This window comes from Cydia fagiglandana, chromosome 6 (assembly GCF_963556715.1).
Source record: "Cydia fagiglandana chromosome 6, ilCydFagi1.1, whole genome shotgun sequence".
NCBI classification, from domain to species: Eukaryota; Metazoa; Arthropoda; class Insecta; order Lepidoptera; family Tortricidae; genus Cydia; species Cydia fagiglandana.
In genome coordinates this window covers 1,102,329-2,255,761 of record NC_085937.1, presented here as the reverse complement: position 1 = coordinate 2,255,761, position 1,153,433 = coordinate 1,102,329, and the positions used below count along the sequence as shown (strand labels likewise).

Sequence of the window (1,153,433 nt, the reverse complement as noted above, 5' to 3'; positions counted from 1 at the left end):
GTACCAGATTACAACTTGATTGGTCCAGTAGTTCCGGAGAAAATCGGCTGTGACAGACGGACAGACAGACAGACGCACGAGTGATCCTATAAGGGTTCCGTTTTTTCCTTTTGAAGTACGGAACCCTAAAAACAATAAAAAAAATTGTTTTCGGCGAAATTGACCTAAACTCATACAAACATTTTTTCCTTCTTTTAATTTGACCTCAGAAATAAAATCTTTCGCATTTCTTGAGGACACCTTGTATAATAAGTGTTATAAAATGAATATATAACCTTTTTTACTAAGAATTTAATAAGGAACTATTTCTTTCATTGACACTTTTATCCTAAAATGTATACATGAGGTCAAAAAAAGGAAAAGATGTAATATGTGTTTAGGTCAATTTCGCCAAAAAAAAAATTTTTTTGGTTTTTTTTTTAATTTTATGAATGAATTTGTATATAAAAATTGTCACTTAAAATGGTTTTTTTTTTTCGTAAAACTTAGTTTTTGTAAAGTGTTACTTGTCACTTTTTGACATATCAATAAGGATATTTAGACTAAATCCCATAGTAGCAACATCGCCATCAAAAAGGCGTTTTGAACTATGTAACAATAGAAACTTGTTTTTTTTTTATTGGTATTAACTCTGAAACTAGGCGAATTTCAAAAAAGTTTATAGGACATTTTTGTCTCTAAATGTGATCAGGAATACGCTGCTAAAATTATTCAGTTTCCTCATGTTACACCGTGTATAATAAATGAGTTTCGAACCCTAAGTAAAAACTATGTTATTTCGAATTTTGACAAGCTAATACATGAATTAGGTGCATGATATAAAAAAAATGAATATGACCTTTTTTATTAAGAATTTATTAAGGATTATTTCTTTCATTGACACTTTTTTTCCTAAAATGTATACTTTCCTCAAAAAATGTAAAAAACTGTGAACCGGGACATATTTCATGCAAAAAGGGTGGGTTGCGTCAGGGGGAGGGGAAGGGACGCTAGTGTGCGTAAAGCACCATACCCTAAGGTATCATACTACATTCATAAAAGGCTGGCTATAATTAGTTTTTCAAAAAGCACAATTTGACCGAATATATGAAAGAGGGTCATTGTTGTTGTAAAAGGTGTGCAGGAAATGATACGTTTCTGCACTAGAGCAGTTTAGGTTCCAATTACAAGTACGATTTTATTATTCTTTTTACAATAAGCAATTGAAATTTGGGTATAAATGGATTTGTTATACAATTTCCATTCTGATATTTGACTCCCCATTCCATAAATTACTTTTGGCCAAATTGTTAATTGAAAATACCTACTCTCAAAAATACCTACTCTCAAAAATACCTACTATAAAAATGTATTTAAAAAAACACATGCATTTTACTTTCCTCGTATGCGAAATGAAAAGTAGAGTGTTTTAACTCGGGTGAAAGGCAGCATTTTTGAAAAAAAACCAGGCAAGTGCGAGTCGGACTCGCGCACGAAGGGTTCCGTACTATAATGCAAAAAAAAACAAAAAAAAAAGCAAAAAAAAAAACGGTCACCCATCCAAGTACTGACCACTCCCGACGTTGCTTAACTTTGGTCAAAAATCACGTTTGTTGTATGGGAGCCCCATTTAAATCTTTATTTTATTCTGTTTTTAGTATTTGTTGTTATAGCGGCAACAGAAATACATCATCTGTGAAAATTTCAACTGTCTAGCTATCACGGTTCGTGAGATACAGCCTGGTGACAGACAGACGGACGGACAGCGAAGTCTTAGTAATAGGGTCCCGTTTTACCCTTTGGGTACGGAACCCTAAAAGTATCATCTACTAATGTTATTGTTATGCACAAGCAGAAGATATTATAGAATCTTGTTTATTTACAAGAAGATGACATTTTTCTCCACATACCTATAGTAACAGCACCAGTCATGGGACATTTAAGAAGAAATTTGGAGTATTTATGATATTTCCCTTATACATGTAACTGGTCTACCGCTTAGCGTGTTAAAAGATGAAAGTCCTATCCGTCTTTCATGTTTTAGGCGTGTTGTATCAAAGATATTGCAATGAGTTTCCACATACTTAACAAATTAAAACTATGTTTTTTTCTTCTCCAGTCATGGACACCAAAGCTCCAGTAATGGGCCCCCAGTAATGGACGTGGATCCAGTAATGGGCCCCCTATAATGGACATTGCTCTATCAGTATAAAATATTGAAATGGGGTATAAGTTATGGCAAAAAAATCAATTTTTGGTATAAGCTTTTATCGATGAATGTATTTTTCTTTCCACAGCCAATTATTATTGTATTAGATCCATCGAGACAATTCTAATATACCTAACACAATTAGTTAGGGTTTATTTCGATAAAATTCCCATGGCCACCTCCTGTCTCCATCATAAGATCAGGTCGATGTTATCATATATAATATTGCATTATCATCAGATTTGCATACTTAATTACGTACTTACAAAAAAATTCAATTGTATCGGAAATCGAAAAGTGGCTCAAATTCAGTTACCAAAATTTGACCCACACAAACTAACAGGGCAAGTTAAATAAAAGTTTGGAAAAACGATATTAATTTATGCGAAGTCCGAGAATACCTCCTGGTTGACGTATTTCGTAACTACATTTTACTTCTGTATTGTTTAAACATGAAATTATGCCATGGCAAGCATTATAATGTCAATTGTCCCATTATAGGAGGCATGCAGTTTTACAGCTCCTATAATGGGATTGGGCCAAATACCACTATTTTTTTTACATCTGTGGAGTCACAACATAGTGTGTTGTATACATTATCTCATGGTAAATGCAATTAACAAAACACATTCTAGTTTTCATCGAGTATTAATTAATTAAAATTTAATAAATTAACTCACCTCTCTTAGCGAAGTTGTTAAGAATTCGTAGTGGTATTTTTTTTCAGTGACACGACAACTTTTGGGTTGACGCCAATTTCTTAAAAAATAACCAAATTTAATGAAACTTTAAATTGAAACAGCTCTAAGACTCATATTTATGATAATATACAGACAGTGTTTATAAACTATTTTTAGATACTTATTTTAGAGGATTTGTGGTTTTTTGTCCCATAACTGGTTCCACGTCCATTATAGGGTCCACTACTATATATATTTTTGAGAAAAATATAGCTAGGTATTTTAGTTTAAAAATCATTGTTACAATAAATATAGGCTTTTCCAGAGAACATTTACCGAAACGAAAGCAGAATTCACAAGGGTTTTCGGTGGACGACCGTAACGCGAATGATTGTTTGGACTGACCTTTCTATAAATATATTAATGTATTTTATTGTGTAATAATCATAATAATTATTAAGTTATATTAAATCTGGGAATGAAATTATATCAGAAAGGAGATTCTTAAATGAGTAGGTATACTCGTAACATGCTTTGTGCATTAAATATACCTCCCTCTATTGAGTGAAAATAAAACAAAATACACAGGTAATCTGTGTTGCGGTTTTAAAGTGCCATCTGTTACACCTTTGACAAATTAAAAATGATTGCTTGTCAAATGAAGTCGCCATGTTAGAATTACACCGATACTATAAGCATCACTCACACAAACAAGCAATGAGGCAAAATTTTACCAATATTCAAAGGCTTTTTTCTTAATAATTTTAATCAAAATCTAGTATTTTTTTACGTTCTGCGAAGACAGAAATATATATACTACCCAAACATTACATATACAAGTGAAGAAACCCTATATAATAGGAGCTAGGGTGCCAAGAAAGTTGTATGAAAATCGAGCAAGGAGAACCACCTTAATGTAGTATTGAACCAAAATTATAATACTTATTTTACCAATGTTTTCGGGAATATAAAAGGCAAATTTGATACTAAATCTGTGAATATCCCGTTTTATTCAATCCGATTTTAAACAAATCGGAGACGAGCGGTAGCGGTTATGCCATTCATTTTAAAATTTGAAGTTAGTATTGATGTTAATCAAAACAGAATTTCAACAGGATTAGATCACATCCGTTAATCTACGTTCAATGATAAATCACGATTTGTTAGCGCAGAAATTTGGCGCAATGTATGTTGTATTCGATTGGCTTACGCTGGATTCAAACATTAAATGTTAGAACATTGTTGTAACATAGGCATTGTGAAGGAATTGTTTCGTATTTGGATCTGTTTAGCACTTCCACAGTTTTATGTAAAATCTTTCATATAAAATCTGTCTCACTTTAGACCCATATTTATTTATGAACTCCAGACTGCGAAAGTGTTAGAATTGTTATTTGTTGAACAGGGTTTTCGGTTTGGGCTGCGCTACTTACACACATACTTATAAAACACCCGTCATGAATAAGAAATTTAATATCGAAAATTTCAAAACTTGGGAAGATATCGCTAATGATATTATTAATCTAATCGATGCTCGAATTAATACCATTGCAAATAGTCTTGCCTTGTAAAAAACGATTTAGGGTGAATTTTTGAACTTTGAGCTGTCAAAAAGCTTAGAATACACCCTGTAGCAAAATTAAATTGGAAAATATATTGTAGTTAGAAAACTTGCACAATTATTTATTATGAAATGAATTTATCCATTTGTCTGGTGCAATATAGCGTAACTAAGAAGATTCTACCTTTAGAAAACTAGATGGTATGTATCTCTTTTTTCTTATGCGGTGACTATAGCACTTTTCAAAACCTGAGATGTTTCGACAATAGTTTGGATTTATGAAATATTCCACTAGTGAGAACAAATTTTACTAATAAGTTATAATATTGTTGTCGCAAACTTTATGTATCATTTCATTAAAATAATGTCGAGCCTCACCACTTACTATTGTGATACTGCTAACTGTCTGCATCAAATATGTTGATAAAACATCATACCTAAACATGTTGGGTGAAATATAATCAAGTCAAACTAACAGTTATAGGGTTTTTTGTAAATAGATATATTTGATGACGACACTAACATGTATATCCTAAGCATTTCTTATCTAATAGAAATAAAACTAGTTGATTACAGCTATTTTAATGATATTACTCAAACAGTATTACTTTAATACACTAGCAGAATATCACAAATTATCTGTTTACCACGATGCGAGGCTGCACATTCCGCATAAGACGTATTAAATCAGTTGATGTTATTTTACATTTGTATGTGATTGTACTCTTTTAATAAAGTGATATATTTTTATTGAACTTTTTTTTTCTCTTGTAACCCCATTTCCTTCTTGATAAGTTTTGAAATACATTTCGAGCCTGCATCATAATGCCAAGGGATCCTAAGCGGGTAGTAGGGGGTGCGAGAGGATTAGTGCGTCGTCGAAGCACCACAGTCGAGCGAAACAAGCACCATTGTTATCACAGTTAACTAATTAACTATTTTTAATCCTTATTCCAATGACACAAAGGTATAGTAATTATTAAAGGACAGTTAGGTTAGGCGGTACATTATATTAGTCTTCGTTCTTGGTGTACTGCTCCATATCCGGCGTGGGCTGGCACGGAAACCAGATCTGAGCCGTGAACAGCGGGTAGTAGGGGTGCGCGCGGACCTGGACGTTGTCGAAACGCCAGAAGCGGGGGCCGCGGAAGAAGTACGTATCTGTAACATAATATAAACCAACTATTGTACGTTCAAATGGTGGCGAGAGACCGACTCGACTACGTATCAACTATTTTCTACTCCAAGAAAATGTTTAGTAAATATAGAAGATAAAAAAATACGGTCGAACTGATAACCTCCTCCTTTACTATCCATAGTACTACTACGCTGCGTGTATCCTCACTGTTGTAGCTGCATGACGATATTTACATTTCAGTTTGAAAATAGGTGGAAAATAGTCATTGCAAGCTATTTTATTGGAGGGTAGATTTATAACTTTAATTGTAAAATAAAAATAAATGGGACTTGGAAAAAGTCTGCAGCGGAAGCGGATTTGATAGCCCACGCAGTGCAAGAGTCATTTATAAGTACGTCATAATTTCATAGAAGCATGACGTTTAAAATATCACTTTTACTGCGTGGGCTATCAAATCCGCTGCAGACTATTCTTGGTCTGACTCTATCTAGTGCAGTCTTGGCGCAAAAGTTCCCATTCTTATACAACAATTTCAATATTCTCGTAATGTCTGCAATTGTGGAGGACTACTTACCTCCCTTCCAAATAATAGCGGAATCCACAGGGTATGGGAGGTCTCTCCATGCTGACATGCTTTTAGGGTACCTGTTGAAATGACTAATATCAGCTAATATGTTACCTTACGGAGTTACGGCTAATAAAATAAATAAAAATCATTTATTTCAGAAAACAGGTTCCATAATATGGTTACTCGTAGTAACTCTTAACTTAACATATAAGTCTGGTTATACAGATTACTACATTAGGTATGTACTAGTAGAGACACATCAACTATTTAAGTTCTGTGGTCCCGCCACTGATAGATTTTTAATGGTGGTCTTAAGTGAAAGTAAGACCATATTACTCTGAGGAGTGGCCGCTGCTGGGGCAGAAAGCTCCAATTTCATATAATAGTATGAAAAATTAAACTTGCCTAGAACATTGAAGTTTGTGTCATTTCAAATTGCAGGGAGTGGAGAGGTAGCGAGTCATTTACCCTTTATCCATAGTCCAGGTGTCCTCATTGAACCGCCAGAAGCGCTCAGAGTCTACAAGGTACGTCTTATTGTTGTAGTTGGACAGGAAGACCGTAGTCAGCTCCCGCAGGCGTCCGGGCAGGCGGTAGTCTCGGAGCCGGCCGCGCTTGATCAGGCGGAAGTTTGGCCCGAACTCCCAGTACTGCTTGTCTGTAAGGTTTTTGTGATTGCACTCGGCGCTTATAGCTTAGTGTAGTTTGGCAAGCCATTTACGTCAATAGAAAAACGGCAAATTTATAAAATGTAGGCGTGTGTCCTCCATAGAAAATTTAAATTTTGTGCCTTTTTCTACTGACAAAGTGGGTGAAGTGAAAGTTTAAATCAGTGTTTGACAAAGTGGGGTTGCCAGAGTATACCTAAATTGTGCATGCTACTTGCAATAGCAGCCTAGGCCTTTACTTGCTCCGGTTACTTGTACAAGCACACTCAATTGGCTTGCGTGCAAGTAGCCTGCGTATTTACTTTGCTCCAGATATAAGCGCCACGTGCAAATAATATAACGTAAGTAAATTAAGGCACAGGCTGTCAAGTAGCCCGTGCCTTTATTATTGTAAATTGATATTCTATATGTATGTTATTTGCCGTAAGCACAAATGCAAACCATGAAGTAGTCATTAAACCAATATCAATAAATTCACAAGTGGCAACACGGCCGCTTTGGGGAATAATCTATACTTACCGAGTAATGTTGCCAGTTTATGTTAAAAAAGTGGTCTGAATATTTTTTGAAAATGCTTTTGAAAAAGTACGGACACAGATTGTTATTCTAAATTACCTTTGAATATGACGATGTTTCCATTCCGTTTCTCGTAAATGGTTCTAACTACGTCGACGTGTTCTGGAAGGCCAATGAATACATCGTGGAAGCGCTTCGGATACCCCGGATCAATTTCCTTACGCTCGCTGAGCACCCACATCCACTGTGAACAACGTTTTTTTAATCGTGGACGAAGTAATTACCATAATTTAAGACTTTTAGGTAGGTATTACATACTTAGAAAATCTGGACTTGGTCCTCTATTATTAACCATCATGATCGCTATAAGTTAAAATCAACGTTATTATTTAAGTACTTATATCGGTTTAAAATATGTCCACTCCTGAAAACATGACACAAAGAGAGGGCATGTACTGCTCACATCTATAATCCTCACGGTTCCCTACCTGTTTTGGAACCTTCAATGGTTGTGTCCTCTAGTTCGTATTCTGTATTCAACCTTTCTGCCCCAACGGTCAAAGGATATATGAGCGATAGGCTCCACCCCGCCCACATACGAAGACCGCCTCGCGTTAGATGCGGAAAACTGCACGCGGCTCCAGTGTGCAAGTGGGTCTTCGCTATAGATAGGTAGGTACGTGCGTAGCGCTGTCTCTCTCATATCACATCGTCATCCTTCTCCGTGTCCAGGCGAACTATGAGTCAGGTTGATCTTACCTCCTCTTCGAAAACATAGATCTTCCCCTGCAACACCTGAATAGTGTCGAAGTTGGTGTAGCACAGGTCGGGGACGTCCTCCTCATCAGTGACGCCAGGGTCCAGGGAGAACCGCGGCGCCATCGGGTCCTCTGTTTGTACTGTGAGAGCGGAAGTCGCGGCTTGCTGGTCTTTCACTGTAATAAGAGATATTGGATGCCACATATAATACGAATCGCAATTGCGCGTTGAGTAAAAATAAGTTGCAATGTACAAAGAGAGGTGACCACCCGCCTGCAAACAGATTTCTATGCAGCACCCCCCTCTCTCTGCAGCTGACCGTACTTAGATGTGATTCATGCGATCACAATACAATAACAAACTCAGGCGAGACAGATTTGGGAAGTATAATGAATATATTCACGACCAAGTCATACCCATACTTATTTTCCAAGCTACGTTGTTCAGATGATGTACGGGAATCTTCGGGTTCGGATTTAAGGGTTGTAAAACATTTGAAAACGTATGAAGTATACTAACTGTAAAGCGCCCGCATGCCCAGAATATCGTCCTCGTACAGGCTCTGCACCCGCGCCCGGTAGTACGGGTACATGACCGACGACCTCACGTCCGAGTGCGCCAGCCCGAGCGCGTGCCCGATCTCGTGGACGGCTGCGGCGAAGAAGTCCGTTGACTCCTCGTCTTCCTCGTCCTCGGCGGGGTACTCGCTCCAGATCTACGGAGATGGAAAATTTCGCATTATTGACTGCATTATTATCGGCCGTTGAGAGACATAGAAGTTTCAGCTCAGCTGGACGTGTAGGACACGTCTAGCGAAGTCAGAAATCCCTTATACCCTATTACACTCACCGGAGTTGAACATATTACGTTAGAAAAACAGAATTGAGTTACTTAAAAAGAAGTTAGTACCTCATCATCGTCAAAATGCAGATCACCGAGCGGAGGGCAGAAGGCGTGCGCCACCACCTGCCCTGGGCCGTCGAATGGAGACCTGTAACATTTGTATTTATCAAATGAAATGCGCGGAGTCTTAGCTATCAGCTGTTTTACAAGACACTGGACTTACCCGTCCCCGTGGTCCAAAGTGACGAAAGAGACCTCAATGTCGGCCTTCCCTGTGTCCAGGCGAGTGAAAGTGAGCCCGGCGTGCGGCGCCCACACCGCTAGCGCGGCTGCCATCTGCCGTTCCACTCGGTGCTTCTCTAACGTTCTAGAGCCGTTGAGCACCCTAAAAAACGTAAAGAAAGTCAAGTAATACACTGCCAATATTGGATCAAGCATTGACTTTGGTATTTGCATTGCCCTGGTGATAGATAGAACTTGTGTAGGTAAGCGTGTAAAATTCCGCCGTAATATGGCAAATTTATTAATTTGCTTACCTGTACGTAATTTGTTTCTTGGTCCATGCTTCTCGTGTGACGTATCGTCTTGATCTGGACGATGTGGTAATGATATCTTTGACGCCACACCTTTTTTTCTTGAACAACTAAAAATACAAAAGCTTGGTTAGCTTTTAGGTTAATTTGGTGGTTTAAGGCAAGACAAAACCAAAATTTCGTAGGTTCTAGTTGAAGCGCTTTGCTTCAGAAAGAAAACCTAAATAGGTAAATTGGAATAATCGTAAGATTTTAGCTGAGGTTAATGAGTGAAATGGTAATCGCGTTTGACTCGTAGGTTGAACGAATCCGAAAGAAAAAAAGATTAGTAAGAGCTCACTTGGATACGTGTGATGACTGATGACAGAGATGACACAGAGAGGTTACCCTTGTACAGCTTCTTATTGGCTTATCTTTAATTATTCAGTTTTAAGCCACACGACACACCTAACTATTTTCTACCTTCTCTGGCACTAACTTGTTTGGTGGCATTGTCGATGACTCCGCTCGGAGTGAGGCCAGCGAACGCCTGCATCCGCCGCACCGCCTCGGTGATGGAGAGCGGCGTGTAAGAGAAGTCCAGAGACGATGACCCTTCGGCTACTTCTGGCAGGTAACCGTATCGCTTCATGAATGACACCTGCAATTAACAATTTAAGTAAGTAGACTGGCTATAACTATTCACTTATTTACTTCCATTGGTTATTAAAATACTCTGCTGCTTTGTTACATTAAATGATAATGAAAAGCTAACTGGGCCTACTCCTAACTGCGAAAGGATATGACTCAAATAATACTTACTCATAATTCTCATAAATGTAATTGATAAAGTATCAATATTTACTATATTTACACACATTTTTTCTTCACGTATGTACGATATCCCTATTTATAATTGGCGCTGAAGTAAATACGGTTACCTACTGATAAAAGACACACTGACCTCTTCCTCCGTAGGCCTAGCATCCTCAACATAGATCGTCCGACACTTCACAGAAACAACCAGGAGCAGACATAACAGCAGACATCTGCCCATGGCGACGGGACACAAAGCACTGATACCACAAGTGATGCACTCCAGTGACCTTTGACTGCAGATAGTGGCTAGGAACCGATTTGGTTATTGCCCTTAAGTCCATGGCCGTATGCAGACGTTTTGTTTATTTTCTAAGCATCGTCGAAGGTCTTGTAGAGAAACCTTTAGTAACATATAAGTACTTATCTACCTAAGATCTACTTAGCAAATGAAACTCGATTCACAATCTGACGGGATCAGAAGTTCCGGTTCCCGTCTAATCGGTTTTATCGAAGCTCTGTTTGCCTAATCTATCTATTGCTCTCCAATTTAAAGATATCCGAGCCAGGATCTCTACCGGATTAACCGGATCTCTCGAAAACTTACATTGAGATTGTCTTAATTTTCCAACTGCAATAAGTTCATGAACAGTTTGTGAATTGCAGTTTAGCTCCAATTTTTTTTGAAGAAACCGTCCTGAAGACAGTCCTTATTTCACTCCCTAGCATTGAACCTCATTTCTAACCACCTTTCCATGACTTAGTGTACGTCTCTTTAGTGTCAAATATGGGTTGTCATTGGAAAACGACATTGATATTTCGCTAATTTCGTAAACAAAAAGCGCTTACGAAATAATTTAGATTTTTGGGTTAAAAAGTACTTTTAGAAACAATGAGCAAGGAAGAATCCAAGATCAAGGAAGACAGTAAGGAGAAGTTTCATTCGGTTCCGAACGTGCGTCCGGATGGCGGGAAGAATTCTGAAGATAGGAGATTGTACAGCTTGTCTCTCTCACAGATACGGAAACACTCATCACAATTTTCCGACTACCACCACAAGCCGTCGCCTTTTGTAAGATTTGCATCAGCACCAGCCATTGCCGTCTAATTGCTACGACCCACGACTCCATATATATGTATATACAGGGCGTCCCACGGCTATGCCACATGGAGGGAAAGTACCCTAAATATTGTAGATGGAACATTTTACTGAAAGAAGACATTATTTTAATTTAAAAAACAACTTAAACTGCATTCATAAATTTTTAAATAATTACATGGTTGAACCGGGAATCGAACCCGCCGCACGAGAAAAAAAATCACCCTGTAGCTTTATCATACCGATCGAAAGGCTTGATCATAAGGATTATTTTTTTCTAAATAACATAGTGTCGGAAATAAAAGGAAACCCATGAATTTTAACATTTTTAATTCAAAATTAATCAATTTAATTTATCAAATGCTCAAAATGTAGTCTCATTCTGTTGAATACAAAGCCGCACTCTTTTGATTATTTCGCTAAATTTCACATCAAATGTTAAAATTCATGGTCGTCATTCATTTCGCAATCGCTGATATATTTTCTGAGAATTCCTTTCTTGTGATATGAAGAAAAAATTTATTCCAGAGCCTCCGGTGGATAACGGGCTGGAATCCGAAAGCGGGCGTGATCAATCTTAACTCACGCGGCAGCACCACGGTGTTCTACGCGGCATGCAACTGCGGCATCCTATACAACTGGACCACCAATCAGATGAGGATCTTGCAGGGACACGTAATTAATGAGTCATTTAATTACTACCATTTGTGCATACGTTTACGGAAAGCCTCTTTTCTTTAAAATACGTTTTATATAATGTTAATACAGGACCCGGGTACCTATGTCCTTAAACTACGTCCAAGACCACCGGTGGACGGGCAGCAGCGTCCCTCAAATTCGGTGTACCTACTCGACTGCGATCGCCAACCCGCCTGCCAAGCGTGGCGATTATGGCATTCACCCCCCATAAAAGGGGGAGGCCTATGTTCAGCAGTGGACGTCTTATGGCTGAGATGAATGTTAATACGTTAACGATTGATTTTGGTGCGACATACTAGGTGTCGGTTGCACAAAACCGTCTGTGTCCGTTAAATCGCTCGCAAAATTTTATCGTCACCCCATACGTTTACGGAAAGCCTCTTTTCTTTAAAATACGTTTTATATAATGTTAATACAGGACCCGGGTACCTATGTCCTTAAACTACGTCCAAGACCACCGGTGGACGGGCAGAAGCGTCCCTCAAATTCGGTGTACCTACTCGACTGCGATCGCCAACCCGCCTGCCAAGCGTGGCGATTATGGCATTCACCCCCCATAAAAGGGGGAGGCCTATGTTCAGCAGTGGACGTCTTATGGCTGAGATGAATGTTAATACGTTAACGATTGATTTTGGTGCGACATACTAGGTGTCGGTTGCACAAAACCGTCTGTGTCCGTTAAATCGCTCGCAAAATTTTATCGTCACCCCCAGCGTTGATCAGTCTGGCAATCGTGGTTGGTACAACTGGCCCTTAGTCCAGCGTGCTATTCTGGTCTGGTGAAAATTTTAATATCTTGCTATTTATCTCCATTATTTACTTTGCCTTTAATGGCGCTGAACTCCAAAAGCCATATTTTAGTCTTATCAAAATGAAGGCAACCTAAAGTTACTTGTAGAGGCATATGGTGAACTGCATCGCAGCGGACGGCGACGGCAAGTGGCTGGTGACATCCGACTCCGGTCCTGAGAATCTCATCACCATCTGGGACAGCGACGACTACTTCCCGAACAAGACCTACTTCCTCCCACATGGCAACATGCGGGTATCAAAGGTGGCTTTGAGCCAGGACTCGAGGTTCATGCTGACGCTGGGATATCATGAGAAAACTGCGATTTTTTGGTGGATTTGGTCGTCTGGGCAAGATGAACCTCATGGTAAGATTGGTTTGATTTATTCGTATCTTGTTTCTGAGCCCAAAGTCAAACGAAATCAATGGAATAATTTAATACAGTAGAATTAATTTTACTGGTTTTAGCTGCCCTAGATGTCGACATACCTAAAGACAGTGTTTTGGCTATGGAATTTAATCCGGATAACACTTGGCAGTTTGTGCTTATGACAAAAACTGACATTTGGATCGGACTTTCTCAGGTAGGTACATTTCTTCAATATTTCAACGATTTTATTGTGCATTTTAGTAAATATTCATTCGATCGAATTGGCATCAATCACACCGCGGTTCCGACTCTATTAGGTATATGTTTTAGAAAATTTTCGTCATGGAGAGAGGTCTTCTCAAGGAAACAGATGATTACGAGTTAAAAATTCGAATGATAGAGAAAAAACCAGAAATAAATATGACATTTGGGAAGCTAACTTGCTTCACGTTCGTGAGCATCACCTCACAAATCCTGGTGGGCACTTCCAGGGGGGCTATACACGTGAACGGTTATACTATCGAGTACCAGGAGAACATCGGACCTAAGAGTTTCGAGCTTTTAAAGTTCGTGAAAGCGCTGAAGTTGGAGGATAGTAAGATAAATGTTATAAGGAGTATTGATGGGTAAGCGCTATTTTTATGTAATTGTTTTTCCCCTCTTGAAAGCCAATGATACTGTTAGAGCGAGCCATTGACATTTGTTTACAATGTTAAGTAACTTATTCGTGAACCTTACTGCAAAAACATAAGCTGCTAGATAGCGTCGCTGTTAGTAATTACCATTTTAAGTTTTAGTTTATAGGTATAATAAATAACTGAGATACTATCAGGTTACGAATTATTAAAAGACTTATAGGCTGTCCCCTTGTCCAATTTTACAATCTTTTCAATATATGGACTTCCAACGGATTTGTCATTCAAGATAAGATCCACCACCATCAAAACCAAAAAAGTCCAAGGTAATTCTACTGTCGAGATAAGCCGGCTACATACGTAACGATAAATCGTAGCGATTAAATTGTGCAGTCCGAACTGCGACAAATCGTTGTCGATTATCGTAACGATTTGTCATACACACGGTAGATAAAACTGCGCAGTTCGGACTGCACAGTTTAATCGCTACGATTTATAGTTACGTGTGTAGCCGGGGTTATTTTCCCAGGGTGATAGTGACGGGCAACAACGGTGGTCAGATCCGCTTCTACGACGAGCAGCTGAAGCTGCTGCACTGGCTGCAGGACCTGTCGGTGGACCGCGTGCGTTCCATCAGCTTCAACATCTCTCCACGGAGCTACAAAATCATTGATCTCAAATGTTAGTCTTGTGTTAAATTGGCTTAGACCAATCAGTAAATTAAATGAATGAATAAAGGTGAACCGTTAGAAGCAGGTAAGTAATACCTAATAGTCCTACCAACACTAACAGCCCCAACTTACGGTAAATTACAGTACAGTGCTTTAATACTGATAATGTTTAAACCCTTTTCCAGGCCGCACAAGGTTTTCCCAAAAAATTCAAATATAGACGGACCAAGAAAAATCTGCATTTGATAGCCCACGCAGTGCAAGTGTTATTTATACGTCCTAATTTCATAGAAGTTTGATGTTTAAAATAACACTTGCACTGCGTGGGCTATCAAATCCGCTGCAGACTTTTCTTGGTCTAACTCTATATTCCAATTAATCTGTTATCACATTTCTCAAAAGTTCATTTTAATTTGAACCTTAAATCGGAATGCTAAAGTTCAAATTCTACACGTGGTCGATAACTGGAAAAAGGTTAGGCAATGATCTTGTTTGTCAGGCGGAAAACCAAAGAAATGTCCTTGTTGGGAAAAAGTGGAGATAGAAAGGGACCCGGTGACGGGGATGATACGCCAGAAGCTGATCAAGAAGAACCTGCCCACCGACGCCACCACCAGCGGCAGGACCTTCTTGGTTCGGGACTTCATCGTCAGTAAGTTCTGTGCAGTAACCATCAAGAATTGAGTGGGGTTTTGAAAAAACCATCGACTTGCACCAGCAACTTAAGTTAATTGAGATCCGTAGGTAATCCCAAAGAAATGTTTCACAAATTCCAGCAATAACATAAAACAACTTTTTGGTACACTTTGGAACTTATTCCATGTTTTTAGGGTTCCAAAGGGTAAAACGGGAACCTATTACTAAGACTTCGCTGTCCGTCCGTCCGTCCGTCTGTCTGTCACCAGGCTGTATCTCACGAACCGTGATAGCTAGACAGTTGAAATGTTCACAGATGATGTATTTCTGTTGCCGCTAAGTATAACAACAAATACTAAAAACAGAATAAAATAAAGATTTAAATGGGGCTCCCATACAACAAACGTGATTTTTGACCAAAGTTAAGCAACGTCGGGAGTGGACAGTACTTGGATGGGTGACCGTTTTTTTTTGCTTTTTTTTGTTTTTTTTTTTGCATTATGGTACGGAACCCTTCGTGCGCGAGTCCGACTCGCACTTGCCTGGTTTTTATTGAAGCATTCTGGTTTGACATACAGATTAAATTTTCTTTTACAGCTACCGGCAATCAAGGAATTGGTTTCGTTGATTTTGTGACCGAGAAACTTGTCACGATATTGGATTACAGAGTCTCTCCGGCATTGTGTGTGACGGTGCACCCAGAAAAGTGAGTCTTTAATATAAAAATCCCATAACGTTGATGCCATGGAAGAACATGGATGACTTTGATCTTCAGTTCGCAGTGTTCTTTTTATAGGTATAACCGTCACTCTCAATTGATAGATCTAATTCTTCCGATTGTTGATTTTCATGATATGTTTTCGCAGACCATACGTGTGCCAAGGTTTCGCAGACGGCGTTCTCGACCTATTGAACTTCTCTCAACACAAATTGTTCGCAAGGATAGAGTTAAGAGAACATTACAAGGTCGTTGTGCCGCCCAATGACGACTCTATAAAGTGCGAGTATGGAGTACACAAGCCGGAGTTGTCGGTGACCTGTTTGAAGTATGCACCATCGGGTGAGGTTTTTGGTTGAGGTTCTTTTGGCGCTCTGAGGACGCAACGCAATAAATGTAGGTATCTCTTCCAATAGCAACTTTTTGGTAGATCCACTGGCGCTAATTCTAAGGGCTATTTGCACCATCCCACTAACCCGGTGTCAACCCGTTAACCCAGTGACAAATTGTACTGGTAACCATTGTAACTCCAGATTTAACCAGTTAACTCCAGGTTAGTGGGATATTGCCAGTGGCGCTAATAGGTAAGTAGTTGCGGATGCATCTAAAATTAGATGCATGTGAATTCGTTTCCTCGTCAGTCGCTCTTGGTGTACGCCTTCCATCTGCCCGAAATGATCGTATATTTGACCTCCTAGTTATGTTGCAGGCTTGCATTTAGCTTGTGGCTTGAACACCGGACAACTGTTGTTCCTCGACCCAGTCACCATAAAGATCCTGACACAACCGTTTCATGACACGCAGCATGCGATCGAGGACATCTGTTACTCCTGCGACTCTCTGACGCTTGCTTTCTCCGTGAGTTTTGCATGCTTGTATTTCGCGATCTTAACAGCACCAGCTAATATTTCCTCGACCGACTCAACTCGCAAGCATACGAATGGCTATTTAGTCTCTTCCGCGTTGGGAGTAATTAAAAAGGTAATTCAAATGCTCGACCATGATGTGTTAGGTTCGGTTGGGTGGATTGTGGATAGCTCTCATCATCGATAATAACATGTCTAACGACTTGGCGGCAGTTTGAGTAGCCAAAATTCGAAAATAGGCTCCTTGTTTTCAGTGTAGGCCTTTATTTTCGGGATTATTCCGGACTGCTAGATGTACGAGTATCTACGAATTCTGCCTCACAACCTAGTTTCTCAACCAAACTTCGCAACCGTTTTGTTTCATAAAACTGGCAATTCAAGAACCCGAATTGGATAGTTTAGTTAGACGCTGGATCACAATATCTATTTTATGTCTGTCTGTGTCGTAGGATGCCGGTCACACAGTATGCGTGTACAAGTACGACTGCAAGGTGTTAGTTTGGAGGTTCATCGCCAAACACCGCGCGCACTACAAGGACATCACTGCGGTATTCTTCACGCCCATGATGAATGATAATGGGGACTACAAGCTTTTCTCTCTGGGCGCGGACAGGATCATGGTCGAGTATGACATTGGTATGTATACATGTAATGGGGAGGGGGGAATCAACTTTTTTCTTGTCACTTGTTGCCATGGTTTATACGGTCTCTTGGGTCACTTTAAAATACTAGTTATATATTTCATATTTAAATATTTTAAATGAACAAAACTTGTTTTTTTGGTAGTTATCTACTTAGACGATATCTACTAAGCATGTTAGTACAGCAGATTCTAAGAAACTATGCTACTATATTGACTCCTGGCTGATGGGACAGAATAACAACAGCCCAACTACCCAACCGATTGACTAACCCAACTAAAAAAGAAACAACACGTTGACCCTAATCTCAATTTCCTGAATTAAAGACTAAATTGTCACTTACATACTAGGTATATATTTCTTTGAACTGGCGCAGTCGGTAGGACACAAACCTCCTAAGCCCCCATTCGCACGACAGCTTACTCCACGCGCGTTAAAAAGCGCTTGAATCTGTCCACACTCTAAATTCGACTTAACGACCAAGGCTTAAAGTCGAAAATCCAACAACGCTTGATAAAAAGCGCCACCGCTGTCGTGTGAATACATACATGGTTATCTATTTGTGTCATTCGAACGCTTTTTTAACGCGCGTTGAAAAAGCTCCCATGCGAATGGGGGCTAAAGAAATTTTTTTTTTCACCAGGGCATCACCATCAGCCATATTCTAATATTACCACACACTGCTAGGCAGGTTCTTCTACTGGACTATAGGTCGAGATCAACGTATAAACAGTTGACTAACCATTGGTCGACATATTTTTTTTGCAATAAATTATACGAAGTCAGTCAATAAATAATGTGGATGACGGTACACTTTTACATTTTTTCGTAGGAGCCAGTTCAGGAGAGCACCTGGAAGTACTTAGTCTGGATCGTATAGATCAGACGGCAGTTCCGCTCGCCGGATTTTATTGGCCCACACCCAAGGAGGTGGATGCTGAGACTCAGCGTGCAGACCTGCCTCTGATTCTTGTGGCCAATGACGAGGTACCTATTTATTGAACTGAATGATGTATATCTGCTGTCTTCCGATGATGTTGAGTTAGTGCACAAAGTCTTTTTCATGAATCCTTGTCTTAGTCTTAGGGCCAGTTGCACCAACCTCGTTTAACGGATTAATTAACGTCAATCAGCAGTGTAGTATGAAAGTTCCCATACAATAAAATTTAGCGAACGCTTTAACAGTGACAGACGGTTTGGTGCAACTGACCCTTACATCAGTAATCCTCTCCGCCCCACAAGGTGGGGCGCGACCCGAGACAGCCTCCGCAGCCGGAAGGCGGAAGAGGCCTCTCGCACCCCTTCAAAAGGGTGCCGAATGACTACACTACTAGTAATCCTACATATTCTATCTACCAATCCTCCGCTCTGTTAAATCACATTTCATGCCTTCATACATATAGGTAATGTAATGAGAAAGCGCTCTCTTCGGTACGCCGCGTTTGTTCTTTATTCCATGCTCTATTCTAATGTCAGGCATTCTACTTTTTCTGACTGTATCATAGTCTGATGCCTTTTTACCAGTATAAATACAAGATCATGAACTACGCGACGACAATGACCCTGGCCACGGTCCTCGGGCCGCGCTTCGAAAGCCCCGTCTCCAGAATGCAGCTGGTCTCTAGGAAAGAAGAGCAGAACGTGCTGGAGTACATCCTCTTTGCCACCAACAACGTTATCGGGCTGCAGAAATTACCGCTAGATGGGAATCCTTGGAAGCATGTTGGGATACTTGGACATCCCATACAGGTATGTTATAACGGTTCGATAATCAAACTAACTCACCAAGTGACCATTTAGCATTTGACTTGCGTTGCGTTGTTACTATGTCAAGCGCCACTTCAAGTATAGGTACTCGTAGAGTCGCACAACAAGGCAAATCATCCTAAGCGCTCTTATCGAGCAGACTATACTCATGCAAAATGTGTACGTTTATAATACGTAAATTTGCTATTGCCTCTGTATCACAAGGTTTTTTTTCCAGATTACTGACATGTGTTATCGCGAAGACCTAGGAACGCTTTTTACTCAAGGAGCCAGAGATATATGCATGTGCCAGTGGGCTGCCAACTACAGGTACACATTTCGTATAATAAACGTCGTACGTTAAAATATAACATGGCTAAGATGTACAATCTCTCACTTTGATTCCTTCCTATTCTTCAGGGCAGTGGACAGTACATGTCAGCAAGGTGGCGGAGATCTCGATCCATACTACTGCCTGATCGAGAACGGGCGCCCTGGCTGGCTGTTCCAGGAGATACGCGACTTGTTCTACTACATTCAGATACTGTGTCAGGGCACCTTCTCTCCCACAAAGCGGACGGTGAAGGATTACATACCGATCGATTCGTTGCCGGACCTTATGAGGGCTCTTGGATTCTTTCCTTCTGAATACGAGGTTGGGAACTATTTTCCAATACAAAAGAATAAGTAACTATAGACACGGATTTATTTCCCGCTATACTTTATGAGAGTTCTTGATGTTTTATCTTTGTCTTCCTTGCTGTCTCTTGAGAATAAGCTCAAATAAAGATCTGCCCTCTAGTGTATTCAAACTGAATTTCTAACTTCTTACCTATTCTAGGTAGAGAACCTCCTAATCGAAGCAAAGTTCAAAGTGTATCAGCCGGCGCCCTGCGCCGAGGTAGACTTCGAGGAGTTCGTAAAGCTGTATCTGAACCACCGTCCCGCGTTCGGAGAGGAGCTGGGGAGGGTCCGCAACGCGTTCAGGACCTTCGCGGCGCTTGACAAGGAGAATTATGTGATGAGCAGAGATGAGTTTGTGGACATGCTCGGGAGTTACGGTAAAATTATAGTATACCTACTTTAGTTGCTTCAAATGTTGCACACCGTAAAGATCCGTTCAGTTGTTTTTGAATTTATCGCGAACATATCTACACAGAAACAGACAGACGCGGCGGGGGACTTCGTCTTATAAGGTGTAGTGATGCATTAAGGATCGATGGTGAGACGTCTTCCTCAGACTTCCGCAGTTAAGGAACATTTAAGAAAATTACCAAACATGGTGCTTTCAGGAGAGTGCTTCTCTCGCGAGCTGAGCTGGTACCTGCTGTCCATCCTGTTGGGGCACAGCTTCGAGGACCGCGCCAGCATGCCTGAGGATGACTTTTCCTTCTTGCCCGAGGTACATTTACTTCAGCTGTCAATTATAAGGGTTCAAAATTAAAGGGTAAATTTTGTGTAACAGTAAACTGTACATTCCAAAGCACCATCTTTTATACCCGTTATGTTTAGCGTATTTTTTGTCGCCCACAATATATTTCCATTTCCACAGACTATATCACTTCGTGACCTCCTAATAAACATCATGGGCATACAGGAAGTGGAACTGTCAGGTGACCAGTTCTCGGCAAGAGAGTCTGTAGGATCGTCCTGGGGCTCATCGGTCACCGGCACCTCTGATGACAGGGAAAAAAACAACTAACTTATATTCCGTATTGTCTTATTACAAATAAAATCTCAATCTTTCACATTTGTTTTCTGTACATAGAAACGTGACTTCAGTTTAAAACTAAATACTTTGTCTTATGAATTATTTTGACAAAACAGAAAACCTTATTTGGGTCATAATTACACATGTTCGCGTCTTTCCTGTAGACATCGCAAAGTTTAGAGAATTAAATTTTGAACTGCATTCTACAAAGGATATAGTTTTCCTGGTCCTTAACTTGGTGTTTTGTCTACAGAATGATCTTTTTCTGAAATGTGTTAGACCCATTCTTTTGAATGGGCAGATAAAATACAGACCTTGATATTAATCTCCCAAGTTTGCTATGCATAATGTGTTTGTGTCTTTATGATACACTATAAGTTTTTACCTATTACACATATTTAATATTATGATTAGTCAATAGTGCCCTTCTAAATCCTGATTCATGAATCTGTATCCTCATTCTAAAAAGAAAATAATTTACCCGACGCATGTCTTACACTAACAAATAAGTTACAGATATTGCTATTTTGTACTTGTGCTTAAGAAAAGAAAATTTTATAAATTTTATTTTTAATACCTAAAATACAAGCCTAGCATTAAAATTTGTATGTATACACTTTTATATAGTTAATATTAAGTCACATTTTCGTTTATTCTATTAATAGTCATTAAATTTAGACCACATATTATCAATGTTAGATAACATGAAATTATAACATTGGTGACTTGTAATTCTTAAGAACAGCTTCATATTTAAACACATCAATGATTTACTCAATAATTTAAGTAGATATTTACAAATAATTCATACATATTTTAGTCACCATTTATAACTAACATAAAACATTTGTCTGTTTTCTAGCATGTGAGTGTGAAAGAGACAATTTTTTTATGCCTGGGATAAATGATGGACAGCTAATTATGGTATAAAATGCGGTTAAAATGCAAATAAAAATGTTAAGCTGTAAAATAGTGTTGGCCAAACCTATCAACAATAAAACAACTCTTAGCACTTAAAGTAAGCTGCCGAGTTGCCTGCAAGCTCACCTTGCTCACAAGTATCATGTATGGCAGCATTTATATAAATAGTATTCACAGCACAGACATTAAAACAATAGAAGTAAATGTTAATATCAAATAGCACTGCTTAGCCATCACTAGTATGACTAACAAAAGTTGAACCAAGCAAAATCAGTTTTATGGCAATTCAATTGGTAAGCATCCATTTTATGCCAGACTGAATTTGCTTGGTTCAACTTTGATTAGCCAGACTCCACCAGCCTGTTGCAATAGTCCTTGCCTCTGAGAGGCATTTATTTGTTGAGCTTGCCTCAATCAGTCTTTAACCGTTTCGCCGGTGTTGTGGTGCCACTGCTTTGCGAGTTTGAGTCCTCTGAGAAGTTCATGTGTGTTGAAGTGAACTCTGTAGGGCCCTGGGAGTCACTCACAGTTGAGAAACCTGGAAAAAAACATGTTTAGTGTGGCTATAAAATATCTACCAATTTTTATATGAAAAGACTTTCACACTAAAAGTTAAAATATAGATATCATGTAACACTAAAAAAGTGGAATTATAGAAGGCACAAACTTTATTTATGCCTCAAGTAGTTTAAAAAAAACTTACAAGTGTTAGAATCCTCGGCCATTCCGAAGTTGGAGTTGGATGAATCGTGCATCTTTTTGGGGGTCAACGTGTTTTCCTTATTATCTCGCTTGGCCGCGTGCTTCTTCTTCTGCTCGTTTGTTGATATTGGCACCCATTTATATATTTTCATGGTTGTTTCCCCTATCGTCACCCATTTCTTTTCCCTGTGGAATATTTATTTATGTTAGGATAATACATATATATCGTAAAAAAGGTTTAGAAAAAATTATGCCAAATGCGTACCAATGGCGAACTTTTTCAACAGCTTGCATGACTCTTTTGATGTCATCTTTAACACGGTTTCTAGTTTCGGCGCGTACGGAACGAGACATTGTACTAAGAGTTAGTAATAATATAAACTGTAATTATTAAGTTATAAGTTAAAATAAATTTAAGTAAGTTTCTTAATTCAATGTCGTTTAAAATCATCCGCACAAGGCTTCACTTCACGAATTTCGCCATCCATTATGGTTTACGGAGGGAGGGGGTGAAGGACGTCGCCGGGAGGATGAATAATGAAAGTATAGAATCTTCAGTCTTATCACATTTCAATAAGGTAGGTATTTCATTGCATAAACATGATAGTTAAGGTTGTCTATGGCTGCTCTATGTTAGTCTATGACGTTTTGCGTTTGGTTATACCACGGTGAAAACAAAATAGGTTACTGTTTTATCAGTTGGGTCAATTTTAGGAACACATGATACTTCTTAATTATTTTAGAATGTACATAAATTTATCAATGAAAACGATAGTAAATATTAATGAGATTTTTCGTTTATCTGAAAAGCATTAATTACTAAATAATAAAAATAATTGAAGCAAGAACTAAACAAATCGATCAAGTGTTTTGATTGGTAGTTACGACATTACCAATTTAGAACCAATCACGTTTGGCCCACATCGATATATGAAAACATACCAACATAATTATCTAGTAAAAAATTAAAAATAGGGAATAATCATACACATGAAAATTTTCTAGGTAATCCCTACCGAAAAATAATTTTAGTTTCCGACTAAATACATTTAAAATGTTGCTCTAACGTACAGGTAAGAGTATTCCAATTAGATTCAGTGAAATACTTCACAATTTTCAGTGCTACAGATGATAAGTTGATAAATTTTGTAGTCAATTTTGACTTATATTTAGCGGCTGTCAGTTGTTTTACGTCTTGTGTATTTTCTGAAATAAAATATATCCTGTCTATAAATATCATTGAATTTGTACACAATCATTCACGCCGTTTGGACTGCAGCGATGCGCATTGATTGCGATGATGCAACGAGATGATAAGGTGCAGTTTATTTCTAGTTACTAATGCTTCCGTACTACATAATTTGCGTTGTATACACTTTCTTCCAACCGTATCTCGATGTTGTGCCTGTGTTGTGTTGCCCCACCAAACAGACCTGAGACATAACCTCAAATAAGTGTTCCTGGTGTCAGTGCTACATCTGGCTGTAACCGCCCTCAGGGCGTGCACTCCCTGCACACAGCTACTTGTCCTCTCACTACTGTTTAAGCTTATTATAGAGCTACAATGCAGCACTGTTTACTTTAACGTTCCGTTGCACATTATTATGCTTGTTATTTTTTGTTGCAGTAACCTGCATGTTGTGTTCAAACTGTAGAGGTGATACAGTGACTATATTGTTGCGTTGTCCACCGTAAGGTACAGCTAACGAGAACCGTACATCTTCCCTTTCCGTATGGCTGCATATGTTAATCGAACCATATCCATGATGGCTGGTGACGGGCCGCACAATGTGGGGCTCAACAATGGCAATGTGCGCGTCAACATGTCAAATGTGGACTCCCCGCTGCAGATTTTTGTGAGAGCCAAGAAGAAGATCAATGATATATTTGTGGAAATTGATGACTATGTTAAAGATGCCGTCACATTTATGCATGGTAAGTTTTTTTTTATTTCAATATTATTTCCACTCAAAGTTAACCTTGTAACCTTGTTCTTATTCATAAAACTTAAATGCCTGTTTCTGACAAACTGAAATGTCAACTAGAATTAACTAGAAAACAACAAGATGAATGTGAAGGTCACAAAACATTAATATTTCCAAGTGCTTTTTAATGCTCTTAAATACAAATTAAGAGCATTAAAAGCACTGATATAATACATCAATACTGCATTGATCTGTTCAACATATTAATCTACTTGTTATCAGTGTTGACATGATAACTGTATAGTGACAGTAGATCACTATATTTTAGTTCTAGAGAGATGTCAACGGCCTAGATTATCATTACTCTCATATATGGGTGACCTTCGTGACAATTACGGTTTGAATGTGTGTCACTTTAATGGGCCGTTGTTCAATTGTTCCTCTCATGTAAACTTACTATGTTAGATGAATGAGTTTTACAATACTAGCATACTAAATGACAAGTTGTATTCAAAACTGGATTTAATGACGTGATAGTGAACAGACATTGGTATTATAAAAATACTTTCATGGTTCTACTTTTTATTACTGTCCATTCAAAAAATTTTTCTTTTTTAAAACTAGTCTAATCTGGTTACTACTTTTCTATGAATAGCCTTAAATTGTTTCTCTATAAATAAGGTAATGACTAGAAATGTTGTCCAAGTACATACTGAATAATCTGAATCATTTAAAAACTCAAGAGAACATAGTGATACATTATAAATTGGCAGGTGACATCCAAAACTCAGTAATTACTACCACAAATTCAGAGCCATAGTAAAACTTCACTAGTTTCATAACAAAGTAGATTTTAGTTAATTTTTTTTATGCAATCTGTGAGTTTTGGTTGTGTCCTGACGAAATTATAATCATTTTATTTGATTTCCCGCGAGAACTTCACATTAATATTAAGAAATTCTACAAAAATGTTATAATCTAATTTTGCATAACTAATATTTTCAGCCGTGTCAGGCGACAACAGTATCGCGACCCCACAGGACGTCACCAATGTGGAGGCCTATGTTAGCAAAGTGCAGGCTATTCGGGAAGTGCTCAAAAGGGATCACATGAAAGTCGCGTTTTTTGGCAGGTGAGTCCAAAGGAATGTTATGAGTCAGCAACACATATGTAACACCCTTGTGAGTTGCAGTGTATGGTAAAGGCTTGGTCAAACAGCCGGCGCGACGCAGTCTGTTTGACGTCGGTAACCTGTTAGCGGCGCTGCGTCGCGCCGGCTGTTTGGCCAGGCCTTAAAAGGGTGCCTGTGCAGTCGCCATCAGATATATGACAGTTAGCAAAATGCTCACAAATACCTAAACATGCCTCTATTGTATCCAGTGTTCATTTATTTTTTGCTCCCATAGTACATTTTTGGATAGTATTTACGTATTTCTGGACACTGATAGCACTAAGTAAGAAATACAAATGATGTAATTAATTTACAGTTACTTACTTAACATAATATACCTAGTATCTTTTACAAAATTACATACTAACATATATAACCATTGTATTATATAATACAAATTTATCACTAATAACAACAAAAAAAAAACATTTATACAAGTACATACATTTTAAACAAATTGATAATTTTACTTTAATTATTACAGGTCTATCTATATTAGATAGATTGATAATGTGATCAAAAGTAAGACTGGCCATGGCTATTAACCGTGAAGCGGAGCCGCTTTTTATGCTCTCTCTATACTTAGTAAAGGTTGATTTTATGAGTTATTAAAAAACCGTGAAATTTTATAGTTGCTGCAATTTTAATATTGTTATAACTTTTAACTTAACTCTAACATAAAACGATGAAGATATAAATAATGATTTCTTTAAACTTTTAACAAGCACAGTTATTGTTTTTGTTCTTGACGTAACCAGACCGTACTAATTCGCGGATAAGTTTTCGCGAAGCTTTTGCGTAAAAAACACGCAAAAATATATGAGATTTAAAGAATGCCGTACCTACATTTTGGTAGTTGGCCACCTAATAATATCGAGAGTAAAGCCGAGAATACGAAACTTGTTGAAAATCGGATTACGTTGGACTCTGCATTACATAACAGCCTAACAGTAACAGGCACGTTATACTATAGTCTGGCAAACCAATTTTGTCACTATATGTTATCAAGACACCCTCTATATAAAGATCACATAAGAAGACAATTAGAAGATAATTATCATGATTGTGGAGAGTTATGCGCTGAATACATTGTTCACGGTGCACACTGCTCACCGAGCCGTTAAATGGCCCCTTTTATACTCATACCGGCCAGTGGCCTCATTGGTTTATGATTTGTTTTGATTGCTCCACATGATTAAAAGTATTGATACTTTATGTGGGCATCAAACCTAAAGGTCACTTTTATGGGTGAGGGTGACGTACCTACATAGCAGCTACCATCACAAACTTCAATTTTTGATTTGTTTACTTCCTTTGAATACATTTTTAACATTTAATTGTTAAAATTGTATTCAAAGGAAGTAAACAAACTGCTAACATCGTAGAATATACCTTTGAACACTAAGCCAAGTTATCAAATACCTACTATATTAATTGAATTAAGTGTTTTTGCCACTTGACTAAGTAAAGGCTTCGTCACACAGGCGCGTTTTCCGGGCGAGGCGCGCCGCTTTTACATATGAAACGCTCACGTCCCGCCCGGTAAACGGTTTGCTCATTTCTCGGTTTTTAAGTATCTCGTTTACCAATCGAACGATTTAGATTCGACTCTCTCTAAATCTACTATTGTTCTTATATTTTATTTAACGAAAATCGACAAATATGGTGCGCACTGAAACATATAAGGACTGGCATTGGCAACTGTGCGTACTAGAGATGCACCGGATATCCGGTTACTATCCGGTATCCGGCCTATCCGGCCATTATTTTACTATCCGACCGGATACCGGATAGTGACCTACTATCCGGCCGGATACCGGATAGTAACATTGCTTGATTTCAGAGTAAATCAATTGGATTTAAGAAACAGACACGGTCATAATGGTACTTGTTTATTATTTTAAAATAATTTAATCATTCCACTGACTTGCACGCGCAGTCATTTCGTACCTAGAATATCCGGTATCCGGTATCCGGCCAAACAACTATCCGTTGCATCTCTAGTGCGTACCACTGGCACAAGTGGGGGTGGAGCGAGTCGGCGGCGTGCGAGTGCGGAGACCTAGAACAGACCATTGGTACATCATATGGTGTTTCAGTGCTCTGTTATCAAATATAATGGCCCAGTTGAGAATTTTAAAAACCTGACAATAAACGCGAGTTGTAGTAGTAATCACTTACTTAAACGCGAGTCTATATGTGCGGAATTGTAGATTTTGATGTTAAGTGTGTACCTATTGCCAGGCGATAAATACATAAATGTATCTGATTTATCTCTCTATCTACACCTACAGGACGAGCAACGGCAAGAGCACAGTGATAAACGCGATGCTGCACGACAAGATCCTGCCGAGCGGCATCGGGCACACCACCAACTGCTTCCTGCAAGTGGAAGGGTCTGACACCGACGAGGCCTTCCTGCGCACTGAGGGCTCTGATGAGAAGCAACCCGTACAGGTATTGAATGGGCTTCCGTGAATAAATGTAAGGTTTATAGGTGCCGGATCCGCAGCCAGTTATATTTTTGTTTAAGCTGATTTTTCTAAGAAATTTCCTATTGTAATTGTAAATCGAATAAACATGAATGTCATTTATATTTAATGACTTTCTTATGTCCTTTTCAGTAAGCCAGAAGATCTCAAAAATCTGTTAACTGGCAAGGCTCGGAACCGGTTAAAAATAGCGGTAAATACCGGTTTATTTCGATATTACTACGAACTTTCATAAGAACGCGAACTTTATTGTAACCTAAATAAACCGGTTTATTCGACGAGCAACGAGTCGGCTCAGCTAGCCGGCCCGGTGGTGTGCCGCGTAAACAAAAACACCGACATATGAAGAAACCGGTTTTTATTGTTCATAACCAACCGGTTCTTAAGTATAAACCGGTATAAAGTTTTTGTCAGATTAACCAATCCTAAAAAACGGTTTTACAAACACCTTGTTAGGTTTGCGCTAAGTACATGATAACGGTTTGGAAATTTAACCGGTTTCCGAGTTTTGCCAACTGGGTCATATTTTTAGATCCAATGCAACAAGTTTTTAGTTTTGTTTCATTTACAAACGACTAGAGAGTCTTTGGAAATGGAAAACAGAAAAAGATAACGATGTCTAGAAAGAGCCGATTGCGACATTTGCGACCCAACCGAAAATTAAATTACCTAACTCTTATTTCAGTCCGTGAGCCAACTAGGGCACGCCCTCTGCGCGTCGCGCCTCCAGGAGTGCTCGCTCGTGCACGTGTACTGGCCGCGCGAGCTCTGCGCGCTGCTCCGCGATGATGTAGTCCTAGTAGACAGCCCCGGGGTGGACGTGACGCCGAATCTAGACGAGTGGATCGACCAGTACTGCCTCGATGCTGACGTGTTCGTGCTCGTCGCTAATGCAGAGTCCACGCTCATGGTTACTGTGAGTACATGTCTTTAGTCGAGTGAGCTCCGCGACGACGTGGTGCTGGTGGACAGCCCCGGGGTGGACGTGACGCCTAACTTGGACGAGTGGATCGACCTGCCTCGATGCTGACGTGTTCGTGCTCGTCGCTAATGCAGAGTCCACGCTCATGGTTACTGTGAGTACATGTCTTTAGTCGAGTGAGCTCCGCGACGACGTGGTGCTGGTGGACAGCCCCGGGGTGGACGTGACGCCTAACTTGGACGAGTGGATCGACCTGCCTCGATGCTGAAGTGTTCGTGCTCGTCGCTAATGCAGAGTCCACGCTCATGGTTACTGTGAGTACATGTCTTTAGTCGAGTGAGCTCCGCGACGACGTGGTGCTGGTGGACAGCCCCGGGGTGGACGTGACGCCTAACTTGGACGAGTGGATCGACCAGTACTGCCTCGATGCTGACGTGTTCGTGCTCGTCGCTAATGCAGAGTCCACGCTCATGGTTACTGTGAGTACATGTCTTTAGTCGAGTGAGCTCCGCGACGACGTGGTGCTGGTGGACAGCCCCGGGGTGGACGTGACGCCTAACTTGGACGAGTGGATCGACCAGTACTGCCTCGATGCTGACGTGTTCGTGCTTGTCGCGAATGCAGAGTCCACGCTCATGGTTACTGTGAGTACATGTCTTTAGTCGAGTGAGATCTGCGCGCTGCTCCGCGACGACGTGGTGCTGGTCGACAGCCCCGGGGTGGACGTGACGCCTAACTTGGACGAGTGGATCGACCAGTACTGCCTCGATGCTGACGTGTTCGTACTTGTCGCAAATGCAGAGTCCACACTCATGGTTACTGTGAGTACATGTCTTTAGTCGAGTGAGATCTGCGCGCTGCTCCGCGACGACGTGGTGCTGGTGGACAGCCCCGGGGTGGACGTGACGCCTAACTTGGACGAGTGGATCGACCAGTACTGCCTCGATGCTGACGTGTTCGTGCTTGTCGCGAATGCAGAGTCCACGCTCATGGTTACTGTGAGTACATGTCTTTAGTCGAGTGAGCTCCGCGACGACGTGGTGCTGGTGGACAGCCCCGGGGTGGACGTGACGCCTAACTTGGACGAGTGGATCGACCAGTACTGCCTCGATGCTGACGTGTTCGTGCTCGTCGCTAATGCAGAGTCCACGCTTATGGTTACTGTGAGTACATGTCTTTAGTCGAGTGAGCTCCGCGACGACGTGGTGCTGGTGGACAGCCCCGGGGTGGACGTGACGCCTAACTTGGACGAGTGGATCGACCAGTACTGCCTCGATGCTGACGTGTTCTTGCTCGTCGCTAATGCAGAGTCCACGCTTATGGTTACTGTGAGTACATGTATTTAGTCGAGTGAGATCTGCGCTTTACTTCGCGATGATGTAGTCCTAGTAGACAGCCCTGGAGTCGACGTGACACCGAATCTAGACGAGTGGATCGACCAGTACTGCCTCGATGCTGACGTGTTCGTACTTGTCGCTAATGCAGAGTCCACGCTCATGGTTACTGTGAGTATGATGCTGTACATTATATAGTACGAGGGGGTCTTCATAGTAAGAGCTGCTAATCAGGCCAGCGAAATTCAAACGAAGTCCTGGCCTTATTTTGTAATACCAACCTTGCGAGTCTAAGGACCATTTGTACTAATCCATTAACTAAGGATTAACTGGTTCAACCTGGAGTTACCATGGTTACCAGTACAATTTGACACTGCGTTACCGGTTTAACCGGTTAACCACGGGTATCAACCCGTATCAGCAAGTGGCGCTAAATGCCATTTGTGATGCAATGGTCAATATTCATCTAACAAATTCATATCAAGTTTTGATTCTAGCTCCTATTTTGTTTCAGGAAAAAAACTTTTTCCACAAAGTATCGACAAAGATATCGCAACCGAACATTTTCATACTGAACAACCGGTGGGACGCCTCCGCTTCCGAACCTGAATATCTCGACCAGGTAATTCATCCTACTAACGTTATAAAAGTGAATGTTTGTAGCTTAGTCGGGATATATTAAAAAATCATTTATTTTTTCGTGATAAACTTAGTGTACATCTGCAATAATATTTTACACAACGAAGACCGCAAAAACATCTGACACGATCTTATTCATAAGCCATAAGAGTGTGCCACATATTTTTGCAGCCTTCGAAGAGTAACATACATACAAAAGTAACATTACAAGGTTTAAAACATACGTAATTACATTGTTTACCACGAAATTGGCTAATAGGTAATATTTTTAAAGTAAATTAACTTAAACATTAGTATAATTTTATTCGGTTTGGTGCAACCGACCTTAAGGCTTTGGCCTTAAAGGTTAAAACTAACACCAAACCACAGCTGAAATACTGTATCTCTAACATGGTATTTGTTAAAGGTCCGAACCCAGCACGCGAACCGCTGCGTGGACTTCCTCTCGCGCGAGCTGCGAGTCTGCTCGCCCAAGGAAGCAGAAGAACGCATCTTCTTCATCTCCGCTAAAGAAGCGTTGCTGACGCGCATGCGCGAGAGAGAGAAGCCCGTCACATGTGAGTGGGACAGACGTACTTATTATGATATTGTATTCCTTTCCTTGTCCTTTCCGAATGTAGACACTAAAGTGCTCGCAGTGAAAGATTATATACAGGGCGTCCCACGGCGATGCCACATGGAGGGAAAGTACCTTAAATATCATAGATAGCATATTTTGCTGAAAGAAGACTTCATTTTATTTTTAAAACTTAGTTAAGTTGCATTCATACTTTTTTAATTTTTTTTGAAAAAAAATGTATGGAAAAAAATTATCGCGTCATTGGAGGAAAAGTACCTTAATTATTGTAAATGAACATCTTACTGAAAGAAGACATTATTTCGATTTAAAAAAACAAGTTTAATTGCATTTTAAATAATTTCATGGTTAAACCGGGAATCGAACCCGCTACACGAGAAAAAAAAATACCTTGTAGCTTTGTCATACCGATCGAAAGGCTTCAATGTGAGAATAATTTTTTTGGTACAAGGTATTTTTTTTTCTCGTGTAGCGGGTTCGATTCCCGGTTTAACCATGAAATTATTTAAAATGCAATTCAACTTGTTTTTTTAAATCGAAATAATGTCTTCTTTCAGTAAGATGTTCATTTACAATAATTAAGGTACTTTTCCTCCAATGACGCGATAATTTTTTTCCATACATTTTTTTTTCAAAAAAAATTAAAAAAGTATGAATGCAACTTTACTAAGTTTTAAAAATAAAATGAAGTCTTCTTTCAGCAAAATATGCTATCTATGATATTTAAGGTACTTTCCCTCCATGTGGCATCGCCGTGGGACGCCCTGTATATTCTGTATTTTCAAAGAAGACTACGTAAAAAAATCGTTAAGGATCTTCTACAAAATGTAGTACGGCCATACTTTTTAATCCGTCTTTCAAGTTTAGCAAGACTCAGAAAGAGGATATATGTATATTCAATGTCGATTTTCCGTTTAGGTTTTTTCCGCCAATAGAATTTCCACTTAAGCATTCCGATTTAAGGAATTTCTATCTTTGAGGCGCGAAATCATGACTGAATGACGCCGCCTCAACGATGGTTTAACCGCAATGTTGCCCTCCTAAGCTAAAAGCGATATTTGCATTTAGTGTTCTTTGAAAATACGGCTTTTTAGGTTAGGAGAGCAGAATGTCCAGTAGGAATTCTTCCAGTGCCATCTCCTACCGGAGGTCGGCTATCATGAGGGCTATACGAACTTAAGACACAGCTGCGCGGTATAATGAACGTGTGCTCTGTTTGAACCATGTTCGGCGATTTTTGAGCCATGAGTTACGTCTTCTTCCGGATGATCCTTGGATTTTTCCTTGTATAATGAGTTGAAGGAGTTCATACTTCTCGTTTCGTATGATATGACCAAGGTACTGTAGCTTGCGTTTTTTGACGGTCTTTAAAAGCTCGACCTCTTTATTTACTAACTGCAGCACTCTTTCGTTAGTTATTCTATCCGTCCATGATATTTTCAGGATTCTTCTGTAAGGTACAGTAAGTTCCAATAATTTTCCAGCGCCCATGCTGGTGGAGGGCCACCAAGTGCGCTACTTCGAGTTCGTGGACTTCGAGCGCAAGTTCGAGGAGTGCATCAGCCAGTCCGCCGTGCGCACCAAGTTCGCGCAGCACTCGCGCCGGGGCAAGAACATCGCCTCTGACGTCATGGCCAAGCTCGACCAGGTCTGAAAAAATTGAAACCTACAACCCTGTAATATAGGGCCAGCGATTTGTATTAATACGGCTATGTTTTGTAACGACGATATTTTCTCAAGAATCGAATACTTATTGTATTTTTTTTCCAGGTGTACAACAGCGCGACAGAACAGAAGTCCGCCAAAGTGGAAAAGCAGCGGATTCTGCACGAACAGCTCAGTTCCATCGAGGAACAGCTGACTACTGTCACCCGACAGATGAAGGACAAGATCAACCGCATGGTCGAGAGTGTTGAACACAAGGTAGGATTGATAAACCTTGCAAGCTTTTTTAAGCTTACCGTGGGTTAAGTGGATTTGTGCAAGATTGTATTTAATTGATTTAAAATTTAGGTTCCACAACAAAATTCGTTGAAAAAACTATAATAGGTAACAAAACTGCATCTTAACTGCACGCCAACTACAAGCGTTTTAAAATCAGCTAAGAACATGTTTTGAAGGGTCGAATTTAGAAACTGTAATTATGTTGTTCATTTATTTATTTATTTATGTTAGGAGAACCAAATGCCTTAATATTCCTGCCTTATTATGACATGTCAATTTTTCCACCAGGTGTCACTGACCCTCAGTCAAGAAATCCGTCGGCTCTCAGCCCTAGTGGACGAATACGACACCCCGTTCCGCGCCGACCGCGCCGCGCTCGAGCAGTACAAGCGAGCGCTACACCGCCACGTCGAAGCTGGCCTAGGGTCCCGGCTCAAGAAGAGGCTCAGTCACGATATAGGACACGAGATGGACGAGGCGCAGAAGGAGATGGCCGGTGAGTGAGACACTAGACACAATATCTAGTAGGTTAGTGCGAGATAGTAGCTTAAGAAGAGAATTTGACACCTCGTTCCGCGCCGTTACAAGCTGAGGCCGGGCTCAGGTCGGCTTGGAAGCTCATGACACGGCTAGCCACTATATAGGACCCGAGATTGATGAGGCACAGAAGGAGATGGCCGGTGAGTGAGACAGTAGACAATATCTAGTAGGTTAGTGCGAGATAGTAGCTTAAGAAGAGAATTTGACATCCCGTTTCGCGCCGTTACAAGCCGAGGGCGGGCTCGGGTCCACGCTCATGACCATACATCGTTATCGCGGGAGCAAATATAAATTTATTAAAGAAGTGGTAAAACAGACTGCCCGTTTAGTAAAAACAGACCTTTCTGCCTACACATTATAAGCCTCCAAGAAGTTCATCATACATAGCACGAAGTTTTTGTTGCATAATGTTCATAAATCTTGCTTTACACTCTGTTAGTAAATAATGACCCGGAATCGACATATCAAATAAATATTCATGATTTATTTTGTACAACATTATTTAATTTTTGTTTATCTTAAGTGATTTTCGTAATATACGACATAAATTTTCTCTATGTTTTCTACTCTTAATCTGCGGCGTCGTGCAGTAAATATCCATTTTAATTGGCTAAATGATCTTTCGACTGCTACTGTTGTAATGGGTGCGTTTTTAAAACGACGGAAGTAATCAAATGTAGAACGATATATCGTTGAATCTAGTACTATCTCCTTCTCCGATATCAGTTCACACATTTTTTTCATAACTTCATATCCGGCATTTTTCTGCAAAACCACTTTGAACTTTTTTAAAATCTGTTTTCCATCTTTATTCAAAATTAATTTGGATATATGTTTGTATGTATTTTGTACTATGGTCAAACTTTCACTAAGAGATAGATTTTGGCACTGCAGTTTATTTATAGCATCTGGTATTACTTGCAGATACTTTGCTATGAAATTTACATCTTTTCGAACTTTTGCACTGAGTAAAGATTTTTTTGCTTTGACGATGCACTGTGCGTCTGAATTACGAAATGTGTCTATAACGCTTTTTATTTCATCAAAATACTTGTTGTAGTAAGTGGTAGCCTCGATCCATGTTCCCCAGCGAATAATTGTTGGGTTTGGAGGCAAAGGAATTCCATTAAACATTTCTCTTAATGCTTTTACTCTTTTCGGAGATTTGCGAAATACTTTCTTTACATTTGAAATTAATAGGTTAACTTCTGGAAAAAGAACACGAACTTGATCGGCAACTCTGTTAAGAGCATGGGCTAAACATGTAACATGGACAATGTTCGGAAAAAGTGTTTTCAAATTTCTGCCAGCTTTCAACATATACCCCACACCATCAGTCAATAACAACAACACCTTGTCATGCTTATTGTGACCAGGGCCCCACAAATCATCCAGGGCATTTTTTACAGTATTAGTTATACTGATATTGTTCGTTTCATTTAAACATTTGCTTGACAGCACGTGTGGAGTTCCAACATCATCTTCAAGCATAGCACCTACTATAACGTTAGCGATTTGACGACCTATAGCATCTGTGGTTTCATCAACACTTACATATATATACGCGTCTTTTAATTTGTCTCTAATTATATCCATCTCTTTGTCGTATAATTCATTCACGCAAGTCTGCCTCAGCAAACATTCTGAAGGGACCTGAACAGTTTTTTCAAATTTTCCAGATACACAATCTTCAATGAAATTTTTAAATACAGGGTTCTCTATTTGAGACCACGGTATGTTACAGCTTACTAGAAATTTTGTCAGTTCCAACCTAAAATCTTTTTTGAGAGAAGTGTGTCTTTTAGAGTTAAAATGACGGTTCACGGAAGATTTAGTTTTACAAAAACTAATATTGCACTTCGAGCAAAATAGATTTGTATCGCGAGCCTCTAGCTCAGGATAATCCTGTATAAACAACCCCACAAATTCATCACATGTTATTTTCCTTCGAGGCATTTTAAAGGCAACTTCTATTTGATTATGTTGTTACAAATAAAGATCAGTCAAGATTGACAAATGTCTAAATTGACTGATAAGGTTGCGTACCTAATAGGTAATCTTTTTAGAGTCTGTGCGGAAAGAGAAGAGTCGTGGCAGAAACGGGAACTAACATTTTAAATTTTATATGGCAATCAAACCTTTGACACCTGTCTTGTAAAAACTAAACAAACTTCTGTCAATGTATATTTTTATTAACAAAAACCGCAAGTTTTATGTATAAAATATTTTCAAAACACGATAAAACCGTACATAAAACCACAAGGAAAATTATATTTAATATTGGTCGGTTTTGTCAGCGGGAAGAAAACGGCTAAAAGCCGACTATCGACTTACAAAAAGTCGCGGAACGTGTTTCCGCTATTCGAGGGTATTGATGTTGTATTTAATATTAAATAATTACCTATTTAATAAGCCCCCTAAGTAACTGTCTCCGGTACATAATCGGTAAGTATATTCATTCAAAATATATTCATTTTCATAAATATGCAGGTCATTCATGATCTTTAAAATAACTGACAAATAGTCTTGATACTTGCCATTTTATGCATATTTATATGTAATTTCTTTTTCAGGATTGTGTAAAAGTACCTACGGTATCTCGAATAAAAGGCCGCTAAGTAGGTGATATGCAAGAATTCGTAATCTACGTGCCGGATTCAAGCACATCCAGTTCAGATGAAGATAGTTCTATGAGTGTCCCTGGTTGTTTTGAAGCTAGCTCAAACATAAGTGACGTTGAATATTTTAATTCAGACTTCGATTACAAAGAATCAAACTTTTTCTGATACTTTATTTGTAAGTTCGTTTACTAGGCTCTGAATAAAACTTTTTCAAATAAAATATTTCTTTATTTGTAGGTTCTGTTAGTTACGAAATTATATTTCATATTTAGCAGTGACTTTTCGGCGAAGTAAAATATCGTGAGATGAGAGAACCGGACATATCCCAATAAGGCCTACCTACTTATGCACTATTTTTATTCATATTCATATTTATTATTAATAATGTAGACATACATTACAAGTCAAGTTTACAATGGGTGAAATATATCCCAGATAAAATTACAGTTCTATTGCCCAATTTCTACCCGATCTACCCGGTTTTAATAACTGTTGGACTGCACAGATTAGGCAGTACATAAATGAGACTATCTTGTTTGGTACTAAAATTACAGTTGTATTGGGCAGATTCTTAACTAGTTTTAGCAGTTTTGTCAATCGCACTGTCTCATTTTTAAGTATCTGAGACATAAAAACAAGTGTGTTTTAAAATGAAAACTAGTGCCTGCGCTAAATCAGAGGATTGAGTTGACGAGCCGACACCACCACCAGGCTCCGTTTAGTAAGCCGTGGTAAAAAAAACCGGAACAAAAGGGATTCAAGTATCATGACCTTTAGTGTCGTACTATAATCACGTGACCAGTGTTGTCAGCATAGCAAAAACCATAAAATAGCACTGGCGCGCCCTCAAATCCCACGACTCTTCTCTTTCCGCACAGACTCTAAGTACCAATCAAGTCAAGTATGGAGGTAAGATAGCATTGATATTCAATAAAATAATTATACATTTTAAGGTCGTAGGTATAAACGTTTCTCTATACGAATGTCATTTCTGTTTTTGACTGTTTTTTATAATCTTTCAGTATTGTCAAATCGTATTTGCTCCCGCGATAACGATGTATGCTCATGACACGGCTAGCTACGATATAGGACCCGAGATTGATGAAACATAGAAGGAGATGGCCGATGAGTGAGACAGTAGATCTGTCATTCGGCAGTAAGTAGAGTATTCTAGTCACCATGCTGATTGTCAGTTAAAGTAGAACCATATTTCCTAGCAAAATAGGTTTTCATAGGAGATTAGAGAAAGCGGTCGAAAACGAGTATCAAAGCTAAGAGCTAAGTTTACACACTAATTTCTGCAGTTTGACTTCTCTTTCGATCACACTTTTTGGTCGTAGTTCATCCGTTTTAAGGATACGTTCATAAAGATGCTCTTGACATGTTTCGAAGCATTGATCTAACTATAAATCTGCATTCCAGAGCGCATGTACAACATCCTCCCCATGCACAAGCGGGCGGCGGCGGCCACCGTGATGCAGCCGCACCAGCAGCCCTTCGAAGTGCTGTACCGCCTCAACTGCGACAACCTCTGCGCCGACTTCACTGAGGACCTCAGTTTCCGCTTCTCCTACGGCCTCACCGCTATCATACAGCGCTTCCAGGGCAGGGGGCATACTAAAACAGCGCTCAAGAACGCCCCGCAATACACGCCGGTGAGTTACACTCGTCACTAGGTGTTGTACCACCTCAACTTAGGCGAACTTTACTGAGGACCTCAGCTTCCGCTTCTCCTACGGCCTCACCACTATCATACAGCGCTTCCAGGGCAGGGGGCATACTAAAACAGCGCTCAAGAACGCCCCGCAATACACGCCGGTGAGTTACACTCGTCACTAGGTGTTGTACCACCTCAACTTAGGCGAACTTTACTGAGGACCTCAGCTTCCGCTTCTCCTACGGCCTCACCGCTATCATACAGCGCTTCCAGGGCAGGGGGCATACTAAAACAGCGCTCAAGAACGCCCCGCAATACACGCCGGTGAGTTACACTCGTCACTAGGTGTTGTACCACCTCAACTTAGGCGAACTTTACTGAGGACCTCAGCTTCCGCTTCTCCTACGGCCTCACCACTATCATACAGCGCTTCCAGGGCAGGGGGCATACTAAAACAGCGCTCAAGAACGCCCCGCAATACACGCCGGTGAGTTACACTCGTCACTAGGTGTTGTACCACCTCAACTTAGGCGAACTTTACTGAGGACCTCAGCTTCCGCTTCTCCTACGGCCTCACCGCTATCATACAGCGCTTCCAGGGCAGGGGGCATACTAAAACAGCGCTCAAGAACGCCCCGCAATACACGCCGGTGAGTTACACTCGTCACTAGGTGTCGTACCACCTCAACTTAGGCGAACTTTACTGAGGACCTCAGCTTCCGCTTCTCCTACGGCCTCACCACTATCATACAGCGCTTCCAGGGCAGGGGGCATACTAAAACAGCGCTCAATAATGCCCCGCAATACACGCCGGTGAGTTACACTCGTCATGAAGTATTGTACCACCTCAACCTGTGAGGACTTTACTGAGGGCCTCAGTTTCGTCTCCTATGGTCTCACCGCCACTATACAACGCTTCTAGTGCAGTGGACATACTAATGTACGATTCCCACCGACTGGCTAGTGTCGGGCCGCGCCGGAGCGCATATTCAATGTGCCTGTACATTATGTATGGTTGAAGCGATGGAGTCCGATCCGATCCATCCGCATTCACGAGCAACCGACCGGCTTGCGGCCGTACAAATATGAGATGCGCGCCGACTCCCCCCGTTCGGTGGAAATCGTACAAAAGACAGCGCTCAAGAACGCCCTGCGTTTTGCCGGTGAGTTATACTTGTCACGAGGTGTTGCCATCTCAACCTGTGGGGACATTTCTAATAGCCATACCAATTTAATTACGTTGAGGTATTTTTATACAATCTATAAACTCGGGTACTTTTTTACGGAAGTGACTACCATCTAACCTTTCAACCCAAAGGGGAAACTAGGCACTATCAACATTATATGATCGCATTTTTGTCGCAGATTCTAGCGACGATCACACCGGCACCCAACTCCGTGGAGCTGGCGCGGCCGGGCGGCGTCATCGGGCCCTTCAGCGCCGAGGAGTGGAGCCTCGTGTCCAAGTTCGCTCTCGGCGCGCTCACCTCGCAGGGCACCATGGGCGGTCTGCTGCTCTCCGGCCTGGTAATATACCTACACACGCTACTAGACGGACCACATAAGGCAATTGAGGTCACCACACATAACTCAGTTCTGCTCGAATCGTATTATTTGACAATTATTATTGCCCCCATGCGTCCGCCTCGTTCTTTTTAAAAGTTTCATGAATCTATGATATCTCTTACGTCGACACTCGCACACGACTCCATCCATGTGATACGGCTGAGATTTCTTAACATGAACAAATAAGATTGATTTGTTCTTGCCTCCTCTCCTGTATGATTATAGGCTATAACATTATATCCCGCCCGAATAGCGGTGGACCGCTGAAACCAATGAAATAATCGTAATTTAATTTCTATGCTTTTTCAGCTGCTCAAGACAGTCGGCTGGCGCATAGTAGCCGTGACCGGGGCCGTATACGGCGCCCTCTATCTGTACGAGCGGCTCACGTGGACGGCCAAGGCGCAGGAGAGGCTGTTCAAGAAGCAGTACGTGACGCACGCCAGCAACAAGCTGCGGCTCATCGTCGACCTCACCTCCGCCAACTGCAGCCACCAAGTGCAGCAGTGAGTATACGACTAATCTGCAGTAATAACAGTTTCCCTGCCCTGCAGGCCAGGCCAAGATGACATTAAAATTTAGCCTTCATTTTTTTTAATTGGACTTTAATGCATTCAGATCTTACATAAGAGCGATACCAACAAAGGTAACTGAACAGCCCAAAAGTTTCATAATCTTATAAACACCTATAACAAAATTGTATTCGACAGACAAAATTATTGTCTAATAAATTCATTCGTTTATTTATATAACAATATTACATTAACCGTCAATAAAAAATAGACAAATACTTAAGTAATTATTCGTAATCTAATTCGATGAAACAAGCTCAGCAGCTAATTAAAAGCGTCCACGTAATTTTACATACTAGTCTGGGCTCTCAAAATGGGTTTACCTTTATTTTGCCGTCAATTTTTCTGCAGATTTTCGTTTCACAGAAAATTTTTCAAGTAATTTCAAATCGCAAAATAATCATTACATAGAATATTTACTTCAAATAATTTTAGTTCGGATTCGTTATGTTTCACCGAAAATTTAAAACATTAGTTTTGTTTCAAGAACAATTTGTTCAAGTAATTTCATTTCACAGAATCATCGATCTGTAGAAAAGTCACTTCTTATAAATACGGTTCACCAAAATTAAATATACAAAATAGTCATTTAGCCGAATTTTATTTATTTAGTCGTTAATTTAACGCAATCTGCTTCTCTGGAAGGAATTCGTTTTTAGGGGTTGTCGTTTTAACCTAACCCACTTTTCTGGCAACAGTTCGTTTTCTTGGGGGTCACAGTTCTAACCTAACCTAACCCACTTTTCTGGCAACAGTTCGTTTTCTTGGGGGTCACAGTTCTAACCTAACCTAACCCACCTGTATGGAAAAAGTTCGTTTTTTTGGGGGTCGCAGTTCTAACCTAACCTAACCCACTTTTCTGGCGACAGTTCGTTTTCTTGGGGGTCGCAGTACTAACCTAACCTAACCCACTTTTCTGGCAACAGTTCGTTTTCTTGGGGGTCGCAGTTCTAACCTAACCTAACCCACTTTTCTGGCAACAGTTCGTTTTCTTGGGGGTCGCAGTTCTAACCTAACCTAACCCACTTTTCTGGCAACAGTTCGTTTTCTTGGGGGTCGCAGTTCTAACTTAAACTAACCCACTTTTCCAGCAAGGGTTAGTTTTTTTAGAGGTTGCAGCTCTAAAGTAACCTAAACTCCTTTTTTAGCAATTTCAATGAATGCTACTAGTATGTGAAAGGTAATTTAGTATAATAATAATTGTTGAAATAAATATTCTGTGAACTGTATGTAGTTTCGCACAAATAATATTCAATGAATGATAATTCTACAGTCAGTCTTTTATTTTATTTAAAATTCTTTGAATAAATATTCTGAATTATAATCAAGTTACAAAATATGTTTCTTTGAAATAAATAATCGAAGAAATAGAATTAATTGTAACAAAAATATGTGATTCGATTATTCTATGAATAATTTTCTGTATAACAAAATTTTGCAAAACAATTTGGCGGTAAAATAAGGGTACACCCTCAAAATGGCTGCAGACTTATCTTGTTCTAACTCTATCAATGTTTCAGGGAGTTGTCGACAATGTTCGCCCGCCTCTGCCGGCTGATCGACGAGGCGACCACCGAGATGGACGAGGAGCTGTGCGAGGTCCGCGAGGCCATCAAGATGCTGGAGGACGCCTCCACCTCCGCTAAGAAACTACGCAACAAGGCCAACTATTTAGGCCACGAGTTGGAGTTGTTTGACGACGCGTTCCTTGCACACACTAACTGAGTGACACCGCTGTGGTGAGTCAAGTATTTTCTATACTGTACAGGCAGTGGGGCGACACAGAGCAGTTACCGCGAAAACCGAAATTCGCAAATTGCGGGGATCTTTCTCTTTTACTCCAATGAAGGCGTAATTAGAGTGACAGGAAAAATCCCCGCAATTTGCGAACTTCGTATCATTTCTGTACGGTAGTACTATTAAATAATCTGCACATATCAAATATTTTTAGTAACTCGTGCATTTTCTCGTGAACTGTTCAAGAAAGCCATAAATTTATGGCATGTTATGATGTTCTCAGAAGTGTTTTTTTTAGATGATAATGGATGAAAATTGTCATATTGACTGCGTTACTCGCCATACATTCCACAATGAATTAGTCCGAGAGTCCATAATATTGTTATTCTTTGAAATGTCTAACTGAGGAATATTCTCCCCACAGGTATGGAACGCGCTGCTCGCAGAGACCGCCGCCAAGCGGCGTCGCACCGAAGGTAAACGTACGTTATGTTCAGTGTATAGTATAGCGTATGTACCTCTATGTACATTACTACGACTTGTTGTTGTTTTCACACGTTATTTATTAACTTGTTTTATAGCGATCGAATTACGCGAAGGCTAACTTCTAAGAAACCGTTGAATGTTTGACATTTTACTCGCTTGAATGAATTTATGTTAGGTTTATTGTGGTTCCTTTGTGATTTTAGTTTATTGTTTGCCTCCGACACCGCGGTGCTATCTGTACATACGAATAGAGAAGCTCTCGAACATTTAGTTTCCCTAAAACAAATTGTTATTGTAATTTTAGGAAATTCTAACACAATCTTATGAAGTACATTTACGCTGCTCGTGTTATCTGTCTGTATGTTGCGTATTTATTAGTGTATAGTTATCGCTTTAACTCCTACGTTCTGTAAACGCACGTAATTCGTGCTAGAGATTATACGAATTAGTTACCTGAAGGAACCGTAGGACCGGTACTTTGGCAATGCGTTCGCCTGAAGTATTGATTACCTGTGATACAACTTTATATGGCTTTTTAGCGTTTTGCGTCCTCACTACACGATACACTGCAGTGTACAGTCGCCATCAGATATATCGGAGCGCCCGTGGTGCTCACAAATATCTGAACACGCCTCTATTATCAAGGCGTGAGAGTGCATGTTCAGATATTGTGAACACCTTGGCCGCTTCGATATATCTGATGGCGACTGTACGAGTTTTTGATAACTGGTACTGTACCATATCTGTTTTACTCATAATGAAATTGATAATCAAGTAATGTTATGGATGACTCACGCTACAGGGTCGAGTGACAGCGCTCAAAGCATTCATATACCGAAATATGGCGGACATACACCAAGGCAAATATTATTGAAGTGCCTATCCAGTTTAGCGTGAGTTATTCTTATTTATACACTGACTTTATTGTACTTTAAATAAATGCAATTATACCAACGATAAAGACCATGTCCATGTCACAATCGCATTCATTACTCACATATTTTTGCCACTGAAATTTGAACTTTATTTACGTGCACAAAAGTTATTTTTACAACACCTATTTTCGTGTAATTAATGGGATTGTTCTCTGGACTATAGATAAATGGCGTTATTCATAATTACAAGCCTGAATTAGCTATGTGATCGTTTGTCTTTATCTGTCGTTATGACTTGTGTATTTGTAAGAAAGGGATAAAACATAATTTAACTAATTCGGGCACGTAAAGTTTTATGAATGAGGGAGAAGGACGCTGGGTCCAAACAGATCAATGTCACAGCTAATTTTGAAGTAGGTTTGTAGTGTTAACCGACGCAACGCCGTTACCTTAGGAGGATGTTTAAAATTGGACATTTTCTTATATATAGAAAAATATTAGATGAATCCGGGCCTTAGATGGCTCGGAACCGGTTTTTTTTAAACCCTGAAATCCCAATATGAATTAATTTATGCTCTTTATGTAGAACTGAATCATGTATTTAAGTAACAGATTTGTATTATTAGATTGTCCCATTAAAACTTAAATAATAAACCAAAGAACGAAAAAGAACGTAATAATACCGGAGAAAAAACCGGTTCCGAGCGTTGGATGAAACAGATTGCTTTTTTATTGTTTGTTAAACAACAAAATAAAAACACACTTGCCTTATTCAACATGACATTTATAAAAGCGATATTTTTTTTTCTCTTTAGTGGGAGTGATTTGTTTGGACTTACTGTCTGTTATCTAAGGGCTCCCAGCGCTATACTTCCTAAGCACACAAATTCCAGCATTTAAATAACCGAACGCAAAGTCAACGTTGATTTGTTGAGCTGTTTTAGATTATTTATTCACCCATATCTCGGGGACATTCACTGGTATATCCCTTTGAAGGTATCATTACAAAGTGGCTAGTATATGGGCGGTTTAGAAATCCAGTATTCAGTAGCCTCGATAACGCCTAAAGGCAAACTGGCTGCCGGCTAGACCTTTGCAAGGAGCAAGTGCCGTTATGACATTTAAAGTAATCAATATGCATACAAAAAAATATCGCCTAGAGATCTCAATTAAGAGATTTTTTATGGCATGAAATACATATTTTTCGCCCACCTACTAGCCGTCACAACACATAAATACTATCACCAACACAATTACCGTTCGTGCAGTCGCCATCAGATATAGCAAAGCGGTCAAGGTGCTCACAAATATCTGAACACGCCTTTAGAGGCATTATTATTATTTATTATTTTTGACATTAGTGTCAAGATGCTAGTATGCGTGTTCAGGTATATTTGAGCAAATCGGCCGCTCCGATATATCTGATGGCGACAGTACACTTTGTTGCAACGACATAAGTACATAACGGTCTACTCATGGTTAGTTGTGTTGCTGCTAGTACCTCTCTTGGTTGGGACTCAATTCTCAGTACCATCAATCTAAAGTTTGCTTAGGTCAATTGTAAAAAAAGTATGTTTGTGACTAAGTTAAATTGGTCCAATTTGTCAAAACCTAGTAAGTTTGCTAACCGTTAACATGGCTTCATGTCGTTCAAAAACCGTATTATTTCGTTCATTAAAAACCGGTTAATCGATGGGACTCGAACTAAAAAGTAGTTTTCTCCCCTAACCGATAAAAAGAGGGAACGGAATTAACCGGTTATTCTCATGTCTCGGCGACTCGGTGAAAGAGGCAGCAATACTTACTCGTTCTACCATGCTTCGATATTTTCAATTTAACCGGATAGTTTCGTTCCTCTAGAACGAAATGAGAAATATTTGGCATAAACTGTTATCTCAAAATAACGGTTCTCAACCGGTACCCGCAAAAGGAAACGAAATCCTTTTCGTTACCGGGTAAATGAACGAAGTCGGTTTGAAAACGAAAAAAAGGTTTCCGAGCCCTGCCTGTATCAGTACCTAGATGGTAATCAGAAATAAAGAATGATATCGAGAATAGTCCCTTTGTCATTAGTTACGAGTGGGACGTGTCCCAAACATTTGCCACTATTTTTGGCTTGGTATCATGTATGAAACCTACGGTATAAACGAAAAATAACATGTAGTCAAATATAAAAATATAGTTAGCCCTCAATATCTTCTAAATATGCTTCGTTCTTATACCGCTGTAATAAGATCGCCGTTATTTACGAATGTTGATTATGTCCATATTTTTATACTAGGCTGTATAGTGCATCGCATATTGAAGCGGTCAATTTATTACTTTATCCTAAAATTAGACGAGTTTAAACCTATATTTTCTTAAGGCTCAGTTGCACCATTCCACTAACCTGGGGTTAACCGGTTAAATCTGGAGTTACCATGATTACCAGTACAATTTGACATTGGGTTAACGGTTTGACCGCTTAGCCCCGGGATATTGAGATGGTGCAAGTGGGCCTAAGTGTTGAAATTAATTTAGTCCTCAATGGATTATCTTCGAGCAACACCGCCGGGAAGGGAGTCGGCATTCGTACTATTTCCCCTCTGTCGAAGCACTGTCCAACTGGGCATGCATGTGTCGTGATTCGTCCGCACACCAAGAGATCGAGGTGTGCAAGATTTGTCTTTGACTTGTGTCATTTTCTACGTAATTGTGTCGTCATTACAAAATGGATTTTGTATGTAGTAAGTGAGTAGTGCGACTTTTCCTGCCTTTAAAAAAGGCAGAAAGATATCGCTTGTGCTTCTCCCTTCCGACGTGTCGGAAGCCGATGTTGCTCGAAGTAGATTACAAACATGAATGCACCATTTTAAGAGATGTACTTTATATTGTACATACAGCTATAGAAAGGTATTGTTTTATGCATGTACACTTGACCGCTTCGAACATCCGTTGCAGAATTGTAAAATAATGAATTTGACATGTTTATTTCGACAAATACATACATACATGGGAGCCATGCCATGTGACCGTTTGATATTTACATTTTGTTGTCCACTGTAATTAGTTGTCATAATTAGGTGAATTTTCTTATGTAAATAATAAAGGATTCCTTTATATAAAAATATTGTTTTATTTATATTTAAGTATAAAAATTAAGATACATTTCTTGAGATCTTGATTGATAAATTGAAAACGTAACAAATATAAACTAATTAAAAATACACAACATAATTACTCAGGTGCATATAGATCTGGCGAATATCCTTCTAATGATCTCTTTGTGAACATACGCGTTAGCCAGTTCTAGACATTATAGCTAGACTAATGATGCTCTTGAATACAGAAAATACTGTACTTTTTCTTCTAAAATTATTTTATATTGCGTTAACAGGTTTTAACAATTAATTATTGAATTTGACTCTTTACTTGACAAGCTAATTAAAACAGCCTCGCTTGCGTAAGAACAAAATCTGTACAAAAATAACAAAAAAATAAAAATAATATATCAAGATACATTGCCAAGAAAAGGGTTAAATAAAAGCTAAGCACCATTATCTGCAACCACAAACAGTTTGTGAGTCCCGGCTTCAAATGTAAATAGTTGGTCCATTAATCACCGTAAGCATAATCTTCAGAGTGATATGTGAACATATGCTTGTGCGAGAGATCTTTCTTCTGATCCACGAGCAGTAATCTTGTTGGTTGATGCTGAAAATTATAAAAAATAACGATTAATTAATCTGGACATTAGCCTCGTGCCCAATGTACAATAGGATGTACACTCAGTTTCGATGGAATGTCAACCTTAATTTAAAGCAAAGTAGGTAGCATTTCATTTAAAGCATTTCATTTGTCTCGTAAATTTTTCGAACAAATGAAATTCAACCTAATTGAAAATATAATAAGATTCTAACTTCCTTGGCTATAATTTTGTATGGTGGGCGGCACGAGGTTAGACATAGGGTTCCAAGTTCATAAACAAAATGCTTGTCAGGAGGATAAATATCTAATTCAACAACCACATAACGAAACAACGTAAAGAGTTGAAATACTCTCAAGAGAATCATATTACTTTGCGTAGTCCACCAATGTACGTACCGTAGCGACATCTGCCTTGAAGTTTCCTTTAGTAAACCGTACCGCCCCCTCACTGGCAACCAGTCCGTAATGCGCGCACACACTTGCCGCCGTCGCGTCGCTGTCGAAACGCAGCCAGGTACGTCAGGCACTTAGAGGTACTGACAGTTGTTTGCTGCTGTATGCAGTGCTTATTACTTGTAGGGCTTGTCTGGAAGTATAGAAGTTATATTAACTCACATTATAGACGGGTCTAACGCGAATTATATTCAATTACCTTGATCTACCGACGTTTCGACACAGGTTTCACTGGTCGTGGTCGCGGCTGACCGTCATCACCGAATCAAGGTAATTGAATATAATTCGCGTTAGACCCGTCTATAATGTGAGTTAATATGTATTCAAAACGCGAAAGTTTAAAATATTATATAGAAGTTATATGTCTCAGTACTGTTAGTATAGTGTAAAAGAGCTAAATACTACTAAAGTAACGAGCAGTCCTACGTGTTGGTGTTGCACATTGTTATCAAACAAATCGTAATTCTTATTGCAAAAACATAAAATTCCTCATACGGGCGAAGTAAGGCACAGCTGCTCAAAAATAGAGTTAGACCAAGATAAGTCTGCAACGATTTTGCAACGCAGTGCAAGTGTTATTTATACGTCATAATGTCATAGAAGTATGACGTTTAAAATAATACTTGCACTGCGTGTGCTATCAAAATCGTTGCAGACTTTTCTTGGTTCAACAAGTGCTAGTTTATAGGGTAAGCTAACCAAAACCAATGATTGGCATTGCGCACTCGAGCAGTGTTTGTAGAAAAGGCGATTTAAAATAAGGATGAGGGTGCCAACTACATTGATGGGACTTCAGCAATAATTTATTTACCTTTGCACAGTCGGCAGATGTACACACAAGGCGCAGTATGCCAGTGGGCACAGGTTATCCAGCTGCTTGCACACTTGAACGAAATTGCCTCTCCCATTCGCTGCTGCTATTTTGTAAGCTAACTTTATAGCTGTGTTACTGAAAAGCAAAGTAATAAAAGATGCTAGTATATTTCCAATAAATAAGGTGTAAATGAGACAGAGTGCGATGAGATGCGTGCGAGTGAGACGCCCCGTTTCGATCTCTCGCTCCTACTCATGGCGACTCGCAATGTCGTGGCTAAGCCATATAGTCGGACCACGCCACGTATGCATTTTTACTGCCATGTTTATGCAAAGTTAGCGTGGTCAAATTCTGTAAGTGTTTACCAGTGTCTAAATTTAAACCAGTTATACACACCTTTTTTATTTACGCATATTTGCAAAATGTAAAGCATGCCATAAGACAATGAAAAATAGAGTAAAATATCCTATATTCCTACTAATATGAGAGTTTCATTGATCTAATTTGTAATTTTAGTACAATATTGGCACTAAACCAAATAGATTCTGTTGTTAATTGGCCAATCAAACTGTAATTGTAGATTTTAGATATAAAAGAAAAAAAAAATATCTTGGATAAGTCCTCATTTATCAAATGTAAAAATTACATGGGTGTCAAAATAAATATAATACAATTATGATTACCTTTTCAAATTATTTGCTAAATTCAAGTATCTATACATGGGATGCACATCATCCAGATTGCACAGTATATACAAGCTTTCCACTAATTGATGGTCACACTTAAATAAATTTTCCATTTGACTCTTATTATTAGCTACATTAGAGTTTAATTTCAATTGCTCCATCTCAGTAGTCAGGTCTTTTGGTATTTGGTCCATGGAATCACTGCAGCTTAGGAACCACTTTAAACACTCTAGAAGTAGTTTTTTGTTTAACACTGGATCATATGCTGCTATTGGATATTCACAGAGTCTGAAAGAAGAACAATATATTTTGTAATTACACTTCCAATAAGATTAATATTTAAAGACTTGAAAAAATATCGAAGTAAAAAAAATGGTAAGTATTGCCAAGTATTGCCCGATAATTATTAATTCACAAGTACTTTTTTTGTAGAAAATGTAGTTGTTATGAGAAGAATTTTTTTTTTGTGAATAGCCCAAGGCACGTCTAAATTTCCTCGCGCGTATGCTCACTCTGTGTGGACCCAGCTAATAAGTAATAATCAATAAAATATTCAACACAACTTTTCAGCAAATCAAAGCTTATGTACCTACTTATGTTTGAGAATAGGTTTTTGTCAGTAATACTCACTTATAACCAAAATAAACATGGAAGCGTATCATGGGCTCCAACAAAGTCATGCACTCCTTAGCCGAGAGCCTCTGTACCGTCATGTCCTGCCGCACTGCTCGGAGACGGTCACTCACAAAGTCATATATCACCATTATACTTGTATCTTTTTTTTGTGCTATTCTGGAAGATATATTACAAGTGAAATAATTACATGAGATTCAATACACAAACAAGTGATTTCCATAATAATGTAAGCAAGTTTGTACCATCACCCACACTGTTAATTGTCCATTAGTAAACCTTATTACAAAAGGCATAAGGTCCACCAATGGACCAAGAGTGTTGCTGTTTGTACATCACTAGATCACTACTAATGTGCCGTTGAAAAGTTTCTACAATGAAGAGTTCCACTTGGAGAAATTTTGCAAACTTCTCATTAAGCCGTTGCATAAACATTTTTAGTGCTTATCTTAAAGGCCATATTTACAACCACTTAAACTACAAACTAACTTTATAATAACATAATGCATTATATTAATAAAATAATCTCGAATAAAAATTATTAATGTTTTTTCATACAACTTACTTTAGTAATAGATGTTGTATAGTATTTTGGAGGACCGTATAGGGCCGCAGCAGCCGCGGCACGGCGACCACTGAGTCAGCAGCAGAACGGCTGTAGCATTTCACCAAAACCTTCTTACCGTCTATAACCTCCAAAATATGTACCATTTTGGCTTTTTCTCGCCTGTAATAAGCGAGTCAAATATCATTTATAGATATATAAATTACACGTGAGTAAAAAAAAATATACTTACATGTTAACTTCATCTTCAGGGCACATTGATAGACAAGTGCCTTTTATAATTTCAGTATCTTTGGATGCTTCAGATTTAAATCCATTGCTTATTTTGCTTCTGGGTTTGTTTTTTGGCCTGCAAACAATACATCGAAATTAAGTAAGACTACATTCTGATGGTACAATACGAAAAAGTCAACTATGAAACTTACGGTGAATTAACATCTTTGGCAATCGCTGTGCTTTTTGCTTCGATAGGTTGGCTTATGTTCTTAGTATAGAATTCAAAGTACGACATAATGCACCCACTATGTCAGTTATTTATACAATATTAAACAGTAAGAGATTTATGGATTATAATTGAAATTTCAACCATAGTCAAGTTAAAATTCAAAACATGTCAATTGTAATTGTATGTCAATCTGATACTGAAATGTCAATGTCAAAATCAGGTGGCAGTATATTCAAGCTATAGTTTTAAACTCTTTTTAAAATCTAGTAGCATATCATGAACTAAAAGCCTCCTCCACACTCGTGCGCGAAGCAGCGAACGCGAGTGTGGCGTCGATTTTCGCAGACAGCGAAATCGACTCCACACTCGCGTTCGCGGCTTCGCCCGCGATTCACGCGCATAGTCTGGAGGGGGCTTTACACGAAACCAGCGCGAAATTTGATGGGGGCTAAGCCCTCCTTCGCACGAGCGCTTTTACAACGCGTGTTATAAAGCGTTTGAATTTGGTTTGAATGATACAAATGGATACATGTGTATTTATTCACACGACAGCGGTGGCGCTTTTTATCAAGTGTTGTTGTATTTTCGACTTTAAGCCTTGGTCATTAAATCAAATTTAGAGTGCGGACAGATTCAAGCGCTTTTTTAACGCGCGTTGAAAAAGCTCTCGTGGCAATGGGGGCTAAGGCCTCATTCCTACGGACGCTTTTACAAGGCGCGTTAAAAAAGCGTTTGAATGACACAAATGGATACATGCAGATACAGCTTGGCACTGCAACAACGAGTGCGGACAGATTCAAGCGCTTTTTTAACGCGCGTCAAAAAAGCTCCCATGCGATTGGGGCCTTATATAATTGTATATATATATAATATAATTGCTTGGAGCAATGTTGAGCTAAATGGAGCAGAGTTTGCCCGAAAGGAGGAGTGTCTCCCTACTGGTTGTAGGGCCGTTTTAGTTGTCGGGATATTTCTGTGATTGTTCTACTTAAAAGACGGCTGGAACTATTTAGGAGATGCTTTTATCAAATGGGACCAATTGGGAAGTTTACCCTCTTCCCAGTCGTTTCCATTATTGTCATGAATATCAGGATCTAATTATGGGACTCTTGAGAAATCGAATGAAAAAACTCTTTAGTGACATACTGAGCAACTTGAGCAAGCCAACTTCATCAGGAGAAAAAGGCGCGATATTCTATTTGTATGGGAGATCAATCCTTTGCACACTACTTACATCACTACTTTTCAACTTCTCTACTACAACTTTTCTACTTTTCAAATTTGCCGTCTTTTTAACCGATTTCCAAATCTCAAAGAAGGAGATTATCAATTCGGTTGTATGTTTTTTGTAAGAAAGCTGGCTTGCCAAAGTATCGAGAGTTGGTAGAGTATATCTTTTGTGGTATAGATTTAAGAGTAATAAATAAAAAATAAGAAATATGGACATAACACAGAATTAATTTATTAAACGAAACATATTTAAAAATTTCACTTTGCTTAAGCCTGAATAATTGTTGCTACCCAATAATTTTCTCTTTAAGTTCCTTTAGCTCCTTCGCATGTATCCACTTGATGCCCGTTGCTGACGCAGCGCTCGATGGCCGGGATATTATTCTGGAAATAGGATAGGCACGTCTACACAGTTGGCCATTCTAGGTATTTATTTTGGGATATTAATTGAGTTTGGATGGGGTTTGGGCTCATATTAAGATCACTGATTTTATATCAACCATCATCGAATAGATAGCCGGTAAGTATAGGTACCCACTCTGTTTATCATTTAGAGTAACTACAATGGGGCCTAGGTATCTAATTTTTAGATTTTCATGAAATTTGTGGATACTTACTCCACTTGCTTTCCTAGAAGATTCTCCAGCCGGGGCTTGATGAAAATCCATGGGCCTTGGTTCTTGTGCTCTTCTTGACAGAAACAGACGCGGGCCTTCTGGTAGCGGCAGTACTCCTGAAAAAATTATAGGTATTGTACCAAGCCGTGGCGAGTGCTAAGGTGCGTCCAGATCTATCAAGCACCGCATGATTGCTTAAGATAGCGCAACTCACGCAAGGCTCTCATAATGCGCGCAGCACACGTTACTATACAGCAAGTCTAAATGCGCATTCACATTTCATTCATAAAAGCTTCTTTAGAGGTAATTCTTAACTGAAGGAATGGCAGAGATGTGAAAAATACTTTATAAAAAGTATTTAAATACAAAATACAAATACTTCCTTGATAATACTATTTCAAATGCAAAATACAAAATAGTTTTAGAATTTGTATTTAAATACAAAATACGAAATAGGTATTTTCAAAATACTTTTTAAAAATACAAATACTTTGCGATAAAAGGTACTCTGAGCAGTGAATACCTAGTCTGAATTAAAAAGTATTATATACTCGGAATTTCCGAGTTGAAAAGACTGTTTATTCTTTGAAATCAATCCTCTATCTAAAGTGCAAATTTCTAGTTGTTTGCTCATATTACCCGGTAGGATGTAGGTATGGATGATGGTTTTTAACGGCCAAATTTTAAAGCATTAATTTGTAATGTTTTACAGCTAGTATAATGCCTCTCGTTAGTGTGATGAAAACGTCTCGTTTGTGTTTCACCAGGGCAGAAGTTTGTTCACCTCTCGTGCCTTGAAACCCTCGCAACACTCAAGATTCCACTTTTTTAACCACTCGCTACGCTTGTGGTCATGTGCGACGTTACTAAACAGATTCAACAGTTCCATGTTAAAAGAATGAGAGAGTTGCCAGGATTGTAACATCAGAAGAGATTGTAACTCCTACCTACATTACCTACCTACTATAAAGTATATTGTATTTTGAAAATAGAAAATAGGTCCCAAAAACTATTTCAAATAAAATACAAAATAGTTTTCTTCAAAAGGCATTTAAATACAAAATACAAAATAGGTATTTTGTATTTGCATTTTAAATACAAGTATTTCAAATGAGTCACATCTCTGAGGAATGGAACCTACAACTGGGAAAATCCCGCACCTATAGGTACCTACATTTATACGTGCAGTTTTGCAAGAGCAGGATTCAAGGTCTCATGTTTATTCAAACATTTAACTTAAACATTATTTTTAGAATTAAAAAATAAACTAATAGTAAATACTTAGATGACGAGGATATATCAACAATTTCTCTACCTTGAGCACAATATCGTAGGGGAACGGATAAATCTGCTCTATACGACACATGGCGATTTTGTCTTCCATCTTCTTCTCCTTGCGAAGCTCGTCGATGGTGATGGCAACCTTGCCCGAGCAGAAGATCAACTTCGTCACGCCTTCAGGCTTTTTGCTTGCCGGGCCACTTTCGATGATCGCCCTTAAAGATGTAAGGATAGAAATTTAGAGGTTTTATCACTAAACGAATGGTCTAGATGTAATTTTTCACATTTCCAATTCGAAAAAGGGCTTTTTCTTCCCTACTAGGAGGGATCAAAGTGGCACTTTTTTTCCCTGCTAGGAGGGATCAAAGTACACTTTTCTGTTCTAGCACACTATTTTTAAATTTTTTTCTTAATCTGTTTAAGCACCATAATATAATTCCCTCATAGGAGATGTGAAAAGCAGTATGTGTCACACGGTATCAAAATTATTTCGTCTTGGGCGTTAACAATTGAATCCCTCATTCCCTCAGGATTCTATTATAAAATATCCATCGCTTCATTCAGGATTCTATGTACGCCCTTGACGGAAATAAGGCATATTCGGGTAATTACGAATGTCGAAAACCGTTGGATAATTCCGAAAACGGACTCTTATTCTGATTTTGGGTCATTTTCATCTGATTTTCGGAATTATCAGACATACGAAATTACCCGAATACACGTATATCATTTTCATCCCTTGTAACACAATAGTAACGTTTCTGTTGCACAAAATACATTTTCTGATTAGGTGACGCTGATGTGAAACTACTATTGAATCTTGAGCGTGACATAAAGGGACTCTTCGTACGAATTGCAAAAAACGTTGGTCTCGTGTGGCACATACTAACAACTTATCACCTTAGCAGTGTGAACGTATAGGTAAGGGACACCATACACATACACCCGTTCACTCTTACCCATACACCCGCCATACACACACACGTACATCCATACTCCATATCCATGCACTCTTTCAAACACCAGCCATACACCCAAATACTCGTTTATCCATACACCCATTACATTTCCTATTTTTTATTCTGCATTTTAACCATTACCGAAATGAATACCAATTGGAATTGGCATACCCGTACATCTATACCAATTCCAATTGGTATTCATTTCGGTAATGGTTAAAATGCAGAATAAAAAATATGGAATGTTTAAATGTCTAACGACTTACAAAACCCTAACCTAACCTAAGACGCCGCTACTTTAACATGTAGGTAGGTACACTAGGTACCTACTTAATTAATAACACGCGTTGCTTGGGGACTCAAGTATTTACAAAACAACCGTGGCTATTAAGGCGTTGTCATGGATTTATTTACATGTTTAACTTCAATCAAGCCCCTTGACAATTTCACTCAAATCCCTTATTTTTGAAAAGGGACTCGTATTTTTTTAACTTATAACATTATGGATTGTTATAACTGTTTTATACAAAGTTTCCATTTAGTATAGACGTAGAGTCGAGGGCTTTTAGAAAAATGGAGGAGTATGAATTGAGAAAACTTTTACAGACGAAAAATGGTTGTAGAATACCGAAAATGTCGCCTATTCCAAATGTCCGAATCATGGAAAATTTGCCTTTTACGCCAACACCTCCTTACAAAAGGGCTAAGGTATGTATTAGTTACATATACGATGTACTTACCACGTACCTATATAATAAAGTACCTATATAAAAAAAAATTACAAGAAGCCGAATGTAAAAGTCTCTAAACTAAATGTATACTATGTGACATTCGCGTTACGGTTCATAATCGAACGACAGATTCTGTATTACTTATGTATATTATATTAGCCTAAGCATGTAACATTTAGAGCCGGATGGACCCTTTCGAAGTTTCGACGCACAGTACCAAATTCGCAAAGTGCCAACGCAACGGAAACGAATTAAGTACGAACCAAAGTTGAAGATAGTAAAAATATCCAGTCCCTGTCACGTATAAGAAAATGCATTGGCTCTATGTACACTTATTTACACGATTTTTTGTTTGTTACACAGTTTGTATATCGTCCGACTTAACACATCTCTTTACAGGAAAAAAGAGCTTATTTCCGTCAAGCTGTCGAGGAGAGCGCATCGAAGACTAAAATGAAGATCGCCCACCCACCGCCGCCGCTAGCACAGCTGCTGGATTACGACCAAGCAGAACAAGAGCAGCTCATTGACACACTGAAGAAGAGCGCCGAAAACGTCCAGCCGCCGCCCATGCTCAGAGCCTGGGAGAAAAAGATCACCGCCCTTGTTCCTTCCAAACTACGCAACGCCTTCCCCACCCTCACCGAGGAACTCCTCAACGAAAGCAAAGACGAGTGGAACAGCCATCTCCACGACTTAGCTGTCAAGACCATCATCAGAGATGTGCCTGGAGTCCCACGTAAGAGGTATGAAGAACCATTTTTCAAATTCAAGGGAATTACAGAAAACCATGCGAAAATGCTTAAGTTCCGTAAGAAACTAGAAGACGGTGCCTTAATCATGCATCCGTTTATAAGACTAGTTCTTGAATCGTCTGAAAAAACGTTTCCAACTGAGATTATCAATATGGCGAAATATCGAGCCAAAGGGCCAATAGATTTGGTTGTGTTTAGAACAAAGATTATGGACGAAATCAGGCGAGCAGACCATTTAGTATCCAGTACTTGGTATGCTATACTCGTTCAATGGCTAAAGAATCCGAGATGTTTAAAAGGCATGCACCCTAAAAGGATCCCACAGTTCGTTCGTTGTGCGACCAAAATGATATCTATGCAAATACAGGAACTGATGCGCAGATCTATTGAGGCAATCATTAATGCCGTGAAAAATAAAGATTCCATTCCAATAATAAACTTGATTTTAGATTTCAACGGTGAATTTGTTTATGAAGAATCTCTAGAAACAGTGTTTGAAACTTATCATGATATAGTTCATGCCATATCCTTAATAGCTCAAAGGTTGATGCCAATAGAACAGTATCTTAATTTACCTTATGACTTTGATGCTCTGCCGGTGCAATATAACGAGTGGTTAAATAAAGATGGACATATGAGGTTACAAAAACATTTAGATATCGTATTTGATCCACTCATTCGGTATTTAGATAAACTTCGTCTAGAATACAATATGCTATATGGACCAACCGCAAAATCAGAGCTTTTACAATTTATAGAAGACGCTGTAGAATTTGAAGAGTTTCGAGATAAGATACTGTACTTCCAAAGTGTAGATTCTGATATAACTGCAGTAGTAGAAAATGCGTATTTTAATTGCGCAGTTGTTAGTCAGCTAAAAATGATAAGTGGATTAAAAAATAAAGCTTTGGAATTTATTAACGACATTATAGCAGGAATAGTGAAAGCGCACAGTGACGAAAATCAAAATATTTGTAACGAATTCGAAATGATCCAAGATAAAGCAAGGAAACAACCAAAAAATGCAGCAGACTTAATTGAACAAGGAATTTACATTACTCATGCTAAAACAGTATTGATTGAAGCCCTGAAAGAAAGGATATCAAGACAAATAAGTATTGTTTCAAACCTGTTAGAAATGACATATCTTACCGCTGAACACGTGGAATCCAATACGCGATGTGTGAACTGGTTAAAAGACATCAAGCCAATATTCGAGAAAAACGCAGCGGACTTCGAAGCAACTAAAATGGAAATGGAAGATAATCTGATGAATAAAATAAATTACCTTAATGATGAAGTCCTGAAAATGATTCCTTATTTACAACTCCTTGACAACATGGACGATGTCAACAATACCTTAGAATATCTTGAATATTTGCGTAAGTTCGCTTACCGCTTGAGTGACTATGATAAAGTAGTGTCATGGATAAACAATGAAGAGAGAACGTTTAAATTCCCAATTACCACATTTGCAGATTTGGAGGAAGTGAAAGACTTTATATTACCATTCTATAATCTAGTTCATTTAGTTCATAGGTGGAAACGTAGCTACTATACTTGGATGGATGGTACATTCGAATATTTAGATCACCTAGCAATAGAACGAGACCACGACTCTTACTATAAAGAATTTTTAAAATTGTCAAAAGAGTACAAAAATAAAATCAAGCAGCAAATCAGCGAGGGAAATGAAAGACGGTTTCAGGGATTAGTCGATGATCCAGATGTGAATAATCTTCCGGCTCCTATGAAACTTTGTGCCCAGGCAATAACTGAGATTAAGGAATGGCGACCAAACGTACAAATGGCGCATATCATGTGCAATAAAGCTTTGATGCAAAGGCATTGGGATGAAATGTCTGCAATTGCTAAATTTGACTTGACTCCGAATGCTGGGACCACTTTACGGAAAATAATCAATTTAAATCTCTGGGACGACCTCGACCAATACGAAATTATAAGCATAGCTGCAACAAAAGAATTGGCCCTGGTAACTAATCTAAATAAGATGAAAGCTGAATGGGACGATATATGTTTCAAAACTAGTGAGTACAAAGATACTGGAATACATATATTATCTGGACTAGACGATATCCAATGTGTTTTAGATGAACATATTGTAAAAACAATAGCTATGCGGGGTTCCGCCTTTGTTAAACCATTTGAACCCCAGGTAAAAGAGTGGTACGAAAAAATAGTAAGAATAAACGCAACCATAGAAGAATGGGGAAAGGTTCAAAGTCAATGGTTATACTTGCTGCCAATTTTTTCCTCGAAGGATATTGTGGCACAAATGCCAGAAGAAGGAGTTATGTTCGGTGAAGTCAACACTATATATCGTCGATACATGGCGATGGTTGACACTGATTCTCATGTGACTGAAATCGCCGGAGTACTTGGAGTACTTGAAGCATTTAAAATTGCTTCTGGACTTTTAGAGAGAATCAATGATGGAGTCAATAACTACTTAGAAAAGAAGAGGCTTTACTTTCCAAGATTCTTCTTTTTGTCCAATGATGAAATGTTGGAAATATTATCAGAAACTAAAAATCCGCTCAAAGTGCAACCACATTTGAAAAAATGCTTTGAAGGAATAAACAGATTAGTATTCGACCCGGATTATAATATTTCAGCTATGGTATCAATGGAAGGAGAACAATTAGAGTTTCTCGAAAACATAAATGTACAAGCTACATGTGGATCTGTGGAAAAATGGCTTGTCCAGGTAGAAGAACAAATGGTTAAAGCTGTTAAAATGGAAACGGAATTATCTTATGATGAATATCCAAATGTAGGACGTACTGAATGGGTTTTATCATGGGAAGGAATGGTCGTATTATCTATATCACAAATTTACTGGGCTGTCGATGTTCACGAAGCGCTTGATACTCACAAACTAACTATGCTTGAAACGTTTCACGAACGATTGACCAATCAACTGAACGAAACCGTCGCTATAATACGTCGAAGTGATTTAACAAAGCTGAATAGTATTACTATAAAAGCCCTTATAGTTATAGATGTCCACGCGAAGGATGTTATAATTGAGTTGATTTCTAAAAACGTAACAGAGGTTACTGATTTCCAATGGTTGGCCCAGCTACGTTACTATTGGGAAGAAGAAAGGGTTTATGTAAGGATAATTAATGCAGTAGTTAACTATGCTTACGAATATTTGGGAAATTCTGACAGACTAGTAATAACTCCTCTGACTGATAGATGCTACCGTACCCTAATAGGAGCGTATTATCTACATTTAAATGGTGCTCCTGAAGGACCTGCGGGTACCGGCAAAACAGAAACGACTAAAGATTTGGCTAAAGCTTTAGCGGTTCAATGTGTCGTGTTCAATTGTTCTGATGGGTTAGATTACAAAGCTATGGGAAAATTCTTCAAAGGTCTCGCCTCGTGCGGCGCATGGGCGTGTTTTGATGAGTTCAACCGTATAGAAGTGGAAGTATTATCCGTAATAGCTCAACAAATATTATGTATTATCCAAGCCGTGAGAGCAAACTTAGAAACTTTCGTATTTGAAGGAACGCAATTGATTTTAAACCCCGCTTGTTATGTTTGTATTACTATGAATCCAGGATATGCTGGACGGTCCGAGTTGCCGGACAACCTAAAAGTTTTATTTAGAACTGTAGCCATGATGGTCCCAGATTATGCAATGATAGGGGAAATATCTCTTTACTCTTTTGGGTTTATAGACGCACGCAATTTGTCAGTGAAAATAGTTACAACGTACAAACTTTGTTCCGAACAACTATCTTCCCAAAATCATTATGATTATGGAATGAGAGCTGTGAAAACAGTTTTATCTGCTGCGGGAAAATTAAAGAGGAGCTTTCCTGACGAAAATGAAAGCATTTTACTGTTAAGGTCAATCACTGACGTAAATTTGCCGAAGTTCTTGTCGTTTGATGTTCCATTGTTCGAAGGTATAATATCAGATCTATTCCCTGACATAACTTTACCAAAACCAGATTATGATAATTTTTTGAAAGCTTGTAACGAGACTTGCGAATTAAATAATCTCCAACCAATGGATTGTTTTTTGATGAAAGTAATTCAAACGTATGAAATGATGATCGTTCGGCACGGGTTCATGTTGGTCGGAGATCCTTATTCAGGAAAGTCCATGACATTGAAAATTCTTTCGGAATCTCTTACGTTAATGCATGAAAAAAATCAACCGGGAGGTTGTGCATGTACCTATAAAGTAATAAATCCAAAGGCTGTAACAATGGGACAGCTTTATGGTGCATTTGATCCGATTTCGTATGAATGGACAGACGGTATTGTTGCCACGATGTTTAGAGATTTCGCTTCCGAAGACACTCCGACCAGGAAATGGATTGTTTTTGATGGCCCAGTGGATGCTGTTTGGATTGAGAATATGAATACTGTGCTAGACGATAATAAAAAACTATGCCTAACTTCCGGGGAAGTGATGGCCATGACAAATGTAATGTCAATGATATTTGAAGTGATGGATCTTGCTCAAGCCTCGCCAGCTACGGTATCAAGATGTGGCATGATTTACATGGAGTCGGTCACACTCGGTTTTCGTCCGTTTTATAAATCCTGGATAAAAACACTTAACTCTTACTGGCTTGAAGATAATGAACAATTTATTTACGATATGTGCGAATGGCTTTTTGAGCCCATGATATACTTTGTCCGAAAGAACTGTAGCCAGTTGGTTACAGCAGGGGAGGTCAATTTATTAATGAGTACACTTCGTCTCATTGAAATGCTGATGAACAATGCTATCGAAGGCGAAGAAGATACAAAACATACCAGATGTTGGCTTCAAGCGTCTTTCATCACTGCTTTGTTATGGGGTGTAGGCGGAATATTGAACAGTGATTCCCGTGGAAAGTTTGACGATCTTGTGAAGGAATATTTCAAAGGCGAAAAGGGAATGCCGTCCCATTTAGATCGATTTGAAGTATCTATTCCTCCCGAAGGCATGCTCATTGATCATTATTACGTTTATAAGGGTAAAGGCTGCTGGAAGACGTGGTTCGAAGCTGTTAAGGCTGCTCAGGTAAAAGAACAAATCAATCTTTTGCAGACTGTTATACCAACTCTTGAAACTGAAAAATATATGTTTTTACTAAACCTGCATACAAAATTTGCAAAACCGTTATTGTTAATTGGGCCAACGGGCACTGGGAAAAGCTTTTATGTCCAAAATTTTTTGATGAATAAACTTGACATGGAGAAGTACACCCCAGGTTTTATAACGTTCACTACAGCTACTTCGGCTAATCAAACGCAAGAGTTGGTTATATCTAAGTTAGTGAAAAGAAGAAATAATATTTATGGCCCTACAAAAGGCAAAAAAGCAATTATATTTATAGATGACATGAATATGCCGGCTAAAGAAGAGTACGGCGCACAAGCAGCTATAGAATTGCTTAGACTTTTCTTTGACCAGAAACATTGGTACAACTTAAAGACCACTAAAAAACTGTATCTGCTCGATACACTTTTTTATGGAGCTATCGGCCCAGTCGGAGGAAGCCGGCAATTGATATACCCAAGAATGCTACGTCATTTTAATATTTATTCAATAAACGAATTTTCTAAGGAAAGCATGTCCAAAATTTTCACTACTCTTCTTCAACTTGGCTGGAGAAAAAATGGTTTCGGTCAAGACACACAGCCTGTTATTGTAAATATAATAGCAGCTACAATGGATATTTACGATAAAGCTAGTGAGGGATTGCGACCTACTCCTGCCAAATCACATTACGTTTTCAATCTTAGAGACATCTCAAGAGTCATACAAGGTTGTACATTGTTAAGAAAGGAATCGGCTGAGAGCAAGAAGACATTTACGAGGCTTTGGGTGCATGAAATTATGCGTGTATTTTATGACAGACTCGTAGACGAAGCTGACCGTGCTTGGTTTTATGAAGTTCTGAAACAGTCTACTCGAGAATGCATAAAAGATGCATTTGAAACTGCACTGGATACATACGCGAATGAAGAAGGTCAAGTAACAGAAGAAAATATCAAAGCTATGATGTTTGGTTGCTATTTAGACACGGATAGTGTTGAAGGTGAAAGGCGTTACGATGAACTGCCTTCAAAAGAAGCTTTCCTGAATGTTGCAGATGCAATGTTATACGAGTACAATTCTATGCACAAAGCAAAAATGGATATAGTTTTATTCGATTATGCGTTAGAACATTTGTCAAGAATTTGTCGTCTCTTATCGATGCCTTCTGGAAACGCTTTATTAGTAGGGGTGGGTGGTTCGGGTCGCCAGTCATTAACACGGCTAGCTTGTACAATATTAGGTCAAAATGTTTACCAACCCGAGATAACTAAATCTTATAACGTTAAAGATTGGCATGGTGACATAAAGTTAATCCTTCGTGAATCAGGCGGTCTCAATAAAGAAACAACATTTTTGTTCACTGATAATCAAATAACTGAAGAAGTCTTCATTCAGAACTTAGACAGTCTGCTAAACTCTGGCGAAGTACCTAATATATATGGTCTAGATGAAAAACAAGAAATACTTGAGCTAGTGCGTCTAGCAGCTCAAGGAGGAAACCGCAACTTAGACATCAGCCCTTTGAAAATTATGGCTTTCTTTGTTGCAAGATGCAAAACTAAGCTACATTGTGTATTGTGCTTTAGTCCGATCGGAAATGCTTTTCGAACTCGATTACGACATTATCCATCACTCGTAAACTGTTGCACTATCGATTGGTACGATAGTTGGCCTGAAGACGCGTTGACTATGGTAGCTCATCATTATATGGGAAAAGTGAATGTGTCTGATCAAGCAAAATCTGCTGCTGTTATAGCTTGTAAGCAATTCCATGTTGATGCTCGACAAATATCGAAAGAATTTTATAGCCAGTATGGCAGAAAAACGTACATAACATCTGCTTCTTATTTAGATTTGATCAAGTCCTTCACGACGTTGACGAATAAAAAACAAAGAGAGCTGAAGGCAGCCAAGCTCAGATATATTAATGGTTTGGATAAACTCAGCCAAGCAGCTGATGCCGTAGAAATCATGCAGAGTGATTTGAATGAACTAAAACCTCGACTCATTATCATGGCCGAAAAGTCAGCCAAAATGATGGAAGAAATAGAAACGGAAACTCAGAGTGCTGACAAAGCTGCTGCACAAGTAAGAGCTGATCAAAAAGTTGCTAACGTACAAGCGGCAGCTGCGCAAGAATTAAAAAAAGATTGTGAGGCTGATTTAGCTCTTGCTCTACCGATATTAGAGGATGCTATTGCGGCATTAAATACCCTGAAACCTGCTGATATTACTATTGTTAAATCAATGAAGAACCCACCAGCCACTGTCAAGTTGGTCATGGCTGCAGTTTGTGTCATGAAAGGTATACCTCCCGATAAAATTCCAGATCCTGACAATCCAGGCAAAAAAATACTGGATTACTGGGGGCCGAGTAAGAGGATATTAGGCGATATGAGCTTTTTAGAGTCTCTGAAAAACTATGATAAGGATAATATACCCATTGAGACCATGAAAAAAATTAGAAAAGATTATCTTTCTAATAAAGATTTTAAGCCCCATATTATTGCTAAAGCTTCTACGGCCGCTGAAGGATTGTGCAAATGGATAATTGCTATGGATATGTATGATGCTGTTGCTAAAGTGGTAGCCCCAAAGAAAGCTAAATTAAATGCAGCTGAAAAAGAGTTTGCTGAAACTATGGCTGTATTAGAGGAGAAGAAGGCGACAGTTGCTCGTTTAGAAGCTAAACTAGCTGAATTACATGAATCGTTAACCGAAGCCAATATTCAAAAGAAAGTTCTGGAAGACGAAGTGCAGCTATGTATAGATAAACTATGTAGAGCTGAAAAATTGCTAGGTGGATTAGGAGGAGAAAAAGTGCGTTGGACGACAGCCGCAGAAAATTTACAATTATTGTTCGACAATTTAGCGGGAGACATATTGGTTTCCTGTGGAATAATTGCCTATTTAGCGCCTTATACCTTACCGGTGAGGACTGAAATGACTGAAAAATGGTTTCAACTAATAATCCAACTGGAAATGCCGCATTCGGATGTTTTTGTCCTGAAAAACGTTTTAGGTTCTAGTATCAAAATACAAAATTGGTGCATTGCAGGATTACCTAGAGATGCATTCTCCATTGACAATGGTATTATTTTAGATAATTCTCTACGATGGTCCTTACTAGTAGATCCTCAAGGGCAAGCGAATAAATGGATTAAAAATATGGAAAAATCGAATGATCTCCAAGTATTAAAATTCACTGATAATAATTACATGAAAGTTATAGAAACATCTTTAGAGTACGGCAAACCTGTTTTATTTGATTGCGTATTGGAAGACATAGAGGCACCTTTAGATCCGATATTATTGAAACAAACTTATAAACAAGGTGGCAAAGAGTTTATTTCATTAGGTGATAATGTCATAGAATATCATTCCAATTTCAGGTTATACATGACAACAAAGCTAAGGAACCCTCATTATTTGCCCGATGTTTTTAATAAAGTGACTTTAATTAATTTTGCTTTGACTAAAGAAGGTTTGGAGGATCAATTACTTGGAATAGTCGTAGCTAAAGAACGTCCTGATTTGCAAGATAAACGCGAAAAACTTATAGTTCAAGGCGCAGCTAATAAAAGTGCTTTGAAACAAGTGGAGGATGACATTTTACGCACTTTGCAGGAATCAAAAGGTGATATTTTAGAGGATGAAACTGCAATCGAAGTTTTGGATTCATCCAAATTATTGGCAATCGATATTATGAAAAAACAAGAAGCAAGTGTTGAAACTGAACGTGCGATTGAAAAGTTTCGGCTTGGTTATAAACCTATTGCTTCACATTCAGCTGTGTTGTATTATTGTGTCACAGAACTGCCGAACGTAGACCCCATGTATCAATATTCATTGACTTGGTATATTGGTCTTTACATTTCATCAATCGAGCGTGCTAATAAATCTAAAGTTTTAGAAAGGAGATTACATTTTCTAAAAGATACATTTACTTATAATTTGTACAAAAATGTTTGCCGGTCATTGTTCGATAAAGATAAACTCATGTTTTCATTTATAATGTGCTCTAAATTGATGTTGTCTAAAGGCGATATAGATCATGACGAATATATATTTTTAATAACTGGGGGTATTGCCGTTGAGAATCCTTTGAAGAAGCCTGCGGAATGGCTTACAGATAAAGCCTGGGACGAGATATGTCGAATTGATGACCTACCTTCCTACCGTGGAATTAGAGACGATTTAGTGAGCTCTATGGCTTCATGGAAAACAGTTTATGACGACATGCACCCACAGAATAAGCCTTTGCCAGGCAAATGGAATCAAGCATTAACCGACTTTCAAAAATTGTTAATAATCAGAGTTTTTCGACCTGATAAATTAACCATTGCCATTTCTAAATTTGTGGAGAAACAATTGGGGCCCAAGTATGTTACACCTCCTCCATTTGATATTGCAAAATCATACGGGGACTCCAACTTTTTTACTCCACTAATTTTCATTCTATCTCCTGGCTCGGATCCCATGGACGCTCTAATGAAATATTGTGAGAAGGCAGGATATACAAATCGGTTTAATTCGATATCATTGGGTCAAGGACAGGGACCAATCGCAACGGCAATAATAGAAAAGGCTCAATCGGAAGGTGGCTGGGTGTGCTTACAGAACTGTCACTTAGCTACATCCTGGCTTCCGGCTCTTGAAGACATAGTTGAAAGTTTTGACTTGACTAACACAGATTTAAGCTTTAGACTCTGGTTAACAAGTTACCCGTCTGACAAATTCCCTCAATCGATTCTACAAGTCGGTGTGAAAATGACTAACGAACCTCCAACTGGACTTCAACACAACCTGAATCGGTCTTATAATTCAGAACCATTAAAAGAACCTCAATTTTTTGAAGGCTGCCAAGGAAAAGATAGAACTTTCAGTAAACTTTTATACGGCATAAGTTTCTTCCATGCTGTAGTACAGGAGAGAAAAAAGTTCGGACCATTAGGATGGAATATTCAATATGGTTTCAATGATTCCGATTTCCAAATATCCGTTATGCAGTTACAGATGTTTTTGAATCAGTATGAAGAAATTCAGTACGTGGCAATAAAATACTTGACTGGAGAATGTAACTATGGAGGTCGCGTCACTGATGATTGGGATAGACGGCTAATAAATACACTTTTAGATGACTATGTAAATTCTGGGGTAGTAAGCGACCCGAACCATACTTTTTGTGATATTGGGCCCCAGTATGGTTTGCCCCGGAGATGTGAATATCAGGACTATTTGAAACACATAGAGACAGTTCCTGTGAATCCTCCGCCAGAAGTTTATGGGTTGAACATGAATGCAGGAATCACTCGAGACTATTCTATATCCATGGGACTGACAGAAGCGTTAGTGCTCGTTGAGGGCACAGGAACCGGTGGAGAAGGTGGAAATACAGAAGTAATATTAGTCCACATGTCTTCAGAAGTTTTGTCCAAGCTTCCCGAGATGTTCGATATAGAGATGGCACAGAAAAAATATCCAGTCGATTACAGTGAGTCTATGAACACTGTGCTGGTCCAGGAAATGCAAAGATTTAACAAACTGATAAACGAAATCAAAGTTTCTTTGCTGGATTTACAAAAAGCGCTAAAAGGCCTTATTGTAATGTCACCAGCACTAGAGCATCAAGCCACTGCGATGCTGCTCGGTAAAATACCAGAAAACTGGCGCAATGTCTCCTATCCTAGCTTAAAACCGCTACCTAGTTACGTTACGGATCTTACAGAGAGACTCAAGATGTTGAAAAACTGGTATGATAACGGTAAGCCTACGACGTTTTGGCTTTCTGGGTTCTTTTTTACTCAGGCTTTTCTTACGGGATCAATGCAAAACTATGCTAGAGCGAAGAAGATTCCGATAGACTTACTAGTATTCGATTTCGAAGTTCGTAATGTTGATTTTGAACAAGACTCTCCTAAAGTAGGAGTGTACGTTGCAGGGCTTTTTATGGATGGCGGTCGCTGGGACCGAGAAACTAACACCATTGCCGAGCAATTCCCTAAAATATTAAATGACAATTTGCCGGCGATTTGGCTGTACCCAAAATTAAAGTCAAAATTTGAGGAGGGATCACGGTATAAGTGCCCTCTTTATAAAACTTTGGAAAGGAAGGGGGTGTTAGCGACCACTGGGCATTCGTCTAATTTTGTGTTAGCGTTTTTCTTGCCATCTGATAAACCTTCTGCTCATTGGATCAAGAGAAGTGTTGCTCTGTTATTACAGTTGGATAATTAGAGATACTTTAATTTTATTTACTTCGTCATTCATCTCATCTTCATCGTCATACTACTTACCTTTAGCAGGCTCACTTCTGTCAAGTCCAGCTTCAATATCTGTTTTTAAGTCAACAAAGATTCTATGTATATTTGAAATATATATGTTCAGACTTCAAAAAAAAACCTTGTTGCTTTAGCATTTGTCATTCATCACTTCATCAGCATTTTACTTATTAAATCATGACAGATTGTTTGGTAAATACATTTTCTCAAACATGCAATGAAATATTGATGTTATGTTCCTTATAATAGGCTGCGAAGTATGACGTTTCAGGTGCGGCTAGGACAAAAGGTCGTTAATGGAATTTCATACACATCTTGCAGGCCTAGGCCGGCAAAGTCCTCTTTTTTAATTTTCATTTCACAGATATTTGTGACACAGCATCGTGGCATTCATCCATTAAAAAAAACTAGAGGCAGTATTTGCTTTATGGTTCGTAATGACACTCTGCCACTACGCCTATAAAAAAAAAACAAAAAACAATGTTTGCTATAATTTGCAGTTTTATTTGTATAAAATCAACATGAACTTAATAAATAATACATTCTATAATTTTATAATTTTAAATTATAAGTTTAACTACACAAATAAAAACATTTAAAATATTTCATCTAAACGTTAGCGGTAAAAAGGTCTACTCAAACACGCGTAGTTATATTTTTTAAATTGTTATGGAGGTAAAGTTGAAAAATATTCATTCTGTTTTATTGGATTTATGGTGCGTTGTTGATTTTTTGACTTTAATATGAGTTCCGACGAAATAATGAAATTAATATTAATTGTAATCGTAGGTGTTGGAATTGGCAGCGTAAGCAGAATTGATTTTAAATAACTTGCTGCCTCTGCCGCCAAGTCAAAGACGAAGTATGTATATGGTTGCTTATGGCAATTTTATTATTTGAGAAACTAAGAAAGTGGCTTACAGTTTATTAGAAACAGTTTTGTGGCATATTTTAAATGAATGTAGCTACAAATTCGTCAACACTGTGGAAATTATACTTATTTACTCCATGCATAAAGCAACGATGTATGTGAAACATGATATCAACATGAAAGACTATGTAAACTTATGTGACGAAAACGACAGTCAGACGGATACAAGGCGAAAAAATCAAAGATACATGAAAATATACGGGTAGTAAAAATACACGACTCGTGTAAAACATACGCATGATAATGATATAGGTACGTGTTGGTTATATTTTGGATGTAGTTTACTTTTAGTTTTTTCTATAAATAAAACTTGGGTTTCGTAGTTTTTTTATTTTATTTATTTCATTGCATGTTTGAGAAAAGCACTATACATACCTCGGCGGGAAATGGGGTTGCCCGCGCTCAGACCTATCCGGCCTCGCTTCGCTCGGCCGTCTATATGTCTTCGGCCGGCAACCCCTTTCGTCCCGGCCTCTGTAGTAATGTACTATTACATGGTCATCATGGCCGTTGTTGCCCATGATCATGATATTAATGTTAGTGCGCCTCTTTCATTCGCGTCCATTATACACCTGCTGATTTTTAGATGATATTTAGTAATAATCAGTAATCTAGTATTGTAATCTGTATTTATTTGTACTTATTTTTTAGTCCGGGAGCCGGCTGCATGAAACAAACCTCATCAAAAAATAGAATATACCTACCCTGTAGAGGTACCTGACATTTAGTAGATTCCAACGCACATGGTCGGCCTAGGCTTAACCTGGCAGATTTTGTACAAATGGCAAAAACGTTGGACAAAAATTCATCAAAAAAAACCTCATCGAAAAATAGAATGAAACTTGTATGGTAGGATACCTGACCTTGAGGACAGTAAAAAAAAAGTGGTCGGCCTCACCTTAGCCTGGCAGTTTTTGCAGTCCGACCAGATTTATTGGGTCACGTGAGAGCTACAATTTACCTCATCGAAAAATAGAATGAAACAAACGGATTATAATAGCTAAAATAAGCCTGTTGACGTATGTCTTGGTCGGCCTCACCTTAACCTGGCAGTTTTTGCAGTCCGACCAGATTTATAAAAAAATCATCAAAAAAATTTTATCGATAAATCGTATGAAACTTGTATGGTACGATAGCTGCCTTTGAGGACAGTAAAAAAAAAATGGTCCGCCAAATCCTGTGTTTGCAGGTTCCTGTGTCCGACCAATTTTGTGGTACCACGTGAGAGCTACAATTTACCTCATCGAAAAATAGAATGAAACAAACGGATTATAATAGCTAAAATAAGCCTGTTGACGTATGTCTTGGTCGGCCTCACCTTAACCTGGCAGTTTTTGCAGTCCGACCAAATTTATGAAAAAATCATCAAAATTTTTTTATCGAAATGTCGTATGAAACTTGTATGGTACGATAGCTGCCTTTGAGGACAGTAATAAAAAAATGGTCGGCCAAATCCTGTGTTTGCAGGTTCCTGTGTCCGACCAATTTTGTGGTACCACGTGAGAGCTACAATTTACCTCATCGAAAAATAGAATGAAACAAACGGATTATAATAGCTTAAATAAGCCTGTTGACGTATGTCTTGGTCGGCCTCACCTTAACCTGGCAGTTTTTGCAGTCCGACCAGATTTATAAAAAAATCATCAAAAATTTTTTATCGAAAAATCGTATGAAACTTGTATGGTACGATAGCTGCCTTTGAGGACAGTAAAAAAAAGTGGTCGGCCAAATCCTGTGTTGGCAGGTTCCTGTGTCCGACCAATTTTGTGGTACCACGTAAGAGCTACAATTTACCTCATCGAAAAATAGAATGAAACAAACGGATTATAATAGCTAAAATAAGCCTGTTGACGTATGTCTTGGTCGGCCTCACCTTAACCTGGCAGTTTTTGCGGTCCGACCAAATATATAAAAAAAATTCAAAATTTTTTTATCGAAAATTCGTATGAAACTTGTATGGTACGATAGCTGCCTTTGAGGACAGTAAAAAAAAAGTGGTCGGCCAAATCCTGTGTTTGCAGGTTCCTGTGTCCGACCAATTTTGTGGTACCACGTGAGAGCTACAATTTACCTCATCGAAAAATAGAATGAAACAAACGGATTATAATAGCTTAAATAAGCCTGTTGACGTATGTCTTGGTCGGCCTCACCTTAACCTGGCAGTTTTTGCAGTCCGACCAAATTTATGAAAAAATCATCAAAATTTTTTTATCGAAAAATCGTATGAAACTTGTATGGTACGATAGCTGCCTTTGAGGACAGTAAAAAAAAAGTGGTCGGCCAAATCCTGTGTTGGCAGGTTCCTGTGTCCGACCAATTTTGTGGTACCACGTAAGAGCTACAATTTACCTCATCGAAAAATAGAATGAAACAAACGGATTATAATAGCTAAAATAAGCCTGTTGACGTACGTCTTGGTCGGCCTCACCTTAACCTGGCAGTTTTTGCAGTCCGACCAAATTTATGAAAAAATCATCAAATTTTTTTTATCGAAAAATCGTATGAAACTTGTATGGTACGATAGCTGCCTTTGAGGACAGTAAAAAAAAGTGATCGGCCAAATCCTGTGTTGGCAGGTTCCTCTGTCCGACCAATTTTGTGGTACCACGTGAGAGCTACAATTTACCTCATCGAAAAATAGAATGAAACAAACGGATTATAATAGCTAAAATAAGCCTGTTGACGTATGTCTTGGTCGGCCTTACCTTAACCTGGCAGTTTTTGCAGTCCGACCAAATTTATGAAAAAATCATCAAAAAATTTATATCGAAAAATCGTATGAAACTTGTATGGTACGATAGCTGCCTTTGAGGACAGTAAAAAAAAAATGGTCGGCCAAATCCTGTGTTGGCAGGTTCCTGTCTCCGACCAATTTTGTGGTACCACGTGAGAGTTATAATTTACCACATCGAAAAATAGAATGAAACAAACGGATTATAATAGCTAAAATAACCCTGTTGACGTATGGCTTGTTACGGGCGGCTTTCATAAATTCAATGTGGCAGTGTGCGGCAGAATCCACTTGCATCAAATTTGATGCAACACATTGTGGCTGGACATTAAGAGATGAAATGTATAAGATCAAATGGTTTGAAGGACACATAACGCCTTTGCGAGTCGAAGAAATAACAATAAGATAATCACTTAATATATGTGAGGTTATCTTGTGTATTTTTATTTATTTATATTTATTGAGAAGTTCAACAGCGTTTACATTAAATAATATACAAAAAACATGAGAACTTATAGCATAGCCAATAACAGAACTTCCTGTAATTTATACATAATAAAAAATCATCTGTGGGTAGACTTGTAACTTGTGCTGTACAAGAATCGTAAATATAACTTAATTTGTAAGTCTTTAAGGTACAAGGAAAAAGAGAAAAAAATAATAATAACTGTAAACTGGAAAAAAAATCCTAAAATAGTAGGTATAGCTCTAATTTTGCGTAAACAATAAATAAAAAGTAGTAAAATAAAAATACATACAGTACCTACATAAACGAGCGAATCTATTAGTTTGTATGCATTTATTGGAATTTATGTGTTCGTGTGTGTGTGTGTGTGTGTGTGTGTGTGTGTGTGTGTGTGTGTGTGTGTGGGTGGGTGGGTGTATGTGTGTAAGTGGGTGTGATAGTGCGTGACTACCAGGAAAGTTGCTTTGCAATTTGTGATTTGAAAACACGTCTGGAGGAGAAGAAAGGGTCAATGTTTTGGAACGATTTATTATAGGTACGTGCGATTCTACTCAGAATTTAATAGAATAGAATTTTGGCCATAATTGGTACGATGACAGGGAATATGGAATAGTGTGGTGTGACGAGTTCGGCGCGTGGGAGCGCGGAGCCCTAACTGTGACAGCAATCCAACGCAGTCTAGATGCCCGTTGAGAACATCGTGGAGGAACATTTTACCATTTATTTAAATTTTGGAAGGGTCACGTGCAGTTTTTCCTCTTATATTACAAGTGTTCGATTGAAAACTAAGCTTTGGTGTATACCTGGATCACCTGCACGTACAAGAAGGCGTTTCATATACGCCCGCCCATCAGATAGGTACACAAAGTCATGATGCGTATGGAATACAGCATGTGTGGTCCTATTCTAGCTGTCACGTGGTATCACAAATTTGGTCGGACTGCAAAAACTGCCAGGCTACGGTGAGGCCGACCAAGCCATACGTCAACAGGTTTATTTTAGGTATTATAATCCGTTTGTTTCATTCTATTTTTCGATGAGGTAAATTGTAGCTCTCACGTGGTACCACAAAATTGGTCGGACACAGGAACCTGCCAACACAGGATTTGGCCAACCACTTTTTTATTACTGTCCTCAAAGGCAGCTATCGTACCATACAAGTTTCACACGATTTTTCGATAAAAATTTTTTGATGATTTTTTTATAAATTTGGCCGGACTGCAAAAACTGCCAGGTTAAGGTGAGGCCGACCAAGACATACGTCAACAGGCTTATTTAAGCTATTATAATCCGTTTGTTTCATTCTATTTTTCGATGAGGTAAATTGTAGCTCTCACGTGGTACCACAAAATTGGTCGGACACAGGAACCTGCAAACACAGGATTTGGCCGACCACTTTTTTTTTACTGTCCTCAAAGGCAGCTATCGTACCATACAAGTTTCATACGATTTTTCGATAAAAAAATTTTGATGATTTTTTCATAAATTTGGTCGGACTGCAAAAACTGCCAGGTTAAGGTGAGGCCGACCAAGACATACGTCAACAGGCTTATTTTAGCTATTATAATCCGTTTGTTTCATTCTATTTTTCGATGAGGTAAATTGTAGCTCTCACGTGGTACCACAAAATTGGTCGGACAGAGGAACCTGCCAACACAGGATTTGGCCGACCACTTTTTTTTTACTGTCCTCAAAGGCAGCTATCTTACCATACAAGTTTCATACGATTTTTCGATAAAAATTTTTTGATGTTTTTTTTATAAATTTGGTCGGACTGCAAAAACTGCCAGGTTAAGGTGAGGCCGACCAAGACATACGTCAACAGGCTTATTTTAGCTATTATAATCCGTTTGTTTCATTCTATTTTTCGATGAGGTAAATTGTAGCTCTTACGTGGTACCACAAAATTGGTCGGACACAGGAACCTGCCAACACAGGATTTGGCCGACCACTTTTTTTTTACTGTTCTCAAAGGCAGCTATCGTACCATACAAGTTTCATACGATTTTTCGATAAAAAAATTTTGATGATTTTTTTATAAATCTGGTCGGACTGCAAAAACTGCCAGGTTAAGGTGAGGCCGACCAAGACATACGTCGACAGGCTTATTTTAGCTATTATAATCCGTTTGTTTCATTCTATTTTTCGATGAGGTAAATTGTAGCTCTCACGTGACCCAATAAATCTGGTCGGACTGCAAAAACTGCCAGGCTAAGGTGAGGCCGACCAATTTTTTTACTCTCCTCAAGGTCAGGTATCCTACCATACAAGTTTCATTCTATTTTTCGATGAGGTTTTTTTTGATGAATTTTTGTCCAACGTTTTTGCCATTTGTACAAAATCTGCCAGGTTAAGCCTAGGCCGACCAAGTGCGTTGGAATCTACTAAATGTCAGGTACCTCTACAGGGTAGGTATATTCTATTTTTTGATGAGGTTTGTTTCATGCAGCCGGCTCCCGGACTATTTACTGATAATCAATAAATCGTAGAATAGTAATGTGTTTTCATTTGTTTATAGGTAATATATTTCATAAAGTGTTATTAATTATTTCGTTATATTATTGATAAATTTTTCCTCGGCCGAGTTGGGTGGACCAACAAGGTAACGTATCACCAGGTGATCAGGTGCGTTCAGGTAGATACCGGATTAGATAATCCAGTTAAAAATGTGTAGGCCCAGTCCTAGTTACATAGAGTTGGGCTATGTAATTCAGTGTACTTTAGTTATTTGTACAACAAGAGATCAAAGTTTCATATTTCTTCGAGTGCTTATTTTGAGTCCCGTTAAAGCGAAAGATTCTATAATAGATTCACGAGCGTAGCAAGTGAATCTAATTTAGAATCTTGAGCGTAGTAAGGGATTCAAAAGCGCACGAGATGTAAATAACTTTTTGATCTCGTGTAGTACACAAAATTTTTCACCCTTAGCAGTGAGAACATACCTAGAGGGACAGAGATAATAGAACCCAACTATATCGAACTTGTATTAACTAGACCCCGCATGTTGAAATGACATTTGACTATAAAGGTCACTTGAATGACATTTTGCCTCACTCAGTGAGCAAAATCGCATTTTGCTCACTGTTTTTAAGAAGCAAAGTACCCTTGTTCGAGCTGCTGAGGTGAAAAAAGATAAATATTATTATATGCACGCCCAGCACGCCATCAGTGAGGCAGGATTATTTAAACCGTGATTAAGACCCATCTTACCTCTGAAAACATGTGTCTGGTAGGAAGTCCTTAAACGGCGAGCGGTAGAACGGGTGCTTGAGGCCAATCTTCGGCGTGAAGAGGATGAGCGGCTTCCGGAACGGCATGGCGATCTGTCGCCGGATCATGTGGAAATAGTTGGCGGGCGTCGTGATGTTGCACACGATCCAGTTGCATGCGCGTAGTTGTTTCACTGCGACATTATCCATGATGTTAAACATACCTTATTAGGGCCAGTTGCACCAATCACAATTAACAGACTGATCAACGTCAAGCAGCAGATAACTATGAAACTTTCCATACATTAAAATTTAGCGAACGCTAAAACGGTGACAGACGGTTTGGCGCAACCGACCCTTAAAGGGGTCCACAAATTACCAGTTCGCTGGACGATATCAGCCTGTCAGTTGTTCGGAACTGTCACCTTTTGCGTTTAACTGACGAGCATATCATCCGGCGATGTTCCAAGCTCCCTTCAGATTTAGTTTGGGGTAGTAGTAAAATTACACAATATCCAATTTCACCAACGAATATTTTTAATGGCACGCGGTACGCAAGAGGGTGAACTCGTTTCGGCCCGCGTGAAACTACAGCGGACGATCCTGTTCTTCAATTGCATTACATGTTTTTAAGAAGAAATGGGATTTTGAAGGAAATGGTATTTTATTTATTCTTCTGTATCTCTCATGTACCTATGTTGGGTCGTTGGGGCCTCTTTCCTTTAAAAAAGACATGTTAAGTTGTCAACAAGCTACCGGCTCCCGTGCCCAAAATATGAAATATAATATGAAATAGAATATGTATAGAGTAACAAACATAAAATAAATAAATTAAAAAAAAAAACATACAACCGAATTGATAACCTCCTTCTTTGAGATTTGGAAGTCGGTTAAAAATATGAAATGGTCAAAGGTTGGTAAACAAGAGCAGTGTATTAAACTCACGGACTAGGTCTGGGTCGTCTAAATTGGGGATGTGGTCCATATCGTCATCCGCTTGCAGCAGGTACCGCTCCGGTCGGCCCGACGAGTGCTCAGGGCCCTAAATAACGTGCACAATTCAGTCAAGATTTATTTTATTTTTTCAGAGTTCTGATAAAAATCGTTAAAAAAATTTGCAATAACTTGTTTTTAGCGCTAAGATCCTTTACTCATTCTTTCCCGAGAAGGTAGGTAATGCGCTCTATGATGATACTCGTAGCCTTGAAAGAAACTAACAGCTCCATCAATCCCGTGAGGCAGTTGAACTACAAGCCCCGACTGGCAGATCCACTTGCTCTCCGCGTTGGCGATGAAAGTGTCGAAGACAGGCTGGGCGGTGTCAGCGAAGTCTCCGTACTGCGCCTCCCATATCGTTAGTAAGCGAGGGCTAGAGTATGAGTAGCCTGCCTCGAAACCCAAAATACCTGTTGAAAGAATTAAAAAATACAAGAACGCCGCACTATATAATTATAACATTCAATATAGCTAGGGTTCTAAGTGACAAAAAAAGGTCGAACCTTTTTTTTCTTGATTAAAGCATGAAACTTGGCACAGTTGTTCCTTATATCAAAACAAGCCGATTTCGATCGGTAGCCCGAAGGAGCCTCCCCTCTGGGGCCCGAGAGGGGGGGGTCAAAGTACCGCTCCGCCCGGCTTCATTCTTAAAATTCTAACAGGCCCCGTTTAGCTAATAGGTCATATTTGGTATCAATTTCGCATAAATCAATAACGTAGAATTCATTTCTGGTATAAAAATTTAGCAATTTGTAGAAAAAATTAAAAAAAAACTCATAGTATCTAATTTATCAAGTGTAATTTTTGTTTCATATTTATTGTCAAAATTAAACTGCCTGGTTTTTCTACATTAAAAAAATATGATGATAAAGCCTATTTAATGCAGATTTTAAAAACATAACTTTTACATACCTTTATTTAGAGGAAATCGCATAAAAAAAACTTTTATCGTCTCGCGCCGGTGAATATCTTTTTACTGACATCGGCATCGATATAGACAACATCCGAAGTACACACTCTGGAGACCGATTAAAAGTATTGTTTATTGTTGTAAATCCTATTATAAAGATAGAAAAGCGTACAAATATTTTTTTATGTGTCGTTCAGTGAAAAAAGGGACCTTGGAACAAATTATCACAGAGCCTCGCGTTTGTATAGAAGCATACTCGTATTTAGTTAGTGCCAACCACTCCATGGACTCCATGGTCGCTGTTCTCAATATGGGATATTACTGCAATGTTCTGCCGCCAGAGTGCAGCACTACCGACTCTAGTAAATTCATAGACTAACTTATACATGTAGATGTAGATGTAGTGTAGGGACGCCCGGTCAGAAGCAGGCGGGCTGTCGATCGCTTGTCGCGTTCATTCAGCCCAGTTCCCTGGAGTTGGAGCTTCAGGTTATTGTCCCGGCGGCATTCCCACACTATTCTCCTCAAATCTTCTTGTTTTCCTGCAGAATAAAAGGACATCTTTGAGTTCGACGTCCTTTAGTTCGTTTTCTTTTAGTGTGTCTCTACCGAATGTATTATATCGCGGTGCCGCGTACATAGTACATTCTGCTAGTAAGTGTAAGCTAGTCTCCTCCTTACCACAATGTGGATAGGAGGCATCTCTACTAATTTCCATTATCTTGAGGTGTCTGTTGAGAGTATTGTGACCTGTAATGATACCTGTCAATAGTCTCAGACTGCTCTTACCTAGTTTCAGAAGATACCTGGTTCTCCTGTGGTCTATACCTTTGATCATCATCTTCCACTGTCTGCATCCAGTCTCTTCTTCCCATTCTCTCTGTGCTTCCATCTCTTTTACCTTCTCTATGACTCCCTTCGTGACATCCGCTGACATAGGCAGAGCCGGTTCCGGTCCTATGTATTCCGTCTCCGCCCTTATCCTCGCCAGCTCGTCAGCTTTCTCGTTTCCCGTTACTCCCTGGTGTCCTGGAACCCATGCCACCGTGACACTTCTTTGCTTGCCTATCAAGTTGAGCTCCTCTCGACATTCTCTCACGAGAGAGGAGGTAACTGATATTTTCTTTAGTGCCTTTAGTGCTGCCTGGCTGTCTGTGTATATTACGACAGCGCCCTCTTGTTTTACGCTCTTCTTGATTATGCTTGCGCAGCGCGTTATAGCACATACCTCGGCTTGGAACACGTTAGCATATCTACCCAATGGTACTGATTCTCTCCCAGTTTGAGGATCACTATGCCCGCTCCTGCTAGTTTCATCGAGCTTCTTCTTGAGCCATCCGTGAAGCAGATGGTCGTCGGGTGTCCGACTTCCACCTTCCAGTTATCTCTGTCTCCTATGTGTATTCTATATTTCTTGTCAAATATCTCCTGCCTCTTTATAAGGTCATTATTGGCCATCAACATTTCAAGTTTTGATAGTGCCTCTCTTTGTATCAGCGCGTGTCTCTTGTCTACGCAGCTTCCTCTCCATTCGTTGCATGCTTTCATTCTGTACCACTGTTCGGTGGCTCTTTTCTCTACCTCAATCCAGAGTGGCTTCAAGCCTAGCATTACCTCCATTGCGTGTGTCGGGGTCATTCTCATAGCCCCCGTCATCATGAGGCACGCTAATCTCTGGACTTTGGTTAGGTGGTCTCTTTGGTTTACTTTAGGGTCAATTTCACCAAACGAGCATTTTTGTCTAATTTCCATGGAATTTTGAAATACCAACATTACACAAAAAAAAATATGCTGAGAATTTGATAAAAAATATAATACATATTAATTTTCTTATGGGATAAAAATATTCATAAAACAATAAAAGTTATTTAAATTTAAAATTTTGGTCAGGGCACGGGAATTAGTGTGTCCATGGAAATTAGATTTTACTAGGACGGAAATTAAAACACGGCACGGGAATTGTTTTCTTAACTTATTTTGGTACTTAAAACTATTATTTACGTATATTTTAATCTACAATAATATACTGCAACCATACTGAAGTGGCATCGGACATATTTACCTTCTTTAATTTTAGTTTCGAACGACAAATCTACGAAAGTATGTTACACTAAAAACTACGTATTTGACTAATCCTTTCCTTTATTTTAATGGCAACTAATCTCTCTTTCTTAGTAAAATGTACATTTTTCAAAACAATACTTTGAGTAGTTTCGTAAACTGGTCCGCCTTTACATACAAAACTATTCATTAAAAAGTGTCATTATGTATCTGCATGTAGATAGGTACAAGGTGTATGATCTGGTATATGGTCTTATAGGAAATGATACTAAGAAATAAATAGGGGCACAGTGAGAAGAAGTTATTGTGTAAGTTAATCTGAAGAAATCGAATATGCTGCCTTCATAAATTAATAACCCAAAAAACTGTTTGAACACATATGAGGTAAGGTGGGGTAAGACTATCACCGGGGTAAGACTATCACTTGTATGGAATCCTCATACTGTTAGTCTTGCCCCGATCAAAATAAACTCAGTGAGTCTTACCCCGCCTTACTTTACACATAGGTATACGGGGTGTCCCTGCCCTGCGGGAAAATCTTCAAAGTGTAGGTTGGTTAAGTAATTTCTCAAAAATATCATAATCTTCCTAAAAAAAACTTGCTTACAAAATACCCCCTGGCACTGACTAAAATAACCGACTTGGTTTCACATTACATCCCAAAACTTTTTTGTAGTAGAGTAGAAGAACTGCGTTGCGAGATTTGCATCTTTTTACATGAATTGAAATGATCCCATCTCTTTTTGTAGGCTGTCCTTCTTTTCGGGTAAACATACCCATACCATAGTGATACTATGTATATACATATCATAAAACATCTTTATTCATACTCACATCATCCATCGTAGTGTACCTTTACTTTCCCTAATAATTGTAAGAACTAAAAGGTAACGTTGTTATCGCATATATTTCTATAGGATTACAAACTTAATTATGTAGTTATCTTTAGAACGTGACTAATATTGCAGTATTATTAGATTTTATTGTCTTAAAAAGCTAAAACCTAATTACGTTTCAAATTTGGAACTTGTGGGTATGCTAGAAGTACCTTAAAATAATATTGATTGAGAGTGATTGTGCCAGTGACAAAACTAAGGGATTTTAAAGTGTATTAATTCTTAGACTACATGCTCAAATTAAATGTTATTTAGATAGAATGTTATTGAGATTTGATGGTACGGCCGTGCCACTTTGTTTTGCTTGACTTGGCGGCGGCACTGCCGTGCCCCCAGATCCTTTGTCCTTCTTCAGGCTTCAAACTATCTCCATGCCAAATATGTATTATAGAAATAGACATAGACATAGAACAATTTTATTCAACATCACATGAAATGACAGAGTTAACAAATAGTGTAACACATTTTACAGATAAATCTTAAATTTACGCTTAAAAACTAAGAAATTGAGTTGCACATCTAAGGGAGAAATATTCATGAGTGTTAAATAGGAGCTTGCCTCAGCATAATGTTGCAGTGTATTATATCATAATATAATATTTTAATATTATAATGTGATAAATGAATAATACAAATACAAATACAAATACAAATGCGTTTATTTCATTACTTTTTACATAAGTTCTTAGGTATAGTGTATAAGGGTTAGGTAGGTAATTAGGAATAAGGTAAGGTGGCGCAAGACTAACAGTACGAGGATTCCATACAAGTGATAATCTTACCCCAGTGTCGTCTTACCCCACCTTACCTTACGTATTAAAATTTCCCGGGTTATTCGGGTCCACCCTGTAAGTATGTACTATAGTACTTATACTAAAAAACCGTTCATAGATTTTTGTGCATTCTCTGAGATTTCCTTAAATGTAAAATAGAAAGATATACGTCATATTATTATTACATATAATATATATTCAATGCCAATATATATAGGTATGTAATAATAATATGACGTAAACATTGCCAATTAACTTACAGTGCCCCCAATTAAAAATTTGTTGACAATAAATGTAATACTTTCTAATTCCCGTGCCACTTAATCAGCTGTTTTAGGTAAATATTCCATGGGAATTAGGGCACGGAAATTAGAATTCGTAATAAAAATATTCGCCAAAAATTTAAATCGTGTTTAACCAAACTGTTATGTTATCGCTTACATAAAGATACATAAAGGGCTCCTAAATATGACAATTGTTTTTGAAAAGCTGTGGGAAATAAAATTTATAATGGGCATCGAAATTAGAAAAAAATTGTCGCCCACCCGGATTTCGAAATACTTATGCGATTTGCTCGAACACGCCGCGGCTTGACGTACATCCGCTTGCTTTGAGAATCAGCCGAATACTGCCAGTACAGTTGAGGCGGGACACGAGGCGGTTCAGATACAGACGTCGGCTGTGAGAGCCCTTTGAGTTTTGCCGACGAAATTTTACTCGCGCGCTCGGACAAAATTTAAACTTCGATCACGAGTTATTTACCACAATGAAGTTAATAGTGTATGTGCTCAGTGATAGTAAATATCATCTAGTTTAAGTATTTGACACTAAATTAGTGATACTAATGTAGAATTTTTCGTAGGATTTTTCATTATGCTCAAAAGTAGATTCCGGACAGGGCACGGGAGTAGTAATTTGAGCCTTTAGGTATTTTTAAGTGTACTCTAAAAACCAATTAATCAGTGAATTCATATGGAACCCGGTGTGAAAGTGTGGCTTCTTTATGTAAAAAAAAAATGGTAAGTATTATTTGATGCTAACCCGCGATTTTCATCACGGACAGAAACAAAATCGTGTTCAGAAATTGACCCTTTAATATGTGCTCTATACCACCATGTCACGGCTCCATATAGCACCCTGGGTAGTATTATCGCCTTGTAGATCCAGTGGATCATTCCTGGCTTCAGTCCCCAGTTCTTTCCTATTGCCCTTTTGCATTGGAACAGTGTTCTTATAGCTTTAGCCGCCTGCTCCTTGATGTAAGTTTTGTACCTGAGTTTACTGTCTAAAGTAACGCCCAGATATTTCAACTCCTCCACCATGTCTAGTTCTATACCTTGTATCTTTATGGGTTTCATCTCCTTTATTCTTCTATTAGTGAATAGCACCAGCTTTTTTTTCGATGGATTGAGATCCAACCCTCTCTCTCTACACCATCTCAGTACCTGTCTGAGACTTCTTATCATTATATCTCTTATCGCAGTGACAACCATTCCTCTCTCTAACAGCACTCCATCATCAGAGTAAGCCTGCATGTACATGCCTCCTCTGTTGAGCTCTTTTACCATTGAGTTTAGAAGTGGGCACCACATCAGGGGGGACAGGCATCCCCCTTGTGGGAACCCTCTTCTTGGACTAATCGTCTTTGTTACTCCTCCCAGCTCCGCCGTAATGGATCTACCTTTTAGCATTTTCCCTATCCATTGCGCTATTGCCGGTCAGATGCCCTCACTCTTCAGACTTTCCTCCACGGCCTCGAAGGTTGCTGTGTCAAAAGCCCCCTCAACGCTCAGTCTGTCTTCTTGGGAATGGAAGCAAAAAGCAAATGACTGTTTCCAAACTGTTCTGACAACCCTACTGTGGCCAGAATATGATTGATACTGACATATATACTTACAGTTTACTTCTTATTCATTGAGAACAGCGACCATGGAGTCCTTGGAGTGGTTGGCACTAATTAAATACGAATATGCTTCTGCCAACAAACCGCTATGTGGTTTGGCAGAAGAATGTATTGTATCTAAATGTAAGTAAGCTTGTGAATAAACGCTTTATTTATTAATTTTTTTATTTTATACAAACGCGAGGCTCTGTGATAATTTTTTCCTAGGTCCCTTTTTTCACTGAACGACACATAAATAATAATATATGTACGCTTTTCTATCTTTATAATAGGATCTACAACAATAAACAATACATTTAATCGGTCTCCAGAGTGTGTACTTCGGATGTTGTCTATAACGATGCCGATGTCGGTAAAAAGATATTCACCGGCGCGAGACGGTATAAGTTTTTTTATGCAATTTTCTTTTAAAAAAGGTAAATAAAAGTTATGTTTTTAAAATCTGCATTAAATAGGCTTTATTGTCATATTTTTTGTATGTAGAAAAACCAGGCAGTTTAATTTTGACACCAAATAAAACATAAAAATTACACTTGAAAAATTAGATTATGTTTAATTTTTTTAAATTTTGTTCGACAAATTGCAATTTTTTAATAACAGAAATGAGTTCTAAGTTATTTATTTATCCGAAATTGATACCAAATATGACCTATTAGCTAAACGGGGCCTGTTAGATTTTTTAGAATGAAGCCGGGCGGAGCGGTTCTTTGACCCCCCCTCCCTGGCCCCAGAGGGGGGGGTCCTTCGGGCTACCGATCTAAATCGGCTTATTTTGATATAAGGAACTGCTGTGCCAAGTTTCATGCTTTAATCAAACAAAAAAATGTTGTTGCACTTAACATCCTCACTAATATCAGACGGTCAAAAAAAATTGCGTTCTCGCACACGACTCCATGGTTGTGTATGGTGTATGGATTTGCTCGCGAGACCGCAACTTACGCTTGGCCGCCTGGAGTGATTAAATTGGACAAATATATTAAATATCGTAATGTAACTCACCAAACTCTGACAACGAGCTGTTGTGCAGATGATACGCCGCCTGGTCAGGGTATAGGAAGTCGAAAACGCGGTGAGTGGCGCCATCTACGCCTTGGTGGTGGAGCACGTGATGTCTGTAAGCAAAGGTAAAGGATGTATCTTTAGAAGCTTTCCTTGGCTCTACAGGGCGTCCCACGGCTATGCCACATGGAGGGAAAGTACCCTAAATATTGTAGATGGAACATTTTACTGAAAGAAGACATTATTTTAATTTAAAAAACAATTTAAACTGCATACACAGATTTTTAAATAATTACATGGTTGAACCGGGAATCGAACCCGCCACACGAGAAAAAAAATCATCTGTAGCTTTATCATACCGATCGAAAGGCTTGATCATAAGGATTATTTTTTGCTAAAGAACATAGTGTCAGAAACAAAAGGAAGACCATGAATTTTAACATTTGATGTGAAATTTAGCGAAATAATCAAAAGAGTGCGGCTTTGTATTCAACAGAATGAGACTACATTTTGAGCATTTGATAAATTAGATGTATGTTCTTCTATTTAAGATGATACATATATTGAATAACGTTAGTTTGAAATATTATGTATGTATGTATAAAACTTATAATTAGATTGATTAATTTTGAATTAAAAATGTTAAAATTCATGGGCTTCCTTTTATTTCCGACACTATGTTATTTAGCAAAAAATAATCCTTATGATCAAGCCTTTCGATCGGTATGATAAAGCTACAGGGTGATTTTTTTTCTCGTGCGGCGGGTTCGATTCCCGGTTCAACCATGTAATTATTTAAAAATCTATGAATGCAGTTTAAATTGTTTTTTAAATTAAAATAATGTCTTCTTTCAGTAAAATATTCCATCTACAATATTTAGGGTACTCTCCCTCCATGTGGCATAGCCGTGGGACGCCCTGTATACAAGTGTACGGGTGCGAGATTGATTATAAGAAATGACAAAAATAATTGACCAGTCCTTGTGACGTGCAACCATATCCGCATACGAAATTGTGACACGATGATTGATGTGAGCGCCCAGAATAAAGGAATAAAGGTACTTCTTTGAATGTGGGTATACCTGTGTGCCATAGTGCCTCTCTCCACGTCTTCGCCGGTAAGGCGGACGTGAATTTGGTCTCGCAGCAGAGAACCATAAGCGAGCGCTTCTCCCATTGCCCAATCCGCTATACCTTCTTTCACCTGTCACACGTCAAACAAAATATCGTTTATTATCGTCACCTCAAAATTTGAAGCGTAATCTTTGTATTTTGAAATTGGAAAAAAAAAACAATTGAACAGGAACGTCTAGCACATCCGATCAACGAGATCCAATCCCAAGTACATTTTTTTGGGATTGAATCTCTTGGGAAACTTAGGGAGAGCAAGGAAAAGAAAAAGAAAAAACACTTCTTGAAACTCATTAGGCTTATGGAGATAGAAGTTTCTTATACTTGGCGTTGTGGACTCTAGCAAGCATAGAATGTAATAAAATTACCGCCCTAATAGTTTCTCATTAGACTATACCTGTTTCTCCCTGTTCTGCAGGATCCTGGCGATACCCTTGTGGAGCTCGAAGGCCCAAGGCTCAGGCGCTTTGCAGAAGTGGTTGGCTATCGAGTTGATAGACGTTTGACTGATCCCGGTCGGTAGGATCTGAATAAACCGAATAATATTGCTAATTATTAACAACTAGGTTGGTATATACTTAAATAATTTAAGAACAATTATTGTTCTTAACGGACTTCCATATTCTAAGTGTTGGAGCTGAAATACGAATTTCATTGTACCATCGAGTTTCGTCAGAATCGTGGTAAAATCGAAATTAAGTATAATTTTGTACATATATGCGTAGTGGTATAGTTTCTTGAATAGATAGCTCGAACAGCTAGCCTCGTCCTAACATGTCCTACAGCGCCGGAACAAGAACGGCTGTATCCTTCACCCATTTTCATGATAGCTGAAGTTATCCTTCAGCCGGTCTTAGCCGAGAGTGCAGGATATAAACGCGCTGTTAAAACCTTTTTAGGATCCACGGATTCAAAGAATCCGGTCCACGGCGTGTCGATCCAGTCCATGATGCTGAGCTTGGTGACCTTCTTGGCGAGTTCGAAGTGCTTGTTCAGCGTGTCGGTGTACTCCTTCTCCCAGCCCTTGATGTCCGCGTCCGACACTGTCCCTTCAGCCTTCAGTTTGTCACGGTACATCTGGTCCACTAGATTACGAATAGAAATTGTTAGAATTGAACCTTCTTTATAGCTTGTCACAGTATTGTTCTTGTTCTTGTGTATTTTTGTTGTTGTTGTTCAGTATTGTTGTTGTTGTTTGTTGTTCTTTCTGCAGCTTTGTTACAAGAAATCTTGTCTTTGATATATACTACTAATTATTAAATTCGATATGATCCCACTTTAAGTTTTTTACGTCTGTCTGTGTAGGTAGGTACCTAATCAATTTTTTGAGATTACGACGTCTTAAACTTTAGCCAATGGCCGTATTTGATGGTGATGATAAAAAAATTCGTTAGGGTGTCCTATTTTCACAGTTTTATCCATCTTTTTCTTGGTGGTTGCGTATACCTAGTATACCTACCCTTTGCCCTCGTTTTACTATTAGTAATGAGAGACCTCTTCCCTAATATAGTAACCTCTATAGCTAGCTTAGTGATTAACTTACCTGTCTTCATAGTCTTAATCTTCTTATACATGAACGGCTGCGTGTACATAGGTTCGTCCTCCTCGCTGTGTCCAAAGCGGCGGTAGCAGACCAGGTCGAGCACTATGTCCTTCTTGAACTTGCAGCGGTACTCAATGGCGATTCGAGCAGCTTTCACGACCGCCTCCGGGTCATCTCCGTTGACGTGGATGCAAGGTGCGTCAACGCATTTGGCGAGGTCTGCAAGGATATCAAAATATTAATGATTCTGTATTAAATCAGTTCCTGAAAGTTCTACGTTGAGATTAGGCCAGATGGTTAGAGCAGCACCCATTATCAGCTCCTTTGACTTTACGAGTATCACATCACCGTGCACTCTAGGTATAGAGTTAGATCAAGAGAAGTCTGCAGTGATTTTGATAGCCCATGCAGTGCAAGTGTTATTCATACGTCATAATTTCATAGAGTCTGTGCGGAAAGAGAAGAGTAGTGAAATGTTTGAGCCCATTTCATTCTACGACTCTTCTCTTTCCGCACAGACTAGATGTTTGACGTTTAGAGACTTGCACTGCGTGCATCAGAATCGCTGCAGATTTTTCTTGGTCTAACTCAATCTTCTTTCTTCTTCCGGCTTTCTCAATGCTGATCCAATTTTTCTGTTTAGTAATATTTTGGATTTTATCATCCAGCTGTTGAACCTCAGTGGACCTTATAGGTACCTGAGCAGTAAGGCGAGCTCCTCGAGAATCGCGGCTCGGTGGTGTACCCGATCTGGTTGTTGCACACGATGTGTATGCAGCCGTAGGTAGTGAAGCCGGGCAGGTTGGTCTGATGCATCGTCTCGTACACCACGCCCTGGCCCGCAAAGGCTGCGTCACCATGCATTATGATCGCCATCGCCTGGTGGAGAGATTAAGACCAAGGTTAGGATGGGAACCAGTACTCCAGGACAGAAAGAAAACACTTGATGAAATCTTTAAAAGTTAAAATGTGCGCCATTCTAATATAGGTACCTAATCTTATATTCGTAGATGTAATGTAACAAACAACACGGAAAAAATGCTGATTTTTCATGTGGGCGTGCGTCTAGATAACTTTATTACTTCGTCTATTATTTTAGACCTAGCGAAGGTGCTTAGGTTTTGTAAGGACGTGTCTTAACACGTTGGCTGCTATTAGCATCACCGTACCGGTGGGATCACGTAATATTTTCTGTGTGGCCATGATCATCACCGGTGCATGGGATCAAAAGCTTATTTAAGTTTCTATTGGGCGTGAGAGCAATTGTAGGTGGCAGTCATCGTGTTAATTTTGACTCTTAGTTAACCAGACGAATTGTGTAAAAAACTATTTAGATATTTGCCGAAGTCCTAACCTTATCCCCATTAGAGTCTCCCTTCCAGAACTGCTCTGCCTTGGTCTTCCCGGCTACCACGGGCCCGACCACCTCCAAATGGGAGGGGTTAGCACTCATGGACACCTTGATGTACTTGTTTGTTCGCCGGATGAAGCGATGGATGTATGTGCCCAAGTGGTACTTGATGTCGCCGGATCCCTACAAGAAAGATTTTGCTTTCTTGTAAAACCGGAGACAAATATTTTAACGTTTTGTATCTTAAAGAAGAAGGCTTCAGAAAATCCGAATTAGAATTTTGTCCCTATGTTGACAATGCAGCTGATTTTATTATCACAATTACAACAATATGGCCGTGCCATGCTGTCCATTGGCACGCCGAGGAACATATGTAAGAAAATTTGGGCTTTTCTAACCGGTTCTTTTGGTTCCATGGGTTTGAACTGCGCAAAGATATCCGTCAACTGTTTTCGACAAACATTCACCAGCATGTTCAATCGTCCTGCAATCGGAGAAATAGGAAACGAAGGAATAAGTATTTAGGACATATTAATGTTTATCATTTGTCTTCGGAGGATTTTTGAGTTCTTCAGACTCATATCCCACAAATCCGACTAAAAAACTTATTGTCACCGAAAACTTTAAAGTCGACAAGAAAAGAACCCAATACGTTGGACTGGTCCGCACCACACTCAACTTTACAGCTGGCGAATTGGTTCATGCTGCCGAGAACCGATATAAATGGAGATACAATGTACAATTATACAGAACAGGAGATATCGATGCCCTGATGGGTCAGTATTGGAGTATCGACGCAAGCAAGAGGAGGAGAAGAAAGTATTTTTAATAGTTGGGAAGTGGGATGGTGAATAGCTCAGGGCATGCTCGTAGCCTCGTACCTCTGTGCTGCATCCCAATGATGATGGACTCCACGCCAAGCCTAGTGCTGGTGTCTACGATCTCTTCCAGCATCGCGATCATGCTTTCGCCTCCTTCTAAACCGAAACGTTTTTCAGCCGGCCATTTTGTTGCGAAGTATTTTTCTAAGCTGTAAAAACAATTGAAATTAAATTATGTTTCTTATGCGTATAATTTTTTCGTAAACAACCAAGCTTTACATCGTAAGGCATCGTAAACGATTACGTTAGTAGAACTAGAACTGGTATAAATGGATTCGTTATATACAATTTCCGGTCTCATATTTAATTCCCCATTCCATAAAAGACGATACTTTTGCCGAAATTGTTAGTTGAAAGTACCCTCAAAAATACTATAAAAATGTATACTTAGTCATGTTTAAAAAACACATGCATTTTACTTTCCTCGTAATTATTCGAAATGAAAAGTAGAGTGTTTAACTCCGGTGGAAGGCATCATTTCAGCCTCGGACTATTGGCCATCAAACTACCTCGGCAGAAATGAGTGCCTTTCATCCCTTGGTTAACAATCTATTACTACTGACGCCAACTACGTAGTTAGTTAGACCAGGATACCTACGTATACTTAGATATACTAGGTAGGCCAGGGAAGCGCGGCGCATGTCGTCCATTAGATATAGACGAAGGACCACCACAAGGGATCGGTTGCGTTGCGAGAGGTCTGCTCTTAGAGCTCATTTAGTTGGCGCGCAAATTCGCATGCAATTTTAGTTACATTGCGGACCATAAGGTTACAACAATTCAGCCAACCGATCAAATAACGCAATGTAATGAAACTCGCATGTGAGTTCTCGCACCGTCAAAAGGCTGATTTAGACGGCGCGCGAACTCGCATGCGATTATAGTTACATTGCGGACTGTTAGTTACGTCGTCCAATTCAACCGACCAATCAAAACCCGCAATGGTATAAAACTCGCATGCGAGTTCTCGCAGCGTCTAAATCAGCCCTAAATGAGCCCTTATGCCGGCTACACACGTTAACTATAAATCGTAGCGATTAAACTGTGCAGTCCGATTTGCGGAGTTTTATCTACCGTGTGTACCTATGACAAATCGTTGTCGATTATCGTAACGATTTGTCATACACACAGTAGATAAAACTGCGCAAATCGGACTGCACAGATTAATCGCTACGATTTATAGTTAACATGTGTAGCCGGGGTTAGTGGTAATCGATGGTTGAGGCTCGTTCAGTATTATACTTTCGTGGCTCATAAACATGTTTTCTTACAACACAGCCTTAGTAAGCCTCCTCATGATCAGTCGTTTCTCCTCGATCGTATGGTCGTAGGAGCCGGGCTTCTCTATCCTGTCGCGTATGAACTGCACCGCGTCCACGTCATACAGGTGCATGTACTCGATGCCCAGCGAGCCGCAATACACGTGTTCCAACCTGTTTATTATTTCTCTGAAACAACATTACCATCAATCATATTATCATTATTATACCACAGATCTGAAGTGACGTTTTTAATAATCGTATATATGATCGAGGCGAGAAACTCGCACCATCTAAATAGGCTTTAAATAATGCAAAAGAGAAGTCATCACGTAATAGGTATTTGAATATTTCATTGAGTGGGGGAAAAAGGTGTCCTACAAATGTGATGTGATTTACGCTTTAATATATCATGTCATACGCTAGTTCAGCAAGTTCATAGCAAAGGGGGCAAGGTACCCATCACTTACATTGAATTAGGAGAATTAATTAAAAAATACCCTAACACAATTAGGTTGCGTTGTTTCATCACAGAGTTCCTATGGCCACCTCCTGTCTCCATCATCAGATCACCTCGATGGTACCATAATATTGCATTGTCATCCGATTTATACATGCATGCAAAATTTCAGCTCAATCGGAAACCGGGAAGTGGATCAAATTTAACTTGCAAGATTTGATTACAGACAGACAGACAGACAACGGTCAGGTAAAACTAAATAAAAACTCGTAAAAAAAAATACCTCAACGTTAACGACTGCTCAGTTCCGCCGATGGAGGTTCTTTCTGGGAGCTCAAACTGCATGTCCATATGTTCATCTTCTGAAATAAAAAATAAGCAGGAGCGATCCCCACGGACGGTCCGCGTGACACTAAAACCAGCCCAAAACTCATTTGGGTCGCTGCTCCATAAATGTATATAAATAAGTAAAGCCACAGACTAAATAATAGTACTAGGTACAGAAGACTCACTCTCTAACGCTAGGTGGCGACATATGGCAAACCCCAAAATTGGGGTCGAATGGATGAACTTTTAGCTACGAAATCGCGGAGTGAGCCACGCCTGGTATAGCATAACAGAATAAACATTAAGTTTGTAATTTCGATTCTTACTTAGACTGGTACCCAGTTCGCGCGCCACGATAGGGCTATTCAAACCCGAGGTGTCCCTCCCAGCTGATCTAAACTTGTAAATCATTTGCGCAGGTATCATCAGGCTGAGAGGATCCACTTTCGCTAGGAGATGGCCGCGTGCCTGTTACAATAAATATGAATCAAAATATGTAACTCTAGAGGGCCTACCGCGAATCACTTTCAACATGTTGTCTCTCTGTCACACTTGTAAATTCGTACGTAAGTGTGACAGGGATTTTACATAGCGCTGACTCGACGCCGACGCTAAAAAGACGCTAGTGTGGGTTGGCCCGTAGGGCGTTGGGGAGACGCGAGAGTGGTTGAAAGAAGAAAGAACTATATTTTCGTAGGACACTTTCTGCGGACATGCTGCTGAGAGGGACATGGAAATAACATATGTAACCTCTGTCCCTCTCAGCAGAAAGTGTTGGGTGAAAAGTCGGATGTAATAACCCCTAAAATTTATCCTAAGTTTTCGTATATCTGTATCAATGTTAGGGCTTAGACTAAAGTTCTATTAACAGTCGAAACTTAATAGCAGCTTTTTGTCCGTTTCTTAAGCGATAAGTATAAGCCAAGCCGAGGGCATCCGGGAAAACGAAATTTCTTAATCTGTCTCTCTATCGCTCTTGTATGTTCGAGCGATAGAGAGGCAGATAAAGTGTCTGTCTGTGCGCGGTTGCTGACATTGACGCGCGCCTGTCTATTGGCGTTCTATATAATGGTGGATTTTATGCCTCACGCATCGCTCTATTTCCACACTCAGCTCTAGTGGAAACTTACCCTAAACCCTAAAACCGTGCATTTTTGTTTTCTCGTATCCTGATTTTCTATATTGAGAAATAAAAGTAAAGAGTTTCATAAAATTTGCATTAATTAGCACTTTGGAATATAATTGGTCCTTCGAACCGGATATACCTAGATCCCATATTTGTAAATTATACGAAATATGTCCGGTTTATGGCTTTGTATAATATTCGTAGGCATTTTTCTATCTTGTAAAAATCGGAATGCTTACCTGGTAGCTACGTATGAGTTGCTGAACCGCTAAATGCAACTTAATTTTCTTCTTCGTTTCTGCCTCGCTCTTCGCACTAGAAGAAGTATCATCTTTTCTCCCTGTTAGGTAAAGAATGGATATTCACAATCAAATTGGTGCCTTAAATAGTCATTAAATAATAAATACTTCGGGCTCGGACTGTTTAATAAAATATAGGAGTACAATAAGTATAATTTATACTTACCCAATACCGTCTATACCATAAGGGCACACGAGCCCGTGCCCAGGGCCCCAATCCTCAGGGCCCCGAAGAACAGATAGTAACAGTATATTTGATTACCCAGAATAATTCTAATTTATTTTCTTTACCAACTTTCCGAAAGGGCCCCAAATTCTTATGTACCCATGGGTAGTTTAAGACGGCTCTGTACTTACTGACAGTCGTTGGACTGAAGTCATTCTCGAACTCCTCTATCTTGAGCTGGGGTCCCGATACGCTGTCGTAAAAGTTGTCCCAGGACTGCGGATATTGTCAAAACTTGTATAAATGAGTGTGGTATCTATATCTAATCAGTGGCGGATTTGCAGTCTTTGGCCTTAGGGCAAATCCGCCACTGTATCTAATTATGAGGAAGAAAATTTTAATAAGGCTAAGTAGTAATAATTATTTAGCCTGTTAACTGTTAAGATTAAATGGATTTACAAAGGTATCGGCTTATTAACATAACTGAGAAAGACGCTAGCTACTATACTTTATTCCATCATAATCCATTGATATAAATCGCAAAAGCCATATTAGTACATAACATAAGCGAATACGTTAAAACTCAAACTTTGTCATGCTGTTTAAGATTGCAGAGCGTTCCAAAGACACAATCATGGTTTAACTTACAGAATCTATGCTTCCTTTAGTCTTCGCCCAATCCAAGTATTGGGCCTCCAAAAAATTGGCATTCGATCCACTAAGAAACGACTCCGCATTTTGGGAATACTTAGCAAATCTCGGTGGACTCCAATACTACAAACAATGAATAATTAAAGAACTAAATCACCACTGAAGTCATGCAGGCAGAGCTTGCTTAGATCGACTAAGCCGATTACTTATTTGGTTCTGTATACTAAGGTAGAAGTACTAGTGCTCGACGCTGCACGCTGGTTAAATATGAACGGGGAAGAGCGCAGATGTTTCTGTACCTATTTAAATTTAATCCTTGGCACTTTGACATAAAGTGCCCATGTCGAATACTAGTGCAGCGTCGAGCACTATAGTACTTCTACCTTACCTACACACTACGCTGACGGCAAAATGTAAAAGGGCTATTTTGAATAATAAGGGCTACTTTATTAAACGAAACGCGAATGCTTCTCGTCTGCAGTGGCAGATTTGCAGTCTTGGCCGCCCTAGGCCACAGGCCCTGTAGTAAGTAGACACTATTAGCCGCCCCTTTCTCAGCACCCATCATTAGAGCGTGCCGTCTCTAATATCTGACCGCCCTACGCCTTGGGCAAATCCGCCACTGCTCAAAGTCAGTGGACTTAAGCTCGGTTTTCCTAGGATAGTGGTGCCGTCATATAGCGGCCGTCTCCATCGTAGGAAACCAGAACCAGAGCATTAATGGCTTTCATTGCAGGGGGAAAGTTTCTAGTCTAGTAGCTAGTAGATGGCTATGACAAAATATATTTAATAAATAAGAATTGCCTTACCATAGGTTGATTGCGTTTAAAAGCTTTATGCGTAGCATACAGGGCAATCGAAGGACGAGATAAAACTACCAAAGACATCGTTAATTAAAATATTTAGAAAAGATAGGTCGTTTAATTGATATATTTTTGATTTTGATTGCGTTAAAATTGTAAATATAACTATTTTAAAATAAATAAATCTAAAATGTGGTTTTATGTTGTTGGTTCTGACATATTAATGACGTTGTAAAATATAGAGCAATAATTCTATCATTTATGTGGCCAGTGTTTTGAGTTATTAGTTTAGAATAAGTATAGAAGAAGTTTAGAGTTTAAGAAAAATAATTATATTATAGTATTTTGGTCAACTCATGAATTCATCGCTACACAGGATTTTAAAGAATCGCATCGTGTTAAAACTCTGAAGATCGTTTCATCGCGGCGCACGGATAATATAATTAATAGACACGTAGCGCACCGCAGAGTAACAATTAGATTATGCGTGCGCAGTGTGCGCCGCACACAGTGGCTTTTCTTTCCTTGGTTAGTTCAGCTAAAATTAAATGTAGGTATTTTCGTGCTTAACCCCTATCTTTTAAGAGGGGGCTTATGCTAAATTTGAAATATTTATGTTTAATTTTTTCACGTTCTAATCACGGGTAAATGCCCCTCCCACGCACGCCTAGCTCAAGCGTTCGTCCAGTTAGTTATGTAGAAATTGTTATCTGCCTCTCAATCGCTCTTGCATATTCGATCGAGCTATCCTCGTGCCGCCCAATGTACATTAGGAAGTACACTCGGTTTCAATGGAATGTCAACCTTAATTAAAAACAAAGTAAGTAGCATTTCATTTATCTCGTAAAAATTTCGAACAAATGAAATTCAACCCAATTGTAAATACAACAAGATTCTAACTTCCTTGGCAATAATTTTATATGGTGGGCGGCACGAGGCTATAGAAAGTTGAATAACGTCGAGATAGCCCTCAGGTGCCCTCAGGTCATACAGCGCGAAACGTCTGTTTAAAAGCACAAGTAAAGTGTTCAAGGACAAGTAATACTAATAAGACAAACATTTATATTAAAACTAATAGTTTATTGATTCAATCAACAAGTATAACACAAAAATTAATATAATTTCTCACAGCAATGTCTAGAGTCTGTGCGGCAAGAGAAGAGTAGTGGAAATAGTGGAATGTAAGGGAGCTCTTACATTTTACGACTTTTCTCTTTACGCACAGACACTATAGGTACGATATTAGGGAAACAAATCACAGATTACAAACGGGATTTAAAAGAGGTTTACAAAAATATACAGTGTAATAAATAATGTTATATTATTTGTAATTTGTAAAATACCTACATTGAATATAGGTACAATAATATTTTAATATGTCTCTAGGAAAATATGAAGAAAAATTCTAATTCAACGCTAAAATTAACAATGTAGTCAAATGCGCCTTAAATATTTAACAAATTGATTTGTTCTTACAAAATACATAACGGAATGTTCGCTTACAAGCTACTTACAAAATAGTAAAGTCAGCTTTAAACGTGGCCAAATTTAGCATGCTAAAATTAGATAGTCTTACCGTTTATAAATATGTCATGGCTTATGCCCATTTGCACCATCCCACTAACCCGGGGTTAAGCAGTTAAACTGTTAACCTAGTGTCAAATTGTAATGATAACCATGGTAACTCCTGTTTTAACCGGTTGACCCCGTATTGGCGAAATAGTGCAAGTGGGTGCATGCTAAATGCCTTTGTATCTTTCTCATTGATCAAGCTAAATTTAGCCACCTCAAATACGTCTCTTTATTATTAGGTATGTAAGGTGTATTCGGATAATACCGAATGTCGGATAATTCCGAAATTCAGATGAAAATCACCCTTAATTCCATCATAATAAAAGTCTCTTTTCGGAATTATCCGACAGTTTTCGACATTCGGAATTACCCGAGTAAACCTTATACATATATCAATTCTGTTAGATATCTCAATCACAACCATACCGCTAATGTTCTCTGAAAATATACTCTCACAGAGGAGTCTTTACCATAGGTACAGTCATCAGCAATAGTATCTTACACAACTAGGGCCGCAAAAATATATGACGCGCTCTTATTGCGCTCCAAATAAGAACCTGTCACATATTTTTGCGGCCCTATTTGTGTAAGATACTATTGCTGATGACTGTACAACAATACTTAATATATTATCAGTTGCGGGGCGTGTTCCAATCTAGCCGTGGGCGAATACCACATCTGCGAGACCCTTTTCAGTGTTTTCCCAATGGTTAAAAGGGTTGGCTTTGCAAGCCCCCCCTAAGTGCGAGGACGTGGGCGAAGGCCCCACTCGCCCACGCCTAGCTAAGCCACTGTGTATTAGGAAAGGAAGAACTCAAACAATGTTTCAACTATGAAATAATTTGTTCTGTACATCATCGAAACATTTTATTCAATCGTACACGTTATTGAAAGTTAACAAAGTCTACGAATGGATAAATGAGTTATTATTAATACAAAAAATAAAGCATCAGAATCTGTGGTTTGGTGCTTGTAGAAATAGCCCGCGAAATGGCGGTTAAAACGAAATTCTCAATGGGAGGGAAAAAATAGGAATCACTATTTAAATATTAGACTTCTTAGTAATGCCCAAGATATTTCGGGAAGGTTCCTAGGTCATCCTAAAGAACAATATATCAACTTTGTGCCAATAAACGAAACGAAATATGAACATAAACATGTTCAGATTGTACTAAACATTAATGCCCTTACAAATAAATGCATGATGGGGCTGCATACAAATAAAGTTGCCTAGATAATAAAAGTCAAGTTTATGAAATATTCTGCAATGCAGAAATGGAATAGAATCATTTTGAAGAAAGAAAATGAAAATTACGTACATTGAAATAAATTAAGATAAAACCCAACAGACAACATTACTAATAATGTTTATTACAAAAATAGATTGTTGTTGTATTTCGGAAAGATTGACCTTGATATTGCCATTATGTTGCGGTGCGTGGAAGAAGGAGAAAGGCCTTTGCCACAATATGCTAATAAATAAATGAAGACAGATGAAAAAGAAATTAAAATATATTGTAAAAACAATTATAAAAAAGAGATTTTTGGAAAATATCGTAAACGAAGTCTGGATATATTGTATACTTTTATACACTTTGATATCCAGACACTATTCCTATAACAAAGATAAAAATATTGATTATTGTATTAAATGTTTAAAAAAATAGATAAAAATTGTAATTTCACTTGATTTTATGTGCGTGAGCGTGATAGTCTTCATGTTGGGGGTACCGTCTACCGTGGAGTTGAGAAGTTTCGGTACCTGGGATGCACTGTTACCGACACAAACACCAGAGAGGAGGAGATCAACATACGCATCCAAAACGCCCTGCGGTGCAGTGCAGCCCTCCACAAAGTGTTGGTGTCCAGGCTTCTCAGCAAACATACAAAGTTACGGATATATAAAACCGTTATACGGCCTATCCTAATGTATGGCTGTGAGGCTTGGTCCCTAACACTAAAAGAAGAAAGTCAGCTCCTGGTAGCAGAGAGAAAAGTTTTTCGCAAGATCCTGGGACCTATTCAGAGAGATGACGGCACCTGGAGGATCCGGAAAAATGCCGAGATCGAGGAGTTGGTGGCCGAACCCAATATCATCGGCGAAACGAAAGCGCACAGACTTCGCTGGTTCGGTCACCTACTCAGAATGGGAGAGGATCGGGCTGTCAAGAAGGCGTTCTTGGGACGACCGACTGGTAGCCGTCCAGTGGGTCGGCCCAGGTATCGCTGGGAAGACAGTGTGGCGGCGGATCTGCTTCAGCTTCGCGTCAGTAACTGGCAGGAAGTTGCGCAGGATCGGAACAGGTGGCACGCTCTCGTTTCGGAGGCCAAGATTCTCTTTGGATCGCTGAACCAAAATAGTTAGTTAGTTAGTTACTTGATTTTATGTAAACAACACTACGCAAAAATACATATTTTCATCTGTAACATTCTTCCAAAATTATATAAAGTATGAACTCCCTAGATTTGTTAAAACCCATTTGTTTTACGTTAAAACTGAAATGCATTATTCATTAAAAACTATATCATTTTTTTAAATACATTTAAAAAATATGCTGCCTAGCACTCATACTTAAACTATTAAAAATCTACTTATAAGGCTTTCTTTAGAAAATAGACATGGCTAACATTAAATGTTAACATTAAATATGACGTTCCACGACCAATCGTACCTTATGGCGGCTGGCGCTCACGACGCATAGCGCCGCAATAATATTGGAGCGACGTTAATAATAGCGTAAGCGCCAACCGCCATAAGGAACCTTTACCCGTGGGACGTCACAAATGAGCTGTCTAATTACTATGACTTTACAATGCTAATTACATTTCCACATGTGTTTTGTATTCAGCTTGCTAAAATTAGCCACGCCATTTAGTTTCCTGAATAAACATGCATTTTTAACTAAGAAGCTATGGAAGTTAGGTGTATTTTTGCTTGACATGTTCAACATAATTTCCTTACTCCATTATCACATCGTTTTATTTTACACCGATTGTTGCACTTTCAACTTAGAAGCTATATAAGCAAGGTGTATTTCTGCTTGACATGATCTACATTAATTTCCTTAGTCCAATATCACACCGTTTATTTCATTTTCAACTAAGACGCTAACGTAGTAGGGTGTATTTTTGCTTGACATGTTCTATTTTAGTTTCTTAAGTCTTTCTATTTATGTTTCCTTTCTAAACTCACATCACAGCGTTGCACTTTCGACCAAGAAACTATAGAAATAAGGTGTATATTTGCTTAACATAATACAATTTACTAGTTTAGTCGGCTTTCTTCGCCTTGGCCTTGGCGGCCGCTTTGGGCTTCGTAGGGTAGATCACGAAGAGGGCCAGCTGTGCCGAGCTCAGCGCCAACGCTACTGAGTTTTGGAGCTGAAACAAACTCAAATTGTCAGAAGAAGCCGAACGCGAAAGATGTTCATAATTATCTAAACACGACACACAAAGACAACATTTTAACTAATTAATTTGCTGTTGACTGTATCTAAGACGAACCTCCTTATCCTTAACCTTGTAACCACCGTAGATTGATATACTATGTATAAAATATACAAAATCGGGCTCATTTCGCCGAAGTCTCATAAATAAGATATTTAAAACTTCGTGCCGACACGACACGACCACGGTCGATGAAAAATTACTCATATGGCGGTTAAAACGTTATGTAAGTTATGTTAAAGGTAAAATATTCCTGAACGCGCTACAAGCCTCTATTAAATATTTATCATTTGACTTAATCTGTCTGTAATAAAATATTACATAAATATAAAAACTAATTGAGATTGAATGAAATGTAGATCCCCTGTGCTCTTGGCAAGTTGGCATTGGATATTGAACCTTCTGATAAGAGACATAAAGTGTATAGTTGTATACTCACGACGAGGAAGTTGTTCTTGAGGATGATGCCGTACAGCAACCACATGAAGGTGACCACGGTACCAGAGAGGATCATAGGGAAAGGTAGACCCTCTGTGCTCTGGTTGGCGATGATTTGTTTCTGCAAAGGGTAAAATTGATTTGATTAAAGTTTAATTTTAGGTAAGATCAAGGTAGGTATTAATATAGATACGGACAGAGTACCAAAAATATGAATACAACACCTTAATATATGGGAGGGCAAAAGCGGGTTCAAGGGCCGTTCTCGACGACGCACTGTGCGCTGAAATTCGGCTCTCATTGACATAGAAACCAAAGTTATTATTTTTAATATTTTTTTTAATGAAATAGGTCTTGCACAGCATTAAATTCGAAACTTACCATAATAATGCTGGGCAAAACCTATTTCGATCAAAAAATAAAAAAAATATTAGAAACAACAACTTTTTTTTCTATGTCAATGATAGCAGCCCACAGTGCGACGACGGGATCTACTATTAATTGAGCGTAGCTCTATTCACTCCAGCCGTGAACGAGCCTCATAAACTTAGTTCCAACTGGAATATAACGGAAAACACACTTACCAGCCCGAAAAGCGGTGACGCGATCAGGTAGAACATGAAAGCAGTCAGGATTGTCCCGAGTCGGTTCTCAACGACGGCGGGATCAGCCATTTGTACGTAGCTGATTACTCCAGCGGTGAACGCGCCCCACAGACCGAGCTCGAACCACGCTTTAACCTACAACAAAAAACAAGATGAGAATAGGCCCACTGCTGGACAAAGAACAACCCCCTGTACAAGCTGGAATTCCGGCATGGCTTTTCTACTACCGACCACCTTCACACCTTCAATCAAATTATACAAAAGGCTATACGTATAATATCTAAGGAAGGGCCTTACGGGCTAAAAACGGTACTAGTTCAGCGGTGTTACTCATGAATTCCAGCCAATCGTGCAGTCTAATGCAACTAGTTGCGACCAATAGCGCGCGTAATGCAAACTCATCAACCAATCGCGCGCGTGATACGAACTCATCAACCAATTGCGTTGTAGCGGTGTCACACCGCTGTACCTACTGGCCCCTGTCATGCCTCATCATTATTGCCCTTAAAGCCAAGTCCCGAGATATCTATCTCAATGAGAAGAGGCCAACGAGTACAAAACACCAAGCTACCTAGCATTCGTGGATTACAGCAAAGCGTTTGACAGTGTCAAGCACTCTGCAGTAATTTCCGCAATGCGGAATAAAAATATTGATAGTGTTTACAATGTAATCGTTGGCACCATATCTCACTCCCTCATCTCTGGTCGACTAATTGAAGCGGGGAGTTTAATAGCTAAATAGTTTAGCGACAAGAAAGCATAATATTTAACGACAGTTTTTTCTATCTTAAAGTACATTATTAAATTAAGATGTTGTCTGTCTCAAATACCTTTTCTTTCGTGTAGCAGAAGTAGATAGACAAGTAGACGATGCTCAGCGCTATGCCGAAGAAGTTGACTCGGATCATCGTGTCGTCGCGCAGAATGAAGCCATACTGCAAGTTCAGTACTCCCCTGTTAAGGAAAATTCAACTATCATGATTAATTATAATAATAATGGAATACTGGATTTTATAATATGTTTATATATATTTTGTAAGTGTTTTTATATTGAACTTTTATACTCACATTGAAAAAACCGTAACCTAAGACCCAAGTTAAATAATGGAACACTGGCTTTATCCTTTTTGTTTTGCAATTGGGGCGGTTAAATACCAATGTTTGATCACGGCGAATATTAATATTGTATCTTTGTTGGGATCCTGTATTTTATTTGCAACATTGCGTTTGTTTGATTAAAAACTACGAAAGCTACCAAAAATTTTTTTATATTTTCTTTACGTTTTGTTATTAATATTTAAGGAATCTAGATAGAATATTATAAAAGAAGAGGAAATTTCCAAGTAGAAGTCGCGCTAGATGTATGGAGTCGCGCACTATATATGTGGAGTTGCGCGGTAGAGCGCAAGTCATGCTAAGCCGTAGGTACACCTAGCCTAGAGGACATAATTATATGAAAGCATTTTTGCCCAAGCTTAAAGGGAGCTCACTTCGCGCTCCCTCGATCAATTAATTAGTTATAACTTCCAGATATATATTTACGAGGTATTACGTACGTTATCTTATCAACATAAATTGGCAATCTATTCCTCAATATTGTAGAATATATAGATTAGTTATACGCTAATACGCCACGTGTATTCTCTCTATACGTTTCTTTAGCAAGTGGATTCATTATACATGTAGTAATATCATAAATAAGTTATTCTTAGCAATAATAAAAAAAAACGTACAGTTAATAGTACATATTTAAGAGCGCATACTAAATAAGAATGTGTAAGAGATGTTACGCGCATCGTTGCATTGTACTTCCAGCCGCAAAATTGCATGGCCACTTTAAGAATGAATTCATTTACAATGTGTCCATGCAATTTTGCAGCTCGCTTTACAAGATATTATTGGTTACTGTGCCCACATTTTGACGGCCAAGGTGTCCGTAGTATAACTGGATCTCTCTTCTATTTACAGAATTTTCCTCTTTTGCCATTGAAAATATATCCACACCTATTCTTTTTTCTAAATCAGTCCAGCGGTTTAAGCGTGAAGGGGTAACAAATAGACAGACAGTTACTTTCGCATTTATATTCTTTTTTAACGTCGATGTTGGCGATATCGCCCCAGCCCATACGGTACAAACTGGCTATAAATCATTTTGTATCGCCTGATTGGCTACGGCCTTGGCCGACAAATACATTTCTAGCCATTATTATGCACGACAAGGTCGGACTTCCGGTTATTGACACACCTTTCGACTAGATATGTAATATGCTGTAACACTAATATACCCTTGATTCCACTTACGGAGGGCTTACGCAAAGTTACAGTTTTTAGATTGAATTTTTAAACATATTAAACAAGGGCAATTGCCATGAAAATAATCACATGCAAACGTCGAAGATTGCAGCAAATCTCCTGAAGGTAAATAATTGCCGTAGCCCATGGACTCTCACAACACCAGAGGGGTTGTAAGTGCGTTTCCGGCCTTTATGGTGGAAGTACGCTCTTTTCCTTAAAGATTTGAAGGTCGTATCGGTTCGGAGATACCGCGGACGACAGTGATCTATCCTGATGTTCCACATCAGTTTAGCTGTGCGAGAAACTTTCTGTAGAAAAGCACAGTAGAGGAATGCCAACCATCTAAGTGTTGAAGATGGAAATGTTGTCGTGTCGAGTGAATGGCGGAAAGAAGCGGCAGAGATTCCGAACAATTCCTAGGAGCACTATTACTAGTACCGTCATACACACTGTTAACTGACAGTTCGTAAACCTTATTACAAAAGGAATAAGGTTCACCGATGGACATTTTAAGTGCTGTTTGTGCAAAAGTTACATGACTAGACCGCCTAAGAAAGTGGCACACCCTTAGTGTCCCGCTGCTTGTATAAGTCCCAGCACATGAATGAGCCAGAGATCATCTGCCCTAATGACCATACTATACATACCTACCTCACCGGGAAATAGGCGTGATTATATGTATGTACACCACGGATTGCCACTTGCTACGATCGTGATATTCCTGACATACCTCTTAAGCTTCCTTCACTTTCATAACATTCCTCAATTCCTCATACACGCTCGCCGGTTTAAGCACAGAACAATAGGGTGCTCTTGATTTCCCCGATCTGATCAGAGAATCCAACGAGGTCTGACCCTTTCAACTCCCACTTCTACTTCTCCCTTATACACCCTCTTAGTTAGCCTTCTTTCACTCATTAATTCTTTCCACTTGTTCAAACCATCTCAATCACATCGCAATACCTCCGTTTACTACGTCTCCAATAAGCTATTAATAGCCCAGTCGGTGCAACTTAGCCTAGAGTAGTTTGTGCTTTATAAAACTTACATGACTAGACCACCGGCGAAGCACAGAAGTGGCACGCCCTTAGTGTCCCGCTGCTTGTAGATGTCCCAGCACATGAAAGAGCCAGAGAACATCTGCCCCATGGTGACCACGGCCGCGATCGTGCCGACGATCTCCTTGTACGGCTGCAGGACGTTTGAGAGAGCCTCCATCTTGAATTCTGAAGAAGAAAATTAGTTTCTGTCATAAATGTTTTTTTTTTTAATACTTAGTGGCGTGATAACACAGAAGCCAGAAGATTCGAAAAGTTAAGAAGTATACTTCGAGGTACGCCAGGCAATTCAGGAGATAGGGCTGATTTAGATGGTGCGCGAACATGCATGCAGTTTTAGTTACATTGCGGACTCTTAGTTACGAATTCAACCGACCGATCAAAAACCGCAATGTAATAAAACTCGCATGCGAGTTTTCGCATCGTCTAAATGAGCCCTATACTCCCTGCCTGCTCATGTTCGGGAGAGAAGTAAGAGCAAGGCTGACGGCGAAGATCCGTGCGCCTCCCAGGTCTTCTCCCCGACCAGCTCCAACACAACAGGCGGCGGGTCTAGTTCCCTGAAGCCGGGTACTCACTAGCGAGCTGTAACCGAACATGTGTGATACAGTAACGAGGTTCTAGTGTGTACGCGTGTTACAGTTTCGGCTCGCGACGTCGCCGGAACGCTTTCACCGAGCGTACTCATTTTGCGAGCTGTAACTGTAACCGAACAGATACATTACGAGGTTCTAGTGTGTACGCATGTTACAGTTTCGGCTCGCGACGTCGCCGGAACGCTTTCACCGAGCGTACTGATTTTGCGAGCTGTAACTGTAACCGAATAGATACAGTACGAGGTTCTAGTGTGTACGCATGTTACAGTTTCGGCTCGCGACGTCGGCGGAACGCTTTCACCGAGCGTACTCATTTTGCGAGCTGTAACTGTAACCGAACAGATACAGTAACGAGGTTCTAGTGTGTACGAGAAGGCCAAGCCGCTGGAAGCCGGATCTATCCTGAGTTTTGGTTTGTAACTCCACGATGTCGGACGAGTATTTTGCGCATGTGCAGAATACATACTAGATGCCTACTCGATGATCATAAACGGCCACGAAGATGTGGGCACGAAGTAGTTCCATAGAATACACTACATAGTACACTATTTTCCCTGTAGGCGTCTATCAGCAATAGTAGTTTGTGTTACAAGGGATCAAAATGATATATTTCCGTCAAGGGCGCATATTGAATCCTGAATGAAGCGATGGATTCTAAAGTAGAATCCTGAGCGTAATGAGGGATTCAAGTGTTAACGCCCAAGACGAAATAATTTTGATACCGTGTGACACATACTGCTTTTCACATCAACTAAAGAAAAGGAGGAAAATAAAAAAATCTTAGTGTTGACACAATCTGATGCTTAAACAGATTATTTAAGCTAAAAAAATAATATGCAAAAAAAATTAAAAATAGTGTGCTTGAACAGAAAAGTGCCACTTTGATCCCTCCTATTTGCAGGGAAGTAAAAGCCTTTTTCCGAATATGTGATGTGAAAAATACATTTATCCTCTGACCATTCACTCATAACGAATAAATACTCGATATATAGCTGGTTCGCAGCGGCTAGCAACAACTAATCTTGACGTCCACGAGCGCAGTGCAAGCGTCCTTTGGTTCGCGACAAAAGCCGGGTACTCACTAGCGAGCTGTAACTGTAACCGTTGCATGTACTGTAACCAAAAAACATAGTGTGTACGTGGTTCGCAAACCTGCTGCGAGCGGTACGCGAGCGGCTCGCAGCGAGCCGACATCTACAACGTACTCACTTCTGAACCCGTAACGTTGCACGTAACTGTAACAGTTACTGTTGCCAAAAACATAGTGTGTACGTGGCTCGCGAGCCTGCAACGAACGCTACACGAGCGGCTTGCAGCGAACCGACGTTCACAACGTACTCATTTCTGAACCCGTAATGTTGCACGTAACTGTAACTGTTACTGTTGCCAAAAACATAGTGTGTACGTGGCTCGCGAGCCTGCAACGAACGCTACACGAGCGGCTCGCAGCGAACCGACGTTTACAACGTACTCATTTCTGAACCCGTAACGTTGCACGTAACTGTAACTGTTACTGTTGCCAAAAACATAGTGTGTACGTGCTCGCGAGCCTGCAACGAACGCTACACGAGCGGCTCGCAGCGATCCGACGGTTGTCGGTTTTTAGCCGCTCCATAATGTAAAAGTAACGAATTAAAAGATAGTGATCCTCTTCTTCTAAAAATATTTTCATAATTGATCGGTTTATCATATGTATATCACGTCTGCACCGTATGGAATAACAACTGCGACTGTCGCCGGAGTCGCGCCGCTCGGAAGCGAATCTGCGTCAGTTAACGCTGCGACACTGACGCAGCGGCTCTAACGCTGCGGCCGTTGCGTCAGAGCCGCTTTGCTCGGAAGTCCAGCTTAAGCCGCGCGTGGCGCTGTCGCCACCTATGGCCATATCTGCGCTGATCGTAACAGACGCGTTTTGTTAAAGAGTGAGTCTTCTGTACCTAGTACTATTATTTATTCTGTGGCCTGATGGAAGCGACGTGGCGAGTCAACGTTTATAGCGCAACTAACGTATTTTCGGTTCAATAATTGTCTATCGTAATTTCTTTATCTTATCTTATCATTTACTATTAATTGTAGAGTCACACAACATTGAAACGAATAGTCTGCCATAAACATTACAGGCCTAGATCATGAATCATGATGTGGTAAAGGTAACACCATGGCAACACAAATAATAGATGGATACTTATATGTAAGTTGCTTTTCATGAACATGAACAGCATTTAATATTTTTAATAGTAATATTTTAAATCAGATGGCATTTCATTGTATTTTGTGCCAGTATTCATGATAAGCAAATTAAAATTATATAGATACCTAGCTACTTAAATACATAGATGACTATGATTAACTGTGTACTGATAACGAAACAACGAAAACATAATCGTCACCGTTATCCGACTATTGGTGAAACATGCAAAGAGATAACGTCGATCAATGGCCAATTAAGGGTGACTTGTAATTCGAAAAGGGTTATTCTAGAGCTTATTTGCTCATTAATCCCAGGGTCAGGGTCTAAAATACAAGGGCCCCTCCCATTGAGGTCCACTTCAGCGGGAAGCACGCAACGAGGTTGCCTTTTAGCATCAAGTCCACCATTTTGTACATGTGTCTTGCGTTACTGGCCTGAATTAGCTATGGATCGTTAGTCTTAGGACATATCTATACTGGGTCAAGCAGATCTTGTCAGTAGAAAAAGGCGGCAAATTTGAAAAATGTAGGCGCGAAAGGATATCGTCCCATTGAAAATTTGAATTTCGGGCCTTTTTCTACTGACAAGATTTGCTTGACCATCTATAGGTGGTCGTTTCTCAAAAAGTTGGCACCGCCACCTGTAAATAGGTTTATGTTAGAACTTTTTTTTCGTTATGTACTATTTTTATATATAAAAAATTAATACATATTTAGAGAGACTTTTTACACAGAGGCCTAATACTTTGAAAAAAATTTAATAAATATTGATTACACAAAAAAATATTGTAACTACGTTTATCCGTTAACCTGCCGTGTCCCAACGCGAGGTACTGATGTTCCGAGCTATGAAAACCACACAAAATATTAACTTAATTTAACGGCATTACCGTATTTTATTAACATATATCCTTAAGTTTTAAAGTATTACTATCGCATAACAATATTATACTTATATTTTAAGTTATTCGGCTTCAAAGTTTGTCCAAGGCAATTCTTAACAGTCACCTGGCGCGTCACATTCACGACGATTGTATAACCCCCACCGCACCTTTCCCGTCTCACTCTGCACGAGCTGAAGCCGTCACTCATCAGCTATCACCTGGTAGGACGAAAACGTGGTTATTGTGCTTCGCAAATAAAACACAAACGACAAAGTATCGGAAATTGGAGTTTGTAATGGGTAAGTACTCTTTATCCTGGAGTCGATATCTTGCTAATTATGTAACCTATCGCATTACTATCAAGATATGTAACGTAAACAATAGTTTAGTTTTATATGCCTAAGTATGGAGTTCATCAAGCTAATACATTTTGTGTATTCGCGATATAACTGCCATTTTCCCCATCACCTGCATATCGTCCACCTGGCTAAAACTGCCAGGTGGATGAGATTTTGCGGCAGGTTAATGTCACTGATACCACAACTAATACTCGTAACTATATAATTATATAGCGGTTATATCGCTTTTGTGTGTTAATTTAGGAATAAAAACTATCCTGTCTGTTAAAGCTGCATATTATTGAAATTTTTGTACTTTTGTCTTAAGTCTCGTTAACCTGTCCAAAAAAGTCAGGTGAATGATGCAATGGCAGGTGAACGAAGCGTCCTTCACCTGCCATATGACAGGTGATCGATAATTATTTAAAATCCACGTTACATATACTCAAACTAGATTTGTGACGTCCTACGGGAAAAGGTACCTTATGAGGGTTTTTAGTTTTAGACATATATTAAAATGTTTTGTAAAAAGTATAAGTATATGCAGATTAGTCCCGTTCTTGTCAAAACCCAGTTCTGATGATGGGATCTATGAAGAATCGAGGGAACTCCTCAAATCTTAAAGGCATACATATAGTGATTTTTGTGTTTTTATTTACAAATCAAGCATATACATTCACAAAAGTGACATTGGATGAAGTGGAACTGCTGATGAAGATCAGAACGAAACTCTTCAACGACGCATAGTTCACGTTTGGCGATTTGTCCTCTTCGTTATGTTTGTTAAGCAAGATAAGTTTATAAGCTGCATTTTTGTCAATCTCGAGTTCTGATGATGGGATCCATGAGGAATCGAGGGAACTCCTCAAATCTTAAAGGCATACATATAGTGATTTTTGTGTTTTTATCTACAAATCAAGCATATACATTCACAAAAGTGACATTGGATGAAGTGGAACTGCTGATGAAGATCAGAACGGAACTCTTCAACGATGCATAGTTCACGTTTGGCGATTAGTCCTCTTCGTTATGTTTGTTAAGCAAGATAAGTTTATAAGCTGCATTTTTGTCAATCTCGAGTTCTGATGATGGGATCCATGAGGAATCGAGGGAACTCCTCAAACCTTAAAGGCATGCGTATAGTGACTTTTGGATTTACATCAGAAAATCAAGCATTTTCATTAAAAACTGTCGCATTTGATGAAGTGGAACTGCTGATGATGATTAGAACAGAACTCTTCAACGATGCATAGTACACGTTTGGCGATTTAGATTTTGACTTGGATTGGGACTGGGGCTGGGACCCGGACCCAGACTCGGGCCCGGACTCGGACCCGGACTGTGACTCAGACCCGGACCTAGACTCAAACCCGGAGTCGGACCTGGACCTGGATCCCGGCTCTTATCTGAACCTGAACCCGGACCTAACCTGACCTGACCTTGCACCAAACCTGAGTTCCACTAGGTACTGCGAGGGTTCAACATCAGCTCTATCTTGGGTACTGCGCTCCCAAGTGCTCATCAAGACGTGTCGAATGACTAAAACAGCATGTGTCTATGTTGCATCAAACCTGAGTTCCAGTAGGTACTGCGAGGGTTCAGCATCAGCTCTATCTTGGGTACTGCCCTCCCAAGTCCTCATCAAAACGTGTCGAATGACCAAAACAGCGTGTGTCTATGTTGCACCAAACCTGAGTTCCACTAGGTGCTGCGAGGGTTCAGCATCAGCTGTATCTTGGGTACTGCCCTCCCAAGTCCTCATCAAGACGTGTCGAATGACCAGAACAGCGTGTGTCTATGTTGCACCAAAACTGAGTTCCACTAGGTACTGCGAGGGTTCAGCATCAGCTCTATCTGGGGTACTGCTCTCTCAAGTGCTCATCAAGACGTGTTGGATGACCAAAACAGTGTGTGTCTATGTTGCACCAAACCTGAGTTCCACTAGGTGCTGCGAGGGTTCAGCATCAGCTCTATCTTGGGTACTGCTCTTCCAAGTGCTCATCAAGACGTGTTGGATGACCAAAACAGCATGTGTCTATATTGCACCAAACCTGAGTTCCACTAGGTACTGCGAGGGTTCAGCATCAGCTCTATCTTAGTAACCACTTTTCCAAGTGTTCATCAAGACGTGTTGGATGACCAAAACAGCGTGTGTCTATGTTGCACCAAACCTGAGTTCCACTAGGTACTGCGAGGGTTCAGCATCAGCTCTATCTTAGTAACCACTTTTCCAAGTGTTCATCAAGACGTGTTGGATGACCAAAACAGCGTGTGTCTATGTTCCACCAAACCTGAGTTCCACTAGGTACTGCGAGGGTTCATCATCAGCTCTATCTTGGGTACTGCTTTCCCAAGTGCTCATCAAGACGTGTCGAATGACCAAAACAGCGTGTGTCTATGTTGCATCAAACCTGAGTTCCACTAGGTACTGCGAGGGTTCAGCATCAGCTCTATCTTGGGTACTGCTCTTCCAAGTGCTCATCATGACGTGTTGGATGACCAAAACAGCGTGTGTCTATGTTGCACCAAACCCGAGTTCCACTACGTGCTGCGAGGGTTCAGCATCAGCTCTATCTTGGGTACTGCCCTCCCAAGTCCTCATCAAAACGTGTCGAATGACCAAAACAGCGTGTGTCTATGTTGCACCAAACCTGAGTTCCACTAGGTGCTGCGAGGGTTCAGCATCAGCTGTATCTTGGGTACTGCCCTCCCAAGTCCTCATCAAGACGTGTCGAATGACCAGAACAGCGTGTGTCTATGTTGCACTAAAACTGAGTTCCACTAGGTACTGCGAGGGTTCAGCATCAGCTCTATCTGGGGTACTGCTCTCTCAAGTGCTCATCAAGACGTGTTGGATGACCAAAACAGTGTGTGTCTATGTTGCACCAAACCTGAGTTCCACTAGGTGCTGCGAGGGTTCAGCATCAGCTCTATCTTGGGTACTGCTCTTCCAAGTGCTCATCAAGACGTGTTGGATGACCAAAACAGCATGTGTCTATGTTGCACCAAACCTGAGTTCCACTAGGTGCTGCGAGGGTTCAGCATCAGCTCTATCTTGGGTACTGCCCTCCCAAGTCCTCATCAAAACGTGTCGAATGACCAAAACAGCGTGTGTCTATGTTGCACCAAACCTGAGTTCCACTAGTTACTGCGAGGGTTCAGCATCAGCTCTATCTTGGATACTGCTCTTCCAAGTGCTCATCAAGACGTGTTGGATGACCAAAACAGCGTGTGTCTATGTTGCACCAAACCTGAGTTCCACTAGGTGCTGCGAGGGTTCAGCATCAGCTCGATCTTGGGTACTGCCCTCCCAAGTCCTCATCAAAACGTGTCGAATGACCAAAACAGCGTGTGTCTATGTTGCACCAAACCTGAGTTCCACTAGGTGCTGCGAGGGTTCAGCATCAGCTGTATCTTGGGTACTGCCCTCCCAAGTCCTCATCAAGACGTGTCGAATGACCAAAACAGCGTGTGTCTATGTTGCACCAAACCTGAGTTCCACTAGGTACTGCGAGGGTTCAGCATCAGCTCTATCTTGGGTACAGCCCTCCCAAGTCCTCATGAAGACGTGTCGAATGACCAAAACAGTGTGTGTCTATGTTGCATCAAACCTGAGTTCCACTAGGTACTGCGATGGTCCAGCATCAGCTCTATCTTGAGTTCTGCTCTCCCAAGTGCTCACCAAGACGAGTTGGATGACCAAAACTGCATGTGCCTATGTTGCACCAAACCTGAGTTCCACTAGGTACTGCCAAGGTGAATAGACAGTAAGATTGAATGTTTACTTATTTACAGAAACTTGTTGTTAAATTGGGAATCGAATCGAAGGTGAGGTGGGTCAGAATCCAAAATTTTAATCATCATGGTGGACAATAAGGTCCCTTTTTACAGAAGATGACACATTTTTCGATTATTTTTAGAAGGCATTGAAAATGATGTGGTGGACAGGTGGATGACACTCATTACAGGTGAACGATGACAAGAAACCAGGTTAACGGCAACGGACACAGGTTAATGACGCCTCTCGATAACCTGACAATATTTTCATTGGAATTTGTACTTATTTCTCGATAACCTGCTTCTACTATCGATAACCTGGAGACAAAATATCTTTCACCTGTCCTTGATATCATTAACCTGAATTTCAAACGCCTATATCTCCTAAACTAATTGAAGGAATTGCTTCCCTTCCACATTTTCTAATAGTTAAAGTTGCCTTTTAACGATCCCAATAAAAAAAAATGCGAAAATGCAAAATTTTTGAAAAACGTTAACGTTAACCTGGCGGTGCCAACTTTTTGAGAAACGACCAGGTAGGTTACTACCTACCATTAAACAACTCTACCTATATTCGAAACCTAAAGATATTTGTATATTTACATTTCTTTTAAATAAATATGTCAAAATTATAGATAAAGACAAACGACTCATAGCTAATTGCGTTTTATGAATAACGCCATTATTGTGCCTATAAAAAGTATCCATCTAATATCAGCAAACGAATCAGGATTTCCTCTTATTACGTATAAATAGATCACTTAACACTGACCCGAGAATAAATCGCCACAACCTCTATTACTTTTACTTAAGAATGTGTATTGCCATTGGTGCGCGAGCGCTGGCGAGTACCTATATTTAACTAGAAAAGAAAGAAAGAAAATACTTTTATTGATGTCAAACAAAACCAGTTAAATCAAAAACGATTGGAGTCACCTAAAAAAATCGCGTAGGTATATATTAGACTTACTGAACGCTATCAACTAAATAGGCTAAAATAAATGGCGCCATACTTTAATTTACTGGTTTGTAGACTTTGTAGTAGGTATAGGTAGTACTAGTAGTAAAAAGCTTTATTTATTGCACAAAACAAGTACGGTCATTCAAACTAATTTGGTTGTCAATTACGAGTATGTAAGCGATTGCAATGGCACCAAATGGCACTAAGCAGAAATATTACCTACTGCAATTGTCAAAAGGCTTATTTTAAGAGTGGAGTTATTGTTTCAAGATTGAAAACAATCACATCCTTGACTTGCCACAGTAAAAAGAGAGACGTCAAATACAATAAGTCGAGTAAGTAAATGGGTTTTTTAGGGTTCCGTAGCCATTTGGCAAAAAACGGAACCCTTATAGATTCGTCATGTCTGTCTGTCTGTCCGTCCGTATGTCACAGCCACTTTTTTCCGAAACTATAAGAACTATACTGTTGAAACTTGGTAAGTAGATGTATTCTGTGAACAGGGACTGAAAAGGTACCGTTAAAAACGGTTATGACCGGTCTTTTTAAAGGTACCCGACCGTTAAAAGTAGCATTTCGGTACCAATATCAATCGGTACCCGTATCCAAACAAGCTTCCGTTCAAACGGTACCGTTAAATAAAAGTACCTTTAGGTGTTTTTTTATAGGTACCCGACCGTTAAACTAGCATTCCATATTGATATCAATACTTTAGGTATCCAAATAAGCTTTAGCCCAAACGGTACCGTTAAATGTAGGCATCCGTCCAAACGGTACCCTTAAATAAAAAAACCTTATAGCGTTTGATCTGATACCTCAATTCAAAGCGGTCACTCGCGAGAGCGGGAGGTAACGCGTGTCTCCCTCTCACTTTTCACTAGGTACACGGATCCCAATGTGATTGTTTGTGAATTATATTGTCATCATCATCATCATCATCATCATTGACATAAAAGCCATCATGGGTGTCGTTTTATAGGTTTCAGGGAGTGCAGAATTCAAAAATGATGACAATTTTGGAATCCAAGATGTCTGACGTGCACTTTGACATAAAAGTCATCATGGGTGTCGTTTTATAGGTTTCAGGGAGTGTAGAATTCAAAAATGATGACAATTTTGGAATCCAAGATGTCTGACGTGCACTTTGACATAAAAGTCATCATGTGTGTCGTTTTATAGGTTTTAGGGCGTGCAGAATTCAAAAATGATGACTCGGCACTCCTATGTCGACTTTTATGTCAAAGTGCACGGCAGACATGTTGGATTCCAAAACAGTTATCATTTTCTAAATCCGCAGTCCTAAAAGCTATAAAACAACAAAGACCTTATTACAAAAGGCATAAGGTCCTTTACCTACTGAAGACCGTTAGCCTTAACGGTACCGTTTGAATTTTATTTATTCGGGTACCGTTACTATTTGATACCTTTTCAATTGATACCTTTATATTAGATACTGGTATTTTGCCGTTTTATTTGGGTACACTTACTGTTGGATACCTATTCTATTGATACCTTTTTTTTAGGTACTGCTATTTTGCCGTTTGATTTGGGTACCGTTTCTGTTGGATACCTATTCAATTGATACCTTTATTTTAGGTACTAGTATTTTGCCGTTTTATTCGGGTACCATTACTGGTGGATACCTACTCAATTGATACCTTTATTTTAGGTTACCGGTCTTTTGCGGTTTTTCAGTCCTTGTCTGTGAACCGCATTAAGATTTTCACACAAAAATAGAAAACAAACAATAAATTATGGGGGTTCCCCATACTTAGAACTGAAACTCAAATTTTTTTTTCATCAATCCCATACGGGGGGGGTGGGGTATCTATGGATAGGTCTTTAAAAACTGAATAGTTTGCGCGAGAGACACTTTCAAAGTTGTAAAATTTGTGTCCCGTCCCCCCCCTGTAACTTCTAACATAAGAGAATGATTAAACTAAAAAAAGATATGATGTACATTACCATGAAAACTTCCACCGAAAATTGGTTTGAACGAGATCTAGTAAGTAGTTTTTTTTAATACGTCATAAATCGTAAAACGCAATTTTATTACGTTAGGGGTCATTCATTAATTACATCACACGTTTAGGGGGAGGGAGGGGGTCAATAAAATGTGACATATTGTGACATGGGGGAGGGGGGAGACACAAACTTTGTGACGTCACTTTAACTTCATCAGTAGTTTTCTTTCCTAAGCAGTTTTGGGTTATAAAATTACTAATATTTATGTCGTCAAAAATATTTTGATAAAATATTAATAATACTTAGGTACTTACTTAATTCGATTTGGCGATTTCGTAGAAAAAATGTGACGTCACACTAGGGGGGAGGGGTCAAAAAACCTAGAAATTCGTGTGACGTAATTAATGGATGACCCCTTACTTGCTGGTACGGAACCCTTCATGGGCGAGTCCGACTCGCACCTGGCCGCTTTTTAAAATTAGAGCTTTTACGTAACGTAACATGCCAACCTACTGTTTGTAAATAGACATGATTTTATGTAACAAAAGAGAAAATTTGTATTATGCTATGAGTGCTAATTATGAATCGCCACCGCTCTAAAAGCGAAATTCTGGATCTGTGGCAAAAGCTCGAGTAGAATCATGAGCGTAATTTTTTTAACGTAGCGACTAAAAAGTAACTTTTTCTCACTATGGTGAGCAAAAATGCAATTTGATCACTGTTTTCCAGCTCAAATTGAACATAATTTCAAGGTGTGTAAACATCCTCGAATCTACGTCAGATACTGCTCTCATTCTGCGCTGTGCTTCCTACAAATGAGTATAAATGAGTAACAAATTGAAATTGACACTTGCGCGTCACTCACACACCCACGAGTGACGTCACAGTTCGGAAACGCGCGTGATTGAGAAGGTCGTTTAGAAGTCGTAAAGGGGGAGAGGAATTGCAGCAGCTCTTGATGTTGCACTGTGGTACCATTGTCGACACTGTTCATTGACAATTCGTAAATCTTATTACAAAGGAATAAGGTCCACATGTGATCATTTAAGATTGTTGCTGTAGCCTGTATACTTGAAAATAGAAGGTTCGGAACTATTTTGGTGTGAAACTATCGTTACTTCGGCAGCCTCTAAACAGGATTAACTATATAATATAGTTAATCCTGTGTTATGGATCCATCACAAAAAAGTTTAAGAACGACTGGACTTTAAATGATGATGAACTGCATGTCAAAGAGTGTTTTTATTAAGTATTTAAACTTGTAGGAGCGAGTATACATATATTAGAAAAACATGTGTTGGTTGTATATCTGGTTGTTTATCTAATGAGGCCATTGTTTCCTTTATTAATATTCTATTTATTCCATTTTAACATGAATTGTGAACACTGAACATATTTATTAAATATATTAAAACTAGCTGTGGCCCCCAACTTCGTTCGCGTGGATTTGTTTTCTACATGAGCATAGAACATTATGCAGAAAAATATCATAAGATTTATAATGCCCTTTTACCATCTCTATCCTAGTTTCAAGACTTTCAAGTTCCGAGCAAAAAATAAAATTGTAAACCCATACAACCTTTCATCCCCTTTTTAACCCCCTTAGGGGTTGAATTTCTCAAAATTTTTCACTCAAATTCTTGCAAAAAAAAAATTTGGCTGTTTCATACATTTTGGTTGGTCCATTTTCTATGGGAGGGTAACTTTTGTGCTTTTAAATTTGGAAATTATAATAAATATCATTTGAACTTGAGTATGCAGAGACTTACAAAGTTATGATGTAGGAAGCTCTGGTAATTATTACCTATTTATGAAGTAATCATGAGATAATTTCAAGGTCATCTTGATACTATTAAACTCATACAATAGGAAGATAATAGTATTAATGCTATGTGCTATACACAAGTCTGCCGGGCTAGCACATGATTGGGGCGACAGTATCTTGCCGCAAGATAGACTACCCATCCCTCTTTACATAATACAGTTAGAATAAGACGGGTAGTCTATCTCGCGGCGAGATACTGTCGCGCCAATCATGTGCTTGGCCTACAGGAAATGTAAATATTCTTATGTAAATTAAAAATTTTATATTGCACATATTTTATGTATGAAACCAAGCAACATAGCAAAGATAATAATTGTGTAATTATACCTACAAGATAATAAAACACAGAGTCATGACTAGCAATAGTGACATGGCAAAAAAAAACATTCATGGATTAGCAAAAAGCTTCCACAACTACTCTCTTACTTGAGTAATTTGACACTCGACAAGGTATGTTATAAGCGTGAGAGAGACTAAGCCATATAATTATAGTAGGATAAAGAACTATAAAGTTCTTTACCGTGTATTTTTTTTGTAGATATTTTATTACACCACATTTAATTCAGTTGCTAAGTTAAGATATCAAACTGCAAAATATACTTACGTTATAAAACTCCGGGTTAACAGCACAGATTCCACTAAAATGATTTTATATATACTGCGTTTAACTGTTAAAAACCAAGATTTAGCTAAGCACCGACTGCTTAAGCTATAACAATACAAATTAAAACAATACTACGAAAGGCTATACACTGACTGACCGACATGCAGTGTTGCCAGGGCTCTGGAGTCATAAGTTACGTTTCGTTTCCCTAAAAGTCACGTTTTTGCTGCTTAAGTCACATTTTTATATTATAATATGGGTAGGTTATTTTATAGGTTTTTGCCGCGCATTTTGATAAAATCCAACTTTCTTATCAGTTTTTTAACAATCAAGAGAGCCTTTACCAGCTGGTTTGGTGAAAATGAAATAGCCGACCACAGATTGTTGTTTTGCAGTATCAAAGAAAAATTGAATTGAACCCACAAGCTATTTTTTTTATTCTTTATAAGGCAACTTTTTTTCCTATCAAATAAGCTGTCATTTAATTTCATAGTAATTTTATTGCCAGGTGCGGTTTTTATTGAAATTCCCGCGATTTTTAGTGCCACGATTCGCTGGCCAGACTCTATTCCAAACATTTACATTGATACGAAATCTTAATAAAAAACAACTATTAATCAATGTTTACTAACCTATTGACTCGTAAACGAATTTGGGTTGGACTAAACTGACTAAATGGCATGCTGGGGGTGTAGCACTTCATCCGAGTGATGTTATTATGACACCTAGTTTTCATAATGTTATCGTAGAGAATACGCTACAATGAGCATCTTTTACTTGAACTTATGTTTAAAATTAAAAAAGACCGTTTAATTAACCCGGAAGTTGAGAAAAATCTAGGGCAGTAAAAATTACGTTGTATGTTGTGTCATTATAACACCTATTTTTTATTGTGTTATCCTAGAGAATACGCTAAAAACAGCATGTTTTGTAGGATTTTTTTTGTCTTAAATCAATACTTTATATTTTAATATTTGAAGCTTGCGGCAGCGAGCGAGCAAGACCTTCCTGGGCAGAGCCGATTTGGATATATGTAATTAGGTTAGCAGACTAAGGCGGGAGCTGCATTAGTTTCGATTTTTTTTTTCAATAACCCAAAAAACGCTTTCGGGTCAAATATCTCGGCCATTTTTGATTTTAGAGAAAAGTTTTTCCTACAAGACATGCTTATTTTAGCGTATTCTCTACGATTACACAATTAAAAATAGGTGTTATAAATGACACAATATCCATCTAAATTTTTAGTCCTAGATTTTTCCCAACTTTCGGTTCAAATATCTTGGCCATTTTTGCTTATATTAGCGTTCTGATTGAAATGTTTCTAAATCTTTTACGATTTTATTATGCACTTTGGCCAAAAAAAATCTAAGTCTATTTATTACACCCCCTTTGCCTTACCGGTTGGACCCGAATTCAGAAAAAACACTGTTATCTTCACAGGTTAATAAACACAAGCGCGAAGCTTGAAATCGCCGCGACGGTGAAGTACCATGAACTTCTAATATTTTTAGTAATACACATTTTCCGGACCCAGTCACATGAGTCACAGTCAGTCAGTGCGAACGAAAAGTTAACATTGTCCACCGCTCGCGCGACTGCAAGACCGTGCAAGCGAAAGCAACGGTTCATTTAATGACGTCTGTACGAGTACTTACTCAACTTGCGGCATTAATTATTCATTAAACTTAATCAAAAGAAAATAAAAAAGTATATGCGTAAATAATTTAGCACCGATAAAAATAACACAGTAATGGTTTCTGAGCGCTCAAAAATCTCAGAATAACTGATGCAGTGCAATAAGCAGTATAATTAGATACAGACTAAAAGAAATGAATCATCACACTAAAAAAAATACGAATTTTAAAACTAAACTTTTTCAAAATTCGACTAGCTTAAAAATTCACAAAAATTGCGTCAAGATCATAAGTCACGCACATGTCACACGAGAAGGCGAAAAGTCACGAAAAATGTGACTTTTGTGACCATCTGGCAACACTGTCGACATGACCACACGACAAAAGTGACGTAAAGAAAGTGACATACGTGACATAACATAATGACAGTAGTGACAGCCAGCTGGAAAACGTCAAAGACACGTGGCCGAACCATTCATTCCATTCCATTCCGCTGTTGTTTATGGACTTTGACTTTTATATTCGTTCATTCTTTGGTCGATCGTTCCAATCGCATTGCAGTCATTGCACTCTGCAGGAAATTTAAGAAACTAAGGATCTTGTCTATGGTCAACCCCGGTTGACATTTTATAATTTTCGCGAGATTTTTTCCAATTTTACAAATTTTCAGCCATCTGTGTTCTATTTTAAGACTAATGACTGATAAGAGTTTCATGAGTTCCTCTGTTATTTTCTGGTGTGTCATGTGTGTAGTCAGCGCGTGTAAAGCGTCGGCATGAGAGTTCTATGAATAGTGCGGAGGTAGCTTCGTGAGGGTTGTGGTCGGGACAGTTTGGTAATATGCAATGGATATACAAGGGCTGGAAGAGGCGATGGCTGTGGGTGCTGTTAGTGGCCGCGTTGTGCCCGCTGGTCTTGGTCCAGAAGATCGGTGACCCGTACGAGATCCTTGGGATCTCCCGCCGAGCGACGCTGGTGGAAATTCGCAAGGCTTACAGGCAAAAGGCTAAAGAATGGTGAGTTTACGTTGCTAGTATTATCATACAGCGTCTACCTTATTGTGAACGGGTCTGACCTGGTTTTGTTTTGTGATTGGATCAATAAGTTATGAATAAACAAATGGCGCGACGAATACCTAAATATTGGTACCTACTCAAATTGTTTGTATGATATCTTGTGTGGTATCAGTATGGTAACTACCATACTGTTTATAAGAAATTCAATATTTATCTGTGCTCTGTGAGTTAACATTAGATCCATCTGTTGTGGCATAAGCTTGACCCATATTTTGTTATGCTAGATACTGTTGTCAAGAAGTTAAATATAGGGGCAATAAATATGCACCAAATGCATTGACTACAAATGATGCATTTGATTGCCCTGCAAATATTAATTTTCTACCAATTTTTAAATACTCAGTACCTACTAAATAAAAAGTAAGGTAATTGATTTGAATTAAATCTTATCAACATTGTGTTAAAAAAGGCAAAGAATAATGATAACTACCATTCTTACATTTATGTGTTTGATGATTTATCCCCTGGATGTGATATTATGTTGGAAAGTTGTGTGTAAGACATGGGTCTTACACACATCTATAAGGATGTGATATCACACATAATTTCATACAAAATACTTACTAAATTGCTATTATGAGGAGAAGGAACTACATTGTTTAGTTTATATTAATGACGACCGGTGTGGCCTAGTGGGTAGTGATCCAGCCTATGAAGCTGATGGTCCTGGGTTTGAATCCCGATAAGGGCATTACAAGGGTGATACAATTTTAATTAAAACAATTTGAATTTTAATATATATACTTTCATTAATATCACCAGCTTGGGATCACTTAATTGAGCTTTAATTTAATGTAATTTAATTTAATGTAGTGTTAATTTTTAATTTTAAGCTTATGTTCAACACAATAATTTTATTGTTATGAATAAATAAAGAATTTGTTCCTGAGTCATGGATGTTTTCTATGTATTTATAATATTGTCTGAGTACCCACAACATAAGCTTTCTTGGGCTTACTGAGGGACTTAGTCAATTTGTGTAAGAATGTCCCTATAATATTTATTTATTTATTGTTATTTATTTATATTCATGTTTTTTCAGGCATCCTGACAAAAACCTTCACCCAAATGCGGAGTCTCGTTTTGTAGAAATCAAACAGGCATATGAGCTGCTCTCAGACACAGAGAGAAGGCAAGCTTATGACCAGTATGGAATCACAAATGAAGATGAACACCTCTACAAGCAGAGACATGATTACAGTACTTATGCTCGGTTCAGGTTAGTATTTGTAAACAATTTGGCTAGATATATGTATGACTAGTTCATCGCTGAAACTGAAAAGGGGAAATAGAGCATTTCACAAGAGTGTTGCTTTTTCAGAATGCTAGAAACCCAAGTTGTGGTTTAGTTTTAAAACCGAGACAAAGATTGGCTTCCTACCCATTAAAAAGTTGTATTTATCTAGAGTACCTTTTGTATTTCAAAGCTATTTCAATTTCAACCTTTTGTAAGGAAAACTTGCAAAATTCTCCATATTAAGTTCTTATTATAAAGAACCTATTGTTCAAAATTCTAGATCTATCTTTAATTCTCTATGTTAAACAGTGATACAATATGGCTTAAATACAACTGGTAACTAAAACCCTATTCTAGGACATTCAGTTATATTTCTTAATAGATTTCTCTTTTGTATAGTTTTCTCCAGTTCATTCAAACAAACATACCAACAAACAAGCAAGTCTCTTTATAAAGTAATATATTTTTACAGTGATTCAGGTTAATAGTCCATTAGAGTTTAAATTGACTCTCTTCCAAATATTTACTTCCTTCGCCACTTTGATTCACGGATATTAAATGCTTGGTAAACAAACATTACTCAGACTGGATCGCTTCTGAAACATTGAACTGATGAGTCATTCTAAAATCAATTTCAATATGATACAGACACTAAAGATGTACGTTGTCTTACAAATACTGAAATGCCTTAAGTCATTATCATTAAGTTCGGTTATTGTTAATATGTAATTAGTTCCACATAATTAACAAAAATTTGAAAACTAAAAATAATATCAAATTTCTATGAAATTATGACGTTTACCTGCACAGTCTGGGCTATCAAAGTTGCTGCCAACTTACCTTGGTCTGACTCTAGCAGGCTCTAGGTTAGGAAGCTACTTGAACCACGATTATGTTACAGGCCAGGTTAAATAAAAGTAAATATTTCATTGTTGCAGCACTGACCCATTTGAAGAGTTCTTTGGAAACCACTTCAGAACTCAAGACCAAGACATCACATTATTTCATAAGCTTTCAGTCACTGCTAAGTAAGTCTTTCATTTATTTCATAATTTAATTTGTTTTAGGTTGTGGCTGAATAAGAGGAGACACTTATTTAAATGTTTCAGCTTAAGCATTGAAATTGTATTCAATAAGATGAGTAGTAAATTTGCCAAGAAAGAAAATCAACCAATTTTACTATATGATTAGGCAAGAAATCAAATTATTTTATTAAATATGTTTGATTGTTGTTTTTAAGTAGTCACACTACTACAGTCATGTACTAAGGAAAAAGTGGCCAAGGCTAATGTCCTGACTACTAGACCTGGTCATGGCACCATTTAAGATAAGCTTTACGCCAGTTAAGAACCTTATAGTTAATATGAATGTCATCTGTTATTTGCAGGCATTTCGAAAACAACATAATGGAGAAATCAGTCCACACTCCAGCCCTAGTCCTCTTTTACACCGACTGGTGTTTCGACTGTGTACGAGCGGCGGCCTTCTGGAGGAGGCTAGTCGAAGCGTTACAACCGCTCGGTGTGACAGCGGCCACGGTGCACGCCGGGCATGAGGCGAGCTTGGTTAGGAGGATAGGCGTGCACGGGGTGCCGTGCCTTACGCTGGTTCTTCAACAACATGTTTACATTTATAAGGAGAGTCTCAGCTCTATGCCGAAGATATTAGGTAAGTGTTTTAAATAAACTCCACCAAATGATAAAGTCATTCTTTCAGTCGTAATCAATCATAATACTTCGTCGTAATAATCGTCATTAATTAATTCGTTTATTATCATGCATTCATTTGTTTTTAATCATTCATTCGCTCGTTATCTTTCAATCACTCATTAATCACCATTCACTGGTTCATCATCATCCGTTCATTCATTGATTATAATTCGCGAGCATGCGTGCGTACATTTGCGCGTGCGTGCGAGCGTGTGTTACGATATATTTGGCCACTTGGCCATCATTATCAATTTGATGCTAACTACGCGACAGAAAAAGATGAGCAGGAAGAAGTCTTATCTTCAAAATATAAATGATATTGTCTTTATTACAGAATGGATCCGCTGGAAGTTTCCCTACAAGCTCGTTCCCCGAGTGACTGACTCCTCTCTGACCAGCTGGCTTGGAGACTTCGAAGACAACAAGGTCAAAGCGCTCATCTTTGAGGAGCAACCTACCATGCGCCTACGATATCTGCTCACTGCGTTCCATTATAGAGACCGGGTTTCTTTTGGGTATGTACCATTGTCGACTCTTAACGGACAATTCGTAAACCTTATTGCAAAGATATTAAGATACAATGATCACTTACGAGTGTCGCTGTCTCCTCTAATCAGCTGGCTAGGCGACTTCAAGGATAACAAGGTCAAAGCACTCTTCTTTCAGGAGGAGTCCTATTTGCCGGTTTTTATTATTGACGGAAATGACAGACTAGTTTTTTTTGTTACGTTTTATGCAATAGTTTTTCTACAAGTATGAGCATCCATGCCCCACTTACATTAAAAAAAAACAAGCGCTGTAGTGATACCAAAGTAATCTTATTGTATTTTTTTCCAGTTTCGTCGCAATGACAGCGCGTGACTCTACCAACGTAACCGCCCGTTACAAAGTCCAGCGACACATCGACACCATGGTGCTTTTGAAAGAGGACAGTCCAGAACCGGCGGCTACAGTCAGCACGACAGAAATACCCACGAAGACGCTGCGAGAACTGATAGAAGCTAATCAGTTGCTGACGCTACCAAGACTATCGTCGCAGGTACCTAGTTTTTGAATAACAAAGTTGTGACGACGAGCGATACAAGATTGCAAATATATCTCGAAAAAATAAATGAACTACGATGGTAAATTATATCCTCGTTACGCCACCAAATTGTAACCGGCATAATATGTTTGCCTGGTAGGGGATGCTATAAAATACCTGTATATTTAGTAAAATTAATAGGTTATTTTTGTGAGCTAGTTTCATGGACACCGGTGCTAACAATTTGCCGTAGATATTTTTTATCCTTGATTAAATAGGCTCATATCTTGTTAGTTTAAGGAAGTGACAAATGACAATTTATCAAGTAATCAAATTAAAATATCCCTCTAACGCTTTTCTAATATATTTTTTTACCAGGCGGTCCTAGAGCATGTATGTCCCGTGGAATGGCGGCCCAACCGCCGCCGCCTGTGCTGCGTGCTGCTGTGCTCGGCCGGCGCGGCGGCCACGGCGGCGCGCTCGGAGCTTAGGCGGCTGGCGAGAACGGCGCCTGAGAGGCTACACTACGCATATGTCTATATGCACGCGCAGCCTAACTTCGTGCAGGCGCTGGCTAATGGTTCAGGTTAGGATTTAATACATTTTTAAAGCTAAATTAAAAAAAGGAATTAAATCGATGACAATCCTGGTCATTCCTGGTCATACGGACGCTAAGTTAAGATTACACAACGCTTAATATGTATAGTGTCAGACCAAGCTTACTCTGCACGGAAGTTTCAATGACAAAGTGAGTTTCTAAGATATTATGACGTTTATAATGACACTATTCTGAAACAAATTCTGTTCAAGTCGGTAAAAGTTAGACGGAATCTATACACGTCCAGCCTCAGGTAAGGATATAAGAATGGTCCAAATATATCAACGTAGAAATTATTTTTGAGATAATCCTGGTCACGGCACCAAGGTGTAACAACCCTACAAGAACATTGGTAATATGTTGCAGAAGAGTTTGCCGATTATATGAACGTAATTGAAGTTTGCTGTACCTAGAATTAAAACAAAAAATCTGGCATAAGTTCTTGTTATGTCCTTTATACATTATATAAATATGACGTAATAGATGGTTAGAAAAATATTGGAATATTAGGACGCTTTTTTGGACACTCCTGAAAAACTCGAAATAGCTGACGATTTCTACTAGAATTAATACAAATCTGGAAAAAATATGTATATTAAACAAATTTACTAATATGAATTCATATTTCAGGCAGCGACACATCCCAAATGGAGCACCGAGTAGTCATCCTATGGCGACGCGAAGCCACTCGCATACAATTCGAATGGCTCAACGAGACCTGGCCCGTGTGTTCCAACGGGCACTGTGACGATTTCAGTGAACCGACCAATGTGGTGTACCAGGCGAGGCTGAACGATACGAAACGAGCGTTGGAACAGTTGGTGAAGAGACTAATGAAGCCTACGGAGGTGATGGCTTATGAGGCGCATGTACAGGTTAGTATTATCGTTTTAAACTGAACCTTAGTGCAACGAGATAAGAGTAGTAATAATGTGGCGTATCAGGCGAGGCTGAACGATACGAAACGAGCGTTGGAACAGTTGGTCATGAGGCTTATGAGGCGCTTGTACAGTTTAGTATCATCGTTCGAAACTGAACCTTAGTGCAAAGAGATAAGAGTAGTAATAATGTCGTGTATCAGACGAGGCTGACCGATACAAAACGAGCGTTGCAACAGTCGATCATGAGGCTATTGAAGCCTACGGAGATGATGGATGATATTATCGTTCTAAACTGAACCTTAGTGCAACGAGATAAGAGTAGTAATAATGTGGCGTATCAGGCGAGACTGAACGATACGAAACGAGCGTTGGAACAGTTGGTCATGAGGCTTATGAGGCGCTTGTACAGTTTAGTATCATCGTTCGAAACTGAACCTTAGTGCAAAGAGATAAGAGTAGTAATAATGTCGTGTATCAGACGAGGCTGACCGATACAAAACGAGCGTTGCAACAGTCGATCATGAGGCTATTGAAGCCTACGGAGATGATGGATGATATTATCGTTCTAAACTGAACCTTAGTGCAACGAGATAAGAGTAGTAATAATGTGGCGTATCAGGCGAGACTGAACGATACGAAACGAGCGTTGGAACAGTTGGTCATGAGGCTTATGAGGCGCTTGTACAGTTTAGTATCATCGTTCGAAACTGAACCTTAGTGCAAAGAGATAAGAGTAGTAATAATGTCGTGTATCAGACGAGGCTGACCGATACAAAACGAGCGTTGCAACAGTCGATCATGAGGCTATTGAAGCCTACGGAGATGATGGATGATATTATCGTTCTAAACTGAACCTTAGTGCAACGAGATAAGAGTAGTAATAATAGTGAGGCTTAAAGATACGAAACAAGCGTTGGAACAGTTGGTCAAGACTGTTAAAGCCTACGGAAGTGATAGGCGTATGTACAGGTTAGTATCATCGTTGTAAACTGAACCTTAGTGTAACGAGATAAAGTAGATTCTGTCGGAAACTTTGTTAACGTATGTTATGTTACAGGAGTTACTGGACGAAGCGGCCCGCGGGCCGCTGTGGCGCGCCATGCTGCTGGTGTGCGAGTGGGCGGAGCGCGCGGCGCTGGCGCTGCGCACGCAGAAGGCCGTGTCGCTCGCCTCCGTGCTCGGCACCGTGGCCGTGGTGCTGGCGGCCGGGTACCTCATGGCGTACCTCATGTGAGTAGGATGTACAGCTCGTGTGCTGGTGTTAGAGGGAACACAGAAGGACTTGTCATTAGCGTCCGTGCTCGGCACCGTGGCCGTGGTACTAGTGGCCGGGTACCTCATGTGAGTATATGATCAAATAACTTAGGGTTCATCTGTCCAATTATGCCTGTGCGATATGCTCTGGTAGAAACTTTCTACCAAACTACTACTTTCTACTCTACTATCTTTTTTTCTACTTTGTCTTTCTTTTCTTTTCTGGTAGAAATCTCTAACGTGTTATAGGTACTTGTAGTTGTAGCTCTAACATACAGCTTGGCAAAAGAGAGTAGAAATCCCTTTCAAACTAACCAGGCCATAAAATAAAATAAAAAAACTTTATTTTTATTTTATGTGTCCAATAATTTCAATGGTGTTAGTTAGTGACTTTTGCTTGTCACCCGACGATATTATGTTTATAAATTATTCATTTAACTTCTTGTCTGTGTATGATAAGATTGATAAGGATCCTGATCGAATTTTTAGCTATGTTATTGCTTTTTTTCGAGAACAATTCTTCTGCTTCATCGTTCCCTATAATCGTGAGTTCCACCAAGGTTTGAACCCAAGATTTTTAAGATTTTGACTACCACACACACATATGAAAACTTAACAACAAACGTACTAATTGAGCTATGTATTACAGCCGCGTAGAAGAAGAGTCCGTGCAACAACAGCGAAGCGAGCGGCGCCGGCAGAACGGCAGCGCCAAGAAAAACAACAACGAACCGCAGTCGGAGCTGAGGCTGCACGAGCTTAGGGCGGAGAAATACAACGGACTCGTCCGGTGAGTGTTCAATATACAGGGTGGAAAGATGCAGTTTTGTTTCTTTTTAAAAATAAAGGAATGTCTCCTTTAAGTAAAATGAGCCAGCTTAAGGATTTAAGGTAGTTTCCCTCCAGGGCCCGACTTATCTTTTTCCACACTGTATTATTTATGTCACAAAGTGGTAAACTAGCGTACTGACGGCGCTTAAGAGGTGTCGGCAAAACGGCAGCGCCAAGCAACAACGAGCCGCAGTCAGAGCTGAGGCTGCACGAGCTTAGGGCGGAGAAATACAACGGACTCGTGCGTTGAGCGTTTAATATGTTATTTATGTCACAAAGTGGTAAACAAGCATACTGACGGTGATTTAGAGGTCTCGGTGAAACGGCAGCGCCAAGAAAAACAACAACGAGCCGCAGTCAGAGCTGAGGCTGCACGAGCTTAGGGCGGAGAAATACAACGGACTCGTCCGGTGAGTGTTTCATATATTATGTATGTCACAAAGTGGTAAACTAGCATACTGACGGTGATTTAGAGGGACACCTCTAAATCACCGTCAGTATGCTAGTCCGTAGCGGTATATATAGGACCCCAATATAGGACCCGCAAGAAACTCGGCGGGATACAACATGACAAAACAACACTTAAAAAATACAATTTACGTAATTAACCTGAACATAGTCTCCTGGACAATAGTTTCTGGTTTGGACCATGCTTGTTTGTCTGTCAGGTAATCCTATGTAATATAATAACACAAGTAAAGTATGCACTTCCTTAAATGATTTTTACGCCTAAGACCCTAAGCTTTTGTTGTTTCCGACTGGTAGTTGTACCGACAGGTGAAACGGCAGCGCCAAGAAAAACAACAACGAGCTCCAGTCAGAGCTGAGGCTGCACGAGCTTAGGGCGGAGAAATACAACGGACTCGTCCGGTGAGCGTTTCATATATTATGTATGTCACAAAGTGGTAAACTAGCATACTGACGGTGATTTAGAGGTGTCGGTGAAACGGCAGCGCCAAGAAAAACAACAACGAGCTCCAGTCAGAGCTGAGGCTGCACGAGCTTAGGGCGGAGAAATACAACGGACTCGTGCGGTGAGTGTTTAATATATTATTTATGTCACAAGGTGGGAAACTAGCATACTGACGGCGCTTAAGAGGTGTCGGTGAAACGGCAGCGCCAAGGAAAACAACAACGAACCGCAGTCAGAGTTGAGGCTGCAATAATGTAAAACATGGAAGATAATATATTTCGATTAGTTTAAATTATCCCGCAGTCTAAATTGCCCCCCTGCATCTTAACAATTATGTGAACTTTGGAAATCCTATACCCTTGCCAGCGGCCAGCCTTCTGGGCACCCTGCCCGTTGACGGCGATTTAGGCCAAATTGTTTACCAGTAGGTTAAGTATTTAGTATTAAGTTTTATTATGTTGGTTTTTGTTTATTTACTTTAGTTTTTAATAAATAAATCTCTATACCCTGGGATTTCCACTTCTCTAAAGGTCTGTATAAAAGTATTATTGTATAAAATGTTAAGATTTAAAGATTCAACCTTACTAGACACCCCACCTGTCCCACCATATTACTGTTTAATATAGACTTATGTCGACCGGTATCTGGAGCGTGAGGATTACCTTTTGTTTTCGAGCTCCCGATATTTCGATGCAGTTACAAGTTACATGCGTGCATCTTATTCACGGTTCACGATATAAGTCTAGTGAAATTAACCGTGAATCATTCTTAATGTATCAACCACATTAATTTTGCAATAAGATTTCAACTCAAAAAATTGACGCTTAAAGTTGACTTTTTATTGCAAAATGGATGTGGGTTGACTCAGTTTTGCTAAACACCATCCTTTACTGTTAGTGTTTGATATATTCTAAAACTCGTTATATTCTTTATTATTATTACTAAAAAAGTATATGTACTTTAAATTAAAGTAATAACCTTGTCTATCCATTATTTTCTTATCAATCTTATCATTATAATACGCATAAAAATCAAAACATACTTATATGATAAACGATTAGCGGTTTTTACTGATAACTGATTATTGGTTATGGTTGACTGGCAATCTCAATCAATAAACAAATTATATAAAACAGTTCCATTTATAAAAGGTCCTATATCGCCTATTTCCTTAAACAACTTCAAATTTTAAAATATTTAAACTGGGGAATAAATAGTTTAAAGTTTATATGACATTTTAATCTTTAAATATGCTCAGAAATATACTGTTAAAATCTGTAGGGTTCCTCAAGGGCACGATGTATACACCGTGTTTTTTAATTCCCGGTTATTTCATGGGTGCATTCCAGAGCTTAAAGTAAAGTAAAGTATTTATTAATTGTAAACTGTGTACATAAGATGTCATATACAGGAGATATCGAATCAACAGTTGCCCATTTCGAGCATACAATATGATCTTAAAACTACTAACTATACTAGCTTACTGACTAACTTATACTTAACAAACTGGTGATTCCAGAAAAAACTCATTTAGATTGTAAAATACATTTTCAATTAACCAGTTTTTTAATTTAAATTTAAAATGATTTCCCTCTAACATTTTTATTTCAACTGGCAGGGCGTTAAAAACTCGTATTGCAGTATTGAATGTACTTCTGTAAAACATTGAGTTGTTTGATTTTTGACATACAAGATTAAATCTGTACTGCTTTCTGAGATTATCTCTCTGCGAGGATTTTTTCCTAAAATAGGCTTCCTTAATTTTTTACAAAGAGGCAAAGTTCTAGAATGTATATTCCAGTAAGAGTATAAAACCGCTTTTCTCAAGTTAAATCAAGTCAAGTTAAACTTTCTCAAAGACACTGATATTCTAATTAACTCCATTTCGGAGATAATCAATAATTTATTTCTTCCTATAAGGCCTCTACAAGCGTGTACACTTGCCTTAGGGTCGGTTTACATATTGATTAGTGTTTAGAATGAGTTCATACATTTGCTACTAAACATAAGTACAATCTCGGTCGATCGATGTTCGAAATGACATTGATAAGTTACATATTTCAATTGTTTGGTTGAGTTAAATGTAATGCCCGTGTTACAACAACGCTATATACTACATTTCATTACTTTTTAACTTAAAATTAAAAAAAAAAAATTTTTTTGATAATGATTTATGCCATTTAGTTCCCTTAAACGTATTTAACCATACCCCGAAGTTTACGTAATTCAATAAAAACACGGTGTATAATAGTATAGTCAATTATATAAAATATATATAAGTATAAAACGTCAGATTGAAATAACTAAATACCACTAATTCCAATACTGTCAGCGTCTCAAGTGTTCGAGATAGATACGCCTTGGCCATTGAACTATTATTACTACCATTACTATGTATACCGGTAAAACCGGAAGAACCATTTTTCTGCGCCATGTCATGGCGACTTGTTGTTTTTTTAAGTACATTAACGAATTTAAATTGCTAACAATATTAATGGGGTCGTCCAAAACTCATGTGATCGTTTATTGGGGGTAAAAAATATCACGAATGATCACGATAGGTCAGAGAAGATATCACGTGTAACTTATTTTTTCAAAGCGGGAAACCCAAAAACTATAATATTACTTCAAAATTTAATCAGATCAAATAATCCGCTCTATTTTATATGCATATTTACCCAATAATCTTAATTATCACGTGATCTTGTGGCTGGGGTGTTGCGTTAAAATCACCAAATGTCACCCAGGGGGGGGGGGGGGGTCAAAAATAGGCCAAATATGATCACATGATTTTTGGACGACCCCAATAAAGCTCAGAATATAAATTATTAATGTCAGTCGCCGAGACTATTGAAGTTCACATAGAGTATGTACCAACAGCAACACTCCTAATCGTACATCGGTGGACCTTATTACTAAAGGCATAAGGTCCACCGATGTACAGTTTGGGCGGTGGTATGTCTAAAATAGCACAATTTAAAACAATCTACATCAAATGAGTTCCTATAATTGGCTTTCTGTATCCACTATAATTTCTATGGTATTGTCATCAATTACTCTCTTCCCATAGGCAACTAATGCTCATCGAGATAATTCTAAAAACCCCAAACACAATTAGGTTTCGTTGTTTTATCACGTACTTAGTTCCTATGGCCACCTCCTTCCTTCCTGATGGCAGTCTCATCATCAGATCAGCTCGATGACACCATAATATTGCATTGTCACCCGAGTTACGTATGTATGCAAAATTTCAGCTCAATCGGAAACCGGGAAGTGAATCAAATTTAACTTGCAAGATTTGATTACACACAGACAGACAACGGTCAGGTGAAACTGAATATGTAAAAGCTTGTAAAAATAGTACGGAACCCTTAGCAATTTTTTCAACTCATCCAACTAACTAACATCGCACTTGGCCTTTCTTTAATCCATAAACGAGCTTAGAACGCCTACAATATTTTAGGGTCAAGGGCTGATTAATATTAATTATTAATTAATTATTTATATCATGTCATGTCAACGCCAACGTCGCTAACCTACGTGTTCTCGGCCAATTGAAATTTATCTTTATTCTTTTGCAACATTGTACATATATGTACTCGTAACTTATTACGATACTACACCTTACTGTCGGATTTGAAGGAGCATCTCGCAAAAAATATTAAATTAATTAGTGATAAATTTTACTATGTACTATTGCGAAAAGGATTGTTAACCTTTCGCATGCCTTGTCCCATATCCGTCCCAGACAATTTGGATTGTAATTTATGATTTAAAAGTTATTAATTCAAAAGTGATATTTGACGGGCATATGTAGGGTTAAAAGACACGTATATCAACACGATCAAAACTTCACACGGTACTCAAATTTTCACTTTATTTTAACTAAATACACATATTACAGCAACACGTCCTTAAATCGTAACCATTAAATGTTTTCTCACAAGCACATTCACTTTGTCAACTCCTCCGGAACAGGAGTGTATTTCAACCCCGTGTCATTCAGCATGGTCACCACCCACGCATCCTTCGGCAATTTCCCCGAGTTGAGAAGCTTCACCGCGGCGGCCACGTTCGCCCCACTAGTGTAACCGACGTATAACCCTTCCTTCTCTCCAAGCAGCTTCTTATAATGCGTAGCCTCCTCATCAGACACACTCATAGTGCCATCCATGTACTCAAACTTGAATAACCCAGGAACAGCCCCATACCCTGATCCTTGTAACAGATGACACGGCTTCGTGATAGTCTTGCCGGCTATCGGCTCAGCACCTTCTGGCTCCACAACATAAGTCACTACTTCTGGATTCTTCTCCCTCAGAAACTTAGAAACACCCGTGAAAGTTCCGGCCGTTCCAACGGTGGCTACGAAAGCGTCTACATGCCCTCCAGTCTGCCTCCAAATCTCAGGGCCTGTTGAGTCGTAATGCGAACTAACATTGGCATCATTATGAAACTGATTAACGAGGAATGCTCCGGTTTCTTCAACTAACCTTAACCCTTCTTTCTCAGCCGCTTCCACATCGGCTAAAGTCACTTTTCCGTAACTACCTTCAACTTGAGGAACTCGAACGCATTTCGCACCAAGCGCCTCCATATGTATAGCTCTTTGCACGCTGTTCCCTTTAGACATAGTCAGAGTCAGAGGATGTCCAAGCACTGAACATACAACAGCTAGACCAGTTCCTTGATTCCCTGATGTCACTTCAACAACTGGGCTCCCAGGCTTCAAATCACCATTCTTCCTAGCATTCTGTATCATGTACAACGCGGATCGGCATTTGATAGAACCCCCAGGGTTCATAAATTCACATTTCGCTAAGATACGTCCAGGGCCGGGATGTAGACGATCCAATGCGACTATAGGTGTGTTCCCGATCAGTTCCAAAGCTGAAGATTTGATCTCGCTGTCTCTAGAAGGAGCCATTTTAAAAAACACAACACTTGTCAATGTTCATCAACGTACTGAGACCGCGTGTAGCGCGCGTAGCTTAAAAAGTCACTCGCGATGTATGCTGCCTTTATAATGTTATCTTGACTAATATATTGTCAAGGTTACTTAGTTACGCGTATTAGACCCATACATTACGGACCTTGAATTGAACTAGAGAATATAAAAAAGGGTATGTTTTAACGCTTTGAATAATCTAATGTGACTGACATGCGCCCAAGAAATTGGCAAGTGCGAAGATTCTACAATGATCGATTATTTATAGACAATCGACTTATCTTTAGGTGATTACTTTGATGTACTATTAACTACTGGTAACGATTGCGAGATCTTATCTAAATATAAACAGTTAAATAAACAATGCCATTCTCTTATCAAACTTACTTACAATGTTGTTAATAGTATTTTGTAAATCAGAAATATACGTATACATTATGTTTAAGTACTGGTACATTTTTGTTGGAATTATAGGAACTATCTTGAAGGGAAGGGGGTAAAAAAGCGGGCAAGTGCGAGTAGGATTCGCTTTCTAGGGTTCCGTACACAAGTCCGACTCACGCTTGACTGCACATTTCTAATAGGTTTTCCTGTCACCTATAGGTAAAGAACTATTTCGAGTATTTTTTCAAAATTTTAGACCCAGTAGTTTTGGAGATAAAGGGCCGGGAATGGTAATTTTTTGGCTTTTTTCTTAAATAACTTCGAACCTATGTATTTTAAAATTATAAAAAAAAATATGTCCATCTTTGGGTCACTAATTTACACATGTGTACCAAATTTCAACTTAATTGGTCCAGTAGTTTCCGAGAAAATAGGCTGTGACACACGGACAGACAGACAGACGCACGAGTGATCCTATAAGGGTTCCGATTTTTCCTCTTGAGGTACGGAACCCTAAAAAACGAAACTTCTCAATACATACATACGTGTGCATATGTGAAAGTGTTGGCTATCAGCCAGTGCATTGTGGGTGTGGTGTGTCGGATGCAAGGTTAGGGTTATCCAATTATTATAATCAAGAAAACAATTTAAACTAGCAGCGGCCCCCAGAAATTCGCAAGCGTAGAAGGTCTTATGTTAGGTTGGGTAGGCAAGCAAAAAACGACCCTGTGGTTTTGAATTTAAAATTGAATTTTGACTGTCATTCCAGACGCGTATCGCGTCCATCGTCTCAAAGAGTTGAACAAATGAAAAGCTTTTTACTCTATTCACTTTTTCTCTGTCACCTGCAATAATATGATTCACAAGGAAGGCCGCAAAAATATCTGACACGATCTTATGTGTAGTGCCAGAAGAGCGTGTCACATATTTTTGCGGCCTTCGAAGAGTAACATATTATTGCAGGTGACTGTACTATTACGGTCAAATCTATTCACTAGATCATTTTTTTTGTATTTTATGTCCTGGTTATGAGATTTTTATGTCAACTAGAATCTAACGTTGTAATGTTCCACAGATTGCTGAAACCTGGGTGCCGCACTATAGTGCTGCTCGTGGACATGCAGAGCCGAGTGCAGTTGTTGTCCAAGTTTCACAAGATCGTCTGGCCGTACCGCAAGTAAGTGCTCTGGATCTCAATCTACACTCCGTTTCAATAGAATATCGATCTAAAAACATAGAAATTACCATTTAATTTTGCAAAAAAAGGAGTTTCAATAGTTGGTACATAATATTTATAAGAAGGTCCGTCCTCTGAGCCGTCCATGCACAGCATGCAAATCTTACAAGCTAGCCTAAAATTTAGGTTTTATCTTCCTTTCACCGTCCGGTCCCGCTATTACATAAGAATTGTACTGGTAACATAAATTATCAATAATCAAATCAATGATCATAAACTAGCCGCAATTGCTTAAAACGTCACAATACCAATATATCTGCGTCCCGACTTATTGAAATGCCCTCTCATTGATAGATAGTTTGAGGTCTATATTGTATTTGCTTTACTAACACAAATAGTTTTTCTTAAAAAAACTGCTTAAGTAACATCACTTTCGAGGACATAGAGTGTTAACATCCCTTTAACATGAATTATCAATACAGTCACCACAAACTAGTCGCAATTGCTTAAAACGTCACAGTTGCGTCCGCTACCAGGGGTGCGAAACTCCTAACTTCGGCCAAACTCCGAGCTCCGAGCAATTATTAGGGTTGGCACCACTTGACTTCCTTTTGCGTGCACGACCACAGATAAGATAATCATTTGAATTTTGACAACCCTAAATAGCCGAAAGGGATAGTGCCATATATTAGAAAGGGATAGCATGATTCGACCCTGAACCGCTGTCAAACTTCGGTTTTGTAGGAAGTTTCCTTTCTGTACGGCAGTACTATTATTTATTCTGTGCCGCTACCCAATACCAATATATCTGCGCCCCGACATATAGAAATGTTAATAAGTCGTTAATAGATAGTTTGAGGTCAAGGAACAATTGTCCATTATTTGAGAAGTGATCACTGAACAATGGACAATAACCGGCAACAGAACAACGTTTATTGGAAAAACATTCCGCGTGCATGTCGTAACGTTTGTGAGATAATATATTCTTGTGAATGTGCTCTGACAAAACAAAATAGGTACAGTTACAATGAATTTGTAGATTTTATTACTAGTAGATAAGGCGTCCTATAAGGTCACCTAATTGTAACTTTCAATCATATCTGACAATGGGTTGGAAAGATTGCATTCTGTATGTGATTTGCGTTAATCATTAACGGGTTAAGATATTATTGCAGTGTTTTTCAAACTTTATCATGACGCGACCCCCTTAGTATGAACAAAATGTTTCGTTTATGTATTGTTTTAAGGCTGGCGGAGGCTTCGCGACCTCCCAGGGGGTCGCGACCCACAGTTCGAAAAACATTAAAGTTTAATCATTTGACATTCCTTTCTAGTCTTTCGATTTCGAACCGTAATTCACACACACACACACACACACACACTATATGCTATAGGTATTTGCGCTTCCTTACGCTAGCAAAAAAAAAGCAGATATCTAAAGTAATTTTGTTACCATAAAAGTCCAAACATCACGAAGAAACCGGACTGTTAAAGTATTCTGTACTTTGACATCTTTCTCTTTAATTTAATAAAGTTAAAATAGACCTACCAACATGAGAAAGAATTAAAGAAGCCCTATTTCAACGTATCTTTTCTAATTTACAGAAACAAAACCCTCCTCTTCGCGTATCTCCAAGTAGAAAGAAACATCGACTGGTTCCGTCGCGTATTACAACTATCCCTAGGAGGGCAAGAGTTGCGAGTCAACGCCAGGAACTGCGTGGGCACAGTGCTGGCGCTGAACCCGCACCGCAACTACTTCTGCATATACCACGCCAAGCATCCCGAGGGCGCCAAGCCGCACAAGGTAATCTACACTCTATTCCAACATGAATAAGGTTCAAACTCTTAATATCGCCGGGTTCCGTCGCTACAGCTGTCTCTATGAGGGAAGAGTTGCGAGTCAACGCCAGGAACTGCGTGGGCACAGTGCTGGCGCTGAACCCGCACCGCAACTACTTCTGCATATACCACGCCAAGCATCCCGAGGGCGCCAAGCCGCACAAGGTAATCTACACTCTATTCCAACATGAATAAGGTTCAAACTCTTAATATCGCCGGGTTCCGTCGCTACAGCTGTCTCTATGAGGGAAGAGTTGCGAGTCAACGCCAGGAACTGCGTGGGCACAGTGCTGGCGCTGAACCCCCGCACCGCAACTACTTCTGCATATACCACGCCAAGCATCCCGAGGGCGCCAAGCCGCACAAGGTAATCTACACTCTATTTCAACATGAATAAGGTTCAAACTCTTAATATCGCCGGGTTCCGTCGCTACAGCTGTCTCTATGAGGGAAGAGTTGCGAGTCAACGCCAGGAACTGCGTGGGCACAGTGCTGGCGCTGAACCCGCACCGCAACTACTTCTGCATATACCACGCCAAGCATCCCGAGGGCGCCAAGCCGCACAAGGTAATGTCGACTTTATTTTATAGTTGATAAGGTTAAAAATTATAGAAACCGTGGAGGTACGGTGTTTGACTTCTGCATCTACCTCCATAAGCTTCTTGAGGGACCAAGACACATAAGAAAATAGACATTATTACAACGATGTTAAGGGTGTTAAAAACCACGCCAAGGGTAAGTCACACACGATAAAATACTCTTTAATTCAATGCTAAATATTCTTGTAACTGCCCTTACCGGGTCAATTTAAAAATACGCTCTGTATAGGCATTCGATCTCTACAAAAACACAGAGATTTGATATGTGACTTAATCTAAAAATGATCTGACATCTTATTTCATTACATTTCAGAGGATGTCCCGAATGACGCGATCGCTGGGCGCGTCAGCAGACCCCGAGGCGGGCGCGTTCATCGGCTTCACTGAGCGCGACTCCAGCTCGGATGAGGCACCGCCGTCGCCGTTGCTGCAAGGTAGATATAGTGCCTCTGTGAACTGTAGTCTTGGCGAACTCCCATGGTTCCATGGTTTTTTATATGGCGAAATGTTAAATTGACAAAAAAGCCCATATAATTATTGACACGAGAATCGGTTGCGAAATACGACCAGTAGAGGAACACAGCCTTGACAGTTGACTATCGTCAACTACTTCCGATTTTTAACACTAGTTTTTACTAAAAAAATACAGTCAACTATCTTAGAATGGTATTCCACCTTCCCAATTTATTGGTCCAATGGTATTGCGTCTCACTCTCTCATCAAGTAAAATGTGAGACGCAAATAATGGTTTGTTTAAACTATGGTTATTATCAGCATAAAAGTAGCTAAATATACAATATTCTTACTTACATTATTTTACAGAGAACCTACTAGACGGCCTGGAGAACTGGCTGGACCGACTGTTCGAAGGCAGCACCCACCGCTATTACATCAACTACTGGCCCGACATGACCTCCAAGTGAAGTCCGACTGAACGTAGCTCCGCAAGTACACATACAAGGGAACAGATATGCTTGAACGCAGATCATCAAGTAAACTTTTTTTTAAATTGGGTGACCAGAACACATCTTTATGCCACTATAAAAAATGTACACACATATATAAGGTAAAAACCTTAAGTTAACGTCAAGTGTGGCCCCTGGAGACTAATTACTTTAAACAATTGTTTTTAGCCATGAACCAATTTAGCTATTTGAAAAATTAACCTAATACTGATTAATCCTTCAAAAATCGTAGCAAAGTTCATATAATTGGGTAATATTTCCTTTGTCTAATGTTATCCTTGCTATCTCCAGATATCCTACTCGACGGATGAACAATCAGAAAGAAAAATATAATATAGTTAATCATAATGTCACAAATAAAAAAATGTTGACCTATACTCAATACTTGAGAGTTACACGGTTATTAGTGTATTCATTCTAAATTTTTTAGCGGCAAAATTTATAATTTTAATTTATTGCTGCTATGGTATACCTATATACGAGTACATTAAAATACACGACTCTCCCGCCCCCCCCGCAATCCGTTTCACCCTTCCCCCCCTTGAAATGTGTCCCATTTTACAGATTTTCTCAATTTTCAGGAAAACTATACAAGCTAGGACAAAATGGTCAAAGACGGAATTATTTGTCACTAAATTACCTACAAATAAATACTGAATTCATTTCGATACCATTTATAGTTTCCAAGCTATGGTGCATCAAAGATTACTAAAAATGTGCGCTTAGCGGAAATAAAACATTTAATACGCAAGAAACAACAATATTTATTATTTTTTACAACACAAATCGGTCTTAGTCTATTATCTAACAAAAATCAGTATCGTCATCATTATCTTCTAAAGACTTGTTGAAGCAACTTAGGCCCTGGCAATCTTTGCACATGGTGGAACAACGCAATCCAGCTTTGACACATCCACATCTTTTTCGGCAGCCTTTTCTGCAGCTGCACGATACTATTTTGAGTATCGACTGTGGAGCTGGTGATTTTGTGGTAAATATAGGTGATAAACAGTTGTTATTATTTTTCCAGCCCCAATTTTCTGGGTTCAATGCGTTTCCTCGCCATAATTGTACTTGATGAAAAGTACGCATTGAATGCTGAAAAGCTGCTCCTGATGAAGGTGGTAACTTTGATAATATCACCGTATTGTTCGTCAGACCAACATATTTGTTGAAATGGACGTATCGTAACTCGTTTAAACTTTTCTCGGTTTGCTTAGCCCCATACAAGGCGAGAATATATCTTTCTCCCGCTTCTTTTACCTGCTCGTATGAGGCATCCGGGTTATTGAACACGTTTATCGTATCTTGCAAGTCGATCTTTCTAGCAAGCAGAATAGACTGAACTTTTCCTTTGCCGTAGAATGCTGAAGTAGTATCGCAACCACTTATGGCATGCAGAAAGAGGATCGATTCCCTGCAATTTTCGACCACATTTCCTTCTATTAAGCTTCGGGTGCTATACAGTCTCTTGTTTACACTCCCTTGGCCCTCTTTCAGCAAGAATATATTCTTTTGTAGTGGAGTAAGACCCAGTAAAAGAACCAACAGATCTATGTCTTGCCCAACCACTACAACATTCTCGTTTCTTTCGGCTTCTTCTATTGCCGTCTGAACAATGAGCATATCTGCGTCATCATCCGCTGTTAACGAGCTTATCCCCTCGTTGTTTAGTCGCTTGCTAAGCTGCAAAATAAATCTTTCCTTGTTCAAAAGATTGCTTAAGAAACTTGCTTTTGTTTCAGTTATACGACTCTGCTCATTAAACTCTATTTCTGGACACTTTCGGTTTAGCATTCGTCTCAACCTTTCAGAGCTTTTTGTGCTTTTACAGTTTTCGCCATAGCCGTCGAATACGACGACAACCTTCTCCCCGTAACATTTTTTAATGTACCTCACATAAGCGGTGTAAATATCAAAGTCAGCGAAATGATATACATGGAAGTATTCTGTCCGCTCAATTATGACCCAACGCAAACTACCCCGCGATAGGCGGTACTTACAAACTGCTCGATTGGCAATCTCAGTACGCAACCGAGATGACAGTCAGTGACAAATGGCTAAATTGATTTATAAAAACAACGTTTTTGTAATAAAAATATATTCATGTGTCGTGAAGTGGTGCAGAAGTTATTTAGGTTCATACCAAGGACAATGGAATCACTTTTCACTTGTAGTAAACAGATAGCTTCAGTAAAATTTGGAAAAATCATGACGATTTGTTTTCAATACTACCGTGCTAAGCTAAAACGTAACAACTGCATACGACTTTCATAACAACATACGACTTTTTAAATTGCGAGGATAATAGGGATGGTGTTATGCCAAATGAAGTAGACTATTTTATGAACTTGGTTTGGGTATTTTCTATATAATTATAAATAAATTCCTTCTTACAGATTTGTATTTTACTTTTTTATTTCATGAGATGGAGCTATAAAAAAACTACCTAGTTATTTCAAATTAATAATCAAATTTGGTATTGCCATTTTACATTACTTTCCATTCATCTGAATTTGGGAATCTTCCCACAAGATGCTATTCGCAGAGAACTATGGAAAAAAGCGTCCAATTAGAGAGACATGAAATTGAGTGGATGCCTGGCAAGATATCTAGAATGGTGTACTTTCGTTTGGGCCAAATACATTTCGCCAAATTTCACTTCCCAACAAACTTATCGCAATAGTCTCATTTCCCAAAGAAACCTTTAGCAAAGTTACACTTCGCATATAATTTATTTGGTAAAATTATCATTTGGCATGATTTTACTTTGTCAAATGTTATTAGGACAAAAACTTATTTAGCAAACGTTTTTTATTGTCTAATATTATATTCCAAAAAGACATGCTGCGCCGACCCCAAGTGAATGGAACAAGGGCAAGAGAATGATGATTATATTACAATGAAGTATTTGAACAAATTAAATTATAATTATAATTATTTATTATTTTTCAGTTGATGATTATATTCCAAAAAGATGTTTGGTCAAAATTGTCACTTCGCAAATTTGACAAATAAGCATATCTATTTAAAGTAATTTTTGTTATGTTAATATAGGTACGTTAAATTCTACGTAATTTGGGTGGGTTGGGTTAGGTTTGAACTGCGATCCTCACAAAACGGAACCACTATCAGAAAAGTGGGTTAGGTTAGTAGAACTGTGACCCTCACAAAATTGAAATGCTATTAGAAAAGTGGGTTAGGTTAGAACTGCCGTCCATACAGAAACGAAATACTGTGTACTAGAAAAAGGTCATCGAAGTGGATTAATTAATTTAATAGAATAACGAGATGTAAAAAAAATTACATGTCATTTTAGACTAAAATGTGGTTTAAAAATTGGTAGATATTTACAATTATTACTTTGGTGTTATTTGCTTTAATAAAATAGCAAGATGTAACAAATTTGGTTATCATTTTATATTAAAATGGAGTTTTAATTTTAGTGATAATTTACTACATATTTTTGAGGAATGTTTTTTTGACGTTACATTTTACTATGTACATATATGTAATGATCGGCTAAATACCAGACAAATAAATTCCGCAGCCTCCTCTCTATTGGTACCTATGTAAATTGTATGCCATGCAATATTTTGGGACATGTAAGTTATGCTTAATGATACATTTGACTAAATAATATTTGGTAAAATGAAACTTGTCCAAGTAATTATTTGCTAAACAATAACTTTCCAAAAAAGACTATTGCTAACTGAAAATATGCGATAAGTTGTTTTGCCGAACATTTTTTTGGGAAATGATAATTTGGGAAACATAGTTTGGGATGTGATACTTTGGGAAACGTTTTTGGGCCATTCGTTAGTAAACCATCTAGAATATGTTCTATTCATGAGATATAACCCGTGAGATAATCATACCCGGTCTCCTATATGTAGATACATTTTTCCTATCATGCTTTCACTGAATTAATTTAACAAATGCACACAGAAAAGAGCGGCAAATTTAGAAAAAGTAAGCGCGCGAACGGCTGTGGTCCCATACAAAATTTTCATTTTGCACCTTTTTCTACTGACAAACTTGCTTGACCGGCTATATACATATAAAATATTCTGAACTGAAAGTGGGGATTTATTGTGACTCCGCCTGTTCAAATATTTTTGACCCGATTCTTGTACCCATGTAAATTTTGCAGACTGTATAGCCAGTCCGATTTCTAAGATCAAGTTCGCCATACATTTACTGTGGCGTACTTGATCTTAGAAAAATGGACAGACTATACCTGAACGTGACTTCGCACTGCCATACAGATAGATAATAAAATATACAAAATACTTATTATAGCGGAATACATTTATACAACAATGATATATATTTACTTATGTTGAGTTAGTCTGTCATGTCATAACAACATTTTAACTAGTTATCTTTTAATCTGCATTAAATTATTATACGTGAATTATTTGACTGGTTCTTCACTGTATGGCATAAACCTATCCCTGTCCAAGTCATATTCTAATCAAATATGAACCGCGAACTCTAAGCGGCCAGTACGTACAGCAAGAAGGTTAATAGCGGATTAATGTCGCTGATTGGTAGTTATTGACATTATATGCATTTCATCTACACTTAGCTATGTACCATTAGAGTAATAAAGATGACTCTTATTTTGTTTACCAGCTTTGATTACAGGCTCTGTAAACGCGTCGTCCTATATGAATGTAGGCGTAATTGTGTGTGTGTGCTAATTTGGCCCGAAAATTTGAACGGTAATGTTCCTAAAGGCGGCTTCCATACTAAATATATGCGTTCACTGATCAAAGTACGTCCCTTCTTTTGGCCAAATCACTCTATGTATTAGAGAACCGCCGTCTAAAACGTTAAAACGATGGCTATCCAGTGTCGGTTCTGGGACTTTATTAAAGATGTCGTATAGGGCTGATTTTTTTGTTTTTCTCATCCCTCCGTTTTCTTCAAACAACGAAAGAGGTACTGTTGCCAATTCGTGACAAAAACAGTCGCGTAAATCTTTTGGGGAGTGGATGGTACAGACAATTCTTTGGAATAGTTGAGTTGTGTCAACTTTTGTAACATCTTCATTACCAGGTTTTACTGATTTGCTAGAATGTGACATCGTTTTGACGGTATGAATGCGTTTTAACTTGACGTCTCCGAATTTGGTTCCATCTTTCACAGTCTTTTTTAGGATTTCTTCTCCAATAGATTTTGCCTCAAAGCAGTTGACTTGCTCATCTGCGACTGTTCCACTCGATAGTGATAAAAGATTCTGGGTTTGTATGAATGGGGAGTGAACTCGAAGCCATTGAATAAACTTCTCATAATCGTGCTGATCTTGTTTAATCCTCGAGTCCCTAAGTTCTGCATGTTGACTGCTGCTGGCAGATCGAATCTCGCAATAATTTTCAACATTATCGCAAATGAAATGAGAAACTGGAAGCCCAATTATCCATTTATTCAGTACACTTTCTTGGAACCCTCGTCCATGGGTAACACCACCGACACTTTTCATGTTCCTCATAAGGGTTTGCTCTATTGTCATATCAGTCCACGTGCCACACCAGTGTTTCTCCGATCGCCGAATAGTAAATAAACCATCCTTTGTAAATTGCTCATATTCTTTTGGATTCATTATATCTTTCAAAGATTCCATATCCTGCAGATATAATTGGCAGGCTTTTGCATATGGGAAATGTCCGGTTGCATGGAAAATTGGGAGCATTGCCATAACACATTTTTTATGAAGATCCCAATTTGCTGTTCTTTCTGCTTGAATGAAATGCAAAATAATGATTACAAGTTCACAGTACTGCAACCATAGCTGTGAGGTTTTTCCGATATCTCGAAGCGAACAAATGTGGGCAATATATGCTGATTTGAGCTTTGTGACTATTACATCATCTTGTAGCAAATCATAATTGGGAGCATTCGAAAGAAGTTCTGTTATGTGATCTTTATCAGATTGTTCCATATACATTCGTTCAAGAATGAGATCCGAAAGAGCTCGTAATGTCGTACAATGAGCTCTAACAGCCCTAGCATAGGCATGACCTGACATTATATGTTTGACTGATGCAGGTGCGTACACTGTGGCCCATAATTCAGAGAGACCACTGCCTTCCATCAAAGTACCTACGGACCCTAAAAACGACATGAGCATGTGGAAACCTCCCAATCTGACTACTACATTTGAAAGTGTGCCACCTGACTCACCGCTATCAATGGCAACTATATCTTTGGCTTTCATGTATAAAGGATGATCAAACGTCACAAAACATGTTTGTTGATTGCTTTTTTTTGCTTCTTCTGCTGCATAAGTTAATACCGTAAGCACAGTGCTATAATCACTCGGCGGTTGATTGACAAATGGTAGTGGTAAAATTATGGATTTTATGTAAGGCATTTCGTTGGTCAATTTTTCCATAAATCCTTGCCATAAAGGCATTCCTGGTATTTCAAAAAAGTGTCCAAGCATCCATCCCATGTCTTGATTAGATGGTTGAGCCACTTCTTCAAACACACCCGCAGCATACACGTCATTTAAAGGAATTTCTTCGATTCCTTTTCTATTGTACCTTTGAAAAGTCAGTTGTAGTATTTTTCGCGCTTCAGAAATTTCATTAGCAGTTGGAATTTTACACAGTTTTTCTACTGTTTGTGGCTTTATTGCGCTACTAGGTGTAATCGTTCTGATTCCGCCCATAGCATGAAAGGTTCCTTTGCCAGTCAAAGTAGCGATATTAGAATCGGCATTATCGAAAACAAATTGTGAAAAAGATTCGTTTTGTATTAGTGGTTCCCAGGATTGAACGGCGGAAGACTCAAATAGTGTAACTTCTCTGTAACTGGAACAATACCCCAGACTTGAAACGATGTCTATTATATTTTTTGAGCCTGCTTTGCGAAACAAGTAAACGGCAAGACCAAGCTGTAACGGAGACGAAAAAGAACGAGGTCTTGTTGCAGTTATAATAGAGTGAGCGATTGATGTACAGGTTTTCGCAACTTTGTCTTGTTTCGTCTTTTTGCCTTCAGCGATAACGGCTTTCAAAAAAATATTCAAAGTTTCAGGGACCATACTCTTGACGTCTTGCATAAAATTGGTAATATCTGGATATACTGAATTATCATAAGGCATAGTTCTTATGTCTTCGCGTACTATTGCAGCAGCTGTTTCAACTATTCTTCGTCGTTCATCCTCTTCTGTGCTCGCTCGATTATCGTACCAATTAATTAGCTTTAAAGCAGATCCACGAAAACACGCTACTGTTTTCTTGTGCAGACTTGCAAAAACTACACCGTCGTCATACTTTTCAAACAGTTCTCTTTTTAATGTTCGCACACTAATGGAAGCTTCGGGAGGTAAATATTCGTCAAGTTTTTTCAAGAGCTCATCCAAACTAAATTGGCACTCGTCAGAGGAGTCGATAAAACTAAATAATTCTTGAAATGCGTGGACCAAACTTTCATTTTTAGGTCGCCCAGCACCTTTTCTCGTAGATACATTAGAAGAAAATCTTGCAAAGCAATCCTCGTGGTAACGTGCTTCTTCAGCTACTAAACAAATCACGCCTTGGATTCGCGTAATAACTTCAAGACCCCAAGAGTCATTCCTAGCTTCCGCCTTTTCCAATAAAGTAGTTTTCATCGCCATTGATTGAATTACATGAATTTTTCGTTTGTGCTCGACTCTTTTTCTTATTTCTGCCGTCAAGTCACATTTTAATGAGCACAAAAGACAATTTTTTTTTAAATCAAATTTATTGCTGGAGCGCAGTTTCACATCACTCGAGGTGCTCTGAGTTTCAGTACCATCGAGGTATTTCTGGATTTTGCGGTCTCGAGTATACTCCCTTCTGCAAATCGTGTGTACTTTAATCGTCTGAATATTTTCAAGGCCAGTGTGTTTTCCATCTTTTCTTTTTAGACTTGCATTTATGAGATTTGTTATTCCTTTTGACACATTCACTGTTTCTCCTTGGTTTAGAGAGAGTTCACATATAAAACAGTTTTCCATGATAAAACACGTAACGCATCGAAATTAAAGAAAATAGCATTTATAGTTCACGAAAGATCACGAGAAAACAAGCTTGCACTATAAAACACGTAATAATGGCAATAAATTTAAAGCTTGTAGTATTTTAAGTTCAAACAAATGCACTTTAACACTGTTCATCACTGTTGACAACGGAGAATGAAGTAAAACACTGTCCAAATGGCGGTTATTAAGCGCCACGCACGGGCGACGCTCTGCCAAGAACGGCAACGCCGCAAATTTCGAACAGAATTGGCGCGCGAGTATTTAAATTGTGATTATTTGCTGGTTATCAATTTTTAGTAATCTTTGATGCATCATAGCTTGGAAATTATAAATGGTATCGAAATGAATGCGGTACTTATTTGTAGGTAATTTAGTGATAAATAATTCCGTCCTTGAGCATTTTGTCCTAGCTTGTATAGTTATCCTGAAAATTGAGAAAATCTGTATAATGGGACACTTTTCAAGGGGGGGAGGGGTGAAACGGATTGCGGGGGGGGCGGGAGAGTCGTGTATTTTCATGTACTCGTATATAGGTATGCCATAGCAGCAATAAATTAAAATTATAAATTTTGCCGTTTTGCCCATACATTGAAATCTAGAATGAATATACTATATACGGAATAATAGGTTATGTTTTTGGGTATGTAGCACTTTTTACATGGAACTGTAGAATTCTTAGAAATATAATGTAAACATAAAATCAGCTTCATGAAACTAGGCGGTATCCATATTTATTTGTATTAGGTATGTGAACTGTACTGACTTTCGTATTTTAGCGAAGACTAAAGTTACACTGAGTACCCCCTTTTGCCTTCTGAATAGGCTTGTGGACAAATGTGTAAGTGTTACACGCTTGGGGGCGTCTGATAAACAAAGCGTTCTTACTCGTTTTTGATAATTTATGATTTAGATTTCACACATGAATGCTGGTAACATCGACATTTTACCATTTTTTTTAGAATACAAAGATATTTAAAAAGCTGTAAGCAACGTGACAGATTTTCGGTGTAACTTTTCCCTTTGCTATAAAAGGTTCGTTAAGACCCCTTCACACTATCCAACCGGAGTGCGAAGGCCATTAGGTTAGTTCCCTGATACAATCGGATCTGACTTTTGGGAGCAGTTTATGTATAGAGTGCATTATCGAAAATAATCTAGTATTATCGAGCCTTTTTTAGGCGAATTGTAGCGTGCTATATAGCACATTATTCACTAAGAAGACTAAAATCACTGGAAGTTAGGACGGCAAATGATAGTAATAAGTCAAGTAAGATGGCTGCCATTTACGCTAAGTATTCTCATTTAAATTTAATAATAAAACGGTCTTTAAGGAGCGTAATACTACAAGTCCAAACATAGGCACAATATCCGTAACAATTAACAAATAAATCATTACAGGCACGTGAACCTTCATCATCATCGTCATCATCATCATCTCAGCCATAAGACGTCCACTGCTGAACATAGGCCTCCCCCTTGGACCTCCATTCGTACCGGTTGGAAGCGATCCGCATCCAGCGTCTTCCGGCGGCCTTAACAAGGTCGTCCGTCCATCTTGTGGGTGGACGTCCTACGCTGCGCTTGCTAGTTCGTGGTCTCCACTCGAGCACTTTTCGACCCCATCGGCCATCTTCTCTGCGCGCAATGTGGCCTGCCCATTGCCATTTCAGCTTGCTAATCCTGTGAACCTTAGCCTTTCATAATTGGTCAATAATCGTGGGTTTAAACCATGGACACCATGGTTGTGCTGTATAGACTTTAACCGCCCGGAGACATAAAAACGCTCACTATTCCATATTTAATCTTTATTTTGACAAATCAAAATTCCATTTGTCTTGTCAAGTTTTGATTCGGGAGCGGCGAGGGGATAAAGCCGAAAAAAATCGTTCTAAATAAAATGCGAATCCATGGCTAAACCTAAATTGTTTTATCCCTTTCTTACAAATACATTAAGTCACAATGACTGATAAAGACAAACGATTCATAGCTAATTCAGGCTAGTAACGCGTTTATAAATGACGCCATTAATTGATAGGATGCTCGTTACAATTTGGTGCCGTGACCAGGATTATGATTATTTAGTGACCATTAATAGACCTTACTTCGTTGCAGTAAGGTTTACAATAAGTCAGCATGCTTGCATATTCCGGCGAACTAATATTAAACCGTTTTCATACATGCGTCGTGTACGTACTTTGCGTATATACGTGGTCTTGTAGTATCATGTACTTCAAGATATAACTACATTATGTACTGACCTGAAGTCTCTCTTCGCATCGATTCGCACTTTTATAAAATTAGCTGTATTTTAGCTATTTTGTCTCACAATAACTAGTGTATTAAGTACAATATAGTCGAAGTGTCATTATCATTAATTTCATATATCACACCATTTTCACCGCGAATAAATAAGAGTTGGCGGGCACCGGGCGTCAAAACTAAGTGCCATTATTTCATTTAATTATAATATAATATAAGTTCTATGTAATGGTTAAATTGTGAATAACTATTTTGTTCGACACTCTTACCCACCCGTAAAACGGAATTTAATACAAAGAAATAAAAATCAATGATGTCATAAGTAAAGGACAAAAATTCTAGTCATTTTTAAATAGGGAAGTATTTGCTGACATTGTAATGTGACGTACAAAATAAGATATTACAGATTTACAAGTTACATTATTCATTAGGTATTTATTAATTTTCAAAATATTGCGAGGTGTGTAGTATAAAATCGCGTCCCTTACTCGCGTTAAACACCGGTGATAAGTATTAGGTACTTTAGGTAGGGTAAATCTATCATTAATTATTGGCTCTCTCTCCATCTCCTAATATTGACATGAGTATTTGAAGATAATAGAAAACGTTGGCTAGCAAGTGGGATTTTGGAGCCAAAAACATATTTGTAGTGTCAGTAACTGGTTATTGGGTACTTTTTATGGTACGACTTTTTTACCGTGTTTTGTCTTATGCCTTAAAAACACGCTTGATTATCATACGGTCACAATCATACAAGTATATGCCATATTATAGTTGATATACACTGCACTTCGAGTTAAGTACCTACTGATTTTAAATAAATTTCCTGCGTAAGTAAATAGAAAAAAATTGTAGATTCGTAGATAAGTTAGATCAGGTTTGTAAGATTTTTTAAAAACGTAACATTATGGTTCAGTACAGTCGTCTTCAATAATATTTGTATTGTAAAGGTTCTTCAAAATACCTGAACACGAATTAAAACGCCTTGACAACCGTTTAGTGTTCAGATATTTATGACCTTATTCCCTCTGACACATCTGACTGTATGATTTGAGTGGACACTCAAGCGGGGCGTGCGGCGCTCATATATACATATGTAAACACATGGGAGCGGCCTGACTCGTTACATTTTGCCGCTCCGCTGCACGGTCGCTGCAGGCTACAATCTTGGCGACTGTGCGTTAGGTTCAAGTAAACCATATTTTAGAAATTCACGTTCCCAGTTTAAGATCGTATTTGGTGCTAGTCTTACATTTGGAAGGCACCGGTTTTGCAATTTTGAATAACTAGCTTAATAAATAGATTATGCGGTTAGTTTATATTGATTAAGGTTATTTAGAAACGGATATCAGATGTGTATACTTAGTCCTGTCAAAACGATATTATGGTGCCGCCATACCGTTTGCCTTGGTCGATAATGTGGTTGGCTACACTCCAATAATTAAAAAAAAAACCACTTATTTCCTTTATAAGCACATGTTTCATGTCATATATTTACGTTTTACCTTATCTACGTGAACCTTCTGAAAATAAGAAGTATTCCTAAATAAGATTTACCTGCCATCGCGGGGGGAAATAGACAAGCCATTTAATTAAATAAGTTACCGATAACAAGGTGTTTTACCCTACAATTGTTGTATCAACGCGTACAACGGACCATAATATCGAACGACCAAACACCCAATGATTATCAAGTTGAGATTAAAATAATATAAATTGATTAATTGTCACAGCCTTCCCTGTTTTCCTCTTTCAAGATTGGAACTTAGAGTTGATTATTGATTAAAATTAAATTTAAGTTGTTTTGATATAAATCGTAAACATCTTTAACTGAAATTATGCTTGGTATTTTAAACCTGGTTTTGTGTCTAATGTGTCTTATAAAAGTATAATCTGAGTATTCGCACGTCTAGTAAAATTTCAGTTAAGATACTTTTTCTCCCTAAAAATAATGTAAGTTTTTTTATCTCATAGCTATTGCTTAGAGAATATTTTCCTCGATTAGTATTCAAAAGTATTAAGCTGTCTTGCCTGTACCGGTATTTGTAATCACGGGTGTACCATGCCAGTCAAAAGTTTTATACCAAATATTATATTTATTAGCAGATAGTAAGTACTGAAATAGGTGTGAAGCTAGGCAGACTGAAAACTATTCGCACTGAAAGCTTGTGGGCTTAACTGTGCACATCCACTTTATAAATGGAATTCATTAATATAATACGACCACAAAGAAGTAAAAAATTAAAAAGCGCCTTTTAAAATGTAATTAATGATTGCTCAAAAGACATGGTATAATAATATACTCCGCCTGGTATTCTCTTCCCGTCTTTTCGTGGTCACGTGACTGACACAAGCCTACGTCATCATGCGACAGCGCTATGCTATAATATGCGATAGCGCTATATAAAGTGGCAATGTTATTGTGACGTAGGCTTGTGTCACTCTGGAAAGAGAATACCATGTTTTATTAAACTATGCCCAAAAGATTACCTTAGCCTTAGACCAAAAAAGTTGATGTCTCTAACCGATGCTTTTCTCCAAGGATCATCCGACATTCGATATCGGATCGGACAATGTGAAAACGCACTTCTGGGAAGTTCGGGCATGAGTTGAATTCTGCTTGCGTATTGCATGCTTCGAGAACACATACAAACAGAAAGACTTAACTGTCCATCGGTGGACCTTATGCCTTTTGCAATAAGGGCCACCGATCGACAGTTAACAGTGTGGGCGATGGTATACATACCTACATATTGGCTCGCATTTATGCGTTAGAGGGAGCAACTGATATTGCTATCTTATTCTACCGCATGGCTGCGTCCCTTGGAGTGGCCAGCGCTGGCCCATCGTGTAGAGGAGCCATAACATTGATGGGACTGGTTGTATTTCGAGTCTGCCTAGCTAATCTAGATCTATTTATTAGGCCCACGTCCAAATCGACCACAGGATACCAATATAGGATTATTTTAGTGTCGAACTCTTGTGTATCTAAGCTATTTATTTCTCTCTTCCTTTAATACATAGGTTTGAAATTATAGTTTATGTCAAAAGGGCTAGTATAACTGTCATGCCGGTTGTACACATCCGTCGAAAGCCTCTCGAAGAGAGTATATATCGGCATAAACCGACCGAATCGAAGAACGTCGAAACGTGACAAGAAGGGAGGAGTATGATGTACAAATGTATACAGTTCTCTGTCTCACTCGTCGAGTGTGTACAGCCGGCATGGAATAATTATATCACGCACCACCTGTTTATTTCGCACTCTAGGTAATTATAGATAGAGATGGATATATGTCGCGCGATAAACGCTGCCCTTTGTGCTAGCTAAATTGTTATTAGTATTAGCAAAATATTATTTCGAATATGTTATTGTGTATTTCTTATAGTTTTAACTTTCGATGTATTGTTAAGTATTTAATTATTAATTGTTGATAAATTATTTAAATGCCCTTTTATCTATTATAATTAACTACTGTTTATACCTACAGGGTGTTACTGACCATCGGGCTTTAAATCCAGGGCTCGATTCTACTCGCTAAACTGAGCTACTTTTATTATGGCACCAAACCCGAAATCCCGAAATTTTTTTTACGTTTTCATACATTTTGTCTGATCAGATGTCGACGTTTTCTATGGAAAAGCCAAAAATTTTTACCCGATTTTAGGGTTGGTCCCATAGTAAAAGTAGCTCAGTTTAGCGAGTAAAGTCAAGCCCTGGAAATAAAGCCCCATGGTCAGACACATACTGTATAATGCCCAAGAATGTGTAATTGTGTACCTTACCTACCGAAATGGTAACATGGCAATGTTTTTTATCGCATATGTGGTTTGCGATTATAGCTCTGGATAACATATTGAACCAGTAACCAGTGGCGTAGCTAGGCGTCGGCGAAGTGGGCCATCGCCCACGGCCTCGCAAGGGGGCCTCGCGGAAGCCAACCCATTTTATTATCTAGGTAATACATATTGAAAGAAAAGGGCCTCGCAGATGCGACATCGCACACGGCTAGATAAGTTCACGCTACGCCACTGTATTGAACCATCGATTTACAGTCAAAATTATGTCAAAATCACTAAGGATTGAATGCCAAAGGAGCTAAATGATATTAAACATTGCAAAGTCATGTTAGCATAGATAGACTGTCTATGTGTTGTGTTTTGTATTTGCCCGCGGCAGCTACCAGTAGGCATGTTAGTTAGTTGGCTACACTAGTTTATTTCCAAGCACTTGTGCAAAGCTATCGACAATGCATTTGGTGATCCTTGTTCGACAAAAAGACAAATGTTTATGTGGTGTTGTTATCGTTTTCACATTGCATTATTTGATACGCTCGCGCGAACGGATTGTACTTCGGTTTCGATACACTATCAAATATATCTAAGCGGACATGGCTCTCACAAATATCTGAACACTAAAGTAAGGACGCTAAGCACGAAGGATTTCGTACATTGACCCGCCGTTTCCTATGTCTATCGCACGTGCATATTACTCTTTGTTCCGCTCGCACAGTGGCATTGACCGCCGGCATCATGGGCGGGACAGCATTATAAGTAAGCGCGTGCGATAGAAATAGTAAATAGCCGGTCAATGTACGAACTTCGGGCTTGCTTTAGTTCATACATATAATGATGTCCTGGAGTGTTGTTTGACATAGTCAGTGGCGGATTTGCCCTAAGGCACAGTAGGCCCGGGCCTAGGGCGGCAAAATGTGACAAAAAATTCGCTGATGGTAACAAGAAATAACTCAAAATGTAGTCAATATTATGGGTGCTTTAACCTTTTGGCCGCCGGACCTAGTCCGCAAAGACGCTCACTCACACGCCAGAGTAAATTTTAAGTAAACAACTAATAAAAAGTTTAGGGATTTCAAATTGTGATATCGATATTTACAATTTATGGTAAAAATCTTCTCAATTTGGCTTTGTTCTTAACCAACTTTAATTTATTTCGAGAATGCCTAAAATTAACATATTTTTTACACACGACAATGTTAAAAATAAAGGTCTTTATCATTAAAAACAACCACTAAACAATATCGATTTATGACGTAATATCACCGCACTAGGCTCTACGAGAAGTCTTGTATACATGACAACGGCGCGCATGGACTGCCCGCAGTGCAGACCGACAAGGACCGTTTCCGCGCGGATTAAGTAATAATAGTCTCTAGGTCAACGGCGTAAGCGCTTGTCGGTACGTAAACTTTATAAGCGTTAGGTTAGAGCCGCGCATCGTGTGTCGATAATATAAATGTACCGGAACTGCATTGGGGAAAATGACACGTGGGTTGAATTGTCAATGAGTGAAGAACAATAATATTGGAAAAGGGTGGGGATCAGAAATGTTCGGGAATGCATGTTTCACATTCGACATGTTCCTTAGAAGAGCTTGTCAGTTCCCGTATTACACCCCTACCATAATAATTTTTCGTCAATTTCAAATACATAACATTCTCATAGTTAGGCAACACTGACTAGTCCGAGCGTCCGCCTGTAGGTACCATTCTTGTGCGAAGCGGTCACTGCAGGGTATCACTCCCCACTACACTATCATCTCAAAATGAATCATTTGTTCTGCAAATAGACCACAAGGACAGATTTACTTATCTGACTCTACTATGGACAGCTGAACAAGTTCCCTGAACTCCAGCTATAGTTATGCCTGTCTCTCTCTCGTTTAACGTATTCTAGTTACTAGTTATCACCAATTGGCATTTAACAGGTGTTCAAATGCTTAAATAAAACCAGATTGGCCACTTGATGTTTATTTTGAATATTCTCTAGAGATGCGCCGGATATTCGGTTACTATCCGGTATCCGGCCTATCAGGCCAGTATTTTAATATCCGGCCGGTTACCGGATAGTGCCCTATTATCCGGCCGGATACCGGACAGTACCATTGCTTGATTTCGGAGTAAAAAAATTGGATTTAAGAAACAGTCATGGTCATAATCGTACTTGTTTATTATTTTAAAACAATTTAGAGATTCCACTGACTTGCACGCGCACTCATTTCGAACCTAGAAATGTGTCCGCGCGAACGTTCACTTACAAACAGGTTAAAACTGCAGAATGCGCACCTGAAAAACCGAAATGTAGGTGCAGCTCCGCTGTCCTAATATTCGGCGACCGGATACCGGATATTCGGCCGATGGTCCGGTATCCGGCCAAACAACTATCCGTTGCATCTCTAATATTCTCATATCGAGTTAACATTCCCATCCCTAGCTGTCTTGTATACAAGACAACGGCGACGAGGAACATGAAAAACGTTGAAAACTGGAGCAATTTTTTTGATTGCCTTATTATAAAAGAATGGATTTATTTATCTGCTTTGAATGCAATTATTTTAAAAATCAAAGACCTAAAACATTAACACGAGTGTAAAAAATGCTACAATTGATGTTTTTTCACATTTACCGAGCGGTTGAATTTGTGTCTTGTATACAAGACAGCGGCGCCAGTGTATCGTTCTATCGTTGTCTTGTATACATGCCAACGGCGGTCAAAGGGTTAAGGGGCGGCTACAGGGCCTGGGGCCTAGGGCGGCAAAGACTGCAAATCCGCCACTGGACTTATTTTTAAACCATTGTAGGTGTGTCTCGATGTATTTCATAATAACAAAGGCAGATTATGCGGGAAGTGCATTGTGGAGGAACTAAAAGCGTTGACCACGCACGCCATGGCAAAAATGTAATCGACTGCTAACTGTTGATTACTTACGGAGTAGGTACAATTCGTTCGGCGCCTAAATTGGTATAAATGTAATATATGTTGTACTGTTTTGTAATTGTATTGTATTAAATTACCACCATGTTGGGTGTCTGTATATGGGTTGTTGGAAGCTTTCATGTATTCATACTAAATATAATTATCGTATTTAATTATTTTATTGTTAAGAGTCCGTATACGATTTGGAAATGTATCTACCAGCCCTGTTTTTTTATAACCAGTTTGATATTACAACATAGGTATATCTTAAATGAAATATGTACTATTAAAAAAAGTTTATTTTTAATTACTCCGTATGAAATTGAATCTTTATTGTCATATTGTGAGTTACAATGATTTTAAAATTATTAAGGTAGAATCATCACAATCACCCGCGATGCGGAGGACAATGTTGATACTAAAACTAATTTTACAGCTAAATACTTATATATGGGGATGATATTCGGATAAAAATATACATTCATTAATATTTAGTTGAGTGAAATTGACCGTGTCGTATACGGACTCTTAATTAACTAAATCTATCCTTTAATTAATTCCAGTATCGATTTGTACAATAAATATATTGTTCTTTAAACTTCTGTTTTATTTTCGCGTTGTATAGGGGTCACACCGCTGTACATACTGGCCCCTGTCATGCCTCAATATTATTGCCCGTAAAGCCAGTCCCTAGATATCTCAGTCAATGTCCTCAAGAATCACTCTATTGATAGGTGAAAACCGCATGTAAATCCGTTCAGTATTTTTTGGGTTTATCGCGAACAGACTAGACGCGGCGTGGGACTTTGTTTTATAAGTTTACATTGCACCTTCATCTACTACCTACTATGCAACTGTTTTATAAAAAACAAAAATTGTAGCATAAATTACTACTAAACATTTTTTTGCTATTTTTTTCAAAAGTCAAAATGTAATTTGAACCTTAACTTCGATTGCTAAGGTTGAAATTCTATTGGCGCGTATCTATAGTTGATTGTACTATGCCTGGAAAAGGGTTAACTGCAAGTAGAGTTGTACAGTCACATGATCTTAATTGCGTTACAAATAAAATCGTGTCAGATATTTTTGCGGCTTCGTTGTGTAACATATTATGCAGGACTGTACCATTTTCGAGAAAATTCTCTGTTTTCTATAAGAAATAATCTCGCGCGTTTCCTATACACAATGGAGAATGTTCTTGGAAATGGTACTACTCTTTAGCTGGATGTGAAGAAATATCCAAGTTAAGAAATTTAGTTTATATTGGTGATTGCTGATTGCACTATATTATTATTATTATTATTTGTATGTCTTTTCCATATCTCGGGACCATGGGGTCCCGGACCTTTGGGAGGCGTACGTGGGGCCGAAGCCAACAGCGCAGAGGCCCTTTAAGACACTTTAATCTAAAAGCAAGGGATACACGTGGCGGATACTATCCCCGAACGCACAATGTGATACATCAAGAGATGGTCCCCGCCAGGTGCAAAGACTATTGCAGTGCAGCACTTTTGTGCTGCGATGGGAACTAAGGTCATGGGCTATAGATTTGAAAGTTGGATGGACTGGATAATGGGCTATGGGAGAGACTAGCGGACACCTGCCGTGACAATCAGTCTCAAAATTGTATAAGACAGGTGGTGACTCGCCAACTCATTGAGTGGGCCCCGCAATGGCCGCACGCACAGTGCGACAACAGGGCAACACTTTGGAGCGGCTGTGAGGTTGTCGAGAGGTGAGTCTGCGGTAGCCAGATCCCGGTAATCCGTTCAAGGGCCGCCGGCGTTATGACATTTTACACTTCCAACCTGGAGCATAGGTCCCGCTCTTGCGACTACACTCTGGCCGGCCGGTGAAGGCAAGCACAGAGGCGAGGGCCAGATGACAGGGCCCTCTGGAATAGGGGTCCGCGGTGTCGCCACTCACCGTCAGCTCGCCACAAGCTGCCCCCGCGGGGTTATTATTATTATTATTGTGTAAGCAGGCAGGCAGTTGTGACAACTGATATTGCCTGTATCCAGTAATCATTAATAGTTATCGTTGACAAGTAGATGTATTGATGTGTCTGTCTAATTTATTTTTAAATTGGTTCACATTTTGTGCTGAAACCACATCTTCGGGGAGTTTGTTCCAAGCCCTCACTACTCGGTTGCTCAGAAAGTGTTTGTATGGGTTACTGTGGGACCTATGCCTTTCTAACTTTAAGTGATGACCTCTCAGACGGGTGTTGTTGTTGCGCTTGAACATCTCATGAAAATCCTTGAGGTCATAGTGCCCAGACAGTATTTTGTATGTTTCTATTAGGTCTCCACGTTCTCTGCGGTGCTTAAGAGTAGTGAGCTTCAGTTCCTTCAGTCTCTCCTCATACGGCTTGTTCTTAAGTTGCCTTGGTAGTTTTGTGAAACTCCGTTGAACCTTCTCCAGCATATCTATGTCCTTGGCAAAGTAAGGACTCCAGGCTTGAAAAGCATATTCCAGTATGGGTCTGACATAGGTTTTGTAAATTTTTAACATCATTTCTGGTGTCAAGGTTTTGAAAGCTTTTCTAATGAGGTAAATCAGGCTTCTGGCTTTCTTTACCATTGTAGAGATGTGCTCTTCCCACTTTAGATCCTCTGAGATCTTAACGCCTAGGTCAGTTTGTGTTTTTACAGCCGTTAGTGGAGTGCCATCCAAGTTGTAAGTTAGGCGGGGGTTCCGATTTCCTATGTGAAGTATAGTACATTTGGCAGAATTCAGATTGATTAGCCATTCTTTAGACCAGCTTGCTAATGCATTCAGATCATCTTGTAGATGGCTGTAATCTACGAGTGGGTTAGCAAATAACTTGGTGTCATCCGCAAAAGTACTAATACTGCATTTTAGGCGACGCGGCAGGTCAACTGTATATAGTATGTAAAGCACGGGGCCCAAAACTGAACCCTGTGGTACTCCACTGTGTATCTCTCGTTGCCGTGACTTGGTTTCACCAACTCTAACTTTAAAGGTTCTATACTGTAGGAAGGCCCTTATCCATAATAATAGTTTCCCACGGATTCCCAAATGTTCCAATTTGTGAAGTAGCCTCTCTGTGGGAACTTTGTCGAAGGCTTTTTCATAGTCAAGGTAAATGACATCAGTAGGGTCTCTCTTGTTAAAACTTTTACTCCAGGCAGAGAGGCAAGACAGCAAGTTAGAGACTGTGGAACGATGCGGGCAGAAACCATGCTGTTGGTCACCTATCACACAGTGCAGAGCAAGAAATTCTCTTATGTGTTTTACTAGAATTTTCTCCATAGCTTTGCATGCTACGCTAGTGAGGCTTATCGGCCTGTAGTTAGATGGTTCAAGCTTATCTCCTTTCTTGAATATTGGTGTCACGGTGGCTGTTTTCCATTGCTTAGGTAACGTGCCCGTATCATATGATGCCTGCATTATCTTGGCTAAAGGGCTGACCAAGGTATCGCACTTTTGCAGCAGTGTAACAGGAATATCATCCGGTCCTGGTGCAGAATCTGTTTTCATTTCTTTAATGACTTGTTTAACTTTATCTGTAGAGAAGGTAATGTCTGCAATACACTCCTCAACTCTGAGGGATAGGTCTAGATGTGGCAGTTGACCGTGAGGTTCCAACTGAAAGACATCCTCAAACTGGTCCGCAAAAGCTTCAGCGATATCAGGGGCACAGGTTACGGTAAGTCCTTGTTTGTTTCTTAAGACGTTGGGTGTGCTGACCTTCGATGATAATTGTTGACGAATATAGGAGTAGAACCGCTTTGGGCCAGTATTTAACAAGTCTGTTTCATATTTTATGCGGCATGTTCTAATACGGTTTGTTAGCTTGTTATTTAGCTTCCGGTAGTCTTTATAAAATTCATCCAAGCCAGTTAGCACATATTTGTCCCAAAGCCCTATTTTCTGCTTTATCATATCTCGAATCTCTTTATTGATCCACGGCTTATCAGAAGTGTCATCATTTGTTTTAATTTTAGCCTGTGGTACATATTGGGCAACAGCATCCATCACTACAGTAAGAAATACATTGTACTGTTCTATGACGTTATTCACTGATTCTATACTTTGTGTTAACTTGCGTGAAATTGTCTCATTTAATTTATCGTAGTCCGCTCGGTTGTAGTTATATCGCAGTTGGCTATTGGTGCGAGGTGTCTTCGATTGCAACTGTATGGTAGCTTGCATGCAAGTGTGATCACTTTTACCAATAGGAGCTTGGTGGTCAATATTTGCTATTAGTATGTCATCATATTAAAAAAAATTACTAGCAAATTTAAAATAAATGAAATGAACTAGCATCAACAAAATGCATTTATTCCATAATTAAATAATTACATATTAACATAACAACACAAAAGTAATTGTCTAAATAAGTGTCTACTGAACTGAAGGAGGCTGCCCGGCTCCATTTGTGTTTGTATATTAGTTTGAACTTAAATCCCTTATCTGAAACAAACAATTGATTCATTATAATTATATGGTTCCCCAAGAGGACGCTCCCCAATGCGTTGGGATCAAAGGAACCGTTACCAACACCCCACTTAACTCATGTGCCAGGGAAGCATCTGCCAGGGAGTACTGACTGCTCTGCCAAGAGTAATTCGACGGAGAAGAAGAATTATGTGGTTGCCCCGACACACTGCGAATTTACTTTTACAGCACCATCATTACAACTTAAACCATACGCATAAGCAAAATGGAAAATGGGAGTTGCTTTGGAATCCTTGTATCTAAAATATCCCTGAAGGTGTATATTTTGAATAAAGACAGTACATTCTGAATGCTTCCAGTCCACTTCAACATTTCTTAAGAATTATCAGTTCCAATTCAATCAGATTTCATAGAAAAGCAATGTGTTGTCACATTCAAATTTATGTAGGAACTAAAGCTGTGTTTATTAAACTGCTCAGCTTTTATAAGTTTCCAATGTTAGAGATAGGTATGTTTAATGCCATGCCATGGTGTATGTATGTAAATAAATATACTTAAATAAATTAGTCTTTCTCATGGATATCATTGGGTTTGTTTTATTATGCTCATATATTCATATCCATAAACAGCAAAAAAACATGTAAAATATAATTTTACCTGTTAATCATAGATTGATATTCTATGAAGAAGACTTCTTGGGATTTAATTGAAATTCACAGTTGGCATATGCAATACCTAAGCCCATGCCTATACCAGTGAGGATGGGCCATTTCCGCCTGCCCAGGAATAGCAGGGATACCAGGGAGCCTAATAGCAAGCCACCTCCTGAAATTCAGACAAGCAGAGATTTAGAAAATCTGTTTTTTTTTAACTTTAACTAATTAAGAACAGTAACAAATTACAAACTAAGGTAGTATGCTATATTTATCACACATTACATTGTCTACACTTGTAACTTGACAATTGCTGATCATCAAATGAGTGAATACCTGGTGTATGGCATATAAATCACATGCACTTAAAAATACGTTTAAAAAAGTATTGCACCCTGAATAAGTTTTGTATTAAGGAGCGCGTTTATTATGTAACAGACTACAAGATACAAGGATCAAAAGGTTTACCAAAAGCTCAGTTACTTACCGGTTTTAATAACTCCGTCCGTGAGACACATGTCCAACTTCGCTGAGAACTCGTCGACCGGTTCCTTGCCTTTAGCCATATTTACGGTTTTTCTTTATTACACAAAAGTGTAAAAGAGCTCGAAAATACACAATATTTGTCGCCTGTTAATAGCAAATTCAGATAAAAAGGGCTCTCATACACTTTTACATAATGCAAATCGGCAGTGAATAAAATTTGACATGACAGAATGTCACTAATTTGACACTTGATTTGACAGCCATAACATTTCAAGCAATGTTTATAAAGCTCAATAAAGCTACATTTTCGTAAATGTGGTCTTCTTTCTTGTCGTGTAAACCAATACCTTGAACAAATTAAAAACTATTCAGGCTAAAGCCTCCTCCACACTCGTGCGCGAATCGCGGCGCGAAGCCGCGAACGTGAGTGTGGCGTCGATTTTCGCAGACAGCGAAATCGACTCCACACTCGCGTTCGCGGCTTCGCCCGCGATTCACGCGCATAGTCTGGAGGGGGCTTAAGGCTAACCATTGTGCCGTTCCAATAACATTAAATACGTAGTGCATCACATATAAATCAAGTAATAACCATGAATTTTTGATTCAATTTGTTGTTTATAAAAATATAATCAATTGACTTAAATTTAATCAATTAATTACGTCCCAAAATAAAAAATCTTTGTTTCAACAAAGTCTGTAACATCAATCTGGAATGCTAATTTAATGTTTTATATTTACTTAATTATTTGTGAATTAAAATTCTCCATTTAAGCTCATCTGGTTTTTTTTGGCGGTAGAGTGTCGATAGCGGGCGGTCGTTTATAAAATTTATGACAGCGTTTTACACAAAAATAAAACGCTAATTAAATAACTTACCCTATTCGGAACCTAATAATAATATTGAGAATGGCAACCCTGTTGTCGGTCGTATTGTCCTTTTCTAGCATATACGTCCCTCTCTCTCCCACACTCCCACCACACAGCAGTTTGCTTTTTGGCGGTTGTCGCAAAAACAAATTTCCAACTCATTGTCTCAAAATTATACATATTTACACCAGGCAGGATTAAAACTTTAGGTTCCGAATAGGGTAAGTTATTTAATTAGCGTTTTATTTTTGTGTAAAACGCTGTCATTAAACAACTGTACCGCTATTCGGAACCTAATAATAATATTGAGACGTGTTTGTTATCGCCTGGTGGTGGGAAGACGCCAAGCCAATGTGATTATACATGTACTTATTATGTATATGTAATATTATTATATTATGAGTGTTTAATTAATTATGCAGTACACCCTTTATTTTAACACCTGTGAGGAGAGAGGTATTTAGTAAAGCATACAATTTGATATTCCATTATATTATGATACTAACTTATCATTTTATATACGTACTTAATGTACTTATAAATGTTCAAAAAGAATAAGTGAGTCACCACAAGGGTGCTATACATAATTACTTAAATGTAGGTATGTGAAAACTAGGTAAAAGAAGATGTGATAAGTCAGTCTACTCTTCAAAGAGCATACAACATCTGTTATAAGGAGTAATGTAATTCAAGTATGAAAAGATAAAAATAATAAAGTACTAGAGTAGTTTTTATTTATAAGTCACAATTATTATCAAATTTGATAATAATTATCTATAATAGTAAAGTAAGCAGTTGCAGGAATATAACAAGGACAGGACCTTTCTTATTTCCAGAATCCCTCGGGATTAGGTAGACGAATATTTTAATTATTAGTTATATCACTATCACCACAAACAGAGTTAATAAAATTAGGTACTTATTCAAATGTCATAGGGAATCACTAAATTTATTTAATGACTGTAAGCCATATACTTGGTTATAGGTTATAGTTATAGCTATAAAATGCATTTAACTCTTTTATATGCTTTACTAACGAGAACGCAAGTCACTGTACATACATAAATAAACCTTACTTAAAAGTGTGAAGGTTACTATGAGAGCTTAAGCCACAACACTCATTGTTCACTGCGCTGTGGCACTAGTTATGACGCTTTGTGGTGTTCTTGTGTAGAATTGCTACAGAACTTTATCAATAATATTTGCAGAGTCATAATATTCTAATTAAATTCATGTTTAGCTATCATAACCTTAATTTTACTCAATAATTTGTATATATGTAGTAAGAGTAGTTTCTCAGTGGTTTACTTTATCTGGTGCCTACTGGTAGACATAAGCCTTAAAACTTTATTGGTTCTGACCGCTAAAGTGGCTTAATTTCTGTAAACTATTCATAGACATTGCTTAATTCTGAATATTCAGTGTGTAAATTATAAGGAATCAGATACTTAATTCGAAACCCTAGCTCATCGCATAGGTGCTTTTAACCGAAATACAAATTTATGTGCTTATTTCGTGATTTTACATTATTTGCTGTGGGAAACCAGGGGGTTCCCGACCATTTGCCGGGCGCCTGTGGCCCCAAAGCCAACAGCGCAGAGGCCCTTTAAGAGGGACCTATTTTATCCAATGCTAGAATCAACGCTTTGTCGAATCTATTAGATATTTAGGTATACTTATCCTCCTTATGAACTAAGGATAATTGTTACTTGTTTATATTTCAATAATAGCAAGATTGTAAATTATTTTATATTCTGAAATATAATATTACTTAATTTGGGCCAGTGTACTTTTGTATACTATATCTCTGGCCTACTACCTACTATATAGGTTAGTCTAATAACATCCCGCCTACTGGGAGGCAATATACAGAGTTCATGGATATATATTCACGATATCGCTAAGTGTGTGGATCTAGTTTTCCGACACTTGACTGCATGAAATTATTGTGTACATTTTTTACAGGTCTCGAGCAAGAAGGGTACCTATAGATAGGTTGAGGTCCTTAACTTGTGGATTTGGTAATAGGAGCAAGACACAAACGGGGTGTAAATTAATTGATCCACCATGTTTCAAGAGATTCATGTGCATTGATGCCTTCAAGTTACACTGTACAGACAGACTATATAACTCTTTTGCAGAGTTTTGCCAACATATTATAATAAATGACTGCATTTGTTTGGGTGTACTTGTTCCACGACAAAAACATATTTATATATATTACAATGTATTTTTGAAAAATACTCGCCTTTCAAAATAGCTTCGCCTTTTCGCAAGGCTTGCTGCTGTTTCACATTGTGCAAAGCAAACAGTATCGCAATGCTATAATTTTGTATAAATTGAGAACTAGAGGGTCATGCCCTAGACGTGACCGCCCAGAAGTTATACTAGAATCGTTCGTGCAAACCATTAAGTCACTGTTTATTAAAAACCTTATGACCGGGTACCTTACATTCCACGGTGGGTACATTTGTTAAACGTATAGTATCAAACTATGACGAATAATGATAAGTGAATTAAGTGATAACAATATTTGGTCCGTGCATAGAAGCACGTGCCTTTGAGATTAGTGCATGGGTAGTTTAAAATAAACTTAATCTGTGCATAGGAGCACTTACGATCAAGGTGGTTCGAATCCTCAAGGTTCACAAGGCAGACATAAGGATGTAAAATAAATCATTCATAAACGCCCCGTTAGGTCAGTTTTGTATATTTTTATTTCCAACATGCTTGTGCAGCACATGACAATTTTCCTATATACCATGCCAGTCAGGGATATAATAATTAAATAGGTACCTAACCTTGGTTATGTCGTGTACCTACATAGGTAGGTACTCGTAAAAATGTTAACTGAAAGACTAGTGCTCTCGAGGCAAATATAATTTATATTAATTTCTAGTCTGTCATAGCAGGCATAGACTTCAAAGGTTTTTAGATATTCATAGGGCCGCTAAACGGAACCCTTTGTACACCTTGAGCAGGCTGTTTGTGCTCTTGTAATTTTATTTTCACACCATGAGTGATATTAAAATAGCTTATTTCAGAATTGAACCGTAAGCTATGTTGTGTCGTGAGCTTAAGTGAGCCTGATTTAATTAGAGTCCACAGATTATCTGGACCTTGGAGGATTGACCACACCTTATTCTAAATATCAATATTCTGTCTGGGCTTATGGTCGAATTTAGGTGACTAAATCTCTTAGTATTATCTATGCCACCAACGTTATGAGGCTTAGCGTCTCTAGACCACAATTTTATATTAGGGTGCAAAGATTTTTTCATCTTTAAAATAAAAATGAGTCGAGATAGGCCTGGAATCTTAGGTTATTTCATATCTATTATATTATAATTTTAGAAATGTTAATTATTCCAATTTTGAGTTTAGCCAATAGGGTGTCCGGGACCCTTAAAATAGATTGGTAAACAATAATTAAACCTCGAATAACGAAGCCTATTTCGACTGATTTTTACCCAGAACATTATTTTGTTAGAACCCTTTTCACTTGTCCTTTGTCCAAAAGGAGGTATTTACATATTCATCTTTGTTATATTTTTATGATTGTGGCCTACTCGCTCGCCTGTGTTATGACCATATCATTTAATTTCTGACATGCCTTGCGCAGGCTTATATAGGTTGTAATATCATCATCAGTAACTTGACATCAGTTTGTGAATGAATCAAAGATTCTTTGGCACACCTTACGCAGGTGGAAACATGGCAGCCTTGCGCAGGCTTAAATAGGTACACAACATATTGGTTTCATCACAAATAACTTGACGTTAGTTTGTGACTGAATAAAAGATTCTCTTAGGCACACCTTACGCAGGTGGAACCATAACAGACATAGCTTAAGAATATCATTCAAATGAAGTTTATGTTTATGGGTAATATTCCCCTAAGTAGTTGCGAGTTCTTCGCTCGACAAGGGGAAAGGATTTACTTTAATAGGCACTTTTAGAAAGTGTCATTCACGGTGACGAGATTTGCCATAACTAAACTTTAACTCTACAGTTAGCGAATATAATTTGAAATTATGAAGCAAACCATGCGTCTTCGTCAATGAGTCAATCTAAACATTCCCATATCGTTAATGCCCTTTCAAGTCACAGGCTTCCGATTTTACTTAAAACGTTTACAAGTGTAGGTACTATTTATGTAGGTAGGTAGGTAGGCTTAAAGAACCGTCTTGTATGTACCTATAGTTACATATAGAATGAATAATCAAGTTATTCAAATCCAAAATAATAAAAGCACATATAGCAACTACATGCAAGAGTTCTTTTAAGCTGTTAGTACCTGTTATTTATTTAAAGAGATACCTATCTACCTACATTTTAACCTTTTTTTTTTTTTTTCAATATCCTTAGATCTAGTTGGAGAGATATAAATTGATAGGGAGTGAAATACTTAAGGATTTCCATGTCATTCTTGCGCAGAGCCATGCTAATATCTCTCTTTATCTAGTCAGACTTAAGTTTACGTACTGCCAAAGTACTCACTTTCCACAAAAATAAATGCAATTCTTGCGATGTAGGTTTGTTCGTTACCTTGTGTCCCTCAGAGCGGAAATAGAAGCCCCGCGAAGCGGGGCTTCGTCGACTCCTAAGCGGGTACACATTATTTATCAGCAAGTTTATTACCAAAAAATTCATTTTGCAATATTATATTTATCCCGGAACGGGATAAACCGACAAGTTGCTGATAGATACTTGGACAGATAAACCCTACACGTCTATAAGCTTCTACCTTAATACGTAGGTTCTACGTAACACGTATTAACTATCCGATCCTTTCGTATTCGAAAACACAAATCACTTGAAAACTGAAGGGTATATGCCTCCACACATCACCATTTAAGTGTTATACCTAATTTCAACAGTTATTATAGACACACAAAGATTTAAAGTAATAAGTAATAAGACTCAGAAGAGACTTAATGTAGGTATAATATTAATTAAATTTTAATGGTGACAAGTGCACGCTTTACCATCTCGATGTGTTTTCTACCATTATGTGTTTTAGTATTTTCATTAGCATAGCCACGGTGCGCGCAGGCAGCCTTTGAAAACTTACACATTACTATTCCGGATCGTTTTTATTTGCTAGATAGTTTAACGGACACTAAATTTAAATATTTATTTCGAACGGCAAAAGCCGTTAGAAACTGTTTTTCAATATAGTCAGCTAAACTGGGGTACAATTCAAAAACTCACCAGCAGTTTAGCTTCACGACCTTCCAGATGGAAAAACAGCAAGCCAATGAGTTGGAAATTTGTTTTTGCGACAACCGCCAAAAAGCAAACTGCTGTGTGGTGGGAGTGTGGGAGAGAGAGGGACGTATATGCTAGAAAAGGACAATACGACCGACAACAGGGTTGCCATTCTCAATATTATTATTAGGTTCCGAATAGCGGTACAGTTGTTTAATTTTCGTTTTTGTGAGATTTTGTAAGAAATATAGGTTGAATCTTAGTAATTATAGTTGCTAATCCATTTTAAAGTGTGAGGCGTAGTGGTAAGTAGTTTTGTGGTTGTGAATAGAAGTAGTTTAGATATATTTGTGTAAGAGGGTAGTTTAAGGTTCCCAAATCAGCATCCTCATGAGTGAGGATGCTGGTTTGGATGATACCGGAGATGATAACTGCAGCTTTTTAAAGTTTAGTTTGGCTCAACACGAGGATTTTGAGAGATCGCAGTCACAAGCTGGAGTTTTCACCTCAGTCATGGGGCGGAAAAAGAAACGAGACTTAGAAAAACGTAAAGAACGGGAACGGGGGGTAAATCGTAATGAAAAGCAAGCATCTCGCTCACGGTCGATCAGTCCCTCTGGCAGTCGGTCAGATTTATCTAGCCGCCATGAGAATCCAGATACCCAGATCCCTCCAGGACAACAATCGCAGGCCCAGTTTTTGGCTGAGTCTCCGCCGGCACACCTCATAATTGGCTCGCAGGAAAATACGTCAGAGACACCGACTCAGACTCCTAGTACTCCATTTACGCAAATAGGGCGCGATAAATATACAAATAAGGATCAGGGTCCATTCGTAGTTCACGTTCAAAAAATAGAACAGGCCCCAGACTCGGGAATCACTTTACACCCTGTGGCTTTCGGACGTTTCGTGCAAGATAGGAAAAGAGAGTTCCCGAATATAGTAGAGGGTTCTATAAAGAAAATTGGTCGTAACAGGGCAGCTCTTAGTTTTCACTCGGCAGAAGATGCTAACCTTTTCTTAGAGTCTCCCACATTGACCCAAAACAAATACAAAGCGTTTGTACCAACCTTTAATGTAACGAGAATGGGGTTAGTACGGGGAGTCCCGGCCGACTGGACACCTGAAGAGGTTTTGGAGAACATTCAGGTTCCAGTCAATTCGGGGGGTGCTACCCCCATAAAAATTAGACGATTAAATTTCAAAACAACTAAGCCAGATGGCACATATATGTGGTTGCCGTCGGAAACAGTCATTATAACCTTCGATGGGCAAACTTTACCAAAAAGAGTCTACCTCTGTTTAAATTCCTTGGTGGTAGAGCAGTATTTGTATCCAACAATACAATGTTTCAGGTGCTGTCGCTTTGGACACACTAAAGAAAAATGTAGGTCTCTCCCCCGTTGTTTTCGTTGCGCAGGCGCCCATACGGGTGATACATGTAATGTTGATGAAGAATCTGGGGCTTTTTGCGTTAATTGTCCGCAGGGATTAGGAGCAGGACACAGGGCAAACAGCAAGTCGTGTCCCGAATACATCAGACAGCTAAACATAAAGAAGACTATGGCTGATGAAAATATTTCGTATAGTGAGGCATCCAATCATCATTCCAAAGTCAGCCATAAGTCTTACGCGAATATAACGGCTTCCTCCCCCCAAACTCACCAAACCCATTCGTATGTAAAAACTGTATTTCGGCAACCTCGCTCACCCCCCCAACTGGCTAAAGGTTACGACAGAAAGGCCCACGAGGCTTTAACAAGGGACCCAGTGATTGAGTCCAGGCCAGTTTATCCCGATCAACATCAATCCAATGAATATAATAAAATTTCAGAAATAATTAATTTGATCACTGCTTTTGTAAAAGTATTTTCCCCGGCCACCCCTTTAAGCCCATCTCTGATATCCCACGTTGCGCCATTTATTTCATCCTTGCTCACATCATATAATGGATCAAGTAGTTCTACAGTGGAATTGCCGCAGCATTTCCAATAAAAAACCTGAGTTACTCTTCCTGGTCAATAAATTCAATCCCGTGATTTTAGCCATATCGGAGATATGGTTAAAAGACAACACTAATTTTAAAATTCCAAGCTTCTGTTCTCTAATGGACTGCCGGGCAGATGGTCGAGCTGGATGTGCCCTGTTCATTAGAGACCACATCTCTTTCCAGCAAATACCTTTACCTAATAACAGTCCTAACTTCCATGCAACTTGTGCTCGCGTGGAAGGTATTACCTTTTTATCTCTCTATATTCCCGATCCTTCCTCTCATATTTTAAAGTTAATCAGGAAGCTAATAGAATCTCTTCCACAGCCTCTTATGGTTCTTGGGGATCTTAATATTCATCATACATTGTGGGGTTGTGATAAGAAAGATGACGGTCTAGGTGATCAATTTTTATGGGAAATCATGGACGAATGCAACCTATGTCTACTGAATACAGGAGCACCTACTCTGCGCTCTCTCCCTAACCAAGCAACTAGTGCCGTAGATTTATCTTTTTCATCTCCAATCCTCGCTACTCGAATAACCTGGTCAGTTTTAGATAGTACACATGGAAGCGATCATTTCCCAATTTTATTAAGTATCCCTCTCGCATCCGCAAAAAGACCGGCAGAAAATAGACCATTATTAAGGTACAATATTAACGGGGCAGATTGGGATACTTATAAAAACATTCTAGATTCTGAAACTAGTCTTTTACCTCCTATAACTCTAGATTCCATTGATATCTGTTCCGATGCTTTGGTTCAAGCTATAAAGGCATCCGCTGATAAAGTTTTCCCTCTAAAAAATACAGTCGTGGGTAAATTAGCTTCCCCTCCATGGTGGGACAAGGATTGTACTAGAGCCATTAAGAGTAGAAAGGAAGCAGAACGGTCATATGCTTTGAATATGTCGACCGAGAATTTTGAGGCTTTGACTAAGTCTATGGCAGATACGAGAAAATTACTTAATAATAAGAAGGCGGAAGGATGGAAATCATTTTGTTCGGCATTAAGCCCCTCTACTCCTGATAGAATAGTTTGGAACAACATTCGAAAATTTAGAAGGTCGTATAACCCTAATAACTGTCCTTTCCCTAATTCGTTACAATGGGCTGAATCTTTCATAGATAGAATTGCACCTCCTTATGTCCCAGGGGTCCTTGATTCTTCCATTGGACTGCTAAACAACCATTCTACTGACGCTCTGGATCAACTTTTTACCATGTTGGAGCTCAGAAATGTTCTCAAAGCGGTTAAAGACTCCGCCCCTGGACATGACGGAATCCCATATTCTTTTATAGTTAAAGCCGGGGATAAATTCCTTAAATATTTTCTAGACTTGATTAACTGCATCTTGCTTTCGGGCCATCCACCCTCATGCTGGAAATCGCAACTGATTATGCCTATACTAAAGCCAGGTAAGGACCCTAAGGACCCTCGATCGTACCGCCCCATTGCTTTATCCTCAGTCTTAACGAAGATTCTTGAACACTTGATAAAGAATAGACTAGAGTGGTATGTGGAAAGCCATAATTTGTTAGGAAGATCCCAATTTGGGTTCAGAAAGGGAAAAAGTACCATGGATAGTTTAGCCATTTTTACCTCTGATATCCGGCTTGCTTTCACTAAACGGGCTTCGGTGGTTGCCGTTTTCCTAGATGTCGAGGCTGCCTACGATAATGTCCAGCTCCCTATTCTCAGGGAAAAATTCCGCAAGCTGAGAATACCGGTGAGGCTGGCCTGCCTTGTGGGTAACCTCCTTTCTGAAAGGCAAATCTCTTTCCGGGGTAAAGATCCCCAAATTAGCCCTACAAGATTGATCTGGCGTGGACTACCCCAGGGCTCCGTGTTGAGCCCCCTGCTCTATAATATATACACGCATGATTTAGAAGAGTCTGTTTCTGATTGCCAGGTACTTCAATACGCTGATGACTTATTAGTTTACTCCTCAAATAAGGATATCATTTCGGCCTGTGCGTCTGTCAATAGCTCCCTTCAATCTTTAAATATTTGGCTTACTACTAATGGTTTGTCTCTTTCTCCATCGAAAAGCTGTGCCGTGATTTATAGTCGTAAATTAGTCTTGCCTAATATTAACATAGCAATCAAGGAAGCTAGAATTCCTGTCCGTCTCTCATTTAAATTTTTAGGGGTCATTCTTGATTCAAAATTAAATGGGTCTTTGCACTTTGAATACGTTATAAAAAAATGTGAACGTGGGCTCAATACTCTAAGGTGCCTTTCAGGAGTTTGGTGGGGTGCTCACCCTATTTCCCTGAGATTAGTTTACAACCCCACAGTTCGTAGTATTTTGGATTACGGTACTCACTTGTTGGTACCGGGCAACAAAGCCGGATTAACTCAGTTAGATCGAATACAATCTAGAGCTTTAAGAATTATCCTAGGCGCAATGAGAACTAGCCCTATAAAAGCCATGCAGGTTGAATGCGCCGAACCACCTCTTAATTTGCGCCGCCAATTTTTAGCCGACAGTTACCTTTTTAGATCCCTGCAATTTTCATATCATCCCATCATCCACCGTTTATATGACCTAAAATCAAATTCTGCCTTAAGCTATAATGAACAGCCATGTCTCGTGAACAGTCTAAGAAAATTCCAATCTTTAAAAGACCCAGTATTTCATTCCCCTCGGCTTCCCCTTTTTGAATTTGATTATGAGATTATCATACATCAACCTCGTGTTATCTTAAATTTCGATATAAGTCACAACGATCCGCATGCTAACGAATACATGCGTCAGATCCTTTCCCGTGAATGGCATGGTTGGAACACAATATATTGCGATGCGTCCAAATTGACCCCGTCAGGATGTGTGGGAGTAGGTATTTACCACTCTCAGTATGAGATTGTTCAAAAAGTTAAATGCCCTCCTGAATCATCAGTTTTCACTGGCGAATGTATTGGTGTATTGGAGAGCGTTAAATATATTTTAATCTTCAAGTTAAGAAAAAGTATTATTTTTTCGGATTCCCGTAGTTGCTTACAGGCGTTATTATCAAATCCATTCGCGGTTCGGTGCCATAACCCTATCGTGTACGAAATAAAGAAGAATCTTTTATGCTGCAGGGAAAGAGGACTTGAGGTTGTCTTGGCTTGGGTTCCTGGCCACTCGGGGGTCTCAGGAAATGAGCGGGCCGACCGAGTCGCCAAGGACGCCGTTGTATGTGGTGACAAGGTCCCGTTTAGAAACTACTGTCATGATTTAGTCCCTCTTGCGGCCAGGATGCTGACCCGGACTTGGGCTGCTGATTGGTCTACCTCCAACCGTGGCAAGTCTAAACCTTATTACCTTGTACAACCTTCTGTGTCGCGAAAACCATGGTTTTCAAAAATATTTATTGAAAAACAGTTTTGTTCTGTTATCATCAGAATGAGGTTGGGACACTGCAGTACCCCTGCCCACTTAAAGAAAATTCATATTCGGGACTCCTCTTTATGTGAGTGCGGACTGGACGAAGGAGACCTAAATCATATTTTCTTTGTGTGTCCGTTATATAATCACGATGGCCTATACGCAGATCTCGTAAGTCTTAAAGTCCCTTTCCCCACTCACATTTTAGAGTTGTTACAAGTTAAAGATAGGGACATCTTAGTGGCCCTGATCTCTTTTTGCAAGCTTAATAATTTAAAGTTTTAATGATTTGATTGTTTATCAATTTAATAATAATTTTGTCTCTCATTTTTCTTCATGTCTAATATTACTAACCTAGTAGTTGTGAATCGTTTTCTCTAACCCATACTAACCCTTTTGATTTTTTAGAAGTATTCATAATATGGATTAGCAACTGTGGCTTCGGTAAGATTTCGCGTTCTGAATTATTTGATTATTGTTAACACAAATCGACATGACACTGGCAAATTAATAGAAGGCCAAAAAAAAAAAAGGTTTTGACATGTCATGTTTGATTGTCTTTTGAATTCGATTTGGTGATTTGGTTGAAGATTCTAAGGATTTTACATAATAGAGCACACACTATGCTTTAAAATGTTGTCTAGTAGAGTATACCGGCATAAATCGTGCCTTTTGTTAATATCCAGGAACACGAGTACTACAAATGACGCAAAATCAATGCAAACACCGAATCCCACCAAAATCAACAGTGACATGGTTGGGCCCCCTGATCCTGTGTCGAATTTACGAAAGGTTATTTACAAACAGCCTGCGAAAGAGACGGATTTAGAAAAAAGGTACAGGGAGCTCCGGATGGAAATACAGAAATGGAACCACAACTTCTGGACACAACACAATTCAAGATTCTTTCAGGTATGTTCACGAAGGTTGATCCTGATCATTATAAGTTTTCAATTGCTGCCAGGGGTATTAAAAGACTATTGGCGACGAACCCACCGCCGCTTCAAACTAGCTCGCCGTAGGTTACGGTGACTGCTTACCATCAGGCGGGCCGTATGCTTGTTTGCCACCGATGTGGTATAGAAATAAAGAATCCAGAAGTGGCTCACGTAACTCACATGTCGCGTCGCGTCGAAATAAATTAAATTATCTTTGTAACTACCAGAATTTAAAATAGTCTTTACAGACTGCCAGTTTCTTTCAGCAGTCTCAATCTCCACAATTCAATAAATACTACACAAAAAAGGTACTAGACGCAACACTAACATTTTCTTATTCAAACATTTAACCGAACCATCTTCTTACTCTTATTGATCGCAACATTTGTGTTTTACTTATTAGCTGGGTGCACACAGAGCAAGGCAATTTCCTTGTGCGTATGCTCACTCTGTTTGCACCCGGCTTTTCAGCATAAAATATAATGTATTAGGTTTTGTTATAATTCTTTTTAATTTCAGGAAAGAGAAGATTACCTCAAAAAGAATCTACCTGAAGGAAAACAAAACTTGACAGCCGATGAGATGAGCGTCTTCTACAAAGCCTTCCTGGACAAGAACTGGAAAACGCACATAACTTATAACATAGAGTGGTATAAGAGAAATGTTACTTTGCTAGGTTTAGCCATACAAGTGAAACTTAGAAGATTATTTAGATTAAAAAGCAATAAGTAGTTACATGAATTTTATTTACTTTTAGAATTAAACTAATATGTAAGGTTTACTTAACAGAATCTGATATCGTAGGCCTTTGGGTTAAATAAACTCTTTAGTTGTCTATGGCACCATCCATGTAAAATAAAGGCATGTCAAGATAAATTCTAATGGCATTATACATAAAGTGCATTACTGGCCTGAATTAGCTATTAATGTTTGTTTTTATCTGTCATTTAGACTTTTGTATTTGTAAGAAAGGGATAAAACATAATTTAACACTTTCGCAGCCGGGCAAAAAACGGCGCACCACCCCAGAAACCGGTTGTCTTTATCTGCGTACAAAAGAACCCGCTGGGCGGGTTGTCCGGCATCTGAGCAAACGTTACGAGTGCCTACCGGGCGGGTTCTCGGTAGTCAAAGTGTTAACTAAATCAGGCCCAAAGAGTAGTATAATATATATCAGGCCCATAAAGTTTTATAAATAAGGGTGTAAATGGAGAGCTGTTTCTTATGTTTCTCATATCTATCATACTGTATGATTAAAATATTAAGATACTGGTTGACAATGACCATATAACAAGTGACATTGTCACAACCGACATACATTATGTCAGTTGTGACAAATATTTTGCTACCTATGCTACCTATTTGTAAAAATATTTGATTCATAATATTGAATAACAAAATTAAGTGCTTAAATTGATTCGAGTGTAGTGGTGGCAGCAAAGTGCTCATTATGTCAAAGTAGTCATAAAATATTTTGTTAGGAGAAACTTTTTTTACATAATGTATGTTGCAATCAGATGGCTATCAGCATTAAGCTTTGCCATGTGGCTGGGACTGTGCTGTCTTGATATGTACTTGGCCCACTATAAGACTAGCATTGATCTAAGTAAGTATTATAGCAAGAGTTAAGATTGCTTTGGGATTAGAAATTGCCTAAATGATTTTTTCTAAGAGTACCTACCGACATATTTGCTTCGACATTATTAAATCAATTAAAAAAATACATTATTATATATATATATCATACAATGTCACGCAGAAATACCAAGGTATTTATAGTTCGTTTTTTTAGCATTAGAAAGAACTTTCAAGAAGGTAAGCGATCTTGACATATCTTTTAATTGAAAAACGCTTTTTTAAAATCAAAAACTATTACTTATGAAAGCAGAAGAATATAAATGATCGTATTAGATTCATAATTGTTACATATTTGCTGTAACTTATATTTAAAATGTGTTTTTCAATTAAAAGACACATCAAGATTGTTTACCTTATGTATAATGCTAAAAAAACGAACTATAGGTAGGGACTAGTATCACAGTAATGCCAATAAGGCTTGTGTTATGGCACAGAATAAATAATAGTACTAGGTACAGAAGACTCACTCTCTAACAAAACGCGTCTGTCAGCACAGATATGGCACAGATAGGTGGCGACAGCGCCAATGGCAAACCCCAAAATTGGGGCCGAACGGATGTACTTTTAGCTACCTGTAGCAAAGCGACAAAATCGCGGAGTGAGCCACGCCTGGTTATGGGTACAAGACGACGGTAAGTATTATATAATACCTAGCGATAGAATACCTATCGATAGGTGAAACCCGGATGAAAATCCGCTCTAAATAGTTTGTGAGTTTATCGCGAACATACATCAGACAGACGCGGCGGGGGATTTAGTTTTATAAGGTGTAATGATGTATAGTCCCTCTGCTTCGTAGACAGGGTGATTGATTAGCCCCCATTCGGAGGGGAGCTTTTTCAAAGCGCGTTTATAAAGCGTTTGAATGACACAAAATGGATAACCATGTATGTATTCACACGACAGCGGTGGCGCTTTTTATCAAGCGTTGTTGCATTTTCGACTTTAAGCCTTGGTCGTTAAATCGATTTTAGTGTGCGGACAGATTCAAGCGCTTTTTTAACGCGCGTTGAAAAAGCTCCCGTGGGAATGGGGGCTTACTGAGGGCCTACCGCGAACCACGTTCGACGTGTTGTCTCCCTGTCACACTTACGTACGAATTTACAAGTGCGACAAATAGGCAACACGTCGAACGTGGTTTCGCGGTAGGTCCTCTGACTAGGCTAGGAGGTCGACGCTCATAGTACATATAATATGTATTGATATCGAATTCAACAGGTACTGCCGTCACATCATATAAGGTTTACAAATATAGCAATGAGACAATTTTGAAAAATGTAAAAAACGAAAATTTAACCCAAAAATGGCATCTAAGAAAAAAACATAAGCACCATCGAATAGCCTACCTGCATTATGTAACAATTTTGGCTGGCGCCGTTGCTGTATTTATGTACAATAAGAAAACCTTGTGGGTTACATACTGCAAAAGTAAGATTTTTATACCACTTAAATTGCTCGAGAATCAAATCAGTTTTAAAATAACCGCCGACGATGCAAGTGTTGCCATGCTCCAATGTTGGAGATTTTTAAAGGAAAAGCTGCAATACTATGCTTTCAACACGAAACAAGCTGAAAATGAAAACAACACTAATTTATCATTACTTAAAAGGTTGCAAGACCTAGTGCGTGATCGTAAAGCTCTAGGCCAGATTCTAATGGCAACCATTGAAGAGAACAATAATATCAAACGACAATGTCAGTTAGAGATCATCACCAAAAATCGGCTTTTACGTTACGTCCAAGATACACAAAAAATAATAAAAGAGAACAAATCACGCTACGTCGATTTCCAGCAACTTTACATGTCAATAGCAAAGGAAAACAGTTTCCTGAAATACACCATCAAGAAACTGCAGAATGAAAGAGCTGAAGCAGAGCAAAATCTGGTAGAGTTGATCAATGTCGTTTATAGGTCGAGAAATAACGATCTAAAGGCCTATTGCACCCGCTTCATTGTGCATCCGAAGAAAAACTTACTAAATTCGGACGTCGCCGCTGAAATAAACAAGTTTTTGCAAAAATCGGAACCTTTAAAAACACGCATTGACGAAAAACCGCTTTTTTCCAACAGTGATCTTGTAACCACGAGGGTAACTGGAATTTTGGAAGATGATCACAATTTCGCAAGCTTTGGTTCCAGTGGACCCAAACTACGTGGACTGCCAGGCGAATTGGTCTGGACTGCCAAAAATAAAGACGGCTTTATTGAGAAGCTATACGAATATGATAGTGGAACTCGTTCAGACGATGGTGACACCATACGAAGGATAAGGGAATATTCAGTATATCACGATAAAGATAGTATTTTGGATCAGACAAGGTAAGTTCAGTGCAACTGGCGAGGAATTTTAAACCTCCTTTTAGGAAAGGATGAATGAATCACCTTCTAACATAATATGTAGATGTTACCTTGATAGAGGTAGATATTAGCTAATAGCTAATCTAATTATTGGCCCTTAACGCATTGTAGGTAATCAGAGATATTTTTTATTTTAGAACATTACTATATACTTACCCGATATTTTTGTAAACTATAAGTTTCTTTTTTTTTAGTTTGGCCGCTAACATCCCAACTTTCCCAAGCTTAAGCGCGAGTGCTACAAGGTTAAGGCTCGATATTAAATCCTTCTCAAGCAAAGTGTTCCTGACAAATGTCCTGCTCAAAAATATCACTTTACAACTGCCGTCCTGCGCTGAAAGACCTCCGTTGGCCTATGCTTCGAGTACTTGTGATTTGTAGACAATTTATTGTTGTTACGATGTTCCGTTTGTTTACGAATAAATTGATTTGTATCGGGAAGACTGTCATAATCTTATTTTTAGAATATACATAGGTACTCATTTTGCGGGATTAGGCATCTTAAATGCAATAAGTCCGTGGGAGTAGACGAGATACCTATAGAAGTATTTAAGGCTATGGGTGAATACGGAGTTGACATCAAAGAATAACATGATTAACATGCTATATGCAATCTGCCGCAAAATATGGGAAACCGGAAGCTGGCCAGTAGAGTGGTCACATGCACTCCTTATTCATACCTTTGCACAAAAAGGGTTCCATAAAAAAGTGCAATAACTATATATAGCCCGGGAAGTAGTGTCATAAGGTGCAAATTTTGGTATCGGATGAATTCACTTAGCACAGATGTAATATACGTAAAGGTAAGCTAATTGAGCCCGGTAGACATCCGCCACCCCCTGGCAGGTAGGCAGGGAGGGCACTCAAAGTAATTTGTAATGGATTCAAGCTTTGAACTCCTTTTAACCCCCTTAGAGGATGAATTTTTAAAAACGCTGAAATTACTTTTCTTGTATTCTAATAATATGCGCATATAAAAAGCTTCAAGCCCCACACTCGAAAAAAATGTTGATCTCCATACAAATTTTCAACCCCTATTTCACCACCTTAGGGGATAAATTTTCAAAAACGCTGAAATTAGTTTTCTTGTATTTTAATAATATATCTTTTGACGAAGTTTGAAATTCCTAGCTTAAAATAAAACATGAACTCCATATAAACTTTCGTCCCCTTTTTAACCCCCTTAGGTGTTGAATTTTTCAAAATCGCTTCTTATCTCTTGTACACATTATAAATGAAACCAGGTGTGCAAATTTCAACTTTCTAGCAATTGTAGTTTCGGCTGATAATATTAATAATTGGATAAAAAATTGCAAACCGATTTTGATTTGTTCGTCAATATTTTTGTTTTTTTCTATTAAACTGTATATTAAATGTCTCAAAAATGAATTCCTTATGCCCGATTTATCTGGAAATGATACCAAACTCGAGGTGGTAGGTAAATTAGTGTAGTAAATAAAGGTAGTGGACCCGGCAGTAATTCCTCAGCCAGAAAAAACTTTACAGTATGATAAAGTATCAATAAATAAAAAGTATTGTATAAATTTCCAAAGAATAATAATAATAGGATTTAAGTAAATATTTAAAGTCTTAAATCGTTAATATCTTTTTACGGAAAAATGCTCCGTTTAAACTTTCTTCTCCGGATATATTCATGTAACGTATTGCAACAATATATGAAATATCAAAAAAAATATCCCCGCAGAAATACCAATATTACCAAAATATATTTTTTTGGCGAGGCTTGGACCGGGAAATTGCTCAGTCAAATTTTTTCACTGGAATGCCATTTTATTGCCGATTTATACCTACAAATCGAAAATCTAAAAAAGTTACCATGTAACTATACCTTTTTCAGAAATTGCCTTTTTACTCGCTGTGGAAAATTTCTCTATCCATTTTATTTATTGCATTAAGTTCACAGTTTTCTTTCCATTCAAATATAAAAACATCCAAAAAAATAACGAGCATATCGGGAGCAGTGTATACGGAGCGGGGTGTACAAGTACAAGGGATGATAGTTCTTTTGGATATTTTGGATTTAAGTATATACGTGACTACTTAGTATATATTTAAAAAAATAATCAGACTGAGAAATTTTCCACTCTCAGTTTTTAATAGTTCTAAAATACATAAACTTGGGTATGCATTTTTTTTTTGGATTTTCTTACCCACTACGCCAAATTACCTATATTCTAAGATCATATAAGAAGGAAAAAATGGCAGAGCAATTTTCCGATGAAAATGAGCGTCAAAAAAGGAATTATCATAAAATAGTTATTTGTACAACAAGAGATCAAAGTTTGATATTTCTTCGAGTGCTTACTTTGAGTCCCGTGCAAGCGAAAGATTCTATAATTTAGAATCTTGAGCGTAGTAAGGGATTCAAAAGCGCACGAGATGTAAATAACTTTGATCTCGTGTAGTACACAAAATTTTTCACCCTAAGCAGTGAGAACATACCTAGAGGGACAGAGATAATAGAACCCAAGTATATCGACCTTGTATTAGACCCCGCATGTTGAAATGACATTTGACTATAAAAGTCACTTAAATGACATTTTGTCTCATTCAGTGAGCAAAATGCGATTTTGCTCACTCATACTGTCTCAGTAAGTGAGCAAAATCGCATTTTGCTCACTGCGTGAGACAGAATGACTCAGTGAGCAAAATCGCATTTTGCTCACTGTTTTTAAAAAGCAAGGTACCCTTGTTCGAGCTGCTGAGGTGAAAAAAATATTCTCATGTTTGACAAAAGTTTTAGATTTTTTTCTAGTATCACATACTAATACAAATAACTTATTTGGTAAAATAATTTTGGACGGAGGAATTACTCGGTTCAATATATAAACAGATTTGTATTTTTACGTATAAATACCTAACTTAGGACTGTTTTTTTTTTGGATATTTATATGTTAGTTTCGGCTCATACTATACAATAACCTAGCAAAATTTCATCGACTGAGGAATTAATGCATTAATGTCTCCATACAACAACTTGCTTCATTTACTACACTAAATAGAAGCCGATATGCAGCGTATAACTTTGGATGCCCCCCTGCTTACCCACCAGGGGGTGGCGTTTGGCTACCGGGCTGGATTGGCTTAGCTTTACGTATACTACATCTGTGCCAAGTGAATTCATCCGATACCAAAATTTGCACGACCCATACATTGGGGTGACACTGCTTACCTCACTAATATAGACTCATCTCTCTCATATCTAATGCAAGTAAGATATTCAATTCAATTCAATATTTTTATTTCGAATAAAAAAACCATATTATTGTTAGTACAAGCAACACTTATAAATCTATTAGTAATAAAAAGAAACCATATGTTCATGTTGAAGAATCTATGTTAGTAAGAAGAAGAAAAGATGTCTGCTTTGTGGATTTCCGCAAGGCAGTAAATTGGAGGAAACTCTGGCAGGTACTATCAGAAATGGGAGTTCCTGAACACCTAATATATCTGGTACAAAGGCTATATGTCGACAGTACTGCAGCAGTTCGCGTGGACGGAGTTGACTCGGAGAGTTTTAAGACTGAAGCCGGTGTACGACAAGGATGCATTCTGTCACCACTCCTATTTAACATCTATACCGAATATATTATGCGAATCGTTCTCGAGGACTGGAATAAGGGTGTGTCCATAGGAGGCCGGAAAATTTGTAACTTCAGATACGCTGATGATACTACACTTCTAGCAAACACAAAACAAGATATGGAGGAACTCTTGACGCGCCTTGAAGAAACCAGTCTTAACTTTGGACTTGCCATAAATTGGGATAAAACCAAGATGATGATAGTGGACAGGGCCAAACAGAACAGTCAAATATTAATAAAATAGCGAACTGTGAAGTGGTACAGAACTACATATATCTTGGTTCCTCTATTTCCAATACTGGGGGATGTGATCAGGAAATAAGAAGACGTTGCGCCATCACTAGGTCTGCAGTGGAGAAGTTAGACAAGATTTGGAAATACAGGAGAATAACCAAAGCAACAAAGGTTCGATTGATGAAGTGCCTTGTATTTCCTATACTTCTTTACGGAGCTGAAACCTGGTCATTAAGGCTACAAGACCGCCGGAAAATTGATGCCCTTGAGATGTGGTGCTGGAGACGCATGTTACGAATCCCTTAATTGGACAGCTTTTCGAACCAATGGACCATAGTTATGCAGAAAACGACCAACTCAATTTTTTTATCAATGCATAAAGCGACCAAAGCCACTGAGTTAGGGTGTAAGTCACTTTGACAAAAATAAAAAGTTGGTTGCTTTCTACAGAACTACGGTCATTATGTATCCATTTAAAAAGGATTGACGATAAGAGAACGGCTTTCGTGGACTGTGCAATTACGAATTCTTAAGTTCTATTGGGAAGGCTGGTAGTACAGGGCCAGATCTAGAGGAAGATCTCCTACGCGATGGACCGACCTTTTAAAAATAATTACGAAGTCATCCGTAGTCAAGTGCGCTCGCAACGCCATCAACCGTCAGAAATGGAGAGACATCGCGAGAGAAAGTTTGAAGTCCACCAACATAACCGGGAATGAAGACCAGCCATGTGCGTCATCCAAACAGCCATGACCACTCTGACAAAAGTGCACGACTGAGAAGAAGAGGTACTTAAAATGTAATTAGGGATATTAAATCATTGGTCCTGGTAACATTTATCTGACGTAGGTGGAAGGCCGTTGACAGATTGGTTGACAGACGACAATAATAAATTGATTGAATCTAAGAAATATATGTAATGCCCTAATGCCTGAAAGTGAAATCAAATTTTGAAATTAAAATAAAATCAAGGTAAGCATCTGCATGTTTATTTATACAAGGATTTGCGTTTTTGTACAAAGCTTTTCTAAGTCGAAACTGTGATGCCGCTGTAGGTACACACTCGTCGAGAGACCGTGAAAGGCCGTGAACGAATGTGTACTTACTTACATATTGCTCCCTTCTCGTCTCTTCTTGCTTTTTTTCCCGATTGCGGTTGTTTTTTTGCAAACTTGCAAAGTCTCGACGAGTGTGTTGTAAGGGTTGCCAGATAGTCGGGATTTGGCGGGATTCTCCCGATTTATAGCATGTGTTCCCGATTCCCGACAAAGTGTATACTGTCCCGAAAAACGGCTTCACGTTATAATACAATAATTTCAAGTTCCGAACTATCGTCGAGCGAGCGAGCTGACGTAGTGCCAATAATGTAAAATATCGTTGTTTTTAATACAATTAGTACTTTAATTTGAATGCATTTTTTTTCCCGACTTAAGTCCCAAAATCCCGAAAAATTTATATTGTTTCCCGATAATAGCGCCTTCCGATCTGGCAACCCTTTGTATATGTTGTGACTTGTGACTGTTTGTGTCTGTACATCGACGTTTTGAGGTTTTGACAGTGTTGCCAACTCGGATCTTGAAAAAATGCTAGACTAATGTTTAGATTATGCCAAAATTATGACAAACTTTTTTGAAATATGCTAAAAAAAATGCTAAAATGTCACTTGAAATTAGACACTTAAAACACATACATTTTTCAAATTTACCGCCTTTTTCTACTGACAAGATCTGCTTGACCAACTTTATACAGTCCGTCGACGTCCATCCGTCCACAAAAGTCAAAATTCATACGAAAATATGAACCACATAAGGCAATGGAGCATATTGTTGCTGCCAAGTTGGTGCAAACTTGGCTTTGACTAAATTATGCTAAAAATATGCCAGATGCTAAATGGAAAATTTTGGTGCCAAAGCGAGTGAAAATATGCCAGATCTGGCATCATTTATGTCAAGTTGGCAACACTGGGTTTTGACGTTTGAAATGTTGCCATACCTTAATTGTAAAAACCCTATATTACTTACAGAGGAGGACAAATGAATTCGTTGCCCGTAATTGACACTACTTCGATTAAATGGAAAACAATACGCAAAGATGGGCTGGATTTAGATTACGCTGTAGCCATACCTAGAAGCATTGCTAACAATATATTAAAGGAACTGGAAAAAACATTAGAATATTTTAAGGGAGATCTAGCAAAAATAAAGTAATTATTTTCTTTATGAATAGAATAAGAAACCATTTACTGCAACACAAAAGCATATATACAGGTTACAAAATAATAAGGTTCACTCGGCTAATTCCGAAATTCGGGATCTCTATCCGGGATCTTTATCCACCGTTTTCGTCTAAGATGCGGGATATGGTCGACCTTCACCGATACGTCTGACAAACATATTTTTTTTGTTAGCCTGGTTAAGTGTCCCACTGCTGGGCAAAGGCCTCCCATAGCTTAATTCGCCTCGATAAAATTTATGAAATAAAATATGGTTGCTGAACATAAATAAATAGAGTTGCCTAAAGATTTTTTTTTTTCATATTTTTGGGACCGACGGTGGTTAAAATAAAAGTTTCATCCGTCAGACGTGTCGGTCCTCTATTTATCAAGCTTTTACATTAGGGCCTGAGCCGCAAAAAACATCTCATACAATTAATACTATATTTCTTCGTTCGCGAGATAGAGGACGATATCGCATCGGAAGCCGGTGTTGCTCGAAGTAGACGACAGTACAAAAATGACTCCGTACAATCTCATAAATTTTATTCCCCTGTAGTGTTGTGACGATAAATCGTGTCGTTACCGTGTACGATCACGATAAAGTGTAGTACTTAGTGCCCAATCACGAAGACGAAAAAGTCAACTAAAAATGTAGGATAAAATATTGATTTCGTGTTGTTAATCCAGGGTTTTTGGCAAAGAGTATCCTCTCCCACGCCAGCAAGTAGCATACGGTGATCCAGGAATAACTTACAAATATTCTGGAAAAACTATTCCAGCTTTGCCGTGGCCCGCACCCGTTTTAGCCTTGCGAAATTTCCTCGAAGGTATAAAAGGGATTAAATACGACTTCGTCCTAGTAAACAAGTAAGTATCAGAATCTAGGTAGTAGTCAAAACTTTTTATGGGGACTTGAAGGTAAAATAAATGTTTTAATAATTTCAGGTATAGGAATGGCAACGACCACATGGGCGAACACAGAGACAATGAACCCGAATTAGACCCCACGTACCCCATCGCTTCTATATCGTTCGGTCAAGAGCGACCTTTTGTTCTAAAACACAAAGATGCGAGAAAACCAGGCCCAGATAAAAAACAGATAGCTCCAGGTAAATACAATCTACTTTACTTTAAATCTTCATACTTATTAATAGTTACAGAGTCATCGATATTTCTTAACTTGTTGAACATGTATCGCAATAATCGGGCTTCGTAGGTCACCGTCTGTTTAGCTTTTGTATTAGCATCTTCTTCCTGAAAAGGATTCTCAATAACAGTACTGACTCGCCGACCGTAAGTCTCACAACCTTCAAGAAACTGCAGACAATCTTTGATGGTATTATCCTTAACCACAATTAAGTGCTTAGAAAGATTTTCTAGAAAAGACAAGAAGCAGCGCTTTGCATAGAACCAAGTATCCGTGCCGAGACGTTTGTTGAACGGCTCCAGCGATTTGATCACTCTGGAGATCCCAAATTCATAATTTCCTTTAGCGCAATATAACGTTCCGATGACTAAGTTAACGATGCATAAATGATAGAACTTCTTATGTGGATCTTCGAAAATTTGTTGCTCTTCCTCTTTTTCTATCTTTCGCATTATATCCTCAGCTTCCTCGTTCTGGGATGTCATGATATAAGAGACGCACAAATTTGCTAAAACCACTGCGCTTATATCCAGAATGTTGTCGTATTGTTTCTTGACGATAGGCTCGTAGAAGCTAGCGGCTTCTTTGTACTTGTTCTCCTGCATAAAGAGAACGTGGGCTACATTCAGGCGCCACACGTCTGACTCGTTGCAAAATTCAACAGATTTCCGGAAAATTTTCTCGACTTGCCCGTAGTTTTCCATGTCCCAGTAAATTTTTGCTTGAGCCATTACAACTGGTATGTATCTTTCCAAGGCTTCTTCATACTCCACAACAGCTTTCTTGACCTGATCATTGTCTCCTTGAGACCTGCTTTCTTGAACAACTTTAGTTAGCTTCCTCAGTTGTTCAGCGTGTTTGGATGCAATGTCTTCGTATTTCTGAAAAGCTTCCTCAGGTGATGTTTGGCTTGTTATGATTGCATCCAAAAAATCATATAAGTAAGGGGTTAAATATTTGTATGTAAACTGCGCGTTTTCAGCTAAGACGTCAGCAGCCAGATCATAATACTCAAACTTACAATAAAGGAGTAATAAATTTGCGAAAGTTTCTGGAGGGAACGGGTCTTGTTGCAAAAGAAAATGCAGTTTCTCGAAGCCATCAGTAGGTTTTATATCAATAGAAGTCAGAGCAACGTTGTGTAGAGTCACGGCGTCTAGTTCATGCTCTTGTCTGGGCGGCATATCGTTGAGAGCCTCTCTCGCGGCTTCAATATTTTTCAATTGGTACTCAATGGCCGCTTTAAGATTAAATACCTCAGTCAGTGCTGTCTCGTGAAGTGTTAGTGTGTTTCCTACTGACTTGACTTCGGAAGTCTCGGCTTGCATGCCGACGGCTAACTCAGGGTGATCACGAATACCTCTTTCAATAACTAGGGTGATATGTTTCAATGCTTGAGGATATTCTTTCAGTTTAAAGTAGCAAAGTGCTACATTGTAATGAAGATGTGCGTTAAAACCGAGTACACTTAGACTGCGTGAAAACTTTTGTAGTGCGTCTTCGTATTGACTATCTTTGTACAATAGGCATCCGAGATTAATGTCTTTATCCACATCATCTTGAATATAAGAGTCAACTAGACTTTTCGCAGCACTGGTATCTTCTTCTCCATATTTTATTGCTGATTGTAGTTTGATAACAGTTCGCTCTAACTCTGGAGCTGTAATTTGCACGCTGACTTTATAAGCTTCATCGAACATTGACGCCTCATACAATGCCTGTGCGAAGTATAGCTTGTACTCTGGCACGTCAGGATGCATGGCGGACAGTTGTTCGTAGCAGTTCGCTGCTTCGACGAAGGCCTGAGTCCTGTAGTAACAGTAACCGAGTAAGGACAGTCCAGCCCTGTTTGGGTTAAAATTGATAGCATCATTGAGTGCTTTTATGGCGTCCTCGTACCTTGCTTCCTTTATCTGTAACATCAAAGGCGTAATATCAAGATGCTATCTGTCTACTATGAAGTATCTTGCGCAATTATTGATTTACTTTAGTACTATTAAGTAAAGAAATGTCTGGCACATGTATTGAGTGAATGCACCCTCTGATAACTGCATGATACTCATAATTGCATTCAGATAAGTCTAACATGTGTATGTCCTTTACGCCAGAAATAGGTTGAGTGTTTGCCATCTTAGTTTGAAGAACGGACAGAATAATGTTCGAGAATTCGAGATAGTTAAGTTGCATTACCATTTAATAATGAATTTGGAATCAACTATTTCGAGTGTTTTATGACAGTATTTCTATATTATCTACATCCCTATGTCAAAACCTTCGAAGGAAGTACTAGTATATTATCTTGATTTGAATCAAGCTCAAGTACGATCCGGCTATTTACGTAGATAAAGATCTGTTGTGATTGTCTATTTTTTAATGATCAAAACAAGTCGATAACATAAGAACTTGTAATATTAACCTATACTATTGCTCATAACTGCGCATTAATTTCAAATTCAGTTCTAAACCTTTTGCACAACAATAAGAAACAAACAAATAAACTACTACTTAAGATGTACTTACTTATACTTATCTTAATAATAGATAAAACTTTCAGACTTAAGTATATTTGCTGGCATTAATTGCAAACACGTTATAGCGAAGCTGGTTGTTTAAACTTACAGATACCACAAGGCCGCCCTTTGAATATCAGACCTAGACCTTATGCCGAATGTAATAAGGTTTAGGTACTAACTAAGCTGTCAGTTAACAGTTAACAGTGTGGGCGATGGTACAACTACCCTAGCATACGGTTGAATTGTACCTTAACTTTATAATTGGTAAAATTGAATGATTTAGTAGTTGAGTGACAGAATAGGATAATTCTTTCTTATGCAATAGACGTAATCCCTAAAGCTGCTAGGTACAGTCGACGTCAAAGAGAAATTTACAGCCAAAGTAACAAAAAAATGTTTACACGACCTAAATGCTATGACAATAAAGTCGTGTAAATATTTTTTTGTAACGTTAGTCGTAAAGATCTCTTTGACGTCGACTGTACATACATACGTGTCGTTAATCTAATCTACGACATTAACGACACCTGCACGTATGGCAGAATGGCCTGATAGATCATTTTATCGTTATCGCAAATGTAACGAAGCTAGTACGGTACTATCGTTATTTCCGTGTGCTCATTTCAGTTTGATAAAATGCTGAATTTCATAAAAGAAGCGATAACGAGTGGCTTCTTAACAATGCCTGTCTGTTGAGAAGATAAGGTGCGCCGTTGAAAATGCATATAATATTTACATCAAGACAAATCAAATACAATACAATGTAAATGCGCTCGCTACAGTAGCGTTGAATGAAAGCGTAACGAAACTAAACCTTTATTAAATATGCATTTCTAGAATGAGATGAATTGTGTTTATTACTCGCATGTATGGTTGCAACCAAATACGGTCGAAAGTTTTAATTTATGACCCATTTTGTACTTTGTCACAGTGACGATAGTAAGCTAATTTCATATTGATTGTCACTGTGACAAGGTACTACGAGTAAATGGGTCATAAATTAATACTTTCGAGTTTCGAGCGTAAGTACATGGTCTTAGGTTCGATGTCACTACTCATAATTCATCATAATTGGCAAAATAGATACTCGTAATCTATAGAATAAAATAAGTTTTTGATAGACTTACCATGGTATATATTGTTTTAGTATACTGTCCATCTTTGATTTGCAAGTAATCCATATTTTTATAGAATATTTTGCCAAAATTACGCAGTGTGGGCTCAGAAGTTACGAAATCTAGTGTTTCAGTTGTGTTTACTACTGTGGTTACTATGGTAACATGTCCATGATTCAATTTATATGTCATAATCATACGTTTTATGTTACTCAAAGAGCATATAATCACTATGTTACTCAAAATAGTTGGTACTATTGATCTCCATTGATTCATTTAATAAAATTATCATTACATATAATAAGTATTATATTTTATCTAAAATAAATTTTCCTTTTTTGCAGTTAAAATTGACCTGGAACATGGGAGTGTATTATTCATGAATCCACCTACGAATGATATTTGGTACCATTCTTTACCAACAAGAAAAAAGTTGCTAGGTGTTAGAATTAACTTAACATTTCGCAAAATGCGAATGAAATAAAAAATCTTAAACTTATTTTGTATTTTTGTATCATTTATAGACCCTTTACTTAATTTTTTCACCAGGAAAATATTTTTCAGTACCTATTCACTTAAATTCTCTATTGTTAAATCAAATAATTTAAAGTTAGATCAAGAAAAATCTGCAACTGCAACGATTTAGATAGCATACGCACATATGCAGTGCAAGTTTTATTTGCACGTCAATGGCACGTCATATGGCCGGTCAATCAACTTTGTCATTAGAAAAACTCGCGAAATTATAATTTTATCTACGTGTATAAATTTTATTGCACTAAACATAAATATAATGTACAAATGGCGGACTTAATGCCTAATGGCATTCTCTACCAGTCAACCATCGGTCCAAACAGAGACAAAATTTTCTATGGAGAGATTACCCTTCGCGCCTACATTTTTTATATTTGCCGCTTTTTTCTACTGACGTAAATGGCTTGACAGACTATAATTTCATAGAAGTTTGATGTTTAAAATAACACTTGCACTGCGTGTGCTATCAACATCGTTGCAGATTTGTCGTGGTCTAACAATATGAACTAATTTAACTCCTTAAATGATTTTATTTACAATAGATAGAAAAAATACTTTATTAAAATCATTGGCTGAATGAGATAATTCCATAGGCCAAACGATATCAAACGTCAATAAAAAACCGGACTGTCATGTCAATATTGTCAATCTTTGTTTTGAGTCTCTTGAGTCACAGGCAGCGGGAGCACTACGATTCACTAATTTATCACAAATAAATAAAATTGTTATGTATGTAATTGTATAATACTCAAGAGTGACAAACATATTGCAAAGGTAAGTCCAGTGTTAGAACTATATGATCGTACGTTTCTTATATTGTGTTATAGCCGTTCATCTAGATCTTTTTTCGTTACAATAAATATGTTGATTCGTTTACCTACTTATCACAGATAGCCTCAAGTACAATTCTTGATAAGAGAAGCCTATATAACGGAGGTATCCGTTGAACGGCCACCGTTAACAACACATTGCGATGAATGCTTTCGTTCACAAAGAAAACTACAATCGCGAGTTTAATTTTTCGCTAAAATGGGCTGAAGTTCGTCGTAGTGCAAGTTTTGGGAGGGTTTATGAGAACAGAGCCTTGAAACTAGTTTGAAATTTTATAAAATTAGTTGGAAATTCTTTAGAATTAGTTTGGAATTCATTTGAAAGATGTGGTTTGCTCCTAATCTGCAGAGATCTTACAAGTACCTGACGCTGGCCAAGATGCCTTCGCTGCGCATCGACCAGAGCGAGCTGAAGTGTAAGAATGGGTGTGACTACTACGGGAACCCGCAGTGGCAGGGCTACTGCTCGGAGTGTCACCGGGAGCAGAAGGCTAAACACCGGAGAGCAGGTGAATGCTATGTGTTTAAGATTTTTGTAGTAAATATGGGAGTATAAGCTAAGACAATTTGGCTGCTCTTAATGAAACATCCTAACAATTTATTACTGTGAATGTTGTTTGAGAATGTGTTCTGTGATGTCACAAATTCACTCAACTGGCTTCAGGAGCCATTTGAGGGTAGATTTTGTTTACTTTTATTTAAATACCTAAAGATACACCGCATTATGGTACGGAACCCTTCGTGCGCGAGTCCGACTCGCACTTGCCCGGTTTTTTTATTTAGTTTACTGTGGTTGATGTCAGTTACAAGGAAAAGTACCAGCAATAAAAGTAAACAAACAGATAATTCTTCAAAACATATAACATTTTATTACATACATAATATGGACCCTGCAAGGGCACAGCAAACTTGTTATTGAATAACAAACTATTATAATACTTAATCTAATATAATATAGATCATAATATTTACAACATACATACATATAATCACGCCTATTTCCCGGAGGGGTAGGCAGAGACCACGGATTTGCACTTGCTACGATCCTGACATACCTCTTTCGCTTCCTTCACATTCATAACATTCCTCAATATTTACCAGGAAGTTATATATTAATCGGGAGCTAACTGTCACTTTTTTTGTCATACTAAATTGAACCTTATCACCAAGCCAGAAAGTTGTTCGTACCAGACTAGAGAAAACGGTCCACATGAGATAGAAAAACCAGAGCCCCGTGTCTCACTCGCACATGTTGCCAATGTAAAAAAGATACCATTGTGGCAGTATTTATATCAATATTCTACTAAAAGTAATTACCTTCTTATACTATTTTAGTGCTATATTCAATCAATCAATCAATAATTTATTTCGTCATCATAGGTGTAAATACATTAGTACAGGTGATAGGGTGTTTTTTCAATGCAGCAGCTATGATGTACCTTACGGCTTACGATATATATACCGATTACAGTTCTGATATCTTTTAAGTAATTTGTTAATTATTATGATGTCAATATTATTAACTGATTAAACCAAGCATGTGCACAACAAAAAAAACATTAAATTGAATATGGTATAAATTGTAGTAACTTTGAATATTAATTGGTATCCCCAACTTGATGACATATTTTTCGTGTACACACACACACACACACGTGTACAATACAAGAAAACATTGTCAAACTCATTAGGGTGACTATGATATCGGTACGATTAGGATCGGTCTTACAGAATTGTTATTTTATTACGTACTTAAAGTAAAAATAAGTTTACCTAAATAGTATACTAATAAATAAATAAAGATATACTTATTTCGGCATGTTTAATTATTCGATTCATGTAATGAGAGTCATATAATTGCCCAAAAATTAAGTTCAAAGTCCTTAGACATTACAGACTCATATTTATACTTACATGATATTTAATTACTGAAACGTTAATTCTAACTATTTATATATATGTAATCGATTCTATATAGGTTGGACACACATTTCCGTCAGTATACAAAGGCGGCAAATTTGAAAATTTTGTTGTAATCACAGAACTACGATGACGCTTACGCTTAAAGAATAGCTCAAGTATGCAAAAGGGAAGTCATCACGTATATGAACACACCATGAGTATGATATTGATAGGTATTTTGTTAAATTATGAGGAGCATAAATAGTGTAAGATGCCGGTTTACACAGTTAAATGTAAGTTTTTATTTCGTTGTGTGCTAATATTTTATTATTTTAGTCAATAATCAAGATAATTTCGTGTATAAACATAAATTGACGCTAGGGCTTGACAAAATGACTAGTATCGATAACGAGTCGGTATAGTATTAATATAAAGTTATTTGCGATACAATACGAGTGGTGATAAATTAAAACACGACCGAAGGCAGTGTTTTTAATCGACACGATTTGCGAATTACCTAGTTACCTAGTACAACGTTTTACCCCACCCTGGATATCTGTCTCGCTCTCTCTTGTAGCTGTTTTTGATCGACGTACGGCGGACGGCGGACCACCTTCCTCACAATCGACCATGATCGCATTGATCGCGATCCAATACGCTCATCCCATCTGCAACAGCTTTTATAACGACTAAAAGCTTTTATAACGACTAAATTAAGTAAGGTTATGTGAAGCGTTTTACAGAAGAGAAAATAACTATCCATCTCTTTTCCGGGGCAATTATACTAGCATAGGGAAAATACAGTATGATTCTTTCTGATTATGCGCGAATGAGAAAAGATCCTGGCCAAACTATATAATCCATCTTATACTAATATCCCACATTCATGTGACTTATGGTCACCCTAATTAGAAAGAGATGCAGGGCTCAGGTTTGACCTCTCAGGTGGACACACTTTTTGGCCAGTGTACACTATCCGGATTATTAATTCTAAATCCGTGATATTTACAACATAACTATAACTATGTTTATAGAATAACTAATATGTTTAAAGGTTGTTTATATAATGTTAAACATTTAAATGAATGCAAAGTAACTAATTAACTAATACATACAAGAAAGGGCTACTAAGGGCCCCCCCACATCTGGCGTCTTTCGAGCGTCGGCGTCTGTCGGCGTCGGTCCAGCGCTATGGAAAATGACGTCGCTGCGCAGTTGCGTCGACGCTGCGTCGACGTTGTGTCGACGTCGGCCATAGAATTGTAGACGCCGACGCTCGAAAGACGCCAGATGTGGGGGAGCCCTAATAGCCCGCGCTCAGGTGCCAAATAGAATAATTAAGACCCTTTTTTGTTGCAGATAAGTAGCACGTGCGGGTTTACTTAACAATAGACAATAGGATGAGCCGGCAGGCTCTATTGCAAAGCTACGAATTATACAAAAAATATTACCTCTAAAACTTTTTACAATTTATTGAAATCTTCCTTTATTTGAAGTTTTATAACTCTAATACCTTATTTATATGTATAGGTATATATTTCGGGGATCTCGGAAACGGCTCTAACGATTTAGATGAAATTTGCTATATGGGGGTTTTCGGGGGCGATAAATCGATCTAGCTAGGTCTTATCTCTGGGTCTGTGGCCATGAGTAAACCCATGCATAATAAAAAAAATAAAAATAAAAAATGCGCATTTTTGAGTCTTTATGTTTTCCGAGAAAAGCTCGGTCTCCCAGATGTTATAGGACTAGTGGGACACAGCACTAGGTACAGCAAATGTTGACCTAGTAATATACAGGGTGGAAAGATAAGTCGGGCCCTGATAAAAAAAGGAATGTCTCCTTTAAGTAAAATGAGCCAGCTTAAGGATTTAAGGTAGTTTCCCTCCAGGGCCCGACTTATCTTTCCACTGTGGTGTATTTGCATGTGTGCGTCCGCACGCACACAGGCGCGGCCCACCCTGTATACCTCCTTGTGTGGTTGGAGAATATTTCTCCGTCGCGATGATGATATATAGTCTAAATTCATGAATTTTCGAGTGAATGCCTGCAAAAAATAGCCGTAGGTATGATAGATTTTTTGCCACTACTGTACATCTTACATAAATAGCCTGCCTTAACCATCTTACATAGTATACCTACCCAGAGCGATCAGCTACAAAACAATATAAAGTAATCTGTTTTTCAGCCTTGGCTACCTTGCGTAATTGGTAATGATAAAGTTAACTGTTCCTGTTAGATTTGTATCAAGATTAGATGAACTTCACCTTACTCATATCTCCACAGTTAAGTATTACGCGATATTTTTGACATAATATGTGCGATAATATTGGATTATTGCGAAATCTTTTACCGATTACATTTTGCCAAGCCTATTGTTACTGTATCTGCCGGAAATTCCCTACTTTAGGTCTTTCTAATTTGTAATAATTTACTATTACACATATTAATCCGGTGATAATATAATCTCGCCCGCTACTCATTTAAATAAATTGATAAGAATTTTAAAAGCTTATGATACTCCAGTTAATGACGTCAATACGTAATTAGGACCACTTTTAATTAATAACTATTGGTACCTATAGTTAATGCTGATAACGGATGTAAAAGGGATTAATTAATTGGCCCTATTGACTATTAAATTTAGATAATACTGTGACGCTTTAGTTATGCAACGTTTAGTTTCAGTAGCTAGTTGTGATACTATTGAAACTGGCCGTTGTATTTTATACGCGGCGGGTATTGGTTGAATTTCTCGACTAAATTACACACGCTATAATTCCATAAGAACTTAGGCCCGTAATTTTGTAGAAATACCTAGTAACATACGGTATCTCGTAGTTAGGAGATAAAAGCTACTACAAAGAAGGTAAAAGGGGTTTGAAAATGTTTAACGAAATATAATACTGTTAAGTGTGGCTGTGGGAAAAGGGTGGCTGGCCATCACATTGGGGATGTTTACACATTGATTAGTGTTTAGTGTGACTTCATACATTTGCCACTAAACGCACGTAGCAAATGTATAAATTCGCAATTAACATAAATCAATGTGTAAACAGCTGCCAATGTGAGGGGGCCATCCACACTTAAACCGTAGCCACATTTACCCTTAGACCCACTTGCACCAGATTATTATTAGCGGGAGCTAACCCGGGGTTAACCGGTTAAACCGTTAACGCAGTATATTGTACCTACTGGTAGGCCATAGTAACTCGAGGTTTAACCGGTTAATCCCGAGTTGATAAATGGTGCAAGCCCTTATTGACCTTACGATCGGGAGCCTCCTATCAAAAAAAGCGAAGCATCCCCGATTCTAACGCCCCAATTTTTTCAGAGAAAGAAAAGGCGCAAGCGTCGACGCTGCCCCGCCCCGAGCACAGGACGCCCGAGCGGGAGCGGGGTCGCCTCGCCCCACATTCCTCCTTCTCCAAGTTCGAGGAGAAGCGGCTGCGGCAGAGCGAGACGCTCAAGAAGGCTAATCTGCTGAAGTTTAGCGTGTTCAAGAAGAGCAGCACAGGTTAGTTCGAGAAAGAAAAGGCGCAAGCGTCGACGCTGCCCCGCCCCGAGCACAGGACGCCCGAGCGGGAGCGGGGTCGCCTCGCCCCACATTCCTCCTTCTCCAAGTTCGAGGAGAAGCGGCTGCGGCAGAGCGAGACGCTCAAGAAGGCTAATCTGCTGAAGTTTAGCGTATTCAAGAAGAGCAGCACAGGTTAGGTTTTAGTCGTGCCATCGCCCACACTGTTAAATTCATTTTTTAGTATAAGGTGGCCAGTTCTTAAGGGGTGGCCACCTTATACCAAATATTACTTATAAAATGATCTTGACGAAGTCGTCAGGATTGCATGAGTTTGCCATCTTTTTTGAAGTCGATTAAGAAAAAATTGCCTTTTTTTTCAGACGACCACGACGCATCAGAGAAGCGTGTAGAGTTCAAAGTCCCAACCTCCGTCTTCGAAAACATGAAGCGAGATTTCCGCCAGCGATTCCCCGAGTTATACGCGCAGGCGCCGAACATAGAGCGCGACGCACGCGCAATGGTGGACAAGCTAGTGCATGACGTCATCAAGTGTTCCGGGATCCTGTCCGTTGATGAGCTGTCGGAGAAAGTGCAGCGACTTTACCAGGTTAGCTGTCCTTGTTTTAAATGTAGATAGCGACTGTAGGAATGACAAGCGGTAATGGTGGACTAGCTGGTGCATGACGTCATCAAGTGTTCCGGGTTCCTGTCCGTTGATGAGCTGTCGGAGAAAGTGCAGCGACTTTACAAGGTTAGCTGTCCTTGTCTTACATGTACATAGCGACTGTAGGAATGACAAGCGGTAATGCTGGACTAGCTGGTGCATGACGTCATCAAGTGTTCCGGGTTTCTGTCCGTTGATGAGCTGTCAGAGAGAGTGCAGCGACTTTACCAGGTTAGCTGTCCTTGTCTTACATGTACATAGCGACTGTAGGAATAACAAGCGGTAATGGTGGACTAGCTGGTGCATGACGTCATCAAGTGTTCCGGGTTCCTGTCCGTTGATGAGCTGTCAGAGAGAGTGCAGCGACTTTGCCAGGTTAGCCAGTTGCGCCCTAGGCCCCAGGCCCTGTAGTAAGTACTATATAGCCGCCCCTTTCTCAGCACCCCCCATGTAGAATAATATCTGGCCGCCCCTAATATCTGGCCGTCCAACGAAACCTAATTGTGTTTACGGTTTTTAGAATTATCTCGATGAATTGTGGAAAAAAGTACAGTCAGCCATAAAAGTTTGTACCAAAAATTAATTTTTTGCTAAAATCTTATTTGCCTCTTCATTTCCCGAAAGTAATTAGGTATGAAAAGCTTGTTTTGTCCGCAGCGCTACATGAAACACATGGAGACTCACTACACGAACGTGGATTCCGAGATGAAGGAGGTGCTCATGGACTTTGTAGAGAAGCATGCCATGACATACTTGCATGAGTGAGTATTAACACTTTAACTGTCCCTCGCCTTCACTACTCACATGGATCGATACGTCCGTGCATTACAGGTAATGCACAAATGTATAGAGCATTCCCATTTCTGACGACACTTGGACGTGACAGAGCTAGTTAGCATTAGTGCATGTCATATAATGCACGGACGGTAAACGTGTTAATATTCTTGATTTCAGCTCATCTTAGCATTTTCCCGGTTGCATCCTAAATAATCTTACTGATAAACCTTACCGTTAACCCGTACCGTACCGTTTCGACGCCGTGTCAAACACAAAAGCTATCACTCGGACGCCACGTCACCGAAGTGTCAAACCTGAAATTGAACATTATGCATATGCACGTAGGTCTATGTTGCTCTGTGGTCTGTGATCGATTAATCCGTCTTTGGCGTTGGACCTGTGTGGCGGATATATCGGTAATTGGCGTCCAAAAGGTTAACTGATGACACATGAAAACTCTATCAACTTGGTGGTATGGTAATATATATGAGAGTAAGTTTTCACATTTACACAAAACGTCTATCGCGCGCGGTGCGTCATCGTGAACCTTGTCGGAATGCACGAAGGTTGATATTGGGCTGTAGCTCCGCGCGTCAGTGTGTCTTATGAGTTCAAAGGGTTTAATTCTGGATACCATTATATTATTTCGTCATGTAGATGCTTTCTTTATGTTGCCGATTGCCGAGACATTCAGACATAATATCACGCCTAATTTTAACCAATGAATTACATAGCGCAGGGGTCGCCAAACTTTCGAGAAGAGTCAATCACAGTAAAAAACAATAATTTTATGAACCTCAAAGAGCCGCAAACGTTGTTTTCCTTGGTCTTGGTCCAAGGCCTCCAAGTGTTCATATTTTGAGTGTCTAAAGAGCCCGAATTGTACCTCCGAACAGCCGCATTTAAACACGATTTTTTTCTTACTTTTCTTTTACAATTACATAATATCATGATAAAGAATTATTATAGGTAATTATAATGTTTATTTTTCAGTCTACCATCGATAGTATTCTCACCCTACGGTACTGACGATGAGCGCCTAGACAGAGCACTGTCGGAGAGGATCCAACAATTAAGTTGGGTTGGAGAGAAACAACTAGAATGCCGCTTAGCGGAGCCCGCGAAATGCCGTCAACTACTCTATCGTGCTATAAATGGTTAGTATCTCTCTCTTCCTTGCAATTTTCCGTAAACATTTACCCACCCAGGAACAACTTTATCTCGTCACACGTTACCATGGTTACGTCTGCTGGCCCACTATTTGAAACTATGGTTTTAGTTCACCATTAAGCCCGTTGTATACAGGGTTACTTTTTTACCGGTACAATAAATTTTACCACATCATTGGTATCGATAATAGATCACATTGCACAAATAATTTTTTTATTTTTATTTCGCATCAATTAATTTATCCTTCACCAATTTAGTAACTTCTGGTTGCACTAATTACAAGGTGTCAACGGTATGAAATCGCGCGCGATGACGTAAACAAACAGTTGCCAGTTCATGCGTTTGCTAATTGATGCGTAAGGCATCCACATTTTCTAGTACTTTAGCGGATAAGTTCGGGCATTGGTATTTTTGTTTTTTTGTTCCCAAATAGTAGTAACAAAGAATGCTGGTATTTTTTATTTTTGGCAACAATTACGTATGTTGATTTATTGTACTGGTAAAAAAGTAACCCTGTATAGGTCATCTACTAGGAGTACTAGGTAAGCATTAGTAGAATAATTATGTTACAATTCTTGAATCGTTATCAATGAAAAGAGACGGTTGTCGATTGCGTCTTAACGAATTATTAATTGTCATAGCGTAAAGCGTCAATAATTTTTCTTTTTTTTAGAATTACTAGGCATGGATAGCGCACCATCTCCAGGTGGCAAACTAGCCCGAGTCCGTCGCTGCTGCCGCCATGTGCTGGCGCTGTGCGGAGCCCCGGCCTCCGCTGACGACCTGCTGCCTGCTCTCATATTTACTGTATGTAATAGTCTGAGAAAACCGGGACAACGCTAGGTCCATTAATCGCATGAGGTATTCTTGAGAATTTGAATGTATAGATGATTGTATCATGTTAAGCCGTTGAAGCTCAGTGGCGCCCTCAACTCAATAAATGTCTACTATTTTATACCATTATACTTTCGAGTATTTTGTTTGTGTGTAGGTTTTGAAGGCGAACCCACCCCGTCTCGTGAGCAACATCAACTTCGTGACCCGGTTCTGCAACGCGCAACGACTCATGACAGGCGAGGGGGGCTACTATTTCACCAATCTGGTAACTATTTACTACTTCTCTCCGTGACTCTGTCCGCATAAAAGTCGTTAATCTACGCCCCACTTCTTACCTCTTACACTGCCTATGTTTTTAGTGTTTATTCTAGAACAAGGGTCTCCAAATTTTTTTACCTGAGGGCCATATTGCGCCTCAGGAACTTTCGCGCGGGCCACCGTCGGATTTTGCGCCGGGAGAAGGTGTCTGGTTGCTGCTATTAGGAACAGTTCCACTCTCAATGAATGCTGAACCCCTGGGGCCTGGCTCCCGCGGGCCGGACAGTGGGCACTCGCTTTGGGTGTCGGCGGGCCGGACTGGAACGCGTCGCGGGCCTGATTTGTGCAGTAGGTTCAGCCAGCAGTTTTTAAAAAATGGTAGCGCATTTTTAGATTACAATACGGCTGCCAAAAACATTAGCAATCATGAGGCCTTTCTCTAGTTCAGTACTTCATCGATTCTAAATCTGATTTCTTGACTTTCGCTCGGTATAAAAAAATCACGAACTAAAAAATTTGTAACAATTTTATGCACGAAAGCTAAAAATATGAAATGCTTCTAAAAATGCGCAATTTAATTTTTCAACAAACTGAGAGAATTAAAATTTAAAAACATGATATCCGCGATCCCGGGCACGCACAGCTATCCCGCTCAAGCTCAGTGAGAGTGCGAGAAGCACCTAAACCTACGGGGTCTAAAATAATACTTTTCCCTCTAGTGCTGCGCGGTGTCGTTCATCGAGAACCTGACGGCGGAGTCTCTCAACATGGACAAGAAGGAGTTCGACGGCTACATGGCCATGCCGGCCTCCATCGGGGGCAGCTCCTGGGTACTTATACTTAGATAATCATAATTCATAACTTGTAGATTTGTAAAATGAGTCCCTGGGACTATTTCAGACGCAGAAGTCTTTTAAATGTCCATTTGTTGAAAGATACAGCAAGCTGTATAATTTAACTTGCGATCTTTGTATATGTATGCATGTTCGGATCAAGTTTTGCTCATTTTTAGCAAGCAGAAACGTCTGCGAACGATCTTCAATGCAAGCTAAATTACTACCTACTTCACATAGGGAACACGTCCCAACAACGTGGCCCATTTTTCGCACAATTTTTTACAGAAACTGTGATAAAACAACGCAATCTAATTGTGTTTGGTTGAATTATCTTCGTGAGTATTAGTTGCCTGTTGAAAGAAAAGTACAGTCAGCCATAAAAACTTTGTATCAAAAATTAACATGACAAAAAACTTATTCGTCGTCAGGCCGCGGCGCTCTCACTATCGGCTGAACTTCGCGAGGCCGAAGAGCACATGGCATTGGCGAAGAAATTACTCGCACAGGCGCAAGAGATCGAACGGGGCGCCGATGAACTTGCAGCCAACGCTGAAACCTTCGAGGTAAGGCCTAAAGTACTTTTTTAGTTATAGAACAAAGAACAATCTGACGCAAATCGACCTAGTCCACAATAGGCTCAACAAGGCGTACCTTGTGGAGCCTATTGTGGAGTAAGTCTATGTCTAGACGACGTTATATAAATATTTATCTACATACAAAACATCCATAAATCAAGAAAAAATATTTGCGATAAATACACAAGTAGCTACGTATACTATGGATTCGAATCCGGGACCTCCAGCTTCGTAGACAGGATCACTACGACTGAAGGCCTCGGCGTTCTTTCTTAGCGGAACTTAGCGAGGCCGAGCTTGAACCAACGCTGACATCGAGTTAACTAAAAAAAAAGAAAGCTGTAGGTAGACGCTCAACCTAACCCAACTATCTGCCAAACAACAACTAATTTGAGTGTGTTTTTTTTACAAGCTTTTATTTAGTTTCACCTGACCGTTGTCTGTCTGTCTGTCTGTCTGTAATCAAATCTTGCAAGTTAAATTTGATCCACTTCCCGGTTTCCGATTGAGCTGAAATTTTGCATACATATGTAAGTCGGGTGACAATGCAATATTATGGTGTCATCGAGCTGATCTGATGATGGAGACCGGAGGTGGCCATAGGAACTCTGTGATAAAACAACGAAACCTAATTGTGTTTGGGGTTCTTAGAATTGTCTCGATGAGTATTAGTTGCCTGTGGAAAAAAAAGTACTGTCGGCGATAAAAGCTTGTACCAAAAATGAAATTTTTGCCAAAAACTTATTACTAAATAACTATAGTTGTTTCCCAGTTTAGGCAGTGCCGGATTTACCACTAGGCTGAGTAGGCTGAAGCCTAGGGCGGCAGATTTTAGGGGGCGGCAAATTTGGGTCAAAAAAATATTTTATTTGCTGTTCAGATAGGGTTGACCAGAATTTTGCCGCTCCCTTATTTATTTGTAAAATTTAAATAACAGGCTTTAATTGTCGATTTTGCCGCCCTCTGTGATGTCAAGACCCTTTATATTGAGAGTATTGAGACAGATAAACGACCGGAAGGACAAAAAAGTGATCCTATATGGATTCCGTTTTGAAGCTTGGAACCCTAAAAATGTACCATATTCTATCAAATTGTGCTATTTCTACCGAAAAAATTTCGCGCTCGCTATGCTAGCGTTTTTATTTAGGAACATTATTATGGCGATTCTCAGAGATGACATTCGGTGCCTGACTTCGGTGCCAAAATTTTTTTTTAACTTATATAATATGCGAGTTTATTTCCTAAAATCTACCCTTAATATAAAAAATATTGGTAGTGGAGGCCTCCATTAGAACCTTATAGTTTTCAAAATATTTGAGATTTAAAAAACACCGAAATCATGTGCAGGCACTGAAATCAATTTGCGTCACCGAATTCAATAATGCTTACACCAAAATCACATTTAGGTTTTATATCTCAATTATATAATACTTTTAATCATATTTTTCAATCCTATTTGTTGATAAGCGATGTAACAAGGCTAATGATCTCGAAAGCTTACATAAATTTAATAGATATAGACTCAAGATTTTAAAATAACCAAATTATGGCTTGTAAATCAACATCTCTAGAAGATATCCCACACTATATGACTGGCCTCATATAATAGGGTGATGTGTGGCCCTAAAACGAGTTTCAGACATGTCGACATTGTCGACCACAAATTCGCACATTATAATCATTTATTCATTGCATTATTATATCCATGAAGGAGAAGATGTTTGTTTCACGCAATCCGACCGCACACGCATCTAAAAAAAACTTATGTTACCTGCACCCGATAAACAATACACTCTTGAGTGGTGTTCAATGCTCATTAAATATTTAATGTACTTATAAAGCAATGTGATGCAATACGGAAAACAAGTATTTTTTTAATAAAAGAGTTTAAAAGCGTGAATCCGACAATTTAAAACTATAATATTTGAAGTAGTCGAGTAATGCTTGAAGATCCAATTATGTACCAATTAATTATGATCTCCAGCACCCTCAAACACTTGAGCTAAATTGTAACAAAGTTGTTGACAAAGACATAAGACATTGAGGATTGTTAAAACATTTGCTGTGTTCAATTTGTGTTATGGCTATCCTTTAGAAATATCGATCAGTAGGTACGCTCAGTGCCTTTGAAGCGATCTCGACATTAGAATGCTATTTTATTTTTAATCCCTTGTTCTGTACATCCTGTCCCTTGGGTTCACCTTGCATAGTACTTACATACACATTTAACATGGCTGACATGTTTAAAGGTATCGAGGTGTAGGGCCTCCGGTGATACAGAGGACAACGAACATAATTTACTTAATTGGTTGGAAAAGAATATCAAGACAGAGAAAGAAACATTGGGTCTATACGTCTGGTTTAAAAAACTACTCATAATGAACTAGTGATTTTGTGTACCTACTATGACATAATTTTACGTTTGTACAACGTATCTTTCACTTTTTAGACATGATAAATTAGTACAACAAACTAGTTTACAAAGCAGGATTTGAATTCAGTGATCACTTTTTTGATATCGGTGGTCAAAAAATCCACCGAAACCAGGGAAATCAACACCAGCGATATCAAAATTAATCGCTTTTTAGCAATTACAGAAATAGCATGAACGATACAGAGGAGATGTAATAATGCTGGATTTACGTACTTTCGATGACTTCTTAATCACTTACATAACGATAATTGCACTAAAACTTTCGGAGTAAATTGCACCACCGATCTCAAAAAAACATAGGACCAAACCCAGCGAAGGACGGAGAAACGTTTAAAAAATCACTTTATTGTACTGTGACTGTACCTCTACTTTATTCAACGGTTAAGGCACAACTAAAGCATACTATGTTTGAGACACTGAGTTCCTGGTCTACAACTTTGAAGGAGTACTGACATGTTTTGCAAATTACACCGATATCAGTCACTAGCCCGGGACACATCGTAAATTTGGTTTTATTCAATGTGTTGAGCAAACACATTATTGTGATATAAAGATTATGATAAGCTAACTAATACCCTATGCGTGAATACCCATAATAACTCCGATCTAATGCCCCATCTTGAGTAATAATTTTTTGTTTCATAAAATCTGGGTGCGGGACACGCCCACCGAACATCATTTTTGGCATTTGAATTTCTTTTTCTTGTATTATATAAATAATAAATAAATAATTTGATAGTGTCCCAGACAGAATATAAGCTGAAGATCATGCCCAAATTAATTCAGATTTATTGAACAGTAAATTCAATCAATTAAAGCCTGACAACAGTTTATTTGACCCTCGCCATTTTGCGGATTTTCAATGGTACTAATTTCTTTTACTGGCAACAAGTACTCTTTGACAACGAACGTTGGATGTCATCGAGTGTCACCGATGTAAACAAATAGAAAATATCTACGAATACATTCAAATATAAACGGTTTTATTACAAAAACATGCCAAAAAAAATCCAAAGATGTGAAAAAAATTGTAGTGAATGCAATCAAATACTTACAGCTTAAAAAAGACGAAGGATTACATAGCATTCCAATAAACAATGTTTTAAAGTTGGTTGTTGACATGACCGGGATTGACATTTTATAGTGCGGTTGTATTGAACTGGTTAGTTGTTTGGTTTAATATTAAATATTTAGAATCAGATTTCGACGAATAGGTAAATAGGGAATATTAGGCAAAGCTCTGCTTAGGTGGCACCTTTGTGGCATATACAGTAAACAAATCACATTGACACATCACACGTCACGTCAATCATATGGCCTACCGCGAAACAAGAAAATCGAAATTTTGTTATCTAATCTCTCTATCAATCTTGCATATTCGAGCGATAGAGGCAGGTAACTAAATTTCGATTTTTGCGTTTACCGGTAGGCTCTTGTTAACAAACCGCCTTGATGCATCAATGTCATATTTTATTGTCTGTGAAAACTTGTCAATAAACAGTTAGTCTATGAATTTACTGAGTCGGTAGTGCTGCACTCTGGCGGCAGAACATTGCAGTAATATCCTCTATTGAAAGAACCGAATTCTCTGTAAGCATTGTTTTGACATTATACGAGTATCAACATGAAGCCAATGCCCACTACCCCGACTATACATGACGTACGCACATTATTGCCATACGTAAGCTGTTTGCAGCGACACTATCTCAGGGTTAAATAAACTGTTGTCAGGCTATACTGCCCCGGACACGTAAAAACGGCCCTCCTGAGAAATGCCCATTAATGGGCCACAAATAAAACTAGACCAAGACCTCCCCCCTCTTCTACCACTCGTCTCGGTTTTGAGCTACATCTGGGCCCAGTTTTATAAAATTACAAGTTACAGGTTACAAGAGTACAGGCTACAGGCACCTGTAATGCACTGTGAACGGCTACAGGTGTTTTATAAATACACATAAATTATTACAGTTGTAAAGAACCACGGTCAATCTCGATTACATGTGAAATCTACAGGTGTGAAGGACATCACTATTTTAAAAAAAACGTCTGTCATAGATACTCGGTGCTCTACTAAATGATGTGTTTTTGTTTGCTGTAAAATATTAATTACTGGAAAAATGGCCAGAAATGAAGGAAAAATCGAGTGGGAGAGCGGCGATCCATGCCAAGGATATACTTTTTGGGCCGTTTTCAGATTAAGTTAGATTTCATGAAATATTTACCTAATAAGTAAATAACATGTAAATAAGTACTCTTTCACATTTTCACATGTATCGTTTCGGTAGCGGCTCAAAGATAAATACGCTGTGTATCGAAAATTATGAATAGTACACTTTACCATAATGTGAATGCACTATAATACTTAAATAAGGAGACGAATGCTAATAAATCAACGACAAATATCGGGAATAATCCCTTTCCATTTCCAAGTAGATAAAATAAAACGAATCGTCAATAAAATCAGTATCAAACATATTGTCACTTTATTTCCTATTTACTATATATTACAGATACATTTACAAAAACTGATAAGGTGCATGGAAAAGTATGCATGCCCTGGCACAATCGTTGGCGTTGGTGCTTAACAATAAAGAGTAAAGTTTAAAATCTCTCAGAAAACGAGTCTACAAGTAACTGCTGTTGTGCTGTTACAGGACTCGAGACGTATGTAAGTTTTTGTTACAAGTGTACCAATCTACACTTGTAATTTACAATATTTTTATAAAACGCTTGTTCGATTATGAGTTTAAAACTATAAAACTCCCGTATTTTCGTCTATGGTTGAGCTACAGGCACTTGTACCTGTAACCTGTAAAATTGTAACACAGTACTTTTATAAAACGCAAATTGTAAAAAACGGAGCAAGTGTTGCCAGTAAACGCCTGTAAACTTGTAACTTGTAACTTTATAAAACTGGGCCCTGGCCAGTCGTTCAAAAAGGAGTCCAAGTTATCCCGCCATCGCCGACGAGGTCTACGTTCCCCGGTTTGACTCATGGGGCACCCACTTCACTGAGAGAAAAATCATTAGTAAACTAAACCAGTGGCCTATTTTATAAAGCTACAAATTACAATTTACAAGCGGAAGTCTCGTTCTAACACATAGGGTTAGAAAGAGACTTCCGCTTGTAAATTGTAATTTGTAGCTTTATAAAATAGGCCACAGGAATTAAAAATCAGTTCTGTACTGGGGGAAAAAATGAAGTTTAGTAATAAATTTATAGACGTTTCACTATTTCTGTAAAGTTTATTTATTTCTACAAACAGCTCAGTAATCCTTAATCTAATTTCATCGAACAGATAATAGAAATTGCAAGAACTAATAGAAATTGCAAAAGTCAATTTGTTCCTATTAGTTGACTCTCCTTGTCCCCGGATTAAGTTTATTTTTGTAATTCTAAGTGTGTTTTTGTTATCCTTTTCTCTCAGTGTTTATGGTTAACTTGGCCCTCAAGTTGTTCGGCATGCGGCAGACATAACCAGCCCGGGTGTCATTCTGAATCCCTAACAACGTTTGTCCTAAAGTCACTTGCTCTAACTGGTTTGTCCTAATGGGCACATGCCCTAACGATCAATTGTCATAACCATTATTTTCCATAATGTAATGGTTAGCCTAAGAATCATTTGACCTAAGCATTTATACCATAACTATCAAGATCCCTAAAGTATTTTACCATATTTTCGAAATCCCTAACAATGTTTGGCATAAAATAACATGCTCTAACTGTTTTGACCTAATGGCTATTGTCCTAATGATCTATTATCATAACAGTTACTTTTCCTATTGATCAATTATCATAACAATTACTTTCCATAATGAATGGTAACGAACTGTTGCCACAAAAGTGGGTTAGGTTAGGTTAGAACTGTGACCCTCGAAAAAACGAACTGCTGCCACAAAAGTGGGTTAGGTTAGGTTAGAACTGTGACCCTCAAAAAAACGAACTGCTGCCACAAAAGTAGGTTAGGTTAGGTTAGAACTGTGACCCTCGAAAAAACGAACTGCTGCCACAAAAGTGGGTTAGGTTAGGTTAGAACGACCCTCAAAAAAACGAACTGGTGCCACAAAAGTGAGTTAGGTTAGGTTAGAACTGTGACCCTCGAAAAAACGAACTGCTGCCACAAAAGTGGGTTAGGTTAGGTTAGAACTGTGACCCTCAAAAAAACGAACTGCTGCCACAAAAGTGGGTTAGGTTAGGTTAGAACTGTGACCCTCGAAAAAACGAACTGCTGTCACAAAAGTGGGTTAGGTTAGGTTAGAACTGCGATCCTCGCAAAAATGAAATGCTGCCATTGGTTAGGTTAGGAGGGAAATTTAAATTAGGACATACAAGTATTAGGTCAAGAAACGATAGGCTAAGTAAAATTAGGTAACATGATGGTTAGGATATATAATTTTTAGGCCTAACAATAATTAGGCAAAAAAAGAATTATGCTACATAACATTAGGATAAATACCCAATATGGAAAGTGCCATTAGGGAAAAACATATTAGGACAAAAAAAAATCGGCCAGTCGATAAAAGGGAAACCAAAATTAGGGTATACGAGTGTTAGGACAACTGATCATTATGACAAACAATACTTGCGAATATCAGGGCTGCCTATATCAGAAGAGAGACAGGTTAAAAATTTAGGCATCGTAATGGAGGAGTCGCTTCGATTTGAAGCCCATATAAACTCTTAAATACCAAAATGCTATGGTGCTCTAAAATCATTATATAAGCTTAGACCCTACCTAACACAAAATGTTCGCGAACGCTTGTCAGATGCGCTAGTTTTATCCCAACTGGATTATGGAGACGTTGTATATGGGCCTTGCATAAGAAAAAGAACAGAACGAGCGATTCAACGTGTACAAAATTCATGCATACGTTTCTGTCAAGATATCCCTCGCCGCTCACATATTAGCCCTTACCTTAATAAAGCGGGTAAACTGAATATGTCACACAGACGAATATTAAAGCTTGCGTCAATGGTATTTACGCTTAAACAATCTGGTATTCCACCCTATCTCGCGTGTAAACTTGAATGGAAGCCAAACCGAAAGTTGAAAGGTCTGCGTGAGCAACAAGAGCGTATCTCCCTTCCATTGCTCCGGCTTCAGTCATTTAGAGGCAGCTTTCGCTATGCTGCGTCTAAATGCTGGAACAATTTGCCGCCACCAGTAGTTAACAGTAAGTCCCTGGCGGTTTTCAAACTACGTTGCAAGGCTTATTTGCTGGACCTCCAAAAGAATGTAACATACACTTTTGGTTGAGTGACCTGCTCTATAGATATTTAATTTTAGTAAAGTTAGCACTTTTTTATCCACTGCACATTGTTCGGTTTTGCTATCTTGTCCTACATGTACCTAATAAATAGTGTAAATGTTTTTACTGTCCTTAGCTAGATACAAATACGGCGGTGGCAGAATAACAGCGTCCGTTGCTGCAAATCTTTAAGGCCGCTGTGCCCCGAAGCCTTCTGGCACAGACATAAGCTGAGCCACTTACCTTTTCAATTAGTTTGTAAGCATTATCGTGTACTTTTATTATGTACCTATGTTCAAACTTTTTGAATAAACGTCTTTTATTATTATTATTATTTGTTTGTCCTTTCCACATCTCGGGACCATGGGATCCCGGACTTTTGGGAGGCGTGCGTGGGGCCGAAGCCAACAGCGCAGAGGCCCTTTAAGACAATTTAATCTAAAGGCAAGGGATACACGTGGCGGATACTATCCCCGAACGCACAATGTGATACATCCGGAGATGGTCTCCGCCAGGTGCAAAGACTATTGGAGTGCAGCACTTTTGTGCTGCGATGGGAACTAAGGTCATGGGCTATAGATTTGAAAGTTGGATGGACTGGATAATGGGCTATGGGAGAGACTAGCGGACACCTGCCGTGACAATCAGTCTCAAAATTGTGTAAGACAGGTGGTGACTCGCCTACTCATTTAGTGGGCCCTACAACGGCCGCACGCACAGTGCGACAATAGGGCAACACTTCGGAGCGGCTGTAAGGTTGTCGAGAGGTGAGTCTGCGGTAGCCAGATCCCGGTGATCCGTTCAGCAGGCCGCCGGCGTTATGACATTTTACACTTCCAACCTGGAGCATCGGTCGCGCTCTTGCGACTCCACTCTGGCCGGCCAATCAAGGCAAGCACAGAGGCGAGGGCCAGATGACAGGGCCCTCTGGAATAGGGGTCCGCGGTGTCGCCACTCACCGTCAGCTCGCCACAAGCTGCCCCCGCGGGGTTATTATTATTATTATTAATATTAGGGAATGCAAAGATAGGAGAAAAAACTTTAGGGATTCAGATATAGATCCAACCAGCCCAGTCCCACTTTAGCTTGGCCGCTTTTCGAGCTACATCTATTATCTGAGTTTTAGAGCGCAGCGTGGTGTTCCGGATGCGATCCCTTAGTTTCACACCTAATATGCTGCGCTCCATAGCTCTCTGTCAAACCCCGAGTTTGGACTTCTGAGCTTCCGTCAAAGATCAAGTCTGAGCACCATAAGTGAGGACTGACAGTAACACTTAAATATGTACCATTTTCTATCAAATTGCGCTATTTCTACCGAAAAAATTTCGCGCTCGCTACGCTCGCGTTTATATTTATGAACATTATTTGTGGCCCATCAATATAAGCCATTTGTATAGCATAGTCCCTCCAGCACTCGATGCCAGACCCGACCAAACTCCGTAGCTATCCCACCGGTCGCCGATCAGATTAGGCAAATATAACGAGGTCGCATCGTCATTGGCTGACAAAAACGGCTCATATAAATCTGTATCTAGAATAGTGACATCTCCTTATATGCATTTTAATATGACTATGGTGCGCTGTACTATTAAATTAAACGCCTCCGATTCTAAAGTACTTTAAAACGCTATAAGCGAGGTGGATAGGGGCGGCAATATCGGCATAGCCTACGGGCGGCAAATGTCTAAATCCGGCCCTGAGTTTAGGTATTCATTTACGCAATATTTTTTCAAAGTGCTTCTTCGCATGACAAAATGTATGTGTGTTGAATACGATATGACTTTCGCGTTTCGTTTAATGGTTAGGTAATTTATATATATTGTTAATTTACAGAAGGAGATAGCGAAGAAAGTGCAAGATGTCCTCACGAAGACACCCCTCGAGATAAAACCACGTCGGACTCTCCCAAAATTCGGGAACTTTAAAACACTCAACTCTGAGCCACTTGTCGACTTGGAGATACCATCGCCACCACAAGATAATATAACTGAAGAAACAAAAACAGAAGCTGAAGATTTGAAACAGGATACTAAAGATGTCTTGGATGGAACATCAGAACAACCAAAACAGGAATTTGTTCAACCGTTTATACAGACAGAACAAGCATCTAACTCAGAAATTGAACCGAGAGAGAAACTTAACATATTAGGCTTTGAAGAGCTGAACTCTCCTCCTAAATCGCCGCATTTAGATCAGACCTGGGACTTAAAGCAGACAAGTTCTATGGAACTCCTCACTCCTTCACCATTGGGATTCACACCATTTGATTCAAGATCTATAGACGAGTTGATGACTCCAGATGAATTTGGTTCTGAACACTTAGCCCCTGGCTTGAGCAATATCAACTATGATATAGATTTATCAGACTTCAGCGGAGACAATAGTATAGCAGAAGATGCTCCTAAAGAGAAAGATCCTTTCAGCCCAGAGATGAAGAAAGACACATTTGACCCATTTGCAGCTAGAGATCCATTTAGCCCAGTGCAAGAAATGTTTGATCAGTTCACTCTTTTGGACTCGAAGAATAAACCGTCTGACCCATTTGAAATAATTCCTAAAAAGGATCCATTTGCCCCTGTTACTGCAAAAGATCCATTTAGTCCAGTGGTCAGTACGGTTACTAAGGATCCTTTCAGTGCAGGTAAGGATCCTTTCAGTCCTGTGGTCAGTACTTCTGTTAATAAGGATCCTTTTAACCCCTTAGTCAGTGCTACTAAAGATCCATTTAGCCCTAGTGTCAGTGCTGCTAAGGATCCATTTAGCCCTCCTGTCAGTTCTCAAACTAAGGATCCATTTAGCCCTGGTGTCAGTTCTCAAACTAAGGATCCATTTAGCCCTGGTGTCAGTTCTCAAACTAAGGATCCATTTAGGCCTGATCACAACGCTTCTATTTTAGATGACGGTGACTCTCCAACAGCAGCTTGTCTTTTACCATCGCCGTTGTTACCCCAAAGTAGTGGAAAGAAATAATAAACATAATTTAAGGTTATATCTGGAATCCTTTAAGCTAATATATAATTGATCGAAATGAGATACCACAAAGGCCAATTGGACACATGTTGTTGTAACAGTTCTTGGCTACTTGGCTACTTTATTACCTACTTAAGAAAAAAGGAAATTAGATAATTGGTGGATTTTATAAAATATTTTATTATTAGTACAAATTAATTTTTGGTGCTCCAACATAAGATTCCCTTATATACTTGGTCAAGCAGATCTTGTCAGTAGAAAAAGGCGGCAAATTTGAAAAATGTAGGCGCGAAGGGATAGCGTCTCATAGAAAATTTGAATTTCGCGCCTTTTTCTACTGACAAGATTTGCTTGACCATCTATAATTGTAAATTTTATTTTTGAATCTTGCACACTGTGATTGTTGTTTAAAATTATAAATCGTTATTTATTTTTAGTTTATATTATTGTTATAAAAAATCTAATATGAAATAGGTGATTTTATTGCACAATTGTATGCAATATCATCATATATTAGCTAATAAAATTACACTAAATTTATTTCCCTTGTATCAAAAAAATAGATAGTATAAGGATCGTCAAATGCCAAACAGTACCATTTTTACTATTTTGAATTGAGTTATAAAAACTGCTGTTCCAATAAGAACCATAGTAATTTATATTTAAAACGCATTCTGCATTAATATCTACAAAAATTGTTATGTAAAAAAGCAGTTATAGTAAACTATTCATAATAAAAGTGGTATAAGTACACTAACATGTAGTTTGATTTAAAGACTAAAACGAAAACCACAAATTATGTTACAAAATGTTTATTTAAACTAGAATCTTTCGTATTTTTTACCAGGTATACCCTAAGAGATAGAAGAAAGATTAAATAACATTAAAGTAGGTACGCTACCGTCATGGCGGCATACATTGGAAAAACTTATGGAAGGGTAATGAAGTACAGAAATAGGAGTGCATTTCGGATCGTCCGCTAGCTGGCGCGGAGGCACGCAACGTGGGTGCCATTGTAGGTAAAATCCGTCGCACGAGTCAAAGCCTGCGCAAACCGGCGGAGCGCAGCGCAGATCACTTTAAAATTATCAATGTATTTTCTTCCCGATTTCAATTACCTTCAGGTATAAATTTAAATGCTTTGAGGCTGACCTCGGAGCATCACGGAGGATTGTTACTCCGCGGCATCGAGTTGCACGCTAGAGGATACCGCGGCGGTAGGCGCCGGCATGCCGCGGCATCCCCCGGCATGCGCCGAGGCCTCCCGAGTGCGTCGGAGTAGCGCCGGGACTACGGGGAAGAACTCGTGTACACTAGTCACTAATCACTTGTGATAGGGTACACGCGGCGGCATGCCGCGGCATCCCCCGGCCTGCGCCGAAGTGCTCCCTGGTGCGCTGGCCGCCAGCGCTCGAGCTGGCGGGCGCTCGCGGTATCGCGGGGATTTTACCTCGCCGGTGTGCGCTGCGCGGCGTAAATCCTCCTCGGTGATCTGCGCTGCACTTCGCCGGTTTGCGCTGGCCTTAACATACCATTTTTCGTTAACCCGCTCGAGCAACTGCGCTAGCTAGCGGACGCGCTACAAGACAATAATTCCAAATGCACTCTTAGCAATTACACTATTATTAAGTAACATGGTCTTTGTATAAATAAAGGATAAATCTAAAACAATTGATCATAACCAACCAATGCCCAGAACTGGCTACATTCCGAGTTTCAAAGTGCCAGTATTCAAGACGAGATAACCAGGTTTATTTAATTAATTTACTTATTTTATGGTTTACTAATAAGATAGCGGGTTCGTTAGTCACTGAATTCACTGAGCTTTGTGACGTCAGGTCACGATAAGTATTCAACACAATAAGACTGTAAAGAATGTAAGACTTTAGCCTGTTATATATGTTTTCATTTCACCACACCAGCTCGGAAAGGCTTACTTTGCACTTCAAAAACTAATTGCTCAAAGTTGCATTTTATTCACATGTGAGGCAAAGTAATCAAATGCAAATTTTGAGTTGTTTTCTTATGTTTGCTGGTAGAATTTATTTTTAAATGATGATTTTGGATGATAAATATTTAATAACATTAGATAGATAGATATTGCGATATGCGTTTATTGGTAAAAAGTAATATTTTACATGTCAACAGTTAGTTCATCAGTATTTATTTACATAGTGCGGTAAATTTCATTTGGATTTGATTTGATTTTGTTTGATATTTTACATTTAATAATTGCTTCGGGCAGGCATGGCTCACTGCTCGCTTTGCTGCAGATAGCTAAAAGTACATCCGTTCCGTCCCAATTTGGGGGAAAGACATAAGCCACGCGTGGCGCTGTCGCCACCTAGCGGCCATATCTGTGCTGATCGTAACAGACGCGTTTTGTTAGAGAGTGAGTCTTCTGTACCTAGTACTATTATTTATTGTGCTTCGGGTAAATATATAGATGGTAAAGATGTACATTTTATTGTATAGATAGATTGATGGCCGAAAGAAGCAGCAAGGTTTGGGACTAAGGGCTTGAACCCAATGAGATGCTTGGTGGTGATGAGAGGTATCTTTCTCACTTTTCTGTGAGTACTAGATTATTCAATTAGAAATAGTTGATCAACCAAATAATTAACTGGGTTTGGTAATCAGTCCTTATGACCTGAGCTCAGTCAATACCAGCACTAAATTAAGGTACTAATAGACTTGAGCATTCACTCAAGCAGAACATTGAGCATTCAGTTTGTAAGCAGTTTCGGCAAATTAATCGACAAACGCTAGTACGGTTGGTGCACCAACTTAAGTACCCACGTCGCCATACTAATTGTATAGAAAAGTAGATACTTATGTTAGAGGACTGACTGTACTTACATTCTGTTGGTGAGAATGCTCCTTACAAGTGAATGCTCAAGTGTATCAGCACCTTTTGATTCAAAAGCAACCACACAGTTATAATTGCATAGAAATTGCTCAAACCTCTTAAAATTACACTATATACAAATGATTAAATGTTAACAACACAAATAATATTTGTTCATATTTTGGAATAAAGGAATCACTGTCCCTCACTGATGAGAGGTCATAATTTGTTATAATTTATAATCTATGTTTACAAGGCGTTTCGGAAGCGTTTTGCTCCGATTAAACTTTCCACTACTTAACACTAAAGTGAACACACATATACAAAATGATAATGAAATAAAAAAACATTTGGCTTATGATGTCCTATCAAATATAAACATGTCAAAGTCAGGAAACTGTAAACAATGCGAATCGTAACAAAGTATTAAATCCAGTTTGATAATTTCAAACACTGTCTATATATAATTCATAAGAGATCTTTTACACTTCTATTTCACTGACATTTTAAATATAATTAGATTATTCTTTACAGCCAATGAAATAAGTTTTTCTGGCAGCTTTCTACTTCTAATGTGGCAATATTAATTTTAGGCAATAGATATTGTGACATTTATGCCAAGGTTTCCATTGTCAGCAAAAAGCTGAGCCAGTGATGTGTCAAAGACGAGGCAGTCAGAGTTCATGATAGCGGAGGAGACACCTTCATGTATGGAGCGCGGCATCGCTTCCCAGGTCAGCCTACGACGGTGGCCATTCAGCTCTAACCTGTATGCAAAGTTCTCCGCCTCCTTCCTAGAACCTATAAGCTGCACTATAGCAAAGAATTGCTGATGCCCGTCAAACTTCTCCTGCTTTTCCAGAACTAGCATGAAGTGATGATTAAAGCAAGACTGCATCATCACCCAATCTACTGCTCCAGGTAGGTTTATGTCAGTAGCCAGAAAAACTATGTCTTCGCCTTGTAGGGTTGTGATGCTTTTGTGTGACATCATAAGGTGAGGCATCACTTGATCCAGGCCACCCTGCCATTTGCAGGAGGCCCCGGGACAGGGGCAGGAGTAGGGTCTGAACTCGCAGGCTTCCTCGTGCTCGGCCTTCTCGGTGTGCACCAGGGTCACAGTACAGCCGGTGTTGGAGTGTTTGCAGGGGAACATTACATTGCTAGCAACTTTCTCCATGGCGAGGTTGCGAATGTTGCCGAGGGGCCCGCGGCACGTCGGGCAGCACGACAGCTTGGGTCGGCAGCTCGAGCACACCAAGTGCCCGCTCTGGCACTGCAGGATGGGCGGGAGAACATAGTCGAAGCACACAGGGCATTCAAACAGCGAGGCGAGGTCGGCCGACATGGCGGTGGGCACGGTGGATACGGCCAGCGCGGGCACCCCGGGCACGGCACAACTGCTAGCTCCTCCGCGCCTCTTATTCGTGCTCATGTCACCGTTACGCGCATATAAAACGTCGACCAGCGTTCACCGATCAACCGACGTATTCACGAACTAGTTTAACAACAACATAACTCACTTGTAGCCCTCCAGAGCCGATTTCTTTCGTTTGGAAGTCGCTATGAAATAAGATTCCATTACAAGTTTGGAGGCCACTGCTATTATTTTTCTTGCTTGACAGTCAATGTTAACTATTTTCCATATCTTTCAAATCACTCACATACACATTACGAATAAAAACTACGTCTTCCACGAAGAATTTTATTGAGAAAACCGATTATTTAAGGATTACGATCGTTCTTTTATATCAATATCTTAAATGGTTGAAAAATTATAAATCGTCGCACGATTCAATGACGACCAATCGAATGCAGAATAAGTATTCTGTCAAATGACAGCAACCATGATGTCATAGATTATAGAAGTATAGAATAGAGCAACGTTGACCCATCGTTGACCAACCACGGACGTAGAGAGTAAACGGGATAGTGTACACTGGCCAAAAAGTGTGTCCACATGAGACCAGGAAGTTATATATTAATCGGGAGCGAACTGTCACTTTTTTTGTCATACTAAATTGAACCTTATCACCGAGCCAGAAAGTTGTTCGTACCAGAAGAGAAAACGGTCCACATGAGATAGAAAACCAGAGCCCCGTGTCTCACTCGCACATGTTGCCAATGTAAAAAAGATACCATTGTGGCAGTATTTATATTAATATACTACTGAAAGTAATTACCTTCATATACTATTTTAGTGCTATATTCCGATTACAGTTCCGATATCTTTTAAATAATTTGTTAATCATTATGATGTCAATATTATTAACTGATTAAACCAAGCATGTGCATAACAAAAAAAAACATTAAATTGAATATGGTAGAAATTGTAGTAACTTTGGATATTAATTGGTATCCCCAACTTGATGACATATTTTTCGTGTACACACACACACACACACACACACGTGTACAATCAAGAAAACACTGTCAAACTCATTAGGGTGACTATGATATCGGTGCGATTTGGATCGGTCTTACAGAATTGTTATTACGTACTTAATGTAAAAATAAGTTTACCTAAATAGTATACTAATAAATAAATAAAGATATACTTATTTCGGCATGTTTAATTATTCGATTCATGTAATGAGAGCTATATAATTGCCAAAAATTAAATCCAAAGTCCTTAGACATTACAGACTCATGTTTATACTTACTTATATAATATTTAATTACTGAAACGTTAATTCTAACTATTTATACAGGGTGATTCAGGAGACGTGAGCAGGACTAACACTGCGCATTTCGTAAATTTTAAGGAACTGTTTCGTATCAGTATTAGTGAGGTTAACGTTAATTTTCTAGTCGTGTTGAAAAAAAAAGTTATTAATTTATTTACGACATGCATGGTCACCCTACAATTAGAATACTAAACTACTGATATTCTGTGTCAAATTGAATGTCATCACGGTCTGGTTACTTTTGAAAAGTCGTATCTCACTCAAGTTTGACAGTTTATTTTCTTCGTAATCATAATGCTGTCATTACAGTTAAAGAGGTTTTATGTTTATTAATCAGGTCTTGTAGGGTGACCATGATTGTAGAGAATTAAATTTGCCCTCGCCAAAAAGTTAAAAAATAGGAAAAAGTGTGGTTGTTTCACCTAAATACGACGGTGATCGATCAATTATCAGTTACTGGGTGTGCAGGATTAGTCCTGCTCACGTCTCATGAATCACCCTGTATAGATGTAATCGATTCTATATAAGTTGGACACACATTTCCGTCAGTATACAAAGGCGGAAATTTGAAAATTTTGTTGCAGACCACAGATCTACGATGACGCTTACGCTTAAAGAATAGCTTAAGTATGCAAAAGGGAAGTCATCACGTATATGAACACACCATGAGTATGATATTGGTAGTGATAGGTATTTTGTTAAGTATAAATAGTGTAAGATGCCGGTTTACACAGTTAAATGTAAGTTTTTATTTCGTTGTGTGCTTATTATATTTTATTATTTTAGTCAATACTCAAGATAATTTCGTGTATAAACATAAATTGTTACGCCACGCTACGCTAGGGCTTGACAAAATGACTGGTATCGATAACTAGTCGGTATAGTATTAATATAAGGTAATTTGCGATACAAGTGTTGAAAGTAAGAATCAAATTCGTAACGAGTGGTGATAAATTAAAACACGACCGAAGGCAGTGTTTTTAATCGACACGATTTGCGAATTACCTAGTTACGTAGTACAACGTTTTACCCCATCCTGGATATCTGTCTCGCTCTCTCTTATAGCTGTGTTTTTGATGTAGGTACGGCGGACCACACCTTCCTCACAATCGACCATGATCGCGATTCAATACGCCCATCCCATCTGTAACAGCTTTTATAACGACTAAAAGCTGTTATAACGACTACGAGGGGCGGCTGAATAGTAATCTACCTAAGTATGAAATAAAAGACTGTAGTGTCCAGTTTTATTTTATTTTTCTATGTAGTCCCCTTCGAGGGAAATGCACTTATTACATTTGTCAAATAATGACATTAACCCATGAAAAAAAAAATCTTTTGGTTTGTCGTCAAAAAAGTCCGTTACAGCAGCCTTCATCTCATCATCAGTAGAAAATTTTCTGCCTCGGAGGTCTTTCTTCAGATTTCGGAAGAGAAAATAGTCGCAGGGGGCTAGGTCTGGACTATACGGTGGGTGGTCAATGGTACCGAAGCCTAATTCTTTCATAACCAGCTGCGTTGTGCGGGCAGTATGGACAGGTGCGTTATCGTGTAACATCAAAATTCCTTTGCTTAATTTGCCTCTCCTTTTTTCTTTTATTGCATCCCTTAACTGGCGTAGCAGGTTAGAATAATATTCGGCATTCATGGTAGTTCTTTTTGGTAAATAATCAATCATTAATATTTCTTCTATATCCCAGAACACCGTAGCCATAAGTTTGCCAGCTGACGGTCGAACTTTAAACTTCCTAGGAGGCTTCTCGTCTTTGAACTTCCATTGTAAAGACTCTTGCTTACTTTCTGGGTCCCACTGTCTGATCCAGGTCTCATCACACGTCACTACTTTTGACATAATTTCTTCTTCTTTCCCCCGACTCATGTTCAAAAAGTCCTTACAACATTTCACCCGTCTGTCCATGTCAAAAGGCGTTAACATTCTGGGGACCCAGCGCGCACTCACCTTAGACATGTTCAAATGTGTATGAATTATTTCATTAACTCTCTCTTTACTTATGCCCACATCTCGGGCTATCTCCCACTGCTTCACCCGTCGGTCTTCTAGAATTATTATTTTTACTTTGGCTACATTTTCCTCCGTAACCGCAAAAATCGGCCTTCCACTACGGGGGTCATCCTCCAAGCTTTCACGACCAATTTTAAATTGCTTGGACCAAAATTTTATAGTGAATTCTGAAGGGCACGAATCACCAAACACACGCAACATACGCTCTCGGATATGCGAGGGCGTATTTCCTTCTTTTGTTAAGAATTTGATCACTGCACGGTGCTCAATTTTAACTATTTTGATTTTTTCACCCGACATCTTGCATAAATTCGAAAATTGTACACAAATGGCATTTACGGAAATAAATGAATGTCACAAAATTTGAAAAAAGAATAAATAACGAATAAAATTGCATTGCAACCAGTAACATATTTTAATATTTTTTTGACCAAGGAGATTACTATTCAGCCGCCCCTCGTAAATTAAGTAAGGTTGTTGTGAAGCGTTTTACAGGAGAGAAAAGAACTATATCCATCTCTTTTCAGGGACAATTATACTAGCATAGGGAAAATACAGTATGATTCTCTCTGATTATGTACGAATGAGAAAAGATCCTGACCAAACTATACATTCAATCTTATGCTAATATCCCACATACATATGACTTATGGTCACCCTAATTAGAAAGAGATGGAGGGCTCAGGTTTGATGTCTCATGTGGACACACTTTTTGGCCAGTGTACACTATCCCGTTTACTCTCTACGTCCGTGGGTCATACATACCGGTCATATTCATTCATTCATTTCTGACACTTGCAAGATACTTGTCCATGAACTCGCTCACATTCATTCGTTTGTTGTTGTTATTGCGATTTGCATTGCACAACTTTTATACACTTTTTACAAATGCGTGTATTTACTTTTATATAAACATAGTGAATTAGGTTTTCTTATAGTTTCCTAGTAATATTTAAAGCAAATATGCAGGACGAGCACCGAGCTGCGATACAAAAATGTTTCACCTCCTTAGTGGAACAGACTGACTTGGAAACAATGGTGTCTGCCCTCTATGAAAAGGGAGTGTTTTCTGAAGCCATGATCGAGCCATATAAAGTGAGTGGGATTTTGTGATTTAAAGATATTCTTCATAGTTTTCTAAGTAGAATAAGTGAGGTTTAAAGCGTAGATGAGTCATTAAGTTGGTATGTGACACTGACATCATCATCAGACTGTATAAAGCACCTTGTGGGCATAACCGGCAGCACTTTAAGTAGGTGTGTAAAAATATGTGCCTCCTATATAACAAAAAAAAACAAAGACATACCAGTACCTACTCATTAGAAAACTGGATTGAACACTACTATTCTTTACTAGCTTCTGCCTGCAGCCAGGGGTGCGAAACTCCTGACTGTGGCCAAACTCGGCTCCGCTCGGCACAGCATTGCTCCGAGCAATTATTAGGGTTGGCACCACTTGACTTCCTTTTGCATGCATGACCACAGATAAGATAATCACATGAATTTTGACAAACCGAAATAGCCAAAAGGGATGGTGCCATATATTAGAAAGGGATAGTGTCATATATTAGAAAGGGATGGCATGATTCGACCCTTAACCGCTGGCAAACTTCGGTTTTGTAGGAAGTTTCCTTTCTGTACGGCAGTACTATTATTTATTCTGTGCCGCAGCTTCGTCTGCATAGGATGATAATGATGATGATAAAAAATATAAACTATCCTATTCTATGTCCTTATCTTGTTAGTTATTTTATTTAAAAATGTTGTCTGAATCTAAAACGAAAATTTATTTTAGGACATAAGCAGGGAGCCTAGACTGCGCAAACGCCAGCTTTACATGGATGTGATGCGCCGAGGACCTAATGCCTTCCGGCACCTGGTGGACGCACTGATGGAGACGGGGGCTTGGATAGTGGCTCGCGAACTGGATCCAGAGTCACTACCAATGCGCAGACCTGAGCGGCTGGCTCCTAACCCACGTTAGTGCAATTATTTTTTCTTCAAAAAGTGTAATTTTTTTCTTTAAAAAGTAAAATAAGGTAGGTTCTGTTTTAAAATAATAAATTTTCTGTTTTAGGCCCCAAATCAAATGACAGCGAGTATGTCAGTTTAAAAATAGCAAAAAAAATGGGATCAGGAGGAACTAACACAAATACTGAACCAAGTAAGTCACTGTGTTCAAAATTACTTTGACACACTCTTATTTTCTTAATAATACAGTTGCGTCTTGATCATTTTGAACACCTCGCCTGCTTAGCAACTTCCGCTGCTCACTGTACAGTACGATGGATGGATGGATGGAGATACGTGTCCTTGTAGACATTTTTTTCTAAAGCAACTTTTTATTTTTTATAGGTGAAGAGAATTCATTTTTAGTTTAGGGTGGCCAGTTTTTGGCCGGTGACCAGTTAGTGGCGAATTACCCTAATTATGCAATCTGCTCACCAAATTTCATGAGAATTTCACACGCTTGTGGTTGTTGATGCTTGTCAAGACTTGCCAAGCGTGTAAATGCAGCATTAATTAAAGATAATATTATATTATATTTTACTAGTGATGTACCGACTATTGATTTGGCCGACTAGCCGACTAGCCGACTAATCGGCGCTCGAATGGCCGATTAGTCGGCCGACTAGTCGGCTAGTCGGCCAGATCATTAGTTTCGTATAAGTTCAGGTGAAAAACAATAGTTTTGCTCTTTTGGTTGCGCTATTCATATATTTTTTATATTTATTATTAATTATATTAAAGCTTTATTTCTTCCATAGTTTTAACAGTTTTATAAATATATTATTTGACATGAATCTATTTTTTTTATATGGACCCCGTTTAGGTAAAAGCCTCCTCCAACCCATGCCATTTTTCAGGGTCTTTGGCTGACTCCATCCAGCTTGCACCTGCGACCTTATGAATATCTTCTGCCCAACGCCTTCGTGGCTTGCCTGGTTTCCTTTTTCCTTGTGCTATAGGCCCTGACCATGTTGTTGTTTTAAGTGTCCATCTTTTATCATTAAATCTAGCAATGTGGCCTGCCCATTTCCATTTGAGTCTCAATGCATTCATATATTAGCTTGGCTAAAAGGTGTTCTCTACAGGTTCAACGACCTATCACAAGAATCCTCGTTCAATTTCTGTCTTTTTTTCATTTTGCGATCCTGCAAGCCTATTATGGATCGCTTTATCCACGTGATAAAACAACTGTCACTTTTTAACTCTGCGGGATAGAAAGAGACGGACACCGTTTTATCACGCTGTCACGTAGACAAATACGACCATCATATCCGTACTGAGCAGACCGTCAGTAGGTACAACTTGTAGGAGGTATTTCCAAGGCTCTATTTCTCGTACGTAGTCGCCAGTTAAGAACCTATCCCCTGTGGTCAGCGTCTTTACGAGCAACGTGCCCTGTTTATAAGTCTCTAAATTTTGCAATAACATTAATAGTTCCCCATGGCTCCACCATTAAAAGAAAAACAAAAACTGAATTATAATAAAATCCTTTAAGTATAGAACTTGGCCATGAAATTACACGAGAATCAGTTGAGATCGACCTGAGAATTATATGAACAAATGTTTTCACACCCTGAATAGGTATTTTGGTAAAATAGACATAAAACATATGGTAAATATTGACTGTTGGTTTCTTTTTTTCTGTTTTTCTTTCACTAATAAAGTGCCGACTAATCGGGCATTTTTGCCGACTAGTCGCCGACTAATCGCCGACTACAAATGTGGCCGGATAGTCGGCTTTCCCGACTAGTCGGCGACTAGTCGGTACATCCCTATATTTTACATTTTGTATTCCTACAGAGCTTCCGATACAGCCCCCGCCGATAGAAGCCCCGCCAACGTTACCTACGCCGCCGTACGATACCCCAGTCATTCCCAAAATTAATGTTATAAAGAGCACTAAGTTTATGGAAGACAATGGAAAAGGTAAGTCTGGACCTGTCTGAACAAGTTTACGTCTATTTGCCTCTTTCACTCTTGCATATTTGAGTGATAGAGAGAGAGAAAATGATTGATAATTCAATGGGGTTCAACTGTCTAAGGTTTTAATAGATGGCGCCAGCATATATAGGTTTCTTTACATCACAGTTCGGCTGCAAACTTGGCGGCACGATTTTTTTCCTAAGCCGAATAAATCTGTTTTGGGCAATCCAGTTCTCGGCGGCCTTACTATTTACATCTTTTGTACAATCCATATCTCTTTGAAAAGGACCAACGATTATCAACTATATTTTACTTATAAACTGTTTTTTTTAGTCCACGTCGGTGGCAAACTAGCATACGGCCTGCCTGATGGTAAGCAGTCTAGCCTATGAATGTTGGCAACACCATAGATATCAGTACTACGCCTAATAAAACGAAGTCCCCCGCCGCGTCTGTCTGTGTGTATGTATGTTCGCGATAAACTCAAAAACTAAATAGATTGATTCTTGAGGTAGGTTTACTACTTTGTTGGCTCAGCGACCCAAAATGAGACTTGGCCTCTAACACAAGACAGCGCCAGTTTTCTTGATCCTGTGCGACCTATCGTACAAACAAAGGTTTAGGTTTCTGAGGAAGGTTTAGGTGTATGATTAATATGTTAAGGTTTAGTGTAAGGGCGCGTGTACACGGTGCCGTCTCCGCGCCGACACCGCACTGCCGCCGCACGGGCTCGTGTACACGGTACCGCCTCCGCGCCGACACCACACCGCCGCCACACCTCCGCGCTATGTACACGAGACGCGTAAAGCCCGCCGCCGCGCCGCCGCCGCGTTGCCGCATACATATCGCGAAGGTGCGGCGCGGCGGCGGTGCGGTGTCGGCGCGGAGGCAGGCTTTACGCGTCTCGTGTACATAGCGCGGAGGTGCGGTGTCGGCGCGGAGGCGGCACCGTGTACACGCGCCCTAACCCGTTGGAAGCCGGGGCTGGTCCCTAGTTATTATAAACTTTAAATTAAATGATTCATGCGTGTGTTCTCAGATATAAAGCTGTACCCAACCCGCGGCCGGCGGCGCGGCGTGCTAGTGGTATTCAGCTACATCGAGTTCCGTGCTCAACTGGAGACGTACCGGCGGGGAGTGGACGTGGACTGTCAGATGTTGAAGAACCTCTTCTCCGAGATCGGCTTCGAGGTTATCTCCTTCCAGAACCTTACCAGAGATGTGAGTTGCACTTGTTTATATACACATATACATACACATATACATGCATATACATATATCTCTGTATGTGTGTAATCGAGTTCCGTGCTTAACTGGAGACGTACCGGCGAGGAGTAGACGTGGACTGTCAGATGTTGAAGAACCTCTCTCTCTCCTCTCCGAGATCGGCTACGAGGTTATCTCCTTCCAGAACCTTACCAGAGATGTGAGTTGCACTTGTTTATATACACATACATGCATATACATATATCTCTGTATGTGTGTAATCGAGTTCCGTGCTTAACTGGAGACGTACATCTGGACTGTCAGATGTTGAAGAACCTCTCTCTCCTCTCCGAGATCGGCTACGAGGTTACCTATCTCCCTCTAGAATCTTACCAGAGATGTGAGTTACTACTGCCGGCATAAAAGTCACACGCCTTATCACTAGGCTACCCACCCATTTCATTTACTCACACAGACACACTATACTCTGTATCTTTAGTTAATTAAATAAAAGTAAACTATAACTATCTAGGGTAGATTGACTCCTTAAGCCAGTTGAGGGTAGATGAAAACAGTCATGATCAAATAAAGTAGGTTAAAGTCAGGTTGTTCAGTGACAGATCCATGCGGTTTTGTATTTGGTTGGTTAACCAATAAATATTATAACTCTATCCGAAAATGTACAAATTGTTTGTTTACTTTTATTTAAATATCTAAAAATAAAATAAATAACATAATAATATTTCTTTGTCGTTTAAACTAATTTATTGTATTTTGCAAAAATCCACTTAATTGACAAAAAAAGAACAATTTATTGACCCAAAAAAAAACATAACTAATTTATTTATTCCAGGAAACCCTCACCCACATGAAAAACCTCCCCCTAAAAGGGGCCGAATGCGTGTTCATAGTGATCTCGTCCCACGGATACGGACGTGACGGGTCCTGGGACACGGATATCCGGTGTTCGGACGGCGGGCTGATATCCGCGCACGCTGTCGTCGACCACTTCAATAACCAGAACTGTCCCGCGCTCATTGGGATACCGAAAGTGTTCATATTTCAAATGTGCCGGTAAGTATCCTGTAATATACAATGTCTGTAGTCGAGTTAAAAGCTCGCGAAGCAAGTAAAAAAGAGACAGGACGCCCGCGGCCGCAGGTAGGTGTGACTGAGAGCACCTATTCGCGTGAAGCGAGTGTTTGATTTAATTATAAAAGTTTTGATACCAACTTCAGAATTGATTGAATTTCTCGCTGAGCTCATTGACTTTACGGTCTACTAAGAAAACCAACCTATGCTACCTTACGCTAGCGCCATCTGTAAATTTTTTCGATCGTTCAACCCTCGTCATCTTCCTCGCGTTGTCCCGGCATTTTGCTACGGCTCATGGAAGCCTGAGGTCCGCTTGGCAACTAATACTAAGAATTGGCGTAGGCACTAGGTTTTACGAAAGCGACTGCCATCTGACCTTCCAACCCAGAGGGGAAACTGCCGAAACTGGGCCTTATTAGGATTAGTCCGGTTTCCTTACGATGTTTTCCTTCACCGAAAAGCGACTGGTAAATATCAAATGATATTTCGTACATAAGTTCCGAAAAACTCATCGGTACGAGCCGGGGTTTGAACCCGCGACCTCCAGATTGAAAGTCGCATGCTCTTACTTGGACCGAGCAACCCTACTAATGTTAATTTCAGGGGCGAGAACCGGTACTTGGAGCTGGCGCTGGCGGAGCAGGCCGCGGGGGTGGCAGGGACAGGAGCCGCCACGGACGGCGCGCCGTACGGCCCGGGAGGCGCGGCGCCGCGCGGCAGCCGCGCCGGCCGCCGCCGCGACCGCGTCTACTCCGACATCCTCATCGCGCACTCCACGCTGCCCGGCTTCGTGTCCCACCGCGACATGGACAAGGGCTCGTGGTTCATCCAGGCCCTGTGCGAGGTGTTCGCGGCGAACGCCCACCAGTGCCACGTGGTCACGCTGTTCACGCTCGTCGACAAGGCGTTGCAGGAGCGCTTCCGCGTTCAGACGTCGGTCGTCGAGAATTGGGGGTTCAACTGCAAGCTTTACTTGCATCCGGGACTTTTTGAGGACTAGTCGTTTGTGACGACGATTGTGTTCAAAGTCGTGAACGAGGTTTGTTCAAACCTCGAGAATTGGGGTTGAGCTGCAATTTTATACCTGCATCCGAGACTTTTAGAAGGGTTATTCTGACGTGTGACGATGTTCTGACGTGCGCTTTATGTTCAAACGTTGGTCGTCAAGAATCGAGGGTTCAACTGCAAGCTATACTTACACCCGGAAATTTATGAGGACTAATAGGTGATGGTGCTCAAAGTCAAGTGCTTCCATGTTCTAACTTGTTTTGTGGGTAACTAGGAATTCAGTTGCAAGTCGAAAATTGCCTGTAAGAATAGGACAATTTCGAGCTACGTCACGTTCTGAGGACGTTACTTTCGAAGTAGGATAATTTCTTAGAACGGAGTTTCTAAGGACGATTTATATTTTTTTCACTTGTTCTATACGTCTCTGAACACGATGTTAGTTAGTGAAATGAACTATTTAATCAAAATTTTAATCTATTTATAGACTTTATGCGTAAATGATTAGAACAAAATGAATTATATTAGGAAATGTTTCTTTATTCTTGCAAATTGTATAAATCTGTAATATTTTATTAAGTATAATGTAAAGAATGAAACATTGCCAACTGAGACAAAATAATTATTTGATCTCCTTGGCCATGTTTGGTAATATCTTTTACCTGTGATAGTAGTTAGTAATAGTCGGTATAAGTTTAGTTACCATCGACTGTTGCGTTCCATAGATATTATAGATTTTTTAATGTTGTAATACATTTTCTAACTCTGGAGAATCTCAACTAAAGAAAGGACGCTTAGCCTGAGGAATTTCGTACATTGACCCGCCTGTTTCTATCTCTATCGCTCACGCGTAATTATATTGCTGTCCCGCCTATGATGACGGCGGTTATTGACAGTGTACGATCGGGATAGCAATATAATTATACGCATGCAATAGAGATAGGAACAGGCGGGTCAATGTACGAAATTCCTCGTGCTAAGCGTCCTTTCTTTAGGTTTTAACACTGGCCAGCGTGTCGTGTAACAAAATGTGTTTATTGTTCAGTAAAAGCTTTACCTGGCAATAAAATGAAATGAAATGACAGCTTGAAACTGACAGATTATATGGTACGCAAAAAAGTTGCCATAAAAAATAGCTTGTGTCGCGACTCGCTGGTCATGCTTTGTTGGCACATTGGATATGTGCATAACTTTGACGCCCGATAGGCGGCTATTCGTATTTTATTTACAGTTTCGTGTGTCAAATGAAATTTTGACTCGGTGCGCTGTTATCGCTTCTTTAGTTCCCCCACCTCTAAGTGCACAGAATTTTACTTTTAAGCACATTGATTGTTTAAGGATAGGTAAAGTTTTGATCCTCATGTGAAGAAACCATGTTGTTTAGTCAATTGTATACCTATTAAGACAGGTAATTCGCCAGTAACTGGCCACTGTTAGTAATTGGCCAACTTAAACTAAAAATTAATTCACCTATAAACAGAATTCATATTAGTATAAGGCAGCTAGTTATTGATACCTGGCAAGTTATTGAAACCCTATACTAAAATGAATTATGTTTATAGGGAAATAGAATTCATTTTTAGTGTAAGGTGGCCAATTACTAACAGCGGCTAGTTACTGGCTAATTACCCTAACACTAATTTTTTTAATTTAAACTTAAAGACGGAATTTCTTGGCTACTCTACTTGCAAGTTTCAAAGCTTGTGTTTATTGCTATGTAATTTTATTTTCTCAAACATGCAATGAAATATTGATGTTATGTTCCTTATAATAGGCTGCGAAGTATGACGTTTCAGGTGCGGCTAGGACAAGAGGTCGTTAATGGAATTTCATACAAATCTTGCAGGCCTAGGCCGGCAAAGTCCTCTTTTTTAATTTTCATTTCACAGATATTTGTGACACAGCATCGTGGCATTCATCCATTAAAAAAAATAGAGGCTGTATTTGCTTTATGGTTCGTAATGACACTGCCACTACGCCTATAAAAAAAAAACAATGTTTGCTATAATTTGCAGTTTTATTTGTATAAAATCAACATGAACTTAATAAATAATACATTATTAATCAAATTCTATAATTTTAAATTATAAATTTAACTACACAAATAAAAACATTTAAAATATTTCATCTAAACGTTAGCGGTAAAAAGGTCTACTCAAACACGCGTAGTTATTTTTTTAAAATTGTTATGGAGGTAAAGTTGAAAAATTTTCATTCTGTTTTATTGGATTTATGGTGCGTTGTTGATTTTTTTACTTTAATATGAGTTCCGACGAAATAATGATATTAATATTAATTGTAATCGTAGGTGTTAGAATTGGCAGCGTAAGCAGAATTGATTTTAAATAACTTGCTGCCTCTGCCGCCAAGTCAAAGATGAAGTATGTATATGGTTGCTTATGGCAATTTTATTATTTGAGAAACTAAGAAAAATGGCTTACAGTTTATTAGAAACAGTATTGTGGCATATTTTAAATGAATGTAACTGCAAATTCGTCAACACTGGAAATTATACTTATTTACTCCATGCATAAAGCAACGATGTATGTGAAACATGATATCAACATGAAAGACTATGTAAACTTATGTGACGAAAACGACAGTCAGACGGATACAAGGCGAAAAAATCAAAGATACATGAAAATATACGGGTAGTAAAAATACACGACTCGTGTAAAACATACGCGTGATAATGATATAGGTACGTGTTGGTTATATTTTGGGTGTAGTTTACTTTTAGTTTTTTCTATAAAAAATAAAACTTGGGTTTCGTGGATTTTTTATTTTATTTATTTCATTGCATGTTTGAGAAAAGCACTATACATACCTCGGCGGGAAATGGGGTTGCCCGCGCTCAGACCTATCCGGCCTCGCTTCGCTCGGCCGTCTATATGTCTTCGGCCGGCAACTCCTTTCGTCCCGGCCTTTGTAGTAATGTACTATTAAGTTCTGTTTTTTTTTCGAATGTACGAAATTCTTATGACGTTTTAAAGTACTTTATTTCCTATCGCTCATGGTATCCTCAGTTGTTAGAAATATGCGAATACGAGTAAACCCCTATTAACGTGCTAAATAAGTATACTTTAAGACTTTAATAATCTTAAAATCAAAACTGTTTTGTATCTTATTGATCTGCAAATGCATTTACGCGAAATCAAGTTGTGTTACACCTACATATACATTTTCATAATGCTGCCGAAATAAATTGTTATTTTTAGAAATTGATTTTATTTTGTTATCTAATCTACCTACAACAAACGAATTTTGTAAAAAAACCGGCTAAGTGTGCTGCGGGCCCGCATAATCGAGAATTTCGTTATTCAGCTATTTTTTTCTTTTCAAAGATTTATCCGCCCTTTTCAAAAGTAGGGGGGAGGGGGCACATTTATCAGACTTTCAAAACAAGTATTTTTAAAAGTATTATTTAATTAATAAAAAAAAACGTTTTAGTAACATTGAAGTAAGTAGATAGGTATTCTTTATTGTGCACCACACATTTAAAAATACACAAAAAAATACAATTAAAAGTTGAAATTGGTTTTTGGACATGTTGATTTTTACTACTTATTTTTTTTATTGAGAATGGGTATATCAGTGTACCCACTTTCTCAGTAGAAAAATGGCGCACACGGAAGTTAACACATCGCACCTATTTTTTTTTAAATTAGTCGCCTTCTACTGACAAAGTGACTGTGCCAGAGTGTTTTTATATTACTGAAGTGTTTCCAGTTGATAAATAGTGTCAATTATATTATCCTGGCAACATTGGTCAGCAGCTGTCAATTCTCAGCTGAACCTGTCATTGTCAGTTGGTTGAGTGTCGAAGCGCGCGCTTACGCAGGCCGTAACACAATAGATTCGAAATATACTGAAACAGTGTACGTAAAATAAAAATCGGTGCAGAAGTGCCTTGGATACTGTTGTTTGCTTTTCTAGACTATTCCTCTTTGTTCAAAAGGGTGAACTGTCGAGCATATTACACGTAATATGGCTGAACCACTTAACCTAGGTACGTAATTTTATTTTCTTTATAAGTAAAGTTAGAATTTCTTTTTTACACAGAAGTTACTCAAATCTTTAAGCTCACTGCTTAGAAAACTTTTTAGCACTGAATCTTCCTATGAACCCGCATGTTATATATCTTAGAAATGAAATAGCATTCATGTTTCTCTTTGCGTCTTTGTCGAGTTTTGATGCCGATTACGAAAAACTTTTGATCCTTATAGGCATGAATTACTTTTCTTTAGTATGTATTATGAGAAACATGGGATATGGCAGGATGTAGATAGATACAAACTAATATTTTTACCAATGTAAATGACGTCACGAAACTTGTTTAGCGTCATGTGCGCCTGCGCAGGCGTATAAAATAAGAAAAAGTATAAAATAAGATTAAGGCACAATTTTGTTCTTGTTAAAAGTTTACATAGTTCTTCATATTAAAAAATATATTAGATCATTCAATGTTTCATATAGTGATGGTAGAAGTTCCATTGAGCAGAATCCATATACAGTTATGATCTATGTAATTGCAGTAATTAGGTCAACTTTCGAAAATTGCTATTGGTCAGGAACTACTCTTTGAAAAAAGAGTACTAAATGGATACTGAAATTGAAGCTTCGTTTTGTGTAGGTAACTGGGTAGGTATGCACAGGAGCAGCAATTAAATTCTTGCCTTTTATGTGGACATAAAATACACTACAAACACTCTTTATTGCACACCACAATTAATACAGAAAATAATATAGGGAATACAACAAAAAGAGGTTAACAACAGGTGGTCTTATTGCTAAAAAGCGACAATTCCAGAGACCTTTACAAACCATACCTAAAGTTAAGGGGTATCGAGCCCAATTTTCTGATCAACCCTTCATTATCTGCTTTTAAGGATACTTCTTTTCGATTAATCTGCAACATTTGTACTTAATTAAAATTACTTACCTCTCCACAGCTGTTAAGTATTGTCAAAAGCAGTGACAACTTTTGTTTTCTTCCTTAGGTTGGAATTCCACCTGTCAAGTTTCTTTTTCTTTGTCTAATGTGCATTGTGTTTCACTCTCAAATACACATTGGACAAAGACATTGGACAGGCGGAATACCACCCTTACCTATGCCTATATGAAAATTTAACTCAATTTCTAAGTCAAATTAGATTGCCTTTAGTAAAATTTAATTGCAGATATGGAGTGCGAGAATGAAGCATACAATGCAGTAGGAATACAAGAAGGTCTATATCCATTAGAAGAGCAAATGGACCAGAATAGTGGTCAGAAGGAAAATTGTGCAGTGGCACTGACTGAGCCTAATGAAGTGAGTGTTTTGTTATAACTTCACAGCTACAGTATATTGTTTTTTATCATTACATTTTTGTTTGAATAACATATGTTTTATTTTAAAAACCATGGTAATCAAGTATGGAACTGCCGCAAGCATCATGGGCGCCTTTGCATCAGGAATCGTTTGTGTGTATAAAATTTTAGTTTTAATTTTTATATTTTATTTTATGTTCAATAAACATATTTATGATTATAATATAGTAGTTTGATAGTAGGTAGTAGTAGTAACAGACGTAACAGTAGTATTAGTAGTAATGTTTATTTGCTATAAATGTAGTACAATTGTGAACTTACAATAGTTATGTGAGCATATAAGCATATTTAGACTTTAATAAGTCATGTGAATTATTTCTGATAATAACTAAAATATTTATTAACTGGTTAACTACTATTTCTGATAATAACTAAAATATTTATTAACTGGTTACTAACATGTTATGTAAATATGAAATACTTATTAGTCTTATTAGTTATTACATATAAATAATGTTTTTAGGATGGAAGTGCAGAACAAAGATTGGTGATGCAAAAGGGGATTGAGCCTGGAGAGTTGGAACCTGGGGAACTTTTCAGCACGCCAGTGACGCCAGAGATCATTGATGGCACCATTGGTCTATGTTAGTATGTTGTTTGTTTACTGGTTAAAACCAATATTGTATTAGGTTTAATATGGAACATGGAATGGTTTAAACCAATATTTTACTAGGTTTAATATGGTGTAATATCATAAATCATAATCATAAATCTTTATTTCCAAAAATACAAATTACAGAGTGTGGCAGGGGTCTCCGCACTAGGCTTCGCCTGTGTTGCGGGGTACCAGGAATACATTGAACAACAGAATATGGAACAATAAGTTTGCTGAAATTATTTTGGTATTATTTCTAGGTGTCAATGACTATGATGTCCTTGATAGAAGTGAAGAAATTACAAATAACCAGAATCAGGATATAGAAGAAGGTAAGTTATTGAAAATTGTCATCTGTGTTGCATTGTCTTATCATTATCAGACAGCTAAATGTAGATATCTAGGTATCTAGAAGTTCCAAAAACACCCTTCAGATTGAAAGTCACACGCTATTACTGCTAGGTTACCAGCACTATTGTATACTATAGTATTCCATGTTTTTTAGCCCAGTAAATCATTCTTATTGTATACCTTATATAACTATTTTTTTATTATTTCATCATATTTTTATTTTTCATAGAATTCGCACCATCATTGGAGCCAACACCACTGGCAACCCCTGGAAAGATAAATGTCATTAGAAGCACCAGGTTCATGGACGATTTAGGAAAAGGTAAGAAGGGTACTTAATTAATCAATTGATAAGAAAATATATTTAATTTAAATTCACAAATTATATTGTGGCTGTTGGTTGCCAGGTAAAGAATGTCTTTAACATTAAGTCCACCATTTGTACTTATTAGTAACATTACAATTAAATGTGTAATAAAGTATAAATAAATAAATAAATATAGTATAAAATTACTAGTGATAAAATTTATTTATGGTGAAACATTATTGATAAAAAAAAACTTTATTTCAATTGTTTTGTTATAGAAATAAAGCTGTACCGGACTCGCAGCCTGCAGAAGCGAGGGGCGTTAGTTTTGTTCAGCTACTCCGAGTTCACCACCGGGGAAAACTTCAGGGACATTGCTAGCGACAGCAAGATGTTGCTGGATCTGTTCAGGCAGATCGGCTTTAGGCTCAACCTGTCCTACGAGAACAAAACTAAACGGGTAAGGGGTCATCCATTAATTACGTCACACGAATTTCTAGGTTGGTTGACCCCTCCCCCCGCCTTATCACACTTGGTCACATTTGGCAAACCCCTCCCCCCTAGTGTAACGTCACATTTTTTCTACGAAATCGCCAAATCGAATTAAGTAAGAACCTAAGTATTATTTTTATTAATATTTTATCAAAATATTTTGAAGATATAAATATTAGTAATTTTATAACCCAAAACTGCTAAGGAAAGAAAATTAAACGAATAAAACTATTATCGTTTTAAAAACTTGTTATATAAATGTACAGCGAATAATAAATTAATTTAAATACATTTTCGGTTACTGATGAAGTTAAAGTGACGTCACGAAGTTTGTGTCTCCCCCCTCTCCCATGTCACAATATGTCACATTTTCTTGACCCCCTCCTTCCCCCTAAACGTGTGATGTAAATAATTGTTGACCCCTAAGGGCCCGTCCTTTAATAGCGTGAGGTGTTTTGAGGATTTTTGTTGTTGTGTTTTTTGCAGAAACACTCCGGGTGGAGAATAGATTCCCAATATTACCAAACTTAAAATGGTTTATGTTCACTGTAGAGTCATCGATAGTAATAGGTGTAAAGTCTAAAGAAATCGTTCCTCAGTATGGCAGCTGGAGTAGATGGCGTCGTACGCTGAAAACAGAATTACCGCATAATGTTCAGAGCCATACCTAAAGTGTAATTCTATAGCTTGCTAACTATGTAAACAAACCGCAATATTGAAACTGTCACTGAATGATGATTTAAGTATGGCGGTTTGTTTACATAGCAAGTTCCATGAATGACACTTTAGCGTCATCTGCATCAAGAAGTAAGTTAAGAAGTATTCAACAATCGGGCACTCTTTTGCAGGAAACATTGGACTTAATAAAGGGCCTCAAGCTGGCAGGATTCGAGTGTGTTTTCTGCGTGTTTTCGTCCCACGGGTACGGCCGGGACGGCATGTGGGACACCGAGATCCGCTGCACGGACGGCGGCCTGATCTCTTCCCATGAAATTGTAGACCTCTTCAACAGTGAAAACCACCCGACGCTGGACGGGGTACCTAAGGTGTTCATATTTCAGGCATGCCGGTGGGTGCAGTCTTTATTTATTATAGTTTTCTTACAAAACATACTGATAAGGTTTATTTCATTACCTACAATGAATCTGTTTTTGTTGATTAACTTTCGCATACCATTCATCTTTCTTAGACTCGGTTGTTGACCAAGCTTGTTTTTTTTTTCTCTTTCGGTGCGCAATTTCTCGCGTACAATTTGTACAATTTAAGCGCTATAATTTTGGAACGCCTATAACTTATATGAAGTTACGAGTGTAATATCACTGCTTGTAACGCAATAACAAACCACGAAATGATAGGCAGCAAACCTACACAGTTATCGAATTGATTTTCAATGTTGCCAGCGGTAAGAAATTGCCGCCGGAGCTGCAGGGAGTGATAACGGACGTCTCAAACTTTAACGATGCTACCGAGGCGCGTGACTCCCGCAGCCGCGGACGGAGCTACTCCGATATACTCATCGCACACTCCACGCTGCCAGGTATGAAAAGCTGCCTCATTGAACCCTTTAGGCTTCGTCCAAAAATTACATCACATAAAATTTCGATTTTAAGGACCCAATTGATATTGGACCATGATTTCCAATAACGATTCGCATGCATATGTACTCGTAACTCCATAATGGAATTAAAGGTTCGAAATTAAAACCCACAATTGCAAAATTTCAGGTTTCGTCTCACCCCGCAACGAGGGTGACAACAGTGGCTCCTGGTACAAGCAAGCGCTGTGCTCGGTATTCGCCGCGCACGCGCACGACCACCACGTGCTCGAGCTCTTCCAACTAGTCGACGAGGCGCTCAAGCGACGTTGCCACGCCGCTACCACCACTGTTGAGAGCTGGGGCTTCAACAAGCATCTCTACTTGCATCCTGGCTTGACTGAAGACGCCAATGGGAATCCTAAACCCATGTAAAGTTCAAAAGACCAGTTTGCTCAAGCGACGTTGCCACGCCGCTACCACCACTGTTGAGAGCTGGGGCTTCAACAAGCATCTCTACTTGCATCCTGGCTTGGCAGAAGACTCCAATGGGAATCCTAAACCCATGTAAAGTTCAAAAGACCAGTTTGCTTAAGCGACGTTGCCACGCCGCTACCACCACTGTTGAGAGCTGGGGCTTCAACAAGCATCTCTACTTGCATCCTGGCTTGGCAGAAGACGCCAATGGGAATCCTAAACCCATGTAAAGTTCAAAAGACCAGTTTGCTTAAGCGACGTTGCCACGCCGCTACCACCACTGTTGAGAGCTGGGGCTTCAACAAGCATCTCTACTTGCATCCTGGCTTGGCAGAAGACGCCAATGGGAATCCTAAACCCATGTAAAGTTCAAAAGACCAGTTTGCTTAAGCGACGTTGCCACGCCGCTACCACCACTGTTGAGAGCTGGGGCTTCAACAAGCATCTCTACTTGCATCCTGGCTTGGCAGAAGACGCCAATGGGAATCCTAAACCCATGTAAAGTTCAAAAGACCAGTTTGCTCAAGCGACGTTGCCACGCCGCTACCACCACTGTTGAGAGCTGGGGCTTCAACAAGCATCTCTACTTGCATCCTGGCTTGGCAGAAGACGCCAATGGGAATCCTAAACCCATGTAAAGTTCAAAAGACCAGTTTGCTCAAGCGACGTTGACACGCCGCCACCACCACTGTTGAGAGCTGGGGCTTCAACAAGCATCTTTGCTTGCATCCTGGCTTGGCAGAAGACGCCAATGGGAATCCTATAAACCCATGTAAAGTTCAAAAGACCAGTTTGCTCAAGCGACGTTGCCACGCTGCTACCACCACTGTTGAGAGCTGGGGTTTCAACAAGCATCTTTACCTGCATCCTGGCTTGCCTGAAGACGCCAAATAACTCTTTGGTGTGCACAAATACTTCATAATTTACAGTAGCGTGAAACAATGTACCATAAGTATCTGCCGCCTTTTCCGAATCTCTGCATATCTAGACAGTTCGCATTCTAAAGTATCTACAACAATTTTATTGTTCTATATATAGATATAACCACTTTTGTATGTATGTATGTATGTATAAACTCTTTATTGTACAAAACACAAAACACAAATTTATGGCACAGGACTTTTATTAGGCTGTCAAAGAAAAATATAAAAGAGACGCTTATTTATGCCGATTGACTGCTTGAATACAGACAGATTTGGAGAATCAAGCTCAATTTTAATAACTGGAATTAAAAAATGGTATTATTATAGTGAATTTAGAAAAATATACTAATTAAAATACCCGACTAATTAGCTTTAGCTAAAGTTACCACAATAACTCAAACACGTTAAAGTTAGTAAAACGATTTGGCTCTAGCTGAACCAAAGAAGTAATTAATCGCATAAGACGTAGGTACTCGTGTCCAAAAGCCTACCGTACTATGGCGGGGTCACTTGTTGAAAATATTCTAAACAATCCATTAAATATAACTTATATCAAAGGAGATCGATATAAGGATATAACACAAAACAACAATCGACACTACCTCAGTTACGCATTTAAAATAACGTTATATTCCCGAGGCTGTGTGTGTTGGTTCCTACGTTATTTAACCTCTAGCCGCCCAGACGTCAAACCTTGCCAAGCAAAATGAAATTGTATTTTGTCAGCACAAAGTTCAAATTAGAATGGAACAGGAGACCTTTTTATAGGTCTCTGGGCGGCTAGAGGTTAAGACACTAGTCCTGTGATACTAGTCGCTCTAAGTGTTAAAACCATTGTTGTGTTGTATTCCTAATATTATTATGAAGTAAATAGTTGCCTTGCTCACGTATTTTTGTACATAGATTATTTTAAATCATGACAATGAATTATAAAATGTGATACTAAATTTAAAAAAAATACAATAATTAATGAGAAAATGTAATTTTGGAGGTAATATCTTAATAATTTGTTGTATTGATCTAATTACATATGAGTATGACTAACTGTATTTTATAAAAGTCGATATGTATTCTAACTTAAATATAGTCAAGCATTGAGGCATTCCAAAACCGGTGCGCGGAGGTAATGATATTTACCAGTACCAGCAAAGGTACCGCTTTTCGGTGAAGGAAAACATCCTGAGGAAATCGGACTATTCCCAATAAGGCCTAGTGTGTCCTTTTATGCTGGAAGGTCTGACGGCAGTCACTTTCGTAAAAACTTAGTTCTAGCTGCAATTTTTGCGATTACCTTGTTTTATACAATGTAACCGGGAAAGTGCTAATATTGTAGCATATTTATGACTGTTGTAACTTATTATTAGATATTTATGAAAGTATTTTATATTTTTAAATTTTATAATAAACTATAAAATTAAAAAGTTGTTTTTATTTTCCTTGGTTAAAGAGGTGAGGCAGATGACGAAATTTCGTTTTTCACGTTGGGCTCTCGGCCTCTATCGCACTTCTTTAGTCGTGTGACAGTGAGGCAGATAATGAAATTTAATTTTTCGCCTTCGTAGGCCATTAGGCAGAGAATAAAATACCCGTTATCTTCAGGTCTTGTTCGGCTTTACACACGATGGGAGCACAGTTGTACTCACCACATGCTCACGACTAAATTTTAGTTAGAGTTTGTTCGGAAAGAGAAGAGTCGTGAAATGTATTGGGCCCCATACATTCCACGACTCTTCTCTTTTCGCACAGACTCTAACGGCATGACTATGGCTATGTTGTATTGTGTTAGGCCCCATTCGCACGAGAGCGTTTTTAACATGCGTTATAAAGCGTTTAAATTCCACCAACGCTTGATAAAAAGCGCCAACGCCATCGTGTGAATAAAAGCGCTCGTGAAAACTAAAACGTAAACGTTGGGGCACTTATTCATTAGAATAAGTGCCCCAACACACAAGCGGTTTTTCAAAAAAAAGCGGCGTTAAAAAAAAGCGCTTGAATCTGTCTGCACGCCAAATTCAATTTAATGACCAAGGCATAAAGTCGAAAATCCAACACCGTTTGGTAAAAAACGCCAACGCCGTCGTGTGAATAAATAAATAATAAATAAATATTATAGGACATTCTTACACAGATTGACTAAGTATACAGGTAATATTAAGGCTAAGCGCGCACCACGATTTTAAATTTTGCGACACGATTTTAGAATCGCGCTGTAATTTATCGCAGAAAATTCACTGCGCGCACTGCGATGAAAAGTCGACGATTTGTTCATTCTCGACATGGATTTCGTACCAGTCGCTTGTCGTGAAACAATATGCAAACGCTGTATGACTTTGAGTATTTATACCACAAAGGTAATCTCCTTCTATTTCTATAATTAAACGGTCAACATCTAGCGTCTCATCATGTGACTCCATTGGAGAAGCAGGTTCCGATATGTTGACGCTTGGAGAGCGAAATGCCGACTGAGGTCCGGGGTGCGATTTTATTATCGCAGTGCGCGCGGGGCCATAAGCCTCGTCCACACTCGTGCGCGAATCGCGGCGCGAAGCCGCGAACGTGAGTGTGGCGTCGATTTTCGCAGACAGCGAAATCGACTCCACACTCGCGTCTGGTCTGGCGCATAGTCTGGAGGGGGCTATACAACTCCGTATGCTGCAATTCACTTTGCGACAATCGCGTCGCGAGTAGTCGCGGAAAAATGTGACAAATCACAATTTTAAAATCGCTGCGATTTTTTTGTCGCATATGCGCGCACTGCCGTATAAACACATACGTTACATTTCTGCGACTAAATTATCGCGCGACATAAAGTCGTGGTGCGCGCTTGGCCTAATAATATTCAGTCCATACTCATGTATCTATTTGTGTCATTCAAACGCTTTTTTAACGCGCTTTGGAAAAGCGCTGGTGAGTATGAGGCCTAAAGGAAAGTTTGAAATGTTATTTTATTTTTCAGAGTGCTTCGCAATAAAGCACACTTTATGAACGTGACTTTGTATGGAATTCTTGTTATGGCGCGAAAAATTGACAACGTCAATTTCAGATTCAGTTAGCCTATCTATTGTAGTCGCTCATCCATCCGTGTCTGCTGTTATTTTATTTATTATTTATAATTTTTGTATTATTTGTGTTAAGTGAGCGTTATTTTAACTATATAATTAAATAATCAGAAAATATATCGCTATGCCGGACGTAATGATATGTGGTATCCCAGTGAGTTTCCCTTTTGAGCCTTACGATGTGCAAAAGGCCTACATGGAAAGAGTTATTGAAAGCTTGCAAAACAACACCAATGCACTCTTGGAGTCTCCAACAGGTACTGGTAAGACATTGAGCTTATTATGCTCGTCATTAGCTTGGTTGCTAGTGAAGAAAGCCCAATTACAAATGAATGCACAACTTGGGAACTTCTCTGAACATAACGAAGCATTACGAGATTCGCTGAAACAAGGAGCAGGAAAGAAAGATAATATGACTTGGGGTATGCCGAAAATTATATATTCATCACGCACACACTCACAATTAACGCAGGCAATGCAGGAATTAAAAAGATCAAGTTACAAACATGTTAAAGCAGCAGTCTTAGGGTCAAGAGATCAAATGTGTATCCACCCGGAAGTTTCTAAAGAAACAAATAACATGAACAAAGTACATATGTGTCAGTTGAGAGTCAAATCGCGGACTTGCCATTTCTACAACAATGTTGAGACAAAGAAAGAAGATAGAGCTGTGAAGGATGATATTTTGGATATTGAAGATTTGGTTACTGTGGGTAAGAAATTAAAAGCCTGCCCTTACTATTTAGCAAAAGAGTTAAAGCAAGATGCTGATATTATATTCATGCCATATAACTATTTGTTAGACCCAAAATCTAGGAAAGCAAATGGTGTTGAACTGACAAACAATATAATTATATTAGATGAAGCTCATAATGTAGAGAAAATGTGTGAAGAGTCTGCATCATTGCAGATTAGATCGACTGACATAGCCCTGTGTATTGAAGAGATTACTTATGTCATGAGGTCATTTGGTGAAACCAATGATGAACAACTAGATGCTACCATGGATAACAATCAACCTAAAGACTTTACTTGTGATGATCTTTGTGTTATGAAAGAAATGATGCTAGCTTTTGAAAAAGTGATGGATGAAATCACTGTAGGCAATGAGGGTTCCACTTATCCTGGTGGGTTTATATTTGAACTACTAGAAAAAGCGGAAATAAAAGACCACAATCAAATGGCAGTTATAACATTGCTTGAAAATCTAATACAGTACCTATCAACTGCGAGCGCATCACCGTTTCAACGGAAAGGTGTTGGGCTACAAAAGATAGCAGATCTTTTAAATGTTGTTTTCAGTGGCACAACTCACGCTCACAAAGAAAGGGTGAAGATGTGTTATAAGGTGCATGTTCAAGTTGAAGATAAGAAAAACAACAAAAAGACAGACAGCTGGGGAGCTTTGAAGACAGCTAAAGCTAAATCCTCAGAAAGAGTTCTAAGCTACTGGTGTTTCAGCCCAGGTTTTGGTATGAAGCAGTTACTTGAGCAGAATGTGAGGAGCATCATCCTAACTAGTGGCACCTTGGCCCCACTTAAACCTTTAATATCAGAGCTTGGGATTCCAATTGGAACACAATTAGAGAATCCCCATATAATCAAAGCAAATCAAATCTGTGTCAAGATTGTCCCACAAGGGCCTGACTCCACACAGCTAAACTCAAATTATCAAAACAGAGACAACCCAAAATATATTTCTTCCCTTGGACGGACGATTTTAAGTTTCACCAGAGTAGTGCCTGATGGTCTCTTGGTGTTCTTTCCTTCCTACCCCATCATGAACAAATGTCAAGAAATGTGGCAGTCAGAAGGCATATGGTCAAGTATAAATAACATAAAACCAATCTTTGTGGAGCCACAGAGGAAAGACACCTTTAACGCTATAATGAGTGATTTTTATAGCAAAATTAGTGATCCAAGCACTAGAGGGGCATGTTTCATGGCCGTTTGCCGAGGAAAGGTGTCTGAAGGCTTAGATTTTGCAGACATGAATGGTAGAGCTGTTATCATAACTGGTTTGCCTTTTCCTCCTCTAAAGGATCCAAGAATAGTCTTAAAGAAAAAGTATTTGGAAGAATTGAGGGCCACTGATAAAGACTTCTTGTCTGGAGATGAATGGTACTCTTTAGAGGCCACTAGAGCAGTCAATCAAGCTATTGGCAGAGTCATTCGGCACCAGAATGATTATGGTGCCATCTTACTTTGTGACAGCAGATTTAACAGTCCTAAGCTAAAGGGGCAGTTGTCAGCATGGCTTAGAAATCACATAACTGTATCCAATAAATTTGGAGAAACTGTAAGTGAAATCTGCAGATTTTTCAAAACTGCCGAGTCAGCTTTGCCCGCTCCTAAACTGAAACCTTTACTTCCTACTGAAGCTAATACTTTTAAAGCAAACCAAGGAAATGTTACTGGAATTTCTTTCCCGACTACTCAAACTAGAATAGTTAGTAAAGCTACTAAAAAGTCAGTCAGCCAGTACCCGAATTCAAATGAAGTGTATGCAGACTTTGCCATGGATTTTTACAAAAACGCTCAATCATCTGCTTATGTGAATGAGTTCAAACCTAAAGAGACCAAGGATCTTTTCAGTGCAATTGATAGTAGCAATCAGTCGTGCACTAAAGCAGAACCTTTAGTGACTATTCATAAAAGGAATGTTGAAAGTCAGGAGGCAACAATTTTACCGCCTAAGAAAAAGAAACTCAAAATTAAACCATTTGGTTTTGATGAGAACTTAATGGGTAGCAGTGGAGCAGCCCTTGTTGACAAAGAACCACCTACATCTCTTATTGACTTTGTAAAAGAAATTAAAACCCTTTTACAAGCTGACCAGTACAAGCAGTTTCAGACGTCAATATCAAACTACAAGAAAGAAGGGAATTATAGCAAGTTTTTAACAGTTTTAGCTAGTTTGTTAGAGAATAGGAAAATGTTTTATTTATTCAAAGGCATGAAGAGATTTTTAAAAGAGGAACATAAAGGTAGTTTCCAGGAATATTGTGATAATGTGAATTTAGAGAATTTATCAAATTGACTTTTAATTTAATAAAATTGTTTTTACTACCTTTGTCTACTTAATTTATCCTCGACAGGCCCAGATGGGAATACACCAGATTACATATTTACAGTCCCCAACAGGATGCTTAGAGAAAAAAAATACCTTTTCAGTTTACAATATTTCTATATTACATTAAACTAACAACTAAAATCTACCAACTTAAAAAACATTCTTCGGGGCCTCATTAATCTTATTAGCTATCTCAACAGAGTTAATCCTCAACATCGTCTGTTCAGCCCGCTGGAAGTTAATTCTCATATATTGCTTCCTCCTCTTCTTCTTGAAATGCACGCGAGTGTGCGACAGGCCTTTAGATATTACTGTAGCAGTGACATTGACCAAGCCGGGCTGTACCAGTGGTCTCCCTATTAGTGAGAAATCCTTAGTGGCTGCAAGTAACACTTTGTCTAGTTTTATCTTATCCCCGATATTCGGTGGCCAGTAACCCTCGACAACGAGCAAGTCCCCGTCTGTGACACGCCACTGTTTGCCCAGCAGATGCACAATAGCGAAGTTTCTAGAGGCTTTCTGCTCTATAAGTTTGTTACATGTTGCTATGACATCTTTCTGCGTGTCATCTGTGTTCTCTCGGGGTATTAAATTACTCACGAATCTTGATATAATGCCTCCTGAAAGGAAAAGTACTTATACATTTCGATACACAGCATAAGACGATATATTATCCTGGTGATAAAAAGGATACATTACCTTGGCTGCCAGTAAAAGCAGTTGCAAGTTTCTGCAAACCTGCCCTGATCATAGCCATATTTTTAAGAAAATCCTTGTGTATTTAGTCAATTTAATGTTTTAAAGAAGGAACATTTTCAACAAAACATAACCTATAAAATAGCGTTTGACACTTGACATTTTTAGCGCTGCGTTCCAGTGTTGCCAACTCGGATTTTGAAAAAATGCTAGACTAATGTCTAGATTATGCCAAAATTATGCCAAAGATTTTATAAATCACTTGAATTTAGACACTTAAAACACATACTTTTTTCAAATTTACCGACTTTTTCTACTGACAAGATCTGCTTGACCAACTTTATATAGTCCGTTGACGTCCATCCGTCCACAAAAGTCAAAATTCATATGAAAATATGAACCACATAAGCCGATGGCGCATATTGTTGCTGCCAAGTTGGTGCAAACTTGGCTTAGACTAAATTATGCTAAAAAATATGCCAGATGCTAAATGGAGAATTTTGGTGCCAAAGCGAGTGAAAATATGTCAGATCTGGCATCATTTATGCCAAGTTGGCAACACTGCTGCGTTCAGAAATATGAAATGTATATATATACTATATTCGGTTCGATTGGAACCAAAGAATATATAATACTCACTAGGAAATTGGAACATACAAAATACAGTGTGGAAAGATAAGTCGGGCCCTGGAGGGAAACTACCTTAAATCCTTAAGCTAGCTCATTTTACTTAAAGGAGACATTCCTTTATTTTTAAAAAGAAACAAAACTGCATTCAAAGATTTTCTAAAACTCGCTTGCCTCGCCCGGGACTCGAACCGACTAAAAATCCCAAAAGCTTTGTTTGTTTTTAAAAATAAAGGAATGTCTCCTTTAAGTAAAATGAGCCAGCTTAAGGATTTAAGGTAGTTTCCCTCCAGGGCCCGACTTATCTTTCCACCCTGTATTATAAGGCCAATCCAGACGGGATGATCAAACCGACTGATTTGATCAGAAAAGATGTTGGCGTCAATCTCCAATTTTAGATTTATGGCGATATTTGAGCGCTCTAAATAAAAAAATGCCCCCAATCGCGAATACTAGTGTCACAAATTGGTATTGTTGCGTACGCACTTCCTTTTTATCGGTAATATCGGCATAATCGGTGAGCCAAATTGGCGTTTGCGACCGCACGGCCTTATTTGATCAGACAATTTAATCAGATGGACAAAAAATTGTCCCGTCTGGATTGGGCTTAAGGCGCCGATTTCAACTGCCGATTATGACCGATATAAAACCGATATCGATTAAATGGAGGTGCGGACGCAAGAATAGCAATTTGTGACCATAGTATCTTCGTTTGGGGCATTGGGGAGATTTTTGTTAATTTAGAGGGAAATATTTTACCATAAATCTAAAATTGGTGATTATACTTGGTCAAGCAAATCTTGTCAGTAAAAAAAAGCGCGAAATTAAAATTTTCTATGGGACGATATCCCTTCGCGCCTACATTTTTCAATTTGGCGCCTTTTTCTACTGACAAGATCAGCTTGACCAACTATAGATGCTATGCTAACTCTTTTGAAGTAACGCAGCTACTGGCCGGTGACATAAAACGTCTACAAAAAATAATAACTGGCATCAGTTCAGTCACTGAACTTCATTGCCAACCGCAAAGAGCATATAATCACTACGTTTTAAGAGTCGGCACTCTCGAACAATCCTCGAACCGAATTATGAACGTACATATCCCAACACACCAAATACAGGCTTAAAGATCTCGCATCCAGGCCATAATTGTTAAAAAAAGAAAAATCACACAATACTACCAACACAAAAAAAACAACGCTAGGGCTCGACACTTCCAGTACCTACTGTTTATCGATATCGATAAATGTGCGATACGTGCTGCTGTATTTACCTACTGTACTACCTATTAATAAAATAAAAGAACATTATATATATATAAACAATTTTATTTTACATGATAAAAATAACATAGTTTATTATTCAAGTAGGCATATTACAATATGCTGAATTCGCGCGCATTCTTTTTTAATCTGGTCCCTTTTTATTGAAGGCACTGGATGGAGAATGATTTCCACAAATGAACTTGTTTCCATTCAGCTTTTGAATAGGTAAATAAATACGCCAAATCATCATTTCCTTTTCCTCAGCTTTGCCCATAATCGACATCTGAAATAAAGAGATTATCGATAAAATTGGTCGTACACTATTCATGTCATAGGTTACTTAGTTTTTTACTTAAAAATACTTTATTCACAAAATATTTTCGTTTTAATCATGGATTGTACACGACTAAAACTAATTAAATTAGTAACTGTTAACGACTCAAAGTAAAAAATGAAAATATTGCATACAAACATCAGTTTACCGACCTGTTCGGATCAAGTTGGAAATTTGGCCAAAAATGCGTCAGTAGTTAGTCTTCTTACACACCCACTACAAACTTCACATTTCCTTAAAGATTTGGCCCCCATTTAAATAACAGCTAAAGTTATTTTACCAATTACAATAAAAAATAACCACGTATTTTCACGTTCACGACAATTCAAATGACGTTTGACGTTTTACTACCAATCATACCAACCTAAAGAAAAGTAAGTATAATACGTCTATGTTAAAAGCAAGTATGGTATGTGCCACCAAAATGCAACAGCAGTCATTTTAATTCGATAAGATTATTTCTATGCCTCAATGTTGGTAACAAGGGCTTTCATAATTTATCAAAGTATGGGGTGTCGATGGGCTGGCCAACCGTAGAACGTAGTGATTATATGCTTTTTGTGCCAACCGAATCGCGAAAGAAATTATATATAAAATTATATCTTAATTTCTAATATATTCAGAAAAACCAAACTTATTAAGCGTTCCCTAGTTATTAATAAAGAAAACAAGGAAGGAGCCAGCACCAGCAGAGGCCTCCGCCAGTAGCAGACCGGAAACCACCGGTAAGCCAATTTAGTTTCTTTTGGGTTAGTAATGTTAGTATAGCCAGAGATATATATAACTCCGTATAAGATAAATAAAGTCTAACGGCGCGATCCGGGAAATGAATTAGAGATGGGCTAGACAAGATATAGTAAAAATATGTGACGTTCCACGGCGAAAGGTACCATTACCCCGACTGAATATTGGAGCGGCGTTAATAATAAGCGTAAGCGCCAGCTGCCATAAGGTACCTTTTGCCGTGGAACGTCACATATCATTACTATTTCATATCTAGTGAATGTCTAACGGCGCGATATCTTAAAGTTCGAATCGCGCCGTAAGAAAAAATCGACCCTCGGAAATCAAGAAAAAGTCATTCTCGAATAGATGGCGCACACGCCTTTGGCCTATTCTCCGCTAGATGGCGTTGACCGGTGTCCGTTTGATATTTAACAATTTTAACACATATCAGTGAAAGAACATGGGTCAGTATGGAACAATCAAAATTAAAAATCATTTATCCGTAAGTAAACATATTTTGATTAATTCATACATTTTCAATTTTATTTTAAGTTTTAATCGTGTGTCGATAGATGGCAGTAAAAGTACCGTGACTACAAAATTTACTTTGGCAATAGCCCTCTATACTATCTATTCTCTTTGGTATAGCACAACCACCAGGCACCAATCTACTGGCTTGATTAAATCGGTCGGTTTGATCATCCCGTCTGAATCCATTTATTTCTCACTAGAATAATAGAAAACGTTTATGTACTTATATCTGTATCTTAAGGTATTTAAATAAAAGTAAACAAACAATTTGTAAATTTTCGGGTAGTTATAACATTTATTGGTTAACCAACCAAATACAAAACCGCCTGGATAGTGACGGAACCTACGTATTTGATCGTATTTTACGATTTTTCGAAGTTGGCGGTAGGCTGTTCTTTGTTATGTCACATTTGTGCTTGCATGCGATGTATGTTAGATGCTCTCCACTCTCTGCAAGCCCCCATTTTCACGACAGCTTTTTCAACGCGCGTTAAAAAAGCGCTTGAATCTGTCCGCGCTCTAAATTCGATTTAAGGACCAAGGCTTAAAGTCGAAAATCCAACAACGCTTGATAAAAAGCGCCACCGCTGTCGTGTGAACACATACATGGCTATCCATTTGTGTCATTCAAACGCTTTTTTAACGCGCGACGAAAAAGCTGCCGTGCGAACGGGGCCTAACTCTCTTGTAGCTGTCACGTACGTGGTACCAACCAATCAATCAATAGAATTAAACGAGTTATCAATACCTACCACTAGATTCCCAATATCTATTGCCCTTATTTCAAAACGATCTCTCTCTCAAGTGACGAAATCGAGTGATCGAAATTAAAAAAATCGACCCCCAGTTGAAGCTACTAATAAAAACCGGGCAAGTGCGAGTCGGACTCGCGCACGAAGGGTTCCGTACCATAAAGCAAAAAAAAAACGGAAAAAATGCAAAAGAAAACGGTCACCCATCCAAGTACTGACCACGCCCGACGTTGCTTAACTTTGGTCAAAAATCACGTTTGCTGTATGGGAGCCCCACTTAAATCTTTATTTTATTCTGTTTTTAGTATTTGTTGTTATAGCGGCAACAGAAACACATCATCTGTGAAAATTTCAACTGTCTAGCTATCACGGTTCGTGAGATACAGCCTGGTGACAGACGGACGGACAGCGAAGTCTTAGTAATAGGGTCCCGTTTTACCCTCTGGGTACGGAACCCTAAAAAGTCAGCTACCCCTACAGAGTAAATATTTTCTAATTTTTTTTATAGGAAGAGTTTTATGTAGTAGGCCACCGGACTACTGGCTAAGTAGGAGCAACGGATTCAATCGATTGACCAAATGCCGCGATGTACTGCAAATCGCATGTGACGTTTGGAGAGGCCATTAGTAGATGAGGTATGAGGCCAATTCAAACTTACATTGTGACTTTAAAATGATATAAATGATGTCGGTCGCGCATACATTTCTCTCGTAGATACTTGTCCGTACATTTGTATTGGCGCGAGGGAGACGCACGGGCGACTGACATCATTTTGATGTCGCAGCCTCATACCTCATTCACCAATGGCACAGAATAAATAATAGTACTACCGTACAGAAAGGAAACTTCCTACAAAACCGAAGTTTGACAGCGGTTCAGGCTCATGCTATCCCTTTCTAATATATGACACTATCCCTTTCGGCTATTTAGGTTTGTCAAAATTCAAGTGATTATCTTATCTGTGGTCGTGCACGCAGAAGGAAGTCAAGTGGTGCCAACCCTAATAATTGCTCGGAGCAATGCTGAGCCGAGCGGAGCCGAGTTTGACCGATCTCAGGAGTTTCGCACCCCTGCCAATGGCCTCACCAAACGTCACATGCGATTTGCAATACATCGCGGATATTTGGTCAATCGATTGAGTTCCATTTCATAATATGTAAAAAAAGAAATCTGATACATCAACAGCGATTGTTTTTGTCCTCCATTTTGATCCCGTTTTGAGCGGTTAATTTGGCGGGAGTGCTTCACAGGCTTACAATGGCGCCTAGATTAAATTAATACAGCCGCCATTTCGCTAAGTGGCCCAGAAGCCTAGGTTTATGAACGCGTATCAATTGCTGCGGCGTTTATGGGCTGAGTGTATTGCGAGGAGTTTTATTTTTTTTAGTTGCTATCGGTATGTAGGATCAAAATTTGGTTTAAGCGTTTCATAGACTTACATAACTATACATTATATTTCAGTATTACTTGTTAATTGAAATGCTGTGGAAAGAAAAGTACAGTCAGCGATAGAAGCTTGTATAAAAAATGAACTTTTTGACAAAAAACTTATTTCGATTAAATATGCCCACTAGTACCTACGGATGTAGTGCATTATTATTTTCCATCTTTTTTTCTCGGTAACGTACGAACGTGCCTTGCTATTTCATTCAGTTTCGTTACAAAAAGCACAGAGGTTGACTGACGAAGCATGACAAATACTTACGAACGTTTCCGAGAAAATATGTGACGTCCCACGGGTAAAGGTACCTTATGGCGGTTGGCGCTTATGCTATTATTAACGTCGCTCCAACATTATTGCGGCGCTAGCGGCAGCCGCCATAAGGTACCTTTTGCCGTGAAACGCAACATATGATGGAAAACAATTATGCATTACATTTGTAATTATGAGTAAAAATATGGTATCGTATTTTTCAACGGACCATCCGCAGCCCCACAAGTTAGTAATTCGAGCCCACTTTTGGTCGCGAAGTGAGCGCTAACCTCGTTATCGGGGGCTAAGTGGTCCTCCCCTTAAATTACTGTTGCTATGCGAGCGCGGGTAACCAATTCTTAACCCATTCAGCGCTAATATCGACACGTTGTTGTTTTATCAAGTAATACGTATATATAACACAACACATGCATGACACATAAATATGTATGACAAGTAAGAGCGAATGATACCTAACAAATTAAATCATTTTGATAATAAGAATGAAAGTTGGCCCCCGTATTGCATAATAAAATACAAACTAAGGGCCCGATTCGGATTTTGAAATAGACATCTATTAGATATCTTTTAGACATCACCAAGATACGATAACGATATGTTTAAGATCTAACCTGTCAAATTTGACATTTGCGCGATTCTGGAGATATTCTTGAACGATTTCCACAGGATATGAATTATAGATCCAATTCACATCTAATAGATATCTTATTCTATCTAACGTAAAAGTGACATTGGTTGCCCGAATTGCACTATCTAAACTATAACGTATCTAGAATGGATCTAGTACGTGTCGTCTCTTGTGAATATCTTGAAGTTCGAATACGGCAGTAATACTGTTATTAGTGATTTTGTATGTTTTTACATACTCACTCACTAATAGTATTAGCTCGAATATTATTATGCAATCCGGCCCTGGATCGCTTGGCAAGCGGGTAGCGGAAGGTGCTTTACAGCCTGACTACGCGCGCTACGACGCGTAGACGTGCTACGGTTGCTACGGCGTAGACATTGATAGCGTTTTTAACTCATTCGGCTCGATTCGGGAAATGAATTAGAGATTCACTAGATATGAAATAGTACAGATATGTGACGTTCCACGGCAAAAGGTACCTTATGGCGGCTGGCGCTTACGTCGCATAGCGCCGCAATAATGGAGCGGCGTTAATAATAGCATTAAGCGACAACCGTCATAAAAGGTACCTTTACTCGTGGGACGTCACATATCTTTAATATATCGTATCTAGTTAATCTCTAACTGCCCTATTCGAACTTTAAGATGCGTCAATTAATTCGTCAATTAGCTGGCGTATCTTAAAGTCCCGAATCGCGCCGATTGCCAACGTGCAGCGCCTGCTACGCTCGTAGCCCGTAGCCAATAACGTGCGAAAACCCGTATGTAGCGAAAAGCGACTGCGAACAGAGAACCCGCTGGCAGTAAATGCGTTAAAATACTTAAGCCGATTCAGATTTAATGATTTTGTTTAGGTTTTGATTTAGTTATCAAATCAAATCCTGTACCTTCCATAGGTAACGACAGACCTTACATTCCTTACAACATACGGTAAATTTCAGGAAATTTGAGTTAAAAAAGGAAATGAAATAAAATATGACAAGTAGCCTATTATTACCTACTAGATTTAAGAAATAGAGACGCATTTGTATCAGCAATCAATTAAAATAGGCAGTTTTACGGTTACTTTAATAACATTATACTGAGTTTACTGACTAGAAACTATTTCTAAAATGTTTATTCCACTTTAAATTGATCCCATTTTATCGAAGTCAAAACTGCTTCACAAAAGTTGCTTAAAACCTGTTCAACTTAAGTTTCAACCAATCACAGCGCGCTCAACACCATTCCATCCAATCAGAGCGGCCAGTAAAACAAACGGGAAGCGTTATCCAGGTTCCATTTTCAAAATCCAGGTCTACGTCGGTCGCCGGCCGGCCGAGTGCGTTCGGGGGAGTTCGGAGATGTTCGGGCCAGTTCGGCGGCGTCTGGGGCGCGTTGTCATGGCGACGGGCGGGCACGCGGTGCCGAGAGCGCCGCGGCCGCGGCCGAAAACAAACACGGGAGCGGAGGCTCGCCGGCTGGTAGGGGAGCCTGCTTAAAAGGGCTATTTTTGTAAAGCATGCTCGATGAGCGTATGAAATGAAAAAGAGGTTCTATGTCGACTATGTCCTTAGATAGACTTTATTTACAACTGAGTAACAGTTTCTTAAACAATGATCCGGTTCAAAGGACCATAATATTTTTATGTTATATTTCTGTATTAAGCTACTAATAAAAGGAATGCTTATTTATCACATCATATACATCAAAATTTTCTAAAACATAGGATTTCTTACTTTTATTTAATTTTTATGTGGTTGCGATTTTTCCAATTAGTTACGTTCAGCCAAAAGAAAGTTTACCAACCCCCATACACGGTAATCGCTGAGGTGCAAACTTGGACAATTTTCAGCACCGTGCGGCGAGGCGGGCGTCCCCGGCGCAGGGCGGGAGAGGGGGGAGGGTGAGCGCGGCGGGGAGGGGCAGCGCCGGAGCCTGCGCGCGCACCGCTCTCGCGTCAGTCGCTGGGCGGCGGTAGCCGGCGCACGGTCGATATCGCCTGGCCATGCTGCCTGCACGCGCTTCCGCGCTGTGAAGAGACCAGAGGTCAGTGACATGTGTGTGTAACAGGGTCAACTCATCATGTGCCTTGGGGAACCTGTACCGGTTGTAATGCGAATGCTGCTTTCATAGGTACGTGGTAAGCATGGGTGTTATTGTCATGCGCTCGGCTGCTGACGAGATGTCAGCCTGAAAACGGCAGGTTAAGGAGATCGTATAACCTTTTTGACTGAAGAGTTTTCCTTAAGAGTGATAAAAAGATACATAACCTCTTTCGAATCAGGATTACTTTCATACACATCACGTTCCCATCAACGTAGTATTTCATATAGATGATCAATATAGCTTCAGTTATAGATTATATATACAGCACGGCTAATCAAGAATCCATTACACACAACCTAAATGAGAAATGACTATTTGATGAAACGGTTTCCCGGAGATACATAATAAATTCCGTTCGGAGAACCTTATTTGTTTAGACTAACCTCTGGTATGTTTCGTGGAAGTATATGGCATTATTTTGTGGGGTTTGAGTGTCAGCTGATTGGGATGTGTGACCAGTGTGACAGATTTGACAGTTGCCCAAGCGTGAAAGAGACGGTTTTAGCAGTCTTAAGAGGAAAGGGGATGCAGTTACGTGTTCTCCGCTCCATGCAAACGTAGTTTAAAAAAGTGTATGGAATTTGTTTTTTCCTCCTAACGTTATAATAAAATCATCGAAATGGTCAAACAAAGAGGCATAGCTATTAATTTATCATAATGTCAAGATCTACAGAGGAAAATATGTGAACAGAACATTATGCTACTGCGAAAACCCAGAATCATTGGACTTTCCTAACAGAAATTACGTTTTTAAGCTATCGTATTCGGGTCTACATTTCCAATCCTGACAAATGTACAATCGAAAATGGCCTTAATGACTTTAAGAAAAGGATGTTTCGGCTGTGCATTTGTCTTTGATTTGGCGTAGGCACTACTGTGTCCATAGACCATACCCTATAGACCATAGATTCCAATGCGTAATACCTACTAATTAAGTAATTATTTATATAATTAGTGCGGAAGTAACTCTGTCTGTCTGTTACCGCTTAAACAGCTGAACCGATTAAGATGAAATTTGGTATGGAGATAGTTTGAGGCCTCAGAAAAGGCATAGGATAGTTTTTATCAAACATCATCATCCCATATGACTAAAATATCGGTTTGATGTCAGGCGTATGTTCGAATCGGCCTGTGTGAAAGATACTTTAGAACGCGAACTGTGTTAAGGTTGACTGACGCTAGACCGGGCCGGGGCCGGGTCGGAGCTTCCGGAGCGTCGTTTTCTATGGAAAGCACCACGTGATCACCGATCATATATCCAGAGCCGATATTTATCTTCTTCTTCTTCAACCTAGCGTTTGCCCGGCCTAGCCACAGAATAAATAATAGTACTAGGTACAGAAGACTCACTCTCTAACAAAACGCGTCTGTTACGATCAGCACAGATATGTCCGCTAGATGGCGACAGCGCCACGCGCGGCTTATGGCAAACCCCAAAATTGGGGCCGAACGGATGCACTTTTAGCTACCTATAGCAAAGCGACGGAATCGCGGAGTGAGTCACGCCTGGCCTAGCGCCAGGGTCCACTTTCCTGCTTAATCTTCTCCACTTTGCCCGGTTTTCGGCATCCTCAGGGGTGAGATTGTTCTTTTCCATGTCCGCTGTCACGAAGTCCAGCCTGATAATATATAAAACAAAAACAAAGTTGACCCGGAATTCAAAGAACTTTATATAACTCCATTTCCTAAATTGGTCCATTCGAGAATCGAACTTGAAACAATCTATAAATTGCAGCCAACGAAAGTGCCTCGGTGATATCAAATTCACTATTCGTCTAAAATAGACAAGTGTTGACACGTGGATTTCGTTGGTACACTGCAAACTTACTGCAATGAGTTTAAGAGGAAAAGGGACGACCGTTTCATACAAACGTAGTCCCATTTTCCTCTCTGGATATTGATATTATGGAAAATGTGTTTACATAATTTGATGTATATATATTAACTATAGCTATGATTTTTTAGATATATTTTAATTTATTTATTTATTTGGGAAACATACAGCACATAATAATACAATTAGGTAAAATATATAGTTAGAATATAAGCCACTTATAGCTTATTATAGTAATAATAATGTAGGTTATTAAGTACAAATTTTTATACAAATTTTTAAAATATGTGTCTAAAATAGACAAGTGTTGAAACGTGGATTTCGTCGGTACAGTTCACAAACAAGTTTAAGCGGGCCTGGTGTCCAAAATGATCTGAACACGTTATTAAAAATAAGTTGACGGCCACGTGTAGCCTTTCGATACAAACGTAGTTCTCATTTTCCTCTCTGGATATCAATATTAGGTATTGAAAATATTTTGACACAATTTGATGTAAATACCAGTATATATTAAAGCTATGGCCCTTCGTTTGATATTATTCGAATTTTTAATTATTATAAGAGTTAGTTTAATAATTTGTATGAAAATTGATTTTCGTTTTTAATTCTTTTGTTGCCTATAGGGCTATAGATATATAACCAAATAAGTAATCGAAAAAAAACCAGCTATGGTTAATGTACATAAAATAATGTAAACATATTTTCCATAATGTCAATATCCAGAGAGGGAAATGGGACTACGTTTGTATTAAAAGGCGAATTCACGTGGTCGTCGGTCCTCCCTTTTCCTCTTTAACTCATTTTAACATCATTTGCATTGTATCTTTGCAGTAAAGAAGGATTTGACGTAAAAAAAGTTAAGAATCCTTGACTAATGAGTATGCCAAAAGAGACCATATGTCGTATTCGTTATGATTTGTTTACATTTTTAAAACTCAAACTAAGTTTCTAAGTTGGTATTCGGAAAGTTGAAATGTTCAGTCGGGTGCAGTGAAAAATTTGATAAAATAAAGCCTTTGAATATTGGAAAAACTTTTTTTCACTCCTATTGTGTTTAAGAAAAATCTAACAACGTGTTGCTGTTTTCTTTTTAAGCAAGCTTTTTGAAGCATATTTTTTCTTGCAAAATATGTAAATGCAATTTTTTTGTTTAGACTACATACATAATAGTTCTAAATTGTATATCATTTATATTAAGCCATTTTATAAGCACGAAAGCTTGAAAGTATAGTACCTAAAGTTGTAATACAATGCCCGCATTTAGCTTAAAATACTTCATAAATACAACTCAAACGGCCAATGACTTTACGTTAAAAAAATACGCATTATCGGAAACATCTTAAACACACGATTAATCGTCCTTTATTGATTCCTTTTCAAATGGCAGAGCGGCCGACTTTTATTAATGGCCTGTTTAGTTCCGCCGCCCCGCCATAGATGGCGCCACACGACGAGATAACACGAGTATCGCCAAGTGTCATAAAGTTTCCCTTTTCGCCGCGTGCAGTTTATTTTTTATCCCTTTAAAAAAAGTGTGGGACGTAAAATAAATCGGTCTTGTGGCGTTTTCGATAAAAATTGGGGTGCGATTTTCCAAAGTGGTTAGTTATGTCGAAGTCCGACGTGATTTTTTGTAAAAAAAATATTTATTTTAACTTATTGTTAGTTTGTGCGATCAATTCTGATAGAGGCTTTATATTACAACATGGTTCAATTATTATCCAAGTTTAGTGTGCCTTGTAATTATGCGACCAATTATATGCCTCGTATGTCCAATCTCGATATGTGTTTAATTAGCGCTAATTACATAAATTAGAATTCAGCCCTTAAGGTGAAATACAATAAGACATGGTCTGTTTACCTTATGTACTTAGATACTCTCATATACATACAATGCAGTGGCGTAACGTGAACTAATCTAGCCGTGGGAGAGCTCGCATCTGCGAGGCCCTTTTCTTTCACTGTGTCCGAAGGCCCCGCGCGTGGTCTCCCTTGGGCGCGAGGCCGACAGCCCACTTCGCCCAGGCCGCTGCCAGAATGTATCGAGGTCCGTTTGGGGCTTCCTCTGCCACGAGATACATCCTGTGGGATCCAGTCCGTGGTTACTTTGGCCCAGCGTTCTGGGTGCATTCGGCAGATGTGCCGTGCTCAGTCCCATTTTAGTTTTTTGTTTGAATTCGCATTATTTTAATATGGGATAGAATTAAATAGATTATAATGTAACTTCACACAGACACTTCTTTAAATTTCTTTGGGAGTATAATTCTAAAACTGGCCGGAGGAAACACCAAAGTCGTGGAAATCAAGGGGAGAGGCCTTTGCCCAGCAGTGGGACACTCAATTAGGTTAGGAAAAAAAACATTAAATTTAGGGATGTAACGCCCATATAACCATTCCAGTCGCAGAATCATCAAAGTGGTAACTAAATGTCAGATGTGTCGTAACAGAGTCCACACAATGTGTCTAGAATTGTTTCGAAACAAAGTGTCGTCGCCGTGTGTACACTTTTCCGTAACAAGGTGTCGACACATTTGTGTGCACTTTGCGTGCGGTTTGCGACTAAATCTGACAGCAAATTTGTGACAGCAAATGTCAATATAAAATACCTCTTGAAAACCAAGGTTTGTCAAACTACTATTAGTGTCTCGTGTGCTCGTAAGTAATTCTAGTAAGTCATCATGGGCGATGCAAATGATAATAATCGACCAAAACCATATTTATCAACACCCAACACCCGTCAACCTTTTACAGAAAAGTTTTTAAAGAAATGCAATAAGCTACTTAGGTCAGCCAACGAATGCTCCAAAAAGTGGTAGAGGGAAATGCTCGGAACACAATTTTTGACTCTGTAACTTGGTTTGGGCAAGTTAGGAGGTGAACATATCAAAAGTCCCCGGCCGTAGCCCTTGAGCGGGGGGAAGAGTGGGGGCTTTGTTTGAAGGTCCCATTTTCCGGTTTTTCGATTATATCTCGGAAACTATGCATCTTAGCGACATGGCCATTTATACAAAATGAAAGTTAATTTAATTTGTTACAAGTTTATTCGTAAATTTTTTCGATATGTTGAATAGTTTTTGAGATATCCGCTCTTGAAAGTTTATTTAGGGCTCTCAATTTTATCTTGATATATCTACATCAGTGAAGGTGCTAGGCCGTGTATGGTATCGTTTTCGTATAAATCTGGGTTGCTGAATCCATTTAAGGTATCACATTGACACCATTCCACAAAATTAAAAAAAATCTTTTTAGGGTTCCGTACCTCAAAAGAAAAAAACGGAATCCTTATAGGATCACTCGTGCGTCTGTATGTCTGTCCGTCTGAATACACAAAATAGTTCTTGACCTATAGATGACAGGAAAACCTATTAGAAATGTGCAGTCAAGCGCGAGTCGAACTTAATGTACGGAACCCTTAATACGCGGGTCCGACTCGCACTTGGCCGGGTTTTTTTAAACTCATCTTGACGCTTAACCGCTGAACCGATTTCGTTGAAATTTGGTATAGAAATAGTTTGCGTCCCGGAACAGGACATAGGATAGATCTTATAACCAAAATCATCTTTTGAAGGTGTGAAAAGTGGCGTGGAAATTAGTACGGGAAATCAATAACCGCTGAACCGATTTATATGAAATTTTAAAAATTTAAAAGTTAAAAATGATAAAAAAACATGACTTCAAACCTAAACTTAAACAGTATTAACTTCAAGAAGTCAATTCTGAATTCCCCCCTACACCTCATTTCACACCTTTAAAGGATGATTTTTGAGATAACTTATTATGTCCTGTCTCGGGAGTCAAAATATATGTGTACTAAATTTAAATTAAAACTGTTCAGCAGTTTAAGCGTGAAGAGGAGTTTAAAAGAAAGTATTTTAATAAGTTTATATGTTTTTACTTTGGAATGGTGTCAATGTGATACCGTAGCTAAATTTGGTACTGCGAATTTATACGAAAACGATACCAAACATGGCCTCGTAGCTTTACTGTTGTAGAAGTCAAAATAAAAGAGCCCTAAATTCTTATTACTTGGCCAAACTTGTGTAGAAGGAAAAGGAAAAATAAAAGTCTTCGGCAGGAATATAAGACACAAATATAATTTTTTTTTTGCGTTACTATTTCAATCATCATATATAAACATACCTTGATTATATTATTCTAGTGAGATTCTCATAGATAAACAAAAACATTTACTTAAAAAATTACAAGGTCGAAATGTCACGGAACTTGTGAGGGTAATATGTGAAAAATAAAAACTTTTATGACAAAAAAATCTGGACACAATTTAAGAAGCATCCAATTGCGTCGAGGAATCATCTGTATTTTTGCTTGTTTCATTACCTCCTCGCTTCTTTTTTTGTCCTTTGTATTCTGTAGCAATTTGTTAGATCTGAAAATAAAGATAACTTGCGTCGTCACGGATGTCGATTTATAGATCTGCGCCCCCTAAAACCTATAAAACGACACCCATGACGACTTTTATGACATAGTGCATGGCCACCATTTTGGAATCCAAAATGGTCATCATTTTCTAAATCTGCGCCCCCTAAAACCTATAAAACGACATCCATGACGACTCTTATGACATAGTGCATGGCCGCCATTTTGGAATCGAAAATGGTTATCATTTTCGAAATCTGCGCCCCCAAAAACCTATAAAACGACACTCATGACGACTTTTATGACATAGTGCATGGCCGCCATTCTGGATTACAAAATGGTCATCATTTTCGAAAGCGGGGCCCCCTAAAACCTATAAAACGACATCCATGACGACTTTTATGACATAGTGCATGGCCGCCGTCTTGGAATCCAAAATGGTCACCGTTTTCTAAATCGGGGCCCCCTAAAACCTATAAAACGACATCCATGACGACTTTTATGACATAGTGCATGGCCGCCATTTTGGAATCGAAAATGGTTATCATTTTGGAAATCTGCGCCCCCCAAAACCTATAAAACGACACCCATGACGACTTTTATGACATAGTGCATGGCCGCCATTCTGGATTCCAAAATGGTCATCATTTTCGAAAGTGGGGCCCCCTAAAACCTATAAAACGACATCCATGACGACTTTTATGACATAGTGCATGGCCGCCATCTTGGAATCCAAAATGGTCATCGTTTTCGAAATCTGCGCCCCCTAAAACCTATAAAACGACACCCATGACGACTTTTATGACATAGTGCATGGCCACCATTTTGGAATCCAAAATGGTCATGATTTTCTAAATCTGCGCCCCCCAAAACCTATAAAACGACACCCATGACGACTTTTATGACATAGTGCATGGCCGCCATTTTGGATTTAAAAATGGTCATCATTTTCTAAATCGGGGCCCCCTAAAACCTATAAAACGACATCCATGACGACTTTTATGACATAGTGCATGGCCGCCATCTTGGAATACAAAATGGTCATCATTTTTGAAATCTGCGCCTCCTAAAACCTATAAAACGACACCCATGACGACTTTTATGGCATAGTGCATGGCCGCCATTTTGGATTCCAAAATAGTCATCATTTTCAAAATTGGGGCCCCCTAAAACGTATAAAACGACATCCATGACGACTTTTATGACACAGTGCATGACCGCCATTTTGGATTCCAAAATGGTCATCATTTTCGAAATCGGCACTCCCTAAAACCTATAAATCGGCACCCATCTCGACTTTTATGACAAAGTGTTTGGCTACCATCTGCATTTCTATTATTTTTACGTACAAAAATGGCCCCCTGTCAACTTCCAACCGAGATTTAATCGATAATTTATTCCATTAATATTCAGATTAATTCAATTTCAACCTATGTTAGGTCGACTAAACTAATCGCGATTAAAATTTGAGGATTAACTTTTTTTATTCCATTAATTAGTCGAATAAACAGTTAATCTATTAAGTCCCATCTCTGACCACGGCATTTTTACACTTTGAGAATATCTGAAAACAACTGAATACAAGGAGCCATTTTGTAAATCCAGTAACTTTGTTATTACTTTTGACAGCCCGTGTCATGTGTCTACACAGAGTCGACACAAAGTCGAAACATTTGCGACTACTTTGTGACTGCAATATTTCTCAGCCTTAAACCATATTTATACATCATAATTAACAAGTTTCGTAGTATGTAAAGCGTTATTTCTGTTATTTAAGTATAGTATACGCATCGAAGTACTAAAAATGCATCAAATAATATAGTTATGAACACAGGCACTGAGAAGTAAACAATTTCATTTCCGGCTAAACTGAAACAATGTGGTGGCGCGTTGATTATATTACACTTAGTTTATCAAATCACTCGAGCAGTTTAATTCCCCATTATAATTTAAGTCCTATTGTAATATAAATGCAAACAATATATAATTACGTCTTGTAATCCGTTTTAGAGATGGCGTATTAATGTCACTTACTTTTATTTAACTATTTTTCCATCTGACAGTTTCCATTTGACAGGAACAAAATGAACGAATGAACGAATGATATTGGCATAAAGTAGTCGCAAACTCGAAACAATGTGTGCACACGGCGACCACACTTTATGTCACTTTGTGTCATGTGTCGACCCTTCCCCATTTCTGGTAACTGTGTCGACACGGCGACGACTCTGCGACTGGAATTGTGACCGAAACAGACGGTGTCGACACAAGATGTGTCTACACCGCGTCGTAACGGCGACTGGAAATGGTTGTATGGGCGATACACGATTTTGCCCATACGATACCGATACCGATTTTTGAAGTAAATAATCGGCGATACCGATACAGATAGCGATATCAATTGCATAGTCGTTTGTTAATAAATCAAATAAATAAGGAATTATATACTTAATATGTATAAAACATACTTATGTATAATAGACACTCGATTTTGTGAAGTGTGATAAACTGTAAAACAAATAAAGAAAAATGTAAAAAAAAGCATTTTTCACGCCACTGTTCGGAAATGTGGCAATAGATGGTCTAAAACCAAGCTGGAAAGTAGGCAATAGCTGTAGCACCTGAACCACCACTACTACAATGTTTCATTGTTATCATCATCTGTCATTGGTGACAGTTCGCTACAGCAATGAGTATCATTTAAAACATAAAAAACAATAAAAGGTCTTTTTTTGCGCAACTTTTTCCTTCAAAAATAAAATTAGGTTATTTATAGAAACCAATTTCTTGTTTAAAAAAAAAAGAAATGACAAAACCATTCACTTCATTTTTTTTAACAATTATCCATTCAGTTCACACTTAAGGCGTTTTTCACTTTTGTAGCTGTTTATGGTTTTTTTAGCAAAAGCGCTACTAATTTTAGAGTCGGTTTGAAGGCAATTAACGGAAAAACGCCTCTTAAAGTGGTAAAAAAAGTAAAAAAGGCGGGATCTGAAAATACTTACTGAATTGGATAGTGTAAATTGTGTTTGACTAAAAAATATAAGAAACGCGTATCTACGCTCGCTATAAAAATGAGTTCTTCTAGTGAAGAAAATGATATTCTTACGCTGACGCCTACCGAAATTCAAGAGACAGTACAGGCAGTGGCTAGTAACTTGCTACCAGAGAAATCGCGGGCTAGTACTTATAGTTATGCAAATGTTTTCTTATTTCCTCGCAGTAGTTAGTCGTGAAAAGCACTATGTAATGCCTCGGCCGGAAACGCTAAAGATGGACTCGTATTATTCGAGGGCCTCTACTAACGTGTCGGCCCTCGAACTCACTCGTCCATCTTTTAGCGGTTTTCCGTCCTCTCCTACAATGTACTATATTTAGGTTTAACTATCAAGCAATCAAAGCAAAGGTAAATTCAAATCAGTAATTATAGTTCACTTTAGGTAGATTTTTTTTTATGGGAACAAAGTTTACCTATACAAATTATTAGCAGCTTCGTTCGTTCCGCGCGCTCTACAAACTGTGATATCGGCTGAATTTAAATCTGCGATGCCGATTATATTGGCCGATGTATTGGTATCGGTATCGGTATCGTTACATCCCTAATTAAATTGGTCGGCTTTTGTCATAAAACTCAGAAAGTGCATAGTTGCTAGTTGTACTCTCAACTGTATAAAGCTCCGTTAAGTTGAAGCTCGTAAACCTGCCTGACTTTTATCGCATCACGATTTACGAGTGCAGTAACCGTTTCCATCACTAGAAAGACGAAAAACTCGCGGAAGCAATGGAAATTGGTTTGATTGGTTTGATTATCTTTGTGACAGCGTGATTAAAGGAACTTGTCGAAGTATTTTATAGATTTCCTGTCCTAATTAGGGTTGCCAACTTTTTTTGGTGGAATATAGTATTTTCCAGAATATGGCATCAAAAATATAGTATATTTCAAAAAAAATATAGTACTTTTAAATAAAATACTAAACATGAGTGTAATATACGTTTAATCGAAAATATAGTATTTTAGCGTGCTATATATTTTTCCAAATTAAGTATATAGTACAGAGAGCCAAAATATAGTACAATAGGGATGTTTCCTGTACTTAAAATAAATTATTTGAAACCGTGCACGAAATAAAGCACCAGATAATTATTAGTAAAATATAGATAGCAGCTATTTTTAAACACAATTTGTATTTAATAAATCAGATTGAAATATAAAAAGTAGGTGAGTTGCCCGTGACGTCACTACATTCGTTTTCATATAAATTCCATATTAGAAAATCGTTTTGTCAGTTCTAAAAAAGAAGCTGTTTTGACTAGTAGGAATGTAGCCTATACTATATAATAGAGTACGGTTGGCAACCCTAGTCCTAATAAAAGTGATACTTTCTTTTTTTTAATTTTATGGCCTAGATGCCTTAACTTTAAGTCAAATCTCTGAACCAAACTAGAGACAGGTAGGTAAAACATTATACTCATATATGATGGTGCCATCTATATGTGGCTACCACCAGTTTGGCACTGATATAAACGCTGTCGAGAACTTAAATTACTTTCTATGCATTTCACTCGTAATCGCAGATTAGTGCGATTGAGACGTAGTATAGAAAGTAAACTAGCGTAGACGTTAGCGTATATGTCACTTTTGACACTGTCCGTGACTCATAGTACGGGTAAAAACATAAATGTTACGATTGAGTAAAATGTCTACAAAATAAAGGATACATTAGAGAAACATTTCAGATAAACGGGCTATTTTCTCTTCAGTCTGATGAAGCATTAGACAACAGGTATAGTATAGGAGGGCCCTAAGAGCTTTGCGCAGTTAACCACGCCCCTGCAAATGTTAATGTAACTCTTTTGTGCGGGCATTTTACTAACAGCATGTAACTGACCTTTGGAATTTTTGCGCTAAAAATGGTACCTAAACGGTGGAAACTAGTTACATTTGGAGGCCAATTCAAAGTTACATTTTGATATCAAAATGATATCACTTTGTTATTTTGCGTGCATTGGAATGACGTCTAAAGTCTAAATTATGTCATTCAGTGAATGTTTTGTTACGTTTCGTGCACTTTTGATATTTCAACTTTCTGTCAAAAAGAAAAGTCATTAATTTGAATGAAACATTTTTGAAGATGGATCCTTTTCGCTAAATTTCGACTCGGAAATTGATGGAACCAGGCTGGAGCTTCCGGCGCTTCGTTTTCTATAGAAACGCCACGTGATCAACTGATCACCGATCAGACTTCATAGAAAGTGACATGTAGGGCCCGGCCCGGTCTAGCGTGAGTCATCCTTTACACGGAAGACACGTCTGACACAAACTGCCCCTAAATATACCATAACCTACACGTACCCGAGAAGCTAAGTTTAATAATAAAATAGCAACATTCACTAAAACGGGAGATAGCGGGTTATGTCCCTTCAGCACGCGGGAGTGCTTGCTGTAGACTAAGAGCCAGCACCGGGAAATGGTACACTTGTTTTTATTTATTTATTTTATTTTATTTATTTTATAATCAACTATTCAATACCACTTTACAGAGTAATCCAATGCGCGATATGTATTACATAAAGGAAGACAAAAATAAATAATTAACAGTTAACAACACACTTAAAAATATTATTATAGTAAATCAGACTATAACTAAATATTTGGCTGATAGCATAATTGCCGGCTTGTTATCTTTGTGAATTCACGCAGAGTGGAGTTAAATATATCTATTTTGGCGGAGACTTCGTTCAATATTACTATTGCCCTGACAATGGGCGCTTTGGCAAGTAAATTAGTGCGAAAACAACGAATTCCTTCTAGTCTATAAACTGACTAGCGACCTGCCCTAGCTTCGCACGGGTTACACAAAATCTGAAAACCACATGAAAATCCGATCAGTAGTTTTTGAGTTTATCGCGAACATGGCAGACAGACTCGGCGGGGGACTTTGTTTTTCAAGGTGTAGTGAAATAGATATTACTTACTCGTATATGCTAAAGAAAAAGTGAGGCCGGTATCGAACCGAGGTAGAAGTGGAAATAAGATAAAAACCCAAATTTGAAAAATAATAATAATTCAACTTTAAATTAAATAAATGTAGGTACGTTTTTCGGGGCTAACTCTTAGTTTACTTTTATTTTACGAGTTGGACGGTTCCGCTGCGGCCGTTTCGTCAATTTTAATCTTTCTTCGCCTTTACAGGTTATGAGGCTGTCAGGTGGCGTTATAGTGGAATAATATAGGTTTATGTAAAAATGTTTTAACTCCGGAGACCGGGACTCCATTCGACTTGGTTTGATAATTGCTCGAGACCCGACTACCATAATAATTACGTCCTTAGTTTGGTGAACACTGATGAATGATGATATTACAATCTGTTATTACAGTCAGTGTTCAATTTTAAATATCAATTTACCTTTAAAATTACATTAGGTTGCCTTATGATATGATATGATACCCTTCAAACTGCTAGATCAATTCTTATTAAACATAGCTAAGAACCACCGCAAGGAAACTCGCTTTCACGTTAAAACCGCATCGAAATTGGGCATCCGTTTGAGAGCTACAATGCCCTAGACAGACACATAAAAGAACATTGGCGTCAAAAATCACACCCCGCTTTTTCAGGGGTTAAAAAGTGTATGCGACCGTGATACTCTGATAAGTGAATATGAATGGTTGCTGTTGCAGTCCCAATATTGTGTATAATTTAGAAATCCAATATCCTTGTGCACTGGGTGCATTCATTTCAATGTTTTGTTCAAATAAAACCTTTTTGTATATCGCTGTTTGATTTAGTGCAGATATTTGTTTTTGCGTAGTTTACTATTGTGTGTAGGTGAGGCATAGAGAAATGAGTAAAAAATGGAAAAACTTTAACCCAAGTATGGATTTTTTCATAGTAACGACACGGCTCGGGGCGGATTCCATCGCTTCTGTCATACATAACGTATAGGCACATAGAAAATACGCTCCGACTCCAGCCGGTCTGTAGGAATCTTACATTAACCCCCTGGTTAATGGTAGCCATCTATGTGTGTCGATTCAGTCATCGTATAAGCTTCACAATGCAAATTCTAAGGAAGGAAACCTACCCCACGACGCCTACAAATCCCGCTAAAATAAGCTTCGCGATCTAAATCCGAGTGTCCGTAAGGCGGCCGTGACCGCGCTTAAACCCCACTCAAATCTGAGCCTTAAGGCTTCCCAAGAAAGTCCAATTATGATTGCCGGACTTTAAGGCCAAGTGTAAGCCACTATGGCCTACTATAAGCCAACGAACTGGGGACATTCGATGCAAATTTAGAGGGCGAATTTCACTGAGAGTGAATTTTAGCGAAATGAGAGTGGAGCAACGTTAAAAATAGGTTCTGGTATGGAAATTGGAAATTGATGTCGATCTGTGATACGTTGTAGATTAATTAGTATTTTTTTGATAAAGTTAATATTCTTGAACGTTAGGTGTTACAGCAGGGGTCCCCAACTTTTTTAACCGACTTCCAAATCTCAAAGAAGGAGGTTATCAATTCGGTTGTATGTTTTTTTGCGGCAAGTGTCAAATTGATATAAAATCTAAGGGTGTTCTTTATTAGTAAGAGATTTTACGCCGGCTTACCCTTTCACTTCGTTCCAATTTGGAAAGTACATTATAGGAATACCTCGCGGTATTCCAATATTCAAAGACATACTCAGACGTGTCAAATATGAGTCTAATTTGATTTCATATTCAAGGTGTCACGCTCACACTTACCTATACGTAGGTACTCGTATTAATAAGTACAAATCGTCGAAACTAATGACGAACTGGTGATAAAATATACGTCTGCCAAGAGTACTTAGGTAACTTGAATTACTAATCTGGATCCAATTTTTACAGTAACGCTTTTTTATATCATATTAAGTACCTAGCAAATAAGTGTACAGACGGCAGATGGTAAGCGGCTACCATAGCCGACGCCTGCAACTCCACAGGTGTCATATTTCCGTTGCCGAAATCTTAGAAACCGGCACTTATTTTTTTCGGCCTAAAATACAAGCCTTTGTCTAGCAGTGGGACACAGTGGGCTCTGAATAAATAAATAAATAATAAAATACAAGCGAATAATAGAACCATGTTTAAAAGTACCTAATGTTTTTACATCCACGATAAAAGACTGCAACAAAACTCAAATGGCAACATCGAGACGAGACGATTATACTCTACTACACAGTAAAATAAACATTTGTCTCCTATAAAATACCTAGATAAAGTGCCGACTCGGCAATTTGAATATAAAACCGAAATTATTCCGATGCTCGAATTAAACTGTTCAAAGTTTATATTCCTTAGAATTCTCTTAGTTTTTGTGAAACTAATAAGTGTTTTCTGGAAAAGTTTTTGCAAATTCAATCAACGTTTAGCACTTGAGATGATTATGTAAAACATACTTCGAAGTTTATTTAAGTGACGCCTAATTTAAGTGACGCCATATAAATTTTATTAAGAGAACAAATATTTTTATTAAAGCTTGTCTTTCTGTGTGCTTATGGTGGCCAATTCAAGCTTACAATGTAACAGTGGCGCGTGCATTTCGATAGTACTTGTCCTTACGCGAAGCTGTGGTGGCCGAGTGGTTCTGACGTCCGACTTTCAATCCGGAGGTCGTGGGTTCAAATTCAGGCTCGTACCAATGAGTTTATCGGAACTTATCTACGGAATATCATTTTCATATGTACCATTAGTTTTTCGGTGAAGAAAAACATCGTGATTCGCGAGGAAACCTGCATACATTCGCGAAGAAATTCAAAGGTGTATGTGAAGTCCCTAGCCCGCATTGGGCCAGCGTGGGGACTAACTATAGCCTAAATTTTCTCGTGCTTGAGAGGAGGCTTGTGCCCAGTAGTAGGACGTATATAGGCAAAATTATTATATTATTTATTATTTGTTCTTAAGTGTATTGGTGCGAGAGAGACGCATGGGCGACATCATTATTTAGCGACATTAACATTTTTATATTGTCACTGAATATATTTTCGATTTCGAATAGCAAAGCTTCTTATAAACCTCAGAATCCGATGCGGAAAATCATAGGCTTACTTAATAAAACAGTTTGCGGCAAAAATGTATTCAGAATTCGATATGTGCCCTGGGATTAGGGAGGTAAACTACTTACAATGATGAACTGTTGACATTCTGTGATGGAGTTTGTTAGAATTGTCTCGACGGGTATTAGATAGATATATATTATTCATTAGACATATTACAATGCGCTTATGAACGTCAAATAAAGCTACACTGGCTCTTCTAACCCTGCACCTGTCTGGAGAAGATTTAAATACCCCCTCAATTGGAGGAGGGTATTGTAACGTAGTACATTATCGCTCCTTGAGAAACATAGTGTCACTATGCAAAATTAAGAACCATTCGAATAGTAACGATGTTCCATTTTTGAAAAGTTGAATTTTCAGGTACAAATCATTTTGTATAGTGACACTATGTTTTTCAAGAAGCGTTATATTGAATTTTAAATAATTCTGGGATATTTCATATTTAAAAATAAAATACCTCTTCTCATTTCAATGCAGCGAACTGATATACATGGAAGTATTCTGTCCGCTCAGTTATGACCCAACGTAAACTATTCGATTGTAGGCGGTGCTTACAAACTATTCGATTCGCAACTTCAGTTCGTCCGAGATGACAGTCAGTGACGGATGGCTAAATTGATTTATAAAAACAACGTTTTTTTGTTATTAAAAATGTCTTCATGTGTCGTGAAGTGGTGCAGAAGTTATTTTAGTTCATACCAAGGATAGTGGAATCACTTTTCACTTATATTAAACAGATAACTTCAGTAAAATTTGGAATAAACATGACGATTTGTTTTCAATACTACCGTGCTAAGCTAAAACGTAATAACTGCATACGACTTTCATAACAACATACGACTTTTTAAATTGCGAGGATAATAGGGATGGTGTTATGCCAAATGAAGTAGACTATTTTATTAACCTGTGCTTAGTTTAGGTATTTTCTATATAATTATAAATGTAGTAATGAATTATTTCTTACAGATTTGTATTTTCCTTTTTTATTTCATGAAATGGAGCTGTAAAAAAACTACCTAATTATTTCAAATTAATAATCAAATTTGATATTATCATTTTACATTACTTTCCATTCAGATTCCCACAAGATGCTATTCGCAGAGAACTATGGAAAAAAGCTATCCAATTAGAGAGACATGACATTAAGTGGATGCCTGGAAAGATATCTAGAATATGTTCTATTCATGAGATATAACTTGTGAGATAATCATACCCGGTCTTCTATATGTAGATACACTTCCACTGAATTAATTTAACAAATACACACATTATCTGAAAATGTTGATCATTCGAATCCACCCTCTACCGTCACATATATGTAGGTTCTCTCTCAAGCCATTTCCGTCAGTAGAAAAGAGCGGCAAATTTAGAAAATGTAAGCGTGCGAATGGGTGTGGTCCCATACAAAATTTTAATTTTGCACCTTTTTCTACTGACAAACTTGCTTGACCGGCTATATACATATAAAATATTTCCATTGGAACTGAAAGTGGGGATTTATTGTGACTCCGCCTATTCAAATATTTTTGACCCGATTCGTGTACCCATGTAAATTTTGCAGGCTGTATAGCCAGTCAGAATTCTAAGATCAAGTTTACCATACATTTACAATGGCGTACTTGATCTTAGAAAAACGGACAGACTATACCTGAATGTGACTTCGCACTGCCATACAAATTGATAATAAAATATACAAAATACTTATTATAGCGGAATACATTTATACAACAATGATATATTTACTTATGTTGAGTTAGTCTGTCATTTCACAACAACATTTTAACTAGTTATCTTTTAATCTGCATTAAATTATTATACGTGTATTATTTGACTGGTTCTTCAATGTATGGCATAAACCTATCCCTGTCCAAGTCATATTCTAATCAAATATGAACCGCAAACTCTCAGCGGCCAGTACGTACAGCAAGAAGGTTATTAGCGGATTAATGTCGCTGATTGGTAGTTATTGACATTATATGCATTTCACCTACACTTAGCTATGTACCATTAGTGTAAAAAAGATGACTATTATTTTGTTTACCAGCTTTGATTACAGGCTCTGTAAACGCGTCATCTTATTTAAATGTAGGCGTAATTTTGTATGTGTGCTAATTTGGCCCGAGAATTTGAACGGTAATGTTCCTAAAGGCGGTTTCCATACTAAATATATGCGTTCACCGTTTCAATGATTTTAACGATGTCCCAAACAAGCTCTAGATGGTTGCATTTTTGTGCATAATGTGTTGCATTCCGATGCACTTTTGATGCTTATCTGTGTCGGGGGAAGTACCGGTACAGTCAACAACAGAGCTATGAATACAGGCAAAGTGTCAAAAATATGTATACAGTATTTACTTCATTGCCTGTACATTAAGGTCGTGTATACATATTTTTGGCACTTTGCCTGTATTCATAGCTCTGTTGTTGACTGTTCTAATATGGGACCGGCAAGAAACTAGGCGGGACAAATCTTTACAAAACATTACATCTATTAATTGACGTATCGTAAAGTTCGAATCGGTGTAGTACCTATTAGTTGACTGTCGAAAGAAAAGTACATTCAGCGACAAAATAAGCTTGTATAAAAATAGTCAAAAAACTTATCCAAAAGTACGTTATATAAATGACTGGAGTAACCATGACGATACTGAGGGCTTACCGCGAACCACGTTCGACGTGTTGTCTCTCTGTCGCACTTGTAAATTCGTACGTAAGTGTGACAGGGAGGCAACACGTCGAACGTGGTTCGCGGTGGGCTCTCAGGGCCGGCCCTCGCTGCACCTCTGACGTCACGCCGACGTCACGGCGGATCTGGGGCGCGGCGTGTGTGTGCGTGCCGTGACGTCATCGCCTGATTGAGCTGCAACGGTCACCTGCCGTTTGCATGGCCAAGTTTCATTGATTGTATTACATGTGTATAGTATCACCTTCTTATTCATGAGACTTAGAAAACCTAACTATAAAACTCCAGTGAAAGTCGTCGAAAATGTTAACATTATTTTAAACGGGTTACCTACTCACGTAATATTAAGTTGTATAAAAAAATCAAGAGAAGGAGCATAGCTATGGTTAATTTATTATCCAATTGATAAATACCTACTCAAATATAAAAAGGCGCTTTTTAAATATTTACTTCTTTGGGATCGTACCCGACATCCGATATCGGATGGGACATTGTGAAAACACTCTTAGAGAGTTTTCTCATTGTCCGATCGGATAGTCAGGGCGCAAGGGCGCGCCCACGCACACTACAATGAACATTATGCCTACATATACGCACACAAACAAATATTATCGGTCCGACAGCTGATGGGGCATTCCGACATAGCATAATTTATCGGGAGCGCCTTTCCGATATCGGATGTCGGAAGGCGCCTATGACATAAACAGCTGCAGGCAAGTGCCATTGACATTAAGTCCGCCTTTTTTGTGTTGTCTATCGTTTTTTAGTAATAATGATTTTTCAAATAAATACGGAGAAACACATGTTTCTTACAGTTTACTTCAAATCAAATCAAATCAAAGCATTTATTTTCAGGCTACTAAGGCCCATAGATACATAACTTACAAACTAATATACACCGTGTTTTTTTTGTTTTCCGTTAATTTCAAGGGTGTATTCCTGAGCTTAAATCCAGTAACTTTCTCAAAGACACCTATATTCTAATTAACTCCATTTCGGAGATAATCAATATTTTATTTTTTTCCTATAAGGCCTCTACAAGCGTGTACACTTGCCTTAGGGCCGGTTTACATATTGATTAGTGTTTAGAATGAGTTCATACATTTGCGAGTAAACTTAAGCACAATATCGGTCGATCGATGTTCGAAATGACATTGATATGTCACAGATTTCCATTGTTTGGTTGAGTTAAATGTAATGCCCGTTTTACAACAACGCTATATGCTACATTTAATTACTTATATTAATCTTAATTAAAAAAAAAAGCAAAAAATTTTGTTTTTTGAAAATTAACTATGCCATTTAGTTATCTTAAACGTACTTAACCATACCCCGAAGTTAACGGAATTCAATAAAAACACGGTGTATATATATATACAATAATAAAAATCTTAAATACTAAAAAATCATTTTCGTGACGCAGTTTTCTGTTGCTGCGTCACTTGCTCTGGTGTAGGATTCGGTAGATTCCCACGGAACCGTCGAAATATCACACCCTTCGGCCAGAAGTCCGTGCTCGCGATGGCTTCCAGCAGCGGCCGCGGCACGCGCACCACAAACAAGCTGAATGACGCGATCGCACACACTTCCTTTGTGCTTCCTTCCGACATCCGATATCGGACAATGTGAGAACACTCGTAGTCATACTCTACCGTCGTTTGTTTTACACACAGTTCGTCAGCATCGCGAGCAGCATTTAAAGCCGTTATACACAGCTGTTGTCGTCTAGACACAGTAATCAGACTTGCGTTTCATAAGCTGTCCGGGGAATATGATGCGACTTTGGTGCTTTATAGCTTTTTACTCGTAAATTGGATACGTTTGTGTAATAAGGCGTTTTTTGTGGTGAGTGAACTAGTTGTTTATACAATAATAGGTTCTGCCCGCGACTTTCGTTTGCGTGAATGATGATGATTATTGATAATAAAAACTACCCTATTTCCTTCCTCGGGCTTTTTTTAACTGTAACCACACCAAATTTCATCAAAATCGGTTCAGTAACTAGTGACTCTTACTATTGCAAGTAACGCATTTACATATTAGTAAGGATTCAAATATTGTAACACCCAATCATACGAACGGAACGTTAGCAAAGGTCTCCGTTTCAGCTTGGGCAAAAATGCTTTCGTATGTCTCCTCCACAGAGGCCCGTTTCTCAAAAGCTTGTAACTTGTAATATAAGCGGATGTCACTTTTTGACAGCTTTTGTTAGAAGCTAAAAGTTGAACTTTTCACAGATGATGTATTTCTGATGCCGCTATAACAACAAATATTAAAAACTACGGAACCCTCGGTGGGCGAGTCCGAGTCGCACTTTTCCGGTTTATTTTTTTTTATTGTGCTCGCCAGGTCTACAGCTCACAGAGCTATTAGTTTAAACAGTTGTTCCGATGATGTAATTAGCTAAATGACCCGTATGATGTATAGACGCTAATTTATTGGTAAATAAATTATGGCCGCTCAACCCGCCCCAAATTTAGGGGCTCATAAAACACGGTACCTTAGCAAATGTGTCTTCATTTGAGACTCGAGTCTGAGAGAGGTAATGACCGTTAGGTGGAGTTATTGATTGTGGAAGGAGAAATAAAAAACTTGGAGGCCAATTCGAACTTCAAGATATTCACAAGAGACGACACGTACTAGATACGTTATAGTTTAGATATCAACTAGTTCTCTTTTGCAGCGCAATTCGGGCAACCAATGTCACTTTTACGTTAGATAGAATAAGATATCTGTTAGATGTGAATTGGATCTCTAAGTCATATCCTGTGGAAATCGTTCAAGAGTATCTCCAGAATCGAGCAAATGTCAAATTTTACAGGTTAGATCTTAAACATATCGTTTTCGTATCTTGGTGATGTCTAAAAGATGTCTAATAGATGTCTAATTCAAAATCCGAATCGGGCCCCTACGTTTGACATCAATATGATATCTAAATTCTCGTTCGTCTTTGCGTCTCGCTCGCGCTAATACATGTACGGACAAGTGCGAGCGAATTGAACGCGCGAATATGGCCAGATTCGAACTTTAATACGTTAGAGCATTCCTGAGAAGTAACGCTACGTGGGATTTCAAGGTTTTTCCAATGGCTAAGGTCACTCTGTATACCTACGTCAAATAGTAGATGTAGATCGCATATGTTAGAGTCAAAAGTGGCGTTTCTTCAATCAATACGTCACTTTTGACTAGAGATGCAACGGATAGTTGTTTGGCCGGATACCGGATACCGGATATCCGGCCTGGACAATGGCCGAATATCCGGTATCCGGCCGCCGGATATTCGGCCGGCGGAACTATACCTACATTTCGGTTTTTCAGGTGCGTATTCTGCAGGTTTGACATGTTTCCTAGTAAACGTTCGCGCGGACTCATTTCTAGGTTCGAAATGAGTGCGCGTGTAAGACAGTGAAATGATTAAATTGTTTTAAAATAATAAACAAGTACGATTATGACCGTGTCTGTTTCTTAAATCCAATTTGTTTACTCCGAAATCAAGCAATGTTACTATCCGGTATCCGGCCGGATAGTGGGTCGCTATCCGGTATCCGGCCGGATAGTAAAATAATGGCCGGATAGGCCGGATACCGGATAGTAACCGGATATCCGGTGCATCTCTACTTTTGACACTGACATCCGACCCATATCGTATCTAGAGCAAATTTTTTACTTATATTAAAGTTCGAATCAGGCCGTAAATATCATGATTCTCCTAACATTTGGCTCCGTACCATCATTACAAATCTAAATGACATAGCGAGCGTAGCATTCGTAGCAGCATTCGCACGCCTCTCGTAGCGCGCTACGAATACCGTAGCCCGTAGCCGATTCACACACGCAAGGAATGTCGGGCGTTTCGCAGTTTTTTGTGCCGACGGCAGAATTGCCTGTTTTTTTTTAACTTTTTGGCGACTTTTGGCGTATTTTTGCCTTGTCTGATTGCTTGGTGTGAAGTTTTCAGTTTGGACAAGATTTAAAATTTTAAACCGACTATCAGGCCAATTCAAACGTACACTGACATCAGAATGACATAGTCTAACTGATGTTGAGTTATCGTGCATTTCGCTCGTTTTTGTCAAAACGTGTATAATGTACGATAATTGAATGACATCACATGGATTAGATGTGATTATCTTATCATTGTACGATCTAATTGGTCTGATAGCTTTGTTCAACTTCTCAGTAAAGCTTCATTTTTACATGGTGATTAAGTGAATTATATTGCCAATACATATCTAAGCATTCTCAGTAAAAAATTACTTACCATTTTTTTTTGGAAAGTCATCAACTTTTGAGCTGATAAGAATCACGAGGACTATCGCTTTAGAAATGAAAAAAAAATTGTTAATTTTGTGACGCATTTTCACATACATTTTGTATGAATCGTCACAAAACAAACCCCTAAAATGTGTATGAAAAACGAGAGACACAATTTTTTTTTGTTTTAATCTATAATCAATAGTGATTCTGAGTCAAAATAACCCAAGAGTTGTCAGTTTTTCGAAAAAAAAATATTTTTTTTTTCTTAAAACTCATCTACGCTCGCTTACACATCCTGAACACAATTTTAAACAAAAAAACCTCCTAAATCAATCAAAACACAAATCCAATTTTGCTCACATAATTTCCGAAACACATTTACAAAATACTCGGCCGTGAGGTACCAAGTATTTGATTGTAGCGGAGCAGACGGGCGGCGATAAATCTTAATATAAACAATATTAGCGGAACAGATGCCTGCTTGCTACCTGCCGGGTTAATTACCTGGTATGGAACAGGTATAAATACTAGATAGTATTAAGAGTATTGTAAATGTAGTAGGTAACTATTATGTGATATTAATATAGTATTGTAAATACATGAAGGTTTGTGATCTGCATGTAATCAATATTGACGTAGATGCCAACCTGCCGCTACCTACCGGAGTACGGAACAGGTATAAGTACTAGGCAAATCGGGTTCGAAGGACCATAACGGCCCGATTCGAACTTTAGGATACGTCAAATATTCCGGCTAGATACGATATGGATTCAAAAATGACGTTTTTGTTTAAAGAAACGTCACATTTGACACTGACATATCTAATCCATATCGTATCTAGCCGTAATATTTGACTTATTTTAAAGTTCGAATCGGGCAATGTTTGATGGTACTTATACAGTGAGTAAATCTAATACGGGCGATAAATTAAATCGGACATAGTATTCATTAGTGTAATCATGAAGTAAAAGGCTTTTTTGAGTTGCAGTTCATTACGACCCCATAATTAATTTTTTTTAAATTTCTCAGCAGCAATGTACTGTAAACATGATTGCGGTACCGAAACGTCAAATGTTCATTAGCAATACAACAATAGCATTTACAAACTTACCTATCTGGAGGAACATTCACAATACATGTTAGCATTACACTGCGTTTAATGTTTTGTAGTTATTTTGGTAGATAAAAGTACTACTATTAGGCGTGTTAAAAGATATTAAATCTTATTTATTTATTTATTATGTTTATCAACAAGAAACTGACTTCATTTTAATCAGTCACGATGACAGCACTTGACGTGATTATTTCTAATCTGAGCAATAGACAAGCACCTTTGATAGCACACCCTTTTTGAAAATTCATCTAATATCAGTATCTCATAAGTGATTATTGTGTATTCATTTCGTATTTAATTTGCCTGATTTTTTATACCAGGATGGCGGAAAATAAGCATACGGCCCGCCTAATAGTTGTACAGTTATTACCAAAATTATTTCGAGAATTAAGTAAACCGTCTAAACACCACAAAACTTGGTTGGTACATTGTGTGAAAACGTGGCAAACTCTTTGGTGGAATTGCAAGTTTCTTATTTTATTTCAACTCAGATTTGACAATGTCAGTCGTTCGATTCAAAAGTAATCGTATGTTATAAAAATGCCTCGTTTAAATAACAACTTTTGTGCACCTGAATTAATGGACATGATTTTAATTTACGGTGAAACACTACAAAATGGTCATCGAGCGCTAACTGAGTACAGAGAGCGATTCCCTCATCGGGTTGTACCAAGAAACGCTCGAGTAATTGTAAACGCGATACAGGATCAGGATCAGGACAGGATCGCGAAGGATTGCCCGTAACTGGAAGGGTGGAGGGGGCAAAACTAAACTCAGGTTTCTCAGAATTTGTATTGTTGTAAATTGTGTTTTTTAGTTTTCTTTTTTAGTTGGTGTTCTTTAGGTAAGTATTTCAGCAACTTCAGTACATTTCAGTTGTAATTTAAATGGGTCGTTATTACGCGTTACGGTCGTTATTAACATACGCAATAGGAGTTTTTGAAAGTAACTGTCAACGAGCGTTTAACGTGAGTGTGTTTGCATTACATTGCGGGCTGAATTATTTTGTATGGACAAAATTATTGTTGCAACTTTAAGTAAATGTTATCTAATTACCTTTACTTTGTCCTATACTAACCACCGTTAAGAGATTCGCCCGTATTAGATTTACTCACTGTATACTCTTAATGCAAATACTGAATTAGGTGTACCTACCTATTGATAACCAATTGAGTACTGCGTAGAAGTACGTATATACTCGTAACTAAGGCATATTTTAACACATTCATTGCCACTATGTGCTACGGGTTACGCTCTGAGCGCGTAGCCACTGTATCGCCGTATGGAGCGCGTAGTCGCTACGAACAGTGTACTCGACAGTCGGGTTTTTGGCCCTGAATGTGTTAATTGTCTTTACTATTAAATTCCAAATGGTTAATACTGAGCCGATAGTACGAAGCAATAACTAAAATCTATTACAACTCCACCAACATTTGATAACCTCAATGTTATCTACGCTCATTCAATCCAAAATGAACTCTATCTAAAAATATATAAAGTTGAAATTGCAACATAACGAAGATGCGACATAGCAAAAGTTATTAAACTCCTAATCGGTGGCGGGAAGTTCATCGAACTTTCAAATCGGACAAATGACGATGAATCGAATCGAATAAATTCCGGCGAATTAATTCGATCGGCTGATTTATATCGGAAAAGCAGTTGGGAAGTAGGCCGGTAATTGTTTATTAATTGTTTAGAGATAGCCGGTGGTATGGCGCGTGCTTTGAGAACTATTTGTTTGGGTTAAGAGTCGGACCTAGCTGAAATGACCATCCCCCACCTCTAAATTTACAGCTTGACAAAAGTAGAAATTAAAAAGTGGCAACACTGTAGTGTCGTCCCTATCAAATCAATATATATATGTCGGCGCCCGATCGTAAGCTCAGGCATACCGTGAAATTCCTAGGCATATCGTGAAACGTGGAAAATCTTTGACCCGTTCCCTGAGTTGACGGAGCTCTACGCGGGGCGCCTATTTCTGCACAGCTTGCCCTTCGGGCATCTGAAGCAACCTAACGAACCTATCCTACCTACTTATATATTGGATTAATGTTACTATCGTCAAAACATTACACAGGAACATTACGATCTGCCTGATCATACGATCGGCCGCCGACATATATAAAAGAACGGGACGACATTACAGTGTTTAATTTTTAATTTCTACTCTTTTTTGCCAGGCTGCACTTGCCTAAACTTTTGGAAAATAACGATCTAATGCGCCTTTTATGCTCTGTCTAGTGAGTGATCTGTGGGTTAAGGGTTATAACGTGAGATCAGAGAGTATTAACCTCGAGTTTGCGTCGGAATACAAAATGGACTTGTTTATATACAAGCAAAAATTATAAATGGCGCCTTTATATTTTATTATATTTCCGTTTTAAGCACGTTTCGCGGAAATCGAACATTTTACTTGAAATACGGTGTATTTACCATTTCGTGTTAAATTAAATAACGGTATTTTATTACTGTAGTCGTCAAATATGTACACGGGCTTATTAAATTTCAGGTAAACAGCACACTGGACTTGAACTAAAATTATTCTTGCGTTCTGTAATATGTTATTACATGTTAACTGTATTTTTAATCAGCTTTAAAAAAAGGACGAGGTTGTAATTCAATTTTTTTTTTCAATCACAAAACAAAATACAAATACAAATACTTTATTATGTCACATAGCGCCAGCTAGTGGTTTAGGTGGAACTTCGTTGGTTTTGTTATTTCTGTTAGTGTTAATTTCTTTTTAGAAATATTGAACAGGATTTAATTTAATTATATAGTTTAGGTACAAATATAAATATTTGTATTTCACCTTTTTTCTTGATATTGTGTCGTTAGTTAATTAAACCTACATGTTTTAAAGGGTAGCACAATATGACTGGCAACGTGCAGTTCGTGTTGTAAAGAGCATTAAATTTGAAATGGAAGGAAAATGGAATAAGAAGAAAAGACGGCATTGATTAGTGTCAGAACATAATATTGGTTGTTACAAAAATTTGAATATATTAATATAAAACTCAGCGTGGAAATCCATTGTCGCTGTATATAGTTCCGGAGATACATATTTTGGTTACTGGGTAAGTAATTCTCGCAATGTTGTGTTTTCACGGCAAACCGTCTAAATTCAAACTCAGTAAAGACTAAGTTATCTATTCTTTCCAGGGTTTAATAGATCGAGGCAAATGTTGCTTTCCTTTGCCATGTTGCTGAGGAGAGAGGTGTGTGCCCATGAGCGTGGCAAGCTGATGTAAGAGACGGGTCTTCTCAAGATCGGGACGCCTTTCATGGCCATTGTCACGAGTTCCGACCCAAATGCTATTCTTGACCGCTGCAGACTTTTCTGTAAGTGTTTCGATTCGGTTCAGTGTTTAGGTGTCTGTCAGCAGTTGTGCACAAAGCTAAATCTCATGATATTTGTTATATTTTAGATCGTCTGTCTCGTTCGTCTGGCGGAATGCAGAGGAGTTAACTTGGAGGAATTAACATCGGCTGTGGCCGCAGGTATGTGTTGGCCCTTAGGTAGCCCTTAGGTAGCCCTTAGTACGCTCATAGTTTACTTGAAGTCCAATTTTTATTATTGTCATAGATCGGTAACCTTTTGCTTTTGTCACATTTATAATGAATAACTTTAATATCATAACGTCGCAACAGGCGTGCCGGACGGGTGTGGCGGCGCGGGCGGCGCGGTGCCGGCGCGGCGGCGGCGGCGCCTGTTCGCGGGCCACGGCGCGCGCACGCAGCGCGGCGCCAACGCTCCCACCGCTCGGGCCCGAACTGCTCTTAATCGTATCATACTGGAGTCAGATGATGTAGATATATTTGCTGATAGTGCTGGTGTATTTTACAGGAATCTGATCAGGTGCATAGAAAATAATATAATGTAAAAATGCATCCCGGATCTCATTGTTATAAGTTTATTTGTTGTTGTATAAATTTTTTTAGAATTTTAATATTATAATGTAATATACCACATAAGTGCTTTGGTGTCATACTGTTAATTTATGTGTAAAGTTTAATAAATAAAATAAAATAAAATAACCAAGGTTTACTGTGATTTAATGGGCAGTGTTACTTGCCAAATTCAATGCTCAGGTGTAACTTTCGTATAATAACTATCTGAATAAAATTTTATTAAACAACTAGTTTGTTGGTGGTTTATCCTAAGTGTGAGAATACAGATATTAATGAACCAACCTTGCTTTACCTTTAGCAGTCTGAGCTAGAAGTTGAAATTTTAGGGTATGTAGGAGAAGAAATAAATCGGCTATCAAGTGGATTCAAGTGTTTTCTTTATTTTATACATCCCTAAGTATTATGTAACCAGCCGGGTACATTTTCGTAGGTTTACAGGTTACAATTAATAACGCCAAGTTACATGTTACAGGTTACAGGTACAGTCTATATCGAATTTAAAATTAACGAAATTAAATTAAATTGGAACACTATTTGAAACTCAGTCATAGATATGCATGCCATATAAAAATTAGGTTAAATTTACTGTAGTATTAAGTTTTAGTTAAGTACTTACATTGCTATGTACCCTAACAGGGTTCATGTGAACACTAGCTGTAAAATGCTCTTTGTAAGACCTTATGTAACACATGATTATAAATGCAATAAATGAATTATGAATTATGAGATACCGAACTAGATCTAAGTTCGTTTCATTTTTATCTAATCCTGTTCTGATGGTGGGGTTAGGGGTTTAAGCTCAAGAAATAACCTCAGATAATTCCAACTAGGATCTCCTATTATTGTTACTGTGACGAAATTGTACAATTCCCTGATCATAAGTGTGAAAGTTAGTAGGTATATAACCAAATATTATCTGTTTAAATATTATCTCCAAACCAAACCAAAATCTTTATTCCCAAGCTCATTGTGTATTCGCAAGTCAGATATCGGCAGATTCGCCTTTCTATTTTTCCCCTTATCAATCAATCCGCGAGTCAACTTGTCTGGCAGGAGCAAAAACCAGGCCCCCGGAGACCACATTACCGTGCGTTACTTTACACGTGCGGTGATAGTGTGGTTCCTCAATATTGTATAACTATATGTATATTTAGATTTATTTAGATTTAGTTATTTATAGATTTTTTTTGTGTGTTTTTTTATCTGTATTTTGTATGTAATTCGACATTAAGAGACCATATACATCTCTTAGTAATTGTAATACGTTAGATTGAATTGTTAGTTTTATTTTATAAAATTGTTGATGTTATTATTTTTGCTTTTGTGTAAATTCAATGTTGACGTGTAAAAGTGCCCTTGTGGCCTATTTGCTGAATAAATGTTGATGTTTGATGTTTGATGTTTGATGTAGATAACCATACTCATACATAAGGACCACTGAAAATACTTATATAGGTATCTATTTTATTATTTACGAAAAGAATCTGTTTTTGTTGAATTTTCGTAACATTTATCGTTGTTACACCTATTGTTGAACATAAAGGTGACAGTCCATTTCCAACGACAGCTGCACTACTGTTCATTTTACTATGGAAATTGATAATGACAGCGACGCATTTAGTGCAGCTGCGGTTAGAAATGGAATGTTACCATAAGTCTCTTTTTCTTTTGGTGTGCTGAAGCTCGTTAGTAGGTGCATTATCGTGTGACAGGGTCAAATATATCATGCTGTCCCTGTCAGATGATGTTATATAACATTTTATAACAGCCAAACTAAAGAGCTGAAAGCGACTAAAGAGCAACTGTACAATTTTCACAATTTAAGCGCTACAATTTTGGAACGTCTATAATGTCACTGGGGTTTCTGAAAAAAAAAGGGAGTTTAGATTGTGTTAACCCTTTATAGGGCACACTTAGGGCCACTTGCGCCATTCACTATCCCGGGGTTAACCGGTTAAACCTAAAGTTACCATGGTTACCAGTACAATTTGACACTTGGTTAACGGTTTAACCGCTTAACTAGTTAGTGGGATGGTGCAAGTGGCCCTTAGATAATTATTATACGGCAAAAATTAACACCTTATAACAGAATTTTTTTGTTGCTTTTTTTTCCTATAAATTTTAAGATTACGAGGCGATGAGGGTTGAACCGTGTATTTGTTTTATCCTGAATTGTGAAAGTGCTGTGTTGTGTTTGGCTTTTGACTTGTTAATTAATCAAGCCAGGGCTCGCTGGCACAGTGGCATTGACCGCCGGGATCATCGGAAACTTTGTATCATTTATTATTGGTGCTTATAGCTTTTTGAAAGCAAGTCAAAGACAAATCACAGAAACCAGCATTACAAAACAGGCATTATCCCACACGGAATTGGCAACTTTATTCGTCTACAAAACTTCTTATCGTCCCCGTAAATATTCGTGAAACCTATGAAGTAAAATATATCGACAATATCGGAGACCGGAGAAACTAAAATCGTTTTGCAGATACGCAAATTGAATCAATTTTTCGTACGAAATTGTATCCGCGGAGGCCCGGAACGTAAGCACTTTGGAAACGCAGGCGTGATGCTGATTCCAATTTAACCGTGCGATATGGTTTTGATCTTATTTTGATACGACCTGGAGTCATGTCATCAGGACAAGATTCAGTTTTTTTTTTCTGAAACAGTTATGTGTTTGAACTGATATGTCAAAAGTGACATTACTGGATCAGAAGCTTAGCCAAATGCCAACACCGATCGAAAATAAAAATGTAACGGGCTGTGGTAACAAAAGTACAGTCAGCGATAAAAGCTTGTACCAAAAATGATTTTTTTGCCAAAAACTTATTGACGTTAGTGGTCCACATGAACAGATAATCTGCATTGCCGCCTACTGCCAGGCTACCATCGCCGTTAAAACAGTATTCTTAGCCAACTCGGACTTAAATCCTATTACTTTACTGCTCCGAATACAAAATACGGGTAATTCTCTTTGCGTTTGCGCTACAGAGCTGATAATTGCAGCTAGTCCACTGTATTCAGACTTGGTAATGACGTTATAGCGTTGAGCCGGTCCGAAATAAGGTACGTTTAGTGTTGGTTAAGAATCGAGCCCTTTGAGTCTCTGCTTTAATCCTCGACATAGATTTTCAGACTTATAATTGAGTCGGAACTCGAGCTTTTCAACTTGTTAGAGACCAGTACCCCTATGGAAAATGGCGTCGCTGCGCAGTTGCCCCAACGTTGCGTCGAGCACCAGCCGTAGAATTGGTTAGACGCCATTGCTCGGGAGACGCTAGGGTGGCCCTTAAGTCCGTTTTAGACATGGCTAAATTTTACATTTAAGAGGAAAGGAGACGGCTGGATTTATGTCGCTATCCGACAACATTAGCTATAGTCGTACATTATAGCGCGGTAATGTACGGCAGTATATTGTTTTCAGCGCCGACTAGAGGCTGATTGATTGTTTCCGTGGCACGCGGCCAGGAGCCCGGTTTAATGGATGCGGCATCTAGGGGCGGTGTTCTCTGTTTATTTATTTTATTTATTTAAGGATCACCAACGGATAATACATCTACACAATTACATATGAACAAGGACATTTCTGTTCTGGTTTTCTAAACACATTCACTGCCAGTGACATCGCTAGGTTCTCTGTTCGTAGGCGCTTTTGCGTGGGCCTATGTCCTACAGTGGAAGTCCTCTGGCTGATATGATGAGGCGTTTTTCGTTGGTGTGTGTTGTTGGTCTGCTCGTAGCGCGTGGCTCGCGATGGCACTTTAAGTGTAAGGCGCCGTGGGTTCAGGGTCCTTCGCAGCTCGCTGAGCACTGAGCGGATGGGCGTACGTACCATTATTGTTATCGAATCTAAATGAAGTGGATTATGTATTATACATATTGAATTAAACACATATTTCGCACTGGTTTTTTATTTTTAGTTAGTTTTAACAAAAAATAAACAATGGTGCGTTTTGGATCTATGTTTGTGATTATTTTAGGGACCAAAAGCGTTTTCGAATCAATGGAGCTACTAGAGGCTAAGATTATTGCTATTCATATTTTTTGACAACCTATTATTTTCTAAAAAGCGCTACGATTTTACAAAAACTCTGCTGGCCGGATTCACTGCAGCGTAAATGCCATATCCATAGACGGATAGCTTCGGTGTGGCAACAGGCGCCGACAAGGCACAATCGCTGGGCCGATCGATTTGCGGGAACATATCTAATGTGAAGGCTCGCGGTCTTATCTCCTTAATGTACATACGTCATCATCAGGTTATTACACTAACGCCGTGCCTCAAAATAAATAATAGTACTAGGTATAAAAGGTTCACTCTGTAACAAAACGCATCTATTACGACAAATATGACCGCTAGGTGGCACAAGGCGTCCGTTCCGTAGCGGTGCGCCGCAACTACTATGGCTGGACACCAAAATTGGTGCGGGCCGCATGTACTTGTAGCGACGTGACAAAATCACGGAGTGAGCCACGCCTGGCCGTGCTGGGACTGGCTTCATCATAATCATCATCATGTTCCCGTCGCCCACTGCTGAGCACATGCCTCACTTCGTGTACGCCACTTATCCCGGTCCTGGGCTAGTCTGATCCAGAAGTGCCTGGCTGCTATAGCTATAGAAGTAAAGGGACGGATCCGAATTTCACCTTCCCATACAAATGGAGTTTTGTTCTCATTTTAAAACTACGTGTTGGATTGTAATGAAACTTGGCGCATACAGTGACATGAGGTATATCTATTCTAGTTCTGTAATTACTAATCAGTTTATATAGTTCCAGTTTATAAAACAAACAAGTTTTGTATGAATAACTTAAATTCACTATATTTTTTTAACTATGGCATCTGAAGTTACATAAACTAATTACAGATTATTGTATTACAGTTGTATTACAGACCTTACAGTTGTAAGTACAGAGCAATCTAGCAAGTCGTTTTAAAATGAGAGCTTAACTACGTTTGTACGGAGAACCGAGCTCGCTGCGGACTCTTAAGATCACTGTGTGGCATTTTAGATAATTAGTAGTAGTATTTATAGTATTACCCACTGTTGTAATATTCTAATTTTCAATTCGAATTAAACTTTTAAAGAATGTCATCAGTAGGGAAGAGCGGGGTTAAACGTGCCGGGGGTAAGTTGTTCCGATGGGAATAGGAACGCAAGTAAGCCATGGAGCGATTCGTATGATGTTTGTCGCGAAAAGTCAGACCACTATGCGATTGCAGGAGCCGTTTTCGTTCCTTCCATTACAGTAGAATAGTAGTGGAAAATAAATAAAAAACGAGGGCACAACTAACCCTACGGAAAATCCCATTTTTGCTTTGGATTTATTTACTAACTGTTGATAGTACCCAAAAAATAATCACATATTTCGACGAACTGCAAAGTACTATTTTAGCGTGTGTGAACCGAGATTAAAATATTTGACGAATAAGTTAGAATTTTAAGCAACGGATCAACCAGCCCCATAGCGGGGTTAGTTGTTCCGTTCCGACCTATCTCATGAAAAAAAATCTGGTAAAAAAACAGTTTAACGATGTACAAAACAATATCACTATTCAGAAACGCAAATAATCATTATTTAATATAGCGCAAGCAACATACCTTATTCATACTGTTTTCATACTTTAAATTTGTATTTTATGAAAATCGGCACGTTTAACCCCACTCTCCCCTAAGAAACACCACGGTACCTTGCCCTTGATACACTACTCGTATGCATTAGTATTCGGCACCGGCGCCGTCAGTTACCCGGTGTGTGGGTTCAATCTAGTTAATTAAAGCCAACTTGGCGTTCAACTACTTTATCTACTTCCTGTTTCTATCTGATACAGAGGAAGAAGAGGAAATACGTATTTTTTAATACTGCTCAGATATTTTTATGAGATAAGACTGATAAGCATACAATTCATACACAATATGTGGTATATGGTCAGTACTTAAAAAAAAATTAGAATGCGTTTTTTTTTCTTCAAATATTGTTTATATTAGCGTTGTTAACTATTGAAAACTATGACATATTATCATATCAACGCCGCCGCATTATTGCGTTGATCCGATTATGACGTTGCCGCCGCATTCTGTCACTTATTTTATCATGGAAATTGACACACACAGCATCGGTAACAACGCCCAAACAGTTCCTAATGTTTTTCCTAGTGCAGTTTACATTTGAACGTCTTTTTTCGCGCTTTTATCCAAATTAATTAAATGTCACGTCCACAACTGTACTGTGCAGTCACCTGCAATAATATGTTACACAACGTAAGCCGCAAAAATATCTAACAATTTGCAGAGCCATAAGAGTGTGTCACATATTTTTGCGGGCTTTGGAGAGTAACATATTATTGCAGGTGAGTGTACTTGACTACAAGTTGACGAGAACACGTCGCCATCAGCCTCAAGACATAAAACTAAAATTCAATATTCCACATGCACTTTACTTTTGACGACTTGGACACATTTAAAGCGCGGTTAAAACTATAACGCCGGACTGTACTGCAATAAAATTTATGACATTGCCGTTTTGTGAACGTAAAAATTCATTTTTACGGTGTGCTCTTTTGTATCTTTGGGGGAAAAAGTGGTGCTATTCGTGTGTTTTTCATATTTTGTGACATCTCTACTATCATTTGAAGTTTACGTAAACTTGTTTATTATTATCACAATGTTTTATTTCACTTGTATAAAGTTAAATTAGACCCATTTCCCATTTCGACTGAACTGAAACTTCACATACCTAAGTACATAATGTAAGGTTGAGTGACATGCAACATTATGGTATCATCGAGCTGATCTGATAATGAACCTTATTGTCTGCCGTATTCGAATTTCAAGATATTCACAAGAGACGACACGTACTAGATCCATTCTAGATGCGTTATAGTTTAGATATCAACTAGTTCTCTATTGCAGCTCAATCCGGGCAACCAATGTCACTTTTACGTTAGATAGAGTAAGATATCTATTAGATGTGAATTGGATGTCTAAGTTATATCCTGTGGAAATCGTTCAAGAGTATCTCCAGAATCGCGCAAATGTCAAATTTGACAGGTTAGATCCTAAACATATCGTTATCGTATCTTGGTGATGCCTAATAGATGTCTATTTCAAAATCCGAATCGGGCCCTGTGTTAGGGTTTGGTAGAATTGTCTCGCTCTCGAAAACTATTAGTTGCCAAGAAAAGTAGAGTCAGCGATAAAAGGTTGTATAGTAAATGAAAATTTTGACAACATACTTGTTATATCAAATACCATTCTGTGTCAATCAATTCATCAATAAACAACTGAAAGTATTATAAGTACTTATCTCTTAAATTGCTCATAGATTTTGTAAAGGCGCCTCTTCACGTTGGGCCAACGCCAACGCCAACGAGGGATGCATTTATGCGTTAGAGGGAGCAAGTGATATTGCTATCTCATTCTACCGCATGGCTGCGTCCCTCGTTGGCGTTGGCGTTGGCCCAACGTGAAGAGGAGCCTTAAGGTGAAAGGAACCTTAACGGATGACTCACAGCCGTATTCTAACAATGAGATACGTCAAATACTAGATAATGAAACGATATGGATTAGATATGTCAGTGTCAAACAAGTGTCAAAATTGACTTTTCTTCAAACAAAAACGTCACTTTTGACACTTGTTTGACACTGACATATCTAATCCATATCGTTTCATTATCTAGTATTTGACGTATCTCATTGCTAACAATGAGGTACGGTCTAGAGTGACAGCCGTATTCTAAAATACGGCTGTCACTCTAGACCGGGCCGGGGCCGGGCCGGAGCTTCCGGCGCTTCCTTTTCTATGAAAAGCACCGCGTGATCACCGATCAGCCGTCATAGACAAGGACATACCTATTGGACGCCTCGGCCCGAGCCCGGTCCGGTCTAGCATGAGTCATCCTTAATATGTACCTACATATCTCTTAAAATGACTAAAGATTCTTTAAGGTGAAAGAAACCTTAATTCCTAATTAAATCGTTGAAAACTTTACTAGCGTAGCAAACTACTTAAACTGACTCGGTTTTAAAGGTTCAAGAAAATTCTTTTGCTTAAACTCCAAACTTTTCTACTTACAATTTGAATGAGTAATACTATAAAAACGAAACGAGTATGTTCTGAGACTAAATGCCAAGATGATTTCTGAGCTAAAACATATACTCCAATGTTTTTTCTGTATCTTTTGTTTTGTAGTGTGCAATAAAGTATTTTATTATTATTATTATTTTGTGTCTCCTTTTGGATTTCACGGGCCTATAAATCCCGGTCTTTTGATAGGCTTGCGTGGGGATATAGATCCAACACGTAGAGGCCCCTTGGAGAGCTTTAATGTCATGTAGAACGCCTGCTGGAACCCGTTCACAGGCGCAACAATAAACACCCATGAACCGGTCGCAGCAGGCATTGGGACTATTGTAGAAAAAGTGAACAGTATTCCGGTCTATGGATTGATGTTTGGGTGGACAATGATGAGACTGGGCTATTGTAAAAGAGGTCCGGACACCTGCCATAACAATGTTAACACCGTCATCGAGGCAGGCGGTGACTCGCCGCTGACTAGATGGGCCCCTGAAACTGCCGTCGCGAAGACGACCAGGAGCAACATCGGTGTGAGCGGCTCAGGGGTGTCGAGAGGTGTGCGCCGCTTTCTACCCAGTGGCTGTTACCAGCCACTGTGCCAACTCGCGTCTTATGCATCTTTCACTTCCACCCCTGGAGCATATAGCTCTAGCGACTCCTCTCTGGACGGCCAATTAAGGCAAGCCAGAGCTGAGAGTCCTGCGGGTCCCCTTGGGGTCCACTCCGACCGACGAAGACACGCCGGAGACGGAGACCCTGACCGACTCTCGGGAGCACTCGGGTCCGTGGGGTCGTTACTCCCCAACAGCTCGCCACAAGCTGCCCTGCGGGCTTATTATTATTATTATTATAATTTCGATGTATAGACTTATATTATAACTGTACATTTTCACACATAAATTACGTGTATGTGAAAACGAGACGATGGTTCATTCACTTACTCATTAGAGTAAATTTTTATTCATTCAATCACTGTCATCACAGTCAATTTTTTACCTACCACTACATATACAAGGGTTTTTAGTCTTAACTAATCTATATATTTTGATATCGCGGTGTGTTCAACTTAAGTGTACAGTCGCCATCAGATATATCGGAGCGGCCAAGGTGTTCACAATATCTGAGCACGCGCTCTAACTCCCTGACTATAGAGGCGTGTTCAGATATTTGTGAGCGCCTTGGCCGCTCCGATATATCTGATGGCGACTGTACGTGCTATGGACCGTGCGCTTTGGAGGCTCTGCCGTCTTGTGACCTAAATCTGAAACATAATGGACACTTCACGCCAAAGGAGGTGCTGCCCCCTACAGTGCACGTACGCTCTCATGCGCGTTGTAGGTTCTGTCCTGTTTTGGTTGGAAACATAAACTTGACATTTACACTGCGCCTATAAACAAAGGACTCCTGTGCTGCCCTCTACAGTTCATGTCATAGACTAGGAATCCTCTAGACCGAGTGATGCCAAAAATGCGGGGGTGCGCGGGACGAGGTGAGCGAAGTCCCGTGCCGTGATTGGTCCGTTCAAAGACACGGACGTCACACAAAGACACTTTCGACTCGAACATGGAGTAAAATGACCGTATGCGTGGCAGAGTGGGTAGCGCGACTATGCTCAGTCTGGAGGATGTTTTGTCTGTGCATTTATACTGCGCCAATAAACAAGGGGCTCCTGTGCTGCCCCCTACAGTTCATGTCTGCTCCCTATACATCATCCCGCCCCCCAATCAGTCAAGAACTCGGAACAATAAAATCGGAAAGTTTTGTATCTTGCGCGTTAATTGATAAACTTTCGCCAGCTTTTTATGGAAGCGGCCCGTATTTATCTCGCCAACTTCTAAATAAGGTGCTCCGTTTTAGATTGAGTATTAAAATTAACAATGTTTCATGGTCACGGCTTGGTCAAACACAAAACTGTGTTCACTTCTTTCCTGTCGAGGAAACTTGTGTGTTAATCAAAACTGTACAGTTTTCTCTCCTGTGGACTATAGTTAACAGCTTGTGGGCATGTAGGTAATGATTTTGTCATACTTATCCAAATAAAAGGAGTACCTTTTCATGTGAATAAGGGTTAAATAAGAAAATTAACGTTTACAGTCCTTAACTTTTGGGTATGTCTACAGGAAAGACGTAGCCACAGTTTTGTGTTTGACCCGGCTTTACTGTGAACAGTGCAAAATTAATTTGCATTGATTGGCCGGATATGTAAGAACGAATTGTACTCGCGAATGATAACTAAATGATACCATTTAGATGTCATTTTCATGCCAAAGTGTACGTTCGAATGGGCCTCAAGGTCACTTCCTTATTTCTGTCCCTTGTGGAATGTCTTACCAAAGTCTAAAATTGTACTTATAATTTTATAAACCTCGCATTGACGACACACAATAAACATGCACTATTCTTGAAACCTAATACCAAAAGACATTACCGATTCTAAACACATGTCGGTTACTACATTTTGCTTATGAACTAGTGTTTTATGACGACGTAAATTTATGGGCATGTTCGCTTTTACAACGGGGTTGAAGTTGAAACGTTAACCGATGAGGGCGATGAGACTAAGTCGTAATGGCATTATTTTGAGTTAGCACGTTAAATGTACGGGTTTGTAATCTGATGTTCGCGTTATAAACCAAGAGGCCTATTCTGACTTACATTGTGCTAGCAAAATGATGTCTAAATGACGACCGGTCTGGCCTAGTGGGTAGTGTCCCTGCCTATGAAGCCGATGGTAAGGGCATTTATTTGTACCTATTATGATACAGATATTTGTTCCTGAGTCATGGTTGTTTTCTATGTATTTAAGTATTTTTATATTATATATATCGTTGTCTGAGTACCCACAATTTGCCTTCTTGAGCTTACCGTGGGGCTTAGTTAATTTGTGTAAAAATGTCCAATAATATTTAGTTTTATTTTTTATTTATTTATTTTTAAATGATGTGCGAATGACAGCTAAATGACATGATCGAAAGCTTATTTTTATTAATATTTTTAATTTAGGTACTAGAGCGATTTAGGGATCGCGTTCCCAGACTGTACAGTGTACATTGGCGTTCAAAGTTCAAAGTGCATGGACATGTTTCAACCGAATATTAAGGCATCACGGTCAGCATCTATCTATGCACTTTTGAACGCCACTGTACCTACAGGAGCGCTTAAAATGTGTGGTGATTTCGAACGTCTTATGTGCTTCGTCAAGTAGTTGAAGTAGTATGTGCAAATAAATAATGTGTTTTCTTTTGTTTCAGGATTTTTTTACAATAATGCGGCAATCCAATGGAGTCTAGCTTAGGCAAAACTAAAGCCGGTAAGTACCTACTATTTTCACTATTTCATTTTACTATCCCACAGATTCCACAGTGCAAACTAGCTGTCAGACACATTGCCGTTTCTTTTTTTAAGTAAAAAAAAGTAGTCTGAAAATTAACTGGTTTCTATTTTTATATAACTGCGCAAATGAATTGTAATTGTAATAAAATAAAAATATTTCTAACGTTTAGAAATAGTTTTATTTTATTTTATTTTTACGGATGAAACTATGAATTGTAAATGAAGTTTTTCGTGAACATATGTTAAGGTGGTTCGCCTAGGTTACTCAAAACTTAACTCTCGCTAGATGGCACCACTTTTGCAAAATTTCAGATTTAATTTTTTTGTGAAATGGTCTTGGTATTTGTATACTTAAAAGTATGTTTCGCGCACTCTTTAAGTAAATATTGAACTATTAAAATAAACATTGAATACTTCATTGTGCAAAAACCACCTTTTTAATTCGACGGAGTGTTGCTGTCACGCTTTTTCCTACTATTACTCACACATGCAAACAGTGTTTCCGTGATCCTTGTAGTAGACAATTTCACACAACGTAAGTAAGTTGCAATAGCGTAACGGTATGTTCGTGGAAATACGTGCAAGAGGATTGGGGTTCAAGACTGGTGCGAGTAGGTAATTTCTTTTTGTTTCTCCTTTGTGTTATCTTACCTTTAAACGAGCAATTATTAGATATATAATTATTTATTTATATATTTGGATGGTATCAGAAACGGCTCTAACGATTTCGATGAAATTTGCTATAAGGGGTTTGATCTCTTAGCTAGGTCTATGAGAAAACGCGCATTTTTGAGTTTTTATGATTTGTAAGCTTTGGTCGGTCTCCCAGATATTCAATCTCCGCTTGGCAACTAATCCCAGAATTGGCATGCGCACTAGTTTTTACGAAAGCGACTGGCCTGACCTTCCAACCCAGAGAGTAAACTTATTTGGATTAGTCCGGTTTCCTCACATTGTTTTCTTTCACCGAAAAATAGGTATCGGTGTATAAATAGGTAGGTATCAAATGCTATTTCGTACAAAAGTTCGAAAAATCATTGGTACGAGCCGGGGTTAGAAGAACCCGCGACCTCCGAATTGCTTTCCGCTAGGCCAGCAGCGCTTCCCCCACATACTCAGTGTTATCAGGTTTTTTAAAAATCAAAAACGATTAAGTACTTATGAAAGCAGAAGAATATAAATGATCGTATTAGATTTATAATTGTTACATATTTGCCGTAACTTATTTTTAAAATGTGTTTTTCAATTAAAAGACACGTCAAGATTGTTTAGGTACCTTATTTCTAATGCTAAAAAAAACAAACTATAGTAATAATTGTGTTTTTCATTCATAGACAAAATCCATTATTTTTAACCACAGGAAATTTTATACACTTCTTTTTAGGGTTCCGTACCCAAAGGGTAAAACGGGACCCTATTACTAAGACTTCGCTGTCCGTCCGTCCGTCCGTCCGTCCGTCCGTCTGTCACCAGGCTGTATCTCACGAACCGTAATAGCTAGACAGTTGAAATTTTCACAGATGATGTATTTCTATTGCCGCTATAACAACAAATACTAAAAACAGAATAAAATAAAGATTTGAATGGGGCTCCCATACACCAAACGTGATTTTTGACCAAAGTTAAGCAACGTCGGGAGTGGTCAGTACTTGGATGGGTGACCGTTTTTTTTTTTTGCTTTTTTTTTGTTTTTTTTTTTGCATTATGGCACGGAACCCTTCGTGCGCGAGTCCGACTCGCACTTGCCCGGTTTTTATTGCAGTGAGGATGTCCTGATTGTAAAAATCAGAGAGATTAGGAAGAGTATAATTTCTAATTACCTTTGTAAAAATAAAAGAATACGTGTAGCCCATACTTAATAATCGATTTATGATAATAAGAAAAATTAAATAAAAATAAAAAAACAATACGAAATTTAGGTGTAACAAAAATACAAAAAGTTATGTTCCAGCATACAATGACTGGGGATCGAACCGGGAATCATCCGTTTGCAAGCAAAAAAACGACTGTTTGCATAACACGCCATGATAGTTCTTAGCTAAGCTGACGAACTTCTCGGTTAGGTCAATTAACTACCTGTCAAATATCAGTGTCAACAAAATTGCACTAAACATGACGGCACTCCAAATTCGAGCCGTGGTCAGCCCGGCAACGTACAACGTACACGACATTTGTGACACACACATACGTAAAATTGATGAAAAGTTAACTATGATTTTTGCATGATTTCTGTATGAAACATTGTTTTCCTGTTAATTTCGCGCAAACGAATATTCGAAAGAAGATAAATGCGGAAATATTTGTGTACTAATAGTGTGTAGTTACTTAATGAGCTTTGATTGAATTTTGTATGAAAAGCGAACCACCTTAAATTCGAAAAGTTGCAAACTGCCAGTGACTGTTGTTTTGTTTTTGCATGTTGCTATTGACAGATAACTATTGTTATAGAATTTTATTAGTAAGTAATCTTTGCCCAGCACGTATGGAATTGTTATTATATTCTCACGGAGTAAGTTCTTAATTTGCGTCGGTTATGGCTGCTATGCGCGATCGGGCAGTAATATAATGAATGAACTGAAAGAAAATCTTTGAAACGAAATGAAAATTCGCGTTGTGTCAAGATTACAACTTCGCGACCTTGGACGAATCCGATCAGTGGCGGATATGCAGTCTTTGCCGCCCTAGGCCCCAGGTCCTGTAGCCGCCCCTTTCTCAGCACCCATCACATTGACGACATTTTGAGTTATTTCTTTTTATCATCAGCGAATTTTTTGTCACAATTTGCCGCCCCTAATATCTTGCCGCCCTAGGCCCGGGCCTACTTCGCCTTAGGGCAAATCCGCCACTGAATGAATGCACTACGTAACCCCTTCAACCCCTACGCAGTGTTAGGCTGTCAGGGCATGCCAGGGAGTCGGCCGCGGAACTGACGGAACTTTACACCCTTGAATTATACTGATCCGTTAGCAAACTTTTGTATTCAGACAAGTGTGATCACTAACTAGCGTTTTTTTCGCTCGCCTCCGTATTTCTGCAACATCGGCACTGATAGATGGATCCATCCTACATCAGAAAGTATTTTCCACTCGACTGTAAACTAGTATAGACCATAGATTGGACTGAAAGTGAGTGATGGTCGGTAAGCTTTGTGAAGAGCGGAGTTGACCACGACACTCACTTGTTTTATCGCGACTCAATTGTTTTTTGGTCACTAGTGTATATAATTTCGTAGTCTATACAATTCTCGGAAGCCTATTTTGACTAGCATGATAGCTATTTTTGTGACAGAAAACGAAAGGATACGGTTTCGTACCGAACGATAATTTACAAAGTTTCTATCTTCGTGAGTAGGTAATGGACATGTCACTTTATATTTCTAATGAATGATTTTGATGTTGATTATAGGTATTTTGTCAAAGCGCTCCTAAACCTTAACCTTTTGAACGCCACAGACGGCAATTGACGTGAACGCAAAATCGTGACATCGACGCCAAAGACGGCATTTGACGTCGATCGGTTTTTGAAGAAAATCTACTGAAAAGCACCCCACTTTTAGGTTGGCATTATTTATTCACAAAACTAAATTTTACCCCCGTGGCGTCAGTGGCACGGCAAATGGATGCGCCGTTTGGCGTTCAAAAGGTTAAAATAAATCTCATAACACCAATAATTCTTCAATATTGCGCTTTAAAATTATCCTTTTTTTCTACAAATGACTTGCTTTATTTACCTGCTTATTACAAAAATAATAATAAAAACATTTTGCAGCCATATCTATATAGCTTATGTATCCATATGTTTATCTAGAAGTCAGCATTGCACAAACACGTAGATCCTACCGTTTGGCAGCCCATACAATATTCCATAAAGCAACCCATGCAGTAATATGAATATGGTTCCAAAACATACCATATTAGTACGGAAACCTACATACATGTGACGTTTTGGTTTCGTACTGGCGAAGCCTGTATGGCCGCAAACGGCCACGTCTTGGTACTGATCATTGTTTATTTACAATTCGAATGTCGACCAGTTTTGTACACGTTCCATCCTCACTGTTAATCGAATGTCAACCTTATTATTGCTAAGAAATAAGGTCTACGGCTGGTCAGTGGTCACTCAGGAGATAAATGAGAATTGCTCTGAAAGTAGTGTGATGAATGAAAAATATGAGAGTATGTTGCCATAGTATGTAAGCTACATGCATAGATAAAAATACATTTAAAATTGTCAAACTTCAACTTTTGACAATCAGAGTAACCGCAAAATGTATCTTGAAGCTGTATAACAGCGCCATCTCGTTTATATGTCAAATTAGAAGCACGAAATTTTCTTAGATTTTACGCATCTTAATCAATGTATCTTTGCTTTCAATAATGATGTGACAGATTTAACAGTTCTTTCTTAACTCTAAGTGATTGTTTTTGTTTATTGCTCCATAGTCCAAGATATTTCTCTCTAAGCCTATAAACATTGAAAACGTAAGTAAAGCCCGACCACACCAACATTACAAGCCTGTCAAACGCAGCACTCAAAGTCTCTCGCGATCATAAAAGCTGAGGTGGAATTTGATTTTGCGAGACGCTTTAAAAGCTTGGATGATTGATTGTCCCTTGGGCTTTTAATTACCTGTGTAGGGTAACTTACCCCGGGTAAGGAGGGATAATATTTAATTTGCGAAGTCCTTGGATATATTTAGTAATAAAATGTGGAGAGCGGGGTTTGTCGGAACACTGACACCTTTTAAATTAAGCCTTTAAGAGCTTACTCTTCTGCCGATAACCTTGCACAATTGTGCATAATTATTTACTAATAGCTATGATTATTTTCGAATTTTGAATTATTATAGGATAGGATTATTAGTATACTAGTATTCGTTAGGATTATTAAAAAAATGCATTGTTTTTTATAATCAAAAAATCTAAAAAAATCTAACAAAGGGGCATTGGTTACTTTACATCAAATGTAAATTAGCCCATTAATTAATGTTAAAATGTTTGTATGGGGACTTGGTTGTCCCCTCTCCTCTTAAGTACCTATACATGGTTTCCTAAAGCTCTGCAAGTCTCAAGAATAACGCCCAGCAGACAAAGTGTCCACGTACTAATCCCCCCTCATAGCTATAATCCGGCCATTTGTATAGCAATAAACATGTAATACTGATTTGGCGCCACAATATCTCGGATTTCTGACGTTTTAAGGTACCGTTCATATCCAGACTACGCCAGCGTTACTGCAACAGTATTTGCAGCGCGACATTACTGCCAACTGCCGCAAATGTCAATATTCTGGGCAGCAACGTCGATTTTATTGCAAATGTAATGTCTCGATATAAATGACCTTTTTGACTTTTCTTGCAGCAATACAGTCTGCTGCATTACTGCAGCAGTATTGCGGCACGACATTACAATAGAAAACAAGTGTCGGACGCCCTGGCCCGGACCCTTTACGGATACTTTATTCTCTAGACAAATACAGTGCAGATATTTTTACTGTTTATCCGTAGTTGTACCATCGCCCACATTGTTAACTGTACATCGGTGGACCTTATGTCTTTTGTAATAAGGTCCACCTATGTACAGTTCGGAGTGTTGCTGTTTGAGTAGGCCAGGAGTTTGCTAGCAGTACCATAAACAAGGTTTACGTTCGCCTGCTCAAATAACAGTGGACCGAAACTCCAAAAGCGCTGTCAATTCTTTTCCCACATGCATTATCATGAGATTGATGGGCTGAGTAGCCCCCGCCTAATAGGTCTAAACTAAAATGATCAATGTGGGCAGAAAACTTGGAAAATCTCGTCTTGTTCACGACTTTCGCCGAGCAATCTACTAACAGACCACTATAAGAATGAGCTTTTAAAATCTTTGTAAGGACGAATTTCAACGGAAATTTTAAGAGTAGGTCCATTGGTACTCTTAAAAAGCTCATTCTTATACTGTTAACTGTACATTGGTGGACTTTATGCCTTTTGTAATAAGGTCCACCGATGTACAGTTAGGAGTGTTGCTTTTAATTTCTTAGTTGCATTTGTTATTTTACTATGACAACGTTGACAACTGGCTAGCTAATGTATGCTGTGTTGAAATCACTGTGATTACACTGATTACTTATTATTATCACAGTGATATAATTAATAAAAAAAGCATTTACAATGCGAATTAATTACAAGCTGGTGCTCTTGATAGTTTCCGCATAATGTTCGGGACCGTACGGCGCCATCTACTTTATCTGTCAATTTTGCGGCCATAATATAATTAGGTATGTATCTTTTACCTTTTAATATTTTATCTTATCTTACACTTCCTATCATTCATTGTATTTAGGCCAGCTTATAATAGGCACTACATCCTCACAACACAGAGTACGTTTGGAGAACGTCTCCGCCACGCTGTCAATAATTGATAATGGATGACGTCATTACTCGGTGATTGATGACGTCACGGTCTGTCTGCGGTGACGTTTTATTAGCACGCTGAATTTTTAATTTAGGGTCCGGTTTGTTGGGAAGATTTGTCTCAATTTTGATAAAACTTAGTTCTGCATTTGATATGGTTAACCATAACTTATTTATTGCTAGGAAAACTACGGCATCAGGCACGGGCTCATTTTCGTTTCTAGATATTTAATAAATAGAAAATAATTTATTCAGATATAATGGACGGAATAAAAACTCACAAATCTAGTACTTATGTCTAACATACTCGTACATAAGAAAGTCCCACAAGGTTCAATTTTGGGCGCAATATTTTTATTGCTACCCTGTTTTTTTTATTTGAGTCTCATATTGTCTGTAAAGGTGCAGCGTTAAAATTAACTCAGCTTTGCGATGCATACATGAAAGACGCGATAGTATGCCTACATATACTACAAAATGTATATGACTCAAAAATCGGTGACATGTTACAATTATTTTTTCACCACACCAGCTCGGAAAGGCTTACTTTGCACTTCAAAAACTGATGGCAAAGTTGCATTTTATTCGCATGTGAGGCAAAGTAATCAAATGCAAATTTTGAGTTGTTTTCTTATGTTTGCTGGTAGAATTGACTTTTAAATGATGATTTTGGATGATAAATATTTAATAACATTCATCTGGATTTCATTTGGTTTCATCTTGTTTGATATTTTACATTTAATATTTGCTTCGGGTTGGTGTGGTGAAAAATTTTGTGTTTCACTCAGGGGCAAATTTTGTTTAACCCTCGTGCTTTGAAACCCTCGCAACGCTCAAGATTCCATTATTCGAACCACTCGCTACGCTCGTGGTTCAATTTTGGAATCTTTCGCTTGCTCGGGTATCAATATTAGCACGAGCGTTTAAACAACAACTTTGCCCCCTTGTAAAACAAATAACTATTTCATCTCTCATGCTCTGAAAGAGGGTCATTGTTGTTTTATAAGGTGTGCAGAAAATGATACGTTTCTGTACTACAGCATTTTAGGTTCCAAGTACGATGTCATTAATTGAAATTTGGGTATAAATGGATTTGTTATACAATTTCCATTCTGATATTTGACTCCCCCATTCCATAAATAACGGTACTTTTGCCTAAGTTGTTAATTTAAAGATCAATTAGCAGTTATCATAAAAATAAAGTACTTACCCTCAAATATACTATAAAAATACATGTATACTTAGTCATGTTTAAAAAAATACATGCATTTTGCTTTCCTCGTATTGGAAATGAAAAGTAGAGTGTTTAACTCGGGTGAAAGGCATGATTTCAGCCTCGGACTATTGGCGCTCGAACGCTCGAACTACCTCGGCAGAAATGAGTGCCTTTCATCCTTTTGGTTCACAATCTACTGTATTTAACCATTCGCCAAACGTTGGCGTTCTTAAGAAACAAACTCGCGGCTCGATTATGAAAATGTATTAGATCTCTACTCGACCTCAACAAGTTACGATATGGATAATTTAAAGATATTTGTAAGATAGATATGTAAAATTTGACGTTTTCGCGATTCTGGAGGTCCTCTTGAACGATTTCGACAAGATAGATATGTCAAATTTGACGTTCCCGCGATTCTGGAGGTCCTCTTGAACGATTTCGATTCGATTCGATATCTTCTAATGTAAATCTAGTTGATCTCTATATCGTTTCTAGATCTTGTGATTATCTCGTTTCCCGAATACGCGTGTCGGATTAAACCAAAATTCCTCGATATTTACTTGCACATATTGTAAACGGTTTCGAGCGTTGGTTTGAAGAAAGTTACTGGACCAACCGACCCCACTTTTGCGAATTTAATTCAAACATTAGCGAACTTGGATAATTTTATGAATTTTGAACGTAACTTTTAGAACCTTGCGTACGGATTGAGTTCAAAAAGCAACTTTAATCTGTCGCTAATACGGCTCAAATTTCAGGGCAATTGGAACACCGGTCAGTTATACGGGCGGTGTCCAGCCAGCGTTTAGCACCTCGTTTGGGCGGCGAGCCCAACTTAGCGGCCCGCGTATCGTCAGTGACTTTCAAAAGCTAGTATCTAACTTTTTATATCAAAACAATTATCAGCCGTATTGCGGCCGATTAAGGTCCAAATTAAGAACGACCGAATGAGCGTTATAAGATGCTTTTGAAAGTTAATTTGTTTTTAAATTCGGAACAATTGCGCCGTGACCACGGGTTGGCGTGGCAATTACGAATTTCATTTGTTTTTAGAATTTGGGGGTATTGAATTAAAATGTTTAAATTACTATAAGGCTTTCGGTGAACAACTTGTCGGATTCTAAAGAAGAAAAAAACTGTTAGTTATTGTTCAATAGCGCAATACTTAGTGATCTATCGCACGCTTGTAATACTCGTAGGTACTAAGTTGAAATTTGCTCTCGCTCGGAGAAGTAATTATCGGAAGCCGAGCTAAACCGAGCTTCTCAAATCGTGCCTTAAAACCAGCTAAAAGTGTCCGTCATCTTTAAGACGTTTAAACGTGTGTCCCGAACGGAATGAAAGCTATCGCGCGGGAGCTTTTCAACAATATCGCCGCGGCTTTGTGCGGTGATTAATGTGCCACCGATCCGCGGCGACACTGCAACGGGCTCTTAGTATATATTCTATACTGTTACGATTGGTAAAAAGAACAAAGAATTTAAATTTTATACGTAAACTTGAAATTTTAAGTGTAAACACAGCCGTATTCGAACAATGAGATACGTCAAATACTAGATATTGAAACGATATGGATTAGATATGTCAGTGTCAAACAAGTGTCAAAATTGACATTTCTTCAAACAAAAACGTCACTTTTGACAGTTGTTTGACACTGACATATCCATTCCATATCTTTTCAATATCTAGTATTTGACGTATCTCATTGTTCGAATACGGCTGATAGTCGTACAAGAACTAGGCTTCATTATAAAAATATAACTGAAACTTATTGTAACTCTGTTGTTGTTTTTGTCGTGCTTCGAAGCGTTTTTCTGTCTAATTATTCAAAGCACTATACGTACTTACTGTTTTTTGTCTGGTTATAGTTTAAACTCACCTTCTCCTATGTGTCAGCTTAGTTTTTTTTAGGTTTTCTTTGTTTAATTTTATTGTGTTTTTCTCTCCGGTTGCTCAGAAAACCAGCGCCATGCATCCATTTTGGTGTTAGTATGTGTATTTTTAGGTTAAGTTTTATTGTGACACCAAATAAGCTTTTTCTATTCTATTTTTTGAGTTTTTTTTAGCGAGCCTTGCATGAGTTCTATAATAAAGACGTAATCAAACGAGAATTTGTCACAAACATCAACGCTAAATTGACTGAACGCTGTGCAAAACGTGAGGGGCGTTTTGCACAGCGTTCAGTCAATTAATTACACTCACATTGGCTCTTCGGCCATGGGAATTGAGTACTTATCGCTTGCAATCCTTTGTGCAGTGATGGATGTACTGTAGATCCGTCCGCCAACCGCAACGTTAAGTAAAAACCTAATTCCTATACTGGTTTGTTATGTATGTCTTTGCGTTGCACGTGGTCGGTATATGATTGGAATATAACCTTAAAACTCAAACCTACCCTTCCTTCAAACCTAACCTACAAAACTCAAAAGGACGAAACTTAACCTCTTGGGGTTCAATGTCCTAATACTAGTACAAATTACCTCCAATGAAATTTAAATCTTAATGAAATGGAATAGAGTTTCTTTTATTTCGTTTTGTTCGATTTTAAAACAAAACAAATTCAACTCTATTTTCTAATACCGTTGATTCAAATTCGATTGCCAATTTTCCTTGTATGGTGGGCCGCTAGAGGTTAATACCTAGTTAATTGCTAATATCTGTTATGATTGTTAGCAATTAAAGCCAAATAAAACATGAATAAAAAGGGTCTAAGCGCCGTAGGATAAGAACACTGTTAATGCGTTTTATAAATACTGTAGCAAAGAGTAAACATGTTTACCCATCAACTACGGATTGGTTGAAGGAAATATGAACTATTGAAGTTTTAACCGTTTCAAAAGTTACATCTAGATGATAAAGATGTTGGAAAGTTTTGGATGATAAATATCTGTGTGTCGCCTGTTCGGTTCAGGTTTATTTAACAAAAAATATAGTCTTACTTATAGTGAACTGTCTGTCTATCTCTTCTTCTCCCTTTTTTACATTTTAAGGTACTTATCCAAAACTTAAGTGTACTTTAGAGTTCTTGCTATGATTCGTACATTTTCCGTTCACTTAAATTAGGCTTCTAAGAGAGACAATGCCACAGAATAAGTAATAGTATTATCATACAGTACAGAACGGACACGCACCGCCCCGCCCCGACTCGGATTACCTCGCCCCGCGACTGAGTTCTGACGGACTCCTGACATACGCTCAGTTCGGCTAGCGACGCCGCGACGCGATGACGCAACGTTCAAAATGCCGGTGTATTGTGCGATGTACGGGCAACTACTTATTGTAGAAATGAATAATAATATAATTTTCCAAAGAGACGAAATATGTATCAGTAAATAAGGCTATACTTTTGCGTAAAAATAATAATATCATATGAATTAAAACCCGTTCGTTGAATTTGTGAATGTTAAGCCAACATTTAATATTTAAAGTAACTAAGGTAACTAGACCTTCTACACAGATATTCCTCGTAAATGTTTTATTTTTAGTTTAACACTCTTTTCACAAAAAAGAACTTGTGTTGGTCGCGGGACATTCGCGTTTGATTTTTAATTAAATTTTAAGAATTTAAGAATTAATTATGTATGTTATATAAAATAATCAATAGGCATCAACAATAAGGTACATTTAATAATGGCGTGTTGAAAGTCTAAGTACGTGCAGGACTATAAACTGACAAAGCCAATTCAACAATTGGAGCGAAATAAAACAAACCTTTATTTTGTTTTTTTACGTATTTCGGTCGAATTATGCAACGCAGCGGGCCGCTCGTCGTGTCCTTCGGCCGGCCTCGGCAAACCTCGGCTTCGCCTTCCCCGCGCGCCGCACGAGTCAGCCCTAAGCCACTTACTCACACAATGACGCTTGTACAGACGTGCCGTGCACACATATAAACGCAAATGATTTTAGATGTATGGCGTGTCCGCCCTGTGACAATGCATAGTTGCTTTGAGCACATTTTATACAGTTTTCGCCCCGTAATTATCTCATAGACAGTTATACTCGACTGGTCAAGTTTTAGGCACATAAATATAAATTAGATTTTTTGATTGGTGATATAATTTACTAACTAAAGTAGTAGGTACTTTTTAGGCTTCCGTACCCAAAGGGTAAAACGGGACCCTATTACTAAGACTTCGCTGTCCGTCCGTCCGTCCGTCCGTCCGTCCGTCCGTCCGTCTGTCCGTCTGTCTGTCACCAGGCTGTATCTCACGAACCGTGATAGCTAGACAGTTGAAATTTTCACAGATGATGTATTTCTGTTGCCGCTATAACAACAAATACTAAAAACAGAATAAAATAAAGATTTAAGTGGGGCTCCCATACAGCAAACGTGATTTTTGACCAAAGTTAAGCAACGTCGGGCGTGGTCAGTTCTTGGATGGGTGACCGTTTTCTTTTTGCATTTTTTTCCGGTTTTTTTTTGCTTTATGGTACGGAACCCTTCGTGTGCGAGTCCGACTCGCACTTGCCCGGTTTTTATTTTTTTACAATATTTGTTTCTTTTAAAGTTTAGGAAACAGAATATTTACAACACTTTTTTTATATAATGGGGACAAAAAATACCTACATCTTTTTCTAATGATAATCGAGGCAAAGATATAGTTGAGGCATAAAAAATACTGGTAATAGTTAGTAATCGTTTGACGTAGATATATATTTTAGATATGTATTTGATAAGATAGTAATCTTATTTATTCATTTGATTCTTATCATTGTTTGTGAATTACAGTAGCTCTTAAATACAATTTTAATATGAAAACTACTGATTACGATATTGAGTAAGTATTACCTTATTACCTACAACTAAAGTTGGCCGCAGACGCACGGAATTTTCCGTACGTAATGACATGTTCTGAACTGATGAAAACCGAATGGAAATTCCGTGCGTCTGCGGTTAGCCTAACCCAACATAACCTATTACCTAATATAGCTATTCTCTTTGCCTATCTATTTCCCCGCGCAACCTTTTAATTTTGTTGTGTTGTTTTTGACATTTAAAATTAATTTCAGAAACATTCTAGACTTATTTTTTATAAGTTTTATTTTATGTTTGACGATCTTATAGTGAAATTCTTATTATTCAATTTGACATTAGAAATTTCGAGGCTAAAACATTTCCATAGCAGATTCATCAAAGGATTACTCGAAAACAGCACGAAAAAACGAATAAATCATACCTAAAATAACGCAGAATATATTTACGAGCTATGTATAATTTCTGATTTAAAAGCTTTTTGTTGGAACAGAAATAATATTTTTTTTATTAAGTTTCGGTGACTTTTTTCAACACGGAATTTGTGCCACCGAATTATAAAAACCGAAGACCAGCTAATAGTCGTATTACCTGTCGTAAAATATTTGATACGACGATTAGATTGGGATTGCGCATGCGCACATATGTCATTTTTGAAAGAATGCATGAAATTATTATTGCCAACGGTATAATTTATCAGTAGTAAAATACAATAATACTTACAGCTTACATAGTTATATAAGCACGTCCCAATGCTAAAATGATTTACTCAGAATGGGCTGCTAAATAACATGATTAAATATTATTCTGATGTCATTGTACGTTCGTTGGCCTTTACATTGTGACATAAAAAGGATATCTAAATATCCTGTCTTGAGAATATTGAATAATAAATACAGATTTTGATGTCATCTGATGATGTCAGTCAAGCGTGCATATGTAGGTAAATGTATTGGCGCGAGTCATCAGATCATTTAGATATCATTTCGATGTCACAATGGAACTTTGAATTGGCGTCAGGTCATTTTTGTTAGGCGTTATTAGCAGCCGTATTCCAACAATGAGATACGTCAAATACTAGATATTGAAACGATATGGATTAGATATGTCAGTGTCAAATAAGTGTCAAAATTGACATTTCTTCAAACAAAAACGTCACTTTTGACACTTGTTTGACACTGACATAGCTATTCCATATCTTTTCAATATCTAGTATTTGACGTATCTCATTGTTCGAATACGGCTGTAGGTACTGCTCTTGACTTTCTGCTGTTGATGGTTTTGGCAGATCACCGACTGCCTACGCAAGACATTTGATGTAATAAAATAAACCCGCAACCTTGGTTGCTATTTGGCTTCGGGCGCGTGTATTACGAGTATAAACGAATAAATATATGACAGGCAATAATACAAATTGAAAGCTTCGTAGCCGCCTTAGTCTACAAATTGAAAGCCTTAGTAGTTATGAATACTGTACATTTTCAAGTAGCTGTCTTCTTATTTATTTGAGACAGACACAGACATAAAATAAATATAACTGGTATTTTCTTTTCATTATTACTACCATCTATTATTCAGTTTTGTGATGAAGATATTGAAGATACAGTGTTGATAAAAGTTCCGTATAAAATTATGTCCTTTTCTTCTTTTTCAGGTAAGAATTTAAGGCAGAAATTAAGTCTGGTTGGGTATGTACTTCTCTGCCTTGGATCACAATAATACGGTAATTGTGGACGTTACCTGCGACCGTATTTAAACCCAGCAAGTGGCTTTTGAGAAGGAACGCATGAAAACATGTAGGTGAAGAAGGTAAGGAAATTCTTCGCACAGAGCATTTTTCTTTAAGTGACCAACTACATATAAACATCAGAGACTTTGGATTCTGAATTTTTTTGTAGGTACCCTTCGTCTTAATAGCTCTAGTAAGATGAAATTAGGCCCTGTGCAAGACAAAAAAAAATGGGAATGCGCTCTCTACAAAATTCCGCAAGAATACAAACACGGCGTCCATCTCCTAAAACCACTTGCACGATATTAACACGTGTCGTGCACGTAAATGCAATGCATTCGTGCATTATTGAGCACACCTGGGCGCACTGCCGTAAACAACTTTTATTCCGAATGCACGTGTCTTGCAGGACCATGCGAAAGAGCTTAACCACCAATTGCATACCTAAGTAACCAGGAACGAGTCACATAGGTCGATACGACTTTCTGCTCTTGCGCAGGGTTTATGCAGCTGTGCATTTGGGCGCTACTGACACGGTAGCAGAGAGAGTAACACTTAAGTGCGAGGTATATTTGGGACACGTAGAAAATGTCCTATGTGCATAAGGAATTGATAATTTTTTATGCTGAATATTGCATGTCGTTTTGTGGGTATACGTGGCCGAAAAATGTAGTTTTCGGAGTCTGCGTTGGCCGGTCTGTTAATTGTATTGTATCTTGTATAATCAGTTGAAATGTTACGGTAGGTAATATTTTGCTAGTGATGGTTAATGACTGATATCCAAGCAAACAGATTTCCTAGCGCGGCAGGTGTTTCAAAATGAAGCTATCTTCTTGCTTCTTGTGGAGGGTTATTCGCGGATGGTCTAGAACTCTAGACCGAAAAATGACTAGTGTAATTTTGCCTATATCACTTTTAGTCTACATCGCGAACGGCCCAGAATGCAAAATGGCTACTCGTTTTATCTTTACGTTAGAGATGTTGACGGAGCCCCGCTGTCACGGCTCCTATTCTGTGCTGTTTGGCCTTCGGCCATTTGAAGATAACTAACGAACCTAACCTACCCTAGCGATATAAAAAAGTGGTCATTTTGCGTCTATACCGGTCGCGATGTAGACTAAAAGGGATATAGGCAAAATATTACACTAGTCATTTTGCGTTCTAGACCGTCCGCGACTATACCTTCTTGGACATTAAGAATAGGCACTAAATACTTAATAAGTTTTTGGATTACTTCCTTCTATGAGTTCCGACTTGTACAGTCAGCTCAACATCAATAAGTAGCGGATGAAACAACGTGCTAAAAGTATCTGCCACCCTCGAATACTTTTATAATTAAAAATAATCTATAGTTCGCGTTCAAAAGTAGCTAAGTAGCAATCGCAGTCTATATTTTGTACACATAGAGACCGTTATTTATTAAGAGAATGCTCATCCTCTACCCTCTCATTATACAAGAGGGTGTAGGATATTATTACCTCTAGCCTAGCCTTTGAATTAACAACTCTTATCTCACAAATCATAAATACTTTAAAATAGAACCTTCCCGGTAAATAAAAAGGAATCAATCTTCCCTCTAAAATGCACGTCCGGTGTGACAGGCGCCCTCTGGCGGCTGCCAGACGAATTATGCCAGTTACCAGCACACTTCTGACAGGCCGGCAATTTTGACAGGCCCGCCAGGCCAGAAAAGTTCAGATTTCCCGCTTGGAAATAAGAGCGCAAATTGCCATCCAGTTTGATTTCTCTTTGATGTTCACACGGAATTTTACCGATGGAAGGTGCGTTTGACGTGTTTTGATTTTGAGCGTTACTCTTGTGTTGCGATTTTAGGCGGGTATTTTGGGGGATATAAAGCTCTGTCCAATTTGTTACCTAGTATTCCTGGGTGCTGTCAGTTGAACTACGGATTTGTAGTTACTATTTTAACTGAAATTTAATTTTATTCATGTGATTTTTAAATTTCACCCTTATTTCGCTCTAGATGCCGTTTTCTCTTGTCACACGTCACTGGCGGATCACGTCTCATATACCTACAGTTTAAAAATGCATTGTATGTACTCCATAATAATAAAGTCCATTTTTGGAATAAAAAAATAAAAAGTGATTTATTGTCGCAACAAAACTTACAGCAACAAATCGAACAAAGAGAAAACAAAAAAAAAATGGTGAAAAATACCTGCCATATTCAACTTTTCGGAGTTATCCGAATATATGTTATTACAATTATAAGTATAGTCTTTTACGAAATGGTATTTTATAGTTGGAGTACCACGGAAGTTGTGACCTTTGTGTCAGTGAAGCTTCTTTAATCTTATTATGGTGGGAATAGATAGTATCCATGGCTATTCCCTTCCTTTAGCGAGCTCGAGCCAAAGGCGGTTTCAAATAATAATTATTTTTTGTTAATATATAAATATCTACTGTTGTCCTAGACCGAGCCCAAAAAGTATCTCTGATTTTTTATACATACTTATTAAGGTCTTGCTACACGCTGCGCCTAAGGGTGCGATTTCACTGGGTCGTTAACCTAAAGCAGGCGTTGAATCAAAGTACCTTTAAGGTAACCAGGCAATTGACGTTCTTTGATGCGGCAAACGATCCCGAATTGACGCAGTGTACCGTACTTTAGACGGTATTAAGTATAAAATATCTGGGAGACCAGAAAATATATAAAAACTCAAAAATGTAAATGTGCGTTTTCCCAGAGATAAGACCTAGCTAGACCGAGTTATCGCCCTCGAATTACATTGGAATTGTTATAGTCGTTTCCGAGATCCCCGAAATACCTATATATATTCCTATCCCCGAAATACCTATTGTGTAACTTAGATCTCATATTTCAATTGTAACTGGTTCCCCGCGACACAGGCGTAGCCTAGTGCGGAGACCCCTGACATATTCTGTTATGTGTTCTTTTGATAATAAACTTATTCTATTCTATATTCTATTCTATATTTATTTATTTAGATAACTATTTAATTCAGGCAACAAGGCCCATATTACAAATACCTTACAGACTAACATACATATGTATTTTATAAACTTAAAACTAAACACTATTTAGACGACAAAACGGCGTGGCTCCGTTGTGTCGGTTGCTCTTGTGTCGGATTCGGCATTTTGCCCCGGAACCTCCGAAACACGACACCTTTCGGCCAGAAGTCGGCGCACTCGATGGTCCCCTGCAGCGGTCGCATATATATTGAAGAATTGCTCGTTTAAAGGTATTAAATTAGATTAGATAGATAGATAATGCACCCTGTAATATGGCGTTATACCAAGCATGTGTCTATCGTATGTACCATGTTACGAGTATTTTTTTTATGTCGACTACGAAATAACGCGCGTTTTGGTAAAAAAACTGATGTACTGCGTTACCACTCTTTCTTCACTTATACAGGATGTTTGGTACATCGTTTGCCAAATTAAAACGGCAGATAGGTTGATTCATTTGCTATCTACTCATGCCTAGAAAAAAAAATTGGCCATGGTTTTTTTTACTACTGCGCAAGTAAAAATTTGAAATTTACGAAAAATTGCAATAGAGCTGAAAAAAAAATCGTGCGCAAAATTCAAAAATTTCTAGGCCTGGGAAGATAGCAAATGACTCAACCTATCTGCCGTTTTAATTTGGCAAACGATGTACCAAACACCCTGTGTTTCCTCTTTGCTTCTTGCCTCGTACAGCTAAACCATTGAATGAACTGTCGCCCGCGGTCGTCTAACACTCTCTTGTGCTCAGTAGCGAAGAGAATATAACCAGGATGCATTTTATGCTCCTCGCTTCCGAGTCACAGGCCGTTCTATTTATGGGGTCTTTAGCCCAGTCAAGCGGACATTTTGATACTAAAGCTCACGGGGTTCCCTTTCTATAAAATTATATTTACGTGGTTATAGTACTGGGCTGTAACCGCAAAAATCGAAGTTAGTAGGTGAATTTCGAGCTACTATCTCAGGGCTCCTCTACACGATGGGCCAGCGCCGGCCACTCCAAAGGACGCAGCCATGCGGTAGAATGAGATAGCAATATTAACTATTATTATTGAGATTGCAATATTAACTATTATTATTGAATTTTAACTATTATTATTATTTATTTTGTGTTTGTAATTCCAAAATGTACCTTTTATTTTTATTATTTTAATCATTTTTAAGTGTACCTATTTATTGTTTTATTATTGTGTACGTAATTTTAATTATTTTAATTTAATATGGATCATCTGTTATCTGCAATAAAGAATTGAATATGAATATGAATATCACTTGCTCCCTCTAACGCATAAATGCGTCCCTTGGAGTGGCCGGCGCTGGCCCATTGTGTAGAGGAGCCATCTAGTCTGTACTCTAATTACGCCTTTATTGGGGTGAAATTGAAAGATGCCCGAAATTTACGAACTTCGATGTCCGCGATAGGCCATCTGTTCCTTTTTTTATGATATAGGAGGCAAACGAGCAGACGGATCAACTGATGGTAAGCGATTACCGCCGCCCATGGACACCCTCAACACGAGAAAGGTTGCAAGCGCGTTGCCGGAATTTAAGATGGGAGTACGCTCTTTTCTTGAAGGTTTGAAGGTCGTATCGGTCCGGAAATACCGCGGGCGACAGTTTATTCCACAGTTTGCTTGTGCGAGGCAGGTAGTTTCAGGAAAATCGCACAGTTGAGGACTGCCAACCATCCAAGTGTATTCATGTTGTGTGGTCGTGTGTCATGTCACGGTGTACGTTCGAGTTGATCACCCTCGCGTTCGCCAGATCTGTAGCTCTACTATGAGTTCCGTGAATGACAGTCGATAGTGAGAAAGTTAAGGAAAATGTATGGAGTAATTGTACAGAGCCTCTACCGGTCACCTAAAGAACTAAAAATTTCAATTGGTACCATGAGTTATAGACGTTTTTACGCGAGTTTTCCATACTTGCCTAACTTCACACCTAAAACGCTCTCTTTCTAATTATATAATGAAAACTGAGCCAGAATTATTCTGCGTAAATACTTTACGCGAGTAAACGTGACAGATGTTATTGAAAAATACGTGCGTTTCCAACGTGACATTTCTGTCAACTTGTAAACACAACAAATACGCAGATTTTTCACGAGTATTAATGCAATTTTCAACGTAATAATATGTATAAATTTATAACAGTACGTAAACTTCAAGCAAAACTTTAAGGGGTAAATCAATTAATAGCTCGATAAAAGGCTGATTTAGTACAAAGGTAATGAGTTATACTTGATATCATATTTTCCTGTTTCTACTGCTACATTTGCGAAGATCACATTGCTTACGAGCAGTTTTTGGTTTTAGGCAAGAATCAACATTTCCATGAAAATCCGGATGGCATCATGTATGCATGCGTATGCATGAATGCAATAAGAATTAAGGCTCATTACAAGGAGCGGTAGGATATGCTGCTGCTTTTGTTGCTGGGTGCACACTGCACATAACACATATAAGAATACCGCAAGACCTATTATAATATGTACGCAAGAATTCCTACGTATTTTATTAAGTATTATCATCTTACATAAAATAAAACATACAAATGTTCTGCGAGTTTATTTATTTTTCTTTAATAAGTAAGTATAGTTTATTTTCCGATGTTCAAATTCTTGTGTTTGATACCTAGGTAATCGTTTTTCATGTCAATTTGGTAACAGGAAATATAAAACTTTCTTCAAAAACTTTTCGTGGTGGTTTAGAATCTGAAAATTTAAATAAGGTTTAAACACATTTATTGCCAAAAACCCACTGCGTGGGTTCATTTTGTATTGGAAATGGGGCGCTTGGCACTGAAATATACTCGAGATCATTTACTATAAAATTAAGATCGCTATTAAGGTCAGGGTCTGTGCGGAAAGAGAAGAGTCGTAGGTATAATGTATGGGCTCCCCTACATTTCACAACTCTTCTCTTTCCGCACACTCTATTTGATAATGGTACTTAGCAGTAGGAGACGGCCGTTGTTATGATGCGGACTGAAGCGGACCATAATATAATATATACCTATTTTAGTATTTTAAGATTTCTTCTCATGTGTGTACTATTTTCATCATAGAATTCATAGGTAATAAATATGTAGCCAAAAGTAGCCTGTATAATCGCGCCATATACTTTGCTTCCTATTTTTTAACACGCAAAGTTATAATTTTAACTCGTTAATTAATGATGTTTACGTAATTATCATATTTTGCAATTTTTTTCTTGAATACAATAGGTATATTTTATTTTATACATTGATTACTAATATTGATGTGTTTATTATTTTCGTAACTATGGCAACGTCAAATCTTAAAAAAATTTAGAATGAAGGTTGAGTCAGTAACAAAGTGACAAAATTGGTCTTAGAATTGGTCTTGGGAAATTGGTTTGGAGTGGTCATTGAGTGCTTACTGTTAGGATTAGGGTTCCAAGCAGGAAAAAAAAGCTTGTTTTAACACCAAATAATGTTTCTTAATCTCAAGCAAGACTACATAGTACTGGCGTCTCATACAAGAAGAAAGAACAACTACATTTGTTTTATATTGACAACCGAATAAATCAAATATCATAGGGCCCGATTCGGATTTTGAAATAGATATCTATTAGATATCTTTTAGACATCACCATCAAGATACTCGTAGGATAACGATATGTTTAAGATCTAACCTGTCAAATTTGACATTGGCGTGATTCTGGAGATACTCTTGAACGACTTCCTCGGGATTTGACTTAGAGATCCAATTCACATGTAATAGATATCTTACGCTATCTAACGTAAAAGTGACATTGGTTGCCCGAATTGCGCTGCAAAAGAGAACTAGTTGATATCTAAACTATAACGTATCTAGAATGGATCTACTACGTGTCGTCTCTTGTGAATATCTTGAAGTTCGAATACGGCAGATACCTAGTCTATATTCTTTATTTTTTTTGTCGACAATATTACTCACCCCTGTGCCGAAAAACTTGCACAATTGTGCAAACTTTTGTATGGACTGACATGGCTATTTGTACGTTACGTACAAATCATGTAGAAATAGCAATACATTTGACGTCCCCGCGTTTAGTAAAGAAAATGACAGCGATGACATCTCCTTTCTAAATGCTCTAAGTGGCGGGTAGAGGTAAAGGAATATAATCTCCATGTAATTAATTAATGAAAAAGTCTCCGTCAAAAACCTTAACCCTTTACCAGGCCCCGAAGAACCAGCGTGTCTTAATACGTACTTTATATGCTGTTGCAACCGTATTGAACGCCTTGTAAAAAATGTATTTATGAAAGTCGGAGATCTTCCTCTAAACCAGAAATAAAAATGTGGGTTACGGTTATCCCATCGCCTGTCTAAGTAATGAACTGTCATACTAGATTTTGTCTTATTATATTCTTGATCAGGCCAAGGGATATATTCCACCCACATCTTATATCGGTTATAATAGTCAAGGTTTAACTCCAAATCTCCTACGAACCATTATATCAATCACTGAAAACATTATTTTATGATCTTCATTCATGGCACGCTTCAAAATCCAATAATATATCTTTAGCAGCCATTTAAATCCACTTGACCAGTGATGTTAGTGGTTTGTTTACAAATTCGAACACTTTACTGAATTTAAGAAAAACACAAGCAGATATATAGAACCATTTTTTGTTATTTTCATGATTTTAATGATTGTAAGGTAATATAATCATATATTTTGCTAAATACTCCTGCGTCCTTGTGATATGACCAGAATTAGGATGTGGGATGACTCTATCCCATTGCCTGGCTAGAATTTGCCTGTGTGGGAACTATTCTTCCCATGACCCGATTAGATTTTGGGGCTCTTTGGTTTTTGTTATTTATTTTTAAGTATACAGGCTGTATCAAAAATACGAGTAGGTACCTAATTCGTTTAAGGGCATTCTCGGTACGTATTTATTTTTTGTAAGTATAATAAAATAACTACCGATAATATATCCTGAGGGACGGTACGGTCGACATTTGTCGGGTATGTCGCCGTCTTATATATTATTACTAGCGACCCGCCCCCGCTTCGCACGGGTGCAATGCTGATACTAAATACTTACCTCATTACTTTTTGGTTAAAAGCAACACAATTATTCAATTTTATGATACTATCTACAAGAAGAAATTCTTCAGGGAAAGCCTTTAAAAGGAGATTTTATAGCTAGGTACATGAATTCGCTCTAGGTTGAACACAAAAACTGTTTTATTACTTACGTGAGTTTTTATGACATGACAAGACAATTTACCGGGCCATGGGAAAAATAGCTCCCACACAGTTAAACTCTAATAAGGCCATGGGATAATGTCAACCCACATCCTAATTCTGGTCATACACAATAATGCATGAATATTTAGCAATGTTTACGATTACATTTGCTTTCAACACTCAAAATCTACAAAATATCAAAAAATTGTTCGATCTATGTACTTCTGTTTCATAGAAATTATGGAAAGTGTTCGAATTTCTCCGTAGTTTGCTGAAATTAGCGTTCAAGTGAATTGAAATGGTTGCCAAAGATATATTACGCAATTTAGAAGCGTGTTGTGAATGAAGATCATAAAATAATATTTTCAGGGATTGACAAAATATTTTGTAGGTGGTTTGGAGTTAAAACCTGACTACGGTAACCGATATAAGATGTGGGTGGAATATTTCCCTTGGCCTGGTAAAGGGTTAAGAGGGAAGTATACTATAGTAGTACCAATAAAAGTCTGCAGCGGAATTGATAGCCCACGCAGCTTAAGTGTTATTTATACGTCATAATTTTATAGAAGTTTGACGTTTAAAATAACACTTGCACTGCGTGGGCTATCAAAATCGCTGCAGACTTTTTACGGTCTGACTATACGTCGTAATCGTCTATACAAAAAGAGAAAACGTTTTTCCACTTCTAAATACGAGAAACTTCCATTCTCCATGATTTTTAGTATGGTATTGATACAATGAAAAACTAGGTTTATGGGTTTTCTTTTTTCGCTACTCTGGAGATATTTAGAAAAATTATAATAGCTGACATCGTGCCCAGTTTTTGCAAATATTCTCCCATAAAGGAGTTTTCTCATAAAGTCATAAAGGATTCTCCTTACCTCTACCCTCCATGTTCACGGCTACCATCAGTATATGTAACATTTCTTTCTGTGCATCTCACTTGCACTAATATGCGAGAGCGAGATGCATAGATAGTAAATTACGTAGACGTGAGAAAATGTGTCAATTTTCTTATTTAGTTCTATAAGTGAGTCCTAGAGGCGCTGTATAAAACTCCGATATAACTCTTGCTCTGTTTTTTAGTATACTTAGAAAGGGACAGCATCGTTTGGAGTGGAGTGAAGTCAGGTACATAAGACCGTAAAGAAACGTAAAACGTGACTCACGGCACGTTTATTCACCGAGTGTAAGTGAAAAATACTCTGCCAACTGATGGTAGAGCTACTGGACTCGTCGTAAAAAAAATAACGTAATTCTTGTATTTGTTGCATATCCAATTTGTACACCCGTATTATTATTCCGAAACAAGGTAACATGCACTTTTTCAAAGCCTAAAGGCGGGATTCCACTAGTGTGCGGCACTATACGGCACAAGCATTCGTACTGAATATGCTTGTGCCGAAAACACACAGAGTCACAGCGCCGTACACTGGTGAAATTCCGCTTTATTCGTTGCCGCAATATCCCAATTTATACTAGCAATGTTTTATCTTTTATCCCCGCAAGACATTAACCTTTTTTTCTCGAACGCCTTAAACTCCATAAAGTATGAACCTCGCCACTTAATGACACAAGTTTTTCTATTTAGAACTTAGGCATCGCCCTCTGTTAACTAATTCGCGAAACATTTTCATCGCCCATGTGACGCTAGTGTATCTTGAGCTCTAGCTCGGTAATAATTTCAAGTAATAACAGATTACTCGTAAATTGGTTTTCCTAACGGGACTTAGAGGAAATAGTGTTGGTAGATACCAGTCTTTCGGTTCCTCGATTTTAAATAAGACCTAAGTCAGTTTGTGGTTTTAACACAAAAAAGCTTTTTTTCTGTTAACTATAAAATACATAAAGTCGGTGCTCTACATTTTGTACTTAGATGTAAAGGTCATTCGAAGCTATACTAACTTTGATATTAATCGAATTTAAACTGTCATGAGACATAACATTATAATAATTCCGTTCATTCATTTTAATTATTGATGGGTAAATAATCTGTCGTGAGACATACTAACATTAAAATAATTCCGTTCATTCACTCATTCATTTTAATTATTGAAGGGTAAATAATCACAGTAGCACGGCCGTCGAGAACGCTGCTCGCACTGTTAAGGTAAGCGTCGGCAAGAGGCTGCCGCGACCCGGCAGCGGCTTCCCGGCAGTCGCCGCCCGGTCGCGCCTATCCGAATGCTACGGCCTGGCCACGACATTGGTCTAAGGCGATCGGCGGCGGCGACCGGCGGTAAGTCGCAAAAACAATAACCCGGCGACGCATAATGCATGCCACGAGCCTTGTCGCCGAGCGGCAACGCGCGCGGCGTGCACCGGGCGACCGGCGGCGGCGGCGAGCGGGGAGGGGCGCGACTCGAACATTTGTATCCGGCAGCGCGGGCGATGCCACGACTTTGGAGCGGCGCGACCGGCCTAGGCGGCGAGACGAACGAGCGGTGCGATACGGAACAAAACATTTTGTTTTTTTTTCGAGCGACACGGAGACGGAAGGGTTTATTATTGAAATTTTAAATGTACTTTCGCGTATTTAAGTATGTTGTGACGTCTCCACACTTATTTTTGTGTAAGCACTCGTTTTTTTGGGTGCTTTATATATACAATATATAAAATACTAAACTAGATGTAAATAAATTTGTCGTACTGTATTTAGCCCATGCACCCATTGACAAACAATGAAATATATTCTAGGCACTTTTGAATAAAAAACATGATTTTAAATACGACTTTGTCCCAGCCGCTCCTAGTCGCTGCCGCCGCTACTGAAAGTACGTGGCATGCCTGGCGGTCGCTCGCGTTTGCCGCACCGCCAGCCGCCCCGCCAGTCGCCTTAGACCAATGTCGTGGCCAGGCCGTTACGGCGGCGCCGCCCAGCTGTCACGTTCGGCGGCGGCGGTCGGTCGCGGCTGCCGGGCTGCGGCAGCGTCTTGCCGAATGCTATCTTTAGAGTTTGAGAAAGAACACCTAGGCTCTCCGAAACATGTCGCACGATTGACTAAAAATACGTGTCAAAACCGTAAAATTTTGTTATTAACCTTGATATTCGCGAAAAACCGATTTCTGTGCACTTTGATTTTAAATAACTCCCGGAGCACGCGTGTGAAATTAACGTAAATTAAATAGAGAAGACCCGTAATGATTCTCACATGATAGCTCCATCTTGTTTGTTTGCGCATAGAAATTGATTGAAAAATACGCTTCAGCACAAAATCGAAATAAGTAATAAATATTTATACGGAGTCCTTTGAGCGGCGTTCTAGTATTGCCACAGAAATAAATACATACAGTGTAGATATCTGACCTTAAAAATATGAATAGATGTGTATTTGTGCGGGGTTAAGCGCTGGTGGCCTAGCGGTAAGAGCGTGCGACTTTCAATCCGGAGGTCGCGGGTTCAAACCCCGGCTCGTACCAATGAGTTTTTCGGAACTTATGTACGAAATTTCATTTCATATTTGCCAGTCGCTTTTCGGTGAAGGAAAACATCGTGAGGAAACCGGACTAATCCCCCAATAAGGCCTAGTTTCCCCTCTGGGTTGGAAGGTCAGATGGCAGTCGCTTTCATAAAAACTAGTGCCTACGTCAAATCATGGGATTAGTTGTCAAGCGGACCCCAGGCTCCCATGAGCCGTGGCAAAATGCCGGGAAAACGCCAGGAAGAAGAGTGTATTTGTGCGGGGTACAAAAATGACTAATATGGCTAAATAGGCATATGCGAGTTTTAATTATAGGATATGAATTTTATCTGGTTAAGATATGGACCAGATCTGTCAGTGTCAATACTTATGTTTTTGCTTGAAGATGGGTCAATAATGTAATAAAATTGATTTAACGTACTTCTATTATTCGTATGTATAGAAAAAAATGATAATACAATAATTTGGTAGGTATAGAATCTGTGTGGAAACAGAAGAGTCGTAGAATGTAAGGGTTCCTTTTTATTCCACCACTCTTCTCTTTCCGCACAGACCACAAAAGAAATATATTAAGAATAGTTCTTTAACTAGGTTAAGTATTTATCAGACTGATATTTGATCGTCCCGTTATTTAAGTAATTAACACACTCGCAAACTTGATAATGACCTTTGACCGATATTACTAGCAAATATAATTAACTAATCTATTGCCATCCCAACCGATAAGAAACCATGCTTTAATTTTAAAAAGTCTCAACTCGAATAATCTGCATTCGAATTTCAACAGTACATTATAACTAATACGGCTCAAATTAAAAAATATACTAATTTTCAAATCAGTAATCGTATTACGTATGTAGTGATTTGAACACGCTCATTGACTCCGATAATGTATGAATTATATTTCAGTAGCTCGTATCTTGGTTCATGGTGTAATGTAAAAAGTGACCTTGTTTGGAAGACTATAGAGTTCACATTTAGATGCAATGGGGAAGGAGAGATTTGCAGTTTGGGAAGAATAAGTATTTTAATAGGTTAATCTCTAAAGAATGTGTTGATTAGCACCGATGTTATTATGTAAGATTTGTGATGTGTTTACCAAACCCCAAAATATATATTCGTAACAATATTAGAAACTATACAACAAAATAGGTACGTTAAATATTTTCAATCAAATTAATTAGCTTAAGTCCCATAAATGATTTGAATGAAAATATTAAAGCCCCTTGAATCTTAAAGGGCACAACAATTATAAGCCGTAACCGTACCTTTCTAACCATGTATAATATAATACCTATATAATTTATCATCAATATTTTACTCGCACTATTTTTCCCAGCATCACTTTCATGTTATCTCTTATCAGAGACTTAAAAAGTCTTATCGTGTTCGCACAATACGGCCATGTCAGTCGAGATAACGCATCGGCGCCGATAACTCGATAACAGTCAGTGTACTACCACTATGACCACCGTAGCTGTCGTGGTCGCCGCCGATAGCAACCTCGGTTACCAAGTCCTCAAAAAACTAACAAAAACATACAAAGGAAAAATATACTTCACTACAGAAGACGAATCCATCGGCTACAATATACTTCGCACCTTAGAGAAAAATGCGAAGAATCTACACTACTATCGTATGGACATAACGTATACGAAAAGTATTATCAACTTCAGACACTACATACAAGATCAAGACGAAAGGATAGATCTTCTGATCAACAACACGGATTATGTACAAACTGAGAAGAAGTTGTCCCATGCTGAGAAAGTGAGAAGAACGCTTAGTGTGAATTTTTATGGATACATCAATTTCGGGAAGCTCATATATCCTTTGTTAGTTGAAAATGCGAAAGTGGTAAATGTGTCGGGACCAGCTGGTCTGTTAGCGACGATCGAGAATGAAGCGATTAGAAAAAGGATTAGTGATACAAATCTGACGGAAGATGAGCTAGTAGCTATTATTCAAGATTATGAAGAGGCGTGTAGAAGAGGCATCGAGAAAACTGAAGGCTGGGGTTTAAGCGTGCAAGCTGTCAGTAAGGTAGCTCTAAATGCTGTCACTTTCTTGCAGCATAGAGAATGGAGTAGTAAAGGAATCGTGATCAACTGTGTCAATCCTGGCAGTCTCAAAAGTAAAGACGAACGAAAATCAAGCAAAGTTTTCCAAGACGGCGCCAAGGCAATTTTATATCTAGCTCTAGAAGCGCCTCTATCAATAAAGGGCAATTTTGTGTGGAGCAATTACTCAGTTATAGAGTGGAACTGCGACCCTTACGTTGAAGTGACAACAGTTTGAACAGAGAACGGTTAAACCAGTGTTATAACAATATTCCCAGTTATCGGATTTGGTCACAGAAATTTTGCAGTTTGCGGCGAAATAGCTTCGTGCGTGCTATTCCGAGATGATCCCAATTTATACATTTCAGTGTTGCAATGGTACTGAAGTATGCGAGCCACGTTTCCTCGTCTATGATAACATGTGAATAAACTAAAAACAATAAACCGAAGCCGGTGCCTCAATTTACCTTCATTAAATTTTAGAATACTTACACAGTGGGTGTACTAAATTGTGTTTTACCGCTGACCTTTTCTATGGCAAATATTAGTGGGCTCTCAAAATTTGCATTTATTCGTGCTTTTAGTAGGCCATTATTTACGTTTGCCGTGGAAAATGTACCGTTATGTTCGTTATGAATAATAATAAATATCACAGTTACCTGGCACGGGCACGTTCGTAGTTCGAACGTGCTTTAATTTGGAACTATCGCTATTATAAATGTTCAAGATTGTTTCGTTTGGGGTGCGACAAAACAAGATGACGTTAGTAAACAGTAGGTATTTGTATAGTCGTGTATTCAATTTTTGCTTTATAGGTAAACTATTGCTATTACTTAGAAATGCTCTAGACAATTTGCTTCATTAAGAACTAAAATAAGGCGGAGTTAGTTAATAAAATATTATACGTTAAGAGTTTTACTTTTTAGTTAATAGATGCGTACGTAGGTATGTGTTAGTCATTTGCTCCTAATTTAGATCTTGCACAGATAACGACGGGTTATTCGCGGATGGTCTAGAACGCAAAATGACTAGTGTAATATTTTGTCTATATCGCAATTAGTCTACATGGCAAACGGTCTAGAACGCAAAATGCCCACATTATTTTTTCCGTTTTATCTTAACTTTATAGCAATGTCGACGGAGCCCCGCCTTCGGCCATTTGAAGATACCTAACGAACCTAACCTACCTATGTAAAATGTGGTGATAAATATAAAAAGTGGGCATTTTGCGTTCTAGACCGTTTGTGATGTAGACTAATAGCGATATAGACAAAATATTACTGTAGTCATTTTGCGTTCTAGACCGTCCGCAATTGACCCATAACGACTGATGTCGTTGCTCATCTTATAGTTGTATAAATTTCATCACGGTGTGTGCAAAGACGTTGTTATTAATTTTTGATTTATTTAAAAAAATGCAAGAGTGTGCCCTTACTTTATCTTAGACAGGTCCTGAGACTACCAAAATAAATCAAAACCCATGATATTTTTTGTAATTACACTGATCCTAACGAAATAATTTTTTAGATAGGTACAGTAAGTAGAATTCTAGTGTTTGTCGTTATATTGTTTTTTTTTTGTACTTAACAAATTCATCTTTGTATCAATTTCACATGTATAGCGTCGGTATTTGCTTAGATTTCATATTACAATTTAGCCCTGATATCTAATAAAAATACAAAAATATAACATGACTTTGCAGCCAAATTACAAAGTTGGACAAACTATTTGAACCCAAAATAGTCAAAAATAAATGTTTGTTATGTTATTACTTATACAATCGTACATCTAACCGATATACTCTTTCGGCTAGTACCTCTAGTACTGCTACTCGTATTTGTCTGTTAAGTTTTTTGTTTTTATTTTTAACCAAGTCACCTAAGCTAGAAATAGGAGCAAGGTGCTGCCCAATCAGCTCTCGCCGGTGGAGCTCAAAGGGATTAATTGTTAGATTGCAATTTGAGGTGCCACCAGAGACGCAATCTGGGGAGATTTGCTGGCCAATTTATTTTTCCATTGTTTTTGAGGCTGTTTTGTGGTAACTGTTGAAATCTCGCTTCGATGTGCACCAGAGTCCATTTTTATGCCAAGAGTTGCTAAAAACAAGCCGCGTACTGTAATTTGCTTGTACTTAATGAATCTGGAGAGCCACTTTCATTAAAATTTATTAATTTAATACAATCAGCATAAACGGTTAAAAACAAAACCTGTTATATTTTATTAGAGAGAAAAAACCAATATTTTCAAAACAGTAGAATAGCCTTCTTTATGAGTAGGAGTTAGTTCATGTTTAATTCTGTTACTCTATGTACAGTCAGCGTCAACAAAAAGCCAGAAATGTGAAGTATCCAGAAGATTTGTAGTCGAGAAACTCAGCAAGGTATATATTAAAAAATTGCAAAAGGCCTTTGTATTAATGTATACGAATAGTTATTTTAAAATATGTCTCACGAAAGTTTAATACTAATAGTTAGTCATCTTAAATATCTGCATGATGTTACGTAGGTACACCTGGAAATTATTCAAAACATAATAAAAAAAAACTATAACAATATAAGATCAATGTAGAAAAGACGATGTATCAATAATATTATTTTCGAACAAAAGCCCATAATGTATAAGCCCACATACCTACTAATACTTAAATCTTAATTGACGTTTATGGCCCGTTAACATTTTTTTGTTATTAATTATAGCCCCTATTTAAGTAGAAGACAGCTACCAAGTTTCAGTTCATTACACAAACACGCCCAGTTTACCTGCCAACACACCGCGCGGTAAGTCAATATTCAGACTAATTGACTACACAGGTATGAGCTAGCATACATCTTAGGAAACAAGATATTGTTGCTTTAAGTACCAATTTAGATTCTCAACTGTAAGTGCGTGTTACAATTATAGGTATGTGCTGGTTACATTTCAAATGTATAAGATTCGCAAGTAGTAGCCAATTAAAGTGTTTGATAGGTCCGTTTTAAAACTAGATATGACCAAAATTATTAAAACTGTACTAGTTAACATTAAGACGGGCAATGATCATATCTATTTTTTTTTACATAAATAAAAACAATTTTAGGTAACATAAATGATCATTACAGTCAAATCATTTTGGCGTTTGTAGTCATTTTTAAATTGAATGCGAGGTATGAATACTAGAGACTGTAAAGACTCATTTTTAGGGTTCCGTACCCAAAGGGTAAAACGGGACCCTATGACTAAGACTTCGCTGTCCGTCCGTCCGTCCGTCCGTCCGTCTGTCCGTCTGTCACCAGGCTGTATCTCACGAACCGTGATAGCTAGACAGTTGAAATTTTAACAGGTGATGTATTTCTATTGCCACTATAACAACAAATACTAAAAACAGAATAAAATAAAGATTTAAGTGGGGCTCTCATACAGCAAACGTGATTTTTAACCAAAGTTAAGCAACGTCGGGCGTGGTCAGTACTTGGATGGGTGACCGTTTTCTTTTTGCATTTTTTTCCGTTTTTTTTTTGCTTTATGGTACGGAACCCTTCATGCGCGAGTCCGACTCGCACTTGCCCGGTTTTTCATATAGATAAGACTAAAACGTGTAGGTATCTACAATTCGCTGGCACAATATTACATGGTTCTATTTCCATGTTACATTTTCAAGATACCTAGTTGACATTCGACTGAATGTCAATATGACAATGTTTTAAATATCAGTTCGATAAACGTGAAAAATAGAACTCAGTAATATTGGGCCAGTGACTATTTAAATTAATAGTTGATATATATTAATTTTTGATTATTTCAATGTTGTGGCTTTCGTAATTGTCACTCACTTTTGGCCCCGATGGAAGATTCGCGTTAGCTCAGCCAAGCTAGCACCATGCGGAATCGGGACACCGTATAATGATCTAAAAACATACGTTTTTAGGGTTCTGTACCCAAAGGGTAAAACGGGACCCTATTACTAAGACTTCGCTGTCCGTCCGTCCGTCCGTCCGTCCGTCCGTCCGTCTGTCACCAGGCTGTATCTCACGAACCGTGATAGCTAGACAGTTGAAATTTTCACAGATGATGTATTTCTGTTGCCGCTATAACAACAAATACTAAAAACAGAATAAAATAAAGATTTAAATGGGGCTCCCATACAACAAACGTGATTTTTGACCAAAGTTAAGCAACGTCGGGAGGGGTCAGTACTTGGATGGGTGACCGTTTTTTTTTTGCTTTTTTTTGTTTTTTTTTTGCTTTATGGTACGGAACCCTTCGTGCGCGAGTCAGACTCGCACTTGCCCGGTTTTTTTTAAAACTATGCTGGACTTACTGTACCTTAAAGGGAGGCTTCGCGTTACAGGCGCGGATCCAGCCCTCAAAAAGGGTTGTGGTCACAGCCACTCCAAAAACAGCCAAGTGCGAGTCGAGGGTACCTGATGATCCCCGACCAATAAATTCGCAGAGGGATCGCAAGCGATTTATTTCAGTCTACTTATACACACTTAGATAGATTACTACGCTAAAAAGCTAAAAACTAAGCTAGAAATAATTGCCCCTGTAAGTAAATATATAATTCTTGCAAATAATTAGGGTTCTGTATTCAGCTGGGGTACCTAGCCTAATAATTCTCCGACCAATTTTTAGCAAATTGTCGATTCGCTTACAACGTTTCGCCGAAAATGGTTTCGCAGAGTCAATTATTCGTAGATGTAACTTTTGGTCGACTAACTTTTGGTCGACTCTTGATTCACATATCATTCAGATCGCTTCTGTGTACATAAATTAGCAGACCAATTTGGTAGAGTAATCTTTTCATCAAGCAACCTTCAGTCGAGTAACGTTATATAACTTTTTTTAAAGTTTTTGTCAAGTGGCACTCGATTACACTACATATAAGTATTGTGGACGGTTTTGCCTGTGGTCCCTGTGGACACTGCCGGTATTTAAAGAACTACTAACGATAGATAGACTACCATCGTGAACTTAAAAAATGCATTTGCTTATGGCTCCTCTACACGATGGGCCAACGCCGGCCACTACAAGAGACGCAGCCAGGGCCGGATTAAGCATGTGGCCTTAGGCAGTGCGAGGCACGGGGCCCCTTACAGTCAATTCTGCACACACAATACGTATATTCAGTACAGGGAAATAAGTCTGCGTTTTTAATTTATATACAATAACAATTTTGATAGCACTCGCAGAGCAAGTGTTATTTTAATCTTCAAAACGTCTATGAAATTATGACTTATAATTAGCACTTGCACTGCGTATGCCTATCAAAATCATTGCAGACTTTTCTTGGTCTTACTCTATTCATTTACTAGTCAAGCTAATATGTAGATACAGGGTCATCTAAAGAACGAAAAAAGAAACGCGAGCGCAGCGAGCGCGAAATTTTCTGTTAACAATATCGCAAATTGTGAAAATAGGCCTTTTTGCGATATTTTTAACAAAAAAATGTGAATTTTTTGTTAACAATATCGCAAAAAGGCCGGGTATCAATCTTCATCTGGACCTAAAACTCCGAAGTGAAGCGAAGTTAGGACACCCTGACTAACGAAAAATCAAGCTTTATTCGTCTAAAGCTTTGCATACTAAACGATGATTTCGAGGTCTTTGTAGACCCTCCTGGAGACAATATCAAGTCCATAATAATTGCTGAAAAGTTGTACCAAAAATATTCTCTATAGGTACAAACCCTGCCTATACAAACAGTAGTTGTACCTATGGACAAAAATATCAATTTTAACATTTATTTTATATCTATGGTTCCTATTTAGCTAACGTGGGAAAACTAGTCTGCAATTATAGACTATATAATAATTATTCAAAAGAAATAAATAAGTTTATGACATTGTCAATAGTTTATGATTTATGAACAAAATAAGGCCAAAATCTGGAAAATGTCTACATGTAGAGCACTTGCCCCTACACTTAAGTAGTCCGAATTTTACCAAAAATGGCATGCGATTTTTTGTAAGGTCTATGGAGCCCTTTCCATGTCCATATAGACCTGCGCTCTAAAACTCCTATGACAGTCAAAGTCAATTAAAAGCTGGCATGGCACGTTTAAAATTTAAATTTAAGACTCCATAAGTTAACAATTAAAAAAAAAATGCTGTTTATATTCTGTATCACTAATAATTTGAGTTGTCAGCTGATACTAAATACTTATGACAGGTAGTTATATTTAACTAAGTACCTTCATAGGTATATAGGTATCTACCGTGTTTCAGCCAATGGAATTTACTCGGGCAATTTTAACTTTTACCAAACTCAACGATCATTCTACGATAAGTAAATCTGCTTACCTATCGATCAACTGACTACCTACTCTGCGTATTTATATTTACCTAATGAAATTCTATCAAATGTTCCTCTGCCAAAGCGTCTGCGAAACAAAAATCGGCGTAATTCTACTCGGGGAAACAATCGGGCACCCTATTAGGGTTGTGGGCATGCCCACCGTGCCCACAACGGTGGATCCGCGCCTGGCCGCGTAGCCAAGATGCCAATCGCTTACGCTCCGTAGCGATCGAAACGCAACTGTCACTGTCACACTAATATGGAAGAGTGATAGAGAGACGTAATGCTTTTCGTTGTCGAAGCGATAGCGATTGTAACCTTGGCTAGGCCGGCTGTCGCGTTAGCTGTTTTGGTACGTTGCATACGAAGTTGTAATTTTGGATGTTCAGAGGAATTCATGATGTTCAGAATAGCTTTGTTTTGGGCTACAAGCGCTTTGAATACGTTTGGATGTAATATTGCTCGTATATTTCACTGTAGACGTGAATATAAGAGAAACTAGACGTGGGACAAGTACAGATGGAACACAACATCTCATTTTCTTCTTACTCTTACGTACCTGGGCGTTTTTAGAATTAGAGTCCGTCACGTAATGGAATTCCACACACCAAAAAAAAATTTGTTTTGACTAAAAATGGGTTGAATTAAATCTACTATTTATATATTTTATGAAAATGTTACTTTCTTTCTATATAAATTATTTATATTCCTAATAAATCACTTTAAACTGAATGACAGCGAATGTGACGATCCATTACGTTACAAGTTTTAGGCAGGTTTTAAGTGAAGATCGGAGTGTTTTAAGTGAACCAGTTTTTATTTATTGAAATACAAAACAATTGTAATTTTCTAAAAACGAATAACAACTGCAATACTAAGTATTACAATAAAGTTATTTAAAGAAGTCTTTCCAATACGTCACATTTTTCGTTTTAATTGTTGCTTTGCAATCATTTTGTTATAAAAAACGTAAGGTAAAGGTATTATAAAAAGTTGTTTTTAATAATTATCATATATTATTCTTGCAAATGAGATCGAAATCAGTATCAATTATCCTAAAAATTAATATAAATTCTAATAAAATCAATCACAGCCACAGTAGGACAAAGTGACGTTATGGACCATAATATCGCGTTTAGGAACTAGATGAAGGGTTTACATGTGCGGAAAATAGCTACTTAATTTAATACCTACTTAATGTTATACTAAATTAAATAATTTAGTAATTAATACCTATTATTATAGTTTAACTTAACAGATTTTGAAATTTCCTGCAGTAATTATGCTTTCGACTGCAGCAGTATTGCAGCACGATAATACTGCCGACTGTATTACTGCTACAAAATCAAAATAGATGTTGCTGCTCAGTTTTTTGATATTTGCAGTTAGCAGTATTGTCGTACTGCAATACTGCTGCAGTCGAAAGCATAACCTGCGCCTGCCAGCGTTTCTTAGGTCGAGCCGCCACTGGTGCTAAGTAATTACTAGTAGGTCGAGTAGTTAGAAGAATATAGCTAGAATAAAATTATTTGTGTGTTTTTAATATCACTCTACCTACTATATTTTGGCAACTTAAACTGACGGCATGTAAATCGTGCATTTTCATTCCATACGTCACGTTTTTTTGTTCCACTAATACATCACGTAACGTTTTGGATGTGACGTAGGCATGCCGGTTGGTTAATAAAGCGAAATAGCGGTCTGATCGTTTGAATTTTCTTAATTATAATTATTTGATATCATACAACACGTAATAATCTAACGTAATTCATAAATATTTAGTCAATAATTGACTCCTTATCTTCAGTTTAATTCAGTTCGTTGTGGAAAACAAATTTCTGCACATCGTGACGCACAACCTACACTAGCTTTTTTCGAGCCCAATTGCCTTGTAAAACCTAAACACCGGGTAAGTATAGGAACATAATGTTACGATCATGTAAAAATCCGTATGATATTAGTAGATTTTTGCTACTAAGTTGGTAAAAACTCCGTGACGTTGGTGGAAATTTCCACTACGTCGATATTGAAGGACAACAATAAATTAAACTTTAATGCATATTTTTACTTTAGGTGCTAAAAAATAAGGTTTTTAATAGATTTTGGCTGGTACGATCTTATCACACAACAACCAGGTTCGGGCCTAGAAGGAGGCAGATATATAATATTTGGATCCAAAGTATGCAAAGTGTGCATGGGACACTCAAAAATCATCTCCCTTTCTTCAGTTTTTGTACATTTTCTTTACCTTAAAGTACCATTTAATCAGTTTTTTTACCATAAATACTCAGATAATAAATCACTTTACAATTTTTGTATACATGTAGTACACTTTAAAACAGTATTTGACGGTAAAAAAGTATACCAAAGTCGTAGGACAGTAATATTTTACCCAAATATTTTTTTCCGAAAACGCCCACCTATCCTTCCTCTTACGTATATATTTTGACGTAAACAATTGGACATTGAGAAAGTATAAGTTATAAAAAGAAACTCTTACGTATACTCGTTACGTATCCTTATGATATAAATAGTTTGTTTGTTTAGGATTAGAAATTCTTAGAAGTAAGCTTTGTGGTTATTTAAATATGGTAGAATTCTGGGTAGAATAAACGTTAAGTACCTCAAAATTCTTAAATACCATGATTAATGATTATTCCTGAGTTTAATTCTCCAAAATTTTACCACGTAAAATGCCTGATCCAGAACCTCAGGCCTAGTTCAGCAGATTTCTATGAATTCAAAAGTTGATCGCTTTTTAACAAATTCAACGTCTAATCTTTATTAAACTAGGTTGACAATGAATGTTTGCAAAATTGTCAATGAATGCCAGTTACAGTCTTGTCAATTAGGATTAAGTATCAAGAGTTAAGGAACGCTTCCCACGCAGCCCCGACCTCCAGCAAGACACCGACGGCAAAACATTAAACATTATCTTCAGCGTCGATAGAAGGGTTGCAGACGCGCCTAACTAATGGGCACCTAACCGCATAAACAAACGCACCCTCTGATACAAGTGCAGGCGCATGTAAAGCATCACCTATTTTATGGCGTTTGTCAATTAGTGCCGCTCCCACGGGATCGACTCTTCATTATCTTAATGGCACCGCAGCGACAGCATAAACGCTCCAGAAACTTCTCGTGGCCTACGTGACTCCAGACGACGCATCCCCGTATCTTCCCACGGTTTCGGGATGAATATAAACAGCAACCCCGACCAGCGGCGGGCAGTTCTCATCCAGTTGGCATCGAGTCCTCATCTAGCGACCAGGCTACACGTGAGCTCCGAATCGCTCGGTGTACCGGTACACCCTCGCGCTTCTCAACTATATTTAATTAACCTCATAATTGTAAAACCCAATAAAGTAAATACCTCCTCATCGGTGTTTTATAAGAAGACCTCCGTTCTCTCAAGACACTTAACTGGTGACAGCGATGGGCGAGTCTCCCAGCAAGCAGCGGCTACACATCGTCGGCGCGAGCTGGAAGGTTTCAACCTGAAGAGATTCAACCACTGCCTTATGAAGACCACAGTATTCATCGCACTGGCGGCAACCCTGTGAGTTTTCCTACATTATCCTTTGAACTTCCTAATTACTTGTGTGCATTTCCACCAATTTTTTTTTCTTCTTTTATTCAAGAGCCAGTATCTAATTATACGATTTAATTAATTTAATAACGCTTTAATTAATTTAATTTGAATACGAATTAATTAATTAAAAATGGCATTAAACCATACTCCGATTGAGAAATATTTGCCGAAATATGAAGGCGATAGGCAAACTCTAGATTTCTTTTTAAATCAAGTAACAATGCTGGCTAGAGCAGCAGATGCTGAAGCAAGGGCCCTGTTTCCAATTATATTAAAAAGCAAATTACGCGGGGAAGCAATTAAAGCCATTGCTCACATGCCAAACAACACGGTTGAAGACATTGTAAATTCCTTAAGATCTAAATTTGGTGACACTAGAAGTATCGAACAAATACTTTCTGAAATCACTCGCATTAAACGGTTCCCTAACGAAACTGCACTCGGATTTGCTGATAAAATAAAAGAACTTTTGTACGCAGCTAAAAATAAAGCCGATTCTCCGCAAGCAACATCCATTTTAGAGAACGTTTGCATTGACCAATTATGTAAACACTTGGATATTGCGACCGATCGATTAATCCGTTCAGCACAACACACCACTTTTGATGAGGCTTACAATCAATTAAAACACGAATTGGAAGTACATCCGGAATACTTCCAAAGAAAACAAGAAAAATCATTTAAATATAATCCAAAATCCAACTACAATAATAAAACCTTTAATCAACATCCTACAATAAAACATAATTTTAATCAAAACCGTGTTACTCAATATCCACCTAACCAATTCGTTCAATTATCTTATCCTAATCAGCAAACAAATAATAATAACCAAATGCAATGGGCCAACCAACCGAGACCAACTCCAGAACAATGGCGGCAAATGTACCCGCCAAAGCCACAACCCCAAAGATCGAACGACCATTTAGATAGCGACATCTCTATGAGAACCGCAACTAGTAGACGACCTATAAATAGACCGCCAAGACAACGACCGGTAGAAGTTTTTAACACAGAGATAACCACTAATGAACACAACATAAATAATTACAGGAATAATTATGACTCAGATGATGGCGATAATTTTTTTCAACAAACAGATCCACAAAACGAATTGACGTAAAATTAAATTATTTGGATAAAGATCATCTCCCATACATTACTATAAACGAATGGGGAGGAAAAATCTTAATAGATTCTGGTAGTAATAGGTGCCTTATTGGATCATCTATACGTATTAAAATCTAATAAGAATTATAATGAAATTATCGATAAAGAGTTCACAATTACGACTGCTCATAGTAAAACAAAACATCGTGGGGCTATTAATTTAAAATTATACCCGTTAGGCGAAGACATAGAACATGAATTTTTGATCTATGACTTTGACCCTAAATATGCGGGAATGATAGGATGGGACCTGATTTTTAAGCTTAATGCTATAATTCACCCAAAGAAATGCGAACTTATCATGCCAAACAAAATAATTCCAATTAGTATAGACTATCCGGAGAAGATCTCAAAAATCGATCCACTCTCGGATAATCTAATTACGTGTGTATCTAACAAACCGGACGGCGAATACTTTATCCCTGAAATCGGGACAAACACCGTCCTCATTAATTGTGCATTAGTGTCAGTGATAGATGGCAAATATAGATTAGGTGTCACAAACCTAAGTCCTAGGCCACAAAAATTTAAAAATAATTTTGATAATTTCTTACAACCGATACCGAATGGATTAAAATCTGTGTCGGAAGTATTAGACAATGTTAAAATAAACAAAACGGAAGCTAGTAAATTAACGATTCGAACGGATCACATGAATATGGAAGAAAAAGCTAAAATTACCAAGTTAGTACACGAATTTAAAGATGTGTTTCATACGGGTCAAGAGCCACTTACCTTTACCCATACGGTTAAACATAAATTACGTTTGACAGATGATACGCCCATTTATGTGCGCAATTACAGGAAACCACCAAAACAACAAGAGGAAATAGACAAACAAGTTAACGAGTTACTTAAGAATGGCATTATTCGTGAGTCTAATTCTCCTTGGAGTTGTCCTGTTCACATTGTACCAAAAAAACCTGACGCATCAGGTAAGGTTAAATGGCGTATGGTTATAGACTATAGGCAATTAAACGCAAAGACAATCGAAGATAAGTATCCTTTGCCCAATATAGAGGAAATATTGGATAAATTAGGTAGAGCTCAGTACTTCACTACGCTAGACCTCGCGAGTGGGTACCACCAGATAGAAATGCACGAGGAAGATATCGAAAAAACTGCGTTTTCAACTAATCATGGACATTGGGAATTTTTACGTATGCCTTTCGGTTTAAAAAATGCTCCGGCTACATTCCAACGGTTAATGGATTTAATATTACGTGACCTCTTATATAATACATGCCTCGTATATCTAGACGATATAAGGAACGCTTCCCACGCAGCCCCGACCTCCAGCAAGACACCGACGGCAAAACATTAAACATTATCTTCAGCGTCGATAGAAGGGATGCAGACGCGCCTAACTAATGGGCACCTAACCGCATAAACAAACGCACCCTCTGATACAAGTGCAGGCGCATGTAAAGCATCACCTATTTTATGGCGTTTGTCAATTAGTGCCGCTCCCACGGGATCGACTCTTCATTATCTTAATGGCACCGCAGCGACAGCATAAACGCTCCAGAAACTTCTCGTGGCCTACGTGACTCCAGACGACGCATCCCCGTATCTTCCCACGGTTTCGGGATGAATATAAACATGAAACGAACCCCAGCCTGAACTCTACTTATCTAGACGATGACGGCCCAAAAATACCCCAACATTCACCTCTAAATTAAAACACTTGAAAGTTTCCCTAAATTGAATACTTACCACAATTGAAGATCCTAAATCTAACCTTATCAGGACCAGGCTCCATGCATGTGTGGCTTATCTTACAAACTAAATTGGCCAGGCTTGTGATCAAGTGGTAGGACTCTACACTGTGAAGAGTAGCAACTCAGGTTCTTTAGAGAGAGAGAGAGAGGTATATTACTAAAGCAAACAACAGAATAGATTTTAAGGCATTTATTAACTGAAAAATTGATTTTATATTATTTTGATTGAGAGGTTTTGTTTTAGTTTAAATGATTTAGTCCCTAAGAAGTTGCCTGCCTCGACTTACCCTACAGTCTCGACCAAGGATTCGTATCTTACTTAAGCTGGAAAAGAATCCATAAGAAAAAACCAGCGAGCCTATCAACGCGATTTGTTTTATGACGGAACGAAAATCTAACTCTCATACTAAAAGACTAAAATCTCTGATTAAATTCAAAGCTATTTGTACAAAAATTTGCAAAACTAGGTGTCCCTACTAAAAATGAATATAAACAGAATCAATTCATTTGAATTTCTTTGACGTGAAGGCTTGCAGAAGCGAAGGCTCCATGTCCGCATAGATCCTGTAAATTTCCTAAGCAGTAGTATTCTGACTGACAATGCCTAAGTTTAACATGCTTCCTATTACAAATTTTACCCGCAAACAAAACCAGATTAAAGCCCATATATAAATACATACAAATAAATTATAAACTGTTCAAGTTTCAATCAATATTTATAAATGGTATTGAACACAGAATGCAGGAGAGGTTCTCTTACCCCCACAGACTTACGGCTTCGCTTCAGCTTTCCGTTGTTCACCACATCATGAAATCTGAACAGGGTGTTTTGGCATACTTTTTTACACCAGGCCTTATTCTCTGGTTAAGGCTTCATTCCAATTTTATTCACATTTTATGAATCACTCAATTTTTCTTGAGCAAAAGCACATTATTTTTCATTAATTCAGTATCAAATCTCTTTAGAATTAAAATTTCCATGTTTAATATCAATAGCACATAATTTCATATTGCCATAGTTGAAGCTTTTTTATTTAATATCACTCTATTTTAATGAAGATCATAGAAAACAATTCATTTGCTCAAAAGTTATTTGGAAGAGATAAGTTCACCTTTATACAAATGATTAATGTTATTTTTCCTGTTTTGTTTTGATTTTTGTACAATAAAGTGTTTTTCTACTACTACTACAATAAAATTCGCATTGCCAAAATATTCTAAAGTAAAGACCAGTATTAAGTTTTTCAAGTTAAAAGAAAACACAACTTTATGAATTTATAAACACTCACCCGGAGAATTGAAGGCTTCTATGAAGTGGGTAGCTCAGGATTCCCTGGCCCCGCTCTGATGCTCGGCTACCTGGCCCTTGTAGCTCTGCAAGCAGCTCCCGTTGCCCGAAGTTGTTCGGAGAATGCCCGCTAGGGCTCAGCTGATGTCTCTAGGGCTCCTCTGGACTCTAGAGGCTCCGCCGTAGATCTTCGACGACTCCACTCCGCTGAAGGTCTTCTGTCTGCTGTGGCTGGCGTCCCGGGCTGCGCAGGCTCCGCTAGGGCTCCGCCTCGGTCCCTGGGGCTTCTCTGGATCTCTTCCTTCTTCTTGGTTCTTCTCCTGGAGCTCTTCTTGGTTTGGCTGCTGTAGACTGAATGAATCTCCTAGGCTTTTGGCCCGTCTATTTATACCCCTTAAATTATGGTATTATTTTGTTTTGTTCGTAACCATGGTTACAATCGTCGACTTCGTCACCATCGTCTCCATCGTCGCCTAAAATATCTTTGTACTCTTCTGACAACCACAACATGCATCTTTTTTAGCTAGGGAGTGCAAGCAAATTTGAACTTTATATATATGAAATTAAGGTCCATTTTTCAATGACCCCGTATACTGCAAATTTTCCTATGAGAATTGTTTTTCTTACTTTTTACAATAATTGCTAGTTTTCAAGTGATTTTTTAAGCTAAATTGGATGTATTTATTTTTTATCTACGATTTTCAATAAATTTCTTCCATCAAAACTCTATACTTTTGAAGTAATGGACAAAAACAATCTAACATTTTATTTGCATGTTTATGTGGAGTTTTTTAGTATTTCCACTCTTATTTATGGCTAAAACTAATTCTTAAGCTTATAATCTAATTTATTATGGCATTATTTAACAATACAATCACTATTTTCATGTTTTTTTTACAACTGAACTTTTCTTGCAAAATTCCATTAGTACTAGTAAAAATGTGATCTTTTATTATTTAAATGTCCCATTTTTACATACAATATGTTTTATAAATTGACTAGAATACACTACTCTCATACTTCCAAGTCCCCCTGATCTCACAATGGCATACAAAATTAGCTTTTCTTGGTCTATATCCATACATAAATACACTCAAGAATTATATGCAAATTTTAGCTTTTAAGACATTATAAAATTTCAATGCCTTACTTAATTACATTCTACATAAATGAATCATGATATGCTTCTATAGTTTTAACAATTATTAGCAAGAACTGGTTCTCATTTTTCAATTTATTTGCTTATTCCATATATGTATATTGATAATATTTATTTTGATGGATCGACTAATTATTAAATTCCTATGTACCATACACATATAATGACTCATTTTACAATGAAATTATGTATATCAGTTCTCTAGTTTTGTAGAAATTAACAAAATTAAGTTTTTTTTATATCAAGCGAACACTAATATTGTCATACTTAGCCATAAGTGATGTCTACAATGTCTTATGTAAACCATATATCTTTCTATCAATTTATTTATGTTTACAGTTTATATAAAACATCTCTACATATAATCAAACTTATAATTAATTAGTTTAATGATAACAGAGAACATTTTTATGAATAAATTTATTTTTCCCAATAATTCTTTTCTATGTAAAAACATCTTTATATGTAACTAAATGCCCATAACTTTGATGAACGAGCACAGAGGTCATCTGTCTCGTTTCAAACAGCAACCCCGACCAGCGGCGGGCAGTTCTCATCCAGTTGGCATCGAGTCCTCATCTAGCGACCAGGCTACACGTGAGCTCCGAATCGCTCGGTGTACCGGTACACCCTCGCGCTTCTCAACTATATTTAATTAACCTCATAATTGTAAAACCCAATAAAGTAAATACCTCCTCATCGGTGTTTTATAAGAAGACCTCCGTTCTCCCAAGACACTTAACTCAAGTTAAATAAATGTCCAAATTAGTTCAAACTCGAAATATTCCGCCATAATTCTTCCCCTCCGTCACATAAAAGAAGACAGAAAATTGTCGGTTTATGGCAGACTATACTAGATGATTTTAGGGTCGTGATCCTGAATGTCAAAAATATGTTGGTCAATCAACAATTTTCTCCATGGGACTAACCACATCTTGAAACACACGATACCTACTCTGCCGTATTCGAACTTCAAGATATTCACAAGAGATGACACGTACTAGATCCATTCTAGATGCGTTATAGTTTAGATATCAACTAGTTCTCTTTTGCAGCTCAATTCGGGCAACCAATGTCACTTTTACGTTAGATAGAGTAAGATGTCTATTAGATGTGAATTAGATCTCTAAGTCATATCCTGTGGAAATCGTTCAAGAATATCTTCAGAATCGCGCAAATGTCAAATTTGACAGGTTAGATCTTAAACATATCGTTATCGTATCTTGGTGACGTCTAAAAGATATCTAATAGATGTCTATTTCAAAATCCGAATCGGGCCCACTGACTTTTAATGCGTCGTGGCGGCGGCGTGGCAGTGAAAACGACTCCCTTTTTTCCATGGGTGAATTATAAACGAGTTAAAAATAACCGTAAGCTGGCGGGGGTGAAATATTGAAAAGATGAAAGAAGTAACGTGTCGTGTAAATGTACGAGTAAAAATTGATTTGGCTGCGTTAGTGCTCCCGAGCGGCGGGGCTACCATCGGTCTCTCTACAGAATGTTCAATCGAAATAATTATGGAAATCAGGGGGCCGTGTTTGGAATTCCGAACGCTCGATTTTGTGTATTCAGTTCAATTATTATATTAACTCCACTATTAGGCATTTAAATTCTACCAATAAAATTGAAAACGAGTGGTAAATACCATAAGATTTCAAATGTCTATCGCTCGTATTTCAAAAATTTGCATTACGCCGTTTTCCACCGATTGTCGAGTGACAAAATCGGGAGAATACAGTGTATTAGAGGAAAATACTAACAAATTGAAATATTATTAAATTGTACAACGGGACTTAATCGCGTATTTAAGTTTTAATATTTACCTCTGACATATCCTCCTCCTCCGACATATCCTCTTGAAATATTGTTGAATAATTTTAACATTTATATTTTACATACCTACACATTACTGAACATTGGTTAAAAAGTAATAAATTAATGTCTCAATTTAATAATCACCAGGTGGGGAGTTCGTTCACCAGACTTAAGTTTCATACATGGTGGGTCATTAATTATACTAAATAGCCAATTAAAATATATGGAACGTAAGGACTTTGCATCCTTGTCTGTTGAACAGACTATCGAACTAAGTGCAGTAGAATAATGGAGCAATTTATTGTTGTCTGTGTGTATAGGCCGCCATTCTCGGGGGAGCCTGCATCCCTAGAGAACGCGTCCCCAGGTGGCGGATAGGGGGGGCTCGCCGCTCGCTACCCTGTTAGTGAGCGGAGGGCTTGAGGGAAATAAAATACCTCTCGCGGACCACACAGGCCGGAGAAGGACACTCCGATATCAAACCCTCGTCTTCAGGCTTCTTCGACATATTCGGAGCAGAGGCTGCAGACGGGCTGGGCGCTTGGCTGGAGCGTACAGAAGGGATCGGCGGCGGAAGAATCTCTAGTAGATCAACGGCGGCGACCTTAACCTTTCAGAAAGGCTACAGTCTTGGCGTCAGGTGGCAACCGGCCGTAAAAAACAAAGCCAATCAAGAAATCTCCTAATACATTATGATAGTACACCATATTAGAGAAACGATAAATACTAGGGCGTCCCCCGGAAGCGACGGTCAGAGCTCCCGAATTCAGTATGCGAATAATACTAGGGCGTCCCCCCCAAGCGACGGTTTTAGACGCAACGCAACGTCCATGCGTATAGCTACGTGGAATATTGGCTCGCTGACCGGACGCAGTCAAGAACTTGCAGAGACTCTATACAGACGACACATAAATATATGCTGCATCCAGGAGTTAAAATGGAAGGGTTCCAAGTCCAGGGCCATCGGATACGATTACCAACTGCTATATAACGGCTCCTCAACGTCTAGAAATGGCGTAGGAATTATACTAGACAAAGATCTTAAACAACGTGTGATCAAAGTAGATAGGATAAATGACAGAATAATGTATCTTAAATTAGCACTGGACAATCAACCCCCCTTCAACATTATCTCAGTATACGCTCCTCAAACAGGCTGCAATAGGGATGAAAAAGAAGCTTTTTGGGAAGAATTGGAAGAAGTTCTTCTTAGCATACCCAACACGGAAAGGAAAATAATCGCCGGAGATTTAAATGGGCATGTCGGACAACTTTCCCCTAAGAACACACACGCACATGGAAACTTCGGTTTCGGGACCCTAAACGAACAGGGCAAGGATATCCTAGAATTAGCAACCAACCACGACATGTCCATAATCAACACCTTTTTCCAGAAGAAGAATGAACATCTAATCACCTACAAAAGCGGAAAATCCCAATCCCAGATAGACTACTTCTTGTGTGACTCACCGATGCGTATTATGTTTAAGGATTGCAAAGTCATCCCGGGAGAGCCCCTCACTACCCAACATAGACTCCTCGTAGCCTGCCTCCGAATTCCCATCTGGAATACTAAAAGCAAAATAAAACCTTGTCCTCGCACCAAATGGTATAATCTTAAGACATCAAAGGGCGATCAAGCCTTAAAAAGGATAGAACTGTGTCTTTCCGACTGTGTGATGTCACAGGATTCCAATACAACATGGAACAAGCTTCACACGCAAATAACATGCATTGCCAAAGAAGAACTTGGAACATCAAAAGGCAAACTAAACACAGGAAAAGACGCCAGTTGGTGGACCGAGGAAGTAAAAGAAAAGCTTAGTGAAAAGAAAACCGCTTTCAAACGCTGGCAAGATACTCAAACAGATATTGATAAAGACATATATAATATTGCAAAGAAAACTGCCAAGCAGGCTGTCGCAATCGCTAAGGAAAATGTAAACAGGACTTTTATCGCCCGATTGGAAAATTCGAAAACAGATAATGAAATATTCAAATTAGCCAAACAAAGAAATAAGCAAAGCCAAGATTTTAAGCGAACTAAATATATCAACGATGCCTCAGGACATCTGCTAACATCGGATGAAGATATCAACATAAGATGGCTAGAATATTTTACACACCTTCTTAATGAGGAGTTTCCACAAAAACCGCTCACACTACTCCCTGTCGTACATGGCCCCATAGAGGTGATACAACCTTCTGAAGTAAAATCAGCCATCTCCAACATGAAAAATGGCAAAGCGACTGGCCCTGATGAAATCCCGGCAAACCTATGGAAGAAAACTGGGGCACCTGGAATTGTGTGGCTGACGAATTTCTTCAACCTCATCCTTACATCCGGGAAGATGCCAGATATGTGGAGGCTCAGCAACATGATACCCTTCTACAAGAATAAAGGAAACATTGCAGACTGTGAGAACTATAGGGCTATCAAATTGACCTCCCACACCCTGAAAATATGGGAAAGAGTAATTATCACCAGGCTAAACAAACTTTCCTCCATAACAGAAAACCAGTGTGGCTTCACAGCGGGAGTAGGTACTACGGATGCTATACATTGTATAAGAATACTGATGGATAAATACAAGAACCTAAAGAAAGACCTACACCTGGTATTCATTGATTTAGAAAAGGCTTTTGACCGCATACCACGTAAGCTAATATGGCAAGCGTTAAGAGCACAAATGGTACCCGAGTATTACATTAGTATTATACAGGATATGTATAGCTGCGTGACAACAAGAGTAGTAACACCAGCGGGCACGAGTGAAAGCTTTGAGGTCAAGGTCAGGGTTCACCAAGGGTCAGCATTAAGTCCCCTGCTTTTTAATATTGTTATGGACTACATAACAAAGGATATCCAAAAGCCGGCCCCTTGGACGCTTCTGTATGCGGATGATGTTGTTTTAATTGAGGAATCTCTAACGGAGATCCAAAACAACCTGGATAGATGGTGCACGGCCTTGGAAGGTTGCGGGCTGCGAGTAAGCCGCCAGAAAACCGAATATATGCACTGCCGCTTTTCAGAAACCACCAACGTGCAAAACGTGGCGCCAACTATTGAAGGGATACCTCTGAAACGAGTAGAGGAATTTAAATACCTTGGATCCATAGTCAACACCGAAGCTAACGCCGTAAAAGACCTAGACAACGGGATCAAGACAGGCTGGCTCAAGTGGAGGTCACTCTCTGGGGTCCTGTGTGACCCAAAAATTCCTATTCGAACTAAAGGCGCCGTATATAAGCAAGCGGTTAGACCGGCCATGCTATATGGGTCCGAGTGCTGGGGAGTCAGGAAAAGTGAAAACCAGAAAATACATGTTGCCGAAATGAAAATGCTACGATGGGCAGGAGGAGTTACGAGGCTAGACAAAATTCGGAACTCATACATTCGAGGGACTTTTAAAGTAGCTGATATAACACAAAAAATGCAGGAATGCCGTCTACGCTGGTATGGCCACGTCATGCGCAGAGACCTGGATCATATGACCAGAAAGGTCCTGGCCATAGATGAAGTGAAGAGGGGAAGAGGCCGCCCACCGACAACCTGGACAAGGACTATTAACAATGATATGCTGACGATGGGCTTAACGCCAGAACTGACTCAGAATCGCCACGACTGGCGCAAATGTATTAGGAGGGCTGACCCCGAATAGGGAAACAGCCAGGGGATTGATGTGTATAGGCCGCCATTATGTAATTTTGAAATCATAATGGAAACTGTGCTAAAATATTGCCTTCTAGAAATTAATTACTATAAGTGTGTACATATTATATGCGGCGACTTCAACGTTAAATATTTTGGAAAGTTCAACAAAAAGTTGTTTCGTTTTTATGGAGCCAACTAGAGTGACTACTAAACACATAGTGCCACCTGTATAGATAATATTTTCACGGATATTGTTCCTATTACCAAAAGTGTAATCACTAATCAGCAATTTAAAATCAGCCAATTAATGGTATTTGAGACAATAAAAATGAATATCTTGAGAAAACAACTTGTGTACCATTTTTGCACCGCGTGGAACGAATGAAACAAAGTCTAGGTCGTAGTAATACGAGTAGGTAATAGTAAACTTGATAACATTCGGCTATAAGTGAGTTTACGTAGCTATAAGTGAGAGCGAAAAAGAGATATGCTCTCCGGACAAAGGTCGCGATACAGTACGCCCGTCTGTTACAGCTAAAAAAATGTACATTCGAGAACTTCAATCGAGAATCAGTAGTGGCGCCCAAGTAGATTGTTTCGCATTTTTGCGTAAACACGTCGCGCGGCATTACCTGCGCTGTATTTATTGATTTATGTAAATACGCTGTGTTTATCGCTCCTCAGTTATTAAAGGTTCGCGCCAGCTAGGCCAGGAGCCGGACGGGAGAAGTACATTTGGTTTTATAACGTGTCTTGGCCTACTCTGACTGTTTACATTTTGGAAACTGACTTGACGTGGTAATGTAGTTTGTAAAGAGATAGTGATATTTTAGTTTGTATGTTTTTTCAGCAAATGTATATGTCGGCGGCCGATCGTAAGATCAGACATATCGTGAAATTCCTAGGCATATCGTGAAACGTGAAAATCTTTGACTCGTTCCTTGAGTAGCGTAGCTGGGCTCCTATTTCTGGGCAGTTTGCCCTTCGGGCATCTGAAGCAACCTAACGAACCTATCTTACCTATATATTGGTTTAATGTGACTATCCTCAAAACAATACACAGGAACATTACGATCTGCCTGATCTTTCGATCGGCCGCCGACATATACACAAAAGTGACTAGATAAATTGAAATGAACAAAATTTCGGCTATAAGTTGTTTGTCAGTGGAGCAATGGCAGAGAAAATCAACCTGTTCTTTTACGCTAGTATTATAAACCAGAAAACAGGGATAAGTATTTTTTTTTTATTATATTGTTACTGACAACACTTGTTTGTTTATCAATATATATTAGTTACATTTATGGACACATTGATTATACCACAGATGTAGTGCATAATTATTTTCCATCGTATTTTCACGGAAACGTACGAAAGTGTCTTGCTATTTCAGTTAGCCTCGGTACAAAAAGTACTAAGATTGACTAACGTAGTATGTACAATCCGAACGTTTCCGAGAAAATAAGACGGAAAACAATTGCACTCTTCATCTGTACAATATATGTAATAAAGTTAAAAGTACCGCTAACCTTAATAAAACCAAAAAAACTTCAACATTGTTCTTCATTGACCTAATATCTAGACACGCGGCAGCGTGTCAAGCCAAGTTCAAGCAAAGGAACTGGCTAGCCAGCGCCAAGTGTAATATTACACGAACCACTTGGTGCCACTTTTGACCCTTCTATAACTCAAAACATCTTTAACGTAAACACATAAAACTACGTGTGTTTAATTATATCCATAAGGACATCTAGAAGCCCAAATTTCATGAAGCTAGCTCAAACGGTTATAAAGATATGAAGGTCAAAAAGTCGTAAATTTTAAGACTGACTGACATACCTATAGTACCTAAACCTAACCTACTTCCAGATGACCTAGAAGGATGAAATTTGGAATCCAGCTCAGTTATTGTGTGAAAGCGTAGGAAAAAATCTAAAAATTAAAAAAAGTTATAAAATAGGGGGGGTCCCCATACAAAAAAACCATTTTTTATTGTGACTGACATATAAGTACCTAAACCTAACCTACTTCCAGATGACCTAGAAGGATGAAATTTGGAATCCAGCTCAGTTATTGTGTGAAAGCGTAGGAAAAAATCTAAAAATTAAAAAAAGTTATAAAATAGGGGGGGTCCCCATACAAAAAAAACCATTTTTTATTGTGACTGACATATAAGTACCTAAACCTAACCTACTTCCAGATGACCTAGAAGGATGAAATTTGGAATCCAGCTCGGTTATTGTGTGTAAGCGTAGGAAAAAATCTAAAAACAAAAAAAAGTTAATAAATAGGGGGGGTTCCCATACAAATTTCTTTTTTATTGTGACTGACATATAGTACCTAAACCTAACCTACTTCCAGATGACCTAGAAGGATGAAATTTGGAATCCAGCTCGGTAATTGTGTGTAAGCGTAGGAAAAAATCTAAAAATAAAAAAAGTTAAAAAATAGGGGGGGGGCCCATACAAAAAACCTGTAATACGCGCTAAACAACCGGCCCACGGTGTGTCGTTGGCGGCGCGTGGCACCACATAATTAATACAAAGAACAGAAGTAAAAAACATGCAGCGGAAACACAAGAAAAAACATTAAATCTCAATACCTGCCTAGTTTTCTTTACAAAAAGTATTGATATCCCATCAAAAACATAAATGTAAAAAAGGAGAGCCAAGTTCAATACAAAAATTATGCTTGGCTGTGGGGTTCGCCGCAAAAAGAATGGAGATTTAAATGAGTGCCAAGTTCTATGCAAAATCCAAATATGTATTTATAGGAACAAAATAACATTATAAACAAGTATTAAACTCTATTTCTTTGCTTTATTGGATACCTATAACAATTGCTGTTATTTAAAAAAAATGTGAGATCTTAAAGTAGGTTAGATTTGGCTTGGCCAGTTTTTATCAGAATTACAAAATATATATGTTGAATAACTTTATAAAATGATTGATGTAATGAAAACTGGCCAAGTCAAATCTAACCTACTTTAAGATCTCACATTTTTTTTAAATAACAGCAATTGTTATAGGTATCCAATAAAGCAAAGAAATAGAGTTTAATACTTGTTTATAATGTTATTTTGTTCCTATAAATGCATATTTGGATTTTGCATAGAACTTGGCACTCATTTAAATCTCCATTCTTTTTGCGGCGAACCCCACAGCCAAGCATAATTTTTGTATTGAACTTGGCTCTCCTTTTTTACATTTATGTTTTTGATGGGATTTTATATTACAATGAAATCCACCAGAACAAAAACATTGTGTCGAAAACATAGCTGTAACTGGAAAGTATTATGAAACCGATAAAAATAACTGTAACATTCCAACGGACAACTTTAAAAACAATGATGCTTTATAGTGATGGACTAGTGTCACTACGCGCCACGTTTGATTGTGAGGACAGGCCGCGTAGCCAAGATGCCGATCGCTTACGCTTCGTAGCGATCGAAACGCAACTGTCACTGTCGCACTTATATGGAAGAGTGATAGAGAGACATAATGCTTTTCGTTGTCGAAGCGATAGCGATTGTAACCTTGGCTAGGCCGGCAGTTCTCTTTTTGACTCGTTAAATACAACTTAACTGTAAGATCCTATTATGTAATTTATGTTCATGACTATGCAACAAATGAAATATGAAATAATTAACCTTGTATCGGTGCATGGTATCGTTACCAAAAAAAATCTAAAATATTTGCGATTGTACTGCAGTTCCTATTGAATTTGAATTTCATGGTATTCAACGAAGCAGATCACTTTTATATCTTCTCGTACATAAAAATATTAAATGCTTTTACAGATTTCATAAGGGTCACGTTTTATATACTCTTTTTTCACAAATATACTTACCTGAGTTGTTATCTTGTGCAACACAAGTAGACAAAAGTGGGGGTAAAAGTGCTTCTTTTGAAAACATCATATGAAACAGGTGTGCATAAAAAATAATAACCGTGGTTGAAGTACTCTACAATTCACCCCTCAACAGTCTCAATACAGGTAACTGCAATATCCCATAGGCATAAAATCTCAGCTTGGAAAAAAGCATGGCCACCCTCAAAATGACCTTTATGAGCTCGTAAAATTAACGAGGGCATTCCGCAGAACCCATCGAGATGTTTACGGTGCTCCGTGAGCCTTGAGAAATCAATTTCAGGACTTATGGGGTATTGTTGTGAAAATGAAAAACCGGCCAAATGCGAGTTGGGCTCGCGCATGAAGGGTTCCGTACCATTACGCAAAAAATGAAAAAAAAAATCACGTTTGTTGTATGAGAGCCCCACTTAAATATTTACCTATTATATTCTGTATTTAGTATTTGTTGTTATAGCGGCAACAGAAATACATCATCTCATCATCTGTGAAAGTTTCATCTGCCTAGCAATCACGGTTCATGAGATGCAGCCTGGTGACAGACAGACAGACAGACAGACAGCGGAGTCTTAGTAATACGGTCCTGTTTTACCTTTTGAGTACGGAATCCTAAAAACCATGAAGTGGATGGGTATTATACACTTATACAGTATATATACACCGTGGCCTCGAGTAATTCGACAGATTTTGGAAGTCGTGGGCAGAAACTAGGTTTTAACTCCCGACGCGAAAAAGAGGGGTGTTATATGTTTGACAGCAATGTCCGTCTGTAGCATAACAGCTCTCTAACGGATGGACCGATCTGGATGCGGTATTTTTTACGTGAAAACAAGTTTTCTTGCAGTGTGGTTCTTAGCTATGCTGGATAGAAATCGACCCAGCAGTTTGAAGAGTATCAGTTGTTTTCCAAGATAACTTCGGTATTTTTGGTATAAAGTAGACGTAGAGGGTTTTTATTTTTATTATTTGATAGTTATTACTTATTACATAAATCCGCATGAAGTAAAACCTCCATAGTTTACCTTTTCTTCGTAATTCTGAACATCAGTGTAAGGGCTTCATTGTCGCTTCGCTTAAATCGATTGTATGTTAAATCAAGTACAGGTAGGTATGTGTAAATTAGCTCATAGTTCACAGATCACTTAACTATTAAATGGAGCATATAAGACAGCTCGAATGCTTAATTAGTATCGGTGTACATCTGAGTGGACGCTTGAGTGAGGCGTGCAGTGCCTGTGTGTAAGTACCTATGTAAGTAGCTAAGTACTCGTGTAATTTACAAATGTAACTAAACTTGAGTTTTAAAGGCGAACATCGCGCTTTATTTATTTGAACGTAAGAACCTAATCCTTATCCATATTTATATCAATTAAAGATTACGATGCATTTTAACAGACTTTAAAAAAGGTAGAAGTTCTTAATCTGTTTGAATCTTTTATTACACTTTATAAAAGATTTTTTTGTTTAATAGGGTATTTTTTTAGTTAGTCCCATTGTCATCAAGTCAGGGTCTGATGATGATATAAAAAAACGTTTCAACTTTCATCGCCTCCTTAAAGTCCTAAAAAATGTATACATATAAGAAAAGATGATGTCATAGGGTGGTTAATTTTGCCATATACCTAATATCTACTAAGTGTGCCCTATAAAGGGTAAAGGGCTCTTGTGATAGGTAAATGTCTCTAAAATGGCGAAGTAGCTATGCGATTGTATAGTATATATTTTTTAAATTCAATATGTGTATCCGCCTATGTGCGGTGTAAATTTTCAATTGTAAGTAATCTGTGACGGAGGTACACGAATCAGTACAAACAATAAAGTGGTACCCAGGAAGCGTACCTCGCTTCCGTTCTGCGTGGCTTTATTGGTTCCCATTGTATTTATGTATGTAGGTGTGTTCAATTGTTTTTCAGTGTTTGTGTTCGCCGGAATACGATGTATTCGGAAATGTTGTGTCTTTTGGTGTAGTTGGCATCAAAAATAACAGATCAGACTAAGTTATCATTATCAAACTGCTTATTAAACAAACATATATAGAGAGTTCTATGCAGAATAGTTACACTGGAACAAATACTTTTTACTTTGGCTAAAACGTGTACAAACAATACACAAACAAACAACAATTACTAACACAAATTGTTCAATATACAAACTAAATTTTTCGTTAGCTTCCTCTTTTAACTCTCTTACGGCTCGATTCGGGAAATGAATTAGTGACTCACTAGATATGAAATAGTAAAGATATGTGACGTTCCACTGCAAAAGGTACCTTATGGCGGCTGGTGCTTACGTCGCAAAGCGCCGCAATAATATTGGAGCGGCGTTAATAATAGCGTAAGCGCCAACCTCCATAAGGTACCTTTACCCGTGGGACGTCACATATCTTTACTATATCGTATCTAGTTAATCTCTAATTCACTTCCTGAATCGCGCCGTTAAACTAAAAATATCAGCTATTATAAATTATTTCCAATTCGCTATACTTCCAGTCCGTAAAATGACTGCAGTATAAGGTACTAGCGACCCGCCCCGACTGCGCACAGGTTATACAAAACAATAACAAATTATACATTTAAGCCTTTCTCAAGAATCACTCTACGGTGGAAACCGCATGAAAATCCGTTCAGTAGGTAAAATACATGTTGTACAAACAGCAACACGCTTATCTGTCTATCGGTGGACCTTATGCCTTTTGCAATAAGGTCCACCGATGGATAGTTAACAGTGTGGACTATGGTAACTATCCGATATGAAAAATTCCCGTACAGTCGCCATCAGATATATCGGAGCGGCCAAGGTGTTCACAATATCTGAACGCGCACTCTAACGCCTTGACAATAAAGGCGTGCTCAGATATTTGTGAGCACCTTGGCCGCTCCTATATATCTGATGGCGACTTACCACAAGGTGCACACTGCGGCACCTGGAGAATTCATTATTCATTACAACGTCCAATCCACTATCCGCTGGGACAGAACAGGACTACCGCATTTGGATTTTAAAGGAGAGAGCACACTTGAAACGAGATATTAATAATGTAGTTTATTCAATAACAAAACTTATACAAACTATTATTAAAATTAAGTATAAACTAAATAAATTAAAACTAAAACTAATAAAATAGATAAATAAAAATTACCCACCTACCTTAGGTCCCCCAGATCTGTCCCCTGCGGAAGGGTGCCCATAAGGCTGGCTACATTCCCACGCTGAATAGCTATGCCTATTCTTTGGCCTAGGAATGAGCCAGCCCTAGGGTCACCCGTGGTTTCCAATAGTCTTTTTTTTAGGCCCTAATATTAATATAATTTTATATGTAATAACTTTAAATGAGCACTTCTTGTTTATTTATTTATATATACATATTTCGGGGATATCGGGAAATGGCTCTAATGGTTTATGTAGATGAAATTTGGTATATATGGAGGTTTTCGGGGCGATAAATCGATCTAGCTAGGTCTTATCTCTGGGAAAACGCGCATTTTTGAGTTTTTAGATGTTTTCTGAGCAAAACTCGGTCTCCCAGATATTAACTTTTATATAGGACATTCTTTACACAAATTGACTAAACCTTACAGTAAAGTCAAGAAGGCTCCTGGGAGTAATTTTATAGGAAAACTACAATTCGGCATTAGCCCCCTTTTAACCCTTTAACCATTTGACATTCCTTTCTAGTCATTCGATTTCGAACCGTAATTCTTATAGTAGAGATGCGTTTTTGTTTTAAGTATGGTGGCAAGTATGTTGCCGCTACGGACTAAAGGGTTACAACATTTGACAAAGCCCACACCCTATGTAAAAAATCTACAATCAGACATTATAAGCCTGTGACTTTACAAAACCTACAGTGTGAAATCACATTAATATGCAGCTTTGGGACGCATTAAGCACTCGTCGCGGCCATTTTTAAAACCCCGCATTAACGTTCATTAGCCTCGGAGTTGGCAAGTCGGCTACATATCTACATCAAGTATTCATTTCTTGAAAGTCTATTGAGGGCAATTCAAACTTACATTGTGACATCAAAATGATATCTTAATATTTTGTTCGCATTCGCCCCAGCACCTAAGTAAGTAGATAATAGGTAAATGCGTAAGAGCAGCTACTTTAACAGTTATTCCGAACCTATTTTACCGCTAAACGAATATCTAATAAACTGTTCAGTAGGATCAAAACTATCTGCTCCTAATCATAAAAATACATTTCCAGCATCTCTGGATGATGCCTCGTAAAGAGGTAAAGTACCTGTCGAGTTTTGTACTTTTAGTGGAGGTTTGTTTTATTTATTTGCGTATTTATTTTTGCGGTGGGAGGATGGGAATATTAATTGTATGTAGAAAATGTTGAATTTAATAGTCTTGATATACCTAATTAACTTTTCATTACTTCTGCGTTCTTGGTACTGTGGGCACGAATCCTTGAAACGTCATTAGGCGTGTTTGGCGACTAAAAGGTTAAAACACGTTAACTGTACAACTACGCTAAAAGGCGCCGAAGTACACTTCATCTACTATTCATTACTTGCGGTACTGTAACTTTGATTTTAGTAACTCCGTCGACACAGACTGACCAAAATTAGAGCTTACTGCAACGGAATAAGGGCTATCGATGGTCAGAGATAAATCTCTTCTAGTGCTGTGTGCCACAAACCACGGGTCGTCTATAATTCATTCCTTGAGACTATGATTCTGCAATCAACGTGGACTTGTCGGGCAGGGAAGGTAAAACACAAAGGTAACGTTTATGTCTTAAGATAAACATAGGTACGTGTTTGAATTTTTTTGTGAATATAATTTAAATAGTAACATATAAAATACAATTAACTTTCGTTGTGTTGGTATTACAAAACTCGTTTAGTGATTGGTACCACTTTTTAATTTTCTCTTTTAATCCTGTTTTCTATTGTAGCTTTGACTTTAAAAATATTAATATATTTATTATAATTACTAATTGTAGCAATCAAAATATACAATAAAAACAGTTATGTAGAATTGACAGTATTTTAATTTAATGAAAACCGATATAAAAATTAAATTAAATAGCTTTTCTTTTCGTCCTTAAAGTACCTACTGGCGCACTCGGTAGGTTTTCAATTTCTTACAGTATAACTTACGACCAGAAGGGAGATAGAAGAACACAGATTTTAATTTTTCCCTCATTTTCTTTACATACTTCTTTCTTCTTTCCTTTACGTTCGATCTCATAATATTCCTGTTCATACCCAGATATATCAGCAGTATCAATTACTGCATCGGAAAGCACGCCCGTTTCATTACTCCCGCTAAAAACTTCCGGAAAGCCCGGCTACAAAACTTCCGTTGACAATATCTTTGAAAGCCTCCGCGATTGCAAAGTTTTCGGCTTTTTGGCTCTCTGTAGTTGTAATTAAGCTTCTAACAAGCCAAGGGCTGGATGTTTAAAGGGAGTTTCAATTCTACAACTAAGACGGCAGCTCGTTTGGAGTTCGTTTGCGATCGTCATACGGCTTTGTTAATAAGGATATATTCTCCGTTTTATGTAGTTTATGTAGTTGATGAAATAAACTTCTGAAACTTTAATCGAGAACTACTAAAACAGTAAATAATTAATATGAAACAAACAGTCTCACTAGCGTTATTGGGATAGGTGCCATGACCAGGTGGCCCAGAAGTTGTGGCGGTAGTCGCGAACGAAATACGCTGCTTCAATATGTGTCAGACACTGTAGAGTGTAGGGCTTGATAATTTTCTGTTTATTTTGACATATATTTTAGTTTATAATTGACATGTTGCAGTGACTACTTAAAACAATGTAGGTAAATCAAAGTATTTAGTAAAATAATAGGATTTGATTCCTAGTTTCTTATGATTAGAAACACCTTACACGTGAAAAGTTATAAAAACGATGATACCTTTAAACTTAGTAGACTTATAAAATACTTCTTACAAAATATTTAATAGAAAAGGGAGCAATCAACAGAATCTAACACGCAATTAAATAGCACTTCTTAGAAATCCACGGTATGCAAACAAAATCTGAGAAGGAAGAGTAGTCGAGTTGAGAGGCAAGTTGTCAAAGAAGCTTGTTAACAAGTTTTATATGGCGACGCTCGGCGGATGAAGTGCGCCCGGCGTAGATCATTGAAATATACGGATGAGATAAAATATAAAAGTTTATCGGGTCAGATCGATGCATAATAGATAAAGTCAGTGAACACCCTAAACGCATTTTATAAATTAATTCATTAATAACGATCTGCCCCGCCTTCACACAGGTTACACAAACTTTAACAAATTATACACTTAAACCTTCGACAAGAATCGCTCTATTGATAGGTGAAAACCGCATGAAAATGCGTTCAGTAGTTTTCTAGCCTATCGCGAACATACATACACACAGACAGACGCGGCGGGGGACTTTGTTTTATAAGGTGTAGTAATTGTGAAGTTTACTCGTCCGATGATATTTAAATATTTTTTTAGGCTAAATTAGATATGTTGTTGGCAGATCATAAATGATCATTTCATGTAACGCTATTTTATTTTAGAATTAATGATTTCATGAAATAATTGCCAAATCATCATGAAATGATCAGTTCTAACATCCGGCCACTGGATAGGGATCTGGTTCTAATCGTTTTATTTCATGAGTAACTATTGCGCAAACCAATGACAGTATTTTGTGAATTTTAAAGCGTAGGTATGCCAACAAATGGCATGACATTTAGATCATTTTAACCTAAAACCAGCAGGTTTTCTTAATTACAATACTTAACCTTTTTCTAATCAACATTCAGCCGCGACCGATTAGACAGTTTAATTTATCCCTTTGATTTATCTGTTTCGTTTTTAGTTAACTACAGTAATCAATCGTACAGAGACAGGCCAACTCGCGATTGTCTTGGCAACTTTTACAGCACTTTGTAGACTTCTAGACGGGAGGTAAGAGTGGTCGTTGTCGTTTGTTTTCAGCCACAGACAAGACATCCACCAGACTGAGCATAGTCGCGCTACCCCCTCTGCCACGTATACGATAATTTTACTCCTCGTTCGAGTCGAAAGTGTCTTTGAGTGACGTCCGTGTCTTTGAACGGACCAATCACGGCACGGAACTTTGCTCACCTAGTCCCGCGCACCCCCGCATTTTTGGCATCATCGGTTGCATGAAATAATTGGTCTAAACTCGGTCTAGAGGATTCCTAGTCTATGGTTTTCAGCTCTTGCTATTTATTCCGTAGAAGAATTGCACCAAAAATATTTTACATATTTTTAATAACTTAAATGTTCACAGAAAAAAAAATTAAACAAGTTATATGTACCTTGGACTAAGATAATGTCACTAACGGTTCGAGGATGTTAAATTCTCAAAATTCAAGATTGAAAGTTTTGTGACAAAAACGAGAATTTGAAATAGAGGAATATTGTGAAAGTAAATTATGTAGTAAGTACATTTACTGCCATCATTTGACACAACACAAATGATTAACACTTTTAGAACGCCATTTGACTTTGGTCCTATTTTTTCTACTGAATTGTGTTAAATTTGTTAAACGTCAAAAAGTATCTGCATCTACTCGAGAGTAGGCCAAAGGTAGCTGAGTAGGCAGATTCATTTTGGGTTGCCGTAAGAATCAAACAGGCGTTTTGTATAAAACGGAATGCCCGTTGCAAACTGTGCAAACGAAAATACGCGTCTCACAACTAAAAAAAATACGCCTCTGGCTTCACCATCATAGGCACCATCGCTCGATAAGATGGCACCATACCTTTGGCCAAGTAAATCTACTGACTACATACTTTACTTTGACAATATTCTTCTAGCCTATATTCGCTTTGATTGTATAAATGTATATCTAATCGTCATCTTCCTCATGTTATCCCGGCGGTTATAAAAGTATAATGTACATTTTATATTCGATTTTAAATTTTTTATTCAAAATACTATTTTCAACGCATAGCGTAACTAAAAACTTTTCACCTGAAATAGTTTTGACTTTGACGTTGGCCAATCCGATCCAGATATCAAATTTATAAAAAAATACCTCTTCAAATATTCAGCTATTTCCAATGTTAGTGAAAAATGTTGTGGCGCTGTAAACTATGAATAAAAAAAAGGTAAAATAGGATTCTAATTTTTTTTTTAAAGTTAGATGTTAAAAAAGAAGTTTACTATGTAGTTTTTAACGCATTCACCAACAGTAATATCTATAGCCGTACCAGAGGGCCTACAAAGCACGTTCGACATGTTGCCTCCCTTTCACACTTAAGTATTAATTTACAAGTGGAACAGAGAGGCAACACGTCGAATGTGATTCGCGGTAGGCTCTCAGCTACAGCGGTAGCTACCGTGAGTAGGCAGATTCATTTTGGGTTGCCGTAAGAATCAAACAGGCGTTTTGTATAAAACGGAATGCCTGTTGCAAACTGAGCAAACGAAAATACGCGTCTCACAACTAAAAAAAATACGCCTCTGGCTTCACTCTATACTTCGTTTTTTTTAGCATTAGAAATTAGGTAAACAATCTTGATGTGTCTTTTAATTGAAAAACACATTTTAAAAATAAGTTACGGCAAATATGTAACAATTATGAATCAAATACAATCATTTATATTCTTCTGCTTTCATAAGTAATAGTTTTATATTTTTATAAAGCGTTTTTCAATTAAAAAACATGTCAAGATCGCTTACCTTCTTGCAAGTTCTTTCTAATGCTAAAAAAAACGAACTATAATTATGTTATTAGCGTTTTCAAGGATCGATTGCTTTTACAAGTAATACTAAAAGCAATGTCACAGCACTCAGACTACACTTAGCCAAAATGCTCTTGTAGCGTAAACATGCTAGTATCATATTTACATATTAAAATATCAAAGAACACCCCGGTCCCAATTTATCGGTCGAATTGCCGCAGCTCTCTAAGGGCCTACTTATACTGTACTGAGCAAATAATTTGGTGGAAACATTTGGTATCGATGTAAACGTTTTAGATACTTCATATTCTCCACTCACATGATTGCTATTTTTCAGTGACCTCTATTATTTATTTATTTATTTATATGAGCCTAGAGTGTCCCACTGTTGGGCAAAGGCCTCCCTCCTCCCTTTCCACGCATCCCGGTTTTGACCCGTCTCCCACCAGTTCCTATCAAAGGCGTCAAGGTCATCTCGCCAACGCCGTCGAGGTTTGCCGCGACCCCGGGTTTGATGTGGGACCCAATTGGTTGCTGTTTTTGCCCACAAGTCATCCGGCATACGGCAAACGTGTCCCGCCCAGTCCCACTTCAGCTTGGCGGCTGTTTCAGCTACGTCGGCTATTTGAATTTTGGAGCGTAATACAGTATTTTTGATGCGATCGGTCAACTTCACGCCGAGAATACTACGCTCCATGGCGCGCTGACAAACCTTAAGGTTGGATTTCTGAGCTTTTGTCAAAGACCAAGTCTGAGCTCCGTAGGTCAGGATGGGAAGAATGCACATGTCCATGAGCCTTCGTTTTAAAGATATAGGGAAATCTCCCTTCATCTGCTCCTTCATGGACCAATAGCTCTTCCAGGCACTTCCGGTTCGTCTTGCGACCTCCTTGTCCTGTCGTGCCTGGAAAGAGACTATTTGGCCCAGGTAAATGTATTCTTGGACATATGACATTTCTTCTCCATCCACTACCACTGTTATTTTTCGGCTGTTAGTCATGAGCTTGGTCTTTGACATGTTCATCATTAATCCCACCTCAAGGCTTGCCCTACTTAAGTCTTGTAGCATGGCACCGAGCTCCGTAGCTGAAGAGGAAAACAAAACTATATCGTCAGCGAAACGGAGATTTGTTAATCGCCGTCCACCGACGTCAATACCTTTGTTCTCGCATGCAGCCGCCAGCTTCCTGAATATTTGCTCAAGGGTACTAGTGAACAGCTTCGGCGATAGCGGGTCACCTTGCTTGACGCCTTTCTTTATATCAAATGATGGTCCGGGAGACTGTAGTTTTATGCAGGCAGTACTTGAGGCATAGATATTGTGGATGAGCTGTATGTATGTAGATTCTATATCTTGTTCTTGCAGTGCGGTAAATATAGATGAATGACTTATGCTATCAAAAGCTTTGGAGAAATCTACAAAGGCTAAATAAAGGGGGATTTTGAATTCTATGTATTTTTCGATGATTTGGTTAATTGTTTGCAAGTGGTCCGTAGTAGAAAGACCAGGCCGAAACCCGGCCTGTTCGGGGGGTTGGTGACTGTCCAATTTTCCAGCAATGCGACGTTCTATTATTTTGATAAAGGTTTTATAAAGGTGTGAGATGAGGCTAATGGGTCTGTAGTTATTGATATCAGATTTATCACCTTTTTTGTGTAGTAGGATGATGTTGGAATGACAAAAAGTTTTTGGGGATTTACCGGATTTTAAAATAGAATTAAAGAAATTGGTGATATGAGGTAAAAGTGTTGGTTCCCCTATTTTAAGTGCTTCCGCCGAAATACCATCCTCGCCGGGGCTTTTACTGTACTTCATCTTCGCTAAAGCGAGATGAACTTCGTGCCCGGTAATGGGCGGGATAGATTCCGGACAGGAGTAGCTGGCTGCGGGTGGGCATGCAGGCACGGGGTTCAGGTCGGAGTACAACTGTCTGTAAAATTTTGTGCAAATATTTGTTATTTGATCCCGACTTCCTTGTTTTATCCCTCTATCGTCACGTAAACATGTTATCCAGGTTTTACCGTTTGATGTGCCTTGCTTGGCTATTCTAAGAGAGCGGTTCTTTTCTAAAGCTATTTGTATCAATCTATTGTTGTAATTTCTTATGTCTTTTCTAATACTCCGCTTTACTTGTCTATCTATTGCTCTATATTGTGCGCTGGTAATATTGGTTCTATGTGCTTCTCTTTCTTTTAACAGGTCTAAAGTATGGTTTGTTAGCTTCTTTTCTTTATGTCTCTGCTTTTGGATTTTTCTGCTTGCTGATGTAATACAGTTTTGTAGTTTCAAATATTCATATTCTACGTCGTTGCTTACAGTATCCAGTTCCAAAGCATTGAAAGCGTTATGTAATTCTAAATTAAACAGTTCTTTATTAACTAGCAGAGTAGTTTTATCTAGCCTTTTGATTTTACTTTTTATGTTTCTATGACGCTGGATTTTTAAATTTATTCTTACTTGAACTCGAACTGGTCTATGGTCTGAACTGTATTGTATTTTATTAATTACTGAAACATTATTAACAATTTGTTTACTCGAGGTAGAAGTTAAGACATAATCTATTTCATTCTTGGTTTCGCCATTAGGTGAAATCCAGGTCCACCTGCGGTGTGGTTTTTTGTAATAGAAAGAGTTACAGAGACTAAGGCTTTGACCAAAAGCAAATTGGATAAGCCTGGAACCACGTTCGTTTCGGCTTCCTAGCCCGTATGGCCCCATTACGTTGTCGTTATCCAATTCCTCTCTTATTCCGACTTTCGCGTTGAAGTCACCCAGCACTATATTCCAAGTACTGCGGTGTTCGTCACAGGCCCGGTTCAACAAATCGTAAAAACTCCTCTACTTCTTCGTCTGGGTGCGTGGATGTGGGGGCATATACTTGGATAATGGTGAGAGCTACCTTTTCAGTGATACGGAACTTAAGCACAGCAATCCGCTCGGAGTAGGCAATGAACTCTTGTATATTATCTTTCCAACGTTTAGCAACCATAAAGCCTACTCCGTGAAGACCGCCAGCTTCCCCGTAGTGGTAGAATATGTTATCCTCACGCTCGATTACATCTTCCCCTTCTCTCCTCACTTCAGCCAGACCGACGATGTCCCACGAGATGTTGCCCAGTGCGTGTTCTAACTCTATTAGTCTTTCTTCTGTTCTTAAAGTTCGTACATTATACGTGAGGATATTTAGTTTTTCATCAGTGTTCCTTTTAACGTTTGCCTTACTCGTATGACGGTTAAGAGAAATCGCCGCCTGGGGATTCTTAGCACCCCGATCTCCACTGTGATGCTGCCCACCGTCATCAACAGCACCGTCGCTGGAGCTGCCAGGCACTTGGGGCCGGTATTTGGGTTTTCGTTTCATGTTGGAGGGGTTTGGACGTTTAACTCACCACGCTCGTCCAGTGCGTGTTGGTGAGTAGACAGTAAGCCTGCTAACTCGGCTCGAGGGCGCCACCGTTGACATACTAGATGTTCATCCGCTGCCACCCTAAACTGATACCCTGTCTTAGCACCAGTAGACCAAACTAGGCCGCACATATGAAATGCGCCCTAATTTGGTAGAATACACTTAAAAGTGCACGACAGTTTAACGTCATATCGAGGACCTCTATTATTATGCGAAAATAAGGGTGACAGCTCGCAACTACAGTTGTATGAATCATGTGAGTGGATAATACTCTTTTAAGCCGACCACTGACTAACAGTCCGCCGGACGATATCGGCCGGTCAGTTGTTCGGAACTGTCAAATTTTTGTTCTAACTGACAGGCCGATATCGTCCGGCGGCCTGTTAGTCAGTGGTCGGCTTTAGGGTTCCGTGGTCAACTAGTTTTGCCATGTCCTTCTATCTGTCCGTCCGTGGTTTGGCTCCGTAATCGTTAGTGCTAGAAACATGCAATACCTCGCGGCCGATTTTTTTTATTACGCATACATCGAACTAATGTACTAGGCAACAATAATATATAGGCGGCATTAATAATAACGGTTGAAAAAACGCGCCAAAAGTATCTGCCACCCAGGACTACTTTTACAAATTTGAGATAATATCTAGGAGACCGAGCTTTGTTCGGAAAACTCAAAAGTTCCCAGAGATCTAGCTAGATTGATTTTTTGCCCCCAAAAACCCCCATACAGGGTGATTCAGGGGACGTGAGCAGGACCAACACTGCGCATTTCGTAAATTATAAGCAAGTGTTTCGTATCAGTATTAGTGAGGTTAACGTTAATTTTCAAGTCGTGTTGAAAAAAAAAAGTTATTAATTTATTTGCGACATGCGTGGTCACCCTACAATTAGAATACTAAACTACCGATATTCTGTGTCAAATTGAATGTCATCACGGTCTGGTTACTTTTGAAAACTCGTATCTCACTCAAGTTTGACAGTTTATTTTCTTCGTAATCATAATGCTGTCATTACGGTTAAAGAGGTTTTATGTTTATTAATTAGGTCTTGTAGGGTGACCATGATTGTAGAGAATTAAATTTGCCCTCGCCAAAAAGTTAAAAAATAGGAAAAAGTGTGGTTGTTTCACCTAAATATGACGGTGAATGATCAATTATCAGTTACCGAGTGTGCAGGATTAGGCCTGCTCACGTCTCGTGAATCACCCTGTATAGTAAATTTCATCGAATTTGACATCTATTAGACATATTTTAGACATCACCAAGATACGATAACGATATGTTTAAAATCTAACCTGTCAAATTTGACATTTGCGCGATTCTGGAGATATTCTTGAACGATTTCCACAGGATATGACTTAGAGATCTAATTCACATCTAATAGATATTGTACTCTATCTAACGTAAAAGTGACATTGGTTGCCAGAATTGCGCTACAAAAGAGAACTAGTTGATATCTAAACTATAACGTATCTAGAATGGATCTAGTACGTGTCGTCTCTTGTGAATATCTTGAAGTTCGAATACGGCAGTTTGTTAGAACCGTTTCCGAGAAGCCAGAAATGTACAGGGTGGTCCAAACTTCGAATTCCAAAATTTTTTTTAGATTCCTCACGTTGTGGGGAATAAACTCAGGATATATACCCCATGTATTGTTAGCCAATTCGAAGTTTTCGAGTTACGATTATTTAACTTTTGGAAATTCCGGGGTTCCCATACAGGGTGGCTAGAAATAACTGCATTCCCGTTGCCAGGGAGATTTTGGAAAATTATTCTGAGCAACTATTACTATGAGACCACCCACGAAATTTTATTGACATTTGGTTACAATACAGCTTCGTAGACAGCATGCCAATCGCTAACGCTCCGTAGCGCACGAACGCAACTGCCACTAACCCGGGGTCAACCGGTTAAACCTGGAGTTACCATGGTTACCAGTAAAATTTGACACTGGGTTAACGGTTTAACCGGTTAAGCCCGGGTTAGTGGGATGGTCCAAGTGGCGCTTATATGGAAGACTGATATAGAGACACAAAGCGATCGTCACCTTGGCTAGGCCGCCCGATCTCTGGTCCATGTCTAATAAAAATAGTTTGACTAGCCTATGTGTGATTATAGAATAGGTAAATGAGATTATCTAGGGACAACAAGAACCTACGTATAATCCTATGAACCTCTAATGATCATTAATGATCATCGAATTAATGATCCATTCCGATGTTTTGTAAACAATTCGGTATGCATCCTCATGGAGCCCGGCCAACGCATTATTATACAAATGTGATTCGCGGATACACATCTTAGATTGATGTACGACTTACACTCGAGGACAAAATAAAGTTAACTTCATAATATTATAAATTACTTTTTTACAAACGGAAATAGATTTGACATTCGACACCCGAGTCACGGCAGTATGGGTCGAATTTTCTCTAGTATATGAAATTTATTTTATTTATTTTATATGGATTCCGGCCGGGAAAGGCTTTTGGCGCCCTTTGGCCAATTCTAAGGTAGAACAATACGGTTCGTACCTCATGTCCCTGTAATTGTACGCACGCAGGACGCGCTGGTTCGATCTCCGCCCTGGGCACTGAAGGGTGGTCACTTTATTTTTCGTATATAAAATCTATTTCAAATTTATATTATAATATAGTAGTATTTTTACTTGAAATACCTATTAACCAAATGAAAATATTTCCATAAAAACATGATTTGATTTGTTTCCTAATAATACATATTTACGTCTCACGTGCAACATACATTCCACGGCTACGGAAGTAGATATGTGTTGATTTTAGTTTATCACACTTGCTCAAAACTTTGTCCAAGACCACAAGAGAGACAGGGCACACCAAAATGTCATCTTGCTGGAATTTCGTGGTGATGTGGATAAAACTATATGTATAGATTAAAACTGCAAGTTTAAAAAACAGTATCCATGTTTTGAATGTCAAAGCTTCGCATTTATTACTTATTCAAGATTGACCACTCCATCCTTTTATACAACATACGCTCCCATATTTTGCCATCGAGTGTATGTTCAAACATCCGCAATCCTCGTATAGGCTGACCCTTCTTAATATTTATTTTAGCCATAAAACACAATTTTTTTACGAGGACCCACTGTATTAGATACGAGTGATTTATATTTATTAAGCAAACAATGTACCTACCTATGGTTGTTTTATATCTTTCATATCTCTAATGTAAAGAAGCAGTGTTGGCCGAGTGGATATGACGTTTGACTTTCAATCCGGAGGTCGTGGGTTCAAATCCTGGCTCGTAACAATGAGTCTTTCGGAACTTATGTACGAAATATCATTTGATATTTACCACTAGCTTTTCGGTGAAGGAAAACATCGTGAGGAAACCTGCATACATCTGCGAAGAAATTCAAAGGTGTATGTGAAGTCCCCAATCCGCATTGGGCTAGCGTGGGGACTATAGCCCAAGCCCTCTCGCGCATGAGAGGAGGCCTGTGCTCAGCAGTGGGACGTATAGAGTCTGAAATGATATCTCTAATGTAACTTGTAAATTTATAGGTAGGTAGTGATACTATGTGACATGTGCAATAAAGAGTAGGTATTGTATTGTAGTGACAAACATCTTGTAATTAGAATGCAACTTCAGACATTATTGCGATTTCTGTCAATGCGCTATATGTAATGTGTTATTTCAGTATAAAAATGTATTTGATTTACAATATATCATTTGATATTTACCAGTCACTTTCGGTGAAGGAAAACATCGTGAGAAAACCGAATTAATCACAACAAGTGCTAGTTTCCCACCTGGGTTGGAATTTCAGATGGAAGTTGCCAATACGCCAATGCTTCGGAGTTGCCAAGCGGACCCCAGGCTCCCGTGAGCCGTGGCAACTCAAGGAAGATAATGATGAATGGCTTTTCTAAATAAATACGTAGTCACCTTAAATACGTTTCCAAAACACACGTCAAATATCCATTTGCCACAACAGCGTTTAAAGAACACTAAGCGCCGGCTTAGTCCATAACGTGTATACTTATAACGCGTTTGTCGGCAGTTGCGACAAACTGCGCGGACGTGGCGCGTGACTGAATCGAAAAAAATATCTCTGGCCACAGAGCAGTAGGGCTAAGATGGTCGCCTTTTTTTATCATCAGTCACCATGCATGTCACGTTCTAGCAAATATGAAAGTGCGAAAGTGACGCGTGACATGACAAGTGATAAAAATGCGACCATGATATCCGTGCTGGAAGATGGACAGAGGTTGCTTGGTAACATTTAAACCTTTCAACATACACTTATTTCGGGGTTTGAACATATTATGTGCAAACCCCGAAAGGTTTGAATGTTACCAAGCAAAACACCTTTGACACTGATAGATATAATATATCTTTGATTGAAGAAATGTCACTTTTAACACTGTATTGTACAATACAGTGTACCCCTGTGACTTCTTTTAAGCATTGTTCGAATCAAGTCGTATTAAATACGACATGATTATTACATAACAACAATATCATGAACATGTTTTAAAGTGGAGATTGCTTGAGTATGCTTATGCCGTTGGAATTACGAGTAAGGTTTGTAAAAAATGCGCGATTTCCACAAGCAATTCGGAAACTCTTTATAAAAATAAATAAAGAAATAGACTGTCAAAAGGAAGTAGAAAAAGCGGCAATTTAAAAAATGAAGGTGGGAGATGTTGTCGTCCCGTAGAAAAGTTGAATTTTGCGCCTTTTTCTACTGACAATATTGTTTGACCGGCTATAGGTACACTTAAAACAAACCTATGACTTAACAACAATTCGGTTCTCACACACAAGAAGTAAGTATCTACCTATTTTTTGTTTTTACATTTTTAACATCGTATCTTAACGCGAGGTCTACAGCTGACAGACGGCGCGATTCGAACTTTAAGATATCGCGCCGTTAAAAGGTACCTTATGGCAGCTGGCGCTTACGCTTATTATTAACGCCGCTCCAATATTCAGTCGGGGTAATGGTACCTTTCGTCGTGGAACGTCACATATCTTTACTATATCTTATCTAGTGCATCTCTAATTCATTTCCCGAATCGCGCCGAGAGCCACTAGTAAATTCTCTTCTCACTTATTTACCCAATGGGCCCAATTCAGATTTTGAAATAGACATCTCTTAGATATTTTGTAGACATCACCAAGATACGATAACGATATGTTTAAGATCTAATAACCTATCAAATTTGACATGTGCGCGATTCTGGAGATACTCTTGAACAATTTCCACAGGATATGACTTAGAGATCCAAATCACATCTAATAGATATCTTACTCTATCTAACGTAAAAGTGACATTGGTTGCCCGGATTGCGCTGCAAAAGAGAAATAGTTGATATCTAAACTATAACGTATCTAGAATGAATCTAGTACGTGTCGTCTCTTGTGAATATCTTGAAGTTCGAATACGGCAGATTGTCCCGCATACTAAATTATTTAGACTCTGCATCGACACCTGACTCCACTCCTGAAAATCTGGAACGACTGGACATATATTGTATCTGCGTTCGCCATCTTGGAATACACAATGAACAACTTGTGTGACATCGGTGGGGTAAAGGTGCCAGTAGTCAGACTTTTAACGACATTTTTAAGTTTAAATTTTCTAATTTGTCTACATATTGATCAATTGAAATGATTTATATTCAGGTATTTAAATTAGTTTTTTGGGATTTCTAGGGGAGGCCGACTAAAGGATATTGTAAAAAACTGGTCAAGTGGGAGTCGGACTCGCCTTCCAAGGGTTCCGCACATAAGTCCGACTCACGCTTGACTGCACCTTTCTAATAGGTTTTCCTGTCATCTATAGGTAAAGTACTATTTTATGTATTTGTTTCAAAATTTTAGGCTCAGTAGTTTCAGAGACAAAGGGGGGGAATGGTCGGACAGACAGACAGACGCATGAGTGATCCTATAACCGGTACCGTTTTTTCCTTTTGAGGTACGGAACCCCAAAAAGTAGTTCCCAATAGACATAACTTAAAAAATAACCAAGGAAATCTGACCACTGGCGCATAGCTGACCACTAGAGCCTTTACGTAGGGTAAAACCTCTAGAAACAGAACTAGCACTACAATTTTCATGAAAATACACATCCGCCATCTTGAAAATCTAAATGGCTACAATGACGACTTTTGCAAGCTGCACGGAGTAGTTACCGCCAATACTTGACCCTATTGACTTGCATGTACAATACCACGATGCTATTTAGACGGTGCACCGGCCACCTGGCCGCATGCATTTAAATCGCCTATTACCGGTATCCGGTTATAACCTCGTACCGGTTCTTGGACCGGTTACAGCTGATGTGGGGAACGGAAAAATGGAATTGGCGCTGAGTGCCGCGGGAATAATAAATGGCCGTGATTCTGCTGTTTTAATATACACTCAAGAGATAACGGAATAAAAGAAATGGAATTAATGATGTTTGGCGACACGGCAAAAGGATTGAGCGCACCAGAACTTAATGCTCATAACATCTAAGCGTCTGATGCGTTCCGTTGCGCCATATTTTTGGCAATGTGAACAGTGTGACACTTCACGCATTTATGACTGCGCTTTCACCATAAATATTCCAGGATGTGTAGCGAGGGAAGTGTTTGTTAAGAACCATTAGGATATTGCCCATTAGAGATGCGCTGAGCGAGGATAGGAAAATAAATAAATTAAATTAATACTATAGGTTCTTAAGAAACAGCCCGCGCTACGCATCCTCGCACGTCTCTGGTAGAAACGCTGCCTAATGCCGGCTACAGACGTAACTACACACGGTAGATAAAACTGCGCAAATCGGACTGCACAGATTTATCGCTACGATTTATAGTTTATGTGTGTAGCCGGGGTAAAACACTGATGCGGAATCCACTCGCCGTTCCAGTGTTTGAGCGAGACAGTACTTCGCAGGTTTACAGTGACGTCCCGCTTGCACACCAGACCCGCTTGCGAATCTGCATGCGATTTGAAGATCGCCTAAGAACTCGGAGTAATTAACATGGAGCCGCCATTAACAGGCGTTCCCCTCTGTCGAAAATAGGCGGCCAATGGTCAACCACATGTCAACCATATGTATGGACTGACGTTTATCTGACATGACGTACCTATACATTTGATATGCCCCTCCCCCGCAAAAAACGGCAGACTATTTTGTACCGAAAATTTTAGTCATGGCGTCTCCATTGGTTATATCCTCTAAGCCTAAGAAGCAAGCTGTTTGCCGTGTGTCTTTAATTTATTCCTGCTGATTTTTTTTGCAGTTTTTTTGTAGTGTAGGCAGAGGCACCCATTATTTTCTCTTTCTGACCTTCGCCTTGTTCTCCAGATTCAATAACAGAGCTTTCGATTATGTCCAACGACTGTTTCAACTTTTTGAAGGTCGTTTGCTTACCAAATTACTTCAAAATTGTTTAACTTATAACATTACAAATTCAGCGTTCACCGCTAAACCTCGATGAGTAGTCTCGAGAATTTAAAAACGCCCGAGGGACTAGTGTTGGCAAAAATTGAGTCTTACAAATGCTTGGCTCAGACTCGACTTAGTTTTTAAGCCCTTTATTCATAAAACTTTATAAGCTTCGATTAGTTAATTTATGTTTTATCCTTTTCGTATACACAAGTCAAAATGATAGACCAAGAAAAACGTTTATAAATCATTAGACTTTAGCCAGCATTTCAAAGTTTGAAATCCACTCATAGTTACTCATTTATTCATAAAGCCAATTTACATGCCAAATAAGATTATAATTATACAGTTAAAATTGAGATCGAAAATTAAAATTAAACTTAAAATTATATATACAATTGTAATCGAAAATTAAAGCAAAACTTATTCACATGTCGAATTAAAACTATTACATTACTTGTTAAAAAAAAATATGTCGAGTTTCGTGAACTTTCTAGAAAAGTTTATAAATTATCGCAATGATTTTTTTCCGAATACGCGATGTCTTAGTCTACGCGTTGTAAAACCATTAACAAGGTATTCAATAGTTGTGTGTTGTCCATCATTACGGGTAACTAGGATCGAAATATTATTGATATTTTTAAACGGATTTTGAATAAGCAAGTCCTTTAAAAGGTTCTTGTCCTTTGAAAGTGTTTTAATCGCTTAATATCGTCACACTGAACAGAATTATAGAATCGAATTTAAACTGTCGTGAGAAAATTAAGCTAATTTTACGGTTAAACTCACGTGTTTAAAATTAGACACTCGCGCGAAATGTCTCGCGCGCGGCTGAACATTCAACTCTACTCTACCCTTCGATGTATGTCACACGAGTGACTAAAAACACGTGAGTTAAACCATTAACCCTTTACCAGGCTAAAAGTGACATTCCATTTCCAACTGCAGCTGCAATACTGTTCATTTTCTATGGAAATTGACAATGACAGCGACGCGTTTCCATAGTAATATGAACAGTATTGCAGCTGCAGTTGGAAATGGAATGTCACTCTAAGGGATATATATTTCCCGCATACGGCAGTTCAAACATGTGCTCTATTTTCGATGAGAGACTGACATTCGATTGTCATTTTTTAACTGTAAGGCTGGTAAAGGGATAGTGTTAGAATTATAGAATATAGACTCGCAAGACTCGATTTCTCAGCACTACCCGAGACTATTTTGTGAAACAAAAACCGCGAGCGACTCGTAAAACGGAACTTTTAATCAGAAACGCATAAGACGCCCGTGGCCCACCTGAATTTTTATTAAACAGAAGGAAAGTTAGCGGAGTAATCCGGAATAACGTCGCCGGAATTGTGAATTTTATTCCAAATGGAAATTGATAAATTATGTGTGCCGCTTTGTGAGGGAATCTAGCACCAAATGTATACTTGAACGTCTTTAACTTTTTGTGGCAATATTTATGAACGTGTACGGAAATCTGATCTACATAAAGATAATGTCTGTGTGTATTGTACTATTTAATGGCATTTGAGGAATTATTGCATAATGTCTGTTTTCATCATCTTACAATGGATCAAGGGACACAGTGGATCCCGAGGTAACAATGCTGCGGACGAGCTCGCCCGACAAGGATCGGGTGCGGGGGCGATTGGCCCGGAACCGATTCTCCCGTTACCCTTTAGCAAGGTACGCTCAATGCTGCTTGCACGCACTGGGAAACTACACACAGAACACTGGCTAAACCAGACTGGATGCAGACAGGCCAAAGAAGCCATGCCTGGCATCAATGGTAAGCTCACAAGGACGCTCCTTCAACTAGGAAAGGTTCGACTGAAAATGGTAACCAGTGTCCCTTAGGTCATGGACTTTTTAACAAACATCTTTTTATAACAGGTGTCACAGACAGTCCCCTATGCCGTGGATGCATGGAGAAGGAAGAAACAGCCTCTCACGTGGTGTTGGAATGCAGCGGAGTGGCCCAATACAGGGCGGATCTCCGAGAGACCTCCCCGAGGTCCTACTCAACATCAAAGGTTTGGTGGGATTCCTCGAGGAGCTGGGCTGGCAGGACAAGCCCACCCCATATCACGCAAAATAGGCGCAAGACAACGAGTTGCGGAAAATCACCCGTACTACAATACAATACGTCCGTTTTCTTGCTACAAACTGCTACTCATACTTGTATCGAAAATAGAAAGAATGAATTAACAGGTTGCTTTTTTTTCATGGAGTTAATTTCGTGGCCCACTAGCTAATAAGTGGTTTCATATTTATTCAATCATGTTTTTACATAAAGCTAATAAGTGGCTTCATATTTACTCAATCATGTTTTTACATAAATACACCTGAATCAATAAACTTTTTAAACAAAATTTTACTCTTCCTGAAAGTGAATTCTACGTGAGTATAGTTAGAGTGAATTATGTTTTTTTATTATATATATGCTCTGTTTTCGAGATTTTGAGTAAAATCGAAATGAAATTAGTGGCATCCATTTGTGTATTGACGAACTCAGAAAGTGGCGTTCTCAAAAAGTGAGTAATATCAAAAGTGTCATTGCTCAAAAGTAACCTTATAAAAAAATGCTACTCCGCCTAAAAGAAAATTTAATTCTGTAATTCGAATGCCGCCTCTGTATAAATACTTACTTCATAAGCCATAGCTTAACGTATGTTCTTATACTTACAAGCAAGTCACAAGAGCAATTCTGCATTAAAACGCTCGTTTAAACCATGGGAAACTCCAAGAGTTTTCAGACTCGATTCAGAGTTTAGACCAGCAGGTAAATAAATCACTGGTAACGTACGTGCATTATGAAAGTGCGGGCAAGTTGGTCACATTCGATAATTTGCAAGTTTTTCCCGCGCGGGATGTGGGTCAAGTGAGAACTGAGGGAGCGCTGTAAAGGCTTGGCCACACACAGAGCGCGACGCAGCGCCGCGTCCGCGCCGCGTGATGCCTGGTCAAACAGGGCGCGCGCCGATCGCGCCGGCCTTACGCTCTCAACACGCCCTCAACGCGCGCGTGGACGCGGCGCGGCCGCGCGGGAACGCGGCGCACCGCTCGCTGCCTAACGTCCGATCCTACTGATGTGACCTTGCGCGACGCGGCGGGCCGCCGCGTTCGCTCGGCGCAGCGCTGCGCACGCGCCGCGCGGACGCAAGGGGCCGTGCGGCGCGGGGCGCGACAGAAGCGGGGCGTGATACCGGCGGGACGCAGTCTGTTTGACGTCGGTAACCTGTTAGCATGTGCGTGGACGCGGCGCGGACGCGGCGCTGCGTCGCGCTCTGTGTGTGGCCAAGCCTTTAGGCTGGCGGTGCACGGGCACATTCCATTTTTGATCTCTTTAAGAGGAAAGGGGTCTACCGCTTCTCCATATAAACGTAGTCTCCATTTTTCTGTCTCGATATTAATATTATCTGCTTTTTCTAAAGGTTGACTGGTAGAGAATGCTTTGAGCCATTAAGTTCGCTTTTTGTACAATGTGTTTTCATTTGAGCAATAAAGATTATCCCTCTTATTCATAAACGGTTACTAAAGTTGAATAGCCGATAATAATCGTTTGTCCCTTTCCATCATACTAATACGTCGGAAAGGGACAAACGATTGTTATCGGCTTGTCAACTTTAGTAAACGTTTATGAATAAGGGGGTTATAGATGGTCAAGCAAATCTTGTCAGTAGAAAAAGGCGCGAAATTCAAATTTTCTATGAGACGCTATCCCTTCGCGCCTACATTTTTCAAATTTGCCGCCTTTTTCTACTGACAAGATCTGCTTGACCAAGTATAGTAAATAAATTATAGGACGTATGTTTACACAATTTGCTGTATATTGACCATAGTAATGCCGCTTCGTTTGACTTTTTTTGATATTATGATTTAAAAACAAATTCCATTCAATTTTTTAAATGCTCTTAACTCTTTTAATTATTTACTTTCTTCGTGTACCCCCAGGCTTACAACACACATTCAAATGACTGCGTAGTGTACTTACCTTTGTGAATGTGTGCAGCGCAAACTCGTGTGCATTGTTTGTTGTTGTGTGTGTGATACACAACAATAAGCGGCACACTGATGTAAATCTGTGGTTATAGTACAGTCGGTGATGAGATCAGTACCATAACTTCATACATTTTTCAATTTAATTTATTTATTAGCATGTCTCTATCCTCTGTAAAAATTATTAAACGGTGTTTTAGGGTGTGTAATGTTTAGTATAATTATAAAAGAAATATACCTATATCATATAGTACGTATAATGTACCTCATTTTTATTGTACAATTGTTAGTAGTAGTAGTAATCACTTTATTGTACACAACACAGGTTTACATAATATTTACGGTTACGGTTGGTTGAAGGTTTTTAAATATTATTAAAAACATGTTGCATAATGCCGTTAGTTACGTTACATTTTATTTTATTTTAATAGTTTATACAATTTTCAATAAGTAAATACCTATTGTACAACAAAGTTAGTCATGTTGTTTGTAAAATAATGCTGAAAGTTGCCTACTAGATTATTATTATTTTTATATCAGTTGAGATTTTCCCCAACTTTACTGAATGTGCCTAAGAAAAACCTAGTACTTCTGGGGACACGAATAAAAAAAGTATAAATAAGCGATACTTAGTTATCACCGTTAGCCTCGAGGTATATGTAGGTAATGTAATTTATTTATTAAAAGACAATGGCCCATAATGGTTAGTAACAATTAATATTAAAAACTAAGTGTTAGTGGAACAAAATCATAAATCGACAAACACACACACACACAGAGAGAACAATAATAATCACCTAGTAGCGGTTAAAACACGCTCAAAGTATATGGAGTTATAATACTGTGTAAACTGTTTATTGTGTCATGGAACCGTTTGAGCCGAGGGGTGCACTGATGGATTGTTTTTCTCCTGTGTGCGGTAAAAAGTTGACTGTCATCGTTTATTCTATGCTTCTAAATTAAATCGGTCCTGCTAATCCTGCTATTAGCTGATCGGCACAGTTTTTTTAACTTACCTATTCGGAAAAGGGCATTTTCTTTCGTGCTAGGAGGGATCAAAGTGAAACTTAACAAAGAACAACGATTTTTTTTTGCTTAAGTAATGTATTAGAAAATATAATTACCTTATGGTGATGTGAAAAACACTACCTATGTGTCACATGGTAGCAAAATTATTTTCACCTTGGGCGTTAACACTTGAATCCCTCACTATGCTCAGGATTGTATTTTAGAATCCCTTGCTATGTTTGGGTTTCAATTATATAATCCTTCTCTTCGTCCAGGAAAATATACGCCCTCTCCGTAAATATGTAATTTTTCTCCCTTGTGACACTATCAGCTATTTTATTTAACTTAGGTACATAAATATTGACGTCAAAATGGTATCTAAATGATGTCGTCGGTTTATCATTGATGTAGGCATATGGTGCTTCTTATTTTCAGCTCTCTATAAAAAATGTGCTTCACAACACGTCGCCACTCTTCTCTGATAGCCGCCTTCCTCGTGCATTCATGTAGTGATGATGAGCCATTTACTGCCGCCTTTATCTGACGTGTTGTGAAGCTTGCCACCAACACCTGAAGTGATGACCACGACCACTCTGTCAAGAGTGATACCGACGAAGAAGATGAAGATAAAAAATGTGCACATAAAAATTACGTTAAATTTTAAAACCTTTTAAGTGTAATGTGAAATGTGACTATGACACTAACGATACCATTTTACTTGTTTCAGATTCATGTCATGCGCTGATTTCCAACGCTATGCTAACTTTACGTGAGTTATAAATTATAATATAGGTACTTATTAAGTTTTTTTTATTTATATGAAAATAACCAATATTTTAGATATCGATTCGACGACAAAAAAATACTAGGGTGCTAAAAATGGTAGCACCGCCAGTGCGAAAACTTTAACTTTTTTATATTATGTCAACTATCAAATTACGGGGTAACGGGGTGTTGGGAGTCTGACGCCATAGCTTTTATAAGGGAGGTGGGAGGTAGAATCAGGGAGAGGACCTCTGACGCTCACGCGGGTTCGTACCTGGTGCAAAGGCTGGCCATCGCTATCCAACGTGGTAACGCGGCAAGTATAATGGGCACCTTTGCACCCGGTACAGCCCGCGGAGGCCTTTTAGATTAAAATATTTTAATATTTAGATATATTTAAGTTACTTTTATATGATTATTTATGTACCATTAACCTTTTGTATAACAAATTATTTTAGATAATGTTTCTATGAAATATGAAAATAAATGCAATTGAAATGTATTGTAGCTTGTAGCCCATCTGTCGTCAGACGGGTGCCAAAATCGTGCTAATAGACAATATAGTACGAGATCACAAGAACTCATTCCTTGTAAGCACTTTGATAGCCACAAAAAATAAATAGGTGTATTTAAATCGAGTTTAACTTTTTTTTTAATCCAGCTGTAACGAAAACTTTAAAAACATATTCCAAGTTTTGAGTTAGAATGGCTTTGTGACGAAGTTGCGAGACGCGATAATTCGCTTCATTACAGTTCAGCAAGTCTATTAGCAGCTTTATTAATGCTAGTGACCTCAGCTCTAGTCTGCGCTGGGTTCACAATACACTTGGTAATAAATAATTATGGTCACTTTGTATTGGAGCTGATTACGGATTTTAATTTCGTGTTTAGAAATCAGAATCGGGCCCTATAATTTACTCGATGTACATTGTTTGCTTGTGCGTGCATAACCATCATAGGCATAATAGCACACATAAATATGTCAAGGAAATTCAAACTTTGAACTTTCATTTGAAAGTCGTTTGAACAATAAAGAGGAATTAAGGACCTTACCCGTTTTGAACTTTGAACAAAGAAACTTCCCTTTTCATCGCAACCCGCACCACTACAAGACACTAGTGACGTTCATAATTAACAAACGACAAATTCACTTCCGAAGTAGGTCAACTCACAATTTCTTTTGTAAGAAAGGTCGTAAGCGCCGTAGGTACTCATGTGGTCTTACGACGTTTTTGAGTTGAGAATTCTGTCTGCCTTGGGAGCTCATTAGGATGTCTTAACCGTTAGACGCTATCTCATGATCGTTAGCTTGATTAGAACGTGTAACGGATGAATGAAATGATAATTGTCACTGTGGTAGTGTTCGATAATATTCATAGAGGGCGTTGTAACTATCTTCACGATTTTCTGAAAAGCGCTATGAGAAATAAGTATGGTTTTCGTAAAATAATTTTCATTAAAAAACACTTTATTATGTCTTGTAGGTATCCATTTTTTATGTATATTATTTTTCTTTTTTTTCTATTTATTTTTAACTGTATGGTGCACAATAAAGAATATGTACTTACTAATTTATTGATGACAATTTGGGAATAAATTAGAATTCTTCCCGTTTCATTTTTAATTTCATAGCTAATATAGGTGTTAACTGAAATACATGTATGTCATGTATTGGCGAAGGCCAGTCAAGGCCGGATTCGAACGCCGTCTTTAGCTATTATTTATTTATTATAAGTACAAGAAGTTACAACTTTTTTGTTAAGGACAATGCTCCACAAAACTACATTTTGTTTGACTATGGAGTCAGATTATACTCTACCTACTTAATAGTTAATTTTAATATTATAATAGGTTTACATTAGGAGTTAAAATACTTAGGTAAGTATGTCCTGAATACTCTGTAGGGTAACACATCCTCTATAGAGTATTTAGGAGATACCTTTTTAGACTGTTTTAAAATTTCCCTTTTTTGGGCTCTTTGAGTATGTCCGTGGGCAAGGTATTCATTAAAAAGGGTAAACGTTTGTTAAGTGTTCTATCGCCGTAATAATTATACACCCTAGGTACTTCATATTTGCCATTAGCTAAATTATAAACACGTTCACGCAACCCGATAAAGTTCGCAATAACCTAAACTCCATCTCACGGCTCGATTCGGGAAATGAATTAGACACTCACTATAGATATGAAATAGTAAAGATATGTGTCATTCCACTGCATAAGGTACCTCATAGCGGCTGGCGCCGCGATTCGGGAAATGAATTAGACACTCACTATAGATATGAAATAGTAAAGATATGTGTCATTCCACTGCATAAGGTACCTCATAGCGGCTGGCGCCGCGATTCGGGAAATGAATTAGACACTCACTATAGATATGAAATAGTAAAGATATGTGTCATTCCACTGCATAAGGTACCTCATAGCGGCTGGCGCCGCGATTCGGGAAATGAATTAGAGAGTCACTAGATATGAAATAGTGAAGATATGTGACGTTCCACAGAAAAAGGTACCTTATGGTGGCCGGCGCTTACGTCGCATAGCGCCGCAATAATATTGGAGCGGCGTTAATAATAGCGTGAGCACTAACCGCCATAAGGTACCTTTACCCGTGGGACGACACATATCTTTACTATATCGTATCTAGTTAATCTCTAATTCATTTCCCGAATCGCACCGTTAGTCCAAAACTTACCTGTGTGCCAATCAAAGACGAAATTTGGAGCTCGAGGCGCGCGCGTCCACCCGTGAACGGGCAAATATTTTACTCCTCGTTACTTGTTTACTTGGCTTGGCCGGATTTTTTGAACGTTATTTTAAGCTGCATCATGATGTTTCAAGTAAACACTTCGGATCAGTGGTTTCTGATGTAATTAGCGTTTTTCCTGCAGATTTTGCTATTTTTCTATTGGAAAGAGAAATCTATTTAGGTACTTGAAATTGTTAATGTCGAAAGTGTAAATCAAGTATCTAAATATCTTATAATATATTGATTGAAGTTTATCGTGAGTCGTAACGAGCCAGACATCAGAAAAAAATCTCTTTTAAATATACGATAGGTTGCTTTAGTGAGCCGTGATTAAAAGTAAACCTAATGCTAGGAAGATCTTATTGATATATTAACATAAATTCATATCAAGTATCCTCTAGATTTCGCGGCTCGGTGGTTGAATTGGAAAACACAGCCCAAAATAATATTATTCAAATTAGTAATATGTATTATTAAGTACGGTCACCTGCATTCAGCATCCCAATGTCATTAAAATAATAATTACGGTCAAACTTTGTTATGTTAACCATCAAGGTATGACCAAAATAATCTTTAATGTGGCAGTTACACACACCTAATCAATATTTCAGCTAATTCCACTCAAATCGCTGTCGGCGATAAGTCCGCCCCGGGGGACAGATATCCTCGGATGATGGATGTCGATGAATATATTATGCGGCGGTTAATCGATTTTGGGAACTTCGGTAATTGTCTTAGGCGAGGATTTGTAAGTCGCATTGTGGATACAGTCGCCTTAGTGCTGAGATGAGACCAGACGCGGCATTCGGATTTTAGAAATTGATCTCAACTATTGAGATAAATATTTATAAAGTAGTGTAATTTTACATGTCACATAACATCTACATTTCACTACAATCAATATTCTAGAGTAGATTTGATATTTTATTTGCTACTCGATAGTGTGACTTGGCAAGTATTTACCCATTCATTTAAAGATTTGCCTACCTACGTGACGTGACGTTTCCGTGTAAATATGAAAGAACACAATTATGCACTAAATACATTTGTACGAGCGAGACTGTGTTTTAGGACAAAATGATATCAAATTAATATTTTGTGAAACTCAAATGCCGCTTTAGTTTCGTATTTTATGGTAGGCGGAATGTTAGTCACAGCTGTGCTAGCTTCTCTATTGCAGGTAAAGGTTCCCATTTGTCTCTGATAGTTAATGGCATACGAACATTTAATACCCGCAAGTTTTGCGCCGGCCTTATTGAAATTGGGAGGAACTTAATACTGTCAAGAGGTTGTACTTGAAACTTAAAGCATTAGGCAACGTATTAGGTACATTTTACCAATGCTTATATTGCTCGGTAAATTGTACCTAATCCGTTAAGTATCATTGTTCACAGGAAAAATGCTCATTTTTCGGAACGTATTTGACCGTGGACGATTCTGTTCTTAAAAAGTTAGAAAGACAAATTATGCTACCAATTTCAATCACGCCTTAAATAATACAGGTTTCAAGAAGAAGAAGGTTTGAACATGCATTGATGAATGATTGACTGATTCATTGAATCTTGTTTAAATTTTCGATTAAATTCTTCTAGATTGGACTCATATAAATTCGTTCCAAAAGTACAGTCGGCGATGAACGAGTGTAAAAATGACAATAGCTTTTGCAAAAACATACTAGGTACTAAAAGTACAGGATGTCCAGCGGCATGTTTCCGATTGCCGACTCAAATAATTTTCGAACGCGGAATGCGGGGAAGATGTGGGTCGGTGTTTTAGTTTCGTGAGTGTTGCGGGTTGATTAGTACCTAACAATAATGGCTCCTCTACACGATGGGCCAGCGCCGGCCACTCCAATGGCCGCATTTATTGGTGGCAGGACATATTGGTCGTAATTTATATAATAAATTACCCGAACATCTCAAAAAGGAATCAAGATTGACAGTGTTTCGTGCTCAAGTGAAAGACCTATTATTAAAAAATACTCTGTATAACTTAAATGAATTTAATGAAATGTGAATGTTACAAATTATGACATGCATGCATCTTAGTTTAATATTTCCTGACTAGTCGCACCTGTTAGTAGTATAGATATTGTGTACACGATGTATATCTTTAATGTACCTATTACCATGTGTGATGAATAAACTATTATCTATCTATCTATCTATCTATGTGTTAGAGGGAGCAAGTGATATTGCTATCTCATTCCATGGTTGCGTCCCTTGGAGTGGCCGGCGCTGGCCCATCGTGTAGCCATAACAATATTTCGCTGGCCAGCAGAGCCACGTGCATATTGAGGCGTATCTAAGGGATTTTCACAGAACGAGCAAGGCGTAAGTATTGCATTTATTTCCGAATACGTGGAAAAGTTTGGAGGAGTGTGTACATACAAATCCGCATAGTATTTTTTTAACAAATTTTGATAGCCAGAAACTACTGCTGGACATCCCCTATCATTTGCTTTATTCAAAATGCCATCCTTAACGAAATATGTCGAACACGCTATAGTTTTGAATGAAACATCTAAAACGCTTGCTCGAACACATTTGAGCAGACAGTAAACTACGCCCACAGATCGCTACTAACCGCTAGATGGAGCATTTAAAACGACTAAAGCGCATACGGAAATACAAGAAATACCTACAAGTATGCGTCCGTTCCGTTGAATATTTTATGCTACAGCATTAATAAAAATAAAAACAATATTTATTTGAAAAGAACCTTGTTAACAAATATCAATAGGCATCCTGTGGCCCCACACATTACGGTATTTGTTGACATAAAATATTTAAAAAAATTAATATCAGTGCATCGTGCTCGCATGATAATGTTTTAAGGTGTGTAACGCGTCTTCTGAACTAACATTTTTGTTCTATTTGTATGTGACTACTTTGGACTACAATGTGTGAGAAATATGAACTTAACTGTAAAGGAGAGCAGACGGCAGCCGCACATACGAAAGCATTTTTGCCCAAATTGAAACGGAAAAGTGCTTGCGCTTTGCTCTTGCTCGTTAGGGCTCATTTAGACGATGCGAGAATTCGCATGCAAGTTTCATTAGGTACGAGTACATTGCGTTATTTGATCGGTCCGCTGAGTTGATGTAACCTGAATGGTCCGCAATGTAACTAAAATCGCATGCGAGTTCGCGCGCCATCTAAATGAGATGACCATATTTCAAAATACTGAATGTGCCTTCCACTATATTCTAGTGTGAGGTAATCTACGAGCACGCCTCACACGCCCGAACGTCGCGTCGCGCCGGAAGCGTCGTCGGGCCCGGAAATCGAGTAGGTCACGGCAGCGCTGCTCGAAAATTTAACAATCCATCAGCTTCTTGGTAGGCTGAGATTTGATGGCACATTCGTACGTTACGAGATTTTGGCGCCATTGGACAGCTAATGGCGCTTGTGGCGTTTGGCGTCATTCGACTATGTTGTTCTTTATGATACACTGCCATTGATGTCTATAAGAAGGTTTAGGGGCTAATACATTGGTGACAATTTCCGGAGATTGGGTAGGTCACGGCAGCGCTGCTCGAAAATTTAACAGTTCTTGGTAAATAGGTTTCGATATGATGGCAAATTCGTATGTTGCGATATTCTGGGGCCGTAAATACATGTAATTTAAACGTCTATCTTTGGGACAAAAACGGCAATTGGCAATCGTTGAATTCAATGGAAAAGTATTTATTAATATTAATTAAATGGTAATTATTTATGCATGAAATGAACACATGAAAATTATATTATAAGTCACGTGGTCATTTTAAGTTTGTACCTATAGTTATTATTTATTAAATATATATGTTGTTGTTGGAGGAAGCTTTGTCCAGAAATGGACGTCTTTAAGCTGATATGATAATGAGGTTGAAAGTAAGTTTTTTATAGCGTGCCCATCTTGGACATCTAGTCCTCTATCGTCGCCCTTGGTCTGATTGTAGCCAGTTTATTTTATTCCTGAAAGAGCTGCGTAAAAAGAAAAGTAAAATAAAACTACTAACTTTGTTTATCAAATATTAAATTAGATAAGTTCTAAGTTCAAGTAAAAGATGCTCATTTCTGAACGTAGACGAGATCAATTATTCAAACAAAAGTCAGAAAATAAAAAACTGCTGCTGCTAGGTACTCTAAACATTTGTTATGGAATGAAGGCAACTTTAGATAAACTTCAAAGCTTGTTTCACACATAGTGCGAGAATCTAAAATTGCGTACTTAATAATTAATTTGTATTTTTTTTACATATTTGTCTCTTTGTTTTTGCGCTCTATTCCTAAATGTTGGTCAGTCAGGCCAATTTAAAAAAATATACGGACATCCGAATGATATCTGAATGATGTCGCTTAGCTATCGTGCGTCTCTGGCTCGCGCCAATACATGTACGGTCAAGTGCGATCGAAATGCACGATAGCGGAATATCATTTAGATGTGAGTCTGATATATCAGTGTACGTTCGAATTGGCCTTAGTTTATTGTTCGTCGAATTTCATTATTACTAATTGATTCATAATCAGGGATTACGGTTGTTTGTAGTTTTTGCGAAACATGGTGGTTGCAGCAAACCGTCTGCTACTGTAATATCATTTAAAACATTTATTAAATTTTGTTTGTATTAAAAGCTTTACAAATTGAACATTCATTAAAATTTGTTTGTATTAAAAGCTTTACAAATTTGTGTGACATATTAAAGGAGACTTTCGTGTGTTAATGCAGCTGCAATATGCAGCTGCAATACCTACTGTTGCGGTGTTGTTGTTGCCGCGGCTGTACCTATTTATTAATTTCCTTAGTAAAATGAGTGACTTAATGCATGTCACAATCGCGGCAGTAATGCGGCAGCGAACACCACTTTAATGGTAACATTCCATTTCTAACCGCAGCTGCACTACCTGTACTGAACGCGTTGCTGTCATTGTCAATTTCCATAGTAAAATTAACAGTATTGCAGCTGTCGTTGGAAATGGACTGTCACCTTAACGTTGGTCAGTTCGTCGATTGTGCGTAGTGCAATGGTTTAACATACCTTTAGTGTGTAGTGGCCATGATACTTGTACAACATAAATAATATCGTAACGAATTCTCTAGACATTGTTATCTACCCAGAGGTTCGTATATTATTTTTGTGTTTAGAGCTGATTATTTATTAAAACTGCTCATATACGAGAAAATGGCGGCATAAATACAACAATGTTCTATGGATCTTGATGGTGTATACGTTATGCGAGTAGACTGCTTACGACTACCATAAATAACTTTTTAATTCCCCAAAAAATAATATAAAATTTCCTTAATGTTGAAATAAAACAAAACAAACAGTTTAATCAGCTTAGCAAAAAATGGAAGATTTTATGGATTTATATTTTGTACTCAAGGTAAAATGCGTTAAACTAATCTTTTAAAAATAGCTTACAAGCTCAACAGTCACCTTCATTATATAAACTGACATCTTACAATTAGATGTACGTCTTCAGTTTACACGGCTAACGTCCTGACCACTAGACCACCCGGCCACGGCGGTACCTTTCCCAAATGCTCTGGTGTATCTTTGAAAGGCTAGACGCCTTTGACCAGCTGTAAAAGCTAGCAGTACGTGATTGTACCTCCTAACGAATCCTTTACTGGATTACGGTAGCCAGCTTCATGTTTTATTTCGTTGCTATACGTCTTCAACGCATGTCGAATAGCGACCACCTCAAAGGGCGCGGAAGCAACTCTTTCAGCCTCTCCACGGATGCGCGATCTAATAAAAGCGGCCATTGTCTAGCCTCTCGAACCGAGCACCTCGCCAGGATGTGAGTCGAGTGCTTTTTAAATACGTTACGCTATGATTTTGTGAGGGGTTTGTGAAAGGTGGTTAGGAATAAGGGCATCCGCTTGCGTGGGCGGGTGCACGGAGCGGGTTAACGAAAAATTCGGCGCGATTCGGGAAATCAATCAGAGAGTTACTAGATATGAAATAGTAAAGATATGTGACGTTCCACGGCAAAAGGTACCTTATGGCGGTTGGCGCTTACGCTATTATTAACGCCGCTCCAATATTATTGCGGCCGCCATAAGGTACCTTTTTCCGTGGAACGTCACATATCTTTACTATTTCATGTCTAGTGAACATGGCGCGGACGCGTGCGATGGATTTTACCTACAATGGCGCCCACGTGTACCCGCTCCGTGCACCCGCGCCAGCTCGCGGACGCCCTCAGGATTTATACGAAGGAATAATAGGTGTTTGTTGATATTGCCAATTTTGTGATATGGCGAAGATGAAGTTTGACAGAAGGGATTCAAGTCGTGAAATCATAAAGTAGTCAATTTCGCGAACGTGAGCGAGATGACAGAATAAATTACAGGCAAATCACTTTCAGCCAAAAATCAAGAGCAAATATTGAATTTACAAACAACAACACGTCGTTATTAGGAAGTTAAAAGGTTCGTATGTTAAGCTCAAGGCAGGCCAGGGAAAATTCACATACCTATAAATTTTTAAATAAATATGTGCCTTAATATTTCCATCGGCAACTCGCGTGCAAGTAGGTACCTGGAACGGCCTCCATACATTATGTTTCAAAGGAAGCCCACATCATACTACGAGTAAAGGCGAATTTAGGGTAGGGAATACAGGGTCGAATAAAATTATAGGTACACTGTCGTTCAAAAATGCATGGAGATGTTTCAATCGTGATATTAAGGCATTACGGTCGGCATCTATCCGGATGCACTTTTGAACGCCACTGTACTTGTAAGTATTTGTACTTTGTTTCAAATACTTTATTTTACAGCTAAAATTACTACAAGCGTGTGGTTCAATAGACTTAGGTATAAAGGTACTTAAAGCTTGTTTATAAAATAAAGTACCCAGCTATCGTAATCCGTCTTTACGATAAACCGTTTGTTATCATTCCCCCGTGCGGTCTAGCCGTGACATATATTATACGTCTCGTTATCACCAGGAGAGTTGAAGTCACGCACACTACAGTAAAATCATGTAGATACATATAATCATGTATGTATGTATGTGTAGAATCATGTAGGTTTTTGAATTATGACAGCGAGATTTAAATTTAAATTTCTGTTCTTTTTTCTACCCATAGTCAGTTGAACGACAACCTCAAAATTGACCAAAAACTTTCTTACCAAAGTTTTTTTAGCTAAATACCGTGCGTTTAAGTAACATTCACTCCTTCGTTCATTCAATACCTACTGTTTTGCGATTATAACCTACTCTGTGTAAGTTTGTGTTATCATTCACCTCATCTCTGCTGGCGATGCCTATAGATAAAAAGCCAAAAATGACTCAGCGTTAAATAAAAGTAAAAATACCTCTTGTTAATACGTTAAACTCCCGCCTGAATTATTTTAAATTTTCATCCCGTATCAAATTATATTATTAAATTAAGGACGCCGAGCCCGAAGCTGGCTCTAGGGACGGATTCACTATGTTACTAGTGTACCACGTAATGTAACTCAATTGGTTAGTAATGTTAACGTTCCTGCGTTAGTTTAACTCAAGCCACAAGTGGGTCGGTAGTGTAGGTAATAATAATTACGGAGGTAATTAATAATTATAGCTGAAAGGAAAATGCTATTAATATGGATATTGAGATAATTTAGGTTTTGAACCATTTTAGGAGTGTTTTGATGCGTGATAATATTGTTTGGTTTTAATAACCCCGTTAGAAATGCTTAGGGCGTCCGCTTAGCTGACCCGGTATTACGAAGCGGGTGCACGGGTTAACGAAAAATAGTATGTATTAGCAACGATAATCATGTTTTTACGAAACTCGCTTTCAACTCGTTTTATAAACCCACACTTGTATTTAATGCCTTTCATTATGTAGCAGTCACATAAACTAGTACAAGTACATGGGTCATATAAGTGTTATTAATATTTTTCAATTAATCCTCAAGTGTGGCGCTAGCCGGTCATTTTCCATTGAAAAGTTTAAATTAAATCCCGCGGCCGTAAAGCGCTTCATAAAGTTTATGTCACAGCAAAGCTTTTGTTGATAATATACTGTCGTGACTCGTGACATTAACCGTTTTATGAAATCATACAAACTATTAAAATTGTCTCATAATCTAAGACAAGGAAAATTAAAAAATCGTAAAAACACCCAACTAAGTATGTTTGTGGTCTAACTGCATACAAAATATTGATGTTTCTACAGTGTGAGTGTGTAAACAGGGAACGAGTTGATATTTTAAACATAACAGAACTACATAAACTATTCAGAAACACGATTTAAATATTGTTACGCAATCATGAAACTGTTTCTAAACATGCTAAAACAGAAGGACATCTGATAAACAAAACAACAGGGATGAGAACTAACTTTTATAGCACTGTAACTTTCACCATAATGCAAACCTTTGCAACAGAGGTGAGTTTGCTCTGGCCGGCGGATAGTGTATTTGAATATTGTTAATTTCTTTTTAATTACTTTGCAACTACGTGCACTAAGTTACGCTTTGGAAATGAGCTTTTACAGTGAACGTATTGTACAGTCAGCGTCAACAGTTGCGTTATTTAAGAGCTTTACAAAAAAAAATTAATAGAATCGTAATGTACTCGTATAAAAAAATACTACATTGTTTTTTTATGACTTAAGGTTCATTTAGACTGGTGCAAAGGCTTATGCTTATAAAGGAAGACGCTGGATGCGGGTCGCTTTCAACCGGCACGTATGTAAAGGTCCAAGGGGGAGGCCATGTTCAGCAGTGGACGTCTTATGGCTGAGATGATGACGATGATGATGAAAGGCTTATACTTGCTGACACCACAGGAGTTAGAAATTCAATTGATCGATCAAATACCGCAATGTAGCTTAATTCGCATGCGAATTCTTGAACCGTCTTTAAGATAAAAATAAGTAAAATAATAGGCTTGATAAAGGAGTATTAATAAACAGGCATTTTAAACAAATAACCGGAAAATATTACCCTCTTTCCGCACTATTTGGGTAAAATAGTAGATCGTGTCACAAAGGAGCAAAATGACATACATTACGGCTTGGGCATACATTCTAAAATAGAATCCCGAGCTCATGACGGATTAAAGGCCTGTGCACACCGGCTGCGTGTGCGTGACTTGCACGTGCGCGTGCGGCGTTTGTAGTATACAGATCCTTATGAGAGATGGCACACCGCTTGCGTGACGTGTGCGTGTGCGGCTCCAACATTTTAGCGCACGCACACGCGCACGTCACGGACACGCAAGCCGGTGTGGCTCGACCTTTAAGTGTTAACGCCTAAGGTGGGAATGATTTTCCTACCATAAATGACACTTCCTGATTTTCACATAACCTACTCGTAACTACGAGGAAAGTGTTATGTTAAAATGATTATTAAAGCAAAGAAAATAGTATGCAATTAAAACAAAAATAGTGTCCTAGAAAACCAGTGTCAGTGCCTCCTAGGGAAGAAAAAGCACTTTTCCGAATAGGTGATGTGAAAATAAACATAGTAGTGTAAATTGTGGATCCGATTGCGCTGTGTATGTTTAGTTCGGTAGGTATTAGTTTTGCAGTTCAATCCAGTCTCAGTGACAGGCTCACTGATCGGACAATAGTGCACGGAGCGTTCGATTGATTCGCGTACAGTGAGTCATAAAGTCCAGAGTGGTCGTCGATCTAAATTATTTATGGACGATATTATTTGCTTCTGTAAATAGTGCTTGAAAAAAAGCTGTAACAGACGTTATAACAAAACTCTTTTGCGAGGACAAAAGTGAATATTTTGTGATAATCAAGTTCGGGATTTTTCATTACTAGTTTTTACATTTAATTTAATTATCAGTTATAGTAAAAACATTATTGAATTTAAGTATATAATGATACTTCATGATAAAATCTTCCACATAATTAATTTATTAACAAAATAATCGTAAAAAGTGAAATAAACTTAAACGAGTAAGTAAAATAAAATCCTCGAAACTTGGAGATATCGTTTTTAATATTTACGAAGAAAGTCCCCTAATGCAAGGATTCGAGTCCCGCAGCCACGGAAAATCCCCAGCCTTCGGACGTTGACCGAGCTCACAGGACAATTCGAACTTACACTGACATCAGAATTATATTTGAATCATGTTATTTAGTTATTGTGCGTCTCGTCCGCGCCAATACATATAACGACAAGTACGAGCGAAATGCACGATAACTGAATGACATCAGTCAGACGTTATTCTGATATCATTGTATGTTCGAATTGGCCTATCAGGATAAAAAGCAAATTAGCGCAAACGAGGTATTGGCGTGACCCTGGCTATGCACAGATAGTGTTTTTGCAGTCTAGGTTTTGTTGCGCGTGAAAATTGCTATCGTTTGAGTTTTTGTAATTTCATTGCGATTTTGTTTGTGATGATGAATGCTTGTGCAATGCAGATAGTTTGGAAAATGTCTCTTAAGAATATAAATTAATACTGGTACAGTCGTCAGAGCAGATATCTAAATACGATCTATTATTAATGCGTTAGAGTACATGTTTAGTTATTTTTATTTTACCTGTATATGTAGTGTTTGTAACGGACAAATAAAAAAAAACTTTTACTTTTTACATATGCTGAATATTTATATGACCGTAGGAAACTCAAAATTCAAATCAAATGAAATGGTGGACAAAAGATGTCGATAAAGAACTTTGTTACTAAAATCTAGTTAAAAAAATAAACTACAATCATTTCACTAAAATAAAAACTTCAAAATATTCTCCTCCAGCTCTGATACACAAACGCAAACTTTTGTTAAAATAATCAACAATTTGCCACAGTAAAAAAATGTCAACTTATTTTTGTCTGTACTCAATTTAAGTCACGGATAAAAAAATTGTCATTAGGATCACATGATATTACATGATATTCGCGGCTTGGGCCCGGGTCACGTCACGGGCCCGGCCGGAAGCAATCGCGATGCGTCGTACGCAACTTCCGTTGCGAGAGTTGCTCGGTGCCCGGTTAAAAATGTATTTCGGGAAGTGGACACTAAAAAATACTTGATGAAATTTCCAGAAAAAAACAGGTATTCTATGCGTGCAGTTGAGTTAAGACTAAATTTCAAACCCCATTTGACTTCTTTAGGGGATGAATTCTTAGATAAAAGGAAACTTGTGTTCTATCCATATTTCAACTCATAAACTCTAACGATATCTATGAAAATAGGCCATGTTCTTAATGCTACGTCGCATTGTTCGGGTACTGCATTGCCGCAAATGTAAAAAATTCAGGCAGCAACTTCAATTTTGTAATTTGAGACAATTCTTTTTGTCATTTATTTATTTCTCCCGATATTTTGAGCGTGAGGGTACATTCTAAAATCAAATTTCGAACAACTTACTCGAACTTCAAGATATTCACAAGAGACGACACGTACCTACTAGATCCATTCTAGATAAGTTATAGTTTAGATATCAACTAGTTCTCATTTGCAAATTTGACAGGTTAGGCAGATCTTAAACATATCGTTATCGTATCTTGGTGATGTCTAATAGATATCTAATAGATGTCTATTTCAAAATCCGAATCGGGCCCCTATACTTTTTTACCGAAACTAGACATGTCATTAAATACAATTCTAGCTAATGACAGCTTTTGCTAGATATTGCTAAATGTGTACAATGCGGTGACACAACTGGGTCGAGTGGCGTCGGGTATTGCGGGCCACGTGTCGCGAAATATCACGACATGACATTCAACTAGCGTACCTACCGGGATATACTTGTAGGAGTTGTTATAGGTGATACGATAATTCTAGAATTCATTTGATATTAAACCTGTGTATTTATATTCTATTTACTATAACTACAGTTGCATTTGTCCTAGTGATTTTGAAATAGACATCTATTAGATATCTTTTAGACATCACCAAGATACGATAACGATATGTTTAAGATCTAACCTGTCAAATTTGACATTTGCGCGATTCTGGAGATACTCGGATCATGAATGATTTCCACAGGATATGACTTAGAGATCCAATTCACATATAATAGATATCTTACTCTATCTAACGTAAAAGTGACATTGGTTGCCCGATTTGCTCTGCAAAAGAGAACTAGTTGATATCTAAACTATAACGTATCTAGAATGGATCTAGTACGTGTCGTCTCTGGTGAATATCTTGAAGTTCGAATACGGCAGCGATTCTCGAACTCAATTTCGACCAAAGCGTCACTTAAACGCCATTTCACCGTCGAGTGATGGATTTGAATTCATAATTTTCCTCGGTAAAAAATTATGTTCTTTGCATCATTTTCTAGAACTTACATTTTCTTCTGAGGTTATATTAAGGCACAGAAAGCGTAATAAAAAAATAGTTTTTCATATAAATACGTTGCCGTTTTCGCTAGCTTATGGGGCAGATAATTTCACTGTATCTGCTCCCACTAAGCCTGTTTTTGTGTCTCTCTACTTATCATGTGTGTGTGTGTGTGTGTTATGCTGCCTTTAAATTTGGTCCAAAATATGAAGTAAATTTATTTATAAACAATCATAACGTCGGATGACAAGCAAAAGTCACTAAGTACAGTCAAAAACAGAGCTATTAATACAGGCAAAGTGTCGAAAATATGTATACAGTACTTTATTGCCTGTACATTAAGGTCGTGTATACATATTTTTGGCACTTTGCCTGAATTCATAGCTCTGTTGTTGACTGTACTATCAAAAAATTAAAGTAACAATGAACTTTATTACACTTGTAACACGGTTTATTGCTCAATAATTTCAATGGTGTCAGTTAGTGACTTTTGCTTGTCACCCGACGATAATTGAGTTATCATTTCGTCAATTTTCCCTAGCATTTGAAATGACCGCACTAGACCTGACCGTGGCACGTTTTCCAATCCCTCGGCTCGGGACGGGTGCTCGATTCGATTTCCGCTACCGTGCCCCCGACTCTATCGACTGTGCAGTAAGTAATTATGGAGCGGCTATTCATATACGGTACATTATGATTATGAGGTGGGTTGGCTGTTCAATGCTCTGCTGGCGTAGATGATAGTGACCATGTGGCTTTATTAAAATTTTTGACAACAAAAAGATGTCATTATAATAATATATAATAATAAATACCTGTTTTTTATGTCCTTTCCTCACTGTAAGTAACCCAATGCGTCTGTATGTATAGTTTTGCTGTCATATCCCTTCTTTATCGATGTCTGTTTGCGCGTGTTTTATCTGCCTTTTATGTAAGAGATATTTTCTTGATTTCTCCTTCACTTCTCACTTTGGTAAACAGAATAAACAGTGTGTTTGGTAACCTTTTTTAACGTTAATCACGTATGTAGTCTTATTTATTTATGTTGTTTGTTTGTATCCGAATATTTGTAATGTCTTCACAGTTATTCCATGTGTTTTATGTTTGAAATGTTCTAGTATTCTCAATTGTTATTTTTAGCACCCTGTCTGTGCGGCATTGCCTTTTAGGTTATCTGTCATTTGTCACACCCGTAGGCCAGATGGCGCTGGCAGCCGCCGCATGGTTGCGTTCAGTTCTACGAGGCCGTGCCGTACAGCTGCGATCGTGGCCCACCAAAATGGACTCGCCGGAAGACCAGCGCCGACTCTCGGGTCAGCATTATGCTGAGGCGAGCCCATTTCGTGGTAAACAATTTGTAATTATGTTTGTATTAAAAGCCTTGCATGTTACTTTTGTATGTACACTAAGTTTATCACGAAAAATAAATGATTTATTTATTTTATTATGATCTCATTCGCCCGTGCATCTCGTTCATACATGTGCGGACCAGTACGAGTGAATGATGACTATATGACATCATTTAGGTGTTAAAGTGTACATTGGCATATAAAGAAATTGATCCATCAGTGTGAAGAGTGCCTATATACCAGCTTTTTTCCAAAATGGTATAAGGCATTTTTGTCACAAAATGGTTTACAATAATGATTAGCCTATGGGATTTTTCAACATTTTTTATTTATGAATTATTATTTATGTCGTCCTGGTACGTATTAGAAATCCGGATAACCCAAAAGATAAATACACAAAAAAATAATTGAAGTCTTATTCTCGAAACTGCAATAAAATAGTCATTCGTAACTATGTTATATCTCTCAGTGTAGTATAAGATTAGTGTGTATTTGTGTAAGATATAACTAAGCCAATTATTTGTAGAACGTGTCGAGTTAATTGCGCTTAGGGCAGTGACTCGACGCAGTCACTGGACTCGACCGTTGACTTGCTCAATGCACTGGAAACGATGGATAATCTGCTTTTATAGGGGCGCTGCTGTTTAGAGGTTTTACATAGATATTTCTAGCATAACACGTAATTCGTGCAAGTATAATATTGACAAAGCTTAGCTCTCGCCGAAAGAACAGCGTTGACTTTCGGGTCAGCATTATGCTGAGGCGGGACCATTTCTTGGTTAACAATATATTTTATGTTACTCCTTGTCATTTTATACTTGGGTATGCAATAGTAGGTAAGTTTATCACGAAACCAATTTCTTCGAAGACCAATTTCTTTTCTGAAATAACATACAAGGCGCTTGATAATTCAATTTAAATTCCTATCAATATAAAATTGAGTAATGTAGTAAAAAACGGATCCGTTATTTATTTAAGCATTCTGCTATTAGAACGTGATTCTTAAACAATGTTTTATAACGGCATATTTTATTGACACAAGATAAAAAATGACACACTGCTGAATCCTTTTTCGATATCATTTCTCGTCACCACAATTTCATTGTTAAATTATAAACCACATTTTTCCTCGTATTGTAAACGAAAACTTAAAAGCGTAAACATCTCGAAGCACCTGCCTCCGTTTTATTTCCCCGAAAAACATTATTTCACCGAATCAATCGGGAAATTTGAAATTTAAATGAAAAATTACGAGCGCGAAAAATGATAACCGAAAACAAAGGGTCCGTTTGCAAACGACCCGGAGCGCCTGAATTTTAATATAGCTATCGATTTACTTATGAATAAGAGTTATTGGGAATTTTCAGAACGTTACGCGGGCCTGCATTCCGTAAACAAATTTGGCTTTTTTTTAGGGTAGGAGCAGAGGGTAAAAGGATAAAAATGAGACCTATTACTAAGACTCCGTTGTCCGTCCGTCCGTCCATCTGTCTGTCACCAGGATGTATCTCATGAACCGTGATAGCTAGGCAGTTGAAGTTGAAATGATGTATTTCTATTGCCGCTATAATAACAACAAATACTTAAAACAGAATAAAATAAATAATTATTTATAAGTGGGGCTCCCATACAACAAACGTGATTTTTTGCCGTTTTATGTGTAATGGTACAGAACCCTTCGTGCGCGAGTCCGACTCGCACTTGGCCAGTTTTGCCATGGCTTCTACCCGCATATTCCACGTATGGGGAATAAATATTCACGTTCATCACACAACAGTGTACATAATGATGATACAATATCATGTAGGTATGAACATGAAATGAAACTGTTTTATTCCAGAAAAAATATTCCATAGATACTAATGGAATATTTTTTCACAATTCAGAATAAAATTTAACTAGTTTAATAGTACATTACTACAGAGGCCGGGACAAAAGGGGTTGCCGGCCGAAGACATATAGACGGCCGAGCGAAGCGATAGGTCTGAGCGCGGGCAACCCTATTTCCCGCCGAGGTATGTATAGTGCTTTTCTCAAACATGCAATGAAATAAATAAAATAAAAAATCCACGAAACCCAAGTTTTATTTATAGAAAAAACTAAAAGTAAACTACACCCAAAATATAACCAACACGTACCTATATCATTATCACGCGTATGTTTTACACGAGTCGTGTATTTTTACTACCCGTATATTTTCATGTATCTTTGATTGTTTCGCCTTGTATCCGTCTGACTGTCGTTTTCGTCACATAAGTTTACATAGTCTTTCATATTGATATCATGTTTCACATACATCGTTGCTTTATGCATGGAGTAAATAAGTATAACTTCCACAGTGATGACGAATTTGTCTCTTCTTCGTCGTTATCCTCACAGCTGAGGGTCGTGACCACCATAAGTAGCTCTGTCTATAAGAAGCCTCCAGGCTGCTCTGTTCTGAGCCTGAAGAAGTGCGGACCTGACGAATTTGTACTTACATTCATTTAAAATATGCCACAAAACTGTATCTAATAAACTGTAAGCCATTTTTTTTAGTTTATCAAATAATAAAATTTACATAAGCAACCATACATATACTTTGTCTTTGACTTGGCGGCAGAGGCAGCAAGTTATTTAAAATCTTCTGTTTTCGCTGTTCTTCTGTTCTGTTTACGCTGCCAATTCCAACACCTACGATTACAATAAATTTCATTATTTCGTCGGAACTCATATTAAAGTAAAAAAATCAACAACGCACCATAAATCCAATAAAACAGAATGAAAAATTTTCAACTTTACCTCCATAACAATTAAAAAAAAATAACTACGCGTGTTTGAGTAGACCTTTTTACCGCTAACGTTTAGATGAAATATTTTAAATGTTTTTATTTGTGTAGTTAAATTTATAATTTAAAATTATAAAATTTGGTTAATAATGTATCATTAAGTTCATGTTGATTTTATACAAATAAAACTGCTAATTATAGCAAACATTGTATTTTGTTTTTTTTTTTATAGGGGTAGTGGCAGTGTCATTACGAACCATAAAGCCAATACTGCCTCTAGTTTTTTTTTATGGATGAATGCCACGATGCTGTGTCACAAATATCTGTGAAATGAAAATTAAAAAAGAGGACTTTGCCGGCCTAGGCCTGCAAGATTTGAATGAAATTCCATTAAATACCTTTTGTCCTAGCCGCACCTGAAACGTCATACTTCGCAGCCTATTATAAGGAACATAACATCAATATTTCATTGCATGTTTGAGAAAATTAAATTGTTAGTTTAAATTAAATTGGGACATACCCGGGTGTCCTTAAACTACGTCCAAAACCACCGGTGGACGGGCAGCAGCGTTCCTCAAATTCGGTGTACTCTACTGCGATCGCCAACCCGCCTGCCAAGCGTGGCGATTATGGCATTCACCCCCCATGCGGCACGTATGGAGGTCCAAGGGGGAGGCCTATGTTCAGCAGTGGACGTCTTATGGCTGAGATGATGATGATGATGAAATTAAATTGAGCTAAAATATGCGAGCTTTTTATTGTTAATTCCATGGATATCTATTGCTCGGTAAAATTATACTTGTAATGAATATTTTACTTACGAGCAAGCACACTAATCAATGAGTAAACAGCCACCCTGAAGGCCAGTCACACTTAGGTACCTCTATACAACACTTACCCATATTGACGTTAAGCAGGTAATGGTTATTTTTATTTCCGATCTAAAATATCGGAGCATCAATATTTCTGTAGTCACGTTCCTTTAACCATTTTTCCGCACTTGAAACTTGAAGTTAGAACTATAATAAAGTTTTCCGAGCGCTCTGCTCGGGCCAAACATCGTAAACCTTTTTATGATCACGTCAGGTAAACGAGAATTTAAAATTCTGCCACAAATCGCCGTATGACTGGTATTCAAATATACTAATATTGACCAGACCACGACTAAAATGAAGCCAAATTCTATTTCTTTTTGATATCTTAGGAACAAATTGTCTTAATGACATACCCTCTTGAGACCCAAAATCAGTTGCTCTGTTTTTGAATTTGGATTTCATTATATACCTATAATCAGAGATAATTTATAACTCCGTATAAGATAAATAAAGTCTAAGAAAAAAACGTGCCTCGGAAATCTAGAAAAAGTCATTCTCGAATAGATGGCGCACACATTTTGGCCTATTCTCGGCTAGATGGCGTTGACGACACCGTTTGATATTTAACAATTTTAACACATATCAGTGAAAGAACATGGGTCAGTATGGAACAATAAAAATAAAAAATCATTTATCCGTAAACATATTTTGATTAATTTATATATTTTAAGTTTTAATTGTGTGTCGATAGATGGTAGTAAATGCACCGTGACTACAAAATTTATTTTGGCAATAGCCCTCTATACTATCTATATATCTCTTTGCCTATAATACATACCGATTGTGGAATAGGTATGTACCAAAAATTGTACGCAGGTTTAAAAAAAATGGTATTTGTAGTTAGTCAATGCGTGTAACGTTACTTTTGCTATCTCCTAGTTTTCATAATAATAAAGTCATTTTAATAATAGTGACCCTGCCTATGAAGCAGGAGGTCTCAGGATCAAATCCTGATAAGGGCATTTATTTGCGTATTCATCACATGTTTTTTCCTGAGTTTAATCCATCACTCAGACATCCGTCACTACACCATATACACGGTGTAACATGAGTAAACCGAATAATTTTAACAGCGTATTCCTGATCATATTTAGACACAAAAATGTCCTATAAACTTTTTTGAAATTCGCCTAGTTTCAGAGATATTATTAATTAAAAATAAAACAAGTTTTTATTGTTACATAGTGTAAAAGGCCTTTTTGATGGTGATGTTGCTGCTATGGGACGTAGTCTAATTAATATCCTTATTGATAGATGCCAAAAAGTGACAAGTAACACTTTGCAAAAAGTAGGTTCTACGAAAAAAAAATGTAAAAATCAATTTTAAGTCACAAGTTTACCAATAAAATTAAAATTTTATGTACAAATACATTCAAAAAATTTAAAAAAGAAAACAAAAAAAAATTCTTTTTTGGCGAAATTGACCTAAACTCATATTACATTTTTACTTCTTTTGACCTCAGAAATTCGTGGTTAAAATTATTCGGTTTCCTCATGTTACACCGTTTATAAAACAAAGTCCCCCGCCGCTTGTGTGTTCACGATAAACCCATAAACTACTGAACGGATTTTCTTGCGGTTTTCGCCTATCAATAGAGTGATTCTTGAGGAAGGTTTTTACCTTTTTAGGTATATAATTTGTTAAAGTTTTGTAACCCATGCGAAGCCGGGGCGGGTTGCCATTTCTCTATACGTTTTAGTATTTATCTATGTATGTATATCTATCTATAATACATGTAATTATATATTGACCGACCGAGGTGAGTCGTGACAGAGGAGAGTTGTGACATTGTCGATTTTTTGGAATCTAATGACTGTTAGCGAGCTCGCAACAGTGTGCGTTTGTTAGCTCGTAACTTGAACTAACAAACGCGCTCTATTGCGACCTTGTTTTTAGTTATAGTAGAAGAGCCGGCCGCAAATTTTTTAACCGACTTGATACCACGATGAAATACACAATGGGAAACCATAAAAGTGATGCTAAGTCCGAATTCGATAGTCTGCCACGGCGGAACTTGCCGAAAGTACGAAAAAGAAGGCCACTTCCGGTGCGAAAAAAGGGGGCTGATTTAACCCATCTGATACCGAAATAATAATTATGGCAGCAGTTAGAAATTTACATGTAGACACATAAAAGCGAAGTCTGCCAGTATTTGTTTAGCCGGAAGTGCTTGGCAGACGCTCTCAAAGGTGGCCAACGGGACCCCTAATTTAACCCATTTGATACCACCATGAAACCAATTCCAGTCGGTAGGTATGAACCCTCATGTCAGGAATATATAAGTCTGCCAAGGCTATTCCTGCCGAAACACCTTGGCAGACGAGATTATGTAAGCAAGGTCGGCATCGGTTACCCTACACTAACCCATCTGATACCACCATGAAACCAATTCCAGTCAGTAGGTACGAACCCCCATTTTAGGAATATATAAGTCTGCCAAGGTTTTTCCTGCCGAAACACCTTGGCAGACGAGATTTTAAGCAAGATGACCATCGGTTACCGTACACTAACCCATCTGATACCGCCATGAAACCAATTCCAGTCGGTAGGTATGAACCCTCATTTCAGGAATATATAAGTCTGCCAAGGCTTTTCCTGCCGTAACACCGTGGCAGACGAGATTATGTAAGCAAGGTCGGCATCGGTTACCCTACACTAACCCATCTGATACCACCATGAAACCAATTCCAGTCGGTAGGTATGAACCCCCATTTTAGAAATATATAAGTCTGCCAAGGTTTTTCCTGCCGAAACACCTTGGCAGACGAGATTATAAGCAAGATGACCATCGGTTACCGTACACTAACCCATCTGATACCACCATGAAACCAATTCTAGTCGGTAGGTATGAACCCTCATTTCAGGAATTTATAAGTCTGCCAAGGCCTTTCCTGCCGAAACACCTTGACAGACGAGATTATGTAAGCAGCATCCGCATCCGAGCGATCCGTATTTTGGAATTATACAGATTACGGACATTATTAATAGCTGTAGCTGTAGGCTTATTTATTACTTTATGATTATACATATTTGTATATTATTATGTTATTAATAAAATATATTTATAATTTATTAAACCTAAACTTAATACATTGGGAATTCATTACCTGCTTACGGCAGTAGTAGGGATTAGTGGGTGAGTTCTGGCTCACTGAGCCAGGCCAACATTACAGTCCCTCCCCCTTTTTTCCCTTGTTGAGGCCCTGCAACCTTGCCTTGAACCCAAACTAATGTCATTGTAGCTCGAATCTAACCTAATCTATTTTTATTGCGTTTAAAATATTTCAATTATCTACTTTTGCAAAGTTAAATGTTGTAATCTCTATTTCGCAAAATGGAATTTTAATGTGACTTTAATGTATGTGCAGTCTACTTAGTAATTGGGTTTAAAGATATAAAAACACACATTTTATTTCCTATCCTAAGTATCCTATCCTAAGTTTATTCAAATAATATTCTGAACATATATAGTAACATCATTACTTATTCTGTGTACAGTGGAGAAAACGAATGAAATCATGCAATTTGATTTTGCTATTTTTAAATAAAGAGTAACCAAACAGTATTTTCCACAGTTGTTGGTAATGATACCATCTCTTACAATTTCTCTTCATGAACATTTTATGATACCTAACCTTCCAGTTTTCGCCCGAATTAATCAAAAAATTCACCAACACCATTTACACCAACCAAATAGAAAACGGGTCCGTGTCCGAATTCGCGATCTCGAGTCCGGGTCCGCGTCCGGGTCCAGGTTCAGGTAGAAGTCGAATTCAAAATCTTGCTTGTTTTGCCAGTGGGGTAACTTGCTTAACAATCAATTAGAAAAAGACAAGTCGTCGAGGAGTTCCGTTCTGATCACCATCAGCAATACCACTTCATCAAATGCCACTGTTCTTAATGTAAATCCTTGTTTGCCTGATGAAAATACAAAAGTCACTATACAATGCCATTCAGATTTGTAGAGTTCCCTCGATTCTTTATGTGTCCCATCATTAGAACTTGAGCTTGACGAAAATGTGACTTAAAAACCTAACGTGCTTAACAAACATAACGAAGAGGACAAATCCCCAAACATGAGCTATGCGTCGTTGAAGAGTTCCATTCTGATCATCATCAGCAGTTTCACTTCATCAAATGTCACAATTTTGAATGTAAATGCTTGGTTTGTTTATAAAAACACCAGTATCACTATATGTTAGGGTGGTTCAAAAAACATTTTTTTTCCTAAGGGGCACCCCCTTATTTAGTTACACTTATTATATTGATAAAATACACCAAGTTTCGTAATTTATCTCAACTACAAGGGGACGCCTCACCACGTTGAAATTTTGTAAGTTGTTTGAAACCCAAAAAAAAGAGTATTATTCAGAATTTTATTAACTTATTTTTTTTGGATTTCATACAGTTTGAAAAATTTCTAAGTGTTTGAGCACCCCCTTGTAGTTAAGATAAGATTACAAACTTGGTGTATTTTGTCAACATAATAAATGTAACAAAATAAGGGGGTGCCGCTTCTTCTAGCTAGAGTTTGAATTTTTCCCATACAAACGTAAACCACCCGCATCCAGCGTCTTCCGGCGGCCTTAACAAGGTCGTCCGTCCATCTTCTGGGTGGACGCCCTACGCTGCGCTTGCTAGTCCGTGGTCTCCACTCAAGCACTTTTCGACCCCATCGGCCATCTTCTCTGCGCGCAATGTGGCCTGCCCATTGCCACTTCAGCTTGCTAATCCGGTGGGCTATGTCGGTAACTTTAGTTCGTCTACGGATCTCCTCATTTCTGATTCGATCACGCAGAGAAACTCCGAGCATAGCCCTCTCCATAGCTCGTTGAGCGACTTTGAATTTTGAGATGAGGCCGATAGTGAAAAACTACGTTTCGGAGCCGTAAGGCATCACTGATAACACACATTGATTAAAGACTTTCGTCTTGAGGCACTGAGGTATGTCGGACAAAAAGACATTACGTAGTTTCCCGAACGCTGCCCAACCGAGTTGGATTCGGCGGTTAACCTCCTTCTCGAAGTTGGACCTACCTAATTGGACTACTTGTCCTAGGTAGATGTACGAGTCAACAACTTCGAGTACCGAGTTCCCAACAGAGACTGGGATGGGCACAACATTGGCATTTGACATAAGTTTCGTCTTGTCCATGTTCATTTTCAAGCCCACCCGTTGTGAAACTCGGTTGAGGTCATCGACCATCATGCTGAGTTCCTCCATCGACTTTGCCATGACTACGATATCGTCGGCAAACCAAAGGTGAGTGATGTATTCGCCGTTGATGTTGATGCCAAGTCCTTGCTTGGAGGCGTCTTCCATTACGGCAGTATACAGTTTCGGAGAGATAACGTCTCCCTGCCTTACACCTCTTTGCAATAGAATCACCTTCGCACTCTGCTCCTGACTCGGACCGACATGGTGGCGTAACTATACAAACACTTCAACACTTCGATGTACCGATAGTCAATATTGCATCGCTGAAGAGACTCAAGCAGTCTAGAGGCTAGTTTAGATCTCGTTCAAACCAATTTTCGGTGGAAGTTTGCATGATAATGTACATCATATATATTTTTTAGTTTTGTCATTCTCTTATTTTAGAAATTAAAGGGGGGGGGGGGGGTGCACGCAATTTACCACTTTGGAAGTGTCTCTCGCGCAAACTATTCAGTTTAGAAAACAATTATATTAGAAACCTCAATATCATTTTTGAAGACCTATCCATAGATACCCCACACGTATGGGTTTAATGAAAAAGAAATTTTAAGTTTCAGTTCTAAGTATGGGGGACCCCCAAAATTTATTGTATTTATTTTCTATTTTTGTGTTCAAATCTTAATGCGGTTCACAGAATACATCTACTTACCAAGTTTAAACAGTTCTTGTAGTTTCGGAAAAAAGTGGCTGTGACATACGGACGGACAGACACACAGACAGACAGACAGACATGACGAATCTATAAGAGTTCCGTTTTTTGCCATTTGACTACGAAACCCTATAAAGGAGGTATTAATTCGGTTTTTTTTAATGTTTGATATCTCCGTCATTTCGGGATCGAATTTGAAAATTCTTTTTTTAGTTGAGTTGTAACTTGTAAGTATATACATACAGATTGGTTCCGTCTTTGTCAAAACCCAGTTCTGAGGGTGAGATTAAGGAGGAATCGAGGGCACTCTTCAAATCTTGTAGGTATACATATGTAGGGTGGTTCACGTTTGTATGGGAAAAATTCAAACTCTAGCTAGAAGAAGCGGCACCCCCTTATTTTGTTACACTTATTATGTTGACAAAATACACCAAGTTTGTAATCTTATCTTAACTACAAGGGGGTGCTCTAACACTTAGAAATTTTCAAATTGTATGAAATCCAAAAAAATTAAGTTACTATTTTTTAGATCTTTATGTCTCTCTCTCTTCAATCGGTCCCTCATTGCTGAGGATCGTGACTCCGTTTGATTCCGTCAACTAGTTGTCTCCATCGGTCCCGTTCTGTAGCTTGGTGGAGTGCGTCGCTGACAGGTATTTTTAGTTCCTCCGCTATTTGGTCCGACCATCGTTTGGGACTTCTACCCCTAGGCCTTTTTCCCTCTATTTTACCGGTCACGATAAGGCGTTCCAAATTGCTGGTATCCCTGCGTGCGTAGATTTTTATGTAAGTAGTAGTTTTCACATTATTTGAAAGTGTGATTTAAAAGATATTATTTTGAAAGAAAATGTTTTTCTACTTCAAAACTTATACATCACATGTGCAAATAGTGTGAAACCAGATATTTAAATAAAATTCTGAATAATACTCTTTTTTTTGGGTTTCAAACAACTTACAAAATTTCAACGTGGTGAGGCGTCCCCTTGTAGTTGAGATAAATTACGAAACTTGGTGTATTTTATCAACATAATAAGTGTAACTAAATAAGGGGGTGCCCCTTAGGAAAAAAAAATGTATTTTGAACCACCCTAACATATAGTGATACTGGTGTTTTTATAAACAAACCAAGCATTTACATTCAAAATTGTGACATTTGATGAAGTGAAACTGCTGATGATGATCAGAATGGAACTCTTCAACGACGCATAGCTCATGTTTGGGGATTTGTCCTCTTCGTTATGTTTGTTAAGCACGTAAGGTTTTTAAGTCACATTTTCGTCAAGCTCAAGTTCTAATGATGGGACACATAAGGAATCGAGGGAACTCTACAAATCTGAATGGCATTGTATAGTGACTTTTGTATTTTCATCAGGCAAACAAGGATTTACATTAAGAACAGTGGCATTTGATGAAGTGGTATTGCTGATGGTGATCAGAACGGAACTCCTCGACGACTTGTCTTTTTCTAATTGATTGTTAAGAAAGTTACCCCACTGGCAAAACAAGCAAGATTTTGAATTCGACTTCTACCTGAACCTGGACCCGGACGCGGACCCGGACTCGAGATCGCGAATTCGGACACGGACCCGTTTTCTATTTGGTTGGTGTAAATGGTCTTCTTCTTCTTCTTCTTCTTCTTCTTCCTGGCCATTATTATTCCCATCTCTAGTTGGGGTCGGCCCTCCTTATACCATTCCGCCACTTTATGCGGTCTGCTGTCATACTTTTATCTATGCCTGCTGCCTCCATGTCTCTTTTAACGGTGCTGCTCCAAGTTATGAGGGGTCGTCCTCGGCCTCGGCTACCCTCCCTTATGTTTAGTACAGCTCTTGTCATGTGGCTTTCATCACGTCTCATGACGTGGCCATACCAGCGTAGGCGGCCTTCCGCCAATTTGTCGCTGACGTTAGCGACCTTAAATGTTCCTCTGATGTATGTGTTTCGTACTTTGTCAAGTCTGGTGACGCCGCCCGCCCAGCGCAGCATCTTCATCTCAGTAGTGTGAAGTTTTTGCTCGTCAGCTTTCCTTAAACCCCAGCATTCTGATCCATATAACAACGCTGGTCTTACGGCTTGTTTATAGATCTGACCTTTAGTTCTTATAGGTATTCGGGGATCACATAAGACACCAGAGAGTGATCTCCACTGAAGCCAGGCTGATGAGATTCGGTGCTCGATGTCCTTCTCTGCGGTAGTCTGCGGTGACACTATAGATCCCAGATATTTAAACGACTCCACCTGCTTGAGTGGGACTCCTTCGATACACGGCGGTGCAGTGGTACTTAGCCCTGTATTTGTTAAGTGGCAGAACATATATTCGGTTTTCTCCCGACTGATTCTAAGTCCCTGTGTTTCTAAGGCTGTTACCCACCCATTTAATTCAGCTTGTAGGTCCTGGAGGGACTCGGCAATCAAGACTATGTCATCCGCGTATAACAGTGTCCATGGTGCGGGTTTCTGTAAATCTCTAGTTAAATAGTCCATGACTATGTTGAAGAGTAGGGGGCTTAGTGCCGAGCCTTGGTGCACACCAACCTTAAGTTCGAAGTCACCCGTGACGCCTGCAGGGCTTACGACTCGGGTCGTCATGTCCCGGTACAAGTCCTGTATAGCCTCTATACAGGGTGTCCCAGAATTCGACGTCAAGCCGTAAACCGAAGATAGACCAAGTCATAACAGTTATCATAAAAATACAAAAAAAAAATCCAACTCATGTTTTTTAAAAATTATGGTCACTTTAAAAATTCACTAAAAAATCAACACCCTGTAATGGTTCTTTAACTCTTGTTACTACAAATTCCATAATTTATTCTAATTTTTTTATTATTGTGTAATCTTGAATAATTACAGGGTGTTGATTTTTTTGTGAATTTTTAAAGTGACCATAATTTTTAAAGAACATGAGTTGGTTTTTTTTTTTGTATTTTTATGATAACTGTTATGACTTGGTCTATCATCCGTTTACGGCTTGACGTCGAATTCTGGGACACCCTGTATAATGTTCTGGGATGTTTTGCGCTCTTAATGCCTGCCAAATGAGTTCTCGTGGTACACGGTCGAAGGCCTTCTCAAGATCAACAAATACCATGTGAAGGTCCTGTTTCTTGGATTTGTATTTCTGGATTAAGATCTTGACCGTATGGATTGCGTCTATTGTGCTCACTCCGCTACTGAATCCGCATTGGTTCGGTGTTATATTAATCAGTTTCTTAAGTCGGTCAACGAGTATACCTTCATACAGTTTCAAGGTATGCGAAGTGAGTTTAATGCCCCGATAATTACCACAGTTTGCCACATCTCCCTTATTCTTGTAGAATGGTATTAGATTGCTAGATCTCCACATGTCTGGTATGTGTTTGCTAAGAAATATTGTGTTAACTAGCTTCGTGAGCCACTGTACCCCTGGTAACCCAGTTTTTTTCCACACTTCGATTGGTATTTCGTCGGGTCCGGTAGCTTTCCTGTTCTTCATTTTGGACAAGGCGATCTTAGTTTCCGTCATTGATATATCTTGGACAGGTCCCAAGATGGGTAAAAGTGGTGTAAGCTTGTTATGTGGAAATTCTTCGTTAAGCAATTGGTGATAATACTCGAGCCATCTACCATTTATATCCCTGTCGGAGGTCAAGAGCCTTCCAGAGTTATCCTTGATATATTTGTTGTGTTTAATATCTTTAGTGGCATTGTTACGGCATTTAGCTAGCTTGAATATCTCGGTTCCGGTTGTAGCACCAACCACGCTACGCCACGCCACGTCCCTCGTAAGCTTGGCACGCGGAAAGGTGGCGGGGGAGTAGGTTTTTATATTAAGAATGGTTTAAATGTTCGAAATTGTGATCACCCTTCCCACCCGGACGTTGAACAGATGTGGTTAAAAATTACAATAAATTCAATTCGTTTTATTATTGGCACTGCCTACCGTCCACCATGGTTAAGTATAGATGTATTTCTGGACACCTTAAGCGAAACAATTGTGTCATTTTCCTCATACGACCGTATTATTTTGAGCGGTGACTTCAACATTAACATGTTAGATGTGAATGATAATAAAACTAAGCGGTTACAAGAATTTTTAGAGTGTAATAACTTAATAAATCATATAACAGAGCCAACTCATTTTACTGACCATAGTTCTACGCTTATCGATCTTATTTGCACTGATTCTACCATAATCAATGCTGAGGTGGACCATATTGAGCAATTGGGCGGTCATGCAATGGTTTTCATAAACTTAAACGTTAAAACATGCAAGGTACCCCCAACCGTTTATTACAGTCGGTCCTTAAATAAAATTGAGCAGTCCAACTTCAACACTTATCTAAAACAGTTGGATTGGAATCATATTTCTCTTCTAAAGAATATTGATGACAAATTGGCATTATTTAACGATTATATCTTGGAAATTTTTGACTTTTTAGCTCCAATTCAAAAGAAAGTAATAAAAGTGGCACCCAAACCCTGGCTCACTGAGAACATACGGTATATGATAAGTCTTCGTAACAAAGCGCAAAAGAAATTTAAACAGAGTAAGGACGAATCGGACAAACATAATTATAAGACATTGAAAAAATTGGTAAACACTAGTCTGTACTATGAACAAAAAGCTTATTTTGAGCAACATATTAATAATAATTTAAATAAACCTCAAACTCTGTGGAAAAATTTAAAGCATCATGTAATTCCAGATTTTAAGAACAACTTTGAATTGCCACAGGATCTCAATGATCCTTCAAATATAAATAAAAACTTTTTAAATGTTCCGGGTAATGTTTCTGTGGATGATGCCTCACTGGCATACTTTGATAACCACCGGCACAACTCCTCCACATTCAGTTTGAGTACCATCGACGAGACCATAGTGGCAAAACTATTACTTACAACTAAATCCAATGCTATGGGCCACGACGGAATAACATTTGACATGATTTTAATGACTCTTCCACAAACTTTGACTATTGTTACAGATTTGATAAATACTTCAATTTTAACGTCTGAAGTACCCTCAGTTTGGAAAACTGCTATTATACGGCCGATCCCAAAAATAAATGATCCAAAGGATCTGAAAGACCTGCGCCCAATCAGTATTTTGCCTTACTTATCTAAAATAATGGAAAAAGTAGTTTATGATCAGGTTTCAAAATATCTCGATTCTAATAACATACTACCCGAAAAGCAGTCAGGTTTTAGGAAAAAACGAGGCACTACTACAGCTCTTCTCGATGTTATAGATGAGATCCTGGCTGCACAGGACGTTGGGCAGGGTACAGTCTTGGTTTTGTTGGACTTCTCCAGGGCGTTCGACTCTATAAATGTTCCACTTTTGCTTTCAAAATTACGATACTATGGATTTGACGACAAAACCATACGGTGGTTCCATAGTTATTTTAATGGCCGAAAGCAAATAGTCAAATTGACAAAAAACGATGGTTCTTGCTTAGTGTCTGATCCCATTCTTGTGGAGAGAGGAGTGCCTCAAGGATCAATATTGGGGCCTCTTTTATTCATTTTGTACAGCAGCGATATTATCAACTGCATAAAATTCTGTAAATACCATCTTTACGCGGATGATCTGCAGGTTTTTCTATCGTTTCATCCTGGAGAGTTCGCTACCGCGGTTTTAAAGCTAAATGAGGATCTGAAACGACTCTCAGAATGGTCCTCTGCGAATTGCTTGGTCCTTAATCCTATGAAGTCTAAATATATGGTGCTTGGATCATTAAATCAAACTAATGCCATCATTGCAAAACAACCAAACATTAGGATTGATGACGTGAAAGTGGATCGTGTCGACGCAGCAAAAAATCTTGGACTCTTGCTGGATACAAATCTGCGTTTCGAAAAACATGTGGTGGACATTGTTCGAAATTGCTTTTATCGTTTAAAAGTCCTATATAATATTCAAAATTTTCTTACTATAGCCCTGCGAGTGAGACTATGTGAAGCTCTTGTTTTATCAAAACTTAATTATTGTCTTGCAGCTTACGGTTCTTGCCTTCACGCTCGGTCGTGGCGTCTTATTCAAAGGGTTCAGAATGCTTGTGCCAGATTTTGTTTTAAAATACCCCCTCGTACGCATGTCACACCTTTCTTGAACAATGCAGGTATGTTAAAAATGGCTGCTCGCCAAGAGCTTATGTTCGCTTGCCTGCTGTTCGACACAATTCAAACCAAGCAGCCGTCTTATCTCTATAAGAAACTCCTATGGTTTTCAAAAAGTAACATTCACCACCAAATGAGAGCGTCACGAGCGATAGTGTTACAGGTTCCTCAGCACCGGTCTGCCGCTTTTAAAGGGAGTTTTCGGTACCGCGCAACCAAATGTTGGAATAATATACCACCACCAATTCGTCAATTAAAGAGCAAAGCGACTTTCAAAATAAAACATCGACTTCAACTTCTTAACCAACAAAAGCAACAATTTTAAATAGCATATGCCTTAAGCTCACTCTTGCTCCCTTCTTTTTCTTTTTCTCCTTAAATTACTTTTTACTTAGCCAACCGCACTTTTTAATACTATAACGTTACCAAATGTCCAAAGATACACACACACACATACACTCACACAATAATGTACACATCACACACAAATTGCACAGTAGTTTTTTTTTTGTCTTATATTTCTCGTACCAATTAACTGTTTTTTAAATAAGCGTTGCATATTTGTATGTAAGGTACTGGCAGAATACCAGCGATGTGGCTTGCCGCATCACAATGCTGAGCCAGCTCCTTTTCTGTGCCACGACACATGGCTTCATAATTTTTTAGTGTAATAGTTAATAGTTTTTAGTAATTAAGTTGTTTTGCATGTTCTTGTCTTGTACTTTTTCAATGCCGTGTATGTTGTGGGTATGAATAAAGAAATTATCTATCTATCTATCTAGCATCTTCAAGTTTTTTGTAAAAGTTGTTTTGGGCACTGGCTCTTGTGGTAGCGACCATTTTCTTCGCCTTTTTCTTAAGGATGTTATATGTATCTCTGTCACAGTCCAACCCCGTGTTCTGCCAGACTTTAAATGCATGTTTTTTCTCTATAAGTGATTTCCTTACATTATCGTCCCACCATTTTGGGTCTTTATCTGTTTTTAGTAAGCCTTTCGATATTCCCAGATGGGTTTTAGCAGTAACGGTGCAGAAATTGTGAAAATTTTGCCAAATTGTGCTAGCGTTGTTAGGAGCCTCGCTTATATCGTTCTTTAGATATTCTATTATCTTACTGTTGACTATATCGCCTACGGGATTAGACAGTTCTTGCCATTTTATTCGTGGCTGGCTTTTTTGCACTTTTTGCTTAGCGAACCATTTCGGCAGAGTGAGGCAGGCTACCAAAATTCTGTGCTGCGTTGTAAGAGGTTCGCCAGGGATAACCTTACAGTCCTTTACGTATTTCAAAAAAGATCTATCGCAGAGGAAGTAGTCTATTTGGGAATGCTTTCCTCCACTCTTGTACGTGATCAAATGTTCTTCCCTTTTCTTGAAATACGTGTTTACTATGGGAAGATCGAACTGGGTCGCCAACTCCATTATGGTGGTGCCTTGGCTATTTACGGTCCCGTAGCCATAATTGCCGTGAATATTTGAATTTGGTGGTGCCTTATGGCCCACATGGCCATTTAGATCGCCAGCCACCAATCGTCCCTCCCCCTTGGGCAGAGATTGCAGGAGATCATCCAGGTCATCCCAAAACTCCTCCTTCTCGCTTGTATTACAGCCCATCTGTGGGGCATATACAGAAATGATGTTCCAAGCAGGGCCATTATCCAGGGCTAGTTTGATGCACATCAACCTGTCGCTGATTCTGTTTACGTTAATCAATCTCTGCTTAAGTGTACTGTCCAGGACAATGCCGATTCCGTTTCTCATGGTTGTCATTCCGTTGTATATAAGTTGGTAACCCCTACCAATGTCACGGGATTTACAGCCTTTCCACTTTAGTTCTTGGATGCAGCAAACATTGATATTTCTTCTTTGTAAGGTTTCCGCCAGTTCTTGGCTACGTCCGGTCAGGGAACCAATATTCCATGTAGCTATGCGCAGTTTATTTGCGCAGTGTCTGTCGTCGCTTACAGGGTACGCCTTAGCATTTCCATTCGCATTTGATAGCCTCTGACCGTCGCTTACGGGGGACGCCCTAACCTTTATAGCATTTAATTCTTGGTGTACTTTCATGGTATTTGGAGAGGTTTTTGTTTGGCTATGTGTTTTCCGGCCGGTTGCCACCTGACGCCTGGTTGGTGTAAATGGTGTTGGTGAATTTTTTGATTAATTCGGGCGAAAACTGGAAGGTTAAGTTAGGTATCATAAAATGTTCATGAAGAGAAATTGTAAGAGATGGTCATTACCAACAACTGTGGAAAATACTGTTTGGTTACTCTTTATTTAAAAATAGCAAAATCAAATTGCATGATTTCATTCGTTTTCTCCACTGTACACAGAATAAGTAATGATGTTACTATATATGTTCAGAATATTATTTGAATAAACTTAGGATAGGATACTTAGGATAGGAAATAAAATGTGTGTTTTTATATCTTTAAACCCAATTACTAAGTAGACTGCACATACATTAAAGTCACATTAAAATTCCATTTTGCGAAATAGAGATTACAACATTTAACTTTGCAAAAGTAGATAATTGAAATATTTTAAACGCAATAAAAATAGATTAGGTTAGATTCGAGCTACAATGACATTAGTTTGGGTTCAAGGCAAGGTTGCAGGGCCTCAACAAGGGAAAAAAGGGGGAGGGACTGTAATGTTGGCCTGGCTCAGTGAGCCAGAACTCACCCACTAATCCCTACTACTGCCGTAAGCAGGTAATGAATTCCCAATGTATTAAGTTTAGGTTTAATAAATTATAAATATATTTTATTAATAACATAATAATATACAAATATGTATAATCATAAAGTAATAAATAAGCCTACAGCTACAGCTATTAATAATGTCCGTAATCTGTATAATTCCAAAATACGGATCGCTCGGATGCGGATGCTGCTTACAAATCTCGTCTGTCAAGGTGTTTCGGCAGGAAAGGCCTTGGCAGACTTATAAATTCCTGAAATGAGGGTTCATACCTACCGACTAGAATTGGTTTCATGGTGGTATCAGATGGGTTAGTGTACGGTAACCGATGGTCATCTTGCTTATAATCTCGTCTGCCAAGGTGTTTCGGCAGGAAAAACCTTGGCAGACTTATATATTTCTAAAATGGGGGTTCATACCTACCGACTGGAATTGGTTTCATGGTGGTATCAGATGGGTTAGTGTAGGGTAACCGATGCCGACCTTGCTTACATAATCTCGTCTGCCACGGTGTTACGGCAGGAAAAGCCTTGGCAGACTTATATATTCCTGAAATGAGGGTTCATACCTACCGACTGGAATTGGTTTCATGGCGGTATCAGATGGGTTAGTGTACGGTAACCGATGGTCATCTTGCTTAAAATCTCGTCTGCCAAGGTGTTTCGGCAGGAAAAACCTTGGCAGACTTATATATTCCTAAAATGGGGGTTCGTACCTACTGACTGGAATTGGTTTCATGGTGGTATCAGATGGGTTAGTGTAGGGTAACCGATGCCGACCTTGCTTACATAATCTCGTCTGCCAAGGTGTTTCGGCAGGAATAGCCTTGGCAGACTTATATATTCCTGACATGAGGGTTCATACCTACCGACTGGAATTGGTTTCATGGTGGTATCAGATGGGTTAAATTAGGGGTCCCGTTGGCCACCTTTGAGAGCGTCTGCCAAGCACTTCCGGCTAAAAAAATACTGGCAGACTTCGCTTTTATGTGTCTACATGTAAATTTCTAACTGCTGCCATAATTATTATTTCGGTATCAGATGGGTTAAATCAGCCCCCTTTTTTCGCACCGGAAGTGGCCTTCTTTTTCGTACTTTCGGCAAGTTCCGCCGTGGCAGACTATCGAATTCGGACTTAGCATCACTTTTATGGTTTCCCATTGTGTATTTCATCGTGGTATCAAGTCGGTTAAAAAATTTGCGGCCGGCTCTTCTACTATTAATAGATTCCAAAAAATCAACGATGTCACAACTCTCCTCTGTCACAACTCACCTCGGTCTCCGCTACCCTCAACACAAGCCTCATAGAGCTTTGTGTGGGGGTAGGTCGATTTGTGTAAGATTGCCCCATATCATATCATATCAATAGTTGGCCCATTGACTTAGGTACGAGTAGTAGTCGAATTGTTTGACTGCGAAGCCAGAGTTCGTGGGTTTCATTGTTGCCAGAGGCACTATTATATCACTAATATTGACGTTTCTCTTAGGGTTCAGTCCGTTTATCTTTCATCGGACTTTAACCCTTGTTTTGAAAGCTAAAATTTACAGTATATATTGTATTATTTTGTAAATTTGTATAAATTTTGTATCAGGGCCGATTTTCATTTTGTTGTTGGTTTGAAAAACTTCTCATTTTGGTCAGAACAAAAAGTAAAAAAAAACCGGGCAAGTGCGAGTCGGACTCGCGCACGAAGGGTTCCGTACCATAATGCAAAAAAAAAACAAAAAAAAGCAAAAAGAAAACGGTCACCCATCCAAGTACTGACCCCTCCCGACGTTGCTTAACTTTGGTCAAAAATCACGTTTGTTGTATGGGAGCCCCATTTAAATCTTTATTTTATTCTGTTTTTAGTATTTGTTGTTATAGCGGCAACAGAAATACATCATCTGTGAAAATTTCAACTGTCTAGCTATCACGGTTCGTGAGATACAGCCTGGTGACAGACGGACGGACGGACGGACGGACAGCGAAGTCTTAGTAATAGGGTCCCGTTTTACCCTTTGGGTACGGAACCCTAAAAACGAAAATTGTCCCGAAAAAAATGTATATCATTTTCCGTTGAGTTACGAATATAGCATGTTTTCTTATATTGTACAGTATAGAGAACTAAATCTATCCACAACATATTTACGAAATCTACGAAAAAAAAATTGCCAAATAAAACCGGCTCATCAAATAAAATCGTAATTAGGCATACAAACAATAAAATTGTTTTCAACTGGTCGATACCAGGAGATCATAAAGCTATAACAATTAAAACAATTGGCATAACAGCTTCATGCATGAACGTGGGCGACTCCCACTGGCTCCCTCCTTCTTGATGCAGGGGTAGGGGGTAGAGGGAGACAACTCCGTGTTCCATGTTACACATCGTTTTACATCGCTGAATTGATTTAACGCGCACTTTTACGCCATTGTGGTGCTCTTTGAGCGTTTTTTGGATTTATTAACTCGATGTATGGAACGGCTCTTTTATGGGTATTGTTAATTTATTCGTTCGGTCGAGGATTATTGGCTTGTCAGCCCAATTCGAACTTTAAGACACGTCAGTTAATAGATCTAGAAGCGATATGGATTAGATATGTCAGTGTCAAATGTGACGTTTCGTCAAACAAATACGACACTGACATCTAATCCATATCGTTTCTAGATCTATTAATTGACGTATCTTAAAGTTCAAATCCGACAGTGTGTCTCTTTCATCATCATCATCATCATCATCATCATCATCATCATCATCAGTATTTAAGAGCCGGACCGGTGGAGTAATCGCCACTCTTCTTTTTGCTGGGCCAGCCTTTTAACTCCCTCGTACGACACGACAGAAACTTTTTCTTTTATTTGGCTGAGATATGTGAGCCTGGGCCTTCCTCTGCCTCTTTTCCCCTTAATCTTGCCCTCCAGGATCTCAGTCTCTTTCATCATGGAGCTGAAATTTTCGAAGGTTTAGTTTAAATTAGAGATGAATTATTGATATTTTTACAGCAGAAATGACATAAAATATACGATTTCTACAAGACTTTGCTCGCGAATCTAGGCTCTTAGCGTAAATGCATTAAATAAATAAATAAAAAGCCTTTATTAATTCTCTACATGTTACATAAAAAGTTTAAAAAATGTTTTAATAAGTTAAAATAATTATATATTATTATTTTGTAGAGACCCCTCCTCGGGTGAAGGCCTCCTCCAGATTCAGCCAGTTTTTCCTGTCCTTTGCTTTCTGTGACCAGTCTTGCCCGGCTGTAGCCACGATTTCGTCGAGCCATTTTTCTTTAGCCTTCCCTCTATTCCTTGTCCCCGACGGGCCCCGCCATAGGGTGGTTATTTTTGCCCATCTGTCTTTATGCATTCGTGCTGTGTGGCCACACCATTTCCACTTTAATTTTTGCGCAAATGATAATGAGAGATGAGCGTAAATGCATTACTTGTTTGATATTATTATCAATAGAATGTACGTTCAATTACCTTTACAATGATATATTTTTTTGTTTACATTAATATTATTTTTTCCAATTGTAAAGCAGAATATTTAAAGATTGTACACGATGAAACCCGGCCTTTATGAAAATTCCTAAGCCCTGCATTCGGAAACGATATGATTTTATTCAAATTTGATGTAATCAGTTCACTAAATTTTCATATAAGGCAATTTCAAAATAACGTATGTTTATTGCCAGTGTGAATCTAGCTTAATGTCCAATATACTCTCGTGTCTAATAACTTTGGTGCATTGATAATATTGAAACGTTGGTAATATATTTTGGACATTTACCTAACACTAGGAGTATAATGTTGCATATATTGCCACCAACCTAACACTAGGAGTAAATTGTTCCATATATTGCCACCAATACAGTATGTAATTACATGATGAACAGGTATTACGTAAAACAGGCACATAATTGCTACAACATACAGTTTGGAAACACGCTTTGAATAGCTAATTGAAATTTTATTGCACATAGCCGATTTAATGTTTGTGATGCAATATTGGAGTAATTTGGTTTGGAAGCGCGTAATTTGGTTGTTTTTAGGTTTTAAATAATGATCCACATTTTTTATTTGATACTGTCACAACAAGCAGCTGATTCGAACTTACTATTCCCCTTCATTTTATAATGTTAAAATATAAATTTTTTTTTATTTAATACCATGTCCGTGACAAACTAACATAGGCCCCGTCTGATGGCAGGGTCGGAGACGGTCGCAGCTAGGGACTGCGACTGAAAAAAGAGGGGACCCACAAAGGGGCATAGCGCTAGGACGGCACTGGAGGGTTCACTGGAGATCCCAGAGCCGGCGAAATGCGCCGAGGAGGACCACTGGGAGGTTTTTAGTCGGTGAAAACTACTCATGTATCATGGCTTCAGTTAAGTTTTATAACATGATAGTAGTAATGGTCTACTTTAAATTAACATACCAACCACAATATGATAATTTCAAAACTAAGTAAAATTAAAGTCCAAATTTTGGAGTAAAGGAGGCACTTTTTACGGTACCACTTCAACTTAGGGGTCATCCATTAATTACGTCACACCAATTTCTAGGTTTTTTGACCCCCCCCCCCCTTGTCACACTTGGTCACATTTGGCAAACCCCTCCACCCTAGTGTGACGTCACATTTTTTCTACGAAATCGCCAAATCGAATTAAGTAAGTACCTAAGTATTATTAATATTTTATCAAAATATTTTTGACGATATAAATATTAGTAATTTTATAACCCAAAACTGCTTAGGAAAGAAAATTAAACGATTAAAAACTATTTTCGTTTTAAAAACTTGTTATTTAAATGTACAGCGAACTAAATAATTTAAATAAATTTTCGGTTACTGATGAAGTTAAAGTGACGTCACAAAGTTTGTTGTTCCCCCCTCCCCCATGTTACAATATGTCACATTTTCTTGACCCCCTCCCTCCCCCTAAACGTGTGACGTAATTAATGGATGACCCCTTACCCAAGCTTACCTCTAGCGGCCCGATTCCAACTTTAAGACACGCCAATTAATAGATCTAGAAACGATATGGATTCGATATGTCAGTGTCAAATGTGACATTTCTTCAAACAAAAACGTCAGTTTTGACACTGACACATCTAATCCAAATCGTTTCTAGATAAATTGACGTATCTTAAAGTTGGGAATCGGGCAGTAGCTACATTCACAGTAGGTATTTACCTATATCAAAGCATAGCTGCTCGTAAGACCGCATACCTTTTTATACAGGTTTGATTTATCCAGCCTATACCGAAACGCAGGTAGCCGGTAAAAAGCATTATTTATGACGGTTCCACGTGCGACTGGGATAGGAATCTTTTTCCGCCTTTTTTATGTACAAATAGCAACACTCGTCCGTGGACCTTATTACAAAAGGCATAAGGTCCATCGATGTACAGTTAACGTTACGGGCGACGGTACCGCATTTTATTTCCTAAAAGGACATGATAATCATACACATTACTTATTTTGTCGTCGGTTGATGTGAATAATGTTTGTTTGAACTTACTTGTTTAGATGCTTTATTATTATTATTTATTTTTATTTATTTATTAACATAAAAGTATACAACTTATACAAATACAATGTCCCACAAAACAGTTTACACGGTTTGACTGTGGGATCGTTTGTTCGTTTGGTTTTGGGTTCGTTTATAGAAAATATTCGTCAGGTGAGAACCAAAACTCGCCAATTACCACTGTCACTAGTTCACCGGCATAGTGAACCGTACTAGTACACAAATAATTGTTGATTTTTAGGGTTCCGTACCCAAAGGGTGAAAACGGGGCCCTATTATTAAGACTCCACTGTCTGTATGTCTGTCAGGCTGTCACCAGGCTGTATCTCATGAACCGTGATAACTAGACAGTTGAAATTTTTGACATTGACATTATGTACATAGGACACAGATTACTACAATGTTTTTTAAACTTTAAACAATCGTGGTATAGGTATAATTATATTTAAAGCTGAATTTCCACAACTGAATAACGTTTTAATGTAATAAAACCTGATGTTAGTATGTTGAAATTTTCCACAAGTACGATTATTAATTAATATTCCCGGTACGATTTTGTGTTCGCCATATTACTTAAGCCGTCCACGTGACACACGTAACTACCGCTAACCGACAATAATTTTGGGGCCTGAAAGCTTAGAGCCTAAAATCAATTTTATATCCCTAAAATCTGCACCTTTATTTTTTTTAATAGTCTAGGATTAACACATTTTTTTTTGTATTTAATTAATAGGTTTTTTTAAAATATGAAAATAAATACCCTAAAACTAGTTCAAGCGATGTATGTAGTTTACCCAAAATTGTACATCATAGAGCATTCAACATACTTAACGCAATATGTATATAATAAATATATGTCATTCTGATATCAGTGTACGTTCGTATTGGCCGGAATGTTATGGAATGACAAACTGCTGATCAAGATAATTCGGATACGGAATACATAAAAACTTCAAAAAACAACCATTATTCTGTTTAAAAAAATATGAACACCATGTAAACAAACAACGAGAATATAGCTTGGAATTCCTAACTCCAACTTGCAGTATAAAGCGGGTCATGTTCACTGAATTTAAAATACAAAGTCGAATCTTAGCACCAGCGTGCACCGAGTGAAATTGAATCGCGCTCAACTTTTTTCACAAAATTCACTTATATCTTACTATATTGCGTCGCTTTGTGAAATCAACGTGTGTTGCGAATTTTATTTGTACTACACTTGTCCGTGAAAGTTTAAAAATATCAAATAGGTCTAGGCTCGCCCCGGGAAGGGTGGGGCCGCGCGCATGCGTACGACGCTTCCACTTGTGGGGGGGAAAAAATTCCCGGTATTTCTGTATTTTCATATGAAATCTATTACTAAATATTTTTTTTGAAGTCTTCAACTACAAATTTATAAAAGAAAACTTGTTAAATTAAATTAAGTATTTTGGGAGAATTTTTTTTACAAAAAAATCGACTATTGTTCGCTATAAAAATAAAAAAAATGTATTTTTAACATACTTGGGATCCCCACATAAAACTACTATGAACTACTATGGTTTTTGTATTTATTTTTTATAATAGTAGAAAATGGTAGAAATTTTCCCCGACTAGCAACACTCACCGCTCAAAGCAGTCGGCGGTTGGCCGCGGCGCGCGTGCCTGTGCGTCATGCCTCCCTTATGACGGACGAATCACTCGCGATGGATCGCTTCACAGTGAGTGCTTGAATCGGACATATAACTTTAGTGAGGATAATGATATATAATGTTCGATTTATGGTTTTATAGTGATCATCGGTGAGTAGTGAATTTTAATTTAGTTTTAGTTAAGTGCGCGGTAAGTACAATTAATATTTAACGAGAAAAAGTAATATTCTCTCCAGTGTGAAATAAAAACTTTCGTAATTTTACTTTTATAAAAAAATATAATTAAAAAAAATATTAAAAAACCAAAAAGGCAAGCGAGTTTCCGTCAAGCTAAGCTGAGAGTACTAGGACCGCAGAAAGCGTAGCAATTAACCTACGCTCTTTGCCGTAGCGGGTCTACGCGTTGCAATTAGTGCTACGCCAGCAGCAGGGTTACATAATTATGACCGTTTAGACGGCGCAAGAAAAATGGGACGCTGATTTAGGTGGGACTTAGTTTTAATTTTTAGTTTAGTTTTAATTACTTTTTAAGTTGGCAGTGATTAATGTTTTTTTACAGGTGTTTTAAATTTACGTTTTATGTAGGTTTCAGGATTATTCATTTTGAAAGTTGAATAAAATAGTAAATTTTATAAGTAGTTTGGTAAAAATAATATTATTGAAATAAAATAATGCTACATAAAAAAATAGTTTTTAAGGTATAAAGATTAATGTTTTTTTTACCTGTGTTCATAAATTTATGTGTCATGTTATTAATTTAGGAAATTGAATGAAATAGTTATATTGTGTATTAAGGTGAAAATTATTTTATTTAAATAAAATAATGCTACAAAAATAACATAATTATTTAAAAAGTACATTTTCGTGCGTGTTAAATATTTATAAACAGGTTAACATATAAAAAGGATAATATATTATCTTATTCGGAACCCTTAAATGAATTTAAAGAACACATGAGCTATTATATTCTCTCACATTTTATGTCAAATTATTATTATGCCTTTCCAAGTTTTAGTTTTAACAATCATTGAAAAAAGTCAAGCATAAATTATGTAATCGGACACATATTTTATTGAAAAAAAAACTAAATTGTTTGTTCCACGATATTCATCCTTAAATCAAAAACATGAAAAAAGAAACCTCAACAAAACCTCATTATTCAACAAAACAATCCCGGACTAATCTCCGTAGCGATTAGTGCTACGAGCGTAGCACCCTCTACGGCGTAGCACGGTAATCGCTACGAGCCTTAATTACATACGATTTTATAGCGCTTCTAAATGTCACTAACGATTACGTTAGCCGCTGTTAGTTTTAGTTGGATGACGTTACACTTGAGGACAAAGAAATCTATCTGTTAAAAAATTTAAATTACTTTAACTTTTGTTTTAGTTCCATATTTATTAAAAAGGGTATTTTAATTCTCATGAATAGAAATACCGTTCACGATATATTTAAAAGGATTACTTACTTTTACACATTAATTATTAACATGCCTTTAAATTATTATGCCTTTGATTCAGATTACATTAATTAGTTTAAAGCGGTTAAACTGTTAACCTAGTGTCAAATTGTATGGCTAACCATGGCAACTCCTGGTTTAACCGGTTAACCCCGGGTTAGTGGAATGGTGCAAGTGGACCTTAGAAATCTTAATAAATATTTTTTCTATAAAACTAACCTGCATCATAGATATAATAAAATGTAATAACAAATTATAAATCTTCGTCTTATCTATCCCTAGTTTCTTGACTGCTCTTTATCAGTAGAAAAAATCAAGCCGAAAAGCGGACCGTAATAAAAATCGGGATATTACTCACAAGAAATATTTATTATCCGTATACATAATTCCTAATCACAGCACGAACTTAATAATAAAGATAGAAAACTATAACAACAGGTAACTAGTTCATAGTCTTTGATTGAAACATGAAGTATAATAACTTAATAACTAACAATTACAAGTAATTGAAGTAAAATTACAAGTAAATTACGAACACGGTAATTTGTAGTGTAATAAAGTGAACAATAAGATAATGAATACTATTCTACATTCAGAACGAGAACGGTAACGCCTTGAACGCTTAACAATCTGCCGTATTCGAACTTCAAGATATTCACAAGAGACGACACGTACTAGATCCATTCTAGATACGTTATAATTTAGATATCAACTAGTTCTCTTTTGCAGCGCAATTCGGGCAACCAATGTCACTTTTACGTTAGATAGAGTAAGATATCTATTAGATGTGAATTGGATCTCTAAGTCATATCCTGTGGAAAACGTTCAAGAGTATCTCCAAAATCGCGCAAATGTCAAATTTGACAGGTTAGATCTTAAATATATCGATCGTATCTTGGTGATGTCTTAAAGATATCTAATAGATGTCTATTTCAAAATCCGAATCGGGCCCAATGCCGTTAGCATCAGCAGTTAAACGCTCACGAGCGCTAAATATCTCCCAGATTACCGTGTGTACTATAATATATGGCTCTTACAATGGGTATTGTTCAATTTATTGCACTACGAATTATCTGGTTCGTTAGTGCAATAAATTATTCTGTTGAGGTACAGTAAAAATGCTCTAAAACCACCCTAAAGGTTAGCCAACTAACTCTGAATTATCCGCTGCTACAGTACACTTTAACCCTGTATAAACGTTTAACTCTGAGTTAGTTGGCAAACCCTGGAACGTGCAAGTGGCCTTATGACTACTTACATTTCTGGCTTTAGTAACATAAATAAAAAAGGAAACTATTTTTTTTTCAATAAATAGAATAAATTAACAAACAACCAGCCAATATGGCTTACGCGTAGTTAGTTATGCCCGTAGGCGCCGTTAAAATTTTTGATTAAAATATAGCGAACAATACCTAAATTGTAGCAAATTCTATTGTATAGGTAGTTATTCCGTGAAAAAATAACACAGAGCATAATAATTTAAAAAATAAAATATTTTTGACAAATTAAAAATTGAATTCTTGTTAATCATTTACTTCTTTTTCACAAAAAGTGACACGCCCTTAAAAAGGTCACTCAAAAAATGTACGGTGCTACTTTTATTTTGTATTAGGCGTTACAATAAAATGGTTAGATTTCGATAGCCTAAATTCATAAAAGTTGTAGATGAATTATACAATTTGAGTAGGATTTATGTTATGTTTTTCCTATTTTTATTTTTCGGCCGTTTGATTACCTACTTGCTGAAATGCTCTCTCCTGACCGATTTCGGCTACAGCGACAGCGTGCTCTGGAGTAGGCAATTTTTAGGGTTCCGTACCCAAAGGGTAAAACGGGACCCTATTACTAAGACTTCGCTGTCCGTCCGTTTTTTTTTTGCTTTTTTTTGTTTTTTGTTTTTGTGCATTATGGTACGGAAACCATCGTGCGCGAGTCCGACTCGCACTTGCCCGGTTTTTAACTCGTGTTACTCGTAGAGTGTAGCTGATCCACTCTCTGGTGCGCCCTTAGGTGGCTCAAATATAATTATGCTTTGCCATAAAAACAACATGTATTATTAGGTCGGTACTCAGCATTAGTATATTAATACTGTTGAATACATTTCTCGTCTTTTAAACCTATTCTGCTTCGAACATTATCCTTTGAAAAGCTTAATTATTCTCCATATTATATTAAATTGATTATTTCATAATCAATTACGCGAGCGAGTAATCCAATAACCGATGTGACGCACTCGTCTCGTCTAAGTCACTGTGAGATGGAAACAGTGCGATGGTATCAAAAATATTATATGAGTAGTGTATTTATTTATTTATTTAATCTTTATTGCGCAAAAGAAAAATCTTATACCTAGTACAAAAGGCAAGTAAAAAAAAAAGGCAAAAGGGAAGTAGTGTACATCGTGAAATGTGCCTTCCTTTTTTCCAAAAATGCTTTTAAAATCAACACTTTTGTAAATTAAAAAAAATTATTAAAAAAGAGTTTGTTATTACGTATTTGAGATCATATTCTTTCCTCCTTTTACCCGCATATTTATGAAGCATTCCACGAAATTGTCTACCGTTGTCCCGTACAAACGCAAAGTTTCAGAAGATTTACAGATATGTGTTTTTTCCACCACGATGATTGTAAAAAGTGCTCAGTGAAATAACGATGATTATTTTGGTTCGTGAAATAAGGTTACTACAACCTACTTGTTATACGATGCAGTTTTGTTTCTTTTTAAAAATGAAGGAACGTCTCCTTTAAGTAAAATGAGGCAACTTAAGGATTTAAGGTAGTTTCTCTCCAGGGCCCGACTTATCTTTCTACACTGTATATGTACAGATAAAAAATATTCAATACATTGACAATGCACTTAATATACTGCCCAAGAAACAAACCTATAAAAAACATCAATAAAAAAGCAATCTGCAATTGCCAACAAATCTGTGCCCACACTAGATGCCCACAAAACCTAAGCCGTGCCAAATAAATCACATCCCATACTGTTCGTCGTTTTCATAACGATCTCGCGACGTAATAAAAGATGAAGGGCCGCTAATACGGCCGCTCGTAAATTGTCAACGTGGAGTGTACGGGTGTGGCTATACGGCCTGATTCGAGCTTTAAAATACATCATAAATTTGCTAAAGATACGACACGGATCGGACATGTCAGTGTCAAAACTGATGTTTCTTCAAACAAAAATGTAACTTTTGAAACTGACATATCCGATCCATATCGTATCTTTAATAGATTGTTGACATATCTTAAAGTTCGAATCAGGCGAATAGGCGGCTTATTACATTTGGACCGATTCTTATTTAGTTTTTTCGTCTTCATTCGATTTTTTTGGCCATATATATGTTGATTTCCGTATTCTGTACAATTTGAGCGTAATTTTACTGTATTATGTCTAACAAAAAAATCCTTTGTATTACAAAAGCGTAATTGTGGTATTTTCGAAACTCAAACGCAGTAACGAAGTGTTGAGATTTACCTTACTGAAAAGTTAACCATTTATGAAAATAATCATTAGTAACCAAATAAAACACCGGACTGAAAAATTTTTAAACAAAAAGTTTGAATTTGTGAGTAGGTTGCTCGTATGAATCGTAAATATAATTTAATAAAACCAAATATTATTTATACATTTGTACGTAAACGTACTCGTTGAATAAATAAACATAAAGGGTTTATAAATAATAATATTATCTCGAGTTGATAACTTATTCCATGAAAATAATTTTAAGCGCTATTATTCCGACTACGATTATATTTAATTAAAAGTACGTAATATATTCTAGATATTTATGTGATTTATTTTAATTCTATATGTAACGAACAATCAAAAGTGGTCTAAGAATTCAACCCCTTTTTATAGCATTGTAAGTACTTCGAAAATATCACAAATAATATTTTCAATTATGGGGTCGTATGTAGACTTGATCCAATATCTGCCCGATGGAGCCCTGAAGGTTTTACGACTCCTTTTATTGCGGTACCTTATGTTTTTATCTCTTATTGTTATTAAAAAGTTTGCGAGATCTAGTGGACTGAATCGTTTCGGTAGTCGCTTGCGTCGTATAAGATTTGACAAATTATTTACTGTTTTTTTTTTACATAATAATAAATTTAAGATTTAATGCTTACGGTGCAGTTTTATTTACCAATAACTTACCTACATATCGTTGATTGCGTTTATTACTCGACTCTAGGAAAAGTAAACATTTTTGCAGTCTATGTATGTTAGTATATTTGGGCATGCCATTTTCGTCAGTAGAAAAAGGCAATAATAAAAATATAAGCGCTAAGAATTTTCCTCTCATAGAAAATTTGAATTTCGTTGAAAAAGGTTTGCCAGTATCATCATCATCATCATCATTTCAGTCTATATACGTCCCACTGCTGAGCACAGGCCTCCTCTCATACGCGAGAGGGCTTGGGCTATAGGTCCCCACGCTAGCCCAATGCGGATTGGGGACTTCACATACACCTTTGAATTTCTTCGCAGATGTATGCAGGTTTCCTCACGATGTTTTCCTTCACCGAAAAGCTAGTGGTAAATATCAAATGATATTTCGTACATAAGTTCCGAAAAACTCATTGGTACGAGCCAGGATTTGAACCCGCGACCTCCGGATTGAAAGTCAGATGTCATATCCACTCGGCCACCACTGCTTATCTGTTTGCCAGTATACGTATAGTTATCTATAAATTTTCTGTATTGGTTTAAGTTTCTCAAACGTTTTTCTTGTAACCGTGTAAAATGTGAACTAGGTATTTAAATAGGTTCGATGATTTGACATTTTGATTATATTATATTCACAAGTAGATAACTTGCGGCGGCAATCAACGCTTAATAAACGTCATGACAATGTCACGTTTGACGTGCAACACGCTACACCCTTTATCGATCACAGTTTGGGGCTCACCGAGTGATAATCGTATAATAAATGCCGATCAAAACTTAAATATCTAATGAAATGATAACGTATATTTTGTTATATAGATTGAAACGGAGTGATTATTATTGGGGGGGGGGGGGGGGGGGATATTGCGATCGAAAATCGTGAAAGTTTAAATCAGTGTGAAACGGAGTGTACAGTCGACGTCAAAGATATGTTTACATTTATCGCCTTATTACAAAGGCATAAGGTGCAAACCTGTAAACATATCTTTGACGTCGACTGTACGTTGTAATGCACATAGGGCCTTACAAGATAGAGATACTAACAGCGACACTCAACATCTGTGTCTTATATTATGCAACAAAGTCTATAAATTATTAGTCCATAACGCGTATTCTGATTGTATTAACAGGTTATGAATTTGATCCGGATTTGTTATATATTAATATGACCAATCAGCGTCAAAAGCGATGTTTCTAGTTGAAGAAGTGTCCCCTTTGAGACTGACAGAACCTGTTCGACCTGGACCCTCAACAAATTCATAACCAGTTATGACAAACAGAATAGGCCTCCGTGTGGAAAACTATACTTCTGTATACGCATTAATGGGCCTACACTATCTAAATGATTTACTGCAAATGAGATCGAGTACCGTCATTAGATGCCTGAACCTGGTTATCGCGTGTACGCAATGTGTACGTATATCGTGGTACCGGTACCTTTGTAAGTGTAATGGCACATTTGTTTTGTCCTCAGTTTTTTATTAGGTGATTTCTTATAGTTTATAGGAAGGCGGTGATATTTTTATTAGCTTTCTTGTAATTTAGTTGAAGGTGATTTGGTTTATAGATTGTTTATATTATTCTTTTGAGCTTCTTATGTTTGTATTAATAGATACTACAATGTCTTTCAGTCACAGTAATATTCCCAATGTCCAAAAAATAAAACGAAGTAATCAGTTGTAAACAAAAAAATATATAATACGCATTTTATGAATGATTTTCAATCATAAAGTAGTATAAAGCATACTAAAATTGTACCTATATACAACATAAATTTTAATACACAGACACGGCTGGCTATCGATGATGGCTGGGTCGATGCTATAAAGCGACAGGAGAAACGTCACTAACATGTGTCATACACGCGACTCCCGCAAGGCATGCCGGTGCATTATATGCTCGAGGGTAGTGCTTTAAAACGCCGCCTGACGGCCTGGCTTGGGTTATCCGCAGATGGTCTAGAACGCAAAATGACTAGTATGTTGTTTTGCCTAAATCGAACGCAAAATGCCCGAATTATTTTTTCCGTTTTATCTTAACTTTATAGCGATGTCGACGGAGCTCCGCTTCCGCGGGGCTCCTATTCTTTGCTGGCCTTCGGCCATTTGAAGATACCTAACGAACCTAACGCGTTGCGTTAAAATTGCGTTATATTAAGTAACTACACACTATAACTACATAAATATGTGCGCATCTATTTACTTTCGAATGTTTATTTGCGCTAAATGTATAATAAATTGTTTTAAACAGAAATCACGCAAAAAACGTTACTTTGGTATTGCACTGATAACGTTTTTTTGGACAGCGAACCACTTTAAATTGGTATAGGTAGTAGGTATCTTGAGCTGTTCGTAATTGACATTTGATTAGTAATTTATATTGAGCTCCATTGTTATATTATTTGAATTTTGTTACTTATTATGATTAATATGATTTGCACGCTTGCCTGCTTGGCAAGATACACAGTACATTTATAAATAATATAAAGTAACATCCAATTACTGTATCTGAGTAAATAAATATTTCTGATTTCACTTCGTTCTGTATTAATGTAGATATTATTAAGAATGGCGGCTGACTTTCTACGGTTCCACCTTCAACCGAAGTAATTTATTTCGTTTAAGAAGCTGTGTATGATCGTGAAACCTTTCAATTGTAATAGAATATGACATATTATTACAACCAGATACTTTGCAACATACCTAGGGGGAATCCGGGAGACATGCCAAGGTGGGAGACTTGAACCATTATGTGAAGATAAGTGTCATAATCAAAATATTATTTTTTAGCATGCGTGTGTCATACAATAAATAATTTTTTGATTCTCTCACTGGGGCAAGTCTTCCGGATTTCCCCTACTTATTAAATATTATTGAAAAAGCCTGGAATATCATCAAACTGGAATCGTCTTCTTTTTTCAAAGCCGGTAAAAATATTTATTCAAATACCAACTTTAAACATTCTTCATAGAAGGGGTTTGTGAAAAACTCCCATCCCAATACTCACATAAGGTCAATTTGGCTAATTCCGTCATAGGGACTATTCCGTCTACGAGAGTACATTTTTTGGAGCATTCCACGGGTTCTCCCGTACAAACGCATTTTATATCCTGTGTTGCGACTTTTTTTCGGCATTTAAAACAGACGATTAATTTTCTGTCATATTTTTGACCATTTGTCATAGAAAAAGAAACTCTCATACCTGCAAATCTTCAGAAAATTCGCGTTTGTACGGGACAAACGGTAGACAATTTCATGGAATGCTCCTTTTTGATTTTTAATCGTAGGAAAAAACCATTTGCTTTTGATTGCTGAAACTAAAAGCAATCGCTTCTTTGTTGACGAAATTATCAATATTTTTTCGTTGTTCGAGAATAACGCTTTTGGACGGAATAGAATATGACGGAATGAATCACATTGACCTTACATCACACTAACCTTAGACCTTGTTTCACAAAGGGCATAGTATTCCAATCGTATTCTACGTGCTGGTGATTTTTATCAAAACAAATAGTTTAAGGCGTGGATAACCTAAGTGTAAATCCCTAAACCTATATGAACATACATTGAACTCGTCGCCCGCGCGCATATAAAAAAAAGTGTTTATAATTAAATACTTTGAGCAGATTTTACCAATATTTTATATAACACGCTGTGAAAATAACATTTCTACTTTAAAAAAAATCACAATGCTTGTTCGAACACTTTTCACATACCTACATGTAGTAATAACTGATAACGTATAAAAAAATTTGAAACCGATAAAAAAGTACAAGCATACATAAGTAAAAAAAAAAATAATAATACGTGTATCCCTTGCCTTTAGATTAAATTGTCTTAAAGGGCCTCGGCGCTGTTGGCTTCGGCCCCACGTACGCCTCCCAAAGATCCAGGACCCCATGGTCCCGAGATATGGAAAAGACATACAAATAATAATAGTTTTATAATTTTAGGTTAATTTTATTCTAAGTTTGTTTTTAATTATGTTTATGGTTTTATAAAGTAAAAAATACTTTTATCGCAATTATTGGTCAATTCCAAAATATATAATAAAATTGAAAAGTATGGAAATTGCTTGGATTATGATATTATATAGATTTCAGTGCTCTGAACAAAAATCTTTACGAGTGCTACCACTGTTTCCGAGTCGCTTTCGAAGTTTCAAAACAAAATCCCAGGACATTTAACTGAAACCACATTTTCCAGAGTTTGGGTCCGGGGTCCAGAAATCTCAAGGTCTCAGTTACATTGGTCCACATCGCCTTCGCTAGGTAAGCCGCAATCATGGCGGTCAACGAATCACCTGACACGCCCTTTGTTCCTAGGATCTCGGTTCTTAACGTGCGGTGATTGAGATTGTCATTGACATGACGTGTTCACATGTGAGGGCTGTGAGACAGGCGTGTTTGTAAGGGAAATTATGGGGTTTATTTTGGGTAGTTATGTGTACAGTCACCTGCAATAATATGTTACTCTTCGAAGGCCGCAAAAATATGTGACACGCTCTTACCGCTCTATAAATAAGATCGTGTCAGATATTTTTGCGGCCTTCGTTGTGTAACATATTATTGCAGGTGACTGTACATATTAGATATTAGTAAGTAGGTACTTTGGTAGATCATAATTTTGTACTTGTAACCGAATACTTTTGATATCCCTACTTCTTGCACTCTCACGCTATTGCATGAAATATGTTGCGTGTGTGACTTAAATATGTAATTTAAACCGTAAAACTAGTTTAACCCTTTACCAGGCGAAGGGATATATATTTCCCACATACGGCACTTCAAACATGTGTTCTATTTTTGATGAGTATCGGCGCGATTCGAACTTTAAGATATCGCGCCGTTAGACATTCACTAGATATGAAATAGTAAAGATATGTGACGTTCTACTGCAAAAGGTACCTTATGGCAGCTGGCGGTTACGCTTATTGTTAACGCCGCTCCAATATTCAGTCGGGGTAATGGTACCTTTCGCCGTGGAACGTCACATATCTTTACTATATCTTATCTAGTGCATCTCTAATTCATTTCCCGAATCGCGTCGTAGGTAAGTCTGACATTTGATTGTCAATTATGAAATGTCAGCCTGGATTAAAATTATTTCACTCTTTCCCGACACAGCATCAAAACAGCTCTTAAGAGTCTTACGAACCCGCCGCCAAAAAGCCGCTCTCTTTGGCATGAACATTTATATACCAATTTATAAATATCGGGTATTAGTTACTGTTATACTGTTGCAAAAAATTGAAACTAGAGCGACGTAAAGTTTGGTAAGGACTGTATCGTTTATTATAAATACAACTTTACTTAGCCGTTTTTTCTGGTATTATGTTTTTATTCAAAAATTACACATATAGTTTAATTAGTGCTTTAATAATAAGTAACATTTCGTCCTGGGAGATCACGTAAAGCATATGGTTTGGACAATATTTACCCAATCCTCCCGAGTAACTACAACGATTTCGGACAAATACTACAAGAAAATTTACGGTTTGCGAACAAGATAAGTATTACACAAAAAAAATCGTACTATGTAAACAGCAATTACATATGATTCGTAAAGCGAAACATCTGGGCATAGTCTAATCATTTCTTTTAGTTGGAAAAAAAGTTTTGGATCTGTGCTTGGTGGCCTTTTTGAAAATATGGCATGTTACTTACGACAACCCCGACTTTGGTATACAATATAACCATCATGGAGCGTTTCTATCGACCTGTTCTAGCCATGGTTCAACGCCATGAATGTCCGTTAGGCTTTGGATTTCGGTAGATTCTTTTAGCTGTTTCCGTCATTTCCCTGGCGTCAGAAATTGACGGGAATCCAAAATGTTGCATAAAAAGTCGTTTTCATGTAAAGATAAAATACACCACATTTATTCTGTGGATGTTCAATTGAGCAATCATGAAAAGGACACTTAGATGGCATATTTTGGCAGCATATTAACCTTTTGTTTCTTTAAATCGTACTAAGGAATCGGTGAAATAGTCTCAAATTAAGCTCGATAGGCTTGTCCGAATTACATTTCGGCCGCTGCTTAGACTTGGACAAAGCAGGCGGCTTAGCGGCAGTGGCAGCGTAGGAACGTTTTGGGGTCAACGTACTCTCGCGTGACGTGCGCGTCTCCGGTGACGTAGACGGGCGGGCGGCGGGGCGCGGGTCGGCGGTCGCCTGCTCAGCAATCGCCGACGCATCCAAATTCGCGGACTCAAAACCGCCGATGGACGCATTCCGCGCAACGTGACACACGGCTATGCTAGAGTTATCTGACCTACATTCTGAACTAGCACTACGTATTAACGCTAATTCAGAACGTAATTCACTGATGGTATTGTTCGATACCTCCAACTTATGTTATGACTTAGATATCCAAGTCACATCTAGTCGATATCCAATATAGATCTAGTTGATCTCTAAATCGTCTCTAGAACTTGTGATTATCTCGAAATCCGAATAGGCCTGTAAGTTGCGGCTGCGACCGACAGCGCGAGCTTTACGAGCAAAATAAAGCGACGAACAAGATGGCTCTTTGATCTCGTCAAAATTGCAGAGACTTTAGGATGAGGGCCAGGTACGGCAGGGCGATGTGGGGATCTTAGGTGTCAATCAGTAGATTTTTCGGCTTAAATAATGTTCAACTTTGGTAGAAAAGCTTCCCTAGAAAATAGCCAACCTTTAAAAATGTAACACGCGCTGTTTACAAGCCCCTATGAGGCATTTTTCGTGTCGCGCGTTACCGAAACTGTTATGTCACAGTAAGTAGCCCCGTTTCGGACACTTTGGATCCAGTCCAAGTGTCATTCCATCCAGCCAATTTGATTTGAACTCCCGCACCTTTTCCGCCACCTACGAAACCGAACGGTCTGATAAAGTCAAGTCGATGTGTGGGTCTAGTTATGGTGGTGGAGGGGGCACTTAAGACTAAGTGGGAGTGGGATGGCGTGACATATTGTATGTTTCCGTAATCGTAAATACAGTGCTAACTGTTGACATGCTGGGAATATGTTATTTGTCCTATATGCTGGGAGCTAGGACGGACGGATATCGACAAAGCGTTTGTTGTTATAAAAACAAAAAGGAATACCTACCTTTGGTATAATTTATTAGCAAAAACTGTGGGATTTAAATATTCATTTTAAAACAAGTTTTCGCCACGAATTCACATACCGTTTAATCACTTATCCACGCAACTATAGTTCTAAAGCTCCTATCTATGTTCCTAAATTAACTTGTACAGTCACCTGCAATAATATGTTACTCTTCGACGGCCGCAAAATTATGTGACACGCTCTTATGGCTCTACAAATAAGACGGTGACAGATATTTTTGCGGCCTATGTTGTGTAACATATTATTGCAGGTGACTGTACATCTTTATTTAGGTGGGACTATTTTTTCAATATAGTAGTTCTATGGCTAAATATTTTTACAAATGGAAATGTTACTTTAATATAAGTACGTCTTGAAGTTGTGGACCATACGGCTCGATTCGGGAAATGAATTAGAGACTCACTATGTGACGTTCCACTGTAAAAGGTACTTTATGGTGACTGGCTCCGCGATTCGGGAAATTAATTAGAGATTCACTAGATATGAAATAGTGAAGATATGTGACGTTTTTTTTTTTTTTTTTATTATGAATGGGCTTACTCATGGCCACAGACTAGCCGAGGCGTAGACGTGGCCTACGATGGAGCGAGCTCGCCCAGAAGGTGCCTGTTCACTCTTGATTTGAAGGTTGCCGGGTTATAAGAACACGGAAATATAGACGCCGGCAAGGAATTCCATTCCTTGGCAGTGCGCATAAGGAAAGTAGAAGCAAAGCGCTTCGTGCGAATTGGTGGAATATCTACCAAGTAAGGATGGAAACCGGCCGTGCGTCTAAAAGTCCGATGGTAGAATGGGGACGGTGGAATAAGCTCGTGTAGCTCTTGGGCACACTCCCCGAAGTGCAACCTGTAGAATACCGACAGGCTGGCGACTTTCCGCCGATGGGCCAAAGACTGAAGCTCAGCCGTTAGCTTCTTGTCGCCAATCATCCTCCTGGCTCTGCGCTCCACTGAGTCCAAAGCGGCGAGTTGGTATTTAGCTGAGCCATCCCACAGGTGGCTGCAATACTCCATACACGACCGGACTTGAGCTTTGTAAAGTGTTAGAAGCTGTCCAGGTGTGAAGTATCGCTTCACCTTATTTAGGACGCCCAGCTTTCTGGCCGCAGTTTGTGCTTTAGACTCAATGAAGCTGCCGAAGCTGAGGACTGAACTCAGCTCCATGCCGAGGAGTTCCAGGCTGTCGGCAATAGGTACAGATGCACCCCGGAAAGAAGGAGTCAGGTCGAATGGACTCCGTTTTGCGGAAAATAGACACGTCTGCGTTTTGGAGGCATTGAACGTGACCAGATTGTCATCACCCCACTGGGAAACGAGACTAAGGGTCAAGTTCATTCGCTCAACCATGGCCTCTCTCTGTGAACGTATATCCTCCCTGCTGTCCCCTGCACTAGCCAAATATCTCTCAACAACCGTACTGTCATCTGCATAACCTACAATGCTGGGTTGCAGCATGTCGTTAATGTGGAGCAGGAAAAGGGTTGCGGAGAGAACAGACCCCTGAGGAACACCGGCGTCAATGGCCATGAGGTCTGAAGAGCAGCCATCAATAACTACTCTGATCGACCGTTCACTCAAGAAATCAGATAGCCAGCTACAAAAGTCAGCAGGGATGCCGTATGCAGGAAGCTTGCTAAGGAGACTTGCGTGCCAAACCCTGTCAAAGGCCTTCGAGATGTCCAGTGAAACAGCAAGCGCTTCACCGTTCCTCTCGATGGCCTCGCCGCAGCAGTGCGTGACATACGCTAAAAGATCCCCAGTAGACCGACCTCGGCGAAAGCCATATTGACGGTCACTGAGCAGATCATTTGCTTCGAGGTATGCCAGCAGCTTGCCGTTAAGTACCCTTTCCATGACTTTACAGAGCATGGAGGTAATGGCGATTGGTCGGTAATTGCAGGGATCAGCACGACTACCCTTCTTAGGTACTGGCTGCACGTTTGCAAGCTTCCAGGATTTCGGCACCGTTCTTGTTTGGAGAGAGAGGCGGTACAGGCGTGTCAGTACAGAAGACAACTCAGGCGCACACTGCTTTAGTACACGTGCAGGTATACCGTCTGGTCCACTGGCCTTATTCACGTCAAGATTCTGCAGAGCTCGGCGGCGGAGCTCGACGTTCCACGGAAAAAGGTACGGAATAGCGGCTGGCGCTTACGTCGCATAGCGCCGCAATAATATTGGAGCGGCGTTAATAATAGCGTAAGCGCCAACTGCCATAAGGTACCTTTACCCGTGGAACGTCACATTATCTTTACTATATCGTATCTAGTTAATCTCTAATTCATTTCCCGAATCGCGCCGATAGTTGTAGTTTGTATTTAGTTAATATAGTATATAAGTAGTTTTAAGAATTGTATTGTAAGTTCGCAAAGGGCAGCTGTTGATACCATTTATTTGTAAAGATCATCTATAAGTTTACCTACACAGTGGACAATAAAAACTTTCTTATTCTTACTGGACTAACATGGCCTGATTCGAATTTTTAAGATACGTCAAAAATTTGCTAATGACACTGATTTATCCGATCTATGTCGTATCTTTAGCAAATGTTTGACGTCTCTTAAAGTTCGAATCAGGCCGATAGTTGGGTTGGTTGACGATATTTAATATCGAGCTGGCTTTAATATAAAGAGAGCATACCTATAGCCATAGGTAGTGGATTATACGAAATATATAATCGTAAAGGGCCCGGATATATTCGCTGGTGCCCTAACACTTTTTTTAGTAAGAAACGGCAATAAAAAGACAACATTTACATAACTTAAACTTTCTGTTATCTTCTTTCTTTATTCATACCCACATTTACCAAGATTCTCAACTATTCCTTATAAATGCATTTTTAGCAACAAAACTCACCACAATCCCGCAAAATTTAATCTAGACGACGCCAAACACCGTCTTACGTACAAAGGGAATATTTAAATTCAAATCCATTCCGCTTATAACCAGATCTTACCGGATGAATAGCAAACCGTATCTACATGGAAATACAAAGTCTATTATTTCTTACACAAAGGGCCGCTTTGATACAATAGAAAAAAACTTGTTTACGTTTAAGAGCGCATTGCGAATGATGGGAGGGAGCTGCAATCGTGGGATGAGGCTACAGCGGGTGTATTCAGTTTGTGCTTTGACAGCATTTCATAGATTGTACAGTCACCTGCAATAATATGTTACTCTTCGAAGGCAGCAAAAATATGTGACACGCTCTTTTGGCTCTACACATAAGACCGTGTCAGATATTTTTGCGGCCTTCGTTGTGTAACATATTATTGCAGGTGACTGTACAGTACGATGGGCTATGACTACGAGTAGGAATTTTGCTTTTTAAAGGGCCCACTGATTAACAGTCCAGTTTTTTTGTGCAATGAATCATCAAGTACTCTAACAAAGGCTGCGATGCGTCGCGGCTTGTTCGATGTGAACTTCATAGTCTGTGCGAAAAGAGAAGAGTCCTAGAATGTATGGGCTCTCTTACGTTCCACTCTTCTCTTTCCGCACAGATTCTAAAGGGGTCCACTGATCAACAGTCCGCCGGACGGTATCGGCCTGTCAGTTTGAACAAATATTTGACAGTTCCGAACAACTGACAGGCCGATACCGTCCGGCGGACATCGAACAAGCCGCGACGCATCGCAGCATTTGTTAGAGTACTTGATGATTCATTGCACAAAAAAATATATTAATATGATACATGCCTACATGAGAGTGGCTGAAAGGAGCTGGTGGCATTAGGAGCGAAGTTCTAGTCAGGATAAACTGAAAATCAAACTAAAGTGAAACCTCGATAACACGAATCTGACTGGAAACACTAAAAAATTCGTGTGAATGAGTTTTCGTGTTACAGAGGGTATGGACTTAGAGAGGATATGTATATAGGTTTTAAATGTTCCAATTTGTGCTTTAATTAGATCTTCAAATCGTATGTTTTTACTTTAAGGTGGTTCGCTTTTCATACAAAATTCAATCAAATCTCATTAAGTAACTACACAGTATTAGTACACAAATATTTCCGCATTTATCTTCTTTCGAATATTCGTTTGCGCGAAATTAACAGGAAAACAATGTTTCATACAGAAATCATGCAAAAATCATAGTTAACTTTTCATCAATTTTACGTATGTGTGTGTCACAAATGTCGTGTACAGATACATTTGCGACGTTGCCATACCATTTCCGACGTTGCCGGGCTGACCACGGCTCGAATTTGGAGTGCCGTCATGTTTAGTGCAATTTTGTTGACACTGATATTTGACAGGTAGTTAATTGACCTAAGCGAGAAGTTCGTCAGCTTAGCTAAGAACTATCATGGCGTGTTATGCAAACAGTCGCTTTTTTGCTTGCAAACGGAAGATTCCCGGTTCGATCCCCAGTCATTGTATGCTGGAACATAACTTTTTGTATTTTTGTTACACCTACATTTCGTATTGTTTTTTATTTTTATTTAATTTTTCTTATTATCATAAATCGATTATTAAGTATAGGCTACACGTATTCTTTAATTTTTACAAAGATAATTAGAAATTATACTCTTCCTAATCTCTCTGATTTTTACAATCAGGACATCCTCACTGCAATAAAAACCGGGCAAGTGCGAGTCGGACTCGCGCACGAAGGGTTCCGTGCCATAATGCAAAAAAAAAAACAAAAAAAGCAAAAAAAAAAACGGTCACCCATCCAAGTACTGACCACTCCCGACGTTGCTTAACTTTGGTCAAAAATCACGTTTGTTGTATCACGGGAGCCCCATTCAAATCTGTGTGATCCTCCACAGCCGGACCACCTCGTCCGATTGCGCTCAGTTTTTAATGGCGAAATGTACCTCTAATGTACTTCATGTACCTCGTCGGAAATTGAACGTACCTCTGTAGTTTGGCAGATATATGCGTTTAAAAGGGGTCCGGCTGGGGAGTAAAATCTGCAGCCGGACCACGCCTGGATCCGATCATATCTGTTATTTTGAGATATAATTTAAATATCAGATGAATGTACCTGTTACGTACCTCCGAAGAAATCGTTTTTTTATTTAAAAAATGGTCTCATAAATGAAAGTTCATACATTTCATTTTTTGAGTATACGCGTAAGCGCCTGTCAAAAAATAATAGCAACATAGTAGAAAACAAATGTTTTCAATTCGGGCAAGTCGTCTAACGCGTCAACTAGATACAAATGTGGGTGGTTATAGGGAGTGTTTTAAACCGACACGAGTTGCGAATTACCTTTTCGCACGTGTATTGTACAACGTTTTACAGTACACAGCAACAAATTCGCAGAGATGTTGCCGCTATACAACAAATACTAAAAAATAATAAAATAAATATTAACGTGGGGCTCCCATGCAACAAACGTGATTTACTTTGCCTCTTTGTGCGTAATTTATAAATAAATATTAAGTACGAGGGTTGCACTGAAAATGTCGGGAATAGAGAATACTGTCGCATCTAGACAGTCAATCTTTATTTTAATGCATACTTAATCTCAAACTGACCACGCATATAAATTTTCTTTTGAAAGTAATCATTCTGTAATGCACACGGCTCATAATCCCAAAGTCCTTTTTGTATGGCGATTTTGGAGCCTTAGTGGTTTTGTATGAAATTCGTGGAGTAGCCAACGGAATTGAAGTTTTTTTTACATATATATATATATATAATATTTTTTTACTGTTGTCATATGAATATTTAGGAATGTCGAAATCTGCCGATATGCAACTTTTTTGGCAGTCTTTTTAATTAACAGCACAAATGCGATTTTAATTTTTGACGTCGCTTTGGAATGACATGCTTCTTTAAGATCATCTATGGGATAAAATGAAAGTGACTTTCATATTTAATTTTAACCGCAAACGAGCGTACGATGAACTCTAGTTCATAAAAAAATAACAGAAGCCCATTGTAACTTTTATTTGTTCGCTGAGGGCATATTGAAAACCGTTTAAAAATTTGATCGGAAAAATCACTTTGCCAAAAATTCAAATAATGTTCGACATACAATTTTCAAATTGCCAGTAATATTAATACGGACATTCTTATAGTAGACCGGCCAGCGAAAGAAAAGTGTTCTAGAAATCGATTTCCGCTCATGTCGTCCGGGATATGGGTGAATATGGTATCAATGCATTCAGTGTAATGCCTTGAACCCAAATATATGAGATGACAAGCGCGAAAGTGGTGGGGATAATTGCTGTGACGTCATAAAGTCGGCAGTACAAATATATAACGTACTGTAACATTTTCAATACTTGGTCTAACAAATTATTAGAAAACGTTCAAAAATTTCACAAACCACAGTTGACTTCGAACTGCTATAAATTGAAAATGGCTGAATGGATTAGTCCAAAATACATACCAAATGACTGTGAATATCCTCTACATAATGTTAAAAAATTATTAACCAGATATATCAAAAAATAAGAAAAGTATATCAAGTTGGAAAAAAAGTGTAGGTATCACAGTGTTTTATAGAAGCCAAAAAAGTGACATCCTCATTTTATTGCAAATTACTGAAGTTTAGATCATTACAAATGCGAGACTAAAATTCCCGCGTGTCCAATTTGCGTAGTTTTTGTGTAATAATTTTTTGAAAATCGTGTTTTAGGCACCCGGATATAACGAAAAACTTAAAAATAATTGCAAATCGTTTTATGAACTTTCCGTTGTTTAGTATTATTGGATAAACCGTTTGAAGACGCAAATTTAGAGGCAATTGTGACATCTCTAGGTATATTGGTTACAAAGATATTAATGAATTTATTGTTTTTGGTTTTTATTTTTTTTCTTCCATGTTCCGCCGTAGTAGGAGCCCATATTTGTATGACAGCTTCATTTATACGTCTTCTATCTACACTATTTTTTACAAGACCTAATTCCATGGAAGATTGAATTTAAAGCCAATTAAAATTTTCGGTCAGGGTTGCCACTACCAATATCCGGGTTCAGCCGGATATAATATTAACGCTGTATACACAGTATAGCACTTTTATGGGTGGTAAAAACAAACTTTAATATGTTAATAAAAACCTACACATATGAAATAATAAGTTTTTTTAAGATTTAGTAATTTATTAGCTATAGATAACTTACAAATTCTTCCTCTTTATAATTAGGGTAGATAATATTTACATTTTGGTCGTTAGCTGTATGACAGTCAACTACAAAGAGACGTATACACTTTTGGACCTCATTACCATGCAGTAAGGTGAAACATTGCTGTATATATCTGTTTTTAGTCGGGTCATCATGTTCTACTTCGAGGCTCTCTGCCCCATCTTGCACCTCGTAATAACTGTCGTCTGGACAGAACTCGGATGTTGGTGTTGGGGTTTCCTCCTGAGATTCCTATGCCTGTGGTGATTGCGGTGCTTTCAATAAAGCTACTGCGGCAGATGGTAGGGGACGTTATTTAATATATTTTATTCTCTGTGACATCTGTTGTTCGGAAATTACTGGATCTGATGAGACTAGTGCTCTGTGAAACAAATCAGACATTGTTTTTATCCTATCCGATTTCCGAGTATGGTGTTCTCGATCGTGACGCCAATATTTGTTCCGTGACTCTGCTGCTTGCTCGGAAAGCATACCAACTGGAACAGACGAGTTTCGAATGATTGCAGCGCCATGGGCCAAAATTTTATGTATGGTGACTGTCATAGAACACCATTTGTAAGTATTGACATATTTTTGGACTAGTTCTTTACAAAAATTGCCAAACTTCTCTGCGTCTATTGGAAGACCACTCGACAATACAACTAGAACTGTCTGGGGATCGTCCAGAAGCCACTTCTCTAAGCCAAGGATGTTTGCAAATGCTTCACGATGTTTGTCAGACAAAACTGTTCTCGCGGTATTGCCGTCATTAGTAGTGCCACTATTGAAACGTACTGCCCTAAATTTAAATTCCAATTATTAAATGTTTAAAAATTAAATTAAATAAAGTTAGGGTCAAGTACGAGTTGGAGTTGCACATTGAGGACCCGTGTCATCGTACACTGTATGACATGGTAAAATTTTTTTAGACCCTTCGTGTGCGAACCCGACTCTCACTTGCCTGATAGGTACTTACTAAATCAGTTCTCGAAGCAGTGGGATCACATTTTCTTCCATATGAAGTCGAAACCAGATATCCCTAAGAAAATGGCGTATAAATAAAAATACCGAAGTGCCAACCCTAGCGGCCGGATAACCCGGATATAGTGTTTCGATGATTACTTGAATGTTTCACGGAATTAGGTCTTGTAAAAAATAGGATGGATAGAAGACATATAAATGAAGCTGTCATACAAATATGGGCTCCTACTACGGCGTAATATGGAAGAAAAAAAATTAAAACCAAAAACATTAAATTCATTAATATCTTTATAACCAATATACCTAGAGAAGTCACAATTGCCACTAAATTTGCGTCTTTGAATGGTTTAACCAATAGCACTAAACAACGGAAAGTTTACAAAATAATTTGCAAATTATTAACGTTTTTCGTAAAATCCGGGGACCTAAAACACGATCTTCAAAAATTTATTACACAAAAACTATGCAAATGACTAAAATGAAATGAAAAAGACTATGCTAATGAAAAAGACTACTAACTAAACTCGTGTCGGTTTAAAACACTCCCTATAACCACCCACATTTGTATCTAGTTGACACGTTAGACGACTTGCCCGAATTGAATACATTTGTTTTCTACTATGTTGCTATTATTTTTTGACAGGCGCTTACGCGTATACTCAAAAAATGAAATGTATGAAAATTCATTTATGAGACCATTTTTTAAATAAAAAAACGATTTCTTCGGAGGTACGTAACAGGTACATTCATCTGATATTTAAATTATATCTCAAAATAACAGATATGATCGGATCCAGGCGTGGTCCGGCTGCAGATTTTACTCCCCAGCCGGACCCCTTTTAAACGCATATATCTGCCAAACTACAGAGGTACGTTCAATTTCCGACGAGGTACATGAAGTACATTAGAGGTACATTTCGCCATTAAAAACTGAGCGCAATCGGACGAGGTGGTCCGGCTGTGGAGGATCACACTTCAAATCTTTATTTTATTCTGTTTTTAGTATTTGTTGTTATAGCGGCAACAGAAATACATCATCTGTGAAAATTTCAACTGTCTAGCTATTACGGTTCGTGAGATACAGCCTGGTGACAGACAGACGGACGGACGGACGGCCGGACAGCGAAGTCTTAGTAATAGGGTCCCGTTTTACCCTTTGGGTACGAAACCCTAAAAAGAAGTGTATAAAATTTCCTGTGGTTAAAAATAATGGATTTTGTCTATAAATGAAAAACACAATTATTACTATAGTTTGTTTTTTTTAGCATTAGAAATAAGGTAAACAATCTTGACGTGTCTTTTAATTGAAAAACACATTTTAAAAATAAGTTACGGCAAATATGTAACAATTATAAATCTAATACGATCATTTATATTCTTCTGCTTTCATAAGTAATCGGTTTTGATTTTGAAAAACCTGATAACACTGAGTATGTGGGGGAAGCGCTGCTGGCCTAGCGGAAAGCAATTCGGAGGTCGCGGGTTCTAACCCCGGCTCGTACCAATGATTTTTCGAACTTTTGTACGAAATAGCATTTGATACCTACCTATTTATACACCGATACCTATTTTTCGGTGAAAGAAAACAATGTGAGGAAACCGGACTAATCCAAATAAGTTTACTCTCTGGGTTGGAAGGTCAGGGCAGTCGCTTTCGTAAAAACTAGTGCGCATGCCAATTCTGGGATTAGTTGCCAAGCGGAGATTGAATATCTGGGAGACCGACCAAAGCTTACAAAACATAAAAACTCAAAAATGCGCGTTTTCTCATAGACCTAGCTAAGAGATCAAACCCCTTATAGCAAATTTCATCGAAATCGTTAGAGCCGTTTCTGATACCATCCAAATATATAAATAAATAATTATATATCTAATAATTGCTCGTTTAAAGGTAAGATAACACAAAGGAGAAACAAAAAGAAATTACCTACTCGCACCAGTCTTGAACCCCAATCCTCTTGCACGTATTTCCACGAACATACCGTTACGCTATTGCAACATACTTACGTTGTGTGAAATTGTCTACTACAAGGATCACGAAAACACTGTTTGCATGTGTGAGTAATAGTAGGAAAAAGCGTGACAGCAACACTCCGTCAAATTAAAAAGGTGGTTTTTGCACAATGAAGTATTCAATGTTTTATTTAATAGTTCAATATTTACTTAAAGAGTGCGCGAAACATACTTTTAAGTATACAAATACCAAGACCATTTCACAAAAAAATAAAATCTGAAATTTTGCAGAAGTGGTGCCATCTAGCGAGAGTTAAGTTTTGAGTAACCTAGGCGAACCACCTTAAGCTGCTCCATTAGTCGCCTGTCATTTACACTTTAACGCGATGTTTATTAAAAACGCCGTATCCTGATCTTTTACGCCATTTGTACGCTGTAACCGTCTGTTTGTATAAAAAGGCGTATCGTAGTAGGATTGTTTTGGGTTTCAAGTCTTTTTATGAATGTCTATTGAGGTCTGTTTATTACGCTCTTGTAACTTAGGGGCGTACATCTATTTAACTTCAACTTGAGGACTGAAGCTGCCATTCTACAAGAATGTTCTTTGTTAGAAAGTTGAATTTGGAGTATTTTATACATGGGAGTTTTTTGAAAAAAGTATGCCATTGTATTCGCATTAGGGAATGCAATCCCGCATGAGGAACTCAATCCCGGTATTCCGCGGGATTGCCATTTTAAGTCCCGCGGGATCCCGGTATTTGCGGGATCCCGCAAGTTAGTATACAATTTTACGAATTAGTACTAAATTTGAAGGTTGAAAACAAAAAATAAACTAAAATTAGAAATAGTACATTTTGTATTAAAAAATATGGTATAATGACAGTAATCAAGAATTTAAGAACGTGTGTAAAGGCTTAATTAACGCGATTTCGTAAGTCCTGTACCACTCGTGGCACACACAATGTTTTTCATCACACCTGTGAGGAAAAAAGAAGGAAAACAATAGAAAATCTGCCTAATTTCGGATGTACCTACATGTCCTACATAACAAAATTCCCTGGGTACAAATTTAAGATTTACGGACCGCGTCGCCTACGTAAAATAACACCTTTTACGAGCAAGTGTCATGAAATAAATAGACAAATTCGGGCAAAATGCTCTTCCGTGTCATTACCCCTTTCCTCCATAGATGCATTTAAGTTCCGTGAAGAATTTTCGCCAGTAGGCACGTGCCCGAGCCTGTGTTCCTTGTAGTAACACTTAAGAACCACGTCGCTCTTTGATCCCGCAAATCCCGCGGGATCCCGCTTAATTTACGAGCGGGATTAATCCCGCAAATTGCATGCGGGATCCCGGTATTTCGGGATCCTGGTATCCCGGTATTGCATTCCCTAATTTGCATATATTACGAAAAAAAGGCTAAGTCCCAAGAAAACGGCTGTCAATTTGCTATAATTCTCAAACGTAGCTTTAAACAATGAATTGTAAAATCACTTTTTAATTTTATACTCGCCGAAATACATAAATAAAAATGCGACGCTTTGACTTTAAAATCAATTTCGTATATAAATAATTCTAAATAAATCTCCAAGTTAAGTGCTCATAACACAAACGTGTATCCCTAGAGATATCAAGACATCACATATACATATAAAGGTACCTTTAGTGTGCTACAATAATCAAATGGCAAATCTAATTATCCTTTGAGGTATGGAAGTTGGCCTTTAATTAAGGCAATATGTCATTGACGATCACCCGAGTTGATCAGATGCTCATAACGCTCGAGTTGTGGCAATTAGGGAATGTCGCGAGGGATACATATTTACATCATGTGATAAATCAACGAGTTATAATTTTTTTATAATATTGAAGGCAAACGAGTGGGCGAATCCCCTTATAGTAAACAATTACCGTTGCCCAAAGACACCTACAACACCAAGGGAATTGAAAGAATGTCACTGTAAATTTTGTATTTACATACTTGTGAAAGACCCTCCTAGAGGCCTACTTACACATTTTTTTAAATAAATCCAGGATACTGTAACTTCTGTATAAAATAAATAAATAAAATAAAAAATAAAAAAGCCTTTAATTTCTCACACACACAAAAACACAAAAATAAATATTATAATTTACAAAATAAAAAGATTAAAAGAATGTATGAGAACCCCTTTTTTATAGGGTATAGGCCTCCTCCAAGGTTTTCCAGAGCTCTGTCTGAAGCTGTCGTTATCCAGTTTGGACCAGCGACCGCCGTGAGGTCGTCTGACCAGCGCGTGCGCGGCTTGCCTCTGCCGCGCTTTCCTGTGGGTCCGGGCCACACCGTAGCTGTATACCGGTTGGTAAATTATACACGTGTTTGTCACCGACATTTCCAATGCAATCGCTGACTTGAGGCGCTTTCATAGTGTACGTATTGCGCACTGCGTCGCGCTCACACTTGCTTATGTATATGTCGGCGGCAGATCGTAAAACCGGGCATATCGAGATATTCCTGGGCATAACATGAAACGCCGCCATTTCACGATCTGACTAAGATTTGCCCAGGCATATCACGATCTGCCTTATAAAAGAGGCGGCAGATCGATCAGAACAATGCATTCGTTGATATTCCTACCTAGCTCCATACCGGGAACATCGTAAAATAATTCCTTTATTCGCCACTGGTGGCGCTGCATTCTATCTGCCTAGGAATATCATCCCTTGAGGTTAGCACGATATGGCTGGTGTTCGCTAGGCAGATCATGAAATGCCGGCGTTTCATGATCTGCCTAGGAATATCATCCCTTGAGGTTTGCACGATATGGCTGGTGTTCGCTAGGCAGATCATGAAACGCCGGCATTTCAAGATCTACCTAGGAATATCAACCTGCGCGGTTTGCACGATATGGCTGGAGTTCGCTAGCCAGATCATGAAATGCCGGCGTTTTGTGATCTGCCTAGGAATATCATCCCTTGAGGTTTGCACGATATGGCTGGTGTTCTCTAGGCAGATCATGAAATGCCGGCGTTTCACGATCTGCCTAGGAATATCATCCCTTGAGGTTTGCACGATATGGCTGGTGTTCGCTAGGCAGATCATGAAATGCCGGCGTTTCATGACCTGCCTAGGAATATCACCCCTTGAGGTTTGCACGATATGGCTGGTGTTCGCTAGGCAGATCATGAAATGCCGGCGTTTCATGATCTGCTTAGGAATATAATCCCTTGAGTTTGCACGATATGGCTGGTATTTGTTAAGAAGATCATGAAATTCCGGCGTTTCGTGATATGCCTAGGAATATCACACCCTACTTATTTGATATGCCTAAACGTCACCAGGCAAACGTTGAGGTTTGAACGATATGGCTGGTAGTCGTTAGTCAGATCATGAAATGGCGGCGTTTCATGATATGCCTAGGAATATCTCGATATGCCCGATTTTACGATCTGCCGCCGACATATATAGACTACATTTAATCAATTGTACTTTTCTTTTGTATCTTTTTACTGAGGTGTGCCAATAAAGAGTATTCTATCTATCTATCTATATATCTGTATAAGTTCTTTTGAAGGCAAAACACAATTTGCGATAAAGAAGTATCCCGTGGGTTTAAAAAGTAATTTTGTAACCACACATTGTAATAGCTCACGTACTGCAAGTCATTTCAATAAAGCCATGTGCAAGCCATTCTAGAATCGTTGTAAGACAAAGATTGTGGTCTTGATGCATGCTGAGTTCGTTGGCTCCACAATCAGTTTCAACTGACGATGTCTTTGCGACGTGCAAACTGGTCTGCAATCGCCAACGCTTCGCCACGTTCGTCTAACCAACATAAATGTCATCTCTGACTGCAAGTTGTTGTAAAGAATTCCTGGTTCATGTTAGATTGGTTTTGTTGCGGATAGCTTGGGATTAGCAGCTGTTTCTCGCGATGTGCTGAATCGGGATCGTTTCGTATGCTCGTTTCTTATCTTATAGCTAAAATTGCTCTACTGAGGCTACCAGATAGGGATTACTGAGCGTTTGCCAGAGTAGATTGCGAGGTGATTTGGTTGAGTTAATTTGTTGTACATATAGATTTAAGTGCCGAGGATATTCAATTTTTATTTGGAGTTTTATAAATTTTTAATATTTACTTATTATATTTTGAATCGCATTATATTGTACTTACAGATACAGAGATATCATAAATCTAACTCCAGAGAATTAACCCACTTGATAGCTTCGTCGTTCAGTTTTATCAGGTCTTCCGGGGGGCTTCCAGTATGTCGAGTAGATGGGCACTCTTGGAAAATATGTAGGATACTCTGTTCCTCGGCACCACAGTGACAGGCAGGAGACTCCACTCAGCCGCAACGGTACCTATACAGGGCACAGCGACCATGTCCGCCGCGGCAGTTCCAAGTGTTCCAACCCATCTATTTTCTTACCCGGGATAATCCCCGATCCAAAGTTTCCATCCATTGTCGTAGTCCATAATTGCGTCCACTACCGGTTAGCGTTGTAGTCTCCTTGTGAACGAAATGACGCTATACTGTAGGGGGGGGGGGGGGAGGTGTGACTTCAGGCGACTATTTACGGGGTGCGTGAATTCGCTGTGTATCGGTAGGTTTGGATTTTCCCTAATTTTGCGAGACTCTTTCATAAGCGCATCCTTCCTTCGCAGATCAGGTGGCAGGAACCCACAAGGAACTGGTAGCCTACTTATTATACGAAACATATGTCGTTTCGTATCTTAAGTAAATATTTTGTCGTTTTTGTTCCGAAACAATATTATATCTATTTATTTTTAGAAATTGGTGCTGGCTCTAAATATGAATCAATAACTGTGGTTTCTTGGTAATAAATAGAAATAAAATGGAAAACTATTTACAACCCGATAGGTCCGAATAAACCATTTAAATAAACATTGATGTGTTTCATCGTAAGTTTATTTTAAGCATTAATGTAGAGATAGAGGTACATCGACATTAACATATTATAACGTTTAAATTCATTATTTCATATTAGGTTGTATTTAAAGGTGCTTCGTAATTCAAAAGCACATTACACTAAAATAGTTATTTGTTTTACAAGGGGGCAAAGTTGTTGTTTAACCGCTCGTGCTAATATTGATACCCGAGCAAGCGAAAGATTCTAAAATTGAACCACGAGCGTAGCGAGTGGTTCGAAAAATGGAATCTTGAGCGTTGCGAGGGTTTCAAAGCACGAGGGTTAAACAAAATTTGCCCCCGAGTGAAACACAAAATTTTTCACCACACCAAACCGAAGCAAATATTAAATGTAAAATATCAAACAAAATCAAAACCAAATTAAATCCAAATGAATGTTATTAAATATTTATCATCCAAAATCATCATTTAAAAGTCAATTCTACCAGCAAACATAAGAAAACAACTCAAAATTTGCATTTGATTACTTTGCCTCACATGTGGATAAAATGCAACTTTGCTGTTCGTTTTTGAAGTGCAAAGTAATTCTTTCTGAGCTGGTGTGGTGAAAATAAATAAAAAACCATCCCTTTTTGTTTCGATAAATATGGATTAGGGTAATTTCCATTGACAGCCTGACCTCATCCCACTATTTTGCTTCCGACCAACTGTCTATTCCCAAGGATCTTAGCGAAAGTAAAGTTAATTAAAACTTAATCTAACAGGCAAAGGTGAAACACATTCACCTCAGATAAAGGTTCTTAGAGGTTAAGTCTAACCATTCATCCAAGCAGAAATACAAACAAGCTTGATTACGATTTCGCCCCCAAGCAAAATCAGGACGTTTGTTAAGCTGTGCGCACAATCCAACGCTGCTCTAGTTCGCTGATCGAGTCCTTTGCTTAGCGGCAATGCATCGATGAATAACAAACACCAAGACGCGGCTGCAGGGATTGAGCCACGGGAATATTGCGTAGTAAGTAGGTACTTGGAGTATATCGTTCAAAGAACATGTTCTATTTATAGAAGGGGTATTGGTGTCCTCATATTGCGTGTTATTTGAGTTTTGCTGCCGTATATTTTAATCTGCACGGCGAGATCTGAGCATGTTCGCTTTATAAATATTTCAATTTTATGTCATATAAGCCGTGTACTCTGGTTTATTACACGAATTTACCTCGTATTTTTCATGATATTGTGTTCCGTTTAATTCTGTGCTTATGTTGTGGCAAGCACCATGTTCACGGTATAATTATGCATTACGAGTAGTTATATTTTTACTACATAATTATCATTTAATTTCAATATCTTTTCTCTTTCAATATTTTCAATATCTTTAAATATCATTAACTGTTTATTTTTCTTATCAGGTTTTCTCTTGCCTAAATGCTTCTATTACCCCACCTAATCTTATCACATTGCTTTTTAAAGTGACAGTTTGCATTAGGGTTTTGCAGTATCCTCCCTGTTATTAATTAGCACAGTTAAAACCCAATAACAAATAGACTTAACTCTTTTATATAGTAGTTAATACTATTGTAGATCGTTCAATAAACCGCCGAACAACCCCATTAACCGCACTTAACGCCGGGCATTCGTTACTCAACTCCAGCGGGTTTTGGAATTACAAGGTAATCTGTAATGCTTATTGTGAATGGGAGTTATAGCGGGGCAAATAGTACATTGATATCAGCCTTAAGAGGAAAAGATACGACCGCTTCTCCATACAGTTTGATTTTATTAGATTTTTAATTATTGTAAGAGCTAGGACCATTTTAATTTTTTTATGGAATTTGGTTGTTACGTATGCACTAATAAATCATTTGCTGTTTCAAAGATGACATTGATTATGATATTTATGATTAACCGAAATGGCTCCGCAGTAAAAGATGTTTGTTCAGTATGACCTACATAGTCCCCTCAGCTCAGAGTATGGTCAGACCTAACAAAAACACTGTATACCTAACACGACTATTTCTATCCTAAATAAGATTAATAACAAGTTCGGGCTAATTTGATCTCTATTTCAGTGCAAAGTGCTCGCACATATTTGGATTCCCTATTCTCAAGGCATAATTCTACTATTGTAGTGTTCTGGTAATACTCGTAATCTGTACACACGAAGTATTAAGACCGATTCCGAGGGCGGAGCTACGGAATTGAGATGGCGGCCTGAGGGCGTGTGCGGTGCGAGACATAAGCTGACAGTTTCTCAAGTCAAATTTAAGAACGTCATAATTGTCGTAGCGTTGCCCGGATTTTTTCCCAAAGATTGGCACAGACAATCTGTTTTTAAAGACCTTAATGCGAGGCTGCCAGGCCCCTCTGTAATTTTGACTAAGAGGACAGTTTCTGTACACCAGCAATTGACGCTATGCACCTTTGTTACTTTTCGACCCGACGATATACATGATACGTGCCACCTGTCCCGATCCTGAGCAACTTCCTGCCAGTTACGGACGGGAAGCTGAAGATCTGCGATACCTGGGCCTACCCACCGCACGGCCACCAGTCGGTTGTCGCAAGAAGGCCCTATTGACAGCCCGATCCTCTCCCATTATTATTTTAAATTGTATCCAAACTTAATAAATACCAATCTAAATGGCATTCCGCTCCGCTCGTCCCTCCGCTACCGTCGCCACTCGACCCGCTCTCGAGAGCCTCGTGATTATGGCGCGGCACGTGCTCTGCCCGGATTATTATGTACCGTGCCGAATTGCTTGAGGTCACTGTTTTTCACGAGAAATTGCGGTTCAAGGTGTGTATTCCTTTTGAAGTCTGATTCCTAGAAATGTGATTTTGCTTGTCACGTGATCTTAATGAATGTACTGGTTTATTTTCGCTATCATATTAGTTACCTACTCGTATCGGATACTGGGCGAAAGTTAACTTAATCTTCGCTCGCACTGATGACTATTTGAATAAAAGAATCGCTCTACAAGTTCTATCTTCACCACTAACTGTAGTTGGCAGTTTTCAACTGTGCGTTTCAAAGCTAAACTGCAGTTGGCAGTTTTCAACTGTGCGTTTCACCGCTAAACTGTGGAATGAACTCTTGCCTGCGATGTTATCAGACCGTTACGACCTTCAAACCTTTAAGAAAAGAACTTACCGCCATCTTAAAGGCGGCAACGTACTTACAACCCCACTGGTGTTGCGGGTGTCCATGACGAGTGACAGTAATTGCATACCATCAGGCCTGCTTTGCCTCCTATATCATAAAAAATATGTTGATGATGGAAAAATGGAATGATAATGATTCACTTGAGAAAAATGGTGAGCCACATCTATTAGAGAATAGAAGATACCTACTGGTCTGATCCATTACTTTTGACGCTGAATGTACCCCCGTGCTAATTATCATAAACTGTAAACACGACAATTTAATTTACCAACGTTCCCACCAGCACGAACACCAAACATTTGCCCGTGAACCGAACCCACAACCTGTGCGCTTGAATACGCAAGGCCGGGCTACCTAGAATATTTACCAAATATCGGGGCCTTTGTTAACGTCAAATAGTTGCGTCCATTAGGGCGGTTTAACCCGGTTGAAACTGGATGTGCTGTGATTGAATGGTGAGTCAAGGTTTGGGGCAAACCAGATTAACAAGATATATAAGCCGATTCTAACGGGCACCTGGGGCCTGATGACACTTGTATAGTCAGCAGCAGAAGTTGTTAAGAGCCAACAGGAGTGGTCATTTCTCCATAAAAACGTACTCGACTGTTTCCTTCGTGGGTTTTGATGCTAGAGCAATGATTTTTTCAACACAGATTAATATTGTCAATATCTGTGTCGGATAATTTTGCTTTTTTAGATATATTTATTTTTTAAGGCGTCAGAGCCCTTCGAAAATGGCCAAAATGGCCTCATTGACTATGCCGCAATGAGAGGCGTAGTATTCAAAACTGATATCAATTAGCCAAAAAAGCAAAACGGTCCGACACATATAATTTCATAATCATTTAGGTTTCCAAATTTGGTTACGATTGGTTAAGTTTTGGAGGAGGAAACAGTTGAGTACGAAACTTCCGTTAGCGAGAAGGGGTTTATTTCTAAAATATTTTAAACTCAGCTCCTGTTTCGTCTTAAGCGCGCGAGGTGTTCAAAATTTCCTTGATTCGCTCTTATTCTCTTAACAATAAAGTCGCGTCAAGATCATTTTGAACACCTCGCCCTCTTAGCAACTATTGCTGCTGACTGTACATCGACAAACGCCAAACGAACGGTAACAATGTATCGGTCTGACAAGTGACTCTTTCCATTAATTATTAAAATTTCAATCAAAATGATATCAGTTTGCGTGTTTATTTCGCTTGGACTTGTCTGTACATGAATCGCGCAAGTGAGACGCACGAACGTACGAGCGAAATGCTAGCATGAATGATAACAAAATGACATTTTTAATATCAAAAGTAAGTTAAGTTTAGTTTAAGTTCGATTTGGCCTCCTAATTGCTTGAAACTGTGATCGGTAAGCATTTAGAATGAAGCTGGTTCGGGCTCGAGGGAATGTGCCAATCAATGCGACGTTAGAACGTTTGGGGTCAAACAGCCAAAAATGGCTGCTTTTGCGGCTTTATTTGTTTGTACCTATTTGGCTACTTTTTGAAATGTGTTGCACAAGAGCTAGTAACTCTAACTTCGCTTGGCAACGAAGGCAGTGGGCGGACAATTAGATTTAGAATAGGTACAGCTACAGTCACTGATAGGATATAGCTAACAGTTCTTAAAGATAACTGAAGCGTGTAAAATTATAATATTTTAAGAGTGCAAAAGAGGCAGATTAAAAGTGGTAAAATGTGACCACTTTTGATTTTGGCGAACTGGAAAACACAAAATGCTGCATTTAGTTATATCTTAAAATATCCTGTTTACAAAAGCAAAGAAATTACGCATTTATGATAGATTATTTCTCAATTCAATACTTCCAATCGACATCATTCTGAATTAGTGACAGACAATCTTGAGTACATCTGTAAGACCTGTGAGCGGATATGCAGAGAACAGTAGCTACCGAAATCTGTGAAAATAGTTCTGGCGTAACCGTGGCAACGTGGTATAAGAAAAAAGCAGTTACTTATTGCAATTGATAAACGCACATAAATCTTGAATTAATAAATGCATTATCACAATAATATATAGGTAATACTAATGGCAATATTTTGAAATGCGGGATGCTTTTTTCTGCAATGTAATACTTAATTGTATCCCCTGGAAGCTTGATTAAAACTATCGTGATAGATATTGTAATTTATTATTTTCGTTATGATCACCACCTCTGGGCTCTATTTGAATCAGGCTAAAATGGCAAAATGTTCAACAATCAACTTTGGTCTTAAAAGTTTTCTACCCTTGGTAAAGTTATACCCACATACTTGTTGAAAGCGTGTATTGGTAGATAAAATCAACGCAGTCAAGAGGTTGTATGGAATAATTAATCTATGGGTACAATTAAACGTGTATATCGGATGCGGGCCGGCGTTTTTGTACCTGCCTTAACCCTTTACTGACGAGGGTTACACCAGTAGAGACAACTGCAGTAGGCAAAAGAGTTAACAACCAGTCATGTCAGTCACCAAAATATTATTGATAAATATTGTTGATGCTAGCCGCTAAGCGGTGAAGTGTGTGACTTTCAAACCGAAGATCGTTGGTTCGAAATCTGGGCTGTAGGTAGGTACTAATAAGTTTTTTTTAGATATGTGTGAAATATCATATGTTATTTACCTACCGGTTATTTTTACTGGTGTCCATAGGCGATAATTGCTTAGCATCAGGCTAACCTTCGCCACCTGGGGGAGCATACACCTGTCGCGTGTGTGGACGCGGGATCCTCCCTCGCATATTAATATACAACCACGAACACAGATGTCATCACGAGGATACTGCTTAAAATATCTGACACAGATGAAAAGGCCTATTATTATTTCATCCAAATCCGCTGTACGCAATACATACTGTGGCTAAGCCCTGGGCAGGTCGCGCGGGGCACGCGCCACGCAGATTATGTTGTCTGTCGCCGGTGCCCGGTATTCCGACAGGTATTTATTCGTTTGCCTACGTAAAAAGTTACATCGATCGTTTTTAATTTTGGAATTCTTGTGTGCACGCTATGTTTATCAGAGTGTATTGACTTGATATCACATTTTGTAACTCTACATTATGTCGTAGTCTGTGAAGTAATTTTCCATTCTTTGACCCTTCATTCCAAATTTAAATTTCCTAACCTTAAAAATTTAACTGCCACCTTTTTTGAATGCTTGCTGAATAAGCACTATGCTATGGTAATGCGTAATGCCACTCAGCCAATCGTGCATATGTCTGAAGTCGCGTTACTCGCATGAGATTAGTGGCTGGTAACACGAATGTTACCGTAAATTGCGTTATGTTTCCGTGACAGAACGCAACCACCGATCTGGAATAAGGCTGTGGCATATAATATAGTGGTACATGCATTTTGATTATCGCTGAAATGATGAGTTCTTAGAAAGGAGTTCTTAGAAATATACTTTGTTAACAATTTTGATACAAATACATCGCTGGATGATATAGAATTATGAGGAAATAATAGTACCTTAAGATAGAGAAGAGAATAAAAAGATAAATAAACGACATTATTAATAACAATTTTAATAGAATGATACGAATAGTTTACGTATATACATATGAGTGGAGTTCACATACTCTTTGGAAAGACAATTATTTGAAATATACCTACATAACAATGACTTAGTGTTTGAATATTATGAAATAATTGCATGTTGTGCGAAAAAGATTAACATCATAAAAATAATACCTATTTAAAAATATATTCGTGAATATGAACACTCTGACTTAACTTTCCCTCCATCATCAGGTATAAATGTAAAATAACAGAATCACATTTTTAAGAAAAACCTCAGTCTCGCTGTCACAAACACCACATCCCAAAGCATAACACCACGCGAAATCTCATATTCTCACCGCGGCTTGCTTTGATGTACTCTTAATGAAGACACCTCATGAGCTGAACGCGTTGGTTACGCGAAGAATCCAGTATCGGCTTTCAGAAACGGGAATTTTCGCGTGCTTTGAAAATTCCCTATTTAATTAGCGAAGCATTTTCTCTAGGTTTTCCCGAGACCTTAAAAATTAGAGAACATTTTGAAGATACTTTATTAGTAACCACAAGCTTTGCCATCAGATAACGAGTTTAATGGAATTAATACATTCCTTTCAGTATTTTTAAGATGTTTATCTTTACTTTCAAATTATATGCTAAATATACGAGTAAAACACTTCATGGCGTCTGATTGAGCTAAAATTTATTAAAGAATGCTATTACATCAAAGAGCTCATTAAAAAAGTTAAAAAGATTAATTAATTTATAGATGTAGAAAATACCTAGTTAATAGTCACATACGTGTACTGCAATACTTTGCTTCTGATTGCAATTTTTACTAAATTTAATGATTATGTTTTTTTCGTAAATAATAATAATTCGTATGTATTCGTACGGTTGCTGTGTTCTACATTAAATCTTTGTTCACGTATACATTTAGACGTCAACAGAGGAGTAGGTATTAGGAAAAATAGGCCGTAGAATTAAAAATAATAAAACCTGTCTTACCAGAGGTCGTAAACATGTCTGAAAAAGTAATGTACGTGTACTGAATAAACTGACGGATATTTAAAGGAAAACGAAGGAAAGTGAATATTAGATACCTGTATCTTTTCAGAATATTTCCTTCAAGTGCCTTATATTTATTTATTTATTTTAAACTTTATTGCACATACAAAAATTAGAACAGGCGGACTTCATGCCGCTATAGGCATTCTCTACCAGTCAACCATAGTTACTTAGTAACATATTACATACATACTACATACTTACATAGTTACTTATACTTAATTTTTGAATTTGAACTGTGTAAATGAAACATGGTAAGTTTTTTTTTGTCAAACTTTGATAGTCCTAGTCAAGGATCAATTTGAAACACCATGCAAGTAAACACTTGTTATAGTTAGAATTATACCTAGACAATTTTTAAGGTATGATGGTTTTTATAGTGTGATTTTTATGGAAACGTTACAAATTGGTGCCATGACCAGGATAAGCAACTGTTACACTTACTTTGAAATTTAAATCCTATGCTGCGGGGGTTATGGTAACGTTTTTTACTAATCAATGTATTCCAAGAATCAAGAACGGTTTGTTTTTTTATGGCAAACTACATTTCATACAAGCGTATTGTGTTACAAAAATATATTTAAACAAGGTATATCGTTTACCACAAAATGACCCTCAGCATAATGCACATTTAAATTCAGCGGTGATCTTTCGCCGAGACCATTTTGAAAATAAAAAGGTTAAATCCATGCGGTGTTTCAAATTGGTGCCTTGACCAGGATTATCAAATGTTATACATTAAAATTTAAACCCTATACTGCGGGTGTTATCCAATTCAACGGCTATCAGTTAACGTCCGTGTTAATTGCGCGCAGGTGGCGCCCGCGCGCCTCCGAACAAATACCTCTCTATCAATCTAGCTCCGTCGGAATTGTTTTTGCAGACAACTCGAGTGGTTTGTTTACACGGATAGCGTGCATTAGAGAATTGTTTAATTAAGCTGCTAATTAACGGGAAGTAATGGGGAGTAATGGGTTAAGGTCGTGATGTCGTGATAGGTTATTGTAAGATCTTTGACTTATATTTTGATTTTGTCAACAAAAAATACTAGAATAGAACATAGCCTAGCAGTGGTGTTATACAAGGTAGTAGATATTAACAAGATAGTAGACTTTGTCCTATAAATAGAATAAAACTCTGCGTACTCTTTCTTTGAGTATCTACCAACTTATATCCTTATGGACATTGCACACAATATACATACGAGTAAGTATATTTTTTACTGGATCGAAGATACAAATCCCGGTCCCTGAATAATTAAGGCATGTAGAATATGTTTAGCCGAAGCGTTCGCTAATATATTCATCCAGTAAGTCTATAATTTGATTAGCATATTTGAACCATATTTACAGTAATTAGAGTAAGACGCTTTCAAAAGTCACACACAAACCGCGACTAAGCAAATTATTCCTTATTGTTATGACCCAAGTTGCTCAACCAGCACACTTAAGATGTTGTCTTAATTACGCCCGTAATATCTGCTTGGTTTTTACTTTAAATTATTGTTAGTCTTATGTTCTTGTTTATCTAGCAACGGAGTGCTGTCGGTTTATTCGTATATTAATTATTAAAGTAAGTCTCGTTAGGGAATATACGCGCGTCTAGTTTAAGCCGAGCTGTGTTCTTGGCTTCTTGGTAAAACTTAACGGTTATTTATATGTATAAACGTCTGATGTTTATAGATTACAATGTTGTGATCTAAAGTGAAGACTTCAAAAAGGGCTGCTATTTTTTTATTACATATTTAAGGGACACAGGTGTGACTTAGGTTGAATATGATTACATATTTTTTTCATTTGACGGGCAACATTTGCACCTACAGTTTTCACAGTTCGTGTCGATTTAAAACACTCCTTTCGGTCGTGCTTTAAATCGACTCGAAATGTGAAAAATGTGAATCTCCTATCATTTGTACTTCCATCGTAATGTACCAGTAGTAATGTACCATTACAGGGGCACCTGATACTATATCCCATATTTTCCACATTATATAAAAGTAGGTAGGTACATATCAAATTTTAACAGAAAACAATCTTAAACAGAACCATTCCTTAATGCTTAAATAACAGCACATTCCTATTACATCAGCACAGTATATTCCTGGGAAATTCCACACCGTTCCCTTGCGTACAGCAAACATATTTCCACGCCAGTTATTCTTAACGAGAAAACTGCATTCTAATTAAGTAGGTAGCCGAATTCGCGTGGCTGCAGAATGCACGGGATTCATCACCGGTGTAAGGGTAAGGATATATTGCTAGAGTTAGACCAAGCTGAGAAGGCAGCGATTTTAATAGCCTAGACAGTTTCTTGTGTTATTTTAAACGTCAAACTTCTATGAGATTACGACGTTAAAATAACTTGGACGACGACGAACGACGTTAAAAATTGGACCCAATGCCGGCATATTCTTCATACAAATAAACCGGTATTCAATTTCGGTATCACGGTTGTTTACTCGTATGTGTATCTATTTAGGCACTCAAATACTAAAATATTGTGAAAGGTATGTGATATTAGATTTTTAGTTATACCGGTAACGGATCCCGCTTGCACCGTCTGGGTCTGACTCTAGAGTGCTACTAGCGTTTCTAAATAAGCGAAGTTAACCATTAATTCATCTAATTTGACCGAACTGTATTGACCGAAGTTGTTACGGATGCTCTTTGTTCACTTTGGACGAAATCCGAGTTGTGGATTCAGTTAATTAAAACTGAACTGTATAGGTTATACTATACCGTTGTGTTTCGAAATAATAGTGTACAATAACAATGTGGTCGCTGAACTTAATTACGGCTAACAACAAATAATTAGAGGCTTTTGTAGAAACTGTACTGGTTTTCTACAAATTAAATTGTAGTGCATCTATATATTCTTCAACGAGAGGTACCGCAAGTTTCCTTATTTAATTTCAAACGATTTATTTTTTTAAACGCACACTTCATGCGTAATGATACTAATAACTGTAATAAAATTATACCCTAACTTATCGCGTCTCTTAACATGATGTGACACCATAGCATTTAATATACCTATTTATATATATGACTATGTATTAGATACTTATAAATATAGAAAACCTCCAAAAAACACCAATCTGTACGTTACACGAACTGAAACATTCCTTTGAAATCATAACGACTGTAACTTCGTAAAAAGCATATCGTTTTTTGTTTCAATATCGCCACAGCACCACTAAGTGCGCTACCCCATTCATTTCTCTAAATACGCGCGAATTTCAGCGCATCGTACGTGACGCCATGATATATTAGTTTCATTGAGCGAGGAATTTTCTTAGCGTTGACGGAAATGCTTGCTCGTGCTTTTATGTAAATGGCTGTGCAAGAGTTTTGCTGTGTCTACAATTTTGAAATATATCTTAATTTGCGTGAAGAGTTTTTGTTTATGGCAGAAGGAATATACGACGACAGGTTGAAGATGATTCTGAGTGCGGTAGCTTGGTGTTACTGTTAGAGATGTTTAAAATATTATGTACTATAAATCGAAATATATTTTTCATTACATAGTGGTGTGATTATTTGAAAATTTTATTTGAAACGGTTCGCTAGGAATTGAAACAAAAATATACAAACAGCAATACTCTTAACTGTACATCGGTGGACCTTAAATATTACAAAAGGCATAAAGTCCACCGAATGTCCTACAGTTAACAGTGTGGGCGATGGTACATCTAAATTATTATTGAAACCAATCAATGTATTTAAGATTGTTGGAATGTAGAAAGTCAACTGTGCCATTTAATATGTTTCTAAGGTTCTAACTAGAGATGAAGAAATTCTACGTAAAACATAAACAACAATATTTAAGCAAAGTAGCTTGGAAGATAAGAGGCTTGAAAATAAATTCACCGCGAAACGTTTTCACAACCTCCTCAAGACTGTTACTACCTTACCTTTACCATTTAATTTAACCGTACAACATTATGAAAGGGGCAGAGCAGTTAAAAAACTTATTTATTAAGGCGGCGAGCATCGTTTGCGGAATTAAGGCGATCTTTGCTTGCGACATCTTTAATAAGCTTGCGGATTGTGGGGGCACTCAACGAGCGGTCTACGGGTGATTTATTTGTCTATATTTATAATTAATATAATTTTTACCACACCAGCTCGGAAAGGCTTATACTTCAAGAACTGATAGCAAAGTTGCATTTTATTCACATGTGAGGCAAAGTAATCAAATGCAAATTTTGAGTTGTTTTCTTATGTTGGCTGGTAGAATTGACTTTTAAATGATGATTATGGACGATAAATAATTAATAGGTAACATTCATTTGGATTTGATTTGGTTTGAGTTTGTTTGATATTTTACATTTAATATTTGCCTCGGGTTGGTTGGTGTTATGAAAAATTTTGTGTTTCACTTGTGAAACCCTTGCAACGCTCAAGATTCCATTTTTGAAACACTCGCTACGCTCGTGGTTCAATTTTGTAATCTTTCGCTTGCTCGGGTATCAATATTAGCACGAGCGGTTAAACAACAACTTTGCCCCCTTGTAAAACAATTAACTATTGTTAAATCTTAACAGTTGTCATGTTTTTATGGTTGCGTGTAAAATGTGTAATTGTTTCGGAGCGTCTGTGGAAAACCTTTTTTCATGTAGGATATGTTTTTATTTATGATTGTAACATATGATATACATTTAACAATATTTACAAAATGTATTTAACTTATAAAAGGTTTAAAGCATCTAATAGCCACATCCTTAGAAGTGTACAAGTGTACTTACCTAACATATTTGACTATATCATAAAGTCTAATCTATTGAGACGGTGGGACACACAAACATATAAGTACAAGCACATGCTAAAAGTTATAGCGCTTCCTTTGGCTTTGCTTGTCAATCAAGTAAGCGTTTACTTGAAGATACGGAAAATAAATATTCATATTAAAGCTTTAAAATACATTTTACCTGAAACTCAAGACCGCTATCGGTAAATTATAAAAACAAGCCTCTATTTCATAACAAAAGGTGCTTTAAACAAAAACAAATGAACATTTCGTGGCCGCGGCTCAATTCCGCAACGGAATGGAATATTTTAATCGGATTATTAAGATAAATAAGACGCAAGTGGATTGGAATTAAGCATTATTTCGTGCGTCACCGCCCTAATGCCGGACTAATTTTGTTTATTCACCAAAAGCCTCTTCGAGTTGCAGACTGAGGCCGGTTCTGTATTAATGATTTGTTATGGTATTAATTTTTTTGTTGATACTACCTTGATTGTGAGCACCAATCAGCGTTAGTAGCTCACTTTGATTGGTGCTCACGACATGCTATCAGGTGTCACCATTTAAGGTATTTCGCTTACACTAGCCAAATAACAGGTAAAAACTGTGAAAAATGATACTAATTTAACATTTCTAAGCACATTTGGACCTTACTACCTACGTTTAATTCATAGTTTGGTAATTATTTTACAATAAACAAAGTTATAAATACACGAAATCATTTCCGCACCGAAAACCCCGATGTACGTAGGTCACTCGATAAGTTTTCAGATGCTCGAAATTCGAAAAAGGAACGCACCTGAATTATATGTTTTTAAAAAGCAAATTTATTTAAAAATAGAACACAGGTTGCCGATTTGCTCCAATTTAAAAAATGAATATGTTACAGTCATTTTTCCAAAACGGTTCCCGCGTTTTTTCTTTGCAACGATGGAGCTTAACCGCGAACATTTGCGTGCTATGATATTTTATGATTTTAAATTTGGTTTATCTGAACAATTGTGTTTGCAACGATTGCAGTCAGCGTTAGGAGATTCTGCTCCTTCACGGGCAACAGTTTTTAGATGGTTCAACGAATTTAAAAGGGGTAAAACCAGCCTCGAAGATGACCACCGAAGTGGTCGCCCGCAAACAGCAGTAACTGCAGAAAACGCGTAGACTACTGAAATGTTGGTGCGAGAAGATCCAAGAATAACATACAAGGACATAGAGAAGATCCTAGCGGTCAATTCGGGGAGCATTAATATAATCCTACATCAATATCTTGGAGTGAGGAAGCTCTGTTGTCGTTAGATCCCGCGTTTGCTCTAACAAACTGATGAAATTGCGATTTCTACCCTATCGGATCAAGACTGGCAAAACTGTTTTCAAAGTTGGTTTAGATGAATGGAACTTTGAATATAGAATGATAGAGAGTATTTTGAAAAAATGTAATATAAATACTGCTAATATCTTGAATAGTTTTTCTGTATCTCAAAACTTATCGAGTGACCTACGTATGTTAATGTGTGAGTTATTTATTTCCACGAGTTCAGGTGGCATCGAAATAAGATGAAAATTAAATTGTGGCATTAGAATCGGCATTGCAAACTGTTACTGTTATGGCCGTTTATTCCGTTCTATTACCTGATTTTATCATGTTTTCCGTGTTGCATAATTAAGCAGTTCCTGCTTATCTGGGCGTAAGTGGGTACAGAAATCAAGTGAATGCAGTCTGTTCGGAAAGAGAAGAGTTGTATTCTACCGTGTCACGCCTAACTCCGTTAACTCGAGTTACATGAGTTACGGATAACCAGTCTAAATTGTCTTAAAAACCATTAAAGACATATCTTCTAAAAGAAAACTTTGAAAATCTTTATTATTTACTGGGAAAAGCATATGACTAATTCATGTAACTTCATTTTTTGTCGATGGAGTCAGGCACAACTCGGTTAACTTGAGTTGCATGACTGACACAACCAAAATATTACCATCGTTTCTTAAGTTGCCGGAGTTAGGCATGACTGGCCGAGCGCTTGGTTTATACGACAACAATTAAATATTGGTCAAGTAATGCGTGTCACGTTTGATCACGCGTATGTCACGTAACTTGACTTACATGACTTCGTGTGACCACTATAGTATGGAAGAGTTGATCATGCGGAACCATGTAATTCGAATAAAATGAAAACTATTAAGTTATGCGAAAAAAAATTAAAGAGTCTATTCTGTGACCATATTTCCTACATGTAGATTAGAAAAATAAAAAAATTACGATGAACCGTCATCGATAACAACATTTGAATCTTTAAAACTTTAATCGTAATTATCTCGAAACTCAACTTTTAAAGTTACATGAGATGCGCGTGACACGGCAGTATTGGGCTCCAAACATTCCACGACCACTCTTCTCTTTCCGCACAGACTCTAATATACATTCACTGGATATAAATATCTAACCGATTGAGCTGGAAAATTAATTCTTTGGCTTTCATGTTATTTTATTTTTCACAAGACTTGTTGCCAAATATTATGAATCTCTACCAAGAGCCTAGTTTATGAAAGGCATATTTTAATAAAAAATAATCAAAGAGTTCAAGATAGCTATACTTGTAAAACATGTAAAATAAGAACGAATTCAAACCTTTGAAATCTCTCTACAATCATCTTACATAAAAACGACTGAAATCACAAAAGGCTTTTAAAATGGTTATACTTTTTCGGAAGTAAACGTTGACCAGCCCTTGCGGAGCCTCCGACACCCCCAGATCCTTTTATTCAAATACCGAAATCTCTTCAGAGTCGTACAAAGCTGCGAAAGTCAGGGCTTTTGTACCGTGTAAATTATTATTGAGGCAAACCGGGGAACGATCGCTTCAGTGAGAGATATCCAGGGATATATCTCCGGCATTGAGCCGTGGAATAAATGACCATTGTTGAAGCGGTGACTGGGTTTTACCGACTGCGCCAATTGGGTGTATTTCAAATGACCTTTTAGTCAATGCGGCCAAATCCGTCTGCAGCCAATTCCGTAGGGTTTTTTTTCAAATAGTACACGATTGTTAACTTCATTGACAAAACAGCGATTGCTTTTAGTTCTAGCAGTCAAAAGCAGATCATAGGCACTCTAAACTGAAAAAGAATGTCCGAATTTAAACTGTTGTGAGACATAATACTAACATGGAATAATTTTACGGTTTAGGCGCGCCGTAGTACGCTATACACGGCCGTCGTGAACGCTGCTCGCAATTTTAGTGCTTGAGAAAGGAGACCTAGGCTCCGACACATGTCGTGCGAGTGACTTCTTAGTCACACAAGTGAGTCTAAATCGTAAAATTATTCACTAAGGAAGAATGCTCGAGATTAACTAAGGATGTGTGTCTGGACACAGATATTTATATACATATATTTTAATTTTTAAGAGTCTATACAGTGTCCTACTGCTGGAAGCCTCCCCGTTTAGGTTTTGGGCCATGGTATAATAATATACTCCGCCTGGTACTCTCTTCCCGTCTTTTCGTGGTTACGTGACTGACACAAGCCTACGTCATCATGCGACAGCGCTATATCATAATATGCGATAGCGCTATATATAGCGGCCATGTTACTGTGACGTAGGCTTGTGTTACTCTGGGAAGACCATGTTTTATTAGACTATGGTTTTGGGCAATCTTTGTACAGACAATAGTTATTTGTTTTACAAGGGGGCAAAGTTATTATTTAACCGCTCGTGCTAATATTGATACCCGAGCAAGCAAAAGATCCCAAAATTGAACCACGAGCCTAGCGAGTGATTCGAAAAATGGAATTTTGAGCGTTGCGAGAGTTTCAAAGCACGAGGGTTAAACAAAATTTGCCCCCGAGTGAGACACAAAAATTTTCACCACACCAACCCGAAGCAAATATTAAATGTAAAATATCAACCAAAATCATACCAAATCAAATCCAAATGAATGTTATTAAATATTTATCACTCAAAATCATAATTTAAAAGTCAATTCTACCAGCAAACATAAGAAAACAACTAAAAATTTTCAGTTGATTACTTTACCTCACATGTGAATAAAATGCAACTTTGCTTTAAGTTTCGGAAGTGCAAAGTAAGCCTTTCCGAGCTGGTGTGGAGAATAATATTTTACTGAGTTTTGTTAATCATCATTTTTCTGTTAACTAAGCATATGCACATAAATTTTGTGCAGATAAAATAAGATTTTGCGCGTTCTAAATCGGAAAACACCGACAACTGGAAAATTAAAGCTCCGTGAATATTTAAGCGTAAGCTCCAACATGAATTAAAACTCCCTCAGCCGTTAAACTAACTTCTACAAGTAGGTAGCTTACCAAACCGCGAAATTATAATGGTGTAGCTCAAAAACTAAGAAGTTTCGAAAGTTCACCATTCATAATTGAATTATGACATAAATTTTATTTCGATTCTATTGTACATAGGTAAATATAAAGATAACGAAATTACATATAACACAAATTTCAAGATACTTATTTTTTTCATAACGGTTCAGATAAATGACAAAATGCGAAACAAGGCGAGAACCAAAAGCACGACAAATATGCAAATCGTCTTCTTACTAAGTGGAGCAGATACCTACAGACATAAGATGTAGGTATACCTAATGTTAACTCTGAAATCATCCAGTATCATAGACTACTCTCAAAGCGGGCCAATCAGCATCCCGCGTCGAACAGTAACAGCCAATCAGGACTCACTTTAACTTGAACATCCAGAGACATCCTACCCTCATCGCTCATGGAATTTACGTAATTTAATAGAAAAGTTCCCGGGTTGACACCATGCAAACACCTTCTGGCTCAAATTGTAAACAAAATTACAAGTTTCGCATAACGACGCGTGTACAAACGAGACGAGACCCCGAAAAACTTGGCGACGTTGTAACAATGTTGTTAAATTATACTTTGTGGTGACACGAAGTATTTCGGTTAACAAACGTATTTGTTTTAATAAGATTTGAGACGCTGTATGAGATCGTTGTTTTATTTAACTACGTCTTTGTTTACTTCCATAATTACTTACCTAGAAGAAATATTTTGATGTTATTCTTGCTAGTAATCGTAAATAAATTACTCAGCATTACTAATATATAGGTACAATCTTTTGGGGTACTTACAGTACTGGTGTCGGAGGCCAAGACTTATTCTGGGTCGCTGAGCGATTAAGTACCTAAGTACGTATCTATTGGGGTAAAGGCGGACTAATAAGGAGATGATGGGATGACTTGGACGCATTCTATACGTACTTAATGGTAGCCAAAATTTCGTTAACCGCATTTTGTTGTTGGCATAAATCCGTCTGTTTCTGGGCCCACATAAATTTCGCTCGCCACAGTTTGGAAAATGCTACACTCGACACAAATATGGTACAAAATACGATTGGTTCAATAAAGTGATGAAATTCAAAAATAATAATTACGCCCACAAGTAGGCTTCACTCAATATTACTTATTTATAGAAAAGAAGACGGCTTCGTCAGAGGCGGAGAATGTCAGACGCTTGTAAGCGTATGCCCAAGAATGCGTGGTTTGACTTCACATCTCGTCTGTCTTGAATGGTAAATTTTATGTTAATAAAATATCTGTGTAGAAATACTTGGTTTATGTATTTTTTTTTGTTATTACTGTAACTGTCTCTTTGTTATCATTATGCTAGCCCAAAAATCTTTTATTACTGGAAATAGTAAGTCTCTCATCGTCGCAACGAAATAAGTCGCTACGATCAAGATAACGATCCGTTTGGTTTCAAGCTAACATTGTAGACAATCAATTTGCATAAATAATAAAACTAAAACCAAACTGCATTAATATTTAATGCAAACTGCACCTGTATCATAAGTACGTGAGAAGTTTTTAATAGCACGCAACTAGTAAGAAGGCAGTTTTGAATAAATTGTCGAGAACAAAGGAGGCGCATATTAAATTAATTAGTTAACTCGTTAACGAGAAAGTACAGTGAAACGCTTTGCAAGTTGGTTAGTGCTTGTGAGCATTTGATCTGTGATGACGTTGTTAAAACTGACCTACGTACCTAAGACTACAGCCTTAATAATAGAGGTACCTACTATTACTTACTGTCGTTTTTAAATAAAGTAAAATAAATCACCGCCCACCGAAATCTATCCTCCAATCTAGCACTACCATTTATTCACCATCGCGAATTAACCCATGGTTCAAATGTTAGAGGGGGAATATGTATATCCCCTTACATTTTTTTTTCGGAGTGATTACTTCCGAAAATATTCACTGTGCCAAAAAAATGTTGAAGACCCCTATTTGTTTTGAAAGACCTATCCACTGACACCCAATACTATAGGGCAGCGGTCGGCAACCTTTTAGCAGCCAAGGGCCACATGGTAGTTAACGAAGTTGACGCGGGCCGCACTTTGGTAATATTTATGATTTAGCAGACATTGTCGTTTGTCAATATTACATAGGTACAAAATAGCCAGGGAGGCTCGCAGGCCGCAAGCGAGGGGTTCGCGGGCCGCATGCGGCCCGCGGGCCGCTTGTTGCCGACCGCTGCTATAGGGTATAGTGAAAAAAATTGTCATCCACACTTTATGTGTAGGGAAGGGTCCCTAAAAATATTTTTTGTAGTTTTTATATTGATTTAACTATATATCCACGCCGAATTGCAGCTTTCTAGTACTAAATATCACGGAGCAAATCCGCGAACGGACATATGAACTAGGGGTTGGTTGACTACGGAACCCTAAAATTAATGATTTAAGGTAAGTACCCCTATTAACGAGGGGGTTAAGCAACTTTTACAAAGACAGCCAAAAATGAAACATAAGCTGGCTCTGTATGGACAATGACATATTTTTTTATGATAGTTTGCATATCGAAATATATATTTCATTCGTTTTTGGACTTGTTTTGGCCAGTTATATAGAAAAAAATGATTATTAAACCTAAAACGTCGAAATCGCCTATTACCGTGGTAATTGATCATTGCTACCCAAATACCGCGGATAAGGGTTCCTTTTTACGAGGGTAAATAAACCCATCGCATTTTTAGTTCCTATTTATATTTATTTGACAAAAGTAGTTAAATAAATAGTAGGTATTATATTTAATCAGATTTCCAATCATAAGATACAATTAATTTTTTTTTTTGGTTTTTCTATAAGGAAAAATAAGAGAATTTTTAGTAAAACATAATTATGCAAGTGATTTCCTTTGAGTCTACTTACACCTACTATCTACACTTAGATAATAATATATATGTGGTCGTAAGCGTATCAAAAATGCATGCTGTATATAAGTATTTACATAAATCAATATTAAATAAATAAATATAAGGGGACATTTTACACAGATCGACATAGCCCCAAACTATGCAAAGCTTCTACTATGGATACTAGGCGACGATATACATACTTATATATATAGATAAATATAAATTTATAAAATAAAAATAATAATTCAGCCTATATACGTCCCACTGCTGGGCATATTTATATACCTACATAGAAATCACCCAAGACTTAGGAACAAATATCTGCGTTCATCACACAAATAAATGCCCATCAACATCAAATTGATCCTATTGGATACAAGATATGTGAAATCAAATATTAAAATAAATTAATTTTGGATGTACTGCATCCATTATTAATAACACATAATCCAAACATAATTTTAAATTAATTAAAAACGAAACTTAAATATAAACTAAATATGTATAAAATAAAACAACCTACTGAAACCCGTCCCGGGCTACCCCCGACGCAAAGGTGCCCATCACGCTCGCTGCGTTACCGCGTTGGATTGCGATTGTATGTTGGTGTATTATATGTTCTAATTAAAATATTAGAATAGGTTTTATAATAATTATATTATGAACCTATTTATTTCCTACCAAAGTTGTAGGTGGGTCGGTATTGGGTTCCCATACATCTTATTACCGATTTATGTCTTTTGTAACCATCGCTAAATGGTTTAATTCACATTATTGTAAAACTCATTTACGAGTAATAAAAATAAATAAAGATCGCGTATATTTTGAACACAATCATAATGGAAGATACTGAATATTACGAAACATTATATAAAACAGACTTGACAGCCATGCTTTTGTTTTTATATCAATATTTAAACAAGATTCTCATATAATGATTTCTAAGGAAACCTTCAGTTAAGTGCTTAAAACTGTCGTCAAAATTAAGAGTTCTTGAATAGATTTCATACCACGTTAATAGCTCTTTAGCTTTATAGATGGTTAAATATTTCAATAAAATCAACAGTTAAGGAAATATGTATTTACATATGAATATATAACCCTTAGAAATTAAAATACCGTTTCCGCTATTACCGAGTTATACCTCGAAATTAGGAACCACACCAAAAAATGGAACTCAACACCGAGGTTTTTAATTTCCTGTTTTTTACTATTGGTAAGCAAATATTTACAAATTGAGGATTAGGGAACCATAAATATCATAATTAAGAATTGATATAAAGTCTTAATCTTTCTATAATATTCACCATTACTATGAAAATCACTGAATAAAATACGCGTTTGTTTACTTGAGGTGTTGCGCGTTAGTATGGGGCATTCAAATCCTGCGCCCCCGATGAGTTAGTTTACGGTTTTCGAATTGTTTACTTTGTGTTTCTTTACTAGTGCTATACTTATTCGACAGTCAATAGAGAAGACTTTATTTGTGTGTACTTCAATTTAAAAATAGTCAATAGGCTTTCTTATAAAACGCTTTTTTGTACATACCGCGGTAATCAGTGCCAATTTTAATGGGCTCGTTAATAGGGGTACTTACCTTAGTACCTATGCTTTCATACATATGTAGTGTTTCATATGCATTTAGCTTAGTGACCTATTACTAAATTAACAGTGTGTTGACGCAATACAATGACAGCATAGTGTGGCATAGTTAACAGCGGTTACAACTTAAATGAGGTGCCAAACGCGGCAATCCGCTAATGGTCGCAGAGCCATCTCTTGAATAATGTAAGGAACTAGCGCTTTGTGCAGCGCCCGCGTTTTACGTAAGCGTCTAATTTGTATAATAAGTACGGTGTAGGAAAAATGGCGGCGTTAACGGAACACTAAGTTTAAATGACAGGGCAGATGGAGATTGACATTATTAGACCGGTGCAAAAATTAATTCAGTATTTTAAACAGTCACAAGCAGTGTGTCCATTTCGTGGCACTTTCTCTTTTTTGTGTTTCTGGGTCAAACAGATCACTGTGTTACGTTCTTTCCTGTAGACATACACAAGAGTTAAGGGCTATAAAGATTAATTTTCTTATTTAACCCTTATCCACGTAAAAAGGTCCTCCTTTTATTTACAGAACTATGATAAAATCATTACTTACATGCCCACAAGCTGTTAACTATTGCCCACAGGAGAGAAAAATAGCGTGTTCGCGCGAACTGTAAATTTTTCTCTGTACACCAGTGGCGGCGCGTCCATAAAAGCCGATTCCCACCGGCTTGCCTGTTTTTGGACGTTTGAGCAGAGTTGTAAAGGAAATATGTAAGCCAAAGTATCCCCGGCTTGCCTATGGATGTGATTGACGCGCCGCCACTGCTGTACACAGCGCGAATTGTACACAGTGATCTGTTTGACCGTTCTCTGTTCAGTATAAGTTTTTATTTTTGTTTGTGCTCACGAATGAAATTATTTCTTTTCTATTCTATTCTATTCTATGAGCTAATTTCAAGCATAATAATAGAGTTAGACCAAAAATCTCTGAAACGATTTTGATATCATACGCCGTGCAAGTGTTATTTATACGTCATCATTTCATAGAAGTTTGACGTTTAAAATAACACTTGCAATGCGTGCACTATCAATATGGATGCAGACTTGTCTTGGTCTAATTCGAACCTATTAACGGTTGGGTATGAATAATGGAATTGTAAGTAATGCAATTAAAAAAATATATACACAGTCGATCGTATGGATTAGAGAACTTTTCTATGAACATATCACGTCATGGCAGAGTACAGAAGAGGGGACTTGGTAGGTACTTACTTTTATTATTTCTAAGTGTCTAAATGTGAAGCGCTATAAATATTATATATATATATATATATATTTCTATGATCATTTGAACGACATAAAACTAGATTTTATAAAGAACGCAGTTCCGAATTGTAATGTTTAATTTACGAGTAGTTTTTAGCTCATTTACTGTCTAGAATGAAAGTAGACTACAGTAATATTTTGCTAAACTATTTTTCGACACATTCCACTAAGATATTTTCTATTCACAATAAGCAAATCCTTTGGATCGTTCAGAAGATTGACATAGGTAATAAATTGAAATTGTGATGATATTAGAGCACTTTTTGTCATATTTAATTTTGTAGATCTCGAAAATACTTCACATAAAACCAATAAAGTTCTATTTGTTCAACTTGTAGTGCCTACAATTGTTGATATTATTATAATGTAATGAAAAAATAGCTTGAGGGCTACAAAATATCCGATATATTAATATTATATGTATGCCTACGTCTCGAAGACAAATATCCAATTTCTTGTGGTGTTTTTTTTCAAACATATTTATATTTTGCTTTGACTAGGACGTTATTATATGTAAGCTAAGAAATTACCCTTGTTCTATAATAGAAATAACGTAGTTTTTGAGCAAGATAAATAAAATTGCATGCAGTGCAAGTGTTAATTATACGTCATAATTTTTTCATAGAAGTTTGACGTTTAAATGCACTTGCACTGCGTGTGCCGGTACCGGTGTGACGGTATCTTGGTCTAAATCTATCTGAAAAATCAAATGAACATTCCACGTTTGAATACTCTGAATTTAAACTTACTTACTTACGCAACGATCCAAAATGAGTCTTGGCCTCCGACACGAGTACACGCCAGTTGTCTCGATCCTGCGCCATCTCCCATCTGAATCTGATCTGAATTTAAACGTATCTACTTAAATCAAAAAGTTATAATTTTGAAAAAATGGATTTATATGTAAGTTTTTTTATTCGTGTCTTACTTTAAGCACAGTGCACAAATACTTTATCTACTATTTGCAGGTATTCATTCAAATGTAACAATTACATTTTCATCTAATTAAGATAAGGAGAATGCTTACTGGATTAAATCACCCAAGGAGAAATTTTAGAAAAAGAAAATTCAATAATCTGTCCCACGCTATCACCAGATAGGAGCCCCCAACTTTCCTGAAGGCCCTAGTCGCTTATCTCGATGGTTTCAGGAACTTTCCCGATGGCCGAATTGTCTCTCACTTTTGTTTTTACCGGCACCGAAGGAAGTTTCACGTTAACTGAATATGAATTAGGAGAATCGGGTTTTTGGGTCGCGGATGTATCGATTCAGGGGACGGTATTGTTTTCGAGTCGGGATGTTATGGATGATGTCAGGTTAATCCATTTGGAGAATATAATGGCTTATAATAGTTAGTAAATATTGTCCGTGTCAGGTATAAAAACAAACTCTTAGACTTATAATCATACCTATGCTAACTCGACTAATTGACGTTTATAATTAAAATTTTATTGACGTATTCATTTGCTTATTGGAAATCCTGTATTACTGTAAACAGGTTCAACATCACATCTAATATCGAGCGTCTCAAGGTAAAAAACTTTAATACTTACCATCATTTTAGTGTTCGTGCCCCTAGTTCGCAAAGGTATGCTTATAATTTATGAAAGAAAATAATGATAAAATATTAATTGTATCAGGAACTTAAAAGTTTATAAATTACCACCACAATTACCCATTGAATCTAAACTTTTAAGTAAGATAATGAACTCTTAGAAGAATACAGTACCACCCTATAGACAATTTTGTATCTTATCCGAATCATAAGTACGTAAGTTATACCATGTTATACTCATTAATTATTAGAACGCAATTTGATAAGTTAGCTCATAAAATCTAAACAAAAGACGAGATAAATTCACAATCAGTAAATCTTCACGTAGAATGCGTTAATTACGATATTTTACCGGGAGTAATTTTAGGTAAACCATAATTAATGCATCGAAAGTAAAATAGAACAATATCAAATAATATTTGCTTAGTTATCTTGATAAAAATGGACATTAACGAGTCACGACAAAATGACGTTTATTTGGATTTGGCAGCTCCAGGCTAAGGCTGACGTGAAATTGGATTGGATGGAATAAATAAGTGGATCTGACATGTCCTTTTAAAACAACGCCAACACAATTATATTCATTGAAAATAATGATAAGAAAATAATCTAGCTGCGATCCGCTCCCGCCAATAAGCTTTCTTTGAAAAATAGTATTAGTAGTATTATCAAACTGCACAACGGGACTTAATCGCGTATTTAAGTTTTAAGATTTACCTCCGACGTTTCGAGGACGGCGTTGTCCCCGTGGTCTCGGAGAAGACTGGCTCAAGTTGACATCAACATCTTCTAGCCGCGCGAGTTTTTCGAACTACCCGCACTTGGTCTTGTTTATCAGTTTGAACGTTTTGCGCACTAGGGATGTCACTCTGTCGACACACAACACTAACGATATTCGATTTATCGACTGTCGATATTCGTTTCCGCTTACATTTACTAATGACTGGATTCCATGTGGATGAGATCTTAAAACCCTCGTCCCGATTAAAATTGTAATGTTTTTTGATTTCAATGGCTTCCCGCACTTTTCTACTGTAGAAATGGCGATCCGTGGAGAGGATTTTAGGGTTATGGGTGTCTTCTCCGAGACCACGGGGACAACGCCGTCCTCGAAACGTCGGAGGTAAATCTTAAAACTTAAATACGCGATTAAGTCCCGTTGTGCAGTTTGATAATGTTTAATAATCGTGAAAGTTTAAATCAGAGTATTAGTAGTACTTATTAAGTTTCTTAATAATTAAAATGTCTAATTAAAGGACTTTCGTCAGTTAAATCAGTCAAAACAATAAGTCAGGAGACGAACTGTATTGATACCACGAAACATTGTATTCGTACACCCAGATTTAAACACATAGGTACTTAAATACTGTGTTAAACTTTAGTGTCCTTTTTTAAACATTAAGTAACTTGTTGCCCATAGCGACTAATAATCCAAGTGAGTGAGCATTGTGATCTAAATATTTTAAAATATGTCTCAGGAAAGTTTAATTTCGATTAAATAAAGTCAGGAATATCACCAAAAATGCCTCCTTCGTTCAACAATTCATAGGCAAAGACACCGCAATAACCACGGCTTTATCCGCGAGGGACAGGTGCAGGCTCCTTTTGTCACCTAATGAATGGCAGCGCTCGCAATCACGGTAAAACGCAGTAGAGTAACGTTCTTGATGGCGTCGGTAGGAATGCAAAAAGGTTTTTAATGGTATGGGAAAACCGGTTATTTACCGAAATTTTATACAAATAGAAACGGTTTGCATTATCGGTCGGGGCAAAGCCGCCTGGCTTTATCATAATTTTTTTGGCTAGCGATATCATATTAATTTAATATGATAGGTATCGCCAAATTACGTGATATTGTGAAGCGTGTTAAATTTTTGTGTGTTGTTGTTGTTGTCCTATGGTACCCCAGAGGTGCAAAGGGCCTTCAAGAGCTTGCTTCACGCCCTTCTGTAAATTAATGTATGATTAAATTAAAAGTTTAAAATGGGATGAAAATAAAACTATTATTTTCCGATTAATTTATGACTAGCTGTTTCCTGCGATTTCATTGCAGTTCTTTCTTTCGTTGCAGTTTCTTGGCGTGTCTCTCTACGAATTACGTCCCCCATATAAAAAAACGTACCCGATACAAACTTTCCACCCCTATTTAACCTCATTAACTTTCAAAAACGCTGAAATTACGTTTCATAACTTGTACAATGTACAAACTTTATTCTTAGTAAGAAAGAGTTCAGTTAACTCTAGGTACAGTCGTCATCAGATATATCGGAACGGCCAACAAGGTGCTCAAAAATTACTAAACGTGCACTTTAACGTCTTGATAACAGAGATTTTGTTCAGATATTTGTGAGCACCTTGGCCGCGTCGAAATATCTGATGGTGACTGTACATATTTGTGAATGTACCTATGTACGTTGGTCTAATTATTTCTTCGACACTTGTAGCCTAAAAAGCTTGAGGCTTGAGTAATTTTAATATCTATGGTAACGTAAGGTAAAAGTGACAGAGTTCTGTCACTTAACAATACACAATTAAAACAACATTGTTAATTGTAAATTATGTATGAAATTAGAAGAATTGTTAATTAAGACTCGCGATCATGTCGACATGTCGGTTCCTTATTATACTGTCATCCAGTGTCCTGTGGCTAGTCTCCGCGGGTCTCTTTGCAAAGACAGTTTATTTTGATAAAACGAACCTGCGATATTGAGACGGGGGGCATAATTGATGGTTCGAGCCGCAATTGTGCTTTGTATGGAAATGGGGACGATATTTAAATGGCTGCCGAATTGTGCTCGAATATTGTTAGTGATAATGCTTATAGTAGCAAGTTAGGAAGGGTTGGCTTACAATTGGGGCCAATGGTGACATCGGGTGACAATGGTGTAGCGGTTTATGATGTATTGTCGATAAACTGTATCTTAATATGACTGATGACTAAGATGACTTAAATCAGTTTAACAATGGTGTCTGGAAACACAATTTTCAGTTGTCATTTTACTTAACACGTTCACTGCGTTACGGGGGCTTTTAAGCCCCGTACGATGTCATCATTCAGTGCGGAGACTAAAAAATCGTGTTTACTCGCTGGTGCGGAAGCTGTATCTTCGATATTTTTATGACTATGATAAAGACAAATATACATTTGAGTTTCTTGTCAAAAGAATAACCAAGTGGTATATTCAAAATATACGAGGTCTCAGGAACCCCGTACCGACCAGGGAACAAATTTCGCCTTCTAGTGCGATACGGGTTCCAGTGAACCCCGTATAGATTTCAGCTGGCCCGTACGGGGTTATGACCACAAAGTCACTAGTGCAGTCAGCATTGCAAGACTTCTTATCGATAAATTAAAAATAATGCGTTTGGGACGCATGCTAGAATAGTGGTATAGCAAAAACAATGTAGTTAACAATTGGTATAATTTAGATTTTAGAACAAGTAATATACTTCACGAGATATAATATCATTGATTGTTACGTATTGTTGACGGCTGCTCAGTATTCTCAGTAATCAATTTTTACACCAATCAGTTCCAGATATGTTGTGTCCGAAAGTGACGTTTTTAATATTAAAACTAGGTTTCTACCTGAAAAACGATGTCTAATTATTACTATAGTAAGCGCTCAAATATCGTTTGTTTTATTTCCCACCACTATTAATTTATCGACATAAATAAGGTATGTGCGTTACGGGGTTTGCTAAGCCCCGTAGTTTTTCAATTTTAGTGCGATACGGGGAGTAAATAACCCCGTCCTTTCATTTCTCTATAATTTCATATGTTTTTATCGTATCTACGTGCGAAGGGAACATGACGTAGGTAATTTCATACTCTTTAAGTTTGGCAGAAAAAAAAAATTACATTAAAATATTTCAGGACTTTATAGCAGTTTTAACAGACTTGGGTGCACGGGGCACTTTTATACCCGTAACGCACCAAGGTGTAAACCACTACGGGGCGGATTAGGCCTCGTAACGCACTACATTTTAGGTAAAGGTTTTGGCTTGCCGCAGTGAACGTGTTAAATTGTGAATTAATAATGCCGTAGGTAGGTACTATGAGGGTACGGCACGTGGCATACCTATTAATTCACAATTCAAAATGTCCATTGTTAAATTGATTTAAGCTTAAACCAATGAGAAGGTTGCGTGTAAAGGTGCGGATAGATTAGAACATTCAGCGTTTTTAAGCAGATTCGGCGAATTGTTCGACGAACGCTAGTAAATTCTTTTGTTCGCAAAAATGCTCATTACTAGTGAATGCTCAAGTATATCAGTATCTTAAACTTAGTGGCTTAACCTCGAATGATGTCACGCTAATGCTGTGATGATGCTAATACCTACCGTTTATTTCTTGAGTCTCTTGGAAGTAACTTAGGTAATAGATACTTTCAAGACAATATACATTAATGCATAATTTTAAGAGAATCACTGCAGGAAGATATACGGCGCGATCCGGGAAATGAATTAGACATTCACTAGATACGTAATAGTTAAGATATGTGACGTTCCATGGCAAAAGGTACTTTATGGCGGTTGGCGCTTACGCTATTATTAACACCGCCCCAATATTCAGCCGTGGCAATGGTACCTTTTGTCTTGGAGCGTCACATATCTTTACTATTTCATATCTAGTGCCTCTCTAACTCATTTCCCGAATCGCGCCGATAGTAACAAGCATAGTTTCCCCTTATTTTTCTTTTATGCAGTTTTCAATGTCTCTAAGCTTCTGGATCTAATTGATAACACCACTACTCATACGCATACGCTTCGTTAGTTTCCTATTTATCTTTAAAATTAATTATCCCAAAACGGTCAAAAACAAATACATCTTTCAAAGTTCACTATCAACTCCAAGTTATCAAACGCTCGGAACCGATTCAGTAACTTGTCCCCAAGCAAACAGCCGCCCCGTTAGTCTTGCTCGCTAATGTAATTGCAACTGAACACTTCAATCAAACTTATGCGGAGTAAACCGTGATTTAAGGTCGTCGAGATATACTTACTGTACTTCGAATTGGAGCTTGAAGAGGAACGTACTAAACTGAAGTTAAGAGAAGCTTACAAGTAGTTTACAGTAAATGTATAAGCACAAACTTCTGCTATTTATATTGTATATTTTTTTATTAAATATACAGGATAATTTTTGGACTGTTAGCCATATTGTGCGAGGTGATTAGATAGGCCATACTGAACAACTTTTTCTATGGGATCAACTCCGAAATCACAATATTTTTTTGGCCGTTTCATACGTTTTGGTCGAGTGGATGTCAATGTTTTCTATGGGAAGGCCAATTTTTTTTGGGATTTCGGGGTTCGTCCCATAAAAGTTGTTCAGTATGACCTACCTAATCACTTCGCACAATATGGCTAACGGTCCAAAAATGACCCTGCATAATTATACACACTTGTGCTCTAAGCCCATTTCAACCCATGTTCTTCTCACGGTTATTCATTGAAGGAAGATAAGACCTCGGCCAGGATCGCCATGTGATTGTTGGAAATCGGTTGAAACAGCACTTAACATTATGTAATTTATAACATCGAATAGGTATTATATACAATCTCAGCAAGACAAAAAATCTTACCGATCCCACTTATTTCTAAATACAATAAACTTTAGGTTTATTGTGTGCTGAAACAGTCCTGTTAAAACACCTTCAAAACGTTTCGAAGTACATTCGTATAAAACGTCGGCTTAATCTGAGTACATTTTGGGGTACACTCAGACGCAGATAAGGGTGGAACTTTTTCTATAAAATATCTCGGGCAAATCTTACGGAATTAAGTCGGGGCAGTTTGAGAATCTTTTCTTTTTTACGTGGAGCTGATCTTCGTTGGGGCTATTGTCGATTGTGGTACAAGTCATAAAAGGTTTCAGAGATTTGCTTATTTACTAAATCAAAGAAAATTTTAAAGATACATATTTCTCATCTATTTCGCATTATATCTGATACTGAAATGTCATCGTCAAAAGTGACATTTCTTCAACCAAAAACAGTTTTGACACTGACAGATCTTTTGACAGTGACATTTCTTCAACCAAAAACACTTTTGACACTGACACATCAGTATTATATCGGAAATAGATCGAATAGCTGAAACTGGAATTGGCCTGTATGTCATTTCGTACTCATGTCATGTTGTCAGACTGTACCACATTTGAAATGTACCACATTTTCTGATATTGATTCTATCTTTGTATCAGAAACTTGTTATTGACATATTAGTACTTTTTACTTGAAAAATTTCACGTATATTGTATATTGTGTATTTGGTTGGCAAACGTAAAATGCTCTTTTTTCCTATTATCACTGTGGCGCGTCTGGTTGTGAAAACCCGCTTCAATCTGTTCTTTAAGCCACCGCCAGGGACCGGGTACTGTCCACGCGGGTCCTATAAACTGACAATTCAATTACAAATAACGTAAGGTACGGGACGTGGAGGGACCCACCCCAAGTTCCGACATTACAATTGATTTACTGCTGCTATTCTTATACTGTGGTATTTTCGGATTTTCCCTTTAATAACATGTTTAGAAAAAAATCCGTTGAGAGTATTATGATTGAAAGTAATAGAGGAAGTTTGTGGATTACAATAATATGAGGTTCTGAAAATATATCCCTCGTCGTAGTAGGAATGGCGTTGTATGATTACAAAAGTGTAGTTGATTGGTTTGGTAACTATATTGAAAATGTGATGATAACTCAGGCTATTTGTTGCCGTAGTCAGGCGTGGCTCACTCCGCGATTTCGTCGCTTTACTACAGGTAGCTAAGAGTACATCCGTTCGGCCCCAATTTTGGGGTTTGCCATAAGCCGCGCGTGGCGCTGTCGCCACCTAGCGGCCATATCTGTGCTGATCGTGACAGACGCGTTTTGTTAGAGAGTGAGTCTTCTGTACCTAGTACTATTATTTATTCTGTGGTCGTAGTTTATAATTGAGTTTCCACCTTTACCACTTTTAAAAGTTTAGTCTTCACAAAGCCAATATCAGACATACGGCCCGATTCGGGAAATTAATTAGAGATGCCCTAGATATGAAATAGTAAAGATATGTGACGCTCTACATGAAAAGGTACCTTATGGCGACCCCAATAATATTGGAGCGGCGTTAATAATAGCGTAAGCGCCAACCGCCATAAGGTACCTTTTGCCGTGGAACGTCACATATCTTTACTATTTCATATCTAGTGCATCTCTAATTCATTTCCCGAATCGCGCCGACAGAAGTGGAATAAAAGTACCAAAAAAATTCATAATCGTCAAAAACATTGCTCATCCGTCGTAATAAATCGAGGTACGATATTAAAATTCAAAATGAAATGTCTCCAACGAATTAGATTTTATTAAATAGGAGTTTTTTGCGGAAAAAAGACAAATAGTCGTATCCTTTTTGGAATATTGTGCGCTGTTCTTGTCAGCTTTTATGTTTTGAAAAGTAAACACAGTTCGAAAGTTTAATCTGCAAATGGTCGCATAACGTTCTCGGTGTGTATTTGTATACGTATATAAAATAGGACAGGAATATGATTCCGTGATGACGTCGCCTTCCACATATTCTCGTAGTGAGCAAATGCATTTTACGTACCTACCTATGAGTCATATTTGAAGTGTCATCTCGGCTTCTCCAGGAACCCATTATCAGGCGATGATAATGAGTCCAACTTGGGGCCGGTTCGAATTTTGAAATAGACATCTATTAGATATCTTTTAGACATCACCAAGATACGATAACGATATGTTCAAGATCTAACCTGTCATATTTGATATTTGCGCGATTCTGGAGATACTCTTGAACGATTTCCACAGGATATGACTTAGAGATCCAATTCACATCTAATAGATATCTTACTCTATCTAACGTAAAAGTGACATTAGTTGCCCGAATTGCGCTGCAAAAGAGAAGTAGTTCATATCCAAACTATAACGTATCTAGAATGGATCTAGGACGTGTCGTCTCTTGTGAATGTCTTGAGGTTCGAATACGGCAGTTTGCCCTGTCAGTAAATATCAGGTAACAAACATAAAAACTAAGATTCCTACGAATTGGGAACTTTTTAGTTTGACAATTTTAAAATCGTAATAAATAACACCCTCCGAGTTGTAGCACAATGCTGAGCTTGGGACTTTTTGCACAGTTACATAGTTAATTATTTGTTTGTACTTACCTACTTAATTTTTTAGTGAACATTTTGCAAACATAAAATAAAACACTTGTCATTCATTATTTCTCTAAATAAAAGAGATACCTAATTACAATTCTTAAAATTCTTAGTATTGGCTATGTGCGAAGCACATGGTGGGGGAAAGGTAAAGGTTAACATTTCATACAAGTTATATGGCTGGAAATGGAACTTTTAATTTACGATTAGGTACTCCTGAGATATTCATTTAAATTGTATGGTGTAAGGGACCATTGTAATCTGTATGAAATGCTTAATATAATTAGCGTATTTAATTTGTTAATTATTAATTCTAATCCGTGTAAATAGCTTTGCAAAAACAAAACAACATACTATGAAATCTTATTGTAGAAGATAAGAATGGGTATAGTAAGTTATCCTTAAAAGATAGATATACACCGTCGCGGACTTTTTTGTAGACCGATAAAAGAGAGACAATCCTTACATTGTGTTGTTATACCTCCAACGGATTAAGCAGCGTTTTTGAATAAAGCTCCTTGACAGCGTGATTTTTTCCGACAACATCGTTATATTTCAACCAATTTATACAAAACCTTAACAAGTTATATACGTAAACCTTCCTCACGAATTCCTCTATTGACAGATGAAAATCGTGTGAAAATCCGTTCAGTAGTTTTGGAGTTTGGAGTAGTTTTCTAAGATGTAGTGAATTGACGTTTTCCGCTAGATTTGCAGACGCTATCGCTAGGTTGCGTGACAGTCGTGCACGTAGCGAATAATAAAATACTTACAATTAGGGGGTAACATTCCATTTCCAACGACAGCTGCACTACTGTAAATTTTACTATGGAAATTGAGAATGACAGCAACGCGTTCAGTACCGGTAGTGCAGGCCCCAATTTCACATCGGTGACAGGTGCGACGAATTGTAAAATCACTGTTGCTGACGTTACAGGCATCCATGGGCTGCGATTACCACTTACCATCGGGCGGGCCGTATTCCTGTTTGCCACCATCAGTGTATTATAAAAAAAAACTTTATTATATCGGAATAAAACAGATATTTCTCCTGCGAAGTTTCTGACAATTGTCAAAGATTTAGAAGAATTGTAGGTAATTCTTGACAGGTAATGAGTTATATGTCGGAATTTCGTGACAATTGTAGTGTTTCTTGTGACAATTGTCATAAACTTAGCAAGAGAAATATCTGTTTTTTTCCGATATCATAAAGTTTTTTTAAATAATACAATGATGGTGGCAAACAGGAATGCGGCCCGCCCGATGGTAAGCGGTAACCGTAGCCCATGGATGCCTGTGACGTCAGCAACAGTGATTTTACAATTCGTCGCACCTGTCACGTTGGTGAAACATGGGCCAGCTGTCGTTGGAAATGGAATGTTACCATAATTCTACTTTAGTGTGACGTGCAAAAACAACAAGCTCCTAGCTTTCGTAAATTGAATCGTATTATTTACCAAAACTTTCATTATCAGTTTTTTCTTATTTTGTAAAGAATACGGCGTAGATTTATCTCGAAAAATACTCAGTCGTACAATAATGGCGCCTGCCGCTTCAATGATACCGAACAATCGCAACCGCTGATTGGGATCTTCTAAATGATTCTTAATATTTCGCGATTCTATCATTTTTTCCCTTGAAAATTTTTGTGTTAATATCTTGTATTACAAAAGGCATTAGGAGCGAGCGATTTTACAATTAAATATGTTTTAAGAATGTTTTTTTACTTAATAGATAATATTAATTAAGCATCTTATGCGGGTAATTACGAGTATGTATATGTGAGTATATGACGACCGGTCTGGCCTAGTGGGTAGTGACCCTGCCTATGAAGCCGATGGTCCCGGGTTCGAATCCTGGTAAGGGCATTTATTAGTATGATGATACAGATATTTGTTCCTGAGTCATGGTTGTTTTCTATATATTTTAGTCGGTTCGAGTCCCGGGCGAGGCAAACGAGTTTTAGAAAAACTTTGAATGCAGTTTTGCTTCTTTTTAAAAATAAAGGAATGTCTCCTTTAAGTAAAATGAGTCAGCTTAAGGATTTAAGGTAGTTTCCCTCCAGGGCCCGACTTATCTTTCCACCCTGTATATATCGTTGTCTGAGTACCCACAACACAAGCTTTCTTGAGCTTACCGTGGGGCTCAGTCAATTTGTCTAAAAATGTCCTGTAATATTTATTTATTTATTTATGTATCAATTCCAACTACGTTCAGCTACCGCATACGGTGAGTCTACCGCGCGAGAGCTGTTGAGAGCTGTTGAACCAAGGGATGAAATGGTGTCATTCACCCGAATTAAACACTCTTTTAATTTCGAATACGAGGAAAGTAAAATACATGTGTACCTATATAAAAAAACATGACCAAGTAGGTAATAAATACCCTTTTAAAGTATTTGTTGAGGGTACTTTCAATTAACGATTTAGGGAAAAGTATCGTTATTTATAGAATGGAGAGTTGAATACCAGAATGGAAATTATGCTACAAATCCATTTAAACCAAATTTAAATTGCTAAGAATAAGCAAAAAAAGTACCTTTAAAACAGAGACTTATCACTTTCTGCACACTTCATAGAACAACAGTGACCCACTTTTAGAGCATGAGAAATGAAAAAGTGATAAGAAATGTTTGTCCACCAGGTGAGGGGTACGGCGGGTGTGGGCGGCGGCGCGGCGCGGGCGGGGCGGGGTCGCGCGGCATGCGGCGGCGCCCGCTGCTGCCGCTGCTGCTGCTGGCGCTGCTGCGCGCGCACGGCCTGCTCGCCGCCTCCGGAGGTAAGTCGATTTTAACTGCAACTATTTACACAGACTAGATAATGTATTTAAGTACACCTAAACCGTCACGTCGGGGTCACCACTTAAGAGGGTCTGAGTAGGGTGAGTACAAGACTGGTTTATTCAATCATACCTAGGCGTTTTATACATCCTGTTATCTTTACATCACAAGTCTAATCGGCGGCGACACATACAATATCTCAACTGAATCAGCGCGTGCTCCAACCTATACTAAGTTATCGACACGCGCTGATTATATTTTGCTGACCGCCATAGTGTTTAATGGTCGATTGCATCTGACTCAGTCCATACTGCAATAATCGCTTTTAAACTCGACGTCTTTGTGTTTCAACTAGGACTAGGTTTACTTGCATGCACTGAAACTCGAGTGTCGTTCAATATTAAATTTTTCTGTTACTATTCCTTACTCTTCAAACAGAAAAAGTAAGGGCAAATCGCCTAGCGTGGTACGGGCATGTGATGCGGAGGGATGAAAGTCATGTGACGAGAATGGTATTACAAATTAATGTGGAGGGAGGTACGAGGAAAGGGACAACCGAGAAAAGGGTAAATGAACTTTGTGAGAGATGATATGAAACGTACGCGAGAGAATGACAAGATGACTGGCGACAGAGAGGTATGGAAGAGAAAGACCCCACGTGCAAGAAAATGATGACTCCTAAAACCTGAAGCACTAAAAATTTTAAGACGATAAATAGTTAGATCTAAATTAATGCTATTTAAAACATGCTGTGTGCATGTTGGGTATTCTTTACGTTGTTGAATATAAGTACCTAGTACTCGATTATTATTGCCCTATGATACGAGAGGTGAGTGTATTTTGATGAAGTATTATTTATAACTATAGCGGCTCGATTCGGGAAAAGAATTAGACACTCACTAGATATGAAATAGTGAAGATATGTGACGTTCCATGTAAAAAGGTACCTTATGGTGGCCGGCGCATACGTCGCATAGCGCCGCAATAATATTGGAGCGTTAATAATAGCGTAAGTGCCAACCGCCATAAGGCACCTTTACCCGTGGGACGACGCATATCTTTACTATATCGTATCTAGTTAATCTCAAATTCATTTCCAGAATCGCGCCGTAGGTCAAAGCGACGTGTCTGCGCTCTACATCGGTAACTCCAACACCACTATTTCCACTCGCAAATCTCTGCGGATCTCATTCTAACTGCATGGATGTCTAAGAGGCTGTCCCATAGTGCATTCAACGTGTTAACTAGCCCTTTAACTAGCCTTCGAACGTCTCAGAGCCTCAGTGATGTATGCCGCAACGTAATCCGGGCAAGTCGCTTTCAATTAATATAATGCCTTGTGAACTGATAGGGATTATCTCCGTCAGGCCTTCGGAGGTTTCGTAGGTTGCATTTCATCTTCGATTATATACTAGTTACCGTATAAGTATAAAACTTTGTCCTTAAACATAACTTTGCCCGTCGCGTCACCGTTCAGTAAAAGCGAAATAACTTAAAAGTACTTTTAAGATATTATTTATAGTTAGTTATTAAAAATAGTTTCAGATACACTTTCTGAAGAAAGTGAAGGAAGTGTACCTGTAACTACCTTTATGTTATTTAGTTTATACTGTACGGTGACGCGGTGGGCAAAATTATGTTAGAGGGCAAAGTTTTATACTTTTACGGTACTCGTACAATCGTTGGCACGGAAGATTTATAATAGGTAAGCCTATTTATTAAATTTTAATAATCACTATGTGAACATAGCTGCGATTTATTTGAATTGCATAATGGAGCATGAAATTCTCTACCGTTGTCCCGTACAAACGCGAAGTTTCTGAAGATTTAAAGGTATAAGAGATTCCTTTTCTATGACAAATGGTCAAAAATATGCACAAAAAAATAATCACCTGCTTTAAATGCCGAGAAAAAAGTCGCAACACAGGAAATAAAATGCGTTTGTACGGGACAGCCCGTGGAATGCTCCTAATCACTAAGTTTTACAAGCGTAGCTGCCATTTTGTTAATATTTCACGTGGCTTGGGCATCAACGGTGAGGGTTCCCTAGTTTCGAATGGATTGTAACATTGACAACAAGGTTTGGTTGAGATACATCACTCGGGCGACTGACGTGTCGCAAACGGTTCAACGGTCGCCTGACAGGGCACAATAGGCGACTAGATCGATGCGACATTTCCTGTACTATACAGTTACCTGCAATAATATACATATGTTACACACATATCTGACACGATCTTATTTGTAGAGCCATAAGAGCGCGTCACATATTTATGTGACCTTCGAAGAGTAACATTATCAGTGCGATAAATAAATAAATATTATTGGACAATTTTACACAGATCGACTTAGTCCAACGGTAGGCTCAATAAGGCTTGTGTCGATACTAGACGACGATAATAATATAAATACTTCTGTATATAGAAAAAATCCATACAAATATTTGTTACAACCACACAGATAAATGCCCTTACCAGGATTCGAACCCGGAAAAATAATTAAAAACATTTAATGATTTTACCTATTCAAAATTTACTTCGAAATAATGTGCTGTGTCTATGTATAAGCTATTAGTATAAGGTATAGGTACTTAGAGACTGTGCGGAAAGAGAAGAGTCGTGAAATGTATAGGATCCAATAAATTCTACTCGTACGATTCTTCTCTTTCCGCACAGACCACATGCTTTTAACAACATTCCACTTCCATTCACCATGACATATAAGTAAAAAGAACCTTTGAATAACTTGAACTGCTATCGAAGAGAATCGATGATTCCTAAGAAACCGAATGTGATAAATGCTTCTCTGGGTAGCTAATGATGGCTCCACTCTCAGTTTTCTTAAACCAGAAGGGAGTAAATACAATTTATTCTCAAATGCACATAAAACATTCTGATAGAATGTACGAAGGGACATAATTTTATTTACTTGATTCAGGAGCGAAAATGCGACTCGTTGATTTTGAAAGAAACTAAAGGTACTTAGTATGCGAGATCGATACTAGAGTGTAGATAAGGATTAAGAAAGTGACGTTTTTGTTTGAAGAAACGTCACATTTGACACTGACATATATAATCCATATCGTTACTAGATCTATTAACTGACGTATCTTATATTTCGAATCGGGCCGAGTGACTGTGTAATGTGTATTGCTATTAGTTACGCCGGTTCAGCGATCCAGTTGTTGGGCGAGCCAGCTTAATAATGATCCTTACTTGAATATGCCTCCTATGCATTACCTGACCTAGTGGGTAGTGACCCTGTCTATGAAGCTGGTGGTCTTGGGTTCCATCGTGGGAAAGATATTGTGTGATGAGCATGTATATTTTAGTTCCTGAGCCAGTTTCATTGATGTGTTATCAATGAAACTGGCTCAGGAACTAAAATATACATGCCACCGGTTTGATAAATCGGGTGACATACTGCCGTATTCGAACTTCAAGATATTCACAAGCGGCGACACGTACTAGATCCATTCTAGATACGTTACAGTTTAGATATCAACTAGTTCTCTTTTGCAGCGCAATTCGGGCAACCAATGTCACTTTTACGTTAGATAGAGTAAGATATCTATTAGACGTGAATTGGATCTCTAAGTCATATCCTGTGGAAATCGTTCAAGAGTATCTCCAGAATCGCGCAAATGTCAAATTTGACAGGTTAGATCTTAAACATATCGTTAACGTATCTTGGTGATGTCTAAGAGATGTCTTATAGATGTCTATTTCAAAATCCGAATCGGGCCCATAGACATATTTATATTACATATCGTTGTCTAAGTACCCACAACATAAGCCTTATTGAGCTTAATGTGCGACTTAGTCAATTTGTTTAAAAATGTCCTAAAATATTTAATGATTATACCATACATAGTCAAATAAAACTCTTACTGATCCCTACTGACTATTAACAGACAACTGACTGAGGGCCTACTGCGAACCACGTTCGACGTGCTACCTCCCTGTCACACTAGCGTACGAATCTACAAGTGCAACAGAGAGGCAACACGTCGAACGTGGTTCGCGGTAGGCCCTCTGATTCATCAGCCGGTGTTATCGCGGTATAAATGCGTTGCGGACGGCAACAAATGGGGCCGACGTCCGCGCCGTAGCATGTCAGCGGTTTGGGCTTAGGTGAGCTGACGGATTTGGATGACGTCAGCGCGTTCAGTTTGTACTGGAGCCTAGATTATAAAACACAAGTGATGGAGTATAGAACAGAGTTAGCCCGTGAAATACCCAACACGACTTAGTTCACGACGATTCTAACTAAAAAAATAATGTCTAAATTTGAAAGACCAAGGCCTCCAGTGCCCAAGACTGGAATGAATTGAGCGTACTCTGCTATCGTGGCAGGTGCCTGAGTCATTCAGCCACCTGGGTCACGTCGGATTTTTTTTTATGACATTAATTATAATAATAAAGATAGCAGTGTTTCTACTTGAAATAAAAATAAATTAAAACATTTCCCGAAAATAATTTATTTTGTTCTAATACTTCTAATGGAATTAATGCCTTGTTCCTATCTGTTGAACAATGATAAAACCAATAGCTACTTATCAATTTCCTGTCATGTACAGTCTTACGATACATTCTTACACTTACCTGAATCTACCTTATCGTGAAGCAATTCTTGGTCTTACTTAAAATGTAGGTATTCGACAATTTCCAATAAATATTTTCCACTCAGCTTTGTTCAAACTTCTGAAACCAGCAGGCAGTTTTATTATAATCCCCAATTTCATAACGTAAATAACGAATCACTGGACACCCTTTCGTAAAAATTGTTTGGTAAAATAAAGAAAGAAAAGTTGAAAGAGATACATCTTTTGTTTCCCAAAGCGTGTGACATAATTTAATACCATTGTAGCAAACAAATAACACCAATTTTACTCTCCTAACGAACTTTTGTATTCAAACCGATCGTCCAGGCACCTTCTAAATTCAAGTCAGTTAATTAAAAGAAAATGAAAAAATTATGAGGAAAAGTATGCAAATTAGCTCAGGAAATTATACCCTCGGATTTATTTTAGAAAAGCCCAAATAACGCTTTTTACGCGGGAGCCGTCTGAAAGAAAATATTGGCCAGTAAAAGTAATTTATATACGAAAATTTAAGAATTATGTGGACAGAAAGTTTTGAAAAGTTTGGCTTTATTTTATAAACTTATAGATTTATGTCACACAAAATGATGATGATGATGAATGATGATGATGATGATGAATGATGTGATGAATGATGATGATGATGATATGAAGGAGGTTGATCCCAATACGTTTTATAAACGAAATATTGTACTGTATCCCTAATTGAATTGTATAGTTTAAGCCAGCCAACACTATTATAGTCGGTTTTTTAAGTGAAATTATGTGAATAAAATCCGTTGTGTATCTATCTAACACAGTAGCCATTCTTTTTCCCAAAATTTCAATCCAAGACGTGTTTGGACGTCCGCCAGGCGAGAGTGGGGGCGTGCCAAAATGGAACACAACGAAATTTGCAATGTAAGTGAAAACGTTAAAATGTTTTAATAACTTTAGCGACGACTTTACGACCTATTTGTTGGAAGGCACTTAATATAAACAAGTTGCCTTAATGCCTTGAGCGAGTTCGTTTCTGAGAACATGCTCTCGAGTCTGTTTCTGAGCTTTTGTAATGAATTATTGGTTTACTGTTTGGAGAACCTGTTGACTTATGAAGTATGTTTAGTAGGTATTGAAATAATTAAAATAAGTCTCTAATTTTAAATCGTGTGTATTACTTTTTTTTCGACTGTACATTATATTGTAAATCTAATATTTGAATTTATTGTATTAGGTATACTATGAGTGAACTGATTTCGTACATTAATTATTACATAAATCTAGCTTAATAACCAAAAAGCCACATAATTCACTTTAATACGGAGCCTAGATCCTAAACCTAATTAAAATAATGAGCTCCAGCCCTCGCTTAATCGAGTAAAACTAGATGCAGGATTTATTCAGGGTTTTCGGGGCATATAAATTAATTGTGTATATTTTTAGTGGCCCGATATGCAGATGGGAGGGATACGGCTTCGATACGTTGGGCTAATGGGCAATTCATAGTCCCTGGGAGCGACGGTACACGTCGGTGTAAATAAATTGCCTTGTGCTTTTAAGGATGTATGAATATCTATTGGAATATAAAGTTCGTAGGTACTTTCAATTGTATATTTATTTATTTAATTAAACTTTATTGCACAAAATTCATCTGTTGTAACCAATTTTGTTGTTATAATAATGTGTTTATTACTTACTTTGAAAACAATAACTATTTAATATGAATAACGTTCATTACAAATTGTTACAAATAAGCAGGTATATGGTATTTTACATAAGGTTCCATTACCTATGTTACTAATCAAGGCTCACCTTTTAGGTTTCCGTGGTCAAATGGAAGTAACTTGCCTCAAAGATGACCTTTATTACCGGAAAGCTGTTATTTGCTATCATTTAAAATCTCGTAAGCTAAGGGTGATATATTTGCTTAATTTTCGTGATGGTATTTTATATGAAACAGTCTTATAAGAAAATGTTATGTTCTCGACCCCTGCATTCTAACTCTTAGGGTCGGTTGCACCAAACCCTTCGTATCGTTAAAGAGTTCGCTAAATTTTTATGTATGGAAAGTTTCATAGTAAAGCTCCGGGGCGCGCCGGCTAACGTTGATCAGTTTGTCAAATGTGGTTGGTGCAACTGGCCCTTAGTCTCTAAGTAAAGTTACGACTCACAGCAATTTCACATTGTTTGTATGGCTTACCTGCACATTGATTATGGCCCTACAATAGCCAGGGATCGTAAACATAAACGTACCATACGAGTAGCTGTCGCATCCATCTTCATGAAAGCCAAGTAACATCATCGGCTTGGGCTATCCCTCGTTAGTTATTTACATCGGCTATTCGGCACGCATAATGCGGCTTCATCAGAATGGTAATAGCCCGAGGGTGTGCATAATTATTGAGTCCATTATTTGGCAACGGTGTTGAGAAAGTGCTGTCAACATCTATTGACCTATTCTTAGTCACGAGTACCTAAAGGTACCTAGGTATATACATAGGTAAAATAGTTCAGGTCGGTACGCTCATATACAACGCGCAAGCAGTGTGACGTCCTTATGAAAATGTAGAGTCAGCTGCAGAGATAAATAACTTCTCCTGCATAGAAACTTGTTTACAGGGGTCATCTATCTCTATATAGTATCGACTTTTGATGACATTTAGTTTTAAGAATTTAGGTAAATCAAATCAGGATGTAGAATATCAGGAATAGGACATACTTCGCGTTATATGTTGCAAAAATGCATACTATTTATAATTAGTATAATTACCCACTACATGAATAGAGTTTATTCATAAAGTGGGTATGCACTTTTGAACCTCTCAGTACAATGTTTTCCGTGAACCATTAAATACCGGAAAAATAATTATACCCATAAACCAAAACCACGGTCATATAATGTAAAACAAAATATCACACAATTCTACAATTTTAAGACGTGCGCATTACTTTGAACATCATCCACATGTAACACTATCTGAAAAGCTTTTTATTCCATCCCGCTTTTTCGAGCCGATCGCCAATTACGCTATCGATCGCTTGTTCTCTCCGGATCCATTAATCAAGCGAGTCGATGTAGGCCGCAATGGAGTGCGTCCATTACTTTATTGCATCGCAGGTGCGCGCTCGGGAGGATTCCGTGGTGCCGCGGAACATTTATCAATTTCTATCTTTGGGTGTCTGAAGCATTGCTGGCCTGATGATTTATGTGGATTATGGTGGTGATAGGGGTGTAATAAAATAGGGTGACTTTGCTGGAGGGGTTTATAGATAATCCGAAATTAATCTATCGCTAACTATGTACTTTAACCCTTTAGGCCCACTTGCACCATTCCGCTAACCCGGATTTAACCGGTTAAACCTAAACCATAGTTACCAGTACAATTTGACACTGGTTTTACGGTTTAACCAGTTAACCCCGGGTTAGGGGGATGGTGCAAGTGGGCCTTAATGGACCAGATTAAAAAGAAATGTGACTCAAGCCTCATTACCCTCTTTAAAGTCTTAAAAATTCAACATAAGAAATAATATGCAAAAAGATTCAATGATTAGGTACGAGTTTTAGTCCCGACAAAGGATAGTTTTTTTCAATCACGGAATTCATTTTTCTACGCAGGTCCTGGTTAATAGTTAGTGCCTAATTATATATTTATAATTTGCGTCTGTATTTGCGAGGATCTCTAAAATATGTATTATCCTTATAGTTTTCTTTATTTCCTCAAATTGAAATAACTCAAAGCATTTCCATTACCAGTATAACAAGTCACAGATGGGTGCCAAACATTTCAATGCACGCACAGATCTGATGTTGTGCCAATACATTTGATTTGTATTACCTCAAGCTGCGGGTATAAGATGGTAGCACTTTTATTGTTTCGTGGCCTATACTTTTCAACAAGTGTAATAAGAGTGACGAAGAAAAAAAAGTGATATATAACACGATAGACGAACTTAACCATCATATTCGTACTGGAGGCGCATTTAACATTTGAAAAAATATGCCTTTTTTGTTGGGATAGTATCAATTCATTGTTCGCATTAAAAAAGAAAATAATTCGTTGAAATTGTACAAAATGATACTGTTCTCAATATTGGGCAATATTCTCAATATCAATATTAACAATTGACTACCCAATTTTTGTACTCGCTGTTTAAAATTTCGTACAAGCAAAATTTACCTCCTTCCCAAACTCAACGCTTGCTTAATTATCGAGCACAGTTGGAAAATTTCCATCCTAGCATTTTGTACGTCTATTTCAGTCATTGACTACGTCCCACAGACAGCGTAATACGCAAAATTTACGAAAAATACTCTTATTTATATTGAGCTTATCCTTATACCTACTATTATCTAAATTACTGTGCACAAAGCCAATGAAAATGTGTTCTGTGCTACAAGCTATCCATCAAGTTGATTCTTGTAATTTATGTGCAACTAGTGCAAAGTCATGATGCAATTTCAATCTAAAAGGACATGTCTTATTTACTAGCGATGAAATACATAGTATATAACGATACAAGTGCAAAAAGTAGAAAATTCGCAACGAGTGGCGATAAATTAAAACATGACCGAATGGAGTTGCATTACATAATTATGCAGTTTTTACATCAGTTTTTATATTATGGCCCTTTAAATTTTTGACATACGCACATATAGTGCTAGTTACCTTACTAGGGCTCTAAAGTAGCACCATAATGTACCTGCTGTAAAAGCGATTATTTAGAAGAGTTTTCTCGCGAAAAAACTATGTTTATGTAAAGGTCTCGTATAAATTAACATAACATGGAATAAATAAGTTTACGGTCAATCGCTCGCTAGCTACCGGTACGAACTTGGTAAGACAAAGGGCCCCCCCCACATCTAGCGTCTTTCGAACGTCGGCGTCGGTCGGCGTCTGGTCAGCGCTATGGAAAATGACGTCACTGCGCAGTTGCGTCGACGCTGCGTCGACGTTGCGTCGAGCAGCGGCCATAGAATTATAGACGCAACGCTCGAAAGACGCCAGATGTGGGGGGGCCCAAAACCCGCAAAAAATCACTCGCATTGCTACTCGCCTTTCCACCACTCGAAGCGCGAATAAGAAAGATGTTATGTTCGTACAACGGATACGGGTACATATGATCTATGATTTCGGTCTTCGGGTAATATTTTGCTCTTGGGCCCAAAGTGGCCGGAGGCATAGCCGGGCGGCGATAACGCGGCAGCCGATCGTTGGTTATGCGATTAGGGGTTGCGTTTCGCCAAAATTTAGAGCGTTATTCGTATTTATGTTTGGGTTTTGAAACACATAAAGGACTTGGTTATTTATGTGTGCCATGTTTGGACCGTCAGGATGAACATAATTTTGAATAAGGATGAATATAATTGCACATGACAAGGCACGTTAAAAAAGTTAGTTTATTAAACTATTAAATCTGTTTTGACATTTCGTAATTATTGGTTTTATTTAATATTTTTTAAAAGTCGAGGTATTTATTAACGTACAATTAATTACACATCCCCGCCGTTATGTGCCGTTCAGCAACATATTATCAGCATGTGACGGTAACGAGACAGGAGTTAGTGCGCTGATTCAGTTAAAATAAATATCGTATCGCTGTAGATTGAGAATGTAGTAAGTATTACTTTACTCGTTAATACGGAATAAATTAGTTTAAGTTTACCCGCCAACCGGTACCTTTTACTCATCCTGTCGTGGCCTCTAAGTGCGCTAATAATATTTTACTGACCGACACATACAAAATCATCGAGAGAGTCTCCCTAAAATACCTCTTTGCACTAATCCTCGATTGACTCCTAAAATTCCTCCAACTCTACTTTACCAAACTCCCATTGTACGCCACTTCCCTTTTAATTTCAATTTGCAGTCAATAGTCTATTACGGCAACACCTTTACTACTTCAAAATGGCTGCCTATCCGCTGCCGTTATCCCATTTGCATAATTTTTCACTTGAAATTTCAATTATTTCATAATTAACACGTTGGCAGCGCGTCCGTGTCTGCGTTAATGTGATGGCGTTGGTTACTTGAGGTTGGAAGTATCGAGCGAGTTACACGTGTTGAACAATGTACATTGTTTGGTATAGTTCAAGTATAATTAGTTACGTAGACTACGTAACTACGTAATTATACGTAGACTAAGTAACTACGTAATTATAAGTTAGTATTATTATAAGTTGGATACTGAAAACTGTTTAAAAAATGAAGTACATACGAGATAAAATATGGCAAATATAGCAAACGTAATATAATTTATGTGGGAAAATAATTTAATGGATAATAAGTCATATTTCACTATATGAACACCTTAACGTGAGTTCAGGTCCGTCCCCAAAAGTTTGCTGAACTATTGTTCGTGATTTTTATCTTTCGAGCGAAATATGTTTCTTAGTCGAGCTTAGAATTGATTAAGTTACTAAAGAAATGCCTCAAGATTGCTATTAATGTTTTTTGGCAACAGTATTAAGCGCATTATTCTAAAAAGCACTACGATTTTTCAGAATCTCTGCTGGCTGAACCCACTGTACCTTGAAGTCGATCGCTCGCACTCAGATTGTTCAAATTGAAAAGTTTGCACAAACTCCGGGATGTTATTAAAACTTGCCCCGTTGCACAATGCCGTCCACTGATAACTATTCCAGGGGAATCATAAAATTATCCACGGAACTTTATGGAGTTGATGAGGGTCTTATAAAGAATGAGGGGAAATATTTATTTGCAATTTAAACTGATAAATTTCCGTAAAATGGTAATGGTTTTACAACTACTCTACTTTTCTTATTTTAAACACTGCACGCTGTACCCATGTCGGTGATATTATTATTCCAAAGTGAACCGTTTTCTAAGATCCCATTCAATTATAGTTTTAAGACGAAATACCTATTTTATATACCTATATTTTTTATACTTCTGCAATTTTATTTCTGTTGTTCTTATTCCACAAAAATTGAGACCTAAATTTTTAGAAATAAATCGCGCGAGTGTTTGTGATAAAGTGAGAAATACTCTGCCAAATTAACTTAATATTAAGTAGTATGTTAGTTTAAATTTGAACATTTTATTAAAGATCAAAATTTGCTTGAAAATAACAAACTGAATTGTTCGCTCAATTAAGCGTTATTGCGAGTCATAATCATAATCAAATTAAGTATGAAGCAATAACCGCTTATTAATTGTCAACTTAATTAAGCACCTACCTTAATATACTTCATTAAATAAAGTCGTTCTTGGTGATTCTGTTTAAAAATCTCATATGTTTTTAGTAGCTGCTCTTATTTTGAATGCAATACGCATAAAATGGCCAGACAGTGAACAGAGGTACAATTACTGTGGAGTTGCTCAAATGCTTAAACATACCTACTAACTACAATCTTTCCAACATTGCCACGATATCAACCAAACAATAGTCTAGTTTAAACCATAATTAATTTATAATTACGAGTATAAAACAGTGGCGTTGTATACTTACTGACAGACAACACACAGTCTAAAATTCTAAACCATAGTAGGAACTTGAAAGAAACATAATACCTAGTTATTTACAGTACATATCGTGCTACTTTACCGCACTAGTGTGATAATAAGCATATTAAGCAACTCGAAAATTTAAATAAAGGGCCATATGTACTGTAAAACGTTGTACTATACATGTGCAAATAGCTAATTTGCAACTTGTGTCGATTTAAAACACTCCCTTCAGTCGTGTTCTAACCTATACTCGTTCCGGATTTCCTATTTTTGGCACTTGTATCGTACTGTCCTATTGAACTATACTTACTTAATTGTTATGATTAGGTATGATGAAGGAAATACAACATTACTCACAAACAAGGGTTGTAAAGTTAAGTCATAATTTATTAGTAGAAAATGGAAGTGCTTTCGTATAATAATAATATTATATAGCTGCTTACTTAAGATGCGTTCTCTTGGGAGTATACTGATTTCAAATTTACTTTAGTCGAGTTCTTTCATTTTCCTTGGTATTTTTTTAATATTTTTTTTGTGAACAGGTTCGATTATTATGTAGATTTTTATTATTGAGTCGGGTTTTGGAAGTGTTTCAAAATGTAGAACACCTTATGACAAGTCTATAGGTCACAGAGCCACTAGTCTATTGACTGAATATAATATGTTACATTGTGTTTTTTGTGCAGAAATAAAGAATTTGAATTTCAAATACCACACTGCCCGATTCGAACTTTAAGATACGTCTAGATACGATATGGATTAGATATGTCCGTGTCAAAAGTGACCCATCTTAAAATAAAAACGTCACTTTTGACACTGACATATATAATCCATATCGTATTTAGACGTAATATTTGACGCGTCTTTAAGACACTTGAATTTTTTTTGAATCGGGCCGTCAGTTTTATGTTTTTTCAATGATATGTGCTTTCATATACGTAAGGTATTCAGAGGTTGATATCCCTGTTCTATTATAAATTCGTTTCGATTTATCCAGAAGAAACCTGTTCGTATCGTGTTTTCCATATTTATTGGTTCTTTGATGTTAAAGCTATGTATTGATGGAATATTCCAGTTATCTAGATTGTTTTTATAAATTTTATAAAAACAATCTAGATAAATCCATCAATACATAGCTTTAACATACTAAAAAGGCATCAATGATTTATAATATAAATCATTGATGCCTTTTCAGCTATTTTTCACTAAAACGGATTGGGACTCGTGTTTTATACCAAGCGGAGTTTAATAAATGCATTTTTTTATAATCCAAAAGCTAGTGCGTTTGGTAATTATAATTTGAAATATTGCAAACATATATTTTCGAGCGAAGTCGTATTAGAAAATGACATGTCAGATGCCTCGGCCCGGGCCCGGCCCGGCCTAGCGTGAGTCATCGTTTAGGCGGTGTTCGTTACATCATTTCCCTAGCGTTAAAAAAGGGGGTTCCAACGTTATCCGCTTTCGAACGCTACCCACACATCGATTCAAACTATAAAAGCAGCTATACATTTAACATACGGGCTATCTTGTCTAGAATTTAACCCAGCAAGAGTAATCCTTTACGTGAAATGTTATGCTCCCTTTATAAAAACAAAGTGGTCCTTAAGCTTACAATTTGAACTATGAATATATATATTCTGCTCTATACACTGTAGAATACGGTTCATTTTTGAATGAAGTGGTAAGAGAAGAAAACTTTAGTGTATCATAAATGCGAGTGGCCGAAAAATGGACGAATAATCGACGTGAGATCGACTATGGTAACCACAGCTTTGCTTCTTTTCTGAGAGTGTCCATAATAGGTGTTTTCTTAGAGTCAGTTTCTAGTAAGTACCTACTAGCTGAATCGTATTTTTACCTCGAATATGAATGATCAAGTATGTAAGTTAACTAGCAGCGACATAAGTATCCTTAAAAATTCGTCTATATTTGCGAAACAAGTACTTTTTTTAATAAAATTATATGTGATGGAATGTCGCTCTTACCCGGGAAGCAAGAAAACATGGGTGGTGTTTTTATGAATAAATGATCGTGTTTAATTTTCCTTTGAATTCCCTACGGGACCTACAGAGTAAGAATTTTAATGTGTAATTATGTAACCAGTCGGGTTTTTAATTTTACCTACCTATTTAAAAGCAGTACCTAAAAAAGTAAGGTGCTGTAGGGTGTAGGTAGTAACCACTCTTGATGTAAGCATGTATTTATAGGTACCTATCTATATGTTTTGTAAAATGGTATCTTTTTCGTGTTCGCCGTAAGATACTTATAAAGAAACATTTATTTTTTAAATATATGTATAGCCAAAATTTTACTGTATACGTTTTATGTATGTTCTGTTCTGTACCGTTTTGTTTTTGATAAACAAATCAAATACTTAACAGGAACACATTAGTTACTTTGATTTGTGACGTACCACGGGTAAAGGTACCTTATGGCGGTTGGCGCTTACGCTATTATTAACGCCACTCCAATATTATTGGGGCGCTGTGCGACGTAAGCGCCAGCCGCCATAAGTTACCTTTTCCGTGGAACGTCACGTTTTAAGGCAACCGAGAAAGATATTTCTAGCCCCGCAAACTGTTGGTTTTGGTCACCTTTCTTTTGTATATTCGTATACAATTTATAGTAGTCGAATCTAGGTAGGTCTAGGCAGGTAGGTGGAGACTGTCTCCACTCTTTAGAAACGCAAGGCGTCCGACACATGAAATGACACCGTTTACGCTCGCTCGTTACGAACCGAGTATTATCCTTTATGGGCTCAGCAATGCGGAGTAAAAACTGCTGGCAACTAGTGTTTTACTGGAGGTCTGCGTTGCCAAAATAATGTTCTCTTTAGAGCAGTCATAAAGCATCTTGCAAGGAAGTATCATGCTTCTTATCAGTAACTAATCCGTTAGTTATTAGAACCTTCTCAATTACAATTAAGCACAAAATTATACATGGAAGGAACATAGGAGCAGTGAAATTTGTGTCGAAACGTCGGTAATAAACGTAACAAAATAAATTTCGCGAATTTAGGCCGGGTTCAAATATGTTGTAATATGTGTTCAAATCGCGAAAGTTTTAAATGTTAAATTAAAAACTTGTATCCAGTACAATTGGTAGGGTTGTAATTATTTTCTCCTTTGCTCTAGGCCTGGATTAAAAAGTTAATTCAGAACGCAATCGCTCGGCTAATGACAATTTCAACTCAGAATTTTCTAGATCTTGCCTCTGAGCAATTTAATATTTCATAAGTTGTTTTACTAAGTTCAGCAGTAATTAAAAAGATGAGATACTGAATTTAATTTATAATTTCAATTAGCAAGTGGGCGGAGAAATTTATTTTGTCTAATATTAAACGCACATGTTACAATGAACGCTAGGGAATACTATAGATAGGTTTGTGTAGAGAATGCCATTTGGCATTAAGTTCGCCATTTGGGCATTATTGTATTATTATGTGCAATAAAGTTTAAATAATAATATAACAGTGACTTAGGGATGAAAGTATGCGGGTGTTTTGCAATAAGTTTACTCCGCGGGGTTTCTGCCAACAAACGGTCCTGCAGTTTGGCAGAAGAAAAAACTGTACTAATAGGGTTTATTTCGCCTGAATAAATGATTTATTATTTTTTTATTTTATTAATACTTAACATACCATATTTAAAGGTATACCTACTATTTAGACCATCCACGTAATAATGAGAAATAACTAGCTTTTCTATAGAAAGTTTCGAGATCTAATCAGCCATAAATGTTGTTATATATGACAGGTAGAAATTGTTATGTTTGCCTACATATAAATTATTCGTATTCAATTCATCTCACGGAGAATGGTTACACTTCACAAGACATAGTTACAATGGTAACAGGTGCAGATGCTAAAATAAATAAATTAACATTTTATCTCCAATATTTTGTACGTTTTCAATTTTCTGTGAAAAGATTTCAATCAGATCCATAAAAAATAATCGAGTTACAACAACAAACAACATTTTGTAACCTGATGCATAAACAAAATTCGTTTTCGCTTAGAAAAAGGAATTCTCCTCGTAACACAAAAGTCATTAATGTCTTCATTACAGTGGGATTCTCATTGTGAGCATTACATTGCTCGCTCCTTGAGTGGTCTGCCGTCAGTTTCGTGTTCTGACGAGGCAGTTTACAGCGAATGATGGATGCTCCCGTTTCTTTGAAGGATGCTTTGTAATGTTGGGGTGCGGGTTGTTTGTTGACTTTGCGTGCGTACTAGTTATACTTATGTTGTGGGTAGACAAAGTCGGTTTAGACCAAGTTTTGGCAAGTTTTTGAAAGGCAGTCAGGTCGTCCTGTCGTTCTGTCGTCTTTTAATTTGAATATTTTTTCACAAATGTATTAGTTTGTGTTTTTGGTCACAGCTTATTAACCTTGTGTTTAGATCTACTAGAACCTTTTGAATACAAGACATTTAAGAGAAAATGGGACGATTTATGACTACCAGTCGTATTCGAACAATGAGATACGTCAAATACCAGACATTGAAACGATATAGATTGGATATGTCAGTGTCAAACAAGTGTCAAAAGTGACGTTTTTGTTTGAAGAAATTGTTTGAATACGGCTGTACGACTATCATCTTATTGAACTTTGCTAATGATTTCTAAGTAACGACAGTGTTACCACTAACTACAATACACTTGTACTTAAGTACCTATGTTATTCAAAAACATATCATGAGCACATTTTTAAAGTGCAAAATTTACAACTGTAAACCAGTTCCGCTTCAAAAGCCACGTATTCCTTTAATTTAGTTTGCCTACATTCACCAGCTAAAAATAACCCTCCCTAGTAAAAGACACATCTAAGCAACATCACTCTCTTTTAACTCGGTGTCCCACTCAAGGAAACCAGACGGAGCAAAGTGAATAGTGTCATAACACCCATTAAACAAGGTTTATGTTGGCTTACGCACATCTCTGGACATTATGTCCTATATGGGTGTACTCGTAATGAAAGAAGCTCTCTGGCTAGTTAGGGTTGTGTATTGTTATAGTGGGACATGATATATACTGATATTCTAGGGTTGTTGGTGATTTACGCTAATATGGTTTTGTATTCTGTTGTCGTCGCTTGGGTAGTGGTATACGTAGTACGGTCATGACTGTTATACCAAATGCGACACTAACTTTAACGAGAATTATTAAGATAAATGTAATATGTTATGTGCACATTAATTACCTATGCTAGTTCGGAGGTGGTGGTGGAGTTGTTAGTAGTAGTAGAGGAGTAAGTACTCATACTGATGGCACAGACACACAATTTCAATATGGGACAAAGAATATTAACAAATTAGAGGCCTATGTTTAGCAGCTTCGGCCGATATGCCGATTTTTAATTAATTTACAAACACCTCATTCATTAAATTTATAAATAAACTATCAAAACTTTAACTTTTCCCACATGACCTTACTATAATTAAACTATAATGTTTGCCTTTTTTTACCGAAACATCATAAAAGCAGTGTTAAGTAAGTAGGTACCACAAATTAAATAGGTTTTTACCTTCTTGAAAAGGCGTAACGATATAAATTATCCAAATAACCAGATTCACATAACCAAATCTAACTTTATAAGTACTCCAGGCTACCTTTCATAACTCAAAAAGTTTTAATCGCAGAATCCTGAAGTAATTTCCATTGAAGGCTTACTCAGGCTCACAAACAAGTGGATTTCGAGTTTCTAGGTCAAGTGCTTAGATTAGAAATTATAAAGGGAGTAATATCAGGCTTCGTTTGCGTGGCTGTATCAAATTTTAATTATATCAGTTAGGGAATATCCTTGTTTTATTTATATAATTCCAGTAACGTGATATTGCTAATAACTGTTTTACGAAGAATGAGGCAGGGATAGATAGGTATTTATTCAATCACATCGAACATAATGGTTTAATGTGAAGTTTTAAGAATATGGCGAATAACTTTTATGTTAAGGATTTATTTGCTTTATAAGCACCTTCAAGAAAAGAACGTATTTACTCCCATCTTAAAGGCGGGAAATCCCCGTCTGGTGTTGGGGGTGTCCATGTGCGACGGTAATTGCTTACCATCAGGCGATTCATGTGCCCTTTTGCCTGCTAACTTAAAAAAAAAACAGAAATCCTTTAATAGTTTTCAATGTAAAAGTAGGTGAACGTCATTAGTTACAACTGTCTCCGACCTAAACAATCATTCAAAAAGATAATAAACAAAAACTAAAAGAATATCCTTCCAAGGCACAATGAAGCTGTTATAATTTTAACAGACAAGAAGGACCAATGAACTTGACCCCCACGTATATGAGGGTTCTATTTGTGGGCCTAGAACACCGGGGGGTCAAGGTAGACTGGTGTTTCTCAGGCACAAGACAATGGGCGCAAACATTAATAACTTTCTTTGTTCCTACTTTACGTTTTGGAGCAAGTCACTAGAGTTTTTCGGGTTATTAAATAACGGCCATGATGGTTCTTTAGAAAGAATGCAGGGTTAAGGGATGCAGTTTATGTTGTCAGGTCTGTTTTGTAGTCTGTATTTATGTTAGTTATTTACGCGAGAGTTGAATAAAAGAAGTGAAATAATAGAATATATAGACGTAGGTATAGGTGTGTTGTAGCGGGCGGTAAACAAGAATTTACGAACTCGTGTTAACTAAGCCTTTGGTATTGGGCTTCAATTCACACTCGTTCGTAATTCCGGTACCACCCGTGACCCATGCAATGTTTTTTATCACACGTGTGAGAAAAAAAGGAAATAAATAAAACTGTCTAATTTTGCAAATCACTGATTTAAGCTTTCACGATTATTTAACATTATGAAACAACAACAACAACAACAACAACAACGCCGTCCTCGAAACGTCGGAGGTAAATTTTAAATCTTAAATACGCGATTAAGTCCCGTTGTGTAGTTTCATAATGTCTAATTTTGGATTTACGAACCGCATCACCTAGTGTGATAATGTTGTACAGTACCTACATATTAGACTGGTCATATTTTTCATAAAAACGATTTCGACTGGCAAAGCATATTACTTTTTGGCAACCGGGTTTTTTAACCTAATTAGACCCCGCTGAATCCGAATTTGCCGGTTGCTTGATCGCATTCTTGACCGGAAGTGAGATATTTGACATTAAAGGTCCCTTTTTTTCGTTTTTCGTAAATAACTCTTAAACGGTGGCGCATAGCAAATAATGTTTTATTACATAAGTAATCTGCATAAAATTGCCTACAAGAAACATTCAGTACAATTTTTCGCTAGGATCAATATTCAAAGAGATTTCAACGCGGGAAATTTAATTATAATCACTTCTAAGGTCCCGTTTTTTAGGTTTTCGTAAATAACTCATAAACGGTGGCCAATATCAAAAAATGTTGTTCGACTTTAATAATCTACACAAAATTTTGAATAAAAAAGATTCAGTACACTTTTCGCAGGGATCAATATTTAAAAACATAATAAAGAGGGAAAGTTAATTATAATAAATTCTAAGGTTCCTTGTTTTTATTTTTTCGTTAATAATTTGAAAAGTATGACTCATAGCCCAAAAATCTTATGCATAAATAATAAACGTAAAATTTCCTACAAGAAACATCTAGAACACTTTTCGCTAGGATCAATATTTAAAAAGACAAAGCAGCGGGTAAGTTAATTATAATCAATTTTAAAGTCCCTTTTTAGTTTTTTGTAAATAAGTCGTAAACGGTGTCCCATAGTAAAATAGGTTTTTAAGAACAAATTATCTACATAAAATTTCCTCCAAAAAACATCTAGAACACTTTTCTCTAGGATCAATATTTCAAGCAATATTAAAGGAAGAAAGTTAATTACAATCAGTTCACAGGTCGCTTTTTTTTAGAGTTTCGTAAATAACTTGTAAACGGTGGCTCGTTGCAAAACAATATTCTACATAAATACTAAACATAAAATTGTCCACAAAAAAGGTTCTGTACACTTTTTCGCTACGATCAATATTTAAAGAGGTATTAAAGGGGGTAAGTTAATTATAATCAATTTTCAGGTCCCTATTTTTAGGTTTTCGTAAATGACTCGTAAAATAAGGCTCATAGCAAAATAAGTTCTTAATGTTCTTGTAAATAAATAATCGATATAAAATTTTCTACGAAAAACATATGGAACACTTTTCTCTTTTTAGGGTTCCGTACCTCAAAATGAAAATAAACCGGCCAAGCGCGAGTCGGACTCGCGTTGCAAGGGTTCCGTACATTACCCAATTTTTAACAATGTATTTTGTATATGTGAAACGCGAGTGATTGCCTTTAAAAAACCTGTCGGGATCGGTTCAAAAACTAAGTAATGCCCGACTCGCGCTTGACTGCATAATTCTAATAGGTTTTCCTGTCATCTATAGAGCTTCTATTCTGTATATTTTTTCAAAATTTTAGACCCAATAGTTTCGGAGATAAAGCCCCTCCCCCCACAATAAAACATTAAAATACAAAAAATGACCCCCCCCTTTATCTCTGAAACTACTGGGTCTACATTTTTAAAATAAAATAAAATAAAATAGTTCTTTACCTATATAGACGAAAACCTAAAAATAGGGACCTGGAAATAGAATATAATTAACTTACCCCCTTTAATACCTCTTTAAATATTGATCGTAGCGAAAAAGTGTACAAAACCTTTTTTGTGGACAATTTTATGTTTAGTATTTATGTAGAATATTGTTTTGCAACGGGCCACCGTTTACGAGTTATTTACGAAACTCTAAAAAAAAGTGACCTGTGAACTGATTGTAATTAACTTTCTTCCTTTAATATTGCTTGAAATATTGATCCTAGAGAAAAGTGTTCTAGATGTTTTTTGGAGGAAATTTTATGTAGATAATTTGTTCTTAAAAACCTATTTTACTATGGGACACCGTTTACGAGTTATTTACAAAAAACTAAAAAGGGACTTTAAAATTGATTATAATTAACTTACCCGCTGCTTTGTCTTTTTAAATATTGATCCTAGCGAAAAGTGTTCTAGATGTTTCTTGTAGGAAATTTTACGTTTATTATTTATGTATAAGATTTTTTTTTGCTATGAGTCATACTTTTCAAATTATTAACGAAAAAATAAAAACAAGGAACCTTAGAATTTATTATAATTAACTTTCCCTCTTTATTATCTTTTTAAATATTGATCCCTGCGAAAAGTGTACTGATTCTTTTTCATTCAAAATTTTGTGTAGATTATTAACGTCTAACAACATTTTTTGATATTGGCCACCGTTTATGAGTTATTTACGAAAACCTAAAAAACGGGACCTTAGAAGTGATTATAATTAAATTTCCCGCGTTGAAATCTCTTTGAATATTGATCCTAGCGAAAAATTGTACTAAATCTTTCTTGTAGGCAATTTTATGTAGATTACTTATGTAATATCACATTTTTTGCTATGCGCCACCGTTTAAGAGTTATTTACGAAAAACGAAAAAAAGGGACCTTTAATGTCAAATATCTCACTTCCGGTCAAGATTTCGATCGAGCAACCGGCAAATTCGGATTCAGCGGGGTCTAATTAGGTTAAAAAACCCGGTTGCCAAAAAGTAATATGATTTGCCAGTCGCATCAAGAAGGAGAGCGATTTTGAATTTTTTTGTCTAGTCTATATGGATCTTTAAATGTTTAACACAGGCATGTATTATGCCGGCCGCCCTAGGGCGGTAGAGTAGCATCATATTTATTGTAACACGAGGGGGGTAAGTGAAATATTGGGAAAGAGGTCTTTATATACGGTGACATTTCAAACATTCGTCCGCTATATTGTTTTTTTTTTGTCACGTTAGGTATGAAGGCACGTACCTATCCGGCATTCAGCCACGATTAAAAATCTGAATCATTTCTTAAACTTTGCTCGCGTTCGCTCTGCCAATGGGAACCCACCGTCTCTGAAAGGGACAGACGTGTTTCTACGCTGCTCTTGCATCTGAATTTCAAATGCGTCAATACATCTCGGTTCGCACTTTGTTCCAGCAGTGAATAATTTCCAATAACAAGTTGTTGTTCACGGTTATTATTCTTTAATGGCTAGTCTGTGGAACAAGAGGCGAGATTTTATTTTGTTACGGCTTTTGTTCTACAGATATGAACCAATATAAAGGAAAAATGTAAACAAATAAGTGTTTTGTTTTGGAGCAAAATGTTATAAATAAATGTGATTATTAATTTTAAATGGCATTTAATAAAATTGATATAGTACCTTTGTAAATATTGTAAATATATAAATAAAAAGGTATTACCTATAAAAAATATCCACAAATGGATATTTGCTCTAACGATTTACTTACGACTCTGTATCGTTGGCCCATTCAATTCCATTTGTGCCATAAAACTCTTTGGATTCATATAAATCCATAAAATTTACTAATTTCGACCCTATTCCCTTATAATTAAGCTATAAATTGTTTACACGACTTTAGTGCCAACTGTACGAAGAATTGCACGCCTGTATAGCGTGAAGCGGTAACATACGGCTTGAAAATCCGGCTTATTACGGAGCCCTAATAAGCTATGCCTCGCAGAGTCAATATGGTGCCTACAAGGCTCCTTAATAACCCGACCAATGAGGTTGGTGGTTTTTACTTTCCTGCCTATTTAAAACTTGAAGAAACAAATATGATATATCAAGGAAATACGTCAAGCCAAAATAAAAATATTTAATAAAAATAATTTGACGTATTCCTAAAGTTGTGTAGCTAATAAGCAGACATTAATGGTATAAATAAAAAATATAATTGAAATTTAAAATCTTGTAAAAAATATTTAAACATGTATTTGAAGGTAAGACAAATCTTATACGTAAGGTAGCAAAAGGTACTTATTGACAAATCGTCTGTCTTCGGAATCATAAGATTTTTTACGAAGACAGAAAGGAAGTCTTTGTCAAATATCTGCCGGATCAAATCTGATTACCCGTCAAGCTATCGATAATCGAACCTATATTATGTTCAAGGCATTTGGCGCTTGCTCTTGTGACTCACCTGTAGATACAAATGTATTATTATATATATTAAAATGAATTCCTCTCGGTTTTTATGTAAAAAAATGGTCGACATGTCTCGCTTTGAAAAGAGAAGTTCCGTTTGCGTTGGCTAACTACAAACACTCGCAAATATAAAAGAAGTGAATTTTAATACGTGCTTTACATATTTTTGTGTCTCGCTGTATTTAAAAAGGTAATTAGTGTAAGTATAATTATATCCTAAAACATACTTAATTCGTCTGAGTCAAAGTGAATACCTAGTAAAGATTTTTAAATTTGTAATTCATATTAATCTGCTCACGCTGCACTTTACCGATACGGTAAAATTTCCCGCAAAGGATTATACATAGCCGGGTCACCGCCCTAATTGACTGGACTACAATTACCCCTAAGTCCATCTGCCGTAACCACTGGACATTGTGCAGCCGGCGATATGGAGATTCATTTCGACGTAAGCTCTGCATTATTGCGGTTTTGCTGCAGCTTTTTTGCAGCGTCTGCGTCAATGTTGACTTTTTTTGCACCAAAAAAAGGAAAATCCGTTTCGGAGCTTTAAGTAAAAATAATATGAATGGAGAATTTTTGAAGCGTAGTTTTTCAGATGTTTTATTTTGCAACATGCTCTTTATGTATTTAGGAACAGTTTCATTGCTACTTGCTAGTATTTACTTAGTTTTGACAATATGAAAAAATGTACTGGAAAGTGAAGGCAAAATAAGATCAAATTAGCCTCAGCATTTATATGTATGATATTGTTCCCCCATCACCCTATTTCAATTGAATACCTATCCTTTTTACATAAAGAAAAGTCTCAGGGACTCGGACATATTACAAGGTCAATCCTTTATTCAACGATTCGGCAGACAAAATCCAAGCAAATTCCGTTCCAAATCGCAAACTCAATAAATATACCGATAAGGTAGAATGGTGAAGGTATCTGGTCCGTTGATTACGGCCGATTCTCGAACTGCTCGGATAGTTGAAGTACGTGCTCGTAAGTTTGAGTAGGTATCTTGGCCCGGCGAGCGTACCTGCTAGTTTTGACTTTGAGGAACGCTGGCTACCGGAGGGTAACGTAAAGTTTTGATGACAGTTGGTCTGGTTCTAATCATTTCATCAAAAGTATAAATTCACTGATGGATATGTGTTGTTTTCATTAGCTGAATATAGATGAATCTATGTCTAGTTATTGTTGTTAACACGATTGCTGCAAGCGGTCATCATAACACTTTGTTAGTTAGGGCATTGATTGTTGGTAGGAAACAGTTTATGACCAAATTGTTAGACAGATGTTTCCATGGATACTTAGTGGTGGATCACCAAACCTGGAGCTAAATTTTATTGGCTTTCTCTTTATTCGAGAACTATAAAATGTATTTCTCCACGCTTTTAAAATAAGTCGTTGGAAATCGAGTTCTACGAGTACCTATGTACATTCCCTGGTACGGACTAAAATAACCGACTTGGTTTAACACTGCATCTCAAAACCTTTCTGATGCTCTCACTTTAAATATTCAGATACCCGGAATATCATTAAATTTAATTTCAATGCTTATTTAATTTAGATACCGACAATAAGACCTTGCCCACTTGCCCCGGTGCAAGGCAAGCCTTTATTAGATCTCACATCTCCAGTTCCATTTCCCTCCCTCATCTCCTATTCTCAAAAGTGCCGACTCGCTGTCTGCGTCTAGGATTTACCCTAAGACCTGGTTTTCTTTTAAATTTATATTCAGTACACGCCACTTGTGGGATTCAGTGCTTTTAATGTTGAATGCGAGGTTCGCGTGTTGAAGTTGTGGTATTTTATTTTAAATGATAACGTCTCGGGATAGTACCGTGATTTGGGGTATCTGGGTAACATTAGCTAGTTACTAATTTAGCTAGTTGAAAAACTGATCCTGAGGCCGGTAAATCCTGAATCAAAGCTTGATAAATTTTCCCTTAACGAATGTTTGTCTGAAGATGCGTTAATAATTCATAATAATTTAGTTTATTAAAACCAAACGACCGACAAAGCTTTAAAAAGACATGCAGTTGAACTAGTCGTACGTATTCGAGTAAACAACTTCAAATTAACCTGGCCAAATTCTCAAATCATCTAATTTTATAACCCCAGTTTATTTTAAACTCATAATTCGCCATCGAACTAGATTTTACAAAATGGCGCCCTGTTACTCTGGCATCGAGAACACTCCAGATCTCGTAAGATAACCCTTTGCTGGAGTACCCTTCGGACTCCCGAGGCCCCTTTAAACATGCTTTTTTTCCTTTAGGTTGGCTATATGTTTTACGGGCGTTAAATTGCTACATTGATGAGGTGAGTGCCAATTACAGATTGCCCGTGCAGAAGGCTGAACAATTTTTCAGTGAAATGTTTTATTTTTAACTAATCAACCTGCCCTGGCTTTGCACGGGTTAACAAATTATACATTTAAACCTTAACGCTATTCGCAAACATAATAACACACATATAGCTACGTGGTGGGAGACTTTATTTTATAAGGTGTAGTGATGGGTTACAGAACTGTATTTTTGGCGCCCAACGTGGGGCTAAGTTTTCTTACGAGCTTTTTACTTCTTCAGGTTCAAGCGATGATTTTTAAAATGCAACGCCGCTTGTACCGACGGTCTGACCTAGTTTCATTTTAAATATTTATTATATCTGTAAAGTTTTTCATAAGCCCTTCGTAAGTACGGTCAAGGAATTTATCTTCAGTAGGTAGAGTTAGACCAAGAAAAGTCTGCATCCATTTTGATAACCCACGCGGTGCAAGTTTTATTTATACGTCATAATTTCATAGAAGTTTGACGTTTAAAATAACTGCGTGGGATATCAAAATCGCTGCAGACTTTTCTGGTCTAATTCTACTAGTTACGTGACAGTGACAATAGGTAATGAGGTTACTAGCGACTTTCATATTGATTGTCACTGTGACAAGGTACGAAATGATACTGTAATTATAAACTGAAATAATACTACAACTAACTGTAATTACATTCTTTGGCTGTACTAGTACTAATACTGTACTAGTACTGTAGTAATATAAGTATAAGTATCATGGTAAGCGCTCACCGTTGTCTATAGATGCCTCTAATTATGCATCTCAAGTCAAATTTGAACGGACTGAAAATAATTCTATGATAGTTCTACAAAAAAGATTTAAGTATGCTATGGACTATGAATTATGTTATGAAACAAGCCCGTCAACTGTCACGCCGCCGCTTTACATTATTCATTAGCGAAGCTAAAGTAACTTAGTTCGAGCGTGAAAATTAATTTATAAATTTTTCGTTAGCAGATTTTTGCTTAAGTACCGTGCATAATGTTAACTGACAATTTAAAAATCTTATTGTAAATGCAAAAGGTCCACCGATGGCAACTTCAAAGTGTTGCTGTTAAGAAAGATGCTAAAGGCGAGCAGAGTAATAAACATTTATTAATTTTGTATTAATATAATGTTCATATTAGCATACTTGCTTTTATCACATACTTTAGATGGTCGGCAGTCCTCAACTATATATGCGTTTCTCCAGAAACTTCCTGCCTCGCACAGCTAAACTGTGGAAAGAAATGTCACCTGCGGTATTTCCGGATAGCTACGACCTTCAAACCTTCAAGAAAAGAGCGTACTCCTATCTTAAAGGCCGGCAACGCAATTAGAGTCCCTCTGGAGTTGTCCATGGGTGACTGCAATCGCTTACGATCAGGCGATTCATCTACTCGTTTGGCTCTTATGATAAAAAAAAAAAATGCCCTATTTTTTCTTTTATACGAGTATCATTATTCAGCCCCGGGCGTGTAGCCAACGTGCCAATCGTTAACGCTCTGAAGTGTATAGTAGTCATCTCATTCTTCCACACTAGTGTAACAGTGACAGTTGCGTTTCGTTCGCTACGGAGCGTTAACGATTGCACGTTGGCTACGTACCCCGTGACTCCGATATCCATCTCCAGTTCACAATTACTCCCACCGCCGCAGGGCCGACCTCGGCTTGAGACTCAAATGGACGAAAATAAGTAAACAAACGCAAGGACGTAAACAACCCTCAGACGGAACATGTATCGCGTACTTGAACCTTGATATTTGTCGGAAATATTTTGATGAGATTCTAAAAATACATAAAAAATTCTCAATAAGCGAAAAGGATAATGTATTTTTTGTTTTTCGAGAATATTAAATAAAGTGAGTATTTATGTAACGTCAAAGTGTGTTTATTAGAACGACTCCACTTCAAATCTTAGTATGAATAGCTTCGACAGTTATTTTTGGTGTTTATAATAGTAAACACGTGATTGACATCACTGTCATAACTGAACACATTTGTTAAATCTATGCATCGTAGTTAAATTTTCAAGAGCGTACTGACCGTATCTTGCGTCACAAAATTGCAGCGCACCAAAGCAATTAAACAATTAAGCATATAATTTTTCACTCAACACAAAACGGGCTTAAAACCGCCTTCAATTTCCACTGGCGGCCATTGAAATTGGTGCACCAAATAATTACGTTGCTACAATTATTATTACACACCGTACCGTATTGGTAATATTGCCGGGTAATATTGCTCGGTAATATTCGGTAATGCGGTGCGATTAGTGGAATCGACGATAATTACCGACAGGTTTCAATAATGGCTCCCCATTTTGCTGTGCGCCGTGAATTTGGGTGGACCGTGTAACTTTCACCGAGGAATTTTGTTTAGCTCGTTAGGTTTTAGCTAATATGTGACATTATATGTATAAATTACATAAACTTATAAAAAACGATAACAGTTTTGAATGATTAACAAGAACACAACAACAACAACACAACAAAATGGAAGATGCATGTAATTGCGTCGAAATATCGGGAGCTCGAAAACAATACAAAAAGTAAACATGGTTCATATCCCGGTCGATATGTCATATAAAAATGTAATTCAGAAGTACACTTCGGCAAAAAAAACTGAGTTAAGATATAACAGTTGTACTTTTTATCAAAATTTTCGTACAGATAGTACCCAATTGATAGCCTTCATTAAGTTTTTGTGATTCAATAAATAAATGACATCAAATAAGCAAGAGATCAAGATAAGTTGTTACAAGTACGAGTATATAGCAAGTAAATATAGAAATTCATCTATTTAAAGCTAATCGACAGCAACTCGACGCCGTTTGTTTTAAGCACGTATCGACAGAAATGCCATTAAATAGATTTCCGTCCTCAAAATGACGTTGAGCTTTCACTGAGTTTCTATAAAATCCCCAATCACTTACCCCGAAATCCACCTATTTGAGGCGGTACAGCTAAATTATAGATAGCACCGAAATGAGAGGAACGGGACTGAAATGAGCAAACTCATGACTGGCGTCCAGAGATTGAATTACAGTAGCTTACAGACCTACCACACATAGCACAACTCACGCATGCTCTCCGGGGGTCGTTTTATCAAAGTCTTTAAATTGTAAAACTTTCTAGGTAACAGCTATACAGTGTGTCTTCTGTAACAGGAGCAATAAATTAAACTGTAAGCTGTACTCCTCAAACTGACCAATATTTGTTCAGCAACTTTTGAAAATAACTCGTGTTTTGATTTTTATTACACTTTAATGTTTATTCTAAGACGCAGTGTATTGCAAATTTTGTTATGTTAAAAGCGTGACAAGTAACGTCAAACACACTGATGTCAGCGTACATTGAAGGCAATATTTATTTTGTATGAAAAAGAGGAAGTCCAAAGGATTCATAATTTTTAAAAGTTGCTGAACAAATATTGGTCAGTTTGAGGAGTAGAGCCTTTAGTTTAATTTATTGCCCCTGTTACAGGAAGCACCCTGTATGACTATTTGTTGGAAAGAGGATTTTACTTGCGTTACTGATTATGGGGTTTATTATTATTGAGTAGGTACTCTGCAATATAAACTGATGCCAACATGATTAGTGACTGAGAGTTATATCGCCACAAATGGTAGTACTAATCAAAGAATCTGAAAGCCGGAGCAGATTCGAGTTGATTAAGGATTTCTGTAAACGTTACATTGATGCGTTGCCTCGCTGCGTTACTTTATTTTGATATTTTGGTGAAAGAAATGTAATAACCATGTAACACAGCACGAAAATAATGTAAGAACTTGGCTTACCGACGCTCGCGCAACAATTGGAATACGCCCGGAAAATTGGCCGTCCGTTGCGGCGTCTGTTTCTGACGTTGTGCGGAAAATGAATATTGCTGCACGTTTAACTTGGACATTTTTGTAATTAAATGGTAGTGGATTTAGAATGAGAGTTAGGTTAGTAATAAATACAATCCAGGGCAGAGAGGAAGCTGGCGACTCAAGCTATCGCGCCACTCTGTCACGGCGTCCGTCGTAGTAATTTCTCAATGCAATTCAATCTTGAGAGGCAAGGCGACTTTGACCAGTAGGTACTCTAAGTGAGTTTGCGTGCATTGCGTGCGTGCTTGCTTGAATTAATTAATTAATTAATAACGAAACAAATAATGTTATGTTAATAATGGCTCCTGCAAGCGCAATTTTATGATTTAAATGAATTAGTAAATAATAAATAAATATATAGAATATATGTACAATTTGTAATACGAGTATCTACATTAATGCTGATGTTATTTATACACTAATACTTATAATGATATATTAGTTATAACTATAATGCTTTAAATGCAAATTTACAAACCGACTTGTAACAATGTTACTAATAAATATTTTCTTTTCTTTTCTTGTTACCTAATTAATAAATAGTGTAACAAGTACTCGGCCACTGATTTTTAATCATTGTATTCATGTATGGCTCCTTAGTCCTTAATAAATTCTCGTTCGTTTACTGGTCACTTCTGAATAAGATTAGCTCAGGACCAGGACAAGCGGCGTACTTCAGAGATGCCTATGCTAGCAGTGAGCGATAAAGGGCTGATAAGATGACCATGATGATGAACACAGGTTTTGTTACAAAAATAAACTTCAAAAGAATCCATACAGGTTTGGCTATAAAATTGAATTCGGAAGCTAAAATATTCCAAACTATATTCGTTCACCAAAAGCACGGAAGTAAAAATGCGTAGTTCCCCACAGCTTTGTTGGATTTCATTGTTAGACTTCGAAAATGGAAAGCTGTGCGGTATGTGAAATAGATATGTTAGTGCAGTTATCTATACTAGTGCAAGCGGTACGCGTAAAAACGCTGCAAATTATGGGCTTTATCATATTGAAAAAAAGAATAGATATGGGTATATTGCGTATAATTTGAGATATATTTTACAAAAAAACGTTGAACGTTATTTGGAGAAATCTAAATTTGGTATGTTTTAAAAATTATTTTTATTCTAATTTAAAAAAAGCTATTGAAATGTAATATATTTTTAGAATCAGCTTTTAAACGCCTTTCATTTACTATCACACACGATAAGTTTCTGACCAATTATTATTTCATACAAAAATGTTGACGCGCCTTTTTTTTGGTGCTGGTCAAATTGATTCAAATGATCAAACGTACCGATTTTCATACTTTTAATACCATATGCAGCATTTTACTGAATTACGGTGTACCGCTAGGACTATAATAAAAGTATGCCAACCAAATCAAAAATACTTCACACACATATCAGCTTTTAAAAGATGATTATTGTATATTAAAAAAAATGTTTTTATTAATTACTTATTACTCTTATTATTAGTCCGTGATTTTGTTATTTGAAGATGTTTCTTTCAAAGTCTTATCCTTAATTGTTTAGGTTAGGTATTTACCTATGCATAGTCAGCCAGGAAGAGAAGGTACCATAACCATCCACTTGATTTTATAACTTTTACTTGTATCCGGAGGAGCATCTTCTTTTTCATTATTATATCTCTCTTTTGCATCGACATTATAGGTTTCATACATAGAAACAGAAATCCAAAATATCCAGGCAGATTTCCACAACCGCTCAAAGCGATACGCGAAATTACTCTCTGAATTATTAAGGGCATATTTGAACTTGACGCATCAACTTGTCACTCAGGGCGCGGTAATCTTTTACACCCCATTCATATTTTCAACTGGCGTCTTTTAGGTATTCCGTTTGACAGCCTGCGAATATTCATGACCTTTATATTTGATTCCTAAGAAGTGAGGAAGCAAATACGAGTATGTTCTATAATAATTCGATGAATGTCTTGGTTGCTTTGTTAAACGTTAGGTGCAGAGTTCTGATATTTAATTCAATCGTGTCGTCTGAATCTTGTTTGATATCTGCAGGCGTAAAATGGATGCTTTATCCACGTGATAAAATAACTGACACTTTTTAACAACCCGGGATAGAAAGTGATGGATACCGTTTTATCACGCTCACGTAGACAAGGACGACCATCGTGTCGTGTCCGTGCTGATTAGGCAAAAAGAAAGCAAAAAAATACAAGACGACGCAAAATATCAAAACGCCTTACAACATTTAAAATTAAATTTGAATTAAGCAGAAACGGAAACGATACCACAAAGCTTAGATAGAAACAAATGAAAAACTAAAACATTTTTTTGGTCGGTTAAATAGTTTAGCGATAGCTAAAAATATATTGAAGCTAAGCCACCGCCGGAGTTTCCCCCTTATTTCTCACCCACTAGCCCAGTTTTTAGCAAATACCCACAATAATATTGGCAAACGCCTTTCAGTCCGTCTATTGAACGAGCGCCATTGGCGGCAGCTTAGCGCGCACCAAATGTACACACACCTTCCGTTTTGTGTGTTTACGTTGTGATAGATGCCGGCGTATATCGGTTATAAAAAAAACATGTTGACTTGCACGCCTATGTGCAGGTTTATTTTGTTAGGTACGAGTAAGTCTGAGAGGTGAATATTTTAATTGAGAAAAATCAATTGTTTTTTTACATTTGGTCGAGCCATATGTCGATGTTTTCTATGGAACATGGATTTTGATTTTGTTTCACGACTTCGACCAGAAATGTCACTGCTGACAACTGGCAGATCATATCCATAATCATTTCATAATACGATTGTATTTATAATATAGTCCTATAGGTTTTTGGCAATTTTTTCTTTAAGTATGACATAATACTGCAATGTAGAAGTTTACGAGTACCTAGCTTTATTTAATCCATTTTATAAACAAAATGTGCGTTCAAGTTTCTCGCGTGCGTTTTTACTATAAACTTTTTTTATACACAAATAATTATAATCAATATAATCCTGGGCATTGTTTACTATCAGATTAGATACTTTTAATGTAAGTAGAAAGAACAACATAAAGTGATTCTAACTTCGCTTTTGTTTTGTGTAACTTGCACGTTTTATTTAATTTTTCAAAACCTTTCGACGGCCGGCCTGCCTGTGCCGTGCCGTATCGAGCACAGCCTCAAATATTTTATGTCGGTATCAAATTTCCACCTCTTAGCTTGCAACAGCATACCTCCGTTACAGAATATCTTTAGATTCCACAATGCGAGCAGAGAGAAACCATTGATGCAGAAAATCACATTTTCGATACGTTTTATTGCAAAGAATATTTTTGTTCACATAATAATATTTTGCGTTGGAGATTTTAAATATTATTATGTCTTACAATACGAAGTTCGATTTTAGAAATGTATTGTTTTAAAATAAGAAAAATGTAAAAATATGAAAAAGAAATAATAAAAAGAGATATTCATGTTTTTGAAATGTACATGTAAGTATGTGTACAGGTTTTTGTTAAAATTAGATCAATAAAATAAGGGAGACCTAATTGTACATTGTTTACACGACTAAAGAAGCACTTAAAATACCTACTTTAAGAGATAATTTGACCTTAATCGAAAAGAAGAATTGAATAAAGATGACATCTCTGAACATAATAATTTACAAAAATTTTGGTTTAACAATAAGACCCATCTAACGGCATGGAAAAACTTTCTGATGAAAAATATAATTTACACAAAACAATTCACAGAAAAGAAGTTCAAGTGGGTACTCTGAAAATTTATGTCTGATACGGCGCAATGAATTAGACTAATCAAAATGGCGGCCCAATTTTGTAATAATGATGCCCAGACGTAAAAGGAAGGCTTGCCGACTACGCAGGAAAGGCATACATACAACTTTCCATCTCAGGGCGATCTACAGGCAGCCCAAGAACAAAGTGGAGAGATGTAGTGGCTACTGTCTTTTAGCCACCACATCCTGATTGATTACGAAGTTAGCTGAGAACGATATCCTGGACAGGGTGAAATGGAAGACCAAGGCCACAATGTGAGATTCCTACAGCTAGGAAGAGAGCGAGGCCCAGATCCAGATGTACATAGAGTGCTAAGTAAGTGTCTAAGTAGATTTCAAGTTCACACACCAAAATTCTTGTAGATTATTGTTATGAATTATTGTTACAAACAACCCAATATGGAACGAGAAATAGGGGCAAATATGAAACTCACTGGTGATCTTGGAAGATAGGTGTCAGTTTATTAATTACATATTTTTGGTTTGATAAAAACAGACCATTATGTACGTCGACACGTTTTCTTTAGCAACTTTTTAAATTAAATTTGATAAAAATATCAAAGTAAGCAATTTTCTGTAGTAAGTCGCAGTATTTAATATAAAATAATAATAAAGACTTCGTTGATTGGCCCATATTGCCAGTTGTTGTAATCCAAGAGGAATTTTGAAAAGTATTCTGCCAATAATCCTCGAGAATTTCCACGAAGCAGTCTTTATAAGTTGGTAAGGAACAGATGTTTGACAAATTAATACCCAGCCGATACCGGGGCAGTTTGACGAAGGTCCCGGAATAACGTATAAGTCGTTTTAGGTTCATAGGAAAGTCCATAGAAAACTGAATTTTCGGTACAAATATTATTTTTCACTTATTTCAGGACAACATGACGGATTAATAATACTTGGATGCCTAGCCGAGGTGATAATCGTTTGTGCTACGATAACAAAGCAATTTGTGTGTATATATATCACTCTTTCATATTAGTGCGACAGTGACAGTTGCGCTTTTTTCACTACGGAGCATAAACGATTGCCACGTTGGGTACGCACTCTGTTCATTCGTCATACAACGAAATCTCACTATCACTAGTTAGAACAAATTCTCACCAAGGCACTTTGCAAAAACTAGTTTCGATGGATAGCGTGTTTTCATTACGGCGATATGGAAAACTATGTTATAACTAAAAGACGCGTTTTTATTTAAAACGGGTTTTTACGGTAACATAATGTTCATGAAACCTAATACAAAACTCCCTAACTACAAGAACATGCCGATACTTTTCGAGTTTTCACTTAAAACGATTTTTTTAAGGTAGCATAATATAAATCGTTATAAGGGATCTCTTTTGGCTTATCTTGAAACAACTGAGAGGTACTGAAATATAGGTAACTTATATATTATATAGCACATAATTATACTTGTTATCAATACTCGTTGTTGGTTATTTGCGGAGCAGGGTTTATTTGAAATCCAAACTCAAAATAAACCAAAATACAAACTGAACTCGAAGCTACCGAAGTAGTATCAAGTAAAATCGGATTATTCCCAATAACTTTAATGGAAGTGATGCAAAAACGGCAGCCCGACGAAATCCGAACCAAATTACATTTAGGTACTTGAATTTAAGCTTAAGGCGGATTGGATGCGTGATTATTTGCTTTTGTGATGAGTTATTACTTGTTTTTTTACCTATAAATGTATACTTCACTTAAACAACATTATCAGAAATATTAGGTTCTGTATTCTAAAAAGTGAATGAAACGAGGGAAGTTAAATGAGTATGAACAAAATAAATTAAAATCCCTCTTCGTCTAGTTCCGAGATATTTCATTAGGATATTTTAATATAATCTATATGTACTCACGTACGCCTGAGCACCTCATAGGCCTAGTAAAAAGCCTCTATGTCAATAATCGCTCTTTCGTCAAAATAGACACCAACTGTTCTGATGTGTTCCAAACGCAACGCGGTGTGAGGCAAGGCTGCATATTATCCCCTCTACTCTTCAATGTATATGGAGAATACATAATGCGAAAAACCCTTGAAGACTGGCAGAAAGGGTTTATGGTCGGCGGTAAATGTATCTCCAACTTGCGCTATGCTGACGATACAGTCTTACTCACCACAACCATCGAGGACATGAGGATGATACTAGATAGACTAGAGGTAGAAAGCGGCAGACTGGGGCTGGCAGTGAACAGGCAGAAGACAAAAGTCATGGTGGTAGATCGGGCTGGCAAGCTGACAGGTTCCCATGAAATCCAGGGTATTGATAGGGTAAATTTACTTATCTGGGATCTCAGATAAACAATGATGGAAGCTGCGTTCCCGAGATCAAGCGCCGAATCGCAATGGCTAAAGACGCCATGACGCGCCTTCAGGTTATCTGGAAAAACCGTAGTATAAGCTTTCATACGAAAACCCGCCTGGTCAGAGCCTTGGTCTTTCCCATCTTCATGTACGGAGTAGAGACATGGACAATACTGGCAAGAGAGAGACAAAGAATCGACGCATTCGAAATGTGGTGCTGGAGGCGAATGCTTAGGATACCGTGGACGGCCAAGCGCACAAATGCGTCTATTCTTTCCCAACTGGGCATCAAAACACGTTTGTCCACCATCTGCCGACATCGGTTGCTGGCATACTTTGGCCATGTAATGCGAAGAGGTGCTGAGAGTCTCGAGAAACTGGTCGTGATTGGTGGAGTGGAAGGCAAGAGAGGTCGCGGTCGCTCGCCAACCAGGTGGACAGACCAAGTTAGAGAAGCCACTTCCTCGAGCAAGTTCCATCAAGCACTGAGGGCAACAATGGATCGAGACCGATGGAGACAGCTGATCAAGGATGTGAAACCTAGTGATCACGATCCTCAGGAATGAGGGAACGACTGAAGAGAGAGATATGTACTCAATATATGTATCTATTACAACGCAAATATGGATATGTTATGTAGATATTTTTTGTATTAATTCTGTATAAATTACCAGCGGCAGTAGTATGGTTGGGTTTTTATCGTCTGTCAGCATGCCTGTCACGTTCTAACAAGTATGTAAGTGCGAAAGTGACGCATGACCCGACTGGTGATAAAAACGTGACCATGATAACGCCGCTGATTATACTCATCGTGTAAGAATACTTGATTCTAATATTGCCTTTTTTGTTACAGGTATGTTCTATTTAATTCAAACTCTTTGAAAAGGGTAAGTTTTTTAGCAAGCTATTGACTCTTCTTGCAAGTAACTACAACAATTGATCAACATGTAAATAGGTACTCATTTCTGACATAAATAAACGTTAAAATTATTGAAATGGAAGCTGATATTTTAACAGACGTTCCCTTGATGTAATGCATAATAAATTTATAAGTAGGTAAACATTACAAGTAATAAAAGTAGATATGTAAAAAGAGACGTAGGATTTCAATGTATTCACAAATCGAAGTAAAATTCCCATTCGCAAGATCACGAGATAAATCGTCCGTCTTCGATGAAAGCCGCTAAATCTTCCACTGGCAGCCTGCTTCCCAATAAATTCAAAATCAATCTAAACTGTGTGCCAACCCTGGCTGTGTAACCATCGCTTAGTGTAAGCACGAGAGTAGAATGTCATCTAAACCATTATAACTGAGACCCATAGTTCTATATCAACTATACGTGATCGAAGAGCGTTCTTATACTGGTTACTCTCAGCTTTCGACGAGCCAGCGCTCTGCAGGCGATCGGAACACGTTATTGCGATTTAGACTCTTTCGACGACAATCCCGTCTTTACGTCTACATATATCTCGTTCTAAATAGTGAAGTCTGTAAGGGATACAGCGATCGGTGACAGTCGAGTGGTGAGTATTAGGAGTGGTGCAGGGCACTAAATCACAAAATGTAGATTTTGTTCGTTCTTTTAGTTTAGAATTTGGATTTTATTGCAGAATGTTTAGCTCAAAGATGTCTTATAATAACTGCGGCAACCAAAGTAGGGGGAAACGTTTAGAATTTTCTGTGCACGACTTTTTAGGTAAAGAAAGCAAAGTGTCTAAACTTAGCTTTAGAATGTAGGCCATTTACCTACATATTAAATTCGGGATTCAAATATGTATAATCTATTTTCAAGTGTAAGTTAGTCATGCTCTATCTAAGCAAACTTAAACCATCTTTATTTAAGCTGAATTCTGTTCGCTGTCATATATGTGTTAAAGAAAAATTGAGCAAACCCTCCAGTGATCGAGGCTGGACTTAAGGATGACTCACGTTAGACCGGGCCGGATCCGGGCCGGAGCTTACTATTCTATGACAGATGACCGGTAATAACGTGACGCTTTTCATAGAAAACGAAGCGCCGGAAGCTCTAACGTGAGTCATCCTTTATATTTTATAATATAATGACTAACGGCCCGATGCGAACTTTAAGATATGTCAGTTAATAGATCTAGAAAAGATATGGATTAGATATGTCAGTGTCACATGTGTCGTTTCTTCAAACAAAAACGTCACTTTTGACACTGACGCATCTAATCCATATCGTTTCTAGATCTATTAACTGACGTATATTAAAGTTCGAATCGGGCAGTAACAAACTAAAACATACATTTGATTTGCCCCTAGTTATTACGCCATCTTGGTTCATAATTCCAAAGTAATCCAGATTTTAACACACTATAAAATAAACTCACTTCAAACTCTTAATATACTTAGTAATTAATTAATTTCTCGTTTAAACTGAACCTCGGATTTAAAATTAAGAGGCTGTAAACTGAAATTTTCATAGCTCTTATTTACGAGGTTAACCGGCGGTTAAAGTCGTTCGTAGCATTAAAGTGACATAACTGTTTAAATATTAAAACTGCGCGTTATGGGATCAAATATTATGACAAAGTTTGCGAAGGGTTGTTGTACAGTCAGGTTCGCAAATATCTATATAATCTTAAGTTCCAAAAATATATTTACACGCCTCTACAACACTGATAATAAGGTCGTGGATATATTTTTAGAGCTTTGGCTTGTAAAGATATTAATGAACTCGATCGTACACAAATACCGTTACAACGAATTGAATAAATCATATTTAACTTTTGATCAATAACATAATATTTTTATCTATAAATAAAACAGACAGTAACTTTAAATTTATTCCGCAATTCATTCTTCGATACAAGATGGCTGCGCACCCACCTTAAGTAAATATGGGCCTGATTCGGATTTTGAAATAGACATCTATTAGATATCTTTTAGATATCACCAAGATACGATAACGATATCTTTAAGATCTAACCTGTAAAATTTGACATTTGCGCGATTCTGGAGATACTCTTGAACAATTTCCACAAGATATGACTTAGAGATCCAATTCACATATAATAGATATCTTACTCTATCTAACGTAAAAGTGACATTGGTTGCCCGAATTGCGCTGCAAAAGAGAACTAGTTGATATCTAAACTATAACGTATCTAGAATGGATCCAATGCGTGTCGTCTCTTGTGAATATCTTGAAGTTCGAATACAGCAGTATGTCTATTGCTCTTGTACAATTAACTTATAAATCGAATGACGGCGCGATTCGGGAAATGAATTAGAGATCCATACTACTAGATATTAAATAGTAAATATATGTGACGTTCCACGGCATAAGGTAGCTTATGGCGGCTGGCGCTTACCCTGTTATTAACGCCGCTCCAATATTCAGCCGAGTCAATGGTACCTTTTTGTAACGTCACATATCTTTACTATTTCATATCTAATTCATTTACCGAATCGCGCCGTGATTCTGTAACTGACAAGCTAGGTATACATATGTATACATACATAGGTATTTAAGAACCCTAAATATTGGGATTGCCGATGATATTGTCGAGTGGAGAAGACGAAGGGAGGCCTTTGCCCGGCAGTGGGACACTAAAATAGGCTAATAAAAAAACTGGGCAAGTGCGAGTCGGACTCGCGTACGAAGGGTTCCGTACCATAATGCAAAAAAAGGCAAATAAAAGCGGTCACCCATCCAAGTACTGACCCCGCCCAACGTTGCTTAACTTCGGTCAAAAATCACGTTTGTTGTATGGGAGCCCCACTTAAATCTTTATTTTATTCTGTTTTTAGTATTTGTTGTTATAGCGGCAACAGAAATACATCATCTGTGAAAATTTCAACTGTCTAGATATCACGGTTCGTGAGATACAGCCTGGTGACAGACGGACGGACGGACGGACAGTCGGACAGCAGTCTTAGTAATAGGGTCCCGTTTTACCCTTTGGGTACGGAACCCTAAAAAGTATTAACTTACCTACCTTAACTAATTACGGAGGAAATTCTCAACATAGCCACGTCTCACGAATAAATATTATTATGAGCAGTTAATAAAGGCCGTTCAGACGACGTCGTTAGGGCTTCATTGCTACGTCGTTACAGCGGTCCACACAAGTTTGGACCTTGGGGAACCAGGTTTGATATGATAAAAAGGTATTATGGGTAATAACGGCTCGTTAACGGCGTTTTTTCAGTCTTGTGTATAAAAAGTATGTTGGATCTCTCGATACTAGGTATATCGAGATCGCGTTTTTTCAGTCTTGTGTATAAAAAGTATGTTGGATCTCTCGATATATCGAGATCGACGTTTTTTCAGCCTTGTTTATAAAAAGTATTTTAAATGTTTTGAAAACTTCTTTTCTTTAAGCTGGTAAGTAATCATGCTTAATTTTACACGTAATATTAAATAGTCGTTTTTATTCTTCTACAGTATAAACGATGTTACACTCGCATTCAAAATACCTGTTTTATATAAATTAATACCATTGAGAATACATAGGTAAAGTAACAAAGAATTCTGGACGAATTTGGTACGACTTACTCAGAACTTGGAATTGAAATTGAAAGATTATTAAAAACTGGTACCTTCTGAAAAATTCCAATTATATTACTCAAAATATACGTTACCAAATTCAAGGCACGCTCTGAATAGATTCGGGAAATATTATTCGCACAATAATAGTATTATTTTAGACTGAGCTTTGTTAAAGTTCATGGTATGAAAAATGACTTAAGTTCGCGTTATTTCAATGTCGCTTAGGTCCTTTTGTGTTCGTGAAGCTGGATTGTCCACGGTAGATTATTCTCAACACACCTGTGAGTTGTAGGCGAGTATTCGCCTCAGCTGACTAGTATCTTGAAATGTTTGATCACGCTAGTTGCTTTTGGTATCTTTGGTCATTGTTGAGCTGTGTTTTTTTTCGTTAGTTTAGGATACAATTTGGCTGGGTGAGTACAAATTCACAACATGTCTCGTAAAAAATATGTAATAGCTCGTTGAGTTACGAGAATACCCTACTTGTTCGAAATCGGTGGAAGATTTATCAGGCCATAAACATTTTCATTTTATCAATATTTATTAACAAAACCAAAAACAGAATAAAAATTGCCCTCTATACTAATTTGCTTGATAATGTAAATATAAATAAATAATAGTAAATAAATAAATAAAAATCAGTGGGTATTGAAAAAATATTATCAATACTACGATGAAACGAACGTTTTAACTTTCCTTAAGTATTTTGTAACTAATTTGTAGTTTTACTCGCTATGGAAAATTGCTACGTCAATTTTGGTTCTCGATATCACCCCCTTCATTGTAATTTCATCATAAAAATGTTCAAAAAATATCCTTTAACCCTATAAGAGAAAATTATTATGATTGGATCGCTCGTTTACGCGCTTTGAACAGCAAGAATGACAGGCCTGGACATTTTCCTTCCTATCGTATTTAACGAATACGAATAAAAAATGTGTATATTTAAATTCATTAGGAGTCCGGTCACGTTTTCGTCACAGCCGCCATTTTGCTTTGTTAACGCTATTTTTTACGTAAAAATAAAAGCAGTATGCTTACCTCTGATTAAATGGAAATCTATTTAGAATATTACAAAACGGCTTAAAATTGAATTTAAAGCTCCAGAAAGCTTTTATTTCTGTACTCCGATGGTGGCAAATAAGCATAGGATCCATGGAGGCGTAGGTATTGTAATAACTGGTTGTATATTTGATCTGAATTTGTTATAGATATATTCTACCAGTGTCAAAAGTGACATTTCTTGCAACAGATCATATATTGGCGATAACGAATTCAGATTATGTTCATAACCTATTGACACAATAATAATGTGGCTCCATTTAAGAGAATACAATTGCTTTTGTGCGGTTGAAAATGCAGATTATTTTAGATGAACATTGTTGAGTATTTTTAAGTATGATGTACAGATTACGTCCCCGTAATCTGTACAACTGTAACCTGTCACAGTCAATTTCCTTAATGAATTTGGTGTCGCGATTACATCGATTGGAATGTTCAATTCGTCACTTAATTTAGTCAAAGGAATCGACAGTGACATAGCCTGCGTTAACTCTGCACCAGTAACGCCTCAACTGTAATGCTGTTGTTGTTGTAAATTCCGAACATCTGCTTTTAGGTTAACTGGAAGAGATTTATTAGGGATAAGTTCGCCCTTGTACTACATATTTATGTTTTATCTCATGTACCATTTTTCCTTTCTTTTCGTACAATAAAGTGTTTACTTACTTAGTTTATATGGGTAATGATTAAGTGTGACAACAGCTTACCTAAATGTTTTTTAATACCAATCCGTTACGTCAATATATAAATTATTCATGAGTAAAATGATTAAGTATGTATGTAATTTAGGATAGGTAAACAATAATAATCATAAAGCAGTTTCAACCACTTAAAATGTAGGCCAAATTCACTACGGGCTCTAATCAATTTGCACAAAGTGTCAGTCCGTGTAACTCGGTTACCCTTCTGGCGAGACCGCTAATGCGCCATCCAGACCGTTTAGCGAGTCTCATTCTGTCAGTTTGAGGACACCGTTACTGGGTCGAGTTGGTTGTGCTCGTGCATACTCGGAAGTGCGATTTTTAATCGCAAATTGAGTTTTTAAATTGTAATTCTGATTTTTAAATTCACCAAACTGTATGTTTGATGTTCACACGATGTTATTTATTGTTATGTTTCGTGTACAATTATGCGAATCATTTGTTATGATGTAATTGTGTAATATGAATATTCCTTTTACTGTTATCTATACTAATTATGATATATGTTATACTGGCAACATACCTAACCGGACCCTAAGAACTTTCACACCCGGTACATCTTTAGGATATGTGTTATTGTATACATTAGCGATATAGACATACAAACATAATTATGAACACATGGGTAAGTATATTTTTGTATAAGTAGGTATATATTTGGAGCAAACACAACATGTCTAACTCCATACGATACAATTTTAAAGTTAATCATAGATATGGCGTTACGAGTAAATACATTAACAAACAACACCGTAAACTCATTTAACCAGACTTCCCGAGGAATGAGGTAGCGAAATTACTTCACAAAATTAATATTAAGCGGGGTGCTTGACTTAATTTACTGATAAATGATGTTAAAAAATCCGATAACTCAACGATATTGCTAGCACAAAGTGGCAGTCAACCCTTCGCAGGCGGAAACTCAAACGTTTACTTCCCGCCATTTGGCCTTGGGAAAAAACAAAATTGGATTATAAAAGGCTCGGATAGAAAGAACAATCCCCCTTTTTGGGGGGGGTATTATTTTTAAAGTAACAAATTGAGCTGAAAGAGTTGGCGGGTCGGATGGCAAAGGCACAAATTACGTTTTGATTGGTTACAGTCTGTGCTTTACTGGGATTACGGGGGGTATTTCGATTCTTAATTAATTCAATTCGGCACGAACATTTTTAAAGGAGCTAATTAAAGGCGAATGTTTTTGCATTGATTTGAATACGATTATAAAATTATAATTATTTATTCAAAGACCTCTGGTGGACGGATTTTAGGTTAATTTTTTTTTTTTTTTTTGTTAGCCTGATTAAGTGTCCCACTGCTGGGCAAAGGCCTCCCCTCGCTTCCTCCACTCAACCCTGTCTTTTGTAGTCTCCCGCCAATCCGGAGAAAATACGTAAATATTATGAAATTAAGGTATTAGGTTAATTATGAAAGTTAATCCATCCTACAATCAACATACTTACATCGAGTTATAAGTTGGATGGCACACACAACATACACAGACGTCCGTCAGATTTAGAAAATGTATACTAATAATTGGCAGATTAAGTATTAGTAGAATTATTGGTATCGTCTTTGGTCGTCCCATTCGTTTTTCGTCAAGTTCTTAAATTAGTCCTATTCTGCTTTCGTCACTCATTCTACATTCGTCACAATCGTCGAAGCCTTTCAATGTAGAATGATTGACGAAAGCAGAATAGGACTAATTTAAGAACTTGACGAAAAACGAATTGTACGACCCAAGATGATAACGAATTATTAGCATCAACGTGAACCAAACTAACCAAATCCACAATCTGGTTAACAATTTTTGGGATTCCGTAGCCAAATGGTAAAAAAGGGAACCCTTATGGATTCGTCATGTCTGTCTGGCTGTCCGTCCGTATGTCACAGCCACTTTTTTCCGAAACTTTAAGAATTAAACTGTTGAAACTTGGTAAGTAGATGTATTCTGTGAACCACATTAAGATTTTCACACAAAAATAGAAAAAAAAACAATTAATTTAGGGGGTTCCCCATACTTAGAACTGAAACTCAAAATTTTTTTTCATCAAACCCATACGTGTGGGGTATCTATGTATAGGTCTTCAAAAATGATATTGAGGTTTCTGATATCATGTTTTTCTAAACTGAATAGTATGCGCAAGAAAATAAGAGAATGATAAAACTTAAAAAAATATATGATGTACATTACCATGCAAACTTCCACCGAAAATTGGTTTGAACGAGATCTAGTAAGTAGTTTTTTTTAATACGAGTACGTCATAAATCGTAAACTGCAATTTTATTATGTTACTTGCTGCTACGGAACCCTTCATGAGCGCTTGGCCGCTTTTTTTTATAACTGCCCACCAAGCAGTGGGACAACATAGACGGCTAAAAGTGGTTAAATGAGACTTCACTGGTAGCAACATATTGAGTTATATTTGAATCTGACACGCTCGAGTAACTACAAAAATTCGCTCTTTGGCTTCCACTACCATAGGTTACTTAAAAAAATATGCTGATAAACATACGTCGGACTCCAGCGGGCATTTTCGTGGCATGTCATAATGATAGGTAAGGTTCCCAAATCAATCAATTCACTTTCGAGTATTTGTACTTAGTATTTGGTACCTAGTATTTATAATGTGAAATTCCAAATATCATAGCAACTAACTGCGTTATTTATAAACGTACTTGGACTACACATAAGTCAAAATAGCGAAAAAGTTCGTTTGGCTTTATCCGTCACTCAGACAATTGCAGCTGTGAGAAAGGAACAAAACAAATGAGTTAACTGGGCATGTCAAGTTCTATGAACACGGCTCTAAGGCTGTACGTTAGTTAGGTGTTTATTTTTTTATATCCTTTAAATAAAAATAAGATTGAATAGTCTGATAATGATAACGGGTAACTAATTTAATTAACTATGTTACAAATACTAGGTACATTATAATAAGTTAAGATTTTTTTGTAAACCTTACCTTGCCCTCAAACTGCCCCCTATAGTCCGACGTTTGCTGATAAAGAAGTTCATTTCAAAGCAATTTGTATTTAAAGAAAAAATATTAAACGTCAGTTGAAATTTCCACTTGTATCGTTCATAAAGCTACAGAAAACCGCCACGGGCTTGAAGTTTAATAAATCTGAATATTATGCCTGCATAATTTACTGCTGCCAGAACTTTGCCTGCCACATGTGCCTCTAATTTAGATGAGAAAATTCAGTTCCCGCCAAAAATAACAGGCCAACTAGCGGTCGAACGGAGAACTGGGTTGGTATTAAAATCACTTAAGGTGCAGTAGGTTCAGTCTGCTGAATTTTTGTAAAATCTTAGCGCTATTTCAGATCATAATACTTACTTACTTACTCCTCTGGCGCAGCGACCCAAAGTGTGTCTTGGCCTCCAACACGACTGCTCGCCACTGATCCCGGTCCTGTGCCGTGTCTCTCCAGTTCTCAACCCAGATCATAATACGCTTCACTACGCTGAGATCATAATACGGTTACCAAAAATATGAACTTCATTGATACGAAACCTAATCTCTTGACTTTTGCTCGATAGAAAAAAAAAACACGAGATGGGTTTAAAAACGCACCTTAAATTTTTTTTCACAAAAGATAAAAATATTGAAATTAATTAAGGTTAAGCACATTTTAGATGTCTTTTTTCAGTATTTCCTACTCCAAAATCGTTAACTCTACTGATATTAGCGCCCGCATGAAATAATTGCGCGGGCGCAGAAACAAAAGGTATCTTTTTTATTTTCATACTATTCCACCATAATAAGTTAAAAGCGATAAAAAACCACAGCGTGGCTATAAAATATAAAATTTCGTGGGTCCATACTTTAATACAACTTATAGCCGCCAGCGGGCGTCACAGTATCCTGAGCATATTGTAACGGTTCTTGTAACGGAAGAGCAAATTTAGTTTCACTTAGGGCCAGTTGCACCAACCACATTTGACAGACTGATCAACGAAAGCCGGCGCGCCCCCGCGCCTTACTATGAAACTTTCCATACATAAAAATTTAGCGAACTCTTTAACGATACGAACAGTTTGGTGCAACCGACCCTTAGTAGTAAAGACAAAGCTTAAATCCTGCCTAATCGTTGTTTGAAACTTGAAAAGTCGGCGAGTTACTTCATTAAGAATTTCGTACTTTGCGCTTTAACTACTAGCCTGTGCAGGTTTAAAAGTCCGGAAAGTGTTAAAACTAATAACTTTACGAAGTCTAGAGTAACAGAACGCGATACGTTTTAAAGAAGTAGTAACAAAGTTTATTTCTCGATTATTATTCTGACAAAAATTACGGACACTAATATCGATAATTGTTTTTTTTTTTTTATAGATAAGTACTACTATAAGTAGAAAATTTTAATAAGTAAATATAAAACATTAAATTAGCTTACAAATAATAATACAAACTATCTTTCAACTAAATAAACTTAAAATAAAAAGCCTATAAATAAAAAACGTCCCCCAAGTCACTGCCGATGGGCAGTGTGCCCAGAAGGCCGGCCGCATTGCCACGTTGTTGTTTTATTTTGCGATAAATGTTTAATTTCATATGCGGTCGGCAATTTTTTTTATTTTCTTCTGAGACCTAGAAGAACAAAAGTAGGTATTGTTTATGAGTTTGAAACATTGCATTATTGAATAAAAATCTAAGATATATTTATAAGTACAAAATTTTAAACACGGAGCAAGTTAAGTTTTACCTATAATGGCTTTAAAATGTCTGACGACTTAGAAGAATTAGATTAGTCTACTGGGATACTGGTAAAAGGAAAACGTAATATAAAACTTTCTAGAATATTTGCACTGCGCATTTTTACACACCGCAAAAACACTGGACACATTAATTAAAAACAAAAACTCCTCGACATTTAAACAAGAAGCATAGTGTTTAACGGGAAAAAATTGTAAACCCGAGAGAGTAAATTAACTCTACTAAAGAGTAAAATGCGCTGCCACACTTATTAATAAAATTATCTAGTTTAATTTTTGTTTGTTCATACTATTTTTCGTTAACCCGCTCACCCGCTCCGTGCAAACACACATAATAATATAAGATTTATTAACGATCATAATGTAAAATCATATAGATTTAACGTAGAATTGGACATTTCTTCAACTAGAAATGTCATTTTGACACTGACTGATCGGTATCGTGGCACATGACTTCAATTGTTCTGGACTTCAATTGTTTTAACAGCGCAATCTATGACGTCTCGGCAGAACTGCGTCGAACGCCACTCAGCCGGCCTAGCCGAGGTTACAATCGCTATCGCTTCGACAACGAAAAGCATTATGTCTCTCTATCACTCTTCCATATTAGTGCGACAGTGACAGTTGCGTTTCGATCGCTACGGAGCGCAAGCGATCGGCATCTTGGCTACGCGGCCAGGTGTACGTAACACCCTAGTTTGCTCTATCTGTCAAGGTTTGCATGATAGATGGTACAAATCAGCCATTCTCCGACATATAAGTTTACAAGTGCGACAGAGAGGCAACACGTCGAACGTGGTTTGCGGTAGACCCCCATAACAATCGCTGATCAGCTTGTAAAAGTTAATAAAAAGATCACGTAAGCTTTTTACTTCTAAAGTGAATTAGTGCACAGAATTCCATTCCTGTCTTTACAAAGTTTATATATAATTGGGCAACAAACTTGCCGAGCCTGAACAGGAAGGGGCTTTCGATAAAAGTCGCCGGATATCCGCTGTCGGACTCCGAATAACTAGGGCCTCTCGAATGTTATTATGGAAAGGGCCCTCTGAAGGTTTCTTTTACGTTTCGACGTGCTTTGCCCCTTGAAATTAAATCTCCTTATATCATATAGGAAATGTAATTTGCTATAAATTGGTTGTTCGAGAGGATATGACAGGTAGCGCTATGGGAGTTGGTTATAAAGTGCTTCTGTCTCGTTTAGTCTTGCTGTGTTGGAGAGGGATCGATGATGTTTGGCATGATTGTGAACATGATTATTAACTTAAACTGTCATTTTATAACAGCTAAAGTTAGATTTATTATTTCTGCGTATTCTGTAATGCCATACGATTATAAAAAAAATAAAAAAGGTCTGAATTAATAAATGGTACCATAGCAATAATACATAAGTTAAATAAGTAGTTACCCGTAAATGTTCTTAGAACTAAGACACAGCAGAGATACATATAGGTAATATATTTAAGGTGCATCCACACCTGCGGGCGCAACACGGTTCCATTTTTATCCACTATCACTATGCGCGTCCCTTTCACACTTACATACTTGTTAGAACGTGACAGATATGGTGACTAGGGATAAAAACGCGACCGTGCTACGCCGCCTTATACATATGTGGGGTACGAGTAATTTGTCTTAAATTTATCAACAGTTAAAACGCGTCAATTTAAATTAATCTAACGGTTTTATAGTCAAACACAAGCTAAAATTAAACTGCGAACATTATCTGTAAGCTTTTAGCGCGAGCTAATTAGGAAGGCTAACATGATATTCGAATTAAGCTTAGTCGTACCTTCCACTGCACGTGTGCGCTAAGTTGTTAAAAATACGCTTGGGCGTTAAGTTAAAAAACCGGCCAAGTGCTAGTCGGACTCGCGTTTCCAGGGTTCTGTACATAAGTCCGACTCACGCTTGACTGCACATTTCATATAGGTTTACCTGTCATCTATAGGTAAAGAACTAATTTGTGTATTTTTTTCAACATTTTAGACCCAGTAGTTTCGGAGATAAAGGGGGGAATGGTCATTTTTTGGCCATTTTCTTAAATAGCTTCGAACCTATTTATTTTAAAATTATAAAAAAAAAACATGTCCATATTTGGGTCACTAATTTACATATATGTGTACCAAATTTCAACTTAATTGGTCCAGTAGTTTCCGAGAAAATAGGCTGTGACAGACGGACAGTCAGACAGACGCACGAGTGATCCTATAAGGGTTCCGTTTTTTCCTTTTGAGGTACGGAACCCTAAAATAGGCACATACTTACTTACTCCTCTGGCGCAGCGACCCAAAGTGTGTCGGCCTCCAACACGACTGCTCGCCACTGATCCCGGTCCTGTGCCGTGTCTCGCCAGTTCTCAACCCGGAGCTCGCGCAAATTAGCGCCAAAAATAGATACATAGTATATTAAAATTAAAAAATCTTTAATATTAATAAAATTACATAAATTAGGTAATTATCTGTTATTGAATTTTTGGCATACTTTGTATTTTTCCTTTGTTCTACATGCTTCATATTTCATATATTCTTGGGTGTCCCTTATAAAAATGAACACTATATTTGCCCATTGAGCGTCGCGCGTTCGACCCGTTCACCTTATGATTAGACCTTTTTCTTAAATATAAGAGCTTACATTTTCGCAGATAGACTTTACAATATGTGAAGGGCTTTTTTAAGCTTTTTATCTATAACACGTTTACGGCTATATTGCTATTGAAGTTTGTATAATATTGAAGCTTCATCGAGCACCTAATGAGCCTCCATGCCAATATTAACCGCTTGAGAAACGATTTTCGGTTCAAGCATCATCGTATATGGTAGGTACGAATATTTGTGTAGATAGGTACCTACGAGTAGACTCGCGTATATCAGAGAGTTAATTATCTTTGATATCATATGCAGGTATGTAAACAAATATTGTAATAAACAAGTAAAGTCTAAGAAAAAAGGAGCCCATTAGTTGGACATTCAAAACAGATGGCGCTATATGTTTTTTTGCGGTCACTAAATTGTTAAACGTCAACTTTTGACAATGAAAGTTATTGCAAAATGTATGGAGCTGTATAGCGCCATCTCGTTTACCTGTTAAATTCTTCATCTTACTCAATCAATGTATCCTTGGCTGTAATCAATGTACAACGGTACATGTATTAGCTGTTTGCGGTTCCGCTCGCATGGGATTTGGCCTGTCATTTCCTCTTCCAATCGTACGGGTAGGATTTCCAAAAATAGACTAGTCTGTGGTTTAAGCTACCTGCGTATGCTAAATTTGTTGAAAATAAGTTTTAAAGTTATACCTAAAAGCCCTTGCTTGCCCAAAGGTTATCTACCCTTTTAGCGATAGAGAATCTGCGGTTCTCTACATAAGTAGTTATTATATGTGTTGAATGTAGTAATGTTTAGTTTTTATAGTTGCCCAATTTCACGGTAGATGTCGCTGTTCTGTCGGCTACTTCGCGCTATTAAGATTTTTCCACCGACCCGTATAATAGTCAATTTGGTTTCAGAATAAATGAGAATTAAGTTGTCAAGAAACTGTTTCATTACAAAAGGTAGGAAGTGCAGTGCAAGTGTAGTCAGTGAACAATACGTATACGTATGATGTTTTTAGTGTTCCGCACGATAAATTGATTAAAAAAACGGAAGTCTTGTGGGATCACTGTTGTCCATCGGTCAGTCTGTCCGTAGGATGCTTCTCGTTGACCTAGCTAGAACTATGAAAGTAATATGGTCTTTTACTACAAGCACAGGAAAAAAATCTCGTAACTTTGTAAAAAAAAAAGTTTTATTTGTACGGAACCCTCGCTGGGCGAGTCCGACTTGTCCGGTTTTTTCTGTATACTCTTTTCATTTTGTGGTGCACAATAAAGAATATTTAATTACTTATTATAGTTGGGCTATCAAAAAAAGATACCTACTCATGATTATGAAGCAATATCCATGTATTTCTATTCCGTTCCTTTTCTTTTTCTGCTTGATACGACACTGCGTTTACTTTTTAATGTAAGGTTTTCTTCGTTTGTCCTCCTTTGCTTTAACCAAGCAGAATAGATAGGTAATACATAGTATGGAGGGCTATTGTCAAAGTAAATTTTGTAGTCACGGTACATTTACTGCCATCTATCGATTAAAACTTAAAATAAAATAGAAAATGTATAAATTAATCAAAATATGTTTACAGATAAATGATTTTTAATTTTTATTGTTCCATACTGACCCATGTTCTTTCACTGATATGTGTTAAAATTGTTAAATATCAAACGGTGTCGTTAACGCCATCTAGCCGAGAATAGGCCAAAGGTGTGTGCGCCATCTATTCGAGAATGACTTTTTCTTGATTTCCGAGGTAAGTTTTTTTCTTAGACTTTATTTATCTTATACGGAGTTATATATATCTCTGCTTTAACTATAAGGTGTAACATCATTATACTCATAGAGTATCGCTTGACTTGCTCAATTTACACAGATACCATATCAGCAGTCAAATGCACAGAGCGAGCGAAATCGCTCCCCCGGGCGGTTAATACGGACACAAAGGTCCATTAGTCGCTCGCTGGAGCATCGATAATAATATATTATGCAGATGATTTGATAGTCTAAGAGGTCAACGCTGTAATAACGTGTCAAGGAGTGTTCTTAGAAGTGTTCAATAATGCAAGTGAATAATAATTGTCATTATCAACGTTCGATATGTCCTCCGTAAAGTTCTGTGGTGATGTTTTTAGGGTTCTGTACCCAAAGCGTAAAACGGGACCCTATTACTAAGACTCCGCTGTCCGTCCGTCTGTCCGTCCGTCCGTCCGTCCGTCCGTCCGTCCGTCTGTCACCAGGCTGTATCTCACGAACCGTGATAGACAGTTGAAATTTTCACAGATGATGTATTTCGGTTGCCGCTACAACAACAAATACTAAAAAATACGGAACCCTCGGTGGGCGAGTCCGACTCGCACTTGTCCAGTTTTTTCTTTTCAGGATAATGCGTTTTTCATTGTCTAATCCTCGTGAGGCTTCGCTCACAAAATTTTACACATTGTTCTGAAATAATGTAGCTTTCAGAAGTATATAACAGATGTTGACCAAATTGCTAACTTGAAGTACAAAATACGAAAAATAGGCACCTGCTGTCACAAGGATAGGTATTCTAGACCAACAACACTTTTAAATTAACTTAACATAATTAATTTGGCTATGCTGTACTGCACTTACACGCTTCAGCAGAAGAAAAACAAATTAAAACACCTGCTTTTATTCATATAATTCAGTCTATTTCGTATTCCAGATACGCTCCAGTGGCCTTATACGATTCACCTTAAGCACCTTGCCCTAATTATGTGCCTAAAAACATACCTATTTCTAAATCACATATGGATTAATAAGATTTGCCGACTAAATATAATACGGGATAAGTAATATGGGAGTTAAGAGTAAGCCCTATTTTATGTTAAATTACCAAATTAGGTTCGGAGACGGTTCTGGAAAAAACATACTTTGCTTACGACTGAAGTCTGGGAGTGACGTCAGTTATTAGGGTGATATTCCTCCTGTTCTTGTCTCACATTTCACGTCTCACATTTTGTTTAATGAGAGAGTGAGACGCAATGGCATTATGTTGGACGGATGGAATACCACCCTTAGTGAGATGGCTAAATTGGAAATAAGGCGTTTATTCAGTAAGGTGATTGATTGATATTTTGTGCAATGTTGACAGTTTTGCCAGTTCAATTTGTTTAAGATTTTGTTAGGTATTTCAAAGACTTTAATAATCATATCTGTCATTATAATTTGACAGAAAGTTTTTATATGAAAATTACATTTATTTAAAAAAAAACGTACAATAAAACGACGCTTGGGTTTTTGACTCCTTGCGTCGAATGATGGTCAGTTAATTTTTGTATTGAGTAGCTGACAAGAAAAGTAACATAAGTAATAAAATATAGTAAAACATATTTTAAATTAAGTCCAACCAAAAGAGAAACCGTGAAGGAACCGTCAGTCAACGTGAGAGGTATCACACACGATTTGGCTGGCTGTCACTTGAGGGGATATTCTGTCGTATTCGAACTTCAAGATATTCACAAGAGACGACATGTACTAGATCCATTCTAGATACGCTATAGTTTAGATATCAACTAGTTCTCTTTTGCAGCGCAATTCGGGCAACCACTTTTACGTTAGATAGAGTAACATATATATTAGATGTGAATTGGATCTCTGAGTCATATCCTGTGGAAATCGTTCAAGAGTATCTCCAGAATCGCGCAAATGTCAAATTTGACAGGTTAGCTCTTAAACATATCGTTATCGTATCTTGGTGATGTCTGAAAGATATCTAATAGATGTCTATTTATTTATTTATTTATTTTATTTAGATATTTAATTCAGGCAACAAGGCCCATATTACAAATACCTTACAGACTAACATACATATGTATTTTATAAACTTAAAACTAATCACTATTTAGACGACAAAACGGCGTGGCTCCGTTGTGTCGGCTGCTCTTGTGTCTGATTCGGCAGTTTGCCCCGGAACCTCCGAAACACGACACCTTTCGGCCAGAAGTCGGCGCACTCGATGGTCCCCTGCAGCGGTCGCGGCACGCGCACCACAAAAGAGTTGAAGTGCACGTAGTGGCGCGATCGAAGTTGGAACACCCTCAGCGTGTAGCTGGTCTTCTGGTGTACATACTCCACCACTTCAGCAGCCGTGGCGGTGCAGGCGCGATACGTACAGTGCCTTACTCGGTGTAGCAATCCGCAAGCCAGAATTAGCCGGTTCGGCGGTACCACACTGAGTCTTACGAGGCGCCGTGCGCCAAATTTCAAAATCCGAATCGGGCCCATTCGTTCTGAAGTTTACATTATTTTTGTAGCATGGGTATAATAATTATTAAAGTATACTTTATTGAAATTCCCATCAATAAGTGTTTCATACCCTGTATTTACAAACCTATCGGCTCGATTCGGGAAATGAATTAGAGATTCGCTAGATATGAAATAGTAAAGATATGTACGTTCTACGGCAAAAGGTACCGTATGGCGGCTGGCGCCGCGATTCGGGAAATGAATTAGAGATTCACTAGATATGAAATAGTAAAGTTATGCGACGTTTCACGGTAAAAGGTACCTTATGGCGTCTGACGCTTACGTCGCATAGAACTGCAATAATATTGGAGCGACGTTAATAATAGCGTAAGCGCCAACCGCGATAAGGTATCTTTACTCGTGGGACGTCACATATCTTTACTATAAGTAGACTAACACATATGGATTGTTAAAAAAAAATCTGAAATAAACTATTTTTTTTTACTATACCGTATCTATAGGTAGTTAATCTCTAATTCATTTCCCGAATCGCGCCGTATATTTATTGAAACAACGTCTTAAACAGAAGCTGACAAAGTGCTGAATGTTTATCGAACACAAACACCCCGACTAATGGCGGCGCGCCAATTCTACTTAGTTCCTTATCGCGAAAAAAGCGTGTCAGTTAAAAACAAAAGCCTAACGGTAAACAGGCTCGCATTCGAATTTCAATATTTCTTATTCACACGCCGCGACCCGAGTGCGGCGCGGCGGCGGAAACGGACGCGGCGGCTGTCGTTCGGGCCGCTCCAGCTTCCGCTACCTTTATCTGCGCTGCGCGCTACTCGTGCTTGCCATTTATTTGCAAGCCTTTTTATACTTACGTAGCCTTTAAGTAGTATGCGCTTTATAATTTTGTTAAGCTGTATCCAGACGAGACAATTTTTCGCAAAATCTGATGAAATTCTCCGATCGAACAGGGCCGTGCGGACGCAAATACCAATTTGATTTCCCGATCACATCAGCAGGTGCGGACACAAAAATGCCAATTTTCATAGTAGAATGCAAATTGGTGATTTAATTTGTGTACGTGTGGACGCTAGATGGGATTGACCAATTATTTTCCTGAACAAATCGACTGATTTCTTCAGTCCCGTCTGGATACCCCTTTACTTTATATTTTAAGCCAAGGGCTTTGAGTTGATAGAAGTCTGCAACGATTGTGATAGCATACGCAGTGCAAGTTTTTTTTAAAGTCAAACTTCTATGAAATTATGACTTTTCATGACAGATGACAGTAGGTAGATGACGTTCTTGAGCTTGATTCTAATTTCACTTGTTACGGACTATAGGACGGCAATATTTTATTGCTTTTTTTATTTAGTTTATAGTTAATTTTAATGGATATTCTATAATTTAGAAATATAGGTATAATTTATTGATAAATAAAATAAACGTACAAAACTATCCTAAGAGTATCATCATACCTAGCATGCTCAGACCTCAACTGTCAAGCCAATACGTACACTGATATCATAATTATATAAGAATCATGTCGTGCAAAGGGGCGATATGCACGATAACTGAATGATATTAGTGTTCCTACGTTCGAATTGGCCTGTGTCTCGAGGCATCGTCAGAGATAAATTGACAACTGCAGACACTAATGGAAGTGCTAATGACATCCGATCAGCGCGTTAATGAAATGACGTCTTACTGACGAGCCGACACGCGTCTGAATTAATTATTCGGATTAATCTGTGACCTGGGTCATCTGCACCTATGGGTTTTGGTTGACTGGTTAGGCAGTACAAACTGCAACACTCTTAGAGCTGTTTCCCGCGGACACCATGACGTCCAGTTTTTTGGATGATACGTAATAATGTGTCAACCCACATTAATTTTTCAATAAGATGGCAACTCAAAAAATTGACGCTTAAAGTTGACATTTTATTGCAAAATGGATGTGGGATGACTCATTTTTGCTAAACACCATCCTTTTGCGGATACGGTTTTATTGCAGGATCGTGTTCTAGTAGTATATGTGCTAATATAGTAACTTTCACACGAGCATTTTGTTTGCGGGATCCTGCATACTACAGAAAACGGGATCCTGCAAAAAACCGTACCCACAAAAAACTGGGCGTTAGTGGGAAACAGCTCTTAACTGTTCATCGGTGGACCTTATGTCTTTGTAATAAGGTTTACCGATGGATAGTTAATAGTGTGGGCGATGGTACTGTTCACCACGACGTCCTTAAGCGTGTGATTAATATTGACAAAGTCTGTTGCGGATTACATCATTTGTTAGTAGGTGACGAAGCCTGCAGCTGATCTGTTCTATCAAAATGATGTCATTTAGTTATCTCTCGTGCATTTCGCTCGTAATACTTGCCCGTACATGTATTGGCGCAAGCGAGATGCACAGGTAAATAATAACAAACATACATCATTTTAACATCAAAATGTTTATTCTTATTAGCTTCCTGGGTCATCTGACTAGATTGCAGCGAGCCGTACCGCGACGTCTATTGTCTGATAAACTCAACAACGGGCTGTTTTGAAACCATGTCCTATTTGGAAATTAATTAGAGATTCACTAGATATGAAATAGTAAACATATGTGACGTTCCACGGCAAAAGGTACCTTATTGCGGCAGCATTAATAATGGAGCGGCGTTAATAATAGCGTAAGCGCCAACCGCCATAGGGTACCTTTTGCCGTGGAACGTCACATATCGTTACTATTTCATATCTAGTGAATGTCTAATTCATTTCCCGAATCGCGCCGTAGTTCTTTTTAGTATTTTGAAGTCGCTATTTTTACGTTTCTCGTTTCGTTAATCCTGTGTTGGTAATGGTAAGTGTTACGTTTATACATAGGTGCTGATAAATATACAGCATTGCATCATCACCAGCATCCACTGGAAAAAGAGTACATATTTTTCTTTTGGGATATAAGTTCTACGGTATGAATAAACCTGATGCCTACTTTATTAAAACTTATAAGGATCAGGAAGAGCACAAACCAGTGTCTTTACAATTCGCGAATACCTGCATGCTGCCATGACTAATTAAATGATTGATGAACGCTGTAAATAGACTTTTATCTGCCTAGGTATTTAAACTTTATTGTACAAAAGGGCACTGATCCTACAATTTGGCTTAAGATCATTAGCAATCGCTACCAGTCAAGCTTAAGGCAACGCGGACAAATTGAGCAGAGCTTGCAAATCGTTTATTTTCAATGCCAGCCTTCCGCCCCGTCACCCTCACTAACTTTTACGTACAACTAGACCGCAGATTACGCAAGCACAATTAAGGCGGCGCGATTCCATAGATAATCAAAGGGCATAATTTTGGTCCGCGATTATGTCGAGTGGAGCCTGCAGAAGAGGTGGCCCTCAGGACCGAGGGGGCTCAAGAGCCGGTTTAATTAATGGAACCCTCCGCGGACCCTCTACACGGATTTAATTGGAGGAAATTTGTTGCCGCCTTAAGTGTGTTGAGGCCTTGTAGTTATGGTCGCCAGAAGTTGGCGCTCCTTCGGGCCATCTCTTTGACGTTCCAATTTCAAAAATAATGAGTCGCAAACAATAGAGGGCGAATTCCATTTGTCCTAAACTTTTTCTCTAGATTCCCTCGCGGCTAAATCGAGTTTCGTTACGTTCTAGAATTTGATTAAGCAGTTACCTACAAATTAGCATTTTCAGTTATGTGGAGGGCTTTCGAATTATTCAGAGGACGCGGCTAATTTGAGCCCGATGAGATTCAAAGGTCTTGAAATTTGCTTAAATACCCTCCAAGGCTGGTACCAAGTTTATTATAAGGGCGCTTATTACAAAACTTGACCGCTGTAAATACTTGATGGCGGTTCAGCTTTTGCGCGAATTCTACTCTATACATAAAGCTGTAAAGTTCATTTTAGAGTGTGTGCGGCGTGTCTCAAAAAAATAAAACAATTGATTAATTAGATTTCTACTATACTTCAACAAGTTACGATATGGATAATTTAAAGATATTTGTAAGATATATATGTCAAATTTGACGTTTCCGCGATTCTGGAGGTCATCTTGAACGATTTCGACAAGTTATGATTTAGGTATCCAAGTCACATCTAGTCGATATCTACTGTAGATCTAGTTGATCTCTAAATCGTCTCTAGATCTTGTGATTATCTCGAAATCTGAATAGGCCTGTAGCTCATAAATGGCGTAAATAAAATACGAGCTTAATAATTTTGTTTCTCAACTCCATATTGGGCATGGCGATAAATTCATATTTTGTGGCTTAGCGTTTCGGGAGGGCTTTGCCGTCCTATATTTGAATAAATGTCTAATAAATGTATGGTTTCGGATATTCGCTAGTATGAGGTAGAATTAATGTTGTAATAATTCTCAATTTCACGCTCGCGGTTGTCGTTGTAATGATTTCATTTCGCCGGTTGATTGTTCCGGTAATGGAGTGACGTTAATTGATTTAATGATTACAAGAGTTAATTAATCGATTTACTTCAGTAATGGGCTTTATATATTTGTTGGAAAGTTTCATTATCCATTGAACATATGCCATTATTACAATTTTAATCATTTGGAAGTTAATAGACTAGTATAAATTCCAATTTAAGCTTAAACACTTCCCAACTTATATTGCATCAAAATCTTAGTGGTGAAAACAAAAAATTAAATCACCCTCTATTTTTGATAAGTTATAGAAATAATTAAAACGTCGTAACACTTGTAACCTACTGGTCACTTGTTGTAGAGATAAAAATCTATGAGATTTTTTTATTAATAACACTGTCGGCACCCCCCGCGGCGCCTATGTTCAGCAGTGGGCGTCTTATGGCTGGGATGATGATGATGAACACATTCGGCACCCCCTGTTTATGAATCAGATTGAGTTCCAAATGAATTGGTCACCAAAATGCTGTCCATGGATTAGTGCCATGGTATTAGACGACGTGCCTCATTAGCTCGCCCCTTACCCAATCACATCACGTTTTTCAATCACGCGTCTCGGATCCACCTCGAAATCTCGACACCGCACTACATCCCGGAATGACGGAGGGCAGCAAATCCGGGGGTTTTTCCCGCGGTCATGCGTCATGGCCGGCGTCACTTTTTCCCGGGCTCGCGTCACGGTTCGGACCTGCGTCACGATTGACGGGGCTAAGCTGTTTTTGCCCGGCTATTTTGCTGCTTAATTGTAATTTGATTTAGTAAGTTCTGTATGTAGTGTCCAGTTAGAATAGTTTTTACTTTGGGATAAACAGACCTATTCGGATTTCGAGATAATCACAAGATCTAGAGACGATTTAGAGATCAACTAGATCTACATTAGATATCGACTAGATGTGACTGGGATATTTAAGTCATAACTTGTCGAAATCGTTCAAGAGGACCTCCAGAATCGCGGAAATGTCAAATTTGACATATCTATCTAACAAATATCTTTAAATTATCCATATCGTAACTTGTTGAAGTCTAGTAGAGATCTAATTCCGAATCGAGCCGTATGATTGAAAATTTGGTGCGATATGAGACATGACTATTTAAGATGTCTATTTCAGAAAATGGTTTTATTTTACTGAGATTCAATTTAGCATATTTAGTCTGTGAGAGCGTGTCGTATGAACACGAATATTTTGATTGAATTAAATTCAACATAGATACAAGCTCTGAATAGTAAAAAAAAAACTATCGACTGAGCATTTCAATCCGATTAATTTATATAATTTGGTTAACCCTTCTAAGTTGACTCATATACCTACCTAGGTATGTTTTGCATTTATGGTACTGAGACACTGTCAACAGTGAGATATTAAGACCAACGTAAACGAATGCAGGATAACTACTCGTAGAATAGTTACAGCTTTACAGCCTTACAGCCTGCTAAATCCTGTAATTTTAAAACAGCTTTATTAGTCTACGTTGGTCCTAATGTGTCCCTGTTTACTGCCTATCAACAAGTTTTATTGACCTTAAAACTTGTGACAGTCATCGTCATAAGCTTTATTAGTACATAAATGGAGATAAGTATTTAATCCTATTGCTAAGGGCTGAAATTTAACTTAAAAACCTCTTATTGGAGCCTAGTGCAAAGAAAAATAAATTGTATGTGTAAATAGTTTTTCCAACTACGCTAAATGTTCGTTTAATCAATAAAATACCGAAACATTCCGTAACCAGAAAGTTTTAATGAATATTTTATTAAAATTTCAGTATTCGTGGTGAAAACAATCGTAAACTGCAGTTCGAAATCATTTTTATGTATAAAACATTTGCATTTTGCATGACACGAATGACTACACATTAAGCACACACACAAATTACACGGCTTTAGCCAAAAAAAAGGTATTCATTGCAAAAACAGGAAAAGAGCGCACGATTGAGCACGGCACATATATTAAAACAGTGTTCATTACGCATTGAGCGGCAATAACGTAGCGAATTAAGTCCTCCGACTAATGGGGGTAATGAAGACGAATGGCGTTTTCGTTCGGCGATAATGCGAATTAGTTGGTGTTAGCTACGGGGCTCGGGGCGCTGTTGAAAATATGTTTGTTTTTATAGATAAGTGCGAGTTTCGGAAGCTCGTAGCGAATTATAATTTATGCTATTATGCGCTCAATTGTGCTGGAGGCCGTTATGGGTCATCGCGCCAGCAAAGTAACAGCCGTATTCGAAAAATGCTTATAAGATGTCACAGCGTTACGATACCAATCTGTTAGTGTCAAAAGTGACATTTCTTCAACCAAAAACGTCACTTTTGAGTTGCACTGACTGGTTGCTGGTCTTATAAACATTTTTCGAACACGACCGTACCTAAGTATATTCGTTATTGTAGGTCTGTTTATTTTTTTCACGAGATTGCTGTTTGACCTGTCTCTGGACTTGACAGTATTTGGTTTCAGTGATTAGTCCCACATATTATTTCTGATTTCCGCCATTTTGTGTAACGAAGCTGTAGGTACACTACACTTTTTTTTTCAGCTTTGGGTTTAATTATTTATTATTTTTATATATTTTCTTTACCTCCTTAAATCCAATAAAAACGATGGACTTTACATGGGAAGTTTTTCATGTTTTAGTGGTTCTGCCGGCGTATTATGGATGGCTTTATCCAACTTTATCCATCTTTATCCACGTGATAAAATAACTGTCACTTTTTAACACCGTGGGATAGAAAGTGACGGACACTGTTTGATCACGCTGTCACGTAGACAAAAACGACCATCATATCCGTACTGAAAATTAATAGGTACCGTACCTACACCGGGCGGATCGAAGTTTAATTAACTTAAAGAGTAGTACGCTTCATTGATTATTACTCTCGGATTGGCTGACCACTGTTTTAAATTAACGTATAATTATCCAGTCCGTGTACAAAGCTCTTGTATAGGTAATTGTATAGATTTAGAACAGCTACTGATAGACTTTAATAAGCATCCAATACATACATATACCTAGGAATCTGACTAAAAAAAATACTTAAAGGTTCACTTTTCATTAGAAAAATGCGGCAAATCGGGAAAACTAATTTTGAATTTGCCGCATTTTTTCTAACAAATTCATTTGCAATACTATTTCTAGAACTACTGGTTGTCACAATAATGCTAATAGTCGTTTGTTGGTCGTTCTTTCACAAGTAGGGCTAGCGCAACAAGTGCTTGATAGGTAGTTCTAAAGTCGTACAGCTCGGTAAATTTTACGGCGAGCTTAGTGCGCCGACCGTCCAGTTCGAAGGGGTATTATCAATATGGCTACACAATTTCAATTAAGGTTAACTACAAGTATCAGGCCAATTCGAACGTGTACCTGACGGCTAACCGATATTTGAATTATATTGGATACTTACATATTTGTTAGCTGTCATTCCCGCCTTCATTTCGCTTAGACTGCTTGACCGCACAAGTACCTAATTTGTGTTTTTAAAATAGTCACCATCATATTCTTCGCAGTTGCAGTTCGTATTGGGTGTCCAGCGGGCGCAGCATGGTTCCATTCTTATCGCCTGTCGCTATGCCCGTCACTTTTGCACTTTCATACTTGTTAGAACGTGTCAGGCATATGGCACAAAACAGATAGGTACAGAAATCAATCTACATACAAAGTGCGCTCGAGCAACGCACACATAGACACTGCTCACGGACACGATATCTCGGACCGGTTGGGACCACTGCGAGCGCGAGTGCCATCCGCTTGAGACACGCGTCTGTGAACTTTTTTGTTCAATAATGGAGAAACAAAAACAAAGTTATTATAACTGTTCAGTAGATGGTCGTTTAAATTCAACATTAATCGGTAAATTATCGTTTTTTAATCTACCAGTTTAACAATGACATTATAACTAAAATATTTTAGTTATTATTAATTTATATTTCCGTTCTTCCCGTTCCATCCTCAACAATAAATCAAACAACTAGATACGAGCTGATACGAGTGCCACTACCACGATAATTTTTTGTGCATAAGCTATAGTTAACAACCCTAGAGCGAACGCCGAGCGTAGGTATGAAAAGTGAAGTACATACATGTGATTGACTTCTGTTCCTATCTGTTTTGTGCATATGGTGACAAGTGATAAAAATGCGACCGTGCTACCGCCGCAGGGGTATCAAGATGACAATCATACTTCGAAAAACGCCAAATGAAAAGAAAAAATATTAGAGGGTGACATATGCTTCCAAAAGCTTAAAAATATGACTATTTCCATACATTATTTAAGTTTCAGTTTGCGTGTTCTGTTTTATCTACGATTGTCATCTTAGCTAGGCCCCCAGTGCTCCTCGGCAAGTCACCTAGTGGCCCGAGATGTTGTGTGTGTATGTTTTATCCGTCATGAGTGCACGCTTGTAGCAACTAAAAGGTACACTTGAGGGTAGAGTTGTGTCACCATAACACTTGGCCAACTTACACAATTTTCATATTCAAATCCTGGACGAAAGGCCAAATGCACACTTAGTCAACTTGTTAGTGGTGGCTTAAGAGCAACTTAAAGAACTCCACAAACAAACACAGCCGGATATTAACCGGGCATTATGCAAACGCGGCTTTATAATATATTTTTGTGGCAAGAAGAGACGTAGATTATCCACCCTACAGATGGAGTATTTTGGAACGATATTAGGATTTTAATATTTGTACATTTTTTTATCTTGTCCCGCGAGACGTCTCGTCGTGAATTTTGCGACGACTCGTTCGCATTTACTTACTACTAAAATGTAATATTTGCGACCGTAAATTAAAATCCTACCTAAAGATAAATACTAGCGGTTGTATAACGTAATACTTGATGTGTTTAGGATTATGAATAAGAATAAGAATAAGAATAAGAATAAGATCATTTATTTGCTTTTCACATATAAATACATGCAAATATAGTTATAAAATATACTCTAAGGTACTTACATGCTAAGATTGCTTATTCTAAGGTTAAAATTATTTTGTACATATAAGTCATTCAGTAGGTAACAGTAAATTAAAATCGTTACAATAATTTCAAAGGTAATTAATCTAGTGCATTCGCGAAAAATTCATTGATTGTGTAGTACGGTCTATTAGTAAAATAGTCTTTTGCTTTTTTGTTAAATATTCTAAAATCTTCACAATTTTTTATGTCCTGAGTTAACATGTTAAACATTTTGATTGCCATGTTATTAATACTATTATTAAAATGGACATAACTTGATTTTGTACATGCTAGTCTATTTTTGTTCCTCAGATTGAAATTATGACATTCACCAGATGTGGGATACTTATTCCTATTTATGTAGACATAAACACATATGCGATAGAGATACATTGATGTGATTGTCATGATTTTTTGGTCTTTGAACATATCTCTGTGGGTAATTGGTATACGTTTGGATCCAGTAATGAGTCGTAGAGCCTTTTTCTGCAGGAGTAACACTGAATTAATATTTGAGCCGTTACCCCAAACTTCCACACAATATCTAATTATACTTTCAAAATATGAGAAGTAAACCGTTTTTAAGATGTTAGTGTCTGCAATTTTTGAAATGCTTTTCAATGAGTAACATGCACTAGCCAATCTTTTGCATACTGTTTGTATTTGGTTATGCCACTTCAGATATGGATCAAGATCTACTCCCAAAAATCGAATACAATCAGATTTTTCTACAGGCAAATTACAGTTTAAATCATTACTTCTAGAGCTCCGCCGAAAGATGGTGTAAAAACTTTTCCCACAATTTATTTTCAAACCATTGCAAGTAAACCAACTTTCAAGTTCCTTCCAGCACGTTTCGATTCGTAAACAGAACTCTTGAGCGGTGTTTGCATTTATTATTATGCTAGTGTCATCGGCGTACAAGTAGGGTGAGCCGTGAGTAAGATTTGCTGGTAAATCGTTAATAAATATAAGAAATAATAAGGGCCCAAGTACTGAACCCTGTGGCACCCCGTATTTAATTACACCTTCGTCAGAACGACATGTCTCAATATTATCTCCACACGAAATCTCTACGTATTGTGAACGATCAGTTAGATAAGATTCAAAAAGACTATGGGCTGTACCACGAACTCCGTAGTACTCAAGTTTGTTAAGGAGTATTTTGTGACTAACACAGTCAAAAGCTTTAGTCAAGTCACAGAACACTCCTCCACATTGGTGCCCATTGTTCAGGTTGGACATTACCTCAGTAACTAGATTTATTACAGCATGGGAAGTGTTCCTTCCTTTCCTGAAACCGTACTGACATGAAGTGAACAGGTTATGTTTCTCAAAATGCTTTTCCAATCTTACAGCTAGGCATTTCTCAAATATTTTGGAGACTACTGACAGAAGAGATATAGGTCTGTAATTGTTCAGTTCAGCACGACTTCCTTTTTTAAATATCGTAACGACTTTGGCTTTTTTCAGAATATTAGGGAAAATACCCTTTTCTAAACATTCATTAAAAATTATACATAACGGTGTACATAAAAAGCTTATGTTGTTTTTTACAAATTTTGTATTGAGGTTGTCTGGTCCACTTGAGTTGCAGTTTTTGAGGTTCTTTGCTGTTTGGACAATTTCTAATTCAGTTATGGGACTTAAGAAGATGGAGTTACAGTTTTCAATCTTTAGGTTATGCATATTTCTCATGTGTTTGCTGCATACAGTGTCATCGGATGCCTTCCCTACGCTTAGGAAATGTCGATTGAAAGCATTTGCAATTGTATTTACATCGTTGGTTTGTCCATTTTCAAGTTGTATCACTAGTTTGGGCAGGATTTTAGTACCCTTACCCGTACTCTCTTTAACTAACTCCCAAATAGTTTTGACCTTGTTTTTAGAAGTAGAGATGGTCCTATGCAAATGCATTTTTTTGGCGTAGGTTATGACTGTTTTAAGCGTGTTTTTATACTGTTTAAAATATTCGACAAAATGGTCATCGTTAGCCTGTCGAGCTTTAATTAATAATTTACGTTTAGTACGGCTGGATGTCCTGATACCTTTTGTGATCCATTTGTTAGATTTTAATCGGGATTGTACTGTTTTGAGTGGAAAATGCTTATCAATTAAAGGTAATAATATATTGTAAAATTCCTGTAATTTATTATTACAGTCTTTGTTGTCAAGAGCTGATTGCCAATCGATGCAAGTAAGTTCATTATGAAAGTTATGCGTTGCTTTTTTACTGTAGAAACGTCTATTTGTAACTTTCTGTTGTTTTTTTGCTTGTTTGAGCGAGGTGGTAATTCAAGTATTTGAACATCATGGTCTGAGAAACTGCATGGAGTCACATAAGCAGTTACATAGTCGCTATAGTCAGTCATTATGTTGTCTAATGCTGTTTTAGTTTTAGTTGTAACTCGTGTGAAATCTGATATCGTAGGTTTGATGTTATGTTCCAACAATGTCTGCAAAAATAATTTAGTCTTACTGTCGTTTTTATCTGCGATATTAATATTAAAATCTCCTGCAATTATCATATTATGTGAGCTGAAATTATTCAAAAAATTACTTAACTGTTTGATAAAAATGTCAAAACTGGAATTCGGGGACCTGTAGAGTACGAGCAAAAATAGATTTGTACCACTGCCCAACTTTAACATAATTTCACATACTTCAAAATGTCTTTCGATGTAATATTGTGAGACATCAATTACTTGAAAACTATTCGAGTACTCGTTACTAACAAAAATGATGGTGCCTCCACCTTTTATCGTGGTTCTCGAGGAGTTAGTTGTGACTGAGTATCCCGGCAGATTAATATGCTCGTGTTCTGCGGGTTCAAGCCATGTTTCCTATGGGCCCTATGGCTTAATAGTTTACAAAATGATATTTAAGAGGCTATGTTTTTTATGGAGACAAACAAGCAGATAAAATAAATCGTCTGGTACTATTCGGTTCGACATTGTGTTGATGATATTAAAATTTAGCTGGGTATCGACCTACATAATATAAATATCATTAGCTACATATATGTATAGCAAGGGAGAATTTTTGTACTTTTTGGTGTATATAATTTTCTACAAAAAATGATTTTTGTTACGTTCTGCGATGGATTTTTGAATTTCTGATCGATCACCCCCCTGAAAGGATGGTGGTACTGAATGGGTGGTCCCATTCATCCATTAAAAAATTGACTTTCAGGGGTAACTTAAATTGCGTATAACGGTCAATCTTTATATACTGCACAATCTATCGTAGGTGATCCACGGCAGGGGCTTACTCGTGCCCTCAAGACGGATAAATTCCCTCCATTGTTCTTTATTGCGTTTTTTTTAAAGTGAGGGGTTTATACTTGAAATTATTTCGCGAGCACATATCAGAAGGATCTAACGGAACCTATTTCAGGAATGAGTCTGTAGTTTCATAAGTCATATAAGTATACAGAATTATTTTGAGCCAACAAGCCAATACGCACATAGGTACACTGACATCTGAATAATATTTGAATCATGTTGTTTATTTATTAATATTAAGTATAATCGCACACGCGACTGACATCATTTTGATGTCATGTTATTAATGTAATGGAGAATGATAAATAATTCAACGAATTTTTTGAATATCACCCATGATTTGCGTGGTGATGTATGCCCTTTATAAACACCGTCGAATAAATATTTTGAAACAAAAATATTGTTTTTAAGCGGGGTAAATGCTGGGGACCCGTTTTCAAGTCATATATATTTTTGGTTCGGATTTTTGGTAGTTAGATAAACAAGAGTCTATAATTTTATTAATCTAACTTGTTACACGAACAGTCCGGAAAATAATGTAGAATGCTAATTTGGTGGCCGTTTCAAATATATCATATTAATCTCTAAAATTCCTAAAGTCTTTAAGGGAAAACACAAATTTACTTTTTCTTCTTTGCCTATCCCTCTTCCCAGCTGAGCTAGGGTTGGGTCTCGTTGTATCATCGCCCATACTGCTACCTGACAGTTCGTAAACCTTATCACAAATGGCATAAGGTCCACCAATGGACAGTTAAGAGTGTTGCTGTGTCTATGTCTGCGCTAGAGAGCTCTGTTCTGGCTTGTCTGCATGGGAGGGGAAACTCGGCCTTAGTCCGATTTCCTTACGACGTTTTCCTTCACCGAAAAGCAACTGGTAAATGTTAAATGATATTTCGTACATAAGTGCCGAAAAACTCATTGGTATAAGCCGGGGTTTGAACCCGCGACCTCCGGATTGAAAGCCGCACGCTCTTAACTCTAGGCCACCAGCGCTTCTTAAAAACACCAAACTACTAGAAATAAAAGCCTCCACTAAAACGTAGACTCTAAAAATCACATCCTACTTAAATAAAACGCCTTTTATCTGATTCCCGCCGTTTCCTCGACATTCAACGTTGATAAACGACCTTTTAACCTAGCGGCCATCAAATGCAGATACCAGTTCGTTCTTGGCACCTGATTTTAAAGGCCCTTAGGATCAATGGAGCATTCATTTGTATTACGAGTAGATGAATTCGCTTCTGCACGCAACTTCGTTTGCATATAATTAATAGTATTAATACTTTCATATATAAACTACCCTATGTCTTTTCGCGATAAAATTCCATCTAAATCGGTAAAGCGATTCAAAAGTTTTGACGACCGGTCTGGCCTAGTGGGTAGTGACCCTGCCTGCGAAGCCGATGGTCCTGGGTTCGAATCCCAGTAAGGGCATTTATTTGTATGATGATACAGATATTTGTTCCTGAGTCATGGGTGTTTTCTATGTATTTAAGTATTTGTATATTATATATATCGTTGTCTGAGTACCCACAACACAAGCCTTCTTGAGCTTACTGTGGGACTTAGTCAATCTGTGCAAGAATGTCCTATAGTATTTATTTATTTATTTATTTATTTATTTAAAAGTAAATTATTTGATTTATTACTTATTGCAACTGTAAACATCTAACATTTGAAATTATCTTTAGGCATTGTGACAAGAATGAAACTTACTTAGAATAATAATGTAATGAATTTTATAGTAAAAGTGAATGAAATATATTTAAAAAATTCATAACGGTACTGTCTTACTTCATCACTTTATCGACATCGACTTATTATACATAGTAAGTAAGTCTGACTTGTCCTCACACTCTAAATGTCAAATAAAACGTCACCCGTCAAGCCGGTGCATGACGGTAATCGAATACCCGAGGCAAGAAACTCGTATCGTGTAAATGAACTTAGAAACGCTTTTCGATATTCATATTGAATACTGGTCACATTATACTGGAGGAGTTGAGAATTTGACTTGCCCGCGCGCAACTAATGATCACATATGCCAGATCTGGCGGCGAGCCAGCGCACTCAATTAATACAATAATCACCGTGACAGTACACGAACGTATTGATTTTAGCCCAGAGATATTAGATATTGTAATCGGTGTAGCATTGTACCAATTAAAAGTTTCCGTAGTTGCCGAATTACTATTGGAAAAGTTCTCAGAAATTTCAATTTAACAAACAATTCAAACAAAACATGTCAAGACCTTGGACCCGATTCGGATTTTGAAATAGACATCTATTATACATCTTTTAGACATCACCAAGATACGATAACGATATGTTTAAGATCTAACCTGTCAAATTTGACATTTGCGCGATTCTGGAGATACTCTTGAACGATTTCCACAGGATATGACTATAGATATCTTACTCTATCTAACGTAAAAGTGACATTGGTTGCCCGAATAGAACTTCTCTGCAAAAGAGAACTTGTTGATATCTAAACTATAACGTATCTAGAATGGATCCAGTACGTGTCGTCTCTTGTGAATATCTTGAAGTTCGAATACGGCAGCTTAACAGATACAGGCTTCATTAATTCCTTCTGTCTGTCATTAGAGAAAGCGTTCAGAAATTTTAATATTTTATAAAAAAATTACCACGTGAGTCTTTCTGAATAGAAACTTTCTTTAAATTCTCGTGTAAGTTTCCAGAAACTTCCGAGTTTATTTCCTGCACTGCAGGATAGATACTGGTTAGCGGTGCAACTTCTAATTATCCAAGTTTAGACAGTAAATCCAATAACTCAGTTTAATTGTTTTACGAACTCTATATTCTACTGAGTAATTTTAGTATTCATTTTAATTTAACTCACATTATAGACGGGTCTAACGCGAATTATATTCAATTACCTTGATTTACCGACGTTTCGACACAGGTTTCACTGATCGTGGTCGCGGCTGACTGATGTCCCAGCAAAATGTCAAAACAGAGATTTGTGCATCTACCCGACGAAAAGTGTATGGAAAAGTTTGGGGTAGACATCACGCGTTCAAAACGCGAAAGTTTAAAATATCATTTTAATTTGTTTGTACTTTGAGTTTATTTTATAAAGCGCTGGTGGCCTAGCGGTGAGAGCGTGCGACTTGCAATCTGGAGGTCGCGGGTTCAAACCCCGGCTCGTACCAATGAGTTTTTCGGAACTTATGTACGAAATATCATTTGATATTTACCAGTCGCTTTTCGGTGAAGGAAAACATCGTGAGGAAACCGGACTAATCTCAATAAGGCCTAGTTTACCCTCTGGGTTGGAAGGTCAGATGGCAGTCGCTTTCGTAAAAACTAGTGCCTACGTCAAATCATGGGATTAGTTGTCAGTAGTGTGTTTGTACCGGTTTTGGACCAGAACTTTTCCGCCAGAGGGCGCCAGTATGTATGCGTAAGGTAGTGACAATTTAGTTCACCCTACTCCCCGCTAGATGGCGCCACTGTCTATGCGCAACGTTAGTTCCAAAGGTCGCCGCTAGATGGCGCCACTGGTTAGTTCACCCTACTCCCCGCTAGAGGCGCCACTGTCTATGCGCAACGTTAGTTCCGAAAATATCCGCCAGCCCCGCCGGAGGGCGACAGTATGTATGCGCCGCTGGTTAGTTCACTCTACTCCCCGCTAGAGGCGCCACTGTGTATGCGCAACGTTAGTTCCAAAATTATCCGCCAGCCCTGCCTGGGGGCGACAGTATGTATGCGCAAGGTTAGTTCTAAAAATCCCCACCAGCCCTGCGTGGGGGCGACAGTATGTATGCGTAACGTTAGTTCCAAAAATATCCGCCAGCCCTGCCTGGGGGCGACAGTATGTATGCACAACGTTAGTTCCAAAATTATCCGCCAGCCCTGCCTGGGGGCGACAGTATGTATGCGCAACGTTAGTTCCAAAAATCCCCGCCAGCCCTGCCTGGGGGCGACAGTATGTATGCGCAACGTTAGTTCTAAAAATCCCCACCAGCCCTGCCTGGGGGCGACAGTATGTATGCGTAACGTTAGTTCCAAAATTATCCGCCAGCCCTGCCTGGGGGCGACAGTATGTATGCGCAACGTTAGTTCTAAAAATCCCCACCAGCCCTGCCTGAGGGCGACAGTATGTATGCGCAACGTTAGTTCCAAAAATCCCCACCAGCCCTGCCTGGGGGCGACAGTATGTATGCGTAACGTTAGTTCTAAAATTCTCCTGCCAGAGGGCGACAGTATGTATGCGCAACGTTAGTTCTAAAAATCCCCACCAGCCCTGCCTGGGGGCGACAGTATGTATGCGTAACGTTAGTTCTAAAATTTCCGCCAGCCCCGCTGGAGGGCGACAGTATGTATGCGCAAGGTTAGTTCTAAAATTCTCCTGCCAGAGGGCGACAGTATGTATGCGCAATGTTAGTTCCAAAACCATCCGCTATGAAATGTTTAGATGTCTCCACTTTGTATGCGAGTTGTTGAATCGCTTAAATGAATAGATATCGCTAGTGGCGCCTTCGTCGGTGGACACCGCTAGTTAGTTCCAAAAATCCCCGCCAGGCCCGCCAGAGGGCGACAGTATGTATGCGCAACGTTAGTTCCAAAAATCCCCGCTAGCCCCGCCAGAGGGCGACTGTATGTATGCGCAACGTTAGTTCTAAAACCATCCGCTATGATATGTATAGATGAGCAGCCGTCTGAGTATTTCTAAAAAAGTCCGCAGAGTCAGAGGGGGTTCATGGTAAGTTAATTAATCTTGGTCAAGCAAATCTAGTCAGTAGAAAAAGGCGGCAAATTTGAAAAATCGTGAGCTACCAACACTACGTTTGAATAGTTCGAAAATCGTGTGTCATTTATATCTTATCTGTGGAACTGTTTTGTTTACATTTCATCGCTGTTACTCCTACTGAAAGATACATGAGACTATCCCGTTCAGTCATTTCCCCCCACGCCTCATGCCAGATGGCAAACAAGCAGACGACCCCACCTGACAGTAAGCAGTCACCGTAGCCCATGGACGCCTGCGAATTCAATAGTTTACACGGATGCACTTTTATTTGCGGTTGGTTTTGTCGCTTGTGCTTATCAAATGTATGGAGTTTGTAGTTTACCAACCGTAAAGGGGTTTTTCTTTTATTATACCACATTGGTGGCAAATAAGCATACAGTCCGTCTGATGGTAAGTTGTTACCGTAGCCTTTGGACGCCTGCAACTCCAGGGTGGATACAAGCGCGCTGCCGACTGCCCAAAGATTCAATAACTTTGTTTTAAAATATGAGGCTTATATCGGCGTTTTTTTTAATACCACGTCAGTGGCAAACAAGCAGACGACCTCGCCTGACAGTAAGCAGTCACCGTAGCCCATGGACGCCTGCGAATTCAATAGTTTACACGGATGCACTTTTATTTGCGGTTGGTTTTGTCGCTTGTGCTTATCAAATGTATGGAGTTTGTAGTTTACCAACCGTAAAGGGGTTTTTCTTTTATTATACCACATTGGTGGCAAATAAGCATACAGTCCGTCTGATGGTAAGTTGTTACCGTAGCCTTTGGACGCCTGCAACTCCAGGGTGGATACAAGCGCGCTGCCGACTGCCCAAAGATTCAATAACTTTGTTTTAAAATATGAGGCTTATATCGGCGTTTTTTTTAATACCACGTCAGTGGCAAACAAGCAGACGACCTCGCCTGACAGTAAGCAGTCACCGTAGCCCATGGACGCCTGCGAATTCTATTGTTACCACGGATGCATTTTTATTTGCGGTTGGTTTTGTCGCTTGTGCTTATCAAATGTATGGAGTTTGTAGTTTACCGACCGCAAAAAGATCCAGATTTTTTTTTTTATATACTACGTCGGTGGCAAACAAGCATCCGGCTCACCTGATGGTAAGCAGCCACCGTAGCCTTTGGACGCTTGCAAGTTCAGACTTTTGAAACCTATACATCATCATCATCATCATCATCATTTTGGAATTCACGGGCCTACAAATCCCGGTCTTTTGATAGGCTTGCGTGGGGATATAGATCCAACACGTAGAGGCCCCTTGGAGAGCTTTAATGTCATGTAGAACGCCTGCTGGAACCCGTTCACAGGCGCAACAATAAACACCCATGAACCGGTCGCAGCAGGCATTGGGACTATTGTAGAAAAACTGAATAGTATACCGGTCTATGGATTGAAGTTTGGATGGACAATAAGACTGGGCTATTGTAGAGAAGTCCGGACACCTGCCATAACAATGCTAAAACATGTTATCGAGGCAGGTGGTGACTTGCCGCTGACTAGATGGGCCCCTGAAACTGCCGTCACGAAGACGACCAGGAGCAACATCGGTGTGAGCGGCTCAGGGGTGTCGAGAGGTGTGCGCCGCTTTCTACCCAATGGCTGTTACCAGCCACTGTGCCAACTCGCGTCTTATGCATCTTTCACTTCCACCCCTGGAGCATATAGCTCTAACGACTCCTCTCTGGACGGCCAATTAAGGCAAGCCAGAGCTGAGAGTCCTGCGGGTCCCCTTGGGGTCCACTCCGACCGACGAAGACACGCCGGAGACGGAGACCCTGACCGACTCTCGGGAGCACTCGGGTCCGTGGGGTCGTTACTCCCCAACAGCTCGCCACAAGCTGCCCTGCGGGCTCATCATCATCATTATTATCATTAGACCCTCAGGAAAACCTCGACAGGGGACACCTCCGGCCCCCCTGCTCATGTAGTATTTAGGGTTTCTAGCACACTTATTTACGGTTGATTTTGTCTCTTTTGGTTATCAAATGTAGTTTGCAGACTGCAAAAAGGCCCAGACTTTTTTTTTTTTTTTTAATAATACGTCGGTGGCAAACAAGCATCCGGCTCACATGATGGTAAGCAGTCAACGTAGCCTATGGATGCCTGCAACTTTAGAGTTGTTACATGCGCGTTGCCGACTGCAAAAAGGTTCAATAAGTTTTTTCTTTTTTTTATATACCACGTCGGTGGCAAACAAGCACACGGCCCGTCTGGTAGTGAGCAGTCACTGTAGCCTATGGACGCCTGCAATTTCGAGATGTTACATGCGCGTTGCCGATCGTTGAGATATAGACCGTGACGTTCGAAAACAAAAAGTCGTATGTGACTGTAAACTTCCATTCACCGTAGAATTTGACAGATAGAGAGAGTTTGATGTATTTGTATGAAATTATAAGCAAATATCAGCCGTCATGAATTAAGTATTGTAACCTTAGTCAGATAATGAAGCTTATTTGAAAGATTATTAACTCTAAGTACTAGAAATAAAGTAGATTTTACTAATGCTGTAATTCTGTAATGCGACATGGTCATGAAACTCGTGCGATGTTGGGGGTATACTCTTCAATCTTTTCAATCGGAATGGTCAGAGGTCAGAGTTCAGAGGTCAGAAAGTCCGTGAGGGACAGAACATACGCAAAGTGACGAAATTGAAAACACGTTTTAATATACCTGACAACATATCAAGCATAACCTACGTAACTTGGTCGGGTTATTTGTTACCTAACATAAACCATACTAAATTCACTGTGGGGAATAAAAAAAAATGTGAGAATGTGACAAGGACAAACAATAATAACGCTTTCTCTGCTACTCCTACTGAAATATTACATAAGACTATCTCGTTTGGTCATTTCCCCCTCCCCCTCCCCCCACCAGTTCCAATTATAATATCATAAATGAGATCACAATACCTGCAACCTGTAACTGACGCATACGCTTTCTAAAATTAATTTTAAAATCAGAAAATAACAATGGAGTACGTCATTGAACTCGTTGCGAGGCTGTGGTTTAGTAACAAGGGGTTAGGGTACAATTATAAATGTGGAGATAGCGACGAAACAAATATTGCATTCATCTCATCAATCGAGGCGCTGGCACCTGACGTGGACATTTACAAGTGGGAGGCGGCCCGGATCGATCTCAAGAAGCTGATCAAAGAACTGCTGGAAGAGAGGCCCATCCTTCAGTTACACTCGGGATACCATGCGGAGGGGCTTTTGCTGGAGGTGCTAAGAAAACACAACATTAGATCATTCCTCTCCGTGCCTCTTAAACAGAAAACTTTAATCTGGAAAGACGCGGGGGTGTGGTTCGTAGAGGTGACCAACCCGAAAATCATCAAGAGAACTTATGTGTTTTTTGACTTCGAATAAGTGTACGTCTGTGTATGTCTGAAATAAAAAAATGTTTAAAAGTGAATGACTATTTATTTATTTACCAATCATTTAGGTATTTTATAATGTTCCCAATTCGAGTACAAAAAAAAAATGCAAAAGCTGGTTTTTCAAAATTCGTTGTTAAGGGGCTCCTTGGCGCTAATGACATTCGATCTGAATCCCTTAGTTTTCTAATGTTTTTGATGTGAGAACTTTTTTAGCGGCGCTGGGCACTTTCCGAGGTGGGCGAAAAAATGATAAACTCGAGACAGCGATCACGTGATCGTAACGTTTAGATGGCTCCTCAATTAGATGGCAATTAAATCAATAAAGAAAAACTCAATGACATTACATGAAAAAGGTTTTAATCTTGTACGTACTGAAATACGAGGATCTCACAGTTACATTCAAACTTTATGTCACTCAAATATAATTCAATAAAGCTACATTTTGATGAAATCGCTAATAAAAGTGAACTCTATGTACTGGTGAATAAAACTCAAAATATCATGACCAAATATATTTAGATGCGAGATCTGCAATTTCTATTCGAATTTTAAACAATTAACTCTACAAATTTCAATTTCTAATTTTAAACAAGCTCACTGACCAGCAATTTCGGACTAAAGTTTTTCAATAGAAAGGAGGATGGGCCAATTGTACATAGTGCTGCAGACATTTTGGACTAGTCATTGAGTATTCACTTCTGTCGGCACTCCCGGAGTGCAATCCGTTGTTTTTTTGTAGCTATAATAGCAACGACTTTTAGCAATATAGTATGCCATATTTACTTCAAAGTTCATTGTCTTCGAGATATTCGTTGTACAAGTTGAACAATTTTAGGCCAACAACCTGGTTTTCTGGCCATAGCTTTTGTGTTAATTATTTTAAAATTTACATCTCTGACCAGTTTTTAGAGACGTCAAAGACGAATCCAAATATGCTGATTTCGTACATGTAAGATCCTTCACATCAATCCAGTTACGAGAAAAGTGTTATTTTAGACAATGTTTAAAAAAATAATAAAAAAATAAGTATTCATTAGTTTCAAAATCCGGTAGACACAAATGGAGATTAAAGATTGAAGAACAGATAGCCATTTGTCTTATAATTCTATCTGAAGTGTAAATGTAGAAGTAACGGCTCAAACCTTATCAAATATCGATGAAAACCGCGGGAGCCCCTTAAGGTGAGGTTGTGTACTGGTAAAAGCTGATTACTGTGGATAATTGTATGTAGAGCAATGTTTCAGAGTTACTAAGCGTGTGTCATCATCGTCGTTAAAAATAAGTTTTTGGCAAAAATTTAATTCTAAAAACCCCTAACACAATTCGGTTGCGTTGTTTCATCACAGAGTTCCTATGGCCACCTCCTGTCTCCATCATCAGATCAGTTCGACAGTACCATATTATTGTATTGTCATCAGAACTACATACAGCTGCCAATTTTCATGACGCTACGATCCTTGGAAGATGATTAAATTAGTTACCTTAGATTTCATTACATAGTTAGTTACATACAGGTCGACCTAATAAAAGCTTGTTAATAAAAATATATCAAGTCTCGATTTCAAACAAAAACAAGACCTAACCTAATCAAAGCAAGTGCTATACCATCTATATATGCATAGTAGGTTCTGCCATCTTGTGGGTTCCATTGGAAGCATAAACGTCACATTTACGTCTCGCGTCAAAAATCAGATGGCTCCTATGCTGTATAGTTCATGCATGCTCCCTATTGTCAGTTCAGTACGGTGGCGCTTAAGCAATGTCAATGTGAAAACAAATCCGTTTAAAATTACAAGGAGGGATTTCATATCATCGCTAAGTAGGCGATCTGTCTGTCTGTTTGTCTGTTACCTCTTCACGCTTAAGCCGCTGAACCGATTTAGTTGAAATTTGGTATAGAGATAGTTCGAGTCCTGGGGAAAATCAGGGATATCATTCCTGAAGAGAGTGCAAAGGCGGGTAGAATTGAAAGGGTTAATGGCATTGCCTAATAATTGAAGTAAGCAATGAGCATATTGAATGATTGCTATTAGCATTATCCAGGCGCTATACCTACTTTAGCTGCTGTCACTAATTCCACGCAGACGAAGTCGCGGGCAAAAGCTAGTATTTCAATATTTTCGCTAGGATTTTTTGATTGTTTAGCACAAAAATTAACTTTACTTAAATGTAATAAGGTTGACATCTGTTGCGGGGTAGCAGAACTTCTGTGATTGTAGCTCAACTATGCGACGCTAGATGGGCTACTCGTATCTTCAAAAATAAAAATCGTAGATGCAATTTCGACATAATTTCCTTTACTGTAAAGCTCAAATTATTGTAATGGGCTAGGGCTCATAGGATAATCTCTTTCGAAATAAGAAAATATGGTCAATCATCCTTTAGATAGCGTTGCGTTTGTAGTAGTGTGCATGTTGACGACATAGGTTTCCAGACCGCAGAGAAGCATTATATATTTGTTAATGCCTGGAAGATTGAGGCCTGTCTGCCCATGCTGATGCTCTGAGCTTATTGAATTGCCTTTCTTGGAACTCTTCAACGTACTTTCGGTCATTGGTTCATTTGTCTTAGAGTTTGGTAAAATGACATTCGGTGTATATGTTCAGTGGGCATGCTAAGGGTTATATTTGCAAAAACCCAGGCGTTGACTTTGGTTAATGCTTGAGAGCTCCATGTGCATTTGGCCTGTTTAGTGTCCATATTATGCAGACGCACTGCTTGCCACCATTTGAATATTGTCTTTAGAGCTCTTTGCATTAGGTTGGATATCGTGTGGAAGAAGAAGTTTTGGGTAGAAACGATGTTAGACTAATAATGGACTGACGGATATAGGCTGTCAGTAGTCCTTTTTCCCTGCTTTTGCTATGAAGTTTACCTTGACCCGAGTCCAATTATCTGGTACGATTCACCACGCGAAACTTGCTCGGAATATAAGGGTCAGATGCAGATTGCTGTAAACGCGCTGCCGATTTAAATCAAAAAGTTTGGTCTAAAGATGTTTGTTGCTATATTCCAGTCGATATTGCGTGCCACTGTGGATTCGAGGATTCCTATGGGCGCAAAGCTGTGTTTATTACTGGTTGAGTATGAACCGGGGAAGTGGGTGTCTCTGAGCAAGTTCCTCTTCCGTGTTCATAAATGTGCCATCTAGTGTTTAAGGAGACCGAGATAGTTGGTTGGTGTCTTGGAGAGTATTATGTAAGTTCATGCTCCTTTATGAGTTTGGGCAATATCAGGAGGCACCCCGTACGATTGCCCTGTCTAGACGGAACCACAGTATAAAAAGTAACAGTGAACCGACGCCTTTGATATATGCGTTAATGCAGACACCGCATAAAAACACAGTAGGGTTGTGACAGATTTTAACACAACTGCCCATAAGACAAAGAACATTTCAAATGAGACCCACTAGCCCTGTAAGTGGTACCGAGCTACTAACTGAATGTATGCAACTCGGGTGCGCGCGGCAACAGAACAAGTCACAACAGAACAGATCACAACAGAACAGGTTAGAACAGAAAAAGATAGAACAGAACAGAACAAGATAGAACAGAACATAAAAGAACAGAACAAGATAGAACAGAACAGATCACAACAGAACAGGTTTTGGAATTGATCTGTTTTAATTGTTAACAGAATGGGTATGGTACTACGGGTATCATAGAGCATTGACTGAATATAATAAACAAATATGGGAGGCAAAAATAAGATAATGGAGAAGGTTCCGTCTAGACAGGGCAATCGTACGGGGTGCCTCCTGATATTGCCCAAACTCATAAAGGAGCATGAACTTACATAATACTCTCCAAGACACCAACCAACTATCTCGGTCTCCTTAAACACTAGATGGCACATTTATGAACACGGAAGAGGAACTTGCTCAGAGACACCCACTTCCCCGGTTCATACTCAACCAGTAATAAACACAGCTTTGCGCCCATAGGAATCCTCGAATCCACAGTGGCACGCAATATCGACTGGAATATAGCAACAAACATCTTTAGACCAAACTTTTTGATTTAAATCGGCAGCGCGTTTACAGCAATCTGCATCTGACCCTTATATTCCGAGCAAGTTTCATGTGGCGAATCGTACCAGATAATTGGACTCGGGTCAAGGTAAACTTTATAGCAAAGGCAGGGAAAAAGGACTACTGACAGCCTATATCCGTCAGTCCATTATTAGTCTAACATCGTTTCTACCCAAAACTTCTTCTTCCACACGATATCCAACCTAATGCAAAGAGCTCTAAAGACAATATTCAAATGGTGGCAAGCAGTGCGTCTGCATAATATGGACACTAAACAGGCCAAATGCACATGGAGCTCTCAAGCATTAACCAAAGTCAACGCCTGGGTTTTTGCAAATATAACCCTTAGCATGCCCACTGAACATATACACCGAATGTCATTTTACCAAACTCTAAGACAAATGAACCAATGACCGAAAGTACGTTGAAGAGTTCCAAGAAAGGCAATTCAATAAGCTCAGAGCATCAGCATGGGCAGACAGGCCTCAATCTTCCAGGCATTAACAAATATATAATGCTTCTCTGCGGTCTGGAAACCTATGTCGTCAACATGCACACTACTACAAACGCAACGCTATCTAAAGGATGATTGACCATATTTTCTTATTTCGAAAGAGATTATCCTATGAGCCCTAGCCCATTACAATAATTTGAGCTTTACAGTAAAGGAAATTATGTCGAAATTGCATCTACGATTTTTATTTTTGAAGATACGAGTAGCCCATCTAGCGTCGCATAGTTGAGCTACAATCACAGAAGTTCTGCTACCCCGCAACAGATGTCAACCTTATTACATTTAAGTAAAGTTAATTTTTGTGCTAAACAATCAAAAAATCCTAGCGAAAATATTGAAATACTAGCTTTTGCCCGCGACTTCGTCTGCGTGGAATTAGTGACAGCAGCTAAAGTAGGTATAGCGCCTGGATAATGCTAATAGCAATCATTCAATATGCTCATTGCTTACTTCAATTATTAGGCAATGCCATTAACCCTTTCAATTCTACCCGCCTTTGCACTCTCTTCAGGAATGATATCCCTGATTTTCCCCAGGACTCGAACTATCTCTATACCAAATTTCAACTAAATCGGTTCAGCGGCTTAAGCGTGAAGAGGTAACAGACAAACAGACAGACAGATCGCCTACTTAGTGATGATATGAAATCCCTCCTTGTAATTTTAAACGGATTTGTTTTCACATTGACATTGCTTAAGCGCCACCGTACTGAACTGACAATAGGGAGCATGCATGAACTATACAGCATAGGAGCCATCTGATTTTTGACGCGAGACGTAAATGTGACGTTTATGCTTCCAATGGAACCCACAAGATGGCAGAACCTACTATGCATATATAGATGGTATAGCACTTGCTTTGATTAGGTTAGGTCTTGTTTTTGTTTGAAATCGAGACTTGATATATTTTTATTAACAAGCTTTTATTAGGTCGACCTGTATGTAACTAACTATGTAATGAAATCTAAGGTAACTAATTTAATCATCTTCCAAGGATCGTAGCGTCATGAAAATTGGCAGCTGTATGTAGTTCTGATGACAATACAATAATATGGTACTGTCGAACTGATCTGATGATGGAGACAGGAGGTGGCCATAGGAACTCTGTGATGAAACAACGCAACCGAATTGTGTTAGGGGTTTTTAGAATTAAATTTTTGCCAAAAACTTATTTTTAACGACGATGATGACACACGCTTAGTAACTCTGAAACATTGCTCTACATACAATTATCCACAGTAATCAGCTTTTACCAGTACACAACCTCACCTTAAGGGGCTCCCGCGGTTTTCATCGATATTTGATAAGGTTTGAGCCGTTACTTCTACATTTACACTTCAGATAGAATTATAAGACAAATGGCTATCTGTTCTTCAATCTTTAATCTCCATTTGTGTCTACCGGATTTTGAAACTAATGAATACTTATTTTTTTATTATTTTTTTAAACATTGTCTAAAATAACACTTTTCTCGTAACTGGATTGATGTGAAGGATCTTACATGTACGAAATCAGCATATTTGGATTCGTCTTTGACGTCTCTAAAAACTGGTCAGAGATGTAAATTTTAAAATAATTAACACAAAAGCTATGGCCAGAAAACCAGGTTGTTGGCCTAAAATTGTTCAACTTGTACAACGAATATCTCGAAGACAATGAACTTTGAAGTAAATATGGCATACTATATTGCTAAAAGTCGTTGCTATTATAGCTACAAAAAAACAACGGATTGCACTCCGGGAGTGCCGACAGAAGTGAATACTCAATGACTAGTCCAAAATGTCTGCAGCACTATGTACAATTGGCCCATCCTCCTTTCTATTGAAAAACTTTAGTCCGAAATTGCTGGTCAGTGAGCTTGTTTAAAATTAGAAATTGAAATTTGTAGAGTTAATTGTTTAAAATTCGAATAGAAATTGCAGATCTCGCATCTAAATATATTTGGTCATGATATTTTGAGTTTTATTCACCAGTACATAGAGTTCACTTTTATTAGCGATTTCATCAAAATGTAGCTTTATTGAATTATATTTGAGTGACATAAAGTTTGAATGTAACTGTGAGATCCTCGTATTTCAGTACGTACAAGATTAAAACCTTTTTCATGTAATGTCATTGAGTTTTTCTTTATTGATTTAATTGCCATCTAATTGAGGAGCCATCTAAACGTTACGATCACGTGATCGCTGTCTCGAGTTTATCATTTTTTCGCCCACCTCGGAAAGTGCCCAGCGCCGCTAAAAAAGTTCTCACATCAAAAACATTAGAAAACTAAGGGATTCAGATCGAATGTCATTAGCGCCAAGGAGCCCCTTAACAACGAATTTTGAAAAACCAGCTTTTGCATTTTTTTTTTGTACTCGAATTGGGAACATTATAAAATACCTAAATGATTGGTAAATAAATAAATAGTCATTCACTTTTAAACATTTTTTTATTTCAGACATACACAGACGTACACTTATTCGAAGTCAAAAAACACATAAGTTCTCTTGATGATTTTCGGGTTGGTCACCTCTACGAACCACACCCCCGCGTCTTTCCAGATTAAAGTTTTCTGTTTAAGAGGCACGGAGAGGAATGATCTAATGTTGTGTTTTCTTAGCACCTCCAGCAAAAGCCCCTCCGCATGGTATCCCGAGTGTAACTGAAGGATGGGCCTCTCTTCCAGCAGTTCTTTGATCAGCTTCTTGAGATCGATCCGGGCCGCCTCCCACTTGTAAATGTCCACGTCAGGTGCCAGCGCCTCGATTGATGAGATGAATGCAATATTTGTTTCGTCGCTATCTCCACATTTATAATTGTACCCTAACCCCTTGTTACTAAACCACAGCCTCGCAACGAGTTCAATGACGTACTCCATTGTTATTTTCTGATTTTAAAATTAATTTTAGAAAGCGTATGCGTCAGTTACAGGTTGCAGGTATTGTGATCTCATTTATGATATTATAATTGGAACTGGTGGGGGGAGGGGGAGGGGGAAATGACCAAACGAGATAGTCTTATGTAATATTTCAGTAGGAGTAGCAGAGAAAGCGTTATTATTGTTTGTCCTTGTCACATTCTCACATTTTTTTTTATTCCCCACAGTGAATTTAGTATGGTTTATGTTAGGTAACAAATAACCCGACCAAGTTACGTAGGTTATGCTTGATATGTTGTCAGGTATATTAAAACGTGTTTTCAATTTCGTCACTTTGCGTATGTTCTGTCCCTCACGGACTTTCTGACCTCTGAACTCTGACCTCTGACCATTCCGATTGAAAAGATTGAAGAGTATACCCCCAACATCGCACGAGTTTCATGACCATGTCGCATTACAGAATTACAGCATTAGTAAAATCTACTTTATTTCTAGTACTTAGAGTTAATAATCTTTCAAATAAGCTTCATTATCTGACTAAGGTTACAATACTTAATTCATGACGGCTGATATTTGCTTATAATTTCATACAAATACATCAAACTCTCTCTATCTGTCAAATCCTACGGTGAATGGAAGTTTACAGTCACATACGACTTTTTGTTTTCGAACGTCACGGTCTATATCTCAACGATCGGCAACGCGCATGTAACATCTCGAAATTGCAGGCGTCCATAGGCTACAGTGACTGCTCACTACCAGACGGGCCGTGTGCTTGTTTGCCACCGACGTGGTATATAAAAAAAAGAAAAAACTTATTGAACCTTTTTGCAGTCGGCAACGCGCATGTAACAACTCTAAAGTTGCAGGCATCCATAGGCTACGTTGACTGCTTACCATCATGTGAGCCGGATGCTTGTTTGCCACCGACGTATTATTAAAAAAAAAAAAAAAAGTCTGGGCCTTTTTGCAGTCTGCAAACTACATTTGATAACCAAAAGAGACAAAATCAACCGTAAATAAGTGTGCTAGAAACCCTAAATACTACATGAGCAGGGGGGCCGGAGGTGTCCCCTGTCGAGGTTTTCCTGAGGGTCTAATGATAATAATGATGATGATGATGATGATGATGATGTATAGGTTTCAAAAGTCTGAACTTGCAAGCGTCCAAAGGCTACGGTGGCTGCTTACCATCAGGTGAGCCGGATGCTTGTTTGCCACCGACGTAGTATATAAAAAAAAAAATCTGGATCTTTTTGCGGTCGGTAAACTACAAACTCCATACATTTGATAAGCACAAGCGACAAAACCAACCGCAAATAAAAATGCATCCGTGGTAACAATAGAATTCGCAGGCGTCCATGGGCTACGGTGACTGCTTACTGTCAGGCGAGGTCGTCTGCTTGTTTGCCACTGACGTGGTATTAAAAAAAACGCCGATATAAGCCTCATATTTTAAAACAAAGTTATTGAATCTTTGGGCAGTCGGCAGCGCGCTTGTATCCACCCTGGAGTTGCAGGCGTCCAAAGGCTACGGTAACAACTTACCATCAGACGGACTGTATGCTTATTTGCCACCAATGTGGTATAATAAAAGAAAAACCCCTTTACGGTTGGTAAACTACAAACTCCATACATTTGATAAGCACAAGCGACAAAACCAACCGCAAATAAAAGTGCATCCGTGTAAACTATTGAATTCGCAGGCGTCCATGGGCTACGGTGACTGCTTACTGTCAGGCGAGGTCGTCTGCTTGTTTGCCACTGACGTGGTATTAAAAAAAACGCCGATATAAGCCTCATATTTTAAAACAAAGTTATTGAATCTTTGGGCAGTCGGCAGCGCGCTTGTATCCACCCTGGAGTTGCAGGCGTCCAAAGGCTACGGTAACAACTTACCATCAGACGGACTGTATGCTTATTTGCCACCAATGTGGTATAATAAAAGAAAAACCCCTTTACGGTTGGTAAACTACAAACTCCATACATTTGATAAGCACAAGCGACAAAACCAACCGCAAATAAAAGTGCATCCGTGTAAACTATTGAATTCGCAGGCGTCCATGGGCTACGGTGACTGCTTACTGTCAGGTGGGGTCGTCTGCTTGTTTGCCATCTGGCATGAGGCGTGGGGGGAAATGACTGAACGGGATAGTCTCATGTATCTTTCAGTAGGAGTAACAGCGATGAAATGTAAACAAAACAGTTCCACAGATAAGATATAAATGACACACGATTTTCGAACTATTCAAACGTAGTGTTGGTAGCTCACGATTTTTCAAATTTGCCGCCTTTTTCTACTGACTAGATTTGCTTGACCAAGATTAATTAACTTACCATGAACCCCCTCTGACTCTGCGGACTTTTTTAGAAATACTCAGACGGCTGCTCATCTATACATATCATAGCGGATGGTTTTAGAACTAACGTTGCGCATACATACAGTCGCCCTCTGGCGGGGCTAGCGGGGATTTTTGGAACTAACGTTGCGCATACATACTGTCGCCCTCTGGCGGGCCTGGCGGGGATTTTTGGAACTAACTAGCGGTGTCCACCGACGAAGGCGCCACTAGCGATATCTATTCATTTAAGCGATTCAACAACTCGCATACAAAGTGGAGACATCTAAACATTTCATAGCGGATGGTTTTGGAACTAACATTGCGCATACATACTGTCGCCCTCTGGCAGGAGAATTTTAGAACTAACCTTGCGCATACATACTGTCGCCCTCCAGCGGGGCTGGCGGAAATTTTAGAACTAACGTTACGCATACATACTGTCGCCCCCAGGCAGGGCTGGTGGGGATTTTTAGAACTAACGTTGCGCATACATACTGTCGCCCTCTGGCAGGAGAATTTTAGAACTAACGTTACGCATACATACTGTCGCCCCCAGGCAGGGCTGGTGGGGATTTTTGGAACTAACGTTGCGCATACATACTGTCGCCCTCAGGCAGGGCTGGTGGGGATTTTTAGAACTAACGTTGCGCATACATACTGTCGCCCCCAGGCAGGGCTGGCGGATAATTTTGGAACTAACGTTACGCATACATACTGTCGCCCCCAGGCAGGGCTGGTGGGGATTTTTAGAACTAACGTTGCGCATACATACTGTCGCCCCCAGGCAGGGCTGGCGGGGATTTTTGGAACTAACGTTGCGCATACATACTGTCGCCCCCAGGCAGGGCTGGCGGATAATTTTGGAACTAACGTTGTGCATACATACTGTCGCCCCCAGGCAGGGCTGGCGGATATTTTTGGAACTAACGTTACGCATACATACTGTCGCCCCCACGCAGGGCTGGTGGGGATTTTTAGAACTAACCTTGCGCATACATACTGTCGCCCCCAGGCAGGGCTGGCGGATAATTTTGGAACTAACGTTGCGCATACACAGTGGCGCCTCTAGCGGGGAGTAGAGTGAACTAACCAGCGGCGCATACATACTGTCGCCCTCCGGCGGGGCTGGCGGATATTTTCGGAACTAACGTTGCGCATAGACAGTGGCGCCTCTAGCGGGGAGTAGGGTGAACTAACCAGTGGCGCCATCTAGCGGCGACCTTTGGAACTAACGTTGCGCATAGACAGTGGCGCCATCTAGCGGGGAGTAGGGTGAACTAAATTGTCACTACCTTACGCATACATACTGGCGCCCTCTGGCGGAAAAGTTCTGGTCCAAAACCGGTACAAACACACTACTGTTGTCAAGCGGACCCCAGGCTCTCATGAGCCGTGGCGAAATGCCGGGATAACGCGAGGAAGAAGAAGAAGACTTTGAGTTTATTTTATATTTAATATGTTATATATACATACATAGTTTCTCTGAGTAATCGTCTGGGATAGTTCAGATAAAATGTTGATAGGTATTTTAGTAAGTAAATTTATAATTAAATCGACTGAAATTGTATTGGGAAAATGAACTTTTTAATATTCTTCTCTTCCTATATTTTTAAGTAAACAAGGCTCGGAACGTGTTTTTATCCATTTGGTCAATAATTGGCATAAAATATATTGTCCGCAAAGGTCATGTTTCCCAAAACTCGTTATGCATTCTAATTAACTAAATTTTCTATTTAAAAATGCTGCCTTCGTAAAAAATATAATATTATTCATTGTTTGCTATAGGCCGTCATTCGTGTTTTCAACTCAAATTTCTCACAAAAAAAGTAAGAGTTAGCATATAACATCTTAACTACATCGCTAGCCCGGCCCTTAAACTAGACCATTAAAAATCCAATTTGCATAGAAAAAATATCCAGCGAATGCACTTAAAACTAAAAAAACGCCGTTAACAATAGCAATGCAGATTGGTCTCGACTAGATAACGAGTGTCGTTAATTGTAGTTGGCGCGCCGCCAGCACCTGCATTATGGAATCAAATCAATTCTCATAGCTTTCATTAAAATTGTCAGGGTTTTTTGGCCTCGGAGAGTGGTGTGAATAAAAGATTTATATTGAAGTGGGGGATAGTGATAAACTTGTTTTTATTTTAATTATTCTCTTTTAAAAGATACGTTGTATTTGATGCATGATTATTGTGAGTTTTTAAGGCACATCTCACACAGTTTACAATTACATGTACAGAAAACATAAGGAAAATGGGTAAGTGTACCAACAGGGTGGTCTTATCACTTTAGAACGAACTCCTCTAGACAACCTTTGGGTAGCGGTGACAAGACAATTAAACAATTGAAAACTAAGGAAGAGACAGATATTCTTTAAGGTTTTATTTGATCTGAGTAGGTAACAGATTGTGAACGTATGCATTTTATTGGCATGAGGAATATCCCTATTACTAAAAATACTAAAAACATTCCCCGAGCGTTACTCAAATGTACCATTAGGTACACGAAATGTTCCCTTTAGTACCATATTCTCACAGACCACTAGCACCCAGCTAAACCAATATACAAGTTAACGAGACAATACCTGCACAAAGTTTACATCACTCGCTTTACGGCCATTCTTAACTCTTGATGGCCATCGTAAAGATTACGATGACAACTTACTGCGCGCGTCACAGCTTACGACCGTCAGTTCGCTTATTTATAAAAAAAATATAGTGTTATTTGACTTAACGTGGGGACGGAAGTACCTCAGATGAGATTCCTATAGGTACTATTCCAAAGATTCAAAATTATGTGTCGTAGGGGATGCATCTGAGCAGATAAAAGTATACTTGTAACTATAATAAGCACCCTAAGTTTATGTATTAGGTAAATAGATAGGTCAGTAGATAAAAACAGATGTATAATGATATTTTTAAAAATTTTGATCTAATTAGGCATGTCCTTAAAACAAGAAACTTTTATATACATTTTTAAATTAAGCATGTCAGCAAACAAAGCCACATCACGAGTAGATTTAAATGCCGCTGTAATGTAATACATAGTATTATGTTACAATTGCCATATTGCTTTCATGAAAATTATGAGTGTTTATTTTCTACTTATGAGTTGCTATACCACTCTCGGACCTCAAGGTATTATTTTCTTCTTTTGATATGTGAGATAAAGAATACTTGTTTTTTTAATGTTTTTGTGCTAATGCTAATATAAATCTATATTGGTAATAAAAAACTCAACGTAAAAATATTTCGTTAAAGTAAAGTTACATAAATAACTATTTTCACAAATAGTGACTGCGCCGCACTAACCTGCGGCCCGGTTTTATCCGGCAGTTGGTCTTAATGCGCCTATAAGTGGAATCATTCCGCAGCCTCTCCCGTGTCTGTTAATATTTTATAGGCATTTCCGAAATGAATGGCGGGCTTTATACGGCTCTGTGCCGTGGAAAGATGACCGTAATGCACTCGTTTTATTATGGAGTCGTTTGCGGTATTTTGTTGGGTGCAATTTTACATTGCTTCCTTTTGATAGCTCAAATTTTTTTTAACGTATTCACTGCCAGGGGGCGTGGCCTAGGAACAAACTTGTATGACGATGAACGCACATGTATTTAAGTATTTTTTATAAAAAAAATTATGTTTGACGATCTTTTTGTGAAATTCTTAGTATTAAATTTGATCTGTATAATAATCCAATATTAGTATGGAATAATATTAACTTCAATAAATTGCTCTGATAATTAGCTTAAGAATATATATTATTACCTAAATATGTAAATCGTTCATAAGTGCTTGTTAGTGCTTGTTGTTTTGACGACCGGTCTGGCCTAGTGGGTAGTGACCCTGCCTGCGAAGCCGATGGTCCTGGGTTCGAATCCCAGTAAGGACATTTATTTGTATGATGATACAGATATTTGTTCCTGAGTCATGGGTGTTTTCTATGTATTTAAGTATTCGTATATTATATATATCGTTGTCTGAGTACCCACAACACAAGCCTTCTTGAGCTTACTGTGGGACTTAGTCAATCTGTGTAAGAATGTCCTATAATATTTATTTATTTATTTATTTTGTTACTAGGCCTACATGAATAAAGTATTTTTGACTTTGACTTTGTGCGTAGGGGGCAGTGAATGTGTTAAAGGATGACTTACGTTCAAGTTACGCTAAAGTAATAAAACACTACGCTAGACCTGGCTGTGCCCGGGCCGAAGCGTCCTACATGTCATTTTCATTTTCTATGAAGGCTGATCGGTGATCAAGTGGCGCTTTCCATAGAAAACGAAGCGCCGAACGCTTCGGCCCGGCCCCGGTTCGGTCTAACGTGATTCATCCTTAATCCTTCCAGACCCGAAAATCCAGATTTCCTATATAAAAATGAAATCATTCACAAGTAAATTCGAACCTGCACCTGACGTTAAACCAATATTAGTAAGTACATTTAGAACTCAGTTAGCTGTCATTTGTGCGGATGTCTCGCTCGCACTAATACATGTACGAATGACAACTAACTGGTATGATTGCAATATCATTATAATATCGCTTTGATGCCAGTGCACATTCGGATTGGCCTGAAAAAGTCGTTAAAAATACTAATAATTCTCATTCTTGTTTCAGGTACGTAATCTCAGTTACAATAACGGCCATTTTGCGTAAGTATCCATTACAACTGAGGGCCTACCGCAAACCACGTTCGACGTGTTGCCTCCATGTCACACTTACTTACGAATTGACAAATGCGACAGAGAGGTAACACGTCTAACATGATTCGCGGTAGGCCCTCTGTACTTGATGTAAGTGATGGTGTGTAAGATATTTAGGTCCGTGTTAGGAAAACCGGAAGTGGTAGCTTATCACCACCGCAGCTTCCGGTGGCAGAGACCGGAAATATTCCTACATCAAGCGGCCGGGTGTGTTTTAGGGACAATATTGAAATAACACACAACAAGAATCAGTTCGTTCGTCTATTTGCCTCCCTATCAATCTAATACGCAATTAAGGATAGAGAGGCAGATGAAACTGACGGAACGAAATTTACTTTATTATATATTTATTTAATTAAAAGTGATCATCAAATATTGAGTTTAAGTGTACCTATATAATTGATTTAAAATAATTTATAAATAAAATGTAAGGAATCGAATGTTTTTAAATTATTAATTTAAGTGCTCATCGGATGTCACTCAGTTAAAGGGCCGTTTGATCCAAACTTCCAGAACGAATGCTTAATGAAAACCCTTCAAACCCTATTATTTGTTCAATTTTGCAATATTCACTCACTCTGTCACACGTACACGAAATAGAAAAGGACGGAACGAGAAATTTCGGATCGATTTTGCAACCGGAATCGGCTACAGGAAATGAATTCCAAAACTTACGATACCAATTTGCTGTAAGCGGGTCGGGCCGGTACACCTTTTTGTGTTGGGTCTTATTGGAGCGAGAAAGGACCTAATGTATTTTATTTCACACGCGATTATAAGGCTAATTGCTATAGGAATACATTCTAAAAGAGCTTAAACATGGATGGGGATTTAAGTGATCGCATTTTTATGCATATATATTGTTGGAAAATGCAGGAAATATTATTAAGAAAGTTATAATATAAATTTAGGTCCGATGATATGTATGCATTTTTTCATATGGTAGGTATGTAATCGATTTTTATGGGGAAGGTACAAACTAGGTATAGCATTAGTTGGGGGTACCGTAATCCTATACATAAAACAAGATAAAATGACATGAATAAATTGTTGAATAAATCACACTTCACAAATCTGGAGTAGGTACTCGTATTATGTAATTTTTTTGTAACTCCTATAATATACACCGTGTTTTTTTTTATTTCCGTTAATTTCAAGGGTGCATTCCTGAGCTTAAATCAAGTAACATTCCCAAAGACACCGATATTCTAATTTACACCATTTCGGAGATAATCAATAATTTTTTTTTTCCTATAAGGCCTCTACAAGCGTGTACACTTGCCTTAGGGCCGGTTTACATATTGATTAGTGTTTAGAATGAGTTCGTTCATTTACTACTAAACTTAAGTACAATCTCGGTCGATCGATGTTCGAAATGACATTGATATGTCACAGATTTCAATTGTTTGGTTGAGTTAAATGTAATGCCCGTGTTACAACAACACTATATGCTACATTTAATTACATTTTAAGCTTAATTTTTTGAAAGAAAAGCAAAAAAAAAAATATTTTTTGCAAATTAACTATGACATTTAGTTCCCTTATACGTACTTAACCATACCCCGAAGTTAACGGAATTCAATAAAAACACGGTGTATAAAAGAATTTCGAATGAACAATGTTAACGCTTAGGGCTAAAAAAGTAACCCGATACGGTAAGCGTTTATTTTACTCACAAAACTTTTTTACACTCCCGTCACGACAAGCCCCCACAGATGAAAAGAACTCAACGACATAAATAAGAAACGTGCTCAAACAAGAAGGAATTATTAGAAACAAGAAAATAAATTATTTCGTAACGTTTGAAACGCAACCCGTCATTCAGCTGTTAACAAAGAGAAACAATTTGCACCACCAGTACGGATTGAACGACTCAGAAATTAATTTGGAACTCATTTGTATGCCTTAATTATTTTGCCGAGTGGCGAAAGTTGTTTTGGCCACGGGATAATTTTGCGAGTGTAGTGCAAACTGGAGTTGGGGCCTTTAATCTAACTCGTCTTGGGTTCGTCAAACATTTGTTCGGTGATTTAATGAGTAATGGTCGTGACTGAGGATAACGTGGCCATTCAGGAAACTGGACGACCTCTTCGCCAATTTTGCCATACAGTCCCCATCAGATATAAGTCGCGGTCAAGGCGATCACAAATATCTGAACACGCCTCTGATATTGATATTGTGAATACTTTAGCCGCTCAGTTACTTATATCTGATGGCGACAAGGGTCAAAATTATTTTAGTTTTCTTATCTTTTGTGACAGAAAAATGTGATAGAATGGAGTTTTTGTATGAGATGAAATTCAGTTAAATTTTTTCTCATGTAAAATTTTAAGTAAAGCTGGAAAGATACGACTATATACGACTTTGTTTTATTTCAATATTTGAAAGAAGGCACACATTGTAAAGGCGTGACCGAGTGACCAGAAACAATACAATGAAAAGAATTTTATCCCACGTAGGTAGTTCTCATTCTCCTTCCTTGTTATTAACATTATAGTATGTACATATTTTTACACAATTTAATGTGTATTAACCACAGCTAGACCCTTTTATTTGAGGTTTTTCGATTTGTTAAGTTATGTAAGTCTAAGGTTTTTAAAAAAATCCAGCGACGAAGCGTTTGTCCAGTCGCCATCAGATATATCGAAGCGGCCAAGGTGTTCACAATATGAAACGCACTCTAACGCCCTGACAATATAGGCGTGTTCAGATATTTGTGAGCGCCTTGACCGCTCCGATATATCTGATGGCGACTGTATGTGGAAGCGGTCAACCACTTTAAATTCTAACTGATGGCGCTTAATCGTTCTGGTTGTTTACATGTTTATTAAAAATTTACATAATTACCTCGTCGAGTTGTGTGGTAATATATTAAAACAGCTTCATCACAGCATGTTCGTTGGTAATGATAAATAAATATTACTTAAATCATGAAATTGCGGTATAGTTTAGGTACATTTTAGGCAATCGATTTCTGTTGTTCCAGTACTTTGATACGAAAAATAATTAAATATATTGTGGTAGTAACATGGTTATTTTAATGTGTATATTAAGTAATTTATTTAATACAGTCAGGTTGGGCTAATTAATATAGGCTAGGAGCTAAATGGGGCGCTTATTATATATTAAGTATATAAATACGTATAGTATAATTTATTTACTGAAGTGGTTTTGTTTTCCTGTAGTCCACTATTTAACTAGTTATAAATGGTTTCCAAAATGGCAACCTGACAATAGTGTCCTTAGTCCTTATTAACTACATACTGCCTTATACCTCTATGTATGTGTTATGCTTTGTTAACTCATTTATAATCCCGCTCATGTAATAATGGATCTTATCCTGAATTAGTTTGAGCACAAAATTGAATAGCACACGACCAAGCTTAGCCATACGTATCACGTTCCTCAATAGAACCAACCAACTGTCCTGAAACTAGGTGGGATCATAGAAAGCCAGGAAACGCCTGGGGCGGACAATCTAGCGTGTTGGCTTACCCCCCTTAGCTCAAAGGTAGGATCTTACTGTGGACTTAGCCCTACATATAGGTACTACTTAGTTTCTATGCCGTTCAGTAATAAAGGGGACAATAGGTATTCAGTGCACGGACATATTTTGGCGATGGTGCAATGTTTTACGCTTTATGAGATAAAGGCAGCAAGTCGCCGACGAAGTAGACATTTTGAAAATAATGTAATATTATAATTTACGCATACCTACGTAAAGTTGTTTTGTAAGGGTTTTTTATTTGTCATTTTACAATAAGCTGAGCTTAAAATTACAAAGCGGTGTCCCACCAGCTTTCGCCGACGCCGAGCTCTGGACCGATCAAAGTGGCGTGCTCTTGTGTTGGAGGCCGAGACTCATTTTGGGTCACCGCGCCAACCAAGTAAGTAGTAGTAGTAAAAATTACAACTTATGATAAGATAAGATAAGATAAGATAAAAAATAGTTTATTCAAGTAGGCATATTACAATGCGCTTATGAACGTCAAATAAATTTACCGGCTCCAACCGTACACCTCTGCCCCGAGAAGATTTAAATCCCCCCTCAATTGGAGGAGGGTATCCCAATATGGGACCGGCAACAAACTCGGCGGGACACATCTTTTCAAAACATTATTACATCTTATAATTAACATGCATTACGAGTAATTAATACAATTTAAATTACTATAGAATTCATGCAATTATACTCAGTGAGTACATAACTTTATAGAATTTGATATAAAAAATAAAAATATATGCACATGAAATCACAAATACGTAGCTCTTTCAGAAAACAAATCAAATCTTACAAAAGGAAAAGAAAATAAAATCAATAAAAGAAATGAGAATACATATTATATGAATCTAACTGATTGTTATGAGATGCTTTCATACAATTTGATGTGCTTTCTTACCTGAGCTGAGTCACCTTTAACTCTACACATAATACAATGTTTTTAATTGCTACTTGTCGTTATTACAGTTTCTGGTTTGGACCATGCATGTTTGTCTGTCAAGTAGTCCTCGACTCTGTAATAAGCCTTCAACATCAATGACTTTTTTAAGTAATTCTTAAGAGCTGGAAAGGGTAATCTTAAAGCATCCTCAGGTAACTATGTATAATATGTACATCTACGAGGCCTTAGTCCAAGTTATCTTTATTTTGTATACATTTGCACAAAACCAGTACAAACTTAGGCGCGCTTATAAAAGTTAGCTTGTATAGATAGGTACGCGCAGATAAAACGTTCTTTAAGCCCAGTGTCAGATAATTGGAAGCCTGTGCACTGGGGCGGCGCTGGCGCAGCGCCAGAGCATATACCGCGGTAATAATGTTGTTAACGCCAGCATATTTGTGCAGAGTTAGTATAGTTTATTGTACTGGCTTAAAAACCTCGGAAGTCAAAGCGGGGAAAGATTTAGTTTGACTATTGCAAGGAAAGAAGGAACATTACGTTGGACCGATGTCGTCCGTCGTGGAAGTTACAAATTTGGTCGAAAGTGCTACCAAGGTTCTAAAGGGGCCTATTTTATAACGAGAAAGGAGTTGTTGAAACAAACTCTGGAGTGGTCCTTAATAGAAAAATTACGGTTTATAAATATGTCCACTCCAATAATTTCCTGCCGTCATAACTTTGGGACCTATTTAATTTAGGTGTAAAGTTTTGAACCAAATCTAGATTTACAAAATGTTTCACAACTATGTTAATTATCCCTCCATAACTTATTGAAAGACCGAAGTTATTTTTGGATAACTTTTATTTTACTTTGACAATTAAACCGAGAAAATCAAGGTGCGTGAACGTAAACAGTTGTCAGTGCGAGCTAGAGTGATTTAATATAAACAAAATAGGTGAAATACTTCGATATACATACATGAAAGTGTGCTAAAGCATGGAGCAGGATACATCTCATTGGAACTTCTATAAATCTATACACCGGTGAGCCACTATTTCACAAAATAGAAGAATTACGATTTGGAATCACATAATTGCATCACTCACACATATAAATCATTTAAATTAACTGCTAAACAAATTAAAATAAGTAGAGAGAAAAGCGGTATTTAATCAGCTGGTTTTGACATTTTGACATCTGACGTTCCGTTTCATTTGACACTTCATGCCACAGGGTGCGTTCAGAAACGATCTAAGTAACAAAGCATTTACGAAAATTGCTATCAAATTATTTAGTGTTTAGAGATACCGCAAAATATTAATAAGCTGAACATAAATATGCCACCGAAGAAAACACCGAATATTTGTGCCCACTGCAAAATTACTATCAAAACAAGGCAGTTTTTAAAATGCGCCTTGTGCAAGAACTTGTATGATGTTGCTTGCACCTCTGTTACCGATGCACAATTTAGGAGCATGACTAAACATCTTAAAGAAAACTGGCAATGTCAAGATTGCTGCAAATCTAAGGAAACACTAGAGACTATCAAGAAAAACAAACTCACAAGTATATCGCCATCTCCTCTCTCAGAAAGTCAAAATAGTTCACATATAATAAAATATGACATCCAGGTATCCACTAAGAATTCTTTTGATTCTCTACCAGACGACGATGATCTTGACACATCTTCTTCCCCAAACTCCGTCCATGACCGGAGCAACTTGAGCAAGATAAATAGAAGCTGTCCAGAAATTGGAGAAGGTCTACGAGATAAGATTGAAGCCTTACAGGGAAAAGTGGAGGAGTTGCAAGATAAGCTGGCAATTTCAGACAACGAAATTGAGAACCTGCTTGCTGAAAATAAAACACTAAAAAATTTAATAGAAAATTTAAAAACCAAAGTTACAAATCTGGAACTGATCTGCAAATCCAACAAGAAAAAACGCCATAAGAACTCAAACAAATCTACCCTTGTATTCTCACCGGATGCGAATGCAACCAGGCAAAATGACAGTCTCAAAGAGCTACGAGTTGTTGACGAGCCTCGTACAGTCACTGAACTGGTCAAGGATTTAGAATGCGGGGATAAACCAACTTTAACAATCCAAGGAGACTCGAGACCACAGACACCAGATGACGCCACAGGAAATAAAGAAAATAGGTATACTGAACATGTCACACATTTACCAACAGATGTCGCGCGTAATAACATTAATTTGGAACCTCATAACAGTACTAAGACCAATAAGATTTGCGTTATTAGTGCAAATAAGTACAGCAATATGTTGCAAACTGCTAATAATGTGTTAGGTCATTACAGTATTTGTCATTATCTTTATCCTGATGTTGGGGTACGAAACCTCTTTCACAATTTAGATAATAAATTGTCTGATTACACTAAAGATGATTTCTGTATTATATTTATAGGTGAAGAAGATTTTAAAAAATCACAATGCTATGATAACCTAGTGTTGTACATAAGAAAAATGACATCTACACTAACACATACGAATATTATAATATGTTGCCCGACTTTTAATATAGGTTTTTACAGTAATATGTATAATTGGAGAATTGAATTGTTTAACCAATCCTTATATGATGATAATTCTAAATATAATTATGTTTACCTTCTTGATAGCAACCGAAACTTGACATATGATCATGAAATGTTTCACATAAAATCAGGACGCATCAACAAATATGGTTTAAATACGGTTTATCAAGACATTAGTACATTGATGGAAATAATTAAGAATGATAATGACATTAATCACTCCTTGGAGTGTTGTCCTTGCAACTGTAAACAACCTGAATCATCTGAGTTTTTTCGTGGATAAAATTAAAAATCTAAAGAATCATAACTCGATTTCTGACTGTAAATTAAGGATTATGCACCAAAACATCGCAGGACTAATGAATAAAATTGACATGTTAAATATTATATTACAAGAGTTTGAAGCAAAGAACCACGATATAGATATTATATGTTTAAGTGAAACTTTTATAAAGCAAGGCTCAGAAAAAAATGTAAAAATTGAGAATTTTATACCAGGAGCATTCTTTAGTAGAAAAGTCTGTAGAGGCGGAACGGCCATTTTTGTTCACAAAGATCTCCAGTTTAAACAAATTGAGCTCGAGTCGAATTTAGCTTCAAACTATTACTTTGAGTGTTGCGGGATAGAAGTTCTCGGTTTGAATGTTATTGTCTTCGCTATATACAGAATTCCGGAACAAACTAAATCTCACGTTGGCATTTTTATTCATAAACTTAATATTCTACTCTCTAGATTGACTTCTAAGTATAAGAATAAGAAGTTAGTCCTATGTGGAGACTGGAACATTGATATACTAAAAGATAGCTTTTTCACAAGGGAGCTAAAAAGTACTCTTAGAACTTATAATTTAACAATGCATATCGATTCACCTACTAGGATCAGAACATGTATAGATCAAATAGCAAGTAACGTCAGGAGAGTTGAAGCAGATACACATAAATTGTGCTTATCTGACCATGATATGGCTCAAACAATAACTTTTAATGTAAAAGGGAAAAAGAAATGTTTAACCTGGTTTGATTATAAAAGAGATTTAAGCAGAGATAATATTGATAAATTTATTCAGTGTGTATCTGCATTATCTTTTTCTGATATACTTTCCTTAGACGACGTTTCAGTAGCTTTCACATCGTTTCATGAAGTTGTGTGCTTATTTTATAACCTTTGCTTTCCGGTCATCAAGGTAAAAGTGAACAACCGTAACAAAAAAGTTAAGTGGTTGACAAAAGGTATACGGAAATCATGTCAAACTAAACGTAAATTATATCTTAGATACAGATTAGTAAAATCAAATAAATTGTATAACGGTATTCATCTAAAAAAATATGACAATATATTAAGAAAATGTATTACCAAATCGCAAAGAATTAATAATATTAATTACATAACAAAACACAAAAATAAATGTAAAGCAACTTGGGATGTCATATCTGCCAATTCGACAAAAGCTAATAATTTTAATGAAATTGACTGTGTGAATTTTAATAATAAGATATTTAAGGATCCTCAAGACATTTGTAATTTATTCAATAATTATTTTATCGACATTACCTCATCACAATCTAGTATAAATAGCAACCAAGCAAATGTTACAGAAAACATAAGTAATCATCCTTCCACAATATTTTTAGAACCTGTAGATGCTAATGAAGTCTTTAAAATTATAATGTCTCTGAATAATAGTAAGGCCTGCGGTTATGACGACATTACATCAACAATTCTTAAACTAATTGCTAACTGGGTATGTCAACCTATAGCTCATATTATTAATTTATCATTTTGTCAATCTATCTTTCCGGAACAATTGAAACTATCTGTCGTCAAGCCCTTATTTAAGAAAGGCGACCATAGTGATCCCAACAATTATAGGCCAATAACAATCGTTCCAGTAATCGCTAAAATATTTGAAAAAACTATGTGTGCAAGATTAACAGGGTTTTTAGAGAGGAAAAATTTGCTGCAACCGGAGCAGTACGGTTTCAGAAAAGGTCATTCTACTGAATTGGCATGTTTCGAGTTTGTGAAGCATGTGTCTGAATGTTTGAATAGCAAAGTACCTATAGTCTCGTTATTTTTAGACCTTAGTAAAGCTTTTGATTATGTTGAACATGGCAAGCTTCTCGCGAAACTTGAATGCTATGGAATTAGAGGAGTAGCACTTCAATGGGTAAAAAGTTATTTATCTAATAGGAAACAGTGTACAGAATTAGTAAAAATTGAAAAAATTAAGAACAATTTTGTTAAAGTTAAATATCGGTCTAATTTTAGAGAAATTAAGACTGGAGTACCTCAAGGGAGCAACTTGGGCCCCCTATTATTCTTGGTATATATAAACGACCTTCCTCTTACTATTCTCCACAAGTGCATATTATTCGCGGATGACACTACAATATTAGTAAAGGGAGAGAATATTCCATCATACGAAAATAATATTAATGATGCCTTGGCTGACATAAATCATTGGACATTTTATAATAATTTAAATATAAATATGACAAAGACATTTTTTATTCAATTTCATTCATATAATAGTAATCCATTGCAATTAAATATTAATTATAATAATGTTTCTATATCGAGTTGTGAAAGTATTAAGTTTTTGGGATTATATATTGACCAGCATCTGAATTGGAAGGAGCATGTTGATTATGTCTGCAGCAGATTAGACCGATTCGTATTTGCGTTAAGAAAACTGAGACACACTATTAATGCTGCGGCGTCGATTACAGCCTATCACGGTTATGTGTCCTCGGTGCTTAATTATGGATTACTACTTTGGGGCAACTCTGTAGATACTGAAAGAGCCCTCCTGTTACAAAAGAAGTGCATCCGTGCTATAATGGGAGCTTGGGTGACTGACAGTTGCCGGCCACTCTTTAAGGAATTAAACATATTACCATTACCTTGCATGTATATTTTAAAGGCGTGTCTATTTGTAAAGAATCGCCCAGATATATTTAAAATGAGATCTGAGTTCTTCTCAGGAACTCAGAGGTCCCAATATCAAAATCTAATATATCAGCCAAGATGCAACACGGCAATATACAAAAATAATGCCTATAATATGTGTATCCTGATATACAACAGTGTGCCTGTTGATTTCAGAGGTCTAAAAATAACTGAATTCAGGAAGAAAATGACAAGCTTTCTGTTAGAACATTGTTTTTATAGTGTCAAGGAATATATTGAGCACAATAATGCAAATAATTAATATTATTTATTATAATCTAATTCAATTTAAATTTTATGTAATGTAATGATAATCAACCAATGTAATGTGATGTATTAATAATAGTCCAATTGATGAAGTAATGACATGTGCTATACAAATTTTAGAGTGAAATTTATTTTAGAGTAATTGTTATTGCATGTATTAAAATTAAATTCAATAATATAATCATTTTCTGTCTCGCATATGTGCAAGACTGAAAATTATTGTTAGGTAATATAAAATTTGCGCATCGTTAAAGTACGATAGAATGCTGTACAATATTCTACAAGAACATCCTGTAACTATAATTAAGTATTCTTGCAAATAAATGATATTGATTGATTGATTGATTGATTGAACCTAAGCTAGTAAAAAAGTCGCCGCGCCCTAAGATTTGATTAAAAAAGTTGTAAGCAAGACTTGTTTGAGTTTTTTTAACGTATTTAGAATTTCTGTTGAAGTTGCAAGTAGGAATGATCGCTTTGGGAAATCATTGGGACATGGCAACGAAGATGCCGCGAGCGGCGACATAGTGGCACTGAGTTGGGGCCGTCTAATTCACAAAGAAAATTCTTTGCAAATTGAATTAAAATTAAGGTACACCTTAAGGTTACATTCGGATGGTGACTGCAACGAAGTATCGTTGCAACAGTTCTGCAGTCGACTTCTGAATGTAGTTCTGTAGTAATATTCAAACTTGTTTCTCAATGTTGCAACCTATAACACTGGTATCTAATACGTTTTTGAACACAGCTACTTCTTCTCTGTCTAATCTATTTTCGCTTAGCTATGTAGATAAGCAGCTAAAGTTTACTTCGAAAGACTAATACAAAGATGTAACATTAGTCTGGCAACGAGCAAAGTCGAGACATGTTAATAGCACGTCTGACATTGCTTATGATATAAATGATACAAGTTCATCACGTAAAAAGACTGTAGAGAGTAATTTACATACACAATTAGTTCATTAAAAATTCAGGGAACGAATGCGACGTGTTTTACTGTTTCTTTTTGTCATTCTTGTAAAATATCAGTCTCATTTTATCATCATATTAAAGTTAAGAATGGCTAGCACGTCTTGCCGTGATACGCGCTAGAAAGACACATCCACGCGACTTGATTTGCCTATGGGTCCGATTCGGAGTTTGAAATAGACATCTTATTAGATATATTTTAGACATCACCAAGATACGATAACGATATGTTTAAGATCGAACCTTTGACATTTGCGCGATTCTGGAGATACTCTTGAACGATTTCCACAGGATATGACTTAGAGATCCAATTCACATCTAATAGATATCTTACTCTATCTAACGTAAAAGTGACGTTGGTTGCCCGAATTGCGCTGCAAAAGAGAACTAGTTGATATCTAAACTATAACGTATCTAGAATGGATCTAGTACGTGTCGTTTCTTGTGAATATCTTGAAGTTCGAATACGGAAGTATGAACACACTGCAAAAATTGTTACTAAGTACATGTACGCACAAGTATAATCGAAATGCTCGATAACTAAATGACATTATTTAGATATCATTCTAATGTTCAAATTGGCCTGTTGGCCATAATATACAACCATAGGTCAGTGTGTTACGATAATTATGTACTAACAATGTTTCTATTTGATAAATCGTGACAATGTATCATCCAAATTCTTACATATTTATTCCTTTTATCATAGTGGGAGTATTATGACCTCAAACGCGAAATAAAGGCCACTAAATATACGCATAATAATTTGTCATTGTGCTTAAAATGATACATGCTAACTCTCCAAGGTGCCCTCGTACATCAACACGCAACCTCCCAATTTAGGAGAGTACCTGATACATAAGTGGATGATAAAAATTGGATGTTGTACACTCCGTGTGATCACTAGCGCTCGGGGGAAATCAGGGATTGAACCAGCCATGTATGCTGCGTCGCGCATATTATCGTTAAGGTAATATGGCATTAACCTAAAGTTCGACGCGCCGGGATTAGGATGTCTTTTGTTTTTGCGCTTCAGTATGCAAATATGTTTTTTATTGGCTTGGGGCGAAATATGTAACCCAAAAACTTCTACTAGACCAAGGCCTGCTTTAAGAGCAGTTCGTTCTCGTGCTGCCCTCGTATAATGCTTCCCTGCGTTTATGATTAGATCATCATTCATTACACTTTGTCGTGGTCTGTCTCTTGCTTTGAATATTCACGAAATCCTTAAAAAAATGTACGTCAGCCAACTTTCGTTCGAGCAGCAAATGCCAGATGTAAAATTCATTTATCACAAAATACGATTATTACACTATTTATAAGAACACTATTTTATTGCCGTGATATGCACACGGTCATATAACAGTTAGGTATGCTTTATCGTACCGTCGAATGGGGTTACTGGGGACGGGTAACATTAGACAAAGAAAATATTCCTCAATAATATAAACGTGACAGCATTTTACATTTTATAAGGAATGAATAAGGGTTTACAAGTCTTCAACTAGCTAGATTAGCTCATAGACCAAAAAATTGTCTAAAGTAACCCCTCTGTCCCCAGTTATCCCACTTGACGATAAGTGAAGACATTATATTTTCATGGTAAATCCCCCCATAGCCTTTACCTTAGTAGGAAACCAATAATATCAAATATGATAGTCATGAATAACTAATATATTTAGGTACAAATGACAGCGGACCCGGTAGGTAATGATAGCCAATGCAATATTAAGTAGATCCTCTTACCTTATTTTATTACTCGTATTGGGCAGAAAACTGACAGGAGGGTAGAACCTTGTTATATTTTCCTACGGGAATGGGTATAATATTTCTAATTTGATTCCCTACCTGGCTCAAAGTACTCTAATCTAATTCAATGCTCAGTTACAAATTTTATTCTTATTCCATTTTTATTTCTCCTAAAAAGTATAAAAATGCTGCGGTAATCCAACAAAACCTGACCTAAGCCCGCTCTCGCAACCGTCAAAAATACCCATTTTCCGTGCAATATTTATCACGAAAAAGTGTTACCCAATTTTCTTAGATTATTTCGTGCCTCAGGGGATGAGAGGGTAAATTGAGGAATCCCTCCCTGAGATTATACCGGGTCTTAGAAGCCCTTAATATTGATGGAGAGAAAAGAGATTAGCAGCAGAATCGTCTGATCAAGTTGTCGCTTGCGTGGATTGGTCCATCCGTTAGGGCTTGGTGATTGCATTTGTTTTGTTGGCTAATGCGGCCTTACGTTTTCTGCAGCATTAGCGCAAAGCCGCTGTTTAGAATTTATTTTATAGCGAATTTTTCCGCAATACCAGCAAATTACTTTTATACTTACAGTACTGTTTGTATACAGTCACTAATAGCATCAATCTAGTAAAAGTGTTGCCGTATTTTCTTTATCTGATGTTCTTTGACATGTACTCGTAGCTAATGTATTTTCTTCGACACATTAACGCGTTTTAGGAACACATAATTACTTTAATGGTGTGTTCTAATTTTAAATATTATTTCCGGAATCGTTAGCTTTGGACATACAGAACTAGTACAGTTGACGGCAAAACTATGTTCACATTTTCGTCTTATCACAAAGTAAGTTGCAAAAGTGTAAACATATCTTTGAAGTGGACTCTACCAATTGGAAGCGTGTCCCATATGGATCGCCGCAAAAATTCACCGCATGCGATGACTCCAATCTATTTTCCCCGCAATATCAGAAGGTTATATTCCTCCTGTTACTTGGTTAGTGTAGTGGTTTAAGAAATGAAACTTTCATTTTGCTGAGCCAACTATTGCACCGCTTGGACCTGAGAAACGGCGCACTTTGTCCATTCCCAGCCTGCCCGAACATGTCTATTACATTTAGCTATTGCATAATAAACGCCAGGGCAGCCGAGAACGTGATCTACCCGGCGAAAGACGTGAGACGACTCTCAAAGAACTCAACTTCCAGGATAATGCACCTTCAGCACATGAATGTAACAACGCAAATCGCACTTTATTACCATTGCACAAAGTCCGTTTTCATTTACCGGTAATTTGGAGATAAGCCGCGCCGATCCGAACGTAAAGTTTTTTTAAGGCCCGGTTTGCCAACTTTCTGGGCAATTTCAGGTTAGAGGCTCGAACATTGTCAGTTTAGAGTGTGTGGCGGAAATAGTCAAATGGGGACCGTAATTTATGACAGTTTGAAGGGAATTTGGAAAACCTCAGGTTTGGGCGCCCGGGGGTTGGTCGAGAGAAAGTTGGATGATATATTTGTAATTGTTCGGTTATGGGTCGAGGACATTTCGGTTTTAGATGGAGTAGAGATTTATGAAGTAAAATATTACTAAGGAATATCTTTAGAATAAAGTTTAGGGCTTTGCCTTTAGCACATTTAACCGCATGATATGCGACAGATGAGATTAAAATTAAAGTCAACTCGTTATTATGCAGCGGAAGAGATGACATTATCACACGCGATTTGTATGTAGATATGTACTTGACAATTTGAAGTGTTTGTTCCGGCCGCATTGTTTGACAATAACTTTGCAAAGTATGTTATCAGAAATAAAAAAAATATATAATCCGCATAGCACTTAGTTGCACGTGTATTTACGTTTAACCAAAGACTATAGAAATTTACCCCCTCGTTCGTAATACGTTAAAAGCTTTAATTAGGGAATTAATGTTTAATCCCTTTCTTAAATTTCATAATGGCAGATTACTTTTAGCTAATTGAGGCTTATAGAAGTTAAAGAACGTTTATGAATAATAGATATATACCTTCTACTCCTTTATCGTTGTTTACTTTTTAAGTAACAAATTTGTATATTACATTGTTACATTGTAAAGTCGTAAGTCCCCCACCGATCGCTAGTTAAGAGTGTTGATAGTACCTACATGATGCGAGGCGATCGAAGTAGCCTCTAAATATTTTTCCGTTCAACAAGTTGTCTCAGCTCTATTAAACCTAACAATAAACACAGGACGTATATAAACAGGACGTATAAACAGGCTCCGTCAATCCAGGCCCCGGCCCGCAAATATTTACCCGCGTAATGGCAGTAACTCATCGAAACGAACAAACCCGCGGATATGCTTTTAAATCAGAGACTTGAGAAATGGCGAGTTTGCTGGAGCTGTGAGACGAGAAATGTTATTGATGTAGTGACATAACCGTCTATAGTTGGATGCTTACTGTGTGTACTCTTCCGGGAAGAAATCCCTTAAAATGTCCAGTCTAAAGTTGATAGCCTGAACACTTTAATAAAGGAAGCTGATATCCATCACAAAACAGAGACATAGCTGTTCCTGCCCTGAGTTATTCTCATCACCACCAAACCACAATCCAACGTCTGTCCAAGGTCAACCAGTTTATGGACGAGCTCGGACTACAAATAATTGACACTGACGATGTTACAGGTTAAGCTGGTTGGGTGGAGACGAGTGGTGCGCAGTGAATGGATGGCATAATGAATGAAATTACGCGGCGTCACAAATGTATGGTAACGAAGCTCGCCGTAAGCGGCTCAGCCGATGCTAATGGCGGCGTTTTGCGTGGTTTGTGTTAACGGGTTAGTGGAGCCGCGATACTTTGGCCCGTGTCGAAACAAACGTTCGATATGGGCCAAAGTTTCGTGGAGATTATTCGTGTAGCAGTGGTATCATGTGGTAGCAACTGGCTCAGCATTCCCTGTACACTAAACTCACGAATTACAAAACCACTCTTGGACTTTGTAACACACAAGTAGAAGTATATACCCGTACCATGAGTCACTGACTGTGTCAAAACTGACATAATTATACGCTAAGGTCCACGTACTTAATCTACATTCATTATATAATCTCGCTCCGCTCGCACTATAATGAGAGTACGACCGAGATGCATAAAAAGTAATAGCGTTTATGTCAGTACCAAACTGGTGGCAGTCACATAGATTAATACCTACATATTTCTATACAACCCCATTCAATAGGTACTAAATTATGGTGCCCTTGTCCGTCGTTCCTTACAGAAGAGCCAGGAAACAATTACAACACTATATTCAACCCACAAACGCTATACTTCAGCTCAATCGCTAATAGACTGTATTGTCACTTCATATCCTTACTTCCTTATCCATTGCGATCACGTCCATTCGGACCTTTGCTATGCGGCGAAAATAGAAAGGGCAACGGAAATGCGTACTCACGTGTTACTAAATGTCTTTTGAAGTTAGCCGGGTTATTGTTAGTCTCTATTGTATCAGTACATAACAGTATCCTTTCGTCTGTATTAGGTACCTACTTACTAGCACTATGTTATTTGACACGTTTATAACGGTTTATTTCCGAATAGCTCGACATTATTCATAAGCATCTTTTGAACTATTTTGGTCTGCGAAATGTATTTCGCAATACTTCTGTAGGTATTACGTACATATACCTACATGTACGTACGTGTATTATGTACATATGTCTACGTTATTTATGTCTATTGAGGGTATACAGTAAGTAAAAAGTATTATATTGAATCGCTTATTTATTTGACTCTGTCTAGGATAAGGGTTTATTTTTAGATTGACGCGTACTTCCTATTCCTTGCTACGTATTCATTTCCTTATTCATACAACTTAGTAAACTTTTTTTTTTTCATCACACCAGCTCGGAAAGGCTTACTTTGCACTTCGAAAACGAATAGCAAAGTTGCATTTTATCCCCATGTGAGGCAAAGTAATCAAATGCAAATTTTGAGTTGTTTTCTTATGTTTGCTGGTAGAATTGACTTTTAAATGATGATTTTGGATGATAAATATTTAATAACATTCATTTGGATTTGATTTGGTTTGATTTTGTTTGATATTTTACATTTAATATTTGCTTTGGGTTGGTGTGGTGAAAAATTTTGTGTTTCACTCGGGGGCAAATTTTGTTTAACCCTCGTGCTTTGAAACCCTCGCAACGCTCAAGATTCCTTTTTTCGAACCACTCGCTACGCTCGTGGTTCAATTTTGGAATCTTTCGCTTGCTCGGGTATCAATATTAGCACGAGCGGTTAAACAACAACTTTGCCCCCTTGTAAAACAAATAACTATTTCCCTTTCTAACAAAAACAAATGTCAAAACGACAGATTATTAAGACCTTGTTGGACTTGGTGAATCAAGCTTTTATGAAAAACTTGCCTCACGGATATTTCATTAGAGTCTGGATTAAATTAAATCCATATTCATTTGAAATACGATCAAAATATACCACAATATAACAAGAAAACTCTTTGAGGCCAGCAATAAAATCCGAACGGCATTCGACTTCCAAATAAAATAATAGCTGCTTTAAATCTCACAATTTAGACTAAGGCCTTTTCTCAAGTCCTATCTGGTACTGAGCTATCTTGATTCCAAAAAGCCGTAGTTGTACTACGTATAACGAGAGTTCCGTCTTTTGGAGGGTAGTGTATTAGACGTTTCGCCGAACCGAAGCAATTTGGGTGAGATTAAAGCCGACGGCGGCCGAACGCGGCCGAGTGCGCCCGAGTGGACACGAGAGTAATTTCGCTCTTCAGCGCAAACTTTCGAATGGCCTTTATTTGTTTGTGTCTAAATACATTTATTGCAATGAAATTCATCCATTAAAAAATATACATACATACTGAAAATTATGAGTGACCCAACCCGATATTCGATACCTATATAAAGATTTTTTGACTTTGACAATTAGCTCTCAAGGGTTGTCAAATTTGTGGATCATACGTGTCCCTCTGGCATAATCTCAACAACCTTTTTTATTCTTTCTTCTTTATTGTATTGCAGTCATGTTCATAATACATTAGGTGTTACGATTTGTGCATGGTGGGTACATGACACCCTGTAAGGGCACTCAAGATTCTTAAGTCTATATACTCGTACATCTGCTCAACGATTACACCCCCATGGCCCTATATAGCTGATAACCACTATTTGGATTGGTATTCTCCAAATATTCCAAAACGATCATTTCTGATCACCCAAATGATACCACTGTAACAGTCTGTACTATGCTTTTCAGCATAATAACTAGACAGCATCTTTTACTACCTCAATAAAAACGAAGAACCCTGCTGCCGTATTCGAACTTCAAGATATTCACAAGAGACGACACGTACTAGATCAATTCTAGATACGATATAGTTTAGATATAAACTAGTTCTTTTTTGCAGAGCAATTCGGGCAACCAATGTCACTTTTACGTTAGAGTAAGATATCTATTAGATGTGAATTGGATCTCTAAGTTATGTCCTGTGTGTATAACTGTATAAATCGTTCAAGAGTATCTCCAGAATCGCGCAAATGTCAAATTTGACCGGTTAGATCTTAAACATATCGTTATCGTATCTTGGTGATGTCTAAAAGATATCTAATAGATGTCTATTTCAAAATCCGACTCGGGCCCCAGGACATTGCTCGTACAGCAAATCCTAGGGTATAACTATTTTGATTCCATACCCTTATTACGACAACGTCCTATGTTGCTCTCAGTTTCATAATAAGATAGGTCTTTAGATTAGCAAGCGCGCTTTTATTGCACGCCTATCTAGGCGTTCGGGCGATCAATCAAGTGAGAGTACTACGAGTGGAATGACAAAGTATTATCTGTCATAGTATTTTTTTATAAATTGAAAAATATAAGATCACGTTTTTATATTGCTGTTATCGTTTACGAAAAGGGAAATGTTACTAGATGTTTTATGTTCGTAACGAATACTTGTAATCATTTTGGGTAATTTCGTTGTAGAGTTTTAATTTTAGGGCTACATAATTATATCGCATTTCAGATCTTTATGTAAAGGTCATCATTCATCATCATTTCAGCCTATATACGTCCCACTGCTGAGCACAGGCCTCCTCTCATGCGCGAGAGGGCTTGGGCTATAGTCCCCACGCTAGCCCAATGCGGATTGGGGACTTTACATACACCTTTGAATTTCTTCGCAGATGTATGCAGGTTTCCTCACGATTTTTTCCTTCACCGAAAAGCTAGTGGTAAATATCAAATGATATTTCGTACATAACTTCCGAAAAACTCATTGGTACGAGCCAGGATTTGAACACGCGACCTCCGGATTGAAAGTCAGACGTCATATCCACTCGGCCACCACTGCTTACCCATGCATGTGATGATTGCATGTAAGGGTCAAATTCATAAAAATCAGACGTGCCGTTATATAACTTTTAAAAATCTGCATTTTCTTAAGTAATAAATTGAAATTGTAAACAAAGCTAGGGCTAATTTATTGTACTCTCGACAATATATGTGATTTATGTAGCTTTTTGGTTATTAAGCTAGATGTATGTAATAATTGATGTACGAAAGCAATTCACTGGTACTATTAATACAATAAACTCAAATATATATTACTGTATCGCTAATTTGTGTAACAATAATTAACTCAACTTCTACAGTATTAAAACCTATTAACAATATTAATTTAGTTATATTCAAGTGATATCCGAGGAATTGTTCCCAACATAATTGTAATATCTCGAGAGGCTCTAGACTATTATGCTCTGTTGGGAATGTCTTACAAAGGGATGGGGAGGATGAGGTGGGGGGGATAAGGACAGTTGGGAGAGATTGAGGCGACGGGTACGTTTCTAAGATACATGAATATTTGTATTTGTACAGTCAGGCGTAAATAAGAGGTAAATTTCCGATGGGTAGCCATCTTAAAAATATTTATTGTTAGAACTGATTAAAATTACTTTACTGTCAATAAATAATAATATTAGTGATTTTTATACTTAAACATTATATCTATACAAACGCGAGAACCTCAAAAAATGGTCTGACTAGACGAAAACGTATGCATCGGGGCTCGTACATTATTAAAAGCAGAAACTTTTCGTAGCTATTAAAAACTTAATAGAGCGCCTGTTGCTACTCAAATTTAATCTTTTTCTTCTTCTTATATATTAAAATGATAGCAAACAAGCGTAAATTCCCCCTGAAGATAAGCGCAATAACCTACTCTCTCCCTCTTAGGGGCTATTCATAAATTACGTCATTCCAAATTAGGGGAGGGGGGGTCTGGACATCGGATGATGGTAGCATGAAGTAGGAGGAAACGGGGTCATTCGAAGCATGATTTTAGGGGGGGCGGTCAAAAATCGATGACGTAATTTATGGACAGCCCCTTACAAGTCCAACGGTGTGCTCTACGACGGAATAAAACATTTTGCCAAACAATAAAACTGGCATAACTGTATAATTATATCCTCTGCATAAAAACCCGTAACAATGAACGTACCAGCATTTAGTAGCAACCCGCCCAAGATCGTATCTCCTCCGATATAAATAAAGTCAGTACGGGAATTATAATTTTATTCAAATGTGACTCGTAATTGTCCGACCCTTTTTATCTGATTCTGAAATAATGGCCTTATTGTACTAAATGTGGTCACAGATCACTTACAGTTCACACACAAGTTCCTTGCATTTTAGAGCTAAATAAGAAGTAAGGGTATGCATCCTATGCATAGTTACCATTCTATGGAGCTCATGTGCATTATGAAATATACTTGTTAAGACTTTAAGTATATGACTTTGAGCCCAATTTCAACTCGTACATTGTGACATCTCAGAAATGTTGTCAGTCACATGTGAATTTTGATAGTACTTGTCCGTACATGTATTGGCGCGAGCGAGACACATGAGCGACTGACATCATTTAGATACTTACTGTAAGTGTGTGTCACAATGTAAGTTGAAGTTGATGTCACAATTTAAATAAATACTTATAATTTATGTTATAAAATGGTGTAGACCTCAACTGAGTAAGGATTGCGGCAAAGTATAACTAGCGGCTCGATTCTAAAAATGTATTAGATCTCTACTAGACCTCAACAAGTTACGATATGGATAATTTAAAGATATTTGTAAGATAGATATGTCAAATTTGACGTTTCCGCGATTCTGGAGGTCCTCTTGAACGATTTCGACAAGATAGATATGTCAAATTTGACGTTTCCGCGATTCTGGAGGTCGTCTTGAACGATTTCGACAAGTTATGAGTTAGATATCCAAGTCACATCTAGTCGATATCTAATGTAAACCTAGTTGATCTCTATATCGTTTCTAGATCTTGTGATTATCTCGTTTCCCGAATACGCGTGTAGCTCTCATGTGTGGTGATGTCATCTCTATACGACGTAGTAGTAGCAGCAGCAGCACGAGTGAACGTTTCATGATACGGAGTCAATGGGAGGTACTCCATGTTTCTGGGCTTATTAATACGAGTGTTGTTGTCTTTATATGACTTTAGCGAAACAATTGTCTGTGAAATGACCAAGCTGCCGTATAAAATGCTAAATGGGATTGTTACCTGAACAAAAAAACATTATTCTTGCAGGTAGCATTTTATTTTCTTTGTAATATTTAATATGTGTATGAACATTTTTGCATATTGCATACGAAGCTATATATTTTAAACATTTATACTTTTCATTTGAATAAGGAAAATAGTTTAAGGCGGAAAAAATCATTATAATTATTAAACAAAGCATACGTCAAAAACTTTTTTGGTGTGAGTATCATTAACTTCACAGGATATACATATAACTAATGTTATACTTACTTCTTTGTGTTCTTTCTGTCAAAATTATAAAATTGATTAATATCAAGTGCGATTAAAAGATACTGATGTCAACTCTAGCCAGTCTTTTTTCGACGCCACAAGGACAATGTCATCTTAAAAGTCTTTTCTAAAAGCTTAATATGACGCGATTAAGTCATATTTATACAGGTTCAACAGAAGAGCGCCCGCGTCAGTATAACAGCCTTAATTCCGAGACTCTTGCCCCTATTTCACGTCTAAATCTCGAGCGATGCGAAAAATATGCAAAGTTTTAACGTAACTCAGTGGTTTCCTTCAAAATGTCGGGGATCTACGTTTTCATGTGGGAGTTTTAGATTTTGCGGAGTTTTTGCAGTGGTTGAGAGCGTGCTAGTTACGTCTGTCTCGTGGAAATATATTACGTACCATCGCCTACACTGTTAACTGGACCTTATTATCAGAGCTCGGATAGGGTGAGCTATTTGCCTTATAATTTGACATGTCTTATGTCATATATAAGGCAAATAGCTCACCCTATCCGAGCTCTGCTTATTATAAAAGGCATAAGGCAACCTTCAAATCAAGAGTGAACAGGCACCTTCTGGGCGAGCTCGCTCCATCGTAGGCCACGTCTACGCCTCGGCTAGTCTGTGGCCATGAGTAAGCCCATTCACAATTAAAAAAAAAAAGACCCACCGATGGACAGTTAAAGAGTGTCGCTGTTTGTACACATGTGGTTACTGTGTCACAGCATTCATAGAAGCAGAGCTAGCATGTCGCCTCTTACCAGCTTGCAAGTCACACACTGCCGTATTTGAGCTTCATGAAATTCACAAGAGACGACACGTACTAGATCCATTCTAGATATGTTATAGTTTAGATATCAACTAGTTGTCTTTTGCAGCGCAATTCGGGCAACCAATGTCACTTTTACGTTAGATAGCGTAAGATATCTATTCTCGTAGATGTGAATTGGATCTCTGAGTCATATCCTGAGGAAATCGTTCAATAGTATCTCCAGAATCACGCAAATGTCAAATTTGACACGTTAGATCTTAAACATATCGTTATCGTATCTTGGTGATGTCTAAAAGATATCTAATAGATGTCTATTTCAAAATACGAATCGGGCCCACAATCATTCATCTACTTTCACTTTCAAATAGTGCTTTGTACTTATAAAAAGGTGTGTAGAGTCAGAGGATGGGGCCAGGCACTAATTTCATCAGTCAAAGCGTCCCGGATGATTACTCGTAACGTGGTTATGAACCCCCGTGAACGTCAGCTGCCGCTCTGTTGGTGGGTTGAATAACTGCAGCCACCCAAACACGTAAAAAATAATATCATAAGCTATTATGAATGAAAATCGTCTGTCGGATGTATTGCGGTGGACAAATCGTATTTGCTGATCACATAAATAGGTAAAAATATTTATTTCGTAATTTAAAGTCCATTTTAACGCCTCGTGGTCACAGATATACGCTAGTTGACCGCTAGCTAATGGCCTTTAAAATCTGTTCCAAGTAATTTCTATATGAATATGCCTTTACCCAGCAAACATTTTAAGTATTTTTTCCTAGGCTCGAAGAAGATTTTACCAATTTAAGTGAAAATGACGTCCTAAGTCACCAATTATTTTACGTATTGTACACATTTACTTCCAAGTCAAAATATAGGGATAATAAAACGTAAATTTCACTTCTGAAAATACACCATGAAGTCAGGGACTTAGGGGTTGAAAATAAGGCAAAATATTAGGTAAAATTAACCTTTAACCCTGACCAATAGGTCAAATCTACTAATAAGGTATTTTAGGTGTATTTGCGACGTAATTATTACTTATACGGGGACTATGAAGTCACGGACTTAATGGTTGAAAATAAGTCGTATTACTAGGTAAAATTAACTTCGTACCCTGACCAATAGGTCAAATATACTTTTTATATACGACTGTAAAAATAATAAGGCACTGGTTTCGATGGTAAAACAAAATATAATGTGACAGTAATAAATAGACAAAAATAGTAGCAAAAACCATAAACAAAATATACGTAAAAAAGGTAAACATATATAAAAAGGTTGTGTGTTGCACATTCTCCCCTTTTTTAGAGAGAGACGAGGACCTTCGCTAGTTTTCTTAGGGGTCTGCGCAGCACTCCGACGGCGGTAACAACATCCGCCACTCTTGTTATCCCGTCTCTACCAGGGTAAAGGGCGGTAATGCGACCCTTGGGCCACGAGCCTCTTGGTAGGTTAGGATCGCAAACTATCACGATATCGCCTACTGCGACATTAGGCGGCGACCCTCCCCCCGCACGTGGTGCCAAGTAGGGTAGGTATTCCTTTACCCAGCGCTGCCAAAAATGGTCAGCCAGTCTCACCGCTCTGCGCCACTTGCTTGGACTAAGTAGATCCGCCTCGGTCAGGGTAGCGGGTATGGGGCGGCCAGATGGAGATGTGAGTATGAAGTGGGCCGGTGTTAGAGCCTCATCAGCTTCGGGATCAAGCGACACATGCGTAAGCGGACGCGTATTTACCAGGGCTTCAGCCTCCGCCAATAGTGTGCTCAAAACTTCGTCTGAGGGAGCCTGTTCTCTGAGGGTCACTTTTAAAGCTTCTTTAACACTGCGAACTAACCGCTCCCACGCTCCACCCATAAAAGGTGCTGCGGGAGGAATGAACCGCCAATTGATTGATTCGTTGGCGGCAAAATCTTCAACAGAGTCACCGTAAAGAGCTCGTAACTCCCTGTTTGCCCCAACAAAGGCTGTTCCGTTGTCTGACCAGATCTCATGTGGTGTTCCTCGACGAGAAATAAAACGGCGTAGACACATTATGGCTGCGTCCGTCGATAAACTGTGTACCACTTCAAGATGTACGGCGCGGATGACGACGCACGTAAATAGGGCAACGTAGCGCTTCTCCCTTCTTCGACCAACCGAAACAAGTATGGGTCCAAAGTAGTCCAGGCCGACAAAAGAGAACGGTCTTTGATGATGAGCCAAACGAGCCTCCGGTAGATCTCCCATCGGTGGTTGGAAAGTTCTGGCACGGTGAAGTTTGCAAAACTGGCAGTCATGGGCCACTACACGGACAGCATTTCTAAGGCCTAAAATCCAAAATCTTTGGTGGAGGTCGTTCAAGACTTTTTCTTTGTTCGCATGACCAGCTTTTTGATGATATCTGGCTATTAGTAGGCGTACTGTTGGATGTTTCCCGTCTAAAATCAGCGGTCGTTTAACTTCATCGGTGACGCCTGGTGCTGCGACTATACGACTGGACATTCGAAGTTGTTCGTTGTCATCTATGAAGGGGGACAGTGTGAAAAGGCGGCTGCTTCGTGGCAACGGGTCTCGATTCTTTATCCGCAAAATATCCTCTTTGAAAGAATCCAGTTGGCTTTGCCGCAAAATATGGCGCTCGGCAAGGTGTAAATCGGTCGCGGTTATTCTTGGTAGGATGTTAGGGGGATTAGAGGTACCAGGAGAGGATGTGCAACTTGGATGGAAGGAACATAAGAGTCCTTCAAGACGAGGAAGATTGAAGTTGACGTCTCGTCTTCTTATACTACGCATTTGCAATAGTGATATGAATTGATGCGCTTTTGCCGTTGCTCGCACCATTCTCAGCCATGAGCTGAATCGACTTGGATCCGCAGAGACTGGTGCGGGCAGATCAGTCTCGGTGATAAGATGAATGATATTTTTATACTCTTCGCGGCCTAGTCCGCTGACATCAATTTGAGGTTCAGCAGGCCAGTCCGAGGAAAAGAGAAAGGTAGGCCCTGAGATCCAGCGAGATTCTGGAGAGAGCACAAAACGTTTGACACGGGTGGCATCATCGGCTACGTTTAGGTCGCTCGGCACCCAATGCCACTCGCTGATGTTAGTAAGCTCCAGTATCTCGCCAACTCTATGAGATACAAAGGGTTTAAGGGTGCGCGCATCACTACGAAGCCAACCCAGCGCAGTCATTGAGTCGCACCAGAAAACACGTCTCATTGGCTTCAGTCGATGGGATTCGCATATCGACGTGGCAAGACGCGCGGCCATTAGAGCACCTTGAAGTTCTAAACAAGGAATGGAGTCAGGCCTAATTGGGGACACGCGGACTTTACTGCAGATGAGGGACAGCCCTACATCGCCATTTACATAAAGAAAGCGCCAATAGGCCACAGCGGCGAATGCGGACTCACTTGCATCCGAAAACACGTGCAATTGGCACTCTACTACCTCGAGATCGCTCAAGTTATAGCGGCGTGGTATCCGTAAACTGGAAATGGAGATCAGGTCTTGAAACCATAACTTCCACGCGGCGCTGTCACATTGAGAAAGCTCTTGGTCCCAGTTCAAACCCTTGCGCCAAGCGTCTTGAAACATAATACGACCACGAACGACGATTGGTGCAAGGATTCCTAGCGGGTCATAAATTCTCATTACGTGCACTAGAACCTCTCGCTTTGTTAGCTTCTCTGGCAACGCGGTATCTTTCCTAATACCAGTATTAAAACCAATCAGGTCGTTTCCGGGTTGCCAGATAAGACCTAGCGTGCGAACCGGCGTAGCCAGACGACCTAATTCAACGTCAACATTATTAGAGTGAGGGACCTCAAGCAATGATTCTTTTGGTTCACTTTATTTATTAACTTATCGAGCGAATTTACTAAGCGAGTCACTCCTCCGTCTTCAGGGCGATTTTGCTCAGGAGAGTTTTCATATGCCGCGGCACTCGCGCCGTGCGGCACTCTCGGTCCCAGTGGGTCGCGCTGGGCCGCAATATCGTCGGACCTGAAAGGTGGGTTGGCACTTAATAAATGTTGCTCAGTGGTGTTAGGAATCGTATTATTCAACCATTCCTGTACGCTTGCACGACTGCGCGTGCCATGGCTTCCATGTCGGCTTGAGCCCCGCGCCTCTATGGCGGCGAGATTGGCTTCCAGTTCGAGATCAGCAACTTTGCGTTCGCGTTCAGCCGCGACGATGCTCAGTTCGCGCTCAGCGGCCTGCCGCTCTCGTTCTTTATCTATCTCAGCCAGACGGCGCGCATGTTGCGCCCTCGCCTGCAGCTGGCGCGCCACAATGGTGGCGGAGGAGCGCGACGAGGCGCCGCTCGCCGCGCGGGAAGGTGTCGGCCTTGGTTCGTGAGGGGCAGGGCCCGCGCCTTGCTGCGCGAGCGGAGCAGTGTCCCTCCCGACGGCTTCACCGTCTCCCTTATGAGCCGTCTCACTCATTGCACTTTTTGAGCGAGTTATCATTGAGCTTTACGGTAGAAGAACCAATTTTATATACGACTGTAAAAATAATAAGGCACTGGTTTCGATGGTAAAACAAAATATAATGTGACAGTAATAAATAGACAAAAATAGTAGCAAAAACCATAAACAAAATATACGTAAAAAAGGTAAACATATATAAAAAGGTTGTGTGTTGCACAATACTAATAAGGCCTTTTAGGTGTATATGCGACGTAATTATTTCTTATACGGAGACCATAAAGTCAGGGACTTAATGGTTGAAAATCTGTCGAAATATTAGGTAATATTAACTTCGAACCCTGACCAATAGGTCAAATGTACTAATAAGGCATTTTAGGTGTATATGCGACGTAATTATTTCTTATACGGGGACCATGAAGTCAGGGACTTAATGGTTGAAAATAAGTCCAAATATTAGGTAAAAATAACTGCAAAGGCTGACCAATAGGTCAAATGTACTAATAAGACATTTTAGGTGTATTTGCGACGTAATTATTTCTTATACGGAGACCTTTAGGTCGTCGATTTTATGTCGATTTAGCTACTAATTTTAGGTAAATGTTACTTAAAATAGATACCAAATTGCGACCATATAGTTAAAATCACTTGTAAAGTACTATGAATACCATAAGGTTGTGCCGCCATTTTCTGTCATTATAACGAGATGCTAAATATGAAATTGCATAATTTAAGTTGTTATATCTTGAATGGTGCCATCGCACGGTACTTCATTGTGCTAATATTCAAAATAAAACAATATTTTTGATCAAGTCAATACACTCACACACACAAATATTCAATCACAACACTCAATTACAAGCAAATATATGCATTTTGATTTTATAAAATGTTGAAAACTTAAATATTTCAAAAGCCCATCGATAGTTTTGTATGTAAACCTAACATACTGCACGAAAAAATTTTCTGTGCACTAGATTTCATCGTTCTTCATCAGCGTAATCGGCCTGAATTATTTTACATGACTTAGTGGCCGCCATTATCATTGCACAACTTAAAGTTGTTTTCTTGTTAGACATTTTGTTTCTGAGTGAAAAGAATATATAAGCGTAATGTTTGTGTCTCTTTTTCTCTTCATCGCGTCTCATCTAAATATTGCCTCGCAGAGTAATTATATAGAAAAAATATGTCGCCATCACGTCTAAAGGTGGTAAAGAATACCAAATTAGTACATTTTCACTACGCGGCACGTCGTGGCGACGTCGAATCCACGTCGGAAACATGACCTAGTGTTGACCTAATGGTTGTAATCACTAATTTACCGTCAATAAATACGTCGCCGGCACGTGCGTTTTTTCCCCATTTATGTCGACTCGACGTGCCCACGACGTCGATTCGACGTGCCTCATTTTGGTCTCCTAAATTGTGCGACCTAAAATAGGTGCCTTTTTCGGAATATCGACCAAAAATGTTTGCTGGGTAGTTTATGTCAATAAAAAGTAAAATACTATTACAAATATGTATATTTATATATTATAGAAAAAGTTCTTGGATGACCCACAGATTTTGTTTCTGAAATTGAATTTCTTTTCTTTTATTTACAGGTAAGACTAATTCGCTCGGGGAATAACCTGAAGCCGGTATGTATTAGGTACAGTAATATTTTCTTTTAAATTATAAATGCTATGCTACCTACCCTGAAGGAATAACAGATTGAAGTAGTCCTCCAATCATGATCCTGCTGAAGTGAAGAAATGGAAGCTTTAGTGCTGTTCTTTTCATTTTAGAATTCCTACGCTTTACCGTTGCCAAGTTATTGGGCAAAGCGTTTGGATTCTAAAACGAAATAACTGCCATGGCTACGACATGCTGCGGCTACGGATCTACGCCTCTACGGTGCTACGAAACCGATGCTACGACAAAATTGAGGTGAAATGCTAATTCGTGAGTAGAAGGTATTGCTTTAATTTTAAATTGTTAGCTTTTAGGATGTAGGTATTGTGAATTTACGTTGCCTTTAATTTTAGAAAATGCTTTCTATTTATTTTTCTGTTTTCAACGTATTGTATGATTGACTTTTTGTATGCAGCACATAGATTAAACTTGTACTTTATAATATGTGTTTGGTCTGTAATATCTTTTGCAAAACAGTTCAATTTAAGTAGGTCAGTAAAATAAATATCTATTTTCGTATAAACACTGCTGCTATCAAACTTTTAGTAATCCATGTTTACGATCCTATTAAATCTTCAATTCCAACGTATTGTCTCCATTGAATAAACAACTAAGTAGCGCCGGCAATGAAGTTTAAATTTAAATGCATTTGAATGCGCCAAATTTACTCAATTGCAGCATTTACAGCGGGACCGATTGTTAAACGGGCTGTAACTCTGGAGACCGATTCGGACTCACCAATTTGATATAGTTTTCATCTTGTTTTGATACGACACCGAATGAATAAACCAGCGTTAGGCTCACCGTGGCAGAGTCGTAAATAAAATATAATTATTAATTGATTTCATTATTTTAAAATTTTATTATTTGTTTTTATCTTTATAATATTTTATCTTGTCCAATTTTTTTTACTCAATTTAAGTTTGATGTCATAATTTTCGTTTTAATTGCAAGTTTAACATTTAGTATGATATTGTTTTTATTTCCATTTTTAATATTTCTATTTCAAAACTAATGTCAACGTCGTGTCAAAATAAAATTAAAACTATGTAGAATTTCTAAAATAGAATAGGCATTATGGGCTCTAACTCTGTAATACGGTTTTATTACTGGCTACCTTCAGGCCATACTTATGCTTAGGAGTACTTGTTTCAATTAAAGGTTTCTGTCCATTTGACTGTCAATAGTATTCTCGATAGGGTATTAATTTTATTATTCTTTGTAGGTATGTGTAATAAAATAAAATAAAATAAAATGTTGCTTAATTCTGAGGAATACGACACAAGAAGGAATACTTTTTTATTTAACTTAATTCGTTTTGATTTCATCGTGACGAATCAAAACAAAAAAAGTTTCATAAAAAATACGAATAATTAAATTACAATATTTTTCTTTATAGATGTATTACGTTCTAGTCGATTCCGTGACAAGTAAAAAATCATCATCATCATCATAACTTAAGAGCTTTGCTCTTGTCGGTGGAGCAATCGCCAATCATTTCTTTCTTGTGCCAGTCTTTTAATTTCCACATACGACGCATTTTATTTTATTTTTTATAATTTTTTTTTTTTAAATCAACGCGATATAAATTAAACACGTCTTGACTAATGAGTGATATCACTAAGCTAACATTTTAAAATAAATAACACTACTAGATTTAGATTTATTTAAGAATAAATTGAAACCGTATTCAGAAGATTTCTCAAATTAATTTGATGGCAACTGTACCTATAGTTCGTTTTTTTTAGCATTAGAAAGAACTTGGAAGAAGATAAGCGATTTTGACATGTCTTTTAATTCAAAAACGCTTTTTAAAAATCAGTAACTATTACTTATGAAAGCAGAAGAATATAAATGATCGTATTAGATTCATAATTGTTACATATTTGCCGTAACTTATTTTTAAAATGTGTTTTTCAATTAAAAGACACATCAAGATTGTTTACCTAACTTGTAATGCTAAAAAAAACGAAGTATAATAACCTACCTGTAATAATATTGTTACGATGTATTGACAAAAGACATTCAAACTATTATATTGCTTCTTCTGTATTTGCACTCAACGTTGCCTTTACTACTTAATAAAGGTTGTAAAAGAAGTTGTATCCGATACCCAGCGACGAATAAATCAGACAGATTTGATATTCTCGTAGAAATAGTGAGGATGTTAAGTGCAAACACCTTTTTTTTCTTGATTAAAGCATGAAACTTGGCACAGTTGTTCCTTATATCAAATAAAGCCGATTTCGATCGGTAGCCCGAAGGAGCCCCCCCTCTGGGGCCCGAGAGGGGGGGTCAAAGTACCGCTCCGCCCGGCTTCATTCTTAAAATTCTAACAGGCCCCGTTAAGCTAATAGGTCATATTTGGTATCAATTTCGGATAAATCAATAACGTAGAATTCATTTCTGATATAAAAAAAATTGCAATTTGTAGAAAAAAAATTAAAAAAAATTAAAAAATCTAATTTTTCAAGTGTAATATTTATTTTTTATTTAGTATCAAAATTAAACTGCCTGGTTTTTCTACATATAAAAAATATGACAATAAAGCCTATTTAATGCAGATTTTAAAAACGTAACTTGTCCTTACCTTTATTAAAAGAAAATTGCATAAAAAAAATCTTATATCGTCTCGCGCGGTGAATATCTTTTTACCGACATCGGCATCGTTATCGACAACATCCGAAGTACACACTCTGGAGACCGATTAAATGTATTGTTTGTTGTTGTAGATCCTTTATAGATCCTATTATAAAGATAGAAAAGTGTACAAATACTATTTTTTATGTGTCGTTCAGTAAAAAAAGGGACCTAGGAATAAATTATCATAGAGCCTCGCGTTTGTATAGAAGCATACTCGTATTTAATTAGTGTAAACCACTCCATGGACTCCATGGTCGCTATTCTCAATGAATATGAACTGTAAGTATTATTAAATATTTTTATTACACTATACCACACTTTAATTTTGCGACTTGTGTATTAAAAAAACAATTCCTTCCCCCGGCACATGAATGCGTACATTTCATCATTCACGGACCAACACATAGACACCCTTTGTAAGAAGCTTTCCGGTGCATGCTTTGCTTTAGGTAAGCTTGCTCACGTACTGCCTTATAAAGAACTACGATCAACCTACTTCTCACTCTTCCATTCTATAATGTGCTACGGCCTGGAACTATGGGGCACAGCGGCAGAGTGGCATCGAGTTTTTGTACTTCAGAAACGTGCCCTAAGAATTATAGCCAGAGCCCCACCAGGTACGTCAGCAAAACATCTATTTGCAGACATGAAGATACTCACATTACCCTCTCAATTCATATTCAACATAGCTAAACACGTACACACACACAAACACACTTTTGTTACCAACAAACTCTCACGCACCCGTTTAGGTAGCAAGGAACGACTGCTACCACCACCCCACAGACTAAGCAAGTCTTCAAAGACCATGCATGTCTTAGGTCCAAAGATTTATAATGCACTGCCCAATGACATCAAAATGTTAGATAGTACTAATATGTTTATTAACAAACTTAAAAAATGGCTTATTGATAGAACCTTTTATACTGTTATTATTAGAAGAACCAGGGTCCTGGTCTCCAGCAGAATAAGTGGAACAGATAGTCAACGCCAGTTCTGGGTAGAATCCATATATTTTCTATTCAAACATATTCAAATATTGACATTACATTAGACAGTAATAGGTTTATAATATATTCTGCCAGTGCAGTACATATGCAACCTCCAATAGTTATGCAATTATTTGAAATTGAAAAATGCAATAACTAATTAATTATTACCTAACTATAACTAATATGTACCTATCTACTAACATGACATGTTACCTATTTTAATCTTGTCATACTATTTCAATTGTATTTTTAATCTAATGAACATAATGATTATTGTAATTTTAATTCTAGACATACATTTTTTAGTATTCTCAATAATGTGATAATAATGTGTATTTTATTTTCTGATGTTGACATGTAATATTTTAAGAATATTATGAATAAATGAGTATGAGTATGAGTATGAGTAATATATGTCAGTTTCAACCATATTCTGGCCACAGCAGGGTTGTCGGAACAGTTTGGAAACAGTCATCTGCTCCTTGCTTCCATTCCCAAGAAGACAGACTGAGCAAGTTTAAAGAGGAACTAACGTCTGCCCCCAAGCCCCAAACATATAATTCTATCCTGATAAGGCTGCTTCTGTTTCAATAGTCTATTCAAGTAAAGAATTATTTCAGGCATTTTTTTTATTATTTAGCAACGGCTTTATCAGTAAGGTATTCACTTTACAAGGCTATTTCACATATCATCATATGAAGTTATAATAAACTTTTGGCGAATGTTATTTATTAGATTTACTGATATTGCTCTATCCTGTAGGAGCTTGAATCCTTGTATCGGCCAAGCTAAAAAGGGTCTATGCTTAGATCTCACTTTTATACACCATATATTAAATGGGGAACCCGGTTCAAATCCTAGAAGGCATATATTTGTGTTTATCGTGAAAGCTTGTTCCTGAATTACCTATGGATGTTTTGAGTGTATTTATTAAATACATATTATCATATATATATATCATCTAGTCTTATTATCACAAGTCTTATTGAGCTTACAGTATTACAAGGTCGATCGAGAGAATGCTTGGAATACGAGTAAGACTCCTGGTGTTTCAGAGCCCGATAGATATAAGAGTTAAATTTACCATGATGATAAGCTTCACTTATAACCACTGATATTTTAGTGAAACTCATTTCTTTAGCACTAGGTAAATCATTTTGAGACACTGTGTTGACAAAACTTCGAAGAGTTATAAGTCCTTATTTATGCCATCGCGAAATTGTGTAGAGAAACATGTTATAAGTAATGTTCCTCGTGAGAAACCGAATACTCCAAGAACCATGAAGAGTCCGATTCATTTCATATGATGGCCCTAGTTGCAGATGCTGTAAAACAGTAATTGCAAGGTATTGATAAGCACAGTAGACATAGACGATGTAGTTATAGCAGCTAGACTAGATTCATGCGTACGAATATTTCCCCAACTACAGGATTTGTGGGCTCACGTTGACACAGTGGAAAACTCAATTATATCACATGTCACTCCATTGCATCCACAATAGGCCAGGGAATTCTATTTTTAAGCCAATAAAATTATCTATTCTGTAAGCTACTTAAATAAACTCTTTTATTTACCCTAAAAGAGTTGAAGTCTTACCCCTGTTTCGAGCATTCAGCTGAAAGGGTAGAAAAAGTGAGTTCGAAACATGGAACCTGTTCAGAGTTCAGCCATGCTACTACAAGGATCCAAGCTCTTACAAGATGGAGCAATAGCGGTGGCTAAAAGCATTCCCCTAAAATACTAAAATGAGATATTATATGTTCGGTAATAAGTGCAATATTGAAGAAGACAAGTTACACCGGGATATTGAAATGAAGAGTTGTATAATGTTATACCTGTTCAAAAGGGAGCCGTATAAATGCCTCATTACGCGCAGTGTACCGTGTGGTTGATGTTTGGGATCAGACATTAGTTCGTCGTCAAACTTGCTCAGTCCGTCTTCTTGGGAATGGAAGCAAGGAGCAGATGACTGTTTCCAAACTGTTCTGACAACCCTGCTGTGGCCAGAATATGGTTGAAACTGACATATATACGTGAATTATGAAATGTATCCATTCATGTGTCAGGGGAAGGAATTGCATTAATACACAAGACGCAACATTAAAGTGTGGTATAATGTAATAAGTAAGCAGATTAAATAATACTTATAGTTTACTTCTTATTAATAGGGAATATTACGCAAAACTCTGCGTAGGTAGCGCCACTACCACTATCTGTCAATCACTAACAATCTGGGGGTCTGCCGCGAAACAAGAAAATCGAAGTTTCGTTGTCTAATCCCTCTATCACTCTTGCATATTCGATAAAGAGGCAGATAACTTAATTTCGATTTTCGCTTTTACCGATAGGCCCTGGTTAACAAACCGCCTTGATGCATCAATGTCATATTTTATTGTCTGTGAAAACTTGTCAAAAAACAGTTTAAGGTACAGTATGTATAAGTTAGTTTATGAATTTACTAGAGTCGGTAGTGCTGCACTTTGGCGGCAGAACATTGCAGTAATATCCCCTATTGAGAACAGCGACCATGGAGTCCATGGAGTGGTTGGCACTAACTAAATACCTACGAGTATGCTTCTATACAAACGCGAGGCTCTGTGATAATTTTTTCCAAGGTCCCTTTTTTCACTGAACGACACATAAGAAAATATTTGTACGCTTTTCTATCTTTATCTATCTACAACAATAAACAATACTTTTAATCGGTCTCCAGAGTGTGTACTTCGGATGTTGTCTATATCGATTCCGATGTCGGTAAAAAGATATTCACCGGCGCGAGACGATAAAAGTTTTTTTTATGCAATTTCCTCTTAATAAAGATATATATAAGTTATGTTTTTAAAATCTGCATTAAATAGGCTTTATCATCATATTTTTTCAATGTAGAAAAACCAGGCAGTTTAATTCTGACAATAAATAAGAAACAAAAATTAAACTTGAAAAATTAGATATTTTGAGTTTTTTTTTTTTTTTTTTACAAATTGCTAATTTTTTATACCAGAAATGAATTCTACGTTATTGATTTATCCGAAATTGATACTAAATATGACCTATTAGCTAAACGGGGCCTGTTAGAATTTTAAGAATGAAGCCGGGCGAGCGGTACTTTGACCCCCCCCCCTCTCCGGCCCCAGAGGGGGGGCTCCTTCGGGCTACCGATCGAAATCGGCTTGGTTTGATATAAGGAACAACTGTGCCAAGTTTCATGCTTTAATCAAGAAAAAAAAGGTTCGACCTTTTTTTGTCACTTAGAACCCTAGCTAAAAGTGGCGATTCAATTTAACAGGAATACCAGTTAAATTTTTTGAAGTTATAAAGGTTTTAGTTAATAATTTGAATTATTTATTGCCTATCAGACAAGCTCAGAGCAAGCTTTCATTCAAAAGCAAGTTGCGTAAGCATTTATTTGAAAGCATTCGAGACTAAATGTCTATGTGATGTCTCACATTAGGTACATAATTATTATATATATGTATGTTTATTTATATATATTGAATTTGTATATACGTAGGTATATTTAAAATGTATATTTGTGTAATAGTATAGTATAGTATAGTATTATTGTTTGTAGTGTCGACTTGTGTCTATTCTCATATCCACTATTTACAATCCTGCACCAAATTAATTACTGTCTCTGTTTAGCCCAATGGTTGACTGGTAGAGAATGCCTCAAGGCGTTAAGTCCACCTATTGTACTCTTTTTTTGTAAATTTGTGCAATAAAGTTTAAATAAATAAATAAATAAATTATTACTTTATAATGTACAATTTCAAAAGCAAAACAATTGCTTCTGGAACTCACGAGGATATTTATATTGAGTATTCCAGAGATACACAATAAGCAGGGGTCGGACAAAAAGTGCGGATGACGTAAAAATGACGTAATCTTGCACACAGGATGATGTTTGAGTTTGTATTTAAACTTCCGTGTGACATGTAGTAACAAAGTAGTATTAATTTTTTTTCTACGTTTCCGACATGTTTGGTTGTCTCCAAATGTTTTTTAATATTGCTTACCTTCGTTGGTATATCTTGATTACAGCAAGAGCAGTATACGTTTTTGTCACGTACCTCCAAAAACGGAAAATTGCCACAATATTCGAGTAAAAATGACATTTTAGAGCGTTTACTTATACATTAGTAAATATAAATTTTAGCTAAATATAATCGTGAAGATACAATAGCTAAACAATAACGAAGTCAATTTATTGTTCATCTGATTGACAATGTGTCAGTCAAAAACGTACTTACTCATTTCAAGTGGCGATATCGTTTAATAAAGAGGTTGATAAATGATAAGTGATAATTGTTTATGAAAATCAAAAATACTATTTGAAATCATCCTATAAGTGGTTTGACGTCATCCGCACTTTTTGTACGATCCCTGAGTCAATAAGTAGTGTCAAGTTAATACCAAATCCAAATAAATTTTGAATAGATTATCTCCTGGTTTGTCATAGTTCTCCACTCGCTATAGTCTATTTTTTTTTAACTATAAAGGAATACGCCTAACATTTATTGAAGAAACAAATATCTATCTATACTATTTTCTATGCAGTTCATAGTTGGATGGTGTTTAGCAAAAATTAGTTATCCCACATCCATTTTGCAATAAAATGTCAACTTTAAGCGTCAATTTTTTGAGTTGACATCTTATTGAAAGATTAATGTGGGTTGACACATTATTGCTTAACAGCATCCAGTTTAAAAAAACAAACTTCAGATAATCCTTTTAAAAGATGGGAAGGACGTCAGAATTTGAATAAACCGGCAGACTTGGTGGCGGCAAACTGATCTAGTGCTTGCTCGAGCGTTACACCTGATTGTTTTGTCGACAAAGTTGCATGGTCAATGACCTTTTATTTATGTAGACGGGTGACGTTCATAGTTGACAAAACTAAAAATTGATTTAACGATTTTGACAACTTGACAGGTTGGCGTCACCCATACGACTAACTAAATATAGGTTCCGGAACCTATATTTAATGGCTCACGATCGTGCGCCTGGTACCATATCTACCTCAATTTACTTACATCTATGTGCATGGTGTTACTTTTATGATTTGACAAGATTTATTTATAGCTCTTAGTTGCTTATAGTTTTTGGTATTTAATTGCACTTTTAGAATTTATAATTGGAAAGAGCAATTTGCCGTTTGTGTACGTATATTTTATTTTATTTGCAGTGGTATAAACTAATTACTGTAACCGATTCCGTAAACAACTTTGGGCCCGATTCGAATTTTGTATCCGTGCGAAATAAATAAATATGAAATATAAAATAGATATCTATTAGATATCTTTTAGACATCACCAAGATACGATAACGATATGTTTAAGATCTAACCTGTCAAATTTAACATTTGCGCGATTCTGGAGATACTCTTGAACGATTTCCACAGGACTTAGAGATCCAATTCACATCTAATAGATATCTTACTCTATCTAACGTAAAAGTGACAATTGGGCGCCCGAATTGCGCTGCAAAAGAGTACAAGTTGATATCTAAACTATAACGTATCTAGAATGGATCTATAGTACGTGTCGTCTCTTGTGAATATCTTGAAGTTCGAATACGGCAGAATGTCCTTTATTTTTATAAAATCGATCTCGAGTCTTTAAATATAAACTTTTCATTCGTAGGCCTAAAAAGTTGTTTTATTATGTTTACTGCTATTTAAATAGAGTTTCCAATGAGAAAAGTTTTAACGATGGCTAATTTTATAGCCAAGTTAGACGAATCGAAAGTTTGGTGGAAAACAACCTTTTTATGTATTCTTAAAGTATTTTCCAGTTCTGTTTACAAAAAGCTATTGAGGATAATTGCATCAATGTAGTTATTATACCTTTTGCGTCAAATGATGGTCCCTATGAATGTTCATTTTTAGGGTTCCGTACCCAAAGGGTAAAACGGGACCCTATTACTAAGACTTCGCTGTCCGTCCGTCCGTCTGTCACCAGGCTGTATCTCACGAACCGTGACAGCTAGACAGTTGAAATTTTCACAGATGATGTATTTCTGTTGCCGCTATAACAACAAATACTAAAAACAGAATAAAATAAAGATTTAAATGGGGCTCCCATACAACAAACGTGATTTTTGACCAAAGTTAAGCAACGTCGGGCGGGGTCAGTACTTGGATGGGTGACCGTTTTTTTTTTTGCTTTTTTTTTGTTTTTTTTTTTGCATTATCAAAAATCAAATCAAAAAAATCAAAATAGTTTATTGATACAGTGAAACAAGATTAAACAAGGTTAGGTAAACTTATTCTAGTTTAACACTGCTAAAATTGTTACAAGATATGAAAATTGCCCGTGACACCTGCACTAGGCTATGCCTGTCTCGCAGGATGGCACTTTTTCTAGTTTGCCAGTTTTGATTGATTACATTAGGCGCTAAAGAATTCACTACTAACAGCTAAATTAACAAAGTGCATGCTACCCTACAGTCTACTACTAAGAGTACTAAGTATACTACAATTTTTGTATCTACTATAACACTAACTTTAGTAAAATTAAAATTAAAAGCTTAAAGCTAATAAACTACAAGAACTAGGCAAGGAAGGAGGAGGTACTTATGAGTCAGGTGTGAGTCTGTGTGTGTGTGTTTAAAGTGTATGTTTGTGTGTGTGTGTGTGTGTGTAGGTGTGTGTATGTCAGAGTGTGTGTGCGTCTATTAATATGTTAGTATTTTTTCTGTTTCACTATAATTCAAAGTGTTTAACCATATTTTGATTTTATATTGAGCCTCTTTAACCGAACAGGTTTTAATGTCGCAATTTTTGTTAACAACCTTGTAAACAGCTAAATGATTGTATAAACCAAATCTTTTAGCAAAGTGTGACTTAAGTGTAGGTAAGGGAAAGACAAAGTTGCGCTTTTTCAGTAATTGCTCATAATTTGGCATACTAAGTATATGTTTATGTGCTATAATGGAACTACGCAATATGAACAGTTGGCGAACAGTGAGAACCTCACTTTCTGAATACAAACATTGGGTTGAGAATCTTCTCGGTTTCGAAAAAATAACCTTTAGTAACGATCGTTGGGCTCTCTCTAAAAGTATTAGATAAGTACTTGCTGCACTACCCCATACTGAGATGCAATACGTAATGCAATACGTAATTATGGTACGGAACCCTTCGTGCGCGAGTCCGACTCGCACTTGCCCGGTTTTTATATGGAGTAGCGTATCACGGCAAACGTTTGCAGACTGTTTTTGGAAGTTCAGTATATTAATTTCTTTAGAAATGTAACATTTAAGTTAAAACGTTAACTGATATGAATGCTCAATTATATTGTATAAATATTTTTGTTTTAAATAGATATCTTTTAATTTTTCGATCCCCATTTTATGAGCTTAAAAATGTAGGGGCGGACAGTCTGGTTTAGACCACATATTTGTAGAATTATCTAGTACCACAATTCTCTTTAAACGTTTCTTTATTCAAACTAGACTAGATACTCGAGCGCAGCTAAATCACTCTCAAGATAAAAATGTCTGGTAACTACGATTTAAATGCATTAGCTGTTCACATTCGTTTTTTGAACGAGCTACTAAACGAAGAACCAAATAAAATGGTTGCTATATCAGTACTATAAAGAAGCTATTTTGCGTTCGCGCAACGGTAGAGATATTTAATTTTTATGCCTACAGGATTCATCAATCCTTTACGATATGAACACTAAAATGACTTTGATCACCGCATGATGAAAGCATTCAATTTTCCTGAAGATGAATGCCCTATGAATTTGTCAGTACGAATATAAGTTACCCGTTATATTTTACAAGCTATTGATTGACTTTCTACCTTGTATCCTTATAATGTATGTAACTATGTTGTTATGGGTCAAATCTTGCAAGTTAAATTTGACCCACTTCCCGCTTTCCGTTGAAATTAAAAAATTGCATCTGGATTGTACACATGTAAGGCGGGTGACAATGCAATATATTATGGTACCATTGAGCTGACCTGATGATGGAGACAGGAGGTGGCCATGGGATTCTGTGATAAATCAAACGAAGCCTAATTGTGTTTGGAGTTTTTAATTGTCTCGATGAGTATTAGTAGTAGTGTAAAAGTACAGTGAGAGATAAAAACTTATACCAAAAATGCTTTTTTTTGCCAAAAATTTATTATGTATTTATTTCAATTTCAGCATAACTTACGATAGATTACAAAAACTTATGCAACCATTGGCCCGATTTGGATTTTGAAATAGACATCTATTAGATATCTTTTAGACATCACCAAGATACGATAACGATATGTTTAAGATCTAACCTGTCAAATTTGACATTTGTGCGATTCTGAGGATACTCTTGAACGATTTCCACAGGATATGACTTAGAGATCCAATTCACATCTAATAGATATCTTACTCTATCTAACGTAATAGTGACATTGGTTGCCCGAATTGCGCTGCAAAAGAGAACTAGTTGATATCTAAACTATAACGTATCTAGTACGTGTCGTCTCTTGTGAATATCTTGAAGTTCGAATACGGCAGTATATTGCTTTTCTGTCCGTGATTGCGAGGAGCTGTGCTAGAGCAGAAACTCCAACTTTACGATCTCTTTTAGCGCAAGTTAACGCGCATCAAATGATTTATGGAGTTGACGAACTAGATTACAAAGTTAAAAGACATATTTTAGTGTGAAATGTTTTGTTTCGCCTCCTTCATTTCCATTTTCTTCCTGCATAATAGTCTTACTCCTCGATTTTAAGAATTCGGAGTCGGAAGAATTTTGAGTTAGTTAAAAAATATTTACATGTATTAATATTCTAAAAAAAGTGACCAAGCCTTACGGGAATATTAAAAAAGTTATTTTACTATCCTACCGAAGCTTACCACATTAGCAAATTATATATCGATACGTTAATCTGTGAAATGGTTTTAAAGTTATTACAATTTCGTAACGGCACAGGTCTCATTTCACAAAACGCTGGATATCACGAATTGACCATCACACGCCGAATTCAAAACCCTTTTACGTAATAAAACTATGAACAATACAAATCCGAATGTCGATATTGAAATCGCATTGTATTCCCGAAACGTATCATTTCCGACAAACGGTCATTATATTTCTGTACCATAAATCTGAAAGGTCATATAGGGTTTAACTGGCCACCCTAAACTAAAAATGAATTCTAGTTATTCACCTATAAACAGAATTTATTTTAGTATAAGGTGATTAAGGTGGCTAGTTATTGAAACCTTGTCCTAAAATTAATTCTGTTTATAGGTGAATAGAATTCATTTTTAGTTTAGGGTTAGCCAGTTATTAGTATGTGGTCAGTCTTCTTCTTCCTCGCGTTATCCCGGCATTCTGCCACGGCTCATGGGAGCCTGGGGTCCGCTCGACAACTAATCCCATGATTTGACGTAGGCACTAGTTTTTACGAAAGCGACTGCCTTCTGACCTTCCAACCCAGAGGGTAAACTAGGCCTTATTGGGATTAGTCCGGTTTCCTCACGATGTTTTCCTTCACCGAAAAGCGACTGGTAAATATCAAATGATATTTCGTACATAAGTTCCGAAAAACTCATTGGTACGAGCCGGGGTTTGAACCCGCGACCTCCAGATTGCAAGTCGCACGCTCTTACCGCTAGGCCATCAGCGCTTATTAGTATGTGGTCAGTAATTAATGATTTACCTTACGTATTTATTATTATATATATTTACAATATTTGTGAAATAGTTGCTAGATTCCCACTGGTGGTAGGAATTCGTTGAACATATACAGCATTCATCCTAAATTCTGAGTCTGATAGTTTCGTTCGAATGCTATTGGGTATAAAAACCGCACCAAATCAGTACACAGCCCGTCATATAGATTCTGGGCTACAACAATGCTCGTAACATTGGTCGTATCGGTAAAATGTGTAGGGCATCCATTGGAGTTCTGAGGTATATTTTTGCCGTATCTAGTACCATTGTTGCGCGGCCCTCTATAATCCCCTCTGATTGGGGGATCACGGGATATCCGCGCGGACAACTACCAATTGCGATATTTTTCAAGGTAGTGATTTATTTTGCTACATTTTATTTCAGTTTCGTAACGTAGTATAAATGGTAGCTTTGATGTTAAGTAAATGCTTAGTGTAAAGTGTGATAGTGAATTTTATTTTAGGTATCAAAGGCAGACTTTTTATTGTTATGTATTGATTTAAATTTACGTCCGCTTTTTATTATAATATTCTTCATATTGCATATTCATATTGCAGACACACACACACACACACACACACACTCACACATACTTTTTAAGTTATCTAGACTTAATTTATACTTATTATACTTTCATGAGACATATTTTAATCTATCGTCAATGTAATGTAATATGAATATGTGTGCGTGTGTAATATGTCGCCAATAGCGACTAAACATTCAAGTGAGTGATATTGTTGCCATCTAAACAGTTTAGATTTAATTTATCCAACTGTTATATACTCTTTTTGGTAAGCCCCAAGATACAGGGTCTCCCTAGTTTGGGGCTTACCAGACACCTCCTGTGCATATTGTTATTCTTATTTACCTATTTTTATTCTTATTTACTTATAAAAACTTATTCTTATTATTTAGTTAATTATTTTATGTCTTTTCCTATTTTTATTTTTCCATTATGACACGTAATTTCAAGTAAATAAACTTAACAATGTTGCTGTAACGTGTAAGATCTCAGACAATTTTATATCCCCTACTCTTTAAAGGGTTGTAAGTGAAGATTTAATTGCTCTTATGTCGGAATTACAGCTATATTCCCAGTTACTTTGTCTCTATTGTAACTTAGATATATGTTTGATAGACATTTTACGTACATAATATATTACATATGTAAAGACATTTCCCTTGTGAAACTTTTGTCTTCAACAAAAAAGAATATTATTTGTCTTAAATAAGCTTGGTATTAGGTGCCACATAAATCTTTTACAATATTTTAATTATTTTGCGGTAGGTAACATTTACAAATTAATTTGTAAATGTATTTCAAGTATAACAATAGGTAGTCGTTCTACCAATTTAATTCTTACAAAGAGTCACAAAATTAACTAAAAGAGTCATCTTTTTTAATTATTTTTATGACTGAGCTATCTGCAAAACGATATTAAAATTTCCTTTTTTTACTCAAACCGATGTCAAACGGATTTCATTCCAAATAAAAATACAAGACACCTAATCCGTCGTTATCACTGTCTCGCTCTGCCCCAATAAAGTCCAAAAGAGACGTTAAATCTAGGACAGTAAACTTTATTGCCGTTTACTTTGTGAAGGAATGTTTTTCTCGATGGATACAAAATGTTACAAACGAGTGTTTTTTTTTACGATTTTATAGCTGTTTGTCTCGTTCTTTGTCTTTGTGGGCTTATTAGTCTTTACTACTTATTTATGAACACATAAATTTATTTTATAACCCACATTGGACTAGACCTCGAGTTGTATATCTTGGACTTTATTGTACAGAACCCCTAGTGTGATAGCGTGACATGATTTACAGCCATATTCGAACAATGAGATACGTCAAATACTAGATATTGAAACGATATGGATCGGATATGTCAGTGTCAAACAAGTGTCAAAAGTGACGTTTTTGTTCGATGAAATATCTAGTATTTGACTTATCTCATTGTTCGGATACGGCTGTTACGCGTTTGCGTTAAGTCTCATTTTGTATTGGATTTTGAACAGCGCGCCAAGCGGGACGTTTGGAAAACGCAAAATCCAAAAATTATACTGCAATAGTTTCACTTCGAAATACTATTGAAAGAATCAGTAGTCGATATCCACCAACTGTTGCTAGTTGATAAAATATGACCTCTGTATGTATGAGGATATGTTTCGTTTTTCCCTGCATCAGTTTTATTTTTTTTCACAATGTCCTCTGAAAGGTTCATATCGGATTATTTTCAGCTACTCACAGCTCGGAAGATTTGATCGCTTTGAGTTTTTTCTTCTTGAATTTTCTTTGAAGTGTAGATGTATTTTTAAGGGCACATTGACATGGCGAGATGAGAAAAAAATACTGGCCTTGACTTTACATTAAACATAAATCGAAAGAAACGTTATAAGTATAACGTACCTATAACGGCCGGTGTTATAAGTATTAATTCGGGTGACGTAAAAATACAAACTGAATTAAAATATGAAATATTGAAACTTCTTATAGGTACGAAGTATAATGTATTTTTTTTACAAAATAACACTATGTGTTTGTACACATTTCATCATAATATTGATAACTTGTTTTCCTTGCCTATTTGAGTGGGCAAATGCCTCTCCCATTGAATTTCACTACTCCCGATTTGGTGTTTTCTCCAGCCAGTTATTCAGGGAGCTGTTGCATTTATTTGTTAGTATGTTATTTCGGTCAAATAACAGCTTTTTTATAAATTTGTTTTTTTTTCTATGGCTAAATGTTACACAAAAATCGTTCCATGCAAATATTAATGAGCAAGGAAAATGAACAAAAGCATTCAGTTATTAAAGCTCAATATTTAATTTGACAAACCGTCCAAATACGGCCTCGGGTCCCTGCTAATATAATTTTTATATCATACCTTCGCAACGTGTGACACTTTATTACAATTCACAAAATAAATTACGCTGCGTGGGAGATAAATAAAAAAATCGTATACCCGGGTCTGATATACGGGGCTGTTTTGATCCGTGTTATATTTACGACAATGGCGGATCGTGTCTTGTTACTGAATACATGTGACGTTTTCGCGGGTATGTTGTAAATCTTAAGTGACAGTTTTATTTTATCAGTTGAGGAAATTGGGGCTTTGATAATACTAGTTTTGAATGATAGGATAACAATAAGAGGGTTGTTTTGCCTTTCTTGATGTTTTTATAGTGTTGCAATGTTTATTAAAACTTATCAATTAGATAAAATTCTGACATCGGTACGTTACTTTGATATAATTTACATTATGCATACATGTAGATAACTGTGTCAGTTTTCTAATTTTTCCATAGATGCTAAAGGTTACGTGATAATTTCAATGAAAATTAGTTTATTAAAAAGTGAATCATGTTTAATCATGAAACAAAAAAGCAAAAACTTAATGTTACTGGTACTATTTAGTACAATACCCGTACCTTTTTTACTGGACCGGACGGAAACTGTAGCATTCTAATAAACGAGGCATTATTTTTATTTATAATGCTATTAGCATCGAACAGTCATAAAATAGATGGCCGTAAAATGTCCATTATCTCCCAAGGGCCGGAAGAGTTTTAATAGGTCCCACTTCATAGCCAATTTTGCATGACACCTGGACAGAAAACTGCAACTTACCAATAAGCCGGGCATTATTTATTTATCTCACGCCATTAGACGTGCAGGCAATAACGCACGTGGCCGTAAAACGTCTATTACCTGCCGCTCCCGCGGGCCGCTTTATCTAAAGCAATCGCGCGTTACCCCATAATCGAATGCCGTAAAGCGATAGTATATCGGTAATACCATAATACCGGTACGGCATTAACACCTAAGGTTAGGTTCATTTAATGATAGTTGTTGGTGCGTCTATCTTAGGCAGAGTATCGATTAACCATTTCAATTAACAATCATTTCTTTTCATCATTGGAAAAAATAAAAGGTGTTATAAAATATGTAGGTAGAGAGGCAGGTTATATATCCCTAGGTACCTTAAAAAAGTAAATATGATTATTTGAAAAAACAGAGACAATATTTTCTGATAGGTAAATAATAATTACTTATAAGAAATGTGCAAAGCACGTGAAATATACTTATGTTCAATTATGATTATGAAGCAATTACCTAGAAATGAGCTCATTTTCCGTCGTTTATTTTATCAATCCATTTTCTTTCAGTGACTACCCCTCGTTTATTTATGCTTTATGCTCCTGCAAAAGACATCTTCAGGATATAACATTTAATAATATTTCAACCCTTAGACACAACTTTGTTTCATCTTTCAAGCGGAAGCTTGAATTTCAAAGGGATCTCTATCGTGGTAATCCGGCAAATCAGGTGAAGTGAAATTATCTTACTTCACTTCACAAATGAGCGGTCTTATGGATTTAAAGCTTTTAATTGGAACTTGGATGCGTACTATAATTTGGGTAAATCGGCCAGGTATAATTAGGTACTTACTACTTAATGTTGGAATGGGGAACAAAAGAGATGAGAGACAGGTAATTATATACGTGATGAGCGTTTATGCAATTATATGTATATAAATACGGACGGACATCTAATTTGTACCAAATAGAGTACCTGCTTATTATGAGTGACCGGTCTGTCATGTCGTTCTTTCCCTGTCTGTCGTAAAGTGAAGTTATTTATAGCTTGAAGTGTCATGTTGAATTTGAATTTAAAATATCGGTCGTTCCAAATACGTATGTCAGTCAGCCAGTCAGCCGGTCTATGTCAGGTCACCACGGAGGTGAGAAGACCCGACGATGAGTGAAAAATCCTCTTCACACGTAGTACAAATTCCATTGCGTATCTTGAGCTCTGCTCTCAAGCTCTAAACAGTCAGTACCTTGTACGGTACTTAGGTACTCGCTTTACTGGCAAAGGTTTCTGAGCGTTTCTCCGCATGAGTTACATAGAAACATAAAGCCTTTTGAGTTCAGGGGGTGGAGTTTTTGTGCATCGCTCGTTTAGTCGCATTAACTGTTTACGACCCTGTTATTCTCTATTTTAATGTAGACTGGGGTGCACTCGTGTATGTAAGGTCTTAATAAATGTAGTGTTATAGAAACTTTAAACGGGCTTTATGGGAGAGACGTGCAGCGTTTTTACTAGTTCCGTTGAGTATAAAAATGCGCGCGCTGTATGGAAGTTTATTTTTAGAGAAAAATGTTTAAGCCAGAATTTTGTTCGCGAGAAGTTTTGGTAGTCACTTGAGGATGAGAGATTTTGTTATTCGCTTTTAGCTCAACACGAGGTTTTTAAACGGTATATGAACCGTATATAAACTTTTATATATTATTTAGTTTTGGTATCACTGTCATCGCATTTGTTTACATTAAATTGGCTCAAGCCTTAAAAAATGTTCAATAACTTTTTACTTACTCTGCACTTACAAGATTTTATTCCGATAAAAAAATATTATCACATCAAAACACGACACGATGTTAAGTTGATTATGAAGCCTTCACAGCATCATCCTCATCGATAACTCTCTCAAATCTTGTCTGAGTAACATGTTGCACATATGTAAAACAGCCTAAGCGTCTTTGTAACCTACGATACTTACCCTCTTTTAAAATAGATTGGTTTCTGGCCAGCTGCCAATCCTCTTTCAATCACTAGTTCATATGATAACGCTTCTTACGATCCTCTGATCCAACTTGGCAGGACACTCAGCATATCCGAAAACCCGAGTAAATATAAACCTTACGATAAAGGAATAAACTCCAAAATCCCTTGCCTAAGAGTTGTTGACACTGCTCATAATCTAATCATGGAGTTTAGATGCTGTTTTAATTATTTTGACGTGAGGAAGTTCGAAGTTGTTATTAAAATGATTTTCTCGACAATGTTTTTGTTTTTGTTTATAGCTGTTTATGGATCACGGGGTAAGGATGAAGTTTTTTTATTTTTATGTTTATGCATTCATTTAAGCCGCTTGCAAAGTTGTATAATATTTTCTTAATTATCTTAATGGACTTTTTCCGTAACATTAGCTACGTGAACTCAGTGGTAGAATTTCTGTTTACCTTACGTTTTAGCTAAGGTCTTAGATCATATAGAATATCTCAAAGACAAAACAATAAATGTTGTTTTTCAAGACTAAAGCGCAAAACTACGACCGTTAAGGTCACCAACAAGCCTATTAAAGTAGGTCAAAATTACAAACAAAAATATAAGAAACCTTTTTTTTGTATAAAAACTCGTCCAAGACACACCCCAATCACCAACAACTAACCCAGCACTATCCGTATCAAGCAAACATTTCAATAACATCAGCGTTACTTGGTGCCGCAGAAAATTTCAATCTACGTTGACAAAAGCAGTGAAGTTGGAGCTCCGCCAAGTTCTGAGAGCGCGCCTTTTGTCCCGCCCGGCAATCAGCGGAACCGAGTTAAAATGTAGGTTGTATGCTTTGATGAGGATGTGCGGGATGTGATTGAGCAGGTGACAGTTTTTTTGGGACTTGGCTGGCATCCCTTTGTGCATTTGTTTCTGATTGCAAGTCCAGACTGTATGCTCTATTGTGCTCTGTGTTAGGTCCAAAATTTGACTTTTTTTGTTCGGTGCTAAGACCCGAACGTACTTGCACTTTGTTTTTATTTGATCAGGAGTGGTATTGAAATATGTAAATAAAAAGTTCTAAATTTCCTTTTTGAAAATACAAGGGTAGGTAAAATTATTTGTGCACGGGATGGTAAAACCATTTGATAACGTGTCACCAAAATTCTTTCATGTTTATATTCTACAAAATGGTTATCACCCGTCTGTTCAGAGTTGAGATCTTATCATATCATTGGGATGATGGAGGGTTATCGAGCACGGCAACAATAGGCAGGTCAGAACAACAGAAGGGTTTACCCTCATTTTGTGCAAACATCATTCTGACTATGACCCAAATAATACGGTTACTCTTCTCACCTCTTATGATCGCCTGGTAGCACTGTTGGATTTTTTTCTTACCATGCGAAACAAATAAAATAAAAATTCAATTTTTCGATAACTTCAATCACTTCAACAATTTTGAGAATTGCCAGTTGACAAGAGAAAACTGTTAAGATTTACTTAAAATTACTTTTAAAGTGTATTTAGAGCATTAAATTCGGTTTCGGACCTTAATAGATAAAGGCTGCCTTAATCCTGAGGGGCACCACTGAACCCTTTGGTCAGTGGTCATTCAAGCGTCATTTGGATCTCAAAGTGTGGGTAAACTTAATACAGATGTATATTTTGAGATGCTGATTAATGTAGCTTTGAAATGTTCTACATGATACGCGAAGCACGGTCGTTTGAAATCATAACTACAATTTTAGGTACCTACTACAACATGTTTATACAAATCATGTTTTTTCAACTAAGGATAAAATGCACATTTTAATTAAATGTTCTACACTAGTTACAACAGAAATATATTTGTATTAAAAAATAATAATGTAATTCCTAATCTAATCCCACGTTTTAAAAGGGTGTTATTTAAACGATAAGCAATAAAATACTACACTATCCTAAAAACTAATTGCACAAATCGGTATTTTTGGAGGGACGTTTTTTTGGCTAAAAATATATCTGTTTTAAAATCAATATTCTAAGGGCTGGCATGTAATTTTAATGTAATCCAAAATTTATCCTGCTTTGCTATTACTTTTACGACTGGTACGTCTAAACGTGCGATGTGCAAACGTGTGTACGTGCAATGTTCAAGCAGAAAAAGATTTTGAGTCTTGTTCTAATTGTTCTTGGCTCGGGCCTTGAGTTCGAATTTTAGTTACGTTGTTGAACCTCAAACATTTTATTTGATGGAAATTTCAAACTTGCTTATTCTTAAGGTGTACATAGTATGAATCATTAGTTGAATAGCTCATCCGGGTCGAAGTATAATTTGATACGTACACATTTTGACCTCAGATTGCCTACATATATGACCCCGCTTATTGTGTTAAAGTTTCCTCATTCTATTTTGGCAATCAGGTCAATTAGGGAAGTGATTTCCTGTATTGTCCCTAGTCCTGGGTGTGACGGGTACCCGGATGTCTTGTCAGGCCGCTATTATAGAAGACATCCTATTTCGGCTCGATAATTACTTTCGTAGGCAATTTACTGAATAGAGGTCAATGACTCTACCTTGAATAAATAATAGTGTTACTTGCTAAGTCTATGTCTATATCTTTTATTTTACTTTCATTCAGTTAAAAAAACGGTGACGGTAAATTAATGTCTGTCTCCTATACTGTAACAAAAATTAGTAGGGATCCGTTGAAGGGCATATTTGGTACCATGTTCCGCTGTCCTAATTAAGTAAAAATAGAAGAAAAAATTTTGGGTAAAAAAATTTGGCATTTGTATGGAGGGTTGGCCGAGTTGGACGACCTCCCCTATAATAAGTTTTTGGCAAAAATTTCATTTTTGGTACAAGCTTTTATCGCTGACTGTACTTTTCTTACAACAGACAACTAATACTCATCGAGACAACTCTAAAAACCCCTAACACAATTAGGTTGCGTTGTTTCATCACAGAGTTCATATGGCCACCTCCTGTCTCCATAATCAGATTAGTTACAGTACCATATTATTGTATTGTCATCAAAACTACATACAGCTGCCAATTTTCATGGCGCTACGATCCTTAGAAGATGGTTAAATTAGTTACCTTAGATTCCATTACATAGTTAATTACATACAGGTCGAGTGTTCCTATGGCCACCTCCTGTCTCCATCATCAGATCAGTTCGACAGTACCATATTATTATATTGTCATCAGAACTACATACAGCTGCCAATTTTCATGACGCTACGATCTTTGGAAGATGGTTAAATTAGTTACCTTAGATTCCATTACATAGTTACATACAGGTCGAGTGTTCCTATGGCCACCTCCTGTCTCCATCATCAGATCAGTTCGACAGTACCATATTATTGTATTGTCATCAGAACTACATAGGTACAGCTGCCAATTTTCATGACCAAACATCGAGGGCTCGTGGCATCTAGGTAGCATTTGACGTTTATCACAGACTAGTGATGTAGCCAAGTCGATAAAGGACCCAAATTAAGAAAAAGATTGTTTTCAATTCAACCATTTAGTATGTGACATTCGTGATACACAATTAATATTTGCTCTAAATTGTAAGAAGTTATTCTACGTCTTCTATCTGTAAAAATCCACTTGGTGTACGAAAATGATCTCTCAACTTCGACTGACGTAATGGGTAAGAATAACATTCTTCTGTAATGTTGCAGTGTATTTTTGTTAATGTTTTCCTTGATTTCGACTTCTTGGTTTTGTAACAAGTTATTGATATGTTTTATTGTTTGATATCCTGGATTTTTTGATAGGACTATTTTTAGTTTTTGGTAAACCAGTTTACCTTTTGGGTGCAGTCTTAGTAACGAAAATAATTTTTCAATTTTAAAAACGATTTCCAAAGACTCGTTTAGCTTAAGGCTTCTACGTTCTAATTCCTTAATTGACGTGGCCAAAATACCAAAATTTTGATTGATAAAACTTATATCATTTTGTAAACCACCCAGTCTCAATAATCTCTTTGCATTTCTAATTGAACTGGCTTCTGTGGAGTTTAAGCTCAAAATTATTTCCTTCACTTTATCAAAATGATTTTCATAGTACTTGACTGCCTCAAGCCAGGTGCCCCATCTGGTTATAACGGGCTTAGGTGGCAAGGGTGTATTGGGGAACTTTTCTTTAAATATTTTGATTCGACGTGGAGCCTTGACAAAAACTTTTTTTACAGTGTTTATTAGATCATTTACTTTTGGATATATCAACCGAACCGTTTCGGCAACTCTGTTCAATCCATGGGTTAGACATGTCAAGTGGGTCAAATTAGGATACATTTCTTTTAATTTTTTCCCTGCTTTGACCATGTACGCGGCAGCATCAGTAGTAAAAAAAAGAAACTTGTTCTTGTTGTTTTCATATTTTTCACCCCACAAATCTTTTAATGTTTCGTTCACTAAATTTTGAATTGTTTGATTGTTTGTTGCCCCGAAATGTCTTGATGCAAAAATATGTGGCATTGATGACGTTTGTTGTAGGCTTCCAATTATAACATTGTGAACATCATTACCATTTCCATCAGTTGTTTCATCCACACTTAAATATATATATGCATTTTCTAACTCTTTTTTAATTTTTTCTTTTTTCTCATTGAACAATGTAGGTAGACTATTCGTTCTTAATGTTGTGTCGGCAGGCATAGCTACATTGCTTCCATATTTATTATGAATACAATTTTCAATAAATTTTTTGAAGTTCGGGTTATTTGCTTGTGACCATGGAATATTACACGTGATCATAAACTCTGTAAGGTCCTTATTAAACTCTTTTTGCATTACTTTGTTTTTATTTTTGTGAGTGTCCGAATCTAAATGTTTCCGTATATTATACTTTTTTGATTTTAAATACGTTTGACATGTTAAACAAAAACACTTATCTTCCCTTATCTCAAGCTCCGGTACATTTAAAACCAAATCCTCTAAAGATGAGTTGCCTAAGGATTCGTTGTTGTGCTTCATACATTTTAAATGTTTGTTTACGTTATGTGTTTTGCAGACCAGAAAAACATCACAACGGGTGCATTTTACCTTATCACCTTCTAGCACGATTTCTGGATGTTTTTTCATGATTTCCTCCATTATTTGATAAATATTTCACGAACACTCGCGACACGTTTTTTTAATAATTATTGAATAAAGGACAGTGACATATTTCATATTGACAAATTGACAGTGATGTTTTTCATAATTGCCCACTTCTCAGATATTTGATAAATATAACTATGAAGGTTGAAATACAAAACTTACTCATTGGTTATTTTATCGTATCGAAAATACCACATGAAAAACGTTGTGTCGCATCACTATGCTACCTGAGATGCCACGAGCCTTCGATGTTTATTCATGACGCTACGATCCTTGGAAGATGGTTAAATTAGTTACCTTAGATTCCATTACATAGTTAGTTACATACAGGTCGACCTAATAAAAGCTTGTTAAAACAATTGTTTTTGCGTCAAAAAACATTCTTCTCCTTTTTCCTAATCAGAATACAATACCGAATAAGTATGCTCTTTAACGGATCCACACTATATTAATTACATCCTGTATGAGCATTTTCAGTAAGACAAAATTAACTACCTACTGATAGAAATTTCGTATACTGCTAGTCCCCAACGAAATTTTTGTATTTTCATTTCCAAGACCTACTAAGTAAATACTTAAACAAAATATTTGCGGTCCATATAATTTACGATCATAGTGGCTATCTTCGCCTGATGTTTGAAACTGCCCTCATTTATTGGCTTTAAAATATTTTGTTGGCGATTTATGACTTATGGGATACCAGTAAATTTATAAGCGCACCATTTTCCAATATAACTTATATGGATCCATTTCGCATCTTGGGCGATATATCTTTCGGTATTAGCGGGTGAAGAATATGTGTTGCCTTAATAAAATAACAGTATCATTCTTATTTGGATGACGTTACGTTTTATGTAGTTAAAGTACTTTTAAAGGTGGATACAATTTAAGGAATTTTACTGGGAAACGGTGAATAGGAAAGTATGGTCTCATGAGGCAGTTGGAAGCCCCTTAAAAGGCATCTATTCAATAATGGAGTGCTATAGCCGTTATAGACATATGCTGATATGAAAAGCAAAAAGATAAAGTTAAATAGGTATTCTAAGTCATGACTTGAACTAGAAATACTAACTAACTTTGGTTAATTTTTTTGCATGTTTAAGAACTAATTTCAAAATGTCATTAAAATAAGATAAAGGTGTCCACCCAACCTTCTTCTTGATAGCCATATATCTTATACTTTTTTATAGGTACTTACTTAGTTAACTTTCATTCAGATTTGATTTGAAGAAAAAATAGTTTTGTTATTTGTCGGCTCTTTTAGTTTTCTGTTTTTGAGAACGCTTTCCATCTAAACGTTTAACAAGAAGCAAATTTTGCGCCGCCTCAAATAACAAATTAAATGAATTGTCCTTTAAAATAGCAAACCTTTATCAAACGTTCCAGCGACATCGTTGTAAAAGATCAGCTTGTTTTTACAAGATGTTTTGTTATCTTTTTCGATACCGGTCGTGAAATTTCCCTCGATGGCTCTCAGGGCAAAACACAGCCCTTGGCTCACGAGGGTTGTAAAATCATGCGAAAATTATCGGCACTCCACGTCAAAAGAGTTTCATTTGGGCCTGTCATATCCATGCCTAATGAATGAATACATAAAAAGGGAAAGGCGGTGCATTGTAGTATTTCAGCTATTCAAAAATGAACCCTGAAATAGAGGGACACGGTATAATTTTGTGTAAGAGCGTGAGTATCACAAGATGGTTTTATAAAAAATGTAAAGCGTGCATATAATTTGGGTTATATAACGTAACAGAATGTTGGATAGTAATGGTTATCCAGACAGTTTGAAAAAAGTAATAATACTCGTACAAACTCACTTTTGTAGTTTTACCCTTTAGCCTTTGGGTATCGGAGACAATAGAATTAGAATACCATGGTTCCCATGGTACAATTTGAGACTAGGTTAACGGTTTAACCGCTAAATCCCGGGGCAGTGATATGCTGCAACTGTTTCTTTAGTGGCATTCAGTTCTATCTATATAAATCGACGACCGGTCTGGCCTAGTGGGTAGTGACCCTGCCTGCGAAGCCGATGGTCCTGGGTTCAAATCCCAGTAAGGGCATTTATTTGTATGATGATACAGATATTTGTTCCTGAGTCATGGGTGTTTTCTATGTATTTAAGTATTTGTATATTATATATATGCTTCGTACAATTGAATTTAAATACTTATATATTTTTTTAGTAATTGTATAAAACTTGTTAATAAGGCCTCTATAATATTTTGATTTATTTAGTTGGTTGGCTTATTTGGCTAGAGTATGTTTGATAAGCATACTTATTCGGTGAGAGACAACAACAAAAGGCATGTGATAAAACAGTAGTAAGCTTATTAACATTAAATTATGCTTCACCCACTTCCTCACATATCTCATGTGCCAAACGAACTCAGCAAAATATAATATCCATTAGATACCGTCAATGGAGCGAGCGTAATGTGAAATTGATTTACTCTGCGACCTCCGACATGACCCCTGTTATTACTTATACGTCAGGCGACAGTTGAATGACAGAGGGGGTTATGTGCGTAAATTATTCAGATGACATCTTTGTTCGTGTGTTTCCTTCTTTAATGATGGGGGAAGTTTGGTGTAAGCTTTGGAGCAAGCCTACTTTTAGTTTTTTCCGCTGCCTAAAGATCTGTCAAAAATAATAAAGTCTTAAAAATATCTCTGTTAGAGATAAGATTTCTTGTTTTTTTAACGCTGCCTAATCATGAAAAACGAAACTTAACACTTTCAATGCCAGGCACTCCTTTTCTAATGCAAAATGAAACTCACCTAACGTGTTCATGCCAGTGAATATGTTAAGCAAATGAATCGGAAACGACGTATTTTTATCTGTAATGTTTATAAAATCTAAAAAAAAATACGTAACATGGCTGTCTGTTTTTTGTGTATTTAGTGATAGGTTTCTTTCTGACTACATGTAAATTTATTTATTTGTTTAAAAGTTTGCCTGGAAGAGATCGCTTTTTAGCGATAAGACCGCTTGTTGTTTAGCCCTGCTGCTTGTGTTTCTGTTTTCTTTTGTATTGTTTTGATGAGGTGTGCAATAAAGAGAATATGAATTGTACATTAAAAAAAAATCACAGTTCTCTTCATTTTATTACACATGTTTTAATCTAATAATAATCATGCTTATACGACGCATTCATAACTTGTATCCCAGTTTGATATTATAGTTTTGCATTAATATTTACACACAGTATAATCTCCAGATTATCCAGAACATTCCAGAAGCCCGTAAAGAGGCCTCAAGGTTTCGTCGGCTAAGCATTTTGCGGCTAGGCTGGAAAGCGCACTCCGAGACGAGCGCTGGCATACAGCCAAGCCTGTCAATTCGAGTTTGTTTTTTAGAGCAGAAACCTTCTTGCGGTAGTGCTGTGCAGCTCGTGCGTCCGAGGAGACTATAATACTTGCTTACACAAAAGAATTTGAATACGGGTTTTGCTTACATGACTAGATAAACTGTTTTTTTTTACAGTACCTATAGTTCGTTTTCTTTAGCATTAGAAATAAGGTAATAGTACATTATTGTCGAGGCTCGGAAGTAGCTACTTGCAGGCTGAGGATTCGTTTTAAACGGACGACCTTGGGAGTCCGTTTAATTGAATCCGAAGCCAGCAAGTAGCCTTCCAGCCGAGTCATATATAGTGCTTTTCTCAAAAATGGTGCAAGAAACATAAATATCATAGAAACATTTTACAAAAGCAACGTTCTTACGTATATATTTTCACAGAGAAAAGCCCTTGCCGCCTTTTTATTTTTTTAATAAAAAAATAGAAGTGTATTTTTCTGCCGAAAATACGCCAACCTATTTGAGACAACTAAATAGTCGCGGTACTAATCATCTGTTTGGCTGTTTAATGGGCCTGTGCCTTCATTTGATATGGCCATTTGAACTTTTAAAAAGTTTGGAACTCGACAAATAATGGAATTTGTATGCAACATTGCAGTCCCAAAATCGAGACTGCAATGTTTTTAACTTTTTAAATTTTGACTGACCATAAACTCCGCGCTTCGCAACCTATTTTTTAGACGGCATAGTCGACTTTGCCGTCCATTTTTGAGAAAACAATCTTGATGTATCTTTTAATTGAAAAACACTTTTTAAGAATACGTTACAGCAAATATGTAACAATTATGAATCTAATACGATCTTTTATATTCTTCTGCTTTCTTAAGTAACAGTTACTGATTTTTAAAATGCGTTTTTCAATTAAAAGACATGTCAAGATCGCTTACCTTTTTTCAAGTTCTTTCTAATGTTAAAAATCGAACTATATGTTGGGAACAGAACGAGGGACTTCTGTCTCAACTGTCTAGCTATCACGCCTCATGAGATACAGCCTGGTGAGAGACAGACAGACGGACAGTGGAGTCTTAGTAAAAGGGTCCCGTATTTACCCTTTGGGCGCGGAACCCTAAAAAGCGTCTTTAGTTAATTAGATTTTACTTCGACGTAGCAAAAGTATGTCAAGTGTTAGATTAAGCCAGCCGAAATTTATCAAAGATTGTTTATAGGTACCGATTGTTATTTTTGTAAAAAAACTATTTTGTTGAACAATAAGCATCAGCATCAATAAAACCAAATTAAATGTAACATAACAAGACATAATATTAGAAATTTAAAAATCAATGAATGTGAATAGAATAAATCGTTATTACTCGTTAAACAATTTTAATTACAGTTAAATTCGTTAACTTAATGCAATCGACTGAATAAATCCACAAGTACAAAAGCCCGTAAAATTTCAAAACTTTTAATTGCATTACTCGTAATCCGATAAAAATATTGTTATCGTCATAAACAATGGAATATTTGTAGTCGGGAAATAATGTTCAAACTTTTCCGGAAAATACGATATCGAAGTTATCACACTGATGCGGATCCGCACGCGGCTTCGGTGTGTGAGTGAGTCAGCGTTATGAAAGGATATAGCGAAGTCTCACTTACACAATGTGAAGACTACCTTAATTCACAGTCGCCAAATAGTCCAATTAAACGTACACTGACATTAGAATCATATTTGAATGATGTCATTTAGCTATCGTGCATTTCGCTCGTATTTCTGTACATGTACCTATTGGCACAGAATAAATAATAGTACGAGGTACAGAAGATTCACTCTCTAACAAAACGTGTCTGTTACGATCAGCACTGTATATGGCCGCTAGGTGGCGACAGCGCCACGGCTTATGGCTTTCCCCAAAATTGGGGTGGAACGGACGTACTTTTAGCTACCTGTAGCAAAGCGACGAAATCGCGGAGTGCGGCGCGAGCGAGAAAATAACTAAGTAAGTAGGTAATTGACTTTATTCAAATATTCTGTTGTCAGTGTACGTTCGAATTGGCCTCAAATTTGACCACCCACACGTACACGTCGTCGTTTTATACAACTTATTTAGGATTCCGGCGCTGCACTGCTGGGTCTTGCATTGCAAATGTTTTGAGGTATATTCTGAAAGTGTAATTTGGTTTTTGATAAATGCTGTGAGTAGTGGTTACAAGTTGATTTTAAAGTTAATGGATTTATTAAATTTGGGGTATCGTCTTGGGTCGTCCCATTCGTTTTTCGTCAAGTTCTTAAATTAGTCCTATTCTGCTTTCGTCACTCATGCTACATTCGTCACAATCGTCGGTGGCTTTCAATGTAGAATGAGTGACGAAAGCAGAATAGAACTAATTTAAGAACTTGACGAAAAACGAATGGGACGACCCAAGACGATACCAAAATTGCTTATTGGGATCGAAAAGAAAATAAATAAACGAGGGACCTATATTTGCATTAGGAATTGTTCCCTTAGTCTTCTATTAATTTGTTACTAAATTATATAAAAACTATAAACATTGGTTTTAGTTAAATTATTATCTCACACTATACTTGACATTTCACGTTGTTAATCTAGTCATCACTAAGTCTGCGCTGTAATGCTGCCGCAACTCAAATTATGCCTTCACATTATATTATTATCTTGTGCTAAAATCAAAGTCCCAGAATATCTCCCCTAGCACCACGTTCGCTCGTGTGAACTGGCAGGAATCCAGATCTGCATTTAAGGCTGTATTTTCCACAAGTCTTATGATAAATTAGTTTTCTCTTAACAAGCGCATTTCGGGTCTTTTGGATGTTGCTAAACTAATTAGTTAGCAGCTCTTGGCATGGCTTAATTTGGGGATTAATTTAAATGTATTTTCAGCGAGGCGATATGGTAATGCCCCTTTATTAAGCGCGCTTATCTTGGTGAGACGGCGTTTTAGCTAAAACTAATATATTTGTCAAAGGAATTCTTACTCGTAAGTCCTACGCTAAATATTTGAGGTAAAGTAACTAATGATTCGAATGAAATATCTAAATCGTTGAACCAACGTCTTTATCCAATATCTTAAACAAGGTTTTATAAAATCCTGCTGCTTGAATATTTATATATGTTTCTGGTATATCTTGCTAATGATAAAATAAAGTTGTTTGGTTCACGTGAAACACAAAGTAGCTATATGAGAAAAGTAAATAGACATTTAATTATCTTTCCACTGCACACTTTTCTATATTACTCGCTCAGTTTTCTGAACTAAGTAGTACCTACCTATGTAGTTTGGGGCAAATTTTCCTTACTAGGTATTAATACTGAGACAGCTTAGTGCTTAGTGTTTCTTGTTTTCTTTTAAAAATATTAATATATACGATACGATACGAGGCTTTCTCTATCATTTCGAATGTTATTTAATACCTACTATATTTACTTACTGGGCCCACTGATTAACAGTCCGCCGGACGGTGTCGGTCTGTCAGTTCTTCGATACTGTCAAAATTTTGTGTCCGGCGGACTGTAAATCTGGCCCTATAAACTCCCTTTATACAAGAAATTAAGATTTTTCAAAAATTTAGTCTTTCGACTCTAAAAAATATCACGTTCCAAACCTGTGAATTCCTTTTTCAATAAATTTCAATATAAACAATTTGTACGCACGAGCGCGCACGCAAATTGGTATAATAACTCCAAGGAATCCTTGCGATTGGAATATGATGAAACGCAATATTGTTCACGATTCATGCTATTATAAAGCCTTGAAAGAGTCTGATGTCTTGTCGACTTATTATGTAATAATGACCAGGCAATATAATTTACTTGATCAGCGCAAAAAGAGGTTTGTAATTGGTGGAGTAACTGAACTATAATGCAAACGTAACAATACTTTTTCGTCCCGTTTTGGCATTAGTAATATTTAGATACCTAATATTATTTTTTTTGATATCGGAGGCAAATGATCAGAAATTGCCTGATAGTAAGCAATTACCTTCGGCCATGGCCACCCGCAACACCAGAAGGGTTATAAGTTGCTGGCCTTTGAGATGGGAACACGATCTTTCGTTGAAGGTCGTAGCGGTCCGGAAATACCGCATACGACAGTTCATTCCACAGTTTAGCAGTGCGTGGCAGGAAGTTTCTAGAGACACGCTCAGTTGAGGACTGTCAACCATCTAAGCGGTGAAGATGGAAATGTTTTAAATAGATACATGGATCGAAATAGTTCCTACACCTTACACAATAGATAATAAATTAACATCTTCGCAAGCAGGGACAACTAGGTTAAAACGGACGTTAAGTATAAAGTCTATACTTCTAATCAGAAATTTTAAAAATATAAATTTAAAACGCAATTAAGTTTCTCGGTGAAAAGTACACAACTTTTAAAATTTTAAATAAATAAACAGATGAGTAACGACTGCAATAAATATGTTACATTCTTTGTAACTTCTTCGGATTCTTCATAAATAATTGCTTTAAAATATTCGTGCTAAAGTTTCACAACTCCAATTTCCAAATAGATGTCAGTGTTTAAATTGTTTCATTCAATATTCGATGAACAAACAGATTTGAACAAATCTTTAAACTCAGCAAAATTGTTTATTTACGAATTTGCCTAATAATTGCAGACTAAGCAATAAAAATAGCCACCGAAGCACATTAGGGAGGTAAAAACTGGATGTATCTTCGGATCATATCTCATTCGAATTAATAATACTGGCATTTTTCCAGCGAATGATAAAAAAATGCCGAGCGGCCCAGCTGCCAAGGTATATGTACTTATATTATATCCTCCTATTGTACCATTCGTATTGTACACGTTGACCAGAATGTTGAGGCCTTCCCCATGCTCTGGGAGATATGTGTTTGTAAATCATTTTGGGAAGCACCGCGGGTCCAAGTAGGCTGGTGAATGGTGGTTTGTGGGCCATCCCATCAGTTTCTTCATTACGGTACGAAAGAAAAATGCTTCTTGTCACAAATAACGTCATTTCTTACCGTCCATGTTTGTCTTGTGTACGATCTGAATTGAACAAGAATTTGTCTACAAATATCATTTATAATCTACATTACTCAAGACGTGTCGCGAATAGGTTGACAGCTAACGATGTTATGCGTAAATATTAATATAATCAAGTTAATTCAATCAAAATTTGATGAAAATTTCTGAACAGGACTCATAATATAATACAATCAAAATATTCAATGTGAGTGAGAGCTAATGGAAAAACTTAAATATATCGACAACTTCATATTTGAACACCTATTACATTTCATAATAATATGCCCTATCCTTAATAAAGCTTCCACTTAATCTCACGAGTTCATAAACGGCATTATCAAAACAATTTTCTCTTCACCAAGCTCGTTCGGCATTCCTCATTGTTAGTAGGTATATGTGGTAGGAATGTCTCATTACCAGTACAATAAAGAACCTACATCTTACAAGTCAAACAATAGAGCACTGCACACTGGGCAGATTTCACTCTATATCTCTTTTCTCTATTTACTATCTAGTTTCGTCCTCAGTTTCGCCTTTTAGGTCGGAAGTACTATTGTGTTTTACGATTGGGTCTTGTATAGTGATGGTTGTATTTTTTCTACAAAGAGTTCTTTTGCTTGAATCGCTTTAAAAGAGTTCTTGTTAATGTCTATTGCTCTTTAATCTTGTGCAATTTTAAATTCTTCTGTCGTAGAAAAATTTATTGCACATTTCCGTACTTAGATGTCTCCTGAATTTGTAGTATTTACAATTATGTTAAAAATATCAAAATCTTAGGTGCACATAGAATATTTACATATTTAAAGGGATTTTACAAGAAATCATTTAAATACTGAATGAGACATAAATTTTGCACGAAAATTCAACGAAAACCTACTAACTAAGTAAATAGTATTTCACACACTGCTTTTGAGCGAAAGAGAAAAGGCGCCAAATTAGCGTTCATAAAAAAATAGCACACACTCAAAGAGACTGCACGTTTCTCTTTGCTTAACAAAATCGCAAACAAACGTACAATAAAGAGTACAGCAAAGTAAAAAATATACATCTTTTCCGTTTTCTGCGCCACGCTGAATTCCCAGCACTGTGGCATTGCAAATATTTTTCAATGGCGCTGAATTCTCCCGATAGAGGGACAATGCGACTCTAAAAACAAATCTCTTAAGGAAACAGTTTCAACTGAGGTTCATCCAAGTATATTTCGCTTCGAAAGGCTGTGGGATCCCCAGCGCATTGTATAAATGACAGAAAACAATCGGTCACCGTCCAAACAAAGGAATCGTTCTTAGGCATCGGTATTGTTTACAATCTTGATCGATTACGCCTTATTGCGGAGTCGTAAGCGTTAAATTCGTTTACTAGCCAGCTGACCAGAGTGAATTTCCCTCTCATAAATATGTAGACGATCGGTTGAGTCGGTTATTGTTTAGTTAATGGTCGCAGGAGTAATGGCGTGGAACCGGTTTGCGTATTTGCTTTTTTCTCAATGTTTTGTATACACAGCCTTTTTGGAAGGGACTGTTTTATTAACATTACGCTTATGATAATCGGTTAATGGAGTCCTCACTGGATTATGGCTGAAAGCGTTTGTTTTTAGTATGTTTGGTAGCCCTGGCTCACTTTATTTTATTTATTTAATTTTTGCTTTGTTTTTGTTCAGAATTGAATAATGTTCCAGTTTTATTATTGAAGAATATTATACATATAGGCGGCCATGGGTAGTATATAATCCTAGTTTCAATTCAATCAATAAAACTAACAAATATTAAATATACCTTTTGCATATGTACTATGTACCTGCTACGCATATACATCGAGTTTTGATTTCTACTTTTTGACAAAAAAGAAGGATTAATCAATTCAATATATTTAATATTTACTTGTTTTGTGAATTGCCAATAGCCTTGAATTCAACTACCTAGTTTTGGACTATTTGATCATTCTACTCAAAAGTGCAAATTTCAATTAGCTCGTTATCCATATTTGTTAAACCGAGATAACGACTAATAATTAAATATAAAAAAATCAAATATCACTCAATAATGCTCACGTTAAGGGCTTGTGCACAAATTACTCGAGGTACGATAGGGGGAGGAGGTCAGGAAAAAATTACGATAGATCACGTTGGGGAACCAAATAAGGGATTAAGGAAACCTCACGTGTATTTTTCTACAGTGAACGAAACTAAGAAAAAAAACCTAACACAGGAGTAGATACTTTTTCTCGGTTTCGTTAAACATAAGTCTTCACTCTGAACTTCAAAATAGCGAAATATATTTAACGAAAATAGAAAAATAAACAAGATTTTCTATATACAATACTATATATTTATCTTAAAATTACGTCGAATGAAAAAAAACAATAAAATACACGTGAGGTTGTGTGGGGGGGCCAAAAACCTCACCAAATATCACCAAGGGGGAGGGGGGCTCAAAAAGTAGCCAAAAACACCTTGCGTGATTTATGCACAACCCCTAAGCTCACGCACACCTACGCAAACCGTATTACTGTATGATTTAAAAAAGCCACTCGCGAATTGAAAACTCAAAGTTGAGGCCTCACGTCCTTACCACGAACTTGTTCGAGTTTAAGAATCGGCGCTCTCATAAAATTCCTGTCTTCATTAAACTTGGCCGCGGCACCACGAACTTCTGTTGGGCTTCCAAGAAATCCAACTTTTAAAAGTGTCGGGGGTCTATCATTAAAACAGTTGGGAAGTTACGTGATTTCGTTGAGTTTTTCTCTTGAGGCGTAGGTTTTCCTCGATTAGCGCGGGGCTTCATGAGCTAAACGTTTAGATTTTTAAAAATAAAAGCCTGTACAATATGACGGTTGCACTTATATCGTCTTTCGTGTCATGCGTTACTGTCACACTCAACCTAAGTACATCCTTAGTAGAAAATGAGAGTTAAATTAATATGAAACAAAAGTGCATATTTTCTTAGACCCACTGGCTTCAATAATTACTATATATATCCAAATTTTCATATTCTTTCTGCCACAAGACATACCACAACGCACACCAGTCGCGTCGAATCCATATCTTGCCTTTTTGCTTCATCAGTAATCTGTTTAATAAAGTAAAAAAAACAGCGCTAATTTGAATCACAGCCAAAGAAATGAAATGAAAAACTAACGGTCGGAAATACCTTTTATTACTTCACCCCTCAGTGTTCCTGGGCTGAGATTTGAATGAAAAATTCATGAAAAACTGCCTCCGCTCAACGCATATTTTAGAACTCTTACTTTTCCAATTTATTCCAGTTTACAGAATGAATTATTATGGGACGACTTGGGATTTTCGTGTGCAAATAAAATTTAGTAGGTACACAATATTTAATTACAGAAACGGGTCTACCGCGATATATGTAATTGCATTGTTTTTTTTTTCCTTAAATTCCGACGTTTTGATTGAGTTGCACCAGCTATGGTTACGACAAGTCTTCCCGTCTTCTGTTCTCGTCGTTCTTTTGGTCTTATGACTATGAATACTATGTGGTCATAATTTCCTAAATTTATTTTGTTCAAGTACATAAAGCGAGAGTAATACCGTAGTTTTCAAATCCCCAAAACCACAACTATTTTCAACAATATCAAACCGTGTTTAAACTGCAAGGTGTCAATATCACCTGTGAAAATAAAACAAGTAAGCTATATCAACCAAAAAGTCGATCCCCACGGAAAACACGCCTCTGAATTGGGTGTCAAGCGCAGATCGCTTCAAATGCACTTGAGCGATAAAAAAATCCCCATTTTCATGTTGCGAATGTCGCGAATTTTTCCCGCGAGCGTTTGACGATTTCCGATTCGGAAAGGTCCCTTTTGATTTACATAAACACAGCGACAGATTGGTCCGGCTTTCAACTAGGATATCCGGTTTTAGGATCAAACAATCAAGGACGAAGTTACGACCGGCTGGCACTTGTTTGGCTTATAAATAAGGAAGTTGCCGCTCCGTTTGATAATATAATTAGGTACGATAATATTTGATGCAACAATCATGCGATTCACTCCAGTCATTGTTATAAAATTTGTTCTTTTATTATTACACTAAGTAATATTCGTTTTTCTAAAACAGCAAAGACCGAGACCTATGCATCTTTTTTTTTTACCAAATGCCAACTGCAATGAGTTTGATGATTACTTACTGTAAAAGTACGCGTTAAACTTTAGCTAACAACTGCTTTTTAAAAAGAATGCTCTTGGAAAAAATACAAACGTCACAGTAAATTTATTAGACTCGGATAGGTAGGAAAAGCTAAATTAGAATCAGCTGGAGTTTAATACAAATATATTAATTGATTCGGAAGTACCTTGAATGCCTTGCCTTGGCTGCCCACCGAATTCTAAAAGACTCAAACACACTCCACCAACGTGACGATGCAAATCTGTTGTCCACAAGTAATTTAAAAGACACTCCCGAGGCACGTAATTAATTACCGACCCGAAAAAAAAGGTCGAAAGTTAGGTCTAAAACCGCGAGCCTCTCATTACGGTGTCCCAAGAAAAAAACCGGTTCCGGTCATTTCACGCGAAGTTTAATACGACCCGGATTACCGCTGGCGACCGGGTGCGCTTTGGCTAAGTTCATCCGGTTTTTTAACCGGTTTTTAACGTACGCCCGTCACTTTGAGAGCACTTTTTTTAATTATTGAGTTAAAGGATCGGAAAATTAAATTCGCGGTGCTCTACGGTCGAAGGGAAATTACTAAAAATGCAAATTTTTAATTTGGACTTCCGACATATTACGCAAAATCAAATCTTGCAAGAATTTTTCAATATTTTAACGTGCTGATCGGTTTACCTTATTATGACTTACGAGTGACTCTTGCCTTCCTGCAAACTATAATTAAAGAGGCTAGAATTTGTTAGGCCTTTGTTAATGATTTGCCAGGAAGTGCTACGAGTACAGTGCATTTGAATTTAATATCTTGCTTACTATAAACTATAACGTTATATTTTCTAAATTCAATTGTATCCTTTTTAAAGATACAATTGAATTTAGAAAAGAAACAAAACATGGAATAAGATAAAGTGAATGAGTATTTAGTTTATACAGTCCTTCGCTATGTTAGATATTCTTTTACTTTTCTCGGCAACTTATATAATATGGATAATATTATAAAGGCATAGCTGTATTTTTTCCTCGGGGTTACATCAATAACGATGATCAATTGTGAACGAGCTCACAAAACCGTCCAACGAAAACGCAGAACATAACGTCTGAAATATTTCACACCCCTATTTTACTCACCCGAAAGGTATTTTAACAAACAAACCAACGCGTGTTAAGGAAAAATAACAAACAATAATCCGACGTGAACTGGCGAGAATTGCTCCATAAAAAACACTTGGCGAACTATTAGGTGTGCGAAGGACTACATTCATTCATTCATATGTTCGTTCACGTTATAAATTTCATGGCAAAAGTGCGGTTTTGGGGCCATTGTGTAGCCACGAAAAGTGCAGGTGAAAAACCGTCTGGGCAATACTTGATTTGAGTTGAGTCGACCGGTCACAAAAGATTACATAATTTTTTCCTACATTTTTTTTTGGAAATACTGTTTTTTAAGGCAATTTGTACTTAGATATATTTTTTTAATTCGCTCTTGATTCAATTAAGATTGTAGCGGAAATATGTTTTGTCTTACATAGCATACTAAATAAATGTATTTTCTTTCTTTCTTTCTTACTATTTTTCAAGCCTCAATTAAATGATGTATCTTTTAAATTTACCGTCCTTTTTTAGTACTCTTCAGCTTTTCTATAAGAATTTGCATATGTTTTACGGATTGTGTCAGAAACTCATCAATAAAAACCGACAAAGATGACATTTGTTCCCCTCCTCCCGTATACGTAAACATATAGAAATTTGTCTACGTAGAAATACATAACTAGTGAAAAATGTAGGTATAAGTATAAACTTAGAATAAATTTAAAAGTGGATCCAGAGGCCGTGAGTTCATATCTCACCCAAGACAGTATTTTTTCCACTTTAAATTTATTATAATTTGAATAGCATCGTACGCACACGTTTCTGCTTGTTAAAAAAAAAATCGGGCAAGTGCGAGTCGGACTCGCGCACGAAGGGTTCCGTACCACCGTACAAACCGTAATGCAAAACACGGCAAAAAAAACGGTCACCTATCCAAGTACTGACCCCGCCCGACGTGGCTTAACTTTGGTCAAAAATCACGTTTGTTGTATGGGAGCCCCACTTAAATCTTTATTTTATTCTGTTTTTAGTATTTTTTGTTATAGCGGCAATAGAAATACATCATCTGTGAAAATTTCAACTGTCTAGCTATCACGGTTCGTGAGATACAGCCTGGTGACAGACGGACGGACGGACGGACAGCGAAGTCTTAGTAATAGGGTCCCGTTTTACCCTTTGGGTACGGAACCCTAATTAAAATTAGGTATAAGTTTAGTAAATAATTCAAACCAAAACTAGAATACTCATCTGATGTAGGGTACTTACGTCTTGGGGAGAGTTGAAACAAATTTTACTTTTTCGGTCATTACTCTTTTGTGTTAGAAGCTAGATTTACGAAATTTGTATCATCAACTTATGTTTAGGTATTACCTTGGTCTTCCCTACTCTTATATTCACAAACATGTATGTATGAACATAAACCAAATAAACTTCAAAGTTATTTTCAAGAAATGAAATTGACATAATCCATTCATCGCATCTCAAAAATCCCACTGTGTTACCCTCAATTATCGGAAATCGTAAACCGCTTAGTTCGCTATTAGGAGCCTGTGAATGCAAGTTATCTTGTAATATTATGCAAGCGGGCACTTTAACAAATGATGTGCCCGTTGGTGTTATTCTCTAAGCTTTCCAATTAATATTTTGTTTCAACAAGCATTTTTTTTTCACTATTATGTATCTAGGCATTTTCAGAAAGTGTGCCATTTACTTTTTTTAACGACCTAGTTTTGCTTTATTTATACTTATGTACTTAAAATAAAGAATTTAGAAAGAAAAAAGGTTCCAAAAATATTGTAAATATTGTAACGTATTTTCACATAGGTACCTACTTACATACATTATGTATGGTCCGTCACAAAACTAACGCCCGAAGTTGTATGAAGATCTCTGGACACTTTATTCTTTGTTCAACCCAAGAATTGTTAGTTATTCGATAAAGTAAATGGTACATTTTGTTCAGAAATCCCCCACCAAATCATGTTTTATTATTTTTAGCTCGTTAGCATTATCTTTATGAGCAGTTGACGTATACTAACATACTTACAGTAAAGTTTGTCATGCCGTCATGTACATTTTTATCTTAGTTTGACTACCCATTTCATATGTATCTCTCAGTTACTTAAAGGTTAGCTGGAAGAGATCCCTTAACGGGATTCGCCTTTGTACACATTTACTGTACTTTCTCTGTGTTATGTACTTGTTTTGTGCAATGAAGTGTTTACTATTACTACTACTACTAAAGTTAAAGCAGACGGAAAAATTATGATATCTTGAAATTAAATTAAATGTATTTATGTCAGAATAATGGTTGTTTGAAAGATGATTTAAATTAATGATAGTGCACCTAGGTATTAGATTACCTATCGTTATTAATCAAAATGTTATCTTATAGTAACTTGTTATTAGAACGATTCCGCTGTTTTACTGGCCACACGCTCCAGCCAGAGCGTGCCACCGTCTTGTTAGCCCGCGCGCTCACGCAATCGCGTGTCCGACTATTTGATTAGCAGCGATCGCCGATTCAATGGCTCGATGATACCATATTCTATTTTCAAATGGATTCGGGCTGCAATTGTTTTAGTTTTATCTTATTATAATGGTTACTTTAATTGTATTAGTTATCTTTGAAATTAATATAATCTATACTTGGTCAAGCAAATCATGTCAGTAGAAAAAGGCGGCAAATTTGAAAAATCTAGGCGCGAAGGGATATCGTCCCATAGAAAATTTGAATTTCGCGCCTTTTTTTACTGACAAGATTTGCTTGACCAGCTATAATACACTGAACGGTAACTGACGGCGGCGGCGGAATAACTGAAGCGGTACATTATAGTAACTTTTTTTTTGGTTGTTCTCGGACTAGTTTAACTGCTGCCACATTAAGAACTACAGTAGGTATTAAGTTATAATTAATTTTAAAGGTGTCCACAGTAAAATAATGACAAGATAAAAAAAATCATAAAGCTCTCCATCTAGCAAACGAAGGAAAAATATTTTTGTTTCATTTAATGGATGTGATTCTTTCTGATATTTTACAATCTATTTCGAGTCTGCCCCTTTGCGTAATAATCCTGGTATTTAATTTCCATTTTCCGATATCCATTAGGGAAAAAAATGTAAAACAGTCCTACGCCCCACGAACGTAGGTCGCGTATAAAAAGTTTGAAACAGTCTCATTAGCGACGACATAACGACTTTTTTCTAATTAATCCGATAGACACTAATTACATTTGATCAAATTAAAAAAATACTTCACTTTCTTAGATCACTCGCAGATAGCTTTCTGTTTAATGAGTGCCGCCTGTTTCACCGTGCTCGAAGAAAAGAGCTTATCTCCATACAAAAATTGAAGCGCATCTGCCCTATCGCTCGGTATATTGACTTTTTACATTGGAAAGCATTGCGAAATTGAACCTTGATTGGTTTTTAATAAGGTTTTTATTAGGAATCCGTAAACTGATGAATACTTGAATCGGATCTAGCTCAAGTCTTTGTTCGTTCGTTATTGGAGTATATATTGAGGATGAATTTACAAAATCTTTGTTTAAAAAATACAATAAAATGTATTCTGGATATAGTTACAAATATAGGGTATTTTTAAAGCTCCCAAATACCTTTTAGGTTTTATCTACAAATTGAAAGTACAAAGTTTACCTGTAATCAAATAAATTTTAGAAAAATATTGTGTCACGTGAATATGACAAAAAACTATAATAATATTTACTTGAGACAAACACACCAAACTTTCTTTTAAATACATTTTCCAGATACTCTCTAAGTCGCCAAAACCGTTTATTTAATTAGCACAGTTAATTAGTCAACTTCGCCTTTTCACAAAAATCTACGACTGTCGCAGCAGTTTTCACGAAGCGTCTGGAGTCCTACAAAAATTAAATCACTATAAGACTCTCTGATGACTCGACATATTAACAAACGCTAGGCTGTCCGATCAGATCTCTGGTTCTCGAATGAAACTAAAAAAAATACAAAGCAAGAATGTCTATCATTCAGCCGACCTCAACTTGACAGACGCGCACTTAGTTCGAAAATCAAGTTACGTTGTCCAATATTGATACAATTGTAACAACAACGAACCCTACATAACCTCAGAAGCTATTCTGATTCTTTCAAAAGTAGGTTTTATGTTACTCGTAATAAGGTTGAGAAGAATTTGGAACGATAACTGTATAGAGGCAGAGGAAGGGAAGTAATTTCATTTCGCGACGATACTTCTTCGACCGGATCTTTGACGGAAAGGTCGATTCTAATGGCTGCACAGAATTCGATGTTACTACTGTTACTGTTATGGTCATGTGGAAATTATTGACAAAGTGATTTATTTTCATAGATGAAAGCAGACTTGGATTCATAGTGTTTACTTAATTACAATTTAAATGCATCAAATTTAATGCGATGTTGTAAAATTCTGCTCGTACCTTATTAAATAAATAAAACTCACAGTGTGAAATGTTGTGACTTTAGGTACTTACGCCGTTTTAACGTTGACTGAAAGATTATCTGGGAAGATATTTTCGGAAATATATACATAAGAAATATACTTACTGATACACAACAGACCGGTATTTTGGAACATTTACATAACTTTTGTAATATATTTTCTGTAATTTAAGCTACAAGCTTTCCCTATATTTTTAGACAATAATCATTAATTCCTCAATAACTTTTATTATCTGATATAAAACCACAAGTCCACACTAACATAAATGAGTATCCTATAACTGTCGGTATTTGAGCTCCATCAGCTCTCCAGTAACCCGTGCTGAAGTCACGTAGTTAAATTTAATTAATAATTTTAACGCGGCCGACGTGCGCGATGCTGACGCAAATTCTGATTTGATTCCGGTGCACATGACGTGGGTAAAAACGAGTTTTACTGCGCAAAGAGAGGAGTTTCAAATGAACAGCTTACTGGCATTAGTACGAGTATATGTATAGTTTAAAGTGATATAGGTGAACGGCCCGTGATTAATATAGTGGAATGTAAAATTGTTGAATAACCACCTCGGCGAGTTGTCGGAGAGATCCTTAAATCAGGCATGAGTCCTCTCGCACTGGACTTCTCTCGGATGATGACCAAGAGAGTTGCACGAGTTGCACGCAGAGATATAAAAGGCTTTCTTCAGGTTATTCAAGTAAGAATAAGAATAGAATAAGAATAGAATAAGAATAATTTATTGAGAAAACCTTATTGCTAATGTTACATTATGCGTAAACTACATTTTACGTATATTGTAGTAGCTTATTGTAGTAGCTAAAATCGAAATAAGTTTTTTAATCATAAATCGGCGTGCGTGTTCTCACTGACCGCCTGAATTTGCTGCTGAGCAGGTAACAAATCATCCCTTACCCTATCGGGAAATTTACCCCATCGAGCCCATACCCGAGGTGTATTACGTTGTCCAATTTAATTAGGGGTATATATTATATTTTGCTGGGGTATTTTTTGCCCTAGTTAAGGTATGGAATTCTAATAAGTTATGTCATAAATATTTCACATGCCTTCAAATTAAACCTTTTTTTTTCAACAAGTTTTAAATAACGGGTCCATTCGCCCTATTTAAATTGAATTCGCTTTTGTTTAGAATCACTTTCTATACTTTTTGAAGCCGTACGACTAATTTTTACCGCTGCTTGTGTTCAGATTATCTTCATTAATATTATGGTCCTTTGCGATTGACTGTAAATAGTTGTTTATTACCTGTAGGACCTATTGTTTGGCTGGTCTCTTAGACCTTAATTGATTTCAATGTGAAACTACATGAAGCCATTGAACGTGCAATTTCATCGCTACTGACAATTAAATTACAAGCAGATCGTGTGACCGCAACTGTCGACGCGTACTTGTGGCGAGATTAACAGACAAATCCATTATTTGGATTAACGGAAAATATTGCATTAACGCAAAATGAACAATAAATTGCGATGAAATGCTCGCACGTTTGTTATTTGCGGGTTAAATTAATGCAATTCAAAGACTATTCAATTCCATACGCACTCGGCCCCACGTTGGGCGCCATTTTTATATTTGCACATAATTAATAAAATGACGTACCTACACGAAAATCCTACCGCGAACAAAAAGGAAGCTGTCACTGTCGCATTATGTAACTCGTTTATTTAAACATGTGAGTTACATATCAATTAAGGTCTATTGGCAAGCACTAATCATATGACACGAGTACCATGTTTGTAAACTAGGGTTGTTCTAAATTTTAAACAACGTTCTATTAATTATTTTTTTGTTAGTGGTATGTCATGACAGGGCTTAAGATGAAGTCACTGCTTCAGTAACAAACTATTCACCCCATACTTAGTTTAGAAGGCACACCTAAAATACCCATTTTCCTATAGGTATATTATGCATAACTGTTTTATTTTAAATGATCGATTTACTCAGTTCAGCATTATAAATTCTTACGTTTTCCAAGAAAAAAGGATTTATTGTGGTAGTATCAAAAAAGCAATGTATTAAACTAAACAGGCACCAAAACATTTTCAAAAGCATTGCACACGAATGTATAAAGGGTTATTTGGCGATGTTATTCCAATAACTCCTTAACCCGTGGAGCGCCCTAGACAGACACATGTGCTGGTAACTAGTATAGGAGTTCCATACTACGGTAATTCTGGGGTGCTCCAGGGGTTAACATATCTGTTGAGGCATAACTTAGACCTTTGGAAGCCGACACATATTTTGTTATTGGAGACAGTAGGGTACATCGCCAATTACTAGCCACCCCCCAATTACTGGCCACTTAATTTGATTTCTATTTATAGGTGAACAAAGTTCATTTTAGTATATAAGGTACGAAAATCCAATTATTAGCCACTTTTCAATTACTGGCCACCTATTCCAAAAATGAATTCTATTTACAGATAAATAAAACTCATTTTCAGTATAAGGAAAATGGCCAGTAACTGAAATTTATCCACAACCCACTCGTTCAATAACTGGCCGCCTCTTACAAAAATGAGTTCTATTCACCTATACACAGAATTCATTTTAGTATAGGTGGCCAGTAATTGGGGGGTGGCTAGTAATTGGCGATGTACCCTATTAGTTGTAATACTGTTTACTTTCCTGTCAATAAAAATCTACTCCGGACACGATACATATAGGTAGAATGTACATTGAATAAATGCACAAAAAAATTATGATGCCCGGATGGCCACGGTCGTAATTATGTCAACAGCCGATAGAGCCGGATATGAAATGACAAAAGACGTATCGGGTGACGCGATGTGATGGAATCTACGGGTTTACCCGAGTTTTAGGGTTCCGTTGATGTATAGAAAATGTTTATTTTTTGCAAGACCACTGAATTCATTCCGTTGACAAGAAATATGCGTAGGGCAAATAGTGATAGAATTGAAATTAAAAAAAATATACAGCTATGTCCATCTTACGACGTTACATTTTTTATCTCTCATGTATTAAAATGAGCCGAAACAGTCCTTGAAAGGTGTCTAAAAATTTCTTAATACTCGTAATTGTCATTTATGTCCTCAAGAATGATCGAATCTTTGTCTAGATTTCTTACCTATGCCTAATGTAATCTCCGCACTTGCATACGTAATTATCGTCACGAGCGAGTGCTATATGTCTATAGCTGTAAATGCCGCCATTATGGACCTGCAGAACCTTTCCGACATCACGCTCCCTCTTAACGTACAACGTACGTTATCGCCGTGCGAGCGACAACGTGTCAATATTGGATAATTTTTGTTCCTCGTCGTAAAAAGGAACGGCGCTTTGTTTGGTTCTATATTTATATAGCGGTGGATTAAACATGTGGTGCCTTGTGTAGGCGTGTCGGGGAACTAATAGTCGTTAAGGAAATGTGGCAGGTGTATAGACTAAGAGGCAATTATGGCCTTAAGTTGTATTATGTTTAAGATCTTTTTTGTCATTTTTAGTGGTACCTTATACTACGTGAATTTTTGTTTAATTATGAAATAGATGAGAGAATGACACAAATATCGGACAATACATCTCACTTTTTTTAAATTTACTCAGGCAAACGTTAAATTTATTCCTCGACCAACTTTTACGCAAAACGAGCAACACTTTAAAAAAATCCCATTTCGGGAACGACCCGTCAAAATTCATAAAATATGACTCAAGCGCGGGAGAGCGGAAGAAATCCGGCACCATTACTCTGATTGTTGCCGTATTATGTAAGAGATATTTTTTTGCTTTAGACGCCTGATGTCATTTAGAAATGTAAATGTTCTTGTTAAATTAAATAAAATGAGATTTAATAAAAGCTGTTTATTAAGATATAATAAATCGAGGGTAAGTTGATATGAAGGTTATGCATATATAGGTAAACACTTTTTCATGATTCTGTTTTTCATTTATTGCGTAGTTACTCGTTAAAATACATCTTTCATATTGATTTTAACAACGTGTATTTTTAGTGACATGGGTATTGCATGTATACTGAGATTTAAGAGACTAGGTTTAGGCGATTTTGATAGCCCACGCAGTGCAAGTGTTATGACACTTGTACTGCGTGGGCTATCAAAATTGCTGCAGATTTTTCTCGGTCTGACTCTATGTCAATAGGTATCTTTCAACATGCTTTGGTACCATTGCCAAAATAAAATACATCTCGTAATATATCTATTGAAAAAAATTGCACAACTAAAACATTTAACTGCAATTTGAAATAACAAATGGTTTTTGAAAACAAAACTGCGCCATTAACATGAATAGTTAAACAAATGCTTAAAAGTGTTAACAACGTTGTAGAGGAAATGTATGGTTTTAGCATAATGCGAACTGAATACAAAATGTCAGTTTTGCATGTTCGCGTAATTGCAAAACCTAATGTGCACGTCACGTCACACATGTAATAACTTACTCACTGTAAACTACTAACTAGTTATGGTAATGCATTTATAAGCTGCTGTATAACATGGTGTTCAAATTATGCTAACCGTTTTTTCTTCCGTAGCTAATAAACAATTTACATAAATTAAAGTTGCAATTTTAAAACAGAAATTACTTTACGTAGTAACTAAATTATCTACCTACAAGATTGCATTAAAAATATTCACGTCGGCTTAAATCCTTTACAAGAGGAGCTAGATGAATACTGAAATATCTCACCAAGACGACTGTACCTCTGGAAACCTTAGAAATTCAAATTGCAGCGCAAAACTAAGCTATACCAAGATTCTTAGAACGGTCCTTAATGAGTGAGTTCAAAAGATCTTAACGCTGATTTCAAATAATTACAACAAGGTTATATGGGGCTTAGCGCTCAGTAAATCGTTCGGGTGGATTATTCCCGAGGCAATTGCCAGGGCAGGTCGAGCAGGAAGTCCCATTACTGCAGGACACGGGAAGTGATTTAGAACGGGTAGAGTGGCGCCCAAACGTGGGGCCAACATGCGCTCTGGGATGCATGTTGATTAATTAAGTGTATGTATTTTTCCGAAATATTGTAATGTTTTAATATTAATTCAAATAGTGAGCTCGTGAATTCCGATTCAAGTTTATTTTCATGTTATGCTTTAAATTAAAATGCAATTTTAAATAGGCATGGCGCCCAAACGTGGCGCCAGCATTTTGCCCTCTGGGATGTATATTAGTAAATCAAAAATATAAATGATGATATAATGATGATGATATTATTGATGATGGCGGTCGGTACCTAAAGAGGCCTTATGCTCCAAGTGCATATGGACCCTTAAAGCATGGAAAGGCCTGGGTTGAATATCATATAATAGTAGCCACCTCAAGTACTCTTATTACATTACACGGATTAAATAATTCTCTCGATGTTTTTATTGTCAAGTGCTGCTTGCACTTTCTCGATGAACATATTCATAGCTACGTTTAGATAAGGTTACCTATGTATGTAAGTATGATTGTTGAGTTTGAGCAACTTTTATTTAAAAAAATATTATTTTATGGTGAAGCATTATAATATAATATTATGTTAATCGTAGTCTATTCAGTTACAAAACTAAAATAAGATGTAAACTACCTAAGAATGAACATTAACATACGAGAAAAGTTGGTTTATAATTAACTTTACGCGTGCGTGTTGGTTTATCCCTTATAGGGATAAGTTCGCCTTTGTACTTCCATTACTGTAATTTATTTTTGTAAACCTGTGTTGTGTACAATAAAGTGATTACTACTACTACTACTACTACTTTATTTTATCAAGTAATGTGTGTGATGGTTGATAATGTCTGCGTTTAATCAAACTTAAATAATTCTAAACGAACTTATTATGGCAATGCAGCGTTGTCATAATTTTACTAACCACACCGTACGCCAAGTCAATTTATAGGTAAGTTATCCAAAGTAATTTGTAGTTAGATTACTTTGTTCAAGTTGTTGTTTCATTAAAGCCAGTGCACGTGTTACGGGTACGTACACGTAGATAATGTTTACTTATATGATATACTTGTATTATAACGGTTCGGAACAAATTCGAGGCTTAAAATTTGTTACTGTCTTAGTGGCGCCCAACTTGGGTCTTAAACTGTCGAAACAAATTAATTTCAACCTACGCTAAGGTGAACAGCTGAAAATTTTTGCCTGGTACATTAATAGTGATTTAAATTGGAATAGATATATCTGTTTAAAACATTTAAAGAACGATTTAATATTTAAATCTAATTATAAAGATATCCATAATTTAAGCAATTCAACAGTGTGTAAGTAGCCTTAAGTAGAAATTGTAATATTATTATTTATTGTGTTGAATGAATTAAGTAGTTTAAGAGTTGGTTGTAAATGTTATAATTTGTAAATATTAGTATTTTAATCTCATTATGTAAATATGTACAAAAACTTGACTTATAAAACAACATATTTTAACAATAAATAAATCAATCGATCAAAGTCATGTCCAAAAAATACAATAATTCAAAAACAATTAAATTCGACAAAAGTTTTATGTATTTGCAAATTATAAAAGAAAATTTATTTTACCAATCACTTACAAATGTGAAGTACTTAGTTAAATTATTGCCTAAAGGTGCTGTAATTTTCATCAACAATTTACTGTAGACATTCCTAATTTTAACTATTTACCTAAGAAAACCCAGTTCACCTCGACTTCGTTGACTTCGATGTTATCTGTATAAATAAAAAGCAAAAAGCACTTCTAATTGTCATCTTTGACGTTAAAGAAACTGGAGTTTTCTCTGAAACAATTATACACCAACCGTCTAAACAAAGAAAAGTACTCAGGTAGTTAGAAAACTTTAAATAAAATTAATCAACGCAAACAACGTTGTAAATGTCTCATTATACATTCGGTTTCAGTGAACTTTTCCTCGGAGGGGGAAAAAATCAACATTCTAGAAACTGTGGAGATACAAAGCCCCCGTTGTTTGGGGCACAGTGTCACGGAGGGGCAGTTTCTTAAAATTGTTTTTTTTCCTCCCGAGTGGTCCTAATTAAAATTAATTGCATTCCCGTTTAGGAGTTAATTTGGAGACGCCGTCGGAATATTAGTGTATTAAATGAAGATGCAGTGGATTGAGATCGCCTGTAATTAGCTCATTTAATTTATTTTTTATGTTTGAGGAGAAGTGCTTGTGATAATTTAGTAGCGGAAAGGGGTAAAACCTTTGAAATAATTGGATGGAAATGTACAGTCACCATCAGATATATCGGAGCGGCCAAGGTGCTCACAAATATCTGAACACACCTCTATTGTCAGGGCGTTAAGGGGCCCACTGATTAACAGTCCGCCGGACGGTATCGGCCTGTCAGTTGTTTGGAACTGTCAAAATTTTGTTCTAACTGACAGGCCGATACCGTCCAGCGGACTGTTAATCAATGGGCCCCTTTAGAGTGCGTGTTCAGATATTGTGAACACCTTGGCCGTCCCGATATATCTGATGGCGACTGTAAGAGGAGTTGATCCTACAAGGAGGGCACAAAAAATCTATACACTATAATTTGGTTTTTAGACGCAATTCCAAAATCACAGAATAATATCTTAACCTATTTTATTTATTTAACATAACTAAATCGAATTAAATGTATAAACGCATTAACCAGGTTACATTGACCATTAACATGGTAATATTTATTTATTAACGTATATTTACATAAAACGACATACCAAATACAAATTTATAGAGATGCCCCGAATATTGAATTTGGCCGAATACCGAATGCCGAATACCAGATATTCGGCGACCGAATATTCGGCATGACATGCGAACATTTTGAGTCACAATTATTATGAAAACTGTTCGCTAACAAAGCACAATGTTTGCTAAGATATATTATATTTTATGTTGAACAGAATCAATTAATATAGAATCAATCAAATCAGATCCATGATAGAAAAAATATTTTGGAATCAACAAATGCTCAAATATGTGCCTTCGTATTTAACTACTTTCCAAGAATAACTAAGTACATTTTAGATATTAAATATACCTAGATTTACATATTTTTTGTGTATTTTTTCTTTTTAGGTAGGTGCAACAGATATTCGGTATTCGGCCGAATAGTAGGCAACATTCGGCCGAATACCGAATATTCGGCAATGTGGCCGAATAGGCCGAATACCGAATAGTTGCCGAATATTCGTGGCATCTCTACAAATTTACATAAAATCTCGAATAAAGAAGCTACATAAAAAAACATGTTTTAATAAAAAAAAAGAGAACAGCAGTATTTCATAGAGCAGTTCAATTTGGCTAGGAGCATAAATTTGTCTAGTTTGACAAAGTGGCATCTTATCGGGATTCTCATCGTAATTGGCCGGCGCGGCGGCCGCGATAGCACCCTGTCGCTGTTAATGTGTCACGCTCCATAGTTTTAATAAGTGTTGGGAGTTTGTTAAGAATTTGTCGAGTTGGTGAAAAATATTGCCAGTTGCTTCTTTGCCTTGGAACTTTATATTGATGCATTGTTGTTCAGTGTTTAATATTGACTTGTTACTTGTTAGGTTTATTCAGAAAAATAATTATTTTATTCAATTAAGGCGCAAAAAGAGAAAGTGCTAACAACTTGCTGAAAGTATGCAAAAAATGTACACAGACAAGAGTTTCGAGTTAATATCAGAGATTGTGATACAAATGTTAATATAAAATGTTGTTAGTATAACCCGATGATAATTATGATTTTATGTTTTGTTATTAATATTTTACTATTTTTATATCTTCATCTTTCTCGCGTTGTACCGGCTTTTTGCTACGGCTCATGCAAACCTGGGGTCCGCTTAGCAACTAATCCCGGACATTGGCGTTTTCCTTGCCCTTGATACGACAATTTCCCAACAAATTTTAAACTTTACAATACTGTTCCGGCGATTATTTTAACCAATCTCGATATCAATAGTATCTCAAAATTAAATCTAAATTAAATAATTCAACTACTGAAATTGCGTTCGAAAGCTATGTACCTTCAACTACTAGGTAACGAAATTAACAAGAACGTTCAAAGGTGGCAAGGTGGGGTTTTCAGTGCCCGTTTTAGCCGTCAATTTCCGTTCAATAGTTCGGAGTGTGCCCGGAGTCCACCCTGGTTGGATGGATCAATGGTTTTGTAAAGGTTTGCGTTGGACATACGTACTGTTTGTGAGATCAAATGCTTGCTAGTGATATTGTCAGATCTTTGAATATACTGCTTTGGAAAGCACTGCTAACTAAGCGGTAAGAGTGTGCGAATTTCAATCCGGAAGATGCAGGTTCAAATCTTGAGTTTTTCGGAACATAAATTTATGTACAATGCTTTCTTTGGTATTCGGTGAAAGAAAACCGGAAACCGGACTAATCCCAGTAAGTAAGTTTCCCCTCTGAGTTGTAAGGTCAGATGGCAGTCACTTTCGTAAAACACTAGTAAGGCACTAGTGCCTACCCCAATTTTAGACATTAGTTGTCCAGTCTTCTCTTTGCCGTGGCAAAAAAGCAAAAACATCGCGAGGAAGATGATGGGATGATTTCATTATTTTAAAAACAGGAAATGTATATTTTAAACAAAATCTATCGGTCACTATACAGTATGTGTCTGACCATGGGGATTTAATTCCAGGGCTTGATTTTACTCGCTAAACTGAGTAACTTTTACTATGGGACCAAACCTAAAATCGGGGAAAAGTTTTTGGCTTTTCCGTAGAAAACGTCGACATCTGATCAGCCAAAATGTATGAATAAGTAAACATTTTTTTCGGGATTTCGGGGTTTTATTTTATTCATAAGGCACACTATACAGACGACATTCAATGCATGATTACAATAAAAGTGGTAGGCTAAAAATGCCATCCAAAATTAGTGAGCACAGCAAGAACAATAAGTAACAACGAGCAAAAACTATCCTAAAATTATAAAAAAAAAACACAAAATATCTTAAAACATACTAAATTTTAAAATTACATAAATGATCGTAACATGTTAAATTGCTTACTATTGTTGTTGTGTAGTATGGTGGCCAAGAACACTAATCACTTGCCTCTTGAAAACTGCTAGCCGTGAGTTGAAAATATCGATGTCTCTATATTGTGAAACTAAATCATTGTACTGACGACTGGTTGGTGCCATAATAAAAGTAGCTCAGTGTAGCGAGTAGAATCGAGCCCTGAATTTAAAGCCCCATGGTCAGTAACACCCTGTATTTATTATGGATACAGTTATTGCATTACAATGTAAGCAAATAAATGAAAATTTACCTTCTCACAGTATTTTGGCAGAACTCTCTCTTGTACTCAACGAAGTAACGAAACTATATGTACGTTATGTATGTTAAAAGATAAACCCCCTTCAAAATTAATAAGTACTTGAAACTTTCCCGCGTCCCCCTTACAAGGCACGTACAGTGAGCAACAAATATAGTACTCCAAACAAATCACCCAGATTGATCTATGTTAAACTCTATTGTCAAAAGCATAAGGGTTATATACGCACTTTAAGCATGTAATATTGCTTCGCTACTTTTGTTGCGCACCGTACGAGCTCGTACAATATTTGTAAAGTCAGCAAGACAAAAAGCTCTTATTGTGCTATAAAAGGTTATGATGCCGTTCCGGTATCATTATTGTTTAAAGGGCAAAGTCGGTAGTAATAACATTATTATTATGTCTCATATATGATAATAGGAAATTGAAGGGACGTCAAGTACCTTTTCGAACGTTGTTACTTTTAAGTAATGAAAGTAACAACGTAGTTAGGTAAGTGAATAAAATGTCCATAACTAAATGAGTCCTGTCCTGCTTTTGACAGTATCCAAGATTAGGTTTTTAGAATTCCAAACCTACCAACTTCAAGGTAGTTGTTAACCATTTAATTAACCTTTATAGAAATAAGATAATTAACTGTGTTGACAAGTAATGGGATAAAAATGCAGGTCGTCCGACACAATACATCTTCGGGATCTTTGACTCAGCTTTAGAAATACAACACATATATTATGCAAAGTACTAGTACAACGTAGTAAATATTATTTCTGAAATTTTCTATCAGGTGGAAAACTGCCCCAGTTGGACTTTTCAAAATTGCAGCGAGGTAAAATTAAGTTAGTAGTTCCCTTTCCCTACCTCTGTAAAAATCATTAAGTATACGTAGTTCTCTACCTACGTAAAAAAGTCTAATTTTTAAAGCCTTTACTCCAAAAAATAAATAAAATGCTCCCCACTGTGCTTTAACAGTTTTTGGATATGTATATGTATACTATGTTACAACCTTATTTAAGTGTAACACCATGATAATAATGATGGTCTACTTTAAATCAGCATATATGCCATACCAATCACAGTGTAATAATTTTAAAAATAGAATTCAATTTCGAATTTTGGAGCAAAGTAGGCACATTTAACGGTACTTAAAAAAACGACGCACAAAAAGAAGACCACACTCCAAAAACGCACACTTTTAAAACAAAATTAAACCTCGGCACTTTTGTCTAGCAATACTAACGAGGCAATCATAAAAACAATGGTACACCGATGAATGTGACGTCACCAGTACAACCCTTATTGTGTAATTCGGGCGCTGGTAATTATTTTCTGTTACGGGTTTTTTGCCTTGGTAATGATGTTTTTTGCGGCCGTGCGATTCTGACAGTCATACTGTAATTTCCTTCAGCTTGCACGTATTTATTTAGTTAAGTAAACTTACTTCGGCAAACTACTAGATGGGAAAGATTTACTACAAATTTGAGGTTTTAAGAGTTTATTACTTCACTGAAAGGTTTTGATAACTTGGGTTTGATTCTAAATTATTTTTTATTGAAATAATTAAAGAAATGTATTTTATGAAGAGTGTAGTGGGTCAATGTATTAACATACAAATTATATTAGGTACTTGTGTATTTTATTATAATTTCTTCATCTTAATTTGCAATTTCATTTGCTGGTAATGCTGGTGTAATATAAACTAGCATTACCTACTATAACTACTAGCCTTTAGTTTAAGGAAGAAGAAGAAGAAAAGTTTAGGGTGCTCACAATATTGCTTTTTATGAATAAATAAGTACAGGTACTTAAACGTCATTGAAGGTCTCACCTCAGTTTCACATAGTTATATTATGTAGGTAATTGAACCATTTTCCTAAATCCCAGAAATCATTGTTTTGTTTTGAATTCAGAACTTTTTAAATAGACTAAATTATTTAATATTTACAAGTGCAAAACATCTTTTTTGCACTTGTAAATATTATGTTTTTTAAACATCTGTACAATTTGTCACAAAAAGGGCTCAGAAGGTTAACTACCAAAGAAAAGAAAGTAATATTAGTCACATAAGTCGGGCTGTCAGTTGTAACGTAGCTCAAGCTGATAAATAAACAATGAAACGAAATACGCGTTTTAGGTCGCTACTATTATGCCCCGGGAGACTATGGAGACTAAGATGTACGGTCAGCATCAATAGTAGCGGATGAAACAACGCGCCAAAAGTATCTACCATCGCCTCATACTTTTCAAAATAGTAGTACCACAGCCTCATATATCTACATTTAACTTCTTCAGGTTCATTGTCCTTACACTAGTACAATTAATTACCTTCAATGAAATTTAAATCTTAATTAAGTGGATCAGAGTTGCTTTTGTTGTTTCGTTCGATTTTAAAACAAAACAAATTAAACTCTATTGTCAAATACAATTGATTCAAAGTCGATTGCCAATTTTTCGTGTATGTTGGGCCGCTAGAGGATAGGGCCATGTCTCTTTTTGTTAAGCTATTCGACAATGATAGGTACTTTAGACCCATAGTCGAATACTCTACAATGCTAACTGTACTAAGAAGAGGTCAATTATTAATTCGATTCGTTTGTTTGTTACAGAAGCTGATTACACACTGGACGATTCATTTTGGAATGAAGAAAGCCCAGTCGGTAAGTACCTACTGTAACATACAAATGAACAGAGCCTCTATTACCAAGACTAATTTGTTAAAGTGCAAATTTAAATGTTTTTGAGCACCTTGGCCCTTCCAATATATCTGTAAATTAAAATAATTCAGTCTATAAATATATATCACCCGAAAAGTAATATTAATACCTAGCTCAGCGCTAAAATTCTACATTATTACTTATCCAACTACCCAATATTCTAAATTTAGAGCTAATATCACAAAATTAAGGAGCCGGCTGCCGTCTGGGCGATATCTCGTGCGTATAATGTGATTCTTGAAAAATTCACTGACTCGTTACACAAAATCATCTGAAATGCGAAATTTCCAGACACCGTCTGTCATTCCCGTCCTATGCTAAACTAGCATAAGTATGGCCTTGAGATCCATGAGAATTATGTTCAAGGACAGATCTTACTTTACACTGGTTCTTGTGAAGATATGACGTGGATGGGATGGAAAATAACGAGCCAGACAACGTTCCTCAGGGAAGGAGGAAAGTACGCTATAACCGTTTCGAGGGCTTAGTCGTCTGTCGTTGTTGATATTTCTTCATATTTCGCATAGCTTAAGCTCCAATAAGCTTGGAAGTAATGAGCATTTTATGTAATATGATGTTAATAATGTATTAATAGTTAGCAGAATCGACGTATAATGATATCGTCAAGGAAAAATAGAAGGAAAATATTTATTAAGTATGTAGTTGCCAGGTGATAAAGACTTACTTAAGCGAACATGTGTAAAAAATGTTCTTATTAAAATAAGATTAATATATGTAGTTATTTCATAAAATACGCAATCAAATAGTATAGGTACATTTTTAACTTCTAACAGATGAACTACAAACAAGATGGTAGAAATCATATTTATAGAATAGAATCTAGTTAAAATATGTGAAATATTTTCTAGTAAACAATTTCAAAACAAAACTAAACTTCCCTGAATATACCAAAACCAAACGAATTCAGCAAATAGTCAGTAGCCCATCAAAACCGTTTCAAACGGGGACTGTATTCCAAAAACTTGCAGAGTACAGGCTACAGTTTGATTCAGGCAGCTTTGACCTGAACATTCTTAACAACTGCGTGTAATCTGAGACCACACATATTTTGGTTCACTTAATTCAAATGTTCGCCTGTGGTTCATACAAATTTGGAATAACCCGTGCAGGTTAGGAGAAAACTAGTTTGGCGCCTTTGATGTGGGCGCAAGGAATTTAGATTCATAGGTACGGGTTTAGAATTATAATGAAAAGGAATGCTTTTTATGATTCGAGATTTTCTACACGTGGAACACGTTTTATCTCGAAATACATCTCTAGCAAATGTAATTCTTTAAGCTTATTATTATACACGAGCGAGACGTGTTCAGAAAATATGTACATTTTTATTAAGTGTAAGTAATTAGGTAGGTACCTATATGATACAATTTCAAAAGCTTGTACGAACGTTGACATTATTTACAAATAAAAATTATACATACAGCCATACTAAGCCCGCCATTAATAAGATAATGCAAACATCTTTATGACGAAGACTCGGCACTTGTAAACACTTTACATGTATAAATATTTTTCCAGCAAAATTAGTGGTTCACCGCATATTATTTTATTTGTTTATTTTTATTTAAACTTTATTGCAATGTAAAAAATTTACAAAAGGCGAATTTAATGCCAGAAGGCATTCTCTAGTAGTCAGTTATTTTGTGGATTAAATACTTTTTTTAAATGTTGACTAAGGTATGGTAAAACTAGAAGAGTATATTATTTTGTTTGTCGTCTCATGCTTTTACCATGCTTAGTTATAGAGATACTTAATTATTTTTTGGACACACCCTCAGCGTTTATCACGTTCACAAAATGTCACCATATCAGAGAATGTCACGTACCCTAAAATGTTGCGTTCGCGACCCGTGACGTGACGGTGTTATGCTGTCATGTGTGTGTGGGTTGGTGGTGTGGGTAATTTTTGTCACTGTATGTGACACTCAGCTGGTTGTTTACTGCTGATGTAAGAGCTAAAAAGGCTGCTATTGGAAATCACGGGTTCAAGTTTATAATTAAAATATTTAAACTACTTCTATTCTCATTTTTTTTTTCAATTTTTTGGCAAACTTGCGTCGCTGGAAAAACTTAAAATGAAACATCTTATGGTCAGTATATTTGACGCTCAATTTTAATGCTAACTATTGTAACATTCCACATCTATCAACTTATACCTGTTGTAATAACAATCCTTTTTTCGTCAATTTTATTTAATCAAATAAAAACGCAAATCATATTCTAGATTAATGCACGTTCTTAACCCAATACCTACGTATTTACCTACTAAGTGTTGCTTTTAGCGCTATCTTGTTCATTTACTTGATATGCCGTACTGTAATTCTCAAACATGTAATCCTAAATTCAATACACAAAATTGACCTGGCAAAATACGAGCGGTAATTGAGAATCCGCACAAATAGTCCCAAGCGCCGCGGCACATGTGGCGACATACGCCATTTTGAAAAAGGAATTCGCTTCCATCTTCCGTAGCTCAATCGTTTTTACGATAGCATTTGGCATAAATCGCGAGGTGAGCGATGTCGTTTACATGCGACGTGTAGTCGTGTATACACGACACGTACGCAAACAAGTTGCCAGTACAAGTTGTAGATTAAATACAGCCTTTGACGTGACAGCGGGTATTGATCCGCTTTTCCTAAAATTGTGACAGGGCTTAGTGAATATCTAATTGTTTACTCAAACGTCCCAGGCAAAATTCGTGACAAGGAACGCAGGCTTCGTGAAATGCTTACGAAATCAAATCAGCTGCTCAGATTGTGCTTTTAGTAAATTGAAATGACAGAACGAATCTCAGAATGCTTAAAAAAGAAAATCGTTTGCTTGGAATACTCTAGTAGAGTTGGGAAAGTTTTATGTGAGATAATAAGTTTTATATGATACCATATGTAAATTAAATCGTATAAAACTTACTTTAGCCCCCTGATAATGTTGAGGAATTATAGTAATTTTCCTTTGTATTATATATGTAAAGTATTTACTTAGTGTTACTTTCAGCGCTATCTCATCTTGTTCATTTACGTCATATGCCGTACTGTAAATGTAATTCTCAAACGTGTAATCCTAAATTCAATACACAAAATTGAGTATAATATGACGGTTGAAACATATCCATGCACTTTTGAACGCCAGTGTACTACTCGTACAGTAAGGAATGTTGCTGTACAAGCCTTCTTTTATTGTACAAGAGGATTTAAGGATTGGGGACTTCTTACACACACATTTGAATATAATTGCAGCTGTATTGTAATAATTTTCTCACACTGTTTTTTCGAAGAAATTTCTTGGCACGAGCTAGGGCTTGCATCAACATCCTCCGATTTGAAAGCCGCCTTACCGCTTACCTACGAGCCCTTCAGTACTATAACTCCTACATTAAGATATTACGCGAACGAAATAAACAGGCGTATTCCGTGTTATCACAATCGAAACACGGCAGTTCGACTCGCCTCTGGCATTTACATACCAATGCATGTAAATTCTTACATTCATACACGCGACCACGCGCCCGGGGGACGTGACTCGTCTGCAAATCGATTTCGAATCGATTTGGCGCTGGAATAAGGACGTATGACGATTGAATAGACGATTTCGGTGAAATGAATTTATTTGAGTGATGGATTAATTCTCGTTATGGGTGGTTGAGGGTTTTAAGTCAAGTGCGCGGGTGTGAGTAATTTCATGATACGTGTTCATGTGTAGATCAAGAACACTCATGATGAGAAATGTGATGACAATGAGCATACAAATGAGAAGAAGAACAGTCAGCAATAAAAGTGTGTTACCTAAATTTTTTTGACAGAGCTTTATTTTAATAATTCATTGGAAGAGAGAAAGCCGGAAAGTGGACTCAGGTCCGAAATAAGAGTCGAAGATGCAACCGGGACAAACGTTAAGTAAAATCATGAACTGCCTAAAATACTATTCATGATTCTTGATAGGTACTATTGGCTCTGTGAGGTGCAGACCTCGCGAGCATGACATAAAACTGAATAATTTGAAAAAATAATTTTAATTATCGAACCAGTTCCCAAAATTTCACGAGACATCCGGACATATCGATCGCTACAGCGGTGATGGTTTGATATATTGTTAACGGATCAACAGACGGGCTTTGTATCTCGGATATACTGTATGTTTTCTTTTGAGTAGTATATAAATTGGGAAAGCGACTTTTCGAAAACACCGTCATATTACAACAACATTTTGTTAGTTTAATACTTTTTAAATCGTAACAGTGACATAAAATACCGAACAAAACGAACTAGCACTAAAACTGGGCTTAAGAATACATGAACAATAATCCCGGTCAAGTATTCAATTGTAGTGCTCATTTGCTATAAATTTAGTGTCTACAATGACTTAAACTTTCACGTGGACTTAGGTCATTCTGTTTCTAAAATTGAGAAGTCTTAGAAAGTCCAATTCACTCGCAAACTTGAGTTTTACGATCGTCTAGCCAATCAGACTTGAAATATTCGATAGATATCTTAATACTTGGATTTTTTTATGGTTTTAATTCCCACTTGTTCATGAACATTTATTTATATTCATTTGTGGTGTTCATATATTGTTGATTTTGGGATGTTTTTCTGTTTTCAATTAAATTTTTGAGTAAAAGTATTGTAATTATGGTCAACTCGGGTGTATTTCCGAATAAAAGCGCGATTTACAAAAGCTATAGGTTTTTCTCAAAGTTTCATTGTCATTTCATTTCTGTATTCTGCGATATAGCTCGGTAACGCGTATGCATATAATTGTACCCTATCAGCTCACAATCCGCAGATAACCCACGACGTAACGACGTAAAATTTTATGCCTCGAATTTATGGGATTAATAAACGATTTCGGCTTACGATTATCGTGGAAGCCTTGCGCCCACACGTAGACTGGGGAAATAAATTTGCCAATATGGCTCCTCGTAGTGGTGGAAGGTGAAATATTATTGTCATAAGGCACAGAGGAAACGAGTTCTACAGTTATAGGTGATTCGTTAAAGCGCTGTCCGAATGGCCGTTTGTCCAAAATTCTTAAAGTATAGATTATACAAGTAATCTGATGAAATGAAATTATTTGACAGTTTGTGGACTAATAATACCGTTCGAGAAATGGGCCCCGAGTGTATTTTAAGATTTTCAGAAATATTTAATTTACTTTTAATTTTTGTGTAGTATTAAATTCCATAATTATTCAATTCAATTAAATTCAATATATTTTATTTCAAATAAAAAAATCCATATTATTGTTAGTACAAGGCTCAATAACTTATAAATCTATGTTAGTGATAAAAAGAACATAAAAACAAACAAAAATAATTATTTACAACTAAAAGCGGCGTGGTGCGGCGACCGGCGGGCGGCGCGTGCAGCCGCACCCAGCGCGCGAACATAGGCGAGTCCCAGCGCTGCGCCAGCATGTTTAGAATACTGTGGCGAAGACGGTCCACTAATGACACACACCGTTTTCTAAATTATTGCGTCGAAACTATCGGTGTGCGCCTCGGCAAACATAGTTGACGCGCTACAGTAACGCGGCGGCGCGGGGTAATTATGACTTAAATGGAACAAAAATATAAATAGAAACGAGTATTAGTCAATCCATAGTTCGTGATGAGCAACGCGGGCTTTGTCTGTCAAGGATATCTGCTGGACCCGATTTGATCCGATCTTAAAATAAATAAATTATACGTTATAACCTATCCTGGCGCACAGATATAAACAACGTGACGAATCTGTAAGGGCTCTCATCTAAAGTTTATAGTCAGCTGAAGCCTAAGTTACATTAAATATGCAAACTTAAATAACCGCACAACTTTATTTTCCGTGAATTTCACGCAAAGCATAACGCCATGAATTTGATAGCCCTAGCAGATTGTGCCCTTTTATTAGTGTACAGCAGCATATATCACGGCGCACAAAGGGGCTGTAGAGCGCCTGGCCCTTGACCATTCACTTTGTTTCACGTGAAAGGGCTGAATGCCACCCCTTCCTGGTTACTGTACTATACGTATGCTAGTGTAGCGATATGATGGTTTCGCTTTTTATTGTGAGCCGTATCATACTTGACTTTCAATATGTGATAGAATTAGAACAAGTTATTAATTTCGTTTAGTAGTACCACTGTATATTGTATGTAAATAAATGATTTAAAAAATTAGAACATAACGGTCACATCATAGGCCTGGCTTGATACAAGAAATTAGTTTCGATACGAAACACAAGACACAGTCTTTTCGTTTTCGACGTAAAGCCCGCAATATTTAACCGGTGTGTTTGGCTTAAAGGACCAGCATCCAGGTGTGTCCCGACAGTTAGGGTAGTACTATTAATTATTCTGTGCCCTCACTCAAATGCGCTCGGTAGATATTCAGAATAACACCACTGTAGCTAAGATTTTTACGCACGTATTATTTTTTAGGCTTTGATGTGCATTGGATCGATTATAAAGGGTGGAAGTATTTGGCTTGCATTTTATCAGCCTTTGAGTTGGCATACAAAATTTGTATGCAGGGATGCTAATGGGTTATCCGCAGATGGTCTAGAACGCAAAATGACTAGTGTGTTATTTTGCCTATATCGCAATTAGTCTACATCGCAAACGGTCTAGAATGCAAAATGCCCACTTTTTATATCACCACATTTTACATAGGTACAAGGTTAGGTTCGTTAGGTATCTTCAAATGGCCGAAGGCCAAACAGCACAGAATAGGAGCCCCGCGGCAGCGGGGCTCCGTCGACATCGTTATAAAGTTAAGATAAAACGGAAAAAATAATTCGGGCATTTTGCGTTCTAGACCGTTTGCGATGTAGACTAATTGCGATTTAGGCAAAACAACACACTAGTCATTTTGCGTTCTAGACCATCTGCGGATAACCCATGCTAATCATTTGGTTACTGTATATTTAGTTGGAGAATTAAAAATTAGGTGTAAATAAAAGCAATGATCTCGTCTTCGTCAAACAGCGTGCTTTTATTCACGAGGCCAGGAGTTGTTATTCTTAATTTTTTTACGATGTTGTGTTTTGTAAGTAACTTTATAGTTTAAAGATAAAATAATTTACCTACTTAATTAGTATCGTAAATATTTTCGGTGGACTTTGTCTGCCTTCAAATTTTTTTAAATATTTGCGCTTAAGTAAATTTCTATTCATGAAATCAACAATGTGTTTTATAACTATACGATACGCGATCTATGAAAAAAATGTATCTGTAATATCTTCTTCATCATAAAATTAAATTACTAGACAGTCTTAAGGAAGAACCTCAACCCATTTAAATGAATGGAACTTCGCTTTAGCGCTCGTAAAACCACAACCGAAGAAAAAAGACAAAGAAGAACAATTTAGTTCCACTAAAACACTTTGATCTCCATCTTATAAGTCCAGTTTTTCCAGCAACATTTTTAACGCACCATTTTATTGCGCTCTCAAGTAATGAGCTAATAACCCGAGTATTTTACGATGAGCATTCTTTATTGCTGGCCGGAACAAGGCTGTTTACTTTTCAACTCGGCAGGATTAACGGTTTTTACGCAGTCTTTACTCAGAGTTTGAGTTTTGTATTGCGGTGTCAAAGTTTCGGCGTAAATCTCGCTTTTGTTTCGGGTTATTAATTACAAAAGTATCTAATAAGTGAGGTTGGTAAGTAAGTAATTATTTTTTTGGATAAAAAACGTTGGAAAAAATGCCCTTATAGGCCATCACAATTTGAATAATTCTGCAAAATAAATGGATTAAGGTGTATTCGGGTAAAACCGAATGTCGGATAATTCCGAAATTCAGATGAAAGTCACCCTTAATTCCATCATAATAAAAGTCTCTTTTCGGAACTATCCGACAGTTTTCCACATTCGGAATTACCCGAGTAAACCTTAAATCTTATAGTATTTTGTGCAACAGTTACATAATAAGGGTTCTTAAAATTCAAAGGCAGGAATTACGATACGATACGAAATCGGGTTTTGTAAATACAGGTCCGGGAATTTTAACACCTAACTATGTAGGTACCGTTGCACACAATATTTTTTTCTAAACCAACATCAAATACTTAAAATTATAAATAAAATCGAAGTAGGTAAATACTTACTGACACAACAGTATATAAATTTTGTATATGAATATTTATAAAATAACTGCTAATATACCTAAGCGTCCTACTAAATCTGGTTTTGGGGTTTATAATTTCATAATAGATATCATCCTGTTTATGTCTAAAAGTACAGTATACTTTTAGTATTTTATTTTAAAATCTGATCAGCAAAAAATGCTCAAATGACATAAAAACACCCAGTGAAACCTGTGTCGAAACGTCGATAAATAAAGGTAATATAATAAATTCGCGAGTCTATAAATGTGAGTTAATATATGTTCAAAACGTGAAAGTTAAAAAACTATATCCACTATTAATCCTTTAAAGCTTCAAGCTAGTTAATACCAACAGCTCTGATATTCTAGTGCATGCATCCCGACACGGCTGGGTCGTGTCACGTCCGGGGCGGGACACGACGACGGTTTTTCATGTCGCGGCTGTGTTCCTGTCACGTATGTTTTAATACTTTTATGTAACGATGTTGCAAATAGTTTGTGCCTCGTTGTGGATGTGTTATTTAAATAAGCAAAGCTTGAGAGGCGAAAAACAGTACAGTAGTATGCAGAAAAATGACGGCTGTTTGAATATATATTATTTTAATAGGACAGGTTAAATGTATTACACTTATTAATTTGTAGATTTTTGTTTGTTATTATAGGTAAGGTTTACTCGGGTGATTCCGAATGTCGAAAACTGTCGGATAATTCCGAAAAGAGACTTTTATTATGATGGAATTAAGAGTGATTTTCATCTGAATTTCGGAATTATCCGACATTCGGTATTACCCGAATACACCTTATGTGATTCCTATCTTTGTATTAACTTTTAATTTAAAATTCGTAATTTTGCAACACTCTATCTGAAAATATTCTGGCCTTATTCATAATTGCGCTACTGGCCTGAATTAACTATAAATTATTGGTTTTTATCTGTCATTTCGACTTATGTATTTGTAAGAAAAAGATAAAACATAACTTAACTAAATCTGGCCCGTAAAGTTTTATGAATAAGGGTGTAAGCATTTTTCAGTAACTTTTTTTTAGTAAGTATAAAACATATAGAGAAAATATATATTTATTGTACAAAAGGTTAATGGTACATAAATAATCATACAAAGTAACTTAAATATATCTAAATATTAAAACATATTATGTCCTCTTTCAACCGCTGTTATGTGTAGTTGTTACACAACTTTTGCAAGTCTAACACCTTGAGTCCGAATACAACATTTAGCAACATAATTAACACCTAGAACTACTCTAAAATTCTATACAAAATCAAAAAGATTTAAACGCCTTAAATTTCACATACATATACACTTTTATTTAAACAGAATTTCCAGCGCTTTCAACAAAACAGTAGTAACCGCCATGAGTTTCTCATGGAGTTAGGCTTTTTAATTTAAAACCTAGAAGAAGAAGGTATTAACTAACATGTTAATCCTATGTAGATAGTCTGTTTTGTTTTAAGACTAAGCTCGTTAATTAATTCCCGTTGTCCTTTGTCCCGCGTGATGTCATTAATAATGGCGTTCATCAAAACTTGGCAACAAAACCTATTGTATTGGGGTTTAATGTGGATGGTGGAAAGTGGCGGACTCATCGTGGTGTCCCATGGTTGTCAGTTTTAGTGGAATAGTATGGTTTTAAATTGTTTATACGACAACGGTTTCACTCACTTGAATTTTTAGTCATGTGACATGTTTCGGGCCCGTCGGGGGTCCTTCCTCAGGCTCGAGTGCTCGCAGCGACTGCAACTCGTGCACTGATCGCGCCGCCCGCCTCGTCGCTCGTTGCGCGTGCTGAAATATGTCTCACTAAAGTTTAATATCGATTAGTATAGATTTATCTATAGTCTGTATCTTTAGGTATTTAAACAAATGTAAACAAACAAATTGTACCTACATTTTCGTCTAGTTATAACATTACTACAAAACAGTCACTGAACGACCTGACTTAACCTACCTACATTATTTGATCATATAATGTTTTCACTTATCTTCAACGCCAGAATGCGTATGCGTAATGGTATTAAAGATATAAATAGTATTTGCTCCCTGAATTGTGAGGCTCATGCGTTGAGACAAAAATATTGCATTTCGAAAGACGTTTTTTTATAAGTGTAATATTAATTTCTCACTACAACTCCTTTAAATTATCTGCTCTATAGTGCATGACCAGAAAACATACAATTCTTAACTAAAAAAATACACCATTGCCATTAAAACTGCCCATAGCTATTTCATATTAACACACGAGGCATGGTATAATGTGCCGATATGCACGGCCCAATGACACCTTTGTCCAGACGTGTACACCCGTGAACTCGCAAATTACCTGTTCAATTGACTGACAGTGTATAATTAAAAGAGCATGTGCGACAGGGGACAAAAGAGTTCATAGGATAAAATCGTTCGAATTGGCAAAGTTTATAAAAATTCAAAATATTTAAAGGGGACGCGAGTTTTTAATTTTTCGTGCAAAAATTTGTGCTGCTTTATGGCGTAATTTGCTTTATGAAAAAATTAAACCCATTTACATTTTTTAATAAAATTTTATTTTATGCTAATAAGTAGTTTATTGTTTTTATAATTTTCATATAAACCGAATATTGCGACGAAAAATTTATAACAGTAATGCACATTTTTGGATTCATGCAAATAAATTTCATAATCATACAGAAGGGAGATACTAGTTGTTAGTTTAGTAAGAAAATTTAACTGGCCACTTTAAATAATACAAGAACATTTTTAATCTGTATATCCTGTGAAATATTATTCTATATAAGTATAGCAGTTACGGTTTCATACTTAACCTACCACTACTATGATGCGTCACAGAAATCTATACCTAAAAGTTAATGAGTGGTGCAAATGCATCACTTTGTTCAATCTGCATGTTTAATTATTGGTACATATAAATTGGTATACCTACTAGGTATAAGAAAGAAAGAAAAGATAGTTACTGTAGCCACCGTTCATCAGAATCAACAAGCAGTAAATTTAGCTTCCTCATTTTACACTCTAAAACCCTAAACATGATACACACAAGTTTCACTCGGCAAACCTTCAAAGGAAAACTTCTATAACTTGCAAAGCGAAGACTTAGTTTAACTCACTCTATTTAAAAGTTAAAACCGCGGGCGACAGGCAAGCTGTTGTCTAAAGTGTTTATTAAGAAAATCTTAGGTCCCTGTTCGGAAACACTTTAATATAAACTTGGCGTAAAACTATTTGGAGCGGAGTGAGCTCGTGTCATGATTTTAAAGGATTTGTTCGAATTTTAAAGTGTTTGACAAACAGAACGGAGTTGCGGGGCGTTACAACCATGAACTACCCTGTGTTATGATTTTGTATATTTTATGAGCGCGCAATGCTCGGCATCAAGCTCCAAGATCGAGTTAGGAACGTCAGGATTCGACGTCGCACTAAGGTGCAAAGCGTACAGGTTGCGTCATTACCAAACTAGAATGGAGTTGAGCCCAAATGTATCAAAAATATTTTTATACAATTTTCGATTGTGGCCGAATACCGGATGGTTTCTGTGCTTTTGACCTTAAGCTGTTAAAAAATACAATATAGTGGACAAATGTCTAGAAGGTCGTCGTATTTTAGAATAATTTCGCTTCGTTTTTTTCTTCGCAAATGTGATGAAAAGAAAAACATTGTCGAGTCTTTAATTTTCACTTTATATCATTACAGCCTAAGACTTAGACTTTAGACTCTCCTTTGCAATATTTCACTTACCCCCCCCTTCGTTACATAATGTAATACAAACGGGCATACGCGATACATTTCATTTCAATTTTATTGTTGGATGATGAATAATTTCTTCGATCCTTTAATTTTATCCATGGCATTACACTATAGTTACATATTTTCATAATTCAACCCTCCACGCGCTCGCGCCGCGCGGATGACACCTGAATTATGCATCAGCCTGCATTTAACCTACGTGCATGCGATACCAGTACCGTGTTATTCATACCGCTACCGATGTGGTACCGGTAATATCTATTTGCATATCTTCGCTGCTGCAGTTTCGGGGTTAATTTTAATAATAATGTTTGCGTTTCGTGCTAAATATGTTGAGGGATTCAGTTGAATCGTGTCAGGAGCAACGTCTACACATTCGTAATATTATAAGATTTTTTAAAATATGACTCCACAGGAATTTAAATAAATTGATATAATGTTTCCAATAGCAAAAGGACGCATGTGCATTTTAATGGATACTAAATAAAAACTGATTGTTTTGAAAAACTCCCTAAAATCCACAAAACAAAGTACCTTAATGCCTGAAGGCTATTATAGATTTAGTGTAGAAAATGAGTGCGAATCGTGTGAAAATTAAGACAACAGCTATTAAACATTATAAATGTAGTTGTATTTTATGCATATAAATATTTATAGTATTCTATTTATTTAGTCATATGGCACAAGTAGATAACATATAATTAAATTTAAGCAATCAATTAAAATTATAGAGAGGAATATGCCGCCAGCATCCTTGGTACAATGCCTCAAGGGCCTATTTTAGATTTAAGCTGGTTCTTCATTTCTTTTAGTAATACCACTGTATATTATCTTGTTTGATAATAAATTATTTTTCGTTTGTTAACATTTAATAATAACAATAACATCATTATAAATTCAGATACATATTCATGTGTGTACGGCTTAAGTTGCAAGATGTAGCACGTCAGTCCAGGATGAGCTATATTTAGGATTATATATTTTTTAGCCTATGTGTGCCCCACTGCTGGGCAAAGGCCTCTCCTCTCCCTTTCCGATCCTACCTGTGCTGAGCAAGAACCCGCCAACCCCACTGAAATGATATTTAGAATTATAAATATTTATTTAAAAATAACGAATCGTCTTGGGTCGTCCCATTCGTTTTTCGTCAAGTTCTTAAATTAGTCCTATTCTGCTTTCGTCACTCATTCTACATTCGTCACAATCTTCGGTGGCTTTTAATGTAGAATGAGTGACGAAAGCAGAATAGGACTAATTTAATCCGTTAAAATAGTTGTAACTATCGCGGTAATCGAAGACGACATTAAAAGCCACCGAAGATTGTGACGAATGTAGAATGAGTGACGAAAGCAGAATAGGACTAATTTAAGAACTTGACGAAAAACGAATGGGACGACCTAAGACGATACCAAAAATAACTCCGAAAAATAACCATTATAAAATGAGCAAAACTTTTTACACCGTAAAAAATATATTACATCTTCAGCTTGATAAGTGATCTTTTCCAGTCCCTTTGATCCGATATTGAATAATAAAATGAAATAAACCTTTTTCATAAAGTGCAACCGGCATTACGAATTCAGGCTCCATCGCTGGGCCCAATCGCCGCCCGTGCCAACTCTCGTTACGGGCTGAACGGTTTCACAGTTCATTTTTCATCTCATTTTAACACTTTTATTTAGTGTTAAGTCACCCAGCATATATTATATTACACAGTATAACAGCAATATTAGGCACACACATAAACATCACAGCAGATATCCATTTTTATTCGTAAACTCCTAAAATTCTATGCTATAACTAAAAAAAGTACATGTGTAGCTTACTAGTCAAATTTCATATCACGTTTCATGTCACTACACGTTACAAAACAATGTCCCCCGACGCGTCTGTCTGTTTGTGTGTATCCACTCACATGATTGATATTTTTCAGTGACCTCTATAATTATGATAAAATAAGGGTACCAACTGGCAACTACAGTTGCCAAAAGCATGTGAGTAAGTATGTATGTTCGCGATAAACTCAAAAACCACCGAACGGAAGTTCATGTAGATATTTTCACCTGACAATAGAGTGATTCTTAAGGAATGTTTAGGTGGATAAAGAACCGAATCCTCTTTATGGTTTACTCAATATTTATATACCTACAGGTTGGACAAATAAGATGTATACCTACACATTGTTTTTAAAAAATAACTATACTAAGTGAAAAGTTAGTAAATATTTTTTACAAATATATTATTCAGGGTTGGCAATTACAATAGGAAGATATTTTCTGCAAAATATCTACCTCTCTCAAAAATTTTACACGAATGTTTGTGTTGTTTAAAACACTTATTTTACTCGATTAATTTCGAGAAACAGTGACAGTGATTGGCACCCAAATTCCCCAAATTTTGCACTCCTGACCTATTTTTGTGGGAATATCTAAAATGACGTACCTATTTATAACAAGCTGGTGAAATTTAAACAGTTAAAACATACCATCTGATACATAGTTACTAAAACAACGCCGAAAATGCGCGAAAATATGCTGAAAATTGTGATGAGCGGGCTCACGTTTGCCTGCTGTTGGAGGTGGACATTTGTCAGACGTTCTATTCCGTATATATTTACTAACCCTGAATAAAATATAAAAAATCCTTCATAATTTTTGAACTTAATATGTATAGTAAATATTTAAAAAACAAAATGTATATTCTTTTTATTTGCTCATGCATGCATGCATGTATATGCCAAGTAACTTGTGACCAACAAAACATGAGTGACAATATAATTAATTTTAATATCACTCTAAAAGAAACGCTTTAATTAAATTATATATTAACAAATTGTGCTTGTTACCCCAAATAACAAGTACACTCAAAAGGGTAACTCTGACACAGAGACGTCTGACTTCACTCCCAGATTGTTAGTAGTTGAAATTTTAAATTGCTCAAGTCGACAGTTGAGGCATCCGAGCACTTTCAAAGAGTTGTGACTTGCTACCTTGAAGTTCTGAAGTCTTGAATAACGTAAGATTTAGGTACTTGAAGTATCTTGTCAAGTCTTTTATAGTGTTTGCAAGCACTTTGAATGTTGTAGGTACAAAGCAAATTCTCTTTTGGATATTAATTTATTTATTTTGTTCTTGGAATGGTACAAGTACATTCAAGTTGATTCTTTACTTTGCTTTACGTCCAGTTGAGTATTTTATCTTATTTCGTACAAAAAGTATCCTAATAATATATCTTTCAGTTTTATGAAATCATAAAATATATTATTTGTAATTAAACGTAGGTACATATGAATAAATTAACACGGTAATTACATTATACCTTCATTATACGCGGTATAATCCGTAAAAATAGTTGTAACTATCGCGGTAATCGAAGACGATATTAACACGGAACTTCCAATAAAGGAATATTTCAGTTTAAAATTGCAGAAATAAAATATAAGTTAAGTAAATTAAGTTAATTCCAATGTTATTTTGCCTATATAAGAGATACTTACTTACTTACTTACTGCCGTGGCGCAGCGACCCGAAGTGGATCTTGGCCTCTGACACAAAGGAACGCCATGCTTCTCTGTCTAGCGCCGTTTCTGTCCAATCGACGGCACCGAGCTCGTTCAGATCTTTCACGACCCCATCGCACCAGCGATACCTAGGACGCCCAACCGGTCGTCGACCATCCGGACGGCCAGAGTACGCTCTCCAAACCGCTCGATCTTCACCCATACGGACCACGTGCCCGAGCCATCGGAGTCTTGAGGCTTTCGTTTCTCCTACTATATTGGGCTCGGCCCCTAGATCTTCGATTTCCTGGTTCCTGCGTATCCTCCACGAGCCATCTTCTCCGCGAGCCATCTTCTCCCAGTATCTTCCGGTGGATCCTCCGTTCAGCCACCAGCGTATTCCTCTCTTTGTGTTAGGGTCCAGGCTTCGCATCCGTACATCAAGATCGGTATATAAGAGATATTTAAATATATTCAAAACAAAATAAAATACGTATTAACATACGTTTATCAGCTCAGAACTCGGAGTAATTAACAATGGAGCCCAGTGGCGGATTTGCAGTCTTTGCCGCCCTAGGCCCCAAGCCTTGTAGCCGCCCCTTTCTCAGCATCAGCACCCATCATATTGACTACATTTAGATCAGGCAACGAAAAGATATATTATAGAGGGAAATGCTTTGGACACATTTTTTACTTACAATTAGTAAATTTTTTGGACTCGTTAGAAGGTGAACATATGAAAAGTCCCCTTGAGCGGGGGTTTGGTTTGAAGGTCACATTTTCGCTTATTATATCTCAGAAACTATACGTCCTTGTGACATGAGAATAGGAAAAAAATAAGCAAATACTTTTTCATTTTAAATGACAGTTTTACCAATAACATTGACTTTTTATGTACCTACAAAAAACATTAAAAAAATCTAAAAAAGAAACAAAAAAACATTTTTTTGCCTATTTTGTTGAATAACTGCTAAACTATTTATCCTAAAATTATAAAAAAAATATTTGAGATTCTTACAATGAGCTCTTTGATTTGAATATGTAACACGATATAGTTTCAAAAACTTTATTTTTAAATTTTCTCATTTACCCCCCAAAAATGGCCTCCATTTTAAAATTCATTTATTTACGTTACACATTCATCTTTGGGTCACAAACTTACGTATGTGTGCCAAATTTGAGCTTAATTGGTCCAGCAGTTTCGGAGAAAATAGGCTGTGACAGACGGACAGCCAGACGCACGAGTATAAGGGTTCCGTTTTTTCCTTTTGGGGTACGGAACCCTATAAACGGGGAACAAGGCGCGAAGGCGTCAACAATATGCGAAATCGACGCCACACTCGTGTTCGCGGCTTCGCGCCGCGATTCACGCACATGTGTGCCCTCCAGATATCATAAAAATTGTAGCTTGTAGCAAATTTAACCAACATTCATTTTAGAACGCATAGTTTCCGAGATATAAGCGAAAAACTGAAAAATGTGACCTTCAAACCTCTCTCTTCCCCCTGCTCAAGGGCTACGGCCGGGGACTTTTGATATGTTCACCTCCTAGATAGTCCAAATAAAGTTAGGTACAAAGTCAAAAATTGTGTTTCAAGCATTTCCCTCTATAGGTACCTTTTTTTGAGAATTCGTTGCCTGACCTAATTTTGAGTTATTTTTTGTTATTATCAGCGAATTTATTGTCACAATTTGCCGCCCCTAATATTTCGCCGCCCTAGGCCCGGGCCTACTGTGCCTTATGGGAAATCCGCCACTGATGGAGCCGCCATTAACAGGCGTTCTCCTCTGTCGAAAATAGGCGGCCAATGGTCAACCACATGTCAACCATATATATGGACTGACGTTTATCTGACATGACGTACCTATACATTTGATGTGCCCCTCCCCCGCAAAAAACGGCAGACTATTTAGTAAAAGTACTGAAAATTTTAGACATGGCGTCTCCATTGGTTATATCCTCTAAGGCTCAGAATGAATATCAGATCTCTCAAACAATGATTGGCGCCAAACATTCCCAAAGCGTATTGTTTGTTCCTATAACATCAATGGAAATCAATCTCAAATTATACATGACGGTAAACAAAGACGAAAAATACCATTAACGTAAGCGAATACGTCAAAATCAAAGCCCGAGTTGCATTCCAAGCCCCTAACTTAACTTAAAGCTGTGACCAGTATAAGCGCTCCCTGCGAATAAGCAAAGTTCTTACGAAACTCTAGGTCTCATTACATTGGTAGTTTTGAGAACTCGATTCTCTCGCGCTCGTAAATCTATGGTAATGCCGCCTGGAGTCTCGTTTACGTTTAATGGAACAATGCATCATTCGCCGGGAGCGGCACTAGGCGTTCTCGCTAGGAGTGAGTCGCGATCCGGGCGAGAAACAGAGCGTGAGTAACGCAGCGCGCAATCCAGACACAGATGGAAGCAGATGAACTAGTTCTATGAACAAGTGACAGAGACAGTGTTTTTTTAAATTTTTCTTTATTTCGAAGCACTGTGGTGTCGTTTGCAGACGATTCTGCTTAATATAACATTAATCTAGTTCGATGGATGCTGATAGCAAATCGTATCAGTTACCCGATCCAATTAGACATTGTTTGTTAGTTTGTGCAGATATATTGGAGCGCCTGAGTTGCTAAAAAATATCTGAACATGCGCTGTAACGCCATGACGATTAATAAATGATATTCTAATGATGTAAATCTAGCTATTACATGGCAATAATGACAACGATATGGGCTCAACCACTGTCAAAGACACAGATTTCATTCCAATAAGGTTTATTTTTGTTAATATTTATTTATAGTCTTGTGCAAATTTATTTGAATTTTACATATTTTATTTGAAAACTTATTTTACGTTGTCTCCAAAAAATATAATGTTAAAAAAATACTAATAATAACAATTAATGGAAAATTACTAGTTGACTACGTCTATTTTGCCAAAATGAACGCCTAGCAAAATAGTACTTGTGGCAAAATAGAACTGGTACTTACTGAAGCATCTGCCGCCATCGGTTGTGTAGGTAATACCGCAGTCATTGTGACCGTAACTGGAGCGCGTAGCAGCCGCCTCTGACTCCCTTGGACTATTTAGAATACCTCATCTTTGTTTGTACTGAAGCATCTGTTTTCAGCTGTGCCGGTAAAAGTTAAGGCTAACGTAAAATTGTAGAAATCATAATTAATTGTTACACGTTTTTTCAAAGGTATGAAGCTATGAAAAAAAAACGCGTGGAATCAAAATTATATTTACAAGGGCAGACCGGTTGACTCTAAGAAAAACTTAAGGTGTTGAGATACCTAAAACGTAAATCCAACCCGATCGTAAAATTTTCCGTCGCAAGTCTCGCACGACGGGCCATATCTTTTGTTCCTTTCTAATTTGCAGGACTATTTTCGACGATTCGAAACTTTGAAGTGCCATTGTGGGTAAAATTCGACAATTTAACATCACCCTAGTTGTCAAGATATGTAATGTTAGTTAATGTAATGTACTGGTACTGGTACCTATTACCTAATTCATTTACCTATAACCTATAAGTTTATCGCATGTTCAATATTGCTCACATATACAAGACACTTATATAAGTTGTGGTTACCTATAATTAGATAAGCATCAGTCATGATTGTTATATAGATTTAAGAGCATGTAAGATGTATTATCTGTTGGTAATCCTAAATAAAGAAAATAAAATAAATAAAAATCCGTCGCACATGTCTACGCTTCACTCATTCGCTCCGTGCAACCACGCCAGCTCTGCTAGCGGACGCCCTCACTGCTATTTACCGAAATGATGATGTTCTATGACTTAATATTCAATTTCAAGCACTTAAGACCCTGAGATGGTTCTGCAAAGTTCATCAGTCCAAGTCCTAATCTTGTGCTGAAACCATTGACTACCGCTCGTAGACAGCGTATTGCATAGCATAAACGACGAGATGACTATATATATAGTGCCGTCGTGCTTACTATTCACTGATATTTAGTAAACCTCATTCAAAGACATGAGGATCAAAATCAGAAAATCCACATGTGATCCGAAAACTCATATGTGTTGATATTTGTATTTTATTTACAGAAGTACCTACCATTTTAGAGTTTACCTTATTGGTCTAAGGAATAAGTGGTATTTTAACCTGTAGGTTGTATCTAAACGTGAAACGCGGTCTTATAGGTATTAATTTAGTATGGTAACCCCTATGTATATCCTACCGACTGCACAATTTTGACGTTAAGAAATACGTGGTTGGATCAAGACTCTCATTAATTTATTTTTCTTACCCACATGCATAGTAAGAATAATCGCACTCCACCCACAGTGTCCTCAAGTCGTCTGTGTGCTACATCGAGCAGTCCGCGATCTGTAACAGAAACTCAAACGATAGGATTAGTCCGGCGCAGACAAATTCGGTTTGGGGACACCTCCCTTGTAATGGAGGCTGTCCAAACAATAAAGAGGAAGTTATTATAAAGTGAGATGGTGGGGCAAAACGGGATGTTCATCATCTATAAAATTATGTCTATCTATACGTCCCTCTTTTTAGTTCTTCTCAAAGAACACAAAGGATCATATTAAACTGAAACACTTAACCTCCTAAGGCCCAAGGTCCTACCTATAGTACCTCTTCAGTTCGATGAAATTTAAATCCTATTCAATTGGACAGAGTCGCTTTTGCTTTGTTTCGTAAAATTTTCCAACAACACAAAATCAACTTTAGTTCCTACACTGTAGGTTCAGATTTCTATGGCAAATTTTGGGCTTTTCATTTGTATGGCTGGGCCTTAGGAGGATATTTCAAAAAATATATATCAGTACGAATTAAAACAAAAATATTACTTTGTGAATTAATAATAACGTCAAGTCAATTCAGTCAGTCAATCAGTGCTAACCCGTTAATTACTGGCTACTATTGCTTTCTCTTTTCATGCAATTAATGTACACAAGTTAGAATGAATTAATTATTTATCATTACACATTTGAACACATATGGCTACCGGTTTTGACGCTAAATGCCCAACGCTCGGCAACAAACATTTCTAAATACATTTTACCTTAATTTTATTTGCATCCTATACAGTTGCAGTCATCTCCAATTAGGCTAATTCTTAGTTTATAACGTATTCATGGAATCATCCTTTGTAAGCCGAGATGAGCTGAACACAATGGGCGACTCTCCCCAGTTAATTGCGCTTGGAATAATTTCTGTGAATGGGAAACATTGGATAGATTATTGTGATATGTAAGAAAGGAAAAGCTCTTTTGTTAGGTCTTATTAGTTTCAATCTTATAAAACTAATCCGGTCGCATTGAAAGGCAAATGATAGGCAATTGAATCAAAATAACTTGAGCATTATTAGATATTTTACTTAAATAGAATTCGAGATTGTAAAATTGAGGTATATGCAAGTACTTAAGTGAAACAACCGGCTCTGATAGATGCTCGTTTATTACTAGTCATTGTACAGTACAAGTAGCCGCGCCTGTGTGCGTGCGGACGCACACATGCAAATACACCACATTTCTCCACCTTTAATTGTAAGACCTGCCAATGGAATAAACAATACATCAGTATTTTAATACTACCTAATAAGTACCTATAATAACTAACAGACACAACATAATAACATTAACTCTTATAACTAATCTTTTTATCTCTGGGCCTTAAATTCGGTCTAGTAATTGTCGGACGCGGCGGCGGCAACCGCGCGTCGGTAGTGACGGCCGGCGCAGGCGCCTCCTCCGCGGCAGGTGCGACCGCCGCCTCCGCGACCTCCGGAACCTCCGCGGCCGGCGCGCGCGGCTCCTCAACTTCCTCCTCCTCCCCTGAAAGCCCTGTATCATACTCATCGGCCTCATCGCTCACTACGTCACGCGGCTGTACATCTGCCTGTGAGGGACTGTCGGCCCGGGGGGAGGGGGACGGAGGTGACACGCACGCCGCCGGGGGCGCGGGGGCAGCCGGAGCTGGCGGCAGCTCGACTGGTGGTGACCACGAGTCCTCGTCAGCCCCGGCATCCCCGCTTACATTGATGACGTCAGATTGATCACCTGTATACCGAAGCATTTGATCTACGTGGCGTCTACATACAGTATTGTTAGTATGCACATAAATCAAAAACATTCTGTTACCAATTTTATTTTGAATGGTGCCTAGAACCCAAAACTCTTTTTTTTCGGTGAACCATTTAACCCATACTTGATCACCGACATTAAATTTTCTACAGTCGTCAATAACAGTTTTGTCAATATTATCTTTACATTCATTAACATCTGGTATCACAAGATCCAACCGTGATCTTAAATTACGGCCCATCATCAAACTCGCTGGAGTTTGACCCGTGGAACAATGGGGAGTATTACGGTACTCGAATAATAAACCCATCAGTTTATCCTCAACTTGTGACTTATCTGTTTTATCTATACATTTAATCATCTTTTTACATGTCTTCACAGAATTCTCGGCCTGACCATTGCTGGCCGGGTGATAAACTGGAGAAGTGACGTAACGAATGCCATTCATTGCACAAAAAGAATTAAATTCGGCAGAATTAATTTTAATATCATTGTCAGATACAATGACATTCGGTACGCCATATCTGGAAAATATTTCCTTAAGTTTACATATCAGCGCTCGAGTAGTTGTACCTTTGTCCATTAATAGACACTCTAACCATTTACTATATGCGTCTATGACAATTAAGTAAACTTTCTGATGAATAGACATGTAATCGATATGCACCCGGTACCAGGCAGAGGGAGGACGCGGCCAGGGCGCCGGAGCGGCGCGGGGCGGGGCGGCGCGCACGGCCACGCACGCGGCGCATGAGCCGATCCAGCGCTCGATGTCGCCGTCAATGTTAGGCCACCACATCTTACCGCGCGCGACGCTTTTTGTCTTGACAATACCTAGATGTCCAGTGTGCAATTCACGTAACAGCTGATCTCGAAATACTGTCGGAATAACCACCCGGTGACCGCGGAAAAGAATACCATTATCTTTTTGTAAGTCCGTTTTGCATCTAAAATAAGGTAGAATAGATGGACAACTTATCTTTCGCGGCCAACCGATACTCATATACTTAAAAACTTTTTTTAATGTGGCATCATTTCCGGTAGCCTGTCTTATTTTATCAGCTGTCACGGGAGTCACACTTTCATCTAAAAAATTTAAATAAGACACCTCATCGTTATCTTCGTTATGCTCGTCATTGCCCATATTAGGCAACGGCGCACGAGAAAAATAATCAGCTACGAGATTATTCGCACTACTTATGTACTGAACCTTATAATTATATGCCGATAAAATAATTGCATATCGCTGTAGCCGGGAAGCGGTCATGACAGGAATGCCGTTATTTTTGCCGAAAATGGACAACAAAGGCCTATGGTCGGTTTTTAAAACAAACGGATTTTGCCTTCCATACAGGTACTGGTGGAACTTTTTAACACCAAAAATGATTGCCGCAGCTTCTTTCTGAAGTTGACTGTAATTCCTCTCGCTAGCGTTGAGCGAGCGCGAGGCGAACGCGAGGGGGCGCTCGGCGCCGGTTGCCGGGTCGCGTTGTGCCAGAAGGGCACCTAACCCGCCTGGTCCTGCATCCACACTAAGCACTGGCTGAGCCTCCGGGTCAAAATGAGCCAGCACCCGCTCGGAGCCCAGCTCCTTTTTAACTGCATGAAACGCCTCTTCTTGTGAACGTCCCCACTCCCACTTGGCCTCCGCGCGCAGTAGCTCGTGTCTCTACACTTAACATGTTCGACGCGTTCGGTATGAAACTACGGTAATAATTTACGAGTCCTAAAAAACTCTTTACCTCCGTTACATTAGTCGGCCTTGGTGCTTTATGAATAGCTTCCACCTTTGTTTTTGACGTTTGTAAGCCATTCTTATTAATAACGTAGCCTAAATAAGTTACACTATCACCTAAGAAAACACATTTCTCTTTCTGTAACTTTAAACCTGCATCGCTAAACCTAGTCAAAACCTCTCGCAATCGCGCCAAATGGATTTCGTTCGTCGGTCCCGTTACACACACGTCGTCCAACCAACAGCTGACTCCGTCAATACCTACCAACAGCGACTCCATAGCGCGTTGAAAAATAGCAGGGCCGTTGGCGAGACCATAAACTAGCCTAGTATATTTATAAAGACCCTTCGTGGTGCTAATGGTCGTAAGCGCCTGAGAGCTATCAGACAAAACGAACTGATTGTACGCGTTGCTAAGGTCTAATTTCGTGTAACTTTCACCACCGCCTATTTTAGCAAAAACCTCCTCTATACGCGGCATCGGGTACTTATCGATAACCATGTCTTTATTTAACGTGACCGAGAAATCTCCTGCAATTTTGACTTTGCCATTTTCCTTCAATACAGGCACGATAGGCGTTGCGTATTCTGAAAAATTAACCGGTACGAGTATACCTAAATCTACCAGCCGATCGATTTCTTCCTCTACCCGTTTTTTTAGAGCAAACGGAACTGGCCGCGGTTTGAAAAACTTAGGTTTAACGTTCTCTTTCAATTGCAAGTGGACTTTGAACTTATTAAATTCGCCTAACCCTTCTTCGAATAAACTACTAAATTGATTTAACAACCTTATTACCTCACTCGAGCTCTGATTAATGTTGACATCTGTAACAAATTTGTTGTCTACAGTGAATGACAAATTAAACTTTGTCATAAAATCACGGCCCAATATTGGCGGTCCGCCGTTTTTTATAACGTAAATTTTTAACAATCGTTCTTTTGACATAAATTTTACTTTCGCAACGAAAAAACCAATGGGCGTTATTTTATGATAATCGTATACACATTTTTAGATCACTTTTATATAATGAAACATTAGGGAACATTTCCTTGTATAATTTGTCATTAATAATGGTCGCACCGGAGCCCGAGTCCAGTTCCATGTTCAATTCAAGGTCATTAACAGATACATTAATTAATATTGGCTTATAATTAACGTACCTTAAACTAAGAAGTTTACATTCCTGGCAATTATCGCAGTCTCCACCTTCTGCCGAGAACTCTGTCGCTTCAACATTGTTCACCCGACACTTGGACTGCTTCTTGGAAGTACACACTTTCTTGAGGTGTCCCTTTTCACCACACAGCTGGCACCGGTAGGACTTGTATCGGCACCTACTCTCGTCGTGGCTCCTCATACCGCACACCGAGCAGGTCCTCGCCTCGGGATCCCGGCGGCCGGCGGACGGCTGCGCGCCCGCCCGGTACACCGGCTCCTGCTTCACGGTCACGGCCACCGCGTCTGCACGCGCCTTCTGCGCGCACTCCGTCTGCTGTGCCAGCTCCATCGCCTTCGCCAGCGTGAGCGTGGAGACGTTCTGCTCGAAGAGTCGCTCGCGCTCCTTGCCGGCGCGTAGCCCCAGCACGAACTTGTCCAGCAGCAGCATGTCCAGCGAGACTCCAAACTCGCAGTGTACGGCGAGTCCTCTGATCCTAGCCGCCCACTTCTCGACACTCTCCCCCACGTCACGCGTTGCCTCGTAAAATTTGCTCTTATCAGCAAAGGTACACCTCTTTGGAGTAAAATGACCGTCGAGCACCTTCAACAGCTCGTCATACCCAACTTCTTCTACCTTTTTTGGGTACACAAGGTTCTTCAATAGCCGGTATGTATCGTCATGCAGATGGGTCAATAGCAATGCCTGTTTCATCTGATCTTTAACTTCGTTTAAAACAATGAACTGCTTCAAACGACTACTGAAAATTTCCCATTCTTGGGTATTATGGTCAAACTGACTTAAATTCCCGATAGAAGTTTTAGTAGCCATAATTATAACGGTTATTTTAAATACACACGCGGGTAAGACGCGGATCGTCGCCAGTGAGGTATATGCAAGTACTTAAGTGAAACAACCGGCTCTGATAGATGCTCGTTTATTACTAGTCATTGTACAGTACAAGTAGCCGCGCCTGTGTGCGTGCGGACGCACACATGCAAATACACCACAAAAATACTTAAAGACGAGAAGAAGATAGGTATGTGGACTTTATGTCTACAAAATATTTTAACGGTAATATTTGTAGATAGATACTGTAACACATAAGAGAACTAAAATATCAATTGAAGTAAAATAATTTAAATTCGAAAGAAAACACAGGACCTGGAGTAAAACAAATGTAAAATAATCGATATTAAACTTTCGTGAGATATATTTCGAGCCTGAGGAAGGACCTCCGACGGGCCCGAAACAAATGTAACAAATGTAAAATATATTAGGGAACTTTGTTATTCAGGTAATGCTTACAATTAGTTACATAAATAAACAAGCAAAATAATCATTCATGCAGCAACTTTCACTAAAAATGTAATCTGCATCATCAAAATCGCTTCACATTTCGTTGGAAACGAACAACATTACCAAGTGTCACTGCCGCACGGCGCTCAACCCGGGCCCGTGTTTACAAAGGAATTTTAATCCATTTATGAGACGCGCATTTTCCGACCCTGCTTAACCGATTTCACACCGGCCTACAGGCACATTCAGATTTTAAATACAAAACCGATACCGTAAAACACTATAAGTTATAACATTGCCCTTTCAACATAACTTTGCCTTTCTTCAGAAATTATTCTTTATCCTTTTTATTTTAACCTACTTTTATCTATACCTAGGGTATACATACATATAGAGCCCAATGAAAATATCGAACATGTGAATAACTTTAGGAGTAAAACAGCGCCATCTAGGTCGAGTTGTTCTAGCAACTGAACGACCTGTGTGATTCTGGTTTGATTGCTTTAATGTACAAAATTGTAATTCATTTAGTACGTCTCTTCTTGATAAAAAAGTAGTTCAGAATAATTTAAGTAAGGGTTTACCTCGTTTCATCAGTATAAAAATATCCTTTATTTTGTCAAAGGAATAACAATTACACCTAACAACGCTTGATGACACACCAATATCGGGCAAACTCAATGAAAAGCCTCTTCGAACTGCCAATCAAAATTAATTGCGTGAGCAAAGTGATGCTAAATTAATTTTGATCAGAGACATAATCCAATATTGATGTACCAGGAAACGTCGTAAAAATATCGAGTGGCGAGAAAATTACACGTAGCGTGTAATAGAAACATTTTAATTAGGTGTGCTGGAGATCTTATTAGTAAATTGATGTTGGTGAGATGTGAGACTTTTGAACCCTTTTTTTGGACTTAGCTCATTGTTTTAGCTTCCAGACATTGAAAATTAAGTTTGTGTTTCTATTAGACCTTAGAAGACTCCAAAATAATCTCAATAATAATGACAATGCAACTGTCGTCACATATTCCAAATTGATGACGCGGTATTTATAACGATAAGTACAACGTTTGTCAAAACAGTAAATCACTTAAGCGAGAAACATGAATAATTTTAGTGCCTATAAACATTAAACATCAATTACAAGGTGTACATTAGCATTGCCATTCAGCGAGGGAATGCTGCCAGCATCTTTGGCACAATGCCGTTGGGGCCTTATTTAGACGTATTGTAATTTAGATTAGTTTAGTTTTTAAATTTTAGGTATTAATGTTATTTTAAAGTAGTTTTATATAAGATGGTATTTCAGAGTCATTGTTTGCTGATCAATAAAATAAAAATATAAGATTTACAAGTAAATATAGTTATAACAATGTGCAGCTTGAGAATATCATAGACAAAAAAACATTCCTGAAAACTCAAAATATGACTCAATTTACTACAAACTATTTTAAGCAAAATCTTTCAACGAAGAGTACCAAAAGCCGAGAGAAGTTCTCCAAATTTGGATTCCTAAGACGCACGTTGTTACCAACTGTAGTTCTATTTGTATTTGACGGGATTGTGATTTTTGGCCGGCGCGTGTTTCGCTGCGAGCGTTGACGAGACTGAGATATATTTCTTTTTTAATTAAGCTTGGCGTTCGTTTGTCGAATGTGTTTGACGTGAATGGGGTCACGGGGAATTTCGTTTCTTTCATCTGTCTACTCTAGTAGACATTGGTAGTGATTATCCCAGTCTAGTAATTTTCCGTGCTTCCATCTTACTAATAGCATCACTCTTAACTGGCCAAGGTGGATCTTATGACGTTTTTTGCAATATGTATGTACAACTTGTTTGTGACATTCTATTACAAACTCCTACCTTTTATACCTACCACAAATGATTACCGAGGCTAATCGTATTTATTTTATCAAACTGGCTACTAACTATCGTGTTCCAAATTATGCCGAATTTCAACACAATTCATGCCACTGTTTTTGTGAAACTGTAGTAGGTGAAATATAATTTAAGAACCGACAGTTCACATCACTAATCATCTGTCACAAAAGAATAGTGTGGCGAATTACATTACCTATATTAACAAACATCTAAAATATTTACAAACATCTAAAATATTTACAAACACCAATCCATCCGGGTCACAACGAACAAATTGAAAAACCACGAAATATCAAATATCAAAAACCATAAAAATAAAATTTTATTTCGGTACCGAACTTGATATTGCACCGGAACTATTTTCAAGTATAAATTCCAAGCTTCAATTGTAACAAAGAAGTTTATTACTCCACAGTGGCACGTTCACGACTCGCTATATTAATGGTGACGTTTATTGTGAATGCAAATTCTGAGAAAACCGAGTCGTAAAGTGAGACTTTGAATGTGAAGTAAATCAAAAGTTGAGTAAGTGATTCTGAGACACAATGATACAACGTCGGCTGAGAATACGTTTGTGCCATTTTTGAGGAAATCGTTTTTAAATTATTACTAAGATAACAAAGAGTTAAGCTAAGGATATCATTCTGCGGGAATATTACGAAGGCCAAATAACCACCTATCCATTGGGCAAGGGCTGACTTGGAAAATTCCCGAAAAAAGAGGGCAAGGTCGCCCACGTACCACCTGGAGGCGCACAGTGGAAAAAGAGGCGGCATCAGTTGGCCTCGGCTGGGCAGAGCTGGAGGAGGCCGCGCTGGACCGCGAAAAATGGAAATCCCTTCTGAGAGCCTTATGTCCCTGATGAGGGTTAACAGGATATCATCGTCATTATCAAAATTTAAGGTACTTTTTGACATTTAACAAGTTTAACACATCAGCTGGGCTTTTGAAGTATCGATTTAAAAAAAAATAGAAAAGCTTGCACAGCAATAATAATAGTTATAACAATATCAAGACGTCCATTATACTTACTGTAATTCTACAATTTGTAAGCTTTAATGTAGCTAAAATGAAAGTCTTTGTTTGGTACACGGGCAGTTTTACAGTAGAGAAGAGTGGTCTACCACTTTTCGACTCTATCATCTGATTGATATAGTCGAAAAATGGTAGACCACTTTCTTGGCTGACCGTACCTATAGATTTTCAGACTACAAATCGTTCGAATGACATTCCCAAAGTTGTTAGTAACCTCATATCGTCTACTGTATGCTTTTCTACTACAGTAAGATGTAAACTCCAGTTTCGCATACTGTTTTTATTGTTAAAGGGAAGAATTTCGTCATAAACGTGTCAAAAGTATTCACTAGCCTCAATCGCATCAAAAATTGCATTGTGCACCAGCAACAGGCCACCATAAGCTGCGTTTAACGCGCTAAGCCGATTGAAACACATCGGCATCGAACGCGAGCTCACACTCGTGGGTTTCGACGACTCCCGACGGTTTTACCACGCCCACCTGTACAGGATGTGATAGTCGGGCTCACAGACATACCTGTCAAATATCAAAAGTGCGACCAAAGTCAGAATGATGTCGTCAATCCGTACTTATCCTGTCAAGTTAATAAACACTTCTTGAAGGCACTTTTCTCTGAAATTACGCAATAATTATCACTTAAAAATGTTGTTGATGTACCTATTTGCTTAAAGAAACTCACAAAGTATTGAAATCAATCAAATAACCATTGAAATATATCATGTCTATTAATATTTTCATCAATAATTACAGCAACGAACGGATCACCTTAAAAACATATGATATCTAGATTGTCTATGAATCATAATTATTATATATTGTTTGTTTTGTTAACATGATAAGATAAGACACGTAAGGGTGAATACATTTTCATCAAATGAATTAAAAATCTGCAGATTTTTATATGTATTTCAAATTCAATATTGGACTTGTTGATAAGACTAGGACCCTTCCCTTTTCCTAGATTTCCCGAGCGGTTTATTCTATTTTGCTTAAATTACAACTATTCAATTTCGCCCGAAGATTTCCAACTTCCATCAAATGTACAGGTACATGGGTCTTTAAATTTTCAGAGAAACTGCTCAAATCTAAATAGAATAATATTATAATAATCCCAAAGTTATGATCAACAAGCAAACAAATTATGTTTCGGCCTCAGTTTAGGTATCTTTGGTTCATTTAAAGTTTGTTCTTAAATAATTCCGACCGACAACTTATTTCTAACTCTAAGAAATGCGGAGTAGCACGAAATTGTTTTGTGTTTGAGATAACGCTCAGTTGAAAAAGGTTTATACGTTTGTTTTTCGTCTTAGTAAACTAAAAAATTGGGATTATTTATGATGTTTCACGTATTATAATTCATAGTACCTAATATCCGTTTAAAACTGTTCATCGGTTGTAATTGTCATCATAACAAAGAGAAATTTCACCATTGACGACTGTACATAGCGTGCCAACGTATTTTTCGATGTTAAATTGGTTAAAAAAGAGAAAAGGGGACGACCGGTTCTCCAGACGACGCTGTAATCTTTAAAACCATGTCGTCAGATATAGTATGCTAATTCAAAGAAACATAAAAATGGACTACAGGCTTTCGTTTATTTCCTAAACAGCTCGAACCATTATAGTCTGTGGGTTTTAATCATCCTAATAAATATTTGTTGTCCACAGGTGAAGTTGAGCGGCTGCTACGCGAGTACCGACAGAACCAGGAGCTAGTGCGGAACATCGGTGCCCACTACTATCAGATCATCTACCCAGTGCAGCTGCGTCATCACGAGAAGATGGGCATTTCCACGCGCGAGGTCAACGCGCAGAAGGTGAGATTGGTCTAATTTTTTGCTATCTGTATCTCCAAACTAAATTCATCGCTAAAAGCGAAAGGTGTTCTATCTTTGAAGTGATTACGTACAGTCATCAGCAATAGTATCTTACACAACTAGGGCCGCAAAAATATATGACGCGCTCTTATTGCGCTCCAAATAAGAACGTGTCACATATTTTTGCGGCCCTAGTTGTGTGAGATACTATTGCTGATGACTGTACATAAGGCGAAACCAAGATGACAATCGTTTGTAGAAAATGACAATCGGCATGGAAAAAAAAACTATCATCCCCATACCTACCTAATTTTTTTTTGGTCGGCGTTTGTCGATGTACGATTGTCATAATGGTACGCTAAAATAGGTTTTGTTATTGTATTCTTCTGTAAATAACATTTTCAATAAGTAATGTGGTTTCATCTTGATCTAGGTAGATACAATACAATGTAAAACTCTTTAGGTCTCGCGCTTTTAGCAGTTTAAATACGGGTTCAAATAAAAGTAGTAGGTATAAATATGGAAACAAAACAGAAACTGTAGCAGAAAACATTTATTCTTGGCATATAAAGTGAAAAACTAGATCAAAGATGGAAAAGCATAAAGCTATATATCTAATAGTCCCGCCTCAGCATAAAAAAATAATTTAGGTCAAGCTAAAAAACTCTATCCTTAACAGCACGTTAACTTCAATCCTCAGTTCCTTAATGCTCTTTCGATTTAGCCACCTACATTTTTGCATGCAATTTCAATACTAACACGCGCCGTAAACCTATCTCATTCCCTACGAGTCCCGGGTTCGCGAAACTCGTTATGTTCCCTGGCTAGCAAGTAATGGCACCAGTTTCGGTAAAAGTGTTCGTAGCGACGCGATATTCAATGATTAATGTACCACTCGCGGGACAACGCACGGCTCGTAAGGGGCGAACTTTGTTTTTGACGCTCACGTACGTGATGAAAGGCTGTGTTAAAATTGTTTTTGTGTGACGTTTTTATAAGCTTGAGTGTGAGTCGCCAGCGTAAATGTATCTTAAGACGAATTAAAGCACTAATTTTTCATGTCATCTATCCACGATAATTACTTCATGAGGTTTGTAATTAATACCGATATATTCTGAAGTTTTCAACAGCTTTGAATTAACAACGGCATACTTGCTCAAGGCAGAGTTTTTTGTTCTATACTTTCGGACCAGTGGTAGCAGTTTTTTGATATTTTAAAATCTTTGACTTCGTAAAATTTGCAGTTTAATCTTAATTAAACTAGACATATATGAAAAATTGGCGGTTTTAATACCTAGATCATTTTATTAATATTGTTCTTAATAATTTTTAAGTTACATTATGTATCTCTCATCTAAAATTCGCTTGAGAACAAAATGTAAATATTTTTAAACATTGCTACACATTATAAAACTAATGTCTAAAAATAATAATGCCCATCTTTCAAACAGCGTACTTTAAAAGAACAATTTTCGTATCTCTCTAACACACAATAATAATAGAGGTAATTTACGGAATGCTGCAAAACAAAAAGAAAACGCTATGATTAATAGCACATAGTTCCCAGTGGACAAGTGACGTGTTAGTAACACAAATATAAGAAAAAAGACGTAAGTCCAGTGAGAATATACGGAGTTACGACGTTATAGCCAAGCGTTGTATGTGACGTGTTATATGGCCGTACTGTGTCTTGTTTTGGAACACTTGTAGCGTGGTAGGCATTTTTTAAGTTTTATTGTCTAGTTAAACGCTCCTATTTTGTTATGAATTTGGTAACATACATAAAATATTAGTAACTTGCTTTGCAAGTTTTTAAGTGCGTTAAAACGTTGTTACTCGTAAAAAATCATGCATGATCTTTCCAAAATAAATATGCCAAAAATTCATATAGCTATATTTTATTTACAAATATCTTCATGAGAATATACAATAAGAATCAGCAGTCCTGAAATCAGTTTTACGAAAATACACGAAAAATTCAAAGTCAATGTAAAAAAAAAAACAAATAAAATGATTTCATAAAATATTTTTATGGCGTTCCATGCCTAAGCCACATTTGATTTGTTCCCTGTCCTGTACGTTTTGTTATACATTCATACTTATTTCTCCGTTACTTACCATCCTCTTGTGGTGTAACAGCATCCCGCATTCCTCTCAAAACATCCAGAAGCCAATTAAACTTGTTCGAAAGTTCGATCGACCCAGGTATCGAAGTAATTACGCCCTTTGGATGGATTCTCTTTGGATTAGCATAGATTTGGTTTTAAAAAGTTTTGGGGTGGGTACTTAGTATTCGTGCTTACAAACAAATCAATGGGGCTGGTAAATTTAACGAATGTATATTAGCTTAACAACAGCGAGGTTGCTGGCAACTAGCTGAGTTGGTTTCAATCATTGGCTATTTCAATAATTTGTTTAGGTTAAAATAGTTTTTATTAGATTTATCTAATCAATAAGTAATTTGAACTATTTTTTTATTCAACCTTTTAAATATTGTGTTTTGGTAAAAAAAAAAATCATAATACGTAAAAAATATATCCATTCGTATAAAATTTTGTACCCTGTTGAAACGGCAAAACTTTGTACACCCTTGGAACGACCATTTAATTTAATTGTATTCATTCGGCATTGGGTATTCCGTCTAAATTCCTTTTTAGGGTCCCGTACCCGCAGCGTGTTAATCAGAACCTATAGTATGGTACTACATATCATTGTCTGCTGAATATCTGTTAGTTTAACTTGCCATAGTTATTGAGAAAATGACACGTATAAAATGTCCTCAGACTATAGCTTATTAACATTAAATGTAAACAATGTTTACCTGGCCCCTGTTTCACCAACGTGACAGGTGCGACGAATTGTAAAATCACTGTTGCTGACGTCACAGGCATCCATGGGCTACGGTTACCGCTTACTATCGGGCGGGCCGTATTCCTGTTTGCCACCATCATTGTATTATTAAAAAAAACTTTATGATATCAGAAAAAAACAGATATTTCTCTTGCTAAGTTTATGACAATTGTCACAAGAAACACTACAATTGTCACGAAATTCCGACATATAACTTATTACCTGTCAAGAATTACCTACAATTCTTCTAAATCTTTGACAATTGTCAGAAACTTCGCAGGAGAAATATCTGTTTTTTTCCGATATAATAAAGTTTTTTTAAATAATATAATGATGGTGGCAAACAGGAATACGGCCCGCCCGATGGTAAGTGGTAATCGTAGCCCATGGATGCCTGTGACGTCAGCAACAGTGATTTTACAATTCGCCGCACCTGTCACCGATGTGAAATTGGGGCCTGGTAATAAATAAAACCCAATCATACACTAAATTGTCCAGGTTGGACTTTTCTTATCTATTCCAATATGATTACTAGTTTAAAATCGTAATGGAATCTAAGACAGACTTCCAGAAATCTAAAAAGCCTACCAAAGCCAATTTCTTTGTGCAAACACGTCAGCATCGGATCAATCGATAATCAACTCTATTAGTACAATAATATAAGCCTTAATTGATTACGCCAGATTGCTGGGTGTGTTTTTGACACGGGGCGAGAGGGGGGTTGTCAGAGAGCGGGGGGGGGGGGGGAGGCTTGTCGTCTAAAACAAAGGCGTCACCGGGATATTACATGAAAATCGTTTCCTTTTGATGTTGGGGAAATTTCGTTTTTCTAGCGTCTGGTACCTACAGTTATTGCGCTATGGATTGTCTGTTTGCGATATTGCGAAACGTTCATGTAACATCAAAGGTTTAGAGGAAATGTAAACGTTCGGACGTCGATGTAGGATTGATATTGCATTGTCAGGGAAACGGTTATTGTGATTGGGTTTTTGAGTAGGAAAACGACTGGTGTTTTTTGATGTTGAAATATGATTTTGGTCTCAAAGTATACTTTATTTGAAGTTTTTTCCTACGCATATAAAGTCTTCAAGCAAGATTCAATGCTTTCCTTTTACTCACCGTAAAAGAAGGCTTAGAAAATCCTACAATACTAAATTAAATTAAATTATATTGCAAGTATTATTTTCATCGAGTCTATGTTAGTGCTTCAAAGTAGCTTTATTCAGAGCGCCTTCCGAAGGCAATAACTGGAAGTATTAGTACACAGTAATGATCAGAAAAAGTTATTGTTATATTTACTGGCAGTGCAGCTTTGACGTCAAAATATTTTAAATCAACCTCTTAACGTATCTATTATTTTTGAAAAATAACTAAACGGTTATCTTTCATGATAGTGACAGATTTTCAACGACAACACTCGTTAATCTCACCTATATGGATACTTACCTACGTAAATTTTCCGGCATAATCAAACAATATAAATTGTGTTCGTAACAAATTGAACGTTTACTAAAAAAATCATGGCGGCTTCTCCAGGGGCCATCTGTATCGGCGCAATCAACGCGACGCCAGGCGTGGTCAAACAGACTATACCCGATTGCGAATCTAAATGTGTTTACATGATGCATATTGCTGTTTATTCTGACGTGTGGGGTAGGGAATGCAAATCGGTTATTTTTTGTATAGAAATAATCGGTTTTTAACCGAAACCGCGGTTATTTCCATACAAAAAATAACCGATTTGCATTCCTTAGTGTGGAGGCATTCGTTTTGTAATTTTTTACAAGGAAAAAGTAGAAACAGAGAGTCGTATTCGAAATTTAATTAGGTTTTGGAAGTCTATAGTAAATTTGCGTTTGAAATTTGAGTAGATTCAAATTGATTTTCGGTAATTGGTACATATTTTGAAATGAGATAACATGCACGGTAAAATAAATATTTACTTGACATTGATTCTTTCATTTTCTACTTCTTAACTGTTTAAGGACTGGGTTGCACCTATTATTCATAAAATTTTACAAACCTCAATTAGTGCCTAAGTAAATGTTTTATCCTTTTCTTGCAAACACATAAGTTAAAATGAGGGATTAAGACAAACGATTAACAGCTAGTGCTTGGTTGTTAGTAGTATGCTTGTAGTGCATTTATGAGTGACGCCATTAGACTATAATCTTATTCAAAAAACAGGATGGATTGACACAATGTAAAAAAGTGCGATTTCAATGTAGTGGCACTAACAAGTTGCATACATTCGACAACACTGCCAAAGCTCTAAACAGTTTACAGCTTTCCTTATCTTTCTATATATCGACTTCGTGACTTCACTTCGATTCACAGTGTTACAGAAACCAATCTAGATTTATAGGAGTATATTCTCAAATATACATTTGGTGCAGTGAGATTTGATCGCAATGTACCTATTTGTAGCACCCGCGAGTTTGGTATAACATTCTGCTGAATGGGCGTCGTACCTTACCAGTTCAAAAACTCAGTATATTGATATGAGTTAAAACTATTACATATACTTAAAACTGCTGTTAACACTTACAAAATTGTACATTTTAAGACTGAATTGGAAACTTACTGTGAAATTAAAACTCTTATTTTTCCTATTTAAATGGTTTAGTGGATAAAAATAATTGACACATTTTGAAAAAATTCAAAATGATGAGTTTTCTCCTAAAAAATTCGATTCCCTAACAAGTTTACATAAATAATACTTGAGTCCGTGAACCAAACTCATGAGCGTGTACTATGCTAACTCGGGGCACGAAAGTGATGTTTAGGTACCACTTAAGTTGAGGCTCGATATTATCATGATATTGTACCTCTTTACAGTAATAGAGGATTTTCAATTAGCAAATACATAAATTAACATAATAAACTATAACTATGTTTATAGTATCCGTGTCCCGATTTAGCATACGTATGCTCATAAGATACTAATCTCTATCAACATTATCATGGAATAGTTAGCTTTGGTTAAGTTAGTATTAGCCATTGATAGCCATGCCCCGTATAGGATTCCTATCCCAGCTTCAATCGAAGTGCCACAACTAATAGCAGCATCGCGTGCGGTCTACCATAAGCAGGGTGTTCCCAACCGTACACAGCTAGTAATTGCTACTCGAAACACATGCTGCTACACAGGATGATCCAATTATTTGCATAGCTTTAGAGCGGAAAGGCGTATGTGAAGCATTTCGTTACAAGCTGATGTTAAGCGCTATTAGGGTTACAAGATGTTTGATGATCGGAATAAACATGGCGGATTTGAATAAAGATTGGCTGGGTGATAATCTAAAGTTAAAACCCGCTAACTATAATTTACGTTCTGGAAAAAAATGAGGCGTCACGCAATTACACTGAGAGAAAAGTACAACAAAAATACACTTAGAATTACAAAAATAAACTTAATCCGGGGACAAGGAGAGTTAACTAATAGGAACAAATTGACTTTTGCAATTTCTATTAGTTCTTGCAATTTCTATTATCTGTTTGTTGAAATTATATTTTGGATTACTGAGCTGTTTGTAGAAATAAATAAACTTTACAGAAATAGTGAGACGTCCATAATTATTACTAAAACTTCATTTTCTTCCCCAGTACAGAATTGTTTTTTAATTCCTGGTGATGATTTTTCTCTCAGTGTAAGAGGGGGCTTACGCAATTGTCATTTTAAATTGTGTTTTTACATAGTTTAATCATGGGCAAATGCCATAAAAAATCACACGGAAATTACTTAAATTGTATATTTGCAAGGGCAGACTCCAACCTTTTAAAGGATTAAAGGTGGCTTGATAGAAAGAAAATACTAAGACTTGTCTAATTTTCATTTTTTATTTGCGATTCCTTAAAAACAATGTAACAATATACCGCTACGAATGATACTACTAACTTACCTATAATTTTTGATCAACAATATGTTTTTTTCTTAAATGCTGGAAATATTTGTGTACCCAAGAGTTAATTAAATACAAATCAAATCAGCTGTATCTAATCTAGCGTCCACTATAAAATATTGAATTACTCCTCAAAGCTAGTAACTCCTAAGTAGAGCTAAAACATATGCAGAAACTACGCTATGGTAACCAACTCTTGCAATGGGACGAGGACAAGTTAATTCACTAATCTGTAATTGAAACGACCGCCGCTTACCAGAGCGTTTATGTGGCTACCCAACTTTCTGCCGTCTTGGTCTAGATTAGACAATACTTACAGATATGCCACTTTTAAAACAGAAGCCTCGCATTAAGCTTCGTTAGTTTCAAAAATGTAAAAATAAATTAAACTTATTTCGGTGAATCGATCGAACAAAAAACGAAACGTAAAAAAAATCTACTTAACTACCAAACCTGCTCACAAAATTTCACGAAAATTGGTTGAGAAATGCGGCCTGCAGAGGAGAACATACGGAGATACGAAAGTAATTTGCCCAGCTGGATAAGAAAACCTACGCTAGCGCTAGGTCAAAAAGTTCTTGAATTGTCATGGCCTCTGATTACTAATTTTATTGGGTTCATGACCATAAGTATTTCGAGCAAACATAAGCATGAGCATGAGTATTTTGCTCGAAGTTTTAGTTTTATTTCTTTTTTTAACAGTGTGACTTGCAGGGGATAAACTGGTAAAACAAATCCTAATGCGAATTGGTGGATTTTCCCACTTTTTTTTTACAGTGGCGTTTCTGCTATAAATTATACAATCTGTGTCTCCGGTTGGTTCATCTCCTTGTAAACCGAGTTTCAGTGGCAAAACTTTACCGTGTAAATCGGCTTAAGATTAGATTAGTACTATTTTCAACTGCTCGATTCTAGAAAGTTCGTGGTTATTATTATTGGGAGCGGAGTTTTGATGGCGTTTTCGAGCTACGTTGGCAATGTTCCGTGATTTGGTTTTTATTGGTTACGTACGATTGCGGGAGTAACCCTCTTATTATTACATGGAAACGGTTTCGTTTCAAAAAGCAGTGGTGGCGGAGTGGATATGACGTCTGACTTTCAATCAGGAGGAGGCGGGTTCAAATCCTGGCTCGTACCAATGAGTTTTTCGGAACCTATGTACGAAATATCATTTGATATTTACCACTAGCTTTTCGGTGAAGGAAAACATCGTGAGGAAACCTGCATACATCTGCGAAGAAATTCAAAGGTGTATGTGAAGTCCCCAATCCGCATTGGGCTAGCGTGGGGACTATAGCCCAAGCCCTCTCGCGCATGAGAGGAGGCCTGTGCTCAGCAGTGGGACGTATATAGGCTGAAATGATGATGATGATGAATGATGGTTTCGTTTCAAGAAAAAATATTTGGAAAGTTGAAACGTAGACAGAGAGAGGCATTTAGATAAATTCATAAAATGTATGTGTCCTGGGCAGATCTTAGAATTGATCATTTCACGATGTGGCAATTATTTCATTGTCGGTTAGCCACATCATGAAAAAGTCAAACCTAAACTAACCATAATAGGGTAACTGCTAGAGTTATGGGCCATTACATAGTATAACAATATAACAATAAGGCTTTCCTCAAGAAACTCGTATATTACTAGTATGTGTATTCGTATTTATAATAAATTACCTGACATTTTTAAGAATAATAATTTGAATATATTTAAATCACAAGTCCATGCTTGGCTAATACAGAGATGTTTTTATAGTGTTAATGAATTTTTAAATAATGATTTAATGGGATTAGATTGTGTATGACTTTATTTGTATTTTATTTTACTTCGTTTTGTTATTGCATGAGTTTTTAATAAGACTTTAAGATTGTGATTTATGATTGTATTAATACTTGACATCGTTTGTTATGTAGGTACCTAACATAGGAAATATTTGTTTGTACACCTGTAAAGGTAGAGTCTTGGTGAGTCCATAAAATATTGTTACAATAGTAATTACTGGCAATGTAACCCATTTCTCACAAACAATAAAGATTATGATTATTATGATTATTCAATTGGCTTGTTTCTTCCTGATTTGTTAGGAGTGGCCAATTATTGTGTAGTGACCAATAACTATCTTAGCAGTCACCCTATCATGAAATGATCATTTCTGTAATGGCATGTACGTTAATAAGCTTGAACAAATGTATGTTACAATGAATAAATCTAGTTTTTTCATCCTGGTTTTAACTAATTCCTGTTTTCCTTTCAGGGACGCGGCTATGGTTCAGACTACCAACAGGGCACACGGTCGCGAGCTAGGGTAAGTTCTACACTAATTAGTAAGTAGGTATAATTAAGGTACCTTAGTATAATTGTTATACTCTTACACTACTATTTTATTTATTTTAGTTTTTAAGTGATGATATTGAATGATACATATTTTAAAGCGTTTATTTGTATTTTACGGTTAGTATTATCCTCGCGTATTCATTTTTATGCTTCACTGGCAAAGGTAAAGCTTAACCTTCGTGCCTTGACAGTCTTGACACCCTCGCAACTTATAAATTCCACAATATTATCACAAGCAAGGTTAAACAACAACATTGCCCAGCTAAAATTAATTACCTACCTGATTACATGCGCTTTTGAATTTGAAACACATGGTCACTAAAAGTTTCACGTAATAGTTTAGAAGTATTGTTGGCGCAACATAAGTACTCGTACGAAGACCGGTTGACGAGACACATGACGTCACACACATACGTCACGGCTCCCCGTTCCGCGTACCTACATTAGACTGCACCTTACAGCCGAAGCGGCTACACATATTTTTATATAGATATCAAAAAACCTAAACGTTACTTGTACAGTCGCCATCAGATATATTGGAGCGGCCAAGGTGTTCACAATATCTGAACACGCCCTGACAATAGAGGCGTGTTCAGATATTTGTGAGCACCTTGGCCGCTCCGATATATCTGATGGCGACTGTGATCAAGTTAATAAATTACGAAGATAGTACTATCCTGAAGTTCTCATTATTCACCACAAGAGCATTTCCCTAAAAATCCCAATATCTAGGTACATATACCATATAGTTAGCCTACTGAAGTAGCCTATTTAGAGCCGTAAATAGCCAACCTTTAATCATCCCCCTTAATTAAGGCGATGTTGCCAGCAATCTCAATTTGCTATGTAAAACGGTTACATGCGCCCCTGTGTCGGGGAAAATTGCTCTTTGTTTTTGTCCGTGTACAGTCGACGTCAGAAATATAGTCTGGCAAACCACAGACATTAAATAAGAAGAAAATAAACTATAGTCATCCCTTTATCTTGTGGGTGCTAGTACTAGGATAAAACAAACACAGTATGATTTTCTCTGTCTATGTTTGAGATGAAAGAGTCCCTGACAAAATTATAATATATTTTGTACTTTTGCACCTTTATTTTTTATGCCTTTTAATTTTTGCGCCTTTATAAAAAGGCCAAAAATGTAAACACAATGAAATATGTCATATTTTAAGCCGACTGTAAAAAACCTCGGTACCTCTGATGTGTCTAAGATTTCAAAAGCCATCAAGCAGAGTATCCACATCATTTAATTAACAATAGATTTAGATTTAGATATTTATTCTCATAATATTAAATTACATTATAAATTGTGCTAGACTAATCTACACGAATTTATATTATGATCGTCATTCATATTTACATAATATTATTTAATACATACAAATTAAAAAATGTCTTGCAATAATTAATCTTATGTCAACAATTTATCCATTCATGTCAAAACAAAATACGGTAATATGCGGACGATTTAACTTACCTACTTAAAACTCAAATGCGTATTCTTACGTACATTAATTCTCACTACATATAAACATGCTCGGTTATCTTTAACTGATGTCCTAGTTAACATCGCGGTAATAGGTAGGTGGAGCGCTGGTGGCCTAGCGGTAAGAGCGTGCGACTTGCAATCCGGAGGTCGCGGGTTCAAACCCCGGCTCGTACCAATGAGTTTTTCGGAACTTATGTACGAAATATCATTTGATATTTACCAGTCGCTTTTCGGTGAAGGAAAACATCGTGAGGAAACCTGCATACATCTGCGAAGAAATTCAAAGGTGTATGTGAAGTCCCCAATCCGCATTGGGCTAGCGTGGGGACTATAGCCCAAGCCCTCTCGCGCTCGAGAGGAGGCCTGTGCCCAGCAGTGGGACGTATATAGGCTGAGATGATGATGATGATGAATAGGTACAAATCTTACCGTAAATATTGTAATTAACGTCTCCTTGCCAAAACACCACAAGTGTCTTAAAGCTTTTAACGACATCGTATCAAATTATGACGCAGATTTTATTCAAAACCCGTCCGAGTTGTAAATCCCACCTGGCAACGGCCAAACGTATACGCCACCCTACATACTTCATCTGGCCTCATACTCCCCAGCTGCTCCCAACTAATCACAAACCAAATTCCACTTTAACACCCAGAGAATAACACTTAGTATTGTTCGTGCGGGCCCACCCGTTTAATATTCGCATAAGGAGAGACTAGTTATACGCTCGAATTAATGTGTCTCCAAAGAAGCAAACACATTTCGTTAGAACGCGACCGTTTTGCAATGTCGTCTAATACGTTGGTGGTGCGGATGCTGGCTCAGTTATTGAATTTGGCCGGGTTGTAGGGAGCAATATGGCAGGATTCCCTTAGTATTCGAACGCACACTGGCTGTTTAAGCTGTCGCCTCAAGCCTCGTAGCAAGCAATTTCTGGGACACTGTATAGACCAAAGTTATATGCAAATTTGTGCTGTGTACACAGGGCATGATTAGACAATATAGAGTCGATGTAAGGCGAAGATACGTGATCCAACTTTATTAAATAGCGAACGTTTACGATGTTACTTGGGATGTGGAATATTTTAAAAGAGAAATAGAGCAACACAACTCGTTGCAGAGGTTTAATAAACAAACCGCTCATCGTGTTTTACGCGAGTTCATTAACGGGAGAAAAAATGCAAAGTTTTCTCACTTGGAAATTGGAGAGCATTTTTACTAAACACTTTTCTTCCATCATGAACTATTTACATACATATACTACTCAGATTGGTCATCTAGCAAGGAAAGATGGTGGCAGCCTCGAAAAGCTCCTTGTCACCGGCAAAGTGGATGGAAAAAGGCCTGGACGTGGACGTGGACGTGGACGCAGTCTAATACGATGGCAGGACCAGATCCGCACCGCTCTTGACTCCACAGTTCACATGGCTCTCCACACCGCCAAAGACAGAAATAGTTGGAGAAAGATCGTAAGAGAGAAAGTGTTACAAATGAGAGGTCACGACCCTCAATATTGAGGAATACGACGCAAGGAGAAGGTGGGAGATACTACTCGCAAAGAAAAGTCGGCAAACTTGGAAAACTCCACAAGTTGATAATTTTTAATATGTGATTTTTAACGGTTTTTTCGGGATATGTAATAATTTTATATTTAAAAACTTTATTACAGGTATATCACAAATAGTGTACCTTTCTAATGGTAGTAAAAATATCATTTATATATTACTGAAAATTACATATTTACATAAATATGATTTAGCCAATTCAACTTCTAACACTGATTTCGCAGTGAAAATCGAATTTATATTTTTTTTTACTATTTTTCCTAGAATCGGCAAACAATTATGTGATACATGTATAAATTTCGGGCAAAAAGAAAAAATCATGCATTTAAGGGTTAAAAATGATTATTATCACAGATTCATCCAACACTACTAAGTCATCACACACGCTGGAAGGCCCCGGGGCCCTCCGCGTGGCCCCCGCTTAATTACAGCCTACGTGATCGAGGTCGAACCTTACCGTAATAATTTCAGCCTCTGCGTTTTCCTCTTCTGAAAAAACGGAGGATTCCGTAGTGATGACATAGAGTTGGGAAGTTTTGACACTTGATGTTTTGAAGATCTGTAAGTTTGCCGTACTTTGGAGTTTTTGAAGGGTTTTGTTTTATAATGTTTAGTAACAGGTCAATTCAGTCGTGCACCTGACATGAAATCAATGTCTGATTTGATGATTTCCGTTAGATATTGTCACCTCATTTACCGAAATGAGGTACAGATGTAGTGCATACCTCATTATTTTCCAATTTATTTCTCGGAAACGTTCGTATTTGTCATGCTATTTCAGTCAGCCAGTACTATTTGTACCGGGACTGACTGAAATAGCAAGATGCACGTTCCTCGTTCGTACGTTCAGTAAGTACTCGTACGTATATATACATACAAACATAGACTGATAAAATTATATAGTCGATGGCAATTTAATTTATTTTACTGGTTAATAGGTACTTATTTTCCTGTGTTCTCGGCGAGCTAAATAAGCTATAAAAAACTTTAAAAAACCACCTCTAGCAGTTATGCACAACGGACTCCTAGATCATATTTTTCAATCCTCAAGATAAAATAGAGATTATAACAGTTACCGATGGACCCCTAAAAAGGGGGAATTCAATCATAGGGCCCGTATGACGTGTATCACGATCAGGCTTCGAGGGCTCTAACATAAGCCATTCATTCGATTTGTATATAATTGAATAACTAATACAATAATAAGGATCGACAATTCGATATCGTGATATGAATGGTACGAAATTATCTGTCGTTCCTGCGTTGGGCGGGTAATGTTGTTGATTTGTGGGACCCCTGATGTGCTGGATGAATCGTTTATTTATAAAATTACGATGGTAATTGTGCCTTTGACAATTTGTGACATCATATAGCATGATCTATTTTTCATCTAATAGCGGTTCTATTGAAAATGCTAATACAGACTGATTTTCTAAATCTTCTACGCTGTGGCGGACTATAGGTCGAGGTTTTATTCCGGTTTCCAGGTATTCCGCTTCCATTTCGTATTTCTAAAGTTTGTTTAGAGAAAGTATTTTAACGGAGTATTAACGTACTGGGAACGGGAGAGAACCGAGAGGTTAGAACGCTAAAGGAACGTTTAAATGGAAACGTTATGTGGATCCGTTTGGGATGTTTGTATTGTTGCAGTTTGCAGAGTGTGTCATACCTCGTGCGTCGAATGATGGTTAATATGAGAGTTCATATTTTTATAACTGTCACGTAAAATGTTTGCAGACAGTTTTTGGAAGTTTGCTAAAGTAATTTATTTACTAATGTAATTTTAAGTACCTGATAAAAATACAGTAAGCCCAAACGGAATGGGACTTGTACGAACTATTATAGGGACTATTATTCCACTAACTAATGCGGAAATAATATTATAATGAACAGTGGACGAACTAAAAATAAACTTAAAATAATTATATTTAAAATATTTACCAACAAATACTTGCAACTGACATTTAATTTTTTCAAACAAATATTTATGATTCAAACGGGTCACTCGAGTTTTTGTTGAAATCAACAAAGCTGAGCCTGTTAGAAATTTAAGCAGTCAATTTTTTTACTCAATTGGTTGTGTAGTGTAGTGTAAGTCAAAAATTATTGTTTTCTTTCCTCTTTAAAAAGTGCTCGATATGTTTTATCAATTGTTGCTCGTATATGCCAATTTAAAAACATGACTGACCCTTTTAAACACATTCAATATATCTATATCTCACCAAATTTTGGTATGTAAAAGGTTAACAAAACCCAAATACGCTTAAAAAACCTCAAAGCCTGCGGCAAACAGCCGGGACAGGAACCCGTGCTAATACGTCGATTACATCGTGTAACCGAGCGCGAGGCGACCGTTACGCGGACCTCTTTACTGTCCCCGAGTGTAATGCCCTAGAAACCTTTGACAGATCGCTAGATGCACTGACTTGTAAAATCAGGCAGATAATGAAATTCCTTTCGTTGAAACGTGAAAATCATTGTCTCGTTCCTTGAGTCGACGGAGCCCCGCTACGCGGTCTCCTGTTTCTGAACAGTTTGCCCCTGGGGCAACTGAATTAGCCTAACGATCCAATTCTACCAATATATTGATTTAATGTGACTCGTCAAAACATTACTCAGGAACTGGCCAATCGTAACATCAGGCAGATAATGAATTTCCTTTCGTTAAAACGTGAATATCATCGTCTCGTTCGTTGAGTCGACGGAGCCCCCCTCTGTTTCTAAGCAGTTTGCCTACATATCTATTGATTAAATGTGACTATCCTCAAAACATTAAGAACTCGGGAACTTTACGATCAGAACTTAACTGTGGAATGAACTGTCGCCCTCGGTATTTCTGGACTGTTACAATCTTCAAACCTTCAAGAAAAGGGCTTACTCCCATCTTAAAGGCCGGCAACCCCCCTGTGTTACCATGTCCATGGGCGAAGATGATTGCTTAGCGGGTTAATGATTCATCTGCGTGTTTGCCTCATATATCTTTAAAAAAACATAACATACATATTCTTCTCTCAACGTATGGTCAGATATAATAAAACCTCCCTGAACAATACCTAATAAAATAAGAGTTTCGCTCTTTATATGTGGACTAAAAAAATAGATACGAGTACTTATCTTTCTATCTTCACAAATAAAACGAATAAAGCTTCTTTTACCCTGAATTATTGGAAAAAGCTTCAATTATGGTTCATCCAAATAAACAATCTCTCAGTCTGCTTCACTAGAAGGATTCAATCTTGGTAGACAAGGTCGTAGGTTCAACGAGGGCATGGTACCGATGGAAATCAGACGCTAGCACAGATCACTTACACTAAATGGAGCATTAGAATACTTTGTATGATATAGGAGCAGAACCATTAAGCAATTACCGGCGTCCATGGACATCTGCAACACAAGTGCGCTGCCGACCTTTCAATTAAGTTAAATAATCATTCAATTCAGATATAACTCATATAAGTGTTAGTAACAAAACTTACATACTAATGTCATAAAATACAATTCCATAAAGCCTGCCAACCATGCAAACCTCTAAGTTGGCGTACTTACTTGCTTTTTTCTTGAAAGTTTAAAGGACATATCGGTCCGAAAATACCGCAGGCGACAGTCTATCCAACAGTTTAGTTTTGCCAAAGCTGCCGCAACCCCATTTGTCATATCACGCTTGACGTCACGCGATACGTATCAATATAAGTTGCACCAAACTTAATTTGGACGGACTCATGAACGTCATTCAGCGATGAACTATGAAACTTCCCTTACAATAAACAATACCCCATCCAATCCCATACGATTACAATCTTGGGGAATGCTTTAAAATGCGGAGTCTTTTGGAAGTACTCTATGCCCAATCCAGATGGAAATCAGGCGCCAGATACCAGTGCTACCTAGCTACTTCCAGTCGAAGTTCAGTAAACAGATGTATTTGATTTAGCTTCTTTGACATTTGCAAGATGATATTGTTTTTTTTTTGTGTGACATAGTCAAGGGTGGAGGTTATACTAGGCATTGCGATATGTTATTAAAGTGACTACGAACAGCTTTAGCTCTACTATGAGTTCCGTGAATGACAGTCGATAGTGAGAAAGTTAAGGAAAATGTATGGAGTAATTGTACAGTGCCTCTACCGGTCACGCAAAGAACTAAAAATTTCAATTCGTACCATGAGTTACAAACGTTTTTACGCGAGTTTTCCATACGTGCCTAACTTCACACCTAAAACGCTCTCTTTCTAATTATATCATGAAAACTGAGCCAGAATTATTCCACGTAAATACTTTACGCGAATAAACGTGACAGTTGTCATCGAAAAATACGTGCGTTTTCGACTTGACATTTCTGTCAACTTGCAAACACAAGAAATACACAAAACTATCCATTCAGTTTTCAACGTAATCTGTATTAATTTATAACAGTATGTGAACTTCAAGCATAAAACAATAATAACTCGAAAAAAAGACTGATTTAGTACAAAGGTAATGAGTTTATATTTGACATCATGTTTTACAATTTCTACTGTTTAGTTATGTACATTTGCGAAGATCATTTTGTTTACGAATAGTTTTTGCTTTTAGGCAAGAACCTACGATTGGAAACCCATTGGCATCCAGCGCTACATGTATGCAAGAAGATTATTCATCGTTCGTATGCATGTAGAAGTTACATAATAAGAATTAAGGTTCAATACAAGGAGCGGCATATAGACATATTGCTGTTCTTGTTGCTGGGTGCACATAACACATAGCAACAACATACCGCCCTATGTACACGAGAATTCCTACGTATTTTTATTAAGTTTTATTATCTTGAATAAAATAAAACATACAAATGTTCTGTGAGTTTATTTATTTTTCTTTCCTAAGTATAGATTATTTTCCGATGTTCTAGTTATGGTGGTTAGTAATCAATCATTTTTCATGTCTCAGTTTGGCAACAGGAAATATTATAAACTTTCTTCAAAAACTTTTGCTGGTGGTTCAGAATCTGAAAATCTAAATAAGCTTTAAACGCATTCACGGCTAAAAACCCGCTGCGTGGGTTCATTTTGTATGTGAAATGGGGCGATTGGCACTAAAAGTGTACTTGAGATCATTTACTATAAAAATTAATATCGCTATTGATCATACGTAGGGTACGCGGCGCGCTCATTCTTTCTTCCGTGGTACTTAGGGTCTGTCTGTCTGCCATCCTCCACGGAATCAGTGACATACCATCCGGTCTCTTGCCATCGTCCCAGGCTATACCGGCCGGCTCGAGTACCTATCGCTGGCACGTTGACACTTGACGGTGACGATGGTGTTCAGGTAATTAATTATCATATTTTGCAATTTTTTTCTTGAATACAATTTTTATATTTTATTCATTTTATAAATACATTGTTTACTAACATTGATGTGTTTATTATTTTTGTAACTATGGCAACGTCAAATCTTTCAAAACTGTAGAATGAAGGTTGAGTCCATAACACAAAGTGACAAAATACCTCGCACAAATTATTGAAGGACTTAGAGCATTTAATAACTGGAGTGGCCATTGAGAGCTTACCCCTCTGCCGAAAAACTTGCACCATTGTGCAAACTTTTGTATGGACTGACATGGCAATTTGTACGTTACGTACAAATCTTGTAGAAATAGCAATACGGGGAGGGCCCCCGCAAAAATCGGCAGACTGTTTTGTAAAGAAAATAACAGCGATGACATCTCCTTTCTAAATGCTCTAAGTGGAGGGTACTTAGAGGTAAGGAATATAATCTCCATGTAATTAATTAATGAAAAAGTGTTCGTCAAAAACCTTAAGAGGGAAGTATACTACGTAATCGACTAATCGTCCATACAAAAAGAGAAAACGTTTTTCCACTTGTAAATACGAGTATCTTCCATTCTCCATGATTTTTAGTACGGAATTGGCACAATGAATGAAAAACTAGGTTTATGGGTTTTCTTTTTTTCGCTACTCTGGAGAGATTTAGAAAAATTATAATAGCTGACAGCGTGCCCAGTTTTTGCAAATATTCTCCCATAAAGGAGTTTTCTCATAAAGTCATAAAGGATTCTCCTTACCTCTACCCTCCATTTTCACGCTACCATCAGTATATGTAACATTACTTTCTGTGCATCTCACTTGCACTTATATGCGAGAGCGAGATGCGTAGATAGTAAATTACGTCGACGTGAGAAAATGTGTCAATTTTGTTATTTAGTTCTTTAGGTGAATCCTAGAGGCGCTGTATAAAACTCCGATATAACTCTTGCTCTGTTTTTTAGTATACTTAGAAAGGGACAGCATCGTTTGGAGTGGAGTGAAGATAGGTACATAAGACCGTAAAGAAACGTAAAACGTGTCTCACGGCACGTTTATTCACTGAAAGTAAGTGAAAAATACTCTGCCAACTGATGGTAGAGGCACTTGAGGACTTAGGGTTTTTTATTCAAACACTGAGACTCCCAACCTACAAAAACTGCCGCCCAGAATATTATATATAGGATTACTATTTTCATGGCGTAACTAACGTTCTGCCTGTTCTTAAACCCAGATGCATTTGTATTGTAGATACATTTCTAACCTATTCTATTCAAAAGAAGTTCACTTTTTTTTAAATAATTTAACTAATATTTCTCTCTGGGCACTTGTTACGCGTAGTATCGCTGCTAAACTAATTGTCGTGTTAGGAAACAGATTTCCTATCTATTCCATTTACTTGTATATCTAAAGCCCAATGTCCTTTTAAAAGGACGAAATCAAATCGAATTTTAACTCTAATCGAATAAAAGAAAGTTCCAAATTCAAAATTGCAGAAATGACTCTGAGACTTAGGAGGTTTGGAGTATCCCGCAACCCTTCATGTGCCGATTGGCAATCCCGTTTATAATTGCCGAATGCCCACATTGCAAGCCCCAGCAATTAGGCGACCAAATTGCGTTGGGCCCCCGTTGCGCCGGTTTTTTAAGGCGAGGCCCCAAAGCCCGCCATAATTGATTGTAATGGAAGATAAAATTGCGTTTCCTGTTTGGACTGTGTTTGTACAGTGCCAAATTGGAGTACCGTGCGTTGGTGGGAAAACGGTGGAAAATAACGAGGTTGATGTGGGTAGGAATCCTCGTTTCCAGAAAATATTTTTAGACGTTGTCATTAAGGGGGCGAACGAAGTCACGTGTCTAGTTCTCTATACAAACGTAGGTGCCTTTTTCCTCTCTGGATATAACAGAAGATATTTTTACGCAACTTGAACAGCTATGCCACTTAGTTTGGTTTTTGTTTATTTATTAGAAGAGTTAATAACTTTTCAATACATTAAATTAAATTGTATAATAATAATTTCTATAATGTCAATACCCAGGGAGGAAAATGAGCAGTAAGTAACAGACAATAAGCGAATTATGAATTATAAGTTTATATGGAGATGTTAGAATAGAATATATTACCTGCCTATACATTTTTGAATTAGCATGTTACGTACGGAAGGAGCTCTCATCATATACAATAGTAAATCGCAATCAGCGACTTAGACAAAAAGACGAGAGTAAATTGGTAATGCCATCATGCTCAACTGCTTTATTTAAAAATAACTGTTACGGCATGAGCATCACTGTATATAATAAGTTACCAGAAGAATTGCGTAAACTGCAAGACACATTATTTATGACAAAATTAAAGAAATGGCTGATAAATAAATGTTTTTATACAATAAATGAATTTTTGGACGAATGATGTAAGTAGGTATTATAATTTGATTAATGAATTTGGACATTAAATATTTATACTTAATGTGTAATTATGTAAAATGGTAATAAAATGTATATTCAATTTAATTTATAATAGAAAATGGATGTACTGAATGTAAATAATTGATTGTTAATGTACATAATGTAAATAGTTTAATTTTAAGATCAATATTTGCATGCTGCCCTTGGCTAAACATGTGATACTGCCTACTTATACCAATTATGTCAACTTATGTTCCATGTTTAAGCAAATAAATCATTATCTTATCTTATCTTATCTAATAGAATATAATAAAATACCATTTAATTAATTATAAGTACACAGTTATACAATACACACACAGAAATAAAGGAAAAAAAACACTTATAACTAACGTTTAACCTGTAACTATAGAGGTACTGAAAAAGGTGAACACTCAGCATAATGCCGGGTCCAACTGGAGTAGTACCTGACGCTGGTCTTACGTGAACCTGTGAAGATGTGGCCATTTATTAACGTTTTAAGGCGGGTAGGGCTTCTTAAGGACTTCTGACGTCCTCGCACATATCAGAAAAGGCTACTTGGACAAGATCACAAAGAATCGTTGGTTGTGGGCATCAGAATCTGTCTGGTTGTTGAGGAAATTGGGGCAAGGCCCTATCCCACGAAACTTTACAAGTGTAAAGTCGACAATATTGTTAAATTTTATTGGTTACTGCCCCGCAGCAGAATTATTTTGACACATAATTACAACGAACGAAAGAGCTTAGAATTGCAATTTTACAGATCCCCAGTTTCATGTTATCGACACAACGCCTTAATGAAGGTTACATTTTTGTCCCTAAAATAGATTGAATGTCACTCAAAACCCTTCAATATCGGAGCTCAAAGACGTCTTCTAATTAGCGCGGTTCGTGGATGAAGGTGTTATTTCATCGCTTGCCGAGCCGCAGGCGAGTAGTCTCAAAAGAAAATATTTATGTTAGATACTGGACTTCGAAACAGTACTTATAACCACAAACAAACTGAATTTAAAATAAACTATCAGCAGTTTGCGTAAACATTTTCAGAGTCAAGCGTAGATTAGATCATTTTATTTCTTAATGAAAATTTATTTTTTACAAATGTCACAAAAAACATGGAATCTCAAAAAGATCGCTCAAGTGTACACAATTATAATAATACAGCAATGTTGTCATTTAAAAAATATATTTAAGAAAAAATATAATTTGGAACATATGTTATATTTATATCCTAACATAGTACATAATCACATACAAATAAAACTGAAGTAGGTATACCAAATGACGACATTACGGTAAGATAATATTATTTTTCTGGAAATAAAGATGTCCTCGATTGACCCTCGTGATGAATTGCGTACAGACAGCAAATAAATAATATAATCTCGTCATATATTTCGGGTATTTCGCCTAGCCCGCCTACTGTACTATCTCCCACACTGTTAACTGTACATCGGCATACATTATGTCTTTTGTAATAAGGTCCATTGATGTACAGTTAGGAGTGTTGCTGTTTGTATTATGTTGGCAAAAAGATCTGTATTTATTATTATGTCAGTGTCTCCTACAAAGTTAATAATTTATTACATTAAAACATTATATTGCAAAACATTAAATGGATTTCATAATTTTTAATTTTTTAACATGGCTTAATTATGTTGTTTTCTTTTATTGTAAATTTGGGCATGTCTGAATTATAAGGGAGATTTGTATTTAAAACAATCCTCGTATTACTAATAAATAGCAACTAATCATTTTTCTCTAATTCACCGGTAAGTACTTACTTCATTTCATTACAGTGAACCTCTAAATCAGGAAAACAACTATAGTAACTAGTAGGTTTAGTTGTATATTTTGTTAAATAATAAGTAAATATGTTTTTCTGTGATAATAACAAGTAGGAATATTTTTTTTCATTACAGTGAACCTCTAAATCAGGAATTCTAAACTAGCGGGCATTCACCCTAGAGTAAGATAGCGGGAGATCATTGCTGAAGCAATGCAGAATGCCTTATCAATACCTACAGAAAATTTGTACATTTTCTTAGGTGTTTAAAATAGCAAACATTACAAGGATTGTTTTATTATTTTATATGTAAAACTTGACGCAGAAAAGTTCCAGAGCCGTTACTTTAAACCATCCATTGTTGTTAATTTAATACATGTTACCATAAAACCCCGTTTTAGTGAAATTGCTTTCCTCAATAGTTACAAACGTAGTCCCCATTTCCCTCTCTGGATATTACTTAACATTATAGAAAATTATTATAAGAGTTAGGAGCTTTTTAAAATTTGGGTGCAAGAGTTTTGTCAAACAAAGGATCATAGCTAATATTCAATACAACAACTTGTGTAAAAATATTTTCGATAAAAAAATGACAGCAATTTTTTTGACAACCCTACCCAAAAAGCCACGTTAGTTAACCTAAACGCTGTAATGCTATTCTAAGCAAATGTCGCTCGGCATACATCTCTGTCAGCCTAATGGCAGCCGACGGCCGTTAGAGGGGGACGACGACATTTATTGATGCTTCATAATCACAATTGAGATTATTCGCGTTCTGGTAAGTGTATTACTGTTTGTCATGTCTGACTTGAGTAGGGTTAGCAATTTTAGTGTATTTAAGACTTAAAGCAATATAATATGTACTATAGTATAGTTTTTTTTCAGACGTGATTTAAATAAGATGTTTATACACCGAGCTGCAAAATTGCATGGTAACATTATTAATGTGTTTTATAAATTCATAATGCAACCATGCACTTTATACCCAGGTATTTACGAAGGTAGAAGGTTTTATCTAAGAAGCTTATGAGTAGGTACAAATAAGGGATATTTACACAAAAGGCCCTCCAAATATCAAAATAAGTAAAAAGTTAATAACAATTTAAAGTATTTTATTTAGTAAATGGGTTACATGGAGACCTTGATTACACTTGAGAACATTCATTAATTTATTTTATGAGTCTTGACATCACAACCATTATGTAAACATCTTTAATATTCAAAGTTGAATACTCACAGGAGCTATTATGAAAATATAGCTTTTAATTAATCGCGCATTTAAGACTAGTTATTTGGTGAATATAACTTACATACGTATTATTATTAGTATGTCTTTCCCATCACGGAACAATGGTGTTCCGGACCTTTGGGAGGCGTGCGCGGAGCCGAAGCCAACACGTAGAGGCCCTTTTGACACTTTAATGAAATGTAAGGGGTACACCGAGCGGATGCTGCCCTTACCCGTGTCATGGGACGCACGCAGAGGCAGCACCCGTTAGTATTATAGTTATAGTATTATTACTTACAAAGTTAATCAAATTATATCATAATATTATCTCTACTCTTCAGGATTATACATAACGTAATAAACGTAGAAGAAATTTTGCATTTTTTTTAGAAGCTACTACACATATAAGACTAACAGGTGTATTCTGATCTTAACTAATATCAGGTTCAGGAATAGATCTACGGCTCGATACGGGAAATGAATTAGAGATTAACTAGATACGATATAGCGAATTGCGGCGCCAGCCCTTTTCCGTGGAACGTCACATGTATTTACTATATCGTATCTAGTTATAATTCATTTGCCGAATTAAGCCACTAGACTCGTTATGGATCTGATCTAATCCTAAACCTGATATTAAATTCAGAATGCGTCTGTAAATAATAAAGATGTTTAGCAATTTCGTGGGAATGTAAAGTAAGACAAAGTAATGAAAAAGGATTGAATAACTCATTTACTGAGTAACATTTCTTAAATATCTTCGTGGCATTTACTCTTCCGTGGGCGGAAGTCGTAGGTCGTATTTAATGCAAAAACCTCGATTCCAAAACTCAATTTCCTCTTTAATTAAATCTACTAGATTTTGATGCTAGCAATGATTTTTTCAAGACAGATTAATATTGTCAACATCTGTGTTGGACCGTTTTATTACTTTTTTTGATATCTTTGTTTTTTAAGGCGCTAGAGCCCTTCGAAAATGGCCAAAATGGCCTCATTGACTATGCCGCAATGAGAGGCGTAGTATTCAAAACTGATATCAATTAGCCAAAAAAGCAAAACGGTCCGACACAGATAATTTCATAATCATGTAGATTTCCAAATTTGGTTACGATTGGTTAAGTTTTGGAGGAGGAAACAGTCGAGTACGAAACCTCGATTTTTGAGATTTTTCGCCTTGTTTTTTTGATATGTCCAAGTCAATCTAGGTAAATATATTCTTATTTAAGTTATGATAGGTATTTGCTATATTTTTAATTAGATTTTCGCTCTCTTTGACATTTGTATGCCAACCGGCAAAACCTAGCGCTCAAATGTAGGTACCTAAGACATGTTTTACAAATAAAGCATTCTGATTCTGATTCTGATTAATCGTAGAGTCGATCGTTCACTGTATGAATAATATAAACACTTTGCAGTCACACTAATTGTGATATGAAACACGGTTCCATTTGAAACTGCAAAAATGCACTTCACTGCACTGGACTGGTACCAAAGGCAACCAATTATGGCCGCTGACAACGTACAACTGTATCGGTTAGCACTAAATAACCTTCCGTTTGTCACTGTACAGCCTCTGTGTTCCTATTGGATATGCGAATCGGGAACCAGGACGTCCAGAACCAACTAACAGCCAAAATCTGACCTATGACCAAACTATAGTATGAATTTTCTCAAAAGATTTTTACGCCTAAGACCCTAATATTTTAAATACGAGTTAACATGTTTTGGTAAATAAAGGACGATCGACCACCTCAATGTAGGCGAGCCCTCATAACATAGATTAGAACCTTAATACTATCACGATACAGTTGCTTTTTAAGGGGCATTGTTGCTTTGGCACGTGGATAATACGGGAGCTAAACCGCTCGCATAAAATAAACAACAAAAGCTTAGGGTCTTAGGCGTAAAAATCATTTAAGGAAGTGCATACTTTACTTGTGTTATTATATTACATAGGACTACCTGACAGACAAACAAGCATGGTCCAAACCAGAAACTATTGTCCAGGAGACTATGTTCAGGTTAATTACGTAAATTGTATTTTTTAAGTGTTGTTTTGTCATGTTGTGTCCCCGAGTTTCTTGCCGGTCCTATATTGGGATACCCTCCTACAATTTAGCCTACAACCTATTATAAGGTTTTTGGCATTCAAAATGGAGATTACTATAGTTCGCCTAGGCAGACAATTCGGTCGTGAACACAAAGCAATCGGAATGACACCGTAGCAGGCGCGTCGATGATTTGTGCGCTACACGGCTCATTTTTCACCCGCCCTGCCATCGCTAAATCACGCTGACAGCTCGGTCCAACTATCGGACTCACCCTTAACTGCAAGTCAAGCCAAATTCAATCCCAATAAATTTAAGATAGAGACTAGTTTGCATTAGCGGCGACGGCGGTGGTTGCGTCCTTTAATAGTGTCCTAAATAGTGATTTATTATTTGTTTATTGACATGTTTTTAAACTTGTTTGAAAAATTGTGGTTTGCGAATATTTTTGTTTTATTGAAAGCGAAAGAACTCATAAATAACAATTGATGACAATGTCTCTCTTAAATGACTGTAAAGTGCATTGGATTTAGAAAATAGAGAAAGGAAAATTAATATTTTGTATTTATACTTGGGGAAGCCCAACCTGACGCTGTAAGCAGCGCACGACATACAGACGCTCCGTGATTGTCGCGCCATTTAGCGTTCTAGCTAAATTGGACATTCATGGCATAAGTATTGAATAACCAATTTAGCTAGGACCCTAAATGGCTCAATAATCGCGGAGCGTGACCGTGACGGCGTATAAATACCAAAGAACTTTGAACAAAAGGCTTGAAAATCATATTGAATTGGACACATTTAATATATGGGTTAAATATACCTAATGAGAACCAAAAATACTTGGATAGGTACTCTAAGCTCTCTTACCAACCAAAAACTTAAGTCTATAATTACAATAGTTCTAGCTGTTTTAGTAACGTATGCACATTTTCCTAGTCTCACTGTTATATTTTACTATATCTGGTGATAAGTTACACACAAGCCTCTAATACATGAGCTAGAATAGACTATGTGAAACACACATGACACCAATATCCTGTTAATTCCCCCCTAACCGCCGCGCGGGATGGTTAATGAATTTAAAATTAACGCTCATTAAATTGCGGCCGCGGCCACTCCAAAGCACTGGATAAATACACTTTAATGAATTTCAAAAAACAATTTTGCTGTTGGAAACAATTTCCCTCGTTATTTTGTAGTTATTTGACGGGAAATGGGCTTTGTCGAATGCATGACAATGATAAACAATATAAAATCGATTTTGATTCGCCATTTTGTAGCAATTTGATAATGTACAGTAGCGGCAAAATAATATAGCATATTTTTTCAGATGATAATAATTAAATACCTACACAAATAAAATTATTTTCACCACACCAGCTCGGAAAGGCTTACTTTGCACTTCAAAAACCGATAGCAAAGTTGCATTTTATTCACATGTGAGGCAAAGTAATCAAATGCAAATTTTGAGTTGTTTTCTCATGTTTGCTAGCTGCTAGAATTGACTTTTAAATGATGATTTTGGATGATAAATATTTAATAACTAAACAACAACTTTGCCCCCTTGTAAAACAAATAACTATTGAAAAATGAAATGAAAATGAAAATGAAAAATTATTTATTTCCTTATTAAACTTTTACAAATTGCCATCAGTAGTTGGGACTTCCTTTTAGGTGAGTGAACCTGTATCAGGGTGCCCCGCTCCTCCATAACTAAACAGTCTTGTTATTACTTACAGGAAATCTTATACATAAGCAAGTAACTTATTTTATTTATAAACTACTTATAAGTAATATATTCTATTTTTTTTTATTTTTAAAGATTGTTTTAGGATTTTATGCTATTATTTAGTATTCTAAATTAACTACTAAGTTTATGATGAGGATATAACAATGAATGAATGAATGAGTGTGTGTGTGTGCGTGTGTGTGTGTGTGTGTGTGTGTGTGCGTGTGTGTGTGCGTGTGCGTGTGCGTGTGCGTGTGCGTGTGCGTGTGCGTGTGCGTGTGCGTGTGCGTGTGCGTGTGCGTGTGCGTGTGCGTGTGCGTGTGCGTGTGCGTGTGCGTGTGCGTGTGCGTGTGCGTGTGCGTGTGCGTGTGCGTGTGCGTGTGCGTGTGCGTGTGCGTGTGCGTGTGCGTGTGCGTGTGCGTGTGCGTGTGCGTGTGCGTGTGCGTGTGCGTGTGCGTGTGCGTGTGCGTGCGCGTGCGCGTGCGCGTGCGCGTGCGCGTGCGTGTGTGTGTGTGTGTGCGTGTGTGTGTGTGTGTGTGTGTGTGTGTGTGTGTATGTGTGTGTATGCAAGTGCGTGCGTCTGTGGATTAGCGTATGAGTTCTGCCAATATGTTATTTTTAGTTAATAATTAACGCGGTACAGTAATGACTCTGTTTCATCGTAACTTACTTGTTTCAGCCATTTTGTGAGTTCTATCTTACACTTGTACAACAGTAGTGGATGGATATCAATTAACTTGTTTACATTGTTATAGATGTATGAGGTATGGCTAAAATGGAAAACATATAAGTCCCTTAGGGATTATAGTGAATTTTCGCTGCTACGTTCACGATGTAAATCGCTTATAACAAACTGTTTTCGCAAGTACACAGAAAACACTGAAAATGCAATGAGGACAAATATAAAATCATTTTGGGCTTCTATATCTTCGTTAAAAAAGACAAAATCGAACTACCCCCAAACTATGTTCCTTGAAAACAGTTCGGCGAATACCCCTAAGGACGTAAGCGAGCTCTTTTCAAAATTCTTTAGTTCCGTATTTGAGCCCAAAAGCAGTTGCAATGTACGCGACTTGGACAACTTACCATGCTCAGAGTCGGCTAATATTATTCCTGACATATTTATAAGCGACTCAGATATCAAACACAAGATCCGCCATCTGGATACTAATAAAGGGCCTGGCCCGGATAGAATCAGCCCTCAATTCTTGAAACATAGTTCACCAGCAATAGTAACCCCACTTAAAATACTATTTAATAAATGTCTCCGAGAGGGAACTTACCCCGAATATTGGAAATTATCTCTCGTCACTCCCATACATAAATCTGGGTCCAAAGCCCAGGTCAATAATTATCGACCGATATCAATTCAATGCTGTATATCGAAATTGCTTGAGTCTCTCATTCACGATATTATATATCCGCTTGTCAGAAATAATATAATACCACAACAGCACGGCTTTATGAAAAATAAGTCTACATCTACCAATCTGCTTGTATACTCGAACTACCTGTTTTCTTCCATGGATAGACGTGCTCAGGTAGATGTGGTGTATACAGACTTCCGAAAAGCCTTTGATAAAGTGGATCACCTGCTACTATTGCGTAAGTTAGCATTTAATGGGATTAAAGGTAACCTACTGAGGTGGTTTGCTTCCTACCTAGACAATCGTACCCAAAAAATCGTTATTAATGGTTATGAATCGCAAGCAACTCACGTAGCGTCTGGGGTAATTCAAGGATCAATTTTGGGACCGCTTCTGTACTCTTTATTCATTAACGACATTGGAAATTGTTTTCGGAATTGTAATTTTGCTATGTTTGCAGACGACCTGAAAATATATAAAACAGTAAAAAACCAACATGACTGCACTCTCATTCAGGATGACCTAGATCGGTTCCATCATTATTGCCTAGAAAATAAACTATACTTGGCGTACGATAAGTGCGTTCAAATCACATTCACTAAAAATAAAAATAAAGTATTCTCTAGATACCACATAGGAGGGGAAGCGGTCCAAAGAGTTTCACTGGTAAAGGATTTGGGAGTGACATTCGATGAAAAGTTAACATTTGACCAACATGTCCACAAAATAACGGCTAAGGCTTTTCAAATGTTAGGATTTGTTCTCAGATCAGCTAAACCTTTAAGAAAATGTTCTTCATATATGTTACTTTATAATGCTCTTGTCCGCCCTTACCTCGAATATGCATCAGAGGTGTGGAACCCACATTACGCCGTCTACATTAATGCTGTGGAGGCGGTGCAGAAGCGTTTTCTTAGAGCCCTCCACTACAGACTCGAACATACAACAATGTCATATGACAAACTACTTGACAGGTATAAAGTGAAGACGCTGGCAAGCAGACGCCACGCCCAAGATGCCACAGTGTTATACAATATATGTACAGGTCAGTATAACTGCCCTGAGCTACTTGAGGCTATTAGTTTCCGAGCTTCTACCTATAGGACACGAAATCTGTCCCTATTCGCGGTCCCGATAGCTGCCACTAACGCTGGGGTGCGAGCCCCGCTGCGTAGGATATGTAATAATTACAACAAACGCCTAGTCTCGGCTGACATATTCAATAATACTAGAGTTAAATTTAAACGCAAAGTCAGCTCGTTACTATAACTTTAATTTTAAGCTTCTATTATATTGTGTAGCTTTGTTTCCTTTGTTTCTTTGATTGTTTCTTTTGTATCTCATATAGTACCTAATAGCTGTAATTTATATTTATGATAAAACTATGCGTGTGTATGCGTTCACATATTTATACTTGGAACGTGTTAAATGTCGTTATGTAAATTTTTTGTGTAAGTATAGTATAAGTCTGTTTAGTCCCGATCACACTGCTATCCTAAAACTATTGTCGTACATCCTAGTGGGAATTGTCTTAGGATGTAGGCTAGATCTAAATTTAGTAATTTTGCCTGTAAATATTATTGGCCTGTATCTGTTTTTTTCCCCAATAAAAAAAAAAAAAAAAAGATGTATGCCGATTGCGCTTTATATTGCCTTTTGGCAAACATAGATTTATAGCTAGATAGGGGGGCAACATTGTTTTTGCGTCGTCGGGTTCCATTTGTAGGGTTAAACTCTAGGGTTTTGTGTAGCCTGAGTGTTGTACTCAAAACATACAGCTTCCTGATAGTTAATTGGTCACTGATTTCATATAGTTTTTTTGTGGAAAACCTGTATGGTTTTGAGTACATCACCTTAAGCAGGCAGCGTTGCCCTCTCTCCACCTCTAAGAATTTTGTTTTGGCAGCGCCACCCCAGACAGTAATACAGTAGCTCATGACAGGTTGTGCCAAAGTAATATACAGTTGATTCAGTAGTTCCTTACTAGTAATATATCTAAAAATCTTGAAAATCCAATTAAGTTTTCTTATTCTATTGTTTACATTTTCCAGTTGCATGTGCCATGAGAGGCGTTGGTCAAGTAGTACACCTAGATATTTAGTAAATTTTACTTTTTCCAGTTCGATGCATTTACAGGGGGAAGGATCATCTTGGTTACACATGTGTATTTTTAATTTCAAGTTAATATTAGGTTGCGAACTGTCATATTTACTGAAACATATATAATTAGTTTTGCTGGCATTAAGCGTAAGGAGGTTATTTCTAAGCCATACAGCCACTCTGCAGAGGCCAGATTCTGCGCTACTGAACACTGACTCCCAGGATTCTCCATCGAACACTATAGCTGTGTCATCAGCATAAGAGCCGATGTGCCCACGTTGTAGTTTAAGATTCGTCAAATCGTTAATATAAATAAGAAACAACGTGGGCCCCAGAACGCTTCCCTGGGGGACACCGTAAGTTATATCCATTTCGTTACTTATGAAGTCTCCTATTTTCACTCTTTGTGTACGCCCTTGCAAGTAGTCACTCAGCAATTTGAGAGGCAAACCTCTTATTCCTATTCGTTCCATTTTTTGTGTAAGAGTGGAGAGAGAGACCGTATCGAATGCCTTTTTTAGGTCTAAAAATATAGCGAGGCATTTCTTACCTTTATCCATTTTATCGGTAATTAGAGATGTTAGAGATAGTATAGCATCTTCAGTGGATCTGGACTGCCGAAAGCCAAATTGGTTTTCGGAGAGTATGTTAAATTTGTTAAGGTATGATACAAGACGACTATTAATTAATTTTTCTATAACTTTAGAGATGGCAGTCAACACTGAGATCGGTCTATAATTGCTTACGTCATCTCTCTCTCCACTCTTATACACCGGTGTCACAATCGATTGTTTCAGTGGGGCGGGGAATACTCCTCTTGCGAAACAGAGGTTTGCTAGGTGGCTAATTACAGGGGCAACAACAGTGCAGGCGTGCTTCAGGAATTTTGTTGGTATTTGTCCCACCCAGGGGCGCTATCGGCTCTGAGGCCCATGACAACACAGTGTACTTCCTGGGGGTCAGTGTTCAGGAAAACAAGTGAGGAGGCGGTACAGTCGAGCAGGTTGTATCCGTCATGATTATTTACATATCGATTATTTGTAGTACTTAGGATTTCTTCGGCCAGTGTTTTGCCAATGCCAGCAAAATAATTATTTACATAGTTAATGGATGAAGTTGGAGATGGTTTAGTGTTTAATAGTTCAGTATTTTTTGTTTTATCAGATTTGTAATGAGTTATCCTTTTTATTGTCTGCCAAAGCGTTTTAGAGTTTTTAGATGATTTAGCCAGCTGTTCTTTTTCATATTTGCGCCTGATTTTTTTTATTAGATCGTTACAAAAATTGCGGTATCGTTTGTAGGTAATTTTGAGGACTTCATTATGAGGTTCCCGTCGCGATTTGTATTGTAGTTTGTTACGGTTTCTAATGCAGCGCAACATACCAGGGGTCATCCAAGGTTTTATTATTCGTTGACTTCTGGGTATGGGTCTAGTATTTTTACTTTCATCAAGTGACTGTCTTATCTTATTTATAAGTTGATTTGTGACAAGGAATGGGTCATTGGATAAAAGAAGAATGTCGATATTTTTTTCTAGAAGTTTTTTTAGTGCATTATCGTAGTTAATGGTTACTATAGTACGAGGAGTTCGTTCATTGGGTTTATTGTATGTTAATGTTAAGTGAAGAGTTAAATGGTCAGTGACAGAAGTGTTAAGAATAGTGGCATATGCAGTCGATTTTTGAGTTTCTATTTTTAGCATCAAGTGGTCTAGGCAGCTGGCTTGTCTGGTAGGTAAAGTGTGCCCAGGTAGAATACCGTGGGATGACAGCATATTTAGATAGCTAGATCTGTTAGATATTTCATAATTTGATTCATGTTGTTTAGGAATGAGGTTAATATTTATGTCACCCGTGATAATAATGTTGCTAAATGTTGTTAATTTTTCAAGATGATTATTCAACGAATTGATAAAGTCTATTGCGTTAGAATTTGAGGGACTACGATATATACCTAGTATGACTATGTTTTTAAGTTTTAATTGTATGCAGGTAGCTTGTTCTATTTTGATCTCTAATGCTTGAGCGTTAAGTTCAGTTTTCACATAGGCCACTACTCCATCACATTGATTTAAGTTATTTACTGTGGATATAGGAGAGTAAGACTCAATTTGGGGAGTTGGTTTATATTGGTTTAGGTGACATTCTGAGAGTATAATGATGTCGACCGTATGATTAAGTTCAGATAAGTTCAGCATGAGGTCATCTAGGTTACTATACATATACACTCCTAATATTTTGTGAGCAAATGGTTATATTGGAGTTTGCATAAGGCACGTGTTTATGTAAGTCCTGGATGTCACACTGCATAGAAACCGCAACTTCCACTTCGTCAATTTCATTTAAAATATTTGTGTTGCAAATCATATTTTGATTGGACTAGAGGTATAAGTCACCATAAAAAATGTAGATAGACGTATTAGGCAATTTATGTGGCATGAACCTATAAGTTTGAAGAACAGTGTGGCTTTTTCAAGATGTATGTATGTGCTAGTTTTTTTAGTACATTATAAGTGTGTACGCGTTTATTTGGTAAGTGTTAAAGTGTACTAATGTGTGTGAGTTGGCATTAACAGTGATTAATTTATAGTAGTGAGATATAGCTATACTTAAACTAAGTCTTATCAATTGAAAATAGAAAGGCATAAAAAATACAATTTTTTCTCTGACGGAGCAGAATTGACATTTTTCAAACATAAGTGTATGTGAACCATAATATAGTCATTTTTGATTTGACAAAGAAGTGATTTGGGCCTCACTTGTTACATGTACGATATTCGCGTTGTCGTCCTTTTTCAGGTAAATGTTGCCGTACGCCGTCCAGCAGTACTTGTATTGTTGTTGCCGTTTGAGCTCCCGGGCTAAAAAGTATAGCCGGGCCGCCTTAGGCGTCAGCTGCTCCGACACGAACACGGGGGTCTCTTCTGAGCTGCGCAGGCCTAGGTGTTTGGCACGAAGTTTTTCATTATTTTTGGCGTTGAATAGTTTACATGATTTCAGGACATCATTTTTCAAGATAATAGACGAGGTTTCTACTATAATGGCGGTTGCCTGAGAGCCACCAGGTTTAGCACGGACCCTATAGACTATTATCCCTACAAACATTATAAATTTGAAAGTAACTCTGTATATCGGTTACCTCTTCACGCTAAAACCGCTGAACCGCGAATTAGATAAAATTTGATACGAAAATAGTTTAAGGCCTAGGAAAGGACATAATAGTTCAATAATAGTTCAAATCAATATTTATCAGCAAACCAATTCCCAAGCAGAATAATTGAATCTAGTAGTTACCTAGGTACTTTTATATTTTCAAATTGTATCCTGGTTAAAGAACGAAAGTCCAAAAACATTGTATCAGAATATAATTTAATGTCTTTATTTACGCCATACTAATAAATCCAGCAAATATACATAATAATATATTTCCAACCGGTATTTAAATATCATCCCATCTCCGCTCTAACGCACCATACTTATTTAAATAAACCGACATTACATACAGCCTAAATCTCCTAATACACGCACTGTTATACAGTGTGGAAAGATAAGTCGGGCCTCGGAGGGAAACTACCTTAAATCCTTAAGCTGGCTCATTTTACTTAAAGGAGACATTCCTTTATTTTAAAAAAGAAAAAAAAACCGCATTTAAAGTTTTTCTAAAAGTCGCTTGCCTCGCCCGGGACTCGAACCGACTAAAAATTCCAAAAAATAAACACTCGCAATTTTATTCTACTAGTCGATACGGTTAATGTTAATGATAACATTTCTCCAAGAAACATTAGGAAACATTAGGAAACGTAAGAACACTCGTCTGTCGTATAAAATATCCATAAAATCTAATATTTAGTACTTACTCAAGATTTTTTTAGACAAGTCAAATTGAAAAAAAAAGAAACATCTATAAATGCAGTTTTGTTTCTTTTTAAAAATAAAGGAATGCCTCCTTTAAGTAAAATGAGCCAGCTTGAGGATTTAAGGTAGTTTCCCTCCAGGGCCCGACTTATCTTTCCACACTGTATACGCATTCAAAACAGCACACGTACCTAGTAATCTTGCTGAAGCACTCCCTTCACTCAGACTAAGTTATATTTATTTGTGCTCAACGCGGCAATAGGAACGAAAAGATTCTCGCAAATTCCAACCCATTATTTGCAGTGTTTTGCCCACGACCCCCACTTTACGCCTTGAGCCCCCCTTGTATTACATAGATTCACATCAGTACGACGTGTGGGAGGCCTAAGTATATTGCTGGAATAATCTTATGATGAGAGGCTAAGTGCCTGTTTGTCCTGTCCTTCCGACACATACATTTTGGACCTATTTTCGCTGCTCCTTCTTGGAAAAATAAATTATACCTGACTAGATATTCCATCGAAAGATTCCATTTTATAAATATTTAAATGAGTAGGTAAGTATGAGTATAAAATAAATAAATATTATAGGACAATTTTACACAGATCGACCTAGTCCCACAGTAAGCTCGATAAGGCTTGTGTTGTGGGTAATAGACGACGATATATATAATATACACATATATATGAATACTTATATACATAGAAAACATCCACAACTCAGGAACACACAAATAAATGCCCTTACCAGGATTCGAACCCGGAACCTCCTGCTTCGTAGGCAGGGTCACTATCGACTAGGCTAGGAGGCCGTTGCAGTATGAATAAAATGTATTTTAAAAATTTTGCAAGATTGCACCACAGAAATGTTCTACTTAATTTACTACAAAGACTGATGAAGAAACGAGATCAAAACCCCAAAAAGGATTAAATCCCAAGGCAGTTCCAAATTACTGGACAAATTTGTTGATTGACAAAGGTCTGACCCTATAGTTACAAGATTCCATTATGGTGGCGTGTTCCTTGTAACCAGAACGGTTTGCTTTGGTACCGTAAACTCAGGTAAATAACTTTACTATAGTCCTATAATACAACTGCGGCCCAGTTTTCAACGTTCATTATTAACGAGCCATTTTGATTTGTACTCGTTACATTTCTTTGGTTGCTTAAATCTAATGCTTTTTAGGGTTCCGTACCCAAAGGGTAAAACGGGACCCTATTACTAAGACTTCGCTGTCCGTCCGTCCGTCCGTCCATAGCTAGACAGTTGAAATTTTCACAGATGATGTATTTCTGTTTCCGCTATAACAACAAATACTAAAAACAGAATAAAATAATGATTTAAATGGGGCTCCCATACAACAAACGTGATTTTTGACCAAAGTTAAGCAACGTCGGGAGGGGTCAGTACTTGGATGGGTGACCGTTTTTTTTTCCTTTTTTTTTGTTTTTTTTTTGCATTATGGTACGGAACCCTTCGTGCGCGAGTCCAACTCGCACTTGCCCGATTTTCTACATTGGATACCTACCTACTTTGGAAAATATTTATAGATATTTTACTGGAACTTCAATTTGGACCAAGTTGTTAGTGTACCTAAATTCAGATTTACTTAGACTTACATTATGGTAAGCTTTTCAGCCTGCATTGCTGCAGATAATGGCAAATTCAGGACGTGGCCATTGAAGTTGAAATTTCTTGCAGCAATGTGTCGGCCAAAATGCTGCAGACTGCATGACAAATGCTGCAGATTTTTTTCCAAGAAAATTGATAAAAATATTACCCATTGCCCGCTGACGCGTAGGTGAAATTGGTAGCAACAGACTAAAAAAAAATTATCGATTGAATTTAAATTAGAAGTTTAGTATGAGGTAACTCTCAAAAGAGAAATACCTACCTAAATAAAACTAACCCAGCCCTCTTCAGGAACCCAAAGCGTTTTTAATCATATAACCCGTATTTTGCAAAATTTTCGACTGATATAATGTATTGCATCGCTGTTGACACAGTATCTACTGCGTTCATGTACTACATCGCATTACCATACACGCTTCAGTATTTTTAGGAGCAAATGTACCTAAATAAAGCTACGCTGGATACGGACTGGCGACGCCTGACGAGGTTCCCGTATGTAAATACGGAAATTGGTACATGTAAATGTACAAATATAAACACCGTTATTTCACGTTCTGTTAGTTATTCTACAAGATTTATTGTATAGTTTAGTTTAGTGTTGGTTACTTTATAGTGCGTGAAGGCTTTTGGTTTTCTTGTACCTGCTTGAAATAAAGGAAAAAGTAAGATATTTAGTAATTGATAAATTAGGCCCTTCCTATATTCCTGGAACTTCTCAATCGATTGCCAAGAAGAATAACTACCTTACAATTACTGTGGGGAAAAAAGATTCATTTAAAAAATCTGTATAGGTAAATGTATTTTTTCTTCTTAATAAAAACACAAAAAATACCTAACTTTCTGATTTAGCCCATTGGTTGCCTGGTAGATAATCTATTGTGCAATAAAGATTAAATAAATATTTTAGCCAAAATATACCTTAATGCTTTAAAATCCTTCCCCTGTAAGACCCAATTAATTCTTTCTAATGTCGGCTTACAATAAATCGTATTATCTTCATTATAATCAGCTTTTTATATATCCAAATACATTCCACTCTTAAGAAAATTACTTTCCGACTTAAGTCTTTCAAATCAGAAAAATAACATTATTATCGTTGAAAAACTCGCGGAACATAAGACAATCTTCCGACCGATAAACTTTGCAATCTGAATTGGGAATCAATCAAAAACCAACTCACGCGTCAACTACTTAAGTCTCTTTGTCAAATGGCAGTCGTCGTGTTTGCCAAAGGCTCCGAAAAAAGCCATGTTACCAAGTAAAGTAAAGAGATCGGGAACATAGATGTTTAAAAGGGCAGAATGGAAAGCGAGGCAGGTGTGTTGAAACACGGGAACGCATTCGAGCATTCTCTCTTCGATGTCCGCTCGAATGGTTCTGTCCTTATTGGAAAAATATAGAGAAATAGGGACGGCGTTATCGATCCGTGCTCGTTCGAGTCGATATTCATCGAACGGTGTACAAATAATAATAAATCAGTTTGATCGGTTCGTTTGTCACTTGTTTATAAATATGCTGAAAGTAATAGTTACTTGTGTTTGATTTATTTATGTTTTCTCGTCCTTTCTTTGCACATACATTGCTTTAGAAAATAATTTAAGGCAAAACCGACCGACGGTTGTTAAGTATATAAACCTCCGATACCACATTCTTTACAATAAAAATATTTCTATGGTTTTGCAAAGTCCTTTTTGATCGTAAGTCATAATAAATACTAATTTATATAATATAATTATTAAACTAGTTTTAGGAATTAGTTCCAGCAGTTAAAGTAAGTATAATGGCTATAATATTGAGCATAAGCTTAATTGCTGATACTAATTAAAAGGCTATTCATTAATTTTCTCATTTCCACCACCCCTTACACTCTCTTTAGGGATGACTTCCGACATAAATCTATCATTACGTCCTTCCCCGGGAGTCAAACTATCTCTATGCCAAATTTAAACTAAATCTGTTCAGCGGTTTAAGCGTAAAGAGGAGACAGACAGACAGACAAGCAGACACACTTAGGTACACATTTATAATATGAGTACCTATGGATTACAGTTACAAACCACCCCAAAATGCTCAAAATGCTGCTGCAAACATTTTCCGATCCGATGCACGTGGCCCACTAACCGCTCGAGAGACAGATATCGAATCCGATAACGAATAGCGCCGAATCGAACACGACTAGAAATCGAATGTTCACGCCGATTGTTCCCAATTCGAACGCGCCTCGAATAACGGTCTGCTTAACTAGACCCGCTAATGCTACCAAATCAAAAGAAATACGACTTTAAGACTTACCACATAAAGCGTAGTGTGACTGCAGAACGTTTTATACTCGTTTCGTTGAGCCGCCGATAGTCCGAATAAAAGTTAGTTACAAAAGTGATTAGTATTTGTCTTAGCTAAAATTCGATTTGGAAGGTAGCCTTGGCGTAAATAACATTTTTCCGTGTTTTTTTACGGGTTTCATGGGTGATTTCACGGGCGAGGCCTTGGCAAAGTCGTGAATACTGCATATTTTGTGTGGATTATGTTGGTGTTGAATTATCACTATATACATACAGTGAGTTTTCGAATACTTGATCAGACAAAAGTGAGGGAATGTCATTATTAACGTCATATTTTCATAGAAATTTGACATTAATGGTGAAAATTGTCACACTTTCTTTGCAAATTCCATGCAGAGTTAGCTTGGTCCGACTCTATTAGATTAACCGGCATATTCTGATTTTAATAACAGGATATGGATGTGATCCATATCTAATCTAGATCTCATTCATATCCTGTTATTAAAATTAGAATACGCCTGTAACTCGTTCACATCCAAAAACGTTCATAAACTACGCCGTAGCCGTAGCTCGTAGCGGTTTTGGTTTGATTATTACTTAGACTGCCGTATTCAAACTTCAAGATATTCACAAGAGACTACACGTACTAGATCCATTCTAAATACGTTATAGTTTAGATATCAACTAGTTCTCTTTTGCAGCGCAATTCAGGCAACCAATGTCACTTTTACGTTAGATAGAGTGAGATATCTATTAGATGTGAATTGGATCTCTAAGTCATATCCTGTGGAAGTCGTTCAAGAGTATCTCCAGAATCGCGCAAATGTCAAATTTGATAGGTTAGATCTTAAACATATCGTTATCGTATCTTGGTGATGTCTAAAAGATATCTAATATTTCAAAATCTGAATCGAGCCCAGAGCTAAAAAGGCATTCAAATTATAAAAAGTGTTCTTAATTTTATTTTTATATTGATATTATATTATAATACATATTTTAACTAAACACTATGGCGACGTTTTAACTAGATACATACGTATAATATTAAGATTGTCTTCGGTAGAATATCAAGACTTAGGTATAACAACTACTTGAACGCTATAAACCCTAACAGAAGTCGTAACTTGTCGTGTTTATAGCGTTAACAGTTGTTAAAGTTACCCTAATATGTTATCTAGCAAGGTTTATAGCAAGGTTGAGAAATTGTATATTTGATAGGTTTATATTTGATAGGTATACGCATACATTTCTTGCGTTATTATTTAGCTACTTTACAAGTTGCAAAATGTGTATTGAACGATACGCCATATAAAATGAATACTAAAGAACCTATTTACGTAAACACCGCAAAAATTCATTCAAAAAGCATAAAAAAAACTATTCAAACAGACCCAAGAGTACCAGAAAACATTAGCCTAATAAGGTTTAAATCAATTCAGGGATCTGATTTAAGTGCGTCCCTAACCCATGTACAGGGTAAGGTGCTTTGGGATAATTCCGACAGTCAGAAGTTATGAATTATAGACCGAAATAAATATCATATACGAAGAAAAGGTGAAGAGCGCCTCCGGTGCTCACGCTCAGGGCTGGAATCGGACCAGGTGGCTAAGCCTATTGGCCACCCCGGGCCACGGCGACATGGGTAGAATTTTACCAAGTTGGTATGCAATTTCCTAAGGGCTTAATATTACAAAATAACAAAATTTTTAATTTCAAATAAATTCTTAAACTTATCAACGCTTTTTGAATATACCTATACTATTCAATTACTCAAATCGGACTACGGATGTCGAAGTAATCGGTGAACGTACATAGAAAAAAAAATAGCCACAACCGAATACAGAACCTCCTCCTTCTATGAAATTGAAGTCGGTTAAAAATAACACGGAATATAGAAAAACTCATATTTTATTAAAATTCCGTAACCAAATATTCCGAACAACACCGAACCACACAGCGGCTTAGTAACCGTGTATTTATTTATAATAAACGATACAGTCTTTAAAGAACAATTTTCAATCAGATCGACCTAAGCCCACATTAAGCTCAATACCTAAAGCCTATTTTTTTATTCCGTAGACTACTAGTAAAATGACATTTCCTAGTATGAACATAAAATGTCATTTTACTAGTAGTCTACGGAATAAAAAATAGGCTTTAAGGCTCATTTTGTGGGTAATATTCTACGATAATTAGTTAAAAATAAATACTAATTTACATACGAAACATTCATAATACAGACAAAGAAGGCAAGTAATTTGGGAGATATTTTGAAATTACCCCAACGCACTCCACCCTACCCTGCCTGGGTGTGCACGGGTCGAAACTGCGATCTTTTTAATTAGTAGAAGAGGCACCACGCAAGGCCGCGCCATTGTTGACTCGCCGAGAGCGAGGTTCTGGTATAAAAATAGGTTGGGCGTTTTGTTTTGAGCAGTATTAGATACGTGTTAAGACGAAACAGGAGCTGAGTTTTAAATATTTTAGGTAAATATACCCGTCTCGCTAACGGATACGGCTCGTAAAACTAGTGCGATAAGGACAAGGTGAAAAATCCTGCGTAAAAATCTCAAAAATCGAGGTTACGTACTCGCATTGTAACGGCATCCACTTGGAAGGCTCGTCAGTGGCCTGCTTTATATACCCTAAGACACTCTTCCACGTTTTGCCCTCCTAAATAATATAGATTATCAATTCAGACGCGTAAAGACTATTAATGTATCCACAAATTTCACCCTAAAGCGCACTACAAAACGCCTCATTCAAGTCTCAATCTTAACTTCTTTACAACACAGTCCAAAACAATATACTCTCCCGTCGACCCGATTCTTTTTTGTTTTCAACGACGCGACAGCACAAACAACTTACTAAGTTCCTTCTTCCTTCCCTCCTAAAGGAATTCTTCGGGAGTTCGTTCCGAGACAATAGAATCTAAATTGTACAGTCGGCAACATCCGGTACACTTAGACGTAATAAATTGCTCTTGTTCTAATGCATGTACTCCAGGGGAAGTGGGTAAGAGGTCACGTTAACTGTACTAACAGAGCACTTTGGGGATTGTTTCCTTGTTCAAAAATAGTTTCGCGCTTATATTGTACTTAGCGTCAGATGGGTTTAAGATGACAAATGTGAAAAAAAATCCATTGTAGCTGCAAGTGTATAATATATTATTTTGAGCATAGAATTTTTACAATTAGGACATCATAATTGCATTACTTCTAGCCGCCCACGAATAAAAAGTATGCCAAGACCAAAATAAAGATTCAAAATATATACAATGGAATGGAAGGTCTTTTTATAGGTATCTGGGCAGCTAGAGTATGAAGGCTATTTAAAATATAATAGATGAGATGGCGGGAAGGGAAGTGAAGGGAGACTTCCCAGGATTGGGATAAGTGCAAGAAAAAGAGGTAAATTGCACGTTTTTTAAAGAAAACAAAAAATATAATGAACATAAATAAATATAATATATAAATATTATAGGATATTCTTACACAGATTGACTAAGTCCCACAGTGAGCTCAAGAAGGCTTGTGTTGTGGGTACTCAGACACCGATATGTATAATATATAAATACCTATATAGAAAACAACCATGACTCAGGAACAAATATCTGTGTCGTCACACAAATAAATGCCCTTACTGGGATTCGAACCATCGGCTTTAAAGGCAGGGTTACTACCCATCACTAGGCCAGACTGATCGTCAAAAACCACTATACCAAGACCGTGCAACTACCATACATACATATCCTCTAACACGGTGAACCCTTGTTATTACAAAACCTGCCTTTCTTCTATTCCTAGATTGAATACCGTTCCATATTCAAATTGTTCAAACGAAAAACAAATGAACACCCAACGTCTGCCGCATAAAATAGTGTGTTCCCGTCCCAGCCCCGACAATATATATTGTTTACGTGTAAAATACACATCGCGTTAATCTGAGCGGAGATTTGTGTACGCTTTCCGGCGATGCGTCTTCTCGAAACATGGTTAGCGTCTCTGGTTATTTTTTTCGGCCTTGCTCGGAAAGTAAATAGTTTGGCAAGTATGTGGAGGTATGTTGTTCAGACGATGTCGCGAGCTTGATGGATGATAATAGAAAAATGAGCTCGTGGACCGGTGAACGGTGGAGAAGAAAATTAATAACCGAAGCAAGTTTAGTTCGTATGATAAATGAGAAACACTGTTATAAAAGTTATAACTTGAATTACAATCGAATATGAAGAGTTTATTTTCTCTTAGATCCTTAAGCATTTTCAAACAATATCAGATTTGTTTTTCTATTACTCTGCCTGTATTTTTTGTCATAATCATATCGAAGACTGTTTTTTTTCTTTATCAACATTTAGGTAGTAAGAGAAAAGTTACAGAAAAAAATTCTATCGACCAGGCAGAGTTCCTCGCTTGATTTTTGTACCTACAAATATGAAACACATTTTTGATAACGACGCTTTTCTCATTCCCATTCAAGTATGTCTTCATTGGGTGGGAATAACATTTATACTTTGTTATTTCTGGTTACTATTTCTCGGCCTGACCGGGAACATACCTTTTCTTCTTTTAATGAAATAAAAGCAAGCTTTAAAGGTAGACGTCCACAGCGTATGTGTGTGAAAACACTAAAATTCGTTGCGTACGATGCGTCTGATGTCTAGCTTAAAATATGGTGGGAAACGAAGGGAAACTCCGATGAATGGCATGAAACGAAGGCACAAGCCTTGTTATTGTCGCTTTAACCTTTCCGGGTGCCGAAAGCTAAGTTATTATTACGCCTTTTGGTAGGGTCAAGGTCGTGAAATTTATATTATCTCATCCCATACCTATTTCAATGAAAACTCACGAAATTTAATGGATTAAGCCTGAAACCGGAGCGTATATTTTATACGGATGACGCCTTAGGGGCACTTGCTTATTAATTATTAAAAAAATATCTCTGAAAAGTCTGTAATTGATAAAAAAGAGAGACAAAATGGCGACTTGCAGAATTCTCGGGGCCCGATTCGGATTATGAAATAGACATCTATTAGACATCTTTTAGACATCACCAAGATACGATAACGATATGTTTAAGATCTAACCTGTCAAATTTGACATTTGCGCGATTCTGGAGATACTCTTGAACGATTTCCACAGGATATGACTTGGAGATCCAATCCACATCTAATAGATATCTTACTCTATCTAACGTAAAAGTGACATTGGTTGCCCGAATTGCGCTGCAAAAGAGAACTAGTTGATATCTAAACTATAACGTATCTAGAATGGATCTAGTTTTACGTGTCGTCTCTTGTGAATATCTTGAAGTTCGAATACGGCAGTGTAATTGATAAAAAAGAGAGACAAAATGGCGTCTTGCAGAATTCTCGTTTAGCCATCTGTCTAGTGCTGTGAATAACACTCATTTCGAGGCTTAAAGTCTCGAACCCTTAAGACTCTCGAGGCTTACCGCCTTAAAGGCGGTAAAGACGATTTCTTACATCCATACGCGTAAAATAAATAAATACAATTCTCAAATATAGTCGAATCTTCAAGACTTACGAATCTTGAGGGCTCCAGTCTTTAAGCCTAAAAATAAGCGTTATTCACAACACTGCATCTACATATCTCGTTGATTTCCAAATATACATATATATATATATATATATATATATATTATATTATATTATATATAATATATGTATTTATTTATGTATGTCTATGTAAGTATGTTTATGTATTGTATATGTATTTTTATTCTGTTTATTTTTATTTTTTGCATGGTAATTTGTCTGTTTTCGATGTATTTAGTGATAAGTTTCTTTCATTGCATTTGCAACACCTACTGACATATGTAAATTTATTAATTTCCGCTACCCAAAGGTTGTCTGGAAGAGATCGCTTTTTAGCGATAAGACCGCCTGTTGTTTACCTCTGCCTGTATTCTGTTTTCTTTTGTATTGTCTTCTTTTATTGAGGTGTGCAATAAAGAGTATTTATAAGAGTATTTGTATTGTATACTCGTACAGTCAACAGTAAAAATATGGGTGTACAAATCATTTCAAAAATATGTCCCATAACTCTTATGTCAGTGGATTAAGAACTATGGGACATATAGTAAGTTGTCTACACCCATATTTTTGCCGTTGACTGTACTTAATGCCCTAATAGAATAAGAACCGATAAAAACCCTCTTAGCAACCACTTGCATGTGAAACCCCTCAAAAAGTAAATGGAACCAATACATAATATTCCTTTCATGTGCTCAATCCAATCGTAGGAATAATTTCGGCCCTGGATAGTATTAAATCGGTAAAAAGAACCACCCTTGGACTTAATTTTATTTCGTTTATTTGGCATTTTTTGGGGGGATTTCTCCGGGCGCTCTATTCGAGGCATTTGGAAAGGGCAAGGCAGAGGTATTTGGGGCATAAATAATGGCGAAATGAAATATATATAACGTACTTGTTTCATTTTGTATTGGTGTGCTGACGTGGCTTTTTGAAATGAAAACTTTTTTAGCGGCGCTGTGCACTTTTGAGGTGGGGAATTTTTTTTAAACTCGAGACAGCGTAAGGCGTAAGGCGCAGCCCTCTCTTTCTACCGCTCTCTTTGTATATGCCTGAGCCTGCTATTTCGTGACGTCATGTGTGAAGGACAATGTCATTGTGTTTTTATTGTTTGATTTAAATGGCATCTAGTGAGTTTCCCTCAAACTGGTATTAATATAACTGTAGTAGTTACTCACAGTGACGTGCTTAGGGGTTTCAAGTAATGCGACGAAATAACGCTAGATGGCGTTGACCTCAATTGTACATGGTGCTGCAGATGGCGATGGCGCTATTTTTTATATTTTACAATGTCGTTGAGTTTTCACTTCTGCCGGCACTCCCGGAGTGCAACCCGTTGTTTTTTAAAGATCTCATACTTAGACTGTTAGTAAAAAAACTCTTTTTCAATCAATGTACGTGTGAATATTGATAAATATATTTAAAAAAAATATATTTTCAGGCAACGAAGGCCCATAAATACACACCTTACAGTCTAACATACACACAATAATTATAATCTTAAAAACTGAAAATATGTTTTGCGACACAACACTAATTGGCTGCGTCACCTGTTCTGGTGTAGGATTCATGCTCTGGAGCCGCCGTTAACAGGCGTTCCCCTCTGTCGAAAAGTCGAAAATAGGCGGCCAATGGTCAACCACATGTCAACCATATGTATGGACTGACGTTTATCTGACATGACGTACCTATACATTTGATGTGCCCCTCCCCCGCAAAAAACGGCAGACTATTTTGTACCGAAAATTTTAGACATGGCGTCTCCGTTGGTTATATCCTCTAAGGATTCATGATATTCCACGTAACCGCCGAAATATCAACTACCTAATATAATAAACTAACTATATAATGATCATGTTTTTATTACCTGTCAATATAGCCGTATTTTTTGTTTACAAATACGAGTAGGTATGTACCTAATAAACAGATGATAAACAACAACAAGCAGGACTGAAAAATAGACGATTCCACGATTCAAAATAATACTAGCTAGTCAATCGCCGTCTCCAGCAATTCAAAGTAACATAGCGGGACGAAACTGCCATTAGAACACAAACGACGTAAGTATCGCTATTGCTTTACCAAAGATTCGTTCTTTCGCGTAGAAGCGAAACTATCGGGACAATTTGTAAGGAGTTTATTGGAGATATCGTCTTGTTGGTCCTCTGTGCAGTTAAACAAGAGACTTTGTGCTTCGGCAACAGCTTTATTAAGAATTTAATTAATTATTTGGTAGTCGATTTCAAAATGGACAAATTGAATGAATGAGCTGAGGTGTCGATACTTAACAATCGGACTTACAGTGAAAATAGTATCCTACGAGTAGGTATTAAAATCAATTTGACTAAGATAATGTTCTGGAATATCTGTTTGCCATATTACAGTAACACTGATAAAACCGGAACGTATACGTTTTTCTTTGACTTTTATTTTAGCATCCAGTGGTGTTCTTAGTAGAAAAATATATATGTATTACTGCTTCAGGCATAATATTTATGAAAAAGTGCATTTTGTAGATGTCTCTTTAATTCATAGGTTGTATAATTAATATTGCACGTTGTAAGCACATTAACATAGATCATACATATAGATGGAATATAATTTTAAGCAACGTTTGCGTTTGTATATCAAAGCCAAATGAAAATATTTTGAAGATAATACCTATGTTATATTTTAGTTACATATTTATTTAGTAAAAAAGGCGGTAAGAAAACCTTTGCAAAAAAAACATTAAATTGTGTACTTAATACTACTCCAATCCATTATAAAATATCCACTTAAACCTATTAACGATTCAGGTTATATATTAACCCTTCCGAAATTAAATCGATGACCTATTGCACAATAGTCCATCGCCAATTGTTTAAAACTCGGTCATATTTTTAGTACTAGGTCATAATTTTGAATGGCACGTGTGGACATACATACGTACGATATAGGTACGTATACAACGTACGTAGCGATATGAACTATAATATGAATCCCAGTATAATTATGGGTGCTGAGGAGGGTTGCTGTCAATACACGTTCAGGGGTCAGGGGACGAGGGTCTCTAATTCAATAAACATCGTCGCGGGTCTAAATTAGTGCGGTGTTCATGATTTTACAAGCGTTTTGAGAGATCTTTGGTGACATTTTTTGTTGCCTGACGAAGGGAAGAATAATGTTTTTTCAGTTCCTTTTTAACAGTTTTGAATGATTCACGGTTAGTTTCACTAGACTCAGTCAGTTACCCGTGAACAAGATGCATTGTAACAGCGTCGAAATATCGGGAGCTCAAAAACAGTACAAAAGATAATCACGGTTCATATCCCGGTCGATGTAAGTCTAGTACATTTTTGTTTGTTATTTTATCTATTCTTTTGTCATGAAGTCACGACTGCCAACTGAATGGCACAATTAACATTTTAACAACAAATAGTTGTCTACGACGTCTAACAAGCCAATTCGACATCAGAATGATATTTTTTTTTTTTTTTATTATGCATGGGTTTACTCATGGCCACAGACTAGCCGAGGCGTAGACGTGGCCTACGATGGAGCGAGCTCGCCCAGAAGGTGCCTGTTCACTCTTGATTTGAAGGTTGCCGGGTTATAAGAGCACGGAAATATAGACGCCGGCAAGGAATTCCATTCCTTGGCAGTGCGCATAAGGAAAGTAGAAGCAAAGCGCTTAGTGCGAATTGGCGGAATATCTACCAAGTAAGGATGGAAACCGGCCGTGCGTCTAAAAGTCCGATGGTAGAATGGGGACGGTGGAATGAGCTCGTGTAGCTCTTGGGCACACTCCCCGAAGTGCAACCTGTAGAATACCGACAGGCTGGCGACTTTCCGCCGATGGGCCAAAGTCTGAAGCTTAGCCGTTAGCTTCTTGTCGCCAATCATCCTCCTGGCTCTGCGCTCCACTGAGTCCAAAGCGGCGAGTTGGTATTTAGCTGAGCCATCCCACAGGTGGCTGCAATACTCCATACACGACCGGACTTGAGCTTTGTAAAGTGTTAGAAGCTGTCCAGGTGTGAAGTATCGCTTCACCTTATTTAGGACGCCCAGCTTTCTGGCCGCAGTTTGTGCTTTAGACTCAATGAAGCTGCCGAAGCCGAGGACTGAACTCAGCTCCATGCCGAGGAGTTCCAGGCTGTCGGCAATAGGTACAGATGCACCCCGGAAAGAAGGAGTCAGGTCGAATGGACTCCGTTTTGCGGAAAATAGACACGCCTGCGTTTTGGAGGCATTGAACGTGACCAGATTGTCATCACCCCACTGGGAAACGAGACTAAGGGTCAAGTTCATTCGCTCAACCATGGCCTCTCTCTGTGAACGTATATCCTCCCTGCTGTCCCCTGCACTAGCCAAATATCTCTCAACAACCGTACTGTCATCTGCATAACCTACAATGCTGGGTTGCAGCATGTCGTTAATGTGGAGCAGGAAAAGGGTTGCGGAGAGAACAGACCCCTGAGGAACACCGGCGTCAATGGCCATGAGGTCCGAAGAGCAGCCATCAATAACTACTCTGATCGACCGTTCACTCAAGAAATCAGATAGCCAGCTACAAAAATCAGCAGGGATGCCGTAAGCAGGAAGCTTGCTAAGGAGACTTGCGTGCCAAACCCTGTCAAAGGCCTTCGAGATGTCCAGTGAAACAGCAAGCGCTTCACCGTTCCTCTCGATGGCCTCGCCGCAGCAGTGCGTGACATACGCTAAAAGATCCCCAGTAGACCGACCTCGGCGAAAGCCATATTGACGGTCACTGAGCAGATCATTTGCTTCGAGGTATGCCAGCAGTTTGCCGTTAAGTACCCTTTCCATGACTTTACAGAGCATGGAGGTAATGGCGATTGGTCGGTAATTGCAGGGATCAGCACGACTACCCTTCTTGGGTACTGGCTGCACGTTTGCAAGCTTCCAGGATTTCGGCACCGTTCTTGTTTTTGTTTGTTTGTTGTTTGGAGAGAGAGGCGGTACAGGCGTGTCAGTACAGGAGACAACTCAGGCGCACACTGATTTAGTACACGTGCAGGTATACCGTCTGGTCCATTGGCCTTATTCACGTCAAGATTCAGCAGAGCTCGGCGTACCTCTTTTTGATGTATAGCAATTCTCTGCATAGAGGAACTGCAATGAGGTAGCGTAGGTGGAAGTTTTGAGCCTGCATCTAGACGTGAATTGCTCGCAAACAGAGAAGCAAACAAGTTAGCTTTCTCTGTCGCGGAGTGGGCCAGTGTCCCATCAGGTTTCTGCAGAGGTGGCAATGTGGGTCGGCAGAAGTTGGATTCGACCGCTTTCGACAGGGACCAGAACCGCTTGCTACCAGGAGGGTAGGAGGCGAGTTTGGCCCCTATTCGACTGACGTGGTCGAATCGAGCCTTTCGAAGCACCCGTTTGCAGGACTTGGCAGCTGAGTTAAAGGCTTTTTTCTTCGCGCGAACCCTCTGTGCTCCAGCTTTGGTATCGCGGGCTAGTACCCAAGCCTGGTATGCAGACTGCTTAAGAGCCTCGGCTCGAGCACAGTCCGAATTGTACCATGCTCGGGTCTTGTGATCGAGCGATAGGTCGGAGAACGGAATGAAATATTCCATTCCCTGCCGAATCACATCCGCAACAGCCTCAGCAGAACAGGAGGGGTCACCCGAAGAAAAACAGACCTGCTGCCAGGGGAAAGACGCAAAGAAATGCCGCATCTCATCCCAGTCCGCTGACTCGTATCGCCATACTCTCCTCGTGCCCCTAGGGCAGAGATCAGGAGGAGAATGGATCGACACGGATTTCACCAGACAGGGATAGGTAAGAATCATGATTTTTAGTTGTGCATTTCGCTCGTTCTTGTCCATGCATGTATTATTAGCGCGGGCGAGATGCACGATAACTAATAATTCAAATATCATCGTGGTGTTGGTGTACCTTCGAATTGGCCCGTATTTAGGGGTTTACGCTGTAGGGATTTGTATTTATTGGTCATTTGGCAAAGGTGGGTTGGATCATACTTATATACAATAAAAAACACCGGGCAAGTGCGAGTCGGACTCGCGCACGACGGGTTCCGTACCATAATGCAAAAAAAAAACAAAAAAAAGCAAAAAGAAAACGGTCACCCATCCAAGTACTGACCCCTCCCGACGTTGCTTAACTTTGGTCAAAAATCACGTTTGTTGTATGGGAGCCCCATTTAAATCTTTATTTTATTCTGTTTTTAGTATTTGTTGTTATAGCGGCAACAGAAATACATCATCTGTGACAATTTTAACTGTCTAGCTATCACGGTTCGTGAGATACAGCCTGGTGACAGACGGACGGACGGACGGACGGACGGACGGACGGACGGACGGACAGCGAAGCCTTAGTAATAGGGTCCCGTTTTACCCTTTGGGTACGGAACCCTAATAAACCAGTCTTAGTTCGGTGCCCGTGTTTGATTCACGAACCCAAAATGTGTACCTTGACATGGCGCAGCCGGTAGGATACAAGATGGACAGCCACTTGTAATTTACCATTTTATTTTTGACGTAAACTGTTGTTTTTTTTTAGTAAACGCTGGATTAATTTTTATAATACAGATGTAGTGCCTAAGTGTTTTCCATAAAATTGTCTCGGAAATGTTCGTATTTGTCATGCTAGTTCAGTTAATGTCAGTACTTTTTGTACCGAGACTGACTGAAATAGAAAGACACGTTCGCACGTTTCCGTAAAAATACGATGGCAAATAATTACGCACTACAACTGTACTCGTATATCACTTTAACGTCTCATTTCTAAAGTGAGAAGTCGACGAACACTCGACAAGTCTGTCAATCAGCGTTCTACAAAGTTGTTCAATAATTCCCTTTCATCTTTTAACGACAAAATCCGGGAACACATTTTAATCGACAATTTGCATCGTCCTCGCCTCGGGCGGCGCATTATTAAATTGCAACGGCGTACGATAATCCGACACCGAATACCCCCCTCCACACTGAATGGGGGGTATTCGTGATTGCATTACGTGTCATCACGTGAGACGTTTTAACGGAATATGGAAAATAATCGTATATGATTTCGTTCGACGTTAATATTTTTTATATTTTGAGCTGTAATTTTTAATACAATCACGTATATTGCACATGTGTCGTATACTTTGCGCCACCACAGGCAATATGGCAATACATTCATGGCGTATTATTACATACGCCTGATGCTAAAAAATACTATGCATATTGCCTCATAATAAATAAATAATAAATGCCAGTAGTGTCAAGCAAGAGTTTCCGGCGCATCGTTTTCTATGGAAAGCATCTCGTGATCATAGAATAGTAAGCGCTGGAAGCTCCGGCCCGGACACGGCCCGGTCCAACTTGAGTCATCCTTAAAATGTACGATAGCTACCTGACTTTTATTGCCCGACTCGCCACTTGGTGCTGCGGCAAATACGTAACACTGAAACTGGCTTCAGAAAGCGTCACTTAACTTCTTTAACCTCTGAAAGGTCTTGCTAAGTCCATTCCACTTCTCATAATCTCAATAAGCCATTAGTACCTACTCAAACCAATCGGATCCACTTTAAAACGTCACACTCATAACATTTTCACATAATTTTGTTACTTAAAGATATGCATTTTAGACCATATTCCATGCGTTCAAAGGCGCATTTTTGCTTAAACATTGCCGATTTCCTTGTTCTTTCATACATTTGATAATAAGTTCGACATCCCTTTGTTTCCTTTGAGTTTTTGCTTTGTTTCGTTCAAAGAAACGGAACTGGGGTAAGTGTAGGATTACCTTATTACGTCGGGGTTTATAACCTGGGCCCGTATTTATAAATCAAAGAAATAATTTTACTTTGACGTCGTTATACCGTAATTTTGAGAAAATACGGTGAAATATGATAACGTATTTGTAAAAGTAATTAGGGCATGTTGAGGCGAATTTTATTATCTTTGTTTTTAATCTCTGTCTCCCTTCCGAGCTATATATCCCACATGGTGATTGGGTCAGATTTCTCTTTGTTTTAATGATGGAGTTAAATTTTATATTCGTGCTTTTAAGTTGTGTTGAGTACTTACAGCTAATTTAAACTGGATCACAAAAAAAAAACATTCAAATGCCAACTCATCATGAACTAAGATTGGTCTGACACTGACACAGAATGTTAAAAATCATACGATTCTTTTTCTATTTTGCTGTAGCAATCAGGTATAAAACAAAATAGCTCAATGTACATGGCAGCAACTTTCAACAAAAGTTCAATTCCGACTGTGCAAATGAATTTTCTATTTTGACTTCCAAACCCAATCCATTTCTTACATTGTCATCTTTAAAAGGAAATTAAAATGCTTAACGAACTCCCGTTTCGAAGTCGCTTAGCACCGTCAATGGCTCAACTCAACCGTGTATTCTAAAAGCTAGCGCGGGTGATTCAACATCAAGCAAACCACTATAGCGTGTCCGGTGATCGGTAAAAAACTATACGTAAGTAAGAGTGCAGCTATACTGGTTAGGCTGAGTGTTATACTAGCGTATGTTGAGTTAGCAATGGGAATGAGCCTCAGAAATGCTCAGCCGCGCAACACGGGACTAAGTGAAGCGGCAAAAATCAATCCTCAATGTCAACTCCCGTAATTATGTTTGCTCGCTCCTAAATGTAAGTCAAATGAAATAAAATTTTCACTCGAACGCACCCCCAAAGGCGAGTATAAACTGACCTATTTTCTTGGTCCTTTGCAAATATGCGGTAGGACCCTTTTTGGATACAAATTCGGCTTGTTTGACCGTTATCAGTACGGTCTGTTACTTTGCTTCACTGGGTACATAAATGTGAAGTGTCAATTTATAAAGTGACACGAAACGGTTTTATGTTTGGACGGTCTTACGCTCCGTTTCATGCGTGTAATACGCACTAATCCAATTTGTGGAAGGAATATCTCGAGCTTTGAAGCTGTTGATCTTTTTAAAGTAGAGTCCTAAACAAAGTGAAGGCAGATAGTGTCTGCGCGGAAAGAAAAGAGTCAGGGAATGTATGGGGCCCAATACCTACTGTAATATAGTGGAATGTATGGGGCCCATACATTCCACGACTCTTCTCTCTTCAGACTCTAATAATACCTACTGTAATATAGAAATATTGGTTTGAAGTAGGTACCTAAACATAATTAGGGGCAACAAAGTTGGTTATTTTGGAACGTAAGAACCGGATTAATTCTTAATTTTTTTCCATCATAATAACAAATGTAACTTATCCTTGAACGTGAACAATATTAATTAAGAGTCTTAGTTGTTTTATCATCGACTTGCAAACCTCTTTGATTTATTCCATTGCAACTGTAACTATCACATATCTGATATTGACTTCTGAGATTTTGCATTAAAACAAAATTATATCGAATAATAATACATCTACTACATCATAATTTTATCGACATCGACTTAAAGTTAGTTTGACTTGTCCTTGCACTTTTTAAATGTCAAATCAAAATACGATAGAAAATAATTATGCACTACCTACATCTGTACTGATGTACCTATTCGCGATGTACGCGTTCTCAAACCACAAATTGTTATTTTTTCCATCCACACTAAAACATAGGAATTAACGTATTCTACATTTACATTCATACAAGTACATTAAGTATTCCTAGCTAGACTCTTAAAAGAGGTGCACTAAACAAATAAAAGCCTCTACACACAACGGTTCTAGGTATACTCTCATTAACGTATTTACCTGCGGGTGGAGCGTGCATTTTTAAGTGCACTGTAGTTGAATGTTTTTCTTGATCATTCTTGTTATTTGCGATTAAATAAATTATTCCCTTATATCCATACTGCCGTCCTAGTCTAAAAGGCAGTTTTTCGACAAAAGCTAGTTTCGAGATAATCGCAAAAAACCAACCCAAACATCTTTCTTGAATTTCTACGAAACGGTAAAACTTTTTCCATTTTTTCTTTTTGTATGTGGTAGGTATATATATGTACTTATTTTAGGTATTTATAGTATGTTTCTAAACAGCTCAGTTTTTTTTTATTTTATAAAAAACACTTTAAATTAGTATTAAGCTTAAAAATGAGTAGGTCGTACTAGTCAAGAAGGCGGTAAACATGCGTTATGCGGCGTTCTAACTTAGTTCCGAAGTAGAAACTAGTTAAAAACGCCGTATATGTCACATGCTGCCTTTTTGCTTAGTACCAAAGAATAATTCGCACTTGAGATCCTAAGTTAAAAGACCCTATAGCAGCTATTCGGCCTTTTTGGTTAGTATACTAGGAAAAATTATGAATTTGACCAGATTTTCGACTATCGTGCTAGTGTAAAAAAACGTATACCAACAAAAACACCGAATATACGGTTTTATAGATTAGTATTTATGGAAGAAATGGGAATAAGAAACAGTCACGTAGTTTAAATGTTTATTTATATACGAACAAAAAACGCCATACTAGTAGGCTATTATTAAAAAAGGAGATCCAGCAATTACTTTTTGGATTATAATCTCAATTACCATATAAATTGGGTTATTCCCACTAGTAACGATCAAGTTGTTACCAGTGGTAACTAATGGGAGTAGTTACCACTACAATCTTGTTAGGGTTCAATAAAGCCTCTATATTTATAGTATTCTACTTATACTGTTTTTATTACTATTGAACTGTAACAAAATGTTGGTGGTAACTACTAGGAATAAAATCCAACCTTTTACCAGTGGTAACTACTGGGAAACAAATCTCATTAGTTACCACTGGTAACAATTTGATGGTAATTAGTGGGAAAAACCCGATCTATGTGTTAATTTTGTATGGTAATTAAGATTATAATCCAAAAAGTAATCGCTGGATCTTGTTTTTTTAATAATAGCCTGGTAGTAGTGTTTTGTGTTCATATAATAAACAAACATTTAAATTGTACTGTAAAAAAATGTTGGCGGTAACTACTAGGAAAAAATCCCACCTTTTACCAGTGGTAACTACTGGAAAAAGAAGTTCCCAGTAGTTACCACAAAACTGAGTTGGTGGTAGCTACTGGGAAGAAAAGTGGGATATAAATTCCCAGTAGTTACCACTGGTAACAACTTGGCGGTAGATACCTAACTAGTGGGAATAGCCCCATAATATGTAACAAATTTTTAGTGTACGGCCTTTCTGATTTTATTTGTATAATAGACTAGATTTACTCGACTCTACTAATGACATTACATATACTTCTAATGAGCATTAAGAGTCCGCAGTAAGCTCAGCCGAATTTTTACTTTCCCATAAAAACGGAGATTCGTACTCATTTTAAAACAACGTGTTGGATTGTACTAAATTGCACATACAATGACATGAGGTATATCTATGCCAGTACCTAATTAGTTTATATTCCAACAAAACTAATGAAATAGAGGAAAAATAAGTTTTGTATGAAAAACTTATTTTCGCTGTATTTTTTTCCATGGTATCTGAAGCTACACATTAATTACAGGCATAGATATATCTTATCCTTTACTGAGTACAAAGTTTTAGAGCAATCTAACTAATCGTTTTAAAATAAGAGCGTAACTACAGTTGTATGGAGAACCCAGCTTGCTGCTGACTTAAATCTTAGCAAACATTTATCTTTGTAGGTGACCAGTTTTTGCATACACGTAACTCAAAAATACATAATGTTTTACCGAATTCGTGGCATCTCTAATATTTATTTTAGTTTGTTATCAATAGGCATGGAATTTCATCGCACGGTAATACGTTAGCGAATTATATAGTCTACATTAGCAATAAAATTAATACGAGTGTATTAATTCCTGCACATACTCTGTCATTTATTTAATTCTAAAACGCCTTTTAGCGGTTGTAATTAAAAATTAGATTCACAATAAAATTATTTTTCTATTAGATTACAAACTCATAGCTTTGACTATTTTAACATACAACTATTATCTAATACACAAACATACCAACCTATTTTAAGATACATATTGTTTTTTCATAAAACGTAATAGATAGTACTGTAATATATAAATACTATGATAAATAAAACGTAGTATAATTTGCAGTAATTAATTTACGATATTTCTTATCGAAATCTATTGGTGCGATATGAACTAGATAAAACCTACTTAAGTATTTCATTTAAGTAAAATATTATATATATATGTGTATATAATATTATCTTTAATTCTCAGTTGGTTTTCGGATGGACCCAGGTTCCATACAAAGATGCTCATGGTCCTTTGTCCTGGTTATCTAAATACTTAGGCGGAAAATGTTATACTGCCCGTAAGAATTCTCATTAAATTTCCCTTTAAAACATTTTTCAATAAGATTTAAACTCTTCATAATGTCAAATACCTACTTGGCTTATAAGGAATTAAACCCGATACGATTTGCTGTAATATCAATTTGATTTTATTTAAATAAAAGCAGTTAAACCGTCCAATGAATAAATAAAACTTAAACAACGTTTGCTGTAGAAAAGTACGTATGAACAATTTTACCATCACAAACTACGCTAGAAAGACGTATTTGCTGTCGAGCGGAAGTATTTGCGAGGCATTTTTAAAGTATATACCTTGATAAAAATGATAATACTCGAAGGTACTAATTGTAAACACTACATATTATTGATAACATATGATGGTAATGCAATAATAAAGTATTTTTTTAACCTTGGCGTTCGGTCAATATTTCGCGCGCAAAAAGCCACCTCCGCTCTCATTCCGGCAGCCACAAGCCTGCGCTTGCGGCTGACGGCTTTTACTTAGCGTAAAGGTGTCTTTCGGCGCGCGGGGAGCATGACGAAGGTTGGAGCATATACTGCGTTATAGACTAGTTAGACGCACTTTCAACCATTTTAAAAGTTTGTTTGCGGTTAATACGACGTCCATACAAAATAAGAAGAACGTATAATAGTTATACGTTTCCAAAGACTATTATGGTGATGTAAAAAAGTTAAGTGATACTAGGCTAAAATGGCGTATGAGACATTTAAACAAAAAAAAATATTATACGATTTTTTAGACTAGTATCAGATCTAAAATTTTGCTAAAGATCCTAATCTTAAAGTGCGTATAGCGTCTTTTACGTATTTTTAGCCTAGTTTTTGGCTTATACGTTATTTTAGGCTAGATATGGTGGATAAGATTTTACGCAAACCAGAGCGTAAAAAAACGTATAGCTGCATATACGTTGTTTTAGCCTGGCTTTGTCAAATAGTCGCTTTTTAGCCTAGGAACGAATGAAAATTAGTGCAAATACGGTCTTTTTACGATATTTTTCTCGAAAACTAAGCCACTTATCGGAAAACGGGCCAAAGTGGTCGATGCGTCTCGATCTCTACATTACGAATATCACAAAAAGTCCATTTTGGCAAAATGTCGAAAAACTGCCTTTTAGCTTAGGGCGGCAGCATAGTACTAGAATATCTAATGAAAACTTGACTTTGACTTTATTTCAGGTATTTACGATTAATGATAATGAAACTATCAATGTTTATATTTTGTTGCAGACTGGCAAACACTTCCACCGGACTTCCCTCCTCATCAAAGCTTTCAACCACAAGTTCAGATTAGACCTCGAGCTTAACACGTGAGTACAATAGATTTAAACGCTGTGTGAAAAGGTTGTATCTTGATTCGCAATAAAAACGAGGAAATCTTGCACAATATAGGTGTAATTTTTCCGTAAGACATTAGTGACAGTAAAAACAGTAAAATATAGAAAAAGTATAAAAGCATATCGATATCAAAGGAGGCCGTAAACTACACTGTGAGATCTCCATTTTAAAACATAAATATTTACACCGGATCTATTAAAAACGAATCTATTTCGTTACCTTATTACCAGCGTGTCGAACTATAGACAATAATTAACATTATCGGCACTACTTTGGAAAAAATCTCGTATCTCACTCTGAGTCAAAGTTGACAGACAGTAACTCTGTATGCATGCCATACATGGATACCTACCACATTTTTCTTTTGATTGACAGAATAAGATACGAGTTTTTTTTTTCAAAGTAGTGCCGATATGTGTGGTGGGTGGTTTAAAATTGTGATGTCTACCAAATATTTCATAGACTAATATCAGTTATCCGCGACCACGACCAGTGTAAACTGTGTCGAAAAGTGGGAAATAATGGTAACAAAATAAATTAACGATAGACTCGGTGTAAAATTGTTTCAATCTGTGTTCAAAACGCGAATATTTAATTTTTTTTATTTTATGGATTACCCGTCTTGTGGGTTTTGGCAGGAGGAATTTTGCCAATGACGACGTTTTAAATATTAAAAGTGGGGTTTCAATTTTCACTACCATGTATGACATTGTGGTTAAACTGAAGAGCTAAGAGCTGCGGTTGAATAAATTACATAATTATTGTGAGAGCGTAGGTAGTAGGCGTATTATGGCTTCATTTATGAGATAAAATTCTAGAGACTTCCAAAAGACTTCAAGGTCTTTCTTCATACATCTTCTTCTTCTCCTTGTCCTTTTCCCATTATTTGGGGTCGGCTCTCCTAGTTATATTTCGCCAGGCTTCACGGTCCTGGGTCATCTCAGGTGTGATTTGGGCTTCTTTCATATCCCTTTTCACTGTTGCCAGCCATGTCAGTCGGGGTCTTCCTCGTCGTGATTGCGCGGGGAACATATCTAGCACCTTACGTGTCATGTGTTCGGATTCTCGGCGCATGACATGTCCAAACCATCGGAGTCGCCCTTCGGTTACTTTTTCGGGCAAAGGTCTGACTTTAAAACTACCACGGACGTAGGTGTTACGGATGTGGTCAAGTAAGGTGACACCTCCGGCCCAGCGGAGCATTTTCATCTCGGTGGCGTGAAGCTTATCCTCTAGCTGTTTTTTGAGGGGCCAGCACTCGGCGCCGTACACCATGGCTGGACGGACTGCTGCTTTGTATACTTTTCCTTTAATGGTTACCGGCATTCTCTTGTCACATAAAACACCAGTTAGGTCTTTCCACTTCATCCAGCCCGTGTTTATTCTGTGGGAGACATCGGCATCAATGGAACCATCGCTAGAAATGACCGAGCCTAGATATTTAAAACTATTAACTTGGTTTAAGGGCGTTCCGTCCAAGGAAACGCTATGGAGATTGTGGCTGTCGCTAAAGTTACAGTGCATATATTCTGTTTTATGGCGACTTATACGTAGACCTGCGCTTTCTAGCGCTACTCTCCATTCTGCCAGCGTTTCTTGCAGCTCGTGAGATGTTTCGTTAATGAGGACTATGTCATCTGCATAGAGTAGAGTCCATGGCGGTGGTTGTTGCAGCCTGGCGGTTAAGTGATTCATCACGATGTTAAAAAGAAGGGGGCTCAGAGCTGACCCCTGATGGACTCCGACCTTTACTTCAAACTCGTCACTCTCTCCCGCTGGGCAGCGCACTCTGGTTGTGACATCATTGTACATATCCTTTACGGTATTTATGTAGTATTCAGGTACATTATGTGCTCGTAGTGCTTGCCAGATTAAGTTTCTTGGAACCCTGTCAAATGCTTTTTCCAGGTCAATGAACGCCATGTGAAGGTCAGCCCTGTTGTGCCTAAATTTTTCCATTGGGATTCGAATGGTATGAATTGCGTCAGTGGTCGATCTTCCCGCAACAAAGCCACACTGGTTTTCGGTGATCTTAATAAACTGGAGTATCCTTCTGCTTATTATGCGCTCCCATATTTTAAGAGTATGAGGTATAAGTTTTATGGCTCTGTAATTTTCGCAGAGTCTTATGTCTCCTTTATTCTTATAAAATGGGATTAGGTGACTTTTCCTCCATTCGCTTGGTATACCTTCGGTTATGATAGTGTTAAGAAGGTTGGTCAAGAATACCACTCCTTTCGGCCCTAGCTTCTTCCACAGTTCGGCAGGAATATTGTCTGGTCCCAAACCTTTATTGTTAGCCATAGCTTTGACGGCTGCGTGTACTTCGTCATGTGTTACACACGGAATAGGGCCTGCCGTTGGGGGAGTTGGGTCCGTGGGCGCTGTGCTCGGGTATGTTTCGTTGAGCAAACTAGAGTAGTAATCTTTCCATCTCATCTGGATATCGCAGTCTGATGTAAGCAGTTGACCCCTTTCGTTTTTTATGTACTTGATGGTCTTCACGTCTTTGGTGCTGGCATTCCTGTGCTTTGCGATCCTAAATAGCTCTCGATCATTACTGGTCGCTTCCAGCTTTGCGTAGAGATCGCAATTACAGGCAGCTTTAGCTTGCGCTACCGCCCGCTTCGCCTCTTTCTTTGCCTCTTTATACGCAGCGTTATCAGACGTATCATTGGTTTGTTGCCACTGTTTAAAAAGGGTCTTTTTACGCGCCACCTTGTCTCTCACATCGCCATTCCACCATTTCCCGTCTTTGTCGTTGCTCAGAGGCCCCTTCGATATTCCAAGATATTCAGCAGCTTTCTGGTTGCAGAGACTTTGGAAGGCATTCCATGTTGCTTCTACGTTATTGTCGTTGTTTATTGCTGTCATTTCATCCTTTATGTCGTTTACCAGTTGGTGCCCCTCTTCTCGGTCTAGTCTGTGCCATCTTATTCTGGGTGTTCTATCTTTCTTTACCTTTATAGACCTTTCCATTAGAAGCTCTGCAACTAAGATCCTGTGTTGTGCGGTCAGAGATTCTCCGGGGATCACTTTGCAATCTTTAAACAGCCTGAGATTTTCTCTATTTGCCAGAATGTAATCAATTTGTGTACAGTTTCCACCGCTTTTGTATGTTATTAGGTGTTGGTCTGCTTTCGTAAAAAAGGTATTGATGATGGCAAGATCATACGTAGCTGCGAACTGTAGTACGGATTCACCTTCTGCGTTCCACCTTCCGAAGCCCTGGTTTCCATGCACTCTTTGGTATGTGCATGTAGTACTCCCCACATGTCCGTTCAGATCTCCGCCAATGTACGTCGACTCGTCCGCTGGGATCGACTGCAAAAGGTCGTGGATGCCATCCCAGAAAAGCTGTTTTCTGTCTTTCTTCATACATGTTTTATCCAATTAATACAAAAAAACCGGCCAAGTGCGAGTCGGACTCGCGTTTCTAGGGTTCCGTACATAAGTCCGACTCACGCTTGACTGCACATTTCGAATAGGTTTTCCTGTCATCTATAGGTAAAGAACTATTTTGTCTATTTTTTTCAAAATTTTAGACCCAGTAGTTTCGGAGATAAAGGGGGGGAATGGACATTTTTCGGCTATTTTCTTAAATAACTTCGAACCTATTTATTTTATAATTATAAAAATATATGTCCATCTTTGGGTCACTAATTTACATATGTGTACCAAATTTCACTTAATTGGTCCAGTAGTTTCCGAGAAAATAGGCTGTGACAGACGGACAGACAGACAGACGCACGAGTGTTCCTATAAGGGTTCCGTTTTTTCCTTTTGAGGTACGGAACCCTAAAAATAAAAAAGGATCGCTAAAGGAAAGCTAGTATTTGCAATTCCGCCAGGCGAAGGCTAAATATACTCGTACTCGCATTTTCATATATCAGAAACCGCTGAAACGAGTGAAAACAATGTATTGCCACATATAGAAATATCGACCAAAAAGCCCATAGATTATTCCATCGTCCAGGGAAAAATGATATTATGGCGTATTGAGTTCGTATGTCGTTGAGACGTTTTTCCCATGAAGATGTATTCGGAGAATTACTCTCCAGACCGTATCCAGGCCGTGTTATTGGGGAGGGATATTATGATCCCCAGGATCGCAATATTCGACAGTGCACGGTAGCACACAGAATGTAAACAGTAAGCTTCAATAGAAATAGCAAAAAATGTTAATAAATATTACAGATGGTATATTTTAGCATTTGACGTATAACCTACAAGTCTTACGATGGTTATTTTTCTTGAAATATGAATAACTTATATTTTGACAAGTAATTGATATAAATAAAAGATTTAAGTAGGTGTATAAACTGTTGATAAAATCATGATTGTTCACAAAAAGTGCAAGATTACGAAGAAGTGAAGGTAAATTGGTTTGTTTACATTATTTGACATTTCTGTTAAACTCTACGACCAAATTAAACAGGTTAACGGTTAATTGAAGCCATAATCGTTAAAACAATAGCCACTGCATGTTATCTATTCTGGTTTATCTATCTGTAGGATTTGCAGTTGATGTTTAAACCGAGTACGATTTATTATAAAATCAATCAATTTATTATAAAAATTTCAAACCCAGCAAGTTTCGTGTAAATACTTAGGTAATACTAGTAAAATTTAATTGCAAAAAATATATAATATATATTATGCCCTTCGGCCGCGTACGATACCGGATATTCGTAACCAATTGCGATAGAAGAAAGAATCTACTTTTTACGATACTAGTTACTAAGCAATAAGTTTTTTTCCTTACACGTTACTAGTATCGAAGTAGGAATTTCTATTGAAATAATGAATTACGTAAGCGTACTTTACATTCTTAATACGGAACTAAAATAAACTTTCAAAATGATATCAGAACCTCTTTAAATATTGATAGCATTAAACCCTCTCTAGATTGTTGGCCGGTTATACTGTCAATGTCTTGTTTATTTCTTTATCGATGTCAATTGCCTGTGTTGAATGAGCATTTAGTTTAATTCTGATATTTCATCTACAAAACCTTAAAAAAAGCTGATTACAGTTAAAGTAAAGTGAAGATAAATAAGAGGACGGAACAAACAGAATTAATATGGAATTAGACTTCATTTCCACAAAGAGGGGTGGGAGATCATTATTGAATAATGGTCGTAGATATCATAGAAAGAAATTCTACGCAAACGGTGGCACTTTTTGGCTTTGTTTTAATAATAGTAGCCTGGGTTGTAAAGGCAGTGTCTCTCTCAATGACAGGAATGAAGTGGTGAAAACTAAAATTCATATCGACACCTGTAAAGAAGATTTTTCTGCCAATAGGATTCTTAAAGAACTGGATACTTTGAAGAGGAACTGTTCTCATAATTTCGAGAGTATTCAAAAACAATACGAAGACATGGTATTTAATTTGGAGGATGAAGGACTTGACCTTTTACAATCGGTCCCCGGTTTTCAGAACGTTAAGACTGGGCTTTATAATGAAAGGAATAGGGTTCTTGGAGCACCTAAATTACGATTTAAATCATGTAAAGAAGTCACAATACCTGAAAAATTCAAAACATTCCTGCTGGCCGAATATGAGGATGACGATAGAAAAATTTTGCTGTTTTGCAGTAAAAAAATTGTACCATTAATCAAAGAAGGAAGATATATGCATATTTTGGGCGATGGTACGTTTAGTTCGAGCCCTAAAGGCTTCAAACAATTATACACCATTCACGGAGTTGACGAGCATACGTCAAATATAATACCATTGATTTATTGCTTACTTCCTGATAAAAAATTTGAAACTTACACCATTGTATTTAGATTAATACAATCTTAATTCGAAGACTGGCAACCAGAAAAAAATACCGTTGACTTTGAATTAGCCCCAATGAAAGCAATTCGAAAAGTCTTTCCTTCGGTGGTCGTCAAGGGATGTTTCTATCACCTTAACAGGTGTTTGTTCCGAAAAGCCAAATTCTTGAAGATTACTACAATGGTCAAAAGAAGGCACGTAGCAAGATGTGCTAGCCTTGCTCGATTGCCAAAAGAGTACATTCAAACAGGTAAAGCTTATGTGATGTGTAAAAGTCCACATGGGGATGACATAAAGAAATTTAATGAATATTTCCAAAAGCAATGGATGAAAAGAACTGATTTTGTTAGAGTCTGTAACTGTTCTGAGGAAAAAATAAGAACAACAAATAATATCGAAGGTTGGCACAGCCGTTTAAATAGATTTGTTGGGCGAAAGAATCCGACGCTAGCACAACTGCTCGAGATATTATCCAAAGAAACCAAATTATTCAACATATTTAAGAAACAAACGAAAATGTCAAAGGAGTACCAAGAGATCGAGGCTGAAATTAAGCAATCAATTGCACAACTAAACCGAAACGAAATATCGGTGGGTCATTGTATAGAATTGATAGCTCCTTTTCGATTTTAATTTTTTTTGCTTTTGTTCTGTTTTTAGTTAAGCCAGTTCAGCGTAGATGTTTTCTTTACCAACGGCAAAGCTTTGCTGTTTGACCGTGTGTTTAAGTAATTTGTAATTTTTCTTCTTACTGTGATTACATACACATACGTTATGATATAAATTCATAAACTAAATAAAGATATTAAAATAGTAAATATTTTTTTAATTATCACTGATTCACTGGACTTTTCACTTGTAAAAAAAAGTTTGAATCTCTAATCTCTATACTGTGACATATATAAATTATATCTATGGTATTGTATATGTCAACAATGACGTCCTTCTTTTATTAGAACAATTATAGATTACGGCAGGAATCTTTTCGTGTTAGATTTTCGTAAAAGGAAGTCTGAATTATCGTGATAATAAAAGTAGAGAGAACTGGATACTATGAATTTCGAAATGAACCCAGTCGGTGAGCCGTTGACAATTATCAGAGCTGCGGAAAACATTGAAAAATGTATTTTTAAAAGATGCAACATTCTGACGCTGCAGGAAATACCAAACATGATAAGAATAAAACTTTTATGTGATTTCGATTTCTATATTCCTCAGCGTACACGTGTGTGCCGGGAGCATTTAGAAACAGGTGCCTGGGAGGAGTTGATCGAAGCTTCAGACGTTGTAGAAGATTTTAATAGAGTGCATACTCAAGACATAGTTCGTCTTATGAGACAAGCGTTACTAAAAATTAACTGTATAGCCTCATCTTTTCTTTTTTATTCATAAATTGATATGAAAGAACTCTACATTGTGACGAATTGTTAATTAATAACATGTAAAGACAAATACATAACATTTACCGGGTTTAACGGCATTTTATTTATTAAAAAAAACAACCAAGTTAAATGCACAATACGCCATAGATATTAAGAGACATAGAATATACAATTATACATATTACTATCCCGCGTACCCTCGTTCGAAACTAGTTTCGGAAAAAACATAAAAATTGTCGCTCGAAACCAGTTACGAAAGAATTACGTGGTTTCGTTTGAGTAAAAAAAAGCCTTGAGTTGTAACTAGTATCGTAAAAAGTAGATTCTTTCTTCTGTCGCAATTGGTTACGAATCTCCGGTATCGTACGCGGCCGAAGGGATATTATGTTCTACTATAAACATTACAAAAATAGTCTGCCAAAAACATACCTAATAATCAACCTTCTTTTATGTATGTATGTAGCTGAATTTAAAAGGAATTCTAGTAGGTAGAAACAAAAACCAATAAAAATCTAAAAGCACCACTTGTATTATACATCCTACTGATATAATTGCTTTACTGCATCGATATCGAGACATGTGTTATGGATTCGTTCAAAAACCTCCTAACACAACGCTCTCTGTTTTTTCGTAAAGGAACACGAAATATATTGCCTCGTGATATTTATTAAATCTACACAAGATCTTTTTATTCGGTTCACAAGTTTCGTCTTACCGTATGATGTCATCTTCATCTTTTATCTGTTACCGAGGAAAAATAAACATTATTTGCATGTTATTTGCTTTCAACCAGAGTGACGGTGACGGCTCTAATAATTATGTTTACAATTTAGGTATTTTCTTTGTGTTTTTATTTAAGTTCTTACTTCTAATTATATGTATTTTAAACTATTGCAGTAATGTTAACTATACAACTCGTATTTAGTCGCAATCAAGTGTAAAATTGTGAATAGTAAAAGTTGTTCAGTAGCAGAGGAGGCGGTCAAAATGTAGTGAACACAACGCAATTGTTCATAAAATAATTACCTTTACATTTCCTTTTTTCATTAACTGGAGAAAGTTGGTAACATTTATTTTTTTTCCTTAAAATTCTTGAGAAGTTCATTTTATTCATATCGCTAGTAAAGGAAAACATAAAATTTTGCTTTCAAAACGTTCTAATTTAAAGAATGGAAACGTTCTAAAGAACGAGTTTATACCATGATTGTGTTTTGGACCGTTAAATAATCTAAGGGACATCACTTGTTCGTCCTTTCATCTTCAAAGGTTTCGTTGCGGTAGATATAATTAGGATCGATCCGTCTTTTCCTTTACGAGATGAATCGGTGTAAATTATATTTCGAAGAACCTTCAAATATTAATTTCTCTAGACACTTGTAATACTCGTAAAGTTTAGTATTTAACTGTCACAAAGGTATTTGGGACTAATTTGACAATAACGTGACGCAGAAAATTAAGTGAAAAGTGATGTTTTTAGTGGCGTTCTCTCGATAGTGTTACTCGTATAGTTAGGCATTAGTTTGAAATGTCTTAAAATTATCTACGGTAGAAGAATAGGTACTTATAAGTCATACTGAACTCAAAATCACAAGATAAATTGTTATTCTTTTACTTTTTCCTTAGCTAACGTCGACGTTTTCTATAGAACAGCTTATATATTTAAAAGACTTCGGGCTGGAATTATACTCGTAGTGAAATTTGTGCAGCGTAACCTTCGTATTGACTTCGCAGAGTATTGACAAACATTGAAAAAGTAACCTGTATCTAACTTTATACATAATAATAACGTTGAAAAAATTAGTAGTTACCGAATTTCTACGAACACGAACGGTCGCCTTTGCTTTTGCACAATATGAATTGTTCACAAAAACCATGTACCAATGGCCTCAAAAATTTGCTGTTCAAATGTATACCCTCTGTCAAACCTACAAAGTCTATTTCAAGAGCAATAGATTTTTGTGGTTTCCGTTCGTATTGGACGCTCCCCAGAGCGTTGAAATTCACTGGCAACAGAATCTGAGAGCAGAAAAACATACGGGGCTTTAAAAGAAGCATAACGTTTCTGTTTTAGAGAGCGCTGCGTTGTTAGTAAAGGTTCCGTAGTCAATCTGCCGTATTCGAACTTCAAGATATTCACAAGAGACGACACGTACTAGATCCATTCTAGATACGTTATAGTTTAGATATCAACTAGTTCTCTTTTGCAGCGCAATTCGGGCAACCAATGTCACTTTTACGTTAGATAGAGTAAGATATCTATTAGATGTGAATTGGATCTCTCAGTCATAATATCCTGTGGAAATCGTTCAAGAGTATCTCCAGAATCGCGCAAATGTCAAATTTGACAGGTTAGATCTTAAACGTATCGTTATAGTATCTTGGTGATATCTAATAGATGTCTATTTCAAAATCCGAATCGGGTCCAATGTATTTTAGATACTAGATACGAGGCTAGGCGGGCTTATGTGTCGTAAAACGATTCTAATATAGTCAAATAATATATATTTAGTTTTGTGTGACTTTTTTGCCTCATGGAAATAAGTATTCGTGATATTTCAATCAGTTTGAGTCCCGGGGAAGGACATAGGATAGTTTTGTCCCGGAAATCATCTTTTAGGAGGGTGAAAAACGGGGAGGAAATGAGATAATTGATTCATCGCCTGATAAATGATGTTAGCGTGTGCTCAAGTTGAATGATTGTCATTACACTTTATCTAAGTGTTGAAGTTGTTAACCGTTGAAGGTTATATGGAGAATCAATAAAAAGGAGATATACTGGGCTGGCTGAGATGTGAGATCAGTATCGCCGTTATACGCGCCACCAGCATGTGTATCCGCACACGTCACCGTTTTAAGTCAACCGCCAGGTGGCTTGTGTTCGACGACGGTGCCGCCCTTCCACACATCGATTGAAACCACTTTTCTTGCCTACCCACATATGTATTACCTAACCCTTTGCTTATGTACGTTTATGATTGTTTTAATGTAATAATTTTTTGGACTTTTATAAAAAGGAGATTAGATAAAAAATAAGGTACCTACCCACAGAGATGTGACTTATTTGAAATACTTGTATTTAAAATGCAAATACAAAATACCTATTTTGTATTTTGTATTTAAATACCTTTTGAAGAAAACTATTTTGTAGTTTATTTGAAATAGTTTTTGGGACCTATTTTCTATTTTCAAAATACAAAATACTTTATAGTTAGTAGGTAATGTAGGTAGGAGTTACAATCTCTTCTGATGTTACAATCCTGGCAACTCTCTCATTATTTTAACATGGAACTGTTTAGTAACGTCGCACATGACCACAAGCGTAGCGAGTGGTTAAAAAAGTGGAATCTTAAGTGTTGTGAGGGTTTCAAGGCACAAGAGGAGAACAAACTTTTCTGCCCTGGTGAAACTCAAACGAGACGTTTTCATCACACTAACGAGGGGCATTATACTAGCTGTAAAACATTACAAATTAATGCTTTAAAAGTTGGCCGTTGAAAACCATTATCCATACATCCTACTGGTTCATATGAGCAAACAACTAGAAATATGCACTTAAGATAGAGGATTGCTTTCAAAGAATAAAGAGAGTCTTTTCAACTCGGAAATTCCGAGTAATACTTTTTAATTCAGACTAAGTATTCACTACTCAGAGTCCTTTTTATCGCAAAGTATTTGTATTTTTAAAAAGTATTTTGAAAATACCTATTTAGTATTTTGTATTTAAATACATTTTCAAAAACTATTTTGTATTTCGCATTTGAAATAGTTATATCAAGGAAGTATTTGTATTTTGTATTTAAATACTTTTTATAAAGTATTTTTCGCATCTCTGCCTACCCACTTATTCCTCGCAGACGAAAGTCGCGGGCAAAAGCAAGCATTCCATATTTATCAAAGATAGACCGTCGAAGGAACCCAAAATATTTGATTGGCATACAAAGCGAAGCTTGTTTACAGCACATACGCCAGTGACTTTGTGCACCTCTCTTAATGTAGTTGCCGCCTGTCGCGCGCCCCGAGTGTGGGAGGGAAACGTGACGACGAAAACACACCACTGGAAATAAATAGGCGGAATTTTTACTAAGAGGCTTATTTAAACTTACATTGTGACATCATAATGATATTTCAATGATGTTAGTTGCCCGTGGGTCTCGCTTACATGGTACGGACAAGTACGAGCGAAATGTACGCGAGAGTGACGCCATTTGGATATCATTTTGACGTCGTGAAGTAAGTTTGAATTGGCTGGAACAATACATATTTAATTTTATAACAAAATCTGGTGAAATAGATAGAAAGTGAGCATTGAAATTAATAAATTGGACACGTACATACCTCATAGAATCTAAATTTAACTTCCTTTTTAACCCTGAAAATGTAACAAGATATGTTCCTGGTTAGATTCCTTACATTTTATTAAAATATATATATAAACGCAATATTTCACCGTCAAAATCACAATTTTGACCGCTCGTTACTAATTACTAGTAATTATTTAAACTACCTTCTCAACTATACTTGTTTGGCAAGAGATGTTAAGTGTAAAACGATTTTGATATAGTACTTGTTCTTTAAAAAGGTAATATCAAATAAAAAGCAATGTTTTCCACATAAGAGTACATATTCCTTCAATAGAGCAGCTGTAAGCAGACAATCATCTCAAAAATAATTGACACATTCCTCGCTCAAGTTGCATTCGTTGAGTTGCCCGACATGGCTTAGAATTTGAGCTGTGAGTCGGAAAATCGTGGCCAAGGGAAATCGGCGCTTTTGTCGTGTACGACACAATCGAATGAGTGCCGAATTGATTTGCGTCGAGAGTAGACGGGGAACGTGTTGAGGTATAATACATGTTTAAACGTTGAGAGCGTGAGTGGAATTTAAACGTTTTAGATTTTGGCTGATGAGAGGTTCTCAGCGAAAATTTAAGCGCAAAAGAATCTACGAATGTTGCAGCTACGATTCACAAATCAGCTAATAACGTTGATAACTGTAGACAGATTAATTGCCCACTAAGGCATAATTCAAGATGTTAGAGACATTTTTTAAAACGGTAAATCACCGGTAATTGCTTATATATACTGGCTATCAGTGCATAAGTATAAATTATATTCAACTTCAGGGTTGTCACATCCGCGTTCCTGAGCCTTTGAGCACCCTTTCATTCCTTTTTTATTTTCTAATTTTGATAACCTGAAATATTTATAATTTTAAAACCAAAGATATAGACCAATTTGTTTGAGCCTAACTAATTCAAATGTCTGTGTTCAAATACATAGATATATTATGTATCTGTATTTAAAAGATTAAATTTCGGAAAAACAACATCCGTGTGTCTAAAATTGAATCAAAACAAAACACTTTATCACCCCAAACCGCTCTCACTACGCATTGTGACGTTTCTCTGCCAAAAAATCTCAAACCGGTGATAATATTTCACGCCACTTTATTTATTATTTCCTCAACGTCCTTCGTAGGTTCTGGGGCATTACCGCCGAGGAAGACCGTAAATTACCTACGTACTCCTTCAGGGCCCGAGAATTATATGATATCCTGCCATTCCTGGCTCGCAAGGGCAAGTTGGTAAGGAATGCTCAAGGGGGAAAATTATAGGATGACAAACGTCTGTGCGGTGGCGTGATGGCGCAAACGGTCGGCCGTAATGGGTAATTCGAAATTACGTAGTCTTTAGTCATAATATATTTGACAAAAGCGCGCATGGAGTCGTTTATTTTAAAGTGGCAGTGCTGTAATTGTAATTGTTTGCAAAACCGTACATATTTGCAACATTTTCGGCACTAATAAATGGCTCCCCCTCCCTATTTTACCTTCGAACCGGGTGTTTACTAAATTTTATAAAATAAATAAAATAAAATTAAGCTTGATTAATAATTTGAATATGATCGTTGGACGTATTAATGAGTTTTTTCCAAACAACTCTCTTACACTCTTTTTTATATAGTACGAAGGTACAAAACCCTCCACTATGCGGGGCCCGATACGCAGTTATCCGATTTTATACTTACGAGGAATAACCTCCATTTTAATGCAAAAAGTAAACATAACGCTAGTTTCAAAGTAAGAAAATGCTCTGAATCTCAAAAAAGCAAGGACATCCCTGTAGGATTATTTAGGTACATGGACGGGAAGGTTTATTGAGCTGTATTGTTTTTCAATCGGCGGTCCCCTGGGCCGGGCCGTGACGTCACTGGCATAAACAAAATGGTGGCGGCGCGGTTTGCGCGCGAAATCGATGTCTCGCTTGAGGGTTAAGTGTTTTTTATGCAAAACTTCTTGTATGTACGCGTTGGGTTTTTTTTCTGTGGAAAAGGCTCCAGTTAGTTACTTTTTATTTTAATTTTGTGTTTGGAATAATGTTGGTTGGATTTGTGCGGTCTTTTTTATGAGGGATTGAGGGAAATTTAAAATGCTTTAGAGATTTACGACACTACGTCAATCCACTGCCTGTTTAGTGTTTAGTCTAAATTCATAAACAGGCATAGAAATGTACGAGTATGTGGCACATATTAAAATTGTCCTACTGACTTTATAACGATATTAGGGTAAAGTTAGATTGAGTTTACTTGTTAATGTCACAATTTGAACACTTAGGTAACTTTTTCCATACATTTCAATGAACAAAATTGCTAAATAAAATATTTTTACATTTTCATGAACCACGTACTTTTTCAGATGGTTTTTCACATAGTAAATATATTTACGCTTCACAACTTATATTATATAAAATATTATCCAATAAAACAAATGAAGTAGGTATTAAATATCCTGAATCATCTCGCGTTCGTTAGTGCAAACATTTATTAATGACCGAAATAATTAAATGCATTCAATCATTTTGTTCAGAATTTTCACAAAACCCCGTCAACATGATGGATGAGTGAATGAACGAAGCATGTAGACAGGTGTTGTGTTTCCAGGTCGTAATATATTAATTGTATATTATTGGACGATTATTATACAAATCTACTATTAAGCCCTACATTTCATGGAAAGGATTACGAACATGGGCTGCGATAAGATGCAACCCAAGTTTGTGTTCCATAAGAATTTTAACGTTAAAATTCCAACAAGGGCTGAGTGGACCGAAGGTCTTGAAGCACCAATCTCTGATGAAAACGACATTATATGGTACACAGATGGGTCTAAGACAGAATCTGGTACGGGGGCAGGCATTTATGCAAATGACTTTAGTAGTAGCATAAGCATGGGCAATTACGCCACTGTCTTCCAAGCCGAGACATTCGCTATAATTGCCTGTGTTCATGAGAATATAGTTAGGCGAACCCAAGGGAAGAATATCTATATACTCAGCGACAGTCAGGCCGCTCTCAAAGCGCTCGAAGCTCCCAGAGTGGACTCTAGACTGGTATATAATGGCGTCCAAGCTCTGAACCAGCTTGGAAGGCAAAACAGGGTGCAACTGGTATGGATCCCAGGGCACGAGGGATTCATAGGCAACGAAAATGCAGATGAACTCGCCAGAGCCGGATCTGTAAGTAACCTTATAGGTCCGGAACCATTCGTGGGGCTCTCACAGGGAACCATCACAACGGCTATTAAAGACCATACCAAGACTAAACACCAGGAAGAATGGGATAGTCTGACGGGTCTAAAGCATGCAAAGCTCTTTATGCAAGGAATAGACTCCGGCTGGAGCAAAAAGCTTTGGAAACTTAGCAAAAGACAACTCCAAATCATAACGGGGGTGTTTACTGGCCACTACGGGGTCAAAGGATTTCTTCAAGACTTCAAGATGGGACACTCTGACAACACCGATTGTCGTATGTGTGGCGAAGAGGAAGAGACAGTAAGACACTTAATGTGTGAATGTCACGCCCTCGCCAGACAAAGAATGAAGGACTTTGGAGCAGGATACCTGGAACCAAAGGACTTTAAAACGCTACCCATGAGCTCCATCATCCGACACATGGATATGGTGGGAAAAGCTCTTGAGTAGTTGACGGATCTCTTCTAGGGGGTAACTGCACAAAAGATCCCTATGGGTCGAAGTGTATCCGCAAGGGCCCCCGAAAACAATAAGATAAGATAAGATAAAGCCCTACATTTGACCATACTTGTATTGCAGATGATAGACAATAATGCAGAAAATAATCTATAAATACTAGAATGAAATAAAAAAATAAGTAGGTACCATTGCCCAGACTGTTTGTTAACTGTGCATCGGTGGACCTTATGCCTTTTGTAATAAGGTCCATCGATGTACCTATATAGTTACGAGTGTTGCTGTCTGTACAAAAATCTTCTAATATGTATATTATTAGACTTGTAAAGTTTGTGACAATTACTAGAAAGTTATTATTTTTCCCAACCAACCAACCAAAGTAAAAAAATAATTATTCTCGTTAAGTAATTATGTTCAGTGAAAATAAAACGGTAAACCTCACGTCTGAAACTGAACACAATTATCGTTTAAAACTACTAAGTATGCCATAACTTCGTATTAATATAACTGCAATACGATATGAGCAATAAAACTGGCCGAATATAATCCTCATTAAAATATTAAAACGAAATCTGCAACGAAACGTGAGTTGACGTGTGTTTTATTAGTTTTGGAACGAAACAAGTTTCAAATTTGGAACTACATTGTTTTCCGAGGAACAGGAATTGTAATTAAGTTAATATTAATAAAGTTTAATAACATCGGATTTCGTGGAGGGCAAATTAAATTTTGCGCCCGAAAAGAATGCTTTGATAAATAAATATCGGATTCACAAAACAAAACAAATTAATTGTGTCCGTTTTTTTAGGGGCTTCTATTGATTTTCTTGACGTTATTTGACTTTTAGTTTGAGCTGAGCCAGGATATTTATCGAAATATATGTAAAGGTTACAGATTACATTTTACCTGACTACCTACATATTAGTATATTATTAGTACATAATTCACGTGTCAATATCAAACTAATTTTTTAATCAACTATTACTTATAGAAGAAAAAAACCTAGAAACCGCCTTTGTAAGCTACTCTTCTCTGTAACTTTTGTCGCATTCATCGAAATGAATGAGCTAAAAAAAAAGGATGTAGCGAAATATTAAAACAACCGAACCGATGATACTGATATTAATAAAAAGTAAAACTCTGATTATTGTATCGTGTAAGCGTACAGAAATTACTACCCCTTTAAATGCAAATGCGGTCATTTATTTAATTTTCCACTTTTGCAGCGATAAAATCTGACGTTTCAATCGCGCGACAGAAGATAAAATCGCGTTTTATCGCCAGAATTAACATAATTGCCGCGTTATACCCATTCGATCTTTTTGCTAATTTCAATTCCGTGATCTGGGATTACTTTAGTTCGTCTCCGCTTCGTTTGATGCCTATTTATTGTTTTCAATTATTTATATGGGATCTCAAACGGATGAAATATTTCGTGGAATATTAACTTAAAAGTTCATTGAATCGAAAGTAACGATATGGGATTATTACAAGTAGGTAGATAAGTCAAAATGAAACTACTTTAATCAATTCTTCTAACAATCATTTGAATATTTTGGTTATATTTGATATGAAACAATAAGATCAGGTGAGTTAGTTGTATGTTTCTAGGAAATCTAACTAAAGCAATATTATTTAAAGCTTAGTGAGTGAGTTATATTGTATCATAATTTCGTATTTTTCGTAGATACATTACAAATTCTGCACATTACTTAGGTATACTTAATCCGTTGGCTCAGCGAACCAAAATGAGACTTGGCCTCCGACATAAGACATCGCCACTTTTCTCGGTCCTGTGCGACTTCATTGTGACTACATATTTAAATATAGATTTGATTATAATGAGTACTTTAAAAGTTATGAGAGAACACATGAACAATAGGTACATACATTATTCATTCATACATACAGACCCATATCTTTATACCTGATAAGCCTCCTTTTACTTTGCTGTAGTCGGGTAAAAATAGTGTAAAGTTTTACATTTTGACAAGTGATTTGGATGAGGTTATATTTAAAGGAGTCTGATTCTGGATTCACTAAGCCTAATCATACATTCTACAAATCATCAACATGGAAACTAAAACTGATCGTCAAACTATTAATCCGCTCAAATGTTGTATGGACCGCAAATGGAGGCCACAACGCTATCTGTACCGAGCGGTACGCTGAATCCGGAGCCACCGTTAACCGTGTTTCGTGTGGCGCAAGTGCTGTGCAAATTCAGTTAAATGCACATATTCAAGTTTCACTTGCAAACAACAAAACTAGGTTTGCAGAGTGTGTCCTAGAACACTACCTTGTGGCACTCCGAAAGTATTAAGGTGTAGAACGTACACAATGTCAAAAGCCTTTTTGTAACTTATGAGCCAGTTGCATGTTTTACACTAAAAGATGCTTTACGTAGCTACTTATATGTAGGTTTCTATAGGACTAAGACACATGTTATCTATAAGGTTTTAGGACCTATAACCAGTCAAACGTTATGGACAGCACTGTTTAAATAACCTTATTATTATTCATTTCTCATGCTCTGAAAGTGACTCATTGTTTATCTATGAAGCGAGTTGACTGTGATAAATACGATTAAACTTAACGAAGTATGACTTTTCAAGTACGTATATATTTTATTTACTTCTAACGATTAGCAATTTCGACTTGAAGTTTAATTTCCATACTGACTCTAACTTGTGTTCATAGTCATATTTCTAACCTCTGATATTATAATTAGTTAATTTTAAGTTATGTGCCAGTCAGGTTTTATTTAGACCGTAGCAAACTGCACACTTGTGCCACACGCTAACCGCAGACTTTAATCCCGGTTCCAACGTCCGATTGCGACCGGCCACACCTGCAAGTGGAAAGGAATCATCGACATTTGTGCTGCCAATAGAACCCTTCAGCGAATGTTTGTCAAATTGTCTCTCTCACTCAACTCTCAACACTGAGCGGCTACCGCGAAAACCGAAATTCGCAAATTGCGGGGATCTTTCTCTTTTACTCCAATGAAGGCGTAATTAGAGTGACAGAGAAAAATCCCCGCAATTTGCGAACTTCGATTTTCGCGGTTATAGCCCTGATGAGTTCGGTTTGTTGGCGTACTTCAATAATTCATAGAGGCTAATTCGAACTTACATTCGTAATTAAACTGATGTCTAAATGTGATTTATTTATCATGCGCAGGTGTATTTCACTCATATTATATATGATTTCATTCATATGAAATATTTCACTCATATGAAAATTATTTTGTCCGCAAATGTCGGAGGCATTGAGGTGTATCTGATGAGGCGGCAGCTGCGGTGGTGTGGGCACGTGTCTCGGATGTCAGAAGACAGAGTGGCGAAGCCTATCTTCTTTTCAGAACTCCAGAATGGTAAGCGTAAAAGCGGTGGCCAGTACTTACGATATAAGGATGTTCTGAAAAGACATATGAAGAGATGCCAACTAGAGCCCTCTGACTGGGAGCGGAAGGCAGCGCAGCGGCCCGAATGGCGGCGCCTCATTAATGATAGAGTTAACATTTTTGAGACGGAACGCCGCAGTGAGCTCGACAAAAAACGTGATGAGCTTAAGGCTCGGCCGCCAACCTCAATTTCCTACAACTATGTAGGTGGTGTGCTGACGTGCCCAAAATGCGCTCGAGTATTTAGCAAGAAGATAGGGTACGTGAGCCACCTAAGAGCGCATCAGAGAGTGGATCAGCTACACTCTAATAACACGAGCTAAAAATTGCCTAGTCCAGAGCACACAGTCGCTGGGGCCGAAATCGGTCAGGAGAGCATCATTTTGTCCCTAAATGTATCGTATCCTATTTTATCGTAGTATGTATTATTGGCGCTAGCGAGACGTACGGACGAATGATAAGAAAAAATATTATTATTTTATATATATTTTTCAATTCAAATCAATTACATACTCCTTAGTAATTACGTATGTCGCACTGATGATGATGTTGTAACGAATGGACTGGACTACTATGTTTTTGGTATTCCATTCAGCAATATGGTAGCCTTTTACAGGGTTTTTTTACAAATTGATTTTTACTATTAAATATAAAATAATTTTAATGGACGATTTTAGACATTATAAATAAGTAAATTAAATAATTGTTATTAATAAAGGTAAAAAAATCTACCTACTCTCTGTAATTCAACATCTCAAAATTTTAATTCATAATCAATACTTAAACATCTTTTACACCATAAATACAGAAATAATAAGCTCAAGCCAGTCAGAAAGCGATATTTTGAACACAATAGCGCAAAAGTATATCAATAACAGTGACAGTTATCGCTTACATTGGGCCGGATTCGGATTTTGAAATAGACATCTATTAGATATTTTTTAGACATCACCAAGATACGATAACGATATGTTTAAGATCTAACCTGTCAAATTTGACATTTGCGCGATTCTGGAGATACTCTTGAACGATTTCCACAGGATATGACTTAGAGATCCGATTCACATATAATAGATTTCTTACTCTATCTAACGAAAAAGTGACATTAGTTGCCGGAATTGCGCTGCAAAAGAGAACTAGTTGATATCTAAACTATTATAACGTATCTAGTACGTGTCGTCTCTTGTGAATATCTTGAAGTTCGAATACGGCAGATTGGCATTGCCACCGAAGGGTCAGCTTCAAAAGAACTGACGCTCAATGCAAAAGAATGAAGCACTCAACGCGAAAGAATTGAATTGTGAGACATTTGTTGAATTCGCGAAATATTGTTGTCAGATTCGGTTAGTGGATTTTTTTTTTCGGATTTTATAAATATCTTGTGTTTATTAGCTAAGTTTCATAATAAAGCCTAAAAAATCTTTACGTCTTTATTATAAGTACCATCGTCCATATTAACTGACAATTCGTAAACCTTATGACAAAACCGTTCCTGAGAGGCATAACATAGTAAGTGCCATTTTAGTAATTTTACAAGAGTAGCGATTTTATGTCAAAATTTGTGTTACAAGGATTTTCGAACAACATAAAATGATACCAAAAGAGATTTGTGTCACAGTTTTTTTTAATGTATTTTTTATAATAGCAACAAGTCCGTTTAAATGCAGATGACCATTGTAATCAACTTAAACTGATTAAAATATCGAAATTTTAAGTTTTAGTCAGGACATACAGTAAAATGCTTTACAATATGCCTAGTGTGTGCACTCAGAACCGTAAACTCTCTGGACATACCTTAAAATAAACTTAGTAGGATTTTACTGTATTTCGCTTACATCAAAATGCTTCCCACAGGGTTATACACTTACAGTAAAATGCATTTGAAAAACTTGGAATTGGTAGTATTACCGATAAATATAGTTTTATGGATCGATGGAGCATTAGAAATTATGTACGATACTCGTACTGTAAAAAACCGAAAATCACAAAAAATGGACTTACAGTGTTATGCCTCTCAGTACGGAAAAGGCATAAGGGACAAATGATGGACAACGATGGACAGTTAAGCATGTTGCTGTTTGTACATACATACTAATATTGATAGATATTTTTTATTGTATTGATTAATTGTAAAGGTTTACGTAGAATTTTTAGGTGAGAAACGGAATGTACATAAGATAACTTTTCATACTGTTTTAGGATAGGTACTTTCACCGCGTTTGAACTGAACTTTGATGATTGACTTTCAGTCATATTTTTTTTTGTTTTTAGTAGGCTACATTATTATACGTAATAAGCAATATTGAGTCGCTTAAAATTTTTGTCAATTCACCAAATGTAGATTTCATACGTAGGTATTCCCATAGCGCTGCCTGTCGCAATATTTCCTAGTACATTAGTCCGTCAATCTGACTTTCTATCAGTACATATTTTTAACACATCGGCAGGTCTCATTGTTTATTTAAACTAAAACAAAGATAGCAAAATGTAAACACGCTCACCTCCCACTGGAACACGAAGCTGCAAGAACATTAAGTAATTAATGAGTCCGTGCTAAAGCTTCATTTAAATCTGTCTTAGGATTAAATAGCTGGAAGTTAAAAAAAAAAATCGGTAGTAAGCTCCAGCCAGTGGAAGCGATGAAAAAAGTTTCTGACCGTTTTCTTTTAGCGGCCTCTAAAACTTCGAGGTACGAACTAGTTTCGCTTTATTTCCAAAGGTTTCTGGACCAAGCTGGTTCATATATGAAGCTTGTTTTATGTGAAACTATAAACCGTTTAATATTTTCACAAATTTAAGACTAGGCAATTGCCTATAATTAATGAACATCATTATGTTCATTAAGAGTTTAGATTAAAATGATTGCCCAAGGACAAGCCGTGATGGCCCAGCTCATCAATAGTGGCGCCACAGCAGCGGTATCAGTTAAGGTCATTGGTTTATGATTAAAATCAATTCATTGAAATATCTAACTGTATTTCCGTTTCCCTAAACATGTTAATTATTAAAAACAATCTGTCATATAATTATAATATTACGTTCATATTCGTGCGAGAAATGTTTAGATACCTAGCTGTCTATCTCAACTTTATTTAATGAAGTTTCATACTAATGGAGTTTGTAAAGGTATGTAATAAACAATTTGTACTGAATAGTTAAATATTGTAAGTACTGAAGTTTAGAAGCATGTATTTTTAATATCCATTCGATGAAAGCACGATGATTAATTATAATTACACGTATTGACATTTTTACGATCAATAATTGCATGTAACCAAAACATGACAGATGGCATTTGTATCACACGTACGTCACACTAATTCTAGCGCATGTGTTATTTTTGTAACATAATCAACAAGTACATTTTTTTTCTTGAGTAGTGTTATTGTAAACATTAGTCGCCTCAAGCTTTTCCCTTTATTTATTTAAACAACCTTATAATTATTATTTTTTTCAAGATGGCCGACTTAGAGATATTGGCAGTGGGAAGCGCTCAGTCGCCCGTCACTGGCATTGAATAATGGAAACCTTTCAATCGATTCCTTCGTATTTCAAACTCAGCACCCGCCTTGTTGTTTTTATAATTCAGTTAGTTTTTATAGCGACTTCTGATTACCAAAAAAAGATTGCTCTTGTAAACTTATTGCTTGTCTCCCCTTTTCTTTTTGTCAATTGAATTCGTTATCTATATTTCACCTAACAACCGTCTCTTTTTGACCCAGTTGTTTTCTGATAGAGAATGCCTTAAAGCATTAAGTCCGCCATTTGTACTTATAATTTTATGTACAATAAAGTTTATAAATCACGTTACATGCTTGAGTGCTTTCCTTTATTACTCTCTTTAAAATTGTACTTCTATTGCTACAAAATTTCCTTTATTGCATAAAACAAAATTATATCTACAACGTTGGCAACTAGGTACTATCACAAAAAAGGAGGTCACTGCGTAATCTTATTTTATTCCCTCATTCTCTTTCGCACTCATGTTATAAAACAACTAAGCGATAGAGATAGCACGATTGTAATTTCGATTTGAATCTTCGCAGTATCGGCCCCACGTTGGGCGCCAAATATCATTAGGTGAAACTCGGATCTCCACAGATTAGAAGATTCGATTTACTTCCGTAAGATATACGAGTGTGAGCCTATCTCGATAACTCCGAGCTTGGGTTATATTTTAAGTCTGCAAATAAAGTTAGTGATTGATACTCGACATGATACCTATTTCTTCTAGACATGATACCTATTAATTTCGTATAAACTTGTAATAATTAATAATATTGTTTTGCAACTTGATTTCCTCCTAAATGATGACTCATGCTAGACCGGGCCGGGGCCGGGCTAGGGCTTTCGTCGCTTTGTTTTTTATTCTTATAGAAAACACCACGTGATCACCGATTGGCCGTCATAGAAAATGACGTGTCGGACGCTTCGGGCCGAGTCGGTCTAGCGTGAGCCATCCTTAATACGAATATTTTTTCACAGTCATAATTCATTTTTCTTTACAATACATGCGGAGAATCGCATTGTTGGACCTGTTCTGATGTTTTACAGAAGATTTATGAATTGCTATTTTTATATCATGTTCTTATATTTACTAAACGTATTTATGTTTCATTCATTAATCATCCAAGGGCCTTATTACGACCGAAGGTTGGTCTTAAGATCCATAATTCCGCTTAAACAGAAACAAATCCCATCAGTTCGCAATCAGCGAGTTCGCAGTGGGTCGTCAAACATTGTTACAATAATCCGGTACCGTGGGCGTCTTTTTGGGTCCCTCGTCGATTTCACGCATCGCCGCTCCACCAGAGACGAGGATTTTTCACGTTTTTTTACTTTTCAAAAGTGTAGTGGAAGCGAAAAAGTAAAATCATTAGTGGAGGAAGCTTTTTTGATGGGATGTGCGCTTGGACAGTGAGGTTTAAGGTGACTTTTACGGGTAGTGAGAATCGAGTAGAATATAGAATAATATACTATATCTATAAACATTTCACTATAATAGGGTTAGATGGATAGATAATGAAATTGAGATATTGTATGAAAGAGTATATTTATTTGTTATTATTTATTTATTCATTTAAATAACCCCACATTTATATATCATATGCCTAGGACACTTCTGATCTATGCCCAAACTGTAAACTAATGGGAAAAGAAAGCAAAGCTAGACGACGTAAACGATAAAATTAGGAAAATAAGTAAAACAGTCTCCATGCAAGCTGCGCTAATTGCTTATAACGGATATGTCAGCTCTGTGCTTCGTTACGGTATCGTTATATGGGGAAATTGTGTAGAAAAGGAGAGAATATTTAGAGTACAAAAACGTTGTATCAGAGCAATTTTCAATATAAAATTAATGGAATCGTGCCGTCCCTACTTTATAGAACATAACATTTTGACATTTGCATGCTTGTACATTTTTGAAGCTAGTGTTTTTGTGCACAAACATAAACATCTTTTTATTCATAAACAAGATATGTGCAATCACGAGATTCGTAACCAATACAGGCATAGAATTTATAGGCCTGCTGTTAAGCTAGCTATAAATTCCAATAATTCCTATATTATGTGCATCGAAATTTATAATAAGTTACCTGACGTATTTAAGGATGATAATTTGATAACATTTAAGAGAAGAATTAAAGAATGGCTGATATCGAAATGTTTTTACTCGACCAATGAGTATTTTAGGTGTGAAATAAATGAACTCTAATTAATTTTTAATGATATGCATGACTATGAAATGTACTTTGACTTACCTAATTATTATTAATTTATTTTTATTAAATTCATTGGATTTTGTAGTATATACCATGTAATAGCACTGTTTATTTGAATGGAATTAATTGTTTTGTTAGTATTAGTTTTATGTATGTGTAAATGCCTGAAAAGGTAAGATTTTAGTTATATAAGTTATTAATGAACTTAATGTGCTGTACATACTTAGCTTTAATCTATTACACAATAAATTACAATTACAATTACAATTACAATTACAATTACAATAAAAGTAGTTTCTACACTTTCTACAACTACCAATTCTCAAATCTAGACGCTAAACATTGCAACAGTTTCGGCCTAATTCGAACAAATGTTATAAGATATCATATACCGATCTGTCAGTGTTAAAAGTTTATGGTTGAATAAATGACAATTTTGGCACTGATAGCTCGGTATTGTATCGCTGTGACATGATAGAAACATTGTTCGAATTGGGCCGAAAATTGTAAGTTTATCGTATAGTGACGTCTTGCGATTTTCGAAACTATCAAGTTGGAACACGTTCCAGTAAGTATTCCCTCGGAAGCGAGTTAGCAACTTGAGCGAGGGTGCGAGTTCACAGCGATATTAATGGCTCGATTTTATACTGAGAACAAGCAACATTTCTAGACAAGCCACAGTGGATGGATAGCAACAGTATACAGTTTGTTTAGAGTTTAGCTAGACAATATACCAAGGCAGGATTACGAGTGATGCTTAGTTTAAGTTACATTAAAATAAATACGCAGACACTCTCTGAACATTAGCCAACCGATTATACACTAACTAAAGAATTTAATATTTTGTAAGCAAGAATGATAATCAAAATACACATTTATTGTACTGACACAGGACAAATGCGATAAGTGCGACAAGGAAAAAAAACTTCAGTATAATTTGTTTATGAATTTTGGTCATTGATTCCAATCAATCTCTATAGATTCAATCTATATTTAGATCTTAAATGGATCTAATGAAACATGTTTTCCTTCTTAGGTCTAAATTTAATGTTGATCGTTCTGTGTCGCTCGTATGGGGAAATAATTAATATTCAGTAAATTTTATAAAAATCTGGAGAGCAGAATAATATTTTCAGAGTAATGAGATAAAAGGTAAAAACGCGCGCGAAGGCGCGCCATATCTTTTGTCCTCTTCCAATTTCCCGGCTTTACGGTCTTTTAAAAAATCACATCGTCTTTTGGTACAAGGGTAGGTACTTTGCGCATCCATTTCCAAAGCTATCTACTGTTAGTGGAACCGACATACGGAACAGACGCAACCGTCACGCCACGCCGCGTGTGATATACGCCGCTCGTTGCGCTAAAAGTCTTGTCTTTCATGATTTAATACCACCTCGAGCGGGCATTATACCTGGCCTCCCGTACCCATCACTCACTAAGCACTCGCTTTAGCAAAACTAGCACAAGCTTGACCTAAACCAGCGTTACAACTATATGCAGACATAGGTCACATTTAAACTGGTTAAATTTGAGGGAATGCAGAGCGACGTTAGAGCACACGTGTCGGCGATTTCTTTCATTCCGATGTTACATTAAGTTTGTGGGTTATAATAAAGAATTCACAGTGCAAAGTGGGTAAAGGTGCTACTAAATATATAGGCACTTATCTGAACGTGACAGACGTTATATTCACAGCGATAAACGACATGAATAATCATTGGGGGTAAGGATAATTTGGGAAGTATAAATTTAACCGTTAATTGCCTTCAATCGATTATTCGTGAAAAAAGGACCAAAGGAAAAAACTGAGATAAGTACAACAGCTTTTGTTTAATGGATATAGTCTGACCAAGCTAACTCTGTCAATTGCAATTCTAAGTGTGACAATGTCGTTATTAATAATATTAAGTGTTAGTGTGTGTGTCTTCATTTTCAAACTCACTCAAGAGTATTTAATAAGATTATAGTTCTTGAATTACTCAGAATACCTCGATAATAGCATTAGACCGTAACTGCCTGAGCATTTTAGCGTCGTGGTTGCGAAATTAATCGCTTTTGCCATAAGATGGGATGGTAAACCATTTCGTAACACGTCATTTTCAGACCTTGTCTCAGTTAATGAGTTTCTAGTATTTGATTACTTTCGTTTATTAAGAATTGTTTGATAATGAACATGTTTTAATGAAAGCGTCTGGCTTAAATAACGTAGAGGTTTTTTTTTTCTGTGTCATATATTGTTGATAATTTTAACAAACGTTCGCGTTTCTGTATCAAAGCTAAAGCAGCATTCAATTTGAAGATATTTAATACGTTTTGTTTTAAATTAATGAGTGTAGTTTTAATTTTTATGATAAAATAGTTATTTACGATACAAGTGCGTAAAAGAGGAAATTCGAAACGAGTGGAGATAAATTAAAACAGGACCAAAGGGAGTGTTTTAAATCGACACGAGTTGCGAATTACCTATTCGCACGTGTATCGTACAACGTTTTACAGTACATATGGTCCTTTAAACTTTTGACATCGCACGAAAAAAGCTATTTTACGCACTAGTGCGGAAAAATAGGACCATATGTACTGTAAAAATATTATCAAAGTATTTTTGGTCAGCATGTACTTATTCAATCAAAGCTGCTTTTATATAAATAATTTAAAATATTGGCCATTTGATGTAGGTACCACCACGATCCGCGATTGTTGCGCCATTTAGGATTTTAGCTACGAGTAAATTGATTGTTCAATACTTACGCTATAGAACTTCCAGTTAAGCAAGAACACTAAATGGCATAATAATCCCGTGTGGCGACTGTACCATGCTCTTTCACGTGTTTCTGTTTTATATAGGTAGGTAGTAATATGTAGCCTTTGCAATTTTTTGCTCTAGTTACTTTGCTAGGCCGATCCAATAACTATTTTTGGTGAAAGCAAATATAGAAAGCGACATATTGCAAATACCTAATATATAAAAGCTCATTTTTCCGTACAGGACTCTTTTGACCTTTGACTGAAGCATGCCACTCACCCGTGTTGCTTGGCTGCGAAATATGGAAAGGAAATCTCGTTCGTATTAGGATTTGTGTTCAGTCAAACTTGAACCTTACGGATTACAATCAAGTTCGAAAATCAAACAACAGGACGAATACCAATAATACGAGTTTTTAAAGAAATTATGTGTGGTTGACCTGTTTTGACGTTGTGGAGTTGCTTGTAAGTTGTAGGCTAGGATTCTTTACTTCTATAAAGTAATATAATATGATTTTTAGTTGAATAAGGTGGAATAAAGAGACATTTAGTCATTCATAAGAACATTCGTAAGATACTTACCTATTCAATGTGGTTCAGTGAATGGATACGGACTGAAAATCAGCGCTGTGCGGTCATGTTGTAATGAAATGGCTGACGCGGCTCATGTTACGCACGTTTCTTGTGACACATTCTATTTTTTGTATGGCAAAATGGTTTCTTATTCTTTATAAAAGATAAGTCTCGTTAATTGCTAAACATTGTCCGTAAAATGCGGTTCAGCCTCTATTAACGACTTGCTACGTAAGTAAACCCTCTGATATTATATTTTTCTCGACCAAGATTTCAAGTCGTTGTTGGGGCCTATTTTCCGACCAATTTAATTTGCTTTAAGTTTTTCTCTAAACTTCACCGAAGCGGCAAGTCAAATTAAATTATTTATTTGTGGACCACAGTTTACCTAGTATCTTAATAATCAAAAATGAAAGAATAATCATAAGGAACACATTACAGTTTAATCAAAATCCCTAAAAGACGAATACAATTCTAAAGACAATTAAACCTAACGTCGTGCCTGTTATAGCGGTGTACCGCGCTACATAATAAATCGACTACAAAGACAAACAACGCACGAACATTTACTCAGTCTCAACATAAATTAACTTGTTAATGTACCTGGGTGACATGCCAAACTTGACATCTCGGCTAATCATTTTAGTTTGAAGGTTAACCGTAACAATCAGAGTTTATTTGACGTGAGCTTGGAGACGCGTGAGGTGAAAATCGTGTAAATGGTGGGGAAAGAATTGCTTTTAGTAATTGTGTTGTCAATCATAGTCAAAAGTTTAAATTACTTATTGAGTATACTGAAAACTTTAATGGAATTTCAGTTGCTAAGCTAAAAGGGTCGATGTCTGTGTTTTGTTCTAAGCGACGTATTAAAAATAACCTGTAGACTTACGCCTTTTTCGCATAATACGAATTTTATTGTGATGATTCAATTTATTTAAATATAGTAAGCTCAATAAAGCTTGTGTTGTTGGTACGAGGCAACGATATAGTTAAATATACATTCTTTTACACATAGGACACCATCGATAACTAAGAAATAAATAAATGCCATCTTTACGATTGGATCCTGGACCTCCTGCTTTTTAAATTTCAATGTTGAGTTTAAGTTGAAAATTCGTAGGTCTTTCATTGCAACTTACGGCGTTTCTTTACTAAACCAATGCAATAGCAACGCAGATATTCTAACTAGTCGAATGCCGATACGGAGGGAAGCCATGCGTCAACGGCGTGCCTTTGGCTGCTGAACCAAATGGCATACTCAGCATTGCACATGCAACGGGTTAACTGTTCGAGTTAGAGAGGCTACAATATTCAGATTCAGTTGCTATTTATTTGCATTTGTCCCTAATAAAATCACTATGATAAAAACATATTAACCTTTGAGTGTTTTTGCCAAATAAGAGGTTTTCCAAACATATATGTGTTTCTTTACTGAGCTCGAAGGAAGACATGGTAGGCAACCCATTTTAATTGATCTCCAAACTACGCTACATAAACCGCAAATGCCCCTTTAGGTATGCCAATTAAAATGCAATTTATTAAATGTAATGCAATTAAAAGCCGTTCGGAAAATCAAAAGGCTTACTACATACCCATATCCGTTACGCAATAACGGCGCCATATCGCAACACAAAACCTCACCTGAGCACTCATTAATTTTATTTCATACATTATTGTTAATGGTCATTCCGTGTTCAACATTTCGGCGGTCCGTAACATTCATTCCATCCATCCCAGAATATCGTGCAGACCGCTTATTTTATACCCAACAATCTCCGAGCTCTGATTGGTCGCGAAAACACACCGTCACGATCTAACACTCCTATTGGCTGATTACGATCATAAGCGCGTGATGCTGTAAAATTAACAAGCTTTTTGCGAACAAAGCCATTTTTGTTTACGACGGTTCTGACGTTACAAAATGCGAATTTGCCACGTCACAAACAGCTCTTAACTTACGTGCTCAAAGCTTCTAAACATAGTAGAACATAATAATTCCCTGCATTAATTAGGCTGCGTCTTGTTTAGGTCGGTGGTGTACGTACACGCCCCGCTAAAGTTGTCGTGATTAACGATCCGGCAGCTAACTTGCAATACATACCTAGCAAATTATATGAATACGTTGCTGCCATAGAGACTGACTAGCGCTGCGGCTTTAAAAATAATTTCAAACGTCAAAAAAATAACGTTGGTTTATTTCACATTGCAACGCCGAAAATACTTCACCATTCATTATGGAAATTATTAAAGACAACATTTTAGAAAACATTTGCTTCGTTTATTATAAGTAATAGACATTTGACCTGAGTGAATTAACGGAAAAGAGGAAAACAAAATTCAACGAATCCTCCTTATTGTAACAACATAACAACATGTCACTCTTCAACAAAATTCAAAATAGATTACGCCCTAACGAACCTCTTTACTGCAAACGATTGCATACGAAATTAAAACACGGTCTGTTCCAATTTCAAACTTCTCATTTTGTCCATGGCATTTTTTTTAGTTTTGCCTCGTTTGCGTATGGTTAACATTATTAAAAGCAGTACGGAACGTAATATTGGGTTCTTTTGCTGAGTCTGTGCTCGGTACGTTCCGTTTTCCACTGTAGAGTACTCTGTTATTATTCGTGTTTTGTGCAGTGAGTTTATGATTTCGCTCGGATGCTACGTGTGTAGTACCTTGTTTGTGCGCTGGGATCGTTCCATTGTACGCGGGCAGATGCCGTTGAGGTAGTTTGTTACGGTTTTACTAATGATGAGTTGGTTTTAAATTAAAATAAGTCTGAACTGACACTAAATTACTATTATGCATTTAATTTTATTTCCGCTTCCATGTCACGTGTACTTAACAGATATTTTTACTGAAAATCTAGCCAGGCAAATAGGTAGCGAAATTTCGTTAATTAATATAATGTATACGAGTACGAGTTCTTGGCTGACCGTACCTTGTTAGTTAATAGAATACTTACATATTTGATACGGAACGCATATAGTCAGGGATAATTTGATAGTAACAGTTGGTTTGACTTTAAAGTGGGCTAGTCGAGAGGGACGTCAGTCAGTGTGGAAGTTACACAGGTCCACTGAACCATACGACTAAATCTGATTGGGGTTAAAACTATATATCTATGAAGACGGATATACAGAGATCCATAGGTATCACTCTAAAGGAGTTACATATTACATCTGTGCGGAAGCGCGTATCGTAGGGAGATATTTTTTTCACTCGTTGGTTGGTTTTCTCTTCGATTCAAGACTTAACCAGATGAGATCTTTTTAAGACAAGACAGGAGCTGAGTTTTAAATACGAGTATTTTAGATAGATTTACCCGTCTCGCTAACGGAAGCGGCTCCTAAAATTAGTGCGATAAGGACAAGGCGAAAATTCCTGCGTAAAAATCTCAAAAATCGAGATTTCGTACTCGACTGTTTCCTCCTCCAAAACTTAACCAATCGTAGCTAAATTTGGCAATCTAAATGATTATGAAATTATCAAGACCGTTAAGACCGTTAATTATTAAGACCGTTTTGCTTTTTTGGCTAATTGATATCAGTTTTGAATACTACGCCTCTCATTGCGGTATAGTCAATGAGGCCATTTTTGAAGGGCTCTAGCGCCTTAAAAAATAAAAATATCAAAAAAAGCAAAACGGTCCGACACAGATATTGACAATATTAATGTGTTGAAAAAATCATTGCTCTAACATCAAAACCCACGGAGGAAACAGTCGAGTACGTTTGTATGTAGAAATTACCACTTCTGTTGGCTCTTAATTATAGGTAAATATAATTATTGGTTTTGAGGCTACCTTTTCACGGAGATGAAAGGAAATAAGAGGACCGTGCGGGAATCAAGCAATAGCATGGTTGTCTTCTCCGCTCCGTTGAATTACAACCACTGCTATGGGTTAATTCCCGCCCGTGGTCTCTAATCTCCCCTCCACCACCAGTGGAAAGGCAGACTTATGTTCCATTTTTTTAAAGAAGGTGATGTTAAAAATATCTGCATGACCAAATCAAAGTTGGACACTCTCACTCTTAACTTATCTCAATATTAATTTCATATTATTTATATGTTTTACGATGTTAATACGGCATTCGACATAAATAGCATACATGCATAATGTTTTATTATACCACGTTGTACAACGCGTTGAACTAGTCTATAATAAATAGCAGTGAATATGAACAGTTCTCAATAATATTGTTATGCAAGTTACTCTGTACCAATATCAAGTCAATTCTCATACGTGTCCTAGTACCAAAACTATACGTGTGTAATAACAGTAATCATTAATTGTGTACAAGAAACATGCAATTTGAACCCTGGTACACCCACATAAGGTCCGCATGTTTACGAGTCTTAGACTCCGGGGGTCAGTAATGTCAGTATCATGTGCTATTTGCTCACAGTTTATGTTTAGGGTGGTTAGCCAAGGCGTCGGTTTCAGAGATTAGCTCCCACGACAAACACCCTGTATAATTGTGTTTGTGGTTAGTTCGTGATTACATGTGTATTGTGAAGCTAATTGGTTTAAGTGGAGCAAGTAGTGGGTCAATCGTTGTCTGAGTACCCACAACACAAGCTTTCTTGAGCTTACCGTGGGGCTTAGTCAATTTGTGTAAAAAAAAATGTCCTATAATATTTATTTATTTTTATTTTTTTATTTAATCTATGTTTCTTAAACCTTGTTGCCTTGATTACATCTTTCGGACTTTTTCCTACTTTTTCTTTATCTTCTTATCGTGTGAAGGGATCAAAACTATGTGATATTTTCCAATATCTTGCCACCTCTAACCCCCAGGGGTGGCTCTTATGAGGTCTTCTGTAGTGCACATAGTTCGAACACAGGGAATACTGCATTATATGTTGCTTTGCTTGTAGGTCGCCACATTCGCATAGTGCATTACTCTGTTCTATGTCTGTCTCTGTACTCTGTCTATCCTATGTCTCTCTCTCTCCTCAGCATTATTATTCCCATCTGATTGTGGAGTCTACTTTTCTGGTCTTTTCTCTCCGATTCCGATTTTGATAGCCCACGCAGAGCAAGTGTTATTTATACGTCACAATGTCATAGGAGTTTGAGCTTTCGTAAAAACTAGTGCTTACGTCAAATCATGGGATTAGTTGTCAAGCGGACCCCAGGCTCCCATGGGCCGTGGCAAAATGCCGGGATAACGCGAGGAAGAAGAATGTCATAGGAGTTTGACTTTTAAAATAACACTTGCACAGCTGCGTGGGCTACCAAAATCTCTGCAGACTTTTCTTGGCCTATGTCTAAAATGTAGGTGTAAAGGGCTTTTTCTACTAACAAAGTAGAAGAAGAAGCCAGAAATATGTATAAAATAACTGTTTCGTAAAAGTTAATTGGAAATATGATTACAGCAATTAACCTTCCACATAATTATAACCACATTTTATTAAATTAAACTGTTCAATGATCGTTCAAACACTAAACCGCACTCGTTAAATTCAGTCCAGAATTGAAATTCAATTAATTAAGTCGTAATACAGTGTATAATTGTATTAATTGAAGCAGTAGCAAATCGGTGAAGCGAGTGGCTACCGATCCGGAAGTTTTGAGGTTAAACCCTGGTTTAATTGTAACCGGTTTCTCGAAATTACTCATTATAACTTTACCAATTGACCTAATTTTGGATATACTTAAAAGCTAAATATATTTTCAAATAAATGCCCTTACCAGGATTAGTAAGCAGACCGACAACCGACAGGTCAACAAAGTCAGCAGCGTTAAAAGAAACACTACCATTAATTCCTACCAACTCTCCCGTATTGCCCGCATCCCATAATTATATCCGTCCCTAACTAAAATTTCCACTTAAAATTTTACAACATCAAACGCGTCATACGTCGTTTTGCGTCACTGCGTTATTAGCGGGCGTCACGCGTCGGCGCATCATTTTGACGCGTCACCGACTCGTCTTTGACGCGTGTCTGTAGGGTACTGGTGCGGTTGGCTTTTATATCTGGATCGTAAAAGTACAAGTACTTATCAAAGTGTGAATAGAAATGGTGGGACAAGGAATAAGTTAATAAGGCAGTGACCCTGTCTACGAAGCAGGACGTCCCAGGTTCGAATCCTGAAAAGGGCATGTATTTATGTGATTATCACATATTTTTATTCCTCAGTTAAATTAACTCAAAAAATAATTAGAATAGGTAAATGTCAGTACTGGTACCTACCTGAATAATTCAAGCCTCTTAAAATGATAATTAAATTGCTTTTCTTTCCTTCGACAACCCACGGCAACAACTCAGTAGCACTATTTCTATAAAATATCTCAAAAGGCAAGCTTTATTGACAATCCAATTAACTTGCATTGTCCCCCGGATACTCCAGGAATGTCTCTATGATGTCGTATCCGGAATGCCAATAAGTGGCCGATATTTTCAAGGTTCCTTTTACCCGGGTTCTGTAACTGCGAAACATATTGAAAGCTTTTGCCCGCGGCTATGGAAATATTGAAATAATAAATGTAGTTGATAGGTTTTTGGGTGTAATTTGGTAGCTTAATAACACAGTCGACAAATACACTGGGTAATTTCTTTTTTTATTTAAAGAGTCAAACGAGCAGACGAATCGCCTGATAGTAAGCAATTATCATTTACCGTCGCACATGGACACCTGCAACACCAGGAGGTCCCCAAATGCGTTACTTTAAGCGTTGCAGGCCTTTAAAATAGGAGTTAAGCCCGATGTAGACGATGCGAGTTTCATACCATTGCGGGTTTTGATTGGTCGGTTGAATTGGACGTAATCCATAGTCCGCAATGTAACTAAAATCGCATGCGATTTCGCGCGCCGTCTAAATCAGCCCTTACGCTCTTTTCTCAAAGGTTTGAAGGTCATATCGGTCCGAAAATACTGGGAGGGAAATTTAATTCCACAGTTTAGCTGTGCAAAGTAGAAAGTTTTTGAAGCCCTACCGGGAAAAACGAAAATCGGAGTTTCTTTTTCTGCCTCTATATCGCTCGAATATACAAGAGCGGTAGGCTCTCTGGAGAAACGCACAGTTGAGGACTGCCAACCTATCAATCAATCAATTCAATGTGTTGGCGTATGATGAGCGTGTTATTGACATGATAATTACAGGATGAAGCATCTTTCTCACTCTAACACGTATAAAAGTGGCGCTTGCTTAATATAATGCCGATATCGCGTCGATATCCACGTCATGCACCCGTGGCCTCACTCCGCGCAAAATACACAATGGAAATATTTTTACCATCAGACTAGCCTGAAATCCAAGGAAGAACTAGGGTTCAGGCGTTTCAAGTAAAACAGCCAATTTTTTTTTCTTTTTATACCACTTCGGTGACACACAAGCATATGGCCCGCCTGATGTTAAGCAGGCACCGTAGCTTATGGAGGCCAGCAACTCCAGTGACCTTAAATAATTATTCCCTGGTGTGATGAAAAAAAATAACCCCGAAGGTAGGTACGGTCAATTTCGTACCTTGTCATAGTGACAATAGTATGATCCCTAGCGACTTTTATATTGATTGTCACTGTGACAAGGTAAAAATGGTACTGAAATTCATTTTTTTTAGTGTAAGAACCTCCTAACGAATATTGCACATTGTTACTTCAAGTCGATTAAGTACTGTTCATCTCTTTAGTCTGTACAAACAAAAGCCTATCGCCTAATGGCTTTCCAGTTCAAAACAATCCTTTTAAATTATTGGGTCAGCCTGAACTCCAACTATACGCGGGTCGCTCCGCTCTGACCCTGTTTTCAATACTTGCCACGGGTACGCGAGTTCAAAACTGAGGTAACCAGTGTTGTTGAGACCTTGGGATCTGTGAAATTATAAAATCGAGCTATTTTGATTGCGTAATGTGCTCGTAACGTAATTCGATGGGCATGCATAGCAAGCAAACCATACCTGCATCTGACACATCAATCAATAAATTATGCCGGATGTACACACTCGTCGAGAAACCCCGAGACAGACTGCTTCCTACTTGTCTCGTCTCACCCGTCTCGGATTGAGTCGGTTTTTTTGTTGAGACGAGTGTGTACAGCCGACATTACAATTCACGTGCACGTGTGTATTTTTTTCGTAATTCGTAATTACAAACACGGAAGATAAGGTTATACGAAACAGCATGTTATGTAAGTATTTGATCTGGATTCGTTATGGACATAACCTGATTTGAGATTAAAAACCTGATATTAAATACAATCAAAATACACCTCTATCCTCATGCCACCCAATTTACATTAGGATGTACGCTCTGTTTCGATAAAATGTAAAACTTCGAAGAAATTAAATTCAACCTAATTAAAAATACAACTAGATTCAAACTTGCTTAGCTGTAATTTTGTATGGTCGATGGCCCGAGGCTATTATTCTGTTCTTGACTGTCCCTCGGTACGCGTTTAGAATCACAGCTGTGAACTGTGGCATTTAAAAGTCCGTGGCGAGCTTCTAGACTGCACTCTTGTTTACAACCTACGTGTAAATGAAAGTAGTCATTATGGTACTTTGTCGTGGAAATGTTAAAAAGCTGCAGCCTGTAACTGCCAAATAAATTCCCGAGTTAGATGTGTTTCAAACAAAAACGTCATTTTTGACAATGACATAGGTATCTAATCTATATCGTTTATAGCCGTAATATTTGACGTACCTGAATGTTCGAATCGAGCCGATTATTATTGGAATGGCATGAAATATTTTTAATGCGATGAACATGGTACAAAGGATAGTAAATATTTACTACCAAATAGGATGTTATTTGTAAATAACGCAAAAACCTACCGGTAAATTATTATCATAAAGCCACTTAAGTGATGATGTTCGTGCGTCGATAATTTATCATTATCCTGTAATGATAAATTACTCGCATCATAAAGATATGTATAAATAATGACTTGGTTACTTTGCCATTACTTATAGTGATCAAAATAGATCAATTGTAAAAAAAAAAACACCATACCAACTAGTAAAAGCTCTAGACAGTAAAGTGTAGTAAAAACCATTGAATATGGTTGATGACACATGATTTTTAACAAAATCTATTATGATTTGGTATGGCGACTCTTATGTTCGGTGGAGATATACCATAAAAAACAACAACGGTAAATTTTATTTAGGAACTCAAGATTAATGATTTCCATCATATCAATCAATAACTTCCAATAAGCCTAAAAGCCTTCTTTCCATTCCAAAGCAATCAATATTAACCTACTAAAGCACAAAACAGCACTTTGCTCATCCCTAGCAATGTCATTCAGACGCCTTCCACACTCTCATTATAAGCTCCTTATTTGAATTGGAAATGGGTTGATTATCATATTAGGTGGTGACCTGGCTGTGGAATTAACATGGATTCCTGAGCAGGTAGTCTCTTACGAAAATAATCTGAGGGCCGTGCGTAATGGTATACGCGGCGGTGAGAAATTAAGCTAATCTAGTGTACAGTTTATCTGCAGTACTGATTAATTAGCATACAAACGAGTGTAGAAGTTTAGAGAATAATAAAATAATAAATGAATAAGCTCAAAAAGTTTCGTTTAATTTTTTAAATTGTTATACGAGTTAGGAGCTCCTAAGAGCGCTTGTAGCCAAACGGTAACAGCGTGCGGCTTTCAATCCGAAGGTCGCGGGTTCCAACCCCGGTTCGTACCAGTCGCTTTTCGGTGAAGAAAAACATCGAGAGGAAACCGGACTAATTACAATAAGGCCAAGTATCCGCTCTGGATTGGAAGGTCAGATGGCAGTCGTTTTGGTAAAAACTAGTGCCAAATTCTTGGGATTAGTTGTCAAGCGGACCCCAGGCTTCCATAAGCCGTGGCAAGATGCCGAAATAACGCGAGGAAGAAGATATAAAAACTCTTAAGAATTAGGAGCTTTTGTTATTGCCTCCGGAATTCTTACAAAAATAAATTGAACAAAGTCAAATGAAGGGGCATTGCTATGGTTACCTAACATACAAAATTGTGTAAAATATTTTCCATAATGTCAATATGCAAGGAGAAAAATGAGGACTACGTTTGTATGGTGATGAAGGGGTCCACTATCCTCTTAATGTATGCTTGTGTGTATCTTTATTGCACATACACAGGTAACAGGTAATGTCATGTCCAGACAGGAATCCGCGGGGCAAATTGTGAATTAAGACTTTATGTTTGGCACTTAACGGTACTAAAATTACAACAAAATTTAAGCTGTTTTAAAACGATTAGGCAATTAAAAACTAATTTTTAACTATTTTGTTGTAATTAGTACCATAAGTGCACAAACGTAAAGTCTTAATTCACAATTTGCCCCGCGGATTCCTATGTCTGGTCATGTCAAACTGTACTTAGTTACTACACTGTGTAGCCCGAAACACTTTGAGCGCCCAATCGTGAAGCGTAAAATTGTCTGCTTTGATCGAGTTACATGACGTCACGGGTCTAACATGCAATTATATACAGCGTTCCATTGGAAGACCTACCTTACGTTATAAACTATTAAGGTCCCTTTTGCCAGATATATACAGCCAATAACTGTCTTGATCGATCTAGAGTGGATAAAACCGTTGTCCTTGTGTGATGCATGTGAGTATTTTACACAATCGACTCACAAGGTAGGAAAGTCTTCAATATGGTGGACGGACGAATGAAATACAAGTGACCGTTGATTGAGGGCAGGCTATGTGCTTTACTGCTGGATAGAGTATCCTAAAGGTAACGTCCAGATATCAACTGCAGCTTCATTACTGTGGCTGCGTCGTTGCTGCCGCCGCAGTATCTGTCGATTTCATTGATTTTCTGCCCGATTCGAATTTTAAAATACGTCAATTAATAGATCTACAAACGATATGGACTAGATGTCTCAGTGTCAAAAGTGACGTATTTGTTTGAAGAAACGTCACATTTGACACTGACATATCTTATCCGTATCGTTTCTAGATCTATTAACCGACGTATCTTAAAGTTCGAATCGGGCTGAAAATTAGTGAAGTTCGCCGATACATTATTGCCGCGATTATGACATTCATTCATTCATTCATATTAACCATACTCGTAGGTTCAGGAAAGATACTAATAAATAGATAAAAGCAAGCGTTTTATACATATGCCAAGCTTAGAAGCACACGCTATAGCTCACCAATTCCCATATAAACGTACCACAGCATAATCTCCGTTCTGTGTTCATAAAATTTAAATTCCATATATTATAAGAGCCGGCACATACGAAGAACAACCGAACAAGTATTAGGGCGTTTCACACGTGCGAGTTATTGGGATGTTCGTAGCTTTTAAACTTGTAAGCTTTCCTTGTGTTCCCAACGCTGTCGCGAGCCTGGCGAGTTGAGTTTTTGAACCAACCGTTTAAAGGTGACCTAGGGAACTGTAACAACTTTTTGTGATTGAAGATCATGCTTTATTAGTCAATCTGAGACTTCGTATGTGTAAGCAATCAGAATGTCTTCCCTGTTCAAAGTCCTTATGTGGCGTACGTTAAGCCCCAATAAGAAGGTTATTCATGTAAAACATTGTGCATATAGGTACATAAGTATCACTGAGATTTTAGGACGGTACTTATGTTAATGGGAAAAAGTTTTATTTAATTGGCAAATATTGTTTTATGGAAAAAAATTATATAATATTTTTTGTACGTCCCAATTTATGCAGTTTAGATGAAAATAACAATAAGTATGCAAGTTTGTTCCATGAATAATTTGCAAATGAGCATTGTTTTGATGACATTAAAACCTTTATCTTCTTTGTATTAAATTATCACTTTACTAATAAAGTTATTCTTATGGTTATGCTGAATGTAAATGTTACCGTAAAATCCATTTTCCCTAGTTAAAACAAGTTTTCCGTATCGCCGTGTTGAAAGCGCGTTTTCGCTCATTATTCAAAATTAATTTCAGTTAAAACTAGTTTTGATTAGGGAAAACGCATTTAAAACTACGGGTAACATTATGTATACTAAACACGTGGTCATTATAATATGTTCAGAGCACACACCAGTAAAAACCTCATAACTATTGAAATAGGATCACACAAATACAAATCCGCACTATGACGTCCATGCAACGTTAGACAATGAAAGCCGTCAAGTTTACAAATCCAGACACAGCCGAATTACAACTCTAACTGGTAATTAATAGGGATCGTTTTACAGCGGCATGTACGCATAATGTATTCATGAACACGCCAGAGGGCGCTAAAAGCACTATAAATGAGCTAAAGCTATTTGATTTGAGGCAGAAGCTGAAGCGGGCGCGCTAGCGATTATGGATCAAACGCATGTCTGAAAAAGGTCACTTCTGTCGACCAAACATCAAAAAAGTTAACGACTCGAGTCATATAAACGAGTAAGGAAGCCATCTTCGTTACAATCTAAATTCTATAGTTCGTTTTTTTTAGCATTAGAAAGAACCCCACAGAAGCAAGCGTGCAGTTTTTATCAGGCTCATTAATTGTTAATAATTATTGAATTATCTAATGTAGCATGGTCAATACATATAATTTACTTCCAATTATTACCGCTAAAAGTGCCGAATTTGGAACCACAAGCTTACTTCTGCGAAGTTCTTTCTAATGCTAAAAAAATCGGACTGTAATTCTGAATATATTTAAAAAACATAGACATTCATATAAAAACGAACATTTTGTGCTACTTTATTTCCGAGTAAGTATATCACGTTTTTCTTGTGTGAGTCTCAAATACTTAAAAATTATCCCGCGTTTGAGGGCGCAGTCCAAAAATACCTTTTTCTTTACGAGGTCTACTTCAAAATAATAATAGCTTAAATCGAAACTGTTGAAAAAGGCTAAATGTCACACTGACTTGATTGTTGGTCTGGTTACTTACTTCCCGCGTTAAGCTTTCAACTTGAACCACCGGAAACCGCTGGTAGCTTGTCGAATATGATTACTAAACCCCATTGTTTTCAGAATAGCGTTAGTTTGGGCCCCATTCTCCATAATAACCTCTGCATCTGCGGTAATAGGACTGAATCATTGTGAGAGGACGCCATTCAACGCTGGTATTAATTCAAGCCTATGGAATATTTCAGTGTTGCAAAATGAGCCGTGGCAAATAAACTAAATTTAAAATATAAAGCAACTGATATCAATTCGATTTAGTGCTATAGGTATCTATCAGCTGAAGGATAAGGTATATATTTTCACGGGTATTCACTACTTAAAACTAGTTTTCCGTAAGGTCTCGTTGAAAATCCTAGTCAAAACTAGTCGCAAAGCCCCTTGGTGAAGACTAGTTTTCAATAATTAGGATTAGGTACAGTCGCAATCAGATATATCGGAGCGGCCAAGGCGTTCACAATATCTGAGCATGCGCTCTAACTCCCTGACAATAGAGGCGTGTTCAGATATTTGTGAGCACCTTGGCCGCTCCGATATATCTGATGGCAACTGTACCTATCCAAAATTTATTCTAGAAACTGGTTTTTACAATAGAAAAATCACTACAGAATTGATGTATTATTATGTTAACTTAGAAAAATTACTTTTGTTGTGTATCGACTGCATCGCCTAGTAAAAACGGATTATCTATTAAGTATGTAAATACATTTTGAAATAATTTGTTAAAACTTTAATTAATGTCATTAACAGGTATAACACGATTAAATTTCATTATTATTTATTCTATTTTTACTATGTGTACAAAACGCGACAGTTTAAAGTGTTATAGTGGAAACTAGTTATCTCCAACTCCAACCAATAAATTGGAATGTAACCAAAACGGCTATAAAAATTGGTTTGAAAGTTGTTAATTTTCAAACATCCTAATCTTCAAGGGCTCGTCAGACTTAGTAATTTAAAGGTCAGACCGTTTTAATCAAATTTCAACTTTAACGTGTTTGTAAAATTGTAGGCTTAGCTTCCCATAAAACAAAAACGGCGGAATCACCGAAAAGCATGATCGATTTACAAACCTTTTAGCAAATTACTGACGCGGCACAGATAACGAACAGAGGAGCGCATTCTGATTTGAAAATATGATTTCGTTTTGATATTAATTTCACTATACAACTACCTCCCTTTCAATTTATTACTCAAAAGCTAGCCTTCAAATAGAGAATAATATATCAAGCTTATTTTGAATATTACAGTACAGATACTCGAATCCATAAAGTGTCATATAGTTGAGGTTAATGAATATTCCGAACTATCCGAAATGAACGTTATTTCTACCCGAGGGGTTAACTGATCGTTGAGTACCGATTTATTTTTATACCAAGTCCATGGCAAACAAGCCTACTGCCGTCCAGAATAAAGGTATCAGTTTATGGATGCCTTCAACTTCGGATACACTTACGCGTTGCCTACCCGTTCTACAATACTTTCAACATAACAATACAACAATAACACACAACACAATATTTTATAACAACAACAACTAAAACAACAACACAACACAATATTTTTTGAGAACTCTATTTTATAGTTCCTCTGGAAAACCTCAACAGTGAGTTCATTCCATAATTAATTGTGAACAAAATCCGTTAACGTTTCTTTCAATTTCAATTTATTTACATCAGATGTACTTAACTTATTAGTCTATAGAAATGTTAGTAACCTTTACATGAATGCACAAGAAGAACGGAACTTCACAATAGCAGCCACTCAGTTCGATATAACGACCATACTACGATCACTCGGCCAAGAAGCCATATCAAAGAAACCTCAGTGCAACTCGCTCGCACTTATCCGTGTATGGGTGCAACGAATTGATCCGGAGATCAAATATCAAATCAATATCACATTTCAATAACCAAAATTCGCTTTAAGGGCTAATAAATGGCTGAAAATAGCTCTAAAGCCCAAACTTTCCGCTGGCAACAAATTATAACAAAACTGTTTGTTGGCTGAATTTAAGTAATAGCGGATTTCAGATTTCTCGCCAAAATTTAATTATAGAAACGACCGACGTTTTGTACAATACTATTTAATATAAGAATTGTTCGCAATTCGAGCATTATTAAGATCTTCAGAAGATGGGTATCGTCTTGGGTCGTCCCATTAGTTTTTCGTCAAATTGTTAAATTAGTCCTATTCTGCTTTCGTCACCGATTCTACATTCGTCACAATCGTCGGTGGCTTTCAATGTAGAATGAGTGACGAAAGCAGAATAGGACTAATTTAAGGACTTGACGAAAAATTAATGGGACGACCCAAGACGATACCAGAAGATGTATCATATAATATTGTTTAAGTAGGTAAGTATGATAAATTGTAAATCACACCTATTTGTTGCATCCAAAATATAATTCGGCAAATAACATTCGCATTAATTTTTGTGGAAGCATGTTAAAATTGAGTATTCCTCTTGGTTTGCAAATAAATAAATTCAACATTCAAATAACAATAATATTTTACCATCAAAATCCATTATTCAAGACGGAATCTCAGTGTCAGTGACGTCACGGTCACTCCCTGTATTGTTAGGAGCGTTTCAGTAGAGTACGATTGAGAGACTGACTATCATTTCTGACTTTTGTATTGTTTTACTGCAATGGTTCCCATATAGGTATACATTTTGTCCTTAAAAAATTAAACCTGATCAACCTTCGAGCAAGACCGGCTCCCGACATGTCGGAAGGGTGGAGTTCAAGCGATATCATCTTTCTGTCATTTTTTCGGGGGAAGCCTGCACACAGTCGCACTTCTCTCACTATAACACTATAAACAAAAACCAATCTGTAATAAGTGTAATAACGAACCAAATACATATAAAATAGCACACGACAAAGACAAATCTTGCACACCTCGATCTCTTTTTGTGTATGGACTTACAACATGATACACACCGCCATTAATATGTACAGCGGCTGGATTCGGGAAATGAATAAGAGATGCACTAGATATGAAATAGTAAAGATATGTGACGTTCCACGGCAAAAGGTACCTTATGGCGGCTGGCGCCGCGATTCGGGAAATTAATTAGAAATTCACTAGATATGAAATACTAAAGTTATGTGACGTTCCACGACAAAAGGTACCTACCTTATGGCGGCTGGCGCTTACGTCGCGTAGCGCCGCAATAATATTGGAGCGACGTTAATAATCGTCAGCGCCAACCGCCATAACGTACCTTTATCCGTGGGACGTCACATATCTTTACTATATCGTATCTAGTTAATCTCTAATTCACTTTCCGAATCGCGCCGCAGTTGTCCCTATGCTTCGGCAGAGGGGAAATAGTACGAATGCCGTCTCCCTTCTCGGTGTTGCTCGAAATGATCAACTGATACTTTGACAACAACTTGTCAGCTAGCTTTACTTATTAGGTCTATATTATTCAAACACTAACTTTTTTTCATTTGTCCACAGGCAACTGCTAGCACCTAACCTGAAACAAACACACTTCCTGTCCAACGGCGTTGAAACTGAAATAAGACAAGTAAGTAATTTATAACACTTTAAACTTGCGCGTTTTATACATATGTGACGTTCCACGGCAAAAGGTACCTAATGGCGGCTGGCGCTTACGTCACATAGCGCCGCAATAATATTGGAGCGGCTTTAATAATAGCGTAAGTGCCAACCGCTATAAGGTACCTTTACCCGTGGGACGTCACATATATTTAATAACACGAACGGATCTACCGAGATAAATATTGACATTTACTGGGACGTCACTTTTTCCGTGACCACAGCTGGTGCAACTCAGCTGAAACGTCGGAATTTAAGGTAAAAACAATGATATTTTATATCGCGGTGGATCCGTTTTTGTAGTTAAATAAGTAAGTTATTTAACTGCTAATTATGTGTAGATATGGCTTAAAACAGAAGTCCCTGCAAAAATTGATGATTCCTTATTGAATAGGGTATTAAACTGTATTTAAAATAATTCGTTTTACAGCATGCATGAAATAAATCACAAGAAGATTAATAGAGAAACGTAGATATCTGTTATGATTAGACATAATTTTTATTTTAAAACTTGTATAAGGATATAAAGAGTAGGGGCTCGATTCGGGAAATGAATTAGAGATTCACTAGATATGAAATAGTAAAGGTATGTGACGGTCTACGGCAAAAGGTACCTTATGGCGCCGCAATAATATATTATTGGGAAAAGTGGGAAAACACCCTCTTCTTCATTTCATTTAGGTTTGCAGATGTGAACACATGAAAATACCATATAAATATGTATTCACATATTATATATTTTTATTTTTAAGGTATTTTTCTCTTTTGCTCACTCATTGTTGTCATAACATCTCTTTTAAATTTTTCAAATACTTATATTCCTCAGTGCTTGCTACCAACTTTTACCTGCATTATATTTTTTTATACAAAACTTTCATTCCTATTAAACTATAACAGTAAATGCACAAGTCTTCAGAACAGTTTCACCTTTTACCTTCCACACGGGATACTTAGGTACAAGAGTGAGTCTCCACATAGCAGTATCGTAAAGCGCCATCTAGTGCGATTTATGCAGAAACTTTTAATCGTGGGCAACAAAACTCTTGCACCGAGATTAAGTGCTGTAAATAGATTGCTTCCCGGCAAAGTGGAAAGAAAACTGCAGTTTAGATAAAATACTATGAGCGTCTGCGTGAACCTCTAGCCGTTAGTGGGGTTGTACAAATTTTATAACCACACTAGTTTACAAGAACACTGAACTTATAGTTCGTTTTTTTTAGCATTAGAAATAAGGTAAACAATCTTGATGTGTCTTTTAATTGAAAAACACATTTTAAAAATAAGTTACGGCAAATATGTAACAATTATGAATCTAATACGATCATTGATATTCTTCTGCTCTCATAAGTAATAGTTTTTGATTTTTAAAAAGCGTTTTTCAATTAAAAGACATGTCAAGATCGCTTACGTTCTTGCAACTTCTTTCTAATGCTAAAAAAACGAACTATAGCTAGAACCTCGTATCTGTTCTTCGGCATATTATTCTCCACTCTACTGTGCCATTAAAAAAATCACTAAATTTTTGGGATAAAATTTAGGTACTTACACGTAAAAAAATCTTTTTCGACGTATTTTTGAGCCATCATGTAACGGTAGCTTTATCTGTTCATATAAAAGAAAAGTAAAATGTTTATGGAAAATAGAAAAGTATTTTTCAACGTAAAAGACCCGACCTACCTAATTTGCTCCTAATGAAAAACTGCAAGTTGTTCTTTTAAAATTTGGGTGTTCCACACAACTATCCTTTTAGAAATGGAAAGATATAATTATGTGTCGTTTCCGAATCAAAAACGATATGTACATGTACATATAAAGTTCTGAACTTGTATCGAAATAAAGAAATCTAGAATATTGAAATTCGCACAGGTAAGTGCTTGAAAGTTGAAACATTATTCATGCAAAATGTAAATACGCACAGCACGGCGAGGTAAAGAATTGCACAAAGAACTGACGGAGCTCAAACATAACATGCATATTTACTCAACGAACTAGCTGTTTGCAATATAATTCAAAATGCTTTCTTGATCGCCTGACTTCCCCAGTAGATTGAGCATTTAAGACGACCCGCGTTTGTATAACTCTCAAATGATGGTCCCTATGCGTGACAGTCCCTTCAAGTCTCATGTTTGGGTTTAATAATTTTTTTTTAAGAAATCCATTTTTTATTAGTTTATATAAAGTTACAGATACATTACTAATGAAATGAATGTGATAAACTTAAAAAAAACTTCTAAAAACATTTTACGTGATAGATACTCCATAAAAATTAACTGTCAAAGGGCAGGGACCATCATTCGTCACGAAATTAAGGGCATATTATATTCGCTCCCATAATACCTAATTAAATATAGGGATGCGAACGCTCAGTTCAGTTGCATGTTCATCTTTAAATTAAAGATTACATCAAAATTTGTTTAACGTTAAATATGAGCTCTAAGTAGATACCTACTACTACAAATTGTGTGAGTTGCAACGCAGCGGTGCGTTAGTAAAGAACTTTATTAGTATGCCTGATAACCTCGTGTTCTCGTATAGGTTTCATAATGCGGGATTTATAGGAGGTAGTCTATTCCCTTGGCATAACTTGCAATATCGGAGTAATGAAGAAATATGGACTGAGCATAGGCGGACCTGACACTGTTAGTAAGAATAATAGTATTGTGATTGGATTGAAATTCGAAATTAAAACTAAGCGGTAACTATGTATATAATTTATATAATTTTCACCACACACACACTCAGCAGTAGGACACAAAATAGGCTAGTAGTACAGGTTGGCCTAAAAATATGTTGAATTTTTTTACTACGCGATATTGATGATAATTTTATCAATTTGAGTGTCCCACTGTTGGGCAAAGGCCTTTCCCCTTGATTTGGTCTCCTAGAAAAATATGCCTGAAAATTATTTCTCAACTTATTTTAACGTGAATTTTCAGGTCAATTCCCATTATTCGGAAGTGGGTCTTTAGATTGCAAGATTAGACTTGAACGTACAAAAATACATTGCAAATTAATAGTTTGTAAAAATTGCGGCTGCTGCTGACTTTGATAATACTCGTAAAAGTTATTCATAATTATACCAACATGCAAATAGGGATACAAATGATACATGACATGCAAAACTAAAATATACACCATGCATTTATTCACATTACATATTAGGTATTTCATTCAGCATAACACATCATTTTCTCATGTCAAAACGTGCAGGAAGATTCAATATTTGTTTACGTAAGTAAACATTATTTATGGGGTTCCTTGATTGAATACGAAGCATCAAAGACTGAGAAAATATAAATACGGGAAATATGAATATACGTACATATATAAGTACCTATACTATTACTTAATCCTTAAGACAGCCTTAGAAATAGCAGATAAAAAACGGAACTAGAACGAATCATAGTAACAACGGCGGTTGCCCTATCATAACTACAGGATTATTTTTTGTGAACATTTCAACTGTCTAGCTATCACGATTCATGAGTTATAGCCTGGTGACAGACAGACGGACAGACGGAGAGCGGAGTCATAGTAATAGGGTCCTGTTTTTACTATTTGGGTATGGAACCCTAAAAACTAAATCTTACAAAAAATCAAATGAACGCATTCATAAAATAAACTTACAATATTTAATAAAAATCCTTACGCAGACGGACTTTTCTCATATGGTTTCTCATGCCCCGAGAAATATTAACCTCTAGCCGCCCAGAGACCTATAAAAAGGTCTCCTGTTCCATTCTAATTTGAACTTTGTGTTGACAAAATAAAATTTCATTTTGCTTGGCAAGGTTTGACGCATACGTCATACGCCCATAGGCGGCTAGAGGTTAAGTAAAGGGTCAGTTGTACGGAACTGTCAAAATTTAGTTCTAACTGACAGGCCGATACCGTCCGGCGGACTGTTAATTAGTGGGCCCCTTAAGTTTCTCTTACCCCTTTTTATTTGTATTTGACATTTATGTCAGATCAGCATTTTCGCATCTTCCTACCTTTCTGCGCGCCTGGCATTATTAATTATAATTAATAATTACTTACGCCCTAAATTAATATTTATAAGGTAATAAGAATACCGGCTAATACGGCGACCGTTCACAAGCGTAAGTAATTGAAATTAAATGAGGACCCGTCTCAATATTACTTGTATACATTTTCCTTTAGACAGTATAATTGTTTTGTACTCAAGTACATCAATTGGAATTCAATATATTTGTCCCTAATTTTAATTAGAACCTTGTACTGCTATCGTCGAGTTTCGCAGAAATGCTTCTAAATTATCTTAGGTACTTATCGTCTGTTATTATTCCTTTTTTGACGGCTTCCCTTTATCTTGCATAATATCGATTGTCCGAAATACACTTCGCATAGCAGGTTTCGCAGAAACATTTTTAACCGAATGATACTTTTGCATAATTGTATAATTAGCATAACTGTCATGTCGCATAACATTCATTTGGCAGAATTTTGAATAGCAGAATACTACTATCGTTGATTTTACATACGCAGAATTATATGTAGCATAAATTACATTCCACCGAATTTCTTATGGCATATTGCTCATATTGTAGACTTGAATTTCGCAGAATGTTATGCAGCAGAATAAAAGTTCTGCCGAAATTGTTACCGCATAATACTCATGTCGCTGACTGAACCTACACAAAAGGAATTGCTGCCAGAACTACAGGTTAAGTTAGGTTAGAACTGCGACCCCTACATAAAAGGAATTGCTGCCAGAACTGTAGGTTAGGTTACGTTAGAACTGCGACCCCTACTCAAAAGAGGGTGCGTAACGGTCCATATAACAACTTTTGATATATTTTTAGTCGATATAACGATTGAGGGACATAATGCACTTTTGCTATAACAATACATGGTATATTCTTAAAGAGTCTAACTATCGTCAAGTATAATGAACTTGTAATATAACAACTTCTAATCTAACATTAACAGCGTATATAATTAAGTTCGATATAACGCTCAGTTGGCATAATGTAGTACTGGTATAATTTGTAATATTTACTACTATTATAACAACCTACGTATTCGAACTTAAGGCAGGTCTCAGTTAGGTACGACGACGAGCGAAGCGAGGAGGAGTGTTAGGTAGAACTGCGACCCTACAGCGCGCGAGCCGAGCGAGCGAAGCGAGCGTGCCGCGGTAGCGGCCGGCGAAGCGCCAGAACCGACTTTTTTTTTATTATAACCTCAACTTATTATTATACATTTGAATACATTATACCATAAATACTTATAACAAATATTCATTATATCCAGTAAACGTTATATCGAATAGCTTTTATATCGATTAAACATTATATCCCATGAAAATAGTTATTTTGTTGTTATATCAAAAGTTCATTATACCGCTTAAGTGATTATACACCATGAAATTATATCAAAAGTTGTTATATATTTTGAAAATATATCAAAAATTGTTATACGGATAATTACACACCCCTCAAAAGAAACTGCTTCCAGAACTGTAGGTTAGGTTAGGTTAGAACTGCGACCCCTACTCAAAAGAAACTGCTTCCAGAACTGTAGGTTAGGTTAGGTTAGAACTGCGATCCCTACTCAAAAGAAACTGCTTCCAGAAGTGTAGGTTAGGTTAGGTTAGAACTGCGACCCCTGCTCAATAGGTACTGTTGGAGTAGGTATTCATTGGTGTAGTAGGGTACGGAAAATTAAAAAAAATAGAAACTCCGAACACATAAATGTAATATAATTGTTTTATTTAAGGCATGCAAAATAGTTTTGATTCTGCCTAAGGAAATTGTGCGAAAAGACATTATGCCAAGTACATATTATGCGACGCAATTTTCGGCAAAACAATTATTCGATTATAGTATTATTCTTCAAATTGAGATTATGCCATTGCATTATTCTGCTTTACAAAATTGTGCGAAACAACAGTATGCCATGAAACTTATGCAAAAAGTAATTCTGCGAAATGATGATTCTGCCAAGGGTTGCTATGCGAAAGTAAAATATGACAATAAATTTTATGCAACATATTAGTAATCCCTTTTTTGACATTTAAAATTATCTTCAATATTAATAATATATTTGATTGTAAATTCTTTTAGCTAAAAATTAAAATCAAAGGCCACAAAAAGTTTTTGTACAAAACAAAAACTAGTGATGTACCGACTATTGATTTGGCCGACTAGCCGACTAGCCGACTAATCGGCGCTCGAATGGCCGATTAGTCGGCCGACTAGTCGGCTAGTCGGCCATATCATTAGTTTCGTATAAGTTCAGGTGAAAAACAATAGTTTTGCTCTTTTGGTTGCGCTATTCATATATTAGCTTGGCTAAAAGGTGTTCTCTATAGGTTCAAAGACCTATCACAAGAATCCTCGTTGAATTTCTGTCTTTCTTTTATTTTATTTTGCAATCCTGATGAGCAGACCGTCACTAAACGGTACAACTTGTAGGAGGTATTTCCAAGCGTCAGCGTCTTTACGCGCAACGTGTCCTGTTTATAAGTCTCTAAATTTTGCAATAACCTTAATAGTTCCCCATGGCTCCACCATTAAAAAAAAACAAAAACTGAATTATAATAAAATCCTTTAAGTATAGAACTTAGCCATGAAATTACACGAGAATCAGTTGAGATCGACCTGTAGAGGAAAACACCAGCCCACCACCATACGATAACGATCAAACGGTCAATTATATGAACAAAAGTTTTAACACCCTGTATAGGTATTTTGGTAAAATAGACATAAAACATATGGTAAATATTAACTGTTGGTTTCTTTTTTTCTGTTTTTCTTTCACTAATAAAGTGCCGACTAATCGGCCATTTTTGCCGACTAGTCGCCGACTGATCGCCGACTACAAATGTGGCCGGATAGTCGGCTTTCCCGACTAGTCGGCGACTAGTCGGTACATCCCTAACAAAAACCTTTTTCCACATCTGTATATATTCGTTAATATTATTTTCCGTGTAGGTGGTTAACATTTTCGTACCTTTTTCTATTGACATCTTGGTTTAGGTAGTTAGCTAGGCAAGGGAAATATGTATAAAAGATGATAAATTCTTTTGATATCTACGCCTAATATTTTGTACATTTTGTCTGTTAAACATGACCACAAAAAAAACTGCATTTGCAAAGCTTTAATAGTTATTTTATTTCTTTTACAAGGGGGCAAAGTTGTGTAACCGCTCGTGCTAATATTGATATCCGAGCAAGCGAAAGATTCCGAAATTGAACCACGAGTAGTGGTTCGAAAAATGGAATCTTAAGCGTTGCGAGGGTTTCAAAGGACGAGGGTTAAACAAAATTTACCCCCGAGTGAAACACAAAATCTTTCACCACAACAACCCAAAGCAAATATTAAATGTAAAATAACAAACAACATCAAACCTAATCAAATCCAATTAATGTTATTAAATAATTATCATCCAAAGTCATCATTTAAAAGTCAATTCTACCAGCAAACATAAGAAAACAACTCAAAATTTGATTACTTTGCCTCACATGTGAATAAAATGCAACTTTGCTATGAGTTTTGAAGTTCAAAGTAAGCCTTTCCAGGCTGGTGTGGTGAAAAAATAATTCCCGGAAAATAGATACTAAAAAATGTTATTTAATTCTTATTTCGAATAGAAACCTTCACCAGCTCACTTAACAGTCTTGTTAAGTGTGCTTCAGTAAAAACGGTTACAGTCAAAGTGTCCTCATTTCCGTTTTCAAAACATTTATTTCTCACAACGCTGTATTGTGAAGTATCTAGTGTGGCGGATGTTTTCGCCGTCATGCTTCGAACTCGGACCATTTTATTCAGTGCACATTTTCTTATCGATAAAAATGAACGGGTTATTTATACATTTATAGCTTTACGTGAAAGTAGGTTGAAAGAATAATACCTAAAAATATGACAGCTTTTAAGCAATTACTGTACACCGATAGTCTTGTTTATAGAAACTAAGTATTACTTGGCATTATGTAGCCATAGTATAATTGCATCAATTATTTCACCGATGAATATCTATAGATCCATAAAAGTTATCGATCTCCTCGATCGATCATGTTTCTATTGATAGAAAAATTATTTTTCACCACACCAGTTGGGAAAGGCTTACTTTGCACTTCAAAAACGGATACCAAATTTGCACTTTGCTATCAGTAATTTACATGTGATGCAAAGTAATCAAATGCAAAATTGAAGTTGTTTTCTTATATTTGCTGGTATAATTAATTGACTTTCAAATGATGATTTTGGATGATAAATATTTAATAAAATTCATTTGAATTTGATATTTTACATTTAATATTTGCTTCGGCTTGGTATGATGAAAAAAATTGTGTTTTACTCGGGGGCAAATGTTGTTTAACCCTCGTGCTTTGAAATCCTCGCAACGCTCAAGATTCCATTATTCGAACCACTCGCTATACTCGTGGTTCAATTTTGGAATCTTTCGCTTGCTCGGGTATCAATATTAGCATGAGCGGTTAAACAACAACTTTGCCCCCATGTAAAACAAATAACTATTCCCTGTTCGTCGAGTATTTCAAATATATTTCACGCATACCTACTTATAAATATCCTGATAAAAATCAATTTAATTACTATTAAGGCATCGGTGAATATCTCAACATTAATTCGCGTTTAGTACGAGTTCACGTTTGCCACTCAACAAATAAGAAGCAAAACTCGCATTTGTATTTGTATTTATTTATTTGCTGAATATGGGTTTACAAAGGTGTACAATAACATATTAATTAGTTCAACCATACCCTGCTTGGTGTAGCATGCAAAATTTAAAGTATAGTCGCACTAACATAAAATTATAACATAAAAAATATTAGAAATAACATGTCAGATTAATTATTAACATTAGAAAAGTCATGCAATTCATTATTTACAATTTCAAATTCCTATTTCTATTCCATTTCATAATCAAAGTATTCATGTATGGAATAAAAACACATGTCATTAAGCCATAAAAATAATTTCTTTTTAAACTTATTGATTGGAAGGTCTTTTATGTCAGCTGGCAACCTATTAAATATTTTTATACACATATAAAATGAACTTCTAGCTGTTTGTTTGAGGCAGGTTTTTGGCAAAAATAGTAGATTGCGCTGTCTAGATATACGGTCATTGTAACTTATCATATCACAGTTTTTTTTAAAATGAGTTTCATTGAGGCGAACAAAAAGAGCCATTTCATATATGTACAAGGATGGTAGTGATAACAATTTATTCTTTTGCATTACTGGCTTACAGGATTCCATTTGTTTCATTTTGAAGATGGCTCTTATACATCTTTTTTGCATTATGAACGCCCTTTGCACATCAAATGAGTTACCCCATACTATTATACCATATCTGAGTGTAGACATAATGTAGCTGTGATATGCCAGTAATGCTGATTCTCGAGATACTGTTTGTCTGACTTTCCTCAAAGGGAATATAAATTTATTTATTTTACTACAAACACCATCAACATGCTCATTAAAGGTTAAATGTTCATCCAAATCTATACCAAGAAATTTGAAGCTTTTATTTTCGCTGACAGAATCACCTAAGCAAGTTATATTTAGCTTCAAACTTTGACGCTTACTAGTTCTAAATTGCATATACCTAGTTTTGCTTACATTTATTGATAGGTTATTAATTTCCAGCCAGTTGACTAATGCATTCAGAGTTCTATTAATGTCACTTTCAAATGTTTGCATATCAGTACATGGTATTACTACGGAAGTGTCGTCTGCAAATAGTACGGTAGGAAAATCTACGGCTTTAGGCAAATCATTTATGTAAAATGAAAACAGTAATGGGCCCAAGACACTGCCCTGTGGCACGCCAAAGTAATTTTCTCTGCAGTTAGATTTGTAGGTGTTTAAAGACTTGCCTTCCCTCCTAACAATTTCTGTATATTGCGTTCTTTGACTTAAGTATGACTCTATCCAGCGAAGCACATTTCCTCGCACTCCATAGTGCTCAAGTTTTGTCAAGAGTCTCTGATGAGCAACCAAGTCAAATGCCCTTGTCATGTCCAAAAAAAGGACTACGACTGGCTGTCCTTTATCCACACATTGTATGACATCCTTGAGTAGAGCAAAAGTTGCAGTAGCTGTAGACCTACTAGCTCTAAAGCCATGCTGCTGGTCTGAAAAAATCTCATATTTATCGGCAAAATTGACAAGTCTAGAATGCATAAGTTTTTCAAACAGTTTCGATAGGACAGGTATTAGTGAAATAGGTCTATAATTGGCTACATTATTTTTTGGTCCTTTTTTGTGGAGCGGTTTAACTATGGACTTTTTGAGCCTTTCAGGAAATGTTCCCTCCGCAAGAGAAAGATTGAAGACATACGATAGAGGTACACATATTGATTCGGCACAAGCCTTTAGTATTTTGGAATTTATTTCATCATATCCAGTTGATGCAGTGTTTTTTAATTTCCTAATAGTTTCTAGAATCTCTTTTGGAGTAGTGGGATTGCAAAACATACTCTGAGACAATCGATCAAAATTTTGTAGCGGTGATCCATATTTTGGATGGAACTTGTTGGATACATCAATGAAATAATTGTTAATCAATTCTGCAATATCTTTAGGCTTAGATGTAATACCATTATCACTTACTATATTTTGTATGTAGCTTGGTTGCCGCAATTTACCCACCCTATCATTAATTATATCCCAAGTCGCGCGACACGCATTTCTAGCATTAAATATATAGTTATAATTGCTTCTCTTTTGAGCTTTATGTATAACAGACTGTAACACTTTTGAGTATATTTTATACTTAGACTTAAGCTGTATATTTTTGCTTTTACATGCTTGTAAGTATAATGCGCGCTTACGTTTACAACAAAGCCTTAGACCTTTTGAGATCCATTTAGCTTTTTTTGGTTTCTCTGTTATAACTACTTTCACTAAAGGAAAACATAAGTCATGAAAAAGCCCCAAGAGATCATGAAATTCGTTGAATGCATCATTAGCACTAGAATTATTGTAAACATTATTATAGTTCAAATTTTGCATACAGCTGACAAATTTTAAAATGTTCTCTTCACTGTAATCTCTACGGAAAAGACAAAACTGATTGGGACTTGTGTTTTCATTTACCTTTATATGCACAGTCTGTGCTGTATGATCTGATAGACCTATATCATGGATGATGCATGAAACTGTTTTCGAGTCTGTAATATTTGTTATAATATGGTCAATAGAGGTTTGAGATGTACTGGTGATACGAGTTGCTGCAGAAATATGGTTCTGTAAGTTATACCTTATCAAAACTTCATTATATAATTTTGCTGTTTGGGAATCCTTAAGAGTATCTATGTTCAAGTCTCCACATATAATTATATATTTATTTTTATATTGTTGAGCTATATAATTTAAAAAACTATCCAATCTCTCTATGAATTGATTCTGATTACACTGTGGGACTCTGTACAAGCAGATCACTATGGAGTTTAATTTCACAAGATCGATTCCACAACATTCAAATTCACACTCCCGCGCGAATCTGTTTAAGTCCAAGGTATTGAATTCAATCCACGGTCTAGTAAAAATACTACATTTAACACTAATCAATAATGTAAACAGGCCTTTAGTGTATGAACACTTGTAACTCCAACGATTGCTATTATAGAAGGAATAATGAAAAATAATAAACACTATGTGGCTCAAATATATAAAAGTAGCCCCACAAGTCCAAACCAGGAGCCGGTAGACCTCGTCGGCGATAGCGTGATAACTTGGATTCCTTTTTGAGAGGCTGGCTAGATACCTACCCAGAGACGAGTGGAAAAACAGGGGGAGGCCTTTGCCCAGCAGTGGGACACAGCGGGCTCTCAATAATAATAAAACAACTGTAGATACCAAGTGTTGAACACGAGCGTTGTAAACATACCTATAACTTCGAATATAAAATTTCAAAGCAATAACCAGTAAACCGACCCACAGGAGCGAAGAGATTGCCTCCTTCCCCGCATCTTTGAAGTTTTATCGATAGACCGTGTGTGGATCAGAATCGGCTAATCTCGCCCCCGACTGTCACAGAAAATGGGGTTGCATTTCATATCAATTCCAGTGAGGGATGTTGTGTTTGCAAGCGTAGTATCTTACTCTGACTTTGTATATTTTTTTGAGTATTTTTTATGTACATAGTCCATACACATTTAAAAAAATCTAAAAAATCAAATCACCTACCTACATGAAGAAAAAGCCATGAACGATGTTGTAATGGTAAATAATTTTTAAATTTAATGGAGTTCAGCAATCTGGAACGTGTAAAAGATTTATTGATAGTGCGCAGTGCACTCTCTATAGTAAAAAATACACATTATCCTTTCGTGAGCTAGCTATCGCTTATAACGGTTAATCTTAAATGTTAATCTTTAACCGTTTCCGAATAACGGTTATTCCCAACGATGTCTGTCAACAACAAAACTATCAGCCGTATTCGAACAATGAGATACGTCAAATAGTAGATATTGAAACGATATGTATTAGATATGTCAGTGTCAAACAAATGTCAAAAGTGACGTATTTGTTTGAAGAAACGTCAATTTTAACACTTGTTTGACACTGACATATCTAATCCATATCTTTTCTAGATCTATTAACTGACGTATCTTAAGTTGGAATCGGGCCGTATGTAGCAATTTGTTTTACTACGTGGATCCTGAAATAATGCATACATACTTGTCCTAAGATTGAGTTTGATTATGGATGATATATAACGACAACGTGTACAGCCTAAAAGGACTGAGGAAGTAGATATTTAACTTACAATTTAGGCCAATAAAACTTAATATCTATTTTCTTAAATTAATTCGATCAAACCAATCTCGAACAGATTTCACTCAAAGTTAAACGACACCTGGTACTCAAACCTTAATTCAATTTTTCATAAACCTTCACCCGAACCTAAAACGTATCCAATAATTAAAAGTTTATCCATCGCTCATTGCAGACCTGTCGTCCTGTCCTCCGGCCAATCATTCCGGACGTCGATAGAACTTGGCCAATTCATCAGCAAGACAATTAAAGTGTTGAGAAGGTCCTAATTGAGTTTCGTGGAAAATTTCGTATCAGAACTTGGCTTAAGAACTCCACGATTAAGACGGCCGATGCGCTGGTCTGATTGTTTTTCAATAACTTGGCGATTATGGGCTGTGACTGGGATTATTGCTGCCAAGTTTGGGACGATCGAGATGCGAGTTTCATTAGGTTGATTGTCTTTTCGGTTCGCTGTGGCTGGTCCTTTCGGTTTGCTTGAGATACATTTGGAGAATTCGCTTTTGATTAATACACACAGTGGGGTCGAAAACTGTTAATAAAGTTGCTGAGGATACGCCCGGCCTACAGAGATTGCAACCGATGGTCTAATCTTTCATACCAAAGTAAACGTAACTTTTTAAGTTGATGTACCCACTTTTGGTTTAACTTTTTGCTCGACCTCGCATAACTTTTTACAGGATCTTTATTCGGTGAATTCACAGAAAACCGCATTTTCTGTAAGTGAATTATTTCATTATTTATACTTTTATTCCCAAATTCATCCCCCAAGTACTATCCACTGTATAGCACATAGTGATTAAAATTTACTTAAGTGCTATAACATAACCGAAACGAAAGTGGTTCTAGTTACCATAAGTCAAACCCTACCCTACCTGCTTCTAAAGCAGATCGATCGCGACAACTTTAATTAAACCCGCTAAGTCTGCCGGTTTTAATTGCAAGCCCACAGTCTTTTTGCAAACAAAATGATGGTCCAGATTAAAAGTTTATTCTCAAAGTAACTGCAGTGCGGCAGCGGTTGTCCATTTTTTTAGTTCGGTGTTTTGTAAGACTTCGTTTTGCAAACCCAGAGATTGGAACTTTATACTATAATTCAACAAAAATGTGTCAAAATTGTTAACGATCTTCAGTTGAAATTCTTCAAAATATTGAAAATAAGTTTGTTGTAGTCTCATCAACATTTTATTGAAATTATAGTAGGACCATGATATTGTGATTGAAAACATTTGCAAGAAAACCTAGCTTACGAATTACAACGTGATTTCTTTTTTGTAGATAGGTAAGTATGGTACATTTTAAACTTATATTAGATTCGCCAAACTTACCTTTAACGGCGACATGATGCACTCTTTTTCAACGTTAGTACCTTAATCTAACTTTCATGATTAACTTACATTTATTTAAATTTATACTTAAATATTAAACTGTGATTTCATTGGCTTTAGGTAGGTACGTATACGTACAGTCAAGGAATTTAAATTCCGACCCATTTCGTACTTTGTCACAGTGACAATCAATATGAAAGCCGCTAGAGACCTCATACGGTTGTCACTGTGACAAAGTACGAAATGGGTCGGAATTTAAATTCCTTGACTGTACAAAGTTTAGCGTCCTCAATCTTAAAGTCGTTTTGGAATTTTGAATTCGGAATATTTCCTAGTTCCGTAAGAATTCAACATTAAATATGAAATTTTTATTTTAAAAGGATGTTATGACTAAGAAGGCTAAAGTTGACTTAGTCACTACCATGGCGGCCGGTGAAACTTTAGCAACTCTTTGTTATTCTCATTCGTTCTTGTGCACATGTGAATGGGTAACAATGCAAAATTCCCACTGAAATAGAAAACCCGCAGTTGTAAAACTTGAGAGAGATATGATCATACCATACCCTTCCATGAAAAGCAATATCTACGAGAAAATAAAATATCCACATTTATTACTTACTTGATAATGATAAGTTATGACTTGACTAATCTTGACACTCAAAAATCTAAAATTTCCTGCAAAAAAACTCTCAGAAGAAATTAAGACATTAACCAATGTCCTTGCAATTTTTCATCATCAGTGGCATTTCCGCGACAGCGATCCAATCAGCCCATTTCTACCTTATGTCATCGATAATAAGGGTGATTTTAGGGTGTTTAGAATCGGCGTATTCGCCGATCTGATCCGGCGTCGTGTTAAATTGAGGTTCCCGTACAGCGACAGGGAAATGGGATCTGTGCAATCGCGTAAGCCAATCGCCATTTAATCCTGGACGATGAAATGAGAAATGTTTTCAATTTAGAAAACATACAGAATAAAAACGTTTGGAAAAACAATATGCTATTGTGTCGGGTGAAGGCGTTTCGTTGTGAGTTTGTTTTAATTTAAATTATGGGTCTTTTGTTGTTTACCGTGATTTACTCGATTTCAAAATATTGTTTACCTATAAATTAAAATTGATTTCATTCAAAGTGGTTTATTTGTATTCTGTGGCATTATTGTGTAGGTATTCATATTTATGATGTCAGTACATTTTTTTACAGACTTTTGTCTTACTTTAGTAACGCATTATGATTTTTTTAATGAAATAGGAGGCAAACGAGCAGACGGATCACCTGATGGTAAGCGATTACCGCCGCCCATGGACACCCGCAACACCAGAAGGGTTGCAAGCGCGCTGCGCGTTGCGCGTTTAAATGCATTTGAATTTGTTATGTTTCTAAATGTTTCATACAAAACTTCTCAATACTACACGTGTTGAGAAGTTTTATGGTATAACCTGCAATCGGAGTTATTTTATTACTTTAATTATTTGTCAACCTTAAGTTAAAATATGATTGCAATGATATAAGTAGAACGTATTTTTTATACCGTGAAATGAACAGAGTAATAACTATAATCAATTAATCAACTTGGTCTTTTATACATTAAGGGAAAATTATTATTTTACTGTTATATTTGTAACATCGCCTTAATTTTGTTTTATGTTATTGATATTTTACATCAACATGGGAACAATATTTTCATTAATGGTGACATTTTATGAAATTTGAAGCTTTACACAAATATTTTTTATTTAATAATGTATGTATAATGCTTTACCAGACCAATACAGATCCATTTGGTACACAAAGGTAAAAAATATGGATTGTACACGTTAGTACAAAATCATACCTAGCGAACAGTCTTGATAAGTTAACACATTCACTGCCCCGACGCACATGTGTGTCCATTGTCATACAAGTTTGTTCCTAGACCACGCCCCCTGACAGTGAATGCGTTATCCCTTTTTAGGGAACTCTTAGATATTATACGGCGAAAGTGACCACCCTATAAACGTCTTTTTTTTTTATTATGCAGTACATCTAAAATGGGAGTTTTATTTGAATAACTATCGCGGTAACTGAAAACAATACGAGTAATAATAATTAGAAATGAGTTAAAATGAACCTAATAGGTATTGTTACTTTTTAGAAATAAGTTGAATGCAACCTGTTTACTGAAAGGCAGGTGTTTTTTGCGAAGTGTAACATATGTGAGAACATACACCATTTTAGAAATAATGGGCTCTAATAAATTTCTCTAGACTCTTCATCTGCTTTGCATGGGCCGAAAAACAATGCCAACACTGATATCGGAGGCGAGTATACAAATCGACGTATTCGCTTCCGAGGGTGGGTCTGAAATAAATTGCCGCGTTACGAACCACGGTCGGGGGGCGAGGTGAGGAAATTCAAATTGGATTGAAGGAAGTTTAGATTGGATTGAATTTTCTCGCCACCTTGTTTAATTTAGTAAGGGCGAGGCTGATGCACGGCTCTTGTATGAAGGTTCCTTCGGGACTTCTTTTGAGCCAATTAAACTGTGATTTATGGCAGGGCAAACAACTTTTTGACACAAATCCTAATAGGAATTTACATTTTTCTGAGCCGAATATGTTTACTTCATCAGTCCGGAAATATGAGTCAGTGCTATTGCCTGTATTTCACAAGATATCTACCGGGGCAAAGGAAAACCGAAAAATGTATGGCGAGACGACTTGAATACATTCTGTAAAGAGTGGTCAAAATTTCAATGAATAAGGTCAAGGGGAGAACGAAAGGCCTTTTACCTCAGTGTCCCCCGAGTAACTTAAAAAATAGATTCTAAAGTTTCGCAAGTATTAAAATTGTATCTTAATTCACTTAGAATTCAATCACTAAATTTATCTTAAATAAACTTATTGCAATGGTAGTGATTTTGAAATTTCTATGTAAAATGAGTATGTACAGTCAACATCGAGGCGACCAAGGAGCTCAAAAATATCTGAACACGCACTCTAACGCCTTAACCATAGATAAATATAGGCCTTGACAATGGAGTGTCGCTTCGACCAAGCTGTGATCTATTGTGACGGCCCTTTAAGGCGCGGTGTGTAGTAAAATGCGCTTTTTTGTAACCATAATTACAGACTTTTACAAGGATTTCATGCATTATTTTCTAGTATGTATAACTTTAGTCCTTGAACTACGTTATTGCTTGTCAGAAACTCAACGGCTCATTATTTTCTGGACAGAATCTTAAGTTGAAAATATGCTTAAAGCTGTCTTTTGATCCATATTTTAGAAGTACTACGACGAAAATGGATATGAAACTTACCTCATTCGATAGGTTTTAAGTAAATCTTCGTTATTGCTGGTCCTTTTATTGATACGTTAATCTTTTCATTCATAATTTTATGAATTCAACTTTTGCCTACTAAATTTCACCCTACGCGGCAATACCTTGCGCCCATTCCCCGCGCCAGTACGCCCGTGGCCACTGCCAGCGTCGGACCTATGCTAGTTTAGTGGACGTTTCATAAAATGGGTATTCACTGTATAAATATGCAAATATGTTATACACACAATGTTTTTCAACATACTTACGAAGAAAAGCAAAATAATTCTTAATTACTGTGACATTTCAGACATTCGCCCGTCATATTGTCATTTTATAACAAGTTGGGAAGCAAAGGCACACACCCATCTAACCAATCCGGAATTCAGTCACGATTGATAAATTGTGTAAACATATTTTATTAAAGGCTATTAAATTAAACAAATTGAATCATTTTTATAAACATATGTGTACGGATTTCAAATACCTATGTGGGAGTGTTTAGTGTATTATGGTAACCATTTCACCGCTTTTAGTTTCCGAGTTACCTAAATACCTACATGCGTTTTAAGGGAAGTGGTCGAAAAATGCCTAAAATGGTTTTGTGTTTAATATTAGGTAAGGTAGAAGTACTAGTGCTCGACGCTGCACTAGTATTCGATATGGGTATAGTGTGTAGCTTTCAAATAGAGCTCGACGGCTAATCCTATTGTCTATTGTTAAGTAAAACTGCTCGTGCCACGTGCCACAACCACCTGCATAAAAAATACGTACTTCGGTTACTGAGTGCCGGCGAGTCGAACGCTACAGAACCAGTCTAAAATCGAGATGCGTAACAAAGGCGCGTTATCGGAGAGCGCACCTACACTGGTTTTTTGAGCGTTGGCCTAGCCCGCGCTCAGGTGCCAAATAAAATAATTAAGACCCTTTTTTGCAGGTAAGTAGCACGTGCGATTTTACTTAACAATAGACAATAGGATTAGCCGTTGAGCTCTATTTGAAGGTACACACTATACTTTATGTCAAAGTAATATAGGTTAAATTTGAACGGCGACGATCTTTCTGTATTCAAATTTAATTCTTGTCACTTTGACATAAAGTGGCCGTGTCGAATACTAGTGCAGCGTTGAGCACTAGTACTTCTACCTTATTTCCGCCAAGTCCGTACCGTACCGTGCTATATGGAAATTAATTCCAAAAAATGCTGTTTTTATATACCACACTGGTGGCAAGCAAGCATACGACCCGCATTCACCATAGCCTATGGACGCCTACAGCTACGGGGATGTGACACATCATGCCAAATGTTGATTGATTTTATATAAAATTAAAGTCCTAATATATAAAATAAGCTTTCATAAGTAATAGTTACTGATTTTTAAAAAGCGCTTTTCAATTAAAAGACATGTCAAGATCGCTTACCTTACTTTCTAATGCTAAAAAAAACGAACTACAGTATTCTTCCTTATTTTCAATACCTACTTGCCCGAAATTGACTTCTAGAATTAGACCAAGTCTACGACGATTTTGATTGCACACGCAGTGCAAGTGTTAATCATAATTTCATAAAGGTTTGTCGTTCAAAATAGCACTTGCACTGCGTGTGCAATCAAAATCGTTGCAGAATTTTCTTGGTCTAACTCTAATTTCTGTCTCATAATAATTGTGTATAATTTGATTAGGTTCTTAGTTTGTCGGGGTATACTCTCATATTGTATATAATTTCATTAAGTACTCATTAAAATACGAATTTGCTAATAAGCCTTATTCGATATTAATTGCCGGAAAAAATCCCGGAACTGACAAATCAGAATATTCAGAATACCGATGGCGCCAGAATAAGGATGTAGACGTGCTGCGCGGGAATGGTGCGGCGGGGCGCGCGGGGCGCCCGCCCGCCTGTTCTACCACTCGTCTGCTTCACCCCCTCGGAAACGTAAAACTCAAATATAAGAGCGCCTTAAAGTTCATTACTAATTTACCCCTAACCCTTTGATTAGAGCTTTCGAGTGTTCTTGTCCTTTTACGAACTTCCACCAATCAATTGCTCTCGTTTTTTCTATGTTGTTGAGCAGAGAATATGCATCCCGTTTTGTGGTTCCACAAAACGGTTCTGGGCCGACCAGGGGTGTGTCTGCGCCCTTTCTAGCAAGTTCATCCGCTTCTTCGTTTCCGTTAATGTCGGAGTGCCCTGGTACCCATCTAAGTATGACTTCAAAAACCTTACTTTAGCATCGAAGTTTTTAAATACAACGACGAAATTCAAGTCAGACTTCCCTTCAAGACAAAGATTCTAGGTCAGAATCTGAACTTTTATATCGCATCTCAGTAGAAAGTATTCGCCGTTTCTGGCCCCGCCTCTCAGTGGTCCCCGATCCTGACCCCAGGGCCGAGCCACCGCCCATGCTGAACCTAAAAAAAAAAAAAAAAAAAAAAAAAAAAAAAAAAAAAAAAAAAAAAAAAAAAAAAAAAAAAAAAAAAAGCCCCCCATTTGAATTCATTGCGCTAGGTCCCAGCAGTGCCCGGCGCCTCCTTCAGGGACTTACGAAATACGCTAATTAAACAATACACCTTGTTCACCACGGTAACAATAGGCTCATCGACCCTTTTCTATTGTTCGATCTCGACTCGGGCGCGCTATTGTGTTACCGAGCATACTACCTGCCTGGACCCTTTCCTTAACCCACCGACGTCTCCATTCATGCCTTCTTTATGTGTGTATACAGTAGGTGTTTGTGATAGGTATTAGAGATAGGTATTTTGCAATATGTATTAGCAATAGCTATTTGCAATAGGTATTAGCGATAGGTACTTATTTGTGATGCATAGGTACTCTAACTATCAACTCTAATAACCCGCATTGTCTTATTACCTCTTGGAGCTATTTCGATTTATAAGGAATACAGTTCTAACCTTCTTCTGACGTAGAATTTACACTAGTAATCCTTTGGCAGCCTAAAATAACCTTAACCTTTTACCAAACCTAACTTATTCTTCGAAAACCTAACCTAAACCTAACTTGACCAAACCTAACTAAAATCAACCTAACTCATTTCAAACTAACCTGCTTTCACCTAGTCTTCCGATATAAAGTAAACTCGTAGTTACTTGTTTCTTTCTATTATTTAAAAAAATAACGAGGCGTGTGAGGCATTTCTTGTGCACTTGTGTTCATTGTTATAATAGCTTAATTGTTTTATTGATAGACGTCTATTATATTTTATACTGACAATGGATTTATTGTTTCCTATACCTATTCTTTTATAATTTGGGTTTGAGTAAAGAGAACGTCTGTTTAGATGAACTTGTTGATACATGTTACTTTGTGTGATTTAAAAAAAAGAACGAGACATGTCAACTGGTTTCAACATGATTTAGTCTAATACATCAACATTTCTTGTGCGTTGCTATTCATTGTTATAACAGCATAATTGCTTTATTAATAGACGTCTATTATATTTTATGCTGACAATGGATTTATTGTTTCCTATACCTATTTTTTTATAATTTGGGTTTGAGTAAAGAGAACGTCTGTTTAGATGAACTTGTTGAGACATGTTACTCTGTGTGATTAAAAAAAAAGAACGAGACGTGTCAACTGGTTTCAACATGATTTAGTCTAATACGTCAACATTTCTTGTGCGTTGCTATTCATTGTTACAACAGCATAATTGATTTATTGGAAGACATCTATTATATTTTATACCGACAATGGATTTATTGTTTCCTATTATGCTTTTGAATTTGGGTTTTAGTAAAGAGAGCGTATGTATTAGATGAACTTGTTGAGACATGATTTTAACGGTACTGTACCCTGGTCATAGTGACACAGTATAAAAGCCGAAGAGAAATGAGTTTGAGTAAGTATTACCGTCGTGGCAGTCCACTGTATCAGAGCTCCTTGTATCTATTATTGCAGTATATAGAAATATAGTGTTAATTCAACAGTGAAGTGTTTAAGTGTTTATAGAAAGACCCAACAATGGATGTAAGTATGTCTTTTATTACCGTAACTTACTTTGTTTTGTTTTCACTTGTGTTCTTTGTGTTTTAATTATAAAGATTGTAGACAGTGTGTAAATTATTGTTTTATATTGTTTCAGTTCACTGAAAATACTTTCAAGAACTATTACTACCCGGATAATAATAAAGACGAATCAAGCGATGAAGAGGGTACGCTTGGTTTCAAAGTTAAACAAGCCATCGCAAAGAAACGTTCAGGAAACAATATCGATAGTTTCTTTGAACGACCTAAAAAGCAACCCAAAATTGTGAAACGGTCTTCGAATGTGAGCAAAAGTTCACCAGACGGTGTTGCAAACTTATCATCCGGACAAGACGACGGGGCATATGCATCACATTTGATTAAAATCGAGATATATGATATGCAAACAATTAAAAACATCCCACCCATGGAACACTGGAAGCATGCGGACTTCAGATTGAAATATTTTGCGCTGGAAGACGATTTGGAGCTACAAAATACGCGAAATATTATTTATAACATAACAAAGCAATTAGCTTCTAAGGACAGTAGTGTGAAATATTTTATAGATAATAAGAAACAGTGATAGTTATAATTATTAATGATAGTAGTAGCTTAATGATTGTGTTAACGTATTTCTCATTTTTTACCTCTCCTTAAGTACATTTTCCATGTAACAGATTTTTTTGTGTCGTCTCGTTTTTAAGTAACAAAGAATATTAAGAAATATTTTGTAAATAATAAAATTTAAAAAAATGTATAGTTTAGAATGGTCTTTGTATTATATGAAAAAATAAAAAATCTTATTTAAGTACACGTATTATTTTATTTCACAAAAAATGTTTTAAACATATTCCTTAATATAAGGTCATTACATACAGAATTATCAGAAAACAAACTTAGCATATCTTTCATAGTTTTTCCATGATATTTAAAATACAAATAAACTAAACAATATTCACCACAAACTGAAGTAAAATGGTTTTGAAGAGGTATATTGTTAAAATACCACTGTCTGGTGTTTCTTTTTAAAAATAAGTTATGGTAACCTGAAGGCTTCCTTCCGAAGGAATCAAAATATTCTCCTATACCAGTAACATCAATGTGTATGGCAACCCAGTGGGAGCCTGGTTTCGTGTCAGGGTCCAAATTACTAACAATAAAGACAGGTAGATCGACCCAAATAGGTATTTTGTTAGCAGCAAAAACATTTGTTTCAAAAAGTGGGTTTAATTTCTTCATACAAAATTGTATCTCATTAGTATCCATAATTACTTAATTAATAACAATTTTTGTCTTGATGATGCTGCAAACAATGACTACAACAAAATAAAGTAAACGAAAGAAAACATTGTATTTATATAATTATGTTTTTCAACTATTATAATCTACAGATACATCACGGTTTTTGTTTATTTCAATAATGTTATCAAATTCTGCATAAACGATACAATTAATGGTGCTAGTTAGAGCCGAATCAAAGCGTACTTCTATCCGAACACTTCCATGTCTAACAAGATTCCAATGTGAAGTTGAACTAGCAGATAAATCTGGGGTTAAATCAAAACATAACAAACAATAACCTCCACCATAATCTGTTCTACTTATTCCATTACCTTCGTTGTGAAAATGAATACCAGTTCCGGAAAATAAGGTGTGATATGCCGCCGCTATTAAACCAGAACTAAATGACGGTTGTAACGTTTTAGAAGGAATTTCATGACCATCTACAAACAAACTAAATGAATTCATATTATAGTTTTGAAAATTAAATGGATTCAAAGCTAAATTTCCATTAAAACCTGAATTTGATACAAATCCAATAATACACCGTTTAGGAATTTGTCCGAGAAATATATTATCCAATGTTTTACCCTGGACCCCTGATGGTATTGTGAGAACCTTAACTTCTGCTCTCGTAATGGGGTACTTCGCAGTCGTTGTTGCCAATACTTTTTGATGGGCTAACAAAACGCTAGGATTAATTTTTGTTCTTCTAACAATGAGACTAGCATCTGTTATTTGTACTTTAAATTTTTTATCTTGATGACAAATTAAATTAAACGATTCTTTTGATCGGACTAACTTAATACGCAATTCAACGCCATTTATCAAGAATTTCTCTTGGTTAAATATATCGCCATGCAAATGTCCAATCATTTCCACTTGCTTACTCTCTTTGATAAATTCTAGTCTTTTCTGAAATCCTTTGTTGTTGGCGTCAACGGTATCCATAAAATCTGGGGTATCCTCATACCATAACCCACAAGTAAGATGGGTTTTTTTGGCTGCCGGTCCATAGTTGAGAAGATTTTCCATATAAGCACGGTAAGCATATGTATTGTTTGGGGGTGATATGAGTTTTTGATTTAAATATACATCAAGTTGGTTGAAAAGGGAATGTAGCCAGTTATTGGTGGGTCCAACTCCGGCATCTGCTTTTAATTTTGTCCCATCTTGATTCAACACTTTAGCAGTAATATGTAACATTGTATGTGATAGATCAATGTAGTCATCTCCTGATCCAGGTACTTGAAATTCAATGGGGCCATCATCACTTAAAGATGAAATTGGTTTGTAATGAATCCAATGTCCGCTTTCAATACTTGTTTGAGTTGATGGAAGGGCAAATATATCTAATTCTGATTTTGCACATTCACATGAATGACTGTGTAGAAATGACATTATTAACTTGAAAATATATCGTTATTTTTATTATTATTTTTACTTCCTCTTCGTCGCGATGCTTTTCGAGTAATGAGCGGTTCTCTTCTTTTATTCGACATTTTATACCCAGATCCTGACATGAGAGAATCAATTTTTTCATCAGCCTTTCTTTTTAGGTTAGCGCTCGCTTCCTTAAATCGTGATCGAATTGAACTATCCATAGGACGAGAATTTACCATATCAGATAACAGACCAACCCCTGCCCCTAAGGTTTCTTTTCCAATGGTTTTTAAACCGCTAGATAACAAAGGGAACACTGATCTAAATAGTCCACCCAAAAAACTGCCTATACCATGTCCTCGTTGGTATGGAACTCCCTTATAGACAATACCTATCCCAGAGCCGGCTTGGTGTGAATAATAATGTTCGTAAGGACAAGAGACTGACGATCTGTTGTAAATCATTTTACTCGTTGAAAGTGTAGCTTCACGCAAGAAGATCCAAATTGAAATGGTACTCTGACACCAGTCGTTGTTCTTATATCTATTTCAATTGTATCGAACTCTCTTCGTAAAACTGGTACATAATGAGCGGGTGAGAAAATGTGAGTTTTATAAGCTCCATAAATGAACTTAGTTGGATCTAAAGGTATTATTCTGAGTAATGAAGTAATAACATCTCCGACTACTTGTGGATGTATTATATCAGTATAAACAAATATTTGAGATGGTAAACCTAAATATAAATTTGCGGGGTTTTTTCCTAATGTATTTTGTTTTAAATTTGTTCTCGGTTTAAAACCTAATTGCAGACTTAGTATCGGAGTTGTTATGATAGATGTTATTTCTTTATTTGTTGTTGCTATTCCAACCAGTTTTGTTAATCCATCATATCGAAATTTTACGTTATTTTTTAACTGTGGGTTTTCATTAAACGCTTGAAGAAAATGATCTATATTATCATATGTAGTGGCTGGTATATGAGTTTTTATATCCACTATTTTTGTAGTTTTATCGGTGGGTGATAACACCGTTTTCTTTAAATAAATGATGTTTTCGTGCTCTTGAACATTATACATGGAACAAGGGTATTGAAATTCCACCAACCCAACTACCCATTCTCCATCCAATTTAATGGTCTTTGGTAATTTAGTTAAGAAATGTGCAGTCGTGTTATCCGTGTAGTAATCTGATGAACTATTACTTAACAAAGTTAGATAAAAACTATTTTCACTCATATTTGCTTTAAGTTTGATTCAGGTATCCAAGAATTAAATTTATTAGGATAACCTTGCCACTTAACTAGTATTTCCTTTCTGCCAGCAACTCGACGCGAGCGTATTATTTTATCAATTTTATACTCGTTGGAGGGGAGGTAAGTTACTTTTTGTAATTCTTTAGAATAAAATGTACCAATGATGGGTTCACCTTCTAAATCCTTTATTGTATAAACAACTCGTGGCGATCTGTTAATAATCGAATCAATAATAAATATTTCATCACTCCAATTACTTTCATAACCTTTTTGAAACACATGCTTATATTTAGTGATTCTAACATGATCACCTACATTTAGTTTTTTAGTTTCTGATGAAATTTGCCTATCTTTTTTGCGATCATATAAATTACACCAAACAGTCATAATATTATTAGAGCTAACATCAACTGGGCGCATTTTAATGCTAGAATGATAGCTATGGTTGTAAGAATGTAAAAGATCTTGTAATATATTTGTGTAGTTATATGTATTCTTATGAGTGAAGTAACGCCACATTTTCATTTTAAGTGTTCTTTGAAACCTTTCTACTATACTTGCTTTAATGTCGGGGTTATTAGTGGTATAATAATTAATATTTTTGCTCTTAAAGTAATCTCTAACCGCTCTTGAAACAAATTCTGTACCTTTATCAGATTGGATGTGACGGGGAACAGAGTTGGCTTCAGTAAATATGCTTTCAAAACATTGTTTAACAGTTGCTGAATCCTTCTTCTTCATGGCTCTTGCAAAAGCATATTTACTGAATACATCAATAACACAAAGAATATATTTGTACCCATCATTATATTGACTATAAGTACTCATATCACTTAAATCGGCTTGCCAAAGTTCATTAAAGTTCGAGAGAATGTATTTATTTCTAGTAAATCGTCTATGAGTAGGTTTATGTAGCGTGTACGTATCTTGAGATTGTAACCATTTTTTCACTTCCTCTTTGTTCATTTGACCTTTCATTTCCTTTGATAAATTATTTAAACTGCTATAGCCAGCTGGATTAGAGACATCATAGTAGATTCTGTTAATGTCTAATAAGGAGTCCATCTTTCCCACTCTATTTTCTTTCCGGATCGCTTTTGCTCCCGTGTAGCAAGAGGTGTAGAAGTATTATTATCTTTATCTGTTGAGGCTCTCGTCTTCACAGATGTGGAGGGGGTAAAGGGTTCAATCAAAGGAGTACCATTAATAAATGCTAAATTTGTAGGATTACCTATGCATGACCTAGGAACTTCGATATCTTTTAAAAGTAAAGCAAACACTTCCCATCCAATTGGCTTAGGACGCTTAAGACATCTAACGGTGTCGCTTACCAAATCAGTAATATTACTATTTTGAATGGTTTGGTTATTTATAACAACTTCACCAGTCTGTTTCCACCAAATTTTCGGTTTACTTGAAACAATGTAATCTAACAACGTTCGAGCTTTTCTTTCATAAGATTTAGGTAATATGTTTATAATTTTTGATGGACTAATTGGCATTAGTTCTTGATTTATTTCACCAGGTGGTGTATTAAACGATGACGGTGTGGCTGCTTCAGTTATATTATCTGTAACTGACTCATTATTTTCATTCTCCTCCTTTTTGTTCACTTTTGTTTTTATAATATCATTACTTTCGTTGATGACTTGATCTAGCCCCTCCATCACGATGGGTATTCTAAACGGTTTTCGATCTGTTTCAATAAAATGTAGAAATCTTTGTAATGCTTGAGAATATAACGTCCACTTTTCGCGATCATTCATTTTACTTTTAAGGATCTTTTGCATCTCTCCATCTAGCCGAGATGAGGAATTTTCGGGTGGACTCTCATTCCGTTTCAGCCTTTCAATAAAATCTGATTCTACTAATAACATTTTTTTTGTGTTTTCCATTTTGTCTATGATAAAGAGTTCACTAAAGCACTTAAAACTGCACCTAAAATAATAGGTAGAAATGCACCTCCTTTTTGAACTATAACAGTTTTTCTTATTTTATGTTTCCCTTTCGAAACTAATTTTCTTAAAATATCTTTATATTTTTTTAGTTTCGTCTTTTCTTTTTTTTCTAATGGAATTTTCCCATTTAGGACGTTATAAATACACTCACAAATAATGTTGATCTCTTCATCGTCACAAGATTTAAGTAACGCAGTACGATATTTGGGTTTAAGCAACTGCAATGCTTCAAGTAAATGTTTATATGTGTTTACTCTTGCATGCATCATGTAGAACTGACTAAAATATGCTGATTTTTATCATATTTAAACCCCTTTTTAGGTACATACACTGTGCAATGCCCATCGAACGGAAATATTTTTGTTTTGAAACGGCATATGTCATTTGTATTTTGTTTCAGGTCAATCATGAGGTAACCATGAGCCTCCTTTGTAGCATCTTTGTAGGCTTCGTCCACAAACTTTGAGTTTTCTGGGTAAACTTGTCGTGACAGGTAGCGTATTTGAGTTTTATCCCTGGGATTTTTAAAAAATACAATGTAGCTTGTATTCAATGAAATATCACGTTGACCTCGACCTTGATGAAATATGTTTTGTGTAATATAAAAAACACTTAAGTTTCTATGATGACTACCTTTCGTAAAAATGTCAACGATTCGTCCATCTGATTCTCTCATCAAATCATCTATAATAAGAAGTTTAGGTTTCTTCCCATCAAAAATTGAAAAATCTGGTATTCCTTGACTATAATTTACATTTTCCAGATTGTAGAGAGGTTGCATTTCATCATAACACCAAATAATTTCATCAAATTCAACATTACATATCTCTTTGGAGTTATTCAAAAAGTTTGTGACAAATTGAGTTTTACCACAGCCACTAGGACCTGCGACAATGGTGGTGAAAGGATGATAAAAGTGAATCATTATTAAATATCGTAATCTATGTGTATGTGTGTGTGTGTGTGTGTGGGTGAGTGTTGATATGTTAACGGATGGACTTTAAATGGTAATATTCAGAAAGAAGATTACTATTTAAACAACTCAGATATAGTAGAAAAAAACAAAAGGATTACGTAAAAAAATAAATTTATTATATATGATCACACTTTTAACATTAGTTTTTTTTTTGTTTCTTATTTACAAAACTACCTTAAAAGATACAATAAAATAAAATTCATGCATTTTTTTTTTACATGTTTACAAGTAATATCTTAAAAATATACAATGTACAAACAATAATTTGGAATTCGAATGTTCTGTGTGATTAAATTACAACTTTGAAACTTTTTAATTATTGCGGTATTTTATAATGACCCCACGCAAGAGTGTCAGAAGAGTTTTCTAATAAGTATCGTTTTGTATCTTCATGCGATAATGATATTTTATTTATTTTTTGAGTGAATATTATATGTTTTATAGATTTAAATCTTAGCATTTGAGCGCGTTGCAAATTTTTATTAAATAAACACGTTTTGTAATTGTCAAGAGTAAATTTTTTTGTAACACATTTATTGACTCCTTTGGCTTTTGATAAAACACCGTATTTTTCAGCTTTTTCATCATTCTCGTCATATTTTTCAACATCTAAGGTATACATTTTAGATCTCAGACCTACGAATTCTTTTAAAATTCTACCATTATTTTCATCTTTGAAAAACCCTAATCGCTTTTTATTAATTAACGGCAAATCATATTTATTGTTAGGAGGATAGTCAGATGTATCAAAATAAAAATTAAGGTCTGATTTTATATCTGCGTAATAATTTTCCGTGAAAATTTGATATACTAAGCTATCAGTATCTGTATAAAGAAGCTTAAGATTGTCTGGATATTTGGTTTTCATGTAGCTGTAGTGAAAGTCATACATCAAAGTTTTTGATATATCTAATACGCAAAATCCCAAATAAATCGGTTTATTATAAAATATTCTAGTTTTTTTCAACTGAACGGCCACTAAATTCTCAGAGAATATGGATAAACTATGGAACTCGGGTTTCGCTATCAAAGATTGAACCCCCTGCGTTTTTCCTCGATTTTCCCAGTTATTTAATAATTTGACATTTACACGTTTTGCAACATTTTCCATGGTCTTACCGAACACTGAATTATTCATTAGTTTAAAGAAATCTTTTTCAAAATCGGATGATGCCTGTGATCGCATGTGGGTGTTCAAATCTATGTAACTTTTTAACCACATAGACTGCTGAAATTTAAGAATGCGATGGATTTTACTCAATTTCAAACCATTTTTTAAACACTGTTTTAGATTTCTATAGTGAATAACATAATTCGTTTTTTTATTTAAATTAGGAATTAATTTTTTTTCTTTGGAATTACCCAAACAAACGTTTTCAGGACAGAATGGCAAATCTGAATGAGAGTCATGCAACTCGTTAGGGTATTCGAGATCAACTTCTAAAATTAAACCATGATCAGCGTCATCAGATATATTAAAGTCAGTATCTGTATTTACCCATTCAAATTTACCGGTAGGAAGACATTGAGACATAGCCCACCCGTAAAGGTTATTTGCATCAAAGTACATAAGAAATGACGATGGGATATTTTGATTATAATCTGACAAAAAAATATTATTAGCCTTCGCATATCTATTACTACATTGTGATATGCCACCTCGAATATTTTTCGCTATAAAAGCTATTTTATCGATATCAGTTAGGAGTTCTAGTTTTATTTTTGTAGTTCTTAACATTGCATCCCAACTTAATCCCGGAGCAGTATAATAATGAGCGGGGTCTAATCCATACGTCTTAAGACAAAGGTTTCTAAAATTTTCAAATATATCAGTTAGTAATAAAACATCAGTTTTTAAATATAAATCAGAATAATCACCCATATTTTTGCATTGAAAATGAGACCAAACATCTTTTGCGTGATCATAATCCTCCTCTGAGATGTGACTATCAGACAAGGAACTAAAGAAATCATCTTTAGAGGGAAGAGCTGTTAAGTTTAAAGAATCGTATGATGACATGTGTTCATAGGGATATACACCCTTTCGTAATAAGCGTTTAAAATCCTCCTCGCATGAAAAATTCAATTTTAATTCATGAAATTGTTCAGGCAACAAGTTTTTTGCCAATTTGTCAAGACCACTGGACATAAATTTAAGTGAATCAACAAATCTCAATTTAACTGTGCGATTATTTATTTGCAAATTCTTAGAAAATGAAATGTATTTCTCTTTGTTCTCTGGAATCAGTTCAATGTCGCCTTCCATCAAACCAAGCCCATGCACTATAAAATGACTATCATAGTTACACAAATTATGGAAAAATACAGGTACAAAATTAGGTGCCCTGTATTTTTCAGAACAAAATTTATGTGCCACTCCTTCATAAAGACCAGTATGGTAATTATAGGAAATGACTGAATCCTCGTTTAAATTTTTATCACAAATATAACATGTACTACTCTGAGAAATATGCACATTATTTGCATTAGATAAAGGCAATGGAGTTTTTACAAAAGTATTTCTCCTACAAATGGCCTTTAAGTCTTGTTCCATATACTTCATAAATTCCTGGGTGCAATTTTTGCCTTTATATGTTCTGTACACTGACAATTTATCATTATAAGAACATTTAATATAGTATCCAAAACTATATACCTCATGTTTTTGTATATTTGTTGTTGAGGATGTAGTAGGATTCATTTTACCTGTTTGAATCGGGTTTAGAAAGGCCTCGAAATCAGCATAAATAACAAAAGGTACCCTTAATTTACGTTCATAATTATCGAAAGTAAGTATATTGGAGGAAACGTTTTCATTGAACCAGTTTTTCTTTTTATCCTGTTCTGAAGGTAAATGTGTACAAACATGGAAACAATCGTTTCTTTGATGATTCATTAAATTGTTACGAGTTGTAAAGTTCGTCAAACACCCATCACAAATATGTGCGGCATGCTGTGTATTTGATAATTGTTTGGATACTAACCTAGATAAATTTTTGATATAGCAATAATGCCCCTTACTGTCTTTGGATATGTACAATAAGTTCAAGTGGGTAGCTTTTTTGCACTTTGTTAAGTGTAATGGGCCTACTACGTCATGTATTTTACTTTTCGAATTGTATTCAAGACCAAAAACGTTTATACTTATATCATTCATTTTTTCAAATTTCTGAATATCTCCAACTTTAAGTGGGAAAGTTAAATTTCCAAAATTTAATTTATTTTTATGCGCTATATACGATTTCGTAGTGTTTGAACGATGACTTGTAGGTGGATACAAGCCTGACAATACAGCCCATCTAAAACATTCATGATCACTATTTTTTACATTAATAACTGCTTTTCTGTTCTGAATATCACGTGGTAATTCGATATAGGAAGAACCACGCAATGGATTAAATTTGTTTACATTGACATCTAGATAGTTAAATTTTACTAAACTCCATCCACTATCTTTTCTCTCAAAGTTAAATAATTTTGTTAATATATCTTTAACAACTGACTCGAAAATCTCATCTTTGTCGCTACTAACATCAACTACATTGTTACATAATTGGAAATCAAATGTATTATTTACTTGTTTGCTCTCTTGAGTAAAATCCGCATTTAAAATAAAGTTTACTTTTAAAGCATGGTGATCAGTGAGGGAACGATCCAATAATGCAAAGATTTTATCTTTATTTCCTAGTAAAATAGATTCGGGAGTAAATGGTTGGTGAACATTTTCATTTAATAGTAATCTGTAAGTGGCCACCCTATTCTTAAAAGCATTTTCAATTAACTGAACATTAACCCATTCAATGTCAGCCCTTAAAACATTATTTTTGTGAAGATTACTATTTAAATGATTTTTAAAATATCTTTTAGAGACAAACTTATTACACACAGAACATTCAATTTCATGATTATTATTTGTACTCACAATGATATCGGGAACTGGTTCGGATGATGTTGATGCAACAGGTTCAGCAGCTGCTGGACGGTTTTTCTTCGACAAGACTTCTTCAGTCTCCAAAACTGCAGCTGTTCTTTTTACTCCCCGTCCTATTTGAGAAGATCTATAACAATACAAAATAAACATAAATATCGTAATGTCAGATAAAATAAAAATAATTACTAAAATGGTTGGTTGTATATACTAACGTAAGTCTTTTCGACACTGCTGACAATAGGCCTGCATCATCAAAACTCCATCAATCACATCTGATGACTCAGTATTCCCCTTGGAATTTTTTATATGCCCATCACATGGTGTATAATACGGTATAATATCAGAATCTTCCAGTAACGTGTGAGGTAATTTGTTTGAAATGTACCACATTCTAATATTTCTATGAAAATATGATACAATAAATTCTTTACTTAATTCCTCAATCTTATCACGAGGTAAGGTGAGACCAATATGATAATAAGTAAACACCATTATGGAAAAGGATATCACAATACAAGCACGGCACCAAAACACTGAATGATATGAACTCGAGATACCCCGCTTATATAACCAGTCCTCTCCCACCCCACGTTTATCCTAACAATTAGTTCAGGTCACAACAAGTTAGGGACCCATCCTTTGTTAAACAGGTACCGGTTAAGAGTTATAAACATGTATGAACAGGAATATTTTTACTTACGCCTCTCGATGAAGTTGGCTCACAAGACGGGCAGCCTCGCATAGATCTTCATTTTCTTCTATTTCTTCACAGAGTCTGATAAGTTCAAGATCGTAGACATCACAGCTCAAAGAGTCCATTATGAAATGAGAAATCATACAGTGCTTTCTTTCATTTAAATAGTTGACTACACGTATAAGATTTCTAAGAGTGGGGACTGTAACCTTTACAAGTGAGAAGTTTAAATTAAAACTTGTTGTAATGTTATACAATAAAAATAATCTGTTACATGGAAAATGTACTTAAGGAGAGGTAAAAAATGAGAAATACGTTAACACAATCATTAAGCTACTACTATCATTAATAATTATAACTATCACTGTTTCTTATTATCTATAAAATATTTCACACTACTGTCCTTAGAAGCTAATTGCTTTGTTATGTTATAAATAATATTTCGCGTATTTTGTAGCTCCAAATCGTCTTCCAGCGCAAAATATTTCAATCTGAAGTCCGCATGCTTCCAGTGTTCCATGGGTGGGATGTTTTTAATTGTTTGCATATCATATATCTCGATTTTAATCAAATGTGATGCATATGCCCCGTCGTCTTGTCCGGATGATAAGTTTGCAACACCGTCTGGTGAACTTTTGCTCACATTCGAAGACCGTTTCACAATTTTGGGTTGCTTTTTAGGTCGTTCAAAGAAACTATCGATATTGTTTCCTGAACGTTTCTTTGCGATGGCTTGTTTAACTTTGAAACCAAGCGTACCCTCTTCATCGCTTGATTCGTCTTTATTATTATCCGGGTAGTAATAGTTCTTGAAAGTATTTTCAGTGAACTGAAACAATATAAAACAATAATTTACACACTGTCTACAATCTTTATAATTAAAACACAAAGAACACAAGTGAAAACAAAACAAAGTAAGTTACGGTAATAAAAGACATACTTACGAGGGACGTCTGAAAACTTATAAGCCTAAGGTATTTCGAGGTTGTATATGTGTTTATGATACTGGCCGCTAGAAAGGCCATTTAAAAATAAATTATTAAGAAAACAATATGTCAGATTTTTATTATTCTGTTTCGAGATATTCAACTAGAAACTACATAATGTGTGAATTACCAGCGAATATTACGAAAATTGAGCATCGTGCTGTAATTAAGTTCCTTACAAAAAGTGAAAAATCACCGCAGTGTATTTTTGAGGAAATGGCTATTATTTACGGTGCTTCTGGGCCTTCTTATGCCACAGTCAAAAAGTGGAGTCGCTTATTTAAACTCGGGCGGGAATCCATCGAAGACGACCCCCGCTCAGGGCGGCCAATATCGGTAGTGACCGAAGAAAACGTAGCCAAAGTCAAAAAGTTGGTATTGGAAGATAGAAGAATTAAGGTTTGGCAAATAGCTGAGGTCCTAGGTATAAGTAAAGAACGAGTCGGAGAAATTTTACACGAACATTTGCACATGAGTAAAGTTAGTGCTCGTTGGGTGCCGAAAATGCTTACTGCCTTCGATAAAGAACGTCGTGTTGAAACTTCCCAGGCGTTTTTAGACTTGTGCGAAGATAATATAGACGAAGTTTGTTCCCGAATAGTAACTGTCGATGAAACATGGATCAGACAGTATGACCCGGAGTGTAAGTCCGAATCAATGCAGTGGATTGAGAAGGGGGAACGGCCGCCGAAGAAATTTAAAGTGCAAAAGTCGGCCTCTAAGTTAATGGCTACGGTGTTTTGGGACTGTGATGGTATTCTTTTAATCGATTATTTAGAAAAGGGTTCCACAATAAATGCACTTTATTATGCAGATCTTGTAAGACAGGTACGACAAGCAATAGTTGAAAAAAGGAGAGGTAAACTAAGGAAAGGAATTTTGTTTTTGCAAGACAACGCACCCGTCCACACCGCTCATGTTGCGAGGCGTGCTTTAAAGGAAGTTGGCTTTGACGAAATCGACCACCCACCGTACAGCCCCGACCTAGCCCCTAGCGACTATTTTCTATTCAATAATTTGAAGAAAGAGTTGAGGGGAAAGCGATTTACTAGTGACGAAGAGATGAAGGCGGCCGTAGAGGAGCATTTTGAAGGGCAAAATAAAGAATATTTTTTTAATGGGCTAAAAGCACTATATAAAAAATGTAAAAAGTGCATTGATTTGGGAGGAGATTATATCGAAAAATAAACAGTGATTTACCTTTGAAAATTGTGTTTTTGTATCTTAGGCTTAGAAGTTTTCAGACGTCCCTCGTACATCCATTGTTGGGTCTTTCTATAAACACTTAAACACTTCACTGTTGAATTAACACTATATTTCTATATACTGCAATAATAGATACAAGGAGCTCTGATACAGTGGACTGCCACGACGGTAATACTTACTCAAACTCATTTCTCTTCGGCTTTTATACTGTGTCACTATGACCAGGGTACAGTACCGTTAAAATCATGTCTCAACAAGTTCATCTAATACATACGCTCTCTTTACTAAAACCCAAATTCAAAAGCATAATAGGAAACAATAAATCCATTGTCGGTATAAAATATAATAGATGTCTTCCAATAAATCAATTATGCTGTTGTAACAATGAATAGCAACGCACAAGAAATGTTGACGTATTAGACTAAATCATGTTGAAACCAGTTGACACGTCTCGTTCTTTTTTTTTAATCACACAGAGTAACATGTCTCAACAAGTTCATCTAAACAGACGTTCTCTTTACTCAAACCCAAATTATAAAAAAATAGGTATAGGAAACAATAAATCCATTGTCAGCATAAAATATAATAGACGTCTATTAATAAAGCAATTATGCTGTTATAACAATGAATAGCAACGCACAAGAAATGTTGATGTATTAGACTAAATCATGTTGAAACCAGTTGACATGTCTCGTTCTTTTTTTTAAATCACACAAAGTAACATGTATCAACAAGTTCATCTAAACAGACGTTCTCTTTACTCAAACCCAAATTATAAAAGAATAGGTATAGGAAACAATAAATCCATTGTCAGTATAAAATATAATAGACGTCTATCAATAAAACAATTAAGCTATTATAACAATGAACACAAGTGCACAAGAAATGCCTCACACGCCTCGTTATTTTTTTAAATAATAGAAAGAAACAAGTAACTACGAGTTTACTTTATATCGGAAGACTAGGTGAAAGCAGGTTAGTTTGAAATGAGTTAGGTTGATTTTAGTTAGGTTTGGTCAAGTTAGGTTTAGGTTAGGTTTTCGAAGAATAAGTTAGGTTTGGTAAAAGGTTAAGGTTATTTTAGGCTGCCAAAGGATTACTAGTGTAAATTCTACGTCAGAAGAAGGTTAGAACTGTATTCCTTATAAATCGAAATAGCTCCAAGAGGTAATAAGACAATGCGGGTTATTAGAGTTGATAGTTAGAGTACCTATGCATCACAAATAAGTACCTATCGCTAATACCTATTGCAAATAGCTATTGCTAATACATATTGCAAAATACCTATCTCTAATACCTATCACAAACACCTACTGTATACACACATAAAGAAGGCATGAATGGAGACGTCGGTGGGTTAAGGAAAGGGTCCAGGCAGGTAGTATGCTCGGTAACACAATAGCGCGCCCGAGTCGAGATCGAACAATAGAAAAGGGTCGATGAGCCTATTGTTACCGTGGTGAACAAGGTGTATTGTTTAATTAGCGTATTTCGTAAGTCCCTGAAGGAGGCGCCGGGCACTGCTGGGACCTAGCGCAATGAATTCAAATGGGGGGCTATTTTTTTTTTTTTTTTTTTTTTTTTTTTTTTTAGGTTCAGCATGGGCGGTGGCTCGGCCCTGGGGTCAGGATCGGGGACCACTGAGAGGCGGGGCCAGAAACGGCGAATACTTTCTACTCATCTCGATATCCCCTTGAGGCATATAATTGGGTTACTCCGACTTTATACTAAAAAGCAGTACCTAGGTAAATACCTAAGCCACTTGAGACTCGCGAGAGATACGACATTTTGGTATCAAGAGTCCTACGTCCAGAGCTGTTATCTATCAGTTTTCAGCGCATCACTTCTGCAACCAACGTAAGCGTGGTTTGTAATATCGCATAGTTGATATGGTAGTAAAGGTCTGGCTTAGAATGACTAGTTTGCGATGCGCCATATACTCCATAGTGATTCTGATAGTAGGGCAGTTGTTGAATCTATTCTAAAATGGCGGCGTACGTGATGAATGTATGTAACGTGTAGCCTCTGGCTTGTTGGCGAATAGTGGTCATGTTATTCCTATTTCAAAACTGTGTAATCCTACGTTGCTTTGAGAAACATGTATATAGTTTTATTTTCAGGTATTTTCAAATATAACCCTGTGATGGTTGCTTGGAATAGACGCTTCTGGGATTATATGTATATTATATAATAGAAATCAAAAGCACAGATGACGGCCATATTGTACTGATTGTCTATTTGATGGTAGTCTATTGGATGACGTAGCCGGTTTACCTGTTTAGTAGAACTAATAGACAAGCAATTTTTTTTATCAGTATGCACCTATTTAAGATAAATACTTTTTTTAGCCTATTAGTGTATCCCACTGCTGGGTACAGGCCTCCCCTCTTTCCCGCCACTTGTCTGCCTACTGCACACTCCCGCCACTCCACACAGAATGTATCAAGGTTGTCCCGCCAACTCCATTTGGGTCTTCCTCTGCCCCGAGATCCATCCTGTGGGATCTAGTCCGTGGATACTTTGGCCCAGCGTTCTGGGTGCATTCGGCAGATGTGCCCTGCCCATTCCCACTTCAGCTTTGCGGTATTCATGCCCACATCCACAATGCCAGTTTTGGAACGCAGTTGGGTGTTTTTAATATGGTCGGTTCTACGAACACCCAGTATGCTGCGTTCCATTGCTCTCTGACAAACTTTGAGTCTGGACTTTTCAGTTTCAGTTTGAGACCATGTTTGGGCGCCGTAGATGAGGGTAGGCACGATACACATGTTGAATCCCCGGGCGGCGATCCTTCATCAACTTAGATTATTAAATACACATATTAAAAAACAGATTCAGGAAAAAATAACCAAATATTTGAAAACAGCCCATTAAAATCTGTTACTTTTAGGTACCTAAACCACTTTTTTGTTACCCTATTTTCGTGTCTCACTGCTGGGCCACCCGACATCTTCTTTTAGGGTGCTTCAAACTTTTATACCAGTGTTTGAAAATGTTTTCTTTTTGAGCTGGCTATGTGAATGTTAGGACTTCACATGGGAAGATCTCAAATATTTTCAGCAAAAAACCGTGCCCAAGAGAAAAAATTTAATACGCGATTTATTATATCCACTTGTGTCAAGTCAAGCCAGATTGAGAGTCATTATACAGCCACTACATGATGATTACATACATAGCTCTAAAGCCGGCTAAGTGCCGCCTACAATACGTTTTAATTATGACATCAAAAGACGCTGACTCCCAGCCTTTTTGATATCAGTATAATAAAAGCCTAACGAAACACGCTCCTTTTGTCGAGTAAATACATAATGCCTTACATGAATTTCAGCTATGTACGTGTTTATGTAGGTAATATCACTATATTTACGCGGATAATGAGTACGTTTTGTATAGAAATTGTGTACAAAATATCCGTTTCATTCGCTTGTAGGTATACTTTAGAGATGCCACGAATATTCGGCAACTATTCGGTATTCGGCCTATTCGGCCACATTGCCGAATATTCGGTATTCGGCCGAATGTTGCCTACTATTCGGCCGAATACCGAATATCTGTTGCACCTACCTAAAAAGAAAAAAATCACAAAAATATAACTAAAACCAAGGTATATTTCATATTAAAAATGTATTCTTGGAAAATGGTTAAATACGAAGGCACGTTTTTGAGCATTTGTTGATTCCAAAATATTTTATTTTTATCATGGGTCTGATTTGATTGACTCTTTAATTCTGTTCAATATAAAAATATATTTTAGCAAATGTTGTGCTTTGTTGGCGAACAGTTTTCATAATAATTGTGACTCAAAATGTACGCATGTCATGCCGGATATTCGGTATTCGGCCAAATTCACTATTCGGGGCATCTCTAGTATACTTACAGCAAAATTTAACGAAAGTAGGAGTAAGTGTATGACTCAAGTATATAAATTACTAGTATCGCTCTTATACTTCATAAGGGGGTTTAACCCAAAACAATAACTAAAAAAAAAATTGTTTATGTTGCCAAAAATATTGCCACCAAAGATACCTCAGTCAATATCGATCTACAAACAAAACCATATAAATTGCCTAACAAATTCGCTTTAATATTGTTGTCAGTGACATTATTGATATCTTACGGAAAAATAATTATATTCCTCAATCTTTACTTGACTAGTTTTATTAATAAAAACATTTAAATGGTTCAAAAACTTGCATGCAATTTTCTTTAAATGTTTGCAAAGATTTACGGCTTTTTGGTCAGTGACCGGCAGCATTTACTTATTTAAATTGAGAAATCGACCTCGCTGTCCGATGGAACGGGTGTTCGGATCGGCATTCCAGAAGAGGCAGTCAATAAAAGTAGATTTATGTAACCTAGGTAACCTGTGAGAAAAAAATAGATATATAATAATACTATGTCGTGTGTTTAATCATCTTCCACATCCTCTCTACTAGGTCTTATCCCGTTACATTACATAGCGGTATATGCTCGAACAACTGAATTCAGTAGGTACTCTGTATTATGTATCAAATATTGCATGCAAGTTTTGCAAGAGGGCTTAAGCTAGAGGGCTGTTGCTGTATTTTATTTATTTTGCTCTATCGTGTAAAGCGACCATCCTTTATTCCCGCATCAGGCATTAAGCATTGCCGGACAAACAGATGGACGGAGCTTAATTACGAGCGTGGCTCGCTTATTCCTACGAGAGGAAAACAGGGCATGTAGGGCTTCATGAATGAGTGTATTTATTTACATTAAATATAATATCTTGAACAAGGAAACACATAAAAATGTCTGCCATAGTTATATATATTTTATGCGCTTCTTTTGTAATGTTGTGATAGCAATTGATTTTAAATTAAATATTATAATGGGTCAAGAAGTATAAATCAATTGGGTTACTTAATAATAAAAATGTTTTCGCTAGATTACATAGCGTTCATGTATTCATTCAATGCAAATATTTTTTTTTATTTTGCTTTTAGTGTAAAGTGCTTAGTTTTGTAAAAATATCAAACACAAGATATTAAATATAACCCACTATCAAACCGTTATCTTTAAGTTTATAAACTGGTATGTTTAAAATAGTCTGAGACATTTTATCATTTTGGGTAGTCGTAATAACCATTCGGAATGATAGTATTCAATTGCGTTTTTACCCTAAATTTCAATTCGGACAAGCACATAACAATTATAACGTAAAATTTAACTCTTATTGCCACATGCCATAATAAATCCCCGACCGCTCAAATCTTATCTAAACTCATGATATTTTCCATTAATTTAAAGAATGGTTCTTTACTTTTATAACATTGTAAGCCTTCTCCATTATTCATCTGAAGCGTCTTTTCCTAATTATACCCTCACTGTCGTCTTACCGAGATGACCAGTATTCCTATTTATTACGGGCGCAGAGTCGTACCTATGCTGCTGAGGGGAATCAGTATTGTTTAAGTAAATACATACCTCTCTCTATCTTTAACCTCTCCTTTTCTGTATTCTTTGTACTCTTTTCTGTAATGAGGTGTGTAACTAATAAAGAATACCTATTTGTATTGTATTGAACTTCAAACTCTAGATTATTTTTATTTAAGACAATATCTCATTAGGTGCAGTAACTCACTTCTACACAAATCAATTTCCTTCAACTCGTGGTATGTGCGAATCTTCACCGGTCCGTTTCCTTTCCAGGACGCTATTCATTACCTCTATAATTTCTTAAAATCCTCTAGGCTTTTGGTACCTTCATTTGTAGGGTTCCGTACCCAAAGAGTAAATACGGGACCCTATTACAAAGACTCCACTGTCTGTCTGTCACCAAGGCTGTATTTCATGAACTGTGATAGCTAGACAGTTGACACCCCTCGGTAGGCAAGTTCGACTTGCACCACAGAATAAATAATAGTACTAGTTACAGAAGCCTCACTCCCTAACAAAACGCGTCTGTTACGATCAGCACAGATATGGCCGCTAGGTGGCGACAGCGTCACGCGCGGCTTATGGCAAACCCCAAAATTGGGGCCGAACGGATGTACTTTTAGCTACCTGTAGCAAGGCGACGAAATCGCGGAGTGAGCCACGCCTGCTTGCACTTGTTATTACTTGGAGCATAGTGTTCCTTTGGCCGAGCGCAATGTATGAATGGCCTTGATTTTGCGACGCCGCGCCGGTCGACTTCTAGTAGTCCGTCTTATATGGCGCGCAAGTTGAGTGACGGCCCGATTAGAACTTTAAAATACGTCTGTTAATAGATCTATGTTATGTATGTATATTGGTGGAGGATAGGGTTAATTCTCTCCGCGCGCCCTCTGGCGCCGGCACTATTTTGTCAGTCCGGTAATAAACCTATGTACTGCACGCACGGTCTTCTATTTAGAATCCCTGAGAACCCTTCGTACCATTCCCCTGGGCTTACATATCGCCGGGTGACAAGCAAAATTCACTAAGTAGGTACCTACCACCACAAGTTCATAGCCATAGTGAACCATATTAGTACCTACTAAAAGAAGGTCGATTTTTGTTTATTTTTTTTTAGTATTTAGTGACTTTTGCTTGTCACCTGACGATATACCAATCTAGAAAAGATATGGATTAGATACGTAAGTGTCAAATGTGACGTTTATTCAAACAAAAACGTCACTTTTAACACTGACGCATCTAATCCATATCGTTTCTACATCTATTAACTGACGTATCTTAAAGTTCGAATTGAGCCGTGAGTCTAGAGTCTTACTTTATTAAATTGTACAACGGAACTTAATGTATATGTATACTGTATGTTTGTATGTGTATGTATGTAATGTGTAAAAATCGGGAAAGTTCAAATCAGAGTCTTACTTTCGTTTAAAGTGAAAAAGCGCATTTTTCCTATTTTCTATTTGTACCACCTTTGTGTCAAACTGCCGTATTCGAACCAAGATATTCACAAGAGACGACACGTACTAGATCCATTCTAGATACGTTATAGTTTAGATGTCAACTATAGTTCTCTTTTGCAGCGCAATTCGGGCAACCAATGTCACTTTTACGTTAGATAGAGTAAGATATCTATTAGATGTGAATTGGATCTCTCAGTCATATCCTGTGGAAATCGTTCAAGAGTATCTCCAGAATCGAGCAAATATCAAATTTGACAGGTTAGATCTTAAACTTATCGTTATCGTATCTTGGTGATATCTAATAGATGTCTATTTCAAAATCCGAATCGGGCCTAAACACAAAACTGTGATCACGTCCTTCCTGTAGACATACCCAAAAGTTAAGTGTTATAAAGGTTAATTTTTTTATTTAACCCTTATCCACATGAAAATCTATTATATTTATTTTGATAAGTATGATAAAATCCGTACCTACATGTCCGCAAGCTGTTAACTATTGCCCACAGGAGAGAAAAATGTACAATTCTGACGAACACACAAGTTTTCCTGTGGGCATGTAGGTAATGATTTTAGCATACTTATTGAAATAAAAGCACCATATTATCATGTGGATGAGGGTTAAATAAGAAAATTAACCGTATTAAGCCTTAACTTTTGGGTTTGTCTACACGGGAAAGACGTGAACACAGTTTTGTGTTTGACCCCTTTATATTTGACTCGCATATTCCCTTGAAGCGATTAGAACAACATAATATGTAAGTCTCATGCATCGCTGCTTCATTTTTCAAACCCGGCACTGCCCGGTGATGAAAAGTAATTTCACTTTTTCCCGGACATTTATTAATTTTGCACGCTTGCTGTGACACAGATTGGTAATTGGGGGGATGTTGTGAAGTAGAATTTTTGTGAAGTTAGTAGTACGAATTAAGAAATATTTTTACCTTCCACTGTTTTTTAAATAAAGTTGTTTGAAAATTAACTAAGAAAGTCTCATCGTACATATATCCTATCCTTCTTTTACTAGATATCATATAGTTATCAAATCAACCACTTTATTACGAGCTATTTTCATCATAGTAATAGATCAAAATGAATAAATAACATACTACGTACTTTTCATATGTTATAATTATGTTTACGTACATCAACCACATACGATGCAATAAACTTCACAACTCATTAACTTTTAAATTATGTTTGTATTGTACTTGTTGCTACGTCTACTTGAATATATTATATTTAATACGTATTTTGAGTATGAGGCAGACCGAAAAGGAGATGGCGAGACGATTTAGACGAATTATACTCCAAATGATGGGAAAATGATAATGAATGAATCAATGAAATGAATGATGACAGGGTCGAGTGGAGAAAACGAGGGGAGGCCTTTGCTCAACAGTGGGACACCAAACTAGGCTAGTAAAAAAAAAACCGGCCAAGTGCGAGTCGGACTCGCGTTCCAAGGGTTCCGTACATTACTCAATTTTTAACAATGTATTTTTTATATGTGAAACGCAAGTGGATTGCCTTTAAAAAACCCGTAGGGGTCGGATCAAAAACTAAGTAATTAGTCCGACTCACGCTTGACTTCATATTTCTAATAGGTTTTCCTGTCATCTATGGGAAAAGACCTATTTTATGTATTTTTTTCAAAATTTTAGACCCAGTAGTTTCGGAGATAAAGGGGGGGGGGGAATGGTAATTTTTTGCCTATTATCTTGAATTACTTCTAAACTGTTTATTTTAAAATTATAAAAAAAATATATTCGAGATTCTTATAATGAGCTCTTTCATTTGATATGTGACACGATATAGTTTAAAAAACTTTATTTTTTAATTTTCTCATTTACCCCCCAAATGTGGCCCCTATGTTTAAAATTCATTTGTTTACGTTACATGTCCGTCTTTGGGTCACAATCTTACATATGTGTACCAAATTCCAATTTAATTGGTCTATTAGTTTCGGAGAAATTGGCTGTGACAGACGGACAGACAGAAAGACGCACGAGTGATCCTATAAGGGTTCCGTTTTTTTCCTTTGAGGTACGGAACCCTAAAAATGAGCTTGAATAGTTCAAACTGCCAAAATCCACCATGCGATCAAATATCACGAGTAACGGCGCGATTAGGGAAATGAATTACACATTCACTAGATATGAAATAGTAACGATATGTGACGTTCCACGGCAAAAGGTACCTTATGGCCGCAATAATATTGATGGAGCAGCGTTAATAATAGCGTAAGCGCCAACCGCCATAGGGTACCCTTTGCCGTGGAACGTCACATATCGTTACTATTTCATATCTAGTGAATATCTAATTCATTTCCCGAATAGTGGCTTTTGAAGTCGACCCTTACTGTTTACGAGTACAATTGATAAATGCAGTATATCGAATACGATTGCACCGTATTCACCTCACCTCACTGCTAACCACAAAACTGGAGTCAAACACACAAACAACAATATTGTATTACTAATAGTAAATTGTATCTGGACAGTAAAAAAGCAACTAGATATTCACGTTCCGAACCCAATACGTATAATATTAACGAAATTCAGCGAAGCGACATTCTCGCACCAATAAACAGCCCCTCAATATTTAGATGAAAAACCTTTCAAAGGAGTACAAATAGAAATAAATATCACACTGAAGAACTAGGAAATCCAACCTGTTTCCCTTAGATTTGAGGTTGAAAATTGAGGAAGCGTTATTGCAATATGAGACATAAAAATTTTGACGATGGTGTGTTTTTAATGAATTACTTTTACACGCATTCATGCACTTAGTTAGGGTAAACATTTTACAAATTGAAATGTCGAAATTACCCTTAGAATAGTACGGGAATACGGCCCGCCCGATGGTAAGCGGTAACCGTAGCCAATGGATGCCTGTGACGTCAGCAATAGTGATATTTTACAATTGTCGCACCTGTCACCGATGTGAAATTGGGGTCTGATCTTTTCGAAGCGTTTTTAGACACTTTAAGTGATGTTTTTGATTATATCACTATGTTAACTATAATAATATAGTTGATACCTATATCTATTTTATCTTTATGTGACTTTTATATATATGTAATTTCTATAAAATTCATTATATAAAATATATGTAATTTCATTCTTTCAGAAATCGGTTCGGTGTAACCTGGCCCCAATTTCACCAGGGTGACAGGTGCGACAATTGTAAAACATCACTATTGCTGACGTCACAGGCATCCATGGGCTACGGTTACCGCTTACCATCGGGCGGGCTGTATTCCTGTTTGCCACCGTCATTGAATTATTTAAAAAAACTTTATTATATCGGAAAAAAACAGATTTTTCTCTTGCTAAGTTTATGACAATTGTCACAAGAAACACTACAATTGTAACGAAATTCCGACATATAACTGGTTTCCTGTCAAGATTCACCGACAATTCTACAAGTATGTCGACTAGAAAAAATAATTCTTGTTTCACAACATAATTGTAATACATACAATTGTAGCAAAATGCCTGTCATGTTTGTATTTCTATAGAAAATATTTTATAAAATTTTAATATGTCACCTGTCGCTTGACAATTGTCGCTCGACATATGTCACTGACAATTGTAGCCGTGGTGAAATTGGAGCCTGGCCACCATTTTTAATAAATTTTGGCTTGATAGTTCTGTTATTTTTGTATAACAAGAAAAACAAAGAAATTTAATTTCTCTTTTCTTCATCGTATAGGTTATAAATTCTCAAATGGTTTTTATAAGTCGCTCGAAAAAGTATTCCCCACGACAGACTAATCAACGTCCCCGGCAATAAAATTATTCCTCGAAAATATCTCGGTAATAAATTTACGTCGTAACAATTCGGTGCTCATTAATCACTCGAGTGTGTTCTTCTATAGCGTCATTATGTCCTGTCGCGTTAAAATTGTTAAAGTTTTTAAACGACTATTAAAAGCTATGGGATAAATCACTTATTAATGTCACCAGCGCAATTAGTTACGAGTATTTTTTTTTTTATGGAAGTCAATGGAAAAAATAATTTTATTCCTTGGAAATGAGATGACGCATAATTTTATTTAAGAGCTCGATTTGAAAGCATATGAAATTATTGTCACGTAAGATGTAATTTCGCGCACATTCAAACGATTTTACATAAATGACGTGTGTAACCATTTGCATAAATCACATAAACTGTTATAATATTTTGTCATTTCATTTTATGAGCTTTTATATTACATACGCATCGGCACTTCAAGCGTTTTGAGCTCTTTCTTTCAGTGGTAACTTTCTTTCATTTGATGCTTAAGTGTGCAGGGACCTGCGATAATATCTTACACACGGATGGGCAAAAATATCTAGCTGACTACATATATCTACTTATAGCGCGCATCTTATTGGTAGGACGAAAAATAGAGTGAGTTCGATTTTGATTTTGATATCTTGATCTGAAACTGTTATAAAGCCAGTTTCAAAACATCTGCTGTTCCATACATAAATTTTATATATGACGCGCCAAAATATTATGAGACATCAGATTTCTTTTTTTGCGTTTTGGGTGTTCGGCCCATAGTAAAAATTGTTCAGTATGACCTACATATTCTTCCCTCAGAATATGATCAGACATAACAAAATCACTTCGTATGATTGCACGCTTCGTTTTGCAAGATATTACAGGTGAGAGTATATATTATCACATGTTGTAGGCAACTACACAATTGTTATCCCTTTAACTCGATATCTAAAACAACAGTTATCGGCCGAACAGTTCACACATGATCGCGCCCGCTCACATGTGGATGGTTACCGTTTTATCTGTTCACAGCTTTCTGGAGAATATATGAAACGAAACACCTTGAGAAATATTTGCTATATTTATAGTACTTCGAAAAACGAATAAAAGATAAGATATGATTTCTTCTAAAGGAATATTCATAAAACAAGTGTAAAATATTGAAGCGCTGTCCGGCATCGTACATAAAACGTATCGCGGGGCACAAAGCTATCTGCTTCATCTCAAATGTATATTTTATTGTAATTTTAAAATAAATAGGTAGTTTAGAAGTTATTTAAGAATTGCCAAAAAATGGCCAGTCTCAACTCCAGCTATATTATTTAGAGATCGCTCTTTAGCTATAAGACCGACTACGCCTGTTTTCTGTCTCAATCTTTAATCAATTGTTTCTTTAAGCTGTATCTTTTACTGAGGTGTGCCAATAAAGAGATGATTGATGATTGATGATGAGATGATGATGATGATTTTAAATGTCAAACTTCCATGAAATTGTGACGGTTTAAATAACATTTGCACTGCGTGTGCTATCAAAATCGTTACAGACTTATCTTGATTACTAATGTCTAACTCTATTGTACCATCGCCCACACTGTTAACTGTACGTTGGTTGACCTTACGGCTTTTGTAATAAGTTCCACCGATGTACAGTTAGGAGTGTTGCTGTATGTGCAAAACATTTATGAACAAATCAGTTTCTAACGTTTTTTATCTAAGTAACTGAAGGCGCTTTTGAAGAAACCTATTTGCAAACGAAGAAAACGCTAATACAGTATGTTTAAATTTTTATACCCTTATCTTCTTGTCAAAACAGGAGTGCGGTACGTTAGACATGCACTGATCAAATACAAATGAGAAAAGTCACCAAATAATTTGATCACAAAAACGACCACGGATAATCAAAGAAACCCGAAAAATGGCCTAAATATCATTGACAACTTCCCTATATCCTCTTCATCTTTACAACTGAACGAATGGAAAATCCTTTACAATTTCTTGCGAACCCGATGGCTCGTCTTTCATTCGTTCATTCGTGCCATTCGCTCACTCCCCATAATTGGCGGTGCCGCAGAACGAAAAAAAAAAGAACGCAACCTAATTGCGAGCCGGGCTTTTAGGCTAAGGCCAGGAAATGGGCGGTTTAGAAAGGTGTCAGAAGTAGCGGAATGAAACTAAACTGGAATCAAAGCAAGTAATCTAAATATATACAGGCCAAAATTGTGGGGAATGTCGTCATCCGTCAAATGAGTGTACAGTCAAGTGTAAAAATATGGGTGCACTCATCATACTCAAAAATACGTCCCATTTTTATGTAGGTAACCTGTATGCACCCATATTTACACACATAAAAAATTCACTTTCTTTAAACTTCAATAATATTTACAATTCTTGAAAAACAAGAATCACTACATGTTTAGAAAACAAAAAGAGGAAACAATATATTGTTTTCTTTTACATTTACCTATATTTGAAATCAAGAATCGAGGTATTTTGATTGTACCTACAATTGGTTAAAATTGATTTAATTCTAATAGTAGGTACTCAGTACTACTCAGTGAATCTTGCGCGCATCAATATGTGCGGGGGAGACAACGTAACCGGCTCAAATTGCATTACATGCGCACCGAGCAGCTCGACAGATATATACGGCTCGATTCGGAAAATGAATTAGATTTCTACTAGACTTCAACAAGTTACGATATGGATAATTTAAAGATATTTGTAAGATAGATATGTCAAACATGACGTTTCCGCGATTCTGGAGGTCCTCTTGAATGATTTCGACAAGTTATGACTTAGATATCCAAGTAATATCTAGTCGATATCCAATGTAGATCTAGTTGATCTCTAAATCGTCTTTAGATCTTGTGATTATCTCGAAATCCGAATAGGCCTGATAGTTTTGTAGCACTACAATAAACCTCCATTATCATACATAAAAATCAAAATACCCTTCGCGTTGTCACGTGATTGGACACACAATAATTATTTAATTATTTTTGATTTATTAGTGCATACAAACTTAATACCTAGAAACAAAATAATACCATACTTAAAACATAATTAAATGACTAACCTACAAAACTTAAAAACTAAATCTAAAAATAAATAAAACTAATCTAAAAATAAATAATTACAAACTATCCTGTTGAATGGTGCCGTAGATGCTGGCAGCATTTACCCGCTGTATCGCAATACTTATTCTTTGTGCGAGGAAGCTGCCAGCTCTACGATCACCAGTGGCGTCTGCTATCCTTTTGGATAAATCCTTAAATAGCGTAGATGCGGTCGGACCCCACGGGCCAAGGGTCTCGACACCGAAGGGTACGAAATCGTATTATTTTTTACCCGTAGTTACTACTGTATTTATTTTCAATCCCGTTTTTCCGCTCTTTTTCTGGCCCGCCATTACGTCTCCGTAAAAGGACGATACTTGTGAATGACAAATTAGACCTTGCCGAGCGCAGAATTGCGGCCTCAGAATATTTTATTGAATTTCGTAATTTTTTAACGTAGGCCTGTCCCGTTTATTATTACCAATGAATAGATCTAGGGTCTTATCAAACTGCACAACGGGACTTAATCGCGTATTTAAGTTTTAAGATTTACCTCCGACGTTTCGAGGACGGCGTTGTCCCCGTGGTCTCGGAGAAGACTGGCTCAAGTTGACATCAACATCTTCTAGCCGCGCGAGTTTTTCGAACTACCCGCACTTGGTCTTGTTTATCAGTTTGAACGTTTTGCGCACTAGGGATGTCACTCTGTCGACACACAACACTAACGATATTCGATTTATCGACTGTCGATATTCGTTTCCGCTTACATTTACTAATGACTGGATTCCATGTGGATGAGATCTTAAAAACCCGCGTTAAATACGCGATTAAGTCCCGTTGTGCAGTTTGATAATGTTTAATAATCGTGAAAGTTTAAATCAGTATCTAGGGTCTTATTATACAGGGTGATTCATGAGACGTGAGCAGGACTAATCCTGCACACTCAGTAACTGATAATTGATCGATCACCGTCGTATTTAGGTGAAACAACCACACTTTTTCCTATTTTTTAACTTTTTGGCGAGGGCAAATTTAATTCCCTACAATCATGGTCACCCTACAAGACCTAATTAATAAACATAAAACCTCTTTAACCGTAATGACAGCAAGATTACGAAGAAAATAAACTGTCAAACTTGAGTGAGATACGAGTTTTCAAAAGTAAGCAGACCGTGATGACATTCAATTTGACACAGAATATGGGTAGTTTAGTATTCTAATTGTAGGGTGACCATTCATGTCATAAATAAATTAATAACTTTTTTTTCAACACGACTAGAAAATTAACGTTAACTTCACTAATACTGATACGAAACAGTTGCTTATAATTTACGAAATGCACAGTGTTAGTCCTGCTCACGTCTCCTGAATCACCCTGTATAGAGGTAAGGTTTTGTCTCCAGACCCTGGTTTAATAATAAAGGGACGATTTTATGTTATGCTGACACAAAACAGATCTGAATTTTATTCTGCAGGGATAATATTTTTGAGGTAAGTATATTCGTGAGATGTTTTTTTATTAATGGTCTGGGTTGGAAGCAATCTCGAACTGTTTTGTTAAGAGCCTGCGATTCGTTTCAGTGTAGTTAATTTTCAGATGAAGATTGTTTGTACTGTGGTATTTATTTATGAAATAAAACATTTTAAATGAACGTGTGTAATATATTTACGAGTATCTTGTTACTAGTCAATCCAGTCCAAGTATTTAGAAATACCATTTGGAGCCTGTCTAATCATCCTAACGATATACGACAAATACATACATCATTCATCCATACATACGTCATTATTAAAGTTCATATTTTACAAGGAGGCCAATCAGGATGTACAATTTGATATTAAAATGATATCTCAATGACGTAATTTAATTACGTAGGTATCTTTCGCGCGTGCATTACGCTCGTACTTGTCCGTACAATAACATCATTTTGATGTTAAAATGTAAGTAAGAATTAGCCTCAAGTACCACTACCACCAGTTTTGACATTGACATAAATTATTCACTCACGTCTCAGTAACATACTTTCTATGCATCTCGCTAGTACTCGCATATTAGTGCAAGCGAGATGTAAAGAAAGTAATTTACGTAGATGCGAGCTAATACTCGTATGTCAGTGTCAAAACTGGTGGTAGCCGTAAAGATCTAAGGTAAGGTATCTAAGTTGCGAACCGTAAAGTTTCCTTTCCCACTAAAACCTATATCCGTCACCTTGTCTGAATATGAATAGGTATTATCGCCTATTTTTCTTCGAACTTCAAGATATTCACATGAGACGACACGTACTAGATCCATTCTAGATACGTTATAGTTTAGATATCAACTAGTTCTCTTTTGCAGCGCAATTCGGGCAACCGATGTCACTTTTACGTTAGATAGCGTAAGATATCTATTTGATGTGAATTGGATCTCTAAGTCATATCCTGAGGAAATCGTTCAAGAGTATCTCCAGAATCGCCCAAATGTCAAATTTGACAGATTAGATCTTAAACATATCGTTATCGTATCTTGGTGATGTCTAAAAGATATCTAATAGATGTCTATTTCAAAATCCAAATCGGGTCCAAATGCTCACATAAAATATAATCCGTTGTTCGCAGGAAATCGAACACTGCTACTACCACGGCACAGTGAAAGACTACCCAGGCGCCTCGGCGGCGTTCCACACTTGCAACGGCGTATCTGGCGTCATACACATCGGGAACGAGACTTTCGTCATACACCCGTTCTACGGAGGAGATCTCTCGGTCAGTGCCGTAGCAATAAGAGATTTATTATAATTATATTTACTGGCGATATTCCTTTGAACGTAATCACATCGGTAGTTCGATTGAAAAATATCTTAAAACCTTATAATTGAATGGTTTTATACTTGTAATGGTGTTTCTGGCGTCACACACATCGGGAACGAGACTTTCGTCATACACCTGTTCTACGCAGGAGATCTCTCGGTCAGTGCCGTAGCAATAAGAGCTTTATTATAATTATATTTACTGGCGATATTCCTTTGAACGTAATCGCATCGGTAGTTCGATTGCAAAATATCTTAAAACCTTATAGTTGAATGGTTTTATACTTGTAATGGCGTTTCTGGCGTCACACACATCGGGAACGAGACTTTCGTCATACACCTGTTCTACGGAGGAGATCTCTCGGTCAGTGCCGTAGCAATAAGAGCTTTATTATAATTATATTTACTGGCGATATTCCTTTGAACGTAATCATATCGGTAGTTCGATTGCAAAATATCTTAAAATCTTATAGTTCAATTGTTTTATACTTGTAATGGCGTTTCTGGCGTCATACACATCGACAATGAGACTTTTGTGATTTATCTCTTCTACGGAGGAGATTTTTCGGTCAGTGCCGTAGCATAAGAGCTTTCTTATGATAATTATATTGATTGGCAATATTCCTTTGAACGTAATCACATCGGTAGTTCGATTGCAAAATGTCTTTAAATTCCATAGTTGAAGGGTTTCACATTTGAAATGGTGTTTCCGTTGGCGTCGGTTCCTACAGTGCCGTAGTAATAAGAGCTTTATTATGATTGACGGATTGTCGTTTTTTCTTCGAGCCTAATGACCAGTGATCGGCAAAGTCAGTACCACACCGCGAAATTCCTAGTAGAAATCTTAATATGGACAAGACATTACATCGAGACGACGCAATAATTAGAAACTTCACAACAAAGAATTTTACTCGCACCCTGGCGTCTCCATCGTCAAACACGTCTACGCCTCGGCTAGTCTGTGGCCATGAGTAAGCCCATTCATAATAATAAAAAAAAAAACGAAACGTTTTTTATATACTTACCTATATTTTTCCGATTCTTTTCGTGTCTTAGCAATAAAAAATCTTGCAGTCTACTCCTTTTAGCGTTCCATTTAACCCTAACGGGACCCTTTTGCTTACAGAATCCTAAAAAGACATGCTCTTTATCAGATAATTATTGATAGGTACTTATAAATTACAATAAATATGACTACAATAGAAGTGAAAGTCAAAACCTAAATGAAGGCTTTATAAATTAACTAAACCTAGAGTTAAAACAAATTGAAGTTTAAACTAAAGCCTACCATCCGTTACTGTCTTTCCAAATCGCAGTGCCCATTCGTTAATTATCCACCAAAATGTTGCCTAAAATCCCGGAATAAGCCGATATCAACTAATTAACGTGGCCTGTTATAAATCAAAGGGTTATAAATGTATTTTTCCGCCTGTAACCCGTATATCATGGGCCTTTGGGTTAATTAAGTTAGCCAGTAAAATACGTGCGTACAGTCGGGAACGAAAGTTACTAAGTGGAAATGTTCAAATTTGTCTTTACATTTGTTCATTAATCATTTTGATTTCTTTTCTCGCTTAATAGTACATTATTGTCGAGGCTCGGAAGTAGCTACTTGCAGGCTGAGGATTCGTTTTAAACGGACGACCTTGGGAGTCCGTTCAATTGAATCCGAAGCCAGCAAGTAGCCTTCCAGCCGAGTCATATATATAGTGCTTTTCTCAAAAATGGTGCAAGAAATATAAATATCATAGAAATATTTTACAAAAGCAACGTTTTTACGTATATATTTTCACAGAAAAAAGCCCTTGCCGCCTTTTTATTTTTTTAATAAAAAAATAGAAGTGTATTTTTGTGCCAAAAATACGCCAACCTATTTGAGACAGCTAAATAGTCGCTGTACTTATAATCTGTTTGGCTGTTTAATGGGCCGGTGCCTTTATTTGATATGGCCATTAGAACTTTTAAAAAGTTTGGAACACGACAAATAATGGAATTTGTATGCGACATTGCAGTCCCAAAATCGAGACTGCAATGTTTTTAACTTTTTAATTTTTGACTGACCATAAATTACGCGCTTTGCGACCGATTTTTTAGACGGCAAGGTCGACTTTGCCGTCCATTTTTGAGAAAAATATTTTGCTGCATAAGTGGATCAATTTTCAAATAGGCCTTTTTGCTGTCCCACGGTTAAAACTTAAAGTCCATAGGACTAAAAGACTGGGTATGTATATATTCAATGTATTATAAGCTTTAAAAATAATGTACAGCTGCACCTTAAATATTTTTTGATTCTGACAAAATCGCATTTGAAGTTCCACAAACGGCGAAATTTGCCGCTTTTTCGCTTGTCCCAGTGGCGGCATAGCACAATAACATAACTTTGGATGTACGCAACGAATGAATCACTTTGTATTTTTATAAAGAGTGTTTTCTAGAGAATTGATGTAAACATTTAAATAAATTAATGCGTTATTTAATAAAACAAGGGAAGCCTTTTTATCGTTGTCCCGCGCGGCACTTGTTTTGTTATGTCTTAAAGATATACCCCAACATCTTCTTTGTCTATTGAATAACGGTTAGATTGAATTTACGACGCAATAGTGCGGTTAGTTGGGCGTCGAATGACATCGAGCGTCGATGTGGAAACAGTTTAATTTATATAAAAACAGGTAAGAATCTCTTTCGATATATTTTGGTACGACTACAATGACATTTGTATGGGCGCTTAATACGTTGACCCCACGGCTACTGAGCCGAAAACGAATCGACTGCCGGGCGGAATTTGACAGCTTTAGTACGACAGCGGCCTTCTGTGTCATATCATGTCAGCCCATATAAAATTATTAATTCAGAAAGCCACATAAAATGCCTTCTTGTGCGGTAAAATGGTGCCGCAACAATTCAATAAAACCCAAGAAAAAGGATGTGATTAATTGGTTTGTGTAAGAGTAATTCCTGAACATGATAATTGATAAATAATTATTGAAATTAACAGACATTAGACTTCTACGCTAAACCAAATGTCGTAACTCTATACTAGTGTCATAATGACTTATGCCTTTTTGATACAGGGTAGCAGAATGGTGATAGCGTTATGCAACATTATCTATGACAATAACGTAAATATACATTGCAGTGTGGCTAAAGACGACTGCATTCCCATTACCAGGGAGGTTTTGGGATTATACTGAGCAACTTTTACTAGGTATAAGACCAACCCCAAAAACGCAAAAAAAAATTCGTCAGTTTCATACATTTTGCATGGCCCATTTTCTATGGGACGGTAAAACCTCTCTGGAAACAGGAATGCAGTTATTTTTAGCCACCATGTACATTTAGTACCTAATATAGTGTCAATACTATAATTAATCTTCTTATTTGTCACAAATAATCTAACCACACAGCAATACTGGTGCCACGAATTAAAGTGACGATTTTGTATATCATTTTAACGAGACCTAATACCGAAAAGTGTTTTAAATAAAATTGGGAAACATTGACCACTGGCATTTTATAAAAGTCTGTAGGTATGTATATACTGACACTGTTCCAAAATACATACTACCTACGCATTAATATTATATTTCAACTTTTGAAAGTACCGATATACACAAAGTATAAACATGCGTAATCTTAACAATAAACACGGGTCATATTGGTCATAATAATAATTATATGAATTGGTTCCCTCCGGGTTAGTATCATCCTTACAACGCCAAAATATTATAACGCCGCGCAAGAGGTTTGACGCAGAGAATGTTATTATAGCCAATCAAAACTTATATTGACCAATCACAACTTTTTTTAATAGCGGGAAATTGCTTATTGGGTATAATCAAAAGCTGGTGGGACATATTCATAGAGAAGGAATAGCTGTCAGTGTCAGTGTGGCTGGAGTCATTTTTGCAAGGCAATTTTCTATGGAGAGCGATGTCTATATATATTCCGTGGCTGGTAAGAATCTCTTTCGATATATTTTGGTACGACCACAATGACATATAGTGTTAAAGTAAAATAAATAATTAATAGTAAAATAAATAAGTGAATCGGTTGTATTGTGTAGGAAATTTTGCAAAACAATCTTATTGGCGACATTTGTATGGCAACACTTATACGGCTATTTTGACCGTACTAATATAAAGGTCGAAAAGGTGCCATACAAATGTCGTCAGAGTCTTATAAATGCCACAAAAGTAATAAATAGTGCCATTAAAATTTTGACACTGCCATACAATGTCAAAAAAATGCCATATACATGTCAAAAGCGCCTTATGGTAACGTTCCATTTCTAACCGCAGCTGCACTACCGGTACTGAACGCGTTGCTGTCATTGCCATACAAATGTCGATCTTGAAACGCACAGTATATTTTTTGTTGTTTTTAAGAACTCTTCCTAAAACGATGATTATAAATCTGATTTTCCAAAAATTAAAAATTGCCATACGAATGTCGAAGAAACACCCTCTTCAAAAATTGTCCCAAGCAGCAGAAATGGCTAAGATGGCCAGAGCAGTGGCAAAACCTAGCATAGATGACAATCGTTGATAGTGAACGCCAATCGAAACTTTAATAATGTATGGAAATACTTAGTCATATAACTTTTCGTAGCATCTGTCATCCCGATACATTTTTACTTTTCGTTTGCCCAAAGGAAATAGAGTGTATAGAGGCGGATTGTCAAATTAAATTATGTAGCCACTGTAAATTTACTGCCATGTTTCGACAAAAGATTAAAACTGCTAGAACGCCATTTGACTTTGATCATTATTCTTTCACTGATATGTGTTGACTTATATTAACGCCATCTACTCGGCACTAGGCCAAAGGTATGGTGCAATGTTTTCGAGCGATGGCGCCATAACCTTCAGCCTGCTCTCGAGTAGATGGCTTTAATTTAATATTTAACAAGTTAACACATATCAGTGAAAGATTAATGACCAAAGACCAAAGTCAAATGGCGTTCTAACAGTTTTACTCTTATGTCGAAAGATGGCAGTAAATGTATACAGTATACGACCGGGATATGGACCGTGATTAACTTTTGTATCGTTTTTGAGCTCCTGATATTTCGACGTATACCTGTACCTAAGTCTAGTGAAACTTACCGTGATAAGTTAAAATTGTAAGACTATCACTTGTACGGAATCCTCATAATGTTAGTGTTGCCCCGAGCAAAATAAACTATGTTAGTCTTACCCCATCTTACTTTATCGATCTAACTAGGTATATATATTAAAATTAATTATATAAAATGCAATGCAGGGGTGTCAGCAATAGGACGTAGGAGCTAAGTAAAACCGCTGGAAGGTACCGTAATCTTTTATTTTCCTAAACCAGCCCAATTTTTGCCATTGATATTTTCTTTTCGCATAATGCGATGTATTTGTCGTCCAATCGCCTGTAAGTAAATAATAATGTTTATTTCTACCTGACTTGGGGTTTTTACCTCTAAGCGGTCTCAACCTGATCTGGGGGTGTTGAGGGTTTGTCGCTGGTTCGCTTCTAGGTGAAGGAGTATTCTCGGCTAGGCTAGCGAGCCGAGAATACTCCAGCAAGAAACCGAGCTTAGTAGGCCCGACTTGTACATATCGTACCGATTTTCATGCTTTTAACACAATTTCCAGCGTTTTTTGGCGTATACCGCTCTAGCACTACAGTGTGATATTGAGGTAACCACCGATAAAGACTTACCGTATATCGAACAAGCAGTCGTCGGGTCTGAGTATGATTCCTAATTTTGCTTGTTGTGGGTTTATTTTTCCATCACTATTGTTGGTCCACTTCTGGTAGCCCACCTCGTGAATCGTCTCGGCTAGAACAGATCACCTCAAGAAAATTTTCTATTAAGCATGTTTACAGTTACTGACCCACTGCGGACACCTGATAAATATGCTACGGACCTCTAAGGGATCCGTGGACCCCACTTTAAGAAACTCTGCCATAAAGGATGACTTACGCTAGAGAAGGGGCCGGGTCCTACACTTCAGTTTTTACCCGACGGCGTCAGAAGGAGGGTATATAATGTTTCTCGAGCGTATGTATACCCTACGCACTATGCACTCCATACAGTCCAGAGGCTGGACGCTTATTGACATATTATGAGGAGTCGTTAAATTTGTCAGAATTGTGGTCGTGACAAGAGGCTATATTTTTTTTAATGGAGCTCGCAAATAAAAATATGTTTTTTTTTACCATAGCAATATGGGTAGGTTATTAAATAAAAGCTGGTGAAAATGCCATTTCAAAAATATATGTATCATAATATTATTTAGTTCTTATTATCTTTATTTAATTTGGGTCCTAGGTTAAGGTTTTTACAACGTGAGTATAAAAGTACAATAAACACTTACAAAATATTAAAAAAATATATATAAACACATTATAAAAAACCTAACCTAGGGTGCCGCCGGCAGCGGGGCAGAGTCCAAGCTGCCGGTGGTCAGGGCCGCAGAGTGAGGAACCGACGTCCTATACGCGCCGTGTCCAAAATTACCGCCTTCTGCATCTGACCCTTGATCCAACCACCCAGCGAGAGTCTCTCTAGGTGTTGGTCGAGACTCTTCGCTATGAGACCGTTCGCTGACACGACTATAGGAACAATGATCCGAGCAAGTCAACATCCCACATGGCGGTTATCTCGTGAGCTAAGTCTGTACTTGCTGGACTTGCCCTTCTCGGCCTTCACGAGATTCTCATCATGGGGGATGGTGACGTCGACGAGCACGGCCCGGCGTTGTGATCGATCTATCAGCACGATGTCAGGCTTATTGGCTACAATAGTCCTGTCAGTGATGATACATCGATCCCAATAGAGCGTGGCACGACCATTTTCGAGAACTGGTGCAAGTGAGTACTTGTAGTGGCACTTCGCGGTCCACAAGGCCGTATAGGAGGGCAAGCTGCTGGTGAATAATTCGGGCTACGAGATTATGTCTGTCCAAGTACTCGTTGTTAGCAAGATTTGGTTATTTATTTTTAAGCAGTCGGTTTATTAGTTTCTATAATTTACAGCTAGTCTATAGAATTTCATAGAAAACGATGTGTTCTAGCGTGAGTAATCCTTAAGGGTTCCTTTTTTACCTCTTTGGTCTTCTTCCAGGTCCAGGTTTCGGACGCGTACAAAACGATCGAGAAAACCAACCTCTTTGGTAATTTTAGGATTTTGATAATTGTAGGATAACCTACTATGGTTAATGGGTGGCACTTACAATCGCTAACTGCAAACAGTTGGTTATTCTGTTCCCGCGCGTAGTCAGTCCAGAAGCCGTTGCTCCTCTCCCCCATTGTCAGCTCCGCGACGATATTGTGCTCCTCCTCAAAATTCATACATTTTATTAGTTGTTCTACGAGTAGTACCTAGTCAGTAAAGTGCCATCATTATTAGTGTCATGAAAAATACTTAGGTAACAACATTTATAAATACAAAAGCCACTTTCTAGCATTATCCAAGCACGAGAGTTCTAAAATACGACGAAACGTGCCGAGAAAATATATGCACTGCCTTTTGCCGTTTGTCTCGTCTTGGCGGGAACACGGCCGTGCCCCCAGATATCCTACATTTTTTACATTACAGCTATCTAGTAGGTACCGATAAATATTTCATGACAGCAATAGGTATTGATTTGCTTCGATTTTGTTTGATATTTTACAGTTAGGTACCAAGTATTTTCCTTGTGTTGGTGTGGTGAAAAATGTTCTTTCACTCAGTGGCAAAATTTGTTTAACCCTCGTGCCTTGAAACCCTCGCAACACTCAAGATTCCATTTTTCGAATCTTTCGCTTTGGAATTTTTCGCTGGCTTGGGTAAAGTTGGGTAACAATATTAGCACGAGAGCTTATTAACAACAAATTTACCCCCCTTGTAAAACAAGTAGGTACCTAACTACATATGTATATTTTAATGCTTTTGGAAATTGAAAGTTTGTATATACTTATATAGAATAGCTCTTTTCAATAAGCTGCCGATAAGTCTAAAGTCTGTAGCAAATTCGTACATATTCTGTGCATTCTACTTTCTCATATAAAATGAAATAAGAATTGAGACGCCCATTGCAAGTTGCAACACAATTAAATCTACATTATTTTCAAACAAGTATACATGTTCATTGTAAGAAGAATATTGCAAAAAATATAAAGCTGCTTTATATAGACTGCAGGAACTCATATTAGCCTTATGAATTATGAACGAACTACAGAATAAATACATAACTAGTATATGTAATTGTAAAATAATAATATACCTAAGGCTCGATTCGAGAAATGAATTAGAGATTAACTAGATACGATATAGTAAAGATATGCGACGTTCCAAGGCAAAAGGTACCTTAAGCGGCTGGCGTCGCGATTCGCGAAATGAATTAGGGATTCACTAGATATGAAATAGTAAAGATAAATCTTTACTACATCGTATCTAGTTGATTTCTATCATTTCCCGAATCGCGCCGATAGACGTATAGTTTCCATGGATTATACATTAAGATTAGGGGTGCATTACATTTGTAAGATTAGAGATGTGAAAAGTCCCCAAGGCCTCACCTCGTTTTCTATCACCACCAGACGCGCGCCCTCGCTTTCACATAGCTTTCTGGCATTAGCGTGGGTCTGTTTCCCATTTTCCTTCATTAAGCGGTAGCATTTCCCAACCGGCTCCACCATGTCGGTCCATTCTGAAAATAATAAAGGCTGAATGTAGTTCGTTCAGACATTGTAATATAATTATCATACGTCGGACTCCAGCGGGCATTTTCGTGGCATGTCAGAATGATAGGTAAGGTTCGCAAATCAATCAATTCACTTTCGAGTACTTGTACTTAGTATTTGGTACCTTGTATTTATAATGTGAAATTCCAAATAGGTATCATAGCAACTAACGGCGTTATTTATAAACGTACTTGGACTACACAAGTCAAAATGGTGAAAAAGTTCGTTTGGCTTTATCCGTCACTCAGACAATTGCAGCTGTGAGAAAGGAACAAAACAAATGAGTTAACTGGGCATGTCAAGTTCTATGAACACGGCTGTGTTACAAATACTAGGTACATTATAATACTCGTAAGTTAAGATTTTTTTGTAAACCTTACCTTGCCCTCAAACTGCCCCCTATAGTCCGACGTATGATAATTATAATAAATAGGACATTTTTTATTATTTTATCATTCAGAGCCCACTGTGTCCCAGTGCTGGGCAAAGCCTCCCCCTCCTCCCCCCTCTTCCTTCACTCGTCTCTATTTAGTGCAATATATTTTGGCCAGCCTCTCAAGAAGGAGTCCAAGATATCCCGCCATCGCCGACGAGGCCTGCCGGCTCCCCGGTTAGACTCGTGGGGCTCCCACTCTGTGGTTAACTTGGCCCACAAGTCGTCCGGCATTCGGCAGACATGACCAGCCCAGTCCCATTTTAACTTAGCCGCTTTGCGAGCTACGTCCATTATTCGAGTCTTAGAGCGCAGCGTGGCGTTTCGGACTCGATCCCTTAATTTTACACCATTATACTGCGCTCCATAGTTCTCTCTCTCTGAGCTTCCGTCAATGACCAGGTCTGAGCACCGTAAAGTGAGAACTGGAAGTACGCACATGTCCATGAGGACATTACAATACAAGTGCGAAAAGTAGGAAATTTGCAACGAGTGGCGATAAACTGAAACAGGCCGAAGGGAGTGTTTTAAATCGACACGAGTTGCGAATAACCTTTTCGCACGTGTATTGTACAACGTTTTACAGTAGGTATGTACATATGGTCCTTAATTTTTTGACATTGGCACGTATTATCCTTAATCCCGCTCTAGGGCGGTAAAATAGCACCATACGAGTATGTACTGTAAACGATTATATGGATTATGTTTGACAATGATAATGACAACCTGTAAAGTGTAAATAATTTTTTCTGACCTCCGGCAGGAAAGCGTCACTTTCGGTCCGTTTTTTCAATCGTGGCTGAATGCCGGAATAGTATGCCTTCGATGCCTAACATGTCAAAAAATGACTATACCGCGGAAGAATGTTCGAAATGTCATAGTTTTTTAACCTTTTCGACGCCGTGTCAAACACAAAAGCTGTCACGCGGACGCCACGTCACCGAAGTGCCAAAACTGAAATTGAACTTTATGCATATGCACGTAGGTCTATGTTCCTTTATGGTCTGTGACCGATTAATCGGTCATTGGCGTCCAAAAGGTTTAGCGTCATGGCAAATGTGATGAAAATCATTGTGCTGGGAAAGAATATTGCAAACTCGAGTCTTTGATAATAGGTATTAGCTTTGTTTTTGATATGAAAACTTCTTTAGCGGCGCTGAGGACTTTTTGAGGTGGGGAAAAAATGATAAACTCGAGACAGCGTAACGCGTAACGCTGACGTCATGTGTGACGGACAATGTTTTCACTAAAGAAATTTAGTCATAACGTATTATAATCAGGTCAATTAATTAAAACTGGACCTTTATATTAAGCAATAAAAATCTCAATGTTCTAATCTTGTACGGGCTGAAATACGAGGATCTCATAGTTACATTCAAACTTATATCACTCCAATCTAATTCAATAAAGCTACATCTTGATGAAATCGCTAATAAAAGTAAACTCTAGTACTGGTGGTGAATAAAACTCAAAATATCATGACCAATAGTTATTTGTACAACAAGAGATCAAAGTTTGATTTTTCTTCGAGTGCTTATTTTGAGTCTCGTGCAAGCGAAAGATTCTATAATTTAGAATCTTGAGCGTAGTAAGGGATTCAAAAGCGCACAAGATGTAAATAACTTTGATCTCGAGTAGTACACAAAAATTTTCACCCTAAGCAGTGAGAACATACCTAGAGGGACAGAGATAATAGAACCCAAGTATATCGAACTTGTATTAGACCCCGCATGTTGAAATGACATTTGACTATAAATGTCACTTGAATGACATTTTGTCTCACTCAGTGAGCAAAATGAGATTTTGCTCACTGAGTGCGACAAAATGACTCAGTGAGCAAAGTCGCATTTTGCTCACTGTTTTTAAGAAGCAAAGTACCCTTGTTCGAGCTGCTGAGGTGAAAATATATTTTTAATACAGTTGCTCAAAAAGTGCTACTTTACGTAGCTGTTTAGCGTGCGGAAAGTTGGTTATCTCGAACTAGTGCTTTTTACTTTTCAAATTTTTTTAAATTTATACTTGTTCCAATTCACGACTACTTATTGATGAGTATTAATATTAGTTTCCTTTAAACGTCGTAATCAGCATAAAAACCTACCGTTAATGTAAGAATACGAAAAATATTACATATTTCATATTTAATTACTTACCTCTTCATCATTATAACACGTTTATTTTTTAATATTCAATATTGAAAATTCCGTTCTTAATAAGTTGACTGAATGGAACGGAATAGCTGCCAAACGCCCATAGATATAATATACTTAAAGACGACGTCTAACCGAGCTGTCACTGTTACCACTTTTGTTTAGTGTACGATTAACAATGTTTTTCTTATTTTTTCGCAACTGTATTAAAAAACGTCGTTCGATACACGTGCGGAAATGTCATTCTTCACTCGTCCCGAGTCTTGCCACTCGCCTGCGGCTCGTGGCAAGATATCTCGGTACTCGTGAAGTAATGACATACCTTCCGCACTAGCATCGAAATGTACTATTAGATGTGAGGTCTGCTAGGTAACTTTACAATTTCTATTCGAATTTTAAACAATTAACGCTACAAATTTGAATTTCGAATTTTAAACAAGCTCACTGACCAGCAATTTCGGAACTAATGTGTTTCAATAGAAAGCAGGATGGGTCAATTATACATAGTGCTGCAGACATTTTGGACTAGTCATTGGGCTTTCACTTCTGTCGGCACTCCCGGAGTGCAACCCGTTGTTTTTTTTTTCCTCGCAAGTGTGTTCAAACAACGTTTTATGAAACATGTAAAGGTACTTTGTTCATTAAGGGGTCCACAGATTACCAGTTAGCCGGACGATATCAGCCTGTCAGTTTTTCGGAACTGTCACGTTTTACGTTTAACTGACAGGCTGATATCGTCTGGCAAACTGGTGATCTGTGGGCCCCTTAACACACATCGGCTTTCTTATTGCGCACAATATTGACGACCGGTCTGGCCTAGTGGGTAGTGACCCTGCCTGCGAAGCCGATGGTCCTGGGTTCGAATCCCAGTAAGGGCATTTATTTGTATGATGATACAGGTACTTGTTCCTGGAAGCGCTGGTGGCCTAGCGGTAAGAGCGTGCGACTTTCAATCCGGAGATCGCGGGTTCAAATCCAGGCTCGTACCAATGAGTTTTTCGGAACTTATGTACGAAATATCATTTGATATTTGCCAGTCGCTTTTCGGTGAAGGAAAACATCGTGAGGAAACCGGACTAATCCTAATAAGGCCTAGTTTCCCCTCTGGGTTGGAAGGTCAGATGACAATCGCTTTCGTAAAAACTAGTGCCTACGTCAAATCATGGGATTAGTTGTCAAGCGGACCCCAGGCTCCTATGAGCCGTGGCAAAATGCCGGGATAACGCCAGGAAGAAGAAGACAGGTATTTGTTCCTGAGTCATGGGTGTTTTCTATGTATTTAAGTATTTGTATATTATATATATCGTTGTCTGAGTAGGTACCCACAACACAAGCCTTCTTGAGCTTACTGTGTGTGGGACTTAGTCAATCTGTGTAAGAATGTCCTATAATATTTATTTATTTATTTAATATCGCCTCCATCAGTGTAGCGGTCAACGTAGCACATTTGTATCATAATGTAATAGTTACTCTAAGGTTTATGCACGCGTGGAAGAAGATATACTTACTAAATTCTACACCTTCCTTATCGGTAACGTTGCATTTGCTGTTGTAATTTTTATCTGGAGATTGAAATTGGCTTCGTTAGTTATTGTACAGGGTGTTTGGTACATCGTTTGCCGAATTAAAACGGCAGATAGGTTGAGTCATTTGCTATCTTCTCATGCCTAGAAAAACAAAATTGGCTATGATATTTTTTACTACTACGCAAGTAAAAATTTGAAATTTCCGAAAAACTGGCATAGAAGTGAAAAATAAATGTGCGCCAAATTAAAAATTTCTAGGCCTGAGAAGATAGCAAATGACTCAACCTATCTGCCGTTTTAATTTGGCAAACGATGTACCAAACACCCTGTATAGTTAGTTAAACAAACATTCTCCGCGCATAAACAAGGCCGTACGATGCACACACGTGAAGTAAGTAGTGCATAATATTGCACTATCAAGTTGGGCCGCTAAAGTAGGTGGGCATGGCCCACAGTATGTCATGCGGTGACTAGTGTGACAAGCGTTTACGTTTGCCAATCCAATTACCACAAGATTATGGCGCCGCAAAGCGCCACCTGTTTCAGCGGTGTACAGTCAGCAGCAGATATACCTGAGCGGGCAAGGTGTCCAAGAAAACATATACAGTTCAATCGTCACAAAAATAAGGACATCTAAGATGTCATTTTCACGTAGGCTTTCAGTTCGTCACAAATATCTTAACTTCTGAGTTTTTCTTTAACACATACACCCTTATTTAATCACAATGACAATAACGGTTAAAAAGTCAGTGGTAACTAAGCAATCAAATTCAAGCTGCTGTCATTAATACCTACACGCACTGCCAATCACGTACGTCAGCAGCCAGGGTGCCACCAGTTGCTAAGCAGTTGTTATTTCAATGGTAACTAAGCATCAACATTTTATCTGTTTAACTTTAAAATAAATACTGTAGCACTACGAATTGACACCTCCTTTCTTAAAGAAGTATTTTATCGTTAAGTGTCAAACTTATACAATAAATAAGTAGGTTCTACTAGAATGATCGGTTTTTTTTATTTTAACTGTCATATGCAGCTGTTCTTCCAAACCGTTGATCATATTATATACCTATGTTAATATATTTATTTAGCCCACTTATTGTAGTAAAATATACTATACAGGGTGGCCCATTTAGATCGGCCAGTATGGGAAAATCTGATACTATACGATATACACCGATCTCTTCTTATAGCGGAAGCAGTTATAAAGTTGACCCAAAAAATTTTTATTAAGCTATGAGCTTCATCACATATGTTCCTTGAGTAATTCTAAGCATTTCAAGCCTGGGAGGCAATAAGAAATGTGTGTCTACTCGGATTTGTAATGGATTCAAACTTTCAACCCCTTTTTAACCCTGTTAGGGGATGAATTTTACAAAACGCTGAAATTACTTTTCCTGTCTTTTAATAATATCCCCAAATACAAAGATTCAAGTCCCGCGTTCGAAAATTTTTTTGATATCCATACAAGCTTTCAACTCTTTTTTCACCACCTTAGGGGATGAATTTTCAAAAACGCTGAAATTAGTTTTCTTGTATTTTAATAATATATCGTTTTACGAAGTTTCAAATTCCTAGCTTAAAATAAAACTTGAACCCCATACAAACTTTCATCTCCTTTTTAACCCCCTTAGGGGTTGAATTTCTCAAAATCGCTTCTTATCTCTTGTACACTTTTTAAATGTAATCTAGTGTGCAAATTTCAACTTTCTATCTTTTGTAGTTTCGGCTCCGCGTAGCAAAAATCTCCAACCAAATTTTTCACCTTTTTACGTTTTTCTTGTAAAATTACTATGAAATTGAAAAAACAAACATCAGCAATGAATTCTACGTCTTTGGTTTATACGAAAATGATACCAAACTTGCCCTAGTACCCACCAGGATCAGAGTAGATTTTTTTTAAAGATGACGGATGGCGGCCGTCTTTGTACCCCACCCTCCCCCCCACTTCAGGCTAGAAATGCTTAGAATTACTCAAATATCAGATGTGATGAAGCTCATAGCTTAATAAAAATTTTTTGGGTCATGTATGGCAGCGTTACATAACTGACTCCAGTATTAGGAATCATGTCATCGATTTTAGTAACACGAAAAACTGCATTCATACATTAAAAAAAAATGTGTACTCAGCTCGGGAATCGAACCCCGAACGTTTTGAAAAATAAAACTAAGACTATTTCTATTTAGATATCGATTGTGCAGGTCTTAAGCAATAAATGTTACTATGAAACATGATGTCTGAAATTAATAAAATGCATTGTTTTCATATCCTTTAATTTAATTTAGTCAGTTTTCGAAGAGACCAGCATTTTTAGGGTTCCGTACCCAAAGGGTAAAACGGGACCCTATTACTAAGACTCTGCTGTCCGTCCGTCTGTCCATCGACATCCGTCCGTCCGTCCGTCTGTCACCAGGCTGTATCTCAGGAACCGCGATAGCTAGACAGTTCAAATTTTCACAAATGATGTATTTCTGTTGACGCTATTATAAGTAACAAGAAATACTAAAAACAGAATAAAATAAAGATTTAAGTGGGGCTCCCATACAACAAACGTGATTTTTGAGTAGTAAATATCAAATGGCATTCCGCACAGGAGTAATCTAAGTAACGCCCACTGCGGGTTCAAACCTACAACGTCCTGATAGAAAGTCGTACATACGCTACATGTGACATTATCTTCAAAAATTATATAAACTAATGCGAAATTAACATAAAACCAGAAGACACAAATTAATAATAGAAATGAGATCCAAAAAAAAAAATGCTGTAATCTCTAGGTGCGTACGACTGAGATTTGAACCCGCGGTCTCTGCTTTGAAAAGCAAACGCCTGTTACTGAGACCACGACGTGCCTTGACAATTGGCTCTAAATTCGGCTTCAGTTAGCTTTTGCTATGTGTCATTCGTCTTGACGATTCTGTTAAAAGAAATAGTTTGCAGTAAGTTGACCGAGAGGCTCCTGTCAAATGGTTGAAGGGCAAAACGTGAGATAGATGTATGTGATGACAAGACTGTACTGCTTTCGATGATTGTCAAAACGCTTTACCTGAAATTAGCATGGCTATCTTTTATTCAATATTCGACCATACTTGTATGCTTTAAAGTCTATTTTTCCATATTGTTCAGATATATTTGACACGTTGACCGCTTAGATACCATTGGTTTTTTGACAGCTAAGGTATCAATGACTTGTTGTAAGTGTAGAAATTAATGAATAGCGACTGTTAACATATTTGTGACACGTTGAGCGCTCACAAGTAAATACTACCATGACAGTCAACAACTTTTTGACAGTTTAAACGTTTACCTGTCTTTGAGCACCTGGAGTGTATAGCGACTTCTGCTGCTGACTGTACATAGCGGCTCCAATATTTGCACTCTGCGTGTTCCGCATTCCCTTGTCTACGCTATGAGCAAACGGTTGTTACGATGAGTCTCCTACTGTCGCCACACTCGCTGTGAGTGAGACAGCGGCTGCGGCAATAGTAGCGAGAATTATGATCGAGATGAGTCTCCTACTGTCGTCACACTCGCTGTGAGTGAGACAGCGGCTGCGGCAATAGTAGAGAGAATTATGATCGAGATGAGTCTCCTACTGTCGCCACACTCGCTGTGAGTGAGACAGCGGCTGCGGCAATAGTAGCGAGAATTATAATCGGGATGAGTCTCCTACTGTCGCCACACTCGATGTGAGTGAGACAGCGGCTGCGGCAATAGTAGCGAGAATTATGAATAAATGCTAATTAAATAACACTTAACATCAGAATCAGAAATTATTTGGTAAAAGTAATGGTATTTTACATAAACCCTGCCTGCCTACTGTACAGTGCCCTACCTACGAGCCTACCTAAAAACCCTACCTATCAATCCTACCCTACCCAAATGTTCCGATTTTCCGATGGTTATTGTACAATTTCTAAATAAGGAAGTGCAAAGATGTATCGTTTAATACTTGTTTGCACTTTTACATGATTCTTAAAAACTAAAATAAATAGTCTTAATACTAGGCGTATTACATATCTAGAGCAGTAAAGTGAGACATGTTTCAGATCACTCCAAACTCCACTAAAACGTGATCTGATATTTTCTTATTTATTGCATGGCCGAGAGGTGTATACTATTTTTCTGTTCGACGGAGCCGGAAGGCGGCAACTTCGTTTAGGCCTTTAGGGTGTAAAGGTGACGTTTTCCGGCCGAAAAACAGAAAAATACATCACTTACCTACCTGTATTCTGAAAATAAAAGAGATGGCAAAACGAAGTATACCATTAGTATAAAAACAGTATTTTGTATAATACATGCACATAGATTTAGACTAAGAAAAGTTTGCAGCGGTTTTGATAGCCCATGTAGTGCAAGTGTTATTTATACGTCATAATTTCATAGAAGTTTGACGTTTAAAATAGCACTTGCACTGCGTGGGCTATCAAAATCGCTGCAAACTTTTCTTGGTCTAACTCTATGTACACTCTGTATACAACGTACTGCCTCAATAAGTGGGTTTTCTCTTACTGTTTCTCCCACGACATCGCAAAAGTTAAAAAGTCAAGTTATTTAATGACAAAAAATATTTTGAGGTATCTGAAAAAAAAATAGTTAGTTGATATCGGTAATATCTCCCGGCCGTCAACTTTCGGCCATTGTTGCTCTCCTATTACTTGTGTACAAATGATGCTTGGTATGCAGCACTTGCATATAGGTACCCAGTAATGTAATTACTAAAAATAATTGCATTTGAATTGGATTTATAATTGGATTTGGATTGGAATAAAATCTACAATACCTGTTCAATCACAAAATCAATAAAAGTTTGGTTTATTATTTAATCAAATAATAAATTAAAATTAACGTTAAACTGCCATTTTCAATTAGATACAAAGTCCTTATATTATTTTCTTTTAATCATGTAAGCCATAATTAGAAATAGATGGCTATTAGCTACCTGCATATAACATAACGTAGAAATAAGGTTCTAACTCATTAAAGTATCTATGGCACTGACTTAAGGTTTATATTTGGGTGAATCACCTTTTTCTTGTCTCTCGTTGTCATGGTTACGGTCACCTGGGTTACTTTTGAAACCCTGGTTTTATGGTATTTAACCCTTCGCCTGCAACAATCTATTCCACCAAAAATATTTCATGTAAAGTTCTGACGTGTTAGTTTGCAATCATAGGTCATATTAAATACAAGTTATTTTATATTTAGACATTATAAGCACATAATTTTAGTTGTTTCGCATTACTTTCGGTACTTAGTCTGGAAAGGAAGAAAGTACACGCGTTACCAACAGTTGTCTTGAGCAACTGGTAACAATAATATTACCATCATCATCATCATCTCAGCCATAAGACATCCACTGCTGAACACAGGCCTCCCCCTTGGACCTCCATACGTGCCGGTTGGAAGCGACCTGCATCCAGCGTATTCCGGCGACTTTAACAAGGTTGTCTGTCCATCTTGTGGGTGGACGTCCTACGCTGCGCTTGCTAGTCCATGGTCTCCACTCGTCCGTGTTCGTGGCAACATTACCATATTTACCCTCAATTCTCTTAATTCTAAAACCAATCCATCCTCTTCAATCTTAAAGCAACCCATTAAGGCTCACAATCAAATGATTCGTTAGTAAAATTAAGTACATTGTATTGTATTGTATTGTAGTACGGGCGATTTTCCGCAACTCGACGTCTTGCGCCTATTTTGCGTGATAGGGGGTGGACTAGTTTTGCCAGTCCAGCTCCTCGAGGAATCCTATCAAACCTTTAAAGTTGAGTAGGACTCGGGGAGGTCTCTCGGGGATCCGAGATGTTTTGCCCTGTATGGGGCCAATCCGCTGCATTCCAACACCACGTGAGAGGCTGTTTCTTCTTTCTCCATGCACCCACGGCATAGGGGACTGTCTGTGACACCTGTTATAAAAAGATGTTTGTTAAAAAGTCCATGACCTGTTATGACACATTATCAATTAAGTACATATTAACATAACCTCAAATTCATCCGCACATTCATAAGTACGGGTTTATGGTTCAAATTCACTCAAATCGGCGGCAAAATAGAGAAGACAATGGTGACAATGGCTATTAATCTTACCCGACATCCAGGACTGTTATTGCCAACACTTACTAAGCGCTAGAACATCATGAGAATGAGCTCCGACTATGAATATTTCTCATATATCTTGAGATCACAGTAAAGTGGTAAGCTTGAGCAGTCGACTCGCTTGTGTTTGGAATACATGGCTCCTTTTGTTTGCGGGGGCCCATAGGATAGATAAGGAGTATTGTTTGCGGGCCCATGTCCATAGTACGACTAAGACGGGTGGATTAAAAATGTGAATTATCTGTGGAAATGATAATTTGTTTTAGTTTGAATGGGAATTTTAATGTCTTATGGTGTGAATTCGTGGTTTTCGTATTTATTGATATTGTGATAAGGTTCCAAGTAGTAAAGCTCAATATTGGTTGACTGTTTACTGGTGTATGTAGGTAGGTAGGTAATGTAGGCTCCATTAGATTTGTTTTTACTTCAAGATAGGTTCAAATTGGGTTTTAAGGTTTCATGAATTCCACACATACGTACCGCGAGCACAATATCGCGGGCGGGGTTTGTTATAGGTACTTATTAAAAACCTAAATTTAAATCGTAAACTCCTGATTAAATTATAACAGCGTCATCTGGTGCTATGGCACCATATCATATCGTGAAACAGCCTTTCGTGTCATGAAACAGCCTTTCAAGTTAAAAGTATAAAAAAACTATAAAAAAATATTATCCGGGCAATTTTAAATTTTTGAAAAACTGAAGTCCAACAACATATAAGAACATTTTAGATTTAGACTATACATAGGTACGGAAGCGCTGGTGGCCTAGCGGTAAGAGCGTGCGACTTTCAATCCGGAGGTCGCGGGTTCAAACCCCGGCTCGTGCCAATGAGTTTTTCGGAACTTATGTACGAAATATCATTTGATATTTGCCAGTCGCTTTTCGGTGTAGGAAAACATCGTGAGGAAACCGGACTAATCCCAATAAGGCCTAGTTTCCCCTCTGGGTTGGAAGGTCAGATGGCAGTCGCTTTCGTAAAAACTAGTGCCTACGTCAAATCATGGGATTAGTTATCAAGCGGACCCCAGGCTCCCATGAGCCGTGGCAAAATGCCGGGATAACGCCACGAAGAAGACTATACATAGGTACCTACACATAGTACACATCATGCCCGTAGGCATAGGTACCTAGTAATATTATTATACTTGATACATGAATAGGCATAGGTACCTAGTATATTATTATACTTGATACATGAATATAACGAGCAAACACGACGTCTGTCCGTCCGTCTACGGGTAAAGCCATTTGTCCCGACGAGATAATCCTAGGCGTACCCTTAGGCTGCAATCACACTGGAGAAATTACATGTAAACAAGAACTGACAAGTACCTATAAGTACATAATTTTTTGCTTTTCAAGACTTTGTTAAGCATGCTTTGTATACACGGTGTAACATAAGGAAATCGAATAATTTTAACAGCGTATTCCTGATCATATTTAGAGACAAAAATGTCCTATAAACTTTTTTGATATTCGCCTAGTTTCAGAGATATTATTAATTATAAAAAAAAACAAGTTTTTATTGTTGCATAGTGTAAAAGGCCTTTTTGATGGTGGTGTTGCTGCTATGGGACGTAGTCTAATTATCCTTATTGATAGATGTCAAAAAGTGACAAGTAACACTTTGCAAAAAGAAGGTCCTACGAAAAAAAAATTAAAAATCAATTTTATGTGACAAGTTTACCAATAACAATTATTATTTATGTACAAATACATTCGCAAAATTTAAAAAACCAAACAAAAAAAAAATTTTTTTTGGCGAAATTGACCTAAACTCATATTACATTTTTTTCTTCTTTTGACCCCAGAAATGCGTGATTAAAATTATTCGGTTTCCTCATGTTACACCGTGTATATGTATATATGGAAACACTTTATTGTACATAAGACAGGTTAAATTACTATTGTAATGCTGTGGCAGCGGCCGCCGACTGGGAGAGGGTTTTCCGCCTCTAGAAACGAGCTGTGCGTGCGATAGCGCGCGTTCCGCAAACCAGCTCTGCGAAACCACTCTGTGACATTTGTCACATTTTGTGATTCAAGTCGCTAGGCATATTAACACTGCCCTCACTCTTAACCCCTCGTATGCGGCCTGTCAAATATAATCATTGAAAAACTGACCTTGATATTTAAAACAATAGATTTAAATTCACACGCACGGATCTGTTTCTAAGCATACTGCATATGGCAACAAGTGTGCGTGATGAGGTGGACATGAACCCCATTCTCGAACCCCCGCGAAGACATGTACTGTACATGTACATGTACTGCTGCGACTCGAGCCGTTCAAAAAACTCACCCACGTCATGGGCCGTAAGGTGTACAATCATCTACCGCGGGAAATTATAAAAGCAAATTCTGTATTAAATCCACATTTGTTTTTTAGTGAAAGAGAACAATTTAAGGGCGTGCGACATCGAAAATTTCAATTTCGACGAAATAAGCAACACCCTAATAGGTAAGTAGATACTACACATTTTTATATTAAAGGAAAATTATTAAATAAACAATTGGGCTAGATTCGAACTTGAGACCTTTTCAACCACCGGTCCAAACGCTCTTAACACCAACTGAGCTACTGAAGCTTACCAGAACCATGCGAATTTTTCTTTTTCACTGACGGTTATACAACTTAATCCGAAATTTAATGATTTGTTCATATATCTACAAAATATGTGACGTAAGCAGTTGGACAAATACATGTATTTTAGAGAAACTTTTGTGTACTGGCAATTGTTTTTCTAAAGCGCTAAATGTATTAAAAAGAAAAGGAAACCCTACGTAATTCCTACGCGTTGATATTTACAATAAAACAAGTTTAGAACTATTGTTTTTCCTACACATCAACCATCTAAGTGATTTTAAATGACAATTCACAGTGTAACCTAATCTTTACTTCCTGCGCGACCTCGAATTATGTCAGAGAAAAGGCATGTGACTGTAGAATTTGTAACATGGGTTCGTTTAGCTGCTGCCTCGCGAGATTTTGTCTCCATGGAGGAAATATCTAAAACGCTAAAACTGAAATAATTCCGTATCAGGCACACTTAACGACCTTAAGTCGTATTAATTAAAAAGAACTAATTTTAGTCATTTTTATAGGACAATTTAAAGCCGGCCACTGACTTACAGTCCGCCGGACGATATCTGCCGGCCAGTTGTTCGGAACTCAATTTTTTTTCTAACTGACAGGCCGATGTCGTCCGGCGGCCTGTTAGTCAGTGGTCGGCTTTACACATATCAACCTAGTCCCACAGTAAAGTTAGGCTAGAGTTTGTGTTGTGAGTACTAGACGACGAAAAACTTTCTAAGCAATGATTAAAAGAACTGTATATCTAGTTCACTAACAGATTAAAACCAAACAAACACAAATTACATTTTGACAGCAATATAACCAGATTACACCATCAAGGATTCTAATGAAGTATATGACGTCACATTACCATAACGACTTGCCATGGTTCCAAACAACAGATCACGCGGTAATTGCCCTCTAGATGGAGCATTTACGACTCGCGCTCACCATGCATGAGGTGCCGTCTAATGGGATATCTGGATGCAGTGGGTTAAGATTAGACATTTTTTTACTAAGTTCATAGTAAACAAATCAAATTTGGGAACAAATATTTTTTTTTTTTATAATTGATGTCATACTTGCCATGGTTCCAAACAACAGATCACGCGGTAATTGCCCTCTAGATGGAGCATTTACGACTCGCGCTCACCATGCATGAGGTGCCGTCTAATTAAATGGGATATCTGGATACAGTGGGTTAAGATTAGACATTTTTTACTAAGTTCATAGTAAACAAATCAAATTTGGGAACAAATCATTTTTTTTTATAATTGATGTCATACATTAATGAAAACGTGACGAAACCCTTCAGTGGTGATGGAGTTATGAAGCACTTACCGTTCGCCCTTAAAGTTGGTCAAAGACGCCTAGTCTTTCTAAGATGGCATATAGTCGAGAAATTGGGACCGGTTCCACCGTGGCGAGGTGGGCTAAAGGTTCATGGCGTTAGCACTAGGTTTCCTCCTAGCTTCAACACTAGGAGGGCTTCGTCACGTTTTCTTTAGTAAAATATAACATCTGTTTCAGTTTATAACCTTATGTCTATTATAAAACAATGCTATTTCAATGGTTTTCTTTAAGCTATACCTAATTGTATTGTCTTTTACTGAGGTATGCCAATAAAGAATATTCTATCTATCTATTTCAAATGAAACATGCGGTGCCTTTAGTGTTTAATATGTGTCAGAGTTATTGGGTATCTATTGGAGGTAGTCCCTGCATACACCGAAGCGTAACAAAATTACAATTCGTGCCACGCTGTAATTAACTGTAATTCACTGTAATCGCTGTAATTCGCCGGCTTAATGCCAATTTATGACACATAAATGTAAACAAATGTATGAGAAATTTTCAGAGCAAGAAGCTAATGTGAGATTTATACTAATATTATGAGGTTTTATGGGCGAATAAATATGTGCAACTTGCAGCATCATTCGTCTTTAATTTATTAATGTAAATTTGGTACTTGCAATATTTTATTACTGTAAAATGTGTTTATTTTTCTCCCCACTGGTTAATTGTGCTCCAACAGTTTTTTATTGGATATGGAAACTATATCAAAATTGAATATGATAGTAGTGATGGTCTAATTTAAATAGACATATAATTATACCATCAACATCATACCTATACCACAGTATAATATGTTAGATTTAAAATTGATGCATGCATGCCAGTTGCAGCAATATCATCTTTAATGTCAAATTCTATGAAAATATGATGTTTATAATGACACTCCCTCACTTCGTTCTATTGAAGTCGATACAAAGAATGCAAAGTCAGCTTAGACTTTAGATACACCCCGTTAGATGTTAAGTAGTACGAGTATGTGTCCAAAGCATTACAGTAAACGCATTGTATCCATTTTAATTCGTTTTAGTATTTTTTTAATACCTTCATTAGTTTATCAAAGTGCTAAAGTTTTAAATATTGCATCCATTTTCATTAACTTGAGTATATTTTTAAATAAATTCGTGTTTTATATTAGTCAGTGGCGCCCAAAAACTTACGTTTACTCTTACATAAAGTATGAGCAAGCGTTGCCAAGATTTATAGCATGTCACATGCTTATGATATATTAATTGTTTGTCGTGTAGTAAATATTTCTTCGAAGATAGATGGCGCTTTGTTCAATCCGATTCTAGTTAGAGCAACTTTGGCGATTTTGGGAGATTGATGTGTATATGCTCAAGTTAATAATTCAAATAAATAAATAAGTTAATATTATAAGGGCAAGCTTACACAAATCGAGCTAGTCCCACAGTAAGTTCAAAAGGCTTGTGTTGTGGGTACCAGACGACGATAAGTATAATACATAGGTATATAAATACTTATACCACTCGTCCCAAAATTCAACGATAAGTTGGCACCAGAAGATGGACCTGGTCGAGAAAAAAAAATATCATAATTTATTATGGAATTTAAAAAAAAATCGACACCCCTAGTGGTATTTTTAACGACCATGTCTACAATTTTTCGATTTTTTTTATTATTTTTCCTCGAGTAGTCATGAGTAGGTCCATCTTCTGCTGCCAGCCCATCGTTAAATTTTGGGACACATTGCATACATAATATAAAACATCCATAATTTGGAAATAAATGTATGTATAATCTACACAAATAAATGCCCTTGCCAGGTTCGAACCCGGGACCTCCTAATTCGTAGGTAGGGTCACTATTTTAGGCTAGGGGAGCGTTATAAATTAAGAGCAATAAAAACTACATACTAACTTTTTCTAATAATAATACTGCCCTGTTTAACCAATTCGAACTATTTTAAATAAAAATTAAAAAATAGAACGCAATCATGTAGTTACCCTTAATTATTTATCAGAAAATTCCAATGTTCGAATCGAACTTCGAATTGCACGAAACATTTCAAAATAAATAATTCCATCTACGAGTAATTCAAACTCTTTCTTCAGAAAAAAAAGACAGGCAGTCCCCGAAATTGAAAAAGTCGCAACAAAAAGTTCCAAATTCAATTTTCATTTAACCCAATCGGAGTACATTTGAAGACGAGATTAAACATTTTAGGCATCCAAATACATTCTGAATGCTTTAGGCAAACCATTTTAAAATGACCCCTATTTGCATAACGAATGTACGCATCTCTTGCGCAATACTCACGCAGGTTCTCAAGACACGATGTAGATGGGGTAATAACGCCCAATGCTACCAACTTGGAGATAACGCCCATCGGAGTTGGGATAAGTTCCGCTGTATATGGGCGCTTACAACTTCTCGTCATGGATGCTACTAAGGTTTCTAGATCAACGATTAGTATAAGGGAATTATTTAGTCGATATAATAAATATACTCTATATATATAAATATACAAATATACTCGTAGCCAAGGCTCGAAACCGGTTTTTTCTCCATACAAAAAATACCGGTTTTATAACGTTCTTTTTCGTTCTTTGGTTAATTATTTAAATTTTTAATGAGACAATCTAATAATACGAAGTTGTCACCTAAATACATGATACAGTCCTACGTAAAGAGCATAAAATAATTAAAAATATTAGGCTATTTCGGGTTTTTCAAAAATCGGTTCCGAGCCCTGCTCGTAGCCCGATGTCCATAGAGGGGAGAGATATTGGATAAAGAATGCAAATCGGTTATTTTTTGTATGGAAATAACCGCGGTTTCGGTTAAAAACCGATTATTTCCATACAAAAAATAACCGATTTGCATTCCCTAGTATTGGACATGTGTTAAGTTCCTAAAGGGGGAAATTTAAGTTTTCGTGCGCCCAAATGTTCATAATATTATTTCACTTATATCAACTGTCAGATAACTAAGTAATGTGATCTTTTACCAGCTGTTGCTGTCAAGAAAAAAAACCAAGAGTCAATTTCAACGCATTTATAATTCATCTTGATCCACCTAGAAACCTATTTGTTGTAGAATTGTCGCTATATAATGTAATGTCACCTTTCTTGTCACGCTCAAAAAAATCTAAACATACTTCTATTATGAAAGGAAGACACCATAATATGTTCAGAGATCTCTGAACTCCTTCGCGGATGTGATATATCTTTAAAGAAACTGTAACTTAAGTGATTAGCGATCGAGTTCGATCACCACAATCGAGTTACCTCAGTACCAACTGAACCAACTTAGCTAAAAGCAGTTGAAAGTGCCAGTCACTCGCACGCTGATTAATATTGAAACCATAATGACTAGTGTTTTTGTCGGTCCGTCTGCCTCTGCCTCTCTAGGTTAATTGCGCTTTCCAATAATGTTAGTGTCTTAAAGCTCTTAAGTGTATTAACCATTAGCCAAGCCTTAGGACTAAGCTACACACACGTGTAATATGGCCCTTGGCCCTTGTTAAAATTAGGCTTTTCCTATTAATTTGTGGGTCAATTGTTAATTTCTCCGCGAGTACTATGTACCTATGACCGATGGTGTGTGTTGCATTTTCACACACACATTTTTTGTATGGACTGTCACCAAACTGACACTAAAAAATGTGTATGAACATATGGGAAAGCTTTTTCTTTTTTTTTAATAATCAGTAATAAGTGTAATAACTCAAAATTTGTTAGAATTTTGAAAAAAACTGGTTCACATAAAAAAAAAACTTCCCCGCTGCAAAGTAGTTTATATAATATATATTCCTATCCTATTAAGTTTAAAGCAAAAGTTGATCTAATTACAGTGTTATAATTTGTTTAAACATAAATTAGCAAACGTTATCAATAATTTAGTTTCAAATAAACACGAACCGCATTTAAACTTAGGTACATAATGTAATTAGTGTTGGCCGAACGTTAATGCAATTGACCATTAAAAATTAACCATTGAAAAGGTTAATTGCCATTAGCCATTAACCATTGAAGGAAAATTAATGATCAATTGCATTGAACATCAATTTGCATTAATGTTAATTTATTACGAACCACTAACAATTAAAAAGAATTAATGGGTATTGCTTTACAAACCATTAAAAACTAAAACAATTTTTAATGAAAATTAAACATGTGATTGATAATTAACAATTAACAAGAATAAATATCGTAATTTTATAAAGACGTCCAAGGGATCAAAGGTCTAGTGCAGCGGTCGGCAACCTGCGGCCCGCGGGCCGCATGCGGCTCGTGAACCTATCACTTGCGGCCCGAGTGCCGCCTTGGCTATTTTGTATGTAATAGTGACAAACGACAATGTCTCATAAAGTCATAAATATTAACAAAGTACGGCCCGCGTCACCATTTATTTTGTTTATTTTATTCATTTTATTTATTTTATGAGCACCCATTATAACTAGCAATAATAGGAAATATATGTGCAGTTTGCATATAAATTATTCCCATTTTTCCCCACTTTATTGGTGTGGGGACAAATGGGAACACATCATTATCCGATATTTTCCCATTTGTTCCCGCCTGGAGCAGATAGAATAAGCGCTTCATATAAATGAATAAATCCCATTTGTCCCCGTTTCCCATTTGTCTCCAACTCACATATGACAGGGACAAATAAAAATACACCAATAATGAGTGTATTCCCATTTAATAGTTTCAACCAAAATTAACATTAATTATTAGTTTATGAAAAAAATATTTAATTCCATTAAACGTTAATGCAATTGAGAGTAATTCTAATTAATTTTTTGAAACTTTAATGCCATTAAATAGGCAATTAGATTGACAATCAATGTAATTAAACGTCTCAAGATTCAATTCTAACTAACTTTAATTAAATTGATGCGTAATGCAATTGATTAATTGCGGAATTAATGGTTAATGCAATTGATTAATTGTTAATTAGAATTAACCATTACGGCCAACATAATTACAATTCAAATTATGCACTTAAGTATACCGCAATAAAATTGGGCATGAATTTTAACTTACCTACGTTTTCTTTTGAATATCTCGTATCGACAAACAATCCCCTCGTTATTTTACGATTCTAGTATTTAGAGAGCTTTAACGATGTTTTCCTTCCACTGCTTGTTTTTCGCTTTACAATTTACCGCTTTAGAGCTGAAAGGCAGATCTAAGAAGTAGGAAAGTCTTTTTGTCGGGGCGAAGCCATTAGCGCCACCCGCTAAAATCGTGAATTGAACAATTACTGTGCGAACATGTTTGCTAACATTAATCATGGGTTTTGGATTTGGAAGGTTTGGAAATCACGTAGGCAACTAAATAAATGTTACACAAAACTTTGGGAAGGTTTGGGTTCTATAGGAAATTCGCGTACTTAAATACGTAAATATTACACAAAAGGAATATGTTGAATTCTAAGATCGATGTTGCTTTATATTATGGGACCTAGGACCTAGATAAAGATATAAACATGAAAGGAATACGGAATATATCCATGACTTAGTTAATTTTCCTGCCTATCATTCATGGGATTCGAACCCAGATAATTAATATTAGAGTCTAGAAGATTACAAGAGGTGGGGTCGTTATGTTATATTTTTTAAACATTGTAATAACTATTTTTGATATTACTAAAAACATTATAGGTAATATAACACCAAACATTATTTATAAATGTACCCCTTATTTTATCCACATCAATGGTATACATACCTAAGTAAGCGTGGCGAAAAGCTATCTGTATACAAATGAATATCCTCATTTTGATGGTTATACAAGGATGAGTAATGAAAAGGGTTAATTTATCTCAGTTTATCTAGAAAGTTTCTAATTAACGTATTTTCATTGAAAAAATACTTGCAATAAAATGCTTACACCATCAGTGACAATGACCCGACCCTTTTCCTATAACCATGAATTATACCATTGTACATTACATAATCTCTCAGAATATATATAAGCAGATAAAGAACATCTCATCCTTCAAATCTCAGTAATACGGACCGAATGAAAACCGCGATGATTTGCATATCGAGAACAATCGACATCTACCCGAGTATTTCTCGAATCTGAGTAATTTTCCAAACGCTATTCGAGTCGACAGCTATTAGGGCTATTATTTTCGACGCACAATGCGTATCGCCTCATACGAACCAGGAGGTAATTTAATTCTAAAATTGCAGCATGTTTTGTATGATATGGTAATAACTCAATGCAACTCGTTCGTGCTTACATTCTGGCTTATTGATGTTCGTATTATTGATATTTGATTGATATTTATAATTATTTAGGGATAATTTTACAGCAATAACAAATAATAGAACAGTTTATAAAGGTTTAATATACAAAAAATATAAATAATAAGTTTAATAACAAATTAAGTTGGATTTTCAACTCTAAATGTGCCTCTAGTAAAACCGCGAAGTTGAGACAAGATCCGTAATATTTACAAAGAGATATTTCGTACAGAATACTAAGTGTCAGCCTGTCAGCTGTCTAAGAACAATGTCAATGTTTGGCAGCCGAAGGTTTTTTACTACTTGTTATTTCTACTGAGGATCAGGACCTTTTCGTTCTTTTTAGGATAAATTAATAGATAAAGAGAGAGAGATTCGTAGGTAATTTAATCTAAATTTGTGTAAGTGTAACTTTCCCATTAGTTTAAAAAACCGTAGGGGATCACACATTACTGGTTTATCAAAGAGAATCGCCGTGTGCGATAACAACTAGCCCCTGATTGGATCAAGTGCCGCGACTGACGCAAGAGGTGTCATATCGAATTGTATGCCGGATTATTTCAACTATTCGGCTCAAGCCGCTCAAGTGAATACCTACTTGGGGTTTTGGGTTTAACGCGTATAAACTAAATTGAATTCTATAAATGTGAGAAAAATTGTGGGAGATAAAATCTTTATTTCTTTTTTAGGGTTCTGTACCCAAAGGGTAAAACGGGACCCTATTACTAAGAATCCGCTGTCTGTCCGTCCGTCCGTCTGTCCGTCTGTCACCAGGCTGTCACGAACCGTGATAGTTAGACAGTTGAAATTTTCACAGGTGATGTATTTCTGTTGCCGCTATAACAACAAATACTAAAAAGTACGGAATCCTCGGTGGGCGAGTCCGGTTTTTTGATTTACTGTTGTACAAATATTTTAAGTTAAGTGTGTTATCCTATATTATTCGTTGTAGTCTAACTATGCTAAATTAATATTATGTAGATTGTGCTAAAATACTTTTATAGCGGAAGCAGTTATAAAGTTGACCCAAAATTTTTTTATTAAGCTATGAGCTTCATCACATATGTTCCTTGAGTAATTCTAAGCATTTCAAGCCTGGGAGGCAATAAGAAATGTGTGTCTACTCGGATTTGTAATGGATTCAAACTTTCAACCCCTTTTTAACCCTGTTAGGGGATGAATTTTACAAAACGCTGAAATTACTTTTCCTGTCTTTTAATAATATCCCCAAATACAAAGATTCAAGTCCCGCGTTCGAAAAATTTTTTGATATCCATACAAACTTTCAATCCCTTTTTCACCACCTTAGGGGATGAATTTTCAAAAACGCTGAAATTAGTTTTCTTGTATTTTAATAATATATCGTTTTACGAAGTTTCAAATTCCTAGCTTAAAATAAAACTTGAACCCCATACAAACTTTCATCCCCTTTTTAACCCCCGTAGGGGTTGAATTTCTCAAAATCGCTTCTTATCTCTTGTACACTTTATAAATGTAATCTAGTGTGCAAATTTCAACTTTCTATCTTTTGTAGTTTCGGCTCCGCGTAGCAAAAATCTCCAACCAAATTTTTCACCTTTTTACGTTTTTCTTGTAAAATTACTATGAAACTGAAAAAAACAAATATCAGCAATGAATTCTACGTCTTTGGTTTATACGAAAATGATACCAAACTTGCCCTAGTACCCACCAGGATCAGAATAGATCTTTTTTAAAGATGACGGGTGGCGGCCGTCTTTGTAACCCACCCTCCCCCCCACCCGAGGCTAGAAATGCTTAGAATTACTCAAATATCAGATGTGATGAAGCTCTTAGCTTAATAAAAAATTTTTGGGTCATGTATGGCAGCGTTACATAACTGATTCCAGTATTATTATGAGACCGATCTCTAAATTGTAAAAGAAAAATATTTTTTTGATGAAAACGTAAACATGATGATGCATCTGCCAAAATATTTAATAAAATCCTTAATATTTTAATTTTGAGGTTTTTTCCTAGTGTATTAAGTAGGTAATACATATTATAGCTTAATTTTTTTTTTACACTACAGAGAGATCTTACAACAATAATAGGTACAAAAACTTACAGCAAAATTCATATTTTTAACATATTTGAACGCACTCAAAACTTAACGTTTTCCTGTATTTCCATCTCGTTTCAAAACAACATACACCGCATTTTAAAATCCTCGCAAATTCCATAAAGAAACCGAGCAACAAATTACTGCAAGTCTAGGAGAACTAATTTCACAAATATTTTATTCCCTGACACAGGACTGATCCTCTTACAAAGTAATCTGCTTGTGGACAAAACACTAACACACTGTATATACGGATAAAGATATATTGTAACTTGTATGTGGACGAAGATTTTGAGTATACAGGATGATAAAGTGATAACCATAGCCCAGTTTTTGGGGACAAAAACGTACCAGTGATAGTGATTAAGCAAACATTGACTCACGGCGCGATTCAGGAAATGAATTAGACATTCACTGGATACGAAATAGTAAAGATATGTGACGTTCCACGGCAAAAGGTACCTTTTGGCCGCAATAATATTGGAGCGGCTTTAATAATAGCGTTTAAGCACCGACCGTCATAGGGTACCTTTTTTATTGGCACGTCACATATCGTTACTATTTCATATCTAGTGAATGTCTAATCCATTTCCCGAATCGCGCCGTAAGTCAAATGGATGATCGACATGTTTCAATCCATTTTGGAGGATCCTCTTCACGGAGAAACGACTCGCCGTCATTGGTAAAGATGTTTAATGCAATGAAGCTGATATCAAATATAGTATGGTATTTTGAATTTTTATGCCTGCTGAGATCATAAAGATTTCATATTTCAAAGTCCAAATAAGTCTCCTATTCAATGAAATTACATCAAATCTAAATTCAATCATACCTACATTAATGTAGGTAAATTCAATCATACCTACATTTAATGTAGGTATGATTGAATGACTAATTTAGTATTAAATTCGTAGCTCCGCATTCACAGTAGTACATCGGCTGCGAAGTTTCGTAGCTCGTAGCTCGCTACGCGGCTCGTAGCCGTGGCGTAATGAATAGTGTGTCTGTGTCAGGCTGAATCGATAGTTGGGAATGGCAACTCATCCTGCTTGCGGGCGCAGTGTGGTATGGTGCTGGCAGACTTATTTTTATTATTTATTAAAAAAAATATAATATCAACTTATACATACATAAAATTTCATAACCGAATGGATTATGCAAATAAAGAGGCGGGACAGGACAGTGTTTATCTGGTATAGTTGGTAGTAACCATAATTATGCGGCTGATAATCCGAGTGCGACATAAAAAAGTAGAAATTAAATAAATTGGAACTAAAAAAATCCATAGGTACTAAATTGTTGCCATGTTACGTCAAAACGTTGACATTGACAGTTACGTGGGAAGTAGTGCCCTTGATATTTTTCTACAATTTATAATCGGACTATACTTGTGTAAACAGACTGAAGGCTGTATTCAAACAACGTGTGGCGAACTAGCCTAGCGAGATAAGAGAAACAAGCTAGTTCCACATTAATAATATATTGTCAAATAACGGCACACAAGAGTAACAAACACAAAGGAAAGAAGCAAGAGTACAAAGCACAGCAAAGTATATTTGAAGAGAAAGTCAGAGCAAGCACAGAAGATAGAAAAAGCACATAAAGAAAGTAAGTATACATAATAAGCAAAAGCTATAAGCGTATTCGGCGCGCACGCAAACCGAATATAAAGCAAAGCGAGTCGGCGCGTAAGCATTAACCGTTAGCTCGGGCGGCGCGAGCACATGCGTCCAGCCTCGAGAGTGGTAATTTGCCGACTAACTGGGATTTCCGAGCGCGCAGGAATGCGCACTCGGGCCGCCGATCTACGGAGAAGCGAACCGAGCGATAAGGCACTCGTACGCTGCGCCCGCGTCGCGCGGAGTCGCGATGGCATTTGAATATAAGTACGTTAATATTAATTATAAAAATTCTAATAATTAAAACACCTGTCGCCACAAATGCTTCTAAGAGATGACTGCGGTATGATAGCATAGGTATATACATATATAACATATATGATATTCTTCAACCAGAAACGTCACTTTTGACAGATCGGTATCGTACCGCATTCATCTCTTAGAAGCATTGTTTGAATTGGGCCATGAATTATCGAACTGCTATCCCTATTTGTAAATAAATGTTTTCGATAACAAGCTTTTAGATTGATATTGTTGAAACGCGACACCGCTCAATCAAGCTACAATAAACATTAATGGACAAAACAATTTAAACTTCCAAATCTGTATCAGTTTTCGTCGTTCTATTATTTGTTTTGCTGACAATATAATGTAATTAAATTTCTTTAACGAGTTTTCTGACATTTAAGTAGATGTCGCAAGTTATTTCATTGTTTAATCAGAGCAAACACAACGTGTCTTATGGCCGGCTTCGCTGCGTTTTGATTGTATGACATTATTATTTCTATACACTTTTATTGTTCTTTGGATTCCGTAACCGATGCAGTGATTATCACAAAAAATATATTTTTAATAAATAAAATGTACCTAATTATTCAAATAACGTTATGACATTGTTTCTTAGTTGACTAGTAGAGAATACCGTGAGTTAGTTATTAAGTCCGCCTTTCAAACTGTACAATAAATATTAAATTTTTTATTTTCCTTTCTTTCTGTGTATGTATTGTATAACTGTGTACTTATACTGAAATAAATGATATTCTATTCTATTCTATTCTATTCTAAATTAAAATATTCTTGCATGAATTTTCCATAAAATTACTAATAATACAAATAACATGCCAACATAAGCCTAATATGAGCATCGCCAGTTACATACAACACCGCAGCCAACCCGTTCTCTGTCCGCCTTTAGATCTTTATCAATCAATTATCTAGATTCAACGATAGCGCATCCAAAGCTACAGGACTCTTCCCCTCCCCCCTCCCCGCCTAATACAGGCGAAAGAGGGGGCAAACCAGAATGTTAGAGGGATCACGCTATGGTGGTTACTGTAGTGATGTGGTGTTTTGCCGACTCAATATTAGGTTCAAGAGTATACAAGGATTCTCCTTTGATACATTATATTCTCTGATTGATAATTTACGTCATAAAGCCACAGATTTGGGGCTCTCCTCTCTGGGAGGCCTATTCTGATGGCAATAACAAGATCTGGATTCGTTATAGATATGATACGTACGAGTATGTCAGTGTCAAAAGTGACGTACTTCGTTGAAGAAATATTACTTTTGACATTGACCTGAATCCATAACCAGTGATTACAATCAGCATATGCCTCTATATACTCGTAGAGTCTATATATAGAGTCTAAGAACCGAGTATACAGTGTGGAAAGATAAGTCGGGCCCTGGAGGGAAACTACCTTAAATCCTTAAGCTGGCTTATTTTACTTAAAGGAGACATTCCTTTATTTTTAAAAAGAAACAGAACTGCATTCAAAGATCTTCTAAAACTCGCTTGCCTCGCCCGGGACTCGAACCGACTAAAAATTCCAAAAAATAAAAACTCGCAATTTTATTCTACTAGTCGATACAGTTAATGTTAATGATAACATTTCTCCAAGAAACATTAGGTCTTACACTCGTCTGCAGTGGCGTGCAGTGGAGATAAGACTTAAATCGGGCTCTAGAAGAGTCATTCTTGAAGGAATGTAACGCAAACTATAAAAATCGGCAACTTTTTTTTTGGTCATTTTGTATGGACTGCCTACCCTAGTGCCTACCTTTTTTTGTATGCACTGCACGCCACTGCTCGTCTGTCGTACAAAATATCCATAAAATCTAATATTTAGTACTCAAGATTTTTTAGACAAGCCAAATTGAAGAAAAAAAGAAAAATTCTTTGAATGCAGTTTTGTTTCTTTTTAAAAATAAAGGAATGTCTCCTTTAAGTAAAATGAGCCAGCTTAAGGATTTAAGGTATTTTCCCTCCAGGGCCCGACTTATCATTCCACACTGTAGAGGTACGTCACTTAATTAGTACCTAGTTTTGTTGGGATTTGATTGTCTATGAATTTATTAGAGATATAAGTCTTGTTTGGAAATTCAAATCTCTTTTGTGTGATATTTTAAAAAACGCGAATTTTTAGTAACAAGTTTATAATCTAAATCGGGCCCCTGGTCTTTTTTTTGCTCGTATTACAGGCTACACCCGGTATAAGCCTGTATTTGGGCAGCCAGGCAACCACCGATGTTTAATATGGAGAGTGGTCAGAAAAAGGCTAAACCCAGACTTTAAGCCCCATTTAGACGGTGCAAGAACTTACATGCGATTTCCGCTACATTGCCTTTTCCTCTTATATCAATAAATAAAAAACCGGGCAAGTGCGAGTCGGACTCGCGCACGAAGGGTTCCGTACTATAAAGCAAAAAAAAACGGAAAAAAATGCAATAAGAAAACGGTCACCCATCCAAGTACTGACGACGCCCGACGTTGCTTAACTTTGGTCAAAAATCACGTTTGCTGTATGGGAGCCCCACTTAAATCTTTATTTTATTCTGTTTTTAGTATTTGTTGTTATAGCGGCAACAGAAATACGTCATCTGTAAAAATTTCAATTGTCTAGCTATCACGGTTCGTGAGATACAGCCTGGTGACAGACAGACGGACGGACGGACGGACGGACAGCGAAGTCTTAGTAATAGGGTCCCGTTTTACCCTTTGGGTACGGAACCCAAAAAAACGAAAAAAAAGTGGATATATTCACTGTCTCTGAATATTCACTTGGAACTCCGGTAGCCGTATAAGAAGTGTAACAAACTTACGGCAGATGTCGCTAGGGCCTCGCTAAGGCTCATAGATAGTGGAAATATTCGCTGTATTAGATAAGGTCGTGGTAGCTCGGATGGCAGAGCACTGGGCTAGCCAATCTAGTAGTCGTGGGTTCAAGTCCGACCCAAGAAGTGAATATTTTCATTTTTAATTTGTTTCTAAGCTTAATTGCATCGTTCACAGACGTTTCTGCTTGATATAAAATTTATTAAATAATAACCGGCCAAGTGCGAGTCAGACTCGCGCACGAAGGGTTTCGTACCATTACGCACAAAACGGTAATAAAATCACGATTGTTGTATGGGAACCCCATTTAAATATTTATTTTGTTTTATTTTTAGTATTATGGCGGCAACAGATTCATGAGTTACAGCCTGGTGACAGACAGACAGACGGATGGACGGACGGACATCGGAGTCTTAGTATTTGGGTCCCGTTTCTACACATTGGGTACGGGACCCTAAAAAACGACTAAGGAATCGATATCGATAGATCGTCCAAAGTTATCGACACTTCCATCCGTATTGTCCCCTCACTAGGTGCCTTCTTCGCGATAAGCCACCGTCCGTTGTCTCCGTGATTTGTGGCTGATAACGCCGGCCGCTCCTTTTGTACGATAACACATCGATTTTTGATCCTACCCTTATTTATTCATGGCTTTAGGCTGCGTTCCGGTTGCTGCCGGGTGGAAAATAAAATAGCCCCCTTAAATTACCAATGTACTTTAGGCCCCTTAAAGTACCAATGTACTTTAAGGGGCCCACTGATTAACAGTCCGCCGGACGATACCGGCCTGTCAGTTAGAACTAAATTTTGACAGTCTGACTGTTAATCAGTGGGCCCCTCTTCTTATAATGCCCGGTACACAGCTGTTCCAGTGACATACAAGTCCAGTCAAAACCAGTGCTTGAATAAACAATATAATCATTGTAGCTTTTAAAGTTCGACAAAAACTAAATTATAAATTACAGACTCACGAGTATCAAAATAATTCAAGATTTGAAAAAATTTGGAACAGTGTAGGTTCAACGACCGACTAGCTAATCGCTAGAACGCGCCTTAAATCGAATTTAATCATCACGCTTTTGAACCCAAAGAAACCATCTTAGATTACATTGTGCCGTAACTCAAAAATATTAAAATTCGCAGAAAAACTTTCAAACAATTACCAACAGTTAACAAGTGGCGAAAACCTTCCCAATAAGCTGACAACGGAATTGCCGCAAAAAGGATAATCCTGAAATCCACCCTTTGCTGCCATCCGTGATTTCCATTGTGACTGAAACGCTTTGGGGGCTCGTTAACGGGAAAAAATGCCTAATTTGTAGACTCGTTATATTTTTAATGACGGTCTGTCATCGGTTAATTGCCTTCGTTGTGTTACACGATATTGCTGGAGCTCGATTTCGGTTATCTTCATTTAAAATCTGTTACGAAATTTCGATATGTAACTTACAAGGAAAGGTACCCACCTGTCCGGCTTCGTATTGATTTATTTTTATATACACGGTGTAACATGAGGAAACCGAATAATTTTAACTGCGTATTCCTGATCATATTTAGACACAAAAAGGGACCTATAAACTTTTTTGAAATTCGCCTAGTTTCAAAGTTATTACCAATTGAAAAAAAAACAAGTTTTTATTGTTACCTAGTGCAAAACGTCTTTTTAATGGCGATGTTGCTACTATGGGACGTACGGCTCGATTCGGAAAATGAATTAGATCTCTACTAGACCTCAACAAGTTACGATATGGATAATTTAAAGATATTTGTAAGATAGATATGTCAAATTTGACGTTTCCGCGATTCTGGAGGTCCTCTTGAACGATTTCGACAAGTTATGACTTAGATATCCAAGTCACATCTAGTCGATATCTAATGTAAATCTAGTTGATCTCTATATCGTCTCTAGATCTTGTGATTATCTCGTTTCCCGAATACGCGTGGTAGTCTAAATATCCTTATTTATTTTTTATTTAGAAATTTAATTCAGGCAACAAGGCCCATATTACAAATACCTTACAGACTAACATACATAATGTATTTTATAAACTTAAAACTAAACATTATTTAAAATTTATTGTTATATGTCAAAAAATGACAAGTAACACTTTGAAAAAACTAGGTTTTACGAAAAAAAATCCATTTCAAGTGACATGTTTACCAATAACATTTAACTTGTTATGTACAAATACATTCAAAAAATTAAAAAAAGTCAACAAAACAAAACTTTTTTGGCGAAATTAACCTAAACTCATTTTTTGTTCCTTCTTTTGACCTCAGAAATGCGTGGTTAAAATCTTTCGCATTCCCCGTGAACACCTTACATGTTATAATAGTCTAAAATAACAGTAATTAACTAGCAATCTGCTACAACAAAACTCTCTACAGAAGTTAGAGGGTTTTATCACTTTTCAGTACTTTGAAGGACAATTTCTCCTAAAAGGTTGAGGTTGGGCAGCTAAATAAAAAAATACGTGTCTGTTATTTCAAACTACTCTATAACTTAAATAAAATAAATCAAATAGGAGCAGTTGGGTACCTTTCCTTGTCAGAAAAACCTTGCTGCTATTTAAAGGTGCTACGGCGTCATTATTGCCGCCGCTGTATCTATCAATTTCATTGATAAAATGATCAATGACGTCATAAACAAGGCAGTAGGTAAGTAAATATGTATAAAATATTATCTTATCTCATGTGTAGGTCTTCTCTTAGTGTCTTTTTAAAAATGTTGATGGCTCAATATATTCTAGGATATATATGTATACGTATCATTGGGCATATATTCCTCTCGGAGTACTATCAATATATTCGGTCTGATTTGAAAATGTATGTAATAAAACTTTGTCAATATGGGCACGTTCAGAATTCAGGCTATCTACCTAGCTTCGCACGATCCAGTGCAAATATAGGTAAACAATTTTGAATTCTATTCCCCAGACATAAGTTTCTAAATGTATAGTTATTTTTAGCCATGGCAACTCATCGCGTGTAAATCCCCCGGTCCCCCAGCAATTTTCACAAATTTGTTCGGTTGAGTTTTCCTCTTCGATGTACGGGGTTTGTGCCACAGACTACCTACTAGAAGCTGCATTATCAAATGTTTATACCTCTCGCGTAGAATGATGGTCCCTATAACAGTTCCTTTTGTCTCATTTGGGCTTAATTTAGAAAATAATTGAAAAAATATGTTTAGTATTTTTATTACTTAAATGTTGCATTTTTATATGAGTTAACTTAACTTCCATAAAAATGTCTACAAACGTTTTACGTGAACTCACAATTTGATGTGAGAGGTGGTTTGAGGGCGCCATCCCCACACTTAGGCGTTTTTCAACGAATAACTCCTTCCCCGCAAACCCCATCACTTTCATTTTCATTTCATTTATTTCCCACATATAAGCTGACAGTATTACACCAAAACGCTTACACGGTGTAGTACAAAAAAACTTAAAATTTAACAGTTGTGCATACAATAAAAATAAAAATCAAGTCACAGAATAAATTAAGCATACAATAAAAAATATGTCACAAAATAAATTAAGTCACAGAATATACCAATTAATTACAGAGAAATCACAGAACAAATAAATGTCACTATCAATAAGTCAATAAAACATAAACAAATAAAAATAAGTCATTAAAAATCATAATAACAATTCATTTACACAGAGTCGAGAACAGGTATGTAGCTTTTAGGTATGACGCTTATTTTAAAGTTGTTTTTTTTTTTCTTTTCACCCAACATTCCATGTGTGTGGAGATGAGGGCCCCAGGTCGCGAATGTGAACGCAGCTGAAATGAACTGTTGTGATTACTAAATTCGCATGGGAGAGTTACCATCAGGTGTTATATATGATCTAGTAGTTGGTTATCTGGGGTTTAACAGACTAAAAAAAATCTGTAGAGTTACGGGATTATGGTTTTTAATTAGTTTGATGGGGAAAGTAATCTTTTAGGAATTAATTTTGAAGTACAAATAGCTATAATACCAGCAAGTAAAATAAAGGGAAATGAAAACCGTACTGTTTATTTAAGAAGACTCAAAAATCTTGCTTCAGAACTGTAACATTTCATCTCAATTTGATTCATAATTTTATTATAAATATACTCACAGCGCATATTTCTCGCATCAATATAAATACGTGTAAAAACTACAACTGGTGTCAAAATTAAATCGAATGTGATATAATGATATTCCAATGATGTTCTTAAGATTGGAATTTATTTGATGACACAATAACCTAAGACTCCTAAGAGAGATATTACCCCGTTATCCAATACGACACGAGTACATACGATAGTTATGAAACAGCCGGCACTGACTCAGAGCAATTACAAGTGAGCTGCTAGAATAAATATTGTACCTACCACATTATACATATTGTGCTCGGGATAAAGCCCATATCAAGTGCTTATAATTAGAAGCACAATAATGCATTTATTTTAAATTTCAAAGTCGAAAAACTAGGATTTTAAGAGTGACCCAACTTGACCCAAGCAACTATGGCAAACGAGTGTAAAGAAAAACTTGTTTCACCCATTTGTATGGTAGAAAGTGCAGTCAGATGTATCTTCTAACCCGCCCGCGGATAAGTCAGCGTACCACCGCCCACACTGTTAACTGTACATCGGTGGACCTTATGCCTTTTGTAATAAGGTCCACCGATGTACAGTTAGGAGTGTTGCTGATTGTACGACTATCTGCGCGGACATTAAATAAATTGGTTCCGTAGGCCGCTAAGCCTGCACTCGAAGTAATGACGCGCTGACAGATCCGATGGGATGCTGATATATGTGCTGCCATTTAACAATGGATATACTTGTGTTCAGTATTCGTATAGTACCTGAAAACCCAGTTGCCATTACCCAATTCGTAAAACGTGAATAATCGATATAAAAACCACAATTGACACAGCTATAAAAAGTAATGAAAGACAAAGATGTAGTGTACCTACATAATTGTTCTCCGTCGTATTTTCTCGGAAACCTTCTTATTTGTCATGCTAAGTACTTCAGTCAACCTCAGTACATTTCGTACTAAGACTGACTGAAATAGTAAGATACGTTCGTAGGTTTCCGTGAAAATACTATGGAAAATAACTATGCACTACATCTGTAATCGCATTTGTATTTTGCGTTACCTCAAATTGGTTATACAAGTAAATTATCAAATACAATAAAAGATATAAAACTAAAATAAACCCCCTGTAGCGATAAAAATGGTAAGTCGGACGTATTTAACAACTTCTTAGTTTATTATAACATCAAATTGCTGTTGGGTGAAGAAGCTAATGATATTAATTTAAAGTCCTTAATTAATATCCATATTTCCAAAAAAAGTTGTTAGTAAGCGGCCAGTTTTGTAGGCATACGGTTAAATAAATTGCTAATACATTAGGCAAGCGTATCACCACTCATGATTTGTACGTCAAGTTTAACCAAACTACTAGATTTAAAGGCGATAGTCATACATTAAGTATAACTTCAAACACATTTAAATTATGTATTTCCGAATACGTAACCACTTTGCTAAACAAATTTTAACTCCGCGCTCCGTGCGTCGCGATAGTACCATCGGCAGAGAAATCATTTTGGGATTAGCTAATCATCATGACGAAAGATGTACTTGCTGTATACGATTTGCTCAAGGATCTGCAATGACCAACCGTGATTTAAAAAAAAAAAACTCTAGGTAGTGTTGACACTTACTACTAAGTTGCTTTACCACTGCGTATTACGATTAATCTTATTACCGAGTATATGATGTATATAAAAGTATGTATATCGTTGCCTAGCACTCATAGATTTCTACTAGACTTCAACAAGTAACGATACGGATAATTTAAAGATATTTGTAAGATAGATATGTCAAATTTGACGTTTCCGCGATTCTGGAGGTCCTCTTGAACGATTTCGACAAGTTATGACTTAGATATCCAAGTCACATCTAGTCGATATCTAATGTAGATCTAGTTGATCTCTAAATCGTTTCATGATCCTGTGATTATCTCTAAATCCAAATAGGCCTGTCATAGTAAGGTGTATTCGGGTAATACCGAATGTCGGATAATTCCGAAATTCGGATGAAAATCACCCTAAATTCCATCATAATAAATTTTCGGAATTATCCGACAGTTTTTGACATTTGGAATTACCCGAGTAAACCTTACAAGCTTTGCTTAGTTTGGGGCTAGGTTGGTCTACGTAAGATGTCGCCTTATATTTAAATTTAATTCGGAGTATCTTCTCTTGCTGATCGTACGCGAGGTAAGCCTCGTGTTTACCGTTACGTTAATCGAATCTCTGATCGGAATCGAGAAACTATTTAATTCGAAAAGGAAATTAGATCGGGCCGAATGTACGAATATTTGATTTGAATTTGCTTCCCCAAGTGTGATTTGTTGATTCGGTTCTGTGTTTAAATTATTAGGGTAATTAATGGCTCGATAAATTTCTTGACGTATACACGTGCGTTTGAATTATTTCATATTAACATTTGTATTTGTTACTATTGTTTTTTTTTTTAATTTAACTATCCAGAGTGAACATTATAATCACCAGCCATACTCTGCGTACCTAGTGACTTTATAGATCTTTATAGATCAACAACTTTTAATATAGAACCCATTCCGAAATCGTGAAACATTTGGTTGTTGCTTCACAACAGCTGGAAATTATCCCAAATTTTCTTTTATATAGAATTACTTCAGGATAAGTTCCATTTAAAAATAAACTACGTTATTATTAGCATCAAACATTAGTGAATATCACCAGACAGGCTAAAATTTTAAAAACTAAAGTACCTTTACCACTACCGCTCCTCCTCCGCCTCCGCTCGGTATTACCTATTTTAAAATAAATTTCATAATTTGAAAGCGTGTGTGTAATTTAAATTCTCCAACCCTAACCGCTCCATTTGCATTTTTTAAACTAAAACATGATTTTTGTATAAACAGGAGAACCAAAAAATAGTCTGAATAGACGAGAACATATATGTACCTACATCCAAAATCGTACTTAGTCGAGATTTCAACTTCGAATAGACCCCGAACGGACCCGAAACTCGCCAAAAGCCCCCGAAAGTTGGCGGCTAACGAGCCGTTTAAATTTTTACCCCGGACTGATTGTTTTCCGGGCTAAGGTAATTTACAACTTCATTTGGATAATTCTCGTTTGGGTTTTTATTGGTCGAGTTTGTTTTACTGTTAAAATGCGTCAGGTACAGTGTGTTTTAATAATATTGTGGTTAATAACCGCGTAACAAACCTAACATGTGAGGTTGTAAAGAAGCATATTATGTTTTGACTATACTGCTTATCGAGAATAGTGGTCCTAAAGTTAGACCAAGAAAAGTATGCAACGCTTTTGATAGCCCGCACGCAGTGCAACTGTTATTTTAAACGTCAAACTTATAATATGACGTATAATAATATTTGCACTGCGTGGCCTATCAATATCACTGCAGACTTTTCTTGGTCTCTCTTCTTCGTCGGTATCACTCTTGACAGAGTGGTCGTGGTCATCACTTCAGGTGTTGGTGGCAAGCTTCACAACACGTCGCCAATCTTCTCTAATAGCCGCCTTCCTCGTGCATTCATGTAGTGATGATGAGCCATTTACTGCCGCCTTTATCTGGTCAGTCCACCTCATAGGCGATCTTCCTCGTGGCCTGGTACCCTCGACCTTTCCCTGGACCAAAAGTCTCTCAATAGCCACTTCCCCTCGGCGGCATACGTGACCAAAAAAGGTGAGGATACGAGACTGCACCAAAGATGATAGAATGATTTTTTCAAAGATGATTTCTTGGTCTAACTCTACTCAAATTGAAATGCTGCCCATTTATTATGTCTTTACTGGTAAGATTGTAAATCTAATGGCGTTCCATTTTGTTTTGAGTCACTAATTCTCGATATATGCATATAGCTTGATATAAGCTGGGAGAGTGGTAAATTGTACCTACTACATATTACTAGTTACCTACTACTTACATAGAATTAACAATACATTTCTAGTCATTACGTACAATAATCCGTATATAACCAAAAGATTAACTCCACCGTAGAAACATGATAGTACCAGTTCAGCGCAATAGCTCATGCATCCATTAAATTCGTCGCGCGCAGCATAATCCTGCTTGAACCGCATTATATAGCTCGGCATAGCATGCTCTTTGCTACCCACTTAGCAATACAAACAACGGGGCTCAAATATCGTACTGGATGCATAGTGGGTAGATAATGAACAGTAGGTATACGATAGACCGGATGACGCAAAAAAGACCCCTAGCAATCGTAATATGAGCCATCTTAGTTATCCGTAGAAGAGGCCTACGTCTAGCAATGGAGGCTTTTCAGCTGTTTTGATGCTCTGTATCACATAATATTATGTAGTTATTAAATGAAATAAATCAAAGCCTCTTCATTATGACCAATTTGAACATACTAAGCTGAAGTTACTATTAAAGTACCAACGACATGTACATACCTATATTATTTATATTGATTGGTTTTATTGTGGTTAGTTTTGTATTTAACTTAATAGCGAATTACCTATTCGCACGTGTATCGTTCAATGTTTTACAGTACATATGGCCCTTTTGACATACGCACGAAAAGTGCTATTTTACGCACCAGTGCGGGAAAATAGGACAATATGTACTGTAAAGTAATTACCTACCTATGTAATGTTAATAGTTAGTGTGCCAAATCCGATGAAGTGCTCCAAACATAAGATGAAGTATTCCTCGAACTATTCTATTACTAATCAGGTTGCTATAACTATAAAATTTGCTCGTCGTACTGTCTCAAATCTGACTGCTAGTTAACACTCACTTCGAATATAGCTAATGTAAATTAGTTTCACAACTAGCCGTGGCCAGTGTTCGGATTAGAAGTGTTCTCGTAGTTGCTTGTTTCGACTTATGCGGATAAATTATCGTACTGTTTTGATAATCACTACTGCCGTTTGGGAAATGGCAATGTTAACAAAATACATAGTAACTTGAGTTAGATAAATAGAATATGTGGATAGAAATTTGGTAGTTCATTTCCTACAACAGGGGTCACAAACTTTTATACCGGAGGGCCACACTTTAGGTAATTACGATTCTCTTAAAACAATATTATGTGACGTTCTTAATCAAAAGGTACCACTTATCATAAAGCAACAGCTTATCATAAAGACGAAATTTGCTTGAATCTTTATACGAATGACCTGTCAGAGCGTCCTTATGGTAAGCAACAAAGTGATACCTTTTGAATGAGAACGTCACATATCTTACATATTTTTTTAAATTAAGCTTCTAAAAGATACTTGAAGGAACGGCCATATGGATCATCATTCGACGCGAGAGGCATAGACAAAGCTTTAACTACCTCCCAAACAGAGCCCTCCAGAGAACTTTAACTATGTGTTTACTCGCCCTTTATTCAATTCCGAGCCAACGCACTATCCCACGATATCTGCAGTCGTAAATCTTTTAAAAAAGAAAAACAAGTTAGATAGCGGGCAATTACTTGGGTAGAGATGGCCTGAAATGGCCGGGTAGGCCATAATGGCCTCTCAATACATATGGCCTATCTTGGTCGTTAGTAGGGTGTATTTTTTCTTGAAAGTTTGGGACGCATTCTGTTGTTTAGACAGAGGATTTACTAACGTTTAGATTGTCTTGCTATTCAACAATTAACAGTCGGGAATTTGTAGGGCAGAGCGAAGCTAAAAAGTATATTTGTTAGTAAAAATGCCGATCTCCTTGCGGGCTTGATTTCTAAATTAGGCCCTTTTTACCAGTGGATCTTGTATCCCCACACGTCCCTTACTAATACTTGCGTAGTACGAAGTATGATTGAGCAGACACACGGTACGAATAAGCGAGCTAATTATCCATCCGGTCTTCAAAATTATTGGTAGATGGTTGATTTCTTTATACTTTCTTTGCCGAAAGTCTAGCGATACCTTCGTATATATACATACTCGTAAGTACCTTATTTAAAAGAAATTCTTATTTAAAATATGCGTATTTACAGCTGCTTAAAACAGTTAAAACACTACCGCATTAAATAAACTTCCCCCTATTTTTGTACCCTTTCCAAAAGTAGGTTTAATAGGTAGGTCGGCTTGGGTTTAAACTTTAATAGAAAAAAAAACCTTCACAGAGTAGTTTAGAATGTCAAAAAAAAGATAAATGAAAACGTTTAACTGAATTCTGAAGCTCTTCTTTTTAGAGTTTTGTAATCGGTTTAAAAATTAGATACGCAAAAAACGCGAAACATACTTGAATTTTATTAGCTATGAATCGTTTGTACTTACTGTAACCGTTTGTTCTGTCATTTTGACTTATGTATTTGTAAGAAAGGGATAAAACATCATTTAACGTAAATAAGGCCCTTAAACTTTTATGAATAAGGGGGTAAATCTTTACATATGCAAGTCCCAACACTCATAAATTGGAGCATATTGTATACCCCAGTCAAAAAGGTGTTAACTCTCATATCAAATTAGGCATGTTACGTCATTCTCACACCGACGGTGTACCTGCGCGGAAGCAGGGTTCTCATTTCCTCAATAAATCTCGTCGGATTGAATTAATGCATACGCCCTGAGACATCCGTCCAATGATTTACCTGCTGAGTTTTCAGATGACATTAATAGGCCTATCAAGTACGGGGCTTGGATTTTGCTGTATACATCGGCTTGATTCGAACTTTAAAATACGTTTCGCGTGAAAGTTCTTAAACCGTATAAACGGGGCTTTATTGAGGTGAGACTATTTGTATTTTACCATTTATCCACGTCCCTTTTAATAAAGTTTAGCTACAAAACAAATACTTACCAAGGTGACACAGCATTACAAAAATCTGCAGAAGCACTCGTTCTCAGCTCATAAGCGCCGACGTTGCAATCTCCGTAAAAGTTTAGTTGTTAAATTTTATCTCGCACGCTCCATTGCCGGATGGCCGTAAAATACGGTTAATTCGGTGGAAGATATGCAAGTCTTTTCGGTAATAACGGTTCCTGAGACAAGGCTATAACGGCGAAGATCGAAGTTCTTAAATTTCGAGCAACTACCTCTGTCACTCTTTTGCGAACTTCGGTGTTCGCGGTGGGTCTCCAAGTTCGAAGATCACAGAAGATGTCGCTGTTTGTCAATGTGATTATTGGAGATAGCTAACAGATGCCAACCGGTCTTGCTTGCCTTTTCTAATGTAAAGAATAAAAGTCACACCAAGTTTTTGTTTTAACCTGATAAAGATTCTTAAAAGGAAACGCTGGTTTTCTTTGTATTATTTTTCTTTCATAAAAATTACTTGCGAAATGAAGTTAAAGTAGTATCAAAACCCATTCGAAACCACGAAAAAAATGTTAAGTTAGAATTGACCTCCTTAATCTCGAAATCTTCGCAGTAAATTCGGTTGAAAGAATTATTTTAAGGGTCAGTGACTCCATTGATTGGACTAGTGTCATCGTAAAATACTCGAGATCGGATTACAATCGCTTGCCAACAAGTAAGTTGAACATACAGACAAACCAGTATAATAGAACTCTCCGATAAGTCATATTTGTCACGGATCCCGAGCTCATATAACACTGGTGTGTTCAAAACTTCAACTCATCCACACTAGAAAATACTAGACGCATCTCGTAATCACAGGAACCCACATAAACTACGCCTGCGATAGCCGAGATAAAACCTCGTAAAATCAGAAACAAATTCCTAACCGTTAAATTGTGGACACATGTGTTTTACCTTGGTGGGCCATAGTAAATTTGACCGATTTACGGGGCAAAGAAAGGAGAATTGATAAATCTCATCGATGCTCTACTTTTTATTTTGTTTAATAATAAAAACTAATGCTGTAATATGTCCTGTTTTATCAATACCAAGCGTGAGCCTAATGAGGAAAATCGAATTAAAATAAATTGTCATTTTGGTGGAGGTCGATTAGAACATATGAATTAAGTAACTTTTAAGTTTCTCCTGCCGTCGTTCCTGGCCGGTTTTTTTTTTAATGTCTTACTCCCTCAATCATAAAATTTAGAAATCCTCTGTTAAATTGTCTCTTTCTAACATACACAAACGTCAAAATGACAGAGATAAACGCTTATTGACAACGGATTGTTAGATTTAAACTACCTTTGTTAAATATTAGTAATATTTACATAAACATATATATCTCAACGTTGCTCAAATTACTCGTATTGCTTCACGTTGGATCTCAGCCCTTTTTTCATTTTTTTTCATAGATAAACGGGTTACATAGTTGTCCTTATGTGTTGCCATCAGAATGATGTTTGAATCATATTATTTAGTTACTTTGCATTTCGCTTTTATTTGCCCGTACAGTCGCCATCAGATATATATATCGGAGCGGCCAAGGTGTTCACAATATCTGAACACGCACTCTAGCGCCCTGACAATAGAGGCGTGTTCAGATATTTGTGAGCAACTTGGCCGCTCCGATATATCTGATGGCGACTGTACAATACATGTATTGGCGCGGCGAGATAACTAAATAACATATATTTAATTACACAAACGGGTCTATCGCGATATAATTTCATTGTTTTTACCTTTAATTCCGACGTTCCAGCTGAGTTGCACCAAACAACATAATTTAAATAACATAATTCAGATATCATTCTGATGTCAGTATACGTGTGAATTTGCCCGAAGGTCGGACCTAACATATGCCTCATACCTTGATAATGATTTACTTCGCGAAGGGTAACAAAAGCCGACCCTAGGGGCAAGTTTGCAAATAAATTTTGGCTGTAACAATATACGTCTGCGAGTAATTTTAATATGCTGTAGAATAGGCAAATAAATTAATTTACCTTTACAAATTAGCCAGGGAGCTTGTTCGTAATATACACTGACAGGTATATTTTTAGTAACTTAAAATACTAATTAAATTGAAAGTTTACTATGTCTGTATTCGATTAGTTCGTGAAACCGCACAGCAATGTTCCTATTATCAGCATCTCACCTGTGGTGGACACTTTCAAATCTTTCAAACTTATTTAAGACAACAGTGATCACTTTCCTATATTATGTGCCAATGACAATATCACGTGACATGCTGCTTAATAAGGTATTTTAAATACGGACTGTTTAACTATGGAACCCTAATAAGCAGTGTTAAAACACCTAGGTATGTGACGAGTTTTCCCCACAGCGAAACTAATTTCACCAACAGTAGATAAACTCATGTTTTTACACGTGTGGACAAACAATAGCCATTAATCACAAACTCCAGAACAATGTTATCCAATCATAACGCTATAAATACTGACCACGTGTCCTGTTAGCTTGTGTTGCCAGAACATTATTCAGAATGTTAGAAATATATTTGCAGAATACTTACTAGTATCTGTATTTGAGCAAACTCAAGATGTGCCATGATAACAGTAATAAATATTTATGAAAATGCAAAATATAAAACAAAGTAATAAGAGTTGTAGGCCGCCCGTACTGGAAGCGAGGACTTATAACTTTGAAAATAGACGAAATAGAACTCAAAATGGGCTCTATTAGCCGATTTTTATGTTCTGTCGATTTATTCCGTTAGTTTTCGATTTAATTTAGTAGATAGATAGAGTTCAGTACCTATTCTGTATATTACAAGTGCAATTTCACCGTATCTCCTAAAAATCTGCCCTTGCGTTACGAAAAATTATGGTATTTTATTATTTCAACGGAAAATTATATACATTTTTTCGGGACAAGTTGGAATTTTGTAACCCGGCCCAGAATGAGGAGCTCAGTCAAATTCCAACTGCGTTAACAATATTTTATCAAGAAAGACACAATTTAATGGTAAAGGTTTGGTTTGGTTTGTTTATAAATTATCAGATCGATAGCTAACAAAATATTATTGCTTTTCTTCGACAATTGCCGAGTAAACACAATTATTCTTTTGTTTTATTTGCTTTCGCCTTATAAATATACGATTTGTGGTCAACGTTGCAATAACAACCCAAGTTATAAGTTATTTGCGGCCATTTGTCAAAACTGTCGACGTCGACGCGGAAATATTTAGGAAAAGGAAGAATTATTTAATACCTAGTTAGGTACGGTCAGCCAAGAAAGTGGTCTACCACTTTTGACTCTATCAATCAGATGATAAGGTCGAAAAGTGGTAGAGCACTTTTTTGGCTGACTGTACACAATTCGTCATAAAAATTGTACGTACTTATAGTTTCCAAAAACGATATAACTATGAGACATTGAATTCATGCCATTAAACGGTGTAAGATGAATAAATGTATAATTATGTCGAAAAAAATATAATTTTAATAAAAGCGATACTGTACGCTACGCTCATCAAGCCCAGTACACTTTTTTGCTAAATCCTTAGAAGATTCTAGCGAAGAAGTTATTAAATCATAACTCTAGACGCATTGCATGTGTCCTTAGTAGTCACCCAGAAGACTAAACCCGACTAACAATAAAAATAAGTACAAAACGAACGGGCGTGATCATAAATCGACTGTCATTTGTCTTCAACCAGGGAAGTCTTATAAACGTTCTCAAAACACAACCCCTAGTCCCTTCGCATATAAAAAAATAAACAATTCAAACGGTTTCACCCAACGCGCTCTCTTCGCGCTAAATAAAGTATTATTTTAAAGGTGTCAGTAAGAGACATAAGTCGTTCTTTAGCGAGATGAAAGGTCCCCATTTACTTGAAGTATGCCCCAATAAATAGTGGATGTACCCGCTTCATTTCACGAATACCTACTGAACCTTTATGTGTTCGTAAGAACTATGCCAAATTCACTTTTAAGATCTTGTTACATAAGTCCTTTTTTTCACTAAAGCTACAATATTTTAGCAGTATAAAGATTGGGTCAGGAAGGATTATAATTCTTGTTAGGATATCTTTATTGAAGATTTAGGGTTATTTGTAGAGTAATTTTGGTATCTAATGCGGTTTTTTAAGCGTGTGCTCAGCTGCGTTTGTGTCACTGGATTAATTAATGGTTATGGCTTCTTGGGAGAAAAGTTTTTATCTTCTCCTTGAGATAACGGCCATGATAATCTGAATACATGAAATAAAGGCGTCAGGATGCGTTTCCACCCAAGCTGTGCGAGGATGCGTAACAAGTAACAAGGGATGTGTTTATCATGAACCGATAGAAACACTTCATTTACCTATCTTGGCACTGCTCGCTCTAGTGGAAACAGCTGAGCGGAGCCAGGTTTTTTACGTACAAAACAAGTGAACATTGTATTATTTAGTGTACCTAAACATAGTGAATAAACATCACTTAGCTACAGGCCAAAGCCCCATTTAGACGGTTCAAGAACTTGCATGCAATATTTGATACATTGCTAACTACAGACTACAATGAATTCAGTCGATCGACCAAATACCGCAATGTAACGAAAATCGCATGCAAGTTCTTGAACCGTCTAAATGGGGCTTAACACAACCGCTAAAAAGTACTGCTTTCTGACGATCAGACATAAACCACTGCAATGCTATTCTAAGCAAATGTCGCTGGGCATACATCTCTGTCAGCCTAATGGCAGCCGAAGGCAGTTAGAGGGGAGGACAACATTTATAGATGCTTCATAATCACAATTGTGATTATTCGCATTCTGGTAACTGTCTTAATGTTTATTATGTATATTCTAACCATTCGATCAATCAATTTATTTATGTATACATAAGTACCTACTTGATACATTATAATCGTTTAGCTTTAGCTAGGATGCCATTAATTTTGGCCGCAGTTCCCAACTCGGACAAAGATGCACAAAGCGACAAGTCAAATAAAACCGTATGGGAAGTGCTTGCATTGGGCCAACTGTTATTAAAGACGTGCTTGTCTCAGTGAAATTGTATAAAGTGGATGCGCCTTATGTTACGCACATAATATTATTTCAGTATCAATTTAAAATGTTTGGTAGGGAAGACCGTCATAGGGCAGGAACTGGTGCGCTGCGTCTGCCCGACCGATATCTACATGTAAGCTAATATTTAAAATGGCCTCCTGGGTCAATTTTCAAATAGGCATTTTTTGCTGTCCCACGGCTAAAACTCGAAGTCCATAGGACTAAAAGACTGGGTATGTATATATTTTCATTCAGTGTATTATAAGCTTTAAAAATCATGCACAACTGTACCAAAAATATTATTTGGTCCTGACAAAATCGCATTTGAAGTTCCAAAAATGGCGAAATTAACCGTTTTTCGCGTGTCCCAGTGGCGGAACCGCGCAATAAAAAAAAATCATAACTTTGGATGTAGGCAACGTATTATAAACAACTTTGTATTTCTATAAAGAGCATTTTCTAGAGAATTGATTTAATCGTATTGATAAATTAATGCGTTATTTAATAAAACAAGGGAAGCCTTTTTATCGCTGTCCCGCGCGGCACCTGTTTTGTTATGACTTAAATATACCCCCTATAATCTTCTTTGTTTATTGAATAATGGTTAGATTAAATTTACAACGCAATAGTGCGGTTAGTTGGGCATCGATTGACATCAAATGTAAACCCGGAAACAGTTTAATTTATTTAAAAACAGATAAAAATCTCTTTCGATATATTTTGGTACGACTACAACGACATTTGTATGGACTCTGAATACGTTGGTACATAGTTGGAATAAAAATGTTTCTTTTATAATAATAGTTGCAAATACCTATAGTGTTAAAATATATAGTAAAATAAATAAGTGAATCTGTTGTATTGTGTAGGAAATATCGCTAAAAAATATTATTGGCGACATGTTGCGACATTTGTATGGCGACATTTATACGGCTATTTTGACCGTATAAATGTCGATTGTGGCATACAAATGTCGACATAGTGCCATACAGATGTCGAGAAGGTGTTATACATATGTCGTCAGGGTCTTATAAATGCAACAAAAATAATAAATAGTGGCATATACATGTTGATACTGCCATATAATGTAGAAAAAATGCCGTATAAATGTCAAAAGCGCCTTACAAATGGCTAAATAGTGTCATACAAATGTCGATCTTTAAACGTCCATATCTAGCTAACTATAAAAAGTACAGAGGTGCCTCCTACAGTATATTTTTTGTTGTTAAGAACCCTTCCTAAAACGATGATTATAAATCAGATTATTCAAAAATAAAAAATTGCCATACAAATGTCGAAAAAACACCCTCTTCAAAAATTGACCCTCCTGTGCTTGACTAGCGTTTCTATAAGAATAACGCACTGGCGACAATATTTCAGGCTGTCAAGCGGCCGGCATTACCCAACAATGCCGCGCTAACAATGTAACCGTATAAAAACACAATTGATTGATGATTTGGACGTCGCACACAGGCGAAAAATCAATAAAAGTCGGACAAAACCAAAAAACTTCTAAGTAGCCCCAACAGGCAAAAACCAATCTTAGCGGGTAGTCCAATAAACAGTGCACGCTACTCGCATAATCATTTTCATGTTAGAGTCATCTACGCGACACGTTCTCATTCCAAAGTTCGACTTGTTCAAAGGCGAATATTTTAGTGCTCTGCGAAGTGTTACTTATGTGCTTACTTATTTATCATTTGCTTTCAGAAAGTTGTGATTTAATGATGGATACCCTTCCAGGAGGTAATAACCTAATTACTAATAGTTACTTTTGATAGCTATGCTTGCTTGATTATTATAAAAAAAAATAAGTGTAATGTCTTGTATTTTTTGCACATTGTTCAACTTCACCAAGGAGAAAAGTACAACTTCCTGATAGATCCGGTTTTGATATTATCAATTTTAGAAACTACAGAACTTGGGTTTTAACATACAACCATTATTTTATGCGACCTTACGCGACATTTTAACAAAATTTTCATTTTAATCGATGACTAGTTTAATCAAAAATGTGACTAAGCGACATTTTTTTTTAGGCAAATGGCTATGGAAGACACTTTCAAGAGACTTTCAGTGTCTTCCGATCCTTATATAACAGGACTAAGAAAATTGGGTGGTAAAAAGTCGCTTCCCAAGAAGCTTCGCTTTTAGAAGAAGATATTATGATCAAAATTTAATAAAATGTCATAATATAATTGTAATTTTGTTTTTATTAGTTGGCAAACCTGCATTAATACGATTTCTATAATAATCCTGAATGTTTAGGTTTTGTCCGACTTTTATTGATTTTTCGCCTGTGTGCGTCGTGACAGAGACTGCTGACACTCTTTTTGGTATATTTAATCGGTTTATGTCTTACCAGAAGGTCTGTCTGGTTTCGGGTGTTGTAGGTAGTTCCGTAAAATAGATATCTACCCGTTATTATTGGAATAAACTAGTTGTCATCTGAGCTCGGTGTTTGATTTACTACATGGTGGCAGCGGTGAAAAAATAAATACTTTCTGTAAAGTTATTAGTGGTTATTAGTGAAAATATTAGAAGTTATTGTGTTTGGACTAAAGTGTGATTAAAATGGAACACGCGAGACCGCCTCCCGAGCTCCATACCGACGGGAGCCCCGTCAGCCGGGCTGACGCGTGGCAATGTTGGAAGATACAATTCAATTTATTTCTTAAGGCATCCGGAGTCGTTAAAGAAGACTCCGCGACTCAGGCCAGTTTACTTATCAACTTAATTGGACCCGAGGGGTTCAATGCATATCAAACATTCAAGTTTGACAAAGAGAGTGATCGTGATGACATGAAAATTCTTCTAGAAAAGTTCGATGGATATTTTGGTTTGAAACCGAACGTAACTTTAGCGAGATACAAGTTTTTTACTCGCAGCCAAGAAGATGGAGAAACCATAAGCCAATACGTAACGGCACTTAGGTTATTAACAAAAAACTGTGCATTTTCCTCATTGGAACAAGATTTGATTCGCGACCGTATCATCTGCGGCATAAGGAGCACTATTGTGAGAGACCGACTGCTTCGTACGGATGATTTAACACTCGATAAGGCGATAAAAATTTGCCTAGCGGATGAGGTATCGAGTGACGGTTCCCGGAGTCTAGACGCGCTCAAAATAAGCGCGGGTCCCTCGCAAGTGAACGCCGTGCAGCTTCGTGGCGGCAGGGCCGGCCGCGGGGCCCGTGGCGGCGCACACAGGCGAAAAATCAATAAAAGTCGGAAATCGTATTAATGCAGGTTTGCCAACTAATAAAAACAAAATTACAATTATATTATGACATTTTATTAAATTTTGATCATAATATCTTCTTCTAAAAGCGAAGCTTCTTGGGAAGCGACTTTTTACCACCCAATTTTCTTAGTCCTGTTATATAAGGATCGGAAGACACTGAAAGTCTCTTGAAAGTGTCTTCCATAGCCATTTGCCTAAAAAAAAATGTCGCTTAGTCACATTTTTGATTAAACTAGTCATCGATTAAAATGAAAATTTTGTTAAAATGTCGCGTAAGGTCGCATAAAATAATGGTTGTATGTTAAAACCCAAGTTCTGTAGTTTCTAAAATTGATAATATCAAAACCGGATCTATCAGGAAGTTGTACTTTTCTCCTTGGTGAAGTTGAACAATGTGCAAAAAATACAAGACATTACATTTATTTTTTTTTATAATAATCAAGCAAGCATAGCTATCAAAAGTAACTATTAGTAATTAGGTTATTACCTCCTGGAAGGGTATCCATCATTAAATCACAACTTTCTGAAAGCAAATGATAAATAAGTAAGCACATAAGTAACACTTCGCAGAGCACTAAAATATTCGCCTTTGAACAAGTCGAACTTTGGAATGAGAACGTGTCGCGTAGATGACTCTAACATGAAAATGATTATGCGAGTAGCGTGCACTGTTTATTGGACTACCCGCTAAGATTGGTTTTTGCCTGTTGGGGCTACTTAGAAGTTTTTTGGTTTTGTCCGACTTTTATTGATTTTTCGCCTGTGTGCGGCGGCGGCGGGCGCTGGAGGCCGAGTCGCGGCGCCTGGGGCGCCCGGCCCGGGGGCAGCGGCGCGGCGCCGCCGGCCCACCAGCGCGGCGGCGACCCGGCGCGCGCTCCGTGTCCGGGGTGCGGCCAGGCATGTGACCCCGGCAAGTGTCCGGCTAATGGAGTGCAGTGTTTCATGTGTCAGGGCTATGGGCATTTTGCGCGAATGTGTGTGAGTAAATCTATAAATAAAAAGGTGTACGACATTGCGGTTTGTGACGATGACTCGGGTAATGAGTGCGAGTCGTTTTTTGTGCCGGTGATTGCTAATGTTTCGTCGGTGAGTTCGTCGTCGAAGGACTGGTATGAGACACTAAGAAGTGAGTATGGCGAAGAAAATTTTAAACTTGACAGTGGTGCCGACATAAATATGTTATCTTATCAAAGGTATTTGCAACTAGGTTGTGACCCAAAAAATATTGTATATGAACCGAGCACGAGATTGTTTTCTTATTCCCGCAATGTTATTCCTATTAAAGGTGTTTCTATTATGAATTGGCGTCATAAAAACCGAGTGTATAAATTAAAATTTGCAATAGCTGTAGACGAGCAGGCTGAAAGCGTACTGGGGCGTGACAGTTGTACCGAGTTAGGGTTAATTAAACGTGTCCATTCTGTAGACTTGTCTAAATATAATCATTTATTTGAAGGGCTTGGATGTCTTCCAGGGCTGTACCACATAGTGGTGGATGAGACTGTTCAACCGGTTATTAGTGGGACACGGAAAGTACCGATAGGTTTACATGATAAATTGCGACAAGAGCTGGATAGAATGGTACAGTTAGGAGTTATACGTAAGGTGAATCATCCTACGCGATGGGTAAATGCGTTAGTTATCGTGGCTAAGAAAAATGGGTCACTTCGTATTTGCCTCGATCCCCGTCCGCTCAACTGTGCCGTGCAGCGCGCTCACTTCCAATTGCCGACTATTAACGAAATAGCTGCTAAACTTCACGGGGCCCGGTACTTTTCAGTTTTAGATGCTAGTTCGGGGTTTTGGGCAGTGCAATTGGATGAAGAGAGTGCGGACTTATGCACGTTTGGCACGCCATTTGGCAGATTCCAATATCTTCGCTTGCCATATGGAATAAATTGTGCTTCGGAAGTATTTCATGCTAAGATTAAACAGCTGTTAGAAAATTTAGATGGGGTTGACTCGTTTATTGACGATATTATTTGTTGGGGTCGCACGAAGGAAGAACATGACGAAAGGTTAAATAAATTATTAAAAAGAGCAACAGAAATAAATTTGAAATTTAATAAGGATAAGTGTAAGTTACGTGTAGAGGAAGTAACGTACCTAGGCCACGTATTCAATAAAAACGGTATGAGACCCGATCCCGAGAAGATTAGGGCCATAAAAGATATGCCTGCGCCTGAGGATAAAAAATCACTTGAGCGATTCTTAGGTGCAATTAATTTTTTGTCCAAATTTATCCCCAATTATTCGGAACATACTTTTCCATTAACTAGATTGCTTAAAAAAGAATCCGTATGGTGTTGGGATTCCGTGCACGACGCGGCGTTCGTTAAATTAAAAGATTTGGTGTGTAATGCGCCGGTGTTGACGCTGTTCGACGCGTCGCAGCCCGTGGTAGTTTCTGTAGACGCGAGCTCGGTGGCGCTGGGCGCCACGATCCTCCAGGGCGGGCGGCCTGTCGAATACGCGTCGCGCACGCTTACCGACACACAAATGAGGTATGCCCAAATAGAAAAAGAGACGCTTGCGATTGTGTTCGCGTGTGAGAAATACCATCAGTACATTTATGGTCAAAAGAATGTTAGTGTAGAAACTGACCATAAACCATTAGAAAGTATTTTTAAAAAAGCATTGGACGCTATCCCAGTACGCTTACAGAGAATGTTGTTACGTTTGCAGGGCTATGACTTAAAAGTTAACTATAAACCTGGTAAATATATGTACATACCCGATACCTTATCGCGCGCGCCTCTTCCAGATTTATATGATGACTCAATAAGTAAATGTGTTGTCTACCAAGTGAATCAATTACTGGACAGCATACAGATGTCACAATCTAAACTTAAACTCATAAGGGATGAAACTGAAAAAGATGAGACCTTGTGTCAGTTAAAAGAGTATATAAATAAGGGTTGGCCACAGAACAAACGCGATGTTATTGAAAAATTGAAATGTTATTGGTCATATAAAGACGAGTTACAAATAATTACAGATATTATTTTTAAAAACAAGCTTGTTCTCATCCCTGCCGCGTTAAGGGAACAGCCGGCCTAGCCAAGGTTACAATCGCTATCGCTTCGACAACGAAAACCATTATGTCTCTCTATCACTCTTCCATATTAGTGCGACAGTGACAGTTGCGTTTCGATCGCTACGGAGCGTAAGCGATCGGCATCTTGGCTACGCGGCCAGATGCTAAAAATCATTCATGACGGTCATCAGGGCATTGACCGCTGCAAGAGCCGCGCGCGAGAGGTATTGTTCTGGCCGGGCATCACCCGCGACATTGAGTTGTATGTGCGGCGCTGTGAGGCCTGCCAGGAGTGCCAGAATGCTCCCGCTAGGGAACCTATGTTGCCAGTACCTATTCCAGAATTGCCGTGGTGTAAAGTAGGAATGGATATATTTGAGTATAGAAAGCAATACTTTCTAATTATGGTTGATTATTTCTCAGGATTTATTGAGGTGGCTCAGTTGAAAAACATGACATCGTTGTCTGTAATTACTGTTATGAAAGAGAATTTTGCTAGATACGGGATACCGCAAACAGTAATCACAGATAACGCCACTACATTTACAAGTCGGGATTTTAATCGGTTCAAAGGTCAATGGGGATTTGAGCACATAACGTCTTCTCCCCACTACGCTCAATCTAACGGAAAGAGCGAAAGAGCTGTTCAAAGTATAAAAAAGATTTTAACAAAATCAATAAATAGTGGTACGGATTTTTATCTAGATTTATTACGTTACAGAAATACGCCGCGTGGAAACATAGGTTCTCCCGCGCAATTGTTAATGGGTCGAAGGTTAAATTGCAGGCTGCCCGTTCATCATAGTTTGTTAGAACCGGTCAATATGAACTTGCAGTGTCATAAGGCACTAATTGAGCAACAAAATAAAACAAAAACAAACTATGACAAACGTTGTAGGCATCTTGCAAAATTGAATGTCGGCGATGACGTAATAATAATGGACCACACTAGTACGACTAATAAAATGAGAGGGAAAATTGTAAAAACATGTAGTACTCCTCGGTCATACATAATAAAAAATCGGAGAGGTATGGAATACCGTCGTAATCGCAGACATTTAATTAAGTGCGAGCCGGTTGGGCCACCACCACCGACCTCGCAGCCGCTGGGACACGGTTCGAGTCCGCCCGATGTAAAGTGTGCGCCTGCTGTCGAGCAGCCTCCGAACCCGTCTACGAGCGTTACTACCCAGACTGCTCAGCCAAACGAGCCCACACTCACTCGTAACAGAGCTCGCAAAATGGGCATTGATATCAATACTTTGTTTTAGGTACTTATATCAACTTGTATTCATTTAAATAACTTAGATAAGTATATGTATAGTCTATAGGTGTTATAGTTGGTCAAACCAAATTTGACAGTCAAATATTATATATACAGTGTAAGACAAAACCTACGCTACTTCTATCTATAGTTTTATTATTATCTCTTCTCTTTTGTTCAATTTTTTTTTCCTTCAACAAAGAGGAGGAAAGTGATTGTGTAATTCTTACTTTACTTTAGTTATTCTTATTTTACTTTAGTTATGTATACCTACCTTAGTTAGTATGCATGCTTATTATTTTTAAGGGAAAGATGTTGTAGGTAGTTCCGTAAAATAGATATCTACCCGTTATTATTGGAATAAACTAGTTGTCATCTGAGCTCGGTGTTTGATTTACTACAGTCTCCATAAAATTGATGGTAAATGCAAAAAGTGATGAAAAGTGCCTGAGTGAAAAGCAAAACAGTAATTTTGTTGCTTAAATGTAAGACCCTCAATCATAGCCGATTTAGCCCCACCTGTCCAGTTAAGAAACTATCTCGCATTAGAACAACAAGCATAAGGTACAATATTATCCCAACCTTCATTTATCTAGCAATAATACTGAGACATTTCACCTAAGTACCTACTCCATTCTGTGCGCAAACATATCGTACCCATACCATAACGGGTTGTTTATTGTTTATAGAAAACACATCTTTGAAATAAACCACACAATTCCTCGAATTGACAATGCAATCCCAACACAGAAATTCCATTTTCATTGACAGCGAGTAGGACCCCTTCACGTGATTTTCCTCAAAGCGTATTAAACGCTGCTAGCATCAAAATAGGGTTTAATTTAGCATGCGAGAAATGATGAAAGGATTCTTCGTTTAATACCCCGTACGAAATGAGACTTTATATTTAAGCTGGCAAAGTGCATTTTGATTCTGATGCACAGCCAGGTGTGAAAGGACCGCTAAACGTGTGCCAATCTTTAAAGCAATATAAAATATGTGGAGTTTGAAAATAAAATTTGTGCGCTAGCTTCTTTTAAAGAAGAAAAATAAATCCTAAGCAACTAGTATTATTTCGTAGAAAGCTGGACATAGCATTTTGAAAATGCAGCTCTAAATAGAACGAAAACTTCTGGTTCAAATAATTTATACTCGTACGTTCCTGACAAAAAGTGTGTGATTCTTCGTATTTCATAAATAAACTTTCGATCGATGTCAAGTCACACCAACAAACCATGCATGCTTATCAGCGCCAATCATACTTCCGCCAGTATGGTCGATAGGTAGGTAATTTAACGGTGTACCTACCACAATGATACATTAACAAGGTTTAATAAAAAATGTAGACGAAACCTTAAGTACCTAATTTGCTTTGTGTTATGTCGACATCAAGTTTGACTTCAATCAATTCTGTTTAATTATGCTTCTAATATCACCAATGTCCGATGCAACGATTTCCATCAGGTATTTGACAACAAAGTTTCTCGTACAATCGAGGCAATTTGGCGTCAAAATAATGGGACTCAGCGTATGCAGCGCGCGCTGTATCTTCCTAATTTATTTGACGTTCGGATTAGTGGCTTTATTTTCACGTGCATTTTCGATTTGTCAGGCGTCGTGATAACCGAATTCATTTGGAGACTGGAAAAATACGGTTGTTTTGAAGCCTGCTATCTGATTCTGCCTTGTTTTAACGTTGGTGTTTTATTATACATGCATTAAATGTTTATTACGATAACGGTTTTAATTTTATTGGCGTACTTGCACCTTAATTGTGACAATAAAATTGAGTGTCGCCATCAAATACATTATAACAGGGAAATGTGGTGGTTACCCCTTGACAACGGAATTATAGCCAAAGTTTGTGTTCAATATGATAAAATGTATTCGATTATACCTTTACGAGTAGGATATTATATAAATAAACTCGTTCGCGAATTTAATGTACTTACTGCTATCATAGAATTTCCCTAATGAGAATGCGATTGTTGAATAATTGGAACTATTATTAGTTATTTATTATTTATTTAAACTTTATTGGACAAATTTACAAAAAAAGACTACTAAACTATCTAATTATTACAGAATAGTTGATGAAATATAATATCCACTGATTCGACATACAAGTTGTTCGAGATATTGGTGCAAATTAAAATTTCGTCAACCATACGGACTTACGCAGCTATTTAGTTGTACACTTACAAGATGTTTATCTTTTTAATACTCCGTTCTACCCTGGTGTTTGTATTTTCCGACCAATCCGGAAAGTGCTTGCAAGTTGTCCCACCATCTCTGTTAGTTATTAGTAGTATACAAATCGGAAGATAATTTTGACCACCTAATAATGCTCCGGTAATCACCTAATAAATGTTATAGCACGGGGAACAAAATATCTCATTACCCCGTTGAGTAACTACGGCTTCTCTGGCTTCGTGATAATTTGAGGCCGTGAGCCGAGCGATCGCGAGATCAGAGGGGCTACCGCGAAAACAGAAATTCGCAAATTGCGGAGATCTTCCTCTTTTACTCCAATGAAGGCGTAATTAGAGTAACAGAGAAAAATGCCCGTAATTTGCGAACTTCGATTTTCGCGGTTAAAGCCCAGAATTAATTCTAGCAACAGGTATCGGGTTTACTTTAGTATTTTATGGATCTTTTAGGTTTGTAAAAGGTATTTTTATGAAATACGTTTACCTACCATACTACCATTTGAAGTTATGTTAAAGTTCTTAGCCTCGAATACGGGTCAGCAGGCAATTAATAAGTAAGTATTATAGTTAGGTTAAAAAATAAGCGGTATTAAGGTTTTACCCTTCCATATTACTATTTTATGCCTCATAAACTACAAGCATACTAAGATTCTTCTAAATGACACTCATCCTTCTTAAAAAATCTAAAAATACTACACACATATTTTTAGGTACCTATATAATTATGTTGTTTATAAAAAAAACAGTAGCTGAATTAAATCTACAAATGTGTGCAACATGCCCTTGTTTATATTAATTTTGCTATATAAATATATAATAATTAAGTACTAGCCAATAAACCAACTAGGTAACATTTAATTTAGTTTAGATTAATTTACTACAAAACTGGTACCGTTTTGTTCTCAATGCATTGTCAACGCTATTGTTACCTTATTTATTGTTCACACATATACGAATAATAGTAAATGGATTGTATTCAATATACCACATGACCCGCTAACCCGAGGGCATCAAATATTAACCCTCCGCCTGATTTATTACGAGACTCACGTAAGACGTGAATGCGGTCTTTGTGTTCAACCCTTCCGACGCTGAATAAACCGATGAGGTCTAATGGACTTGACTTAATCATTGACATTTCGTGTTTATGTGAAGTCCAAACATTTTTTACTAGGCACATCTACCTAAGTAGGTATTATAATTTCATATTTGTCTAATATTATATCAAAATAATATAAAAAATTTAAATACCAATACGTACCGGAGTAATGTATATCAATCACAAAAAAAAACACGTGCAATTGGCACTGGAACAAAAACCTCCCGCGACATACGAGTAGTTTTGATATTTATCAAAATTCTTTAAAGGAGTGACGTTTGCGAACTACTTAGAGACAATCTTTTTAAAGTTAAGTAAGTACAGTCAAGGAATTTAAATTCCGACCCATTTCGTACTTTGTCACAGTGACAACCGTATGAGGTCTCTAGCGGCTTTCATATTGATTGTCACTGTGACAAAGTACGAAATGGGTCGGAATTTAAATTCCTTGACTGTACCTACATAAAATTTGCCCGATGTTGGATGGAAAATCTAAATACAATAATCCAATCTGTCTGATCGTAAATAATATAAAACATCTATGAGAACCATTCAACAAGCTAATAACACAAGTATGAAGCCTCTTTGTTATCGCGTGAAACTCAACGAGTCTAAGAAGCGGCAATATTTCCTCTCCTAACTCCCCAACCCATATATCTTCGCGGTTATCTTTTTAAAAAGATTAATAATTTAAAAAAACAGTCTATTACGGGAGTCCCTTAACGTTTAAGGAAGCGTGGCTAACTCATAAATATTGTGATAAATGTGGCCTTAAAACTGATGATAAAGGTCGGTAAATTAGAGGGAGAAGTGTAAATGACTACAGCGTTTATCACGCCATTTTTTTATTATTTTGTAACTTGATGGTGGCAAATGTGCATAGTAACGAACTCATAGCAAGTGAAACAGTTTTCGATTGAGGTAAATAGATCATATGATCCCCACGCGAACATTTTGCCAATTAAGAGAATGACTACGATTACGGTATAATGTGGACATTATTTGTATGTATTTCGTATTTCCAATCCCGAAACTATGGTGTTACAAAGCGTGTACGGAGCCGAAGTTAACACGTAGATGCCCTTTTAAACCGAGCGGATGCTGTCCTTGACCGTGTCATGGAACGCACACAGAGGCAGCACCCGCCAGCGTGTAAGGACTAGGGTTTGCACGACGAATCCGAAATATTTGGGAATATCCACGAATCCGAATCCAGATCTGGATAATTTCATACATATCGGATCCGGATTGCAAACCCTAGCTAAGGACTATTAAGAGTTGATGGAATCTAAAATGAACTAGGCTATTGGGTTAAAGCGTATTGGATGAAATACTGGGCTAAAGGAATATAAAAACGGACGCCGGCCTAATAAAATGGCATATAATTTTTATTCGGTATGAAATCGGAAAAAGAACAGTTTCTGAAAACGCTTCCGGTAAAATTTTAAGTTCCATTTAGCTATTTAGCGTGGCCAGCAAGCATTTAAAGCAGCTTCTTTTGTTTTGTTTTGCCAGAAATGAAAGCAGTTTATCCCATTTAGGAGAGTTATTTGTAACTACAGAATTCAACGAGAAACTAAAAGTTATTCAGTGCAGCATTCAGTAAAAAGAACTGGCCAAGCATTCACATTTGCGCAACAATGTCTCCCAGCCAGTTTTTAATATTTTAGTGTGGCCAAAGACCGGTTAAATTTACAAAATAGATAGGGCAATATATCTCGTACTCCTTTTTTCCAATATTTTTGATACATATATCCTCTTTCTTTATTAATTCTGACGTATCACGTAGTGCATCTTGCATGTACAGTGGCGTGCAAAAGTGCATGGATAGACGTCGACCGTAATACCTTAATATGACGGTTGAAACATCTCCATGCACTTTTTGAACGTCAGTGTACAGGCGCTATCAGATATATCGGAGCGGCCAAGATGCTCAAAAATATTTGAATACGCACTCTAACGCATTCTGTTCTGTTATTTATGATCGCCTTGACCGCTTCAATTCATATATGATGGCAACTATACTTATTATACGATATTAGTGCGAGCAAAATGCGATTCGTAGAATCCTTTTTGTACACGTAGTAGATTACGTAGGCCTCGTAAAAGTGGCGCCCAACGTGGGGCCATTGAAACATAATTTTGCTTTGAATGCAGATCGAAAAGATAGAAAAATGCTGTGCGGTTTTGCTACAAAATATCAGCGCAGCAATGCGCAACAACGCTTGGCTCTATTGATATTGCTGGTTTTACTTTATGCAATCAACCGCGAGTTTTTTACGCCGTTTTTTACAATTTTTCCATTATAGTTCAACGGATGTGAAATTGGATTGTGCCGTTTAAATTTAAACTGGCTGTTTTTTTAAAACATGTCTTACATGACCAATCGCCTTGTTTTGCAACTCGACATTATCACAAAAAAATTTATCTCTTATTAAATCATAATTTTAAAAACATATATAAAATACAAGATCTGGCACGATAACGATAACTAATAATATGACTGTATTTGAAACAAGGAAAATCGTGTTTACTGAATCATATAAATTTTATGAAATTATAGCAAAATTAAAATAGAAAATATCTTAAGTATTTCTAAACAATAAGAAAGAAAACTGTTGTGGGTTGAAAAGAAGAAAAGGGCACATTTTAGTTTAATTCAGTGTAAAACATCTCACGTTTACCTTTTGAGTAGGTATCTAAAGTCAATATTTAGTTGGAACTTACCAACAAAGTTTCAATAATCAAAGTCATAAATCCAATACAAGACAATACATTTTCAATAAATTGTATCCTTTGTGAAATAAAGGCGTACAAGATAATATAATAAAGGGTGGTGTATCTTTGTCTTACCAAACCTCAGCTTCATAATAAAACAGCGCAGAATTTTAAGTTCAAAGAAAGTTTAAAGAAAGTATTTCGTTTAAAGTTTTAAGATTCTTCAGTTATCTTGTGAATTAACTGTGGAAATGCAAGATTCATGCTCTTTTTGTGATTAAGAATAAAATGAGCTAAATTCATAACTGAGTGCGGTTTCAACATTATTTATTCTTTTGAGAGAACCCTTTAACCTTAAATTAGTTTCTCCCTGTAATGACTGCCACATGAATTTATATTGTTATCAATGTTATAATTCTATTAAAATCCCAGTGTTATTTCTATTGTGTCCGGAGTAATGTCTAGCAGAGTGTTAACTGACAGAGATAATTCAGTATTAAAGGTGATCTTCAATCTAAAATGACATAACAATGTGTTAAATCGCTTATGTAATTTTTACAGCATGTCATATTTGTAAAGTAACAGTAGTTTAACACATAGCAAGCTAACAAAAATAAGAGCCTGTATCTGGAAATTCCAAAATGTGTTTTTTTGAAACGCTACAGTTAAACTGCAAATTATTTAAGTAAACAACATATTTTAAGTTTCGACTATTTAAGTTAAAATTCGAATGCTCAGCAGCACCCACAAAAAGGTTACTTAAAACAAGTTGCTCGGTAAGCTAAAGTTATTTGAGCGTTCGTTTAGTGCTAATTAGTTTAGTTCCCGGGTCAGCCGCTAATAATGAATGTTAGGTCAAACTTGGCCAGGCCTGACTCGGGTAAGGACATGCTTTGGAAAGGGCGGCTAGCGTTTCTTTGGTTTGGCGCCCAACGTTCGCTCAAAACAATGTAACGTATATGCCCCAATGCTGGACGTTGTTGCAGTCGTTGCTTTATTCAATCTTAAGTCTAAAATCATTTACTTGAATGTATTTAGACAGGTAAATAAAAGTCACATAAGAATATTAAGTCTAAAACATCAAATTCTCATAAAGTTCTTGAAGATGCGATAGCAAAGTTTTTAAAGTGCATTTGGTAATTATAACGTATTTTTACAATACACTATTGATTTAAATACTAACAGCAAAACTGTTTGACTATAGTTATCCGTATATTGTTACAAAGAAGGTTAACAAATGGACAGTTCAGCCTCAGTGTCAACGACCGTACATGCGTACCATACGTTATCGCTTTCGCTGACCGCTCCGGTCCAACCACATCATTACTATAGGTGTCCGTACGTTGGCAACTCTAATCCGGAATGCAAGCAAGAACTATTTGTGCAGTTAAACGGATAGTTTCCCCGGTCTTAGTTAACGGCGGGCGTGGCTTGATTGTGTGGATGTGTCAGTGTGGGGCTAGTTACCTCGTTTATAATTAAGAAGCAGTGTGAGCTTTATAGGAACTTTTTAAGGAAATAAAAAACATTGCGAGGGCACTTGCGTTTTGGGATTTCCCCACTACTCCGAATGATTGTCGGAAAATTACTGTTGCATCTTGTTTATTAACTCGTCAACTCTCACCGTCGCATTACAAAGTAACCGTCAAAAACGCGTGATTGTTAGACATTTTTCCAATTTTAAGTGCAGGGAAGGAATGTAAATGCTAGTAATGTATGTATAGGTACATTATTTATGATGTCATGTGTGCAATTGTGCATTCAAGTTTGTCAAGTAAATATCAGTAAATTTCTTTAAATATCCATTCATGGTGGACCTTGTGCCTTTTGTAATAAGATTTACGAATTGCCAGTTAACAGTGTGAGCGTTGGTACTGTGATAATAAATGAATTTCATATTTATACAAACTCAATCCTAGCGAGTTCGTTTTTATACACTCTGTATATGAAATTCCATTAAAGGCAGGGAGGTACTATAAGATACTTATATACTTACCTACAGTGATGAAATATTAAAATGTCAAAATGGTCATCTATTTTTTGTATTGGCTTAAAGAGCGTTCCACTCCTGGGTCAAGATCTTCCCTCTTTCCCGCCATTTTGGTCTCATATAGGTATTTATTATTGTTAAAATTATGCTAAATATAACATGAATTCAAATAAATTCAGACTCATAATTATAAAATCCAACATACACTAGCCCAACACAATAACATTTTACGGTCCAACATAACTCGGTCCAACATAATTTGCATGCATGTTCGTCCGTTCAAATATTTCTACAACAACCCTTCAGGGCCCTATGATGTTGTGAGTGGGGTTCATAACAAATTCAACTGGTTGTTTATTTAATTTAAACTGTATGATAAGTGAAAAGAGTTGAAAATATATTGACAGTTGTTATTTTATTATACAATTTATGTACTTGATAACATACTTTGTCTAACTTGCTGGACTTTATTAAAACTGAAGGTACCTTGCACTGAATATGTACATACTTATGAATACTTACTAACCAGGCACCTATTTACTATTTATTTTTATTGAAAATAAACGCAAAAATATTTAGAAGAAAGAAATAATACTAAAAATATGTATAACATACACATGCACAATTGCACATACAGGTGCCAAAAAGGCTAGTGGCATTTCCGCGCTGTATGGTGATGTCGATTCGCTGGGCAAGGAAAGAACCAGCCCTCTGTCACTTGTAGGATCATTAATCATCATATTCTGGTTCCCTTTGCAATTGATTATTTACCTTTTTACTCTGTTGTTCAGTCAGCACAACACGGTACGCACAACATAGTGTTAACAGACTATGCACTCATTTCACAGAATACCTAGTCATATCAACACAACCTTTTTAAAGTAAGTACAACATGATTAATGTTGAGTCCGGTGCCTAATAACTAAAGCAAATTATCCAAAACGTCAGCTTCACATCAATTGAATTAAAATAACACGCTTACTCCGCGTTACTAAAAACGGTCACGAACCAATTCGGCATCTAACCATTTTAAGCCTGACTCTTACTTACATATGTTAGTTGTGAATATCGGGGTCATATTATATCGGGGAATAGCTTTAAAACGGGGTACTAAAAGCAACCTTATGTCTTTGCATTAAGCTTTATAAATGTTCAGTTAACAGTGTTTTGTAAATACCTTGCTTAGTCCCCTAGAGTCCGCGGTGGCTTGACATTTTAAATAGTTTAATATATCTAATTATCCTTTTAGTGAATAAACCGGCACTTTATTATGTTAGTCGAGAAGTTTCTACATGCGAGTGATTAAATTATGACTGTCTGTAGGGCTGGCAAAAGGATATTTTAATAGATAAACAGCGCGTCTGTCGGAAATTTATTAAATCTAGTGCCAGAAAATATGTTTTCTTACTACGGTGACGCAATGACCCAAAGTGAGTCTTGACCTCTGACACCAGATCACGTCATGCCTCTTGGTCTTGCGATAGTGGTTACATGTTAATTGTTGTGTTTAATGGTATGTAACATTTGAAGGTAACAAGTTGACTCAAATCCCAGCGAGGCACCTGTCGACCTGAGTGTCGATTGGTGCGAGAGTTAGTGCGGGGAATTCGGCGCCCAAGGGACGCCACGTAATTATCACAGCCGGGCGTATTCGGAAACGAAAAATCTATACTAATAAAGTATGAATGAAATGTTATATAATATCAGCTGAAGTCCACAAAAACAAACCTTTAAAACTACATGCACTTTTAATTAAACTAGAAGCGACATTATATACCCTTTACCCGCTCCGTATCAAAACTTGCCAAGGCCCAAGATAAACGCAATTTTGTTTTGTCAAAATAAAGATCCAAAATAGAATGAAATGGGAGACCTTTTTATAGGCCTTTGGGCGGCAAGAGGCCACGAGGAAATATTTGAACAAGCACTCGATATAACAGTATTCCGCTGTATGTGGCCTTGTCCGCATCTGAAGGAGGCTATTCGGTGCCCCGGGGACGAGATGTAATTAACATGGCTGGTACCCGGGCTCCTGGGTTCATAAGGACGGGCAATCTGTCGCCGACCTTGGAGCAGAAATAGTCTGCACGGATAGCAAGTTTAAATAGTGTTATAAAACTAATTTACCTTTACAGCAAAATTATAAAAATAAAATTACTTAAGTAGGTAATAAAGTTTTCTAAACTTGACTAATTTTCGTTACTAGACATCTCTTGTGGATAGTAGGTACCTTACTGGATTTACGAAAATTGTAGGACAATCTGAGTCTAAAGGGGAATTTCCAGACGGACTACATAGTTAATTATTATTACCTATAATTGCATTGCAATAGGTAGGTTGCAATGGATTCTGCTATATCGTTTGGAAGAGTATTAAATGTAGGTAATAAATCAATGGATCAAACAATTAATAGGCAATCAAAATGTCTCAACCGGCCTATGGGTACTTAAAGTTTGTATGATGGCATTTCCAAAGCCCATTCTTCTTGTTTTTAAAAAATCGGAGGTATTTTTGGAATGAAACTGTCCTAATATCTAAATATCTTATTCTTTGCTTGTCAGTTTTAAAAGCTCCCAAAACCATAAAACTAAATTAACACATCAGTCTATAATGCATCCAGCTTAACCCATGGATTAAGAGCAGGCTTAGCACCTGTATCATGGAAATAAATCCACTATGGAAATAGGGTTAAACCGCGCGCTGTGCGTGACCAAAATCACAATCAATTATTATGATTTACCGCCAGTCTGGAATATAGAGAGTATATTACTGACAGGTGGATATGTATAGTCATGGTCAATTAGATATGATATTCATTTCCTATTTGAATGGTCAGCGCAGCTGCATCTTAAGCTTACATCGGGTAATATTGAACTGTTTTAACTACCTAACCCACTGTGAAACCTTTTCACATTTACTACGTCAATGGCATTACATGCCTCTCTTCTTGTTCTCACTTTCTCTCTTTCAAGAGATCCTTGAAAGGGATAGGTAAGTTTGCCTTTTTACCTAGCTTTTCCGCAGTCAGCAGCAGAAGTTGCTAAGCGGGCGAGGGCGAGGGCTATTAATATGCGTTTTTGTAGGTACAGCCGTGACAATTTGGCGCTGTAGTGTGAGAGACACCGGCTGGTTGGTACCGGTATTAGGTGCATTATGCATTCCCTGAGAGTCGCCTGCTAAATACATTCGATGCTGCTGCAGCGGTGCAAATACCGGCGTTTTATTACTTGTCTAGATTCCTTGTTTTAGCTGGCTAGGTTGCTTAATGTTAGGTTAGGTAAGATCGCATTGACAGTTGCTCAATCGATTGATTACATAGATATTCTCACGCTCTTAGAAGTTAAACCTATGTCCATATATGTGCATGAACAAGTACAGAAAAAAATATTTACTTAAAACACCTGCGTGTGTATATTATATATATCGCCGTCTACTTAGTACCCACAACACAAGCCTTATTGAGTTTATTGTGGGACTAGCTCGATCTGTGTAAAATTTTCCTTCAATATTTATTTACCTAAGATCTTACCAAAACTGACATGTACATTTTTTTAACAACAACAACATTTATACTTACATTTACTCAAATCATTCTATATGATGTTCTCGAACCTACCTAGATTTGATACAATTAAAGAAAAATACCTACTTGGAACTTTGGGTTTTGAGTTTGATAAGCAAACCTTCAAAATAACTAATGGTATCTCAACTTCTTGCCACCACTGTTACTTGCCTAACGACGAACCCCTCCAAGAGCGCCCGGTCGATTATAGCTAGCCCCCGGCGACGGATGACCTAACCGCTGCTAACTTGTTTATGTATACACTTTCGATAACCGCCTTCAGCCAAATCTCTTCGATAACCATAACTTTGAAACCGTGAATGGTAAAATAATGTTTATGATTTATTATTGCTAAGTTCAATTAGGTTATGATAATAGAAGATGCTTGCTATTTGTTCTTAGAAGAGTTTGAATGCCTTATTTTTATATTGTTTTAATAATCAGTAAAAGTAGATAATTGTTAATAAATATTATTTTAAAGACCGCCTGATGTTTACAAAGTTAATAGTAATCATATTTATATTAATATTAGACATACAAATATTTGAACACATCTCTATTGTCAAGGAGTGAAAGTGCGTGTTCAGATATTTTTGAGTACCTCGCCGCCTCCGATATTTCTGATGGCGACTGTACAGTAAAAATAAATATAAAATTCCTACAGTAGGATCTAAAAGAAACTTAGTTTTATATTAGCTACTTCATTTGACGCATCTACTAAAATATTCAAAAGTTATTCCACTACTCAATCCACTTTTAAACACTACACACCCTTTACGCTAACCGCCATAAAACTCCCAAACTTTATCGCAAACACAAGTTCCGATTGGCCAATCCCGATCTAGATACCGATCCCGCCCGAACCCAACTTGCACGTATCCGAGCTTTGTCATTGTCACTATGACGGATTGGCCTCATTCCGTCCCGGACGAAGGTTCCCACCTAGATTTTAAGGTGATTTAGTCTACATTCGAGCGTAATCCTTGCCAGAGATATATAGCCATCAATGGCAGGAAAGTGATTTTGAATAGTCAAAGATATTCGGGAGTCGTTGCCTGATTTATGTAGGAAAACGGTGTTTTGAGATGTGTTTAAGGAGTTTGGGTTTTGGATAAAGGAACGCTGGAGGTAAGGTGTTTTATGGTGCGTGGTGTTGAAGTTTTGTCCATATTTTCAATCGGTAGGTACAAGTTGGCCTTAAGCCAAGTGGCTATATCATCGGCATATCAGCGCTGGAAGTCGCCAGCAACATGCTGAGACGTCGCCATTTTGTTGCACTTTTTTCTTTGTATGTTTTTGTCATAAGTATAATAAAATTATGTAATTTGACTATCAACAAATTTAAATTCGTAAACGCACATATTATGTTTTTCGGAATAGGATGATGCATTTGAAAAACATGAAACTTACGCAGTAAAGAATTCAGTAGGTACTGCATAAAAGCTGATAGCGTATTTGAAAAAAGGCAATACCGGCGTGCCATTTAAGCATTACAACGAAGTTTTTTACTTTTTAACCAGTCTTTCTACACTTTGCTATTTCTATTGTACTCCTTTTTTCAGAGAACCAGTAATTAAACTTTTTGTTTCCCACCCATTTCCATTCCTACCAACTTCCCTAATGCTAACTGACAAATAAATAAATGCATTATCAAATTAAAGGCGATGTCACTTGTTAAGGTGGCGTAGCTTCAGAGAGCGGCGTTTTTTGAAAAATCACAAAATGGCTGAAAATTTAATTAGCAATCATGAGAGTCACCTCTAGTAACTTTATCGATCTGAATTCTGATTTTTTGACTTTTGCGCGGTAGAAAATAATCACAATCTACCTGAATCTAAATCTATCCAAGGATAAAAATAGGGACAAATTTTGAATGGAGAACCGATCTCCTCCTCTACTCCTCTTTAAGTGTTGCTCAGCACATATGGTTCACATTAGGATGCATTCAGTACTGTCGTAAATAAACCGCAGGTGCCCAGCTAAGACTGGTGCTCCCTAAATTACATCTACTATCTCACGATTGCAGAGATAAATCATGAGAATTGGCGAAATTTCGAACGCAAACTCTGGAAATGGTTTCAAATTTCAATTGGTGAAATCTAGCGATTGTAAAAACATGTTTGTAGAAATACCCATTTTTTACTAGAGACCACTTTAGAGTTTGAAAACATGAAACAAAAAAAACTGAATCAAAATCGCTGCTAACTTAGCTTGGTTTGTTACTACATTAAGTGTTAATTCTGGCGTGCTGCTTTAAGCAGTTGTGCTTGATATAAACATTTGAGGTACAGTCGGCGTCAAAGATGTTTTTACTTACCTAATACCTTACTTACAAAGGAGTAAGGTGCAAAAGTATAAACATATCTTTGACTGTAGGTACAATTGCTTAATATTAGGCCTTTGTCTGCTTGATTGCCTCTCACATCATTTAAAAAAAAATGTTATTAGGAGGTCATATCGAATATTGCTGTAAACATATAATTTCCTAGTCTTTTCAACACTCGTGATCACATCAGTGTGGTAAATAATTCCATTCGCCGAGCTTCTTAACTTACTTGGTGCAGTAAATTGCTAACTTTGACAAGATTCAACTTTGCACACACGAGTAACTTCAGGAGGAACTATATCATAAGGGTCACAACAAGAGCCATTTTACGTGTCCACACATATTTATTAAGTTTGGAGACTCGCAAGTCCCGGACCCGCCCAGTGTGGAATGCATAAGGAACGTAAGAACTTTCCATATTGAGCAACCAAACTTTTAGCGCACAATGAGTATACCTGTTAGCACAGACAAAACATCCTCCAGACTAAGCATAGTCGCGCTACCCTCTCTGCCACGCATACGGTAATTTTACTCCATGTTCGAGTCGAAAGTGTCTTTGTGTGACGTCCGTGATTTTGAACGGATCAATCACGGCACGGGACTTTGCTCACCTCGTCCCGCGCACCCCCGCATTTTAGGCATTATCGGTTGCATGAAATAATTGCTCTAAGCTCGATCTAGAGGATTCCTAGTCTATGCCTATTAGTAAGTATGTGTTAAGGAGCCCACTGATTAACAGTGCACCGGCCGGTATCGGCCTGTCAGTTGTTCGGAACTGTCAAAATTTTGTTCTAACTGACAGGCCGATACCGTCCGGCGGACTGTTAATCAGTGGGCCCCTTTATACTTATGCTGTGCCGTCACTTCTATTTAACTGCTTAACATTTCAATTTAAACACATACCTGTTTGGCATAGTACCTATGTATAATTTACTAGTGCTGCCCCTGGCTGCAAAACATCTTATTCCCAAATTAAATAAAAGCGTAGTGTATAAAATGGTACTAGTATTCTCTTCTATAATTATTTACTCTCAACCGCTCTCTGGATTCTCCGGTTCAAGCGACGCAATATTGTCTTCTGTTTTTACCGTCCCATTGGAAGCACATAAATTACCGCACTTTAAAGAAACTGCACTCGATTTGTTAAACTCCGACCGACCGTTATGTATGGCTGGTTTGAATTTTTATTGAATTCGCTCTTTTTAACTCTGCTCTCGTATAAATGAATAATGTATTAAATGTATTTTATTGGGTTACATGTTCACGTGTTAATGCACATAGCTTATCACCAGCCGGCATAGTATGGATAGCTTTATCCATCTTTATCCACGTGATAAAACAACTGTCACTTTTTAACACCGTGGGATAGAAAGTGACGGTCGCCGTTTTATCATGATGTCACGTAGACAAGAATGACCATCATATCCGTACAGATATTGGTAGGGGACAAAATTAAATGAAGGGTAGGGAGTATGTATGCATGCACGAACAAGAGGATTGGACTCAAAATACAAATTTTGCAATTAAAACTTGTTAGGGAAAGCTATTGTTCTGGTTTGGTCCTGCCGGCCTAGCCAAGGTGACAATCGCTATCGCTACGACAACGAAACGCTTTGTGTCTCTCTATCACTCTTCTATATTAGTGCGACAGTGATAGTTGCGTTTTGATCGCTACGGAGCTAGGTACTCTTACCAAGCGGGGCCTCCCATGAGCCGTGTCAAAAAGCATCTATAATTGAGTTTATCAATATAGGAAGTAACTCAATTACTTTTGCCTCCTAAAATCCGATGTCTGTTAAAATATTTTTTTTACAATTTGTATAAACATATTTTCTTTAGGTAACTACATATTATCCAGAGAGAAAAATTAAGGCTATGTTTATATAGAGAAACGGTCATCCACTATAATTTTATAAGGATATCGAGGTCACTTTCACAGTTCTTTTGAGAATTTGACACGCTCACGACACTAAAACCCAACTTTCCGTCAGAATGGAACAGTAAATGCTGCAATTCCGTATTATCGCGAGTCTGTAATTTAGGAGCGTATTGCTGGAACTGACGAGTAGGTATGCTAAGCAGGGCCGGGTTTGAAATCTAATGCTCTCTTTAACCGACTTCAAAAAATCCGTTGGGTACTTTTTAAGATGATATGATAAAACTGTTAACACAGCTAGTATTGCAATCATCTATAGGCAACGGTCTCAAGTTATCATACCATATCAGTTTCTTAGCTAGGACTTATCATTCTACTTGTATATAGAGGAAGGCACGCGCGACTCATATAGGCAATTTAAATCTTTTGATGTCACAATATAAGATTGACTTGGACTCGATGCCTATTTGTTTAAGCACCTCGCACAAGATTCAATTCGAGTACAAATTCGCGCGACGAAATTAATCTAATCGTCACACATTTCGCATGATACGTCCATACGCGATTTGAATTCAGAGCTAGTTCGCGAACTAGTGGTTATGCTAATTGCACAGTGTCCATTCGCTGCACTTTGCTTACATTGCATTCGAAGTTGCACGGATCACGGGAACGCGGAACAAGAGGAGTGGACTCAAAATTCAAATTTTGCAATTAAAACTTGTTAGGGGAAGCTATTGTCCTGGTCCGGTCCTATGGTCCTTTTGGTTTAAGGAAAATCACATTTTAATCCAATCTAATAAGGCCTAGTTTCCCCTCTGGGTTGGAAGATCAGATGGCAAAAACCTAAGTAAAAACCTAAGTAAAAACCTAAGTAAAGGAAAAACTAGTATCTACGTCAATTCCAATCGGGCCAACGGCTCCCATGAGCCGTAGCAAAACGTCGGAACAATGCGAGGGAGATGATGATGATGACTTATTGTTCCACTTGTTGTATTCAACTAAAAAGTTTTATTGGAAAATGAGGATAAAAATGAACACTGTATAGCTCTAACTAGACCGTAATCAAACTGATGTAAGTAGTTACAGAAAATTGTCTTTAATTACACATTTTGAAAAGATGATTTGTGTTAAATGCCTCGTTAAATATCACTTTATATAAATAAATAACATATATTTTCTTTATTTAAAATAAAACACTTTGAAACAAAGCAAATCAGCCATATTTATCTAACAAATTGTATAAAAAATTCTAAACAGATTGGCATTGCTTTAAATAAAATATATTTTGGCTCAGGCAAGGTATTTAAAGACTAGGTAAAAGGGCAAATGTCAAGCACTCTCAAACTAGTAAATATAAATAGTTATACAGGAGGAATAGTTGTATAGGTAGGAGCTGGTAAGTACAACTAGATAGATAACTATGGCAATTAGACTAGCACCTGTATTCAGAGCCCTCGAACTTGCCCCGCAGATATTGTTCCACGTTACGTGTTTACTGGAATCACAGAAACTTGCGTTGTTACTCAACTTGTCTCATTTTGGCCTGCTGCTACAGAGCGAGAAAACAAGTAGAATTAGTACATTCGCTTGCAATAATATCTTGCACAAAGAAGGGCGTAAAATATTTCACACAAATTTAAGACGATATTGGTCGAACGCTTCTCCGTACAAACCAAACATTCAGCCTGATTCGAAGTGAAAAATTTTAGGAGCAAAAACCCATTCCTAATTTTTTTTTTCTTATAACTTTCGTAATAATTAAATAATCTAAAAATTCAAACGAAGAGGCATAGCCTTGGTTTATTTTTATCAAATTGGGTAAATGGATTTTCTATAATCTTAATATCCAGAGAGGAAAATGACGAATATTACGTTTATATGGCGAAATGGTTTCGTGATTTCGTGTTCTTTCCTCCTAATTATAATACTAGACATTGTGTCATCTATTTTTGCAAGCTTTGTTGTGGCAGTATAATAATTATAATTGCGCTTAACTCAGACCATTAGGTACCTAATGCCCTTTTTTTCTTTTCTAACGTATTTCTAAGGCATTTTATAGTGGTGCCGGCTGTCCTATAACAAAACCTAGTAAGTGCTTTAGACCAAATTTTACAGGAGAACGTAAAAACATTAAAAAAATATATAAAATTTATAAGAAAAAATAATGTCTTTTTAACCGACTTCCATTTCATAGAAGGAGGAGGTTCTGTATTCGGTTGTGGCTATTTTTTTTTTTCTATGTACTTTCACCGATTACTCCGACATCCGTAGTCCGATTTGAGTAATTCTTTTTTTGTTTGAAAGGAGCTAACTCCGAGTTGGTCCCATTTTAATTTGGTTCTGTTCTGATGATGGGATCCATGAGGAATTGAGGGAACTCCTCAATTTTTAAAGGCACATGCATAGTGATTTGGGTGTTTTCTTAAGCAACTCGAGCATTTTCTCGCGAAAACCGCCACTTTGATAAAGTAGACCTGATGATGATGATTGTTTTGATGATAATGATGATGATTTTTTAAATGTAGTATGTTCAGCGATTACTCCGGCACCTGTGATCCGATTTGAGTAATTCTTTTTTTGTTTGGAAGGAGTTGCCTCCAAGGTGTTTCCGTATTATTTTTGGTTCTGGTCTGATGATGGAATCCATGAGGAATTGAGGGAACTCCTCAGTTTTTAAAGGCACGTGTAAAGTGATTTCGGTGTTTTCTAAAGTAACTCGAGCATTTGCTTCCGAACACCGCCAATTTGATGTAGTGCAAGTGTAGCCTTACCACGAGTTTGACATTGACATATTCGCTAAGTTAGCGATGCTAACGACCATAACTTACTTTTTATGCATCTCGCTCGCACTAATATGCCAGTATGAACGAGATGCAAAGAAAGTAAGTTACATACACGCTAGCGAATAAATCAATGTCAAACTCTTGGTAAGCTGGTAAGGCTGATCGGGGGTTAGGGTTAGGAGTTAAGGGGTCGGGGATTAAGGGGTCGGATAATGGTGGTTGAAGGGCTGCTGGTTCAGGGCCGAGGGGTACGTGGATTAGGGGTTTATGCGCTGTGAGGTAGAGTGATCGGGGGGTAGAGGGATTGGGTCAGTGGCGGGGCGGAGGATGGATTTAGTGTAGTGACAGGAATTATAATTTCCCAGATGGACTCGAGAAAATTCCTGATTACATATTTACTAAAGTAGGTACACGAATTTAGTGTTAATCATGATGTTGTTTTTCATTCATGCGTCGCGCTCTTAACAATTAAAACTAAAAATGGAAAAATAAAAACTTTTTACAAAAAAAAGAAAACCGACTTCAAAAAGGATGAAATAAAATATTATCCTTTTTAAGTATATGCGTTACCAACTGATATGTTTGAAGTCGGTGCCAAGCCAAGTAGTAACAATACCCGTCAAAAATAATCAGCTTTATGACTATAAATCCCATTAGAACTGTACTTATAACTATTGTAAATGTGTAAGTAATTCTGTCTGCCTCTTTTAGTGATAGAGCTTAGCGAAAAGAAACTGCATTTTTGGCAGAAAGCAAGCCGCTTTGCCCAGTGATACTAGGGACCAATCTGAATGATTTCATCCGAGGAAACACAAATTTCATTCACTAGAATTCAAGATGGCGGACATTTTCCAAAATGCCGGCTGCAATATTTTAAAAAATTATAGACACAAAACGGCTGCACCGATTTTGGTGATTTATATATCGATCAATTCGTATTGACACCTGTAATCGAATAAAAAATATGGCATTTAAGAAATTAAAGATGGCGGCCGAATATTAAGAAAATTGTGTTTTTTTTCTTTAATTTTTTTCCTTCTAATAAAAATAACAACTAAATATTCTATTATATGATCACATATTCTTTAATTTAAATGAAACCTGATAATATTATCTGCAAAATAAAAAAATAATCTTAACAATCCGTTGAGTAGTTTTTGAACTATACGCATTTCAAAAAGCGCGTATCTGCCGTCCGAAGCGGCCCGCTCGCGCGGCTCGCGTCAAAACTGTGAACTTTGATGATTTAAAGGCAAAAAAAGAACTGAAAACATGTTTACTATATTTATTGAGCTATAAATAAATAAATAAATTGTATTTCCGCTAATTATTTGTGACCTTCACGGGAAAAGGTATGGCGGCTGGCGCTTACGTCGCTTAGCACCGGAATAGTATTGGAGCGGCGTTAATAATAGCGTAAGCGCCATCCGCCCTAAGGTACCTATACCCGTGGGTTCAAATTTATTCCTCTTTATCATCTTCGTCCGATGTGTTTGAACAGAAAGAAAAGAAATTCATATGAAATCAGAACAAAATATACCTAATATAATTAAATTAAATATATAGAGATGAACTACGCCAAACTGTCCCGCCCCTCCATTACTATTTCAATGTGTGTAGTATTGAAATAGTAATGGAGGGCGGGACAGTTTGGCGTAATTTACGTATAAGTACCTTTCGTTTTTGCAGTTGTCTTTGCAAGTGCTGCATTGCACTGTGCAGGGTAGACCCACCCTCTGACACGTGCAGCGCATTGTTTCGCAGCCTTTTTTAGAGCCGCAATGGTCCAGGTATGATAATTCATGCCATATCTCCCTGGCACCAGACCGTTGCGGTTCCCAACTGCCATTAGATGACTTCCAACCCCAAGAGGATGGCAATGACACAGAGGCATAATGAAGAATCAGGTTTCATGGGCATATCACCCCATAAGTAGCCTGCTTGATATGTGAGACGGAGCGCGTGTTTATGTAATGCTGCCGATGTTGGTGGGATGGTGGTTACCAATTTATTATTAGTAGCAAATAGCTCCTTGCGTACCAAGTTGACCAACGAATGTGCTATTTGTGGGTCATATAGGTAGCAGGTGAACTTTTCCAGCATAGCCATGATTTCTTCAGGAAGGCTTTGTAATGGCTGCGATATTTCTTTCAAAGCTGGTGTAACTCAAGGGTGTGACAACCACGTTTTGAAGCAAGACTTCTTTCCTTTAGTATGGAAGTAAGAAATAGTGTCACACCCTGTAGAGGCGTGAAAGTCACGAAGAGCGGTTGATCTGTCAGGACCCAAAGTATTTGCTATTTTATGAACATCGACATAACGGCCTTTATTTGCAGTCCCAGTTAATAGCCATAACTCTTGCAGGCCACTCTCAATTTAAGTTTGATGAATGATATCTGTAACACCAAAACATCTGTATCGGAAGATCTAATCAAAATATGCCTAATTCCCTGTTCTCAATTTAAGTTTGATGATATGATATCAATAACACCAAAACATCTGTATCGGAAGATCTAATCAAAATACGCCTAATTCCCTGTTCTGCCTGATCTTATGAATAGGAACACATGCGGAAGAAGCTGATGGCCGCATCGTACTTCACGCGAAAGATCAGGAAGAACAGGGAATTAGGCGTATTTTGATTAGATCTTCCGATACAGATGTTTTGGTGTTATTGATATCATGTAATCAAACTTTAATTGAGAGTGGCCTGCAAGAGTTATGGCTAATAACTGGGGCTGCAAATAAACGCCGTTATATCGATACTTTGGGTCCTGACAGATCAACCGCTCTTCGTGACTTTCACGCCTCTACAGGGTGTGACACTATTTCTTACTTCCATACTAAAGGAAAGAAGTCTTGCTTCAAAACGTGGTTGTCACACCCTGAAGTTACACCAGCTTTGAAAGAAATATCGCAGCCATTACAAAGCCTTCCTGAAGAAATCATGGCTATGCTGGAAAAGTTCACCTGCTACCTATATGACCCACAAATAGCACATTCGTCGGTCAACTTGGTACGCAAGGAGCTATTTGCTACTAAAAATAAATTGGTAACCAGCATCCCCCCAATATCGGCAGCATTACATAAACACGCGCCTCGTCTCACATCAAGCAGGCCACTTATGGGGTGATATGCCCTTATTCTTGATGATGCCTCTGTGTCATCGCCATCCTCTTGGGGTTGTAAGTCATCTAATGGCAGTTGGGAATCGCAATGGTCTGATGCCAGGGAGATATGGCGTGAATTATCATACTTGGACCATTGCGGCTCTAAAAAAGGCTGCGAAACAATGCGCTGCACGTGTCAGAGGGTGGGTCTACCCTGCACAGTGCAATGCAGCACTTGCAAAGGCAACTGCAAAAACGGAAGGTACTTATACGTAAATCACGCCAAACTGTCCCGCCCTCCATTACTATTACAATACTACACACATTGAAATAGTAATGGAGGGGCGGGACAGTTTGACGTAGTTCATCTCTATATATTTAATTTAATTATATTAGGTATATTTTGTTCTGATTTTATATGAATTTTCTTTTCTTTCTGTTCATACACATCGGACGAAGATGATAAAGAGGAATAAATTTGAACCCACGGGTATAGGTACCTTAGGGCGCTTAAGCTACTATTAACGCCGCTCCAATACTATTCCGGTGCTAAGCGACGTAAGCGCCAGCCGCCATACCTTTTCCCGTGAAGGTCACAAATAATAAGCGGAAATACAATTTATTTATTAATTTATAGCTTAATTAATAAAGTAAATATGTTTTCAGTTCTTTTTTTGCCTTTAAATCATTAAAGTTCTCAGTTTTGACGTGAGCCGCGCGAGCGGGCCGTTTAGTACGGCAGTTACGCGCTTTTTGAAATGCGCATAGTTCAAAAACTACTCAACGGATTGTTAAGATTATTTTTTTATTTTACAGATAATATTATCAGGTTTCATTTAAATTAAAGAATATGTGATCATATTATAGAATATTTAGTTGTTATTTTTATTAAAAGGAAAAAAATTAAAGAAAAAAAACACAATTTTCTTAATATTCGGCCGCCATCTTTAATTTCTTAAATGCCATATTTTTTATTCGATTACAGGTGTCAATACGAATTGATCGATATATCAATCACCAAAATCGGTGCAGCCGTTATGTGTCTATAATTTTTTTAAATATTGCAGCCGCCATTTTGGGGAAGGTCCGCCATCTTGAATTCTAGTGAATGAAATTTGTGTTTCCTCGGATGAAATCATTCAGGTTGGTCCCTAGTATCACTGGGCAAAGCGGCTTGCTTTCTGCCAAAAATGCAGCTTTCGATGTAAATATCGCCGTAAGCCCTACTACTATTTGTCGCCTTTTCATGGCTAAACAACTGAACCGCTTTAGGTGAAATTTGGCAAGAAAGTAAATTCCTTGAATTGTTTTATATTTTGAAATGTAGTCCTCTGAATAAGGAACGGGAAATAACTTCTGTCCTAATCCCACGCTTGCGTGCCGACAAACATGGTACGGACTGTGCCAAGAAGGTTTGATCGTGTGTTCTTAGGTACAGTCGACGTCAATGATATGTTTACACTTTTGCACCCTACCCCTTTGTAATAAGACGAAAAGTGTAAACATATTATTAACGTCGACTGTACCTACAGAAAGTACGTTCATTGTCGTCGTGTAAGGCAATCCAATGTACATCCTTATGGAATCGCATCCAAATCATGGTATGTTTCAAAAGTTGGCTTGGCACCGACTTCAAACATATCAGTTGGTAACGCATATACTTAAAAAGGATAATATTTTATTTCATCCTTTTTGAAGTCGGTTTTCTTTTTTTTGTAAAAAGTTTTTATTTTTCCATTTTTTATTTCTTGCAAGTTGTGTTATGTAGGTACCTATACCAGTTATTCAGTTCTATTTCGTTTCAACTCCTCGACGTAAAAGTGTCGTTAGATATTGTTTATCTACACGAAAAACGCCTTAAACACCCAACCGGAAAACCTTTAATAAATTCGTTTTCCCGTAGCTCTCAAATATATTCCAATATAACGAGAAAAACTCTGCAATGTCCACTCAACGCACTTTATATAACTCTTCAATCAGCATAGCAATAAGCAGCGAAATAAATCTTAAACGTTTCGGGCGACGGGGAAACTCACAAATTTCAAATGCTTCAGAAAATCCTACGTATTTCACACGCCTCCACTACGCCTGGATCAACCTAAAGTCAACTCTAACCTGACGTAGTAAGAACCAGGTGACGCGCAAATATATCTTTGGCGGCATCCACCAGAGGCGTTTTATACGAAATACAATATTAAGGGAATAATATTTCTTCATAAATCGTCTTAGGTGCACCGCATTCGTGCCGGGGTTAGAGGTTATAAAAGTAAATTCATATACGCGTATGGTCCATGGATGGCTAACGTTAGTGCCGTTAAGGAGCCAATGAAACTAAACCGGCATTGTATTAAAAATATGAATCATACCCGTCGGTTGAATGGGTCGTATAAAATAAATAATAGTTGCAGTGTTGCAGGGTGTTTTCGTATTATAAGAGGCGAGATAAAAGCTCTGTAATGTGGCGTTAAAATGATTAGTCTCTCTCCTTCTTATATTCAATTATTCATCTCAGTATATCTTAGTTGCATACTAACGGTCATGTAATCCAAAATTTCGCTTTATTGCCATTTTAACAAGCTTTTATTAGTTCGACCTGTATGTAACTAACTATGTAATGGAATCTAAGGTAGGTAACTAATTTAACCATCTTCCAAGGATCGTAGCATCATGAAAATTGGCAGCTGTATATAGTTCTGATGATAATACAATAATAATTATGGTACTGTCGAACTGATCTGATGATGGAGACAGGAGGTGGCCATAGGAACTCTCGACCTGTATGTAACTAACTATGTAATGGAATCTATGGTAACTAATTTAACCATCTTCCAAGGATCGTAGCGTCATGAAAATTGGCAGCTGTATATATGTAGTTCTGATGACAATACAATAGTTAATATGGTACTGTCGAACTTATCTGATGATGGAGACAGGCGGTGGCCATAGGAACTCTGTGATGAAACAATTGTGTTAGGGGTTTTTAGAATTGTCTCGATGAGTATTAGTTGTCTGTCGTAAGAAAAGTACAGTCAGCGATAAAAGCTTGTACTTACCAAAAATTAAATTTTTGCAAAAAACTTATTTAAAGTGAAACTTTTATTCTATCGCCCCAATGTTTTTGGTCTATCAGCAAGTCGCATTACATAATTACAGCATTAGTAAAATTCTACTTTATATTTTGTAGTATTTAGAGTTCATATTTTATCTAGGTGGTGGTGGTGTACAGCGACGGAATATAATATAGACATCGCTCTCCATAGAAAATTGCCTTCCAAAAACCGGGCAAGTGCGAGTCGGACTCGCGCACGAAGGGTTCCGTACCATAATGCAAAAAAGGCAAAAAAAAAAACGGTCACCCATCCAAGTACTGACCCCGCCCGACGTTGCTTAACTTTGGTCAAAAATCACGTTTGTTGTATGGGAGCCCCACTTAAATCTTTATTTTATTCTGTTTTTAGTATTTGTTGTTAATAATAAGCTGGGCGTCCTAAATAAGGTGAAGCGATACTTCACACCTGGACAGCTTCTAACACTTTACAAAGCTCAAGTCCGGTCGTGTATGGAGTATTGCAGCCACCTGTGGGATGGCTCAGCTAAATACCAACTCGCCGCTTTGGACTCAGTGGAGCGCAGAGCCAGGAGGATGATTGGCGACAAGAAGCTAACGGCTAAGCTTCAGACTTTGGCCCATCGGCGGAAAGTCGCCAGCCTGTCGGTATTCTACAGGATGCACTTCGGGGAGTGTGCCCAAGAGCTACACGAGCTCATTCCACCGTCCCCATTCTACCATCGGACTTTTAGACGCACGGCCGGTTTCCATCCTTACTTGGTAGATATTCTGCCAATTCGCACTAAGCGCTTTGCTTCTACTTTCCTTATGCGCACTGCCAAGGAATGGAATTCCTTGCCGGCGTCTATATTTCCGTGCTCTTATAACCCGGCAACCTTCAAATCAAGAGTGAACAGGCACCTTCTGGGCGAGCTCGCTCCATCGTAGGCCACGTCTACGCCTCGGCTAGTCTGTGGCCATGAGTAAACCCATGCATAATAAAAAAAAAAAAAGTTGTTATAGCGGCAACAGAAATACATCATCTGTGAAAATTTCAACTATCTAGCTATCACGGTTCGTGAGATACAGCCTGGTGACAGGCGGACGGACGGACGGACGGACGGACGGACGGACGGACGGACGGACGGACAGCAGAGTCTTAGTAATAGGGTCCCGTTTCACCCTTTGGGTACGGAACCCTAAAAATGACCCCAGCCACACTGACACTGACAGCTATTTTAGGTAACTAAAATTCAAAATGAACGAAACTTTATTGTTAACAGAATAAGAACTAGATAATTTTGAACACATCACTCGCTAAACTACTGCTGACTTTACTTTCGACCTCGTAACCCCTACAATTATAAGCACAACTACATCGATTAAGACCCTCCTGACCGCGCCTGGTTTCGACAGCCAATCTCAGCTTGACGTCAAAATGGCTGTCATTCCCGGTTGGCTATTAAAATCAAAGTGAAGACTCTGTCTAAATAGCAGGGTGTATTATGCTATGGATGTACACCGCAATCTCTTTGCACTGTCAAGACGGTGTAGGTTGGCGAGTGAAACGGGTTACAATCTTTTCTACTTTGCCCTAAGGTTGTCTGGTAGAGAATGCCCATAGCATTAAGTTTGCCTTTTGTACACTAAGTTTTTCTTTTGTACTATAAAGTGTAAATAAATAAATGATTTTAATTAGTATGAAAATCTTAAAGTCAGTCGAAATAAAAAGAGATTTTGAACCGAAATCAGTCAGTCTCTAGCGTATTCCCACGTAAACTGTACAGCTACCACCAGTTTGGCACTGACATAAACGCTAACGTGAACTTTCTATGCATCTCGCTTATACTGGCATATTAGTGCGGGCGACACGTATAGAAAGTAAATCACGTAAACGTTAGAGTAATATATATATATATATATATATATATATATATATATATATATATATGTTAGTGACTCGTGGTACGGGTACTTAAGTCAAATTAACATCTGTCTGTTCACGGTTGCGGTGACCGCTCTGTCTAGAACACACAAACCATACCGCTGAGAGCACTGCGAAACTTCAGCTTAAACATGTACAACTAAAACTGCTAGAGGCTTATTCTGATTGTAATAACAGGTTATGAATGTGATCTACATTTAGTAGGGATATGATCTGGAAGTGTTATAAGTGACATTTCTTCTACCAGAAATGTATAGAGATATATATATGGTATCTATATCCATATATATAAGCTGTAAGCACCAATATGCGTGCTCAATCGTAACATACGAGTGTCAATCTTAAAACCATAACAGACTGTGCCATTAGAATCCTGTAGGCCCATAGCGGTAATGTAGATACATTTCACGATTTAATAAAGCTTTGATGCACGAAAAATTTCGAGTCGTGTAAAAGTCATTTCAATGCAATATCAAAACTTAAACTTTCAAAATCAGAATACTGCTCCTAGCCGACTCCCAGTAGGGTGGCCATCGATCGGCCAGGACTGTCCCGTTTCATGCGTCACAGATATTAATGAGAGCACTAACAGCGCGGAAACTTTTATAGCGTTATTCAATTTTTATTTCGAATAGCTTTGTTTTAAGCTGCGACCTGTTGCTTGGCAAATGTACTAACAATACTACGTAAGTACATGTATTTAAAAAAAATATTTTGTACTTACGATTAAATTGTAGTTAACTTCTTCAGTCGAGTGAGAGTAATCAATAGAGATTGTGTTGTACTAATTTACTGCTTGCCGAAGCGAACATCGTAGAGGCATCGTAGGGACGGTCATACGGTATGTTTCTAATTAACAAATTAAGATTTATTGCGCCAAATCTAATCTATAAAATTTGTATGCCAATAAGCACTACATACTGGGACTGAAATATTTATTTAACATACTGTATTTAATTACACAAACGGGTCTACCGCGATATAATTACTATGAAATTATATCGCGGTAGACCCGTTTGTGTAATTAAATATGTGTACAAAACGCGAGAGTTTAAAGTGTAACATAATGTAACTTAACTATTGAACAAATAAACTATTATAATTTTTAATGTTCAGCTAGAGCCTTAGTTTTTATGACAACAAAGCAAATTTATCTTCCAACCGCCTGTTTTTAACACTCAAACAAAAAACCCTGACCCGTACGGTGCAGCGGTGAGAAATATCCAATTTACCGCGTTTGCCCTCTAAATTGACGCCATTTTTTATTACGACCCGCCATGGTGCGCAGTGCTGCCACCGCAGCGGTTTTTTTTAGAAAAAAACCGTGCGACCCGACAAGGAATTAAATCCAAGCCGTGTCCGTCAGAAAGGTTTAAATGTGTCCGTAATTATTTTCGAAAGCATGCACGTATTAATTTATTGGTTGTAACTTTACAACGCTTAATTTTTGGGTAAATAGGTACTGTACGAGTAACAAAAAAGACAATTAATCTGCTGACGACTATAGTATAATGTACGTATTAGCTTACTTTTATATACATAGTTAATTAAATTATTTATATATTCATGAAACACATCTCACCTACAAAAATAAATAGGTACTTATTCGAATAATAAAGCTGTCTTATTTACTATCTATGGTTTTACGAGTAATTTAAAAAAAGCAAATATGTATTAAACTTTATTGGACACCAAAAGTCTGCTATGTTTACCATACATAGCAGACTTAATGCCTCATTGTATTCTCTACCAGTCAACCATAGAGCCAAACAGAAAAATGTCAAGGTGGGTGCAGTAGGAAGCGTTCAGAAATGTGATCCAAATATACCTAAATACGTATAAGTAAATAGAGTGTATCGTTTCTTAACCCATAAAAGTGTAGAGCTTAGTTTGGGACAAAGTCGATTTGTACAAGATTGTCCCAGATATTTATTATTATCCACATTCTAGTAACACAAAAGGACATCAATTCAAAAACCCTGTATAACTTGACACCTACACTCAAAAAAACTATACGAAATCGAAGCTCAAGATTTACTGGTTGCAACGCTTTACGAATTGAAGTAACATATAGGTACTGAATGGTCCCCATTGGCTCTCAACTCACGTTCAAGACGTATTTTATTGCATCATTAAGCCGGAACATGTCGCGCTCAGTCCATCAATGTAGCCAATCGAATGTGTTGGCCGTGTTGTCCATACAAGCTTAAACAAGTTTAAAGAATTGTGAGATAGGACGTGAGCGCGAAGGCACTTTTGCGCGGGCTGTAATTGGAAATGGCTTTTTTTTAGGAAACACGCATTCCTCATCGTATATATTTCCCTGTGGAATCGTGATGAAAACGTTCACCCGACTTAAGGACAGGCAACGTATTTGCAATCCGGTGTTGCAGGTGTCCATTGGGCCATGGTAATTGCTTACTATCAGGCGATTCGTCTGCTGGTTTGCCACATATCATCATTCGCTTGCCCTTTGCCATTCACTTGGGGTCGGCAGAGCGTGTCTTCTTCTTCCATACCTCTCTGTCGCCCGTCATCTCATCATTCACTTGCGTTCGTTTCATAAATATCATATGGTTTGCCTCATATATCATAACATTCATAACAAATAGATACTTGACCTTTATTTAATTAGCAACTATAGATACTCGTTACAAACAATTAAAGGGATGTTTGCAAAAACAACATAACTGACTACACTGGTTGACACCTGAAACGATTAACAATGTTCATAAAAAAGTGTCAACCGCTCTAAGCAGTTATGCTGTTTTTGTAAACATCCCTTCAATTATACAGAGGGCACCCTCTAGTGACCTTATCACGTTTGTAAATAACCGAATAAGTACGTCAATTTGTGTGATTCGTAGACTGGAAGTAATGCGAACAGATTAAGGGCAGTAATGTGGCTTTTGTATCGTTTAATAAAGCTTTTTACTACGTATTAATTATTTAATTATGGTTCGTTTTCTATAGTTGTTGCTATAAGAGGGTTAAAAAAGATTAAAAAAGTAATTTAGGTAATTGAATAAATAAATAATTTATTAGAGACAATCTTACACACTCGTGCCAAATACATGAACAAGTAAGTACGTGACGAGCGAAAGACATGACATCTAAATGACATCATTTAGATATCATTCTGATGTCAGTGTACGTACGAATTGGCCTGATTGACTGCTTGTGCGAGCTACGCGCTACGAGCGTAGCCGACAATACGGGAAAAACCGTATCGTATGTAGCGAAAAGCGGCTACGAACAGAGAACCTATAACCGCAACCTGTGCTATAACCGCGAAAATCGAAGTTCGCAAATTGCAAGCATCTTTTTCTGTCACTCTTTTTACGCCTTCATTGAAGTAAAAGAGGAAGGTCCTCGCAATTGGCGATTTTCGGTTTTCGCGGTAGCCTCTCTGCCTAGCGGCTTACCTGTATAGTATTCTGTGATTGAAACTATCCACCTACTAGGCTTATCAAGGTCGTCTGAAGCAAATTAGCAATCGGTTTTGAGCTCTGTCTCATAGTAGTAAGATTCATTTTGCTATTGATACTTTATAAGAAATCCAAGAACAGTTTATTCACTCTGAACAGTTTAATAGTTTTTGGGGATTTTAAAATTAATGAGCGTGAAGTTTTGCAGTTTCGGCGCAACTCTATCCATTAGTGTTGCAAAGTTGCAAGTCTCTGGTTTAATTAAATCAGTATAACCTTTGCTTAAGGTGATATGCCGAGACCGATTTAAGGTGAATACATTACTTAATGGACATACGATTCTATAAAGAAAAATCGAAACAATAAGTTTCTGTCATAAGTTTCTTTTTGATATAAGCTTTTAACGCTGACTGTACTTTTCTTTTGACAGGTAACATGAATACAATAGTGAGGGTGCTTTGCTTTATCAAGGACGTAAAGATGACGTTTGCATTCGGAACGCAGCTGCACTGCGACAGGATTGCAGGGCGACAATACTGCCGACTGCATTACTGCCCTGCTTATTGTACTTATTTGCAGTACTTGCATGAAAATCATCGTTTAAATAAAGAACTTATTCAAAGAGAACAAGATAAACAATTGCATGACATTTCAACTGCGATTACTGCATATGTTGTTAGCACGGCAGATTACTAGCTTAATTGTCAAAAACGATGTCGCTGCCCGGGCTTGTGACATTTGCGGCAGTAATATAGTTTTTGGAGAAGCGAGTTCCCAGTTCGGGGCGAACTAAATCTGCCACGGGGAACCTTGTAGTCACTATATAGAAACTAGAGATGCACCGGATATTCGATTACTATCCGGTATCCGGCCTATCCGGTCATTATTTTAATATACGGATACCGGATAGTGGCCTACTATCCGGCAGGATACCGGATAGTAACGTTGCTTGATTTCGGAGTAAACAAATTGGATCTAAGAAACAGTCACGGTCATAATCGTACCCGTTTATTATTTTAAAATTATTTAAACATTCCACTCACTTGCACTTTTTCTTCTTTTTCACTACGAAACCGGTCAAAATCTGCAGAATAGGCACCGAAATGTAGAGGGATAGTACCGCCGGTCGAATATTCGGTGGCCGGATACCGAATATTCGGCCGATGGTCAGGCCGAATATCCAGTATCCAGTATCCGGCCAAACAACTATCCGTTGCATCTCCAATTGAGACAGTGAAAAAACAACCTTATCTTCTACGATTTAAAGTCCATTTCCACCCGTTAACACTATGTTTCGCCTTGTTTCAGCAGAAGCACCCCCATGTCATCTTCGAGGCGCGAACGAAGGCGAACAAGGGTTGCGCCAACAAGCTCGAATACCGCCCAAAGAGTCGCCGGACCAAACATGTCTCGTTCGTCGAGACGCCGATGGCTGATGACCCTATAGCTGTCGTGTAAGTATACCTACATAATAACTATGAACAAAAAATAACCGACTTCACAAAACCGTTCTTATACTCAATCAAGGAGTCTATCAGATAAGATCGTCTACTCGATGTTTCGTCGCTTCTAACTCATGTGTTTGTACAAATGTACCTGGTCTACACATACTCTACTGACAAAAGAGGCGAAGTTCTTCTTTTCTAAATCTGTCTAAGCAAAGCACATCATATCAGCCAGTGGACGTCCACTGCTGGCCATAGGCCTCCCCCAAAGAGAGCCACAATGACCGATCTTGCGCCACCCGCATCCAGCGGACTCCCGCGACCTTCACCAGGTCATCAGTCCACCTTGTGGGGGCTCTACTCACGCTGCGCCTTCCGGTACGTGGTTGCTACGTGGTGGTGGTGGAAGCAAAGTACGTAGATGTACAAATACGAGAGTTCTTGCCCTATGACGGTATTCCTAACAAAAAAAATATTGTGTGGCGGTCTTACCCACATTAACCTTACCATCGGCATTTTTACTAGGTCCAGTATTCTTCGAGAAAAATCTTTAATGTGTTTACACAAACATAATGAAGAATCATCGATCAAATTCAGTAACCATGACGACAAATATTTGTATTATGTGTTTGTTTTCGTATTTGAACAAGTAGGTACTCATATTAGCCCCAGTATATATGATTATAAAAAGATTTTCATAAATAACTGTGTAAGTATCTTAAGAATAGTAAAGTTTCATCCAACCTTTTAAAATATACACACCATCTCGCAAGACTCCAAACCTGCATCTCAACCGCTCATTTCAAATTCCATTAAAAAATCATGCATGAGTACAGCAAGTAAACTTTTAATACAATTTAACAATTCCCAACTTGTATCCGTAGCTTCCACTTCGGCAAACAAACACTATATCAGAATAGTTTCTGGAAAAAACGTAAAAATGGCGCTGGAACCCGACTAGTTACGATATTAAATCACGGACTTGTCCCGGCAACTTTTGAATAATGCAGTGTAAGTTTGAGGCAAAAAGTCCGGTTTTATTCTGAGATGCCGTGAACGTTGTAAGTTTACTGCATAGATCTCTTGCACGCTAGATGTAGCATATCGGGTTGCCTAACACCAACGCCAAGACTTAAAGGGCTTATAGAACTGCTACAAGATTAAGCAAATTAACCCTTAATGATAATCTCATAGTTTTTGAAATATCGGCACTTTTAAGTATACTTAAAAGTACAGGGGGGAGGCCTTTGCCCAGCAGTGGGACACCATATAGGCTTATAATAATAATATTAAGTATACTTACACCTTTTATAACCAGCATTCTTATAAAACTGCCATCTAAAAAAAAAATAGATTTTCATTAAGTTTAGGTAAATTTGCTGAATGTAGCCTATCAGCTGTTCTATAAGCCCTCATTGGTTTTAGGGACTATAACAGGGCTACGGTCTGCTTCAAACGTCACCCGCGTATGTACAGTCGCCATCAGATATATCTGAGCGGTCAAGGTGTTCACAATATCTGAACACGCACTCTAACGCCTTGACAATAGAGGCGTGTTTAAATATTTGTGAGCACCTTGGCCGCTCCGATATAACTGATGGCGACTGTATGTATAACAAGGTAACGGAGGCCAATTCGAAGATGCTATTGCCATCAAAATTTGCCTGCTAGCCTCCTTTGAACGCCACTCGCGACGGTCAGCGTGCCGTGACGTTACGACAGGCGACTGACACTGAAATAGAAAATATTTATTTGGTGTAAAAACATAAGTACATTAGGTACAACATCAAGTTACATGAAGAAATATACATCAAATAGGTTGCCGTTCAGCATAAGCCGTGTCTGTAAGATACGGCGCTGGTTTTCAGGGCACCCAAAACTAAAAACTAAAACTTAAAACTAATGACCAGAAACAGAACACATGATATTGTTTTATTATGCTGTCCATGTAACACAATGTTATATAACATATTATTGAATAAGGCCAATGGACCAGACGGTATACCTGCACGTGTACTAAAGCAGTGTGCGCCTGAGTTGTCTCCTGTACTGACACGCCTGTACCGCCTCTCTCTCCAAACAAGAACGGTGCCGAAATCCTGGAAGCTTGCAAACGTGCAGCCAGTACCCAAGAAGGGTAGTCGTGCTGATCCCTGCAATTACCGACCAATCGCCATTACCTCCATGCTCTGTAAAGTCATGGAAAGGGTACTTAACGGCAAACTGCTGGCATACCTCGAAGCAAATGATCTGCTCAGTGACCGTCAATATGGCTTTCGCCGAGGTCGGTCTACTGGGGATCTTTTAGCGTATGTCACGCACTGCTGCGGCGAGGCCATCGAGAGGAAAGGTGAAGCGCTTGCTGTTTCACTGGACATCTCGAAGGCCTTTGACAGGGTTTGGCACGCAAGTCTCCTTAGCAAGCTTCCTGCTTACGGCATCCCTGCTGATTTTTGTAGCTGGCTATCTGATTTCTTGAGTGAACGGTCGATCAGAGTAGTTATTGATGGCTGCTCTTCGGACCTCATGGCCATTGACGCCGGTGTTCCTCAGGGGTCTGTTCTCTCCGCAACCCTTTTCCTGCTCCACATTAACGACATGCTGCAACCCAGCATTGTAGGTTATGCAGATGACAGTACGGTTGTTGAGAGATATTTGGCTAGTGCAAGGGACAGCAGGGAGGATATACGTTCACAGAGAGAGGCCATGGTTGAGCGAATGAACTTGACCCTTAGTCTCGTTTCCCAGTGGGGTGATGACAATCTGGTCACGTTCAATGCCTCCAAAACGCAGGCGTGTCTATTTTCCGCTAAACGGAGTCCATTCGACCTGACTCCTTCTTTCCGGGGTGCATCTGTACCTATTACCGACAGCCTGGAACTCCTCGGCATGGAGCTGAGTTCAGTCCTCGGCTTCGGCAGCTTTATTGAGTCTAAAGCACAAACTGCGGCCAGAAAGCTGGGCGTCCTAAATAAGGTGAAGCGATACTTCACACCTGGACAGCTTCTAACACTTTACAAAGCTCAAGTCCGGTCGTGTATGGAGTATTGCAGCCACCTGTGGGATGGCTCAGCTAAATACCAACTCGCCGCTTTGGACTCAGTGGAGCGCAGAGCCAGGAGGATGATTGGCGACAAGAAGCTAACGGCTAAGCTTCAGACTTTGGCCCATCGGCGGAAAGTCGCCAGCCTGTCGGTATTCTACAGGTTGCACTTCGGGGAGTGTGCCCAAGAGCTACACGAGCTCATTCCACCGTCCCCATTCTACCATCGGACTTTTAGACGCACGGCCGGTTTCCATCCTTACTTGGTAGATATTCCGCCAATTCGCACTAAGCGCTTTGCTTCTACTTTCCTTATACGCACTGCCAAGGAATGGACTTCCTTGCCGGCGTCTATATTTCCGTGCTCTTATAACCCGGCAACCTTCAAATCAAGAGTGAACAGGCACCTTCTGGGCGAGCTCGCTCCAGTGAGTGAACACAATAAATGCTCAGTAATGTGTAATCTATCGGAGGAAATCTATACTTTACTGCAAGAGGTTTGCAACATAAAGTGCAGTGTTCACGTTTCCAGGAAAAGTGTATACGGTGGTTACGCGTATTCATTCTTGGTTTCAACTTACCTACCGAGATTTCTATGAAAACTTTATTTTCGCTTAAGTTCTGCCAGGCGTGGCCTACTCCGCGATTTCGCAACTTTGCGACAGGTAGCTAAAAGTCCATCCGTTCGACCCCAATTTCGGGGTTTGCCATAAGCCGCGCGTGGCGCTGTCGCCACCTAGCGGCCATATCTATGCTGATCGTGACAGACGCGTTTTGTTGGAGAGTGAATCTTCTGTACCTAGTACTATTATTTATTCTGTGGTTCTGCGTTAAAGTTGAATATAGTGTTTAAAATCTAAAATTAATTAATTTATGGCAATTTTTTGGGACACTTTGTTAAACGTAGGTACTCGTCAGTTATAAATACTATAAAAATGTTATTATATTGAAAAGATGAAGCAAAAACGTCCGTATTCGTGTTTCACTCATATTGGCAAAGTTTGTTTAACTCTCATGTCTTGAATCCCTCTAAAGTATCAACTACAACAAAGCAACAAAGCACGAGGACTTAAACAATAACTTTGCCTCTGTGTAAAACAAATAACTATGTATTTCCCGTCACCGACCATCACAACGTTCAATCATCATCAACACTTGCGCCATTTATGAAACAAATCATTCTAGCGATTTATATCACAAATCAAACGTCAAGGGAAAGAAATCCACGTCCGCGATACAACCGGCCGGTCATTACGACCGAGCTCGGGCCAATCCGGCACTTTCTACTACACTTACACGACCTCCTATCTCTAAAGACCATTTAAGCTAAAAACAGTCTTACCTAGCTCAAAATAGAGGCGATTTTCAGATACAAGGATAAGTAAGAAAAGTATTCCTGTAAGGAATAAAATGTTTTTCGCCATAAATCATCCGGTCGCACCCAATTTGTCGATACGAACTGATGAAAAGGCCTTAAGGGGCCTATGGCCCTCAATATACAGAATTCGTATTTCACCGTCAGCTTTGTGGTGTTCAAACTGATTTGAGGTTAACATTTCATTTCTTTTCATGTACAGTCGCCATCAGATATATCGAAGCAGCCAAGGTGTTCACAAATATCTGAACACGCCTCTATTGTCAAGGCATTAGAGTGCGCGTTCAGATATTGTGAACACCCTCGCCGCTCCGATATATCTGATGGCGACTGTACATACATACCTACATTATAATAATATAGGTGTTAAAAATTCACTAACACCCCGATTCTAACTTTAAGATACGTCAATTAATAGATCTAGAAACGATATGGATTAGATGTGTCAATGTAAAAAGTGACGCTTTTGTTTGAAGAAACGTCACATTTGACACTGACATATCTAATCCAAATCGTTTCTAGATCTATTAATTGACGTATCTTAAAGTTCGAATCGGGCCGTAAGTCAGCCTATGGGGGAGGCCTATGTTCAGCAGTGGACGTCTTATGGCTGAGATGATGATGATGATGATGATGAACGCGGAGATAGGAGTTGGTAAACGTAGGTAAAGTAATAGAGAAGAATCCTAATTGGAATCTTAATCAACACCTTCGGAATTCGAAATTGTTATATCTTTCCAAAGGAATACTTATGAAAAATTTTCTGTTTGGTCCTGATTTCATTGCTCATTTTGTTTTCAAAAGTAAAATAATATTCGATTATGTTGCATGTCGGTACGATACAGATACCTAACTTAAATAAGTTTTAATTTTACGCTGACATTTTATGTCATAAATTTAATACAAATTGGTTGAATCACGATGATGTCTCATATGATGCATCATTCTAGGTAGGTACAATCTACATCCAATTTACCATCCCATAGAATATTATCGAAGCAATTTCTATCTTGGTTTTTTTCTAAGATCCAACCCTCATCTCTCAATCCGTAACTTGCACCAAAGTTCAGCGGCATTACGTTAAATTTCTCCTTTTTAACCAATCCACGAACCGATCGCCTCGCAGGCAGATCGGCCTCTTAACTCCCCAACCTCGTATCAGATGATTACATTATCCTAAAAGCAACCTTTCTAAGAACAAGATAAAGTTCGAATTCGGAATTTGAGAAAATTATATACGATGATCGTAGAGTGAGCCGGTTAGATAAGAAAGCGCTTTATCCTTCCCATTTCACTTTGATGCCCCCTGGGGACATTACAATGACGCCTTTGACGTAGAAACTGTCGTTCTAAGCTAATGATTTGATTTCGGAACGTTAATGAGAACCCGTCTTTTAGTAGGGTTCATTAAAAAAGATAATCGGAGAGAAGGTCGGGCGTGGTGCCCTTTAATAATGAGGGACACTTGCTTTCAGCCATTCTAGCAAAGTTCGAGGTGATAAATATCGTAATTATTTATATTATAGTGTTTTATTGATTTATGAAACACAAGTGGTTAAAGACATATTATTTCGCAAGTAATGCTCGCTTTCGGCTGGCCGCATTGGCCCTCTATAGCAATGCTTATCCGCTGAGCGAAATATAGGCCAGTCCACTGGTAAGTATATTATAACTACTGTAAAACCCAGATACTCATAAAAAGGAAATAATTATAAGGTATTCAAAACGGCCCTACACAGGTAATTTCATAATCATTTAGGTTTCCAAATTTGGTTACGATTGGTTAAGTTTTGGAGGAGAAAACAGTTGAGTACGAAAACTCGATTTTTTAGATTTTTCGCCTTGTCCTTATCGCACTAGTTTTAGGAACCGCTTCCGTTAGCGAGACGGGTATATTTACTTAAAATGTTTAAAACTCAGCTCCTGTTTCGTCTTAACGCCGCTAAATAATTCTCAGAAATCACCCAATAAGCAAATATTCTAAAGTTAGACTCAATTAGAACAGATTATCAGACGCCCTTTCGTCCCCGACTAATCGCATTGGCAAATATTTAGTGAAGGGTTGAATTGTGGTCGAGATTCAGATGAAGTCTATTATATTTTTAGTCTGTGGGGATGATAAAAAAATTAAGCGAATAAGGGTTCGACAATGAATTGGGTCAATTTATTCTCGTTATCTTCTTTTCCCTTAAAATGCTATAGTTTCGGGTTATTTGTACACACGTATATATAAATATGCGACGAAACCGTGCCTCATTTTTATTTAAAAAAAAGATTTAATTTAGAAGTACCATCGCCCACACTGTTAACTATCCATCGGTGGACATTATGCCTTTTGTAGTAAGGTCCACCGATGTACAGTTAAACAGTGTTGCTGTTTGTTAGTAGAAAATTAATTTTGAAGTCGTTTCTTCTCTTACATCTTATTCTTTAGATGCATATTATCAAGCTCCATCACAGAGGATCTTCTTTATTCAAAATAATAGTAAAAAGAACGTAAGGTTAGACTTGAACCTTGGAACCATACTTACAGATATTTTGCACAGAAAAATTATATGTAATTTAACACCGGGAAACGTTTGTAAAACCAACTCAGGGGAGGAAATGTAAAATTTTACATAACACAATAATGTTTTTTATCCATTAGTGTCTGGTTTGGCAGTGACTATTCGACTTCATAAATGTACTGCAGCAGACAGGATCATTGTGTGGCATTCCTTTTCTTTGATTCTGGATAAATTTATAAATGGATTTCTGCCATTGTTTGATGTAACTGGATTTGATTAATGTATATTAATGTTTTTAAAGCTAGTACGCACGATCCTGCTTGTCTTGTTTGTTTGGATCTGCAATTACATGGCTGCAACTGGTCCATAAGGATTTAGTTCGTTCACAAAATAATTGACAACAAATTTAAGAACTATGCATTTCATTTTTACCAACTTTTACATTATCAACTCTTTTTTGCTTTAACCCCTAAGGCAAGAAACATTGTAAGAAACATTTTTACTTCTTTTAAGGTGCAGTTCGTTCAGCCAGCAGAGATTTTGGATCATAACCGTTTTAAAAAAGATGAACAGCAATCTTAAGACCTTTCTCTAGTTGTGTCACCGATTCGAAACCTGATTGAACAACTTTCGCAGAATAGAAAAAAACACGAGGTCTAAAACGCATCATTAAAATTTTGTTAAATAACGCATTTTCCTTTTTAATGTTGGAAAATAATAGAGCGCGTTTTAGATAGACCCCACACGAAGCCCCCCCAAATACCCCAGTGACTTACAACCGAGCAATTACACGTAAATAAGGTTAGAGGCGGTTCCGACATGCTTCTGGCTGCCGTCACTCCTCAGATGTTATTTCGATTGCGTATACACTTTGCCCCAGGTAATCCAGGGTAAGCGTGATCCGACATCATGTATAGTTTTTACGGGTGGGATTAAGTAAAATATTACAACTCGTATGAGGTTTTTTGGGCGTCTATCAAGCTCTGTGTGTGGATCAAATGATTTTATAAATGCAATCAACTGATCAATATTAAGTAAAATAGATGATGAGGAAGAAGAATGGATGAGAATACTTAAAATCAAAATTTTTAGAACGTTAGCCGCCATTATTATACGTCAAACCCTTGACAATCAAAACGGGATCCTACTTACATTGACCTTCTACTATGTGTTTGTTGGAGCTGGAGTTTTCGCACATTGTGATATTTTCTAGGACAGATATTGATTAAAAAAATAACAGGCAAATAATCAAAACAGTCACATTTACGAAATAATAAAAATACCTCAGCCAACATGGTATCACCATCCTCTCATCCTTAACTTACTGATTTGTTTGATATAGCTCGTTACTAAATTAAAAAAAAATAACAATACTGACAAATACCGACGAATCACGCGATTCGGGTACCTCCGCCGCTCCTCGGGAGCGCTCGGGCAAAAATAGTCCCAAAAGGGATTAAATCTGCCGAATAAATTATCCGGGGGTTTGGTTTTTCCGAACGAGATTGTCTAAACAAATGTGCCGTGGCATCGGTCGGTGGAAAAACGGATTTTAGTTAATCCGCTGCTGTTTGGGCAGTCAAGGAGAAGACGATTATTGAAAATTTCATTTGGGATTTTCTTCTGTCTCCAGTCGGCCAATAAAAATGTAAAAATTTAAAGCTTGTGCTGTGTGAAAGAAGAAATTCAACTGAAATAATTATCACAAAACTTGGATACAAAGCGTAAAATAATACCTACTAAGGTCATAGTTTGAGGAGTTAATCTAACTAGGTATTTAAAGTCCTAAAAATTAGTCTCGGACTGGTTCGCTTGACACGATTTATCTGTATAAGATGGAAGCAACACCCACTTACTAAGAATATTGGATTGGAACCGGAGTTAACCCTTTGAGCGAAGCGCGGAGAGTCATTTCATTTAATTTAAAGCTGCATTCCAAATTCGATCTTAACACTTGAGTTACTGATTTCAAAATTAGTTTTCCTTCTATTGTCTAACGAGACTTTCTGATGATGATTGACTCTCGTGAATCTCTTCTTATCATCTTCTTTAGTTTACGAATAAAGCCCCATTAGACGGTTCAAGAACTTGAATGCAATATTCAATACATTGCTAACTACAGTAACTACAGAGTAGGTACAATAAATTTAGTCGATCGACCAAATACCGAATGTAACGAAAATCGCAAGCAAGTTCTTGAACCATCTAAATGGGGCTTGGGTCAATTTTTGAAGAGGGTGTTTTTTCGACATTTGTATGGCAATTTTTTATTTTTGAAAAATCTGATTTATAATCATCGTTTTAGGAAGGGTTCTTAACAACAAAAAATATACTGTAGGAGGCACCTCTGTACTTTTTATAGTTAGCTAGATATGGACGTTTAAAGATCGACATTTGTATGACACTATTTAGCCATTTGTAAGGCGCTTTTGACATGTATACGGCATTTTTTCGACATTATATGGCCAGTATCAACATGTATATGCCACTATTTATTATTTTTGTTGCATTTAAAAGACCCTGACGACATATGTATAACACCTTCTCGACATCTGTATGGCACTATGTCGACATTTGTATGTCACAATCGACATTTATACGGTCAAAATAGCCGTATAAATGTCGCCATACAAATGTTGCGACATGTCGCCAATAATATTTTTTAGCGATATTTCCTACACAATACAACAGATTCACTTATTTATTTTACTATATATTTTAACACTATATTTGCAACTATTATTATAAAACAAATATTTTTATTCCAACTATGTACCAACGTATTCAGCGTCCATACAAATGTCGTTGTAGTCGTACCAAAATATATCGAAAGAGATTTTTATCTGTTTTTAAATAAATTAAACTGTTTCCGGGTTTACATTTGATGTCAATCGATGCCCAACTAACCGCACTATTGCGTTGTAAATTTAATCTAACCGTTATTCAATAGACAAAGAAGATTATAGAGGGTATATTTAAGTCATAACAAAACAGGTGCCGCGCGGGACAGCGATAAAAAGGCTTCCCTTGTTTTATTAAATAACGCATTAATTTATCAATATGATCAAATCAATTCTCTAGAAAATGTTCTTTATAGAAATACAAAGTTGTTTATAATACGTTGCCTACATCCAAAGTTATGATTTTTTTTTATTGCGCGATGCCGCCACTGGGACACGCGAAAAACGGCAAATTTCGCCGTTTTTGGAACTTCAAATGCGATTTTGTCAGGACCAAATAATATTTGTGGTACAGTTGTGCATGATTTTTAAAGCTTATAATACACTGAATGAAAATATATACATACCCAGTCTTTTAGTCCTATGGACTTCGAGTTTTAGCCGTGGGACAGCAAAAAATGCCTATTTGAAAATTGACCCGCTTAAGTTTCGCATTTGTATTCATTATTGAATTTAGAATTTTGCGTGTCCTACTTGCCACATATACCTCCATGCACCGCCATATGAAGAATATACTCTATATCTTCTAAAGGTTAAAATAAAACTCTCCTTTCACGAAACATAATATAGTAGAAAATGGATCGTTTCATAGAAATTTCATCTCAGAGAAAGCTATTTTGTGATACATTTTCTTCGATGGATATCTAAAAGGACAGCTTTAGAAGATAGCATACAATTTATTTAAAAGTTTTATGTTTTTTTGTAATTTATTACTGAATACATTTGAACAAGTAATAAAATGACAACCCACATGATACTGACACATGGAGTGGAGCACACATTTATAAAAATACCCATTTTCACCCAATGACATGAATAAAAAAGCGTACCTATACATATATGTACATATTTATGACCGCGACTGTACACCCATAGTTTGGCGGAACGCGAAACTTTTTTAATAACTCATGATGTTTCGTCGGTAAATAGTTCCTAGCATTATTCCCGATTCTCGCTATAGTATCGACCAAACCAATATTAGCGGACCTCACTTCATGTAACTACCATGGGAGATTGGAGACCAGAGTTAAACTAGTAAAGTTGGTTCGGATAAGCAATTGACATAACAGAACAATCCCAACTTGCCTGCACCATAGTTCAATAGACCAGCGGTGGAACAAAAATGGGTTTTGATAACATTAAAGTTTTTTCTTTTTTGATATGTTATTGTAAGCATGTTAAATAACATTCATGTAAAAAGTTAGAAAATTTTAGGTGGAGCGTTCGGCCATATTTAAATTTTTAATTTTTGCTAAATAACTATGTAAATATAAAATTAAAGTTACAAAAAACTTTAACATATTCAATAACACTTTAATTTATTCACACTATTCGGTTTTTAGAAATCTGGAACAGCTGCTTTCTGGTGAACGTAAAAACAGGAATTATTATGAAAATACAGAATTAGAGTAGCTGATATTGCAAAATTACGATATTATCTATCAACTTAGTATACATGTAAAAAGTTAGAAATGTAGACAATGTGCTTGTCTAGATATTGATTTCTCGTTAAGCAGTATAGCCAATATTGAATTAAAGTTTGTAGAGTTAATATTACACGGTCATAATAAAGATCTTACTTCTCACACAAAAGATTAGAAATATAAAATCACGGCGACACTAAATACTGATACGTAAGTATGCATTCCGAGCTTATATTAAGTTACATTTCAAACGCGCGGCGTTTGCGCGCGCCGCGCTGTGCGCCGTGGCAGGAGGCAGTGATCGACGGTCGCGGCTAGCGGTTAGCGCGGTGCCCTTAAAAATACGCAAAGCGTTTATAAAATTATTATCAATGGTAAATAGTTATTTTACACAGTACACTAATGAAAACTTACCTTCCCTTATTTATTTCTATATGTACTAGGGATTGCCCGCGGTTTCGTTTACGTAGAATTCGTTATCGTGTTAAGTACAGAAATAATAGATACATTTGAAAATTATTTTAGGTGCATTGTCATACAGATAACTACCCTTGTTAAAGTATTCTTCAAATTCAATACACAGGTGTCATTTCAATATAATTTTGCGTAATTTGGCGCTTTTAGGTTATAAATGACTAGCGACATATATTTTTTAAGAGCGATCATCTCCGATAATATTTACTTTATCATAAAATCAATTTCAAACTGACGTTATTCAATATTTATCATTTTAAAGTCAATATTACCAACCAACTGATCCAATTTACCTACGGTAACAACTCAAAATTTGCATCAAATTAAATGCCACTTTTCTTATCCGTTACGAACAATCAAGAGGGCCTTTACGAGCTGATGTGGTGAAAATTTTATTTAACCTTCGTCCCTTGAAACCTTCACTACGCTCAAGGTTCAACTTTACGAACCACTAACTACGCTCGTGGTTCAATTTTAGAATGTTTGAATTTGTGAATGCCTCGAACAGCCAAACTGTGGAATGAACTGTCCGATACGACCTTCAAACCTTCAAAGACCCCCATCTTAAAGGTCGGCAACGCGCTTGCAACCCTTCTGGTGTTGCGGGTGTCCATGGGCGGCGGTAATCGCTAACCACCAGATGATCCGTCTGCTCGTTTGCCTCCTATTTAATAAAAAAAAATGTTTCGCTTGTTTGGGTATCAATATTAGCACGAGCGGTTAATCAACAACTTTTCCCCTTGTAAAACAAATAAATAAGGTAGATGAGGTGCAGGCATATGAGGCCCGGCGGGTAACAAGGCCCAGCATTCAAAAATAGCAGTTGCTCCCTATTATTCCCAATTATTCTGAATTTGTACTTGTTGCTAAGAAGGCCCACTGTCAGTGCAGGTAAAAAGGTCTAGTCCCGGGCCTTATTGAACGTATGAGATGAAATATTAGATTAAAATATTTTAAGATAATTTTCAATATTTTTAATCTCTTATTAATAAGGTCGATTTGAAGAAACTTCTATGAAATTATGACTTATAAATAACACTTGCACTGCGTGGGCTGTCAAAATTGCTGCAGACTTTTCTTGGTCTAACTCTAATAATTTTTCACTTGCTTTATTGACCTAAAGACGTTTTAAAGAATCAAAAAGTCTAATAACATTGAGGCACTTATACTTTTTAAAGGCAGTAACTAATTACAAGTGACTTTTTTTTGTTAATACATAGGTAGGTATTTACGATCATCATCATATATTTAAGAGTATGACTCTTGTCGGTGGAGCAAATTCCATGTTTGGCGGTCCTCCGCCTTCTCTTTGACAGCCCGATACGACACGACTTTGATCTTTTCCTTTATTTGATCCATGTACGCTCTCCTTGGTCTTCCCCTCTTCCTGTTTGCTTCAACTTTCCCTTCTATGATATTTTTGATAAATTCGTCGTGTCGTATCAGGTGCCCAAGCATCCTTCCTCTTCTATTGTCTATAGTTCTTAACAAACTCCTCCTCTCTCCTACTACATAGGCCACACTGAATGTTTTGCACTACTGGCCACTGGTAAACATTTAAATTATGAATTGTATATTTAAAAAAAATACAGGCTTTTGATTATGGAATGTGACAAATGTTGGCGACAAATCGATCGTCTTTTGTTTTTAATGGCTTGTCAAAGTAAGTCAGTGCGTTGAACGTGGCTTTAACGCGAAAATATTTTTAGAGCTATGATTTTGTTATGATTTTAAAAGTTCGCTTACTCCGCAAGAGTGTAGTGCTTGCCTTCAAAATGCTTTTGGGATTGAAGCACCACATCTGAGCATCGTGAGGCGTTGGTATGGTAAATTTAGTAGAGACAGTATTATTCTAGATAATGATTTTCGTGAAGGTCGACCGTCCACGGCGATCATTCAAGGAAACGTGGCTACTGTGAGACGACTCATTGAAGAAAACCCACGAATCACCTATGACGAAATTTGAGGACAATTAGGGATAGGTATGAGACAAATACAAAAGATTTTACAAGAATATTTAAAAGTCGGGAAGCCTTGTTGTCTTTGGATTCCTCACGAATTAACTTCAGTCCAAAAACAGGTACTTTTTGACTGGTGCCGAGAAATGCTGCGTAAGTACAAGCAAGAAAGTTCAAATGCTGTATATAACATCGTTAGAGGAGATGAAATCTGGATTTACTGCTACGATCCGGAAAAAAGGCATTAGTCCAGTCAATGGGTCTTTCGAAGGTGACAGGAGGCCCATAGAAGTTCAACAAGCCAAAAGCGTTGCCAAACATTTTTATCGTCTGTTTTTTTAAACGCGACTTTTTTGTACCGTACTTTTAAATAATAAAAGAACGTTAAATACTGAGTAGTACACTACCATTTGTGTGCCCGCAGTCATTGAAAAAGACCGCGAGAGACGACCGAGAAGCCGCATCCTCCTGCGTCATAATAATGCGTCCACCGATACCGCAATAAAGGCAAAAACATTTTTTCATTACGAAAACGTGGAAAATGTCTCTTATACGGATTATAATCCAGACATTGCACCCTGTGACTTCTATCTATTTCCCAAAATTAAGGATTTAATTTGGGGTTTGACATTTAAGACCCCGGATAAGGCAGTTACTACGTTTCATCACCACGTCGAAAACATGCAGTCAAGTGATTGGGCCTCATGCTTCCAAAAATGGTCTGAGCGAGTGAATATGTGCATAGAATGTAAAGGGAAACATTTTGAGAAGCAATAAATGTATTATTATGGTTATAAATGATTTTATTCAAAAGTTACGCAAAACTTTCAGTGCGGCCCTCGTATGCGTAAAACCTCTTCGTTAGTTTTCTTTTCTTTTACGATAGAATTGCGAAAAATAGATATTTTGCAACGAGTGACAAATTTTAAAACACGGTCAAAGGGAGTGTTTTAACGTGCTTATTATAGCACCGGTCGTAATGTAGCACCAGATGTACTGTAAAAATTATGTTAAAAGATAATACTTACTGTTACGACTAAATATTTTTACTGTAAAAAAATATCCCACCAAACACATTTTCATGTAAATTTTGTTGCTAAGACGAAACCATAAGACTCGCACTGTCAAAAAGTTGTCAGATCTCTTGTCGAGCCAAGCTTCAAACTCTACAAGCCCTAACTTCACTAACTCTACACCTTAGTCAAAATATGTGGCTTGGCTGTTTCGCTACCGCCACATGGGCATAAGGTGAAAAATTTATTAAATTCATTATTTTTAGGGTTCCGTACCTCAAAAGGAAAAATACTGAACCCTTATAGGATCACTCGTGTGTCTGGCTGTCCGTCTGTCACAGCCTATTTGCTCCGCAACTACTGCACCAATAAGTTGAAATTTGGTATACACATGTAAGTCTCTAGCCCAAGGACATACACGTAAAGTAAATAATAGAAATTCAAATAAAGGGGTCACTTTTGAGATGAATGATAAATAGAAAAAAAAAAAACTATATCTTGTTATAATTAATATAAGAGAATTAGAATATGAAATAATATAAGAGAATTTTGTTAGAATTTTAATTAGTAGAAAGATAGATATGTATATTGTCATGTTATTTTCTCGAACTCCCCATCGGCATACAAACCTCCTCAAGGTTTTGCCCACGATGGGTCTTGTAATAATAATGTACTTTATTTAGCTTATTGTTCAATAAATTAAAAATATATATATATATATATATATATATATATATCAAACGAAGGGGCTCATTGTAAGAATCTCAGATATATTTTTTCATAATTTTAAAATAAATAGTTTAGAAGTGATTTAAGAAAATACGCAAAAAATGACCATTCCCCCCTCCCCCCTTATCTCCGAAACTACTGGGTCTAAAATTATGAAAAAAATACACATATTAGCTCTCTTCCTATAGATGACAGGAAAACCTATTAGAAATGTGCAGTCAAGCGTGAGTCGGACTTAAGTACCTAGTTTTCCGATACCTACGGGTTTTTTAAAGACTACTCACTTTTCTCTTAAAAAAATATATTGTTAAAAATTGTGTAATGTACAGAACCCTTGGAACGCGAGTGCGACTCGCATTTGGGCGGTTTTTGTATTATACTTACATACAATAGTTCTTGTAGAAACGAAACGGCCAAGCCACACACTTTTGGTGTAGAGCTAGTAAAGTTAGAGGGCTTGTAGAGTTAGAAGCTTGGCAAGAGATCTGATAACTTTTTGACAGTGCGAGCCTTATGGTTTCGTTTGGGCAACATTGTACATCAAAATGTTTTTGATGGGATTTCACTTCTTTTTGTAAGTTGTTTATGACAATCTTCCATCCCCTAATTTAAAGGGTTGGGGGTGATTTACTATTAAAAATCCTGAAATAAGTATCTGGGGGCATCTGTTACACAATGTACTTCTTACTGATTCCCCATATAACCCTTCACCCCGTAAGGGTAAACTTTGGGGTTGAAATCTGCCTTCACCCCGTAAGGGTAAACTTTGAGGTTGAAATCTATTCTATATCCTTCCCCATGACAATACCTATCTACATACCAAATTTCAACTAAATCGGTTCAGCGATTATTGATTTCCCATACAAAATTAAACCCCATCTTCATCCCCTTAGGGATAATTTTTTTTTGAATTTATTTGTTGTTTGTGTACTAAAACTATCTTACATACCAAATTTCAGCTTCTTAGAGGACTTCAGGAAGTACCCGGTATTGATGATCATCAAGTGAGTGAGTCAGTGACGAAATCGAAGTTTTTAGATATGAATAAAATCTAAAGTATAAGAGCTATGCAATTGATATGCTTAATAAGTCCGAGAACTTTGTTTATCTGGTATAATCCAACCCCAAGTTATGAGGGTTCCAAAAAACGACGAAGCGCTTCGAGAAAAGGTAGATAGTGCCCTTGCGCTTTTCTCGTCTTGGCGGGGGCACTGCCGTGCCCCCAGATGTTAAAAGATGAGACTACTGTAACTAATAAAGATTTATGTTTAGTTACCTACTATTTTCGCGTAAACTAGACAATTTTTATATCTTTAGTTATTAAGACCCAAAATAATTATTTTCACTTATTATAAATAAATCCTCCTGTTATGAAGTATCAAATATTGTTATTTGTATATGTATAAGTCTTAAGTTAAAAACAATAAAATCTGTTATTACCTACTGTCAAAATGATTATTTTTTGCGGGATTAAGTAATACACTGGTAGTGTTCAATAAGGCCCATAATAGGACTTTTATAAAAGGTATATTTTCCAAGAGTATCGTAATATTTTTATAACTATTTTGGTATAATGAAGAAACTTAAATAAATGAGAAACCTATTTGAGTGAGTTTTTCATACTTCATATCCTGTTTATTAAAAAAAACCATTTTAATTTAAGGTGGGCTGTATATAGGCATATACGGCCCACACGGAATATACAATAAGGTAAGTGAGGCCACTTACCTTATTGTATATTCAGGATGTATACCGTGTAATATTGATCAGTTGGTTTATAATATACATATTATGATATTGACGTTGAATAGGACAGGACATGACAATAGGAACCAGAAATAGGTATAGTTGGTCAAACCAATTTGTCAGTAAATAAAAACAAAAAAACTATATTCATCCTTTTCTTTTGGGTGCTAGTACTAGTGTAAGTCAAAGATAGTATGATGATTCTCCCTGTCTATGTTTGAAATGAGACAGTCCTTTGACAAACTATGTATAGTAAAAAATAGTTGTGAATATCTTGTACATTTTTATTACAATATTAGTCAAGATAATGAAATATAGCTGGTCAAGCAAATCTTGTCACTAAAAAAAGGCGCGAAATTCAAATTTTCTATGGAACGATATCCCTTCGCACCTACATTTTTCAAATTTGCCGCCTCTTTCTACTGACAAGATCTGATTGACCAGCTGTAGGTATTTTTACTTAATAAGATATTTTAATTTCACGTAATGTCCGCATCTAATTTATATATGTGCACGGTAAACAAACAAATGAATGATAAGAAAAGACAGACAGTGTTACTGAGCGGGAGGTGGGGCGAGGGGCGAGGTATAGGTAGGCTATGATAGGCTCTCGAGCGCCGCGCCGGCGACTGACGGACCAGCGCGGCGTATGTATGAATTTCGCGCCTTTTTAACTAGATTTTACTATTACAATGCAAGCTACACACAGAAATTTCTTACTTTCCATAATATGGCTGCGTATATTATTTTATAGTAATAGACTTATTTTTACAGACTCTAATTCAATATTAGATCTTATAGGACAAAAAACGTATATTAATTCTAAAGCATATATCTTATTCTTCTAGCTTTTTAGCTTGCCTATTAACTTATAAATTTAGATATGTTGTTGTGGATTTATTAAACTTTAATTCAATATCGACAAAATAATAAGCTAATTGTAGTTCGACAAAGAAGCACGTTAAAAAAAATTCTAATAATTTTACATTATAAAGCGTCATACATATTATAAACAATGGAACTTAAACATTGCACTTTAATTCAATATTAAAAAATCATTACTAAAAATATATAAATACCTAATTTATATCTAACGCTCGTTCTAACTTTTCATCATATATAGCATATATGCTTAAAAATATGTCCTATATCAGATAAGTATCACTTTTTCAACTTTAGAATTATCAAAACTTTTAGTGCAAAAATCCGGTCCCACTATTGAGCTACAATAGAAAATAGTCATATGTGCAATAAACGACTAAATAGTTACAGCTGTATAGCTCTTTCTGTGACAGCGAACTGGGGCGTGCGTTGTTCTGAAAATTAATACATAATAACGCGTACATCGGAGTTTTGGAGGTTCAAATAGGTAATGTCAATAGCTAAGCTAATATGGGATTATCAAAAGATCTGAATGGATAGGACGCGTTTCAAATTAACCACTGTTCTTTAATACATTGTCAGTGAATCAATAATAATTTAGAAAAATATTTTGAGAAAATTTGTGATGAAATCTAGTCATCCGCATTAAGCGGGAAGACTTTGCCATGGAATGTATGATTCTGGCTCTGAAACGGTTATGATGGTTTCACTCTCAAGATTAGTCAAGTTTATTATGAGAATGAAACAAATACCGAAAACATTTCAATTTTTGTCGTCTTGGTTACTAACTAATAACTGAATCGTAGCCACAGTGCAATGATCGTAGGCCCCGCGATACACGTTGTAATACTTTATTTTTAAACTAAGGGTCCTAAAGGGGATAAAACAAACAACCCGATAGTGGACAGGTACAATTTAATTGCCGGCCTGGTTAAGTTTACACTTTTGAGCTTAAACACTACTTAACGACTTATTGATAGTAAACTAAATTTATATTTATCTAACCGGGTTTTAATTATTGTTGGTGATACTTGGTCGATTGCGCTATTGGATAGTTAATACTAAAAGGTGAATAGTCCAAAATCGCAGTTTAGGAAAAAGTAGTGAAAGGCTTAGCTGCACTGTAGCGACAGTCGACGGCTCTCTCTCTCGACCAGATGGCCGGAGGTTCCAATAGCTCCGACTCTGGCGGGGCCAGCTGCACAGGTCGACTGGCACAGAATCTGGCCTACCAAAGGCCGCGCCCCTAGTAGACACCTCCTGGAAAATTCCGGGTACGGGATTAGTTCCACTGGCTCAGGTCACGCCAAGAATCTGTGGTCCGTGCCACGTGAGAGTCCGTTTCACATAGGAACAAGGGTTTCCATGCGTAACCCTTTGGGGTTATATTACAGTATAGAATTCAGGCGCTACGCGGGATACTTTTATGTGGCCGCATGGCACGCCATACAATTTCTGACAAAAGTATATGAACGACGCCTTACCTGTCGGAGGAAAATCGTCTTGCCGGGGTTTATGAGTGATCGAATATCAACTCCGAAGTGCCCAGGACGCTCCTGGTTCGCCCTTTCGGGAAACGGGTTAACCTCAAGGTACACCTGAGGGCAGGCTGAAATAAACGGTTCACGTCAATAATCGCATAATCCAACAACAGATTCCGAATTTCACGGTCTTCACAAACGAATGTAAGATTACTTACCAAAGATGAGAACGTTGTCCCAATTATTTAATATAAAGCCGAGCCCGGCTAGGACGGGGGAGAAAATCCAAGTCCCAAAATGGCCGAATCACTCTCCCTCCTCCTCGATGTTGCCAGGGTTACAATCCCAAGGCATTTAACAAAACTGACGTGAAATTCTAAATACGGAAATTAGAACAGAGCGTGGTAAACGCTGCTGGACAAGCACGGTATGATATTTTTTAAGAAAGGGAAAGGAAGACTCGACAATCTATACATTCCTACCCGTTCATGGAGAATGATAATAATTATTTTGGTAAGAACTAGTTGTCGATCGAACTGGTTTCGAAGGGATTCAGACCTATCTCCCTGGCAACACGGAATCGCTGCCAACTTGACAGTCCATCGACACTATTCGAGACACAGATTTAATCGCCCGTCCGGCTTCATAGAAGTATTTTGTTATCTAAATATTTTCCCATTACAACGTCCAAATTCTGGTTGAGATTATAATTCTTTATTTTTTTATTTTGCAGAGAAAGAACGCCCCGCTCAAAGGAGGGCGACTGGCGGTGGTGGAAAGACGCCGGTCTCCGGGAGCTGAAGCGACGCAGAAGAGACGTACGAGAGACAACGAAATACATAGAGACGGCGCTCGTGATCGACCGCGCGATGTTCGAGCGACGGAACGGCAGCACGCGCTCAGAAGTCGTGCATGACGCCATACAGGTCGCCAACATCGCGGATTTAGTGAGTATTATATTATACTTAAAACTCCTCTTGTGTTTCTAGTATTCATGGGTGATGGTAATTGCTTACCATCAGAAGATTTGTCTGTTCGTTTACCTCCTATATATCATAGAAAAACACACATTAAATTTCCGAATGTCTCAAGAAACCTTACAACTCCTAAGCGCCTCATTATACTCGTCCACCTCACAAAAACCCCGTCACCTAGGCTTTATACCGTTGTTACAGACTTGATCGATGGCTGGCGCGACGCCACGACCTTGCGACTTCGAGTGGACTTTGTTCACGAACAATTGAATTGTTATTGGTACTTGAGTGCCGTGACAGTGGCTTTTTCTAGTGCTCTTTTCATGCCAGATTTAGGGCACGTGGAATCTTGATTGACTGATACTTTAGAAAGGACAGATTCAAATTGAGTTCTGAACTATTATTTATATCTATGATTGGCATTAACACTCATTAACACTCATCAAATGGTGCAACAATATTTCCATAATGTCAATGTCCGGAGAGGAAAATGGGGACTTCGTTTCGGGGAAGCTGTCTTTCACCGTCCTTTTAAGGAGGCTATAGTAAGGTTCCTTATTGTCTTACTTAACTACCGAACAAAAACACAATATCGTCTCTAAGAGTTTAATTCAGATCTTAACCATTTAGAAAGGGTTCATCTAAAGCCAACTTGTCCAGGCATGCTATTAAGCCCTCCTATTCCACGGCTAGAATGTAACCTAAACTATAAAAATGACTTTTTACAACCTCAAACTGTCATCGCACACATTACGTGCAAGATTCTATGTCCAGCGCTCTATTGGAGCCTCTCGCTGTTCCAGTCATATCTTGCGCAATTCTCTCATCGAAAAAGTAACTTTAACGCGTACAAAACAGGGTTGATGTTTCGAAATACTGTAAGGGGAGATATGATGTTTATGGTGTAAGCGCTCGATTTGCAGTGAACATATAACCGTCGGGATGAGCATTAAGGCCGGGGTCACAATTGCTTCTGCGTATGGGATGGAAAAAGTTTAGTGCCTGCCAATGGGAGAGGATAGGCAGCGGTTTTCCATTCCTTTATACAGATGTCGTTTGCTTAAAAATTTGGACAAGTACCTATTCTTGAACCCTAATAATTTAACTTCTCTTACGTCTTTTTTACTTCGTTACAATGTAGTTAAACCTTGCAATTTTATAGTTAACCGTGCATAATTTGATACTTGATGCTGGCATGAAAAGTTGAATTATGCTACAGGAAAGCTTCGTGTGTTTTGAGCGGACATAATGAGAGGACATAATCCATGCTCAAGATTTAAAATTGGTATCATAATCTAAATTCAAGACTCAACATCAGAGAAGACTTTTACTTGATCAATACTGAAAAATAGCACTTGCAGTAAAAAAGTAATCATCTGTCAAGTTGTTAAATGCCTCGTGATGATTTCGAATTTATTCTTTCCATTGTGGATTATTCATAAACCGTACTTCAGAAACCTTAAAAAAGGGATTACAATAAAAAAAAAGTAAATTCACCCAAAACATCAGCACGGCACTTAGGGACAAACAAACGGGGACTTATTCTAATCCGGCTCGGCATTACGAAGGACCATTTTATTTTGACGTGTAAGGATGATGTTTGCACACCTAAAACAATAGCACATGATGAATTGTTTTATGTAAATTTAGATGAAAGCAGACGGTGGTAAATGGGGATTCGTGAGATTAGTGTATTTATATATAGTGTTGCTATATATAATGTAGGATATGTGGTCCTTTAAAAACATTTCACTTTACCCCGTTATTGTTAATACATGTGACAGGTGTTAATTTTTTCTACAATTAACACTAAAGACAAAGTAAAAAGGAAAATGCCGCAAATGGTCAGTTTGTGGAGTTCTAATAATTACAATCACTCATAAAAAAAAATTGTAATAAGAGTACCTTTTCGGAACTTTCCTCCAATGTTTAACATTTTGTATTTTTTTAACTTTATGGTGCAATACAATACTTTATGGTGTAAAGCAGCGGTCGGCAACCTGCGGCCCGCGGGCCGCATGCGGCTCGTGAACCTGTCACTTGCGGCCCGAGAGCCGCATTGACTATTTTGTATGTAATATTGACAAACGACAATGTCTCAAAAAATCATAAATATTAACAAAGTACGGCCCGCGTCACCTCCGTTAACTACTATGTGGCTCTTGGTGGCTTGGTTGCTAAAAGGTTGCCGACCGCTGGTGTAAAGGATAGTTACATACTTGTGTTTTATTTTCGGAACTATTAGTAGGTACAACTTTAACGTCGACGTTGGTATATTATAACTCTGTGAAATAGGAGTGTTTCTACAGTTCGAATTTCAAATCAGTCGTATGTTATGACAGGCCAGGCAATCATGTGTCTGTCTCAAACCGCATGGTTAATCAGACCCGAAGCTCCGGCGCAAAAGCTAATTGCATGCTAATTCCAGTCATTTTGTCTCTCGACTGTGAATTTTATGGTTAGGGATGTAGTTGTGTAGTGGTTTTCTAGTTTGAAGTAGATACCGTAACATCGGGGTACTTTGTCCCAAAATCAAGATACTTTTTACTTTTCGTTTGACCACTTCAATTTTAATTGCATTATGACACTTTTATAGTCATAGGTATTTAATTGTGGGTATAATCAACTCTTGCACATACGTAAAACTTAATAAATCAACCTCTAAATATTTTTTAATTTTTCGCAAAGTTTGAGCCAAAGTTGCTTTCAAGCGGGTTTCTTTGGCCATCGATTTTTCATTGAGTACAACGTAACGGTTTGCAATAAAAGCGCAAAGAAAGCTGTTTAAATTTATTAGACAATACACATGTATATCAAATAAGGACATAGTAGTAAGATTCATTTGTTTTTATTAGACTAAAAAAGGAAACTAATCAACACAAAGTAATAAATCTATTAAACATGGTTTTTTTTAATAAAAACTTTGCCAAAACAATCAGAAAAACCTTCTAAACTTATCGATCATAATCGTTAGAAATAGTTAACGTGTATAACTATAATTATCATATGAAAAATTAGTTTTCCTATAGAATTATTTTACTAGGTAGGCACCTAGTTAACAGTCGACTGTAACTAATCAGTCTTAAAATATGATAATCATTTTATAAGATATTAAACTTATGCGGCAGATGTTCTTTATCTTTGTTTTCATTAATTCCATTACAATCTAGTGAATCTGTCTTTGAAACCTGAGCCTGTGGTTCATCCAGTGCTCCAGCACAGGACGAACCACTGGCTGCTGTTCCTGGGATCGCGATTTATAACCTGCGTCAATAGTAAATTGTCTTCTTAGTTAGCAGATTGATCTCGTGCCGTTATGAGAGCTTCAGTAGATGAAGCGAGACTATAAGGAAATGTTTTCCCATGGGTCAAAGAAACCCGAAAACGATAGGCAAAGAATACTTTGATTTTCAATAACATATACTTCTCACAATAATGTCTTAAATTCTATGATTTATATCACATTAGGATCCTAGATACATATCTGTTACGATTAATAACAATCAAACACTTAAACTTATTTGCTTTCTTTGTTTCGAGAAAAAGTTTGCACATTATAGAATCGCGTAGTTTATAGGTAACAACTTGTGACCGAAATTATGGACTGACCAATCAGCGTTGTTAACGTGAAACTGTTTCTACCCACCGCCCCATACGGTCATCTATCGATGAATAGCGCGAAATACATCGATAGGTCCTGACGTGCAGCGTGACGGGAAGTTCAATCTTTTTTTCGTTTTGGGACAAAGTAACCCCCATGGGCTAAAGTACCCCGATGTTACGGTAAGCTTGGGAATTAACCCAGGCAACTCTTTATACGGCACGCTACTTACGATGGCGAAAATTACCATCTTATAACATCATAATTTAAGTTTTAACAAGTAGGAACGTCTGCGAACCATCACGTCTGTGAGTTCAAGTCTCGCCAAAGACAGTATTTTTTCTACTCTACTTTTAAATCTATTAACATGATTTTTTTATTCGGTATTTTTAGGGAGATGAAGCTTCAATCGTGTTTTTTTGAGTGAGCTAAAGGGTTAAAACATTTATGTGTGTGTTGAGGGTAGGTAATAGGTATTTAACATAGTTTTATTATTATTTCTTCTACTGTTTTTACTTTAAATTCGTATATAATCTATGTACATGTAATCTTAGTACGTGAAACAAAAAGTTCTTAAGTTAATATATATAATATATATTTCATAAGTTGACAAACACATCGAAAAAATATTATGTCGGTTGAGAGTAGACTGTAATAGATGAAGGAAGTTGCCCTAAAAAGGAGGCTATTCACAATCCCCAGTCCCTTGGGACCTCAGGGAAATAAAGATATCTTTGCAAAGGCCTTCCGTCTCTGGTCTGTACCTTGAATTGTCGACTAATGGCGAGTTCGCGTGTTCCGTTTCCCGAATAATGTGCATTTTTTGCCACCCCTGTAGTTTATCTGGACTATATCCTTAATACATGGAAGAGTAACGGAACAGGTCGCTTTTTTGAAGTAAGTATAAAATGTGTTAGATGGAACTATTTAGGTGTGGCTCGTAGGCAAGAATATTATGGATAGAGTAAGTAAGTAAATACTCTTTATTGCACCACAAAGAAAAATACAATAACAGATTTACAGATTCAGATTTAGAGTTGATTTTGTAATGTGTCAAGTTGCTGTTTTCTATTAACCGCGTTAATTTATCGAACGAGGTTGGATTAAATGTTTATTTTTGTCGCATAACTCGCATAAGATTGTCATCAAATATCTTATAAGTGACGAAAACATCGCGAGGAAACCATCATACGGCATACGAAGAGATTTAAAGGTATATGTAAGGTCCCCAGCCAGCCTAACGGCGCGATTCGAACTTTAAGATATCGCGCCGTTAGACATTCACTAGATATGAAATAGTAAAGATATGTGACGTTCCACGGCAAAAGGTACCTTATGGCAGCTTGCGCTTACGCTTATTATTAACGCCGCTCCAATATTCAGTCGGGGTAATGGTACCTTTCGCCGTGGAACGTCACATATCTTTACTATATCTTATCTAGTGCATCTCTAATTCATTTCCTGAATCGCGCCGTAAGTCCAAACCCTTCAGAATCAGATTATTTATTTGCTTTTCACATATAAATACGCTGGATGCGGGTGGCTTCCAACCGGTACGAATGGAGGTCCAAGGGGGAGGCCTATGTTCAGCATTGGACGTCTTATGGCTGAGATGATGATGATGATGATGATATAAATACATGCATATTTATTTATTTATTTATTTTATTGATCAAATAAGTAACACAGCATTACAGTATAAAACCAAGGCACTGTGAAACTACAAAGTAAAAGAAAAGACAAAGAAAAACAATACACATAAAAAATTAAATTAACTAAACATTAGATTTGGGCGACGACGTAACGGCGTGGCTCCGTAGCGTCGTCTGACTCGGCGTAGGGTTCGGCAGGTTGCCCCGGAACCGCCGAAACACCACACCCTTCGGCCAGAAGTCCGCGCTTGCGATGGTGTCCTGCAGCGACCGCGGCACGCGCACCACAAATGAACTGAAGTGCACATAGTGACGCGACTGTAGCTGGTGCACCCTCAGCGTGAAGCCAGTCTTCCGGCGGACGTACTCCACCACCTCGTCGGCCACGGCGAAGTAATGTAAGCGCGACACGTATAGCGCCTTACTCGGTGTCGCAACTCGTAGGCCAGAATTAACCGGCTCCGCAGTGCCACACAGAGTCTTACGAGGCGCCCTGCGCGCCTTGCGTTTCCTTTCCACCAGTGTGAATCCCTCCTTATCCACATCGGTGCGGGAGGACTTCTCCTTAAGTGGAGCCCGTGCTTCATTCACCTTAACAGGCAAGTTGACCCGGTTAGCTGCGACAGGCTGACCGGCGACGTCAGCATATGCACGCTGACGTGACTTCAAGGTGACAGGGGGCGGTCGCACGCGCGGGGGGCGCGCGGGCGGCCCCTATATATAGTTATGAAATATACTCTAAGGTACTTACATGCTAAAATTGCTTATTCTAAGGTTCAATCGTAATCGTAATCGTATCTTCAATCGTAATTATGAGAAAATATACGAAAAGTTTTATATTTATGGATCTCGTAAAATCTAATTAATGTTATCGAATTTCTACTTTATTAAATGTAAATATGTCGAAGAAATTCTTATACTGCGATCAATATTAATCCATTCAATAAAGATGTCAAGACTCGATCGTTTCTCCTAAAACTTCATTAGGGTTATTTTTGCAGAAAATAAGACAAAATATGCCCTTCATATAAATTCTACCAACGTCGAACACTTAATTTCCGACCCAGACGCCTTTAGTTTCTTATATATTTAAGAGGAAAACACAAACGTTATTCAGTAGGTCCCGTACAAGTGTGACTTGTATTCCGTAAATCACTATAACATTGCCCTTTCAACATAACTTTGCCCACCGCGTCACAGTTCAGTACAAGCGAAATAACTTATAACATTGCCCTTACAAAGTAACTTTTAACGACAGTTATGTTGAAAGAGCAATGTTATACTAGAGTGTTTTACGGTGCCTAATTATTTCAATACTTTTGACTTAATTACGTAATTATTTTATGACAGGAATGTAATCGACTTCATATGCAGGCGGGTTACTACCGACCCATGCTATAAGCTCAGATTTCAAAGATTTTAATAAATATAGGTACCAAAACATGGATACATTTGATGCGGGCTGCCGCAGCACAATCCTTAATAGTCTTCAAACACCCTGACACACGTTTATAGCTCCTTCTATGATCACAATAAAGACCATAATGCCACGCACTGCAACTTATTTGACTAGAGATGTTCCGAACATGTGCTAAACTTTCTACATTATCTCCGTATGATTATGGGTTGCCTGTCAGAATTTCGCCCGTTATCTGAGAAAGTTTTGTCCCAATACCCTTAAAATGTGTAGGTAATCGAGGTGTAGATTATTTTCAACATCAAAGGGATTGTAAATAAGAGTGTAATAATGAATGATTAAAGGTAGCGGGGTCAAAGAAATGGAGAACAAAACGTGAATGAGCTGCTTGAAGAAATTATATTGCCGACAGCGACTCAAAGCATATCAAGTATATTCAGAACATCAATTGACTATTTTTTTTTTTCGATACGCAAAAATCAAGGGCAATTTCGATCTTGACTTGAATGAACTCTTCTTAACTTTAAAATGTAATATATTAGGAAAACACCATCGTGCAATATTTTGTTTATAATTCTTCAATTTTTCTACGGTTTCTTTTTCATATTCTCTTTTTGATACCTACATAAGTATCGTATTATCGAGAGCCCTTAGGAATAGGTTTTTCTTTTTCAATATTTTCATGATTTATTTCACCTTGAATTTTTCATTCGAGTCATATACATAGATAACAAATCATTTGTCTTGAATTACAAAAAGTCATAGAAGGTAGGATCGCATAGAAGTGGTATACGCGTGCCTCCATGAGGGACAAACATACGCAAATGCGACACTGTGATTGGTCGAATTCATTTGTTGCCCACCATTCTCCATACTAATAAAAAGGTGGGGAACAAACAAAAACTGAGACTGTGACAAGGACAAGCAATAATACCGCTTTCTCTGCTACTCCTACTGAAAGATACATAAGACTATCTCGTTTTGTCAGTTACCGCCACCACTCATGCCAGATCCAGGTATATCCTAGATTCATGCAAAAAGTAAACTGTTTATTCTAATACATATGTGGGTAGGGTAAAAAAGTGGTTTCAATCGATATGGAATAGCTTTTTCTGATATAGATGTACTTATATCCCTCTTATCTGATTCTAATTTAAGGATGTCAGGTCAAAACACAGGCACATATATGTGTAACTGCTTCCTATACATTGACATACATTTGCTACTTACTAAGTACTCGTGTTTAGGAGTCATCCATTAATTACGTCACACCAATTTCTAGGTATTTTGGTCACATTTGGCAAACCCCTCCCCCCTAGTGTGACGTCACATTTTTTCTACGAAATCGCCAAATCGAAGTAAGTAAGTACCTAAGTATTATTAATATTTTATCAAAATATTTTTGACGATATAAATATTAGTAATTTTATAACCCAAAACTGCTTAGGAAAGAAAATTAAACGATTAAAAACTATTTTCGTTTTAAAAACTTGTTATTTAAATGTACAGCGAACTAAATAATTTAAATAAATTTTCGGTTACTGATGAAGTTAAAGTGACGTCACAAAGTTTGTGTCTCCCCCCTCCCCCATGTCACAATATGTCACATTTTCTTGACCCCCTCCCTCCCCCTAAACGTGTGACGTAATTAATGGATGACCCCTTAGTGGCAAATGTAATGAACAGACATAGAAGATTTTTTGGCAAAATACAGTGATTGACCAAATGAAATATCGACGTGTCTGTTATCGATGTTAACTTAACGTTATGTACTTAGAAATTTATTACATTTTATAAGAAGATAGCTACCGCGAAATACACAACACGCTGTAATTAATTAACAATAATTGGTAATAATAAAAAAAACATTAAAACTAACTATGAGTATACGTTTTAATTTTTAAGTACTAAATATATGTAATAAAGAAATTCTGTAGCGCTATGTAATTGATTTGCATTATTGAAATTTCTCGGTAACTTACCTACAGCAAGTAGAAGTTACATATTTTAAATATTAATCTATGACTTATCGATAACAGATTTATCGATGTTTCATTTTCTCAAACACTCGTTTATGCCACAAAAACTTCTATGTCTGAATGAAATATTTATAATCTCGAGCACGAATTGGACAACAATTTTGTATTTATGAAATGCAATGTGCTAGATGTTCGTGCACAGCCTTGTTCTGTAGGACAGAGGTATAGTATAGGTGATGAATTTAGATAACACATCCTAATATTGTGTCTTTCTTTCTTCCCCAGTATTTCCGGACCCTAAACACGCGGGTATCCCTTGTCTACATCGAGTCGTGGCAGGGCGGGGACCAGGCGGACATAGAACGCAAGCAGGACATCACACGTGCCATACTTAAGTTCAACGATTATACGTCGAGGAAGCTCTTCAAGATTGAGAAGGACACCACGCAGCTTCTCACGTAAGTTTCCATTATAATGATAAATATTCCATCGTTGTTATCTTTAATAAAGGAAATTGGTCGTAAAGAGGACATTGACAGACGCCATACTTAACTACGGCTTTACGTTGAAGAAGCTCTTATACGAAGAAGAAGAAGGATACTACACACTGACTTCAATACCGTTCGTATATATTCCACAAAAGCCATCAAATCAGTCAGCTAGTTTGTGGTGAGCGTGCTGCTAACCCTGTAGGATGTAATCCCGATTGCAGACTTCTGATCGTAGGGTTGTATTTCGGTAGTTCAGGGGTAACTTACCAAATCCTGCACCTAATCTGATGACGCAACAGAAAACCATTGTGTCATCAAAGATAATTTTAGCTTTAGCTTTTAATTAGTCTGCAAGGTATGTAAGATGAGCCTGAAATGATATGTACTTTTATTATGAGTATTAGATTGTTTTGACTAAAGTGACACATCACGCACATCATACTCAAGTTCAAGGGTTGTATCTCACGCTCAATAGCTAACAAGAACTTCTTTTAATATGCAAGTACAAAGTACACAATTAAATAATTAGAAACGTCTCTATATCACGTGTCACGAGTATACTTGTTTACGTTAGGAACACACCAAAAATAACTTCCGAAGAGTCATGGGCTCTTCTAATTAATTTACTCCCTGTTAACAGCAGTACCTCAATTGTTTCTAACTAAAATTAATTACGTTTGATTCGTCTTCCAAGTTCAGAACAAACAATTTCATTTCTATTGGAAATTGTTCAAACTCCGTCAACTGGGGGTGACTACTTGTACGCATGTCGAGGTTATTGAAGGAAACTTGAAGAAGGCGCGCTCGCCAGGAAATATTCTTATCGAGTTTACTTAGAACCTTTTCCTTGCAATTATGACGTTGTGCTGATAGAGTTATTCGGAAACTTTCACGACTCGTCGGTTGGAAAATTCTTTCTAATTTAAGTGGCATCTGAAGTCTGAACCGAGTGCAACAGCGCTTAAACTTGATAGCTACTAGTCTAAAGGAGAAGACAGGCTCTGGACAGGGACGCTTGGAGGGATATGGGAACAAAACGTCTGCGGAGAAAGGCTAGCAGTAAGCAGTAAGTCTTTCTAAAGATTATCCCTAACCTTACATTATTTATCTTATGAATCGCGACAGATAAAAAGTCTCTCTGTGTTTCAACACCAAATAAGTTTTCGCAGCTGTCACAATTTGTCTCAACGGCGAGAGAAAGTCGCTGACGATAATCGACATTGACATATCATTCCTTCACTTTATTTAATTTGTTCTCTGATCCACACCTTAAACGCGAGCCGATCTAACCACTATCCATTCGAGCGAAAAAATCTTTTGAACAAATTGCGTCATACCCGTGAATTTATTTAACGCCGAACACCTTATTCCCCGAATCTGCTTACCAAACCCTTTTCGCTTTGAGGCAAAGAAATTGCAAGATAGACAAGAACCAAGCTCGCGCTAAACAGCTCGAAATTAATCTCGAAAACGAAACGAGTAGAGTTTAATTCGGGCGATAAACGAATCTGCTTGCCAGATGAAAGGAGCTTTGCCAGTTCCACAAATTATGAAACGGATGCATCTGCAATTTGAACTGAGGGAGTTGTAAATTAAGGTCGACATTTCAATGTTAGATGATTGGAAACTTTAGGCAGGGAATCGGGGATAATTTATCGTGTATCTGCGCTGTCAGGACGCTTATCGCACTAATTTTCACAAATTCGGAGTTAGATATGTGATGTCGATAAAAGCTTCCGACACTGAGGGGAAGTGGCGTCATAATTTAGAACGATTTAGTCGATATCAGGCTGAGGCACCTGACCCTGGGCTGTTACGATTATTCCTATTGCTCACTGAGCGAATCAACTTAAGGGAACCATTGAAAGTCTGACATTCGGATCCGTAACAAAACTGTGAGATGAAAAATCGTCCTTATACTGGTTCTTTTAAACAATTCGCTTATTACGCGACTGGTAATAATAGCTGTGCCCTGATAGATGCGCTGTCGTAGTATTGTGAGGGTCCGGATGGGCGTGTTCAGGTCGCATCCATCTCGCGATCCGGACCGAGTCGATACGAAAACTTTACGGATAATCCGGAGACATTTTTTGTGTGACAAATCCGTATATAAATGTGACAACGAATCCTTCTGTTGTGCTACGAAAGTGTCTCACGTCCCAACTACTATATTGCTGCCATGAAAAGTTATGGGTTGAGTCTCGTAAAATGACAACTCATGTTAATTCGAGATTGTTTTTTAAATTGGCGACTCTGTATAAAGTCACGTTTGAGATAACAATATGTTGCCAACGTTGGAAATTAAGATAGCATGTCTTTATATAGCTGTAACTTTACGGACTGTTTTAACTCCCACTTTAAACAAAACAATGTACCTATATTTTAATTCCATATTCAGATATCTGTGACCCTTGCGCGTCGATACAACACAAAACAAGTCTATACGACTCTTAAGACTGACTTTTTTAACGTTTGTAGAGATCAAGGTTAAGATTGCGCGCTGTATCATATCCTAAAGCATGACATTTCGAAAACATTAAAACTATTTCTCCTGATCATGTCTCGTAAATGGGAATTTACTACATCCTAATGAAGGTCAGAGACTATATTACTGCCTTGGACCTAGTTCTATGAGTTGGTCTAGGTGCTACTGCTAGTTTAAAGATACGCTGTCAATCAATATTCGAGTATGTACATATGTGTATGTGTTGTTCCTCAACGTTTTTCTTCGCCGAAATGCAACAAAATCGGACTGTAGTGTTAATCTGGTATCAGACTCGTTAACCGCTTAATTAGACTTGCAAACATAACCCCGCATGCAGCCTGCAATATTGAGATGTATTCAAACACGTGTAACTCTAAATACAAACAAGAGCTGAGCTGCGATCCGGTGTAGTCTGCAAATAAACGGCACAATCTGATTAACCCCCCGTCTGAACTCTACGTTTACGATTCCCAGTCTTCGAAAGATAAACGAACAATAAACATGGATAGACTTATCTGCATACAACCTTTTTCTTCTCAACCGTATGTGTTCCATCAGCACAACAAGTTTCACGTAGTAAATTGAACCTTATGCAGGTGCCATTAAGGTTTATGCTGTGATGGATCTTGCGCTCTGCAACCTGAAGAAATCGAGAGACGGTTGGACCGTATGATCCTATGTTTAAGCTTAGTCATTTCTCTTCTAGAAGAGTTATAGGTTGCGTTTTCGGGATTCGTTTTCAAATAGTGGTGTTGTATTGCTTTTATAGATACATATTGGGGGCCTCTTTAAAGGTATATTGGAAGGGATTTTTGGTGTATTATTAGCCTGTAGGAGTGTCCCACTGCTGGGCAAAGGCCTCCCCTCTTTCCCGCCATTTGGTCCTATCCGATGCAAAATAATTATGTTTTATAAATTACCTTCACCTTGCATTGAGTATAATTACCATAAATATCATGATTATAAACCAGCAACTGACAAAAAAGTCAAACAATACATTTCTTATAAGTTATAATAAAATTTCATTTCATAGCAAACGCTTTTATAATAATTATCAAAACAGTGTTGACAACTTCGCCGGCACCTGAATCAGCAATACCCGGTACTATATCAAACAGCAAGTTCAGAACTCGGTATCTTTGTTATAATTTCGCCCGTTTGTCGCTACTTGTTAGAGAACTTCGCCGTCGACTCTTTTAAATAGACCCCTGTTGTGATTTAGTTGGAGTACGGAGTTTGTTAATGTTTGGAGTTTAGTTACAAACTGATGGCATGGCTGCGCGAGGTATAGGTATTGTCTAATTCTTAAATACTTAGACGCTATACAGGCATGGCGGTTTGTACTCGTATTGTCTGGATTGGAAAGTTTATACGCGATAATGGGTGAAAGGAAGTTATTTTTGAAGTTTTTACTAAAACTCTTGGCCAAAAAAACATTGTTTAAGTCATGCGAGTAGAATTTTGATAACTACTGAGTTGGATTTAAAATTATTTTTGAACGGGCTACTCAAGTATTATTTAGTCAAATAGTAAATAAATGTAAATAAATGCTCGGCATGTTTTGATTTTCAAGGATCTTCATATCGCTCGATCAGTATTTACGGTGCAGGCGTTGCTCCTAGATGAAGATTCTCGAATACGCGGTAGCCCGTTTATTTTTTTAACGAGACTATAAGGTGTCCTACTGCTGGGCACAATAATATATTAAAAAAGTTATCTAAAAATAGAATAACATTGTACTTATTTATAGGTCAGTATCTATTTCTACATTTGCTAAGCAAGTGCTTCCGCCCCCGTCCCGCCCGTGACGTCACAACAATGACATGTCACAAACTTCGGCCATTCTTCATGAGCTGACGCCCCTTTGTTTGCTTTATTTCGCGTGTGTTTTGTTTGATGTGACGTCGTTATAGTCACAATGGGATAACACGCGAGTTTGCATCCAGTGACCTTGAAAGTTAAAGGGGAGCATCAAGTCGAACGCTTAATCGAATTTTCAACTTTCACAGAGGTGCTGAATGTTCTGTGCTTTCGAAATTATGTTTTTTAATTAAATTTTGATCGAGATTTTAATATTCGATTGAAGGTTGTTTTTTTTTTCGAGACACCTACAGATGGGGTAAGACGAAGTAGTGTGACCGTTTTTTTTATATAAACGTCGTCCGCATTTTCCTCCCTGAATATCAACTTTCTAATAAATATTACTTTGCAATTTGATTCTATTTTTAGTAGGGATAATAGAGATAGTCATAACGACACTCTCAAAGAAGAAAAATTAACTTTTGTCGACGTTTAAGTTTTCGTATAGATCATACTTACTGTTCTCAAATTGTGCGCTGTGCAAGTTCAAAATTGTTTGCTTCGTTACCGTATTGCGCGCAGTTAGTTCATTTACCGTCAATTCTGCGTTCCTCTGTCTAAAGTTATCGCGTAATTTAAGTGTGTGCGAGCTTGTCTGCTAGTTAATAAAGCACTAGCTCATATTTTGGGGAGATATATTAACTTCTCACCTAGCAGTGTGCTAAAGAGAATTTTCAAAAATTACTAAGTTCCCAACATTTCATTCTCAGTTTATTGGCAAACCTTTTTAAAATTAGTCTCGTTGAAATAGACGCTATTGAGTGCTCTAAAAGCTTAATGAAACAGTCGTCAACAGTTAGGAACATTCAGTAATAATCCCTAAACTGAACGGGAACTATCTGGAAAAATGTATAAAAAAAAATGTTTAGAGTGCCCCAATAAAAATAAATTTATTATATTTATAAAAATTTAAACGAAATAAGTAGCGGCTTACAAAATACACCTACACCTTTGTTCCATATTTCATTACAATTATAGCTTATACTCGTACATATTATTACAAGTTCAGAAGCTAATGATATGCCTAGATCTCATATGCAGAGTTCGCAGCACTTTGTTAGTTTTAGTCTGTATTTGTATGCTAATTAAGTTCGGAGTTGCATGGCAAGTGTAAGGAACTTTTGTCTTTACTTTATTTCGAGAGTAGTGTTCTGGTACATTGTTGCAATATTCATATAGCTTGCATAGTTTCGTTAGTTAAAAGGAAATTCTTACAACGAAATTGTAACTAATTGTAATTGTTGTATTGTAATTGTACGAAATTGTTCATATTTTGAACGAAAGAGAATGATGAAATGACGGACGACAGAGAGGTGTGGAAGAGAAAGACTTGCTGCGCCGACCCCTTTAATGATGCGTTAAAAGGAAATTCTTAACTACATGAAAATGTCAAAGTAAAATTCTGAAGCACCAGTTTGTGTCGGAGATATAAACGTAAAATCTAAGTAAACACATATTGGGTGTTGCCACTAAAGACAATTTGGCCTTGCAATCGTCAAAAGCTTGGCGTCGTTCGACTTGGCTTGGATTGGGTTTGATTTCCTAATCAAAGGCACTTGCTCCTAATCGAACCCAAGTAAACGTACACTGACATCAGCATAGTATTTGAATGTGTCATGCATCTGACTCGCGCCAATAGGTCCTATATGTAACGACAAGTCAGGGTGAAATGCAGGATAACGGAATGGCATAATTTAGAGGTCATTTGTACGTTCGAATTGGCCTGATTGTCGTTTATGGCAAAATATAAATCTCTGTGCATTCATATAAAGAAAAAACCGGGCAAGTGCGAGTCGGACTCGCGCACGAAGGGTTCCGTACCATACCGCAAAAAAAAACAAAAAAAAAGCAAAAAAAAAACAGTCACCCATCCAAGTACTGACCACTCCCGACGTTGCTTAACTTTGGTCAAAAATCACGTTTGTTGTATGGGAGCCCCATTTAAATCTTTATTTTATTCTGTTTTTAGTATTTGTTGTTATAGCGGCAACAGAAATACATCATCTGTGAAAATTTCAACTGTCTAGCTATCACGGTTCGTGAGATACACCCTGGTGACATACAGACGGACGGACGGACGGACGGACGGACAGCGAAGTCTTAGTAATAGGGTCCCGTTTTACCCTTTGGGTACGGAACCCTAAAAACTTACACAATATTACTCAAGATTCTCATTTTTCTCTGAATAAATCCCGACTACATTCGTACACACAATTAAAAAACACTCCAATCCTCGAAACACTCGAAAAAAATTCAGCAAATCATTTCCGTGACTCCAAGAATTAGGGACAACAAACGGCGTAAATACGGTCTTTAAACATCCATTGAATCCACTAAACGGGTCTAATGACACCCTCGGGACCGCGCGGGCCAAACAAACCACTTTCGTGCCAGCCTGTACTTCCATCAAAAATTAAAAGGCCATATTTAATTTGCCGAACCATATTAAAAAGGACGTGGGCTAAACAGCTTAACGCTGGAGTAATGGGCCTATGGAGCTGATAATGTAGCCGGCTTTTGGGGATGCCATTTTACACGTGTACAATGTGTGTTTCATTAAATCGCTCATATACCTTAATTAATTGAAAGTAAACGAACGGCCATCTGCACTGAATTCGAATAAGCTGATTTTCGACGTAATATCATTATCAGATCCACGTGTTTGCCAGAAACGTCAATAAGTTATCAAATCGAAGTTTTAAAACTGAATTCGTCATGGTTTCGCGATATAAGTCTGTTTCAACTTTTTACAATATTGAAACTGAATAGACATTTCATCGTGCCGTAAGCATCGTCAAAGATTGTCAAAGGCTGTTAAAATCGAACTCAAATCCAGAAAGATTATTCTAAATAACAACTGAATGGGTTTTTTAACCCATTATAGACTAGCGGTACCATATGGTACCATTTATTTACGACTTTTATTTTCGCGTGATTGGCCAAATTGCGACGTGTAAGACGGGCTCTTATTGGCGAATGTTGATCTAGGAGACATAACGCTGCCGATTGTTAACCTAAAACAGTACTTATTTACATCAGTTGCGTGTAATTGAAGGTCGAAGTAGGTGCATCGCAAATTTCGCGGAATAATCTTTACGCCGTTCAAGTAAGTTACAATATTTGGTTTACTAACAGATAAATAACGAATGTTATTGCAAAATCGTTTAATTTAGTAACATTGCTTTAGTTTAATTTATTTAACTAGTCCCGGTAGGTATAAATATTATAACTACCGCGTGTTAAAGTTACTGGTACCGTACGGGATCGCTAGGCGATTTCCGTGCGATATTTTCGTCAACGATTCGTTTTTTATGTAATAAGTAGTTTTATTGTTTTTAGTAATACACGATAGTGATTTGACATTTTATCGAAAGATCAAGATGAAGTATTATTTAATAATCATATTTTATCGTTTTTTACAAAGTTTTGTCATATTTTCGATGCAGTGTACACGAGGCGTTGGCAATTTTAGAGGATAATGAGGACATTGAGGCTGAAAAAATTTGCTTGGGTCTTATCAAGAAAAGCAGGAAATGCAGCTGGTCAATTGGACTTTCGTCGGAAAATAACACAAACGTATCTAACTAGATATCAAAACCTACCTCTTACTGGTGGACGTCCGCCAACATCTAAATATTCCCGAACTGACAGCCGTGTCAGTGACGCCATAAGGTACGATGGTCAAAACCACCTTCTCATTCCTTCTCAGAAGCAACGAAGATGTGCGTACGAGAACTGTCAGGCTCGGTCGAGATTGGAATGCTCGAAATGTAGAATAGAATAGAATAGAAAAACGTTTATTGCATGTGATGTAGGATTATGTGCTGCATGCAACTACCAATTTCATGTAAAGTAAAGTTTTTTTGTAACGTCTCGGAAGCTCATTTATTAAATAAATATAGTGAAACATACGTACTGTGTGTTATTAAGTTGCAACCGAAGAGGCTGATTTATTAAATAAATAATATAAACATATTTGTACTCTTATTAATTTCATAGTATTTCCAAATTTTTACCTCAGTACGTGCCTAGCGGTCCCATATGGTACCAGCGTTTTTTTTCAAAACGAAAGGTCTCAAAATTTTTTTATTACTAAAACTTCGTTACATATGCTCTAATAAAGAACATATTAAAAAATCACAAAAATTGGACACCTCAAAAAAACTCAGTCTATAATGGGTTAATGACTGATAACAATCGATGCTTGGTGCTCTTGCAATTACGTCTTCAAAGTTGCACTACTTTTCTCATGCTGGCGTCAAATGATAGTCCCTATGACATACACTAAAGTAATAAATAGTGACCACAATATTTTAAATGTTAAAGATAGATTAAATATATAAGTGATATAACCATACCTTAGTCTTGTTATCTATTCTATATTCAAGGGCCACAATACGACCTGACGTTCTAACTCACCAATCGAACCTTTATTCTAAAGATAAAGTTAGGTTATAGATACAACTTTACCTCGGTCTTGTTACCTGTTCGATATTCAAGATATTCTCGTCAGGTTTGCTCCTAGCATAAATTCAGTCCGGACGTCGGTCGTAAGTTCGATTGCTCGTCTTAGATTTCTCCCGGGGTTTACAGTTCTCTAATGGCCACTGTTCTGTATAGACTGCATGCGTTCGGGTTGTCTAATGAAAGATAAGGAGGCCAATTCAAAGTTACATTTGACATTAAAATTATATCTGAATGATGACATTTTGTTATCACTCGCCCATGCGTCTCACTCGCTCTATACATGCACGGACAAGTTTGAGCGAAATGCGTGTACGAATGATAATTAAGTGACGTCGTTTAGATATTATTTTGATGTTCGTGTAAGTAGTGTACGTTCAAATTGGCCTCGTGTGGCTTTAGATTATAGATATGGAGGGAGTAGTTAGTCTTCACAACATTTGTGAAATACGTTGCATACCTACTGATAACCCGTCGAATATTAGCTGTAAGTACTCAGTACCGTTTATGATATAACTATACTAGAATGGATCTAGTACGTGTCGTTTTTGTGAATATCTTGAAGTTCGAATACGGCAGGTGGTCGATCGGTATATCATTATTTGCAATCACATAATCTGACACATGAAGACCTATGGCCATGTAATGTATAGGGCCATGGCAAAATGGCTACGTCTCGTTTTGATATGAATAGGCCTGATATATATTTTTCTTTTTCCAGTGGCCTCTCATTCCCCGGTGGAGAGTCTGGCATCTCAGTACCAGACACGGTGTGCACACCCAAGTCCGTGGGTATCTCCGTCGACACCAACACGTACGAGCCACATCTGCTCGCCGGAACGATGGCGCATATGATCGGACATAACATCGGTAAGTCTCTTCGTGCCCGACTCACATATGAAGTAGCTATTACATGTATGTAACGTACTTTAAAATAAGTTTTAAGCAAGCCCAATGATTTTCAAAGTAATATATATATATGTCCATGAGCAAGCCTAAAAAATACGACTGACTTTTGCTAGGTATGTAAGGATAGCCATGTACCTACCTACGAAGTTGCCACTCTCAGATACAGGAATATATGAGGAGTGTATTTTCAAAAGGGCTTATTTTTGTATGGTGTTCATAGAGAAATAAGCCCTTTTGAAAAGAGTCTCCTCAGATTATCTTATTCATTTGTAGCATCAGCTAAATAATTAAACGATACCCCACACGGTTACCAGTAAATCCAGTAATCAAGCCTATTTCAACTTTCAAGCAGAATCAAAAACTAACTACATTAACTACCAATACAACGACGATCACTTATTCCTTCCACCTCTCAAAGATTATTCGCTTACCTTCACAGGAATGGGTCACGATGACGGCCGCGAGCAGTGCTTCTGCCGGGACTGGCACGGCTGCATCATGGCGCAGACCATCGTAGGCCTCGACCACGTCCAGCCTTATAAGTTCTCCGACTGCTCGAAGAATGACTACATCAACGAGCTCCGGATAGGCCAGGGGCTGTGTCTGCTGAACAAACCTAATGAGGTACGTGTGTCATGGCCCAAGCCTTAGCTTTAGGATCACGTGAAGTCTTAGAAGTTCTCCGACGACGAAAAAAGTACTACATAAACGAGTTCCAGATAGGCCAAGGGCTATGTCTGGCAGACATTGTCTGCTGAATAAACCTAAATGAGGTACATTGGTACCTAATTATATTATGTCTTGTGGTTGATGGTACAGTAAGCTCCTACAAGTTCTCCGACTGCTTGGGCAAGGGGTTGTCGCAATCTAAGACAATCTAGGATCCGGAATATCGTGTAGTTTGAAAACTCACGACGTATATTTGACCGGATTTATTATTATTATGTGCCCACTAAGCTATAGCTCAAAGAATTTTGTATTTATAATACTAGTATTAATAGAAGTATCGTTAAATTTTTACCTAATTTAAATGCGACCGAGTAAAATATCAGTGTTCAATTTATCACCATCAAAAGAAACTCCGATCTCGTAATCGAACACTTCGCAACAAATTCTTTGTATTTACACATAATCAAAGGACTTGAATTACTTTCCAAATTGACTTCGTCGTCGAATGAAATCGTGTCTGTTTTATTTATTCCGTTCAGGCGCGCTCAGAATCAGCTTGTCACCTGCACGAAACGAAGTTCGATGTTCCCATTCGAACATTACGGCATAGTTCAAATGCAAAACAGAATTTCCACGACGAAAATTAATCAGTACTCCGGCATTGTTTGTCGCTGAGCGCTCCTTGCGGCCCACTCCTTTAATAAAAGTTATGGTAATACAGACTGGGCGTACAGAATTATCTCTTCGTTTGCGAATATATAATAACAGGAGCGCGCGTCCGGGTGGTTTATTGGAATAAATTTACATATCGCCCGATGATAATGCTTCGCCCCCACTCAGGCTTCGATTTGGCAGGTTTACATATTTATCGAGAGATGATTGTGTCGGTTGGTGAGGTTTTATTTTTCTCCATTTCCATTGGAACGTTGCGGGTCAAGGTTGGGTGCGATAATACTTTTAGATTGGCTTCAAAAAAACTGTGTATTTTTGCACTAAAATGTAACAAAATATATTAATCAAGTTATACCAAGCATTTTTTTCCTGCCACGCTGTGTAAATTAATCAGAAACCATTCAGGGATAATATGAATTCGAAACTATATAATATTTCAATTTATGGAACCCCTTTGATTCCATATAGTTAATGAAGTAAGAAAATGGAAGATTTCTTCCGCTAGTGATTATTTCAACAAGATAAATGATCTGTTATTATCCGTAGCGGCTGCTTCTTTTCCTCCTAAAGGGACGAATCAACAACAATTTGTTTTCTCTTTTACCAGCTAATCGTCCACCGCCAATGCGGCAACGGCCGGCTCGACGAGGGTGAAGAGTGCGACTGCGGGCCGATCGACGAGTGCCAAAAGACCAACCCCTGTTGCGACCCCATCACCTGCCGACTCACCAAGGAGGCGCAGTGCGCTTCGGGAGAGTGTTGTGAACAGTGCCAAGTGAGTTTTAATCGAATTAAAACTGTTGTGAGTCATAATATTAAACTAGTTTTACGGTGTAGGTCAACGGGGTTAATTAAATGCGTCTCTTGTGGTAATTGCGTCTTTTGAAGATATCTTCCAAACGCAACATATTATAACTATTATAGCCGTCTATAGTCTACACTAAAAGTTCAGGGACCGCACTTCGAATAGGGAGGGTTGCAATTAAATAGTTTCTAAAATGTTCCATTTAGAAGAAAAGTTTAAAAGACGCATTTACCTCAAGTGACGCATTTAACCCGGTTGACCCTAACTCATTCATACACATATACAAGTATTCGTTAGCGATTAAATATTAAATCGAATTTTTTTCACAGTTGAAACCACGCGGCGTGACTTGCCGTGATGCCGCCAACGAGTGTGACCTGGAAGAAACGTGCACGGGCCTGACTGGTGTATGTCCCCCTGATGCGTACAGGAAGAATGGAGAACTATGCGAAGAAGGTACACGTTAATTGAACAATCCAAACAGCCAGGTCCCAATTAACCAAGTTCCCAGTATATCTTTTGAATGATCTATTATTAAATTATAACTGGAGAATCGTCAGCCAAAGACGCTGGTAGGTAGTTACTACTTATGAAATGGCTCTTAGCTCTTTCTGCACTAACATATCATTAAGCACATCTGTTTGTTTTTTTTTTTTAATTATATATGGAAACGTTTGTTTTTAATACTGACAGTACTGACACCAATTCGAACGTACACTTTTAAATGATGTAATTTAGTTATAATTTTCGCTCGTACTTATTGAGACGCACGGGCGAATAAGAACAAAATGATATCATTTAGGTACAATTTTGATGTCAAATTGTAAGTTTGAATTGGAGAACTAGAGTCACTAGACAATGTTGATGATGCAAGAATTCTAACATTCTAATAAGTAATTGCTTTCTCCTTACACTTAACTAACCTAACAACTAACCCAGGCAAGGGCTACTGCTTCGCTGGCACCTGCCCCACCCTGTCAACGCAATGCGCCACCATCTGGGGCCCGGGCACCACGGGCGCCGACAAGGAGTGCTTCGAGCAGTTCAACTCCAAGGGCGCCGTGACGGGGCATTGCGGGAAGGACACCAATGGATACATCAAGTGTGAGATAGAGTAAGTTGATTGATAATTGGAGAATCTGCGATACATTTTATTATCAACAGTCAGAAAAGTCTATTTTACTTAAATTAAAATATAAGTATTACATTTTAGGACATTCTACTTATTTCGCATATTGACTAAGCCCTACGATAAGCTCAATAAGATTTTTGTTGTCAGTACTTATCCTATATTTAATTTATTTAATATTTAAATACATGACGAGTCAGGAAATATCCGTGCTCATCGCACAAATAAATACCCTTACCGTGATCTGAACTTAGGACCAACAAAATCTTCTGACTCAGGGTCACTAGAGACTAAGTCGAGATATTTTGGCTAAAGTTACTTATGTAATTTTTAATAGATAAGGAGCGGAACCATTTCTAACTGAATCGAAACTTAACTCTTTCATGTTTAAACAGTTGTAATAACTTCATACGCCTGTACCTAAACTGTGAAATTGACTTGATTGGGTTGTCGTTTTCCTACACAGGAACGTCAAATGTGGTTCACTGCAGTGTCAACTAGGAAACCGATATCCCGTGGTGCCAGGCATGGACGAGTACTACACACGGACTGTTATTACCATCAAGGGCACTGAATATGAGTGCAAGTGAGTACCTATTATACATTCTGGCCGAAGTGCCTTCTGTAGATGGCATGATTCATGCTTAAAAAGTTGCAAAAAAAGGTACTTCGATTTGTATAAAAAATTATAACTTGTATAAAGGATGGTACGGCAGTGTTTGCTTCGCGCTCGACTTGGCGGGGGCACTGCCGTGCCCCCCGATTAAGATATTTATTAATATCCCCAAGATAATTTACCTAAAAACTCAAGTTCGAGCAATATCAACCAATGTAACTTTTAAACAAAACTTTCAGAGCTACGACCGGCCTGCCCGACCACCCTGAAATCAGCCCGCTAGGTCTGGTGAGCGATGGCACCCCGTGCGGCGACAACCTCGTCTGCGTCAACCAGACTTGCACCTCCATCTTCCCGTACATCGACCATACCAAGTGCCCCAGCGGGCATAACAACAACGAATGCTCCGGGAAAGGGGTAAGTCTCATCTTAAAGAGCAACCATATCTAACTGTCTGTACTAATCCTGGTCACGGCACCCCGTCGATTCGTCGTCGTCACCAACAGATTTGGTAGCTTCCTTTCTCAATCACAAGTATATATTGCTTTTAATAAGTATAGGTAGAGCTAGTTTGTATATTAGTTTATTACTTTTATAAACGGCCACACTTAGAAGATCTTTCGAAATTTTTCGGAAATATGAGGAATCAGAATAATTAATAAATTAAGTTGATTCCAATCCCAAATGAATATTCCTTAACCACTTTTGTTCTGGATATGAACGCCGTATTTAATCATCCATAACCTTCCTCATCCCGGAGAAAGATTCTGTTTTATCAATTTGATATGATTTCCATCTTGTTTTGACACGACCTTGATCGTGAGCACCAATCAGCATTAGCGGCTCACGGAAGTGCAATCAGGCCCCGTAGACAGCATGCCAATCGCTAACGCTACGTAGGGAACGAAACCCAACTGTCACGGTCACACTAATAAGGAAGAGTGATAGAGAGACAGAGCGATTCGATTACGAAGCGCAAGCAATCGTCACCAAGGCCAGGAGTTGCCTCATGACATTTCGCTCGCACTTATTGATGCGCGTGAGATACCTGATAACGTGATAACACGACCCAAGTTTGTATCAATTTGATAAAAACAGCATCGGTTTTCCAGTTTTCACTCGTCTGAATCTGTTTAACGCTTTTGTTTCTCGGGTACCGGACGGTATGGAATATTTAATTGTGAAATTTCCCTGTTTACGATTCGAAATATTTTTCATTAAAAGCTCCTCGAAACGTCGGGTGTCCGGATGATCGGGTGCAAAGGGATTTGCTTTAATAAAACTATGATAGAATACGGGATTGTTGAGAAATAATGTTTTTGTTTTGCGACTTTAAGACGACTAATTTTGAACTAAGATAAATATTTACAAATCTTGAAAGCCTAAGCAGATTTCGTGAAAATTTCGTCAGCGTACATAAGGTAGAAGTAAGGTATACATAGGCATACGTGTCAAACACGTATGTTCAAATAAAAATGAACAAGATGATCGTAATGAGAAAGGAGGCATAGTGTTTCAAGACTATGATCAGTCCTAAATACATTGGATAGCCACTTCATTGGCAAAATATAAACTTTATTCTTAAAGCGCTTAACAAATTTATATTTTATACTTTTAACCTAAAGATCATTTTACCTTGTCCTCCGTTCCTCTAAAGTTGAAACTTTAGTTACAAAAAGCTAGTTTTTACTTTTTAATAGTTTGAGTGCCGGCGGAGGCCGGTGTTATTCAATTTTTGCCTCCAAACGTCTCCGTAACGAAGTTCCGTGCGATTGATGTGCATTGTTTGATGCGACATGTTACAACTTCCATTAACTGATAGACGTAGACTTATGTTTGTTTATGTGCAGGGTTAAGGAAGCTAAAAATAAGTAAAAAGTCACCGTAGCAGTTAACGTCAAGAAATATAAGGAAATTAATAATAATAGTATTCTGACCTTCTTTGTTTTGTATGACCCTCTTAGCATAGGCCTCCACTACATACAACAACATACAACATTTTCCATTGGGACCTGTCACGTGCAACCTTTCTCCATAAGGAAATTAAGAAAGTATAAATTTATATCTTTTTCCACCTACTAGGCACTGAGAGCCGGTAAAGACGGACTGCGACCCGACTGCAACCGGTATGGGAACTGCAAGCCGACGTTGCAGTTGGCGTGCAGTCGGCGTGCAGTTCCCATCTGCCATCTGCAGAGGGCAACACTTGGTTTGGCGTTGAGGTGTCAATAATATGACAGACCCTCCAACTCGCATGGTTTATTCCCATTTATAAACAAGGACCACTTCGTTGCTATTCGTTCCCCGTAACCCGGAATAATCCGGGCCCCGCAGCCTGCCGCCCCGTGTATAATTGGGACGTCTGTCCGTACGTCACTAATTATAAGTTCGGCTTCCTTTTTCCTTGTACGTCGAGGGCCATAACATAAGCGATGTGCGAATAGCAGAGAATTACGTGAAATTGTAATGACTATAGACAATTGGCGACACGCACGGCTACCATGAGTTGACACTTGATGTCTACGCTGGCGACTGCGTGAACTAGATCAGAATTCATCAGTAAGATTACTCGCACTGATGTATCGGCGCAAGGCGAGTACGGCCTATGTGGACTCTCGGCGGGGCCGGGGTAAGCGTTCATGTTAAGGAGCAGTGTATTCAGCCAGTAGAATTTCTGAAAAATTGTAGCGCTCTCTTAGATCGTAATGCGATTGGCAAAAAATATACATAGCAATTTGGAAGCTTTTCTTTAGTAACTTCAGTAATTCGAAACCTGATTAAACGACATCCGTCCCATAGAAAACAACCAGTAGCTAATATGTAACATGAAAATTTACAAAAAAAAAACAACAAATAATTAAAAAAAAACATTACTCGCCTCATTCTCGTCACTTGCATCAACTCCTAATTCCGTTCGGACTTACACTTTGATAATTAGCATCGCACACCGAATTCCTAACAAATGCCGCCTTAATATGAATAATTAATTAACTTTGTTTTAATGAAAATATGAGTTTGGCATAAATTCTGTAATTTTATACTCGGTGTTTTTCTTTAATTCAATTTCAAGTGTTTATTTCTGAGCATAAAATACGTTAATTTCTCAAAGACACCGGTACATATTCCGATTAACTTCATTTTGAAGATAATCAATAATTTGTTCTTATCTAATAAGGCCCTTGTACCAGCTATGAGGTTTGCGAGATCTACAGCTCACAGAGCGACTAGTTTTACTGGGCTGTGTAGTAAAAACAATCAACATTAACACGAGAATGATGATTTCGAAGAGAATACAAAAAATATGTTTAATAAAAATGTAAAAAAATATATATTTTCTATAGAGGTAATTTAATCAAATACTGTCTGAAGATGCATAGATTGTATAAAATATCTACTAGTAACATAAAAATCAAGAGCATATTTATTTTTTGTAGCTATCGCGAAATGAAGCGGAAAATACCAAACCCCATTTTACTTCGTCGCGAAACCTACTTCCCTGAAAACTTTAACTCTCAACAACTTGCTACCAACGATTTCCGACCCCTGTTTTATCCGTCAAAGCACAAATTACAGGCAACTGAAACTTTTCCCGTAGCACATATCGTCAACCTTTTTGTAACTGAACGCGAAATCGACTTGCCGAGCCGTGTAGCATGTGCAGGGATGGGTAACTCTCGGTCGCAAACTCGATTGCGAGCTTGACAAATTCTGTTACGATCCTACGCTGATGGAATCATAGTAGGTACGGCTTAGCATTGCAAGGACCCTATTTGCATATGGATAAAGGATTCCTTCTATTTATAGACAAGCATTTCGTGGAATGTTTCATATCGTAGAAAACTCATATTCTGTTATATTTTCGAAATGATTGGTTATGACTTATAGAGCATTCTTAATAAGTTTATGCAAAATTAAATTGTTTTGTAGAATTGGTGTAATCGCGAGGTCATGATCACGTCTAGTTTTGTAAGAGGTTTTTTATGCATTGTGTATGATTTTAAAACTTTGACTGTCGTTTCTGAATTCAGTATTGATTTAATGCAATGGGTCCCATATAAAGACATATGATCTTCAAAATAAACCGAATCGACTGATACTATTAAAAACTTTACGTCTAGCCAATTATCACCACCATGAACTATTTCAGTCCACGTCTTATTAATCCGTTATGACGTTTCTTAAATCAGCCTACAATTCACCTAAGAAGTATGCCCGTGGTTTTACTTCAAAAGTACTTGACCTAATTCGCCACCGTATTTCTTTTTAGGTCATTCCTCCTTCCTTTGCTATAGTAGTAAGTACAAACTGCACAGAAATGCGATATTCGCCTATTATGTGAGTATAATAGTTAGGTAATAAATAAATACTATAGGACGATTTTACGCAGATCTACGTCGGTCTGACGCCCGGCAACGGAAAACCGGCCCCCAACCGTAACCGTTGCCGGGCGTCAGACCGTCAACATCTCCTGAAGATGCCTCGTGCTCGTAGGTGTCGAATATTGTTCTTTTGGTGGTGGTTTGGTATATTTATTTGCGTATTTATTTTTGCGGTGGGAGGGTTCGAACACTGGGAACATTAATGTAAAAAATACGCAAGTAAGTATAACGGGTTAGCACTGATTGACTAGCACGTATCTTTTCGCGGATTAGCAAAGTAATATTTAGGTTTTAATTAATATAGATTTCCGCAAAGTAACGCCTTATACTATTCATTAATAATTTCCCTTACCAGGATTCGAAACTGGGACCTCCTGGTTCGTAGGCAGGGTCACTACCGACTATTAGGCTAGGAGGTCGGTACAGTATGTTTCATTATGTCTGACCATGCTCTGGGATCTATTTGTTCCTTATTATTAACACCCAACAATGTAGTAGGTACCTACTTTTTTGCAGAAATCGCCACATATTATACTTTATATATCAAAAGCTATTTTAATAATTTATCTACTGAATAAGACTTCTATTGAACTATAGTATTAAATCATAACAGTGATATAATCATGGAAACTAAAGACAATTCTAACTTATTTCATTTCATAGGTATGGACTTAGAACTTCGCACCGCTCGTATGCATTTATAGTAGTTAGACGAACTCTCACTTCAATACGATTGCTAATCTCCCAGTATAAGGAAATAGTAGCGGCAAAATGTGACAGCAGCTGTAGTGTAGATGTCATATACGTTTATCCAAAACTATCTCATAGGGCTGACATGCCTTGTTTTAATTAAATTATGATTGCAATATGGGATTTTACTTTTTCCGTTGAAAAAAATTACAATTTCTAGGGAAAAACCCCGATTTTCCTCAATATTACATACCCCAGAAATTATATAACGCCCACATATTTACCTACTTTGATAACTGCCTGCCTCAAAATGACCACCTATCACTCATTAAAAACAATCCTCTTAAAATATTAATACCAGGATTAATATATTCCATGTTTGCCACTACATTCACAAGTGGACCATTCTCTGGGCCCGTTTATGGTAAAATGAAGGAACTTAGTATGAACGTATATGATAGTTAAGGCCTTTTGTGTTTGAGTAATATAGTTTGACGAGCTGGCTAAACTTGCGCGCCATCAATTGCCTAACTCTCTCCGGCATAATCCTATGCCACAGTCAGTTATGTTCTAACAGTAAGTACCTAACTGGGGGCATCTTTCTTTGTCCAGCCCATTTCCAAGTTCAGCCGGGGTCAGGCCTTCCTGTACGCCGGCGCTACTATGGTGATCTATCTTGGGTTGTCATTGTGGTCAGGTTTTGTGTTTTCATTTCTTTTTCAACATTGGACCACCAGGCTGCTGGTTTTCTGCTTCTTTCTCTGGGTTTGCTTAGGATGTTCACTGTGTAGTTTTGATAACAGTACTGGGGGCCATAACAGAACATTGACAAACGCCATACAAAAGGTAAAAATGTACCAGAATGACAGAAACTACGAAAATTCACTTTACTATTTCCATAAGTACGTCATTTAAGTTTCAATTGGCGTTTTCTATCAACGATTGTCATCTTGGCTAGGTCTCCTGATACCTATAAGTACTCACTGCATCACCACAGTTCATTCAAAGCTATTAACAAGATCTTATTTGTCATACTGTCTCTCAACTATCCACTGCGGCGTCGCTAGTTCAATTTGTAATAGTTTAATCTGATGCGATTCGATTCAGTCAGCGGATTAGTGTCTATGTCATAGAGTTAGGTTCTATTCTCGATATTAAAAGCTAAGTTAGGCGTGCTAGGAAAACTTAGGTCTTGAATTGAGCGAATCGAAATGGGATTTATTGCCTCTAACTTTTTGTGTTCGAAAAGTTCTTAGGACGAAAGTGGACAACCCGCCCGGAATAGCCTTTTTATACAAACGTAGTCTTCATTTTCCTATCTGGATATTAACATTATTGAAAATGATTTGACACATCACACATTTTTATCGAATTTTCTAATTATTTAAGGGTTAGGAGTATTTATTTTGTATGAAATCTCTTTTCCCTCCTAATTTTTACCATAATCTAAAAATCGAAAAAAGTTAAACGTTGGCGCATAGTTATGGTTATTATACATCCAATTATTATATAAAAATATTTTCCATAATGTCACCAGTCCAGCCAGAATCCAGGAAATCTAATCGAGTGAATCCAGGGAGGAAAATGGGACTACGTTTATATGGAGAATCGGACGTCACCTTTCCTCAAGGTGCAGCTAGTTCAGGTCCTAGCTCGCCGAGCACTGATGATGCTGTAATCTCTAATATATAATATAATGACAGTTTTGTGACATTGCGGTCAAGTTCTAAGATTTATAGATCTTGTGGCGTTATCATCAACAATTTCAACAAATATTCAGAAAGCAAAATCATAAATTCTTAATAAAAGGTTCTTAATACAATTCTCTCTGGCGAATATCTAAAGAGTTATTGTTTAGGCCGAGGTCTGTGTGGGCGTTATCCGAAATGAATAAAAACAGGAGGAGGAACTTAGGAAACGTTGAGTGAGGGCAGAATCTCATTAACCTATCGAAGAATCTAGGGAGTTCCTTTGGTAAATTAACTGTTTGGTTCAAGAATAATGATTAGAAACTGTACTGGTGGAGCTTCATTCGAAATTACAAAACCGTATTGTAACGCCTATAACTCCCGAATAAGGCGAAATAGATAATCAATACCAACCCGACACAGATAAAGTCACTTGGGTCATCTAAATTATATCTATAACCGCAGTCCATTCAGAAACAAGAATTCAACACCATTACAATGTCAATCACTATCACCTTATAAAACTAAGTCCCCCGCCGTGTTTTAAGGTTTAAATGGAAATTTGGCATTACCGCGACGTAATGCGTACTTTGGAAGAAGTACGGCTTACTCCATCGTTGGACACCGCTGCTAATATAATTTCAATAGACCAAATGGACAATCGAAAATAAGGCCCCGTTGTCGGATTATCGCCCGGATCGCTATGGACTTTCGGCCCTAGTGGTCAAACAAAGTTTAATTGAAAGGGTTCCAGCCGTTTATTATAAGGTACGTCTGTTTGCGGGCCGGCAATGTTTGTTTTTGGCTGCTTTTGTTATTTCTAATTAGCAGTTGTGATTAATCGTAATATTATGTAGGTAGGTACTAGCGTTTTGCCGGTAAGTATGTTTATTTAATCCTTTATCGGCCTAGCCAGATGACAAAAATAATCTAATAAATAAAATTAAATTAAATTCATTTATTTCAAGCGACAAGGTTGCATTGGTTGTCCACCGTTGTATAATAAATAGGTATGTCATTCCTAAAATACTTTACAAAAAAAAAATATCAAAAATAATCATTTAAAATTCTTCTTAATTAATATTACCTACTATAAGTACAATAAACGTGATATCTAAGCATGATGCCTAAAAAAATAATCATCATCATCATCATCATCATTCTAGCCTTCAGTCGCCCACTGCTGACCATAGGCCTCTCTTCGTGTACGCCACTTATCCCGGTCCTGGGCCTGGTAAAAAAAAAATAATTATGTTAATTGTGCATGAAATTCATTACCAATTTATGTAAATTTTCTCATTTAAGTGAAGTTTTGTTATATCTTCTTGAGAAATATTAATGATTTAAACCTGAAAAACCATTTCAACAGTCATGTGTTTCCGTGCATATAAATAAAAGCACAGAATAAATAATAGTACTAGGTACAGAAGACTCACTCTCTAACAAAACGCGTCTGTCACGATCAGCACAGATATGGCCGCTAGGTGGCGACAGCGCCACGCGCGGCTTATGGCAAACCCGAAATTGGGGTCGAACGGATGTAGTTTTAGCTACCTGTAGCAAAGCGACGAAATCGCGGAGTGAGCCACGCCTGATAAAAGCAACAAGCACCCTAACATATTATACTTTGTATGTTTTCACTTCACAGCTTTGTTTGTCCTCGAATTACGAACTCATAACAACCAGACTGCCGGAAATTGAAAATCCAACCTATACGAAAACTTTTTATGTACCCATTAAACATCGGTAACTTCTCTAAACTCATATGTAATCCAATTTTGTCAATTCAAATCCTACTTTAGCGCGTATATATTAAAGTTTGTTTTTCATCGCTTCTATTTTAAGTGAACGGATGATGGATATGAGCGCCGATTTTAATTGCTTAAGCGTAAAGTTTCGTTTTAATTCGGGAGGGGAACGGAGCATATGATTGAACGTAATTGGCTGTTATAATAAAGAAGCGAAAAGTACACAAATACCTTATGGTTAAACAAGAGATTTATATTATTCAGTAAACAGGGTAATATTACCTATGTTCCCATAGGAAAGCGGGAGTTTTTCAAACATATGTAATATTACCCTGTTTACTGAATAATATAAATCTCTTGTTTAACCATAAGGTATTTGTGTACTTTTCGCTTCTTTATTATACCAGCCAATTATAAAAGCTAACGCCATCTTAAAGGTCAGCAAGGTATCTTAAAACCATGTCCGTTGCACCGTAAGGTTCCAGCTATGGTCCAAAACCAACTCGAATACAATGATGCATGCATATGCATACATACATGTATCTTATTTTGTCTAGCGTATTATTTTCATAACGCGGTCCTAACGCAAAATATTTTCACTTATATAGACAAAAATACACAGACAATACCAAAAACAACATTTGTACTGATGTCTGATGCCGTCGCCAGATCATAGATTTTGATTATTTCGTTTAGAATTAATCACTTCATGATATGGTTAGGTTAGTTTTTGCCACGTCATGAAATGACCAATTCTAAGATATGGCCACGATTTTGATCAAAACCAGTGAACGCTATGGTATCACAAAACGTTAAATATTACGTAATACGAGTAATGAGTCGTTTTACGGTTGACTCTTTTCGACACACGCCAAACAGCCGTTATGTTTAGATCCCAAATATTTGATTGGCATGTACCTACTAAAATGGCAAGAATAAAAGATAGATCTTCAACTTCATTCCCTATCTAAACTCCTCCTCGTCTCCATTCCAGATCTGCTCGAACGCGAACAAGTGCGTCTGCAGTCGCGGCTGGACCGGCCCGGACTGCTCGCAGCCGGACGCCCTGCCCCCCACCCCCACCGCCTGGGTGCCAGACAACGCCACCAAGGCCGCCTACAACATGACCAAGAAAGAAACACCTTATGGTGAGTCAATGCCGGTTACAGATACGACAGAAGTTAGGTTAGGATCTATCTTAAAGTGCAGCTTAGAGGAACGGTCTGTGTTATATCTGTTTTTACAAGTTTTTATTTGACTTGCCCTGTTAGTATGTATGTTAGTTTGTTATTTAGTGTGGATCAAGTCTTGGAAGCTAAATCTGACCCACTTCCCGACTTCTGATTCAGCTGAAATTTTGCAGACAGTCATGTGTAAATCAGATAACAATTAAATATAATGATGACATGGAGCTGATCTGCTGATGGGGGCAGGAGGTGGCGATGGGAACTCTGTGATAAAACAACGCAAACTAATTGTGTTTCGGATATCTAGAATCGTATCGATGAGTAATAGCTGCCGGTCGAAATAAAAGCACAGATCAGCGATAATAAAATCTATAAATTAAAAAGCAGAGCATAAGACTGTGGAAGCACCACCATAAACGTCTTACGTACCTAAGTCTATATTTTACCAAATAGCTACGTCCCTCTATGCTGTACAATAAGATAGATTGAATAAGCAAGGTACTTTTACGAAACTAATTAAATTATTTAATGAAAATATTTTAATTTGTGCTATTTAGAAACACTACTATATAAACTGAAATAGATGGACTAGCTTAGATTTGGCCAAAGGGCGCCGAAAGGATTGCATATACTTGAGAAATATTGACCCGTATGGCCAAGCGATCTGGGCATTTGCCGCGAATGCACCGGACGATGGTTCGATTTCAGCCCTGCGCCCTATAGACCTTGGTCAGTTTTTCTTTCGTAGGTACATGTGATGATGATGACATCTGTTTCAGTTTAGGAAGGTAGGTAACTATTCATAGGTACCGACACGCAATTTTATGTTTTTTTTGTGTGTTTAATAAAAAATAAAATAACACTATTATAAATGTCTCTCATATTTACATTAGCAATAATGTTCTGTTTATTTGCGTTTTGGTAACCTACAAATATCTACATGACATGACAATCAAAAACAAGTTATAATTATAATACGAATATAATCTTATTTATATACAAAATTACTGAGCCATGTTTCCAAGACAATCTTCAATTTCATGAGTAACTTTAATTTGTATGACTAACTTTTATGATTCCAGGTGTCTTTGTATGTGTTAATATTCCCCCTACTAACATAATTTACTGTTAACTTGAATTGGCCGCACAAATCCGAGCACTGCTTTCAAAATCCAAAATCACGTTATTTCAAATATAACTCACGTTCTATCCTCAAAGGAAATGAGCCGGGTTGTGACGCTATCACGTGACGTCAAATAAAATGACGCTATAGCTGACAAAACACAATGTATAAATGACAATCGTATTTACAATTTTAGCGTTTCTTAGCTACGAGGGTTACAAAATGACGAAATTTTAAGCAGCGTTTTAAATTGTTTGCACATTATATTTCGAATCACAAATATAATGAACAAAAAGTTTCAAACCCTGGTAGAAATTGGTCATTTTCTAATTCCACTATAGCGCTAAAACATAAACATCAGCAAATAATGCTGCTCCACGAAACAAAATACTAACATACTTAGCTTTACAATGAGTTGTCAGCATAATCGCAATATACATATATATATGACGTGTGGTAAAATTGAGAGCACTGCTCGGAGGGCCTCGGGCGGCGCCGGCGCCCTAACGCGCGGGACCCCTTTTCCAGGTGAGCACGCGGCTAATAAGATGAGCACCATGAACATGGTGATATTGTTGCTCGCGGTCGTGCTCTCAGTGTTCGTGGGGTTCGCGTGGATGGCGTACTGCTTCAGGTAACGGCCGGTAACTCGGTGTTGTCGCACTGTCTGTCGCTCGTGCCTGTCCTGTCGTGTCGTTTCGTGTGTTGTCGCCGGCGCCGCCCCGGCACGCGTAGGCCCGGCCCGTTCGCACGGATCGGAGGGCGTTTTAGCGAAGCCGTTGGTACTAGCTGTGACATTAGGGAACACTCGCAATGTTCGAACCTTTACTGTTCAAGAACAAAGTAGTTATTATATCATATCATGAAATCTTTTGTTTGATCAGTATTGCTTACCGGATCCGTAACACTGACGTGTAACACTGATGTCACTAAGTAAAAATGGGTCCGCTAAAAACGCTCTCGTAAACAGTATCTGTGTGAACGGGTTCTGACTCCCTTTTCTTTGGGCGCAGAGAACTACCACGGCTCGAACACGGTGTTCCTCGTGGCGGTGCTAATGTCTGTGGTAGGGGGGGTATTCATAGTATTTGCCCTGAGCGCTCTCTGCTACAGGTCAGTCGTAGTACACAAAAACTTCTCCCTGTGCCTAAGGTTAGTGAGCAGAAAACAGACCAAAGGTAGTCTTTAAGAAGAAATTTAAATCGTCACCTTCGTATACTTGTATGTTTATTTTAGAAGTTAGCGTTGGTGTTTCTGTTGGTTTTTACATCGGCAAGGTTTTTTTCGTTTAATTTTGGACAGTTTTTATGTCGTTTACGTTGTGGTCGTAGAGCTAGAGTTGGCGGGTGGCGCGTCGAGGCGGCGCGGCCGCGGCCGCTGTCGGCGCGCCACAACTGCATTTGATCTGTGGTTCTGTGTCCGCGCCGGCGGCCGGACCGCGTCCATCACGCGCACGCGCCGACTCGCGCGCACACACACGCGACACACACACACATGCATCGCCGAGCGAGGCCACGCCGTCCGGCCGCCTCGCTGCATGCCGACAAGGCTTTCCTCATTGTACTCGAGCGACACCTTCTCGACTCAAACCCTTAAGATTCTGGGCTCTTGGATGTATGCATTGGCTTATGTGAACTGTGACTCGTTTTCGTTTCCTTTCTTGGTCGCGATCGCGTCTATATCTTCCTATGTCAGAACCGTCACCTAGTACCGCATTAACCGTATTTCACTCATGTGTTAAACAACCGCAGTTACAGAGACTGGTCACAAGCGTGACGTCCCTGCGAAGGATGGTACGTGGCAGGTAACTATCGTACCGCCACGCAAGGTATGTAGTATGTACCATTCGGTAACCACTAACATATAGACAACTCATCTATTGGACCTGTTATTTTAAGGAATGAATACTTAAGTGATAACAGGCTGTATTAGATGGCGCTTACTCGCCACAATATATTTTGTGGTCCAGCAAAAGAACCGGAAAATATTCAGCGCCGTATCCGCGCTATGTAATACCTCTTGTTATCACAGCAAATCTACTCCTTGGCGTAACACATCTACAAGTTGAGTTGTCTGTGTCACTAACAAACGGACTGTAGAACAATTGGCGAAGATATAGAACGCTCGATTCCAATGTCACCAACCACTACCACTACCACTAAAATCTATAACTATTTGCACGAGAAGCGAATGTGCGATGCACGGATTCTTCTTTCAAGCAGCTGTCTATCTAGTTAGAAACGCCTAATGTTACTATAAGGAACCGATAGGCTGTTTCCGGTAAAAATGCTTCAAAACATCTTTAAACTCATAAGAAGACATTCAAAAACTAAGTTTGCATGCATGAGGCATTTCATCCATTCACTCAGTCTTAAATTTACTGGAAGGAACCTATACATCTAAGCTAAGATCAATCTCTTGAATATCTGTTTCCATGAAACATCAATTCCCATGAGGAATGAAACGAAAAATTTAATTTAATCCAAATCAAAAATTCTCAATTATTCTAAATATCCAAAAGCACCAGTTTTGCGCAAATCAGAAATAAAAGACACATGGCGAGGAACTGGACATGATACACACACAAACAAACATAAAATCAATACGACCAATTCTGATGTTAACCGGAACCTTCGACCTGATCAACTCCTGTTCCTCCCTGTATTCGATTCGATTCAAAATTTGAAGTTCGGAGATTCAATCCCGTTCGCTTTTGGTCAGTAACTTCGTAATTGCATCTTCGTATCTTGTAAACGTAATCGATTGATCTGAGTGTGCGTTCCACGCCGCGCCCGCATCAGGAAAAAGAGCACCATGCCGAAGTACGACCCGCCCTACGTGAAGAAACCCATCGCGAAGAGCTTCGGCGCCGGCTCCACCACCAGCAACAACTCACAGGAAGACATCTCTTTAGAAGGCGGGAAGATGCACTCCTTCAACAATACCTTCAGGTAATCCCTTTCCTTGGTTATCTTCTTCTGTTCTGTTGAAAATTATATTTGTTTATTCTGATTATGTTAAAAACTCTCTTTCATTACAATCCCATTTGACCAGAGATTTCTTTTAGAAAACTTTGGTATTCATCATTATTTTGTATACGTTTTTTAAATCTCGTTTCCTCTTTTTATCGGGTCTGGCCTCGAACAGAAATCTCCTAAGGTACGTCGAAAGCTTGACGCGAGGTAGTCTTGAAAGCGTCGCACCGCTCTGCAAAGTTTTTCTTGCGCACAAACATCGCTTTTATTACATACGCTTATGTGCCAAAATGCTTTGGTGAAAACTGCAGAGCTGATCGAAAAGGCTGTAATGGATTTTCCGTGTGTTCCTAGTGTGATAGAGCACAATCACACAGGCGTTCAGTGACATGCTTTGTTTCCAATCCTTATTTAGATCAATTTGTTTTACAATCTCTAGATTTTGGATCCTTGTTTGATTTTAGTCCACCTAAGGTTTGGTTTTGCACATTATGAATAGACATCACTGCCATGTAGCGCTTGGCCTGCTTGTCGTCAAGTGCCGAAAAAAGTTTTGAATAGACTAGAGTGTGACCCACGCTATCAAAAGAGCTAATACAATTCTGGCACATTTAGAGAAACATTATTGGGGTACCAATTTGAAAATTAAGGTAAATATATAAAAATTATAAGCAATTTCACGAGTTTTGTAATTTTTGCCCTCTTTAGCCGAGGTGACTCCCAGCGAGTAATCTTCAGACACGGGAATCACATGTCGGGGCCTGGCAATACTAGTAGATATCCGTAAGTATCTACACCTCAAAATCTATGGGACAGTCTGACAAATCGATTTAATTGAGGTATACAAGTTTTCTGCTAAATCAATATAATAAAATATTTTAAAAGTTAATGTAAATACTTCAAATCCAAACTACCAATAAAATAAATTAAAACACAACGCAGTCAAGAAACGGTTTTACTTAGCATGATTGATTCCATTTAACATCTGAACATAATCAATATCATGACTACATTAGCATTTCAGTCATTTATAACTTTCTGTTCTTAAAATAGATTTTTGGTGCATTATTCAAATCTGAATTAGTTTAGAAAAATCAATAAAAAATGGGTCTTAGTCTGCGTGAATAGTATTTTATCATGATCCCCGCTTTTATTTGCGTAGACTTTCAGTCACCATCATCGTACATGCCCAAACCATCGGGGCATGCTTTCATTTTATTGATGACAATTCATTTAATAGCTATAGTACTAGGTTTTGGCGGAGTGAACATAATCCCTAGACCCCTGCGCAAGTAGCTACGGTGAAATATGTTCTGCTTGTCGATGGTCGGTTACATTGCAATATTTTGTCTGTTACAGAGATCATAAACAAATGAAACGTGTTCATTCGGGTAGTGAGGACGAGCCTACGCATTCAGGTACAAATAAATTGTCAATAAATTTTCATTGAACATCTAAATTGAGGAACGCAACTCTCGACAACTCATTTTCAACGATGGTTCCTAAAAAGAGACATGACGGAAAGTAGTTTTAGTTTATTTTTCTGAAAATAACTCAATGTTTCGTTCCATATTCGTCCGAAATGGGAATTCAACGTTCTCTGAATCATCAAAGTGAACGGTTGTGGATTAACTTTGAAGAAGTGAACAACTGCCAGATGGCAGATTGTATACATTGAGTATTTTTTACTTAAGATTTAATTCATTCCTTTCCGTGTCATTCCAGGCGAAGAGGACATCGCCTTCATCGACGTGCAAACCAACTCGATGGCCAAGGTGCCCGAGAAGGGAATACTAAAGAAGCACGCGTACGGGGCGGTGGACGGGAAGGACAAGTGGGGGGACGACAGCCAGAGCGAGCACCTGGAGGCGGGCTCGCAGTCCGACGGCCAGGAGCCGGCTGGCGCGGTGGCCGATATGGAGTATAAGTTTAAGGTAACTGAGAATTTTGATTGTGATTTTACCATGGCACTCGAACCACCTCAAAGACCTTCAAAGCAGTCTCAGCATTCGGTGCTGCTGAGTTTTCGTAAAAGTCCTTTCTTATTTAGTCTATTCCTAGTCTATACTCTATCTCTATATGATCAAAAAATTAATCGATTGCAACCAGACTGCATTGAATAAAATTATCTCAGTAGTTTTACTTGTACTTTTACTTTGCCCTAGTAACTGGTTAAAAAAAGAAAGAAAGCATCAAAAAGTTAAAAAAAAATACTTTCCATAAATGCGGTAATGTACCACTATAAATTGAATTAATATAAGATACGTTACCTATTTCTAAATCTCATGAACGACGCATGTTTCCAGGATTTGAACGGCTACCACGAAGGTATAATCGTGGCGCTGAAGACTGCAGCCGCGCAACGCGCCAGCGCCGGGGGCTCCGCCGTCGGCTCGGGCGACCTGCGCGCGCTACAAGAATACGAATACAAGCGCGAGCGCGCATCCAGCGCGGAAAAGATCCACGAAGCGGAACTTAGAAGACAGAGAGGCGGCGAAGAAGAGGAGGACGACGCGCCGTCTTGTGGGCCCATTAGGATCAGGAATTTGGAAGATTTGATTAGGCAGTTGGAGCATCATTCGAGCAGGCACATGAGTCCGTCGGGCTCCGAGGATATAAGGATGTCGGAGACTGAGGCCGATAGGCATTATAGAATCGAGCCTGGAGAAGTGCCAGCGTAAGTTTTTTTTATTTTTTTACGTGCGAAGTTTTGGCTTTTACATCCGGCTAATACGTAGATTACACTGTAAATTTAAATCCTTGTTAGGCGCCTCTAAATTGAATACTCAGAGATTAATAATTGTGTGCCATTAATATTTTTTTATTGTCTACTCTAATGAATAAAGCATTAAAATAACTACAATATTTTCCGCGTGAACTCAATATAAGTATCGTTTTCGTTCGGATTCTACCGACTGCGCCAATTACCTAAAGGTGGGTTTATGTTATTTTAGCACGGTTACTGTGGTAATTAGTGGCTAACTTACATTGCATCGGGTTTTTAGACGCTTTGCTGCAGTGACAGTGTAAGGTAGAATGTACAGAGGTGTTCAAAAGTGCATGGATAGATATCGACCGTAATGCCTTAATATTACGGTTGAAACATCTCCATGCACTTTTGAACGCCAGTGTACCTAAAGAAAAATATATATCAATCAATTTGAAACAGACATCCGCTACGCAACCTACGGCGAACTTCTTACATAAGTTATTATTTATTATTTACGAGCCTATAGTGTCCCACAACTTGGCAAAATAACCCCCCCCTCTTCTTCCATTTATCCCAGTTTTGTTTTGAGCTACATCTGGCTAGTCTCTCAAAAGGAGTCCAAGTTATCCCGCCATCGCCAATTAAGTCTGCCGGATCTCCGGTTTGACTCACTGAGCAACCACGCCGTGGTTATCCTGACCCACGAGTCATCCGGTATGCAGGAGCCATGACTAACCCAGTCCCACTTTAACTTGGCTGCTTTTCGCGCTACATGTAATATTTGAGTCTTAAGTACTCACTCATTGCAGTAACCGCTGCCGCGGGCGGATCCCCGGCGAGGAGGAGTCCCGCTTCGGCTACCCGCGCTTCCGCGGCAGCGGGCGGCACCACGCGCCGCTGTTCCCGGCGCACCTGCACCCGCACGCGCGCGCGCCGCCCGACGACGACGCGCTCTACGAGACGGCCGACGCGGAGCGGCTCAGGGACGCGCCCGATAGTGAGAGGTGAGTGCGCTTTGCCGCTTCAAGCTGTTTTTTACTTGTTGTCGATTTTTTTATATCTTAAATGCCGGCGACGCACTTACAGTCGGCAGCAGAATTAGCTAAGGGGCGGGGTGTTCATAATTACCTTAACACGCTCTAATGGACTCATTTAGACGATGCGAGAAAACTCGCATAATTTCATTACATTGCGAGCTTTGATCGGTCCGTTGGGACGTGACCAACAGTCCGCAATGTAACTAAAGTCGCATGCGAGTACGCGCGCCGTCTAAATCGGCCCTTATTCTCTCGACAATAAAGTTGCGTCAAAATCATTTTGAACACCCGCCCGCTTAGCAACTTCTGCTACTGACTGTACAAGCCCTCTGGTGTTGCGGGTATCTATAGGCGACGGTAATCGCTTATCATCAAGCGATTCGTCTGCTCGTTTGCCGCCCATATCATATTCTGTACAATATAATCTAAATTTCACCAGTATATTTTCCTCTAACTTAGAAAATCGTATGGTATTTCTGTAGGTCAAACTAACATACCTTTTCATTCCGTCGAAAATGAGATCTTCAAACCGACTAAACTTTATCTAAATATAACTAATATTTATGTTAATTTTAATTTTATATTAGTTTAAATTTAATTGCAGGAAAAATTGACAGCAAATAAAAAATTGGGCAATTTAGGTTTCCCATAGATAAAGTTTATGCAAGAGGCCAGTGAATATAATGGCAAAGTCGATACAACGCCGCGTGTCTTATCATTGTTATACGATAGGTGGCGCTATTTACTATTCTTGCATAAGAAAACTTACTGCCATTTATAGTTATGGAATTTTAAACATAACAGTTGATTCCTGAGAGGTGTTAAGAACACACAAATATACAAAGCATAATAAAAGCATTTAAGAAGCTGAACTTGTTTAATACTTATTGCCTATAGTGAGCTCTCTGAGAGGATTCAATAAGTTAGAATTATGTTTTGACATATTTTTCCTAATATTGAGCTTTAAAACTCAATATGTATAATCTATTTATGGGAAACTTAAGTTTAAACAACTGAGTTACACTCGTATAATACACAACGCTCAAGCTTTGCATTTGGCTTTATTTCTATTCCAAAAATTTTATTATAAAAATTTAGCCCCGTAAATTCATAGAGTCGATTGGCCTTAAAATTCAAATTAAATATTAATACAGTTTAAAGAATAAAGTAGATATTGATAGAGTTATTTTATTGCATATCTAATTTTATTGTACACACCATATTAATAACACATCATAAACACGACATCACGCGGGCTCCAGGGTCTGAATCATATGTGATTACTAACGCTTTGAACCTATCACCAAAATTATAATGAGATTATCTCGAATTTCAATTTAAAACAAAAGAGAGCCGGAGCCCGCGTCCACAGCCAACACACGCCTCGACTCTCCGTTCCTCTTCTCTATCATTTTCTAGTGATGAATTTATTCAAGCTCAACAACAGTTAGCCCGGTGGGCGAGTGAAGACGCGGTGCCGGCGGCGGCGCGAGACAGGGAGAGAGAATACTTCCCGTCGCCCCCCGGCAGTTCCAGCAGCGACGCGACTATCCGGCGCCCGCTGGCGCCCGGCGCGAGTGGCGCCCCGGGCGCCCCGGGCGGCCCGGCGCCGTCCACGACACCCGCGTCGTCCTCCTTCCCCGAGTACAAGCACTGACCGCGCGCTGCCGCTGCCGCGCCACCGAGCTGTGACCGCGCGCACGCATTCTAAACCTTTTAGACGTAGTGGTACGAGGTAGTCGCCTGCGCGGCGCCCCGGGCGCCAACCCGAGCGTTGGCGATTTCGCGAAGCTCGATCCCAGCGTTTTAGCGTCGATGAGATAACCCTGTTGAATTTAAATGTTCGGAAAAGTACTTCCATCCGAGTAAATTTAGGGCAAAATCTAAGACCACATTTTTTGATAAAAGCTTGTCTATCCTCTATCATAATAATAACTAAATGTCTATTTCTATCGAACATAAATCGACTGAATATAAAAAAAGACAAAAACTCTGACCAAAACATTTTAAATTCGAGAAAATAATTAGGGTTATCTTTATGACGCATATTAATGACCAAATGTGAGTGTAGGTAAGAGCGACATTATTTGAGATACCCAAGGAATTTTGTATTCAGACTGCCAAGAAGGGTGGTACAGATTTTAATAGTTCCGTTTTAGACGATATGTTAAATCACTACAATTTGGTATGTAAAAAAATATTAAATTTGAGAGATTAATGTTCCGTGAATACTGTGAATAAGTGAGTCTTATAGTTTAGTCATATATCGTTTAGCTTTACTGAAATTTAGTAGGCGCAATACTACTACAACCAATACTGCCAGTAAGTAAGTGAGACTTATTTGATGTGTGAAGTGGAAAATGTGTGTCAGAAATGACCCAATCTATCGTTATTCCGTAATGGAGTTCTAATGTCTGATGAGGACAATTAGAATTCCAACATTATGAAATTTACGTAATATTAAGTTGTGAAGGGCGTTCATGATCCGAGACTCCTGTTAATTCGAGCCTTGTATCTATTTTTTATTGTAATAAAATACTAGCCACCGAAGCTCGCGTATGAGTGTAAGTAATTAAAATTTATTAATATTAAATATACTATTTTATAAAATCACCAATAAAAAGTGGTCTATAATGGAAGCAATATCACCAGCTCCACAGGGTACAAGGAACATAAACGCATTACTCTAAAAAAGTATTTATTGTACTTGCCAACACTATTCGGTTTTAAAATTTCTAAATGCTCCCTTTGTAAAAATAATTGTGTGGCACTGATATTACTAGCTCTAGCTGTACAAACTCAAAATAAATCGGAGTAAAAATAGATAACTGATAAATTGCTAGCCCTCCGATTAGGATAAGTCGTGTGTGTCTATTTTAATCTTCACGAAATCGCCAACTCTCGTACTAGCCCCGCGGCGTGGCGCCGGGCGTATCCAATATTGTATGCGCTGGGTTCCAACAACGCGGGTAAGACGCCTAGCGCTTGGACCCCACAGGCGCCACGGTGGGGGTGGCGAAGGCGCCCGCGGCGGCCCCGCGCACGCCTTAGGCTAATTCGATGTAACATGTTGCACTGTTAGGGTAATCACGTTACGAATAGTTAACCGTTAGAACACAATAATATTTCACACGTAGCTAATGAAATAAATGAATAGCGAATGAATGTAGGAGGCGCTGCGCAGCGCCATTCCGCTGTGAATACGTATGTAGTTATTGTTAGAAAATCGTGTACATATACTGAAGTATGAAGTATTAAATGCACATTTATTATGATTGACTGACTATAGGAAAATTAGATTAAACTGTTGAATGTAAGTTGAATGAAGCGCGCCGCGCTCTTTTGTCGCAGTAACTGTTACGTTAAAATGTTTAATAATTATATTTGTTCTATTAATATGATACGCTTTATAACTCTTATCTCTGTTTGTAGCGGGGCTAGGGCGCGGGGCGCGAGTGCTAGATCTAAGCGTAAGTTAGAGTAAGGTCGTCGTTTTATGGTAGCGTAAGAGCTGTGCGGTGTCGAGGTCCCGCGAGGCGTGGAGCTCGCGTTCGATCTTCCGACCGTCGGAGCTCAAGTAGCTTTGATTTAGATAGGCTATTAACAAATTGAACACTTATTATTAAGCGAAGCTTTAATGTAACGTGTGTTAGTTTGAAGGATGTCGATATTCGATGCAGAAGGCGAGCTCAACGTCTGGCCCGATGGCGATGCGTTTCTTGGTTAGCCTAAGTTAAATAAGTTGTGAAGAGTGCTTGTCAGACTTGCTCAGCGTGTGTCGAGTATCGAAGTGGGCGAAGAGCAACCGTCCCGGAGTCACCCCGGTGTGACACCGCCACGGTATCATTACAGTTTAATCTCTCTGATCAGCCCTGCGCGTACAGAATTCCACGTAAGTATCAAAACATTATAGTCCTTTCCACGGCAGGGTCGCCATGATGCCGTGGTCGGTGTGACGCCTCTCCGAACACGCCCCACTTCACACTGCGTCATTTGTTACATCGCGTTTAAGGAATTTTAAACTAAGCAACATAACACCAATATCAAAATCAAAGTTCAAATTCCTTTTTTATACTCTGTTGTTGAAATTGACATGGCAGATTCGTAAATAAACTTAGTACCTATGGATGGCTCTCTCTCCTTCGTTTTTACTTACCTATATTATATTTTAACGAGAAATTTTAAAATATCCAAATGTAAGTTTATTGGTATCCTAATTGTGTGCTTGAACAATATGTAGGTAATATTTAGTTAGTTATACGCAATATTGGGGAAAACAGATGAATAACAAAAATTAGGAATGCGTACTTTATTTTCCACAACTTATCCATGCTATAATAATGATCCCTATGACAATTCACTTTATATGGAGTAGGACGGATTTTTATTACTAGTTTTACCTACTGATTTATCTCAAATTAGTTATGCGCCATGCGTTAGCCATGTCAACCGAACTTGGATAGTCTAAGTTGTCAAAGTAAGAATATTTAAACAAATTCTAGTTAAACAAACATCACAACCAGAGATCTCGTACCGTGCACATATTCTAGACGTAATAAACGTACGCATATTCTAAAACTTAATGTGAATTATAAAAGTTATCCCATTTTATCAGAAATATCTATTATTATTATTGTATTAAATAAACGAATTTATGCAGTTTAACCTGAAAGATATGTACGATAAAATGTGTTATAGTTTCGCGTTTATTTTATTGTAAACAAATTTAGAGAGTTATCGTTTCATTCGCGATTACGCTAGGTTAGGTGGCCCGGCCACGACATAACTCGTAGTCTACAAGTAAAGTATTATAATAATGGACGAGGAGTGTCGGCTATTATCATTCCGACTCGATAAACACCGGGCTGAGCTCGAGCGGCGAACTCAGGACGCCATTTTGGAGAGTCCGTTTTAAATTATGCTTTACGAATGCACAACAGAAAGCCAACAACCCCTAACGTAAGCCCGTGTGTGTTAATGTCCTCCTGGGTTCGCCGCTTCCCGCGCCGGATTTCCAATCTTTACGGAATATTTGTTGTACTTTAAGTTAGTCTAAATAGTTACTATGAACACGTACAGGGTAGATGTTATTGCAATACTCTGTAGCTGGGTGTTGCACTCGCCCGCGCGGCGTGAGTCGACGTCATTTACTCATAAATACCAGAAAATGCTCAATTATTGTATCCAGAGAAATGCTCTAATGGCCACCCTAGTTCGTGTCCGTCGACAACGCGCCGCGCACGTGAAATGTACGCCGAACCAGACGGAGTCCTTTTTAAATATCTTATCTTTTTTCAGCTACAATCCGATCTTTATAATGTTTCAACGTCGGCAAAGCGTACAAGCGAGTGCGCGATCCAGTAGGCGTCCCGAGCGCGCGTTCATAAACCTGCAAGCCAGTCTATGCGATCCTCCTGGCACTTGCTACATCGGTATAGAGTCGAAAGTCGCACAGACTAGCTTGTACGCGTAGGCCTAATCGTCAATTGCGGACGCGCCAGATACGCCATTGCTCACGGCAGTGTTCTGCTCGTCGCGAATCATTGCAACGGCTCGGGAAGAACCACTATCGCTAAGCCTCACTCATATCCGTAACTATCTTAGAACGCGGCATACTTAAATTGTGACTAGTTATGCTAGATGCGTGTAAGAGCGTGTAATGTAAAAAATGGAATGTTATTTTTCAGTGTTTATAGAGTTAGAGTTAGGAGCTCTGAAAAATGGCATCGTTTCATCCACACTGCAGCGTATTGTAATGTGCACAAATTTGGTCGCGAAAATTGCCATCTTATAGCCACCCTAACAGTGCGACAGATAATTAAGTTTAACATTGTATAATGTATTGCACTACCTATAAATTGTAAATTTAATAAAAATGGAGGTAATTGCTCAAAATGTGTACCGATTGCAATGGTTCGCGTAGCCTGAGGCCGCGCCCTAACTAAATAATTAGTATGTTAAACTTAAGTGATATTATGTAATATAAAAATACGAATTTTAAACGAAAAACGTTGAAACGTCATTTTCTGTTTGGTTTTGTCCTTGTAAATATATTTGCTATATGATTTACTAAATGAATGTAACATATTATTAACAAGAAAAAATAGATGAAACAACAATTTTTCTGATTGTTTTATTGCATCCTTTCAAAAAAATAAAGAAAGTACAAGAATATGATATCGTAATAACGCTACTAGCTAAATACATATGTAGTTGCAAAAACTTTCAAATACCTACTGCTGTTATAAGTTTAACTACAATCATATTCATTCGATATTCAAAGATTTCCTTGACATAGTCTCTCCGTACCTATGGTGGATATTCAGTGGAGAGATACTGAAGATAGTTAAATTTTCTTTACTAGCTTATTACACCCACAATACTCCAAGAATTAGCAAAAGTTGGTTTATTTTATAGTTAAATCTTAAAATGTGTAGTTAAACCATACATACTCGAAGTCTAGTTACTAAGCGTTCATTATTTATAATAACTAATTACCAAGATCAAAACTGCCACTAGATCGCCTAATACGAAATTTAGCAAACTCATCTTTCTCAGGGTCAAAAGAGCCGAGCTTTTCGCACTGAGCCGCCGCGGCGGCTTGCTGCACCTGTTCTCCGTATGCCTTCACGTCGTCTCTCTTCAACTCCACCATGTATTTCCTCGACTCCATAATCACCACTGCGTCATCTCTAGCCATAGACCATACACTTGGCTTCACCCGAGGCAGCATGTTGTGCCCTAAAAATACCCCATGAAACAGACCTTGGAACTGCGGCTTGTGAGGGTAATGGTCCAAAGCAGAGAGAGACAAGAAATGCACTTTAGCGTAATCCACATTGATGTATGTGTCGCGATCTTCACGGAGGAGTAAAGGTGCTTCAGGACCGCCTTGAGATATCTTCGCATCCAGCTCGCTTAACACCACCATTCCTAAATCTTTCTGCGTATCCAGGTTCATCATACTAGCGTCGAATTTCTCTCGATTCTCCACCTCATATAACATGCGCATGAGGTTGCGCTCCGATACGTCAGTTGCACGTTTGTAGTTAACTCCGTGGGAAGATTTCAGCATGTCCTTGTCTTCACAGTCTAAGCCATAAGCTATATACGGCGAAGCCACGATGTCTCCGAGATATCCTCGATGTAGATATCTATCCCCGCATTTATAAACACCAGCCGACAAAGTAACATTTGGTCTGCATACTTCAGTCTCCAGCCATGTAAATGCTATCCCGTGCTCTCTAAAATGCTTGTACTCTTGGAAACATATTTGGCTAGCTATCTCTTTCAAACGCATGTGGTAGTCCCAATCGTACACTCCCACTCTACTATCATATCTAAGCCCCAAAGAGTTTCTCAGTCGATGCTCCCATAAGTCGCAAGCGTTGAATTGGTTTGTATTGCCTGTCGTCCAAAAATTAAGTAGGTTTTCCATGTAATCGCGTTCACGATATTTCATTTGCTCGATTGAAATACATGGTAGTATGCAGTTCATAAATTCTGGGTTTGTGACCATGCCAACCAGTTGACGTGCTTTAGCGATTATGTACCTTGAAGTCGGTGGGCGAAGCAGCATATTCCCATACACTTCGAGGAACCGTCTTGTTTTTTCCAGTAAACCGCATCTTGTAGTTTTTTCCAAAGCTAGAGACATCAGTAGTAACTGCCTGGCAACTATCTCAGGGCACCCGTCGACGACAAAGAGGTTCATGTAGCGTCGCTCATGTCTGTAAGCTTGAGAGATGGTTTTGATGAGGTGTCTTGCATCGCAACCTCCAATGACCAAGAAATTTAGCTCGTAAGCGTTTTTATCTCCATGGTTCAAGTATTCCTCTTGCAAATCGAGCGCTGGGCTGAGTCCCCAGAACATTTTTCCGAGACTTTGTAAACGTGTGTTGCTTTGATTGCCGGTGAAGGAATATTGTCAATGTCATAGCGACGTAAACAACAAAAGGCGACGGAGCGCAGGTTTCGAGGGGGTTGTCATGGCAACAGGTTATTTATACGCGTTGCCGCTCAAGCAACGGCCAGTGCAGTCGACTAATTAATAGATAACCTTTGAAGTTAATGAGGTTTATTGATTTATCTAAGCAAGTGTGATATTAGGATATTACACAGGCATGATAAATAATAAAGGTCGACGCACCAAATTATAACTACCTACACCTATTTAGCTTATTACGAACTAACTAATAGTGGGTCAATATTGGTATTTACAAATACTAGGTACTGATATGCCGATGGAAAATTTCCAAAATTGCTTAATTTTCAGAAAGGAACTCCAGAAATTTCTAACGCTTTTCCTCCCCTAATTCGTACCAATGAGTTTTTCGGAACTTATGTACGAAATATCAAAATATTTACTAGCTTGTCGCTGAAGGAAATCATAGTGAGGAAACCTGCATACATCTGCGAAGAAATTCAAAGGTTATGTTATAATACCGTATATTATGTAGTTATAACTATTAATTATGTACCGTCGTCTAAATAAGTACCCACAACTCAGGCCTTATTGAGCTTAGTCTGGGATTAGGTCGCGCTGAGCAAAAATCGTCCTATAGTAATTTTTTTTTATTTATTTTTTTTTGTATGTGGAACGTAATACATCCGTATTTACATTATCAAAGTGAAGTGAAATCTTCCTTAATTTTATGTGAAATATTCCAGGAACACTTTTCCAACAGTTGAGAAGCATTCTACAACTTAAATATACATTTTGTAAACATACCTCTACTTCATAATCGAATGATCGTAGAAAATAATAATTATTCAAAAATTAATAAAGGTTCATGTAAATTTTATTTTAATAATAATTTCAAAAATTACATTAATTGCAATTTCTTGCTTAATACAAAAATCAGTAATACTTAGTAGGTACTTATTTTACTTAAGTAATACATTCATACGTACATAGGTACAGTTCCTTATGTACATTTTTAACGTAGATTATTTTAAGCTACCTATAAAACTGTTTTATTAAATTATCAGCTTATCAACGATGCGTTTTGCGTTGGTACGTTGTATACCGTTATCTCTGGACAGATAAAATCCGCGTCATATACTACTTTTTTGACTAGAACTATCGCTTAAACCATCTTTATTATTGGTGTCTTCATCATTTCTTTGTACTTCTTCATCTTTCAGTAACGATTTGTTGGAATACAAGGAGTTTCTCGAAGTAGTACCAGATATTGATTTTTGGTTGGTATTTTTTTCGTCATTATCGTCTATTATATCAAATATGCCTTCTACACTCTTAAATATTTCATCTTCACTAAAATTATCATGCGATTTTGCAGTAATAAATGAATCTATGCTATCCTTACTATTATAATGCGAATCTTCAATAGCTGCTGAACCAGATGCCGCATTATACGCCACTGCTTTACCGTCACTTGAACCACTTATTAAAGAAGTAACGTTAGTCCGTGATGAGTTGGGTTCTATAAATGGAGCCTGTTCAGGTTCATTACTGATATGGGCATTTCTACTAGTTATCAATGAAGAGCTAACTTGTGCCTTAATCTTTTTCTTTATACATATTTTATTGAGCCACATACCTCTAGTTTTGGTATTAATTATTATGAAAAATATAAACAATACAAATCCTTGATAACTTGTTGTTAGTGTAAAAAGATATGCAGCAACAATATTGGAGGCAAACAAGCCGAAAACCCAAGGTAATCCAAATAGAAATACTAGTAAACAACTTACAGATGCACGTCGAAGCATTTCGCTTGAATCGCCATGTTTTTGTACCTTTTTTGTTCCAAATACAGAACGAAGTATCAAAGCAAAAAGGATCCAATTTGATATCACTACTATAGCGATTGGAGCGTAGACTGTCAACCACAGAGCTAAGCCTGATGGGTAACAAAATGCTCCTGTAGGTGTATGATCTTCAAATCTTTTTGTGTAAGACTGTGGCGCCACAATTAAAAGCATAACCACTATAATTAAAGGGAAAAACCACGAGAAAGCTGAAGCTTTCAACAATCTTCGTCTAGGGTCTGTCGCGAATATTAAAACTAATTTTCTATAAGAAATAACAGCGGCTACTAACATCCAACAAAACGATGCTAAAACAGCATAATGCAAAATAATTCCCACTGTCATACAAAACAAGTTGTAATCTTCAAATTTAGAGAAGACAATAATAAGAAAACTGATGACGTTTATTAACAGGGCTACAGTTAATTGTATCCAGATCTTATTATTAAAATCGCTTCTCCACGATCGAAACATTATAGCAGTTAGAACAATCATAAGCAGTCCGAAGAGTGACAAGAAACAACCTATTAGGGAAAGTATTTCCAAAATTGTTTCATTTTCTTCTGAAAAAACTTCTTTCGGGATGAGGACCTCGGCAAAGTGGGTGAGATGTGTACAGCGACAGGTATCCAGCAAGCCGGTTGGGGACTTGATGAAGGTGCAGCCCTCCTGTGACCAGTAACCAGTGTCGTTTTCAGCGAAGTGCCAGTAGGCGCAAGTGCGGGACATGTTCCGAGCCGGTTTGTATATTGATGGTTTCAAATGGATGTCTATCACCTGAAAATTATAATTAGAATAATAAATAACTAAAAAAGATTTCATTGTCTGATTATGTTGGTATGAAACCTTTTATACATTATAATTTATCATTCAAAATTTGGTGAAATGTTATGATACGTACTCAGATTTACTGCTTAAATTTTTATTTGTCTTTTTTTTGTACCCACAATTTACTAATATTAAGAACCAGAACCATTCCCATATAAGTGGGGCATATTACAACCGAAATAGAAAAATAAAGCCACACTTTTATCTTATTTGTACTTTTCCAATAAAAATATGTGACTGATACAACTGAAAACTTCTTCTTAGTCATGCACTCTTGACAGAGTGGTCGTGGTCATGTCACGGTCGATTTCTGCGCCACCGCAGCTCTTGCGATCCGTCGCCGTGTGGCTCTGTTTTTGGTGGAGTGGGAGCAATTCGTCGGTGCGAATAAAAAAATCGCTATGTGTTTTTATACGATTTTTTGATTTTGGCATATTTGAATTCCTTTTTAAATTTTCCGTCGACCCACATAAACATTTTTGTTATACCTTTATTAGTTTTGAAAATAAAAATTCCGCTATGTGAACTCAGAACAACATTTCGTCGGTGCGAATAAAAAAATCGCTATGTGTTTTTTTTACGATTTTTCGATTTTGGCATATTTGAATTCCTTTTTAAATTTCCCGTCGACCCACATAAATATTTTTGTTATATCTTTATTAATTTTGAAAATAAAAAATCCGCTATGTGCAGACAACATTTGTCCAAAAAAATAACAGAACAGAAACAAAAAATAGCTATGTGATTTTTAGCACATAACGATATTAAATGCCTTGTTTTCCGTCGAGGGTGATGGCGATAATGTTGCACATGGCGATTTATTGTGAAATGGATTACCCGACATAGACCCTAAAATCCGCTATGTATCATCTATTGTAGAATGGATTACCCGACATAGACCCTAAAATCCGCTATGTATCATGTCTCGTACTATGTTACTTTGGCAACAAATCGCTATGTGTACAAACTTCACACATTACGATTTTAATGAACCAAATTTAAGTCGCTATGTAGCAAAATTTGGTTAGAATAATAATATTGTAAAAAATTACATATAAATCTGTTTATTTTCTTCATGAGTATCATGTAAAAATAATTGATCTATCAGAAAGAAAATACAGGCGCAACAAATATATTACAAACAGGAAAATAAACAGTTATTTTTGTCTCCTGAAAAGTAGCTTAAAAATACATGGCGTTTTTTTTATTCGCACCGACGATTTGTCCAAAAAATAACAGAATTGAAACAAAAAAATAGCTATGTGAATTTTTAGCACATAACGATATTAAATGCCTTGTTTTCCGTCGAGGGTGATGGCGATAATGTTGCACATGGCGATTTATTGTAGAATGGATTACCCGATATAGACCCTAAGGGCCCCCCCACATCTGGCGTCTTTCGAGCGTCGGCGTCTACAATTCTATGGCCGACGTCGACGCAACGTTGACGCAGCGTCGACGCAACTGCGCAGCGACGTCATTTTCCATAGCGCTGGACCGACGCCGACAGACGCCGACGCTCGAAAGACGCCAGATGTGGGGGGGCCCGTAGAATGGATTACCCGACATAGACCCTAAAATCCGCTATGTATCATCTCTCGTACTGTTACTTTGGCAACAAATCGCTATGTGTACAAACTTCACACATGACGATTTTAATGAACCAAACTTAAATCGCTATGTAGCAAAATTTGGTTAAAATAATAATATTGCAAAAAATTACATATAAATCTGTTTATTTTCTACATGAGTATCATGTAAAAATCATTGATCTATCAGAAAAAAAATACAGGCGCAACAAATATATTACAAACAGGAAAATAAACAGTTATTTTTGTCTCCTGAAAAGTAGCTTAAAAATACATGGCGATTTTTTTAAATTCGCACCGACGAATTGTTGACTGAATTTCCTGTGATGGACTTAATGAGGTCTGTCCATCGTGTTAGGGAGCGGCCACGAGATCTTTTGCCTAAAAACTACACCAGTGTATGCTCTTACCTCTCCATCTGCCATCCGCGTGAAATTCTCCACGCTGACACTGATAATCTTGCTATTGACGACATATTGCTCGCGATCATGCCGTACAAACGCGCGATCTGAGCGGAACACCACGAAGCTGATGCGACGGGAAGAATCCGCCAGAGATGCTGGAAGATTTACTGCTGCTTCAGTATCGTCGCCGGTGAGAGTGGATGGATCCAGTTCATCTGGAAAATAGAGTAATCATTTTTAACTTGCTAGTTCAGACGTGTGGTTTAAAAGCGGTGTTTGTTTGGAAAGTGAGCACTTTTTTGCAAGTTACCTAACGTTAGGCTTTGGAAAGATCTTAATGAAGTTCTCATATCTATTAACTCCCTTGACCCAAACGTTCTTAGGCCAAATAAAATTAGTAGATTGGTCTCCCTCCACGTATCTAAAGCGCCACGTTTTAATAATGTTATTTTCCAAAACAATGTGACGCTGGGCAGACCGAGGCAATGATTTTAGGTTTGAAAATAATGGTAAGATGCAGTACCATGTAGAACTTGGAACCCTTCATCAGTAGAACCATCGACTATCTTGAGCCCCCGAACAGGTTGCTCAGGCGCAGAATCAGCCATAACCACGGCCACGTTATGGCGCGCCGTCGCAACGGCCGCCGAGCCGTTGAGATCGGCGCGTGCGCCGAGGGTGTCGAGGGCGGTTAGCACGGTGCAGGGGAATTCTAGAGATGTGTCGTCTGTTGCTAGAAGAACGTCCATCTGGAAAGTAAATTTATAGGATTAATAAAGGCCATAACGTAAAGTATTTTCTACCTACTGAAAAGTCAGGATTTACATCCAGTCTTATGTGCATTTTGTATTTTTTTCATGGGAAAATCTTTGAATTTCATCACAAAGACATAGATATACTTATTATTATCCCCATAACGCTTCATCCCAACAAAAAGCCAAAAAAAATCGTCCGTCTTACAAATTTATTTTTAAATCATGTTTATAATTATTTAACAACAGCCTATAAAGATTCATTGAATTTTAGGCTGATTGTGTTTAAAGGAATTTCCACAAGCGCATAAATTTCTTGACAACGCAACATTAAACTGGAAAATTATCAAAAAATTATACCTGATCAAAAGCATCCGACACATCCTTCATGGTTACAACGGCAGATTCGTTACTCAATAATTTGTCCAGACCCTCGATCATTTCTACTAATTCCTCTTCTGGCTGTAAAATAATAAAAAACACAATATGAGTATAGTGCAAAAATAAGAAGTAAAAAAAAAAACAAATAGGAAAGACAAAATTGAGAAAAGTTAGGTTTTAACCCTAGGTTTCAACATAGAGTAGGTACCCAACGAAGAAACAAAAACTTCTTATATGTAATATTACTTACCGTTTTAGGAGTTTCTGGTAGTTTAATTTCTGAATCATTCTGGTAATAGTCTTCATTAATGCTTCCTCCCTTCTTGTCTGTATCGTTTACGTCATTTATCACATCATCAGTGATATCATCGTCACAGTTAGTGCAGCCATCCACAGGATCGAATGATCCATCCTACTTAAAAAAGATTAATCAAAAGTTGATGGTTGACTCTCTATGAATAACAATAAATAATTAAATATTTTCTCAACTCTTTATGTAAAAATGTATATTACTTGACCAATTCCTCGTCTAATTACAAAAGTAAAGTAATTAAGTTTTAATTGGCCCTGCAACTTGGCTAATTAATGGTAGTTACCCCCAAACCACATCTAGCATTATCAGTAATTATGTCAGTTTAAATACTCTTCAGTATAGAGGTTTGATCATATAATTAAATAAAGGAATTACCTACAAGTATTTTTTAAGAATAATAACCCTAAATATCACAATTGACGTTTTCAGTAAAAAAGTTTACCATTTTTAGGTTTTTTCTACTCAGAATTAATTGATTAAAAAAAGAAGAAAAGGGTTTCCTATAAATTAAGATTTGTTGACACACTTTTACATACATTTTGTATAGACTGTTTAAGTCGAAATAGCCCAATAGTCGTAGCCAAATATGATACAACTACAAATCTTTCTGAAAACCCCCTAATATGAAACTCACTTCTGTATCCCTTGGTATTGTATATTCCGTATCAATTATTGAACTATTATCTCCGTCTACTTCAGGCCTTATTGTAGACATATCTTCTATGTGGACAGCATCATCAGACACGTCACCACCCTTTACAGATTCTGGTGGTGGTTTAAAAGGCGGTGGTCCTTTCCATGGTGGCCGGTGGGGTCGGTATCTATCATCAGCGTCTACACTTAGTACAGCTGCTATGATATATAAGATAACTATGGTAGTGTTCAATTGGTGGCATTGGTTTCTCTTGGGCAAAGTTTTGTTTCTCTTGGGCTGATGTGAGTAGTGCATTGTGACCGAATAGAATCTGTTCTTCCTGGACAGTATCTGAAATTGTAAAATATGATTTTATGTCAAACTTATAATACAAAAACTTAAGGGAACCGATAATATTACTAATCTCTTTCCGCGCAGGCTCTAATGGTTACTTAACTTATAAAACTGGTCAAGTGCGAGTTCGGACTCGCGTTTCAAGGGTTCCGTACATCACACAATTTTCAACTTTTTTTTTTGTAAGTATATGAAACGTGACGTGAGTGAAACGTCTTGAATAACCCGAATGGCTCAATCAAAAACCAGATGTAACATGAAGTTTTCTGGCGTGGTGGCTTATATCTCTGCAACTATGCAAAGTAAAAAGATAAAGATGAAAAGATAAAAAATAGTTTATTCAAGTAGGCATATTACAATGCACTTATGAACATCAAATAAACCTTTACCGGCTCCAACCGTACACCTCTGCCCCGAGAAGATTTAAAGTAGCTTAGACAGGAAGATTAAATGCCGAACAGTAGTACAAAGTACAAGTGTCCAAATGCGAAGACTGAAGACCGAGCTCCGCCTAGGAGCTATAACTCAGAGCGTCCGACGGGTCGAAGAGAGATAATACCTACAGGATGGCCAAAAAATAAGTACATTCCCGTAGCCGGGGCGGTTTTAGGATTATACTGAGCTTTACAACTTTTATTATGGGACCAACCCCGAAATAGCGAAAAAAAAAGTGTATCCTCCCATAGAAAAAAGACCAGCCAAAATGTATGAAACAGCCAAATTTTTCCTCGCGATTTCGGAGTTGCACGTTGGCAACGGGAATACACTTAGTTAATTTTTTGGCCAGCGTGTATAGTGCTTTTTTTAAAACACGTAACAATAGTAGCCTAATCAATCAGTACTACAAGTACCAATGCGGCTGTGTGCCAGATACAGCCTATAGTCGCATTTCTTGTCGTCATTCCGACTCACGCTTGAAGCTAAAAGCGCGCTTCTTCGGGACGCTTCAGGCTTTCGGCCTTATGTGGATATCGGCCTAGGGCCTTCGCAATAGCTGTCTACATCACGTTTCACTTAAACCATTGCGGCTGTGTCCCTAAAAAACCTAAACCGCATTTTTGTTCTTAAATCCGACTCACGCTTGACTGTAGATTTCTAATAGGTTTTCCTATCATCTTTATGTAAAGGACTATTTTGTGTATTTTTTTCCGAATTTTAGACCCTGTAGTTTCGGAGATAGAGGGGGGGGAATGGTCATTTTTTGTCTATTTTCTTGAATAACTTCTAAACTTTTTATCATAAATTTATAAAAAAAATATATTTGAAATTCTCACAATGAGCTCTTTCGTTTGATATGTAACATGATATAGTTTGCAAAACTAGGTTTTTAAATTTTATCTTTAACCCCCTAAAAGTAGCCCTTATGTTTAAAATTCATTTGTTGACGTTACATATCCGTCTTTGGGTCACAGACTTACATATGTGTACCAAATTTCAACCTAATTGGTCCAGTAGTTTCGGAGCAAATTGGCTGTGACAGACGGACGGACAGACAGACGCACGAGTGATCCTATAAGGGTTCCGTTTTTTCCTTTTGAGGTACGGAACCCTAAAAAAGAGAAATGACTATATAATATCCTCAATATTAGTTATTCTGTTTGTGTGTATTTGCATAAGAACTAGTATCTCAATAAACGTAGGTAATTTCTTTGTTTTCGGAATTTATTTTGGTAAGAAAAAAACAAATTAATGTCAATGTGATCGAATTTTATCAACACTCAAGCCAATATAAAAGTCCGTCTAAGCTCACTGCACGGACTTTGTAGAGTGAAGTGCCGCTATGAACGTCATCATTTTTAACCGACTTCCAAATCCCAAAGGAGGAGGTTATATAAGAATATGACGTTTATGGTGACACTTCCATATTCTGTTACTTCGAAGTCTGTGCTGAGTTAGCGTGGTCCAATATAACAACGGATTTATACTTATCAGTGACCGATCAAGTGAAGTGGATAATTCGATCCATTAGTGTATCTTGTTATCTCCTCGCTTATGCCGCAGATTAACATAAATTATAGTTACGTTAAATATTTATAGGATTAGTAAAATACATTACCAACATTATTATTAAAGGGAAAATACATTACCAACATGATTATTAAAATACATTACCAACATGATAATTAATGAAAGGGGAAAACCGCTTACCACCGCTTAGTATGAATGTCTAAAGGATGACTCACACTAGACCGGGCCGGGGCCGGGCCGGAGCTTCCGGCGCTTCGTTTTCTATGGAAAGCACCACGTGATCACCAATCAGCCGTTATAGAAAATGATATGTCGGACGCCTCGGCACGGGCCCGGCCCGGTTTGCGTTTTGTCTAGGTTTGATGTTGAATCACACAAATTAAATAAAGTATGAAGATTGAAGTGGGATCAATATGGTACTATTTACGATTTAATATTATTATAGCTTTATATATTGGCACTAATTTAGCGATAGGTATTACCTATTCGAAATGAAATGATGTACCTATTGTCATCAGTCATCACCTTGACGATGGATGCTATAGTGTCGATAATACAGTCGACCAACAGAAATGTAAATAAAATTACATATCCAATATATCCATCAACATGCTTAAATCATAAGCATGGCTTTACCATAGTCGATTATAAATACTTTACGCCAGTAGTTCGGCATTAATTTAAAAGAACAACACTTACAGTTGATTCCAATGTTATATCACAAGAAACACAATATAGAATTTCAATTAAAAATTATTTTATAACGCAGTCTACACGTGCACAAACACCAAACACAACTTAATAGTAAAATCCATTCTTACACCTTTGGTTTCCACTTGCTAACTCATCTTTCAAGCTAAGTCTGACGCACTAACTCATTCATATACCGACAATATTCCAATGACATTTACGAAACAAGGTGAAATACCTATCACGCCTGATAAATTACATTAAATAGCCAAAGTAATTATTATGCTATTAACAGAATAAATAACTGTTATTAACTAAATACTTACTGTGAATCATTTGTTCTTCGCACACCCACTTCTTGCTATCACCTTCGAACACTGTCAGTTATCTGGTCTTATCTAATTCGTAGTCGACATAATCAGTGTTCGTTAGGGTTCACTTAAAATTAACCACGGAACTTTATAAAAAATAATAATATGTATTACGTGCAGGGTTAAGCCTACACACTATACCTACAGTATAGTATAAAGAAAACAACGTGATAGATTCTAAAAATTTTATACTCGTAGGTCTTATCGAATTTTCAAATCGTATACATTTTAAACAATATTTGTAAGTACGAGTAAGTTTTTAAATTACATTTAAGGTGCAATTACTAACTTGAGTCATCCCGCATGTACGCGTTTTTGCGGTCAGAAAAAGGTACCCTACTCTATTCGTACTGTTACAATGGTTATTCCCAAAATAGGTACGTCACATGCTATTTTACTACACTGACTCCTTCACTTTTTTGTATTCTGTGCCTTAAACTGTTTTTTGATAAGTTTTCACACAATAAAATATGACATTAATTTTCTGCATCTTTATCGCTCGAATATACAAAAGTGACAGAGAGGTTAGATTTCGAAATTTCGATTTTGTATCGCGGCAGTACCCCCATATTGGAATGGATAGTGGTAGTAGCAGAGTTTTGCGTAATATTCCCTATTGCCCCTTAAAGAATCATCCTTCAACTGCATGTATTCAAGAGAGACTTGGACTACAAGACTACGATATGCAATTATACATAAATAACAGTGGCCGATTTGCAGTCTGCCACCCCAGGCCTTGAAGTACCAGCCGGCCCTTTCTCATTTTTTTGTCACGATTGGCCGCCCCTATATAGGTCTTAGGGCAAATCCGCCACTGGTAAAATCTGTAATAGATACGCTACTACAGGGTATAGGGACTAGGTATAATTAGGTAGGATTTAATAAATAAAACACTATTAAAGTAAATGGTACAACTTTATTCCAATTACAACATTAAATGCCTCAATTCTTACATCTAACCATTAACTTTATAGTTTAAATAAATATTTCCGTATATTCTAATAGTTTGTTCTGTCTGTACAGTCCATTTCTCTTACATTTAAATGTTTAAAACTAATGTTTACAAAAATGTGTATTTACAAGAAACTTTTCCCCTTAATATTGATAAAAATACTGAATAGGTAATTGCATTTAATACCTAACAACTAATACGAATTTTAATTATAAATAGTTTAATATTTGGTAACTCTTTGCTGCGAACGAAGAAAATTTAAAACAAGTGAAAGTTACGAAAATGAAACAGCTAAAACCATTTTCAGACTAGATAAAGACTTATGAAATATTTCTACATCCTACATACAATACATAATACATCCAAACAATTAAGGTTGTGCAAGGTTTTCTTGTCGTACATGAATGTAATTACGCGTGTCGAGCGTGTCTGTGAAAACCGGAAAAAAACCGTTGCTACCGAAATTCGAACTCGCAACGTTTCCAGTCTCTCTTTGACTCTTTGCAGTCTCTTTTTGAAAAAAAACACTTCCACCCCAGCCCGTTGTCAAAAACAGTATTTACCCGTATTCCACACGGTTGCGACTGCTGCGAGTTAAAAATTGTTATAGGAAGTTTATGCTTCAATTTTCGCTTTATCAAAAAACTAATTTCGTTAAGAGATGGCCGTGTTTAATTAACTTTGTGTTTACCTATATGTCCATTGATTGGCTAATGGTTTCAATCACACTTCTTTAAGGCGAATAACATAAAGCCAACGAAATAAGATTAATACTGAAGTCACTTACAATCTAGAATTTACACGAATACAAGTCGATCGAGTTAATTTTTCGAGACGATACATCTTATAGTTAACTTTCAAAGGAAAAAGTTACCAAAAGAAGATTTTGGATACGCAGAGGTAGGACAGGAACTGGCAAGGTCCTCTAAAGATAACTTCTGTGAACTTTTTGATTTCTCATCTCTGTCAAGAAAACCTGGATTCATCAGGAGAAGAGAGTGACCTAGGCTTGGAGGCGTTAGCTTCAATAGTGGCAGGAGTTGACCGTCCTTTCCTCCACTCCGAGCCAGAGTTCTGGCTCTTATTATTAGTATAAGTTGACGACGTGACCGGTATCTTCTGGGTCTGCTTGATTTTCAGCTTGTTCAACCACAAATCTCTAGTCTTTTTATTCCCCAACACGAAGAAAATAAAGAGAACGAAACCTTGGAAAGTCGCAGTCAACGTGAAAAGATACGCCGCGACAATGTTTGAAGCAAATAGACCGAAAATCCAGGGTAAACCGAATAGGAAGACCAAGAGACAGCTGACCGAAGCACATCTTAAGGCTTCATTAGAATCGCCGTGTCTTTGGATCCTTCTAGAAGCAAACACGGAACGAACTATTAGAACAAATAGCATCCAGTTTGCGAGTAACATGATAGCTATAGGCGCGTAGACCGTCAACCAAAGTCCAAGTCCGGATGGATAGCAGAAGCTTGAACTGGGAGACATCTCCTCAAACTGACCTGAATAGGCATGTGGACTAGCGGCAAGAAGTATCCCTACTATAGCGCATGGAGTCCCCCAAGAAAATGCCGAAGCTCTCAACAACTTATGAGACGCATCCCTAGTGAAAACTAAAACTAGTCTCCTGTATGACAAAACAGCTGCCACAAGCATCCAGCAAAACGATGCTAGAACGGAATAATGCAATAGGACACCAACTAACAAACATGTAACGTCGTAGTGATCGAAATGGGCGAACACTACAACTAAGAAACAGACTATTAGAATGAAGATTGCAATACAGAGTTGCAACCAAATCTTATTACTGAAGTCTCTTCTCCAGGACCTGAATATAGCTGCTGTTATACCAACGCAAAGTAGCCCAAAGATAGATAGAACACATCCTATGATGGAAAGTACTTCTAAAACCGCTTCGTTTCGCTCTGAGAAGACAGTCTTAGGTACCAGGACCTCAGCGAAGTGGGTGAGGTGGTCGCAGCGGCAGGTGTCCAGCTGGCCGGATTGGGAGGACGGGATGAAAGTGCAGCCATCTTGTGACCAGTAGCCGGAGTTGTCGTCGAGGAAGTGCCAGTAGGCGCAGCTGCGGGTTTGGTTACGTTCAAGGTCGCCTGCTAATGGTCGGAGATGGATATCTATTACCTGAAATGAGAATTAGAAACAGTAAAGGTTTTTGTATTGTAGTGACTATGAGCAAGAATATTATATAGTAAAATAAGCCCAAAATAAAAAATTAGACAGGTAAAGTGAGGAAGTAAGAGATATACCGGGTGTGGCCTGTAATATGAGCAAAAAATTAAACTGTAGGCTGTACTCTTCATTGGGGAGAAGAAAATGAGAAACAGAAATCGAAAGTTCAAAAAGGAGTGATAAGTATGATCTTAGAGAGATTGAGAGATAGAAGATAACTTACTTCCCCATCAGCAAACTGGGTGAGATCTTCAATCTTGATGCTAAGGACTCTGCTATTGACAGAATAGAGCCCATGACTAGACATGAAGGCGCGGTCATTTCGGAACACAACGAAGCTAATGCGACGGGATGAGTTGGTGACTGATTCTGGAAGGTGAACGACTGCTTCGCTCTCATCGACGTATAGGTGGGTGGCATTCACTTCTTCTGTAATTTGAAAAAAGACAAAATTGAGCAAGTTCCAATCCTAGAGAATCTACTTATAGCTTAATATTTTTTGGTATAACGTGTAGATCACATATGTTCAAATAGCGAGGACACAGGTATTCAATTCTCATTCATTTTGATTTACAGTTCGATAAATAACAGAAAATAGCATCACAGTGTGAGCAACTTGGAAGTATTCAACTTTTTTGTCACCATTTTGTTTTGGCGGCAAATATGACAGAAATTTGCTACAACTGCTGATATGCTACTACTATGGCATTGACTAGCTAATGGCTTCTGCATAAACTCACTTAAAACAATCTCAGTACAAAACACCTCATTCCAATCTTCAGTCCCTTTACTAGATTCACATAGGCCATTAACATGGGGATGTGGTTGGCAAGGCTTGGAAAAAAACTTACCGGAAATAATCTCAAAGGCATCAGCAGAGAACACCTCATCCCCAGTACCCTGGGCAGCTATCCTGAGTCCTTTCACCGGACTCTCCGGACTCGAGTCAGCCATAAGCATGGCTATGTTGTTGGCGATGGCCTGCGCTTGATGGGAACCGTTCAGGTCGACTCTGGCGGCCAGTTCGTCGACCAGGTGAAGCAGTTGACCGGGGATCTCTAATTCATCTTCCATATCCAGGAGTGCATCCACCTGAAATATAAAGATACTTAAAAAATATAGTTTTAAAAACTTCTAATGACTTTGATTCCAGTGAATATTACAAGAAAACAAAAGTGGGCTTCATTTATACAGTATGTAAATGAACGAAAAGCATATAACCCGTCAATGTTTAAATCAGAAATATGAGTTTGATGTCTTTTTCATTTAAATCCTGACAAAAAATGTACCACCTATTATTATGTGACCCAAAGGGTAGGTACTTTTTTATATTTTGATGTTTTGTTTAAGTATTTTTGTATTGTTCTTTTATTATTTGTTTTTTAGTTTTGTTGTTGTGATTTAGGGTTCTTATTTTATTATCTTATAAAAGACATCATCTAAAATGTCAAACGACAGATAGGCTTCAGTAAGTTACTAGACAATTGAAATTACCTGCTCAACAGCGTCGCTGGCGGTGTCCATCATAATGGAAATGGTGTCATTATTGATTATTGCTTCCAAGTCGTGCAACACTTGCTGTAACTGTTCTTCCTGAAAATCGTATAGAAAACATTTTGGCATTAGAAACGTCAATTATATGTTATTTCAATTACAATTAAAGGTATTCTTTATTTATTTATTTATTTAAACTTTATTGCACTATATAAATAAGTACAAATGGCGGACTTAATGCCTTAAGGCATTCTCTACCAGCGTTTAAGGCATTATCTTCTTTATGATTAAACACATTAGTTAGTTAGGGCGCATTAAGGCACCGTTCCTTAAATGTCACTTTGTCCTTTCCCAGTCCCTTCTCTAAAACCGAAAGGGAGGACTTACTCAATAGAAGTTAGTTCTTAAAGTTATGTGCTATCAAAAACGTTGCAGACTTTTCTTTCGTCTAATCAGGTCTAACTATAGTGCATACGTAATTTCGCAATTTGGTACTTTTTGCGAGTATTTCGTTATGCACACTATGTACCTTGAAAAACTTCAACATTTAATAAGTATACCCTTACCAAAATAGTTTTAATTAGATATGATATTTTTAGATTTTTTTATTTATTTAATAAGCTTTGCAGAGCGATGTATATAGTTATGTTTTACATGCAATTTGATCATGCAAGAGAGGCGAATGTAGAACATGTAAACCAAAAAAATCAAAAAGAAAACACTCCTATGATTATGGTTGATATATTAAAATTAAAATCTATTCACCACGACTGACATGAATGAAATGTAAGAGAACTATTGAGTAGGTGAATTCAGCTGCAGGTAACCTAATATGTCTTTGTATAATTATGATGGTGCAGTCGCCATCAGTTATATGGGAGTGGCTAAGGCGCTCACAAATATCTGCCAACGCGTATAGGTCAATAGTATACCAACACGGCTAGGTGCATGGTAGGTAGGTGCTAAGGTAGTAGTAGTATGGGTATAGGTAGGTTACAAGGCGTTAAAGTGCTTGTTCAGATATTTTGCCGCCGCCACCGGCCGCGCCGATGTATCTGATGGCAACTCTTCAAATCTGGATAATGTTATTGTTATTGGATTTATTTCATTGCATTATTTTTATCTTCTCTATACTTATTGTCTGATCCGATTTTTTGTAGGTAGATTTATAAAATACCGTTTTTTTGTCTTGAATGCAAATCTTTAGATCAATCATTTTCAGTACATCTGAGAAAGCTGGTTCACCTTTGAGGCTAATTCAAACTTACATTATGACATCAAAATGATATCTAAATGATGTCTATTTGTCATCATTCGCCCGTTTACACACGGTACGAGTGAAACGCATGCGCGAGTGATAACTAAATGCTATAATTCAGATATCATTTTGATGTAAACTATACGTTCGAATTGACTCCTTTGTCTTACCGGTAGAAGAGGTCGCTCAGTAGTAGTAGTAGTCGGTTCAGGTGTCGGCGGTTCAGGTGTAGTGGAGGGTGGCCGTGGGATGAACGTTGGAATGATAGGTCTGGCCGTAGACACCTGTTCTGTAGTAGCCACTTCTTCCGTAGTCACTTCATTACTATATGATGTGGTTAATTCTGTAGGTTCGGCGGTTGTGACTTCTTCGGTACACCGGGTGCTTTGAGTGGATTCGAGACTGTCATCCTGATTTCTCTCCATGCCATCGCTAAGCTATAATTGTTTGGTTATTGTTAGTGGGCATGATAAATAATGGCAGACTTTTAATAAAACTGGAGTGTTGTAGAAATAATATCTTAAAGCCATATTTTATAGACATGTATAATCCGATGCAACACATGTTTAAAACAATCTTTGTGTAGGGACTATCCAAGAAAATAAGACAAAATTTTGGGTTGTATACTTGTATTCAATAAGGCCCAAATTTATATTTGATCAAAATTCTACAATAATTATGTTTTAAAAAATCTGCCCTTGGTGACAGGCCCTTTTGGTTTTGTAACGAACTGTCTAAAACACTCCTGAAGTATTAAAAGGCATTTTGTTAATAGCATGTATCCTGCATTGTAATGTTTTGGAAGTGAGTTTGCCATGCAAAGCAATATTGATAAGAATATTGTTTCTTGTGTTTGTGCTCACAAATAAAAATATTTCTACTCTATTCTATTCTAATATTAATATTTGTTATGGGCGTTATGGCAGTTTCATTTTTATTTTAAACCGATATGATTGATTTACGAAGCATGCGTTAGTTATAAGTTAATCATAGGTAGGTAACCAAATAGCGACTATCATGTTTATATAACTGTGTAACAATCACTTCATCGATTGTGTTTGGTGCCAAGTATACATACGTTAATTAATTAACTCACAGCAATGTAGCGTCAGAATGGCGTGGGCCTGTCGACTGCTACATCGTAGATCACAGGCAGGTTGGTGACAATCACAGGCGGCTTGTATTGGGCGATGACAAACTGAACGTCTTCGGACTAGTGTTGGTAAGAACTCGAGTCAACTGAGCCCGTTTTTACGAGGTTCGGCACTTAAAAAAACTTCTGAGTCTTTAAAGTCCCGAGTCGAGTCCTTTGTTGAGTCTTTTTTAAGAGCAACTCAAAAGGACTCGAGTCTCCGAATAAAGACTCCGTCAACAATTTTATAGGTTTTTCCTAAATAACAGTAACGAAATTAGGCGTTATTGTATGATTTGTGTACCGAATTCACGAATTTTGCATAAAGTAAAGACATTGCATTTTGATTTTTTTTTGTAATAATAATCAAGAGTTCTCTGAAAAGGACTCAAGTCTCTACAAAAGACTCGGGCGTCTAACAAGTTAAAAATAACTCGAGTTTAGACTTAATTATAAGAGTCTCTAAAACTGAGTCGAGTCTTGAAGCAGAGGCCTCAAAGGGTTCGAGTCTTAACCAACACTACTTCGGACTGAGCATCTTAAAACTGAGCGGGTAAGTAACACACTTGTGTGTGCGGGTGCACTGGTCTAGAATAATACTCACAACTGTAGTAGTTTTCGGCTCAGCTGTCGGCATGAAAACAGTAATGTTAGTATCCTTGGTGGTGACGGTCTTTGACGGCATGGAGCAGTCGTCGGCTTGGGTGATGACAAATGAGACGCCGGTGTTGAAGTCTCCCGTGCAGGTGTGGTTCCGGCAGCCGGTGGTGATCACGGACTGGCCTGGAAAGCGATAGATAGACAGTCAGGCATGAATTATCTTTGGTTTTTGAAAACACAGAGTGCCTAAAATTAAGTGCATACAAAAACTAACTAAGCCTTTTATTTTCATACAATGAGAAATTATCATGGAAAAATAATAGCCTTAGAGATTCTGGCTGATGTCAGGAGACGGAGAGCCTACAATTTTTTCGAGTTTTCGGGATTGGATCCATAGTAAAAGTTGGTCAGGTAGGTATGACCTATTCACCCCGCAAAACTTAGCTAACGATTGAAAAAACTCCATTACATTCTACAAGTTAATACATTACAAGGCAGCCAGCCTAAAATGGTCAAGAATTTACCATCTGTCATCGTGGTCGCCAACATGAACTTAGTTATGTAAGTTCGAGCGTGGCACCTGACATAGATAGAGTTAGGCCAAGAAAAGTCTGCAGCGATTTTATTTATACGTCATCATTTCATAGAAGTTTGTCGTTTAAAATAACACTTGCACTGCGTGGGCTATCAAAAGCCTGCAGACTTTTCTTGGTCTAACTCTAATAAGGGAAGGCATTCGCACACGGATCAAAGACATATTATTAAGTATAACATAGTTGTTTTTTTTTTGCTATTAATAGTAAACTGTGGATATTTTTTTACGTGACCGACCAACGTCGCACGTGAGTAGTCCTTTACGTACAAGGCTTGTAATGAGTTCAAGGTCTAAGAGTAAACCATGATGATACAGGTTCATTTAAAAGTCAATATTTCCATGAGATCATACACGTATATCATTTGCGTGGTAAGTGAGGAATAAAAAAGTTACTGCCTAAAGGTGATTAAAACACAGCGGGAATGACAAATTAGTATGCAAAGCAAAAAAGTGTTGTAAAAAGAATATGAATGGTGCCTATAGTCATTAAACCTAATTATGGGAAACTGAAAATGGGAAACTTATTACGAAGTTCTTTGAATATGGGTTAAACTTGCCTACTATAGATTAATTATCCTTTCAATAGATATATTGATATTTATAAACTATACTGCAAAACGTAATTCAAGACCAAAAAAAGTATGAAAATGTTGCCACTGCAATAACTTGTTTGTAAAATAGTAAATTCATTTTGATAAATAATCACGCTAAGATAATTTATTAATTAGTAATTTTACTCCTACTATTTAAAAAAGTACTTTTATTTACTTATTTGTACGTAGGTAAATACAAGACGCGCTAGTAAAAAAGTGGCAACATTTCTTACTTTTTTTGGTCTTGAATTACGTTTTGCAGTTTAAGTAGGTACCTACCCTATTATAGGCCCTAGTTTAGAGTGTAATCTTTAGACTTATATTTAGATTGTCCAATGTTAAATGTGTATACAACATTTAACGTTAAATATTTGTTGTGATTTTTGGTACAAAATGCTTTTTACTCGTTGAAATAATATTTAAACTACATGCCGCATATTATTTTTGCATGCTGCATTATAGGCCTCTCGCACATGAGAGGAGGCCTGTGCCCAGCCAGTGGGACGTATATAGGCTGAGATGATGATGATGATGGTTATAGGCCATAAGAATCTAGTCGTAGTTATAAGTCATTTCTATGCCCATAAGGACAGGATTTGCTGAAAAAGAATTGTTTTATTACATCTTTATTGTGCTGCATTCAAGAATCAAATAAATTATGATTATGATGATTATGAACGCTCTTATACTAAAATATTCCATTTATGCTCATTTAGCTTGAGACTCTTGAAAGATATAAACAAATTAGATTTAAGCGCTGATCTCTCTCCACTTAGCCATACCTAGGTATAAGTAATCAAGATCTAGAGCGTTAATTGACGACTAAACAAAACAAGTTACTGCCCTATTCGAACTTTAAGATACGTCAATTAATAGATCTCGAAACGATATGGATTAGATGTGACAGTGTCAAAAGTAAATAAAAATAAAATAATAAATAAATAAATATTACAGGACATTTTTACACAAATTGACTGAGCCCCACGGTAAGCTCAAGAAAGCTTGTGTTGTGGGTACTCAAACAACGATATATATAATATATAAATACTTAAATACATAGAAAACAACCATGACTCAGGAACAAATATCTGTATCATCATACAAATAAATGCCCTTACCAGGAATCGAACCCGGGACCATCGGCTTCATAGGCAGGGTCACTACCCATTAGGCCAGACCGGTCGTTTTGTTTGAAGAAACGTCACTTTTGACACTGACATATCTAATCCATATCTTTTCTAGATCTATTAACTGACGTATCTTAAAGATAGAATCGGGCCGTAAGTAATGAGCACGATTACGTGCGCTTAAGGTGGCATTATATTTCACTTTGTCAGCTATTTTATTATGTATGGGATGATCAAACTATACCTATGGTGAAATGGATTAAATGAGAAGTTGCTTTTAGGCTCAATTTTATGATAAATTTTAGGGTTTTAGGGGGTAACGGGTTATAGCTTAGTATTATGTCAATACCTGTGAGTTCCTATAATAGGCCTCCTGTATCCACTATAATTTCTATGTTAATGTCATAGCTGTTGGATCTCCAAATGAATAAAATAAAAAAATAAAAATCTGTTTTCGTTATTTTTTGCTATCGAGCGGAAGTCAAAAAATTAGGGCCTACAAAATTGCTAATTAAATCTTTAGCAACCGTATGTGATGCAAAAAGCGCTATGATTTTTAAAAACTCTGCTGGCCTGAAGCTACTGCGCCTTAAAAGTGATAGAGAGGTAGGTAATATAATTTTGCGCGGCATCTGACCCTTGCTGCTCTGAACTTGATACTCGGAACTCAATGAGATAATTTGGCGCAATTAATCCATGCTGCAGTTATTATAATATATAATTGGATGAGTTTCATGTTTGCAACACAAATATTATTTTTCATCACACTTGCTCGTAAATGATGTTAAGTATTACATTTTTACACGTAGGCGACCCGGTCCGTATATCCTAAATTTTGATCTAGGGCTGTAATGTACGATGTAGCTACGTAGGGAATTAGGCGGAATTTTTATTTATTTCCCTTTTTTCCTGTTAATTTCACACTCGTTCATAAATTCTTGTTTAGACAACAATTCTTGTTTGTTTGCTTAATACACAATGTGCCATTAGACCTATCTTTCAAATGTTCCGCGTGAACGCCATAATATAAGGTACTTGCACCTAATAAGGCCCAGTTTTAAAGCTTGCTCAATTTCAAAATTTCATACTTTTATAAGTGTAAATGAGTTTAAATTTCTCGCCCATGTTTGGTTAGTACCATAGACAAAATTGCAAGTTCATATCAAAAATGAAAAAAATAAAAAATTAAATTAATAGTGGGCCTTATTAGGCGCAAGTACCATACTCATAGATTCATCAAAATGATGTACTATACATATTTACAGAAAAAGCCAATCAACTGTGCCGTGCCTTTCACCATTGTTTTAAAAAATATTACTCATGTCGTAGTAGGTAAATTCCAAGATGCAAAGAATTTAAGTATCTAGTACAATTTAAAAGTTAGCTCTGTCAAAAGACGATCTTATCTATAGCCGATAAACTAAGAAAACATAATATTAAGTACCCAATAAATAGTTCGATATGATTTGAGATAAGTACCTAACAGTAAATTTTTAACCAAGTTTCGTTTACATTGCAGTCAACAATTCATGTTTCAATCTTATCATTATATCACGATTGCATAAAATACTATAGAATGATATCTTACCTAACGCCACTCGTTTAATCCCCGGCAACCCATCACCAGCACAAAAGAACGCCGGTCTCATGTACATCACCTCCAAACCCTCCCAGTACCCTGGAGGCACGACCTTCATCGTCGGATTCAACTGCACATGGAGTAGTACAGTCCTTCCATCCAGAAACAATCTCTTTATCTTCACCATGTATATAACATCAGTCTCTTTAAAAGACCCTTCACCAGAGTCATCTCCAGTAGATCTTTTGTAACTTTGAAGGAGTCCCTCAGCCTCATGGCCATTAGTGGTGGTGATCTCTCCGAATCTTTCCACGTACTTTGTTCTATAATAGATGTATTCTTTGACTTTTCTCTCCCAGATTCTGTATTGCTTGTCGATGTTTTCGAATCTGTATCTTCCTCTCAGTCTTATTTTGATAGCGTAGAGGTTTTCAACGTGTTTCTCGCGGACGAAGAGGACCTGACAACGAAAAGTACAAAGAAATAATGAAAGTAAATTTCGAAATTAGACATATTTACATAACCTTTTAAATAAATAACTAAAAATACACCTGCTGCAGTGCACTTAGAAATTCTTGCATCACTATTATCACTAAAATAAGACCTTATAGTGGCATATCATTGTTAGTTTTCCTTCAAAGCTCTTTATTTTGATATCATAGTACTTGTTTGATTCGTCCACACTATCCTATTATAGTCGCACCAAGAAAAGTCTGCAGCGGATTTGATAGCTCACGCAGTGTAAGTGTTATTTATACGTCATAATTTCATAGAAGTTTGACGTTTAAAATGACACTTGCACTGCGTGGGCTATCAAATCCGCTGCAGACTTTTCACGGTCTGACTATAGTTTAGCAACCATATTTTATTAGATTAGGTACCTTATTGGACTGGGACACCCGGAAGTTTCTGGAATCCCTGTGAATGCACCAGTACATGCCGTCAGACACGGTCTTCAGTCTGTACTTGTTGTCGTCGAGGGCTATCTTACTGATGTTGGTCGGGGAATATAAGATGGCGTCGGTGTAGCAGTGGATGTTGGACTCGTCGACCGAGTCGTTTACGGAAAGGATAACATGGTCTCTGAAATAATAAATAACTTATAATTTGTGGTACCTAAATAAATGCTGCTTGCTCCGTTTCCCCCTCTCTTGGCACATAGACAAGCTATTGCTATTGGCTTTCTTGTGTGCATTGACCGAAGCCATCATCGACGGGACAGGATTGTGCGATAGAAATAAGAAATGACGTGCCAATGTATGAAATTCCTCGTACTCTGGTAAACAGTGATTTATAAATGTCCATGCACATTTCCCCAGCATGGGAAAGGTAATAAAGAGATAACAGGTGATCGATCGTAAGCCATCTGAACCCTACACGATATTGTGATTAACGTATCACTGGAGTGCTGTAATATCACTGATGTAATGTTTCCTGGCTTATGAAATGTATGGTAATTTGTAGTATAGTTTATCAATTTCTACCTAGTCCTTCATTGTTTCGTATATGAAAAGTTACAATTATCGAATTTAAACTTTTGTGAGACATACTTTAATCATTGAATAATTTTACGGTTTAGACTCACTTAATTTAAGTCACTCGCCCGACATGTTTCGGAGAGCCTAGGTCTCCGAAAGACGACGGGCGATACACGGCCGCCGTGAACGTTGCTCGCAGTGTAAGTGCTTGAGAAAGGAGAACTAGGCTCTCCGAAACATGTCGCGCGAGTGACTTAAAACAAGTTGTCACAATTATCGTTTACCATGAAGCTATATTTACTGTTTAGCTCTCGTATTTTTAATCACTTGTGCAACATGCTTCGGAGAGCCTAGGTCTCTTGCTCTAGTGAGTGAGCAGCGGTCAAGATAGCCTGGCACCGCGTACGTCTACGAAGACCTAAGCTCTTCGATACATGTTGCACGAGTGACTAAAAATACGTGAATAAAATTAACTTAATGTTAGTAATTAGTATTAGTATGACTCACGACAGTTTAAATTCGATTATCGTCTACACGTTTTCTAACAGCTACCTACATTTATTTAAACAGGTACATATACTCAGTTAAAAAATAATAATACTAAAGTTCAGAGGGGCTACCGCGAAAACCGAAATTTGTAAATTGCGGGGATCTTTCTCGTTTACTCCAATGAAGGCGTAATTAGAGTGACAGAGAAAAATGCCCGCAATTTGCGAACTTCGATTTTCGCGGTTCTAGCCCAGTATACACAGATGATACGGATGATATACATTTAACTTACCCTTCAACAGTAAGGTTTAAACTGACATTCCTCAGATGTATTGACCTCTCGCAGATGACATCCATGAATATGTAAGTGCTGTTGACTAGATGCCAGGCGTTGTCTCGTAACGCCAACAATGAATTGTTACTCAAATATTCATCCACCTCTAAACTCAGACTTTCTGAGTCAGGTACCTGAAAAAATGACGATTTTTTCAAGTAAATGCACTGAATGCAAAAAAGAAATAATTTGAAAATTATTATAAATTTAAGGAAATCCACATATATCTGCCAGGAAACTGTGTTAATGTCTAATGTATCATCACGCCCGCGTTTGTTGCGCCATTTAGGGTCCTAGCTAAATTTGGTTGTTCAATACTTAGATACGCTTTAAAATTTCCAACACATAACAAAACATAACAATACCGTGTGGTGACTGTACTTAAAATAGGCCGTGTGGATAGTATCCTTTAAAAGTCTATGCCCTATAACCTAAGTATAACACTAACTCCATTATAAGTCTAATAGAGTTAGATGAGGCAGTTTCCTAGAAATTTGTCAATATTTGAATAGGTTAGCCTTACATATATTTCATGAACACCTACTTTATCAAGCTTAGAATAATTTTGAAAGTGGAAAAATTACTGCCTTGGGTGACACTTGAACTCACGGCTTCTGGATGTATACTCCAAGCTGCCATCTGTGCCACCAAGACCTCAACCAGCCACCAAATCCTTCCACCATATGGGTTTAGGGAATCCTGGCGACATCTATCTTAAGAGCGTTATACTTCTTAAACGGCTACTTACTTTATCATTACCATCTTCATCGATAACCCATCTCAACTCATCCCCCGCCGTCGCCTCCACGCCCAAAGGATCAATCCAGTCTGTCTTGTTAATGTGGAGCAAAGGATTATTGGCATACCGCCACCCTCGATGTAGAAGCGACCCTCCACGCTTAGAACATAATAATTGAGCTTGGCTCCAACTTGCTCTAACCTTCCCACCTTTCACTGTAACGGGAGTCAGGCAAGTAGCCTTTGGACTCCAAAACCTATAATAATCAGTCAGTTCTTCGCATTTTGATAACGTATCTTCATAGGGTTCTACCATGCAGTATCTATAATGCTTCTCAGTGCATCTTACAGCTGTGAAATTGTTGACAGGATGTATCACTACACACAGCTCTTCGTCTATACCTAAAGAAGGGTTATACTTCACGTCATAAGTACTGGTTAGAACTTTTCCGATTGACGGAGAGAAAGACCAATCTATGAAAGGACCCCCCGGATATAGCGATTTGTGCCCGGACCATAGTTCTACGTTAGGTTTTGTGATGTTAAGACTATGGTATAGCTCTGATGTGTAGAGGTTTCCTGCGCAGTCTTCGAAGATATCTTTAAAAGCTTCGGAGCCTTTCAGTCGGTAACAGATCGGCTTTTCATAACCTGTGTAAGCCAGGTCAAAGCCTATTGGGCAGATGGGTGTATATGTGTCTTTTTTCGCTTCTCCTAAGATTATACTTAAGCATATTAAGAGAGATATGGCTAAAACGGTGTCCCGATGCGGCGGCGGCATCTGAAACAACAAAATAGCGAATGTTTGATGTTCCCGCGTTATCTAATCGTGTTAACGAGGACAGATATCTGCAATCAAGCACTTAACGTATTCCAGTAATTTGTTTTGATTATGGGAAAACGGAATGTTTGTTATGGCGCAATTAAGCTTCGACCTTTCTAGGTTTTCATCGCATCAGATAATGTTTGTTGCCTAGCAAACCTATCCTTTGATTCGGCGACCATAACAAGTAGCTAGGTATATTCGATTGACATCTTCCAAAATATTCATGCATATGTAGCTAATTGCACCCTTATTTTCCAAAAGTTGCTGTGCTCTATGTATTATTTGAGAATCATAATGGTGCTTTAGCATATAAGTAAAATAATATAAGCAAAGAACATCTGGACTCTCAGTCACAGATCTGTATACCACTTAACTAACTTTAGCATTGTTTAAATAACATTTTTAATGTTTCCTCGTATTTTTTAACAATATAATAATCAGGTGAGAAGATATGTTTTTAGACTTCATACGAAAATCTAGTATATCAAGGGTAATTTCGAAAAACATTCATGATCTTTCAAATATTAAAGTTATTGGCCAATATCCATTTGACCTTACTTAATTGCAGTAGGACTAAGATGGTCGGCTCTTTATCATTTGTCACCATGCCTGTCACGTTCTAACAAATATGTAAGTGCGTAAGTGGCACATGGCATGACAGGTGATAAAATTGCGACCATGATACCTCTGCAGGACAGAATTCAGTTGAATCAATATTTATCAAACATTGTACTCATTTGCTATAAGTAACAAAGGAGAGGCGATACGTTGTCATCATCATTTTACTATTCACTATTCAGAAACGTGATATATTTCGTAGAACTCGCAATTCCCGCGATTCTCGTACAATCATTATATTCGCGCGATATTCGGTCACGATAGAATAGATTTCACAAGCGCTAAAATCGAATATTTATTAAATTGTTAACTTATGACCCTCCCTCCAGACTAGCAATGCACCAAGGAGAAGTTTCCAAAGTTGCGAAATTTTCCATACGGAATGTTCTCGGAACTTAAATTTTACGTACCATAAAAAATATTCAGGAAGTCGCTGGACACCGCCGTTATCAATTATTTTAACTGACTGTCTTATTTACGAGTTTATTAAAATAATACTAATAGTACATTTTTTTGATAATTCCCATAGGGAATGTTCTCATTGGAAATTTAATTTAAATTCTCGTGTAAGTTTCCGGAAATTCCCGAGAATATTATCAAACTGCACAACGGGACTTAATCGCGTATTTAAGTTTTAAGATTTACCTCCGACGTTTCGAGGACGGCGTTGTCCCCGTGGTCTCGGAGAAGAGTCTTCTCCGAGACCACGGGGACAACGCCGTCCTCGAAACGTCGGAGGTAAATCTTAAAACTTAAATACGCGATTAAGTCCCGTTGTGCAGTTTGATAATGTTTAATAATCGTGAAAGTTTAAATCAGTGATTCCCGAGAATGTTACTGAATTTTTGAGAATGTTCTGCAACTTGTACATTGCTACTCCAGGCCAAGCTAATTGAAACGAATAAAATTGCTTGTTTCAAGATCTTTTTTTTATTACGATCTGTGTGAGTGGGAAAAGAAGATGTTTTGAGTTTAACACATAGTTCAACAATTGCGCTATATCGGTGAGGAGCCGACCGAGTGAACAAATTAGAGCCAAACCATTGTCAAAATAGCTGCTAAAAAGTCCGACCTTGCTCGGGGTTAGTGATTGGCAATGGTCTAATTAGTTTCTTTCTAGTTTATTTATATGTTTATAATAGATTACTTTGGTGTGACGTCAGTGCCCTATCCCACAAAACTTTACAAGTGTACAATTCGACAAAATTGTTAAATAGTAAACAAAAAAATGTACCACAATAATTACAAATATGTATTCATTACAAGTCTGCAGTATACAAATATGTCATTTTTGCTAAAGCGTATCACAAAGAATAAAGGTATGTCACGACAGCTACATAATTGTAGAATTGTTGATTTGTAAATATACAAGCGAAAAATTGTAATGTTACAACTAAAAATATGTCTTACTTAACAATTTATTTTGCTTCCTTAATGTTGAAGGTAGTTTCACTTTATACGCAATACGCAAGAATTACATCAATTATATTTATATGTATAGTGATCTTGATCTATCTACGAGCATTTACATACCAACTGACATTACAATGGATTTGCAAGCTAAACTGACCATTATATTATAAACCTCATAAATGAAAACAAAAACTTTAGTGTTAGTAGTTAGTAGTAGTTAGTAGTTAAAATTTAGTGATAAATTGTCGCACACTATGTAAAACAAATGGAAGGAAAAAGCGCAAAATTTTAATGGAGAAAGATTGGAAATACTTAAGGGACACTCTGTGGCAAAATTGGAAAAGGCGTACGAAGATAAGTTCAATTTGAGTATATGCATTTTTTTGTCAAGTATATATGAGTATTTCGTAAATTAAATTAAAGCTAAGTAAAATTGGGATTATATATGTAGGTATATATGAAATTCATGACACCTAGGATCACTATCACTGCTACTTGAACTAAATATTTCGTAGTAGGTAGTAGGTAGAGTTGGAATCGCTAAATATGATAAAGATACTACTGCAATTACTAGTATTCGTATAGTAGCAATTGTAGCAAGAGGGTGCGACACACGTTTAGAGAATTGTTAAATTGTAGGTACAATTCTACATATATGTATAATTATTACTACAATTTATTGTAGCACAAAACAATTGTCAGCTACAAATTTGTACATTTTCCGGAAAAGATATGTAGCGTATGTAAAGTTTTGTGATACAACAAATTGTAGACTTGTGATACAATTTACATATTTGTAAGAATTTTCCACTACAAATTTGTTACTTGTGGTACGCACATTTGTATTATTACAAACTTGTAACTTGACACTTGTAAAATTGTAATTGTAAGTTTTGTGGGATAGGCCACAGGTGTATTCGAGTAATCACTGTCGAATATTGTGATTCGGCAATTATTGAAAACATTCAGACGTGATTCGTGAATAAATGGAAATTGCTATCCCGGCAAGACCTCAGCTGATGATGATGATGTGATTCGGTACTAGCCGAACCGAATACAGCTTATAGCGAACATAGTTACCTATAAATTCTTACAAAATCTGAGTCCTAAATGCATACTTACTTTTCTATATTAACAACTTAATAACCGTGTGACATTTTAAAAACGCCTTTAGGTTTTTCACTTCCTAGTGCAATATTTTGTACTTGCAATAGTGTTTTTTCCTGTGACTGCGGATTTGCCTAAGAAGCTGGAGATCCGGGGTATGAATTCCGGCTATGAATTGGTATGAATCCTCGTCTCGTACCCAAATCACGAGCCTTTAAATGAGCTTACTGCAGGACTAGGTATCATATTTTCTCACTACCTTTTTTCTTTATTATGTAGGATAAAATATTGGGCGAACTGGGTGCCGTCCTGTTGGTCGTCCTAAATACCGTTGGGCAGATTAGTAGAGTGGAGGCAGATCTCCGTGAGCTCGGCGTCGGCGAAAGCTGGCGGGATACCGCTCTGGACCGATCAAATTGGCGTGCTCTTGTGTTGGAGGCCAAGACTCATTTTGGGTCACCGCGCCAACCAAGTAAGGATAAAATATTAACCATTTTAACCAATGTCGAATATCCAAAAAAAGAGTCGATTATATGAATCAATTAGCATCACAAAACCTTTACCTTTTTCACGTTCACGTTACTAAACAATGCATGAAACGCCAGTCCAGCGGTTTGACTGCGACCATGTCTATTTACGACTCTGCCCCGTGGGCATAAAGTTTATTATCGCGTGTGCCGGGCCAGTTCAGCTGGGTGTGACGAGCCTTGGGTTTGGATCTGTAAAAAAGAAAACTTTGTTAGGCTTGCCGGATAAGGAAAAGCAAAATTGATTAAGTGTTGCGAATAGTTAAATGTAATTATTGAGATCCGACACATCTTCGCAACCTTTTAGCTCAAAATTTTAAGCAATTCACTTTAATAACACTATAACACTAGCGACCCGCCCCGGCTTCGCCCAGCTTACATTTAAATCTTCGTCAAGAATCACTCTATTGATATGTGAAAATCGCGTGACAATCCGTTCAGTAGTTTTTGAGTTAATCGCGAACATACATACACATAAACAGACAGACGCGGCGGAAACTTTGTTTTAAAAGGTGTGATCTCTTAATTATAAACCCTAAAAAACAAAGTTAATTAGGGGCCGAGGGTTACTAGAGTTGAACCATAGCTTGGTTCAATTCCACTCCAATGGCATAATAACAAAGTGTAACAATTCATTATTAATCGTTTTATTACGACACTCCCTCGCTTTAAGTTATGGAAATCCGACTATGGCCTTTGAAGTTGACTAGGTAAGTATATTTGAACTTTTAAGGTAACTTTATAGGATATTGTAAATAGGGAATGCAAATCGGTTATTTTTTGTATGGAAATAATCGGTTTTTAACCGAAACCGCGGTTATTTCCATACAAAAAATAACCGATTTGCATTCCTTAATTGTAAACTCCCGTTTTCTGTACCGGCTTTCGCTTCTCGTACTTTTTAGCGAAAGGTATTTTACCAAATACGATTTTTTAAGATAGGTATATCAGGAACGTGAATGTTAGGTATTTTTAGTGTTGACCGTACAAAGGATACGCATACTTCAAACGAGTGACAGACGGATACACAGACGGATAAAACCGGCTGTTTACAAGTAGTCGGGAGCCGCGGAATGCTGTCAATCATACATCACCATCAGTTATTGGAAATGTACGTTCTTATTAAGCTGTTCTTGGTATTTGTTGACGTATGTAACTGACAAAAATTGTTGGAATCAATTAGGAAATAATGAACAGGGCAGGAGGACAAGAATGTGGTGATACTAAAAAGTGTAAATAAGGTCAACGCGGCCAAATCCGTCATACGGAAAATTCCGCAGGTGCAAATGTATGTACATATAAATTATACTGTTACCCAGACATAAAGATAAAATACTAAACCCGTGTTCTGAGATTGTGAAAAACAGAGCACTTATTGTTATTCAATTAGCACTACCCAGTAGAGTTAGTTAATGATAATGCGTGCCTTTGAAACTGCAAAAATAGTCTAATTTATATTCTTGGTATTAGGATGGAACGCATGAAATATATTACCTAGTCCATAAATACGACTAATAAATAAGATAATAATGTATGATATTGACAAGTTAAGTTCACAATAAAGAAACAATACTGTCGTAGGTATCTACGTTTCATTTCCAAATTTTTTATTTTATTTGGATTAATATTTAGAAAGAGCAATTAAAAGACTCGTTTTGTATAGAATTTTACCTACAAATTAAGGTAAATAAACCCGGTAGTAAAGAAGTTCAGATGAAACGATTAATCATGGCGTGATCAAGTGCAATCGATCTGTAACAATCAGCAACGATCATTGCTACCTACACTTATAAAGCAATTAAATTATACAAGCTATTAAGTTACGTCGACTACACAAAAGGTTTTCATAAAAAAACGTTTACATGTAACTTTTCATTACAAAGGAACTCCTATCTAAATTATACATATTTCAATCGAAATTGGTTTAGATCGAAAAACAGGCGTTGAAATGAAAGTTAGTTCCAGGACCTTTAATATGAAATATGTCGTATTTTTTTATTAATGTTTTCATGTGTTTCAAAAGATTTTTGTTTTATTTTAAATAAACGTTTCTTCTCAGAGCCCACAGCAATCGAGATATGATTAAATTAGAATAACTGACACTATCTTATCGCCTGTTGAGTCACATACGATAAGAAAACAAAAGATTGTTGGAAATATGTTACACCTCGGTTTTCGCGATTGCTGTTCGACGTTTTTAAATATTTCTCACAACAATATAAACTACCTGGGTTCATGAGCGCTATCCTAACTATTAGAATTAGGATTGTTCATTTTTTTTCAAATGTTCTATTTCGAAAACCATTTCGAGATATAAGGTTTTTAAACAGTTTCCGACATTTGCTGCGATATAATAATTGAGGATTGAAGATATTTCAACAAATATCCTTATGACCTTAGTTTGACCTTCTCCTGGGCTGAATGTAAAGTCATTGCATAATAAAAGTTATCGAACCATAGTAAATAAATCCGTCACTCACGTATTGTCAAAGTTATCATTGTCATCGATTGTCATAACAAAATTTTTCAGTTAAACCGCTGCGCTTGTTTGTTACAATTTGATTTATAATTAATACCTAAACAGTAGATTTCATTGCTTAATAATATATCAAAAACCTTGTTCCTATGTGTGGGAATAATTCACAAAAATAATAGTTCGAATCCACGAAGACCTACGACGTGAAAGATGGTGCCGTGAATTAAACTTGGAATACCTACCTACTTCACGTGTTACACACAGTATTGCTGTGAGAATCACGTCGATGTAAGTATAAAATTAATATTAATTTACTACAATTAAGTATTTAAAAGCTCACTTTATTGGTAGGGTCGTGGTATCTATTTATTTTCTGTGGTAATGTAGCCAGAGTATCAAAAGGCAAACCGTTAAACAGAGATGGTGCCTACTAGAAAGAAGGAATATACAAGAATACATAGCCATACTCAATATTCAGCCTGAAACTGTTTTAAAAAGATATAATTTCTAATTTCCAGGTACATGTTGCAGTTCAAGCTGCTGATATCATGGTGGACAGGACTTAATAAAGAGTTGTGAATAATAAAACATGTTTTTGTTTACCTACTTTTTTATTAATTTGGGAAATATGTTATATATGTTTCCAAAAAAAATAGTAACTTTACATTAAATGTATGTTTATCATGTTCTGCACGAGCATCTGACAATGATGGCTTCTTGTTGACCATCCAGAAGAGAAGTGTATGGTTTGTTATTTACTCTGTTCCCAGGCATTATTTACGGTCGTAAAGTATTACGACGATTAATAATTAATATGACGTTTGTTTCAATACAAAATGCTCAACTTTGTTCTGGGCCCAAGTGCAGTTACATATCTCACAGCTGTATCTAAATAGGAATCACGATGACCTGAAATAATAGGATATAATTAGCAAAATTGGCATGCTCCTAATATAGTAATATAAGTATGTAGTACAATATCCAAACAATGGTGACAAGCCGGTAGAAAGCACCCACTGGGTGCTAAGCTACCTTTAGCAATGGACGCTTGTAACGATTTTATGAATCCAATCTTCTTACAAATCGAATCAGTTAAAATATATATGATGTAGGTAACTTACATTTGTATTTTTGCTCCCTTGATTTCAGCCAAGTTATGGTTGGAGTTGGATGCTATATGGATACATACTCCAATAAAACTAAGTTATATTATATAACTTAGGCAGATTTCTGGAATCAGCTTTCTCAAATTTATAGCGTAGGTATTTTGAAATTAATGATTCAAAACAAACGAGTTTTCCATTCCAGACGATTGTTATTTATAGAAACACGTGACACTGACATTGTCGACAGGTGACATTACAATCAATTGACAATGACAACTATTTTTTTAATGCTTGTTGTTGCTTGTGCATTATCCTAATCAGCCGACGACATGTAATTTACGAGAAGTCGTATCTCATATTTTCAATAAATTATAAATATTCAACCGAGCCACGAATTACTAAATCATTCAAATTGGTATCTTAAATTAACCTATATTTTCAGAAAATAAAATAAAAATGGGGGTCTAAAAAAAATGAACAATCCTAATTATTATCTCTACTAAGACTATAAATGCGATAGTAACTATATGTCTGTCTGTTGCCTCTTCATTCTTAAACCCCTAAACCGATTTAGACGAAATTGGCATGGAAATAGTTTGAGTTTCGAGGAAGGAATGGAATAGTTATTACCAATCATCATCATCATGATCCCACGCAGACGAAGTCGCGGGTAGAAGCTATCTAAACTATACCCATACTAAATCTGAACAGCGGTTTATAAGCGTGAAGAGTTAACAGATAGAATGAGTTACTTTCGCATTTACGAGTATAATATTAGTAGGGCGATACGAGTAGGTACATAATACATTTCTTTTATCCTTTACTAATAAGGTACAGATCATACAATCGATATCTTTTTAGACTTAAGCTAAAGATAGTTTATTATTTATGTAGGCATATTACAATGCGCTTATGAACGTCAAATAAAGCTACACCGGCTCCAACCCTTCACCTCTGCCTCGAGAAGATTTAAATCCCCCCTCAATTGTAGGAGAGTATCCCTAATATAAGACCGGCAACAAGCGAGCAATAGTAGCAATAGAAACCCAATGTCATTGTGACGGACTTTGAAGGCATCGCAAGTATCGCAACATTATAGCGTGTCTATCGCTAATCCGTCAACCATCAATTGCATTCCCAGCACATTCCAAGAAGTAAGCGAGATCGTTCGTGACAAATATTTTCTGTATTTCCAATTAGGTATGTTTCTTTTTCGGAACCTATGTCAAGGGAATAGGGTTTAAATTTGCGTCAAAACATACAGTAACAGTTTTTCGCTGTGATAAATTATCTGGAGATATCTAGCACCAACTAGAATATCTTGTAGCGCACTAAGAAGTCCATTTTGTATAGGTACTTAAACTTGATCTTTAAAAATCTGATTTTGATTTGATATTACTCGCAGTGCATATCACTCTATACTTATAAAGAGGAAAGAGGACGACCGCTTCTCCATACAAACGTTGTCCCCATTTTCCTCTATGGATATTGTCGTTATGAAAAATATTTTTGCATAATTTCATGTATATTGACAAAATTCAAAAGAAGTCAAATGAAGAGAAATGTTTTCGATTGTGTTTTTTAGATCTTTTGATTATTATTAAAATTAGGAGCGAAAAACAAAATCCATACGAAATTTTAGATGCTCCTAAGTTGTAATTAATTAACCAACGAATAATAATAAATATAATAAGGATAGTACGTCGGTTCCTCTCTCTGCAGCCCTGACCACCGGTAGCTTGGGCCGTGCCCCGCTGCTGGCGGCACCCTAGGTTAGGTTTTTTTATAATGTGTTTATATGTATTTTTTATTGTTTTGTAAGTGTTTTTATATTTTACTTTTATATTCATATTATAAAAACCCTAGCCTAAGAAAAATGATGAATACAATAATAATATAATAATAAATCAAACGAAGGAGCATAGCTGTGGCGTCAAAATATTTTCGATACCGTCATTAATATCCTGAGAGGACTACGTTTGTATAAAAAGGCGATTTGGCGCGGCCGTCACTTTCGTCATAAATTTATTGGTGTGACCGAGATGCACTGCAAGTTGTATAAAATTAAATTAGTCTCTCTAACTCGAAATGTCGCATCTTGTAGGTTTTTGTCCGCGCGTGCTCGTTCGCCAATAGGTACTATTTAGTTACACAACTGTGTCAATAGCATCCGTGTGAGGTTAAAGATGACTTTACAGTTACTAATACTAAGTACCATACTACCACTTCATCATTTTATCTTTATGGTTATTCCTTGGCCTGTAGTTTATATCAGCTAGCAAGCCGGGATATTTCTTAAAGACGACCGGTCTGGCCGTGGGTAGTGATCCTGCCTGTTAAGCCGATGGTCCCGGGTTCGAATCCCGGTAAGGGCATTTATTTGTGTGATGATTGATGAATAGGTACAGATATCTGTTCATGAGTCATGGGTGTTTTCTATGTATTAATCTATACACGTATGTATATCGTCGGTCGCCTAGAGCCCATAGTACAAGCTTTGCTTAGTTTGGGGCTAGATCGATCTGTGTAAGGTTGTCCCCAAATATTTATTTAGGGCCCCCCCACATCTAGCGTCTTTCGAGCGTCGGCGTCTGTCGGCGTCTAGCCAGCGCTATGGAAAATGACGTCGCTGCGCAGTTGCGTCGACGCTGCGTCGACGTTGGGTCGACGTCGGCCATAGAATTTTAGACGCCGACGCTCGAAAGACGCCAGATGTGGGGGGGGGCCTTATTGATTTACCCTGCGGCAGAGCGCAGGAGCGCCATTTATTAGGCAATAGTGTTTAATTCATATTAGAACTGTAGTATAAAGAATACACACTTGATACCTCCATACATGTCTCAGACTCATTTAATCATTGATTGTTATCTACAGGGGCATTGCCTTTTTCTAGGCGCGTCAGCTGGGTGCAGCGAATGACGAACTCATCGCCAATTAACTTGCCCGTCTACTCAGTTTTACGGTTATGTGATGCGGCTGCGTTACTATCTGTCGCAGTCATCTTATCAATAAGGATATCGTGTAGTCTACAACGTGGAGTAAATTTCGACAATTTAATGAAATTTTATGGACGCTCCGGCTGTGGAATGAGCTTCCGTCGGAGGTTTCTCGAGGGGCTACAGTATGAGGTTCTTTCAAATAAGGAGTGTACTTGGTGGTGTAATGGTAGTTACCAACTTTTTAACACACACACTATTAAATATGTATCACAACTAGATAAGTTTTGCTTCGAGTATAGTAAGATTGAGCATTTGAACAACGTAAAACAAAATTGTGAAATTATATTCACAAATTAAATTCACAATATAAATAGCTTACAAAGGCGCAAATTCGACTAAGCTGGATTTTCGTTGTCTCTTGTTTTTATGCAGAATGTAAGAAATATCTATGTATATAAATATAAACATGTTCATGTAAAGTCACATTAAATATTATTCAAGAAAATGTTTCAGATTATACTATTATTACCATTCACTAAGCAAATTGTCAGTGAAATCATGCTCACATACATAGGTATGTCTGCATTGTTTGCTATTTGATGATTCATACCATAGCGAAATTGTTTATCAAATAAGTGGGTAATTCAGAGTAAACACAGCGTTTATCAGGCGACCCCATGTTTGCTTGGCGTCACGTTCTGTAGTTGACAACATGTAATGATAGTTCTAGGTACTATTGTGCAGTACTTATAAGGAATGGAAGGGTTATTTTGATGTAATAGATTTAAGTAGTTTTTTTCCATAGCTTACGATTACGATTAGATACCTACTGTGCCCATTACTAAACTCTTACACTAAAGTATTCGCTGCTATTCGCTCAGCCTTTACTACCCTTAGTCAGGTAGGTAGGCAGTCGGTTTGGTAGAAACTAAAGTGTCATTCTATGGATCTTGCTGAATATGTAAACAAATCGCCATATTGAAAATTTCAATGTCAACGATTTACTAGTGACTTTTGTTTACATAGGTAGCAAGTTCCATAGAATGACACTTTAGTCCCTAAGCCCCCATTCGCACGACAGCTTTTTCAACGCGCGTTAAAAAAGCGCTTGAATCTGTCCACACTCTAAATTCGACTTAACGACCAAGACTTAAAGTCGAAAATCCAACAACGCTTGATAGAAAGCGCCACCGCTGTCGTGTGAATACATACATGGTTATCCATTTAATTGTGTCATTCAAACGCTTTTTTAACGCGCGTTGAAAAAGCTGCCGTGCGAATGGGGTCTAAGTAAAATCGTGGAATTATTTACTAAGCTGACTCCAGGTTTACATAAGCTGTGGCAAAAAGTCGGAGCAACGTGAGCAAGATGATGAATCTGTAGGACTATCTCTATACTCAGTATAATTTCTAAATGAGTTGACGCCATCGAACAAGCATTTAGCATACTGCGCATACATATTCATCTCACTACAGACAGTGGGCATAGGTAGAGTGCATTGAGCAATACTAAGGTCAAAGTAATTGTAGGTGTCAGTTTTGGATTACTCATAGCGTGTACATACATATTTGAATAGTTTGACAATGATCACCTTTTAGTGACTTAATTAAACTCGAGGAGTATTTATATACTTATGTCGGGTACGTGAATATGTATTAGGGGCGTAAATGGGTATAACATCTCTAGGCATTCAACCAAAAAAGGATACAGCTCATGTTTTATTCAAGAAGCACGTAGGAAACAGGTAATATCGAGCCTTTTTAAGATTATGTCTTTATCTACTTAAACGTCTATTACAGAACGTATAATGTATAAAAATATATTACGGAATTAGAAATTTATTTATACAATCCATTTTTGGACGTGTTCATTTGTGTATTACAATACAATACAATTACTCTTTATTGCACATCTTAATGCAGAAAACAATACAATGTATATCAGCTCATGGAGAGGTAAACAACTGGCGGTCTTATCGGTAAAAAGCAAGTATTCTTTTGTATATTTTTTCCATTCTGAAAACACTTCAATGATTAATATAACATCTATTAATACAAGTACTATTTAATCTGCTTGAGATCGACGGTTTATTTATTTATTATTTATTATTATTAACACACAGTACAGAACATATAATTGAACAGGTCCCTGCAAAACTGTATTTACAGTTTGCCTGCAGGTAAGAGTCTCTACATACACATGTATTTAAGTGAGCACTAATTTTAAATTATTATTAAATCTAAACACTTAGTGGCACTTGCACATGTGCAACTGTCACTTAAGTGTTTGCAATAGGTACAGTTTTAGGGCACTTTTAAATTTATTTTTATTTGGCTCATGCCGAATGTTCTCGGGTAGACTATTCAGGAGATACGGAACTCTTTTCCTAAGAGTTCTATCACCAAAATAGTTGCTAACCCGGGGGACTTCAAATTTTCGCGCAGTTACTGCCCTTGTTTTATGCTTATGTTCTATTAGTATTGAATTGTGCTATTGAGTTGATAAGGAGAGTTTAATCCACTGTGATTTATTCAGCAACAATGAATAAAATTGTACGTCACCTGATATATTGGAGCGGCCGAGGTACTCAAAAATATCTGATCACGCACTCGAACTCCTTAACAATAGGGGCGTGTTCAAATATTTGTGATCACCTTGGCCGCTCCGATATGTCCCGTACTTTCGGATCGCGCTTGGCTAGTTTCCTATAGTGATAAGTGAGTTCTAATTAGCCTATCGAGGCTGGCTTTGTTATATCTTCTTAAAAGAACCGAATACATCGTATTTTATATTTAAAATATAGGTCTCTATAAGCCTCTTAAGATACTGACCATACTCGTATAGGTACTTTTGGAACATTGGTTTGTAAAGATTTTCGTGAACTCGGCTGAATAATTGTCGTATTGAAGTAAACGTCTAATAATCAAGGAAACAGCTTCAAAGACCATTCAATTATCAGAACTTCACCACAAAGTGTTCGTGTTGAAGCATAGGAAGTGCATTTTCAGTCTCACTTAACATTGTTGTGGCATAGTTAACGCATTGTATGTTGTTATCGAACGCTATCAATGCACACTACGAGTATGTATAGGTATAAAACTGGATAGGCCATGTACACGACGGCTTTAGGCCTTTCGAAATTGTACCAGTGGCATTATGTCTAGACACTTGCACCGATAAACAAGGCAATTCGTTATATATATCGCTACGCTATCAATTGTCTGAAGCTGATCTCATTTAGTAGGAGGATAATAATTTTCTGACTTAAATGTTGTGTTTGTATTGTACACTACAGTCGCACTCTTTTGTATGAGTTTCCAGAGCAGATCAGCGTACCTTGACAAAAAACAGAGTGGACACTTTTCAGTTACACTAAAAAACTATTTTAGAAATATACATAGCTCTCACTGACCGGCATATATTTGCGGCATTTGCAGCCGAAACTCTGGGACCGTGGTGCCCAGGAGCCCATAAACTAGTTCGGCAACTCTCAAAAAAAATATTCGAGGTCACCGGGGACCGCAGGGCTGGCTCGTTCCTCGCCCAACGGATCGGCATACCCATCCAAAGGGGGAAGGCAGCCAGCCTTATGGGAACCCTTCCACAGGGTTAATTCGGACCTGGGTGATCTAGCCTAATATATACATATTCGGCTAGATCACCCACATTATGTTAATATATTTTTTTTAGTTTTAGTTTTGTAGGTAGTTTTAATTTTAGGTTACTTTTTATTCTAAGGTTATTATTAATTATGTTTATGGTTTAAAAAAATAAAACACTTTTAGAAATAGTTCTAGAGATTCTTATACAACATACAAGGTACATGGTGTGCGCCGACAAATTACCTAGTAATAACTATAGATCACTACGACGAATAGATCACTATATCCTCATATCACATTTAATGTATTGTTTAGGATGATTGATAGGTTTACCTCGCGTTTGTGAGTTGGTCCCCATATTTAAAGTTGTTTACCAACATCCTACTTGTCACAAGATAAAAAAACTTCCTTACTGCGAATATCAACACCCAACACATTTTACAAATTTTACAATCCAATCGCGGTACGTCATTAGATTCGTATAAACCCGACCTGTTGATAAAACGCAGAACAGTACATTTTATAGTTTCAACGACATTGGTTTTTCTCGTGATCTTTTTCTGTGGTTACGCTCCGTAAATTTATTGATAGAAGGTTAACTACGTACTACTGTTACTGAACGTTCGTATTCTGTACTTTGGTGTTTCTTAACTGTGTGTTTATTAAAATCTATATATATAAATGCAAGTGTCCTGACTGACTGACTGACTGATTCATCAACGCAGAGCCGAAACTACAAAAGCCAGAAAGTTGAAATTTGCACACCAGATTGCATTTATAAAGTGTACAAGAGATAAGAAGCGATTTTGAGAAATTCAACCCCTAAGGGGGTTAAAAAGGGGATGAAAGTTTGTATGGGGTTAAAGTTTTCTTTTAAGCTAGGAATTTGAAACTTCGTAAAAAGATATATTAATAAAACACAAGAAAAGTAATTTCAGCGTTTTTGAAAATTCATCCCCTAAGGTGGTGAAAAAGGGGTTGAAAGTTTGTATGGATATCAAAAAAAAATTCAAGTGGTGGACTTGAATCTTTGTATTTAGGGATATTATTAGAAGACAAGAAAAGTAATTTCAGCGTTTTGTAAAATTCATCCCCTAACAGGGTTAAAAAGGGGTTGAAAATTTTAATCCATTACAAATGCTTTGAAACTTCGTAGAAAGGCATAATAGACGATTACAAAAAAAAGTGATTGCAACGTTTTTGGAAATTCAACCCCTAAGGGGGTTAAAAAGGGGATGAAAGTTCGTCTTCGGGTGCAAATTTTATTTTAAGTTAGGAACTTGAAACTTTGTAAAAAAGTATCAAATTCAAAGACAAGAAAACTAATTTCAGTGTTTTAGAAAATTCATCCCCCAAGGTGGTGAAAAAGAGGTTAAAAGTTTGTATGGATATCAAAAAAATTTTCGAGCGCGGGACTTGAATCTTTGTATTTGGGGATATTATTAAAAGACAATAAAAGTAATTTCAGCGTTTTGTAAAATTCATCCCCTAACAGGGTTAAAAAGGGGATGAAAGTTTGTATGGGGTTAAAGTTTTCTTTTGAGCTACGAATTTGAAATTTCGTTAAAAGATATATCATTAAAATACAAGAAAACTAATTTCAGCGTTTTTGAAAATTCAACCCCTAAGGTGGTGAAAAAGGGGTTGAAAGTTTGTATGGATATCAAACATTTTTTCGAGTGTGGGACTTGAATCTTTGTATTTAGGGATATTATTAGAAGACAGGAAAAGTAAGTTCAGCGTTTTGTAAAATTCATCCCCTAACAGGGTTAAAAAGGGGTTGAAAGTTTGAATCCATTACAAATGGTTTTGAAACTACTTAGAAAGGCATAATAGCCGATAACAAAAAAAAGTATTTGCAACGTTTTTGGAAATTCAATCCCTTCATTCCAAAAAAGGGGATGAAAATTCGTCTTGGGGTGTAAATTTAATTTTAAGCTAGGAACTTTAACTTTTTGGAAAAAAAGGTAATAAATTAAAAAAACATGAAAACTAATTCAAGCATTATTGAAAATCATCCCCCAAGGTGGTGAGAAAGGGGTTGAAAGTTTGTATGGATATCAGATATTTTGTGAGTGCGGAATGCGGAACTTGAATCTTTATATAAGGGCATAGGTTACCTACCTATTATGAGAATACAAGAAAAGTAATTTCGGCAACCAACATCAAAATCCACTTGACTTAAAACTTCATACAACTTGCTAAAAAAGAAAAGTACTTAATTTCAACATTGCTTGGATATGAAAATTATAGGTACTAAAGATGTAAAATGTTGAAGATAAGATTCCACGCGGACGAAGTCGCGGGCAACAGCTAGTTTAAAATAATCCAATTAGTTTCTAAAAACAATATATGTAGGTACATATGTATATATGTACATATACGGTGGTACAACTAAACGAAATTAATAACTAGCTTAAATCTAAAATAGGCCCCTGAGGCATTGTACCAAGGATGCTGGCGGCATTTCCCCGCTGTATCGCAATACTGATACGTTGTGCGAGGTAGCCGCCAGCTCTTCGGTCACCAGTTTCGTCAACCAGACGCTTCGCGATTTCTGCGAACAACTTATGCGCGCTGGGACCCCATGAACCTAGAGTTTCAACTCCAAATGGTACAAAATGGTACTCTCTACCGAGGCTGTTATATTTGTTCCGTTTCTAAAATATGAAATTAATTACAATGTCGTGACACTTTACGTAAACGCGTACGTGACGTCACGCTATCGAATGAAATAACCTACACTACTGTACGAAAGCAACTAAAATTATTGGCACAATAAGTTTAGTCTTATAGGTTCCCAGTATTTCGTTCTACTATAGTATAATCAAGTCTAGATCTTTCTCTGAATTCACGGAATTCCTAGCTTTGCTTTGTAACAATCACGTTGTCAATGGAGCAAGAAATCATTGTCTGGCCTGGCATTGTCCACTTATAATTATGGGTTGCCGTCAATCATGGAAGAAAAAACTTCAATTTGCAAATAATTGAACTTTGTACTATTTTAATTGTATGTCTGTGAATGGATTCTTTGAAACTCACTCAGTCATTTCGAATCTTATGAACTCATGTTGGCGATCGAGTATTCCCACGGATATAGGAATCTAGTTCTTTCTTTCAAAGAGCCCTTTTTAAAATGTTTTTTTACGATAATATAATTATCTTTGGATACTGACCTGGCATTGGCTCTCCTATGGTTCCTCATGTTTTGGTCAATGTCAGATGTAAACGAAAACATTAATATAACACCTTATACTTGAACGTACTATGGCTTTGCTCGCTGGCAATGCTTTATTTAAAAAATTATATGCATTTTATAAAAATATATTTAAAGAATTTTGAGTTGATTTTGAAAGTTTCAATTGTGCATAAACCGTTACCATGTTTATACATATTAAAATTGTCAGGATAAAATATCTAATAAACATCTGTTCATAGACTGTAGAAAAATTCATGGCGTGCTATCGTATTTTCGAGCTTTCACTTCCTGAAGCGATAACAAATATTATACATAGAGGTAACAAAGCAAAACAATTTGGTGTGAACATGTTTTTAATAGTAGGTATACGTAAAATAAAACTTAGTTTCCCAGGCTGGTTCACACGTTACGTTTATTAGGAAATATACTTCCTTTAAGTACCTACTACTATTGTGTTTTCTCATAAGCTCATAACTTTAATGATATATAATACATAGACAATAGCCACTGGTTTCGTGTATAAAAACTTACTTCCTGAAATATTGATAATTAGCTTAAGATCATATATTATTATGTAAAACGTTCATAAGTGCTTGTTACTAGGCCTACATGAATAAAGTATTTTTGACTTTGACTTTGACTTTGACTATTGTCATATTTACCATCAGGAGTAGTATTTAAAAAGAACCGAGCCACCACGACTTAGATATTTTTTTTATTAATTAATTTTTAATTTAAGTGATTTTATTATGTTTTACCTATTGTTGTATTTATAAATAAAAGCAAAATAATAAATTAGATTTGCTCTACTTCTGTTCCCCAGCGGATTTATTTATTTATACTCGTAAATATTATCAAAATTAATGATAGCATATAATTGAATTATTGCTCGTAAATATTTGTGTTGATTAGAAAATATACAAGCACTAGTACATCGATATGCATGTCCGTGTGATAAGAATAGATCATAGGCGCCAACGCCGACTTTTATTTATGTTGGCGCGAATCGTAACCTCCGATCGAATGATACAAAACATCGGAGTAAGCTTCATTTGAATATCGGTATTGTAGAAGTCGTGTGAAAACAACATCGGTATTGTAGAAGGATTAAGGATGACTCACGTTAGACCAGGCCCCAATTTCACCAAGGTGACAGGTGCGACAATTGTAAAACATCACTGTTGCTGACGTCACAGGCATCTATGGGCTACGGTTACCGCTTACCATCGGGCGGGAAGTATTCCTGTTTGCCCCATCATTGTATTATTAAATAAAACTTTATTATATCGGAAAAAAACAGATATTTCTCTTGCTAAGTTTATGACAATTGTCACGAAATTCCGACATATAACTAATTTCCTGTCAAGATTCACCAACAATTCTACAAATATGTCGACTAGAAAAAAATTATTCTTGTTTCACAACATAATTGTAATACATACAATTGTAGCAAAATGCCTGTCATGTTTGTAAGTATTTCTATAGAAAATATTTTATAAAATTGTAATATGTCACCTGTCGCTTGACAATTGTCGCTCGACATATGTCACTGACAATTGTAGCCGTGGTGAAATTGGGGCCAGGCTGCATCCGGGCCGAAGCTTCCGGTGCTTACTTTTCTATAGACTGACAGGCGATCACGTGATGCTTTCCATAGGAAACGATGCGCCGGAAGCTCCGACCCGGACACGGCCCGGTCTAACGTGAGTCATCCTTTAAAAGAGCCTCTGATTGAAATGAAACTTTGCTCGTATTCACGGGTATAAATGCCTCATGTGTAGCAAAACTGATCTGATGACCTGCGACTTTAAGCTATTTTATAAAAGTTTTAAGCTAAAAAGCAGTGGTGGCCGAGTGGATATGACGTCTGACTTTCAATCCGGAGGTCGCGGGTTCAAATCCTGGCTCGTACCAATGAGTTTTTCGGAACTTATGTACGAAATATCATTTGATATTTACCACTAGCTTTTCGGTGAAGGAAAACATCGTGAGGAAACCTGCATACATCTGCGAAGAAATTCAAAGGTGTATGTGAAGTCCCCAATCCGCATTGGGCTAGCGTGGAGACTATAGCCCAAGCCCTCTCGCGCATGAGAGGAGGCCTGTGCTCAGCAGTGGGACGTATATAGGCTGAAATGATGATGATGAATTAGGTAAAAATATCAGCTTATATTAAATAGATGCTTGCATGTGCAGTGTCTAAAGCAATTAAATAGTTTTATAACTTAAATGTACTTACTGTATGACGTGGCTAAGATTTTAAATTTTATTCATATTCGCTCACACGTGGCTTTTAGAAAACACTTGAAACGTATTTGAGTCAACACTCTTACACTCTACCTATGTCATGAGAACACTTGAGAAAACCTAAGATATACCTACTCATAAATTTATCTTTATTGAAGCCACAAGACAGAAGTCAGAAGTATCGTAGAAACGATAAGTGTATTGTGTTGAAGTTCTATTGGCATTATCGTAATAAATATAATTAGGTACTCAGATACAAATCATTTTTTTTTTGATATCACGGGCCTATAATCCCGGTTTTTTGATAGGCTTGCGTGGGGACACAGATCCAACACGTAGAGGCCCCTTGGAGAGCTTTAATGTCATGTAGAACGCCTGCTGGAACCCGTTCACAGGTGCAACAATAGACACCCATGAACCGGTCTCAGCAGGCATTGGGACTATTGTAGCAAAAGTGAATAGTATACCGGTCTATGGATTGAAGTTTGGGTGGACTATGAGACTGGGCTATACAAATCATAATTATTATAATATTCCGTGTGTAATAATACTAATAAATGGCTGGATTGCATAAGTATACCAGAGTTTAACCCATACCGCCGCCGTGATTCGGGTGGCCAGGTTGACGTATCTGCGAATGCAGAGGACGCTGGTTTAATCCCAGCACTGGGCTCTGGAGGCCTTGATAACTTTTTCTTTCGTATATAACATATATTTCAGTTTATACAATTGCTTAAATCTTGCAAATCTTCATTTGCTTTACAATTGCGTTTAACGTAATATAACACAACTCTAAAAAGTCAATACAGAGAATCACAAATTCACCGTATGGTTTTGTTCAATATTTATTTCTGCAAATGTACATACAAATATCAACATCATCATTCGTCTAACCAACTAGCTTTTTAATGTAGGTATTATGAAAATAATCCGCGAAAGCTGTTTGCGAGAGATAATTTTATTTTCAATTAAATACCAAACGGGCCACCCAAGAAAATCGATAGCATGTTTAATTTTTATAGCAGACGGATACGCGTGGGCAACACGCCAATCAGGTGATAAGACGGTTAGCGGGATTTTATTGACAATTTAGCAAGAACCAGACTCGAAGGGAGCTTTGATTAAAAATGGGGCTGACGGATGTTTTGTATTTCGCTTTAACTACATGAAAATGACTCGAGTTTAAACTATTGTGAGATTTGTGAGACATGTGTTTTTAGTTAGTCGCACGCACGACATGTTTCGGAGAGCCTAGGTCTCCATTATCAAGCAGTGCATGAGTGAGTAAAACTTACATTGTTACATCAGAATGATGTCTAACGCTACGTCTTACGTAGGCGAACAACGCGCGAACGCGGCGCGGCGCGGCGCGGCGAAATCAATCCTTTGATGCCCATAGAAGTGTCCTACGTAAGCGATCTCGTTGCGAACGCGGTGCGGCGCGATTTGCACGCGAATGTCAGGCGGCGCGGCGCGGCGCGGCGCGGCGGCGGCCGCTTTCGCCGCGCCGCGCCGCGCCGCGTTCGCGCGTTGTTCGCCTACGTAAGACGTAGCGTAAATGATGTCAGTCGCCCGTGTGACTCGCTCGCACCAATACATTGTCATGTAGTCTGACAAAAAAGAGTAGAAATGGCAATACTGTAGTACCGTTTTCTATAGACTGATTTGAAAAGGACGACACTACAGTATTTCCACTTTTTAATTTCTACTCTTTTTTGACAGACTATACGGACAATACGAGCGAAATGCGAGCGCCACTGACATCATTTTAATGTCACAATGTAAGTTTGAATCGGCCTCTTACACGCTTAATTAATTTCCACAATGAAATTCCAACGAATTCCTAAGACAAAGTAAAAGCAAATGCATATTTATGTACACGCGTGACTGGTTTAAAAGCAAAAAGTGTATGCTTCGTCAATACTTAGAGAGACAGTCATTATGAGCGTTGTAATTATACGTGATATATTGAATCACCCGACAAACTATCTTCTCGAAATTCCACTGGGTGGAAATATGTCTGAAGATTTTTCATTAGAAGAATAAAATAAAAGTTATAAATAAAGAGTGACGTAAGAACTGAATTTCAATGAATATATACTTTATATATATATTTAGTGCCTGAAAGCCGAGATTCAGGAAAACAAACAATGGATATGAGTATGATGTATAAGGGAAAAACGTATACTGTAGAGTAACATGTACCTAATAAGGAGTGTCAATTATATTAATCATGTTACGAAACTTAATAGGTGGCATGGTATGTTGTACAATCAAAATGGAACAGTAAAGGAAAATCAGAAACTAAAATAAATGTATAGTATGTATGTAGTTATAGTATGTACGAGTAACTAAAATATAATTATAGATGGTGTTGTTACCAATAGCAACTAATAGGGATGATGGCATATGTTGAATTTTATTTCAAGATCTTGTAAAATTGATCGAAAATGCACAATGTTTCACAATAAATTGGATAATTATAAATATCCATTCCATAGGTATGTATTTTTAGGTGTCTAGTAATCAACATTTTTGTCAAAGTCGAGTGCTGGTAATATGTTCCACGAGAATTTGAGGGAACTCATCAAATCTTATAAGCATTCTTATAGCGATTATATGTTTTCATCTAAAAACAAAGTATTTGCATATATTTTGGTGGAATGGAACAGCTGAACCATAATGAATTAGCATAAACAGACGCAACCATACGTCACTTTTATGTATACGTTTATTTTTATGCTGATAAATAGAATAAGTTTATATTTTCTCTTATCAGTTTGTTATCAGAATTAATTTTACGGTCGGCGTCACTAAGAAAACAATCCGTTTCCGGTGAAACCTAAATAATTATTATGTTGTATATTTAACATGACACATGGAGAAAGGAAATTAATTACTACTGAATATTTTGTCATGTCGTATTGTCGTAAACATGCTTTTATTATTTGTGTATAACACAATTGCATTAATTGAAAAATTTTGTCAATAAAAAAGTATCTTATTAATAGAAAAAACTTAACGAAATAGTTTGAAATACCACAATTTTAGTTTTCAAAGAAAGTTCCAGCTCATCAAATGACACTTTACTAGAACAATGTACAAGGAACTATAAAAGATATAATACCCAGATCACTAAATGTGTGCCTATAATACTTGAAGATTGGTCCAGCGATCTTCGAGAGATGGAATAAAAAAATACATTAAAAAAACATAGATCCCGAATTCCCGACGTAATGAGAACCTCCTACAAAATTCAAACTTGGCACAGCAATCCAATGGTAAATCTTATCCAAACGGATCTTTATATTTAACATAAACAAGGAAGGTCACAGTTAATAGTACCTACTTCCTTCCTAAATTCAATTAATTAGCAATGTTTCCCACATCTAAAATTCCGAGCGCGAACATAATACCACTGAGTACAGTCATTCACAGTTACATAACTAAGGACGATATATTGGAGGGCCGCTTCTGCATACGAACCTAGTTCCCATTTTCCTCTTTGGATTAACCTTATGGAAAATATTTTACACAATTTGATGTAGATATAGTTGTATTAAGCATAGCCAATTATATTTTATTGTATGGAATTAGTTTTTCCCTCTTAAGTCTTATAATCAAAATAATAAAAAAGTATTTTTCGTCTCAAAAGTTTACCGACCCCTTATTGCTTTGAACTGTACCTACTAAATATTGTCAAGCCTCACGGCCACGCGAGGAAATTAAGATTTTTTACAGAGATTAACTAACCGCGACTACTAAATTTATATAGGTAAGGTTTACTCGGGTAATTCCGAACGTCGAAAACTGTCGGATAATTCCGAAATGAGACTTTTATTATGATGGAATTAAGGGCGATTTTCATCTGAATTTCGGAATTATCCGACATTCGGTCCGTTTTCATTTTAAAATATAGTAAGATGACCATTGTTCACATATGTAAGTAGATATTTATAAGGTTTTTGAGAGGGTTCATTTTATACGTATCCGACTATTATATGAAGCATTATCCATTTACTTAATCATAATCATAACTTGAAAATGAGATGGTTATTTTATCTTCATTGAAAGTTTTTGATTTGGACAAAGAACACAACAGTATTTCTAAAATCGTGTATTCTTTACATGCTACCTAATATTTAACTATTACTCCATCGTTTTTAATTCGGTGCGTGCTAACCCTTCTCGCCACAATTTGACACGCATTCAAGCTATAAAACAATTAAACCCAGTACCGAATGAGCCGCCATGATATTTTACCCAATGAAATCAACCTTACGGCTCACTGTAGCAGTATAGAAGGTGGTAAACAAGCGTATAGATCTCGCCATTTAGAGAGCGACGGCACTGTCAAAAAGGTAATTTTATCGAGAAATGTATACGAAATTTGACGATCCCTACATTAATACAGTCGACTACTGCAGTATTTCAGGAGGACACCACTGCCGCTAATGTCAAAATCGATGTTAAAGCCCAGATTTTGACGCTTACTGCAGTAATGCTGTCGACAATAACGTCGAGCTTGCAACACTGCAGCAGATGACAGTAATGAATAACAGTCTGAATCTGAACGTCACCTTAGAATGGGACAATCGAACTTTCATTTAGGGCATAATACAAATACCAACATGACCACGGAATATAAAAACAACCAATTGGACAATATTATACATATTACATATTATATTGAATTATATAAAAGATTTATACAAATATACAGTCTAGCTAGATTTATGATTTATTTATTTTGTTATTTAATATCTGTTTTAATAAACATATCAGAACATTACCAACAAACCGCTCTGTGGTTTGGCAGTAGAATGTATTGTATCTAGATGTAAGTAAGCTTGTGAATAAACGCTTTATTTATTTTATTTTTTTTATTAAAATATATACAGTGGTTCTACTAATCTAAATTAATAACTAGCTTAAATCTAAAATAGGCCCTTGAGGCAAAACAAGAAATAAATCGTCTACATACATAATATGTGCTTTTTTGTTTCAATGGGAACCCTAACAAAGCTGGCCATTTAACAAATGAGTGTCCGTAATGGGCTGGGCGCGCTCACGGCCACTGGATTTATAACAATTTACCAAATCTAATGAATCCTCCTTAAAATTACATTCTGTGGTCTTTAGCACGAAACATTTGACTCGTATACGAGTGTGGTTGAGTTCACAAACATCTTTACGAGCCAACGTTCCAAAATAATACAGTCGCCATCAGATATATCGGAGCGGCCAAGGTGCTCACAAATATCTGAGCACGCCTCTATTGTCAAGGCGTTGTTCAGATATTGTGAACACCTTGGCCGCTCCGATATATCTGATGGCGACTGTACATTACGGTACAAGTGTGAAAAATAAAAAAATCGCAACGAGTGGCGATAAATTGACACACGACCGAAGGGAGTGTTTTAAATCGACACGAGTTGCGAATTAGCATTTCGCGCGTGTATTGTACAACGTTTTACAGTTACAGATGGGCCTTTAAATTTTTGACATAAGCACGTATGGCCCTTAATCCTGCCCTAGGGTGGTAAAGTAGCACCATATATGTACTGTAATAGTAGATTGTTAACCAAGGGTTGAAAGGCACCCATTTCTGTCGAGGTAGTTTGGCGCTCGAACGCAGTGAGAGCGCCAATAGTCCGAGACAGAAATGGTGTCTTTCACCCGAGTTAAACACTCTACTTTTCATATCGAATGCGAGGAAACCAAACAAGACAAGGCAATTTCGCAAAATCAGTAATAGAAGTACCTAATAGATCTACGGCCATGATTTATTTTCCTTGGGACTTACTTGCAATCGGAGACTTTACATGTGTGAAGATTAATAGCCTCTAGCGAAAATAATTTAGATTGCAATATTTGCACAAATTTTTTAACAAACTGCAGTCATTTTAAAATGATTTGTTCATTACAGTATGAAAATCAGCGGGATTGCCTCTTACTTTTTAATTTTATACTTTTTCGTTCTAAAAGCCGCAACAGACTACCGGACCGCACCGCGACCTTGGTGCGCCGCACCACGTAATAACATAATAAAAGTATTTTAAATATTAAATAACAATTATTTAATAATATAAGTAATTTTTATCTTGTATTTTATTTTATTTTCATAAATATTATAGTGCTAAATAACTTTAAAAATCAATTTAATATCGTACAAACGTTTAACTGTGGCTGTATAAGATTCTGCCTTTGCTCATTTACGCAAGTGTAAGGTTTAAAAAATATTTTTGGTGTATTCCTTTTGGTTCCCGCCTGATGAAATCGAGTAAATAGAATTCAACGAAAGAAATCAACAACAATTTGTTTTTAACAATTCACTTACATCATTTTTCATAAAAAAAGGATCAACGTGGGATAAGTAAAATTAAACAATTACCAATTTTTCCAGGCGAGGAAATAAAGACACTATTTTTCCATTTTGTTTCCACCCAGTTGTTCGTGAGACGGGGACGCAGAGGAGTACACCACTTTTCTGCACTAGAGCATAAACGTATCACTTTCTGCGCACCTTTTAGAACCACAACGACCCACTTTCAGAGCATGAGATATGAAAAATATATTTACACGCCTCTAAGACACTGATATAAGGTAGATACGAGTCAAATGTAGCGTGATAAAGACCACAGAAATGTAATTTTAAAGAAGTTTTGAGATTTGGTAAAATTGAGAAATTGGGATGTATTTATTGCTCTACAGTCCGACACGACACAACGATATAATTAATAGACTTATTAGGCCATAGATGGAAAGTACCTATTCTATACATGTATATTATATTTCCACAACATCATAGCCCCCTGAGACCCAGAAGCAATTATTTTGTTTTAGAATCTGGAACCATTAGTTAAACAATAAAAGTTCAGAATAAATTGTGGAACATGTACAAAATGTTGTACGTAGGGTCACAGGGAGATAGAGCTCATCTATAATCCCAGCTACTCTGTTTTCATTTTCACACAATAATTCACAATTATAATGGCAATGGGCCAATTAAACAAGCTACGGGTCATGCTCTAACGGTCATAAGTTCCGTCTTCAAACATTTATAGAAAAAAGAGCAAATTTTAGTTAGATATCGCTGTTATTTAAGTCTTTTTGCGTTTGGAAAAGGCTTGTGAACTTTTATGCGGCTATACTAATTATGAGAACGTAACACGGAAGCTCACAGACAAATGAGTAGGTATAAACAAACAAAATACTGTTATTCATAAATATAGTTGTGTTAGTGTATCGACTTTGTAAGCCTCATTCTTTGTATCTTAGGTATTGTCATTTTTAAAGACACAGACGGCTGATCAGCCGCCCTCGGCTTTATCGTCTAGATCAGAGCTCTATGTATAGGTAATTATAGTCTAGATTCTGGACTATCTACAGCTCTAATCGTCCAGAGCATCCCAATGAGCGCTGTATTACTGAACATGATGACGACGTTTATGAAGTACTTTCAAAACCCTAGAGAAACGAAGTGAGTTGGATGAAATTTGACTTTCAAACCTCGATAAAATTTTATTTTTACATGTGAAAACTGAATGGTGTATATAATAAGTGGTTCGGACGTTTGTATTTTAGTTTGTATTTTATTTTGGGTAGTTCCATTTCATAACTTTGACGATAAAGAGGAAAACCCACCTCACCCCGTAGTGCCTCGTATTTGGGGTGAGAGGGATTTTCATAAGTACAAAGGTGATTTTGGAAGATAGTTGGATCGATTTTTTTTTATTATGCGTATTACTATAGCCCCATTTTAAATTGGAATACATTATTTTTGTAGCAGTAGCCTTATAATCCCTTCTCACCCCCCTCTCAAACCTTCTCTCCCCATTCATAACCCAACTCTCCAAGCAAAACCTACTCACCCCGTTTTACGGTACATCAGAGAGAGGAATGTAATGATTTATGGCTTTTACTGAAAAGTTCCATAAGAAAATTCTCATGCAAGTTTCCAATAAAACCGATAAATATAAACGGATACACGTGTCAGTCTACAATTCTTCTAGTTTCCAATTAGAAGATTCCCGTCCAGATTTAAGAGATTACTTAAACGTCATTCATTGGCGTCTATTTGAAGTGCCATAGAAATCGAAAATTCGAAACTCGAAACAAGGTCTGACAATACACGTACAGGCAAAAATACCGGGTGCATTTCACGGGGATTGCAATTTTTGAAACCTATCTTCGGCACATTGATAGGCTTAGAGTTGGACGAAATTAATGCTAGACGCAGACATACGTTTTCCACCGCGATTTGTTCAGATTGCTACAAATACAAATACAAATACAAATTCTTTATTTGCCAGAATACAGTGAATATGTAGATGGTGACTTAAAATTAGTAGTACAGTGTACTCTACTCACAATTGAGCATGCAAAACTTATAATAGGTACATAATGTCATGCGATCAAATTAAATAATTGAAATAGCAGAAACCACAATAAAATAAATTACAAATCATTAAGTCAATCAAGCTGGATAAATTATTCTGAGACATTTAAAATTACATACAATTAGTCAACATCATACTCGTATTCGTCATTATTCATATTCAAGAATTCACTTATGGAGTAAAAGCATTTATTTAATAGCCATTTAGATAGTAATTTTTTAAACTGGTTAGGCGTGCAATTTCTTAAATCGCTCGGTAACTTATTATAGACTTGAATACCCATACAGTACGCATTATGCCTATATATGCTCCCCTCTAATTAACTCTCTAGTGTTAACAAACAAACTAAATAACCATTTGATAACGATAAGGTTTATTGCAGACACGTCACGGCTACGTGGGCAATCGCGAACGTAGATATAGGTAGCGGCTGGGCGTCAATAGAACTCGGCTTCCTCCGGCTTACCTAATTTTGCTTATCCTCGCGATGTTGGCCCGCAACACCCCAATAATAATATTATACAGGGTGTTTGGTACATCGTTTGCCAAATTAAAACGGCAGATAGGTTAGTCAAAAGCTATTTACTCATGCCTAGAAAAACAAAATTGGCCACGGTTTTTTTTTACTACTACGCAAGTAAAAATTTGAAATTTACGAAAAACTGGCATAGAAGTGAAAAAAAAATGTGCGCCAAATTAAACATTTCTAGGCCTGAGAAGATAGCAAATGACTCAAGCTATCTGCCGTTTTAATTTAGCGAACGATGTACAAAACATCCTGTATAATATCATCGTGAAGGATGTCATGTTACTCCTCAAACGATAAAACTTTTAGCGTAGAAATAAAATTAAAAGTGGAAAAATTACTGTCTCAGGTAGAACATGAACCCACGACCACTGGATCGATAATTCGCTAGCCCAGTGCTTTGCCATCTGAGCTATCAAGACCTTATCGAATACAGTGAATATTTCCACCATATATCGCACCATATTACGCAGACGCTCGCGTTTCGAATGAATACAAAATTTATAAAACTTATTTTTTTTATTATTATGAAGTAAAAATTAAAATTTATTATACAAAAGGTTAATGGTACATAAATAATCATACAAAAGTAACTTAGATATATCTAAATATTAAAATATTTTATGAAGTTGTGTTTATTAAATATTATCTTCAGTGTACGCTGTCGTCATTGTAGTTGACGCTGCTTGTCACGGTTTATACATATAACAAAATTCGCAATACATTGCGTCGTAGAATAAACTTTAGGTAAAGAGTACTAAAAATCAAAACACTTATTTTTTTAAATACATAGTTAAACAAATGTTGGTCAGTTAATTATCGGAGTACATAGCTTACAGTTTATCTTTATTTCTCGTGTTACAGGGCTAGATATGAGCGCCGCGCCGGCGCGCCGCCGCCGCCGACAAAATTTTCGCGCCGCCGCCGCCGACGCTGCGCTATCGGCGTGGCATCGGCGTGACCTTGTTAGATACTACTACGTTCAGAATAAGATAAGATAATATATATTTTGTCCAGTTTAGATGCGCCAATCTGAATAGTTTATGGGCATTCAAAAGGTATTTTAGGTGCATATAACTCAAAAATATCGATGGTAAATGCAAACTTTCTGTCTTCTGTCTTGCGCGCGAGGCGTCGGAATAGGGTCTTCAGTGTTAGGTGGAGCTCGACTTTGGGCATCGTTTTTTGACATCAGTATTATTGTATCGATGTTGGTTAATGACAATGACTGAGCTCGATTTTTCTCGCTCTGGTTTTTTTTCGACTGTTGACAAGACGTTTCCCTGATATAGTCTATCCGCTATTTTTTACTTAGCACAAAAGACTGGACAAAAGGCCTCACCAAGTTTAAGACCGTCTCTGATGCCGCGGCATTGCTGGTTATCTACAGTTTATTATGCGATATGAAACTTTTTTCATGCAAGTATTCGATAAATTATCCTTGAAATTAAAAAATGCTCTTATTTTGTAGCGTGATTATGGCATAAACATGTTTATTTCGGTAAAATTTTGGTTAGAATTGCTTTTATATAAATCAAGTGTTTCAAGGCCATGCCGCCGATTCGCCGCCGCCGCCGACCGATTTTGACCGGCGCGCCGCCATCGGCAAAATGCCCATCGGCGCTCATATCTATTCAGGGCCCACCCGGTATATTGCCGTCTAGTAACCACAACTCAAGCCTTGTTGAGCTTCTATAGGGTTGGCATTTTTTTCTAAATTTAGGTATTGGTCTAATAGTAAAAGTAGTTCATTTCCTCAATTATATTTCAAGAACACACATTTTACTGTCGCGCGGCGAGCGTGGTGGGCGCCTTTGCATCTAGAGGGGCGCGCCGCCGCGGGGTGTATTTTGTGAATAGTTTTTGTGCTTGTTAGTTATTTTTGGGTTTAGTTTAAAATTTAGGTTAAGATTTTTGTGATAGTTAAGTACCTAGATTTAAGATTAGGTATGTATCGCTGTTCGTTTTATCTTGTTGAGTATACTTACTCAGTTTTTTATATAATAAATAATTCATACTGTGGTTTCATTTTACTACACTTTAAATTATTTGAATCAAGTTATACCTATAACTATAGAGGGTCATAAAGGAAGCATTATATAATTTGACACGATTCTCTCAAAATAGTTAGGTATATCAGTTCATTTATTTATTTAAGAAACAATCAGTTTTACTAACAAGGTTACAAAAAAAATAGTTTAAATGTTTTCTTACCGTAAATTTCACTGTCGATTACACACATATACACTCCTTAAACCATACAATAACACAAAATATCCCCAAAACTTAGCACCGTATCACACAGCTACACTTTGCGAAAACTTTTAAATATCGAAATTTGTTATTTATTTTCGCGCCAAGCGCATAGGTGACGTGCGCTCAAGACGGCGCGTACCACAAACTAGGTATTAAACTTTTTGCGCGGGAACATAAGCCGGCCGAAAGCGGTAGCACATACAGCCAAGAAGTTTGTAGAATATAGCGAACGTTTTCACTAGGTTGTGTAATAATGCGTATGATTACTCGATTTGTTAACACAGGCATTGTTTTGTTTGATTAGAAGCTGTTATTAATGTCGTGTTAACATAACATGATGTCAAAATATTTGTGGTGGTGTAGTGAATACAAAATGCTTATTAAGAGTTACACGGACCCACCTCCATATAGCCGCTCCCATAAGTCCCATACGATCGAAGTTACGCTCTCAGTTTTAAACATTAAAACTATAATATATGGCTACAACATGCTCAAATTAGTTAAATGTAAATTAAAATGAACATTTACGTAATGTCCATGTCTGGAACTAGCTTTCGTTGCTATAATTTGTATAAACAAAAAAAATAGAGCGAGTAGGAGTTTTGTAAGTAGGTATGTAAAATTTATATTCGCTGTAATTTCTTTGTAGAGTAAAACCAAGCCAAGTCGACAGCAATTTTGATAGCCCAGACTGTGCCAAACTTCTATAAAATTATGATGTTTAGGTAAATAACACTTGTGCAGTCTGTGCTATCAAAATCGCTACCAGCTTAGCTTGGTCTAACTATAATACAATTTCGTTTAATTTGTAATACGCAGAGAACATTCTAGTTGTCTTAGGTAGGTAATGTCTACCACGGTATTGCAATAAGACCTAGATTTTAAGTACTTCTCCAAATGCTTATCATATCATCGTCACATTCTTGGAATCTCAAGAACTATCTTATTCGCTGCTTGCGTGAAATACCCGCTATCTACATACTCTCAATAGCATCTGTTGATAAACGCATAACAGTTGGCAAATACAGTTTGTGACAGTGTTGCCAACTCGGATTTTGAAAAAATGCTATACTAATGTCTAGATTATGCCAAAATTATGCCAAAAATTTTTAAACACCTATGCTAAAAAAATGCTAAAATATCACTTGAAATTAGACACTTAAAACACATACATTTTTCAAATTTACCGCCTTTTTCTACTGACAAGATGTGCTTGACCAACTTTATATAGTCCGCTGACGTCCATCCGTCCACAAAAGTCAAAATTCATATGAAAATATGAACCACATAAGGCGACTGCGCATATTTTTGCTGCCAAGTTGGTGCAAACTTGGCTTAGACTAAATTATGCTAAAAAATATGCCAGATGCTAAATGGAAAATTTTGGTGCCAAAGCGAGTGAAAATATGCCAGATCTGGCATCATTTATGCCAAGTTGGCAACACTGGTTTGTGATGTTGTTAGTTACTTTTCTCATATATATACCTTCCCGTGATAAAAATATTTGAAATTGATAAACTGATAAGTCATCGTCTAAAATTATCGGTGTGACAATAACTTCACTCCCGACATCTTTGTTGTTTTTAAGTTTGTAGAATGTTGTATAGTACAGTCAACATCAAAAGTAACTACTCAGACTTCGCGTCAAAAGTAACTACTTATACAGGGTGATTCATGAGACGTGAGCAGGACTAATCCTGCACACTCAGTAACTGATAATTGATCGATCACCGTCGGTTTGAGGTGAAACAACCACACTTTTCCTATTTTTTTACTTTTTGGTGAGTGCAAATTTAATTCTCTACAATCATAGTCGCCCTACAAGACCTAATTAATAAACATAAAACCTCTAACCGTAATGACAGCATTTTGATTATGAAGAAAATAAACTGTCAAATTTGAGTGAGATACGACTTTTCAAAAGTAACCAGACCGTGATGACATTTAATTTGACACAGAATATCGGTAGTTTAGTATTTATTCTAATTTTAGGGTGACCATGCATGTCGTAAATAAATTAATAACTTTTTTTTCAACGCGACTTGAAAATTCACGTTAACCTCACTAATACTGATACGAAGCAGTTGCTTATAATTTACGAAATGCGCAGTGTTAATCCTGCTCATGTCTCCTGAATCACCCTGTATACTATTCTCTAATAGCTTAATATTCTATCTGGCTTTAACTAATTTAAAGGCGGCTTACGTAATACAAGAAGGTCTATAATAATATAATCCTACCTTAAACCTGTAGGTAATCTGCCTCTACCTTAACTATAAGGTAATTTGACAAAACGTCGCGGGGTATCGAGTTACCATTGATAAAAGATAATGATCACACAATAAGCAGCTATATTCGACGTTTTTGTTTGAAGAAACGTCGCTTTTGACACTTGTTTGACACTGACATATCTAATCCATATCTTTTCTAGATCTATTAACTGACGTATCTTTTAACTGAATAATATATCATAATAATATATGGCTGTTAGCCGTTGCTCGAAGTAAAAATTAAAAAAGAAAATACTTTCCACCCTAATATAGTTCGTTTTTTTTAGCATTAGAAAGAACTCCGCAGAAGCAAGCGTGCAGTTTTTATCAGGCTCGTTAATTGTTAATATATATGGAATTATCTAATAAAATAAATAAATAAAAAATAAATAAAAATAATTTATTTCAGACTTTAGGTCCATTGGGGTTAGTATCATTATTACTAAACTTAAAATTAGGGTTAATATCATATAAAACTAAACAATACATTAAAATTTAAAAATAAAACAAAACTAACTTAACCTATGACCCGGTACATACGGAACTGGCGCATGCAGACCGAGCCAGTGCCTCATTAGGGGGCTGTCCCACGTTTCTGAGACAATGCCCAGGATTCCATTGGGGCTGTCCCGTATCCTGCTCAGGGTTGAAGCACACCTCTTTCGCATGATGGCATGGAATCCATCTATTCCGGCTAATGTAGCATGGTCAATACATATAATTTACTTCAAATTGTTACCGCTAAAAGTGCCAGATTTAGAACCACAAGCGAACTTCTGCGAAGTTCTTTCTAATGCTAAAAAAACGGACTATAGGGTGGGAAATGCAATTTTCCACCCGGTTATCAGCCTATGAAAGGTGAACTTTCCGAACAGGAGAGATGAAATAATTATTTTCCATCGTATTTTCATGGAAACGTAGGTATACGATCGTGGCTTGCTATTTCAGCCAGTGATCTTGTAGTAAGTACAAAAAGAACTGAGGTTGACTGAATACCGTAAAACGGGGTGAGTAGGTTTCGCGAGGAGAGTTGGATTATGAATGGGGAGAGAAGGTTTGAGAGGGGGACGGGAAGGGATTTTAAGGCTACTGCTACAAAAATAATGTATTATAATTTAAAATGGGGCTATAGTAATACGCATAATAAAAAAAAATCGATCCAACAATCTTCCAAAATCACCTTTGTATGAAAAACCCTCTCACCCCAAATACGAGGCACTACGGACGGGGTAAGGTGGGTTTTCCTCTTTATCGTCAAAGTTATGAAATGGAACTACCCAAAATAAAATACAAACTAAAATACAGACGTCCGAACCACTTATTATATAGGTACACCATTCAGTTTACACATGGAAAAATAAAATTTTATCGAGGTTTCAAAGTCAAATTTCACCCAACTCACCCCATTTTACGGTACGAACATTTCTGAGAAAATACGATGGAAATAGTTATTTGTTTTACAAGGGGGCAAAGTTGTTGTTTAACCGCTTAATAATTGAACCACGAGCATAGCGAGTGGTTCGAAAAACGGAATCTTGAGCGTTGCGAGAGTTTCGAAGCACGAGGGTCAAACAAAATTTGCCCCCGAGTGAAACACAAAATTTTTCACCACACCAACCCGAAGCAAATATTAAATGTAAAATATAAAAAAAATATCAAACAAAATCAAATCCAAATGAATGTTATTAAATATTTATCATCCAAAATCATCATTTTAAAATCAATTCTACCAGCAAACATAAGAAGACTCAAAATTTGCATTTGATTACTTTGCCTCACATGTGAACAAAATGCAACTTTGCTATTAGTTTTTAGTTGTTACTTATTAGTTTTTGATGGGCAAAGTAAGCCTTTCCGAGCTGGTGTGGTGAAAACAATTATGCACTACACCTGTACCTCAGACGTGTCTGATGGCTCCTCTTCACGTTGGGCCAACGCCAACGCCAACGAGGGACGCATTTATGCGTTAGAGGGAACAAGTGATATTGCTATCTCATTCTACCACATGGCTGCATCCCTCGTTGGCGTTGGCGTTGGCCCAACGTGAAGAGGAGCCATGAAAGATGAGATCATTCAAAATTTTAAGAGCCATATGTAGGTACCTACCTACTGTAAAATGTTGTACCGATACACGTGCGAATAGGTAATTCGCAACACGTATCGATTTTATAACATTCCCTTCGGTCGTAGTATCACTTGTATCGTAATGAAGTAAGACAAACGGCGCGATTCGAACTTTAAGATATCGCACCGTTAGACATTCACAAGATATGAAATAGTAAAGATATGTGACGTTCCACGGAAAAAGGTACCTTATGGCGGCTGGCGCTTACGCTTATTATTAACGCCGCTCCAATGTTCAGTGAACAAGCAGCGGCGGGGGCCTTTGCGGACTACTTCAGTAGTGTTTTCCTCTCCTGCGAGCCAAAGCTAAGTGCCGAATTAGCAGGAGCTATTGGCAGTGATCGTCACATAAGCATTTCTGGGTTTTCTGAGTGTGAGGTGGAACTCGGAGTTGATAAACTTAAACCGAAATGTGCGCTTGGACCGGACAATGTGCCCGCTTTTATAATTAAAGCCTTTAAATCCCAACTTTCGGGTCCTCTAGCCCATGTATTCAATCTAGCGCTCAAGTCTGGCACTTATCCTCATAGTTGGAAGACTTCGAGAGTGACACCAATCCTAAAGTCGGGTGAAAAGTCACGAGCCGAAAACTACCGTCCCATTGCCATCCTGAGCTCTTTCGCTAAGGTTTTCGAGAGTTTTTTGCACTCTAAACTGTACACTTTGGTGGATCCTTATTTAAGTGATGCGCAGCATGGGTTCAGAAAAGGCCGCTCTCTCAACACAAACCTTCTCTCGCTCGTCAACCACGTCTCGGATAAACTGGACGAAGGATGCCAAGTTGACGTTGCATACCTTGATTTCAGAAAAGCGTTTGACCAGGTTGACAACGATATCCTTTTAGAGAAGCTCTCCGCGATAGGTTTTGACCCATTGCTCCTAAAATTATTTGCCAGCTACCTGAAAGGTCGCAAACAATTTGTCAGGCTTGGTTGCTTCGACTCCGATCCGTACCCAACGAGATCTGGTGTTAGTCAGGGATCCTTGCTAGGGCCCTTTCTCTTCTCTATTATGGTGAATGATCTTTCGAGCTGTCTGGTTGATGGTAAACTTCTAATATATGCTGACGACATAAAAGTCGTGGTTGATATCAAAACCCCGTCAGATTGCCAATACATGCAGCGTAACCTGGATGCGATATATCGGTGGAGTGTTAAAAACCGCCTTTCTCTTAATGTGGCTAAGTGCCATGTCATGAGTTTCACTAGGGCTAAGCAAGGAATACTGTCGAACTACCTCATTGATTGCGAGTCTCTACCCCGCACCCATTCTATGAAGGACCTGGGGGTGCTCTTTGATCCAGGTCTTACTTTTCATGACCATACCCTAGTAGCATTTTTGTTGGGGCCCACGGTGCCAACGGTAGAGAAAACGTTGGGATGAGGTTCGTTCCGTAGCCAACATTAAAATTGGTATTGGCCCACCATCGCATTTACCAACATTCGCTGTGGCACAGATGCCCAACAATGGGCCTTTGTGTATTTTGGTACCGTTGGCTAAACAACGATAATATTCGTTGGCCCAATGATGACATATATCGCATTTACCAACATTGGCAGTGGCAGTGATGCCCAACAATGGGCCTTTGTGTATTTTGCTACCGTTCGCTAAACAACGATAACATTCGTTGGCCCAATGGTGACAAATACCGCATTTACCAACATTGGCTGTAGCATTGATGCCCAACAATGGGCCTTTGTGTATTTTGGTAACGTTGGCTAATCAACGATATCATCCGATGGCCCAATGATGACAAATATCGCATTTACCAACATTGGCTGTGGCCCTGATGCCCAACAACGGGCCTTTGTTTATTTTGGTAACGTTGGCTAATCAACGATATCATCCGATGGCCCAATGACGACAAATATCGCATTTACCAACATTGGCTGTAGCATTGATTGATGCCCAATAATGGGTCTTTGTGTATTTTGGTAACGTTGGCTAATCAACGATATCATCCGATGGCCCAATGATGACAAATATCGCATTTACCAACATTGGCTGTGGCACGGATGCCCAACAATGGGCCTTTGTGTATTTTGGTAACGTTGGCTAATCAACGATATCATCCAATAGCCCAATGACGACAAATATCGCATTTACCAACATTGGCTGTAGCATTGATGCCCAACAATGGGCCTTTGTGTATTTTGGTAACGTTGGCTAATCAACGATATCATCCGATGGCCCAATGACGACAAATATCGCATTTACTAACATTGGCTGTAGCATTGATGCCCAACAATGGGCCTTTGTGTATTTTGCTACCGTTCGCTAAACAACGATAACATTCGTTGGCCCAATGGTGACAAATACCGCATTTACCAACATTGGCTGTAGCATTGATGCCCAACAATGGGCCTTTGTGTATTTTGGTAACGTTGGCTAATCAACGATATCATCCGATGGCCCAATGATGACAAATATCGCATTTACCAACATTGGCTGTGGCCCTGATGCCCAACAACGGGCCTTTGTTTATTTTGGTAACGTTGGCTAATCAACGATATCATCCGATGGCCCAATGACGACAAATATCGCATTTACCAACATTGGCTGTAGCATTGATGCCCAATAATGGGTCTTTGTGTATTTTGGTAACGTTGGCTAATCAACGATATCATCCGATGGCCCAATGATGACAAATATCGCATTTACCAACATTGGCTGTGGCACGGATGCCCAACAATGGGCCTTTGTGTATTTTGGTAACGTTGGCTAATCAACGATATCATCCAATAGCCCAATGACGACAAATATCGCATTTACCAACATTGGCTGTAGCATTGATGCCCAACAATGGGCCTTTGTGTATTTTGGTAACGTTGGCTAATCAACGATATCATCCGATGGCCCAATGACGACAAATATCGCATTTACTAACATTGGCTGTAGCATTGATGCCCAACAATGGGCCTTTGTGTATTTTGGTAACGTTGGCTAATCAACGATATCATCCGATGGTCCAATGATGACAAATATAGCATTTACCAACATTGGCTGTAGCATTGATGCCCAACAATGGGCCTTTGTGTATTTTGGTAACGTTGGCTAATCAACGATATCATCCGATGGCCCAATGACGACAAATATCGCATTTCCAACATTGGCTGTAGCATTGATGCCCAACAATGGGCCTTTGTGTATTTTGGTAACGTTGGCTAATCAACGATATCATCCGATGGCCCAATGACGACAAATATCGCATTTCCAACATTGGCTGTAGCATTGATGCCCAACAATGGGCCTTTGTGTATTTTGGTAACGTTGGCTAAACAACGATATCATCCGATGGCCCAATGATGACAAATATCGCATTTACCAACATTGGCTGTGGCAGTGACGCCCAACAATGGGCCTTTGTGTATTTTGCTAACGTTCATTAAACAACGATAACATTTGTTGGCCCAGTGAGCACAAATATCGCATTTACCAACATTGGCTGTGGGACTGACGCCCAACAATGGGCCTGTGTGTATTTTGGTACCGTTGGCTAAACAACGATAACATTCTTTGGCCCAATGATGACATATATCGCATTTACCAACATTGGCAGTGGCACTGAAGCCCAACAATGGGCCTTTGTGTATTTTGGTAACGTTGGCTAATCAACGATATCATTCGATCGTTATCGCATTTATAACTATCAGGTCAAGCAAGTTTGTCAGTAGAAAAAGTCGCGAAATTCAGATTTTCTAAATTCCCTTCCCTTCACGCCTACATTTTTTAAATTTGTCGCTCTTTTCTAATGACGGAAATGGCTTGAGAGAGTATAACACCATAAACAAATAACTAAATATCACACGAGCATTTTAACAGAGGCCAGGGGCTGCGTGACGTCATCAAAATAGCTACCAGTTGAGTTTGCTTGTGGCGTCACTAGATGGCGTTACTGTCTCCAAACATCGCAGTTATAGTTATTTTCTCGATTATTCCGGATATAATCATAATATTTTTTAAAAGTAACTTATAAATCAAATAGCTATAACTATAAAATTTATACATAAATTAAATAAATTGTATTTTACCAACATTTTCTCAATTTAAATCTCAAAAAACATAAATCTCGCTTACGAAGTTTCGAAGTGCGGTTAGTATATATACAAATTAGAGTGTATAGTAAGTGTACTTGCTTCGGCAGTATATATACTAAACTTGGAACGATACAGAGAAGATTAACAACAACTGCTGCCTAGGGCCTTCATGTGGGTATACAACCAATGCCTCTACCGTAGTGTAATTGTAATATTTATCAGCAAAGGCCCAACGTCGTATTACACAACCACTTACCTAACGTAGGGTAACTGTAGGACTCGTAAACAAAAGCCCATTACATAATTAGACTGTAGGCCCACTATAAATTACACAACTATTTACCTACGGTAATATTGTAAGAATCCTACACAAGGCCCAACGTTAAAGTTACAATGTTGGCCCTTTGTGGGACAAGCTGTGTTGGGCCTTCAACCTGGTGCACGACTACCTACTGACCTACCTGGCTTGCCGTTGGGTAATTGTTGAATTTGCAAACAGAAGCACAACAAAACAATTGCCCTTTTTTATTTTTTTGCAGTTGGCCCTACAGCAAGCCATACGGCCAAATGTAACAATTAACCAACTATCAAACAAATGTGTATTGGCCCAACCACGGCCCAACCAAAACCACCACCGTTGAATAATTGTATGATTTATTTAAATAGGCCCAACGAAACAAATTACTCTAATGGCCCTCTGTTGGCAATCTTCGGGAGGGCCTTTGTCGGGGGCCCTCCAGCAAATCGTACGGCCAAATGTAACAATTAACCAACCATCAAACAAATGTGTATAGGCCCAACCACGGCCCAACCAAAATCACCACCGTTGAATAATTGTATGATTTATTTAAATAGGCCCAACGAAAAAATTACCCTTATGGCCCTCTGTTGGGAATGTTCGGGAGGGCCTTTGTCGAGGGCCCTCCAGCAAATCGTACGGCCAAATATAACGGTTGCCCAACTAATACGTAATCAAAGGCCCAACCAAATCCCTACAAGAAAATGCTATTAGGGTATGCGGGTCTCTGGTTACGGAAGGGTTTAAGCGCTTGGGGTTTGTTACACGTATCTGCAAAGACTTTACGCATGTAGGGGTCTTTAAAGTTTTGTACTCTGCTCTGGTACGATCCAAACTGGAAGCAAGCTCGTGCGTGTGGAGTCCTTACGAGACAACCTACATGCTAATGCTGGAGAAGGTTCAGAAACGTTTTCTGCGTACTCTCTTCAGGAAACTGTACGGGTACTATCCTTTTATGTATCCGACAGCCTACCTGCAGGGCACGCTAGGATACAACGCACTAGTGACGCGCAGACTGTTCGACCAGCTGATAACCGTGCTTCGTATCCTGCGACTGCCCCGAGTTAGTTGGCGAGGCATGTCGACTATTTGTCCCGGACGAGCGTACCCGGTTTCGTGCTGACCGGCTGCGTCTCTTCGCGGTCCCGCCTGCCCGCACGGTCTCGCGGCGCAACTCGCCCGTTTGCCGAGCGCTGAACACGCTCAATAAGCTCGGTGCTGTGCAACACTCCTGCGATTTGTTTGCGGACGGCTGGACGGTTATTGAGAAAGATTGTTTGAAAATATGCGAGTTACTAACCAAATGATTTAAATGTTTAAATTCGATGTATTGTATGACATGATCTGTATGTAATCGTTTTGTTTTATTTGTATTATTATTAGTTAATTTATAATTGAACTTAGGTATAAGAAATGTAATGACTTAGGCTAGTCCTGTAAAATTGCATTTTGCGTTAATAAATTGAAATTGAAATTGAAAAATATTCAGTCGGGGCAATGGTACCTTTTGCCGTGGAACGTCACATATCTTTACTATTTCATATCTAGTGAATGTAATTTCCCGAATCGCGCCGAAAGTGTCCGGCGACCGCGTAGATGTACGAGTAATACCCGCTATAGCTTTTGTAAATAGTTCCGTCCATTGTGTAAACTGTCGCCGCACGCGCATGTCTTTGCGCACGCGATTCGTGGTAATCTGAAGTTACTCCAGTCAATTACGACGTGAACGTGACGTGACGTGTTATGGTCGACGATGTGAATGACACAACCACATAACTAAAGTGTCATTCTATGGAACTTGCTAACATTTAAACAAAAGTCACTAGTAAATTCATTATTCAGAGATAATTTCAATATGGTAGTTTGTTTACATATATTTGTTAGCAAGTTCCATAGATGATGACACTTTTAACACGGTACACACTTTCCCGAATGAAGGTTGAGGGAGGCGATGGCTGAGATACGCGTCATACCATATGTGAACAAAAAGAAAAAACTTCGCATTTAAAGACGACTTTTAAACTACTTCAAAGCCAAATATGTGGCGTTTCATTTATAAGGGTCCATTAATTAAGGAAAGGAAATATCAACAGAAATACTGATAGATAGAAACGTCTTTAAATTGTTTATACGACAACGGTTTCACTCACTTGAATTTTTAGTCGCTATTGGCGACATGTCCAGTGCACGAGTTGCAGCCGCCGCGAGCACTCGAGCCTGAGGAAGGACCCCCGACGGGCCCGAAACATGTCGCCAATAGCGACTAAAAATTCAAGTGAGTGAAACCGTTGTCGTATAAACAATTTAAAATATGTCTCACGAAAGTTTAGAAACGTCCTTATTGCAGATGAAACATAAGGACCCCTCTACGTTGGGAAGCCACATATTATAATCTTGTCTGGCTTTAATTTCCAACAAGCACGTTCATTTTAAGTATATTGTGACTATTGTTCTTTGATTTTTAGCTTTACATAGAAAAATAACAGACTGCTAGCAAATGCTATAGTTCGTTATTTTTAGCATTAGAGATAACTTTAAAAAAAAAATAGGTAAGCGATCTTGACATATCTTTTAATTGAAAAACGCTTTTTAAAAATCAATAACTATTATTTATGAAAGCAGAAGTATATAAATGATCGTATTAAGTTCATAACTGTTACATATTGGCCATAACTTATTTTTAAAATGTGTTTTTCAATTAAAAGACACATCAAGATTGTTTACCTTATTTCTAATGCAAAAAAAAAGCGAACTATAGTAAACCTCTCTCTCGAGAAATGATCCTCACTGACTGGACTAGATAACGTGACGGTCACGCGTGGCGTGGCGTGTCGCGTCAAATTTCCTACTCGCAGGTTGAGCAGGGACACTTAACAGCATTTACTAGCAAATTGTCTAGTTTAGACAACGATGTGTGACGATGCTTCCTAAGATCCGGGCTATAACCGCGAAAATCGAAGTTCGCAAATTGCGGGCATTTTTCTCTGTCACTCTAATTACGCCTTCATTGGAGTAAAAGAGAAAGATCCCGCAATGTGCGAATTTCGGTTTTCGCGGTAGCCGCTCAGTGCGACATTTTAGTGCTGATGACGTAAAACCACACAGAATGATTACAAATAGCTTCTTCGTGAGCTACGAGCGAGGCGAGTGGCTGAGGCTGATCACCGATGATAAATAAAATAACTAATTCCACTAAAATTCCGCGGCAAATTGCAAACGGCGCTGTTAATGTCATATTAAGATAAGATAATATTGTATTCATTTAAAACTTATGCTAATTTGATTGAAACAGCCTACCATCACCAGTAATTATACAATTTCTACTTAAATATTATTTAGTACGAGTACATTCATGAATTCAACTTTCAACTTAAAATAGGTAAATATCAAGTTAAGCACTTTAATGCCGAACAAATGTGTATTTTCTGTCGCTAATGGAAATTTGATAACAATAGGTACCTATCTAAACTAAGAAAAACATTTACTTGTATCTCAGGTAGGTACCTATGCACTTTTTGTAGGTCAATATATAAGTGGGGAAGTGGGATAATCATAAGTTATTATAGTTATATTACAAAATGCGGACTTTTTACAATTTGGCTTCGGCAATTTGTATTAGCTGGGGTTCTAAGGTCCACCACCTTGCATTTTGGAGACAAAGCAAACCGCTTGGAACAGGTGTTCCTGGGGATGATCTGAGCCGATTAAGCCCGGTTGCCAAGAGGTTCCACCCAGCAGGTGGGCAGGGGAGGGGGGGCAAAAGTGGCTCCGGCGCGCCTCACTCTAAGCTATATATCTGCATACATCTAGCAACTATATCAAGTTTGGTGTCTTTTTCGTGTAATTCGAGGATGAAGAATTCATTTCTGTGACTAAATTTTCACTCTTCCATACAAAAAAATCGAGAAATTAAAAATTCCAAAAAAATCTTTTCACTTTTTTTTTCGAAAATCCTCTACAAAATTAAAACTATGAGGATTTGCTCTAGAAAAAAAATACCTGTGAATAGCCCAGTTATCCTACTATATAGAATAGTAAACTTGTTAAACATTTTTTTTTCATAACTCTGATAAAAAAAAATGTTTTGTGTCGCGCGGCGTACCTGCATTGTAAGAGCGGTATGCAGCGTTTAGGATTTTTAAGTATGTTTCGATGGTTTCTGATAAGTTGTTATTCTTCTGGTTGTAGAAAATTACTTCTGGACGTGATATATATACAAATATAAATTAAACGTATAAATATAGATGTTGGGAAAACTTTCGCCAATAGAGTTATTATAAATGTGATAAAATTAACAAAGCAGATGTTTGATTAAAATGCGGGTTAAAATACAAGTAAGATATATATTGTTCGCAATTGCCACTACATGCCCATGGGTCCGTGCATTTTAGTTTTTTCTTAACGCAGTTGCACCTTCCTGCCCATTTTGTTTTGCAGCGGCAACGAATAAGCTCTAAACAAGCAGCAGCCGCCGCAGGTAGGCTTGTACATATGGGCTCCCAATAACCATTTTGTTTGGACCAGCTCCAGTCAGCAGGACATGGAAGCTGTTGCTGAGGGGCTATAATCTGTCCCCAAACATAGCCTCCTTGGTAAACTGCACGGAGAATATGTTTACGTAGGTAGCGCATCTTCCATTGGAGGCAGATTCTCTAACTGAAGATTATTTTTTGTAAAAAGTACTTTTCGGCACTCTTTTACACTTGTACTTGTACCTGATCCGAACACTGTAACACAATGCATAGTATCAAAATAATGTCTAAGGACCAATTCACATCTCGTAATTCAAATCTGTTCAGATTTAATATTGTAAGACTCTTACTTGTCATACAAGACAATAACATTTTTTTCCAAAATTGGCTGCTCAATGTTGTTTTGTTTACCGTATTTAAATCCCTCCGGAACATTACAAGGACCACTAAAACCAGGATTGTCAGATCCCTCATATTTCCCACTTTTCTGTATGCTGTATGTCTCACATGGACACTAAGGGCATCCGAAAAACAGAAAGTGAATGCACTAGAGATGTGGTGCTGGAGACGAATGCTGGGCATATCATGGACTGAGCATCAATTATTGAGGAGCTTGGCATTAAAGAGCGGTTGCTTTCTACGGGCAAAACTCGGTACTCAACTTCTTTCGACACGTGTCTCGTCGAGACGGAACCTCTACAGAACGTCTAGTTGTGCAAGAAAGAGTAGGAGGTGACAGGGCTAGGGGAAGATCTCTAATGAGATGTACTGACCAAACCAAATCAGTGTGTCGGTCACAGTAAGCGAATGCTTACGGAAAGCAGGGCGACGTGTCGTTAAATGAGTCGCTCAAAAGTTTTCATAATGGCCACGACCACTCTATCAAGAGTGTAACGAAGAAGAAGGCCCTCCGTTACAGCAGGATATGCGCTTTAAGCTTGAAATACGCTTTTTTTCCCTTTCCACACACAAAAGAAACTGTGTTGTAACCTGAAAAGGCGTGGAAGAATGGCAAGACTACTATCCTTTCTGGTCCTGTAAAATAAATCATATATCTATGAGTTACAAATAAAATCACATATTTAAAGAAAGTTTGCAGCACGTGACCATTAGCCCAGTTGACCTGTCTCTTATTGCGGTGACATATTTATTTATTTTATTTACAATTAATGGAAGAACTACAAACGTTAGCTTAAGAAAATGCAATAACATGGCACGAGAGGAACAGGTGATTCTTTCCTGTGCCAATCCTCCATTAATTGTAAATAAAATAAATATGTCACCGCAGTATACGAGACAGCTCACCAGGGCAATTGGTCAAGTGCTGCAAACTTTCTTTAAATATATGATTTTATTTGTAACGCATAGATATATAATTTATTTTACAGGACCAGAAAGGTCAGAAGTCTTGTCATTCTTCCACACCTTTTCAGGTTGCGACACTGTTTCTTTTTTGTATGGACAGGGAAAAAAGCGTATTTCAAGCTTGGAGCGCATATCCTGCCGTAACGGAGGGGTTTAAATACGGCAAACAAGGCAATATTGAGCAGGCATTGCCAATATTGATAAAAATTGTTATTGTCTTGTATGGCAAGTAAGAGTCTTACAATAGTAAGTATGGACAGATTTGAATTACGAGGTGTGAATTGGCCCCTAGACGTTATTTTAACAAAATGCATAGTATTTTGTTACTGATTTTACGAGTACATCAGGTACAAGTACGAGTGCAAAAGAGTGCCGAAAAGTACTTTTTACAAAAAAAAAATCTTCAGTTAGAGAATCTGCATCCAATGGAAGATGCCCTACCCACGTAAACATATTTCTCCGTGCAGTTTACCAAGGAGGCTATGTTTGGGGACAGATTATAGCCCCTCAGCAACAGCTTCCATGTCCTGCTGACTGGAGCTGGTCCAAACAAAATGGTTATTGGGAGCCCATATGTACAAGCCTACCTGCGGCGGCTGCTGCTTGTTTAGAGCTTATTCGTTGCCGCTGCAAAACAAAATGGGCAGGAAGGTGCCACTGCGTTAAGAAAAAACTAAAATGCACGGACCCATGGGCATGTAGTGGCAATTGCGAACAATATATATCTTACTCGTATTTTAACCCGCATTTTAATCAAACATCTGCTTTGTTAATTTTATCACATTTATAATAACTCTATTGGCGAAAGTTTTCCCAACATCTATATTTATACGTTTAATTTATATTTGTATATATATCACGTCCAGAAGTAATTTTCTACAACCAGAAGAATAACAACTTATCAGAAACCATCGAAACATACTTAAAAATCCTAAACGCTGCATACCGCTCTTACAATGCAGGTACGCCGCGCGACACAAAACATTTTTTTTATCAGAGTTATGAAAAAAAAATGTTTAACAAGTTTACTATTCTATATAGTAGGATAACTGGGCTATTCACAGGTATTTTTTTTCTAGAGCAAATCCTCATAGTTTTAATTTTGTAGAAGATTTTCGAAAAAAGAAGTGAAAAGATTTTTTTGGAATTTTTGATTTCTCGATTTTTTTGTATGGAAGAGGGAAAATTTAGTCACAGAAATGAATTCTTCATCCTCGAATTACACGAAAAAGACACCAAACTTGATATAGTTGCTAGATGTATGCAGATATATAGCTTAGAGTGAGGCGCGCCGGAGCCACATTTGCCCCCCCTCCCCTGCCCACCTGCTGGGTGGAACCTCTTGGCAACCGGGCTTAATCGGCTCAGATCACCCCCAGAAACACCTGTTCCAAGCGGTTTGCTTTGTCTCCAAAATGCAAGGTCCCCTTAGAAAACAGGACCTTAGAACTTCTGCTATATAACCTTTGATTTCACGTTTGTAAAATGACGACGCCGTTGTTTGTAAGGTCAAGGCAATCCTTTCGAGCGTTAGCGCCATACCTCCGGCCTGTGATCGGCGAGATGGCGACACCTTTTAATATTTGTCAAATTTAACACATATCGGTGAAAGAACAAGGATCAAAGTCTAAAAGTTTTAATTCTGTGTCGACAAGTAGCAGTAAATTTACTGTGACTACAAAATTTACTTTGACAATACGCCTCTATTGCTATAGGCCTGTCCAGACGGGGACAATTATTCGCTAATCTGATTAAATTGTCCGATCAAATCAGGCCGTGCGGACGTAGATCTGCGAACTCGACTTCACACTCGCGTTCGCAGCTTCGATATTTAAATTTTTCAACATAAAAAAAATAGACCTATAGACCATCTTGGATTTTTTGCCAGTAAGGCTGTTCCAGTCATAAGTAAAGGCGCTTGATAATTATATATTCCGGACACTGCCAGTTCTTTATGTCCATTTTGATGTATATTTTATACATTTTCGTAAAACTATCAACTAGATAGAAATAAATAGATAGAGAGAAATTGTAACATCTCCACTTTCAGGATAAATTTACAAAATAAAATTAAAGTAAATATCGTTTTTAATTAAAGCAGTGTGTAGCCACCTTTACTTTGAAAAAAAAAATATTTTTGATACTCTGTGGTACACCGTTTGACAGTTCTACCCATTTTCACCGCATGAAGACGTGTGTGAATTTTACTGAATGTGCATAGAAAATGGCAGATTCCGAGGTAATTTCAATTTACATGTGCTTATTAATCAAGTAATGCAATACTTCGAATCTTCACCTATAATTTTGTTAACAGGTTCAAAAGAAATTGAAGGACATATCCTTTAAAATCCAGACCGCAAGTTTGAAGGGTCGACGTGAGGTAGTGAAGGAAATTCAGGATGTTTTATCAACTGAAGGTTTGTAGAAACAACATACCACATTCTTAACATCCTCAAACACCACATTCATAAATTACTTATTTAAAAACATCTTAAAGTATTGACGTTTTAGGTTGTGGTTGTTGGAGCTTATTGATCTACCTAGTATTCTATTTTCGTAACTTGTAAGTTGGAACTTAACGCAGTATATGTCAATAACTTGCATGCACTAAGCTCGCAGATGTTGTTATGCAATAAGCAACAAGTGGCTGGAATCATTTTTATGTTAATTTGATGTTTATTTGTTCAGTTGTGTTTAAAAATATTTTTCCACTTTTTTCTTGGTAATTAGGCATCACAGAGCCAGCAGTCCGCTATGTCTGCCGAGTGCTCATGCTCACGCTACACCGGTACCAAGATTCCACCTCCCAGTCATATGTGAAGAGTTTGCTCGCCTACCTGGCTTCCAATCACCGGGAATGGACTCTGAGAAGCTTGCTGCCTGTGCTCCTGGAGGTCTCGGAGCAACTGAGGAATACTGCTTCATCGTAAGTTGTGTTGTTATTATAATTATTACCTACAGTATTATATTTTGTATGAAGTAAGCAGTTTCACTACCCTTATTAGGTATAATTCACATTTCATTAGAGCTTAATGGTATCTAGTAAACTTGACCAATGGTAATAAAGATGATTTCTTGAAATTCTAACCTAGTAACTCCTCTGATACCTAGTGAGGTAAATAGTAGGTTGTTATAGTGGAGGAATATTTTTAATTAGCTCAAAGAAGTGATATTTGTGAGCCTTACACATATGCCCCAATCAACTTTGAATATTTTGTTAACATGACAGAGTTAAATTTTTACTAGCAAATTTTAATGCCCTGTTGTCAAGGAGGTTATAATCAGAAACATCAACCTGGGTTTAATCTTAAATTACCTAAATTTTTAAACATGAACCTTTTATTTTGTAGTAAAAGCACATGTCAGAGTGGGCTGTATGCACTGCGCTGGTCCACTGTACTAGTGGAAGGGGCGCTCAAAGGCACAGAAGAGGACGGAGTGGACTACCCTTCCCTGGTGCTAGCGCAGGCCAACCTGCTGGCCGTTGTCATCGCTGGCGGAGATAAGAGGCAGAATGACAAGGCTTTCTCTAAGGTATTTTTTTTCTGGTTTTTCCCTCTTTTGTGTATTGGCGGGATGCTTTACGCAGGACGTTTTAAGACGTATCACGCACGATAACGTATCTATTGGATAAAAAGCTCTCTCATTAGAAAAAAAAATGTATACTAGAGAGTTTCTTATGATGGTTCCTATGACAGTTCCTTCAAATCTCTTTTACTTACATATTAGCTGCTATTTATTTTTTTAAAGTGTTTTACAATAAAAAGTTAGGTCAAACTGTCACTTACCTTCTTTCTAATGCTAAAAAAAATTAAGTATAGTAAGAAACTGTAATGTGTTCAAGTAATCACAGTTTTTCGCCACGGGCGCTATAATGTTCACAGCAAGAGCACTTTAAGGTTAACGAATACTTCTTTCCACAGCTGCATACATCCTGGTTGGCCATTGGCAGCAAGCTAGCCAAGTGGCCTGAGGTCCTGTTATCTCAAGCGCCGGAAAGTGGCCCACACATCACTGTGGCCTTCTCAGCCCTTTGCCACCATGCCGCGCTCACTGGGGACACCACGCTTGTCACACCACATAAGGTATATTTGCATAGCAAAATTTCGAATATAATTCACGTTTCGACGACTGGTCTGGCCTAGTGGGTAGTGACCCTGCCTATGAAGCCGATGGTCCCGGGTTCGAATCCTGGTAAGGGCACTTATTTGTATGATGATACAGACATTTGTTCCTGAGTCATGGTTGTTTTCTATGTATTTAAGTATTTATATATTACATATATCGTTGTCTGACTACTCACAACACAAGCCTTCTTGAGCTTACCGTGGGGCTTAGTCAATTTGTGTAATAATGTCCTATAATATTTTTTTTCTTTTTTTTTTAATTCAAGCATTTCAGTGAGACAAGTCGTTTCAGTATGCCACTGATTAGGAACACTAAAACACATTATTTGAAAGTGGCAAGTTTGGGTTCGAAAATTGGCTGCCATTGTCAACACCCACCCATGTAAAATTGGCGGCCAAGATTCATTAGCTTTTACCCCTAAGACCTGACTTTACTAATCCTATGACAATCACGACACAGTTTCAAAATGAGACGAAACTGTCCGAAAAAAGGTAGGTGCCTGTGCCCTGCCTTTTTTTGTTCAACTTGGCGACATTTTTCTAAAAAAGTACCTAAAGTCCGTTTCATGTTCGGCTAAGGCTCCCCTTATACTACACCACAGCCTAAATAAAATTGCTTACTATTGTATGATCCTGATCCATCTTAGTAGAATAAGGGTCGGTTGCACCAAACCGTCTTGTCACCGTTAAAGCGCTCTCTAAATTTATTTGTATGGGAGATTTCATACTCACTGCTGTTTGATGTTAATCAGTCTATTAAATGTGGTTGGTGCAACTGAGCCTAAGTGTAAACTTTTTCCCCAGGCCAAAATGCTAGAAAGCTTCACCAAAAGCCTGATCAGCGTAAAAGCCCGCCCCAACGCCGCCTACATCGCTGGCTGCACCGACCTACTTCACCTATTGGATCGCTCGGAAGTCTATGAAACACTCCTACCAGCTCTTCATAAAGCCATGCTGCGAAGCCCAGAGACTATTATAGAGGCTGTAGGCGAGGTTTTTGCTAATCTGAATGTGGATTTGGATGGGATCGCTGTTGATATTGGGAAGAATTTGATTGGTAAGTGCACATTCATGTATATTGAATTATATGAACTATGGTGCTCACAAATATCTGAGCATGCCTCTATTGTCAAGGCGTTAGAGTGCGTGTTTAGATATTGTGAACACCTTGGCCGCTCTGATATATCTGATGGCGACTGTACGACCTCTGAGTTAAGCTTGGGGATTTGAAGCTTCAGTCACAGTCTTAAATTATATGTAATTTATATTTATCCATATCAAAATTCAATATTTTACATTATTTCCCCAGTGAATGTGCACTCAAAGGATGAGTGGGTGCGCGGCGAAGCCCTACGCGCGCTCGAGCGTCTCGCACAACGCTGCTCCGATCCGAAAGCTGCTGAAGACCTGCTCAAACATGCTTTTGCGGAGTATCACGGGGCCAGCGGAAAATTGACTTCTAGCGAGGACAAAATTGCAGTACTCAATGTGAGTTAAGATAAAAATTCTGCTATAATTGAGAATGCTTTATTTGTACGGGTATTATTCTCGATGCTCGATCTATACGCACGTCGACACACACGCACCCGGTGTGCACAGGCCTTTTGCGTACAACTGTGTTCATTTGTTTTCAGGGCGTGTCCACACTAACGGCGCTCAACGTGCCCGCGGCCACACGAAGCACCCTGCTAAAGTCAGCTTGTGCCGGTCTAGCGCGCGTGTTAGAGAGCGAATCTCATGAGAGGACGCTGGTAGCCGCGCTGGACGCAGCACAAGCTTGGGCGCGGAGCGCAGAGCCGCCGCTACCTGTACCGCTGTTGGACCTATACACGGTACTTGTCCTACATTAAAAAAAAATCTGACGTTACAATATGGTTTATGATGGTTGAACTGTGTCAATAATGGCCCAGTCAGGTGCTAAAGTGACAGAAATTGTGGCCAAATGTATTGCAACGCACGTTTTATAAAAATCAGTGGCGGATTTGCAGTCCTCGCCGCCCTAGGCCCTGTAGCCGTCTCTTTCTCAGCACCCATCATATTGACTGCATTTTGTGTTATTTCTTGTTATCATCAGCGAATTTTTTGTCACAATTTGGCGCCCTTTATCTTGGCGCTCTAGGGTTGGCATACTTGGATAGAGTCAGACCGAGAAAAGCCTGCAGCGATTTTAATAGCCCACGCAGTACAAGTGGCATTGTAAACGTCAAACTTCTATGAAATTATAAATAAATAAATATTTGGGGACAATCTTACACAAATCGACCTACCCCAAACTAAACTAAGCAAAGCTTGTACTATGGGTACTAGACGACGATATACAAACGTATATAGATAAATACATACTTGTATATATAGAAAACAGCCATGACTCAGGAACAAATATATATGTTCATCACACAAATATATGCCCTTACCGGGATTCGAACCCGGGACCATCGGCTCATAGGCAGGGTCACTACCCACTAGGCCAGACTGACCAGAATTATGACGTAAGTATAAATAACACTTTCACTGCGGGGTCTATCAAAATCGCTGCAGACTTTTCTTGGAGTACATCTAAAATAAGCAAACATCGCTTCTTTGATTTGTATTTTCCGTTTGAATTGAAATTTATTTTTTGTATTCAGAAAATCCAGTCATCCAAGAACGCGACAGTAGGCGTGCGAGTAGCTAGTCTGTGTCTACTGGCGCGCGCATTGCGCTGCGCCGCGGCTTCACCTGCGCAGGAGCAGACTCTACGACCACCGCTAGTTCAGGCTGTCGCTAAGGCAGCTCAGCAACCGTTACAGGTATAGATAACACCTGGACACACATCTATTATGAAACTAAAAAAAAAAAACTGCTGAATTCGTCTATGGGCTCTCCGACACGGGCATCCTGATATTTGACTCGTCCGCGTGTGAACCGGCATATCTCAATGTTGGTAAAAAAAGTCTGGTCAACTATTGTAAGAACGCGACTACGCCGCGGTGCAGCTTCAATTGCGTAAGAACAAGCTTTACGACCACCGCTAGTACAGGCAGTGGCAGGCAAGTCATCAACCGCTACAGGTATGTTTTAACTTGATGATTTAGAAATGTAATTTTAGGTTGGCCGTGTCGGAAAATACATATAGACGGTCAAGCAAATCTTGTCAGTAGAAAAAGGCGCGAAATTCAAATTTTCTATGAGACGATATCCCTTCGCGCCTACATTTTTCAAATTTGCCGCCTTTTTCTACTGACAAGATCTGCTTAACCAAGTATAGATTGGTCTTTTTTGCGACACGGCCATTGTAGTTTTATGATATCCAGCAGCGCCATCTACAGTGTTGATTTAAATATGGAACTGTGGTGTTCCAAATATGTTTTTGATATGAATTGCTGTCATGTCGTTCTGTCACACAATAAATAGTCTTCGGTTAACATGCACGTATTTTATTAATAATAGGTTATGGGCGATTTAAATTGATAAATACGGGGGGTTAGTCCAGTATTAGATTGCTAGTTTATAGTGTATCGTGTGTGATATATTGTGAGTGCGATCTGTGACAGAAATCCGAAGATGTCGTCACCAAACTATGTGACGAATGTGCCCAAGTTACGTGGCCGAGAAAACTATTGTGAATGGGTTTTCGCTGCAGAGAATTTTCTTATCCTAGAGGGCACGCAAAAGTTTATTGCGCGTAAGCCAGAAGCTACGGGTACAGAAGTTGCAGATGACGAAAAAGCCCGTGCGAAATTGATTTTGACAATCGACCCTTCCTTGTATGTCCATGTAAAAGGCATCAAAACTACGTTTGAATTATGGACTAAACTCAAAAGCTTATTTGATGACTCTGGTTTCGCCAGAAAAATTACGTTGTTGCGAAATTTAATTTCCATAAGACTCGAAAATTCGACTTCGATGACAGAATACGTAACGAAAATGGTTGAAAATGGTCAGAAATTGAGTGGTACGGGTTTTGCCATTAGTGATGAATGGATTGGCTCGCTATTATTAGCAGGTTTGCCTGAGAAATATTCCCCGATGATCATGGCAATAGAGCATTCCGGCATTTCTATCACGACAGATGCCATCAAAACAAAACTTTTAGACATGGAAGAGAAAAATTCAAATTTGACAAGGAATGGGAACGAGACTGAGACTGCGTTCGCGAGTACGTCAAGTTACCAACATAACAAGAAGAATAAAACCAAGATTGTCTGTGGTAAACAGGATGGCGGCGAAATGTCAAAAGTCAGAAATGTCAAAGTGATATGTTTTCGATGCAAGGTCCCGGGGCATTATCGAAATCAGTGCCCAAATATTGAAAAGAATAGTACACGTAAACAGTCGAATGCATTCAGTGCTGTGTTTTTAAGTACCGATTTCAAGAAAAACGATTACTACATTGATAGTGGCGCTAGTACTCATCTTACGGCTAATGAAAGTTGGGTTATGAATGCATCGTACGAGCCGGCTACTCGCGAGATAGTTGCAGCAAATAAGGCATGTATGCCAGTGGTGTGCTCCGGAAACGTACAGATTACGACTGTGACTCCCGACAGTGAATTCGACATAACTGTTGAAGATGTTTTATGTGTACCGAGTTTAACTACGAACCTGTTATCTGTAAGCCAACTGATAAAGAAAGGTAACAAAGTAGACTTCACTAAGAAAGGTTGTAAGATTTACAACAGAAGTGGACAGCTTGTTGCTACGGCTGCTTTGACAAACGGCGTTTACAAATTGAATATGCCAGAAAATACGACCAACGTTGCTATGGCAGTGTCTGCCGAGACTTGGCATCGTCGCCTCGCCCATGTTAATAGCTCATACATGGCGAAAATGAAGGATGCAGTGGAAGGTTTCAGTATTAGTGACAAGATTGACATCAGTAAATGCAAGGTATGTTGTGAAGGCAAACAATGCAGACTGCCATTTCCTAATAATTGCAATAGAAGTGACAATTTACTGAATGTTATTCACATGGATATAGCTGGTCCAATGGAAGTGACATCTCTTGGAGGATCACGATATTATTTGCTATTTGTGGATGACTATAGTCGTATGGCATTTATATATTTTTTGAAAGAGAAAAGTCAAGCTCTGGATTGTTTCAAAGAATTTAAAGCTAAAGTTGAAAATGAACTTGACAAAAAGATCAAGATTATAAGGAGTGATAATGGTCTTGAATTTTGCAGCAAGAAGTTCAGCGAGTTCCTGAAGGTAAATGGGATACTGCATCAACGGACGAACCCTTATACGCCTGAACAAAATGGGTTGTGCGAGCGCCAGAATCGTGTGGTGTGTGAGAAGGCCAGATGCTTGTTATTCGATGCTGAGCTTCCCACAGAATTCTGGGCAGAAGCATGTAGTTGTGCAGTTTACCTACGGAACAGGACAGTAGCTTCAGGATTGAACAACAAAACACCTTTTGAAATGTGGACAGGAACAAAGCCAGACCTAAGTCACCTAAGAATCTTCGGCAGTACTGTCATGGTCCACATTCCCAAAGAGAAAAGGTTGAAGTGGCAGAAAAAGTCTAAGGAAGCTATCCTAATGGGTTACCCAGAAGGGGTCAAAGGATATAGACTTTTCGATCCTGAAAAGAGAACATTTTTCACAGCGAGGGATGTAAAAGTTTTTGAAAAACAAGAGTATTGCCAAATTGAAGTTCAACAACCAACAATACAAAAAGCTGAAGTAGGGTGTCAAAGTTCAGTGGGGGATGAGAATCCAGATATCTCCAGAACTTTGACTGATTCATCTTTTGAGTCGATGAACCCTAGTGAGTATGAGGATGCAGATACCACAACTGAGAGTGTTTCAGTTCCTGAAAATGTTCCTGCTCCTGAGAGGATCGGACCAGTCCTGAGAACAGCAGAACAAAGAAAAGCGCCTGAAAGGTATGGCATTTCAAATCTATGTTCAGATGCTAGCAGGATGGATGATGCCAGTGGTCTTACACTATCAGAGGCTTTGCGCGGACCAGAGAAAGAGCAATGGAGACAAGCTATGGCAGAAGAGTTGAAAAGTTTCGAAGACAACCAGGCCTGGGAGCTTGTCAGCGTTCCAAAAGACTCTAGTGTCGTAAAGTGCAAGTGGGTACTTAAGAAGAAGTATGATAGTGAGGGCAATGTGCGGTTCCGAGCCAGGTTAGTAGCCAAGGGCTATACTCAGAAGTACGGAGTGGACTATGAGGAAACCTTCGCGCCCGTGGTAAGGCATACAACTCTCAGACTTTTATTTGCTTTGTCGGTTCAATTAAATTTAGATATTTCTCATTTAGACGTGACTACTGCTTTCCTGAATGGCTATCTTGAGGAGGATATTTATATGGAGAAGCCAGAAGGTTTTCCTTCATCTGAAGGTAAAGGGCAGGTGCTTAAGTTGAAGCGAGCCATATATGGTCTCAAACAATCCTCAAGGGCGTGGTACAGGAGGGTAGATGATTGCTTAACTGAGTATGGTTATACTAGGTCTAAACTTGAACCTTGTTTATATGTGAAAAATGATAATGGTTTGACTGTAGTAGCTCTATATGTCGATGATTTCTTTGTGTTTTCTAATAATGAAGAGGAAACCAAAAGTTTGAAGCAGGTGCTGTCTTCACATTTTAAATTAAAAGATCTTGGTCAGGTCAAACAGTGTTTAGGTATGAATGTGTGTGTTGATAAAGAACATAATGTGATAACTTTAGATCAGGAGGATTATGTTAACAAGTTGTTGCATAAGTTCAATATGACAGACTGTAACAGTGCTCAAACTCCTATGGAGGAGAGATTGAACTTAGATAAAGGTGAGAGCTGTGATACTGAATTACCTTATCAACAACTCATTGGTAGTCTCATGTACCTAGCGGTTTTGACGCGGCCTGACATTGCTTTTAGCGTAGGGTATCTGAGCCAGTTTAATAACTGTCATGGTAGAGAACACTGGGCTCATGCCAAACGTGTTTTGCGTTATCTCAAGAAAACAAAACACTATTGCCTCAGGTATAGTAGTGAGTCTGATTCAAAGCTTACCGGGTTTGTTGACGCTGACTGGGGCAGTAATGTTCTTGATAGGAGGTCCTATTCAGGATTTTGTTTCACTTTGTCTGGCAGTGTAGTTTCATGGTGCAGTAAAAAGCAGAATAGCGTGTCATTGAGCAGTTGTGAATCGGAATATATTAGCATTTCTGAATGTATTAAAGAAGCTATGTACTTAAGGTCATTGTACCATGAAATTACAAATAAGATGTCATTAATTACAATTTATAATGACAACCAAAGTGCCCTGAAGTTATTGGCCAACCCTGTGTTTCACAATAGGTCGAAGCACGTTGACATTCGTTACCACTTTAGTAGGGATATAATTGCTAAAGGTGTGGTAGAAGCAAAATACTTAGCAACAGCTGAGATGCCAGCTGACTTATTAACGAAGAGTCTAGGGTTTGTCAAGCACTTTAGATTTCTCGAGAAGTTAGGACTTGTGCCTAAGTAGTAGGTATGTGTAGTTTTTTTTAAAGCTGTTTTTTTTAATGCTGATGATGCTGATGGCTATGCTTAGATATAGTGGGGGTGTAGTTTTATGATATCCAGCAGCGCCATCTACAGTGTTGATTTAAATATGGAACTGTGGTGTTCCAAATATGTTTTTGATATGAATTGCTGTCATGTCGTTCTGTCACACAATAAATAGTCTTCGGTTAACATGCACGTATTTTATTAATAATAGCCATCCTGACATTTAAGAAGTCCACGTGTGAAACGGTGCACGATTTTATACGTGATTATTTTGAGTTATAGTCGTGTGTCGATAGATGGCAGTAAATTTACAGCGACTACAACATTTACTATGACAGGACCCCTCTATACTATGTATTCTTTTTGGTATCATGTATTATTGTCCAATGTTCCCGTAACGCCGAAGACCGTGGCAAATGGAGGCGCATTGCGAGGGCTGCGTTATCCACGATAGATACGTCTCATCATACAACCACGACCCTCTGTCAAGAGTGAACGACTGAGGAGGAGGATTAATTATTGTTCCAGCACCCGGTAGTCCACGAGGGCGCATGCGCGATGCTGGCGCTAGTCCTCCTGGACTCGGCGCGTGAGCTTCCTTCACAACCATCGTGGGTGGCGCTCACACATCCAGACAAACACGTCCTACTACATGACCGAGCGCTCGCCGCTGCCACTGATGACGGTAAGCACATTTACTTCGTTAGAAACTTGTAGTAGTAGGAGTAAGTGATTATTGTATACAAATACAACACTGGTTTACATAACATTTACTGAAATAAAGGTACAAAGGCGTACTAAATGTTATGGTAAAGTAAAGTCTTACACTAAACGATCTAGCTCCACGGTAAACTTGGAAGCTCCAGACTTTGTTCTGAGTGTATCACATTTATCCAGGCAATAAAATCAGCTACTCTTTATAACATGTCAAAAAGATTTGTTACTGTGAAATAAAGTACCCATTCTGTGACCTCACAATGAATCGACATTTTATTGTTTTTCGTTGATTTTATAATAGTTGAAATTAAGCTCAAAATCATGATTGTTCTTGTTTTTTTTTCGGTCTATTTTCGTAAAAGTACACTGCTGTGTTGTGAAACAATTTCATTGATATTTCATAAACAACCCGCTATGTACTTTTTAGATATACTTACATGTTAAAAATAGGAGAAATTCTTGAAAAATAATATTATTTTCACTAACATTTGCCATTTTCCAAGCATCATACAAGCTATACAATCCTATCTACAATCCTTTTAGAAACAAAGCCTTTATAAATGTTCTTTTAGTATCTCGGATATAGAAACTAGGTTTAGATAGCTTGTGTGTTGTTTTCACCCGTTGACGCCTATCGTGCGCGGCGCGTCATCGAGAACCTTGCTGGAATGCTGAAAATTGATATTGGGCTGTAGCCGATTGCGATGACGTTTTTGGCCTTAAAGGATACCAAACGGAGACGCCATGTCGGTACAAAATAGTCTGCCGATTTTTGCGGGGGACGGGCACGTCAAATGTATAAGTAACGTAAAAATAGCAATGTCAGATAAACGTCAGTCCATACAATGTGTATGACCATTATCCGCCTATTTTCGACAGAGGGGAACGCCTGTTAATGGCTACTCCGTTTGGTTATAGATTTAGATTAGATTTTTAGATTTAGATTTTTTTAAGTCTTTGGCGATCAAATGGTTTAGTGTTTTAATTTTAATCTTATTAAACCGTACAGTGTGCTACATAATTCCGCTATAACATTTACCCCTTTATAGTCCTAATGCAGGTGGTGCTGCTATGCAGGACCGTATTGGAGCACTACCCCACTATCTCAACCGACCAGCACTCTCCCATCTACCGCGCCTTAACCATCATGCTGCTCTCACCCATCAAATCAGTCCGTACACTCGCTTTGGAAGAAGTGAAAAGTCTACTGGCTAAAGAAGACAGGGCGCTGATGGCGAGATATTTGGTGTTGAAGCTAACTGAAGTGTTGGAGGAGGGGAAGTTTGGTGGGAAAGAGAAGTCGCCGGAGGAGAAAGGGACGGATGTTACGGGGAAGATGGTTTTGGATGCGGTGCAGGCGCTTTGTTCGTTTAGAGGTGAGTGACATTGTCTAGTGAATTGTATTATAATTAAACGTTAGCCGCATTCGAGATTGAACCATAATGTTAAAGGTAAACAGTCCAATTTGAAATGTGTAGAGCTAGTGACACTGCTGTGCGGTTATATCTTTTATCAATAGGGAATAAAACGCAAAACTCTCCGAAGGGGGAGGTGCACTTTGGTAGCAGAACATTGCAATAATACTCCCTATACTATAACAGTTCCAATTAAGAGTGCGGCGAATCATGACAAAAATCTTGAATTATGACTGGCAGGATTTGTATGGGAGAGAGATTCTTCGCGCGTACATTTTTCAAATTTACCGCCTTTATCTACTAACAAAGCTGGCTTGCTATAGTTTTATGAATAAGGGGTTATTCATAAAACTTAGGCGCCTGATTTAGTTAAATTATGTTTCATCCCTTTCTTACAAATACATAAGTCAAAATGACAGATAAAAACAAACGAATCATAGCTAATTCAGACCAGTAACGTGTTTATGAATAACGCCATTATAATGGGGTTGGCAACTCTCAAAGGTTTGCATAGCTTGCCCCTATTTCTATGAGATTTGTCTTAAAGGGCTGGTATCCAGGGTATAAAAAAAAACAAAAATTTTACATAATTCTAGGGATTGACGGGGCAAGCTATGATGGCGCCATTTGCTAAAAACTTCCACCGGCCAACCCCATTTTATAGGGTCAGTTGCACCACACTGTTCGTATTGTTAAAGAGTTCGCTAAATTTGTATGTATGGAAAGTTTCATAGTAAATCACCAGGGCGCGCCGGCTGACGTTGATCAGTTTGTCAAATGTGGTTGGTGCAACTGGCCCTTAATGTCACATAAATCGCAGGTTACTCGGAGCAAGACGCGCAACTACTCGCCATCGACGCGCTACGCGCCAGCCACCACCCCCTCGCCGTGGCCGTTAACAAGCGCGCCTGGGCGCGCACCGTTCGATATTTGAAACTGGACCCCAAGGCGTTGGTCGGATTGTATGCTAATAATCTGAAGAATTCTTATGTTTGCGGATACACGCCGAGCGAGGTTAGTATTGTACATTTTTGTTTGCTTGATATTTACCTGCTTTTATTTAACTTGCCCTGTGAGTATCTATGTTAGAGTTAGACCAAGAAAATTCTGCAGTGGTTTTGATAGCCCACGCAGTGCAAGTGTTATTTTAAACGTCAAACTTCTATGAAATTATGATGATGTATAAATAACACTTGCACTGCGTGGGCTATGTAAATCAGATGACAATTCAATATTATGATGACATGGAGCTGATCTGATGATGACAGGAGGAGGAGGAGACAGGAGGTGGTCAAGAGGACATAAAACAACGCAAACTAATTGTGTGTAGGGTTGCTAGAATTATCTCGATGAGTATTAGTTGCCCGTGGAAAGAAGAGTACAGTCAACGATAAAAGATTGGTGCCAAAAATGAATCTTTTTCCAATTTATTCTTATAAAGTGAACTTGACTTTTTTTACTAAAGATATAGTAATTATAGAAATACCATCAACACATTTTCCCCCAGACTCTGTCAAACGTGGTCTCTACACTATCATCATGGAGCACTGAGGTGGCCGGCGCGGCAGTGTCGACAGCGCTCAGAGCTTTGCAAGACCCCGCACTACTGCGAGTGACCCGACACGAGTACTTCACCTATCTGACGAGGGAGGGCGAGCTGTATGACAAGAGCTGCGTACCCGGGTAAGGGTGGTATTCCACCTGTCCTCATTAAAGCAAAATGTGAGACGCAATACACATTGGACAAAGAAATTGGATAGGTGGAATACGAAAAAGATTTCACTGTCAAAAGCAGGACGAAGGTCGGAATGATTCGAGCTACTCTTTCGTAGGCGTACCATCGCCCACACTGGTCGTAAACCTCATTACAAAAGGCATAAGGTTCACCGATGGACACCCAAGACTGGTGCTTTTGGCACTCTTTAAATATCCATAAAGCTTAGCTTCGCTTTTTCAAAGGTTAGCTGGAAGAGATCCCTTTTAGGGATAAGTTCGCCTTTGTACATAACATTTTTATTTTTGTTTTGTATTTTGACCATTTTATGTAAACCTGTTTATGTGCAATAAAGTGACATACATACATACATACATAAACGTGATGGCTTCCATTTTGCAGAATCCAATTTCTTTTTCGCAATCTAATCGCTAAGGTGAACAGAAAGACTGGTATAATGTAGCTAAACTCTGATGGTCTTCGCAGTTAGCTAACTGCACTGTTTTAATTGGAATATATTTGCAGAAACGAAGACAACAACGCCATGAACCTGAAGCGTGAAAGCAAAGCGTACAGTTATAAAGAGCAGCTCGAAGAACTGCAGTTGCGGCGCGAGCTAGAGGACAAACGCAGGAAAGAGGGCAAGCTCAAAGAGGTAATATCAACCTTAGGGCAAAGACTTAAGCTCCACTTTTGAAGCCATTTTGCTATTTTGTTTAAGTCAACGCTTGGAAGCGAGATTAAAATTTAAACTAAAAGGTACATAATAAGTCATATTAAATTTTCTTATAATATCGACCTTAGGGCAAAGACTTAAGGTCCACTTTTGAAGCCATTTTGCTTTTTTGTTTGAGTCAATGCTTGAAAGCGAGATTAAAATTTAAACTAAAAGGTACATAATAAGTCATATTTAATTTTCTTTTATAGGCTCCTCTATCGGCGAAACAGAAGGAGGCTATAAAAGCACAGCTGGCTAAGGAGAGTGCTATACGGGAGAGATTAACTTCTGTAAGTAAATGTTTAGTGTTATGTCTTTAGATTGTGCCTATTTTTTTTTTGTGATTGTGTATAAAATGTGATAGATTTAAAATGTGAATTTTTTAAAACATTTCTATAAAATCTTACTGTTTTAAACAGTCTTAAGACGAAACAGGAGCTGAGTTTTAAACATTTTAGGTAAATATACCCCGTCTCGCTAACGGAAGCGGCTCCTAAAACTAGTGCGATAAGGATAAGGCGAAAAATCCTGCGTAAAAATCTCAAAAATCTAGGTTTCGTTCTCGACTGTTTCCTCCTCCAAAACTTAAGACTCGAGCAAAATCAGCGAAAAAGGCAGTCACCGTTTAGTCGCTAGCGTTCACATCTCTCGTCGCCTGTGTCATCGTTTAGTAAAATTTGTATAACAAAATCGATGCTCAAGCTATAATATCGAGTGATTTTGAAAGCCAGATAACTGGACTGCAACGAATCAGCCTTTTCCGATTTTTCCTCTTAAAGGCAGCAGAGAAATTCAATCGTAAATGTAAACTTTCGTAAAATTTCCATACAACCGCCATATCTGTCAAAATTCTCCTTTGATTCAGATGCCCGTTGGGGCTGGTCCGGAGCGGACGCGTACCTGCGCGTCCCATTTTGACATTTCGTTTTGGCAGATATATTGACAGAAATTCATGTCCGTATACCAATAATGATACCAGTGAAAACAGTGTTCACAATAAATAGGGTAAATAAATAATGTCACACGGAGATCTAGAGTGATTAAAATTTTGATTTGATTTTATTCACAAGTCATAATACTAAAAAAACCGGGCAAGTGTGAGTCGGACTCGCGCACGAAGGGTTCCGTACCATAAAGCAAAAAAAAAACGGTCACCCATCCAAGTACCAAAAAACGGTCAAGACGTTGCTTAACTTCGGTCAAAAATCACGTTTGTTGTATGGGAGCCCCACTTAAATGTTTATTTTATTCTGTTTTTAGTATTTGTTGTTATAGCGGCAACAGAAATACATCATCTGTGAAAATTCAACTGTCTAGCTATCACGGTTCGTGAGATACAGCCTCGTGACAGACGGACGGACGGACGGACAGCAGAGTCTTAGAAATAGGGTCCCGTTTTACCCTTTGGGTATGGAACCCTAAAAATATAACAAATCATTTAAAAAATATACGAACACAACCAAATCAGTGTAATTAGTTTCTTCCTAATTCACTCAAAATGAAAGAAGATTGAAGATTTGTTATTTCTTATTGGAATAAATTTTTATTGTGCTGGCATTCATATTACGTCATTTTAAACACGCGGCATATTTGCCAGACTTGGCCCCGTCTGATTTTCATTTGTTCCGGTCAATGCGGCATGGCTTAGAGGGTAAACAGTTCAAAACGCTGGATGATGTGCGTAAATTCGTCGATGATTTTATCGCCTCGAAGCCTGCAAGTTTCTTTCGCGACGGCATCCGAATGCTGCCTGATAGATGGCGCAAGGCCATAGAGCACGATGGACAATATTTTCAAGATTAAGTTCATTATTCACTATTTTTTTATAATAAAAAAAACTACTTAAGAATCTGTAAAAATTAAGTTATACACCTAATATTAAGGGGTCATCCATTAATTACGTCACACGATTTCTAGGTTTTTGACCCCTCCCCCCTCCTTGTCACACTTGGTCACATTTGGCAAACCCCTCCCCCCTAGTGTGACGTGACATTTTTTCTACGAAATCGCCTAATCAAATTAAGTAAGTACCTAAGTATTATTCATATTCATACCCCGGCCGGCGAGAGCAAAAATGCGTTTGCTCCTAGTGCTTAATTAAATATCGACTATTCTATCGACATATGGATGTCGATAGAATAGTCGACTTTTAATTAAGCACATTTTTTTTTTTAAACTGAGCCATTAGTATTTGTTATTTATTTCAACTTGATACCTCCACGCGTTTCTAAGAATAACCCTAAAACAATTTTCTATCAACATAAAATTATTATTATTATAAAGTTATTCACAATAAGTATCAGAATGTGTTGAAGAAGAACGTTGGCATTTTAACTTTAAACAATTTAAATAAATTGATATCTGGCAGAGAAGTGGAACTACCTAATACAGAACAAATTCATAATCACTATGAATTATTTCGTTCTGCTCCGATTACTACAGTAGATTTAGAACGGTCCTTTAGTTGGATGAAATAGATTTTATCGGCAAGGCGAAGGAGTTTAAAATCAGAAAATTTAGAAAAAATGCTAATTGTATATTACGAAAATTACATAAAATACTGAATAAATACAAACACTTGGTTTTAATTTTGTTTACAACAATAATTAATACTTCTGCATATCATAACGGTGGTCCAGTACATCGTGTTGTTTTTATCGACATCGACCAAAGTGTGTGTCCTCGCACTATTAAGCTGTCAACGCATTTTTGCTCTCGCCGGCCGGGGTATGTTCATATTTTATCAAAACTATTTTTGACGATATAAATATTAGTAATTTTATAACCCAAAACTGCTTAGGAAAGAAAATTAAACGAATAAAAACGATTATCGTTTTAAAATCTTGTTATTTAAATGTACAGCAAATAAAATAATTTAAATAAAATTTCGGTTACTGATGAAGTTAAAGTGACGTCACAAAGTTTGTGTCACCCCCTTCCCCATGTCACAATATGTCACATTTTCTTGACCCCCTCCCTCCCCCTAAACGTGTGATGTAATTAATGGATGACCCCTAATCTGTGTTGAAAAAATCATTGCTCTAGCATCAAAACCCTAGGAGGAAACACTCGAGTACGTTTGTATGGAGGAAAGACCACTCCTGTTGGCTCTTAAAATTCAGTATATCTAGATTATAATAGACTAAAAGTTTTTCAGATTTGCTTTAAAATGTTTATTAAATAAACATATTTGAATAACGTACTTATTTGATACATTGAAACTTTGCACAGTCGACGTCAAAGATTATGTTTACACTTTTAGCCTTATTACAAAGGAGTAAGGTGCAAAAGTACAAATATGCCTTTGACTTTGTCTGTACAAGCATCTAATGTATTTACTTGTATTTTTTTTAGCTTAATAGTCAAGTAGAAATCGCCGTCCGTCTACTGGAAGCCGTAGGCGCCGGGTCGGTGCACGCCTTGTGCCTGCACGCGCGGCGCGTGGTGCCCGCGCTGCTGGGCGCGCTGCGCTCGCCGCTGGGCGCCGCGCCGGCGCTGCGGGCGCACCGCGCGCTGCCGCTGCTGCCGCCCGCGCTCAAGGACCAAGTGCACGCGCTCACCGTCAGGTACGACACTAGAGGATCGGATACGTCGTGTGTACATAATACCCGCGCTGCTGGGCGCGCTGCGCTCGCCGCTGGGCGCCGCGCCGGCGCTGCGGGCGCACCGCGCGCTGCCGCTGCTGCCGCCCGCGCTCAAGGACCAAGTGCACGCGCTCACCGTCAGGTACGACACTAGAGGATCGGATACGTCGTGTGTACATAATACCCGCGCTGCTGGGCGCGCTGCGCTCGCCGCTGGGCGCCGCGCCGGCGCTGCGGGCGCACCGCGCGCTGCCGCTGCTGCCGCCCGCGCTCAAGGACCAAGTGCACGCGCTCACCGTCAGGTACGACACTAGAGGATCGGATACGTCGTGTGTACATAATACCCGCGCTGCTGGGCGCGCTGCGCTCGCCGCTGGGCGCCGCGCCGGCGCTGCGGGCGCACCGCGCGCTGCCGCTGCTGCCGCCCGCGCTCAAGGACCAAGTGCACGCGCTCACCGTCAGGTACGACACTAGAGGATCGGATACGTCGTGTGTACATAATACCCGCGCTGCTGGGCGCGCTGCGCTCGCCGCTGGGCGCCGCGCCGGCGCTGCGGGCGCACCGCGCGCTGCCGCTGCTGCCGCCCGCGCTCAAGGACCAAGTGCACGCGCTCACCGTCAGGTACGACACTAGAGGATCGGATACGTCGTGTGTACATAATACCCGCGCTGCTGGGCGCGCTGCGCTCGCCGCTGGGCGCCGCGCCGGCGCTGCGGGCGCACCGCGCGCTGCCGCTGCTGCCGCCCGCGCTCAAGGACCAAGTGCACGCGCTCACCGTCAGGTACGACACTAGAGGATCGGATACGTCGTGTGTACATAATACCCGCGCTGCTGGGCGCGCTGCGCTCGCCGCTGGGCGCCGCGCCGGCGCTGCGGGCGCACCGCGCGCTGCCGCTGCTGCCGCCCGCGCTCAAGGACCAAGTGCACGCGCTCACCGTCAGGTACGACACTAGAGGATCGGATACGTCGTGTGTACATAATACCCGCGCTGCTGGGCGCGCTGCGCTCGCCGCTGGGCGCCGCGCCGGCGCTGCGGGCGCACCGCGCGCTGCCGCTGCTGCCGCCCGCGCTCAAGGACCAAGTGCACGCGCTCACCGTCAGGTACGACACTAGAGGATCGGATACGTCGTGTGTACATAATACCCGCGCTGCTGGGCGCGCTGCGCTCGCCGCTGGGCGCCGCGCCGGCGCTGCGGGCGCACCGCGCGCTGCCGCTGCTGCCGCCCGCGCTCAAGGACCAAGTGCACGCGCTCACCGTCAGGTACGACACTAGAGGATCGGATACGTCGTGTGTACATAATACCCGCGCTGCTGGGCGCGCTGCGCTCGCCGCTGGGCGCCGCGCCGGCGCTGCGGGCGCACCGCGCGCTGCCGCTGCTGCCGCCCGCGCTCAAGGACCAAGTGCACGCGCTCACCGTCAGGTACGACACTAGAGGATCGGATACGTCGTGTGTACATAATACCCGCGCTGCTGGGCGCGCTGCGCTCGCCGCTGGGCGCCGCGCCGGCGCTGCGGGCGCACCGCGCGCTGCCGCTGCTGCCGCCCGCGCTCAAGGACCAAGTGCACGCGCTCACCGTCAGGTACGACACTAGAGGATCGGATACGTCGTGTGTACATAATACCCGCGCTGCTGGGCGCGCTGCGCTCGCCGCTGGGCGCCGCGCCGGCGCTGCGGGCGCACCGCGCGCTGCCGCTGCTGCCGCCCGCGCTCAAGGACCAAGTGCACGCGCTCACCGTCAGGTACGACACTAGAGGATCGGATACGTCGTGTGTACATAATACCCGCGCTGCTGGGCGCGCTGCGCTCGCCGCTGGGCGCCGCGCCGGCGCTGCGGGCGCACCGCGCGCTGCCGCTGCTGCCGCCCGCGCTCAAGGACCAAGTGCACGCGCTCACCGTCAGGTACGACACTAGAGGATCGGATACGTCGTGTGTACATAATACCCGCGCTGCTGGGCGCGCTGCGCTCGCCGCTGGGCGCCGCGCCGGCGCTGCGGGCGCACCGCGCGCTGCCGCTGCTGCCGCCCGCGCTCAAGGACCAAGTGCACGCGCTCACCGTCAGGTACGACACTAGAGGATCGGATACGTCGTGTGTACATAATACCCGCGCTGCTGGGCGCGCTGCGCTCGCCGCTGGGCGCCGCGCCGGCGCTGCGGGCGCACCGCGCGCTGCCGCTGCTGCCGCCCGCGCTCAAGGACCAAGTGCACGCGCTCACCGTCAGGTACGACACTAGAGGATCGGATACGTCGTGTGTACATAATACCCGCGCTGCTGGGCGCGCTGCGCTCGCCGCTGGGCGCCGCGCCGGCGCTGCGGGCGCACCGCGCGCTGCCGCTGCTGCCGCCCGCGCTCAAGGACCAAGTGCACGCGCTCACCGTCAGGTACGACACTAGAGGATCGGATACGTCGTGTGTACATAATACCCGCGCTGCTGGGCGCGCTGCGCTCGCCGCTGGGCGCCGCGCCGGCGCTGCGGGCGCACCGCGCGCTGCCGCTGCTGCCGCCCGCGCTCAAGGACCAAGTGCACGCGCTCACCGTCAGGTACGACACTAGAGGATCGGATACGTCGTGTGTACATAATACCCGCGCTGCTGGGCGCGCTGCGCTCGCCGCTGGGCGCCGCGCCGGCGCTGCGGGCGCACCGCGCGCTGCCGCTGCTGCCGCCCGCGCTCAAGGACCAAGTGCACGCGCTCACCGTCAGGTACGACACTAGAGGATCGGATACGTCGTGTGTACATAATACCCGCGCTGCTGGGCGCGCTGCGCTCGCCGCTGGGCGCCGCGCCGGCGCTGCGGGCGCACCGCGCGCTGCCGCTGCTGCCGCCCGCGCTCAAGGACCAAGTGCACGCGCTCACCGTCAGGTACGACACTAGAGGATCGGATACGTCGTGTGTACATAATACCCGCGCTGCTGGGCGCGCTGCGCTCGCCGCTGGGCGCCGCGCCGGCGCTGCGGGCGCACCGCGCGCTGCCGCTGCTGCCGCCCGCGCTCAAGGACCAAGTGCACGCGCTCACCGTCAGGTACGACACTAGAGGATCGGATACGTCGTGTGTACATAATACCCGCGCTGCTGGGCGCGCTGCGCTCGCCGCTGGGCGCCGCGCCGGCGCTGCGGGCGCACCGCGCGCTGCCGCTGCTGCCGCCCGCGCTCAAGGACCAAGTGCACGCGCTCACCGTCAGGTACGACACTAGAGGATCGGATACGTCGTGTGTACATAATACCCGCGCTGCTGGGCGCGCTGCGCTCGCCGCTGGGCGCCGCGCCGGCGCTGCGGGCGCACCGCGCGCTGCCGCTGCTGCCGCCCGCGCTCAAGGACCAAGTGCACGCGCTCACCGTCAGGTACGACACTAGAGGATCGGATACGTCGTGTGTACATAATACCCGCGCTGCTGGGCGCGCTGCGCTCGCCGCTGGGCGCCGCGCCGGCGCTGCGGGCGCACCGCGCGCTGCCGCTGCTGCCGCCCGCGCTCAAGGACCAAGTGCACGCGCTCACCGTCAGGTACGACACTAGAGGATCGGATACGTCGTGTGTACATAATACCCGCGCTGCTGGGCGCGCTGCGCTCGCCGCTGGGCGCCGCGCCGGCGCTGCGGGCGCACCGCGCGCTGCCGCTGCTGCCGCCCGCGCTCAAGGACCAAGTGCACGCGCTCACCGTCAGGTACGACACTAGAGGATCGGATACGTCGTGTGTACATAATACCCGCGCTGCTGGGCGCGCTGCGCTCGCCGCTGGGCGCCGCGCCGGCGCTGCGGGCGCACCGCGCGCTGCCGCTGCTGCCGCCCGCGCTCAAGGACCAAGTGCACGCGCTCACCGTCAGGTACGACACTAGAGGATCGGATACGTCGTGTGTACATAATACCCGCGCTGCTGGGCGCGCTGCGCTCGCCGCTGGGCGCCGCGCCGGCGCTGCGGGCGCACCGCGCGCTGCCGCTGCTGCCGCCCGCGCTCAAGGACCAAGTGCACGCGCTCACCGTCAGGTACGACACTAGAGGATCGGATACGTCGTGTGTACATAATACCCGCGCTGCTGGGCGCGCTGCGCTCGCCGCTGGGCGCCGCGCCGGCGCTGCGGGCGCACCGCGCGCTGCCGCTGCTGCCGCCCGCGCTCAAGGACCAAGTGCACGCGCTCACCGTCAGGTACGACACTAGAGGATCGGATACGTCGTGTGTACATAATACCCGCGCTGCTGGGCGCGCTGCGCTCGCCGCTGGGCGCCGCGCCGGCGCTGCGGGCGCACCGCGCGCTGCCGCTGCTGCCGCCCGCGCTCAAGGACCAAGTGCACGCGCTCACCGTCAGGTACGACACTAGAGGATCGGATACGTCGTGTGTACATAATACCCGCGCTGCTGGGCGCGCTGCGCTCGCCGCTGGGCGCCGCGCCGGCGCTGCGGGCGCACCGCGCGCTGCCGCTGCTGCCGCCCGCGCTCAAGGACCAAGTGCACGCGCTCACCGTCAGGTACGACACTAGAGGATCGGATACGTCGTGTGTACATAATACCCGCGCTGCTGGGCGCGCTGCGCTCGCCGCTGGGCGCCGCGCCGGCGCTGCGGGCGCACCGCGCGCTGCCGCTGCTGCCGCCCGCGCTCAAGGACCAAGTGCACGCGCTCACCGTCAGGTACGACACTAGAGGATCGGATACGTCGTGTGTACATAATACCCGCGCTGCTGGGCGCGCTGCGCTCGCCGCTGGGCGCCGCGCCGGCGCTGCGGGCGCACCGCGCGCTGCCGCTGCTGCCGCCCGCGCTCAAGGACCAAGTGCACGCGCTCACCGTCAGGTACGACACTAGAGGATCGGATACGTCGTGTGTACATAATACCCGCGCTGCTGGGCGCGCTGCGCTCGCCGCTGGGCGCCGCGCCGGCGCTGCGGGCGCACCGCGCGCTGCCGCTGCTGCCGCCCGCGCTCAAGGACCAAGTGCACGCGCTCACCGTCAGGTACGACACTAGAGGATCGGATACGTCGTGTGTACATAATACCCGCGCTGCTGGGCGCGCTGCGCTCGCCGCTGGGCGCCGCGCCGGCGCTGCGGGCGCACCGCGCGCTGCCGCTGCTGCCGCCCGCGCTCAAGGACCAAGTGCACGCGCTCACCGTCAGGTACGACACTAGAGGATCGGATACGTCGTGTGTACATAATACCCGCGCTGCTGGGCGCGCTGCGCTCGCCGCTGGGCGCCGCGCCGGCGCTGCGGGCGCACCGCGCGCTGCCGCTGCTGCCGCCCGCGCTCAAGGACCAAGTGCACGCGCTCACCGTCAGGTACGACACTAGAGGATCGGATACGTCGTGTGTACATAATACCCGCGCTGCTGGGCGCGCTGCGCTCGCCGCTGGGCGCCGCGCCGGCGCTGCGGGCGCACCGCGCGCTGCCGCTGCTGCCGCCCGCGCTCAAGGACCAAGTGCACGCGCTCACCGTCAGGTACGACACTAGAGGATCGGATACGTCGTGTGTACATAATACCCGCGCTGCTGGGCGCGCTGCGCTCGCCGCTGGGCGCCGCGCCGGCGCTGCGGGCGCACCGCGCGCTGCCGCTGCTGCCGCCCGCGCTCAAGGACCAAGTGCACGCGCTCACCGTCAGGTACGACACTAGAGGATCGGATACGTCGTGTGTACATAATACCCGCGCTGCTGGGCGCGCTGCGCTCGCCGCTGGGCGCCGCGCCGGCGCTGCGGGCGCACCGCGCGCTGCCGCTGCTGCCGCCCGCGCTCAAGGACCAAGTGCACGCGCTCACCGTCAGGTACGACACTAGAGGATCGGATACGTCGTGTGTACATAATACCCGCGCTGCTGGGCGCGCTGCGCTCGCCGCTGGGCGCCGCGCCGGCGCTGCGGGCGCACCGCGCGCTGCCGCTGCTGCCGCCCGCGCTCAAGGACCAAGTGCACGCGCTCACCGTCAGGTACGACACTAGAGGATCGGATACGTCGTGTGTACATAATACCCGCGCTGCTGGGCGCGCTGCGCTCGCCGCTGGGCGCCGCGCCGGCGCTGCGGGCGCACCGCGCGCTGCCGCTGCTGCCGCCCGCGCTCAAGGACCAAGTGCACGCGCTCACCGTCAGGTACGACACTAGAGGATCGGATACGTCGTGTGTACATAATACCCGCGCTGCTGGGCGCGCTGCGCTCGCCGCTGGGCGCCGCGCCGGCGCTGCGGGCGCACCGCGCGCTGCCGCTGCTGCCGCCCGCGCTCAAGGACCAAGTGCACGCGCTCACCGTCAGGTACGACACTAGAGGATCGGATACGTCGTGTGTACATAATACCCGCGCTGCTGGGCGCGCTGCGCTCGCCGCTGGGCGCCGCGCCGGCGCTGCGGGCGCACCGCGCGCTGCCGCTGCTGCCGCCCGCGCTCAAGGACCAAGTGCACGCGCTCACCGTCAGGTACGACACTAGAGGATCGGATACGTCGTGTGTACATAATACCCGCGCTGCTGGGCGCGCTGCGCTCGCCGCTGGGCGCCGCGCCGGCGCTGCGGGCGCACCGCGCGCTGCCGCTGCTGCCGCCCGCGCTCAAGGACCAAGTGCACGCGCTCACCGTCAGGTACGACACTAGAGGATCGGATACGTCGTGTGTACATAATACCCGCGCTGCTGGGCGCGCTGCGCTCGCCGCTGGGCGCCGCGCCGGCGCTGCGGGCGCACCGCGCGCTGCCGCTGCTGCCGCCCGCGCTCAAGGACCAAGTGCACGCGCTCACCGTCAGGTACGACACTAGAGGATCGGATACGTCGTGTGTACATAATACCCGCGCTGCTGGGCGCGCTGCGCTCGCCGCTGGGCGCCGCGCCGGCGCTGCGGGCGCACCGCGCGCTGCCGCTGCTGCCGCCCGCGCTCAAGGACCAAGTGCACGCGCTCACCGTCAGGTACGACACTAGAGGATCGGATACGTCGTGTGTACATAATACCCGCGCTGCTGGGCGCGCTGCGCTCGCCGCTGGGCGCCGCGCCGGCGCTGCGGGCGCACCGCGCGCTGCCGCTGCTGCCGCCCGCGCTCAAGGACCAAGTGCACGCGCTCACCGTCAGGTACGACACTAGAGGATCGGATACGTCGTGTGTACATAATACCCGCGCTGCTGGGCGCGCTGCGCTCGCCGCTGGGCGCCGCGCCGGCGCTGCGGGCGCACCGCGCGCTGCCGCTGCTGCCGCCCGCGCTCAAGGACCAAGTGCACGCGCTCACCGTCAGGTACGACACTAGAGGATCGGATACGTCGTGTGTACATAATACCCGCGCTGCTGGGCGCGCTGCGCTCGCCGCTGGGCGCCGCGCCGGCGCTGCGGGCGCACCGCGCGCTGCCGCTGCTGCCGCCCGCGCTCAAGGACCAAGTGCACGCGCTCACCGTCAGGTACGACACTAGAGGATCGGATACGTCGTGTGTACATAATACCCGCGCTGCTGGGCGCGCTGCGCTCGCCGCTGGGCGCCGCGCCGGCGCTGCGGGCGCACCGCGCGCTGCCGCTGCTGCCGCCCGCGCTCAAGGACCAAGTGCACGCGCTCACCGTCAGGTACGACACTAGAGGATCGGATACGTCGTGTGTACATAATACCCGCGCTGCTGGGCGCGCTGCGCTCGCCGCTGGGCGCCGCGCCGGCGCTGCGGGCGCACCGCGCGCTGCCGCTGCTGCCGCCCGCGCTCAAGGACCAAGTGCACGCGCTCACCGTCAGGTACGACACTAGAGGATCGGATACGTCGTGTGTACATAATACCCGCCTTACTGGGCGCCGCGCCGGCCCAACAGGGTATGACACATATAGTACACCAAAGGCTACAGTAGCGACCAGCCGTCACCAGCCGCGAACAACATTAACAGACCTCGGACTAAGTAGATGCCAGTGAGTGCGTATAGATAGATTAAACTCGTTGAGATGTATGAACGCTACATGCTGCTAATCTTTGATTTTCTATTCATTGGTGATTATTGGTAAAATTCGAATGAACTGTTTATTTTTAATTAAATAAAAAAGTATTGTTATTGTCAATAGAACTTAATTACAAGTTAGTTCGACTTACTTGACTATAAAAATGTTATATTCTGCGTACCTTATCTTTTTCAAATAGTAACTACAAAAGTGCAAAATTCTGTTTGATCACCGTATCATTAATAAATAAAAATTTAATAAATCATTTCCAGACTCCACAAACCTCAATGCGACCTGGACCCAGCGTGGGAGGAAGAAGACTTGGACAAGGCGACAATCCGAACTATAAACTTGATACACGAGATCACCGTAGGAACCAAGGAACAGCCGGGAAAACCGCTCAACGCACCGGGCTTCTGTTATGTGTTCCCGCTGCTTAAAATTGGTGAGTTATATCATTATTTACAGTAAAACAGAATTTTTGTACTCTATTTCTTATAATATAAGTTCAAATTGTAATGGCAAATTCTTGACTTTATTCTTGTATGGCCAGCTATACAAGGCCCAGGCCTTAGGAGGTTAATTTATCTATTTACTTAAAATCAGGCTTCTGGTTTTTACTAATTATTGTTAAATTGTATTTTCACGTAATTTGTTGAGCATAACACTATACATTATACATACATCGGCCGAAGTGGGAATTGCCAGCTTTGCGCTACTAAACGGCCGTGCTTCAATTACTAACCATCCTCATTGGTTTACCTCCCTAAATGACTCCGACATAAGCACCATGTTGTTTATTGTATTGTAATGTTCTTATGCTATTGTTGCAGGAATGTCGGTACACGCAGTCAGAGTCAATGAAAAAGCGATGCTAGCGGGGCTGGCGATAGTGACCACGCACGCGGCGTTGCGCGGTACCTCGCCGCTGCTGCAGCCCGCCCTGTTCCCCACCGATCACATGTTCAGGACGCTAGTGGAGCTTGTCGGTAAGAAATTAACTAGAATAACTTTCATCATCATCATCATATCAGCCTTTTATCGCCCACTACTGAGCATAGACCTCTATTAGAGTACGCCTCTTATCCCGGTCCTGAGCCAATCTCATCCAGAAGTGACTCGCCATCTTTCGAATGTCGTCCACCCAACGAGCCAATGGATGCCAGGTACTCCTGCTGTAAAGCCTCCCATTGAGGATCGAGGCCCAATAAATTGTGTCACACTTAAAATCTTTATACATTTCAGGAAGCACAAGCGGACGCGTCCAAACAGCGTGCACTGTAGCGTTATTAGAAACTGGTGACATGGCGTCACGAGCACCGATCACGCACGAAGATGTCGTTTGTTTACTGGCAGGTTTACAGAGCCCGCTTGAGGTGAGCATACAAATTCAAATACGTTTTTCAAATCTCCAAGGTTTATATTAACATTCGTCATAAAATACTATGCTTTATCGCATCTGAATAAGATTCTTCGAAGATGTCGTTTGTTTACTGGCAGGTTTACAGAGCCCGCTTGAGGTGACCATTCAAATACGTTTTTCAAATCTCCAAGGTTTATATTAACATCTGACATAAAATACTATGTTTTATCGCATCTGAATAAGATTCTTTTTCGCAGGTTGTCCGTGACGCAGCGCTAAGAACGCTCCTCCGTGTAGCGACGCGCTTACCTCCACTATTTGAGGACAAGGATCAAGCTCTAGAAATTAGCAAACGGCTACTGGTCGCTACTTTTGACATCGCTGAAGACAATAAGTAAGTTGAACAAGTTATATCTTAGTTAGCTCTTATATGGCTAACATTAATGCATTCGATTTTCTATCTTAATATAATTAATATAAAGTCATTAAAGGTACTATGAATATGAGCTTTTTGAATAATAGGAAAACTTCAAATATTCACTAACATATGGTAGAAACGCGCGATTCTCTTTTTATACTAGGATTCTGGTTGTAACTAACATAAAGGTTGTAGTTAGAACTTTAATAATTCAAGTAATATCATATCAACAGGAAGCTAGCTGAAGACCTATGGGCCGCCGTCCCGGAAGCACAAGAATGGAGCACTCGAGGAGAAATGTTCCCACTATTATTAGTCGAAGTCCAACATCCCGCCGAGCCCGTGCAGCGTGCCGCCGCCGCTGCCTTAGCTCATCTTGTTAGTGTGTCCGCGTCAAAAGAGGACGGAGCATCGGAGCAGAAAGAGAAAGATACAGGTACTATACACTTGCAAGACATCGGAAAATATTGCCGAAGGGCCAAAGTTTAAAACAAGTTATAATTTGGTGGCCCATGAGGGGGAATAGATGTTAAAAATGTTCCCATCTTTATTTTCTATTGTTCGTTCAATAAACATATTCGTAATATTTGTTAGTGTCAGTTGTTTTAAATTAAACAGCAAATGAAAGTACTCCATAAATGTGAAATACTCATATTTTTGTAACATAGATAGCAGGATTATTAGGAACGTTTGTTTGTATCTCATGGATAGTAAAATCAATTGACATCTTCCAAAAAAATTATGCATCTAGCTAATTCCGCATTTCTGTTGTAGGACACCAGATGCAGCCCATGACACGCGCAGAGGTGTTGCGCGCGCTCCAGGACATTTACTCTGAGAAGTTACCGGTACGTTTTTAGGGTTCCGTACCCAAAGGGTAAAACGGGACCCTATTACTAAGACTTCGCTGTCCGTCCGTCCGTCCGTCCGTCCGTCCGTCTGTCACCAGGCTGTATCTCACGAACCGTGATAGCTAGACAGTTGAAATTTTCACAGATGATGTATTTCTGTTGCCGCTATAACAACAAATACTAAGAACAGAATAAAATAAAGATTTAAATGGGGCTCCCATACAACAAACGTGATTTTTGACCAAAGTTAAGCAACGTCGGGAGGGGTCAGTACTTGGATGGGTGACCGTTTTTTTTTTGCATTTTTTTGTTTTTTTTGCATTATGGTACGGAACCCTTCGTGCGCGAGTCCGACTCGCACTTGCCCGGTTTTTTAAGAAACTTATTAGCAATATTAATGCCATAACGTTGCTTTTACACGCCAGATGACAAGCATTAAACAATGGGACATCAAAAGCGAACCTATCCCGAGAAACGAACCTAATAAGATTTTTTTATGGATTTAAAATTATAAAGACAACCACATCAGCAATTATAAAGACACCTTAATCTTGTGCCTATTATAAAGAGTTCCCTTGATTTCTACAGACTGAACCTGTCATCACAAAAACCGATATCATATCTAGAAAAAACTAACAAAATTTCCGACAATTTTTTTCCTTTCCTTTTTTAATCCGCTTAATTTGATCTAACCCCATCGATGTGTCACAGATGATCCCCGCCAAACTCGACCAGTTCGGTCACGTGGTGGAAGAAGCGGTGGACGAGTGGGGCGCCCGCCGCGGCATCGGCCTCGCGCTGCTCGCGCTGGCGCCGCACCTCCGGGCCCACGACGTCCCGGACGCTATGCGCTTCTTCGTCGAACGCGGGCTCGGCGACAGGGCGGAGAAGGTTCGAGCCGAGATGCTCAACGCTGCTATGGCTATTGTTGAACTACATGGCAAGGTTAGTGCACTGAACAATTTTCAATCAGCGTCAGACTTGCTTTGCCGACATTAGGGCTACGGTACAGCACTCGGGAGCCGGGGCACACTTACTGAGACGAGCGGAGAAAGTGAGAGCAGAGTAGATTAATGCTGCTATATCGTTTGTTTAACTACATGGCAAGGTTACACAAATTTGGGAATATGTTAAACCATTTTTATCAAATGTTTTTTGTGAAGGATGGATCCGGCTTTCACCACTTAGTCACTTTTTTTTAATGTATGACATCTATTTCAGTTTATAATGGCCAGGTTAGTCAATTATAACCCTTTTTTTGTTAATCTTACGAGATACAAAATGTTTTACCGTCATTTTGTATTTGTTTCGCTCTATTAGGCGCAAAGGCTTGAAGCCAAGATTTCAATAAAATGATATAAACAAAATAAATAAATAATGTTGTCTGCTATCGTCGAGATGATTGAAATCATTAATTGTATATTGACATTGTATTGTTAATTAAATTAAGGTCAATAAACAAAGAACAACGGTTTACCATTGAGTACCGCACGTATTTTGCCATCTTGTTTTGACCAACATTGCTAATTTAGTGTAATCAAAAGCACAACACGGATTCGATTAAGCATTACGATAATATACGCTATTATTAACTTATCGATATCTATAATACTTATCTACAGTAAGCCAACGATTTAATAAACAAATCGGAATAGGTAGAGATTTTGAATGGCTTTATTGGCTATACAAAAGTAAACTATATATGCATTAAGCGCTTAAACCCCTTTAAGACGCTTCCCTTTCGAACGACTTTTTAAGCGCGTAGACCCCTTTATGACGCTCCCTTTCGAAAGTTTCGGACGGGGTATAACCGCTTAAACACCTTTGTGACGCGTCCCTAACGATTATTTTGAGCAATTAACCCTTTTCCGGCAATAGTACGATATATATGCGCCAATATAATTTCAACCTTAGCAGTCCGAAAGTTTAAATTAAATTTGACATCCGGCAAATGTGACTTGTCTTTAAGTGCCACTTGCACCATTCAACTACTCCGGGGTTAACCGATTAAACCTGGAGTTACCATGGTTACCAGTACAATATGACACTAGTTTTACGGTTTAACCACTTAACCCCGTGTTAGTGGGATGGTGGCCTTAAATGAATCATCAAAACTGGATTAATGGGAATGTATTTGGGTAAACCTTGTAGATTCGTACGGCCTGGAAAAAAAGTTAAACCTCTATATGACCCTTCCATTTTGAACGACTTAGGGCCCCCCCACATCTAGCGTCTTTCGATCGTCGGCGTCTGTCGGCGTCTGGTCAGCGCTAAGTAAATGACGTCGCTGCGCAGTTGCGTCGACGCTGCGTCGACGTTGCGTCGAGTAGCGGCCATAGAATTGTAGACGCCGACGCTCGAAAGACGCCAGATGTGGGGGGGGCTCTTATTTTAGCCATTAAACCCCTTTATGCCGTTTCCCTTTCGAATGAATCATTTATCTTTGACTTGCTTTGCTTATCGATGTTTCATTTTGTAAATCCTGATTTTGCTAGAAAAAACTTAAGGTATAATATAAACGTCTTGGATTTCGGTCCTACATAGATTCTAAAACTGTATGTGAACAAGAACAAGCAGTCTTGTATCTGAATTAGACCAGTTTCTGTATACTATCGGCGTGACAGGAAATAAATCTACTTGAAATAAATTTTCCAATCACTACACTAAATCATAATGCGAATATAAAAACATATACGCAATAAATTAGTATTTTATCTTCGAAAACAATTAATAATTTGAATTTGTCACATTAATCAGTAATGACGGAAATGCCGATTAATATCAATTTAATGCAACATACGTTTTAAATCCTCAGTAACTCATGACTCAAAAACCTGCGAACATGGTTCAAACAGAGCACACGCTCATTATTCCGCGCAGCTGTGTCTAAAGTTCGTATAACCCTCATGATAGCCGACCTCCGGTAGGAGATAGCACTGGAAGAAGAAGACAACTATATAAGTCAAAATGACAGATAAGGACAAACAATATTAGCTAATTGGGGTTTGTAGCGCGTTTATGAATAAGAGGGCTAGAGAAGGTGTTTACATAAACCGTCCTTGGACGGTGCAAACCTAAATGTCCTTCCGTCTTGCGTTTCGACGTGTTTTGTTTGTCGAGGTGCAGTGATTACTGATATGCTTATTGTTATTGCTGTTATTATCGATCGATCAATGCCTGATTATTCGATGCATGCGCACTTGATTCGTACTGGTACATGATGACTGAGCGGAATAAAACTGGCCAAATGCGAGTCCTGAATGTTCCGTACCATCACGCAATTTTTTAATATAGTCTTTCTTTAGTTTGATATTTTTTCGAGTGCTTATTTTAAGTCCCATGCAAGCAAAAGATTCTATTACCTATATCTCCTGCCTCCGTGTTCGTCTGCAGAATGATTATAATATGTAATTGATAAACACTATCCTATGTCCTTCCCCTGGTCTCAAACCTACCTACCCTACCTGCACATCTAATTTCATCTAAATTGGTTCAGCGGTTGATTCTGGGTGCAGTGGGCTATTCGAGTTGCATATCTCTAATATTATATGAAAGGTGACCCGCATTCCGATTATTCCGATCGTGTGATAAGACAACTGTACCGTGATTACTAATTTATCTGTAGAATGAGGTGCTAAATGATTGCCGCTATCTATATATATAGATCCGCTGCTTCTGACTGAATCTATTGCCTCTCACACGACCCCAAGCAAAGGACGATGGCTCTTGAAATCGCGGCTGCCATTACACTCGGCATTACCAGTTTGGTTCTACTGGTCTATCTATATTTGACCCGGAACTATTCTTATTGGAAGAAGCGTGGCATAGCCGGTCCTAAGCCGGTGCCAGTTTTCGGTAACTTAAAAGACACGGCACTGAGAAGAACTACCTTCAATGAGCTTTTTAAAAACTTTTACGACTCCTACCCTGAAAGTAAAGTGGTCGGGATCTACCGCGCCTGGCACCCCACCATCGTCGTCAGGGACTTGGACGTACTCAAGCACGTGATGATCAGGGAGTTCGACAACTTCTCAGACCGTGGCTTCAGCTTCAGCAACAAGGGTCTCGGCTTCAACCTCTTCAACGCCGAAAGCGACGACTGGCGGGTACTCCGCACTCGGCTCTCCCCCATGTTCACTACTGGTAAACTCAAGAACATGCTCTACTTGATCACTGAACGCGCCGACAAGTTTCTGGACTTCCTCGGCCCGGCTGTCGAGAAATCCCCAGAACAGAACGTCCACACCCTAGTACAAAGATTCACTATCGGCAACATAGGTGCCTGCGCGTTCGGCATCGACATCGACATAAACGACGTCGACAACGTCTTCGATACTTTAGACAATCTCATATTCACTACCAACTACACTATCGAATTGGAAACTATGTATCCCGGCATTCTAAAGAAGTTCGACATGTCCTTCTGGCCTAAAGCCATCAAGGACTTCTTTTACGGACTTGTGAATGATATACTACGCGAGCGCAATGGTCAGGCGTCCAACAGGAAAGATTTTATGGACTTGATGTTGGAGCTGAGAAACGCGGGCGAGATTCATGGAGTGAAGCGACATGAAGACGACAAGGACAGGAAACTTCAGATCACTGATGATGTTATGGCTGCGCAGGCGTTTGTCTTCTACGCGGCCGGTTATGAAACCAGCGCAACCACCATGGGCTTTCTACTACATGAACTGGCCATGCATCCTGAGATACAAGACCGAGTTGTCGCCGAAATCAACCAGGTTCTTAAAAAGCACGGTGAAAAAGTTACATACGACTGCATCAAAGATATGACTTACTTGGAACAGGTGTTCAATGAGACACTGCGGATGTATCCAGTAGTGGACCCTATCCCTCGGCTCGCGATGGGTCGCGTAGAACTCCCTGATACGGGAGTGACAGTGGAGAAGGGTATGGGTGTCCTGGTGTCCGTGAGTGGTATCCATTATGACCCTAAATACTGGTCCAATCCTACAGATTTCAACCCTGATCGGTTTTTGCCAGAAAACTCAATGGATAGACATCCGTGCGCATTTCTACCTTTCGGACTTGGACCGAGAAATTGTATAGGTGAGTTCCATTTTATTTACATATTATATTTTTTAATTATTTGCGTAAATATTCAAACACTCTTTATATAAACTAACGCTATTAATCGCGTCATCGCGTTTGACGTTGTGAACAAAACAATAGAAGTTAACTACCGTTGCCACCGTTGCGACCGAAATCGCGAAAAAACTTTACCCTCCTATAGAAAATGGATGCCAAAATGATGAAACAGCCAAATTTTTTTTTCACGATTTCGGGGTTGGTCTCATAGTAAAAGTTGCTTAGTATAATCCCAAAACCATCCCGGCAATGGGAATGCACTTATTTTTTGTATAAACCTATCTCCTTACTAATCCTACTACATTTATCCAGGTATGCGTTTCGCGCAAGTGCAGTCGAAGGTGTGCCTAGTGAAGCTGCTGCAGCGATACCGCGTGGAGCCGTGCGCGCTCACACGAAGACGGCTGGAGTTTGATCCCGACCGATTCGTCTTGAGGTCGAAGCACGGGCTGCCTTTGAGAGTTGTACCGCGGACGCATCAGGCTACGCTTTAGAGGGAATTAAAGGCTTGACGGACTTGACGGCTTCCTATGTAGTGGCTGTGGCTTCCTAGCCTAGTCGGTAGTGACCCTGCCTACGAAGCAGGAGGTCTCGGGTTCGAATCCTGGTAAGGGCATTTATTTGTGTGTTTATCACAAATATTTGTTCCTGAGTTATGGATGTTTTCCATGTATATAAGTATTTATATATGATTATATATTATATATATCGTCGTCTAGTACCCACAACATAAGCCTTATTGAGCTTACCGTGGGACTACTCGTAGATTGACCTGTGTAAATATAAAAATAAAACTTTATTTAAAAAAAATATTGTTACAATGCGCAAAGATGCATTGATTGTATCGGCGATTAAACTCTTAGAGTAGGATTTGTGTTGTTAATGTCTGTTTAAAAATAAGTAAATTTTTAATTGGGTTTGAATATACTGATGAATGTCAGGGTCTTCTAAATTTACTATTATTATGTTTTATTTTAATCTTGACAGATCTGTGACTGAGTACCTACAGATAATATGTATAATTTTATTGTTGGTAGGTATCTTTAATTTAATGAATATACTTACATATCTTTTCCCGATGGGTTATTTATTTACTAACCTAATCGAACCCAAGTAACATTTTAGTCCTATAATTTTAGTTTTTATCGCTAAAAGCTTGTATAGACGTCGTATTAAGGTTTCCGAGGTGACCACCTGTTGTATAAAAGCGTTTGGCAACACCTTTTTGCTCTATAGGCTTATACAGCTAATGTATTCTATAAGCAATTGATGTAAAGGTTTACTTCACCATTTTATAGAGCCGTTATAGGCGTGTACTATAATAGCGTCAAATATAACCACTATAGAGCAATATTACTGTATAATAGTATTTGGAATCACTTTTATGCAACTAATTTGCGCTATTAAGGTTCTCTGCAAGCAACTATAGTTTTAGTGTTTTAACAGTGACAAAAACCCAACTATACAACGATTTTACGATATAGAGGCTTTAGAGATCACTGCTATAGTACATAATACTTTAGTAGTTTGCACTATTAAGGTTCCCTGCAAGCCGCTATAGTTTTGTGTTTTAACAGTGACAAAAACCCAACTATACAACGATTTTAGGATATAGTGGCTTTAGAGATCACTGCTATAGTACGCAATACTTTAGTAGTTTGTGCTATTAAGGTTCCCTGCAAGCCGCTATAGTTTTGTGTTTTAACAGTGACAAAAACCCAACTATACAACGATTTTAGGATAAAGTGGCTTTAGAGATCACTGCTATAGTACATAATTCTTTAGTAGTTTGCGCTATTAAGGTTCCCTGGAAGCCGCTATAGTTTTGTGTTGTAACAGTGACAAAAACCCAACTATACAACGATTTTAGGATATAGTGGCTTTAGAGATCACTGCTATAGTACGCAATACTTTAGTAGTTTGTGCTATTAAGGTTCCCTGCTAGCCGCTATAGTTTTGTGTTTTTACAGTGACATAAACCCAACTATACAACGATTTTAGGATATAGTGGCTTTAGAGATCACTGCTATAGTACATAATACTTTAGTAGTTTGCGCTATTAAGGTTCCCTGCCAGCCGCTATAGTTTTGTGTTTTAACAGTGACAAAAACCCAACTATACAACGATTTTAGGATAAAGTGGCTTTAGAGATCACTGCTATAGTACATAATTCTTTAGTAGTTTGCGCTATTAAGGTTCCCTGGAAGCCGCTATAGTTTTGTGTTATGACAGTGACAAAAACCCAACTATACAACGATTTTAGGATATAGTGGCTTTAGAGATCACTGCTATAGTACATAATAATTTAGTAGTTTGCGCTATTAAGGTTCCCTGCTAGCCGCTATAGTTTTGTCTTTTAACAGTGACAAAACCCCAAATATACAACGATTTCAGGATATAGTAGCTTTAGAGATCGCTGCTATAATACATAATACTTTAGTAGTCATATGAACACTATTATAGAACTGTTTTGCTCTATAGTAGCGTTTTTGGGACATATTTATAGCGTTAAAAAGCACTTTAGTAGTTTTCAAATCTCTATTATATATCATCGCTGTAAACGTCACAATGACTATTTTATATCACAAAACTGTTGTATAGTGGTTTTGTTTTTTTCTTTTAAAAGACAACAGCGTTATAGCTGAGTTTTTATGTCTTTTATAAACCGAGTTAGATACATAAAGGTAGAAAACGACTACTTGTAAATGATAAATTTGATTTGTAATGGCTACTTATATCTTGCTTATATAAGTTCAGGCCTAAGCCACATAATGTGGTTCCGTACAAAATATTTTAATATTAATGAATTGATAAAAAATACCCCAGTGATATTAGTGATTGTAGTTCAGATTTATCATCAATGATTTAATACAAGCATAAAATCGTGGCAGTTTAGATATTTATCGACATCCATTATTAGCAAATTTTTTTTTACCAATCACACTGAAAAAGATAACAACAGTAATTAACTACATCTAAATTTAAAAAAAAACATATGTCTTTCTAAAGAGTTTGTAAGTGTAACTGGGTCACAGCAAAATTCTTTTGGAACCCTAATTTTAATCATGATGGCGGTGAATATTTCGTCGTAAGTTCTATAGTTAGCCTATAAAAGCGTCGGATTTACTTCTTGGCTGCATAGTAGTAACTATGGTGAATATCATAATATTTTATTAAATTATTTTATTAAACCTTATACTATTCTAACGGTAAAACTTCCGTCCCATATACTTTTTGCACTAAGGACCGAATTATTCGACATCTAAATAACGCATATTAATATAAAGTCACCATCTCTCTTATCACCATTTTACTTAATATCGTTTTTGTAAAGTAAACACACATCAAAACCACTCACAATAGTTGATGGAAAACTTGGTAGCAAATTGCGTTGTAAAGGAACTATGAATTCTGCGATAGTATAAAAAAGTACTATAATAGAATTTCAAATACTACTATAGTATAAAACAAGCACTATAATGGAATCTCTAATGCTACTATAGTATAAATTAACACTATAATGGCGTTACTGACAACAAATTAGCACAAGAGTCATCATTATATCACTTTTATAGACCTAAAACGTCACGACTGACACTGCTATAGGTCTACTATATCACTGAATGGCACATAAGATGCGCCATTTCGGCTTTATACAACCTTCTTAGGTCTTTTATAGGACCTTAGGTGGTATTTAGGAAACGTTCTATTGACCACTATAGTACCACAAATTGTTACTTGGGAACCTTGCATTTTTATACCTCCCACCGACAAACATTATTTATTATTAACACATTCACTGCCCCCGACGCACATGTGCGTTCACCGCCATACAAGTTTGTTCCTAGGCCACGCCCCCTGGCAGTGAATGCGTTAAGAGTCACACAAAGCAAAGAGAATAAGTGTATAGAGCGTTACTGTAACTGTAACTGTAAATTAGGTAGCCACATTATATTCACTGCCATCTTTCGACAGAATATTAAAACTATTAGAACGCCATTTGTCTTTGATCCTTATCCTTTCACTGATATGTGTTAATTTGTTAAATATTGAAATAACGCCATCTACTCGACAGTCTCTCAGATCAGATCTCGAAAAGATTGCACTATACATTTGACCCAATGTCGAATAGATGGCCTTAATATGAATATTTAAAAAGTTAACACCTAACATTTAACATTTTTTATGTTGGGTCGAAAGATGGCAGTAAATTTACAGTGGCTACATAATTTACTTTGACAATCCGTCTCTATAGACTCTATTTTCTTTGATATCTATTAATGAGTTTTTCGTCATCATAAGTCATTGTGGGTTGATAACGCCCTCTAATACCTAATCTAACATAAATCTTTAATTGACAGTATCATATCTTAGGAAACGGATGTCCCGAGCATGATACCGATCTTATTATCATATTTTATATGTTATCAAGTTGTCGTATAATTTACATACATACATATGGGGCTAGGTCACCCATGTTATGTTTTATTAATTTTTTAGGTATTAGTTTTAGTTTTATAGGTAGTATTCATTTTAGGTTACCTTTACCTCATAATATTTTTCTGTTCGTAATGAGTTTTCTATTGTTGTTAAGCGAAAACTTACCCGTAATGCTAAAAAGTTTAGCTAAAGAAACCGGGCACAGTACGATTTATGAACCACATACGCGCCAATAGAATTTCAACTTTAGCATTCCAATTTAAGGTTCAAATTAGATTGCACTTTCTGGACATAACTTAATATTGACGACCAGTCTGGCCTAGTGGGTAGTGACCCTGCCTATGAAGCTGATGGTGCCGGGTTCGAATCTCGGTAAGGGCATTTATTTGTGTGATAAACATAGATATTTGTTCCTGAGTCATGGCTGTTTTCTATGTATATAAGTATGTATATATCTATATACGTATGTATATCGTCGTCTAGTACCCATGGTACAAGCTTCGCTTAGTTTGGGGCTAGGTCGATTTGTGTAAGATTGTCCCCAAATAAATATATATATGTATACTTATATATATTTTTTTATATGAATCATCAATATTTGTATTTTTTCGTATGGAATATTTTGTTGTTATCTGTATGGAATAATTTGTTGTTATTGCTTTTTATTGCGCACGCGTAATTAGCGGTTTGGTTTAACAAAAGATAACAATGCCATTCATCGGCAGGTAATCTCTCAAGTGGATTTCGACATTTTAAAACCGTACGACTATAGTATTTGAGAATATAGGTGCGTTATATTTAATAAACACTAACTTGGCCAACTTTTCTGGATTTAGACGATTTCGTGCACGAACCGGAAGATAGGTAATGACGAAATTACCTAGCACTTACGCCGCCGCTAAGACGTTCTTGTACCGACTTGTTCGACATTCGCATTAAGCTCCGCATCGATCTTGTGCGGATGCGGAATTGGAAAATAAAGAGGAAGTTGCGGATGCGGATGCGAATATTCGCAACATCTCTGCCACCTATGCATATATCCCTACTTATATTATAACTCTGTCTGCTAGCTACCTCTTTACGTTTAAACCGCTAGCTAGGCTGAACCGATTTAGACGAACACAACACAAACAATCGAATTTAAACTGTTGTGAGACATACTAACATTGAATAATTTTACGGTTCAGGCTCACTTGTTTAATATAACATAACATGTCATGTCATGTCGTAAAATTATTCAACAACACAAACAATGTCCCCTAACAAACAAACGCACATATTTGACAAACTACTTCAGCATTTATAAACGTTAATATTTTCTGTGGACATTACAAATCGTCAAGATTTGGATAGGTACATTTTTCTAAGACTCATTATAGAAATTTAGATGGTTTTAACATGCCGATAAGAATAAAGTACGAATCTTTCATGTGTGTGTGTGTGTGTGTGTGTAAAATAGGTTTGAACCTAAAACTTCGGTTCTGCTGTATAGAGCAGAAAAAATCTTTCTCGAAAAAAATGCTAAAAGATGAGTAAAACTTCGCTCAGGATCCTTAATCATACTAAAGTCACAGTGGGCCTTTGGCGTGTACCGAGCTACTAACAATGGCGATGACAGCGATGTATGCGGCTCGGGTGCGCGCGTGCTCGTGCTCGCTCGGGTAGACTGTGCTAAAGTATTTTTGATCAAAATAAAACTATAGTAATTTGTCGAAATAATTGGGTAATAGTGAAAACTTATATAATGAGCCACTTATTACCACTTAGACATACCGTCAGTGAAAGAACATTATTTATTGTTCAGAAAAATCTTAAAGGGATTCACAGAGGATTTAATGTAGAATGTAGACTCGGTACTCGCTTCCAAATCACAAGACGAGTGACATTGACAGTTGTTGTTTGTCTGCAGGAAACACTCGGCAGTCAGCTCCCCGTGTTCGAGAACTTCTTGGACAAGGCTCCAAAGTCTGGCGGCTACGATGCGGTGCGGCAAAGTGTGGTGCTGCTGGTCGGCTCGCTGGCGCGCCACCTCGAGCCTGATGATGCACGGATCAAGCCTATCACGTTGAGACTCATAGCCGCACTGTCTACCCCAAGCCAGCAGGTGAGGATTTTGAACTTGTGGCGCAAAGCATGTCACAAGATTATTACTTACCGGCGGCAGGGTCGCCATGTAAGGTGAGAGTATGTAGTTGAGTGGAAATTGGGTGGGCTTCATTTATGCTTTTTACTGATGACCAAATGGTTCTTATCATAGTCTAATAAAACATGGTCTTCTCTTCCCAGAGTGACACAAGCTTACGTCACAATAATATGGCCGCTATATATAGCGCTATCGCATACTATCATATAGCGTTGTCGCATGATGACGTAGGCTTGTGTCATTCAGGTGACCTAGAAAAGACGGGAAGAGAGTACCAGGCGGAGTATACTATTATACCATGGTTCTTATAATCTTGTACACGGCACACAATCAAGTCCATCACGCAATCCACACCCAGTTTAGGATTACTAGTTTGAGACCGCATAATTGCTAAGAAAGATCACTTCAAACTTTGATAAATGCCTTAGTAAAGGGGTAAGTTTATGCTTAACAAATAGATTCTAATTATTTTTATTTTAAATGTCCACTTATGTACACTTATTTCTGAAGATATAAGAAGCGGCTTTATAGGGCCGATATGTACAAATGTATAAAGGTCCTATTAAATAATAAAAAAAAAAAAGGGTAAGTTGATTTGCTAAAAACTTCTTTTGTGTGGAGTGCAACTAGAGAGGAAGAGGTCATGATAGCCCTCGGAAAATGCGTAGCTCATCATGTATTTAATATGTTTTTGGAGAAGTGCAATGTGTGTGTGCTTACTTGGTTTAGCGAATATGGCATTGAAATTTACCAGAGTTTAGTCACTTAGATTTTTTTGTATAAATAAAAAATATTATAGCCCTATTCCAAGCGCTGGTGGCCTAGCGGAAGCGCTGGTGGCCTAGCGGTAAGAGCGTGCGACTTTCAATCTGGAGGTCGCGGGTTCAAACCCCGGCTCGTACCAATGAGTTTTTCGAAACTTATGTAAGAAATATCATTTGATATTTGCCAGTCGCTTTTCGGTGAAGGAAAACATCGTGAGGAAACCGGACTAATCCCAATAAGGCCTAGTTTCCCGTCTGGGTTGGAAGGTCAGATGGCAGTCGCTTTCGTAAAAACTAGTGCCTACGTCAAATCATGGGATTAGTTGTCAAGCGGACCCCAGGCTCCCATGAGCCGTGGCAAAATGCCGGGATAACGCCACGAAGAAGATTATAGCCCTATTCCATGTTCTCAGGTCCAAGAGTCAGTGAGCAACTGTCTCCCCCACCTGGTGTGCTCGCCCGCGCTCGAGGGAGAAATACCCGCCATCATGAACAAACTCATGAAGCAACTCCTCACCGCCGAGAAGTATGGAGACAGGAAGGTATGTTCGACTTATTATTGTTACAGAGAACCATTCTTTGATACCGTATTAGGGTTTCATAGACAGGGGTACCTAGAAAAGTTTTACTTTATTTTTGATATTGTTACAAACGTTTCACGTTATACACACACATGTGAAATACGTTCTTAATATACGATATCTAGTAAGCTTGGGTTATGTCAAAAATTTGAACCATGTAAATGGATAATTTTAAATTAATTAGACCTAATTATGGGACCCATGAGGAATGGAGTCTGCTTTGTTTTAGGCAAACGTTACCAAGTGTATTTTCTCTTCAGAACTGATTAACTGAGAAGTTGGCCAAACCACTTTTTATATGGGAAATTTATGTAATTTTTTTACTGTGAATCATGAGCTCTCTATCACTGAACGACTTGAACCGTGGCCATGAGGACTATGTGGTAAGACGTTACAAAGCAAACGATTTGAGTTTTGTGTTGTTGCAATTGTCCTGATGAGTGATGAGTCTGTGGAAAGAAAAGTACAGACAGCGATAAATTGTGCCGAAAATGTAATATTTGTTATGTTTATTTTATTTGTACAGGGAGCAGCATACGGTATCGCCGGCATCATCAAAGGCCTCGGCATTCTCTCGCTGAAGCAGCTCGATGTGATGGGGAAACTTACCGAGGCCATTCAGGAGAAGAAAAATTACAAGTACAGGGAAGGTAGGAATGAAGTGTATTGTGTATTTAATAAATAATAATGAAAATACACGGCTTTTAGAAAATCATCAATGAATAACTTGAAACTTGTCCACAGGCGCTCTATTCGGCTTCGAAATGCTCTGCTACAAACTGGGGCGTCTTTTCGAGCCGTACATAGTCCACGTCCTACCCCACCTGTTGCTCTGCTTCGGCGATAGCTCGCAATACGTCCGCGCCGCCGCCGACGACACAGCGAAACTGATCATGAGCAAACTGAGCGCTCACGGCGTCAAGTTGGTGTTGCCGTCGCTGTTGCAAGCGCTGAATGATGATAACTGGCGGACTAAGGCCGGTAAGTAGTGTTTTATCAAACTCTGGTGCGTCTTCGAACCGTACATAGTCCACGTTCTACCCCACCTGTTGCTCTGCTTCGGCGATAGCTCGCAATACGTCCGCGCCGCCGCCGACGACACAGCGAAACTGATCATGAGCAAACTGAGCGCTCACGGCGTCAAGTTGGTGTTGCCGTCGCTGTTGCAAGCGCTGAATGATGATAACTGGCGGACTAAGGCCGGTAAGTAATGTTTTATCAAACTCTGGTGCCTCTTCGAGCCTTGCATAGTCACCTGCTGCTCTGCTTTGACGATAGCTCGCAATACGTCCGCGCCGCCGCCGACGACACAGCGAAACTGATCATGAGCAAACTGAGCGCTCACGGCGTCAAGTTGGTGTTGCCGTCGCTGTTTCAAGCGCTGAATGATGATAACTGGCGGACTAAGGCCGGTAAGTGAATTTCTTCGTCTGTCATCCTCTCGGCAAACTCAACCGTTTTTCGAGCAATTAAGTGTGTTGTTGTATTGTAAGCACCTGTATAACTTCTGCTGCTTCATACCAACGCTTTCGTGGTCGACTTTTCGTCAATTTGAAACAGGAAAAATAAACCATAGCTTAATAATTTAATTGTAATTGAGTCGCTTAACTTCAAACTCGGGTAAATCAACCCTCTCAGCAGATATCTACCCTATTACCTTTTCTTAATACCAAAATCGCATAATCTGACAGATGGATTTACCCGAGCTTGAAGTTAAGCGACTCAATTATAGAATTGTTTATCAAAGACAAGCATTTTCATAGGAATTTTATTGATGCATTAGTGCAGCCTTAAAAATTTTATTTTTTTTCTATTAATTTATATTATTTGCAGGATCAATCGAACTGCTCGGCGCTATGGCGTACTGCGCGCCGAAACAGCTATCCTCATGCTTGCCTTCCATCGTGCCGAGACTGATAGAGGTGTTATCAGATTCGCATATGAGGGTGCAGGGCGCAGGCGCGGAGGCGCTCAAGGTCATCGGATCTGTCATCAGGAATCCTGAGATCCAAGGTAACGCGAAACTACTGTATTTTTTTGGAATTCCGTACCCAAACGGTACAAACGGGTCCCTATTACTAAGACTCTGCAGTCCGTCTGTCTGTCTGTCTGTCACCAGGCTGCATCTCATGAACCGTGATAGCTAGGCAGTTGACATTTTCACAGAAGATGTTTTTCTGTTGCCGCGAAACAACAAATACTAAAAACAGAATACAATAAATATTTAAGTGGGGCTCCCATACAACAAACGTGATTTTTTTTGTCGTTTTTTGGTTAATGGTACGGAACCCTTCGTGCGCTAGTTTTTATTTTTCATTTATCATCTGTCATGCTTACCATCTATCATCTCAAGACTGATCAAAGCTATTTTTATTCATCACGACGGGTGTCGCGCACAATACTTTGTTTCCATGGCTGACTACTCTCAGTCAGGAATTCGCGTCGGCACAAAAACACTTCCGCCTCCCAAAGTCGAAATATCGCATCACGCGTTTTATTACGATCAAAAACGCTTGGGAGGAACTGGGACATTTCGAAGTACTGGGAATAGACAGGGCAAGCCAACCACCTCACTCAACTGTTCGTTTTTCTTCCAGCGATCGTACCGGTTCTGTTACAAGCGCTCCAAGATCCCTCAAACAAGACATCGGCCTGCCTCCAAACTCTCCTCGACACCAAATTCGTGCACTTCATCGACGCGCCTTCCCTCGCTCTGATCATGCCGGTCGTCCAACGAGCGTTCCTCGACCGAAGCACGGAGACTAGGAAAATGGCGGCGCAGATTATTGGAAATATGTACTCGCTGACGGATCAGAAGGATCTGATGCCGTATCTGCCTAATATTATACCTGGATTGAAGAGTTCACTGTTGGATCCTGTGCCGGAGGTCAGTATTGTCAATAACAATGTTTAAGCCCTAACTCTCATCATGTCGGTCGTCCAACGGGCTTTCTTAAAAAGACGCACACAAGCAAGAAAAATGAAAAATGGCGGGAGCATAAAGGAACTGCAGGAAATATTGATCTTGAATCTTTCGCTATACTATAAATCCAAGGTTACGTCCTCGCCACATTATACGGCTGGTCTGAAAGCCTGATACTGACAGTCATAGTTTGAAAGCCTCTGAAAATATATTTTTATAGAAATGTTATAAGCTGTGTTATGTTTATGAATGGGGAAATAGGATATTTTACCTGGCTAATCACAAGGTATATCCTCTTTAGGCGTCATCCAGCTTAGATACTATTCCCAACGATATATTTCCAGGTCCGTTCCGTATCCGCGCGCGCACTAGGCGCCATGGTGAAGGGCATGGGCGAGAGCAGCTTCGAGGAGCTCCTCCCTTGGCTGATGCACACCCTCACCTCGGAGTCCAGCTCGGTGGACCGCAGCGGCGCCGCCCAGGGGCTCAGCGAGGTGGTGGCCGGCCTGGGGGTCCACAAGCTGCACAAGATCATGCCGGGTTAGTATCCAGGCTCGAGGAACTGCTGAACCTTGGAGACCACCTCAATGGATGCAGAGGCGTCGGGCAAGGGCTTAGCGTCCTTGTATGTCTAGTCTAGTATTATGATACTATTGCAGCTTTCGCAGTGATATGTTTTTTTGTTGGCGCTGCTATTTAATTGTTGTATAAGTACATTAGTGTTAATATTGAAGCCATAAAATTAACAATCCAATATACTGCGGTGCACGGGCCATTTTGGGCATAAGCTCACATATCTGGCCATAAATTAAAATTTTCGATGCCCCCCACAGACATAATCGCAACAGCGGAGCGCACCGACATCGCCCCGCACGTGAAAGACGGCTACATCATGATGTTCATCTACATGCCAGGCGCCTTCACCGACGAATTCACCCCCTACATCGGCCAAATCATCAACCCCATACTCAAAGCCTTAGCCGACGAAAACGAATACGTGCGAGAAACAGCCTTAAAGGCTGGACAAAGAATTGTTAACCTATACGCTGAAAGTGCTATAACTTTACTGTTACCTGAGCTAGAAAAAGGCCTATTCGACGACAATTGGCGTATTAGATACAGCTCAGTACAACTACTAGGAGACTTGTTATACCGTATATCTGGTGTCAGTGGTAAGATGAGTACGGAAACGGCGTCGGAGGACGATAACTTCGGTACGGAGCAGTCTCATAAGGCGATTATGTCTGCCCTTGGCAACGAGAGAAGGAATAGAGTATTGGCCGGGTTGTATATGGGCAGGAGTGATGTCGCGTTGATGGTCCGACAGGCGGCGCTGCATGTGTGGAAGGTTAGTTGGAAATTGAACTTTAATAACAAGGTGTTATGTGTTATTTTTTGATGATAATTTCTGTACAGTGCGGTCGCATTGTCGGCCTATGGCAGTAAGAGAATTGGATATCAGCGCGGTTATATATGGACAGGAGCGGACGGTACGCGGAGTTGATAGTGATTTAGAAGTTTATTAGAAAATTCAACTTTCATAATAAGGTTAAAGGTGTATTTTATTACTAATATGAACCTCACGGGTTTATTAATAGACCTGTTCAGTTCTGAAGACATCAGCATCATCACCGACTCTTTAAAAACCTATACCCTTTTTTTCTAGAACCCGCTTTCTAGAATTTGAATTCCTTGGAATAACTACAGATTGTCAGATTAATCCTTTACGTTTTGCAGGTGGTTGTGACCAACACACCGAAGACGCTGCGCGAGATCCTCCCGACCCTGTTCGGGCTACTGCTGGGCTGCCTCGCTTCCACCAGCTACGACAAGCGTCAGGTCGCCGCCAGGACTTTAGGAGACCTTGTGCGCAAGGTAAGATCAGTAATGCTTCTCTCTCTCTTCCTTGCAATCATCCCCAATCCCCATCTGATCGTGGGTATGCCTTCCTTGTCTTCTACTTTTCGTCGTAAGCTCAGTAGGTATACTTTTTCAAATTTTTGAGAATGACGAATGATGAACAAATGAAATAACACAGGTTAGTAAAAATAGTGGAGTTTAAATTTGGATTTAAGCACAAATCTGGACGCGGATGGGGCAGCAATCGTATTTCTATGAGTACAGTCAACTGTAAAAATATGGGTGTAGCCAACTTATTCAAAAATATGTCCCATAGTTCTTAATTCGCTGACATACGAGCTATGCGACATATTTTTGAGATGATTTTTGCAGTTTTGATGTTTTACAGTTGACTGTACGAGTTCCACACATCGAAATTGGAGATAGCGTTATATCGTATTATTAACCTCTAGCCGCCCAGAGACCTATAAAAAGGTCTCCTGTTCCATTTTAATTTGAACTTTGTGTTGACAAAATAAAATTTCATTTTGCTTGGCAGGGTTTGACGTATGGCCGGCTAGAGGTTATTACATTCAATATTTTACGAGACCATTTTTGCAGTTGGGTGAACGCGTCCTCCCCGAGATCGTGCCTATCCTCGAACGGGGCCTCAAATCCGATCGCCCCGACCAGCGCCAGGGCGTTTGCATTGGCTTAGGAGAAATCTTGGCTTCCACATCAAGGGACGCTGTACTGTCATTCGCCGATGGATTAGTGCCTACCGTGAGAACTGCTCTAAGGGACCCGCTGCCTGAAGTGCGATTAGCGGCTGCTAGGACTTTTGACAGGTTAGTATTAAAAAAATAAGTTTAATAAAGTTCGGCCATCTTGCTTGATACACGCCCCCATTAATCAGAGATTGTAGCGTCTTCATCACGTGACGCCCTGATATTTGCTGATGCTAAAGCTACCAGAAGTGCGACTAGCGGCTGCTAGAACTTTCGACAGATTAGTACTTAAAAAAACTGCACTTCAACTTTGCCATCCTGCTTTGCACACGTCTTCATAGGTTTGGTAGAGATCCTGGCCAATACGTCACATGATACTATAATATAGTTCGCTGAAGGACTGTGCCTACTGTGAGAACTGCTCCAAGGAACCCGTCACTGGAAGTGCGATTAGCGGCTATCCTGAGTCGTAATCCTGCTTGTCACACACACCTACGCATCGGATTGGTTTCTCAACTTTTGTTCCATATCAAGAGATGCCGTACTGCCTGGGTAATGGATTTGTTCCTACTCTGCGAGCAGCGCTAAGACTCGCTACCTGTAATGCGATTAGTGGCTGCTAGAATTTATGACAGAACTACTCTGTCATAAGTTCTAGCAGCCGCTAAAATAAAAATAACATTACTTCGACTCGGCCATCCTGCTTGGCACACGTCGGTATCGGCTTAGATTCTCGCATCGACGCTGCGTGTATTTAAGGAAATTTTATTTCTTTTTTTTTTCAGTTTACACGCGACGATCGGTAACAAGGCACTAGACGACATTTTGCCTCAAATGTTGGAAGGGCTCAATGACCCCGACCCGGCGGTCGCAGAGGCCACCCTAGACGGCTTGAAGCAGGTACAAAATTTTGAAATGTATTCTTTTTTTTTATTATATTAATGACGATTTGTAGAGTCACCACATGGGATCGTTAATTTGTTATGCATTTTAGGGTTCTTGGTAAATTGGAAATTCTATAGCGTAAGTACTGAACAATCAATTTAGCTAGGCCTAGGGCCTAGGACCCTAAACGGCGCAACAATCGCGAAGCGTGATGGTACATTGTACTACAAGAAAGAAAAAAAGTAACAGATTGATTTAAAATAAGTTGCATGTGTTATTAAAAAAAAATGAACCTTGACGACTTTTGTTTAGGTGATGGCGATAAAATCCCGCGCGGTGCTGCCGTACCTCGTGCCGGTGCTCACGTCGGGCGCGGCGGACACGCGCGCGCTGTCGGCGCTGGCGGCGGCGGCGGGCGGCGCGCTGGCGCGGCACCTGCCGCGCGTGCTGCCCGCGCTGCTCGCCGCGCTGGCCGCCGCCAGAGGCACGCCCGCCGAGGCCCGGGAGCTCGACCACTGCAGGAACGCGCTGCTGCCCGTCACCGACGCGCAGGGCGTCAGATGGTAAGCTGATACGATATAGCCTTGTTCGTGCCAAAGACGGCATACGATGTCACTATGTATACAATTTGTTCATATAACGCAACCTACGAAGCGAATGGCGCTAACCGGAAATCAAAACCCGATCGTAATATCTATTCGCCACGCCGCCTAGACGCTAAGATACTCGATTAAACTCTGGTTGCTCCGATAATTTTTGCGTTTACATCGATATGCTAAAACTGATAATTTTGTTTTTGATCTTCCGCCCTCAAATATTTATCCTCCGAATCCTCTAAAAAAATTTGGAGAAAGGTTTTTAAAACTGATACTTAAAACTCGTCTGTTTGCGTCTGACATATTACTTTAATTATAAGTATGCGTTCCCCGAGTAGCCTAGGTTCACTCAATGATGCTTAAATTTCCTCTACAACTAACTAAACCACTTCGCAGCATAATCGACATGCTTCTCGAAGCCATCCGCACCAGCGAGGGCGACAAGCGCCGCGCAGCCGCCTCCCTCCTCTGCGCCTACGTCACGCACACACGCGCAGACCTCACGCCATACGTACCACAACTACTCCGAGGACTCATCCTACTCTTCGCTGAAACTGACCGAGACGTCCTGCAAATGGCCTGGGAGGCGCTCACGGCGCTGACTAAAACGTTGGACGCGGAGAGACAGATAGCGCATGTGGCGGATATAAGGCAGGCTGTGAGATATGCCGCTTCGGATCTGAAGGGAGAGCTGCTGCCAGGCTTCTGCTTACCTAAGGTAAATATTCTAGTTTGACAATACATACAGGCCTCAAAAGGCGGTCCTCTAGCCATACGTACCTCAACTACGAGGACTCATCCTACTCTTCGCTGAAACTGATCGGGACGTCCTGCAAATGGCCTGGGAGGCGCTCACGGCGCTAACTAAAACGTTGGACGCGGAGAGACAGATAGCGCATGTGGCGGATATAAGGCAGGCTGTGAGATATGCCGCTTCGGATCTGAAGGGAGAGCTGCTGCCAGGCTTCTGCTTACCTAAGGTAAATATTCTAGTTTGACTATACATACAGGCCTTAAAAGGCAATCCGCTAGCCTTACAACTACTTCAAAGACTCATCACTCTTCGCCAAAAACCAAATGCCCTGAGAGGCATTCACAAAGACTTTGGGGCAGAGAGACAGATAGCGCATATCTGTACTGTATTATTAGATATGTTTCAGCGAAATAGCTAAGGCCCGTGTCCTGTCATGTGGTTCTTTTGCTTTATTAAAAACATCACAATTAAACACCACTTTATGAGTCACACTAAAATATTTTAATCCTTCGAACGCCGTCCCTATTACTTTCGGCGCGTAATCGTGAACCGCAAAGCATGAAGCTTGATATTGAGCGGTAACCGCGCGCTTCAATTGACGGTTTTAGCGGTCAAAAGATTAATGGGACAAAATTCATAGCCCTCAAGGGCTTTATTCGCTTACCAAAGCTCTAATTTAACAATAATACCAATAAAAACCATATACCACCATACTTTACAGGGCATAGCACCAATTCTGCCGCTCTTCCGCGAGTCCATCCTCAACGGTCTACCGGAAGACAAGGAAGCCGCCGCGCTCATGTTGGGAGAAGTCATCACGTTAACCTCAGCGGCCGCTATCCAGCCCTCCGTCGTGCATATCACTGGACCGCTCATTCGTATCCTGGGTGACAGGTTCAATGCCAGTGTCAAGGCAGCTGTACTTGAGACTCTCGCTTCGTTACTCTCAAAGGTATGCTATCACTATACAATACAAATACTGTAAACACCCACACACATGCATCACGTACCGTACACTCACGTATCACAGGCATTATATGTCATCAAATAAGCACTTGACACATTGCGTTGTAACAAAAAAATATTACAGATGTTGTGCATAATCGTTTTCTATCGTATTTTCTCGGAAACGTTCGTAGTCAAACTTTTTGTACAGAGACTGACTGAAATAGCAAGACACGTTCGTACGTTTCCCTGAAAATACGATGGAAAATAAGTTTGCACTACATCTGTAACAAAAAAATAAATTGCATCGATGCGGAGTGTTAATGTTATTCTGTTTTTAGGTTGGCGTCATGCTGAAGCAGTTCTTACCACAACTCCAAACGACCTTCCTAAAGGCGCTGAACGACCAATCGCGCCCAGTCCGTATAAAGGCCGGCCTTGCGCTCGCTCAACTAGTACGGATACACACACGCGCTGATCCGCTCTTCGTTGAGATGCACAACGGCATCAAAAATGCCGACGACCCCGCTATTAGAGAAACTATGCTGCAGGCTCTAAGGAGCATCATTACAGGTGGGTTATCTAAAGATCTTCCTAAAGGCACTCAATCGCGTCCGGTACACGACTTGGCTCGCGAGTTCAACGATTACGCTTTTTATAAAGATGCACAATGGCATCAAGCTCTTAGGAGCATTATTACAGGTGTTTAAAGTAGCCGATACCACTTTTTTTTATCTATATGCAAATTGATACGGAGAATTATTTCTCAAGCATATCTAAATTTTAAAATAAATTTAATTTATGGTTAAACGTCTCCCGATCATTGTGATTTTTGTGACAGAAGAGAATGCCACTTTTGTCTTGTTTTATACTAATAAATGATTATGAATTTCACAGTTACTTATATATTTACAACAAAAACTAATTTATTATTCATTTTCAGGTGGAGGCGACAAGATGTCCGAGCAACTAGCACTAAGCGTCCTAGCAACCCTAACAAGCCCGGCCCTATTGGCCCACCCTGATGACCCGCCCCGCGGCGCGGTCGGCGGCTGTCTCGGCGCGCTGCTGCACTGTCTCCCTCCCACACATAGAGATGCGGCCTTATTGCATCACGTGTTAGCTGGAGGGAATACTACGATCACGGAAGCGGATTGGATGCTAGCTCATGGGAGGTCTTGTGCGCTTTTCGTCGCCTTAAAAGAGACGCCTGAGGTTCGTAGTAATCGAAGTCATACTTCGCATTGTATGCCAGTTTAACATATAGCATCATGTGATTCATGTGTTAGCTGGAAGGAATACAAATATGTAGGAAGCGATTTGGATGTGCGCCTTTCATCGCTTTCAAGCGCCTTAAGTTCGTAATATCGTAGTCTTATTTCCAATATATTAATTACCTAATTTAATATGTCCATGGGGGCCACACAATAACCCAAGTAGAGGTAGATTAAAGAAGACTTCTAAGACAATGTGTTTTTTTTTTTTAACTATTAAATATGATCATGAGTTTATATTAAATCATGTGATATAAGGCGTCTGCCCAATGGCCCAATTACATCTTTCGAATAACTCTTAGACAGGCTGATATTTCACAAAACGGCAGATAACTTGTCTAACCACATCGAAACATCTTCATCGACGACTATATTAACGCACTGCTATATTCACAGGTAGTTTACACAGAACAGTTCGAAGAGAAGATAGAAAAAGCCCTCCTAGGATACCTAGCCAGTGACAAAGTACCCATCGCATGCAACGGTCTCCGCGGGATGGGGTACCTGATGAAGCATCTACTAGAACAGGATCGCGCACCACCACAAGTCATACTCACACAGTTCGTCAGGGTAAGTACGAGTTGTTTTTGATGCGAGTAAGTTCCTATAGCAACTGTCTTCGTATGCGGTATGATGATTGGCATAGGACATCTATTTAACCCTTTACCAGGCTATAGGATATATTTCACACATACCTACGGCACTTCAAAAATGTGTTCTAACTATTTTCGATGAGTAATACACATTCGATTGTTATTTTTGAAATGTCAGCCTGGTAAAGTTAACTTTAATATTAACTACATTTTACGAAAACTGTAAAAAATTAAATAGGTGTCCCTTTTATGTTATTTCAAATTTTCAATGTATACATACAGGGTAATTATTGGACCGTTAGCCATATTGTGCGAGGTGTGGAGGTAGGCCATACTGAACAACATTTTCTATGGGACCAACTCCGAAATCACAATAGTTATTTGTACAACAAGAGATCAAAGTTTGATATTTCTTCGAGTGCTTATTTTGAGTCCCGTGCAAGTGAAAGATTCTATAATAGATTCACGAGCGTAGCGAGTGAATCTAATTTAGAATCTTGAGCGTAGTAAGGGATTCAAAAGCGCACGAGATGTAAATAACTTTGATCTCGTGTAATACACAAAATTTTTCACCCTAAGCAGTGAGAACATATCTAGAGGGACTTGTGTTAGACCCCGCATGTTGAAATGACATTTGACTATAGAGGTCACTTGAATGTCAGTGAGCAAAATCGTATTAATGACTCAGTGAGCAAAATCGCATTTTGCTCACTGTTTTTAAGAAGCAAAGTACCCTTGTTCGAGCTGCTGAGGTGAAATTTTTTTTTGCCGTTTCATACATTTTGGTCGAGTGGATGTCCACGTTTTCTATGGGAAGGCCAAATTTTTTTTGGGATTACGGGGTTGGTCCCATAGAAAAAGTTATTCAGTATGACCTACCTAATGACCTCGCACAATATGGTTAACGGTTCAAAAATGACCCCGTATATCCAATAATTATATGAGCCCGAGCGTGTGCCGCTTTAAATGTAATAATCTCGTGTTGTCTGCGCAGAGCATGAACCACAGCAACAACGAGGTGAAGCAGCTGATGGCGCGCGCCAGCACCATGCTCGGGCGCTCCGGCGCGCTGCGCGGCGCGCGCGGCCCCGACGCGCTGCGGCCGCTGCTGCCCGCGCTCGTCAACGGCACCAAGGAGAAGAACACCTATGTCCGCGCCAACGCCGAGCTTGCGCTGCGCGCCGTGCTGTGTCTGCAGAACGACGACACCTTCCACAAGGTGGGTGTTATATTAACCGTCGTATCATTTAACCTTTAGACCCCCACAGACGGCTGGGGCCGTCATCGGAAAGTCTTGCTAAAGAGCTTCGCCAATGCAATAGACTTACGCGGGACTCCGTAAAGTTCAATTTCGCTTAAATAATCGCGAACGCCAGGCGTCCCGGGCACATCAGATTCCTTCGCCGCCTGGCTTTCAAAAGGTTAAAAGGAATATAACTCGATTTGACTACGTTATTTACGTCATTTGTCAGTAATGCCAAGAAATCAATACACTTAACTAAGGGCAAGGTGGGGGGGGGGGCAGTTGCCCTACCCTGGTCTCTGAGCAGAAGCTAAGAATTTTTGGGCAGATTAACCGAACCCTGTTTACAACGTACCCAGCCTCCTCTACTTCTGCCCGACCCCTTAAAAAATGCTGGGTACGCCCATGTAATTACCTACTAAAACATTTATTTTTTACAGCAATGCCTGTCCCTCCTCGACGAAGGCGCCCGCGAGGCGCTCAGCGACGTGGTAGCCCGCGTGCTGCGCCGCGCGCTGCAATACGGCCGGGATGAAGACCTCGACGTCACGCTGCTCACCTGAGCACCGCTGTATCTCTCATACTCTAATATACTGTATCTACCACGAGGACTTTCATTTACTAACCTTGACACGTTCGGACCTGTCCCTATTAGCCTAGCCACTCGCACGCATATACAAAGTACACTATGAGGGTTTACAGTCACGACGAATCTGTCGATTTAGATCACTGCTTTATACTTAATATAGGTCACCGATTGCCCTGTCCCTCCTTGTGTAGGTACCGGAAGGACCATTACATACTTTAACCCGAGGGCAAGCAATAACGGATGCGAGTTTAACTAAATCAGATTGGTAAGTACCTACCTATATAAGTAGATTGACCCTTAAGGGTCCCACGACACCCGCTACGCTACGTTATGAATGAAATCAATAAATTTTTCATTGTACTCTATTTCGTAGGTAATATTGATGAGATGGAAAGTGGTAAATATTTTTTATGGCTATAGCCTAGCCCAGCGTTCGGCAACCTTTTAGCAGCCAAGGGCCACATAGCAGTTAACGATGTGGACGCGGGCCTTACTTTGTTAATATTTATGACTTTATCAGACATTGTCATTTGTCAATATTACGTACAAAGTAGCCAGGGAGGCTCGCGGGCCGGAAGTGAGAGGTTGCCGACCGCTGGTCTAGCCTATTAAAGATAGATAATAAATTCATTTGAGTGGTAAATATGAAAATTCATCATTATTTTTATAAGGGCACTGATTTAAACAAACTCGATTTTTACTACTTTAAACTGAAACGGGACTTAATTGCGTGCACTTACAGCCGTATTCATAAGAAATCCTTAAATGAGGAATGATCAGCATATTAACTAATACGCTGTTTAGGCTTTAAACTTTTATTATTTGGCCCGACGTTTCGAACGTGATATTACTTTCACAGGCGTGTGCCCACAGGCTGTCCACTGTAAACAAGTCCCGTTCCTATAAAAAAAAAAGTAGATATTACGTCAAACGAATATTTTCTAATACATACCTACAACATTATACGGCTTATCAATGTATACATAGGTACTTACTTAATTTTATGTTAAGCGTAGCGTTGATAGTTTCATGGCTTAAAACGAAAACAAATTACATACCTATTATGGTAACTGAGCGTGACATCTGTACGGTCACGTCTAAAATATCGATACGGGCGGAATGCCAAAAATATGTATACACTACCTTAGGGGTCATCCATTAATTACGTCACACGAATTTCTAGGTTTTTTGACCCCTCCCCCCCTCCTTGTCACACTTGGTCACATTTGGCAAACCCCTCCCCCCTAGTGTGACGTCACATTTTTTCTACGAAATCGCCAAATCGAATTAAGTAAGTACCTAAATATTATTAATATTGTATCAAAATATTTTTGACTATATAAATATTAGTAATTTTATAACCCAAAACTGCTTAGGAAAGAAAATTAAACGAATAAAAACGATTAATGGTTTTAAAAACTTGTTATTTAAATGTACAGCGAATAAAATAATTTAAATAAATTTTCGGTTACTGATGAAGTTAAAGTGACGTCACAAACTTTTTGTCTCCCCCCTCCCCCATGTCACAATATGTCACATTTTCTTGACCCCCTCCCTCCCCCCAAACATGTGATGTAATTAATGGATGACCCCTTAATATATGGGCAATAAGGTTGTGTACATATTTTGGCACTTTGTATCAATATTTTTATATAGATATTTATAACTGTCCTATGTAGTAACTTGCTATACCTACCTATACATATATGTGACCCTAATATGTTGCTGAGAATAACAGTTATGGTAATAAATATGTTACATTAATACATTATAATAGTACCTACCTACTGATTATTGTGAATAGTAATTGTAAAAAAACTTGGTTCAAAATTGTCAAGAACAAACCATGCCATGCCATGACTAATACAAGCAAAACGTAAATGAAGTTCTCCTTAAGGAAAATATTGAAATTATTCCTCAAACTTAAGTTGGTAGAATATTTGGATTACTAATATACCAATACTTTAATCATTCATAAATTAATGGTCAATGCAATTTCAACTTAAATCATTTTTGTTGGTTTGGATTTGTCACGGTTTTGTTAATGGGAGTAATCATTAATTTACCCCTAATATCGGTTCCTAATATTGACAATTCAAAATCTTTCATGCATGTAAATGATATGTAACATTACCATAATTCAAGCATACAAATGACATCAGCTATTTAAAAATCTCCAATTACAGGCCTGAAAATTGTTTGGATGCCTTATCTATGCACTCCATAACACTCGTAGTGTCATGTTACATGATAAGATAACATTTGTCCACAGCAATTCAAGCAATTCTAATTTATTACCAGAATTGGCATCTACCTATACAAAACAATAAAATGAAATACTTTGAAATATTGTGAAAAGCTGTTTATTATTTAACAATTCTAGCTTTGTCAGAGGCCTTGAAACATTGTAACGGCAGACAAGACTCCTCTTTATTACAGACATTATTACACTTAATATAAAATAAACACAAATTTGTACTAGTAGTAGAAGCCTATTTTCATCATAATAGGCAAAATTAGCTACAAGTTAATACTAAATATTGCTTCATATACCTACCATTTTCACACATGGAATGTAGTAAAACTTACAGCATAGGTATATTACAATCCAGCTTTTTACCTTATTCGTTTATTATTATATCATTATAGGTGAGCAGCTATTTAGCTGATGAGCCTATGTCACACAGTGTTCAGTACTATATAGTTCATGATGAACCTGATATATTTGGGTATTAATTATGAATCCATTTTTTAAGCGATCATAACTTTTTTTACACCCATGTGGGTCTAAATAACAAACTAGAACTCCGATTTCTTTTGTTTCTTTACAAACCCTCTTTCCTCAAGTAACTGGTTGCACTCCTTGCGATCCAGGTGGGAGAGCGGCAGCCTCTCCAGTTCGTGGTCGTTCTTGCCAAGTAGCACCACCTCAGGCGCCGCGCCAGTGATGAACTTCACTTCTACTTGTTCATACAGGGGCGCGTCTTCCATCACGAACTGCTTCACTTGGGGAAGTCGGTTCAACGAGCATCCACGACACGTCTGCAAAAAAAACACCCGTCAATACCCCTCCAAATACACTGCATCATGTAATAACTACATATTAGGAGGCGTTTACCTCTATTCTGGCCCCTATGATGTTCGATTGGTCGTAAGCAGATGCTAATGCTAGTACTGCACAGAATACTGCTAGTGTTTTCATTGTGATAGGATAACTTTTGCAGTTGACGCAATATACACCGATTAAATTACGGCGGATAAATAAGTTTTAAACACTAGCAAGCTAAATTACCCCTCGACCTGCTAACTCGGACTGAGTTGAAGTGATTCAATTTTTTTTTTTAATTTATTACATGACCATGGATACAAGTCCTTCAGTCGTATTCATAAACATTACATAAAAACCATAAAAAACCACAATAATAGCCATAACAACATGAGATAAACTAGTACACAAAGAATAACAATTTTAGTATCAATTAGCAAACACAACTTATATAACATTAACTCTTTTGAAACTTAATATACAAGTAATTTATATCTTACATGACAATCAAGTATATACATTTAAATTAAATTTCTTTTACAGTATTTAAAATAAAATTAAATACTGGTATAAAATAAACTGGGTTAGATAATAAATCTTGAACGAGGCGGGGAACACTTAACGAGTTCTCTTCAAAGTGATTCAAGTAACAGCAGTGTTGCCAACTCGGATTTTGAAAAGATGCTAGACTAATGTCTAGATTATGCCAAAATTATGCCAAAGTTTGTTGAAATATGCTAAAAAAATGCTAAAATGTCACTTGAAAATACACACTTACAACATTTAATATAATGTGATGTCTAAAAATATTCATTAAACAACTGTACCGCTATTCGGAACCTAATAATAATATTGAGAATGGCAACCCTGTTGTCGGTCGTATTGTCCTTTTCTAGCATATGCGTCCCTCTCTCTCCCACACTCCCACCACACAGCAGTTTGTTTTTTGGCGGTTGTCGCAAAAAACAAATTTCCAACTCATTGGCTTGCTGTTTTTCCATCTGGAAGGTCGTGAAGCTAAACTGCTGGTGAGTTTTTGAATTGTACCCCAGTTTAGCTGACTATATTGAAAAACAGTTTCTAACGGCTTTTGCCGTTCGAAATAAATAATTAAAATTTAGTGTCCGTTAAACTATCTAGCAAATAAAAACGATCCGGAATAGTAATGTGTAAGTTTTCAAAGGCTGCCTGCGCGCACCGTGGCTATGCTAATGAAAATACTAAAACACATAATGGTAGAAAACACATCGAGCTGGTAAAGCGTGCACTTGTCACCATTAGAATTTAATTAATATTATACCTACATTAAGTCTCTTCAGAGTCTTATTACTTATTACTTTAAATCTTTGTGTGTCTATAATAACTGTTGAAATTAGGTATAACACTTAAATGGTGATGTGTGGAGGCATACCCTTCAGTTTTCAAGTGATTTGTGTTTTCGAATACGAAAGGATCGGATAGTTAATACGTGTTACGTAGAACCTACGTATTAAGGTAGAAGCTTATAGACGTGTAGGGTTTATCTGTCCAAGTATCTATCAGCAACTTGTCGGTTTATCCCGTTCCGGGTTAAATATAATATTGCAAAATGAATTTTTTGGTAATAAACTTGCTGATAAATAACGTGTACCCGCTTAGGAGTCGACGAAGCCCCGCTTCGCGGGGCTTCTATTTCCGCTCTGAGGGACACAAGGTAACGAACAAACCTACATCGCAAGAATTGCATTTATTTTTGTGGAAAGTGAGTACTTCGGCAGTACGTAAACTTAAGTCTGACTAGATAAAGAGATATATTAGCTGGCTCTGCGCAAGAATGACATGGAAATCCTTAAGTATTTCACTCCTTATCAATTTACATCTCTCCAACTAGATCTTAGATTTTGAAAAAAAAGAAAAAAAAATGGTTAAAATGTAGGTAGATAGGTATCTCTTTAAATAAATAACAGGTACTAACAGCTTAAAAGAACTCTTGCATGTAGTTGCTATATGTGCTTGTATTATTTTGGATTTGAATAACTTGATTATTCATTCTATATGTAACTATAGGTACATACAAGACGGTTCTTTAAGCCTACCTACCTACCTACATAAATAGTACCTACACTTGTAAACGTTTTAAATAAAATCGGAAGCCTGTGACTTGAAAGGGCATTAACAATATGGGAATGTTTAGATTGATTCATTGACGAAGACGCATGGTTTGCTTCATAATTTCAAATTATATTCGCTAACTGTAGAGTTAAAGTTTAGTCATGGCAAATCTCGTCACCGTGAATGACACTTTCTAAAAGTGCCTATTAAAGTAAATCCTTTCCCCTTGTCGAGCGAAGAACTCGCAACTAAGGGAATATTACCCATAAACATAAACTTCATTTGAATGATATTCTTAAGCTATGTCTGTTATGGTTCCACCTGCGTAAGGTGTGCCTAAGAGAATCTTTTATTCAGTCACAAACTAACGTCAAGTTATTTGTGATGATACCAATATGTTGTGTACCTATTTAAGCCTGCGCAAGGCTGCCATGTTTCCACCTGCGTAAGGTGTGCCAAAGAATCTTTGATTCATTCACAAACTGATGTCAAGTTACTGATGATGATATTACAACCTATATAAGCCTGCGCAAGGCATGTCAGAAATTAAATGATATGGTCATAACACAGGCGAGCGAGTAGGCCACAATCATAAAAATATAACAAAGATGAATATGTAAATACCTCCTTTTGGACAAAGGACAAGTGAAAAGGGTTCTAACAAAATAATGTTCTGGGTAAAAATCAGTCGAAATAGGCTTCGTTATTCGAGGTTTCATTTTTGTTTACCAATCTATTTTAAGGGTCCCGGACACCCTATTGGCTAAACTCAAAATTGGAATAATTAACATTTCTAAAATTATAATATAATAGATATGAAATAACCTAAGATTCCAGGCCTATCTCGACTCATTTTTATTTTAAAGATGAAAAAATCTTTGCACCCTAATATAAAATTGTGGTCTAGAGACGCTAAGCCTCATAACGTTGGTGGCATAGATAATACTAAGAGATTTAGTCACCTAAATTCGACCATAAGCCCAGACAGAATATTGATATTTAGAATAAGGTGTGGTCAATCCTCCAAGGTCCAGATAATCTGTGGACTCTAATTAAATCAGGCTCACTTAAGCTCACGACACAACATAGCTTACGGTTCAATTCTGAAATAAGCTATGTTTAATATCACTGATGGTGTGAAAATAAAATTACAAGAGCACAAATAGCCTGCTCAAGGTGTACAAAGGGTTCCGTTTAGCGGCCCTATGAATATCTAAAAACCTTTGAAGTCTATGCCTGCTATGACAGACTAGAAATTAATATAAATTATATTTGCCTCGAGAGCACTAGTCTTTCAGTTAACATTTTTACGAGTACCTACCTATGTAGGTACACGACATAACCAAGGTTAGGTACCTATTTAATTATTATATCCCTGACTGGCATGGTATAGGAAAATTGTCATGTGCTGCACAAGCATGTTGGAAATAAAAATGTACAAAACTGACCTAACGGGGCGTTTATGAATGATTTATTTTACACCCTTATGTCTGCCTTGTGAACCTTGAGGATTCGAACCACCTTGATCGTAAGTGCTCCTATGCACAGATTAAGTTTATTTTAAACTACCCATGCACTAATCTCAAAGGCACGTGCTTCTATGCACGGACCAAATATTGTTATCACTTATATAATTCACTTATCATTATTCGTCATAGTTTGATACTATACGTTTAACAAATGTACCCACCGTGGAATGTAATGTACCCAGTCATAAGGTTTTTAATAAACAGTGACTTAATGGTTTGCACGAACGATTCTAGTATAACTTCTGGGCGGTCACGTCTAGGGCATGACCCTCTAGTTCTCAATTTATACAAAATTATAGCATTGCGATACTGTTTGCTTTGCACAATGTGAAACAGCAGCAAGCCTTGCGAAAAGGCGAAGCTATTTTGAAAGGCGAGTACTTTTCAAAAATACATTGTAATATATATAAATATGTTTTTGTCGTGGAACAAGTACACCCAAACAAATGCAGTCATTTATTATAATATGTTGGCAAAACTCTGCAAAAGAGTTATATAGTCTGTCTGTACAGTGTAACTTGAAGGCATGTGCATTGGCACATGAATCTCTTGAAACATGGTGGATCAATTAATTTACACCCCGTCTGTGTCTTGCTCCTATTACCAAATCCACAAGTTAAGGACCTCAACCTATATATAGGTACCCTTCTTGCTCGAGACCTGTAAAAAATGTACACAATAATTTCATGCAGTCAAGTGTCGGAAAACTAGATCCACACACTTAGCGATATCGTGAATATATATCCAAGAACTCTGTATATTGCCTCCCAGGAGGCGGGATGTTATTAGACTAACCTATATAGTAGGTAGTAGGCCAGAGATATAGTATACAAAAGTACACTGGCCCAAATTAAGTAATATTATATTTCAGAATATAAAATAATTTACAATCTTGCTATTATTGAAATATAAACAAGTAACAATTATCCTTAGTTCATAAGGAGGATAAGTATACCTAAATATCTAATAGATTCGACAAAGTGTTGATTCTAGCATTGGATAAAATAGGTCCCTCTTAAAGGGCCTCTGCGCTGTGGCTTTGGGGCCACAGGCGTCCGGCAAATGGTCGGGAACCCCCTGGTTTCCCACAGCAAATAATGTAAAATCACGAAATAAGCACATAAATTTGTATTTCGGTTAAAAGCACCTATGCGATGAGCTAGGGTTTCGAATTAAGTAAGTATCTGATTCCTTATAATTTACACACTGAATAGAGAAAACTGAATATTCAGAATTAAGCAATGTCTATGAATAGTTTACAGAAATTAAGCCACTTTAGCGGTCAGAACCAATAAAGTTTTAAGGCTTATGTCTACCAGTAGGCACCAGATAAAGTAAACCACTAAGAAACTACTCTTACTACATATATACAAATTATTGAGTAAAATTAAGGTTATGATAGCTAAACATGAATTTAATTAGAATGACTCTGCAAATATTATTGATAAAGTTCTGTGGCAATTCTACACAAGAACACCACAAAGCGTCATAAGTTATGACTCATAACTAGTGCCACAGCGCAGTGAACAATGAGTGTTGTGGCTTAAGCTCTCATAGTACCTAACCTTCACACTTTTAAGTAAGGTTTATTTATGTATGTACAGTGACTTGCGTTCTCGTTAGTAAAGCATATAAAAGGGTTAAATGCATTTTATAGCTATAACTATAACCTATAACCAAGTATATGGCTTACAGTCATTAAATAAATTTAGTGATTCCCTATGACATTTGAATAAGTACCTAATTTTATTAACTCTGTTTGTGGTGATAGTGATACATATAACGAATAATTAAAATATTCGTCTACCTAATCCCGAGGGATTCTGGAAATAAGAAAGGTCCTGTCCTTGTTATATTCCTGCAACTGCTTACTTTACTATTATAGATAATTATTATCAAATTTGATAAGAATTGCGACTTATAAATAAAAACTACTCTAGTACGTTATTATTTTTATCTTTTCATACTTGAATTACATTACTCCTTATAACAGATGTTGTATGCTCTTTGAAGAGTAGACTGACTTATCACATCTTCTTTTACCTAGTTTTCACATACCTACATTTAAGTAATTAAGTATAGCACTCTTGTGGTGACTCACTTATTCTTTTTGAACATTTATAAGTACATTAAGTACGTATATAAAATGTTAAGTTAGTATCATAATCATAATATAATGGAATATCAAATTGTATGCTTTACTAAATACCTCTCTCCTCACAGGTGTTAAAATAAAGGGTGTACTGCATAATTAATTAAACACTCGTAATATAATAATATTACATATACATAATAAGTACATGTATAATCACATTGGCTTGGCGTCTTCCCACCACCAGGCGATAACAAACACGTCTCAATATTATTATTAGGTTCCGAATAGCGGTACAGTTGTTTAATGACAGCGTTTTACACAAAAATAAAACGCTAATTAAATAACTTACCCTATTCGGAACCTAAAGTTTTAATCCTGCCTGGTGTAAATATGTATAATTTTGAGACAATGAGTTGGAAATTTGTTTTTTGCGACAACCGCCAAAAAACAAACTGCTGTGTGGTGGGAGTGTGGGAGAGAGAGGGACGCATATGCTAGAAAAGGACAATACGACCGACAACAGGGTTGCCATTCTCAATATTATTATTAGGTTCCGAATAGGGTAAGTTATTTAATTAGCGTTTTATTTTTGTGTAAAACGCTGTCATTAAAACACCGTACTTTGTCAATAGAAAAAGGCGCAAAATTCAAATTTTCTATGGGATGATAAATTGGTAACACCTACACCTACTTTTATTAAAATTTGCCGCGTTTGTTCACTAACGGAAATGGCTTAACAGACTATAGTTACGATGGTTACGAGTCTGCTATTGTTTGGCAATATATTAAATAAAATATACATTTATACAGATGGGCAAGCAAATCTTGTCAGTAGAAAAAGGCGCGTAATTCAAATTTTCTATGAGACGATATCCCTTCGCGCCTACATTTTTGAAAATTTGCTGCCTTTTTCTACTGACAAGATCTGCTTGACCAAGTATAGTCCGTCGACGTCCATCCGCCCACAAAAGTCAATATTCATATGAAAATATGAACTACATAAGACGATGGCGCATATTGTTGTTGCCAAGTTGGTAAAAAATTGGTTTAGACTATAGTTCGTTTTTTTTAGCATTAGAAAGAACTCCACAGAAGCAAGCGTGCAGTTATTATCAGGCTCTTTAATTGTTAATAATTATTGAATTATCTAATGTAACACGGTCAATACATATAATTTACTTCAAATTACTACCGCTAAAAGTGCTGGATTTGGAACCACACGCTTACTTCTGCGAAGTTCTTTCTAATGCTAAAAAAAACGGACTATAAATTATGCTAAAAATTATGCCAGATGCTACATGGAAAATTTTGGTGCCAAAGCGAGTGAAATTATGCCAGATCTGGCATCAATTATGCCAAGTTGGCAACACTGAGTAACAGTGACAAATTGACAAATATGATATGACAGCTAGTGACATTGACGTTTAATTAATGCGAAGTGAAGTGAGTGACCGATGAATGGCGAATGGTTTTTTTTTTTTAAACAATTATGGCCTGGAAATGGCGAATGGAAACTTGGAAAGTTTGTCACATTATAGCAACATTATAGGCACATCACACGTTTTTACATATAACTTGAACAGCTTTGGCTAAAATCTCCTAGATGCCATGTCATGCTAGTTGTCAAATCTTAAAAAAAGTAAACATAACCTAAAAATCCTAAACCTAAAGTCACTTTTGTTGATATGTTGGATAGGTTTTCCTTGTTTTTATAATACATTATTAATGGCTAGAAATGCAGTGCAATTCAGGCATGTCTGTGATCGACATCGACAAACGCCGTACCGAACTTTTAGAACTAAGTTCGTACATACAAACAGTAGATAATGATGTAACTATGATACTGCAAAGTTTGCAATGGGATCGTCGACACTTAATCGAGGTATTCGCAGCATAATGCTAGAATAATTATTTACCTTTTAAGGCTGGAAATTCCAGTATGAGTATATAACACGAAAGACTATTTTCCATATTTTACTTTCAGGCTGCACCATTGATTTCTTGTAAATATGACAGAAATCACAGAGTACCACAGGATAAAATGGAAGCCCATGAGAAGGAATGTTATTTGAGAAGCCTGGGCTACTCCAAGGAAGACCTGTTGTTGCCTGAACCACTTGATGTCAATGCCAAAACTTTGGTTACACTAAGTATGATCATTAACTTTTTCTCTCAGACATGTTAGTGATTTATGTATGTCTGAGAAAAGTAGTTTGTGTACTTGCAACTTTTAAAAATCCATGTTGAGTATCTGAATCTAGTTTTATTTTAATATACTTAAGATGTTTGTTTATTTTTCAGGTAAAAATGATGTTCAAAATATTATTGAATATGCGGCGAAAGTTGATCCAACATTCAAAAAAGGTAAACTGACCAGGACCATAAATATTCTATTAGAAGTGTATATTTTCCTGTACATTTACTAATTGATGGTCATCTTGCAGTAAATTTTATTTGCTGCTGATATTTGAGAAATGTATCCTTTATAATGACTTAAGTGTTGCTTATTTTAAGCATTTGGGCCTATAATCTAAAGTCTTTAAAGTTGCTTTTATAAGATACTGCTTATTAACCTAAGTAACTATAGAAAATAGGCAACATTATTAATTTACCCATCCCCCACTCTTGCTGTCAATTATTTATAAATTTTTATAGTTGGATTAATAATACATAAGTATTGCTTTCAAATACATATACAACTTGCGATATTAACATGTTTTTGGCGCAAGCATTTTTATAAATTAATTCAGTATACTAATTAGGAAGTTTCCTTAACACAATAAAAGGCAGAGGCAGCAAAGACCCCAGCGAGCTGTCCCTGGAGCGCCTGCAGCGCACCTACAGCGCGGACGAGCGCCGCGCCATCCACGACGCCGTGGTCAGCGCAGCACCCTCCTGCCACGACCTTAGTGAACTGGCATTACCTAGGTAGCTCTCTTGGTATCTCTTTAACCTTTTGAACGCCACAGACGGCAATTGACGTCAACGAAAAATCGTGACAACGACGCCAAAGACGGCATTTGACGTCGATCGTTTTTTGATGAAAATCTACTGAAAAACACCCCACTTTTTGTTCGCATTATTCATTCACAAAACTAAATTTTACCCCCGTGGCGTCAGTGGCACGGCAAATGGATGAGCCGTTTGGCGTTCAAAAGGTTAAAATATATTAGTTTGGTTAAGTTACAATTTACTTTGTATAATTTTATAATGTGCTAATTCAAATCACCTTTACCCAAACAGGGACCACAAAAAATTAAAAGAAAAATATTTAAGTACTTTTGAAATGAAAAATGTAAATTTGTGGAAATAAAAGGCTAAATAATATATATAATTCAAAACACTGTATAACTTTAGAGAGAAATTTTAAGAATGAATAGAGGAGCAAATTAAAAATAATTTCATTTCTGCATAATACAAAATTGTTGATAACAGTTATGATAATAATTGAAAACCTCATAAGCAATCACATTTTTTCATGAACTCACTCTGATTTCGTATATTTGTTGCAGTGGAGACGGCGAGACTCAGAACACCAAGGCTAAGTCTCGTGCCGAGATCATAGCCGAGCTGCGCGACATGAAGCGCCGGCGCGCCAAGTACCGCGGAGCGGTCAAAACGAGAAACTATTCTGACGAACTGCGCAGCGTTATCGCCACCCAGGTACAGTCTATACTCAATTGAGACGGTTTGTCAAAATGTCCTAATAAGTGTAACCTGACTGAGCGACGCCATTTTGCCCAGCAAATTGCCTCGGACTTTCCTCGCGAGGCAAATTTACTCGAGTCGCGCGAGGGCGGACCGTTTGCTTCGCGCGACAATTTCTTCGCGATGTTGAGTTCTGTGTGGACCTTAACGGCGTATTAGGTAAAGGGATCGTTTTTCGCATTCAGTTGGTAAAGGTGGCTGGTATCCTGGATCTAGAGAATTCTTTTACTTTTTTCTTAATTCAAATAATTCGATCAGTGAAATTAAGAAAAGTTGTTACTGCCTATTTTTGTGCTATATAATGAGTACAAATCTACGAAATAAACGTTTATATTTCAGATGGAACACTACTCGGAAGCACTGGGTGCTAGCACTAAAACCAATGATATCAACAAATCCAACATAGAAAGGTCAAAAGATTTTAGAGAAGTACAAGTTAAGAAGGAACCTTTGGAATCAGACCAAGCATATGCCTCGGAAAAGGAAAAAAGACGAATGTCTTCTAGAGAATATGATCACTATCGAGACAAAATCACAGGCGAAACGAGAGAGAAATCCAAAGATCATCGTAGAGAGAAATATAAAGACGAAACTCGTTATCCTAAAGAGAACTACAGAGACGAACGTCATTCGGACAGAAGAGACAAATATACAGAAAGGGAACAATATGATGATTACAGAAGAGACAGAGATGACAGGAGACATAAAAATGACAGAGATAGGCACTCAAGCTCTTCTAAAGACAGAAGCAGAGATAGAAGTGAATATAGAACTAACGATAAATATAGCGATTCAAAAAGAAACTACAAAGATTACAAGCCATCAAGGAATAGTGAACGAAGATACAAAGATACACATGAAAAGTATAAAGAAGAGAAACATAAGAGGTATTACGATTATAAGCAAGAGTATGATTTGGCCAATAAACGTATAAAACAAGAGAAAGACCGAATAAATTTTATTGTTTAAGATAATTTTCGTTTTATTTCGCATTTTACTTAATCTGAGGGCGTAACGTGAACACCGAAGTTCCCAAATTGCGGGCATCGGGCATCTTTGTCTTTTACTCCAATTAAGACATAGTTATAGTGAGAGAGAAAGGTGCCCACAATTTGAGGATTCTTTGTTCGCAGTGAACTCTCAAAATAACAGTAAAAAAGGCTTAGTAAGTACTTGTATGACTTTTATTCCTAACCCATTTATATGAAATTCTTATTTTTAATAAGAAAGTTCTCTGAAAATATTCTAGTCTACAAAAGTTGAACAGAAAACGATTCTGGAAAACTGCATGAGTCAATATTTAAATGCTCTGCTCATAGAACTCGAGTCTTAACCAACACGGCATCTAACCATGCCATCATCCAATTTTTGTCCTTGGCTTACTAAAAATCGTTAGTATATAATATATGGACTGGTAATCTGATGGTAGACAAGAGCGCCTCGCTTAAATTGTAGGTATTAAATAAATTGAGTGCATCGAACCACATTATAATTTGTTAAATCCGCTATCCACGGTGCGCGCGCCGTGACTGTTCCACCACCGAATGGCACGTACCTACAGATAATTCGTGTAATTAAACTATACCTACTTGTGATTAAATTTAACCCAGCGTTAGTGAAACGGGACTTTATCGCGTATACATAACTAAATAGCCTTGTATTTCCCTTTTTGTATTTTTTTTTAACTTTATGGTGCAATAAAGGATATTTACTTAAATAGGTTTAAAAATCCGATTAAAGTAACTAAACAATAATTTAATAATTTTACTTTCAGTCGTAACTTATATCAACAAGCAGCTATTAAAACCCTTATGTAGGTATCGATAGAGAGTCAGAAGGCTTCAGTGGGTAACTTATCTTTCAGGTACCGACACAGGCTACTGAAGTGCCATGTTTTCTGTGTATGACTTATGCGATACCAACCCATTGCGTGACGCGTAAAATGTGACGTTCCACGGAAAAAGGTACCTTATGGCGGCTGGCGCTTACGTCGCATAGTGCCGCATTAATATTGGAGCGGCGTTAATAATAGCGTAAGCGCCAACCGCCATAAGGTTCCTTTACCCGTGGGACGTCACAAATTATGAGATCCTTTCGGCTGTGGGCTCTGATAAAAAAACTTCAATAGGTACCTACTGCCAGCTACTGCGTTTCACGACATGCGTGCCCACATTATGAGTAAACAGAGCCATTACCGACCAGAATGTAACTCGATAATTATGTTGTTTGCATATTGGGGCTGATTATTTGCTCGAGTAGCTACAATAACGTCTCGGATTGCGTAAGTAGTAGGTCCTGTTCCTTTACCGCGGTTTAATATTGTCTTTGGTTACCGCGATAGTTACACATGAAATAAATAAAAAAAATGTAAACGGGAGACCACCACGCTGCGAACGTTGTAAAGGGTTCGAAACGCCGGGTTCTACAGCTACATAGCTGTAGAAGATCATTCATTCATTCAGACTGTCCGCTTACCTAATACATACTAATAACAATAAGTTGCAAAGTTCACTTCGCGCTTACTCAGAATAATCAGCTCGTAATGTACTAATTTCATGGCAACAATCCGCTCCATCTCGACGGCGACGCGTGCAAAAAGTAAACTGTCCCATGCAAATGGCCTCGATTGGCCATAGTTAATTGTCTAATGCGCGGAGAAACTGCATCGTGTTCAACTCCATACAAAACCGCGAGCTAGACGAATGTTCGAGAGAACCAGAACCACTGGGTTAAGCTTTACAATTTGCAGTAGGTACCTATTTACCTAATCCAGACACCTGGCCGCTATTCATTGGTCGACAGAGGAGTGGAAGGTCTCCAACGATTATTTTGAACTTGAAAATTTTGTCTAAATAATTTGGGTATCACACGTGGTACAACTCGCTCCTATTAAGGTATTAGGTACCTATTGTTCTTGTAAGCGAGATGTGACGTGAGTTAGGTGTACCTATGGCGAGGTGTATCAAAAAGATAGTTACATGTACCTATTCGTTATTATTTGTTTAGTTATGTACCTAGTTGCTGTTGTCATGTCCGAATGTGGCTCCGGCCTGGGGCGTTCCTTTTACCTAAATGTCGTCCTGCTTGTTATCCTGCAAGATTGGGCGGCAGTAATCTGCTAGTCACATTGTAATACACACCGTCGCACATTGGCATAGACAAGTTAGGTATATTACTTTCTGACTCTAGCAAATACTATATACATATGTACTTACTTCTTGAGCTTGGAGCCATGTGGCTGTTATTTATTACTGATTAGGTAACATGTACGCAGATCTCCAGGTCATATTACATTGGTTCTTCCGCGATTTCGATTCGCATTCATCATGAACACAGCTTGATCCGATCGGCTTGAGCACTTAGGTACTCGACAAGAAACAAATTATCGACATGCACATGCAAATATTCAAGATCTTGTAGATATGCATCGTATCACGTCCACGGATTAGATCTACTTGTCTTTGTACGTAATACCTATGGATAATGATCGTTAAGCCAATTTAAAAAAAAATGGGTTTTATTCCATTTAGTTCTTCATTTCAATTAACTTTGTAATTTAACTATTTAGTTTTCTTTCGCTACGAAGCGTAAGTAAACGATTCGCATGTCGGTTACGCACCCTGGATATACAAGTTGAGTTCTATAACTTAGGTACCTATCTACTTAGATTTTGCAGCACGTGTATGTACCTATAGTATGAAGTCTCTAGCGACTTTCATTTTGATTGTCACTGTGACAAGGTACGAAATGGGTCCGAAAATATGGCACCATACCTTTGGCCTATCCTCAAATGACGGCGATACTTTTTGACATTTAAGTATAACAAATTTAACACATATGAAAGAATCTATAGAGTCAGACCAAGAAAAGTCTGCAGCGGATTCGATAGCCCACGCAGTGCAAGTATTATTTTAAACGTCAAACTTCTATGAAATTATGACGCATAAATGACACTGGCACTGCGAAAGAATTAAAATCGCTGCAGACTTTTCGTGGCTTAACTTTAGTTAAGGATCAAAGTCAAATGGCGTTCTAAAAGTTGTAATCATTTGTGTCGAAAGATGGCAGTACCTAATAAATGTACATTTGTACATACTGACTATACAAAATTTACTTTGACAATATTCCTCTACTCTAAATTCTCTTTGACTGTAGACTGATATGTAACACAACTATAAAGGGCATTTGAGGCACTTCTTATAGGTACATATTTTTTTATGTTGATGGGTAAGTTATCTAGCTTACTCGTATCTACTTTCCTCTCCACTGGTCACGAGGTCAGTGACAAAAATATTAATGATTTCCTGACTATATTAAACAACAGAGTTTGCGTTAGCACAAAAAACTAATAAATATAAAATTCCCGCCCGGAACTCAAGATCATTTTAAATTAACGAGTTAAATGATAATTAAAACCCAAATGCTTCGAAAGCGTAGTGAGAGGGCGCAAAAAGTGCGCCCGCGCCGGCTAGGCGGCGCGGCGCTCAATGGGAGTGTGACGGCTCTAATTATGACACTAATTGCTCGAATCTAGACTATACTATAGCTCTACCATTTAACTCAGGTTAGTAAGATGTTATTATGATCACCTCCGGACTGAGCTTGGCTGCATGAAGCTGATTATATAGTTAGTGATTTGTTTTGTTTTATTCTCAGTAAAAATGTGAAATATGTATTAAACATACATGAATGTATAGATTCGTTTTGGTTCCAATTTGTACAGTCGCCTTCAGATATATCGGAGCGGCCGAGGTGTTCAAAAATATCTGAACACGCACTCTAACGCCTTGACAAAAAAGACGTGTTGAGATATTTGTGAGCACCTTGGCCGCTATGATATATCTGATGGCGACTATAATAGAAAATCACCGCTCAACTTCTTACTAGCCGACTGAGATAAGTGGTAGGACTATACCCATACAACCATTTCTAGTCGCCGTTATGACGCGGTGTTGACACATCTTGTGTCGACACCGTCTGTTTCGGTCACAATTCCAGTCGCAGAGTCGTCGCCGTGTCGACACAGTTACCAGAAATGGGGAAGGGTCGACACATGACACAAAGTGACATAAAGTGTGGTCGCCGTGTGCACACATTGTTTCGGGTTTGCGACTACTTTATGCCAAAATCATTCGTTCATTCGTTCATTTTGTTCCTGTCAAATGGAAACTGTCAGATGGAAAAATGCTTAAATAAAAATAAGTGACATTAATACGCCATCTCTAAAACGGATTACAAGACGTAATTATATATTGTTTGCATTTATATTATAGGACTTAAATTATTATGGGGAATTAAACTGCTCGAGTGATTTGATAAACTAAGTGTAATATAATCAACGCGCCACCACATTGCTTTAGTTTAGCCGGAAATGAAATTGTTTACTTCTCAGTGCCTGTGTTGGGAGCCACTAATGTACAACCAAATAATGCTCAACCCAAGAATGTACAGCCCAATAATAGGCGTCCATGGTGGACGCGTATTATTGGGCTGTACATTCCTGGGTTGAGCATTCTCGGGCCGCGCAATATTGGTCCGGGGCGATAATACGAAGCCACTCTTTTCACAGGGCAATAATGTACGACCCCATAATTCGCGTCCAATAATTTGAGTCCCTTGGCTTTCAATTATTGGGCTGCGCATTATTGGTACAGGTCGAGAAAGCCCGACCCAATAATGTACGACCCAATAATAGGAAGCCAAAAACCAGAGAGATTCTTTTTTTTAAGGGAGCTGTCAAAATTAGTAGGGACGTTCTGACATTAGCTCTTGACAATTTAAAAATAATCGGTTTTTTCTAGTGCCATCTTTCAGTGACATTGACAGTATTGTATTGACACTTGTTGGTTTACAAATACAATAAAATGAATTCTAATAAAAGAAACAGTAGACTCAGTAGAGGTACGAGGTACTGAAAAAATATTAATTAATGGAGAAGCCAAAGTTGGAGGTAAGTGCCGCAATTCAACAACTTAAGCTAAAAAAATCTTCGTGTCCGCATGGTATTCCCTCGTGCGTATGGACTGTACAGCATGGTGCTGGCGGAGCCGCTATGGCACATATTTAACCTCTGTCTCGAGCTAGAAGTATTCCCAGAAATTTGGAAAATTACTTGAGTGATGACCAGTATTGAAAGGTGGATCAGGAGATAAGGCAAGAGGGTTTCGACTTTCGACCGACACAAAGTTTGTACCCCACACTTAATTTTTTTAGACTGCATGAGAGACAGACAGCAGTAAGTATGTAGATTATGAAGGGCACAGATTGAAACCAGCAGTGACATGGCAGTTTGTTCAAAAGAATATCTTGGTTATATTTGACAACCAGTCTGGCCTAGTGGGTGCCTAGCCTAGTGACCCTGCCGGTGAAGCTGATGGTTCTGGGTTCAAATCCTGGTTAGGGAATTTATTTGTTTGATGAGCAGAGCTCGGATAGGGTGAGCTATTTGCCTTATATATGACATAAGACATGTCAAATTATAAGGCAAATAGCTCACCCTATCCGAGCTCTGTTGATGAGACAGATATTTGTATATTGAATAATTATATTGTTGTCTGGGTGCCCACAACACAAGCCTTCTTGAGCTTACCGTGGGACTTGGTCAATTTGTGTAAAAATGTCCCAATATATTTATTTATATTGAGATTGACTGAGAAAACAAGGTGTATGCTACAAGGTGGAGGTTTCTGCAAAACATATTGGTGAGTCCATTAAGACAGCTGTTTATCAGAAAAACTGAGACTGGGTCACTGATCAATGGGTCAAACACCATCAAAAACTACTACTTAAGAGCAAAAAAGTTGTGTTTATGGGGTGGCCCCAGCTCCTCCATGACACCTAGCAGTGTCTTCAGGTCGCTAACTGCCTCCTTCAATGTGCACGGAGTCCCTAGGTATTGGTTCCTGTATACTTCTACCTTCTACCTACAGTGTAGGAGAATATGCTTTACTGTTTCTTCTTCTTCCATGCACACTCTGCACATGGGGCTGTCTGTTTTACCCATATTATGTAGGTGTTTGATTAGTGCAGCGGTCGGCAACAAGCAGCCCGCGAACCTCTCACTTGCACCCCGCGTGCCTCCTAGGCTATTTTGTATGTAATATTGACAAACAACAATGTCTGATAAAGTCATAAATATTAACAAAGTGCGGCCCGCATCAACTTCGGTAACTACTATTTGGTCCTTGGCTGCTAAAAGGTTGCCGACCGCTGGATTAGTCTGTTATGACCTGTGATTAATCCTACTATTTTGCGTAGTTGGTGTGAAATGAAATGAAATGAATGAAATGAAATGAAATAAAAAAATTATTGATAACAATTTGTTACATGTCTTTTTTTCCATATAAGTACTAGTATTGGTCTAGTATTCTATGTGCATATGCCTGTAAACATAATCCAAATTATATAAATAAAATTAATCGTTAAAATTTGCAATATATCGAAATTATTATTAACAATGAGAATGTAATTTATATCGGTACTATACAAATGTCACGCCTGTATTAATTATTAAATTACTAGTGGAATATTAAAAAACTCACTGTAATCGTAAAACGTGTCTGGGTGTTTTTAGTAATATTTTGGTGTAAGCTTGTAGTTTTGTTCTTTGGTCTGCCTACAGGTGTTCATTTTAGTCCAGTACTTATTGTGACACTCTTGGCAGCAGTCCGTCACAAATGAACTACGAGCGGTCGGGTTGAGCTGGAGCGAGGCCAGAGTGGTCGCTGAAGATAGGAAGGCGTGGCGCGAGCTTGTGAAGGCCCTTTGCACCTCTGGGGTGCCTTAGGACAACAACAACTTATTGTGAAGCTGGTTTCTGAACCTTTCCTGGCCAGTTCATCCGCTGCATCGTTTCCTCTTGATCCACTATGCCCCTTTATCCATTATACTGTTACTTTGTTGCCTTCTTTGCTCACTTCAGTGAGGCCTCGATGTCATTCAAGTATGAGTTCCGATGTAAGTTTGTAGCTACCTAGTGCTTGCAGTACTGATTTACTGTCTGACAGTATTAGTATATTTTCTTGTTTTACTTCTCGTCTTTTTATCGCTTTGCAAGCTTCCATTATTCCTACACATTCAGCTTGGAATCCCGTATTGTGTTCCCAGTGTAACCCAGGGGTTTTGAGATGTATATGTTCAGGTCCTCCGAGAAGACACCACATCCGGTCCCTTCATTTGTTTTTGAGCCATCTGTGGATATTCTTAAATTTGTTTGGTATAGTCCTTGTACAAAAAGAAACATAAAACATGTGTTGCAAAATGACGCGGTTTTCGAATGAGATGCTATGCCAATTCACAACATTCAGGATCGAGCATAAATATCTATACTCGCCGGTAATAAACGGTACAACACGATAAAATAACCAAAGGATATCACGCACTGGACTGACCTGATACTGCAGCAATGGCGGAATCCTCTGGATACGACTGGTTCTTCTTTTTTTTACGTTCAGCACCTTTTCTTCTATCACACACCGGCCGGCGGTACGTTAAACAGTCTTAGGTCTTTTGTCACGCACGATATAACACTAAAACACTTAGTTTTGGAGGCTTAATACATATAATATGACTTTAAATCGATAGCGGTCGATCCGCATGGCGCGGCGTCTCGGTAGTTCTCGTTTTCGCCAACAGAGGCGCTGCTGAGGCTCGTCCTGAGCGTGCCGCCCGAGAGTTTCGGACGATCCTATTGGCTAAAATGTCAATATTGTATCGTTATGAAGTGCGTATTGGCTTTGCATCGATAAACGGTAGAAGCGCGCGGAAATTTGATTGATTACTTAAAAACTAAACGTTAAGAACGGAACATTCCGCCCACCAAAATACCAATGGGATTTTCCCGAATGAAAAAGAAAATGTTACTTAATTATTAGTAAACTACGATTTACGAAACTAATCTTAAAACTAAGGAACGCTGATAATGGGAGCGATTATTCGGATGGAAGGGGACATAGTTTGACCAGGGGCCTTTTAACTAAATTATCCTTCGCGGTTCGCACGGTAGCCACCCGAACTACTCCGTCAGGTCCGTTATGGAGAGAGACAACTCGTCCTAACGGCCAATGAAGAGGAGGTCGGTTCTCATCTTTGATAAGTACGATTGAGTTTACGGTTAACGGTGTAGAGTCTTTGGTCCATCTTGCCCGCAGAGTTAATGCGTGTAGGTACTCATTTTGCCAGCGTTTCCAGAACTGCTGTTGGAACGCTTGGATGAGTTGCCACCGGTTTAGTCGATTAAGTTTAACGTCCGTATAGTCAGAGTCTGGGACTGCTGTCAGGGGTTCTAATGTCAGAAAGTGACCGGGTGTGAGGACGTTCAGGTCGTTAGGGTCAGAACTTAATGGACACAAAGGCCTCGAGTTCATAATCGATTCTATTTGGGTGAAACATGTCGATAATTGTTCGAAAGTTAAGACCTGGTCGCCAACGATGCGATATAAATGTGTCTTGGCGGCCTTAATCTGGATCTCCCATATCCCTCCAAAGTGTGGAGCGGACGGGGGGTTGCGTTTGAAAGTGATATGTTCTGCGTGCGAGGCTCGTTCCATACATTCTGCTAGTTGTGAGCTCGCGCCGACAAAATTTGTACCACAATCCGAGTGTATGACGTTACAACGGCCACGACGGGAAACGAAACGACGTAAGGCTGCGATGAAGCCATCGGTTGATAGCGTTGACACTACCTCCAAGTGCACGGCCTTTGTGCTTAGGCACACAAACAGGCATAAGTAAGCCTTATCGATTTTCGCACCGCGATGGGATCCGAGTTTGATGCGAAATGGACCACCGAAATCAACGCCGACCTCAGAAAACGGTTTAGCCTGATTGACTCGAAAGGCAGGAAGGTCGCTCATGAACGGTTGCAGAGGCTGCGGATGAAGACGATAGCAACGGATGCATTTCGAAAGCTGGTGGCGTATCGCTCGCCTAGCCGCGAGGATCCAGAATTGTTGCAGGACTAAATAATGAGTCGTATTTAGACCAGGGTGAAAGGTTTTCCGATGGACGGATTCGATTACGCGTGTCGTAAGTACACACTTTCTAGGCAACAAGGCAGGGTGCTTATGTTCGAATTCTAAGCCGGAGCGCGCGAGTCGCCCGCCCACCCTGAGAATGCCTTGGTCGTCTAGGAACGGATTTAGTTTGCGAAGACTACGAGGTAGCTGTTTTCGCAACCTAAGTTTCGATATGACATCGGAAAAATGTCGATCTTGGAAATGCTTGACGATTTCTAGTAGCGCGCGATGGCGCTCGATGTCCGTTATGAGCAGGCTTTCAGATCGTGAAGCGCTGCCACGCGCGTTGGTACAAAACCTACGAACGTAAGCTAGAATGCGACAGACCTTGTCCAACGACGAATATCTCTCTAACAGCTGATCGATTATTGACGTTTGTGTGGTTGGTTCGGTTTGGCTTGTTACGAGAGTTACACGACGCTGTTCGGAAAGTACGACGTTATCGGTGTTGCGATCTTTCGATAGATCTGTTGGCCATTCGGACGGCGATTGAGAGAGCCACGCTGGGCCCGCCCACCATAGCGTATTGGTTAAAAGTTCCTGAGGAAACTGCCCTCGTGAACAGATATCTGCGGGATTCGTTCCAGAGGGAACGTGTCTCCAGCAAGCGGTAGGAACGATGTCCTGCACGTGGCTAACACGATTTGCGACGAATGTCACCCAACGAGAGGACGGAGCGCGCAACCAAGCCAATGTAACGGTTGAGTCGCACCAAAGGTAGGTTTCGTCGACAGGCAGCCGTAGCGTGTCCTTGACGAACTTGATGAGGTCAGCAAGCAGCATTGCTGCGCACAATTCTAATCTGGGCAAAGATTGTTTCCGAAGTGGACAAACTCTCGCCTTTGCGCAAACGAGGTGGACGCGAACGGAGCCATCAGACTCGGTGACACGTAGATATATGACGGCGCCATACGCTACCTCAGAACTGTCACAAAACCCGTGCAACTGATACGATTGAGCACCTTCGATGGTGAATTTGCGAGGGATTTTCAGATCTCTAACTTGAGGAAGTTGCTGAGAGAAATTGCTCCATTGGGACACAATTTCCGGGGGAGGAGTTTCATCCCACGAAGAGCCGAGAATCCAAAGTTTTTGGATCAAGGCTTTGGCTTGGATTGTCAATGGAGACAAAAAACCCAAAGGGTCGAAGATTCTGGCGACCTCACTTAGAATCGTTCGTTTGGTACACGGTTGATTGGACGGTTGGACGTTAAAAACGAACGAATCGGAAGCGGGTTCCCATTTAAGGCCAAGGACCTTAACGGTGGTGTCTTCGGCCTCGGTAAATGCGATGGCGTCCGAAAGACACATTTCTGAGGGCAAATCCCTAAGAAGTTCGGGTCGGTTGCTTACCCATTTTCTTAGCTCGAAAGCGCCGAGCTTGAAAAGTGCGATAACCTGTGACTTGATGTCACAAGCGTCATCCAGCGAAGAACTTCCGGTAACGACGTCATCGACGTAAATATCGGAAGTTAGAACGGTTTTGGCCTTCGGGTACTTATGACCTTCATCGTTGGCCAATTGCTGGATCGTTCGGCAAGCAAGAAACGGAGCCGAGGAGACCCCGTACGTTACGGTGTTCAATACGTATTCCTGAAGAGGCTCATCTGGGTGAGCTCGCCAGAGAATACGCTGGTAATCCCGGTGATGCGGAGCAACGTTAATTTGACGGTACATTTGGCGCACGTCGGCCATAAAGACCACTTCGTGCTCCCGGTAGTGAAGAAGAATCTCCGCAATGTTGGATTGTAACTTTGGGCCTGTTAATAGCGAGTCGTTAAGCGATTTGGAATGCGCATCTCTAGCTGACGCATCAAAGACAACGCGAAGCTTCGTTGTGGCGCTGTCAGGGCGCAAAATGCAGTGATGCGGCACATAAAACTTGCCTTGACCCATGTGCTTAGCAGGCACCAAAGTCATGTGACCACTTTCGATGTAGTCGGTCATGAAATCAACATATTGTTGTTTCAAGTCTGGATCACGAGAAAGGCGCTTTTCGATAGCATGGAAGCGTCGTAACGCTATCTCCCGAGAGCCTTCAAACACAGGCTCAGCGTTATCTTTGAAGGGGAGACAGACGACGTACCTACCAGTCTCGTCACGGTAATGCTCGTTTGTGAAACTATTTTCACAGAGCTGTTCATCTGGGGTTAATCGGGAAGAATGTGGAACGGTATCGATTTCCCAGAAGCGTTGAACGATATTGTTTAAGCTTTCATCTTTATTAGGTGAAGGTACACTTAATAAAGACGACGATGCTAGTCGGATTCTACCGACAATCAGCCATCCGAAGACAGAGTTGAGAGCACGCGGTTTATTGACGCAGCGTTTCAAACGTTGGTCGAGAAGTGACTCAGCAAAGACATCGGCAGCGAGCAAGACATCAATTGGACCAGGAATATCAAAACCAGGATCAGCTAACGGTAATGTTTTGAGTTCATCCCATCCACTCGTATTGAGTCTTCCGATTGGTTGTTCATCACAAATGTGTGGTGAAACGAACATTTCCAGGCGGAAATGTACGGTGTCCTTGGCACCTATATCGCATGTGACCTTGCCAGTCACTGTTGCGGGTGCACCTCCTAGGCCGCATGGCCCTTCACTAGTCGGTGTAGGCTCCAACTTGAGCCGTTGAGCCGCTTGTGTAGTGAGAAGATTGTTTTGACTTCCGGCGTCCAATAACGCCCGGAATGTCTGAAACTCGCCTGAAGCATCACGAATTTGGACGAGCGCAGTTGCCAGTAGCACGGTCGTATTCGAAGGTGAATTGGACGGAGTCAACGGTTCTTTAGCCAGTAAGACGACTGAGCTTGATTTTTCACCAGAAGGTTCAGGATTGCTGGCAGCTTGCTCTCGGTGTAACAGAGTGTGGTGCTTCCGCTTGCATTTCTGACAAGAAAATATCGATGTGCATTGTCGCACTGAATGAGACGCGTTAAGACAGTTATAGCACCATTTCCTCTCCGTGGTAATAGCCATTCGTTCATCCACCGATTTAGCTATAAAGTCCTTGCAGGCTGATATGTTGTGCTCTTCACCACAGAAGGAACATTTTCGGACAACTTTCGGAGTTCCCGAAACTGTCGGAGTTCCCGAAACTTTTGGAGTTCCCGAAACTTTCGGTTTCACCTCTTGTTTGTCACCACCCTTTGGAAGGGGGTTCACGGTAGGAGAGAGTAGTGTATGAGTGACGTTATGTCGCTTCGGTTTCTGTATGGTTCCCGTTGCCTCTTTAGAAGTGTTCGCGTTTTTAGAAGTAACGCCGGTAAAGTGCGTATCGCGCAACAAAGCTTCGCTTTTCGCATGTAAAAATGCCCTAATCTGCTTGTACTGAGGCATCTCCACGTTGGTATGTTTCTCTTCAAACTCGCGTCGTAGCTTTGTATCTAACTTGGCTAGAATATTATAACACAGGACAAAGTCCCAATGTTCGGTCGGTAACTTCAACTGTTTTAAAATAGTTAGATTTTCATCGATTGTATCGAGCGCGTGTCGAAAATCTTGAGCGCTAGCCGTTTTAAAACTGACATCCAAAATGTCACGCCAACACGTAAAAGCTAAGTCGCGTTTGTCCTCGTAACGGGACTTGAGAGCATCGTATGCACTTAGATAATGTTCACTTGCAACAGGAAACGTTCTTATTAACGACAAAGGGTCACCGCGTAAAACGGACACTAAATAATGAAATTTCTCAATTTCACTCAAAAGGGTCGATTCGTGAATAAGCGCATTATAAGTCGCGATGAACTCGGGCCACTCCTTGATAGTACCCGAAAAAGTCGGTAGCGTAATTTTTGGAAGCCGCATATTACTACTATGCGAACCCGGTGTTGTGTCCTGTCTCGAAATACCCGGTTGTTGAGACGAACACGGTAAAAATTTACGCTGTAGGGCAACTACGTTAAAATACGCTTCGTCGAATCGTTCCTGAATCTCGTTCTCACTGTCGTCGACATCATCCCCTAATAGATCCGAAATGATAAGATGCGACTCTTGAAAACTATCAGCGATATTTTTTATCTCCTGACAATATGAAAGAAACAACTCAACTTGTGAATCATCGGTATTGGCTAAGGTCCCTATTTCCAAAGCCTTCGCTATACGGTTATACGCTATAGTACGTTTACGTCGTAAACTCGGTAAGTTGCTGACAGTGTAAGCTGTATCGGTACCTTTTTTACCTACACTGGATTTAGATTTACGCCTTGTTAGGTAAGACATTGTGTCAGGTTAGAAAACAATGTTTACTAATACGCAAATAATATGCACTAAAACAACAAGCTCGTATTTAAAAACACTATACGATATCAGTGATAGCACAAATAAAAACAGCTTCGATGTTTGTATAACGCGGCAACTATTAAAACCGGCACCCCGAGTTCGCGGAATTAATGTAGTAAAATTTATCAATTTAGTCAATTTATACGAAAATGAACTCAAATGGCACTCGGTACGGTTATCGATAATCGGTAAAGTCGATAGAAAATAAAAATGAAAGAAAGTCCAGTATTAAAATTTTTAACACGAAATAAATTCGAGAAATCCGGAACTAACAAAATGAATCTAATTAAAACGTTTACAATACCTATCTCCCTTTAATACGATAAGTTGGATTTCAAAATTTAAAATATAATGACAATTTTTAATACGATAAGTCGAGCGGTCAAAATAAAGAAATGAGTTATACGAATTTCGAACACCTGTGTACAAAACACGCTCAAGACCCGAGTCGCCGTATGCTACGCCTCGGACGAGGGGTCAAGTTATGTGGTTCTTTGAACAAAGGGAGAAGGCCAACGAAACGCGTGATCAAACTACGTACAAACTCCGTAAGACGGAGGTCTCGTTACACTGGGAACTTAATTCTCAGAATACCCGTAGGTATGAAATATTGTAGGTTGTAGTTTTCGTTACAAAATTATAGGATTACTTAATAATTAGGTTATTTATGATAAAACGCTAAATGATTTTGTTAACTAGACAACAATGATTAGGTTTATTTCGATAGTTTTAGTGAAATGATTAAGCAATTTTTAAATTCGGTAGGCGGTGGAGTAAGCGAGACAACATGAACCAAAGACTTTGATTTTAACTTCGTAATTACGCGATAGATTGACGTTGCAATTCGTTTACACGGTAGGTAAGGATATTAAACGAGTATTAACGACAATGTTAGAAAGGTTACGAAGTGAAATTGGTACTTGGTAGGCCGAGTGTGAATAGAGGTCAAAAGGTCGTTCCGGGTGTTTCGGCACCAAAAAGATGTTGCAAAATGACGCGGTTTTCGAATGAGATGCTATGCCAATTCACAACATTCAGGATCGAGCATAAATATCTATACTCGCCGGTAATAAACGGTACAACACGATAAAATAACCAAAGGATATCACGCACTGGACTGACCTGATACTGCAGCAATGGCGGAATCCTCTGGATACGACTGGTTCTTCTTTTTTTTACGTTCAGCACCTTTTCTTCTATCACACACCGGCCGGCGGTACGTTAAACAGTCTTAGGTCTTTTGTCACGCACGATATAACACTAAAACACTTAGTTTTGGAGGCTTAATACATATAATATGACTTTAAATCGATAGCGGTCGATCCGCATGGCGCGGCGTCTCGGTAGTTCTCGTTTTCGCCAACAGAGGCGCTGCTGAGGCTCGTCCTGAGCGTGCCGCCCGAGAGTTTCGGACGATCCTATTGGCTAAAATGTCAATATTGTATCGTTATGAAGTGCGTATTGGCTTTGCATCGATAAACGGTAGAAGCGCGCGGAAATTTGATTGATTACTTAAAAACTAAACGTTAAGAACGGAACAACATGAAAGAACACACATCATTAGTACAAAGGCGAACTTATCATGTAATTCATGTATGCGGCACCGCGATATAATACATTCGGTAAAGACACACTGAAAGAAAACGAACTTAAAGATGTTCTTCTGTTCTGCAGGAAAACAAGAAGATTCGAGGAGAATGGTGTGGCACTTAATGCCGCCGGGACAGTAACCTAGCTGCAGCTCCAACTCTAGGGAATTGGGCTGAATGAACGCAACACGTGATCGACAGCCCACCTGCTTCCTGCCGAGCGTCCCTACACTACATCTACATGGATTCGCTTATTCTGCTCTACAAAACTTCTGTAAGTAGAGAATGCACAAGTGCAAGAGTTGAAGGATTGAAAGAGCTTGTCGTCTTACCTGACAGTCTTCCACACATTTACCTTAATTAATTTAAATGATTTTAATAATTATAGTCCTTTTTAGGGTTCCGTACCTCAAAAGGAAAAAACGGAACCCTTATAGGATCACTCATGCGTCTGTCTGTCAGTCTGTCTGTCTGTCTGTCTGTCTGTCCGTCTGTCACAGCCGATTTTCTCCGGAACTACTGGACCAATCAAGTTGAAATTTGGTACACATATGTAAGTTTGTGACCCAAATATGGACATGTAACGTAAACAAATTAATTTTAAACATGGGGGCCACTTTTGGGGGGTAAATGAAAAAATTAAAAAAAAAATTTCAAATTATATCATGTTACATATCAAATTAAAGAGCTTATTGTAAGGATCTCAAATATATTTTTTTTATAATTTTCGAATAAACAGTTTAGAAGTTATTCAAGAAAATAGGCAAAAAATGACCATTCCCCCCCCCCTTTATCTCCGAAACTACTAAGTCTAAAATTTTGAAAAAAATACATAAAATAGGTCTATAGCTATAGATGACAGGAAAACCTATTATAAATGTACAGTCAAGCGTGAGTCGGACTTAATTACAGTTTTAGATCCGACCCCTACGGATTTTTTAAAGAGATTTCAATCACATATTTAATTACACAAACGGGTCTACCGCGATATAATTTCATTGTTTTTACCTTTAATTCCGACGTTTCAGCTGAGTTGCACTAGCTGTGGTCACGGAAAGACTGACGTCCCAACAAACCCACAAACGCCAACCAAACGCGCGTCCAAACGCGGTAGACCCGTTTGTGTAATTAAATATATGTACAAAACGCGAGAGTTTAAAGTGTTACATTTCACTCACGTTTCACATAAAAAATACATTGTTAACAGTGCCGGATTAACCAATAAGCAAAACAAGCACGTGCTTAGGGCACCACGTTCAGGGGGGAGCACCAAAATGCCAGGATTCGGGCCTGGTTCGGCCTAAAAGTAAAATTGCGTTTTTTATATCGAAACATTTTCGCGCTCGCTTCGCTCGCCTTTTCAATAACTTTCTAAGGTATGACAAAGGTGACATTCGGGTGACGACTGCAGCAACATTACTCTGTTGCAAAGTACTGTCAACTTAGTTAAGTTAAATATAGACCTGTTTAAAACAGCCAACGAAGTATTCCTAAGAAATACTAGGAACACTAACAGGCTGGTCATAAATAAAATGCAAAGAACTGCCACTTTTAAGAAAAATTGTTATGCTATGTGTGTCAATATATTTAATAAGTTACCCAACAACATAAGAGAATTGCCCAATAGTAAATTTAAAAGAGCACTTTTTCAATGGCTGCTGTCTTCGACATTTTATTCTATTAATGAATACCTTGTAAATCAACAATCTAGTTTTTAAATTATGTTAATTGAAGTGGTTTTGTTTGAGATAGATATATTATTATTTCATAATTGACAGTGTATTTTTATTTCTATTGTTGTTGATAATTAATTTGTATTAAACTAGTTTAAGTAGGTTAAGTTAGGTATATATTACACTAAAATTTGCATGCTGCATAGTCAGTTAAGAAAGATGGGACTTAAAAATGTATAATTTTACAGAAACAACTTGTATATAACCTTTTTTATCGCAAATAAAATGATAAAAAATGATTAAAACTTCCGTGATAAAATGATGTGGCTGATTTCCATACTAAAAGTAAAAATGTACAACTGTCTATCATATTGCGTTTTTATATCGAAAAATTTTCGCGCTCGCTTCGCTCGCGTTTCAATCACTTTCTTAGATATGATAAAGGTGACATTCGGGTGGCGACTGCAGCAGTATTAGGTAATCTGTTGCAACATTACTGCAACGGCACTGTCAATTTTCGTGATAAAATGATGTGACTGATTTCCATTCTCAGCTGTAATGCGGCATTGAACTTCTCTCAATTTACCAAAAAAAATCAATGTAATCTTGATGACCCTAGGGAGAGGGGGCACCATGGTCTAGAAATGCTTAAAGCATCAAAATATCTTAATCCGGCACTGATTGTTAAAAATTGTGTAATATACGGAACCCTTGGAACGCGAGCCCGACTCGCACTTGGCCGGTTTTTTTTTCAGATTACCTCAATTACAGTATACTACAATACAATTCAAATACTCTTTATTGCACACCTCATTACAGAAAACAATACAAATAATACAGGAAGAAGAGATTAAACAACAGGCGGTCTTATCGCTAAAAAGCGATCTCTTCCAGACAACCTTACTACTTTTGAGGTTAGAACAACCCACGAAAACATTTAATGTAAAGTGTTGTCAAGACTAGTTGCATAAAGCTTTTACACTAAAAAAGTTATGAGATCCCGTAGTAGGTACCAAGACTTTTACTCTGTCATTCCTAACTTTATAAGCTCTAACAGTATAAAGCCAACATCTTGGTCAAACAGTACGGCTTGGCCGTTTCGTTGGTGTCATACTCATATGGACAATCCCGTAATGACACTTTCAGAATTTGAAAGACCTTTGTTGCTACTTTGTACAACAAGTCCACTGAGGGAGTGTTTGTAAAAACGACATATCAGTTTATATAAACTACGATAATACAAGGTCATATAAGCAGGCATAATTTTAAAACATTTAATATTTAGGTTTTCAGAAAAGTTACGTACCTATTTCTAGCGACATCTATGTATGTAGGGCCTATATAAAATAAGCCAGGAAAGTTATGAAAGTGAATTAAAGTTCATGTTGCACTGATAAAATCATTTTAAACAAATATTCTAAATATAATTATTCTCAAATTTCAGGAGCTGATACAAGCAGCCAGAATGAGTCTCTGCTGAGTCGCCGGCGCCGGACGTGCGTCGCGCGCCTCGGGCGACTGACGTCTTCGTGTGAGTCGCCAATTGCAGGGGAAGATACGAATAGTTAGGTATAAAAGCTACTTTAGTCAACCTCGCCTCAGTACTGTTTGTATTGACTGAAATACAAGTAGCATATATGAGACGTTCGGACGTATCCGTGAAAATACGAAGGTAAAGGAAATTGCACTACATTTTTAGAACCTATTCACCTGTCAGTAAGATATTGAAAAGGAAAGTTCATGAGTTTTATTATTTTCTTTCCTCCAACAGCTTCACATGGAGCAAATGTAAACCTTTTATGTTAATAATATCAGTAATGTCAAGGTACAACGCTCTTTAGAGCATATTGCCATTCCTTTTACTCGAGTGGCCTGTGGGTTAACTATACGAAGCGAGCCTACGATGCATTAAAAGTGCAGTATAACAATGCATTCAGAATGCTGTTGGGCTTACCTCGTAGATGTAGTGCATCTGGCATGTTTTGCGAAGCTAGAAGTTTTCTGGCAATCATGCGCAAGAAAATAGTATCTCTGCTAGGTCGAGTTAGAAGCAGTCCCAAACATACATGTTCGAAAAGTAGAACTCCCTTAGTAGGCCAAGCAATAAGAAGTTATAGAGGGAAATGCTAGGAACACAATTTTTGACTACGTAACTTTGTTTGGACTAGTTAGGAGGTGAACATATCAAAAGTCCCCGGCTGTAGCCCCGGTACTGGGGGGTAGACTAGTTATAGTCCAAACAAAGTTACGGAGTCAAAAACTGTGTTCCTAGCATTTCCCTCTACAACGTTTTTTGAGCATTCATTTCCTGACCTATAGATCGTGTTTCAATTTATCGCCTCTCGTTGGCAATTAAGGTGGTTCGCTTTCCATACAAAAAAAAAACAATTACATAAGTACCTAATAGTGTGTAATTACTTAATATAACGCAATTGTTTTTTGTATGGAAAGCGAACCACCTTAACTATTCGCACAACGTTTTGTAGTTGCAGTAAGTACTTACATATGGCCGGTTAAATTTTCGAAATAGGTATGTATTTACGTACAGTGCTAATTGCCGCACATAGAATAATTAAAGTTTGATCAATCGGAATATGTTCCTAAGTCACTTATTACATTTCGAATTATAAGTCTGTATTTTACAGCTTTAGATGTGCATGACTGCATATGCACATCTAAAGCTGAAAAATGCTTTCATGAAATTATGGCTAAATTATGTTAATAGGGACAAATGTATCATTTTCAACCAAATGGGTTCTTATTATCTGTTGTCAATAAGGCGCTATTTCCATAAAGCTTCAATTTGAAATCAGCCTCGTCGACAACCGACAATGTTAACCTTTTGGTTGAAAACGTCACAAATTATGGCGATAGAGAATACAATGTTCTGTTGCCAGAGTGCAGCACTAGTAAAACCCGTAAACGAGTGAATTGCAAAAAAGTGTAGGTAACACAATGGAATATTCACAAAAATATGAAAGAATGTAACACAAAATGAAGAAAATGTATGTGTTTTTTTTGTGTTACGTCACACAAAGGACGCCAAAATCGACGCCGCAATATTTTTCACGACGTGTAGAATAAAAGTGGCGTCGAATTCAGGAATCCGCAAATACTATGGTAGCCGATAGCCAAGTAATTTATCAATAGAACAATGTTAAAACAGTAGTAGAAACGGTGAGCTTTGCAAACTTTTAGTAGATTGGTTTGGTTTTGGTAGATTTCTCGGTTTGGCATGCTTGATGCTCTTCACATCACCACAGACGGAGGTCGACAGTTCGAATCTGTCTTGTTCAACCAATTGATGGAGGCACATGCACGCATACGAAGTATACGAACCACATATTACACTACCATCCTGGAGCTAATTGGATTATTTGCATCTACTATTATAGTATATACCTATGCCTTATTTTTACGCCTAAGACCCTAAGCTTTTAACAAAAACCATTATTTCTTTTATACCTACGGGCGGTTTAGCTCCCGTACCTACCTCTATTATACCTAGCCACGTGCTAAAGCAACAATGTCCTTTAAATCCGTATCCCGTATCGTGATAGTATTAAGATTCAACTCGTCTACATCGAGGTGGTCGATCGTCCTAAATACATTACCAAAACATGTTAACTCGTATGAGCCGTTACATAGATCTGAACCTTAATACTATCATGATAATTATTGATTAATATTTTTAAATAATTTGTTAAGCATATTTACACTTGCAAATATACACTTGCAGCATTCTAATATTATGGTATGGTAAACATATAACATGTTATATATTCGCGATTCATGTCAACAGCCCTGTCGCCAGGCCCCCGCCCGCCGCGGGAGCAGCCGCCCCCCGCTGCTATTGAAAGAGGCGGCTATACAGGGCCTGGGGCCTAGGGCGGCGAATAGTTATTTACGATACAAGTGCGGAAAAGAGGAAATTCGAACGAGTGGCGATAAATTAAAACACGACCGAAGGGAGTGTTTTAAATCCACACGATTTGCAAATTACCTATTCGCACGTGTATCGTCGTACAACGTTTTACAGTACATGGCCCTTTAAGCTTTTGACATACGCACGAAAAGTGCTATTTTACGCACTAGTGCGGGAAAATAGGACCATAATTATATACTTTAAATGATATTTTTATTATTAATTTGTATAAATGAATGTCATTAGTCATTGCCTACATTAAATGTACTTAATCTATGCTTCCATAAATATAATATTTACTATCATTATCAATATATTACAAGACGTTGCACATATGTCGTTGTTTCACTTATATGCACACCAATATAGCCTAATATAACTGGAAAGCCTGGCAGGCTAATCTTTTAACACGTTGGCTGCCATGAACATTGAACATCACCGTTGGGATCACGTAATCTTCTCTGTGTGCCCATGAGCATCACCAGTAGAATCGAAAGCTCGTTACCTCTTTATTGACCTCAGTAATAAATGTATAGTCAGATGCTGGGATCACTAAATTTGTAAGGGGCGTGGGAGATACACTTTAGGTGAAGGATGGTGGGCAGCCAATGTGTTTAATACTTCGTTTATTTTTGGTAGGCTTAATTTTGCTGCCCTTTTTAGGGTACTTACCGTAGGGAACTACTACGTTAAAAAAAACCTATGCTAAAATAAAAGGTAAAAAAACCTATTTCTATCTAAAGAGTTTGTATAGGTGTAACTGGGTCACAGCTGAATTCTTATAATGCAAACCGAAGGGCTATATGCAAGAGTACTCGTATGGAATAACAAACACCTTACGACAAAGACCATAATAACTGTCTACCAAACTTGTGTCTTTAGAGAATACTCTTGTAGGGGGCCGAAACCTGGACGTCGTAAGCTAATCAGGAACGAAGACTTAATTAACACCTTCCACGTGCGCTGCCTTCGGAGTAGGTAGGTATGGTATACTAAACATAACATGGAAAGACAGGGTTACTGGTTACCAACGAAAGTGCGCTGGAGTTTGCTAAGCTTCCTAGTATCACCGCGCTTATAATCTGAGACCGCGCTACTCAAACAGAGACGTTTGCGGCGGCTAGGGCATGTTTAACGAATGGACAGTGCATGCTATTAGGCAAGTGCAACGTAAGACGTCATTACTCCGCTTTAAAGACTGCGTAAAGCGTAATATGATTGCGTTTAACAATAAAGCACTGCAACTCATGGAAAGACCTAGCAACACACCGCGTTGAGTGGAAGAACACCTTTTAAGAGGTCGCGTAACCAATGTTAGGTCCTGGTTTCAAGACTTGGCCCGAAAACGAGCAATAAGACATATATGTGCGATGAGGGTCGCCTTAATGCGAACCAGGTATGTTGCGGATGCAGATTTTTTATGACATCCGCGGATGCGGATATTTAAAGCCTCACATCCGCGGATGCGGATGCGGATGTCAAGATTTGGTACTCAAAAAACGTCAAATGTTACATATTTAGTATTTTTTATTTAAAAAAAAACGAACCGTTTAGTATTTGAACAAGAATATAGGTGACGTTCCACGGCAAAAGGTACCTTATGGCGGCTGGCGCTTACGTCGCATGGCGCCGCAATAATATTGGAGCGGCGTTAATAATAGCGTAAGCGCCAACCGCCATAAGGTACCTTTACCTGTGGGACGTCACATAGGTGTGTTTTATTTAATAAACAATAACTTGGCCGGTTTTTCGGGATCTAGACGATTTCGTTATATATAATGACGAAATTACCTAAAGGCCCCAGTACACAGTGAAGGATGGGCCATGCCACACCCTGGCCATTGTGTACAGGGGGCTATGCTATGGTATGCAATGGCGGACGACTGCCGTCAGTTGTATCAGCCGTGGTGAGCAATCGGGGAGTTGTCGGTTTTTTGGCACACTTCAAAGGAATCGTGGCGTACCGTGGCCTGTGGTGTTCACACAGTCGCCATTGTTTGTTTAGTTTCTTGAATTTTTGACCGCTTGATTCAATGTTAATAGCACAAAATGTCATCATTGTGGAGCAATGAAGAGACTTATCAGTTTATTATAGATTTATATGAATCAGAGCCTGCAATTTTTTTTTTTTTGATGCACCATTGTGTGAACACCTACGTGATATAGGCCTACTGTTGCGCATTGCAAAGCATGGCTTGGCATGGACCATCCTTGACCACTGTGTACTGGAGCCTTTACACTTACGCCAGCGGTGCCGTCTCTAATACCCCTAGTAGCATTTTCGTTGGGGCCCACGGTGCCAACGGTAGGGAAAACGTTGGGATGAGGTTCGTTCCGTAGCCAACATTAATTTTGTATTGGCCCACCATCGCATTTACCAACATTCGCTGTGGCACAGATGCCCAGCAATGGGCCTTTGTGTATTTTGGTAACGTTGGCTAAACAACGATAATATTCGTTGGCCCAATGATGACATATATCGCATTTACCAACATTGGCAGTGGCAGTGATGCCCAACAATGGGCCTTTGTGTATTTTGCTACCGTTCGCTAAACAACGATAACATTCGTTGGCCCAATGGTGACGAATACCGCATTTACCAACATTGGCTGTGGCACTGATGCCCAACAATGGGCCTTTGTTTATTTTGGTAACGTTGGCTAATCAACGATATCATCCGATGGCCCAATGACGACAAATATCGCATTTACCAACATTGGCTGTAGCATTGATGCCCAACAACGGGCCTTTGTTTATTTTGGTTACGTTGGCTAATCAACGACATCATCCGATGGCCCAATGACGACAAATATCGCATTTACCAACATTGGCTGTAGCATTGATGCCCAAAAATGGGCCTTTGTGTGTTTTGGTAACGTTGGCTAATCAACGATATCATCCGATGGCCCAACGATGACAAATATCGCATTTACCAACATTGGCTGTGGCACTGATGCCCAACAATGGGCCTTTGTTTATTTTGGTAACGTTGGCTAATCAACAATATCATACGATGGCCCAATGACGACAAATATCGCATTTACCAACATTGGCTGTAGCATTGATGCCCAACAAAGGGCCTTTGTGTATTTTGCTACCGTTCGCTAAACAACGATAACATTCGTTGGCCCAATGGTGACGAATACCGCATTTACCAACATTGGCTGTGGCACGGATGCCCAACAATGGGCCTTTGTGTATTTTGGTAACGTTGGCTAGTTAACGATATCATCCGATGGCCCAATGATGACAAATATCGCATTTACCAACATTGGCTGTGGCACTGACGCCTAACAATGGGCCTTTGTGTATTTTGGTACCGGTGGCTAAACAACGATAACATTCGTTGGCCCAGTGAGCACAAATATCGCATTTACCAACATTGGCTGTGGTACTGATGCCCAACAATGGGCCTGTGTGTATTTTGGTATCGGTGGCTAAACAACGATAATATTCTTTGGCCCAATGATGACATATATCGCATTTACCAACATTGGCAGTGGCACTGAAGCCCAACAATGGGCCTTTGTGTATTTTAGTAACGTTGGCTAACCAACGATATCATTCGATGGCCCAGTGAGGCCAAATGTCGCATTTATAACTATAGCCGGTCAAGCAAGTTTGTCACTAGAAAAGGTCGCGAAATTCAAATTTTCTATGGGACGACAACCCTTCACGCCTACATTTTTTAAATTTGTCGCTCTTTTCTAATGACGGAAATGGCTTGACAGAGTGTAACACCATAAACAAATAAATAAATATCACACGAGCATTTTAACAGAGGCCAGGGGCTGCGTGACGTCATCAAAATAGCTACCAGTTGAGTTTGCTTGTGGCGTCACTAGATGGCGTTACTGTCTCCAAACATCGAAGTTATAGTTATTTTCTCGATTATTCCGGATATAATCATAATATTTTTTACAAGTAACTTATAAATCTAATAGCTACAACTATAAAATTTATACATAAATTTAAAAATTTGTATTTTACCAACATTTTCTCAATTGTAAGAATCCTCCACAAGGCCCAACGTTAAAGTTACAATGTTGGCCCTTTGTGGGACAAGCTGTGTTGGGCCTTCAACCTGGTGCACGACTACCTACCGACCTACCTGACTTGCCGTTGGGTAATTGTTGAATTTGCAAACAAGCACAACGAAAAAATTGCCCTTTTTTAATTTTTTGCAGTTGGCCCTACAGCAAGCCATACGGCCAAATGTAACAATTAACCAACCATCAAACAAATGTGTATAGGCCCAACCACGGCCCAACCAAAACCACCACCGTTGAATAATTGTATGATTTATTTAAATAGGCCCAACGAAAAAAATTACTCTAATGGCCCTCTGTTGGGAATCTTCGGGAGGGCCTTTGTCGAGGGCCCTCCAGCAAATCGTACGGCCAAATATAACAATTAACCAACCATCAAACAAATGTGTATTGGCCCAACCACGGCCCAACCAAAACCACCACCGTTGAATAATTGTATGATTTTTTCCCGTCACCGGGCAGGGATGACGAGGGATTTGAAATGAGATGCAGTCACTTTGTATACGTTGTGTAATAGATGGCTTTGCACAATTTACATAATAAAATTACGTTATAGTATTTAATGTAACTAAAGATTACAGAGCGGCGTGTACGCCGGTGCTAGCTAGAATCGACAAGATGGCGTGTAGGGGGTGGTGTTGCCAGGCTTAGGTAAGCTGTTTAAGCTAGGTGTTAACACGCCACACCACCCCCCCCCCGGAGAAAGATAACAAACAATGACATTAGTAAAATTACAATTTAAAAATAACAGTATTCGTCGCTGTCCTTAAACCTAACGTTACGACCTGACCGCGTGGTGTAAGGTCGTGAATTGCTTGTGGTATCCGCAGGTATAGTAATAGGAGGAGCGGGCTCAGCCGGCTGCGCCCGAGGTACGTCCTGAGGCTGCAGAGCCGCTGGAGCAGGTGTACCAGAACTATGAGTCTCATCTGAGTCCACGAAAGCTGGTTTGACACGATCGACGCTCACTACAACCTCTTTGTTCTTAATGTCCAGGGTCAGGGTTTTCCCGTCCGTGGAACGCCTCACTACGGCAAAAGGACCTGTATAAGGAGGTTGCAATGGGCGTCGTACGGTGTCGTCACGTAGGAACACGTGTGTTGCTGTAGGCAAATTTTTAGAGATAAAGATGGGACGAGTCGAGTGGCGAGAAACTGGAGCTGGGCGAAAAGACGACATTTTGCGTCGCAGCTGGACGACGAAATCAGCGGGATCGTCGAGTCTGCTTTCGTCCGGCGCGGAGACTAACATCTCACCGGGTAGGCGGAGAGATTCGCCATATACCATCTCAGCAGCTGTGGCCTTCAAGTCTTCCTTGTAGGCGGTACGCATGCCGAGTAGGACGAGTGGTAGAGCGCGCGTCCAGGAGCCAGAGTGGCACATAAGTGCGGCCTTGAGCTGGCGGTGCACGCGCTCGATCATTCCGTTCGCGCAGGGATGATACGCGGTTGTACGAATGCGCTTGGTGGCGCAGGTCTGCATTAACCGTCTGAAAAGATCAGACTCAAACTGGGTGCCCTGGTCAGTAGTTATTGTAGTAGGGACACCAAAGCGAGATATCCATCCCTGGACGAAAGTATCGGCCACCTCATCGGCAGTAATGGAACGCATCGGCCACACCTCTGGCCACCTGGAAACCCTGTCGATGGCTGTGAGACAATAACGATAGTCATCACAAACAGGAAGGGGACCAACGATATCGATGTGGACATGCATAAAACGTCCAGATGGTTGCTCGAACGTACCTAGAGGTGACGAGGTATGCCTTGAAACCTTACTGCGCTGACACGCAAGGCAAGACTGGGCCCATCTACGACAGTCCTTCCGCATGGAGGGCCACACATAACGACTTACCAACAGTCGAGTGGTGGCTCTGACGCCGGGGTGACTCAAGTTGTGCAACTTGTCAAACACCGCACGACGAAAAGAAGGGGTCAGATAAGGGCGAGGCTTACCAGTGGAGACGTCGCAAAAGATGTAGACGTCTGTGCCAGGTACAGCGATGCGTGAGAGCTGAAGGCTGGAGTTACCTTGACGTAGGTCGGCAAGCTCTTGGTCCTCTAGTTGTGCTTTAGCGAGGGCCTCGTAATCTTCTTCTAACGAGACGGCCTCGATCCGCGACATCGCATCGGCTACAACGTTGTCCTCTCCTTTTATGTAGCGGATGTCCGTTGTAAACTGACCAATAAACGATAGCTGGTTCAGTTGCGATGGCGGGAGTTTTTCTCTGCGTTGTACGAAAGCGTACAACAGCGGCTTGTGGTCAGTATAGATGGTCACATGTTGGACCTCGAGAATATGGCGGAAGTGTTGTACGCTTTCGTACACCGCGAAGAGTTCTCGGTAGTATGCTGGCCACTCAGTTTGCTGGGGGGTCAACTTTTTGCTGAAGAAGGCAAGAGGGCACCATTGGTTGTTCACGAACTGCTGGATGCAGGATCCGACGTGGACGCTGGAGGCATCCGTGAAAAGTCCCAGAGGTGCGTCGTTGACTGGGTGTTGGAGTAGGGTCGCGTGGGACAAGCTTGACTTGCATGCCTCAAAGTGCGCCAGAAGCTCGGGTGTCCATGGAAATGGTTTGGCACCCTTACCATTGATGGCGACTACTGCATCTACGAGAGGCGCTTGACATTTCGCGGCGTGGGGAATAAAACGGCGATAGTAATTCATCATGCCGAGGAAACGACGCACGCCTTGGACGTCCTTTGGAGGAGGAAAGTCAATGAGAACTTGAATGCGGTCCTGAGGAGGGCGAGTGCCTTCAGCACTCACGTGGTATCCCAGGAACACTACTTCCTTTGCCCCTAAGACACACTTGGAAGGGTTAAGAACGAGCCCATACTCCTGCAAACGCTTGAACAGGATACGCAGATGTTCCTTGTGTAGAGTCTCGTCAGCTGAGTAGACGAGGATGTCATCTATATATGGAAAAACAAAATCGAGACCCCGTGTGACCTCATCGATGAACCTTTGAAAGGTTTGACCGGCATTTCGTAACCCAAATGTCATGAAAGGGAATTCGAAGAGGCCAAACGGGGTAACGATGGCGGTCTTGGGTATGTCGTCCTCAGCTACTGGGATCTGGTGATAGGCCTTCACCAGATCAAGGGTGCTAAAGATGGTAGCACCAGCGAGGTTATTCGCGTAGTCGTTGATGTGGCGCACTGGATAGCGGTCGGGAATGGTCCTGGCGTTCAGGGCGCGATAGTCCCCGCAGGGGCGCCAAGACTGGTCTTTCTTAGTTGTCATGTGCAAGGGAGAGGACCAAGCACTCTCGGATGGCCGAGCCACCCCAGTCCGCACCATGTCCTCTAGTTCGGTCTTGGCAGCAGATAGCTTCTGAGGTGCCAAGCGTCGGGGACGGCAGGAGATGGGTGGGCCTTCGGTGGTCCTAATATGGTGCACAGTGTTGTGTTTGACTAACCGCTGGAATCCAGGAGGCTTAGTGATGTCAGGGAACTCAGCGAGCACTTGTGCAAAAGGAGAGTCCCGTAGACTGATAGATTTGATGCTAGGCTGCGTGACAGTAGCAGTTGAGCAAATGGCCTTAAGTCCAGTCTTACCATCCACCAGGCGTTGAGTGTAGCAATCTGGTAGAAGATGGTAATGGGCCAAAAAATCTGAACCGATGATGGCTGAATTAACTTCTGCCACCACAAACTGCCAGGTGAAGTCGCGCCGCAGTCCAAAATCAAGTCTAAGGTGGACTGTTCCATAGGTCAAAATTGTACTGCCATTTGCTGCTCTAAGATCCCACTCTGTAGGTCTCCGCTGCTCCCTGAGCCAGCGGTATGGATAGCAGCACAAATCTGACCCTGTGTCAATCAGGAACTGGTGTTTCGTTACCTTATCGGTGACGAAAAGGCGGCGGCTGAGCGATTCCGTGGAGCAGTCAGACCCCGCCATTACTGACTGCTGTTCGAGTTTTCCGAGTTGTTCCAGTTGCAAGGCGGGTTGCATTTGGTAGCTCTTGTATTAAACTTTTTATGGTACCAGCACAGCCGAGTCGCGCCGCTGGCCGGGGAGTTGGTTCGGCTTCTGCTGCGCGATGATGACCTGTTCCGGGATCTGCCACGCTGCCCTCTTGTAGTCATGGCAGCAACCTGCTGTGTGAGCTGCTCGAGGCGGGCCATTACAGCGTTGAGATCAGGCTGTCCCGAATTATTAGTTACCTGACATGCTTGTTGTGGACCAGGAGTGACTTCCATTATTTTGTCAGCCAGCTCTGCAAGTTTGTCTAAGCTGATGTCAGACTGAGCAGTCAAAATCGC

The 1,153,433-nt window shown here is 38.0% G+C and overlaps 33 protein-coding genes and 4 long non-coding RNA genes across 52 annotated transcripts; 19 read left to right on the top strand and 18 right to left on the bottom strand.

The window, feature by feature from the left end:
* Positions 1-4,499: 4,499 nt before the first annotated feature.
* On the bottom strand, positions 4,500-10,550 carry LOC134664944 (matrix metalloproteinase-2-like). The gene is made up of 11 exons (XM_063521671.1): positions 10,398-10,550; positions 9,933-10,094; positions 9,458-9,564; positions 9,145-9,306; positions 8,988-9,069; positions 8,598-8,793; positions 8,079-8,254; positions 7,419-7,563; positions 6,604-6,793; positions 6,142-6,212; positions 4,500-5,590 (listed from the first exon to the last, which is right to left on the bottom strand). The coding sequence occupies exons 1-11, from the start codon at positions 10,488-10,490 to the stop codon at positions 5,442-5,444; spliced, it is 1,533 nt and encodes a 510-aa protein (XP_063377741.1). The 5' UTR covers positions 10,491-10,550; the 3' UTR covers positions 4,500-5,441.
* An 89-nt stretch (positions 10,551-10,639) lies between these two features.
* On the top strand, positions 10,640-20,868 carry LOC134664942 (cilia- and flagella-associated protein 251-like). Its single transcript, XM_063521662.1, has 18 exons — positions 10,640-11,321; positions 11,877-12,023; positions 12,946-13,204; positions 13,306-13,421; positions 13,538-13,833; positions 14,372-14,523; positions 15,013-15,165; positions 15,747-15,855; positions 16,016-16,209; positions 16,577-16,725; positions 17,183-17,369; positions 18,207-18,361; positions 18,899-19,123; positions 19,359-19,450; positions 19,541-19,775; positions 19,962-20,181; positions 20,413-20,522; positions 20,673-20,868. Exons 1-18 carry the CDS (start codon positions 11,142-11,144, stop codon positions 20,820-20,822), a joined length of 3,129 nt encoding a protein of 1,042 aa, XP_063377732.1. The 5' UTR covers positions 10,640-11,141; the 3' UTR covers positions 20,823-20,868.
* Positions 20,824-22,932, bottom strand: LOC134664948 (B-cell CLL/lymphoma 7 protein family member A). The gene is made up of 3 exons (XM_063521678.1): positions 22,720-22,932; positions 22,456-22,640; positions 20,824-22,290 (listed from the first exon to the last, which is right to left on the bottom strand). Exons 1-3 carry the CDS (start codon positions 22,806-22,808, stop codon positions 22,163-22,165), a joined length of 402 nt encoding a protein of 133 aa, XP_063377748.1. The 5' UTR covers positions 22,809-22,932; the 3' UTR covers positions 20,824-22,162.
* A 417-nt stretch (positions 22,933-23,349) lies between these two features.
* On the top strand, positions 23,350-46,619 carry LOC134664938 (transmembrane GTPase Marf). The gene is made up of 15 exons (XM_063521659.1): positions 23,350-23,527; positions 24,082-24,389; positions 25,385-25,511; positions 27,845-28,007; positions 28,728-28,958; positions 30,813-30,920; positions 31,344-31,494; positions 32,999-33,162; positions 33,285-33,437; positions 33,747-33,954; positions 38,042-38,274; positions 39,642-39,803; positions 40,152-40,348; positions 41,935-42,153; positions 42,576-46,619. Exons 2-14 carry the CDS (start codon positions 24,188-24,190, stop codon positions 42,137-42,139), a joined length of 2,304 nt encoding a protein of 767 aa, XP_063377729.1. The 5' UTR covers positions 23,350-23,527; positions 24,082-24,187; the 3' UTR covers positions 42,140-42,153; positions 42,576-46,619.
* On the bottom strand, positions 46,608-50,956 carry LOC134664937 (germinal-center associated nuclear protein). Its single transcript, XM_063521658.1, has 8 exons — positions 50,776-50,956; positions 50,583-50,699; positions 50,351-50,512; positions 49,783-49,944; positions 49,150-49,440; positions 48,464-48,601; positions 47,596-47,785; positions 46,608-47,205 (listed from the first exon to the last, which is right to left on the bottom strand). The coding sequence occupies exons 1-7, from the start codon at positions 50,859-50,861 to the stop codon at positions 47,719-47,721; spliced, it is 1,023 nt and encodes a 340-aa protein (XP_063377728.1). The 5' UTR covers positions 50,862-50,956; the 3' UTR covers positions 46,608-47,205; positions 47,596-47,718.
* Positions 50,957-52,304: 1,348 nt separating this feature from the next.
* Positions 52,305-93,682, bottom strand: LOC134665494 (2-oxoglutarate dehydrogenase complex component E1-like). Its single transcript, XM_063522469.1, has 22 exons — positions 93,674-93,682; positions 92,793-92,918; positions 92,336-92,420; positions 91,919-92,019; positions 90,880-91,021; positions 90,510-90,588; positions 89,779-89,955; positions 88,508-88,656; positions 88,025-88,110; positions 87,630-87,809; positions 86,974-87,154; positions 86,276-86,494; positions 85,624-85,817; positions 85,130-85,258; positions 84,684-84,805; positions 83,602-83,714; positions 76,282-76,469; positions 76,009-76,105; positions 75,065-75,257; positions 53,958-54,138; positions 52,643-52,758; positions 52,305-52,409 (listed from the first exon to the last, which is right to left on the bottom strand). Exons 1-22 carry the CDS (start codon positions 93,680-93,682, stop codon positions 52,313-52,315), a joined length of 2,964 nt encoding a protein of 987 aa, XP_063378539.1. The 3' UTR covers positions 52,305-52,312.
* Positions 55,213-67,732, top strand: LOC134664936 (dynein axonemal heavy chain 12-like). The gene is made up of 2 exons (XM_063521657.1): positions 55,213-55,590; positions 56,013-67,732. Exons 1-2 carry the CDS (start codon positions 55,456-55,458, stop codon positions 67,680-67,682), a joined length of 11,805 nt encoding a protein of 3,934 aa, XP_063377727.1. The 5' UTR covers positions 55,213-55,455; the 3' UTR covers positions 67,683-67,732.
* A 3,418-nt stretch (positions 93,683-97,100) lies between the features above and the next one.
* LOC134664929 (sugar transporter SWEET1) lies at positions 97,101-116,311 on the bottom strand. 2 transcript variants are annotated; one of them, XM_063521653.1, is made up of 7 exons: positions 116,154-116,311; positions 103,017-103,181; positions 102,491-102,503; positions 100,491-100,614; positions 99,640-99,795; positions 99,057-99,176; positions 97,101-98,551 (listed from the first exon to the last, which is right to left on the bottom strand). In XM_063521653.1, exons 2-7 carry the CDS (start codon positions 103,171-103,173, stop codon positions 98,441-98,443), a joined length of 681 nt encoding a protein of 226 aa, XP_063377723.1. In that variant the 5' UTR covers positions 103,174-103,181; positions 116,154-116,311; the 3' UTR covers positions 97,101-98,440. The 2 variants fall into 2 exon arrangements, with proteins under 2 accessions (XP_063377723.1, XP_063377722.1); XM_063521652.1 differs by lacking the exon at positions 102,491-102,503 and having other exon boundaries at positions 103,004-103,181.
* A 2,024-nt stretch (positions 116,312-118,335) lies between these two features.
* LOC134665493 (dnaJ homolog subfamily C member 16) lies at positions 118,336-137,623 on the top strand. The gene is made up of 19 exons (XM_063522468.1): positions 118,336-118,803; positions 119,906-120,082; positions 121,039-121,128; positions 121,488-121,768; positions 122,144-122,324; positions 122,647-122,848; positions 123,212-123,419; positions 124,062-124,306; positions 125,370-125,542; positions 126,216-126,356; positions 126,727-126,807; positions 127,351-127,431; positions 133,718-133,819; positions 135,425-135,626; positions 135,716-135,826; positions 135,858-136,028; positions 136,118-136,228; positions 136,574-136,694; positions 137,083-137,623. Exons 1-19 carry the CDS (start codon positions 118,628-118,630, stop codon positions 137,181-137,183), a joined length of 2,955 nt encoding a protein of 984 aa, XP_063378538.1. The 5' UTR covers positions 118,336-118,627; the 3' UTR covers positions 137,184-137,623.
* On the bottom strand, positions 131,220-132,406 carry LOC134664925 (cysteine synthase-like). Its single transcript, XM_063521648.1, has one exon. It carries the CDS (start codon positions 132,235-132,237, stop codon positions 131,263-131,265), a length of 975 nt encoding a protein of 324 aa, XP_063377718.1. The 5' UTR covers positions 132,238-132,406; the 3' UTR covers positions 131,220-131,262.
* Positions 137,624-171,776: 34,153 nt separating the features above from the next.
* On the top strand, positions 171,777-172,894 carry LOC134665550 (COA8 family protein CG14806, mitochondrial). Its single transcript, XM_063522528.1, has 2 exons — positions 171,777-172,133; positions 172,679-172,894. The coding sequence occupies exons 1-2, from the start codon at positions 171,855-171,857 to the stop codon at positions 172,889-172,891; spliced, it is 492 nt and encodes a 163-aa protein (XP_063378598.1). The 5' UTR covers positions 171,777-171,854; the 3' UTR covers positions 172,892-172,894.
* Positions 172,895-173,502: 608 nt separating this feature from the next.
* LOC134664923 (uncharacterized) lies at positions 173,503-176,582 on the top strand. The gene is made up of 3 exons (XM_063521646.1): positions 173,503-173,765; positions 175,016-176,117; positions 176,351-176,582. The coding sequence occupies exons 1-3, from the start codon at positions 173,660-173,662 to the stop codon at positions 176,535-176,537; spliced, it is 1,395 nt and encodes a 464-aa protein (XP_063377716.1). The 5' UTR covers positions 173,503-173,659; the 3' UTR covers positions 176,538-176,582.
* A 4,369-nt stretch (positions 176,583-180,951) lies between these two features.
* LOC134664930 (DNA oxidative demethylase ALKBH2-like) lies at positions 180,952-187,469 on the top strand. The gene is made up of 5 exons (XM_063521654.1): positions 180,952-180,967; positions 182,019-182,198; positions 182,898-183,077; positions 183,156-183,319; positions 187,330-187,469. The coding sequence occupies exons 2-5, from the start codon at positions 182,029-182,031 to the stop codon at positions 187,467-187,469; spliced, it is 654 nt and encodes a 217-aa protein (XP_063377724.1). The 5' UTR covers positions 180,952-180,967; positions 182,019-182,028.
* On the bottom strand, positions 183,315-187,139 carry LOC134664922 (intraflagellar transport protein 70A). Its single transcript, XM_063521645.1, has 2 exons — positions 186,998-187,139; positions 183,315-185,270 (listed from the first exon to the last, which is right to left on the bottom strand). Exons 1-2 carry the CDS (start codon positions 187,049-187,051, stop codon positions 183,336-183,338), a joined length of 1,989 nt encoding a protein of 662 aa, XP_063377715.1. The 5' UTR covers positions 187,052-187,139; the 3' UTR covers positions 183,315-183,335.
* Positions 187,470-188,166: 697 nt separating the features above from the next.
* Positions 188,167-210,220, top strand: LOC134664920 (rab5 GDP/GTP exchange factor). Of its 2 annotated transcripts, XM_063521642.1 has the most exons (11): positions 188,167-188,293; positions 188,699-188,858; positions 193,586-193,768; positions 194,149-194,375; positions 195,090-195,193; positions 196,203-196,366; positions 197,053-197,186; positions 197,371-197,481; positions 198,194-198,304; positions 198,739-198,873; positions 208,403-210,219. In XM_063521642.1, exons 2-11 carry the CDS (start codon positions 188,729-188,731, stop codon positions 209,537-209,539), a joined length of 2,436 nt encoding a protein of 811 aa, XP_063377712.1. In that variant the 5' UTR covers positions 188,167-188,293; positions 188,699-188,728; the 3' UTR covers positions 209,540-210,219. The 2 variants fall into 2 exon arrangements, with proteins under 2 accessions (XP_063377712.1, XP_063377711.1); XM_063521641.1 differs by lacking the exon at positions 188,167-188,293 and having other exon boundaries at positions 188,660-188,858; positions 208,403-210,220.
* A 1,347-nt stretch (positions 210,221-211,567) lies between these two features.
* On the bottom strand, positions 211,568-214,212 carry LOC134664916 (E3 ubiquitin-protein ligase SIAH1A-like). The gene has a single exon (XM_063521626.1). It carries the CDS (start codon positions 213,820-213,822, stop codon positions 212,977-212,979), a length of 846 nt encoding a protein of 281 aa, XP_063377696.1. The 5' UTR covers positions 213,823-214,212; the 3' UTR covers positions 211,568-212,976.
* A 3,738-nt stretch (positions 214,213-217,950) lies between these two features.
* Positions 217,951-220,007, top strand: LOC134665492 (uncharacterized). Its single transcript, XM_063522467.1, has 4 exons — positions 217,951-218,192; positions 218,892-219,075; positions 219,174-219,260; positions 219,964-220,007. The coding sequence occupies exons 1-4, from the start codon at positions 218,061-218,063 to the stop codon at positions 220,005-220,007; spliced, it is 447 nt and encodes a 148-aa protein (XP_063378537.1). The 5' UTR covers positions 217,951-218,060.
* A 902-nt stretch (positions 220,008-220,909) lies between these two features.
* On the top strand, positions 220,910-226,210 carry LOC134664927 (caspase Dronc-like). Its single transcript, XM_063521651.1, has 4 exons — positions 220,910-221,032; positions 222,069-222,250; positions 223,089-223,309; positions 223,934-226,210. Exons 1-4 carry the CDS (start codon positions 221,014-221,016, stop codon positions 224,328-224,330), a joined length of 819 nt encoding a protein of 272 aa, XP_063377721.1. The 5' UTR covers positions 220,910-221,013; the 3' UTR covers positions 224,331-226,210.
* A 1,548-nt stretch (positions 226,211-227,758) lies between these two features.
* On the top strand, positions 227,759-230,813 carry LOC134665491 (uncharacterized). Its single transcript, XM_063522465.1, has 5 exons — positions 227,759-228,344; positions 229,516-229,646; positions 230,169-230,289; positions 230,561-230,632; positions 230,806-230,813. The coding sequence occupies exons 1-5, from the start codon at positions 228,323-228,325 to the stop codon at positions 230,811-230,813; spliced, it is 354 nt and encodes a 117-aa protein (XP_063378535.1). The 5' UTR covers positions 227,759-228,322.
* A 71-nt stretch (positions 230,814-230,884) lies between these two features.
* Positions 230,885-233,533, top strand: LOC134665549 (caspase Dronc-like). Its single transcript, XM_063522527.1, has 5 exons — positions 230,885-230,973; positions 231,237-231,418; positions 232,299-232,519; positions 232,851-232,987; positions 233,175-233,533. The coding sequence occupies exons 1-5, from the start codon at positions 230,955-230,957 to the stop codon at positions 233,417-233,419; spliced, it is 804 nt and encodes a 267-aa protein (XP_063378597.1). The 5' UTR covers positions 230,885-230,954; the 3' UTR covers positions 233,420-233,533.
* A 3,939-nt stretch (positions 233,534-237,472) lies between these two features.
* Positions 237,473-240,506, top strand: LOC134664914 (regulator of telomere elongation helicase 1 homolog). The gene has a single exon (XM_063521625.1). It carries the CDS (start codon positions 237,568-237,570, stop codon positions 240,481-240,483), a length of 2,916 nt encoding a protein of 971 aa, XP_063377695.1. The 5' UTR covers positions 237,473-237,567; the 3' UTR covers positions 240,484-240,506.
* A 104-nt stretch (positions 240,507-240,610) lies between these two features.
* Positions 240,611-241,379, bottom strand: LOC134664931 (large ribosomal subunit protein bL21m). The gene is made up of 2 exons (XM_063521656.1): positions 241,216-241,379; positions 240,611-241,136 (listed from the first exon to the last, which is right to left on the bottom strand). Exons 1-2 carry the CDS (start codon positions 241,271-241,273, stop codon positions 240,667-240,669), a joined length of 528 nt encoding a protein of 175 aa, XP_063377726.1. The 5' UTR covers positions 241,274-241,379; the 3' UTR covers positions 240,611-240,666.
* An 8,289-nt stretch (positions 241,380-249,668) lies between these two features.
* LOC134664917 (disintegrin and metalloproteinase domain-containing protein 11) lies at positions 249,669-983,207 on the top strand. Of its 11 annotated transcripts, none has more exons than XM_063521632.1 (30): positions 249,669-249,907; positions 288,470-288,528; positions 366,108-366,149; positions 470,476-470,610; positions 642,388-642,438; positions 672,717-672,865; positions 681,870-681,920; positions 729,756-729,835; positions 773,790-773,859; positions 825,233-825,379; positions 916,099-916,241; positions 936,558-936,771; positions 945,733-945,905; positions 955,469-955,617; positions 956,096-956,280; positions 957,605-957,772; positions 958,132-958,258; positions 958,742-958,916; positions 959,398-959,517; positions 959,787-959,964; positions 969,047-969,200; positions 971,376-971,475; positions 973,164-973,313; positions 973,510-973,521; positions 974,046-974,120; positions 974,697-974,755; positions 975,063-975,271; positions 975,644-976,014; positions 976,857-977,051; positions 978,504-983,207. In XM_063521632.1, exons 2-30 carry the CDS (start codon positions 288,498-288,500, stop codon positions 978,739-978,741), a joined length of 3,951 nt encoding a protein of 1,316 aa, XP_063377702.1. In that variant the 5' UTR covers positions 249,669-249,907; positions 288,470-288,497; the 3' UTR covers positions 978,742-983,207. The 11 variants fall into 11 exon arrangements, with proteins under 11 accessions (XP_063377702.1, XP_063377697.1, XP_063377701.1 ...); XM_063521627.1 differs by having other exon boundaries at positions 971,376-971,514; XM_063521631.1 differs by lacking the exon at positions 971,376-971,475 and adding an exon at positions 970,891-970,996.
* Positions 264,676-356,420, bottom strand: LOC134664935 (uncharacterized). Its single transcript, XR_010098327.1, has 2 exons — positions 356,252-356,420; positions 264,676-264,772 (listed from the first exon to the last, which is right to left on the bottom strand). It is a non-coding gene; the product is annotated as an uncharacterized LOC134664935 (long non-coding RNA).
* LOC134664932 (uncharacterized) lies at positions 285,020-311,320 on the bottom strand. 2 transcript variants are annotated; one of them, XR_010098324.1, is made up of 3 exons: positions 310,833-311,320; positions 309,810-310,111; positions 285,020-285,040 (listed from the first exon to the last, which is right to left on the bottom strand). It is a non-coding gene; the product is annotated as an uncharacterized LOC134664932 (long non-coding RNA). The 2 variants fall into 2 exon arrangements; XR_010098323.1 differs by lacking the exon at positions 285,020-285,040 and having other exon boundaries at positions 309,804-310,111.
* LOC134665548 (uncharacterized) lies at positions 315,561-316,778 on the top strand. The gene has a single exon (XM_063522526.1). It carries the CDS (start codon positions 315,734-315,736, stop codon positions 316,565-316,567), a length of 834 nt encoding a protein of 277 aa, XP_063378596.1. The 5' UTR covers positions 315,561-315,733; the 3' UTR covers positions 316,568-316,778.
* Positions 663,296-667,844, bottom strand: LOC134664926 (uncharacterized). 2 transcript variants are annotated; one of them, XM_063521649.1, is made up of 2 exons: positions 666,834-667,844; positions 663,296-663,407 (listed from the first exon to the last, which is right to left on the bottom strand). In XM_063521649.1, exons 1-2 carry the CDS (start codon positions 667,658-667,660, stop codon positions 663,395-663,397), a joined length of 840 nt encoding a protein of 279 aa, XP_063377719.1. In that variant the 5' UTR covers positions 667,661-667,844; the 3' UTR covers positions 663,296-663,394. The 2 variants fall into 2 exon arrangements, with proteins under 2 accessions (XP_063377719.1, XP_063377720.1); XM_063521650.1 differs by lacking the exon at positions 663,296-663,407 and adding an exon at positions 665,595-666,497.
* On the bottom strand, positions 935,242-936,089 carry LOC134664934 (uncharacterized). The gene is made up of 2 exons (XR_010098326.1): positions 935,828-936,089; positions 935,242-935,603 (listed from the first exon to the last, which is right to left on the bottom strand). It is a non-coding gene; the product is annotated as an uncharacterized LOC134664934 (long non-coding RNA).
* Positions 983,208-983,470: 263 nt separating the features above from the next.
* On the bottom strand, positions 983,471-985,186 carry LOC134664924 (dynein axonemal assembly factor 3 homolog). Its single transcript, XM_063521647.1, has one exon. It carries the CDS (start codon positions 984,955-984,957, stop codon positions 983,575-983,577), a length of 1,383 nt encoding a protein of 460 aa, XP_063377717.1. The 5' UTR covers positions 984,958-985,186; the 3' UTR covers positions 983,471-983,574.
* A 684-nt stretch (positions 985,187-985,870) lies between these two features.
* LOC134665466 (adhesion G-protein coupled receptor G2-like) lies at positions 985,871-992,074 on the bottom strand. Its single transcript, XM_063522440.1, has 6 exons — positions 991,760-992,074; positions 991,063-991,224; positions 990,792-990,893; positions 990,203-990,428; positions 989,686-989,894; positions 985,871-987,635 (listed from the first exon to the last, which is right to left on the bottom strand). Exons 1-6 carry the CDS (start codon positions 992,072-992,074, stop codon positions 986,142-986,144), a joined length of 2,508 nt encoding a protein of 835 aa, XP_063378510.1. The 3' UTR covers positions 985,871-986,141.
* A 3,964-nt stretch (positions 992,075-996,038) lies between these two features.
* LOC134664918 (uncharacterized) lies at positions 996,039-1,041,072 on the bottom strand. Of its 2 annotated transcripts, XM_063521639.1 has the most exons (12): positions 1,040,911-1,041,070; positions 1,014,235-1,014,390; positions 1,009,718-1,010,488; positions 1,008,928-1,009,103; positions 1,007,550-1,007,751; positions 1,006,678-1,007,128; positions 1,002,779-1,002,957; positions 1,001,213-1,001,479; positions 999,785-999,883; positions 999,142-999,382; positions 998,514-998,719; positions 996,039-998,242 (listed from the first exon to the last, which is right to left on the bottom strand). In XM_063521639.1, exons 3-12 carry the CDS (start codon positions 1,010,486-1,010,488, stop codon positions 997,061-997,063), a joined length of 3,774 nt encoding a protein of 1,257 aa, XP_063377709.1. In that variant the 5' UTR covers positions 1,014,235-1,014,390; positions 1,040,911-1,041,070; the 3' UTR covers positions 996,039-997,060. The 2 variants fall into 2 exon arrangements, with proteins under 2 accessions (XP_063377709.1, XP_063377710.1); XM_063521640.1 differs by lacking the exon at positions 1,001,213-1,001,479 and having other exon boundaries at positions 1,040,911-1,041,072.
* A 16,596-nt stretch (positions 1,041,073-1,057,668) lies between these two features.
* Positions 1,057,669-1,111,176, top strand: LOC134664913 (stalled ribosome sensor GCN1). The gene is made up of 42 exons (XM_063521624.1): positions 1,057,669-1,057,757; positions 1,057,833-1,057,935; positions 1,058,249-1,058,444; positions 1,058,869-1,059,052; positions 1,059,442-1,059,603; positions 1,060,450-1,060,702; positions 1,060,955-1,061,133; positions 1,061,280-1,061,477; positions 1,062,273-1,062,434; positions 1,067,646-1,067,802; positions 1,068,884-1,069,210; positions 1,070,070-1,070,263; positions 1,070,757-1,070,932; positions 1,071,489-1,071,618; positions 1,071,891-1,071,971; positions 1,075,036-1,075,247; positions 1,083,395-1,083,567; positions 1,083,956-1,084,111; positions 1,084,368-1,084,498; positions 1,084,743-1,084,879; positions 1,085,137-1,085,339; positions 1,085,678-1,085,751; positions 1,086,466-1,086,699; positions 1,097,213-1,097,407; positions 1,098,624-1,098,752; positions 1,099,318-1,099,441; positions 1,099,536-1,099,772; positions 1,100,625-1,100,804; positions 1,101,389-1,101,678; positions 1,102,059-1,102,254; positions 1,102,548-1,103,062; positions 1,103,452-1,103,589; positions 1,104,175-1,104,401; positions 1,105,067-1,105,181; positions 1,105,479-1,105,729; positions 1,106,159-1,106,480; positions 1,107,238-1,107,468; positions 1,107,803-1,108,034; positions 1,108,405-1,108,676; positions 1,109,132-1,109,305; positions 1,110,323-1,110,547; positions 1,111,012-1,111,176. Exons 1-42 carry the CDS (start codon positions 1,057,743-1,057,745, stop codon positions 1,111,132-1,111,134), a joined length of 8,013 nt encoding a protein of 2,670 aa, XP_063377694.1. The 5' UTR covers positions 1,057,669-1,057,742; the 3' UTR covers positions 1,111,135-1,111,176.
* LOC134665465 (cytochrome P450 6B5-like) lies at positions 1,089,467-1,091,357 on the top strand. Its single transcript, XM_063522439.1, has 2 exons — positions 1,089,467-1,090,824; positions 1,091,176-1,091,357. Exons 1-2 carry the CDS (start codon positions 1,089,474-1,089,476, stop codon positions 1,091,355-1,091,357), a joined length of 1,533 nt encoding a protein of 510 aa, XP_063378509.1. The 5' UTR covers positions 1,089,467-1,089,473.
* Positions 1,111,177-1,113,507: 2,331 nt separating the features above from the next.
* Positions 1,113,508-1,114,482, bottom strand: LOC134665547 (selenoprotein M-like). The gene is made up of 2 exons (XM_063522524.1): positions 1,114,279-1,114,482; positions 1,113,508-1,114,202 (listed from the first exon to the last, which is right to left on the bottom strand). The coding sequence occupies exons 1-2, from the start codon at positions 1,114,360-1,114,362 to the stop codon at positions 1,113,960-1,113,962; spliced, it is 327 nt and encodes a 108-aa protein (XP_063378594.1). The 5' UTR covers positions 1,114,363-1,114,482; the 3' UTR covers positions 1,113,508-1,113,959.
* A 7,076-nt stretch (positions 1,114,483-1,121,558) lies between these two features.
* LOC134665546 (RNA-binding protein 25-like) lies at positions 1,121,559-1,124,603 on the top strand. The gene is made up of 6 exons (XM_063522523.1): positions 1,121,559-1,121,803; positions 1,121,906-1,122,071; positions 1,122,223-1,122,285; positions 1,122,708-1,122,849; positions 1,123,434-1,123,584; positions 1,123,969-1,124,603. The coding sequence occupies exons 1-6, from the start codon at positions 1,121,657-1,121,659 to the stop codon at positions 1,124,596-1,124,598; spliced, it is 1,299 nt and encodes a 432-aa protein (XP_063378593.1). The 5' UTR covers positions 1,121,559-1,121,656; the 3' UTR covers positions 1,124,599-1,124,603.
* A 4,472-nt stretch (positions 1,124,604-1,129,075) lies between these two features.
* Positions 1,129,076-1,145,018, top strand: LOC134664933 (uncharacterized). The gene is made up of 3 exons (XR_010098325.1): positions 1,129,076-1,129,579; positions 1,139,601-1,139,789; positions 1,142,633-1,145,018. It is a non-coding gene; the product is annotated as an uncharacterized LOC134664933 (long non-coding RNA).
* A 4,882-nt stretch (positions 1,145,019-1,149,900) lies between these two features.
* LOC134665464 (uncharacterized protein K02A2.6-like) lies at positions 1,149,901-1,153,068 on the bottom strand. Its single transcript, XM_063522438.1, has one exon. The coding sequence runs from the start codon at positions 1,153,066-1,153,068 to the stop codon at positions 1,149,901-1,149,903; it is 3,168 nt and encodes a 1,055-aa protein (XP_063378508.1).
* Positions 1,153,069-1,153,433: the final 365 nt, after the last annotated feature.

Bases quoted from the DNA above. Each gene is read 5' to 3' on its own strand.
- LOC134665548 (XM_063522526.1), top strand. From the start codon at position 315,734: ATGACCACCGTAGCTGTCGTGGTCGCCGCCGATAGCAACCTCGGTTAC.
- LOC134665546 (XM_063522523.1), top strand. From the start codon at position 1,121,657: ATGCAGTGCAATTCAGGCATGTCTGTGATCGACATCGACAAACGCCGT. The intron at 1,122,286-1,122,707 runs GTAAACTGACCA...ACACAATAAAAG, and splicing joins TGATCCAACATTCAAAAAAG to GCAGAGGCAGCAAAGACCCC. The intron at 1,123,585-1,123,968 runs GTACAGTCTATA...TTTATATTTCAG, and splicing joins GCAGCGTTATCGCCACCCAG to ATGGAACACTACTCGGAAGC.
- LOC134664913 (XM_063521624.1), top strand. The intron at 1,060,703-1,060,954 runs GTAAGTGCACAT...TTATTTCCCCAG, and splicing joins TATTGGGAAGAATTTGATTG to TGAATGTGCACTCAAAGGAT. The intron at 1,098,753-1,099,317 runs GTATGTTCGACT...TTATTTGTACAG, and splicing joins AGAAGTATGGAGACAGGAAG to GGAGCAGCATACGGTATCGC.
- LOC134664927 (XM_063521651.1), top strand. The intron at 222,251-223,088 runs GTGAGTTGCACT...TATTTATTCCAG, and splicing joins TCCAGAACCTTACCAGAGAT to GAAACCCTCACCCACATGAA. The intron at 223,310-223,933 runs GTAAGTATCCTG...TGTTAATTTCAG, and splicing joins TTCATATTTCAAATGTGCCG to GGGCGAGAACCGGTACTTGG.
- LOC134665550 (XM_063522528.1), top strand. From the start codon at position 171,855: ATGTTGTCTAGTAGAGTATACCGGCATAAATCGTGCCTTTTGTTAATA. The intron at 172,134-172,678 runs GTATGTTCACGA...TTTTAATTTCAG, and splicing joins ACAATTCAAGATTCTTTCAG to GAAAGAGAAGATTACCTCAA.
- LOC134664937 (XM_063521658.1), bottom strand. From the start codon at position 50,861: ATGTCGTACTTTGAATTCTATACTAAGAACATAAGCCAACCTATCGAA. The intron at 50,700-50,775 runs GTAAGTTTCATA...TATTGTTTGCAG, and splicing joins GCCAAAGATGTTAATTCACC to GCCAAAAAACAAACCCAGAA. The intron at 49,945-50,350 runs GTAAGTTGTATG...TATATCTTCCAG, and splicing joins ATACAACATCTATTACTAAA to AATAGCACAAAAAAAAGATA.
- LOC134664936 (XM_063521657.1), top strand. From the start codon at position 55,456: ATGGAGGAGTATGAATTGAGAAAACTTTTACAGACGAAAAATGGTTGT. The intron at 55,591-56,012 runs GTATGTATTAGT...ATCTCTTTACAG, and splicing joins CTCCTTACAAAAGGGCTAAG to GAAAAAAGAGCTTATTTCCG.
- LOC134664924 (XM_063521647.1), bottom strand. From the start codon at position 984,957: ATGTTCTGGGGACTCAGCCCAGCGCTCGATTTGCAAGAGGAATACTTG.
- LOC134664930 (XM_063521654.1), top strand. From the start codon at position 182,029: ATGAATTCGTTGCCCGTAATTGACACTACTTCGATTAAATGGAAAACA. The intron at 183,078-183,155 runs GTAAGTATCAGA...TAATAATTTCAG, and splicing joins GACTTCGTCCTAGTAAACAA to GTATAGGAATGGCAACGACC. The intron at 183,320-187,329 runs GTAAATACAATC...CCTTTTTTGCAG, and splicing joins TAAAAAACAGATAGCTCCAG to TTAAAATTGACCTGGAACAT.
- LOC134664918 (XM_063521639.1), bottom strand. From the start codon at position 1,010,488: ATGCCGCCGCCGCATCGGGACACCGTTTTAGCCATATCTCTCTTAATA. The intron at 1,009,104-1,009,717 runs GTAAGTAGCCGT...TCATTTTTTCAG, and splicing joins ATGAAGATGGTAATGATAAA to GTACCTGACTCAGAAAGTCT. The intron at 1,007,129-1,007,549 runs GTACCTAATCTA...TTTCGTTGTCAG, and splicing joins GGGTGTCCCAGTCCAATAAG to GTCCTCTTCGTCCGCGAGAA.
- LOC134664942 (XM_063521662.1), top strand. From the start codon at position 11,142: ATGAGCAAGGAAGAATCCAAGATCAAGGAAGACAGTAAGGAGAAGTTT. The intron at 11,322-11,876 runs GTAAGATTTGCA...AATTTATTCCAG, and splicing joins ACCACAAGCCGTCGCCTTTT to AGCCTCCGGTGGATAACGGG. The intron at 20,523-20,672 runs GTACATTTACTT...CCATTTCCACAG, and splicing joins ACTTTTCCTTCTTGCCCGAG to ACTATATCACTTCGTGACCT.
- LOC134665549 (XM_063522527.1), top strand. The intron at 231,419-232,298 runs GTAAGGGGTCAT...ACTCTTTTGCAG, and splicing joins ACGAGAACAAAACTAAACGG to GAAACATTGGACTTAATAAA. The intron at 232,988-233,174 runs GTATGAAAAGCT...GCAAAATTTCAG, and splicing joins CGCACACTCCACGCTGCCAG to GTTTCGTCTCACCCCGCAAC.
- LOC134664929 (XM_063521652.1), bottom strand. From the start codon at position 103,173: ATGGAGGCTCTCTCAAACGTCCTGCAGCCGTACAAGGAGATCGTCGGC. The intron at 100,615-103,003 runs GTAAGTTTTATA...TTTCCTTAACAG, and splicing joins TTCGCCGGTGGTCTAGTCAT to GGGAGTACTGAACTTGCAGT. The intron at 99,796-100,490 runs GTATTTGAGACA...TTTTTGTTGTAG, and splicing joins TCTGCTACACGAAAGAAAAG to GTTAAAGCGTGGTTCGAGCT.
- LOC134664931 (XM_063521656.1), bottom strand. From the start codon at position 241,273: ATGGCTATGATCAGGGCAGGTTTGCAGAAACTTGCAACTGCTTTTACT. The intron at 241,137-241,215 runs GTAATGTATCCT...TTTTCCTTTCAG, and splicing joins TGCTTTTACTGGCAGCCAAG to GAGGCATTATATCAAGATTC.
- LOC134665491 (XM_063522465.1), top strand. From the start codon at position 228,323: ATGGCTGAACCACTTAACCTAG. The intron at 228,345-229,515 runs GTACGTAATTTT...ATTTAATTGCAG, and splicing joins GGCTGAACCACTTAACCTAG to ATATGGAGTGCGAGAATGAA. The intron at 229,647-230,168 runs GTGAGTGTTTTG...TAATGTTTTTAG, and splicing joins CACTGACTGAGCCTAATGAA to GATGGAAGTGCAGAACAAAG.
- LOC134665492 (XM_063522467.1), top strand. From the start codon at position 218,061: ATGCAGGACGAGCACCGAGCTGCGATACAAAAATGTTTCACCTCCTTA. The intron at 218,193-218,891 runs GTGAGTGGGATT...AATTTATTTTAG, and splicing joins CCATGATCGAGCCATATAAA to GACATAAGCAGGGAGCCTAG. The intron at 219,261-219,963 runs GTAAGTCACTGT...GCCATTTTTCAG, and splicing joins TAACACAAATACTGAACCAA to GGTCTTTGGCTGACTCCATC.
- LOC134664914 (XM_063521625.1), top strand. From the start codon at position 237,568: ATGCCGGACGTAATGATATGTGGTATCCCAGTGAGTTTCCCTTTTGAG.
- LOC134664944 (XM_063521671.1), bottom strand. From the start codon at position 10,490: ATGGGCAGATGTCTGCTGTTATGTCTGCTCCTGGTTGTTTCTGTGAAG. The intron at 10,095-10,397 runs GTCAGTGTGTCT...TGTTAATTGCAG, and splicing joins CTAGGCCTACGGAGGAAGAG to GTGTCATTCATGAAGCGATA. The intron at 6,213-6,603 runs GTAAATGACTCG...TCATTTCAACAG, and splicing joins ACCTGGACTATGGATAAAGG to GTACCCTAAAAGCATGTCAG.
- LOC134664922 (XM_063521645.1), bottom strand. From the start codon at position 187,051: ATGGATTACTTGCAAATCAAAGATGGACAGTATACTAAAACAATATAT. The intron at 185,271-186,997 runs GTAAGTCTATCA...TTGATGTTACAG, and splicing joins CTAAAACAATATATACCATG to ATAAAGGAAGCAAGGTACGA.
- LOC134665494 (XM_063522469.1), bottom strand. The intron at 92,421-92,792 runs GTAAGTTAAACC...CAATATCCGCAG, and splicing joins CTAAAGGAAGCATAGATTCT to TCCTGGGACAACTTTTACGA. The intron at 54,139-75,064 runs GTAAGATGGGTC...TACATCTTTAAG, and splicing joins CCAGACACATGTTTTCAGAG to GGCGATCATCGAAAGTGGCC.
- LOC134664925 (XM_063521648.1), bottom strand. From the start codon at position 132,237: ATGGCTCCTTCTAGAGACAGCGAGATCAAATCTTCAGCTTTGGAACTG.
- LOC134664948 (XM_063521678.1), bottom strand. From the start codon at position 22,808: ATGTCTCGTTCCGTACGCGCCGAAACTAGAAACCGTGTTAAAGATGAC. The intron at 22,641-22,719 runs GTACGCATTTGG...AATATTCCACAG, and splicing joins GTTGAAAAAGTTCGCCATTG to GGAAAAGAAATGGGTGACGA. The intron at 22,291-22,455 runs GTAAGTTTTTTT...GTTTTTTTCCAG, and splicing joins GGCCGAGGATTCTAACACTT to GTTTCTCAACTGTGAGTGAC.
- LOC134665547 (XM_063522524.1), bottom strand. From the start codon at position 1,114,362: ATGAAAACACTAGCAGTATTCTGTGCAGTACTAGCATTAGCATCTGCT. The intron at 1,114,203-1,114,278 runs GTAAACGCCTCC...TTTTTTTTGCAG, and splicing joins TCATAGGGGCCAGAATAGAG to ACGTGTCGTGGATGCTCGTT.
- LOC134665465 (XM_063522439.1), top strand. From the start codon at position 1,089,474: ATGGCTCTTGAAATCGCGGCTGCCATTACACTCGGCATTACCAGTTTG. The intron at 1,090,825-1,091,175 runs GTGAGTTCCATT...ACATTTATCCAG, and splicing joins TGGACCGAGAAATTGTATAG to GTATGCGTTTCGCGCAAGTG.
- LOC134664916 (XM_063521626.1), bottom strand. From the start codon at position 213,822: ATGAGCACGAATAAGAGGCGCGGAGGAGCTAGCAGTTGTGCCGTGCCC.
- LOC134665464 (XM_063522438.1), bottom strand. From the start codon at position 1,153,068: ATGGCGGGGTCTGACTGCTCCACGGAATCGCTCAGCCGCCGCCTTTTC.
- LOC134664926 (XM_063521649.1), bottom strand. From the start codon at position 667,660: ATGGCTACTAAAACTTCTATCGGGAATTTAAGTCAGTTTGACCATAAT.
- LOC134665493 (XM_063522468.1), top strand. From the start codon at position 118,628: ATGCAATGGATATACAAGGGCTGGAAGAGGCGATGGCTGTGGGTGCTG. The intron at 122,849-123,211 runs GTACCTAGTTTT...TTTTTTTACCAG, and splicing joins TACCAAGACTATCGTCGCAG to GCGGTCCTAGAGCATGTATG. The intron at 126,357-126,726 runs GTGAGTGTTCAA...GTGAAACGGCAG, and splicing joins AAATACAACGGACTCGTCCG to CGCCAAGAAAAACAACAACG.
- LOC134664938 (XM_063521659.1), top strand. From the start codon at position 24,188: ATGGCTGCATATGTTAATCGAACCATATCCATGATGGCTGGTGACGGG. The intron at 28,008-28,727 runs GTATTGAATGGG...CTCTTATTTCAG, and splicing joins ATGAGAAGCAACCCGTACAG to TCCGTGAGCCAACTAGGGCA. The intron at 33,955-38,041 runs GTGAGTGAGACA...TCTGCATTCCAG, and splicing joins GGCGCAGAAGGAGATGGCCG to AGCGCATGTACAACATCCTC.
- LOC134664920 (XM_063521641.1), top strand. From the start codon at position 188,675: ATGTGGTTTGCTCCTAATCTGCAGAGATCTTACAAGTACCTGACGCTG. The intron at 196,367-197,052 runs GTTAGTATCTCT...TCTTTTTTTTAG, and splicing joins ACTCTATCGTGCTATAAATG to AATTACTAGGCATGGATAGC. The intron at 198,305-198,738 runs GTACTTATACTT...ATTCGTCGTCAG, and splicing joins CCATCGGGGGCAGCTCCTGG to GCCGCGGCGCTCTCACTATC.
- LOC134665466 (XM_063522440.1), bottom strand. From the start codon at position 992,074: ATGCACTACTCACATCAGCCCAAGAGAAACAAAACTTTGCCCAAGAGA. The intron at 991,225-991,759 runs GTGAGTTTCATA...TTTTTTAAGTAG, and splicing joins CAATACCAAGGGATACAGAA to GATGGATCATTCGATCCTGT. The intron at 990,894-991,062 runs GTAAGTAATATT...ATTATTTTACAG, and splicing joins TACCAGAAACTCCTAAAACG to CCAGAAGAGGAATTAGTAGA.
- LOC134664923 (XM_063521646.1), top strand. From the start codon at position 173,660: ATGTATGTTGCAATCAGATGGCTATCAGCATTAAGCTTTGCCATGTGG. The intron at 173,766-175,015 runs GTAAGTATTATA...CGAATTCAACAG, and splicing joins TAAGACTAGCATTGATCTAA to GTACTGCCGTCACATCATAT. The intron at 176,118-176,350 runs GTAAGTTCAGTG...CTTTTTTTTTAG, and splicing joins AGTATTTTGGATCAGACAAG to TTTGGCCGCTAACATCCCAA.
- LOC134664917 (XM_063521627.1), top strand. From the start codon at position 288,498: ATGGAGTCTAGCTTAGGCAAAACTAAAGCCG. The intron at 958,917-959,397 runs GTAAGTTGATTG...TTTCCTACACAG, and splicing joins TACATCAAGTGTGAGATAGA to GAACGTCAAATGTGGTTCAC. The intron at 975,272-975,643 runs GTAACTGAGAAT...GCATGTTTCCAG, and splicing joins ATATGGAGTATAAGTTTAAG to GATTTGAACGGCTACCACGA.